General features: G+C 43.5%; 4 protein-coding genes, 4 non-coding genes and 3 pseudogenes across 19 annotated transcripts; 7 read left to right on the top strand and 4 right to left on the bottom strand.

The window, feature by feature from the left end:
* The first annotated feature begins 30,499 nt into the window (after window positions 1-30,499).
* CCK (cholecystokinin) lies at window positions 30,500-35,839 on the top strand. The gene is made up of 4 exons (XM_065932235.1): window positions 30,500-30,522; window positions 31,237-31,324; window positions 31,560-31,775; window positions 35,680-35,839. The coding sequence occupies exons 3-4, from the start codon at window positions 31,562-31,564 to the stop codon at window positions 35,811-35,813; spliced, it is 348 nt and encodes a 115-aa protein (XP_065788307.1). The 5' UTR covers window positions 30,500-30,522; window positions 31,237-31,324; window positions 31,560-31,561; the 3' UTR covers window positions 35,814-35,839.
* An 11,208-nt stretch (window positions 35,840-47,047) lies between these two features.
* On the bottom strand, window positions 47,048-146,096 carry TRAK1 (trafficking kinesin protein 1). 6 transcript variants are annotated; one of them, XM_065933107.1, is made up of 17 exons: window positions 142,131-142,288; window positions 119,150-119,344; window positions 86,461-86,537; window positions 80,062-80,178; window positions 77,242-77,342; window positions 76,261-76,369; window positions 74,337-74,415; window positions 73,230-73,360; window positions 72,275-72,349; window positions 71,589-71,726; window positions 68,436-68,512; window positions 66,784-67,020; window positions 65,232-65,548; window positions 59,489-59,707; window positions 51,944-52,046; window positions 51,056-51,146; window positions 49,757-49,895 (listed from the first exon to the last, which is right to left on the bottom strand). In XM_065933107.1, exons 1-17 carry the CDS (start codon window positions 142,219-142,221, stop codon window positions 49,890-49,892), a joined length of 2,163 nt encoding a protein of 720 aa, XP_065789179.1. In that variant the 5' UTR covers window positions 142,222-142,288; the 3' UTR covers window positions 49,757-49,889. The 6 variants fall into 6 exon arrangements, with proteins under 6 accessions (XP_065789178.1, XP_065789174.1, XP_065789175.1 ...); XM_065933106.1 differs by lacking the exons at window positions 51,056-51,146; window positions 142,131-142,288 and adding an exon at window positions 145,814-146,096 and having other exon boundaries at window positions 47,048-49,895; window positions 59,366-59,707; XM_065933102.1 differs by lacking the exon at window positions 51,056-51,146 and having other exon boundaries at window positions 47,048-49,895; window positions 59,366-59,707; window positions 142,131-142,295.
* Window positions 69,032-70,771, top strand: LOC136166332 (large ribosomal subunit protein uL24-like; annotated as a pseudogene).
* Window positions 146,097-166,647: 20,551 nt separating the features above from the next.
* On the top strand, window positions 166,648-166,754 carry LOC136167965 (U6 spliceosomal RNA). The gene has a single exon (XR_010663136.1). It is a non-coding gene; the product is annotated as a U6 spliceosomal RNA (small nuclear RNA).
* A 56,157-nt stretch (window positions 166,755-222,911) lies between these two features.
* ULK4 (unc-51 like kinase 4) lies at window positions 222,912-718,935 on the top strand. Of its 4 annotated transcripts, none has more exons than XR_010662955.1 (38): window positions 222,912-223,063; window positions 227,950-228,143; window positions 233,525-233,624; window positions 235,235-235,374; window positions 237,990-238,152; window positions 241,095-241,196; window positions 241,754-241,837; window positions 243,438-243,513; window positions 245,852-245,944; window positions 248,190-248,305; window positions 248,457-248,526; window positions 249,875-249,971; window positions 253,068-253,172; window positions 254,944-255,004; window positions 256,344-256,525; window positions 257,402-257,448; window positions 265,167-265,245; window positions 300,652-300,759; window positions 311,218-311,301; window positions 321,693-321,854; window positions 333,221-333,403; window positions 344,816-344,943; window positions 368,242-368,375; window positions 369,782-369,903; window positions 370,023-370,079; window positions 376,274-376,325; window positions 376,427-376,521; window positions 384,180-384,231; window positions 384,328-384,472; window positions 401,197-401,289; window positions 434,775-434,823; window positions 483,524-483,629; window positions 547,992-548,158; window positions 559,081-559,179; window positions 591,220-591,405; window positions 709,385-709,470; window positions 710,846-711,109; window positions 718,144-718,935. XR_010662955.1 is itself a non-coding variant. In XM_065933096.1 (38 exons), the coding sequence occupies exons 3-38, from the start codon at window positions 228,006-228,008 to the stop codon at window positions 710,907-710,909; spliced, it is 3,825 nt and encodes a 1,274-aa protein (XP_065789168.1). In that variant the 5' UTR covers window positions 222,915-223,063; window positions 224,375-224,432; window positions 227,950-228,005; the 3' UTR covers window positions 710,910-712,836. The 4 variants fall into 4 exon arrangements, 3 of the variants coding, with proteins under 3 accessions (XP_065789167.1, XP_065789169.1, XP_065789168.1); XM_065933096.1 differs by lacking the exon at window positions 718,144-718,935 and adding an exon at window positions 224,375-224,432 and having other exon boundaries at window positions 222,915-223,063; window positions 710,846-712,836; XM_065933095.1 differs by lacking the exon at window positions 718,144-718,935 and having other exon boundaries at window positions 710,846-712,836.
* Window positions 230,856-232,740, bottom strand: LOC136167746 (T-complex protein 1 subunit zeta pseudogene; annotated as a pseudogene).
* LOC136168131 (small nucleolar RNA SNORA11) lies at window positions 346,461-346,590 on the bottom strand. The gene has a single exon (XR_010663280.1). It is a non-coding gene; the product is annotated as a small nucleolar RNA SNORA11 (small nucleolar RNA).
* On the top strand, window positions 486,822-488,957 carry LOC136167745 (shootin-1 pseudogene; annotated as a pseudogene).
* On the bottom strand, window positions 714,332-761,763 carry CTNNB1 (catenin beta 1). Of its 4 annotated transcripts, none has more exons than XM_065933101.1 (16): window positions 761,592-761,763; window positions 730,124-730,184; window positions 729,456-729,683; window positions 729,009-729,262; window positions 728,640-728,878; window positions 728,350-728,551; window positions 727,084-727,228; window positions 724,070-724,173; window positions 723,652-723,990; window positions 723,237-723,395; window positions 720,953-721,072; window positions 720,165-720,315; window positions 719,959-720,080; window positions 718,946-719,006; window positions 717,776-717,996; window positions 714,332-716,187 (listed from the first exon to the last, which is right to left on the bottom strand). In XM_065933101.1, exons 2-15 carry the CDS (start codon window positions 730,134-730,136, stop codon window positions 717,788-717,790), a joined length of 2,346 nt encoding a protein of 781 aa, XP_065789173.1. In that variant the 5' UTR covers window positions 730,137-730,184; window positions 761,592-761,763; the 3' UTR covers window positions 714,332-716,187; window positions 717,776-717,787. The 4 variants fall into 4 exon arrangements, with proteins under 4 accessions (XP_065789173.1, XP_065789171.1, XP_065789172.1 ...); XM_065933099.1 differs by lacking the exon at window positions 714,332-716,187 and adding an exon at window positions 716,717-717,473; XM_065933100.1 differs by lacking the exon at window positions 714,332-716,187 and adding an exon at window positions 716,717-717,314.
* Window positions 761,764-777,423: 15,660 nt separating this feature from the next.
* Window positions 777,424-777,496, top strand: TRNAG-CCC (transfer RNA glycine (anticodon CCC)). Its single transcript has one exon. It is a non-coding gene; the product is annotated as a tRNA-Gly (tRNA).
* Window positions 777,497-812,980: 35,484 nt separating this feature from the next.
* Window positions 812,981-813,087, top strand: LOC136168018 (U6 spliceosomal RNA). The gene has a single exon (XR_010663184.1). It is a non-coding gene; the product is annotated as a U6 spliceosomal RNA (small nuclear RNA).
* Window positions 813,088-1,153,433: the final 340,346 nt, after the last annotated feature.

Here is a 1,153,433-nt window from a genome sequence, read left to right as displayed (position 1 = left end):
ATGATCATATCTTGCTTTAAAGTCATTTCCCTCTGAGGGCAGAAAACATCTACATTTATCAATGAAAGGTAAAACTGTCTTCTGATTTCAGTGTCCCTTTTGTGTAAATGTTTAGTTAATTCTAAGTTCAAACTTCATGTCTGGAATGACAATGCTCATCTGTCATGGAGTCTCCTTAACCCCTTTCTTTTCCAAGGAAAATGCAAATCAAAACTATAATGAGATATCAATTCACACTCACTAGTGTGGCTGTAGTCAAAATGACAAATAACAAGTGTTGGTGAGTATGTGGAGAAGTAAATCCTCAAGCAATGCTGGTGGGAATGTAGAACTATGCAGCCACTTAGGAAAACAGTCTAGCAGTTCCTCAGAAGGAATTAAAATGACCCAGTAATTCCGCTGTTGGGTATATACCCAAGAGAAATGAGAGCATGTGTCCACACAAACACTTGTGCATAAATGGTCATAACATCATTGCTAATAATAGCTCCAAAGCAGAAACAAGTCAAATGCTCATTGACTAATGAATGGATACATTAAATGTTGTATATCCATACAGTGGACTATTTAACAACAAAAGGGATATAATACTGATAAATGCTACAATATGGATGAGCCTTGAAAGCCTTATGCCAAGTGAAAGAAAACATCACAAAGGACACATATTATATGATTTCATTTATATGAACTGTTCAGAACAGGCGAGCAGTAGAAATAGAAAGTAGATTGATGGTCGTCTAAGGTTGAAGGTGACGGTTAGGGGACATGGAGAATGACTGCTAAAGGATATAGAGCTTTGTTTTGGAATGATGAAATGCTTCCAACTGATTGTGATGATGGTTGCATAATTCTGTGAATAAATATCCTAAAATCCATTGATTTATCAAGCTAGCTAGCTAGTGAAGTAGCTCAGTCGTGTCTGACTTTTTGCGACCCCTTGGACTGTAGCCTACCAGGCTCCTCCCTCCATGGGATTCTCCAGGCAAGAATACTGGAGTGGGTTGCCATTTCCTTCTCCAGGGGATCTTTCCGACCCAGGGATCGAACCCGGGTCTCCCACATTTGTGAACTTAAAGAGGATAAGCTGTTTAATACGTGAATTCTCTCTCAAGAAAGCTCTTACAAAAAGTGAAGAGATGGTCTCTTTCCTGCGATGTTAAGCTGGTAGAGTAAAAACTTGAAACTACGAATGACCGTATTTGCCTATTTCTAAAGGAAGCCAACACAAAAGAAAGCAAAGGCAAGGGTGGAGAAAGTTTCCTGTAGATATTACCTGGGTCTCTGATTCAGCCATGCCTGAAGCCATATTCTCTGGTGACTTCTTTGGTTATGGGAATCAGTTCATTCCTTTGTTTTAAAACATTTTGTTTTGAGTGTCTCTATCTTATAATTGAAAATATCCTGACTTGTATAGCAAGATAGGCAGCCTGGCTTTGTAGCATTTACCTTGGTTACAATTCCAACTCTAATTTGTAACAAGACATCCAGAACTTTCTCAGCTACATAAACCTCAGTGTGGGTAAGAGGTGCCTGACTCTGCACACAGGTGTACCAGGCTCTGAGAAACTCGTGCACTGAGCCCACTCCTCACCAGGGATGAGCATGGCTGGGACCCCAGTGGCCTGAGGCCCATAGTCACAGGCCAGCCTGTAACATGGGGCTGATTTTGCTGCAGGGGTAACTATTTCAATCACCACAGCTTCTTACTTGAAAATATCTCAGATGCTCAGACATAAAGTATAAAGTAAGTAAACTCATTAAAGCCATGGAACACTTGAATCAGAGATAAAAAGTTACACAAACCTGAGTTTGTTTCTAAAAAGCTATGTGAAATGTATTCAAGTTATTCAATTTAGCAAAAGCAAGACCTTAAAAACAGATGTTTAAGCTGGAAGAAATCTAAGGCATTATCTGGTTCAGGGGTTTCTGTTTTTCAAACTGAGTTAATGAAAACAGAAAAAGAAAAATACTCTCCTTCCTGTACATTGGAAGTAACAGTATTAAACTCTGATTTCACCCCAAAGAAGCATAGGGTGGCTTCCTTGTGGTTTTGAAGGTGCCATGGATTGGCCATGCAGGGACCACTCAATAAACTCATTTTCTTACTCAGACTAAACACCACCATCTTATTAAAATTCATCTTAAGAGCAGATTTCATGTTAAAATTTAATTACACAGTTTGAGCTCTTCAGGAAGTGAGGATGAGGTAGGTGTAGGGCTATAGACTGATGGGCAGCAGTCAGGCTCACGGAGGGTGGTGGGGGAAATGGAGAGAAAATGCAATGTGTCCAAAGCTCAGGAGGTAAGAGGAGGAGTCTAAATCAATCAAAGACGGAGAAGAGAGAAAAAAAATAGATGGAGGAGAGGGAAGCTCTAAATCAATCAGGTCTCCATCCAGGGCTCCAGTGAGAGCTGGGGCCAGATGGGTTGGGTGGGAGACTGGAGAGCAAGAACCTAGGAGTTTGGACAAAGATCTGAGTCAGCAGAAGTCAGGGAAGGGACGAGTCTGGGAACCCGGTGGAGGTCAAGGCCAGCAGGAAGGGCTCGCAAAGCCCCACCCCTGGGCTGAGGGCCACCTGTCGGCACAGACGTTCCTGGCTGGGTGGGAAGTCAGGGGCCACTTCTTCCTGCACCTGAAACTGCTCTACCAAGGGCTCTCTTCCCACCTTGACCCAGCCCTGTGACCCCTAGTGCCCGGCTCTGCGTGCTGTGGCTTTGGACCTGGCTCCTGTGTTCAGAAGTTGGCATCTGATTTCCAGACAGTCACCCTGCCTGCCAGAGCTCTGGTCTCCACCATAACTCACCCCACAGCTTGGAGCCTGAAACCTTCCACTCACTCCCAGTCTCAATGGTCACTATGCTATGGTGTCCATTGTCCTTTCCCTCCCCCCATGTCACCTCTGCTCCCACCAGACTGTCCCAGTATTCTGGGCACAATTCCCTCCTCCAGAAAACTGCCCTGTCCCCTGCAGCTTGAGGGAACGATGCTCAGACCATGATCTGAGCTGTGCCTTTAGCCCTTACATTGCCCGTGGGTGTCAGTCATCTGATTTGTGAGCCGTCTTAACCTCTCAATTAGAGTGGCAAGTCACAGAAAACACTTCCCTTGCAGCCTTTATATCATTGACTCCCAATAAAAGTTTCAGTTGAGTGAATGAGGTCATTGGGTAGAGTTTTCTTTTCCAACTGGCTTCTCAGCCTGATTACAGGAGACTTTTGTTAACAAGCTGTTCTAAATAACATTGGTTTGGTATTTTAGCATTTGGAACTGCTTATTGGGCTACTTGTAGAAACCAAACCCAAGGGTGCCTTTCAAGTAAAGGACCCAATGTTTAAAGCTTACAGTGAAAATAAAATAATGAATACCCAGGAGGAATCTTGAAGTCGGGGCTGGAATATCAAATTCGTTATAATTAATTTTTGTCCAGCTTGAGAGCTATGAAAGCAACTTGGAATTTCCCTCAAATCTAATCAACAACCTCCAGGAAAGGAATAAAAGACTGTCCCTGGACCAGAGTCGCTTGGGGAGGGATGTCAATGAAGACATCCGGGCTGGCTGGGTCAGGTGATTTATCTGAGCCTAGGCCAGGAGAGGAAAGAGAAAGGTGGAAATGCAATGCTTGTTTCCATAGAAAAATGCCAGTGAGTAAAATAAACATAAATAAAATGTGATGATATTAGATCATTATTGAGCATCTTTTTGGTGTTGATAATGGTATTGTGGTTATGCTTCTAATAAAAGACTCTTTGTATTTTAGAGATAGCTACTAAATGATTTACTAATGAAGTGATAAGTGCCCTGGGATTTGCCTAAAAATAAAAGACATGCAAGTTATGGGTAAATGAAAATTTGTTATATTGTCTTCTCTACTTTTATACGTGTTTGAAATCTTCCATGATTTGTTGTTGTTTAGTCGCTAAGTCATGTCCGACTCTGTGTGACCCCATGGACTGTAGCTTGCCAGGGTCCTCTGTCTGTAGAACTTCCCAGGCAGGAATGCTGGAATGGGTTGCCATTTCCTCCTTCAGGGGATCTTCCCCACCCAGGGATGGAATCCAAGTCTGCTGTGTCTCCTCTGGAACCACCAGGAAGCCCCTACCTTAATATAAAGTGAAAATGAATAAAACACTCCTGAGCCATCCCTACTGGCTGATTCCTACCATTCATGGCTATGGCTTCAGAATTTCTTCACAAGCTGACTGACAGTGATTGGGGGTGTGAGGGTCAGCTAAGGAAATTCTATGAAGTATTTTTGCATAACAAGGGCATTCCTTTCACTCAGATGGTTTTTTTGGAATGACCTGGTGATTCCTAGATCCTGTGGTAGTTATGGGAGAGGGAATGGTAAAGTAACCCAAAGACTGGATAATCCTGAGGAACTCCTGGTGAGTTTTTCTTGAAGTCAGACTCCTTCTGGAACATTTGATCTGTTCCTACAGTTTTGGGGACTTAGCAGAGGAAGGGAATCAGCCAAGCCACAACTACTGCTTTATCTGGCTATAGAGGGACTTGGTCTACTCCTGTGACCTAGGCTGGCCTTGCTCTGTATGGCCAAGCACTGGACTCAGAGTTCAAAGAGTATTTGCAGGCTGATTAATTGATCCATCAATTGATGATCCCTGTAAATTGTCAGGTTATTGACAGCACGCACTTGGCCCAAGCCTAGGCACACTCCACAAGCAGTCATCCCCTCCTTCGGATCCCACATATTATGTACCCCTTGCATATATCAAGACTGCATAGAACAGTTAAGCAGTTAGCTCAGGGTCCTGAAGGTACAGAGTGAGCATTATTCACTTACAATGAATATGGGAAATGCACATGAAAAAGCCCACCAAGTCATTTACTTATCCTTGAGGGGACCTGTAATTTTAACTTGCATGTGCTTATGATTCTCGAATCTGTCGTGGTCTGGGTGTGGGTTGGAAAAGAACTTCCAGACATAAGACAGAATGAGAGGGAAATAAAGTATTAGAGTGGGAGACGCTGTTAGAACAGCAGGCTAGCCCAAGGGAGAACCAACATTGAACAGGGGTCCTTAGCCCACTTTTATACCCAGGGTACAAGGAGTGGGATAGGGGTCTTGTGGGTCATTTGCTGATTGGATGAGGCAAGATTACTGGATGGGGGAAGAGTAGGGCAAATACCTTCTCCCTATGGGGCAGGAGGAGAGACAGGTTATGCTGTTCCATTAATTGCTACAACATGGGGAAGGGGAGGACGATAAGGGTCTGATTTTTCCATTCCTGCTTTCCAAGACCTTCCTTGGTTTTATCTGCTCTTTCGTCCTTGGGTCACCACAGAATACACTTCCCAAGAACAAATAACTTCCCCAAATTCTGGGGACTTACACTAGGGAGATTTGATATCAAAATCAAGATTTCTAGCTTCTTTTGAATAATCAGAGGATCTACAATATTGATAGCTGCTCCCTCTTCTATTCACCAGTCTTCACTCATCTCTAATGCCCCTCTGTCCTTGGTCCCAAGTGACAGGAGCCAGGTAGCATCACACTTTGCACTGTGTTTTTTCTTAGAGTAAGTTTGATTTTTCTAATTCCTTTACCCGCTCAAATGTTTTCTCATCTTCCCAGTCTCTGTAGGCATTTCAGGTTTTGACATTTAAAAATCAACTTCTTTAGATGAATTCAATGGAATTTTTATTTGACACTGTCTTTTATCCATTTAAAAATTAAAATACAAATTTCTCTTTTACTGTTTTTAAAAAGGAGAAAATCAATTTCCCCAGTCTGCTTCTGGAAACCACCCTTGGGTTTGCTGTCCTCTCTTCTGTGGTCTTATCCTGCTGTAGATATAAGGTCCTTAGCCAAGAGAAGGGCACCATGGCACTGTCCTAGATATCATAGACAAATTGCCTTGGTCCTTGGTTTCAGATAGTCTCAAATGGATACATTAGCTCCACACAACTTAGGAACTCTTACTACCAAAGAATCTGGGAAATGTAGATTTTAGTTTTCTAGAGGCTGCAGGACCAGAAGGCAAGCAGAAGAGGAAAGTGTGTGGTGGGTGTTGACAGAGTCAGTCTACATTATCTGCCCCAATGACTGTGCAAACTCTTCCAGTGAAAGTTTCAAGGAAGAAGGTAAGAAGAGAATCAAATAAATACTATGAAAGCTGTGAAGACAAAGAGCCTACAGCCAGACTCCACAGCTCTAACACTTCTTAGCCATCTCATATTTTATCTTAAAAATTAATGGTGAAATTGCCTTCTACTCCATCATATGCCTATGTTTGGTTGTTTACATAAAATTGTGACATTTTCCCTGGAAAAATTGATGCTCTAGGTAAAAGCAGCACTTTTATGTAACAACTGTTCATATTCCTGGGATGCTGAGAAGCTCTACTGGGGTAGGTCCATCTGCCCTGGCCTGACAGGTTTGGGGTGAAGCCAGTGTGACAATGTTTAGAGACATGTGGATCCCTGGACCTCACCCAGGCCCCAGCACCACCAGAAAACAAAGTCAAGAATCCCTCAGTGTTGAGGTTTGAGCTCTTAACTGTAGGGTCAGGAACCAGGCAAGGGAAGCCCATGGAGGGTGCGGGATGCTGTTCTCACTCCTTCTCAGAGGAGCCAGGGAAGACGGAATAGTGTGAGTATTCTTACCACCTCTACTGCTCTCATGGGCAATTTCTCCTGTATCACACAACTCCCTATCAGTTTGCAAATAAATTCAACCTCTTTCCGCCATGATGACTGCTTCCCATTTGTAATTTTCAAGCTCTCATCTGCAAAACATTTAACATTCTTATTAAAGCCTGTTTAAAGATGTCTTCCTTTGATAAAGTGGCAATTACCGGGTATATGGGTACCTCAGGACCTTTTATCATCTGACGATCAATGGGATTGATTTAGCTTCTGAGCACTATGGATCTGAATGTTTTCCAGCCAACAGTAGCACCACCAAATGGTAATCAGGTCATCGTTATTACAATGGATGATAGATAAATCCCTGACAGGAATGGGATTCGAGAATACCATGATTCCCTAGGGCCCTTCCTTCGCAGTCTTGGGATCATTAGTGGGAAATAGTCCAGATTCTAATTTTGCTGTTTCCATTCCTGCTCTGAGGACCCAAGGACATTCTTGTCGGTGCTGCCTAATTGCCTGGTTATACATTTTTAAAAGTACATCTCTTGGATAAAGAAAATTATATGTGTTCTTTGCAGTCTCCTCATTTAAGTCCCTAGAAATTTGAGAAAATGTATTTTTAACCATTTATAACTATTTAGGAAAAGAAGAGATGGTACTATTAGTGGAAATGGTGAGGTTTGCCTGAAAGTCAGAAGGCAAATGAAATTCATTTGAAGCGGGAAACCAAATTCCAAAATATGAGAAGGAGAAGGAAAGGACTCTTAAAAAGCAGGAAGGGTTTCTAGGGGGAGCTCAGAGCTGGGAAGAGGTGGGTACAGAGACCTGAAGGGGTTCTGGTTGGCATATCAGAGAAGCAGACAGGTGGTTCTAAACCTCTCCCCTCTCCCACTGCTTGTGCCAGTAGTAGGTGACAGAAGTGTCAGTGTTCAGGTGGGACCAGGGAGTGTAGATGCTTAGGTCACCAAGCAGGCAGGATCTTTCATGACCAATGACTCAAAAAGAAACCAGTGGTCCCCGTGTCCAGAAAGCTGGATTCTCCCCATGATGATGCATGTGTGCATGCTGAGTCACTATGTCAGGTCCAATTCTTTGCAACCCCTTGGACTGTAGCCTGCCAGGCCCCTCAGTCCATGGGATTTCCCAGGCAAGGGTACTGGAATGGGTTGCGATTTCTTCTTGCAGAGGATCTTCCTGAATCAGCTATCAAACCATCAGTGATGATAAACTGGTAAATCATTGTACACACACAGTCTTAAAGGACAACTCCACTGCAAAGATGAACCCACAGCCAAAATGTATTAAACACCTGAAGAAAATAAAAATCACACAAGAGAGGTGCTAATGAAGCACCCAAGGAGGCATAGTTAATCAAGAGAATAAAATCTCAGAAGCATGAGAGAGAATTTTACACTAAGCAAGAATAAGTTAGCTTAAAAAACAGCTTCAGGTTTTTTTTTAAGAAATCTGTTCCTATTTTCTTTTAGTATTGATACTTATGATTTCATTTTTTACATGTAGATCTCTGATCTATCTGAAGTTTACCCTATTGTATATGTAAAGTATTGGTTCAGCGTGGTCTTTTCCAAAATGACTGGCCAGTTATCTGAAACCAGTGATTAGCCATTCCATTTTTCCCAGTAATCTGAGACATTGTCTTTATCCAATACTGGATTGACATATATTCTTTGGTCCTATTTCAGGTCTTTCTATGGTGCTCCATTGATCTGTCTGTCTCTTCAGTCACCAATTAGTTCAAATATTAAGGATTTCTAGCATGGTTTAATATATGATAAGGCTATACCCTATTCTCCACTATTTTTCTCTTTTTTGTGGTTTTCCTGGCCAATTTTGTCTTTTTATTTCTCCATAGGAACTTCATATTTATCTTTGCAAGTTCCAAAGTGGTGGTGGTGGCCGGGGGGAGGCTTTTTGTTTCTGTAGAGATCACAAATTTTTTAAGTAATATGAGCAGGATTAAAATCTTTATGATGTTGTCCTCCTACACAACATTACATTTTATCTTTCATTGGTTAAGGTCTGCCTTTTTTACTTTCAAGAGTGTTTTAGAGTTTTGCATAAAAGGTTTACACATTTCCCGTTCAATTTATTTCTAGATATTTTATCTTCCTGATGCTAAAGGGTAGTGGCAATAGTTTCTCTTTTGCCTTGTTCTTAACTTTAACAGGAATGCCTTCGGTAGCTCTCCATTAAATAAGAAGCTGACCTTTGAGTTGAAACATATCTATTTTATCAGAACGCAACCTAATTTTTAAAGTATTCTTTGGCCATCTGGAGAATTAGGGGAAACTGTATTTCAAGATTGCGTGTAAGAGAAAGGCACATTTAGAGAACAGTAAGTCATTTAAAATAACTGTAAGTGGCAGGAGGCAAGGTTGCCTATTACGGGAAAGGTAGGAAATGTGGATGAAGACCGTAACAGGAAGACCATGAAGACCTCACAGCTTGGACTTTCTTCCATAGTATAAAAACCACCAACAGTCTTTAAGCAGGGGAATGACATGATTAGATTTGTATTTTAGTAAGATTCTTCTGGAGGCCATGGCTGTTTGGTTCCATTGGCAAAACATTTCCAATTTGACTGCAAATCAGACCAGCTACAACCACTGAAGAAGCCAGGAGGAGGAGGAAGCACTGAATAAGCCAGGAAGATGAACAAGTTAGGTCCAGAAAAAAAAATTGCAGCTATATCACTTTTTTTTTCTTTGATGACTTAAAAATTATGGAGTAAGTAAATCTATTTAGAACTACACTGAAGGATATTTTCTCTTTTTTCTACAGTTTCAGGACATTTTCAGGTTTTTCCCTTCAAATCTGAAATCTAGCTAAGGAGATTCAGTTCCAGGAGACTGCCAAGTCTTCACTCACCTCGGTGTGAGCTCGAGTGAGCAGACCTAGCCAGGAAGTGGCCCCAGAAACAGGGCGGGGCCTGAGGGACACTTACAGATAGTCCCAGAAGCACTTCCCTTGGCTGAGGACATGACTTTCTTCTCTCCCTCTCTGTCTTCCTGCGTGGAGGTGCTGGACATAATCAAGCACAAAGCACAGCTTAGTGGACAAAGAATATGATGTTTGTATTCATGAAAAATTCAACCCTAATTACACCTCTGGGAGCCAGTGGGAGTTATTGAAACAGTGTGTCCAGGGTGTCCATCTTGTTAATAGATGCTGGCCATGCGCGTACTCATTTTCCATGCCATTCATAAAGCCTTTGATGGACAGGAAGAAGCTACTTGTGACAGTCCATAAAATAATAAGATGTGAAGGATATTATGCTAAATCTTTGGGATGATTCTCATTTAGTATCTGGTCTAGGAGAATGTCTTTCCCCCCTTTAGTGCAATATTCCAATAACTGCAATAGTCAGCTTAGCAGGAGTTCTGAAAAGTAGACATACTAACTTTGGCTCAAAAACCAGGGAGGCATTTTGCTGCCATTAAAAAGAAATTATTTTCAATATGTCTGTGAAGAAAATAGTCTTTAAATTTTATTTCTGACTCTCAGTTTAGTAATGATAGCTCCTAGGTTTCAATCACATGGACTGACATATAGAAACCATTTAATCAAATGGTTTTTGACCCAACTGAGATGGGGAAAACTCAAAGAAAGTTTTCAAAGGACTAAGGCAGATCAGACATGACACTTATTCCAGCATGACATCCAGCTTTCTGAAAACTAATGAGCAGTCAGTTAAGGTAAACACAAAAATCTGTAAAGGGAAATCAAGCTGGTCCTTTTGTTAGGAAGACAGAGACTCTACTAATAGAAACAAAGGTCTTCAAACTGAAACTCTAGTGACTTCCACCAAGCTTGTGTAGGTTAAACCATATGAAACTTCTGATATTCTACTGCTTTTGACCTACAAAACCAGTCATTTCATATAGCTAAATCTATGCTTTAGGAATAACATCATGTTCACCATCCTAGAACTTGGCATAAGCTGCCATTTCTTTAACTCTAAAGCCATAAGCTCCCTGAATGCAGCCTCCTGTCCTAAATCTCTCAGGTCCTCTCTTCCATCAGAAACCCATGTCTGCAGCTCAGACCAGTCTGCTAGTCTACATGCCCATGGAACCAAAAGTCCCTGGGTGTCTCCACAAGGAACTCAGTTTGATAGTTTAAGAAATATGTCCACAAACTCTTTGAAATGCTTCCCTTTAAGAGGTGGCATCCAATTCCTCTCCTCTTGAATGTGGACTGAACTTGGTGACTTGCTGTTAATGAACAGAATGAAGGGATGTGTGTAGCTTCTGAGACTGGACCATGAAAAGCACTGCAGCTCCTGCCTTGGTCCCTTTCTCTCATCACTCATGCTGGAAGATTCCACAGTGCTGTGAGCAGCCTTATGGAGAGGTCCACATGGTAATAAACTGATTCCTTCAGCCAACAGGCATGTGAGAGAACTATTTTGAAAGCGAAAAGTGGATCCTTCAGTTTCAGTCAAGCTTTCAAAACCCTGCATCTTTGGCCAACATCTTGACTGCAGTCTCATCAGAGACTCTAGACAGAATCACCCAGCTAAGAATGTCTCAAATTCCTGACCCACAGAGACTGTGAGATAATAAATATTTGTTGCTGTAATCCAGTAAGTTCACGGCAATTTGTTACATAGCAATAGATAATGAATATATCCAAGAATAAGAAGCCCAACTCTTCATTCACTATTGTATTAGTTTCCCAGGATTACTGTAGGAAATTACCACAAATTTGTTGGTAAAGAATCTGTCTGCAATGTAGAAGACCCTGGTTCAATTCCTGGGTTGGGAAGATCCACTGGAGAAGGGATAGGCTATCCACTCCAGTATTGTTGGGTTTCCCTTGTGGCTCAGCTGGTAAAGAACCCTCTTGCAATGTGGAAGACCTGGGTTTGATCCATGGGTTGGGAAGATCCCCTGGAGAAGGGAAAGGCTACCCACTCCAGAATTCTGGCCCTATATAGTCCATGAGGTCGCAAAGAGTCAGACACGATGGAGCAACTTTCACTTTCAACTTTCAACTCAGTCAGTCACTCTAGGAATCCAGAAACATTCTAGACTCTTCTATTTCACTCACCCTGAATATCAATTGATCACTGAGTTTTATAGCCTCTACTTGTTAGACACCTCGGATCTGTCCCATTCCATCCAGCCCCACCATCACTGCCTCAGTTGGCTACCTCATTTCCTTGTAGCCAGATGGCTGGAATTGCTTCCTGAGTGGTCTCCTTCACTTCCAACTACTCCCCATTTCTTTGCAACCAGAGTGGTTTTTCTAATGTTCACCACGTCACTCTTTTGCCTGCTAGCCTTTAGTAACTGCTTGTTCCCTCAAGAAGTCTTTGAGTTAACTCCCAAATTCATCCATGATCTAGATTCCCCTCCCTCACCTCCTGCCATTTTTCACAAGCATCTTTGGCTTTAGTAATGCCAAATTTGCCTTCAGACATGACAATAGGAAAACCAAGTCGTTTCACGCAGGTGCTGACTGTTCTTTCCATCTGAAATGCTCATGACTTTCTCTTTTCGCACCTTTATCTAGGTATATTCAAATGTGTTTAAAATTCAGCTTACATTTCATATCTTCCTAGAAACCTTCTCTAAGTCCCCAGAGGGATTCCGCTGCTTCGCCTACAGCCTCCCCATGCAGTAGGATAATTCTGAAACCATTTTCCCTTTAAAAATGTGTTTCCATGATATCTCATGCCCATTCACTTTTTTATCCCTAACGACTGGCACAATTGTTGCATGTGGTAGGTAACCAGCAAAAGCTTGCTGTCTAACAAACAAGTGAATAAGAGTCAGGAAAAGCAACATTTATGGCATGATTATAGAACCTTGATTGAAAAAAAAATCTTTTTCTTGATAGTGTAGCTTTGCCCCTTTATTTATTTAACAATATTCAGAATTCTAGATTAACATGGTGGTGCCCTCTAAAAATTCACCAGCATGGTAACTGGGCCCTGCTCACATACCTATGACCACGGAGGAAAGGGACAAAGCAACAGAGGAAAGTCACAGTCATCATCACCTCCATGCCTGTCATCCAGGAAGGATGGGGTTAAGCTTCCTCATTCATAACAACCAAGGGTAAACAGACTGAGCTTGAAGGAATCCAAAAATCATTCTCTTCTTCTAAAAGACACACAAGTCAAATTAAATGGAGACCTGAAGAGTGTTGACAGATCTCTGTTTTGGAAAAGAAGGTGGTGGCTTTCATCTTCCAGCAGACGAAAGGCCTCCATGGCCTGAGGGGGAGGGAGTATTTCTAGTATTTGGGCTTCCCACAGGTGCATCTCCATGGCTACCTTTTCAACATCCCTAGAAACAAGGGCCAGGCTGACAGAGACATCTGCCAGAGGGCAACTTGGATTTTCCACATGGAGCCACCACAGCCTTGATGGAGAATGCCCAGGAAGAGAGGAAACGGGGACAGGGATAGTTGAAGGGGCAACCTAAGGGCTTGCCGGGCCAGCAGAGGGGACCCACCAACGAGCTTGAATGAATGGCCCAGGACACCAGCCTTGGGGAAACCCTGGAGAAATGGGAAGACGGTTTGAGTAACAGGAGAGGTCAGCAAGGCTCATGAAGCAGGCTCAGCAGTGGCCTAACACATCAGGAAGAGAGGCCAAGAAGGTGACAAGAGGCTGTCAGGGAAAGGCTGGGCTGGGTGGGGGTGCATGCTCCCAGAATCTTTGTACCTGTCCCTGGTCCTCACAGAGGTGAACACTGTCTGTTGGTCCTGGTAAAGATGGTCACAAAGAATGCCCCTGAGTCTGAGCACAGAGATGGCTATTTCCTGAGTAGATGGGGCAGAAGTTAGAGCCTACAGGAAGGTCTGCTGGGATGACCTCCAAGAATGGAGGTGGAAGAACCCTGCAGGGTTCATTGGCCAGTTTCCTAAGGGTTCTTGCCTGCATACTCTCATGTGTGGTGCAATATGTGATTCTGGAGTAAAAGAACTAAAACCTGCATGATAGGGATCCCCAATTTCCTCTTACCTTCTAACTTTGTCCCTTATTCTTATTTCTTTGCTATAGAGTTCCCTCATGTTGGAATCCTTGACTAGAAGATAAGCCACAGGGCTTGCAAAAATACATCTTGGAATATACCATGCTGACGATGGTGTTGGGATTGTACCAACGACCTGAGCAAGAAGCAGAAAACCAGGAAAGTGAAAGTGAAAGTCACTCAGTCCTGTCCGACTCTTTGGACTGTATACTCCATGGAATTCTCCAGGCCAGAATACTGGAGTGGGTAGATGTTCCCTTCTCCAGGGGATCTTCCCATTCCAGGGATCGAACCCAGGTGTCCTGCATTGCAAGCGGATGCTTTACCAGCTGAGCCACCAGGGAAGCCCAAAGTGTGAAGTTAGTCATTCAGTCGTGTCTGACTCTGTGAACCCATGGACTGTAACCCACCAGGCTCCTCTGTCTATGGAATTCTCCAGGTAAAAATACTGGAGTGGGTAGCCATTCCCTTCTCCAGGGGATATTCCTGGTCCAGGGATTGAACTCAGGTCTTCTGCATTACAGGTAGATTCTTTATCGTCTGAGCCAAAGTGACCTTTAAACCACGAGTTTCCATTAAAGGCGAAAACTGCTGCCTAAACCCAAACCAAGTATCCTCGTACTCAGTTTTCCCTGTCTGATAAAAACCCTGACACTGTTTTAATCTGGGGTCACCTGTCCTTTAAGTACTCTCTGATGTGCCTCGGTCAAATAAAGTACTTAATTTCTATTTGAATCACTTAAATAATGTTCTGATACTCAGAAAAATGACTCTAGGATGTTATTCTGGTTGTCTGTTCCCAAAGTCACCTTCTGGCAAGTGTCCAGTGGCATTCAGAGACAGCAGGATTAGCCTCTTTCTGCTACGGTGTTGGGCTTCTTCGTCCAACCTTGCTTTGCTGAGCACATGGCTATATAGGACAGGGAGAGTTGGGAGGGTGAGCACATAGGAGTGAGTGCAAATCACACTTCTTCACTGTTTTTTTCCTCTTGGCCACACTATGTGGCATGTAGAACTTCCCTAACAACAATCAATCCTGTGTCCCCTGCAGTGAAAGTGTGGAATCTTAACCACTGGACCACCAGGGAAGTCCATGAGTTAGTGCAAATCAGATAGAGCATCGTGGTCAGCTCACCTGTCTCAGTCCACCTACAAGGAAAAAAGGTGGGGTGGAGTAGGGACAAGAGAGGGGAAGTCTAATGTCCTTGGGTGCATGATAAGTATAAGCTTCACCTTACGAAATAAAGAATTCAAGAACTAGAACTTGCTGTGTATTCCATGATTCTAATTTCTCACTCAAGTCCCAATTCTGCTGGGCTACAAGAAAAACAACCTCAGTCCTTCCTGGGAAACCCCACCCTCTAGGTGGCCCCACAATCCCAGGTCTTGCACAGCACCAAGGCATTGGGGAAAAGGAACTCTATTTGGTCCTTAGTCATGGGTGCTCACAGGGATTCATGATGACATTTGTCATCCAGTCTTCCCAACTCCTTCAGGCTGGGCAGATCTGGGAGAGAATTAGTATCTCTTTGTGAAGCATCAGTTCAAGTCAACATGATCTCCAGGTGAGGGAACACCACCCCCTCTGCAGAGGGAGGGGTTTGCTTTTGCCAACCAGGGAAGTTCAAGGGAATTTGGGGATTCAAGACTGTTGAATTTGCTATCAAAATGTTTCCATCCCAGGTGTCAGACTCTCACTCTTTTCCTATTAACACCTCATAAAGGGGATTGTTTTCTTAATTTCTCTTTCTGATAGCTTGTTGTTAGTATGTAGAAATGCAACAGGTTTCTGTATAGTAATTTTGTATTCTGCAACTTACTGAATTCATTGATGGGTTCTAATAGTTTTTAGGACCACTAAAAAACTTAGAATTTTCTTTAGGATTTTTTTATATACAGTATCATGCCATCTTCAAACAGTGTGACAATTTCAATTCTTTTTCACTTTTAAAAATATTTAAAATATATAAGGAAGATAAAAAGATAATGACAATTTTAATCCAATAATCCAATTCATGGAGTTAAAGGGAATAATGAATTTAAAGGAAAAAGGTAAATTCACGAAGATATTTTAGGCCCTTACCTTCTTTAAGAAAAAAGCTAGAAATATGAATGCTTAGCAGTAGTAACTCTGGTTCATTCATTCCTTCATTTCATAGACATTTATTTGGCTTTTACTATGTGCTAAACATTAGGTTAGGAAAAAAACGAATATGGCATTTGTTTAGGGATCTGCTGGAGGGAACGTGCAAACATATTTAGTTCACAAAGTGAGAAAAACCACAGTGAGGATGATTTCCCATCTTTAAATGATTTCAGTGAACTTTCCCCAGTGCCCCACCACCTCCCCAGATGAATTGATTTCCAATTCATTTGACATTAATTTCTAATGTAATTGCAATGTGGTTTTATAAAAGATAAACAAAATGACTTTTCAGGTAGCACATATTGATCACCCACAGCACTGAAATATTGAAGAGTCGCAAGATAGGAGAGATGATATTTGTTCAACAATAGAATTGTATCCATCAAGTTTTAATGGCCTGAGAGAAGATGTGTGGGGGGAAATGAGCATGATTTATTTGTAAGTGTAAATCTTATCAGTTTTTAATGATGACTTTTTACTCTCTTTGAGCCTAAAATGATGCCCAAAGGTAGCTTACCTCAGGATAGTAGGGGATCATGCTTACTCTGTTGCCAGGCCCAAGTTAGCAGCCAGGTAAGCACATGGGAACGTGTGTGTGAGGAGACCTAACTTTACATCAGAGGATCAGCTTGTTGTTGATCTTTCTTAACACAAAGGCTTTCTGTTCATAATCTCAAAGTGGAACTTAGGCTCAGATGCTTAAATGTTCACTTGATAAGCTACTCTTCAAAGTATGTTTATGTAAAACACGAAAACTTTTTATGGTTGAATCAGACCTGGATGACGATTTAGGATGTCTGTAGTCCATTTCTCTGCCTTTAGATGGGACCATCGCTACTTCAACTCGGAAAGATGAGAATTTATCTTTTAAAAAAATTAGTAAAAAAAAAAAAAAAATTAGTGATTTATCTGAAGCTTGATAAAATGCATGTTTTCTAAATCCAAAAGACACACTTAATTCAGTATCTCTGGAACCTGGAACCTGGACATATGCATTTATTATTTGACCCCAGGTGATTGTGAAGCAGATGAATTTCTAATAAGATCTTAAAGGGAAAAAAAAAAAAGATCTTAAGGAAAATAGTTCTATAGGAAATGATTTTAAGAAATATTAGTTCATCAGCTCTCTATAGAATTTACAAGTGTAAAGAACAGCAATAATCATTTGATGTTTTTCAACATTCTATATAGCACTTATTAAAATTATAAATATTTTAAAATTATTTTAAAATTTTAAATAAATATATCAGTGATAATGGTAATTGCCCCCAGAGCTAGTTAGCCATTTCTGCTAGTTTGCTCCATTCTTTTGAGATATTAGCATTTCTTATGCTTCAGTATAAACTTAGTTACCAGGATCATAAACATTTTTACCTTGGCCATCGCATACGCCTCCCACCCCCACCCCCATTCTCCTCTCCACCTACTCAATACCCTTGGCTCTACTTGGATACTCTTATTATTAATAGCAAGTCTAGAAAATGGAAACAAATCTATAGTGACAAGAAGAGATCACTGGTTTCCTGGGGATTGAGAGGGAAGCTGGGAAGAGATATCAGGAAACTCTGGTGGGGGTAGGGATAGAAATATTTGTTATCTTGATTGTCATGATGGCTTCAAGGGTGTAAACACATGTCAAAAGTGACCAAATGGTACACTCTATGTGTGTACTTTAGCTATACCTCAATAAAGTTATTTAATAAGTTCTTAGCTATCTGAACTTCTTTCAGATCCAGCCTAATTTAAAAGCTTTGGTTTTACTCATTTGCAAAGCCAGACCCCTCAGTCAATAGCTTGTCTCCCCAGTCCCCAGAGCTGGAAACCACAGTGGTAACCTAACCAAGCTCCACTTCATAAGACAGCCTTAGCTCCCTGTAATCATGTAACTACTTCACTATCAAAGAAGCTCAGAGAAATTAAGTCAGTTGCAATTTGTTCTTGTCAGAGAGCACTATACTTGCAGTTCTGCTGGTTGTGGGTGACTCTGTGACACTGGAGAGGCAGTACAGTGGACATGTCATAGATGAATATTCTGAGGAAGACATTCAACTTCATGTGTATGGACCACTGCCCCCACCAAGATCTCCTCAAGGCCGTGACTAAACCTCTCTCTTTCTGAATGTGTTTGTTGAGGTGTACTGGGGTCCACCCAGTGTCTCCTTCCCAGCAGCAGCCCAGAGGTGTTATGGGAAAGAGAATCTAGGGCTTCTTCCTCATCAGTCCCCATCAGTCCCTTACCTCGATTCCTTTCAAGAGAGAGCAGTAAAGAGTGAACATGAGAACGCTGAGCATCTTAGAACACCTCCAGAGCCTTCCAGAGTAAAGGTTCCAATTGCATTTCACTCCAAGGCAGGGGCAGAGGGGATTGATGATGAAGACATGTACCTATATCTTAGCTGCCTTTTTGCAGGAGTGTTGTGAGTTTGTGATTCTAATCACAAATACCCTTCCTTCCCCAAGAAAAAAAAAAATGTTTCTTCCTCCATTCACAAGGTGGGACAGAGTTGATAGAAGTCAAGCTTCAGATTGAGTTGAATGTGACAAAAGCCTGGTTCAAACAAAATGACACAGAATTGGAATGTATTGACTATTATACTAGGAAATCCAGATGTAGGTCTTCTCAGGCACAGATGGATATAGGTGTTAAAAGGCTTCGTCCTACCTCTGTCTCTCTCCTTCCCAGCTCTCTTGTCCTCAGTCCTCTGTACAGGCTGAATTCTCAATCAGACTCTTGCATTTTTTGTGACCACCCATGGCTCTTGATTACAAAGGCCCCTACTGATCCTACTGTTTCCTAGATAAAAATAGGCCGGCTCCCTCAATAGTAATATATCTATCCTTTGTAAGATTTTTTTGATGTGGGTCATTTTAAAAGTCTTTATTGAGTTTGTTACAAGATTGATTCTGTTTTATGTTTTGTTTTTTCTTGGCCACAAGGCCTGTGAGATTTTAACTCCTGGACCAGGGACCGAACTTGACCCCATATATTGGAAGGTGAAGTCTTAACCACTGGACCACCAGGGAAGTCCTCAATCAAGTCTCATAGAGGAACTCTGATTGGCTCTGCTTTGGTTAAGTGCTGATTTGGGGACCAATCACTGCAGCCAAGAGAATGGCCATACCTACTGCCAAGGCCCACCCATGAGGGAATAGGTGAGGAGGGGAATTATAGACCCACCCAAACCACATGGGTTGACTTCCTGCAGTAAAGAAGAGCTCCGCCAGCAGAATAGCAGAGGAGATGGCATTATGGGAAGTTGTCACAGTCCCCTAGAAGGAGGAAGAGAAATTGCTAGCATCCCAACCAGAAAGGCTGTTGCCTAAAGCAAGAAAACTCTCTATGCTTGCTACCTCCTGGTGAGTCCCAGAACTCGTCTTCTCTCTTGTGAACCTCCATGGCTCTCAGCCATCTGGGGGAACAGGAGACTCTTCAACTTTGCTAGAAAGGCAAGGGCCCTGCCTCCGCCTGTGCTATCTCGCTTCTGCAGCAGGAGGAAAGGCTATTGGGCTGCCTTCTCCATTCACAGGAAAATAAGGATGCCAGCTTGTGATTTATTCAGAGCAGAGAGAAACTTGACCTTCACAGAGAGGAAAATAGCTCAGAGGGGCAGAAATGTTGATGAATAAAATGTCACCATTCTTGGTTTTGACCTGGAAGACTTAGGCATATGGTGATGACATTCACGGAGGAAAGGGGCATCTGTAATCATCTTCTATTATGTGCCTGAGGTTTAGGTTCTCAGAAAGTCTAGCATTTGAGATTCTTTCTCTCCTGCCCTTATTCAGTGTTATCCCACTTAAGAGAAAGGAAATTTTAGCTGATATTCCTGTGATTCAAAAGCAAGTTTAGCTTGCGTTAAAGTTTCTACTTTTATACCGAGCCTCCCCCCCGCCAGTTCCCTGATCCCTGCTTTGCCATTTGTTGGCTACATGGCCTCGGTCTCTCCAAGCCTATTCCCTAAAGGGCAGGTAGAAATAATCAGACCATTTTGATAGGAAGACACACCAGAAAAAGGTTCCAAACTTGCTTTCCCCAAAACCTAGGACACCTTTTTAGAACCACATTTTTAAGTAGATTACACTAGTATTATGACATGTGTGCTATATACCAATGGAAGTTATTATCCAAATCTCCTAAAATGTGAATTTATACACATTTTCTCTTTGTCCTATGCTAAGAATTGTGTTTTTATCACACACTTTTCTTAAATCTATCCACAATTGCATCCCCTTTCCCCTGCTTCTGAAGTCTGAGCCTACTTTCTCATCAACACAGCTAGGACAATAACAGGGGAAGGGAAAGAGAAAGAAAAGAAAAGAGAGAGTGTGTGTGTGTGTGTGTCCCCATGTGTGCATACACAAATATGTGATGAGGTGGGCACCATGCTTATCTGACCTGTGCATTCCTGCCTAGGAAGGAAGTATTCCCATATGGACCCTTTGTGAGAACCCAGTGTCTTCATGATGTGAGAGGGCATTCAACCAGCCCCAACTTCATACCTAATGGAAGGGACATGTCTTTCTGCAAAATTATTCCACTCAGAAAAGAAAAAAACAAAAAAACAAAAAAACCCCTGTATTCCTGTATTCTTCCCTTTGCCTTTTTTGTATACTAATTGCCAAGTACAAAAAAAAATAATAGCTTAGGCTTGTTTACAGTAATGGTTTGAGGGCAGAGATTTCAGGATGACTTTAACTATGTGACTATTGTCTGCTGAGAAAATATGGACTTGCAATCATTTCTCCAATAATGAATATTTGCTTCACTGACAATATCTCTATGTTTTACTGCTGTTTCTGTATCCTTCCATGCACAGAACAACCTTTTATTTTGATGCCAAATTGTAGTGCAATGTTTAAAAAGACATTTAAAATAGTGTTTAAATTCAACATACAACAGTGCCATTACTTAGGTGAAGCCTTATCAATAAGAACAACCAGGGTCATCTACTCTTGAGCAAATTGTAAAATGCCTGATTTCAAATGCTAAAATGTGAAAAATGTCTACATCTTAGAATTGATAAAAATATAGTAAATATAAATGATTTCTGCACACAGACACTTCCATGACAGAAAACCATGTTCAAAAGGAAATAATTTGCCCACAAAAGGTCTTCTAATTGCTGTTCTCATTTTGACATCTTCAAGTGCTCTTCAAAGTTGTATCACTGTTGACCCATTAGTTAGCCTAGTTTTGCAAACTGGATTACAATGTAAGCACACTTCTCATAAAATGAAAGTAATTACAGTGTGGGCATTCTGAAGGACATCCCTTGTTCTTACCACACACCCAGCTGGGAGACTGTAAACCATCCTTTGCTGCATGAACTGACTTTAGTTGAGGCTTAACAGGGGCAAACCAGAGATTTAAACTCAAGAACATCTGACACTGAAGTCTAATGACTCAAAGAATGTCCTCCCCAAACTCCCCAGCCTCTCCATTCAAACCCCTTCTGAGTATAACCTGCCATCTCAGTGAAATACTGTGCTCCCTCCAAGGGCCTGTCTGAGAAGGTGAGGAATTAATGTTAACTCATGCCTCTGATTGCATAGCAATCCCATAGCTGGCAGTAAGTGTCCTATTCCAGAGGAAGAGGAGAAGCCCAGCTCGTAACCCATGTCCCAGACACAACGGGCTTGGTCCATACCTGGTTTGCCACCATCCCCTACAGTGAAGACGGCCAGCTTCCCAGTACTCATAAGCCCTTACACTTACGTTAGCCCTAAAGAAGGTATGAGAACATGCCCTCAGGTATTCTTGAGCCACATCTGGCTCCAAGTGGGAAAGGCAATTGTAAATTTCAGTTAACCATGGAGAGAATTCAGGCTTAAAATGGGGGACTCCTGGCCAGACAAATATTTTTCTTTAGATGCCCTTATTCTGGTTTGACCTCAGATCTTATCCAAACAGAGGATAGATGCAGGTGGGGAAACTGTGGAGTTAAGGGGATGGGGAGGTCATTGTCAGAAAAAACTAGTTTGGGGTGATTTGTTATGTAGCAGTTGACTTCAGAAGGAAGGGAAGGAGTAGGGAGGAGGGTTAGACTCAGAGGCTGTGAGAATGGCCTAGGTCTGAGCCCATGAGAACCTGAGAGAGAAAAACAATCACCTTTGATTTGACCCAGAAAGCTCAGAGCCTCTAAATTACCCTGACAGACATGCAAATAATCCAGCAGCCAGAAACTCTACCACCAAAATCTTCCAGATTCGGAACTTCCCCTGCGCTCCCAATGCAGGGGACCTGGATTCGATCCCTGGCCAGGGAACTAGATCCCACACGTTGCAACTAAGAGTTCACATGCTGCAGCTAAAGACACCCATTGTGGCTGTTTGGTCATGTCCATCTCTTTGCAACCCTTCTATAGCCCTCCAGACTCCTCTGTCCATAGGATTTCCCAGGCAAGAATATTGGAGTGGGTTGTCATTTCCTTCTCCAAGGGCTCTTCCCCACCTAGGGATCAAATTAGCATCTCCTGGGGCTCCTATATTGGCAGATGGATTCTTTAACACTAAGCCACCTGGGAAACCCTACAGATGTAGACCCAATGCAAAGGTTTCGATGGCCAGTAGTTAATTTTGGGAGGTGATCCCAGGAACCACAGGGATGGAAATAAGGAAGTGAGACAGGGCAGGGAAGACATCCAGTAAAGGTTGCATTACTGAGCACGACACCACCAAAGGCCATTATGACTGAAATGTGCTAGGAACCCATGAAGCCGGCGTGAAACACGGCTCAGTATCAGAGAGCTGGGGAGTATGGTCACCACTTCCTGCTAGTCGCTGGCTGAGGGCTGCTCCTCTGGGCAGTCATTCCTCAGCCCTTGAAGCAGGCTCCCCTCGATTAGAGAGAACATTCTGGCAAAAAGTCACAAGGGCTGGGAACTAGAAGTCAGAACAACCCACACAGGAAAAGTAAGTGCTAAACAGACTCGGGCAAGGCACCCTTGGCATCTGATAAAGTAGCTACAGTAACACGTGAGAGCCTGGTCCATGAAGGCAAGTTCTTTCCAATCACAGTACCGATTGCCTGGGTCTTTTTAAAGCAAGAAAGCAAATTTTTATGGGCAGAAGAAAAAGAAATACAACCATTGCCAAGAAACCAGCAGCATTTCTCTAGGCAAATCCTTGAGACCCATCTGTACCTTTCCAAGGAGAGCAGATTGCCTTGTGAGTTCCAAGGTTTTGGCTGGTAACAAACCCAGCTCCTCGCCTCTGATTTCCCAGCTGTGTGTACAGCACAGGCGAATGCCTTTAGCAGCCTGGCAACGCTTATAGCAATTAGGATTGCCAAGAAATAGCTACACGTTCACTCTTGCTCTCTGAATCCATGAATTTCCATTAAAATTAGCATACTGTTATGCAAGGGGTCGTCCCCAGGGAGCCCCAAACAAACCTCCTAAAACTTGAAGGTTTCAGTGGACTTGAGTCTTGAATGCTGTTCTCTGTTCGCTCTGACATCAGTGGAGCCACTGTTCTCATAAAAGAGAGTGAGTGATAAAACTCCAGAGCCTTGGATCTGGAAAAATCCCAAGACATCTTTCACCTCTGCTTTCTCCATCCCCAAGGGCTATCTCCTCCTCAGTATCCCATTCTGAGATCAATAATTTTGTTCCAAGAATTGCTGATTGTGGAAAAGGGCTGGAGATGCCAGTCTCCTCCTCCCCAAGCCCTCACCTCACACAGAGAAGGTTTATCCCATTGAGGGTTTACATCCTTCTAAGAAGTGGTTCTTTGCCAACTTGGATGGTTGTGCAAATGTAGGATCCTGAGACTGAAGTGGCTTGCTCTACATGATACAAACAGTGGGTATGAGACCCGAGACTGAGATCTAATATCATTTTCACTACAAAGTTCCCAGGGTCAGAGAAGAAAGGAAAAAGTGCCTGCCATGACAAGGAGGACAGGTTGCTTGAACATTTCTCCAGGTCAAAGTATTTGTACCCATAGGTGCCTATGTTCCCCAAAGAACAAGAACAAAATAGGGAGATTTGTGTGTCTTTACAGTTTGAAAAGGTAATGGGGTCTTCCCTGAGATTTGCATTTAGGGGCTGCAAGAGCTGCTGTTAATGCTTCACCTGATATAACCTCCACCCCCCTGAATTCACCTGCAGCTACAGAGGACACTTCCTGTATCCACTGATGGCTTCCCAGGCCGAATACCGGCATCTCTTTTCTCTGCCTGTTAAGGCCTCCTCTTTTCCACCTGCCAGAGTAACCCTCAACAGGAGTCATGGATAAATGGTCCAGTGGAAAATTCTGAAGTGTTTCCTATACAGTTCTCTGAACCCCAGTCGCCCTCGGCAGTAGCCTTTTCTTTAACCCACGTTGTAATCAGCTACTTTCTCTTTCCCATCTTCTCAGTTCGGTTGCCTGGAATGGTCCAGCCCAAACACACCACCTGCATCTGGACTTGGTCCCAGGGTCTGTTCGGGGGGAGACCCAAACTAATGGACCCCAAATATAAGGCAACATTCTTGACTGAAGATTGAGCCTCATTTTCCTCCCCACTCCAAGCTCTGGAAACTTACATAAGAAACCCAGCCTGGCAGCTACCGTCACATTCTCACTCCTCTGTACATCCTCACTGCCCCTGGGCCCAGGGCCCTGATGCTCCCCACACAGCTGGAGGCCTGTCTGTTGCCAGCATCTCTGGGGAAGTCTCAGAATCTGGTAAACAAACTGCTTCCTTCACTCGACATCATGGGTGCTAGAAAATCTAGGCACGAATCCTTCATTTCCGGGCTGCCAATTTCTGCATACGCTGCAGGTTTGTGCCACTCCTGAAGGACTGGATGTTGTGAAAAATCTCAGCAGAACTTTTACTTTCATGGTAAAAAAAACACCCTGCTGCTTTTCAGCACACGATGATTTTCTCTCTTCTTTTTGGCTCCCTTTCTTATCAACATGTCCTTCACACATTGCTCAGCATCATCCCTAGGCAAAGTAGCCCCAAACTTGCTGTTCCCAAAACCCTGAACCTCAAGAGCACCTCAGCTGACTCTGCCCACCTCTGCACTGAAACTCGCAGCTCCCTTTCTACCCTCAGGTCTCAGGCTTGTCTGAGAGAAGCTAGTGCAGATGCGATGGTGTTGTCAGGCCCAAGGGTCAGGAGCATGGTGAGAAGAATAACTGTGTATTCAGAGCTGTTTGTGCATCATCTCTCTCTTTTTTTGGCAACCATATCCTCACTTGCTGCCCTCTACACACTCCACCCCATCTTTCTGGAGTCCCTGCCTTCAATCCCTGCACCCAGTGTTTCCCCAGATTCAGTTAGGAGAGCAAGAAGCAGGTGGAGCAGGATTAAGCCTTAAACATCCATGTTCTGAAGACTTGGATTCCCAATCCCATCTGACCTGCTCTGAAATCATAGACATTTCACATTCTCCCTTTATTGGCCTAGTATACCACATATAATTCTCATAACACACCTCTATGTGTGTGCATGCATGCTCAGCTGCTTAGCTGTGTCCGGTTCTTTTGACCCCCTAGACTGTAACCCATCAGATTCCTCTGTCCATGGGATTCCCCCAGCAAGAATATTGGGATGTGTTGCCATGTCCTCCTCTAGGGGATCTTTCCGATCCCCTAGAGGAGGGATCGAACCTGCTTTGGCAGGTGAATTCTTTACCACTGAGTCACCTGGGAATTCCATAATACACTTCTACACACAATATTTTAAAAATCAATATAATGCTCTCTATATAAGATAATATAAAGTATATTCTCTAATATAAAAAGAAAGTCATTTAGAATACAATGATATGTATCTCAATATGTAAATGGTTAGGCACAGCTAACTAGAAGACAGTTGTCAGATGTTTATACTTACTTAGAATGAATAAGTTTGGATTTAAAATAAGCAACCCAGGTTGCAACTGAATTTTACAGACATTTTCCCTTTACATTTGATAACTTGAAATAAAAGTTAAATAACATAAGCACAGGATTTTGTGAGTGGGCCAATACACAGGCCAATAGAGATGTGAACTCAAACACCACAAGCAACGCTGGGGCTGGCAACATGAGTTTTCAGAATGGTGGCCACTTACTCTTAAAACCACAAACAAAACGAAGTACGATCCTTAGTGAATTTAACATTCTTGGAAAGTTAAGTTATGTTAAAACTGCGCCAAAATGCTTTCTACTTAAGTTACATGAAATTAGCTTCTAGTCTTGAATAACTAGAGACAAGCTTTTCCACATGTGAATACCCAGGGGGTCATCCAACATTATGTACTTGTCCATCTAGCAGGTGGCCAGACACTCTGCCTTCTGGCACCCTCCCACCAAAAGCCAGAAGGCATCACTTATTATTTTGCTCACCCCAAAATTCTTCATAAATGTCCAAAATGTCACCTAGAGAGCAGTGTCAGTCACACTGAGAAGTATCACCCACCCTTTGCCCTCTACACACACAGGCCACAGATTTTCAAACAGAACGGTGACCCAGAGATTAAACTCAGTGGTTTAGTAGGGTCAGCTCTCTACCACCTCAGAACTAATGTTCTCAGGCAGTGGGCTTGGCTGGGGAGCTAGCCAAGCATCTAGAGCTGAAGCATTGATAAACAAGAAAAGATATATATGCTGTCTTTGACAGCTGGGAACAATTGCCTGAAGGGTAACTTGGCAATATTTACCAAAATTTTAAGTGTACAAACTCCGCAACTTCTTTTCTAGGAACCTGTGCATGAGCAGTATGATATATATTCAAGGAGCCTCAGTTATAATTAGAACATATTGGAAACTATTTAAATTTTTATCAGTAGGGCACTGGCTAGAACACATCCATCCACTGGAGTGGTCTATAGATACTGAGGCAGAATTATGCCAATAATACAAAGTGACCTCTAATACATATCTTAAATGAAAAAAGCAAAGCAGAGAATATTGCATATTATGTGCTTCCAAGTGGAAATTATTTGTGTGTGTGTTTGACACATTTGATTTGTTTGTATGTTCATGGATTCTCTGTGGAAGAATTCACTAGAAACTAGAAGCACTCCTTGCCTCTGGGGAAGAACAGGGGTGAGCAGGAGACTTCATTTTAACTATATAGCCTTTTCTACCTTTAAATTAATAAGCTTTTGAGTTATGTGCACTTAGGCCTATTATTGAATTTAATAACCACTTGAATTGGTAAAACTAAGAACCTTCCCTGATAAGGCTGTCCAGCAACAGCCATGTCCTCCGGCATTAATTTAGAGGAGGGCAAATACAGCAACCAGGGTGGTAGGTAGGACATGTCTCCGCTGGAGGCTGGGACGTTGCAGGGACATATGCTTGTCCTTTGCTGCAAGAGGCTCCTCTTCAGAGGGAATCTGTACCAGCAGGACCACAAAGACTTCAGACTTCCCCTGAAAGAACTTAAGCCTCCCTGTTTGTTAACTTTTCCCAGCTATGGACAATAGAGGCTGCTCTTAATACTTCTACAAAGGAAAGTGACACTAAAGACAAACCTGACGACACTGGTGGATGGTCTCCCTGGCAACTACCATTCCTGCTGGCTTTTCAGGGTTGGTTTGAAAGGCAAAGGCTCATTCTGCATGTGAGGATCAATGGGCTGGCCGCTGACCTCTCCTCTTTCCTGTCATCTATTCAGGAGATGACCTTTCATTTCTGGTGGCTCTTACATCCCTGGCTAAAAGAGATTGTGTTAAAAATGATTCTTATGGCTATTTGAGAGTCCAAGACCCAGGCAGAGCCCAACAAATGGCTTTTCACTCACTACTATACATCTAGTCAATCCAGTCAACTGAACTAAGAGTTGTTTCCTCGGTGGACATGTATTGATCACTTAGTATGTGTCCAGGATAATCCTTGCATTGGGTGACTAAATCATGGTTCCTATCCTCTGGCATGTTGGCAGATACGATGTTCAAAGAGATGAAGACTTCGGTCAACAAATATTTATTCAGGAGCTGTTGTTCTTCTAGGCTTGGGGGTGCTGGTGAGATGTGTACTTTGGGTTATCTCACAGAGACCTTGATGGGATTGAGTCCACAACAGTATCCCCCTCATTAACAAGGACTTGATTTCCTTCTCTCTCTTCCCTGCTCCCTTACTCCTACTTCCTTGGGAGCACTCCCAAGTAATCTCCCTGCACCCAGGTTGTCTCAGCCTTGCTCTTGTGAGCACCTCATCTTAAGAGATTCTCGGGGAACTCATCATTAGTAAGAGGAAATGGTTCACCATAACCACAGCTCCTTCTTTCTTTTCTGCTAAATTGCTCCATATAATTGCAGATGACATTGGCTATGTGCGCCTTTGGGAAATTCCAGGACAAATAATGGCATTTGCTATACAAGTTCAAGGGGGAAAAAAAATTCAAGATCCCAAACACAAGACTTCAAGCACATTTCTAATCACGGCAAACAACCTCCTGACCTCCTTTAAATGCAGATCACTGTAACAAGTTTAAATTCCATGAATAATAAAGCAGGAGGCTCTAGTGTGCCCCTGGAAATTTCACTCCGTTTTCTACAAGAGCAAAATGGACATATGTCTTTGAGATACATCCCATGGTTAAAAAAAAAAAAATCCTGCATGGAAACTATCATATCCCTGTTTCAAGGGCTGCTTTGGGGGGATGCCTCTCCAACTCTGGGTGGGATCTCAGTTAAATTATTTTCAGCACAGTTAGATGGAAATTTCTAGGTTCCAAATCAGAAAACAGTTACAGGTTTTCCACTCACCTCTGCTGTCTACAGTGACACATCTGGATGTGGTTCCCACCCTTTCCATTTCCTGGATGAAAGTAGAGACCTTTCACATCATGTGGCATTTATTTTCTGTCTCCCTGACTAGAATGGAAGCACCACGAATACAGGCATTTTGCCTCTTTTGCTCCCTATTGTATCCCAACAGTGTCTGATAGACAGTTGGTGTCCTTGGTACGATTATGCTGAAATTATACAAAACCTTGGGGGCACGTGATTTATTAGGGAGATGATACCAGAAGTGAGAAAATGAAAATACAGGAGGAAAAGTGTTCAATAAATATTAACTAAATGGATGGAGAGAAGGGAGTTCAGTAACTGGCTTACCCTAAGGAAATTCTATAGCAGTGGTTCTCTAAGTGTAGTCAGGGGACCATCACCACCAGCAGTAGACTTAGGGAAATCATTAGAAATGCAGGTTTCTGGGCCCCACCTCAGACCTACTGAATCAGAAACTCTGGGAGGTGTTTGAGCAAGCCCCTTAGGTGATTATGCTCCATAACAACTTCATGTTCTCAGACATGCCTTGACCACAGTCACAAATAAAATGAGTTTCACCAAGTGAACTACACAGTAGCCTCGTGGGAAAACCACTGGGACACATCTAATCTGCAACTAAACGTTGCCTTTAGATTGCAGAAATGCAGCAGCCTCTAGAGTTTAGAAAAGGGGGACAGCAATCAGAGGCATCTCCCCACCTAGCGCCCTTGGCTCCCCATCCACCTCAACACGCACAGTCCCAGCACCCCAGGAGCTGAGTACAGATTCTGGATTGAAAGAATCAGGTCCAAACCTTCCTCCAGGAAGGGGAAAGGCGGGAGGGGTGGGTGACTGCTCTCAAGCCTCAGGCTGAACAGTCTCAGTCCGCTGAGGCTCCAGGGACCTGTGGAGAAGCCTTGGCCAGGCGCTGCTTCTGCTCACTCCCCGGTTGCTGAATTGGGGTTGTCGGTAAACTCGCAGCCCCGGGAGAACTGGACCACTAACTAGCTGACTCTAACCCAAACGGTTTCAGGGCCGAGGTGGCTGTATACCCCTAGGGCGCACTGGCCAGGGGCGCGACCCCGCAGGGAAGGGCGCACAGCTGCCGCGGCGCCTCCCGCGTCCCCACTGGGGGGGTGAGTGACCAGAGCGAGTTCTTTATTTCAAAGACGGCGGGTACCGGCCCAAGTGTGAAAACTGGGGAAGATGGGACTGGCGGATGCCGATGCCAGAGGGTAACGGCGACTGGGGGGCTTTTGGGGACACTCGCTGGCGCCGCTTGGCGACAGGAGTTGCGGGCGCCGCGGGCAGAACGTAGCTCCGCTTGGAAGAAAACACAGCCCTTTCCCAAACTCCGGGCAAAGCCCAATAGCCTCATCCTCATTTTACAGCTACGTAAAGCAGAGTCCGCGACGCCCGCAGCCAGCCGTGGAGGGGCCCTTTCGCTGATCCAGGGACCCTTGACCTCGGGATTCTGGGATCTAGAGGCTGAGAACAAAGTTAAAAGACCAGAGCAGCTTGGGATGCTCCAAGAGGGGCCGACACTTCCACCATCTCAGAATTGCACTTTGCTGACACCCAGCACTGTCTAGTGCCACCCCATCCTGTCCCCGGTTTCCTTTCCGGCGCCTCTCGTCCCCAAAGCGAACCACAGGCACGCGGGCAGCTTCTCCATCCCGCAGGAGAGTCCCATGCCTAGGTCTCCCTCCCTGAAGACAGGGAGCTTCGCGCTAGAATGGGCAAGGGAGAGGGGGTGCACGCAGCTGGGGAGGAAGTCCCTCCGACCGAGACGCGGCTAACGCCACCCACCCCGCCCCCAACCCGGCTCCACATGGCCATTGCCCCCTCTCTCCCAGCAGCCACCTCAATCTATTGTCGCCCTGGCGGCCGCCCTCGGAGCACGTGCCGCTACCCCTCTGCGTCAGTCCTGGGTAAACAGATGACTGGCCAACGACTCAGGCGGGGCTATTTAAGAGGCAGCCTCCTGCCCGCCTACCTTGAACTTGGCTCAGCTCCCCGGCTGCTCTGGCTGCAACGCGAAGCCGGCTGCGTACTACTCCGAAGGTAGGTTCCCGGCTCTCGGGGATCCAAGTGTCCTCGAAGAAGGGTTCTTCACTTCTGTTCCCCTTCCATTTCATTTTACTGTTTTCTGTGTCTTCTTTCCGACAGCCCGAAAGACATTTCTCCAAGTCACAAAGGGCAGTGCGGGCTGGGTGGGTAGGACTGGTTTACAGACTTCTACCCGCTTGCTTTGTTCTCCAGCGCAGGCGACGCTGGAGCATCTATTTGCTCGGGTTAGCGGGCAAATTGCGATTCGCTAGATGTTATACAGCGGTCCAGTGAACTTTACAATCTTTTCAAATAAACTACCGAGAGGTTTTCAATTTAAATTCATTTTCTGAATACTGCGGGGAAACTCAAGGTTTGGGGGATAGAACTGTCCCAGTGTTTTATCTGCGCGGATCTGAAACGCAGCGGTGCTTGGCGGACGCCGGAGGACTGAGCGCAGATTTCTGTTTTTTTTTAAAACCCTGCATGTGTTTTACATAGTTGTTCACTGCCAATTCCCATTTGCACCTTGTGGAAACTTGAAAAATGCGGCTTTTATGTATTGGTCTCACATTTTAAACAATGCTTCTCCGTTTTTCACCATTTATTTCCCTATTTGAAGCGTCTTAGCTCTCTGGTAAGGTGCCTCTTTTCTTCAAGGCTCTTATTTTTCCTAGAGTCGTCCCTTTCGGATAATTTTCACCTGTCTTTAATCTCTTGTTTTTCCAGTTAGGAGAAGAGAGACGACGCTGTAACACTTCCTCAAACTAAAGGAAAACAGAAGACTTTCTTTCTGCTCAACAGGGCAGAGGACAGGGTCTGTCTCCGTCCCCCGCACCACTCCGGGTCCCCGCCTGCGGTTCACCCCAAAGAGGAACGCGGTGCGCCCGAACGCGCGTGCTGGGGTCCCCGGCTCCTTAGTGCTGGGGGATCCGGAGTCCCGCGCCTTTGGGCTGAGCCCCCTCCTCTGTACCTTGGGTGTCCGACCCTCCTCAGGAGGCCACGGATGCCGCACCTTTTCGTTCACGTCCCCTTCCCTCTGCTCCCCGCAGCCATGAACCGCGGCGTATGCCTGTGCTTGCTGACGGCGGTCCTGGCGGCGGGCGCCCTGGCGCAGCCGGTGCCTCACGCGGACCCCACGGGCCCTCGGGCGCAGCAGGCGGAGGAGGCGCCCCGCAGGCAGCTGAGGGCGGTGCCGAGGGCGGACGACGAGCCCCGAGCACACCTGGGCGCGCTGCTGGCCAGGTACATCCAGCAGGCTCGGAAAGGTACGCAGGCCGCCTCTCTGTCCCTCCCTTCTGCCTCCAGGCCTGACCTTCTTCTCTACCATCGGGCTAGTGAAGGTGGGCGACTCCTGGGGAGCCAGGGGGTACCTGGGCAACACGATAAGGTGAAAGGGTTTTCACTTTCTTTTCTCTGATTCTGCTTGCCCCAGACAGTGCAGTTTTCTGTACTTCCTTTGTAGCAAACTGAGAGGGAAGGGGCAGGACTTTATTAAGAGAAAGCTTTCTTTAAACTAATTTTTGGCACTGTGTTGCTGTTTAGGTTCAACATTTTGTAAAGATATTAAAAGATGATTACTGAGCAAATTACTAACTCAGAAAGAGTTTGCAGATCCACTAAACACCCTCTACTGTAAATATAAACGCCCCAGGAGCTGCCCAGCTACTGCATTTGGAAACCCTCTAGCAGGCAATGGTCAGTGCTAAGAATACTTGAGAGCTGACAGCAACAGTCTAAGAAGAAGTGACTATGTGTCGATTTTCATGGAAGTAGGTAACAGGAAGAAAGAATCAGGAGCAGTTTTGAGTCCTCTTTTAGCAGTGGTTTAAGATGATGACCCAGCAAGAGATGTGTTTATTTTTCCTTTGCTGTTGGAGACACAGACCTAACTGCGGCAGGAGCTAAACAAGTCACACTTTCCTCAGCATCAAAGTCTTTCTCTAGGAATAAAGTAATTCTTCAGCTCAGTAGCTGAGTGGCATACGGACAGCCCTGTCCCTTTCCTGGGCCTGACTGTCTCATCTGTAAGGAGGGCATGAGGTGGGGTTCTCCTCGGCTCCTTCTAGCTCTTCATGAGATTCAGAGGGAGGCTCATTCATCTCTAGGGTCCTTGGAAATCATGATTTGAACTGGGACAGATTTTTTTCCTATCAGCTTTATCTAAAGTGACACTAATGGTGAAGCCGTGTTTTAAATTGGACCAATATGGCTGGATGATAAACCAGCAAATGCTGCTGGGAGAGGTGGGAGGTGGGCTCCTTTCCCACAAGGCTCTCTTAACCTGCTGGGGTTCTGGGGTCTGGATTTGAACTTTAACTTGTGGCTTGATGAGATGGGGAGAAAATAAAGGATTGGGCTCTCCAGAGTCTCCTACAATTCCATAGAAAGGTGAGAAGGGACCTTTTTGACCAGGGCATTTCAGAAGGAAAAAAAAAATAGAAGATGATGTATTACATTTCATCCTCTTATTGGGGGATTGTCCCAACTACCATCTTCTATTTTGCTTTCCTCCTAATTATATTGAAAGATCTGGAAATATTAGACAGATGACAGAGAATGTCTGAAAATTTGGAGGTTCCTGCTGACTGTCTGAAAGTAGTTTAAAATCTGTCCTTGGATATGGGTTGAATATCCTAGGTTTTTCATTGGCCATAATCTGGAAGCCCCTTCCTACCTTCAGGAAAGATCCACCAGAAACAGTTTTGGGAAAGAAGCCAGTTACCAAATGATTTCCCCAGAACTGACACTTCACAGTGACTTTATATCACAACTCTTAGCTGGAAGGGCCTTCCTGCTGTCTTTTCTCAGCCCTTTGCCTTTAGCCTGCAGTGACAAACAAACCCATATGGGAAGAATCGTCACTTGAAACTTTAGCTGCCAACACCAAGGATCAGTGCTCGCTGGAAAAAAAAAAAAAAATCATTCTCTTCTATTTGATAAATATGAACTAGAAATAAGTAGCTCCATCTATACGGTTTCTTTGTTTTATACATTTTGAGATCACAGTGAATATTTACTCAACTGTAGTATATGCCATGCTTAAAGATTCTAAATAAGATAATGCACCCTTAGGGGAGAGCTCAAGAGTTTATCATTAAGAACTGTCTATGGAGATGTCAGTGATCTGAAGAGAAGGAATTCTATTAGTGTGCACCTCCCCCAAGCCCCGCACAGTCCAGTGCTCCATCTGTATTATCTCTCTCTGTCCTCACAATAATCCTGTGCAGTAGGGTCTGTCATCCTCATTGTGTCAGTGTGGAAGCTGGGATTCTGGAAGACGGAGTGCCTAGATTGGTAGCACATCTCGACAGCAGAAGGGCTGGGAATTTACTCAAGTCCTGCCCTCCCCAGAGGGTCTAGAAACCATTCAGCTTCCCAGCTGTGCTGCTTATTACAAGTTTTAAAGTTTCAAGGAGCCAAGCCCTTCAGTTGTGTGAGCTGGTTGTAAGTGCCTGCTCTGTGTACGCAATGGGGAAGTGAGTGAGGACTCTGGTAAATACACAGAACCATGTGTGGCATGGGGAGATTCTGGGTGATACAGGCATAGCTTCCACACTGCACACGATGCCCCTGACCACAACCGCTGAGGTTGCTGTTCATGCTGAAGCTGCCATGCTGCTCCCATTAGGTGGCATTCCAGTGGTACCCAGCCCTTGGAGGGGGCATTCAGCAGCAACAGGCAGGAGGATGAGGCATATTTTGGTGTGACTGTGTACAGATAACTGGGTCTGAGAATTTTGCTGAATGCAGGGACTAATAGTTCATCTGATAGGTGTTAAACAAACAAACAGCAGAGGCTGATTTCCTCTGCATAGACTGACAATGCCTGCAAAAGAGCTGGAATGTGCTGGGGTGATGCTTAGTTCCAAGACTGAGAAGTAAAGGGGAGGGGAGAGAAAGGGGATAGGAAGAAAGGGTGGGGACACTGCTCCGTAGGGTTGTTTCTGATTTTTAATTTAGCTAGCTTTATTTGATTATCAGGATACCTGCTTCTGCAGTGTCATCAATAAATAAGCTGTGCTCTGACTTGATGCAGCTTGTGAGCAGCAGTTGGCAAGGTCAGCCTTCAGAAGGGCTCAGTGCCAGCACTGTGAGCAGTGGGGACACAGTGGCCCCCAATATAATAGGAACCATCGAGTGAGCCTCTACCCTTCTGCTCTTGAAGCCACCTGGGCTTTGCCCACTGAGATCCCTGAGGGACCGCTCTTGCCCCTTGGTTTGTACAATGAAAGTATGATACTGACTTTATCTCCAGGATGCCAGTGTCTATGATCTGTGGGCCAGAACAGTCACATGCCTCATCATGGCCCTGCCCACTCAACATGAATCATACCTGGACTCATCCTGTTCCAAAGGACACAACTCCCATGCCCATGGGTCCATTTCAGGTTCAATGATTGCATGTTGGTCAAAATGGCTTTACTAAACTACCTCTGTTCTACCCACCCTTCTTTGAGTGTTACTGAGATGCTAAGATTTTAATCTGCTGATGTGTCTTTTTCTCAATATCGTTTTCCTTTTTTTTTTTTTTTTCAGAAAAAGAAGGTAGCTTTCAAATTAATAATTTTAAAACAGCATTTACCTAACAGTGAGATTGGATTCCATTTTAGAAAAGCCATTGTAACATCAAAATATTGTCATCACATTACCTTGACAAAAGTCAGGTTGGCTCAGGGATATTAAGGGGTAAATTTTATTTTTTTTGCCCTGTAGGATCTTAGTTCCCCAACTAGAGAATGAACCATGCCCCCTACCTTGAGAGCATGGAGCCTGAACCACTTGACCACCAGGAAAGGCCCTTAAGGGGTAAACTTTAGAGATGGGTACTACTGGGGAAATCCTGCTACATAAGGGAAAACACCCCGAGTAGGAAAACCTAGGCAGGTCTCAGCTATGAAAGGCAAGAATAAATTAATTCACCTAAATTCTTACAGATTGCAAACTACACCCATGACTAGAAAATACTACCCTCTCTCCAGTTACATAGACATGGGTCTTTCTTTTCTCTTAGGTTTTGGCCCAACAATCTCACTCTCTTGATACCTCTTTGATACATTTAAGAGGGTGTATGTTACATCTTGCCTGGCCTTTTCTATTATTTGCCTTTACAATAGGAACTAGTGATGCTCTTAGATATAATTATCCTGTTTCCTTCCTCTCTGCCCCTAGCTCCTTCTGGCCGAATGTCTGTGATCAAGAACCTGCAGAGCCTGGACCCCAGCCACAGGATAAGTGACCGGGACTATATGGGCTGGATGGATTTTGGCCGGCGCAGTGCTGAGGAGTTTGAATACACCTCCTAGAAGACCTGGCCTTCAGCAGTGTGATAGGAAGCAACCTCCTGACTCAAAGGAGGCAGAATAAGAAAACAATCACACTCATCACTCGTCTCTGATGTCTGACATTTAAAGTATCTATTTATTAAGTTTTCAATGTGAAAAATCTGTCTGTATCATTGTCCAACACAACTTTGCACCTTGGCAGAAATGTACAAAAAGACAACAGAATGTTTTCCTTATCTGTGATCCCCAGTCCTAATGTGTTACAATGCTATTAAAGTGATTTTCTTCTGTCCCTCTTTCTCTGTGTCTACAAATGGCAAAAGGTCCTTTAGTCTTCAGAAAGTTCAAGGAGGGATTCCTGACATATGGGACCCAAGGATGAATCCCTACAGTCGATGATCAGAGAAAAGGGACCTGGGTTTTATCCAGCAAAGGCCCCAGGTGGCCTGATGCAATAGGACATGAAGCCCCAAAGGAGACAGACATTGGAAAGAAAGGTAGTCAGTTTACTTTACAAGGAACACTGCATTTTGGTTCCATATCAGTTGGACACTGCCCAGTGACAGTCTGGGAAGTAGTTGGTAGTCTATGTGTTACTTTAGTTCTCAGTCTTTGATATGCCAAGTAGGACCAGATCCAAGCATGCATGGCTTGGGGTTGAGGCCTGGAATTCATTAACGACTATATGGGGTTGCCTTCCTGAGCTACTCTCCCTCTCTCTACAATCTCCCCAGAACTTTCTAGGTCCCTGGGACTCTCCTTTTTGGTCCTCCACCCAAAAACTTGGCTCTGATTATCCTGTTCTACCACACACTCTCATATTTGGGCCCATGTTCAAGTCTGAGTAATGGAAGAACTGTGAGTGAAAAAAAGCAATAGGGGTTGATGAGACCCTCTTGAGAGCATAACTCCTCCAATCCAAGAGCTAGTTTCCTCTTCCTCAGTTTTGGCCTCAGCCAGGCTCAAGACTGACTGTTACCACTGTGGCTGTGTGTTTGCCAGGGGGCTGTGGCATGAAAGAGGAAAAGAAAAATGGAATATTTATGCTCTCTGGCCATTAGGAATTCCCTTTTTTTTTCCTTGAGCCAGAACTAAGCGATATCTCCTGGACATGGGTTTGCTGTGCCCCAGACTGCACTTTAAGTCCTAGGTTATGTTAAGTTCAAGAAAAGTCCCACACACAGTCTTCCAGGCCTGCTCCTGCATCCTCTTTGCCCACCAGAACCTGGTAGTTTCTAACGGAACTCTAGGATCTTGATGAAATATTGTCTCAAGATGTGATGAAATTTAAAAACCGAGTCACTCACACCATCAGGGTATTCTCTAAGATTGGTGGCTTATGTTATTATCTTAATTCTGAATACTTTACTATAATTTCCAAGAGCCTTCTGGTTTGGAAAACTCTCAAAAGAGCACAAGAGTCACTGACAAGTGGGATATTATATCTAATCAAGCTCCAAGACTAGCAACTTTTCTACCTTTTCGTTCCCATGGCTCATATGCTGGTCTGGGCACATAGAAACAGGGAGAATTGGCAAGAGTTCAAGCCTTTCCTGCCCTAACACTTCTGGACTATAGCCAGAGTGACTCACATTGTTTGATCTTTTTCCAAGTTCCATTCTGGAAAGGATTCAACTGCTCTCTTTATCACCTTGTGTATACTGTTATAAGCCCTTCACTGACCCAACAACATGTATGGAAGCACACCTGTATGTCAGGCACTATGCTGATGTGGCAAGTACAGCAACCAAGAGCTCCAGTGGGAGATTTACAAAATCACAGTACAGTGCTTCAGGAATTATGGCAGATACTAATAATATTCAAAGGCTGGGAGAGAACAGAGCAGCAGAACTGGCTGAATTAACGGGTAGTACAGCTGGGCAGCTGCTCTTGGAGCCAGTCTCAAAGGGACATCTAATCACCACGGCAACAAATCAGGTGTCAGTGAATTTCTTTATACTTAGTAACTTAGTTAACTGAAGAAATGGGCATCCATTCCTCCCCTACAGAGGATGACAATGCCCTCAAGTGGACAGTTAAAAAAAAAAAACCACTCCTATGGTTGCCAGCTCCTCTCTGTAGAGAGTTGCACTGAAATCTGCAGAATTCAGGCCCACTTCTTTGTCAACCTGCTGATTAACCCTCTCAGTCAGCTGAAGTTTCAAAACTCGATAATTCAGGGCCCCGGACTGTTTAGTCTAAGAATGGGTGATTTCTTTAAATCTTAATATTGGAACTTTTAATATGACTGCCAAAAGGCTCCAGGGTTTGGAAAATCACTCAATGAAACTGAAAAGGGAATAAGAGCCACTGACAAATTCTTTTTGTAGAATTAAACTCAAGGATAAAAAGGAACTCCTAAATGTATTTTGAAGACAAGTTGGTAACTATGGTTACCTCTAATTAGTGAGCAGCTCATGGTTTCCAGATTTCAGTGGAGGAAAACTGAAATGAAAAACAATTCCAAATTAGTAAAAATGCTAAGTTCCATTGAGTGCATGTAATGTACTTTAGAAATGCAATTTAATGTCTGTTGAGTCTAGTAATTAAGAAGTTGGTCTTGCATTTTGGATTTTTTAATTTTATTTTTTTCTGTAACTTATTGCATGTTACAAAAATATTGGAACATGACAGATCCGTTTGAAAAATAAAACCAACCAACTGATCCTTCACCATTAAGGGTTGAGAAGTACCACACTACATGTTCTTAAAGTCCCAGGGATTTGACACCTGGCTAAGCCCCTTGTCTTCACCCCTGTGTAATCTGCTGGTCAGAACTCTGGCCTTGACAGCAGCCTCAGAGGGGACCAGAGACTGGGCATCAGCTGATGCAAATGAAGGGATCTTCCTACCCAGTTCCCAAGCCAAACAACCATTTCTGTGGTGGGTCAGCCACTCATACAGCTGAGCACAGAAGGCAATATCTTCTCACAGACTAGTGACCCAAGGGCGATGAACACCGGTGGCTGGAACTTAGGCAACCAGGAGAGTGAAGAGTCACATGGATGCTGTTGCTGTTATTCTGCTAGTCTACTTATTGTCACAGGGGACAAACAGAAGTCTCTGGGAAGACCAAGGGTTTATATACCGGGGGGCTTGGAAGAAAACACGTCTCTGGCTTTTCTCTTCTGAATAAGGTCGCTAAACGTTGACCTGCACTTGTGAGTCTCCGCTACCAATGGCCCCCAGTGCTGCAGCTGCCTGCCCCTAGAAAACCCTGTTGAATTCTGCCTTGCCCTGTGCCTTCCCTCAGACTGGGGCTCCCTAAGGGAGGGCTGTGTCTCCCCTTATTTTCTGCTTCCCTGAAGGAAGGTTGTTATCTCCTGCCCCCTGTGGTTCTCAAGGACAGGGTTGTGTTTCTTCAGAGTGAGCTCTCTGAGGCAGGGCTGTATCTTGCCCTCAGACTGTGGCTCTTCAAGAACAGGGCTGTGTTTCTGTTTTCCTCACAGGAAGCACCCTGAAACAAGGCTGTGTCTCTCCTCAGACTGTGCTGATTTTTTTTCTTTTTAAAAAATAATTAACTAATTTATTTTTTATTATTATTACGTTGGCTGCACTGGGTCTTTGTTGCTGGGGCTTTCCCTAGTTGCAGAGATCGGGGGTGCTACTCACTGTTGCGGACATGAGGCTTCCCATAGCGGAGCTGTGATTCTGGGGTAGGGAGGGGGGTGACGCTCAGTACTTGTGGCGCCTGACAGCGAGATCTTCTGCGTCTCCTGAATTGGCAGTTGGCTTCTTAACCATTGGACCACCAGGAAGCCCAAGAGCTGTGTGTCTGAGAGTGGTTTCCAGAGGCAGGGCTGTTTCTGTTATCACACTGGGGTTCCAGTAGTCTTGGCGGGTTTTTTGTTTTCTTTTGGCTATGCCCCTCGCACTACCACTACTGGTTGACCCCCTGTGAGGGCAGTGAAAGAGTGAAAGCAGCGAGTGACCCTGAGGGGACACTGTATCTCCCCCTTCCTGTGTCTCCTCAAGGGCAGAGCTGTGTTTCCTCAGACTGAAACTTTCTAAGGCAGGGCGCATCTTCCCTCAGACCGGGGCTTCCTGACAAACAGCTGCTCCCCTCAGACTTGGAGTTTCTGAGGCAGGGCTGTATCTCCTCAGACTGGGTCTTCAAGAGCAGGGCTGTTTTTCCTCATAATGAGGCACTCTGAAACAGGGTTATGTCTCTCCCTCAGACTGTTCTGTGTTCTTGTTATAATTAACTAATTTATTTATTATTACTATTTTGGCTGTGTTAAATCTTTGTTGCTGGGCTCAGGCTTTCTCTAGCTGCAGAGAGCTGGCCTGCTACTCTCCCTTGAGGAGCGGCACATGGCCTCTCATCGCAGAGCAGCAGCTCTAGAGGAAGGGACCTGGGCCGGGGCGCTCGGTACTTCTGGCACGCTGGCACGTGAGATCTTCCCGTGTCCCCTGCGTTGGCAGGAGGATTTTTAACCACTGGGCCACCAGGGAAGTCCAAGTGCTGTGTGGCTGAGAGTGGTTCCCTGAGGCAGGGCTCTTTCTGTTATCACAGTGGGCTGGAAGATGTCCTGGCGGTATTTTCTTTTGGCCAAGTGCCTCGCAACTGGCAGGATTTAGTTCCCGCACTAAGGGTTGAACCTCTGCGAAGGCAGTGAAAGAATGAAAGCAAGTGACCCCTGTGGGGGAACGCTGTATCTCCCTCTCTCCGTGTCTCCTCAAGGGCAGAGCTGTGTTTCCTCAGACTGAAGCTCCCTGAGGCACTATTGCATCTTCCCTCAGACCGGGGCTTCTTGAAGAAGAGCTGCTCCCCTCAGACTTAGGATTTTGGAAGCAGGGCTGTATCTCCCGCTCAGACTGTGACTCTTTGAGAGCAGGGCTGTGTTTCCTCAGCTTGTGGTTCCCTGAGGGTAGGTGTGTGTTTCCCTCAATTTTGGGCTCTCTGCAGAAGAGCTGTATCTCTACTCTGAATGGGGCACCCTGAAGGCAAGGCTGTTTGAACCCTCAGATTTGCCCTCCCTGAGGCAGAGCTATATACTCCACTAGTCTGTGACTCTTGGAAAGCAGGGCTGAGTTTACCTCACAGTGAAGCTCCCTGAGGTAAAGCAGTCTCTCCTCTCAGCTTGGGGCTCCCTGAAGGAAGAGCTGTGTTTCCCTCAGATTTGAGCTCTCTGAGGAAGGGTTTTATCTCCCTTCAGAATGGGTCTGAAAGCAAGACTGTATCTCCCCTCAGATTAGAGTTCCCTCATGCAGGGCTGTGTCTCCCTTCAGACTGCGTGTCCCTGGAAGGCAGCACTGTGTCTCGCCTCAGATTCGGTTTCCTTGAAGGCGCACTCACTCCTCTCACTCCTCAAGCTCAGGGCTGTGTTTGGTCAGAGTGGGCTCCCTGAGGCAGCGCTGTTTCTGATCTCAGTATCGAGATGTGTGGCAGGTCTGTGTCTCCTTCCCAAATTGGGTCTCTTTGAAAGCAGGACTATCTTTCCTGATAGTTGGGCTCCCTGAGGTATGGCAGTGTCTTCCCTTCCAGTTTCCTGAAGGATCATTATATCTTCCCTCATTGTAGCTTCTCAAGGGCAGGATTGAGTTCCTCAGAGTGAGTTCCCTGAAGCAAGGCTGTATCTCACTCAGACTCTGTCTCTTGGAGAGCAGGGTGGAGATTTCCTCACAGTGAAACTCCCTGAGGTAAAGCAGTCTCTCCTCTCAGCGCTTGGAACTCCCTGAAGGAAGAGCTGTGTTTCTCTCAGATTCCTCTCTGAGGAAGGGATTTAACTCCCTTCAGAATGGGGCTCCCTGAAGACAGGATGTATCTCCCCTCAGATTCGAGTTCCCTCGGGCAGGTCTATTTCTCTCTTCAGACTGGGGCTCCCTGAAGTCAAGGCTGTGTTTCCCTCAGATTCATCCTCCCTGAGGCAGGGGTGTGTTTCCCCTCAGACTCCACGTCCCTGAGGGAATGCTATGTCTCCCCCCCACGGTGGCTCCTCAAGCTCAGGGCTCAGAGTGGGCTCCCTGAGGCAGGGCAGTTTCTGATCTCAGTATCGGGCTCTGTGTGGCATGTCTATGTCTCTCTCCCAGACTGAGTCTCTTAGAGAGCAGGGCTATCTTCTCTGCTAGATAGTCAGTGGGGCTCCCTGAGGTAGGGCTTGTATCCCCTTCAGTGTCTCCCCTTCCAGTTTCCTGAAGGATCACTGTATCTCCCCTCACTGTGTCTTCTCAAGGATAGAATTCTCTCCCCTCAGATGAGGACTCCCTGAGTGTAGGGCTGTTTCGCTTAGATTCCAATTGTGGAAGGACTATATCCCCCCTCTTAATGGGGCTCCCTGAAAGCAAGGCTGTGTCTCCCCTCATTCTGGGGCTCCTTGAAGACAAGGTTGTGTCTCCCCTCATATTTGTGTTCCCTGATGGAGCTCAGTATCTCCCCCTCACTGTGATCCTTAAGGGGAGAGCTGTATCTCTCCACAGATTGGAGCTCCTTGATATCAGTGCTGTGTTTCCCCTTAGAGTGGGGCACCCTGAGGGAGGGCCATATCTTCCTCTCAGGCTGTGGTTCTTCAAGAGCAGGGCTGTGTTTTCCCATAGTGAGAATCCCTGGGTATGGAGGTGTCTCTCTTCAGACTGGGGCTCCCTGAAGACAGAAATGCTCCCTTCTCAGAGTCAGGTTCTCTGAAGCTCTGTGTCTCCCCTTCATTGTGGATTCTCAAGGGCAGGGTCTCCATCTCTCTTGAGGCTTGTGCTCCCTGAAGTCAGGGCTGTATTTTCCTTCAGACTGGGGTTCCCTGAGACAGAGCTGTATCTCACTCAGGCTGTGGCTTTTGGAGAGCAGGGCTGAGTTTTCCTCACAGCGAAGCTCCCTAAGATAAAGCTGTCTCTACTCTCAGCTTGGGGCTCTCTGAGAAAAGGCTGTATGTCCCTTCAGAATGGGGGTCCCTGAAGGTAAGTCTGTATCTCCCCTTAGATTCAAGTTCACTCAGGCAGGGTTGTGTCTCCCCTCAGACTAATGGTCCCTGAAGGCAGAGCTGTGTCTACACTCGAACCGCAGCTCCTTGAAGACAGGGTGGTATCTCACCTCAGATTCCTATTCACTGAGGGAAGGCTGGGTCTCCCCCTCACTATGGATCCTTAAGGGCAGGGCTATGTTTCCTCAGAGTGGGCTCCCTGAGGCAGGACTGTTTCTAATCTCAGTATTAGGCTCTGTGTCTCCCTCTCAGACTGGGTTTCTTTGAAGTCAAGACTGTGTTCTTTCAGGGTGGTGCTCCCTGAATAAGGGCTGTATCTCCCCTCAGACTATGGCCCTTTGAGAGCAGGACTGTATTTCACAACAGTGGGGTTCCCTGAGGTAGGGCATGTACTCCCTTACAGTTTCCTGAAGGATTGCTAGATTTCCCCTCACTGTGGCTTCTCGAGGACAGAGTTGTCTCCCCTCAGATGTGGACTCCCTGAGGATAGGGCTGCTTCACTCAGATTCTGGCTGTGGAAGGGGTATGTCCCCTCCTCTTAATGGGGCTCCCTGAAGGCAAGTCTGTGTCTCCCCTCAGTCCAGGGTTGCGTGAAGAGAGTGTTGTGTCTCCCCTCAGATTTGAGTTCCCTGATGGAGATCTATGTCTTCCCCTCACTGTGATCCTCAAAGGCAGGGCTGTATCTCTCCACAGACTGGGTTTCCCTGAAGTTGGTGTTGTTTTCCCTCAGAGTAGGGCTCCCTGAGCCAGACTCGCCTCAGACCATGGTTCTTTGAGATCAGGGCTGTGTTTTCTTATAGTAGCGCTCCCTGCTACTACAGACACAGGACTGTGTCTGCCCTCAGATTTGGGCTGCCTGAAATCAGGATTGCATTTCCCCTAAGGAGCTTAGTATGGAGTCTCCCCCTCGGACTGTGGTTCTTAGAGAGCAGGACTGTGTTTCCTCTCAGATTCTGGGTCCCGGAGGGAGTGCTGTCTCCCACTCGCTGTAGATTCTTAAGGGCAGGGTTGTATTTCCTCATAGTGGGGCTCCCTGAGGAAGAACTGCATCTTAGAATGGGGCTCCATTCTTAGAATAGGACTTCCTGAAGGCAAGACTATTTTTCCCTGATTCACACTCCTTGCTGCAGAGCTGTGTCTCCCCTCAGATTTGGGTTCCCTGAAGGAGCTCTGTATCTCCCCCTCTCTGTGGGTCCTCAAGGGCAAGGCTGGGTTTCCTCAAAGTTGTGTCTCCCCTTGTTTTCGGTCTCCTCGAAGGGTTACTGTGCTCCCCTTCACTGAGGTTCCTCAAGGGCAGGGCTGTTTCCTCAGTTTGGGGTTCCTACATGAGGGTTCAGTTGCTCAGTTGTGTCCGACTCTTTGTGACACCATGGACTGTAGCCAGCCAGGCTCCTCTGTTCATGGAATTTTCCAGGCAAGAATACTGGTGTTGGTTACCATCATCTACTCCACAGGACCTTCCCGACCCAGAGACTAATCCTGCGTCTCCTTCATTAGCAGGTGGATTCTTTACCACCGTGCCACCCGGGAAGCCCCTGATGAAGGTCCATCCTCCTATCAGACTTGATCTCCTGAAGTCGGGGCTACCTTTCCCCTCAGAGCGGGTCTCCCTGAGGTGGGGCTGTGTCTCATCTCAAATTCAGGCTCCTTAAGGTAGGGCACCGTGTCCTCTCAGACTGAGGCTTCCTCAGGTATCCATCTTGCCTTCTTTCCTGGGATCTTTCACATCTGCTCAAGGCATTGCTGAGCCTTCATGTTGCTGGCTTAAGCTGAAGGCCCTGCTTTCCCTCTCTGGTTTTCAGTTCTTTGGAACTTCAGAGTTTGATCAGCCTGAACCTTGGGATTTTGTGTGGTGAGATCCTAAGTACCACTGAACAAGTACTTACCCCAACCCTGGATTCAATAACAAAGAATAAAAAAGTATTTTAAAAGAAAGATATATTGAAAGGGGGTGGGTTCATTTCAAAAGATGGAAATACCTTAATAGAGAATAGTTTTTTGTAAACTGTTTTTTAAAAATGCTTTCCTGTGTCTCCTAGGTGTGGCAAGAAGCTATTTGGGGTGGTTTCCTCCCCATCCTGTGCTCAATTTTTTCACTAATACCCTAAACCTGTGTGTATGCCATCCCCTGGTTTATGAAAGCCTCCCTTCAGTTCACCTGGCCTCATGACTTTCCTCAATATTTCTAGGAGGACAGTTGCCTGCCTTGAATTATTGATACTTTTCAGGGAAACGCATACCCATCTGATTTTAGGATTGGACCATCAGGCAGGTTCCTTCAGGTCTTCTGCTGTCTCCAAGTGCCCTCTACAGGCCAAAGAAAATAAATCCTTCCAGGACATAGTGTTTTCCAGCCAGGAGCCCAAATGTGCAAAAATTTAATTAAAAAAAATTTTTTTTTTACTTAATCCCTCTTATAACTTCCCAGTCAGTTAAGGTAATTCATAACTTTCTACCTCCACCAACTTCTCCTCAAAAAGCATCTAGGTTCTATGACCAGCTTTCATTCTAGCTTGTGGGAGGCACATGTCCACTTTATTTATCCAGTCTTACCCATTGGTTTTAACATCCACTGTTGTCTAAATGAGTTAGTTTTGCAAAATAGTGGTTTCTCTAACTCTATTGTCCTTCTATTCATCTTTCTACTTAGAAGTATGCATTCTAGGTTCCTTTTCCCATCCCTCCTCCATACCTTTACCCTCTGTTTGGAATGTCTTCCCCACTTGGCAAATCCTACTCATCCTGGAAACCCAGATGTAGGGTCACCTTGTCTCAGAGGCTTCCTGCACCAGTCGGTGGATTAACTCATTCGCTCTCTCTCCCCTTCAAGCATGGTGGCTATAGCTACAGCTGCCCGGCCTCCCTGAGCCTCTGAGACAGAGGCCCCTCCCATGGCAGGACACCCAATCAAACTCTGCCTGATCTGGCACAGTGGTTCTCAGAGCTTAGTGAGCCCCAGGGTCACGTGGAGGACTTAGCAAAACATACCTGGGCCCTAGCTCCAGGGATTCTGATGAAGCACCCTAAAACCTCACTGGCTTAACAACGAAAGTTGGTTTCTCCTTCAGAGCATACGTCAAATGTGGGACGGCAGGTCTCATGGTTCCTTGGAGACCCGGGATGATGATGGCTCCACCAACTTGTGACACTACCATTTCAAATGCTTGACTTTACAGCAAGAGAGGAAAAATCATGAATGGCCTTTTCTCTGCTCACAGTCCACTGGCCAGAAATAATCCTGTGCCCTGGCCACTGCAAAATGGTTGGGAAACATTGGCATCACAAGGACAATTTGATGAACACTGGTTTCTCTGCCATAACCACTCGCCCCTTATTTATTGGCACACAGACACACAGACCTGATCTCAGATCCTCAAACACACCAAGTGCGTTCCTACCTTTGAGCCTTTGTAGCAGCTGCTCTCTTTGCACTGATGCTCCTGTGCCAGAGCTCACATGGTCGATTCAAATGCCACCTCGGACAGGCCTTACCCAACTGCCCAAAGCAGCCACCTAGTCCTTCAGATCAGCCTATTTCAATTCTCTGTACAGCCCTTATTATGCCATGTTTGGTCATCTCTTCCCTGTTAAAAGATTGTATGTATGCTCCATGAGAGAAATCGACCACTTACCACCGTGTCCCCACTACCTTGAACAGTGCCTGGTCCATCATAGATGTTCAAAATATTATTTCCTCAGCTCAGTAACCTAAGGGATTTCCCATTTACAGGTTAAAAAAAATGGATGACCCAACGAGAAGTGACTTACCCTAGGTCACACCACTACTAAATGGTAGCACTTCATTGAAATCCATGCCACTGAAACCACCAACACTATGTTTGCTTGTGTTACTTCACTGCTTCCACACATTAAAGCAGCAGTAAGTTTTGCCATTTTCTTCTCCGTCTAGTGATCCTCCACTGTCATTGGTTTTTAAATCTCAACCAAGTCCAATAGAAGGTAATATGACAACATCTATTTGGGAATTTGTCCTATAGGTAAGTTCATGTATGTGGAAAATTGCATATATGTGATATTTTTCTCATCTCAGTGTTGTGACACTGAAAGTTTAGAATTAACTTAAAGGTTCACAGGGGTGTGTATGTATTCACAGTGAGCATGTGCATATTGAAGAGTAGTATACAGCCCTGAAAAGTAAAAGCACGCTTCCAGCTCTGACTGGAAGTTTATCAAAGGGAGAGTATTACCTTAAAAGAAAGGTGGATACAACAGAAGTATATGTCTTTCATTTAAGTTCTCCCAAGAGCTGAATCCCTCATGTCTTTCAGAGATCAACTCCTCAATGAAAAGAACAAAATACAAATCAGTAGCAGTGTGGTTTCCATCATTTGAACTTATTTTATTGGTACTCGTCAGCAATTAAAATTTTATTGTTGATTTTGGATGCATTACAACACACTTTTTGGTAGTGGTTGCACAATGTTGATCATTTATTAACTATACTAAATACTGCAACCTCTGAATTGCTGAATTTTACACGGGTATTTCCTTTGTGGTGATGGGTGGCTCCTCTCTGAATACATAAAATGGTCCATTCCATCCATGGTTTTCATATTCCTTTTTTATTCTACCTACTGCTTTAAAATACATTCAAATAAAAAGATATAAGTTCCGTGCAGTGAGAGCACACATACCAGAGAGGAGGGTTGAAAACATAATTAACCAACACCCTCGTGTTCAGAGAATAAATAGTCTGAAATCATGGGACTGAAGCTTGGTCCTGGGAACTTTCTCAAAGTATCTTCTGTGGACAAAAGTTCACACTCACTCAATTGAAGGATACATCTTTTGCCAAGGGGGTGGAAGAAAAGGGGAATAGGGGGTGCAAAATGATGATTTTACTTACATATGATGTTATCCTTCCATAAACATCTGGAACAAATGGCCACAGAGCACCATGATGTGCAGTCCCCAGATCAGAATAAATAAATGATCTGCTTGGACTGGAAAGCCACAGACACACTGTGACCAAGTTGGATAGGACAGAGAATGTTTGTTTAAAATACAGCACACACAAATAATAAATAAAAGTTTGAAACTTAGTGGATGACAGCGATGGGACCAGGCTCCCTGTTTGTTCATGGTTCTCACAACACCTCTACCTTTTCCTAAAGATAAAAAGTGGCACAAGGACATGAAGAGCTTTTCTGGGACCACTCTTTTCTGAAACAAGAGGGCAAAACGTGAGGGTATCGAATGGCTGCAACAGAAGACCACAGATGTGAGAATACGCTCAAGGGTCTCGGGTCTAGAGTAAAGACCAGAACCAGCGGACCACCAAAGCCTTGTTTCTCTGTGAACCAGTTTGGTGTTACCTTTAGCCGTGTTTCTACTCTTTCACTGTTGACAAGTTTCATTCATCACCTTTCCCCCGACCCCTTTTCCTTAAGGTCCTATTGTTAAAGTCACGTTGGGTCTGGTCTTAATCAATTGGCTGTGACACTGGGTCCCAGAAATAAGCTGCTATCTCACTAGCTGCTTGGTGTGTCTGAAACTTGTATTTTGGTGTCACAGAACCATAGAGAGAACATTTTACTGCGACTTCCCATCTAGTACCATTACTTCCCTGCATATATTAAAAAAAAAAAAAAAAAAACATGGAAAAATTAAATCACACGAACACACAGGGGCTGCCAAATGGTGCAGCAGGAGTGTAAATACATTCTCTTTCAGGTCAGATATCTGGCCTGACAGTGGATTACAAAACATGGAAGGATGACTTCGCATCGAAGGCATGAGAAGAAAAAGTCACAGGTCAAAAAAAGAAGCAACCGTCCGTTGGGGCCAAGCAGTTAAGGTCTTAAAAAAGCTGGAACCCCAGAAAGTAAGAACAACTCTTCCATCATGAAAGCTACGGCAACTGCACGTGGCTGCGGACGGAGGCCCCTTACGCTCCTACGGGGCAGGAGAGGCGAGATGCCCAGTGACGCTGGGGTGGCAGAACCACTGTGCCACCTGATAGCTCAGGATGTGTGGCTCTGGCAGGCAGCCACAAATTCACTGGTTTCCTATCCATGGGATAAGAACACACTTGGGGGTTTCAGTGCTTCTCAAAGGAAAGAAGAAGGAAAGACACCCGGCTGCTCCTGCCCCCACCCGCCAGCATAGGCTAGGTCCTCAAGAGAGTGATGTCGGTGCGGGGGCGCTTCCTGCAGGATCTGAAGGAAGGGCAGGGTGGATACAGGTCTCCAAGTCCTATGTACACATTTTACAGAGTCTCCACTCTGCCCCCATTAGGCACGAGGTTGATTTGTCTAGCTCGGGAGGGGATGGGCAGAGGAGGGCAGAGGGAGCGTGCGCAGGGCAGGGGGAGGAGAGGGAGGCGGGAGCCAGCCTGGTCTCCTCTAGGAGAAGGGCCTCTTCCCAGCCTCACCGTAAGCTAGTTTGTTTGGGGAGCTTAGCACCCATCAAGATGCCCGAGGTGAGTGTCACAGGGGCTTTCATCTGCATGCTGGACCCCACCATGGTAGGGAAGCTGCGGTTTCGTCGGATGCCACTGTTGAGCTGCAGCCCACCGATGGCACTCGTGACGGTGGGGCATCCGAGGGGCAGGCCTTCGGGTACCAGGCCTCTGGGGACGAGGGCCTGCGCAGGGCCTGGGGGCCCACAGAGAAGAGGTCCCTGGTCCTCAGTCAAGGCGGGGACGTGGGCTCGCCCCGAGTTCACCACTTTGGCCACGCCAAACCTCCTGACTTTGTCCACGAGGTTGAGGTTGGAGACAGACACGTCGGTCTGGCTTTCACTGCTCCGGACCGCCTTCTTCTCCCTCACCTCCCTCAGGATGGAGCTGGCTGGCTTGGAAGCCAGGAAGTTGTCGTAGGGAGGGCTTGTGCACTTGAACTCGAAGGAAGGTGGAGAAGATGTGGGCGTCTGCATAGGTGAGTTGGGTGGCGTGGAGGGGATCACGGCCATCCTGGGAGTATAGGAGTGCAGGAGTGTGCCCCGACCGGCCCTGTCCCAGCTCTGGGGGTCATACACAGCCGCGGAAATGCCCCGCTCCTTCAGCAGCCACACCAGCCCCAGGGACGTGCTCATGGTGGTCGTGGACTCACGGACGTTAGTGAAGGATTCGGCCAGGCTCAGTCTCCGGGGAGTGCATGGAGTGGCCACTGGTGTGGATTTCAAGTGGCTGGCGCTGCCACAAGCCGGAGTCGGGGCCGAGTTAAGGCTGATAAGAAAACACAACAGGCACTGATCAGAAAATGCCCAGGAGAACCAAGGAAAGTGTAGGGCCAGCCTCCTGCAGGGGTGCAGGGCAGGCCTGGGACATACTGAGGGGACTCCTCCAACCCAGGCTCCCTGGATGCCTCTTTTCATGTCTGATCCTCCCTCTCATCTGTAGAGGCCATGGAGTCTCTGGAAGTTGGGGGGCTGGTTTACATTAACAGGAAGCTGCACGTGATTCCCTTCTCTCATACCTAGAGGGTGAGTACAATTGTTGCCTTTACAAGTGAGGAAATTAGGCTCAGATTAGGTGACTTACTCAACGTCACACTCAGTTACTCAGTGGAAGATCCTGGATTTGAACCCAAGTCTGAGTGACCCCAAAGATAAGAGAGGAAGCCCTGCAGCAGACAGGTGCTCTGTCTCTACCAATTTCCTCAAATTCCTGCACTCACACAGACTCGGGAGTGGGGATGCTGGTGGGTGGGGAGCACTCAGAGGAACACAGGATTAGAAACCACAGCAGATCCTGAAGCTTAAAAGGGTAGTCTTCAAAAGGCACAGGTGGATTTCTACAAAACTGATCTATAAGCAATCCAGGGCGAAAAAAATCTGTACTTGGTCACAGAACCACTTCTAGAGAGCTTTTCCATTCTTGTTTCAGGCTGCCATTCTTTCAAACTCAGGCAAAAAGCTTTCTCCTGCTACTTACTTCTCAGGTATTTTATCCCTGATGAGGCCATAAGGACTTAGAGAAGGCAGGGGTGCAGTGTTGAGTCCTACAGCTACCGTCAGAAGAGTGCTGGGGCACCAGCCTCTCCCCAGGGGAAGCTCTGTCCACTGGTTTTCAACACAATCTCTTCAAACATAGAGCTGGGGGATGGGGAAGCCAGGTTCTCCAGAGGCAGGAAGGGAGATGGAGACAAGCTAAAACTTAGAAATCCCCTTCCAGTAAGAACCTTGGTTAGACCTGTATTAGTGTTGGCACTTGGCTTGACTGGGGTGTTTAGACAGGTTAGGGGTATCTGCTGTCAAGGCCGAATTAGGCAGGCACAACCACAGAGACACATCCACGCCCACGTTGCGGGTTAGTGGCGGCCACACGTGCACACACAGCTCCTTCACAGGGCCCTGCCAGGCGGGCCCTGCTGGCGGTGTGCTCACCCCCTGCCTTGCCCGTGGGCTCACTCTCTGCCCTACATCTGCTCTCAGCTCAACAGGGCCTGGGGCTGCTTCGCCGTCCTCCTCACATGACCTGCGGAGAATCATTCATAGTTGAAGGTGCTCCTTGGGGTGGCTGCTCCCTGCGAGCTGGCCCAGCTCACCTCCCTCCTGTGAGATACTTTCCACTCACCCTGGCACCTCGCGCCACAGAGAAAATGGCTCAGGGGGGTCACACCACCATGTTGGGTAAGACCGTTTTCCCTTTCACCAGAAGCTCTGGGAGGTCGGAAATCTAGTCAAACAGACCCTTCCCCCAACCCCACCAAGGCCACACAAGTCCTCTCGTCAGATGGTGCCAACTTCTATCACTTCTTGGAGGCACCCAAGGGAAATGGACCACACCAAGCATGTGGTTCTGTTCAAGTTTTATCATTTGGGTTGTTACAGTGTGGCTGTGATGCATGCATGGTTCCTGGGGCTATTTCCAGAGGCATAAGGGCTACCACAGGGTTCAGTAACTCCATTCTGTGAAAGAACATGCTCTACTGGCAAATTCTGGGGCAAAAGGCCAACAGACTTGGCCTTAGAGTCTGCGGTAGTGCCCTGAACTTCAGCTGGTTGAGGCGGGGCCTAAGAATCTTTCATGGCCAATAAGAAGGCAACTTAAAGTGGGTCCAGGTCTCTCTATTCTGTACTGGATCTGAATCAATAGGGGTCTTGATTTGAAAAAAAAAAAAGGATGGGACTTGAACAGGTGAGAGATGCTTCCACTGGCTGGAGTTGGTTTTGAACAACCCTCTTTCTACTTCAGCTTTCCTTGACATTAAGTCTCGCAGGGAGTGCTCCCACCTCACCCCACCCTGCCCACCCTGCGGCTGGGTCCCTTACCTTGGCGTGACCCGCGTGAGCTCGTCTGAAGGATGCAGTATGCGACAGGTGGTGAAGGTGAAGGTGGAGTTGGTCTGTGACATGCACTTCCCAGGGTGGTGGGCTAAATTGGGGGGAGGGGAGGAACAAGATATAGTCCTTGCATCCAAGTACACCCACGAGAAAAGCCAGAGTCCCGCATGGCCCTCGACAGATGCAAGAAGCGATGAGCTACCTTGTAAACTGGATCTGGGCGAGGAAGGTGAAACGCGAATGTTCTGGGTCGAAGGTGGTCCCTCAAAACAACCACACTTTTGAGCGGTGGCATGCAGAGCATCGAATTCCAGCTTCCAACCCAATCCAGACAGGGTTTCCCATCAGCGTTCTTTGGCCAGTAGTGGATCCAGTTTGAAGGGCCAAAGGGCCCTTGGGGGTAAATTTGGGTTCCCTCCTCAGAGATCTGAACCGGCTTCCTTCTTTTGTTGCTTTACTTTTCTTTTCACTGGCAGATAGGTGCCAAGCTCTGCCAAGGGGAGGGGAGAGGTGCAGAGCAGGGAGAGGCACTTACACCTAGAAACAGTGCAAGGCTCATGGGCTCCCTTTTCAGTTTACACAAAAAGGGGCTTGAGGAAGCTGGTTCCACTACTGCCTATCTGTGGTCGGCAGGGAGGGAGATGGAGCCTCAGCTGCCTCAGCAACAACATTGCTGGCAAGAGTCCCAGGGCCCAGGCTCTCTGCCAGGGCTGGGCTGGCACACAGCACTGTAAGCAGCACCGGTCCCCCTGAGCTGCTTTCTTGCCATTTCTAGGATGTCTGGTTTCTGATGAAAATGAGTAAGTTGTCCTCAACTTATTTCCTTTGAAAGCTCCAAAGAGTTGTTAAGGCAGCTGAAGACTAGGATCTGGAGCAAAGTAAATCACAGAAGCTTTAGGACCATGCATCAGAAAACCGCAGGTGAGAAGTAGGAATAGAGTCTACAGGAGACATCATGATTGTAGAGGTCATCCTCATTCACAACTCAAATGTAAAAGGAAAAAAAAAAAAAAAAAAAGGGAAAAAAAAGATGTTGCTCCCAACAGCATGCGTGGTGAGGTCTAGGATCATTCCCTCCTCCCCACCAACTCCACCCCTGCAGCCTCTCAGCCCCCAGAGACCTCCTGGGAGAAAAATGATTAGGATATTGGAGGCCATGAGCACGCTGAAGATTCAAAAGTCTGGAACTAGAATCTTCTAGCTCTTTATTGGCAAGTTTTCTCTTGGATTTGACAAAAAGGAAAACAAACCAGAAGAGATCAGTGCCCCAAACCTACAGATCCACACACAGGTGACTGTGTCTTTAAAAAAGAAAAAGGAAAAACAAGAAACTAGATGAAATAAAAAAAATATTGGAGACACGCAAACTGAAGGCAGGCAGGACAAAGCCAAAGCACAAAAATGGTGGCAGGGACTCGAGAGCTATGCAAGACTGGGCTGCCCCGATGACTGTGGTCCAAGTCGTCTCTGTGTGGCAAGGAAGGCTCTGGTAGTCCCGGGCATCGCAGCCAGCATCACAGCCACAAGAGCAAACTCTCAGCCTCAAGGAGCTCCAGGCAAAGCAGGAGGGGTGTGGGAAACACATGTAAAAATAGCCTTTATGCATCTTTGTTGCTCAATCAAAAAAGTAGTGGTTTAGCAACTCAGATAGCTGAGAAATGACTGTGAGCAAAATAAAAAGGGAAGAAGCTATGAAGAAAAGGCAACCAACCAATCACGATTCTCTGATTGCAATGAAGTCTAGAAACAAAAGCAACAGAAAACCTGAGAAAAGCATCCCAAATAACAGGCATGATGGGTTATTTGGGAGGAAGGAAAGAAAAATGCAGTAAGTAGAATTAGGACAGAACGGTTATAAGAGAGAGAACATTTTTTTAAAAAAACCAAACAAAAGCGAGGCTGGATTTAAACTTAGAAGCATACTCCATTTAAACACATGGCCAGAATATCAAATCAAAAGGTCACACACGTTCACCTCCTCCTCCACCCCATTACATATTGGATCTTCAATCGCAACAGCTAGTGTGAGATGGACATTTTAGACACCGTTGCATCAGCAGAAGCAAAACCCATCTTATGCAAATGGGTTTTGGGAATAGGAAAAGGCTGCTAAAATTCAGAGGTCATCATTCCCCAGAAGCGATGGACAGCTTGAGAAGACCGAGGTAAATCAACAAGGATCAAAAGTGCCAAAGCTAGAGGTTCAGCCCCTCTGCAATACCACTGGGACGCCTGGACCCGCCAGCTCTCTGAGTCACCACTGGCCGCCGGGCCGCTGCAGCATCTCCCTTCCTTGGGATACAACACAGACAGAGTGAGTTGCCACAGAGCTGTTAGGGGCTGATTCCTACAGTTCTGTGTACAGGAGAGAGCAAATTCCCAAAGCAGCAGGCGCTAAGAGTCTTCAGGGGAGGGAGCAGGGCCTCAGGGAGAGGGCCCAGGCCCTACTGCACCCCAAAGCCCTGCCTTCGGTGCTGTGAGTTCACCTTGTGCTGTTCACAAGAGGCCTTCAAGGACGGGCTTTCCTGGATTTAACGCTCTGACTTCCTACTTAAATCCTCCTTCTTTTTCTCAGTCTGATTGGAGGACCGCAGTGTTGTGAGCTAGAAGTACAAACACTGACAAATACTTTCATCAAGTATTTTATTTAGAAATGAACTTGCATTTCTCCCCCTCTCCTCCCCCAAGCCCCTAATCCTTAATTATTTTTATTTGTTCTTCCTCCTCCAGATTCTGAAACTGGTACAAAATACTAATCTATCAAAGGGAACTTTTACACTTAGTTAGTCCTTGATTATTCAAGACTGTCTCTGCACGAATTTTTCTGGGGAAAAATAAGTTCTGTGATGAGTCCATGTGGGAAAAACTCCATAAACCTTTGTTTGCCCTGTGCTTCATCATTAACATAAATGCTGTTTGGGACTAATGCAGCTTTAACAGGTGTTTTTCTCTGAGGAGTAGGGAAACAAGGGCAGTTTCAGATAGAGCAGAACCGATTTTTATCTTTTCTTTTTTAAAAATAAGATAAAAGTGATTTTAAACTACACAGTGTTACAAGATGACATTTGAAAACCCTTAGTACCAGGCTTAACATGGGCCTGTAACTCTTTTTCTCTGCTTCTTAAGCATTTCTTCTACACAGCCCCCATCTACAGTTTGAAAGACCCATGAGTCCCCAATGCAGACATCCAGCCCATAGGTTCCAGGAAGGTTTCTAGCACAGAGACTGAAAACCACATCACAAGATCTTATTCTGGCTTCTGTACAACTTTTGGTTCCTGCAAAACTTAAAAAAATGAAAAGTTTAGTTGACCCACGGCACCACGTTGTCTACTCTCTGTTTCATCTAAAGAGTGACTGAACAGAGGAATATTCTCATGGCATGGCAGACAGAACCGGAAATTCTTTCAAGTGGCTTCTGGGGTATCTTCAGGAGATAAAGTGACTTTTTGGAATGCTGTTAAAAAGTCAAAAGTGCAAATGTAACAATCTCTTTGGAGTCTTAACATGTCAACAGAGCTGGATCCCGTGCCCTCTTGCCTTCTTGTCTGTCCTTCTTGTCTGCAACCACCGACATGTGTGGGGAGCTGGCCTGGCTAACTTGCCCCAAGTTCATCATCCAGCTGGTGCTCTTGGAGCCAGTTCAAGGGTGCACTTCTCCAGGGCATCACTAGGTGGTACAACTGGATAACAAACCTGAAACTCAGTTCTCACCCATGTACTCCCTCAAGGGCCCTTCACTTTAGAAAAGGCTGAGTGCAAATACCCACTTAACAGCCCACGTGGATTCCCCTCCCAGCCCTGAAGCACCCCCCTATGGTTTTCAGAGATGAGGTTCCTAGAGAAAGCGCTTCTAGAGAGCAGGCTTGTTCTGGAAGTTTTAAGTAGGGTTGACTCCATGCTGTTTGAGACAAGTCAATAGAGCAATTCTTCATTCATTTTTCCACTTCAGACTGCGTTGGCCTGTTTTGCTGTGGTGTAGTATACACTTTGATGCAAGAGCCCAGAACTTCCTTAACGTCTCCTAATACAGGGGTGCGAGCGGATCCTGGCTTTGTCCACCATGACCAAATTCCTATAACTGCTGCACACCAGAGCAAAGTTGAAAAGTCTGGCCACAGTGGGAACTCCTCAGCTCTCTAGGTAGAGACGAGAAGGAACATTCCCAGACACAATGGTCTGTGAAATGAATGTACCAGACTTTTCCTTCCAGATTCTTCAGGTCTCCACGGCCAGCGTTCCCTCACAAGCCCCTTTGGGTCCTGCTTCCCCAGTGGGACTAAGTGTGAGAGAATGCCCACTGGAGGCTTTGTTCATACCAGCCCCTGCCCCAGAGGAGGCTGGAGTGATACTCAGTTCCTTAATCGTCTGCTTTTTTTAGCTGTTCCCTTCCCTTCAAGTAACTTGCCTGAGCAGAGCCTGTACCTATGTCACAAATAAGAAAGCTACAAAGGAAGCTAGTTCTTGGTTTTTGCTTCTGAGGGCCGAAGAGCTGCACCTTCAGGGATTTCCAAGGGTATTTTTGACCAAATGAGATTTTTGCTTTCAACGCTTACTTTAGGACCTCAGCCCCAAAGATAACACAGTTCTACGGCAGAACCATTGCCACGTAGGCTGCCAGGACATGTAGGAGTCTGTTTTAGGACATTTCTCCTCCTGGAAATGGTCTCCATGTGTATGAGTATTAAATAAGCTGACCTTTACTTTCTTCTATGTTGCTTTAATCCTGCCTCTGTCTTCCCTTTAAGAATCAAGGCATCCAGGTAATTCAACTGGACTGTCCACCCAAACCACCAACCATCTGCTGACCTAACTGTGTGATTTTAAACTCTAATCTTAAACCTTTACCACATGCAGGCTTTTCACTACACATAAATACCTAAAATTTGAAACACTGACAGCACAAGATTATTTCTGATAAAAGTACACTTATCTCTATGAATTAAAACAAAATACATTACTGAAATGAAGTAAAACTAATCATCTAAAAACTGTTTATCATAATCCATTTTAATCATCTAAATTATTTACAAATATAACAAGGATTCATCCTTTTTAAAGACATGGAATTATAAAAATCAAATAATGATACAATAATACATTAAAATATATTAATAAATATTTTTCAGTACTCAAAATGTTTTCTCCATGAGAGAGCAGGCTCTAGACAAAACTGCCTAATATACAAGTTTCCCCAATTTCCTCCCATAATACCAGTTGTTAGAAAAGAAAGGTTAATCACCTTCTGTCTTCAAAGGTTCTCCCTAGTAAGTCTTCCCAGGCAGATGGAAGCTCCTGGAATTATGCTGTTTGGCAACAGGAAAGAGGAGACCAAGGCAGAGAGCAGGCCAGCCTGAGTACAAATCCCAAGACAGAGGATGCCCCAGGCCTCCCCGTGGAAGCTTATCTGTCTGCCCGTGACTCCACGATTACGTGCTTAATGTCACTCCGGGCCCCTGGGATGATTCGCTTCAAGTGACGTGCTTCTTACGTTCCAAGATCAGAATGGTCCCATCATTCCCCACAGAGGAAAAAAAGCCACATCATTGGCCATGCCTTTCCCTCTGGCACAGAACTTTTGACACATCTTACTCAGAAAACAATCTCAGAAGAGCCCTTGTCTAGATGATCAGACCTTCTCTAAATTCCCTTTAGCAATCTAATTCTTTTTGCGCCACACACTTCCAATGTGACACCTCTACAGTTTCCACTGGAGGTTTGTGTGCTCTTCTCAAGAGTTGTTAGGATGGATTTGTTCCAGGTTTGAGGAAGGAGAGAAGAAGATATGCCTCTGTCTGTGGTTAGGAAAGTGGTCGGGACTTTCCTTAGCTCCTCATACCTGGTCCCCTTGCCCCCGCTGTCCTCAGAGGGATATTCTTAGCTGACTTGATAAGCTTTATCCCTTCTCTACAATTTTTCAAAGATGAACCTAATGGTGCTTCTTTAAACTTACAGCATTCACTTCTATTTCACCTGTCAGGCTGCAGGGAGGGGTCACCACACTCAACACAATGACTGCTGCTTCAGTCACAAAATAGCAGACACAGTGTCTCTTGCACCACTGTCTGCCTTCCAGAAGGGCACTGATGCTGATGACAAAAGGAGGTAACAATACCTAAGCTGGTTTCCTCTTTGTGAGAAGATCCTAAATAATAAGCAGTTTCATTCCCTTGCAAGCTGAATTTGGTAACTTAATGGCTAAAAAATAAAAATAAACCTAGGTGTTAAACAATCTTCTTTACTTGATGATACCTAAAGTTTATGTCAAAGGAAAAAAAATTTTAAAAAAGAGTCCCTTGGCCACAGGTGTGTGAACTTACCCAGGAGATGGGAGACACCACCATGAACCTCAGCTCTCAACTGCTCTGTACTATATGCGGAGTGTTGTACCTTCCATGAATGAAAATTGTCAGTCACAAAGATGAATGTGCTCTTCTCAAACCTGGTGACTTGGAAATGTCATTAGGAAGATGACATTGGGTTAATTCTTCTTTATCTGGGTCTCTCTCCCTCAGCCCAAGCAATGAGGAGGTCCAGGAAGTCTGGGTAAATAGTAACCCATGTGATCCTATGATCCCAGGGCCCCGAGCACAAAGACCTTGCATCCCAGTGACAAACTCATGGTCATAACTTTAATATTGGGGGGGTGGGTGGGAGAAGTGGAGGGAAGAACACAGAGATCAGGCAGGGCTCTTTTCCAGATTCATCTAGAGTTCTCTCTCTAAAAAAGCTTACTGACATCCTCTTAGGGTTTGCTGGATTAAGGAGAATTGCTAAAGCACTTTTAAAAAATCCACTTTGAACACATGTATAAGCTAGAATGAAAACACACATGTCTTCACTACAGTTAGGAAATGAACAGGCTGATCTCTGAAGTGCTGTCTGAAATCCTGAACACTTTCTGGGCTTCTTCCAATTTTACTGTATTATGCAGGTAACAGAGCCTTTCATTAACCTTCTGAACATTCCAGCACTCAAAATTGCCCCTAAAATTGCCCAGCTCAGCTCAGTTTGGAGGTCATCAGAGGACTCAAAAAGCTGCCCTTTAGACATGGGAAGCAACCCAGAACAGAAATGGGGAGCTGATGCTCGGGATTGGGGGGCGGGAATGATGGGGCAATAATCCACTTCTTTTTAGCAGCCTTTCCTGCTCCCCTTCAAGAGCCTGCTGGGCCATGCACCTCCAAGATGGGCAAGGAGCCGCACCCATTTGTTACAAAAGGAGGCATCAGACTCTATTAAAAAACGGAACCCCACGATGGTAATGCTTTCATCATCACCCACACAGACGAGCAGAAGCTACAGACAGAGAGCCACTACGGATGGTGCTCGGAACGGAAGTGAGAATGGCCTGGAACTCTGCCTCCGGTAGAGGTGCCAGGTTCACAGGACTGATGGCGGTGCCCTCACCAGACCCCTCCTCCTCCTCCTCCTCGGCCGCTGGCGGCTCCTGCATCTCCTCGGGGAAAGCCTGAGGCCGGCTTGGGTAACTTCTGCTGCCTGAGACAGTCACACGTGCTCGGGACCTCTCACCTGAGGTCTCTGGGTGCTGAACTGGCGTGGAGGTAGCTAGGCCCGGGAGGGAAATGTGGTCACCTGTGTCGTCTTCTTCAAAGTCGTTAAGGCAGTACACTTCGTCCAGGTCAACATCCAGCGTCCTGAAGCCCTTGGTGACCACACCAGGCCGGGGGTCCAGAATGCCCCCGAGGTGAGGCTGGGCCAGCTGCTGCCAGTGGTGAAGGGTGGCAGAACCTTGCGAGGAGAAAGGGTAGGGGGGAGGGGGTGACAGGGAGAAGAGAGGATTAGGACGGGAGTCTAAGCTGAAGGCTCTTCACCACCCTCCAGCGCGGAGTGCGAGCCCAGGGGGCCCTGGGCGTCGTAGGTGGACTCTGGGAGGGATGCCCACGGAGTTGCCTTGCCCCGCTCCTGCTGCGTGTCAGGCCCTAACCCCCTTCCATGCCCAGAAGGAGCACCAATCTCAGGGCAAAAATCCATTTTTTTAACAAAGTAAAATTAACGTCATACTATGTGTCAAGGATGTTGGGTGACAAACTCTTTATTTTAAGCAACTGATGTCAACCCCCAAATCCAACAAAGAACCACTTTAGAAACAGAAGAGGAAAAAATAAGCACAACAAGCTCAGAAAGAGGGGTGAGGGGCAGGGGTGGATATGGGTGGATTCTATGCCAAGTATACAATGCTGGGAACAGGGAAGACAGCAGAATAAGATGATGTCAAACCAATTCTAGGCACCCACACCAAGAGAAAAGCCAAAAGAAATGAACACAGCACATGGATAAGTGGTTGGCACGGCCGTCACCCCCTTTACCTAAGTTTTCTGTATGCTGCCGGGAACCTTGACAGGCTGCAGGTTTGGGGAGTGGGAATTGGCTTAAAGAGACGTGATTTAAGAACATACAAGTCAAAAAAAAAAAAAAAAAGGAACATACAAGTCCACCTAGAGGTCTGAAGCAGAGGAGCCAATCCCCTCAATGACACCAGACCCCAGGACTCAGATGACACGGTGTAAGGTCTGTAATAACACCAGAGTGTGTCCTGAGGACCTTGAGGGTACACCAGGTACTCACAGAGAGAGGAAGTCCAGGACTAAGCCTTGTTAGGAAGCCTGGGCTAAGAAGTATATGTACTGAAGAACATCTCAGATCCTTTAGCATGTTGCTCTGTGCCAGGATTCTGCCAACCCATCTGCCAGAGCAACTCTTTCCCCCTTAGGACATTATTACCTCTCACACGGCTCTGGTATTGGGGGTGGGCATTCTATCCCCATTCCACAGATGAAGAAGTTTGCCACACTGAAAACATGCCAAACTCAACAGAGAGACTTTGAAAGTGGTTCTCAAGCATGAAAATGCAAGAGCCTTCGTGCACAAATAACCTCTCAGACTGTCACTGCTGGCTTCCTGAGGGCATCCTCTGTGAGGAGGGCAGCGATCCCTCCAGGCTGCCCTGGGGAAGGTCAGAAAGGGGAACTAGGGAGGCCAGGAGCCAGCAGCTCATGAGTCAAGATAAAAGAAAAGGGAACGGCAGGCAGGCAGTGGGGCCAGGAAGTGGTCCAGGAATGTAACTGAGCTCCCCAACCTTCTGCTGTGCCCAGGTGAGTGCAATGCCTCAAAAACACTATTGCAAAATAATTTCTCATCGGATAGTCTCAGCCAAGGAGTCTTGAAAGAGTTTTGTAAATGGGCAATTTCAAATCCACTTAAAACAGAAAAAGGTCATACACACTTTGGAGTTTATCTTGGCATTAAGTGTCACAAGTACAATAGCAACCTACTTTACTGGAATCTATTGAATAAAAATAGAAAATATTCTAAATGCAAAAAGAAAAGAAAAAAGACCAAAGATGCATATAATGAAACAAACCCGTCCATGGGATCCTAAGTCCTAGGTTCCATGGCACTATTTTTTAAAAAGCTACCCTGTACAGAGACATCTCAGCAGGGCAGTTTGTTTTATATGTATCACCTCGACTCATTCCTCAGAACCACCCATCATGGTTAAGTTTTATGACCCACACTTTCACAGACAGAAGTTCACTGAAGTTACCTAACTTCCAAAGTCACTGAGTTAATTGTAGCATAGTCAGTGTTCAGTGCTAAAGGCCTAGTTCTTTCCATAAACTCACCCCACTTCCCTCCCCAAGCCACAGGTCTGAAAACAAGCAAGGCCATCAGCATTCCAGCCAGGATATCTGGGCTCAGTGAGAATCTGGAGGAATACGCAGTGGGCAGTGAAACTTGCTCATGGGTGTCCAGGGCCTGCCAGGAGATGCAATGGGGTTTCCAACCACTGGGGTTTCTCCTGCCACTTCTGGGGACCTCCACGCATAGTAATCCAAAATGGGCCCACTGTTTGTGTTCACTATTCACACATCCACATTCCTGGTAACAAAATTGTACTGGGGAGAAATTTTAAACAAGGAATTTTGATACCCAGCTTGTAGCAGCACAACCAGGGCTCAGCAGGAAGATGAGAAATCCCCAGGTGCAATGTGGCCACATCACCTCTACCTTTGGAAGGGGTCTAAAGGCAAAGCAAACACACTGGAAAGTGAAGAACTGTGTCAAGGAAGTGCCAGATCTCCCCATCCTTCTGAAGGGGGTTCTAGACATTTACAATGCACCAGGAAAAAACTCAGTGGGGCTAGAGGTCTAGGCCCAGAAAAGAGTCCCGTGGGCCTCCATCTTCCATCTGTTCAACAGGATGCCCCATTTTCCCCACCCCATGCATGAGTCCAAGACACAAATGAGGCTACAGAGAGTTTCTATTTGGAGTTCAATAGCCTACAAAGTATAGCGAGTTATTTGCATTCCCTGAAAATGCAGAGCAAGGGAATCTAGTGAGACTACAATGGAAAGATTATGCTGAAAGATGCATAATACTTGGCGTTTTACCCCACCTCCCGTTACCATCACCTTCTCCCGCCCACATGAATGACGCTGGGGTCTGGCAGGCAAAGAGAGGAAATGTGTTCCCAGTCGGCACCAAGATGAAGGTCTATGGAGCTGGGTGTGCATAGGGCAAAAACATAATTACAGTAACTACCCTTTTCCTTCTGTTTGCTTTCTTTCCACACCCCACTGTTTTAAATAAAAGGTTTTCATGTCACCAAAGGAGAAGAAGACTCAGTCCATTTATGTCAGCAGGGCACCTGAAGCTTAAAAGTTAGAACTAAACTTGCTGGATAATGGACAGCTTGGAAGTGTGTGCTTTTCCCTAATTACATATTAACTTGTTTATCTGGAAATACTATCTGGTTATAATTAGGAAGGAAGAGCAAAACAGAGGGAAAAAATACTGTCCAACTCATCTTTTTCATGCAGATATATCTCTTTCTAGTTTGAATGTTTTGTTTGTTCTTCACCTACTTAAAACGTGTAAGGTAAGGTGAAGAGACAAAACACCTAGCCCATCTATTTTGGCTGACACCAATGAGCAGATAGCAAGATTAATTAAATAGGTAAGGAAGACAGATGGAAGACACAGACTGGCTATCTGCTGTGATCCCAGCCAACATTCTCCAGGGGCCTCAACCCAGGTACATTTACCTGGGTCACTGGAGAACATGGGAATCCTACCAGCTTCTTGGCGGTCCAGTGAAAAAGGCTGTAAGAACATGGCACCAGCGCAATGCTGGTCCAGGTCTCAACACTGGTGAGGCTAGCCTTTTTACCCGAGTTACCAGAACAGGGACAAGTTCAAGGAGGCTACAAGTTAATAAGTACCTAATAGATGCTGAGCATAATGCAAAACACATCATGTTTATTCCTTGCCACAATCTTGTGTGGCAGATGTAAGCCCTATTTTACAATAAGGGAAACAGAGCTCAAAAAGGTGAAGTAACTTAGCCAGCACCACAGTTAGAGCTATAATGAACCCAGCATCAGGCATACTTCTATGTTAGCACTCCACCATATCAAAATAAACACAGTAACACAAAAAGGTAATTGCAGAGGAAGAAAAAAAGTTGATTGTATTTTAAACATTTAAGAAGTCAGAGGACTATAAAATGGAGCCAGAGGGATAGACTCTATCATGAGAATACCTTACAGCCCATATTGACAAGATATGACTTTTTATGGTAGTGATAGAGGTTCCTGGTGAACAGAGTTCTATAGATGAAATTTATCTCGCAAATCTAATGGGATTTCCTCTTATTCTATTAATTTATCACAGAAATACTGCTATCTATGTCACAAGATTAAAAAAGAAAGAGATGACTTGGTCAAAATAATTTCTTAAAAAAACTCTTCTGAAATATGCTTGGAAAATGAGTCAAATACATATCCTTAGATGATCAATGAAACACAAAGTAAAATGTAGAAAGCAGACAAGATAAAGATGATAAATTCCAATGACCTTTGAGAGACAAAGGAGAAAAAAGAAAAGAAAGGCAAAAAGTAAAATTGCAGAAATGAAAAATTTTATTGAAAGAAAAACAGACATAATAGTGAATCAGAAAACAATCACCAAGCTTACAACTGAATAAATTAAAAAAAGGATGAGCTATCCCTCTTCTGAAATCTAAGAAGGACCTACATTATACAATTTAGAAGTAATCATGAAAAAGAATGTTTGCCCACCCTCTTCCTTCTCAGAACATGAGATCCAGCATTTCTTGGATCTTTAACAAGTACAATCTCATCTTACAGCATGCATCCTAACAGAGGTGATACTCCAGCCCCCACTCCAGGGCTGAAAACTGGTTCTTTTGGGGTGAATACCTGTACTCTTTTTAGGCACAGATACACATATAATACATAAACAGTATATTTATCACATTAAATTTTCTGAGGGGATAGATTAGGAATTAATGTCTAAAATGGGTTCTTAAAGAAGTTGAGAAATACTGCCTTTACAGAAATTCTGATTTGGCTTTGCATTAGATAAATAATATAGAGCTAAAATATCTTCTCAAACTCTCATAGGTTTTCAAACTTAAGGAGGGGAAAAAAATGAATGTTACAAACACCTGATGGTTCTTAGCAGGGCAGTGATAAGTAAAGGGAACATACTTGATAATGCTGAAAGCAGAAAGAAAGAAAGAAAAGTGTTTCCATGAGTTTAATCATTTAGGGTGTTCCTGATACTAAAACCTGAATGGCCCCTGGAAAAGGTTGGCTTAAGGAGGTACAGAGCTCACTTTCCTCCACAGCCACCCCCTTCCCGGCCCCCAAACTGTGGCGGTCTAGAAGCCTTGTTCAGAACACACTGCATCTGAAGAAAGCCACACCCTTTTTATTTGACGATCAAAGCAGAACATGTGAGTCAACAAACAGGAAACTGCTTTCTCATTACTGAATAAACAATTTAAAACAGCATTAGCTTTGCACCCGCTCCCTGACACCAAATTTTCTGAAAAGTCAAAGCATCAATTCTCTACACTCCCCAGAGCCCCCTGACATGACCTAGTTAATTCCTGAGGATGTCAGGAGCGCCTCTGCCTTCCCTCAACATTTATATTTCAAAGATTCTGAATGCAAGAGAATTAGGAGACCAGCGCCAAACACATTTTCTTTTCTTTGGCTTAGTTGATGGAGGTTAGTCTGGGCTGCCTTTGTGTGCATTTCCAAACCTACACCGGGAGAGGAGGAGGCCGGGGCACTCAGAGGAACTCAAACCAGCAGCGGGGGTGGCTATCGCGGAAGAAAAAGGAGTAGGCGTTACAGAGGTTGCCCGCTTTCCGGTGGTGGATCAGGGACCAGAGGGAGTCGCTGAGGAGGGCAGAGAGGGGCCGAGGCCCCTTGTGATCACCTTCCAGCGGCTTGACGATCTGAAGCTTCTCGGGCAGGTAGGAGCGGCTGCTGAACGACATGCCGGAGAAGCCGGTGAACTCGGAGAAGCGCGAGTGCGTGCCCAGGGACATGATGCTCTCGGTGGGCGTCAGGGAGCCGCTGAGCAGCTCGCCCTTCTCCGCCAGCTCCCTGAGCTTCCGCTCCTGCTCCTCCTCGAAGAATCTCCTCTCCGAGAGGTAGTTCTCCCGGCGGAGGGAGAGCCGCCGCAGCGCCGTCTCCAGGTCGTGGGAGCCCGGGGTGCCCGGCGTGCCAGGCTTCTTACTCCGCTCCTCGTTTCTAGGAGGGGAAACGGCGGGTGAGCGCGGAGCAGCCAGCAGAGGGCGCTGGACAGCACCGTCCTTACTACTAGTTTCCGGGTGGCCGCTGGAACTTCTAAGGGAACCAAGGCAAGCTGCTAAATGCAGGCAAAAACGGGGAAACGAATGCCTGTCCAGAAGAACAGTTCCCTCTGCTGGGTTTTTCTTCCTGAGGGAGGTGAGGAGGGGACACTAAGGTGCAAGGAAAACTTGCAAACCCTACATAATAAACCCAGCCCCTACAAACATCTCCCTCGTGACACCTCGGGAAGAAACCTTCAGGCTGCAATTCCTGGTCTCCAACAGGACAGTTGGCTCCAGGGATGTGCCTTTTTCCTCTTGAATTTCGGGAGCTGAGAGCTCTAAGAGAGTTCTGATCCAAGCTAGTGGTTATCAGTGGGGAGGAGGCGATATAGGGGCAGGAGATTAAGAGGTACAAATTACTTTGTATAAAATAAGTAAGCTACAAGGATATATTATACAACACAGGGAATATAGCCAATATTTTACAATAACTATTAATGGATTATAATCTTTACAATTGTGAATCACTGTATCATACACCTATAACTTACATAAGACTGTTCTGCAACTATACTTCAGTAAGAGAAATAATAATAATTAAGTCCAAAAAAACCTCAGAGTTCTGATCAAGCATTTTCCAACTATCTGACTCATTGGTCACAGAAACCAATTTTGTTAAGTCATAGGAAAAGGATGGACAATGAGGGTGGGGGTGCGGCTCCTGCAGGGCTTCAGGAGGACAGGGAGAGACCACCGCCAAGGAGGACCCACCCAAGGCATGCAGAGTGTGGTGGGCACTTGCCAGGCACGCTGCACCCTACTTTCTAAAGCAAGCCAGATTCTGGTCATGAGACAGAGCCTGAGTCCTCCTCAGCCTTTCAGAATCCAAGCTACAAAGGGGTTCATGAAATAAATGCCTAACAGATAGAGATTAAGAGGAAAAAATATTCATTTATCCTCCCCTCCAACATTTTACAGAAAAGCTGACTTCTGGTGTGTCCTGTTACAACCCTTTAAACTGGTTAACATACCAGCATCAAGATAAGCATTAGCTCAGCCGGTTGGCACAACGAATATGAGAACTGAAAGGTCTACACTTTTCAGGCCTCCCTCTTCTGACGACTGGACCTGTGTTCACTCACCCCCTACCTATCCCCCAAACAGAAAGAGAAAAGTCCCCGGCTGGCTCACCCCAGCTCGGCTGACTCTGCTTCCAGGATGATGCTGTTGGTCTTGTTGTCCAAGACGACGTTGCCAACGTCGCTGCCGTAGAAGCTGGACCGGGGGGTGCTGACGCAGCTGGACAGGAGGGAGTTCATGGCTGAGGACTGGTTGGAGCCAGGGATGTTCATGGGGGACGGGGTCAGAGACCTCTGCTTGACGACCTGGTTGATGTTCCTCACGGTCTCAAAGACCCGTTTCTGGTGACTGGGGAGAAAGCACAACATCACCCAAGACTAAGCAGACGCAGGAGTAACCCTGGCGTTCAACCCTCCCAACACTATTTACTGAGGACCCAACAGGCAGCAGGGTCCACTGTGACCCCTAAGCAACCCGCCAACCTGTACCTCCCATATGTTTCTTAGAGTGTTGGCTGGAATTCAAGAGATTCAACGCCCACAGAATTCAAGGCTCCACTACATGGCTGTGTGCTAAAGGTGATGCTGGCAAGAGTGATACTGCTTCCTACTTCCCTTAAGCTTGACCTACAAAGATACTTAATACTAACTTTTGTCTCCCACCTAGTCTTCTTGATAGTCTCTAGAATGCAAACTTCAGGAGGGCAGTGTTTACTGCTCAGCACATAGCAGGGCTCAAAATATTTTTATAGAATGAATCTTTGTCAACCATTCATATTTTTTTTAAAAGTGTGACTTCAAGTTAGTCTTAAATGTTTATAATGAGATGATAAACACTAGATGAGTCTCTTTCTTTCCCTCCCTGGAAATTGCCATCTCTAAGGGCAGAACCGCACTGTTCTTTTGTTCCCTTTTAAGGAGAAAATGGTAGGTGTGTTTCTGTAATGGTTGCCTCTTTCTGGGTTGCAAACGGCTTCACACATGCACTGAGGTTTAGGGACACTGGTCGCTCCTGGGGTTCCAAGATCTGTCTATGCCATTTGGATACAGAGAAAACTTGATTAAATCAAGCTCCAGGTTTCTTACAGCTCTAAGCAGGTCAAGTGAAAGGTCTCAAGTTAGCAAGAGAGATGATAAAGGCGGACACCCCTAAATGTATGCAGAAAGGAAATGGAAGCCTTGCTCACACCTTCCCAAAGAGCTCTCTGTACCTCACACATACATGCATGCGTGTTCAGTCGTGTCCGACTCTTTGTGACCCCATAGCTCCTCTGTCCATGGGATTTTCCAGGCAAGAACACTGGAGTGGGTTGTCATTCCCTTCTCCAAGCAACCTTCCAGACCCAGAGATCGAATCCGAGTTTCCTATGTCTCCTGCATTGGCAGGTGAATTCTTTACCACTGAGCCACCTGGGAAGCCCTTCTCTGTATCTCACACTGCATCCTATTTTTCTTTCCTTAACAGATGTTAAAAATATTTTAAAGTAATGTTTTCCATCAAAAAGAAAGATAAAAGTGAGTGGGGGTGTCAAAACAGAGCTTGTGTGACAAGAGATGGGAAATACATCTGCCCTTCCCCAACTTTCCACAAGTTCATAATATGTATTTAAAACCCAACCAGAGAAGCCAGTTGGAAGGAGGATGTTGTTGTCGGCTTCATTCTCTAATTTCCCTTAATCTGGATCGTCTGTGGAAGGCCCATAGGGAGTCCTGCACTTTGGCGCCCACCCCACAGCCCCTGGGAGCTGAGGACCAAGGCCTTACGCAATGTCTGGTGACTCCGACTCTTCCAGCTGCAGTTCCTTGCGCATGGTTCCCTCGATCTCCGCCGCCAAGGAGTCCTGGGAAAAGCCGGGAGACACACAGCGAGTGAGCAATTGAAGTTGCTCTGTCTCTAGAGGAGAATATGAGTGTGTGGCCCCCGCAGGGGTGGCCAGAGAAGAGATAGCAGCCAGGTGCTCCAGGGGAAGGGAGACGAGAGCAGGTGAGCTCATGGGGAGCTCCGTCCAGTGGGCAGTCCTTCAAGAAGGGACTTCAGAGTAAAGATTCAGGAGATGAAGGAGGGAAAAAAAAAAAGACAAACTAGTGGGAAGTAAGGTCTGAGAGTGGAGGCAAGGAAGGGAGTGCTGGACGCTATGGATGAGGTGATGAAGCATCAGAATGATGTTTATAAATGAATGACATAATTAGGATTGAAGAGGAGCCAAATACATGGAGTTAATTACTAAAATGTTAATAACAGCAAGTGTGATAGAGTAACTGGCAACAACTGTCACTCTGAGCGGGAGTTTAGCACAGGTGGTATTTTGGGACATCTGTGGCAACTGACAAGTGCTATTATGATAAGACATGTGGTTTCGATGGATGACAAAGTCCCAGAGATGACCGTGCTGCTGTGGTTGTTACCGCAGCTGCTGCGGTTTGTTACCTACCTTCACAAGGGAAGGAAACACCAAGTGCAATTAGGGATTAATGAACATAAAAGATAAAATCTTCCTCTGAAGTTCACGGGCCCCCTGAATCCTGTCTGTAGATCCCAGATTAAGAACTATTGCCATAAGGTGAGAGAATTGGGAACATACTTGAGAAAAACTGCTACTCGCTGTTTTATTCAGCAGTTAGAGGGGGCTGGGAGCAAGGGAGGCAGATCTGCTTCAGAAGCATGGGCATGATGTAAGATTTAGATTGCCTTAAATACCTTTCATGCATAATGCACTTTATAAATAGCCCTCTTCAAAAACTGAGCTCTGCCAACAGCAGAAAAAGGCAAACAAAAGCTCCACCTCAGCAAATAATAAAAGCTGAGACTCAATCTCTCAAAAAGAAATTCATGTAAACCTTCAATTCAGCTTTTCTTATGGCATGGTTTAGTTTTAAAATACATCTGTCCTTGAGAGCGGGGAACGCAGGAGGGTGAATCCCAGGAATGCAGGAAACAAGATGGCCCTAAGAGACGAGAAGCCGGGAAGAAGGGAAAGTGAAGCAGGGGATATACAGAGTTACATGGGTTATTTGTAAGCCGAGCACAGTAAGCTCAAGATCAGTGGATTTGGGGGACAGAGTGTCCTTGTCTGCCTTCATTGGGATCACTGAATCACCAATGTGCTCCTGGGAAAGTTGACTGTTGATGCTGTGTCTTTCTTTTTGGTTTTCCTTAGCTTTCAGTCAGGCTGAGAGAGAGTTCCAGCCTGACTTTATATGTGAAATCAAAGGAGAAAAGGAGACTATGATTTAGGCAAAGTGGGCCAGACAGCAAGGGGTCGGGGTAACAATGTCAGCAATGGGGTGGGGGGTAGGGAGGAGTAAGAGCCCCGAGTAAAGGCCAATTCAAAAGGGACCAGGTTTCACAAATATTTATACAGCCCTCCATGCCTATCTCATTTAGGGGGCTTTTCCTCAAAAGTTATTCTCTTCTCAGAGAGAACTGGTATTTCATCAAACCACTGAAACAGAGCCTGAAACCTTCTTGGTGGCTGGTTTCTCAGTCTGTTGATTCAGCCACCCAGATCTAATGTCTAGTGAGGACCTGTGACTCTACAACATGCCAAGCACTGCACCAGGTGCAGAGGATTCAAGAGAGGGAAGAAGATCTTCTCCCTTCTGTGGCCATCGCTGAAGCGCCAGTGGCCAAAGTGAAGTTCAGTCCCTTTGTGACTTCTGACCGAAGCAAGAATCGAAAAAGGCATTTCAATGCACCTTCCCACATTTGCAGGAAAATTATGTCTTCTCCTCTTTCTAAAGAACTAAGACAAAAAAATAAAATAAATAAAGAGCTAAGATAGAAGTACAACGTTCGATCCATGCCCATCCGAAAGGATGATGAAGTTCAGGTTGTACAGGGGCACCACAAAGGGCAGCAAATTGGCAAAGTAGTCCAGGTTGATAGGAAGAAATACGGCATCGACACTGAAGGAGTGCAGCGGGAGAAGGCTGATGGCACAGCTGTCCATGTGGGCATTCACCCCAGCAAGGTGGTCATCACCAGACTAAAACTGGACAAAGACGGCAAAAAGATCCTCGGACGGAAAGCCAAATCTCACCAAGTAGGAAAGGAAAACGGCAAATATAAGGAAGAAACAATTGAGAAGATGCAGGAATAAAGTCATCTTGTCTACAGCTTTCATTAAAAACTGTTAAAATTAAAAAAATATATAAAGATAGGGAAGGAGGAGATAGCAAATAAGACATGGGTCCCCACCTTCAAGGGGCCCTAGTTTGACAGAAGATAAAATGAGAAAGTTCCCCAACCAAATATTACTGGGAAATGACCAGCAGAGGGGCTCCACCCTGTGCCACCCAACCTCCCCCACCCCGCACCCTGGGAGAGGTCAGCCTCCTGGAAAGCCCTCTTCTCAACCACATTCCCCTAAAGCATAAACACGAAATAGATCAGGCCAGAGCTAAAAAAATAAGATTGTGGGGAAATAATATAAAAAATATTAAAAATACTGCACACAGCACAAAGGGAAATATTTTTTCATATTACAGATACCAGAACCAGTGGGAGAATTGTTAATCAGCATACAAAGAATGAGTAGAACCATAAGGCAACCTAAGAATTCTGGAATGCACTTGTGAGGCCCAAATAGCACATACTCTACGAAAAAATAATGTAGAAATAGCATCTTCCAAATATCTGAGGTGCCTACTAAATCCAGTTCCTACTAAATTTATCTTCTAAGGGCAGGGGTAAAAAAGATAGACTCAGAAGGATGGAAAATAAAGAACTATCTTGTCTCGTGTGGTTAAGATGCTACTGGCTGGGCTCACAAGCCCTCAATTTGGATCCAGATCCAAGCTGTAAAAGGGAGAAGTCAGCCACCCATACAGACTCAGCTCCAGACCTGCCCTCCTCCCAGGAGCGCCTGCGAGGCTGAGGGTGGGAGGCGGGTGGCCAGGCGGCAGGTGGACACTCACCATGGGAAACAGGCCCAGCGAGTGGTAGCGCCGGGACGTGGTGTTGGGCATGGTCTTGTTCCGGAGGTTCTTGAGCTCCTCCTGTGCCTCGTGGAGCATCTCCATGCACTCCGCGTACTTGTCCTCCAGCTCGCGCAGCTGCGGGAGACCAGGAAAGAGCAGAAAGGGCTGGAATGGTGAGACCAGGTACCTCCCACGAGCCCGGAAGACCCGGGATCACTAACAGATGTCCTGGCCCCCTAGCAGGACCGCCTGTCCTGTGACTTGAGGCCAAACAGTCCTCAAGGCACAGTTTTTCTACAACTTAGGGCAAGCTTGCAGACTCAGAAATCTCCTAAAAGACTAACAACTGAAACAAAACAAATGAGAGGGCAAATCATCACTCCCTCGTTTCCTTCCCATCTCTGAACGGGGTTCCTTTTGTACACCATGTTTGGTGTCCTCTCCCTTATTGGAATGTTTGTCAGGAGTGCGTGCACGCCAGGCTCCAGGCTGGTGAATAGCCCAGCCTCCCAGGTGCTTGTGACCAGCGACAGTGGAACTGGGAGCTGCCTTAGGAGTAAGAATGACATTTAATTCATTATCAAAATAGTCACTAAGAAGGATGGGACCCACAGCCTGTCAGAGGGAGGCTGATGTGCCTGAACTGGGATGGGGGCCTTATGAAATGAGGGAGAGCCACTCACCTCGGCCGTGAGCTGCCGCTGAGCATCCTTGGCAGCCCCCAGGTGCTGGACGAGTTCTTCATTTTCCACTGCACACTAGAATGTGACAAAGGGAAGTCAGCTTCTCTTTTAAGACACTTAGCAAAGTCTAACATTTTCCCACTTATTAACCAATCCATTATGATCCTATCACACATCCACAAGGAGATTTTTATCTTATACTGGAGTAAAATTTTGTCTTTTAGCTTTGAAGGCAATGTCTTTCCTATGTCTATTCATTCCCTATTGCCCACCTCCACATCCATAGTTGGGCTTCCCTGGTGGCTCTGGGAAGAATTCTGTAAAGAATCGGCCTGCCAATGCAGGAGATGCGGGTTCGATCGCTGGGTCGGGAAGATCCCCTGGAGAAGGAAATGGCAACCCACTCCAGTATTCTTGCCTGGGAAATCCCCTGAATAGAGGCGCCTTGGCGGGCTACAATCCATGGGGTTGCAGAGAGTCAGAGATGACTTAGCGACTAAGCAACAACTTCCATAATCACAGCTGCTTTCTGATAGTCTTTCACCTTGGGCTTCTAGCAAAGGCCTGATGTGGGAAACAATTGGTTTTTTGCTGCTTCATCTTAAATCAAAAGGGGACATTGTTCTGTGCAGAACATACAGGTGCCCTGTGTAAGGAGACACGCTAACCTAGATGATTTATACCTTAAATTCCCAAACTCTCTATTTATAGCACCTTTATATGTCTTAATGAGTTCTATTCATTTGCAGACTTTTCTTAGGAAAATAGATAGTGATAAATATGATCCCTTTGCCAATTCAGGGTAACCAGTTTTATGCTACTGAATCTGTTAAGCTTCAGCAAAAGTTCTCAACGGACAGCACAATTTCCTAAAATATGAATCCAAAGGGCACTGTCTTTGGGGTAAATGGCCCCCTTCTCGATCTCAGAACTGTTAGAGAAACAGAAGCCTTACAGCTTTCGCCTTCTTCTGCAAATCAACTATCTGGGAGAGGAGGTGTGTGATCTCTTCCTGCTGGCGAGCAGCATCCTCTGTCTTCTTGGCCAATTCCTCAGAGATGCTGGCAATCTGCACGTTGGCGTCCCCTTTGACCAAGAAACAACAATCACAAGAGCCAGAGACAATGGTTTCTTTGTGGTTTGTACAAGAAAAAAAAAAGTCCTTATTACAAGACAGGGGGAGAAGTGGAGAGGGCACATGACGACAAGCTTGGAGGGAGAGTCCCCATCTTCCTCTATGGGCTTGGTCTGTCCTGAGGAGGAACCAACCCCTACCTGTGGCTCCCAAGGTCAGTATGGAAGCCTCACCCACTGCCTAGAGTCACCTCCCCAGAGAAAATTGGGCAGGCTTTGGCGGTCAGCCCAGAGACACCACGCCAAACAAAAGGTGACTCTGATCAATTCCACATGTCCCATACAAACACATCACCAGTGACAGGAACTCCTGTTACACTCTGTTCTAGAAAGGAACTATTGCGTGCACAACACAATTCTCCTGGGCGTTTTCAGCCCACACTCAGAGCCATAACTCATTTTACTAGATTTAAACATAGGGTGTGTTTCACTGATATTCTGCTGACACTCAAAATATTCTGTTTGCCCTTTTGTCTGATCTTAATGTGTAAACTTATCATGGAGAGGGTGGGGGAAGGCACATAATATTTGCAAAGCTGAGAACTCTGGCCTCAAGGTTTACACATCAAATCACTAGAAAGTTATTTTTCCACACCTTCAGTTCAGGACTCTAAAGCTGGACCTAATTTAGCCATTAAATAACCAATATTCCTGCAGAAAGCCAAAATGAAAATTAAATAGCCATTTTGGTGAAAGACCGAGAATGTATGGCTTGACAACCTCCCACCCAGTTTGTCGTAAATGAGGATGAGGGGTGTCACACAAGATCAGGGGAGGCCTCTAGTATTCAGGAAAAAAAAATGCTAATGAACCCAGGCTGGCAGGAAGACCGCATTCTATCAAGTGATGCAAATCCATCCGGTCTTAACGATGGCAGATGGGAAAAGTAAAAGGTTGGGGGACAGGAGTGGCAGGGGGCGGGCCATACTCAGCTCCTTCACACAGTCGTTGACCAGCTGCTGCTCTTTTTCTTCATAGGTGATGGTCTCCGTCTTTAGCTGGCAGGCCTGTGGACAGGGCTCAGGTCAGAGGCCCCACAGTCACACCTGGACAGGCCAGGTGACGCAGCAAGGGCTAACCTGGGTCTGGAATGCTGCCCTCAGCATCTCCCCAGCTGTCACCCACTGCGCCCTCAGATACAGAAAGTCATCCCAACTGCCTGAGGGCACCACACAAAGCAGTCGCTAAAGCTTCGAGCCCCTCTATCAGTCCACCTGTCTATTCGTGTGTGTCTGTCCGGGCTCACAGTCGTGGATCCCTCTGTGACCCAAAAGAGCCTATGACACATCCCTGCCTACAGTGGGCATTCTAAGGATAAGCCCCACAATAAGAAGGACTAACAATTATCACACCTGCTATGTGCTAGGTGAGGTCCTCTGAGGCTCACAAGTGGGAATCTGTCCTGCTGTTTTCAGCTGAGCCAAAACAAGACACAATATGAACACATTAAAGTTCAGAGACCTAGGAGCTATGCCTGGACTCTGTATGGCGTCGCTCCTGGGTGTAAAGGAGGGAAGACAGAGATATGAAGGCTCTAAGAAAATGCCACGGGTAGAGAGGTATCTCTGAGCTCTCAGGTCCTGGCCCCAGAGACATCACCATCCTGAAAGCTAGGTGGAGGAGTCACAGTCTGTGAGTGGGATCAGATTCCCTCTGCTTGCTTTAGGTGATGACTTCAACAGAGGGACCGATCACCATGTGCCTGGGGCCAGGGCATCTACTTAGGGTGGATGCTGGAACTCAGAATGGGGAAAACTGGACTGGAGTCTTGGTTCGGCTGCTGGTTCAGCTTCTATTTGGCAGAGAAAGCTTGGGTAACCCTCTTGATCACTCTGGGTTTATGTCTCTTATCAGTAAATGAGGGGCTGAAAGAGGTGAGGGCTAAGAGGCATGACCCTTTTCTCAGGCATAAGAGCATCTTGTTAAGCCCAGACATGAGGCTCTTTGCAACAAGTGGGGCAAGTTCAAAGTGAAAGGTGGTCTGCCATATTGAGGAACTTTGGGGAGCCCTGGGCCAGCTTAGGTGAGCTTGCAGCTCAAACTTGACAAACCAAGGGCCTGATAAACAGGGCTGAACCAACCTCTGGCTGGAGAGCATAAGCTCACTGATAATTAAACAAAAAACACTAAATCCCCATGCATCTGTGTTTCTGGATAGGGGCAGTAGGTAAAGTGAAATTATGTGGGTTTGGAGTCACAGAAACTTATAAATCCTGGCTTTACTGTTCACTAATTTGCAACATCTTGGGCAATCAAAATACCTAGCAGCCTGGGTCCTCGTTTTCCCAAGGTTTTTCCAGCCTTGTTATAAAGACTTTTTTTTTTTTTTAAAGAAAGCAGGCAAAGTACCCACCACAGTGACTAGCCAATCAGAAATACTCAAAAACATGAGTTCCCAAGTTGCTTCGGCTCAACCTTTTCAAGTTAGCTGTCTAAGAAATATGTCTCCAAGTTCCCAAGTACTATTTCCTTTGAGCACATCTGACCTGCAGTAGCATAAGCACAAGGCTCTCACACCAGGCCTCCAAGCTGTTTCTACATCTGAGCTGGAGACCACCAGAGCAAGGCCCCACCTTCCAGGAGCTTTTGCCCTAACTGCGAAGGTGGAGGGTTTGCCACTCTTACCCATCCTCACACTGCACAATTCACCTGTCTGTCTGCTGCAACCAGGATGGTGTGTGCTGCCTGGCTCATAAATGAGGCATGCCTGCTGGGCACTTGGTGTGGCTGTGACCCAGGGCCAGAGAGCCCTTCCACAGACCGTCACCCTTGAGAGTGGCAGGGCTGTAATCACGGCTGTACTCGCCAGGTAAGCACGCGGGGCCACCACCCTGGCAGAGAGTGCACTTCACCTCGGATCGAAGTACAACGTTCTCCTCTTCAAGGTCCTTCAGCTTCTTCTGCAGAGAATCCAGATGGAAGTAATTCTGGACGGAGGAGGACGACTCGTTCCTCTTCAACCTGGGGGAGAAAGTCCACTTCCTAGGGAGGGAGACACTTCCTCCCACCACCTGGCAAACCACACAGCACCCGGAGGGGGGCTTTCAAGGAAAGCTCAGGCGGGTGTGGGTGTGACAGTGATGCATCAGGCCTCTCCCTCACCCCCAGGAAAACAGCACAGGCTCACCTCACTTCAGTCCCGCATCCCAACCCTTGGCTGCCACTTTGCCTCAGATTTCTGGGGAACCAACTCTATTTCAAGCCTGCACAACTCTGGGATGCCTTCTGTCTGTCACGTACTATTTTAAGTACCCTACATGTATGAACTCATTCAGTGCTCACAGCCCTACGAACTATAATAAGTATAATTATAATAAATAATAACTATAATTATTATTATATAATAATAAGTTACTATTATTATCCCCATTTTACCAATGAGGAAACAAGCAGAGAGGTTAAGTAACTTGGCCATGAGCACACAGCAGTGAGCCCCAGAGCCAAGATCTGAACTCAGGTCATTGGGCTCTAGAGTTCATGTTCCTTACAGGAGACTCTGCTGACAGAGAAGAGGGCCCCAAAAACCCCCCACGGCACTGCTGGCACCCGTATTCCCTCCAACAGCAGAGCCCAGCATGTTACTCATTCACAGTCAAGCCTAATCAATCTACACTGACAACTAAGCTGTCAGAAAGACCCAGGAAGAGGAAAACTAAAATCCCATCAGAAAAGGAAAATCAGTCTGCCTGAGGCACTCAGATGCTTGGCCTGGAGGAGGCCGAGGGCAGCCGGCTCGTGCTGCCAGTGAAGGTGACCCTGTCTGGGCAACTCCAAGGTCACGGAGCACAGCCAGCGGGGCTCCGGCCTCTGGAGACAGGCCCTGGGTGACTTACGGGGTGGAGCACACAGATTCCGGCTCACTCTCCTCCGCGGCGCTGGTGTAGAACTGAAGCAACTCGTCCTTCATGGACAGTTCATGCCGGAGCTGCGACACCTGCACAGACCCAGTCAAGGCCCATCACACACTCTCCAAACGAGACGGCATCCCCACTCATGCTTAAACACTTCCTGCCCAGTGACAGTATTTTAAAATTCCTCATTCAAAGTGAAGGCACATCACTGATTTTGTGCTATTCAAGGAAAACAAAGGGTTGAGTCTGATCCTATTTAAGAAACATACGATCAATTACTTTGCGGCAAAAAAACCCCTCCACTTAAATTTGTAGTTTTTACTTTGGTATGGAGAAGAGGTGAGAGGGGACGAGAAGGTGCTAGAATGATGGATGGGGTGGGGGTGGGGGGACGAGACAGCATATGGGCTTTGCAAGTAAACAGATGACAACTGGGAAGACGCCCAGAGAGGTGGACCACGTTATCAAATGAAGGAAGTCATTTACTTCTGCCCAAAGCAAATCCCACCTCAGATCAGGAACCTGGCAAAGCCAGCTCTGGGTGGGCAGCTAGCTAGGTGGGCAGCAAGCTGGTCGGCCCTTGTTCTTCCACCTGGAAAATCTCACAGCCCCATGTTGTGACTGCTACACCCTCATGGGAATTCTGGCCAAGAATGGCCAAATCTTGCTTTGCACTCAATGCTTACAAGACAGAAATTCCAGATACAGGAATAAAAGAGGCAACCATTAGGAACTGGCCATACCAACTACTGCAGGCATGGTTCGACAAATCACACTTATTTATACTTCAGGTTTAAAGTAAACAAACCCGGGTCATAAAATTGTTCACCTGCCCTTTCACTATTCAGCACTGATGAATAGGCAACCAGCATAAGAATTGTAATTGTTTTCATTCTTTCTTGTTTCGAATTTGATTTGGGTTCTATAGCTGATTCCAACTTTTCCTACATAACACAGTAAATATATATTATCTTCTGTGGTAAAGTCAGTTTTATGTGCTTCAAAGCTTCAGCTTCAACACCTAGACATCATTTAATGATGTGCCAAAGGAAATCAGTTTTCAAAGTCCAGGGTTCCCCAAAGGAAAGAAAGGCACTTCCACCCTCATAGGGCAGGATGTATTCTGTGAAAGGTGAGGAAGCCCCAAGCAAGGGTAGCAATGTGGAGAAACAGCACGTGAGGGCAATAGGTGACCATTTCCTAGTTTCTGACGGCATGTCTCTGCTCAGAGGGGGCCAAGGAGCGGGGTGGGCTAACCTCTCATATGTGGAAGAAGGGGGATTCAGATCAAGATGCTGGAGGCTGGGGAAGCAAGGGTTAACTTTATTTCTTATACCTTATCAGTATCCTACCTCATCATCTTTTTTCATTTTTTCTATTTTTAAGAAATTTTTCACTGGGGGATAATTGCTTTACAACGTGGTGTTGGTTTCTGCCATACAACAACATGAATCAGCTATATGTATACATATATCCCCTCCCTCCTGAGCCTTCCGTCCACCCCACTCCCCACCCCACCCCTTTAGGTCATCACAGAGCAGCGAACGAAGTTCCCTGTGCTACACAGCGGCTTCTCACTAGCTATCTGGTTTACGCATGGTAATGTATATGTTTCAGGGCTACTCTCTCAGTTCATCCCACCCTCTCCTTCCCCCACTGTGTTCACAAGTTCATTTTCTAAACTTTCTGCGTCTCTACTCCTACCCTGCAAACAAGCTACCTCATCATCTTTTTAAAGAGAACCCGGGACTAAAACCTGTCTTTATACAATGCTGTATGTCAATTGTATCTCAATAAAAGTGGAAGAAGAAAAATCAATAAAAATGACAGTAAACCCTTAAAAAACTTTTTCTTACCTGGTGGCTACTCTATTTCATCATATGAAATGATGATTAAACTGAGACAATAGCTGGGAATAGCTTTAATGAGGAACAGGTCTCAGTACATCTTAGGGACATGCACGAGGGCATCCCCTCCCACTAAGAAAGTTTCTGATAGAAAATAAGGGAGAAGAAATGAGAAGAAGGAAAGCAAATCAGAGTCCTCACAGTTCAAATGCCCTGTTCAAAGGATAGTTAAGATGATGGCAAAGACGCTACCGAAGCGGGACCTGATTCTAAGTTTCTTACTCTTGTTGCAGCAACCCCACCTGAGTCTGCAGCCTTCCTCCTCCATCCACACCACATCCCTGCTGGAAAACCAGGGCTGCTCTGCTGTGACCTCAGCCCCAAGTTCCACACAAATTGTTCACAATGATGGGGGCTGATGACACCAGCCGAGATTTGTATCATTGAAATGGTAGGGTTTCTACCATGAAAACAATGGGCTACTTTTGGTTTTGTTTTACAAACACAAAATTATACTACTGTACTGACGAAGGGGCCATCACTGCCTCGCTCTGCAGCATGGCTGGCCTCCAGCTGAGGTTCCTTCTCCACCCACCCACACCCACCCCGGCTCAGGGAGCCCCACTCCTTGCTGGAATAGCCTGTGTGCGCTATCACCAAAGCTCTGAGTGCCTTTCTCAGCCCACAGGGTGATCTGAACTCTTGGAGGATAGGGACTGTGACTGGTCCATACTGTGGGTCTACTGACCACATGAGGGCAGGTCCAGCTTGGGCCATCCTGTCCTCATTGTCAAAAGGGACAAATGATCAGAAGAGATGGCAGAAAGTCGGCCCTCTGTGTCTGGGCTGGGCTTTTCCCAACAGGAGCCTGTTCTAGCATCACTTTCTTCGGCTGTACCCACGGCACCCAAGGCCCTGCAGACGGCTGCTCCTGCAGAGGCCGCCAGCGCCTCACCTCCTCCCTGATATGCTCCACCTGCTCCTCCAGCAGCTCGTTCCTCTCGGTTAGAGTCTTGTTCTTCTTCAGCAACGACTGGCCAATCCGAGCAGCCAACTCTAGATCCCGCTCTTTCTGTGAGAGGCAGAAGTGAGAACAGAAATTGAGAAAACCCATGCATCAGGCAGGAGCCCACAGGACTCCATGTCAATGAAAGAAAACAAGGGTGTTTAGCAATAACAATGGATTACTGATTCACCGTCCATGCACTGGCCTCTGATACAAGTTCAAAGAGCAGCTCACTCAGTGACACGGACCCCAAACAATGAAAGGGAACCTTCCAATCTTATGAAAACAAGTCTCTTCCTGCAGGGAAAAAAACGTGCTTCCCAAAACCTTTCTATGCAACTGCTTTGGGTCTCTGTGTAATCACTTGATAACCTGTCTTCCCACCTGTGGGCTGGGCTATAGTCTTATGAGTGCCCAGCAGAGGGAAACACTTGGGAGCTATTTACGGGATGAATGAGTGAATCCAGAAATTCCAAGTGTGCTAAAATAGCCAAGGCAGCCTCTTTGGCATACTTAAGTTAAGATGGAATTTACTGAGTTCCTTAGATTCACTGCGTATGCAACAAAAATATTTAAAGTGACTCTAAAATAGAATACAGTTTTTTTTTAAAACTTATGGTTACTTAGACTTTATTTTTTTAAAGAAACAGCTCTAAGAATGGAGAAATAATGCATAAAATCACCCTACTTCAGAAACAAAGACCGTTGCAGGCACAGAATTTTCTGTTAGCTCAGCAGCTGACATTTAGGGCACAGCAATGCACGGAGGAAAATCTTTAGTGGCATATGAAGGTCCAGCTGCATTTATGGGAGGAAAGCTGGCCTCTGACAGTGGACACAGTGGGGTGGATGCCATCACCAAATGCAGACTTATTGATCCTTGCTGATGAAACCACTGGCCACTATGTGTAGATTCATTTGCTCACTTACAGGTTGGCATGGGGAGGAGAACTCTGGAAAGTGAAAACCTTTTAGAAGTCTATGCTAATTATTCTGCTCATTTGGTTTAAAAAAGCAGAAGACCAGGGACATGTAGTTTTGAGCAGAAAAAAGCTGGGGAGGAGTCCTAGCTTCTGATAACCGAGTGACCTTATGGTTTACACTTAACAAGGATCCTCTAGATCCATTCTTTCCAAACACAGATTATAAATATCCGTAGGTTGAGAATCATTCTAGTCATGGCAACTGACATTTTGTTTCAAACGACATTCAACAGCACAGAACTGACATACCAAGGTGCATTCCATGAAGGAAGGTTATTATCTCATGTTTAAATGTCACTTGTCACGTATTTACCTACAACCTAAGAGGCATTTCTTAGAGTAGCTATCCATCCAAAGTTTAGCTGCTTCATGTGAACTGTTCTACCCTGTAATATGAGAGTCTGGATTCTGGTTGAACATCCCTGGGTCCTGGTTCCCTTGTCTGTGAGAAAAGGACGGGTGGAGGGGCAGACTAGCTGAAAGACCCTTTCAAAGCATCTTCCAGCTTTATGGTTCATTGAGTTGTAAGACTTTTCAAAATGCAGCTTTTATTTCCAACTTTTTTCATACCCACCAAATTATTTCATGCAATGGAATAGTAACACACCTTCCTTCGCTCATCATGGGAGTTTCGATGAATTATGAGCAAAGCATAGTTTGGGGGTACTGGATCCAATAGTGATTTAACTCCCTGGAGCTCTTACACAAACGATGGTCTCTCTCCCCTAAGTCTTCCATGGTCCTGAAACCTGTAACTGCTGCCACTACTGTCCCAGAAGACAGCTGGGGGTCATGTCAAGTGAGTCATAGATTCATCCAACTCCTTCCCCATCTGTGCCTCCCCGTCCTGCCCTCCCAGGGAACAAAGGGGACCAGTGAGTTTGCCCAATCAACCGAGATGCCCCTCTCTCTGTGCATTCATCTGCACTGGCTTCCACATCAAAGCAGAGTCCTTATCTCAGTGGCCCTTTATCATTTGTCAGACGCAACAGTTGTGCATAATTGGCACCAGCAGGAAACGACCCATAGAGATTGTGTGAGGGAACCCACTTCTCCAGAGGCTGCCCCCAAATTACCAACTAGTACAGGTGGCTTGCACTGGCTGCTGTTGTTTAGATGCCAAGTCACGTCTTTCTTTTGCGACCCCATGGACCGCAACACGCCAGGCTCCTCTATCCATGAGATTTCCCAAGAATACTGGAGTGGGTTCCCATTTCCTTCTCCAGGAAATATTCCTGATCCAGGGATTGAACCCGGGTCTCCTGCTTGTCAGGTGGATTCTTTAACTGCTGAGCCACCTGGGAAGCCCTTCAGCTGGCTACGTCTCAGTGAAAACTGTAGCCCCCCACTGCCCAAAATCATGGTCTCCATAACTCTCACTCCAGTCTATTAAACCTCTCTACTAGAACAAGCCCTCAGACTGAATACCCAGCAGGTGTTTTATGCTCTACGGCTCACTGTCTACTGTTCTGTGTTGTTGCCGTCACGCATCCAAGCTGCTAAGATCCTGTGCACACAGACATTTCATACACAGATTTCAGTGCAAACAAATCAAGCCAAAATCATAATGGATAAAGACAAGCTCAGCAAGGCACTGCTGAGCACATGAAGGACGCCGAAGGCTTCCCACGGCACACAGAAGCCAGAACCCAAGAGGAATGGGGAGCAGGCAGGGGAAGGAAATAAGTGGGGGTGGGCTCATCTACAAAGCCCCCCAGCCCTCCCAACCTATGCTGATACACCCCAAACCTCAGACCCAAGGCTTCCTTGCCCTACTAAAGGGACGACTCTCACTCCGTCTACACCCCAAATCTAATCTTCACAGTAACATAAATAAAATGCTCTGCTGGGGAAAAAAAAGGAAGTTACAACAAAAATATTCAGAGATGAAATGAAAACCTTACACAAAAAGGTTGTGAGAAGGTCTCCGGTTTTTCTCAGGCAAAAGGTTGGCTGGGCTTCTCTTTAAGAATTTCAGGAATGAAAGAGTCTCATTTCTTACAGCCAGCCAACACATGATAAATATTTACTTCTAAAACCAGGAAAACAGGTAGGAGATGACCGCTGGAGCCAACTACAGTGAGAAAAATGGAACTGTAAACACACTGTGACCCTTGGAAATAAGATATTAAAATAACTGGTTCTTAGATTCCCCAGGAGATGGCAGCCAGGTGGGGTTCAATCTGGCTCTCTCTACTCCCTATCTACATCAAAGTTTTCCTGAAAATTTAAAAGACTGTGATTTGCGTCTCGGCCCCATTTACCAATGAGCTGCCTGGGATGGCCCCGGAGATGGAGAATAGCCTGCTTCCCACACTGAGCAGTTGACTCATCTCATTCACCCACTTAAGGATGAAAAGCATGACTAAGGAGCCCCCAGAATAACCCTCTCCGTAACTGGGGAGGAGGCAGCGTTGCCCAAAGGTAAATTCCGAGCAGTAGCAAGCCAGGGCAAGCCGCAGAATCCTCTTCCTCTTCAATGAGAAGCAAAATCTTCGGGCCGGCTGAGGGCTGTGCGTGGCATCCTATGCAGATCCTGCTGGTACCCCATCTGCACGTGGCAGGCGTGCAAAACCCAAAGAAACAGCACCAAAGCCAGGAAGAGTGCAGCATGGGACAGCTGCCACGTGACTGGGACAATCAGACTTTAACCAGGAAACCCTGCCTAGTTCCAAAGAAAGGCGGCAACTCAGATATGATTCTTATCAGGAGAAGGACAGGAATGGCGTTGTATATAAAACACACTGATGCACCCAGACCATGGCCAGGGGAAGTTGCTAAAAATAAAACAAAGAGGGCAGAGCAAAGAGCCACCTGAAGAAACTGCCCCAAAAATATTCTTTTCAACAACCCCCCAAAATTTTTTAAAACCATGAAAACATATTTTTTATACAGTGACACTCATTTAGGAAATTAGCTGTGAATTGTTGATGACCAGAATCTAAACACAGGGCTGGAGTCCCAGTCTCCTCTGAACACGATCCTCAAACATCCAAGCAGAGATGGGTCTGGCCCTGTGAAAGCCTCACCCAGCCCTGCCAGCTCACACTCATCAGGAGCCAGGAACCATGGGCCCTGGACACTCACTGAAGTAGCATCCCATTAAAAAAAAAAAGTCACCCAGTTCATGTTTTTAAAGTAAAAATGTCTCATTGACAATCAACTAACCATACTCTCCAGAACTAAATAAACATGGCAATAAACAGCTACAGCCAAAAGCAACAGGGCCACAGTGGTTAAGGGCCCAGGCTGGAAGACAGCTGTACTACGTGGACATCTTCTGTTCTCTCAAGAGTAGGTCCCTTCACTGCAGGATGGGGCAGCAATGGCATCTACTTCTGAGAACTAGCGTAGAATTAATGAGATGATGCACTACAACAGCTAATTCTCAAAGTTCACCCTTATGAATAAGCATGACCACAGAGGCAGGCATTTATCTAAGGCCTGTCATTTCCAAGATTAAAATGGAGAAGGAAATCAACAGGGTTCCCGCCTTGGAGAAACTTCTAACCAACGCAGCTGGAAGAAAAAGCAAACAGAACAACAGGATAGCTTACAAACTCAGGGCAGGTGGGGGCACGGACTACCTGTGGCTGGGGTGTGTGGCAGCTTCAGAGGTCCCCAGTGAGCCCTGTAGCATGACATTCAGAGGCAGGAAGAGACAGAGGGGCCAGACGGTGCAAAAGGTCACAGGTAGGAGAGAAGGAGGCAGGTACCGGGGAAGAGTAAAGAAGAGGATTCAGGAATGTGGTTAAATGGATGGCCTTGAATGCCACGCCAAGGAGTTCTGAGTGTCGGGTTTGGGGCTGGGCCAGGTGATTACAGAGGGTTTGGGAGGGTGGCAGTTGCAGAGAAGAAAGGGAGAAAACTCAAAATCTCATGCCAGGGCTCCAGGAGCCATGGTAGTAGCCTTGGGAAAAAAATAATAAAGCACAGACACAGGAGCACCTTCAGAAGACTGACTGGGTGTGGGGTGAGCAGTGGATTCAGAAACAGGGCGCTGCTGGGGAAAATGGACGCAGCAGAAAGGGGGCTGTGAAAACCATTTTCGAAAGTTGGTGATGTTGACCGAGTTAGCCTACAAGCTGCTCAGACAGATGCAATTGGAGACCCACCAGGGGGCTGGTGCCCCTAAAATGCCTCAGCAAGGGTCCTGTCACACAGCCAGAACATCTAATCTCACTTATTTGGGACTGAGAAATCTGGGATTTTCCTGACATGCAGGTGGTCAAGTGGGTCTCCACTCCTGCTCTGTGTCAGCCCCAGTGGATCTACCAGGGGGTGGCCTTCAGGAGAATGAGAGGGAAGTGGGTACCCGGGGAGGTGGGCCCTCAGGAATGGGGCATGGGGGTGGATCAGAAGCATCCCATCCTCGGAACAGGTAGGAAAAACCTGGGTGTACAGAAGGGAAGAGCCCAGGGAGAGAGAGAGACATGAAAAATGGGGTGAAAAGACCGTCCCCAACCCAAGAACAAAACCTCAGGTCCCACCCTGTTGCTTTGTCCTGCCACTGGCTGAAAACGAGGGTTTCTGTGTCCCTCATATCTTTCTACTCTACTCCTCTAGAAGGGCTAATGAATAGTCACATGACTCCTATCGTGCTAGATTCCAGAGCATAAACCAGGATCTAAAAGTTAAAATCTCTGCATTTGAGGCCTGATTTTGTGGGGAAAGCGGAAGAAGTTTTAAAGATAGGCATTTATTCAGCAAATACTGAGAACCTACCATGTTCTGGCCTGTTCTAGGTGTGGGGATACACATAGTATACTCATCTGCCTCTAGAGACCATCAGAGCACCTTAATTCGCAAATGTCAACAGGATGCTGAGAAGAAGTTGAGAAAACCATAGTCTCTAAAATGCCTGCAGCTCATCTGATCCTAAGTAAGTTTCCTAAATTTTTCTTGCGAAGCTTGTTTTGGCTATTTCCATGCCGACACTGCATAGTAACATTCCCTTAACCTGACTAAGTAAAAACACAGTACAACACAACAAAAACATTACAAAGATATGGATAATGATGTCTTTTTTTCTGACATTTTTATATACATTTAACATATATCATTAGTATATATTTTAAGAGTTTATAAAACGTCAACTGGGTATTCTATAGCAAGTATATAAATGTTACCCTATTCCATTATTAATACATTCCTTTTAAAATCCAAAATATCTTGTACAAAATTACAGTGACTAAAGCCAACACAGCTACCAGCTCAAAAAATAAAAGCCACTGGAATCATACTCGGAGAGGGCTCAATTTCTGACACTCTTCACCAAGAAAAATAGTAATGTCTGCTTTAATCGATATAAATTATAATCAGTCAGTTATAAACGACTCTTTTTGCCTTTCCCCGAATCACTTACCTCCTCAAGAAGCCGAGTTACAGCATCTATGTCATTATATGTTTTAGTCATCTGGCCAACTCGTTCAGCACATAAAACTGCAAGAAATAAAAATGACCATGTGACTACTGATGCTACAAGTCTGCCAAACAAATGACCCACCCAAAAAAGTGGCTCTAACTTATGTTGTCGTGAGTACAAAGGGCAGTTGGTTTGGCCAGGTTCAGCCCCACTGGGTTTGATGCCAGAGCTGTGTGGGGTGAGGGGACAGGGGTCTACTAATCACTGCAAAGCCTTGACACTGCATATGTGTGTGTGTGTGCATGCACATCCGCACGTGCACACGCGGGGGTGTTGCTGAGAGCAAGGCGCTGGAGTGGAAAGGGGTCTGACCTACTATCCGGTCAGCAAACCAAAGTGGGTCAGCAGCACAGTGAGTGATATATAAACCGCCAGAAAGAGCCCTAAGATCTAGACCCCACTTTCTATACAGACCCACGCACGTGGACACAGTGGGTCCTTTCCAAAGCAATTCTTGGTATCAATTATTAAACAGTCTTAGCTGATAATTTCATAATGGCCCAGCCTCCTCTTCCCCAAATGGCCTAAATTCTAAGGCTCTGCAATTAGTTTCCAAACCATGAAAACCAGGGTGATAGATCTTTTTTTTTTTAATCCACACACACACACTCATACACAGGGTATTTCATAACATATGCCATTTGTTTAAGAGGTCTTAAGAGGCTGCCTCCAGGCCACTTCAGGACTATGTCTTTGTTTTTCCTTTGGGGAAAAAGGGTGTGCACTGACAGAAGGCTTTAGTTTCCAGAAAAATCTCAGGGTTGTTTTATTTTAAATCATTGGCAAGGAAATGATTTGTAGTCTAAATACCGTGAAGGTAGCATGGGTTTTATTCTGAGGAGGAAGGAATGAAAGCAAATGGATTTAGAGTCAAAGTATAAAATTTTTTGACACCAGCCACATAGGGCCAAATAATAACTTGTTAGTAATTCCTCATAACTAAGACTCTAACAAATAATTCTTTTAAGAGTAAAAGACTTAGGTCAGCTTTCGCAACAACCCACTTGCAGTCACAGCCCAGGCAAGGCCTTTGGGAATTGAAGTGTATTTCTAACCAAACTCAGTAGCATCACTAATGGCTAATTGCAGCTGGAAAGCAATAGGTCTCTAAATATTTTATAAATGCAAGCAGAGATCATCCTAGCGGGTGAGCTCAGAGAAATCGGATCTGTTGGAATGATTTTCTAGTTTAAGGAAGAGACCTGAAATCTGGTTCCAAATCTGAAACCCTCCCAAAACAGGGCCCTCTGAGCCAGGATGGGGGAGGGTTCTTCTGCCGGCCTCTCCACCCAGCGCTTTATGGCAGAAACCCTCTGGCCGCTGGCTGGAGGAAAAGCAAGGCAAATGTACAGGGTTGGTTAAAACCAGAATTTAACTTGATGGAGATGGAGTCTAGCTCAAATTGCTCTAAGCAGTTCATCAGCTCGATGTCACAAGAAACTCTTAAGTGCAGAATCCTATGGTGCAGACAGGAGCTGGTTTTCATGATGCACGGCTGTGATGCTCTGCAACGGTGCAGACAAGACCCAGAGGCTGTCCAGTCAGCTCCCTCTAGAAGAGTATGGCAAGCCGGGGCATCAGCGGGCAAAAGGCCGCTATGCTGAAACCTGTGCTGTGCTGACTCCAGGGCCAGCTAATGCCCACCCTAGCTCTCCTCAAAGGACTAGGTCCTTTGCTTTCCTGGAAAGAAAGACAACCAGGCTACATTTTAAACTCATCTTGGCTCTATGTTACCCTAACGTAAGAGAAAAAGACTCAGAGCAGTTTTTTGCTCTGGGATTGAATTAATTGAAAACTATATTTACATTTTAAAGCTGTTTTTTGAATTGAGATCACTGTGGTTAATTATGTGTAGATAATCATATGCAGATGTAAGAAATAACAGAGATTCCATATACCATTTACCTGACAGTAACATTTTGTAAAATTATATCACAACCAGAGTACTGACAATGCTACAATCTAGGAATTTTACTCAGATTTCTCCATTTTACCTGAACTCGTGTGTGTGTGTGTGTGCGTGTGCATGAGCCTGTGCACCTGCACATGTGAATATTAAGCTTTATATGATTTTATCGCTGGTGTAGGTTCATGTATCCACCACCACAAGGACCCGTTGTATTGCCCTTTCATAAAGCTATTTTTTTTTAAAGATTTAACATGCTTTAACAACTGAACCCAATAAAACCTACACCTGGACTGGGGTGTTTTCCAGCATGAACCAGTCAGGCATATGTCATCACCACATACATAGTGACAGGAGGCGAGGGGTATAGAATGATGCAGAGACCTCCAGGAGGCTCTGAGGTCCCTGACGGCCCAGCCACAGAAGTCAGAGGCAGAAATGAAAAACTACTATGGAAGCATGTGCTCTGTTATTCCAGTTACGTTTTCAAAAATACATATAATCCCAATGGTGAGGGGGTAAGGGAATACAGATTTATAATACACAGAAAAAAATAGAATAGCCATCCAGTTCAATTCAGTCACTCAGTCATGTCCGACTCTTTGTGATCCCATGAACAGCAGCACGCCAGGCCTCCCTCTCCATCACCAACTCCCGGAGTCCACCCAAACCCATGTCTACTGAGTCGGTGATGCCATCCAACCACCTCATCCTTTGTAGTCCCCTTCTCCTCCTGCCCTCAATCTTTCCCAGCATCAGGGTCTTTTCCAATGAGTCTGCTCTTCACATCAGGTGGCCAAAGTATTGGAGTCTCAGCTTCAACATCAGTCCTTCCAATGAACACCCAGGACTGATCTCCTTTAGGATGGACTGGCTGGATCTCCTTGCAGTCCAAGGGACTCTCAAGAGTCTTCTCCAACACCACAGTTCAAAAGCATCAATTCTTTGGTGCTCAGCTTTCTTTATAGTCCAACTCTCACATCCATACATGACTACTGGAAAAACCATAGCTTTGACTAGATGGACCTTTGTTGACAAAGTAATGTCTCTGCTTTTTAATATGCTGTCTAGGTTGGTCATAACTTTCCTTCCAAGGAATAAGTGTCTTTCAATTTCATGGTTCCAATCACCATCTGCAGTAATTTTGGAGCCCCTCAAAATAAAGTCAGCCACTGTTTCCACTGTTTCCCCATCTATTTGCCATGAAGTGATGGGACCAGATGCCATGATCTTAGTTTTCTGAATGTTGAGCTTTAAGCCAACTTTTTCACTCTCCTCTTTGACTTTCATCAAGAGGCTCTTTAGTTCTTCTTCACTTTCTGCCATTTGGAGAGAACTGCAAATTTTAATTTTCTTTTTTTACTTTATTTTTTGTAATGACCATGCCCTGATGGGAAAAACATTACTTACAATATTTTCCAGGAAATATTTGACTACAATATAGGGTACTCCCTGAGGTAACTTTTAAGAGTAATTCATAATAGCACCATCCTACATTTACCAAGCATGCTAACTACAGCCTGGCCTTGTTCCTAGCCCTTTAGATGGATTATCTCATTTACTCCTCAGAGCAAAAAATACTACAGGGTAGGCACTCACCTTAACCCCATTTTACCAAAGAGAAACTGAGGCCTAGAGAGGTTAACTAACTCACCCACTGTCACACAGCTAGCAAATGGTGAATTTCAAAGTAAGAGGAGACTCCTAGCAGAGGCAGCAGCTAACACTTAAGGAGTCCCTGCTATGTCCAGGAATTTAATGTGCTTTTCTTGTTTACCCCACAGAACAATTTGCAGGGTAGGCACTATTATGATGAGTATTCTATGGATGAGGAAACTGAGGCTCAGAGAAGTTAAGGACCCAAGCCAAGGCCACAGCAAACAAAGGTGCGAATCCTGGGGACTGAGCCAAGGCCAGTGTGGCTCCTGTATCAAACTAGAGAGCCATAGAGGATTCCAGGGCATGGTTGAGGTCAGCACAAATCAACAATGTTCAAGAAGCATAAAGAAAGCAAAAAGCTCCTGTGCTTTAGGTCAGATCTGTGACCCTGGTGACATGAGGCTCAGGTTTTCATAGGAGAATCTACCAAGGCCATGTGGCCCTGGGCAAACCCCATAATTATGTCTTGGGCTTCCTCTTCCAAGAAATGAGGACTAACAAACGATGCTTTAAACAGTACGACAAGCATAGTTTGCACTTTTCAAGCACCAATTTTCCAGACACTCAATCTACAATAAACCATCTCAAGTTTCTCTCTCCGTGAGAACAGTATTTCAAATAGAAGTTGCACTTCTGAACAAGGAAGCTCTACCAAATAAATCTACTTCCCTCCAAAAGGTATTGAAAACAAATGAAAACTTTATGCTCAGTGGGAGCCAGACATAAAAGACCATATATTGTATGACTCCATTCATATTAAGTATCCAGTATAGGCAACTTATAGAGGCAGGCCGCAGATCCATGGTTCCCTGAGATGAGGAGTGGTGGTGGTTTAGTCGATGAGTCATGTCTAACTGTTTGTGACCCCATGGACAGTAGCCAGGCTACAGTCTGTAGTCATGGGATTCTCTAGGCAAGAATACTGGAGTGGGTTGCCATTTCCTTCTCCAGGGGATCTTCCCAACCAAGGGATTAAACCGGGGTCTTCTGCAATGCAGGTGAATTCTTTACTGACTGAGCCACCAGGGAAATCCAAGATAAGAAGTAGGAAAGGGAGTTAATTGTAAATAGACATAAAGGATCTTACGAGGTGGGATGGTGGGGGGCGAGATGTGAATGTTCTAAAACTGAATTATGGTGATTGTTGCCAACTCTGGAAATTTACTAAAAAACACTATAAATTATTCACTTACAATGGGTGAATTTTACAGTATGTAAATTATACCTCAATATTTTAAGTTATCATCAAATTATATGCAAACAAGCACCCCTGGGCTACATATGCCACAGCCAGTCATTTCAACAGAATGTGACAAATGCATTCTTTCTTGATCTCATGATGGAGCCTTTCTACAGCCACAAGAATGTTCTCAGACAGCAAAACTGTTTAGGAGTAGCAAATCAGTGATTAGAAAATCAGCATTGATAAATGGTACATAAATGAACTAATCTAACCCACATGGACTAGACTATTTTCAATTAGATAATTTTCATAGCATTTGCTTAGATGGCAGAAGTTCACGGTACATCCATAACGCCAGCTCTTTCCAATTTTCACTCTTATACTTTCCTCAAGTTACAGCCACTTCTTGGAGATTCAGCCATGCCCTTCCCTTGGCTGTTGCCCTTTAATATTTTCAAAATAATTTAGACTTGGCCCAAAAGCCCAAGTGTATTAACTACTAAGACCTATAAGACACACATGATTTGGCTTTAAATGCCCCCCCTCAAAAAACCCCAAACCTAACTATTTTCATGCAGCCCTTGATGTGTGTATAGGAATAGAGTGAGGTTCACAGTACTATAGTACTTGGTAATAAAAAACAACGCTCATTTGCCTGCAGTTAAAACAAAATGAAAAAAGAACAAATTCCTTGTTATTTCTGTTTAAATGGCTCCATGTCCAAAATGGCCAGAAGCATAATGAACCTAATGCTTACAAACGTCCTATGTCCCTTCCCACCTATATAAGTCACATGATAGCCCAACACATAGTTGATGCTCAAAAAAGTGGAAGAGTTTCTTTTACTCCCAGACCAGTCTTTGCAAAGAAAGGCTCATTTCTAACTAACCAGAGGGCCCAGAGAGGGCTGAAAACATAAAAGCTTGGTGTATGTCTCATCACCTCCAGATGAACATGTATCTTGGAAAGAAATTCCCTCCCCACCAGGCTTCCTGCATAAAAAAGAAGACATCTGGAAACAGGCCAAGTTCAAGCCCAATGTGATATGATGAGGCACAAAGCTGCTAAGAAAGAAGCTGCATTAAAAGAAAGGCATCAACTAATAAGCAGTTGTGGTCCTAGGCCAGAAGCAAACAGGCAGACTGCCGGCCACGAGTTCTCACAGGTGAAAGCTGCTGGTTGATCATGACGGCTTTTAGGGACAGTCTCGGGGATGGCGTGGTGGCAGAGGCCAGCCCAGAGCCCAGTTCACTGCTAACGGCAGTGTGTTTGGTCATGAGCAGTATCCGCATGGTGCTGGGTCTACGCACTGGGAGGGGGGAGCGAGGTGTCACTTGCCAAGCGTGGAGACCTGACAGGGCAGCTCTGGCTACATGTGCCTGCTCATCAGCATCGCCATCAGGTGAGATGAGGGTGTGACGACGGTACTGGCTCACTTTCCTTTGCCAGGGCTGTCTGAGAGCAGGGCACCAGAGCAACTTACTGAAGAGGCTGGGAAGAAAAAAGAAATTACTATCAGGTATTTACAACAGGCTAACAGCTTCCAGGCGGAGAAGGCAATGGCGCCCCACTCCAGTACTCTTGCCTGGAAAATCCCATGGACGGAGGAGCCTGGTGGGCTGCAGTCCATGGGGTCACGAAGAGTCGGACACAACTGAGCGACTTCACTTTCACTTTTCACTTTCATGCATTGGAGAAGGGAATGGCAACCCACTCCAGTGTTCTTGCCTAGAGAATCCCAGGGACGGGGGAGCCTAGTGGGCTGCCGTCTATGGGGTCACACAGGGTCAGACACGACTGAAGCGACTTAGCAGCAGCAGCAGCAACAGCTACCAGGAGCAGTTTACAAATAACCATCTCATTTAAAACCAGAACAACACGGTGACACAGATATGACCTCCATGAGACACTGTGAGGCAGAGAGAGGAGCCAAGTGACTTGTCCAAAGTCAGACAGGACCTAACTATGGACTTGAACCCGGTATGTTGGATATTACAATCATCCACCCCGCCCTAGACTGGAACACTCAGAGTTGACTTATGGGAGCCATTCATCACCCGGGTATTTAATGAAGGCCTCCTCGGTGATATCCAAATGGCTCATTTATGGACTGCTCACCATGTGCCCAGCAGTCTGCTAAAGTACTGGATGTCTACCACCTCCTTCAATGTACTACCATAGCCCACATTTTAGACATGAAATTACACAAGGTCACAAAGCTATGAGAGGGTCTGGTTCTATTTGAACTGGGGCTCTTAAGCACAGCTGAGTAAACAAAATGAATCCTACCCTTGAGGAATTTAAGCCCTAATTGAGAAGGTAAGACAAATTAGCATAATACAGAGGAACCAGCAGGAAGCGCCAGGTGGGAAAAGCTCTTAGGGAGTTCAGATGGCTAGGGACTGGGGAACAGGTACCACAAAATGCACAGCTTTGCTCATGGCCAGCCTTGGGGTGACGCTGTTACCTCTACCCTAGAAAGAGCCCTGAGCAAGGGACATGTGTGGTGCAGCCATGGATACTGTCAAACAAACCCCAGGCTGAAACCAAGGTGACGAAAACAATGGGCAGAGAGACCTTTGTAACAGAGGTGAGGTCAGTGCTGATAAGCGAGGCCAGCTCCTTTCTCTAATGTGACCCTACAGGGCGGAGTCCTGCAAGACGCTCAGTATCACCACACACCCCAGGGCCAAGGCCTGATGGGGCTTTCTCTCTGGGGTGGACATTCCCACCCCACAAGACATCACACCGATGCTGCTCCTGTGCCTCACCTTGGGATTCTTCACTGAAGAACCCGGACACATGATGCTGGACACGTGCCCGAGGCACTCCATCGAGATCTGGGTTCCCACTGTCTAACAGCATCATTTGCATCTCGGCTTTTTGCAGATGATAATTACTGGGTAGTGCTCAGCCCCTGAAAACTGGCCTGTGTCCAAAACACTGACTACTGACCGGCAGCAGCCACCTCTGATGAGGAGACGTGTGCTCTCTCACAGTTCCAGGGCTCAGTAGACCCCAGACCACGCCACACGCTCTTTTCAAATCCTGCCACCCGAAGGCCATCCTGAATATACCTGCCAGGAAATCGGTGACCAATCTGGTAGTTGGATGACAGTCTCAGAACCATCCAGGTGAGAAAACACGACAAAGACCCCTCCCTCGAGAAAGCGGGAGAAAACTGCCCATAACACACCACAAGGGCGTGATGAGAAAACTCCACTCTTCACCAGTGTCTTCCTAGAGCTGGTATCACAGCTTGGGCACAGAGGGGTGTGACCACTGCATCATTGCTCAGCAGCACTGTGACTCCCCCTGCTCCATCTCAGGGATGGGGGAAAAACAAGAAGGCCCACCTCAGAGAATGCCATTCAGCCAGAAATCACTTGAGATCAACTCAGTTTCTGCACCACATAAGCCGCCGGGGACCAGAAGGACACAGAACCTAGACATCTTCTCTCCTGAAGACAAAAAGAGCCATGCTGCCTCTGATAGCTGTGTGACCCAAGCAAGCTGCTTCTCTGGGTGCTCCGTGGGTTAGGAAGATGATGTGAGATAATGTGAGGCAAGGGCCCATGGCTCTACTAGCTGAGAGCCCAGGTGTGGTGGAGGGCAGACCCCACGGCGGGGTGAGGGCCCTGTTCTGTGCTTACAGTCCTGGGACTCTGGATAACCTATCTGAGTCTCAGCTGCTTTGAATGCAAAATGGAAATAATACTTATTTCAAAGACTGCTTTGAAGATGAAATGAGTGACATCAGGAAGCGCCTATCACTCCCACAAGGTGACCTAGGAGGGACCAACATATGTCTCCTGTATCCTTGGCTACCAATATTAGTGTTGCTGTTCAGTCACTAAATCGTGTCCAACTTCTTGTGACCCCATGGATTGCAGCATGCCAGGCTTCCCTGAGCTTCCCTATCTCCTGGAGTTTGCTCAAACTCATGTCCATTGAGACAGTGATGCCATCAACCATCTCATCCTCTGTCATCCCCTTCTCCTCCTGCCGTCAATCTTTCCCAGCATCAGGGTCTTCTCCAATGGGTTGGCTCTTTGCATCAGGTGGCCAAAGCACTGGAGCTTTAGCTTAAGCATCGGTCCTTCCAATGAATACTCAGGGTTGATTTTACTTTAGGATTGACTGGTTTGATCTGTTACCCCAAACTAATTTTATCCTTCAGTTTTCAATCAAAAGCACCTCTTTAGGAACTCTTAGCAGTGTAGGAAACCGCCTCAGAATCCAGGGAACACAGTTGCATCTACATCAAGCATGTATTTTCACTATTCACAGAGACTTCTCTTGCACACGTGGTAGTGTGACAGGATCAGAAGGAAACAGTCCTGCCCAGTGAACTCCTTGCTTCCAGCAAAAGTGGACACAGAAACCAAGCATTCTGAACCAAATCCCTGTCTTCCTGATCTACGCCACAGACTTCCTCAGGCTGGGAGCAAGCCTCGTAAATTTTATTTTCCAAAGAAAACTGAGCACATTGACAATGAAGTGTGCCTTCCATATCCATGGGCTGTACATATGCAGATTCAACCAACCCCAGATTTTAAATAGTCAGAAACAAAGAAAATTCCAAAGAGTTACAAAAAGCAAAACTTGAATTTGCCACTGCTGGCAAATATTTGCATAGCATTTACAAAGTATTAGGCATTGTATCAATAAGTAATCCAGAGATTTAATATATACAGAAGGATATGTGTAGGTTCTATGCAAATATTGTGCCATTTTATATGAGGGACTTGAGTATCCATGGGTTTTGGTATCTATGGTGGTCCTGGAACCAATCCCCTGTGGATACTGAGGATCAACTGTATCTTTCTTTTGCAGTTACTGTCTTAAAAAAAATATTATTTTTACCTTCTGGACAGCTAAATTGGAGAAGGAAATGGCAACCCACTCCAGTGTTCTTGCCTGGGGAATCCCAGGGATGGTGGAGCCTGGTGGGCTGCTGTCTATGGGGTCACACAGAGTCAGACATGACTGAAGCGACTTAGCAGGACAGCTAAAAGCTCTTTTATTAGAGAAAGGAGGGAAATGGATGGGAACAAATAAGAGGCCAGGAAGAGACCTGTAACAGGCTATCTTAAGAGGGCAAATACAGAGCAGATCCCCAATCCTCCCCTCCATCAAATCTGATCACAAAGTAGAGACCCTGGCATCTGTGAGGCATGGGCCAGCACCGGGCAAAGTGCACCAGAATCATGCAGAGGGTGCATAAAACCCAGACTGCTGGGTCCCACCCCAGTATGTCTGATTCAGCACGTCTGGGGCTGGACCCAAGAATGTGCATTTGTAACATGTTCCTGGGTGATACGGCTGCTGCTAGATGGGACCCCACCTTGAGAACTGCTAGCACAGTATTTAAGAGCGGTCTATGTAGGGTCCTAGAGCCAGTTTACATAGGTTGAAATCACCTACGAGCTGCGTTACTTCAGATGAGTTGCTCACGTTTCTTCTTATAAGCCTATATAATGGAAAATCATAACAGTCCTTAAACTCCTATGCTTACTTCAAAGATTAAATGCATGAATTTAATTAAAGTACTTGGAATAGCACTTGGCATATAGTAAGTACATAATAAACAGAGGTTATCATCATCATTATCATCTGGCTTTCAGTTTAAAAAAAAAGTTTTAAAAAATATATATGAAATATATATAAAATATGTGCAGTATATTTTTTCTTCTCTTGATAAGGATATATGATACTTCTCTAGAACCTACTATAACCTTTCATTTAGAATCATATGGCTCAATAATTGATTTGAAAAATCATCTTACTATGCTTTAAGACAGCAGCTCATCTCATACTTTAAAGTGCACAGGAATCCCCTGACGTTCTTGTTAAAATGTAGATTCTGACTCAGCAGGTCTGGGGTGCTGCCTGAGAGTCTGCATTTCTAACAAGCTGCCAGGTGATGTGGACACCCAGTCCACATGCTGAGTGGCCTGGCTTTAAGGGACACAAGCTGATCTAGTGAGGTCTGGGCTAGCCCTGGTTCTGTTAGAACAGATAGATGCCTTTCTCTGGATCATTTCCAGGAACCCAATAAATGCACAGTCCCCACTGGGCCGTCACTCCTCTCTCCTTTCACCTCCATCATCTCCTTCAGGGAAGGACTGGGTGGGGCTCCAGGCTTCAGCAGTGCTCCCACCTAGTAGTAGTAGTGAAAGTCACTCAGTCGTGTCTGACTCTTTGCAACCACATGGACTATACAGTCCATAGAATTCTCCAGGCCAGAATACTGGAGTGGGCAGCCGTTCCCTTCTCTAGGGGATCTTCCCAACCCAGGGATCAAACCCAGGTCTCTCACACTGCAGGTGGATTCTTTACCAGCTGAGCTACAAGGGAAGCCCCTGCTCCCCGCTCCCCTTTGCCAATTATACACTTTTAACTGTCCTATAGGAGAAGTGCTAATATTTCAGGGTAGTAAACTCAAAAGACAAACACGTTCAGTATACAGCCAATTATAAACTGTTTAAAAAACAAAAGTTATTGTAAGACATGGAAACAGGCCTTCAGAGAGCAGAATTTTGAAAAAAATCTTTTGATTGCTTTTACTCAAAACCTAAAGAACTTCCCACAGTCACTCTTTAAACATTCTGTTTTACTCCCCCCACCTCCTCTACAAAATCTCTTTTTCTAGGCTTTGAGTCAAAACCCCAAAAGCCCAACTAAGAAGCTCACACTCAGCATTTGGGTATATCTTTATTTAATACCCTCCCTCTTTTCAAAAAGCAGCACCTCTTTGATAAAGCCTGGTGGTAGGTTCCCAGGTAATTCCAGTGTCAGCCCTTATATTTTTTCTATTAGAAATATTTCTCTCTATATATATATTTTTAAAAAATCCCTATTTCAAAATGGTGATTAATAATTTTTTAAATAAACAATTTCCTAAAGTAAACAAAAACATTTAATAATGACTCAAGTTTCTATTAACCCACTAAAACTCATTCTGTCAAAAGAAAACAATGAAAACTCTTAAAACAGAGTGCTAAGATGCCACAAAGAGGGAGGGCACTATCGATATTTGCAACAAGTATGAATTTCAAAGTTAATTGAATTGTAGTTAAGCAACAGAAGCTAGACAAAATAATACACACTGTTGATTCCATCTACATAGTTGAGAACAGGCAAAACAAATCAAAGGGGATACAAGTTAAGACAGTGCGTGGTCTTCCAGGAGGGAGGTGTAAGCTAGAAAAAAAAAAGGGGACAAGGAGACGTCCCAGAATGCTGGAAACACAGCTTCTCTCTTGGTGGCTTTACAGTCACCATGTAAGACATGTGTACTTGACCTTATACTCCACTGAGGAAATAAAAGACTGCTGTGAGACCAGTAAAACAGCCAGTTCTATGTAGATGCTAACAGGAAAAGGATCAGACTGGAGTAAAGAACAGAATTTACCCTCCTCCAAGAGGTCCAGGGCTTCCTGATGCTCCTGGGTGGGCTTCCTCTCTTCATTCTGGCAGTCATACTCAAAACATTCTTCTTCTCCCACATCTCTTAGGGACATTGCTGAAGTCGCCCCAAAGCCAAAACATCACCCTAAGGTGCTGCCCTTGAGGGAGCTCCTGGCTGCCTTCCCGGAGGGGGCATTGGGGCCGGAGCCCCTGGGGCGCACGCAGGGCCCTGGTGGGGGCCACGGACATGCCCCGGCTCAGCTGAAATGGAGGGTGTGCACAGGGCCACTGGCCCATCGTCACCCAGGTGGACCCGGAAGGAGGTGGCTCCCAGAGCCAGGAGGCGGGGCGCAGGGGGTGAAGCACCTATCAGGATCGGGAAAGCCCCGCCCACTCCTGGAGCGGGGCTGGACGGAGGTGGGGGGCGGGGTGGCTCTGACAGGTGCGATGGAGTCAGAGGGGAGGGGAGTATGCAGGTGCATGGTGTCAGGCCAGCTATTTGCATCCAGATTCTTCTCCCACTTTTCCTCCCCCAGAAGCAATGACGAATGGTGACCTCCTGGAAGTTTCACTGAGCGATTGCAAAGGCTAATGCCAACTATGCCTCAAGCAGATACCTACACCTGTCTAAAGTTGGGGCTCTGGCAGAGGAGGTGCCCTGGCGACTGATTGCCCAATACTCTCCGATGAGAGAGCTTCTGTGGGTGTGCCTCAAAAGGGAGACAAATCTGAGTGTGACAACAGTATGACACAGTGCTCAACAGGGAAGGAAAAGACCGTTTGGGTTTCTAGCAAGAGGAAAAGGGGAAATTGCAGTAAACATGACTTGTGTTAAGCCTAATTCACCCCAGTCTTTCTTTGGTAGTAATATATTGCATTTGCTCTTTTTAAACTGCATTTTATAAACTCCACTCTTACTCTATATCCATGGTTTCACAGCCAAATTTATAAATATTTTTTTCTAATTGCAGGATAAGAAGGGGAAAATCTATAGCCTAAAAGTTTGCAAAGTTGCCTAAAAAAAAGAATCCAGTTTTATTGCATATCTCATGATCAATTCCTTTGCACTGTTTGATTTTGCCTGTAACAGTGAAATGGCAGGTCCTTCCATCAAATCCACTGAAACATGGCCTGAAGCACTGGTGTCTCAGAGAATCACAGCATATTCTACAATTCCTGGGCATTAGCCACCTCCCCGCTACACCGTGGCAGGTCTCTCTGCTCCTAAAAGCTATAGCAGGAGGCCCAAACTACCTCTCTGGCCAGTTACCTCCCTCAGGTAACCAAGAAGGCCTTTAGCAGAGGCAAGATCGTCAGCAAGAATTCTCTGTACAAGTTCAGGAACTTGGTCTTGTCCATCTTTGAATCCTTAAGGCTGCAGATCCTTCTTAGGCAGCTAAAAATGTCCTCTACACGGAATCACTACCTCCAATAAAAATGAATAGAGAACCACAGACCAGTGCCTATAGACAGAAAATGAAATAGAATAAAGATTTTATTTAAATTAATACCTAAAGACATATGCCTTGACAGGTTACTTTTCTGGAACCTGAAAAGAATTGCTACATTTACAGTGGTAAAAATGTGTTGTTTATAAAAAGTCGGGTCAGTGGGAATTCAGTGGCAGGAAGCACAAAATCACATTTGAAAATCTTCATAAGTTTATATACAATGTTTATAAAGGCATACACTCTGGGAGGGGGGATACTTTCTTTAATCTCAATTGACGTTATCAAATTGGGGCTTATTAATTCAATTCAAACGACAGTGAGTCTTAAGGCCTGGGAAGGGAGGGAGCGAGAAATCTCCACTTCGTGCATTATTCATTGGTGAGTATCAGATGGACTATGAGATGTGCAGGTTACTGGGTGGGGCTTCAGTATATACAAATGAAAACAAGAGCTGATTTCATGTATGTGAAAATACTATTAAGTGATTTTATTCATTACCAAAATTGGTTATATTCATCTCTTAACTCAATCCTAGGCTACCCTTAGTAAATGATGTCCAAGTCTCTTTGTATTATATAATTTAAAATATATATATGCAAATTAAAAATAAATTTAGGACATGGTGTCATGAGCACAAGACCACTCTAGCCTGCCCCTGTCACCCCTATTCTCTCAGTTCCCTCATTCCTCAGGTACTCCCCACCCCCACCTCAAACCCCGTCCCCTTCCTTTGCCCCACATCCTCTGCAGGAATGTGAGGGAATTCTCCAACCTCATCCACCTCTGCATTCGCTTCAAGGTTAAAGGCAGAGATGGGCCAAAGTGCATCTTCTCGGAGAGAACAGTTTTTCCAAAAGTCAAAGCAGAATATGACACTTAAAGGCCAGCAAGAAGGCCTGGCCTTCCCTGTGCCAGGTGACAGACAGACCACGGGACATGGACGTGGGGCGTGGCGCTGAGGGCGGCCCGGCCCTCCCTCGAGAAGCTGCTCGCCCCAAGAGTCAAGCAGCCACAGTGTGTGCTGTCCATCAGTGAGGACCAACGCAGGGGCTCGGAGCAGGAAGGAAGGGAGTGCGTTCGGCCCAGGTCCGGGGAAGTTCAGGGCTACAGGAGGGACGTGTCACTTGCCTCCCAGTGGGCAGAGGGACCTCTTCCTGTGAGGCTCCTCTCCAGCTGTTTCACACACTCCCTGAAGCCCCACCCTCCTCTGTCCAAACAGTGGTTGCAAGCCACTAGAGCTACCTGCTTACGTTGAAATCTCAACTGATTAAAATGAAATAAAGTCCAAAATTCAGTGACAGCAGCCACATTTCAGACACTCCACAGCCACAAGGGGCTAGTGGCTACCAAACTGGACAGCACAGAATGCTTCCATCATCATAGAAAGTCCCAGAGCACAGGCACGCCCAAGGGCTGCCCCTCGTCTTTAGACAGGAGCTTGTCACTCCTGGACCTGCGCCTCCCCTATAGCCTGTTCCTGCTACACCTCCTCCTCCACAGTCAAGAGTCTCCTGCCCCTCTGTGTCCCATGCATTTTGCTTCACTCTCCATGAGCGTCACTGTCCTTTTACTTCTCTGACCATACAGAGCAAGGTGGCCATCGGTCAAGGTCACTTCCCCAAGGCCCTTGCTTCTGCTATTTAAAAAAGAGAGAGAGAGAAACAAAAAGCTCTAAAACCTTAGCCTCTATGCTCCCTCTGGCCCTCTCTCAGCTCTTGAGCCCTTGGCTTCTACATCTAAGGAAGGACATTATCTCTGCTTTACTAAAGTTGCTGATAAAAATGTACAGCTACATCACATATTTACATTTAACTCTTAAAAAAAAATCCTCTTAGCAGTCATTCAGAAAAGTGCTATGTCTGGAAAGGGAAAGTCAGTGTCTACCTCCAGGGGCACATCCCACAAGAAACATGAAAAATGGGGCCTGCTTACATGCGTTTGACACAAGTGCAGGAAAGTCAGAAAATCATCTCAAAAGCCTAGTAACAGTTTCTCAGTGAATGCTTAAAATATCTGACAAAACCTCACTCACAAACCAGTTACCCTGACCCTGGGTGACTTTTTAGAGTTCACTGCAATCGGGGAACAGCATACATGCTACCTAAGTGTAACGCCATGGATTTTCATCATGGATAAGAAGTTGAAAGAACAACCACTGTGTAATCTGCCTAAGTGTTTCCATTTACAAAATCAATATGAACTACCCCCATCTCCCACCCCAACATTCAAACCTGTAACGTTGCAAAAGGGGGCACAAGGGTGAATGATTACAAAAGAGAGTACAGCAAGAAACAGGGTCAAGAAACTATACCTTGTTCAACAAACCAGTTACCTTTTCAGAGGATTTTTAAAAAATAACTTAATAACTAGTACTATTTCTGAAAAGATAAAAGTAAGCACTGGCCTGGCACTTCGCTGGTCACGAAGAGCATTACTTTATTTACATGCTTTTACCAGTCCTACAAGATGGCTCTGCCCAGTGGGATTGTCCCCATTTTCCAGATGGGAGACTTGGGTTGATGGAGGCTTATGGGGTCCCAGGATGCGCCTAACTGCTGATAAACAGAGACAACAGGCCTCTAATGGAGTCGCTTGTGCTAAGCCCCGGGGGCAGTCAACCAAGACTTAATACCTGACCTAATTGCAGCTTCAGCCTCTCCCAGGAATGAAGTCTTAGCCAGACAGTCTGGAATTTCCTGGTCAGCAGTAATGAGGTAATTGGCCTGAGAGACCCCACTCGTCCCCCAAAGAAAGATGAGATAATCCTTTTTCTTGTCCCCGCTGCCTTCTGTCTACAAAAGCCTTCCATTTCATATAGCTCCTCTGAGCTTCTTTCTACTTGCTAGATGGGATGAGGCTCAACTCATGAATGGTTGAAGAATGCCAGTTTTATCTTTATCAGTTGAGTTTTGTTTTTAAATACCACACAGCCACAGAGAATGCAAAATGGGCCTCAAAGGCAGACTCCAGGCCCGTGCTTTTCCTGCCATTCTGCCTATTTCTAGAATAATTATGAAAGTACACTCTGTTTCTTTAACTCAAGGACATATATTTGAACCCAAACCTTTCTGAAAATTAAAAAGACCTCACACTCTTTCTAAGCATACTTTTCTTAAGTGACCAGTGGAGCCAAGAAACAACCTAAGATTTCATGACAGACAGAAAGAATTATCTTCCAGACCCCTGTGCCTGGGGATGGTCTCCATGGCACAAGCATATCTCCAAGCATATCTGCTGCAAAGAACCACCTACAGCATGCACTAAAGATTCTGATTTCTCAGGGCCTCTCCTGGTCTGGACTTAGTCTGGGAATATGCTTTTTAAATAATGGGGTGACTCATGACTTGCCAGGTTTTAGAAGTTCCTGCAATTAAGAGATGGACACATTTAATGTGGGTAACCAAGAACCTGTTTGATGCTAGAATTTTAAGCTATAAACGCTGAGTACATGTGTGCAAATTCTGCTCAGGCCACTGCTGTATTACTGTGTTGAAAATCAACCTCTCCAACTGCTTACTATTCTAAGCTCCTGACCCATGCCCCTGCTAATACCCTCTGGGGTCTGATTGTGTTTGGGGGGCAGGGGGGCAAGACAGTATTAAACTTCACAACTAAAACTCATTAAGGGGGAAGGATACAGTCAGTAGACTGAATAAACCTCAAAAGAGAACAGCAGCCATTTCTTAAGTCCACATTTAATAGTGCGGTCCCTAATTGTCCTGCAGTCTATATTCCCACTCTTATGTATTACTTTTTCAGTGCTAACCTTGCAACTTAAGTGCAAGTCAGTAACTATGACCTAAATGATGATTTTGCATCTTTTTTTAAAACATTTGACTCGTCTTTTGTTATTACTATGGAAAGCGCCCTGGAAGTTTCCCTATTAAAGATTCCAGTGATAAATAATAAGAGAAACAAAGCAACGCTGTGTGTCTAACTCCTACCTGGCCTCCTCACCAGGAAGTTCAGAACCAGGAGATGAACGGGCTATTCAAAGACTGCTTTGCAGTTTTAAAGATGCATAAAAACAAAGGCACATTGCCTCCATTTCCAGACTAACCTGGTGAGGTCAGGAAAGAACCCAACTAGTCAGACGTGTATAAACAAGCACCGTCAATATTAGCATATTCCTGAATTCCCCACTCCCTTTTGCGGGCTTTCCTAAACCACATTAGTTCTGAGCTTCCATTCCTTTGATTCTCCCGTTTTGCTAACTACCTTTAAAATGGGATTATGAAAATGTCAGTTGTCCCAGCAAATTCCGTCCCAGTGGCCTTCTCCACTTCATCCAAATTGGTACGGAGGAGAAAAGCAACTATTTCACTCAGCATACACTCAGACAGTAACTGCCATCAACATTTATTTACCCTTGGACAGATGAGCTGCCTCTTTTTCTGTTTTCCTTTTCTGCTGGAAGAAGAGAGATCTGGCTGCCTGGGGCCAAAAGACTCAACCAAGAAACAGCTGGGTAAGAAAATCCTTCTGAGAGACACCCAGACAAGACCTGGCCTCTTCTCACCCTTCAGATTGAGCACCACGAGTGACTGCCTTCATTTCCTCAGACAAGGGTGTAAAATAAAGCTGGACAGTTTCACAGTTAGGGTAAGACAGTGAGAAACCTTCCCCCGTCACTTCCGGGGCGGCTCTGGGGGAGCCATGGCCACACCCAACACCTCCACTGGGAGGTTACTCCCTCCGCTGTAACCAGGGTGCCGTGGTCCGGTGGTCCAAACTCAAAAAAGTTATGGAGGGTTCAGCGAGTCACAAATCACCAAGGAAAATTCAAGAGGTCAGTGATGGAATCTGAAAAGAAGCACCCCTATAACTGCCTCCTGGAGTTGGGTAATAGGATAGGAACTTGCTTTAAGAATAATATACCCAAAGTAAAACAACTGAGTCATCTTTCCCCCTCTCGACCCTGGGAGCTGCCCACCATCATCATCACTCAAGACGTTTACAGATGCACAGGGACTCGACATAGCAATGTCTGCATCTAATGCTCGGGGATGGTGGGGCTCAGCTGGGGAAGTTTCTCGGCGCATTCAAGTACCCACCCACCGGCACCAACAAAGCCTTTTGGCCTTTCTTCTGTGGCTCACAGTCAAGGCCGAAATTAGCAAATACAGAGATAATTATGCAGTTCTTCAGCTTATTAATGAGGCCAGGTCCCAGCCTGTTACATCATTCAGGTTAATCAAATGTAGTCATGTTAGAGTGATCTGAAACTCCCGATTCAATTAAAAAGCAGTTACCTTACCTATTACTGGCTCGTGTGGGCTGAGAACATTATGGTCACCAGGGAATGGACCCTTCAGGTATATAGATATTGGGTCCTCTTGTGTGTGTGTGTTTATGTAAAGGCATAGATAGAGGGTCACTTTAAAAGAGAAATTAAAGACGACAGGTTAACTGTGTCATATACAATTTGATGCCAACCCCCTAGGCGCCCGAGGCCCCTCCCATGTGGCCTGAGAATGCACCTGAGTGCTATTTCCTGGTGTCTGGAACCTCCGGAGGCTGCTCCAGCCACAGAAACTCCGCCTAGTCTCCTCTGGAATGCACCACACCCTCCCTGCCCAAATGCAAAGGATACAGACTCTTCTAGCCCCTCCCAGCATCTCCCACCCCCATCTCTGTGGGATCCCGCAAGATAATTCATTTGACTTGACTGCCAGGTGGGAAGCTGCTCCTGCCTTTTTTCCAGCCTCCCCTGGGCTCCCAGGTCTGGGCCCAGGAAAGCTGGATTCTCTAAGGCCAGAGGACCACTTCCTGAAGATACTAGTCCCTGGACCATAGATGATGACATCTCCACTTGCACACACACACATGCACACACACACATATCACCCCAGAGAGAATTCAATCCCATTGAAGTGCAATGCTCACAAGCCCAGCACGCCAACACCATCTCCAGACTGGCCAAGGAGCCTCCCCCCATCACGAGCCCTGCCCACCTGCTGCCCCCCCTTCACCACGCCTTCGCAACGGTCAGAGCCATGCGGTGCTGCTCCTGTGCCCTCCCTCCTCCAGTCTCCCCAGGAAGGTTCCAGGACACCCCCTCCCCCGAAGGGAGACAATGGCCCTACACATCCCCGCTCTGTTTTGCAGGAGCCATAATTACCGTCTGAGCATTCTTCATAATACCAGTCTAGTTCATAATAATCCGCTTCGATAAATTTCTGCATAGTCAGTATTCTGGCAGAGGAAAGAATGGACTTCACGGCACCATCGACGTCAGGTGAAACGCTGCCATGCCCCCCTGCCCTTCCAGAATGCCGGGCAGAAGAGCATCCCCAAACATGCCAGAATTAAGCTGTGCATCCTTAATGACAGTCTGGAGCCAGGACGGAAAAGGGGCAGTGAAAAGGAAAATCATGGAGGGGGAAGAGGAGGAGCACAGCTATCAGAGACCCTGGCAGTCCTGCTAATAAATAGCGGCAGCGGCCAGCAGCCGTGAATGGGAGTAGCCAGAGCCGTCCTATCCGCGAGCACAGAGGGTGACGTCAGGGACACACACCACCACCCTGAGGTCTCACTCCAGCCTCGCCGCCCGCTCCCGCTCATCTTTCAATCTAACAGTTGCCATAGAAACAGGCCGGCTCAGAAAAAAAATGATGCAGAGATGGAGGAAATGTCTTCCAAGGATGCTGGGAGCAGGGGCTGAGAGGTGCCACGTTGGGAGAAAGGAGGGCGTGCAGGCAGGGAAGGGGGTGGCGCCAGGAACCTTATCACCATCATCTCTTCCGACAAATGTCAGGACAAGTTTATCCATCTGCTTAATCCTGGTCACTATGGACTTTGCATTTGAAAAATAACCCCTCTAAAAATCTGCAACTTCTTTCCTCAACCTGATTTTAAACATCTTTCCTTAAAAATTTTGACCGCCACCAAAAGAAATGTAAATTACTCAGAAAAGGGAACCATTTTCACACAGATACAGTCCTGTTCTCTGTTCATGCCTTGGCTCAAACTCCTGGAAAAACAGCCTGCAGCATGCAAATAGAGGAGAAAGCCATCACATAGGGGCTTGTGCAACAAGATAGACTGCTTTCACGGACACTAAAATGTGTTATCAAAGTACAAAAGTGTACACCAGAAGGAAACAGCCCACCCTCAGGAAGGTGGTTCCCTCCAGGAAAGGAGTGAGGGAATAAGACTTTGAAACTGCCCTTATAAATGCATTGTGAATGTTTTATTTGGGCTTCCCTGGTGGCTCAGTGGTAAAGAATCCGTCTGTCAAGCAGGAGACAAGGGTTCTATCTCTCGGTCAGGAAGATCCGCTGGAGGAGGAAATGGCAACCCACTTCAGTATTCTTACCTGGAGAATCCCATGGATAGAGGGGCCTGGTTGGGCTGCAGTCCATGGGGTAGCAGAGTCAGACACAACTTAGCGACTAAACAACAACAATGTTTTATTTCTTACAAAAAAAAAAAAAAACCAGTGTTTTATTTCTTACAAAAAAAAAAAAAAAAAACAAGGAAAGTGAAGCTAACATTTATTAGTCCTAATTATTTAGCATGTTTGAAATATTTCACTTAAATGAGTAATGGATAATTAAATAGATTTTAGACTTGCTCTAAGTTAAACTCATTTGCTAAACAGGGTTGCTCAACCTCAGCACTACTGACACGCAACTAGGGTCAGACTGTTCTCGCTGCAGGCACTGTCCTGGGCATGGCCTCCACCCATTTAGGTGCTAGAAGCACTATCCTGTCTCTCTGTTGACATGACATCCAAAAACGTCTCCAGATGGTGCCAAATGACCCTTGGGAGCAGAATCTCTCTTGAAAACTGCTGCCCCAGAGCAAAACTACCTATGGAACCTCACCAGCCTGTGAGCCGGGTACTCTAACCATCTGTTGGTGTCAGTGGCAACAAATGTGCCGGCTCGGTCCAGCTTTCCTCTTAATTTTCTACTCAAGACTGTAGAATGTGGGAATGAGTAATAGCAAAAAGACTTTTTTCCACTACTGGGAGGGCAAGTTTCTTTTCTTCCACAGTGATCAAACAGGGAGGCTTTCCCTCTATCCTTCCAAAGGCACATGATGCCCTAGTTAATGAACTTGGAGGAAAAGGCATCCCTCTAGGGCAGGACTTCCCAGGCTTTAAAGTGAATGTGAATTATTTGGAGCTCTTGCTAAAGTGCAGATTCTAAAAAAAAAAATAAATAAATAAAGTGCAGATTCTGATGCCTCAAGTCTGCAACTGTGCACAATTTTCTGCATTTCTAACAAGCTCTCACATGCTAGCAAGGCTGCTGGTCCCCAGATGACACTTCATGGCAAGGCTCTTCAGTAGGAAAGAACGATTTGGGGGTAGATTTTAGTGTGTATGTGTGTGTGTCTGTGTGTGTGTGTGTGCGTGTGTTTGTGTATGTGTATGTGTATATCTGCCTAACTGCGTGTATGAGTAGTAGGTAATTTAAAGGAAAACTATTTGAGTGTGTACGTTGAGGGGGCGGTGGTTTATACATGCCCTTCCCTCTCCCTGACCCCAACTTGGATACACATTTAAAATTTTCTAGGACATTAACCTATTTAAAGTCAGCAGCCACCAGTTTTAATTCCTGCTGTAACTGCCCCCATTATCTGAACACATCTCTCTTCCTTTGGTCCTCATCATGTCTCTCTCTGCCATCGATGGCAGCTCTCAAGAACACCACAGCAAACCACCAGGCAGCCTCTCAGATGTCACTCCTCATGACAGATGAGCTGAGGCTGGCGTCCTAAGGTTTTTGTTTGTTTAAAGTTCCCTAAGGTGCTTCTGAAAGATGATTATAGGTCTCATAAATAAACTGATGGACAGTTAACAGTTTCCTCAAAATCAGCATGTTTAACAGGTTCAATCCAATACAGGGGGTGAGGTCTAGTATGAACTTTCAAAATGAAGATGGAATAAAGGAACAAAGAATGCAAACTCCATAGAGCATCATAGAAAAGCCAAGTGCAGTTAGAAACCTCTTCAACAAAGGCTTATGTAGGAGACTTGGGTTTGATCCCTGGGTTGGGAAGATCCCCTGGAGAAGGGAATGGCAATCCGCTTCAGTATCCTTGCCTGGAAAATTCCACGGACAGAGGAACCTGGAGGGCTACAGTCCATGGGGTTGCAAACAGTTGTACGCAACTGAGCGACTAACACTTTTCAACAAAGGCTTGGCACACTTACCTCATGGCGGTATGGATTTTTAAAATATTTTATTTATATACCATATCAGCACAGAAGCAAAAAACAATGAAGAGATGGATGGATGGATACACGGATGGACTACTAATGGCAGGCAGTTTAATATCATAGCTCAGAGCAAGGACTTTTGGAGTCGGGCGGCCTGAAGTTTGGTTCAGGCTCCTCATTTGCCATCTGTGACATTCTTAGACGCCTAAGTCTTACCTCCTAAATGGCATGACTATAATACCTGCCACACAGACAGGGTGAGGCATTAATTAATGCATGGGAGAGCACTCAGCACAGTGCCTGGGACAAAGTGAGTCTGCAACAAATGTTAGTTGCAATCATCTTCATCACTCTAATTCTTTAAAAAAGGAAACAAGCCAGTATGAGCAATTAAAAAGAGAGCACAATTTTCTAAGCTGTAATTAGGGAAATGAGGTAGAAACGTCATTTATTAGCTTTTTTCCAGCATAATAAAAGGCATTGAGTTCACAGTAATGAGCAGGCGTGGTAATCTAGGGGTGGGATGGTGCCATTTCTCAGTAGCAACATATCACTGAATATGACTTTTATCAAACCCAAAGACTGTATACATCTAATTTACTTTTTAAGAAAATGCAAAAGAAAGAAATGAGTAAGGAAACAGCATTATTTATGGGTGAATTTTATGGGCCTTGAGCAAGTTTTTTTTTTTTTGACCAAGTTTTAAATCGAATGTCTATATCAAAATTGCCCAAAAAAAAAAAAAAAAATTGCCGTGTGATAGGCTCCAAAGGATAAAGTAATCCATCCACAACTCTGCAGAGACGGTTCCAAGGTTAAAATCCAGGTGTGCGTGCATGCTCAGTGGTGTCTGACTCTTTGCGACTCTGTGGACTATAGCCCGCCAGGCACCTCTGTCCATGGGATTTCTCATGCAAGAACACTGGAGTGGGTTGCCACTTCCTTCTCCTGGGATCTTCCTGACCTACCCCCGGATCAGGAATCGGGACAGGTGCCAGAAGCAGCCTGAGAGAAGCCCTTGTCCACTCACTCAACACTATTTAAGGAGTGCTGACTGCACATCAGGCCTCAGCCCTTTACCGCTCACTCACTCCTCAGTTGCCTGCTCCCTAAGACCCCCCCTCACTGGGCAGACAAGGGAAGGGGCCTCAGAAAGCTGAAGTCGTTTGACCAGGATCGCTCAGCAAAAACCAAGAGCAACTGAATACAAACCAGGCACCAGTCACCTCCAAAACTTTTTCTGTCAATAACTGAGAAAACACTGAAGGAGTATTTACAAATAAAATTTGAATGCATGATACAGGGTGCTCGGGGCTGGTGCACTGGGATGACACAGAGGGATGGGATGGGGAGGGAGGTGGGAGAGAGGTTCAGGATGGGGAACACATGTACACCCATGGCGGATTCAAGCCAATGTATGGCAAAACCAATACAAAGTTGTAAAGTAAAATTAAAAAAAAAAAAGATTTTTTTTGAAAGAAAAAAAAAGGAGGGGGTTGGAATTAAAGGTATATTTCTCTACCCATCCCCAGCAGATCAGCATTCTGATGCCAATTTTAACACGGCTTCTTGGAAAGTTGTTGATTCCATGTCTTGGGGCAGGAAAAATCAAGATAGGCCTGCAATAGCATGTTGCACAAAAGTAAACAACCACTCCAAAAGGTCTGGGGTAGGAGTGATCAGGCATCAGAGCCCACTTAAAAGGACATCACATTGCCAGCTTGTGTTAATTCTAATATCAAAAAGAAAATACAATCAATAACAGTTAAAGGTTGGGTCTGTCAAGACCATGAATATCAATGAACATGAAAACAAAAAGGGCAACCAAGTGAATAAGGCTACTGACATAAAAAGGAAAGTGGAATATAATAGGGAGATATTTTTAATTTATCTTAAGCAAGGGAGGGTAGATGTGTGTGACTGTTCTATTTCTGTCACTAATATTTTTCATAAAACACTGTATGAACACTGTTCTATGTAGGGTGGCTATGAATAAGCCAACCGGATATGGAATGAGGAGGCAGGTAAAAGAATAGAAAAACCTGATGCTGTGGCCACAACTACCCCCAGGTAGAAGGAGGATCAGCTCCTGAGCTGCAAAGCTAGTTACGTATCCTCTTTTGTAAGCATTTAGGAGAATCTAATAGATTGAATCTGCCAAATTAAGAAGACTCTAATTACGAGAGGACTCATAATCAAACTTAAATGTTTGCTGTTCAGTCACTAAGTCCTGCCTGGCTCTTCGTGACCCTGTGGACTGCAGCACGCCAGGCTTCCCTGCCCTTCACCATCTCCCAGAATTTGCTCAAACTCATGTCCATTGAGTCAGTGATGCTATCCAACCATCTCATCCTCTGTTGTCCCCTTCTCCTCCTGGCCTCAATCTTTCCCAGCTAATGAGTCAACCGTTCATTATCAGGTGGCCAACTTAAATGATTGAAAGAAAATAATAAAATTTCTAAGTTTTAAACTGTTAGCTGTGCAGTAATTCATATACACATACATGATTTTATATACTCATATGCACATATATGTATGCAATAAAAATTCAAAATAAATTATTCACACATTTAAAAAATGAATACGTGCTAACAATTTTGTATTAAATTACAACAGATGCAGTTATGAGTTTGCCTTGAAGTGTCTCAGATGTTACATGCCACATGCCACCTTCCTCCGCACCGCAGATGATGAGCATGGGCCACACCAGGGCCCCCAAGTGGCCGACCATACAAGCAGGTGGGAGAAGGGTGGCTCCCGTGTTCCTCCCTCTGGTTGGAAGCAGAACCGCTCAGGGCCCCAATCCTCCTCTGCAACATGCCCCTGGTCTCCAGAGCCCTCCTCCCTTCAGGAAATACTGCAAGCCTTCTACCTGCATCCCAGGGCAGCCAGGACAGAAGAGGGGAGGGCTTCCTAATCCTCCATTCTTGACGGGGTCAGGGGGACTCACATGAAATACAGGCTGACAAGCAGGCCTTCCCCTCCACCGGTTGCAGAAAATTAACTAACAGGATGCTTCTGCAGAGTTTTCTTTCTGATCTTTATTTTTTAAAACACTGCCACTGCCAGTCACCGAGCTCCCGCGGCAGAAGGCAGGCTGCTAACGAACAGCTTGCTGTCAACTACCCCCTCCCAAACCATCCCCACCTCATTTCAGGCACAGGAAAAGCAGGCACCCATCCCATCTCCAGGGAGAAGGTGGGGACAGAACAGAGGCGGGAGACAGCACCCAACAAAGCACTACAGAGACAAAAAGCCCCCCAGCTTGGAAGCAGTCCTCATTAAAATCACTCATAACCTGAGCAGGATACAGAGAAGCAGAGTTCTCATGTGTTGCTGGGGTTCCCAGTTTGCTTCCTGGACCCTGGGAGGGCTGCATGGGGCATCTCATTCCTGGGACCAGCAGGTCACGCAGCAGATGTTCCAGGGTCCGAAACATAAATCAGAAGCTTAGAACACAAACCATAACCCAGAATCACTATGGCCTGAGCCCATCGCTGGTGGGGAGAGGGTTGCGGATGGGCTAACAAGCTGAGCTGTCATGTCAATTTCCCACCTGAGTCTGTTCCAGCTTTGTCTTAGACAGGCTGGATTCCCTTGAAAAGGAAAACAGTCAATCCATATAGGATTGCTTGCCAACCAATTTTGTTCTTAAAAGAAAAAGCAAAGACACACCAACACTGGAATCTGGACTGATGAGAAAGAGTGGAAGCTGGCAGGCGGCAGGTGACAAAGCAGGCCTAAGGTCACAGGGTAATCTGCCTCCTGGTATGAGCACCCAGCTGCCTTGCTCACTGGATACTGGGGTTCCTGGTACCGTCGGTACCCGGTGTGGTATAGGTGTGGCTGCTCTGGACCGTCACAGATAAGCATTTTCTATTCCCCCTCCGCACTGATGCCTGAAACCCTGGCCCACACCTGGGGATGAGGATGGCAGGGGGCGGGGGGCGGGTGCTTTGACTGTGTGTCGCTGACACATGAGAAGTGACTGTGCAGCCAGAGCTTCTCTGTCTGCAGAAGTCCACCTGCAGACTTCTGCTAAAAAGCAATGAAAATGGGCCCAAGGAAGAACCGTTCTCACATGAGGAGTGAGCGTAAGAGGGGAGAAGGCACAATTCCAGGGCTCCCTCAGGTCCTCACCTGCAAACAAAATGGCCTGGGGTCTTGAGAATGGCAGAAAGGACACAACTAGGACGACAGCATTTACATTAGAAAACTCAAGGCAACTGTTTATAGATATACCATAACGTATACATTTTAGTGTTATTTGTTAGCAAAGGATAAGGAAACATTTTCCCCAGCCATTAGATCCCTTCTCCATCTTCTACACAACCTTCCCGACACCCATCATTCATCTTTTCTTCCTTCTTTCAACCCCACCCACCACAATGTTTGTCGTGCTCCACACGCACCCCTCCTACACACACAAACACAGACAAACCATGTTTTCTCCTAGGTCACACCTCATATAACTTGTGATCCCTCCCTTTAAAAGGTCAGCATTGTGTATAATTTAATTCAATTTGCACAGGCTCAGTGCATACTGTGGAGTCTATTTTTGTTTCACTTAGGATTTTGGATTTTCCTGATGGCTTAGATGGTAAAGAATCCACCTGCAACATAGGAGACCTGGGTTCGATCCCTGGGTTGGGAAGATCCCTGAGTTGAGAAGAGAATGGCTACTCACTCCAGTATTCTTGCCTGGAGAATTCCACAGACAGAGGAGCCTGGTAGGCTACAGTCCATGGAGTTGCAAAGAGTTGTATAGGACTGAGCGACTTTCATGACTTTCACTTCACTTCATTTAGGATTTTAGTTAGATGAAGGAAGTCTCTGGAATGTGGCAACAAAGTGATCTTTCTATTCTATACACTGTTTGCAATTTTGCTTTGTCTTTGCAAAAAAAAAAAAAGAGAGAGAAAAACTTGTTTTTTAACTTAAAAGATACTTTTGCAAATTCTTATTTAATCGGCACTTGTTAAGCACCTATTTCATGCAAGGCACTAGGTGGACTTCAGCCTTTTTAAACATGAAGCAGACATGGGCTGTACAATAACAGTTGGACTAGATGAATGGTCTTTGATGGTGTGTTGTTGTTTAAATTAAATTTTACAAAATTAAAATGGGACGGGGAGCTGGATTAACTGCAGTTGCCCAGACCCCATCCACTCCTTCCACACAAGCAAGATAGGATGCCAGCCAAGGGCCTCGAGAGCATCCTGTGTTGGCCCCACCTGGTGCAAAGTTCCAGGTTAGGTAGTGAAAGAAAACCAGTAATCCGATGTTTTCACTTCCTGAGCCAGAAAACATCAACTTGAACTCAAACAAAGTCAAGCTCACAAAAGATTACAGGTACAGACTAGTCACTCAATAAATACTTGTTGACTGATTCATTAACAGTACTTTATGGCAAAAGCAAACAATGAGGTGATGTCTTGAAACTCTCATCTGCTTTACAACCTCTTCTTGGGGCTTCCCTAGTTGCTCAGAATCTGGCTGCAATGCAGGAGACCTGGAATCAATCCCTGGATCAAGAAAATCCCCTGGAAAAGGAAATGGCTACCCACTCCAGTATTCTTGTCTGGAGAATCCCATGGACAGAGGAACCTGGTGGGCTACAGTCCATGGGGTCACCAAGAGTTGGACACGACTGAGTGACTAATAACACTTCTCTTCTTTGGGAAAGGATTGTTCTGTTGAAGTTGTCAGCAGATCATTTGCACTTGAGACACAGAGAGATTTCATTTCTTGACAAATGCTCTTTAACCAAAAAGTTACCAAAAACATGGCCCTAGGAAAAGGAACCAGAAGGAGTCATAGCTATCTACATACCAACACAGCAATCCTCATGGCTGGTGTCCACTGACTACTTTGTGACTAGAAAAATCTACAGCACACAGTCATTTCCACCTGAATTCAGGAAGCATGACCTAGAGACCACAGGATGCAGGGGGAAAAAATGCAGGAAAGAAGGAAACCTCATCGTGAAAGTAAGCTACATCAGGCTAAGTGTCACTTGGGACAGTGACCTTTTGAAAAAAAAAAGCAATTTTGTATATGTCAGACACATTTTTATGAACAAATAAGCTACGGACATATTCTAAAACAGGGTTCGCATTTTTCATGTCTACTAAATGAACTTTATTCTTAAACAGAATTTTTTTCTTTTTTAGCTTCTCTGAGAGAATGGTTAATTAAGACATAAAGTTAGAGCAGATAATACAGGTTGGGAACTCAGAATCCCACTATAACATATGTATACCTGTGACTGATTCATGTTGATATTTGGCATAAAACAACAAAATTCTGTAAAGCAATTACACTTCAATTAAAAAATAAATAAAATGGGGGGGGGGGGGAAAGGACCCCACCTTACTAGCTGTGTGATTTGGGGCAAACTTAACTTCCCTGAGCCTCAGGGTCCTCATCAGTAGTATGGGGGACAGTGAAAGTTTTTTATTCAGTGGTCACTGTGGAAAGTAACTGAGATATCTGTAAAGCATTACAAAACTGTGCCTGGCACACAGTAAGACTCTCCCTTCTTCTTGCTGGACCATCGAGTCTTAACTGTCCCGTGTTGATGGGTTCATTCGCTGTGTAGGTGGTTTTTACTTTGTGTATCCCTCAGACTCTGCAGGGATGAACACTGCTGAGCGTTCACTGGACTGCTGAAATCTATCTGAAAAGGTCATTCTACCACCAGGTAAAGGTGAACACCCAAAGCCTTCTTGCCTATCCTTAACAAGCCAGGCAAGGGCCAGATTTAAAAAACGAAGCATTGATTGTCTCCTCTGAAGGATGACATGTGGGCAAAGGAGATGAGTAAGCTCACCTTCTGACACCCAAGGTGTCCGCTCTGATCTCTGAAGCAATGGTGTGGGTGAGCCTATTATCCAAGGAGTCTCACCTGGGGAGTGTATCAGAAGCCCCTGGAGAACCCCTTACCCTGATACCCACCCACTGCCCTGACTGATGCAGAAAACAAATCTAAAATGAAGGGACGGTTTATGTTGTCTTCCCACACACCTCACAATTTATTTCACACACTGGTGATGGCAGAAACCATCATAATATTGTAAAGTAATTATCCTTCAATGAAAAATAAAATAAAATTAAAAAAAAAAAACAAAGAAAAACACACTGTGAGTCACAGTGGTGTGAACCATGGCATCTCCTGGGTTACACATGTAAACACACAGATGAAGTCCAGAGACGACACCAAGTGCAGAGCAGGGCTCTTAATAAGATGCAAAGGACTACAGAGAAAGCAACTGTATTATAATGCAGTTATTAAAACTTCAAACAAAGGTCTGTGATAAAAGTGCTTCTTTATCAATGCACATTAAATAATAAGATCAGCACATCTAATAATGAAAGCAATTTCAAAGCGGAGATGAGTAAAGATCTTATTTCTTCCATATCTGCTTCTTCTGTAGCATGACATGAAAATACTTGTGATTTCTACTGGTGACTAAGTCACAGGTCTTAGCAATACCACTGTGCTTTGTTTTCCATGTTTATAAAGAAAGTAAATGCTGCGTTTCAGTTGGACGTTTATGAAATTAAGGATGTAAATTTTTTTTTTTCCTTTACAAGTTAAAAGAATCCCCAATTTCTCTCTATAGATCCCTTGGAGGGTGGTTCTAGGACCTTGGCTTCCCTGGTGGCTCAGACGGTAAAGAATCTGCCAGCAATGCAGGAGACCTGGGTTCAATCCCTGGGTTGGGAAGACCTAGGACCTCAGTTTGAAAGCCCTGCTCTATGGGCGCTGTATTTAAAAGATAATGCTTGATCATTCAATTAACTGATATTTAGCAAATGCCCACTTTACCCTCATCACATGTACCACAGAAGAAAATGTAGAGTTAAAGTAAGACTTAGATGCAACCATGCTCTAAAAAATTTAGAATATCTGGTCAACATATATTTTCAGTTCTTGTAGTTTTATTATAGTTTGTGTTATGCACTGCCAGACTCCACCAGGATGTTTTTTTCTCTCTCTCTCCTTTACACATATCACTAGAGTAAAACAAATAATAGCAAGTCACAACATCTGTTCAAGTGTACTGAAAATAATTTTAAGCTATAGATCAGCGCTATTGAATAAATACAATGAGCCTTTCATACTTCAATTTCCTTGATAATAAAATCAGCCTGGCCCAAACAAACTATAGACATTTTACAGGGATGAGAAGAGGCAATTCCTATGAAAGGTCTCTGACAACAGTGAAGTGTTACCCTTGGGTGGTGTTCCAATCACACTGTGATTGTAAGTGATTAATCAGTGTGTATGTGAGGGACCTAGGAGCCTCCCTTAGCAGAAATGGCCAAGCAGGATCCTATAAAATCATAGGAGAGTCTGCTAAAGAAGAGTAAGTAACGGGCAGGGATTTCTAGAAAAATAATTCTACCGTGAAGCAGTCTGAAGGAAACAAATATGAAACCTACCTAAGAGGTCACCCAGGACACGGTTTTCCACAAATACCATGTCTCCTTGGGTGTACACGTACCATGAGTCAACAAAAGTGACTTGTAATGGGCCTCCTCTAGGCTATAAGATACACTAGAAGTTCTAAAGCATCAACTTGGACATTAGTTCAAGTCTAATGTACTTCATACTGTCCTGGTGTAGATTATTCTATTTTTACTCCTGTTGAAACTGATTATCTGCAGTGTTCACAAAGAGGATTGTGCAGGATTTGCAGTAAGTATTGAAACACAGACCAATTTAAATAAAATTCCTTTCTTATTAATATCTAATAGATAAAACGTGAAAACAGCCCAGATACATGCTAAAGGAGAAACTTAGAAATTCTCACTTGTTTATTATTAGTGATTTCACAAGTTTAAGAATAGTGGAAATTGGTTTGTGTTAGAGAAAATAATTATAGAAAACTTTACAGATGCACAATAAGCTGCTTTTGAACCTAGCTATCCCTAAGAAGAAACAGGATTGTTGTACTTTTTTTAGAAAAAAATGTGATATGCTGATACATGGATATGTAAATGATGTCACACTAATTTAGACTAGGTTCAAATCAACTTGAATTTTAAGTCAAGAGTGTCAAAACAAAAGAGAACTGGTCTCACTAATCTTACAGAGCTGCCATGAATTTCTAAAGAGAAAAATTACATCAAAACTACCTCTTGAATGAACATCAGAAATACTATTGGTATGTTGTAAATCAACTATACGTCAGTTTAAAAAGAAAAAAATATCACTGGTGTGAATTTTTTAAATTATCATATATTTTTCAAGTCTGCAAAATCAGGTTTCACACCCTTGTCATCACAAACACACTGAAAAAAGCCCCACCTCGTATACTGCTCACCCCCCCCAGGTGTCAGCTCTGCAGCCCACAGCAGGACCAGTCTGCTGCTGCAGCAACATCTTGCCTCTCCCGACTAACCAGCTGAGTGGACTTTCACACACACATCAGTAGCCTTGGCATGTCGTGTTATGTCTTAGAAACAGTGAGCAGTCCTGAGGTTTCCAATACTTTGGGTTTTAAATGCAGATAAGCTCCTCCCCAATACAAGCTGCTAAGGACTCATATGGTTCTTCTGGTAAGGAGGGAAATGGGAGCATCTCCTAATCTTCTGCATGGTTAAGAGAAAGCTGGTTCAGATGAAAACGCATACTTGTTCCCACTACTCCAACATTTCTCTCCAGAAACCTCAAAGTCAAGTGAGGCCGTTTATGGGGCTGAATCCCACAGCCACATTTCTTCAGATACTTTGCACATACGGCAGGCCATAACACACAGCAGCCAGAACAGGCACACATGTGTGCCCGTGGCTAGGCGGGGAGGAACAGGGCATCCCGGGAAAGGGGAATCACTCACTGAAGTACTTCAGCGTCTCCTCAATCTGCTCGGTCGTGAGGTCAATGTTGACATCTGGAGAAATGAGGGGGGTGTGAAGCCAGTCGTCGTGGTCATAACCGTAGATGGTGTCGGCTCTTAGCTTGTAATGGGGCAGCTGCTCCTCCAGCAGGCTGATGATCTCGACTTCCGGAAGGTCGGTGCTGTTGCACACGTCTGCAGGGAAGAAGACGGGCAGATGAGAGCCAGGACCTGGTGGTGGCCTTGCTGCTGCTAGTGACCTAACCCTGGCGCTTGTAGCCAGAGTCCTGGGCTACTGACATGCAGCACACAGAGGCCAGACCAGGCCATGTCAGAGATCTTTTTCCAATTTAAACTCTACTCTTGAAACTTAGAGTTAGGCATGTTTGTTGCCAGACCTACCTGAAATAGCTCCTGCTGTTTAGCTGCCTACTTTCTGTGAAGTAAAGCCAAAACTCTTACGCCTTCGTCATAAGGGTTGGGCTTTCTTCCCAACCCTTTTTCTGGCCACTCTCTCTCAATCACCCGACACTTAGGTCAAATCAGTTATAAGTTCAGCAATACGCCAAATTCCTTCCTGCCACTATTTTACCATTCAAGCCATGTCCACACATAGGTAAGATTTTGGCCTCCATTTAATTCATTCATTCACCTGTTTATCCTCCGACATTTCTCTTCCTTCCACCCATCCATCATCATCCAACTATATCCTGAGTCCCACAGTCACAGGAGACACGACATAAACCCAACAGTCACAGTCCTGCCTCTGTAATTCTTATATTCTCATGGGGATTCCAGCCACTAAACCAACAGGTACCCCTCCGTCAAGGCAGAGTTTGAATACCACCTCTTCCTCAACAGGATGGTGCTTTGAGCTCACCAAACTGAATTAATCCGTCTTCCTAGAGGAGAATGTGGACACCTGTGCCCAGAAGAAGGATTATACCATAGACATAGCATCTTCTTGTTTAACAGGAAGGCCACACAGCAGACAAAAAAAAGGCATAGAATTGTAGGTAAACAAGAGTGTTCAGTGGGCAAGTTCACCCCTTCTTGGGTAGGAGCCCATGGAAGGTACTTGCTAGCCCCTCAAATCTCCCACCATCCCATTCTTACCCCTTCTTAAACTTAAGTCAATATGCAAAGCTTCACTGTAGAAGGACATTATGACTGAAAAAGTCTCCATGGTGTTTCAAGTGCTGAGGAAAAGTTATAAGTGGAAAGGGAAGACATTTCGAATTTTACTTGGAGCTCTGGGGACTGGAGAGGGAACATGTGAATGCTCTGGATTCTCTGCCTCATGTGGGAAATGTCACGGCTAGCACACTTGGCATTTCAGCCAGCCCCCACCAGGCCGGAGTTGCTCCGCCACCCTGCAAAGGTCTGCGGAGAACTGAGTGACGTTCCTTCCCTTCCCCTTGGCCACAGTCAACAGCCCACCCTCAAGGCAGATGTCTCATATTTCTTTACCATCTCCCACTAGTGACAAAACACCCTCTAGAAGCTCCAGATGGGCTCCTAACTAAGGAAATAGTTCCCCATCTTGCAATCAAGTGGGAAGTAAGTTCCCACCAACCTCATCTCCAGGGGAAGCCTCAGAGCTGTAAAATGACCACCACCTGAGGGGATTCGGGGTCAAGGAGGGCTGACACCTGACCGACGGCAGCTCTTGACCAACCACAGACCTGCTGCCCAAAAGGCTGAGTCAGCCTGGCCGCAGGAGGATGGGCAGGGTACCAATACATTCCTGCACGATGTCCCCACGCAAGGGGCTAGAACCTTCTGGTGTCACGGCCACTTGGTGGTGGGCAAGGCAACGGACTCCAAGAAATAAAAATAAAATCCCTTCTAAGAATATCGGGTCACTTGTGAGCACACTGGCAGCTGCTCCGACACTGAGACTCCCATGTCCTTCCACATTCTCAGGGCTGAAGGTCAACATAGTTACAGTGTGGGTCCTCAGGCCCAAGAGGTATCGTTTTCCTTAAAGCATATGATGACCAGGAGATAAAGTATCAAAGGTGAGGCTGTGCCAGAAAGCCTTTTGAAAAACATTCTGTATATTTGACTTTTCCGCAACGTGACTTGCTATATACACTTCAGCAAGTCTCACAGCTGCCCGGCAGGCCCGGAGAATTAGGAAGGGATGATAAAGACCATCCAGGGAAATCTCTGTGACCTTGGGAGCTGGGCCAGGTGCCCCCAAGAGCCTCCTGAGAAGGGAGACACCGCCTCTGCTGCATGGAGAAAACACATCTGAGGCCTCAGGTTGTATAAATATGACAGCCTTCGAGAATTCCCCAGGAATGCTTTCACAGTGCCAAGCACCCAGCCAGGAGCCTTCAATGCGTCCTCCCGGCAACCCGAGACATAGATAATATTTGCTCTGACTTATATGTGAGAAAGCAGATTCACAGACGCTGTGGAGTACCTTGGAGGTCAAGGTCACACAGTTAAATAAGCAGCAGATCGTGTGTGAGAAGCCTCGGCCGTCTGACTGTAAACTATATCCTTCCCTCTTCCATCTGCCTCCCATCTCCCAGCAGGTGCACTACAAACGCTGGAGGATTCCCAGGCTCTTCTCAACAGGAAGTGTTTGTTCTAAACAGGTAAAGAAGATTTCACAGGCATGGTGGGTAGAGGTGCTCCGCCCGACACATTGACAAATCAGGGAGGTGTCAGGATGATTTTCCCGTCCGGAGTGCAGGAAGGAGAGCCAGGAACTGCAGCAGCTTGTCAACAGACCCGCCCTCTCTCTCGGGGCTGGTGTGCATGAGTGCTTAGGCGCCCAGCCTTCAAGACCCTTTGGGTTGCAGCCCACCAGGCTCCTCTGTCCATGGGATTTTCCAGGCAAGAATACTGGAGCGGGTTGCCATATCCTCCTCCAGGGGATCTTCCCGGCCCAGGGATTGAACCTGCATCTCCTGCACTGAAGGCAGATTCTTTCCCGCTGAGTCACCAGGGAAGACCCAAGAGGAAACCCCTTGGCGCTTTACTAAAGGTCAGTGCGTGAAAGGACACTGCTGGCCCCACCTGGAGGAAGGGAAACATCAAGCTCTCTACAGTCCTCATTTTCTCCACAGCTCCAACCACACTATTAACCCGCTATAAGAGGGCTGGGAGGGACACTCAACAGGGAGGGGATACAGCTATACACATGTCTGATTCACGTTGCTGTAGAGCAGAAACTAACACAACATTAAAGCAATTATACTCCAATAAAAAATAAAGGATAAAAAAAAAGCTATAATATGTAGTCCTGGGGAAGTCTCAGATGAAGGGCATCCACTTCCTGATTGAACCCAGACCCTGACAGGTCCATCCATGGCTTCCGGAAGATCTACAGCAACAGCAGGCCGGCATCCACCGGCCCTCAGCTGGTCAGACCATCCAAAGGCCAGGTTCATCCAGGCAGGCAGGTGGACTCACCCTCAACATCCTTCCCTTCATCAGTCACAGTAGCCCCATGCTGGCTGGCCCCACCTGCGACAAACACAGTTGTTGTTTTTTTTTTTTGGCCACATTGTGTGGCATGTGGGATCTAGTTCCCCGACCAGGGATTGAACCTGTGTCCCCTGCATTGGATGTGTGGATTCTTTAACTATTGGACCGACAGGGAGGTCCCATGAAGGATACTTTTTAAATCACAGTATTGCCCTGCTTTAAAAACCTCCCCACTCCCTATAAAGTGCTTCACGATTCAGCCTGTACCTTCCTAGGGCAGAAGCTCCTGACTCCTTCCCAGTATCAAATTTCTGCTTCTTTCTTGCAGGAATGTCACCTGCAAGGTATGGATGGGCACAGAGCCACACAGCTGAAAACTACATTTTCCAGCTTTCCTTGCAGCGAGGTCTGTCTATATGCCTGGGTAACAGGATGCAAACAGCACGTCCAAGTCAGACCCTATCCAACTGTCCAAACGCAGAGATGGGGTTGGTACTGGAGTCACCTTCAACTGTGAAAGTAAAGGCAGCACCTACGGGGTTACCAAAGCAACCTTGGGTGCCAGGGACAAGCTGGCAGGGAGCACTTCCGGGCCATCTTCCATTTGGATTTTCAAGAGAGAAAGAAAAACACATCTACCTTATTAATGCCACTTCTCCAATATCCCCTGTGAAGCCACATTGACTTTTCACCATTCTCCAAACACATTTTTACACAAATATTGGTTTTGACACCAGCTGCTCTAGCTATCTGGAAGGCCCTTCCCTGCCAGCAAACTCTATCCCAAAATATCACTCAAATGTCACCTCATATCAGGCTCTCCTTGACCTCTCGCCTCTGGTTATGTATTTAGATTATTTCAGGACAATGTTACATGCATTTTCTAAGTCTCTCCTCTACTATCAGTGAGGCCCTCAGGAGGAGCTCTGAATTACCCCCTTAACATCCAATCCAGCCCTCAGCATCGCTCGGCAATAGGAAGCACTCAGGAAGCGCTGGGTGAATCATGGAACAAAGGGAGAAGAATCGGCAATAGGTGGCATGTCTAGCCTTCAGCGTGGGGGAGGTGGAGCCCTGTAGTGCCAAGGTCTTTTTAAGCTCACTCTGTATCATCCAAGGTCTTAATCAGCAAGGAGTAAAGTCCTATTGGGAAACGAATGTCCCCTCAACCACTCAGAAAACGCTGATCTAGTGATCTAACGTCCACCATTCTTAGAGTACCACCTGCCTGGCGGGCTACACTCCATGGGGTCCTAAAGAGTCCGACCCAACTGAGTGACTAACTCTCTGGGAGCAGAACTTGAGAGCGCTCTTCAGCTCTTCAGAACTATAACCCTTCCTAGGTTTCTTCACAGCATAAGGTTTGAAGTGGATCTTCCCGTCCAAGGATGAGAGCTGTGGGAGGTGGGAGGGGTTCCTGATGGCAGGGGCTACAGGTTCAGCTGTGTCCACTCTACACCTGACTTGGGTTAGATCCATAACCCCAGAGAGGGGCCAGAAGAAGGAACCTCCTTCTGAGCATTTGTACTGATGCAAAGCTTCCCTGGTGGCTCATGGCAACAAATCTGCCTGCCAATGCTGGAGAGGCAGAAGACATGGGTTTGATTCCTGGGTTGGAAAGATCCCCTGGATGAGGAAATGGCAACCCACTCCAGTATCCTTGCGTGGAAAATCCCATGGACAGAGGAGCCTGCTAGGCTACAGTTCACGGGGTCTCAAAGAGTCGGACACGACTTACCAACCGAGCCACCATCACCATGGGTCACATGCCAGGCTCATGAAACCTACTAGGGACCCCAGAGGATGCTAACATTTTAGATGCTGTGGCTGTAAACTAGCGTCCGATGTTTAGAAACCAGAGAATCTCATGTAAAAATACAGATCTCTGGCCTCTTGGAAAAAGTCAGAACGTCCAAAAGCACACAGTTATAGACTCTGAGTGGTGGCTGCCCCCACATGGGAGGGAAAGGGAAATTCCAGGGGGGTTTCTGGGCCTTCTGCCCACACACTGGAGCAGAGGGCGCTGGGCCTGGGAAAACAGAGAACCGCAAGGAAATGGAAGACAGTCTCCTGAACACTCTCCCAGGCTCCAGAGAGCCTAAAGAAAACAGTGTGGGGGAGAGGCAAGGATAAAATGGGGCATAGAGCACAGTGCTGGACAAAGAGAAAAGGCCTGGGCAGAGAAAAATCTGGCAAAATCAAAGCAAGAGAGGAACAGAAGGGCACAGGACGGGAGGAAGGAGGAAAGCCAGCACCCGAGGTAGGCCGGCCAGCAGGGCCATGGCTGCCACCTGCTGGCCGCACCGGAGGCCCTGGGTGCAGCAGGCGCCGCTCCAAGAGTGTGGAAACCAGGCTCCCAGCCACGGCCCTGCCCCAACTGCGCCATGACACCTGAAAGTCACCTCGCGGTTTATTTGGGTCTTTGTCCCTCCATCTATAGAACAAAGGCATCAGGTCGCACAAAAGTTCTCTTTCTACCCAAAAAGTCTCTGGGCCTCCAGACCGAGGGTGGGGTTGGGAGGCGGCCACCACACCCAGAACATCCCTCCTCTGCGGAGGAGGCCCCATAGCACCTGGAAATGCCAAGGTCTGAGAGGCCAGGGATCTGTTTTTTAACATGAGATGCCCTGATTATCAAATGTGGGACGACAGTTTAGAATTCTGTAAAATACCTGAGAGTCAGATCAAACATGTGTGAGTGTCTCCAGTTTGCATGCCAGGATGTCCCATTCTGGTGCCTCACTACAGGCCTCAGGAGAAAGTTCTAGGCTACACTAGAGGTGACGGTCAAAGAACATGACCCCAGTTTGTGCCTGAGGAGGTTCTGGAAGGGGCAGTAAGCCCCTCTCATCACCCATTAACCTCGGCAGTGACAGCAAACCCACAGCCACGTGTTAAAAGTTCTCCCAAGACTGCTGGCCTACTGAGCCGCTCACAAGTCATTCAGTGCAGACTTGGAAACAAAGCCTTTTCCTTGGGTTATTAGGAATAAAGGGCATGGGCTCAGAGACTCACACACGGGCCATACTGGTGTCAGGGACACACGTGACACTTTGCAACTGGTACCTGTCATACATCCTTCTGGAAAGTTCTCTATCATGGGGTTACATAGTTTAGAGCCTTAGCTAAGGAACTCAGTGTTAGTAATTACTCCCTAGAATGCCATGAAAGATGTGGTTTCACTAACTACAGAGGGACCTTTAGAACTAAAAATTACTGGCTCAACCACTTGGTTTAATAGAACAGGACGCTGCACACAGAGGCTGAGGAAGTGGCTGAACATCCCAGAGCTGCCTGTAACAGCCGCGAGGGCCGGTGTGCAGGCCCCCACGCCAGGAGCCACCCCTGACGAGGTGGCTGACAAGCTCCACTGCAGACCCAGGACCCTGCCTGGTAACCAGCAAGGGCTCGGTAAACATTGTGCTGGATGATGCAAACCGCTGGTATCTATTCCTACCTTTCACTGACTCTCAGAAACCAGCAGGCAGTGCTGGGTGAAGATCAGGAACACATTTGCAAACCAGGAAACCAGGGTCTGGAAGGTTATAAGAGGAGTTCAAAGCACCCTGCTAGGAAGGGGCTGAGCCCACTGCACACGGCATCACCCGGTCCCTCTGACTAATCCACACACAACTCGCTGCCGCTCTCTGTGGCCCCCTGAGAGGATCCCCTAAGGAAGGAACCTGCACGAGAGCATTTCTCCTGCCTTCACTCATTTGTGGGCGTTTCAGCAGAACTGAAGGACCCTCCCAAGAACTGAGCTGGGGGTGCTGGTGCCCCGGGGCAGGCAGCGGCGCATGGCACACCCTACGATTCTGTACTGGGCTCCATAGACGCTTCTGTGGCTCCACCTCAGGCCTCCTGCACCAGGAGCTGCAAGCCTGGTACCTGGGAGCTGGCTTCTACAGCAAGTCCTTCAAGGGGGTCTTGGCCACCAACACTGGAGGGCTGACAGTCCCTTGTGATTATAATTAACTAAATTTGCTTTCTTTAAAAAAAAAAACACGGATAAATGTGGCTCAATATTCAAACAGTCTAAAAGGGCAAAGTCCTTCCCCGCTCCAGTCCCTCCCACACACCTGCCCACTTCCTGCTTTCACCATCTCAGACTCCGCCCCGAAGCTGGATCCAGCCTCTCCCATCTTTTCTGCTTACAGAAGGGGAGCCTGAGGCCCTGCCGCAAGTGTGGGAAACTGGGCGAGGTCTCGTGGCTGAGCAGTATTGGGACTGGATGCCAGAACCCCTGACCCTCTCCTGGGCCCCCATCCTGAGCTCACCTCCTGACACAAACTCCCGCTCACATTCCAGCCCCACAGGGACAAGGACAAGAGCCAGACTTCTCTTCTCATCCTGCTGCCTGGCTGTGGGCAGTAACCTGGGTCTCTAGGAGCGGGGAAGGACAAGCAGAGACACCCGCCCAGGAGCAGAAAGAAACTGCCAAAGAAACTAGAATTTGGAGACAGAAACACAACCTGACACTGGAAGAGCCATGGCCTTACCTGCCACCAGAAGCAACTCTTTCTAAGAAAAAGGATAAACAGTGACCCCGGTTCAGTTCCGTGCAGACGGGGTGTTAGGTTCTGAGCTGGCGCTTGATCACACAGGACACCAGCTCCTGTGACAGCAGCACAAGCAGAGATGGCTGAGCCACCCGGCGGCCGTCTTGACAGGCAGGGTCTCCCATGTGAGGTTCAAGTGCCACCTTGTGCAACTGAACGTGGCCCCGTCCACTCAGACACGCCAGAGCGTTGTGCAAGCAGAGGGCGGGAAGAGGCGGGACAGAGCGAAGCCAGAAGGACCCTGCTATGGAGGCCCCAGGACGTCAAAATTAACTGCAGTGTTCTGCAGAAATAGTGACTCCAACGGGCTTGGCATAGAAATCCACAAAAACAGACGATAGCACATCACAGGTTAGACTGGTTCTAACACAAAGACATAAAGCTAGAACTGCACAGAAATTTTATTTTAAAAGAAAAAACTAATTTTAAGAGATAAACCTCCAGGAAAATGCTCAAAAAATGGGAAGGGTGGGATGCGGTGGATTACTATTCGTTTGAATTTGTTTTAACTAGGCTTCCCAGGTGGCACCGGTGGTAAAGAACCTGCTGTCAGTGCAGGAGACCCAAGAGACGCAGGTTCAGTCCCTGGGTTGGGAAGATCCCCTGGAGTAGGAAATGGCAACTACTCCAATATTTGTGCCTGGAAAATTTCCATGGACAGAGGAGCCTGGCAGGCTACAGTCCACGGGGCCGCAAAGAGCTGGACACGACTGAGTGACTGAGCACATATTAAAAAATTTAAAAGTAACAAAACGCTGTGGTATTCCCATTTTCTAGATATTTCCTCTTAAAAGTGTATATATTACATATAATTATTAAATTGTCAGAGAAAGACTTTTTTTACATGAAAACAGCCAGTGTCATTGCGATTGTAATTAATGTGCTCACAGCTGAATTAGTATTTAGACAGATGGAGCTGGTAGAAATTGGAACAACACTTGGAGTAAACAGTTTGACAGCATGTTTGGAGAATCAAAATTATGTCATGACCCTCAAACCAGTAACCTCCCACATGGGATTAAATATAAGAGAGGAATCCAAAAAATCTGGAATGCAAAATACATAAGCGTGTTTATAGTACATATCTGATAAAACTAAAAACGTGCATAGCCAGGTTCTTTGAAAAGTTAAACAAAATTACCATGTGTGTGTTAGTTGCTCAGTCATGTCCAACTCTTCGCGACCCTATGGACTGTAGCCTACCAGGCTCCTCTATCCATGGAATTTTCCAGGCAAGAATACTGGAGTGGAATGACATTTACTTCTCCAGGGGATCTTCCTGACCCAGGGATTGAACCCAGGTCTCCTGCATTGCAGGCAGATTTTTTACCACCTGAGCTACCAGGGAAACTGGATCAAATTACCATATGATCCAGCAATTCCATTTCTGGGTATATACCCAAAAGAAGTGAAAGCAGGGACTTGACCAGATATTCGTACACCATGTTCACAACAGCATTATCACAACAGCCAAAAAGCAGAAGCAACCCAAGTGTCCACCAGTGGATAAGCAGGTAACAAAATGTGGAGTTCCAACAACACTGGGATATTATTCAGCCTTAAAAAAAGAAGAAAATTCTGACATACGTTACAGTATGGATGGTATGCAACCAAAATAAGCCAGTCACAAAAGAGCTGAAACTCTATGAATCCTATTATAGGAGGCTGTTAGATTCAGAATCAGAGAGACAGACTGTAGTAGCGTGATTGGCAGGGGGTGGAGGTAGAGGGGAACAGGGAGTGGGTGTTTCATGGGTACAGTTTCATTTGCAGAAGATGATAAAGTTGAGGTGATTTATGGAGGTGATGTGTGTGCAACAAAGTGAAAGCTCCTAACACCAAAGAAGTGTACACTTAATGATGGCTAAAACAGTAAACTTTAGGTTACGTGTATTTTACTCTTTTTTTTTTTTTTTTGGCTAGAAGGCCAAACTGCCTTCCAGTTAGAAGATAAATAAGTACTGTACTTGTTTATGTATAACATGATGAATGATGTATATAAATACATAAATGATGTGCAACATGATGAAAATAATTAACCCTGCTGTATGTTATATATGGAAATTGTTAAGAGAGTAAGTCCTAAGAGTTTTCATCACATGGAAACAATTTTTCTCTTTATTTAATTTTTTGTCAATGTAAGATGATGCGGGATCTCAGTTCCCCAACCAGGAATCAAACCTGTATCCCCTGCAGTGAAATCACAAAGTCCTAACCACTGGACTGCCAGGAAGCGCTTACCTTTTTCTTTTTTTAATAAAAGATGACCACGCTACTATTGTTATCTCCCACTGTATGACTTTCATTAGCGTTCTGGCTACAAAGTTGTGTAACTCCTGGTATTTTTAGTGTCCAATTTTGCAGAACAGGAAGTTTTTTAGGAGCAAGTATTATCGCGTTGCAGCAAGAATGCCTATATAAAGTTTAATTTTCAGGTAGTCAAGTTTTTTCCACCAGTATTACTGAGATATAACTGACTTACAGCACTGTATGCATTTAAAGTGTACAGCAAAAAAAAAAAGTGTACAGCACATTGATCTGACCTACATATACCACTGAAATGATGATCACAATAAGTTTAGTGAACGCTCATCATCTCACATTGACAAAAAATTAAAGAAAGAGAAAAATTGTTTCCATGTGATGAAAACTCTTAGGACTTACTCTCTTAACAATTTCCATATATAACATACAGCAGGGTTGATTCTATTCATCATGTTGCACATCATTTATGTATTTATATACATCATTCATCATGTTGTACATAAACAAGTACAGTACTTCTAACTGGAAGGCAGTTTTAACAGCTTTCATCCAGCTCCCCTCTCCCTTGACCCTTACCCCTACCTTTAGTAACCACAAGTCTGATCTCTTTTTCTATGCGTTTGTTTTTGAAATATAACTGAACCACACCATGTTAGTTCCTGTTACACAACATAGTAATTCAATATTTCTATATATTTCAAAATGATCACCAGGATAGATCTAGTTAGAATCTGTAACCAACCAAAGATACTACATAATTATTTACTACACTGCCCACATCGTACATTTCATACTGTGACTCATTTGTTTTGCAACTAGAAGTTTGTACCACATACTCTCTCCCTTGATCATTTTCTTTATAATCTTAATTAAGTCTTTGTGTCATGCTTAGGATGGCCTTCTCCATCTCAAGATTATTAATATATCCAGCAATATTTACTTCTACCACTTTTATAGCTTCATTCTTAACATTCTATCTTTGAACCAACTGGATTTCATTGGGTTTGAAGGAGCTACTTCCCTGGTGGATCAGATGGTAAAGAATCTGCCTGCAACACAGGAAATGCAGGTTCAGTTCCTGGGTTGGGAAGAAACTCTGGAGAAGGGAATGGCTACCCACTCCAGTATTCTTGCCTGGAGAACTCCATGGACTGAGGAGCCTGGCAGGCTACAGTCGACAGGGTTGCAAAGAGTCGGACATGATTGAGTGACTAACACATACACACTTTTTATAATGTATCCAGCTATACTTTTTATAATGATAACAAATAGAAGTAACAATAATGGCAAATATTTACAGATGCTACCATCTTCAAGTATTTATTTCCACTGACGCATTTAAACCTCTCAACAGGCCTAAGAGTAGAAATTATCATCATCCCCATATTACAGAAGGGGAAACCTAAGGCACAGAGAGGCTAAATAACTGAACCTACAGCACACAGTTAAGTATTAGACCTGGTTTTCTAACACAGAGTCTGGACCCAGTGGCCACAAACACCGCCCCTGCTGCCTCTGACCCACTGGTCTCAATGATTTAACAATTACTCTGTATAACTCTCTTTTCTCTAAACCGTCCTCCTCTTCCCAACTTCCACTCCCTTGAGTATTTTGCTTTGAGAATTCTTGAGACAGAGAACATCACTAAAGCTTTACTTCTGACCCACTCAGAGACTTTTGTCTTCAAACAGGAACACGTCAGACATGACTGATCTTACTTTTGTCCTGCCTCCTGGAGGTTCTACTCTCCTGAGGTTTCATTAATTATCTGTCTTTTGTTTTATAGACTATGTGCCACCAGATTCTTTTTTTTTTTTTTTCGGTAATGATTTAGGGCAGAATTTTCTTCACGTGTTGGAAATAGAGGGTGCCAAGCAATGCGCAGGTGGCTTCCAACTCTGAGTTACCATCACCAATCACCCTTTGAGCTACGCAAACACTATCATTTTCTTGTGGGGGGTCATGACGTGAAAGAGAAGGAAACACTGATTTGAAAGGTTCACACTCTATCTTTAAAATATGACATCTTATCATGCTAGTGGCTTCCCAGCCACCTACACTCTCCCACTTTCCTTAGCCTCTCTTATAGCAAGGTGTGACCAAGAGTGTTAAGTTCTGGTCACTGAGATTTAAGCAGTGGTGTGGCAAGGCTTTTCTAACGGCAGCCTTCCTAGAGCCTGGAATTTGGACATGACAGCTGGAACTTCAGTAGCCTTCTGAGAACGTGAGGCAACTTTGAGGATAAAAAGCATGAGTATGATGGAACTAAAGGACAGGAGAAGACTGGACCTTTGAGGACAGAAGGGTTATACCAGCAGTGCAGTGCCTCCCTCTGAACTTCTTTGATGTGAAAGAAAAATAAATCCTGTGAGGTGAAGACACTGTCCTCTGCAGCAAAGCCTAAGCCTTACTGATGAAGGTAGTTTCCATTAAATTATTAATACTAGGAGATAAATCTGTACTTCTCTCATTATCTGTAGCAAAAATAGGATAATTTGTTTATACTTCATCTCACTATTCTCACTCCTACCTCGGGTTTTGTTGCTCTAATCTGGGGGTTCAGATCCAATTTCCTGTTTTCAAATTAACTCTTTACACTTACATTTGCTTTCTGATTTCCAAATATGTTTATGCACCTGGTATTTATAGTTAGACTCTCTCAGACCCTCACCCTGAGCAGCTGCCAGAGTTCACAGCCCAGTCCTTCTGTCTATCTTCTCCTTCCCAAAGTCAGCCCTTTACCAGGGGACAACGGAAGTCAGTTAGCATAGGTGATAAACTTTGAAAGAAAGAATTATGTGCCAAATCAGAGACTTTATTAATAGAACAAAATTTTGTGATCCCAAAATACCTACTGTGCCTCAACCATTCAATGCAGTAAACTGCTTTATTGTTAATCTAAATTAACTTCCTGAACAGGAAATTCTGTTTATAAATGAACAATGGTTACTTTTTCAAAACACCACATGAGATCATGTGGATATTAAAAGACTTCAAACTCATCCCTAAACAGTTCATTACAGCCTGATAATAAGCAGTTAAAATAGATAAAACAATAAAACCTGGGCATGAAACAATTCCATGTTACTTGAACCAGGTTTCAAACCAACACAAACATAAATTCAAAATGTATTAATAGAAAATTACAAAGGGTGACTTTTTACAAAGCAGAATACAAATAAAGAAATATAAAGTGTTATTAAATATAATAAAGGAAAAAATTTTAAGTTATCTCATCAGGTGACATCGGTATGATACACCAGTGTCATGAGCAGTTAAAGTTTCTGTTAAGTGTGCACTTGAATAGCACAGATGACTACTCAAGAAGAGCTCTTGCTCTGCTCTCCAAGGCCAGGGATGAGCAAAGAAAAACAAGGACAGCAGAAACCAAGAAGGGGATTCCTGAAAGCTTATTAAAAATGCAGCCCCACTGGGGGACATGTGAGTGTATTGGTGGGTGGCAGCTATAGGGCATGGAGTGTCTTTTTAAGGCGATGAAAATGTTCCCAAATTGACTGTGGGGATGACTGCACAACCCTGTGAACATACTAAAAACCATCAAATTATATGCTATAAATGGGTGAATTATACGGTATGTGAATTCTATCTCAATGAAGCGGTTACTCACATACAAAAAATGTAACCACAAAGAATGTTTAAAAAGGTTACTAGGCGGACCTACCATCTTTGGACGCATCTCCAAATCTTCCACCAAACACTGCTCATAAAAGATGCATCTGAATCTACCTTCCCCACCTTCCCCACCATTCTAGGAAAGCCTAAGGAATTTCTAATACTCTTCCAGCCATTTCTACTGAAAATGGGTCAAGCAAAATGAGAGCTCATGCTTAAAAACAATAAGCTCTGGCTGCCTGGAGAATCCAACAATATGGACCAACTGTTCATGGCTTAACAATGCTGAGTGGGTTGGGTATTACTGGACCCACCAGAAGTCCTTTGAATTTATTTATTTATTTGGCTTCTCAACTAAAAAGGGATATTTCTCTCTTGTTAAGATGACATCCTGATACAGATCAGGGCTTGAAGGTGTAGACCAGGAGTCCACCAACTATGGTCCACTACAAAATTCAGTCCCCTGTCTGTTTTTATAAATAAAAATTCCATGGAACAGAGCTACACCAGTTCCTTAAGGTACCATCTGTGGCTGCTGTCAATTACAACAGAGACCACAGAACCAACAAACCTAAAACATTTACTCCCCGGCCCTTTAGGGAGAAGTATGCTAACCCCTGGCTCTAGGCCATTGGAATCTACATCCTTCCCCCACCCACGCCCACCCAGTTCCCTAGCCCAGCAGAGCTAAGAGACTACGCCAAGGGCTTAAAGGTCAGTGATACCATGGGGTTTTCCTGAAGACCACCTACATGCCTCTGCCATTCAAGGCCACTCCTGCTACCTGAGGATCCTCTAAAATCCAGGCTGACCTTCCCTCACTTCCCACCCTTGCTATGGCTCATTGTGAATGAAGTATCATTTCACAACTCTGTGACCTTGAGCTGGGCCATGGAACTTCCCTTGGCCAGTGGAATGTGAGTGGACATCATTTACTGCATGTCCACTCGGAGGCTCTGAATATCCCTGTGTGGTTATATTTGTCCTCTTGAGCTCCTGCTCTCTGCCAGGAGAAGAACATGGCCCTAGACAGCTGCCGCCCTAGGGCCAGACACGTGGAACAGACCTGAACTGAAGCCCAGGCATGGAAACTTATGACCAGGAGCAAGGAATAAGTGCTGCAGTAGCCACTGTAGAATTGGGAGTTGTTTGTTACCCAGCATTTCTACAACAAAGCCTGACTAATACATACCCAATTTAAAATCATGTCAAGTACGGCCACCAATAACTAGGAGGATGACGTTTACTGCATAGGGCTGAAATTCCATCACCATCAGGATCTCCTAACAAGCAGTCTAAGCAAGAAAGATGTGGCCATACTGGGCTTTCACAATACCCTCTCTTACAAAAACAACTTCTGGAACTAACTCCAGCAAAGAGCAGATGGGAAGAGAATAGAGGTGGGACAGACCAAGGCAAGAGAAGGGATAGGGGCAGATTTCTTCTGTTATACACATCTAAAGTTGGCAGTCCTATCAGTCAGACTCTTGAGACAATTAACTCCTCTTTCTTCCAATCCCTTTCAAAAGTTGCAAACCGCCGTTGCTGCAGGTGTCTGGTCTCAAGATTAAGGCTGCCACTCCTGCCGCTAGTGCTTCCCTGACCCACAAGGTGGCGCTGCATCTGCACCCGGGAGTCCTGCACCCTCAGGTCCCAGACAAAGCAGAGATCAGAATACTTTCAGGCTTTCTGCAAACTTAGACTTGACCCTTCCCATTTCTACTCACCACAAACCCCTACTTAAATAGAACTGAAATAACATTGAGCAATGGAGTTCAAACCTGAAGTTATGACAACCTGAGTTGTCTGTTGTGAGGTTTTTTCAATACAGAAAAAAAAATTAGAGTAATATTTATCAGATACACTGAAATCTAACATGTAGGATTGGGCGTGAGAACAGAATTTCTACCAAATGAGAAGGGAGGTCAGGGTCCCCCTATCCATCGGCTTTGCCACCTCATCATCTTTCTAACCATTAATCTGCAAGACTTTCCCTCTCTCCCGCCGAGAACATGACCCAGGTGCATGGTCCACCACACAGATCAAAATCCAGCTAGGGCTGAAAACCGCCTGGAAGAGGACCATTCGAGTCTCACCCTGAGCTGACTCTGGGGATCTGGGCTTTGTGCTGGCATTCTCTCGCTCCTCCAGCCACACTAGTTCATTTTCTTCCATCTGCCTTTCAAACTCCTTGCTCATTTGCGACTCACACTACGCCTGGCATGTGCTCACTTGTCTACTGTCCAGTCCCTCCACCTGTGGCCTCGGATCCACAGTCACCTTCCCCACCATGCCCATCAGCTCCCAGTCAGACACCATCCAACTTCCCACCTCTCCACTCCTGGAGGATCCCCCTCCTGGATCACACGCCCCCGGTCCTCCCAGCTCTCCAGCCCTCCACTCCTTGAGCCCTCCACCACATTACCTCCATCGCCTCTGCCCATCAGCTTCATGCCCACAGTCCTTCTTCTCTCTGAGGTAAGTTCGTGGCATCCGCAGGACAAAACCCAATTCTGCACAAACAAATGGTCCACCTTACTCTGCCCTGCAGCTGGGCTGGGCGGGTTGGGGGGAGGAATTACGAAGAACGATGGGCAGACAGAGCGCCCTAGAATGTCGTGGGCTCCCAGGCTCACCACCCCATGTCCTCGCCCAGCATGGTGCCCACAGAGGCCCTCGGGCACCAGGGACAGAAGTGAGATGGGCTGGAGAGGGTCTGAAGCAGCCTCTCCCTGGACAGTAAACTAGGGTAACAAAGCCTCTGCATAGCTTCCAAGTGCCTAGAGCAGGAGCTGCTCTCTCTCTCCTCCTCTCCCAGAGGTTGGTGGTTCCCTCCTGAGGACTCCCAGAACTCCTAGCCCGCAGGCCTCTTCTTCACTCCATTCCCCTCTCTGCCCAATTTACCTCCATCCAAGAATTCAGAGGGCTTCCCTGGTAGCTCAGTTGGTAAAGAATCCTCCTGCAATGCAGCAGAGCCCAGTTCGATTCCTGGGTCGGGAAGATCCCCTGGGGAAGGATAGACTACCCACTCCAGTATTTCTGGGCTTCCCTGGTGGCTCAGAATCCACCTGCAATGCAGGAGACCTGGGTTTGGTCCCTGGGTTGGGAAGATCCCCTGGTGGAGGGCATGGCAACCCACTCTAGTATTCTCGCTTGGAGAATCCCCAAGGATAGAGGAGCCTGGAGGGCTGCAGTCCATGGGGTCGTAAAGAGTCAGATACAACCAAGCGACTAAGCAGAAGAATTCAGAAGACATCCTGCGTGGGCACTGCAGGCAGGGTGAGCGGAGGCCCTCTCCGCTCCATCCTCTCACCGCCAAGGTGTTTCCAGCTAAATCCCGGTGTTCCCCAACGAGCAGTCCAAAGCCCTTCATTATCATGGGAAGCGTGTTACCCAGACACAATGGGGAAAGGGGCCAGCTTTACAACAGGCCAACTTCACCCCCTCCACAGGCTGGGAAACACCAAAGAACATTAACCCCACATGGCCTGTACCCTGTTGTCTCTACCTAAGAGGTCCTGAGTCGGCCAACCTAGATCCACCTCGACTGTAAAAACTTTCTACAAAGGGGAAAAAAAAAAAAGAACTGTGTCTGTGTTTATGAAGTAGAGGACGGGAAGAACTGGGAAAGGAGAAGGGAGGAGAAACAGGTGGCAAGGAGGAGGGAAGAGGGGTGGGAGGAAAAAGAGATGGAGGGAGGGAAGGGGACAAAGTGGGGAAAGGAAGAGAGAAGAAAAGGGGGTAGAAAAAGAAAACTGAAAATGAAAGCTCTCCAAGAGCACCGTCTGGAACCAGAGAGCCCACTGGCCTCAGTCTCTATGGCGTTCTCTGTTCTGCATATGAGACCTCTTATGTCTGGCTTCTTTCACCTCGCACGCGGCTTCCAAGTGCTATCCATGCTATATAGCATATATCAGTACTTCATCCCTTTTGACCCCTGAATCATACCCCATGGTATGAATATACCGCATTTTGTTTATCCAATCATCAACTGATAGACATTTGGGTCTCCTTTCTGGCTACTGTGAATAATGCTGCTTGGAACACACATATAAAGTTTTGTGTGGGCTTATGTTTTCATTTCTCTTGGGTACATAACTTGGAGAAAAACTGTTAAGTCATATAGCAGCTGCTATGTTTAACCTGAAGAACCACCAGACTGCTTTCCATGGTGCAAGCTTTGGGGAAGTTTGTTACACAGTGGCAGATAACTAATACAAGAGAATTTAACTTTGTTTAATTTACAGTGTGAAGCACATAGTAAGCACTCTATCAGTGTTAGCTACTATTATCAGAGTACCTTCCCACCACAGGGCCTTTGCTCAATCTTCAATGTGTGGATTGCTCCTTCCCTCTCTCCCTCTCTGCTGACACCCACACAGCCTTCAGATTTCTGCCTAAATATGGTTTTCCTACAGGAGCCTTCTTAGAAATGCCACTTCAGAAATCCCCTTTACATAATCTCTAAGCACCCTGTACTTCTGTGAATATTGGACATAGACATAGTTAAATAGTAATTTGTGTAACTATTTTCAAGACATTTTTTCCTCTTCTGAAATATAAAAGAATCTCACCCTGGCACACCACCCTACCCTCTGTACACACAACAGAATCTCCAAAATACCTCTTTAAGGCCAATAACCCACTAGAAAAATGAGCAAAGATAAGAAGCAGGCTGTTTGCAGAAAATGAGACAAAAGAGAAAGGAGGAACAGACTCATTCATAATTAAGAAGAAACAAAATAAGATGAAATACCATTTTGTATGACTATCTGATTAACCATGATGAAAGTGGTCGATCAAACCCAAAGACCCCCGCCTCCCCACATGGATGTTGGGCACTTAATAGGTGCCAGCTCTTTGGAGGGCTATGCTGCAATGCACACCAAATCCTAAATTGTTAGCCCACAGACATGTGAAATAAGTGACCCAAAAGACATACATGCAAGAATGTTGTTCCTTGGGGCACTGTTAAAAAGCAAACACTGGAAACAAAGCAACTGTCAAGAGAGGACTGACAAAAACAGTGGCTCATTCCTGGCCGCTGAGAGGCCAGCATGGTTAACTGCCCTTAGAGCTAATACCTCCACAACAACCCTATCCACAGGGGCGGCGCGGGCCTGCCCACTACACACTCTAATGAGGCCAGGTCCGTGAAGCTACGACCAGAACTCAGGCACCATCATTTTACTTTAGTTGCTCTTTTACATTACAATAAGGCATTCCATTGTTACTTCTAAGGTGATGTATTTAGAAGGATTCATTACCTACTAATTTCTGGTTAATAAAGGAGGAATTGCACAATGCTTGTTACCAAAAAAAAAAAAAAAAAAAGAATCCATTATGTCTGAGAACATAAATAAATGGAAGATGATAATGATACAGCCAAACAATGAGCAACTATGCAGTCATTTCAAAGCATAAGGCAACATCCTGTGTACTGCAATGAAGCAATCATAACAATTGTTAATTTTTAAAATGCAGATTAGGGTATACGGTACGGTCCCATTAGTGTATTTTCAGAAAAAAGAATTAGGTGCATAAAAATTTACTGGAATGATTTTTTTAATGGTTAAACTGTACAGATGGAACGGTGATTGCTTCTCTACATTGACTATGCTTTGGTACAATTTTGAGTTTTACTATTTGCACGTGTTATTTTTATCATTAAAACTCTCCTTAAATGAACTTAATAGAAGAGAAAAACACACAATGAAGGAGGTTAAATAGGGTCAGAAAACAACACTGTTGGGTCCAAACCCCAAGGATGCCTGGTTTACATGAGAGGACAGGTCTGCCCACTCTGCACCTCCTTAAAGATGAGGGTGATATCAGTCCCTGCCCGGCAGGGCTGTGCTGAGAACAGAGTGAATTTCCAGGGCAGTGCCTGGAAGGCCGCCAGGCACAGAGCAACCACCCAGTAAGCGTCAGCCTTTGTTAGGATCTGTGATGGCTAATTGTCAACTAGACTGAGCCGTGGGGTACCCAGATATTTGGCCGAACATTATTCTGGGTTTTTTCTGTGAGGGTGTTTTTGGATAAGATTAAGCTTTAAGTCGGTAGACTGGGTAGAGCAGATTCCCCTCCGTGATGTGGGCGGGCCTCATCTAATCCATAGAAGGTCTGAATAGAACAAAAAGGCTGACTCTCTCTAGGGTAAGACAGAATTCCTCCTGCCTGACTGCCCTCCAGCTGACATCAGCTTTTTCCCACCTTTGGACTCAAACTGAAACACTGGCTCTTTCTAAGCTGTTAGTGATCACTCAGTCATATCTGACTTTTTGTGACCCCACGAACTGTAGCCCACCAGGCTCCTCTGTCCGTGGAATTCTCCAGGCAAGAGTACTGGAGTGGGTTGCCATTTCCTTCTCCAGGGGATCTCCCTAACCCAGGGATTGAACCTGAGTCTCCTGCATTGCAAGCAGATTCTTTACCATCTGAGCCACTGAGCCTGCTAATCTCTGGACTGGAATTACACCACTGCCTTTCCTGGGTCTCCAGCTTGCCAGCTATATATCTTGGAACTTGTCAGCTTCCATAACTGCATAAGCTAATTGCTTAGAATATGATATATAAACATGTATAATATATAATAAAAAATATCCTGTTGGTTCTGTTTCTCAGAAAAGCCCTAACACATGATCTATGAAATTTGATTTGTTCCAAGTCCAATTACAGCTATAAAGTTCCTGTTCACCATAGTTTCTGCTTGATTTGCTCAAGTTTGTCTGAGGTCAAGATCAGAGGTCAGAGAAGAAAGTCAAGGTTCTCTGGGTCATGAGTCCCAGAATCACCAGTGAACTGTGTGACTGGGTGAACATTCAAACCAACCTGCAAGCCACACCCAGCACTCTCTCTTGTTGAATCCCTTCCCAGTCCCTACAGCAAACCTCAGCAGAGGGTCACAAAAGGATGCGGAGGACAGAGGCTCGTGTCTGGCCCTGTCAGTCCCCCTAAAGAGCAGCTTGAACACAGCGTGTCTGAAGCACCCACAACTGCTCTGATACTTGCAAAACAAACCAAAGTAAATCCATTATGAAAACTTGGTACCTAAAGGAACACCCTTAGGAATGCTATTTGCAGCTGGGGGACTCAATGTACTGAAGCCCTTGCAAAGCACCCCTGATCAAACCTTTAATAACACTACTCTTTATTTTTTATTTTATTTTTTAATTTGGCCACGCCACACGGCATGTGGATCTTCATTACCACACAACTAGGGATCAGACCTGTGGGCCCAGCATCGGAAGTACAGAGTCTTATCCCCTGGAATGCCAGGGAAGTCCCTTTATTTTTTAATTCTAATTTATTATTTGCCAGCTTCCTAAAACAGTTTGAAACAGGCAAAGACTAACACCAATACATCAGATACATTAAAACTTGTCTCAAATTCAGAACAAAAATGAATTATGAAGATAGGAATATATCAGGCATCTGTAACTATAGCCTGTCAATCATGTCAGGACTCTTACCAATAATTTTAACTAAATTTTACAGTACATGGCAAAACCCTGTCTGATAAATATTCTACCCACTCACCTAAGGATGAGGAGTGGAGGAGAAGCAAGGTCAGCAAGTTTAAAAGACAAAGGTGAATGTTTTTGTGTTTTGCTGAAGATTAAGTGTTAGCTCTAAAACGAGCATAACAGGGCCCTTCTCCTGCACTGCACTTGTAAAAACAAACCAACTGCTAAACCGGGGCCATTCAACTGAGAAAAGCAAAGATCTAAGTTATGAATTCGGAACGAGACGTGCAGTTCCCTAGATCCTAATTCACATTTTCTCACTCTGTGAAAGAAGGGGTGTTTCATCGTCCATTTTTTTTCTGTTTCATTTGGCCAAGTAAGTACCATTAACATTATACGTTTTCAATGGAAAACACAATAAAAATTTTATACTAGACAGGAATTGATAAGAGACTTCACATTTAATTCATAAAAGGCGTCCATAATATTTTATCTGAGCATGTTTTCAGGGGCTAAGTCACCAAGTCTGATGGCTTAAATTGGTGACAGAAAAGGAACAAGTCTGAAATGGTGACCCTGAAATGACAAGAACACTCAGGCAAGATAGTTCCCATGAGCAGAGCGGGAGCAATCCTGGCCGGGCCACAGCGAGTCGCTTCCACCTCTGCCCACCTCCAGGGCTCTGAAGGGGAGACCAGCTCTCACCTGTGGACACCATCAAGAGGCTGGCCTCAGGTAGCTGCTAGCTGAACAGAAGGACTGACCAAGCCTGAAGATATTTCAAATACACACACAGCACAGCATCTCTATAATCTCCCATCCAGAGTTCTCATATGTCCTGAAACCTCCAGCTGAATGGCACAAGAAGAGCTCACGCTTCCGAGAAACTCAGTGGTGTGTGGTCCCAGACAGACCGTGAGTAACAGCGTATAAACACGACAGCAACTAGATGCACCAACTGTCGGACTCCGATCAGCTTAGAGGAAGTGAGAAGCATTAGCCCACAGCTTGAGACAAGCCAGAGCAGAACCGATTAGCAAGCTCGCCATCACTAGGGTGTGGACAGGAGGGATAGGACCAAGCATATTTAATACAGAGGGAAAAAAAGAAAACTGAGGGTAGAAAAAGAGGAAAGGATGGGGGGAGACACTATCTGACTGGGTTCCTCACCTTCTGAAAAATCCCTTGCTGACCCAGACACCAGATGAGGCTTTAAGAAACCAGGATAAGACACAGGATCAGGAAAATCACAGAGGAGGAGAGGCCAGAGGGGACCCTGGAGACCTTGGCCAGCCGCTTCAGACAATTTCAAAGGGCAAGGTGGTGGGAGTCCAGAAGCCTGGTCCCAACTCAGACGTGCTGCTCATGGCCCCGTGGGGGTCACCTGCCTCTTCTGAGCCTGGACGAGGGACGGAGAAGGGGGTGAGCAGCTTCCAAGGTGCTTCCACTCTGCATGTCAGCAAGTCAATACCGCAATTTCCCATCCCCGGTCCAAGGACAACCTGCCAAGCTGAACAGACAGGAGAGAAACGACTTCTCCTGCGGCCTTTCGCCTCTCTGGCCACAATCTTCACAAAGAAAAGCAGAGTGGACATGCCGGGCAAAGACACTCACCACATGAGCTTGTCCGAATGAGCCTGCCTGGGCAGAGTCCTGGCAGAGGCTGGGCCCTCACGGGCTGCCCAAACTGAAACACCAAGGCCATGTGCAGAAAGAAACTCCAGCGGCCGTTCAGAGCGAAGAGCGATCCTCCATTAGCACCCAGCCTGGGCAGCACCTCAGCATAGCCACCTTCTGCACCTACTCAGCATTTCTCTGAGTTTGCTTGTTGGGGCAAATCCTAAGACTGTGCGCTGCCCTGGAAGCACAATGGGTTACGTAACCCCAGGCAGCCTGGGCACCCTATCAGCTCATCTTGTTAAACCACCTCAAACCGAAAAAAGACGCACCCCAAAATGCGATATCCCTGGGGAGGGAGAGAGAGGGGGAGCAGGGCTTTGTGCCGGGCAATTTGGCTTTGCCTAAAAATTAGAGAGGAACAAAAAGCCTGTTGTTCATCTCAGCGCTCCCTGGGAACCGGGGGTGGCATGGATTTATCTGAGGCTGGATGCCAAGCGGTCTCCCAGGACTGCACTTGGCAAAGCGCTTGGAGTCCACATATGTGGACTCGGTGATACTCAATAGGGTTTTCTGTTTTCTGAATTCCTCCCAAAGACCAACATACAAAGCTTTAACCTGAGCGTGTTCTGCATTGCCTGGCTGCCTTAAGCATGCAAGAGTGGCTATGTTTACACTCTTGTTTACCAGGCCTCAGCCAAACGTGACAGCACTGAGCTGTTTCTCAGCTGTCCCAGGGCGCCTGCTACGGATGTTCCAGCAAAGAACCGCCAGCTACCACGCCCCAAAGGGTTTGACGTTTCAGCACTGCCATTCTGCCATTACTCTGCCCTCGTGTGTCACGTTCGAAGTGAAACTACTTTAACAAGTGAAACGCTTCCTGGATTTCACTGGCAAAATGCCACTAGGATCCCAGTGGTGAGCTTATGTGTTCAGACAAATGAAAATGCAGTTGAGACACTGCCTCCTCTGAGAAGCCCTCCTGGTCTCCCCCATCCTTTCCCCTTCAAGGCTCAGCCAGGCACCCTCCTTGGTGCTTATCATTGGTCTAACCATGCTACAAAGCTTATTTCTACTCACTCATCTGTCTCCCCAACTGGACTGTATTCCTGGCGGAGGTGGGGCAGGGAACATGTATCTTGGGGTCACAAGCTACATCAAGCCCTGCCCCTTAGAGCTCAGGGATCTTCAGCCGATGCCGAGCCTTTCCTGATTTAGTCCTTTACTTGCAAAAAAGGGACAACATTCCCCACTTCATGGGAATGTAGTAATAATTAAACGACACGTTTCATTCACTTAGCAAATAGTTACTGAATAATGGCCACATGCAGGTGCTCTTTCAGTCATGAGAATCAAGGATGCACAAAATCCTTCCCCTTGCCTTTGTGATTACCCTAGTAGTAGTTTTTATTTAACCGCAAGTTTGGTCAACAAAATGCAACCATGTAGTAGCTCATGGTTAAATCTGGGGAGGAAGCTAAAGCAGGTAAGGGAGATGGGGAAAGGGGTAGACCATTCTCTCTGTGGGGACTCACTAAAGGCCTCCAAGGAAATGCCATTTGGAGAAAGTACAGTAGGAATCAGGAGGCCACCTGCGGTTAAGGCCACCCAGGAGCTGGGCAGCAGCAAGAACAAAGGCCCTGAGGTGGGATGTTCTGGGTCTGTTGAAAAATTAGTGAGGAGGTCAGTGTATCTGGATTGGAGTGAGCTGAAGAGGAGATGGGTCAAAGGCGCACAGGAAATCCTGTCACTTAAGCCATGGTCAGAAGGGAGCTGAGGAGAGGTGGGGAGCAGAAGAGTTAAGCCATCTGACTTTGTATTTAGAAAGTCACTCCTTTGGATAGGCAGAGACTGGACTGCACAGAGGCAAGCAAGGAAGCAGGAGCCCAGTCAGGAGGCCACTGCAACAATCTGAGCGTGAGATGAAGGTGGCTTCGACCAGTTACTGTTGGGGCTGGCGAGAACCAGTCAAACTCTGGACGCACTGTGAACCATGAGTCAATAGACTTCCGAGTGAACCAGGGTAGGACAGAGATACAGAGATCACGAGTGCCTCCAAGGCTTCTGGCCTGAGCAGCTGAAAGGGCAAAAGGACCATTTGGAAAGAAAGCAGGTGGAGGAGGGAACCAGGAGTTCACTAAAGGCCAGGTGAGTCAGAGAAGCCTATCAGGCATCCCAGGACAATGCTATGTGTGGAGTCAGACCCTCACATCTGGCCTTAGGGGGAAAGTCCAGCGTGAGGACAGGCATTGAATAGTAGTCAGTGCAGAGGCAGGTTCTAACTCCTGGCGCCTGGGTGAGATCACTTAGGGAGTCGCGGACGCAGGAGAGAGAAGAGCTGAGCCCCGGGGCTTCCCAGGTTCCCTGAGAGGAGCAGCCAACCAGGTCAGGACCTAAAGCCAAGGGAGGACCACATTTTCAGAAGAAGGGGGTGGTCGGCAGTGTCAACTCCTGCCGAGAAGGCTGAGGACGGACTGCCGAACTGCATGAGGCCATCAGTACTGGGGGTATGGTGGGGTCCAAGCCTGTGCGTAGTGGACGCACGAGAAAACAGGAGAAAAACCAGAGTCAGCAAACCAAAGAGCAGAGACAGGGATGCTGGCTGTGGGGAAAATAGCAAAGAAGGATTCCTTTTAAGAAGGAGGATGCGGTCACCTGTTTTTGTGATAAGAGGAAAGATACAGGAGCGAGGATAAATGGATGGTGTGGTAGAGACAAGACAGGTGCTGGACGTGTGTCCTTTGGGGGCCAGGTAAGTAGCAGGAGGATTCAGCACACAAGTGGAGGAAGGGCTCGGCACCCAGGGGTTCAGCTGGGATCCCCGGCATCTCCACACCCCTCTTACTCAGGAAGCTTTTGACACGGGGTGGGGTGGGGTGGGGTCCTCAATGATTAACTGGTGAGAAAACAGTGAAAACCAACTAGAAGCAAATCTGCATATCTGAAACTGTCAACGAACATTATTTCCAACAAGAGTGTGAAAGCAAACAGTGCAGACAAGGTGAGACCTGGGCAGAAACTTCAATAAAACGCAACTTGATGTATCACGATGCTCCCCACTGCTGTTCCGCACACCAGCCCACACCGTTCCCACTCATGGCCCCTCTGGGGCTGGCTCCAAACACTTGTCAGGAGGATCCCTCAAGGAAAGAAACAAGCCAGAGTTCCATTACAATGTGTCTGAATAGCAGGTGTTGCCAATGCACTGGGTAGGTGGGGGTGGATCACCCTGTTCCCAGGACACTGGGAAGGTGTGACTGCCCCAGGCATCTGTAAGAACTTGAACTTGATGGTGTGCACAGGGCCCTGCAGGGAGTTCCCCACTGCGGCAGCCCACAGCACCATGGCACCATGGCGTGTTATTTTCATTACACCTATTTTATGTCAGAAGAAACAGAGCCTCAGGGAGAGGGGCGAGGGACCAAACCACCCTGAGCGCCGCTACGGGCCGGGCGCACTGCTCAAGACTCAGTGCTCCCATCCCTAACCTTCAAGACATGGCGTCTTCATCTCAGACAGTTCAGTTCTGGAAGGCAGGCCTCACAACTCCAAAGCTGAGACTCTTTGCCCTTTGGTGGTCCCTCAACCTCCAGGTCCCTCCCCTAGACCCCCTCCTGCAGCCCCACCATTCCCCGGTCCTCACTGACTCCCCCATCCCCGGCAGGGAGAGGCCCCCTTACCGGTGATGGTGCAGGCATCTCGGTACCCTCTGCAGCTGGGCGCATCTTCCACGGCCTCGCTCACATAGTGCTCCTCGGGGAAGCCCAGGCCGCAGGCTAGGACTGCATGGTTGCACGCCTCCGAAGGGGGCACAGAGTTGGCCAAAGCGTCGTCGTGCAGAGCTGTGGCGTCCAGCTTGGCAGGTTTCACGGGGAGGTGCCCACTGCCATCGGCGGCCCCGCTGCCGGAGTCTGGGGCAGTCGGGCAGACAGCCCCCAGGAGGTCTGGCACAGTGGCAGCGGCTCCTTACAGGGAACCTAAGGGACAAGCCAGAGAGAGGAGCACGGTGACTTAGAATCTCTGAAAAACATGAACAAAATCTTCAGAAAATAAGAGTCCCGAGATGATGAGTGATCACATTGTAAATTCTGTTTTCTTCGAGCCAAGGTATTTCCAATTGAATTCTTCAGTTCTGATAAAGAATTGCAAGTGAAGTTCTATTCAACCACTCAGGGACCAATACAGACTGAAATACAGGGCATGTGGCTTCATTTACTAACTGAAACCTGTCTGAAAGCAGCTCTAAGCAAACAGACAGACTGGACCACAGCTAAGATGAGGGCGCCTACCCTGATATGGGGCCCCCCAGGTGGCTCAGCAGTAAAGAAATGCCTGGCAGTGCAGAAGACGTGGATTTGATCCCTGGGTCGGGAAGATCCCCTGGAGAAGGAAATGGCAACCCACTCCAGTATTCTTGCCTGGGAAATCCCATGGAGAGAGGGGCCTGGTGGGCTACAGTCCGCGGGGTCACAAAAGAGTTGAACGTGACTTGGCAACTACACAACAACAACCCTGAAATGACCATACCCAGGCCACTTGGCAGCCACACGGAGTGTGGGAAGAGCTGTGTGTGAGCATTCTGTACAAGACACAGATCCATCTCTCTGTGTTCGCTCAGTCACCCAGCGAGTGTCTGACTCTTAATCCAACTCTTACCAGTCTCATGTTACAGCTGAAGGACAAGGGTCCTCAGAGAGGTTCAGAAGTTTCCAAAGGCCACGGAGCCAGGTGTGAACTAAGAAAAGTGATAGGTACTCCATGGGAAAATGATCCTAGGCACCTGGTCACTACCCCTCACTCTAGTGTATGCAGACATTTCCAAGACTTCACACGGGGTTCAGGAACAAAGCGGTCACAGCCCTGGACGCTCTCTGGCTCTGGCCAACCCTGGCACAGCAAGCAAAAGGCTTCTTTCAGGCAGAGGAAACAAACGAGGCTTAAGCAGAGTGAGGGTGGATGGCCCTGAGAGATGAAAGCGCCTCTGTCTTACTCGGTTCTACTTGGGGAGCCTGCAGGAAGGAGAGATTTTTCTTAGCAGAGGAGTGAGAAATTCTGCAACCGGGTCAAATTGTCAGCAAGAGGGGCCAGGAAACAAAGCAGGAAAAAAGAAAGCAAGCAGGCCAGTGGTTTTGCATTTGAGCTGAGGGGGTTCTCCTGCCTCTCGCTGGGGTCCTTGGCCCAGGTGCCCTGCCTCACTCTTCTCCACTCGTGGTCCACGATTCCGGCCCCCAGGCTGTCAGGAAAGACTGGAGTTGCTCAAGCCTAATCCAGTTTGCTGTCAACAGAAAACATATATGCGTGTTCCTACAATTTCCTTCTTCTCCAGCATGGGATTTTTCTACAGCTCAGAACTTGAGCTAAAAACCCCCAGAGCTGTGTGACACTGGGGGGATAGTGCTGCTCCTCCAGACCTCAGCTGCATCATGAACTGAGAAGGGACTGAATGAGCATCAGAAAACCAGTGGCCTTGCAGCTGAGCCTCACCAGGAACCCCAAATGCAGGTGGGCGGCGCTGCAGGAGGGCGTCTGTGTCCTCGTCAGCCCTTCCCCCACTCCCCTGGTGATATGAGCATGAACGCTCTGTCACCCATGTGGAGGTGACCTCTGGCAGGAGAGTCAAGTGACACTGTGCAGAGAGAGCTGCCCTCTGTGAACATGAATCACCCATTTCCCAAGCAATAATGGAAGAGCTTCCTCGAGGACAAACTTCCTCCAAGCTGTCAGGAGGAAACCAGAACAGAACTTTGGGGCTGGAGGTCCAACAGGTGACAAGGAGACGCCCATGCTGGGGAATGGGGGAACTCCTTCAGGATCAGCCAGGTGCCTGAGCTTTCAAGGTTTATGTTCTGGGGGGCAGAGGCAGCCAATATATCCAGGGACTAATTTACTGTCACAGTTCAGCAATTCTGAACCAACAGGTCCCAGAACAGCAAAAGTTTTCATCAAGGGACAAATTGTTAATCAGGACCACGTAGCCCTCTACTTCTACTGTGACAAGCTGCCACAAATCTAGTGTTCTGAAATAGTCATTTGTCAAGTCAAGACTGCTATAGGTTATAGCAGTCCAACAAGAGCCTTGCCAGGAGGCTTCCAGTCAAGGCATCAGCAAGGCTGAGCTCCTTCCTGGAGGAGCTATAGGGAAGAACTCAAATCCAGGCTTATTCAGATTGCTGGCAGAAATCAGCTCCTTGTGGCTGCAGGACTGACGACCATATTTCCATGTTGGCTGTCAGTCAGGGGCTGGTCTTTGTTCCTCGGGGCTGCCCATGTTCCTTCTCATGCTTTCCATGGGCTCCGAGAGGCCTCTCTCCAGTCCCTGCCCGTGACCCCTACATCTCAGAGCCTGCAAAGGCATGTTGAGTCCACATGCTCTATCTGCTTCTGCTGCATCTTTCTAGCCTCCTCTCCTGTTCTTTTCTGTTTTCAAAGGCTCATGTGATTGATTATACTTAGATAATCCAGGACAATCTCCCTATCTTAAAGTCATGTGATCAATAACCTTATTTCCATCTGCAAACTCCTCTCATAGCAGTACCTAGATCACTGCTTGACTGATTAACCAGGGGATAGGAATCTTGATAGAACAACTTGAGATTTTGCCTCCCTCAAGGGCCTTTGGTTCTAAAAGAAACAGTATGCTTTAGAAGTCCCCACATTTCCCCAAGCCTAGTGAGAAGGCAAACCAGTCAGCCCACAGTCACCCAGACCCTTTTGGTCCTAGAGGAAGATTTAGATCCAACGATGGGTACCACACAGGACTGGATTTAGTCCCAGCTCAACCATTCCCTACAGACTGCAGGGGTCAGGTCCCAGATAGACTCATCTATAAAACATGGGTACCACCAACCAGTTGTCAAGTTGCTGGAAGAAGCAGACACAACAAAAGCAGATGGTCTGCCAGGCCTAGGACAGCAGGCCTGAAACTGAATTAAAAGTTAGGAGACCTGCCCTAAGGATCATAAGCATTTAAGCACCTGAATGAGCAGTGGAGGCATTTTTTCAATACTTATTTCTATCTTAGGAATAATAACATTAGGCCAGGGAACTTGCAGGCTGAGGATGGTCCTAAAGGAAAAGAGTCATTTAAATCAGGGTGAACACTCCAGAACCTTGACACCTGCTTCAGGATGACTTGCTTACAACCTATTAATATCTTGACTATGGTATGACTGGCACTGGGGCTTCCCCCTCTCTGGCCAGGGCCATGTGCTTTGTTGCCATCTTCAACTACTTCTCTGAGCAAACTGCTGCCTGCTTAAAAGGTGGCAAGATGAACATGTGCTTTTTGAAAGTGCAGAGAGCCCCAGCATTCCTTGTAAAATGAGCTGTGGGTCTGGTACTGGGCTTGGTCTTTTATATACATGACCTTGTTCAAGGTTCACAACCTATAAAGTAATATCAGTATCTGCTTTTTACAGTACAGAACACAGGCTCAGAGAGATTAAATAACTTACCCAGGACTTGAACCTAGATTTTTTTCCCCCTTTATCGTACTTTTTCATTGAAGTTTAGCTGGTTTACAATGTTGTATTAATTTCTGCTATACAGCAAAGTGATTCAGTTATACATATATATATTCTTTTTCATATTCTTCTCCATTATGTTTTATTACAGGATATTGAATATAGTTCCCTGTGCTACACAGTAGGACCCCACTGTTTATCCATTCTGTACATAAATGCTGCTATCTGCCAACTCGAATGTCCCACTCCATTCCTCCCCAACACCTTCCCCTTCGGCGACCACAAGTCTGTCCTCCATGTCTGTGAGTCCGTTTTGCAGACATTTGTGTCACATTTTAGAGTTCACATGTATGAACCTAGATTTAAATGGCCCCAAAGATGCTGCACTATTAGAGTGGTGAATATATTGTGCTGTGTGTTTAAAGTTGTTCTATGTCCAATGGAGAATCAGACGTTTCATGGGATCTTGACCAATGATCGTTCTCCTGCATCTGTCCACTGTCTTTTAAAGCAAGGCTCTTGCCATAACAGAGGCAAAGGAACTCAAAACCCCATTGAGACCTCTCAATTCCTTATGAGAAATATGCACACCTCAGATAGCCCAAAGATGGGGTCTGACCTCCAGGGCCATGCTGAGCTGGCTCACAGCTGATGGGCGACCGTACAGGTCTGCTCCTCTTCTACCACCTCATCTGACCTTTCTGGCCAGCTCCATAAATAATGAGACAAGGGGCTAAAGAGTGGAAAATATGATGTAAGAGTTGAACAGCTGGAGAGGGAGGAGATGAGCTGCAGTTCTGCAGCAACAGTGCAGAACTGCCAAAAGCGGCCACTGGCCCTACAGGAGGATACTGCTCATTGAGGGCTTTCACACGGGCGTAATGCCCTTTGTCCTGTAAAACAAATTCACGGCATAGCTTGGTAAATCTCCTCATTTTGTGAGGTAGGGGTGGGGAACAGGGGTAGGGAAAAGTTAAGCAATTTTCTCAAAGTTTTCTTCCTATAATGGGCAAGAAGCAGGACTGGAAGCATTTCATATTTACTCAAAAATTTCAACTACTGCTACACCACGACGCTGCACAAGGAAGGAGCAGTTTGGGAGAGGGCGTATGTGACTACACACAGAATGAGTAAGATTTGGAACAGCTAGCATCAGCAACTACAGCTTCCCTGGTGGCTCAGACGGTAAAGCGTCTGTCTGCAATGCAGGAGACCTGGGTTCGATCCCTGGGGTTGGGAAGATCCCCTGGAGAAGGAAATGGCAGCCCACTCCAGTACTCTTGCCTGGAAAATCCCATGGACGGAGGAGCCTGGTAGGCTGCAGTCCATGGGGTCGCAAAGAGTCAGACATGACTGAGCGACTTCACTCTCACTTTCACAGCCAGAAAATCGGAGCCATGTTGGGAACCAAAGGCCCAGGAAAGGAGATGCCCTACAACCTCCAGGAGCGCTACCGTGGCCTTTTGTGAAGTCCTATGAGACCCCTGAGGGTCCCTAGAAAAGGAGAGGCCGGGACAGCTGGAGGCTAAGACCAGAATGACTGAAGGAAGAACTTGAGCATGGAATGGGGGCTGCACGCTTGTACCCATCACGTGTGACCAACACCTGTGCCGTCACGTGCATACAGCACCTGCACCTCACGCATGAACCCAACAGGTGTGCCTGACACATGCACAGCTGCCTTCACGTGCCCTCATCACGTGTCCCCACCACGTGTCACTGACCCATGCAGCAGAGATGGGCGCCTGTCACATGCCCTCGACCCGTGCACGATAGGCGCACCCGTTACGTGAGCGGCTCCTATATACGCGCCTCGTACGTGTGGGGCACCTCTGTGTCTTTCCCTCCTTGCTCTCTCTCTTCCACACGTTCTCCTGCCTAGGCACCCACATACACATGTGAAATAAATTTCATTCTTAAGGCTATACTCTTCTCCAGGTCTGAAGGTGAATCTCACCCCACCCCACCCCACCCACCCTACTATTTTTTTTAAATCAAGAATCACTCAAAGAAAACTTCTGTCACTCAAGGCAATGACTCTGACCAAGCTTAGTTCCATACCTCAACCTTCTCTTTCTAAACTGTGCTAAGGACAGAAACAAATCCACCAACAAAGCCTCTGTCCCCTACAGATCCCGAAGAAGTAAGGAGAAATCTATTTCATCCATCAGGTCTCACTGAATGAAAACTGTCATGTGACCAAATTCCCTCGTTTCCAAAAATAATTCTGCTGCAACCCACAGAACAGAAGTGCCCAGCAACCCTGCCTTCTGCAAGCCCTGCCCCATCTTCTGAAAAAAGGAGAACAAAAAGGCAGCACGCTCTAACAGTCTTACGTAACCTGGTCTCTCCGGCTGGCGGCAGCAGATTTATAATGCACCATAAATAGCTCCCACTCTGGGGAAAGGAGACCAAGAAGGAAGGCTGTGCTGTAGAGCCTCTCCTCTTTCGTCCCCAACGGAACCTTCATGTGTCTTCCAGCACAAAGGAAGTTCAGGGAGACCAGCTGGCCCATGTCCAGGGCAGATATAAGTTACCCAAGAGACCCTAAAAGCTGAGCAAGATGTTGAGAGCACTATCTCCCATGTTAGCATAGGAACCACATGCTCCTCTGCAGACAGGCTCCCCAACATGCCTACAGGGCTGCTCTGTACTTCCAAGCCAAACTGGGGGGAAACAGAGCCCTCTGGACATTTCATTCTGCCAGCAAGGGAATGTAAGGGCCAGCCTGATGGGTGGCAGGTAGGCTGGAGATGGTTCTTGGAGCATCCCCGCCCGTATGCCCCCTGCCCCAATTCTAACCCCCTATCAGAAAATTCAGATCTGCAGCAGAGCCCTTTCCACATCTCCAAGTCCAGGGAGGAGTCCAGCCTTTGACTAGAGGCTAGTCAAAGTCAGACAGGGTGGCAAGAACAGGAACTTCATCCCAAGCCCCTGTGGGGTGGCTTGCTGGAAATCTCTGTGATTCCAGAATAGAAAGATGTTGCTATGAAGAAAGAAAACGTCCCCTGAGAAAACCTACATGTCCCAAACAAGGAAGTCCTGCAGTCCACGCTGTGTGCACTGCCACTTCTAAGGGCTGTGGGATGTCTGGGGAGCAAGAAATGGGGAGAGAGAGAGTTGGGGTCCACGGGCAAGGCAAGTGCATGAGGCCAGAGTCAGTAATAAACCATGGACAGCCAGAACAGCGGCTGCAGTGCTGTCACGCTTGAGGATAAAGTTAATAAAATAACCAGAGTGAGAAAGAGGCCCAGGAATGTGGGGCCAGGGTGGGAGAGGAAGAGGGAAGAGAACAGGTCTCTGTACAGGGCCCTGGCTTTCACTGCACTCACTCCCCAGGTGGAGTCTGGACTTTAAAAACCCATAATGACTCCAACAAGGAAAAGCACAAATGGTTCCCACTTATTGCAGTGACTGTGACCGTGAGCCCGGCCAGGCCTGGGTGCATTACCCCAGGGAATGCAGACCTAAAACTCACAAGACCTGTGGGCCAGAAACATGCCCCTCCTCCAGTTGTTGGCAGGGGAACTGGGGCTGGAGGTTTCTCCCCACAGTCCCAAGAACCTAGAGGTGGGGCTGGTGTTGAACCCAAGGGTGTTTAATGCCTTAGCATATGGCAAACATACCAATAAAAACAAACATCAATTTAGTTCATAGTATCCTTCTCTTGGGCTTCCATGGTGGCGCTAGTGGTAAAAAAAAAAAAAAAAAAAAAAAAACAAACCCATCTGCCAATGCAGGAAACAGGGGTTCAATCCCTGTGTCGGGAAAATCCCTTGGAGGAGGGCATGGCAATCCATTCCAGTTTTCTTGCCTGGAAAATACCGTGGGCAGAGGAGCCTGGTGGGCTACGGTCCACAGGGTCACAAAGAGTCAGAGAGGACTGAAGCAATAGCACACACAGCACATCCTTCTCTTACCACTCACGTAGATCTGAAATTTTTCAAAAAACCAGGTGGGAAATAAAAAAGCAATCCTACATGAAAAAGAAAAATTTAAGGTTATAAGAGAACGTCAATTACAAGACAAATGCTTTCAAAGAAAGTATGAAGATTATTTTATACTGAAAAAATGTTAACGTCCCCAGTAAAAATGCTCATGTAGGGAATCATTATGAGAGAAAATTCAAATAGTAGTTTTCAGGAGAAAAATCACAAGTAATCAGAGAAACAAATATGAAAACAAGTATAAGACACTCTTTTGCCATCTATCCCACTGCACACTTTTTCCCCTACTTATGATCTGTGCTGCTGATCATTCAGGTTATGAGGTGGTTCATGCTCAGGAGCGTGCATCAAAAGAATGTATGGCAAAAACCACTGCTGCTGCTGCTGCTGCTGCTGCTGCTAAGTCGCTTCAGTCGTGTCCGACTCTGAGCGACCCCATAGACGGCAGCCCACCAGGCTCCGCCGTCCCTGGGATTCTCCAGGCAAGAACACTGGAGTGGGTTGCCATTTCCTTCTCCAGTGCATGAAAGTGAACAGTGAATGTGAAGTCGCTCAGTCATGTCCGACTCTTCTCGACCCTATGGACTGCAGCCCACCAGGCTTCTCCGTCCATGGGATTTTCCAGGCAAGAGTACTGAAGTGGGATGCCATTGCCTTCTCTGGGCAAAAACCACTACAATATTGTAATTAGCCTCCAATTAAAATAAATTAATTAATTTACCAAAAAAAGCAGTTCCGCTTCTGCAATAATTTCCTAAGGAAAAACCATAACTGTGTGCAGAGACTGACCTTTCCCCCTTCAGCACTAAGTCACAATGAGAAACCAGAAAACAAAGTTGTCTAATAATACAGATTTCAATAAAATAAAGCATGGTCCAACCATACAACAGGCCTGCACATGTCCCATTTCTAAAGATACTGCAGAGAAACCCATGCAAGTCAAGAAGAGATGCTTGGGATAGAATGGATGGGGGGGAAGGCAGATCACAAAACAGTGTATAGAATATAGTGTCTCTGTTTTAATAAAAACAAGATGCGTAAAATGTAATTGAAAGGTACTTTCAGTAGAATTTCATCTCTGCAGGCATCCTTTCCCCATCCACAGAACTACACCCAACAGTCTGTTACCCCTCCTTATTAGGTCCTTGGCTGTCCTCCAGCACGACGGTCCAGCCCCAACCTCTTCATGCTTCAGCACTGACTGCGGCATCATCTGACCCGCCCACACATTTAAACAGCCTGGATATGAGTACATTTCCTCACCCGGCCACACAGGTGCAACTGCATTTCCTAAAGCACACCCACTACAAGCTCAACCCCTCCGGGGACAGAAAGACACAGCTGCCATGAGTCACCGTGGGATGTCAGGCAAGTTAAAGTCAGTTAAGCCTCAGTTTTCTCATCTACAAAATGGGAAGTAATATTATTACCTAACAGTGCAAGGCTCTCATGGGAGATGAAAGTAGCTAATACACTACAGTCAAAATGTCCTCTAGTGAAAGTGAAAGTTGCTCAGTCGTGTCCGACTCCTTGCGACCCCATGAACTATACAGTCCATGGAATTCTCCAGGCCAGAATACTGGAGTAGGTAGCCCTTCCCTTCTCCAGGGGATCTTCTCAACCCAGGGATCGAACCCAGGTAGCCTTTAGCAAATGCTCAATAAATAACAGCTCTGCTCAGAAATCCTCTGAAAGTGGGGGTTAACCTGTTGAAGAAATGGGGACTCTATGTCAACAGGCATTTTCCACAAATTTTCCTCAGGCTTTATAAAAAGTCCAAGGACACATAATTTGTACTCCACGCCTTGTATGGTTTGGGAAGAAATGAGTAAAATAAAGACTTATTTCTGATTTTTCACTGTTGTGTCCCCAGTGCCTGGGAAACATAGTAAAAGCTGGAGTGTAGACTTAGTTAAATGATGTGGCCTTTATGCTCAAACCTACTGAACACAACCAACCCGACTGTTCTGTCCTAGCCACAACTACACGACAGGCTACTCACAATGGTGGTGACCAAAAAGCATAATGGCTTTCCACTGAGTCAGCCATTATATCAGGAAATGAGAAGGAAATGTTTGAGAGGCTTCCTGAGTGACAGAAGTACCATCAACCAGGATCATCTCATGGTCAACCTCTGAAATTAACCCATAAAACTTAAAGGGGGAAATTGCATCTAAACATCAAAGGAAGACAGGAAGTTTTTGTTTTAAATTGTGTCTCAAAGAAAGATTCTTTCCATTTCCATATCGGCTTCTCCATGTGCACTGACCTACAGTGAAATCATAGCCTTGTGTTTTTGAAAACAGATTCCGCAGCTATGGAAACAGAAGTTGTCGCTTACGCTGACTTCACTGTAGGATCAAGTGAGAAGAAACATCTCAGCTTGGACACAGCTACTTAGCTACAAATATTGTTCTTTGCAATAAAATGTGCTTAACTGCAATCAATAAATAAAACCCTTAAATTCCTAATCCTCTAGATAAACTGTACCACATAAAAGTTCATTTGGCTAACAATTCATACTTTAGGCACATGTGTAGTCAAAAGGTGTCCCATTCCTGATTTTATTAATTCTAAATAGTCCCCAAGAGGCAATTGGGCCCCACTTGGTCCACATTCAAAGTCGGATTCTAGACTCAAACCACCTTGACAGCAAAGAACAAATTCCCTACATAGCACTGATGCAGGCACGTGGAAACTGCAAGAGAGGAATGGGGCATCTTAGCTCAATTTTCATCATCTTAGCTCAATTTTTATCATCCACTTTCAGTAAGTAACCCAAGCAGACCTTGGTATTACTCATGAAGTAGCAAAAATAATTAGGAATGCATGGTATTGAGAGCAGAAGTCAAAAGTCTCTCTATAAGAACATCCCAGGAAGCAATGAGGTCAGAGATCAGAGCCACCAAGGGGCTGAATCAGGAAGCACACTCCCCTTCCAAGGAAAACCCACCCAATTAGTCTTTCTGACTGAAATTAACAAGGCTGTTACTAGGAAACCGGTCAAAACAGCCAAGCACTCACTGAGTGAATTTACAGTTTGGCCTGCAGTCACAGAGCTTCGTGGGATGGCAGGCGGTCCCTAGGGTGAGGGACCATGACAAGCACAATGCATAAATGCAGCAGCAAGACAGGAAGTGAAAGGAGGAAATACCAGCTAGGAATGGGATGGTGGGAGTTGGGGGTGGGGCAGGAGGGGGGAGGGGGAAGGGAGGGGCGGGAGCAGGGAGGACCGAGTCATCCCCAAGCAGAAGAGGGCTGGCGCCTCACTAGTCCCCACCAGACACCACCTTCCAAGGGTGCCAACTGCAGGAGGCCGGCTGCACAGAGGCACCACTTCTGCCTGCTCATGACCTTGCTCAGAGGGACCAATACCCACATGCAACTTTATTTATCAAGTCATGTTCTCTCTCTCTCTCTCTCTCTCTCTCCCCATCATCTTTCCAACACAGAGCAAGCAGCATCTCTCGACAGCTGTGGTGGGTCTAACACACCTCACAGCTTCTTCTTCACAAGTGAAAGTTGAACAGCAGATCCAGCTAAGATGTTTGATGCTCAACATCAAAACAACACCACCTGCATGACCTCAGGAGAACTGATGGGGTCACACTTTTACAACTGTGTTATGTTCTGCCTACATTGTGCTTTCAATTTTTTGAACTAATTGCCAAGTCTTAAAAATCATTAAGTGTTAACACCAAAAAACAATCTGGATTTATCAGCTCCTCTTGATAAATCTGGAGAGCTGGCAACTTCAGGCTCACATTCCTGAGATTTTACTGAGACGTAACACTTGGTTAGGAGCTAGAAAGTACCATGTACTGCTCCCTAGTACAGGGTACCCAGCTGGTCTCATTCTTTTTTGTTATCTACCTGGCCTCTATTAGCATGTTCTATAGAAAAAAAGAGGGGCAATCTCTGGAATCTTTGCTTCCACTAAGACAGAATGATTTCCCTCTTTTATACATCATTTTGCAAAATTCCAGTTATCTCTGGAATAGGGATAGGTTTTAGATAAAGTTGCAATTAGTTTATTGTTTATACTTACAATTGTGACATATAACCCAACATATGTTTTTTTAAAGAAATCCTTAAGCTTCACATAATGAGAATTTTCTCCAGCTAATTTTACTGTTCAATTTACAGTCAGAATTTTATAGAATTGTATTAGACCTTCAAAGACTAGATAATTCCAATTATAGTTAAATTGTTTCAGAGTATAGGAAATGAAAAAAAATCAATTTCTTATTAAGCAAATATAACACTGACATCTAAGCCAGATAAATATAGCACAAACAGTGCTGCTATGGACACTGGGGCATGTGTCCTTTTCAATTATGGTTTTCTCTGGGTATATGCACAGTAGTGGGATTGCTAGGTCATGGTGATTTTATTCCTAGTTTTCTAACAAATCTCCATACTGTCTCTATAGTGGCTCTGTCAATTTACATTCCCATCAACAGGGCAAGAAAAGTCCCTTTTCTCCACACCCTCGCCAGCATTTATTGTTTGTAGATTTTTTGAGGATGGCCATTCTGACCAGTGTGAGGTGATATCTCATTGTAGTTTTGATGTGCATTTCTCTAATAATGAGTGATCTTGAGCATCTTCTCATGTATCTGCTGGCCATCTGTATGTCTTCTCTGGAGAAATATTTGTTTAGATCTTCCTCCCACTTTTAGAAGATGCAATGGAAGATAAAATGCCAAGTAAGACAGCAAAGTATAATACTCAGAAGTAAACAGAAAAAGGTATAGGTAAAACATAGGCAAACATTTTAAAAATCACACAAAGTTCTTCATTATGACACAAATTAATTGTAAGAGTTAAATACTGGAAGCAATCTCAATGTTTCTATATAGGAGTTCATTCAACCAAACAATGGAATACTATGCAACAGTAAAGAAAAATACAGCAAGAAGAGCCCCATAAACACATTCTAGAACAGTCTCTGGAATATACTGTTATGTGAAAAAGAAAAACATGAAAACATTATTACTTTCTCTACAAGGACAAAGGGAAACAAAATATTCACACATAAGGAGTGGCAACCCACTCCAGTATTCTTGCCTGGAGAATCCCATGGACAGGGGAGCCTGGTGGGCTACAGTTCGTGGGGTCGCAAAGAGTTGGACACGACTGAGTGACTTCACACTTCACACTTCAAGTAGCTATTTATTTTTACAAAAAGAAACACAGGATAAACTAACGACTGTTAATGGATTCCCTTTGGGAGTGGGTGGGAATACGGTGAAAGAATTAAGAATGTAATGAGCCACCTTTGGGTATAGCTTTTCCTATACTTTGGACTTTGGAGCATGTTAATGTTTTACATAATCAAAAATTTTAATTAAGTCAATGAAGATGGAGACTCTAATATTGCATGCAAACAGAAAGAGGTGAACATAACCACAGAGCAAATGGTAACAACCTTAGCAACCTTAGCGCACAGAAGAAAAGAAAGCATTAATTAAAAAAAAATTGAAAAAAAAGTGTCAATGACACTCTTGCACACAATACTCTATGCTGGCTTGATGAGATACATTCTTCATGGGTAAAAAAGAACTGCAAAAAGTAAATTTTGAATTTTATTTAGTAGGTGTGTTGATGGTAGTGGTACTGTCATTCAGTTTCGCCCAGTTGTGTCCTACTCTCCAACCCCACGGACTGCAGCATACCAGGCTTCCCCGTCCTTCACTATCTCCCACAGTTTGCTCAAACTCACGTCCATTGAATCAATGATGCCATTCAACCCTCTCATCCTCTATCTCCCCCTTCTCCTCCTGCCTTCAATCTTTCCCAGCATCAGGGTCTTTTCCAATGATTCTGCTCTTCGCATCAGCTGGCCACTGTATTGGAGCTTCAGCATCAGTCCTTCCAAGAAATATTCATGTAGTAGAATGAGTACAGCCAATTTTTAAATTATTTGGGGGTACAATGTGTAAATATATTGGTGTTGTTTAGAACAAGATCTGAGGGTTGTCAGTTTATTTAGAAGGGCAGGGAAGGCATTTTTGGCAGAAGCCACAAGAAAACCCTAAAGAAGTTCAACATGAGTGGAACTTAAGATTCAGGGGGTAAGGCTGGAGAGGAGCGGGCAGACACAGGCTACTTGAGCACACAGCTCCACACTGCTACCACTCACACTGTAATCTGTGTAATTGTACACTAAGGTGGCCCTGGTCTCGTACCTCCTGCTAAAAAGAGCTCGGCCTTCATCCAGGAGGCAAATAATCCAGCATGGCAGACGTTGTCTCAGCTGCAAAGTTCATCCTGAGATACTCAGTGAGTTAAAGGAAACCCTGGACTCTGATGTGAGTGCTTCATGGCCCAGAGGCCAGGAATTCTCAGTATAAACCAGCACCACCAATTGAGATGTACAGAAAGGCACATGTTTTAAAATCTACTCCAGAACTTCCATAGTTCTGTGACCTCTGATTAGAATCAAACAGCAGCAAAATAAACAGCCTTCACCCAAAAGAACTACTGGAAAAAATGTGGCTACTTAACCCATTGAAATTGCACCCTTAGTATTCTAAGGTAAAATCAATTCACAGCTCATTTTCAGAACAGCGTTTTCACTTCTAAGCAGTCTTGCACAAATATTTTGATTTCAGTATTTTAGGAAACATTCTGAAAGCTTCTTAAACTGATAATTTTTTGCTTTTTCATGATAAGTCCATAATAAAGCAAGATACATCTGGCCCTTATTAGTCTAGAATCAACGTGGTAGCTTCCCAGATCCAGTTGACAACATCCTAAGAGTTCTTAGGAATTACACTTAGGTAATTCAGCAAGTTCAGTGTTACAACTAAAAGTGTTCCTGACTGACTTGGGACTGACTGTGACAGAATTCATTTTTTTTCTGACGTATCACTACCCAGTCCAGAAGGGTTCTGTGACATGTCCCCTAGGTCCTATCTCACCGTGGTCTTGGGGTGTTTCAGTTATCTATCATCAAACAGCAAACCACCGCCAAACATAGGTGCTAAAAAAAACAAACAGTGACTCTCACATTTCTGTGGGTGCGGCAGAGGCCCAACTGGACGGTCTTTCTGCTGGTCTCCCTTGGGGTCCCTCACGAAGTCGATCAGGTGATAAAAGGGTCAGAGCATTTTAAATGAGTTCCCTCACGTGTCCAGTAATGTGGCAGTGATGCTGGCAAGATTGGGACCTCTATCAGGTGGAAACGTGTCGTTTCCATCACTGGGCTTCTCCAGTGGAGGCAGGAGTGTTCCAAGTATGAGGCAGAATTCACAGATCTCTCTAAACTTGGTCTTGAGAGTTACACTGTGTCACTTCTGCTACAATCTATTGGTACCAGTAAGTCCCAAGGCCACCCCAGATTCAAAGGGAAAAGATACAGACTCCACTTCTCCACCGGAGTGTGGCAACAATCTGTAGCCCAGCTCAGGGCGAGATATCAACCTTCCCCTTAGGCAATAAGGCACGGCTGTGTGGCTCCTGTCTGCCTTCTCTGTGTTTACCACATGGTTCACACTCTTTCCAAAGAGCAAGAACTCACAGAGTCATAACGGCTTTCCTGGAAGAAAAGTCTGATAGCACAGAGAATCTGAATGCTTCTTCAGCTCACGGTCAAGGACAAGGGTTGACAAACTTTTTTTTGTAAAAGAAAAGGAAGCGAGTATCTCAGGTTTCGAAAACAGTACGGTCTCTGCACAACTACTCAACTCTGTCACAGCAGCAGGAAAGAAGCCAGCTGCTAAGTCGCTTCAGTCATGTCCGACTCTGTGCGACCCCATAGACGGCAGCCCACCAGGCTCCTCTGTCCCTGGGATTCTCCAGGCAAGAACAGTGGAGTGGGTTGCCATTTCCTTCTCCAATACATGCATGCATGCTAAGTCGCTTCAGTCGTGTCCGACTCTGTGCGACCCCATGGACAGCAGCCCACCAGGCTCCTCCATCCACAGGATTCTCTAGGCAGAGTACTGGAGTGGGCTGCCATTTCCTTCTCCAAAAGAAGCCAGAGATAATATGCAAACAAATGGGTATGGCTGTGTCCCAATAAAACTTTATTTACAACAACAGATCAGAAGGATGGAGTTGGCCTACAGAACGTGATTTGTTGAGCCCTGGTCTAAGAGAATGAGTGTTGGATTTGAAATTGGAAAATCAGGCCTGGAATTCTGACTTCACTACTCACTACCCATGTGACCTCAGTTGAGTTTCTTCAACTTTCTGAGGTTACATTCTACATCTAAAACGTAGAGATAATGCCATTTATCTTCCCGAGGTGCTTGTAGGCAGGGATACACAAGAAAGTGCAGAGCCCCCTCCCTCAGTAAGACAAATATGCCTTAGTTCTAGCCCACAGGACCTGGAGAACAATTCCTTTGGGGGGGGGGGGGGTCCACGGAAAACCTAGCTAGCAGGACAGAATGACCATCCACCACTGTTCTCCAATGAAATGGAACCTTCACTGATGAAAATTATATTTCACGGAAGACTGAACAGTCTTTGTTAGAGACCTGGCCCTGTTCTGCCCTTTCTCAATAGCAAACTATCTTGTTATGAGGCATACAGACAGTATGCACACAAATGGTTTTTCACAAACAAGCAGCATACGTGGTCAGTAAAAAAAATAAAAAATAAAAAAATAAGCAAGCCTCAAAAGTGTGATGACTCAAACAGAAAGTTTGTTCAGTGGCACAGCAGTAAAATCTTACTGTATTTAAGCTGGTTTTGTGGCTTCCGAGAGCTTAGCCAAAAAACAGTCTTTGAGACAAGTATATATTTACATATTTTTTTAATGCTAAAGGTATAACTGGAATTTTTTTTAACATGGGAATGCAAGCTTTACCTTTTTAAAATTGACCCTGATGGGGGGAAAATACATTCAAAAATTAAAAAAACAAAAAACAAAAAAAAACACAACAACTATCCTTAGCCCAAAGGAATTTAAAGCATTAAAGTATTTTGTTTGCATCTCCCCTAATGGGGCAGCACTTTGTAATACCAATAGTCCTCTAAGAAAATAAGATTTCTACACCAATAGCTGGCAGTGGTCTACTCCCACTTTTGGAAAATTCCACTCATCAAGAGGAAAGTGGATATATCAGCAGGTGGGTGATTTGTCCACTGTCAAAACCTTGTCCACTGTAGGATTCTCTTGCAGCACACATGTGAGCAGGATCCCGGCCACGGCTCCTCTCGCAATTTCAACGTCCTCTTCTCCCACAGCAGGGTGGCCCTCGCCAGGAGCAGCTGTCCCTAGTCTCCAGGAGAGACAGCTGCGCCCTGGAGAGATGGCGTTAAAAGGGTGCGGGTTCCCTCCTAAGCCCCAGAGTGCATGCCAACGGCTGTCATCATCTGGATTGAATGTCCCCTTCCAAAGCAGTCTGGACCACATCCAGAGCGAAATAAATAAAGCTAAAATCCAGGCAAATAGATGGAAGGGTGGTGGATTGATGGATTGATGAACATGTTGCTTCTGATTCATAAATTAATAAATGGATACAAGATTGTGGGTCTCCTGACTCAGATATCAGAAGGGAAAGGAGTAAGATGACTTAGCCTGAGACAAGCAGAAAGAAGCAAACATTCCCAAATTCCCTTGGACTTGTACTAGAGCAGAATGGAATTCTCACATGATAGCTGGGATGTCTATATTAAGGATCTTGGGCCAGGCCTCTACTAAATAAAGTTCAAGTGGCGCTGAGTTCACATGCTACCCAGAGCACTCCCAGACAGCTGATTGTTCTCCCCATATCTCCTGCTTTGGAACTTGAGCTTCAAAGTAGCTCCTCGCCTGCTCTTGTCATGGCCAGAGTCCACAATGTACCCGGGAGGTGTGACTGTGATGAGCTATCGAAGGACCAACAGATAACAGAGCTGCCTCCCTCATACCCCATATGTGTGTGTGTGAATGTGTCTCTCTCTGCCTGCGTATGTACACACAAACCCATCACTGGAGGTTAATAGTTATGTAAGATGCTATCATCAGGGGAGGCTGGATCAAGGGTGTGTGGGAACTCTCTGACCTCTCTTTGCAATTTTTTTGTAAATTTAAAATTATACCATAAGAAAGAGATTAAAAAAATAAATAAATAAACTTTAGGTCAACTTGAAGGCCTGAAGCATATCATTCTAGTTTCCAAAGCTGCCTCCTGCATAAGTCATCAACTCCTTCAGAGGGTCAGTGTATCTAGCCCTGAAATGAAGTTGATCAGGTCCCCAAAGGACCGAAAACATACCGCAAGACATTCTGTGACTATCTAACATGAAGGTGGCTTCTCCCTCCAGGGGGATCATCTGCAGCTGCACCCTGGTGAGCCTGAAGTGGAGCCGGGCAGGACAGGCAGTCAGCTGCTGACCATGCTCCGAAGCCTTCCCACATTGTCACCACCTCCCCGCCTCCACTCTCCTGGACGCAAAGGGCCAACAAACGCAGATGTGACACTGCCCAGGGGAAGGAGGGGCAGTCTTCACGAGAAGCACCTTCCTCAGGAGACAGAAGCAGACTGGTCCTAGCTGCAATGGCAGTGTCAAAATCACGGCCCCGGGTGGTGGGGAGTGGGAGGGGGATGGTCAGTGGGGGCGGGGCGGGGTGGGGTGAAGAGGTGGGGGGTGGGAAGTGATGGTCAGTGGGGTCAGGGGGTGGGGTGATGGTCAGTGGGGGTGGTGGTGGAGTGAAGAGGTTGGGGGTGGGGTGGTGATGATCATTGGGGGTGGGAGATGGGATGAAGAGGTAGGGATGGGGGCTGGGGTGGGGGTGAAGAGGTGAGGGGATGGGGTGAGAGATGGGGGAATGGCAGTGAAGAGGTGAGGAGTGGGGTAGGGGGACTGGAGTGGGGGTGAAGAGGTAGGGAGGAATGGGACCACGGCGATGGGCCTGGACCAACCAATGCCAGTCCATCACTTCCCCTCCCATAGCCCCACATGTGACTAAGGAGGAAGCTGAAGAGTGGAACAAAATCTGGATTCCATTAGGAAAAAGGTAGAAGATGGATATGTGAGTTGGCAATCAGTCTTTGCTACTCCCATCATTCATTCACTCATTCATTTGTTCATTCATTCATTTAAGTAGTGAGTCTGCTGACAGTCCATGTGTAGAAAACTCTTGCCCAGAATTGGATTCTAGCTGTCTTGAAAGTTAGGGTACAGCCATATTTACATAAGACTATTCCATTTCCCTGATACTTAAAAGTAGCACCGGATGTCCCAGTCTAAATACCAGAGAGTAAATTACTGTTTCAGAGTGATTTTAAAGTGCACTAGTGCCTCACTTCCCTGGTCACTGCTGACGGAAGCTGCTCTGTCTGAATCGGTTGAGGCAGAAGGTGCCCTTCACCAGGCCCGGTCCTAATAATAGCAGCTGTGCGTGACTCAGGTTACAGGTTGGTTCAAATCCATATAAAACTTGCTCCTCTGACTGAGGCAATTTTGGTATTTAACTTTGTCCCTCACATGAGATTCTTATTTTTAAAACCTGAGTACTGGAAACAGAAAAATTGACGTTGAAGTACGTTAGAAGGGATATAGAGCAATCTATTATTATAATGAAGGCCAGAAAAAATTAAGGACATGTGATTTTTTGAAAAAAGAAATCCCAGGTACTCAATGTTATATCCTCATGTGGCACACATTTAAAGCTTAACAGTGTGAAAAACGCATACTATTATGTTGCAACTGGGACGTTAAAAAGCAAGATTTCTTACCTAGTTTCTACAAGATTTCTGAGTGAATGGAACAAAAAAGAATGTTTTTGATTTTACAACTTCTAATACTCACCTGGGTGAAATAATCTATTTAATGTGAGTTAATGAGTATACTAACTAATTTTTTAAATCAATAATATGAGATACAAGGGTATATTTATATTTATGTTGAAATACTGTAAGCATGTACTACAGAATACTTAGCCCAAGATAAATTTCAATTAAATAAAATAATTTCAGAAGTTTGCATGACACAAATGGCCAATAGATGCATGGAAAAATGCCCAATATCAGCAGCCATCAGGGAAAAGCAAATCAAACCCACAGTGAGACACCAATTCACACCCACTGTGATAACGCACAAAAAAAAGACATAATAACAAGTGTTGGTAAGGACATGGACAAATTGAAACCCTCATACAGTGCTTGTTGAAAAAAGTAAATGTGGACTACCCTGGTGGTCCAGTGGCTAAGACTTCACACTCCCAATGCAGGGTGCCCAGGTTCAATCCCTGTTTAGGGAACGAGACCCCACATACCGCAACTAAAGATTCCACATGCAGCAACTGAAGAACCCACACACTGCAGTGAAGATCAAAGATCCTCCATGCTGCAACTAATGCGCTGCAGCATGCACTGCAGCCAGATAAACACATATTAAAAAAAAAAAAAGCAAAAGAGTGCAGCCACTTTGGAAAGTTGTGTGGCATTTCCTCAAAAGGTCATCATGTTATCTAGCAACTCCAGTCCTTCCAATCTAACCAAGAGAAGTGAAAACCTATGTCCACTCAAAACCTTGTCTATGAATGTTCACAGCAGCATTATTTAGAGGAGCCCAAAAGTGTAAACTATCCAAAAGTTCATTAGCTTATAAATGGATAAATAAACCATGGTATACATCCACATGTGGAATATGATATGGCAATAAAAAAGGAATGAAGTATTGATCCAGGCTAGAACACAGATGAACTTTGAAAACGTCATGCTATGTGAAAGGAGTCAGACACAAAGGACCACATGTTATATGAGTCCATCTACATAAAAATGTCCAGAATAGGCAAATCCAAGGAAACAAAGTAGATCAGTGGTTGCCTGGGGTTGGAGGGTTGGGGGAAATATGGAGTAATGGTAATGGGTATGGGGTTTCTTTTTGGGGTGATGAAAGCGTTCAAAATTGATTATGGTGATGGCCACACAACTCTATGAATACACTAAAAACCAGTGAATTCTATACTTTAAAGGGGTGAATTGTATGGTATATGAGTGAATTCTATTCTTTAAAGGGGTGAATTGCATGGTATATGAGTGAATCCTATACTTTAAAGGGGTGAATTGTATGGTATATGAGTGAATTCTGTACTCTAAAGGGGTGAATTGTATAGTATATGAGTTATATCTCAATAGAGCCTTTTTAAAAAGTATTTGGGTGCTCACTTCAGCAGCACATATACTAAAATTGGAACGATACAGAGAAGATTAGCATGGCCCCTGCACAAGGATGACACGCAAATTCGTGAAGCGTTTCATATTTTTACTTTGCAGTCGTTTAACAAAGGTGTGTTGACTTCTTAAAAAAAGATAAAAATAAAAATATAAATTAAAAGTATTTGGGAGGGACTTCCCTGGTGATCCAGTGGTTAAGACTTCGAGTCTCAGTGCAGGGGGTGCATATTCGATCCCTGGTCAGGAAGCTAAGATCCACATGCCTCATGGCCAAAAAACCCCAAAACATAAAACAGAAATGATACCATAACAAATTCAATAAAGATTTAAAAAAAGATAATTCTATGGGAAGCGGGTAACAGTAAAGAGACAGGCACAAGGAAGTTTCTTAGGAGTGACAGAACTATTCTGTATATTGGTGGTCACACAACTCTACACATAAATAGATGCAAAAAAAAAGAAGCCTGTTACTCTGTATGAAAATATGAAAAATAAGTATTTTCCCATAAGTCTATGGCTTTGGGTATCCACAGCTGATGTGTGATGAATGAATGTTCAAAGATAATCATATCAATGATTAATCTATGAGACAGGGAATGACTGACCGCTTGGTGACTTGGCTGTATTTGCTTCAGTGAATAAAATAACCAAGTCACCTCCACTTAGCACCGTGCATAAACTGTAACATCCTTTCAAATATTTTAACCATGCTGGGAACAGGTATGATGGTGATAAAACAGCAGAAGGCCATTTTGATAGGAAATAATAGGGTCTTCCAGATAATGATGCTCTTCTTCCAGTCACTAGGTGAGGAATGGGACTTGCTATACAACTGGCGAGCAGGTGACCTGGGCTGAGCTATTTCAGACCCTCCTGCTTAAATCTTCCCACAGCTCCCCATCATGGCTAAAATAAAACCCAGACTCCTGATTCCATCCTGCAAGGCTCTCACAGTAAGCATGTTATCTGGCTGTACCAGGCTGGGGACCAGGACGCAGCAGGACGGCAGGGTGGGCCATGAAACCAGCAGGCCTGACGCTTCAGACAAAGGGCAAAGGAGGTCATTCACTCCAAGCGATTCACTGATGGCTCTGACCTGGTACTCAGGACAGTAACTGGACATACGAGTCCTCGATAAACAGCAGCTACTGTCACTGTTATAGACACACAAGTTCTATACACATACACAGACACGCACACACACATCAGTGTCAGCTTCCTAAGGAGAGGTCGTGGCCTCCCCTGTATCCTCAACACCCACAAAACCGGTCTCAGAGGACAGAAGGAAGATTCAGGAAGAACTCGAGTGTTCAGAGAAAATTCTAAGAAAATGGAAAGCAGACCTTTGGGTGTCCCAGTAACTTTCATCACACCTTACCTAAGTGTCGGGGTAGGGCAGGCTGTCTGCAGGGAGAGAGGTTGTGGTTCCTACCTAGAGTGAGATGAGCAGTCCATCACTCATCATTAAAAAAGCAAAGGGGACCCTCAGCAGAGTTTCATTTCACTCAGGGAAGACAAGTTAATGAGGGAGGGAAGGCAGCGTCCCTGGATTTGCAATACTTCTCTGCTCGGGCTCCTTGAGGCCTGCTTACCTGACCTGACCAGCCAGGTCAAGCCTGGTCGGTGTGAACCTGACTCAGAGCAGACCCTTGGCAGGGCCTCCTCTGGGCCTGGATCCGGGGGATGGTGGTGGGGAGGCGGTGGCTCCTCTGACAAGGATTTCTTCAGTTTTCCCCTGGGTCCAGGAAGAAAGGAGACTATACCACAGAACGGGGGCCTAAGCACAGTACACCCAGCTCCCCCATGAAGAGGAGAAGCTCCCCAGCTCCCCCCAAAGCAACCAGTGGCCCCAAGGGTCTGCTTTTACCCTCTTCCTTTGCCACCAACAGAGTGACCCCTAATTCTGAATGGAACTGTGATATTTCCTGTCTCACAGAGTATTTGGAATTTTCTGGATTTTTTTTTTCCCAGGAATGGTGAGCAGGAGGGGTCATCACCCACTCTTTCTTTCTCGACATGCAAAGGATGAGTTCAGTTATCACACTGCACGAGCTGTAAACATTCACTAAAAGTCAATCAGACAGGGTCCATAAGGTCCACCAGCTTAAACAAATGGAAAAGAAAAGACTTCATTGTGTGGGGCATTGCCTGGGAGAAGCAAGAACTCATAAAAACGGCCATTGTTGGGGAGGAAAGAATCTGATGGCTTTATTCCGGGCAGCATATGAAAAAGCAACATTCAGCCGGCTTGCAGAGTCAGGGAATCTAAATGGCAGTAGAGTGGCCGGTCAGCCAGCTCCCCCTGCCTTTCCCCCTTCGCAGAAGGCTTGAAGGGAGCCAGGCCCACCGACCGCTCCAAATGCCAAGGGAAAATGACTCCTTGAGGGCCTGTGCACCCAGCCCCCAATTTTCTCACAGTGCAGGGATTTCTGATAACTGGAACTTAAATCCTGGGGCTCCTGGCCACCCCAGTCCTTAGCACACTGGTGTCTGGGGCTCTTCTGTGTTGGGGGGAGGGTCGGAGGAAGACAATGGAGAACAATGCATACAGTGTGAACTCGGCTGGGTTAAACACACATCCCGTACCCATATGCACAGAATAAAGACTGGCAGGAACCCCCAGAATGCCAGCTGCTCTTATCGCTAGCATCCACATGCCCAGGCCTTGTTAGTTCTTCACATAATGTACAATAAGACAAGTTATTTTTTCCTTCAAGATTTAATCATGCTTTGGGTCCACTTGGCTACTTTCCTAAATCAGAGGCTGAAGTTGCTCAACAATGGCATGAGAAGCCTTAGGCAGTGATGTTCCAGGGCCATTTCCCTCAGGAGTCCTCAGATGAGATTATGGCTCCCTGGGGGGACAGCTTGCCAGGTTTTCTGGGACTAAACCCCAAACCAACAATAGCTGACTTCTCTGTGTGTCTACAAGATCATCTGGACCAGTCAGCATGCGTTAGAAGCTTCTGGGGTATGTGTGTGTTTGTGTGTGTGGGGGGGGCACTCAGTCATGTCTGACTCTTTGCAACCCTGTGGACTGAAGCCGGCCAGGCTCCTGTGTCCATGGGATTCTCCAGACAAAAACACTGGAGTGGGTTGCCATGTCCTACTCCAGAGGATCTTCCAGACCCAGAGGTTGAAACTGTGTCTCTTGTGTCTCCTGCATCGGCAGCCAGGTTCTTTACCATAGTGCCACGTGGGAAGCCCCAGAAGCTTCTGAAGGGCGTGTGAAAATACAGTCTGCTGGACCCCAAGCCTGAGCTTCTGTGGTCTGGAGTAAGGCCCAAGAAAGTGCATTTTAGACAGGCTCCCAGGCTGATGCTGATACCTGGGGAGCATAATGAAGCCATTGTATGAAATCAACAGGTAATTTCAGGCCAAATGCATCTCTAAGACACCAACACACTGAACTCCAGCATGGGGATGATGCCATGCCCCTTAGAGCCCTACCTGAGATAGGTGTTTTTGATTTGGAGCCTCCTTTTAATTCCTGTGAGTCTGGATGTAACTGATTACTCCCTGCTTCTGATTGAACCTACAGATTTAATCATTCAACAACTGGGCTCATCCTAAGTGGGCTATCATAACAGAGGCCACAGGACAGCTGCAAACCACAAAAGGCTTCCAAATGAGCCACGGGGGTGTCACCAGGCAGTACAGAAAACAGGACTAGAAGGGGAAAAGGCAATCCTAATGAGCAAGAAAGAGTTATTTTAAGGTCCTCAGAAAATACCAGAATTGATCACCAAAAAGCATACATTTACTGGAAAGGAGGAAAAAAACTAATCAATTAGCGCCAGAAATATGACTTAGTGTTTTATGGATTTATGATGGGAAGTTAGTCTTTGGACAATACATTTTTATTTCTTCTTCCTGAAACAAGTACTGAAATTCCAGCAGACACTGTACTTTTTAGCCTAAATCCAAAGGTAACAACTCTGAACACATTGCTCCATCTTCCCCCGTCAGACAGGCTCCAAGCATGCAGCAGACAGCCTCTGAATTCCATCTTCCTAGGAGTGGGAACTCCAGCAAGAGCTGGTTTATCCTCTGGGCCTGTTAGACGAGCCACAGACTCCTCTAAAGGAGGAAGGTCTTGTACAAGCAGCCGGACAAGGTAGCACAGAGGGAACTGACCAGAATCTACATCAGCTGGTGGAGCTGGCTAACTCCACCCTGCCTTCCCAAGTTATAGCCTTCTGAGGGGCTCTCTTAGGAGTTTTGGATTGGTGCAAAATTATGTGTTATTTTTTTTTTCCAAATGTGCTCTATGACAGATCTGAATCTATAAAAAGGAACACAACTGTAATAGTTGCTCAATCAAAACACAATGCTTCCAGTTTCAAATTTGGCATCTGCTACCGAACTGAGGCCCCAGTTTCTTACCTGTTTGCCATTCAATTTGGAGACCCCTGCCCCAGAACACACATTACTGGCTTAGGTACTGGCCTGGCAAGGAAGGGAGGGTGACAAGAGAAGAGGACTAGTCTCTGCAGGCTCGGAGATGGGGAAGCACAAGCGCTCCACTTACAGGACACACTAAACCGTTCAATTACCTGAAGTTCACACAACTGAAAAGCTCCAATGAACAGATTTTTTAAAATTACCTTTATACGTAATGGGCAATGACAACGATGGCCCTGGAACATGGGGCTGTTCTGAAGAATGTCTGAATAAACAGTCCACTATGCAGTGTTTCAGTTTATTAAACACAAAGGTCTGGGAATTCCCTGGTGGCCCCGTGGATAGGATTCCGCGCTTTCACTGCAATGGACCAGGGTTCAAACCCTGGTCAGGGAAACTAAGATCCCACAAGCCAAATGGTGCGGCCAAAAAATAAAAATAAAAAAAACATAACGGCCTGATTTCTAACCCTCCCAGGTGAAGGAGTCCTGACTAAGGGTGGAAGACGCATGCCAAGGCCTTAGGATCACAAGACAACCACAGGCTGGGCTGAGATGTGAGGCCCAGTCAGGCACTGAACCAACCAAGGCAGTGAACCTCGGCTGCAGAGGCCTCAGAGGCCCTGTCCTCACTTTAAGCAACAGCATTAGGCAAAGGGTGTCTGGTCTCCCTTATCCCAGATTAGGCCCAGAGCTATCCCCAACCTCACAGCAAACCTTCAGATTTTGTTTAAATGAATTAAATGTGATTCCACCTTTAAAACTTCTACTCTGGAACAGTTCCCACAGTGGGTTTCCTGTAAACAAGCATGAGTCTGGCTTCTAAATAAGGTTATAAAATGAAAAGGTATACATTTATAGAGATAAAATATACTATAAAATGTGTCCTCATAAGCAGAAGTTTATGGTAGCAATAGGTTTCTGCTTCAAGAAATCTTAATCATCCTATTTCAAGACTGCCACCTCTTACAAGATTTTTTTTTTAAAAAGAAATACACAGGTATCAGCTGGTAAAGATTTGATTTTTCTCCAGGGAAAGTGGCTTTACAACTCTTAATTTCTTAAACTAGACTAACTTAAAAATCCAGAGAAATCACGTAATTCAAGTGAAAAAACAGAGGCCCCAAAAAACTGGCAGCAGGCTCGAGGCTGCTTCATTGGCTGACCTTTGCTACTAAGTATGTGTAATAGCCAATAAATAATATTTATTAATAAACACTTGGGATTCCCAGGTGACAGCAGTGATACACAACCGCCTGCCAATGCAGGAGACCTACGAGAAGCCGGTTTGATTATTGGGTCACGATGATTCCCTGGAGGAGGGCATGGGAACCCACACTGGTATTCTTGAGGAGAATCCGATGGACAGCGGAGCCTGGCGGGCTAGAATCCATAGGGTCGTAAAGACTGAAGCGACTTAGCATGTGGCATGTCCCCTCACCTTCACCACCTGATGAAGGAAGCACCCCATCTCGCTCCTACCAAGGAGGAGCCTGCAACTTTAGATGTTTAGGAAATGGCTGCATAGCTGGCAAGGGGCACAGAGGGGCAAGAATCTGGGTGGTCTGGCTGCAAAGCCCAAGCTCTTGGCATCACAAGGTCAAACTTGTACTGGCAAATCCAATTTATTGACTCCACTTTCTAGGAAAGCTGCCCTCTTACACAGAGAAAACTCCTTCCACATAACACAAATGATATCCAAAGAGCTTTAAAACAAACAAACAAACAAAAAAAACCTGAAGAGTAGATGAGAATGAGGTAGGAATAGACTGTAGTACTGAAAAACGGTACTTTAAAATAACAACATCAGTTTTATTATAGTCCCCAATCTAAGACAATCCAGCATGTGGGGTCCCCTGAAAGGTGGGTTTGTACTCAGACCAGGGGACAGGGGCATCTAGGCTTCAGCAAGTGAAGAGAACTAGCTGGTCACAGGCCACCCTTTCCATCCCAAACAAGGACTCACAACCGGAGGGCAATGAACATTCAAGATTCCGTTTTCAAAATATTAAACTATGATCACAATCATCATTTTGCTTTATTTAAACTATACTGCCTCCTGCTAACCAAAGATATTTTAAAGGGCCAGGAAGAAGGCTGTCCATCAAGTCATCAAGAACCCTAAGGGGTCAAAGCATTGTCCTCTTCCACATCCCAGTCCCCTGGGGACAGAGGGGGCAGGGCTCCTTCTCCCCCAGACAGGCCATCGCAAGAACCGGGGACACCAAGAAATGAAGCCAGGGACTAGCTCAGAAATAGCCATGTCCTGCAGACACAGCCTGTCTGAGCTCATGAATGCTGGGATCCCCTTTACTCCCCACCTCCACGGAGAAAATGGGACACGGGGTTTTGAGTTGGAGAAATCTACAGGCAAAAAGTCAAAGACAACATCCACCTAAAGCTGGATTCGCTCACAGGCTGGTGGCTGGAGGCAGAAGAGGGGGGCTGGGTCACAGGAGGACAAAGGATTTCCAAGACAAGGGGGGAGGGGGAGGGCAGGGGTCAGGAGGAAGGGACTAGGGAGAGAAAAAAAGGAGCCAGAAGAGAAGTGGGGAGGGAAGGGGGGATGAGGGAGGGACCAGCAGGAGAGGCCATGGGGAGGGGACAAGACCGAGAGAAAAGGGAGAAAAATAGGAGAGGGGCGAGGAGGAAGATGGGGAATGGGGCAGGGAGAGAGAGAAGAGGACAGGCAGGAGGAGAGCTAAAAGCAAAAGACCAAATGAGACAGCTGAGTGCCATGAAACGGTTGCTAAGCTGCTGCACATAAACCCAATAATAATGGTCACGGATACACTAATCCTTGCCCCAAAAGGGGGAGGAAAGGTCAGAAAGAACTGCAAAGCAGGGTTCCTGGGATCAAATTTCACATAAGCATCCTTCCCAATGTATTCTTCACAAAGGAGACCACATCCTCTGGTAACAAGAACCCAGGATCATCATTCTTTTTAAGAGATGAGACAAAGAATCAGTATAATGAGCAGCACTTCCAGACCATGACAGGTCAGGGTCTACTTCAGTAATCACAGACAGTAATCACAGCAGTAGCAATGATACATAATCAGCCGGAGAGAGTGGAACAGCCCTTTTGGCATCAAAATTAAGAATTGTATTCCTTGTCTGGGATGTACACTGTGAAGCGATCACTTTCATAGGTTCATTTTCCAAAAGGAAAAAAAAAAGACAAAGAACTGTAGTTCAATGAAAAACAGTTTGCAAGCATAAGCAACTGCTACTAAGTCTGCTTCATTGAAAAGAAAAGGTATTTTTACTTCATGGCAGTTCTGAAAAGTATAAGAAAGTAATGAAGTAATTTCTGAAAATCATGTATTATAATATACCATGTTAATATAGGACTAAGACTATATGATCAGCTCAAGAGATGCAGAAAATGCATTTCACAGGATTTCAACCAACTTTCATGACAAAACATTTAACAAATGAGAAATAAAAAGAAACTTCCTCAAGCTGATAAATAGCACCTATGAAAAAGTTACAGATAATATCAGACTTAACTGGGAAAGTGACTGTTTTCGCATATGATCACTTACTGAACATTATCCTGCAGGTTCTAGTCAAAGAAAGTAGGCAAGAAACCTACTTGCCGGCTGGGCAACCTCTAACTGGTTTCCATAGTATACCTCCGCTGGTTTACTATACACTATACTACACTATACTATACACCTCCTGCTGGTATACCCGTCACTGGGAGGATAAAATGCTATAATCCATGTAAACACTTGATAAATGCCATCCATTGTTATCATTAAGATAGAAGAGAAAGGTTAGTCCAGATCAGTTCAGTCGCTCAGTCGTGTCTGACTCTTTGTTGACCCCGTGGACTGCAGCAGGCCAGGCTTCCCTGTCCATCACCAACACCCGGAGCTTGCTCAAACTCATGTCCATTGAGTCGGTGATGCCATCCAACCATCTCATCCTCTGTAATCGCCTTCTCCTCCTGCCTTCAATCTTTCCCAGCATCAGGGTCTTTTCTAATGAGTCAGCTCTCCGCATGAGGTGGCCAAAGTATTGGAGTTTCAGCTTCAGCAACTGTCCTTCCAGTGAACATTCAGAATTGATTTCCTTTAGGATTGACTGGTTTGATCTCCTTGGTGTCCAAGGGACTCTCAAATGTCTCCTCCACCACAGTTCAAAGGCATCAATTCTTCTGTGCTCAGCCTTTTTCATTGTCCCGCTCTCACATCCATACATGACTACTGGAAAAACCACAGTTTTGACTATAGAGACCTTTGTAGGCAAAGCAATGTCTCTGCTTTTTAATACGCTACCTAGGTTTGTCATAACTTTTCTTCCAAAGAGCAAGCATCTTTTAATTTCATGGCTGCAGTCACCATCTGCAGTGCTTTTGGAGCCCAAGAAAATAAAGTCTGCCACTGATAGAGCCCAACTTTGGAAACTGAAAGAGATTATCTAGATCTTGCTTGGGTTGGTTCCTCTAGGACACTCGCCCAACACAGATCATGCTGCTTCCTCCGCCGGAAGGGCCTTGCTCCCTCCGTTTGGCTGGGTACTTCTCCTTTAGCTCTCGGTGCCTCAGGGGAGCCTTCTCAAACTCCCTAAGCCAAAAGATCCTATGACAGCCTTCCAAACACAGTGGCCTCTTGGTCAGAGTTACAACTTTACATTTGTTTGTGAAACTGCATTATGTTCATCTACAAAACCATACCATAAATTCCAGGCGGCAGGACTATGTGCCCACACACCATCCCCAGCAACCTGTTTACCATTCACTCAACAAAACCACTGTGCCGGTTATCTAGAATAAACTTTACTTAAAACCAACTGAGTATGGAATTTACTCACATTTACAAAATACCTTCAGAATGACAGCTAGATGACTGATTGCATAACTGAGGACTATAGCCTGGCCAAGTCGACACATTGAACTATCAACTGAAAAAATAGTCACAACTGAAAAGTTTATTTGGTGGGAATCTTTAGGACTTCTAGCCCAGGAAACAGCATCTCAAGTGACGCTGGGAGAACTGCTGTGAGGAGGCAAGGGGAGGAGCCAGGTTGTATAGAAGTTTGTAACAAAGGGCAAGTAGTCTGAACATCAAAAGTATTTTTGTGAATTAAAACAAGATATCTCAAGTTAAGGAATTCAGCGCCTTTCTATGTACGGGAAGATGCAAGAATCTGGGGGTCACTGAAATCATTTCTTTAATAAGCACCTGAGTTCTCTGGGGCTGGTTATCCTGTGTTGTCCTTCAATGCTCATTGAAGGGGGTGGCTGCAGCCTAATGGCTGCTGGATTGCAGGTGTTGGTCTCTTTCCTGGTTGCCCTGGAGGGCTGGAATTGCTGATGACACTGACATCTTTGTTTATTTATATAGCAGGAAATACTCCATTTCTCAGAACTGACTATCACATCCCCTAAGATCAGAAACAGGGCAAGTAAGTCCCATTTAACACAGTGCTGGAAATTCTAGCCAGGGCAATAAGGCAAGAAATGGAAATGAAAGGTCTATGGATAGAAAAGGAAAAATAAAACTGTCTCTATTTGAAAAAATAAACACAAAACACTGTGCCAGGCACTCCGCTAGGTTAGGTCCTCAGCATTCCCAGCGCACATCATATATGAGGTCCCTGACTTCCAGCAGCTTCCATTCTATTTAGGGGAAAGGCTGAAAACAGAACCCATAATCCAGTAAGACTGTAAAAGAGAATCAGCTCCCAAAATGGGCATGCCCTAAGTATTTGTTCAACAAAAGAAAGACAAAGAACCTTCTTTAATCAGTTACTTGACTCTGAAAACTATCAAAGCAGCTTCCGCTTGTATCCGAGCACAACAGCACAGCTCACTCCACGGCTCCGCGAGGCTATCAACTCTGCACTGCCAGGCTCACTTCAAAGGAGCTTCAACTCCCCCAGAAGGTTAGAAGTCACTTCAATAGCCAGAGACAGATCTGGTCTGAAAGTGAGGAGACACTGCTTCTAATTCTCAGAACCAGAAACACATCCATTTTTCCCAGTTGTGCCATGAGTCAGAGCAGCCTCAGCTATCTCATGACCCAGGAATTCTGTTACACAGCTCTGGTGATTACAACTTGTGATTTTAAAAGGTTCACGAACGTGCGATAAAAGAGAGCAAAGGGAGGCTGCGCAGAGTTGGCTCCTTTAAGGCTGGCTCCTATTTCCAAGCCCACGCCCTTCTATCACCTGGCAGAGGGGCAGAGCAGATGAAAACTGACCACGTTAAGATCGAAAAGCTCACTCTTGCTCTGCACTCATCCAGTAATATTTACTGAGCACTGATTTTCTGCCAGGCACTATTATGTGCTCCTGTGTGCTCACTCAGTCGTGTCCAACTCTCTGTGACCCCATGGACTACATATAGCCCACCAGGCTCCTCTGTCCATGGGATTTCCCAGCCAAGAATACTGGAGTGAGTTGCCATTTCCTTCTCCAGGGGATCTTCCCGACCCAGGGATGGAACCCAAGTCTCCTGCACTGGCAGGCAGATTCTTTACCACTGTGCCACCTGGAAGCCCTCTATGCCTTCCTAGTACCGGGAATATAGCAGAAAATGAATCCAACAAAAAGGCCTGTCCTCATGGAACTGGAGATCTATAAGGAGTAATTATCTCAACAAGCTCTCTCCCCTATACTACACAGACAAGAACGGCCCTTTGGGTCAAGAGCTGAATGCCAGGTCAGATGTCTGTATGCCCTCCACTGTCCAAGTGAAGCCTCTCAACGATCCTCTTTACCCTCACGGGGCCACAGACAAAAATATCAGCGGTGAGAGGCCACTGGGGAAAAAAAAACTGCTGATACAGATGGGTAACATGGTGTCAAGAAAGGTTTCCGAGGCCAACCTCAGGCCAGAACGAAAAGGTGAGTGGAATCAGCCAGGCTGCCAGATCAGGGTGTGCAGGGATGGGGGAGGGGTGCTCTACAGGGGATGTAACAGCAGAGGCGAAGTCCTGGAGGAGAAAGCACAGCTCAATTAGGGAGCTGAAAAAGCTCTGAATGGCTTCAGCAAGGGAAGGGGGGGCAGCAGTCACTTTGGCCCCATGGGGAGTTCCTGAATGGTTTTAAGCAAGGGAAAGACGGTATTTGATTTGCACTTGAGAAAGGTCACTTTAACAGCAGAAGATATAGGAGCAGTGGAGCCCAGCAGCGCATTCAGGGGGATCTGGGAAATGACTGCCTGGAAGTGGGGGAATGACAGAAATGTTGAGTCAGGAAAAGGTCCAAGTTCCTGCTTGAGTAGCTGGAAACAGTGGTCCATATGACTAGTAAGACCCTTTCTTTGCTGGGGAGGAGGAGGGGGCGAGGGAGAGTATGTGGTGGTGTTCATGCATCTGGAAACGGAGGTGTGCAGGGGGCAAGCAGGTAGGGAAAAGGGTACAGAGCTTAGGAGGAAAGATTTGGGTAGTGGTGGCAGCCGAGGCCATAGGCATGGTGGCGTTCGGGGCAGAGCGCAAGGCAAGGTGCTCACCTGAACACACCACCACTCAAAGGCTACTTGGGGACAGAGGAGGCTGCAGGCTGCCAAGGCGGGGTGGTGGAAAGAGGAGGAGGGAGGCCATGAGGGTGTAGCTTTCCAGTAGACAAGGGGAAAGAGAATTTCACATGCAGGTAATTTTAGTCTGTGCTGTCAAAGGTCAAGGATGCCAGGAGTGGAAGGTGTGTGCTGGATTTGGCACCAAATTCACTGTGCTGGTAGTGGAATCATGGGCTTGGATGCTCGAGAGCAGTAGGGCCAGGGACAGGAGGAAAGGATGGTTCAGTGAGACTGGCAGCAAATGACAGGAAAGAACTAAGGCTGGAGGGAGAAGCGGGCTCTAGAAAGACAGCAGAGAACAGAAGTACAGGATAGTGGGTGGGATCCACAGATAAGATGAAGCTCTCCTTTGGGGCCAATCATCAAGAACCAGCCCTGAGTAGGTGGGAGAGGGTGGGGTCCAACAATAGGGTGCAGATCAGCCTCGGGGATGAAGAGGGTCTTTCCCTCACTTGACAGAACAGAGAACAAGAGATGGGCACTCCCACAGCTGGGCATATGAAGGCTGGAAGGCAGCTAGTTGCCTGCTTCAGCTCACTCGATTAAGAGGACCTACTAAAAGCAAGCAGTCAGGTGTTTGAGAAAGACATGGGAAGTCTAGAATAGTCACTTCGGCAAAAGATAGAGCAAGAAGCCCAAGGAAACACAAGGGGACCACTAAGCAGAAGCCATGCCCCATCTGAAGGTGTTTTACAGAGTGACAGGTGATTATATAATTTCTCCAGTCATCCCTAAAAGAGACGGGCAGAGTTCTGCCAGGTGACACCAAGGAAGGACAGCAGGTACTCGGTGATGACAAGCTGGGGTGGAAGAGGACAAGCCAGGACCATGGACGGGGCAAAGAATGCAGGCAAAAGACTGGAAGGACTGAAGTTCAGAGAGCAGAGAGGTTACACTTGGGATATCAGAGGTGGAACATGTAACCCCAGGAGATGACATAGTCTGGCTGTGACCGGGAAAGTGGGTGAAGCAGGGTGGAGAAGTCACTGCTGGAGGGGAGATGGGCAAGGTGCGAGGTGAGTCATCAGAACCCAGAATGATTCAGAAGTCAGCCAGGGCAAGATGCGTGTGTGTGTGTGTGAGTGTGTGATCAGTAGCCGACTACAGCCCGCCAGGTTCCTCTGTCCATGGGATTTCCCAGGCGAGAATACTGGAGTGGGTTGCCATTTCCTCCTCCAGGGGATCTTCCCAACCTAGGGATCGAACCCACATCTCTGGTGTCTCCTGCACTGCAGGAGGATTCTTTACATCTGAGCCACCTGTTCCACCCCTGGGGGAAAATGACCTTACATCAAATGCTTAAGTCTTCCCTGGTAGAGGCAGAGAGGCTTGGAGCAGGAGGAGGAAGAAGGGGATAATAATACACTGAAATTCACCAGCCCCAAAGGAACAGGCTCAGAACTCCTTCACTAAATGCCTACCACATGCTGCCAGACCAACAAGAATAAGGCAAACTTTTCTATGCATCACCTTCTTTTCCCCACAATCACACTACACAGTCTTATTCTACTGATGGAAAAAAAGAGGCTCACTGGCTAAGAATTTGCCTAAGGTCACAGAGCCTGAACATGCTGGACCCAGAATATGAGGTTCTGACTTCTGAACATCACATCAGCTGGGCCTCATCACATTCACAGACAGACAGGGTAGATTGTATTATTTATGCCCCAGCAATCACTTATGCCCCTTCCAGGGCTCTCTAATTGTGCCTCACACCATCTTCAAGGAGGAGGGGTCAGGGGCCACCCGCTGGTGGCTAATAAGCAGCCAGCTGTCTTCCTCAATGGCTCAGTGTACTGGCTGAGATCGGAGGCCACAGTAATTACCCAGAGCCCATTAAAAAGAGCCCAGAATGGGATGTGCTAACAGCTCCAGTATAAACACATTAAAATATCAGTTTTTAAGGGAACACTAGCCTGGAATTTATATTCCTAAAAGAGCTAACTTGATCCTACTCAACAAGAAAAATCCCTTCCTTCTCACACTTCCAAACAAAGCAGCCGGTGTTTTAATTCCATGACAGTGAAGGTTCATTTTTAGAAGGACAGCAGCCTACTACACTTGTTTTAGAGAGGTAAAAAATATTGGTGTCATAGTCTTGGACTGATTAAAAAAAAAAAAAACAAAAAAACTCTTTCAGAAGGCAGCATGCCTCTCTGTCCTCAAATACTTCAGATTCCAGGAGAATGTACCCTCCAAATTCTTTACCCATAACCTCAGCTCTGACCCACTTGAAGCATCAGCACCTGCTTTACCGGGGAAGCTGTTAGGTATTCTTAGCTCAGACCCACCAAGGCTGTGCGTGGACCAGCCGAGGCCCCTCGCTTCTCAGGGGCTATGGTCGAGTTCGGTTTCTCCCCGTGCCACGCCTAAGGCCAGTCTTGCAGGGAGGGAAATAATCTCAGACTGCTGAGGTGAGGACAGTGATAATGATAAACCCTGGATCAGCTGTTTAATCTTTTTAATCCCTCTGGTCCCTGAAATTCTGATCCTCCCTGGGGGGAAAATGCTATCATCCACATCCATCATAAGGAAATTGGAAATGCACCTCAGACAGCCTCACTCTAATATATGAGAGAAACATTTTTAAAACAGTCAAGTGCCCAATGCCAATGGCAGCAACATGTCTGGACCTAGAGATTATCATACTAAGTGAAGTAAGTCAGACAGAGAAAGACAAATGCCAGAGGTATCACTTATATGCAGAATCTAAAAATAATACAAACTTATTTAAAAAACAGACTCATAAAAAAAAAAAAACCAGACTCATAGACATAGGGAACCAACTTACGGTTACCCAAGAGGAAAAGGTTGGGGGAGGGATAAATTAGTTTGGGATTAGCAGATACATACTACTAGATATAAAATGTATAAACAACAAGGTCCCACTGTATAACAGAGGGAACTGTATTCAATATATTGTTAAAGACTGAAGTGGAAAATAATTTGAAAAAGAATCTATATATTACATATATATATATATATATATAATTGAGTCACTTTGCTGGACATCAGAAACTAACACAATATTATAAATCAGCTATACTTCAGTTAAAAAAACATGAAAAATAAAATAGCAATTTCCAAGAGGGCACTGTTTCCAGACACAGGTTAAACAAACGTGCATACGTATACTGAGACAAGACTATCAAACCTTTAAAGAATCTTTGGAACTTTTTCAATTTTGAAAATCCAAACTCCTAAGGTTAATTATCATCAGCTGTTACTGACACTGTGCTCTGAGGGAAACGGCTCCTCTCTCTCTGTCATCTGTTCATGTGATTTCTTCACGCTCATTGATCTGGGATGAAGTCTGAGATGTACCTTCTGACTCCTGCCGCGAAGATTCATTTCTCAACCATAAAAGAAAACAGCACTCTCGTCCTCCCTCTTTAGCTCCCACTTGAGATGAGGACGCCTCTGCTCACTTCTGTGGTGTCGGGAAAGCTTATACCCCGGTGTCCCTACCAAATACTCGACTAGCAAATTACACACAAGCATTTTCAACACCAGGATTTTTTAATTGTGTAAATGTTTTAAGAAGTTAAAACAAACAAACAAACAAAAAGAAGTTAAAACAATCCCACTTAGAATACATGTAAGACGGAAGGCATCACACTAGACCGGCCTTGCTCACGGCTCCCCTCATCATCAGCCAGCTATCCCACACTGCCAGCCCCAGGGCCACATCACACCCCTCCGCTTCTCCGGAGCTGCCACCACTCTCGGGGGGCCTGCACCAACCTCTCCTGTCTCCCTGCTGTCACTCCTGCCCCCAAGTCCTGGCTCTCCACACAGCAGCTGGGGGATCCCTAAAGAAGTCCATCAATTCATGCATGCATGCCAAGTTGCCTCAGTCGTGCCCGACTCTTTGTGACCCTAAGGACTGTAGCCCATCAGGCTCCTCTGTCCATGTGATTCTCCAGGCAAGAATACTGGAGTGGGTTGCCATGCCCTCCTCCAGGGGATCCTTCCAACCTAGGAACTGAACCCGTATCTCTCTTGTCTCCTGCATCTTCAGGCAGGTTCTTTACCAGTAGCGCCACCCCAGCAACTTCCTTCCAATCAAATTCGGATTAAAATTTCAATTCCTGACCAGGCCCCGGAAGGCCAGTGGAATGCAGGCCTGCCCTGACCATCCCCTTATCTGTGTCCACTTGCCCCAAGGAGGTCCTACCTTCCAGCCACACTGGCCTTTTTGCAGAGGCCTGGGCACTTGCATTCTGCCCTGCTTGGGACTCTGTGTCTCTGTATTTTCCCACGGTTCAATCCCCTCCCTGCACTATTACTGGGTCTCTGCTCATCACCTCTGCTCCCTACCTGGCATTACATCGTGCATCTGTTTCTCCCTTATGTCTCTCTCCTCTCTCTCCTGCCCCCAGACGTCAGGTGTCTCCTTTACTGTCAAATCTCAACTCCTGGTCCAGGGAAACCAGTCAACACACACTTAGCAATCGTCATTCTAAGTAGACCACCAGCTCCCTAATCTGCCAAGAATGCCCTCACTCCAACCAAAGGTGACGTTTACCTGCTGAAGACGGATGAAATCACAACCAACCACCTTTCTGGAATAAGCATAAACTGCTCAGCAAACATGGGATGCAGGCATGGACACATCTCTGCCCACAGTCCAGAGCTCCAGCACCTGTACCCACCAGTCTGTAAGGTTCCTCTTCTCCAGATAAGGTTAGGAAAACGAAATAAGGCTGCTCCTGTTTTTCTTTCCCAAACTCTCAATTAGCAGGGAAATCAATACGAATAATTAGTCACCCAGTTCAGTATCACTTTTCTTGTGATCTCGCTCTATAGTTCAGGTTTGGGGTGGGGTTTTTAAAACTTTTTTTTACAACTAAATACTTTTTTAAATTGAAAAGAAGTACCTTTCCAAAATAGTTATACTTACTGTACCTCAAAGAAAAATGCCTAGGTTATAGAAGGCTTTTCTTGAGATCTACTTCTGAAAGTTATAGCCATCATGAGAGTAAGAAATAATGCTCATGTATGTATGTATTATCGCATTATTTTTGAAATAAGAATACAATGTTGTGCCATAGCTACAAAATTAATGTAAATATTTCAAAATATCAGCACACAAACAGGAGGAAACTTCTGTAATGAAGCTTTGCATGACTCTGAGCTTTAAAGAATACATACTGAAGTCATATCACATAACAGCACATTTCCTATTGGAAATTCAAGCTCCTAGAACAATAATTCAACTCAATTTGATATTGATTCTACCTTGTGATTCCAAGCTGAGATGTAGATTACTCTAAAGAGAAGGGGAGAGGGGAGGACCACGTGGAAGTCGACCGATAAAAGTTGGTCAGTGAGATGCATGAGAGGTCCATCAGCAGAACCGACAAGGCACAAACTGTGTGCCAAAGAAAACAAAAACTACCAGTGGTCCAGGCTGGCTCATCGATCTGTTCGGGTTTTAAAGCGGCCCTGCAGTGCCGCAGGAGTGAAGATGGCATTAAGCCAAACAAGCTCCAACGGAACATCACCCTCGGCCTTACGGGCATTCATTATACTTTCTAGAAATGCCAAGGTTCACTTTAAACCTAAAACGGGCAAATTTGCTTCCTATCCTACTGTGTCTTTTTAAAGTCCATACAGGGTTAAATAAAAGGGCCTAGAAGTAGCAAAGAAGGAAGTATGGGAGGGAGGGACAGAGGGAGTCCAGGGGAGTGAAAACAACTCAGAAATACAAAGAGAGAGAGACAGAGGGAGGGGGAAAGCCGCAGAGAGGGAACACAGAGAAGAGAGACAGAAGGAATAACAGAGGGAGAAAAGGAAAATGTTCATGGGAAAGGGAATAATGTGTTTCATGGAAAAGTCGTTTGTTTCCAAGTCGCTCTTTTTCCATGTACTGTGTGATGCCATATGTGGGAAGTCAGGGCGGCTGGAACTCGGCCCAAGAACATCTGCCGCGGACCTTAAAGGCCCTAATAATAGTCCAGCTGGTGTCCCCAGCCTAATGAGCTCACTGCCCACGGGACCGGCTCCCCTCGGGATACTTCCAGGGAGCGAGGGGCCGGGGCAGGCCCAGGCACGCCCCCTGCCCTCCCCCACGTCCAGGCTCTCCTACCTCCTCGGCCTCCCTCCTCCCTTTCCTGAAACCTCCCCCACCCGTTTCCCTGAGCTGACTTAACTCTGATCCTCAGGACAGGGTTCTCAACATGAAAGGCAAGTACCAGAAACAGAAGGTGGGGACATCGCTACAGATCTTCTGGACGTTAAATGGGCCATGGTTATGCCAATAAATAATTGAACAGCTTAAATGAAATGGAGACACTCCCTGAAACATGCAACTTGCCAAAACTAACACCAGAGGCAAATAAAAAAGATCTGAAAAGCCTACTAAAGAAATGGAACTGCTAATGAAAAACCATTCCACATCCAAGGAACAACCAGGATGCCACCAAGTGGGCTTTTCTGCCCAACTACAGGCCCCTTTAGGAGCCCTGGCAAGTCATTCTCTGGGACAGGGAGATTCTAGGCCAGCTTGACTTTCCCACTGAGCACTGCCTATTACCAGGAGGAAACCATGGACAGCAAAATCAGAAAGTGTGGGTGCTGCGGGGTGAGCAAAGAAGTGAGGCTTTACAAGTTCTGAAAGTTTTAACCCTCTCTGGTATAATTTTTTGAAACTAATTCTCATCACGGTACACTTTCAAAAGCCCTCTTGCACTTGAACAAGTGGCCCCTTAACATCAGGATGGACACGGATTTCAGCGTCCAAGGGGAAACCTGTCTGAAATTGACAAGAGGAGACCCCAATAGCACTGACACAGTATCCATAGCAATTGGAAGAGAAACTGAAAAAATCTGGTATCTCTCTCAGTCCAAGCAACACATCCTGACCGTAACAAAGAGCCAAACGGACATGATACATGGGGCTTCTTCAGCAGAAAAAAGACAAAGACGGCCACATTTCAGAAACCGCACTTGGTGACACACAATAGCACCAATGTTTGTAAGCATGCAGCACCAGGCTAGCAAATTACATGATTCCATCCCTGCCTACCAGGTAATTATATCAACAGCAATCACATGATTAGCTGAAAGGTGGGCAATCATTAACTTTTCCTACTGTTCAACACTGTTACACACCAAATTATACCTTGTTAATGCCATGAATAAGTTACCTAAGCCTTGACAGCTTCCTGTTTCGATTTAAAACACCAAGGCCACTCCTGCTGTAAGCTAACATGGCAAAATTCACAAAAATTTAAATAATAATTGTGGTATTTTAAGGACTATCATAAGTACTTTTATACATTATTCCCTTTTGTTGAAATGTTTAATATACTGAGAATCCGTTCCAAAAATAAGAGTTGTTTCCATTCACAAAGCACTAAAAGCATTAACAGAACCATTTTAGTCTTTATCAACCTTGTTCTTTCACTTTCACATTTTTTATGTCATACAGCAAAGGTCAAGTCTATGGTTCTCAAGTCTTAGAGACTCCCTCGGCTCATCTTCAGGCCTACAACGGTACACCTGGCCAAATCATATTAGGGCATCAGGCAACACAAAACTCAGTAATACCAATTCTGCCTTTATTTAAATTTTTGATATATTTTTTTAAGATTTATTTGCATTAGTTTACCTTTTTTTCTTTTTTCTTTTTTTTTTAAGAAATACTGCACTAAAATACTGTTGATCTTGATTACTTAGATTTTTGGCAACTACCTCATCCTTAAATGTGCTACTGAGGCAAGCGCCTCAGTGACTTCACCTTAGCCCAGGTCTGAGCCCACAATAGTAACAATACACCCTGGGTGTACCAGCGAAGAAGAGTAAACACTCAGGCTTCCCAACTGCCTCCCAGACCGGACAACAGCTGCCTGATGGACCATCTACTAGGGTATGTGTGTATATGTTCTTCAAGACAGGGGGGTAGGGGGGAATGGGGAATGGTATAAAACCCACAAGTTTGAGCACAGTTAAACTCTATGGAGCAAATATTTTACATCATATTGCATTAAAATCTAACAGTGGCCAAATCACCTAGAACCTTTAACTATCTTACATTTTTTGCTCCATTAATTTTCACTCATATATATTTTATCCAGTCAGTACCTCCTCCCAAGTAACCACCACTACTCAGATCCCTCTTACAGGACAGTTCTGCCTATCTTTTGAAAATAGAATCCTGCAGTGCACACTATTGTGTCTGGCCTCTTTGACTCAATTGTGCTGTTTTGTTTTGTGTTTTTTGGCCTCACCAAGTGGCATGCATGACGTCAGGTCCCCAACCAGGGAGAGAATCGGTACCCCTGCAGCAGAAGTGGGTAGTCTTTAACTACTGGACCGCCAGAAAATCTCTCTTTGGCTCAGCATTTGCCTGTAACTTTCATCCATTTGTTGCATGGATTAGTATTTCACTCCTTCGTATGGCTGAGTAGCATGCCGTTGCTTGGACATACCAATCTGTGTATACAGTCAAGGGACATTTGGGGTTTTCTACTTTGGAGCTACTGTTGGCAAAGCTGCTATGAACTAAGTCAACAATATCGGTTTCTGTCGCGCACATATGGAGAAGTGAATCACTGGGTTGCAATGTATATGCTCAGCTTTAGTAAATACTGCCAGTGTTCCCAGTGTTTGTTCTTCTTCAAACAAGGTGCATGAGGCTTCCAGCTGTTCCACATTTTCACCAGTGGTTGATATTGTCAAATTTCTTATTTTGTCCATTCTTATTTGTCCATTTGTCCATTCTGATGGGGCTGCTAAAACAAGCAATTTCTAATGCCTTCCAATTTTATCACAATCCTAGAGCTCCAATATCACAAACTGTAAAACCTCAAGTAAGGTGCACAAAGATCACAAAGTGCAGAAAAATCTCTTAACTCGGAGCTTATTGTTTCAGGAATTCATAAAAATACAGACACAAGCAATACGTGACACAAACCCACATGCTGTCTGGCAAGGAAACCTGCAAATGTTCACAAATGCCGGAAGAATTCTTACAGTCGATGTGTTACTATAAGAGTACAAGGCTAAACCAGCATCTCTTCTGAACCACAGAGAGATGAACTCTACAAATAAATGCACACCTATTATACATAAACAAACAGGAAGAACATTTTAGCCCTTAGCCTACTTGGCCTCTCACAGAAGAAGGACCCATGAACCCCACCTATCGCCACAAGAACACTTTTCCCCAGCACTTCCGGTCTCCTGGCCAACCTATGTGAGTGCTTCTACACTTGGTATCATCACTGTTCACATAGGGATGGCCACCAGACCTTTTCCTCATACTCAGATCACTCTTCCAAGCATCAGTCCCAGATGTCTCCCATCCCAAAAGCTTCCCTCATAGCTCAGGGGGTAAAGAATCTGCCTGCAATGCAGGAGACCTGGGTTTATTCCCCGAGTCGGGAAGATTCCCTGGAGGAGGAAATGCCAACTATTCCTGTATTCTTGCCTGGAGAATCCCATGGACAGAGGAGCCTGGTGGGCTACAGTCCATGGGGTCACAAGAGTCAGACATGACTTGGTAACTAAAACACCAATCTCACAAACACCTCACACACTGCACCTTCCCAATAGCATCCTCCAGGCCTTCACCCCTGCATAACTGAGAGATGTTAATACAGTTTGGAAATCTCAGCCCCATCCTTGACTCTGCCCCCTCCAACCCTACCACCATCTACTCAAAGTGAGAACAGGGCTCATCCTCCCAACATTACTCAAAGGAATTCACTTCTTTCCACCCACAATATCATTTACAACCCCAGGTAAAGTCACCTCTCTCTCTCCTTGCGTAAAGCCAGAGTTTCACAGAAGGTTTCAGACAACCCAGAGGTGGATGGGGCCTTGGACCACAGACTGCCCTGGGCACATTCACCAAGGGAAAGCCAGTCGCCTCCGCTAACTCACCCCTGCCCTGCCACAGACTTCTCTTAGGAGAGTCTACAAACTGCATCCCTTTGCTGTCCTTGTGAACAAACATTGCTGCAACTTCTGACTTTGTGAGGGAATTTCTGAGACTTGATTATCCTGATCGTTCTCTATCACGCTGTCTTTTGCCAAACAGAGAATTCACTATCTCATAAATGATAAAGGTCTAACTAATAAGATGACCAAAATCCCAGGAATATTTACTTTATCCCCTTCCATATGAGTATCATTTCTCTTTTAGTATCAAGAGATTTAGCCGACCTAAAATCCTTTCATGTTAACATTTAATAGTTGCTATGACATTCCTCTTGTGCTTCATAAAAAGTAGCTCCTTTATCTAATAATACAAACTATTTCCCTACCTTGCAAGTATAATATAACCACATCCACTGCATTAGTGCACATTTTACTCTATTTTGCCAATGATTTGCTTGTCATTCCTTATTTACTATGGTAGTAGAAAGAATATTCTGCTTATTTTCTCAAATAGAAGGGTATTTTCTCAGAATTTTAACACCAAACTACACTTTTAAGAGACCTTTGAAATGTCTTGATATTTGTTTCCAAATATCACATCCAGAGGGATTTCTCTGGGATCCTTGCAAAGTTAACCCCTCCTCCTCAAAGCCAAAGGAGGGAAGATAGCTGTCATTTGAACAAAAGCCATAGCCTCATCACTGCCTTAGGTCACGGGGGCCATTCCTGTTAGTACCACAAAAATGAAGGCCAGCATATACCCCTAGGGCATGGTACAGATATGTGTTCCAAAAGTATCTGTGGATGAATGGATCATAAAGAGTTCAATAACAGCAGCAAAAATGGCTAACACAAAATGCTTACTGAGTCAAGCATACATGTTAATCTATCTGGTCTTCTTAATAACTATATGAGATTATCATATAAGGTACTATATTCAGGAACTAGCTGTCACAAACAAGAGTTCTTTGCTGGGTTTAACATATCTGTCCCTGACAAAGCACCAGTCTTAAAGGATGGGGGGAGGGGACATGGCTTCAAACACATCAACAATATGCTAGGGAGTTCCTTGGTGGTCCAGTGGTTAGGACTCCCCAGGTCTGATCCCTGGTGGGGGAACTGAGATTTTGCATGCTGCATGGCATGGCAAAAAAATAAAAGAATTTTTTAAAAAAGTGTTGAATGCCTATCATAAAAATAGACAAACAAAATAGTATGCTAGTTTATCCAGACAGATTGTTACATCTGGATGTTTTTAATTTTTAACAAGTGAAATAAACAAGGCTACATCCTACTTAGGTTCATAAAGCAGAACTGTATAATCCCCATAGCACTCGGCATTTTATTTAAAACATTCTAGATGCAAAGGTTGGGATAAAATACTCATCTGGATAGGACTCTTCTCCACAATGAAAGCCTGCACCCAGATGTACCACTCAGACAGAGCGCCAGTGAGTCATACATGTAACAAATTGCTCATTTTCCTGCTCCCCATCTTTCCTCTAAATCATTATGCTGCTATTCCAGAATCATAGGTTTGGATTTCTGTTTGTTTGTTGATGTTTTTAATCCCCCAACATAGAGCTTACCAACTCCAACTTTGGCCCAACATTTAACTTGACAAGAATCTGCCTGTTCCTTTAAGTAAACCTCCAATTTTCTTCCCAGGCTTGAAATTCTCCCATGTAAGCAAGGCCGACATCTTTGGACTCTTGTTTTAACTAGGAAAAGAATGCCCTTAATATTTTAACTGTGCTGCCAGATCTCTGTTGATGTCAGTCCACCAACCCCCCCTACCCCTCACCACCACTCAAAGTCAAACCAAATTAACTGTTGGAACCCTGTATTCAGAATCACAAAATGGAACGGACTGTCTTACTCAGTTACCCTTCTATTTTCATCCTCTTTGGTCCCCAGCTCACACACTCCTATTTCCATTCAAAATAAAAAACGTGAGGGAAGAATAGAAACAAAGATCATAAAGACACAGACACTAAAGCACTAACAGCTTCTAGAAACCTTATTAACCTGAATCCCACTACACTCACTAAATAATTAAACGCGATGCCCCTCTAGTTAAACAGCAAATAGCAGCAAGGGTTGAAGCAAGAGCTCCTGTTATCAACCACTTTTCAGGAATCCCCTGATCAAAGCAAGGCAAAGACCCTGGTTAGTGCTGGAGGATAACAGAACTCAAGGAGAAAAGTGACTTGAAATCACCATGTCGTGCCCAGTAAGATGGCAATTATCAAAAAAACCCAGAAAATTGGACTTCTCTGGTGGTTCAGTGTTCAAGACTGCGCTTCTTTTTTTTTTTTTTTTCTTTTTAAGACTGTGCTTCTAATGCAGGGGTCTCAGGTTCGATTCCTGTTTGGGGAACTAAGGTGCCACATGCTATGTGGCCAAAAATAGTAATAATTAATTTAATTACATACACACAGCATAAAACTATAAAAAACACAGAGAATCACAAGTGTTGGTGAGGATGTTGAAAAATTGGAACCCTTGTGCATTGCTGATGGGAATACAAGAAGCTGCACTCACTGAGAATAATGGCATGGTGATTACTCAGAAATTAAACACAGAACTACCATAGGATCCAGCAATTCCACCTCTGGATACATACTCAAAAGAAAAGAAAGCAGGGGCTCAAACAGTTGTTTATACACCCACATTCATAGTGGCATTATTCACAACAGTCAAAAGATGCAAGCAACGTGAGTGTCCAAAGAGAGATGAATGGATAAACAAAATATTTACATACATAGCAATGGAATAATATTCAGTTTCAAAAAAGAATGAAATTCTGGTGTGTGATACAACATGTTAAACCTTGAAGATATTAGGCCAAGTGAAACAAGCCAGATACAAAAAGACAAATACTGTATGATTCCATTCATATGAGATTCTTAGATATTCAAACTGTTAAGAGACAGAAAGCAGAATGGTGTTCGCCACAGGCTGAGGGGAGAGGGAGGGTGGAGAGTTAGTGTTTACTCAATACGGAGCTTCTGGGGTAAGATATGAAAGTTCTGGAGATAGATGGTCATGATATTTGCACAACAATATGAATGTACTTAATGCCAATGAACTGTGCATTTTCAAATGGCTAAAATGGTAAATTTTATGTGACATTTACTTTACCAAAAATTTTTTAAACAACTAAAAATGGTCATTGCATTAGCGATTTCCCTTCATCTCTCAGACTGGGGGGACTTGGGCACCTCTGGGGAAAAAAGAGAATTTGGCAAAGACAGGTAACTTGCTCCCACTCCCGCAGGAGATTATGAAAGGAGCATGGCAGCCCTATGACCCTGTACCTGCTGGGGAAGCGGCAGGGAAGAAGGGAGGGTGGAGAAAGTTATACTTACTGGGGTCAGATCCATTTACCTTCCATCTGGCTCCCACTCTGTCATTTTTGAAGTCTCTGGTGTTCACAGTACATGACCCAACACTGAAGAGTGACTCTTCACGGGGTAGGTGAATGGACAGATGGATGGATACATGGACCTTTCAACTACTTGGCTAGAATTCGGGGAGAAGACCCAACTGACCACTCTGGCATACTTTTAAGAGCTCAAAACAACTCTCAATGTGAGGGTAGGGAGGGTAAATCGCTGGCTAAGTTTTGGGCTGCTTTTCCTCACTTCTGATTAGAATGATAGTTTGTCCCTGCCCTCTTGGGTCCTCCAATTTTAGGGTTCCTTGCATACAAATGAAGGAAGGGAAGAGGAGGGCAATGAGAAGGGAATGGGTTCAGCAGTCTTCCCGCTTTGAGCACCAATTCTCCCCAACAACATAGGGAGCAAGGGTGTGCTGGCCACTTACTCCTCCCAATATACTTGAAATCTGGCCTTGTGCTTCTAAAAAGACCACTCTGTGTAACCATGAAGAAATGCCTGACAAGTAATACCACCTTGGGACATGTTTACGAAGCAGATTCAGATTTAGCAGGTCTGGGCAGGGTCTCCCACTTTGAGGGTGTCACAAGCTCCCAGGTAATGCAGATGATGCAGGTTGGCCCACCACACGTTGAATAATAAGGCTTTACACTCCTGCAAGTACATCATGAGTAGTTCATATGAAGCGCCAGGACAGATGAAACACAAGCTGGAATCAAGATTGCCGGGAGAAATATCAATAACCTCAGATATGCAGATGACACCACCTTTATGGCAAAAAGCAAAGAGAAACTGAAGAGTCTCTTGATGAAAGTGAAAGAGGAGAGTGAAAAAGTTGGCTTAAAACTCAACATTCAGAAAACTAAGATCACGACATCCAGTTCAATCACTTCATGGCAAATAGATGGGGAAACAATGCAAACAGTCACAAACTTTATTTTCTTGGGCTTCAAAATCACTGCAGAGGGTGACTGCAGCCATGAAATTAAAAGACACTTGCTCCTTGGAAGAAAAGCTATGACCAACCTAGACAGCATATTAAAAAGCAGAGACATTATTTGGCCGACAAAGGTCCATCTAGTCAAGGCTATGGTCTTTCCAGTAGTCATGTATGGATGTGAGATTTGGACCATAAAGAAAGCTGAGCATGGAAGAATTGATGCTTTTGGAGTGTGATGTTGGAGAAGACTCTTGAGAGTCCCTTGGACTGCAAGGAGATCAAACAGTCAATCCTAAAGGAAATCAGTCCTGAATATTCATTGGAAGGACTGATGCTGAAGCTGAAGCTCCAATACTCTGGCCACCTGATGCGAAGAACTGACTCATTAGAAAAGGCCCTGATGCTGGGAAAGATTGAAGGCAGGAGAAGGGGATGACAGAGAATGAGATGGTTGGATGGCGTCACTAACTTGATGGACATGAGTTTGAGCAAGTTCTGGGAGTTGTGAAGGACAGGGAAGCCTGTGCTGCAGTCCATGGGGTCGCAAAGAGTCAGACACGACTGAATGACTGAACTGAACTAAACACTCCTGTAATCAGTTGGGGCCATAACAGCAGTGACCAAGATCAGGCAGAAACAATAACAGTTAATATTTTCCTCTCACAAGCATCCCCCTCCTCCCACTGCCATTCTCCATCCAAGCCACAACCATTTTGTTCCACCATGAATCTGGACCCTTAGCCACTTTGGTATAATTAGCCAAGGCATCTACAGTCACTCACTCCCAGCTTTTCTCATTACACTGAAGACAATCAATGCCCCCGGAGGTCAAAGAAATTTGTCCTCCCCAAGAAAAGTGCGCCCGTGGTCCTCAAACAGTAACTTGAAGACAGTCTCTACACTCACTGCTTACCTGCTTCTCCTAGTTAAAATGCATGATTCAATACTACAAGCAAAGCCAAACCATTTCCAGCACCCTAGAGACACATTTCAGTTTTGGCCACATCTCAAACTGGAAACTATTTGTTAAGGGCCATAATAAAAGGGCTTCCCTTGTGGCTCAGCTGGTAAAGAATCCGCCTGCAATGCAGGAGACCTGTTGGGAAGATACCCTTGAGAAAGGAAAGGCTACCCACTCCAGTATTCTGGCCTGGAGAATTCCATGAACTATATATATAGTCCATGGGGTTGCAAAGAGTCAGACAGGGCTGAGTGACTTTCACTTTCACTTTCATAATAAAAGGAGATGAGCCTACACTCTACTAGATAATGCCTCCTCTACTTTTTGTGAAACTGACAGCTAGCAGAACACTACTATCCAAAAAAAAAAAAAAAATCCAGGCCCACCCAGAGCATATGCTGCTGATAATTAAGAACTGCTGGAAGGACTTTGATTTTACCAGAACATCAGAGGTACTGATGGAGATCTTATCTAAGTCCTCCAGTTCTCCACATGCATGGATGTTTCTTCTCTGCAAACCTGGAGAGAGAAAAATAAAATCTCATACCCTATTCTAATTAGTATCTATTTTAAGAGCTGCAAATACACCTGCATCTACGTTATCATATGTAGAATTTGCCAATAGCTAATCTGTGTAAACACAAGTCAGGAAACAGAGGCATTTTTTTCAGTCAACATATGCACACTATCCACTAACTAAGCCCAGGCATTAGGAGGAGCACAATGAAGAGGGGAGAGCTCTGAATGGTATGCTAAGGATGGGACTTCCCTGGTAGCTCAGTCAGTATAAAGGAGACAACCTGTAACACTCAACAGGAAAACAAACCACTTACTCCACCTGTTTGTAGAGATTTTCAACTAATTATTTTAAAAACTTTTTTTTTCAAAGTCCCCTGAACACCCAGAGCAGGGTCTTCCTTAACATTCAAATGCAGATAATTCATATTCTAGTGGTTCTTTAATTTACTCATATAACTATTTCCCCCCCAAAATGGAGCATCCTTTTCAGATATCAGTACAAAATTCATTTCCTCTAGGAAGATTACCTTCTGCTTTTAAATGTCCTGGCATAGCATAAAACCTGCAACTTGAAAAGAGCCTAGAAATAATTCTGTTCCAAGACTGTCACACTAGGGACTTCTCTGGTGGTCCAATAGTCAGGATTACTTACTTCCATTGAAAGGGGCACAGATTTGACCTGTGGTGGGGGAAATAAGGTCCCACAAGCCATGCAGCGGGGTCAAGAGGAAAAAAATAATCAAACTGGGGTACAAATGCTTACCCTGCAGGGAGCTCCCAAAGCCCCAAGGAAAATAAGGTGCATCTTTTTGAGTGTTTTTTGACTCCAGGCAGCAATATAAAGTCTTTTTATACTAAAACAAATAAGATGAATCCTGCATTTTATTCATCAAAGGAATAATAGAAGTAACACCGAAAATTCACTGGGAAGTGCTGGAAGCCTCAGGCTGAGACCCCCAATTCCCCTTCCAGGATTCCCTCAGCCTGAGGGCTATGAGGGTAAGTTTCAGACTCTTTCAGACTCTAAGGACTGTAGCCCGCCAGGCTCCTCTGTCAATGGGATTCTCCAGGCAAGAACACTGGATGGGGGTTGCCATTTCCTTCTCAGGGGACCTTCCTGACCCAGAGATCGAACCCGTGTCTCCTCTGTCAGCAGTCAGACTCTCTACCACTGAGCCACTTGGAAAAGTCCGGCTTTAGAAGCATCAATAGAATCCTTTTCCTATTGAGACAGGAGCCAAAAGACATTCCCAAGGCTGTGAGTGGCTGCCTGAGAGGTCACTGCCCCTGTTAGTCTTCGAAGAGATTTACAGTGCTTCTCACCATCACCCAGGCGAGGCAGGGAGCAGTCCTTCCTAGAACACTGGACCAGAAGCCCAAACAGAGATTTTAAGAGCTCACCTTCCACTGTGTTCCACCCTCTTCTATTTCAGGTGCACTATTAACAAATACATAATTAAAACTGCTTCTCCATGAATAATGAAGCCATGCAGTCCTTCATAAAACACATGTCAAATCCTTTCTTTAACCAGCTGCACATCATTTGGTATTGTATGTAGTTCAGAGGCACCCAGACTGATACATATGCGATTATTTTCTCTCTCTTCACTAAAACTTTGAACTTTTCAACAGTGCAGGTGGCCTCCATTTGGATACACCTAATAAAAAGGCAAGTCAAATTAGGGAACATTTATTCAAAAAGAAGGAAAAAGAGCAGGAGAGGAACAAGAAGACCCATTCAACAGTGTTTCTGTATACAACAGAGACTCACCCAGGTTAAAAATCTAAGAACCCACATGAGCCCTGGGATTGGTGGAAATAGTTGTCCCCTAACATCTTAATCTCCTAAAAGGACCAACCCTTTGTCCTCTCACAGAAATCCAAATACATACCAAATACAGGTGAATTAAAGAGATCAGGGTTCATTGTCAAAACCAAAGGTCATGTGATCATATATTTGAAGAGGCTGGCTGTTGTAACATTATCCTCAAGTTTACTAAACTTAAAGACAGGTGAAAGACTTGATTTAATATCAGCAACCCTCAGTAAGTTTAAAGGAACACCTCACCCTCCAATGCCTTTCCCACTGGAGCCCAGCAGGAGAAAAGAAGCGACTGTTTCGGAAGAGCAGCCGCCTGCCTGCCTTTCTCAGCTGTTTTCTAGGCAATAGGGTGTAACAGAATAATCAAGTCTAGGAAAACACCAACAGCTGCTGGGCAGAGAAAGCCCAAGGTCGGCTCTCCACCTTGGGAGCAGACAGTCACGGGGGGAACCCAGAGAGTTAATTCCAGCCTCATCGAACAATTACAGAGACTTACTATGTGCAAGGTCAGGGGCAGGAGCTCAGAAGAAAGTCCACATCACATGGCAAACAGTAAAATGCTGCTAGTCAGGAAACAAAGTTTAGGAACTCCTCTCAATGTGAGCAATGCTGTTTCATTTTCAAAGTCCTTTTACAAAATCTGATTCAACCCTCCCAATAAACCTATAAGAAGGAAAATAACTTCTATTATGTTTGCTATCATACCCATTAGGGCTCAAAAACCTTACCAAGTCACAAATCTAGTCATGTTGGAAGAAGACCTAAAAACCCTCCCAGGTCATTCAAACTTTTACAGACACTTTCATTCACAGCACTCTTTAATCCTTACAACACTCCAGGAAAGTTTGTTTGGGTTTTGTTTGTTTGTTTTGCAGAGGGTGGGGGGCATGCAATCCCAAAGAGGGGAGAGCCTGGTCAAAGAGGTTAAATAAGCACCCAAGGTCACATAGCCAGCAAAGAGAGGAGCTGTAGTCTGAATCCGGGTTCCCCCCTTCAAGTTCTTCTCTAACACACCAGAGAGAAGGATTATGAGCAACACAGCCAGAGTGGAGACACCCTCCACGGAGAACTGAGGGTGGGAAACCAAATCCCACAGGTCCCTGGGGCATCAAACAGGAAATGGTTGGTGCTGGGACCAAGCTGAAACCCAACTCTGGTCTAACCTGCTGCCCACGGACATGCACTTTCTACCCAGCTCAGCATCATCCCCAAGCCTGGGTCAGCATTCCAGGTGGCTCGTGCACAACTGTCTGGGCACCTCTGTGATAAAGATGGGGCCAGAGATGGACGGGCACACACACGTGATCTTTCCAAACCAAGAGGCAGGAGCCATCTGTCACTCCAGGTCCAATTCTGAACCTGCCAGCCGACCTGTCATCATCCACCGGAACTTGGGACACCCTCCCTGGTGCAGACCGCCCAGAGCCCCCATCGCTCAGTCTGGCGCCCTCCCTCTCTGCTGCTCTTGCAGTTGGACACCGGAAAGGACGCTAGCTTTCCTAGCAAGCTAGGAAAGATTCCTAGCTTGTTTGCCTGGGGTGTATATCTCCACCCTACCCCAGAACCAAAAGATGCTCCACTGGAAAGGGTACCCATCCTGCCTACCCAACGGCAGACACAGACAACATTCACCCATTTGCTTGAAGCAAAGTTCTAGTGAGGCATATGGGGGACAAATATGTTTTAATCAGAGGCCTAGACATACTTAGAAAGGGCCCAAAGCGGACGCTGATTTCAGTTTCTGAACAGGCGCAACGAAGGGGTGCAAAATAGGTAGACTTAAAGGGTAGGGGGCACCCAGGGACAACCCGGGAAGCAAGGCTTTAGATTTGTGTTTTCCTGAACACAACTTTACAAAAGAAGAAGCAATACATTTTATTAAGTTTCTTGTAACTGCAGGAGACTGACCTTGGAGATTCGGAAAGAACTGAAAAACTCGGGTCCAAAAAGTGACAAAGTGAACGTGTTAACTCTCGGGATGGAAAGGAGGGGGCCTAAAAGCCATTTGTCCCGTGCCAAACACTCTCAGAAGACGGAGTTTACATTCATTTGGCGGGTGAGTAGGAATGGGGTGCCGCTCGCGCTCTGGCCTGGCTCAGCTCGGGGCTCTTTGAAGGTCGCCTCATTGTCACTTCGAAGCGCCGGAGCCGGGAATCCAGGCCACGCGGCGTGACCGACACGATGCACTATGGGCAGCTTTCTGTGCCCCATGGCCCTCCCGCAGGTGCGGCCGACGCCGGAGGGGGCCGCCCCCGCAGGGTCCCGGCCTCTCGCCGTTATCACTGCATGCACCCACACTCCCGAAACAGCTTCCCCACCCATCCCCGAGGGCCCGATGCGCTCAAGTCACCGGTCAGCGGTCCCAGGGCTTACCCTCGAGAGGCGCACGGAGCGCGGCCCCGTAGCAGGCGCGATCCCGGGGGCCTCCGGCGCCGGGCTGCCCAAACGATCGGCTCTCTTGGCCGCCTCCTTCTCGTTGTCCTCGGCCCAGTCCTGGCCGCCCGGCGGCTCCGGTTCCCTCCACAGCAGCCGGCCGGGCGGCACCGGGGCGCACGCGGCGGACTCGGCTGGGGCGCCTCCTCCTCTTTCGGCTGCCCTCCCACGGACTCGGCCCTCCCGGGCTCCGGGTCCGGGTTCCTGGGACGCGGGGCTCGTCGGGGCGCTCCGGGTCCCCCGCGCTCCCTCCTGCGCCGCCCTCCCGCGCGCGGCCCCTCTCCCGGGGCGCCTCACTCGTTGCGCGCGGCCGTCAGAGGCTCGGGGGCACGCGGGGGCGGCGGCCTGGTGGGCCCCGGGGCGGCGGGCGGGGGCGCTGCTGTGGACCGGGGCACTGATGCGGGCGCCGCGGCGCGGCCTCTCGCCATGGCTCTCGGCGGGCGGGCGCTTCGCACCTCCCCTCCGCGCTGCCGTCACTGCCCGACGCGCGCCGAGCCCTCCCCTTCCCCCGCCCCGCCTGCAGGCCCGCGCCACCACCTCCAGGACGCCCGCCGGGCAGAGCGCGTCGCTGCTGCCCCGTGCTGCGCCCCTCTAACCTCTCCGGCAGGTGGCCGGCTCCTGCGCCTTTACCGGCGTCTGGCCTGGAGAAGTCCCGGGCGAAAATACCTGGATCGGGAAAGGTATCCCACACTCCCTGTACCACCGCCTCCGCCCCGAGCACTTCTAGCACTTCTTGGTGTCAGTCCGGCCAGTCTATGGGGAGGGTGAAACTCACGCTGACTGCCTTGAACGCGGGGGAAATCCAGGCGCTCCGTTCTTGCAGGCCGGGCCGTCCCCTAGAAAAGCAATCCTTAGGCTTAAATGGGGTGGGCCAGAGCCAGGAGGTGAAGGGAATATGAATGAACAAAATGCCACCAAACGGTAAGGGAGGGAGACAGGGGTGTGGAGGATCAGGAAACGATCCAGGAAGTAAGTGCATTCAGGCTACTCTCATATGCAAATCACCAGTGGACAGTTTAACGGGGAACAACACGCATGACCTCATTTCCAGTTAAGGCTGCTGAGTTTACAGCAGCGGCCTCGTCCCTGCCCAAAGGTCATGGAGGACACTGGGAGAACATGGAGAAGACTCAGACCAGAACGGAAGGTCCAAGGAAGCTAAACCAGAGAAAAACCTGGTTTCCATTACTGGAAGGGGACTTGAAGAGAAGGTGTATAGTAAAGATCGGTTCAAGCAGGAATCATCCACGGATGCTGGCTCTAGGGGGTTGTGGTTTATTGTGAGGCAGATATTTGCCTGGGTTAGTGTTTCTCCCCCGTAGGTGGTTTAGGCTTACTAGTAGCAAGAGAAAAGTATTCAGTATACAGAGGGGCAGGGAGACAGCACCTTGACCAGGATCAAAACTGACATCACGGATGAAAGCAGATGGATTACATGTCTTCACAACACATCACCTAGACAGTATGTCCAGGGAGAAGGCGGAACCTGAATCTAATGATAATGAAACCCCAGACAAACCAAAATGAGGAATATCTATTTCAAAAGGAGGCAGGGACTGTATTCTTCAAACATGTCAATGTCGCAAAAGAAGACTTGGGAAATGTTCTAGGTTAAAGAGTGCTAAAAAGTCTTGACAACTAAATGTGATACCTGGTCCTAGACTGGATGTTTGGGGGAGGGTAGATGCTGTAAAGAACATTCCAATGGACAAAATTGGAATCCTGATAGTGAAGTATAGGCTCAATGTGCTGATGTTGATTCTTGTATTATGGTCGTGTACAAGGATATCCCTCTTCTTAGAAATATACTCTGAAGTATTGCGTAGGGGTAAAGAGGCACTATGTATGCAATTTATCTTCAAATGATTCACAAAAAAACTGTTGATAGAAAAAAATGCAAAAAAGAAGAAAATGCTAAAGTAAATGGGCAAAAAAATTAACCATCAGTGAATCTGGGTTCAGGGTGTATTGGAATGTTTCTGTAAGTTTGAAATTATTTTCAAATAAAAAGATTTTGAAAAACCTTCAAGTGGGGGATGAGGTGAGATGGGAAGAAGGCAAGAAGTGGTCATAAAAAGACAACCCAAGGGATCCTGGTGGTTTTAGGACTTGTGGCTTTAGAATAGGTGATAAAATTTATGTAGAACTGATACACACACACATAAGTACAAGTAAAACTAGGGAAATTGAGGAAGACAGGTGGACTGTATGAATGTCAATATCATAGTTGTGATACCATATTAAAGTTTTCCAAATGTTATCATTGGGGAAATTAGGCAAAGGGTATTATTTCTTATGACTGAACGTGAATCTACAATTATCTCATTAAAAATTTCAATTACAAGGAGTTCCCTGTTGGCCTCGTGGTTAGGATTCCGGGCTTTCATTGCTGTGGCCTGGGGTCAGTCACTGATTAGGGAACTGAGATCCCCACAAGCCGCCCAGCACAGCTGAAAAAAGAACTTTTTTCAGTTACCAAAAAAAAAAAAAAGATCATGTATGTGCCAGGTATGTACATAAATGAGCATGGCTGCCTGGGAATTCAAAGAGCAGATGTGCGGAGCTCCTAGTAGGTTTAGAGCGACATGGAGCAGTTACCAACAGCAAGGGGTTTTTTAAGGATGAAAAGACTATGTGAAGTATAACTGACAGATCAGGTTCCTTCCAGTTCTGTAATTTAAGAATCCAAGAGCTGGGGGATCTTTGAGATCATCTAGTCCAACCTTCTCATTTTCAGGAAACTGCGGGCAGAAAAGTGGTACATGACCAGAGGAGCATCAAATTAGTGGTAGACCCGTAACTACAACTCTTGTCTGCTGAAATATGTCCAGTGCTCTTTGCACCTTTACCAACTGCCTGTCACTCTCCATATCCATGAGATAGAGTCAAGGTTGGTACAGAATTCTGAAGTCATTCATTCAGCCATTTTGAGCCCTTGCCTGTGGCCTTGTGGGAGCAGGGTCCTGACGTTTGGTTCCCAGCACCAGATGACAGACTGTGGATTCCGCTCCAGAGGAGGAGGGGCCGATCTGCCTCTCACACTCTCAGCTTGGAGGAAGCAGGTGGCAGATGGAACCCCTGGAGCGAGTCAGCCCCCCCAGCTATGGGCACTGAGCTACTTGAAGCTGCTGGTAGCCAGCTGCTGCTGCAAGTCAAGAGTGCAGGGCCCTGGGAAGGATGCAGGATGGATACATGGAAGAGAAAACAGTCATTGCCCTGGCAGGTCCCAGCCTCATCCAATACCAGGCAGAAGGTGTCTGCACCAGAAGTGACTCTGGCCTCCCTTGGGTCATGGAAAGTCACTATTTTTTCCTTTTGTCAAATCGAATCAAAATCAAAATCAACATATGTTTACAGATATTTGTCAGGCTCTGAATTAGTTACTGTGGGAAAATGCATACAAACAAACAATATCTGATCCTTGACCTTTAAGTGAAGTGAAAGTGAAGTCGCTCAGTCGTGTCCAGTGCTTTGTGACCCCATGGACTGTAGCCTACCAGGCTTCTCCGTCCATGGGATTTTCTAGGCAAGAATACTGGAGTGGGTTGCCATTTCCTTCTCCAGGAGATCTTCCTGACCCAGGGATTGAACTCAGGTCTCCCGCATCATAGGCAGACGCTTTACTGTCTGAACCACTTGAACTTTAGGAACCCAAAATATAGCAAGAGACCCAGGATGGAAATGTAGAAAATGACCTGACCAAATAATTAAGATGCTAGCTTTGTAGGGTCAGGTTTTCCTCAGAAGCAGGGTTAGAAAAGGGCTTGAGGGGAGTGATCCCATGGAACAGAGGTGGGAAAAGGAATCAGGACCACACAAAAGAGGGAAGGAGAGAAAGCCCTTCCAAGGGTGCTTGGTCTAGGTGGTAAACACTATGATCAACTGAGCTCAGTCCCACTGCGGGGGCCCTCTGAGGACCTGCAAAGAATGAAAGGCAAAAGAAGGGAGCATCTATCCACCAGTTCCTGCCTCCCACTGGTCAAGTGGACGCTGAGCAGAAAAGTAAACCAAGCAGGTATGACACAGGACATACAAGCGTAAAATGCTGCCTGAAGTACCAGCAGAAAAGAAGCCTGAGGGCAGGGATTTTTGTCTGCTTTTATCACACTGCTGCTTTCCCAGCACCAAAGGAAAGTGAAAGTGAAGTCGCTCAGTTGTGTCCAACTCTTTGCGACCCCATGAACTGTGGCCTACCAGGCTCCTCCATCCATGGAATTTTCCAAGCAAGAGTACTGGAGTGGGTTGCCATTTCCTTCTCCAGAGGATCTTCCCAACTCAGGGATCAAATCCAGGTCTCCCACGTTTGCAGGCAGACGCTTTACCGTCGAAGCCAGTTCATAATTTCCCAGCACCGATGCCTAATTCATAATAGATGTCTAATCAATAGATACAGAATGGATGAAATACTAGCTTAGGTTGAGGATAGAAGAAATTATAGAAAATAGATGCATAAGTCATTTTTCAACAATTTGTATATGTATGTGCCTATTTGTGCCAGTTATTGGATAGTCCAGGTATTGGATAGGGTGACAGTATAGTGAATAAAACAGGTATAATCCTGGCCTTATTGGACATCCCAGTCTAGGAGATGAATCAGGTAATATGATACATGAACACATATTCAATTAGCTTGTGACAAATGCTCTGAAGAAAAGGATGCAGGCACTAGAAGTAGGTAATAGGCAGATTTATGACAGTTGGTCTGGGAGGACCTAAGGAGGTGACCCTTAAGGTGAGATCCAGAGGAAGAACAGGAGCCAATCGAGCAAAGGGGAAGCGGACAGTATGAGATAAACAGAGGCAACAAAGACCCTCCTTGGCTGGAGTCGTGGGAAAGAGCCAGACCGTGGGTTTATGATGGTTTTGGTAAGGAGAAAAGAGTTTTAGGTAAGAGAGTGATATCATCAAAGGCAGATTTTTAAAAAGTTCCTTCCAGCTGCTGTGTGGAAGATGGACTCAATTGGACAGCCAAGAAGATCTCATGGCTTTGGAAGGTATAAAGAGGACCAGACCACTTCAGGGCCAGCCAGGGAGGCACAGCTTCCACGGCATTTACCTCCACCACCTCTACTGCCCGCCAGTCTTCAGTGATGTGCTGACACCCCACTGTAACATGCATGGCCCCCCCAAATTGAACTAGTAGAGTATAGGTTTGCATAACTGAAGGTTCGTTAAAATCAATATTTCTCAGACAGTCTTACAGTTACTATTTTTTTAAAGGAAAAAAATGTCTTCTACTCATTTCATAGATATATAGGAAATAGGTCAATTATTACAAATACAGCTTAAACTGACATGGACCACCCTAAATGATTGTGGGGGATACTCACCTGTAACTACCTCCCACACATACATCTTCCAAGAAAAGAACTTGAACCTACCACCAGTCTAGACCAAGAGCAAAAGTCCAACTACATTATACCCACTCGGATGTTATCACTGAATGTCTTATCCTCGGGTTTTAATCTAACATTTATTGAGCACATATATGTGCCAAGCACAGTACTAAGTGCTTTAATTATAACAGCTCAGTGAATCCTCACAGCAACTCTGTGGGATAGCTATTAACAGTTTATAGATAAGAAAACTGAGCCTCAGAGAAGCTAATTAACTTACCCAAAGTCACATACTATGGACAAGGTCAGAATCCAATCCAGGCTTCTAGCCTCATATGACTTATTAAATACATTGCTTTGGTTCTCCTGCAAATTAAGTAGAATCACTCAGTCTTGGAAGATGGGAAGGATAGAGAGGTGAGGATTGGGGTGGGAAAGTAATCTTATAATTAAGACATGTAGCCTTTATGTTTATAATGCTGATCCATTGCTCACAGATTTCTCAGAAGGGAAAAAACATAGATTAATACCAATAATCTCTTTATTGCATCCAGTATTAATCTTGAGATTTTAAACACCATCTTTGCATGGATAACTTCCAAATTTATACTTTTGGCATTGACTTTCCCTCCTGAACTCCAGACTCATCAACAAACTTCCTACTTGACGCTGCCATTTGGATGTCTAGTAGACATTTCAACCTTCTAGGTCCAACCTGAACTGCTGGTCTTTCCCCAGTTTCTACTCTTACAGGCACCCAGATTTCAGAGGCTCAGGCCCAAAGCCTTATAATTGTTTTCATCTTTTCTCTATTTTTTTCAATGATGGTATTTATATTTTTAATTAATTTTTATTGGAGCACACTTACTTTATAATGTTGTGTTAGTTTCTACCACACAGCAAAGTGAATCAGCTATATGTATACATATATCCCCTCATTTTTGGATTTCCTTCTCATTTAGGCTACCACAGAGCACTGAGTAAGTTTCCTGTGCTATACAGTAGGTTCTAGCTAGTTATCTATTTTATACATAGCATCAATAATGTATATAGCCAATCCCAATCTCCCAATTCAGCCACCCTCCCCTGTCCCCCTTGGTGTCCACATGTTTGTTCTCTTTGTGTCTCTATTTCTGTTTTGCAAATAACATCAACTATACCACTTTTCTAAATGCCACATATGCACATTGATATATGACATTTATTTTTTCTCTTTCTGATTTACTTCACTCTGCATGAAAATCTCTAGGTCCATCCACACTTTTACAAATGTCCCAAATTCGTTCCTTTTTATGACTGAGTAATATTCTATTGTGGGCTTCCCCAGTAGCTCAGTGGTAAAGAATCTGCCTCCTAGTACAGGAGATTCGGGTTCAGTCCTTGGGTCGGGAAAATTCCCTGGAGAAGGAAATGGCAACTGATGCCAGTATTCTTGTCTGTGAAATCCCAAGGACAGAGGAGCCTGGTGGGCTACAGTCTATGGGATTTTGAAAGAGTTGGACACGACTTAGCGCCTAAATGACAACAACAATATTCCATTATATAAATGCACCACATCTTCTTTATTCATTCTTCTGTTGATGGACATTTAGGTGTTTTCATGTCTTGGCTATTGTAATAGTGCTGCAATGAACATTGGGGTGCATGTGTCTTTCTGAATTATGGTTTTCTCTGGGTACATGCCCAAGAGTGGGATTTTTTTCAACCCCACATCCAATCTGTCAGCAAGTCTGTTGCTTCTACCTTCAAAATATAAGCCAGAATCTACTTACCACTGTCACTCTCTGCAAGCTACTCCAAACCACCGTCATTTCTTCCAGATTCCTATAAGAACCTCCTAATTTTCAGACTAGCTCCCCTGGTCCCCGTCTCCCCTATAGTTCATTGTCAACACAGGAGCCAATGTTCTGGAAACTGTGAGTCGTATCATGGCCTTCCTCTCGTAGAGCTATTATCTCCCAGTTCTCCCAGAATATAAGCAAAAGTCTTCCCAGTGGCCTGTTAGACCTACACTATCTGCTCCAGAGCTTATTTTCCTCTTTTCTCCAACTCCCTCACTCACCACACAGGCACAGTGGTCTCCTTGCTGTTCCTTGGACGTTCCAGGGACACCCTCGCCTCAGCACTTTTGCTCTATTCCCTTTCCTGGAACACCCTTCCCCTCACCTCAGTGAGGCCTCCTTGAACCATCTCATTTAATAATGCCACTTCTTTCCCCGGGGCATCCCAATCTCCTTGCCTGCTCTATTTTTTCCTTGTATAGCACATTTAAAAATATTACATAATGTATTTATTATTGTTGATTTTCATTTCCTCTTTCTGGACTCATGAGAGAGACATATGCCCAGATGTATGTTCAGCACAATGTCTAGAACATAATAACTGCTCAATAAATATTTTTTGAATGATCAAGCCTTTAGAATCTAACCAAAGATCAAAATTTTTTTGTTTAGGGTCTTAAAAAAGGTAGTAATTATTGTTTTTTATAGCAAAGTTAAGAGATCTTGAGAATATCTACTAAACATTCTTATCTGCCTTTTCACAGCCCATTGTGAAGTGAACATCTATCAAAAACCTGCTAGATCTGCTTGTTTTCACAATCTACCTTATTATCCTTGGGGTAATGAACGTCCCATATTACTTTCTGATTATGGTATAAAAGACTTCTTATCTCCAAGTTCTAGGACTTGGATGACTCTAAAGTGGACGCCAGCTAAACCTCAGGCTTTCATGGACTTTGAGCTCATCTAATCCTTTCTAAGCTAAAGATTCAGAGCTCCAGTGGCGCAATCGGTTAGCGGGTGGTACTTATACAGCTAAAGATTCCTTATCGCAGTTTAGCCTGATAGAGAATTACCTTTATTATTTTAATTATCTAGTTTCTCTATCTATCAACTATCTATCTTTTCAAATTTATATGCCTTTCTGAGTTTCTGCTGCATATTTTAAGTGTGGTTAATATTATCCTGGAGAAGAAAATGGCAACCCACTCCAGCATTCTTGCCTGGGAAATCCCATGGACAGAGGAGCCTGGAGGGCTACAGTCCCTGGGGGTGACAAGAGTCAGACATGACTGAGTGGCTGTCACAATATTGTCCTAGCCGCCTGTTTCCTAGTGTTGTCTGTATATGTTCTTCTTTTTTTCTTTACTTTTCCCTGAGCAAGGGATTCTTCATCCAGGGTCCATGAGAGTCCCAGGATAGGTGTTGGGGTTTATTAATGAGAATGGACTAAAGTGATGTAAGGGCTTCCCTGGTGGCTCAGTGGTAATGCAGGAGAACTGAGTTTGATCCCTGGGTCAGAAAGATCCCCTGGAGGAGGAAATGGAAATCCCACTCCAGTATTCTTGCCTGGAGAATACCATGGACAGGGGAGCCTGACGGGTTACAATCCATGGGGTCGCCAGAGTTAGACACCACTTAATGACTAAACCACCACCAGCAAAGTGATGTAATCAGCAACTCTAAAATATAATGGCTGAATACACTGGCTTATTGTTTGCTCAAGTAACAGCCTAGAGTAATTCCAAATTGTTTCACACACTTACAAAAGGACTTGGGCTAATTTTGACTCTGCCATCTTAGGTCACCCTGGGCCTGGCCATCTCAATTAGGGCCTGCGGTAAACAGCATGGAGGAGGTTTTATGAATCAGGCCTGGCAGGGACACACATATCACTTCTGCTCAAATTTTACTGACCAGAGGTCCTAGTGACATGGTCAAACTTAACTGCAAGGGAGGCTGGGAAATATAGGCTAGCTGGACAACCAAGAAGAATGGGAAAACAGATTTTTGTGCTCAGCTAGCATTTTCTTTTTTTTTTTTTCCCAGCTAGCATTTCTGCCTAAAGGAGTATGGGAAACAGACACATGCAAAGACTACGTCCTTTAGCTGCATTTATTTTGTGTTATTTTGAAAATTATCAGGAAATGTGCTTTATTGGTAAAAACTATAAGCTTACGGCTTTACTATACTTCATGCTTCACCAGCATGTATGACATTATAAGATTGGCTCAGCTGGGTCACATGACTGTAAAGACTTAGGGTTACAGTTTGTTACTAATGAAAGATCCCAGTACATATGGTCTGGTAAGGTGCAAGGCATTATCACGCCATCATACCAGGTTCTGACATGTGTTAATAAGAATTGAGCAAAACCTATTGTGAGGGATACGCCACCCACGTCTCTCATGGCCCTGTAGTTGTGTTCAGCCCATGCCAGCTGCCAGCCCTGCATTTCTCTCACTGACCGCCTCTCCTGCTCACTGAAGGCTGCTCTGCTTAGTGCAGTGGCCTGAAATTTCTGGGGAATCGATGACTTTGTACCAGAAGTTCCTCTGTCCCTTAGGGCAGTGTATGTTTTATGCTGGCTGCCAGACTCCCTTTATGTGATTGTGAAAGTGAAAGCCGCTCAGTTGTGTCCAGCTCTTTGCGACTCCATGGACTATACAGTCCATGGAATTCTCTAGGCCAGAATACTGGAATGGGTAGCCTTTCCCTTCTCCAGGGGATCTTCCCAACCCAGGGATCGAACCCAGGTCTCCTGCACTGCAGGCAGATTCTTTACCAGCTGAGCCACAAGGGAAGACCTTGTGATTAAGTTCCAGTTATTTTTGCTGGATTAAACATTCTTCATTGGCCATCTTTCTTCCTGTCTCTCTTCTCTGATCTCCTGCCTGTGTTTCCTTGTTGTTGCTATTTAGTCACTAAGTCATGTCCGTCTCTTTGCGACCCCATGGATTATAGCCTGCCAAGCTCCTCTGTCCATAGGATTGCCCCAAGCAAGAATACTAGAGTGGGTTGCCATTTCCCACTCCAGGGATCTTCCTGCCCAGGGATTGAACCCGAGTCTTCTGCATTGCAGGTGAATTCTTTACTGCTGAGCCACCAGGGAAGCCCTATTTACCTGGGATCACCAAATAAATTGCTTGCATAGTTATGGTCTTCTTTTGGAGGAATCCAAACTAAGACACCTATCCTACCATGAGTATTACACATATTAGTCAGTGTTTATGCTCAGTACAGACTCTACTTGAAGCCATCAAGGCAAAGAGCCTCAGAGAAAATTCTTTAGTCACGCTGTGATCATGGCACAATAGAAGAGCAGTAAGGAGAGATAGGGTCAGCTGTTTCTGAACTACAAGGACTCTGAGAACAAAAGTAACTATCTGGTACTGCTCAGCTCCAGCAAGTAGAACTCTTCTCCTGGTGTTACTAATTTTATCGCCTTTAGCAAAATAAAGCAGTTGACCGATATGAATAGATTCCTGCTTCTTTGACTGGGCTCCAGGGATAAAAAACCAATAAGAAACAAACTCTATGTAGGGTAAAATAACTTGGCAAATAGGAAGCTGTTTTAGCTGACGGAATAAGGTGAGGAGACACAGCGTACCTTATTCCTCCCAAGCCCACCCTACGTGAACCAATTAAATGGAGGCTGCACCAGCAGCCTCTTAAAGGAAGATGCCAGGCCTATCTCTTAGCTGAGTAGACAAAGAAGGACTTTCAGGAACAGGAACAAAGTGCTCATTCCTTTCATTTTACTTGAATCACGCCATGGGACAGAACACAAAAGCCACCTCATCCCACGTGAGATGACCTTATTGCCAACAAAAGCACAAGGCATAGGGCAAAGTGCGAGAGCACCTATGTCTGATGATCTTGGACGTTCTGAAGAAAGGGTGGATCTTCTTCCTGAAAAGAATTCCAATGTGAGTCAGCTGCCACTCAGAAGCCTTATTGGAAGCAGCCTTCAAGGCCATACATTCCAGTGCCAAGCAGGAAAAAAAGGACACACACTAAAAGAAATGTAAGTCATTGTTTTCTTTTTCCCCTCCATTTCAAAAGCTTGTTGAGCCAAACACACCTTATTGATTCTTTTCCTCCCCATCTCAATTAATTTGAAAGATTGGCACACTGTTTCTGTTTCTTTAATATTTACCCTTAAATTTTTAACAAATTTGTATTTCTTTAAGAAAAAGACATTAATCTTACTTGAGGATGTACTCCAGGAAAACAAGAATAAACTCAAATAAAGAACCTAATCCTTCACATGCAAAACATAGTGATAAAATACAATACGTGCCTGGAGCAGCTGGGAGTACCAGGCAGTGAGAAGTGCTCAAAACGCAAAAGCAAACCCAACCCAAAATGATGGGGTATGTCATAGGGCACAGAAAAGAGTTTCCAATTACCAAAGCTGAGAGAGCTTCCAATGGCCAAAGAGGTTCCAATGGTCAAAGCTGAAATAATTTGAACAACAAAATAAAGCAGTACTAGATTTTAATGCCAAGTACAAAATATATAGCCATGACTCCACACTGATATAAATAACTGATTGAATGAATAAATCCTTGATGGACTTCCCTGATGGTCCAGTGGCTAAAACTCTACTCTCTCAATACAGAGGACCTGGGTTCAATCTCTAGTCAGGGAACTAGATCCCAAATGCCGCAACTATAAGGTCACGCAAGCGGCAACTAAGATCCAGTACAGCCAAAGAGATAAATAAAATATGGACTTCCTTGGTGGTTCAGTGGCTCGGAATCCACCTCCCAATGCAGGGGACATGGTTCAATCCCTGTTTGGGGAAGATTCCACATGCCACAGAGCATCTAAGCCCATGCACTGCAACTACTGAAATCCATGAGCTCATGCTCTGCAACAAGAGAAGACACGGCAGTAAGAAGCCCGCACGCCGCAACTTAGACCCTGCTTGCCACAACTAGAGAAAGCCCACGCAGAGCAAGGAAGACCCAGTGCTGTCAAAAATAAATAAATAAATATTAAAAAGTCACAGTTTAAATAAATGAATACATGGGGAAGCAGAGGCAAATCTCTCATATAGAGGAATTTCAGTTAAAGTGTGTAGATCTCACTTGATCTTAGCCAAAAGGCCAAGAAGCGATAAAGTGTGTAGATCTCTACTCTCAAGTGGGTAGAGAATAACTCCATACTCCACAAGTGTGGACTGCACATAGTAACTTTCTTCCAAACAGCATAGTGCAGAAAGGGAGAAGAAATCACTGGACAGCGGATAAACGTGATAAACACCAGTTCAGCAAGGCAATCAAGGTTTTCAGTAGTGCTAAGTCAGGTTAATAGCATGTACTTTTGATATGATATGATGAGGATAGCAGTTTGCCACTGTGGGCAACCTCTCCCCAACCCACAACCCCAGTCTAATCATGAGAAATATGTCAGAAAAATCTCAGTTGAGGGACATTCTAAAAATATCTGACCAGTACTCTTCAAAACTGTCACGTTCATCAAAAACAAGGAAAATCTGAGAAACTATCAGAACCGAGAGGAGCCTTAAGGGGACACAACTAAGTGTCATGTGGTATTCTGGATGAGATTCTGGAACGAAAAAAGAGCATTCAGTAGAAAGTTAGGATATCTGAATGAAACATGGACTTTAGTTAATAAGGTATCAATATTTGCAACAAATGTACCACATTAACGTAAGATATTAATAATAGAGGAAATTGAGCATTGGGCATGTGGGAACTCTTCTATCTTTGCAATTTCTCAATAAATCTAAAACTATTCTTAAAACGTTTATTTCAAAAAAAGCAGTGAACATTGAAATTGGTATAATTTAAGGTCTCGATAACTTTCAATAATATGATAAGAATGTTTAATGCATTGGTTATTAAAGAAAGTGAAACTGTTAGTCAAGCTCCTCTGTCCATGAAATTCTCCAGGCAAGAATACTGGGGTGGGTTGCCATTCCCTTCTCCAAGGGATCTTCCTGACCCAGGGATTGAACCCAGGTCTCCTGCATTTCAGGTAGCTTCTTTACCATCTGAGTCACCAGGAAAGCCCTACTATATAGTAAAGTATTATTTAAATGTTAACAAAATGAATGACTTGAAATTAAAATATAATTTCTACTAAATCTGGACAGTTAAGGGAGAGGGAAGAAGACGGAGAAAGGAGATCAGCAATCTAATGGCTTCATCCTGTGTAGTGTATTATGTTGATGAAGAAATATGTTTGTTTTTTTTTAAGATATTAGGGGTTATTGCTACAAAAACTGAAGAAGCTGTTGAACATCCAAATCAACGGAGGGGAACACTGATAAAGTATAATAAAGTCAAAACAAAATATGGTAAGAGTAAGGGTCAGAGGAAACACTGAGAGGTAAATTTTCCTTTAGAAAGAGAAGACTCTCGGGGTGAAAAAACAAAGTCTAGCTTTCTGGTGTTTGCAAAAGACAATGATTTCTTTTTTAAAGTTGGAAGTAATGGGAAGGGCAAGAACACAACAAAACAATGCACAATAAGTTAAAAGAAAAAATAAAAAGAAAGCATAACACGGCAGCAGGGTCCTCAACCTCTGCACACCTGACTTTCCTCAGTTAGCTCACACACAGCCTGAGTCCATAACACGCAGAGCTGCAGGGAGTTCTGCCCTTTGCCCCAGTAAACCTGAGGATCCTAAGAAATATTTACATGTTACAAAAATTCCTCCTGTTATTCTTGTCACTTCTTGTGCTCACCTCCAAATGACTGTTGCAGACCCCTCACCTCTGCAGAGCTCATCGGCCAATACCACTCAGAGGCCCCCAGCTGTCCGCCTGAGCACAGATAATATAAGGCTGTCATGTTTAATTAGATTTGACTAAAACCTGTGGATAGTAATTAAATGTTAGCCCAGTTAATCAGATGGAAAGACTCAATGTTGTGATATGTCATTTATCCCCAGTCGAATCTGTGAATTTTATGTAATTCCAATCAAATACCAAAGACATATATATGACAATATATCCTAAAGTTCATATGGGAGAAAAATATATAAGAAAATATAAGACAATTAAACAAACAATCAAGGGGATTAATTTTGACCACAAAGCGACATATAACATAAAGTGACAGTAATTAAGGGGTTATTTCTGTCATAGGAATTCCACAGAACCGAGAGTTGAAAAGCAAAATTATGTATCTGTGAGATTTTAATTTCATGGCTAACAACACACTATTTTCCCCTTGTTATAATAATTTAGATTCTTCCCTTGGGCTTCCCTTGTGGCTCAGCTGGTAAAGAATCCGCCTGCAATGCCGGAGACCTAGGTTCGATCCCTGGGTTGGGAAGTTCCCCTGGAGAAGGGAAAGGCTACCCACTCCAGTATTCCGGCCAGGAGAATTCCATGGACTATACAGTCCATGGGGTTGCAAAGAGTTGGACACAACTGAGCGACTTTCACATTTCAGATTCTTTGTCGTTGTTCAATCACAAAGCTATGTCCGACTCGGCAACCCCGTGGACAGCAGCATGTCAGGTTTCCTTGTCCTTCACTGTCTCCTGCAGTTTGCTCAAACTCATGTCCATTAATTCAGTGATGCCATCCAACCATCTTATCCTCTCTTGGCCCTTTCTCTTCCTGCCCTCAATCTTTCCCAGCATCAGGGTCCTTTTCAGTGAGTTGACTCTTCCTATCATGTGGCCAAAGTATTGGATCCTCAACTTCAGCATCAGTCTTTCAAATGAATATTCAGGGTTGATTTCCTTTGGGATTGACTGGTTTGATCGCCTTGCTGTCCAAGGGACTCTCAAGAGTCTTCTCCAGCACCGCAGTTTGAAAGCTTCAGTTCTTCGGCACTCTGCCTTCTTTATGGTCCATCTTTCACATACATGTATGATTACTGAAAGAACCATAGGTTGACTACTGGAAAAACCATAGGTTTGACTATACAGACCTTTGTTAGCAAAGTGATGTCTCTGCTTTTAAATACGGTGTCTAAGTTTGTCATAGCTTTCCTTCCAAGGGGCAAGTGTCTTTTAATTTCATGGCTACAGTCACCATCTGAAGTGATTTTGGAGGCCAAGAAAATAAAATCTGCCACTGTTTCCACTTTTTCCCCATCTATTTGCCATGAAGTAATGGGACCAGATGCCATGATCTTAGTTTTTTGAATGTTGAGTTTTAAGCCAGTTTTTCACTCTCCTCTTCTCACCCTGGATAAAAAAAAAAAAAAAATTGTTTAGTGGAAGAAAACTGTAATAAGTTTTATTAACTCTATGGTGCCCATTGTGACACGTGTTTTAGGCAAAATTCTAGGACAAATCAGAGAAAGCATTTTTCAAAAAACCACTGTTCTCTAAGTGTTCCAGTCAGTCTTCTCTAGTTTCTTTTTAGTTCTTCTCCATTGTAAAAGAGATGGTCCTGATAATATATCCATATGGGCCTTCCCTCATCCTTAGAAATTTCAAAATTAACAGCTACCACCAACACACTCAGCAGTTTTTTTTTTAAGTTATGAAAAATTTAAAATGTAAAAATAGAATTGTATAGTGAGCTCTATGTATTCACTGCTAGCTTCAACAGTTATCAATGCAGAACCAATCCATCTCTAGCCTCACCCAGTCCCCTCATCTCTTGAATTACTTTGAAGCAAATCCCAATGCCAGACATCATATGATTTCCCATAAACATCAGGGTTACAACTGGGGCTAAGATTAGAGTCAGGGCTAAGGTTAGGTCTAGGGTTGCAACAGAGTAAACTTTAGGGTTATGGCTTGGGCTTGGTTCAGGGCATTTGTTAACCTTAGGACAAAGAGAGCCCTAGGGCAGAGGTAGGCTACATCCACATCCAGGGTTATAATTAGGGTTAGGGTTAAGGCCAGTGGAATTCTAACATGAATGAAGCACCTGTTCTTGATTTCACATTCAGGTTTTCTTCACCTGGCTATGGCTCATCCTCCATTCACTTCCTTCTCCTGAAATTTACTCTTAACTGTTATAACCCTAGTGCTGGAAATCAGGCTGCCCATCCCTTGCAGCCTGCAGTCACAGTTTGACTGCTGTCGGCATTCTCAGGTGACACCTTGCCTCAAAGTGGGACCAAAATCTGTGTGCAAGTTATGGCTCCAGCTCTTAGCAGGCACAGGTCAGACGTGGTCTCCACGCCTTGCTCTTCCCATGCCCTGTCCTGTTGCCTTCAGTGCCCTCCCCAAGCACCTTCCCAATAAATCTTGTGCACAGAAATTCCCTTCTCAGCTTCCATTTCTAGGCAACTCACACTAAGACAGCAATCAACAACCCAAACATAGGAAGAAAGAAGATGAATGTTCTGAGCTGTCAAAAATTGACAATCACCTTCTTATAAGAAAAGGAAACAAGATGCATAACTTCCATTGACTACATTTTCCTACTCTAGGGACAATCTTTTTTTCTCTCTTCTTCCATTAAGCTCAAGAAGTCAGAATCCTATTTTTTTTGTTCACTGCTTTAGCCTCAGGAGCTAATGTAGTGCCTGACATATGGGGGCTCTCAATATACATCTGTTGATGTATGGACAGATGATGTGCATGATTCCTGTGATCTAGCTCATAGATCACTGCCCACTCCAGGCAGTCATGATGCCAGACTTTCTCTCATCATTTGAGGTTCTACAGCGCAGAGAGTTGGACATGACTTAGTGACGGGAGAACAGCAGCAACAAGCCACAGCCAGACCACGAGAGAGTTCAGTACCTTGATTCTGAATGACTCTCAGCCACACACACCACACTGTCTTGTCTTAACCATTTCCCCTATCTTTTCATTGTCATCCCTGTCCCTTCATTCTTGGCTGATAATTTTTCTTTCTTCTGTACTAGAAAAATTTAATACCCAAATGATTAAGAACCATCTTTAACTTGTTCAAAACATGGAGAACTCAATGGAGCAACGTTAATAAGCTAGCAACAAACCACTATGTGAATATTAAAAAACTGGTCTGTATTGAAGGAGGCACCTCAAATTCATGAGGAAATGGAGAAATTTAGTGCTAGGATAATTGGTTAATTATTCTGAAGAGTAAGAAAATTATAACCTAGTTTGCCAATATTCATCAAAACAGATTACTGATGGACTAAGTAATCTGATACTGAAAACTGAGACAACTAGAAAGATAGGTGAATAGTTAATCTCCCTGTGGGAAATGCTTAAGATTGAAAATAATTTCTTTTTTTAATCACAAAGGAAGTGTTAAGCCTTTGACACCACCCTATCATATATGAAACTTATCCTCAGGCAAAAAATCAGAGATACTTGCCAAGATGGTTGTATAAGAATGTTCGTTTCATTGTTAACTGTATCAGGAAAGAGAAAAAGAAGGACTTCCCTGGTGGTTCGGTGGTTAAGACTCAGTTATCCCAATGCAGAGGGCATGGGTTTGGTACCGGGTCAGGGAACTAAGATCCCGTATGGTGCAGTGGGAAAAAAAAAATAAGAGGAAAAGAAACTGACTTTTACTCTGGACAAGGACAGCTTGCCTCTCCTCTCCCCTGTCACAGACTCTTAGGGAGGCTGACCTAATAATCTGAGAAAATCTGAATTTTTTTTCAGATTTTCTGAATTCGGAAAATTTAGAAAATGAGAGAAATATCTGAATTCAAATAATCTGCAGATTCTTTGTACTGCTAAAGGTAAAAGTCAGGAGTGGGTGATACTTGTCTAGGCAAGCTCCTCGATGAATTTGCTGATGATGAAAGATTAGATGAGATCAGTTCTGTCTAGAGGTAGGTGAGTAATGGCTAGAGTTCAGATGCTCCATCAGATCACATGCTAAGGCTTACAGTTTTCCCCAGAGGACAAGGAAGAACGGAGGGTAAAGTCCTGAATGAACAGAAGAGGTAATAAGAGAAAACAGGCAGAGTCCAGGGAGGAGGGTGGTGCATGGTGTGTGGTCACCGGTGGGAGGACTTGCAGGCTATCACTGGGCCACATTCCATTTTGTCCACTTAAATTATAGATGTATAAATAAAGTATACACGTATATAAAATATAAACATATTCGTTTAAATTACATGATGTTCAGATAGAATACGTAGAACAGTTACGTGCTTCCACATCTGAACTGTACAAAATACGTCTCTCATACCCCGTCCTGCACCCACCTACCCACTTCCCCTCCACCTGGTCAGTAGTTAGCGGTTTCCTGTCCATCATTCAGGAGATGCTGGATCTGTTTTTTTTCACATATGAGCAAATAGTGACATATATTCTTGCCCCTCTTTTTTTCTCTCCACAAATGGTAGTCTACTATGCTCAGTGTTATGCATCTTGCTTTTTCCCTTTACTCATTAATCTTGGAGACGTTGTCATATCCATACACAAAGAGCAAATTCATTTCTAATTTAATCAGTCTTCTGCTGATAGAAATTTGAGTTGATATCAATTTTCAAAAAATTACAAAGAAGGCTGTAATGAACACTTTTGTGCAAATGTCATCTTGCAAATGTAAAGAATATATCTACTAGATAAATTTTTAGAATTAGAATTTCTGGGTCAATGGGGAAGTACATTTATTATTTTGATAATTATTGACAAATCGCTCACCCATCATCAACGTGAAAGCACCTGCTTTCTAACACTGTTACCAGCATTACATCTAACACTCACTTAAATTTTTTTATTAAAATTAGTTGATTTACAATGTTAGTGTTAGTTTCAGGTGTATAGCAAAGTGATTCAGTGATTTACACATATATTGTTTTTTAGGTTCTTTTCCATTACAGTTTGTTTCGAGGTATTGAGTGGAAGTTACCTGTGCTATTATAGTAGGTCCTTGTTGGTTTTCTGTTTTATTTATAATAGTGTATATATTTTAATATCAAACTCCTAATTTATCCCTCCCCCACTCTCCTCTTTGGTTATCAGAAGTTTGTTTTCTATATCTGTGTCTATTTCTAACACTCAGTTTTCAGTTGTGTCGTAACCTTTCTCTGCTATTGCCACACCTTCAGTAAAATTTGTTTCACAGAGTAATATGAGCTTTGAGGAAGGAAGAAGAAGAAAGCAGTGTCAGGTATCGGGGAGTCACGGCCAGAGGTAAAGAGGATCTGAAGAGGGACCAACCATTAAGAAAATGGTCACACGAAGTGGCCAAAAAAACATACATATTTTCACTGGAAATCTAGTTCATCCTGGAGTTGCCACAGTATGTGTGATGCATGTTAGAATGAATACTTCTGTTATTAAAGGAGAAAGGCCAGACATTTTACGGGCTATGGGTTATTAATAATATTATACGGTTGAAAATCCCCCACCAAGAGGAGGTGGTGTCTGGTTCTTCACGAATAAGTTGGCGCTGGAAGAATGATCATGCTTTCTCCCAGGCCTTCCAGAGTGACGAGGTGCAGCAATCCTGGACTACCGCTTCCAGCAGGGTCTGTTCTCTGCGCTGGCCAGCTGAGAGCAGAGCGTGTCATACCTCAGGGAGGGCTAGGGACCCCGGGACACCATGGCCAACCTCTTTGTCCGGTTCTCTGGGGAAATGACGACCCGGAAGAACGTCATGGAAACCATCTCCTGCCCTCTCAAGTTTACACCCCTGTTGCCTGGATTCCTACCCACTCTGCCTTCTGTTTCATTCATTTCTGTGTTTATCTTTGCTAAGGCCTTTCATTTCCATCAGCACATTTTGTTGTTATTTTTCTAAGCTTGAACTAAATCTAATGACAAAGAATTGGCAAATCCACAACCGTAGTGAGTAACTTCCAAAAACGGTTCTCAGGAACTGGCAGAGCAAGCAGGATAAAGCACCAGAAAAAGGGGATTTAAAAGATTTGAACATGTCAGTTACTAAGCTTGAAAATGTGCATATGAAATTTTGAACCCAACAAGTTAAAATATATCTTCTTTCCAAATGCCCGTGGAACATTTAACGACATTAACCACTTATTAGAGCACAAAGGAAATTTTAAAAAATCCCTCAAATCAAGTAGCATACAGGCCAACAACAACAGCAAAAATCTATCCAGTTGTTAATTAAAAATGAACAGAATCTAATTCTTAAATATCTCTTAAAGAGAAAATAAAGTGGAAACTATGGATGCTATACAGCTTGATTTATAAAACTTTATAGCATTTATAAAGATACTAATTATAATTTTGAAATTTCAGTCTGTTTTCTGCATTGTCTTTGTTTCCTCTGTTACTTTTATTCATTTGCTTATTTTAATCTTTGTCTTTAATGTTAGAGCCTTTCTTGTCTATTTTGATATTTCTATGTGTTCACATACAAGTGAAGTGAAAGTCGCTAGGCTGTGTCCGGCTTTTTGTGACCCTATGGACTATATAGTCCCTGGAATTCTCTAGACCAGAATACTGGAGTGGGTAGCCTTTCCCTTCTCCAGGGGATCTTCCCAACTCAGGGATCAAACCCAGGTCTCCCTCATTGCAGGAGGATTCTTTACCAGCTGAGCCACAAGGGAAGCCCTCACATGCAAGCGTAAGACACTAAAAGACTCATTCAGTGTTTGTTGCATATTTTGAAGGTTCATTGAATAATAAACTTCATTTTGGGTCAAGGCACTTGAGATAGGCTCTTTCACTGGGAGATCTTCCCTAAGCTAGATGTCAATATTTTCTCTTGGGCAAATCTCTTTCCCCAACAAGGAAACTTCCAATCTTTGCACCAAATATGAAAACACTAGCCATGCCATCTTTCTGGGCAGGAAGGGCCACAAGGTTCAGAAGGCATTCCCCATCCTCCCGTGCTCTAGGTCCTTTGCTCATGTCACTAACAAAGTGATTCAAAATTTTCATCTTGAAAGCAAAAGCCAGGGCAGACAGATGCTGCCCAGAGTGTCAAGCCAGCTGGTAGGGGAGGTAGAATTCTGTTCATCCATTACCAAGATGAGGATTACATGCCCGGAGACTCAAATGTTAGTGGCTAAGTTGGGGTTACTTCTGCTATAGATCCTCTGCTTTTCCAAGTGTTTTCTGTGTTCCAGATGGAAAGGCCTTAGATTTTCCATCTGATGATGATTTCCCTCCTTGTTCTTTTTAAATTAATTTTTATTGGAGTATAATTGCTTTGTAATGTTTTGTTACTTTCTGCTATATAGCAAAAACAGAATCATCCACACATATACATAGATCTTCTCTTTTTGGGTTTCCTTCCCATTTAAACCAGCACAGAGCCTTGTGAAGAGTTCCCTGTGCTATACAGTAGGTTATCATTAGTCATCTATTTTATATATAGCAGTGTTTCTATGTTAGTCCCAATCTCCCACCTCATATCACCCTCCCCTTTCCCTCTTGGTATCCTTAAGTTTGCTCTTTACACCCCTGTCTTGAATTCTGTTTCGCAAATAAGTCCATCTGTACTACTTTTTCAGGATTCCCTGATAGCTCAGTTGGTAATGAACCTGCCTGCAATGTAGGAGACTCCGGTTTGATTGCTGGGTTGGGAAGACCTGCTGGAGAAGGGATAGGCTACCCACTCCAGAATTTTGGGGCTTCCCTTGTGGCTCAGATGGTAAAGACTCTGCCTGCAATGCAAGAGACCTGACTTTGATCCCTGGGTTGGGAAGATCCCCTGGAGAAGGGAAAGGCTACCCACTCCAGTATTCTGGCCTGTAGAATTCCATTGACTGTATAGTCCATGGGGTTGCGAAGAGTCAGACATGACTGAGCGACTTTCACTTTTCACTATTTTTTCTAGATTCCACACATAAGAGATGTTATATGATATTTTTCTCCTTCTGACTTCACTGTATATGACAGTCTCTAGCTCTATCCACATCTCTGCAAATGGCACTATTTTCTTTCCTTTTATGACTAATAGTCCATTGTATATATGTACAACATCTTTATCCATTCTTCTGTTGATGGACATTTAGGTTGTTTCCCATATCCTGGCTATTGTAAATAGTGCTGCAATAAACACTGGGTTGCATGTATCTTTTTAAATGATTATGGTTTTCTCTGGATATGTTATGGCCAGGAGTGGGATTGCTAGGTCATATGGCAGTTCTATTTTTAGTTTTTTGAGGAATCTCCATAGTGGCTGTACCAATTTACATTCCCACCAACATTGTAGGAGGGTTCCCTTTTCTGCATATCCTATCCAGAATTTATTGTTTGTAGATATTTTGATGATAGCCATTCTGACTGGTATGAGGTGATAACTCATTGAAGTTTTGATTTACATTTCTCTATAAGTAGTGAAGTTGAGTAGCTTTTCATGTGCTTTTTGGCTATCCTTATGTCTTCTTTGGAGAAATGTCTATTTATATCTTTAGCTTATATTTTGATTTGTTTGATATTAAGCTGCACGAGCTGCTTATATATTTTGGAGATGAATGCCTTGTTGGTTGCTTCATTTGCAAATATTTTCTCCCATTCTGAGGGTTATCTTTTCATTTTGCGTATGGTTTACTTTGCTATGCAAAAGTTTTTAAGTTTACTTGGGTCCCATTTATTTTTGTTTTTATTTTCATTACTCTAGGTTGTGGGTCAAAAAAGATCTTTCTGTGATTTATGTCAAAGAATGTTTTGCCTATGTATTCCTCTCAGGGTTTTATTGTGTCCAGCCTTGCATTTAGGTCTTTGATCCATTTTATTTTTTTTGTGTATGGAATTAGGGTGGAGAAGGAAATGGCAACCTACTCCAGTATCCTTGCCTGGAGAAACCCCATGGACAGGGGGATCTGGGGGCTACAGTCCATGGGGTTGCAAAAGAGTTGGACACGATTGAGTGACTCAACAACAACAAATGGTATTATGGAGTGCTCTGATTTCATTCTTCCCTCCTTGTTGTTAAGTGCATTAGGGTTTAAGTCTTGATTCAGTCATTTCAGTGAGAATTTGGGAGGCTGCGTGGTAAACTGATGTGTTCAGTTCCTCGAATCATGAATCCAAATTATTTTGTGAGGACAGTTATAGCATTTCCCAAATGATCTGGTTTGGTTCGTAAGTAGAAGTGGAACATCTTTCTCAGGTTCCCTAGTTGTTCCAAGAGTATAGGAACTTCTTCAACACAGGTGATGTGCATTTAACCAGTTTTAAGGAAGAACTACATTCCAGAAACTTATTTCGGACATTAAGGATGAGGCTGTCAAAACTCAGAATAAATTGGCTGATATTTCATTGTATGTCTTGATTAATTAGGAAGTGATATATGAGGAAATGTTTTTTTCCACATCAAATCTGCTAAATACAAAAAACTGACAATCATGCTTCCCATTAGACTCTTGGGAAGGCAAGAAGGGTTAGATGTCAAAGAACAGGAGACGTGATTAACCTGAGATGAGACACAGACACAGTTCCTACCCGTAAAGGTTTGCAAAGCGTGGCCCGTTATGCGCAACATTCGCATCATCTTTATAGATAGGAGAACTTTGGGGGCTCACCAGATTTACAGAATCAGAAGTTCTGTGGGTGGGCGGGCCTCGTTTTAACCAGAGCTTCAGATAATTCTGAAGTCAAAGGTGATTATCTGTGAGCTAACTCCTTGTGGAAGAGACGAGCTTGTGCTAACGTTTTTGGTGGTTGGAATTTGAGAGTTTGGAGCTTTGAAATTCGTAAGCAACCAACTCGAGATCAGGTTTCTGGTCTTTTCTCGTGTACAAGAAGGGAGATTATCAGTAACATTCTCTTTTCTAAACGGTAAGGAGCCTGAGGAGCGATTGTCACAGACTAAATTGCCCCTTCCACCTAAAAGGATGGAAGAAAACTGAAGACAGTGGACGAAGGAAGAAACGATGAGGGCACAAGACTGCACTGCCACCAACCATGCAACTACTACTCACGAAGGGCCCCGACGACCAGCCCAAAGCCCCGATTCCCCCACCCACTGTTCGGACGGCTCAATACAGCCGCCCCACTTCCAGACCCCAGCCAATAGCAACCCAAACTTCGCAGCCAATCAGAGCCCTGCGCTTTTTCTGGCGTTCTGCGTGCTGCCCTGGAGACGGGTTGGACCGATCCAAACGCGGAGGGGTGCGGAACTCGCAAGGCCAGTTACCGACGCTCTGAGCCTTGCCTTCCCAAGCACGTTCTACCCCGGTTTGGGGTCGATCGGTGAACTTGTCCTAACGCTTGGCGCGGGGCCATTGAAGTTGACAGGGGGCTACTGAAGTTGACCCTAGCGGCTCCACTTCCCGGCCCCCCGCAATGGGAACCGTAACTGCTCAGCCAATCAGCGCTGGGCGCTCAAACCGGCGTTCGGCGTGCTGCCTTGGAGACCGGCTGGCCGAATCCAAACCCGGAGGGGTGCTTCACCTACACGGCCTCACGGTGCTCTTTTCGCGTCCCGCCTTGCTCCATTGCTTCGCCCCTGGCCTTTGGCCAGTGGACTCGTCTTCATGTGCGGGGGCCGAGACGCGAGCTCTCGAGCTTGCTAGGTATCCATCCCGTGGACCTGCGGCTTCTCACCACCGAGCGAGCAGGTGAGCGGCAGTGGCGGTTTTAGGGGCCACGAATTTGTGTCCCCGTCTCTCTCAGCGTTCGCCGGTCTGCAGGGGGACCGCCCACTACTCTCTCTCCCTCCGTGGACCCTGTGCCCTCAGCGCCCCCTCTCTCTTCGGGCTCCGCGTTTTTGTGCTTGTGTTGAACTCTACAAAAGTTTTGATTTAAGGTACACGGGACACCTCTTCTAGGACCTGTGTTCTGGAGATGCGCTTTACAGACACCTCAAATTCAGGAGTTTTCTCTCTTAAAACTCTGGTTTAGCTTCCTGGGTTCTAAGCTGGCCTCGCTGACTGATGCTGTTGGACGTGAGGGAGGCAGTGAAAGCCTCCAGTTTGGGGGCGGGGGTAACGGGAAGAGAGGGTGTTAACGTAGCGACTTAGAACCTACGCTTTCGAGGTCAGACGAAGCTCAAAGCCTGCAACTGATTTGGTCCGAAAAGTGCTGCGAGGAGGAGCACCAGTTTAGTGCCCGGTGTAGTGCCCGCCGCCTCTTGTGCTCTCGGGAAAGGTTGACTTGGATTTCTAGGGTAGCGTGCAACCGGAGGGCTAGTTAAAACGCAAATTGCTGGACCCCGCTTCCAGAGTTTTCTGATTCAGTAAGGTCTGGGCCCCAGGGTGGGGAATTTGCACTTCTCAGTTCCCAGGTGTTGCTAATGCTGCTAGAGAGCGAGTTTAAAGATTTGAAGGTGTGGATGATTAGGAGAGGGTTCTTGTCTTCACCTGCGTGCCCCTGCTGCCTGCTGTGTTTCAGAGTTTGAGTATAGGCCCAGCCCGCTGAAATTATTATAGATGCTTCAACTGCTGATAGGTATGAGTTGCTCTGTTGATACCTGGGTGAACTTGCAGATTAAGAGAGACTTAAAAGATGCACAGTGCTTTTTAGAAAATGTGCAAGACTAAACTGGTGTCTGGGAATGTGCACTTGAATGAGAAAACTGTAAAGAAACGCATGGAAGTCAGGAAGTGATTACTTTTGGGGCGAGTATGAGGAGTTGTGATTGTCCAAGGCTCAGGGAAGGACTTCTTGGCAAAGTGCTGTCGCTGATCTGGGTGGTGATTACAAGGATGCCCTTCTTGTAATAATTCTTTAAGCTATATGTTTATTTTGTGGGTTTCTTTGTATTTGTGTTTTGTTTTACAATTTAAAAAGTTACAACATTTAAAAAATGCATTAGGAAGTCTGAGGTGAGGAACATCCTTAGACTGAGTAAAAAAGAATCTTGAAGTCAGTGGTTTTCAAATCTGAAACATAATTTATAAAATAGTCTGAGTTCTTTTTTTTTTTTTTAGTCTGAGTTCTTACTTTGCTCTAAGGAAGTTGAGCCCATAAAGAGAGGAAATACTGCAGGTAAAAAACCACCCTTGTCTAAGCCTACTCTGTAATTGATATGTTTTGTTAATTTCAGGCTGTTTGCCCTGCTCAGATGCCTCTATTCAGTGAAAGATTGAGGAAATGAGTTTGGCCTGATTCAAATTCAAAATTTTAAGGTTTTATTTTTCTTGTGGCCTAAAAACTTGTTCTGAAGGAATCACTCATCTTATATAAAAACTTATTTTAACATCTTAGGCTGATGTATCATAACCAATTTGTGAACATTTAAAATCTCAGGTTATTTTTTTTAACGCAAAGTTTCTCCTGTTAAGCCTGCATTTTGGTGGCTCAGGAGTCAGGACTGGTTCTCTTTACCGGAACCAAAAGACTGCCAGATATTTCTCCAGAAAAGATGGCCCTATTTGGCATCAGCAGGGAATTGCAGTTCGTTTTGTGTAACCACGACAAGACACGGTGCAGTTCCCCAGCTTGGCAGGGAAGGAGAAAGATTTTATAAAGAGGAAGAGTAAGTTGGGAAGGCTGTAGTAGACAAAGACTCCATTGACGGAGTCCTTGCCAGGAAAGAAGAGTCTGTCTTCTTCCACTTGGGCTCAGCTATCATCGCAGGGTATGAGAGTGCCCCACTTCTTGTCTCCCAACTCTGTTTAATCGAGGTTTCTGTTTAGTATATATATACATATTTTACATTTCTCTCGTTTGATCAAGATCTTTTTCTGAAAGCATTGCTGATCAAGAGTCAGTTTTTGTAGTTGCAGTGGCTTTTTGTCCCTCTATGTCGGAAAGTATCTTTTCCTGGGTATAGTGTCTCAGGTGGAGGGGAAAGTGCAGAGTGGAAACCTATTAAGATAACAGTTACCAAGGAGGGGTAGGAGAGAGATCTACCAGGCACTTTCAATCTTAAATCTATGTGTTATCAAGATCACAGACATTGGTGATCATTTGACGTCTTATGCCATCATCTAAGGCTTGGCAACCGTATGGTTAGCCCATTCAAGATGGTGGTTCTCTTAGTTTCTGTACATGCCTTGCTCGATCATGCCCTACTTCACTCACAGGACTATCCAATCCTCTTAATTAGCCTCTGGTACCTGATGAGCCCACCTGACATCAGTTCCCCTGTAAATGCCAGACTACTCCTCCTCCCTCAAGTAGTGAAGATTGCTGCCATGTCCTGTCCTGCCTGCTATCTGCCACACACTGTGGGCTGTCTCTCCAGCACCTTGCTTCAGGCCTTTAAGACCCCTGTCTAATAAGTCATTAATGTCTGTCGCTGACTCCAGGCTTTCTCTTTGAGGCTGAGCAGTTGCAAGGCTCGCAGGCCTGCGGGGTGCAGCTCCACAGTGACAGACTTCCAGCAGGCCAGATCCCCATACCTTGGGAAAGCTGTCTCACTGGATGTTGTCTGCTTTAATTCTGCAAAATCTTTACTTTCAGGTCACCAGTTGCTGTGCAAGTCCAGTCAAGAGTTGTGCACTTTCTTTTCATGTGTCACGTGAATCCAAAAGTTGTGTTCCTTGGAGTTTGGTGGCACAAGGGTTGGTTAGTAATACTCAGTAGGGACCTTTCTAGTCATGCTGAAGATGGTTTTTCTAGAAGTGTCTTTTCCAGTAAACGAACTCTCAAGGTTACAAGGTGTGATGCTGGAGGTCTTTGTTTCCTGAGGGTGCCCTATAAATTGACTGCCCTGCCAAAACATGCTTATTTTTCGTAGAAGCAATTAGGCCTTTCAGTATTGGAGTAACTCTGCATTTATTAGTTGTGGATTGTAAGAAGCAGGAGCCCAGGGCATTGGGTGTCCTGTGACTGTCTCAAGAGGTTGAGAGTTTCTGAATTACAGAAGGGGTGGATCTGAGATTTAGGACCAATAGCGATGCTTTTGGTCGAGATATTTGGAGGGCCTCTGTGTTTTGCCAGTTGAGTTTTAAAAATGCTGGTCCTTTAGCCCCATGAGGGACAGTAGACTGTCTGTAAGCAAAGGTTTCGGTCCATTGTGACAACACACAGACCATGGCTAAATCGTACTTTATCTGTTAGATGACACAGTATGTAATCCATTTGCCACTAATTAATGTTTCCCCAGCGGTATTGATTCATGAAGGCCGTCATTTTGTTAGCAGACTGACAAAATGCATATACAGGAACAAGGAGTGGGAATTTTAGTCTCCCATATGGCGGTGCTGTTCCTTAGTCCAAACCAAAGCTTTTTCTTTTATCAAACCAACAGTTGTTGAATTTCTAATCTTGTTTTTCCTTTTCTGAGACCAACTGTTGGCCCTTTGTGCCAGTTTTTCTCAATTATCATTTTGGGAAATATCTCTTTGGACCACGACAGAGGTTTGGTTGCTGTTGGTCCCTTTAAGGGCAGCATTTCTTGCAGCAATATTAATAGCAGCCAGGTGATTTTGTTCTGCTTCTGGAGCGTCAAGCTTAGAATGCCCCAGAATCTTAATAATAGCTCACCTGGCAGGTAAAAGTATTGCATTTAATCATTTCTAAACATAGGAGCCACTTGAAATTTTATTTCTCCTGGAAGTAAGGAAGCCATGTTACTTCCTTAGCATTCCAAGATTTTGAGCTACTCTGAAAGCATATCTACTATCAGTATAAATATTGATACTTCTGTTCTTGGCTGAAGTATAAACCCCTGTTGTTTAGTTTCTAAGTTGTGTCTGACTCTTTGAAACTGCATGGCCTTGTAAAAGACTACGTCTGATTGTTACTCACTCATGAATATAAGGTGATTTTGTTGGCCAAGAAAATGAAGTTGTTTTAGTGGGTGGTTTAAAAAAAATGATTTGAAAGAGTTGGCAAACTTTCTCCAGTAAAGGGCCAGATAGTAAATATTTTAGAGTGTGTGCAGGTCATAGGGTCAGTCTCACTACTATTCAACATTGCTCTCGTATCTTGAAAGCATCCTTAGACAACATATAAATGACTGGACATGGCTGTGTTCCACTTATTTACAAAGGAGTCAGCAGGCTGGATATGGCCCAGGAATCAGTAGTTTGCTGACCACTGACTTTGAATATTTGAATTGACTCTTAAAATCTCTGTGGGTTAGATAGAAATACTATCATTCCATATTTATTTACATAGTGTTTTCACATGCATTGTCTCATTTCTCGTAATTTATGGTTAGATGGGGCTTATTACCCCATTCATTGCACAGTTACTGACACAAAGTGCTTTCCGGTGTAACAGAGTAAGAGCTGTATCAAGATACATTGACTGAAATCTCATTCTTTCCCTGGTTTTGTTCCATGTGTTCTAAATAGCTGTCATTTTCATTACTTTTGTTAAGGGCTTGTCGCTAGGGAGTTGAATATTGGTTTGTGAATTGTTTCTTTTATTTATTTCTTTTCCTTAGTTTTTTTTTTTCATTTTACGAAAACAGACACTTGTATCAACATTTGTAGGCGGATTTTTGAATTTATAAAATTATTAGATTTATTTATTACATATTAAATAGCTTAGGCTGATCAATCTTGCAACTAGTTTGGGTTTTGAAGTGTTGTTTTTGTTTACTTTTTAGGAGTTAGAGATGCTATTAGACTGTCATTTTATTGAAGGTGAGACGTCAACCCAGAGATGGAAAACTTCATCCTGTATGAGGAGATTGGCCGAGGAAGCAAGACTGTGGTCTACAAAGGGCGACGGAAGGGGACCATCAATTTTGTAGCTATTCTTTGTACTGATAAGTGCAGGAGGCCTGAAATAACCAATTGGGTAAGTCAAGTACCTCTCCCTTTGGGAAAAGACAGAAAAGACGATCAGATAGAGTAAGTAGTATGTAAACAGAAGTCACTGATCTCACTGCGGCAGACAGTACATTTTCAGTCTGGGATCGGTGAGTTTCTCTCTTTGGTGCCAACAGTCCTGAATAATGACTACTAAACATACTCAAGTATCAGTAATTAGCAACTTAGATTTCTGGCTTTTGTCTTTTTTATGAGTCAGGGAAAATATAGTCTATACCAGATCACTTAAAAATAAATATATTTGACTGTGACAGGACTTAGTTGTGGCAAGTGAGATCTGGTTCCCTGATTAGGGATCAAACCCTGGCCCTCTGCATTGGGAGCTAGGAGTCTTAGCTACTGGACCATCAGAGAAATCCCTAGATCATTTACTTTTTTGTTTTTTTTTTTTACCCCCCCACCCCCCTTAGATCATTTACTTTTAAATTTAGTACATGCTTATGAAGCTTTCCAAAGGAAGGACATTAGGTGAGACTAACTTGGCTTTAAAATAGTTGTACCACTTTACAGCCCAGACTCCTTGGACCAAACCTAGCTTTTTTTTTATTTTAATTGTGGAAAAATACACATAAGAAAGTTTATCATCTTAACCATTTTTAAATGTGTAGTTTGATACTGTAAGTACATGCCTATTGCTGTGCCGCCATCACCATCTTATATGAGGTACCTTTCAGAAACAAAGTACAATGCAGTGGTGATTTCCAGGGAAAGGGGAAGTGGGGAATTACTGTTTAATGTGTAGAAATTTTCATTTCTGCAAGATGAAAAGAATTCTGAATGACTGAATAATCACACTCTTGGTACTTAGCCACAAGAGTTGAAAACTTAGGTCCACACAAAAACCTGCACACAGATGTTTACAGCAGCTTTATTTGTAATCAGGATGCCCTGCAGTGAGTGAGTGAATAAACAAACTGGAACATATGTACACTGGAATACTGTTCATTAATAAAAGGAAATGGGCTATCAAGCCACAAGTAGACACAGAGGAACCTTAAGTGGACATTCTTTGGTAAGAGAAGCCAGTCTGAAAAGGCTGCCTAGGGTATGATTCCAACCATGTGACATTCTGGAAAAGGCAAAACTATGGAAGCAGTGAAATGATCAGTAGTTGCCAGAGTTTGGGGGGTGGGGGAGAGTGGGAGGGATGAATAGGCAGAGCACAGAGGATTTTAGGGCAGTGAAACTCCTTCTATATGATAGACGCTATAATAATACACATCATTGCAGATTTCTCCAAACCCGTGAAATACTCTGTTTTCCCCCAGAAGCCCTACCATTATACACTCCCACAGCAGTGTGCAAGGGGTCTCATTTCTCCACACTGTGGCCAACACTTGTTATTTTTGTCATTGTTGTTATTTATTATTATTTTAAGCAGCCATCCTCACCTGCGTGAGGAGGTGTTGGCTTTTGAGAGGTGTGTGGGACAAGATGCTCTCTAGTTGGTCGATTCGGAACTGGGAACAGGAGGAATTTCTCTTCTGATTACGTTTTCACTGAGGTGAGAACCTTAAGTCTTCAGTTAGGGGGAAGGGGCAGGCAGTGTTCTAGAAAAGAGGAAAGAAAAGGTGTGAATAGGTCACCTGGAGGGCAGACTGGCTGGGGCCCTTTGAGAGTGGGGATCATCAGTGGAAGGCAGAGCACTCAGCATGGTTTGTGTCTGCTTTAGTGCCTTGGGTGTATGCAGACTGTGGGGAGAGTTGGATTGAACCAGAATTGCAGTCCTAGAGCGAGTGAGCTGGAAAGTGAGTGAGTGGTGGTCATGGATTAGGATGTGTGGAAGAGATTTTGGAGACAATAATATTACCAGTTAAAAAAAATCTAGCAATGTTGTCCAATAGACATATAATGGGGGTTATAAATATAACTGTAAAGCTCATAATGTCTACATTGAAAAAGGATAATAAATAGGTGAAATTCATCTTATTAATATATATTAATCTCATATGAGATTAATAATACAATGTATTATTTTTTCAGTGTGCAACCAGTGAGATATTTTTCTAATTTTGATGTTGACTGTTGGCTATCTGGTGTGTATTTTACACCTGAAGCTCTTCCCAGCTGCCGCTCCGGAGCACGTAGCCCTCTGTGGCGAGTACGGGCCACAGTATCTCCTGCACTGGCCAGTGGAGGCTGCTCATGGGTGATGGAGGTCTGGGCGGAGGGTGAGATTGGCAGAGCGGTGTCTGGAAGAGTAGGTACTTGGCAAGTATTGAGTGATGGGGAGTCAGGAGGAGTGTGCTGTGGCCTGAATTCTTTTGGGATTTCTGTATCTCCTTTATTTTTTCACTAGGACCTCCCCTTCCCAAGCCAGAATTAGCGAGGCTACCTTTAAACTTATTTACCCAGGGTTCTCCCTGCTTTCTAGTGGCCTTATATTGGGAGTTTATTACAAGATGCTCCTCAAATTCTCTCTTGGTCACTCTGTTTGGTTTTCTCCTCATCTGTCTTCTAAGTCATGTAGATTAGTTCTCCTTTCTTTTTGTTACAATATGAGCCCACCAAGTTGTTCCTGGAGTGTGCTAAATTCCATTTCTTAAACAGGGAGCTCTGTATTTCAACAAATTATGGGCTCATTAGCCTGTGTTGAGTGACAGTATAATTTTTTTTGGTTTGTTTTTCTTTCTTTTTTTTTTTTTTTGGTTTGCTTTTCAGTGAATATTTAATAACAAGGTAGATGACATATGCTTATCTAATATTTTTATATCACTGAGGGTAAAGCAAAATGTCCTATTTACTGGGTAAGTATGACCTGCTGTATGTGGACACTGCAGTGCAATTTAAAAAATACTGTAATTATAATTTCAGAACTTCAGAATCTGAATAGGTGCCAGTGTTCTCTCCTTTTTTAATATGGGAAAAGAAAATCCTTTGAAGATCATTTGAAGCTTGGACCAAAATTCCATAGCTATATTATTAGGATCACTCTGTAGTCTTCAGGATTCAGATACAAGGGAAACTTCAATTCAGCCTTTTAGGGAAGACATTCCAGCTCTCATGATCTCATCAACCAGGAGAATGTTGGTGGCAATCACAGTGCAGAAGTGAAGAAGCTGTTTCTTTACACAATAGTTATTCCATATGCCTGCTTCTGCTGCTACCATTGGTTCACCAGTGTTCAAGTACACACCCACAAGCTGATCGGATTCTGAATATTCTGCTTGAACTTTAACTAGTGTTTCCTGAAGGTCAAAACCAGAGTTCTGAGCAAGAACCTTGGGAATAATGAGCAACGCATCAGCAAATGCTTGAACTCCAAGCTGGGCCCTGGCCTTTACACTGGGCTTGTATTTAACCAGGGCTTCTGCCATTGCCACTTCCACTGCGCCGGCACCTGGGACTACACAGCCATCATCAATAGCATTTTTAACAGCCCTCAAGCCATCTCTTATTGCATCTTTGATTTGAGTAAGTGTGTGCTTATTTGGTCCTTTGATCAGTAATGTGACAGAGCAAGGATTGTTACATTTCTCAATAAAGGTGAACTTCTCTTCTCCCAATGTATATTCATTGACAAGTCCTGCATGTCCCAAACTATCAGGATTTAGGTCATCAAGAGAATTTAGGGCTATCCCACCACAAGCAAGAGTCAACCTTTCCATGTTTCTCCTTTTAGCTCTGCGCAGAACTATTATACCTTTTTTGGCAAGAGCATCTAAGGAAAAGGGATCAATTCCCTTTTGATTAATAACAACAAATCCTTTATCTGAATCACCACAGACTTTCTTTTTCAGGTCGATTATTTTTTTTAACTCTGTCTTCGATGGATTTCTTTTCAACTTTCACTAATTTCTCTCTCTCCTCTGCACTATTGTAAAAAAAGCCAGAATTCACTTCTGTTTTTTCATATTCTAATGACACATTGCACGTGAGGATGTATGCATCTTCTACTGTCTTCATATCAGGATGCTGTGCCCCGTGGTCCAAAACAAGACCTCTGATTAAGCTTGTATCTATTTCAGATTAATGTTTCATCTCCATGATCTCAACCATGAAGAGGTCAATAGGTTCATCTTGTTTTTTAATGGCCAAAATAGAGTCCACTGCAACCTCTGTTAAGACATCAGCGAGTTCAGCGTGAACTTTAGTAGGAAGAGATGTTCTGGCCATGTCTATAAGTGTTTCCCTTTCCATCTCTTTGCTTATTTTGACTTGTTCCAAAAACTGAAGTGCCTTTTCCTTTGCAGCTTCAAATCCTTCTGTAATTATTCTGGGATGAAAACTTTCAGAAATGTAGAAATCTGCCTGCTTCAGCAGCCCTCCAATGATGAGGACATTGGAAGCAGTACCATCACCATTATGTCATCCTGGGCTGTTGCTACTTTGGCTATTAAGGAAGCTGTTGGGTGTTGAATTTGCATCTCATGAAGCAGCACATTTCCATCTTTAGTGAGTTTGATGTCTCCAGCACCAGAAACAAGCATCTTCATGGTGCCTTTAGGCCCCAAGTTGGTCCTCATCACGTCCTGCAGCCCCCGGGCCGAGCTAATGTTGACCGCCAATGCCGCCTAAGCTCAGGCCACGTCGGGCTTGGGGTTCAGGGTCTTCACGGCTGCCATAGCTGGCCCAGCAGAGGAAGATAAGGGGACGCGGCATGGCGAAAAGCCCCGAGCCGGTTCCGACAGTAGAATTTCTATTTTTTTTTTTTTTTTTTTAAAGAAAATTGGAAAGCAAGGATCCAGTGCACTTTGATAGTCATCAGCAATTCTGAGTCTTGATGTTCTATACACATTTTTGTAGTTTTAGTTCCTATATTTAATGGGATTTTTAAAGGGAGAAAGCCAAAAATCCCCAAAGCAACTTAATATTTTTTAATGGACACGTTTTTGAATCTTTACTACTGAGATTTTGAATTCACTCTTGTTTTTGGTATACAAATATTCTCATAGTCCATTGGAAATGTACATTTTAAGATCAGTATGTTCACATTAGGGCTTCCCTGGAGGCTCAGATGATATAAAGAATCCACCTGCAATGCAGAAGATGTGAGTTAGATCCCTGGGTTGGGAAGATCCCCTGGGGAAGGAAATGGCAACCCACTCCAGTATTCTTGTCTGGAGAATTCCATGGACAGAGAAGCCTGACAGGCTCTACAGTTCATGGGGTTGCAAAGAGTCAGACACAACTGAGTGAGTAAGCACATAACCATCATTCTTAACGTCTATATTTTATTTTATTTTATTTTTTAATGTCTATATTTTAAATTATTTATTATTTTATTCCACTGAATAAGTTCCATTGTTTTCTTATCTATTTCCCAGGTGTAATACTTAGGTGTTTCTTAATAGATTCAAAGGTTTTAAGAACTTGTTTTCTTAGTGTGAATGCTGTGTGTTTTTATAGGTCCGTCTGACCCATGAAATTAAACACAAGAACATTGTAACTTTTCATGAATGGTATGAAACCAGCAATCATCTCTGGCTAGTTGTGGAACTCTGCACAGGTAGGAGTAAAGAAGTGCTACGATTATAGTCACTGTATAGGTTGCTTTGAAAAAACATGTAGGTTTTGTTATTTTTCACTTTTTCTTCTATTATGAATATAAGCATACTATTGACTACATTAACTTGAACACCTGTTTTTGATATATTAGGGACAGGAAAAAAGCAAAGGTGTTTGGTAAGAGGAAGAGATGCAGTTTAGGGTTACTTCAGTATAAAATAATACTATATCATCTTCATAAAATTTAGAAATAATTTTTAGTGATGATTGATCAAACAAGTTTTTCCATTCAATAGAAAGAAAAGATTTGAGGTCAAGTACCTATTACCTAGTTAGTTCTTATTTTTTTTATTCTTATGCAAAGGGTACTTGAGTTAGTAAAACTTAGGCAATATAGAAAAATAGCTGCATCAACAAATTCCACCACCTGGCAATAATTAGAGATAACAGCTCTTGCTTGATAAAATTTTCCAAGACTGTATACAGAGAGAAAGGTGACTAAATACATAGGTATTGTCTGGACTTTTAGTTTCAGTGTCTTTGGGAAAAAATGTAAGTAGTACCACAGTTATACATTGAGTAATAATAAAGAATCATTAAATATTAAGATGAAATGTAATTATTTCTAGCTTTATGAGTCTCTTACCTGTTGGCCCTTATAATTTATAAAGTAATTATGAAAGAGCTTATTTGGAATAGTAAATTGTTTGCATTTTGCATTTTATTTTTTGAATCAATAGGAGATGGTTTGATTTCTTTCATCAGGTGTACACACTGTTGAGGTGATCAGGGGACTCCACCTGTGTTACTTTTTGTTTCAGCAGTTATTTCTGACCCCTGGCTGTTGTAACAACCTAACTCATTTATACCTGTGTTTGGAATGGTTCCTCACCCACTGAACAAAATGAACAGAACCCAGAATGGCTCCTACCTTCATCACAGGAGTTCTGATTGAACTTTCAGCTGCCAGCTAAGACTTCTTTTTCTGTGAACTTCTAATTATAATCTTGATCCTAAAAAAATAAAAAAGTTTGTTTCTGACACTTAGGTGGTAGAGTTATGACAGGGATCTTGCAAGGATATAGACATGGAATTCACAATGTGTCTGCCACTGACCTTTTATTTCATCAGTAGTGTACATCAGAGTTTGTAATTTTCTAATTCTTAAGGAAGAGCACCTTTTTGTGCCAGGCAGTACTTGCGGAATGTGACCTAACTTTGCATGGGGGTAAACGTGACTATCCTTTGCACGATGTGATTAAAGTGTACAGTTTATGGTAGCACTTAACGCTAATTTCTGTAGCTGTTTCTTTCCTGAGGGGTCTGGAGTGAGAGATCACAGTGCCAGAGCGATTCTTCCTTCACTCCACTGGCATATTTATTGACTATCCTTCCAGGCCGAGCAGCCATTTGCCCTTAGCTGGCTCTGGAGTGTGGAGATTCCTGTTAGAGTTCCTGGACCAGTGTTCATTTACAAGTATGTTTCCCTGTCGGATTGTCCAGATGGACTGATTTGATCATGTTTTAATGCTCAGGTCCCAGCATGGAACCTTTCTAGAGGCACTGTCTAATGTTGGTGGGTTAAAATGGGTGATTTTAATCAACTTGCAGGTGGTTCATTAGAAATGGTTATTGCTCAAGATGAAAATCTCCCAGAAGATGTAGTGAGAGAATTTGGAATTGACCTGCTGACTGGATTACATCATCTTCATCAGCTTGGCATTCTCTTTTGTGACATTTCTCCCGGGAAGGTAATTCATGAAAGTTTTGATTCCCTGACTGTTTGTGTCTCAATTTATAATGCTTCCTCAAAGATGTTTTTATTTTTAGATACAACTTTGATATATTTAGAGCATGTTGAAATTTTTTAGTCAACATTTTTTTTTTTTTAACAAAAGGAAGTACATAGTATTATATTTTAGGTTCCTATTTAGCTGCCTATTGAAGTACCTTTTAGAAAGTGAAATCTCCCCTCCTTTCAGGATTCTTGGAGTAAGTATCATTGCTCTTGAGGTACATTGTGAATGATGAGCTCAATAGACCTATAGAATAAGACTCTTTGTTCTTAAATTATAGTTCACACTTATGAGCCATTATTTTAGTTTGGTAATGACATTCGTAACAACATGTGCTTGATTCCTGCTATTTTATATCAAACATTTTTCTTTTCTGATAGAGCTAATTACCCATCACTAAATGTGTTTCCGTGTTGTAGAGTCACAAACCTGCTTAGTGTCTGAGTCCCATCAACACTGATACTGAGATGCTGTGTGTCCTGGACCAGTTACCCTTTCTGTCTCTGTGTAGCTTAGGTTTCTTGCCTGTGATGTGTGTGTGTGTGTTGGGGGGGGGGTGTAGATATTTCAAGGAGATAGTGAGAATGACATATTAGGTTTGGGTGACATTCATAGGACTTTTCTGGTAGATGGGGTGCTCTTAGTGGTACCTCTTACCTTTATAAGTTCATACTCTTAGGGGTTGTATGTGTTACTGCTCTTAGTTGCTGCTTCTCCTTTGTTAATGAAATGAAAAGTTGACTATGTTCTCGTTAAATGTTACTTAAAGCCATCTGTATAAGAATATAATGAAATCTACAAAAAAATACTCCATAAAAACTCTCTGTAACAGACATTCTTATTTGAAATATTCATATACTTGTTTGAAGGCTATAACCACTTAACTGTGTTATAGCCCTGAAAGCAGCTGTGGACAATATGTAAATGGATGGGTGTAACTTTGGAAAAAACCTCTATTTGTGGACATGGGAATGTCAGTTTCATGTAATTTTCACCTGTCAAGAAGAAGTATTTTCATTTTTTTCAACCAGTTAGAACCATAAAAACCATGCTCAGCTCATGCTTGTACGAACATAGGCAGTAGCAGTATATGGCCTAGAGGCCGTAATGTGCCAGCTCCTATATGTGAGTATTTTAATGAGGTCTCATATCAGCTGTTCATAATCTTGGAGCTTCAGGCTGATTTATGAGGTAACTTTTATTCTAAAACTGGGTTTGGAGGAGTTCCAGCAGGATCCCTGTATCTGTAAATGGAGTTTCTTGGAACAGCCACACCCTTTCATTGACATTGTCAGTGGTTGCAGACTTGAGAAGTCAGGGCAGGAACTGTGTGGCTTGCAAAGTCTAAAGTATTTACTAACTTAAAAAAAATTACCTTCCACCTGCCGGTGGTTCTGCAAGTGAGTTCCCTGGACCGGCAGCATCAACATTTCCTGGGACTTGTTAGAAATGCAGTTTCTTGGGCCTCACCCCAGACTTGTTGAATCAGAAACTCTCAGGGGAGGGACTAGTTGTTGTCTTAACAAAGCCTTCAGGTGCTCAAAAAAAAAAAAGTTTAAAAGCCACTGTGGTAGACTAACTGACATCCTTAGTATTTGTGACTAGAAGTAAAGAGTAAACTTTAAATTTCTTTTGAGGATCAAAAAGCCCCTTGCAAGGAAGGGAAAAGATAAAGGTCAGAGAACACTGGTTCCTGGTATAGTTTCAATAATCAACAGATAACTTCTAATCACAAATTGTATTTGCAGACTTGAGCACTTTTCACATGCCCGTCATGGTCAGAAACCCTTTGCATTATGTATAACTTCAGTCCTTAAAACTATCTGAAGTATCACTTTCCCCATTTTATAGGTGGCGAGGCTGAGATTTACAAAGGCTAAGTAATTTCTGCAGGCTAGACTGCTAGTAAGTGGTGAACCTAGGGGTCAAATCTAGGTTTCTAACTTCAGAACCCTCAGTCTGAACCCTGAATCACACTTCCTCATTTAAATAAACAACCCCTAGGACTGGTGGGTTTCCAAATCCTCTTTCAGCTGTCACTGAGGGTTCGTGAATTGATTGTTTCTTGGACATTCTTCATCTTTCCCAAAAGACTACTGTTTCCCTCTGTGGTTTTATGACACATTTTTCATCTGCATCTGAGAAGGGAGAATTTAATACTTGATTCTATTAGTGTTGGATTTATATTTCCTAAGCTGCGTTTCGGAGCTTCCCCAGTGGCTCAGCAGTAAAGAATCCGCCTGCAGTGCAGGAGACCCGGTTCAATCCCTGGGTCGGGAAGATCCCTTGGAAGAGAGCGTGGCAACCCACTCCAGTACTCTTGCCTGGAGAATCCCATGGACGGAGGAGCCTGGAGGGCTACAGTCCACAGGATTGCAAAGAGTTGGACATGACTAAAGTGACTGAGCATGGCATCTTCTTTTAAAAAGATTTGTGTTTAATTTTCTGAGTTGTGATGAAGCAAGAAAGTCAATACTCAAGGTTCTATAGTGAGATTATAAGAGGTACAGATGGAAATGAAAATTATGTTGAATTTGCTTTTGAACACATTTGTTTCTTCACCTTTATAGATACTCTTGGAAGGGCCTGGAACACTGAAGTTTAGTAATTTTTGCTTGGCCAAAGTGGAAGGTGAAAATTTGGAAGAGTTCTTCACCTTGGTGGCAGCAGAAGAAGGAGGAGGTGACAGCGGGGAAAATGTAGTGAAGAAAAACATGAAAAGTAGAGTGAAAGGTATGAGGCGAGCTTCAAGGTCAGAACTCCAGTGGTGGGCCACCCAAGTCACGTGTTTTGGAGAAAATGTCCACTTTTTATGTTGCCAGCCAAATGATGTATTGAAAATAAATGATAAGGACCAGGAGAAGCCTGGATTTATGGATGACTTTGTCTAGGACCTAAGATTTTCCATGCGAATCTAATGCCGTTTAAAGCACAGGGAACCTCTGAAAAAGCCTCCTTTGCTTCATCACTGACTGCATGTTAGAATGTAAGGAAGGGGATTTTGTCTCCCTTCCTGCTGTATCCTCAGCACTTAACACCGGAGTCTGGCACACACCAGTAGCTCGGTACATACTCAACATTGTTAAGTAGCTAATATTCTGCAAGTATGGAAGATTTTTAGGGATGCATCCTTGGGAGGTGGTTTTGACAGTGAGAGGGGGCCTAGGCTGTTAGCTCACTGTGCTTGAGGGGAGAGTGTGAAGTCAAATTCTTTCTTTTTCCTACCTTTTTTTTTTTTTTTTCGTTTGACCATGCCATGTGGCCTGTGGGATCCTAGTTCCCTGACCAGGAAGTCATAATTTCTTATATGAGAACTTCTGATAAAAGTGGTAAAGATCTTTCTTCCTTAAGTTCCTGGTGCAGTACTTGAGACTTTGGACCAGTGAGACTCACCAGGAAGCAAAAGGCGCTGGGAGAGAGGGCGGCATCCCTGCGCCTGGTGGTCACATGGCTTTGATGGGAAGAATGAGATAACGTGACGGGGAGCAGCAGGTAAACCAGAGGCCCACAAATATGAGGAAAGAATTTAACTTTCAGGGTTAGTGTTGAAGTAAAATTTCATGCCCAGGAAGAAGGCTCTTTAAATCCCCAGTATCTTCCCATGGGATGACTGGCATCCTGTGAAAATGAGTATTGTAGACTATGCTTTTATTATAGAAGGAAGGCAGTATGTTTCAGGAATGTACCTTTTGCAATAGTCCCTTCAAAAGGAGAAGAGGGCTGTGTTACAGAGAAATGTCAGTTTTTAGCTGTGATGCTTGGTCACTTCTGAGCTTAATCCAAGAACAGTCCCCATGAGGAGGGTACGTTAACCTCTTTCCGAGTGGCTGGTGATGACTCACTTCATGGGAAGGACATTCTCATAGGAAGATAGAAAGCCCTGGGTTTTGACAGGTGTTCTGTAACTGCCCAGCTCTGTGGCTTAGAGGATGTGAGGGTACTTTCCAGGCCTCAGTGGTTCATGTCGGTAAGCAGGGGTGCTTTCTAACCCTGGAACTTGGATTTCTGGGTAATACTAAACTCTGTCCGGTGTACGTGGTAAACACTAGCACTGTTGACCAGATGGCTCCCTGCTCCTCTCCTGGACACACAGTAGGTTTGCATTGCCCTGCACGCTCCCCAGGGGTGCACAGAAGTCTCTTCGAGTTGGGAATTTTAAGAGCCAGTGTTAAATTAACCACATTTTTTGCCCACCTTGCTGATTGAGGAAGCATGTATTGAAATGTAGCCTAAGTCTTGGATGGACTCACTGTGAGGGTCGTAGCCCATTGGCTGACCTGTAGGGGATGTGTAGTTTCATGATGAAGAAACTTGTGTCGTTAAGCCAGTGAGAATTTGGAGTGCTGACTTGTATATAACTTAATCTATTCTAATCAAGATATTGTTGATAACAGTCAAAGGTTCTTTTCTTACAACTATCTGGATTGTTAATTTAAAAGAAGACACTTCAGTGTGACACACCTCTTACTCAGGTGATTATTTAAAAGCTTTATATTTCAAAACATTCTCACATATGCAGATAATAGTACTTTACCAGTAGAAAGTGAAGAAAAACTAAAGAGCCTCTTAATGAGGTGAAAGAGGAGAGTGAAAAAGCTGGCATAAAACTCAGCATTCAAAAAACTAGGATCATGGCATCCAGTCCCATCAATTCATGGCAAATAGAAGGGGAAAGAATGGAAGCAGGGACAGGTTTTATTTTCTTGGGCTCCAAAATCACTGTGAATGATGACTGCAGCCATGGAATTAAAAGATGCTTACTTAAAGGAAAGCTATGATAAACCTAGACAGCATTTTAAAAAGCAGAGACATCACTTTGCCTACAAAGGTCTGTCTAGTCAGAGCTATGGTTTTTCCAGTAGTTGTGTACGTATGTGAGAGTTGGACCATAAAGAAGGCTGAGCACCAAAGAATTGATGCTTTTGAACTGTAGTGCTGGAGAAAACTCTTAAGAGTCGCTTGGACAGCAAAGAGCTCAAACCAGCCATCTTAAAGGAAATCAACCCTGAATATTCATTGGAAGGACTGTTGCTAAAGCTGAAACTCTAATACTTTGGACCCTGATGTAAAGAGTCATTTGTTGGAAAAAACCCTGATGCTGGGAAAGATTGAAGGTGAAAGGAGAAGGGGGCAGCAGAGGATGAGATGGTTAGGTAGTATCACCGACTCCGTGGACTTGAATTTGAGCAAACTCTGGGAGGTTATGAAGGACAGAGGAGCCTGGTGTGCTGCAGTCTGTGGGGTTGCAGAGTCAGACAGGACTTAGGGACTGGGAAAGCACATATTCTCAGCAAGTGCTGTACTTAGGCGCTCAGTCGTGTCTGCCTCTTCGCAGTCCTGCGGACTGCAGTCTGCTAGGCTCCTCTGTCTATGGAGATTTTCCAGGCAAGAATATGGGGGTGGGTTGCCAAGATCTCCTCTAAGGGATCTTCCCAACCCAGGGATGGAACCCGGGTCTTCTGCATTGCAGGTGAATTCTTTACCGAGTGAGTCACCAGGGAAGCCCTCTTGGCAAGTGGAACCTTAAAATTAGAAAACATATAAAAATGTAAAATATGCATGAAGATTTATTCATGTGCATGTTCTCTGATCTTTTTTCATTTAACATAGTCTTTCCTACATGTTGACAACAGTACGAATGCCTGACAAAACTGTCCTTTCACCTTTATTTTTAGGATCTCTTATCTACACAGCTCCAGAAATTGTGACAGGTAGCGACTTCTCCATCACCAGTGACCTCTGGTCCTTGGGCTGCCTGCTCTATGAAATGTTTTCAGGTGATTACTTTCTGGTTCAGTTTAAAATCAGAGCTGGACACACATACATAATGGTTACATATGTAGTTTGCAAAGAGTTTACCTATAAGAAGTGAAAAAGCTGATTTTTCTAAATTTTTCTATATACTGATTTTGGCTGACTTGCTTAGTTGTCTCAGCTTGAGCAGGTTTTTTAGGAAGGAGGTATTTTTATGCTAATCTTTTGGAATGTTGAAATATGCCTAATTGTTGAAAACTGATTATTAGTAGAAAATCTTGTAAAGGTACCTTTGACTATGAATTTTCAGACGTGTCCAGTGGCCCATGCAACCCTTGGAGTATGCTTATCCATAAGTGAATTTTGTATTTTTAGGATGATAAATTTTCAGTTGCAGAAATATAAAAATGTATAGACAGTGTGCCTGGTGTATACTTAGCATTCAGTAATTAATTATGCTGTATGTGTATATTTTTCCTATAAATTATGTAGTCTTGAATTGTCTGTAGTTGAGATTTATTGAGAAGTATTGATGGTAGCAAACTGTTGTTTAATTTTGCAAGTTTTTGTTTGGTTTAAGGAAAGCCTCCATTCTTCTCAGAATGTGTCTCAGAACTAATTGAAAAGATTTGTTATGAAGATCCTTTGCCACCTATTCCAAAAGGTAGGATTTCTTTTTTTATTGTAAATGTAGTCAATTTACTACACGGACCAACGGTGCACTTTTATCCCAAAGTGTTTCTGTTGATTCATAACCCCTCAAATTTGTGTTTTCTAAATAGTCACAAATCGGTATTTTTAGAAATGTTAGTATTCCCTTTGCCATTTTTTTAAAAGATGCTGAAATGGAAAGCATAGTACTATTAAGTTCCCTCATTTAAAAATACAAATTATTTTGTCCTCCTATATCAAAAGAAATCTGGTTTAAAGATTTAAAACTCAAACTTTTATGTCGTTTTGGTATGTTCATATGTCTGTACCATTTACTTAATATGTACTCATGTCCCACGTAGTTAATTCTGTGTAGTGTTTGAATAGGAACAAATCAAGCATTTCTCAGTCTTGTGTTTTGAGAAATCAGAATGCTATCCTGATAAGCTTTTAAGCTAGATTTGGTTGCAGTGTTTTAAAAGTATTGAAAATTTAATCATACAAATTGTAATTAATGTGTCTACCTTTATTTTAAGGAAAGAAAAGAAAAAGAAGGTACAGACATAATAAAACACTTTGCTAAATACCTCAAAAGATGTGAATCTTAAGACCCCAAAATGAATATAAGACTTTATGAAAAATAAGGTTGTGAGTTTTAAAAGAAAAAAAAATCCTCAATAATTGATGGAACAAATAGGAATGCAGAATATTTTCAGTATTTTAAGAATCATCCTAAGTGAAAAAAAAAAAATCTTGAAATTTTGAAAGGGATCTATATTTCTTAAAAAGTGTTTCTTTCTTTTTTTTTTTTATTAACTTTAGTTTTCATAGAAATCAGTCATTCCTTTTTCCTATAATGATGACTTCTGATTTTTTACCTGAGTACTCATAGCATTGAGTATTGTTTTCTTGTATAAGTTGAAGATGTTTATGCAGGGTAAAGAAATCTGAGAATGAAGGTTATCAAAGGTCTGGGCAAGAAAACCACTGGCGGCCCAAGGGTAATTATTTCACAGAGATCTTGTTCAGACTGTGGCCATAGTGCCTAATAGCACCATCTGTTTTGATGGCTTTGGTCATCATCTTCTGGGCCACTTCTTTTAATTATAGACTGATAATTTGACCAAGGTATGCGTCTGTCCAATATAAAAAGATAGAACACTTGGAGATGTGTGGAATTTGACAGTATCATAATATTGTGATGTTTATTCTTTTCCTGTTAAAAAATCTTTGAAATAAAGTGGGGTTACAAGTACTGTAGTCACAGTATATTATCAAGCAAAGCTGGTTAAGTTAAGAATGCCTCAGAAAATGATGCATAATTAATAGTTGAAGGCAAGGGTGTGAGCTCATGATCGTTACTGGGGTTGTAAAGAGAAAGTTTAAGAGGTTAGTCAGAACTTAGTTGAGGTACATGTGTTATTGTGGTCCAGGGAAAAAGTTTTAAATTTTTGTTCCCTCCTCCATTAAATGGAGGCTTTATTGTTACTCATGTATTCAGTGTTCTTTTAAAAATAATTGATATGCTTAAAATGCTATTATTATAATGTTGATGCAGGGTGTGTTTTCAGTTATCACTTTTCTTTCTTTTTGGGGCATTATTTTGTGTCTAGATTCTTCTTGTCCTAAAGCTTCTTCAGATTTTATTAATTTGCTTGATGGTTTGCTTCAAAAAGACCCTCAGAAAAGGTACGTATGGGTAATATTTTAACATGAATGAGCAGTGGAATTCCTTTAGTGTACTTCTAAAATTGTATTCTTATTATAGAAAGAACTGTTCAAATGATCTCTCTTTTTTGGGGGGAAAAAGAGAAATGAAAGTCTACATTGAGTGGCTGCTCTGTTTGCAGGTGTTTTTAATCAGGAGACATTTTAAAAGTCAGTTTTTCCTCTAGTGTAGCACGTAGTTGCTTCATAGCTTGACAGATTTTCTTGTAACTCCCAAAATCCAAGGAGTACATTTTTTTGTTTCCATTGTGGGTTTCAGGCTAAAACTGTCCTAGACTACCCCACTGTGGATGTGCTGTCAAGATACTTAATGTGATAATGACTAACAGGGCCCTATTTTAATGTGATGTCATTTATCAATATGATATTCCTGTCATACTGGGAATGTCAAGTGACAGATCGCAGGCACAGTGTGAATTTTCTGTGTGGCAGGGATGGCAGAAAGTTAGAAATCCTTACGATACAGAGTAGGGGAGGGCGGAAGGGAGTAGGGAATGAAGGCGGGGGTCTCCCTGACCTGGAAGACAGGAGAAGCTAATTTCTGGTTCTCGCACTAGATATCTTGAGGTTTTTGACAAATGTTTGGGGTCTCTACTTCAGGGTGTAAAATGAATAGATTTAATATAGCATGTAATGTATCAGCATTAAATATGAGAGAAACTACAGAAGAAAATGTTTATACTTGAATAAATTGTAAGACGCTGCTGTACTTGCAATAGAATGCTTTTAGGATCAGTGTTACTTTGGTGGATAATCTCCCAGACTTTTTGGATAAGATATAAATATGCTTAATTTTAGGACCTTATTTAGGATACATTTTTATGTATTTATATTCCATATGAAATACTTTTATGTGTAAATGGGACCACCCCATAACCTAGTTTCTTTACTCTATATATCTGCTTGGTCATTTTATTTTTTCGCTTGGTCATTTTAAATGGCCGCTGAATGTACATGCAATAACGTACGATAACAACATTTAGAGTGCTTTTCTTTTGAGAGTGCTTCTTGATTTAGAGTATCATATATACTGACTGCTACAGTAAATATGTTTTTGTCTCTCTTTGTTGTTGTTCACTTAAGAAGTTATCTCGTTTGAATAAGTTTCTCAAGATGGGTTTGCTGGCCAAAGGCTAATAAAAACATTAAAAATGTGGACACATTTACTGATCCCAGGAACATGGGAAGGTTTATACTTCCAGCAATTTTAGAAAGCTCCTTCCCTCCCATTGTTAAATACAGTGGGCACTTTGTTGATCTTATACATTTTTTGCTACTTTGATAGATGAAAAAGAAATTCCATTTTATTGGCAGTTTTAATTGTTAGTGAATTTTAGGAGCCATTTGTATAAAAGGGATATATACTTGTGGTTGCCAATTCTTTTTCGCTTGTATTTTCATTTCTACCAAAGTAGTTTGAATTTCATTTCATAAATTTTGAATAATTAGGTATAAATTACTATCTTTTTTGAATTTTAAGCTTAATCATTTTGAGTCTGAGTATACCTCAGGTATATCAGTAGTAATACTTAATGCTTTGAAAGTGAGTCCAGTTTTCAGATACGGCCTGAAGTCATCTTAATGTGGGTGATCTAATTAAATAATGTTTGGACTCCTAAACAGAAGTGTGAGTGTGTATAGCCATGAGGCTGATAATCTTCTTTCTTTTTTTTTTTTTTTAGCATAATTTATTTTATCTGTTTATTGATGGAAAATTGCAAATCATTTTGATCTGTTCTTTAGTTGCAATCATAGACACCAGTCCATATGATTTTTTTTTCATTTATTTTTATTAGTTGGAGGCTAATTACTTTACAAAATCTTGCTTATTTCTGAATGAACTTCTAAAAGTGAAGTTACAAAATTGGCAGGGCAGGAATAGAGATGCAGATATAGAGAACAGAGTTTGGACCCAGTGAGGAAAGGAGAGGGTGGGATGAATTGAGGAGTAGCCCTGAAACATGTCTATTACCATATGTAAAACAGAGAGCTAATGGAAAGTTGCTGTAACATAGGGAGTTCAGTGGAGTACTCTGTGACACATGTGGGGTGGGTTAGGAGATAAGGGGGTTCAGGAGGGAGGGGACGTGTACTTATGACTGATTCACATTGTTGCATGGTGGAAGCCATCACAATATTATAAAGCAATTACCCTCCAGTTAAAAATTAAGAATAAAGAAAATAGATAATAAAAAGGAATATGTGAAACAAATCTGATATGTGTAACTAGGACATGTCCTGGGAATTCTCCATGGTAAATCATGTTAAAATAGATTTTAAACATTTCTGTTTTATAAAGACTGACTTGGGCAGACCTGCTGCAGCATTCATTTTGGAAGGATGCTTTTGCTAGAAATGATCAGGACTCAAGCACTGAGGATTCCAACGTCAGGTAGTACAAGCTGATCTTTGTGTGTGGGGCATGGTTATCAAACGCTTGGCCCATTCCTATGATGGCAGCCTCAATGATGTGAATTTCTGTGCTTTTCATAATAGAAAATCAAGCATTTGTTTAATTAAGGGTTGCTTAAAGAGTTTAGTCATGACATTGTGTGTGCTTGACTTTGCTCATTTTCTGGTCAGTTGTTTATTCTCCAGACAGGGTTTTAGTACCTTAGTCATTAGTTGTGTTCACCTGGATTCCCACCTTGTCAGCACATGGTAGGCGCTCATGTCGCACTTTGAAATAGGTGCAGTCCTGTGACTTGCTGTGGCTAATGAAATGCGAGCAGAAGTGATGCGTTATTTCTGGGTAGAAACTCCAAGAGCCAGTGTGTGATTTGCTACATTTCTTTCTCCTGATGAGGTGACCAGGAAGAGAAATGTCCAAATGGAGTTGCTTTCAGGCTGGGTCTTTAGTGACCACGATGAGCATAGCTTTCTTGCCAGCCTGTGGTGGCTATGTGCACGAGTGAGACATAAAGCTAGGAGATTCTAAGTCACTAGTATTTGTGGATCATGTTACCACAGCATAACCTAGCTCATCCTGACTAGTATACTTCATTTTTATTATTAAATCTTCTTAGCCCAGGACACTTACAGAAGTGATGGTGTTTTGAAAAGAACATTATGAGAAGTAGATGAGTCCAGATAATTGACCCCTCCTCTCTCCACTTTATTTAGTGATAATGGTTGTTTGATTCTTAATTTTAATCTTGTCAATTTAGTGTACTGGATAGAGAAATCTGAATTCTATATAAGGTCTCTCTCAAACTTTGGTTTCTGTGATTCATTGAGCTTCAACTGTTTTCACACTTCAGGCTCTATGAAGAGTACAGAAACCTGGGCTTGGGTCCTTGTCTGTCAGTGTCAGCAAGTCCTAGGACACCTCGCACCTTAGTATGCCATCTTCCTTTTGATCTGTATGCCTTTTATTTCTTACTGGCCTTGCAAGGACTTTATTTTAGTATGGTAATGAATGAGGTAATGAAAGAGTGGGACACGACTGAGCAACTGAACTGAGTGAATGTGGGGTGATGAGAATGAACGCCATTGCCTGGTTTTTGATTTTAGAATGCATTCAGCCTTTCTGCATTAAGTACGATGGGCTTCCATGGTGGCGCTAGTGGTAAAGAACCTGCCTGCCAGTGCAGAAGATGCAAGAGCCACGGGTTTGATCCCTGGATCAGGAAGATCCCTTGGAGAAGGAAAATAGCAACCCACTCCAGTATTGTTGGCTGGAGAATCCCCATGGACAGAGGAGCCTGGTGGGCTACAGACCTCAGGGTTGCAAGAGTTGGGTACAACAGAGCTTGCATACACACACACACACACTCACTCACATTCACACTCATACACCCGCATACACACGAGCTGGAGGGTTTTGTAACTTCCCCTTTTCAGTTGGAAACATCAAATGCCTTTTTGTATCAGTAGATACGATCATGTGGTTTCTGTCCTTTAGATTCTCTTTATGGACTCTTATATAAATTGGTTTTCAAATATTGAGGCAACCTTGCCTTCCCACTGTGAACCACACTTACTCATGATGTATGTTTTTATGTCTTGATGGATGTGTTTGGGACCAAGTGACAGGAGGATGATGAGAGAGGAAAAATAAGAGAACAGAGAGATTTGTCTCACCTTCTTGGGATCATAACTCTCTGGTTAGAGAAGAGGATGTTCCTCCTGGAGGATTTTAGGCGTGGGCCAGAAGTGTCTGCTCCAAGATTACCTGGAGGCTGGGGCAGGACAAAAGGGAATAAGAAAAACCAAAAACCAAACAAAAAACTAGGGTATTTCCCCTGCTCTGACCCTTAGGGATTCCCTTTCCTGTTCCTTGGAACAGAGGTAGAGGACTTCTTGTGGGGCTTCTTTGAGCCCAGGGCTCGCGACACTGGAAGGGCAGAAATAAAAGGGAAGCTGACTACTGGCTCACTGATACTGGTTTACTTCTCCTGTTGGCCCGCTGCTATTTATTTTTCAGGGATAAATTTTATAGGCTCCTTAGTACAGTGCCTTGCACACAGTAAGTGCTCATTTTAGTTACTCAATGAAAAATACTACCTTTCTAATTCCATAGTTTGGCCAAATGTCCTGTGCAACTTAAGTATCTTTGCCAGCCTCTTGTTCGACACAGAAAACTATAGAAAGCTCAGTAGTAAGCTTGACTGAGTTGAGTTTCTCTTGTTAAACAGCAGAAGCATGGAATATTCTGAGTCCCAAGATGCCACGGAACTTCTGAAGAGCCCTCAATGTGGACAGGCAAAGGGGGAGAAGAGTGGGCAGCGACTCAGTCACTCCTTCAGGCTGGGTGAGCTTTCATTTGACCATGTTCCTGCTGCTCTGAACGCTGTTCTTGGCAGTCCCTAATTTGTTTATCGTTCTCTTCAAATCTCTGTCTACATCATGCCCTGCTCATATTTTTGTTCACTTATGGATGTTTTTTTACCTTCCTGCCACAGAAAATCCATCTGAGTTGCAGCCTAAGAGTGCCCTTGGGGGTCAATTGAATGAGTCCATGTTTCTTCTAAGGTACGTAAAATAACAGACTGGTAAGGAGTCTGTGGGAGGTGAAAGCTAAGTCTTCTTAAAGTGTCTTGCCCTGGTGGCGAACCATGTTGCACAGAAATAAAGGACAGTGGTCAATGCCACGTTCCCATTTTGCTCTCCTTGCAAGTTACTGTTCAGTGCTGGCCAGTGGAATGTAGACTTCCCTTTGTGTTTTTAAAAATTTTAACAAAACCATCTTAACCTTTCTATGTATAAGGGTTAAAACTTCTTTATTTTGTACTTCTACTGCAAGTAAAATTGAATTTAAAATTTCAGAAGTCGGGCTCCTTTATTTTTATAGGAAAGAACAGGTTGTGTTTTTCTGTAAATGTAGTTTTATCTGGGAGGCTTAAACAATATTTGCAAGCATCGAAATAATAAAATCAGAATGGTATTTAAAGTGATTAGGCCAGTGTATTTAAAATTTTGACAACGTGTAAATATTAAGTGTTATAGTTCATTTATAGGTTCAGCCTCATAGTTTAATTTCTTGACATAGGAGTTATAATAATAAACTAAAATTTCCTGATTTTTTTTACCCATATTTAAATATAAAGTATGTTGTTTGTCTATACATCTTAGACATTTTAAGTTCAGTTAAAAAAAAATTTGTACAATCTCTGGTAAATTTTGTGATTTAAGGAAGTGCTTGTTTAATGAATGAATACAAAGGCAGGTAAGTGGAGGAGAGGTGATATTTGAAAATTTGAAGGAATTCATCACAAAAAGACCATAATGATTTAAATGGAAGAATTTCATAAAATGCCAAAAACTCAAACTCAGAGACCCGGATGTAATGGAGTGGCCCCCAGAGTATGGCATCCATTGATAAGTGTGGGAGGAATCATTAAAAACAGATGAGGATTATAACTTGTTACTTAAGTAGGTACCAAAGTAATTTGCCAGTTCAAACATTTTATGAAATAAAGTTATAAACATTTTCCATGCTTTGTAGAATATCTGAGCTACTTTATTAATGTAAATCCTGCGTAGATCAGCAGACATTAAAAAAATAATATTTTTAAGCTTCTGGTTAAAACAAAATACTGTATGTAGCATGCCATGCTGTGCCCAGCTGATCAGTCGTGTCTGCCTCTTTGTGTCCCCATGAGCTGTAGCCCGCCAGGCTCCTCTGTCCTTGGTATTTCCCAGGCAAGAATACTAGAGCAGCTTGCCATTTCCTACTCCAGGGGATCTTCCCTACCCAGGAATCAAACCAGGGTCTCTTGTGTCTCTTGCATTGGCAGGTCTCTTGTGTCTCTTGCATTCTTTATCACTAGTGCCACCTGGGAAGCCCCTTGAATAATGTTAACTGGTGTACATTTTTCAGTTCTCGTCCTACTCCAAGAACTAGCACTGCAGTGGCATTAAGTCCTGGTGATGCTGTGACTCAGAATTCACCACAGAAGACGTCTCCCTTGACCAAAGTAAGCAGAGATAGAATTTTTAAATTTTTTTCTTATGCAAGATAACAGAGACTCACAAGAATAATTGCAAGTTAATCTGTGAACTATGTTTGTAATTGTAAGATTTACAATTAAGTCATCTTCCTTGATTATCACTGGTTTTTCTAGTAAATACTCTTCAGAGAGAGGTGCTTCAAAGGTGTTTTCTTGATAGCAGCTTTATTGAGATGTAATTGACACACCATGCAATTCACCCATTTAAAGTGTATAATTCAGAGGCTTTTAGCATACTCAGTTATGCAGTCATCACTACAGTTAATCTCATCATCCCACCAGAAGCCCTGTGTACCCATTAGCAGTCACTCCTGTTTTCTTCCAGTTTCTCTAACATTTTGCTCTAGGCAACCACTAATCTGCTTTCTGTCTTTATAAATATGCCTGTCCTGAATATTTCCTTTAAATGGATCATACAGTATGGGATTCTTTGTGACTGTCTTTTTTTTACTTATAGTTGTTTAAGATTCATCCAAGTTGTAGCCTGTATCAATACTGTATTCCTTGTTATTGCCCGATAATATTCTGTTGTATATACCACATTTATGTTTCCATTCATCAGCCTGTGGACATTTGGGTGGTTTTCTTCTTTTGACCCTTCTGATGCTGCTGTGAACGGTTGTGTACATTTTTGTGTGGGTATGTATTCTGTGCTACATCATATGGTAACTTTTTAACCTTTTAAAGGTTTGTTTCTGGACTCTCGGTTCTATCCCACTGACTGATTCTTGCCTCATGCTCTGTAGCACAGTGTCTTGGGCACTGTGGCTTTTTAGTAAGTTTTGAAATTAGGAAGTATGATTCTTGACTTCGTTCTTTCTCAAGGTGTTTTTATTTTTTTTTTGTCTATTCTGGGTCTCTTAAATTTCCATCGGAATTTTAGGATCAGTTCACCAGTTTTGAAAAGAAACCATCTGGGATTGTGAGAACAATTATGTTGCATATCTAGGTCAATTTGGGGAGTATTGCCATGCTAGCAGTATAAAATTTGCTTTCACGGACATGGGACCTCTTTCTACTTAGACCTTCTTTAGTTTTAAGACCTTCTTTAGTTTCTTTTCTATTTAGACCTTCTTTAGTTTCTTTCGATCATAGTTGTTTTGAATGCAGAAATATTTTGGATTAAATATTTTTCCATGTTATCTTTTATTATACTTTTTGCTTGGCAGATATAATTGCTTTTAATTCTTACCATAATTTTTATGTAATGTGAAATGCATTTGAACCATTTGAAACTTAATTTTGCATTGAAATGAAATGGTAAAAGGTTATAATAAAATCTCCCTGTGCTAATACATGTTTTGTTAGATGTGAGATATGAAATCAGTATAAAAGTAAAAAGATGCATTTAAAATGTAATAAATGTTGAATTTCTTTTGCCAGAAGTTTATTGTAGAGGAGTGTATGTAATCGTTTTATTGAAAATATTCAAGCACTAATTATAGAATTACTATAAGGGAGCTTAGATTTTATAATCCTTTAAATGATACCTGATGCTTTTTATTCAATTACAAAAATTTTAGAAAACTTAGAAAATGTAGAAGAGGACAAAGAGAATAAAAAACTGCTTGTAATTTAATTACTACCTAGAGTAACCACTGATTACATTTTGACATAACTACTTTTGGTTCTATACATGTATGTTTATTTTTAAACAAAGGAGCATAATTTTATAAAAGTTTTTTTCCTTTAATAAGTAAGACCTCATTGTACTTTTTGGTTAAGTTATTCCTGAACATTTAACCGTTTTTTTTTTTTTTTTTTTTTGCTACAGTCAATGATATATGGTATTTTTTAAATGGTATTTTTATAACCTTTTTTTGTGCATACATGCACTGTATATGTATGAAATTAATTTTTACATATATAGTTTTCTAATTGGTCTACTTTACTAATTCTTAGATTATTTTAAAAGTATTTCAGTTGATTTCACCTTGGCTTTTCTTTTGAGTTTTTCTGTTTTGAAAGTCTGTGTTTTTAAATTTTTTTTAAAAAATTTTTTACAAAAGTTCCTCCCAGTTCTTCTTGAGTCTCTAATATTCTGTCTTCTAAGTTGCAAAGTAGTGGTTGTGGTTTCCAGGAACTTTATTAGCTGATTATTCTGTCCTTTACCTTAGTTTTGAATAGTTTCTTTTTCTACTTATTTTTCACTTTACTGATTTGATTTTCTGGTTATCAGTTTGTTGGTCAGAGCTTCAGTGGATGTTTTTAATGCATAAATCCAATTTTTTTTTTTCTGATGTGAAATACTTAAGGTATAGCACTAGGAATAAAAATTGAATTTAAGAAGAGCACAAAGAAACATCTCGAATAACTGAACATCTAGTTATTCGTTTTCATTATGTATCAGTTCCACTTTGGGATTTATAAAGATATAGGCGTTTAATCCTTACTTCAGCCTGGAATTTTTTTACACTGTAATTTAAGCTTTATATTGACTATTTGGTCAAGCGGAAATGAACAGATTAATTTTTGGTGGATGAAAGATAAAAAACATGCTGATAATTGTAAGATCAGTTTGCCTCTTCATAGTTGAGCACATCAGACTATAGAATATTTGTTTCGTAGTTCTAACCAACCTTTGTGGTGAACACAAGCAAGTCAGCTACTTTCTCTGAGCTTTGTTTTTTTCACCTATGAAACAGGAATAATAATACAGTAGATACAGGGTTTTCGTGAAGATCGGATGAGACTGTCTGTGGAAGTCTTTTGAAGAGCAGTGGTGGTCCATTGATACATGTGACCTTTTTCGGTGGCGTCTCCGTAGCGTGTTACTGACTCTGCCACTTAAAGCTCTTCGCTAGTCACAGAAACACGGGGCTTCCCAGGTGGCACTGGTGGGAAGGAATCTGCTTGCCAGTGCAGGAGAAGCGAGAGAGGAGGGCTCAGGCCTTGGGTTGGGAAGATTGCTTGGAGGGGAGGGCACAGCAGCCCACTGCAGTGATCCTGTCTGGGAAACGCCGTGGACAGAGGAGCCTGGCAGGGTACAGCGCGTGGGGTTGCAGAGAGTCGGACACTGAGCACACAGTCACGGAAACGGTCTAATTCTTGTTGCTGTTCCAGACTGCAAGTGGCCACGTGAGTCAGCAGGATCTGGAGTCCCGGATGAGAGAGCTTATCTACACCGACTCAGACCTCGTCATCACCCCAATCATTGACAATCCGAAGGTGTGGAAAGACCGCAGAGACACCCTGCCACCCTCGGGCTGGAGTCTGGGTGACGTTTTCATTCCCCAGCCTTACCTTCTCCCCTGATTCTTGTGGTTGTCTGCTTTTCTTTCTTTCCTGCCACCTGCGCATACTTACCTAGGTGAACGACTGCAGACCTTCTCCCTGCTGGTGTGTGGTGAAGGCGCGTGTCAGTGAGCAGCGCTCCCCGGACTGGGGTGGGGGGCCGATCACAGAGAGACATGGCTCTCGAAGGGGGGCAGGATGGCAGGGCAGGTGTGGCGAGAGCCGGGGAGCTTGTATGCAGCTTCTCTTGGCGTTAATATTGTGCAGGAACATAGCATGGTTAGTAGAGCTAGCGGACTGGCATTGGTACAGTGCTAGTAACCGCTGAACTTACTCGAATTCTATCACTTGTACCACCGGTGTCCCTATTCTGTGCCAGGATCCCACGTTACAGTTGGTTCTTTTGCCTCCAGTCGGTCCTTGTACTCCATGGTCTTGTGGTAATTTCTTACTCTTCCCTTATCTCTTATGACCTTGGTCTTCTCTGGTGGCTCAGACGGTAAAGCGTCTGCCTGCAGTGTGGGAGATCTGGGTTCGATCCCTGGGTCAGGAAGATCTGCTGGAGAAGGAAATGGCAACCCACTCCAGTACTCTTTTCCTGGAAAATTCCATGGATGGAGGAGCCTGGTGGGCTGCAGTCCAAGGGGCCTCCAAGAGTCAGATACGACCTAGCGACTTCACTTATGATCTTGATACTTTGAAGAGTACAGTACTAGGTAGGTATTTTATAGAATGTCCCTCAGTTTGGGTTTGCCTAAGCATTTCTCATGATTAGAAATGACGTTAGCCATTTTTTGGTGAGAGTACTGCCAGCAAAAGTTTTAAAAATGCTCCCTAGGGAGTTGTTGGAAAAGTTAGACATAGAAACGAGGGTTGAATTTTTAAATTAAAAGTGTCACAATTAAGTCCCCCAGCTAACCCAAACTCATGGATCCAACTGCTACATGTAGTCTTCATTATGCTTGAGAAAACGATATGGTCTTCTGTTCAAGACCTCAGCCCACCTTCCCGCTCTTCTGTAAATCCTGACCGCATCAAACCTAAAGTCCTTATTGATTCTCTAATTTCTTAGAAACATTTCTCTGAAGTCTGTAATTGTGTTCTGCCATTTTTGCATTCTAATATAAATATTTCATGTTTTTTTCTGTTGTTTAACAGATGTCTGTCGTATCTTTCCAACCAGAATGTCAGCTCTCTGCAGTTGGATCATGTCTTTTATGTGTTTCTCTCCCCCTTTGCCCTTAACACAGTGCTTTGCCTTGACAGGTAGCCAATATATATTTATTGAATAACTAAATTTCTAACCTAGAAGTAATTTAGCTTAAGAGTAAGCCAAGATAGGGTGCCTGACTCTTTTCCATGAAGTTTTATTTTATTGCAGACATCAACTGAAATGATTTTATCTTATGCCCTATCACTCGTATTTGTGTACTAATCTGAAAGGGCTCTGTTGAATGCTTGTTCTTTGTGGTGTTACATTTTACGTTATTCTTCTCTGTCCTCATTGATTTGTAATGGCGTCACCGACTCGATGGACATGAGTTTGAGTAAACTCTGGGAGTTGGTGATGGACAGGGAAGCCTGGCGTGCTGCAGTCCATGGGGTCGCAAAAGGTTGGACACGACTGAGTGACTGAACAGAACTGAATAGGAGATACATCAGGAGACAGATACCCATCTCAAAAGTTTTTTTTTTTTAACCACAGATAATGAAACAACCACCAATTAAATACGATCCAAAAATATTGCATCTACCAACACATTCAGGTAGGATTCTAAAGGGCTTATCAAACACATAGATTCATGGCAGACAGATACAAATATAAAATGTAATTGTAAATGGAATATTTTATTTATGAATAGCTGAATTTTTATTTTCCTGCCAGCTGTCTATTTTCTTGAGGCGTTGTTGTATAAACCCCCTAGAATCCTCTGGTGCCAGCGTTTGCCTCACTCAGCTGGGTCCAGGCTGCTACATAATCTTCTGAGCAGGAAAGTTTTTGTGAAGCTGGGTGGGTTTTCCTGTTGTGCATGCGGGCCCTTCTCCTGCCCTGGACCTTAAAAGCCATTTGAATTTCCAACATTAATCGTGCTGTTGTGGGTACAGAGAGTTGGAAACCAAAAGGAAGAATCGAGATTTCTCCCTGAGGGAGTGGGGCAGTTGAGATTGGAGTAAGATGGCTCATTTTTGCAGGCATGATGTAGGCCTGGAGAGACTTGAAGGGTGATTGTTACTTTTCTTTTTTCCTAATGGAAAGTCTTATTTAGGGTGAGTGTAAGAATTTTTTTAATAGCTTGAATTTTGATGTATTTTGTTTGATAAATTATATTTTAAACTAGACCTGGAAAGATTCTTCATCATAGCTGGAGTAGAATCTAAAAATTGAAATCAAAGTAAATGTAAAATAAAATATGTTCATGTTTTAAGTATTCCAAGTAGAAGCACAGTTTATAAAAACTAAGAGGGGTTTATCTCGAAATATTCCTTCCCTTTTCCACTTTAGTTTGAATTATTTTAAGAAATTATTGTTAAAGCTTATTTTGTTTAAATGTAGAGATTAGGTGAAATTACGTTAATTTTAGCTGGTGTTTCATTTTTCAGTTTTTGCCTTTTGTTTGTAGGCATTTGGAGGTGGCACTCCCAGATGGTTTTAGCTCTGTATTAACCTAGTTACATTTACTAATCATTTCACCGGGACTTCATAACAACTATAGAAATTTTGGCTTTTCCAATATTTTAAGGCTAGGTTGCTTTATTTATGCAAAGGCTATGTTGTTTTTTTCATAGTAGTTTTATTTAGCTTTGCATATGCTCTTGGTTGCAAGAAAATTCTACTAAATTTAGGCATCTGCCTTGTTTTTTTAAGCATAGTTTTCCATTGACATAGTTTAAAACATCTCCATGGGTAGAAAAATAGAAGACTATAGAAGAGTAACTAAAAGTAGTGACATCTTTAGAGTGATTTTTGGTTTGGATAGTGTAAAGTTAGGATTTTCTTTGCCCTCACTTGAGCTGTTGAAATTCTGTGTTCCACTTTCTCTTGCAACATTTTTAGCAATCTTTTTACAGGTAATCCCCACTTTTACTATTTTCTTTCTTCTGCAGTGGATAAATTAGTATTTCTGGAAGACCAGGATTGGAATGATTTTCTGCAACAAGTGTGCTCGCAGATCGACTCCACTGAGAAGAGTACAGGGGCCTCGAGAGCCAAGCTGAATCTGCTCTGCTACCTGTGCGTGGTAGCCGGGCACAGAGAGGTGGCCCCCAAGGTCCTCCACTCGCCCCTGGTGGGTTCCTAAATCCTGGGGAGCAAATACTCCCTTCACATCCTTGCAGCCTGCCTTCTGCACTTAACGTTTTTATTTCTATAGAGAGAAAAGCAAGCACTAAAATACTAATTCAGTTTAATTAAAATGAAAAAAGTCATTTATCAAGATGACAGGTTTGCCAGTATTGTTCTCTGTTTAATGCTTAGATCTAAAAGCATTTGAATCGACATTGACTTTGAAGAGCTTCTTTGGTAACACTCCACCTGCATTTTACGTTACCTTGTAGTAATTGTAAGATTTATTTCATCAGTGAAATCATAAGAGATCTTTTCATCAGCTGCTGGAGTGAGCTGCCCATGTGGAGTAGGGGCTCTTTTCCCGGGACTTCCTGGTGAATTCAAGGTTTCTGATGTGACACTGAATGGGGAATTGAGTCTCTAAGCCTTTTTCCTTCTTCCTCTGATAATAATATTTCTTGGGCTGTCTTGGCTCATCAATGAAACCATGGGAATTTGGCAGAGCTTTTGAAGTCATCCTCAGAAAGGAGTTAGAGTGTTCTGGAGCATTTTCCTTTCTGGGCCTTCATTGGGGAACTACCTTGAAAAAATTTGAGTTCATTTTCTTGCAGAGTAGTTTACAGTTCCTTATTTGATACTTATGTTTATGGGGTGAGGGGCAGTGGCATGTTTAGAGAATAGAATTGAGTTGGAGAAACTGGACGTACTTGTTTCTTAGTTTTTATCCAGTATATTCAGTGCTTTTGCATCTTTGTAAATAATTACTTCCCTGGTGTGGAATTTGCATTTCATTTGTATAAAGGTTTAATTTGTTAATTTAGTGCTCAATTGCTGTCTCATTTCGTGATTGAAATTCATTTTAATTTTTATATTCTAGTTCCAGTTGCTAATCCAGCATTTGCGAATAGCTCCAAACTGGGATATGTAAGTAACATACATATTTTAATAAATTATTCTTATTTTATTAAGTAGTTAAAACATATTTATTAAAAGCACATACTCTTAAATACTTATTATAAAATATTCTAAAGTAATGATAACTCTGAATCATAGTCCTTTCTGTACCATTCCAACTGAGTTTAAAAATGAAAGTGAAGTTGAAAGTCGTTCAGTCGTGTCTGACTCTTTGGGACCCCATGGACTATGCAGTTCATGGAATTCTCCAGGCCAGAATACTGGAGTGGGTAGCCTTTCCCTTCTCCAGGGAATCTTCCCAACCAGGGATCAAACCCAGGTCTCCTGCATTACAGGCGGATGCTTTACCAGCTGAGCCGCAAGGGAAGCACACGAATACTGGAGGGGGTAGCCTAATCCCTTCTTCAGTGGATCTTCCCTGACCCAGGCATCGAACCAGGGTTTCCTGCATTGCAGGCAGATTCTTTACCAACTAAGCTATCCTTATCCTAATATTATAAATACAATTCTAAGATTATATAAACTACTCTAAAACTTTTTTCATGGTTACTGTTTAGAGTATTCTTTTTAAAATAATTTTATTTCTGGCTGTGCTGGATCTTCATTGTTGCAGGCAGGCTTCTCATTGCAGTGGCTTCCCTTGTTGCAGAGCATGGGCTGTAGGCGTGTGGGCTTCAGCAGTTGCTGCACATGGGCTCAGTAGCTGAGGTTCTCAGGTTTTAGAGCACAGGCTCAGTTGCTCCGAGGTATGTGGGATCTTCCCTGATCGGGGATCAAACCTGTGTCTCCTGCATTGGCAGGCTGATTCTTTACCACTGAGCCACCAGAGAAGCCCTTGAACATTCGGAATCAAATGCTTTACACTTATCCCTGTGTTTTAACTTAGTTACACTAAGGTGTTTTCTTTTGCCACTCTACCTTGCCTTAAGGTGGTTCACAAAATCTAATGAGATTATGGTCTGTAAACTCCTGATGGAAGGATGTGTACTTGCTTATGTGAAGGCAGCAAGCTCGGTGAAAAGCACATTAGATAAAGTGTCAGCAGGCTTTGTGCTCTGGTCACCAGTGAGACTCCATCAGATGATTGATTATTTCTTTTGGAGACTATCAGCTTCTGAGGGAATCTCTGGGGGATGATGAAAGTGCTTTCGATTCAGACAGATGTGGGAGTGGATTACAGGTCAGTCCCTGGGCAGATTATTACAACAGTTGAGTGTCAGTTTCCTCATCTGTAAAATGAGGATAGTGTACCAAGTTCACTATTTAGGTAACAATTACATTTCAAAAAAAAATTGAAGTGTAGTTGATTTGCAATGTTGTGTTAGTTTCAGGTCTACAGCAAAGTCATTCAGTTATACATGTATAAATTCTTTACAATTAAATATTGAATGAAGTCGGTGTGTGAGGTATCTTGTACGGTGCCTGGTTCTTAGTGGGTGCTTAGTATATTTTGGGGGTGTGGAAGTTGCAGTTGGTGCTGTCAAGCTCAGTTTACTGTTGAGAAGCACATGGAAACACGAAGGTGAAGGCGTTTTGTAAAATGGGCCAGTGGTAGGAGAGGAATTCTTCCATGCTGGTGAAATACGGGGGGGAGCAACGGTGTCCACAAAATGCTTTCTTGAATAATAACTCTTACACATCTCCTAATATTACTCTCCCAAGGTTAATTCTGGCATTACAAAATAGGGTTTTTAGGTCATTTTTGAGCCTACTGAACTTTGACAAGGATTGTGGTATGCTCAGTGAAAACATCATCTAACCCTTCAGCTGAGACTCAAATTACACCTTTGAATGGGGTGCCCCCTGCTGACTTTTAAAAACAGACATTCTTTTTTTTTTTAATTTAATTTAATTTAATTTAATTTTTTTATTTTTCAATGGGTTTTGTCATACATTGACATGAATCAGCCATGGAGTTACATGTATTCCCCATCCCGATCCCCCCTCCCACCTCCCTCTCCACCCGATTCCTCTGGGTCCTCCCAGTGCACCAGGCCCGAGCACTTGACTCATGCATCCCACCTGGGCTGGTGGTCTGTTTCACCACAGATAATATACATGCTGTTCTTTCGAAACATCCCACCCTCACCTTCTCCCACAGAGTTCAAAAGTCTGTTCTGTACTTCTGTGTCTCTTTTTCTGTTTTGCATATAGGGCCATCGTTACCATCTTTCTAAATTCCGTATATATGTGTTAGTATGCTGTAATGTTCTTTATCTTTCTGGCTTACTTCACTCTGTATAATGGGCTCCAGTTTCATCCATCTCATTAGAACTGATTCAAATGAATTCTTTTTAACGGCTGAGTAAAAAAACCAGACATTCTTAATCATTTCCAGGTACTACTTTTTTTTTTCTGTTTTTTAGATTGAAGTTTACTTGTGAAACGGGCTTTCACAAGTTGATAGCTTGATAGCTCAGTTTGCCAAGAATCTGCCTGCAATGCCGGAGACCCCAGTTCGATCTCTGGGTTGGGAAGATCTGCTGGAAAAGGGAAAGGCTACTCACTCCAGTATTCTTGGGCTTCCCTTGTGGCTCAGCTGGTAAAGCATCCGCCTACAATGCGGGAGACCTGGGTTTGATCCCTGGGTTGGAAAGATCTCCTGAAGAAGGGAAAGGCTACCCACTCCAGTATTCTGACCTGGAGAATTCCATGGACTGTAGAGTCCATGGGGTTACAAAGAGCCAGACACAACTGAGTGACTTTCACTTACTTGTAAAACAGTTTTAATTGGAGGAAAATGATAACTAGATGAGCCCTCTGCTCAGAGTCTTATTTTTCTCTCATTGTCCATGCAAATACTATTTCTTCCAGTGAGGCTTTTTCTGATCCAGGTCTTATCACCCTGACAGCATATGATAAGGCTCTTTAACTCAGCTAGGGGATAATCACTATTGAAATAGGTATGCTTGCTCCTTGGTGGTGTTCTGCATATAGGAAAATAAAATGAAAAATAATGTGGTGTAATTTTGTTAAGTTTCTCTTCCCTTTGTATAATGTATGTTTTTCATGTCATTAATTTTTTTGCCCAGGATTTTTTTTGTGGTATGTCTCTTTTTATAGGCTATGAATATTTGATCATTTTATTTACCCTGCCCCTATTTTTGGGTAGTGTCATAATGTAAATGATACACTGATGAACATTTTTGTGCTTAAATCTTTGTGCCTATCTATTTTTTCTTTTTCCTCTCAGGGCAGATTTGTAGAATTAGAATGAACGGGTAGAGAACAATAGATAATTTTTGTGACTTCTGATAAATTGCCGAAATGCTGTGTACAAATATATCAGCCTGCATTCCTAGTCACTTTGTATAAAAATGCCCTTTTGTTAGAACTCCTAACAGTGAACATTTATAAAATCTTACTGTTTGATGTTCAGTTGCTAAGTCATGTTCTGCTCTTTATGACCAGATGAACTGCAGCATGCCAGGCTTCCTTGTCTTTCATTATCTCCCTGAGTTTGTTCAAACTCTTGTCTGTTGAGTCGATAATGCCATCCAGTCATCTCATCCTCTGTTGCCCCCTTCTCCTCCTGCTCTGTCTTTCCCAGCATAACCTTTGTCAATCAGCTTTAAGGAGGTATACTTCACAGATAGTGCATAATATTGTGATTTAAGAAATTTTATTAATTATAAAATGTACATAACAAAATTTATCATTTAGCCATTTTAAGTGTATGACTCAATGGCATTACGTATATTGTAGTACTGATGTTGTGCAGCTATGATCACTGTCAATTTCCAGAACTTTTTCAGTTCCAAACAGAATCTCTTATCCAGTAACCATTAAATCCTGATCTCCTTCCAAGCCCCTGATAATCTCAGTTCTATCTTTTGTTTCTATCTTCTTGGTACTTAATAGAAGTGAGATCATACATTTGTGCTTTGGTGTCTGCTTTATTTCACTTACCTTAAGGCTTTCAAAGTTCATCTGTCTTGCAGCATGGATCAGAATGTCTTCCTTTTTAAGGGCTGAATAATAATCCAATATGTGTATGCCACAGTTTATCTTTTCATCTGTTGACGGACACTGGGGTTGCTTCTAACTATGACTTGGAGATGGTGTGGCTGTGAGCACTGGGGTGCAAATCCTTGTCTGAGTCCCTGCTTTCAGTTCTTTGGGGTAAGATACCTGGGAGTGGAATTGCTGGATTATTTGATGATGTTTTGTTCAGTGTCTTGAGAATACCGTCATACCATTTTACACGATGTCTGCACTATTTTACATTCCCACCACCAGTGCATGAGAGTTCTAGTTTGTCCACGTCCTCTTCACCCCTTAGTTTTTTCCATTTTTTCTTTTCTTTTCGGTAGTAGCTCTTCTAATGGGTATGAAGTTATATACAATGTGGTTTTGATTTGCATTTCACTCATGACTAGTAATGTCAAGCATCTTTTCATGTCCTTATTGGTCATTTGTTTATCTTCTTTGGAGAGAAGTCTTGTCAGGTCCTTTGCCCACTTTTGGTTGTCTTATGTTTGTTTCTAGGAGTTCTGTATGTATTGTGGATATTAACCCTGTATTAGGTACATGACTTAACAAGTGCGTTCTCCCGCTCTGTGAGTTGCCTTTTTGTTCTGTTGATAGTCTTCTTTGATGCATACATTTAAAAATTTTGATGCAACCAGGTTTTTCATTTTTTTCTTTTGTTGTCTGATTTTAGTGTCATAGTCAAGAAATCATTGCCAAATCCAATGCATAAAGCTTTTACATTTATGTTTTTTTCTACGCTGCACTCTTTACTGGAATGTTTGTAAGTCTGAACAGGACTACCAGCCTCCACGTTTGGTGGGAAACCCCATTGCAAATTCCTCTGACCTCGGGGGTCACCACTGCCCAAAGTCACCCCTTGTTTCAGAGACAAGCCCCGGACTTTGGTCTTCTCCAGGACAGGCTTCTGTTCTGCCTGTACAGTGTCCATCAGTGATGTGAGTGTTTCTCCACTTCCTTATATAAAAGATTTTTATATGAAAGGTCCATACACAGACACAAACTCATTTGCAAGTGTACCAGAACCTGTATTCCACTCCAGTCAGAATGTCTTCATTTACTAAGAAAATTATGATGCAGGGCTTGAAAATCATGACCATAAAAATCGAAGGCAGGAGGAGAAGGGGACAACAGAGGATGAGATGGTTGGATGGCATTACCGACTGAATGGACTTGAGTTTGAGCAAACTCCGGGAGATGGTGAAGGACAGGGAAGCCTGGCGTGCTCCAATCCATGGGGTCACAGAGAGTTGGACATGACTGAGCGACTGAACTGAATTACGAGTTTTATAGTTTTAGCTCTTACATTTAGGTTTTTGATCCATTTTGAGTTTTTTTTTTTTTTTAGTACAGTATTAGGCAAGAGTCCAGGTTCGTTCATTTTGTTTGGCTGTTGCCACTGGGCTTTTCTCTAGTTGCAGCAAGCAGGGGCAACTGCCTAGCTGTGGTGCAGAAGCTTCTCATTGCGGTGGCTTCTCTCATTGCAGAGCGTGGGCTCTCGGGTGTGAGGGCTTCCGTAGTTGCAGCTGGTGGGTTCTAAAGCTCAGACTCAGTAGTTGTGCACAGGCTTAGTTGCCCTGAGGCGTGTGGGATCTTCCGGAAACCAGGGATCGAACTCATGTCATCTGCGTTGGCAGATAGATTCTTTACCAGTGGGCCAGCAGGGAAGCCCAGGTTCATTCTTCTGCATATGTATATTTCCCAGTTTCCCCAGCACTGTTTTTTGAAAGGACTGTCCTCTCCCCATTAAATGGTGTTGGCAGCCTTGTTGATAATCGTGTTGACCGCATACGGTGAGGGTTTATTTATGGGCTCTCTGTTGTTTCATGGGTGTATAAATCTGTCTTTCTGTGAGTATTGCAGTGTCTCAGTTACTATAGTTTTGTAGTAAGTTTTGCAATCAGAAAATGTGACTTCAACTTTGTTCTTGTTTTTCAAGATTGTTCTAGGTTCCCTTGATATTCATATTCTAGGAAGGAGTTTGCTAGTTTTTGGTATAGCTTGATACTTTAATAAAGTAAATGCTTATTGTCAGTTTTTTTTTTTAAAATACAGTTTCTCCATTTGTGAGTTACTTATTAATGGATTGGATTTCATTTGGTAGGTTTCTTTCAGAATTAAGAAAAATTTTTTAAAGAAGGATGTCTCCCAGAAGCTGTGCTTCTGGAGTTACTCCTTCCGTTGAAACTTTCTGGCTGTGGTTTTGGGGCTCAGGCCCAGCAGGCTGAATGAGGCTCCCAGCACCTTCAGACCACACCCGTCCTGTGCGCTGGTGTGTGTTCTCATTCTCTCATGTTCTGACTTCAGTTTTGGTAGACTCAGGGCCCAGCCTGCCTCTTTCTTCTTTCTCTTACATGTGACCAGTTGGATTCTGCTTTTCAGTGAAAAAAGAGTTTTTCTTTATATTGCAGGCCTGCAAAATTTTACTAGGATATATCTTTTTACAAATTTTCTTTGCCAGCCGGTCTCTTAAAGGCTTTAGCCTTTCTTTTGCTTTTCTCTGTCCTTGTGATTTCTTCATCTCTTTTTCATCCTTTTTCTGCTCCTGAAACTCCTGTAGGATGGATGTGGAATTTTGTATCTCTCGACTCTGGCTTTTCTTGTGCTTCCTTACTCTTTTATTGAGATAAAATTCACCCTTTCTTGGTTTTTATCGAATTTATTTTTTTAGAGCAGTCTTAGGCTTACTGCAAATTGAGGGCGCGGTAAAGAGATTTCCCATATACCTCTGCTCCCCCTCTCTCCAGTTATCAGTATCTCCCACCTGAACGGTACATTTGTTATCAATGAAGATCCTAAACTGACATGTCAAAATCATCCGAACTCTGTACTTTACAGTACAGTTCATTCTTAATGTTGTACATTCTGTGGGTTTGGGCACTGTTTAATGATGTGTTGCCATCGTTATGGTATCATACAATATTTATTGGAAAATAAGCAAATCTGTGTTATGCCTGTTCACACCTCTGACTTTTATTTAACCACTGACCTTTTTATTGCCTCCATGGTTTTGCTTTTTCCAGAGGGTCATGTAGTGGGGATCATAAAGTATGTAGTTGTTTCCGATTGGCTTTTTTTCCTTAGTAACACACATTTAAGTTTCCTTCATGTCTTTCCATGGCTTGATAGCTCATTCTTTTTAGTGCCAGGTATTCCATTGTCTGGATGTACCAGTTTATTTAACCATTTACATAATGAAAGGGGTTATTACTATTTCTTTCCTCTCTCTGGCGAAGATCTTTGAAAAATTTTTACTTTCCATTCACCATTAAAGCACAACTTTAGTTTTTGTCACCATTACAAATGGACTTTCCAGGTAGCTCATTGGTGAAGAATCCACCTGTCAGTGCAGAGGACGCCAGATACACAGGTTTGATCTGTGCATCGGGAAGGTCCCTGGAGGAGGAAATGGCAGCCCACTCCAGTATTCTTGCCTGGAGAATCCCGTGGACAGAGGAGCCGGCAGGCAACAGTCCATGGGGTCACCAAGAGTCGGACACTGCTGAGCGACTGAGCACGCATGCACGCAGTTGGGCTGCAGAGGGCATTGTGTTCATGTCTCCCTGTGTACACAAGGGGCATTGCTCTGGGCCATACACGTGGGGGAATGGACGCTCACCCTACCCATTCCGCTTTTCTCTCATGGTGACGCTTACAGCTGTGTAATGTAACTAAGTGGGGTTGATTTCCTTGGTCCTAACTCTCCACTTCAGAAGCCATTTTCTGTCTGTTTGCAGAAGGGCTAAAGTCGCTCGCGTGATTGGTTTACTGGCCTCGCACACAAGTGAGCTCCAGGAAAATGCACCTGTTATTGAGGTAACTTCTTTTATTACTGAAATGCTATGAATGTCAGAGAATGCTCTCAATTTTAGAACATACAGCTTTCATGGGTATTCACTTACGCGTTTTTCATGGAATGTGGCAGCCGCTATAAAGTAACCTCAGTAGACCTTCACACTTCAGCACAGCCTCTCATTTTCAACATTGGCAGTTAATGAAGGTGATGTGGTGGAGTCACATGGCTTCTGGGCTCTATTCATTGTGATTTCAACAATTTTTAGATGAAGCTTTGTTTCATTAACTAGATTACTTGGATGTCTGGATTAACATCCATTTCTTGGATGTTAATTTTAAAAAGTAATAGTGTGTATTTAGCTATCTAGGAAACTTTTGAATTAACATATACCATATTGTGAACTGTTTTCTGTTGGATAATGAGGGATTTTCAAAATAACTTGAAATTGTGTCAGGTGTTCCTTTATAATGCCATCTTTTTACAAATTCTGTTATTGCTTACAAGATTTTTGTGTTGTGTTGCTCAGTCACTGAGTCACGCCCGACTCTTTTAAATCCTGTGGACTGTGGCACGCAAAGCATCCCTGACTCTCACTATCTCCTGAAATTTGCCCAAGTTCATGTCTATTGCATCCAACAAAATTTTTAGTTCTGTAACAGTCGAAACAACCACTAGATGGCACTCAAACACAGGAAACAAAGTTTTGCGAGGTACGCCACCGTTAAGACCAATTGACTGTAGCAATTGAGACAACCACTAGAGGACGCTCAAACACTGGAAGCAAAGTTTCACAAGTTACAACTTCATGAAGAAATAAGCTTGGCAGGTACATGGCAGTTTGTTCATCTTTTCCCTGTTTTTTTTTTTTGGTTTCTGCTGCATGAGATGTGGTTCCAGTCCATTGGTTATTATTACCATTTTAGACTAAGGAAAGCCATAACAGCCTTTTGAGAACAATGCAGTCATTTCAGGAGATGAGGATGCCTGTGAGGCCCAGCTATGAGCCTTAGGTTCAGAACTCTTGAGACGAGGCTTCTGTAGCACGATTGTGTGTCCATACGTAAATCATCAATAACATTCCAAGTGTGAAATGTGCCCTGATTTCTCCAGTACGTTTCAGTAAAACTCGTGGTTGAAGATCCTGTAGGCATTTTAAAGGCATAGACCTCATTTTATTTTATTAATTTTTAAAATCTTATTTTTTTATTGAAGTATAGTTGATTTACAATGTGTCACTTTCAAGTGTCCAGCAGAGTGATTCAGTTATATGTGTATCTATCTGTCTGTATCTCTTCTTTTTTCAGATTCTTTTCCCTAATAAGTTATTACAAAATACTAAGTATGGTTTTCTGGGCTATATAAGTAGGCCCTTGTTATCTATTTTATATGTAGTAGTATATATATGTTAACTCTTAATTATCCTCCTCCCCTTTCCCCTTTGGTAGCTATAAGTTTTTTTTCTATGTCTGTGGGTCTATTTCTGTTTTGTATATGGGTTGATGTGTATTATCTTTCTTTTTTTTTAAATAAAGATTCCATATATAAGTGATATCATATGATACTTGTCTTTGTCTGTCTGTCTTACTTCACTTAGTATCATAATCTCTGTCTGTCCATGTTGCTGCTAATGGCACTATTTCATTGTCTTTTTATAGAACCTCATTATTCATCACTGTAATCCATGGTGCCTAGCCAGCCAAGTAACGTGTGTACATCTGGTATTCAGTCCATGTTAAAAGATTTAATAAATGATTACAAGAATGGTAGGAAAGTGTGGCAGTATAATTTGTTACAAGGAGACAGAAGAGATGGATGGAAGAAAAATCTATTTTACTTTTCTTATGATAGAGTTTAAGTCCCTTCCATCTTATTCTGCCATCACTGGCTACAGAAAAGAGCTAGTTGTGGTCTCTTGTATATATTTAGAAGCATTTATTAAATTCTTCCTTATGTTTTCTACAGAAAAATATAGCCAACTTCTTATACTTTTCCTCCTAGGCAACACATTATCACCCTGAGTTTGTTGTCATTCTTATGTGTAATAATTTAAAATAAATATTATGATATTATGTTACGTATATTTAAATCTTAAACATGCAGTGGATATATTTTAGGAAATTGAATATAAAATCTTAAGATTCAGACCTGGAAGGAATGTTAACAGATACCCTAATTTGATCCCTTCATTAAACATTTTCATTATGGAAAATCTCAATATACGTAAAAGAAGAGAGACTGAAATACTGAGATCACTTCCGAGAGTTACTGAAATTTTATGAACATTGTCTGTCTGTTTTCTCACTCTCTCACTCACCCTCCTTATCTGTTTCCCTTTCTCTGTACTCCTCCCTCTGTCTCCCCTCTCCCCCTGTTAGTGTTTTTTTTTTTTAACCGGTGCTATGTGTCCTGCTTGCCGGATCTTAGTTTCCTGACCAGGAATTTCTGAACTCCAGCCCCCAGCAGAAAGTATGGAATCCTAACCACCAGACTGCCAGAGAAATTCCCACCCCCCCCAACCCCCTCTATAGTATTAAAAAAAAAAAATCCTATACATCATATTGTACTCATAAATGCTCTAATGTATATATCTAACAGAAAAGGCTTTTAAAAAATAGTCACCATGCTGTTACCACAGCTAACAAAATCGACAGTGGTTCCCTAATATTTAATACCAGACGGTGTTCAGATTTCCTTGATGTCTCACACATGTCATTGTATATTTTTTCATTGAACCAGGACTGAAATAAGGTCCTGTACTGCATTTAGAGAACATTGACTATTGAGTCCCTTAATTTCAAACATTTTCCTATTATTTTTTAGTGCCATTTATTTATCAAAGAGAAATTGGCGTTTTAACCAGAGCCGAGTTTCATTAAGTTTTATTCTATCCTTTGTGGTCCTCTCTCTCCTATATTTCCCATGAACTGCCTGTTGGATACGTAGACTTGCTTAGATTCAAGTTGTTTTATGGAGAAAGGGTAGGAATTCTTCCTGGTTGGTGCTCTGTGTTTTCTATTGACTCATAGGAAGATGCATATAATGATGTCTGATTACCTCCGTATTAGTGATAGTGTGACTGCTCACTAGCTTCAAGTGTTGTCAGTGCTACGATTTTGAACTTTTCCATCACGCTAACATTTCTAGCACCCATCGACAATCAATGCTTAGTGGCATTAGTCCTTCAGGGTTCCAAAAATGATAATTTTCTGTTTCTATAATTCTTTTCTCATTTACAGCTGGTAATTTTTCTTACATTGGAACTTTCTCAGTTAATTGGTTATCCAAAAATACAGTGTGTTTAGCAAAGGCAGGATGAATGATTATCCACCTTTATAGACCAATATTCAGAATAACACGTTGTGCGTTAGTAGTCTTAATTCTGTCCAGTGAGATTTTTTTTTTTTGTATTAAGAAATTATGGATTTGTATGTTTGTACATTTCAATCTTCTGTAGGCGTTAGTCTTTTGGACTGAGTTCCACCTCAGTCCAACAGGAGCCCGTTAAGGTTTGCCCCTTTCTCCTTTCTGTGTGAGCTGACTACTTTCTCTGATAACTTAGTTGCTTTCTGTCAACGAGATTTCACTACCCTTGGGAATAGTCAGTCTTAGTTCTGAAGTCAGTTCTACAAGAAACTTTGTTTAATTTTAGCTGACAACAGTGCTTAGAGAACGCAGTCTGGATCTGGGTGTCACTGATGCTGGGATTGTCATTTCTTCTAGCTAGAAAATGTTCACAAAGAGAAAACCACAAGTTCACTCATACCCGTGCTTCCAATTCACAGCTTCTCTATTTAAAAATTTAAGTGCTCTTGTTATAAGCTGAAAGCCTTAGTTGCTCATGACATCAACACACTTACCTTCTTTAACCAATAGTTGAGAATAAATGGTTTAAAAATAGTAACTATTATTAGTAACAATAAAATTACAAAGTGCTGTTTAAGTTACTATTATTATTATTTTTTGGTCCTTGGGATACACTCTACAGACAGAAACTGAGTTTTCAGATCAATTCAAATAATCTTGTCACCAATTTGATATATAATTATATGTATTTTCCTTTTGTGTTGCATATTTTGGGATTATAGATGCAGGGATTGCTTTGTGCGTTCTTTTTTTGGATTAAAGATGGTAATACTCTTTTTACTGAAGTGTTACAAATATATGGAAATGTGCACATATGAATTTCATGCCCAGTGAATTGTTGCAAGTGGAAACCCAGGAAACTGCCCCTGGTTCAAGAAACAGAACATTGCCAGCACGCCAGGAGATCCTCCGGGCCTGATCTTGACCACTCATCTCTCGCTTTGCTCTAAAGGTGACTCCTGCCATAGCTTCTGATGCTGTGATTACTTTGCACTGTGTTACCCAGTTATATTTAAATTGAATCACATGGCATGTGGTCTCTGGTCTCTGGCTTCTGTTACATGTCATGTGTGTGAAATTCATTCTCGTTGTGGGTGTCTGTCGTGCCTTTTCATTACACCGTAGCGCCACTGGTGATGGACATTTGGGTTGTTTGCTATGTTTGGCTATGTTGTTGCTATTACAGGTAAACCTTGTAAAAACATTTTGATGCACTTATGTGAGCCTTCTATTGGATAAACCTAGGAGTTAGAGTTGCTGGGTCATAGGATATGTGTATGTTCAACTTCACAGGGTCATCTAAACTGTTTTCCAAAACAGTTTTATAACCTTAAAATCCTTACCAATGAAAGAGAATTTTCAGTGCTCTGCGTTTTCATTAATACTTGGCTTTGGCATAAAATCATGTTAAATTAGCATCTACCAAGTTCTTGATTTTTAGTGTATTTTTTAACATGAATGAGTGTTGAATTTGATTCTGTGACATCTATAGAGGTGAATGTATGGGTTTTATTCCTATGTCTCTTAATAGATAGGTTATCAGTGGCAGTCCTAAAATTAAACCACCCTAGCATTTTTAGAAGGCCTTCCACTCATGATGTATTAACATCTTTATAATGCTCTGTTGGATTCTTTTTGCTCATATTTTTTCTGGATTTCTGTCCCCATTTTTTTCCCCCATGACACTAAGTTCTTGAAAAGTCCAAGTGAGTTGCCTTGTGCAATGTTCCATATTTGTCTGTTTGCTGTCTCTTGGTATCATTAAATTTGATTCTCTAGTCCCAATGTTTCCTATAAATTCTAAGTTAGGTCTGGAAACTTGATGGGTTCAAGTTAAGTTCTTTTTAGAAATACTGTATCATAGATGATGTTGGGTGCTTCCTATTTCATTGTATCAGGAAACATATGGTGTTTGAACTTACTTGGATCATTTGTTAAAGAGGTGATGCCAGATATCTCCTTTGCAGTGTCTCTTTCACTGCCAAGTTGAGTGTACAGTAAGAAAATAACTTGAAAAGTTACATGAATTGTAATTCTCCTGTTTTGACCTTTTTCTAAATTAGAACTCGTGATTTTAGTTCATGGCATGCTAATCAATATATTAACTGTCACTAATTCCCATTGTGGTGTTCTCTCATTTTCAACAGATTAATTCACTTAGTTCATTGTGTATGCAACTGTATTATTGCTGTTACTGTTTGAAAATTCATCCAGTTTTCAAATTTATTTTACTTTTTATGTCATTTTTTTTGCTAGGATAATCATTATCTTATGAATTCTTAAGGGTATTGACCCTCTGTTATTCAGCCTTCTACTGAATTGATTTTAGACTTTTTTTTAAAACTTTTTGTTTTGTATTGGAGTATAGCTGATTAACAGTGTTGTGATAGCTTGAGGTGGACAGCAGAGGGACTTAGCCAGATATATACATGTAGCCATTCTCCTCCAAACTCCCCTCCCATCCAGGCTGCCACATAACATAGAGCAGAATTCCCTGTGGTCTTAGATTTGAATTTTATGGTAAGTGGTAGATATATGGTGATTTGAAGCATTATGCAGCTTAGTTCTCTCTGAACATTGTATACTTGTGGAACTCTTAAGTGCACGACACGATGCACTGTATTTACGGACAGCTGACTGTTCTGGCGTCTATTTTAAAGGCTGTGTGTAGCATGTCCACTTCAGGCTCTTGTTCTCTGTTACGCTACAGTCTCACCGCTCCCCTGGTGCCTTGCATGCTGCAGCTTTTCATCACCGAAGCAACTGCACCCGGTGAGCTCTCATGGTCCTTGTTTCCCACAGTCCTCGTTTCCAACATACCACTTTCTGGAAGAACGAATGATACTTGTTCCACTTTGGGGGATGTACCTGTTTCATGTATGTAAATGGAATTATTTTTACCTAGAGTTTTTCCCATGTACTGTCTATTATACTCTTTTTTCCTACTTATAAAATAACATGTTTTTCGAACTATGACAACTTAGCTACTTAGATTACTTGGAAATCCTCCCACAGCAGCAAAACAAAAAATCTAGAAATACAGGATAAAATGTAACAAAGACTTTTAAAATACTTAGTTGGGTGTCTTGGAAAGTAAGAAAAGTTTGCAAAAGTCAGAAATAGGGAGCTGAAATGTGAAATGCTAAGACTTTGAGTCTATCTGAGGCAGGGTAGGGTGGTGGTTATTATCACTGAGTTTTGAGATCTGGTGGAACCTGAGAATAGAAATTGAGGCCTTAGGTTGCCCAGCAGCAGTTAGTTGGAACTAAGGCTCTTGAAGAGCTACACCTTTAGTAGGAAGGGGAATTTGCAGGAAGAATAAGAAAAGGAGATATCAAGGAAGCTTGTTGATTTTAACTTTAGCTCTAGAAAAGTTTAAAGTTTTTATGTAAGCTTGTAACCAGAGTTTTTTGGGTTTTATTACTGTTTGGAGTATGCATTTACACTTCTTCCCAGGTGAGAAACTTTTTCATAAAAATCAGACCTGGGTTGGAGTTGTGGCTCTGGTAATGGATGAGAAGCTTCTGCCAATATTGATAAGGAATCTAGACAGAATATGAAACAGAAGTAGGTAGAAGGTGGAGGGGACGCCCAACTTGGAAGAAAGGAAGCTGACTGTGTGAGCTGTGTTTTCAGCTGGCTTATCCTCGGGCCGTTGCTCCAAGTTCACGTAGGGAACAGAGTTCAGGTGGAACCAACAGTCTTCCCAGGTCAAGGAACTGAGTCCTACCTCCTAACTTGGTGGGACTTGACCTCCAAACTCTTATATCCCCAGCTCTGGGCAATTGTGGAAATTTCTGCTCCTCTTTGACCTCTCACCCTACTGCTTTCTTCTGCGTTCCAGGGAGTGTCACTCAACACACACACACACACACACACACACACACACACACACACACACACACACACACACACACAGCCTCCAAGTTAGCTGGAGACTTCAGAAAATTTTGGAAAATTTCTAACAATTATGTCATCAAACATTTTTTCTAGCTCATTCTATAGTTTATGTGTATATTATGTTGTATGTACACATTGTGTGTTTTTGCATTGTGTGTGAAATAGAGTAATGCTGATATAAGGTGAAATGTGATTACTTAACATATGCTATCATAATCTCAAAAGAGTATCCAGTAAAAAAGGAAACAAACAGCTATAGCTAATTTGGTCAGTAGAAGAAATGCGATGCAATTCTGAACTCGATCAAAAGTAAGTTGGGAAAGGAGGATTAAAGGGAGAAACATAAAATGGGACAAATAGAAAGTGAATAGCAAGATGATAGACTTAAACCACATCACATTAATAATTACATTAAAGTTCAGTGGCCTAGATACTTCATTTAAAAGGCACCGGTTGTCATACTGGATTAAAAAGAGAAACCTAGCTATATGAAGTTTACATAAGACATACTTTAAATATGAAGATAGACTAAAAACATGGAAAAAGATATACTGTGGAAACACTACTAATAAGAAAGCTGCATAGCTATGTTAGTAAAAAGATACTAAGGGAGTAACACTAGAGTTAGAGATAGGTGTTTTATAATAAAAGTTTCAATGCATTTTGTTGTTTTAGTTGCAAAGTTGTGTCCAACTCTTTTGAGACCCCTTGGACTGTAGCCTGCCAGGCTCCTCTGTCCATGGGATTTTCCTAGCAAAAATACTGGAGTGGGTTGCCATTTACTTCTCCAGAGGATCTTCCTGACCCAGGGATTGAACCTGTGTCTCCTGCATTGGCGGGCAGATTTCTTTTTTAAAAAATTTTGAATTGGAGGATAGCTACTTTGCAATATTGTGATGGTTTCTGCCATACATCACAATGAATCAGCCATAGGTATATATGTATGTCCCCTCCTCTTAAACCTCCTTCCCCATCCCACCCCTCTTGGTTGTCAGAGAGCACTAACTTTGGGTTCCCTATGTCACACAGGAAATTCCCACTGTCTGTGCACTTTACATTTGGTAATGTATATGTTTCAGTGCTGCTCTCTCGAATCATCCCACCTTCTCTCCCCCTCACTGTGTCCATAAGTCTGTTCTCTGTGTCTGCATCTCCACTGCTGCCCTGTAGACAGGGGCATCAGTACTGTCTTTCTAGCCCCCATATATATGCGTTAATGTACAATATTTGTCTCTTTTTGACTTACTGCTCCTTGTATAATAGGCTCTAGGTTTGTCCACCTCTTTAGAACTGACTCAAATGCATTCCTTTTTATACCTGAGTAATATTCCATTGTGTATATGTGCTACAACTTCTGTATCCATTCATCTGTTGATGGACATCTATTGTAAATAATGCTGCAGTGAACATTGGAGTACGTTTCTTTTTCAGTTACGATTTCTTCAGGGTATATGCCTAGTAGTGGGATTGCTGGGTCTTATGGTAGTTTTATTCCTATTTTTTTAAGGAACCGCCATATTGTTCTCCACAGTGGTTGTATCAATTTACATTCCCACCAGCAGTGTAAGAGGGTTCCCTTTTCTCCACATCCTCTCCAACATGTATTGTTTGTAGATTTTTTGATGATGGCTATTCTGACCTGTGTGAGGTGATATCTCATTGTAGTTTTGATTTGCATTTCTCTAATATCAAGTGATGTTGGGTGTCTTTTCATGTGTTTATTAGCCATCCATATGTCTTCTTTTGAGAAATGTCTGTTTTAAGTCCTCTGCCCATTTTCTGATTGGGTTGTTTGTTTTTTTGGTATTGAGCTTGTGTATTTTGTAGATTAGTTCTTTGTCAGTTGTTTCATTTGCTATTTTTGTCTGTCATTCTGTAGGCTGTCTTTTCACTTTGCTTATGGTTTCCTTAATTGCGCAAAAGCTTTTAAGTTTAATTAGGTCCCATTTGTTTATTTTTGTTTTTATTTCCATTACTCTAGGAGGTGGGTCATAGAGGATCTTGCTGTGGTTTATGTCAGAGTGTTCTGCGTATGTTTTCCTCTTAAGTTTTGTAGTTTCTGGTCTTACATTTAGGTCTTTAGTCCATTTTGAATTTATTTTTTTTGTGTGGTGTTAGGAAGTGTTCTAATTTTATTCTTTACACGTAGTTGCCCAGTTTTCCCAGCACCACTTATTGAAGAGATTGTCTTTTCTCCATTGTGTATCTTTGCCTCCTTTGTCAAAGGTAAGGTGGCCATAAGTGTGTGGATTTATCTCCAGGCTTTCTCTCTTGTTCCATTGGTCTATACTTCTGTTTTTGTGCCAGTACCATGCTGTCTTAGTAACTGTGGCTTTGTAGTAAAGTCTGAAGTCAGAAAGGTTGGTTCCTCCAGCTCCATTCTTCTTTCTCAAGATTGCTTTGGCTATTTGGGGTCTTTTGTGTTTCCATACAGATTGTGAAATTATTTGTTCTAGTTCTGTGAAAAATACCATTGGTAGTTTGATGTGGATTGCATTGAATCTACTGATTGCTTTGGGTAGTGTAGTCATTTTCACAGTATTGATTCTTCCAATCCAAGAACATGGGATATCTATTCATCTATTTGTGTCATCTCTAATTTCTTTCATCAGTGTCTTATAAAAATCCTCAACAAAATCTAGCAAACAGAATCCAACAGCACATTAAAAAGATCATATATCATGATCAAGTGGGCTTTATCTCAGGGATGCAAGGATTCTTCAATATATACAAATCAATCAGTGTGACATACCATATTAACAAAGTGAAAAATGAAAACTACATGGTCACCTCAGATGCAGAGAAAGATTTTGGCAAAATTCAACACCCATTTATAATAAAAAGTTTCTCCAGAAAGTAGGCATAGAAGGAACATGTGTCAACATAATAAAGGCCATATATGACAAACCCATTTCAAACATTATTCTTAATCATGAAAAATTGAAAGCATTTCCTCTAAAATCAGGACAAGACAAGGGAGCCCTCTCTCGCCACTGTTACTCAGCATAGTTTTGGAAGTTCTAGCCATAGCAATCAGATAAGAAAAAGAAATAAAAGGAATCCAGTTTGGAAAAGAAGTAAAACTCACAGTTTGCAGATGACATGATTCTTTACATAGAAAACCCTAAAGATGCTTCCAGAAAATTATTAGTGCTAATCAATGAATATTGTAAAACTGATGGATATAAAATTTAATGCACAGAAATCCCTTGCATTCCTATACCTTAGCAGTGAAAAGTCAGAAGGAGAAACTAAGGAAACAATTCCTTTCACCATTGCAACAAAATGAAACACTCAGGAATGAACTAACCTATGGAGACAAAGGACCTGTGTGGGAGGTGCATTCTTTACCACTGAGCCACCAGGGAAGCCCCTTCAGTGCATTAGGAAGTATTAGCAACCCTGAATTTATATGTACCAACTATGAGCACTTTAAAATCAAGGGACAATTGACAGAACTAAAAGGAGAAGTAGACAAATATGTTACTATTATTGAATATTTTTTAAACAACCAAGAAAAAAAGAACATACTGATAGAAGATTTGAATGATATGTATGAAATTGAATTAATTGACGTTTACAGAATACTAATTCAAAGAACTGTAAAGTACATTTATTTAAAATGCACACTGAACATTCAGTAAGACTGTATTGTCAGCCATAAAACATATCTTAACAAAGGATTAGAATCAATTAGGGTATATTCTCTTACGACGATGGGATGAAATTATAAGTTATTAAGAAGAAATTAGAAAATTTCTCAAATGTTTAGAAATTAAGCAAATTACTTTTAAGTACCTGATGTTTTCTTTATTCATCAGTTTCATGATTTATTTAATTGAAGTATAGTCGACTTAAAATGTTATGCTAGTGTCAGATGTACAGGGAAGTGATTTAGTTACACATGATACAGCTCTATTCTTTGTCACATTTTTTTCTCTTATACAAGATATTGAGTATAGCTTCCTGTGCTGTATACTAGGTCATTGTTGCTCATCTGTTTTTATAGGAGTGTATATATGCTAGTCCCAGATTCCTAAATTATCCCTTGCTTCTTTCCCCTTTGGTAACCGTTTTAAGTTTGTTTTCTATCTCTGCGGATCTATTTCTGTTTTGTAAGTGAGTTCATTTGTATCTTTCTTTTAAAAGTTCCACACAGAAGTGGTATCATATTTGTCTCTGTCTGGCTTACTTCACATAGTATGATATTCTCTAGATTCATCCACGTTGCTGCAAATGACATTATTTCATTCTTTTTTTATGGCTGAGTAGATTCCATTGCATATATATTTAATCTATTGCATTTTCTTTATTCATTCATCTGTCGATGGACATATAGGTTGTTTTCATGTCTTGACTATTGTAAATAGTTCTGCAATGAACACTGTCTTTGTATGTCTTCTCAAATTAGACTTTTCTCCAGGTACATGCCCAGGAGTGGATCTTACTGGTAACTCTAATTTTAGTTTTTTAAGGAACCTTCATGCTGTTCTTCATAGTGACTATACCAATTTGCATTCCCACCGACAGTAACTCATGTGTTAATGAACAACTCCCAAGAGGATTTATGTAACATTTAACCTTAATGATAAAGGACACCTAACACATCAAGATGTTTGTGATGCTTTTAAAATGGTAGTAAGAGAGGGAAAACCCACAACTTTAAGTGCTTGTATAGCGAACATTAGCTGTGAAAAGCCTCATGCATATCAGAACTACGGGGAAGGTTTGTTAAAATGTGGCCTGTTGGACCTCACCTCCAGCGTTTCTCATTCAGCAGGTGGAGGAGGGCATAAGCATTTGTGTCTCAGTAAGTTCCCAGATGACTTTTTAATGTTGCTGGTTCTGGGACTATAGTTTGAAAACCAGTATATTGGAAATCAAAAATTTTTTAAGTTCCATTTTAAGAAAGTTAGAAGAGCAAATTCAACACAACTCTGTTAAAATAAAGGAAGTAATAAAAAGTAAGAGCTGAAATCAATGAACTGGAAAAGTAACTATACAAAACCCAGTAAAACCAATAGTTCATATTTTGTTAACTTAAAATCATTAAAACTTATAGCCAAAAGAAAATAAAGAGAAAATGCAAATAAACAATATCAGGACTGAAAGGAAGACAGCAGGGAGAAAACAACATTCAAGGGACTGAGTAACTTCATGCTTACTTAAATGGTGATGACTTAAATGGTCAAGTTGCCTGAAAAACACAACTTTCTGGAACTGATGGAAGAAGTTCCATCAAGAAGTTCTCCACAGATTTGGAGAACCCTGAGTCTGTGAATAAATTAGTAAAAAACCTTCCACCCAAAACAGCTCTGGGCTTGTATGAATTCACTGATGAATTCAACCCCTACCCCCCCCCACCCAATACAGTGTAATGTACACATGCACACACACACACGTGAACATAGACTACATACATTGATATATGTTTATTTACATTTACACAACATCAGGTTTATTTAGCTTTATGAGAAGATACAGGGCAGGCAACATAGCATGAATGATAACAGGCTGTTTGCCTTAAAGCAGAGAATGAATTGAATTCACTGTCACAGGAAGAAAGGATTAATAAATGTAGATGGAGTGGGGGTAAGATTTGGTGGTGGAGAATGAGGGATCTCGTATCTAATGGCTTCTGATGATGGAGTATATCAAGGTCACCACCGCAGAGAGGCAGAGAAGATATGGAGCTGTCATCTCAGAATGATAAGAGGGCTCCATAGAAACCAAGTTTGATTTATTTCACCTTAAATTCTTCATTGCAGTCTGCCTAGTGGCTGTGTGATCTTCTGTGGAGGACAGTTGGGTTTTAATCAAGGGAAGGGTTGAGTGTATTGAGGGGAGGGAGTAGCCACTCCCAAGCCCTCTTGCCTGAGGCCATATTGTTTTAAGTCTTTCTCCCTAGAGCCCCGTCTAGGTATGAAAGCATGTAAAGACTATGAGAAGGTGGTGGGCTCATGGGCTTGGATGTTTAAAGAAATATTGCTGAAGGGATTTGGATAAGGAAGCTTGAGAGACGCTCTGAGTGGAGGTGAGGGAGTGTTTGAATTGGAGAAGTATTGGGGATACCGTGAGGGGTCCGGGTGTGACGGTGGGTCAGCGGCTGATTCAGGGTAGAGGAACAGGGGAGTGAGTGAGGAGCTCAGGGGGCTGTTGTGTGGTCAGGGTTCCGGTGTGTCCTTCACAGAGACGGCCGCTTGGCTGAAGGTGGGGGCAGGAGTACAGGTGGAGAGGAAGGCGGTGAGCCAGGAGCCCGTGGTCTCAGCGGACAAGAAGTGTGAGCTGGGGGTCAGTAGCTGAGGGCGCTGAGCTCATGTCATCATCATGACAATGTGATGTCATGATGCAAGACTCAGAAGCACAGGTCCTTGGCCAAGACCAAGGGTTTGAGATGGTCAGCTGGAGTGAGGAAGACACCAGCCTCACTCCGCCTCAAAGTGCACTTCAGTTCCGGCTCAAGATGCTTGCTGCTTGGCAGGGCAACGTGAAGCACAGAGACATTGATTTTCCACCTAAATCTCAGGGAAGGAGGATCTCTGTCTCCTTTGGATGAAGTGCTATTGGAATCTGTCCCACAGTAAGGACTCCTTTAAGATCAGTGTTGTGTACGTGAGGGTTTGTGTTACACCCCAGGACAGAGCCGTCAACGAAGTATTGCCGGTGGGAAGAACTTTTGATACGTTAGCTGTGATTTTGTGAACTTTTTTCTCGCTGAGACCTGAATTTGAGCAGGATTTTCTTGCTGATGGCAATCTGTAGAAACGGTGCTGTGTGTTTCCCTGAGAAGACCTCCGCTGCCTCGTGGAGTGTCTGTTCCCCTTCTTGTCAGAGTCATTCAGTGGCCCCGCGGGATGCTGTGTCCCTCACTTGGGCCGCCTCGGTGGTTTCTGTGCTGTGGGACTGGAGGACGCCTTCTCTCACAGCAGACGCTGTGTGACCATTTCCGGCTGTGCGAGGCCCCGAGCTGGGGCTGGTTATCACGTGTAACCCTTCCCCGTTACTGTTTCAGTGAATTTACCCTTGCACCTCCCTGCTCAACAAACCTCTGCTTCTCTTACCTTTCGGACATCACGAGAGATAAAATGTGTTGAAATTAACAAAGCGGGAGTTGAATCATGTTCATGCCTTTGTGTAGAATGATGTGAAATGTTCTGGGTTTGTTGTATTAAGCCATGATGTTGAAGTTCGTATCATTTGGGGAATTGGCACATTTGAATCAACTTCTGCATACAAATTAAACATCTCACATCAAAGCATATTTAAAAGGCGTGTTTCCTAATTTCTTATAATGATAGAATTCATTTAATTTCTTACCTGACATCTTGTAGAATGATTTTTTAGCTTCTGTGTTTTCTGTCTGACTAATTTTTATGCTCATTTTACTGGGCTTAATATTTTTAGAGCAGCCATTGTGAGGCTTATATATTTGAATGTGATGTAATTTAGTAATCCTTGGTAACTAGCAAACCATCACATTTAATTTTCTGTTAGATGAAAGAAACATGGGAAGAGAGTTGGTGATGGAAAGAATTGCTGAGAATACAACTCATCAGAGCTGATCCCTGAAGCAGGAAAATGCAATTTAAAAATGAGCGTCCGTTGTATTTCTATCTGAGGAGTGTTGAGAAGATGATGTTAAGAATATAGCAACAAGTAAATAATACTAGTTTTATATATATATATATATGTAGATGTGAGCTTGTTTTTTATATATATATTTAAAACTATATATGAAGTAAAGTTGCTCAGTCGTGTCTGACTCTTTGTGACCCCATGAACTGTAACCTACCACGCTCCTCCATCCATGGGATTTTCCAGGCAAGAGTACTGGAGTGGGTTGCCATTTCCTTCTCCAGAGGATCTTCCCGACCCAGGGATTGAACCCGGGTCTCCTGCATTGTAGGCAGACGCTTTACCTACAGCTTTATCAGCTGGCTGTCTGATAGCCAGCTCCAAACTACAGTATTGGAGCTATGTCTCTGTGCCATAGCTTTTCAATTATTATATATCAAAAAGATTCAATTTTAATATCAGATAATGGTAACTTGACTTCTTAGGAAAACATTTATATAGTGAGCATGCATAATTGTGTTCTGCTGTTCCCAGAAAAAATAAGGTCATTTAACCCTCAACAAATGTATATGTGCCAATTGCACCGCAGGAGATGCTTGCATCAGATACAGAAGAGGGGACCTGCCACCGTGCAGCTGTACCTGTGATATACATCTGGCTTGGTTTCCTCTGCCTGGAGTGGCCTCTCCCCCCATCTGTGTCAGGACTAGTGTGTGCTCACCAGAGGGACGTGAAGACAAGTGGAAAGAAGGAGTATGCATCTTTTTCTGTTATGATTGCTAGGAGTCATGACGATACCCCACGCTGGTAAAAAGACGTGTATTAGGACAGCATTCCTGTTCTCGTCACGGTGGGTGGAGTCTCAGTGGTGGGCTCTGCAGGCTGCTGGCGTTGTCTTGGCATCGCCCTCCTTAGCTGCTACCACATCGCCATCCATGTACATCATTGCTTGACCAAGGAAGTGGGCTTCAGGGGCTGATTCTCTGATGCTGAGATGACATATAGATCCAGTGTCCCTGGTGACTCGAATAGTGTTTTTTTTCCCTTTAAAAAAAAAAAAAAATGAGTAAAACTAACTCAAAACTATAAAACCAATAGTTTGTGAAGGCCTAAAAGGCTGTTGCTCAAAGTGAAACCTGACAACTTATTCATTGGTCTGTCTAAGTGTACAGCATTGGTGTTCTAGTATTCTTTTCCAAGGAGGAGAGGATGAATCCAGCTATTGGGGTGGACCTGTCACTTTTTCAAAAAGTACTTATTTGGCTGCACTGGGTCTTGGTTGTGGCCTGTGGGATATACGTCCCTGACCAGAGACCGAGCCCAGGCCCCCTGCATTGGGAGCATGGAGTCTTAGCCGTTGGACCACCAGGGAAGGCCCTGACATTTTCTATGTTAATTGGTTTCACAGAGCAGTATAAACAACTAGAAAGCAAAGATTTTCTTTTTTTCTTTTTTTTTTTTTTTTCCAATTTCTATTGGATTCTTATTTCTTTTTTCCATTTATTTTTATTAGTTGGAGGCTAATTACTTTACAATATTGTAGTGGTTTTTTGCCATACACTGACATGAATCAGACATGGATTTACATGTGTTCCCCATCCTGATCCCCCCTCCTGCCTCCCTCCCCATCCCATCCCTCTGGGTCTTCCCAGTGCACTTGTCTCATACATCCAACTTGGGCTGGCAGTCTGTTTCACCCTTGATAGTATACTTGTTTCAGTGCTATTCTCTCAGAACATCCCATCCTCGCCTTCTTCCACAGAGTCTAAAAGTCTGTTCTGTACATCTGTGTCTCTTTTTCTGTTTTGCATATAAGGTTATCGTTACCATCTTTTTAAATTCCATATATACGCATTAGTATACTGTATTTGTGTTTATATTTCTGGCTGGCTTCACTCTGTATAATGGGCTCCAGTTTCATTCATCTCATTAGAACTGATTCAAATGAATTCCTTTTAATGGCTGAGTAATATTCCATGGTGTATATGTACCACAGCTTCCTTATCCATTCGTCTGCTGATGGGCATCTGGGTTGCTTCCATGTTCTGGCTATTATAAACAGTGCTGCAATGAACATTGGGGTGCACATGTCTCTTTCAGATCTGGTTTCCTCGGTGTGAATGCCCAGAAGTGGTATTGCTGGGTCATATGGCAGTTCTATTTCCAGTTTTTTAAGAAATCTCCACACTGTTTTCCATAGTGGCTGTACTAGTTTGCATTCCCACCAACAGTGTAAGAGGGTTCCCTTTTCTCCACACCCTCTCCAGCATTTATTGCTTGTAGACTGTTGGATAGCAGCCATCCTGACTGGCGTGTAATGGTACCTCATTGTGGTTTTGATTTGCATTTCTCTCATAATGAGTGATGTGGAGCATCTTTTCATGTGTTTGTTAGCCATCTGTATGTCTTCTTTGGAGAAATGTCTGTTTAGTTCTTTGGCCCATTTTTTGATTGGGTCATTTATTTTTCTGGAATTGAGCTGTAGGAGTTGCTTGTATATTTTTGAGATTAATCCTTTGTCTGTTTCTTCATTTGCTATTATTTTCTCCCATTCTGAAGGCTATATTTTCACCTGAAAACAAAGGTTTTCAAAGGTAACTATCACTCACTCACTCTAACTGGTGGCTCACTCAAATTGGGATAATTCAGTCATGATTTATTTACAAAGGTGTGATGAGTAGAATGGATGATGCCATTTCCAGGGTTGGTAATAGAATTGTTCTCACCTTTTGGCCCTAAAGCTGGATTTAGAAAAGGCAGAGGAACCAGAGATCAAGTTGCTAGCATCCGCTGGATCATTGAAAAAGCAAGAGAGTTCCAGAAAAACATCTGCTTTATTGACTACACCAAAGCCTTTGACTGTGTGGATCACAACAAACTGTGGAAAATTCTGGAAGAGATGGGAATATCAGACCACCTGACCTGCTTCCTGAGAAATCTGTATGCAGGCCAGTAAGCGACAGTTAGAACTGGACATGGAACAACAGACTGGTTCCAAATTGGGAAAGGAGTACGTCAAGGCTGTATATTGTCACCCTGCTTATTTGACTTATATGCAGGGTACATCATGAGAAATGGGCTCGATGAAACACAAGCTGGAATCAAGATTGTCTGGAGAAATATCAATAACCTCAGATATGCAGATGACACCATCCTTATGGCAGAAAATGAAGAAGAACTAAAGAGCCTCTTGATGAAAGTGAAAGAGGAGAGTGAAAAAGCTGGCTTAAAACTCAACATTCAGAAAACTAAGATCATGGCATCCGGTCCCATCATTTCATGGCAAATAGATGGAGAAACAATGAGAGCGCCGAATCCTAACCACTAGACCACCAGGGAGCGTCTATGGAGAAACAATGAAAACAGTGAGAAACTTTATTTTCTTGGGCTCCAGAATCATTGCAGATGGTGACTGCAGCCATGAAATTAAAAGATGCTTGCTTCTTGGAAGGAAAGCTATGACCAACCTAGATAGCATATTAAAAACCACTACAATATTGTAAAGTAGCCTCCAACTAATAAAAATAAATGAAAAAAAAATCTAAAATAAAAACAAAGCAGAGACTTTGCCAACAAAGGTCCTTCTTATCAAAGCTGTGGTTTTTCCAGTGGTCATGTATGGATGTGAGAGTTGGACCATAAAGAAAGCTGAGCGTCGAAGAGTTGATGCTTTTGAACTGTGGTGTTGGAGAAGACTCTTGAGAGTCCCTTGGACTGCAAGGAGATCCAGCCAGCCCATCCTAAAGGAATTCAGTCCTGAACATTCATTGGAAGGACTGATCCTGAAGCTGAAACTCCAATACTTTGACCACCTGATGGGAAGAGCTGACTCATTTGAAAAGACCCTGATGCTGGGAAGGATTGAAAGGCAGGAGGAGAAGGGGACGACAGAGGATGAGATGGTTGGATGCCATCATCAACTCAGTGGACATGAGTTTGAGTAAGCTCCGGGAGTTGGATTTTCCTGGATACCAGCAGGCTTTCCGGGACAGGGCAGCCTTGTGTGCTGCAGTCCATGGGGTTGCAAAGAGTTGGACATGACTGAGCAACTGAACTGAACTTAGACCCCAGAGGGAAAAAAAAAAGTAAATGGATTGGGATGGATGTGGTCCCTGGAACCCAGAAGGAGCTCTGATTTGGAGACTGGTGGAAAGGGCCAGGACCATGGATAGTGGAGTCAGCACAAGTGCCAGGGCGGGAATGACTGACCCCTGCCTTCAAGGGCCTCTCTCCCAGTGAGGGTACAGTGTGGTCCCCTCCATGATCAGAGGCTCCCAGTGTAATCGGTCTGCTGCTGGCTTGCAGGCTGGGCCCTCCAGGGACCCGAGCTCTCTCATTGCTCAGTGTTGGCCTCTGTTCATGGCAGGTGACTCCTCTACCACGGCAGTAGTCAAGTTAGTCTTGGTGAGCGAAAGTCCATGTTGTTGAGCCCCTGTGCTGCTTCCATCCTTTCCTCCGTGCTCTTTGTACATAGCCTTGTTGAGTGAGGACCCGTGCTGGTGAAGGACACTGCCTGGCGTCCCCGGGATAGGTCTGATCCTCCAGCTGTTTGGTAAGGCCCTCTTGCGGGCATTTATGTGAATGGGTCATGAATGTCTCCACTCTGTTCCCATTCCAGGAGCCTGTCTGTACCTGTCTCCTCCAGACTTTTTTTAAAATGTATTTTTAGTACAGTGGTTTTCTTTTCAAGTTTTTGATCCCCTTTCAAGCCTATTGAAAGTCACTCAATTGTGTCTGACTCTTTGAGACCCCATAAACTATACAGTCCATGAATTTCTCCGGGCCTGGAGTGGGTAGGTAGCCTTTCCCTTCTCCAGGGGATCTTCCCAACCCAGGGATCAAACCCAGGTCTCCCACATTGCGTATGGATTCTTTACTAGCTGAGCCACAAGGGAAGCCCAACAATACTGGAGTGGGTAGCCTGTCCCTTCTTCAGTGGATCTTTCCGACCCAGGAATCAAACCAGGGTCTCCTGCATTGCAGGTGGATTTGTTACCAACTGAGCTATCAGGGAAGCCCTGATAGCTCAACTGCTTTCTGGGTTGGTGTAGATGCATCGCTGCATCCATCTCTCTCCAGGCAGTGCGTGTGCATTTACCATAAACAAAGTCCTGCCCACTATGGATGGGGTTGCAGTGAAGTGACCATCTACTTTCTCCTGGTGCTAACGGGCCATGGAGACCCATGTGTGCACCAGGTCTGTCTCTGCTTTTCCTCCTGGAAAGAAGGAAACGTAAAACTTCATAGGAAGTCACAGGGGCGGGCTGAGGAAGGGAGAGGCGGCTGAGTGGTGACGGCAGATACCAGGGAGTCTGAGCCACCTGCCTATCAAATGCGAGTAAAGAATCTGCGTGGTTTGGACTCATGCATAGCATTTCAGTTTTAAAATGCTATTGTGCATAACAAGTTTTATGGTGGCCTCTGATTCATGGTGGCCAGATCAGGTACCATAGTCTTCCAGAGACAGGCGTGAAATCTCAGCCAGGGCCCAGAAAGGAGCCAGGTGCTGCTTTTCAAATGGAGACTGGCAGTTGGCAGAGGGTAGGGTAAGACCTTATTCCAAAATCTGAGGGGTCTGTGTTCTGGCTCTGCCATAGACAGTTCTGACAGTCTGTGCTGTATCTGGCAGACCAGCTTGGACCTGCTGCAGAATTCTTTCTTGGGCCCCTCTCAAAACTGGCAGCCTTGTCAGTGATCACTAAATGGGTTGGCACCCCTAAATCCAGACAGGCACACTAGTTGTGGGACCTCCTAATCTTGGGTAGTGCCAGGGATAGCAAATTCCCTCTCACTTTAGAAGGAACATGATCATATGCTCCAAGAGGGCTCCTGGGAACTTCAGCAGTGTTAATAGACCGTGAACTTTTTGAAGGCTTTATCTCCTACCCTCTTGCATGCAAATTTAGAGTACTGCTCACCAGATCCAGTTAGCATCACGTCCTCAGTGTGACAGGGCAGCCGGGTGTCCTGCAGAGTATCAAGATGGTCAGAGTCTGTATTGTGACACAATGGGTGACTTGACTTACACAGGGGCAATTCAGCAAGTAGTAACGACTTCTGATTTTTCTTTTTTTTTTTTACTGATTGGAATAAAAAAGAGAGCCATACTAGGTGTCAGGAACTGTGTTGATTTGCTTTGTAAAGATGCCACATCTGAAACTGAATCTGCAGCTACAATTGGCATCATTGTCTGATTAAATCTGCAAAACCAGTAGTCACTCTCCATGATCCATGTGGCTTCCTCACTGGCCCAACAGGCAAGTTCAGTGGGCACGTTGGTAGAAATCCCTGCCTTGGCTCCTTTCATATCTTCCGTGGCAGTGATCCCTAATAGCCGATTCTCAGTGGACATGATTTGCTTCGGACTTACTGTCACTGAGTGGACAGGCGGGGTAGATATTCTTCTGCTTTGGTCCTTCCTACTCTAAATAGGGATCTGCTGTGAGCACCCTACTAATTACTTGGTATCTGTGGTCACTCTGTGTTCCTGGGCTGGGAAGGTAACCAGAGCTGAGTGCCTGGGATCACGGGACAGATGTAAGGTGGATTTGGCTAAAACTCCATGTTAGCCCCCGACCCTTAATGAGCTCTTACTCTGACTCCTGAACTTTAGTGTCAGCTTAGGTCTCTGGAGACCAGCCCTCATTCAGAAACAGTACCTAATACAGTCAGAGAGTCTGGTGCTTTCCCCAGTGCTCAGTCACATGGTCATTGGCTGTGGACCCTCTGTGGAATGAAGGTGCTGGGACAGATTGACATCATTTACCTGTGGCCAGTTTGTAGGGGTCTCTTTCAAGGGGATCTTCAGATTAGTCAAGGAGCTCTGGGTCTGTGAACCAGCTTGGCTGTGGGATCTGGATAAGCGGCTGTGAGTCCTTGATGCAGGGACTCTGGTAGGTCTCTGCCCGGTAGGCCTAGAAATGTTCTCATTCTGTGTCAAGCGTCAGTTTTTGTTGTTTAGTTGCTGAGTTGTGCCTGACTCTTTTGCAGCCCCGTGGACTGTAGCCCACCAGGGATTTCCCAGGCAAGAAAACTGGAGGGGGTTGCCATTTCTTTTTCCAGGGGATCTTCCTGACTCAAGTATCAAACCTGTGTCTCCTGCATTGGCAGGCAGTTTTTTTTTTTTTTTTTTTTTTTTAAACTGTTGGGCCTCCTGGGAAGCCCAAGCTTAGTAGGCTGATTTGATGGTCAGTTTACCACTGTCTTAGATTCTAGTGGATCAGAATACTCTGGTCACCAAATTGCCCCATGACTTACTGGCATTTGTGTAGTTAAGAGTGGCCATTGGTCTTTGCTGTCCCTCAATTCTGTTGTTCGCTCTGTGATCAGAGAACCGAGCTCCGTGGTCAGTGTTTCTCACTCTCGTCTCTGACCTGTCAAGAGTTCCACTGCAAGGCTGCCCAGGGTGCTGGGGGCCCCCTCACAAGGCTTGTTTCTCAGATCCTCCCTGGAGGGGTGGTTTAGCGGGTGGCTGGGCAGGTTAGATCGCCCTTTGTAGAACCACTCCAGCATTCCCAGTTCCCTGAGCTCTTCCTGACCCTGTCCTCTGCAGCAGTGCTTCTCAACTTGGCTTGCATATTAGAATTCCAAGGGGCTTTAAAAATTCTGATGTCCAGGCCATAGCCCAGAGCAGTTAAACCAGAATCTCTGGAGTTGGATGCCGAAAGCTGTCGTTTTTAAAGTTCACAGGTGATTGCAGTGTGCAGGCACTAGAGTTCCACAGTAGTAATTCTCAAAGCATGGTTTAGGCCATCAGCATCGCTTGGCAACTTGTTGGAGCTGCAAATTCTTAGGTCTTGCCCCAGGCCTACGGAGTGAGAAACTCTGAGGGCATGGCCCAGCATCCTATGTTTTCACATATTCTTCAGTGATTCTGACGCATACTCAAGTTTGAGAGCCACTGCTCTGCTGTGTGGGCTTCCCTGGTAGCTCAGCTGGTAAAGAAAATGCCTGCGGTGCAGGAGGCCTGGCTTCGATTTCTGAGTCAGGAAGATCCCCTAGAGAAGGGTTAGGCTACCCACTCCAGTATTCTTGGGCTTCCCTGGTGGCTCAGATGGTAAGGAATCCACCTGCAGTGTGGGAAACCTGGGTTTGATCCCTGGGTTGGGAAGATCCCCTGGAGAAGGGAGTGGCAGCCCACTCCAGTATTCTTGCCTGCAGAATTCAATGGACAGAGGAACCTGGTGGGCTGTAGTCCATGGGGTCACAAAGAGTTGGATGCAACTGAGCAACTTTCACTTGCTGTATGCTGGCGAAATCCTAGCATTTTGACCTCATTAATTATAGGCCGTCGTTAAGGCCATGTTTTAATTGGTCAGGCTAGCAAATTCCTAAGTGTTTGAATCTCTGGACTCCCTGGCAAGAAGCATTGTCAATGTGACGTGCATACCTGCTTTCGAGGCCTAGTTTGGTTCTCAGGGAAGATTACTTTTTCCCATTGCTTCATTCAGCGCCAAGGTCTCAAGATTCCTTACTGCCCTCTCTTGCAGTTTGGTTCATTTCTTACTCGTACATCATTGGGGCCCCAACTTAATGTGAATGGTCTCCTAAGTGATACCACACTCTGGGCAAGCCCTGGAGTTTGTCACTTGTTCCGTTTCAGAAGATCATTTCAAGGTCACAGAGATTCATTACATGCCTGCAGGGTTAAAGTATCTTGACTGCTTACCTATTTTCTTATTTTCCTGTTTTCTCTCTGCTGGCATATTTTCCAAGTTTCAGTCTTTGAGATTCCCATAGCTGCCAGTTCAGCTGTGCAGTTTATAAAGACATTAAAAAATATTTTATCTAGCATTTTAAAATTATTTTCAGTGGGAGGAATATTTAGGACATCTTGTCTGCCATCTGCCAGAGACGGGCAAAAGAATTTTAATGATTAATCTGGTTTCAAACTGCAGATTTATTACAGATTTATGGCAATTTGACACCCAATTTCCTAACCTGCAGGGCAGGATTTATCAGTATACTTCTCATTCATAGCTTTTCTGGTGATTGGTGCTTCACAACTCTGGTGTCAGATCCATGATACAAGTGTTGATGGCAGGTCTTAGCTGCGACACAAATGATCTTATTCTCCCCTAAGATATGGGTGCAGTAATTTACTGATTGTGTTGTTTTGTCAGTAATTATTTTAAGGTACTAGAACTTTGTCATTACTATGTATGACTAAAGTGGTCTGTCTGAAATGGATGATTAGAATTCTGTCTTAGTTGAGGTATGACTAGCTGATACTGTGGTAATAGCAACCATCAAAACCTCAGAGGCTTTAGAACTCTCTTGCTGTTGGCCTGGGTGCTCTGAGGGCAACTGACTTCAGAACCCCAGCTGCTTGCAGTTCATTCCATCCAGCAGGTATGCTCACGTTTCCTGGGACATAGGGACAGAGTAGAGAAAATTGCCTATGGATTCCTGGGTCGGAAAGATCCCCTGGAGGAGGGCACGGCAACCCACTCCAGTATTCTTACCTAGAGAATTCCATGGACAGAGAGGATCCTGGCAGGCTACAGTCCACAGGGTCACAAAGAGTCGGACACAGCTGAAACGATTTAGCATGCACACATGTACACACATCATTTCTACTTTCAGCCAACTGGTTAGAGTTAGTCACATGGTCCCATCCAACTTCGGGGGAGCTGGGAAATGTTTTCATGTGTCCAGGAAGGGAGAGGAACTGCATGGCACAAATACTGTTTACTGCTTCTGCAGGCTGACTGCCTAACTAGAGCATAGAGGGTATTTATTAGGGGAAATGAGCAAGGTCAGACTCCAAGAGAAGGATTAGAGCAGTCAGGGCCTGGCAGCTCCAGAGGGCCTTCGGAGCAGGGCCCTCTTGGAGTCTTGCTTGGAGCCACTGCTAGTAAACTTCAGCTGGTTTGTTTATTCTGTGACACTCCACTCAAGGTTCAGGTTTCTGAGCAGGAGCCTTGCTGGCTGTTTAGGTTGTGGCCTCGTCTTTTTTTCTTTTCTTTTTTTTTTTAGTTTTGAATAAAACTCTGATTTATTATTTTATTTTTAAAGACCTCTGATTTTGAGGTAATTAACACAAAATTTTATTCTCTGATAAGATATAAAGGACAAAAAGAAATCTGCTAGTGATATAGTTTATTTTTAAAAAATTTTTATTGAAGTATAGTTGATTTACAATGTTGTGTTTTCAGGTGTATAGCAAAGTGAATCAGTTATACACATACGCATATCCACTTTTTTTAAAGATTCTTTTTCCATACGGGTCATTACAGAGTATTGAGTAGAGTTCCTTGTGCTATGCAATAGTTTCTTATTAGTTATCTGCTTTATGTAGAGTAGTGTATATGTCAACCCCAGTCTCCCAATTTATAACTTTCCCTACCCCGATCCCCTGGTAACCATAGGCGTGGTTTCTACATCCGTGTCTGTATTTCTGATTTAGCTTTAATTGAACCAGACTAGGAGGGAAGATGTTTCTGAAGGAGCCAGGGCCCTTACAGTTTCCATGTTTGGAGGGCCTGCTTTGTCATCGCATCACACAGACACACACAGTTGAGGAGAGGTGTTTTCTTCAAAAGGAACTTGAGTGGTGTTGGGAAGAGGGATTGGGTGACTGGCAACCAAAAAGCGACACATTCTTTTGCAGTTTTGAAATTTGTTGACATCTAATTAAAAAAAAAAATCAGGGAACTTGGTAAAGTTTGTGTACCAAGTGCTTCCAAATTTTTTTTGATGGCTGTTAAACAAATCTGCTTATGCATTTATTTGCTTTTCCTGACAGTGTGTAATCTTTAAGATAAAAAATTCCACCAGTTCCAGGTTGTTTATTTACATTTAGACCTCGCCAGGGTAGTGACAAGATAGCAGTACTGACTTTTTCTCCCTGATTATTTACTTTTAGGAGTTAGATGCCAATTTGAATGCAGATAACCCTCCAGTTCTGTATTTGTTAAAATGAGGTGTTTGTCACAGTATGTTCCAGGGGGAAGAAAGTTTTGTGGCTGTTGTTTTGACCTGAAGAACATCCAAATCAAAGATTGAATGATTTGCTTGACTTGGTATTTATGGGCATGTGGGATTTGGAAATGCTAGGCAAAGTATAGGAGAAGGAAATGGCAACCCACTGCAGTGTTCTTGCCTGGAGAATCCCAGGGATGGCGGAGCCTGGTGGGCTGCCGTCTCTGGGGTCGCACAGAGTCGGACACGACTGAAGTGACTTAGCAGCAGCAACCCAATTATCAATAATATGCAGAGAATTAGAGATTAAAGATTATATCCACTTTGATATCCAGAAGTCACTAGTAGAACTTCTTACAGTGTTGCAACATTGCAGTAGTATTTCCAGTTATTAGGTATAGAACAGATTTTTTCCTCTTCAAATAAGTTTACCATCTTTCTGTTTCTGCCTCTTCAGCCTTCTCTTATCTGTTTCTAGTGTGTTTTTTCTCTCTCACACTTTTTAAATCAACACTTTTGAAAATGAAAACTTGAAGTTTCAAGTCTACAGGTCTGAAATGCAGTTCCCAGCAGAGTCTGAGATTTAATACAAATAAAATTGAAGACAGGATTATGAGATTCATGTTTTATGTGAGCAAACTGTGTTTGGGACATTGAAAATGGTATTCTAAGAAAGAAAAAGGTTGGGCAGAGTGGTATCCATTGGAATTCTCTGTTCCTTTGAGATTGTGAAATGCTCCTGCTTGATGGGTTGGAACTTCCACAGGGAAGAATGCTGAACAGTTATCTAATTTGAAAGGTTATGTTGTTGTGATGTCTGCTGCTGTATCTCCCATTGGGAGCAGTTATATAGGTCTTAAAAATGTCCCTTTGGCCTAATAAAACACTCGAGTCTCTTTGGTCTGGAGTTTATTTCAATTTCTATTTGTAGCTGTTAATTGTATACCTGTTAACATGGACATTTAAAAACTATATTTTGAGAGTCAGGAGCAAGCAAACTCGGTGCGAGTTCAGAATATTAGTTTTATAACTGCAGAACTTCTTTATCTTCTGTCTCTGCCTAAGATACTCAGTTCGGGTATGTGAAATTGAAGCACATCCGACCTAATGTCAATCTGATAGTTTCAGATAAAGCTGAAAGAGGCCTGGCTATCCCTTGTCAGAGTTGTTGTAAAATGAATTTTGAGTTTAAGACTTCAGAGTAGTTTAAGGTATAGGATTTTGTTGTTGTTCGGTTGCTCAGTTGTATCCTACTCTTTGCAACCCCATGGACTACAGCATGCAAGGCTTTCCTGTCACCATCTCCTGGAGCTTGCTCAGACTCCTGTCCATTGAATCAGTGATGCCATCCAACCATCTCATCCTCTGTCTTCTCTCTCCTCCTCCTGTCAGTCTTACCCAACTTCAGGGTCTTTTCCAATGAGCAAGCTCTTCGAATCAGGTAGCCAAAGTATTGAAACTTCAGCTTCAGCATCAGTCCTTCTGATGAATATTCAGGACTGATTACCTTTAGGATGAACTGGTTGGATCTCTTTGCAGTCCAAGGGACTCTCAAGAGTCTTCTCTAGCCCCGCAGTTCAAAAGCAGCAATTCTTCGGTGCTCAGCCTTTTTTTATTGTTCAGCTTTCATATTTATACAGTTTCATCACCACATACATGACTACTGGAAAAATCATAGCTTTGACTACACAGACCTAAGAAATAGGATTACAATCCTATTATTATATTTGGTTGTTGTTATAATTATTATTATTATTTATAATTATAAATAATTATTGTTATTTGAAGTAATCAAGCAACCAGTCATGCCTATGGTTGCAGAAGCATAGTTTCTTTTAGGGTAATAGAATCAGTGATTGTGTAGATATGCCTTAAAGCATAATAATACTAGAAGTAAGACACCCTCCACTCTCCTCATTTTCCTTAAATTTTCCAAAAAATACACACAATAGTAGCATGATACCTGAATATCCATCCCATTTAAAAAAATCTATTTTAGTTTCATTTTTATACACTATAACTTTTTATACACTATAGGAGAAACATGCCTAAGAACAATATCCACATATTATTTGGATTTCTGAGTTGGAAGAAGAACTAAACAATCTCATTTACGTTTTTTGTTCTGTTTAGTATTGGCATATTTTAGTGTCATACTTAAGTCAGCAAAGTTATTTTTCCTGCTTGGTGTTTGTCATTTATGTGGTTATTCTTAGAGTTTTCCTTTTTAATATTGATGTTTCTTGAAATTTTTACGGAATGAGTGGAAAATCTATACAGTAATATTGCAGGGAAACTTACTTGTGCATTGTTTAATGGTATCCAAAGTTAAGTTTTGCAAGTGAAATACTGGGCTGCTGTGACTTTACTAGCATAAATCATATGATGTTTGTCTGTCTCCAAGGCACTGGGTTCCAAAGCAGTTTCTGTTATGCTGGAGGCAGTTCAGGCAGTTTTATATCTTTAAGGGTCTGCAGCATTAAAATGCTTTAATTTCCTGTGATGTTTGCTGATACCAAATGGCTGGTGGATGATCAAACGGAGCAGAGCTACATGTCCCTGCTGTGAATTTTGTGAAACAGAAAGTTGGATCTGGGTTTTGAATTTAGAACGAGGTTAACTTGAAAAAGTTAAAATTTTATTTTGGGGTAACTGTAGATTCACATGCAGTTGTAAGAAATAGTGCAGAGAGATGTTGGGTATATATGGTACTTCATCTAATTTTCCCTGATGGTGACATCTTGGAGAACTATCAGGCAATACCACAGTCAGAATGTTGACGTGGAGATAGTTAATGAACAGAACAGTTTCATCACCACAAGGATCACCCTTATTGCCCTTTATAACCATACCCACTTCCCTCTATCTCATGCTCTTCCTTCCCACCCCTGGCGACTGACTAATCTGTTCTCCATTTCTGTACTTCTTTCATTTTGAAGATGTATATAACCTTTCAGGGTTGGCTTTTTTGTTTAACCTAATTCTCTGACTCTTCATTCTGGTTGTTGCGTGTGTGCACATTTTGTTACATTTTATTGCTTAATAGTATTCTGTATCCATTTACCTGTTGAAAGATAACCTGGATCATTTCCAGTTTTGACAGTTACAAATAAAGCTGCTGTAAAATGGAACAACAGGTTTTGTGTGGATGGAAGTACTCATTTCTCTGGGATAAATGCTGATGAGTGCAGTTTCTAGGTCCTGTGGCAGCTGCATGTTTAGTGGTTCATTTGTTATGTTTTTTTTGAGAAACTGCCAAACTATTTTCCAGCATGGCTGTACCATTTTGCATTCCCACCAGAGATGGTGTCAGCCATCCAGTTTCTCCCCAGCCTTAGCAGCAATTGCTATTGTCACTGTTTCTGATAAGAGGTGTTATGATAGCTCATTGTGGTTTTAATTTGCATTTCCATAACTGTTAATACTGTTGAACATCTTTTCATATGCTTATTTGTCAGTTGTATCGCTTCTCTGGTACAATGTCTCTGTGCTTTTGGTATCAGATCTACTCTTTACCTAGATTCTGAAGACTTTATCATATATATAGATGATATATATATATATGATTTATATATATGATATATATATTTTATATTTCGTATATATATATTTTACTTCTGTTTTTCTGTTTTACATTCAAGTCCATGATCCATTTTGAGTTACTACTTCGTATAAAGTGTCAGACTTAGGCTGAGGTTTACTATTTTTCCAGTGGAAAGCCAGTTGCTCCAGCAACATTTGTTGAAAAGATGGACTTTCCTCCCTTATACTACCTTTGCATATTTGTCAAAAGCCAGTGGGCAGCCATACCAATGTGGAGCTAGTTCTTAATTCTCTGTTCAGGTTCATTGATCTGAGAGTCTGTCTCTCTGACATCGTCTCACAGTCTTGATTACTGTAGGTGTATACTGTCTTGAAACCAGTTAGAACAGTTTTCAACCACTTTATTCTCCTTTTTCAAAATCATTTTGGCAATTCTGATACTTCTGTTTTCCCACATGAATTGTGGGATAATCTTGTCAATATCTACAAAAAAGTCTTGGTAGGATTTTGGTAGGAATTTCGGTAAAGCAGCTATCAGTTTGGGGGAAATTGACATCTTCACTGGGAGTCTTACTATCTATGAACCTAGTATATCTCCTTTTCGTATTCGCTTATGAGATGGTCAGTCAGGATTGGCCACACGAGGAGAAGGAGCAGAGGCTCAGGAAAATAGAGTTTATTATGCTTAGTGCTTCTCGAGACAGGTGGCTTACAGAGCCACGTGGAACAGCACCAAGGTGGTCAGGAGGCAGAAGACCGGAGCGCGTAGGCGGTGGCCTTTGTTGGGGTTTCCCCGGGAAAGGCAGGCAGGATGAATAGCTTAGAATTGGTTGGTCTGAATACTTTCAGCAGCCTATGGAATAATGACAGTCTCGAGTTGCCTGGTACCTGGCCTAGGATGATGAAGACGGAAGAGTATTGCCTTCTGAGGTATAAGGACCAGTTAGAGGAGGTGTGGTTCTGGGCTTGGTGGTTGGCATATTGAAGACACGCTTCCCTGGTGACTCATGCTGTCAAGTATCTGCCTGTAATGTGGGAGACCCATGTTCGATCCCTGGGTCAGGAAGGTCCCCTGGAGAAGGGAATGGCTACCCACTCCCGTATTCTTGTCTGGAGAATTCCACGGACAGAGGAACCTGGTGGGCTATAGTCCATGGGGTTGCAAAGAGTCAGACATGACAGAGTGACTAACACTTTTCATTTTTCACTTTCCTGGGCCTTAGCTACCTCTAAGAATCGGCTGGCCCTAGGAAAGTCATTCTCTCCCCAGCCAGAATGGTTTGTTTAAGATGTCAAAATATCTTATTGTATAGAAAATAAAATATCCACACACATACATAAAAATACACCTCTTCTTTTATTTAGATCATCTTTGGGCTTTTCTTTTTTAACATTGTTTATATTTATATCATATGTAATTTGATCACAGCCTAGTGGCATCATTTCTCCCGTTCAAGTGAAGTATAGAAAACTTACCTCCTTTTTCAACCATTTAACCTCCCTCTGTTTTATATAGTTAGCATATTATTGACCAGAGATATATTGATATGTCTTTTATTACCTTAACGTTATTGACCAGAGATGTTTCAGTGTTCGCTTACATAGCACATTGTTGGCCATAGGTATTAGTTTATGCAAAAATCCCCTGGTCAGTAGTGAATAAAATATATCCTCTAAATACACTTAGAACCAAATCAAGCATTTTTATAATGTTTGCTTCAACCATCAAAGTTAATTTAGAAAACTTAATAGAAGGAAAGACTATTGAATTTACCTGTATTTTTGCCTGTCATGTTCTTGTTTCTTTCCTCATATTCCAAGGTTCCTTTTAAAAAATCATTTCCTTTCTTTTTGGAAAACTTGCCTTTATCCACTCTTTTATGGTAAGTGTGTGGTTTTCATAGGGTAAAAGACGGCTAAAAAAAAAAAATGGCTGAGCATTGTTAATTTCAAATGGTTCAGTGTAATATTAATGAATGATCAATGGCTGATCAATACAGGGTAAAGGAAAAGAAACACTGTGTGTAGAAATGACCTGCAAAGGCTAATATGTTGTATATTGCTTTTTCCTCCTCAACCATTTTATATAGGGGACTCACTGTGGGTAAGGCAATAAGTGGTGGGGGTTATCTAAGATGTTATGTCTATATGGAGGAAGAGTACTCAGCAATAAAAAAGAATGCATTATAGAATAAATAGCATGCCTGAATGAATAAATAAATAAATAAAAATAGCATGCCTGAATCTCAAATGCATTATGCTAAGTGAAAGAAGCCAGAAAAATAAGAAAACATGATATGTGAAATGCAAACTAATGACAGAAAGTAAATTGGTAGGAGAAGAGAAAGGTAGTGGGATGGAGGTATTACCAAGGGAACATGGGTAAGCACTTGAGGGTTTTGCTGTCTTGATTGTGGTGGTGATTTCACATGGGATGTGCATATGTCAAATGTATCTGATTATACACTTTAAATATATACAACTGAGGGAATTCCATGGTGGTCCAGTGGTTACACCTCGGAGCTTTCACTGCAGTGGCCCCAGGATCAATCCCTGTTTGGGGAACTAAGGTCTTGCAAGCCACACGGCATGGCAGAAAAACAGCAACAAGAAAATGTAGCTCATTGTAGGTCAGTTACAAATAAAAACTGTCCCCACATCAAGTATTCCTCCTGTGCATGACTGTCATGCAGCTGCTTGATGTCCAACTCCAACTTGTCCACACTCTTGTTTACAAAGTAGAACCAGTGATCACATGCTGGGATGTTGTATTATTACACTGTGAAATTGTTCTGAAAATTTTAAATTGCTCACTTTCAGTTTTTAAACTTTTAAATGATAAAGCGAGATATAATTGACATACAACATTGTATTAGTTTTAGGTGTGCAACCTAGTGTTTTGGTGTATGTTCAACTTAAAAACCTAGGTCTTATCACCCTGAGAAATAATCTTGTTTGTGCACCATGTTTTGGGCCGCTCTGTTTCAGAGCACTGTTTCCATACTACTTACGTACATATTTTTTCCCCATCTCATTCTATATGTATCATTCTGAAACCATTCAACCCTAGTTTATGGTCACAGCGTGATTTGATTAACCTTGTGTTCTGGGGTATAAATTCTGGCATGGGGCATGAGATTTTCTCTGCATGAGTCCTAGGAAATTAACTAGATCTGATAAAAAAATATGCTGCAGAATTTCAAAGTGACTTATACCGAAATGTTGTTATAATATTGCTCCTCTCATATTTTTGAAGGAATCACTTAAAAGTTTAATGCAGTATAAGAACTGAATGCAGTATTTAATGTAGAATTTAATGCAGTATAAGCCTGCAAGTGGCATGGATGGTATGTGGAGCAAGTTGCTTCCACTCTCTCAGCCTAGGTTTTCTGGCTTTAAAGACAGAGTCACAGTTGCCTGGCAGAAGATTATTGATACAGTGAAAGTGCTTGGTAACTGATACATGCTGTAAGTGTTGTTTCTGTTCAGTCACTCAGCTGTGTCGGACTCTTTGTGACCAGTGGACTGCAGCATGCCAGCTTCCCTGTCCTTCACCATCTCCTGGAGCTTTCTCAGACTCACGTCCATTGAATCAGTGATTCCATCCAATCATCTCGGCGTCTGTCATCCTCTTCTCTTCCTGCCTTCAGTCTTTCCAAGCATCAGGGTCTATTCCAATGAGTCAGTTCTTCGCATCAGGTGGCCAGAGTATAAAAGCTTCAGCTTCAGCATCAGTCCTTCCAATGAATGTTCAGGGTTGATTTCCTTTAGGATTGACTGGTTTGATATCCAGTTCTTCTACACTCAGCCTTTTTTGTCCTAGTCTTACATCCATACATGACTACTGGAAAAATCATACCTTTGACTATTACTTTGAAGGCAAAGTAATGTCTCTGCTTTTTAATATGCTGTCTAGGTTGGGCATAGCTTTTCTTTCAAGCAGCAAGTGTCTTTTAATTTCATGGCTGCAGTAACCATCTGCAGTGATTTTGGAGCCCCCCAAAATAAAGTCTGTGACTGTTTCCATTGTTTCCCCATCTATTTGCCATGAAGTGATGGGACTAGATGCCATGATCTTTGTTTTTTAAATGTTGAATTTTAAACCAGTTTTTTCACTCTCCTCTTTCATCTTCATCAAGAGGTCCTTTAGTTTTTTTTCACTTTCTGCCATAAGTGTGGTGTCATCTGCATATCTGAGGTTATTGATATTTCTCCTGAAAATCTTGATTCCAGCTTGTGCTCCATCCAGCCTGGCATTTTGCATGGTGTACTCTGCATATAAGTTAAACAAGCGGGGTGACAATATACAGCCCTGACATACTCCTTTCCTAATTTGGAACCTGTCTGTTGTTCCATGTCCAGTTCTAACTATTGCTTCTTGACCTGCATTCAGTTTTCTTAGGAGGCAGGTAAGGTGGTCTGGTATTCCCATCTCTTAAAGAATTTTCCATAGTTTGTTGTGATCCACACAGTCAAAGATTTTAGTGTAGTCAATGAAGCAGAAGTAGATGTTTTTCTGGAATTTTCTTGCTTTTTTGATAATCCGACAGATGTTGGCAATTTGATCTCTGGTTCCTTTGCCTTTTGTAAATCCAGCTTGTACATCTGGATTTTCTCAGTTCACATACTGTTGAAGCCTAGCTTGAAGGATTTTGAGCATTACTTTGCTAGCATGTGAGATGAGTGCAATTGTGTGGTAGTTTGAACATTCTTTGGCATTGCCCTTCTTTGGGATTGAAATGAAAACTGACCTTTTTCAGTCCTGTGGCCACTGCTGAGTTTTCCAAATTTGCTGGCATATTGAGTGTAGCACTTTCACAGCGTCATCTTTTAGGATTTGAGATAGCTCAGCTGGAATTCTGTCATCTCCACTAGCTTTGTTCATAGTGATACTTCCTAAGGCCCACTTGACCTTGCACTCCAAGATGTCTGACTTTAGGTGAGTGATCACACTATCATGGTTATCTGGGTCATTAAGATCTTTTTTGTATTGTTTTTCTGTGTCTTCTTGCCACCTCTTCTTAATATCTTCTGCTTCTGTTAGGTCCATCCCATTTCTGTCCTTTACTGTGCCCATCTTTGCATGAAATGTTCCCTTGATATCTCTAATTTTCTTGAAGAGATCTCTAGTCTTTCCCATTCTATTGTCTTCCTCTATTTCTTTGCACTGATCACTGAGGAAGGATTTCTTATCTCTCCTTGCTCTTCTTTGGAACTCTGCATTCAGATGGAAATATCTTTCCCTTTCTCTTTTACTTTTTGCTTCTCTTCTTTTCTCGGCTATTTGTAAGGCCTCCTCAGACAGCCATTTTGCCGTTTTTGCATTTCTTTTTCTTAGGGATGGTCTTGATCCCTGCCTCCTGTACAATGTCATGAACCTCTGTCCATAGTTCTTCAGGTACTTTATCAGATCTAATCCCTTGAAACTATTTGTCACTTCTGCTGTATAATCGTAAGGGATTTGATTTAGGTCATACCTGAATGGACTCGTGATTTCCCCTATGTTCTTCAGTTTAAATCTGAATTTTGCAATAAGGGGTTCATGATCTGAGCCACAGTCACCTCTCGGTCTTGTTTTTGCTGACTGTATAAAGCTTCTCCATCTTCAGCTGCAAAGAATATAAATCAGTCTGATTTTGGTATTGACCGGCTGGTGACATCCATGTTTAGGGTCGTCTCTTGTGTTGTTGGGAGAGGGTGCTTGCTATAACGAGTGCGCTCTCTTCGCAATACTCTGTGAGCCTTTTCCCTGCTTCATTTTGTACTCCAAGGCCAAACTTGGTGCGATAAGTAGGTAAGTTTATTTTGCTGGGTATGTTTATATCTGCTTTAGCAAACTCCAGGAGATGGTGAGGGACAGGGAAGCCTGGCATGCTACAGTCCATGGGGTTGTGAAGAGTTGAATATGACTTGGTGCCTGAACAACAGCAACAAATTTACATCATCGTCTAGGAGAGCTCCTATTTTTTCTTCAGGAATAAGGTCCATATATTGAAAATCATTTGTAGACCAGTTGTTAAAAAGGTCAGATGAATTTTGTGGAATGTTTTTCCTGTTACATATAGGGTAAAGAACTGAGAGGTATGCATGAAATAATATACATTTTTTCCCCTTCTTTTCAGGCAATCACTCTTTTAACTGAATTAATCAGGGAAAATTTCAGGAACAGCAAATTAAAACAGTGCCTTTTACCAACCCTGGGAGAGCTGCTCTATCTTATAGCCACCGAGGTAAGACTATCTGGTTAACTCTCTTGCTCTCTGATGTGTTCTCACATTTCCTGGCTGATAAGTGTTAATATCAAAGTGTTTTGATTTTACCTCTTTGGGCACATGTAAGGAATTCAGTGAAAATTTTGCCTGTGAAGGGGATAGGCTCTTGGTGTCTTTCTGACTCTTCTCTCTTCTGGTCAGTCTTTCCTCTTTCCCAGTGCCCCTTTTTCTTTAAAGTGTAGGAGAGTATCAAGCTGTATTTTAAAGCCAACAGACCAGAGCCCCTACCGCACCCCTCCCCACAAAAGTGTTCCCAGGTTGCTGCCATCTTTGACTCCTCTAGGCAAGAAGATATCATTGATTCTTCTGATATAAAAACACCACTGATATTTAAAACACTGTGTGTAAATATACACACAGTAGGGTGTGTGTATAGCGTGCATCTCCTGGAGTTTGCCAAGGTAGATACAAACATACCCAGTGAAATGAACTTACCTACTTAGAGCACCAAGTTTGGCCTTGGAGTACAAAATGAAGCAGGACAAAGGCTCACAAGAGTTTTGCAAAGAGAACGCACTGGTCATAGCAAACACCCTCTTCCAACAACACAAGAGACGACCTTTTAACATGTGCGTGTGTGCTAAGTTGCTTCAGTTGTGTCTGACTCTTTACGATCCTATGGACCATAGTCCACCAGACTCCTCTGTCCATGGGATTCTTCAGGCAAGAATACTGGAGTGGATTGCCATACCCCACTCTGGGGAATCTTCCCAACCCAAAGATTGAACCTGTGTCTCTTACTTCCACCTGCATTGACAGGCGGGTTCTTGACTACTAGTGCCACCTGGAAGCTTCCCTGATGGCTCAGATGGTAAAGAATCTGCAATGCAGGAGACCTGGGTTCAGTCCTTGGGTCAGGAAGATCCCCTGGAGAAGGGAATGGCAAGCCACTCCAGAATTCTTGCCTGGAGAAGTCCATGGACAGAGGAGCCATGAAGTTGCAAAGAGTTGGACACAATGAGTGACTAATACACATGCTGTTATTAATGACATGGTGGTGAGAGCTTGTGACTGCAGGTTTTGGCCTCTTTTTGGGGGAATATCTTGAATAGATATAGATACGAGTCATTCATTTCATGTGATGCTCTGTTTTAAATGAGTGCCAGTACGTTATAAATTAACCAAAAGTTCTTTGTTTCCACTTGTTGTGGTTCTAGAACTTGCTTAAATATTATGTAACCTAAGTATCCTTAGTATCTAAGTTGTCTCTCTGGATAATCATGATTTTAATTAGAGTAATTGTTAGAAAACATCAGTATTTAAAATAACTTAGTTCCATATTTAGTATTGCTAGCTGGTACAACAAATCTCTCCTCCTTATTCTTCCTTTTCATAAATGTCTTGGCTCTTCCTGGTCATTTGCATGTCAGAATAAATTTTAGAATCAGATTGTCCAATTTTGAAATCATCTTTTGAAAACAGCATTGACTATGCAGAAGTACTGATATCTTTATGATTTTGAGTCTTCTAATACATGCTTGGGATTGTGCTGAGTCAGAGTATTAGTACATTTATGGTATGTTGTCCTTTAATGCACAAAAACATGTTTCCGTATATTTATGTTACAATGTTTTTCATGTAAGTTATTTAACTCATAAAGCTTTTTGTGTATTTCACTTAGTTGAGTTTATTCTCAGATAATTTTATATTTTGAAGAGATATCACATGCACGAAACTACAAAATTTGGAAGTATAGAAAGGTGCATAGCCTGTGGTCTCTTTTCTTTTTTTGTCCACTTCTGTGTAGTTCCCCAGTAAATAACCATTGCAGTTTCTTTCTTACTTACAGAGTTATTTTTGCCCAAATGAGAAAGCAGAAACGTAGATTCTTACTTCGTCTCATTTTATATAGCAAGTAGAACAACGTTTTTCATTTAATAGTTACACAGTATTAAAAAGTATATGGAGGTATATACACTGGAGCTAATTCTTAATAATTGAAATGGATGTCTCCTTCAATTAGTATTTAGAGCTCCCTCCCTCCCTCTTCTTGCGCTGGAACATTGTCTTGTGTGCTAAGTTTTGTGAAAGACAGCTTTCCGTGTGGTTCTTTGGGGATGGGGCTGGAGAGTGTCTGTCAACTTTATTCTTACCTTGGGCCCTTGAGGCCTTGACATCAAACCTCAAAGTTACCAAGTTCTGCAGACTTGGAGAATGAAAGCAAACTTCATTGATCTGTTTATCCCTTCATGCTTGCAGCTAATTTTTGGCTTGATTATTCTTTGTTTTTTTGTCGCTCTCTGAGGCATTTTAAGGATGTAGAGTAAAACTGCTTTCCTTAGAAGAGTGGTCAGGTATCTTGTCTGCCATCTTATCAGGGATGGGAGTCCAGTCCAACTCTTTGTGTGAGTGTGTCTTTTTTTTTTTTTTTTAACCTTTTCACTCAGCTTAATTGAGGTATAGTTGGCATACCATAAACTGCACATGTTTAAAGATGGCAGTTTGGTCAGTGCTAATGTATGTATACATCTGTGCAGCCATCACCACGGTCAAGATAATGAAAATCTCCATCACCTCCAAAAGTTTCCCTGAGCACCCTTGGTAATCCCTTCTTCCTGCACCTCTTCCAGTCCCCAGGCAACCACTGATTTGCCTTCTGTCACAAAGACTAGTTTGCATTTTTTAGAGTCTTCTATAAGGGGAGTGATACAGAATCACATTTTTATTTATTTCTGAAAGTAGATGTGAAGAATCATTTCCCTTGGCACTTACTTTAATTGGATATAAGCTAGGCTATTTTAGCATAGAGATGATTCTGTGGCCATGACGTTTGACCACATATTAATGATATGGCAGAAAGCAAAGAAGAACTAAAGAGCCTCTTGATGAAAGTGAAAGAGGAGGGTCAAAAAGTTGGCTTAAAACTCAGCATTCAGAAAACTAAGATCATGGCATCTGGTCCCATCACTTCATGGCAAATAGATGGGGAAACAAAGGAAACAGAGACTTTATTTTCTGGGCTCCAAAATCACTGCAGATGGTGATTGCAGCCATGAAATTAAAACACGCTTACTCCTTGGAAGGAAAGTTATGACCAACCTAGATAGCATATTAAAAAGCAGAGACCAAAAAAAAAAAAAAAAGCAGAGACATTACTTTACCAACAAAGGTCTGTCTGGTCAAGGCTATGGTTTTTCCAGTGGCCATGTATGGATGTGAGAGTTGGATTGTGAAGAAAGCTGAGTGCCGAAGAATTGATACTTTTGAACTGTGGTGTTGAAGACTCTTGAGAGTCCCTTGGACTGCAAAGAGATCCAGCCAGTCCATCCTAAAGAAAATTAGTCCTGAATATTCTTTGGAAGGACTGATGCTGAAACTGAAACTCCAGTACCTTGCCCACCTGATGCAAAGAACTGACTAATTGGAAAAGACCCTGATGCTGGGAAAGATTAAAGGTGTGAGGAGAAGGGGATGACAGAGGATGAGATGGTTGGACGGCATCACTAACGTGATGGACATAAGTTTGAGTAAGCTCCGGGAGTTGGTGATGGACAGGGAAGCCTGGCGTGCTGCAGTCAATGGGATTGCAAAGAGTCAAGACACGACTGAGCAGCTGAGCTGAGCTGAGCTAACGACAGGAAGTTATATCCACAAAAATCACTAATGTTTCATGAGATGAGAGTGTTGTGTGGCCTTGTAACTTTGAATGTAGGTAAACCTTAATGTCTCAGGGCAGTGCTGACCTACGGGAACGGACCTGAAGTGATTGATATATGTATACACACACCCGCATACATACATACGTGCATACATACATATCGTGTATAATATAGACTGGAGTTCTGACCTTTGGCTCTCTGATAACACCCCAAGGTTGTGAGATGGAGGACAGCAGTTCAGACCGTGATTCTGCAGAGGAATGTGTGAGACAGCACATCTTAGTGTATGCATTTTTTCCTTCCTTTTGTCAAGGATGCATAATGAGCTAGAGTCCAGGTGTTCGCATGTTTTGTCTCTCTTGGTCCAGCACTTCACCATCTGCCACCTGGCCTGTTGTAAGAACTCCCAGATGGTCTCGTTGCGTCAGTCTTGTGTGCACCGCAGTCTCCTCCCCAGACCTGAGTTGGAGGAGCCCGTGGAGACCCAGGAGACGCCACGGTTGTCACTTCTAGAGCTCTGCCTGCTCCCTGTCTTCCTGCTGCCGCAGCTAAAACCCTCTAGTTACCTCTGGGCCTGGGGCGCTACTCCTCAGTTCCTGTGTGACCTTGTCTTCACTACCCTCTTACCACTTCCTCCCCGCCTCACTGACCTCCCCATGGGCCCTTGGACCCCCTACACCCTGATCCTGCCGCCACACTTGTGCCTTCGCGTTTCTTCCTGCTCACAGTGATTACCTGCAGATACCTGCCGTTCCTCTCCTCTTGCATGGATTTCTGCAGAGAGCCTCCTCCTGAACCTGAGAACTGTGAGATGAAGCCCTTTGCATACAGGCTTCCTCTAACCCCTTGGCCAGCTGTACTTTTCTTTATAGCTTGCAGGACTGTCTTGCCTTGTTTATTTTGTTTACTTAAAAAAAATTTTTTTGTCCCCCCCGCCACAGCCCGCTCCACTGAACATCGTTAAGACAGAACATTTGTCTCTTTTGCTCACAGTCATGCGACTGTTGTTTAGAAGAGTTCTTGGCACACAGTAGGTGGTTTTTTCCCCTCATGCGCTGCAGCATGGCCAGTGGGACAGGAGGGAAGTGAGCAGGGAGCAGGGCTGCAGGAGACAGGGATGTGTCTTGGAGGGCTCCTCGGCCAAGTTGGGGGCCTGGGTTTTGATCCTAAGAGCAAGAGGAAGCTGGTTAAGAGTTTTAAAAAAGGTAAGGATGTCATCTGACTTAAGTGCCACAAGGATGACTCTGGTTTCAATGTGAAGAATAGATGGGAGGATTGTAAGAGAAGCTTCTGCATCCTAACTGTGAGTAAGTGAAGTAGGAGCAAAATCAAGAGAGGAGTGGGCATTTCAGAAAAGAGTTTATAGGGCTGAATGTGGAGCTTAAGGTCCAAGAAAAAGGACTGCAAAGAGTCTCCTGGTTTGAGTGGATACAAAAGTCAACGGGAACCCAACAAGAGCTGTTTTGTGTATTTATTTAACATGGAGGGGGAGGCAGAAGAAATCAGACTGCTGTGGGTTGAGGATTTAGAGGGACGTGGGATCCTGAGGAAGTCAGTGGAAAGTGAGCATCACCATGGGAAAGAGCAGAGGGGTGTGGGGCGACGGGCTGTTTTGAAAATGGGAGATGACAGTGAGTCTGGTGGGAATGGGAAGGATCCCATGGAGACACGACGTTGAACACTTAGGAGCAGTAAGGGATAGTCCAGAAGCTAGTGACCCTGAAGGAAGAAGAGTGGGAGCGGACTTGTTAGCCCACATGGAAGGAGTGGAGGAACCTGCCCTGTTGTGACCCAGGGTGTGAGCAGCAGCCAGCTACAGGTGGAGGTGAGCGTGTGGTTCCTCTCTCTTGACTCTCATGATCTCTGTGAAGAGGAAAAGCGAAGTTTTGGGAGGGCAATGGGTTGAGATGCTGTAGTTCTTCGGGAGAGGAACTGGATCAGAGAGAGCAGGCCTGGTGAGTGGCGTGGAAGATCCCCGGGCTCCCCCATCCTACGTGACTTGTGGAGTCTGTGTTTTTGCTGTCACCCCTCCCAGAGCCCAGCTGTCTGATTCTGACTGCAGGCCTGGAGAGAACAAGCCACTGCCTTCCGGTAAGCCTCAGTTTCCCCAGACCTGAGACAGTGGAACTCCAAAGGATGAGGTCCTTCAGGCCTTTGTCAAGAGTGATTAAATTATAGGCCAGGAATCTCAGCGGCAGCCAAGGTGGGTAGGGGATAGACTGGGGTAAAGAAAAAGGGTGAGGAACATGGGAAGTAGGGTCCAGGGATGTTAAGGAAAAGTTGTGGTGGATGTCGTGAATAAATGAGCTGAAAGGGAGGCACGTTGTGTTTGAAAGTTAAATTGGGTGCTGAACGAGTGATTTTTGAGCTGGAGCAGCTCCGGTTGATAATGGCTAGATTATGACCATGTGTGGCATTTTATGATTAAGGATACAGTGTTAATGAGTCACAATTCTCATCATGGGTATTAAGTACTTTTGTATTGGTAAGGTACCACTTCTAACATTTGGACAATCTTAAAACAGAAATAGTCTGTCTAAGCAGAACCTCCTTTCTTCTGCTATAACCAGAGTGTGTGTGTTTTTTCACCTTTCTCTGTGGACCCAGATTGATTCTGTGACTTTATTTGTTAGGTTCCAGGAGAGTTCTTGTGGTTATTTTTCTAACTTAGTTCTTCTGTGAAAGAATTGTTCCTGATATCATTAGAGTCAGTGTACTCACTGATCCGAGTTACTTGGTTTTGTTGAGCTTCATCTTGCTAGGTGGTGTCCTGCGTTTTCCTTGTTCCTATGGTTTATCCAGAGATACTACTCCAAACTGCATGTTCTGTGCTTTCAAGTCATTCCACATAATGTCACACCTTTAGGTAGAAGTATGTATGTCGTAATCTGTGGTTATCGATGGAGTGGTTTCTCTATCCACCAGATCATGCTGTCATCCCTTGGTCCTTTCCATCCAGCTATTGCTGAGGGGAGCTTATCAACATCGTGTACGACATACTGGGAAACAGAAGAAATGCTTTGTATGTATCTGCAGTGAAGGCCCCTCATCAGGTCGTAGTTGGCGGGTTGTAAGTGGTGGTACTTGCATTAGGATGTTAAGAAGTTCTGTGTCTACAGTTTCGATTTCCTTGCTTGTGATGGCTCTGTTAAGATCTTCTATTTCTTCCTGGTTCAGTTTTGGAAAGTTATACTTTTCTAAGAATTTGTCCATATCATCCAAGTTGTCCATTTTATTGGCATAGAGCTGCTGGTAGTAGTCTCTTATGATCCTTTGTATTTCAGTGTTGTCTGTTGTGATCTCACCCTTTTCATTTCTTATTTTGTTAATTTGGTTCTTCTCTCTTTGTTTCTTAATGAGTCTTGCTAATGGTTTGTCAATTTTGTTTATTTTTTCAAAAAACCAGCTTTTAGCTTTGTTGATTTTTGCTATGGTCTCTTTAGTTTCTTTTGCATTTATTTCTGCCCTAATTTTTAAGATTTCTTTCCTTCTGCTAACCCTGGGGTTCTTCATTTCTTCCTTCTCTAATTGCTTTAGGTGTAGAGTTAGGTTATTTATTTGGCTTTTTTCTTGTTTCTTGATGTGCGCCTGTAATGCTATGAACCTTCCCCTTAGCACTGCTTTTACAGTGTCCCATAGGTTTTGGGTTGTTGTGTTTTCATTTTCATTTATTTCTATACATACTTTGATTTCTTTTTTGATTTCTTCTATGATTTGTTGGTTATTCAGAAGCGTGTTATTTAGCCTCCATATGTTGGAATTTTGAACAATTTTTTTCCTGTAATTGAGATCTAATCTTACTGCACTGTGGTCAGAAAAGATGACTGGAATGAATTCAATTTTTTTGAATTTTCCAAGACCAGATTTATGGCCCAGGATGTGATCTATTCTGGAGAAGGTTCCGTGTGCACTGTAATCAGAAATCTTCCAGCAAACAAAAGCCCAGGACCAGATGGCTTCACAGCTGAATTCTACCAAAAATTTAGAGAAGAGCTAACACCTATTTTACTCAAACTCTTCCAGAAAATTGCAGAAGAAGGTAAACTTCCAAACTCATTCTATGAGGCCACCATCACCCTAATTCCAAAACCAGACAAAGATGCCACAAAAAAAGAAAATTACAGGCCAATATCACTGATGAACATAGATGCAAAAATCCTTAACAAAATTCTAGCAAACAGAATCCAACAACATATTAAAAAATCATACACCATGACCAAGTGGGCTTTATCCCAGGAATGCAAGGATTCTTTAATATCCGCAAATCAATTAACATAATACACCACATTAACAAATTGGAAGATAAAAACCATATGATTATCTCAATAGATGCAGAGAAAGCCTTTGACAAAGTTCAACACTCATTTATGATTAAAACTCTCCAGAAAGCAGGAATAGAAGGAACATACCTCAACATAATAAAAGCTATATATGACAAACCCACAGCAAGCATCACCCTCAATGGTGAAAAATTGAAAGCATTTCCTCTGAAATCAGGAACAAGACAAGGATGCCCACTCTCACCACTACTATTCAACATAGTGTTGGAAGTTTTGGCCACAGCAATCAGAGCAGAAAAAGACGTAAAAGGAATCCAGATAGGAAAAGAAGAAGTGAAACTCTCGCTGTTTGCAGATGACATGATCCTCTACATAGAAAACCCTAAAGACTCTTCCAGAAAATTACTAGAGCTAATCAATGAATATAGTAAAGTTGCAGGATATAAAATTAACACACAGAAATCCCTTGCATTCCTATACACTAACAATGAAAAAACAGAAAGAGAAATTAAGGAAACAATACCATTCACCATTGCAACAAAAAGAATAAAATACTTAGGAGTATATCTACCTAAAGAAACAAAAGACCTATACATAGAAAACTATAAAACACTGATGAAAGAAATCAAAGAGGACACAAACAGTTGGAGAAACATACCATGTTCATGGATTGGAAGAATCAATATTGTCAAAATGGCTATTCTACCCCAAGCAATCTATAGATTCAATGCAATCCCTATCAAGCTACCAACGGTATTTTTCACAGAACTAGAACAAATAATTTCACAATTTGTATGGAAATACAAAAAACCTCGAATAGCCAAAGTAATCTTGAGAAAGAAGAATGGAACTGGAGGAATCAACCTGCCTGACTTCAGACTCTACTACAAAGCCACAGTCATCAAGACAGTATGGTACTGGCACAAAGACAGAAATATAAATCAATGGAACAGAATAGAAAGCCCAGAGATAAATCCACGAACCTATGGACATCTTATCTTTGACAAAGGAGGCAAGGATATACAATGGAAAAAAGACAATCTCTTTAACAAGTGGTGCTGGGAAAACTGGTCAACCACTTGTAAAAGAATGAAACTAGAACACTTCCTAACACCATACACAAAAATAAACTCAAAATGGATTAAAGATCTAAATGTAAGACCAGAAACTATAAAACTCCTAGAGGAGAACATAGGCAAAACACTCTCTGACATAAATCACAGCAAGATCTTCTATGACCCACCTCCCAGAATATTGGAAATAAAAGCAAAAATAAACAAATGGGACCTAATGAAAATTAAAAGCTTTTGCACAACAAAGGAAACTATAAGTAAGGTGAAAAGACAGCCCTCAGATTGGGAGAAAATAATAACAAATGAGGAAACAGACAAAGGATTAATCTCAAAAATATACAAGCAACTCCTGAAGCTCAATTCCAGAAAAATAAACGACCCAATCAAAAAATGGGCCAAAGAACTAAACAGACATTTCTCCAAAGAAGACATACAGATGGCTAACAAACACATGAAAAGATGCTCAACATCACTCATCATCAGAGAAATGCAAATCAAAACCACAATGAGGTACCATTACACGCCAGTCAGGATGGCTGCTATCCAAAAGTCTACAAGCAATAAATGCTGGAGAGGGTGTGGAGAAAAGGGAACCCTCTTACACTGTTGGTGGGAATGCAAACTAGTACAGCCACTATGGAAAACAGTGTGGAGATTTCTTAAAAAACTGAAAATAGAACTGCCATATGACCCAGCAATACCACTTCTGGGTATACACACTGAGGAATCCAGATCTGAAAGAGACACGTGCACCCCAATGTTCATTGCAGCACTGTTTATAATAGCCAGGACATGGAAGCAACCTAGATGCCCATCAGCAGATGAATGGATAAGGAAGCTGTGGTACATATACACCATGGAATATTACTCAGCCGTTAAAAAGAATTCATTTGAATCAGTTCTAATGAGATGGATGAAACTGGAGCCCATTATACAGAGTGAAGTAAGCCAGAAAGATAAACACCAATACAGTATACTAATGCATATATATGGAATTTTAAAAGATGGTAACGATAACCCTATATGCAAAACAGAAAAAGAGACACAGAAGTACAGAACAGACTTTTGAACTCTGTGGGAGAACGTGAGGGTGGGATGTTTTGAAAGAACAGCATGTATATTATCTATGGTGAAACAGACCACCAGCCCAGGTGGGATGCATGAGTCAAGTGCTCGGGCCCGGTGCACTGGGAGGACCCTGAGGAGTCGGGTGGAGAGGGAGGTGGGAGGGGGGATCGGGATGGGGAATACGTGTAACTATATGGCTGATTCATGTCAATGTATGACAAAACCCACTGAAATGTTGTGAAGTGATTGGCCTCCAACTAATAAAATAATATTTAAAAAAAAAAAAAAAAGAAGTTCTGTGTCATTTGTCCGTATGAAACTTAACCTTTTTTTCTTGAAAGGGTTAACGTCTTCTGTGCCTTAGTCTCACTGCTTTTCCTTCTCCTTCATTTTTAGGAAGAAAAAAAAAAGAACCCCCGAGAATGCTGGGCTGTCCCCCTGGCTGCATACACGGTGCTAATGAGGTGCCTTCGGGAAGGGGTAAGGCTCCTTTGTTGTCCTCTGTGGACGCCTGCAATTGTAATAACCCTTCAGGCGCTGTGTGAGGATTGTAGCCTGCAGCGGTGCAGGAGCCTGTCAACCAAGCACTGCACCGCTCCTGAATTTAAATAATCCCGACAAGCCACTGTGAGCCCGTGACCTACAGTGGAGCAAGTGAGAAAACCAACTCACATTCACTTGTTTAAATGTCTTGCTTTTTAAGAGACGATAGCAAATATGAACAACCTAAGTAGCTCTCAATAACATATCCTTAATCCCCCCACCCCTTCTAATTACCAGTAACTCAGTTTAGTAAGCCAGGTGTATGTAGGGAATTTTCTGCCAGCCTCTATAGCCCAGTGATTATCTTGTCATGTTGCCATTTTGTGGTTCAGAAACAAGGAAGCTGCCACCAGCATCCATTGATTTTAATATTAAGTAGTCGTTATTATGTGATGTGGTTTCTTCAGCTTATGCACCTCCCTTCTCTTGCTACTGTTAATGGCTGAAAACCAGCCAGCTGGCCAGCCAGCCAACTTGCATAAGTAGCTCCTGTGTGTGACCGTGAGGAGGATTTATAACTGACCTCAAAGGCTGGCGTTTTTCTGTTTTCTTTAAACCTTGACATTGTCTCACCCAAGGCACAGCCATAGGCTAAAAGCATTCCTTAAGGAATGAAAAAAAAATATGTCAAAACAAACATCTTCCTTTTGAGTTCATTACTTCATGCATGTTATGGTAATGGAATGATGTTCCAAGTACAGAAAAATCTCTGCAGTTTTCCCCTAGTGATCCAGAAAGGCACCGAGAGCACGTCCCAGCCTGTAGGGTGAATGCGTAGTCAGTTGTCCCTGTGGGGTATGCATGAAGCCAGTGAACTGCGCTGGATCAACAATATGTATTAAGTTATCTTTATCTGTAGTCAAAAGACATGTTTGGGTTTATCATTCAAGGCCTCAAGCTAGGCACACCCAGGGGGCACAGGATGAAGAAGGTGGGCTTTATGTTCATGCACACATCTACCTGTTGTGGGAGATGAGATAAAACGATAAAGTGGGATCTGTCAAGTGCGTTCATGCCAAAGAACAAAATACAGGAGCTCAAAGGAGAAAGGTGTCTTCCAGGAATTTTTTAAATGGTGTAAAGAAAGTTTTAGAACTTTGTATCTTTAATTTATAAAACTTAGATTAATGCTGAGTGAAAGATGGTCAGTTCTAACCCATGAGGTGGTGTCCTTTATTAGATATGTCCTCCCCAACCCCTTCTGTATTTGTCATTGAGTACTTACTATGAAGAATGTTTGCTATGCTCGTGTATTGTTAATTGTAACATAAGGATACGGCTAATGATATAATGAGAGAATTAACAGTGAATATACACACTTGTCTTTTATTCTCTCTTGGCATGTGTGTCAGATTTTGTGTATTTTTCATGAAGAGGGAAGAAAGTCTAGAACTCTAATTTGTGAGAATTTTATATATTTGGAAGACGTTTTAGTGTATGCTTTGGCAACACGTACACTAAAAAATGACAAATTCGGAGTTGGATATTCCCCCTAAAAAAGGATTTGTCTTTTCAAAGATAATTCAATTGTAGCATTTCTTGTGCAAATTTGTCTAATGTATTCAGGACATAGTTGAAGGTAAAATAATTTTTAAGCCACTTGCCTTCAATGGTTTAATTTTTTTAATGTAGAAAACTGTTTTCCCAGCTCCTACTGGTATTTCTGAAAGTAGGTTCTTTTCTTACAGAAGATTATATGGATTGTATGGATGTGGTTAAAAGCGCATACTGTGACTCACTGTTAAAAAGCGAAAGGCTGGTTTCTTAGAGAATTCTCTGTCTCTTCTGGATTGAAATTTGTACTTTCTTTCAAGGAGTAACTGCTCTTCTGACTTTGGTGATAAACCTCACCAAAGTTTTCTTGTTTTTCTTAAAATTTTTTTTTCTTTTCGCAAAATTTTCTTTATTTTGTTTCCCTTTTTGAGTGTATTGCTGAATACTAGATTGATTGATTCTAAATGTTGAACTCTGTATAAATGGATTGGCACCATGTTCTTTTGAGATTTAATTTTTCTTTCTTTTGCTTAAAGTTAGGTTGAGATTGATCCATGTTGATTGTGTAAAGTGCAGCTTATCGGTACCACTGAATAGTGTGTTGGTGTATGCCTCAATACAGGAACACAGGCACACATGTGTATCGGTTTATATAGGCGTATCCATTAACCCACATATCCTTGAACATTTGATAGAGTCATAGTTTAAATTTTTGACAATCTTATGAGCATTAAATTGTTTCCTCAGTGTTGTTTTAATATGCATTTTCTTGATTACTAATGAGGATGACCATCTTTTTCTGTTTATCTTGGTTTCTGGAATTTCCTGTTTTGAAAATGATTATCAAGTCTTAAGCCAGTTTCTTCTGTTGCTTTGTAGGAATTCTGCGTGCCATCGTCCTTCTGCCCTGCCTTCACCAGCTATTGCTATAAAATATTTCAAGTATTTGAAAAGGAAAGGAAACTAATGGCCTTTATTTCCATCAGCTATTAATATATTTACCTTCTTTGCTTTGTTGTAAGATGTGTGTATGTATATATATGTATATTTATTATTTATTCATTTGTTTATTTTCTGAGATGTTTGAAAAAATTCAGATATCATGGTATTCTACCCACAGAAATTTCTTTTATGTATTCTGGGTATTAATCTTTTGTTGTTTACATGAGTCCCAGATACTTTTCTATTTTGTGTTTGATCTTTTCGTTTTCTTTACAATGTCTGTTACTAAGCAGAAATTCTTAATTTTAATAGATATTTATCAATCCATAAGATGTTTGGTCTTTTCATTTTCTTTATAGTATCTGTGGCTAAGCAGAAGTTCTTAATTTTAATAGAAATTAATCCATGAGATGTTAATCTAACACTAAGATGTGCTGTTATATATTTTTTGTGTGTATTAGTTCAGTTCAGTCGCTCAGTCGTGTCTAACTCTTTGCAACCCCGTGAACTGCAGCACGCAGCACTCCAGGCCTCCCTGTCCATCACCAACTCCCGGAGTCCACCCAAACCCATGTCCATTGAGTCAGTGATGCTGTCAGGGAAGCCCAAAAATAAATAAAAGTTTTTGTGTATACTTTTATTTATTTTTGGGCTTCCCTGATAGCTCAGTTGGTAAAGAATCTGCCTGCAATGCAGGAGACCCCGGTTTGATTCCTGGATCAGGAAGATCTGCTGGAGAAGGGATAGGCTACCCACTCCAGTATTCTTGGGCTTCCCTTGTGGCTCAGCTGGTGAAGAATCCGCCTGCAATGCGGGAGACCTGGATTTGATCCCTGGGCTGGGAAGATCCCCCTGAAGCAGGGAAAGGCTACCCACTGTAGTATTCTGGCCTGGATAATTTGCAAAGAGTCGGACAGGACTGAGTGACTTTGACTGGCTTTATTTTTGGCTGTGCTGGCTCTTCGATGCTGCGCAGGCTTCCTCTAGCTGTAGCGAGCGGGGCCTCCTATCTAGCTGCGGTTGCAGGCTTCTCATTCTGGTGGCTTCTCGTTGTGGAGCACGGGCTCCAGAGCATGTGGGCTCCGTTGTTGCGTCCTGGGCTCTAGAGCTCAGGCTCGGTAGCTGTGGTGCATGGTCCTAGTTGCTCCGAGGCATGTGGGATCTTCCCGGGTCAGGGATCCAACCTGTGTCTCCTGTGTGGGCAGACAGATTCCTTACCATTGAGCCACGAGGGATGCCCATGTTACATATTCTTCTACAAGTTATGTTTTATTTTTTCCTTTTTTCTGTTTAGAAGCTTAATTTATTTGTAATTGTTCTGTGTGTCTGTGTATGGTGATACGTGTGGGTCCAGTTCTGTTTTTAAAATGAATCAGTTACGCCAGCATCATTGAACGAAAAGTCAGTCTTCTCCCTACGACTCTTTGCTGTCTAGCTCTGTCATGTCTGTGTGCATGTCTCTTCTTGGGCTCTCATTAATTAGTTCTGTTGGGGTGTTATCTGTGCCACGCTGTTTAAATTAATTGTCTTTATTTTTTAATAATTTTGAAAAGACACAGTGACATTGTTTTGTTACCATTGTAATCTTTTTCATGAGTTTCTGCACTCCTTTTTAACTTTCTTTTTACTTGAAAAGTTGATTCTAAAAATTACATGCAAGGTCACCTGTTGGTACGTTGATTGAGAGTATACGTCTATGAATAAACTTAAGGAGGATTGATAGTAGTGAAAATAGAAGGCATACTCAATGAGAAGACTAACAAGAGAATGACATATTTGGTTTAAAAAACACTGAAATAAGATGATTGTAGTTCCTTTGGATTCTCCATGACATTCTGCTAATGTATTTAATTCACTACTAAGTCAACTCTCTCAGATGCAGCTCCCGTTCTTTAGAGGTAGCATTTATGAAACATATTATGTACTGGCTGGATACGGGAGAGGCATAGATGATTAAGATACTGCCCTATCTTCATTTATGAGGAATAGGAAAATGAATTTTTTAAATCTCTGGTTTAGTATGCCATTTCTTGCTGTTTTGTAACTACATTTTCGTTTTCTTCCCTTCTCTTGTGTAGTGACTAAGACACTTAAGACTATCAACTTTCGTCTTAACCTAGTGTTAGCTGTGTCCCATTATTTTGACATGTAGTGTTTCCATTATTGTTATTTTATAGATAATCCCTAGTTTAAAATTTTTTCTTGGTCTAGGGTTTTTTATGGGATGGTTTAAACTTTTTCAGGTGGGTGGAATTTTATTGCCTCTTTTTTCTTTTGTTACAATAACAAAGTTGCATTATTGTATAGATTAAGAATGTCTATTCTATTTCTCTTTTATGTTTTTAAATTGTGGTAAAATATATATATAATATTTTTCATCTTAGCTATTAAGCATATAGTTCAGTGGTATTAAGGACTTTGTTGTGCTGTTTCTGTTCTTAAATATATTGATATTTTCTGCCTAACTTATTAACCTTTTTGTACTTGGAAAACTTAGTAATGTGCCTTATTGAAAATGGGCCATTGATTCTGATTTTTACCCCTTTTCCTTCTAATCTGTGCATTGAGAAAAATGTGGTATGGGAATTGTACTTTTTTGTTTTAACTCATATGTAAATTTCTTAGAAGACAATTTTAGTTTTAAATTATAAATTTTGTTTATGTTTCTGGTGCATAGATAACTAACTTTGCCAAGGGATTTTCCTACATGTTCTGTGATAAGGATTTTCTAGTCAAATACATTGGGACATATTGGGTTAAGCAAAGTTGAATGGTTTCATTTGTATTTAGTACTTTTCAGAACTTTTAATTATGAATCCACATGGGAGCATATTGTATATGATGTTTTCAAATTTATTTGCCCACAGACATATCTTATCCTGTGGCAAATTGTAGGATGCACTTTGAGAGAGAAAGGTAGTCTTATTTTGGGACTGTTACAAGTTTATTTAAATAGTGTTCAGTAAACTTTCTTTTTTTCAAAAGATTACCTAAGAGATAATGACCTTGTTTTCCAAACAGGTCAGGTTGTTATGATTTCTGTAATTTTAACAATGATAGTAGAAATGTGAGTCAAGTGGTTTTGATCTTGTTACAGACATAAATGCTCAGGTGGAAAGAGGGAAATATTTAGAGTGAGAGGCTTAGGGTGGAACATGCCAAAAAAAAAATCTGGTATAACTTTTTATTTTTAAAAAATTCTGTTTTTATTTTGGCTGTACTGGGCCTAGGTTGTGGCACTTGGACTTAGTTGCCCTGTAGGATGTGAAATCTTAATTCCATAACCAGGGATTGAATCCTTGTCCCCTGCATTGGAAGGCGGATTGTTTGTTATGAATTCTACCGCCAAGGAAGTCTCTCTGGTATAACTTTTAAAGAGAGTGTGGCAGTATAGAAGAAAAGGTGTCCGTGATGACACTGAGGCATTGTTTCGACTTGGCGTTGGCATGTTGGAGACTTCGAGCTGGGAGTCAGAGGATGTGAATTTGCGTCCCCGGGGTACCACTCTGGAGTAGTTTGGTAGTTGGAGCCCCACCTGATGTTTTGTGTGGAGAAAGGTACCTTGCTGGTTGATCTTCCACGTGCTCCTGACTTGCGCTCTCTTTGATGGCTTTGCATTCCACTGCTCTGACCCTCATGTTTGTTGTTTTGTAGTCGCTAAGTTGTGTCCAACTGCAACCCTATGAACTGCAGCATGCCAGGCTTCCCTAGTCTTCGGTATCTCCCTGAATTTGCTCAAACTCATGTCCATTGAATCAGTGATGCCATCCAACCATCTCATCCTCTGTCTCCCCCTTCTCCTCTTGCAATCAATCTTTCCCAGCATCAAGATCTTTTCCAGTGAAGGCCACTGGCTCTTCATATCAGGTGGCCAAACTATTGGAGCTTCAGCATCAGTCCTTCCAATGATTATAATAGCAAAGACAAATTATATACTTGGTATCATCACTGTATTGATCCTGGGAATGTTTGGCATTGAACTCACGTGGCATATGTTCAGTATGTTCGTGAAATAGGGAGGCTGAGAAAACTGACTTTTCTTGAAAGTAGTTATTTTTATCTGGGTAGGTAGCAACCTATTGTACAGTTCACATAGAAGCTGAAAATAGCACCTAGAGTGTTTCCACATGTTTAGAGAAGATTAATTTTATGCATTTGTATCTAATCAACCTCATCTTTTTTAAATAACTTGCATAATAGTCTGTATATAATTATGGGTGCTGAACTGACACCTGGCATATGTTAAAATGTGAGGCTCAAATAATAAATCCTTGGCTTAATTATTCATTTCTGAACAATAGCTTATTAGACAATTTCGATGTAAAAAGTTTCTTTTAAGAGGAAATTGAATTTTCAGTTTTTAATTAGTGCTTTTAAAAAAGAAAGCTAGTGGTAGATTGCTTATGTACTTAATTAGAAAAAGACAGGACTTGAATTAGAAAGTATAGAGATATTAGTCATTATGTGTATTATCTTTGAAGTGTTTTTGGACACTAGTTATCTAAAATGAGGACAGAGAAGTTAAATGGTCTTGATATTGGATGGAAGTGAAACTGTACAGCTACATTTTCTGTTTTTGTTACTGTCGCAGTTTTAAGTTTAATCTTCCTAATAAAGAACGTGTGTGCCATCAACATCGGGTTCTCTGTAGGTATGCACCATTCCCCTTGCCTTTATATAGTGAACGTGGGCAATGTGTATGGGGAATAGGAATGATGCAGGCTTTTTTTCTGATTTTCTTTTTAATATCACTACTCACAATGTTTGGAATGCTGATATTAGTAGAATGCAATAGGGCTTACCAAGTATGGAGTTGCCTAATGTGTCTTAAAGCGAACCTTTGAGAATGGTATAAAGAAGCAGTCCTGAGTTTTTTTCTGAGCATGGGAGTAGATCAGTTTCCTGACTCTTGGTGAGGTCAGAGGCACCAAGCGTGGCCTGCTGCCTGTCAGAGTGAGGTCTGCACCTCTGCTTCTCCTGTAGCAGATACTCTTAGGGGGGAAGCTCCACGGGGCTCTACAGTTCACACTGGTTGGACTTCTGTGAAAATTGTCATGTTCCTTTAACTGTTCTATCCCATTACATGCTTTGTAGACTTAACAAATTCTATAGCTCTTCTCTGTCTTTCTCATTTAATATCTGCCTTTTTTTAAAAAACTTTTTATTATTATTTTTAGTTTCATGGTATTGTGGATGGAGGGAATGGTGTATGTATGATTTTAAGTCTTTGGAATTTGTTGAGACTTCTCTCATGACTCTGTGTGTATGTATAACTGGGGGGGGGGGAAGTTCAGTTCTGCCACTGTTGGGTGATGTGCTTTTTTTTCTTGAAGTAGGTCAAGCTTGTTAATCTGATCGATACATACAGATATAAGTCTATGTTCATGCTGATTGTTTTTTGTTGTTTTTTGTCTCTTTTATCAGAGATAGGTATTTATTTATTTTTATTTATTTATTTTTTTTCAGAGATAGGTATTTAAATTGTTTTCAGTTTTATTGCAGTATAATTGACATGAAATTGTAAGATATTTAAAGTGTACAAAGTGATGATTTGATACATGCATATGTGGTGATATATGCATACATTCTCCTATCGAGTTAACACATCAATCATCTCATATTTTATCCTGTTACCTTTTTTGTATGGTAGGAGTAAAGAACAGTTAAATTCTCCTCTTTTAGCAAATTTCAATTATACAATATAGTGTTATCAACTAGAATCACGTTGTTTTACATTCGACCTTCAGACCTTATTCATCTCATAGGTGAAAATTTGTACGTTTTACCGACCTGTTTTGAAAGATGTTATTGTTGGGTATACATTTATAGGTTGACAGTTACTTCTTTTTCTTTTGGTACTTTAAAGATATTGTTCCTCTGTGTTCTGGTTTGCATTGTTTCTGATGAGAAGTCTCCCATCATCCTTATCTTTGTTAGGTAATGTGTTCGATAGGCTCTATATGTCCTTTTACTGTCACTGTTTCTACAAGTTTCTCTTTATTATTGCTTTTTAGCAGTCTGATTATGATGTTCAGTTCAGTCACTTAGTTGTGTCTGACTCTCTGACCCTGTGGACTGTAGCACGCCAGGCTTTCCTGTCCAACACCAACTCCCAGCGCTTACTCAAACTCATGTCCATTGAGTCAGTGATGCCACCCAGCCACCTCACCCTCTGTCATCCCCTTCTCCTCCCACCTTCAGTCTTTGCCGGCATCTGGGTCTTTTCCAATGAGTCAGTTCTTCAGATCTGATGGCCAAAGTATTGGAGCTTCAGCATCAGTCCTTCCAATGAGTATTCAGGACTGATTTCCTTTAGGATTGACCGGTTTGATCTCCTTGCAGTTCAAGGGACTCTCAAATCGTCTTCAATACCACAGTTTATTATTATTTTTTTCCATTTATTTTTATTAGTTGGAGGCTAATTACTTTACACTATTGTAGTGGTTTTTGCCATACATTGACATGAATCAGCCATGGATTTACATGAAACACCACAGTTTAAAAGCATAATTTCTTCGGTGCTCAGCTTTCTTATTATGATGTACCTTGATGTTATTTTTCTTTCTTCCACTTGAGGTTCATTGAGTTTCTTAGATTGGGCTTCCTTGGTGGCACCAAGGGATAAAGTACCCGTCTGCCAGTGCAGGGAGCCATAAGAGACTCGGGTTTGATCTTTGGGTTGGGAAGATAGGCTGGAGGAGGGCGTGGCAACCCACTCCAGTATTCTAGTTTTTTCTTTTTTTCTTTTTCTTTTTTGCTAATTGCTGTGTCTTCACTAATCTTCTCTAATCATTGAGTCTGCAGAGTCTGATATGTTATTCCAATTCAGTGTATTTTTCATATTAAACATTATAATCTCTCGTCTTCTGACTTGGGTCATTTTTTAATCTATTTCTTTCCTTCTTAACATGCTTATGCTTCTTTCTTTTTCAGTATATGGACTGTATTTTTAATATCCATTTAAATGCTTTTTTCTTATTCTTTCACTGAATTTTCTCTTATGAGTCATATTTTCCTGCTCTGTGTGTGTGAATTTAATCAGATGTCAGATTTTGTGATTTTTATGTTGTTGGACATTTAAAAAATGTCTTTTAAGTGCTTTTGTGCTTTTTCTTGGACTCATTTAAGTTACCTGGAACCAGTTTGATCCTCTTTGAGACTTTTAAGCATTATTAGGACAGCGTGGTAACTCATCCTTCAGTTGAGGTTAATTTGGTCACACCACTGGAGCAATCTCTTTCTTAGGACTTTCCTTGGTGCCCTGTATTTAGGTGGTCTTTAGTTAATTATTTCCAGCCCAGAGTAACTTCTGATGATTGTTCTGCATATTCCTTATGATTTTGAAATCATCGTCAAGTTTTTGTTACACTGTAAGTTATTATGTGTATTTTCTAGATTATTTCAGCCTTTTTATGGAAATATGTGGGAAACTGGGGACTTCCCTACTGGCTCAGTGGTGAAGAATCCACCTGCAATGTAGGAGGTGTGGGTTCGATCCCTGGGTCAGGAATATCCCCTGGAGAAGAAAATGGCAACCCACTCCAGTATTCTTGCCTGGGAAATCCCATGGACAGACAGGGGAGCCTGGCATGCTACAGTCCATGGGGTCTCAAAAGAGTCGGACGCAACTTAGCAACTAAACAACAACAACAATATATGGAGAATTATGTTAAACTATGTTTAACGATCAACCAAATGTAATAGTTCTGTAGTAGCCTGAAAAAATGACCACGCCTCCAGAAACACCTAGTGCATCCAGGGGCAGGTGATGGTCTTGGTGTCAGGTTTTTATTTATAAAGCCATGGTTATGAAGAAATGACGTGTATATATTTGTCACCCGAAATATTAATAATACCTATTCCATTTTCTCCTGGTTTTCTTCTCTCTGTAGGAAGAACGTGTTGTGAATCACATGGCAGCAAAGATCATTGAGAATGTCTGCACCACGTTTTCTGCTCAGGCCCAGGGCTTCATCACTGGGGAGATTGGGCCCGTTTTATGGTACCTATTCAAGCATTCCACGGTTGATTCTCTTAGGATAACAGCAATATCGGTAAGATGGAGTGTCTTTGGGGGATATATTTTTATGTATTTAAATAGCAAGTTTGAAGAACCGTGCTAGATATAGAGTGAACTTCATTGGATAGGTAGAAATCTCAGAGTGGCCGTTGGTGAGAACAGTAATTTGATTTTTCTCCTGAGGTGAGAGGTCTGTCGGGACATTCCAAAAGGATCTTGTGTGATCCTGACATGAGGATTCTAAAAATTATTTGGCGGTGATAGTGGAAAACTGCTGTAGTGGATAGGGTATAGCGTTTGGTCTGGTTTATTTTTAGTGTTCCTTGACTTTTCTTGCTAGCTCCCTCTTTCAGATTTTATGTTCAGTGGGTTTGTCATATGGTTCAAATGAATTGATATCAATGTTCACGCATCTATGATTTTGTAGTTTTTGTATTCTGATTGTTTAGTACTTCACTTCCGTGGTTATAATGACTTGGTGTAAAAGGTCATTCTGTATGAAGATGTGTTACTCTGGTTGTATCAATGTAAGGGCCAGTGAAAACGATACAAGCCTTTCTCATGGTTTATTTAAATGCTTCTTTTGATCACCAGTCTTATCTGGGCCCTCAGTGTTATCTGGTACCCTCCCTGTATTTCTCGAGTTGACTCATCCTTATGCTTCTCACTGTGCCAAATTTCAGACCTTATCTTTATTCCTTAAACCTCCAATTCCACATTTTTCCCTCCTTAATTCTCAGTAAGTTACTTCCCCCATACTTCCAAGATAAAAATGGAGACGTCCAATGGGAATTATCGCAGTGTGTGTCTTCCGCGTCTGTGGACCTGTTTGCATCCATACCTATCCTGCCTCAGTTCTTCCCTTCCTCTTACAACTGATGAACTGCCTCTTCTCCTCTCAGAGAAGCTTCTCCATGATTCTTCTATCTGTTCTTGAGAATCTTCAGTCAAATGGTTATTTTTGCTCTTTCCTAAATCTTTAATCTCTCCTTGTCTACTAAATCTTTCTAATTAGCATTCATGTATTCTTTACCCCATTAAAAAAAATCCCACATAAAAACATATCCAAAGTTTTCTAGGGTGTACCTCCATTTGTTTCCCCGTCACCCCAGCCATACTTCTTGAAAGGATTTTTGCCACAAATGCTCCTTTCTGGCCTGTTTTCAGTTATCTGTCCTAAAAATGTGAGTGAACCTAGTCTTGCTGAAATCGCTAACGACTTCAGTTCACTTCAGTTGCTCAGTCGTGTCCGACTCTTTGAGACCCCATGAACTGCAGCACGCCAGGCCTCCTTGTCCATCACCAACTTCTGGAGTACACTCAAACCCATGTCCATTGAGTCGGTGATGCCATCCAACCATCTCATCCTCTGTCATCCTCTTCTCCTCCTGCCCCCAATCTTTCCCAGGGTCAGGGTCTTTTCCAATGAGTCAGCTCTTTGTATCAGGTGGCCAAAGTATTGGAGTTTCAGCTTCAACATCAGTCCTTCCAGTGAACACCCAGGACTGATCTTCTTCAGGATGGACCGGTTGGATCTCCTTGCATTCCAAGGGACTTACAAGAGTCTTCTTCAACACCACAGTTCAAAAGCATCAATAATTCAGTGCTCAGCTTTCTTTACAGTCCAACTCCCACATCCATACACGACCACTGGAAAAATCATAGCCTTGACTAGACGGACCTTTGTTGGCAAAGTAATGTCTCTTTTTAATATGCTGTCTAGGCTGGTCATAACTTACTTTTTTTTCTTTTTTTCTGGGTTATAACTTTCTTTCCAAGGAGTAAGTGTCTTTTAATTTCATGGCTGCAATCACCATCTGCAGTGATTTTGGAGCCCAGAAAAATAAAGTCAGCCACTGTTTCCAGTGTTTCCTCGTCTCTCATGAAGTGATGGGACCGCATCCATGATCTAAGTTTTCTGAATGTTGAGCTTTAAGCCAACTTTTTCACTCTCCTCCTTCACTGTCTTCAAGAGACTCTTTAGTTCTTCTTCACTTTCTGCCGTAAGGGTGGTGTCATCTGCATATCTGAGGTTATTGATATTTCTCCCGACAATCTTGATTCCAGCTTGTGCTTCCTCCAGCCCAGCATTTCTCATGATGTTCTCTGCATGTAAGTTAAAGAAGCAGGGTGACAATATACAGCCTTGATGTACTCCTTTTCCTATTTGGAACCAGTCTGTTGTTCCATATCCAGTTCTAACTGTTGCTTCCTCACCTTCATAGAGGTTTCTCAAGAGGCAGGTAGGTGGTCTGGTATGCCCATCTCTTGAAGAATTTCCCACAGTTTATTGTGAGCCACATAGTCAAAGGCTTTGGCATAGTCAATAAAGCAGAAATAGATGTTCTTCTGGAACTCTCTTGCTTTTTTGATGATCCAGCGAATGTTGGCGATTTGATCTCTGGTTTCTCTGCCTTTTCTAAAACCAGCTTGAACATCTGGAAGTTCATGGTTCGTGTATTGCTGAAGCCTGGCTTGGAGAATTTTGAGCATTACTAGCGTGTGAGATGAGCACATTTGTGCGGTAGTTTGAGCATTCTTTGGCATTGCCTTTCTTAGGGATTGGAATGAAAACTGACCTTTTCCAGTCCTGTGGCCACTGCTGAGTTTTCCAAATTTGCTGACATATTGAGTACAGCACTTTCACAGCATCATCTTTATTGCTAAATCCGGTGGATATTGATGGATATATATATATTTTTAATAATTTTATTTATTTTTGGCTGTTGTACAGGCTTCCTTTCTCTCATTGCAGTGAGCAGGGGCTACTCTCTAGTTGTGGTGCACAGGCTTCTCATTGCAGCAGTTTCTCTTGTTGTGCAGCGTGGGCTCTAGGGCGTGGGCTTCAGTAGTTGCTGTTCCTGGGCTCTAGAGCACGGGCTCAGTAGTTGCAGCACACAGGCTTAGTTGCTCCATGACACATGGGATCGTCCTGGATCTGGGATTGTGCCCGTGTCTCCTGCATGGGCAAGTGAATTCTTTACCACTGAGCCATCAGCAAAGCCCCTGGTGGATATTTTTGAGTTCTTTTATTTACCATGTTATTTTGAAGATCAAGGGCTAACAGTCCTGCTCACTGCATGTCCGTAAACAAAGGACATCTGTTTCACGAGCTTCACATTGTTAGAATCCCCTCCCCAAGCTGTGATATTAGTAATTACGAAGAAACTGTCGGAAAGAGTTACAGAGTACACTGGTGAACTTTTGCAAGGGATCTTTGAGTCATATCTTACTTAAGGCATTCATTTTAATCCTGGACTTTAAAAAGAAAAAAAACCTGTCTTGCTTTAATTGGGTTTATGTTATCATTTTTTATCTTCATGCTCAGCATGGTTTCTTTTCTTGGCAAAGTTCTTTCCAGTTTCTACCAAACTCTAAAACCTTCTAGCACTTTCTTCATCTGACACGGTAAGCTTCACTCTTTCATCTTGGGCTTCTTATATTTTGTTGTCAGCATTCATCTAAATTATTAAGTTTTCACTGAAATTTTACCACTTTCCCCCCAAATGTCTCTTTCTTCTTTTGTGCCCCAGGATCATATTCAGTAACGTGTTAATATATTGTTTTCATATTTCTTTAGTCTCCTTCAGTTTGAAACAGTTTCTCAGCCTTTCTGGGAACTTCATGTCATTTATGAGTTTAAAGGGTGTGGTGCTTGTATTTTGTAGGGTAAGACTCAACCTGGGTCTGTCTAGTGTTTTCCCATTGAACCTCCTTAGCCCCACTGAGGATGCCTACCTGTACCGGATGCCTCTGTGATGGTTGCCACATGATGGTTACCTAGTTGTTTCATTCCTTTTATATTAGAAGTTGGCGAATATTTTCTATAAAGGGCCAGGTAGTATGTACCTTGGGTTTTGCTGGCCACATACAGTCTCTGTTCCATATTCTTTTTTTTTTTTAAGGCTTTATGTTATTATTGGAGTATAATTGTTTTATAATGTTGTGTTAGTTTCTGATGTGTGACAAGTTGAGTTGTATGTATACACATATCCTCTCCCTCCTGGGTCTCCTTTCTACCCCACCTGATCCCACCTCCCTAGGTCCCATATTCTTTTTGTTTTATTTTTCTGTTTGTTTTCTATAACTCGTTAAAAATGTGAAAACTGTTGCACATTGTACTTAACAGCAGTGCAAAAATAGGCCTTTGGTATTGGTTGGAATTCTATCCTAAGGATGCGCTTTCCCTTCTCTCACATATATGTGTGTATTTGTATCATCATGATCAGGGATGCCTGTTTTATTTGATGAAGTGTAATGTCATATTACTGTTGCCACTGTTATTATGTGTTGTTTGAATGCTCAGATCTTGCTGGAAGCCCTCCAAGCTGGCTTTTGTGTCCTGTTGATCTGTTTCTGTCACTGCTTGATCACTTGATTCCTTTGTCAAACCATGCAGTTTCTGGACTGCTTTTGGACTTTCGCTCTGCCAACCCTGGAACCAATAATTTCTCCAAGGAAGCTTTGATGTTTAGAACCCACAGTCTGGGTGATGTGGTTTACTGCTTTGGGGTTTTATTGTTTTCAGGCTTTCTAAGTATTCAGAGATAGAAAAAAAGTGTATGTACCCATATATACACATGGAGCTTCCCAGGTGGCTCAGTAGTAAAGAATCTGCCTGCCAGTGCGGGAGATGTGGGCTCGATCCCTGGGTCAGGAAGGTCCCCTGGAGAAGGGAATGGCTACTCATTCCAGTATTCTAGCCTGGAAAATTCCATGGACAGAGGAGCCTGGCAGACTACAATCCATGGGGTCTCCAAGAGTCGGACACAACTGAGCGACTAACCACACACGCATGCAACATATACATACATATGTAGAATTATTCTTACATCTATCATTGTAGATATTTGGAACAAAACTCATGTATTCATACTGATACTTCCAATTTTAATCCAGTATATTAGAATTCTTTTTAGACCTCCCATTTTCTATATTTGTAAATCCCTTCTTGGACAGAAACCTGGTTCCTATTATGCTCAGTATATTTATTGATCTGTTCAATTCATTTATTCAGTGTAGCAGACTCTGTCCCCTCTGGCCTCCTCCTCCTCTGTGTCTTCATCCTCCTGCCTTGCCACTGCCACTCTTCTTCCTGGGCCCCGTGAGCAAAAGCCCCCCATTCCTGTGTCTGCCCCCTTTCTTCAGAATCTGATGTGTTATCTTTGGGTGAGGAAGGAAAGTGAAGATAGATGAAGGAAAACAAAAGGCTAGATGTCGTTTTTGATGCTTCATCTTCCTTATTTCCTTCCCCTTTGTTGTTTATATCCGGCTAGTCAACCTGTCCTTTGACTGTAATTCATAAATACAGCCCAGGACTGTGTGCCTCTCTGTTCAGCTCTGTTGTTACCCCTGAAATCCAGGCCGCCACCACCTCTCACTCAGACTGGCCTAGTCATCTCTTGGCCCCATCAGTTCAGTCTCTCAGTCATGTCCGACTCTTTGCCACCCTGTGAATCGCAGTACGCCAGGCCTCCCTGTCCATCACCAACTCCCGGAGTTTACTCAGAGTCACGTGCATTGAGTCAGTGATGCCATCCAACCATCTCATCCTCTGTCGTCCCCTTCTCCTCCTGTCCCTAATCCCTCCCAGCATCAGGGTCTTTTCCAATGAGTCAGCTCTTCACATGAGGTGGCCAAAGTATTGGAGTTTCAGCTTCAGCATCAGTTCTTCCAATGAACACCCAGGACTGATCTCCTTTAGGATGGACTGGCTGGATCTCCTTGCAGTCCAAGGGACTCTCAAGAGTTTCCTCCAACACTACAGCTCAAAAGTATTAATTCTTTGGCACTTAGTTTTCTTCACAATCCAACTCTCACATCCATACATGACCACTGGAAAAACCATAACCTTGACTAGATGGACTTTGTTGGCAAAGTAATGTCTCTGCTTTTTAATATGCTCTCTATGTTGGTCATAACTTTCCTTCCAAGGAGTAAGTGTCTTTTAATTTCATGGCTGCAATCACCATCTGCAGTGATTTTGGAGCCCCCAAAAATAAAGTCTGACACTGTTTCCACTGTTTCCCCATCTATTTTCCATGAAGTGATGGGACCAGATGCCATGATCTTAGTTTTCTGAGTGTTGAGCTTTAAGCCAACTTTTTCACCCTCCTCTTTCACTTTCATCAAGAGGCTTTTTAGTTCCTCTTCACTTTCTGCCATAAGGGTGGTGTCATCTGCATATCTGAGGTTATTGCTATTTGTTCCAGCAATCTAGATTCCAGCTTGTGCTTCTTCCAGCCCCGCATTTCTCATGATGTACTCTGCATATAAGTTAAACAAGCAGGGTGCCCCATAGAGTCCCCTATACCAGTGTGGGCCTCAGATGAGCAGCATTAAATAACCTAGGAATTTGTAAGAAACATGGGTTTTTGAACCCTGACCCAGAGCTACTGTCTCAGAGTCTCTGAAGGGAGAGGCTCAGTAATCTGCATTCTAACAAGCACTTCTAATGCCTATTGAGGTTTGAGAACCACTGCCCTAGGCCTTGAAGCTCTTGGAAAACACTGCCCTGGGTGTAGCATGAAAGATGGCTTATTAATCCTTCCCCCTCAGGAATGGCATCCATTGCTTAGGGATTTGTGGTTGAATGGAGTGGACCTGACTTGGGAAATGTGTTGAATGGATAAGAGGATTTCTGGATTTATTAGGTTTGTAGGGAATCTCTATATGAACCACTGTGGGAACCAGAGAAACCTTTAGAGTTAGATTGAATAGAATGGCTCCAGTGAGGGAGGCGATTGAGCTATTTACAATCCCTGGTGTGCCGAGAGCAAGAGTGACAAAGTGAAGAGTTTGAGGGTGGTGGTTCACCCTGGTGTTGTAGGAGAACTTTTCAGCAACACTGACTAATTCCTCTTCTCTCTCCACCCGCTGCCCCTTTCCCATTTATCTTAAGGTCTCAGAGGTCAGATGAGGGGGTACAGAGTTTGAAAAAGTCCCCAAGGTAATTTTGATATGACATTAAAAAAAATCATTCAAGAGACAGGAAAGAAATGGTTCTTAAACTTATTCCACAGTGATTCTGTTCATGTTTCTAATAGATATGCAGCCTTTAATTCCGAATTAGTCTCTTTCCTAGACACTGCTTTAATAAATAGATGGTTAAAAATTCTGGAAAATATGGGTAAATCTATGGCTGATTCATGTTGATGTTTGGTAGAAGCCAATGCAATACTGTAAAGCAATTATCCTTCACTTAAAAAAATGTTTATGAAAAAACTGGAGATAACACAATGTTCTTTTTGAGGTAAACTTTATAGTGAATTTCGAACTGAAAATGTTCTTTCCAGCTATAAAATGTACTTTCAAACTCTGTTTCAATAAGCAAATATTTTAAACACCAAATCACTGAAAATCAATCTTGAGATTTGATTTTTTTAAATTTGGGGAATACAAGTACTCATATGCTCTTAAGCCTCTGTGAACTCTTAACTGTGTTTTATATCTAGAAGTGAGGAATTTCAAGAAATAACCTTTATGAGTTTTTCTAAATGGAAGATAAGTTAGGCATTTGAGCGCCTTTCTGAAGACAGGACCTTACAATTGCCCTCATATTGCTTTGAATACATTTAGAAGTAATCTGGACAAATCTTGCATCAAGAAATAACCCATATGGCTGGGTAGATATTTTATAATATCAGTTACAAGTCAGTATTATTTTGAAAGCCTCTCCCAAGAATTGTTACAGTGCTAATGAGAATTACTGTTCACTGTCTTTAAGTCACTTTAAGGGAGATCTCTAATTTCCTTAAAAAGTTCAAATTGTAGCATGATTTTAGGGACTCCATTTAGAATGCTTTTTTTTTTTTAATCCAAGAATTGAATAATATTTGAGATAATACTGAAATAATGAAACAATTTTCTGTCTTCTTAATTGAAGTATAGTTGACTTACAATATGTTATATCAGTTTTAGGCGTACAGCATAGCGGGGCTTCTCAAGTGGCTGTAGTGGTTAAGAACCTGCCTGTCAGTGCAGGAAGCGTAAGAGATATGAGTTCCATGCCTGGGTTGGGAAGGTTCCCTGGAGGAGGGCATGGCAACCCACTCCAGCGTTCTTGCCTGGAGAATCCCACGGACAGAAGAAACTGGCAGGCTATGATCCATAGGGTTGCAAAGAGTTGGACAGAACTGAAGTGACTTACATGAACACACGCACGTGCAGCAGAGTGATTCAGTATTTTTATACATTATGCTTCATTAAGTGCTGTTACAAGATAATGGCTGTAATCTCCTGTGCTGTACATGCGTCTCTATTGCTTGTCTGTTTTACACATGACTTTGTGTCTCTTAACCTCATGCCCTCACTCGCCCTTCCCTCCTCCCTCCTCTCTGGTAACCAGTACTTTGTTTTCAGTGTCTGTGAGTCTGTTTCTGTTTCCCTCTACACAGCTGTTTGTATTACTTTAAAAAATTCTACATATAAGTGATACCATACTGTATTTGTCAAATATATTTCACTAGGCATTATATTCTCTAGATCCATCTACATTGCTGCAGATGGCAGAGTTTCCTTCTTTTTTATGGCTGGGTGATACGCCATTGTGTGTGTGTGTGTGTATACACTACATCTGCTTTGTCCACTTATCTTTTTTGGGGGTTGCTTGTATGTCTTGGGTGTTTTAAGTAGTGCTGTTACAAATATTGGGGCTCATCTGTCTTTTCAAATTAATGTACTCATTTTTTTGTAGATATATTCCTAGGAGTGGAATTGCAGGCCAAATAGTAGTTCTATTTTTAGAATTTTGAGGAACTTCCATACTGTTTTCCATAGTGAATGCCCCAGTTTACATTTCTACCACCGGTGTACAAGGGTTCCTTTTTCTCCACATTTTCTCCAACATTTGTTATTTGTAGACTTTTTGATGAGAGACATTCTGATAGGTATGAGGTGATACCTCATTCTACAAGTCCACTTCATCCTGATTCCAAAACCAAAGACACTACAGAAATAAGAATACCAGACCAATACCTTGGATGAACCACTGATGCAGAAATTTTCAACAAAGTATTTGCAAAATGAATCCAACAATATATAAAAAGGATCATACACCATAATCAAGTTAAATTTATTCTAGGGATCTAAGGATGGTTCAACATTTGCAAATCAGTCAGGTATATCATATTAACAAAAGGAATAATAAAAATCACATGATTATCTCAGTAGATGCCGAAAAAGCACTTGACAAAATTTAGCATCTATTCATGCTAAAAAGCTTTCATTAAAGTGGGTATAGGGGGTACATATCTCAACATTATAAAGGCTATTTTTGACATATCCACAACATCATACTCAGTGGTGAAAAGCTGAAAGCTTTTCCTTTAAATTCAGAAACAGGACAAGGATGCTCACTCACATCACTTCTATTTAACATTATATTGGAAGTCTTAGCCACAGAAATCAGATAAGGAAAATAAAAGGCATCCAAATTGGGAAGGAAGAAGTAAACTGTCACTATTTGTAGATGACATGATGCTTCATATAGAAAAACCTAGTCTCCACAAAAAAACCATTGTAACTGGTAAATGAATTCAGCAAAGATGCAGGATACAAGATTAATAGGCAGAAATTTGTTGCTTTTCTATACACTAATAGTGAACTATCAGAAACAAAAATTTTAAAAAATCCTGTTTTAAATCACATCAAAAAGACTAAAATACCTTGGAATAAACTTAACCACAGAGGTGAACGACCTCCACTCTGAGAACTATAAAACACTGATGAAGGAAGTTGAAGATGATTGGAAGACATAGAAAAGATAGCCCATGCTCTTGTATTAGGAGAATTAATATTATTAAAGTGGCCATACTACTCAAAGCAATCCATAGATCTAATGTAATTTCTATCAAAATACCTATGACATTTTTCATAGAAGTTGAACAAATAATTCTAAAACTTGTGTGGAACTGCAAAAGACCCCTCATTGCCAAAGCAATCTTGAGAAAAAAATTATGAAGCTGGAGGTGTCACCCCCCTAGGCTTCAAACTGTATTATAAAGCTACATTAATCAAAACAGTGTGGTATTAGCCCAAAAACAAGACCTACAGATCAGTGGAACACAGAGCCTGAAATTAACCTATGCATCGGTGGTCAATTAATCTTCAGCAAAGGAGGCAAGAATGAGAAAAGATAATCTCCTCAGTAGGTGAGTCATAATTTCCCCCTCTTTCCTATTCTCTCTGTCTCTTCTTCCCTTGAGAGTTGCACCAGAGAGCTTGCCCTTCCTAGAAGCTGCTCTGCATCTTCATGTCTCCATGTGAATACTTGTTGTCCTCTCTCTGGCTAGAATTTTCTTATCTACTTTTTCACCTGTCCATTTCCCACTCACCTTCAAAAACTGACTCAGTTACCATTCTCCTTCTGTAGCTTTTGTTGACTTAACTTTTTGCGCTTTTCTAAGCATAATTGAGCCTACTTCTATTACAATACTTACTAAATTTTATTAGTTTGTTAATTGTAAATTTCATCTTTAATAGTCTATGAGAACTTGAGAACTAACTCAGGGATCTTGATTACTTTGGTTTGACTTATTATATCATTGCTACTTGCTAACTTTATGCCTTTGAGCAAATTACTTAAATACTCTGTCCCTTAGTTTTATTATCTATAAAATGGGGCTAATAATAATACCTTTCAAATGTTATTTGGTAAAATTAAGTGAGATAGTCGTTAGATGGTCTCAGATCGTGTTCTTCACATACTAAACATAAATGTTAAATATTTACTTTTATGACAGTTTCTTCAGCCTTTAACTGTCTACATAAAGAAGGCTTATCTTAATGTTTTCATTGCTTAAAATAATTTATGAGTCTATACAGAAAAACTTTATCATTTTAGTTAACTCATAACGTACATAGGAGAAGGAAATAGCAACCCACTCCAGTACTCTTGCCTGGAAAATCCCAGGGACAGAGGAGCCTGATGGGCTGCCATCTATGGGGTCGCACAGAGTCGGACACTAGTGAAGCAAGTTAGCAGCAGCAGCAGCATAGCGTACATGATACTTGTAAGGTTTTCTAATGTTTTATAACTTAAAATTTTTAAATTTATTAGTTTTTTATTTTAATTGAAGGATAAGTACTTTGCAATATTGTGGTGGTTTTTGCCATGCATCGATATGAATCAGCCATAGGTATACATGTGTCCTCTCCATTCTGAGCCCCCGTCCCACTTCCCTCTCTGCCCCATGCTTCCCAACTTAAATTTTATTGGAAGTTGGATTATTGTTTTGATTTTACATGTGTGTAAATTGTTCAAATTACTTATGCCAAGGTAAGTGATGAAGGAGCAAGTTAAGCCCCTTTTTCTCCTTTCCCCAGAAGTATTTGCTCTCTTTCTGGGGTTGGTTCGTGCCCTTGGAGTCTTCTAATGTGTCTCTTCTCCTCCCGCTGCAGGCCTTGTGCAGAATCACTCGCCACTCTCCTACTGCCTTCCAGAGTGTCATTGAGAAGGTGGGACTGACCTCGGTGATACACTCCCTGGCCTCTGCCGTCTGCAGGGTCCAGCAGTACATGTTGACCTTATTCAGTGCAATGCTGTCCTGTGGGGTTCATCTTCAGAGGCTCATCCAAGAAAAGGTGTGACCTATGATTCCACTTTAAAAATGGTTGTTTTCTCCTGCAATTTTAGTGGCTCCATAAGCAATATATCTCTGTAGAATTTATTTTTCATCTCAAGGGGGCCCTTTTGAATTTTGCCAAACCTCTGTACCACAGGCCATTCATCTGAAGATGTTAAAAGAGTCTTTTAGTGATTAAAATAGAAATCCGGTAAATGGCTCTGCCGACTTGCCCCATTTTAGTAATGAAACGTTAGAAAATTTATGAATCCTTCCTCCATGCTAATATTTTTCATGCCTCTTTGTCCTCAGCCCCCATCTCTCTTCCTATGTCCTTTGCCTGCCTTTTGGAGGGGTCCCTTTATATTCTCTGCTCACCCCGACTCGTTTTTATTCCTTTCCTTATCCTAATACTCTGCCAGCACACTGAACCTTCAGAGCACCCTTTCTCTTGTTTTTAACTTCGTCTCCTTCTAATCCTTTGATATTCCTGTACTTTATGTACTGTAGAGTCTGTAAGTGTTCAGTTCATATCACAAAACCACATGGCTCTAAAGAAGTCTCTGTTGTAACTGTCCTCACTATCTTCTCTAGAGGCCTGCTGAGGAGCGATCCCTGAGCCAGAAACGTTGGCATCACCTGTGAGCGTTTCAGACCCTCAGGCCCCTCCCTGACCTGCCAAATCAGAGCTGACATTTTAATGAGGTCTCTAGAGGGTTGGGTGGAAGGTTATGGTTGGAGAAGTCCTGCTCTTGAACATTAGTGTCCAGTGAGGTGTTAGCAGATGAAAGTCGTGGACCATGGCTACATACACACATTTGGAAAGCAGTGAGTCAGAGATATTTTCAGTTATACAACCTTTCCCAGTTTTTCAGTTGCTCAGGTGTATTATGAATCTTCCTAAGGGTAATGTAGTATGCAATGTTCTTTACACTTATTGGACCAATTATCTAACTTTTTCTGAGGGATAATAGCTGTCAAATTAGAGTGTTCTGAAACGTTCTCAGCAGGTAACACTGCTAAGAAATGTGGAGTGGGGCCACTTAAATATAATGTTTGCTGTGGTTCTTCTGCATAAAATGCAGTGTGTTAAGTTTGATTTTTTATAAAGCTAAAAATTTCTATAATTAATAATTGTCATGTTTACATAGTAAACTTGATTTTAAAAGTCAAAATAAAGAGCAAACCAGTTCTTGGCTTTTATTAGTCTGATTTCGATTCCGCTAAGAAATTTGAGCCTCACAGAAAGTATAGTTTGTGTATCTAATTTTTTGCTATTTAATTTACCAAGTCATTGAAGGTTGTTATCATTGTGTTAGAAAGATCACCATTTGCTGTGTAAATTGTGGTAAGAGAGTCTGAGGGTTTTGGCGGTTTATTTTTCTTCACACAGGCATGGATTGATTGAGTTTAAAACATGGTATTTCACAAAGGTAGTAAAATAATATGCATTAATTAAATGATTTTATATTTATTTTATGTTTAACTAATATTCCATGTATCTTAATGATTGAATAATTACCTGTGTTAATTGAAAAATAATCTTTTGAATTTAATTAGTATTGTTACTTAAATATTTTAAATTGTGGTAAAAACATAAAATTTGCTCTCTCAGCCATTCTTACGTGTAGTTAGTAGCGTTGTGTATTTGCATTGTTGTGAGACAGAGCTCCAGAACTCTGTCATCTTGTTAAACAGAAGCTCTGTATGAACTGTACATTTTGGGTGTTATGTTTTAGGACTCTGGGTTTTATTGAATCTACCGTTTCGGTGGGTCTCCTCTAACACTGAACTGGCAGAGGAAGGAGGGCGTTGCTTTGTTCCTCTCCTGTTGGTGTGGAAACCCACCACACCAGGGACTTCTGTGGACTTCTGTTGACACCCCAGGGACGTGGCAGAGCTCCTCCTTCCTGCTGGGCAGGGGTGGGAGCCCAAGCTTCCCACCACCTTCTCTGATGCCTTCCTGACTGGTGGGGGGAAGAGCTCCTCGTTGCTCTTCCACTGACACTGGTTGGATACAGGAGGGCGCCCTGTTCCTAAGCAGAAGTTGGCAAAGGTGGAGGCCTCCCACTAGCCTCTCATGATGCCATCTCAGCAGGAATGGGGAGAGGAGCATCTCTGCTGCTAATAAGGGTGGAGGTCTGAGCATCCCATCAGTATCTGTGCTGATACCATGGTTGGGACCAGGGGGGCTTGTTGTTGCTGGGTTGGGATGAAAGTCCCAGCTCTCCTTGTGGTCCTTTCTGTCTCCCCGGCAGGGAGGAGTGTTGGATGCCTTGTTACAATCACACGAGGGCGGGAGTCGAGGCTCCCCTCTTGCCCTTTGCTGAAGGGGCCATGGTTTTTTCATGGTGCTTGGCTGAAGTAAAGCAGCTGTCGTCTGAATGTTTTTGGTCTTTCCAGACTGTCCCTTTCCTGATCTTCTGGTTTGAGAGAGCCGATGTTTCCTTTGTATTTGTATGTGTGTGTGTATGTCTGATTGAGAGAGCTGATGTTTCCCATGTATTTGTGTGTGTGTGTGTGTGTGTGCACGTGCACATATGCTCTTGGTGTTTCTGGACTGCTGCATTATCCAGCACCCAGCATGGGATGTATGAGGCAGAGTGAAACCCCAGTAAACTCATTGACATGCTGATCTTCAGGTGCAGAGGCCTCTAACTGTTGTGCATCTTTTCTGTCTTGTCCTCTAGTCTTTAAAATGTATCTGTGTGTATTTAAATACGATGAATTGTCATTTAAAAGGTAAGGTTCTGTTTTTCATTAATTAAAACAATTTACCATCATATTGAACATTTATCATAGACTAGACACTTAATGACTTGTAACCCTGGGTTATTCTCAAATGAGACTTAGTGCCTTGAGTGATTTTGTCAAGTTCATGGAGGTTATAAATGCTAAAGCTGATGCTCAGGCCAGACAGTAAGCAAAGAAACAGAATAATTTCAGATAGTGTTAGTGCTCTGAAGAACATTGAGCAGGATGATGTTGATAAAATGTCTTGCAGGGGGATGTGTGCAGGGCGTGGAGCCAGACACCATTTGCTGGGGGGAGGGCAGGGGGAAGTCACGGAGTACCTCTCTGAGGAGGTGATATTCCAGCTGAGCCCTCAGTGACAAGAAAGAGTGCACTGTGTGACATGTGCAGGAAGGACTCTGTAGTTAGTTCAGCTTCCCTGAAATGTGAGAATTGCTGGAGAGACCCTGGGAGAGAAGAAAGAGCAGCAGTGCTATCCACAGTGAGCAGTGGGGAAGGGATGTAGAAAGAGGTAGGGAAATAGGAAGAAGATGCAGCTCATGTAGGGCGGTGATATTGGCCTTCCTGAGGGGTTTCGACACAGTGGCCGTAGTTTTATTTTTAGTTAAAGAAAAATACAAATATTTGCATTTAGGTGTGTGTTTTAGGGGTTATTATTGGTAATTGTGTTTTTTCCAGGCATTGGTTGTTAATAGGCTAGAATGAGTGGAAGAGGAAGAGACCCAGGAATAGATACCAGACTTACTACTTCCAGCTGGATATGGGAAGAAAGAACCACACCTGTCTATTTGGGGGACTGATGCCTATGTATTGTGGTAGATTTTTGTGTTGAAATTCAGCCCCAAAAGAGGCCCCTGCCATTCCTTTTAAGTGAGAGAAATTACTGTTTACTGCAGAAAATTTAGAAGAACCTAAAGAAGAAAACAAAATAGACTATAATCTCACTGCCCAGAGCTAATTACTGTTGCCATGTAGGTTTATCTCTTTTAGTCTTTGGTTCATATGTCTATGTATTTTATGCGCACATTTATAAAATTATGATTGAAATGTGTTGATTTATCATAGTTAGGCATATGTCTTTAAATATACCCTAAGAACATTTTAAAAATAAGTTTTCATTTTGTGGCATATGGTAATTGAACCCTTCTCCCACTGTTGAGCTATTTGCCTCTAACTTTGTGGTTTGTACTCGACCTGATGCAGTGAGCATCCTATTTCCATGTATCTTTGTGTCCACTGCTAATCAGTCACCACAGGTGTTACGCATACTTCGAAGCCTGTGCATAAATAATGCTAAATTATTCTCTAGAAAGGTAGATCATGAGAGTAATGTTTACTTGTAACATAACCAGCGGTCATTAAGACACATGCTATATTTATCTTACAATAAAACCTAGAATTTAGGATTACTTGATTAGCAGCATACTTTATGATTTATAGTTACTTGCAGTTTGTAGGGATTCCCAGGTGGCTCAGTGATAAAGAATCTGCCTGCCAATGCAGGAGATTCAGGTTCGATCCCTGAGTCGGGAAGATCCCCTGAAGGAGGAAATGGCTACCCACTCCAGTATTCTTGCCTGGAAAATTCTTTGGAGAGAGGAGCCTGGCAGGCTGCAGTCCATGGGGTCGCAAAGAGTCGGACATGACTGAACATGAACATGTGTGGTTTGTAATTAATCTCTCTGATTCTCCATTTGAAATATGTAATTGTAGCCATGTTTTCATGTTACACTAGATTCATTAGGTCATATTATTATTACCTTCTGAATAATGTTTATGTTCTTGAATGGACATTGATGTGTTCAAAGAATTAAACTTCATAGTATCGCCTGCATTAGCTACATGGGTATCATTGTCCTTAGACGATCATTATTTAGCAGCCATGTGCATCACAGTGCTTGGTTTATTTTTGTCATCATCTTCAGAAGGATCTGCTTGCCCATAAGGTGCTAAATGCAGAAGATTCCTTTATCAAAATGAGTGTGTGTTCTATACACTGTGGTGTGAAAGTGAGTGTTCACAGCCATGGTACAAGGGGACTCTTTTGTTACAAATATTCCGCAGATTCTAGTAATTAGAAAAATTGGGCAAAACAAAAAATGACAAAATGTTTTTCTACCCTGTTTTCAAAAAAGAGAAAAAGGACAAACGAAGCTCTTCATAGGATACTTTCAGAATCCTTGGTAGATGGTATTTTATATGTAATTCTTGCGTCATCACTAGATGTAAGGAATTGACAACCTTTTCACAGTTCAGATGCTTGGATGACTCTGGATGAGTAGCTTCTGGAAGGCATGACCAGGCATAAGAGAAAACCTTGTAAGTTAGATGTGAGCTTATTTACCAGTCTTGTGCCACATAAACTGATTTTTTGAATACCTGGTATACTTTCTACTTTTATTTTTTGGTGTCTTCCAAGCTCTTATGGCCTACAAATACTGAATCTTAAAGATTTGGGGCTGGAGGAGTTTGAGGGTACTGAAAACATTTTTCCTGATGATTTACCAGGGAGAGAGGTACTGGATGAAGTCATTGCAATTCTCCTTAATTATAGTATCTAGAAACTAAAAGTAGCTAATGTCACTTACATTTATTTGTACTAGGGTATGTTTATAACTTATGAATTTTAGGATGTAGTATTGAAAATCCAGGATATATGGAATATAGAGTACAGAGGAATAAAATAAAGTGCTTAATGTTCGCAAAATAATCTCATCAAAATTTTTGTATATACTTTTGAAATTGCTATTTATTGTGTGTTTATATGTGTATTAATATGTACACATACACAGACATTGACAGATTTCCTTTTCCCTATTGCCACATGCATGTGCTATTTTAAAATCTTTTTACAGAAATTAGATCAGTCTATTGAAATTAGATCAATTGTTTGTACTTTCCTATTCAGTGATGTTAGGAATGTGTGTGTAACTCAGTATAGCTCTTCAGCATTGTTTCTAAAGGGTTATAGTGGTCCATGATGTGAAGGTACCCCAGTGCTTTCCAGCAGTTCACTGCTGCACATTTTAGAATCCCCCCCTCCTTTGTTTTCTTTTTTTTTTTTTCAAGAGAGAGCATTCTTATAGCTAAATTCTTTTGCGTGGACTTCTGTAATTATTCCTTTAGGAGAAACTCAAGTAAAATTAAGCACTCTCTTAGCTGCTCCTCTGAAAGTCTGTCACCAAGGATTTTATATTCAGTATCTTGGGTGTTCTGTTACAGGGACCACAGGTAGATGTATTAGCATGGAAGAGTTCAGTTCCCATGAGCTCTTCCTGAAGAATCTGTCAGAGAATGACCTTCAGGCAACCGAGCAATGGCTGAATCAGCTAAGAAGACCAAGTAATGTGAATCAGGATGATTGTTTGATACTAGATGTCATTGCAGTTTTAGAATGGCAGACTCCTTTCTTTCCTTCCTTCCTTCCTTCCTTCTCCTCTCCTTCCCCCCTCCTTTCATGTACTTATCTATCTATATAAACACATGTGCATACATACATACATATGCATGTCTATAAATGCATCCAGGGAGAAGGGGGAAAGCATATGGAAATTGTAGTAAACTGGTGTACTGCTTTGTAAAAAAACAAAGTCACCCATGTGACTTAAAAAAATAAAAGCAGACATTAAAAATCCAGTGCCTCGTTCTTGATGTTAGAAAACTGAAAGTATATAAAACCTTGGGAACTCTACTTTGCTCTATTTCAATTAATTGAGCTTAGTACACTCACATCAACTTGCTTACACGTTATGTGGATTCAAACATCTGCCTCAGTGATGTATTTTTTTCCCGCGAGGTATGTGACCCTGAATGTGCTTCTTAGCTGCACAGTCAGTGATGCATACTTTGGCACTTTGTATGCTTTGGGGTCACTTAACAATTTCAACATTACTTTTTAAGAGTCATACCATGTTTCAAGGTGCATTTGCTCGTGCTCATTGGTAAGATGATTTCCTTCTGGGTGTTACTGCCTATGGATACCTTTATAATTTGTGCCTGACTTGTTAATTTTTTTTTTTCTGACTTGTTAATTTTAACAGGAGCTGGTGTCCATTTTTATTTCAGCAATCTAGTTTGACTGAAGCTGTTTCAGGTTTCAGAATTTGACCAAGTAGCACAGCAGTGATTAATAATAAACCAGAAGGTACAGATTGCTTATGATATTTGGAGGTACTATGGAAGATTACTATGAAATTTCATGCATATAAAACTTTGAAAAATCAGTAAGCCAGTCAGCTCAGGTTTTGTTTTATTTTGTTTGTTTCTCACAAAGTCACTAGGCATCCTGACTCAAAGGCTGCTCATTTAAAATATGGTAATTAGTTAATGCATATTAATAACATGAGTTTGTATTCACATTTTTCATCTGTCTACGTTAATAAATGTGTTGTGTAAGAGACGTTTCACTTAGATACTTGGCTAAACTTCTTTAAGGAAAGTGTAATCCAAAACCAATTTTAGTACGTTTTTCACTTCCATCAACATTAAATGGGAATACCATGTCAGCGTAGTCATTCACACACATAATTTCTCTCTCTTTTTTTTTTTTCCAAGGCTACTGTCTTTTGATGGCCAGGCTGTACTAAGTGATTTTTACCTATGACAGTTGATTGAAACAAATCAATTTTACCTCTGGAGATTTGCAGGAAATAAATAACTTTGACATTCTCTACATCACTGTGTGTGTGTTGTTTTTTTTTTTAATCTCATAATTTTGTCTTTATAATGTGTACTGGAGGAATTTTTATCCTTTTGCTTAATTTTGATCAAGATACCACTTTGTGATGTAAGCTTCATATCTTTCAACCAATTCCTCACATGGTGAACATTTCATAACATCATCTTTATGTTATGTAGATATGTCTGTTCTGAAATCACTGCCAAGAACCATTTGACTGTTGGACAGAAGCTCTTCAATCTGTGGTTTGGGCTATAGACCTCAACAGCTTCTGCTTTTTTTCCTCCACGTGTAAAATTTAGTTGTGTTGAGCCAAATGGTGAGATGAATTTAAATCAAAGCTGAATACATAGTGGATTGCAACCTACAGTGACCCGGGGTTATTTTGACTTTCTGAAGGTGGTTTTGATTATTCATCCTTGGCACTGGTCTTTGCCTGCAGCCTGTAATCTTGTTGTAAGATTAATACTGTTCTAGAAGTCTGGTGCACGTTGCTTAAGATTAACTGTGATGCCCTGGGCAGTTAGTTTTAGGGAGTCAGTCAGCACTGTTCATTTAGTTTTTCTGAAATGACAAGATGAGAATTTATTTGGGGCACAAGGTGCTTTTAGGTATAGATCCAAAATTAGAGTCTATAATATATTGCATCTTGTAAGGGACTGGGAATTATGGTGTTACAAACAAATCTTGTATACAATTTTTTATCTTTGTTATTTGCCATAGTTTTTCTAGTTTGTTTCCCTCAAAATCAAAAGCATTATTTTAGTTTTTCAAGATTGTTAGTAATGGCTGCATAACATTCCATCAATAAGACATAGAGTAGACCTCATCATGACTTCTTAGAGACATTTCTGTGTTTTAAAATTACAACTGTTGCTGTACAAAACTTTCATTGCACCTGGAAAAACTTCCTCTCTCACTGTATACTTAAGCTATATTTCACTTATCTCTTGCTGTGTAACTACTCAAAATGTAGTGGCTTAAACAAGACCAATAATTTATTTATCTCACCATTTGGTAATTTAGGCAAAGCTGGGAAAGACTTGAGAATAAACTTTCCAGAAGGCTCACTCAGATGACTGGCAAGCTGGTGTTTGCCATTCCCTGGGAACCCAACTGGGCTGTAGCTTGGGATCCTCAGTTACTTTCCACATAGGGCCCCTGAGGGCTAATACAGCTTCCTCACAGCATAGCAGCTGGGTTCCGAGAGAGAGTGTCTCAATAGAACCAGACAGGAGCCGCATGGCCTTTGCAAACCTGGCTTTGGAAATCGTGCAATGTCACTTCTGTGGCATCTTTTTCCTACTCCACCTGCCCTCCTCATATGCATCCTTACTGGGTATAATGTTGCTGCTCAGTCGTGTCTGACTCTTTGCGACCCCATGGACTGCAGCATGCCAGGCTTCCCTATCCTTCATTGTCTCCCGGAATTTGTTCAAATTCATGTCCATTGAGTTGGTGATGCTATCTAACCATCTCATCTGCTGCCCTCTTCTCCTTTTGACTTCCATCTTTCTCAGAATCTTATGATTTAACAAAATCCCTATTTTGGGATGCCAAGTTTGTTTGCTATTTTTGTCTATCTTATGAACAGTACTGCCATGAGCATTCTTGTACTTAAAGCTCTTTTGATCATCACTTTGTTACACTAAAATTCTTGAGATACAACAACTGGGTCAGAAGAAAATAACATTTTTTTTAAGGCTTTGGAGAAATGACAACTCACTTTCCTACCAGCTAGAGGAAAGACTAAACACTTAAACTTTCATTTTTTTTCTCAAGTATTTATTAATTCATCAGTCTGTCTGTCTAACTATTCACCTGCCTGTGCTGGGTCTTAGTTGTGGCATGTGGGATCTTCACTTGTGGCATGTAGACTTCTTAGTTGGGGCGTGTGAAAGCTAGTTCCCTAACCAGGGATTGAACCCAGACCCCCCGCATTGGGAGTGTGCGGTCCTAGCCACTGAACCACCAGGGAAGTCCCACAAAGCTGACATTTATTTAACATAGCTAATTTAGACCTTTTCAGATTTTGCAGTTGTCCCTATAATGTTCTTTGATGTGAAACAGAACTTCCAGATACTGAATTGCAATCAGATATCATGTCTCTCTAGTCTGCAGTAGTCTGAAACCGTTTTTCAGTACGTGGCTTATGGATGTTTTCATGGTTTTGCAGTTGTGCACGTGTATGTGTGAGAGTGGTGTCAGTGTGGGAAACAGTTTGTTGTTTTGATCTATGGACTGTACTGTATAAATTAGAACTGAGAGTTGACCGTGGGGAAATGGGCTTTCTGCTGTCAACTGGAAAGGTGAAAACAGGTCCATTACTCAAGGCCACCTTGGTGTTGATTCTGTTTTTCACCCCAGTTGATGAGTTAGTTTGATTATTTGGTTCAGAATCTAGGTGAGACTGATGGATTTGTTGTTGTTTAGTTGTTCAGTTGTGTCTGCCTGTTTGCAGTCCCATGGACTACAGCATACCAGGTTCTGTTCTTCACCATCTTGAGTTTGAGCTTGCTCAAACTCAAGTCCCTTGAGTCAGTGATGCCAGTGATGCCATCCAGTCATCTCATGCTCTGTCATCCCCTTTTCCTCGTGCCTTCAGTCTTTCCCAGAATGGGGGTCTTTTCCAATGAGGCAGCTCTTTGCATCAGATGCCCAAAGCACTGGAGCATCAGCCTCAGTCCTCCCAATGAGTATTCAGGGTTGATTTCCTTTAGGATTGACTGGTTTGATGTCCTTGCAGTTCAAGGGACTGCCATGCCCTGTAGGCATGCCGTGTAGGGCCACTCAAGATGGATGGGTCTTGGTGGAGAGTTCTGACAAAATGTGGTCCCCTGGAGAAGGGGATGGCAAACCACTTCAGCGTTCTTGCCTTCAGAACCTCATGAACAGTATGAAAAGGCAAAAAGACTGGTGCATAGATACAGATATATCTCCATTTTAAAATAGAGTCATGTACACGGCTGTGTAAGCGCTTCCTGCCTTCAAGTATAGCACCCAATATGAAAGCACTTTGGCAAAAATAAAAAAAAAATTGAGCTGCTTTCATCTACCTTGGACACACAGTGTCACTCATAGGTGCTTTCCTCTGCCAAGGACTCTCAGGAACTTAAAGTCCTGCTCTCCGTAACCATCTTAATTATAACGATCCAATTCCATAATTCTGCCTACTTATATCCATTAGCCCTGTGTGTATGTGTATTCCATTTTTTGCATATCCGTAGGCTCACAGAATGATGCAGTCTTTTTGTTACAAGAGAAAACGGCAGTAATACTCGTCAACACTTATTTTTCTGTGTTGTGTTAAACCTTTAAGTAAAGAATGTTATAGAAATAGTAGACTAGGAAATGGCAGCCCACCCCTGTATTCTTGCCTGGGAAATCCCATGGACAGAGGAGCCTGATAAACTACAGTCCATGGGGTCGCAGAGTCAGACGTGACTGAGCATGTGTACATATATACCCATATATGTATAGAAATTGAGGTTTTTTCCTTGTGTCCCATATTGGCTGTTGTTTTTACTTTAAGTCTGTAGGACCTCAGTTGTGTAGACTAGAGGTGTGATCTTTGTGTGTGCAGGTTTGCTCAAAAGTTCATGCATACATGCAGTCGTGACTTTGAGTTCTAGTTAGTTATTGCCACATTTCCGATCATGTGATGGGTGGTTAAGAATCAGGCTTTGTTGTCTGTCTGACCTGGATTTGAATCCAATTTTGTGATTTTGGGGCAAAGTGCTTAACTTTTCAAGATTTCCTTTTTTAAAACAGAGATAATATTGTCACCTTTTCCAGCTACTTTTCAGGTTTAAATGAGATCATACATTTTAATAACTTGGTATAGAGTGTAGCAATAAAAAAGATTTTCAAAACTGACAGGTGATGTTATTTTATTTTATGCCATCTATTTTTTTTATTATAATCTATTGACCTTCAGAGTTGACTGTTCTATTTATTTGTTTCATGCTTTCTTAAAAAATATTCTCGTGTTTCCCACAGGACTTCGTCTCTACAATTATCCGTTTACTGGACAGCCCCTCCACGTCCATTAGAGCCAAAGCCTTTCTGGTTCTTTTATATATTTTGATTCATAACCATGAGATGCTGCTGCTCAGCTGCCAAGCAAGGTAAGATTTTCTCTGATTTTGCCAATGACTTCAGTTTGGTGCCTGTTTTATTTGTAGTGTTTCTTGGCCCCTATGTACCTGGTTATTGAAAGTCATTTTCCTAAATTTTTCCAAGGGTTTAATTTTTCACTTATCACCTCTGCTTGGAAACACTGACGTCGGCTGGTGGTTAAGTACTAGGGATTTCCCAGATCTGAGCACAGTGTGTTAAAGGTAGGGTGTTAAAGGTGGTTCTGGTCTGCATCTTTGTAAGGCATTGTTGACGGGTGGTTTGGTCATAGCTCTCATTAGTATGAGGTTCTGGAAAGAGTAGCAGGAAGCCCAGAAGAACCAGTGTAGTGCAGCAGAGAAGGAGGCAGGATGGGGATCTGGAGTATGTGGACTGTCCTCGAATGGGCAGATCTCTCATGGTTACTGAGTCTCACCTCTTCTCTCCAAAAGGAGAAGCTTCTTAATGTACCTCAGGTTCCCTCCATCCTCTGATGTTTCTCGATTAATGTCTTTGAAACCGTCTGCCCCTGTTTGTTACATCCTGGAGGAACCTTGAGCACATGGTTTACTGTCTATTTCTCGACCTGATTTTTTACTTAAGGTAGAATACTGGGAAGATTCTAGAATTGCTGAGATGGATCTTGATTAGGAATTGGAAAATTTTATCCTGCAAACAGAGAGTACATGTTTTAGGATTTACAAGTCAAGAAGCAAAATTGTGAATATTATGTATGTACTTCTATTACAAGAGAGAAGACAAATTTTCACAAATTTTTTGTTGACATAATTAAAAATACACTATTCGCAATATATCCCTGGGATGGATTGGCAGATGTGGACTGTGATATATAGAATGGATGAACAAGGTCGTACTCCATAGCACAGAGAACTATATTCAGTAGCCTGTGATAAGCTGCAATGGAAAGAATATGAAAAATAATGTATGAATCACTTTGCTATACAGCACAAATTAACACAATATTGTAAATGAACCACTTAACTGAAGTTAAAGAAACAGTATACACTGCTAATAATTGAGTATATACTTTTTGTAACATAGGTCTAATAATGGGAAAAGTAGAATTCTTTTGGGGAGAAGACTTAACATTTTGCTTAATTAGGGGTCAAAGTGAGAGTCCTTATTATCAAATCTGATTGCACATGTTCCTGTTGATGCTGATCCCTACTGCAGTTCTATGTTTCTTATCTTTGAATATGTCTTTTCACACAGATGGGTTCTACCACATGTCAATATCAATTCATGGGCACATGACTTTCTTTGAGCATGTTTGTCACTTCGAAGGCGTTTGTAGTTTTCTGTTAGATTCTTCCCTATATCTGTCTTTAGCCTGTCATCACATTGCGGGTGAACCACTTCTAGGTGTGGGTCATGTGCAGGGTCCTAACAAATTTCCATTGATTTTGATCTGTCAGGGATCAACCCGTTGCTGTCTTATGTCCAGTTGAGAACTGATGTCTCATATGTTTTGTCTATTTGTTTTTTTTTTTTCTTTATTTTTGGGAACACGTGTCAGGTTTCTGCTCATAGGAAGGCCACAGATTTTGTGCCCCTCGTCACAGTGAACCCAGATTCCTGTCGGGTGTGTTATAAACAGACAAGCCATTTCTTCAGGCCCCCTGCTCTGAGCACACCCCAATGTTTTGTCTATTTGTTGGTGGTTATAGATGAGAGGGTGTGCCCTAATCCTGTGAGCCCATCATGGCTGGAAGCAGAAGTCGCTCTTACCTATCAGTAAAGACCTCATCACGGTCTTTGCTGCCTCTCATCTCTCCTTGTATCTACCATCATTTTCCTCCAGGAGAAGTAATACGGTTTCTCAACAGGTTCTTCCATCGTTTCTTAGACTCACAGTCTGGTCTCCGTGTAGCAGCTAGAGTGTCTCTCACACAGTGAGAGAAAGTGAGAATCCGCTTTTCTTTCTTGCCTGTTCACATTCTCCTCGTAACATCCCGTTGGGCTGAGGTAACACCCCACTCTCTGACCGTGGGCTGCCCTGTCTGACTCCATCTCACGCCCGCCCGCCTCTCAGCCCTTGTGTCCTACCGCTCCTCCTCCGCCCGCTCCACACCAGCCAGCCGCGCAGTTCCTGCCGCTTCCTGCACACGCTTGCTCATCACACGCCCCTCCGGTGCTCCCCACGCCCACGGCTCTCCCCACACCCGTGTGCTTGGCTGATCTCCTCAGCTCATGCAGGTTTCTGTTCAGTCTACTCGTTACTACTTCTGAGAGCCACTCTCATCATCCTGTCTCAAATTCCGCTTCTCACCCCAGCTCAGAGACTAACTGGAAAGAACCGAATCACTCAGACTGAGAGCCTGAGTGGGACAGGCTTGGTCCTCCTAGGAAGGGACTGTGATTTCTGTGTCCCCGAGTGAATATTGAGAAACTTTGGCCGTGGTGGATGGTGGCCTGAATGCACACCCTAACCCTGACCCCTACCCTGCATTCTCTGGAGAGAGAAGGGGCGGGGTGCCTGGAGGGTGAGGCTCAGCCTTGTGGGAGAGGGAAGGGTGGCCCATTCTTCCAGACGTGAACACTCTGTCCTCTAAGCTTGGGGGAATAGCAGACTTTAGGTCTGTTGGGTGCAGGATGCAGGTGCTGTTGGTGTGTGGTGTTTGGGCCAGTGGTCCTGTCCCCAGGGGATCCACAGTGGCGCTGCCTTGGGGGCCAGTCTGCCCCTGACTGAGGCTGCAGGGGGGTGATCTCATTTTCCAGCACTTGGAGAGAACATGTCCCCTGCCCACCTGTATCTTTGCCACAACCTGGCCTGATCAGGTGCCGAGCCGGGGGAGGAAGTCTTGAGTGAGCAGAGCTTGGTCACAGTCCACTGACGGAGATGCTGGAAGTACTTGAAGGAGGAAGAACAAGGGCAGGCAGCCCTCATGGAGGCAGAACTAATGGAATAGACAGAATGTTAACAAACAAGGAATGAAAACTCCATGGAGAAGCAGTTTCCTGAAATTCAGCAGAAGAACCAAAAGCAAATGGCCTCTGCTGGGGACGGCGTTAGTGCTTTGAAAGGACACAATGACCCACGCAGAGCCAGTGACAAAGACATGGAGATGCATGTGGAAACAATAGGGAAGTTGGAGTGTTGGTCCAGGAGACCGAACATGCAGATCATGGGGAATGCCAGGAAGAGTAAAGGAGCAGATGGAGGAGGGTTTCTAATGGAAGAAATCTCAGTAGTTATCTTCTGCTCAAACATGCTCTCTCCTGATGCTGTATTAAACTGAGGGTGAAGGAATCAAAAAGTCACAGAGCTGCAGAGGGGGAGGTGACTGGGGCAGAGGAATACTGTCACCTGTCCTTGTTTTTTGGAAGCTGGAAGGGTGAGAGATGAATCTTCACTGACATCATTAATGTCTGCAGAGGGAAAAGCTGGGAGGAGACCTGATCACTGCCTGGCAGAACTTAGGACAGGCTGGGAAAGGCAGGTGTAAAGGTACCTTTGAAGTCAGTGGTGAGAGGGAGGTGAGACTCAACGTAGGAGGATTGGTGGCAATTTGCATGAAGACTTGATTCCTAGGCCTGAGCATCCGTGACCCTCTGCCTCTTCTGCTGCACCAGGAGACGTGAGATATATTCTGGGTGGTTTGAACCAGTAAGGCTTCAGAAGTGGGGTTTGAGACATATCAGAGGGAGATGAGATGCTTTGTGAGACCCTCTAATGAGGATCGTAGAAAAGCTGCTTAGTCTCAAGGGTGAGGACATCTGCTTTCTACCCTTCCTTAACTTGCAGGCTGTTGGCAGCCTGGTTTCCATGCCCTTGACCAGAGTTTGGAGATTAACCTCAGGGAAGCTGATCCCATCCCCGCAGGGACTGGCCATTTGGCTGTCCCCTACTGTAGCTCAAGAAACCTTGCCCCATATTCCTGTATTGGAGCCCATCCATCGTGAGCCCCACTCCTGCATGCAGATCTTCCAACAACACTTCAGTGCATCCTCTTAAAATATAGATGGGCAACCAAGAATCACCAGATACATAAGGAAACATGGAACTCAGAAGTCAAGACTCGCCAAGAGACAAGACAAACTCACAGAAACAGAGACTTAATGAGAAACAGACAGTTCATGGAAAAAAGCAGTGAGGATGATCCTCAATCTGTGAGTAAATGCTGAATCTTCCTTATTATTGGAGGAAAACACCTTATGCTCCTCGTTTCAAGAGAAACTACACTGACTGTTCTTTCTCACTCAGCACGTTGATAGCATCTGAAACATGTTCTGTCGGGGAGGCTTTGGGGCAGCTGGCACTGTCCTGGGCCGCTGGTGGGAATGGCAACTGTGACTACTATGAAGAAGAATTTGGCTGTATCTAGAGAAATTCCATATTTTTACCCTTTGTCCCAGCCATCTCACTTCTTGGATACACTGTCCGAAGATCTGTTATTGGCAAAGACGTGAAATGACACATGCGTGAGGCATCATTTGTTAACGGTAAACTATATACTGCAGACTAGCTGGAGAGTTGTGGTCACCCTTGTGTTCTTCCTTCCTGCCGTAACATTACAGCAAAGTCAATGGTTTAGGACAACACACATGTATTCATCTGACAGTTCATGTGGGTCAGGAGGTCAGTCTCTTCGAAGCTGGACCCCTGCTCATGTCTCACAGGGTCGAAGTGCAGTTATTGGCTGGTGCTGCAGTCCTTGTCTGAGGCTGAGGTCTTCTCCAAGAGCACTGATTGTTGGCAGAGTTCATTTCCTTGCAGCTGTGAGACCGAGGTCCCCGCTTTGTTGCTGGTTTATGTCTGAGGTTTGCTTTCGGCTTCTAGAGGCCGTCCTTCCTCTCCATTGGCAATTCACAGCAGAGCCATTTGCTTTTTTCCTGGAGGCGAGTAGTTGCCCTTTTTATACCTTGAATCCCCTCCACCAACTCAAATGTCTTTGGCCTCACTCTTCTGCCACCAGCAGTAGAAAACCCCATTTTTAAAGGTTTCAGCTGATTGGGTTCAGCTCATACAGGTAACCTACGTAATTTGAGGATAATCGAATTGGGACTTTATTTTTAAAAATTTTTTATTGGAGTGTAGTTGCTTTACAATAATCGTGTTAGTTTCTGCTGTACAGCGAAATGAATCAGCTGTACATACACATGTATCCCCTCCTTTTTGGATTTCCTTCCTGTTTAGATCACCGTAGAGCACGGAGGAGGGTTCCCTCTGCTATGCAGTAGGTTCTCATCAGTTACCTATTTTATACGTAGTGGCGGACATGTGTCAACCCCAGTCTCCCAGTTCTTTCCCACTCCTTTCCCCTCTTGGTGTTTATATGTCTGTTCTCTACATCTGTGTTTCTTTCTGCTCTGCAGATAAGTTCGCCTCTCTTATTTTTCTAGATTTCACATATGCATGCTAATATATGATACTTGGTTTTCTCTTTCTGACTTGCTTCATTCTGTCTTACAGTCTCTAAGCTCATCCACATCTCTGCAAATGAAATAATCTTGTTCCTTTTTATCTTTAAACTCCCTTCACTGTTGTACTCAGATTAGTGTTTTGAATAGTCAAGGGGTAGGAATCGTGGGAGAGACATTTTTAGAATTCTTCTAGCCACAGTCCCCATGATGGAGGACTCTGCAGCTGTTAGAATGGACAAATAGGATCTCTATACACAGCCATGGACTGATCACCAAGATGTATTATCCTGATAGAAGCAAGGTGCAGAAGGGTGCTTACTATATACTAACTTTTGTGTAAGAATGAGGGAGAAAACAGAAAAGACATATGCACTTATTACTATTTTCAAAAAGAATAGAAGGATAAATTAAAAATGAACAAAATGGCATTTTATTTGGAGCAAAAGACAATAGGGAACAGGGGTGGGGTGACAGCTGTACTTTGCATATACCTGTTTTATGATTTAGGTTTAAGTGTCAGGTGAATTTTTTATATAATTAAAATAAAATTAAATAAAGCAGTCTCTAAAACTTGAAAAATAATTTGATAGTGTGTGATGTGACTCCAAAGAAGAGATATTGAAGTGTATAAAGAACACTAATTGTTTGGCAGTGCAGTTGATTCTTGAACAACACGGGATTGAACTTTGCAGGTTTACTTACATGCAGGTATTTTGCCAATAAATATAGACAGAACTACAATCTGTGGTTGGTTGACTCCTTAGATGCAAAACTGTGTGAACATTGAGAGCATAGTTCATATGTGACTTGAGCATCCACGGATTTTGGTATCAGCAGTGGGTCCTGGAACCAAACTGGTAGTTCCATATGAGACATCTTTCATTTCAGTTGCTGTTCCTTCAATAGCCATGGTTCATTTTTCTCTGCTGTCTTAAAGGCATTTTTTTTGTCTTTAGGATTTAAAAAAGTTTAATTGTTATACCTCTTTAGTGTGGGTTTCTCCTATTTTGAGTTTGCTCATTTAAGTCTTCTGCTGAATTTGAGTATTTTTCAGGCATTATTTCTTCAGATACTTTTTCAGTCCCATTATTTCTCTCCTCCCTTTCTGGATCCTGATGATACAAATACAAGGCATTTTGTTATTGTCTGGTAGGTTCCTGAGATGCTTTCTTTTATAAGCCTATTTGTATCTGCTTTTCAGATATTGTGAATTCAGCTAATCTGTCCTTAAGTTTCCCGATTGTGTTTTCTGTTACCTGTGCTCCACTCTTGAGCCTGTCCATTGACTTTTAAGTTTTGGTTATTGTAGTTTTCAAAAGTTCTGTAGCTTACATTGGTTATTTTAAAAACTTTTTTTCTCCTGAAATTTTTGAGTTCTTTCATTGGTCTTTCAGATCATTTGAAACATTTTTATGATGCCTGCTTAGAAATTCTTATTAGATCCTTCTAGTACCTGGTTCATGTGGGTGTTAGCATCTCTTGATTGTGTTTTTTGATTCATGTTGTGATTTTCCTGGTTCTTGCTATGGTTTGTGATTTTTAAGATTATATCCTGGACATTTTGCCTATTACCTTGTGTAATAAGATGTGTCTTCATCTCGCTTGGTGTTAAGTCTTGTCACTGCTAGGGGAGGGACGAAGGTCCCGCTCATCACTGGGCCCCATTGATAAGTAACCTGCCAGGGAAATCAGATTGCTGTTTGCTTCTCCTGGCCGGGGAATGGAAGATCAGCCACTTGCTCAGACACGCTCTCACTGCCCCTGCAGGGAGACTGGAGAGTGGCTTGCTTGGCTGGACAGGGAATGGAGGGCCTGCTGCCTGCCGTCTTATAGGAATTACGCCTACAGGGGAATCAGGTCACTGCTGCCTGCCTCCACCAGGCAGAGGATAGAAGGTTAGCGCCCTGTTTGGCCTTGCCCACACCTCCCAGATGGGAGGTTGGTATGTGTTCCTTTTTGCTTTGCTGCCCAGGTATTATATCAGTGTGCATGTGAAATGCAACGTTGAATATAAATGTTTGCAAAAGGGAGGCAGGCTTCAGGATAGAGAGATGTTAAAATTCTCTGTGATGAGTTCATAGAGAAAATTGTTCTCTCTCCCATACCTGTGCCTTGGAACTCCATCAGCAGCTGGATGTTTGAGCTAATGGCCATGCTACCCATCTCCTGAGAACTGAAACCTCACATCAAGAGCCCATGATAACCTTTGCTACATTATGTAGATATTTTTTTCCTGCTTACCATCATCACCATCAGCCTTTTGTGGATTAAATTTCAGTACATTTTCTATGATGTCAGCTCTCAAATCTATCTTGCACGACAGGCAGTGAAATTGAGCTGTCAGGATTAGATAAAAAGGATATGATAGCCCCCAAATGTCCACCTATTTCTCCAAATGGCTTCATACTCATATTGAAAATGACGGGAGATAAAATAGGGTCATATGTTTCTCTAGAAATGATAACCCTTTTAGGGGATGAAGAGCCTTGTAAGTTCACTGTGTAGTTTGTTATGAGCCTGAAATGTCAATGCCTCCTGATGGATCAGGTTTTCCTGGACTTTTTTTTTTCTCCCTTCCCCATAGCATTGCTATTAATATGGTAATCAGTGGGGGAAAAATCTGCTTTGATCTTAAAAGGAAGATTTAAAAAAATTTTACTCGTATAATTGGTTAACTGTGTGGGAAAAATTATTTTCTCAGCTTACACCATACAAAAGTCAATTCCAGATGGATTAAAGAATTATATGTGAGAAAGAAACTCTAAACAGCTGGAATAAAATATGTTTAAATATGGGCAAGGAAAGCTTTTCTGAGTAGAAAAGCAATGAAATAAACCATAAAAGGAAATACTGATAGTTTGGCTATATATAGTTTAGAAACTTTTATATGCCCCACAAATCAGAAATAAAATGCTAAGAAATTCTGTAAAGTTTTGCGTCATATGTAATAGAGTTAATCTATGTAAAGAGATTCATAAAGATAGTCAGTCTAAAGAATAATCAGAGAAGTGCAAATTAAAATGATAAATACTTTTTCTATCCATTATAATGTCAAATTAAGGAAAAAAACACCTACCACTATCTTATATCCTAAGTACAGTTAGAGGGGCAACTTTTGACTAGTTGGTGAGTTTACCTTTTTGAGGGCATCTGAGCATGATGACAAATGTATATCATGAATCCTAATGATTCAGAAGTTCTACCGTTATAAATAAACTTGAATCACAGAATTGTACTTTTGTCAAATACTTGAAGGATATGACCCAGGTTTTTGTTGGTTGCTTAGAGTTTCCTTAATTTTAGCTATTAGATACAGAAGTATCTGGGCTTCCCAAGTAGTGCTAGAGAATACACCTGCCAATGCAGGAAGAGACAGAGATGCGAATTTGATCCTTGGGTCAGGAAGATCACCTGGAGAAGGAAATGGTAACTCATACCGGTATTCTTGCCTTGGGAAATCCCATGGACAGAGGAGCTTGGGGGACTATGGTCCCTGGAGTCTCAAAGAGTCGGACACGACTGAGCGATTGTGCATGTGAAAATCCTGCAGGTTCTTCAGAAACTCTCCAAGGTCCTTGCTGACCCTGTCCACACTGTTTGGCAGCAATGTAATATTTCCTCGGTGATTGTGATCACTCACTCTTCATCAGTAGAGTGATCCTCTCCATCCCCCAGATGGAGTTATTTTGTCCTCTGGTGGAAACCTTTCTTGCTCGGAACCATTCCAGCAAAGCTCAGGGTCGTGGAAACTGTAGGTAAAAAAGCAGCGAGTGGGCTGTGAGGTATAACAGTGAGAGGTAGTCATTCCCACTTCTGCCTCTCAGTTACCACCAGACCCGTGTGTTTTGATGATGAGGAATGCTAAAGCCTATGTTTTGTTTGCTGATGCAAAGCATTCCACCTCATTGTTATGAGACCCGGTGTTGTGTTTTTTTCCCAGCTGGCAGCACCACCGAGTTTGCAGTCGCCCATTCTTCCTCTCAGTTAAGCCAGGTGTTTCTGGGTGATGGGCTACTTGCTGAATTCAGTGGGCCTGAGCATATTACCCACTTCTGCAGTCAGTAAGTTTCTTGATCAGATAGAGTGTTACTTTTGATTATCATGATGATAAATAAGGCACTTCTTTTGTCTGTACTTAAAGGAGAGTTTACTGCCCCTTTCATGCACCAGTCTGTTGTTAGCTGGCTGACTGATCTCCCCAGGTTATGGGCCAGGCTGGGGGCACAGTTTTGCTTTCGCGTGTTGGCTGGATGGGCAGGATCTCGGTCATAATTGAAGAGGCGCATTCCTTGTGCTGAGCCCATGTATATCCTCTAGTACTGCCCCCAGGGCCACTCTGGCTGAGGACCCATGAGCAAGCCCGGGAGTGACTGGAGAACTAGTGTGGACCCACATTTGCAGGATGTGCCATCTTCTCTAGCTGCTTGTAGAGAGGCTTCTCTAAAGTCGTTGTCCTTTAGCGGGCATCCACACGGTGCACAAATGTCATCATGCTTTGTGTGCATTCTGAGATGTCCACTCACACAGACCTTTCCCAGAACTTCTGGTCACCAGTTTTTAACTCTTTTTTTTTTTCTTTTTTTTTTTAAAGTCCCTGGCCATCAATAGAAGATTCAAGCTGATAGCCAGTGCCCATGAAATCAGCAGGCATCAGTACCTTTAGCCATGTCTCAGTTTGAACGTAAAGTAAAACAAAATGTGTTGGGCTTCCTTTTCAGGGACTCATTTGATTTCTTTTGTCATGCTGGCAGCAGTCTACTTTGATTTGCTGCCAGTGTATTATAGTGAACCATTCACTAACCAGGCTCAGTGGTTTTCTTGTTCAGTCAACTGCTTATAAATAATTCTTCATCAGGATCGAGAGAGGAGAGACAGTGCTAAAGAGAATGTGTCAAAGGACTGTGCACCACCTGCTCATTCAGCTTAGTAGTCTTACTGGACCTGTTCAAGCTCCGCTCTTAAATTTATCAGTGCACTTGGTGATGGGTTACTGCTGTGTGTGCCCAGCGGTAGTGGCTTGGCGTGTCAGGTTAATGATACAGTTAGTGATGGCTTACTCATGTCATGTGATCATTGAATGTCACTAGTCATGTTCATCCTCTATCAGGGGCTGTTTCTCAAAAGAACAGTGATCTGCAGATGAGAATATGACTTAACTCTAAAACTTGGCAGCTAAAACCCTTAGCTGCTCTAACAACATATCAAAGATTGGTGACTTATAAAGGGGCTTCCTTGGTGGCTCAGATGGGTGGCTTATAAATGACATATATTTCTCATAGTACTGGAGGCTGGAAGTTGGAGATCAGGATGCCATTGTGGGTTGGTTGAAGGCCCTCCTCTAGGTTGAAGGCTTATCTTTGTGTCCACACATGAAGGAAGGGATTAGGGCCCTCTGTGGGCTCTCTTTTATAAAGGCACTGATTCCTTCATGAGAGCTATACCCCCATGACCTAATCACCTCCTAACATCATAGCATTGGGTGTTAGAATTCTAGTTAAATTTGGGGGTAAACACAAACTTTCAGATGATAGCAACCCAAAGACCTGTGTTGTGATTCATTTATTGGTGTTTTCCTGGGGCCCCATGTAAATATCATGTAAATATTCCCGCAAGATAACCCACAATATACTGAGAGTATCAGTAGATGTGTTGGGTCATATGGCCCACGTGGCAGAACTGCTTACACTGCAGATGGGAATTGCAACAGAGCCTTCATTCATTCCAGCTCCATTAGAAACTAGTTAGTGTATGGGTCTCTCAGAAAATGAGTCAGAGGGACACAGTCAAAGGGGGTGTATATTGCCGCCTAGGTTCACAAAGCCCGCTTTTTGGTCATAATCAGTAGAAGATAAAATAACTTGTCTTTGCTCTGGAGGGATAGCTCAACATGTTCTAGATTATTAAGCCCTAGAAACTTCATTGGGGCCTAGTAGACAATGGATTTTTATGGAGTTTATCTGTCTCTTAAATGTCTTACTAAGCCAGCTGAAGTTCCTCAGGTTCAGTAGCCTAATGTCTAACGTCATCAGAGTGCTAGTGTGCAAGTACAAGTGTGTTGGTGGGACATCAAGACATGCAGATATTTGCTGCCTGATAACCAAGAGTGGGCTTGTTGGCAGAGCTCAAAGGCAAGGCCCTGAACATCTGCTGTTTGCCGTGATGACTGTAACAAGCAAACATGTGCTGGTGGTTCTTCCATATTTACATGTAGAAAAAAGCCTTTGCAAGGTCAATAGCACCTGTAAGATCCCAGGGCAGTGCTAATTTGCTGCAGTAGAGGTACCAAGCTGAAATCACAGCTGCAGTTGGAGTCACAACCTGTTTCCATTTTGGGTAATCCACAGTTGAGGTCCATCACAGTTATTTTTCTGAAATTCTGCACAGACCAAATAGACAAATGGACATATAATAGATTTTTATCATCCCTGTGCCTGTCAGTTTTTTTTTTTTTTTTTTTGATGTTGGTATCAATTTCTGTCATTTGGTTTTCTATGGATATGAGTTAATATCTTTTTAGAGAAGGGACATGTCAGGAACTCCTGTTTGTCCCCCCCCCCCCCTTTTTTTTAAATCATAATGGCCCTTGCTGCAGAGATCATGTAGCCAGTGTGTGGATTCTGCTGGTTGCTAACTGTGTCTATTCCTAAATGTCTATTACATTTCGAAACTGAAGAAATAAACACAGAATAGGTCTGTACATGTGGTGTGTCCATGTCATTTAAATTTAGTTCAAAACTATCACCTGAGCATCATAACCCAAGAGGCAGCAGCTTTAATTACAAAGAGAAGTATTGGATGATGAACTTGCTGAAGATCCCTTATTTTTCTTAATATATATATTTTATTGAAGTATAGTTGACTTATAGTTTCAGGTGTGCAACAAGCTGATTCAGTTCTACATATAAATTTATATTATTTTTGAAATAATTTTCCATTATAGGTTATTACAAGATATCGACTATAGCTCCCTGTGCTACACCTTTGTTGCTTATTTGCATATCTGTTTTTTAAAAATTAGAAATCTAGCATTTTATTCATACTGAGTCAAACAAGTGGAATCAAAACGTCATAAATTTTTTAGTTAGGCAAAAATTCATAAGTTTTCTAAAAGGATCCCTTATTTATCTATTGAAGTATAGTTGATTTACAATGTTTCAGGTGTACAAGTAATTCAGGGATATATATACACATATGTGTTTTTTTTCAGGTTCTTTTCCATTATAGGTTTTTATAAGATATTGAATATACTCATGTTCTAAATAGTAGGTCCTTGTTTATTTTATACATAGTAATCTGTATCTGTTAATATTAAATTCCGAATTTATTCCTCCCCCCAAAATTCCATATTTAAACTACACATTTTCTCTGAAGGGAGAAAAGTCAGTTATAAAAAATGTGCAGTAGATAGATACCAATGGGTTTAGATTGAAGTAAAGCAAGGAAAAATGTGGTGTTTTGATTTTCTGAAATAGTATGTGGTCTCAACAAGGAACTGTTTGTGAGGTGGTCTAAGGCGAATCCAAAAGGGACGGATTAGCCACGGTTTGCATCTCATGCAGCATCATGCTGCACACGGGGAGGTCTGCAGCAGCAGTAGGCAGTGGAGTGGCCCGTTGGTGGGCACAGTGAGTCCAGTGGGACCGGAAGGGGAGGGCGGGGCTTCCGGGGGTAGGAATGGGGGTGGGGAGGGGTGATGGCATCCTGGAGGGTCCCGGACTAAGGTAAAGGAGCGTGGCTTCTCCGTTTAAAAAATCCGTGTGATGGATTTCTCACCACGTGGATGTGCCATTCTCTCTGAAAAAGACTATTGGAGTCTTATCTCCTATTCTCACCATTTCCAGGCAGTTTGTTCTTGTCTCTCCAGTTCCTTTCTGTTTCTCCTCTTCACCTGCACACTCGTAGCTGCTAATGGCCTGTCTGGCTTCCTCTCTCATCATTTATCTGTGCCATACCAGAGCCACGTTCTTCAAATGCCACTTTCATCAGGTCACTCCTTTGCTTTAAAATCTCTCCATCCTGCAGTCTTCCTGGGATCCTTTTCCTTGTAGTTACCATGGTCTTTGTGCCAGGTTTGCTGGTACTAGTTTTTTCAATAACTGTCCTTAGGTTTGAGGAACTCGCCTCTTCTTATCAGTCCCAGCGCTTAAGCTTGTCTCCCTGCCATTTGGAGCCACGGGTGCTGCTGGGGTTCTCCCTGTTTCCCGGGCAGGTTTCTCCTTCCTGTGTGCCTGCCTCTGCCCCCTTCCATCTGCACCGTCAGCTTGACAAAGTTCTTGGAAGGTTCTAGCTGTGAATGGTACAGCTTCCTCTTTTTAGGGATTATGTGGATTTCCTGAGGGGATGTGGGAAAAAGAGAAGTAAAATGCTTGGGTTCAGCTGGCCAGCGTGAACCAGAATTTTCCTGTGCAGTGAAAAGGCTCATGGTAGGAGTTAACATGCATTCTTTGCTTTCTCCCCACCTCAGTCCCTTCTTCGCTGGTTCTCCCTCCTCTGCACCTTCCTGGGCCCTCTTTGTTGCTCTTTCACCACTGTCCCAGGGTTATTTCATCCAATCCAGTGGCTTCAAATAGGTTGGTATGCATCTATAAGACCTCTCCAAACTCCCAGTTTGCATATTCTTTACATATTCACTGTCATGCCCAAGAGGAATCTTCAAGTTGCCCCAAAGGAACCCAGTCCGCTCCCTAAGTCTTATCTCCACTCCCAGGCTTCCCCGTCTCAATAACACTTGGATTATTGTTCAGCTTGTCGATCTTTTTAACTTGATACCCTTGTAGACCACTAAGAAATAACATTTGCAGTTTGGTTGTAGAGGAATTGTAAAGTGTTTATGGATTCTATACTCAAATGTCTCCACATTTTATTTCCTTCATAGGATGTGAGTTCTTTAAGTAGCTAATGTTCCCTTGTCCGTGAAGTCAGTTTATTCTCCTATAGCCTGTGTAAACACATCCTGTAATGGGAAGGCATTGGAGAGGGCATGAAGAAATGGAGCATCATTCTAGAGTGAGTTTTATATTGTTATGAATCCCATCAGTCTTTTATTTCTCCCAGCAGAGGTAATGGATATCTCCTTATGTTTTAACAGTCTGTACTAGTGGCTGAAAGTGAGTAGTTTTTGCCTTAAAGAAATGGTATGTCATACTATGGCAATTAAGTAGCACAGTATTAAATTTTTTGTAATAGGTAATTTAGATTTTAGAAAAAATTGACTCCTCAGACACAAGTATAAATTTCCTTTCTCTACTCTATAAATTTTGATGGAAGTTCTTGTGCATTCTTTGATGTCCAGAAGATAAACATTTCCATTTTCTCTGCCCTCTGTTTCTGTTATTTATTTGGAAGATTTATTTATTTGGATCCCTGTTACTTATTTGGAGGATTTCCTGGAACAGGGAAAGAAGCCCACTTTTGAACCATCATTATCTCTGGTTGGATTAAGGTGATCCAGGGTTACATGTAAATCCGGTCTGGAGGAGCTTAACCCTCAGTCTCAAAGTAATCCTTCCACTTCTCACAGACTGTATATATAGAGTCCAACGCTCATCAGAAAGCAATTGGACCTGCAAGAGGATAAGATGATATGATACAAAAAACAAGTGAGATAAATCACAGTATCCACAGAGGTTACAGAGACTGGAACTAATCACAAAGATACCTTAAAATAACTATGATCAGTGTATTCAGGAATTTGGAAAATGGAAAATTTCAGTAGAGAACTAGAACTATAAAAACAAATAGAGTGGATATTCTTGGAGTCGGGTGGGGAGGGAGGTGGGAGGGGGGATCGGGATGGGGAATACATGTAACTATATGGCTGATTCATGTCAATGTATGACAAAACCCACTGAAATGTTGTAAAGTGATTGGCCTCCAACTAATAAAATAATATTAAAAAAAAAAAAAAAAAAACAAATAGAGTGGATATTCTGTAACTGAAATGCAGAACTCGCGGGATTGGGTTAACTACATATTAGACACAGCTGAGTAGAGAATTAATATACTGTTCTGAATTCATCTGGGACCAATGAGGAGAGACAAAAGGATGGAAAATATGGAGAGGAGCAGAAGAGACGCAGGAGAAAACAGTGAGGAAGTGATGGTTTGTATAGTAAGTGGTAAATGGATCATTTTGATATCAGTATAAGAAAAAAAAGCTCTAAATTACTCTGTGCATAGAAGTTAATTCATGTCGATTTAAATCATGTAAAAAGAGAAAACAAGTTTCCAGTAGGTAACACATGAAAATTTCTTTATTACCTTGGAATAGACCAAGATTTTTTTTTTTTTTAAGTGGGACACAAGAGCACTGTCATAAAATATTGATAAATTGGATTACCTTAAAATTAAGATCTTGTGTTCACCACAAGGGATCACTGAGAAAGTAACAAGTCCATAGTGTAGTGGAAAGTATTTGCTACACATGTAATTGATGTGGGCCCTTAACTAAAATGTATAAAGCACGGAAGAGCAGATAATACAAGAGAAAAATGAGCATAGACTTGAACAGGAACTTACTAAACCGGTTATCTTCAAATGGCCAATTAACACATGAAAAAACTGTGGCAAGAATATAGAGCAATTGGAATTCTTATACCTACCCGTTGCAGTGTAAATTGACTTCATCTCTTTGGAAAACTGAACATCAGCAGTGCCTATTAATCTGAAGCCAGGCATACCTTATGATCCAGCGGTCTCACTTCCAAGTATATATCCAACAGAAGTGTTTCCATGGATTCAGCCTAAGTTATGCTTGGTAGTACGAGTGAGTTGAGACAGCCTAAATGTCCGTCAGCCCTGAAATGAATAAATTGTGGTATATTTACATGCTCGAATACTACTCAACATTGGGCATTTTTGACATGAACTTTATTTAGCATCAGTAACTCTAGGATGTTTCTCTTGAGCCAGTTAGTTTCACATTTCTGCTGTCAGCCTGGGACGCAGGGACCTGGCTGCCTGGGTCTGGGGAGCCCCCTGGGGAAGGGGGCTAGGAGTCCTGGTATTTGTTGAGAAATTCACCTAGACTCCCTGTTTTGTTAGGTGGCCCCTTCTTTGGCTTGGCTTGCTTTCTCTTAGTCTAGAACCTTTCTGCTTTACTTTCTATAGAGAATAAATCTTCAAACTTCTGCCTTTGTACAAGTCTGATAGCTGTCACTTAGATTCATTGGGTAGAAAAGGTGTAATCTACAAATGAAATTGCTTTTTAGTCAGACTTTGCCAAAAATGTGTACTTTTGCTCCTTTTCTTCCACCCTTAGTTTTAGAAGTACCTTTTCAATGCATATTACCAGGGCAAGTGTGTCTGCCTGGAAAAGCAATGGGATTAGATTCCTTTTAAAATCCTTATGATAAAGCAGTTTCCACTGGATTGAAGACTTCATTGTGAAAGACAGAAGGAGAAGAAAGAAGAGGGACAGTTCTAGACCATATAAATTTCAGATCAATAACAAAAGAGCAGTAACCCATGGCTGAATCAGCAGAAGACCTGAACAGGTATTGCAGAAATGAAAAAAATATGAACAGCAGAGAAATATCAGAATATGCCTACCATAATAATTACTAAAGTTTGCATTAACACCAGAAGATCAGTTTAGTCAGTCATGTCTGACTCTTTGCGACCTCATCAACTGCAGCACGCCAGGCCTCCCTGTCCATCACCAACTCCCAGAGTTTACTCAAACACATGTCGATTGAGTCGGTGATGCCATCTAACCATCTCATCCGCTGTCGTCCCCTTCTTCTGCCTTCAATCTTTACCAACATCAGGATCTTTTCAAATGAGTCAGCTCTTCACATCAGGTGGCAAAATATTGGAGTTTCAGCTTCAACATCATTCCTACCAATGAACACCCAGGACTGATCTCCTTCAGGATGGACTGGTTGGATCTCCTTGCAGTCCAAGGGACTCTCAAGAGTCTTCTCCAACCCCTCAGTTCAAAAACATCAATTCTTCGGCGCCCAGCTTTCTTTATAGTCCAACTCTCACATCCATACATGACTAGTAGAAAAACCACAGCCTTGACCAGACAGACCTTTGTTGACAAAGTAATGTCTCTGCTTCTTAATTATGCTGTCTAAGTTAGTCATAACTTTCCTTCCAAGGAGTAAGCCTCTTTTGATTTCATGACTGCAGTCACCATCTGCAGTGATTTTGGAACACAAAAAATAAAATCTGACACTGTTTCCACTGTTTCCCCATCTATTTGCCATGAGTGATGGGACCGCATCCATGATCTAAGTTTTCTGAATGTTGAGTTTTAAGCCAGCTTTTTCACTCTCCTCTTTCACTTTCATCAAGAGGCTCTTTAGTTCTTCTTCACTTTCTGCCGTAAGGGTGGTGTCATCTGCATATCTGAGGTTATTGCTGTTTCTCCCAGCAATCTTGATTGCAGCTTGTGCTTCCTCCAGCCCAGTGTTTCTCATGATGTACTCTGCATATAAGTTAAATAAGCAGGGTGACAATATACAGCCTTGACGTACTCCTTTTCCTATTTGGAACCAGTCTGTTGTTCCATGTCCAGTTCTAATTGTTGCTTCCTGACCTGCATACAGGTTTCTCAAGAGGCAGGTCAGGTGGTCTGGTATTCCCATTTCTTGAAGAATTTTCCACAGTTTATTGTGATCCACACAGTCAAAGGTTTTGGCATAGTCAATAAAGCAGAAATAGATGTTTTTCTGGAACTCTCTTGCTTTCTCGATGATCCAGCGAATGTTGGCAATTTGATCTCTGCCTTTTCTAAAACCAGCTTGAACATCTGGAAGTTCACGGTTCATGTGTTGCTGAAGCCTGGCTTGGAGAATTTTGAGTGTTACTTTACTAGCATGTGAGATGAGTGCAATTGTGCGGTAGTTTGAGCATTCTTTGTTGTTGCCTTTCTCTGGGATTGGAATGAAAACTGACCTTTTCCAATCCTGTGGCCGCTGCTGAGTTTCCAAATTTGCTGACATATTGAGTGCAGCACTTTCACAGCATCATCTTTTAGGATTTGAAATAGCTCAACTGGAATTCCATCACCTCCACTAGCTTTGTTTGTAGTGATGCTTCCTAAGACCCACTTGACTTCACATTTCAGATTGTTTGGCACTAGGTGAGTGATCACACCATCGTGATTATCTGGAGAGGTCTGCCAGAATGTGGTCCGTTGGAGAAGGGAATGGCAAACCACTTCAGTATTCTTGCCTTGAGAACCCCATGAACAGTATGAAAAGGCAAAAAGAGAGGACACTGAAAGAGGAACTCCCCAGGTCAGTAGGTACCCAATATGCTACTGGAGATCAGTGAAGAAATAACTCCAGAAAGAATGAAGGGATGGAGCCAAAGCAAAAACAACACCCAGTTGTGGATGTGACTGGTGATAGAAGCAAGGTCCAATGCTGTAAAGAGCAATATTGCATAGGAATGTTAGGTGAACATGGAATGTTAATGAACCTGGAATGTTAGGTCCATGAATCTAGGCAGATTGGAAGTGGTCAAACAGGAGATGGTGAGTGAATGTTGATATTCTAGGAATCAGTGAACTAAGATGGACTGGAATGGGTGAATTTAACTCAGATAACCATCATATCTACTACTGTGGGCAGGAATCCCTTAGGAGAAATGGAGTAGCCATCATGGTCAACAAAAGAGTCTGAAATGCAGTACTTGGATGCAATCTCAAAAACAACAGAATGATCTCTGTTCATTTCCAAGGCAAACCATTCAGTATCACGGTAATCCAAGTTTATGCCCCGACCAGTAATGCTGAAGAAGCTGAACAGTTCTGTGAAGACTTACAAGACCTTTTAGAAATAACACCCCCAAAAGATGTCATTTTCATTATAGGGGACTGGAATGCAAAAGTAGGAAGTCAAGAGATACCTGGAGTAATAGGCAAATTTGGCCTTGGAGTAAAGAAAAACAGGGCAAAGGCTAATAGGGTTTTGCCAAGAGAACACCACAAAATAGAAATGAGCAAAAATTTGATGCTGGTGAGGTGTAACTCAGGAGGAACTTGTACGCCACTGGGACAATCATTTTGAGAAACCATTTGGCAGTGTTGTGAAGTGGAACATTTGAGGTTCCATTTCTTTATTTTTTTAAAACTGAACTACAGTTGATTTACAATATTATGTTAGTTTCCTGTGTATAGCAAAGTGACTTGATTATATATATATGTGTATATATATATATTTTTTTTTTCTAACTCTTTTCCATTATAGTAGTTGTAGGATAATGAATTATGGTTCCTTCTTGTGCTATATGGTAAATCCTTGTTGTCGATCTATGTTTTATATAGTATTGTGTATCTGTGAATCCTGTACTACCAGTTTATCCCTCCTCCTCTTCTGCCTTTGGTAACTGTTAAGTTTGTTTTGTAAATAAGGTCATGTGTACTGTTGTTTAGATTCCACATATAAGTGATACTGTATCTGTCTCTCTTTGTGTGGCTTTGTGAGTTAGAGAATAGGATGAACAGCAGAGGTGGCCTTCCCTGGGAATGTTCTCTTAAGATCTGTTCACTCCAGAAAACAATGTCTCCATTTTGGTGGTGGTCATTAATTTTAATAATTCATAGAAGCAACTATTATTAGTAATAGCAGCTAACATCTCTTGAGTATGTACCTTGTGTTAGACCCCAGACAATTTTCTCATTTAATCTTCATGGCAATCGTACAAGGTAGGCATTGTTATCCCACTTATAATGAGAAAACTGAAGGTATAAAGAGCTTAAGAAATTTGTTCAAGATCACGCTATTAGAAGGTGGTAGGGCTGGGAGTTAGAGCCAGATTTGTTGAAATCTCTGTCAGTATTGTCAAGTTGAAAGAGTGATCCTACTGAAGCAAAGGAGAAAAATAAGTTAGAAATCATAATGGGCCACAGGCCATAATAAAGTTTTCGGGATACTCCTGTGAAGTTGCTGTTGATTTACCTCTTGTTTAAAGTCATTGTGACTTGGAATAGTGAGAAAATGGAGGTCTGTAGTTCTTAGGAAAAGGAGGTAATAGTTTTGCGGACACTCACCATTTATCATCTGGTAGGGTATGTTGTGTAATTGAGTGTTATATCACCTAAAGTTTTTTTTTTTTTTCAGTTGGCTGTGTAGAGCATTGATACTACTTCATGTTTTTAAAACACTTAACGTTTTGAATAGATGACTCCTACTCATGGTTCATAAACCAGAGAAATCCAAAAAGTAAGAAGTTTGTCATGTATGGATGTGAGAGTTGGACCATAAAGAAGGCTGAGCGCCAAAAGACTGATGCTTTTGAACTGTGATGTTGGAAAATATCTTTGAGAGTCCCCTGGACTGCAAGGAGATCAAACCAGTGAATCCTAAAGGAAGTCAGTCCTGAATATTCATTGAAAGGACTGATGATGAAGCTGAAGTTTCAGTACTTTGACCACCTGATGCAAAGAGCTGACTCATTAGAAAAGTGATGGGAGTGAGAGCAGATTGTGGTGGGTGGAAGAAGTTAAGATATTGGAAATAGATTGATTTCTTAAGAGGTTTGCCTGAGAAAGGGAGGAGAGAGGCCATGGGGCTGTTGCTAGAAGTACAGGAAAAGTAGTTTGTTAAATGGGAGAGAGTGAGCATACAAAATGGAAAATAAGGAACTGACTGTTTCAAGATTCTGAGAAAAGGGAAGGGAGTGTGATCCAGACAGAATTGCAAGGAGAGAGAGGTCAGTGGTTGTGATGGGAGGCCAGGAGGCCAGGATAGGACACACAGTAAGTTTAGATTTAGGAAGAATTTCTTCATGATGCTTTCTGTTTTCTCTGTATAGTAGGAGGCAGAATCACTCACTGAGAATCTCATAAGAGGATGGAAATTTCAGGGTTTAAAGAGAAGAAAATTTTGGAGACAGGCTGAGTGCTGGTCCTGTTTTGTGCCCTTGAGTATTGGTGTCATCCTTTTGCAACGGAGTGACTCTGCTCCATATTTAACTTCAGCAGCCTATCTGCAGGCATACAGGAAGTATATAGATCACTGGATTCATCCGGATCATTTGACTACGTGGGTATGAAAAAAAGAGTGTACTGAAATGATAGATGATGGGATGCAATCGAAGCAGAAAGTAAGTAAGGAAAAGGAAGCACTTTTTTGGAGATGTCATGGATTGGGAGATGATGTCATGGGTTTTGAAGGATGATGTCATGGGTTGGGAGGCAGTGTCATGGGTTCAATCAGGGGAAGTTCCTTGGAGGCTGAGGAACTGTCACAGTGGAAGAGTGTGCACGTAGCAATAAGAGCAGATTATAGTCAGTACAGTCAGAGGGCATATTTGAAATACTTAGCTTGGAGGGGCTACAATTAAATGCCAGAATCGTTAATGTTGAATAAAGCTTTTCAGCAAATGGCGAGACTGGGCAGGGAGATACCAGGCAACGCCATCTTGGGGAACCATAAAGAAAGATGGTGTTTTCTGGTCCTGCTCCTTAGTTGGGTTGATGGAACAGGAGTCAGCTGATCAAGAGGTTCCTGGAGCGGCTGCTATTCGCTTGGAAGCCCTCGGCCACAGCGATACTGTGTCCTGCTGTGGATTGCCGGGAACGCTAGGCTGGCTGGCTCCCCAGGCTGATGCCATTCATTTTATCACATCTTCTGTCACATCCCATTTTATGTGAAGCTTTTGGATTCCTCTTACCATGAAATGATTAGGGTCTCATTTCTTTGGCTCACTTATCATCATGGAGCTCTGTGCTCTCTGTTGTTTAAGTCATAGCGATATATTTCTATGGATTCATCAGGATTTACTTTACATTTTGAGCAGTGTCTTGTATTTGTTAGAGTGTGACTAGGGCATTAATCAGCAACTGAAACAGATGCCACCTGGCTTATATGGATCTTAAACTTTTGATTGGGTTTCATTCCCAGGTCTTTACTAATAGAGCTACAAATAATGACTAGCAAGAAGGCAAAAGGATGCATAAATCTACTAAGAGAACCACATAAATGCTGAATGTTAAGATTTCAGTGTATGCTATGTATGTGTATTGTGTCTAGAACCACCCTTTTCTGGTTTACTGTGGGAGTTTTGCGAAGTTTTGGGAAGCAGAAGTTGGGTGGGATGATGATTGCAACAGCTGGAGAGATGGTTGATGATGGCAAGAGGAGTCCAGCAAGGGGGATTGCAATCAAGAGGCCTTTGAAGTCAAGGAACTCATTTCCCTTTAGAAAGTTGCAGGGACTGGCAACTTGGGTAGTGGGTCTAGCAAAGGGAAGGAAGTGTGGGCCTAACAGTTTTCAGCAATGCTCTTGGTACCCAGAGTGATGATTCAACAAGTCCCCTAGTTCTGGGTTGGAGGCTGTTGGTTCATAGATGGATGATAACAAATGCCACTGGTTTGAAGAAGAAATGCGTTTACTAAGAGACAGATATCATTAAACCAGAGGACAAAAGGGCGTGTGAAATCCAGGTGTTCAGATGGTATCTGCCCTCTGTGTTATCCAGTGCTGAAATGAATCATTTTCCTTGGATTTATACACACAGTTTAGTGAAAGAACTGGAATTTCTATGACTTGCCTGGGATTCAGAGCAAGTTTAAGACTCATGTCCAACGAACGTGCCGACAACTGGTGGTTCTACTGTGAATCTTCAAAATGCCGAAGCCCTCTTCTCTCCAGATGATTTCGTTTGCCTTTCATCTGTCATCTGAAGAACGTGGGGTTTCTTTTAATGGACCAAAGGCAGATGAAGTCAGGGCGTCGTTTTGTAATACACTGGCAGAGATATTCAGAGTTGCCTTATTTTCTCTCTGCATAAACGTCTTCATTTTTCTAAGGCAGAAATAGACTGTGCCCGACAAGTCGCTCCATATCTAAATGTCAGCATGATGGGGGCGGTGCCCCCTGGAAACACTTGGCATGGTGGCATTTTCGGGCAGATGCTATCTACTATTTTATCATGAGAGGTAATCTTTGGCCCTGCTCTGTGTGTAGACTGGTGATGTACATCGAGAGAGACAGCAGAAAGACCACCCCAGGCAAGGAGCAGCAGAGCGGCAATGAATATCTGTCCCGATGCCTCGACCTGCTCATCCGTCACTTGGTGCAGGAGCTGCCACGCATCCTGGGTAAATCGGAGGCTCGTCCATCCTAGGCCCTTCCTGCTTACCTTTCTGTGACTTGGCTTTTAGGCATCTCTTCTCTTTTTGTTTTTGATGGTCTGTTTTTTACAGGCAAGTGCAATGACACTTCTTGAATGTGTAGTTTCAAAATTTCAATGTGCCCTATCTGTTATCATAAATATTTTGTATCAGTGACATGATTGAGGCAATGAGTAGGCTAAAGGGCTAAATTAGGTTACATTGAGGTGTCATCTCGAAGTCCTGGAAAAGAAAAGGAAAGAATTTTAATTGGTGAAAATTGGACTTTAGCTATCATTTTAGGAACTTCTCTCAAGATTTCTCTTTGCACAATTTGGAAGAAAAACATTTTTCCTTCAGGTTGTAACCACAAATTTATTTTTTCTTACAATAATTTAAAAATACATAAGCATCAAAATTTAATATTAAAAAATTTTGATATTAAAGTTTGAAAATTTCATTGGTTTGAAAAATTTAAGATGAAAGTAATAATGATCTGCAAAGGATGTTTATTACAGCTAACAAAATCTGTTATTCCACTGTTATTTACAGATGCAAAAATCATCTAAGGAATGTGTACATTTAGTTTAAAATCGCATTCCATGCTTTCCCAGCAGATGTGGCTATAAACCAGAAATGTTTAAAATGTTAAATTTGATCCAGCCTGTTATGGTAAAAGATATTTAGACTCAGAAATTCAAAATATTAAATGATATTAATGAAAATATCTTCATGGCTGATTGACAGTGACTTTTTGCTCCACAGCTAATAATGTAGTAGATTTTTGCCTGTTCGTGACTGAAAATAGAGCTTTTCAAAATTTATTTGGATTGTAACCCTTTTAAAATCTCCAGACCAAAGGCCACAATCTGGTCAATTGGTAGCTGACTTTCTTTTTACATGACTCATCTTGTCTTAGGAGATGATGATGAGATTCATGTGTCTAGCAAGGCAAGGTTTATTTATTATTCGACTTGGCTATCCAATGAGAAGTTTTGGGAATTGATCTCTTATTACTACCATCCTATTCTATTACCAGAGAAATCTAATCTATGATCTGTTAGCTTATAATTGTTAAAATAACTTTTTCCTGTTTACAAAAGTAATGGATACTCATGGTTGATATTTGGAAAGTACAAAAAAAGAAAAATCATTTTTGTGTTCTATTTTAAATTTCCAGATGAGAGATCAGTCTTATATCCATCTTGTCCCCCAAGGCCACAGCTTTCTGTTGTAATGTCAAGAGTTGGGAATAAAACAGCACAGTTTCCACCCGCTTCTTTTATCTGGAGATCATTTCCCTTAGCAATCCCATTAGTACTCAGCCCACAGCTCGTGCTCCCTCAGCGTTTGTGGTCTCTAACTTCACGTGTGCTCTGGGTTGTGCTTTGCAGGTGACATTCTTAACGCCCTGGCTAACGTTTCTGGTCGTAAACACCCATCCACAGTTCAAGCGAAGCAGCTGAAGATGTGTCTGCCCCTCATGCCTGTAGTGCTTCACCTGGTAACATCTCAGGTATCATCTTTTTTGGGGAAAAAAGTGGAGCTGAGAAACGTCAACTCAGACAAAACATGATCATTTCTTTCTTATGCGTGGCTTTCAGGATTTAATCTATGGAAACTCTCATCACACAGGTATTTCGACCTCAAGTTGTAACAGAAGAGTTCCTTTTCAGTTACGGAACTATTCTTGTGAGTAATGCTGAATTTTTCATGTTCCTAATAAAAATGTGGCTGTCCCTACTGTTTGTGGGATTTGGTGTCAGAATGAAGTAATTTTAAAATCTTAGTGGTATTTATTTGTCTCTAGGGAAGTGACCTTTTTGTATTTTTATCTGTTGACTGTAATAAAATTTGACATTTGGGGAAAAATACATTCTCTCCTGATAATGCATTTTGTTTAGAGACAGACCCAGGTAGGGTAATTAAGTCCATAGAAAAGATTTTCATAGTGTTTGGTATTAAACATCATGAAAAGATTTAAAATAATGAAATTGGTAAAAATGGAATTCTGGAAACATAGTATTATAATTTACTTTGGCTAACATTGTCCAGCTATGTGCATGCAGTATCTCTTTCTGTGATGACATTTCTTTAAGTGAAGCTCAATTTAACCTTATCTTTAATTTTAATGAGATGAGTAGCAGTGAAAAACAAATCACTGTATTATCTTTCACTTTGATTTTTGCTCACACAAAAAAATAGTCTTTTTGTTAAGGTTGTGGCTCGTGAATTATGTTATCTTTTCCCCTTGCCTGGAACACTTACAGTATATTCTGTTGATGAAACAGCGAGCTGTACAAAGGGAAAACGAAAACATTTGTCACGCAGCCTATTTTGTCTTCCTTCGATGTTAATAATAAACGCTGAGCTGAGATTTTAAAAATCCCATATCAGATAGGTATCTCGTTAAAATGAAGTAAATATCTCAATTTTATTGCTGGTTTGGAATAAAAAAAATGATTACCATCCACAAGTGAGGGTATAGTTTTCTAGAAGTTTCATCATACAGTAATGTATGATGTTTTGAAGTATGACTCTTGAGTAGAGAGGTCACCGACTTTTGTAAGCAGTGTGTTTAGTCAATGCAATATAGGTTCTTCTGTACTCAACTTCAGATCATTATCTCCTTGAATCTTGAATTCTACAAAGCATATAATTTTTGCAGCACATTCATGAATTTGCAAATTGTGAGAATTTTGTTTGCCACCTCCTTTAATATGCTTTCTAATCTTTTTAAGGACAACATGGGTATCGTTTTTAGCAGCACTATAGTTCTATGTTTATACCTCCATTGCACTGATATGTTGATGCCTGATAATAGTAATTTTGCCCTTGCAGCCCTCCTTGGAATATTTTGGCCCAGTGTTTGTTTGTTTGGGCTAGGTAGAGTTCCCCTGTGTTCATTCTCTTTATTTTTTCCTCGTGTAGTAGTTTGCTGTGCTTACGTTAACTGAGTACAGTTTAGATTTTCAAGGAACTATCAAGATTTTCAAGGAACTGTCAGGAACTCCGATATAGAAGTCTTTGTGGACTTTCATCTGTGTCTTTCAGGGAGACATGTAACCTCTACTTCATGTAACCCATCTGCTCCCTCCGAGGAAGGGCCTCCTCACCTTCTCCTAAGAGGGAGTGCACCCTTTGAGGTGTGGGGGTGTTCAGTAGGGCTCAGTATGGGTTTGCTTCACATAGGCACTTTCAGGGAATGGAAGATAACTTGCTTGGTTCAAAGGTGACTGTGATACTGAAAGTTCTTTAGCAGTCTTTCGCTTGATCATGTTGCTTAAGTAATAGGAGTTTACACACACAGTGGAAAAGGTCTCTTGGCTCTGTTTGGGCCATTTTCCTAGTTTGAGTCGCGGCCAGTTCCAGAGTTCTTTTGTAATTTTTCTTACCGCATCTGTTATTTGGCCTTAGCTGTGCGTCCGTCTTTCTTGACTTAGTGTTGCTAAGTTGTCACTAGTCCAGGGAGAGGAAGCGTTGACTGAAGTCATGGACCTGGCTGTAGTTATGCACCCAGTTCTGGTGCGTGTTTGTGTGAGCTGTTGAGAGTTGGCTGTTGCTTCTGTGAGTTGATCCACAGTCTGTCCAGAAGATGCCACAAATACTGTTGTTAGTTACAGTGTCCCTCCAGTGCCAGAGGCGTAGTCTACTCCTCCCTTGGAAGGAGTAAAAACCCCTTGGAAGTTCCCGGTGCAGGATCTGCACATTGAAATCCTTGAGTTTTCTGTTTGAGACCAATTATTTTAAGTTTTGTCTAGGCAAAGCTTCCCTGGAGTTAAGAGGGTTTGTTTGTTGATTTGTGTGGGTTTTTTTTGGGGGGGGGTGCAGAAGGTGGGGTGTGGGAAGGCTGCAGAGCTATTAATGCCCTGTAGGCCAGCGCGTGGTGCTTCTCCCATCCCGGGGGCATAAGGGGACCACACTGTTCCCATGTACACCTTTAGCACTGTGCTTGGAAAGCCTTGTTTTCCTGGTGCTGGTGCCCAGTCGCCCAGTTATATTTGACTCTTTGAGACCCCATGGACTGGAGCACAGCAGGCTTCTTTGTCAGTGGGATTCTCCAGGCCAGAGTACTGGAGTGGGTTGCCATTTCCTTCTTCAGGGGATCTTCGTAACCCAGGGATCAAACCCACGTCTCTTAGGTCTCCTGCATTGGCAAGGAGGTTCTTGACCACTAGTGCCACCTGGGAAGCTCTTTAGATAACATTAAAGCACCTACTATCAGAAATAATTACTCTCCAGTTTTATTCTTAGAAAAAATATTCAGTTGAGGCTACTCACCAAAATGATATGTATAGAGAAAAATGGAAAATAAAGGCAAATACAAAAGGACAACAGGCTGTAAAAGGACAATAGGCAAGTCTGTTGTCCTATTATATTCTAAAAAAGAAAAGTGAAAGTCACTCAATCACGGCCCCCTGGACTATATATAGTCCATGGAGTTCTCCAGGTCAGAATACTGGAGTGGGTTGCCATTTCCTTCTTCAGGGGATCTTCCCAACTCAGGGATCAAACCCAGGTCTCCCACATTGCAGGCAGATTCTTTACCAGCTGAGCCACCAGGGAAGCCCAAGAATACTGGAGTGGGTAGCTTATCCCTTTTCCAGTTTATCTTCCTGACCTGGGAATCGAACTGGAGTTGAACTGGGGTCTCCTGCATCACAGGCGGATTCTGACCTACTGAGCTATTAGGGAAGCCCTTTATATTTTAAAAATGAGCATTAATTTGAGGTATTCAGGCTTTTGGTCCACCATTAGTAACTATTATCTAAGAACTTCTTGGGCTTTCATGCTCAAGGAGCTCTCCAGGGGTTGCTGGCCTGCCTCACATGGGTGGAGACAGCAGCCATACTTGGTGTGATCTTCGCTCATTAGAAGGGTCCTGAAGGCACAGGCTGGAGGGGCTGTTGGAATTTTGCTTCCCATTGATTTCTGTTTTCATACTGGTACCAGGCAGGCATGGTTTGCCTTTTGACCTGTAGGTATCATTTATAAAAAATTTATTTTGGTAGAAGAATTCAGGCTACTTTTTATATTTGGAGTCCTGAGTATAGGCTTTAGCTCCCCCCTGCCCCAAGCAAAAGGAAGGTTTGGTCTCTTTATGATTTAAAGAGGCACGTGTTTGGAAGCAATTTAGTAGGACACTTTTAAACCATTATTAAGCTTTCGAAGGGCCCAGGCCAAAGAGGACTACACAGCTGATGATTGCTGTTTTTACTTCTTATTGGCAGAAGCAATGTCATTGTACCTGCCTCCCTCTCCAGTAAGAGGGGGAAGAAATGGTACCCAAGGACACTTACGCAGTAAAGCATCTGGGGAGGTGCTATGGGGAAGTGCCAAGGTGAACTTCAGCTTAGTTCTTTCATACCTTCACTGAATTGGACTAGGAAACAGGAAGCAATGATATTAAGGAAATCTGTTTGAAAACTCATGATGTTCACTGTGTTTCTTGTGTTCTTCTGAAAATACTCTTGACTAATGAGCTGAGGAAGAGGACTTAGTTGTGTTTATTCTTAAGTTCTGGCCTCATTAGTTTATGAAAGTTCAGTGATTATGTGGTGGTTATAGTTTTTTACAAAAAGAAAAATTCAGATTTTCAAATGAAAGAAATGGTGAAATGATTCTGGTTTTCACACAAGAATGTGATTATAATATCCATCATCAATAAATCAGTAAATCTTTGCCAATCCTGGGCCTTGAGAAAAGACCCTCTCCAGATTTTTATTTTAAGTGAGTGTTGGTCTGTTGATAGATTTTGACTTCAGCTGTAGAAGATAAAGCAGAGAGCGGGTACACTCATATTTTTATTTATTATTTTTTGGCTGTGTCACACAGCTTGTGGAATCTTAGCTTCTGGCAATGAAAGCGCCAAATCTTAACCAGTGAACTGCCAAAGGATTCCCTTATATTTAAAAAAAAATATGATATTATATATTTGTTCATTGCCACATGAGTGTTCTTGTTAGGAAGATTTTTCCTTTTCTTAAAAATTGTTTATTTAAAAAAAATCTAACACACCCTGAAGTCATATACCCACCTTGCTTAGAGAACTTGCTCTCAGCTTCTCAGAAGTACTGAGCAGTAATGCGGGCACCGTCTACCCTGGAGGCATAGCCGTCTTTCCTTCCCCCCAGATGGGGCCGTACTTTTGCCCCACAGTCCTCCGCCTGATGAGCCTGGTTGTGGCGTAGCTGCCTGCTCTGGCTGCTCCTCTGTTGTACTCAGCTTTGAAGCTCACACCATCAGAAGATGCCTGGTGTAGTGTGGCCATCTGCAGATTTTTCTGGGTCATTCCCCCTCACTCGCATGGTCTTTCAGCACTGGGTTCACTGTCATTGTTAGAGAATCAGGTATCTCTGTGGAGGGTCCTTCTAGCACCTCATCCTCTCAGCTCCTCGACCACCTGTCTTCCCATGGGTGTGTCTTTCCCTCCCTCAGCGGCCTCCACCCGTAGCCTTATTTTCAGCGTCATACTCTGTGGCTACCACACCTAATTTTCAGCTCACTACCCCTGCTTCTCATCTCCAACATCCTTTAATTCCTCTGGGACTTAAATTGGCCTGAGCACTTGGCACTCACCGTCCTGCCCTCCCTGGGCCCAGTTTTCCTGAGCTTCGAGTCCCTGGTTCAGCCCCCATCCCTACCTTGCATATACGTGATCCCTTTCCCGTCCCTCCCTCCATTGTCCTCCTCTGGCAAACCCAAGTGCTGGTTCACTTTAATTCTCTACCTCCCTCACCCCTGCTTTGAGCGATTAAGTATGGCTCGAGAAAAACATGAGGAAAATAGCTGGTCTCACTTTAAATTCATGACTGCTCACTTCAAGCGAGTCCTCTCTGCAGACTGGGACATCAGGTCCCTTTTCCTAATTTATATACCTTCACGCTCACCTGGATGATTGTTCATACATTCCCTCCTCTCCTTGAATCTCCAGTGTCTCCTGCCCTGTCCTCACTCTCACCTGATTAATTCCTATTACACCGAGAATGAAGAGAAAGAAATCGACCCAGAGAGATTTAAATTGGCAAATCAATGAAACATTCAGTAGGGATTTTTAAAAATTTAAACAGGGGAAGTATAAGGAAGAAAATAAATTAAAAGAACCCTATGGTTTCGCCATCTAGAAAACCCTTGTTGCTGTTAAAAAAAAAAAAAAAAAAAAAGGAAAAAAATAATACATGTACCTAGTTAGAAAATTCTAACAGTGCAGAAAGGCAGAAAATGAGTAGTGAAAGTATACCACCTGATCCAGTATTCTTCTTCACAGGGAGCCTCTGTGAATGGTTCCTGTGATTTCTGCCTCAAAAATCTCTGTCCACTACTATGTTCATGTGTTATCTACATATTCTTCAAAAATTATACAGAAAAATTGTAGTATTAACACTGTTTTGTCTCTTTCTTAAGCTGTAGACATTTAAGTTAATTTATTGAAATCAAAAGATACCTTTCTTTGAATTTTTCAACATCAAATTGTGAAATTATTTCAGCCAAATTGTTAAAATGTCTCTTATTTATTACGGATATAATTTGGCTGAAATAATTTCACCTGATTTCAAATAGGGACATGACTTTTGCTTATAAATAGGGATTTAATGTTGAAAAAAAAATTCTAATGACTTTTGTGTGTTAACTCAATCAGAGACTTTCTAAGAATGTTATCTTTCCCCTTCTGGATAAAGAAATTAGTGCCTACTTATGACATGAAATTTAGAAACTGTAGAAAAATGTAAAAAGAGTATAAAAATCACTTGATGCCTACCACCCAAAGTAAATCATGGTGAACACACATAGGATCATATGTTCAGTTTTTTTTTCCCCTCTGCATAGTTTTTATATCAGAGTTCTTTTAAAATCTCTGTTTATTAACATTTTTATATTTTTTTCAGAGTCATATTAAATCAATAGACTCAGGAGAAACTAACATAGATGGAGCTGTAGGTGAGTAGATCATGGGACATTTTACATCTATGCTTGAAGATTTTGATACTATGATTTTGGACATGTAAATAAACATCTATAATAATTAACTGTATTTCTAGGAATGATGGCATCGGAAGAATTTATCAAGATCACGCTGTCGGCTTTTGAAGCAGTGATACAGTATCCTATTTTATTGAAAGACTATTGCTCTACGGTCAGTTCTGGGTGCCATTGAAAAACATATTTTTTGACTTACTTGGTAACTGTCTGTAGGGAGATTAGTTTACATATACTTGGTCATATATGTTCCTCACATGAAATAGCTGTTGAGAAAAGCTGACCCCAGACAGGATGAACCTAAGAAATCTCTCCCTATCTTGTTGACTTATTTTGGGGTTTTTCTTTGCTTATTATTTTCTTTCCCTTCTGGTTCACACCTTACTCACTTATTCCTGGCCTAGAGTTTCTCAGCCTTGGCACTGGGCTTCCATGGTGGCTCAGATGGTAAAGAGTCTGCCTGTAATGCAGGAGACCCAACTTTGATCTCTGGATTGGGAAGATCCCCTGGGGAAGTGAATGGCTACCCACTCCAGTATTCTTGCCTGGAGAACTCCATGGACAGAGGAGCCTGGTGGTCTACAGTCCATGGGGTCACAAACATGACTGAGCGACTAACACTCTCACTTTCAACCTTGCCACTCTGGATGTTTGGAGATGGGCAGTTCCTTGTTGTGGAGGCTGTCCTGGGCATTGAGAGATGTTTAGCAGCATCACTGGCCTCAACATAGTAGATTTGGAGGCTCCCGTCAGTTGCAGCAATCAAAAAGGTCTCTACCCATTGCCAGATGTTTTCTGGGCATGTTTTTCCACTATTGCTAGCAGTCCATCTGCCATTTACACATATGCCATATGTGTGTGTTTCTAGGCTATATGTTTTGTTTCATGAATCTCTTTGTCTAGCCCTTTGCTTGTACCAGCTTATTTCTTCCCATCATAGTAAACCTGGAAACCATGTCTGCTTCATGCTTTTCAACATTTTTCCATTACTCTTGACCCTATTTTTTCCAAATACTTTATGGGATCAGTGGGAGAAATTCACACAACCTGGTTGGAATATTTGTGTGTTTTATATTGGGATTATAGATTAATTTTGCAATAAGAAGTTCATGATCTGAGCCACAGTTAGCTCCCAGTCTTGTTTTTGCTGACTGTATAGAGCTTCTCCATCTTCGGCTAAAAAGAATGTAAACAGTCTGATTTCAGTATTGACCATCTGGTGATGTCCATGTGTAGAGTCTTCTCTTGTGTTGTTGGAAGAGGGTGTTTGCTATGACCAGTATATTCTCTTGGCCAAACTCTGTTAGCCTTTGCCCTGCTTCATTTTGTTCTCCAAGGCCAAATTTGCCTATTACTCCAGGTATCTCTTGACTTCCTACTTTTGCATTCCAGTCACCTGTGTTGAAAAGGGCATCTTTTTTGGGTGTTAGTTCTGGAAGATCTTGTAGGTCTTCATAAAACCATTCAACTTCAGCTTCTTCAGCATTACTGGTTGGGGCGTAGACTTGGATTACCTGATATTGAATGGTTTGCCTTGGAAATGAAGAGAGATCATTCTGTCTTTTCTGAGGTTGCATCCAAGTACTGCATTTTGGACTCTTGTTGACTAGGATGGCTACTCCATTTCTTCTAAGGGATTCTTACCCACAGTAGTAGATATAATGGTCATCTGAGTTAAATTCACCCATTCCAGTCCATTTTATTTCACTGATTCCTAAAATGTCGATGTTTACTCTTGCCATCTCCTGTTTGACCACTTCCAATATGCCTTGATTCATGGACCTAACATTCCAGGTTCCTATGCAATATTGCTCTTTACAGCATCGGACCTTGCTTCTATCACCAGTCACATCCACAACTGGGTGTTGTTTTGCTTTGGCTCCGTTTCTTCATTCTTTCTGGAGTTATTTCTCCACTGATCTCCAGTGGCATATTGGGCACCTACCGACCTGGGGAGTTCATCTTTCAGTGTCCTATCTTTTTGCCTTTTCATACTGTTCATGGGGTTCTCAAGGCAAGAATCCTGAAGTGGTTTGCCATTGCCTTCTCTGGTGGACCACATTTTGTCAGAACGCACACCATGACCCGTCTGTCTTGGGTAGCCCTACGTGGCATGGCTCATAGTTTCATAGAGTTAGACAAGCTCTATACAGTCAGCAAAAACAAGACCAGGAGCTGACTGTGGCTCAGATCATGGACTCCTTATTGCAAAATTCAGGTTTAAATTGAAAAAAGTAGGGAAAACAACTAGACCATTCAGATTTGATCAAAATCAAATTCCTTACAATTATACAGTAGAAGTGACACATAGATTCAAGGGATTAGATCTGATAGACAGAGTGCCTGAAGAACTGTGGACAGAGGATCATGACGTTGTATAGGAGGCAGGAATCAAGACCATCTGCAAGAAAAAGAAATGCAAAAAGGCAAAATGGTTGTGTGAGGAGGCCTTAGCTAAGAAAAGAAGAGATGATAAAGGCAAAGGAGAAAAGGAAAAATATACCCATTTGAATGCAGAGTTCCAAAGAATAGCAAAGAAAGATAAGAACACCTTCTCCAGTGATCAATGCAAAGAAATAGAGGAAAACAATGGAATGGGGAAGACTAGAGATCTCTTCAAGAAAATTAGAGATACCAAGGGACTATTTCATGCAAAGATGGGCACTATAAAGGACAGAAATGGGATGGACCTAACAGAAGCAGAAGATATTAAGAAGAGGTGGCAAGAATACACACAAGAACTATACAGAAAAGATCTTCATGGCTCAGATAACCATGATGGTGTGATCACTCACCTAGAGCCAGACATCCTGGAATGAGAAGTCAAGTGGACCTTAGGAAGCATTATTATGAACAAAGCTAGTGGATGTGATGGAATTCCAGCTGAGCTATTTCAAATCCTAAAAGGTGATGCTGTGAAAGTGCTGCACTCAGTATGCTGCAAATTTGGAAAATTCAACAGTGGCCACAGGACTGGAAAAGGTCAGTTTTCATTCCAGTCCCAAAGAATGGCAATGCCAAAGAAAGTTCAAACTACCACACAATTGCACTCATCTTACATTTTAAGCAAAGTAATGCTTAAAATTCTCCAAGCCAGGCTTCAACAGTATGTGAACCGTGAACTTCCAGATGTTCAAGCTGGATTTAGAAAAGACAGAGGAGCCAGAAATCAAATTGCCATTGGATTTGTTGAATCATGAGAAAAGCAAGAAAGTTCCAGAAAAACATCTGCTTCTGCTTTATTGACTACACCAAAGCCTTGGACTGTGTAGATCACAACAAACTGTGGAAAATTCTTAGAGATGGGAATACCAGACCACCTGATCTGCCTCCTGAGAAATCTGTTTGTGAGTCAAGAAGGAACAATTAAAACTGGACATGGAACAACAGACTGGTTCCAAATTGGGAAAGGAGTACATCAGGGCTGTATATTGTCACCTCACTTGTTTAACTTATATGCAGAGCACATCATGTGAAATGCCAGGCTGGATGAAGCACAAGCTGGAATCAAGATTGCTGGGAGAAATATCAATAACCTCAGATATGCAGATGACACCACCCTTATGGCAGAAAGTGAAGAAGAACTAAAGAGCCTCTTGATGAAAGTGAAAGAGGAAAGTGAAAAACCTGACTTGAAACTCAACATTCAAAAAATCAAGATCATGGTACTGGTTCCATCATTTTATGGCAAATAGTGGACAAACAATGGAAGGAGTGAGAGACTTTATTTTTGGGGGGCTCCAAAATCACTGCAGATGGTGACTGCAGCCTTGAAATTAAAAGACAATTGTTCCTTGGAAGAAAAGCTGTGACCAGCATAGCATATTAAAAAGCAGAGATATTACTTGGCCAACAAAGGTCCATCTAGTCAGAGCTATGGTTTTCCCATTTGTCATGTATGGATATGAGAATTGGACAATGAAGAAAGCTGAGCACCGAAGAATTGATGCTTTTGAACTCTGGTGGTGGTGAAGAGTCTCGAGAATCCCTTGGACTGCAAGGAGATCCAACCAGTCAATCCTAAAGGAAATCAATCATAAATATTCATTGGAGGGACTGATGCTGAAGCTGAAACTCCAGTACTTTGGCCACCTGATGTGAAGAACTGACTCATTGGAAGAGACCCTAATGCTGGAAAAGATTGAAGGTGGGAGGAGAAAGGGATGACGGAAAATGAGATGGTTGGATGGCATCGCTGACTTGATGGACATGAGTTTGACTAGGCTCCAGGATTTGGTGATGGACAGGGAAGCCTGGTGTGCTGCTGTCCACGGGGTCACAAAGAGTCAGACATGACTGAGCTACTGAACTGATAGATTAATTTGCACAGAGTTGACTTCTTTGACGCTTCTCATCAATGACTATATTTTACCTTGATTTATTTTTCTTTCTAACGTATAGATCTGTGTGTCTGACCCATGTCACTTTCCTTTTTTCTAAGAAACTTAACATTTCTTACAAGGCAAGTCTACTGGCAAAACATTTCTTCAGTTATTGTTTGTGTGAGAAATTCTTTATTTTTCCTTTTATTCTTGAGGGAGAATTTCACTCTGAATTCTAGGTTGGTGTTTTTTTTTTCCTTCTCAGCACTAAAAATATTTCATTCCAGCATGATATATCAGGTAAAATGACCTGAGATCAGTGAGCTAGCTGTTAGTATGAAGCTTTATGTTTCTTTGGCTAGGAGCCAAGCTGTGTAACTGTAGGTTTCAGAGGCTAAAATTACGTGTAACGTCCTTGTTTTGTCTATCCTGTCGTCTTCAGGTTTCCCTAACAGCGCCTTCTGGAATAAAGCCTGTGCCTTGCAGCTCTGTCAGTTGTAATCCTGGGTTATTACACAGGAGCCCCGTTGATGATGTGTTGAGGTGTGGTGGAGCGGGTAGAGATCCATAGCCCGTAGATTTAGGTCACATTCCTTTTCTGAGTCTGTACGCCTGGGCTGTGACCCTCACACATACTTCTCAGCACCCACACCCCCATGCCCCAGTTGGTGAGATGGGAAGGTTTACAGGGTGTTGGAATTGGATATTCCCCCCACCCCCACCCCCAGTTCAGCTTTTGGTAGAACAGTATCTCTTGAGTCCAGTCTTTGTTAAGGAGAAAAGAATGCCCTAAACATATTTCAGAATGGTTAGTTTTTCCTTTCCTCTGCCAGAAGCATGAGACTTATCTCTGGTCTTCAGTCTGAGAATCTGGTGGGGCTCTGGGAGGTAAAACTTTTGGGAGGTGGGTGGTTGCACTAAGGTTGGACCTCCAGGAGGTTTTATCATCTCAGACACCAATTCTTGGTCAACCACTGTTGAAGTTTTTGTACCAGTTGCTGGCTTCAGTGGCAGCTTCTGCTCCTGTTAAGCTATGATTTTCTGTCTTTGCCTTTCTCTTCAGTTCTAGGGACAGTTGGTTTTCTTTGTGACTTGACTTCTCTGATTTATCTGAGAAGAGTTGTTGATTTTCAGTTTGTCTAGCTGTTTTCTTCTTGTGAGCACGGTTATGATAGCTTTCCAGCTTTTATTTTAGAAGTTATCAATGGTTATCATATTTGTAAACACTTTATATATATGTGTGTGTATTTATATTTTGTAAAAGTCATGATATCATAGACACCTTAGAATTTTATCACTTTTAAATGGTGTCTTTTTAAAATTATGTTATTTGATTGGTTGTTGTAGGGACATTGGGAAGAGTATTGATTTTTGGCTATTCATCTTTTGATAGTCTTGCTTTTTGGACCATGCTTAAAGGTCAAACTTACAGAATTGAACATGTAGATAATTTTATTTTAGTCCCACTCCTCTCTTAATATGCTCTCTTAAACCTTTAGGGTGGGTGTTGAGCATGTTGATAGGGGTTGATGGTGAGATGTATCTCTCTTCTTTGCATAGTTTTTGCTTTTGACATAACTGGGAGTTTAGAGTTTTCAAAATTCCTTTGTGAAATTCGAGGTCTTTGCTTTAAGTGATGTGACATCACTCAGTGAAAGAGGGTTAAAAAAAAAATCCTTTGTCCTTACGGTTCTTGTACAACTGTCTAGATATATTGTCATGTATAAATTTATTTTGTGAAGTTGAGCTAGAACAGGGTAATACTGATGGGCCACTACCCATATGTGGAGATCCTGACCTGTGTAGGACATTCTTTCACTGGTTTGGAAAACAGGAGGGTGGTGTTGAGCTGTGGGCCACTTCTGCCTTTTTCTGTGGTGAGAATGAATACATATCATAGGATCAGGAATCAATGCAGGTATAAACAATAGGAATTTTATTTATTGTCACCAGAATAGTTCACCAGGTGAGACAGTTGTTTTGAGAATTAGACAATGGGAGTGATTTGTCCTTTCTTCATCATCTGTTTTCATCCTGGGGTAAATTGTTATTTTGGAGTCGATTTCAAACCATGTTTTATAGTGCTCTGTCTGATATAACAAGAAAATCATAGAGGTGGTATGTGTTATGGATTTAGATCTTTTGAATCTGCATCTCAAAACCACCAAGATTAACTTGTCATAGCGCTTTGATGTATTTGTGAAAACCTGAGGATTGTGTATCTCCTTTTTTCCCAGTATTTTGATGATTGTTCAAACTTGATTAATGATCACCAGCTTAAATGTATATTAATTTGACGGTTCAATGTCAATGCATGCCAGGCAGATTTTGTATTACATACTAATGTTCCTTTCATCAACTCTGAAGGTTTTGATAAACTACTGTCTTGATGATCACAGTGTCATTTTGGCCTGAAGACTTTTTCAGGTTGAAATGGACTTGATTGTTTATTAAATGTCATGCAGAGTTTAGATGCTGGGTAAATTTAGCAGTTGATGTTTTTCACCCCTCTGACTAGTGATTTGTCAGTGACAAACGGCGTGGGTAGTGGTTGATATTGTAACAGGGGCGGGCGGGTGTGACTGACAGCAGTGAGCACGTGACCCCGGCGGGTGGGCGAGGGCTGTGGTTTGAGACCCACTTTGCTATGGTCAGCGGGGCAGTGGTCCTCGTGGCAGAAAGTGCAGTGAGAGGTGGGTTGTGGCCTTCTTTCCCAGGCCCTCCAAGCCCTCAGGCTAGTGGGTGAGGTGGGGGCCCGGGGACAGGCAGGGGGCTGCGCCCCGCAGGCTCCAGAGCTCTTGCCAGGCCCAGGCCTTGAGGAGATGCAGACTTCTCCCCCACCCCCACCTCCACGGCCTAAAGGTGGCGGCGGTCATCCTGGGTGTTGGTCCACAAAACCATGCCCCTGTCAGGGCAGCCTGAGGGCCTGGGTGCTGGGAGCCTGGCTCCCTCAGTGATGACAGCTGGGCGGAGTCTGGAGACCTGGCCCTGAGGATGCTGCCAGCTGAGATCGGCCTGCTCAGCTGGGCGGGGCACTGGTGGGAGGACCAGGCTGGGGGCTGTGCCAGCATTCAGGGCAGGGAGACTGGCCTGCATGGGGTCCCTTTCTCGTAGACAGGCCTGGGCCTCGGAGGGTGAAAGCTGAGTCTGGTGACCTTGTCCTTTTATCGGAGCAGAGAATAGCATTTGTTTGGTGAAGGTTTATGGGAACATTGTGACCAGCTGCAAGAACACAGGATCTGGTCCTAGAAATCTGCAACAACTAACCACACTCCTTCCTCACCTTGCCTCTGGAAGGCTTTAGCTGAAAGCTTTCAGGGAGTTTGAGGGCATGAGCCACTCATCCCCTTGCAGGGCCCTGCACTAAACCTTTCTCTGCTCCAAACTCCGACCTTTGAGTGTTTTTTGACCCCACTGTGCATCAGGCACACAGACAGTATTAGTTTTTTGTTTGTTGGGATTTGAACGGAGTCTTTTGCGTCTTGTCTTGTAGGTGGTTGATTATATCCTGCCCCCCTTGGTGTCACTGGTTCAAAGCCAGAATGGTAAGTGTGACCACATCAACAAGCACAGCAGGTGCACGTTCTGTTTTCATTCCAACTCCACGTGGGCATGTTCTTGGCATCTCTCTGTCTTTCCAGTGGAGTGGAGACTCTTCAGCTTGCGGCTACTCTCAGAAACCACATCTCTGCTTGTGAACCAGGAGCCTGACGACGGCAAGGAGGTGGTGAATGTCGACTCTGACAACAATCTTCTGGCTCTAATTAGAGATGTCTTACTTCCCCAGTAAGTCCCATGTGCTGCACTCAGGCAGGGAAGGGTGGGGTGCCCAGGATGCCACCATCAAACCAGCTCCAGTGGTGGGCTCGGGGTCTCAGGGAAGGTTCTTATATTTTTGTGTGTGTGCTCATGCACTCACTGTAGGAGGTTTAGAAAGAGAGGCAGTAACTACTACACTGCATGGGACCCAGGAGAATCTCAGTCCATCTTCAGAAACATCCATTCAGAGCTTTATCTGTTTTTTACAAGGCACATGACTGAACTTTTGCAGATTCAAAGCTGTTTGTGGCCAGAAGGATAAGGTTTATTATTCAAGGTCAGCATGATGAGACTTCTGAACTTGAAACTGGGACTTTTCCTGGACCTACTCAGAAACTATAGAGAAGGAAAGACATCTTCCTTCACTCCTCCCCAGACTCATGGAGTGGAAATTGTTTAATTAAAAATAATATATTTGGGGGAGCTGAGGTGGGGAATAGTACCAAAAGAGTTAATGAGTATTAATTAACAGAAGGAGTGTATTTTTTTTTTTTTTTTTTTTACTCCATTTGCTTTACGTAGCAGACACACAATGGGATGACTGCTGAGAGTACCCAGTGCAAATATGTTAAGCTCTAAAATGGCATGTTATAATTCAAGCAACTCTGTAAATTTTACCAAACAAAAGGAATTGAAGTTAAATAAGTGCATGCCATATATCACTGTTAAATAATTTTTCTTCCCCAAAATTAAACAAATGTTGGCAGGTGTGTCAGGCATTGATGTGCATGCCTCATCCTGCTTCCTTAGGGCCTAGGCTGCAGTCTGAGTCAGGCCAGCAAGTTTCCAAGGATGGCAGCTGCACCAGCTGCTCCCTGACGTTTGTTAAACCTCTTAAGATCTTTCTCATTAAACATTTTTTCTTCACTATATAGAAATGAGATCTGATTATATTCTGAAGAGCTCAACCACTGCTTGTTGACTCAGGAAGGTGGTATATTTTACGAAATGTGTAGCCAGTGTGTGACAACCCTACTCCCAGCTGAGAAAGCCTGTGTTGACTCATGGGAGCTTGACCCCGATACCTTGATATATAAGGCCAGCCCCTTGGTTCTTTCTGCTCCCCAAGCCTCTGTAGTTAGGTTCAGGGAGACCCCTGGTAAACATACAGAAAGAATACTTTTGATACCCCCATGTAAGAAAATGATAATCTGTATGAGAAAATATTAAGCTTTGTCATTGGTGCTTTCTCAGTGATAAACTATCAATGAATATATTTTTGGTTGCATTTGTTATATATGTGTATGTGCATATATGGTTTGTACTTAATGTTAATGAATATAAGATTCAAATCTTTTTTTTTTTTTTTTAAAAATGATGGATTGTTTGCCATGCACTGTGTGGCACGTGGGATCTTAGTTCCCTGACCAGGGATCAAATCCATGACCCCCTGTGTTGGAAGCGTGGAGTCTTAACCACTGGACTGCCAGGGAAGTCCAAAGACTCAGAGCTGTCTAATGGAATTGATCAATACTTTCACTGCCATCTTATATTTCCTAACTACTTAACATATAAACATATACATCTTTCTGACAACAAAATGCTTAAGTGTAGTTTTGTGCAAAATATGTATTTTTTAAAAAAATGTTATGTATGTATTTATTTTTGGTTGCTTTGGGTCTTTGTTGCTGTGCATGAGCTGTCTGTAGTTGCCGCTTGCAGACTTTAGGGCACGTGGGGTCAGTACTGTGGCACAGAGGCTTTGTTGCCCCGAGGCAGGTGGTATGTTCCCAGATTAGGGATGGAACCTGTGTCCACTGCAATGGCAGGCGGATTCTTAACCCCTGGACCACCAGGACAGTCCCAAGGGTTTTAAAAGATATACTTTGGATAATCTGTTACCTGACAACTTGTACTGAAGTTGTACTGAAGCATTTTCCAGGACCTGAGATGTCCCCCAAGTACTTCCCCCAGTAAAACTTCTTGGCTTAATGTTAGTTTGTTAACATCTATGCATGTTTGTCTAATTGCGTTTCTGAAGTCTGCCCACTTTTGGAGCAGTTTTTAGTGTAGAAAGTGTTGATTCTATAACTTAGTGCTCCTAGTTTATTCATCTGAATAGTATGTATTTCCTTTCATGTGCATCTGTACCTTTTCCAGAGGTGAGGAATTAAAGAGGAAAACACAAATGTACATTACATGGCAATTCAAGAACAAATGTAATGTAGATGAGCTCAGGTCTTTGTTCAGCAATTTGAAATGTACTTTGGATAATGGTATGGGATTTACTGGGATGTAGTGTAGAATGTTTTCAAAGCTCGTGGACTGATTCTGATGTGAAGCGCAGGTCCTGGCTCTGCATTTCATTCTCTAAACCTCAGTTTCCTCATCTATAAAATGAGGACAATAGTACTTAATTCAGAAGATTAAAAAATGAGGATTACATGGGATGCTTCTCTTAGAGCACTTAATGTGGTATGGGGGGCATAATACGTTCTAGACAAATGTGGAGCTCCACTACTCTTATTATTAGGAACATTATTATACTCTCTCATATTAAACTCTAAAATGAAGATTGTGATGGTACAGTGGGTGTTAGTCACTCAGTCGTGTCCGACTCTTTGTGACCCCGTGGACTGTAGCTCACCAGGCTTCTCTGTCCATGGAATTCTCCAGGCAAGAATACTGGAGTGGGTTGCCATTTCCTTCTCCAATGGTACAATAATAGTACATATTTCATAGGAGTGACCATTAAATAGTTAATAATAATTGTGCCCACTTGTCATATATAGTATGGGGTCAATAGGTAATCTATACAAATTTTAAAAAAGGAAATATAAGTGATGCATTCATTTAACTTTGATAATGGAAAACTAGAAACCTTGACAAGGAATTTGGCTTCTGAAGATAGCTCTTGGTAATTATAAGTTTAGAAATGCTCATAATGGTATGTACATATAATGGCTTAAGAATAATGAAGTTTCTAGAGTTTATAGGAGCTATATAGCACCTGCTTCAGTGTGCAAACAGACATATTAATGTTGATCCTTTTAATTTTGTTAAAGTTTAGTTGTCTTTGACTGTACGCACTACTTTAGATAAAGCCGCAGTGACAGTCTTTTCAGTCTTTTCACTTGAAAGGGTTGTATTAGGGCAGTTTTATTTGCAAACAGTAATACTTAACTCAGACTAACTTGCTAAGTAATTGTTTTCTCACAGAACTAAGAAGTCAGACTTGTGCTGGTGTCAAATATAGCTGAGTTCAGGGGTTTGAATTATGTCCACGGTACTGTGCGTACATGTCCTCCTCACCGTCTCTACTCTGCCTGCATCTGTGCGGCTTTGTTCTCAGAGAGGCTCTTTTGACTGGATTAAGTGGCCCCTGGATGCTGATCCTAGGGGAAGAGTGGATGTCTCTTCTGAGAGTTGTTGTAAACTTTTCAGGGAGCATAGTAATTTAATCCTGTTAAGTACCATGTAATACCTGTGTTCCAGGTGCTTCTCAGAACTGTAGTGTGATTCGAATGAAAACTCAGTTGTAAGAATAAATACCATATTAAATATTAGTTAGGATTCTCAGAGAAACAGAAGGAATAGGATGTATGTGAGTATGTGTGGGTGTGTGTGTGTGTATGTATATATATATAGAGAGAGAGAGCGTGAGAGCACAAAAGAGATTTGTTATAAGGAATTGTCTCACGTGATTATGGAGGCCAAGAAGTCCTAAGATTGGCAGTCTTTAAGTGAGGACCCAGGCGAACCAATGGTATAGTTCCAGCTTGAGTCTGAAGGCCCGAGAACCAGGAGAGCTGAGAGGGTAAGTGCCAGTCTGAAAGCTGACAGGCTGGAGACTCGGGAAGAGTCAGTGTCTCCATTCAAGTTCAGAAGCAGTAGAAGACCTATGTCCCAGCTCAGGGAAGTGGGGCAGGGGGAGTTCCTTCTGATTCAGTCTTTTTGTTCTCTTTTGGCCTTCAATTGATGAGAGGAGGCCCACCCACATTAGGGAGGGTAATCTGTGTTACTCAGTCTACTGAGTTAGTCTCATCTGGAAATACTCTCACTGATGCGCTGAGAAGAATCAGTAATGACACGTCAGTAATGAAACCTTCATGACCTGTGGCCCAGTCAAGCTGACACATAAAGTTAGCCATCGCCCCAGCTATCACAGATATCACGAGTAAACGACATACTGTGTGAGCTGTGGATATCAAAAAACTGTCACCTCTTGTTACTGTCCATGATCTGCTTTCTCAAGGGATGAACTTCGGTTTCAAGTGTTTGGTCAGTGCCTTTTGTATATGGAAGATTATATAATACGACTTATAGAGAGTCGGTATTTGAGTCAGACTGTGAAACCTGAGAATGATTAGGTAGAAGAGGAATGGATACCCTAGGCTGGAATGGGGTAAGCACAGGCGTGGAAGAGGCAGAGCCGGGCAGTAAGCAGACCAGATTATTTCTAGCAGAAATCTGCATGTCAGAGTTCTGTGGAATAAGCTTGGGAGAAAATGTCTTCTCTCTTCATCAGCCTATTTATTCACTAATTGAATCCATCTTATTTCACAGGCATATTTCTAATAATGACCACGATAGGCACAGCCTCTGCCTTTGTGTAATGTATTGTCTGGTAGAGCCAGATATTTCAGAAATGAGTGATTTTTTTTTTCTGAAGAGCTTTGTAAATCATGTAAGTCATAAATGCGCACTTAAGTACACTGTACTGTGCTCTGTTGTGACTGATTCTTTGCGACCCCATGGACTATAACTCACCAGACTCCGCTGTCCATGGGATTTTCCAGGCAAGAATACTGGAGTGGGTGGCCATTTCCTTCTCCAGGGGATCTTCCTGACCCTGGGATTGAACCTGAGTCTCCTGTGTCTTCTGCATTGGCAGGTAGATCGTTTACCACTGTGCTGGGAACCCCCTTACTTAAGTATACACTAAATAAATAAGGAAGTCACCTTTCTTAAACTGTGGGTCTGTATCATGTTTATAAACGTGCTTTGGAGCATGTGTTCTTCCTGAAATATTCTGTGTGCTTTTGATTTTTACCCATTTAACTTTTTGAATCTTAGGTTTCTCAACATTATATGCCACAAGGACACTACTTCCTACAGCTTATCTGTTAAGATGGCCCAGAACACTGGATTCCTTTGATCACCATCTAAATAGTATTCTATTATGGACATTTCCATGATAGGAGCAAGAAAGGGATGTTCTCATCATAACTTTAACTTTGAATATAAGTATTAACTAACAATACAAGAAAATTAAACTCTAAACATTCTATTAGCTTTTCTATTGATGCATAACATGTCAATGGCTTCCCCTGTGGCTCAGTCAATAAAGAATCTGCCTGCAATGCAGGAGACCTGGGTTCAATTCCTGGGTTGGGAAGATCCCAGGATCCACTATGATTTGGGACTTCCCTGCTGCTCAGACAAATAATCTGCCTGCCAATGCAAGAGACTCAGGTTCCATCCCTGGGTTGGGAAGATCCCCTGGAGAAGGAAATGGCAACCCACTCCAGTATTCTTGCCTGGGAAATTTCATGGAGAGAGGAGCCTGGCGGGCTACAGTCCATGGGGCCACAAAGAGTCGGACACGACTGAGTGACCAGCACACACACTGTATAATACTGGCCTTAGTCCTTGTCTGAAGACCCCAGGAAAATTCTGCTTCCAGGCTCATTCAGGCTACTGGCAGAATTGTTTCTTGTGGTTTGTATTAGTTTTTCACGACTGCTGTAACAAATTACCATACAGAGACCGGCTTAAAACAACAGAAATGTTTTCTTTCATGGTTTAGGAGGCCAGAGGTCTGACATTCAAGTGTTAGCAGGGTTCTTTCTTTCAGGGCATCGTGGATTTATGACAGTGTCCCTCCCGTCTGCTGTATTCACATAGCCTTCTCCGCTGTGTGTCAGCTTTGCATTTCCCTCTGCCTCTCTGTCATTCTATTTAGAGGGCCTACCCTCCGTTCAGGCCCATCTTACCTGGAAATCCTCAATTACATCTGCAAAGACCCAGATAAGGTCATATTCACAGGGGTCAGGACTTGAACATGTCTTCCGGGGGCTGTTATTTATACACCTTACACAGTTGCAGGGCCAAAGCACCTATTTCTGTGCCACCGCCTGGTATTTTAGGTGCTCAGAACTCTTTCCATGTGGCCCCTCCATCTTCGAATCAGCAGCAGTTTGTCAAATCCCCTTCATGCTTGCCATTTCCCTGACTTCCTCCTTGGCCACCAGCTGGAGAAAACTGTCTGCTTATTGAGCTTGATGTCAGTCACTGGCAGTCTGGATCTTGTGATTAGAATATATTTGTATTCAGATCTCCGTCCTGCCATTGACTTGGTGTGTTACCCTTACTTCCTCCCCCCTTCCACCTCTTCTGTCCAATTTTTCCCTTTTTCAAGACAGTTGGGATGCCAGGAACATAACTGTTATCTGTATGATTAATGAGAAAAGTTTTTTTTTTTTTTTTCTGAGAAGAAAGATAAACCACATATAGTGAGAAAATTGGCATGATTTTTTTTTCAGCAGAGACAAGGTTTAATTTTAAAGGTTGCTGCAGAAGAAAAAGAGGCAATATTTAATGGAGCTTAATCCCAGAGTGACCTTATTAATTAAAATCGTTACTGCTCAGAAGTTTTATATCAAAGTATTATCAGTGAAATCTTAACACTGAAATAGTCTTCTGACTGAACATTTTTTTCTGTCGCTTGTTACATAACGGGAGGGCATTGCTCTTTCAGTATTTAGCTGTAAATGGGACTACATCATCCATTCAGGGAACACATCATTACTCTTCTTAGGGAAGAGGAAATTCTAATATTCATACAAACATAAATAATGTAATTTGAGCTCCCTTGTGTGATCATTCATAGGAGGTTTAAAACGCTTCCTCTCTTCTCTCCCTCCTTTCTTTCTTAATTCATTCAATAAATGATATCAAGAGACTTCTGTGTCAGTCACTCCGGATATTATGGTGAGAAAGACCGAATCTCTGCCTCCTGGTGCTCTTACAGTCTAGTGGGTGAGACTAAACAAATGAACACATAAGGTGATTTCAGTTCATCGTGAGCGCTGTGAAGAAAAAACCGAATGGTGTGTAAGTAGATAGAGAATGACACCTGCCGTATCAGCGAAGGGTGGTATGGCCATCAAGCTATCAGCTGCTGCAGCCACCCCAGACTGTTCCCTGGCGGGGTTCAGGATGGAGAAAAGAATAGGTCCTTGATAGCTAAGGTGTGTATCAAAGGAATGACTTCAGTAATCCCCGACTCTTGCATCTTCCCGTACAGAGGAAAGTGCTAGATTCATTAACTTGAGATGTCTGGTTTTTCTTTAATTAACAGTAATCCTTTGTTCCAATTATCTACCTATTTTTTGTTATGAAAATGCCTATATATCCTGGCTCCTCCCTGTCCTCTTTGTGCAGTCCCTCAGAGCTATCTGAGAGGCTGCCTCTCAGGTTTAAGTCCCCAACAAGTCTGCTAAATAAAAGGTGTCTCAAGTTTTAGTTTATGCTTTTTTTTCCACCTCAGTTTATGAGGGGAATGGAGGGAGAGCTTATTTTATTTAGGTAGCATATCAAGGAAGGCTTTATGCCAGGTGGAAAGCCATGGGGGAAAATGTGCTATGAAATTTGCCTTTGGTAGATTGGAACCACTTTGCCAACATGTTTTTGTTCTATTTTCATATTTTCTTTTAGCTTTGAGTGTTTTGTATTGAAAAGAGATCATGCTGATATAAATGTGTTTACAGTGTTATTATGACAGTAGAGCATTCAGCATTTCTCTCCTGGGTAAAGTGAGTACTGTCTTTTTTTTTTCCCCTTCTGTTTTCTAATTCTCTTGTGACCTGTACAATCATCAGGGCTATAATGACTTCATAAATTATTAAGACGTTTTTCAGAATTTCAGAAAGGACTGTATCCTTGACAACTTAGAATTGTATTTCCTTTTAGAAATATGAATTTATAAATGGGTTTTATTGTGGCAACACACTGTAGAGTTTGTCTCTGAAATAATATCCAGCAAAAGTCTTGAGTTTCACTACCAAATTTCTGTGTTGGTGGCTCAAAAGACATCGAGATGGTTCTCTGTATTGCATCTTTGTCTTCCTTAACTACAGTATTCTGTGTAAAAACAGGCATGAACCTGACCATATTTGATGGGAATCAGACTACATAGGAGTATTTCATTTTCAGCCTTTCCTTAGATAAGCTATTTTTTTTTTTTTTGCAGATAATATTCAAATATTTTTGTACCGAATGAAAGTTCTACTTCTTTCCTTCTACTTAAATCCTTTTATGTTTCTGAGTGTTTACCTAAATCAGTGCATTTAGGTACATAGGTACAGTGATGTTTTTCCTCCCTTGGGGGAACAACCTATGAGAATCTAAATTGGGATAATTTGAGGAGTAAGGATAAATACTCTTTCATTCTTCTGAATCAGAGTAATTCTAGTGCTCCAGTTTTTTGGATAGTATTTTGTAAACCTTGAGTGTTACTTTTTTGAAGTCTTTTTTTTTTTTTTTTGGAGCCTTTTGGGTCTTTATAATTAAAATTTGTTGTTGATTTTATCCAAGAAGCCAGACATTAGGGCTTACTATCTGAAATTATATTTAATACTTATTTTGAAGTCTTAGCTTTCTCTCATTTAAAAAATTATATATATATATATTATATTTTATATAAGTATATATATATTTTTTTCCCACCATTTGTTTATTTCTCCATCCACTTATGTGTCCAGGTTACTGCTGATATACTTGAGTATCTATGCTTTCATACAAGACAGGAGAGTATTGCATAGAACTCAGGTCATGTGATGACACAAGATTGGAAAGTCTTAGGATATAAACTCAGTTCATAAAATTTTTTGACTCAGTTCATAAAATTTTGGAGTTGACTCAGGATATCACCTAGTACAAAGTTTGGAAGAGCCTGTACAGAAAATGCCAAGAAGAGTTGGTTATCTACCCCTTTCTCATAGCAGTCCAGGGTGAGTTCTCAGCCTTCTCCCAGGGTAGATTTCACCTCCATGTTTTGATGTTTGGCAGTTTTCTCTTTCTCTAACCCTACAGATCTCTTTCTTTTAAGCTGTTTAAGCCTGGAATTCACCCTGCATTGTTACAAATGCATTTTAACATACTGCATTCCTCATAGCTTTCCCTTGCTCAGAGACATTGAAACCTTCAGAATGCAGAAAATAATATTAACAGTTCTTACCCAGCCATTCAAGATTCTCACTGTTTTGCCTCCTGCCTCCCATTTTATGTTAACATCTGCCTCCTCCACTAATGGTTTCTCCATTCCTAATGAGATTTACTTAGTACTTTTGAAATTTCCTCCTTGCAGCCTGTCTCTTCCTCCAGACATCATTCTGTGAATATCTATATCTATACTTATATAACACTAATGTGTTGAATGTCTACCTACGTTTATAAATGTTTTAAAATCATTGAGCAGTTTCTGGTTAGTAAGTATCTAGGAGTTCCCCAGTGTTTCACTTTATATTTACTGCTAGGCCATTTTCAGGACTATGTCTTTGGGTGTGTACTGATTTCCTTTTGTTGAATCTCTAGAGGTGGAACCACTGTGTTAAAAATTACATACATTCATCATGTTTGAGTGGATTTTTTCCAAAGATAGCAAATGGTGTATATGACCACTTTCCCTTTATGAAACTGCCTATTTTTCTGTACTCTTACTAGCTTCAGCGTGCATTCCTTCTGATACTCATGATGTTGACCAACCCCCATGTTTGTTGGCCATTTATATTATTCTTGGGTGGATTTTGTCCTCCCCTCCCCCAATGGGATTGTTATTGGTTTGCAAATAGCTCTTTATATATTAAGAATGTATAAAATATATCAAAATTCTGTAAATAAGTTTTCCCTAATTGATTTGTGTATGGTGATTTTGTCATTGAGAAATACTTACTGCTTTAAAACTTGAAAGCTGTGAAATTTTTGGGTTCATTTCTCATTTGTTGTCATGCGGTGGAGGCCTTCTCACTCATGAATTTGTGAATGTTTGTACTCATTTTAGTACTTCAGCAAAGTTAAAATTTTTTTACTTGAATTTTTAATTTATTGATGATATATTTTCATAAGATATGGCCTGACTGTTCTGTCTTCCTTTCTGTGATGACTCTTGCTTGTCCAGTGTTGGATCACCTTTCTTTCCTTTTAATTTGTGTCTGTTCTTGATCCCACCCTACACTTAACCATTCTAGTGACTGTAAAGTGCTTCAGCTTTTCATTTAGCAGGCTCTTCCTCATTGTATGCCTTGAAGTCCCTTGGATATTCTGGAACCACTCTTTTCTCCCAAATTCTCCACTGACATGTGAAATGTGAGTTCGGGGTTTAATTCCAGCATAGTGGACTTCTTTATAACATTGTGCCTCCCGTTTGCCTCAATCAAATAGGCCCTTCTTTCCACTTGGCCAGTTCTTTGGTCACACTCCCAGAATAATTCTCACAATAATCCGTAGTTATTTAGCTAGTCTGTTTAACTGTTCTGCTAGACTGTCTCACTGGACACTGGTTTCTCCAGACACTTAACAAGGTAGGGAAGAGTCTGTCCCTTAAATCCCCAAATGTGATTTTAAAAGCTTTCTCTCCTCTTAGAGAATTTAGTATGAATGGCTTCCCCCCCTGGTTTCTAACTCTTTGGGACCTAGCAAAGACTCCTTATCTGGGGAGGATCCTGGAAGTAAAAGAGTGAGCCCGGTCTTGGGTTCCTATATGTACAGCATGCTTCTATGTCGGTAACAATCTCAGTCTCTGGCTCATGGCTCTCAGCGTGCTCCTCCCCAGCCCCTGGCCATCCAGATGGGCCATTCCTCACTGGTCACTCTCCTTTATAGCCATTTCAGGAGTCTGGATTATCATGGTGGTTTTTTTTTTTGTTGTTGTTGTTAGTTTTTGTTTTTTCCGACAAGTGTCATTCAAAGGAGTGTAAAATCCATTTACTATCGCCTCAGTTGCTTTATCTCTCTTGCAAAGACAAGCTTAATATATCTTAGCATTTTGGGGGCTAATTTTTGCTGGCTATTACACACCTATCTTTGATTAAACTAAAATATATTCAGCATGTCAATATTTCTGTTCTGAACAGATCCATTATTTGTTTTACCCTTCTTTTCCAAGGGGAGAAAAACAGCAACATTCTTGGGGAAAATGGTCACGCATAGGCTGATACAAGCTTCATCCTTCTCTCCTATTTCAAGGTTAGATAACCTCAGACAACCTCAACACATTTGTATTGTATTTCAGACAGTGAAAGTTTCAAAGGGGTTTTGTTTTTAAATGTAGGCTTTACATGTTCTCGTTCAGTCCATTTAAAAATATTTAATATTTTTCAGTCCTCTTGAGATTGTTTTCTCTATTATATTTCTATTTGTCCGTTTATCCTCCTATACGTTCTGTACAAGCACATGAGTTACATCACATGGGAAGCTTTTTAAAATTCGTAAGTTTATAGTCCTTTCCTCAGTGATTCCAGTAAGTCTGGGAGTAGGGACGGGGTGGGGCTGTCCACAGCAACTGAGTGACTCATAAGACGTTTCTCACCCTCTAGTCAGTTGAAAGTCTCTGGCTGATGATTTCCAAATACTAGTAACCAGGAGAAGAGCTCATTCTTCTCTTACCTCTGACTCTACTGCCGCACTCTATAAACTCAGCGGTGCCTCTGTTTCCCTTTTAAGTATGTGTGCTATGAAGGCTTTGCTTAGCAGGTGGGGGCATGGTTCAAATCTTGCTTATAATGAAGAAACTGGTGCTTGACTGCCTTGTGGAAGAGTAGTTCTGTGGCTTTGGAATATTCTTGCCAGATAAGAGAGTCTCTGTACTCCTGGGGCCTTGAGCCATGCCAGATATTTCTGGATAACAGTGTGAATTACAGTGGGGCATTTTGACTGTGACTCCCGAAGGGGCCGGAGACAGAGGTCAGTCACTAAGGTACTCTGTGCCTAAGGAACTGACCCCTAATGAAACCCCGCATGCCTGTGCTTTCCTGGCTGGGAGTACTTCACATATGCTCCCACGCATTGCGGCTGGGAGGACTGAGCCCTGTCCACACCGCTCCTCTGGGAGAGGACGACGAGAAGCTTGTGCCTGGTCCCCCTGGACTCTACCCTATGTCTTTCGTCTTTGCTCATTTTAACCAGTTATCCTTTCTCTGTAAGAAACCGTACTTAGGAATACAACAACTTTTCTGAGTTCTGTGAGCCCACCTAGCAAATCACTGAACCTAAAGCTAGGCTTGGGTGTCACCAATTTAGGATAAGAGCTTTTTATTTCATAAAACTATTAGAGAAAGGGATAATGCTGTCCTGTTCCTGTTTTGAAAAAATTCTGAATTGTAAGCTTTACAGATACTTTTTTTTCACCTCCAGAAATGTTCCTTGATTTTTGTTTTTTTTTGTATGATAGACTGTCTTACTCTCATCAATTTGATTTTTTTTCCATTCTTAAAATTACTTATGCTTGGTTTTTCTGTATTTTTTTTAACATTCTCTTTATTACTGTTTTATTTATGATTTTATCATGAACAATTAGTGTTTTGTCTTCTATCTTTATCATACGTGGGCAGATTGCTAAAATTTAAAAATATTTCATAAGAAAAATTACTAAAATATGGTAGTTTCTGACTCCTTAAACAAAACAGTCTACCCAATTTAACATTTCCGTGATTCACTGCCCCCGTATTGAACATTATGGTGTATAATGGGCTCTCAGGTCCCACTGGGGACTGAGCGCCTGCTTCCTCTGTGTTAAATGCTCCCTGAACTGCTCTCTGCTAGGAGTTCTTGGGTTTGCTTTCTTTCGTGTTTCCTATGCTTTCAAACTGCACTTCTTTTAATTCTCGGGTTGCCTTTCTGTAATAGTCCCTTTCCTCCCTTTAGTTTGCTCTTTTTTATTTTAATCATTGTGGGCTCAGAGGCTGCATAATTAAGCTTATTATGCAATGATTTCCAAAATGAGAGTAAATAGGCTCTGAGTAAGAGCCTGGGGCCCTGTTCTCTAGATGATAAAGCTTTCGCTCCACATCGTGGAATTTTAAATACACATTTTGAATTTTTGGAGATGTTTTGCTTCCTTGTTAGTTGTTTTAGAGCGTTATAAAGTTGATGGGTTAGTCTGTCTATTTCTTCATTCATTCATTTAGTGCTTATTAATGAGCATCTGCATGGAGCTTACTGCATAGCTCAACCTTAGGTCAGACACAATGTTTAGTCCAACTCTTTTTCTATTAATAGCAAATAACATGAGTGCACAGCCTGACTTTGTTGTAGAAACTTCTGATGATGGTGTTTTGAGTTTTATGATCTGTGGTAATACTTTTCATTTTAGGTTCTAAGGTATAAATAAGCATGCAATGCAGAAAACAGTTGACATAGCAGGCCTGAGACTGCTCTTCTGAGAAAGGTCTACTTGCAGGGTTGGCCATTGGCTGCCATCTTGGAGCTAGGCTCCCAGAGAGCTGCCAGTCAGTGTTTAGCTAAAGAGGGTGTGTAGTCCACTGTGTCTTAGACTGTCTGTGCAGATGGTATGGTTTATGCCAGATGCCTGCTTCCATTTGGGAAGTCTAGGACTTTGATACATGTTAGGTTGCCTATGTAATCCAAGTCTATGCCCCAACCACTAATGTTGAAGACGCTGAAATTGAACGGTTTTATGATGACCTGCAAGACCTTCTAGAACTTACATCCAAAAAAGATGTCCTTTTTATCATGGGGGACTGGAATGCAAAAAGTAGGATGTCAACAGATACCTGTAGTAACAGGAAATTTGGCCTTGGAATACAAAATGAGGCAGGGCAAAGGCTATCAGAGTTTTGCTAAGATAATGCACTGGTCATAGCAAACACCCTCTTCCAGCAACACGAGATGACTCTACACATGGACATCACCAGATGGTCGATATTGAAATCAAATTGATTATATTCTTTGCAGCCAAAGATGGAGAAGCTCTATAGACTCAGCAAAAACAAGACTGGGAGCTGACTGTAGCTCAGATCATGAACTCCTTATTGGAAAATTCAGACTTAAATTGAAGAACGTAGGGAAAACCACTCGGTCATTCAGGTATGACCTAAATCAAATCCCTTATGATTATACAGTGGAAGTGAAAAACAGATTCAAGGGATTAGATCTGATAGACATAGTGCCTGATGAACTATGGATGGAGGTTCGTGACACTGTACAGGAGGTGATCAAGACCATCCCTAAGAAAAATAAATGCAATAAGGCAAAATGGTTTCCTGAGGAGGCCTTACAAATAGCTGAGAAGAGAAGCGTGAGGCAAAGGAGAAAAGGAAAAATATACCCATATAAATGCAGAGTTCCAAAGAACACAGAGAGATAAGAAAGCCTTCCTCAGTGATCAGTGCAAAGAAATAGAGGAAAACAATAGAATGGAAAAGACTAGAAATCTCTTCAAGAAAATTAGAGATACCAAGGGAACATTTCATGCAAAGATGGGCTCAATAAACAACAGAAATGGGATGGACCTAACAGAAGCAGAAGATATTAAGAAGAGGTGGCAAGAATATACAGAAGAACTGTACAAAGAAAATCTTCATGACCCAGATAACCACAGTGGTGTGATCACTCACCTAGAGCCAGACACCCTGGAATGAGAAGTCAGGTTGACTTTAGGGAAGCATCACTGTGAACAAAGCTAGTGGAGGTGATGGAATTCCAGCTGAACTATTTCAAATCCTAAAAGATCGTGCTGTGAAAGTGCTATACTCAGTATGCCAGCAAATTTGGAAAACTCAGCAGTGGCCACAGGACTGGAAAAGGTCAGTTTTCTTTCCAATCCCAAAGAAAGGCAACGTCAAAGAATGTTTAAACTACCACACAAATGCACTCATCTCATCTTACACGCTAGCGAAGTCATGCTCAAAATTCTCCAAGCTAGGCTTCAACAGTACATGCACTGAGAACTTCCAGATGTACAAGCTGAATTTAGAAAAGGCAGAGAAACCAGCGATCAAATTGCCATTGGATCTGTTGGATCATCCAAAAAGAAAGAGAGTTCCAGAAAAACATCTGCTTTATTGATTATGCCAAAACTTTTGACTGTGTGGATTGAATAAACTGTGGAAAACTCTTAAAGTGATGGGACTATCACACTACCTTACTTGCCTGCTGAGAAATCTGTATGCAGGGCAAGAAGCAACAGTTAGAACTGGACATGGAACAACAGACTGGCTCCAAATTGGGAAGGGAGTACGTCAAGGCTGTATATTGTCACCCTGTTTATTTAACTCATATGCAGAGTACATGATGTGAAGTGCCGGGCTGGATGAAGCACAAGCTGGAATCAAGATTGCCGGGAGAAATATCAATAACCTCAGATACACAGATGACCCCACCCTTATGGCAGAAAGCGAAGAACTAGAGAGCTTCTTGATGAAAGTGAAAGAGGGGAGAGAAGAACCTGGCTTAAAACTCAACATTCAAAGAACAGAAATCATGGCATCTAGTCCCATCACTTCATGGCAAATAGATGGGGAAACAAGGGAAACAGTGAGATGCTTTATTTTCTTGGGCTCCAAAACCACTGCAGATGATGACTGCAACCATGAAATTAAAAGACAGTTCCTTGGAAGAAAAGCTATGACCAACGTAGACAGCATATTAGAAAGCAGAGATATTACTTTGCCAACAAAGGTCCGTCTAGTCAAAGCTGTGGTTTTTCCAGTAGTTATGTGTGGATGTGGGTGTTGGACCATAAAGAAAGCTGAGCACTGAAGAATTGTTGCTTTTGGACTGTGGTGTGGTAGAAGACTCTTGAGAGTGCCTTGGAGTGCAAGGAGATCAAACCAGTCATTCCTAAAGAAAATCAGTCCTGAATATTCATTGGAAGAACTGATGCTGGATTTCCAATACTTTGGCCACCTGATGTAAAGAACTGACTTATTGAAAACGATGCTGCTGCTGGGAAGGATTGAAGGCAGGAGGAGAAGAGGACGACTGAGGTTGAGATGATTGAATGGCATCACCGACTCAGTGGACATGAGTTTGGGCAAGCTCCAGGAGTTGGTGATGGACAGGGAAGCCTGATGTGCTGCAGTCTATGGAATTACAAAGAGTTGGACTTGACTAAGCAACTGAACTGAGGTTCCCTGTGTGACCAGCCTCACGCAGTAAATACCTTGGTCCCATGAGCCTGTAATGGACTTCCCTGGGTGGTAGCATCACACATACGTGCTGCAGTTTCCTGGCTGGGAGAAAGAGCCTGCTGTGTGACCCCTTGTGGAAGGGAGAGAGAGGATAAGGAAGCTTGCATGTAGAATCTTCCAGCTCCACCCGAGTCTGTCTCCCTAATGATTCAGCTCTGTGCCTTTGTTGTACTAAGTCTATACCATGAGTATAACCATACATGGGTCTCGTGAGTCCTCTAGAATCTCTGAATGTGAGGTAGTTTTGCTACACCTAACACAAATGCTAAAATTTCTGAGTCTCTTACTGTGAGGGTAGACTGTACTGATCATTTTAGCTGAATTGTCTCATTGAATCTTCCCAGCACCCATGCTCTGTGTGGTAGGTCAGTGCCATCACCTCCACTGGCAAGTGCAGGTCCTGTAGCTCATACATTTATTTCAGTATCTCCTTTTTTTTTTGAAACATGTTTGAAACTCATGGGATATTGTTTCTGTTGATCAGAGGAAACTTACAGTGAGAAAAGCGCTGAGTGTTTTTTAATCACGTTGTCCTTTCAGGTATGAACACATCCTCACGGAGCCGGATCCTGTACCAGCATATGCTCTGAAGCTGCTGGTTGCCATGACTGAACACAACCCAACTTTTACCAGGTACTGTCACTTCAGACTTTCATTTCTTTGTTTCTCATCTATAAAGTGAATTTTATGTGTTCTGAAAATGTTAAAGATGATGAGATTATACAAGAATCAAGTTTAAGTTGCCAAAGTGATAAATTTTCATGTCTTATGACTTGTAATATCTGTGATCTATGGTGTTTTGGATTATGTTCTCATATTTTTATTCTTTGCTGGAGTTTGCATATTGTGGAATCCATAATGCTCTAAGATTATAAATTCTTCGAAGAGAAAATACTAACACATGTACTTTTTAAAAAGTCAGTTGTCACCTCATTGTATTGAACAAGTTATTTATTAAGTCCCTGTCATATTTATTGACTATAACTTTTCAACTATTTTAAGTTGACATACTTTCATTGAGTACTTGAAAGCTTTTTGCCTTTATGGAAGACACCACCTGTGATGACACCAAATTAGTTGCTAGAGCAGCGGCAACTTCTTCAGTCTTGCAAGCAAGGACTGGTCAGAGGCACCAGGTCTGCAGAAGGGCAGGAGAAGAGTTCTTGCTCTCAAAGAACACTGAATTTGATTGTGTGGGTTGTGTGGGTGATGTCTGACCCTGTGGGTTTGGATCCCGCACCTGTAGAGCTGTCCTTCAGTCTTTCTTAAAGAACTAAATCACACAATTGCAACCTGGATTTCAGCCAGCCTGCTGTTTACCAGTTCTGCATAGTGGTGATGTTGTTTTTGTTCAGTCGCTCAGTCTTGTCTGACGCTCTGTGACCACATGTACTGTAGCACACCAGGTTTCTCTTTCCTTCACCCTCTCCCAGAATTTGCTCAAATTCATGTCCATTGAGTCGGCGGTGTCATCCAACCATTTCATCCTCTGTTGCTCCCTTCTCCTGCCCTCAGTCTTTTCCAGCATCAGGGTCTTTTTCCGATGAGTCGGTTCTTCTCACCAGGTGGTCAGAGTATTGGAGCTTCAGCATCTGTCCTTCCAATGAATATTCAGGGTTGATTTCCTTTAGGATTGACTTGTTTGATCTCCTTGTTGTCCAGGGGACTCTCAAGAGTCTTCTCCAACAGCACAGTTCAAAAACATCAGTTCTTTGGTGCTCAGCCTTCTTTATAGTCCAACACCCACATTTGTACATAGTGATGAGCTACCGTTAATGCTGGACAAGAAAGGCTCTTTGTAGAGTATCCGTATTGAGTGGCAGTCTGAACTAAGGCAACCTTTGCAGGGTGTGTACCATGCCTGGCACGCACCTTGACCCAGTCACAGGTCAGCCACAGCGCTGGGGCTGTTGCAGCTCTCAGGCTTGTGTCCTGTGGGTGGCCATGTTCATTTCTGACATATAAATGTGACCATGTAGTCTGGGTGTCACATTGCAAAAGAACTTGGAGAACACGTAAGTAACCCTTTTATATCCTCGGCAGTTCTTAATCCCGTGTTTCTCTAGCCTTTCAAGACTCTGTCCAATGAGTCTTCCAAAATTTCTGATTTAGAAGGCACCATTCTCTCTTCCTACAGAAGAAATTTAAGTCTGAAGAGTGAACCTGTGTTAGAAATTAAAGCCAAATTCAGATAGTTGTTTCTTTCCTGGACCTTCCATACCAAGTGGTAAAATTATGTACTAATTTTATCCCTTCATTAGATTGAATGGATTGTATTTCCTTTTTTTTAAGTTGTCTCTTGCTCATTCATGAGACATGTTTTCGATACTACTTTCTCTTCTTGCCATTTCTTTATTAAATGCATCTGAACTTTTCATATTGAGGGTAAAAAGTCTAGTGAGGTAGAAACAGATAATTGATGACCTAAAATCTTTTTATTTTAAAATGATTAGACCCTAGGTTTAGAAGTCAGTTTATTCTTTTGAAAAAAGATTTACAAGCAGAATTCAGTGGATTAATTTTTATAAACTTTTTTGTTTTCCTTGCGTAATTAATATTTGAGTATCTTTGTATTAAATTCCAATAATATAACCAAGAGGTACCCTGGGCTTCCTTATTTCCCACCACTGATACACAAATCTTTGCCAGGGCTAATAGTTATTATTTTGGTGGGTGTCCTTCTTGAACTTTTGAGGGGCTATTTAAATTCAGCGTGAATATACTGAGATAGCTTCCCTTTGTGGTGGTCAAATTTTAAACAATCATAGATAGTATCATTGGGTATGTGTTTTACTGAAATTTGCTTTTTCATATATCAAAATCATTTGAAGATCTTTTTATATCAGTATTTATTCACACTTTGGCAATCTTTGCCAATTTACGGATGGAAATGGGATTTTGTTTTATTTTGCTTTTACTTATCTACTGATAATCTGGAACCTCTTAATATTTATTCACTATAATTAAATTGTGAAAAGTGCATAGCTTTCAACCTCCAGTTCTACTTCTAAGTATCTATTCTAGAGAAAAATGCATATATGTGCAAAGATTTCAGCCTAAGCAAGTAAGTTTTAAAATGAGGACAATGATTTTAACATTAAATTATGTTACAGTTATAATAAACACAACTATGTAACAGTTTGACAGGGCAAGATTCATTTTGAATATTGTTCTACACAAATATCCTAAAAATTTTGTAAACTGAAATTATTTATCACCCCTAAACCTCATTTAATAATCACTTTTGCCTTTTGTAGGGTCTCTTTCTGTATTCACTATTCTCCTCTGTTTGCCTTTTCTCTTGAAACAAGATATAAAAATAAGAGCTGTCCCATGTTGATTTTGACTGAGGCTCCAGAGATCAAGAGCAAACCATTAAAGGCCTATTACCACCCACCTGCTCTCTCCCTCTCCCCACATCTTTCTAAATGGAGGTCCTAGATCCTATGGGTCCTAGCAACCTGTGTGCATCTTGCAAAAATCTGTTCATACAGCTTGATGTGGGGGTGGGGGAAAGAAAGTTTTTATTTCCCTAACTAGATTTTCTTTCTTTTTTTCCCAAAAAATGATTTCTCAGTCCAACATTTTGAAATGGGTAATAAATTTCTACCTGGGGAAAAGATACAATATACCGAGAAGAGCAGTTCCTTCCCCTGTCCCCCGTGTCCTTTCCTCATCTTCTTATTACATCCTGTGTGGTTTGACTACTTTCATTCATTTTAGGTCCAAAGGCAAACTAATAGCACTGTGTATTGTCTCATTTCTCCCTTTCACACACAAATAGCATATTATGTATGTTTTTCTACCCTATGACTTTTTTCCCAATTTTGTTTCTATATGGATGCATAGTGAGCTTCCATATTGTGTTTTACAGTTATAAAGCCTTCCATTGTATGGATGTAGCATGCTTCACCTCATTGATGTCTAATAGATAGATGTGGGTTGTTCCACATTGTTTGCTCTATCAATCCTTTGATAGACAATGATAATTGTCTATGAATAGACAATTCATAAACAATGAATAATCTTATGCATCATTTTTTAGTATGCATGTACATCTTACAGGGTAAATCTCTAGCTATGATATTTGTGTATCAAAAAATAAATGCACTTAAAAATTTTTTTTTCTTAAGATTTGGCCACATTGCCCTTTATGCATCCTGTGCGTGTACATTCAGTCGTATCCAACTCTTTGCCACCCTATGGACTGTAGTCCGCCAGGCTTCTCTGTCCATGGGATTTTCCAGGCAAGAATACTGGAGTGGGTTGTCATTTCCTCCTCCAGGGGATTTTCCTGACCCAGGGATTGAACTCATGTCTCTTGCATCTCCTGCATTGGCAGGCCGATTCTTTACCAGCTGAGCCACTGGGGAAGCCCCTGCCCTATGTGGAGATTTTACCATTTTGCATCTTCAGAGGATGTGTTTGAGGATGCCTGGTTCCCTACAACCCTGCCATCAGAACTCGTTGTTAAATTTTGGAACGTGCCAGTGTGGTGAGATAGATTGTTCCCTGGTAATTTTCATTTGCATTTTCCTTTTCATGAGTGAAGTTGAGTATTTCTTAATATGGTTGAGGCCCATTTGTATTCTGCTTTTTGCTCGTACTCTTTGCCATCAGTTCTTGGTCTTGGCGATACCACTCTTCAAAGGGAAACTTCCTGCCTGGCTGGCCATTGCACAAATACACTACAGTCTGCTAATCCAGTTTTACTTTTAACAATGTCTGCACTGTTCCTTTTTTTTTTTTTTTTGCTGTTGTGAGTAGCATGACCATGAGTATTACTTTATGTGCTCCTTGGTGGATCTGTGTATGTGTCTCCATTGAGTATTCATTCTAGAGTGGAAGTACTGGCTCACAGAACTTGTGCTGGCACAGATCCAGTAGATATCACCAAGCAGTTTTCCTTATTGGTTGTACCAATTTACATTCCTACTAGCATTGGTCAAGAGGTCTGGTTGTCACACAAGCTTTAAAAATTTTTTTAAAGTCAGGTTGTATTGAAGTATAAGTTTCTATACAGTAAAACACATGCATTTTAGGTATGCAGGTCTCTGAGTTTTGAGAAACACTCAATTGTGGAATTATCATCATGATCAAGATAGAGTATTTCCATCATTTCAAAATGTTCGCTTATGCCCCTTGGACTGTTAGCTGATGAAGATTCTGCTTGTGTGGAGAATAATATGACCAGACTGACTTCATGTTTCATTTTAATTTTTTTTCCATTTATACAGAATTTCAGTACAAGCAAAACTATTTTTTTTCCATTTATTTTTATTAGTTGGAGGCTAATTACTTTACAATATTGTAGTGGTTTCTGCCATACATTGACATGAATCATTTGAATCAGTTCTAATGAGATGGATGAAACTGGAGCCCATTATACAGAGTGAAGTAAGCCAGAAAGATAAAGACCAATACAGTATACTAACGCATATATATGGAATTTAGAAAGATGGTAACGATAACCCTATATGCAAAACAGAAAAAGAGACACAGATGTACAGAACAGACTTTTGGACTCTGTGGGAGAAGGCGAGGGTGGGATGTTTTGAGAAAACAGCATCAAAACATGTATATTATCAAGGGTGAAGCAGATCACCAGCCCAGGTTGGATGTAAGAGTCAAGTGCTCGGGGCTGGTGCACTGAGAAGACCCAGAGGGATCCAGTGGAGAGGGAGGTGGGAGGGGGGATCGGGATGGGGAATACATGTAAATCCATTTTAATTTTTAAAATGTATTTTCAGAGGTAATACAGAATGCATTTCAAATTTTAGTATTTGAAAGAATTTACATAGAAAAGCATATTTTTACCCCAGGAGACAGCCACTTTTTGACCAGTTTGTGTGTGTCTTTCACATAGATAATAGTATGCTGACTGCACCATTCTTCACTTCTTTCCAAAAATGTGTGTAACAGCTTTGTTGAGATATAATTCTCATACCATCTGTACTTTTTTTTTTTTTTTAAAAAACAGATACATAGTGTTACATTTTATGCATATTCCATATTTTGTCATCTTTTGGTGAATAGTTATGCTTTTCTAATGTATTGGTATTATAAAACAAAGTTGAAATTGATGAGGTAGGTTATTTATCATATTTGTGAACATACATGCAAGAGACAAATAATGAGAAATGTAATTTTTTCACTACAGGGTACATAATATCACCTGGGGATCTTTTAAAAAGTGTAAAACCCAGGCCTTATTCCAGGCCAGTTAAATCACAGTCTCAGACTGGACACAGGCAGCGGTAGCTTTGAAGCCCGCCAGGTGATTACAATGTGCAGACGAGTTCAGGAACCCCTGGTCTAAGCATTTGTAATTTTAGAGGTATTGCCAAATTACCCCCAGTCTAGGCTGTACCAAAGGTGTGTGAGAGTGCCTGTTTTTGCTAAAATTTTATTGAATTACTGTATACAAGTGTTTGATCTTTGCGAGTCTAATATGTGAAATTTGTCCATTATTTATTTCTAGTTTGCATTGTGACCAGATTGTGTAAAGTGTTCTAGTTCTAATTTTTATTATTTGATTTTAATTTGTGGTCTAATACTATGCCAAAGCCTTTCACTGTGTGGATCACAATAAACTGTGGAAAATTCTTCAAGAAATGGGAATACCAGACCACCTGACCTGCCTCTTGAGAAACCTGTATGCAGGTCAGGAAGCAACAGTTAGAACTGGACATGGAACAACAAACTGGTTACAAACAGGGAAAGGAGTACGTCAAGGCTGTATATTGTCACCCTGCTTATTTAATTTATATGCAAAGTACATTATGAGAAACGCTGGGCTGGAGGAAGCACAAGCTGGAATCAAAGATTGCTGGGAGAAACAGCAATAACCTCAGATACACAGATGACCCCACCCTTATGGCAGAAAGTGAAGAGGAACTAAAGAGCCTCTTTTTTGTGTATGGTGTTAGAAAGTGTTCTAGTTTCATTCTTTTACAAGTGGTTGACCAGTTTTCCCAGCACCACTTGTTAAAGAGATTGTCTTTTTTCCATTGTATATCCTTGCCTCCTTTGTCAAAGATAAGGTGTCCATAGGTTCGTGGATTTATCTCTGGGCTTTCTATTCTGTTCCACTGATCTATATTTCTGTCTTTGTGCCAGTACCATATTGTCTTGATGACTGTGGCTGTGTAGTAGAGTCTGAAGTCAGGCAGGTTGATTCCTCCAGTTCCATTCTTCTTTCTCAAGATTACTTTGGCTATTCGAGGTTTTTTGTATTTCCATACAAATTGTGAAATTATTTGTTCTAGTTCTGTGAAAAATACCGTTGGTAGCTTGATAGGGATTGCATTGAATCTATAGATTGCTTGGGGTAGAATAGCCATTTTGACAACATTGATTCTTCCAATCCATGAACACGGTATGTTTCTCCATCTGTTTGTGTCCTCTTTGATTTCTTTCATCAATGTTTTATAGTTTTCTGTGTATAGGTCTTTTGTTTCTTTAGGTAGATATACTCCTAAGTATTTTATTCTTTTTGTTGCAATGGTGAATAGTATTGTTTCCTTAATTTCTCTTTCTGTTTTTTCATTGTTAGTATATAGGAATGCAAGGGATTTCTGTGTGTTAATTTTATATCCTGCAACTTTACTATATTCATTGATTAGCTCTAGTAATTTTCTGGAAGAGTCTTTAGGGTTTTCTATGTAGAAGATCATGGCTGGCAAGATCCAGAGGAATCGGGTGGAGAGGGAGGTGGGATGGGGACCGGGATGGGGAATTCGTGTAACTCTATGGCTGATTCATATCAATGTATGACAAAACCCACTGAAAGATAAAAAAAATTAAAATAAAAAAAAATAAAGAGCCTCTTGATGAAAGTGAAAGAGGAGAGTGAAAAAGTTGGCTTAAAGCTCAACATTCAGAAAATTAAGACTATGGCATCCAGTTCCATCACTTCATGGCAAATAGATGGGGAAACAGTGGAAATAGTGACAGACTTTATTTTTTGGGGCTCCAAAATCACTGCAGATGGTGACTGCAACCATGAAATCAAAAGACGCTTACTCCTTAGAAGAAAAGTTATGACCAACCTAGACAGCATAATTAAAAAGCAGAGACATTACTTTGCCAACAAAGGTCTGTCTGGTCAAAGCTATGGTTTTTCCAATAGTCATGTATGGATGTGAGAGTTGGACTATAAAGAAAACTGGGCGCCAAAGAATTGATGCTTTTAAACTGTGGTGTTGGAGAAGACTCTTGAGAGTCCCTTGGACTGCAAGGAGATCCAACCAGTCCTTCCTAAAGGAGATCAGTCCTGGGTGTTCACTGGAAGGACTGATGTTGAAGCGGAAACTCCGATACTTCAGCCACCTGATGCGAATAACTGACTCATTTGAAAAGACCCTGATGCTGGGAAAGATTGAAGGCAAGAGGAGAAGGGGATGACAGAGGATGAGATGGTTGGATGGCATCACCGACTCGATGGACATGGGTTTGTGTGGACTACGGGAGTTGGTGATGAACAGGGAGGCCTGGCGTGCTGCAGTTCATGGCGTCGCAGAGAGTTGGACACGATTGAGCGACTGAACTGATCTATGTTTAATTGCTTACTGTCACCAAAACAAAATTAGTGCTAGGCCTGAAACAAGTGTCACCCACCCCTAATTTGGGCAAGTGCCTAAAACAGTAACTCATTAACTTGTAAGATCTTCCCCAATGACTTGGTAGTAGTGGTTTTTTTAGGTAAAATGCTTTGTTTTTCAGTGCATATCAAGAGTAGATGCCTTAATTTTTTTAAATCTTTTTCTTTTAATTTATTTATTTTAACTGGAAGCTAATTACTTTACATTATTGTAGTAGTTTATGTGTAAGTAGGTTTCTAGTAATATAAAAATAAGTGTGAACCTTTTTTAAATAAATTTATTAGATCCATTAGCATCATGTTCTTAAAAGGCTAGTCATTTTAATTTAGATTGTACATATTAAGAGTTTAGAGAACCAAGCAGTAAGTATTGGAACATGAAATCACTATGTCAAGTGCAACATTTGTTTTTTAATTGTTCTTATTTTATGGTATTCTTAGCAGATGAAGAAGTCTTCAAAAGCTTAGCTGTAGTACAATTGAGAATTTATTGTTCCCCTTCAAGTAAGGGCCAAGAGCATGATCAAAAAAACCCCCAAAAAACCACGGGGCCGTGGTGAATCTAGCTTATTCCTGGGTTTATAGCAGAAAGGTAAGTTGTTTGCATGAGTGTTGGTTCAGTTTTCCTGTCTGACAGGAGGTGTGAACTCCCCAGAGCTCTGCCCTCTTCTCTCACCTTAATTTTACAGTAGGGTGCACCAAGCCATTGCTCAGAGAGAGTAACACCCCAGAAGCGTGTTTCCATTAAGAGCTAATCAACTTTCAGCAAATCTTCCGTAGCAGACAAATTAAATTTTAACTTCTTGAGTTCTTTTGGAGCAACAATTAACTCTTTCCCTAAATTAGAAAAAATATGCTGTGTAAGAATTATCATTTTAGTTTGCTTAAAAATTGTTAGAGCCCTTTCTGTTATGGCAAGATTTAAAAAAAAAATGCCCTTTAGAAGAAAGGAACTTTAGTGGTCTCTTAGAGGAAGTTCTTGGTGACTTCTTGCCTTATGGCACCAGTCTTCTTCTGACTTCCCTCATTGGCTTTTGGTTCTTTTGTTCGTTCATTCACTCACTCATCAAATATCTACTCAGCAACCAATGAACAATGCTAGGACAAGGTAAAGTTCTTACCACCTTCTAGGTGCTTAGAGTTCAGTGGAGGAAACAGATTTATCAATAGACTTTCTTTTTTATAAATTAAAAAAATTTTTTTTTAATTGAAGGATAATTGCTTTACAGAATTTTGTTTTTTCTGTCATATATCCACAAGAATCAGCCATAGATACACTCATATTCTTTCTTTTTTAAGATTTTTTTTTTAATGTGGACCATTTTTAAGGTCTTTATTGAATTTTTACACTGCTACTTCAGCTTTGTGTTTTGATTTTTTGTCGGTGAGTCATGTGGGATCTTAGCTTCCTGACCAGGGATCAAACCCTCACCCCCTGCATTGGAAGGCAAATTCTTAACCACTAGCTGCCAGGGCAGTCCCTAGCCATAGGCTTTCTTAAGACAGTGTAACAGTTGCAGGGTACAGCCATATCCAGGAGGTTGTGGGAGCATCTAAAGGAATTTAACCTAATTAGCTGTATAATTTTGGCAGTTTCTTAACCTGACTATACCTAAGTTCCCTCATCTGGAAAATGGGGGTAGTGTTAGTATGTGGTCAACAGAAAATGCAGTGTAAGTGTCCCTCTTCCCCTCCCCTATCTTTAACTTTCGCCACTTTAATTATGATATGTCTTCATTTGGGTCTGTTTGGGTTCATCTTGCTTGGGACCGTCCTCGGTTCCTGTACCTGTATATCTCTTTTCTTCTTCAAGTTTTCAGGTATAATTCCTCAAATACATTTTTGACCACCTTTTCTCTTTATGAGACCTCTATAATGTGAATATCAGTGTGTTTAATGTTGTTCTACAAATCTCTTCAGCTATTCCTTTTTTTGTTGTTGTTGTTTTCTTTTCTGAGAGTGATTTCCATCATTCTGTATTCCAAATTACTTTTTGCATTCTTTTGTATCTGACTGCTATTCACTCCTTCTAGTGTTTTTTTTATTTCACTTATTTAATTCTTCATTTCTGGTTGCATCCTTCTTATATTTTCTAATTCTTTATTAAAATTCTCACTGTGTTCATCTATTCTTTTCCTTAATCTGGTTAACAGTTTTATAATTCACTGAAAAAAATTCAATGCTTTGAATTTTTATCTGGTAAAATATTTTTTCAGGGGTATCTTTTGATCTTTCATTTGAGACGTGTTTCTTTGCCTTTTCATTTTTCTTAACTTATTCTGCCTCTATAAATGTAGGCGCCACGTGTACAAATTGCCGTCTTAAAGTGCTGTCCTTACGTGGGAGCCTCCCTAGGCAGACTGTGTGTGCCCAGGGCCTTTCGTGGGAGATCTGAATGTGCCAAGGACAGAACTCACATCTTCCCTCAGTGTGGGCTCACACCTCTGTCCTTGGCAGGGGTTGGGGCTGGAGATGAAGAGGCTAGAGCTGGAGCCGGGTGTGAGGTGGGACTTCCTCTCTGCTCAGTGGCCGTGGCCACCCTCACAGGGGCAGGGCCTGACCCCACGTTGTAGAGCTGAATCCCTGATGGTCAGGCTGGACTAGCTCTTTCCATTTAAGTGTGTGTCTTCCGGGCTCCTGGCACTGGGACCCTCGTCCCAGAGAGGGGCAGTGCTGAAGCCGGGGGTCCCGTGGGGGCTCTTGGCTCCTGTCAGCTACGGACGGAGGTCTGACCTGTTTCTGAAGCACCGCCTGTGGAGACTCCAGCAGCTGTTTCTCTGCCTCTTCTTGGAGGCAGTGTCAAGTCCAGGTCCCCTTTGTCCTTAGCCTGCTCTCTCCATCCTGCTTCCGGGGCAGGCCAGCCCGTGCTTCTGCACGCTGGGAGGCCAGGCTTCCCGCAGCCCTGCTGTTCATCCCACTCATCCTCCAGCTGGCCAGTCTTGTCTCCCCTGGGTAGGACCCCAGGGTTGGGGCACTCAGTCTGCGGCTCAGAGCCCCTCTTCCCCAGGGCGGGTCTCCAGCTGTGGATCCTCCCCTTTACTCTGCATCTCCGCTCTTGGCACAGGTCTTGACCTGATCACTTTTCTTCCCTCCCTCCCCAATTATGTGTGGATCTTTATTGCAGACAGAGTCTTTTTGCCAGTTTCCAGTTACTTTCCACTGAGAATGGTTCCCCATGTAGGTGTATTTTTGATGTGTTTGTGAGGGAAGGCGAGCACCACACTCTCCTGCTCTGCCGTCTTGAATCCATTTCCCACCGCCTTTTGCTATTTTTTGAAAATGAAACATACCTTCCATTCTTATGAAAGATTTTACACTTGAATGTTCATTTTATATCGTTTGGTTCTAGAGAAATCCACAGTGTATAAGTGTATTAGAATGTCTTTCTGCTTTCCTTGTAAACGACTTTTTGATTTTGTGACCCTGTGAAGTTTGTGACTCCTGGACTTTAGCCAGGATGGTTCTTTCAATACAGGAATCTTTTCTTTCAATGCAGATGTGAATTCAGGGTTACATGACTACTTAGCAGTTATTTCATGATCAGAAGTGGATGGTTTCAGCTTACTTTTTTGGTGTGACATTTACAAGTCAACCACTTCTAAGTGGTTCTAAACTCTAGTTTATTGTACACCTTTAGAAGTGTGGTTCTTCAGTTGTGTACAATATAGAGTGGTGGTAAAACTGAGTTGGGGTTCAGTAAAACTTTCTGGGTTTCACAAGACATCTTTATCTGCAGGCTTCCCCTTGTTGTCTAAAGTGGAGACTCACAAGCTATGGCCCACAGGGCCAGAACCTGCAAAGTAAGAATGGTGATTACATTTTTAAAGATTCGTGCAACTTACCAACACAGAAGAATTAGAGGCCCAGAGACGTTGTGTCTGGCAAAGCCTAAAATATATACTTTCTAGCCCTTTTCAGAAAATCTTTCCTGACTCCTGAAGTGAGGGAATAGAACTTTTTTGTCTTTATTCATGTGAACCTTAAGCCCTAGAAAGAAATATTAGAACATTAGTGCTGTATGGTACTTTGGAGAGATCATCTGAATGTTTAAAAACGTATATTACATTTTTTTTAGCCTGGGAGTTTTTTTTATTATTCATGATATACTTTTTGAGGTGCCTAAAATTCTTCCTGATTGGTGAGATCAACAAACAAGGAGATGGCTGCCCTCAAAAAATTAACATGTTATACTCACAGATTCCAAGAGGAGGGGGTACCCCACGCCACGGGCAGCCACGTGGGGAAGCAACAGAGGCAGTCAGGAGGCACAGGAGCGGAGAGGAAAACGTGGGCAAGAGCCTGTCTGTAGTTCACAAGGGAAGGAGTGGGTGAGCTGGCTTAGGTTTGGCTGTTTGACTAACTTCACTGGGCTTTGAGGTGAGGGGTTTCTCTCTCCTTACCTGGTACGTGGCCCTAGGATGATAAGGGCAGGGAAGTAGTGGCCTGGAGTTTAAGGGCTTTGTATGAAGGAGGCTGGTGGGGGTTTGGTTGGTTTGCATTGGAAAGGCAAGCCGTGGGACGGGCCTTCCCTCCAGAGTTAGCGAGATCCTGGGCTTCCCGGGTGGCTCAGTTGGTAAAGAATCTGCCTGCTCTGCGGGAGACCTGGGTTCAATTCCTGGGTCAGGAAGATTCCCTGGAGAAGGCAGTGACAGTCCCCTCCAGTATTCTTGCCTGGAGAATCCCAGGGACAGAGGATCCTGGAGAGTTACAGACCATGGGTGGCAAAGAGTCAGACACAACTGAGTGATTAACACACTAAGACGTCAGAGAATCAAAAATTCAGAATAAAAGGACATGATCAGCATCTTGATGTCCTCATTTTACACATGAGGAAAGTGAGGCCCTCAGAGGGAATTTGGATGCCACAGAGCCCATGCCCAATTCAGAGAAGATCAGATTTTGGATCTAGACCTCCTGGCCCTCTGTCCTTTGTACTATCCAGCAGAACCACTTTTTAAAAGGTACCCAAGTGAATACAACAGTGTACGTTGAAGTCAGATTGTTTTAAGCTTTTTTGCGTCACGTTACTGGTAACATTGGTTCAGTTCCTCAGCATAGTTGTCTGTGGTACTGTGCGGATCTTATCATGGCACCTGCAAGCTTTTTCTTTGTTTCCCTCGGCCATCATCACTAGTTTCTGGTTCTCCTCTCTGTCTATTTTTATCATTGAGGCAGCTCCTGGCACAATTCTGGTTAGTAATTTCCTGATTGCTGACCTCTTCGTTTCCTCTGCTTGTGACTTAAACCACTCCTACCGGGTTGGAATCCTTCCTCATGTTAATTATGAGATAGCTAATCATCCTATCTCCTACAGGAACTGATGTAAGTGTTTATGTAAACCCTCATGGAATATTAAATTCTCTCCATCCATCCCAGTATTCTGATAAAATTATGGAAGGATGTGTGAGTGTGTGTGTGATAGAATTACAGAAGAATTATGATAGAATTATGGAAGGATTGTGTGTGTCTGTTTGTGGTCAGTCATGTCCAACTCTTTGTGACCCCGTGGACTGTAACCCACCAGCCTCCTGTATCCATGGAATTTTCCAGGTAAGAATACTGGAGCAGTTTGCCGTTTCCTTCTCCAGGGGATCTTCCCTACCTGGGGATTGAACCTGCCTCTCTTGCATCTCCTGCAGTGGCTGGCGGGTTCTTTACCAGCTGAGCCACCAGGGAAAGATAGCAGACTAAAACTTCAGGAGTTTGATCCAAGACCATCTATTTTCCTTTGTGATTTGTGAGGAAGATCAATCATAATTGACTCAAATCTGTTTTGACCTTTTAGAGACATCTTTCCTTTTCCTAGTGTAGGTAGTGGTAACACTTCTGCTTGTTTTCTTCCACTGTTGCTCATCACAGAGATTGTCCCTAAGTTCCTGCTGACTTGGTACACATTCCATTGCCTAACCTTATTGTATGGGGGTCAACTGTGTCCACCGAGACTGTTCATCTCTGTCCATAGAAACAGCTTAATCTTTCGACTCCACATTCCCACAGCAGCCCTGCGTGCTGGAAACTTGTGTTTTGTGTGCCCTCTGTCACTCAGTGGTGTTGGACTCTTGCGACCCTGTGGAAACTATAACCTGCCAGGCTCCTCTGTCTATGGTATTTCCCAGGCAATAATACTGAAGTGGGTAGCGATTTCCTGCTCCAGGGAATCCTTCTGACCCAGGAATCGAACCTGCATCTCCAGCATTGGCAGATTATTTTTTACCACTTGCACCACCTGGGAAGCCACACTGGAGGCGTACTCACTTCAGTTATCCTCCTCTGGCTTGCATGGGTTCAGTGACAGCTTTCCTTACAAAGTGGCAACTGGGTCCTGACCAAGAACCCAACAGGCCAATGTGTCTGGTCACATGGTGTCTGAGCTTGAACCACACTTGTCATATTGGAGGCCAGCATTTAGTTGAAGTCTCTGATCAGGGCAGTCCCTGAGGTTTTGTGGTCAGCAATCAACAATAACTCACAGTTCCTTCCTTCTTTATTTAAATAGATGTTCAGAGATCTTTAACAAAAAGCTACCTAACATTTTCTCCTGAAGTAGTTCCTTACTTGCCCACAACAAAACTCATTTATATCTTTTATTTTCTTCACAAAATCTCTTGAAGTTTTGCAGTTTATTTCCATTGTAGAATTATGGAACTTCGGGGCAGAATCTGCTCTGATATTTTTCTGTGTACAGGAATAGTTAATATTATTTTTTTATTCATTGAGTCACCCTTCAAGTAGTGTTCTCTGAGTCAGGTGAAACATACGTGCTTCTGATTTTCATGGAGCTTATGAATGCCTGGAGGGTAACAGAATAAACAAGGAAATCAACTTAAAAACCCTGTGTACAGAATAATAAAAAGCAGGGTTAGAGAGTGGAGAGTGATGGGTGGAGTCAGCTGCTTTTTAGAGGGTGGTCAGGTCTTCTTGGGAAGGTGACAGCATATAAGAGTGAGGTGAGGGAGTTGAGTAGCTGTGTTAATGCTAGCGTCCTAATGAAGGAAGTGAGCCTCTGTTTTACTGGGACTTACAGATGGAGGGGATAACAACAGTGTCAATGCAGCTGCAAGTGTCAGTAAGATGAGGGTGAGCTGGCAGCAGGAGTAATATCATAGGGCTTATTTTTAGTGGCATTCAGGGGCAAAAGCCTGGGGGCGGGTGTGGCGGTTCACTGCAGAGGGAATGATGGTGGAAACAGGGAACACCAGTAATTCTAAAAAGAGTTTTGCTATAAAGCAGAGCTGAAAAATGGGGAGCTGGAGGGAAATTCGGTGTCAAGCAGTTTTTGGCTTGTTCTGAATATTTTAGTGATGTTTCTCTGTTGATGAGGATGATCTTAGTGCAGAAGTTGATAAACTTCAGTTTAGGGGCCAAATCCAGCCCACCTGCTTTTGTAAATAAAGTTTTATTAATAAAGACCCTGATGCTGAGAAAGATTGAGGGCAGGAGGAGAAGGAGGCGACAGAGGATGAGATGGCTGGATGAGATCCCCGACTCAATGGACATGAGTTTGAGCAGACTCTCAGAGATGGTGAAGGACAGGGAGGCCTGGTGTGCTGCAGTCCACGGGGTTGCAAAGAGTCAGACACGACTGTGTAACAACAATAGCAGAACACAGGCCACACTTTTCCATTTGTTTATCGTCTGTGGCTGCTTTTGTGCTGCAGTGACAGAGTTGGGTAGTTTTGAAAGAGACCACATGGTCTGCAAAGCCAGAAGTATTTGCTTGTGTCCCTTTACTAGAACAGCTTCCCAAACCTCGATCTCACAGTGAGGGTGAAGTGGGTGAAGCCACAGAGTGAGCAACGCCTTGCCAGACTGATACCTTGCCTCCTGGGGGGTAGCCCCTGCAGCGCCCCCTCAGGGACAGGCGTTAGAATCTTGTGCACAGGCACAGGGTAAGTGAGCTGGGACATCGGCAAGTGATGCTCTGGGTTTGGGATGCTTAAAAATGAGACTTTCCAAGTGGTATAGTTAGTAATCTGTCTAGAAACTGGGCACCTGATGTGGGGAGATTAGAAAACAGTTTGGAAGTGTTGAGATCAGTAAATTGAGAGGTGAAGGTATTGAATTCTTATTTTGAATAACCGGAAACCATGTTCTGGTTTCTATTTTTAGAATATTTATAAAAATACTAACACTGTACTAAACCTCCATGCTGTTTACATATTTTCTCTTTGGGGCTGTTGTCATTTGTTACTTTCCTTTTCCCCCCTGATTTAAGGTAGAGAGTAAAATGGTAAATATTCTTGTGATTATTGTAATTTTCATTTTTATGAGTTCCTCTTTTTATTCTTGCTTGATTCCCAGGGATGCAGTGGTAAAAAAATCCACCTACTAATGCGGGAGATGTGGGTTTAGTCCTTGGGTCGGGAAGATCCCCTGCAGAAGGAAATATCAGCTCACTCCAGTATTCTTGCCTGGAGAATCCTCATGGACAGAGGAGCCTGGCGGACTACAGCCCATGGGGTCACAGAGAGTTGGACATGACTGAACACACACACACACACACACACACACTTTTCACACTTGCCTTTGAAAAATTAAGACATTATTTTCCCTGTGAAAAACGTGTTATGTCCCCCATAATAGACTGTTGAAGCGTGTTCAGAATCACTATTTATTCTTAGCTCCTTCAGATAGGCTGGAGCTCAGTCCTTTCTTGAACCCTGCTAAGAGGGGTTTCTTAGCCTGGGCCTTCGTAGCTCAGTTGGTAAAGAATCTGCCTGCAATGCAGGAGACCCTGGTTCAATTCCTGAGTCGGGAAGGTCCCCTGGACAAGGGATAGGCTATCCACTCCAGTATTCTTGGCCTTCCCTTGTGGCTCAGCTGGTAACGAATCTGCCTGCAATGTGGGAAACCTGGGTTCAAGCCCTGGGTTGGAAAGATCCCCTGGAGAAGGGAAAGGCTACCCGCTCCAGTATTCTGGCCTGGAGTATTCCACGAACTATACAGTCGATAGGGTCGCGAAGAGTCGGGCACGACTGAGCGACTTTCACTTTCGCTTTCTCTCTAGAACAGACATCTTCTGTCTGGAAACATATCCGTGTCTTTCCTGGTGCTGCTTGACGCAGCCCTTTAGTGGTGGACGCATGCAGCCATGGGTCGCTGGTTTTCTCCGCCTAAGCTCTACACTGTCAAGAGTCCTAGGCTTCCTCGGTCCCTAGACACAGCCAAAGACTGTTCTGCAGGCTCTGCTGTTGTGGAGATGACACGACTGCATTGTGAACAGAGCTCTGCTCACATACCGCGGTTCTTTTAGCACAGGAGTCTAGCCTGGGCTATCAGAGCATAATGCGAATTCTAGGACTGCATTCCGAGCCTCCCGAGTAGTTCAACCTTGGTTCAGTGGCAGCCTCGTCAGGTCACCAGTCATTATTAGGGAGTGACTCAGTTGCATAGAGAAACTTTTCTGTGGGGTCTGTGCAGACACTTTTGTATGTGCGAGTCCACAGTGACCTATTCGAGCCTGTTCTGTGAGGAGGCGAAAGCTTGAAGTGGCCCATGTGCCAGTGAAATGAGACCTTCCGTGTGGGTGGTTCTAGGGGGAGTCAGTGCCCGTGACTAGACGGCAGTCGCGGGCATGGGTAAGACCCACACCTCCAGGAACTTTCGTGAGCCGTTGTCACCTAAACATTGACGTCCTTCGGCAGAACACTTGATTTTTCATGTATATACAGGGTGTGCTGTCAAAGCAGTCTATTGTATTCTTTACCATAATCAACATTTTTCCATTTGTTTATCCAGTCACCACAGGCTGGATCATTACCTTCAGGATTTAAAAGGAATATTCTTTAAATGATTTGTTTATTTAACATCTTCATTTTAACTGGTTCATTCCGGAATGTATCAAGATGACAGTTGAATCAGTTGCCTCCGACCAGAATATTAATGTGTGACACGTTTATTTTGACTGGTGCATTTATTTTTCTTGGTTTGATGGGAGTCTCCAACTCTTCTTATTGGCGTCTTTGAGTTTTGACTCATCAATTTAATGCCTTTTTGTCATTTTGCACTTGTAGGGCAAATTTGTCTTGCTTTAGATGGAGTTAAAATATGAGCACGGAAAACAATGCCAAAAGGAGAAGATAACGTCGTCTGGCAGTGAAGCACCCTACGGTGCCCTTATTTTGATATTTCGTGTTTATACAGTTATTAGCTGTATTTACAAATCACAGCTCATTTAGAAACCTTTACCTGGTTATTGCAGCCAGCAAACCTTCGTGGCATCCTAACTGTAGCAATAACAGCTAAATAAAGTCTCTTAGTATGATCAGTGTACCTTCTAAAATCTGAGAGAATCGGTCTCTTGATAATTTTGGGCAAGTTTTAGCCTCATATTTCTGTTGTCCCGTTTGTGCTTTCTTTTGATGATTTCCCTAGGTAATGGCCCATTGTAGAATTAACAGTCTTAACAGTCTTAAGCTGCACGTTCCTCCTTATTGTTGTTAATCTACTCTTGATGAAGCCAGGCGTTGTCTGTGATTCCGTCGCATACACCTGCCACTGTCAGTCAACTCTGTAGAACCAAGTGATACCCCACTGAATGGAATGTAACTTGAGGCACAAGACAGACTCCCAATTCAGCTCTCCTGTCTCCGCACCAAACTCTCTCACACGTCAAATCTTCTGATTCCATGTGGTGACAGTTATTGGTCAGAATGTATTACAGTGTTTGCTATACAGACGGGGCCTTTGTCATATAATTGAAGAGCACAAGAGCTGCCAGACTAAACAGTGGTCTGGGTTTCAAATAATGTTCTGTGACTTCCTTGGCATGTTTTTATCACCATCTCAAACATGTGTTATTACTTAGCATTCTCGGCCACAGCAGATTCCAGAGGAAACAAGCCCATGCAGTGAAGGGGACTGGCCCTGGTTCTTTAAGGAGGTAAATGCCGTGTGCCCTCAGAGCGCAGTTTGTGTGTCTGCCTCTCTGCTTGGACTCATAGATCCTGCTTAAGCCAACTGTTTACAGACTCAACATAATGGTCAGCTTTTAGGGACAGATATCATTAGGTATCTTGACATTCTGAAGAAGGGTGGGCCCAAAGGGCAAATGGACAAAGAACTTGAAAAGGCCATTTCTAACAATAAATATGAAAAAGAGTTGCCCTCATTAGTAATCAAAGAAAATTCCACCAAAATATTAAAAACATCATATTGATGGAGTTTTTTAAAATGTTAATAGCCCTTGTTCACAGACTAGTGGAACACGGACTGTCACAAATGGGTACATCTTTTGTGGCAGGCAAACTGCCAGTGTGTGTTAAACCTTAAATATAGCCTTTGATTCCACGTCTAGGAATTCATCCTAACAGAAAATAGTAAGAGATACACACAAATTCTTACATATAAGAATGTCCATTAAAGCATGATTTAAAACAGCAGCAACACTAATAGTAAACACAGTTGGTGTCTGTTTTGACAGAGAGTTTCCATGTACCAGACAGTGCTGGGTACTTCACAGGCACAACCTTATTTGTTTCTCAGCATCAGGAAGGGACGCAGGCAGTGGTATCACTTGGGAGAAAAGTAATGTTCAGGGTTTCACACTTTCCTGGGAGCGCAGAGCTAAGAGGGTTGAATGAGAAGTTGAGCTCATTTGACACAATCCCTTAACCACATTTTACTTCCCTAATGAATGCTACCAAAAAGTGGAAAACAGGGGTCCATCAATCAAGGAATTCTAACAAGTAGGTTAGAAGAATATACAATAGAATATTGCTCAGCTATTAAAAAGAATGAAATAATCCATTTGCAGTAACATGGATGGACCTAGAGATCGATATGGGGCTTCCCAGGTGGCTCAGTGGTAAAGAATCTGCCTGCCAATGCAGGAGACGCAGGTCTGATCCCCGGGTCAGGAAGGTCTCCTGGAGGAGGAAATGGCAACCCACTCTAGTATTTTTGCCTGGGAAATCCCGTGGACAGAGGGGCCTGGTGGGCTACAGTACATGGGGTCACAAAGAGTTGGACATGACTTAGTGACTAAACAACAGCAACAGAGATGATCCTACTAAGTAAGCTGGACAGAGAAAGATAAATATTGTATGATACCACTTACATGTGAAATCTAAAAAATCGATTCAAATGAACTTACTTACAAAACAGAAATAAACTCACAGGCATAGAAAAAACTTATGGTTACCAAAGGGGAAAGGACAAAGGATAAATTAGGAGTTTGGGATTTACAAAAACACACAATTATATGTAAAATAGATAACCAGCAAGGAACTACTGTGTAGCATAGGGAACTATCCTCAGTATTTTGTAATAACCTGTAAGGGAAAAGAGTCTGAAAAGAATATATGTATGTATGTATGTATATATAACTGAGTCACTTTGCTATACACTGGAAATTAACACAACATTGTAAATCAACTGTACTTCAATTAAAAAAGAAAAAGTTGACTAATAACAGAAAAGAAAGGTATGTAGATATGAGAACTAATACTTAATTGAATATGTAATGACATGGGAAATGTTCTTAATACTTTAAAAATCCCAATGTATGTAGTATGACTTGAGTTTTTCTCTTATCCCGTATTATGATGTAATGCACCTAATGCTTTGTCAGAACAGGCAGATTCCATTTCTAATCCCAGGTCCGTCGTTGGCTTTGTGAATGAATGACTGTGAGCGGACTGTTTCACTAGCCTAAGTGTCAATGTTTTCTTCTGTAAAATGGACTCAGCTATGGTTATTAGACACCAAACCAGCTATGGCTGTCCAAGCAACACAAAGAACATGCCCAAGAAACGGTTACTATTATTTTAAAGATGAAGATGGTCCCATGTCTTATATGAATCCAAAAATAGGGAAATAATATATTAAAACTTATTAATGATTTTCTTATAGTGCTGACATTAGAATATTTTATTTGTAATGCTTTGCTATTCTCCCCAGTAGAACATTCAATGAATGTATTTTATGCCTCTATATTTATATATTTTATGAAAATAATTTAATATAAATAGCTATATATAATTATTAAGGCTTTTATTCATTTTGTATGATCAAGAAAAAGCATACATTTCTTAAGTACATACCCAGACACAGACTAGTGGTTCTTATCCAAAGCTATAACATGAATGGCAATCTATAACCTAGCTTATAGTTTTTGTGGTCAGCAGGATAGCCTTTGGTTCAGTGATTTCAGGTTGATCTTCTCCCTATTTTTATCTGTTAGCACCAGTATCATGGATTGATCTTAGAAGTAGCTCCTGAAATGAGCTTGGGGGTCCTAAAATTACTCAGTGTAATGAAAGTACAACTTCTAGGAACTGAGACTAAACTGAAGATCTGAACACCAAGAAGAGGAAGCTATTCTTTTAGACTCTTCCATTTCACTCCCTTTGATGTCCTTTTCTGGTGAACTTTTGAGACTTCCAGGTTTTCTTTTTTTGGCCAGCTCTTTATTGACATATTGGTGTTCCATGGATGTCTGTCCTCACTTGTCCTTCCTCTTTCCAAATTTAACTCATCTTCTTGTCCAGAGTAGCCTTTCCCTGAAACATTGTCTTAATATTGTATCTTAGAGCAGCTGAAAATCATGAACTCTGCAATTAATTAGCTGTGTACCTTGGATAAGGTTCAATTCTAGTGTCCTTCTCTGTAAGGTCACTCATGCCTATCTCACAGTAAGGATTAAGTAAGAGATGAAGCTCTAAGACCAGTGAATTGTTGTATAGGAGCTTCCGCAGATGAGGTTGCTTGCTGTGATGTTTGTTGCTCTGGTGGAGGTCATGGTTGTGGCCTCCAGGTAGGACAAATGAAGTACTGGAGTCATTCTGAACTTCTTTCCTCTTCTGTCTCTCCTGCATCAGATAGATTTTCTTTTCTTTTCTTTAAAAATATATAAAAATTAATGAAAAAATTAAAATTTAAATAATAAAAAAATAAAAAATAAACTCTTATTTCTTGAATCTTAAAAAAATTTCTTTCTGAGTCATTGGGAGCATGGAGTCTTAGCCCCTGGACCACCAGGGAAGTCCCTGTATTTGACAGATTTTCAAGTCATATTGATACAGCCTTGCTAATCTTTTCCTGTTTACTCCTGCTTTGGTTCTTATCACCTCCTGAGAGTCATCACTGGCAGCTAACTGATCTTCCTGTTCCCAGTTCTTTTTGTGTTCAGGCCATCCTCTCGCTATCGCCTGAATAATCATTGTAAAAATGTAAAGCTGGTGATGGCATCGTTGCCTAGACCTTCTCTTAGTGGCACCCAGTCATCTAGATCAGGGACATGTGCTAACTCATCAAACTTCTTCTGCAAAAGGCCAGATAGTAAACATTTTAGGCATCACTCGCCATATGGTCTCTGCTGCAGCCTCTCAGCTATCACTGTGGTGTAAAAGCAGCTGCAGACACTGTGTGGAGGAATGAGCATTGCTGTGTTCCAGTAAAACTATGGAAGTGGAAATTTGAATTGCATGCAGTTGTCATATGTTATGAAATCTTCTTTTGATTTTTTCCAACCATTTCGAAACCTGACAATATTCTTAGCTCGTGGGCCATACTGGCAGGTGGTGGGGTTTGGCCTGCAGGCTGGAGTTTACCAAGTAAGTTAAGCTCACCAGCATGGATAACAGGATCGTCTGCAGTCAGCCCTGGTTTATCCCTCCAGCCTGATCTTGCGCTGCCTTCTCTTTACTTTTTCCACTTACGCGATAAACTTGCTTTTTCTGTGTCCTTAAGGAGCCATTCTGTTTTTACTTTCTCTCATGCTGTTCCCTTTGCCCAGGGCGCAGCTCATTCTTACCTGTCCTCTTTCCCCTTCTGCTCCATCCTTCATTCACTGTTGATCTATAACCTACTCCTGTTTCAGAGTTCAGCTCAAGCAGTCCTTATTCTGTGCAGTGTGGACACTGATCTAAGCAGCCGAGGTTTGTGTCTCAGCCTCACTTCTTGTCGCTAGACCATTTCGTTGTGCCTCAGTTTCTCATTAAAAAAAAAAAAAGAATTAGTCATCACCATCATCCCTGTGGTTTCTCTTTGATAGAATCCACTGAGCTAGCACATGGGCAGCATGGAAATCATAGTTATTGGGCCATCCACAGTTACTCTGCACCTCAGACGATTCCTATGATCCTTTCAGTACCCTTTATAGCCATCTCTCATAGCACTTCTAACACTGGACGTAGCTCTCAGTGTGTTGTATTCAGTAATGATAGGCACTCAGTAATGTTTATTGAGTGAGAGCAAGAAAAGGAGAAATCTTAGCCTGACTTCAAGTAGATTCGAAAAAGGTCTCTCATTACTGAGTAATAGGATGAAAAGGAGCCATAGAAAACAAGCAGATTCATGAAATTGAAAATAAAATTTAAAATATCTCACATACAATTAGTGTTTTTTAAAAAGTATTGATTTGGCTGCACCAGGTCTAGAGTTCCCACATGAGGAATCTTTAATTGTGGCATGTGGGATCTAGTTCCCTGACCAGGGGTCAAACCCAGGTCCCCTGTGTTGGGAGCACAGCGTCTTAGCTGCTGGACCACCAGGGAAGTCCCTGCAAGTGCTCCTTTAAGTGTTGAGCTCATGTCCGTAAGAGGAAAGAAATGCTGTCCACGTAATATACATTCTAGTGATTCCCTTAGGAACCTGTGTCCCAGCCTGTCCTTTCTCTTACTGACTGCCTTTCTCTCTGTTCGTTGTCTTTGCCGGTTTGGTGCAAGGATGAACATGCTTCTTACCCGTAACTTCAATATATGCGGAGCTGTGGGACCAATACAGAACTGTGTCTTGAGGAGAGTGCCAAGGATGCAGTGAATTATTAGATCAAGGAGGCTAGCTGCAGAGCCACAGAGTTCAGAAAGAAAGAGGGTGAGGGCTCAGGACCCAGAGCAGGAAGCAGGGGGCTGTTTGGGTGAGGCGGGCCGAAGCCCTTGGCTGGTTAACAGGAGCATCAGTGTGGGGACGGTGCCTGTAAAGCCACAGACGAAACGGGACTTTCAGGCACCTCACAGCATCTAGAGTTAGGAGTTAGAGATGTCTTGTCAGTCATTCCATACACTGCATGAAGAGCCTCTTGACTGCTGCTTTTCTTTTTCACCTTTCATACTATCTGTTACAGAAGCGTTCTGTTGCCTAGATTCAGTCAACAGGTGTGGACTTTCACAGGGCTGTATTGGGCATCTATTGAGATAATAGAAAAGCATTTTGCAAACTTGCTAATGTTCTTCTTTTTCCATCTAAGATCTCCTTTCTGTTGGAAAACATGTGCTTTTTTTACATAACCAAAGTGTCTCTTAACTGAACCTTGTGTCTTTCTCATGCTATTTTAGTCAATGGGAGATTTTGGTACTTCAGAGGCACATTCTGGCGTGGCTCATGTGCTCATTTAGTTCTCACACTTGCTCAGCAAATGGAGCTTTATAACCTGGCTTAAATTGTTTTTATATTGTATATGTTTTGGGACCGCTGGGGTGCAGATTTCTTCTAGGAAGAAGTGTGATGCCTGTTCCATGGAGGATTCTGTAGATCTTTGTAAAATGACCAGGTCTGAAATTCTCTCTGCTAAAGCTGCTGAAATCTTAACCCCGCGTTTTTGGGTTGCTGGGGAAATAAGTCTTTATATGTGTCCTTTTATTGGGAAGGCTTCTGCAGTTCTCTCTAAGACAGTTAGCAAGCATTGCAAGCAAGGGCAAACATTTCAAGGAGAAACATCATAAATTTTCTTGCTTTCAAGACAGACATAATATTATGCCATAACTAAACATTATGAAACCATTTCCTTTTGAAGCTGATTCAGTGAACCAATAATTTGAAACTCAGCTAATGTTAGAGACTTTTTATTTAAAATGACTGTTGTTGGCCCACTTAGCTGGTAAATTATGTAAGCCATAAGAAACAAAAAAAGCTTTGTAGTCTAGTGCTCAGTTGTGAACAAATACGAAATCTAAAACTCGTACCCAGTGTTGTTGGAAAGCTAACAAATGTCCAGCATCTATTTTGGGGTTTATACACAAGTTGGTCAGAAGCAGCTTATTCAAAGAATCAAATCTGAATTACATTTTTTGAAAAAAGGAGGTGAAGTAAGATGGAATTGAGGTGGAGGCAAGGTCAAGTCTGTAGTGGGCAGAATTCTTAGATAACCTTTAAGACTCCAAGCCCATGTTCTCCCAGTTTTTCAGTTAAAAGACTAATTTATTGCTGCTATGAGGCTTATTGCAGATGTCATTAAGGTTCCAAACTAGTTGACCTTAAAATATAGAGATCATTTCATGGTGGGCCTGACTAATCATATGAGCCATTTAAATCTGATCTAGAGGTCAAAGACATATCAGTTAGATCTGAAGCTTGAGAAGGATTTTACATGGAGGAGATTCCCCATTGCTGGTTTTGGAGATGGAAGGGGCCACATGACAAGGAATGAGAATGTCTTCAGGAACCTGGGAGGGATCCCTGGCTGACAGCCAACAAGGAAATAGGGACTTGGGTCCTACAACTGCAAGGAACTGAATTCTGTCAGTAGTAAGGTTGAAATTGGACCCCTTCCATCCTCCTGATGAGAACTTAGCCCAGCTGGCATCTTGATTCTAGACCTTTGATACTCTGAGCAGATAAACCAGCCATACTGAACTAGACTTCTGACCTACAGACCTTTGAGTTAGTCAGTGGGTGTGCTTTAAGCCATGAATTTTATAGTAATGTGTTATGCACCAACAGACAACTAATACGAGGCCTCAGTCATGTCTCCATTGCATCACTGCAGTAGCGTATTAACTGGTTTCTCTGGTTCTGCCTTGGTGTTACTCAAACTATCTGGTGAAGAAACAGATTTTGAAATTTCAACATGTTGCAGCCCAATACCACGCCCACGGCAGATTGTGTTTTATAAAAATGGCTGCAAAAAACATCTCCTGCCCCATGCTCTTCTGTTATGTGACAATGCCTCTCCCTCTTCAGACGGCTCTAGTTCCCTCCACCTGAGTCTGGGCTGGACTTTTAGCCTCTTAACTGTTTTCAAGCGATGCTCTATGTTCCAAGGTTCTGTTACAAAAGGTCCTGCAGTTTCAGCCTGGTTCTCCCGGAAGGCTCCTGCTCGGCGCTCAGCTGCCACGCTGTGTGAGGCCACGCCACGTGTACAGGGCAGTACTGGGTGATCCAGTGAACAGAATTAACAGCCTTCCTTGAGTCATCCCAGCCCAGATACCAGACATGTGAATAGAGAAGCCTTCAGATAATTACAGCCTCTAAGCTAGTCTAGTCAATCCCAGCCTTTGTGTCTCCCCGGCTGAGGCCTCAAACACTGGGGACAAAGATAGGTCACCCCCCACTGTGCCCTGTCCAGATTTCACCACCCACAGAAGCCATGGACGTGGCAGAGTAGTTATTGCTCTCTGATGCTGTATTTGGGGTTGGTTTGTTAAGCAGCAGCAGATAGCTGGAATAAGCATTTTTCTAAAATGCTATGAAAGTGAAATTAAAACAAACAAACAGAATATGAGCAAAAATCACATAGTGTCACTTCTGTGCTACTCTGTTGGTCTAAGCACTTTCAAACCTGCCAAGATTCAAAAGGAGAGGACGCAGACCCCACTTCTAAAAGAGAGGAGACACGAAGACTTTAGGAGCCATTAAAAAAGAAAAGTCTTTACATTTTGAGATAAATTTAGCCTCATGGCAAAGTTACAAAAATATTGCAGAAAATTTCCTTATATCCTTCACCAGGTCTCCCCTCATGGTAGCATTTTATAGAGCCGTAGTACAACTTTCAAAACCAGGAAGTAAGCATTGATATAATTTGTTGTTCAGTTGCTCAGGCGTGTCTGACTCTGCGATCCCATGGACTGCAGCATGCCAAGCTTCTCTGTCCTTCGCCATCTCCTGGAGCTTGCTCATACTTACGTCCATTGAGTCGGTGATGCCATGCAACCATCTCGTCCTCTGTTGTCCCCTTCTCCTCCTGCCTTCAGTCTTTCCCAGAAGCAGGGTCTTTTTAATGAGTTGGCTGTTCGCATCAGGGGGCCAAAGTATTGGAGCTTCAGCATCAGTCCTTCCAATGGATATTCAGGGTTGATTTCCTTTAGGATGGACTGGTTTGGTCTCCTTGTAGTCCAAGGGACTGTCGAGTCTTCTCCAACACCACAGCTCAAAAACATCAATTCTTCAGTGCTCAGCCTTCTTTATTGTCCAACTCTCACATCCATACATGACTATCGGAAAAGCTACTGGAAAGACCAGTAGTTTTTTTTTTTTTTTTTTTTTTTTACTATACTTTGATTATACGGACATTTGTTGGCAAAGTGATGCCTCTGCTTTTTAATACACTGTCTAGGTTTGTCATAGCTTTTCTTCTAAGGAGAAAGATCTTTCACTGTCGACTAATCTGCGGATCTTACTCCAGTTTTACCAGTTTTCCCAGTAATGTCCTTTCTCTGGTCCCAGGTCCAATCTAGGACCCCACACTGCATTTAGTTTTCATGTCTTCTTAGTCTGCTCCAATCTGGGACAGGTCTCACCCTTCTGTTGTCTTTAAAAAAATTGTTTTTGTTTTCATTGTGAGATAATCACAGCATTCTAATGGTTTTTACCATACATCAGTTTGAATCGGCCATAGGTATACTTTTGTCCTCTCCCTCCTGAACCCCCCTCCCGTCTCCCTCCCCACCCTGTCCCTCCTGGCTGTCACAGAGCACTGGGTTTGGGTGCCCTCCGTCATACATCAGATTTGCACTAGTTATCTGTTTTACATATGGTAATGCATTTGTTTCAATGCTATTCTCTCAAATCATCCCATTGTCTCCTTCGCAGAGACCTAAAGAGCAGACCTTCTGTTGTCTTGCATGACTTACACTTTCGACGTATTATGAGTGGTTATTTTGTAAGATGCCTCTCACATTTGCTTGAATTTTTCATGGTTAGATTAGTGTTGTGCATTTTTCACAAGCATACCCCAGAAGTGAAGATGTCCCCTCTTTGATGCATGATATCAGGGTATATATGACGTCAGTACGTCTGACTCCTGGTGATGTGAAATGTGCTCCCTGGGGAAGATGGTCTCTGCCAGGATGATCCACTGTAAATATCTCATGGACAGGTTCTTTGATGCAGATGTTCTGTTTGTCATCATGTGTTGGTGGGGCCATGTTTTAAAACTGCCATAAAGTTTAAATTTATCATCAGGTCTAACATAAAAATGTAATGTTTCCAGTTTCTGTCACTCTGTTGTCATAGGTCTGTGGCTGTTGGCAGGCTGGCCCTGGCCTGCAGACCACTCTTTGAGGAGCGATGTTCTAGCCTGCACTCCTTCACCTGTTCCTTTTTCCTGTTACTGTTAGATTGGAGTTTGAATAACAAATCCAACCGTGTCCTTCTTCAGCTTAAAATTCAATGGAGGCTTCCCATCCTTTTAGGGTGAAAGCCACACTTGTGAGCATGACAGTTATGTTGTTTCTTTACTAATGAGCCTTCTCTGATTCTCTTCACCACCGTCTCCAGGTAGGCACACCTGTCTCCACACACTGTAACCGGCCAGTCCCCTGTCTTTCAAGCTCGTGATCACCTCCTTTCAGTCATCTGGGCTGCTCCCTAAGTTCTCCCCATGCCTGGTCACCTATGCCCTGTGAATATACCTCTGATGGAAGTTGAGTTTTGTTTTCTTGTTTGGTTATGTATCTGTCAAGCCATTTAAAATGTTTTCATGAGATATAGTTGATTACAGTGTTGTGTTGCAGGTGTATAGCAGAGTGACTCAGTTTTACATATACACACAGTCACTCTTTTTAAGATTCTTTTCCCACATAGGTCAGTGCAGAGTACTGAGCGTAGTTCCCCGTGCTGTGCAATAGGTCTTTATTATCTATTTTATATGTAGGTGTCTCTATATGTCAATCCCAATTCCCAGTTTTTCCCTTCCATTCCCCCCCCCGTTAACCGTAAGATTGTTTTCTACATCTGTAACTCAATTTCTGTTCTGTAAATAAGTTCATTTGTACTATTCTTGTAGATTCCACATTTAAGTGCTATTATATATCTGTTTGTCAGACATTTGTCAAGCCATTTGACTTGACTGAGCTTGAAGGCATTGATTTTGAGCTGTAAGATTAGCTCGTGACAAGGGTTCAAAAGTGTTAATCACAACCTGACATAGTATCCAGGAAGAAGAAATGTCTCCAGTACTAAGTAAGATCTTTATGACTAGATAGACCCCAGAATTGCCGAGACCTCGGAGAAGCCTTTGGGGAGGACATTGTTCCTGAAGGATAGGATTGACTGATGAGGACTGTGACTCTAGGCTCGTGGCCCTTCTTCGTCATCTCCACCCTGGAGCAGATTAAAGCCTTCAAGTAAGGAAGCAAACTCAAGACAGTGTAACTCGATGGATAGACCCCCATGTTTCTGTAGACATGTGTTTTTTCACTTTTGGAGGCCACTTTTCTTGCCTGTATAACTGAGCTAAAAGCAGGTGGAGATCCTCTGCCTGCTTTTTTTTTTTTTTTTTTTAAAAAGCTAATAATAGTTTGAAATTCAACCCAACCTACTGCTGTATCTCTCTGAACAGAATTAGAGTGATCTCCCTGTACCAATTTTCCCTACCTAAGTTGAACCTAGTCTTTTGTATCTATATTTATATATATAGGTTATATTTAGCCCTATTTTCAAAGTGTATGAAAAGTAATTGTGCCAGAAAATAGAGAGAACCAAGGCCACCTTGACTCCATAGGTCAGTCAATAACTTTATCTCAAAAGCCATTGTTTTTTCTTACATCAAAAGTGTTGACCTCTTATATAAAGTATACTTTAAATCCTTTTGGTTATTGGTTAGCATGGTCTGTGATAAAATTTTCTTGTAAACTTGTGCTATGGCTTCTGTAGTTAAATCTCAACCAAGTATTTATCAGAATTTAAATATATGGTATTTTAAATGAGTTATCAAACATCAGTAAATAGTTTAAAATTTTTATCAATACATCATTTATCAATTAATAAAATAACTCATTAATTAAAAATAAAAAAAAATTCCCAACACCAATGGCAAAATTTGCTTTAAGAACAGGAGTTAGAATTCCAAATAATGTATCCTAAAGATTTTCACAAGTTCATCTAAAATTTTCTAATGCAAACAGTACCTGTTTTGTTAATAACATGAACCACAGATATACAAAAATCCCAGTGAATCTCCTGAAATAAACTTTGTAAGGAAAATTCTTCCATCACACACACTCTTATCATTAATTACACCATTTAGGGGAAAAAGAACCCCTCCCCTAAACCATCCAAAAACACCCAACGTAAAGTAGTCCCAGAAATGGAGTTTAGAAATGGCAGTATATTCAACTTAATCATCTGGAATTACTTAAACACAGTGTGCTTAAATGGCTAACATAAAAGAAGAAAAGTTTACTACAGTTAATAACTTCACAATCCTTTGAAGATGTGGGATAATTTCAAAAAGATCTCTACTTTGTTTTTGGTTTAGAAGATTCAGATAAATCTTTCCCTTCCTGTCCTTTGGGCTGTCCATAAGCCATAGCATTTTCATTCTTTTCAATTTTAGGAAACAGCAGACTCATGTAGTAAAATGATACTGGTCATTTAAATCATGGGGGCCAACCACAACAGAGTCCCCAAATAAGGTCGCCTTTTGCATCATGATTTTCCAGAGTTTAATATAATGATTTAAGACTTTCTGCCTGAATAATTCCCTGAGAATCAGCCACATCCATGTTGTTCAGAGGTAAACCTCGTCCTCCCTGGGCTACAGAGGCCCGAGCCCCGAAGCTGCTCCCCGGAACACCAAGTCAGAGGAAGTGCACTCCATTATTCAGAGCACATTAAGGGTTTGGTCGTTTGAGAGCTGAGCTACTAATTGGACCTGTGGTGATAGGAAAGGAGATGCATTAAGTAAGCAGACCCAGTTTTTAAAATCAAAATTTAAGAACGTATTAAAAACTAAGGTCTCTGAAGCAGCCTGGAATCTGTGGATTTCAGGTATTTTTTATACAACTCACAATAGGTCACTACCCAGTACACATATAAGTGAAATAAAAATGCCACAGAAACAATAGTATGTGTGACACCTTTAGATATCTATTTTATTATTTTAAATTTAAGAAAATGCTAGTCAGTACTCATCGCCCACTTATCGGTCACTTCCCACAGTCTGGAAAACGGATGCATTTTAGATAGTTGTAAGTGTTTGCAGCCACCCCTGTCCCATACCTGTTTTAGCATTCTTTTGGGATTACATGTGAAGTTAGTTCAAGGGTCACAGAAAATGTCATAGAAAAAAATTTTTTTTCACTAAAAGTGATTTTTTTTTTTTTAACCTTGAATTTGCTTTTAATTTTCCAGACATGGCTCTAAATGATGTGTTAGTCAGATCAAAGAACAAAATTGTTCTGGTTGATTGTGTTCAGAAGAATATAAGGATCGAACTGTTAGAACTTAAAAGAGTCTTAAGAGGTAGTGCAGGTCAGCCTGCTTGTCATGCAGAGACCTGGAGATGAACTAGTTGCAATTTTTAAGATTGAATTAAGGTCATTTATGTAGTCATATGACACTAGTGGTAAAGAACCTGCCTGCTAATGCAGGAGACACGAGAGACAGGCGTTCGATCCCTGGGTCGGGAAGATCCTCTGGAGGAGAGCGTGGCAACCCACTCCAGTGTTCTTGCCTGGAGAATCCCATGGACACAGGAGCCTGGAGGGCTACATAGGGTCCACAGGGCCGCAAAGAGTCAGACACAGCTGAAGCAGCTTAGCATGCACACATGTTGGTAATAGAGTGTATTTTAAAATACCGTCATAAAAAGTCTGGCCTTGTGAGTGTCTGCTTTTGGATCTGAATGTTGGAGTAGGCTGTGATGCAGGGAGCTGTCACTCCTTGGTACCACTGAGGAAGCACAGGTGCCTCTGTCCCTATGATATTCCTGGCTTTTGGTTGCTAGGGCAACCACACTCAGAGATGTATGTGCTTGGCTCTTTCGGGCCTGGACCTGGTAAGAGTATATATCACAAAAATTTCATAAGACCAATTTAGGAAATGATGTGGTTAATATCTAGGAAACGAAGAGAAATAAGGATGTGTTGACCTAAAGTTGCATTTGGTCCTGAGTTTGTGCATTTGCTGTCTTACCCACTCATGGTATAAGGAGCTCCATCTTCCTTCCTGAGCCTGCAGTTGCCCAGGAAAGTGAGAGAATGTCAATGAATTTAATACTTGTAGTCAAAGCTTTTCCCCTCTGATCTATCGAGACTATAGAAAATGATCACGCTTATTTTTGCTGGATACTGAGCTAGTGTTTTCTAAGTGCTTCTGTCTTTGGGGATTCACTCTGTAGCTTGCTTTTCCTTAACAGATATTTCTAAAACACTGTGATCTTTTTTTTTTTTTTCTTTTGCTAGTCTCATAGGCTTTTCTTTTATCAATGTAGTATTATAGACAAACAAGCTCCAGGGAGGCCAGATGATAAATTCCCTTTCTATCCCCCTGACGTCCTCTGTGAAATAGACAAACAGCCCATACCTACAGTGAAAGGAATATGCTTGTCTTAAGCGCTGTGGTTTATCCTACAAAGTAAATTCTAGTGAAGTTAAGGAATTTGATTTTCTTTTTATTTATTTATTTATTTTTTATTTTATTTATTTATTTATTTTTTCCCATTTATTTTTATTAGTTGGAGGCTAAATTACTTTACAATATTATAGTGATTTTTGCCACTGAAGGAGGATCAACAAATTATAGTTTATGGGCCTAATATGGGAAACTGCCTGTTTTTGGAAATAAAATTTTATTGGAACACAGCCATGCTTATTAATTTATAGATTATTTATACCTACTTTTGCACTATTGTGGCGGAGGTAATTGTTGCTATAGAGACTGCAGGGCCTGCGAAGCCTAGAATATTTACTATTTGGCCCTTTACAGAGAAAGTTCTCTGACCCTTGGACTAAAGGAATATTTAGAGATTGAAGTATTGTTCTTAAAAAAACTATCCCTTTTGAATAAAGGCTATTTTCCTTTAAATTGCTTAGAGAAAGTCTTCTGTTACAAAAAATGACCACTTATCACTAGGTTTGATGAAAGTGCCTCGAAGCTATTATGTGATTGGTGTCTACTTTTTTTTAAAGTTAAAGATCATTAAAAATCATTGAACATTAAATCATTAATGTTGAGAAAATAACTAATGAGGTACATATGAAAGATTACAGTGTGGCAAGCTTATAATTTAACTACATGAAGGATAGGTTGCATTACTTCAGCTGACATTGCTTATTTTGATAGTCTTTATGATAATTGTTTTTTTAGATACATTTTTTACATTTATATATATGTTTGAGGTTTTGCCTGGTGCAGATCAATGAGGCAAAGCTAATAGTCCTTCTCAAAGAAGCCTCACATTTCTTGTGTTTAGATGTAATTCAGTGTATTAAAATGAGTGTTTAATCTTACTATTCCTCAGTCACAGTATTTCAGCAGTAAAACATGGGGCTGCAGTGCTCCATGTTGGGGCAGCAGTTTAAATAATTTTAAGAATCATTATTAATACATTATCTTTGCATTTCTTTTCTAACAGACTTGTGGAAGACAGCAAACTGATCTCACGCATTTTTGAAGTAATTCTGGTAAGAGAAGAAATGTGTGTCTGAAATTCAAGTGAAAAATTTAAGCATTTTTAAAGTTTTGGCCACGTTGTTTGGTTGGGTGGCCTGCACAGCCGGGTTGTGTGTCTGTGGTGTCACTTAACCTATTGGGCCTCAGTTTCCTTGTCTGAGCTCTTGTCTAGCTCTGTGATTGTACAGGAATATTATTTAATGATCTGGATCTTTCTGGAAATCCTTCACATTTTATTTCTGTTAAGTTAAAAATTACATTATCTACTGTAGAAAGATGTATATAGAAGTATGCTGGGAAAGATTGAAGGCAGGAGGAGAAGGGGATGACAGAGGATGAGATGGTTGAATAGCACCACTGACTCAATGAACATGAGTTTGAGCAAGCTCCAGGCAATGGTGAAGAACAGGGGAGCCTGGCGTGCTGCACTCCATGGGGTTGCAAAGAGTTGGACACGACTTAGCGACTGAACAACAACAAAATATACAAAGCATACTGTATCTGAGTTTGGTTTGTGGATGAAATGGCAGAATGATGATCACTATGCTTCACTCTGCATGTTCTCATGTTCAGCGTGAAGCTCTCTGACTTTGTCATCATTGAGTCAGGTCAGCAGTTTGATGCCTATGTGCGGAAGTTGTCCTCTTCAGAATGTAGAGTAGCTTAGCTTCTATACACCATTTTTTTTTTTTTTTCCTATTCATAGAACACAGCTTAATTGAAAACTGCCAGTTAAAGAAAGCCTTTCCTCTCTGGTTACTCTGGGTAGAGAATAAAATGGGATGTAGGGTTGGATTTTCTCACTTCTGCTAAATCTCTGTTGATACTAAACTTAAATCTGAGAATTACACTGAAAACCGAGTTGGTACTTACAGCAAGGGAGTACCCTTAGACAAAGAAATGTTCTCTTGTGGCTGGGTAGGTTGGCCCCCTTTACCAAAAACTTTCCCTCCGTGGCTGTCAGTGTGGGCACCAAAGGAGGAGACCCATCCCTAGTCAGATCAGTGGAACCTGACTCGGTCATCCATAAAGCAATAGGTTGTACCATCAGATAACCCTACACATGGAAAATTAGCTCTCTTTAATCATCTTAAAATATTAATCTGCATGTTACTTGTGCTCTGATAGGGCTGTATGGTGAAAACATTATTTTTCTTGGCCACAGATTTCCCTTGGAGGAGAGCTGTGGGGTTTGCTGAGTAATTTGAGTTAGGTGGGGAGTAGATGTGGGAGTAGACGTGGGCATTCCCAAAGCATGCTCAAGTGACACCAAGATGACCCAGAGCTGGCGTCCTAAGACGATTGAACCACTTCCAGTGGTCAAAGGGGATTTTAGAGGAAGTGTCAGGAGAAGATAATGGCAACCTCCTTCAAAAGGTCCCATGCACGCACTGCCGCACTCACTGCCCCGACCCTGTAGCAAGCGACCGCTGACCCACACCTCTGCTGGAGACTCCTGGACACACAGCAGGCAAGTCTGGGCCAGTCTCTTGTTGGTATGCAAATGTGATGCAAAGCTGCATGCAGATGAGGGCATTGTTTTTTGGCACTCCGCTTGGGTCCTGAGCCCAGCAGAGCCACGCTACCAGTCCTCCAGCCCCGCTTCATGATGGGGCCTGAGACCTGCACCCAGAGAGCAGATCTGGGCCGTGGGGGCTACAGTTATACAAGGCAGTTCGCCAGCTGGGTTGCTGGTTCAGCTGCAAGCCAGTTCAGGCACTGGCTGGGGCGGGGGGAATTGCCAAGGGTTGCTGGGAAAGAAGGGGCAGTGAAGGAGGTCCAGGCCGGGGCGTCCTCCCCTCCGCTCCATCCCCGCATGATACCAAAGGGCCTCTGTCCTCCTTACAGCCAGCAGGGAAGGGATCAGTGTGGTGGCTCCCCTATGTTCCCTGGTTTTGTCTGCAAGGGAAACAGACTGGCTCAGTGATCATCATTCTGCCTCTATTTCCTGGTCTCAGCAGAACCCAAGAACATAGCCAGAGGAACCATGAGAATCTGCCCCCAGTCCGCAAGCGTTGCTCTAGCGCCCACTTGTTTCGCTTCCAGCAGAACAACCTTTGGGCATTCAGGAGAAGAAATAGGAAAAATAGAGAAACAGGAGGTGACGCATCATGGCAGTCACCAGCTGTCTAGTGGAGATTGTTAAGCTTTGCCTGGTGGTATATGCCTTCCGCAGGACATATATCGCTTGCTAATTTGTTGTGGAGTCGGATTTGTGTTTGGAGGGCCATGGGTGCTGTAAACTGCTGGGTTCAGCCACATGGTTGGGCAGGGGGCAGGAGCCAAAGCTGTCTACTCTCAGCCACATCTGGCTTGTGCTTAAAAAGAGACTTGGTGTTTCAGACTCAGAGAGCTGGAGCTTGACCAGACTTGAATCTCTCGGATGTTACTCATCCTCTTGCTGTGCCCAGGGGGCTTCTGACCTGCTAAGATCACTACAGGTCCTTGTGACTGATAGAAAGTTCTCACCCCAGACTTTGGCAGTCATCTCAAGGTCTGAAATCCCAATGTGGGAAATTCTCCCTTGTGGCTTACCAGTCCCCCTCCCCTTGCCCCCAGTAACGTGCTGAATCTTTCTATCACCGGCAACTAGCAAGGCTTCACATTGTGCAAATGTTTAATTGATCAGTGCCACCATTTAAACCCTTGTTGTTGGGTTGTAACTGTCACAGGGAGTGGATGGAGGTTACACACACTCTCCAGGTCAGGATTCCAGCTGGTCACATGTTGTGTGACTTCAGAGGCATTTCTAGGTGAGACTCTTCCTCCAAATAGAACATCTCCATGCTCAAGTTTCTTGTAGGCTCTTATTATTTTTTTTTATAAATATAAAGGAAAAACAATTGGGAAATCACTTTTTGGGACAGGACTTTTGATGTCCTTGAGGAATATTCTCAAATCCTTATTCTGTTTTCATCTTTCTTGAGTTGAATAACCTGTTTTCTCTGTATAAATGCATTTTTAATCAATGAAGTGTCTTTTTTAGCTGTTATCCTATGAACTACTGCCTTGTCCCTTCTAATTTTTGTCACTGAGCTAGACATAATAGAGTTTTATTGATTCTGTGCTGTACATTTTTTTATTAAAATTTTAGCATTTCTGAAACTAGACTGTACTCCCCAAACCAGTGACATTTAACAGTTGCCTTCAGCCAGGTGACCTGGTTGTCATTGCCTTAACCGATACATTTCAGTTTTCCTTTTCTTTTTATTAGTGCCCAAGAATAATAAATTATTAAAAAAAAAAAGTCTAAGTTTAAAAGAACTCTTTCAATAAAAATGCAAATTCTAAGTAGTAAGAACCATGCCGTAGTTTAATTGGCAGCACTTTTCTTCTGTAGTGCTTGATAAAATAATGGTGTATCTTAGAACTGACGGATTCCTAGATTCAAGGAAACACAGTTTATACTTTAGTTGGGTTTGGTTTCTAAGTTCGAGGGCCTAGGTAGTGTCTGGCGTATATAGAACAGCTTCTTGTAGTGGTTTGATTAGAACAAGACATAATGAAAAGATTGGACTGAGACCCCTTGGCTCTTCTGGCCACTCATGAAAAAACAAAGCAGCGTTTGACCTGTTCAGCTGGTGGTCCACTGTGATCTCCTGATTAGTTTTTTCCTTTATTCTCAGCCCATAACTGTTTTCTATCTTTGGTTTGAGGTACCTAAAGCCTGATAATGGAGTTTATAACTTCCTTCTTGTCTTGAGTTTCCCATGTGATGTGCACTTTTGCCCACGACATAAGACATCCTGTCTGAGATGTTTTCCTTTAAGAAAGCAAAACCGCCTCAGCTGGTGGGCAGGGACTGTAGTCAGCGTCCGTGTCTTTCCTGTGGGCCTAGAGGAGGGTGAAGATGAAGGCAGCAGAATTCTGCCTCTGTGGTCCTGTTTGGTAGGAGCTTTACTGAGAGAGAAAGAGTACTGTGATTTCCAGGGGAGGGAGTGATGGGCTCTGCTCCATGTAGGGAGAGAAGTCTCACAGAAGTAACCTTTTAACAGGGGGTTGTCATGAGGAGAGGGGCCTCGCAGCTAGGCTGTGCTGAGTCCTTAAAAGTGCCTGCACCAGTGCCACGGAGAGATGGTAGGGAGTGAGTACTTTGGGACCAGATCCTGCAGGTCTTTATACTGTGGTTCTTCCTTATTTGTTGGCTTTGCAAATGATTTATACTCTTCAAAATCAGGATCCTCTAAACAAAGTAGTGGTTACCAGTGCAGAGAGGGAAGGGAGAAGGGGGCAATATAGGAGTAGAGGACTAAGAGTACAATTATGTATAAAATAAGCTATAAGGCTATATTGTACATGGGGAATATAGCCAATATTTTATAATAACTATTAATGTAGTATAAGCTTTAAAAGATGTGAATCAATATATTCTGCACCTGTGATATATTACTGTACATAAGCTATACTTCTACTTAAAAATTAAAAAGTCAGGATCCTCTACTTAAAAAAAAATCTTTTTGAGCACCTTTGCAGCCAGGGCAGTATGCAGTGAGGACATAGACTGCCTGGCCAAGGAGTTGTGTTGGGGAGAGAATCAGGCTTAGGGTCATGACCTTATATTGTAAACTTTAAACAGGTTGAAAGCTGGATTTTGGGAGCTGCCCGCAATTTCCATTAGCGAGGCTTTTGAGATCAGTCAGAGGGACTCTAGGAAGGAAGCTTAAAAGACAGAACTCGTCTCAGAGGTCTGATCTAAGGGCCCAGGAGTTCTAGCATCACATTCAGGCCAGAGAGCAGGCAGGATATTTTTAATCTTGGGTTGCACCTGCAAGTGTCCCCACTCTTGGCAGGCCAAATGGTGGATAGAGCCAGGTAGCTGATGGCTTACAGAAAGGAGCTGCCACAGCAGCTGGGTGCTGCTTCCCTGGCAGGGCCCACCTGGGTGAGACGCTGCATCTTCCCTGACAGCACAAGGCCAGTGCGGGACAGAGCAGAGCCTCAGAGAGCCTGCCCTGAATTAAGCCAGGCTCCCATACACAGGCTGCGGGGTCTGCGGCACTTAGGCAGTCTGGATCTGCTTAATAAATGGGGACTCCTGGGGAAAGTCAGTCACAGGAGGGCCTGATGGCTTAGGTTTTGAGTGTTGAGTTGCTAGATGAGCAGGATGGAAAGCTTTCTCCCTTTCTCCTTCTTTCCTCGTTCTTCTTTCCTCATTGGAAAGCGTAAACATTGTGTTTAAATGAGTCTTAAGTATGAATTTGGATGGATCAGCCTTTGGATTTTGCTGTAACTCTGGTCTCTCCTCATTTTATTTCAGTAGTTTTTTCTTTTGGCCTACTTCCATAAATCATTTTAATGCCAAGTAATATGGGCAACCTGTATTTTATTGGAAAAAATCTATATTCATAGCAGATTTTCCAATATGTGCCAAAATATCACTGTCATGATATTTTATGTCTATTCCAGAGCAAACAATTAAAGAGCAATTTCATTGGCAAATGTTAACAATAAAAATGGGATTAGCAATACACTAGTTTGACAATTATATTGTTTTAGCAGTTCTCAATGATAGCAGTTGAAGCAAGCTTGAGTAAATCTTCCAAGTCAATGGTACCTTTAGGAAAGAATCTCTTTATGGACTTCTGGTGCTGCATTGCTTCAGTCCTGTTTAACCCCCAGTGGATGTCTGAAAACCCAGGGTGCTATCAAACCCTGCATGCATGTATGCTGAGTCTCTTCAGTCATGTCCAACTCTTTGCGACCCTATGGACTGTAGCCCACCAGGCTTCTCTATCTATATCATTCCCCAGGCAAGAATACCGGGGTAGGTTGCCGTTCCCTTCTCCAGGGGATCTTTCCAACCCAGGCATTGGACAACATCTCCTAAGTCTCCTGCATTGGCAGGCAGGTTCTTTACCTTCGGGGCCACCTGGAAAGCCCTGTGGACCTTTGGAGCATAAAGGATTTAATCCCTGACATACTGAGGTGGTACACACTGGTAGCCACATCACACTTGAGAAATGTTTCTAATCCCGAGTATTCATCGGACTTTTTTTTTTTGTTGTTTATTTTTATTTATTTAGTTGGTTATGCTGGGTCCTAGTTGTGGCATGCGAACCCTCAGTTGTGGCATGTGGGATCTTGTTCCCCGACCAGGGATCAAACCTGGGGCCCCTGCATTGGGAGCACAGAGTCCTAGCCACTGGATCACCAGGGATATCCCTTCATCGGACTTTTAAAGTTACTTTGATCCATTCTAGTTGCAGCCCATCTAATGTGGGTTGGTTCTTAGGGATAAAATGACAAGTTCCTTATAAGCTAAGACCCTTTTTGTGTTCAATATGCCATTGATAAGCTTCTGCTATGCACTTGAGCATGAATTTCTAAAACAGGAAACATGGTTTGATTCCAATTTCAAAATACTCGACCTAGGAAAGTACTTTAAAAGTTACGCAAAGAGTGCTTACTGGATGCAGGGGGTGAATCTGATTCCTCAACCTACATGGATGCCAATCAGGGATTCTGTGGATTGTAGGATGGACTGATAACCAATTCGTGTTGTATATGAAAATGAGTTTATACTCTGCTAACCATGTGTACTTTGAAATGTTTTATTTGGTGGCTGTCGGGAAGGAGGTGGATTTGCACAGATCTATTCTTAGTAGCTTGTGTCATAATGTATATTTGCAGGATAACTCTTTCAGGCAGAGGTGCAATGTATTGATACTGGATTGAATGAAGTGAATTTGTTCAAATAGCAACTGAAACAGTGGCTTTGATCTGACCAATACCATGTTACCTAGTTAGCTGAATAAATGGGTTGAAGCTTAGTAAAATAAACGTATCGATAACTTGGGTAAAGCATGATTGGTTTCTGTATAATCAGCCCAATTGGGCTTTGAGAGAATATGGACTTTATTAAGTTAAAAGCTACAAATTATACTCACTGAAAAAAATGCTGAAATAAGGTTTAGGATACCTTTGGCCAATCTCAGGGCACATAGTGAGAGTATGTCACATAGAGCTTCTCCCAAGCCAAGGGGATCTTGAGTTTTATCATCATCATTCTTGTTTCTCGGGCTTCCCTGGTGTCTCAGGCGGTAAAGAATCTGCCTGCAATGGAGGAGACCTGGGTTCGATCCCTGGGTTGGGAAGATCCCCTGGAAGGAGGGCATGGTCACCCACTCGAGTATTCTTGCCTGGAGAATCCCCATGGACAGAGGACTCTGGCGGGCTACAGTCCACGGGGTCACAAAGAGTCGGACACAGCTGAGCGACCAAGCAACATTCTTGTCTCTAGTTCTGCTCCAGTTCCTGGGCTTCACATTGAGGAAACATACTAACTCTTCCTTCTTTCTTCTCTGCAAGGAGGTGGCCTAGTTATAAACCACAGAAGGAGAAGGTGATAAGTACTTCTGTAGAGTGTAAGCTTTTGTGTTTTGTTTTTTTAAATTCTTAGTTGATTGTGGAATGAGACTTGTGAAATAAGGGTAAAATTAGGGCCCAGCAAGCAAGTGAAACCTGAATGAGATTAAGTTACAGACAAGTGAAGAGAGGTGTGGTCCAGTAAAGTGTCATGAGAGGGAATCGAGAAGAAACAAACACTGGATTACATTTTGAAAAGCAAAAGAGTTAGTATAATACTGGAAGAAGAGGCAGAACTCTTGGTTGAAGGTCCGTGAATCTTAGGTACTTATGTGCACCTCTCCCCCTGCACTCACCTCATTGCCTGTGCTGTTGATTAAATTTCTCGTGTAGACCTGCGCTTTTCAGCATGGCAGCCGGCAGCCACATAGAGCACAACAAGCATGTGAAACACAGCTGGTCTGAGTTGAGATGCATTCTAAGTGTCAAACACATACCAAATTTCCAAGGGAAAAATGAATGTAAAGAAGTTGAGTAATTTTCTTGTATTGATTACATGTTTAAATGGCAGTATTTGGAGTATATTGGGCTAAAGGGACTATTGTTAAAATTAATTTTTTTTCTTTCCCCCCCTTTTTTTTACTGCAACTTTCAGAATATTAAAAATATGTTGCTTGTATTCTATTTCTGTTGGATTATGCTGCAGTAGGTGATTTCTTATCTATTTCCTCCATCGCATTGTGAATTTCCCTTCAGGAGGAAGTCACTCTAAACACAACAATGTTTGTTTCCAGCACGTTGTCCTCCCTGCTTTTTGCTTTTCAGTACATTTATGGGATGGTTAAATAGCATCACTGACTCAGTGGACATGAGTTTGGGCAAACTCTGGGAGATAGTGAAGGACAGGGAAGCCTGGGATGCTGCAGTCCATGGGGTCACAAAGAGTCAGACAGGATTTAGCGACTGAACAACAGCAACGTTTTATTTTATTAGTGAAGAAGTGGGAGAGGCAAGGCATGGCTGTTCAGTTTAGACCCTTTCCTTCTGGAGTGCAATCACACTTGACCTTTCTCCCTTGATGGTGGATTGTAAGATGAAACAGTAGGAAGGGCCAACATTCTTTAGTGTAATATATTCACAAAAGGCAGTGTGGTTGTAGCTCCCCTGAATTTTGGCCTTGACTAGTGATATCACTCAATTTTACTTCTTTCCTAATGCTGCTTTATCTGAGGATGCCCAGCCACTGGCCATTGGTCAACTTTGGGTTCAGGCTTGTGTTAAAATGCCCACTGTGGTCCTCAGGCCTTGCCCATTCTCACAGCTCCAAAGTCCCATGTGTTTGGGGCTCTTCGATAGATGGAACCAAGTAAAATAGCTTGTGGTAAATATAAAGAGTTACTGAAAGAGTCAGGTTTAAAAGTGATGATTCATTGTTTCTCAATATATGGTCAGCGAATGGTACATTTTCTCAAAATTCTTCGGTAATGTAGGACCGCATGAGTTTATTCATGTGCTAAACTATTGAGAATGCCAACTTAAGAATGTGGAAATACCACTAAAAAGTTACTAGCTTTGAATAAAGCAGCAAATATCTACTAGCATTTGCTTTTCATGATTTTTGCATTTGTTTTCTTGGATGAGTAAGAGAAAGCAGAATTTATGTGCTGACCCAGCTCTGCAAAGGGTTTTCAGGCTGAGCCAGGAAATCTGATGCACTAAAGTAGTTTGCAGATTTATGGGGAAAGGAGAGCTTTTTAAATAGTTATAGCAAGTGAAATTGCATTTTGGATTTATTAGAGGTACCGAATTGGAGGAGGACTGTGATGAGCCAGTGAGGGCAAGTTATTACAAAGGATTTTTTGGTTTATTTTTGCTGTCAACAAAAGCAGTACATGCTTGTATAAAAGTTCAAACAGGACAGAAATGTCAAAGATAGAGTGTGAAAGTCTTCCTAATAGTTTGATGCATATTTTCTTCATTATTTTCCATGTATGTATTATACCTCTCTTTTCTTTTAAAAAAGTGGGACCTCTTTTTTCTTTTAAAAAATTTTTAAAAATAATATATCTTGTATCTATCTTACATTGTAACGTTCATGGCATCAGGGTATGTGTGTGTCCACCCATGTGCTCTGCTGTGCTATGCTTAGTTGTATCCGACTCTTCGCAACCCCATTGACTACACCAGCCAGGCTCCTCTGTCCATGGGGATTCTCCAAGCAAGAATACTGAAGTGGGTAGCCATGTCCTCCTCCAGGGGATCGTCCCAATCCACAGATCGAACCCAGGTTGCACTGGAGCAAATTCTTTACCGTCTGAGCCACCAGGGAAGCCCATGCATACTGGAGTGGGTAGCCTATCCCTTCGTCAGGGGATCTTCCCAACCCAGGAATCAAACTGAGTCTCCTGCATCGCAGGTGCATTCTTTTATCAGCCAAGCCACCAGGGAAGCCCCATGTACATGTATAGGCATGATTTATTTCTATTATGTGTTAAATGTATAATTTGATGCGTTCTTACATAAGTGTATTCACTCGAGATAATGAACACAACCATCATCCTCCAAAGTTTCCTTGTGCTTATTTTTAATCTATCCCCCCTGTCCCCACTCCTGTCCCAGGCAACTATTAATTCACTTACAGTCTCTGTAGATTAGGTTGCATTTCCTAGAATTTTACATAAATGAGTAGTAAGGGGTGGACTCTTTTCTTTTTTAATGAATCCCTTGGTTCTTTTATTGAACATACTTTTTCCTAGCGAGAAAGCATTGGGTCTGATGTGACCCATGGGGTTTTGTTAGAATCCTTGAGAAGGTTGAGAAGTTCCCTTTCATTCCTAGTTTGCTGAGAGATTTCACTGTAATGGACTGTTTCTCTTCATCTATTAAAATGATCATGTAATTCCTTATTTAAAAAAAAATATGGTGAAATTACTGATCTGTGTGTGTGTGTGTTAAACCAGTCTGGTCAACTGAAGTTAAAACCTGTCATGCTCTGTTTTTTTTAAATATATAACATTGGATTTGATTTAGTAAAAGTTCTAAGTATTTTTGTAACTGTGTCCATGAAGGATGTTGTTCTATAGTTTTCTTAGAGTCTTTTTCTGACTTTTGTATCAGGGATATGTTGGCCCCAGGGAATGAGTTGGAATATGTTCCCTTCACTTTAGTTTTTAGGAAAAAATTCCTTTTAGAGTTGGTATTTATCTTCTCCTTTAAATATTTAGTAAAAATAACCAGTGAAGCCACTTGGGCTTGAAGTTATTTCTGTGGGAAAGTTTTAAAGTATAAATTTATTTCTATGAATGGATGTACAGTTATTCAGTTTATTTCTTCTTGATATCTTCAAGGAATTTGTATATTTCATTTAAGTTTTCAAATTTGTCGTCATGAGGTGGTTATGATACCGCCTTATTATCCTTTTAGTGTTTGAGAATCGATAGTGATGCCTCCCTCTCATTTCTCATACTGCTTGTTTGAATAGTAATGAGAAATTGCTATTTGCTCTCTCTTTTTTCCTCCTCTGATTTAGTTAGCTAGAGGTTTACTGCCTTTATTTGCCTTCTGAAAGAAGACCTCGCTTTGGTTTTGTTGATTTTTCCCCCTGATTTGTTTTTTCATTAATTTCTGCTCTTTATTATACTCGTTTCTCTGTTTTTCTTTGGGTTCGCCTTTTGCTTTTATTCTAATTTTTTTAAGAAATGCTGAGGTCATGAGTTTATTCTGTCTTAACTAATATGATCATTTAGTACTATAAATCTCCATCTAAGCGCTGTCCTAGTTCCATCCCACAAAATTTAGATGTTTCATTTTCATTTAGTTCAACATAATTTGTAATTTCTGTTTTGATTTCTTTTTTGATTCATGGATTATTTAGAAGCCTCTTATTTAGTTTTCCCATATTTGAGGCTCACGTGTATATTTTTGTTGATTTCAGTTTAATTACACTGTGGTTAGAGAACATATTTTCTATGTTTTGCATCCTATACAGTTTCTTCCGAGTTGTTTTATCACCCAGTCTGTGGTCTGTTTTGGTAAATGGTAAATGTTTCCCCTATACTTGTGAAGAAAGTGTAACTGCTGTTGTTGGTTGGAATGCCCTGCGAATGTCAATGAAGTCAAGGTGGCTGTTAGTGTCTGTTCAAATGTTCTGTGTCTTTACTGGTATTCTGTCAACTTGTCTGTCACTTTTGAGAGAGGGCTAATGGTGTCTCTGGCTATAATTGTGTCTTTGGCTATAATTGTGTCTTTGGCTATTTCTGTTTTGGTTATACCATTGTTGTTTTCTGCTTTGTAGCTCTGTTATTCCATGTAAAAATTAAACTTGGGATCATGTGTTATCTTGAGGAGTGGAACTGTTTATTGTAATGAGATTCTCGTCTTTCTCCCTGGTCATATTTTTTGTCCTAAAATCCACTTTATCTGATGTTAGCATCACCACTGCAGCCTTCTTTGATTAGTGCTAGTAGATACATATTTTCCCATCACTTAAATTTTAGCCTATCTATGTATTTATATTTAAAGGTGTTTTCCTGGCAATAGATGTAGTTGAGTTTTACCTCTTTATTCAGTCTTATATAATTAGTCTTCTGAGGTGCTTAGAACATTTTCATTAAATGTAAATATTGATATTAGCATATTTAAATCTGTTGTGCCATCTCACTTCTGGTTTTGTATCACATCTCCTCTTCTTTCTGCTTTATTTCTGTCTTTTCCAGCTGCCTTTTGTATCAGTAGAGTACTTTGCCTTCCAGTGATTGGTGTAGGGTTTACAATATGCATCTTTAATTTACCTCAGTCTGCCCACTGTCATGTAGGTAATTACCCTGATCTATGATCGCCTCCAATAAACTACCAGACAGAGCAGCCAAGGGCTCCCTGAGCACAAAGGATCACAGATCAAAAACAAAAACTCACATCACATGTTTTATTGAATCATTTAAGTATGTACAGTGAGAAGCAAGGTATAGATTAGATTAATACATTTTAAATGGGGTGCAAGCAGGGTGGAGTACACCCCATCTGAATCCTGGCTAACAGGATGTTGGTATCCCCCCGCCCTCGTGAACTTTCCCCTGAGCTGAGTCTGAGGAGCACGGCCCACCGGTGGAAAGTATCTCACACATAGCACATACTTGGAGAGACGTGTATAGTTGGCCCTGTTTGTACTTGGTAGTGAACTAGCTCAGCATCCGTGGGTTTTATTTGTGTTTCTTTTTTTTTTTTTTATTATTTGTGTTTCTTAAGTGAATATCACACTGGACCTGAATAGATGTCATTGATGTGTGAGTTAGTTAAAACTTCACGTATACTGAATATTTTTGGTACTTACTGTTTTAGTATTCAGTTTAATATTTCGTGCATCATGAATATTTAGGGTCCAGATGTCTTATGTATGTTTAATGACTCATGAACACTGGTCTCTTCTGGTCCTTTCATTCAGTTCTATTCACGTCTAGCACACTTATACTCTGTATATCATGTCATACAGGCATCAGGCATTCCATTTTTTCTTCCATCTCAGAATCCTTGTAATATGGAAGTGTAGTTTATACTACTTCATATTTCATGTGAGAATCTTTCAGCAGCATACTTGGATTTTTAGTGACTTCTCATCACGTACATCCTGAAATCGAATTCCTGCTAAACCCTGTGTGAGCTGACTGGGGCTCCTGCCCCGCGTCCTGTTCACTTTCTCTTCCTGACTCTGCCGTCACCGTGCTCAGGCTCAGTTTACGGAATAGACACCGCGTAGACTTACCTTTCTTCTTCTCAGGACCTTTGCTTCTACTGGTCCCTCTCCCCAGAATATTCTTCTCCCATCTCCTTGCAGGACTGAGCGCATCTCATCCTTTAAATTTCAAAGAGACCGTTCTACCTCGTCCAAACTGTGAGGGCCTGTCTCTCTAGCCTCACCTGCCGTCTGGCACAGAGTACCCTTAAGTGGCCACCCGTTACATGTCGAATAGTTAAGGTGTCATGCATTATTACTTCTAATGTAGTGCTAGATTTAACATGCACACTCTTGAAAGGACTTACTTAAAAACAAGTCCTTTCACTTTTACAACAAATCATTGGCCACAGGCTTTAGTCTCTACAAAAATCTCCTAGTCAGTAATGTGTTAACTATAGTACATTATCAGAAGCAGAAAATCTACATTGGTATACCTTATATGCATCATTCAATTTATGTATATTTTTTAGGATTTGTTTTATAGCCAAGAATATGGCCTATTGGTGTATGTTCCATGGATGCTTGAAAGGAATGTGTATTCTGCAGTTATTGGTTGAAGTGTTGTATTAATGTTGATTGGACTGTTGGATGATGGTGCTATTGAGTTGTATATTGCTGATTTTCTTTCTAGTTATTTTATCAGTTGAGGAAAGATGGGTATTGAGGTCTTTAATTATAATTATGGATTTGTTTCTTTCTCTTGTCTCACAGTTTGTAGTTCCATGTGTTTACATCTCTCTTCTTGGTTCATACATATTTAGGATTGTTATGTCTTCTTAGTGATTTTATATCATTTTATCATTATTTTGTCATTATGTAATATCTGTGTTCCTTTTAATTTTCTTTAGAGTATATGTTTTCTGATACCAATATAGCCACACCTGCTTTGTTTTGACTAATGATTGAAAAGTGTGTCTCTTTCTATCCTTTTAATGTTTGGTCTCCCTTTATCATTATAGTTTATATGAGTTTCTTATAGGCAGCATGTAGTTGGGTCATTTTTATTTATTAATCCATTCTTCAAATCTGTCTTTTCAGTGGTTCATTTAGACCTTTTATATTTAATGTAATTATTGATATGTTAGATATTAAATTTGCCATATTATTTTTTATTTTTCCTCTTTTTTTCCAGTTTTCTGTTTTCTTTTTCCTGTTTTCCTGTGGATTACTTCAATATTTAGTTATCGTATCTCCTTAATCTCCTCTAGCCTGCGGCATTTCCTCAGATGTTACATGTTTTGAATGACCTTGGTAGTTCTGAATATTACTGGTGTTTTGAAGAATATTATGTAATTTGAATATGTCCATTTTTTCTCTCATGATGAGCTCATTACAAGTTTGGGGGAGGAATACCACAGAGGTGAAGTACTGTTTTCATCACATTCTATCAAAGGTGTCTACGGTCAATAAGACCTCTCACCGAGTGTGTTAACCTTGATTAAGTGGCTGGCGTTTGTCAGTTTTCTCTGCTCAAAGTTTACTACCAATCCCCACCCCCCCACCCCCCACTTTCTGTACTTTACTTTAGGAAGCAAGTTATTAGGCAAGTCTGGCACTCAAAGGGTGGGAATTAAGTTCTAGCTTCTTGAGGGCAGAGTATCTACATTAATTGTTTGGTATTCTCTATACAGATTTCACTCTTTTCCCCATTTAGTTACTCTGACAACTTTAAAACTTCTCTAGTTACTGACTCTTCAAGGTTTCTTATCTTCTTTAATTTACATTGGAAGTTTGAATTTTTCTCGAATATCTACTCCACTATTAAAGTACATTATATAAATATTTATTTTCATATATGGACATTTACCCTTCTTCCTAATTTGGGGGTATTTGTGACTTATCTCATTTTGTCTGCATTAAGATAACTAGTGTTTAATGGTTTCCTCCCCTTCCACTCCCCAATCACTAACTAGCTCTTGGATATTTACCAGTTGAACTGATTGTGTTCTATTACATTAATTTAAAAAATCATTAATCGTTGCTTTTTCTCTTTTCACTAGAATTGTTTTGTTCTTCTTTTGGTCTCTTGATGTAAGTGCTTTTATCCATTTATCAGTTTGCCTTCTGAGAAATAACAGGCATCGACCAGAAGTACATCCGTTTTCCCAGCGTGTGTCAGAGAGAAGTGGCGAGTGTTATTGTGTGGCGGTGTGGACTGTGACCTGTGGTTGTTCAGTCCGTTGGTTGTCAGGCCCTCCTGGGTGTAGGAAAATGCAGCACAGGTCTGGGCCTCAGTGAGCTCACAGCTCACTGCGGGGGCGGACAGAACTCCATAGCTGTAACGTGGAACGGTGTAAACTATAAGAGAGACACCGTGGGCCATGTCCCCGCTGGGGGAGATCAGCTCCCCTTCCAGGAGGGACACACCCTTGTGCCGGGGAGTGCGTTGGACCGTGTTCACCGGCAGAAGCGTGTGCTTGCTCTGCTCCGCTCCCCAGAGGGAGGGTTGGCAGGCCTCTCCTCCTGGTGCTCAGATGACTTTCTGCTCACCTGCCAACATCTGCTGCCAGTGGGTCCTCGTCTCTCTTCCCAGCTGTCTCTTGCGAGGGTTACCTTAGACACCTTTGTACCAGATGCTCATAGCACCCTGTCCTCATTAATAACACGTGTGAAAGTTTGCAGTTTTATGGTTGCTTTGGGTGATTAGTTGGTTAAAAAAGTCTACCACTAGATTACTGACTTTGTGAAGTAGGAGCAATGTCGTATTTGTTTGCCATAGTTTCCCTGCTCTTGGATCGCTGACTTGCACATAGTAGGTGCTCAGTGAGTGAGTGAGTAAGGGGGTAAGTGAGTGTGCGAGGGGATGAGTGGGTGTGCAAGGGGATGAGTGGGTGTGCGAGCGGATGAGTGGGTGTGCGAGGGGATGAGTGGGTGTGCGAGGAGATGAGTGAGTGTGCGAGGGGATGAGTGAGTGTGCGAGGGGATGAGTGGGTGTGCGAGGGGATGAGTGGGTGTGCGAGGGGATGAGTGACTGTGTGAGGGGATGAGTGGGTGTGCGAGGGGATGAGTGGGTGTGTGAGGGTATGGGTGGGTGTTCGAGGGGATGAGTGGGTGTGCGAGGGGATGAGTGGGTGTGCGAGTGGATGAGTGGGTGTACGAGGGGATGAGTGGGTGTGCGAGGGGATGAGTGACTGTGTGAGGGGATGGGTGGGCGTGCGAGGGGATGGGTGGGTGTGCGAGGGGATGAGTGACTGTGCGAGGGGATGAGTGGGTGTGCGAGGGGATGAGTGGGTGTGTAAGGGGTGGTGGTGGAGGGTAAGGGAAGCTATGTGGGGTCCACACTGTGAAGGGTTTTATGTCCCTGCTGGGGAGTTCAGACTCTGCTTCCTGTCCTCTGTGAGCCTTGGAAGAATGTTCACCAAGGATTTGACATGGTCAGCTTTACTTTAGAAAGATCTGCCTGGGAACCATTTGTGTGGAAAGCACATTTTCAAACATGTGAGTAAAAGAAGCAATATTAAGTAGATACTTTTTATTTTTGTAGGTAGTAACCAATAGTTATTCACTGACATTCGCATTTTAAAAATGCCTTCTCTGAGCAAGCTTTTTTTTTTTTTTAAATAGTTTTATTGGAGAAAAATAGAACCACCACGTACACAGGGAAAAGAGCACAAAAATTCAACTGATACAGAACTGAAAGTCACAACTACCCAATGTTGTTTGCGATTACTTTTCAATTTCTTAAATGGCTTCCATCAATTTTTTAAATAGCCTTGCCAATTTTTAGCTGAAATAGAATCAAGTTTTCAAAAAATTAAGAGCCTCAGTGAAGGGATCAGCTTTTAAGATAACAAATTAGATTAGCTTTTAAGATAACAAATTAGAGTCTCCTAATAAGACCAATTCTACCGAAAAATTCCTGAAGCACATAACTACTGAGTCTGGTAGAACAGTAGCTCAGAGACCCTCAGGGATTAGTTAGAACACTGACTCAGACGGTCCAGTATGCAGAGAGGGCAAACAAAAAAGCTGCATTTCCCTGTCAGATGAGTTCACATAAGAAAACCAAGGAGGTGCTAAGGAAATACAGGCAGTGGCTGCTCAAAATAATTAAGAAGGCATTCTAAATACCACATATTATTAGACAACAATGTGTAAAGTGATGCAATTAGAAAACAGGCAACTTAAAAAAATATGGTCACAGGTCTTTGAGAACTCAAGAAAACAATCAATAGCAAACACTAGAGCTGAAAGTCTTCTCAGCTGAGGGGTGAAAGTGAAAGTGAAGTCACTCAGTCATATCCGACTCTTTGCGACCCCGTGGACTGTAGCCCACCAGGCTCCTCCGTCCATGGGATTCTCCAGGCAAGAATACTGGAGTGGGTTGCCATTTCCTTCTCCAGTGAGCAAGCTTTTTATGTGTTAATGTAGATTCTCTCCTATGCTGTGGGTAGGATGGTGTTGAGAGAGTTTGCACTCATGGTGGGCAAAATATTGCCTCCGCCCACTGAGATGTCCACATTCTAATTCCTGAAACCTATGCACATTCAGTGGGAATCTAAGGTTGCAGATGGAATTAAAGTTGACATTTTTTTGGCTTATCCAGGTGGACCCAGTGTAATCACGGGATTCTTACCTGTGCAAGGAGGCGGCAGGAGGAGTTTTCAGAGTAACCTGATGAGATGTGTAGGACCTGGGTAGCCCCTGCTGGCTTTGACGGCAGAACGTGGGGGCGCCAGGCCAAGGGATGCTGCAGCCTCTCAAAACTGGAAAACTGACTTCTGGGAAGAAACGGAGCTCTGCTGACATCTTGATTGTCAGTTCGGGGAGACCCGCCTTGGAGTTCCGGCCTCCAGAACTGTAAAATAACAACACTTCTGTGTTAACCTACTAAGTGTGTGGTCCTGCTGAAGGAATACTGCTCACCATATTTTATAATAAGCCTGCCAGGTAAATGGTCGTGAGGAACACCACAGAGCAGTCTCGGTAGAAGCAGCAGCTGAGACTGACTCGGGAATCTGCCTGGGTCTTTCCGTGTGTGTGTATCTGGCAGGTGATGCCGGTATTCACAGATATTTGATGCTTTTTTAGATTAAAATGCACATTGTGATTCTTGAACTTAATCGGCTGAAGCAGAAGCCACGGTCTTGTTATCCTGACGGCTGGCCCTCATGACTCACATCTTAGTACTTCCTGTCGTGCCACCGTTACTCTGGCCATTTCTAGGTTTCGGTGTAAAGATGATTCATTTTGCTCTCCACGACAGGCTTCTGTTTGAAATACATTACTCATGTGCTCCGGGAGATTGATCACATATGTGTCTCCCCCTGTCTGGTCTCCTCAGATACTCTGTATCTGTTGAATCACTGGGATTTTCTTTTACTTCACTGTAAAATGTATTATAGTTTTCCGCAGCTCCAGTTGAGCTACGATTAATATTTTAGAGGGTTTAGTGTAGAAAGTGTGCAGTGCTGTGAAACTGTTGAGATAGATGGTGGGGTTTGCAGCTGAAGCAAAGCCAGGCCTTTCTCCCTGTGACGGAGGCAGCTTAGGGCGGGAGTGAGGTCACCTGGGACCAGGGTGAATCTTGATTGGTTTTGCATATTGAGGATTCCTGTCATGTTCAGTGGGTCCACTCAGCCCTCAGGGGCCTTGGGACTCTTAAGGTTCGTTGAGTTCTTTGGGGAGGCAGGGATTACCAGTAATGAAAACCATGCTTAGAAGTGAGTTTTTTAATTTTTTTTTTTAAAGGAAGTTGTCATTATTTTTTTAATTTAGGGGACTACATTTCAAGAGGCATGTTTTTGTTTTTCCCTTTTTGCCACTCACTATATTATGAATTGTAGCCTTTACCTCTGCAGAGATCCTCTGCTCCCCTCCCCACAGATCTCTTCAGTTTGTGTTTTGAGGAGTGTGTTTCTTTTCCTGGCCCCTTTTCAGTGGTCTCATGGTAGACTGGTGATCTAGGGAAGGTCACCAGACCGGAATTTTTGCCTGCGGGTGGTGCCGTCTTCTTACCTGCCCAGTAACCTGCCTCTCCGAACCTCAGTGTCCCAGGCCGGGGCAGTGAACCCAGAGGCCGACACAAGCTGGCCCTGCACTGAGTTCATTAGTGGGTGTCTCCAGGACTTGCCTGTGTGGGAGACTGGACTGTCTATCCAAAGAACCCAGCCTGGGGTATGCTGTGGAGGGAAGGGCAGGGAAAGGGAATTAAGTGTAGAAAACTACATTTTTCTTAAGCTATAAAAGACAGAAGTTCACTTTGCCATGCTGACTGGTGCAAAGCCCTGCAGGTTTTGATCCTAAAGAAGAAAAGCCCCCCTCCGTGGTCCACATGGAGAAAAGAAGCTTTGAACCCTGTAGAGTTGCCCCCAACAATCCTTCAGGAAGGTTCAGCTACAGAAGAGTGAGGTCTTGGCTTGTTGATGGATGGTGCGTGGGGACATTAGTCCCTTAAGGCTTTTCCATGGTGCCCTACCACGGGTGGGGGGAGACAGCAGAGCCTCTGGGTGGGGCATCCCTTCCCAGTCACCTCTATGCTGCCTGAGAACAGGGGCGCTCAGTGGATTTCACTCCCAAATCCTAATGGAGCAGTCTGCTATTAAGCCTGGCCACCAACCCGAGGGGCTGTGAGGAGGACTCGGGTGTGCTGCTGCCTCTATCTTGAGGTGGAGTTCAGGGATGCTACTCGTAAGATGCAGGACAGACCCCACAACAAAGGGCTCCTTGGCTCCAAATGTCAATAGTGCCCTTGCTGAGAAAGCTTGCCCCAGGATCTAGCTCACTCACTTTCTTCCCATGGCTACCGCTGTCACCATTGTGAGTGACTTTCGTTTCCATGTGGCTAGCCACTCAGTCAGAGAAGGCAATGGCACCCACTCCAGTGTTCTTGCCTGGGAAATCCCATGGACGGAGGAGCCTGGTGGGCTGCAGTCCATGGAGTCGCCAAGAGTCGGACACGACTGAGCGACTTCCCTTTCCCTTGTCACTTTCATGCATGGAGAAGGGAATGGCAACCCACTCCAGTGTTCTTGCCTGGAGAATCCCAGGGACGGGGGAGCCTGGTGGGCTGCCGTCTGTGGGGTCGCACAGAGTTGGACACGACTGAAGCGACTTAGCAGCAGCAGCAGCAGCAGCCACTCGGTACCTCGGCCGTCTTAGTTCTAACACTCTGTCCATCCCTCGCGCTCCCTCATGCACCCAGCCTGTGGGCACCTTAGCTTCAGGCTTCTTTTGGGTTCTGCCAGTAGTCGCTGCTGGCCTGGTCAGGGTGAAGGGGATGGGAGGAGAGCAAGGTCAGGCACTCCCTCTCCTCGTTGCCCCCCGCCTTAGTGACTGTCCTGGCAGAGGCTGAATTCCACTGTAACTTCAGTACCTGTCCGGGGTCCCCTCCTCTGTGACTCCAGCTCCTCCTGGGCTGTGGCAACACGGCCCTTTCCCTTGTCTCTTGGGGCCTGGGGTGGTCTCTGCTGGCCCCTGGGTGCCTCACCGCCCTGCTGGCTGTCTCCAGCTTGCCTGCACACCCGTGAAGAGTCCGTTCACTCTGTTTTCTGCTAAGTTCTGAGTGTGCCCCCTGTCATCTGACCTGGTGAGTATATCACGCCTCATCTGATAGCGCTCTCAGTATCTGCTGCAGACTTGCAGATCTTAGGTTCAACTTTCATCTTTCCTTTGGAGTCAGAGTCTAGTGTTCAACTGTACATTGGAAATCTCCATGTGGGTGCCTTAGCAGTATCTCAGATTTCATATAGCCAAAGAGGCCTTTGGATTCTGTGCCCACTGCCCTTCCTTACCCATACCCAAACTCTTGCTTCAGTAGTTTTCTCCATCTCTGTACAGTTTACCTCTCCTCATCCATATATGACGGTCCCAGATTGTATTTTATTTTATTCTTCTCCCAAACATATCTCCATTTGCCTTCTTTTTCCATCTGTTACCACTACTCTATCCAGGTCACTGTCCTAGCTTACCTGGATAGCCAGTATGTCCCGACTTGGTTCTCTGCTTCAACATTTTTTGGTTTCTTACCATCTGGGTCCCAAATAGCAGTTGGCTTTTACCTTCCTAAGATGAAAATGATATATATCCCTCTCCAGTTTAAAACCTGCCAGGGCTTCACATCTAACTGGAAATAAAACCAGAGCTCTTCATTCAGACTCACCAAGGCCACATCATCTCTTCCTTGCACCGCTTACCACCCACCCCATCATCTACTTCAACCACAGTGGTTGTCTTTTTTTTTTTTTTTTTACATTGTCAAACTAATATCCACTTGGGACCATTTCCCTGAAATGCTTTCCCATCACCTTGATATGGCTGGTAAACCCATCATTCAAGTATAAATTTAATTTTGTGGGAGGTTCTTCTTTCCACCGACCTGGTATTTACTTAAGTCACTGTCTCTAAGATCATAAGATTTTAGTTCTTAATATAGCCCTTAATACTTTTTGAAATATTTCTTAGTTCTTTATCAGTTTTGTGTCTTTACTCAGTAACATTTAAGCTCCATGAGAGTAGGAACACTCTTATCTTCAGCACTGAAACCCCGGCACCTGGAAGAATGGGTGACATTGCTAGAAATTTTATTTATTTTTCTATTGATTGCCTATTCATGGCCTTTGCCCATTTTTGGATATACATACTTGGCATTTTCTTAGTGATTTATAAGAGCTCTTTATATGTTAATTACATTAATTTTGTCACATATGACCTAAATATTTGCTTAGTTTGTCATTTGATTTTCAGTTGTATTTGTTGATTTTTAGACATTTTAAATTTTGAAGTCATATCTATATATTTTAAGAGTTTGATGTTACACTTTAAAATACTTTCTCCACTTCTGATTTGAAGAACATTTCTCTCTCTTATGGTCATGATTTTATTTTTTAACATTAGTCTTTTTAATCTACTTAAGATTCGCTTAGGAGTGTGATTTGAAACAAAGATCTAAAATTGTTTTTCTCCAATATTGAATGATTTAACACATACTTAGGGTGTTGGGTATACACAAGGTACTTTATGCATGTTGCCTTCTAGTCATCGTAACAACCTCATGAAGCAGCTTTCCTCCTCCCCGCTCCCTGACTGTAGCAGTGAAGAATGAGGAGGCACAGAGAGGTTAAGGAAGACTTGCCCAGGATCACAGACTAGTAAGAGTTGCTTCCCTCTTGCTCCAGAGTCTGTACTGTTCACCATTAGTCTGCTGTCTCTGTTACTATTAAATATTCATTTCTGCCCTGTTTTGTAAGTAACCCATCCATCTCCACGGTTTTGGAAGAAACCACTTTTAACATGATGTGAAGAGATATGCATATTCAAGTCTCGTCCCAAACTTTCTGACCCACTTAAATTTATTTAACTTCTATTGCAGTAAAAGTGCCACACTTAAAAATTTAGACTTTCACTTCATCTCTTCCTCATTCTTCCTCTTCAGATGTTTTAGTGTATATTTTTACTCAAACTCAACTTTATAGAAAAGTAAAAACCTGGACCTTCTTTATTAAGGTTGTTTAAGTTCCGTAAATTCTGGCTTTCCTAGGAAGAACAATGAATAGACTTTTAGCGGCATGTGGGGAATTACTTTCTCACACTAGGATGACTCAACTCTGTAGTCGCTGTAGGTCAGGGCTTCCCTGGACATGAGATTATAGTATGAATATGGTTAGCACAAGAATAGTATCTGGTGACAGAACAGATGCTCAATAATCATGTTATGAATGTAGAAATGAGGATAATGTGTCAGTCTCTGCATTCTTTTTCTAACTTTCATTTGTACCCTTTCTGTCAGCCTTACGTATTTAGTGAGTAATAATGGTTTTGCCCAAATGAGGTGAGGCATTGAAATCTACCCTCTTGTGCCAGTTCCTGTTGGGGAGAGAAGAATGCCACATTTCCAGGATTGCCCTTCCCTCCTCCATGGTTATTATTATCACCACTGGAATGGATTAAGAGAGGCACCAAGATGTCTGATTTCTCTGCAGGGACTTTTCAGAGATTTGCTTTTCAGAAAACTTTCCTCATTAGAGCCTAGGCAGTTGGGGTCTACAAGAAAAAGTTCAGTAACACAGCCTGTTGTTTCTTCTAAGGGATTGTTATGTGACTCATTGTTTCTGAGAGAAACGGAAGCATCCATTATATGAGACACTAGCTCGTGGAAATGAAGATGGGTAGGGAGACAGAAAGCATATCATTGGGGAACCTTTTGTTCTACTGAGATTGGCATTACAAGTGGCCCCTTTCCAAAACTGATCTGTAAATAAAATTCCTTACCTTTTATTATGCCAGCATACCTTTCTTTAGGTCGGCCTAGCTGCAGAATGGTTTATGACCTAGAGATGAATGATGTCTTCCCAGGAAGAATTTAATCTGTTCAGTATCTTCATAGAATGTTCCATGTGTCAGTATTTGTAACGAATTCCTTATGATGAAGCCTTTGAATTGATGTGCTTCCTAGAGGACCATGTTGTTTTCTAATAGATGAGACATTAAAATCCCACTTAAATGGAGTCATTGTCAGTGCTAATGGTTAATTCTTGGGAAACACCCCCTCGCAAAAAAAAAAAAAAAAAATTAAAAAGGTCAACTGAGTCATGCCGTTTGGCTAGTATCTTGCATCCATGACTTGGGTTCAGTTGAAAAGCGAAAACAAATTTGGACTTTTGTGGCCAGTGGCAACATTCACGTTTCGCAGTGCAGATTTATGGTGCTGTATTACTCAGTGTCAGCTGAATGTGCTTTTTTGTGTGTGGCTAGTTTGTCCGTCATTAATGAAATTTGTGATATTAGTTGCTTAAGAAAAATACACTCACCAAAAAACTAGGGTGCGACTATTAATGGGTCTACCAGAAAACAATTGTGTAAGTAGTCAGCTTAATGGTAATATTATTTTGTACACTGTTATTTCTGCATGTATTTCCTCTTTTACATTTCAGATTGAGGGGCCATTCTAGGGTAGAACACTTGCGTGATCTATGGACGGAGTTTGATAAACTCCTAAGCCAAGGGTAGTGCGAGTTTCTGTTGCGTTGTGTTGTTTTGTGCCTTGCCCCTGTGTGTACAAAGTATGTACACATTTGCATACTTGTTGACATGCACACATCCACATTTTTCCTTTGATATTTTCTCAGGCAAACTCACTGCACTTACATTATTGAGCAGAAATAATTTATGCCAGATAATTTTTATGATGTAAATATGTAGAGAAATGAGCAATGACTTACCCCTCCCTTGTTAAATGTTACAGTATATTTATGGAAGCCATCCCTGCTTCAGGAGACAAAACTTGGGAAGAGGAAGTAAATGTGATAGTCTGTTCACTGGAAAAGGAAATAAACTAGAACATATTTACTGGCATTAGATCAATTAGTCACAGTGACGTTTAATCAGTATTTACCTAAGGAAAATCATGAAAAACATCATTATGTTCTGGTCTCTGCTGGTTTGTATGAGTTTAAAACTCTATGTGTTCTACAACAGGAAACGATAACATCCTAGATCACCACTTTAAAAAACTCACAGTGTGTGCCAAGTTGCTTCAGTCATGTTGTACTCTCTGCAGCCCCGTGGACTGTAGCCTGCCAGGCTCCTCTGTCCATGGAAGTTTCCAGGCAAGGATACTGGAGTGAATTGCTATTCCCTTCTCCAGGGGATCTTCTCCATGCAGGAACTGAACCTGCGTCACTTATGTCTCCTGCATTGGCAGGCGGGTTCTTTACCACTAGCACCACTTACTGTTGTCCTTTAGATATAAGTGATTTTCCTTTTTGTACAAGTATTACATTTAGATCTTCATTGTATAAAAACTGAAATACACAGAGAAGCCCAAAGAATAGAAATTAGCTATAACCGTGTACCCAGAGATAATTGGACTTAACATTTAGTGTATTCTGTGTTTTTTCTGGGCTTCCCTGGTGGCTCAGATGGTAAAGAATCCACCTGCAATGCGGGCGACCTGAGTTCAATCACTGGGTTGGGAAGATCCCCTGGAGAAAGTCAGGGTGAGTGTCTCTCTGTATCATCTCTGTTTTAGATATGAAATAAATTTCTTTGCATGATTCCAGTATGCATGAATTTAAATTACCATGGTTTAGTTAAGTAACTCCAGTTTCCTAGCAACAACTGAGATTTCACTTATGGTGGTATATAAACTGTGAGCAATTGCATTAAGTACACAATTCTCTGCCGGCTCTTTAATCAACACTTCACTAAGTGAATAACAGATGCTACATGACGATGAGTGGCCTATTGCAAAGTCTGGTGGTGATTTGTCACTGGATATCAGTTCAGGCTTAGACAGCAAAATGTGTAGTTGTGTATCCTCATCATCTCCCAGTGAGAAACCCATGGGATGTCTTAATACAAAAGTGGATGATCAGGAAAGAGATTGAAAAGGTTCAGCAGGGAAACAAAAAGTGATAATTGTGGAAGCAAAATCTTAATCAAATGTAAATGGAGTTAGAGAATAAAAGTCGGTGACTTGGTGAGGAGCAAGTCTATCAGTGCCATTTTCCCAGTAACATTTATTTTTCCTTTTTGCTGACTTCACTGTCTTTGTGTCACATTTGGGTCATTCTCACACTATTTCAAGCTTTTCTTGTTATTTTACTTGTTACAGTGATCAGTGATCTTTGCTGTTGCTGTTGTAATTGTTTTGGGATATCACCAACCATGCACATGGAAGATCGTAAACTTGATTGATAAAATGTTGTGTGTCTTCCGACTGCTCTAGTGACCAGTGGCTCCCCCATCTCTTTCCCTCTCTTCAGGCCTTTCTGTTCCCTGAGAAAACAATATAGAAGTTAGGTCAGTTTATCATCTTGGAGTGGCCTTGAAGTGTTCAGGTGAAAGGATGAGTCACACATCTCTCAACTTTAAATCAAAAGCTAGACATGACTGAACTTAGTGAAGAAAGCGTACTGAACCCTGTGATGGGTTGAAAGTTGGGCCTCTTGTCAAACAGTTAGCCAGGTTGTGAATGCAAAGGAAAAGTTCCTGAAGAATATTAGAAGCGCTACTCCACTGAACAGCAAGCTGCTTTATTGCGGATGTAGTGCGTGTATGAATGGTCTGGATGGAAGATGAAACTAGCCAAATATTCCCTTAAGCCAGAGCCTAACCCAGAGTCAGGCCCGAATGCTCTTGAGTTCAAGGAAGGCTGAGAGAAGTCAGAAAGCTGCAGAAGAAAAATTTGAAGCTAGCAGAGATGGTTCATGGAGTTTAACATCTTTGTAACATAGAAGTGCAAGATGAAGCAGCAAGTGCTGATGCAGAAGCTGCAGCAAGTTACCCAGAAGAATCAATAGATTTTCGACGTGGACAGAACAGCCTTCTCCTGGAAGAAGATGTCATCTAGGACTTTCATAACTAGAGAGAAGTCAGTGCCTGACTTCAAAGCTTCAACAGACAGATGGACTGTCTTGTTAGGAGCTGATGAAGCTGGTGACTTTTAAGTCAAAGCCGGTGCTTATTTACCATTTCAAATACCCTAGGGCCCTTAAGGATTAGGCTAAATCTTTTGCCTGTGCTCTATAAATGCAACAGGAAAGCCTGGATGACGGCCCATCTGTTTCCAATGTGATTTGCTAAATTTTTTTATGCCTACTGTTGAGACCTCAAGAAAAATTTTTCATTTCAAAATACGTTACTGCTCATTGACAGTGCACCTAGTCACCCCAGAGCTTTGATGGGGATGTACAACCAGATTAACATTGTTTTCATGCCCGCTAACACAAGATCAATTCTGCAACCCATGGATCAAGGAGTAATTTCAGCTTTTAAGTCTATTTATTTATTTTAGTTTTTAGAAGACAATCATAGTTGCTGACCCATAGCTATTCCTCCCCCTCTGCTGTGGTTGGCAGTCATATTCCCCAGCCCCAAGGCATCCACTTCCTAATCCTCGGGACCTGTGAGTATGTTATCCTTTATGACAAAAGGCCGGGGGGAGGGGGGCTTCCCAGGTGGCTCGGTGAAGAATCTGCCCGCCAGTGTAGGAGACACAGGCTGGGTCCCTGGGTGGGAAAGATCCACTGGAGGAGGAAATGGCAACCCACTCCAGTATTCTTGCCTGGGATACCCCATGGACAGAGGAGCCTGGCAGGCAAAAGTCCATGGTGTTGCAAAGAGTTGGACATGACTTAGTGACCGAGCATGCGTGCATGATAAAAAGGGACTTTGCAGATGGGGTTAAGACTCCTGAGATGGAGAGACTATTGTGGAGTACCTGGGTGGTCTAGTGTTATCACAAAGGTTTTATAAGGGAAAAAGGGAGGCAGTCGAGTCAGAAATGGAGATTTGATGCTGAAAGTGGAGGCTGAAGTGATGCGAAAGAGGGAACATAAACCAAGAAATGCAGGAGGCCTTTTGAACCTGGTTGATGCAAGGAATTTCTCCTCTTGAGCATCCAGAAGGAACTCAGCCCTCTCAACACCTTGACTGTAGCCCTGTTGGGACCCCTTGTGAACATCTGTTAAGTCTCATTCTTTATAAAAGGCATTTCGTAGGGCTGTAACTGCCATAGGTAGCGATCCTTCTGCAGGGTCTGGGCAAAAGTCGTTTGAAAACCTGGAAAAGATTTACCACTCTAGATGCCATTAAGATCATTCATGATTCATGGGAGGAGGTCAAAATACCAATATGAACAGGAGTTTGAAAGATGTTGGTTCCAACCCTCATGGGCAACTAAGTTCATGACTTCAGTGGGAGAAGTAACTGCTGATGTAGCGGAAACAGCAAGAAAACTAGAGGTGGAGCTTGAAGATGTGACAGAATTGCTGCAATCTCATGATTAAACCTCCATGGCTGAGAAGTTCCTTCTTGTGGGTGAGCAGAGAAAGGGGTTTCTTGAGATGGAATCTACTCCTGGTGAAGATGCTGAGAAGATTGTTAAATGACAACAGAGGACTGAGTTGATAAAGGAGTAGCAGGGTTTGAGATGACTGACTCCAATTTTGAAAGAACTTCTGTGGGTAAAATGCTATCAAAACAGAATGGCAAGCTACAGAAAAATGGTTTGTGAATGGGAGAATCCACTGATGCTGCAAAGCTTCACTGTTATTTTAAGAAATTGTCACAGTCACCCCGACCTTCAGCAACCACAGTCATGACCAGTCAGCAGCAATCAACATCAAGGCCATGCCCTCCACCAGCAAAAAGATTATGATTTGCTGAAGGTTCAGATAGTGGTTAGCATTTTTTTAGTGATAAAGTATTTTAAAATTAAGGAAATGCATTGTTTTTTTAGACATAATGCTTTGCACAATAGACTGTAGCATGAATGACTTCCACATGCCCTGTTACACCAAAAAAATTTGTGTGACCTAATTTATTGTGGTATTTGTGTTTTTTGTGATAGTCAGAAACTGAATTTGCAATAGCTCTGAGTTATGCCTATACCACTGATTGTGGGAAATTTTGCTCAGTCTTCACAGACTTTCTGCTCAGCTTACTAGCCTTGTGCAGTTTCAGAATCCATCAGATGTCTCCTGGGGATATTGCTTTCGCATTTGAGGTCTCCCAAGTTTCCCATTTATCATTCCAGCCCTGTACAATCTTTAAAATTGTTGCTGGTTTCTCATGCCCTTAGTAGGTACTGAACTGACTTTCAGCCAGCATCCAGAACCAGCAAATGCCCCGGGGGGAAAATATTTGGAAGCATCAGTTCATCCTGGAAAAGTTTTCCACTTTCTGGAATTTTTGTTCACTTCTTGGTGTTCTTGTCGCTCTCTGTGATCTGTACAAATTTGATTTTGTAATTTTTCTGGAGTTTTCCAGTTGTTTTAAGGTGATATTTTTGGTCTTTGTGACGTATTATATCCTACTCGAGACAGAAGTATCCTCATTCATTAAATTCTTTTATCTTTTTGAATTTCATCCTTTTGCTTTGTCTTGGTAACTTCATGTTTTCCTTAGCTTTTAAAAATTGAGTATATGTGTATTTTTTGTGTGTGTGTGGGTATCTAATGCTTAGAAGGACCAACCTAGACAGCATATTAAAAAGCAGAGACATTAGTTTGCCAACAAAGGTCCGTCTGGTCAAGGCTATGGTTTTTCCAGTGGTCATGTATGGATGTGAGAGTTGGATTGTAAAGAAAGCTGAGCACTGAAAAGTTGATGCTTTTGAACTATGGTGTTGAAGAAGACTCTTGAGAGTCCCTTGGACTGCAAGGAGATCCAACCAGTCCATCCTGAAGGAGATCAGTCCTGGGTGTTCATTGGAAGGACTGATGCTGAAGCGGAAACTCCAGTACTTTGGCCACCTCTTGCAAAGAGTTGACTCATTTGAAAAGACCTGATGCTGGGAGGGATTGGGGGCAGGAGGAGAAGGGGATGACAGAGGAGGAGATTGCTGGATGACATCACCGACTCAATGGGCATGAGTTTGAGTAAACTCCGGGAGTTGGCAATGGACAGGGAGGCCTGGCATGCTGCGATTCATGGGGTCACAGAGAGTCGGACACAACTGAGCAACTGAACTGAACTGAATGCTGCATATTTTCCTTTGATAACTTGAACAGTGTTCCATAGATACTAATATTTTATGTTTTCTTTACCATTATTTTCATAAAACTTTGCAGTTTGGGTCTATATTTCCCTCAAGGGTTTAAAAATAGCAACCGTGCTTCAAAAATATAAAAATTTTTAAAATCTTTAAAAAATAAATAAAAATAGCATTTAAGAAAAACTTGTTTGGTTTTAAAATTGATTAATAGTATTGAATAATTGCATTGAAGAATTTTTATTTGGGGCAAAATTTATTGACATTTTCTTTCTGCCTGCTGTGGTCAGTTCTCTGTGTATGCTTGGAAATTCTCTCATTCTCTACAGAGCTTAGAATTTGACATACACCTCTAAGAAACAGTTTATGGAGTGTGTTGTTGTGCATAGCCATACCGGTGTCCTAGCTTAGATGAAAGGAGGTGGTAAGTGGTAACACATTATTAGTGTGTTTCCATGTGTTTGTCTTCATCTCTCCTGATTTCTGGAAGTTGTTGCTATATTATTGGGTATTTACATATTTTAAAAATATTTATTTTTGTGTATTTGTTTGGCTTTGCTGGGTTTTCGTTACAGCATGTGGGAACTTTAGTTGTGGCATGTGGGATCTCGTTCCCTGACCAGGGATCGAACCTGGCGCCCTTGCATTGGGAGTGTGGAGTCGTAGCCACTGAACCACCAGGCAAGTCCCTTGGATGTTTGCATATTAATAATCACAATGGACTTACTACATTTTACGATCTCTAGTTAAAATTGTTTCATCGTTATTTTGTCTTTCATGTTTTTTTGTTCTTTCTCTTCAGACCTTAATGCAAAGTTAGAATAGAAAACTGGTATAAATTTATGTCTGGTGATCATATACTGTTCCCCCAACCTCTTCTTCATGGGTACCATTCTTTCTAAATATAAATTTTTCCTCCCAAACTCTTTATTTCTTGATAGTTTCCATTAGGATTTGGCCCAGAGACTCATTTAATTAGCAAATTGTGATTCTGGTTAAGCTTTCTATCTTTTTCATCATGACACATTGTGGAAGTAAACTTGCTTTGGAAAGAATATGTGAAACCCCACCAGCCTGTTTGGACAGGCACTTCTGTTCTCTGCAGAACAGAGTGAATGAACAACCTCTCCCATCTTCCTCTGCAGTGTCCCATGACAGAATGCGTGATTGTTGATAGTCATCTACGTGCCCCTTAACAGATCATGTGATTGTTTACAACTCATGCACTCCAGGACTCCCAACTAGATGTCTGTGCAGGGGCGTTTTGCTGGAAGCATCCAGTCCTGCACTTCTGGTCATAATAACACAAGACTGAACAGGGTAGCAGTGCCTCGCAGTGGGAGGGATGGAGGGCAGGCGTGCGGGCTGAAGGCCTGAGAAGGGGACGTGGCCCGTAGTGTGGGAGCCACCAGCTCCTGATGTGGGGATGACTGTGGCTCCCTTTCAAGTCTGGTCTAGGAGGAGCTGCCTGGCTGAACGTTGTCTAAGCAGGTAATACATTACTGTTCAATATGACTCTAATTAGAGGGTAATGCTTTCCTCCCGAATAAATATAAAACAAAGTATTCATCTCTCTAAATGGTTACTTCCTGATTGCTAGAATGGGTAAAATTTTAGATGATCCATCTCATCTTATTAATCCCACTGGGTTTCATAGTAGAAAATAAACGAGACTTGTTTATGCTTGCAAATCAAATTGCTGTAAAAGGTTGTTTCAATAGACAGAGGCGAAATCATAATAAAATAATTTGGTAAAAATGGGAGCTAAGAGTATGCTTAATGGAACATGATTAGATTTAATTTTCTTACTATTTCCATCATTAAAGCTCCATTATCTTTTCTGAGACCTCATTTAGGCTTCCGGCCACAGTGCAACTCTGAGGCGTTTCTGGGGAGCACATAGAAGCTGGCAAGTTCCATTAAAAAACAAAAATAGCTAAGAATATGTTCTTCTTTCATTTCTGCTATTTGCTATCGGCATCTCACATCCAGAATATCTTATATCCTCTTTCTAACCCCATCTCTTGAAAGCCGTGTGTATCATCATCTGAGAGTTTTCAGACAGAAGTTTGGTGTTATAGTTGAAAACAAAAACTCAGACATACTGATGGCCATCCCTGAAGTGCAGAGACTCTGAGAATTCATAAGAATCCCTCAGGTTACCCGTTCACCATCAAGTGTATCCACGGCTAAATCGTACTTGTAGGTAGTAACAGAATCAATAGTGTTGTTAGCCTTTTGCTCATGGTAGAAGGACAGTTAGGAATCTCTTTGTCTTAAAAAACCTCCAGAAGGAATTGCCCCCTCTGTTTCCTGAAACTAAGGGTGAGAGTTGACATTTCTAGCCAGAGAGGTAGAATGTAGTGAATTTAGACTTGGTCTGAAGTCAGAGGTCCACAGGGTGGAGGCCAGGTGATGAAGAATGATCAGAAGTGAGCTGAGCTGGAGTGAGCCCTGTGAGCTGCCCACGAGGGTGCCATATCACCACTCCTCCCCACTGTGTGCGGAGATGATGTAACTCATTTCCATGAGTCATGGTGACAGTATATTTCTAGTTTGCTTTTAATTCCAGTGAATCCCCAAGAAATCAGTATCCTGGGCATTTAGTATAAAGCAAGATTTAGTGTGGATTGCAAAAGTCTAGGGGCTTCCCAGGTGGCTCAGTGGTAAAGAATACCTGCCCACGCAGGAGACACGAAACACAGATTCAATCCCTGAGTTGGGAAGATCCCCTGGAGGAGGAAATGGCAACCCACTCCAGTACTCTTGCCTGGAGAATTCCATGGGCGGTGGAGCCTGGTGGGCTGCAGTCCAGGGGGTCACAAAGAATCAGACAGGACTGAGCCTGAGCACGTGTCACAGGTTGCAACACTTAGCTGAGTGATCGGCCTCGGCGTGTGCCTGTAACATCTGACGTCTCTCAATTGCGTGTTCCTAAGTCGCCGGGTCTCTGCTCTTCCTCAGGTGCCAGACCTCCCCAAGGCTGCTGTTTCCTCCTGCCTATCTCCATTCTAACATTTCCTTCCTAAAGTTTTCTCTCATCGTCTCAGTCTTTCAAAGTCTCACTTCCCGGGGTGCCGAGAGAGAGGCTTGCCTTCGACGTGGCGCACTGCCCCTTAGCCTGTTCTGTCTGCCCTGCCCGCCCACCGGATGGGCGGCTACCCAGCGGCAGGTGTCTTGGGGCAGGTTTGGGGCGCTTCATCAGGATCCAGGGCGGGCCTGGCGTATGTTGGTCTTCAGGACAGATTGTTGAAGGAGTGACATTCAGTTGTGTGTGGAGGAGATTTTTCATTTTTTACCTTCTTCAAAATAATATACCCGTTTTCTGTAATACAGGAGGATATCGGTTGGGCATACCACTCAAAATGATGAGAAACCAACAACTTGTTCACATAGTACTTGGTAAACATAGTTTTGTGTCTGTCTGTGTGAGTGTATGAATTTGTATGTTTTCAAATTTATGCAGTGTCACAGTGAAACTTTTTTTTTTTCAGTGTGGTATCATAGAATCATTCGTTTATTCTCTTCAAGTCAGTTTTGTTTTCTGTGTTATAAAACCCTGTGATTAAGAGGACAGTAATTCATAAACATACTCTTTTCTCCCTGCCTTCCGACATTTACGTGTCATAGTTGGTCTGCATAGTAACTCAGCTGGATTCTGCTCTGTGGGATTATTTTAGGGGTCTAAAGAAAAGCAAGAGTTTGAGGATTTTTCTTTTCACCTTATATCACAACTTTATGTTGTTCTTGGGTTGATCAGTGAGCATTCTGGGGATGGGGTGGATGGGGGATGGCCGTCTAGCGCTAAAGCTGAGTGTTCTTTGCAAATTGTTGTTCAGTCGCTCAGTCATGTCCAACTCTGCGACCCCATGGACTGCAGCACACCAGGCCTCCCTGTCCTTCACCAACTCCCAGAGCATGCTCAGACTCATGTCCATTGAGTTGGTGATGCCATCCAACCATCTCGTCCTCTGTTGTCCCCTTCTCCTCCTGCCGTCAGTCTTTCCCAGCATCAAGGTCTTTTCTAATGAGTCAGCTCTTTGCACCAGGTGGCCAGAGTATTGGAGCTTCAGCTTCAGCATCAGTCCTTCCAGTGAATATGCAGAGTTGATTTCCTTTAGGATTGATTGCTTTGATCTTTGCCATAATCCACCAAGAAATATTTGAGATGGTGCAGAACAGTTTTGGTTTTTAATCACAAAGCTTAGAAATTGTTTTCATTTGACGTTGTTTTACCTCTCATTCAAACATTCGTCTATAAAGACATAGCATTGAGTTTAACATCAAAGGATGTTAGGGAACAGGAAGACCTTACTTCGAGTCTCCAGGCAGATAATTTCTTCCTGGGAATCCATTTCTGCATCTGCAAAAGGTGATGCTCACCCCCCTTTCCCCAGCCCTTGCTGCTGCCGGCTTCCAGTGGAGCTCACGGCCCTGCACCTGATGAGGCAGCCGCTGGGTGCTCTGCCCCTCAGAGTCGCAGTAGGGGAAAGGCTCCCTGTCATCTGTATGGCTTTAGACAGCGTGTTTCCAGCTGTGTGAGGTTTTGCCTCTTTCTCTGCCCTTGTTGGAGCTGGTGACCGTGACTTGGATGACGTGGCTCAGAGTCATTGCTCTTGGCCCCTCTCTCTGGTGGGAGGCAGAGTCTTGCTGGGAGCAGGGCCCATGTTTTGTTGAACTCCAGAGCATAGTTAATGTGGAATGTTTCAGAACTGGAGCTCCGTGAATGATTTCTCCCGCCTCCTAAACAGTTGTGTGGGGTTGTTGGTTGGCTTAACCTGCTACTTGTGCTCTGAGAGATGAGATTCTGAGTTTAGCCAGTAAGACTGGCATATAATGAAATCCAGGCTTCTGAGAATGGGCTCCATGTGCCTCTGAAGCCCAGGGACGTCTTCCAAGGATAAGCACCCTTTCCTTGTTCACCCCACACCAACACAAGTCCGTGACGTGCATCCCAACAGGAGTGAAGGGTTCTTACAGGGAGAAGAACTCTGTCTCTGTGCTCCTCTCTCTGAAACGCTGGTCAGGGTTTACTGGGAGGCACCCAGAGGCTGAGCTTGTGCTGGGCCTCTGACTCACTTTTCATTCCGGGTGGAGGTGAGCAGCTGCCTGGTGACACCGAGACTTCTCGATCTGACCCCTGCAGACGAGGGCTTACACCCCCAGCTCAATCCTACTGGGTTCTCTTTTCTTCTTGAGAAAATATTTTCTGACACTCTTGTCTTCCTTCCCATCCTCTCTCCCTCCCTAGTCTGTCTCCTTTCTATCCATCCTCCCTCCCATCCTTCTACCTTCCCCGTGTTCTTAGGACTCATTCTGATTTCTGGTTTTTTTCCTCAGACTTGCATGAGAAAAGTTTAATGATGCCAATTTGACACTAAGCCCTTCAAGCTGAAGTTAATTTCTTGAGATATAGGAGTTAAAAATATGAAAACACCATAGCTTACCCTTTCCCCTCCTCCTTACTCCATAATTCCTGAGCTCCAGGGACTTCTCCTGGACTGGTGGGACTCTTGCATTCATGCAGAAACAATGTCATAACCAAATGGGCACTCCGTGGATGAGGCTGGGAAGCCTAGCATAGAGCCAGGGCTGCCAAGGGTGTTCGTCCCAGAACAGATAATAAAGGGGAAGGTCGGCTGATGTCTCAAGGCTCTTAGACCTCCAGTCTGACTTAGCGTATAGAATTAATTTAAGTTCTCATTCTCTTTTCGACTTCAGAAATGGACATTGACCAGTTTACCATCACTTTCTCCCCTGGTCAAGTTGGTCAGTCTCCTGACACTTCCTGTTGCCCATGCCCATGGCAGGGCGGCCCATGCCCTGCTTATGTTCAGGGTCTGCTGGTTTATTGATCCTTTCTCTCAAACCTTTACCCAGCAAAAGACCCTTTGATCCCCCATAGTGGTCCAGCATGACCCACATTAACACTGCCCAGTTTATGCTTGAACCTAGGGAATCTTCCAACTCCAGTTAATTTTTTTAAATGCCAGTAAGGGCACAAAATCCCATCTAGGAGATGAAAGATCCCTGAAATGATTTTATCCCATTGCACGCTGCCAGTTTATTCTCCAAGATGTTATAGTTGTTATCACTGTGTGGCCCAAAACAAGCTTACGAAATGTTCCAATGTGTTTATACAAATGTTGCTGTTATTAACTAGAGTCTAAGAAAAGGAAAACTGATTGCCCTCCATTATGGAGCTTGATAACAGAAGTGTGATCATGCATAAAATACCCAGCCAGTGCAGCAAATTCTGGGGTGAGTGACAGAGATCTGGACTGCCTTATGCTGCTGATTTTTAAACATCACATATATGTGTTTGCAGTTTCCCTGGTGTCTGATTTGTTACCTGCTCAGAATAACTTATTGGGAAAAGGTGCTCCTTGTTGAACATTTATGCTATGTGAAGTGGCTTGGTTCTTCTATCTACTCTTTAGAGATGGCCCTCTGCAACAAAAACTGGTTGAAAAATCCTATCAGATCCAGGAAGTATTTGCTTTGAGGGCCTGGGGGTCAGTAGGCATCTTGTTAAGGTTTTCTCATTTGCTCAGTGGTAGCCCACCTACCACTTGCTGTTCAAAGAGAAGAGCTACCTGTCAAAGAAGGTGTTCAGGACAACTGAGTCTACAGCCCCAGGGAGCAATGCTTCACTTATTACTTGTGCAGTGTGAACACAAATATTATCCATTTTAAAAGCTACCTCCTTGATTCTGCATACCCTGATGTGATCTTTATTGTTTTTATTAAAGTCTAGTTGATTTACAATGTTGTGCCAATTTTTTGCTGTATAACGAAGTGATTCATTTGTATATACATTATTTTTTGTATTCTTTCCCATTATGGTTTATCATAGGATATTGAATATAGTTCCCTGTGCTATACCTACTGTATGGACCTTGTTGTCTATCTAGTCTATATAAATAGTTTGCATATGCTAACCCCAAACTCCCCTTCAGTCCCTCCCTAGACCCTGGCAGCCACAAGTCTGTTCTCTATGTCTGAGAGTCTGTTTCATAGATAGGTTCCTTTATGTCATATTTTAGATTCCATATATAAGTGATAATAATTGTCTTTCTCTGACTTCTTCACTTAGTATGATGATCTCTGGTTGCATCCATGTTGCTGCAAATGACATCATTTCATTCTTTTTTATGGCTGAGTAGTACATGTACCACATCTTCCTTATCCATTCCCTGGTTTGATTTTTCAAGTTGTGAAGGCAAAATGAGGTAATGGAAAAGGAAGATGCACTTCTGAGTTTAAGTCCAGGCTCTGTTCCTCTGTTCCTTTCTCAGGGCTTCTCTTTCTTTATATTTAAAATCAAATGATTGACCTAGAAAATTCTCTAAGATTCTTCCAAAGTCTGGTAGTATGATTCTTGCTTTCTTCCAGGTTTGCCAGCTGGTGAATAATGGTCAGGCCAAGAAGCTCTTTTTTTTTAAGCTCAGTTTTCTTTTTGCTTATTGCATTGTTGCTTTATGTGCCTCAAAACCGTAGGTTTAAATAAACATGCAGTCAATTCCCACTAATTTCTTTTTCCCGTAGGACTTACTAGTACTGCTTTGAGACAGGATCTAGGAGTACCAACACTTGGAAAACTCCCATTGTCAAGAGATCTATAGTTGAAAACTGTCTTATGATAATTCTGTGTGCTGATCTTTTCATTCATCTTCGCCTTATGTAATATTTTCTTTCATTCGAATGGGACACTTGCTTCTATTGGTGAGCAGTTACCTTTAATGGAGGGTCCTATTAAAACTGTGTCAAGGTCTTTCAGAATTTCAGAGTGTACATTTTCCGTGTGGATGCAAGTGCTTCATGAGTACTTGACACATACACAGCAGGCGAGAGAACTTATGAATTTCATTTGAAGTCAAAAGATCTGAATGTGTCCCTTATTGCAAACATTATTCAGAAGTAAATAAGATACCGATTGAACACATTTTGAGAGAGATCATTTTTTATCCTTGTGTAGTTCTGTTTGATACCATTAAATAGCAAATTTTAGGTGTTCCATAAATATTTATCGATTGCTTGATTGAAAGCGGTTTCTAGTTGCTGACAAGTTCATTTCTCGAAGGAGCATCCCACAAGCCATGTATCGCTTCCCCAGCTGTGTTCATCATATAAGGAATATGGAGCATTTCCGTAATTTACCAGAGGCCGCTGCATATCAGCCACGACACCTTGGCTCTGGAGACCTGGCTAAAAGTCCTAATTCTGCCCCCAGAAGGCTCAGCGTTGATCCAGGAATGGATGAACAACAGTTAAGGGGTTGTGGCAGGTGCTGTGATGAAGGCAGGCACAGGACGGTGGTGGAAACGTCATGCGGCATGAGAAAGCTGGCCTCCCCTGCCAGCCACAGCAGACAACATCTGGTCTGAATTTTTAAGAATAAATCTGTTTGCCAAATTTTTATTATTGTTTTTTATTACTATTATTGTTGTTTTCACTTTGGACTGTGGCAGGGATGCTAGAAGAAGGCAGGAAGGGTTTTGTGTCTGGATGCACACTTGGGTTTTTTCTTTCTCCCCCGTCCCCCTGCTGCCAGCCTGTACTTAGCTCAGAGAGCACGTTGTGGGTGTGGAGGGGCCTGTCTGTCAACACTGCAGGCGGACATACGAAGGGGACACGATCTGTCCCTGCGGGCATGGGCCTGGCTGCCTGCCTCTGGCTCCGGGGCCAGGGTTCTCCCGCCTGACCAGCACTGGCCCTGGCCCACCACGTCTGCCTTGAGGCCTTGGGCCCTCCTGGGAGCCCAGAGGACGGAACCTTCCTGCTGGAAGCCCAGAGGACGGAACCTTCCTGCTGGAAGCCTAGAGGACGGAGTCTTCCTGCTGGAAGCCTAGATAATGTGAGAGGGCATGACTGGGGAAACTCGGTGACGTGTTAACCTGCTGGAAGGGCATCCGCAGCGCACTGCAGGGGTGTTGCGCAGACCGGGACCCTCGAGCCGCGTGGGCACACCGCTTGACAGATGGCTCCGTTAACCCAGACCCCTGTCTGCACCAACTGGAATGCATCGCTAATAGTAACTTGTGTTTGCTGCTAGAGGGCCTCCACCATACCTGTCAGTCACATTTAAAATCCACCTGAAACTCCTCTCTCGTGTCCCTAACCAGAAAGATGGAGGGAGATCCAACTAAAAGAAGGGAGTTAATTTTATGCCACCAGGCTCTTAGGCCAAGAGCACCATATGGTTTTGTCTACAGGTGGAAGAAGGCCTTTCCAGGTCCCCTCCCCCAACCCCAGCGAGTCTCTTCCGAGCCTGCTAAGTCCCATGAAACCCCGACCACGGGGCAGAGGAGTTGGATGACTGCTTCACGGCTGGCAAAGCAGAGGCCCAGCACCAGCTCCCTCACACCCAAACAGTCCCACTTGGGACCCCCAAATCCTGTCCTTTCTTCCCAGGAAATCCCATGTGTTATATTTATGAGCGAAAATTCCATGGACAGAGGAACCTGGTGGGCTACAGTCCATGGGGTCCCAAAAAGTCAGACACGACTGAGTGACTAACACTCACACATATTTATGAGGTACGTGAGTGAATTCATTTTAAATTGCTCTGGGCCCAAGGCCTTGGATCTCCCTTGCTCTGTCATCTCCTGGGTCTTGTGGTTTTCTCCCACTCTCAGACTTTGGGATCCTGCCAGGACTTTGAACAAACTGGACTGTGGGAATCAATGGATCTCCTGTAACCTCCAGTGCACTCATTCCCCAGACTCTGTGGCCCCAGATGTCAACTCCGGGAGCAGAGACGAACCTCTGCTGCTTTTGAAAGCAGTAGCTATCAGCTGTCAGGACTGGGAGACCAGGGATAGAGACACATTAAGAGATGGCAGTGGGGATGGAAAGCAGATTGAAGAGGGGCTCAGGGAAAACCAGGGGGCTGCTGTGGCTGGTTGGATGTGGGAGACAAGAGCAGAGGCAGTCATCTCTGGTGATTCAAAGATGCATGGCCGGGCAGCCGGGCAGATCGGAGGGTTCATTAAAATGGGAAACAGAAAAGAGGAAGAGTGAGGGCGAAGGAGCCGAGCTCAGTTTAGATTCCATCGAGTTAGTGCTGCTGGTGGAACAGCCTTGTGGAAAACTCAGTCATATGAAAGTGACCTATTCCCCACATGGGGACTCAGTGTTGTTTTGGTGCTCTGCAGGCTCCTTTTCTAAAAAAACTTTTTTAAATTTTTAATTGGAGGACAGTGATGTTACAAATACTGTGTTGGTTTGTGCCATCCATCACCATGAATCAGCCACAGGTATACATATGTCCCCTCCCTCCTGAACCTACTCCCACCCCATCCTACCCCTCCAGGTTGTCACAGAGCACCGGGTTTCAGCTCCCTGAGCCATACAGCAAATTCCCTCTGGCTGTCTTTGTTACACATGGTAGTGTTTGTGGTTCCATGATGCAGGCTCCTTTCTGCAGGCTCCAGATCTCTAGGAGTCTGGCCATGCAGGAGAAGATACGAAAAGGATCTTGGGTTGATGCCACCCTGTGTCCTGTGGCAACACCTCTGTACCAAGTGCTCGTGCCTGCACAGTCCAGATGGCACAGCAACATAAGCCCGCCCCCAGACCCCACCCCGAAACGTAGTCTGAACCTGCGCGCTGAATGGGATGTGCTGTGTGTTCATTTCAGGGAGATCGTGGATGTCGTGTGCGTGTCACTGGCGTGTGCTTCTACTTCTCATTCTCTCAGTGGCTCCTTCCTAACCTCCCAGGATCGGTTCTTGTCTTCTGATACGTTGTCTTTTGAGTTCCGGCCCACGCCAAGGGCAGAAGGGAGTGACCACGGTTCATTCTTACTGTTGATCGTTAGAGGTATCTCCTACCTTGACTGTTGAGACCCCAGCCCGACATTTTCATCTGAAGTCTTCCAGTGCCACTTGCACCTTCCTATGCTGGGATGGAGTCTGACGCTGTCTTTACAGTGAGCGCGCTTTGGGAAGGCTGACGGCTTTCCAGCGGCATTTCCTTGCTGTGCCCTTGGTGTTGCGGAGCTGTCCCCTTTAAGCACTGAAGCAATTAGTTTCCAGAAGGCTGATTCTTCAGGGTCCAGTGCCCTCCTGCTTTTCATTTGCTGAAGCTGTACATCTTAATGAAGTTGTTTCATCTATGTTGCCAAACACTAGAATTTTGCGGCTTCAATTCTAATTATCTCTACTGGCAAACGCTATGTTTTATTAGAACTCTCAAGTGCGCTGTTTATTAAATCTCCGTACACCATGGTGTTGGGCGCACAAATTAGGTCAGCTCTCCTTATTGGGTTCTGGACGGAGGCGTTGAGGACTGTCATCATAATCCTCAAGTGCAGTAGGATCGTCTTGGGTGTCTTCGTGGGAGGGCAGTGCTGGCTTCTCCTTCTGCCCTGAGCTCAGCTTCCATTCTTACCCCTCAGCCACTGCTGACGCTGAGTGTCTCAGTCCTGTGACTGTTGACTGTGGGGCCACTGTGTAACTTCATTCTTGGGTGTGGTACACTCATTCTTTCCTGTCCTGTAGTTGCCAAATACCCACATCTTGCTTCCCAGGTTGCATATCTCATGACAGGCCATGCATATTAAGGGATCTTTTGGAGCCAGGAGGTCCCAGTGGTGGTGACACAGGGCTGGGCATGTGGTAGCCGGCGAAGTTAGAGGGCAGTGTTAGAACGGCAGCCTAAATCAGTCTTTCTGTCCTCTCTCCACCCCCTGCTCCAGAGTCCTTTACGTCCCTGGTCCTCAGGTCGTGCTGGTTAACCTGGGATGGGCTGACCAGTGACCCTGATGTCCTGCGCTCCGCCCTCCTGCTCCATCAGTGTTGTCACCAGGCAGCCTTGCTTGGTGATCAAGGGTCACCTTCCACCTCCTAGATTGAATCCCAGCCTCACAATCAAGAAGCTCGGTGATCTTTGGCGAGTGACACTTCACCTCCTTAACCTCAGAGCCTGTATCTGTGAGAAGGGGAGATTTGTGGCCACTTCGGGGTTTTGGTGAGGATTAAGTGAGATGATCCAGGTAGAGGGCTTGAGGTACAGGCCATAGCGTGAAGTCCCTCATTAGTATCTTTTCACTTCCGCCTTGTCCACGCTCGGGCCTGTGTGGCTGCGCTGCCGTCATCAGCACAGAAGCTGCTGGTGTGCTGGCCCCTGACCCTGTGCCCGAGGCTGTCTGCTGTGGTCATTAAATGTTTCCCTCTCTCCTTACACTGCTCTTACTGCATGTGTTGGGGCATCAGTGGTGTGGACCCCTTGTTTTGTTAGTGAGCTGTGGGACTCTTTTTAGGGAGAGGGGCTGTCTTAGAGGAACATCTAATGAAGACACAGCCTTTAATCAGCGTTATCCCTCCCCTCCATCTCTGGCCTGTGGTCTTTGAATCAAGCTTGTGGTTCCTTTCCTCTTTACGCTAATTTTCCAGGGTCCCCACATATTTACCTGATGTCCTCTCCCTTGGCTTTGAAAGAAATATGATGTTTTTCATGGCATAACTTAAGCCCTGTGGGCTGTGAATGTGGCTGTGAACCTCAGGAACAAATCTTATTAAAGTTGCTAAGAGAAGTGAAGTAACTCAATTTGATAGAAATTAATAGAAGTGTGCTTAATTCACTTTCATACCTTCTCAACTGCTCTTGTCATGTCTTGAGCATTGTTTTGGGGGGAAATTAAGTTCCAGGCCACAGCAGTTCCTGTCTGATTTCCCCTAGAGAACCATATCTTCGTCTTGAGCAGGCACAGTCACTATGTTCTATGGTTTCTCTCTTTCAAACTAAGTAAGAAGCATTCTTGTGGTACAAGAAGGAAGAAGTGAATATAGTTTTAACAAAGCCCCTATTTTATACTGAACAAAGTTCACGGACTGTGAATGGTTTAAAAATCAATAGCATGAATCAGCCATGGATTTACATGTGTTCCCCATCCCGATCCCCTCCCACTTCCCTCCCCATCCCATCCCTCTGGGTCATCCCAGTGCACCAGCCCCAAGCACTTGTCTCATGCATCCAACCTGGACTGGCGATCTGTTTCACCCTTGATAATATACATGTTTCAATGCTATTCTCTCAGATCATCCCACCCTCGCCTTCTCCCATGCTTAGCCTCCAACTAATAAAAATAAATGGAAAAAAAAAGGAAAAAAAAATCAATAGCAAAGAAATTAAAACAAAGTGTTTTGCATAATGGCTGAAATAGAAAAGGAGCCATGTCTCCCAGTCTGGTTATAGGCTCTTTGGTCTCTATTTTCTGCTTCAGATATTGTGCCCTGAGCATTTCCAGTGATAAGGTTAGTGGGGGCTCTTGATAGCCAGAGTACACCTTTATGCCCTCTGCAGGTGGAGCACTGTGGGGCTGGCAGAGCCCCTCCTTCTGCAGTGACTCTGGAAACTCCAGGCCAGGAGTCTCAGGACTTAATTGGCTAGGGTACGTTCCTGGGCTCTTAGTATTCAGGGGTAATGGAGGTTTGAAAAGTTGACTTTTGTACTTAAAGAAAATGCCTTTATCAATAAGTAACTCTCACTTTTGAGCACCAGGAAAAACTGAAGCATTGACTTTAGAACAAGCCAAAAATACTTCCAAGAGCATAGAAAAATCATATATAGTCACAAAAGTATGTTTATGAAAGGAACAGTGGTTTTATCTCTAGTAAAACTGACCTATATTTTCTGACAGACTGGCCTTTGAACAAGGACTGGTATAATTTTACCAAATGGAAACAAAAGAAGAGATTTATTACTGTCTTTATTCTTCACAAGAATAAGTTTCCTTTGTATTGTTAACTACTTTATCATGAGTAACATGTCATGTCATCTTGGTGCTTATTAATCATCCTTTCCCTCCAACCAGTTGTAAGAATAATTAGATGAAATTGGTGGTAGCCCATTGCTTCCACATTAATATTCTTAAGCTGGTGTCAGTGAAACAGTCAAAAATGAACATCCACTTTAATACCTGTGTTTCTAAAGAATAGAACTTTCCAGGCATTGATATTTGGAAAGCAGACCTTTTGTAGATGATTAGACTCAAGAACTAGAATGACTCCCATTAGTGGGATGTACATGTCTGTTGACTGCAGTTTACAGCCCGTTGCGTGTTGATGTTTTTGTGAGCTTTTGGAAACCATGTGTTCATCAAGGGACTCTCAGCAGCTCTGCTGAATGTCCTCATTCTGAGGCCTGGGCTATTGGCGCATATTCCCTCCGGACTGGTCACAAGGCAGAGAAAGGATAGGACAGCGAAGCCATCTCTAGCCCTTAAAACTTCTGCCCAAATGAGTCCAATTAGCTAAAGCCAGTCTTTGGGGCAACTCTAAGTATGAGTGGGCAGAAAAGGGCCATCCTCCTATATATCTAGGAGAGGGAAGTGGGAATTGCGTACATTTGTAGTGACCAACTCAAAGTCACAAATGTAGATTCTTGACTAAAATGGAAAGCTGGCTCCCTGAAAAGACCAGTAATATAGGCAAGGCTTTGGTGAGTCTGATCAAGAAGAGGGAGGAGATAGTGTAAAAGGTGATGTCAGTCAGTTCAGAGAAGATAGGTGAAGATAGGACAGATTGTTCTGCATGATTCTGTTACAGTATGTTTGAAAATTTGGGACATTATAGATGATTTTCTTGGAAAATGGATATAAAGTTGGATCAGTATGCATGCTAAGATGTTTTTCAAAAAAATATGTGAAGATCTTCCAGTAAAAATACACTGATCCCAGTTGCTTTTATTAAATACTAGGGAGTTCTACCATCTCGCCCAAAAATAGATATTAGATGCACAATAAATGTTTGTGGAATAAAATGAAGGGACAAAGGGTATCATCAAACTGATACTAAATTCAGATGAAGATGTAACTCAAAGGCCATTAACACTGGAGAACATTGATGGCAATTCAATTCAGTTGCTCAGTCATGTCCAACTCTTTGTGACCCCATGGAATGCAGCACATCAGGCTTCCCTGTCCATCACCAACTCCTGGAACTTACTCAAACTCATGTCCTCATGATGATGATGCCATCCAACCATCTCATCCTCTGTCATCTGCTTCTCCTCCCGACTTCAATCTTTCCCAGCATAAGGGTCTTTTCCAATGAGTCGGTTCTTTGCATCAGGTGGTCAAAGTACTGGAGCTTCAGCTTCAGCATCAGTTCTTGCAATGAATGTTCAGGACTAATTTCCTTTAGGATGGACTGGTTTGATCTCCTTGCAGTCCAAGAGTCTTCTCCAACACCAGAGTTTAAAAGCATCAATTCTTTGGTGCTCAGCTTTCTATATGGTCCAACTCTCACATCTGTACATGACTACTGGAAAAACCATAGCTTTGACTAGACGGACCTTTGTTGGTAAAGTAATGTCTCTGCTTTTTAATATGCTGTCTAGGTTGGTCATAGCTTTTCTTCCAAGGAGCAAGTGTCTTTTACTTTCATGGCTGCAGTCACCATCTGCAGTGATTTTGGAGCCCAAGAAAATAAAGTTTGTGACTGTTTCCATTGTTTCCCCATCTATTTGCCATGAAGTGATGGGACTGGATGCCATGATCTTAGTTTTCTAAATGTTGCATTTTAAGCCAACACTCTCATCTTTCACTTTCATCAAGAGGCTCTTTAGTTCTTCTTCACTTTCTGCCATAAGGATGGTGTCATCTACGTATCTGAGGTTATTGATGACCTGATGGTCAAAACCAAAATCAGATTGATTATATTCTTTGCAGCCAAAGATGGAGAAGCTCTATACAGTCAGCAAAAACAAGACCAGGAGCTGACTGTGGCTCAGATCATGAATGCCTTATTGCCAAATTCAGACTTAAATTGGAGAAAGTAGGAAAATCCACTAGGCCATTCAGATATATCATAATGAAATCTCTTACGATTACACTGTGGAAGTGACAAAGAGATTCAAGGGATTAGATCTGATAGAGTGCCTGAAGAACTATGGATGGAGGTTCCTGGCATTGTACAGGAGGCAGTGATCAAGACCATCCCCAAGGAAAAGAAATGCAAAAAGGGCAAAATGGTTGTTTGACAAGGCTTTACAAATAGCCGAGAGAAGAAGAGAAGCTAAAGGCAAAGGAGGAAAGGAAAGGTATATCCATTTGAATGCCAAATTCCAAAGAATAGCAAGGAGAGATAAGAAAGCCTTCCTTATCCATCAATGCAAAGAAATGAGGAAAGCAATAGAGTGGGAAAGACTAGAGATCTCTTCAAGAAAATTAGAGACACCAGGGGAACGTTTCATGCAAAGATGGGCACAATAAAGGACAGCAATGGGATGGACCTAACAGAAGCAGGAGATATTAAGAAGAGGTGGCAAGAATACACAGAACTATACAAAAAAGATCTTCATGACCCAGATAATCACAGTGTGATCACTCACATAGAGTCAGACATCCTGGAATGCACAGTCAACTGGGCCTTAGGAATCATCACTGTGAACAAAGCTAGTGGAGGTGATGGAATTCCAGTTGAGCTATTTCAAATCCTGAAGATGATGCTGTGATAGTGCTGCACTCAATATGCCAGCAAATTTGGAAAACTCGGCAGTGGCCACAGGAGTGGGAAAGGTCAGTTTTCATTCCAATCCCAAAGAAAGGCAATGCCAGAGAATGTTCAAACCACCACACAATTGCACTCATCTCACATGCTAGCAAAGTTATGCTCAAAATTCTCCAAGCCAGGCTTCAGCAATACATGAACTGTGAACTTCCATATGTTCAAACTGGATTTAGAAAAGGCAGAGGAACCAGAGATCAACTTGCCAACATCTGCTGGATCATCAAAAAAGCAAGAGAGTTCCAGAAAAACATCTACTTCTGCTTTACTGACTATGCCAAAGCCTTTGACTGTGTGGATCACAATAAACTGTGGAAAATTCTGATAGAGATGGGAGTGCCAGACAACCTTACCTGCCTCCTGAGAAATATGTATGCAGGTCAAGAAGCAACAATTAGAGCTGGACATGGAACAACAGACTGGTTCCAAATCGGAAAAGGAGTACGTCAAGGCTGTATATTGTCATCCTGCTTATTTAACTTATATGCAGGGTACATCATACAAAATGCCGGGCTGGATGAACATTGATGTAACTGTTCTAAAATAAACAAGCAAATAGAACCTGGCAGTGTAGTAAAAGTACCAATCCAGATGTGGTCAGATGTGGTCTTCTGAAGGAGGTATGCCTTACTTGCTTTGTTTAAAGTTGTAACCTTCCCCTATAGCACCCCCAAACCGCTGTTCCCTGTTCTGTTTCCTCTTGCAGTGTGTTTCATCCTTTAACATAGAATGTAATTATTGTCTTCCCCCCTGCTACCTGTAAATTCTACAAGGGTGGGGCTTTCTGAAAATTAAAAAAAAAATTTGGTTTGTTTTATTCACTGATATAAGCCAAGTACCTAGAACAGTGGGCACTTTGTAAATAAAAGTTGTAAGAAAGATTTAATTCTCAATGCAAAATGGGATCCTGTACTGGTTCCTGGAACAGAAAAGGATGTTAGCAGAAAATGTGACATTTGAATAGTCTTTAATTTTGTTGTTAGAACCATACCAGTGGTACCTTAGTTTTGATCAACGTACTTTGGTTGGATAAGATGCTAACAGGGGAAGCTGGGTGAAGGGTGTATGGAGGCTCTGTATGCTGTCTTTACAACTCTGCTGTGACTCTAAAAGTATTTCAAAAGAAAATCTTTGGGATCCCTTAAAAAGTTAGAAAGAAGTTATCTTTTGTGTCTTGTCAATGAGAAATTGGACCAAAATTACTCCCTGGTATGCGATGTGAAGCGTTAGGGAAAGCAGAGTTCACTCTTTCGGGTCCCTGTTAGTTTATTACACTGAAGCAGTGATGCAATAAGTCATGTTCAACATGACCAGCCATGTGTAAGAGTGAGGAAGGAGAACAGCAGTAACAGTTGACTCTCAAAACTGCAGAAATATTTCTTTAAGAAGTTTTTCTTTCGTGATCTCAAAGTCACTCTCAGATGTGGTTTCATAAGTTCCACGTACTTGACCTCTGGTCACTCAGACTCCTTAGTTGCCCATCAGAAGCCCCGAGGGCAGAGTGGTTGTCCCTCAGCACGTGGCAGGGGACAGCATGCAACCATGCTGGTGCCCTGCGTGGTTCACGCTGCCTCCCAGCTCACCTGACTCACCGATGGGACCTTAACATAGAGGAATTTTGCCTCATTCGAGTGGAAAAAGATAATCACCCAACCTCGTGCAAAGAATGAAGGCAGGTCACCAATCAAAAAATGGGCCAAAGAACTAAACAGACATTTCTCCAAAGAAGACATACAGATAGATGGCTAACAAACACATGAAAAGATGCTCAGCATCACTCATCATCAGGGAAATGCAAATCAAAACCACAATGAGGTACCACTACATACCAGTCAGGATGGCTGCTATCCAAAAGTCTACAAGCAATAAATGCTGGAGAGGGTGTGGAGAAAAGGGAACCCTTACACTGTTGGTGGGAATGCAAACTAGTACAGCCACTATGGAGAACAGTGTGGAGATTTCTTAAAACACTGGAAATAGAACTACCATATGACCCAGCAATCCCACTCCTGGGCACACACACCGAGGAGACCAGATCTGAAAGAGACACGTGGAAGCAAGCTAGATGCCCATCAGCAGACGAATGGATAAGAAAGCTGTGGTATATATACACCATGGAATATTACTCAGCCACTAAAAAGAATACATTTGAATCAGTTCTAATGAGATGGATGAAACTGGAGCCCATTATACAGAGTGAAGTAAGCCAGAAAGATAAACACCAATACAGTATACTAACGCATATATGTGGAATTTAGAAAGATGGTAATGATAACCCTATATGCAGGACAGAAAAAGAGACACAGATGCATAGAACAGACTTTTGGACTCTGTGGGAGAAGGCGAGGGTGGGATGATCTGAGAGAATAGCATTGAAACATGTATATTATCAAGGGTGAAACAGATCACCAGCCTAGGTTGGATGCATGAGACAAGTGCTCAGGGCTGGTGCACTGGGAGGACCCAGAGGGATGGGATGGGGAGGGAGGTGGGGGGGATCGGGATGGGGAACACATGTAAATCCATGGCTGATTCATGTCAGTGTATGGCAAAAACCACTACAATATTGTAAAGTAATTAGCCTCCAACTAATAAAATAAAAAAATAGAAAAACAAAAAAAAAAAGAATGAAGGGAGGTCAGTCATGTGACCATTTGTCTTTTTTATGATGTAATGATGTTTCTCTGTTTCTGTACAGTTATAATAAAAATGGTACTCTGTTGCAGGAACATCAGGAGAACATTCTGGGTAACACCATGCAAAGTGTGGTTGCATTGCTCAACAATCTGGTTGCCTGCAAAGATTCGAATATGAAGCTACTTTACGAGCAAGGTAAATGCTTCTTAGAATTCATCTTTAATTATGTTGAATTTTGCCTATTTATAAGTTTCCTCATCTCACATAGTAGACAGTTAACAAGTAGTACTTAGAGTTGATCAATCAAAATAGATGCTTAAAGGTCTACAAATATGATAATATTACCAGCACAAATGGGAAGTCTGGTTGGATTGTGATAGTGTCTCACAGTTAATTCATTCTTGTTCATGACACAAAATCAATAGGTACTCCTTACAGATGATAGATCAAGAAATGGAAATGTAAGCATCCTGTGTAGACTTTTTGCTACCAATGAAAATAAAAACATATATGCTCAAAATGACCTTGGAAAATGAGACTGAACGAGTTGAGGGTGACTTTACTTTACATCTTATGCATATCTGTAATACTGAAATGAAAAACTTTTAGAAGTTTTTAAAGAGCTCAGTTGAAGAGTTCAATTTTTTGTTTGTTTGTTTTAGCTTTAAAACCAAATTGGGAGGGCAGGACAGAAATTTCCCATATAACCCCTGTCCCCACACATGGAGAGCATTCCCCATTATCAGTATCACTCACCAAAGTGGTATTTTTTTTTATTTGTTTGCCAAAGATAAATGTACATTGATAATAATAATCACCCAGAGTTCGTAGTTTACATTCAGGCTCACTCTTGGTTTTGTACTTTCTCTGTGTTTGGACAAATGAGTAATGCCATGTGGGGCTTCCCCAGTGTGACTCAACGATAAGGTGCTCGCCTGCAGTGCAGGGGGCGCAGGAGACACAGGTTCAGTCCCTTGGTCAGGAACATCTGGAGGGGGGCAGAGCAACCCACTCTAGTATTCTTGCCGGGAAAATCCCATGGACACAGGAGCCTAGCAGGCTTCTGTCCATGGGGTCGCAGAGAGTCAGACACAGCAGAAGCGACTGAGCATGCATGCATAATGACATCCTTCCGTCATTATCATATTGTATGGTGTGTTTTCATCGGCTTACCAGTCCTCTGTGCTCTACCTGTGCATCCCCACTGCCTTCTGCAACCTCTGATCTTTTTACTGTCTACACAGTTTTGCCCCCTCCAGAACATCATAAAGTTAGAATCATACAGTATGTCACCTTTTCAGACTGGCTTCTTTCACTCAGTAATATTAATTTAAGTTTCTTCCATGTGTTTTCACGGTTTGATGCCTCATTTCATTTTAGTACTGAATGATATTCTCTACTGTCTGGAGGTACTGCAGTTTGTTAATCCATTCACCTAATGAAGGACATCTTGGTTGCTTCCAGGTATTGGCAATTATGAATAAAGCTGCTATAAATATATGTATTAAGATTTTTGTGTGGACATAAGTTTTGAACTCCTTTAGGTAAATACCGAAGAGTGTACTTGCTAATAGTATGTCAATTATTTCATTTTTTAAGGGATGCCAAACTATCTTCCAGTGTGACTGTACCGTTGTGCATTCTCGAAGTGAATGAGAGTTTCTGTTCCTCAATACCCCTGCCAGTGTTGGGTGTTGTCAGTGTTCTGGGTTTTGGATGTTCTGTTAAGTGGTCATGGTAGCTTCTTGTTTTAATTTCCCTTTCCCTGATGGTATACAGTGTGAAGCATTTTCTTATATTCTTGTTTCCCATTTGTGTATCTTCTCTGGTGGAGGTCTCTGCTAAGATCTTTAACTTAATTTTTAATTGGATTATTTTTTCTTCTTGCTCTTGGGTTTCAAGAGTTCTTTGCACATGTTGGATAAAGTCCTTTATCAGATGTGTCTTTTGCAAATATTTTCTCCCAACCTGTGGCTTGTGTTTTAATTCTTTTAGAGAGCCAAAGTTTTCATTTTAGTCAAGTCCAGTTTATCAGTTTTTAAAAATGGATTGTGTCCATGGTGTTATTATCTCAAAAGTCTTCACCATAGCCAATGTCATCTAGGTTTTCTCCTACATTATCCTCTAGGAGTTTTGTAGTTTTGGAATTTTACAATTAGGTCTGTGATCCATTGTGAGTTAATGTTTGTGAAGGGTATAAGGTAGATTTTTTTTTTGTATGTTGCTGATCCAGCACTGTTTGATGGGGAGACTGTCTTTGCTCCATTGTGTTGCCTTTGCTCCTTTGTCAAAGGTCATTTAACTGTATTTATCCAAGTGTGTTACTGGGCTCTCTATCCTCTGCCATTGACCTATTTGCTTTATACTTTCACCGGTACTCACTGTCTTGATGACTGTAGCTTTAAGGTAAGTCTTTAAGTCAGGTGGCATCAGTCCTTCAACTTTGTTCTTCTCCTTAATATAGACTTTAGAATCAGTTTATTGATACTCATAAAATAACTTTCTTTGACTTTGATTGGGATTGCACTGAATCTATAGATAAAGTTGGGAATATTGTTACATCTTAAACACATTGTTTACTACTTTTATATTAATAAAATCTCTCATTTGAATGTTCATGAAAATAAGACTTGAATAGGATCAATGAATAAAAAAATCCAAGATCAATGGATAAAATCTTTAAGGATCAATGAACTAAAAAAATCCAAGATCAGTGGATAAAATCTTTAAGTCACGGTTCTGATTTTTCCCCCAACATTTAGAGTTGTGTTTCTATGCGGTCACTATACCTAAATGATGGCAGTGTTTTTTTCTCCCTTAAGAAGAATGTGCATTCTCAACAATAATAAATATTGCCAAGAGTTGAGGGGTTTTAGTACATTGAAACATTTATCCTTTTATACAGCAGCATCCTATTCTGTTTTATGGGTTCATTTCAGTTCAGTCACTCAGTTGTGTCCGACTCTCTGTGACCCCATGAATCACAGCACGCCAGGCCTCCCTGTCCATCACCAACTCCCGGAGTTTACCCAAACTCAAGTCCATTGAGTCGGTGATGCCATCCAACCATCTCATCCTCTGGCGTCCTCTTCTCCTCCCTCCTTCCATCTTTCCCAGCACCAGGATCTTTTCCAATGAGTCAGTTATTCGCATCAGGTGGCCAAAGTATTGGAGTTTCAGCTTTAGCATCAGTCACTTCCAGTGAATACTCAGGACTGATTTCCTTTAGGATGGACTGGTTGGATCTCCTTGCAGTCCAAGGGACTCTCAAGAGTCTTCTCCAACACCACAGTTTAAAAGCATCAATTCAGCCGAGGCCGTGGAGTAGGTGCGCTGGGATGATCTCACCCGCGCGCCCCGCGCCTGCAGGAGGAGGAGGAGGAGGAGCGGGAGCAAATCCAACTTCCGGGTAGCGAAGCCGCCCGCCAGCGGCATCTTGCTTTTTTCTTCCCCCTCTACACCCCCGCTGCACCCCCTCTCCTCTCCCTCCTTTCCTTTTATTCCCGGCCCCACCTGCCAAAATGAACAGCTCAGAAGAGGAGAAGCAGCTACAGCTCATCTCCAGCCTGAAGGAGCAAGCGATAGGTGAATATGAAGACCTTAGAGCAGAGAACCAGAAGACAAAGGAGAAGTGTGACAAAATTAGGCAAGAAGGAGATGAAGCAGTTAAAAAACTGGAGGAATTTCAGAAAATTTCTCACATGGTTATAGAGGAAGTGAATTTTATGCAGAACCATCTTGAAATAGAGAAGACTTGTCGAGAAAGTGCTGAAGCTTTGGCAACAAAGTTAAATAAAGAAAATAAAGCATTGAAAAGAATCAGCATGTTATACATGGCCAAGCTGGGGCCAGATATAATAACTGAGGAGATTAACATTGACAATGAAGATTCAGCGATGGACCCAGAGGATGTTGCCAAGACTTGTGTCTCAGTACAGTGTCAGAAGCAGATCAAAGAACTTCGAGATCAGATTGTATCCGTTCAGGAGGAAAAGAAGATATTAGCCATCGAACTGGAAAATCTCAAGAGCAGACTTGTAGAAGTAACAGAAGAAGTAAATAAAGTTAAACAAGAAAAAGATGTTTTAAATTCGGAAGTTCTTGAACAGAGAAAAGTCTTAGAAAAATGCAATAGAGTGTCCTTGCTAGCAGTAGAAGAATATGAGGAAATGCAGGTGAACTTGGAGCTGGAGAAGGACCTTCGAAAGAAAGCGGAGTCGTTTGCACAAGAGATGTTTATCGAACAGAACAAGCTAAAGAGACAAAGCCACCTTCTACTACAGAGCTCTGCTCCTGACCGACAGCTTTTGAACGCATTAGATGAAAATGCAAAACTCGTCCAGCTCCTTGAAAAAGAGAGAATTCAGCATCAAGAAAAGGTCAAAGAACTAGAAGAGCAGCTACAGAATGAAACTCTCCACAAGGAGATTCACAGTCTCAAACAACAACTGGAGCTTCTCGAAGAAGATAAGAAAGAACTGGAACTGAAATACCAGAATTCTGAGGAGAAAGCTAGAAATTTAAAGCATTCTGTTGATGAGTTCCAGAAGCGGGTGAACCAGTCTGAGAATTCAGTGCCTTCCCACCACCTCCTCCCCCACCGCCTCCTCCCCCTCCTCCCCCCAATCCTATCCGATCCCTCATGTCCATGATCCGGAAGCGATCCCACTCCAGCAGCGGTGGTGCCAAGAAAGAAAAGGCGGCTCAACCAGAAACAACTGAAGTCACAGACCTGAAGCGGCAAGCAGTTGAAGAGATGATGGACAGAATTAAAAAGGAGTTCATCTCAGGCCGGTTAATCAGACGGCTAGGCCCAATGCAAAGCCGGAATCTGCAAAAGGCTCTGAAAGTGCAGTGAATGAACTAAAAGGAATGCTGGGGACACTTAACACATCCACTAGTTCAAGAAGCTTAAAATCCCTTCACACTGAAAACAGTGAAACTGAGTTAGAAAGGATTTTGCGCCGCAGAAAGTTGACAACAGAAGCAGATAGCAGTAGTCCAACTGGAATATTAGCCACCTCAGAGTCCAAATCCATGCCCGTGTTGGGTTCTGTATCCAGTGTAACAAAAACAGCCTTGAACAAGAAAACTCTGGAGGCAGAATTCAACAGCCTGCCCCCCCCAACACCTGAGCCAGGTGAAGGGTCGTGTAAATGGGAAGGATGCTCAAGTTCCAAGGTTACATTTCAGTCTCCCAGTAACACTGGATACAGGAAACAATACATTGGCAGTGGAAAACAAGCCAAACCAGTTGTAGTTTTAGATCCTGTTTCCACACACGAACCCCAAACCAAAGACCAGGTCGCTGAAAAAGATCCAGCTCAACACAAGGATGATGAAGGTGAAGCTAAACCAGGATACAAACAGAAAGTGAGAGATACCAACAGCTCCAACTGCTGATCCATAAACCGACGGCTGGCGTGTTCAGAAGTCCTTTTGCAATGAGCATATGATTAGTTTTGGTGTATTGGCAAGGGCTATAGACACTCTGTTCTTGTCACTGTGTTCAGAATATAGGTTCTTTTCTGATGTCACTTTTGTAAGTAGTTCACCTATAAATATAAGTAAGCTATTTAGCAAAATACAAAAAAAAAAAAAAAAAAGCATCCATTCTTCGGCGCTCAGCTTTCTTTACAGTCCAACTCTCCCGTCCATACATGACTACTGGAAAAACCATAGCCTTGACTAGACGAACCTTTGTTGACAAAGTAACATCTCTGCTTTTTAATATGCTGTCTAGGTTGGTCATAACTTTCCTTCCAAGGAATAAGCGTCTTTTAATTTCATGGCTGCAGTCACCATCTGCTGTGATTTTGGAGCCCAGAAAAAGAAAGTCAGCCACTGTTCCACTGTTTCTAAACCTGTAATCTAATGGATATGGGTAATTTCTAATCTTTAGCTATTGAAGACAATTCTTAAGCACACATAACCTTCACATGGGAGCAGGACTATCTACAGAGTAAATTCCTGGGGTTAGAATCACTAGATCAAGGGGTATCTGCTGCTGCTGCGTCGGTTCAGTTGTGTCCGAGTCTGTGCGACCCCAGAGACGGTTGCCCATCAGGCACCCCTGTCCCTGGGATTCTCCAGGCAAGAACACTGGAGTGGGTTGCCATTTCCTTCTCAAGGGGTATATGCGTCTGTAATTTCCATGGGTATCGACAGGTTGTCGTAAGCAGCCTGACAGTTTATATTTCCATCAGGGCACATGAGATTACTTGTCTCTGGATCTAAGCGCATGTTATGTTTTCCCATTTGTTTGACTTTCTTTCTTTATAGTTTTCTTTCTATAGGCCATATGCATTTCTTCCTGTTTATCTCTCCCCAGATATTTTATCCTTTTTTACTTGCTATTGGAAATAAGGAATTTTCTACCAGTTTAGTTTTCAATTATTTTTTTAAGTATGTGTTTGAAAGTTTTTTTAATTTCCATTTATTAACTTTGTCCCTAGGTTTATTCTCTTATTACTTTCCATGGTGATGACTTAGATGATTCTCTTTACTTTCTGGTTATGTAATAATAACGATTGTAAATAGAAACAGTCTTTAATTTTTATAGTTCTACTTTTTCTCTCTAGTCCAATTCCAAGATTCAAAGAGAATGATATAGAGGATATCTTGGTATTGCCTCAGAATCTTTTTTTTCTGGTTAAGGAAGTGTTTACATTTTATTTTTTGCAATCAAGAATAAATAATAGTAAATAAATAATGATGACTTTTGACCCCTCTGGAAATGATCACATGATTTTTCCTTGTATCTATTCATGTCATGGATTATATTTAATAGAGTATCTAATATGCAACCACCCTAGTTGCATCAGTTTGGATCAGTAAGCATAGTTAATTGTGATATAATATTCTTTAATTGTGCTGCTTCAGGTTTTTGTTAATCTTTTATTCAAGATTTTTCTTTGCTGTTTATAAGTGATTTATCTATAGTTTTGTTTCTTGTTTCTTTTTTGCTGGATTTTAATGTTATTGCTATATTGCTTCTTCTTTTTAAGGAAGTTTTCTTTCTTCCTTTGGCTTTGGAACAGTTTAGATATCTTAGATATTACCTTTTAAAAGTTTTATAGAAGTACCTTGTGAAGCCATCTGGCTTGCTCTCTTTCTTGAAAGGTACGGTAGCTGTGATAGCTCTTTGACACCATTCTCTATTTCCACAGTGATAATAAATCTTTTTTCATTTTCCCATCTTTTATAGAGTCAGTTATAGGATATTATATTTTCCTAGAATGTCTTCATTTCACACACAGTTTCAAATCTATAGACTTGGACAGAATAGCTTCTCATAATTCTTTTGTTTTCTTAGGTTTCAGAAGTTAACTTCCTGCTTCCATTTATATATATATTTTATATAGGTATTTAAATATATATTATATATATTTATATATAATGCATATATTCCAATATATATATATATATATATAATATATGTATTTGCACTTTTGTAATTTTATTGATTAGTTAAGATAATGGTTTTAACTATTATGTGCGTGTTTGTGTGCATATACAAACGTGCATATGGTATTTAGACCAGTTTGGGAATTTGCATATTAGTCCTAGTTTTAAAAAAATTCTTCTTTTATCTACTGATTCACTCTGTGAATGTTTAACTCATTTATCTCCTTTTTGCTTTATCATTAAAATATTTAAAGCTATGAATTTTCTTCCAGTATTGGATTCTGATCTGTAGTGCATCCACTGTTTTTGTTTTCTGCATATATTTCAGTTTTGGTGTATGTTCCTTCATTGAGCCAATAATTGTTTAACAGTGAGGGTGTATTTTGTTTCATTAATTTTGTTCTTTCTAGTTTTATTGCACTATGATCAGCAAGTTTTAGCAGTACTGTTTTGTCTTTTTAGAATTTATTAAGGTTTTCTTGTAGCTAATATATGGTCAATTTTCATGATTTAATATGTATACTTGGGAAAGTGCATATAGGTTTTCTCTCTTGATGGTAACTGATGCTAACATGCCCTCCCACCAAAACAACAGGAAAATTCAACAAAACATGTGAAGCAGTTTGTTTTCAGTCACTGGAAAATAGGCAACATTGGGTTCTGAGCCTTGAGAAGCAAAACACGAGGTGAACCTCATCACACTCTTTGTTTGTGTTTTCTTTGCTTGTTTTTTGCGTTATGGAAGCAGGGTCCAAGAAGAATACCAAGGTCTTGCCGAGTTAGGGAGGAAGAGTTCAGTGTTCAGGGATGAGAACTAGTGAAGGTTCACAGGGCAGAGTGTAAGAGAAGAGATGCAAAGAGGGATCGGGCCCATGAGTCTACATGGAGGTTTCACACAGGTCCTTTGTGAGGGCTGGGCTACAGTGGGCATGCACAGAACAGGATTCTGTTAGGCCTAGAAAAAGGATAGAGCAGATGCCGTAAGGTTGAGAGCTGGATTGATACAGCAGAGATTATGCTCATGGGGGATGTAGGAATTCCAGCCTAGTTACTGGGTGGTACCTTACTATGGTCCTAAGTAAAGTTACATCAGCCTGAAACCAGATGCTAGTCTAGACCTTCCACAGCATTTCAACCATGTCCTGTGCATGCTATGCCAAGTCACTTCAGTTGTGTCCAACTATTTGCAACCCCGTGAACTGTGGTCTGCCACACTCCTCTGTCTATGGAATTTTTTTCAGTAGTGGGTTGCCATTTTCTGCTCCAGGGGATCTTCCTGACCCAGGGATTGAACCCATGTCTCTTATGTCTTCTGCGTTGGCAGGCAGATTCTTTACCACCAGCACCACTTGGAAAGCCCTGAACTAATTTCTAGGGCTATGAATTAAACTATAGACCTGTCCTGACAAAGAATAAGACTAAGCCCTTCAAGGTCAAACAATTCACAAAGAAGTTTACTGCCTGCTAGAACAAAATCGCCAGGAGTCCAGGTGGTCTTAAGAAAGGTGGTGAGTCTGCAAGTGTGGTGGGGTGAGGAAGCGGGTAAGGGTGGGGTTCTGGGGTACACTGAGGCTGGGATCACTTTCCTGGCCCTTGCTAGTGGTTGGTGGGGAGGAGAGGCGTGTGGCTGCGGAAAATCTGTTTCCATTCTCCAGAGATACACCAGGTGTGTCTTTTCATCATACTCTGTTGCTCTATAGACTTCTTGGCTACTCAGTGTGGCTGATTTTTCCAAAGTTGGGTAAGAGATGTGTTGAGTGTTTGCCAGCCCGGAGTATACTAAGACTCAGTGGGGTGTGGCCACATGAGGAGTCACTAATGATCTGCCACTGTATGGGCTTGAATGTTTGTGGTTGGTTTGAATAAAGTCTTCATGTTAGTTTTTATTTTGGATCAATTCTGGCTCAGTCATCGATGTATGTATTCTTTACATTTCATACAGAATTAAATTCCCTATTCCAAACGTTACAGTTACATGTAACATTAATACTTTGCAAATCGTCCTGTTATAAGTGAGCTGTGGTGCAGATGAAGTGGAGATGGTTATTCCTGCCTTTAAGTGCTTCAGTGTGGTGCTGTGTTAGGCCAGTGTCTGACTGAATTTCATTGTCGGACCACATACTAGCAGTGGAGGGACGAGTTCTAAAGCATCAACTTTAATATCTCTGAAATAAGGGCATCAGCACTGGTATCCAGATGGCAGTCCCAGTGTAGTTTCTGCTGCTGGCATGTGTGTGTTGAACCTTGTGGAATGAGTATGAGTGTCCCAGAAGTGAACTCAGACACCTCGGAAGAGATGCATCATAGTACTGTCCTGCATCCACGTTCTGATGGAGCAACACTTACGAAACAGTACAGATGTTGGATGATTCCAGGTTGACAAATAAGAGGAGTCAGTCTCCAAATGGGAAGGACTTGTAAGAAAAACTCAACCAATTCAATGTGTGTAGACATCCCTTTTTGTGTGTCATAAAGGCAGTGTATGAGAAAATCCACATCAAAATATGTCTCAGAGCGCACGCGTTGAGTGTAAGATGCAGTTCTGAGTGATGAAGTGTGTGCCATGTAAGCGGCAGCATTTCTTCTTTGTTAGTGGTACGTAAAATGGTGTGGTTCCTTATGATCTCTGGCTTTTTAGACTCAATGAGGTGTGGTAGGTAGTACAGGTGAGAACCTCAACACAGCATCTGCGCATCCCATAAGCATGCAGACTCTGAGAGGTAGGGTCATCGACACACCACCAGTGTGCAGCTGCATTGTATCATCCAGGTTTTTTGCTTTAACATTTTCATTTTTAAATGAAGTGTTTAGGGAAATAATTAAAAAACAAAGTAAGACCTTTTGTTTATCTTTGGAAAAATGTTACTGTTATTAACATTTAAAATTGGATGCCGGCTCATTCCTGTGCAATGACCTTTTGATAATGGATATTAATTCCAGCTTCAGTCTTACCAGCAGAGCTGTCAGCATAATGGATTTACATGAGAGACTGCGGCAGCCAAAAAACTGTAGCACCTCCAAAGGACCGTTTAGGGAAATTATGTTTGTCCTCATGGGTTTATGGTTTGTCAGAAATCAAAACACTCATTTCTTGCTAGGTATATTATAAAACTGCCTAAGTTGGTGTTTCCTCAAGAGACCAGAAAATTACTGTGAGAGTTGTTTGGGCTTTGACGGTGTACTTAATAGCTCTCTTCGATTCTTTTGTGTTTAAGGATAATGTTCAGAATGATGTTAAAGAGGAGAAGTTGGCAAACTTTTTGTGTAAAGGACCAGATAGTAAATATTTTAGGCTTGTAGGGCCATGTGATCTTTGCCACTACTGCTGAATACTGCCAGTATAGCAGGCAACAGGACAGAGAATCCAGATGTGAGTGGTAATGGCCCTTGTGCATCAGTTTTCTTTACAAAATTAGGTGGTCAACTCACTGGCCACGGTTTTCCAGCCCCTCTTGTACAGTACCTAACTCAAATTCTCCCAAAACTGCTCTCAAGTCTTCATATCAACATATTTGTAAAATTTAGTTGTTAAACTCTGCTTCAACTCAAGAAAAACTGAAAATTAAATTTAAATGAATATATTCAGAAGAGATTACTGCCTTCATAGTTGTGTGAAGAAAAAATGAAATATTTGCCCTAAGGGCTTAGTCTAAAAATCATAATAAATACATACATCTTACTTAATTCTGCTCCTATAGCACAAAAATCGCCATAGAGAATAAATACATGAAGGGACGAGCATGACTGTGTCTCAGTAAGATTTTATCTACAAAACAGATGGTTTCCCACTCTTATCTAGTTCATTCAGTCTGTCAACAAACATTTATATACCAGGCATTGTTCTTGGTGTGAGGAATGAACAAAATTGGCAAGATTTCTGCCTGCATGGCAGTTCCGTTCTGATGGAAAAAATAAACCACAAATCAAAACAATGAACAAGAAAGTTTATGTTAGATAAAGTTAGATGTCACATGATGATAAACACTGATGTAAAAGAAAAAAGGAAAAGGGGAGAGGTGTCTGCATGGAGGTGGGGTTGAAATCCTACTCTGGGGAGCCAAGGAAGGCATCACTGTGAAGGTAGTGGTTAAGTAAAAGCTGGAAGGAAGTGAGGAAGCAGCCATGCAGATACCTGGGCAAAGGTGGGTGGAGAGAATAGTAGGTGTGAGTCCAGGGTGGGAGCCTGCCTGGCGGGTGAGGAGCAGCAGGGAGGTCAGTGCAGCTTCAGTGGAGGAGACGCTGAGCCAGGGGAGAGGATGAAGCAGTAGCACTGGCTGGTGCCTTCGGGGGCACAGGGTCAGTTTTGACCAGAGCGATCTGGAAACATGGCCAGACTGCAGTTCAGTTTGAACTGAAGATGAGGAAACTGGTTGGTCATTACTGACTACCTACTTACTCTGGGTCAGGAAGATGCCCTGGAGGAGGGCATGGCAACCCACTCCAGTATTCTTGTCTGGAGAATTCCATGGGCAGAGGAGGCTGGCAGGCTGCAGTCTATGGGGTCTCAAGAGTTGGACACGACTGAGTGACTAACTCTTTCACTTTCATCACATATTTGAACTTTTCTTATTTCTCACTACCTTGGTATCACTAAAACTTTGCATTAACAAACTGCCCCTATTAGCTTCATGTCTGTGTGAAGTTTTGAATCTGAAGTAAATTCTTATGCAATGAGTAGGTTTAATCCAGCTATTACTTTTAGAAATTGTTCTCATTTTAAATGAATATAGTGGAAATATATAAGATACAAATGCTGTCAAAAATATTGAACTTTAACTGAACAGAGAATGGGCATTGCTTGAATTTGACAAGACATTGTTTAGTAAGGTAATGTTGTTATTCGCTAAGTCCTGTCCAACTGTTTGTGACCCCATGGACTGCAACACGCCAGGCTCCTGTGTTCTCCATTATCTTCCAAAGTTTGCTAAAATTCATGTCCATTGGGTCACTGATGCCATCCAACCGTCTCATCCTCTGTTGCTCCTTTCTCCTCTTGCCCGCAGTCTTTCCCAGCATCAGGGTTTTTTCCAATGAGTTGTCTCTTTGCATCAGGTGACCAAGGTATTGTAGCTTCAGCATCAGTCTTTCCAATGAATATTCAGTATTGATTGCCTTTAGGATTAAGTGGTTTGATCTCCTTGCTGTCCAAAAGACTCTCAAGAGTCTTCTCCAGCACTGCAATTGGAAAGCATCAATTTTTCGGCATGCAGCCTTCTTTATGGTCCAACTCTCTCATTTGTACATGACTACTAGAAAAACCATTGCTTTGACTATACAGACATGTGTCAGCAAAGTGATGCCTCTGCTTTTTAATAGGCTGTCTCGGTTTGTCAGAGTTTTCCTTCCAAGGAGTATTCTAATTTCATGGCTATTGTCACTGTCTGTAGTAAATTTGCAGCCCAGAAAAATAATATCTGTCACTACTTCTACCTTTTCCCTTTCCATTTTCCCCATCACACTGTTTTCCAGAGTGGCTACACCATTTAAAATTTCCAGCCACAATGTCTTGAGGATTCCAGTTTCTCCATACCCTTTCCACTGTTTGTTATCTTGTGTCCTTTTCCATTATGGCTGTCCTAATGGTGTGAAGTGGTGTCACACATGGTGTTGATCTGCAGTTCCCCAAAAGTTAAGGACATTGAGCATCGTTGCATGATTTGTGTAGGACTGACCTTGGGAACGGGAAAATATTGGAGAAGATGATGACGCTCTGATCTATTTTTCATGTAGTGACTGCCAGAATGATCATTTGAAGGGGCAAATCTTATCATATTACTCTCTCTGCTAGCTTTCTGCTGCTCCTGGGAACAAGACTGGACTCATTAACATCACAGACAGCTCTTATTTCACCCACTGCCTCTCAGGCCACTTCCTCCTCTTCTGTCTGTGCTGTGGCCACAGCCGCCTTGTCTCTGGTTCCGTTAGGTGCTGGGCTGCTCTCCACTCTGTGCAGTCCCACCCACCGTTCCCCATCCTTCTTACCTTCTTCCTTCCTTCAGTGCTCAGTTCAAACACCGTTTCCTCCAGAAAACCTTCCGTGATACCCCGTATTCTCCTTTGTTGCACATATTTCACTTTTAATTAAAACATGAGCTGTATAATTAGCTGGTTAACGTCCATGCCATCTGCTAGGATGAAAGCCCCACAGAGACAGGAACCTGCCTTTCCCATTCACAACTGCACCTCCTGCTCAGTTGCTGATGCCTAGTAGTTGTTTAGTAAATGTGCGCTGACACCCGGAGTGGTGCCCATGTGCCGTGTCTAGAGTGAGTGCTCTGGGTCTGCACTCTGCACCTCTGTATTGTCTGCGCTCATCTGCAGTGATGTGTTTCATACATCTCTTTCCTCCATGTGTGTTCCCTCCAGGTTCCTTGAGAACCTGATATCCATAAGGCTGTATTCGCTGGATTCTTCTTAGGCCGCCAACGTGGATAATATTTGAGCTGCTCACTGATTTTTTTCATCAGTTCTTCTCCACTTTTGGAATCCAGCTAACTCATCTCCAAGGAGCAGATCCTGTTGCTTTGAAGCATGATAAAAGCCATTGGCAGAGACTGAGAATGTAATCTGGGCTTTTGCAGAGCCATTTTGGGGAGCTACAGACTTACAAGCAATGATTCTTTACTCATTTCTTTTATTTTGTCTTACCTTAATCTTGAAATATGAAGAATTATGTGTTGGATAGATTGAACTGTCCACTTTTCCTTCTTTAGTATTCCATTGAGACTGATTGGCGTGCATGTCTTCACTCCCCCTTCCTATGAGTCTACTGACCAGTGCTCACTTAGGCTTCTTAATCTGAAATACTTTGAGATATTCAAGCCATATGATCACTTATCAGAAAAATTTTTCAATGAAAGAAAAGAAAAAGACATTTAACAAGCTCTTTGCAAGGTCAGATTAAAAACATGTTAAAAATAGGAAGAAGAGGGATACATTATAAAAGGTGTGAATCGATAACAGTGTCGGGAAATGGCATACAATGAGTTGAGCCTCCTATAAATTCTCAGAGGGCTACTGAAAGACTTTTGAAGTTATCTTCCAAGTAAAAGGAAGGATACAAATCCATTATTTAGGGAGAGAGTTAAGAAGTTAGCATGTGAGTGGAAGAAAGTAACATGGTATGATCATTGAAATAGCTGGGTTTGGATCCTAGTCTACAGTTTATTTGGTGAGGTCTCTTTAGGATAATGGCACCCATTTCGTAGCTTTGATTTGAGCATTAAATGATAATATATGCAGGTTTGTCATGTATAATTAGTAAACTTAGCATAAGTATTTGAAAGTAAGTACTAAAAATAGCTGAGCAAGCCTCTCATGGGGCCATACAAGCAGATCATTAGAGTAAGAAAAGTGAAGCCCCAGATGGGTTACTAGATTCTAAGGCAGCATCAGACACTTTAAATCATAACTTTCCCACTCTAGTAGGTTATGATACAATGTACTGAAAAATTCACAAATGTGATCTTAGAGCCCCCTTTTTAAAAAATGGAAGCATAGTTAATTTGCAGTGTTGTATTCGTTTCAGGTGTGCAGCAGAGTGATCGTTACGCACATTGGGTTGGCCAAAATGTTCATTTGGATTTTCCCATAACAGCAGATGGGAAGCCCGAATGAACTTTTTGGCTAATCCAGTATATTACAGACACATGTACTTTTTCATAGTCTTTTCCATTATAGTTTATTATAATATATTGACTATGTTCCTTGTGCCATACAGTAGGGCCTTGTTTTTTATTTTATACACGATAGCTTGCATCTTCCAATCCCAGACTCCTAATTCATCCCCCTACCCCTTTCTCCTCTGGTAACCATGTTTGTTTTCTATGTCTGTGAATGTTTCTATTTTGAATTTTAGTTCATTTGTATCATATTTTGTATTCCACAGATAAGTGATGCGATATATTTATCTTTTTCTGCCTGACTTACTTTACTTAGTATGACAGTCTCTAGGTCATGTTGCTGCAAATGGGATTATTTCATTCTTTGTTTAATGACTGAGTAGTATTCGTGTGTGTGTGTGTGTGTTGTATGTGTGTAACATACTGCCTTTTCTTTGTTCGTTTATATGTGGATGGTATTTAGGTCGCTTCCATGTCTTGGCTGTTGTGAATAGTGTTGCTGTGAACACTGGGGTGCATGTATCTTTTCAAGTTAGAGTTTCCTCTGAATGTATGACTGGGGCTTCTCAGGTGGTGCAGTGGTGAAGAATCTGCCCGCCAGTACAGGAGACGCTAGAAACATGGGTTCAGTCCCCGGGTCAGGAAGGTCCCAGGAGGAGGAAATGGCAACCCATTCCGGTAATCTTGCCTGGAAGAGTCTATGAACACAGGGGCCTGGTGGACTATAGTCTGTGGGGTCACAGGAGAGTCAGACGCAGCTGAGCGACCAGGCGCGCTCACATGGGATATGTGCCTGAGAGGGGGGTTGCTGGGTGATGTGGTGATTCTCTTTTTAGTTTTTTAAAGAACCTCCATGATGCTTTCCCTAGTAGCTGCACCAGTCTACATTGTCACCAACAGTTTAGCAGGGTTCCCTTATCTCCACACTCTTTCTGTTCTTTATTACTTGTAGACTTTTTAATAATGGCCGTTCTGAGTGGCCATTGTTCTTTTTATTTATAAATAGGTATTTATTTGTAGAATCCTTTCTTCCTTCTTTCTGTGCTCCCTCCAGCCCACCCTCTCTCTCCTTTCTTTTTTATTGAGATATAGTTTACATATAATATATATGTTTAACATATATACTGTTGATTTGATACACAATTATATCACATGACATAATTACCATTTTCTTTTTGTGGTGAGAACATTTGACAGCAAAAAAACAAGCAGCCTAATTCAAAAGGAGACAAAGGACTTGTATAGATAGTTCTAAAAAAAAAAAAAAAAAGCCAACCACATAGCCAATCAATACATGAAAGGATGCATAACATTATTTGTCATTATGGATATACAAATCAAACTGTAATGAGATACTTCTTCAAATTTATTAGGATCGCAACTGTTTTTTTTATTTTTATTTTTTAAAAGGAAAATAGTGAGTGTTGGTGAGGTATGGAGAAATTGGAACCCTCACACATTGCTGGTGGCCACATGAAATAGTATGACTGCTATGGAAGACAATAATGATTCCTCAAAAGTTATGCATAGAATTACCATGTGATCTGGCAATTCACCTGCTAGGTATATGCCCAAAAGAAGTGGCATAGAGCCTTAAACAGACACCTTACACGTTAATGTTCATTGCAGCATTATTCACAATAGCTAAAAGGCAAAAATAATTCTCAAGCCCGTCTGCAGATGAATGGATAGCAAATGTGAGGTATACATATAGCAGAGTACTGTTCAGCCTTAAAAAGAAATAAAATTCTGATTCATACTGAAACGTAGGTGAACTTTGAAAATATTACACTAAATGTTGGAAGCCAGATATAAAAAGGACACATTGTGTATGATTTTTACTTTTAGGAGATACCTGGAATAGACAAATTCATAGGAGCAGAGTGAAATAGTGGTTGGCACAGGCTGGGAGGAGGGAAATGAGGAATTTTATTTAATGGGTACAGGGATTCTATTTGCGATGGTGAAGATGGTCTGGAAATTGTGACATTGGTTACACAACACTATGAATGTATTTAGTGTCACTGAATTGTATGGTTATAGTAGTAAGTTTTATGTTAGGTATGTGTTTTTACCACAATTAACAAAGAACCCCAGCTGAAAATGATATATGTCTCTCTTGCTCACATTAATCAGTGACATCTGGTTTCTGGGCCTTGTGAGAATATAGTTTTGGGCATTGGAAAGTCTGACTGGGCAGCCACTTCTCAGCAGAAATGCCGCAGTTTTCAACAAACAGCACGAATATTTTGAGAGTAGCAATTATTTTGGCAGCAAAGACTAATTTTAAAAAAATTTTTAATGTATGTATTTCACAAGATGGCAAATTCACTTTGGAAGTAACTTCCTTGAAGCTGTAGGATCAGAAGATCCTGAAAATTTCCTATCAAACACAAGCCAGGGAAAAGAAATTAATATTAATGTTCCCATTTTACCCATTTTAAATGTATGGAGTGTTGAAAATGAGTAGAATGTTCCCTATATTTGTGTTTGTCCTGTGTCTTAATGTTGAGGTTTCCATGAATTTACTCTGATTTTCTTGTCTCTGTTTTCCCCATATGTTCATATGCACTTCGAGTTCTTGACCACAGTACCTTCCGGAGGCAGGCTACTCTCTGAGGGCCCAACTCTGGGGCATTGGCGTCTCCTCTGTGTAAGGAGGGATGTTGAGTTTACTTCTGGGGGAAATGTTAAAGAAATGTTGCAGATAAAACTAGAAGCTCCTTCGCTTAGGCATCCAAGATGGAGAGGCCGATGGAAACCATTCCTTCTGAGGAGCAGTAGAGGATGCTGGAAGGGGCGACTTGTAAGCTAGATGACCAATGAGAGCTTCCAGCGCTGTCTTTGGATGTGTCATGGGAAACAGGGAGGAGATTCATGCTGTGAGTTGCTCCGATAGGCAGGACGTTGGGTCTTAGGGAAAGTTCCATGGCAGCCACTTCGTTCAGCATAGGGCAGTTCTTTCCAACTGTTTGAAGACTTAAGTAGGGAGAGGTCCACTTCAGGACAAACCGAGTACCATCAGTCTCAGGAGACCAAGCAGAGAAGTGATTCCAGTGCGGATGGGAGGTTGGCTTACGGCCTCTAGAGATCCTGACAGCCCTGGAAATTTTGTGATTCTCTTCATGCTTGCCAATAGTTTGCAAATATTTCTGCAGCCTCTAAGATGAACAGCAGAGGAGGAGTCGATGTAATGAAAGAAAGCTATTAAGATGTAAATTGTTTTCTCTGTTAAGTGGTCTCCCAATGTGCTGAAACGCACATTCACTTTTATTCCCTTCTGTCTAGGCTGCTGACAGTCAGGAACTAAAGATGGAAATGTGGAATCAAGCAGGTTATACCCATACAAAGAGAGACAACTAACATCTGGCTCTTTCTGTTTTCCTTTAAATGATATAATCAGTGTTGCATAGTGTGTCTAACGCCTCCTCTTTTATATCCTTAGTTTTAGAGAAAAAAATCTAATGCCAGGCAGCCATTATTGCAGCCCACTGCTGGCATATTCAGCAAACAGTAGGACATTTAAAGTGAGGACAGTTATTAATGGGTTTAGAACAGTAATAAAACTTTATAGAGGAGTTTAATAAGTCATTTACAGACCATGAAACAAAGCTAATAGTCACCCTTCATGGGTGAAGTATTCTATTTGTCCTGTGGTCCACTGCTTTGACTTTTAGTCAAATGTCAAGAGATCGCTTAGATTTCAAATGTCTTTATATGCATTTTATTGTTAAAGCCTGTAGAATTTTGCATGCTTAGAAAAAATGAGTCCCCAAAGAGCAATGATATAGTGTTATCATTTTCAGTAAAATGTAAGCAGTCAGCTCTGTCTGTCTTTCCAGTTACAGATACATAAATGCACTAGTGACTGGCAGACAATATGATCTTCTGTCTATATAAGCACCGAATTTTGGACTTAATCCAATCTTTTTTTTCTAGATGTCTCTTGGATATTAGCTGTACCTAGCTGAATAAATAACAGGGCTTTTATTTTTCATTCTGTTAACATTTTCCACCACAGTTGAATCTTTCTGGGCATTATAGTTTGTCCTCCCCTCCCTCTTAAGAGCTCCATGCCCAGAAGACTTCCTTTCCTGTTAGAGACAGTTGTTCTGGTTTGGGTTTAGTTTTTTTCATGTCATTCAGTAACTCTTATATGAATCACAGAGGATTTAGAGTTGGACTGTTCCTAAAAGTCATTTATTCAAACCTCTCGTTGTACATATGATGAAAGCAAGGCCAACAAGGTGCAAAATCTTTCCCTGGGCTCCCCCAGCTGGAAAACAGCTGAATGAAACTGAGATGTGAGGTTGCTAGCTGAGGGCCTCTGCTCCCTGTTCGGGCTCACCCCTGTCTTCAGAGCCGCAAGTGTTTGGTCAGAGCACTGTCGGGTGCTCTCTTCCACATCTCATTTGGAGCCAAGCTTTTGCTTAAGTTTCATTTGCTATTGATGAAATTGACTGGAACACTGTCTCTTTCTTTGGGGGTAATATTACTTACTGATGGCTCACGGTCCTCTTTTGTAAACATCAGTCAGTATCTTCTCCTTTGATGTCCTTGGTAAACAGTGGCATGGTATTTTATTTTTGAGACATCTGGACAGTGTTGAGGCGAAGTGTCTCTCTACCCAGAGAATAAAGCCATGGAGTCTTTTTATTTTTTTAAGATTTTAAAAATGTATGGCTGTGGTGAGTCTTCATTGCTACATGTGGGCATTTTCTAGTTGCAGCAAGCGTGGTGCATGGGCTTCTCACTGTGCTGGCTTCTTTCTTGTTTTGGAGCACAGGCTCTATGTGTACAGGCTTCGGTATAGTTGCAGCTTGTGGGCTCTAGAGCATGAACTCGGTAGTTGTGACACATGGGCTTAGTTCCTCTGCAGCATGTGAGATCTCCCCAGATCAGGGATCAAATCCATGTCCCCTGCATTGCCAGGTGGATTCCTAACTACTGGACCACCAGCCCAGCCATGCATTCTTTAATCCTGCGCTTCCACCAACTGAGCTCTCCATCTGGGGATGGTGTTCACCCTAATGCTCTGACACATAACTGATATGGAAAACCTGATACTTACTTTAAAGATGTTTCAAAAAAAAAACAAACGAGGAGTTATTTTATTTGAAATAAAGAGTAACTGCGGACAGGTCCATGTTGCAAAATTAAAGCAGTAATCAGATTGGTGGAGTGACCATACTGTGCTTAGTCATGTCAACGTTGACAGCATGGCCAGTCCAAAGGGTTTTTATTCAGCTTGATCAGGTATTTGTTATTAAATAAAAGGATATTCATTCAGATTCATATAGCATTCATATTCATATAGCATGTCATCTTTGCTCAATAAACATTTATTAAATGAATCAGTAAAAGAATGAATGAGCAAATGCTCTTGAAAATTACATTAAAGATAATTGCATGTGGTGTGTGCTCGTGAGAAGATGAGGTGAGAAGAGAGAGAACAGGTCTGAGAAATTGAGTATTTCCTGCCATATCAGTGAACAGGAGGTACAGCCTTCAGCACTTCCAGCCCTCCACTCTGAGCTCCTGAGCCGTAATGGCACTCAGGAAGGAAAAGAATACCTGCGACCTCACAGCATCAGACTGCAGCCACTCCCTAGGGTGAGCCTTGAGGAAGCTCAGGATGTGAAAAACTCGGGATACTGGCTCCAGATAGCTGAGATGCATATGAAAGGAATAGTTTCAGTGAGCCCAGACTCTTGCGTCTTCCCATACATAGGAAGTGCTAAATTCCTTAACTTGAAATGTCTGGCTTCCTCTAATTAAGAATAATCTTTTGATAGTCAGACTACTTGCCCTTTGTTGCAAAACTTCTGTAAAACCTGGTTCCTCCCCTCAGCTCCTGGGAGCAGTTGTCTCAGGGTTACTTGAGATGCTGTCTCCAGGCTTGAAGTCCTAAAAATCCCCACCACATAAAACATAACCCTCAAGTTTTAAGTTGTAAATATATTTTTTTAAGTTGACAGGTTCGGTAATGAAAATAATGGCATTAATTACAAAAATGAGATGTGAGATCTGAAGTGGCACGTTTTCTGAGAACCATGCTGTCTAGCCCTGAACACCTCTGAATCAGGGTCTCTGCCTGAAGAGGTGAATGTCCCTTGAGGAAAATGAGTCATCCACATCCAGAGAGCCCATAGAGAGGACTTTCAGAATGGCAACATGGAAATGGAAGTTGTTTTTGGTTTTTTAATTGGGTTTCCCTGGTGTCTCATAGGTTAAAGCGTCTGTCTGCAATATGGGAGACCTGGGTTTGATCCCTGGATCAGGAGGAGCCCCTGGAGAAGGAAATGGCAACCCACTCCAGTATTCTTGCCTGGAGAATCCCATGGACAGAGGAGCCTGGTAGGCTACAGTCCATGGGGTTGCAAAGAGTTGGACACGACTGAGAGACTTCACTTTCACTTTTGCCTTACAATGCTGTATTGGTTTCTACTGTACAACAGTGTGAATCATCTTTAAGTATACATATTATCGCCTCCCTCTTGAGCCTTCCCTTCCTTCCCCCACCCCCATCCCACCCCTCTAGATCATCAGTTCAGTCAGTTCAGTCACTCAGCCATGTCCGACTCTTTGCAACCCCATGGACTGCAGCACACCAGGCCTCCCTGTCCATCACCAACTCCCAGAGTTTACTCAAACTCATGTCCTTTGAGTAGGGATGCCATCCAACCACCTCATCCTCTGTCATCCCCTTCTCCTCCCACACTCAGTCTTTCCCAGCATCAGGGTCTTTTCCAATGAGTCAGTTCTTTGCAGGTGGACAAAGTATCCGAGTTTCACCTTCAGCATCAGTCCTTCCAACAAATATTCAGGACTGATTTCCTTTAGGATGCACTGGTTGGATCTCCTTGCAGTCCAAGGGACTCTCGAGTCTTTTCCAACACCACAGTCCCAAAGCATCAATTCTTCAGTCATCAGAGAGCACCAAGCTGAGCCCCCTGTGCCCCCTGCACCTTCCCACTGGCCATCTGTTTTATACATGGTGGTGCATATATGATCGATGCTTTCCCCATTGTCCCACCCTCTTCTCCCCCCCGCCCCCCCACAAGTCCGTTCTATACATCTCTGTCTCTGTTCCTGCTCTGCAAATAGGTTCATCAGTACCATTTTTCTAGATTCTGTATACGCTTGTTAATACATGATGTTTGTTTTTCTGACTTCACCCTGTGTGAGACTGTAGGCCCATCCTCATCACTGCAAATGACCTGATTCCATTCCCTTAATTAGGCAAATATTCCTTTGTATATATGTACCACATCTTTATCCATTCATCCGTCAGTGGACATCTGGGTTGCTTCTGTGTCCTAGCTGTTGTAAACTGTGCTGCAGTGAACACTGGGGTGCGTGTACCTTTTCCAATTATGGTTTTCTTAGGGTGTATGCCAAATAGTGGGATTACTGGGCCTCGTGGTAGTTTTACTCCTAGTTTCTTAAGGAACTTCCATATTGTTCTCCACAATGGTAGTATTAATTTACACTCACACCAACAGTGCGAGAGGGTTTCCTTTTCTCCACACTCTCTCCAGCAGTTATTGTTGTAGATTTTTTGATGATGGCCATTCTGACTGGTGTGAGGTGATACCTCTTTATAAGTTTTGATTTGCATTTCTCTAATAATGAGCATTGTTGAACATCTTTTAATGTGTTTATTAGCCATCTGTATATCTTCTTTGAGAAATGTCTGTTTAGGTTTTCCACCCATTTTTTGATGGAATTTTTTTTTATATTGAGCTACATGAGCTGCTTATATATTTTGGAGATTAATCTTTTGTCAGTTGCTTTGTTAGTAAATGTTTTCTCCCATTCTAAGGGTTGTCTTTTCATTTTATGGTTTCCTTTGCTGTGCAAAAGCTTTTAAGTTTAATTAGGTCCCATTTGTTTATTTTTGTTTTTATTTTCATTACTCTAGGAGGTAGGTCAAAAAGGATCTTGCTGTGATTTATGTCAGAGTGTTTTGCCTATGTTTTCCTCTAAGAATTTTATAGTGTCTGGCCTTGCATTCAGGTCTTTCATCCATTTTGAGTTTATTTTTGTGTACGGTGCTAGCAAGTGTTCTAATCTGCCATCTGTTCAAAGTCTAGCTCCTAGTTTCTCCCTTCACACTCCTCCCCAAAACAGTATGGATCTACAGGGGGTGCTTGTGTGTCCTGGGGCGGGGATTGGAGAAGGGAGAGTCTCTCCTTACAGTGAGCTTCAAATGAAATAAACATTATTTTAAACTCATATTATTCATTTTAATGGTATGAAATACCTTTTAGATTTTAATCAAATGTGCTTTATTATTTTTGAAAATGTGATTTAACCTTTTACAGTAGAGCAGTTTACAGATTGTATTGTACAATTTTATGAACTTTGCATTGTACAGTTTTATGGGTTTTGCCAGGTATACAGTATCCTACAGAACAGTTTCACTCTAAAAATCATTTGCTCCACATATTCATCTCCCCATCACTCCCACCCCAAACCCTGACTTTGTAATATCTTCCTACTTTTACCTTTTCCAGAAAGAATGTCATCTATTTGGAAGAATCCAAATGCAGCCTTTGTCATACTGCTTTGTTTTACCTAATGATACACATTTTAGGGTTCCTCCATGTCTTTTTTTAGCTTGATATAGCTCATTTCTTTTTATTGCTGAATAACATTCCATTGTGTTTACCATGTATTGCCTTTTAGTATTACACTGGACTATCACGGTTTGTTTATGCACTTAGTTATTGAAAAATATCTTTGTTTCTTCTCAGTTTTGGTTATTATGAATGAGTCTGTTACAAATATCCATGTGCAGGTTTTTGTGTGGCCCTAAGTTTTCAGTTCATTCTAGTAAATACTAAGGAGAAAAATTGGGTTATCTGGGAAGCTTGTGTTTAATTTTGTAAGAAAGGGCCAAACTGTCTTCCACAATGGCTGCACTACTTTACATTCCCACCAGCCATGAGGGAGAGTTGTTGCTCCACATTCTCACCAGTATTTGGTGTCAGTGTTTTGAATTTTCACTATTCCAGTAAGTTTTTGGTGGTGTCTTGCTGTTGTAATTTGCAATTCCCTAATGACATATGATGTGGAGCATCTTTTCATATGCTTATTTGGCATCTGTGTGTATTTTCTTTGATGAAGTATGTGTTCAGATCTTTTGCCTGTTTTTTAATTGGGTTGTTTGTTGTCTTATTGTTGAGCTCTAAGGAGTCTTTCTATATTTTGGATACAAGTCTTTTCTCAGATATGTGTTTTGCAAATATTTTCTCCTGGTCTGTGGCTTATCTTTTTTTTTTCTTCTGGTTTGATTAGTTTTGATACTTGGTTTTAATGGCTGTGGCAGCTGAAAAGTAAACCTCATCACAGTGCACAGATCTGCCTGGAGAAAATGCACCACTGACTCTGCTTCCTAAATTATACTTATTTTCAGAACCATATGCCAGTTATGCAAATATTTTAAGAAATAATTTGTCTAGTAAAATTTCATTTTCCCAGACCATTGCCTATTCTTACAAACTAATTGGAACCCATCACATTCTTCCATAAATTCAAGACCTATTGGGGTTTACTTGGAAAACATTTAAGTGGGTGTGAAAATAGTCTCCATTTGAGGGTCATATTTCATTTACCTTTTACTGAGCCTTACCAGGTAGTAATAAACTACACTAATTTTTAAGCATGCCACTTAATGAAGTTTTACATATGTATAAAGATATATAACCAACACACAGATCCAGGTTCAGAGCATTTTTACTACATCAGGAAATTCCTTCACATCCCTTCCCAGCCCGTGCCCATATGCAGGACTCATCAGCATTCTTATTCCTATCACCATTGATTAGTTTAGTCTCCTCATGAACTTAAAATACAGAGTATGTGCACTTCTGTGTCTGGCTACTTTCATGGCCAGATTTCAAACCAGTCAATCTTAAGGGAAATCCACCCTGAATACTCATTGGAAGGACCAATGCTGTAGCTGAAGCTCCAGTATTCTAGTCATCCAATGCGAAAAGCCAACTCATTGGAAAAGTCCCTGATGCTGGGAAAGATTGAAGGCAGGAGGATAAGGGAATGACAGAGGATGAGATGGTTGGACGGCATCACCGACTCGATGGACACAAGTTTGAGCAAACTCAGGAAGATGGACTAGGACAGGGAAGCCTGGCATGCTGCAGTCCATGGGGTTGCAAAGAGTCAGCCATGACTGGGCAACTGAACAACGACAACTTTCGTGGCGTAATTTTGATGAGACTTACCTGTATTGTTTCTTTCATAAGCTTTTTTTTTTAACTTAAAAAATTTCTACTTAGTATCCCATTGTACTAATGCATTACAGTCTTTCTGTTCCTACTGATGAACATTAGGCTTACTTTCAGTTTATATCTGTTATGAATAAAGCTGCTGTGAACATTCTTGTATATATCTTTTTGTGGACATATCTTCTCATTTGATTTGGATGCATACAGAACCATGCTTGCCCACACACAGGCACATAGACATGCATACATCTGTCTGGAAGCATCTTCTCAAGTGTTATGCTAATTTGTGTGTTAACTGGCCATGTAAGAGAGTTCCAATTGCTCCATGTATTTGGTCTCTGTCTTTTAATTTTAGTCTTTCTGTTGATGTGTAGTAGTATGTGTGTTTGATTTTGTAATATTTTTATGTACCGATTGGCTGTTTGCATATCCGCTCTTCTGTCTTGCATTATCTTTCTCTCAGTTCTAATGTTGATTTGTGTTTTTCTTATTGAGTTAGAGGTTTATTTATGTATTGTAAGTAAGAGTCCTTTGTTGGATGTATGCATTGCAAATAGTTTCTTCAGTTTTGTCATGTACCTTTATACCCCTTAGTGATGAACTTAATGAGCAAATGTTCTTTTTTTTCTAATTTATTTATTTTTTTATTGAAGGATAATTCCTTTACAGAATTTTGCTGTTTTCTGTCAAACCTCAACGTGAATTAGCCGTAGGAATATATATATATCCCCTACCTTTTGAAACCCACTCCCATCTCCCGCCCCATCCCATCCCTCTAGTTTGACACAGAGCCCCTGTTTGAGTTTCCTGAGACATACAGCAAATTCCTGTTGGCTCTCTATTTTAGATGTGGTAATGTAAGTTTCCTTGTTACTCTTTCCATACATCTCACCCTCTCCTCCCCTCTCCCCATGTCCATAAGTCTGTTCTCTATGTCTGTTTCTCCATTGCTGCCCTGTAAATAAGTTCTTCAGTACTGTTTTTCTAGATTCCATATATATGCGTTAGAATATGGTATTTATCTTTCTCTTTCTGACTCACTTCACTCTGTGTAATAGATTCTAGGTTCATCCACCTCATCAGAACTGACTCAAAGTCATTCCTTTTTATGGCTGAGTAATATTCCATTGTGTATACGTACCACAACTTCTTTATCCATTCATCTGTCAATGGGCATCTAGGTTGCTTCCATGTTCTAGCTGTTGTAAACAGTGCTGCAGTGAACAATGGGATACATGTGTCTTTTTCAATTTTGGTTTCCTCAGGGTATATGCCTCGGAGTGGGATTGCTGGGTCATATGGTGGTTTTATTCCTAGTTTTTAAAGAAATCTTCATACCGTCTTCCTTAGTGGCTATATCAATTTACATTCCCACCAACGGTGCAAGAGCATTACCTTTTCTCCACACCCTCTCCAGCATTTATTGTTTGTAGACTTTCTGATGGCCATTCTGACTGGTGTGACGTGACATCTCATTGTAGTTTTGATTTGCATTTCTCTAATAATGAGTGATGTTGAGCATCTTTTCATGTGTTTGTGAGCCATCTGTATGTCTTCTTTTGAGAAATGTCTGTTTTGATTTTTTCCCCCACTTTTTTATTGGTTTGTTTGTTTTTCTGGTATTGAGTTGTATGAGCTGCTTGTATATTTTGGAAATTAATCCTTTGTCAGTTGTTTCATTTGCTATTATTTTCTCCCATTCTGAGAGGTGTCTTTTCACCTTGCTTATAGTTTCTTTTGACTCATTGGAAAGACCCTGATGCTGGGAGGGATTGTGGGCAGGAGGAGAAGGGGATGACAGAGGATGAGATGGCTGGATGGCATCACCGACTTGATGGACATGGGTTTGGGTAGACTCTGGGAGTTGGTGATGGACAGGGAGGCCTGGCGTGCTGCGATTCATGGGGTCACAAAGAGTTGGACACAACTGAGCGACTGAACTGACTGACTGACTGACAGTTTCTTTTGCTGTGCAAAAGCTTTTAAGTTTAACCAGGCCCCACTTGTTTACTTCTGTTTTTATTTCCGTTACTCTAGGAGCTGGGTCATAGAGGATTTTGCTTTGATTTATGTCATTGAGTGTTCTGCCTATGTTTTCCTCTAAGAGTTTTATAGTAAGTGTTCTTAATTTAATGAAATATAGTTCACATTTTTATAGTTAATGCTTTTTGTTGTATAGTTAATGCCTTGTTGAAGATATTTGCACCTGTGCTGTAGTCAGGAAGATTTTTTTTCCTGTGCTTTCTTCCAAGTTTTATTATTTTCCCTCTATATGTAGATCTCAAATTAATATTTGTGTACAGTGTGATAAAATGGTCATGGCTCATATTTTGTATTCTGCATTATTCATTTAAAGACCTTCTCTTTTCATGTAATTTTTCTTCTGGTATAAATTTGAGCTTTTCCAGCAAACATTAGAACAAATTATGGTATTAGAAAAACTCCATCAGATGATACTGGAGACTTTCTCAAACATCCTTTTTCAAAATGCTGTCTTTGTAGTAATTTTTGTGCTCAGTATTATACCCTCTCATCGGGGAGTTTAGGGTCAAGCTGTACACACAGCTGTGTGTAAAATAGACAGCAAACAAGGACCTGCTGTGTAGCAGAGGGAACTCTGCTCAATGCTCTGTGGCAGCATGGATGGGAGAGTGTTGATGGGAGAATGGACACGTGTATATGTATGGCTGAGTCCATTGCTCTCCACCTGAGATTATCACATTGTTAATCAGCTAATGTTATTCAGTCACCAAGTTGTAGCACGCCGGGCTTCCCTGTCCCTTACCATCTCCTAGAGTTTGCCCAAGTTCATGTCCATTGCATCAGTGATGCCATCCAACCATTTCATCCTCTGTTGCCTTCTTCTTCTACTACCTTCAGTCTTTCCCAGCGTTGGGGTCTTTTCCAATGAGTCAGCTCTTCCCATGAGGTGACCAAAGTATTGGAGCTTTAGTATCAGTCCTTCCAGTGAGTATTCAGCGTTGATTTCCTTTAAGATTGAGTGGTTTGATTTCCTTGCTGTCCAAGGGACTCTCAAGAGTCTTCTCCAGCACCAGTGTTCGAAAGCATCAATTCTTCAGCACTCAGCCTTCTTATGGTCCAGCTCTCACATCCGTACATGACTACTGGGAAGACCACAGTCTTGACTATATGGACCTTTGTCGGCAAAGTGGTTTGTCATAACTTTCCTCCCTAGAAGCAGTCATCTTTCAATTTCATGGCTGCAGTTACTGTCCACAGTGATTTTAGAGCCCAAGAAGAGGAACTCTGTCACTGCTGCTACCTTTTCCCTTTCTATTTGCCGTGAAGTGATGGAACTGGATGCCTAATCTTAGTTTTTTTAAAATTGAGTTTTAAGTCGACTTTATCACTCTCCCCTTTCATCCTCATCTTGAGTTCCTCTTCACTTTAGCTCCTCTTTACTAAAAGTTCCACTTTTAGGCTCTTTAGTTCCTCTTCAGTTTCTGCCATTAAAGTGATATCTGCATATCTGAGGTTGTTGATATTTTTCCTGCCAGTCCTGATTCCAGCTTGTAACTCATCCATTCCAGCATTTCGCATGATGTATAAGTTAAATAAACAGGGTGACAATAGACAGCCTCGCTGTACTCCTTTTTCAATTTTGAAACCAGTCAGTTGTTCCATAAGGTTCAAACTGTTGCTTCTTGACCTGCATACAGGTTTCTCAGGAGACAGGTAAGATGGTCTGGTATTCCCATCTCTTGAAGAGTTTTCCACAGTTTGTTATGATCTGCACTGTCAAAGACTTTAGCATAGTGAATGAAACAAATGTAATAGTTTTTCTGTAATTCCCTTGCTTTCTCTATGATCTGTGGAATGTTGGCAATTTAATCTCTGGCTCCTCTGTCTTTTCTAAACCTAGCTTGAACATCTGGAAGTTCTTGGTTCACATAATGCTGAAGCCTAGCTTGAAGGATTTTGAGCATAACCTTACTAGCATGGGAGATGGGTGCAATTGTCTGGTAGTTTGAACATTCTTTAGTACTGCCCTTCTTGGAAATTAGGATGAAGATTGAACTTTTCCAGTCCTATGGCCACTGCTGGTTTTTCCAGATTTGCGGACATATTGAGTGTGGCACTTTAATAGCATCGTCTTCTAGGATTTTAAATAGCTCTGCTGAAATTCTATCACCTTCACTATCTTTCATGGCAGCAGTGCTTCCTAAGGCCCACTTGATTTCACACTCCAGAATGTCTGGCTCTGGGTGAGTGATCACACCATCATGGTTATCTCGATCATAAAGATCTTTTTTGTACAGTTCCTCTGTATATTCTTGCCATGTCTTCTGCTTCTATTAGGTCCATACCGTTTCTGTCCTTCACTCTGCCCATCTTTGGATGAAATGTTCCTTTGATTTTTTCAGTTTTCTTGAAGAGATCTTTAGTCTTTCCCTTTCTCTTGTTTTCCTCTATTTCTTTGCATTGTTCATTGAAGAAGGCCTTCTGGTCTCTCCTTGCTATTCTCTGGAACTCTGCATTTAGTTGGGTGTACCTTTCTCTGTCTCCCTTGCTTTTTGCTTCTCTTCTTTGCTCAGCTATTTGTAAGGCCTCCTCAGACAATCACTCTGCTTTCTTGCATTTCTTTTTCTTTGGGATGGCTTTGTTTGCTGCCTCCTGTACAATATTCTGAACCTCTGTCCATAGTTCTTCAGGCACTCTTTTTACTAGATCTAATCCCTTGAATCTATTTGTCTCCTCCACTATGTATTCACAGGGGATTTGGTTTAAGTCGTACCTTACTGGCCTAATGGTTTTCCCTGCTTTCTTTAGTTTAAGCCTGAATTTTGCTACAAGGAGCTGATGATCTGAGCCATAGTCAGCTCCAGGTCTTGTTTTTGCTAACTTATACAGCTTTTCCTTCTTTGGCTACAAAGAATGTAATAAAAAATGTGATCCACTGGAGGAGGGAATGGAAAACCTCTCCAGTATACTTGCCGTGAGAACCCCATGGACTATATGAATCAGGAAAAAGCTCACATAACTAGGAATATATTTAATGGATAGACTGTCTACACTGGAAGCTCTTAAGACATGACCGAGGCATGTACAAGGATGTTCATATTACAGTATTTATAATAGAAAAATGAAAAGCTACTCAAGTGCTCATCAGCTTTGGAATGCTTGCATATACTTTGGCATATTCACACATTGTGATGCTGCACGGCAGTGAGAATAAAGAACTACAACTACTATTAGTGCAGTGTGAATGGGTCTGGTGTGATTCTAACTCTATAGACTGCAAAACCAGGCCAGCAATCCTTGATTTTGGAAGTCAGCGCAGTAATGACTTTTGGGGAGGAGGACGATGTCTGGAGGGAGAACAAGAGGATTCTGGGTGATGGTGATTCCCCGTTCTCAGGCTGTTTACATGGGTATTTTCAGATTGGGAAAATTCATCTAGGTGTGCACTTATGATATTTATACACTTTTTTGTCTAAAGCAATAAAAAGGTTTTCTAAGAAACTGTTTTTGTATATGTAGGTTAACATTGAGTATTGCGTGCCTTAGATTCAGTAAGTGAGATTGGTTTGTCATTTGATGGTACTACATAATAGCAATGTGACCTTGAGCACCCAGCTAGGGCACATGTGTGAACTGCTTCCTTACCTGTAAAATGTGGATAATATTATCATTTAGTTGTATCGAGAATTAATACGGCAGATAAGTGTCAGACAATCACTCTTCAAGGGATTAGATCTAGTAAAAAGAGTGCCTGAAGAACTATGGACAGAGGTTCAGAATATTGTACAGGAGGCAGCAAACAAAGCCATCCCAAAGAAAAAGAAATGCAAGAAAGCAGAGTGATTGTCTGAGAAAAATGCTCATTTCCCTCCCGTTAAGGGCTGTGTGTGTGAATGTGTGTAAAAACTATATGTTATATATATAAAAATAGGTGTATATGTACACAAATATCTATAATAGCAACAACTCAGTGGATTTTATATTACAACTTGTGATTAGATGATATTTCTACAAATGAAACAATTTCTAAATATATGTTTATAGTTTACATTTTGAGAGGAAAGTATAACTATATATTTAGCTATGTTAAAACATAGAGCAGAGTTCATTCAAAATTTTTACAGTGAGATTGTGGCCATGTATTTTTTTTCCCTCTGAAAGCTTTTATGTAATAAAATGAATCATTAGTTACATTTAGGTTTTATAGATAATAGGTTGGGATCTAATAATGATTTTTCTCTCTTTATAGCTTGTCAGATTTAATCAGTGGGTAATCAGACATTGATGGAAAATGAAATTCAGAGTTGTGCTTTACATTTTCATATTTGCATACATCAGTCTGAAGACCCGAGCCATTTTATAGTCCAAAATAACAGAAATGTCTTTGATTTCCATCCATGTAGTCATTCACATATTCATTTATTTAAATATTTGTTGAGAGTGGCTATTTCCAACTATTATTTTAGGCACTGGTCACATCATTGGTTAAAACAAAGGATTCTGGCTTAACAGCACTTATATTCTAGAGGAGAGAGACAGTAAATAATTTGTGTATCAAGTATATGTCAGATCATGACAGAATAAGGGGATAGTACATGGGAGATGGGGGTTGCCTACAAGATGACTGAGGGATGCTCCCCTTTTAAGATGATACTTGAGCAGAGATGTTAGGGAAGGAAGAGGAAATCCTATCATTGTGAAAGGAGTGAGCACTCTGCCTGACCAGCAGGATACCTGGCCAAATGACCCAAAATAAGAATTTTAAAAACACATCTCTACCTCAGTGGAGTGTTTTTCTTTTGTTTGCCTTGTTTTTGTCTAGTTTGACTCGCCCCAAATGGCCTTTCCTATTTCTGAAATCATAGCAATGATTCAGATGACTAGTTCTGAGTGTTGAAGTTCTGGATTCAGTATATCTAGTTCTAGCTCCTCTTTTTAGAATCCTTGGTTTTAAAATGTATTTATATCATGAGTAAACTTCAGTGTTTTTTTTCCCCCAGAAGAACGTAGAGCTATTGTATGTCATTTTTAGAACTTTTCAGATGTCAGCTGTTAATCATCAAGTTTCTTCTTTTCTTAACAGACCAAAAACCCCAGATGATTCATAAAGCATGTGTACTAATTACATTTATGTTATATTTTTAAGGTAAATATAATGTGAAAAAGAGACATCACTATTTAGGTTAATTTTTCAGCAATTCAGAACTTAGTTTTTCAACATTCTAACCTAAATAGATAATTTCTTAAAAAAGAAAAAAGAAAAAGTTATCCTGTGAGATTAGCAGGAATTTTTGGAGAGAATTTTAGGGTGGACAGGACCTTTAGAGTTCTTCTAAACTGCTTCCTTAATGTTGGTGAGGAAGTCTTGAGGAAGGTGGGGTGCCTTGAAAAGCTAGATTGGACAACCATGAACTGCAGGATCTGAAACCAATGCCATCTTCCCTGTTCCTCAGACCAGCTTTAGATCATGGTGTTTGCACAGTGTAAAGAAGAGCTGAAGTCATGATTATTTGTGCAAGTAATCTCTGAAATATTTTTTACATATGGAGTTTGTTCAAACAGCTAACCAGATTTATTGAGATACAATTTGCATGGAATAAAATGTACTAATTAAGCATGCAATATGATGAGTGTACAGTTGTGAAACTGCCACCATAATCAAGATGTGGACCATTTTCATCACCCCAGTTTCGTTGTTCTCTTTTGCAGTGAATTTGTGCACTCACTGTTAGCCCCAGACAATTGCTAATTTTTTCTGTGTCTGTAGTTTTCTCTTTTAAAAAATATGCTGGACCGAGGGTTCTGGGCTATCACCAGCACTTCTGGGAATTTCTTAGTTGGCCTGATCATGGAAATTGGCTGCAGGATACATGCAGGCTCTCACTCTGTCTCCCTGATTCCTGAAGAAATGTTTTCTACCTTTGCTCAGCTTGGTCTCTTCTTGCCCTCTATACCCGCTTCTACTCTCCTATCACCAGAAATAGATGATAGGAACTCAAATATGGAAGCTGATACTCTGGCCCCACCTTAGAGTAATGAAATTAAGAGTTTTTGTATTTTCTAGATATTTTCTAGGTTGGTATTTTCTAGATATCAGGGTGTCAGCCAGGATTGAGAACCACTTTCTTAAATGGTTTCAGTAGGAAAAAAGAGATAAGAGGAAAATTAATGAGCTAGGGTCCAACTCAAGTTATAAAAAGGAAAGAAAAAAGACCCAAGGGAAAGAGGTAATTAAAAGCAGCAGTTAATGAAGCAGGAAAGTTCATTAATACAGTAGAGAACATCAGCCAAACCAACACACGGATCTTTGAAACAACTGATAAGATTGATCAAACTCGGGAAAGCCTCATCAGAGAGAAGGAGAGAAGTTATAAATAAATACTATTAAGAATAAAAGAGAGCAGTTACTGAAGAAGCAATAAAAGAATATTATGGAAATGTTATGCCAATAAGTTTGAAAACAGAAGAACTCTCAGAGAAAGAAACTTACCAAACTTGATTCAAGATATGGAAAGTCTGAATTGTATTATAACTGGCCTAAATATATAATTTATCATTCAAATCTAGTACTTTTGAAAAATTTACTCAATATATGTAAATCAGTAGTGCTGTCTGTCTATAACTGTTTAAGAAATTAAAAAACCTTCCTAGAAAGGATATGTCAAGCTCAGATGGTTTTAAATGGGAGTTCTATAGAAGTTCAAGACCAGATAATTTCAATCTTACACTTTTCACCATTGAATAGAATAGCAGTTAATAACCCCAACTCATATTGTGAGGTCAGTATTACTTCATACTGAAACTTCCCTAGGACAGTACATTAACACAAAATTACAGGTCAAACTCGTGTGTGAATATAAATGGCAAACAGGATTCAGTGAAATACAGAAAAGAAAACACAGGGTACACATACAGATTTTTACCTGGTAATCCAAGAATGGTTTTGGATTTGAAAAATCTGTAAAATGTCACTAACTACGTTCACAGACTAAAGAGAAAAAAATATAACTTCAATTGATGCAGAAGGCCATTTGATAAAATTTAACATCCCGTTAGAATTAAAAGGAGGAAAACCCAAAGCTCTTAGCCAAATAAAAACAGGAGACTTCCTTAACTTTGGTGGAGGGTATTTACTAAAAATATCCATCATACCTAAATTTTAAGATAATGCATAAGAGGCATTACTTCTGAAAATCAGGAACAAGATCATTGCCCATATACAGAGTAAGCCCCTATTCAGCACAGAATGATGTTTAAAGAATATAAAAAAAATAACAGTTTTAAAGAAACAAATTATTGCTATCTATAGATGATACAATTTTCTACATGGAAAGCCCACTATAAGAAAATTATTAGAAATAAAGGGAATTAGCAAGTTGGCTCAATTTAAGATTTATATAAAAAATTATTCTATACATAAAAATAGAATTTTAGAAGATAACACTTAAAAGAGCATATAAATAAAAATAAAAAAATAAAAAGTGAAGTCCCAATACATTAAATAAATATGTACAAGACCTTTATGTGGACAATTATAAAACTTTATTGAATGACATTAGGAAAAATAAATGGAGAGATGTATGTTGTTCTTGAATTAGAAGACCTGATGATGATAGCAAAGATACCAATAGTCTCCCAAACTGGTTTATGAACTCAATACAATTAAAATAGGTGTATTGTTGTTGCAGGAAAGGGGACCCCTTCCAGGGCCAGAAACTGGGCTCTTGTCTAACCCTCGGAAATGAATTGTCCAAGGAGACACACATGCTGACAAAGCAAGAGATTTTATTGGGAAAGGGCCCCAGCGGAGAGCAGGAGGGTAAGGGGCCCCAGGAGAACAGCTCTGCCACTGGCTCGCAGCCTCGGCTTTTATGGTGATGGGATTCGTCTCTGGGTTGCCTTTAGCCAATCATTCTGACTTGAGTCCTTCCTGGTGGTGCACGCCGTGTTCAGCCAAGATGGGTGCCAGAGAGGAGGATTCTGGGAGGTGGGTGGACATGTGGTGTCTCCTTTTGATCTTTCCTGAACTCTTCTGGTTGTTGGTGGCTTATTAGCTCCGTGTTCCTTACCAGCACCGCCTGTAGTAAAACAGCTCATGCGAATGGTTCCTGTGGTGCCTGGCGAGGGTGGGCGGTTCCAGGGTGCTTCCCCTAACACTATCAGGGTGTTGGTTTTGGAAGGTTGGTTATCTGATCCCAGGATTTTATATCAAAGAAGAAAGGCCACATATAGTCAAATTCTGCTAATTAAGAGAGCAGCATTTTAGTTCAGATATGGTCAAATACACCCATGGAATAGACAGATTGCTCAGAAATAGAGCCCTGTTTGTTCTGTGACAGAAGTGGCATTTTCAATCTTTGGAGAAATGATGTAAATATTCAGTAAATGGTCCTGTAATAATAGCTTTTTAAGATGAGGGATAAAAAGAAATTGGGTCTCTACTTCATACCATTCATAAAAATCAGGTCCATATGTTTTATATATTTAAATACAAAAGAGTAAACTTTAAAACTTTCAGAAGAAATGTTGAGTGCCGTAAGGTTTTACAAATTTATCCTTTGTAAGACACCATATACAAAGTGAAAAGACAGAGCATAAACCTAGGGGAGCTGTTTCTGGCATATGTAAATTGGCATAGGGTTAGTTTCCTGTGTATTTGAAGAACTCCCTCAGTTCAGTGAGAATCAAGAAAGACAAACAACCTACTAGGAAATTAAACAAAAGAAATGAATAAGTGTTTATTGAAGAGATAAATGGCAAATAAATGTGAAAATAGTTTTTTTTTTTTTTTTTTAATAATCATTGTTGTTCAGTTGCTAAGTGATAGCCAACTCTTTGTTGACTCCATGGACATGCTAGTCTCCTCTGTCCTTCACTATCTCTTAGAGAGTTTGCTCTAATTCATGTCCATTGAGTTGGTGATGCTATCTAACCATCTCATCCTCTGTTGCCTTCTTTTCCTCCTGCCCTCAATCTGAAAGCATCAGTTTGAAAGCATCAGTTCTTTGGCAGTCAACCTTCTTTAGGGTCCAGCTCTCAAACAGGTACATGACTACTGAAAAAATCATAGCTTTGACTCTATAGGGGCTTCCCAGGTGGCTCAGCTGGTAAAGAATCTGCATGCAATGCAGATGTGGGTTCGATCCCTGGGTTGGGAATATCAGCTGAAGAAGAGAGTGGCTACCTACTCCAGTATTCTGGCCTGGAGAATTCCATGGACTGTTTAGTCAGTCCATGGCATCGCAAAGAATCGGACATGACTGAGGAACTTTCACTCACTTGACTATATGGACCTTTGTTGACAAAGTGATGTCTCTTCTTTTTAATACGCTGTCTAGGTTTGTCGTAGCTGTCCTTCTAAGGAGTAAGCATCTTTAATTTCATGACTGCAGTCACCGTCTGCAGTAATTTTGGAGACCAAGAAAAGAAAACCTGTCACGGCTTCTACTTTTTCCTCATCTATTTGCCAAACAGTGATGGGATTGGATGCCATGATCTTAGTTTTTTGAATGTTGAATTTTAAGCCAACTTTTCACTCTCCTCTTTAACACTCATTCACTTCCTGTTCACTTTCTGCCATTAGGTCTAGTATCATCTGCATATCTGAGGTTGTTGATATTTCTCCCAGCAATCTTGATTCCAATTTATTTAATAATAGGGAAATACAAGTTAAATTCTCAATGAGATACCATTTTTATGCTATTAGATTGACTCTCAGTTCAGTTCAGTTGCTCAGTCGTGTCCGACTCTTTGTGACCCCATGAACCGCAGCACGCCAGGTCTCCCTGTCCATCACCAACTCCTGGAGTCCACCCAAACCCATGTCCATTGAGTCAGTGATGCCATCCAACCATCTCATTCTCTCTCGTCCCCTTCTCCTGCCCTCAATCTTTCCCAGATTGACTCTAGGTTACTGCTAAAGTTACGGATCAAACTGAACACTGTTGATGACTGTGTACACTCATAATTCCACTGTGGACAGTAGTTATACTATCTTATAAAGTTGAACATTTGTATATCCTTTGTGCAATTTCTCTTCTGCAAATATATCTTAGAGCAGTTCTTGTATATTTGAGTCAAAGGAAATGTACAGAAATATTCATAGCAAGGGAACAACCCAAAGGAATCTCAATAGGTGAATGTGGTAAAACCATATACTGGAATATTTTCCAGCAATGAAATGAATGTCTCATAGCTGTATGCACCAACCCATATTAAATGAGGAAAAAGCAGGCTGCACAATTCTGTCTGTCATATAATAACCAATTTTATAAAGCTCAAAAACAAAAATAATACATTTAGGGATATGTATATGTAATAGGACTGTGAAAGCAGAGCCAAAGTAATAAGCTATTCAAAATCCAAAATACTGGATATATCTAGTGAGGCTTATGGTGGCAGATTAAATGGAATTAGTAATATCTTAATTTTTTAAGTTCAATATAACATTCATGTGTATATTTTATTATAGTATTATGCTTCATAATTTACTTATATGCCAACATTCTTTTGATTACATCAAAATACAGGAAAATTTAGTAATAAAATGTTGGAACTATAGCCGCAGAGTATTTAGAAAATAATGGCTTAGGGAAAACTATGTATTCACACCTTGGTTTTCAGTTAATCTCTTCTCAGATTGAAGATAAGGGATTTGAATTCTTCTATTAATAAATAAGAAAAATAAAGGTACATGGACTCAGGGAGTTCAAATGAAAGCAGCATGGAATGGAAGAATTAATGTGCTCATAAAATTAGATGGCAGAACAAATTTCAGAGCTGAAACGTTTTTGCAGAGGCAGATGGAACTATGCAACAAGATCAGGCAACTACAAAATGTCCAGAGGATCTGTGTCTGGAGGTATACTCCTGTGCGGGGCTGCATCCCCATGTAGGAAACTTGTAGACAGAGAAGTGGGTGAAACCTCTGAGGAGACTCTCAGCCATGGCCTGTGGTCCATTGCGGTTACAGGGACTGGAGGGCTTGGTCCTTCAGCCTGAGTGTAGGTGGGTAGGACCAGGGTGGTGGGTTCCTGGGCCGGGAGTCTCTGGTCACAAACAACCTTATTCTTCATCCTTCAGTGCCGTGCAGGTGTTACTTTATTCTCCCCCATGAATGTGCCTTTGTCTTCAACATAAAGCTGGCAAGAGTTTGTTGAATTAGACCGTGAATTAAAATATTGGTACATTCTCTTTTGTGGACATCTAAAGCCACAAGAGAAATTGGACAACTGAAAAGCTCCAGTTTTAACTACTTTATGTAGAAGTTTAACTTTGAACTCCTACCCTTTGCATCTTAGAGTTTGCTGTACCTAGGCTATGAGCCCACTGCAAGAAAGTGAAAAGTGAAAGTGTTCGTCGCTGAGTCGTGCCTGACTCTTTGCGACCCCATGAACTGCAGCCCACCAGGCTCCTCTGTCCTTGGAATTTTCCAGGCAAGGATTCTGGCGTGGGTTGCCATTTTCTTCTCCAGGGGAATCTTCCTGACCCAGGGATCGAATCCAGGTCTCCTGCACTGCAGGCAGATTCTTTACTGACTGAGTTACAGGGGAAGCCCACTGCATATTCTGTTCAAATGAAGAAAAAATTGCCCAAGATATCTTGCCTCAGCACCCTATACACAGAAAAAAAGCTGCCACTTGCCAAGAAATATTAGTATTGCATTGTAGTGCTTCAGAGGTTTTGCAGATATTTATTTACTTTGGTCTTTGGTGTAAGTCATCTTATGATTACCCAGACTACTGTAAAGGTAAGGTGCATGGTTGGAAGGGGAATTTAAGGGCAGATCATAAGCAAGACTTTCTTTCTCTTTATTTCCATGGAGCACCTCTGTTCTCATCTGTTTTGTATATTGAGGTTCCTCGTTATACTTCCCAACAAAAGAGTTTTCATCAATTAAAAAAGATGGAGGAAATTTCCTGGTCGCCCAGTGGTTAGAACTTTATGTTTTCATTGCCAAAGTCATGGATTTGATCCCTGGTCAGGGAACTAAGATTCTGCAAACTGTGTGGCATGGCCAAAAGTCTTTTTTAAAAAACACAAGAAACAGTGTTCAATTGCACTTTACTCATATTTATTGAATTCTGGCTTAATAACGGGCTTGCTTGGTGGCTCAGATGGTAAAGAGTCTGCCTGCAGTGCGAGAGACCCAGGTTCGATCCCTGGGTCGGGAAGCTCCCCAGGGGAAGGAAACAGCAACCCACCCCGTCCATGGGCTTGCAAAGAGTCAGACATGACTGAGAGACTGCACGCAATAACGCAAACTTAATAAAAGTATTGGCAAGGGAATATCAGAATGGATGAGTGAAGTGATCGCATGGTAAGAATATGTAACAGAGTCAGTTTTAATTAAGCTTGATATTTAAATTGTCATTAAATTTGATCATACAATATAATACAGAGGTGTGAAATTTAGGGCAAATTTTTGTTGGGCTAGATTTCCCATTTGAGCTTTTGGTTTCTGGAGATCTTTTTTTTTTAAAACATTTCACATAAATGGTAACATCCAGGATAGTATAAAGTTAGGATAGAGTTCCCTAGTGGCTCAGATGGTAAAGACTCTGCAGGAGTCACAGGTTCGATCCCTGGGTCGGGAAGATCCCCTGGAGAAGAGAATGACTACCCACTCCCAGTGTTATTGACTGGGAAATCCCATGGACAGAAGAGCCTAGCAGGCTACAGTTGGTAGGATGGCACAGAGTCGGACACAACTTGAAGCAACTTAGCATGCTCTCATGCCTGCCAAGATAGTATAGTTTTTTGCATCTGGCTGTTTTTTAACTTAACACTTTTTGAGGTTTATCAGTGTTGTGTTGTATGTTAGTATTTTATTACTTCTCATTAAAGAATAGTGTTCCATTGTGGTTTTAATTTGTGTTTTTTCTTTTCCTTCAATTTTGTTGGGTTTTTAATCAATTAACTAGTCTTTAAGAGAAGAAACTCTCTAATGTTTGTCTGTCTTTTGTTTCATTCATTTCAGCTTAATTAATGTTTCCCCCCAAGATTCCTAAGATGGGAATTTATAGAATTGATTTTTAAAGCTTTCTTTTTTACTTGCATTTAGAGCTACAGATCCTTTCTAAACACTGTTGTGTTCCTTGGATCATTTTGATATATTTTCTAATTTCCCTCATTCCCTCTTTAATCCATGGGTATTTTAGACATATATTGTTTAATTTCCATATATTTGGGAGCTTTCTAAATACATTATTATTACTGATTTATAGTTTATTTCCAGTTTTGTTGAAAGAACACGCTGTAAGATTTCAGCTTTTTGAAATGTTTGAAGATTATTATTTTGAACTGGCACGTGGTCTATCTTGAAGATTTCATGTGTACTGTTAAGGAATGTGTTTTCTCTGGTTGTTGGATATAGTAGTCTGTAAAAATCATTGACCTTCAGTTTAATTTTGTTTTTCTCTCTTTTTGCAAATTGGATAATTTCTGTAGATCTATCTTACTGCCTACTGATGTTTTTTGCTGCCATTTCTAGTTTGCTTTTATGAAAGAATAAATTTATTTATTTTTGACTGTGCTGTGTTTTTGTTGCTTCACAACAAGAGAAGTTGCAATGCACAGGCTTCTCATTGTAATGGCTTCTCTTTTTTTCAGAGCATGAACTCTAGAGCATGCAGACTTTAGTTTCTTCGCATGAGCTCAATAGTTGCAGCTCCCAGGCTCTGGAGCACAGACTCAAGAGTTGTGGTGCATGACTTTAGTTGCTCTGCAGTATGTGGCATCTTTCTGGACCAGAGATGATATTGTCTGTGTCTCCTGTTTTTGTCCAGTGAATTTGTGACATCTGAGCTACCAGGGGAGCCCTCTAGTCTACTTTTGATTGCACCCGATGAATGTTTCATTTCCAATAATGTACTTCCTAATTTTAGAATTTCCATTTTGTTTTTAGGTTTTATTTATTGAAGAATTGTGATTCTTAATTCATTATGATCATACTTTCTTTTATGTCTTTCAATATGTTTTCATTTGCTGCTTTAAAACCCTGTGTACTCTCGATGTTTCTTTCCTTGGTTGTTGGTTACATTTCCATGATCATGAAAAATGATCATGATCATATATGCAAAAACAGCTACCATTGCCTGGTAGCTCTTCTGGAGGCTATATCATGAATCTGAATTTTGTTGTCTTCCTTTGAAGAATGTTGACTTCTTTATTGCCTGTGATTGTATTTACTGCTGGTTCTGCTTGATTGTTTCAAGGCTTGTTTTAAATTTTTGTCACCATAGGTTATAAGGTGTGGCTTTTCTAAGGTCTCAGTTGAATACTCAGTGTGTTTGACAAGGCCTGTCTTCTCTGAATTGTCAGAATTTGTGTTCTCCTAGCTCCATGCAATCTTCATACTCTCTATCAACCCACAGCTTCCAAGGTGCTCTTTATCTCATTTCCTGGAATCTCATCCAGTCAACATGTCAGTATTTGGCTGAAAACTTCAGGGTACCACGATGCAGATTTCTGAAGCTTCTTTTCTGGGCAGCTCCACCCTCTTCAGTAGTCTGCTGGGCAAATTCTGGTTGCCTCAGCAAGCCCTCGGAGAAGGCAATGGCACCCCACTCCAGTGCTCTTGCCTGGAACATCCCATGGATGGAGGAGCCTGGTGGGCTGCAGTCCATGGGGTCGCTAAGAGTCAGAGACGACTGAGCGACTTCACTTTCCCTTGTCACTTTCATGCACTGGAGAAGGAAATGGCAACCCACTCCAGTGTTCTTGCCTGGAGAACCCCAGGGACGGGGGAGCCTGGTGGGCTGCCGTCTATGGGGTCGCACAGAGTCGGGCACGACTGAAGCGACTTAGCAGCAGCAGCAGCAAGCCCTAGCTTTAGTCTCCTGCTCCTCAGCAAAGTGAGTCTGTCATGCTCTCCCTGTGCTTAGTTTGGAAAGTTCCTCTAGGTAGAATGCCAGGGTGACTACAAAGCTCATTTCATGCATTTTCCCTCTCTTCAGGAACCAGAGTCGTGTACTGCTTGTCTCACATCTGAAAAACAATTGTGTCATTCATTTTGTCTAGGCTTAGCATTATTTATGGTAGAAGGACTCATTTGATACCCGTTAACGGCATCATGACTGGGTGTCAGAGTCCTCTCTGCTTAAATTTAGTTTACTTATTACAAGTACCTCTTCCTTTATTCAAGAGTCATTTGTGTTTCTGTTTGAAAAGTGTATCTGTTCATTTCCTTTGACCACTTTTCTTCTATTATTTTAGCATTTTCTTATTGGCTTGTCAGTGTTCTTTACAAATAACTGAAGATTGACCCAGTGATGTGTTATGCACGTGTTTGCTATTTTGTTGTTTTACTTTTAATGTTGTTTGTTAATGTTATATTTTACTATGGAAATAAGACATTTTTACAAATATTGTTTATAGCCTTCCAAGTTTTGTGTTACATTAAATACTTTTTCAACTCTAAACTTAAAAGTTCTCTTTTATTCTGTTATTTTTATGGATTTAGTTTCAGTTATTAAGTGATTGATTCACCTGGAATTTATTTGATTTTAAATGGTGAGAGTAGGATTTATGACTACGCAGTAATGCCAGTACTATTAAGTGAATATTCCATCTTTTCTCCATTGATCTGAACTGATCTGAAATGAAGTCATGCTGAATTTCTGTGTATTTTTGTGTTGATTTCAGACCTCTTCATTTTTGCCTTTAGGTTTATTTACTCAAATGCCAATGCCAAAGTTTAAATTTTTGTAGTATTATTATGTATTTAAATGTTTGATTGGGATAATTCTTGTTTCTAGTTATTTTACCTTTTTTAAAAGATTCCTTGCTATTTTGTTTTTTTTTTCCCTCCATGATAACTTAATTAGCCTGTCTAGCTTCAAAAAACACATTGATTGCTTATTCTTATTGCAGTTACTTTGAATTTACAGGTTAATTTAGGAAAAAGCAACATTTTTATGATTTTGAGCTTTTCTGTCTAGAAACGTGTTATGACTCAGTTTGTCAATCTCTCAGACTCTGTGTCCTTTGATGGTGTTTTATGAGTTTGTTCATGTAGACCTTGCAAAGTGCTTGTTATATTTATTCCTAAGTATCTCATCTTCTTTTGTTGCTGTTGTAAATAGAATCGTGTCTTCAATTCCATCTTCTAAGTGGCTATTAGTCTCTTACACTGAATGATTTTTCCTTTTCTCAACAAATTCTAGTCTATTGATATTCGTAACCTTCACCTAAGTATTGTTTCCTGTCTCTGTTTGCTTACTTTTCTCACTGTCATTCACACAGATGTTTATTAAGTGCTGGTAGGTGTTAGCCACTGAAGTGGACTCTGTATGGTGTTAGAAAGTGTTCTAGTTTCATTCTTTTACAAGTGGTTGAACAGTTTTCCCAGCACCACTTGTTAAAGAGGTTGTCTTTTTTCCATTGTATACTCTTGCCTCATTTGTCGAAGATAAGGTGTCCACAGGTACGTGGATTTATCTCTGGGCTTTCTATTTTGTTCCATTGATCTATATTTCTCTCTTTGTGCCAGTACCATACTGTCTTGATGACTGTGGCTTGGAGAAAAGGGAACCCTCTTACACTATTGGTGGGAATGCAAAGTAGTACAGCCACTATGGAGAACAGTGTGGAGATTCCTTAAAAAACTGGAAATAGAACTGCCATATGACCCAGCAATCCCACTCCTGGGCATACACACCGAGGAAGCCAGATCTGAAAGAGACATGTATACCCCAGTGTTTATAATAGCCAGGACATGGAAGCAACCTATATGCCCATCAGCAGACGAATGGATAAGAAAGCTGTGGTACATATACACAGTGGAATATTACTCAGCCATTAAAAAGAATTCATTTGAATCAGTTCTAATGAGATGGATAAAACTGGAGCCCATTATACAGAGTGAAGTAAGCCAGAAAGATAAACACCAATACAGTATACTAATGCATATATATGGAATTTAGAAAGATGGTAATGATAACCCTATATGCAAGACAGAAAAAGAGGCACAGATGTATAGAACAGACTTTTGGACTCTATGGGAGAAGGAGAGGGTGGGATGGTCTGAGAGAATAGCATTGAAACATGTGTATTATCAAGTGTGAAACAGATCACCAGTCCAGGTTGGATGCAAGAGACAAGCGCTCGGGGCTGGTGCACTGGGATGACCCAGAGGGACGGGATGGGGAGGGAGGTGGGAGGGGGGTTCAGGATGGGGAACTCATGTAAATCCATGGCTGATTCATGTCAATGTATGGTCAAAACCACTACAGTATTGTAAAGTAATTAGCCTCCAACTAATAAAAATAAATGGGGGAAAAAAGTGAACTCTGGGTAAAATGATGCAGAAGATGTAGTCCATACCCTCAAGCACCAGTGATTTTATTGTCCTCTCATCTAAATTAGTTTACATATTCATTTATCTATGCAGTTTCTGAATGAGTAAGTATTTACTGAAAACCTGTTATTTCCAATGCCCTGATAGACATTATGGGACTCACAAAAAGCACCCTGTTCAATTCAACTATATATATTCCAATATTTTTAAATGTACTTTTCATTCCCTTATAAGTTCTTTCTTTGAGGAATGTGCTGTCTAGTTGGGGAGAAGCACCTTATGCAAACAGATAAGTAGTACTGCAAGATGATATTGGAGAGGTGGTTGACATAAATGGAAGTTCTCAAAGGAGAAGGAAGAGTGAGTGCAAATGTGTGTGCTGAGTGAAGTGGAAGGGTAGATGAGGATGGACCACCTTGGCTTGAAAGAATAGTAGGAACAACGCTCAGAGGTAGAAGTGAAGGATGAGGGCGCCTCTGAAAGTGACGGGTGGCCATGGAGGACCGGGCAAGATGTGCGTAAAGTGTGTAAGATAGCAACTGCGCTGAAAAAATATGAAGTGTTCAAGAAAAGATTACTCTTAAATGCCTATAGTATATATACTATTATTCTATATTATTTATTAGGGTTTTCCATATAATATGCCATAGACATATTTCTATGTCTGTATATATAGTTCTACTTAACGGTTTTAAATCTTATTAGTCTCTTCCCTATGCAGGCTTTTAAAGAAGCCTGTTAGCCACCAAAGTAGTTAACTATTGTTACCTTGGCTAGATTATCCAATAAAATTTTTATTTTTTAGATTGAAGTATAGTTTGTATACAATTTTGTGTTAGTTTCAGGTATGGAGCAAAATGATTCAATTCTGTGTGTCTGTGTGTATATTGTGTATATACATATATATTTATTCTTTTTAAGATTCTTTTCCATTATAAGTTGTTACGAGATATTGAATATAGTTCCCTGTGCTGTACAGTAGGTCCTTTTTGTTTCCCAACAGAATTTTTAATGAAAATTGTGAGTGTGGGCATCGTCTTCTTGTTCTTGACCTGAATCTACATACCTCTACTGTTGACTGGGCAGTGATCAGATCCTATCTGAACATAGACTTTGGACTCACAACCTCTGCACCATCCAGTCCCAAATGCCGAACCACCACCTCTGTACCCCAGATCAGTCAGGACTTAACTGCCTTAATTTTCCCCCCTGCTTCCAACTCAGAACTAGCCTTAGAAAGCCAAATACCCTCCCCCAGACAATAACAAGGGATCTTGCTACCCCCAGCCTCCCCATGCCAGCAGCCTCCAGCCAGTGCACTCACGAAGCCTTCCTGTCTTTTCATTAGAAAGCTTTCCCTCTCCCCTGCCTGCCTTTGCATCTCTGCCAAATGCAAGTGATGGTTGCTGACTCCTTTGCTTCAGCTGGTTCTGAATAGCCTTTGCTTGTTCTCATTGCGGTGGTATTTGTTTATTCCCACACACTGCTAAGTGCATCTTTTATTAATGGGTTTTCTAATGATTAATCAGCTCTGAATTTCTAGAATGAATCCTTCATCATTCGATCTTATTGTAATGACAGTTACTCAATACATGTTTGTGGAGTGCCAGGTGTGAGCCAGCGACTGTGTGATGCTTACGTGAGAGAGGAATAGCCCAAATGGATGTTTCCTGCTCTTGGAGAATATATGGGCTAGTAGGGAAGACAGACTCCTCATCAGATAGGTACACACCTTGATTGTGGGGAGAAGGAGAAAAATACTTCAGGAAACTGAAAAGGAGTGGGTGGAGAGGAAACCCAGAAGAGTGGGGTGTCCTGTTAACCAAGAAGAAGGCAGCTTTTTCAAAAGATCAGATGTGTCAGGAGCCATGAAGAGGTCAAGTGCAAGGGGGTAAAGAATGAGTAGTATGTTGCTATTTCTAACCAATCTTCCTCATATATTTTTTTCCTATGGTTATTTCTTCCAGCCTCATCTTTTACATTCATATTTGAGTCTTTACAAGTTCTCTTATATCTTGAGTTGATTTCCAGCATGACTTCAGATTTTTCAGAAATGTGATATATAAAAGCTGCATATCAGATTCTTCCCTTATGTTTATTTTCTCCACCAGAAAATGGAAAATGAAATGCATTCCCTACTGATTGTTGTCATTTACTTGACAGCACTGGTGCTGAATGCATAATATTGCTCTGCGTCTCCTGCACCGTCAACTAGAGTGGGCTGGCTCTGTGAGTGGCACCTGTTAATTAACTAATGTGGAAAGATGTCACTGATGTGGAAGACTGTCATGGGATAATAGACCTTCTGTATACAAATGCTGAAATAACTTTCTCAAAATAAGACTTTAATGAAGCAAATTGATTTTCAAGGCAGAGTGTCTTGGTGCCATGGCGATTTTCTGTCCCTTCTTTTTGTTTACTTATGCTATAGCCCTTTCTGTTTCTCTATTGGTGGGAGAGATTCAACTTGGTATGTAAAACCCTCCCCATTAGCTTTCTTATCCTTATCTGTTCCTTTTGAAATAAATCTGGGTGGGTTTTTTTTTTTACATTCATTTTTTATACTGTATAGTTCTATTTTCCTCTTTTTCCCTTTCTAGTCATTTTAGTTACAGAATAGCATTCTTTCAGAGTAGGTAGTAGTGCAGACCATGGAACCAGATGGCCTTGGCAGAGGCACCTAACCTTTCTCAGCCTCAGCTTCATCATCTGTGAAATGGGGCTGTTGAAGGGCTTTTTGGTTAGATAATGTTTAAAGCAATAAAAATAGTACCTGGCACATGATTAAGGGCCATATAGGTTTTTGCTGCTATTACTGTTTCTCTGGCTAGTTCTAATATCTAAGTGTTAGTTTAGAGTTTTGATGTATTGATTTATTTTACTAACAGTCACAGTTTGTTATCATGAGTCTTTATTGAAATGTATGAAAATGATTTTTCATGTAGAGTTTTAATAGGTTTAGAGAAAAACAGTATTTCTTTGCCACATTTGTGGCTTACGATTACAAAGTATCAGAGCTAAAAGAAACCTCAGTTGTCACATTGTGCTCCTTTGTCATCATTTTCTCAGAAGGAAATGAAGGCCTGGTGAGGGGGAGTGGGTTGAGCACAGTCACTGGTAAATTCTGGAGGGCTGGGACCAGGACGCACTTCTTCAGGCATCTGGTCAGTTGCGCTTTTTCTGCTGCAGCTTGAATGGTAAGAGTTTCACTCTCCATTTTTTTTTTTTTTTTTTTTTTTTTTTTTTTTTTTTTTTAATATTATTTTATTAGTTGGAGGCCAATCACTTTACAACATTTCAGTGGGTTTTGTCATACATTGACATGAATCAGCCATATAGTTACATGTATTCCCCATCCCGATCCCCCCTCCCACCTCCCTCCCCACCCGACTCCCCAGGGTCCTCCCAGTGCACCAGGCCCGAGCACCTGACTCATGTATCCCACCTGGGCTGGTGGTCCGTTTCACCATAGACAATATACATGCTGTTCTTTCAAAACATCCCACCCTCACGTTCTCAACAAGTGGTGCTGGGAAAACTGGTTAACCACTTGTAAAAGAATGAAACTAGAACACTTCCTAACACCATACACAAAAATAAACTCAAAATGGATTAAAGATCTAAATGTAAGACCAGAAACTATAAAACTCCTAGAGGAGAACATAGGCAAAACACTCTCCGACATAAATCACAGCAAGATCTTCTATGACCCACCTCCCAGAATATTGGAAATAAAAGCAAAAATAAACAAATGGGACTTAATGAAAATTAAAAGCTTTTGCACAACAAAGGAAACTATAAGTAAGGTGAAAAGACAGCCCTCAGATTGGGAGAAAATAATCACTCTCCATTTTTAACCAACCACAAATGAACCAATGCATGAGCCTTTCCCCACAGAACAATGTAAGGAATGTAGAGTATCTCTAACATTCTCAAATTGGGTTCTCTAAAATTTTGGTCTGTTGATGTGAGCTCCAAAGGGCACCTCATTGGTAGGAAAAGTGGCCGAGGACTTCTTGGTAAAGACGACACACCAAGCCAAGAGAAAGGAACTTTTGTTCCTTCTGGGTATTGGTTTCTTGTTGCCATAGTAACAAAGCTGCAGGTTTAATGTCCTACAACAAGACAAAAATTTATTCTCTTACAGTTCTGGAGGCCAGAAGTTCTAAGTCATCCCTTGGCAGGGCTTTATTCCTTCGGGAGGCTTCTGTTTCCCTTCCTTGAAAACCCAAGTTGAAGAGCTGCTGGAAGCTGCTGCATTCCTTGGCTTGTGGCTGTTCCCTGTATCATTCCAACCTCTCGCTTATGTCATCACATATCCTACTACTAGCCCCCATCTCCTTCCTGCCTCTTATGAAAACCGTTATGATTATGTTGGACCTGCTTGCATAATCCAGGATAATCTCCCCATCTTGAGATTCTTAACTTAATCATGTTTACATAGTCCCTTTTGCATTATAAGGTAACATTCAGTTTGTGGGAATAGGGCATGGATATCTTTGGGGAGAGGGGGCACTATTTATCCTACCACATTTTCAAAATACCATCAAAATAAGAGTCAAGTCTTCCAACTTATTAACTCCAGGGGAAATCAGAAGTTGCCCAGGAAAGGAAAAATAATCATAGTTTTCTTTATGAAGTATTTAGGAATACTCCTTACAGTCATAGCAGTGTAATTAGAGAACACAGTTTGATTAAAAGTAAGAGATAGGGACTTCTCTGGTGGTCCAGTGGCTAAGACTCAGCATTTCCAATGCAGGCAGCCCCGGTTCAATCCCTGGTCAGGGAACTAGATGCCACATGTTGCAACTAAGAGATATCACATGCTGATAAATAAATAATTTTTTTAAAAAGTAAGAGATAATCATAGAGGGGATGAGGGGGAGGGACTTGTGTGCCTGTGAGGTGGGGGTGGGGAAAGACAGCCGCATTTCATCACTGCATGGCAGGAAGTCATTGGATAGTGTCTAAAATGAAAAAAATGCAAGTGTGTTATTTAGTAAGACAGAGATAAATAATAAAATGATAAGTAAAAACAAAGCTAGTTGCCTCTGGGGAGAGAAGGATGACCTGGGAGTACAAGGAGACTCTGATAAAAATAAAAATAAGTGCAAATTGAAAGAAAGGGAAGCAGGACAGTGATAATGCATGGAGTCAAGAAAAGATGTTTTTGAACATCAAAAATCAGAGATGAAATTGCCAACATTCATTGGTTCATAGAAAAAGCAAGAGAGTTCCAGAAAAACATCTGCTTCTGCTTTATTGACTATGCTAAAGCCTTTGACTCTATGGGTCACAATAAACTGTGGAAAATGCTGAAAGAGATGGGAATACCAGACCACCTGACCTGCCCCCTGAGAAATCTGTATGCAGGTCAAGAAGCAACAGTTAGAACCGGACATGGAACAACAGACTGGTTCCCAATTGGGAGAGGAGTATGTCAAGGCTGTATATTGTCACCCTGTTTATTTGACTCATATGCAGAGTACATGATGTGAAGTACCAGGCTGGATGAAGCACAAACTGGAATCTAGATTGCTGGGAGAAATATCAATAGCCTCATATACGCAGATGACGCCATCCTTATGGCAGAAAGTAAAGAAGAACTAAAGAGCTTCTTGATGAAAGGGAAAGAAGAGAGTGAAAAAGTTGGCTTGAAGCTCAACATTCAAAAAATGAAGATCATGGCATCTGGTCCTGTCAGTTCAGTTCAGTTCAGTTCAGTTGAGTCGCTCAGTCATGTCCTACTCTTTGCAAACCCATGAACCGCAGCACAACGGGCCTCCCTATCCATCACCAACTCTTGAGTCTACCCAAACTCATGTCCATTGAGTCAGTGATGCCATCCAACCATCTCATCCTCTATCGTCCCCTTCTCCTCCTGTCCTCAATCTTTCCCAGCATCAAGGTCTTTTCAAATGAGTCAGCTCTTTGCATCAGGTGGCCAAAGTATTGGAGTTTCATCTTTAACATCAGTCCTTCCAGTGAACACCCAGGACTGATTTCCTTTAGGGTGGACTGGTTGGATCTCCTTGCAGTCCAAGGGACTCTCAAGAGTATTCTCCAACACCACAGTTCAGTAGCATCAATTCTTCGGCACTCAACATTCTTTATAGTCCAACTCTCACATCCATACATGACCACTGCAAAAACCATAGCCTTGACTAAATGGACCTTTGTTGACAAAATAATGTCTCTGCTTTTTAATATGCTGTCTAGGTTGGTCATAACTTTCCTCCCAAGGAGTTAAGTGTCTTTTAATTTCATGGCTGCAGTCACCATTTGCAGTGATTTTGGAGCCCAAAAAATAAAGTCAGCCACTGTTTCCACTAGTTCCCCATCTATTTCCCATGAAGTGATGGGACTGGATGCCATGGTCTTAGTTTTCTGAATGTTGAGCTTTAAGCCAACTTTTTCACTCTCCTCTTTCACTTTCATCAAGAGGCTCTTTAGTTCTTCTTGACTTTCTGCCATAAGGATGGTGTCATCTGGATATCTGAGGTTATTGATATTTCTCCTGGTCCTGTCACTTCATGGCAAATAGATGGGGAAACAGTGGAAACAGTGACAGACTTTATTTTCTGTCTCCAAAATAACTGCAGATGATGAGAGCAGTCATGAAATGAAAAGACACTTGCTCCTTGAAAGGTAAGCTATGACAAACCTATAGAGCATATTAAAAAGCAGAGACCTTACTTTGCAGACAAAGATCCGTCCAGTCAAAAGTACGGTTTTTCCAGTAGTCATGTATGGATGTGAGAATTGGACCTCAAAGAAAGCTGAGCATGGAAGAATTGATGCTTTTGGAGTGTGATGTTGGAGAAGATTCTTGAGAGTCTCTTGGATTGCAAGGAGGTCAAACAGTCAATCCTAAAGCAAATCAGCCCTGAATAGTCATTGGAAGGACTGATGCTGAAGCGCCAATACTTTGGCCACCTGATGTGAAGAACTGACTCACTGGAAAAGACCCTGATGCTGGGAAAGATTGAAGGCGGGAGGAGAAGGGGATGACAGAGGACGAGATAGTTGGATGGCATCACCAACTCGATGGACATGAGTTTGAGCAAGCTCCGGGAGTTGGTGATGGACAGGGAAGCCTGGCGTGCTGCAGTCTGGGGTCACAAAGAGTTAAACACAACTGAGCAACTCAACTGAGTAATGTGAAGGTTGACAATTGCAAGACTTGTAATGTATCCCACTAAAAGACTTAAAAAAAAAAGTCCCAGTCACTGTGTTGGTTAGGACTCTTAACAGAGTATCAGAAACAACTCAAACTAGCCACAGGAAGAGTGAGGGCTGCAGATGCAAGGGTGAGTGATGGAGCTCAAGGCAGAATCATTCCTGGGCCCCAGAAACAGCTGGAACCAGGGGCCCACAGGTGGCACTGGAAGCCGTTCTCCTCCCAGTTTCTCTTTTCTGCCCATCATTTTCCTTTCCTTTCTTGCTGTGGCCCTGCATCCTTGGTCCTTGAGATGATCCATCACCACTGCTATTCTCCTGTTTGAGATGTTAAAGTGTGTTCTTCTGAAAGATGAAGCTCTCTGCTTCCTTGCCTGACTCTGGAACTCCAAGGGGAGAAAACAGTGCCAGGATGCAGTCACTTTGTGCAAAGTGCACAGTGACCAAACTTCTCAGTTTCTCCTTCTTGGGATTAACTGTATTATGGAATTTTATTTTAAAAATGAGACACTGTCTATGTATTCTATTTAATAGAACAGGTTAGCACCTTGTATAATGTGGGAAGATGCCTCTGGTAGATTCTTCAGTGAGAAAAAGCAAGCTATAAAATCTACTCCATGCATGTATGTATGTGTGTGTTTATGTATATTCACATCCTAGAAAGACTCTATAACAGGCTCTTAAGGAACGTGAGTTTTGAGGAAATGGAATGTTTGGGAAGTTTTAATCGTCTATGTCATACATTTTATATACAAATACATGTAGTTGTATTATTTGAATATTTACAGAGTATAAGAAAAACAAGAAAAATGTTAATTTGTCCATAATGAGTATATATTGCTTTTAAAATAACAAAACCAGTGGCAGAAACCTGTGCCACTTTGGATTGCCCGTAGGATAAAATCTAGGGTCTTCTGCCTTGGGAATCTGACTACAGCTTCTTTCTCACAGGCCTTATATTCTAGCTTCATATAATCACTTGACTACGGCATGTTCAAATCCCAACTGGAAATCTTTCTTGTGGCTAAAACTAGTGAAATCCTCCTCCTCCCTCCTGCCTGTCCAAACCCTCCTGTCTTTCCCGAGGTCACTTTCAGGCCCTCCTTCCGTATAAATGCTTGCCGCATCGTTCCATGGATCCTGATCTCTAACTGGTAGCAACAAGCTGGTGTTTTATTCTGTCCTGTGTTTTGCATGTGATTATCTTTTTTCCCCTGTTATAAAGTTAAATTGATTTGGACATACTGTAGATCAAATAATATTTTCCGAAGATAACAATTATGAACTTGAAATCTTGGCATAAAATTAGTAGCTTCAAAACTGTTAGTAATATTTTCCAGAAACAGCATGATAAAATAATTCTACTATGTAGAAATACAAAAGTCTAGGACTAGCTGAAAACTCGGAAATCACATGTGGATGTCTTTTTTCTTTTTTAGTTTTTCCTCTCACTCTCTGGCACTATGAAATTTATATCACAAGTGCTCCAAGTATTGCAAATCACCCAGGGTTTGAGTGACTGATAGATGTCACTCTTACCAGCTCAGAGATGGATGGCAGGGGAAGGAGTCTTCTGGGCCCTCAAGAGTCCATCTCTGGCTTGGGGTCCTGCTCATAAAAGCCCCTCCATAATTCTGCAAATGCTGCATTGTTATTGGAGCCGAATTAGACAAAGCTCTCAGGCTTTGCAGGAGGACCTTAGACCTCCGCCCTTCTCCCTGCTTCTCCATCCCACTCTTTTCCAGGGCTTTCCTGGGTCTTGCACCTGAATGATCTATTGTTCTTTTCCCGTTAATTTCCTGATAAAACTTGGAAACTTTCTGTGCCTCTGAGTTAATAAAAGTTAGTATTAGTCATAAATGACTTTGTATCATAAGTTTCAGGTATGAAATTAGCATCCACTTCTATATATTCTCACATTCCAAAATTGTTCCAGGTGTACTTACTTAAATTAACCCTAATCTCCTTTAGCTATCTCTGAGTAATCAAAATTCATGTGTCTTCAGTGCATAAATTCCCTAAGTGTGTTAAACTTCTCCTTTCACTGGTTTTTATAATTGAGTTCGTTTGCCCAAAACTTTTTCCTCTCAAGTATGCAACTAGACCCTCATTTTTGGCCACACAGAAAAATAGAGTTACCTGTTGCTGAAATTCAGGGTCACTGTTTAAATCAGAAAAGTGCATTGTAGCCCATGAGACAGGTGGCCAGAATAAATCAGAAGCTTGGAACAGTTCAGTGCAGTCTCGTTTACTGTGGAACTAAGTGATTCTATTGCTAATCACGGGAGAATCCAGGGGTAACTGTGGACTCAGGGGAACTGGAGTGGGTTCTGTTTTTCAGATAGACTCATATATAGAGTTTTCATAGGAAAGTAGTTGGGAATGAATGCCCTGAATACAGAGTCCCTTCAGGTTTTCAGAAGGAAAAATGTCGTTTAAAAATTAGTGTCCATCATGTTTGAGAGGTCCCAGCCTGTGAGGTACTTTGCATTTCAGGTTCAGTGAGGTAGTAGTTTCAGAGCACAGGATTATGAATTGGCTAGGCCTCCTCATCAAGCAAGATGTATTCACTGTCCTTCTCCTGACTGGGGAAAGCCAGACTCTCAGGGGCCCTCAGTGTTTGGGAGTGATGGGTGTGGGGTGGGGGCTTAAGGTGAGAGTGGACTCCAAAGGTGAAAGTGGACCCCAAAGCTCCAGGGCAGAGGAGTCAGAATTGAGAGGGCCAACGCAGGAGAAGGATGAAGGCCGGGACTAGGCGTTGGACTGGCCTTAGGCACAGTGTGGACACCCAGGGCCTCTTAGGAAGCCCCTCTGCCAGCCTGTGCAGGCACGTTGGACAGAGATTCACAGGCTGGAATAACAGAGGCAAAGGCCAACTCTGAGATGACTCAGCCATTCTTAACCTCAGATAAGTTCGGACATATTTTCCTCTGGGGCCATTTCTGTGTGTGGGTGGCAGCTCTTTCACTTTGGCCTAGGACCTGCCATTCACAGACATCTCTGTTTATCCTACATTGTGTTCAGAACGACATCACCACTTTCACCCTCAACGTTTAAAAGAAGACTTTTAATTCAGCTGACATGGTGTGACTCTGGTGGTTTTGGTGGTTAAGCATTGGTCAACTTGGGAAAAACGAAACCATTTCCCCACATTGAATTGCACAGATGTTTTTATACTCCTCTTCCAGATTGTCTGTTCAGGTTGACTCTGATGGACCCTAGTGGAAATAACCACATGTTTGTTTGAGGTAAACGTGGGATTATCTTCAAGGAAGCCTCTATCTGGGGAGGTTTCCCTTGGGTTTAGAGTGTTGTTTTCAAACCATTAATGATAGAAAGGAAAAATACTTTCAAAAGCTTGGAATTTCAAAGTGTAGTCTCACATTTGTTCTCTGCTCCGACAGATTTTGAGAAAGTAATAGTATAATAAGGACAAAATGACCTTGGCTAGAGTGACCAAAGTTGGAAGCAGCTCATGCATGTCAACATTTCTGGAACATTAAACACTTGGAAATAACTTATGGGGATAGCTTCTTTAGAGATATACTTATAGTTCAGTTCAGTTGCTCAGTTGTGTCCAACTCTATGACTCCATGGACTGCAGCATGCCAGGCTTCCCTGTCCATTACCAACTCCCAGAGCTTGCTCAGACTCATGTCCATCGAGTCGGTGATGCCATCCAACTATCTCATCCTCTGTCATCCCCTTCTCCTCCCACCTTCAATCTTTCCCAGCATCAGAGTCTTTTCCAGTGAGTCAGTTCTTCGCATTAGGTGGCCAAAATATTGGCGCTTCAACTTCAGCATCAGTCCATCCAATGAATATTCAGGACTGATTTCCTTTAGGATTGACTGTTTGATCTCGTTGCAGTCCAAGGGACTCTCAAGAGTCTTCTTCCAATACCACACTCCAAAATCATCAATTCTTCGGCACTCAGCTTTCTTTATAGTCCAACTCTCACATACATACGTGACTGCTGGACAAACCATAGCTTTGACTAGATGGACCTTTGTTGGCAAAGTAATGTCTCTGTTTTTTAATATGCTGTGTAGGTTGGTCATACCTTTTCTTCTAAGGAGCAATTGTCTTTTAATTTCATGGGTGCAGTCACCATCTGCAGCGATTTTGGAGCCTAGGAAAATAAAGTCTGTCACTATTTCCATTGTTTCCCCATCTATTTGCCATGAAGTGATGGGACCAGATGCTTTAATGCAGAATAATTCTTGGATTTTTTTTTTCGAAGAATTGGTTATGATCCATGTAAAGTAGTTATTGCATTCTTTAACTTAATTTTTATTTCTTTCAGAGATGTTGGGATGGAATATTAAGATGTCACCTGGCCAGAGAACTGGGAAATGATAGAACGCTATCCTGAGTGTCTTTGTATAGGATCTCTAAGGGAGATGACAGGCAGGCAAGGCACTGAAACGCTGCTCTTAGCCCCACCTCCCCTACGAGGTCCACTTGCTGCTCAAGAAATAGAACTGACTGCAAGAAACAGAGTTGACTGTGGCTTTCCCTGAATATTTGCCTCTGTGTTGAAACTTCACTCTTGGATCTTAACCACTTCATGAAGGAGTGCCTTCTCTTCTTTGCACGGGAATGGAAGTCATCTAGCCTGAGGGGCATGGCAGGGGATACAGCAAGGGGCTGTCCATTTGCCCCAGGAGGTCTGAAGCAGAGCTGACCTAAGCCACAGGTGGTGGTGGTTCTTGTTAAGTTGTAGGTCATGTTCGACTCTTTGCAACCCCATGGACTGCAGCACACCAGGCTTCCCTGTCCTGTCTCCCAGAGTTTGCTCAGACTCATGTCCATTGAGTCAGTGATGCCATCCAACCATCTCATCCTCTGCTGCCCCTTTCTCCTCTTGCCCTGTCTTTTCCAGCATCAGGGTCTTTTCCAGTGAGTCAGTTCTTTGCACCAGTTGGCCAGAGTACTGAAACTTCAGCTTCAGCATCAGTCCTTCCAATGAATTTTCAGGGTTGATTTCTTTTAGGATTGACTGGTTTGATCTGCTTGCAGTCCAAGGGACTCTCAAGAGTCTTTTCCAGCACCATAATTGGAAAGCATCAATTCATTGGCTCTCAGCCTTCTTTATGGTCCAACTCTCACATCCTTATATGACTCCTGGAAAAATCATAGCTTTGACTGTATGGACCTTTGTCAGCAAAGTGATGTCTCTCCTTTTTAATATGTTGTCTGGGTTTCTCTTGAGTGTATCTCTGTCTGGAGTCTGAGTGAAAAGGAGAGGAAACCCCCTCCTAAGACAACTACAAAAGGCATGGCTAGGCCACTCCCAGGGGCTCTGGCCTCTGCCTCCACTGTATTGTCCTCAGCCTTCTTGGGGCAGAGGGAAGTAGACGAGAGTCATACCCATGTGCCTGCCGATGGTGGTCCCCACCTCACTCTGGAGAACATAACCCTGGTAGTGTCCTGGGACTTCCTTCCATCTTTTTGGAGGTAGGGGGTCTTTCTCTTGACTGGGGAGGAGGAAAGTGGAGACTTAGGGAATGTCACCTTCCTTTCCTTCCCTTCACCACCTCCTTAGATGTATTCCTTCACTTGAGGAAAGCGTGTCCTGTGTGAGGTCGTTCACAGCGCTCTGCCCGTATTAACAGTCTTATCTTTGGGTCCCGTGGGTCAGGCGAGGGGACTCGGGGGCTCCCTCCTCGGCCTCTGCAGTGGTTGTGCAAATGCCAGTCTACACTCCCCTTCCTTCCCAGAAACTATTTCCTAATTCCCTCTGTGGGGAAATTCCGGATAGCATGGAAGCAAATATGTCAAAACCTATCTGGTATGTGGAAAGATGTAACACGGAAGGTTTGGCAACTTGAAGTCTGACGTCAGGGCATAGGACCCTACACACTTTACCAACGAGTCATCAGGGACCTGGAAACTTTTCTCAGGCTTTGAATTGTGTCAACTCTATACCCTTGACACCGTTTTTCTCATTGATTCTACTCATTCACTGTTATGTTATGATTATTGTGGCATTATGTTATCGTGATTCTTTTTCTGTTATGTTGGCACCTTTGCCTCCGTTTCTCCTATAAATCCCTTTCCTGTCTGGGGTCTACTCGCCCTTCAGTCCTAGACTCTGGGCCCTGTGTGTCCTTGGGAACTTTCCCACCCTCTCCAGTCATCTTCCACCTCTGTTTTCCAGTCTGACTGCTACTCGGCTTCTATGCCTTCATTTCCAACTATCTTTGGACTCTGGCATCTGGACGTTATCTCAAAACTCAGTATATCTTGAAAACTAACTTATTACTCCTAGAAAACTTGGGTTGCTCACTGCTTCCAGTGAGAGTCTGGTTTTTCTCTTTCCGGGGCTTTTTCGCCACACCTCACTGCTGCCACAGAGTCACAAATCACACTTATTAAGTGATGTTTCTGCCTCCTTCTTGTTCCCCACCCCACCAACACTTGGTCATGGCCAAGTTGCAAAGGCCTCCTCTTTGACTCTCTGGTCTCAGTTCCCCACTGGCTGCTCCCAGAGGCTCCGTGGTATTTATAAAAGTCCATGGACCTCAAGAGTTATAATATATGCAGGTCCAAATCACTTGGGGACTTCGGCTTACTTCGTGACCTTGAACTGATTACTTAAATGCCATGAGGTTTTGTTTTCCCTTATACAAAGTGGAGATAACAGCAACTGGATAATGAGCTCTCCTGGAGCTGTTACAGAATATATATGAAATATGACATGTAAAAAGCCAAGTAAAGCTCCAGTGCCAGGCAGAAAGCAGGTGTTCAGTAAATACTGCTCTCATCCCAGTGGAGACCACACCCCCGGCTTCACTTAACTTCCTCCACCCCGCCCAGTCTATCCCAATCAATTTTATGTTTAGCTGTTTTAACCTAGAGCCTGTTACACAGAGTGAAGCAGGTTAGAAAGAGAAAAATACATATTATGTGTTACTGCACATATATGTCTGCTTTGTCACTCAGTTGTGTCTGACCCTTTGCAACCTAGTGGTCTGTAGCCCTTCAGATTCCTCTGTCCATGGGGATTCTCCAGGCAAGAATATTAGGGTGGGTTGCCAGGCCCTCCTCCAGGGGATCTTCCCAACCCAGCGATTGCACGCAAGTCTCCTGCATTACAGGTGGCTTCTTTGCCACCTGAGCCGCCAGGGAGGGAAGCCCATGCACATATATGGATCTAGAAAAGTGGTATTGATGAACCTATTTGTGGGGTAGGAATAGAAACACAGATGTGGAGAATGGACTTGTGGACGTAGCAGGGGAAAGAGAGGGTGGGTGAATTAAGAGAGTAGCTTTGATGTATATATCCACCACCATGTGTAAAACAGACAGCTCGTGGGAAGCTGCTGTGTAGCACGGGAGCTCAGGCCAGTGCTCTGTGAGGACCTGGAAGGGTGGGATGAGGGTGGGTGGAAGGGAGGCTTAAGACAGAAGGGCTACATGTATGCTTAAAGCTGATGAGCATTGTTGGACAGCAGAGACCAATACAGGCAATTATCCTCCAATTAAAAATAGATTTTAAAAAAGTTCAGGTATGGTTTATATACAGTGAAACAAACAGATCTTATAGTTATACCTTATATATTATATATATATATATCATATATGTGCATTTCTATAACCAGCACCTCATTAAAGTACAGAACGCTTCTGTCCTTAGAAAGTTCTGTCCTGCCCCTCCCTCAGAAGCAACTGCTATTCTCTTTCCAATCAATATAGATGAGTTTTTCTTTAAACATGTTCTTACAGCTGAGTTCATACATCTCATTTGTTTCTGGTGTCTGTCTCTTGGCCTTGTTTGTTTTTTGAGATTCAGCCGTGTTGTTGTGGGATTCAATGGTTCATTCCTTCTTATTGCTGAGAGGTACTCCATTGTATGAATGCATATCTCTTTGTTCATCTGTTCTCCTGTTGGTGGACACCTGGGCTATTTCCAACGTGGGGCTATTTTGACTACAGGTCTAATGAGTCTTTTTGTGAATATATGTTTTCATTTTACTTGGATAAACCCCTAAGAGTAGAATTGCTAGATAATATGGTAAAAATATATATATATATATTTAAAAAAAAAACTATTGACTGTTTTCCATCAGCCATGCCTGTGAGTTCTGGTCACTCTGCATCTGCACTACCATTTGGTGTTGTCAGGTTTATTTTATTTTATTTTTTTCATTCTAATTATTTCTGTTTGTGTGGTGTTATTTCATTGTGGCTTTCATTTTCCTTTTACTGATGGCTAACAGTGTTGAACACTTTTCATGTGCTTTTTGACATTTTCTTCTGTAAACTAAATGTTCAAAGCTATTACCCATTTTAGAAATTGGATATTTCAATTTATTATTGAGTTTAGGAATTATATGTTCTGGATATAAGTTATTAGATATGTAATTTATACATTTTTCTCCTAGTCTTTGACTTGTCTTTTTCTTAACGCTAGTGGTAAAGAACCCCCCCTCCCAATTCAGAAGACAGAAAATGCAGGTTTCATCCCTGGGTTGGGAAGATCCCCTGGAGGAGGGCTTGGCAACCCACTCCAGTATTCTTGTGTAGAGAATCTCATGGACAGAGGACCATGGTGGGCTAAGGTCCATAGCATTGCAAAGAGTTGGGCACAACTGAAGCAACTTAGCATGCATTTCTTAATGGTGTCTCTTAATTTGCAAAAGTTTTAATTTTTGGTGCAGTGTAATTTATCCACTTTCAAATGATGAGGACTTTTTGAGTCCTGAAAAATCTTGCCTACCTCTTAGTTGTGAAGATCTTCTCTTACATTTTCTTCTAGAACTTTTGTAATTTTAGCTTTTATGTTTAGATTTGAGGTTTGCCTGAAGTTAATTTTTTAATATTATGTGAGGTAGTGGTCAGGCACCTTTTTTTCTCTCAAACAGCTAATCAGTTTTTCTATTCTCTTTCATTGAAAATAATTTCATTTTTCTAAAGAATTCCTTTGTTGAAAATCATTTGGCCTCATAGATGAGGGTCCATTTCTGGAATCTGAAATTGGAAATATCTGCATGAGCTCATTGTTTTTTCCCCTGTCTAAAAGGTGTATACTTACCTCTGTCCACTTAATCAGTGGCCCAGTAGCAATGAGTTTTTCTTGTGCTCAGATCATGGTCTCTGAATACCCTTCTCGTTAAAAGAAACCAGGACTCCTTGGAGAAGGAGCTAATGCCCAGTCTTAGGCAGTAATTCATAAGGTGAAATTGGGACATATTATCTTAGCGGAAGGTAGGATACTTTAAAGGGCCCTCTCTCAGTGACCAAAGATGGAACAAGTTGAGCATAAAAGAATAATGATTGAAATCAATTAATATTCATAAGATACGTTATTTAAAAATCTATTACATTCACAATGATGCTCCATAGTTAAGTGATTAGTAACTTCAATAATCTCTAACCAGTTTGGTCACATTTAGGACCTCCAGACACCCCAAAATCACTTTTGGAAACAGGCAGATGACAACAAAGAAACATTTATCAACCATCTACCTTGCCCTTCCTTTACAAACCACATTTTATGATATCCAAATCAGTTGACAAAGGTTCTTTACAGGAGAAAACCAGCTCAAAAAATACAGAAGGACTGATAGAATTTGAAAATTCTGTATTGCCATGTCTAATGAAATAATGGGACTGGACATTGGACATTAGTAGATAATGTTTGATGGGGAAATTTATACTGGATGAGTTGGGCTAACTATCCCTGAACCCATAGGTCAATTTAACGTCATTAAGGGTGGAACAGACAGACAGTATATCCCTCCAGATAGAATGCTACAGGGAATACAGAGTGCCCAGCTCCAAGTATTATTGCCAAAATAATCAAACCTGAAGTAAATCTAGTCTCTGGGTCTAATTACCAGTTTACAGGAAATGCACGGTTATAGGAGCAGCACTGCAAGAACATCTATAGGAAAAATATCCTCATTTCTCCAACAAATAAATGGCATGAAAAATTGAAGGTGGGGAAAGGACTGTTAGAGGTTGAAGGAGACTTAAGACAATGGCAAACTGTTGATAATTACTGAAGAGGGTGATACGGATTCATTTTTCTAAAATTCCTCATGGCTTTCTTCGTTTTCATAATAGTTTAAACAAGAAAAATGTGTGTTTTCATCTTCAGTGAAAGTTCTGTGAAGAGCACTGACAGATAGGCCTCTTACATCACGTTAATGGGGTTTGCTGGCATTGTCACGGTTGTGAAGAAATATTTAGGTCATATTTCATGTCTAATCTCATATGGGCACCTTCCACGACAGGCGGTGACTTCTGTGTTTATAGTCAGAGCTTGGTGTTTGCTGTCTTTTTTCCTTCACACAACAAGCTGGAGAGTCCAGCCCAGTAGGGATTCGACTGCATGCACTGTTTGCACTCCTTCCTTGCAGACTGAATGAAACTCAGGAAGAGCACAGTTGTTCCTCATCTGTTTAGTCTGAGTCACGCAGCACGCTGCTGGGTATCCAGCGGTCAGTGCCTCCTTCTGACGGGCTGTGTCCTCCTCTGCTGTTCACGTAGCTGGGTCCCCTGCTCCTCCGACCATCAGCAAGCTGTGTCACAGAGTGATCGTGAGCTCCACAAAGGAAGACACCTTCTCCGGCAGCATGTGTCTACCAAATCCGACTCTCTTAAAAGACCTTTGTATTTTGTATTTTGAGTACTCCTGATTAACAAACAGTGGTGTGATCATTTCAGGTGAACAGTGAAGGGACTCAGCCATACATACACATGTATCTGTTCTCCCCCAAACCCCGCTCCCATCCAGGCTGCCACAGAACATGGGGCAGAGCTCCCTGCGCTACACTGTAGGTCCTCCTTGGTTATCCATTTTAAATACAGGAGCATGTACATGTCCATCCCAAACTCCCAGACTATCCCTTCCCCCCAGTCTTTCCCCCTGGCAACCTCTTTTTAAAGCCCTTCTGCTCTACCTGCAGCTCACAAACACCAAGAGCTGATTCACAGCATGCCCTTGAGGGATGCCTTGTAACTCACAGGAGAATGCCTGCCAGTGTGATGCACATGTCTTACCAGTTGCTGTTCTTTACCATATGTTGTTGATGACTTGTGCTATCAAACCTTGTCTTTCAATAGAGAAATTTTGCTATTAATTCATTAGCAGATTCCTTTCCCTTCAAATATATTTATTTTCAACTTCGTGACTGTGCCAATTTTCAGCACAGGGAGTGCAACCTTGATTGATGCCCTGTAATTTTGGTTTCTCTCTGCCTTTAGTGACAGAATTAATTGCTTTGTAGTCTAATTACTTTGCACTTGTCTAGGAAAACCAGATTGGTTTACTGGAAATGACAATATGCAGTGTTTGGGAAAGATAGCAGAGCTTGGATGGCTGTGCTTGGCAGTTTCCATCTAGTTGATCATCTGAGAACTAGGGACAAATGGATTGCAAGTCCAATAAATAAATGGATTACAGGTCCAGCTTATAACACATGTCATATTTCCTTACCCTGTTTTTTCCCCAGTTTGCTTGTGTAGAATAGTTACATTGGAAGATTCACTTTTCCTAGAACATTCAGACGATGATGATCTCTTCAGACTGAAGGACCCCCTCACCATTTCGATTTATGACATTTCATGTTGTCTTTTCATCACTTTTGCATCTGAATCATTTGGAGAATTCAAAGTGGAATTTTACATAACAAAAACAACACAAAACATCAGCTTAAATGTATTTGTTGTAACAAGTACATCAAACTAAAAGTTGAAGACCAACCACACTGTAAATATGAGGTTTGCAGAAACAAAGTGATTGAATCTGGCAATTTCTCAATTTCACTGTACTTGAAATCATTATGTTACATTTCATAATTTTGAGAATGCATGTGAAAAAAAGCACTTCATTGCTTTATCTTCTTGAGGTGACCCAGTTACTTGTCAATCCTGATAGATCCTTGGATTTGTTGCAGGAAGGGGGACCCCTTCCAGGGCCCCAAACTGGGCTCTTGTCTAACATTTGGAAGTGAATTGTCTGAGGAGACATATGTGCTGACAGAGCAAGAGATTTTATTGGGAAAGGGCACCCGGGTGGAGAGCAGGAGGGTAAGGGAACCCAGGAGAACAGCTCTGTCTCATGGCTTGCAGTCTCGGGTTTTATGGAGATGGGATTAGTTTCGGGTGGTCTTCAGCCAATCATTCTGACTCAGAGTCCTTCCTGGTGGTGCACGCCTTGTTCAGCCAAGATGATGCCAGAGAGAAGGATTCTCGGAGGTGGTCGGACAGGTGGTGTCTCCTTTTGACCTTTCCCGAACTCTTCTGGTTGGTGGTGGCTTATTAGTTCCCTGTTCCTTACCAGGACCTCCTGTCCTAAAACAACTCATGCAGATGGTTCCTATGGTGTCTGGCCAGGGTGGGCGGTTTCAATCAGCGTGCTTCCCCTAACAGATTCACTTGTGGTCTCTGGGCCATCCCATGAAGAACTGTGCCTTTAAACAGAACCTGGGGACAGGGTGTTCACACCCAACACATTTTCTTCCAGTGTCAGCAACTCTTCTGTCCCTGTGAAACCTGTTCATGTAGGATGGTGTTTTTCAAAGTGTAATTTGGGGAACCCTCCCATCAGAATCACCTGGGGTGCCTTTTAGCAAGTATATACCTGGGCCTCAACCCCGGGCTCCTAGGCAGTCTCTCTGGGAGTGAGGGGTGGGGACCTGCATTTTCAAAACCTTTCCCAAGTGTGTCTAGTACAGATATAGTTGAAGGACTGTTCAGAGTTTATGGAATGTAGAATACATGTGCCTGTTCTGTTGGCTTCTTGTGACACGTTATTCTTATGTTTTATGATGACAGTTTTGCCCTTCTCCTATTTTACCCTCAGGACTGGTCCGTCATGTCTGTAACCTGTTCACTGAGACTGCCACACTGTGTTTGGATGTGGACAACAAAAACAACAACGAGACTGCAGCCGCCCTGCTGTTCTCCCTGTTGGACATTCTGCATGGCATGCTGACCTACACTTCCGGAGTCGTGCGGCTGGCTCTGCAGGTAGAGGACCCCTCCTCCCGCCTTTCCAGCAACCCTACACCATGCCCCATATTCTCATCATTCTCTTTTCTCTCATCTTCCTCTAATGTGTCTTTTGGTTTTTGAAAAAGAGCATATGATTTGATAGTCATCTTTGGGTGACCAGTGTCATACAACTAATCTGAATATGAAAAGAAAGCAGGAGGGGTCAAAGACAAGACTTAGTCAGCACTCATTAGGGAACTGCCAGCAACTCAAGAGATCATTTGCATTCTGGGGGTGGCCATGCACTATGCAGTCTTTGCTATCTGGAGATGGTGCTCCCACCACTTCCCCCAGTATGAGTTAGCTAGTGAGGAGTAGTGGATTGAGTTATCAGGCATGAACACACATGCACATACATGTAATGTGAATATATATGCATAGATACACACACACGTGTGTATGCATATACCTCGCACTTGCTTTCCCTTATGGCCAATAATGTGAAATTGCAAGATGCTTTTGAGAACTTAGAGGTGTGTATTTAGTGGCCATGGAAGAAGTCAGGTTGCCCCAGACTGTAACCTGGCATTGTGGTCTGAGACAGGAAGGGCATATGAGTTCATCAAGTACTTTCTGGGCCAAGTGTTAACTCTCACCACATGCCTGTCTCCTTTCATGTTTTCTCTAACCAACTGAGTGAGCTGATCCTTAGATCACATGATAGCACACAGCCAACAGGAATTCACTGTTATATTTGGAGCCCCAGCTAAGTCGCAAGTGCTGTGTATCACTGGTAGAATACTGGCCTGGATAGATGCAGAAGCTAAGGTTGGAAGCAGACCGTTCTGATACCTTGCCGAGAGTCGTGGTAGCAAGAGCCAAGAATGAGTCCCTCAACCCTGGTTTAGTCTGTCTTATTCATCATCATGATAAATGACATCTCTTATCCACAGTGAAGCTGGTGAAGTATTTGGCTTGTTGCGTGTTGCTTAATAAATAATTCCAAGAGCCCCTCAGCAAAGATGATAGGTAGTCAATAAGTTTTAACCCAAACTTGTAAAGCCAGTAGATGAAATTGGCCTTTGAACTACCTGCTTGTTTTTATTTGCTCATCTGTAAATGAACAGTAAAGCTTGGCTAAGTACTCATGGAATCCTGAATTATGGATTCTCTTAGATTTCCCTCTTTTTTCTAATAAGTATCTCATCAGAGAGCATCATTTCTTGTTTTAATTTCCACAGTGGTAGCTTTATGTAATTCTTTAAGGTGTAGATGTCTCTCAGAAGATACTTTGGTGGTATCAATCTGTAAGAGATTGTGTGTTGTGGAGAAAAAGGATCAGACGTTTAAAAATTTTTTTTTAAATTCTAGAACAATAGAAATTGCTTATTTCAAGTCATTAGGTAGATATTAAAGGGTGTTTAAAACTCCTTAATGCAAATTATTTTCTAATTTTCTTTTTTCAATTTGCTAGTGTACCAATACATCACTGTTTCTTCTTTCTTTCTTTTTTTTTTTTTTAAGCACCAGTCTATGTTTTACTGCTGTCATTGTTCTAAATCTTTCCCTGTAATATCTGCCACATATTGCTTTTGACCTTGACGACCGACTTTGATCTCCATGATACCTGGTATCAGTCTGAAAGTGGTACACTCTTTGAGATTGAATTAGGGAAAGAATTGGGTAAAGAAATGGAGTGGGCATCAAAGACAAACACATCCTCCTCCAATACTGAGCGGTAGGTTCTTTCGAAGCATAAGTCACCTCTTCCGTCTGTAAACATGCTCCACACTTGGGATTCTTCTGCATTCAAAACCCGTTTCTACTCTTAACACTAACCTCTTAAAACTAGAACTTGACTGTTGCCAGTGTCTAAAATGATAATACTGTTTAGATTTTGAGGCACCTGTCTCTTTTTCGGGGAGGAGGAGGATATGACACAGGCATGTGTATCAGGGAGGTGAGGAGTTGGGGAGGGAGGGAGGAAGCTGTCAGAATGTCTCTTAGGAGCCCAGACTCTGCCCCCAACTTGCCTTGAGGAGTACTGTGCCAAAGATACAGAAGCAGACACAAATATGTGTGCCCAGCTCACTGGGGTAGGGGAGCCCCGTGGACTTTGCAGGTGGGAATACCTTGGATTCAGATCCCAGCCACAACTCTTTTTTTACCTGTGAGGTGCTGGGCATGTTATTTCACCTGTCTGAGTGTCAGTTTCCTCATCTGTAAAGCAGACATGATGCCAACTACTCAGCAAGGGACTTAAATGAGAGAATACAAGATAAGTAAATATAAAGGATATATTTATTGCCAGGAAAAATATCAATAACCTCAGATACGCAGATGACACCACCCTTATGGCAGAAAGCGAAGAAGAACTAAAGAGACTCTTAATGAAAGTGAAAGAAGAGAGTAAAAATGTTGTCTTAAAACTCAACATTCAAAAAGCTAAGATCATGGCATCCAGTCCCCTCACTTCATGGCAAATAGACAGGGAAACAATGGTAACAGTGAGACTTTATTTTCTTGGGCTCCAAAATCACTGCAGATGGTGACTGCAGCCATGAAATTAAAAGACAATTGCTCCTTGCAAGAAAAGCTATGACTAACCTAGACAGCATATTGAAAAGCAGAGATGTTACTTTGTCAACAAAGATCTGTGTAGTCAAAGCTATGGTTTTTCCAATAGTCATGTATGGATGTGAAAATTGGACTATAAAGAAAGCTGAGTGCCGAAGAATTGATGCTTTTGAACTGTGGTGTTGGAGAAGACTCTTGAGAGTCCCTTGGACTGCAAGGAGATTCAACCAGTCCATCCTAAAGGAGATCAGTCCTGAATATTCATTGGAAGGACTGATGTTGAAGCTGAAACTCCAATACTTTGGCCACCTCATGTGAAGAACTGACTCATTGGAAAAGACCCTGATGCTGGGAAAGACTGAACGCAGGAGGAGAAGGGGACAACAGAGGATGAGATGGTTGGACGGCATCACCACCTCAATGGACATGAGTTTGAGCAGACTCCGGGAGTTGGTGACAGACGGGGAAGCCTGGTGTGCTGCAGACCATGGGGTCACAGAGTCGGACATGACTGAGCGGCTGAACTCAGCTGAGAGTACATATACTTGGCCCAGGGAAAGTAAGCCATGATTGGTCACTGTGTTATTAATAGAAATAAAAGGGAAGGCAGTCATCTCCCCTTCCTGTTTACAGAGGGTTCCTTGGGGCAGTGATGTTCTCATGTCTGTGTCCCTGCACTAGGGAAGGCACTCAGTTTGTCTTTATGGAGTAAACCAGCTCCTAGCAGGCTTATGAGGTATTAATGTATGGTTTTATTTCACATTTGTGAGTCTCGCCCAGGGCTTGGCCCCTGTGATCTTGGCAGAGGGATCAAGAGAGGAAGGTTGTTGAGTGTCGGGGAGCTTCATTTTAGTAAGACCATCAGCATGCAGATAGTGGAGCAAATCATCACCTTGAACCGCATCCAGGGTCCTGCAGAGTGAACGGCAGGGCAGGGTGCTCACAAGTTTGGGGGTAAAGGAAGGAAAATAATCAGTATCAAAATCCAGGTCACCCGACTTCCCAGTCTGGCCCTTGTCTGTCATTTCTGGAATAACGGGAGAAGCTTCACGCATTACTCGAGAGGAGGGTGGTTAAACTGCTTTCCATTAGTAGATGTGTCAGTGTTGCCCAAAGACTGAAATGTGGCCCCCAGGTCCTCCTTCATCTCACACTCATGTGAAGGCTGTTGGGATTTCAGTATCTCTCTCTCTTTAAGAAAGTCATTTTTATTTATTTTTGTCCATTCTGTGCAGCTTGTGGAATCTTAGTTTCCAGACCAGGAATCAAATCCGTGCCCTCTGCATTGGAAGCATGGCGTCTTAACCACTGGTTCACCAGGGAAGTCCCTGTATTTCACTATCTCTTGAGGTTACCGGTTCGACTCCTCCATGGCTTTCTCCCTGTGATTTTCCCCATGAGCTCGCCCCTGTCTGGCTGTTGTTCAGTCACTAAGTCGTGTCCAACTCTTTGCAACCACATGAACTGCAGCATGCCAGGTTTCTCTGTCCTTCACTATCTCCTGGAGTTTGCTCAAACTCATGTCCATTGAGTCAGTGATGCCATCCAACCATCTCATCCTCTGTCACCCCCTTCTCCTGTCCTCAATCTTTCCCAGCATCAGGGTCTTTTCCAGTGAGTCAGCTCTTTGTATTAGGTGGCCAAAGTGTTGGAGCTTCAGCATCAGTCCTTCCAATGAATATTTAGGGTTGATTTCCTTTAGGATTAACTAGTTTGATATCTTTGCTGTCCAAGGGATTCTCAAGAGTCTTCTCCAGCACCACAATTCAAAAGCTTCATTTCTTCAGTGCTCTGCCTTCTTTATGGTTCAACTCTCACATTTGCGCACGACTACTGGAAAAACCCATTGCTTTGACTATATGAATTTTTGTTGGCAAAGTGATGTCTCTCCTTTTTAATATGCTGTCTAGGTTTGTCATAGCTTTTCTTCCAAGGACCAAGCATCTTTTAATTCTGTGGCTGCAGTCACTGTCTGTGGTGATTTTGGAAACTCAAGAGATTTGTCACTGCTTCTACTTTTCCCCCATTTATTTGTCAAGAAATGATGGGACTGGATGACATGATCTCAGCTTTGTTAGAGTTGAGTTTTAAATCAGCTTTTCACTCTCCTCTTTCACCCTCATCAAGAGGCTCTTTAGTTCTTCTTTGCTTTCTGCCATTAGAGTGATATCATCTGCATATCTGAGGTTGTTAATATTTTTCCCAGCATTCTTGACTCCAGCTTAGGATTCCTTCAGCCTGACATTTTGCATGATGTATTCTGCATGAACGTTAAATAAGCAGAGTGACTATATTATACAACCTTGATGTACTTCTTTCCCAATTTTGAACCAGTCCATTTTTCCATGTCCAGCTCTAATTGTTACTTCTTGTCCTGCATACACTTGTGTCCTGGAGATAGGTAAGGTGGTCTGGTAAATTCCCACCTCTTTAAGAATTTTCCACAGATTGTTGTGAGCCACCCAGTCGAAGGCTTTAGTATAGTCAGTGAACCAGAGGTAGATGTCTGTTTTTAAAATTCCCTTGCCTTTTCTTCTTTGGAGAAATGTCTGTTTAGTTCTCTGGCCCATTTTTTTATTGGGTCATTTATTTTTCTGGAATTGTATATTTTTGAGTTTTTCTGTGATCTATCGTATGTTGACAGTTTGGTCTCTGGTTCCTCTTCCTTTTCTAAATCCAACTGGTACATCTGGGAGTCTTGGTTCACATACTGTTGAAGCCTAGCTTGGAGAATTTTGAGCATTACTTTGCTAGCATGTTAGATGAGTGCAATTGTGTGGTAGTTTGAACATTCTTTGGCATTGCACTTCTTTGGGATTAAAATGAAAACTGACCTTTTCCAGTCCTGTGGCCACTGTTGAGTTTTCCAAATTTGCTGGCATATTGAGTGTAGTAGCACTTTCACAGCATCATCTTTTAGGATTTGAAATAGCTCAGCTGAAATTCTGTCACCTCGACTAGCTTTGTTCACAGTTATGCTTCCTAAGGCTCACTTGACTTCACGTTCCAGAATGTCTGGCTCTAGGTGAATGACCACCCCATCATGGTTATCCGGGTCATTAAAACCTTTTTTGTACAGTTCTTTGTATTCTTGCCACCTCTTCTGTCTCATGGTTGAATGCAAGTGAGATTCGTCTGTTGTAGCCCATCGTCCTCAGCATGTCTCTCCCTCCCTTTGAAGACGGATTATATCTCTTTATCTCATCACAAGATCGTTTTCTTGGCAAGACTGTCCAGGCCTGGAATGATCAGCCCCAGGGTGGTTTTCCAGCCTCGTATGCCATGCCTTTGTGCTCCCTGTTCCTGCACCAAACAGTCACCTTGGCATTTTCTATGGGGCGCCTGCACCTTATCACTCCAGGCCTTTCCTCCCCAGATGCCAGCTCCTGAAGCACCTGCTGTGCATGTCCTTCCCTGTAGACCTCACCCCACCATCCAACAATGAAGTCCTATCACCTTTCCCCAGTCCCACCTCAGCTTTATTTCCATGTCCACTGTAGCAGTTTCCACATTCTGCCTTTAGTGCAATGGAAAGCTTACCATTGTTTTTTTTTTTTAATTATAGTTAATTTACAATATTGTGTTAATTTCTGCTGTATAGCAGTGTCTCTGTTATATACATCCCTTTACTTTACAGTTTTTCACTAGATACTGAATATAGTTCCCTGTGCTACACACTAGGACCTTGTTGTTTATCCATTCTGTATGTCATAGTTTGCATCTGCTGATCCCATACTCCCAATCCATAACCACTCCCATCCTCTACCATGGCAACCGCCAGTCTGTTCTCTGGGTCCGTGATTCTGTTTCTGTTTCATAGATACGTTCATCTGTGTTGTAGTTTAGATTTCAAATATAAATGATATCATGTGGTATTTATCTTTCTTTTTGTGAGTTACTTCACTCAATATGATAATCTCTAGATCTATTTGTGTTGCTGCAAATGGCCATTTTTATGGCTGAGTATGGCAGAAAGTGAAGAGGAACTAAAAAGCCTCTTGTTGAAAGTGAAAGAGGAGAGTGAAAAAGTTGGCTTAAAACTCAGCATTCAGAAAACTAAGATCATGGCATCTGGTGCCATCACTTCATGGGAAATAGATGGGGAAACAGTGGAAACAGTGTCAGACTTTATTTTTTGGACTCCAAAATCACTGCAGATGGTGATTGCAGCCATGAAATTAAAAGATGCTTACTCCTTGGAAGGAAAGTTATGACCAGCCTAGATAGCATATTAAAAAGCAGAGATGTTACTTTGTCAATGAAGGTCCATCTAGTCAAGGCTATGATTTTTCCAGTAGTCATGTATGGATGTGAGAGTTGGACTGTGAAGAAAGCTGAGAGCTGAAAAATCAATGCTTTTGAACTGTGGTGTTGGAGGACACTCTTTAGAGAGTCCCTTGGACTGCAAGGAGATCCAGCCAGTTCACCCTAAACGAGATCAGTTCTGGGTGTTCATTGGAAGGACTGATGTTGAAGCTGTAATGCCAATACTTTGGCCGCCTCATGCGAAGAGTTGGCTCATTGGACAAGACCCTGATGCTGGGAGGGATTAGGGGCAGGAGGAGAAGGGGATGACAGAGGATGAAATGGCTGGATGGCATCACCGACTCGATGGACATGAGTTTGAATAACCTCTGGGAGTTGGTGATGGACAGGGAGGTCTAGCGTGCTGTGATTCATGGAGTTGCAAAGAGTCGGACACGACTGAGCAGCTGAACTGAACTCAGTATTCCATTGTATATATGTACCACATCTTCTTTAACCATTCATCTGTTGCTGGTCACTTAGATTGCTTCCATGTCGTGGCTGTTGTAAACAGTGCTGCTGTGAACATAGGGATGCATGTATCTATTATTTTGTCTGGGTATATGTCAAGGAGTAGGATTGCTGGATCATGTGGCAACTCTAGTTTTAGTTTTCTGAAGAACCTCCGTACTGTTTACCATGATAAAGCCTGCCATTCTTTTAAGGAAATTGTGAGGCTCTACAGCCTGGGACTGAGTTGTATCATCTGTGCACGGCAAGCATGTGAGTGACGGTGTTTGGGAAGCACACTGAGGATTGACTTGAATTGGTCTGGCCACACCACTGCTGGTTATACTTGAATTAAGCCTACTTAGGACATCAGACAGCAATTGCCTGAAGAACTGACTGTCCCTTATTCTCTACAAGACACCTTGTTGTGGCTCAGATGTTCAGTTGTGTCTGACTCTTTGCAACACCATGGACTGTAACCCAGCAAGCTCCTCTGTCCCTGAAATTCTCCAGGCAAGAACACTGGAGTGGGTTGCCATTTTCTCTTCCAGGGGATCTTCCTGACCCAGGAGTCGAACCCGTGTCTCTTACATCTCCTGCATTGGCAGGTGGGTTCTTACCTGCCCCCTGTGTGCTAGACTCATGTAGTAATGTTAGATGTAATAGGTTTATATCCTCCCTGGCCTTTTTTAATGCCAAGAAGTTAGCTGAATCCCTTCATCTCATTTAAGGTAATGCTATTAATGTATTCCCATTTAGTAATACATATGGCTCACAAGTTGTCATTCCCACATTTTGCATGTTTACAGCCTAGAGATCTCATCTGAGATCTATTCTTAATATATCCAGTAGCTCCCTAAACGGGACCACTAGAATGCCCTGTGGTCCCCTCAAAGTCAGCATGTCTAGAGCAGAGCTCAGCATCCACCTCCCACACCATCCTCCTGCTCTCAAGCCTCACCACTCTCATCCTGCCACACAGACTAGAAACCTGGGAGTTATTCTTAAAATTTCCCTTTTCCATATTCCTCCTCCAGTCCTTCACCAAATCCAGTAAATTGTACCTCAAGCCCTACTGGTAGCACCCAGTTCAGTCTGCCGTCTCCTCTTGTTTAGGCTGTGACAGCCTGGGGGGCCAAGAAGCCAGGATGGCCAGGAGCGGGGCTGGTTGCCACCCAGCAGTGCCTGGAGCGGTGAGTTGTGGCCAGGGGCCAGGGGGACCGCAGGCAAAGGCAGAGCCCTACACAGAGAGGCCAGCAGCGACATCGTGGCAGAGGCGGGGCGCTGCTTGTTATTAACAGAGCCCTCTGGGCGTCGCAGTAACTCAGGTGGTGAAGAATCCGCCTGCAGTGCAGGTTTGGTTCCTCGGTCGAGGAGATCCGCTGGAGAAGGGATCGGCTACCCACTCCAGTACTCTTGGGCTTCTCTTGTGGCTCAGCAGGTGAAGAATCCGCCTTCAATACAGGAGACCTCGGTTCGATCCCTGGGTTGGGAAGATCTCCTGGAGAAGGGAAAGGCTATCCACTCCAGTATTCTAACCTGGAGAATTCCGTGGACTGTGGAGAATTCCATAGAGTTGGCATCACAAAGAGTTGGACATGACTGAGCAACTTACACTTCTGGGGACTTCCCTGGTAGTCCAGTGGCTAAGACTTTGCACTCCCAATGCAGAGGGCCTGGATTTGATCCCTAGTCAGGGAAGTAGATCTCACATGCCACAACCAGGCATTCACATGCTGCAACTAAAGGTCCCACATGCCACAACTAAGACCCGGCATAGCCACATATATAAATAAATATTAAAAAGAGAGAAAAAAGATCCCTCTGCAACATGCACACATAAGGCCATGGATCTGGGAATCAAGAGGCTGACTGAGAGTGTGTGCTGTTAGGGAGCTCGAGAGACCCTGAGGGAGGCTAGCTGGGCCTCGAGGTTTGCTGCTCAGCTCCCCGCATGGGATACACGTCGCGCACAAAGCTGCTGCCGTGGACCTGTACCTTGGGAGGAGAGTTGATTTTCAAGTGTGTCCCTGATGTGCACGTCCCTCTGTGTAAAGCTGTAGCAATCCCTTTCTCGAACCCTCGGCTTCTCTGCAGGGAGTTGGTACCCAAATGCCGGCAGGCTGGGTTGGGACGTTTCTTCGTGACGATAAGAAATGACCGTAGGTTGTAGAGGGTCTGGAGGGCCACTGGCCGTCCGGGTGGGAGGAGTCGCACAGTGTGTGCGGTGTTTGTGGACGTGTCTCCTTGGTTACACGTGTTTGGAAAGGAAGCAGTGGCACCGTGCCCTTCGCTGTCTAGGTGCTGGTTCGCAGGACTACCTTCTTTCCCAAGAGACGGTCATCTTCTCTAAAGGCTAATGTGCTAATGTGAAAAGGTCAGTATTCTGCCTTACATTATGCTTCAGAAGGCAAGATTAACAGCCAAGCCTCACAAAGTTTCAGACCTAGGGTACTGCTACACATCTGTTTTCTGGGAGAAAGTCCCACCTTTCTGGTAGAGGCCAGGGATTGACGTAGAGATAGGGGAGAGGTGAGACGAAACGCCGAGCTACTGCTTACTGTCATCCCTCTTGGCTGTAGAGAGGTGCAAGCTGTTAAAAGGCAGATGTCTGATTTTCCATAATATCTTTTTGAACCAAGGAAAGCAGGCAGCCCGGATTCCATCCATAGGCCTGAAGGCAGAAGGAGCCTTGAGATTTATGAGAGGGACCCTAGGGTCCAGAGTAAGGACCTGAGGTGGGGCAGCCTGCTCTGGCAAAGGTCATTACCTAGTGGTTCTGTTCTGAGTAAAATTAAAAACAGAGAGGGTATACACAAATGAAATGTCTATGTACTATAGCAAACACAATAATCAGTGAGTTCTCTCAGTGTAGAATTACTCATCTGTCATAGAAATCTCCTCTAGGATGAGACAGTTTATATAAAGCTCCTGGGAAAAGACATAGCCACTCCTTTATCACTTCTTGTTTCATTGCATTCTCCTGAAGTACTGCAGACCTGTATCTGAGGCTCTTCACGCAGTAGTCGAAAGTCTTGTTGTTTAGTCACTTAGTCGTGTCCAACTCTGCGACCCCATGGACTGTAGCCCACCAGGTTCCTTTGTCCATGAGATGTTATTCAAGCAGATGTGTGCATATAGAGATGGAAAACACAGTAGAATGGATTTGGTTTGCATCATAAAATGTGCATAGAAGTGCCCAGAAGAAGTGAGCTTGTGTCATTTGGAGTCATTTAGCCTGGATTCATCCTCCAGCTAAGTTATCCATTATCTGTGGGACTCCAGACACACTACTCAACCTCTCAGAACTTCAGTTTTCTCCCCTGAAAAATGGGGATAACCTCACCTCGTCTCAAGATGGTTCAGAAGAAAACGTGCTTACGCCCCAGGGCCTGTCAACACCAACATCACCCTGCCAGTGGCCGCCCTCGCTGCTGGTTTATCACACCCACAGCCTCCTCTGTGGCCTGGGCCGGTGGCCGTGCGCTCTCTCTGTAACCACGCATAACTTCTCCCGGGGGCCTGCGGTTAGAGGCCTCCCCGGCCGCCGTCAAGTGTTGAACTGGTCTCCCTTAACCAAGCTGACTAATCTCCAAGACCCCTTCCCCTCTCCTCTACCTGTTCAGGCACAGAAATCCGGCTCAGGAGGGAGCACTCAGGCCGCGGAAGACCTGCTGCTGCTCGGCAAGCCTCTCGTAGACCTCGTCAGCCTGCTCATCCCACTGGTAAGAGCTCACGCACCTGCTCATGCACCTCTTGGGTCGTTGCTGAGGGTCAAGTGATTTTGGTAGTCTCATGATGTCTTGAGTTTCTCTGCACTTTTGATTCCTTTCAAAACTAGAACCAAAAGAAATGTCAGAACAGTGTTTAGCCTAGAAATACTAAATTTCTGCTTTAAAACCCGGGTGACTTATGATTCATTTAAGTGGATATCTAGTAAGACTGAGTCTCAAATTCTTCTTCATGGGGTGAGGTTAAAAAAAAAAAATCAATAAATGAATTCCAAGAAGGAAGAAGAAATCCATTGTGGGGATCAATTCTCTTTCAGAAAGATACATTAGAGTTACTTGGCATGGAGGACTCCCCTAAAATGCAGAAGCACAGGTAGACTGCTGTCTCCATAGAAATAGACTGAAATAAGTGAAATTACACAAGACACTGCACAAGACTACAAAGTATGTGAAAAGAACCCAGTGGAGACTTGGAGTTTGGAGCAAATGAACCTCATTATCTGTTTGACTTGCATTTCCCTGATAATTAGCAATGTTGAGCATCCTTTCATGTGCCTGTTGGCCATCTGTATGTCTTTGGAGAAATGTGTATTTAGGTCTTCTGCCCAGTTTTTGCTTGGGTTGTTTTTTGTTATTGAGTTGTGTGAGCTCTTTATATATGTTGGAAATACAAATGGGGCAAATACAAATGAACAGAGGGAAGGCTAACCCAAATCGTGCTCTCTTTATGGACGTATAAAAGATTCAGAACATCCTCATTAAATGTAACTGATGCAATATGTGATCTGTAGGATAATACTTACATCAATAGCATATAAGATTTAAACAATAAAAATAGCTCAAAGCAGATGAAGAATCTGTTTCAGGTAAACTTTGGATTCTCTTTTTCACATATGTCTCTTATGGATGGATTTTGATGTTTGCCACATTCTGAGATTTGCTTTCTTTTAACGGTTGAATTTATTCAAATTAGAGTTATTCTTAAACTTATCTTTAGTCTTAATTTTATTGTCTTATTGTGTATTTTCTTTCTAAATGTTTTCCTAAATTAGATGTAGGGTTTAATGCAAAGCAAAGGAACCTTTCTCAGGACAAAGAGAAGCAATCTACAATGGTAAAGAATAAAATGCACAGGAAGATATAACTATGAACTTTTTGTGTCAAATACAGAGCATAGAACTCTAAAAATGGAGAAGAACCAGAACATACAGGGAAAAATATTTTTAAAACACAGTAGTATTGAGAGACCTCACCTATCTCTCGAAGAAGGCAATGGCACCCCACTCCAGTACTCTTACCTGGAAAATCCCATGGACGGAGGAGCCTGGTACGCTGCAGTCCATGGGTCGCTAAGGGTCAGACATGACTGGGCGACTTCACTTTCACTTTTCACTTTCATGCATTGGAGAAGGAAATGGCAACCCACCCCAGTGTTCTTGCCTAGAGAATCCCAGGGATGGGGGAGCCTGGTGGGCTGCTGTCTATGGGGTCACACAGAGTCGGACACGACTGAAGTGACTTAGCAGCAGCAGCAGCAACCTCTCTCATTGCTTGATGAATCAAGTAGATAAAAATGATAATGTAGATCAGGGGTTGACAGATGAGGCAATGTGGGCTAACTCCACCCTCAAAAGTAAGTCAAGTTCTATTGAATACAGCCACACAAACAGTTCATTTATGCATTGTCTGCAGCTGCTTTTGCATCTCAGCGGTAGAGTTGAGGAATTACAGCCTGGACTCTCTAGCTCATAAGCCTGTGATGTTTACTATCTGACTCTTTACAGAAAAAGTTAATTGACCCCTGGTATAGAGGATATGAAAACTTTAATAAGATTAATAGAAACATATCTGTCTCTCTACCCTGAAAATTGAGACTGTACCTCCTTTTCGAATTTCTGGAAACACTTCACCATGCATTAGGTTAAAAGAATATCAGTAAATATCAGAAGAATATCAACAAGTAGGAATTGTACAGACAACATATTTTAACCATAATACACTTAAACTAGAAAGAAAAATGAAAACAATTAAAAATATACTGTTAACAAATATTCTCAATGAGCACAAAGATCTTATGATTGTATCTCTCACCAAAAACACATAGTGATTTAAACAGGAGATTTTTCAATATAAAGACTCATTAAACAGTAATTGGAGAGTATATGTAAGATTTACAAAGAATCTTGTAAGTTATTCAGACACTGAGGGAGAGTACCCAAGGAAGGACAGACTTGAAGGGTCGAGAAGCAACACTGAGAAGCAGACATGGAGCAACAGACTGGTTCCAAAGTGGGAAGGGAGTGCATTAAGGCTGTATACTGTCACCCTGCTTGTTTAACACATGTGCAGAGTACATCATGTGAAATGCCAGGCTGGATGAAGCACAAGCTGGAATCAAGATTGCCAGGAGAAATATCAACAATCTCAGATACGTAGATGACACCACCCTTATGGCAGAAAGCGAAGAAGAACTAAAGAGCCTCTTAATGAACATTAAAGATGAGAGTGAAAAATTTGGCTTTAAACTCAGCATTCAGAAAACTAAGATCATGGCCTCTGGTCCCATCACTTCATGGCAAATAGATGGGGAAACAATGGAAATGGTGAGAGACTTTATATTTTAGGGGGCTCCAAAATCACTGCAGATGGTGACTGTAGCCATGTAATTAAAACACACTTGCTCCTTAGAAGGTTATGACCAACCTAGATAGTATATTAAAAAGCAGAGACATTACTTTGCCGACAAAGGTCTGTCTGGTCAAAGCTATGGTTTTTTCCAGTAGTCATGTATGGATGTGAGAGTTGGACTATAAAAAAAGCTGAGCACTGAAGAATTGATGCCTTTGAACTGTGGTGTTAGAGAAGACTCTTGAGAGTCCCTTGGACTGCAGGGAGATCCAACCAGTCCATCCTAAAAGAAATCAGTCCTGGGTGTTCATTGGAAGGACTGATGCTGAAGCTGAAACTCCAATACTTTGGCTATCTAATAGGAAGAACTGACTAACTGGAAAAGATCCTGATGCTGGGAAAGATTGATGACAGGAGGAGAAAGGGATGGCAGAGGATGAGATGGTTGGATGGCATCACCAACTTGATGGACATGAGTTTGAGCAAGCTCTGAGAGTTGGTGATGGACAGGGAAGCCTGGCATGCTGCAGTCAGTGGGGTTGCAAAGAGTCGGACACGACTGAGTGACTGAACTGACTGACCTCTCCCTGCAGGCTGTGGATCAGACCTCACTGGAGATGGTGTGACTACAGGCCACAGCACAGTGGACAGATCTGCTGGGTTGCCCCAACCAGAGCTGGTTAACAGTCCCTGGGCAAGCAGGAAGCAACCTTCACAGTGCAGGTGCATCGTAGCCAGTGGGTAAAGACACAGGGGGAGGCAGGGTTCTGATGGTGGTGGGAGGCCTGGAGGGTGTGTAGGGAGATCCCAGGAGATAAACCCAGAGAAGAGGACAGACAGGGGAAGTGGGGATGCCAGTGCCCTGGAAAGCCTGGAGTGCGTGATACCCCTGGGGGTGGCGGGTGTGGGGGAACAGTGGATTTCTGATCACAGGCCAGGCTAGGATGGGGGCCACAGAGGGGCCCATACTGTGGGCCCACGGAGAGGTCAGGTCTCTGTCAGATGCCATCACATTTCACACTCTGGCCAACAGTACAGCTGCAGAAAAACAGGAGAGCCCCTTCTTTTTTTGTTGTTGTTTGCTTGTGTTTTTTTTTTTAAGATAAAAATTTTTTTTTAAATTGGAGGATAATTGCTTTACAATGTTGTGCCAATTTCTGCCATACAGCCACATGAATCAGTCATAAGTATACACATATCCTCTCTCATTTGAGCCTCCATTCTTCCCTCCCCGATCACACCCCCTCGGCCCTCACAGAGCGCTGAGCCGAGCTCCCTGTTTTATATGGCAGCTCCCCACTAGCTGTCTGTGTTACACGTGGTGATGTCTGTGTCTCAGTTCTTCCCAGCCTTCCCTTCCCCCGACTTTGTCCACTATTCCATTCTCTACATCTGTGTCTCTGCGTCTGCCCTGCAAATAGATTCATTGGCACCATTTTTTTAGATTCCATGTATATGCCTTCATATACGATGTTTGTTTTTCTTTTTCTCACTTACTTCACTCTGTGTAACAGATCTTGGTTCATGCACCTCAGTTCAGCTGACTCAAATTCATTCCTTTTTATGGTTGAGTAATATTCCATCATGTATATTGTGTATATATATGTATATATATATACCACAACTTCTTTATCCATTCAACTGTCAGTGGACATCTAGGTCGTTTCCATGTCCTGGCTACTGTAAATAGTGCTGCAGGGACCATTGGGGTACTTTCTGTGTCTTTTTCAGTTATGGTTTTCTTAGGGTACATACCTAGTAGTGGGATTGCTGGGTTATATGGTAGTTTTATTCCTACTCTTTGAGTGACCTCCATACTGCTCAATATCAGAAAAACAAACAACTATATCAAAAAATGGGCAAAGACCTAAACAGACATTTCTCCGAAGAAGACATACCAGCTGGGCAACAAACACATGAAAATATACTCAATATCTCTCATTATTAGAGAACTGCAAGTCAAGACTATAATCAGGTGTCACCTCATACCAGTCAAAATGGCCATTATCTGAAAATCTGTAAACAGTAAATGCTGGAGAGGATGTAGAGGAAAGGGAACTCTCTTGTACTATTGGTGGGAATGTAAATTGATACAGTCCCTTCTGGCTGCAATGTGTCCTCTGAGATATTTTCGCCAGCCTTTGGAACTCTGAACTCTTATTACTAGTAACTTAATCACACTTAGGTTCTAGTACGTTAGCCAAACATTTACCCAAGGTATGTGAACTCTGTTGTATACATACATATTTATCACTGAAGTCATTAGCTTTAAAAATAGCCTGCAACAAACATTCAATTTATCTTCTCTGGAAAAGATAATACACATTTATATCTATGTATAAAGTAAAGAAAAACAGACATAAGGCTATTGAGGGCCTCAACTGGAGCACGTACAGACCAAAGATAAATTTTACAATGGTTGTTAAAAAATGTAATAAGTTACAGAATGAGGTGTTGGAATTGCTTTCCCACAGGGAAAAATAAGCAGACTTTTAGTTTTCATTGGACTTGGGTAGTTGTAGAGGTATTTTGCCTAAAGGAAGGAGAATGAACTTATTTGCTTTTGAGGTTCTTTTCAGATAGGGTCCTGTGAACGTAAGCATGCTTATCCTTCAGGGAATATGAAACCTGTCAAACCATATTTATGCTATACCCTATGGAATCATAATGAACTATAAGAATAAGACAGTGATTTTAAGTCTGTCTTGAGTATGAACTGGTTCAAGAATATGATGATTCAAGACTCTCTTCCCAGAAAAATGCCTAGGCTTACCTATATTCTAAGTTCTCTACATAAAACATAATTTCAAGGGGATCTTTGAACCCTCAGTTGGCAACTATAGTATAAGATATGGCCAATCAAAGATGTAACAATTTGACTCTGTCTCCTGAAGAAAAGATAAATCAAAGTAATTGTTTGACCTGATTTTTTTTTTTTTTTTAAATAGGAAACCAGGCTGTACTTCCAGGATGAATTTTGTAACTCGGTAATTGCTATTTAAAAAAAAAAATGCTACAGATTCCTTTTTCCTATATTAAGATAAGTATTTTCAAACTTGTAAGAGATAACTGGTCTTAAATTTTTCTTTGTTATATGCCAAAGTTGCCAGTCTTTAGCCTGGCTTATACTTTTCATATTAGCCATGCCTTTCTCATCCACTGAAACACTGGCTCTGCCACTTGGGTAGTATTGCAGTCCTCATCTAATATCTCCACTATTGATCTCCTAAAATATTCGCTGGATAACTTTTTTTTTTTTAGTGAAATGTCTGACAGTTCTTCTTGTAAACTTGTAGCCTCCTGACAAAAAATTTTTGAATTACAGAGATCCAACATATATTCTGCAGTTGATAATATACAAGATCCTCAACATACCTTCATAAGCATCCTGCATAAGATCAAGGAGCAGCCATTGCGTACACAGACATGCCAGTTTATCACACAGTGTTGTTGTTGTTCAGTTGCTAAGTCATTACCCAACTCTTTGCGACCCTGTGAACTGCAGCATGCCAGGCTTCTCTGTCCTTCACTATCTCCTGGAATTTGCTCAAACTCATGTCCATTGAATCAGTGATGCCATCCAACCATGTCATCCTCTGTCATCCTCTTCCCTTGCCCTCAATCTTTCCCAAATCAGAGTCTTTTCCTATGAGATGGCCAAAGTATTGGAGCTTCAACTTCAATATCAGCCCTTCCAATGAATATTCAGGGTTGATTTCCTTTAGAATTGACTGGTTTGATCTCCTTGTTGTCCAGGGGACTCTCAAGAGTCTTCTCCAACACCACAATTTGAAAGCATCAATTCTTTGGCGCTCAGCCTTCTTTATGGTCCAGGTCTCACATTCATACATGATTACTGGAAAAAGCGTAGCTTTGACTATACAGATCTTTGTTGGCCAAGTGATGTGTCTGCTTTTTAGTATGCTGTCTAGGTTTGTCATAGCTTTCTTCCAAAGAGCAAGTATCTTTTAGTTTCATGGCTACAGTCATCGTCTGCAATGATTTTGGAGCCCAAGAAAATAAAATCTGTCACTGCTTCCACTTTTTCCTTATCTTTCATTAAGTGATGGGACTGCATGCCATAATAAAGTTTTTTGAATGTTGAGTCAGTGCAATGTAGAAAATTTTGTGCTATACGTCTAAGTTCCATGGGGCTGTGGAGGGAATAACTAACTACATTATTTGGGGCCAGGAAGAAGGGCAAAATTTACCCTGTTAATCATTTTAAGTGCATAGTTCAGTGGTATTAAATACATTCATAATATTGCGCAGTCATCACCACCTCTGTAATTCTTCTCATCTTTTAAACTTAAATTCTACCTACTAAATAATAACTGTCCAATCCCCACTCCCCACAGTCCTTATCAACCACCATTCTATTTTCCGTCTCTGTGATTTTGACTGTTCTAATCACCTCATATAAGTAGAGTCATATAACATTTGTCAGTTTGTGAATGGCTTATTTCTTTTGTCATAATATCCTCGAGGTTCATCTGTATTAGCATGCATCAGAATTTCCTCCCTTTTTAAGGCGGAACAATATTCTGTTGTATGTCTAGGCCACATTTTGCTTATTCATTCATCTGTTGCTGGACACACTTGGGTGGCTTTCCAGTTTTAGCTATTGTGAATAACACTACTGTGACCATGGGTATACAAATATCTTTTGGAGACTCTGCACCAATTTTTTTGACTATACCCAGAAATGAAATTACTAGATCCTCTGGTAATTTTAAACAAGTTCTTTGTCCAGTTTTTAATTATGTTGTTGCTTTTTTGTTGTTGAGTATTAGAAAGTCCCTGTATATTCTGAATGTTAATCCATTATCAAATATGTTATGAAAATACTTTATGACATTCTGTGGATTGCCTTTGTACACTGCTGATATTGTCTTTTGATGGACAATTTTAATAACTTCATAAATTTTCATGATTTGCCTAATTTCTCATTTGTTGCCTGTACGTTTTGTGTCATATCCAAGAAATCACTGCCAAATCTGGTATCATGAAGTTTTTTCCCTATGTTTCTTCTGAGAATTTTATAGTTTTAGGTCTTACATTTAGCTGTTTCATTAACTTTGAGTTTATTTTTGTGTGTGTTGTTAGATAAGCATCCAGCTTCATTCTTTTGAATGTGCAGTTTTCTCAGAACCATTTGTTGAAAAGATTGTTTTTTCCCATTAAATGGTCTTCATACCTTTGTTAAAAATTATTTAACTACATATGTGAGGGTTTATTTCTGGAATCTCTCTTTCGTTGGTCTCTATGTCAGTCTTCATGCTGTTACCACATGTGTTTGATCATTGTAGAGTAAATTTTAAAATCTAGAAGTCCAGCTATGTTGTCCTTTTTCAAGATTGTTTTGGCTATTTTGGGTCATTTGAAGTTACATATGGATTTTTGGATGGGGTTTTCTATTTCTGCAAAAAACTTTATTGGAATTTTGAGAAGGATTGCATCAAATCTGTAGATTGCTTTGGGTAATATTGTTGTGTATTATTTTGCTTGATTTTCATATACTGAATCATCATTGCATTCCAGGAGTAAAGCCTACTTGTTCATGGCATTTGATATTTTAATATGCTGATGAGCTTGGTTTTCCATAATTTTGTTGAAGAGGTTTACATCAGGGGTCATCAGGGTTATTCATCTGTAGTTCTATTTTTTTATAGTGTCTTTTTCTGAGGTTAGAATCAGGATAATGCTGGACTGATGGAATATGTTAGATGTTCCCTTCTCTTCAAATTTTGGGAAAAGTTTGAGAAGAATTAGTATTAGTTCTTTTTAAAATGTTTGACATAATTCATTAGTGAAACCCTGAAGTGTCTGGGGCACCTAGATCCTGCAAGCTGCAAGGTGTGGCCAAAAGTATAAAAAAATAAAAGGAAAAATAGACTTTAAAAAGTCACATTATCTCAGTTGGCATCTGGCATGAGCAACTGAATTGGTGTTTGAGGTGTAGCTGAGGACCCTGGTTCCCTCAGGCAGTAATGAATCTGCCTGCAATGCAGGCAAGCCAGGTTCAATCCCTGTGTCATGAAGATCCCCTGGAGAAGGGAATGGCAACCCACTCTACTATTCTTGCCTGGAAAACCCCATGGACAGAGGAGCCTGGTGGGCTACATTCCATGGGTCGCAGAGTCAGACACAACTGAGCAATGGACACTCTGACTTTGTGTAGCCAGGGAGGCGGCCTTGTTTGTATGCCCCCACTTCCTCCTGGAGAGTCTCCGCTCTCTGTTCTGGACTGCAGAGACTTCATACTGATTCAGTCTCCTTGCTGGTTACAGTTCTGTTCACATTTTCTGCTTCTTCAGGATTCAGTCTTGGAAGATGTTGTGTTTCTGGGAATTTTTTCAAAATTGTTTTTGTAGAAATTGTTTAATTTGTTCTGAAACGTTCATGGAATACAAAGAATCTTAGCATAGCCAAGGCAACTATGGAAGAAAATAAAGTCGAAGGGTTTAACACTACCTCATGTCAAGATGTACACGAAGTTATTGTAATCAAAATGGTGATGTGTTGGTGGAAAGATACTTTTGAGGTTTGTGGATATGTTTCTTATCTTGATTGCTCCATGTTATAAATATGTACAGTTTCTTTGCCTGCCAATTATGCTTGAAGGAAACTTTTAAAACATAAAGTTCCTTTGAAGTTACTCTATTATTATCATTTCTTCCAGAATGAATTCTGCTGGTGGTCTTTGTGTTCAGTGGTCTTCTTCATTTTAGGCTTCCTTTCTAGTGAGACTCATTAAGAGAAGTTATTTGTACTGTACGACGCTGCTGTTTCTTTTCTTTGCGCTAATGCCTTGCTATGGTTACCTTGACTGCTCTGGGTCCCCGAATTCCCATATTATGGTGATACTATATGTATCGCAAATCTAGACTCCGAGCCTGTCGAGGATTTGGCACAGGTTCTGTTGCTGCTGTTTTCAGTAGAGCAGCTTCGTTTATTCGTGGAAGCCCCAAGACTGGAACAGCTATTTCAGCTTCCTTTCGTGGACAGGGAACTCCAGCCTCCACTTCACATTCTGGGCCTGACTTTTGTCCTAGCCCAAACACGGGCTCTGGCCCCAATTATACTGGTGTTCCTAGTTGCTGCTTCCAACAGCTTTTGAACCTCAGGCGTCTGTGTGTTTGTTTCATTTGTGGTCCACAAAGATATTTCTCTGTATCTTAATTTTTTTTCTTCTTTCAGTTGTTATGCAGTTGTTGGTGCAAAATGTGAATTCACACACTGTCTTGACTAGAAGTCATTTGTCCATTTCACAGCTTTATTACAAGCACTTTCAAAATGCTTGGCCACCACAAGCTGTCAATAAATAATTGTGGAGTACATGGATAAGATATAACAAGTGCCAAAACCTAGTTACAAAACAAAATTGTAATTAATACGAGCTGGTTTATGTCATGCTGTATGTATGTGTATATAAAGGACACCAGAAGAAGGGAGGGTAGGGTGATTTACACCAAAGATTTAACAGGGTATTTCTTGAAAGTTTTTTTTATTGAAATATTGGTTTAGGATGTGAGTCATAAAACAGAAAGGTTTCGGGTAATGAGGTGGGACAAGGATCCTCCCGAGGGGACACAAAACAGCGGACATTCAGCCTCAGCCTTGGAAGCATTCTCCACTCAAGAGTGTCCAGAAGGTGGCCTTGGAGGGAGCTGACGCGCTGCACCAGTGGGGACCAAGGGGTCTTCTTGCTCTGCCCAGAGTTTAGGGTGTGAGGCATGGAAGCTCAACAAAGAAGCTGCTTATTCTGGCTCTTTCCACTCTCAAGATATCTGACGTTCTCTCCATCAGATAGAGAATTGTACCTGGAGTGTAATTTTAGCTTCAGAATCTTGAGTATTTTTCCTAATACACTGTATCATTTTTAGTAAACAGTGAGGTATGTTTTTTCCCCCTAAATTTAGGATTTGAAATCCAAGTCAGATCTGACAGGTAACTCCACTCTTCTTGGATGATTCAGAAGCAGGTATCTCTCCATCCTCTCTTCCCGTGGCCAGCTCAGTAGGAAAACTTCATAAATATTCACCAGCTCTGCAACTCAAGTTTCTCACAGTAGCTGCTACAACAGAATTCACTCTTTAATTCTGCCAGTAAAGGTCAACATACTGTTCTGTTCTGTGGAGGCGATGAGCAATTTGGTTGGATTTCCTGTGGCAATAAATTGACTCTGTAGTGCTATAATAAACTGTATTTCAGTCCTCCAAAATAAGGAGCTAGGTATGTCTCAACAGAGCATAAAAGTTCATTTTGAATTTAAAAATGTTGTTCTTCTACTTCGAGACTCAGGAAGTTACATGTCTTGGCACCTATGTTGCATCCATGAAATGATAATAGTGATTTCTTTTAGGAAGAAAATAGGTGAATTTTTTTTTTTATGTGCAGAAAGGTTTTTTGGGGGGGGGGGCATGATTTGCTAATCAATTCTTTTTAAAGATGTTGTTCCTTTTTCTTGCAGTACAGTTGATTTACAGCATTGTATCAGTTTCAGATGTCCAGCACAGTGATTCATGTATGCATATGAACTTTTTTCAGGTTCTTTTCATCTGTAGGTTGCTACAAAATATTGAGTGTAGTTCCCTGTGCTATACAGTAGGCCCTTGTTGTTTACCTATTTAGTACTATGTATATGTTAATCCCCAAATTCCTAATTTATCCCTCCCCCTGCCCTCTTTTCCCTTTGCTAACTATAACTTTGCTTTCTATGTCTGTGGATCTATTTCTGGTTTGTAAAGGTCATTTGTATCTTTTTCTTAGATTCCACATATGAGCAACAGCATGTGATATTTGTCTTTCCCTGTCTGACTTACTTCACCTAGTATGATAAGCTTTGGGTCTATCCAGATTGCTACAGATGGCAATATTTCATTCTTTTTTTCGAGTTGAGTAATAATCCATTCTTGATGCCCTTCTGAGTAGACATGTCACAAGCAGCAGCCCCTGGGCCTGCTAATTACTGTCAAAGAGCGTGACTACCTGGCCCCCTTCCCAAGCAGGACATTTTGGGCAGACAGGCTCTAACATGTCCTCATACAATGGCCCAACACAGCCATTTGACATAATATATAAAGGCACCTTTTTCATCCAGTTTATTTGAAAGATTCACCAGAGAGTTGAAATGACCGTTTGTCACCTGCTGCTGCTAAGTCGCTTCAGTCGTGTCCGACTCTGAGCGACCCCATAGACGGCAGCCCACCAGGCTCCCCCGTCCCTGGGATTCTCCAGGCAAGAACACTGGAGTGGGTTGCCATTTCCTTCTCCAATGCATGAAAGTGAAGAGTGAAAGTGCAGTCGCTCAGTCATGTCCAACTCTTAGCGACCCATGGACTGCAGCCCACCAGGCTCCTCCATCCATGGGATGTTCCAGGCAAGAGTACTGGTGTGGGGTGCCATTGCCTTCTCCTTCAAGTCAGTAACTGGACCAGAGGAGTACTTCTGGCCCTTTCAAGTTCTATCATTCTAAAATTCACTCAAGAGATAATGAAAAATACTTAGTAGCAGAAAAGGTGTAATATTTTTCCAAAAATATTCTCAAGGAGTCTTTGTCGCATGCACTTCCATGTTCATTCTTGTAAGGTATCACTTGGGCCAGGAAGTAATTGTATTCATATTTAGTTCAAAGTTAGGATTTATTCTCACTTGAGTTCTAACAGTTTTAGACTCATCTTTAGGCCATGTCTACATGATCTGGTAAAATAAGTTGAGACGCATCAGCCTTGACTGATTGGAACTTGTGAGCTTACTTCTTGGGAATGTGTCCCGTTGTGGCTTGTGTGCCTGTGTGTGTCCCATCTATTAGTTATTTTATTTTCACTTTGATGGGATTCCCTAGGGTCATTAGCAGTCAGGTTTCCATAATTTCTGTCTATCCTTGGAACTGAACCATCTCCAGGAAGAATAGTGGGACATCACCAAAGACTTGCCCTGTAGAATTCACTCCTGTCATCATTCTGCCATCAAGAGCATGCCTGTTGGACTGTGTACTTTCAAGTGCAGTAGACAAACACTCGTTTTACAGAGAAGTAAATGTGAGTATAAGCTATTTGGTTGAGCTTTTCCTGTCTATCTTTTCTGTCAGTGTGAACTGAAGGGTTAAGTTTTCAGCTCATAACCTTTTTTTTTTTTAAATAAGTATGGTTTCACACATAATTAAAGATACACTTGAGGCAAAAATAGGAAACTCACATTTCATGTAAATGAAACCTCAAAGCTGTTTGGAATGTGGAGACCAAGATAATTACAAAATCCATCATGCAGAAACACTGCAAATACAGGCAATTCAATGTGTTAGCCAGTTATCAGTTTCTCTTCATTTGTCACTGAAAGAAAAACAGATTGAATGTTTGATAGGTAGCCTCACTTTTCCCGTACTAGTAATTGTTTAAAAATCAAGTTCAAAACACTTTGAGTATTAACACTGGGAAAATATAAAGTACCAAAACGTAAAATAATAATAAAATAAAATGATATTTTTTTATGCTGGAACCTCACATACATGATGCCAAGAAGTGTGAATGAAAAACTAAAAAAAAATTATTCTATAATCTTGATTTATGAGCAGAACAGCTCCTGAGTTTTTGTTTGTTTTTAAGGTGGAACATTGTTTCTTGAGTGCCTTTGAGGGTGTTTCTGGAGGAGATTAGCATTTGAACAGTAAACCCAGTAAAGCAGATTGTCCTTACTGATGCAAATAGGCATCACTCAACTGTTTGATGGCCTGCATAGAACAAAAAGGCAGAGGAAGGCACATTTGGTGTGCACTTGAGCTGGGATGTCCATCTGCTGCCATCATACATTGGAACTCCTGGATCCTGAGTCTTCAGGCTCAGACTAGGGTTTGCACCGTTGGCTCCCCTGGTTTTCAGGGCCTTTGGATTTGGATAAAGAACTATACCATCAGCTTTCCTGGGCTTCGAGCTCTTGGATGGCAAATCCATGGAACTTTTCAGCCTTTATAACCATGGGAGCCAATCCTTCATAATAAATCCCTTTCTGCATAATTATGTATCTCCTGTTGGCTCTTTCTCTGGAGAATCCTATCTAACATACTAGTTGAAAAGGCTGTAAATTTAAAATTTTAATACGTATTGCCACATTGCCATCCCTAAAAGGTAGACTACCGTTTTCATTCTCCTCAAAAGAAAGGCTACCTGTTTCCCTTGCTGATACTGAATTTTATGAAGTTACATCATTTTGCTTTTCTTGTAGATGACACTTTGTATGTCTTTGTGTTTTGTATTCATTTAATTTTTAATGTAATTTAACGTCTTTGATGGGTTTGTTAGCCACTGGTGTATCTTTTTCTATAAATTCCTTTAGTGTATTCTTTGCTGATTTATTTTCTGTTTAGTTTACTCTTTCCTGTTGATTTTTTAAGAATTCTTTGACTAGTAAGATGTTTATTATTTTGTCATAACAAATATACCTTTTATTTTCTTTCTGTATTTATAATTTTTTTGGTACTTTAGCTCTAAAGGTAATTTTCATTTAGTAGTCACTTTTATCAGTTTTTCTTTATGGCTTTTGAGTTTTATGTCATCTTTTAAAAGATCTTCCCATTCCAAGAATATAAATATATTCATCTGTATTTTCTTCTGGTACTTTCTTGATGATTTCTACCTTTCAGTATTTGGTTTAGTCAGGATTATTATTTTGTTGTAAGGAGTAGGGTGGACATCTATGTGGTAGTGTATTTGTAAAAGATTTCAAACATCACATACTATTAAGATTTTGTTTTGTATGCTTTGGGATATAATTGTCAGGTTAGTGGGAGTAGCACCTACATAGCCTCTGAAAATACCATTTCTTTGAATATAGTTGGTTCTCTTTGTTCTCTGTACCACAATCATTACCTAATTGGGAGTAGTTTGTATTCTAAGAGACAATAGGAAATGTCCTGTGAAAATAGCATCTCTTTGACCTAAATGGGTATCTTCCTAATAAAACTAAAGGGGATGAAACTGGAGTGATTCTTTTATAGCACAGGAAAGAAGGTGCGTAATAGGAGAGTGTTCTGATGCGCACCCCCGCCCCCCAGGGGTTACCAGGAGAGCCTCCTTGGCCTTGTGTGATCCTCCAGAGAAGCCAGCATCTTCGGTGTGAAAAGACAGCTCTTCTCCGCTGATTCATCAAGTACAAATAGTCATGATCAAGACATCTGGGATGATGATGAAAACTCCATTTAAAGTCAAGAGGTGTTATGGATAACAACTTGACGTGTGTGTATGTATGTACTTTATATCTACTTCAGTGTCACACTAGTTGCGTTTTACTTTGTCAATGTTGGTCTTTAATGTCTAGGCCTCCTACAGTATATGCTAGATTTTTAAAGTGTGGAAACTGCTCTTGCTTTGTCTTCCAGGGGGCTAATAGCCTAATGAGACTGAACTCTGGATTTATAGGTAATAGCAACAAAAAGGGAAATGGTTACATCTCTTAAAGGGAGAGACAAACTATATTAGCTGATTGATTGGACAGTCCATGGGAGGCTGTCTGGGGCTTCCCCGGGTGGCACAGTGGGAAAGAATGTGCCTGCCATTGCAAGAGAAGCAGGAGATCCGGGTTAGGTCCCTGAGTCAGGAAGATCTCCTGGAGGAGGAGGTGGCAACCGACTCCAGTAGTCTTGCCTGGAAAAATTCTGTGGACAAAGGAGCCTGGTGGAATACAGTCCGTAGGGTCACAAAGAGTCAGACACAACTGAACACACATGCACATGAGGCTGTTTGGCAAGACACGTGGTATTTCCATGATGCAGTTGGGTCATCTCTGAGCACCCATTCATTTAATTGTGGTTGAGTTGGCTTCATTGGTTACCAGATGAAAGGCTTTGGGCAAGTTAGTAAGTCTCCATTCCCATGTCAAAAAAAGGAGGAAATTTTAACACCTCATGGGGTTTTAGGAAAACTAAAGGAACAATGTGTGAAGAACTCTTGTCACAGCACTTGGCATATAGTAACGCTCACCATCACTGTTCTTTTCTCTCTCTGTTATACTGATGGTGGTCTTGTCTTTATTACTCAGTAATATATTAAACATGTGGTGAAGAACCATCATGGCTACCACCTCCAAATGTAATTCCCAGGTGCCTTTAGAAATGAACTGTATTTTAAAGATGAGCAGTAAACACTCTTGAGTTTGTGTTATTTTTGCCACCTCCCCCCCAAAAAAACCCTTTGATTTTATACAAATTCAGAAAGCCTGTCTGCGCATCATTTTGAAGCAGAAAAATAATGTTGATATTTAGTAGTATGGATATTTAGCCATGACTGTGATGCAGTGAAGTTAACAGTTTTGATAACGATGTTTGGCTTTTTTGTTTTGTTTAATGCCTGCAAAATTATCCTGCCTACGGCTCCCAGAGGCCCTTCCCATACAGCATGTTCTGTAATCATATTACTGATCTAATAAACATCTATCTCTTACTGTAATAAACTCTCTTTGTGAGCAGCCTCATTAATGTGCTGAAATAAGGGACCCCATGGCATTTCCAGCAATTTCACTGTAGCTCTAAAGTGAGCTGGCCTGACGGCACTGTTGGTGGGAAAACTACCCCTTCAGCTCCCATGAATGAGTCTCCGGCAGGGTCACAGTTCACAGACGTGCAAGGGGCAGAGCCTCCCAGTAAAGCTGCTTTAGGGGAAGCAGAATCCTACAGCGCAATTCTTCAGACCAACAGCCTCATTTTCATTTTAATTCTGGATCAGTCTCTTTGAATAAATGAACCATTAGTTTGTGAAGCTGAGACTTTGCCGTATGGAATTTATGTGCATTGTCTGGATAATAAAGCCATAACTATGATTAACCAGTTTTATGCAGAGAATTTTCTTCTTCCAGTTGTAAAAATTGCCTGGTTTGGTAAGTTTTTACTGTTAGGAAGTGGTTTTTAAATTTTACTAGCTTGATAATTTTACTATAAAATATCCGTTCATTTATTGGAAATAAAATCCATTTTTAGAGATGAATGTATTATCACCTATGAGTTTTCCTTTGGAGTATATTCTCTACCTCAAACCTCTGCTATTTAAATATAAGCTTTGCAGAAGTGGGTTATTTTAGCATAGAGAGGACTCCAGGTATTTTTCAATATCCTGGATTCAGCAAACAGTCATTTTTGCAGAATTCTAAACTATAATTCTATAATGCATTTTAAAAAATTCAGATCTCTTTCTGCATTATTTGATGGTCATAAGAAAGTATGACGGTCTGTTGCAGAAACTATTATATGCTACCTTAGTCCGTCTTAACCTTCTCCAGCCTTTGTCATTTGTTATAGTGAGTCTTGCATCTGCCTTTTGTCATTTAGTCAAGGTCATTACAGAGGGTACCCAGGAAATTGCCCCTTTTTAAAATTTTAGGCATATTTATTTTTCTCTTTCTGATTTACTTCACTCTGTATAAACAGTGTCTAGGTTCATCCACGTCTCTACAAATGGCCCAGTTCGTTCATTTTTATGGCTGAGTAATGTGTACCACACCTTCTTTATCCGTTCCTCTGTTGATGGACATTTAGGTTGCTTCCACGTCTTGAATATTATAAATAGTGCTACTATGAACATTGAGGTGCATGTATGTTTTTTGAATTATGGTTTCTCTCAGTATATGCTTAGGATTAATGCATATATGTGGAATCTAGGAAAAAAAATGCATAGAAGATCTTATTTGTAGAGCAGAAATAGAGACACAGATGTAGAGAACAGGCATATGGATAGGAGAGGGAATGGAGGCAGTGAATTGGCGGACTGGAGTTGACACATATACAGTCTTGATACTGTGTATAAGATAAAATAGATAACTGATGAGAACATACTATATAGCACAGGGAACTCTGCAACATGTGACTTATGTGTGTCCACTTAACATATCACTCTACTTCACTCCCCAAATTAGATGTGATTATTTTATATTGTTAGGTTAATTATGTTCCTATTATGGCTTGCAATTGTAATTATCTTTTATTTTTTGTCTGGCTATTCATTGTGAAGACTAATAAACATCTTTTACTATTGTGATTATGTAACTATTATTCTTGCCTGGAGAATCCCAGGGAAGGGAGCCTGGTGGGCTGGCGTCTATGGGGTCACACAGTATTGGACACGACTGAAGTGACTTAGCAGCAACTATTATTCATTTTAATACCATTGCATCATGATCAGTCAACCAGAATATAATAGAATTCTGTAATGTAAAACTATGATTTAATAGAACCTGTAATCACTTTTTAAAATTCAGATTAATTCAGATAATTAATTAGAATTATCTTTTAATTTTTCTGAAAAATATAGAAAGCCCAGGTGTTGTTTTTTTTCCTCCAAATCTCCAAATGTGATTTAGTTTATGTTTTCCAGTTTCTCTGTCTCTTTTTTCAGTTGTTCTTTCTCAAGCCTTTATCAAGTGTAGTAAGCAGAAAAGCTTTTGTGTACATATATGTAAATAATATGTATAATAAATATATTTTAGAAAACATGAAGTTTTGCTCAGTGAAAAAATTTATGACATTTTGGTTCCACTTATTTAACTAAGTATGACTAGAATGCTAGATGTCTAATTTGTATTCACTCAAAATTTTGATATAATTCCATTTACTCTGGCATCTATTATTACTGCTAAAGTCTAGAAGGCTTATGGAGAAGGAAATGGCAACCCATTCCAGTATTCTTGCCTGGAAAATCCCATGGACAAAGGAACCTGGTAGGCTACAGTCCATGGGGTCATAAAGAGTCACAAAGATTATTTTAGGGATTTTTTTTTTTTAAATTTCAATGAGGCTTGAAACTTCTAATCCAGTTCTGAAAATACAAGAAATACTATGTTGTTAAAAAAAAATTAGTATGTGATACAGTATTAACTGAAGTACAGGTTTGTCTTCAAATTTCACAAAATTTTATGCTAGTGTCCATTATTTGTTTTCATACCTTATTTAAGAGTCCACATTGTATTTGGTTGTATTGAGCAACTTCAGCATGCAACAAAATCTGGTAAATTCTCTTTTCATTTTTATTCTGTTACACATTATTTTCTACTTTTCCTTATTATGGTTTCTTAGATACTCCCATCATTTAAAAGTAGACATTTAATTTCCAAATACTTGGTGTTAAGTATCTTTGATATTAATTTCTCATTTAAAAGCTTTCTTCTCTGTAGTTACCCTCTGGGTTTTTTCAGTTTTCTAACTTTATTGAGGCTTTTAATGGCTAAGTCAAAGATCTCTCTTGGTAAATGTCACATTGCACTTGAAAATATGTGGGTTATTTTCACATATTGTTTGATACTGATTTCTACAGAATTCCACAGTGATAAGAGAGCAGACTCTGTATAATTTCAATACCTTTAGACTGTGACATTTTTGCACCTTGTTTTATGTCCCTGGTTGTATTCCAGTGTCTCCTGGTTTATCATCCATGAGAGTTTGAATGAAATTTGTATCCTACTGGTGTGTTAAAATAGTATGCTATGCTATGCTTAGTTGCTCAGCCGTGTCTGACTTTGCAACCCCAGGGACTGTAACCTGCCAGGCTCCTTTGTCCATGGGATTCTCCAGGCAAGAATACTGGAGTGGGTTGTCATGCCTGCCTCCAGGGGATCTTCCCAACCCAGGAATCGATCCCATGTCTCCCGCATTGCATGCAGATTCTTTACCATCTGAGCCACCAGGCAAGCCTGTGAAAGTTGTATAAGTCTTAACAATGTTGAATTGGTTCATTGCTCTTCGGGTCTACTCTGTCCTTCTACTTTTCTGTCCGTTCTATTAAGTTTTGAGAGTTTGATACTGAAACTTCAACTAAAAATCTGAACTTATCTACTTAAAAAATAACTGATATATAGTGGAACTATGTGTAACTTTGTTCTATGTTTTCCAAGTCTCCCACAAATATGTGATAATACTTTCAATAATTTAAAAAATAAAAAAGAAATATAATTTAGAAAAACAAAAATTCAGTCAAGGGTCAAGGATTGTAAAAATGCTCTAGGAGACATTCAAAGAACAAAAGTTCAAAAAAGAAAACCATAATTAAAGAATATAAAAATCCAATAAAAAGATAAAATAGCATATTGAGCAAAGCTAAATGAATAATGAAGATGATGATGTTAAGAAAACTTTTTTTTACAAAGGTCAAAGAGAAAAGGCAGATTGCCAATCAACATTCCAATCATTCTGACAGTGGGTCATTCAGGAGTATTAATAGAAACCAGAAGATGATGGAGTCCTTTATAAAAGATCTGAGAAATAATGATGAACTTTGAAGTATCTGTTAAACTAAATAATCATTTTCACACACACACACACACACACACACACACACAAGACATTGTTACCACTACACCTGCAACTTAAAAAACAGTTACTGATAAACTCAGTATACTGGATAAATCAGAATTTGGAGGAGAGTTAAGGGTATGCAGAGGAGCTTAAAACTGCATTTATTGGATCATCAGTAATTATCTTGCTATACTCTATAGATCTTTATGTTTGAGAGACTTCATCTCAATTTAAAAAGTGATTATAATATGAGAAAATAGATACTAAAAACACCACAGTGTTATTAATGACGATTTAAGAATACTGTCTCAGGATTTAAAGGAAGAAGAAAAGGAAAAGAAAAGTAGATCGGGGACTTCCCTGGTGGTCCATTGACTAAGACTCCACACTCCCAATGCAGGGCGCCTCGCTTCCATCCCTGCTTAGGGAACTAGGTCCCACATGCTGCAACTGTAGAGTCTGCATGCTACAACCAGAGTAAGAGTGTTAGTCGCTCAGTCGTGTCCAACTCTTTGTGAACCCATGGACCCCTGCCTGGCTTCTCTGTCCATGGCATTTCCCAGGCAAGCATACTGGAGTAGGTTGCCATTTCCTTATCCCCAACGCAGGGATCGAACCTGGGTCTTCTGTGTTGAAGGCAGATTCTTTACCATCTGAGCCACCAGTGAAGCCCACAACCAAAATATCCCAAAACTAAAAGGATCCCACATGCCACAACTCAGACCCAGCACAGCCAAATTAAATTAATTTTTTGATAAAGAACGGAAGACTAGAGCATTTACAAGAAAGGCGAGCTTGCACGTCTTAAGTGGGGAGAGTGTTTCAGTGGTTGGAGAGTATTAAGAGCCATGAAGGGAAGACAAAACAAGAATGAAGAGAAAGTTCCAACTGATATATACATATATGATATAAAAACTTAGAATCAACTTGTTGATTTCTACCAAAACAAACAAAAAACCCTATTGGGATTTCGATTGGGATTACGTTTAGTCTTAATTTGGAGAGAATGGCATTTTAACAAAATTGCCTTCCCACCCATGAATGTGGTGTATCCCTTCGCTTATTTGGGTCCTCTTTAATTTATCTCAACAATATTTTGTATTTTTAAGTGTATAGGTCTTTCATCTTTTGTCAGACTTATCCCTGAATATTTCAGTTTTTTGGATGTTATGGTACATGATATTATTTGTTTTTTTGTGAGCATCTATTATATTTATTGATGGACATTTAGGTGGTTTATAGTTTTTTCCATTACAGCAATGCAATGAATAACTTTGTATATGCAAATATACTCACATCTGATTATTTCCCTTAAAATTTTTTTTATTTTTTATTGTAGTTGCTATGCAGTATTATATTGATATCATAGTATAGGTATACAATATAGTGATTCATAATTTTTAAAGGTTGTACTCCATTTATATTTATTGTAAAATATTGGTTATATTCCCCACATTGTACAATATATCCTTGTAACTTACTTCATACAGAATAGTTTGTACCTCTTAATTTCCCACTCCTGTGTTGGCTGTCATCCTTACCCTTTCCCCATTGGTAAACACTAGTTTTTCTCCATATTTGTGAGTCTGCTTCTTTTTTGTTGTATTGACTAGTCTGTTGTATTTTTAAGATTCCTCATAAAAGTGGTATCATACTGTGTTTCCTTTCTCTGACTTATTTCACTGAGCATAATGCCCTCCAAGTCCATCCAGGTTGCTGCAAATGGCAAATTTCATTCTTTGTATGGCCAAGTAATATTCCATTGGCGTGTATGTGTATATATATGTGTGTGTGTATGTATAGTGCATATTCTTTATTCATTCATCTGTTGATGGACACATGGAAACAGATGAGGTTTCTTTTGTACCTTGGCATTAGCAAATATTGCTGCTATGAACTTTGGGTTACATGTATCTTTTCCATTTAGTGTTTTTGCTTGTAAGCTTTAAACTCATTTTTGGACTCTAGTGGATAGTTTGTGAATTCCACTGAATTTTCTACATCAAGAATCATGTCTTCTGCAAATAAGCAGTTAAGTCTTCTTTTCCAATCTGGATTTCCTATATTTATTTGTTTGTTTGTTTATTCATTTTGGCCCGGCTGCACTGGCCAGAACCTCCCCTGTTCTCCCCTGGTGAGAGCACATGTTCCTCTCTGTCTTCATGATCAGGGTGAAGCATTAAGTCTCTGACATGTTTTTATCACCTTCTACTCCTTGTTTGCTGAGTTTTTGTTAGAAACAGGTGTTGCATATTGTTAAATACTTTTTCTATTGAGATGATTGTGGTTTTTCTTTTTAAATTATTAATATGATATTATGGGTTGACTGTATCTCTTAAAAAAGGTGTGTTAAAACCCTCACCCCCCAGTACCTCAGAATGTGACCTTGGTTGGAAGTAGGATCATGTACATAATTGGTTAAGATGAGGTCATACTGGAATAGTGAGGGCTCCCCGACCCACTGTGACTGGTGTCCTTATAAGAAGATGGCCATATGCAGCCAGAGACACAAGGGAGAATACTGTGTGATGATGGAAGCAGAGACTGGAATTCTGCTACCACAGACAAGGCACATCTGGGGCTCTCAGAGCCTGTAGGAGGCAGGAAGGATTCATGCCTGGAGGCTACAGAAGGGACATTACTCTGTCCCCTCCTTGATATGAGACTTATAGTCTCCAGAACTGCAAAATCAGTTTTTGTTTTTTAAGCCCACTCAGTTTGTGGGTTTTTTTAGCCCACTCAACTATGATGGCAACCCTTGGGAATTAATACATGTGATATGTTACAGTGACAGATTTTTTTGAATGTTAAACTGACCTTTATTCCTGGGATACACCCCGTTTTGTCAAGAGGTATTATTTTATCATTATCCTTGTCATGTTTTGTTGGCTTGGAGTTGCTTTAATTTTGTTTAGAATTTGTGCATCTGTGTTCATGAGGGATGTTGTTTTGCAGTTTACCGTATAATGGTTTTTGTCCTGTTTTGGTATCAGGGTAATGTTGATCTTAGCAGATGAATTGGGAAGTATTCTCTGCTCTTTGATATTCTTGAAGACTGTGCAGAGTTGTTACTGGTTTTTTAAAAAAGATGTATCAAGAAATAACTCATACCTTTAACCCCTCTAAAGTGTACAATTCACTGCTGTTTAGTGCATTTTCAGAGTTGTGCATCATCACCGTTATCTGATCACAGAACATCTTTGTCACCCCAGAAAGGAATTTCATACTCATGAAAAGTCACTCCCCATACTCTCTCCTCCAAACCTTTGTCAATCACTAATTTGCTTTCTGTTTCTATAGATTGGCCTATTCTAGTTATTTCTTATACATGGAACTATATAATATGTGGCCTTTCTCTGAGTATGATGTTTTTTTGAGGTTCGTTCATGTTTCTAGCTTGCAACATAAGTACTTGCTTCGTTGTTTTGGTGAAGGATCTTCCACGGTATAGATATACAGTATTTGTGTATCCACTTATTAGTTGATGGACATTTGGGTTGTTTCCACTTTTTGGCAATTTTGAATTAAGGCTGCTGTTAGCAATTGTGTACAAGCTTTTGTGTAAACATGTGCTTTCTTCCTCTTGAGTATGTATCTAGGCGTGGATGTGCTCAGTCCTAAGGTCAGTCTGTGTTTAACCTTTTGAGAAAATACAGTGTTTCCCAAAGCTGCCGTTAGCACCAGCAGTGTATGGAGGTTCTAGTTTTCCCACACCCTCGCTGACACTTGTCCTTATCTGTATTTTTAATTGTAGCCATCGTAGTGGGTGTGAAGGTGGCTCTGACTTGCATTTCCCTGATGGCTGATCATGTTGGATATCTTTTCCTGTGCTTACTGCCCATTTTTGGGAAAAAAATGTCTTTTTTTCTTTGCCCTTTAAAAAATTAGGTTATTCGTCTTTTTATCACTGAGTTGTAAGATATTTTATATTTTGTGTGTATACACGTCCCTTATTATCTATTAGATTTACAGTAATTTTCCCTTGTTCTGTGGATGATCTTTTCACTTTCTTCATATATGGAGATGGAGTCATTTATCAATTTTGTTGTTGTTCTTGTGCTTCTGGTGTCATACGCAAGAAACATTGCCCCACCCAAAGTCACAAAGGTGTAATGACTTTTATATTTTCTTCTTAAAGTTTTGTATGTTTTATTTCAGTTCAGTAGCTCAGTCGTGACCAACTCTCTGCAACCCCATGGACTGCAGCCCGCCAGGCTTCCCTGTCCATCACCAACTCCCAGAGATTGCTGAAATTCATGTCCATCAAGTTGGTGATGCCATCTGTTTGTATGTTTAGCTCTTATATTTAGATATTTGATCCATTTGGAGACAGTTTTTGGATGAGGTGTACCAGTCCATTCTAAAGGAGATCAGTCCTGGGTGTTCATTGGAAGGACTGATGTTGACGCTGAAACTCCGATACTTTGGCCACCTGATGTGAAGAGCTGACTCATTTGAAAAGACCCTGATGCTGGGAAAGATTGAGGGCAGGAGGAGAAGGGGATGACAGAGGATGAGATGGTTGGATGGCATTACCGACTTAACAGACATGAATGAGTTTGGGTGGACTCTGGGAGTTGGTGATGGACAGAGAGACCTGGCATGCTGTGGTTCATGGGGTCGCAAAGAGTCGGACACGACAGCGACTGAACTGAACTGAACCGTGAGGTATGGGTCTAACTGCATTCTTCTGCATGTGAACACCTACTTGTCTCAGCATAATTTGTTTAAAAAGGCCACTTTTCCCCCATTAAATTGTCTTGGCATGCCTGTCAAAAATCAGTTTACCATAAATGTAAGTGTAGAATTTGGGACTCTAAATTCTATTCCACTGATATTCTGTATATCCTTATGCCAATACTACATTGACTGGATTATGGTAGCTTTGCAGCAAAATTTGAAATTGGGAAATGTGAGCCTTCCAAATTTATTCTTCTTTTTAAAGATCATTTTGGCTATTAGTCTCTTGTATTTCTATATGAATTTTACAATCAGCTTATCAAATTTCTGAAAAAAGAAAAAATCCAGCTGCAGCTCTGAATGCTTTTTATTTGCAACTCAGTTTGGGGCATATTGACAACCTAATAATATTAACTCTTGATCCTTGAACATGACGTGTTTTGCAGTTTATGTACCTTCCTTAACTTTTTCCTACAATGTTTCAGCTTTCAAGCCATGTACTTCTTATAACTTCAGTTTTAAATATTCTTTTTGATGCTACTGTAATGCAGTTGTTTTCTTTTTTTTTCACATTCTTCATTGCCAGTGTGTATACATACAATTGATTTTTGTATATTGATCTCATATTCTGCCCCCTTGTTGAACTTGCTTATTTTTATAGTTCTTTAGTGGATTTGCTAGTATTTTTGTATGTAAGGGTATGTCATCTGCAAATAGAGTTTTCCTTTCTAGGGGATTTCTACTTATTTTCCTTGCTTAATTGCCATAACTAAAACTTCCAATATAATGGTGAATATAAATGGCAGGAATGGACATCTGCCTTGTTCATAATCTTAAACCATGGTAAGTGTGGTGTCAGCTATAAATTTTGCCTGAGATGCCCTTTATCAATTTGAGAAAGTTCTCTTCTATTTATAATTTGTTGAGTGTTTTTTAATACTAAAAGGGTTTTTAATTTTGTCAAATGCTTATTCTGTGACCGTTGAAAGACTCATATAATTTTTGTCTTTTATTCTATTCGTGTTGCACATAACCTCGATTGATTTTTAGATGCTAAACTAGCCTTTCATTCCTATGATAAGTTCCACTTGGCCGTGATGTATAACCCCTTAATATGTTGCTGAATTTGGTTTGCGAACACTTTGTTGAAGTTTTTGCATCTATATTCATAAGAAGTTGTCTTTTCTTGGAATGTGTTTATCTGATTTTGGCATCAGGGTAATACTGGCCACTAGACCATTCCAGTATGACCTAAATCAAATCCCTTACTATTATATAGTAGAAGTGACAAATAAATTCAAGGGATGAGATCTGATAGACAGAGTGCCTGAAGAACTATGGACAGAGGTTCGTGACATTGTACAGGAGACAGTGGTCAAGATCATTCCCAAGAAAAATAAATGCAAAGAGGCAAAATGGTTTTCTGAGGAGGCCTTACAAATAGCTGAGAAAAGAAGCAAAAGGCAAAAGAGAAAAGGAAAGATATACCCATTTGAATGCAGAGTTCTAAAGAATAGCAAGGAGAGATAAGAAAGCCTTCCTCAGTGATCAATGCAAAGAAATAGAGGAAAACAACAGAATGGGAAAGACTAGAGATCTCTTCAAGAAAATTAGAGATACCAAGGGAACATTTCATGCAAAGATGGGCACAATAAAGGACAGAAATGGGATGGACCTTAAAGAAGATATTAAGAAGAGGTGGCAAGAATACACAGAAGAACTATACAAAAAAGATCTTCATGACCGAGATAATCGTGGTAGTGTGATCACCCACCTAGAGCCAGACATCCTGGAGTGCAAAGTCAAATGAGCCTTAGGAAGCATCACACAAACAAAGCTAGTGGAGGTGCTGGAATTCCAGCTGAGCTATTTCAAATTCTGAAAGATGGTGCTGTGAAAGTGCTGCACTCAGTATGCCAGCAAATTTGGAAAACTCAGCAGTGGCCACAGGACTGGAAAGGGTCAGTTTTCATTCCAATCCAAAAGAAAGGCAGTGCCGAAAAATGTTCAAACTACTACACAATTGCTCTCATCTCATATGCTAGCAGAGTAATACTCAAAATTCTCCAAGCCAAGCTTCAACAGCATGTGAACCTTGAACTTCCAGATGTTCAAGCTGGATTTAGAAAAGGCAGAGGAACCAGAGATCAAATTGCCAAGATCCACTGGATCATCAAAAAAGCAAAAGAGTTCCAGAAAAACATCTGCTTCTACTTTATTAACTATGCCAAAGCCTTTGACTGTGTGGATCACAACAGATTGTGGAAAATTCTTAAAGAGATGGGAATACCAGACTACCTTACCTACCTCCTGAGAACTCTACTATATATGCAGGTCAAGAAGCAACAGTTAGAACTGGACATGGAACAACAGACTGGTTCCAAATCAAGAAAGGAGTGTGTCAAGGCTGTGTATTGTCGCCCTGCTTATTTAACTTATATGCAGGGTACTCATGCGAAATGCCGGGGTCGATGAAGCACAAGCTGGAAACAAAATTACCGGGAAAAATATCAGTAACATCAGATACGCGTATGACACCACCGTTAAGGCAGAAAGCAAATAACTAAAGAGCCTCTTGATGAAAGTGAAAGAGGAGAGTGAAAAAGTTGGCTTAAAACTAAGGATTCAAAAGACTAAGATCATGGCATCGGTCCCATCACTTCATGGCAAATAGATGGGGAAACAATGGAAACAGTGAGGGGCTCCAGAATCACTGCAGATGGTAACTGCAGCCATGAAATTAAATGACGCTTGCTTCCTTGGAAGGAAAGCTATGCCAACCTACACAGCATATTAGAAAACAGACATTTCTTTGCCGACAAAGGCCTGTCTAGTCAAAGCTATGGTTTTTCCAGTAGTCATACATGGATGTGAGAGTTGGGCTGCAAAGGAAGTTGAGCACCGAAGAAATGATGCTTTTGAAGTATGGTGTTGGAGAAGACCCTTGAGAGTGCCTTGGACTGCAAGGAGATCCAGTCAGTCCATCCTAAAAGAAATCAGTCATGAATATTCATTGGAAGGACTGATGCTGAAGCTGAAACTCCAATACTTTGACCACCTGATGTCCAGAACTGACTTCTTGGAAATACCCTGATGCTGGGAAGGAGGAGAAATACCCTGATGCTGGAATGTGGGAGGAGAAAGGAATGACAGAGGATGAGATGGTTGGATGGTATCACTGACTCGATGAATATGAGTCTTAGAAAGCTCTGGGAGTTGGTGAAGGACCGGGAAGCCTGGCATGCTGCGGTCCATGGGGTTGCAAAGAGTCAGACACGACTGAGCGACTGAACTGAACTGAAATACTGGCCACACAGAATGAGTTTGGAACTGTCCATTTTCTTTAGCTTTCTGAGAAAATGTGTGTAGACTGGGTTTTACTTCTTCGTTGAATCTTTGGTAGAATTTGCCATCAGTGCCATCTAAGCCTATAGCTGTCTTGGTGGAAAGGTTTTCAACCAGAAATTCATTTTCTCTAACAGATAATATACCATCCAGGCTACCAGTTTCTTCATTGTGAGCTTTCCCTTACTCTCTTCTGTCTAGTACTTTGTCCTATGAACTCTAGCTGCTTGGTTTTCTGAGACTTTTCACTCTGTTTCCTCAGCTTAAAAAATCTGCTGGTACCCACCTCAGTTGCTGTCTCTCTCAGGCCTGGAGACCTCTTAAGCCTCTAACCTGGGAGAGGAGTAGAGCTCACCTCAGGTATTTTCCATCCCTGGGCATCACTGTCCTACATTGCCTTGTGTGTAGTATCTTAAAAACCATCGTTTCGTGTATTTTTCTAGTAGTTTGTTTCTTCAGACAGTTGGATATATCCTTATTCTATTATTCCAGGGAGATTTTATACCATCACCATCTTTTCTGTAGTGGTGGGGCAGGGCTCACACACACTCAAACACAAACATCAATTTGGCAAGAATCCAACAAATAAGCCATCTTTGGAGTTACTACTTACGATAAGCATCCTTCGATCATTTCAACAGTGACACTAAACTAACTCATAAATGAAGAAATGTTAAAAGTAGGTTAAAATAGAAGCTTGAATACCTGTGCCTGTCTCACTGACTACCCAAGAGCTATGAAAATAGAGTATCAAATATCTTATGATCATGGGAGAGCGGAAGAAGAAGCTGTTAATGGAAAAAAAATCTCATGCAGTTACTCAGTGATAGAAAGCAGATGGAACTGAATCAAAATCTAGTGAAGAAACCAATTACCCAGAACATACAGAGGAGAAAACTAACCAGAAGGTAAGAACAGATGCTGTTGATCTGTACACTTCGAGTGGAAAACTGCTGGAGGCCCTAGACTCTTATCAGGCTATTGGAAGATGAGCATTTAGAACTGGCAGGCCAATCAAGCCCCTTCCCTTATTCATTGTCTCAGCTTTATTCCAGGTTAATAAGTCAAGGTCTGTGCTGTGAAGAGGATGAGCCATCTATCTGATGTGATTTCTAAGATGGGGTCATTACTTAGAAAGAAACATTTCAGAGTTTGAAGAAATCACAGAGATGATTCAAAGAAATCGCAGGGAAAGCAGCATGAAGAAATAGATACACACAAGTGCAAAGGAAATTGGAGCCATCTGCCTGTACTAATCTGCCCACTCTTTCATTCATAAAATAGAATGCCACGGACCACCAGACATTTGGGGAAGCCTGATAGCCTGAAGCAGAGAAACCAAGGTGAACAAACAGCTGAGCCCGAAAGAGACAAAGTTGATAGGCATTGTAACAGGTTGAATTGTGCGGCGCCCCGCCTCCCCGCAATGAGATGTTGAAGTCCTAACTCCCAGCACCTCAGAATGTTAAACCTTATTTGAAAACACATTCCAGATGAGGTCAGACTCAAGTAGAGTGTTTCTCTAATCCAATATGACTAGCATCTTTATTAGAAGACAACCATGTGAAGTCAAGAGACTCACAGGAGAATTCCATGGGATGACGGAGGCAGAGATAGGAGTTATGCAGCCGCAAGCTAAGGAATGCCTGGGATTTCCAGAAAATCACCAGATGCCAGAAAGAAGCAAGGGAATGTTCTTCCTTGGGTTTCAGAGGCACCAAGGTCCTGCTCTTTGATTTTTAGCTTCTAGCTTCCAGAGCTGTGAGGTAATACATTTCTGTTGTTTATGCCACGCAGTTTGTGGTACTTTTTATGTCAGCCCTAAGAAACTAATACTGGGAGTAAAAGAGAATTTAATAATTCTTATCAAAAACATAAAATGGTCAGATAACCCACAGGAAGATTTTTAAAAAAGGAGTCAGAAAAATAAATGGGGAATAAATAGAAGACAAGTTATAAAATTGCATGTTAGACTTAAACCGTAGCATTTTTATATTATTTATCTTAAAAATGGAAATGAACTAAATGTACCAATTAAAAGATAGAGATGACTAGAGGGGATAACAAAACATGACCCAACAGTATGTTGTCTACAGAAATCTCACTTCAAATATAATGATTTAGGCAGGTTGAAAGTAAAAAGTTGCAAAGTATATATGGTGAAAATAATTAATTTTTAAAAAACAGGAGTGGCCGTCTTAATGTGTAGGTTAATTTCCTGGTTGTGATCTTGTACTGTAGTTATGCAAGATGTTTTCTTTGGGGAGGTCCGATGAAGTGTAAATGGTATCTCTCAGTATTGTTTCTTATAATGGCATATAAACTTGCCAATATCTCAAAATAAGATTCATTCACATACAAAAGAATGAAGTTGGTTCTCTACTTACATGCAAAGATTAAAATGGAAAGACCTAAATGTAAAAGTTAAACTATAAAGTTCTTAGAAGGAAAAATAAATGTAAGCGCTAAAACTATAAAAATTCTTAGAAGTGTAAATCTCAGGACCTTGAAATAGGCAATGGTTTCTTAGGTTTGACACCCAAATCACAAGCAATAAAATGAATAGGTAAGTTGGACGTTACCAAAATAAAAAATATTTTGTGCTTCAAAGGACACTGTCAAGAAAGTGAAAAGACAGTCCACAGAATGGGAAGACAGTTTTGAAATGTGCATCTGCTGAGGGAATTATATCTAAAATATATAAAGGGAATTGTATTTAAAATGTATAAAGAATACTTTAACTTAATTATGATAAGACAAATGACCTAGTTTTAAAAATGAGAAAAAATCTGAGTAAGCATTTCTCCAAAGATGATTTACAAATGACCAAAATGCACATGAAAAGATTTTCAGCATCACTAACCATCAGGGAAGTACAAATGAAAGAGCACCATGGCTGACCACTCCACACATACTAGGATGTCTGTAAATTAAGAAGATAGGTAATAACAAGTGCTGGAGAGGATGTGGGGAACCTGAAACTCTCATACTTTGCTGGTGCTAATGGCAGCTTTGAAAAATAGTCTGGCGACCCCTCAGAAAGTTAAACATAGAGTTACTTATTGTATGACTCAGCAATTTCACTTCCAAGTATACACCTGAGAAACAAAACGTGTGTGCACAAAAATGTATACACAGATGTTCACAGCAGTGCTACTCATGCTGGTCAAAAGTGAAAACAACTCATATGTCCATCAGCTGATGAGTGGATAAACAAAATGTGGCATATCCATTGCATAATAAAAAGAAATGAAATGCCGATACATGCTACAGCATGGATGAATCCTGAAAACATGCTAAGAGAAAGAAGCCAGTCACAAAGGATCATATTTTGTATGATTTCAAGTATCTGAAATGTCTAGAATAGGCAAATCCAGAAAGACAGAAAACTGGTTAGCACTGACCGGGTGGGGAGGAGGAGATGATACAGGGTTTCTTTTTCAGGTAAGATGAAAAAATTCTAAAATTGGTTCTGGTGGTGTTTGCACAACTCTGAATATACGAAAAACCATTGGATGATGGATACACGAGAAATCACTGAATTGTGTGACCTAGGAATTGTATCTCAACAAAGCTGTTAGAAATAAAACTTTAAAAACTAAAAGCTCAAAATGCTTATGGTACGATTATTATTTCATAACATATCTTGTAATATAGAAACAATACTTTCTCTCCCACCTGTTTAGTCAATAATGACTTGGAAACAGTTCAAACCATTCCTTACTATCTTCTAGGAAGTGGATTTTCCTAAACAAGCTATGTCAACAAGAATGTAATGGTTGTGCCTCAGAAAAATCAGTGTTTCCACACCCATAGACGCACACACACCTGTATGAACATATGCATATGTAAATATAATTAGTCCTTTGCTTGTCACAGGTCATTCATCACTATGGATTAAAGAAAAGACTGTAGAATTTCCTTCTGATTTTGTGCTGATAGTCTTGTTTGAGTTACTCTTTACATTTTGAAAAAGATCCAGTCACAAGAATATTCAATTAATTAACGTTTGTACTCAGACTGACATTCTATCTTTTGAGCTGTAATTCTTGAGGAATACCAACATCATCTTCAGTGAAGCTGATGAAGTCCTATTTGTTAATTTTCAGCTTCCTAGCGAGGATCCTGAAATTTTTGAAGTTTCATCCAAGTGTCTATCTATACTGGTTCAGTTGTATGGAGGGGAAAACCCAGAGAGCCTGTCTCCTGAAAATGCAGAGACCTTCGCTGATTTACTGACATCCAGAGAGGACCCAAAGGACCGGAAGCTTCTGTTGAGGATTCTCAGGAGAATGGTGAGTCCACACAGAAACTGGGTGGTAGCTGGAAGACGGGGAGGAGGCAGGTTTCTTGACCTCCTTTCATTGAAGAACTCATGATCACCTTTGCCTGTACTCACCTACTGTTAACATTCATCATATTCCACATATCTATCTGCATATACACAGAATTTTTGCTGAACTGTGAGAGAGCTAGACATATTATTTGTGCTTATCCCTTAATATGTGAGTGTGTATCTCCTAATGAAACGAATGTTCACTTAGCTATAGTTATCAAAGTCAGGAAATTTAACACTGAGACAAATCTTTTACTAATCTGCTGTCCATATTCCAACTTTGTCAGCCGTCCCCATAATGTCCTTTATGGCTCGTTTTCCAATATAGATTCCAGCCCAGCATCATGTATTTTAGTAGACAAATGTACTTAACCTGGAATAGTTCTGTAGCCGTGCTTTGCCTTTTATGAGGTTTCTGAAGAATGGACCAGGTATTTTGTAGCATTTTCCCTCCATGTCGGTCTCTCTGCTGTGTTCTGGACAACTAGACTCAGGTAAGTCCCAGAAGAAATCCATCAGATCCAGAAGTTCATCATGTCTATTTGCCGTTTACTAGTGATGTTAGTTTTGATCACTTCGTTAAATCAATGTGTGGTTATTATTTTTTAAATTTTTTAACAGCTGCAAAATGGAGATTTTTCAAACTCACAGTATTTCTAACTTCCAGTATTGTACATTAGGGAAAAAATTCCCTTTTGCACCTTTTATGTTTTGTTTTTAAAAAGGTGTATATACTTGAAGGTCTTCTTGAAGACTTTTTACAACAAATCTTGTTGTGCTGGTTTTGAAGGCCGTTGTTAGAGTAGCTATTAGTGAAGTCAGTTGAGGAGTAGAGGTCTCATTAGTTTGCGTCATGTTTTGGCTTGTCTGTGTGTGGTCACTTCTAGATCCAGCTATTGTGAGGGGTCCTTTGGCAGCAGAGGCTGTGGATGCTCCAGAGAGTTGTCCGCAGAGAGTTTGTGTTAATTTGATAAATAGCTGCAGTACAGGGTGGAGCTGAATCTCCATGGCAGGTTTTGGGTGACAGAGCTAAAGGAGAGTTGGTGTTACCCTCCCAGCTGCTACATTTTACCTGCGTATAGCCGGACCTCCCAGCCCCAGCCGTGCTTCCTGCCTAGTGGAGTGGCTCCCTGCGTAACACAGTTTAGGTGAGATTCCCAGTGTGTAGGATTAATACTTCTGGGCACAGTGGATCTAGGCATGGTAATCCAGCCTAGCACTAGGTGACTGAATCACATAGTCAGGCAGGTATTTCCTCTTCCATTTCATTTTGCTCTTTCTGAGAATTTAAAGGTGAAGCCTCAGTTTGGCACTACTGTGTCTTTAACACCTCTTTAATCTTCCTTTTTTAATAGAGAGTAAGCCTCTCAGGTGATCAGCTTTTTCAGTAGAGAGATTTCTTTTTCAAAATAATTTTATTCAGTTAAAAAAGGAGCATCAATGTGAAATCAAGTACTAGAAAATGTAGTAACATGAGTGATATGTAGATGTGGCAAAATTGTGTATTTACTTTGAATTACAAAAGCTTGGGGAATATTGACCTCCTATCTGATATGATTAATTTTATAGAGATTCACCATACCTTATTTGAAAATCTTAGGATGAAGTTGAGATTGGAATTTATAATTTTCAGATCTTTTCGGCATGGCTTCTTAGGCTATATATGACGTGACCCCGTAGGGGTCACCCGGGCAGTCCTGTTGTCAAGCAGTATGGTAATATTTCTGTCCCAAAACGTATGAACAGTCACACTAAGTGGGCAAATAAAAACTATATGTGACTCCATGGGAGTCAGGTTTTGCCACCAAATATGTTTTTAAATGAAATGTACAAAAATAATTGATTTTCAGAGCTTTCTAGATTTTAGATTTGCAGATGAGAGATTATGGACTTGTCTCTGAAATAAATTACATCATTTTCTAAAACCAGATTAACTTAATCATGCAGAAAACAGTTAGATACCAACTTAGTCAAAGTAACCAGACTACACCATCTTTTAGTTAATTTCACAGTCTGAAATGATTTCCTTATAGTTTCTGACCTACCCCCTATAGGACCGGGTAGGTTTTGTTTGTGGGACAAAAGTTGAATCCTAGTGACTTTGTCTGTATGTGTGAAATTAAAAGTAGTTTCTGGTGCTGCTCATCCTTTTCTTAAAATTGTAGTAACACAATATAAAGTTTGCCAGCCTTCTGTGATAAGTGCTTTATCATCTTCTGAAAACTTTCTAAATTACCCCTGAATCAGTCAGTGTTGGATTCAGGTGATGCAAAATCAGGGTCTTGAGCTTGCCTTTCCTGAGGCTCCATTCTGCTTAAACCTGGTACTGAGTTCAGTGTGTTTGGAGAGAAACAGCAGCAGATGACGCAGAGAGGTGTATGGCGCCAGCGCCCACTCCGCACCTGGTGTGAGCCTTCCTGCCTCCTCTCTCTCACTGCTTCCTGTCTTCACCTCCGTGGCTGCCGTGGATTTGTAACTGTCAACTTACTGTTTATTCTCACCTTCACACCTTACCCTTGTTCAGGGTAGTGATGCGGTCTTGTTCGTTTTTGTATCTTCAGCGTGTTGCAGTGCCTGGCCCCTAAAAGGTGGTCAGCCATTGATGTTTTTAACTGTGATAAGGACTTTTGGTGCATCACCTCATTTAATCTTCACAGCACTCTTAGAGCCCAGTTCCAGTGATTGTTCCCCTTTGTAGATTAAAAACTAAGGCTCAGAGAACTTATGTAACACTCCCTAGGCCACCAACTGGGAATCGGCAGGGCTGGCATCAACCAAGTTCAACTGACCCTCACCTGTACCCTTGCCAAGTAGCTGACTGCTTTGCCACTGCTCTGCCCAGTACTGATCTGGACTCTGAGGGTACCCAGTAAGCTGAGCCTGACTGAATTTCGATCAGGAAGGCAACTAAGAGATTGATTCTTCATTATGGGAAAATATAGAGTTGTTACTCTGTGCCTGCACTACGCTGGGGATCCTAAGACAGTCAAGCATAATCTTCCTGCTCCCTATTCTCAAGGATCTCTAACTGGAGTGAGGCAGAAACACGAGCTTCATTATGAAGCAGAATCTGATTGGTGCTGGGGTACAGGAGCCAGCAGTGCCACAGAAACAGTCCCTTGGGGGAGGAAGTTGAGCAGGACATGGTGTTTGAGCTGAGTGTGGAGGATGTGTTGGTCATCCATGCATGGACCAGGAGGAAGCACATCCTGAACAATGGCCCCGAAACCCACAGGGCCAGACAGGCAGACATGAGAAAGGACGAGACAGCCCAGGGGGACCAGACATTCAGAGTTCAGACAAGTGGTTAGAAATAGAAAGTTCTAGTCCCTGAAACCCGGAGAAGGCAATGGCACCCCACTCCAGTTCTCTTGCCTGGAAAATCCCATGGATGGAGGAGCCTGGTAGGCTGCAGTCCATGGGGTTGCAAAGAGTCAGACATGACTGAGTGACTTCACTTTCACTTTTCACTTTTATGCATTGGAGAAGGAAATGGCAACCCACTCCAGTGTTCTTGCCTGGAGAATCCCAGGGATGGGGTCACACCGAGTTGGACACGACTGAAGTGACTTAGCAGTACCAGTCTCTGAAACCAAAGGACAATGGTAGCATCTCAATTGAGTTCAAATTACGTTTCCTGTGGAATAAGGCTTTCTCATAGCACCTGGCCTGTGATTGAGATTTAATAAGCAGCCACTGAGCTGAGTAAGAAATGTCTATAAAATAATCTCTACTTTTGTTGTGAGCGAGTATTCATTTTTGCTCTTCATTGTATATTGTCTGCTCATTTGAGTGCTTTATAGATGCACAGGTGAGGCTGAGGTGTACTTTGATAGGCATTCAGTTGGCCCTCAGCCTGACACTTCAGTCCCCTCCACTCTATCGCCTCCAGGTTTCTGAGGAATGGGTGAGACTGGATGGGCGGATGCATGGAGGATGGGAACCTGGGAGAAAGAAGGAATGTGACAGATTTCCTGTACTTAAATCCTTAAATCTTAAGGGGGCTGGCTTCTCAGGCTCTCCTACTTGGACTGGAGGAACCAGATTTGATAGAGAGACAGGGACCAGTCAAGATTTGTTACCTGATTCAGTAACTGGATTAAGGGGGCCTGTTAATTGCAGCCTTTGTTTGTAAGAAGTTAAAAGGGAAAAGAAAAGCTCCTTAAGGACCTACTGTAAAGGACATTAAGTGCACATTCCTTCTGAGAATAGTTCTCTTTTTCTTTTTTTTTCCTTAATTGAGGCAACACTGACATATAACATTAGATTAGTTTTAGGTGTTTAAGATAGTGATTTGATATATATATATATATATCACAAAATAATCACCATAATAAGTAGAATTAACATATATCGCATACATAGTTATACATTTTTCTTGTGGTTAGAACTTTTTATATTTACTATCTTAGCAATTTTCAAATATACAGTATAATATTATTAACTGTAGTCACTGTGCTATACATCATATCCCCATGACTGACTTATTTTATAACCGGAAATTTGTACCTTTTAATCTCCTCACCAGTTTTGCCCCACTCCCCACCCCTCACCACTTATCTGTTTTCTGTGTCTATGAGTTTGGCCTTCTCTTTCTTTTTTTCTTTTAAGATTCCACATATAAGTGAGATTATGTGGAATCTGTCTTTCTATGCTTGACTTACTTCATTTAGCATAATTCCCTCAAGGTCAGTCCATCCATGTTGTGACAAATGGCAAGATTTTTTATGGCAATAATATTCCATTGTATATGTGTATGTATCACATCTTCTCCTATTATTGGACATTTAGATTGTTTGCATATCTTGGCTGTTGTAAATAATGCTACAGTGAACATTGGGGTGTATGTATCTTTTTGAACTAGTGTTTTTGTTTTCTTTGGATGAATACCCAGAGGTAGAATTTCTGGATCTTAAGGAAGTTGTGTTTTTAATTTTTTGAGGAACCTCCTCACTGTTTTCCAAGGTGGTTGCACCAAATTATATTCCCACCAACAGCGCACTGGCGTTCCCCTTTTTCCATGTCTTTGCCAATTCTTGTTATTTTTCTTTTTAATAATAACCATCCTGACATGTGTGAGTTGATATCTCATTGTAGTTTTGATTTGCATTTCCCTGATTTGTAATGATGATGAGTATATTTTCATATGCCTGTTGGTTATCTACATGTCTTTTGTGGAAAACTGTCTATTCAGATCTTCTGCCCACTTTTTAATTGCTTGACTTTTAATTGGATTGTTAAGGTTTTTAATTACTCACTTGTATGAGTTCTTTCTATATTTTGGACATTAATCCCTTGTCAGGCATATGATCTGCAGGTATCTTTTCCCCGTTAAGGTAGGCTGCTTTTTCATTCTGTTGATGGTTCCCTTCATTGTGCGCAAGCTTTTTAGTTGGTCGTAGTCTCAGTTGCTTGTTTTTGCTTTTGTTGCCTTTACTTTCCGTATCAGATCCAAAACATTGTCTCTAAGACCAGAGTCGAGGAGCTTACTGCTTATGTTTTCTTCTAAGAGTTTTATGGTTTTAGCTCTTACGTTCAAGTCTTTAATCCTTTTTGAGTTAATTTTTGTGTATGGTGTAAGATACTGGTTCAGTTTCATTCTTTTACATGTGTCCAGTTTTCCCAGCACCTTTTATTGAAGAGATCTTTCTCTAGCTTATATTCTTGGCTCCTATGTCAAAAACTAATTCAGCGTATAGGCATGAGTTTATTTCTGGTCTCTCTATTCTATTCCATTAATCTGTGTGTTTTTCTGCTAGTACCGTACTGCTATATACTTGTAATATAGTTTGAAACCAGGGAGTGTGATGCCTCTAGCTTTGTTACTCTTTTTCTAGATTGCTGTGGCTACTTGGGGTTTCTTATGGTTCCATACAAATTTTAGAATTGTTTGTATCTGTGAAAAATGCCATGGGAATTTTAATAGAGATTGCATTGAATCTGTAAATCACTTATGAAAGGTTCTACTCTGTGAGACCGTCTCCTTTTAAGCCCTGAATGAGAAGTTCCCACTTTTTCCCAAGCCTGAGTGAGCCTGAATGATTTTAGAAAGGGTGACCCCAAATACACTTGGCCCTGCCATTTCTAGGGCCCGGTAATGAGTGTGTCTTGGAGAAGGCAATGTCAACCCACTCCAGTACTCTTACCTGGGAAATCCCATGGACGGAGGAACCTGGTAGGCTACAGTCCATGGGGTCGCAGAGAGTCGGACACAACTGAGCGACTTCACTTTCATGCATGGAGAAGGAAATGGCAACCCACCCCAGTGTTCTTGCCTGGAGAATCCCAGGGACGGGGAGCCTGGTGGGCTGCCGTCTATGGGGTCGCTCAGAGTCGGACACGACTGAAGTGATGTAGCAGCAGCAGCAGCAATGAGTGTGTCTGTGACAGGTACACTGTGGTTTCTAGAGAGCTATCTTGGGAATATTGTGGCAGTTTCCTCCCTATGAATTACACAAAAGGCCCTTTCTTGAAATATTTGTTTAAACTCCCAGTCTTGTGACTAGTGACTTTGTAAAAACAGAATTTGCACTAACAGATGAAAGAAATAGGATGTTTAATTTGTAGTGATGGTGTTGGGATATGTTTTGCCCCAGCATGCTCTTCCTTATTTAGTCTGTATTTAGAACATTGAAAAAATGTTGAGGAAACCTAAGGATTTAATTATGTAACTGTCATTTACCAGGAAGTTTGGTGGTTTTATAATTATACTTTGCACTCCAGCTTTACTGTGATAGAAACCCTTCACATCTCTTCCAAGTTTACCTGTCCCCTAAACTTGATAATCAGTGGGAGTTTTTTCAGTGTAACGATTGCAAATTAAATACCTGTCTCTTAATTAAAGCTAGCTTACTCTAATGCTCAAAATGTTGACTACATACAAACCACAAGCTTGTTCTAGAAAACTGGCTTAAATGTATGCTGTTGACTACTCTATGAAAGGAGGATGGTCCACAACAGGGTGATGGTAACATGCTGGGGCCACATTCACCTGCCCACCCACCCACCCATCCACCTGGTGCAGCAGAGGTGGGAGGAGTGGGACTTGGGATCACTCTCTGAAGATGACTAGTACTAAGTTCAGTTCACCTGCTTAGTTGTGTCCAGCTCTTTGCGACCCCATGAACCGCAGCACGCCAGGCCTCCCTGTCCATCACCAACTGCCAGAGTTTACCCAAACTCATGTCCATTGAGTCGGTGATGCCATCCAACCATCTCATCCTCTGTCATCCCCTTCTCCTCCCGCCTTCAATCTTTCCCAGCATCAGGGTCTTTTCAAATGAGTCAGCTCTTTGAATCAGGTGGCCAAAGTATTGGTGTTTTGGCTTCAGCATCAGTCCTTCCAATGAATATTCAGGACTGATTTCCTTTAGGATGGACTGGATGGATCTCCTTGCAGTCCAAGGGACTCTCACGAGTCTTCTCCAACACCACAGTTCAAAAGCATCTGTTCTTTGACACTCAGCCTTCTTTATGATCCAACTCTCACATCCGTACATGACTACTGAAATGACTAATCCATTCATACTAATCCAGTCTTGTAGTCATAAATGGATTAGTATTAAAGATTATTACAAGTATCCACTCCTTGGGGACCCTTTACCCTGTGCCTTTCAGAAAATCTTGCTACAGGCTCACCATCATTTCTCTTCCAAATTCTCATGTGGGCCCCCTCACCCTTTCATTTTCACCATAAGAACAGAGATGTTGTGTTGCTAAAAATCAGTGTAACAATAGTATCTTCAAGTACAGAGTTTTCAAAGCTCTGAGGATACCAAAAAAGAAAAGGAGGAATTCTGCAGCCATTCGTTTCTATTTCAGTAGCAGGATAAGTTGTAGATGTCAAATCAGAAGGGACCTAATTTCTATTAGAAAAGTGAAGAACTATTCCTTCAGGTGGAGCACAAAGGCAAAATGATACTTCTCTCTCTCTCTCCTAGCTAATTTTTCTCATGGTAAATCCTTCTTTTCTTGGCTTCTTTTCCTAAAGGAGAAAAACATGGGGAGATTATTGTGAAAATTTTTAGAGAAACACTGTGTACCCAAAGGCATAAAAAGCCATTGTAATCGATTCTTGTGAAATCTCATCCCTTAGAACATTTCCCTGGGACTCAGAGGATTCTCTCAGGAGTTTCCAAGAGGGATCTTTCCCTGAATCCATACACACCTTTCGTGGTTAAGCATCTCTGCCCATGATTGCCATAGAACTCACAAGTTATTGAAAACTCTTTAATTTAGCTGTTCCTCTCCACCAAAGAAACATCTTGCCTAAAAAGTTTTTCCTTAGTTTCCTGAAATTTTCAGCAAGACAGAATCAGGAAGCTATGGCCAGTGGAATAAGGTCATCATTTACTGCCAGTATTCTTAGGACCGAAACTTCTGTGTTTCTGTGAGTGAAACCACATCCACCTCAAAGAGCCCGAGGAAGTGTGTGGATCTTTGCTGTAGGTTTCCTGAGGGTGTGCAAGTAACAGAGAAGGCATCTGTAAAATCCACTTTGAGCAGGTCTCATTCTCCTCCCATTTCCCTATGTGCATCTTGCCCCTCACCCACTGCCCCCTTCCACTTGGAGGCTCCTCATGACCAGCCTGGGGTCCTTCCTGTCTTCTTTCTCTGTCTGATGTCTGTGGGCCCGGGGCAGCATCACTTCCTTTCTGTTTTGACTTTTTTATCTCAGAAGATTCAGCTCTCTGCTCACCTCCTGAAATTCCTCTATCAAATAAAATTCTTTCTCCAAGGGTCCTCTCCTCTTTCAAGTTTCCATTGCCATGGATGGTATTTTTACTCACCTTTCTGTTATAAAAACCACACAAAAATTGGGAGAGTGTACACCTGCATGATCAAGAATTATCAGAACTGTTATTTTACCATATTTTTCAAATTTCTATGTATACTTTATTCACACAAAGTGGTATCACCCTGATATTTCTTATTTCTGTGTGTGCCTTCCTCTGACTTTAATAAATGAACTCTGTCCACTGGAAGAATGGTCAATGTCTATGTTGGATTCATAGGAATACCTTCCTTTATTCTAAAGGGTTGTTTTCAAGTTGTTAAGCTGTACATAACAAAGAATCAGAATTGGGTTTTGGGTTTTCAGTCTTTAAATAATTATAGAAAAAACTGAAGATAAAATAATTTCAGTTGATATGTTAAATATTTATCTGAGAGAGTATCATTTTTTTTGAACTTCTTATTTTGTATTGGGGTGCAGCTGATTAGCAGTGTTGTGATAGTTTCAGGTGGACAGCAAAGGGACTCAGCCACACACATCCATGTTTCCATTACCCCCAAACTCCCCTCCCATCCAGACTGCCACATAACACTGAGCAGAGTTCCATGTGCTGTTGGTTATCCATTTGAAATGCAACAGTGTGTACATGTCCCTCCCAAACTCCCTAACTACCCCTCCCGCCTGGCAACCGTAAGTTCATTTTATAAGTCTGTGAGTCTCTCTCTGTTTTGTAAATAAGTTCATTTTTGTATCATTTCTTTGTAGATTCCTCATATAAGGGATATCATGTGATATTTCTCCTTCCCTGACTTATATCACTCAGTATGACACTCTCCAGGCCCATCCATGTTGCTGCAGATGACAGTATTTCATGCTTTTTAATGGCTGAGTAATTCCATTGTATATATGTACCACATCTCCTTCATCCGTTTCTCTGCTGATGGACATTTCTTGGCTATCGTAAACAATGCTGCAATGAACACTGGGGTGCATGTATCCTTTCACATCATGTTTTTCTTCAGATTTATGCCCAGGTGTGGGATTATAGGGTCATACGGTAGTTCTGTTTTTATTTTTTTAAGGAACCTCCATACTGTTCTTCATAGTGGCTGGACCAGTTTACATTCCCAACAGTAGTGTAGGAGGGTTCCTTTGAGAGAGTATTTTAAATTCAAGCTGTTAGTAAAGGTGAATTATGAACTCTTATTGTTATTTTGTGTAAACAAGTGCTTTTAAATTGATCACCAGCAATATTTGACCATGTTTAAGATAAATGATTTTGCAACACAGGAGTTCCTTTTTGTTCTGGAGTAAGTAATTCTGGAAAACTAACCACTTAATGTAGATTCATTTAAACTGGCCACCTAACAACTGTGGTAAATAATGACAAAATGTTTGACTGGGGCTTGATCTCAATAAATGAAGCTGAAATTTATTGAAGTTAATTGATTTTGTCTTTTAACTACATTCTGAGGGCATTCTTATAAGGAGTTAATAGCCTCTTGTAATACTATGCAGGAAAAGTCTTCACTAAGAGTGACCACTCAGTCAGCAACCAGTTATGAAGTGCCTGCTCAGCCCTGGGGATAGAACCGTGAGCAACACAGACTAGGAGCGCTGCCCTACTGGAGCCTGCGGCGGGGAGAGAGACGATAACTGCAATCACAAACTATTCCTGCTGCAGATAATAAGAGCACTGAGAAGAAAAATACTGAAGGAAAGAAAGGAAGTAGAGTGGAACACCTACTGCTCTAGCTGATGTGACCAGGGAAGGTCTCAGCGAGATGACACCTCAGTAATGACCTAAAGGAGGTCAGGGGGCTAGTTGGAGCAGGACACACTAGACGGGGGCCAGCATTTACTAAGGCTGCAGGACAGGTGCCTCCCCAGCGTGTGCTGGGAGCCCCAAAGTAGGCTGTGTGTCCAGAGCAAAATGAGCAAGGAATAGATCTATCAGGCATGAGGGAGATAATGGGAAAGGCTTTGGTGGAGGGAGGAAGTTATCCTTGCAGAGGTCATGTTTTTCTTCAGATATATGCCCAGGAGTGGGATTACAGGGTCATGCGGCAGTTCTTTTCTCACTCAGGCCTTTATCCTGCGTGAGCAGGGGCCTGCGGAGGGTTTGGGGCAGAGGGCTGCCACACCCAAGAGTAGTCACTGAAGCAAGTGAAGGGCAAGAGATGCTAGCGGGTTACTGGCACCCAGGGAGTCCTGGTCAGGGCTGGGGCACTTATATTTGGATAAATCTTGAAAGCAGAACCAATAGAATTTGCAGAAGATTGGATGTGAGCTGTGAGGCAAAGAGAAAAGTCAAAGGTGATTTCAGTTTTACCTTTAACTCAAAACCTGAACGGGCAAAACTCAAGAGGAGCTTATCTGGGGGATGGAGGGAAACTTGAGAGCAGAGTTTGGGATGTGTTATGGTTGAGAAGCCTGCCAGACATCCAGTGGGAATGTCCAGCTGGCTGTGGGAGCTCCAGGACTGGAATTCCAAGTGAGAGGTGGTTAGACTGGAGGGAGAAATGGTGAAAGGTGGTGATCAGAGCACGAGCTGCTTATATGTGGATTCTGGAGGACTGCCACGTAACAGCAAAGGTCAGGTCTCAGGTCTAACCACATGAGCAAGTGTCTGAGATGTGGAGGAAACAAAGTCATGGGAGGGAAAGCCAAAGACCTGAGTGGTACTAGAAGGACCCTCTTTATAAACAAAATGTTGCCAAGCACTGTGACAAGCGTGGTACTGGGGACAAGGACAGAGCTGAGGATGGAGTGATCCCCAGAGAGCTGCAACAGGGGAGAGTAGCAGGTGCCATGCTCTGGTGACATTAGATTTAAAGCTGGGGAGGTCTGAAAGGGGGATGGGAAATGGTCAGGAAGCAGCAGTGAGAACCACGGAGCCACCTCCAGGCTGGTGGTCAAGAGATGCCTGCAAGGGAAGTACTGTCATGGGGGAGAAGCTCGGTGTTTTCATTAGAGCCAGAAAGTGAGGGGAACATCCTGGAAGAGGTTGAGGATGTAGGAGATGGTGCTGGTGACTGTCCAAAGGGCACAGTGGACAGAGATCAAGAGGAGGGGTGAGCAGGGAGCCGGAGAAAGGGCTGCAGAGAGCCTTGTGGATGTGAGTCCAGGGCAAGAGGGGTGACCAGGCCTCTGCTTAGCGGTCAGTGCAAGCTAGGATAAAGTGTGGGTGGTGAGGTGGTGTGGACAGAGTGGGTGAGACTGTGAGCACGAGGCAGGGACCTTGCTGGCACCTTCAGAGTTCTGGGTCTTCTCCTGACTCCAGCCAGGATACAGAGGGGACCCCTCATCTCTCTGCCCATGGGAGTCAGCAGAGGGTTGGTCTTACTCTGAATGTGCAACTACCCACCCAGAACCTGTAGCTGGACCCTTTCACTCCATCACATTGGGCTCTACCAGCAGTTCTAGACATTTTCGTATATCATCTTTCACATTATTGAAATTGTATGATGGTAAAACAGCCTTAATATTTTTAACCTTCTCATCAGCATCATAAAATGGTGTCTTTTTTTTTTTTTTTAAACACAACTGGTGAAGGTCTTCATTTATTTTCCATTGCTATTCAAATTAGTATTTCCTTCTGAAGTTCCTGCCCTTTTTTCTCTTCTTTAGCTGGTGACCATCCAGTCTTGTTGATCTGTCAGACATCCCCTTGTCCAAGGCTTTGGATGTGGTTCTTCCACCATTGCCAGCAATGATTTAATGAAATCCCATATATTTTTGCAAGATTCGAGTTTTCACTTTGCAGTTGATTTGTATATCACAGATATGTTAATAAAAAATTGTGCCTAAGCCTGGATGAAGTGTGTGTGTATGTGTATACACACACGAGAGAGAACCACCAAACCAGTCTATCAGTAAAGATACCCGTGCTCCAAGTTCCTGGGGGCTGGGTTTTGAAAATAAAAATTTGGGTCATAAGAACCCTAAGCCACTGTGTAACCACCAGTTTAACTTAGCAAATCTGATGATCTCACATGCTGGCATAGTTTCTGCTTAAGAATTTGCCTTTAAAATCAACCATCACAATAAATGAACCTTCTGATCTATGTCAGTAGATATTTACTTTGATCTTCTAGTGTTTTGATTTGTGGGATGGATGAGTAAGACTGACCAAACCACACAATCCCTTTCCACTATGTATTTCTCCTTAGAACTTCAGGAGATGGATGAGGAGGTTAGGTGGCCCCCCATGTGGGGTACAGAGACTAATTCTTATGAGCATCTTAGGGAGCTGAGCCACAAATCCTAGACCAGCATCCCAGTGATACACATGGGACTGTTACTAAGACCTGTCACAACTTTTCCTGTTTTAGAGATTAGCTTTTTCTGACACCATTGCTGAAGGAAATATATGAAAAGTGTTCCTGAGAATTATTTCCTGTAGCATCTTACATTCCTATTTCAGTTGCAAACATGCCACTGTCTTGACCCTGCTTGAAGCGAATAATGATTGGGACTCTCATTTCCTATTAACCTTGCCTCCCTTCCCGATTTATACCCAGAACATATTTATCCTTTTTTCGAAGGAAGTCACTAAGTTCTACACAGTACGATGTTTTCAGGGTATGAACTACTAAATTCATTCTGAACTGATAGTACTTTATTTCTGTGAACCCTCAAGAAACAATGTAGGTTTCATTAATTGGGCCTCCAAAATATTTGGCTTTAAGTCCCACAAAAGTTTTGATGCCATTTGCATTTTTCTATTTCTTCCTTATTATGTTAAGAAACTAAGTCTGTTTATAAACTCCACATGGACTTTCTGTGTAATGGTTATGAGGTTTTAATGAAATTTGAGTGTGTCTCTAGAGATCACAGATATTGGGGCCTTTAACATCACAGTGTTGCCTAGCAACCTGGAAGTCATTACATTTCCAGGCTCCGTAATAACATGATATACTTTTCTTTGCCAGTCCCTGATGAAAATGTAATGGAAATAATCCCTTTCTAAAGGTTGCACTCCACGAGTGGGCAGCAAGATAGATTTTTTTCCCCTCTTTTTTCACGGTTTGGGCAGGTTTTTAATTCAGCACACAAATATTGTTTTTTTGGATGTTGTACATGACAGAATGAAATGTATTCTAAGATGATATTCTTGAAAGGAAGACCTACTCTTCTGATCTAATGATGAGAAATACCGTAAAAGTTGTTAACATACATCAGTATACTCTTACCATGTTGAAATGAAGGTTAAATTTATTAGTTGACTACCAGTTAATGCAAGAATGTATGCTTACTCCTAGAAAATTTATTAAATCTAAGTATTTGCAGGTATTAGAAAGGTTTTAAATGTATGTGTATATGCTAAGTCACTTCAGTAGTGTCAAACTCTCTGTGACCCTATGGACTGTAGCCTGCCAGTCTCCTCTGTCCATGGGATTCTCCATAGTAAAACCAAATACTTTTGAGTAATAGGAGCAAAGCCAGTCTACATTAGTAAAAAGTTTGACTTATTGACTGTTTTTGAAAAGATACTTTGTAATTTTTCTAAAGTAGTATTTTTTAAATTATAAAAGTAATACACAGTTTGCACATGAAGTTCATAGCAGCATTGTTTGTAATAGCCCAAAAGTGGAAACAATCTGAGTGTCTATCAGCTGATGAATGGATAAATAAATGTGATATATCCATGCAATGAATTATTATTCAGCTGTGAAAAGGAATGAAATACTGATATACGCTACCACATAGATGAACCCTGAAAACATTTTGCCAAGTGAGAGAAGTTAGATGAAAAATGCCACACACTGTATGATTTCCATTTCTGTGAAATACTGGAATAGACAAATTTAAAGAGACAGAAATGTTAGTGTTTGCCAGGGGCAGGAGAGAACAGGGAATGGAGGGTGACTGCTAATGGATATGGGGTTTTGAAGGGAATGATGAAGGTGTTCTAAAATCAATCATGGTGATGGTGTTGCACCTTTGTGACTATACTAGAAACCACCGAGTTGTACACTTTAAAATGGTGAATTTTATATGTGAAGTTGTTATTAAAAAATTACAATATCAAAGAAAGGGACTATGACTTGGGAAATATATAACAGTAAAAAGAAGAAAATAATGGCATCCTTAAACTTATCCATACATTACCATAGTTGATGTTAAACATATATGTGTGTATGTGTATACACATATGCACATAAACATACATGTATATTGACATACCTTTCTAAACAAGCTGAGATTTTAAATCACAACAGTGAGAAAATTCATATATTTCCCTTGCTTGCCTCCGCAAATCATTGAAATGATCAAAATAAGTATAAAATTAAGTGAAAACACACAATCAATCTCACAGGAAACAAGGTCTCAGTAATAGATGCCTAATTTGGGAAGTTTCTAGAAGACACAGTTAATTAACAAAAAAAGTATTCAGAATTGAGGAGACCAGAGACCACCATGGGGAAAGAAGCAAGACTAATGAGATGCTCTGGAAGAATCCCAGGCTCAGGAAGAGCAGCGGCTCAGGGGAGGGGCAGGGTTCAGACCCAGCCCATGCCTCGGAGCTGCTCATCGCAGGATCTTCAGCAGGCTGCCGTGTGGTGTGCGTGCCAGGAGCGACTACTGCCCTGGTGTCTCTCTTTGGCCGCCCTCCACCAGAGTGGATGCTCAGCCTTCCATCCTGTTCCTCCTGTGGAGTTAGGTCTTCATTCCACCCCAGGGCAAGGCTGCCCACAGCTTTCCACAGCATTCTTCAGGAGCAGCTCTCTCAAGGAACTCAAAGTGAGCTCCTAAAAATTGAGAGGGAGCTCCTAAAAAGTGGGATCTTCATTTATGAAGACAGACAGACAAAGAAGAATCACTGGACATTTGAGGGGAGTCTTTTGCGCAAGAATGGCCCCAGTGGCCACAGAGGGGAAGATATATATAAGAAAGAAGACTTTAAAAAAAAATTCTAATTGGTATTCTCACAAAGACTTCAAAGACTATTGCATCCATAAAACAAAAACATGACTTTCAAATTTTAAAACCCAGTAGAGGGATTGAATAACAGAATAAACTCTGACAAAAAGCCAAGTGAATTTTTTATGAAACCAACGTGAAGAGTTCTTTGTGCACACAGAGTGAGAGAAATGTTAAGAATTGCGAATAGGTCCAGGAAACCCCGCAGCTCTTCATGGGAATGGAATTTAGCAGGTCTGAGGATCCACCCATCTTCAGTACCCTCCTGGCACAGAGAACAGGATGAGACGTTCAGCTGTGGCGTGTGGATGGTTTCCCCACACGCTTCAAGGACAGCAGTTTGCTTCTAGGGCCTATGCATAAGTGTATATCTATTTCCTTCTTTTCTCTCTTAAATGAGGCAGGTGTTACTGTTTGCTGTGATGTGAAGATGTGTTCACTTATGACAGACCCTGATATAGGACAAACAGATTTTCCGGAACAGATACTGAGATGACTCAGCAGACGTCACTTTATAAAAATTGAAGTGTAGTTGGTAAACAGTGTTATGTAAGTATTGTACAGGTGTACAACATAGTGGTTCATAATTTTAAAGGTTATGCTCCATTTATAGTCATTTTTAAGGATTGGCTATATTCCCTGCATTGTACAGTACATCCTTGTAGCTTGTTTTATACTCATAGGATGAACCCCTTACTCCCCTACCCCTCCCCTCTTCCCACTGGCAGTGACTACTACTTTCTCTATATCTGTGAGTCTGTTTCTTTTTTGCTACATTCACTAGTTTGTTGTATTTTTTAGAGTGCACATATAAGTGGTATCATACAGTATTTGTCTTTAACTTATTTCACATAGTGTAGTACCCTACATATCCATCCATGTTGTTGCAAATGGCAAAATTTCATTCATTTTTTATGGCTGAGTGATATTCCTTTGTGTGTGTATCACATCTTCTTTATCCATTTACCTGTTGATGGACACTTAGATTGCTTCCATCCCTTGGCAATTGTAAATAATGCTGCTGTGAACATTGGGGTGCACGTGTCTTTACCAATTAGTGTCTTGGATTTTTTTTTTTTTAATATATACCCCAGAGTGGAATTGCTGGATCCTATGGTAGTTCTATTTTTAGTTCTTTTGAGAAACCTCCATACTGTTTTCCACAGCGACTGCACCAATTTACATTCTTACCAACAGTATATGAGGGTTTCCTTTTCTCTGCATCCTCGGCAACATTTGTTATTTGTGATCTTTTTGATCTCCTTGTTTTGGTTTGCATTTCCCTGATAATTGGAGGTCTTGAGCATCTTTTCATGTGCTGCTTAGCCATCTACCTGCATGTCTTCTTTGGGAAAATGTCTATTCAGGTCTTCTGCTGATTTTTAAAACCAGGTTGCTTGTGTTTCGGATGTTGAATGTATGAACTGTTTATATATTTTTGAGAATTAACACCTTGTTGGTCATGCGTGTGCATGTGTTCAGTCGCCAAGTCATGTCTGGCTCTTTGTGACCTCATGGACTGCGGCACACCAGGCCTGCCTGTCCCTCACCATCTCCCGGAGTCTGCCCATGTTTATATCCATTGAATCAGTGATGCCATCCAACCATCTCATCCACTGTCACCCTCCTCTCCTTTTGCCCTCAATCTTTCCCAGCATCAGGGCCTTTTCCAGTGAGTTGGCTGTTCGAATCAGGTGGCCAAAGTATTGAAGCTTCAGTGTCAGTCCTTCCAATGAGTTGGTTTCCTTTAAGATTGACTGGTTTGATCTCCTTGCTGTTTAAGGAACTCTCAAAGAGTCTTCTCCAGCACCACAGTTCAAAAGCATCAGTTATTCTTGGCTCTCTGCCTTCTTTATGGTCATGTCATCTGCAAATATTTTCTCCTGTACAGTAGGTTGTCCTTTCATTTTTGTCAATGGTTTTCTTTTCTGTGCAAAAACCTTTTAAGTTTAATTGGGTCCCATTTGTTTATTTTGAAAAAGCACTTTGGGAATCACAATTGTGTCTAGTGAAAACACTCAAGAAGTGCCGTCTTGGGGATAGCTTGCTGGTGTATGGTGTTGACAGGACCTCCAGCCCGTTGTTACTCAGAACATGATCCCAGACCTTCAGCAGTTTCATTACCTGGAAGCTTATTTGAAATACAGAATCTCAGACCCCACCCTGTGCCTGTTAAATCCGAGTTTGCACTTTAACGTGGTCCCCAGGGAGTTTTAGAGGTGATACGTATATGGTCTAGAGGTGACTTCTGAAAATCCAGAATGGGTAGTTAACAGAACCATAAACACAATTTGAGTCTGAGAGACTCCCTTTTCAGAATCTAGTCTGTCTTTGCCAATTCCAGACTTTCAGTTATGCTTGCTGAGAAGGGGATTGGAACTCTTAATTCCTGTCTATTTGTTTCTGGAAGACCTGCTGACATCGACTTCTACAAATCTTTTTTATTTTAATTTTTCTTATATTTGAAGGTGATAACGACATTCGAAACTGATTCAACTGTTTAGGGTTTCTGTCTCTAAACGCTGCTTCATCCAGTAAAGAATTCATAAGAGAAGAGACTCTGAGCAGCACTAGAAGGGAAATACCAGGCAGAGAATACTGGTTAAAGAACGCTATGAAAAGGCTAGCGGAAAGTAAGATAGTTGTTTCATCTGTTAACGTGGTCATATCTGCCTGCTCACGCGTTAGTAATGCAGTAACGAGGACAGAGGGCCCAGCTTGGGGTCTGGCGGAGGTCAGGGGCTCAGCAGTCTTGCTGCGCCATCAGTTCAGGCGCAGAGGCTGGCCTGTGGGGATGGGGGAGTGTGAGTGAGCCCTTTTAGACAGTCACACCCAGTGGCTGGCTTAAGGGAAGACACTGGAGCCTAGATAGCAGGTTGAGACCTTACTCTGTCACTTTTCTGCTGTGTGTCCTTGGACAAATCACGTAACATCTCAAAGCCGAGTGCTGATTTGCCTGTTACGGTCCTTAAATGAGGATTACCGGGGATAGCTTGTATTGGGTTTATCATAGTGCACTGCATCCCTTGTCATAGCCCAGAGAATGCTGTGGAAAAAAGACATGCCTACAGGTGCGCACACACACGGATAGATATTTTGGAAACAAGTGTCTTCGTAAATATCCAGCACCCAGAGGTACATGTCTACCATATTCTACACTCACATCCTTCTTTGCTCAGTCAAGGCTGTGTCTGTCTGAGAACACACATTCTTCTTGTCAGGGACCCACACCTTCTGCCGAGGTCTCCAGCGGCGGCCGGATGAGAACATCCCCTGCAGGATTCCCGTGTTTTTATTGCCTGCCTCTGCAGGAGCCTGGGGCTCTGATGTCAGCGTTCCCGCAGCCACAGGCAGATGCGAGGAGGCAGCCCAGGCCCCAGCAGACTTCCAGCCCTGGGTGGGGTGGGGGGAGTCTCTGCTGCCTGCTTGCCCACATCAGGGCCTGGCCTCTCTGTGTCTCGCCCCGGAGTGCATGGAGCAGTCAGCAGGGCTGCTCATGACTTATGCATGAAGCGAGCTGCTCCCATCTGGCCTGCCTCAAGGTCTTGACCCTTCCCGGGCCCCTCCCTGCTGCCGACGCATAATCCACGGCCCCTGGGGAAGCCGAGGCCCACGGCCAATTACTGTGGGTACCTCTGTGCGCCCCCTGAGGAGCTCCTTGTGCCTTGTTAGGCTTAATTGCGAGGCCACCGAGAGCTGGAGCCTCTGGTATCATCTCATCAGTGGCCCCAGGGCATCCTGAGGCCTGATCCTGAGGATGGGCAGCGAGGCTCCCAGAGTCTGCTGCGAAGCGGCGGGCGGGCTGGTGGCCTCCGTCCCAGTGACAAAGGCCTGAGGGTGACTCTGGTGTCAGCCACAGCTGCAGCACCCGATGCGGGAGACCCATCACCGCCCAGAAGCTTCGCAGGGACAGTGCAGCCAGAGTCAGGCTTCGTTCTCCTGAGCTTCTGAGCCGTAGTGAAGCTGGAGTGCTCACTGCCACTAGGTGGGAGACCTTCCGGCCATCGTCACTGTTAGGTGACTCCAAAGACATAGGAGACAGTTTTCTTCCAAGTTACTGTCTTGAAGAAAGTGAAAGTCACCCAGTCATGCCCAACTCTTTGCAACCCTATGGACTATAGACTGCCAGACTCCTCTGTCTGTGGAATTCTCCAGGCAAGAATATGGGAGTAGGTAACCACTCCCTTCTCTAGGGGATCTTCTCAACCCAGGGATCGAACCCAGGTCTCCTGCATTGCAGACAGATTCTTTACCATCTGAGCCACCAGGGAAGTTCTTGTTACTGTCTTGACCACCCTCTTAATAGTGATACAGAAGCCAACATTGCACTGGGTGTTTTCTCGGCTGACCACTAAGCTGAGTCGTTGACCTGGCCAGAGTTAGAGCCACCCTCGGAGGGGAGGTAGGAATGCTGTATTTTCCCCAGTTGAGAAAACAGAGGCACGGGAAGTCAGGTGAGGACATGGGACATCCAGGATTTGAATCCAGATTTAACTTAACATCTTAACCGTCGTGAGTAGTGTCCATTGTATCATACTTATTCCAAATAAGGAAGAAATTGTACACCTTAAATGATCAAGGTGGTGAATTGTGTGTTATGTGTATTTTAATCACCATTTTAAAAAAGTAAAGAAGAAAAGGAAGATTTGGCAAAATCCTCCAGGGACCTGTTTTATAAATCTGTTGCTGATGTGAATGTCTTAACTGATCTCACTGTTTTATCAGTAGCCTGAATATGTCAGTCTCTAATTTAATCACAAATTCTAACTCTATCTTTTCTCTTAAAATTGCCTTTTCTCAAAAAAGAAACAAAAAGAATGCCCATCTCAGAGGAAAACCCCAGCCTTTCCCTCACCTGCGAGGCCCCCAAAATTTGGCCCATTCCACTCCTGACACATCTCAGCATGTTTCTTGCCACTTTTCTTCTTGCTGTCTCCAATCCCGACGTACCTGCTGTTCCTCAAACACAACCCACGCCCCCATGCTTGTGCCTCAAGGCCTCTCTTTCTGGAAGATTCTTTCCCAGTCCCACATGGCCTTCTGCCTCCTTTTAGGTCTTGACTCAGGGATCACCTGGGCGGAGGGGCCTCCCCTGGGTAGCCTCAGTGAACAAGATGCCCTTGTGCCCTCTGTCGCCTGACCCAGCTTGCTTTCTCACCATTCCACTCATCATCTTCTTGTGCCTTGTCTATATGCTTGTTTATTTTCTATTGAGTTTCTCCCCCACTAACGTTATAAGAGCTATAAGGTCTGCTTTTCACACCTTTTCTGTGTCCCTAGGTACATTAGGTGCGTGCATGATCAGTCATGTCCAACTCTTTTTTGACCCCGTGGACTGTAGCCCAGCAGGCTCTGCTGTCCATGGGACTGTCCAGGCAAGAATACTGGGTTACCATTTTCTACTCCAGGGGATCTTCCCAACCCAGGGATTGAACCCGCGTCTCTTGTATCTCCTGCATTTGCAGGCAGATTCTTCACCTGCGAATTGCAGGCAGATTCTTCACCACCTGGGAAGCCCCTAGCACCCAGAATTACACTGGACCTGTGGTTTGTTTGGGTAAATGAATGGTTTTTGTAAACCTTGCACCTCTTCCTCCTTGGACAGACTCAAGCCACAAGCTGTCCTGCAGAGCCCACTCCTTCATGGTGGGTTTGGCCCTGTGGCTAGAGATTGTGTAAGAGGGTGTGGTGTAATGACATACATCATGGGCTCCAGAGCTAAAAGAGCTCATTTGAAAACTGGCTCCTCTTACTAACCCTGTGACCTCAGGTGGCCTAACCTGCAGTGTGCTGGTGCCTTCATCTGTGATGTGGGATTCTAATACTCTCCTTGTGTAGAGTTACGGTGAAGATCAGGTGAGTTACTACTGCGAAAGCAGCCAGAACAGTGCCCAGCCCATGGGAGGTACTCTCTACCTGTCAGCTCTGTGGTTTTAATTGATATCTATCTTTGGATCTGCTGTGACACCTGCTGCAGCAGCCTCAGCTAAGCGGGCATTAATCAGATCGACGTGTCCCCTGTTGGGGGGACAGCCTAAGCGAGAGTGGGGAGCACATTGGATTGGCAGGCGGTAGACTGATTGCCAAGCCACTCCCATCTCATGACCACGTTCAGCAAACAGGCCGAGCCTTGCTTTGCGCCACTCTCTATGCTGGGCATTGGGCAAAGCCAGCAGGAAGCATTCTACCGTGTACCCCACTTCCCAGCCTACCCCCTTCTTTTTAGCTTCTGCTCCCCTGACTTGTCCCCTACTTAGGACTTGTACTCGCCACTTGAAGCTACTCCCAAGCTCTTGGTTCTCATGGGTTTTGCCTGGTTTCACCTTCTACCCTGACCCTGCCTTCCTTGTGGACCACCTAGACCAGAGGAACATTCTTTTTTCTTAACTAGCAAAATTAAATCTTTATTTTCCGATTGTACAAATAACATCTGACTTTTAGTCATAATCATTCAAACATTGCAAAAATGCCTATGAAAGTTAAAAATCCCAGAAGGGGGAGTCCAGCTAAACATACTATCCTATAACTGCCCTTTTGCACTGGTTGGTGTGGCATGGGGGTTTAAATCTGGTACATCTACAGTTTATAAATAAGAAGCATATGGCTTCCACTGCTGTGATCTGGAATACCACTGCGTTCTCTGTGAGTGAGTGTATCAGAAAAGAAAGGTCAGAATCACTAAGAATTCAAAAGGGAGTATCAAGATAATAGGGCAGACCTGACAATAACAGGTCAGATGCATTCCTGCCAGACAGCTTCAGGTCTGGTCTGTATGTCAGACACACCCCAGTGCCTGTCACAGCTTCATCTCCTGTTAACAAGGCCTGACGTGTTTGGAGTGATCCTCTTTTCTTTAGCATAGAAATACTCTGTGTAAAGTCACAGTAGAACTCATAAACAGCTCAGCAGAGAGAACACCAGGGGACAGGACCCCTCCATGGTGAACTTTTAGGGACACAAATTTAATTCTGAGAGCCGGGTTAAGAGTGATTTTTAAATATTACCTGTATGGAAAAATGAATAGATAGTTGAATGCAGTATCCAGGTGTTTATCTAACAGAGGCTGTGAGAGATCCTCCAGGCTTGAAATCTGCCTTACCAAGAGTATTTGTTCATCATAAGTTTTCTGTTTTGAATTTGATGACATTTTTGTTTTTAAGCTAGCGGTTTCATTTTGGCATACCCGGTAATGAAATAAACAAAGTGTGAAATGTGAGAGACACTGCTAGTTAAACATTTATACCAGCCCTATCCTGTCGTTTCTGGAAACCATTAAAATGTAATGTTTTTATATGAAGTCATTATAAATTTATAACAAGTCTAATCTGTGGCAGTGCACTGTTGCATGGGCTGTGAGTTACTGCCCTGAATTTCAGGTGGCAGATGCTTTCCCTGAGAGCAGGGCTGGGGTGACTGGGTCCTCTGATGCAGTGTAAGAATATGCATTCTAATTTGCATAAAACACGAGTGCTGATTATGCAGTTTGATTTGAGACCTTCTAAAATATTTTTCCCAAACAACAGTCTTGACAATCAGCTCTCTTACAACAAGAAAGTGCTGATTGATTGTGAATATTTCCCTGAAGACTTCCTACCCCCAGTATCTCTATTAAGGATGTATCTGTAGAGATGAAAACACACACACACACACACACACACACACACACACACACACACACACACACACACACACACACACACACACACACACACACACACACACACACACACACACACACACACACACACACACACACACACACACACACACACACACACACCCCACCCCCCACCCCCACCCCCCAGGACTTTTGCTAAGCCCAAGGGCATTCTTGGGTTTGAAGATGGGGATTCAACTCAGGACTGGACTGGATCTCTCTTCCAAGGGGAGTGTAGATGTGGGTGGTTCAAAAGCTACCATATTTGGGGGTGTTTGAGGCCTATTAGGAATGCCTTTTCACCTCACAATGTCTCTGTCCTTCAGGGCCTCCCTGAAACTCATCATCATTTCCTAAAATTCCACTATGAGTTTTACTAGAGATGTTTCTTTGGGAAATGAGTGCTAATCATTAATAGGCATGCAGTCTTGGAAAAGTGATGTCTTTACCCTTACCAAGTTAGTTCCTTGGGAAAATAGGAGTTTTCTAGTGGCTTTCCAAGGTGACAGGGAGCTGAGGGCAACTCCTTCAAGAATGTGGAATGTAATAGGATCATGGCAGTGCCTTGATGCCATGGGGTAAAGGAAAGATGATGACCCAGATCCCTAGGGGTGAGGGGTTCACAAGGGAGGGGTGGGCTCAGCGAGCCATTGAGGATTTATTTCCGCAATATAATGGACGGCAAGTGTTTACCTATACAAGAGTGCACAGTAGTCCTCGCCTGCAATTCCATGTATCTGTGATTAATACGTTATACTGTAGTAAACACAATTTCTTTGGTGAGCTGGCCTGAACCTGGCAGCGTTTTACTTCTCTTGTCTCAAAGTGAGGCCCTTGTTTCCTGAACTTCTAGGACCCTTTTACAAGTTGGCCTCTGCTATGCTCCCTTCTGGTTCCCTCCTTTTAAAAGCAGATAAAGTACAATAAAAGAGCACTCTATTGTGTCTTGACCTCAAAGAGCTCCCATTCTTAACAGTCAGGAGTCCTATTACCACACATTGTTTGCAATTAGAAAGTAAAATCAAGAAAAACTTGAGCAGAAGTGAGAATTACAGACAAACACGATCCATAAATGAGGTAGCTGGTTGAAATCCATTCTCCATGCACATACCTAAAATGGCCAGAGAGGCTGGTTTGTAACGGATGCAGTCAGTGAACGTGGCTGACGGTAAAGCTTGAGAAAGGAGAAGCCCCTGCCAAGTCCCTCAGGCCTGCAGTAAAAGGGGGTTGGTCGTAAGGGTCTCATAAGGCCCCTGCCCGTGAGATCGTGCCCCCCGCACAGGCTGTGCTCATTCACTGTGGACCGATGGGAGCAGGAGCGTTATGGGGTGCCTTTGAGGCGCCGACCATAGACTTCCTCTCACGTGCCTCACGGCTGGACTACATATCCCAGTGCCCCTTGCGCTCAGGTTCTAGCCATGGGGTGTAGGTGGCACGCGTTTGTAGTCTGTGAGTTGGGGCTGCTTAGGAGACAGAGGTGTCTTTTCCACACTCGCTTTGTTAGGTGGATACACAGGGCTTTGAGGCAGTTGAGCCCCAGGATGAAAGGTGCATGTGCCTTAGAGGCATCAGGCCACCTTTGAAGCTGGCACTGAACTGTCTGTTACAGAAGATGAGTATAAACTTCCAGGGTGCTCAGCCCCTGAGGTTTAGGTGGCGGCATGGTGGAGACTATCTGATATTTCATCTGGCATTATTTTCATTCATGTAATAGGTGTTACTCTACAGAAGTAAATTGGAAGGTTGTTTTAATCTAGTTATGATTGGCTTCATATTAACACTCTGTTACTCCAGATGGTTAACCAAATGCATCCGTACAGACGTGTGCCTATTTCATTGGCTCTCTGAGAGCCTTATCTGGTTTGTACTCAGTGAAGCAGGTCAGTGCTTAGGGAGGCCAGACCCTGCTCGTTCTAGCCAGTGGGAACCTGATGTCCACAGAGGCTTCCGAGGTGGGCCGGTCCAGGAGCAATGGGTGCCACACTTAGAACTTCACAGAGTAAGCAGGAGACGGGAGGCCTGGGAGAGATTGAAGTCAGATGGTGTCTGAGATTCTTTAAGCCTAGAGAAGGCTGCCAGATACTACTAGCCTGGAAGGCAAGTCCAGTTGAAGAAAAGCATAGGAAGGAAAGAGCAGGAGGCAGATTTCGAGGCCCATGGGCATCATGCTGACTCATTGAGTGGAAGATGCTACAGATCTGTTTGGCTTGAGATTTGAAAACCATATGCCCGCTCTCTCTGGTTCCCTCCATTAAAAGCAGATAAAGTACAATAAAAGAGCACTTTATTGCGTCTTGACCTCAGAGAGCTCCCAGTCTAACAGGCAGGAGGCCTTGGTAAGTGAGTGGGCTTGTCTGACCTCGGGAGCCTTCTCATTCCCTGTCCAGTCACCTGCCCTCCTCCAAGCCACACAGCCTCCTGTTTGGGTTTGGGGCTCTGCAGAGGCTGGAACCTCGTCTGAAGGAGGAGGTTAAGCACAGAGGAGCCAGGTGCTCTGCTGGGCTCCTCCTAAGTGTGCTTTTCTGGGAGGGGAGGTTACCATGGCGTTAAGTGCTTCTGGCTTCCTCTTTGTGTCTGGAGAGTCCTGAGCCTGGAATCAGAGCCTGGGGAGAGTGAACTGCTACCTGAAAGAGGTCGGGGGTGGGTTGGGGGGTGTCTCAACAATGTAACAGGGGCTGGGAAAGCGCTGGTTAACAGGGACCAGCTAGAACCCCCAGAGGGCCACCAGGACTTGATACAGACTTCTGAGTTGTCTTTTTTGAATGACCAATCCCTTCTCATACTCTCAGTAAATACTGTTAAAATATTATTCAAGAAAGCAATGCCTGAAGGGATGAAGGAAGTGGGACCAGTGTGTGCCCTCACAGGGGCAGTGCAGGTGTGGCCTCGCCATCCTCTGTGGCTGCAGTGACAATTGGAGCCCTTGACGGGGAGGGGGTCAGTGGTCCCCGAATCCAGGTGGTAGCCCAGAGCCAGGCCAGAGGATGCCTGCAGCCGAGTAGGAGTACGGGCCACAGCTAGATGCGGGAGCAGTCTGGAGACACCTCAGCACTCTCAAATACACTGCAGCAGTGTTGGTCCTTCTCTTGTTCTTATTTTGTACCCAAGGAAATATAAGACATTTTTCCTAGTTGATCCCCATATAAAATTTCAATGCCATAGATATTTTATATTTATATATGTAAATGTGTATATTATAAGGGCTTCCCTGGCGGCTCAGATGGTAAAGAATCTGCCCGCAATGCAGGAGACCCAGGTTTGCTTCCTGGGCTGGGAAGATCCCCTGGAGAAGGGAATGGCTACCCACTCCAGTATTCTTGCTTTGGAAATCCCATGGACAGAGGAGTCTGGTGGGCTACAGTCCATGGGGTCGCAAAGAGTCACACACGACTGAGCAGTGCAATAATGTACATATGTATGACTGTATCCTGAATCAGTATATATGTAGCAGTCCTTGGGGGTGGACGGCAGACAGGAGATGTCTACAGCTTGTAACTGGAATAAGAAGAGAAAGAATGAAGCCATGACTTGCCAAACACCTGAAATTTCTAATTATTTCAGAATACCTCTTTGTGAAATTGGCGGTTATCCCATTATTCATCAGTTGCAAGTGGGTGAAATCCCTGGTGTATTTCTGGAAGACCAGTCCATGGCTTCTATCCATCAGAGGTGTGTGGTTTCCACCAGAGAGCTCCTGGTTTGACTCCTTTTGTGAAGCACAAAGGACCCTTAGCCTCTGCCTCCATGTGCTCTGATTCCCAGCCTTCTGCCAACAGTCCCACCGAAGTATTTCCCACCAGGCTAATTTGTCGCTTCGGAGAGCGGAGGCCTTGACATACCAGCTTCTAAAGGGGTTGTCAGGTGGTGATGCAGGCTGTGAAGTTCCTCTCCAACTCAGAGGCTTGCTGGCTGTCCAGAAGATGACTCTCGGGAGACTTAGTCAAAAGGGGTGGCCATGCTGAGAGCCAGCTGGGAGGGAAAGGTTTATCATGTGATGCCCTTAGAGGTTTTGATTTTATTTTTGGTGGATGAATGAGGGAAATTTTTCATCATGAGGTCCTACACTTGCCATTCCATGGAGTCACACACAGTGGTACGTGACTGAGCGCATGAGCATGCACACACATGCCGTCACTGATGCTCCTGAGAAGCCCTGAGTTCTCATGACTGGGCTTTCATCCTGGAAGAGCAGGATGGAGGCAAATTTCTTGTGAACCTCCCTGCTCTGGAGGAAGAGACCTTGCAGCTCAGTCTCCAAAAGGACAAAGTCTCATTAACTTCTCTGCAGAAAGAAATGGCACACAGCTGGCAACAGTACCCAATAACTTTGAGACTTCAGATTGGGAATTCGAATTTCTGGATCTTTTCTGTCATGACAGAGGCACCTCCATTGGTGCAGACTTTGCCAAACACAAAGATACTTCTTGAAAGCCATAGTAAAGAGTGAGCCATGAATTTGTTGCAAAAGAATACTACACAATTCTGGGATTGCTTGATGCAGGCTTAGCTTTCATTACTGTTAAAACCTAACTACACACACACAGAAGCTATTTATAACAGTAAACCTTCAAACTGGAATTTATTCTGAAACAGGATTACTTTTTGGTTTATATGCATAGTAAGCATATAAAAAGATTAAGTGGGTTGACTAAAAAGTTTATTTTGATTTTTTCTTAACATCTTACAGAAAAACCCAAATGAGTTTCTTGGCCAACCGAATTTATAATTCTTTATACCAATTATATCTACATTGTATTCATCTTAAAGAAACAAACCTGCAGTGAAGTATAACTAGTTATGAAAACTCTGGTGTTTTTCTGGAGAATGGATCCATAACTTTTATTTTAGTCTTAAAAAGGCCCATGACTTGAAAAGGAAAATCAGAAGGTCAGGGACAGGCTGCTCCTCTGTAGGGGGAGAGAAATAGCTATGTTAGAATTTTATAAAATGAATCCTTCAGCTTACACTTTCATTATCTTCTTAGGTTAAATATGAGGGCACTAAATATGATGAATAGTAAGTTTGCATAAAATATGGACAAGATCTGTGTTTGTGAAGGAATGACTCTTACCAGTCACATTTATCATGATGTAATATGAAATTATAAAATATATATCATGTGCCTGGAAATATACCCATGAAATAGGATAGAGAATTTATGTCCATATTAATAATGACATGATGGTCAATAATCGAGGTCTTATTTTTCAGAAGGGTATCGTGACCTTGACGGGGGCACCATGGTGATACTTCCTTTACTTCATGGAGGAAAACCCCTACATAAGAAAAATTATTCTGTTTCATTGACAGTAGTTGTGAAGTGCTCTACATTGGGCTTTACATTGCATCGAAGGCCCCATCCAAGGGAAAACTTATGTGCCTTGTATGTGTGCCCAGCGCTCCAAGGGGAAATTGGCTTTATGTTTGTATTTGATAAATGGGGTGAGGGTAGAAAAGGCCCCATTCCTGTTTGACTGTTCTGAAGCCTACTTTTGCCTTTCCTAGGCTTCAGTTCTACGTGAGGTTCAGGACTTTGAAGCTGATCCTTATTATTACTGCTACTAGTAATACTCAGTTCAGTTCAGTCGCTCAGTCGTGTCTGACTCTTTGCAACCCCATGAATCGCAGCACGCCAGGCCTCCCTGTCCATCACCAACTCCCGGAGTTTACTCAAACTCATGTCCATTGAGTCGGTGATGCCATCCAGCCATCTCATCCTCTGTCGTCCCCTTCTCCTCCTGCCCCCAATCCCTCCCAGCATCAGGGTCTTTTCCAATGAGTCAACTCTTCACGTGAGGTGGCCAAAATACTACTACTAGTACTATTATAGGTCCCTCTCATCTGGCCACTCAAGAAATGTTGGCTGTTGGCGAATGGGGAAGTTCCATGCTGACCTCTGAAGAAGACTCAGAGTTTGGCTTAAATCATCCCAAGCTGAATGGACTTAGAGGCTGGCTCTCAGGAACCAACCTGCATAGCCAAGGCTTCTTTGAGGATGACCTCAGAGACCTGCAGTTTCTGTGCATGCATTGTTCTGCAGATGTTCCTTTTGCCCCTGGTCAAGTCACGGGAGTCTGTGACTGCCTTCCAGGAGCTGTGTTAGGTGTGGACAGAGAGATGGAAGGATGTTGTGGTGAGAAGACTAGGCTCTATAAGTGATACAGTTGGGGTGGGGGGCAGTGTGTGTGGTCGATTCAGTAGGAGTTCAGCCTTCCGTCTTCTGGTGCCTTTGGCATGGCCTGACCCCCGGAGATCCTCCGGTCTCCCAAACATGCCCCATCTTTTTCTTCTCTTCTCCTCCTTTTGATCCATTTAGTTTATTGAATCAGCAAATCTGCCTGTTCTAACTTTCCAATACGGTATTGCTCATGTAGGGAACAGATTTGAATGCCTGTTATAAATCAAGCTGTACACTAGGGATTACCTTGTATTTATGTTGCCCTCAGTGAGCCCTGAGTAGACGGCAGGAGCAGGGTAACATGTGGAACATGCGCTGGGATGATTCCTTTGAAAGAAGGGCCTCCTTTTTTTTTCCTGAAGATACCAGGACTGCTTAGAGAGGGTGGTATCAGAGGTGAGTTTGATACATATGTGTTTGGTATAGACATGCAGATATGCAGGGAGGAGCCTTCCAGAGACAGGAAGATCATGAGCAAGAGTGTGGAGGCAGAGAAGGGAGATCCATGTATAGGGAAGAGAAGAAAGTTTTAGATGGTTTTCTTAATGTTTTTATTGAAGTATAGTTGATTTACAATGTTTCAAGTGTATAGCAAAGTGACTCAAATATATATATAGACACACACACACACACACATATATATATATTCACACACACTTTTTCAGATTCTTTTCCATTATGATATTACAAGATATTGAATATGGTTCCCTGTACTATACAGTAGGCCCTTGTTTATCTGTTTTATATATGTAAGTATTAGTATGTATCTGTTAATCCCAAATCCCTAATTTATCCCTCCTGCTCTCTCAGTCCTCTTTGGTAACCATAAGTTTGTTCTCTATGTCTGGGAGTCTATTTCTGTTTTGTAAATAAGTTCAAGTCACATCATTTGTATAAGTTCATTTGTATCACTTGCACATGGACTCATTAGATTCTGTGTATAAGTGATATCTTACGCTATGTGTCTTTCTGTCTGACTTACTTCACTTAGCATGATGATGTCTAGGTCCATCCATGTTGCTGCAAATGGCATTGGTTCATTGTTGTTGTTTTTTTTTCTGGTGTGTGTGTGTGTGTGTGTGTGTGTGTGTGTCTGGTGTGTGTGTGTGTGTCTGGTGTGTGTGTGTACATGCCCAGGAGTGGGACTGTGGTACATGTGGTAGTTCTGTTTTTAGTTTTTAAGGAGCCTCCATGCTGTTCGGCATAGTGGCTACACCAATTTACATTTCCACCAGCCGTGTAGGAGGGCTTCCCTTTCTAGATGATTGTTAAATGCGTGAAAGAGAAGAGGAAGAATGAAGTTGGCAAGATGAATCAGAGCCTTAGTTGGCAGCAGCTTGGCGGCCTCTCCATGTTTTGAGAGCCAGGGAAACTATCTATGTTGTTTCCTACAACGTTATAGGCTGTCAAAGGATGTATGTTAGTCACTCAGTCATGTCCAACTCTTTGCAACCCCATGGACTGTAGCCCGCCAAGCCTGCCAGGCTCCTCCATCCATGGGATTTTCCAGGCAAGAATACTGGAGTGGGCTGCCATTTCCTTCTGCAGGGGATCTTCCTGACCCAGGGATCGAACCTGGGTCTCCTGCATTGCAGGCAGATTTTTTACCATCTGAGCTACCAGGGAAGCCAGTATGGGCTGTTAGGGTCTCCCTTTTTCTTAGACCATGAACTCTAAACTAGAAATATGCACAGTTAGAAACATTTTTGTTTTATGATTTGTCCAAAACTGAAGAAGCATTTTGCATGCTAAAGACTTGAAAGCAATAGACACACAGCAAGTCTAGTTAGAACAAGTGTAACTTTGCATCTATTCCTGGGATAAACTTTAAAGCTGGTACAATGTGCCTTTGAACTCAGCTAGAGCTGCAGGGAATGGCACTTTTATTTAGTTAGTGCCTGTTCTATTAAAAAAAAAAAAAAGTATAAATCTTGACTTGTGAATCCTATGATTTTTTTTTTTTGCCTAAATTCTTGTTCCTATGTCTAAAAAGGGGGAGATTCCAGTGACTAAATTCTGTAATTGGAATTCTTTGAAGATAATCCCGAGTAATGACTCATGTATTATAGGTTATTTTTAAGCCATGAGAATAGTTGGAAGCGCATCAGAAAAGGCAATGAGTCTATACGTGACAGAGCCCCCGGATTCACACAACTGACTCACCCTTGTCATGTTCATTGCTGTGTGCTCCAAAATCCTGGGGAAATGGCTTTTTAAGTGAATTATTTTAGAGGAAGAGATCTCAGGGATATAGCATCGCTGCTTGCTCTATTTTACCTGAGATTTATTTGCCACAGCATACATGAAAATGTACTTATTCCTTATTCATTTTGCAGTTATTATGAAAAGTCATCTACGATGAAAACGAACATCAGCCTGAAAATATTAAACTAAGCTTGAAATCATTCAGTGGCAAGATTCAGGCTTAGTTTAATCCCATTTCGGGCACCCTTGCTCCCTCCACACATCTGGTATAGAGGCGCCTCCTGCCCTGATGCTGGGAAAGATTGAGGGCAGGAGGAGAAGGGGACGATAGAGGATGAGATGGTTGGATAGCCTCACCGACTCAATAGACATGGGTTTGAGCAAACTCTGGGAGATGGTGGACTGGGAAGCCTGGCGTGCTGTAGTCGATGGGGTCACAAAGAGTTGGACACGACTGAGCGGCTGAAGAACAACTTGCTTTCCCCAGCCCTGTGTTCTGAGCACTCGTAGGAGCGCTGAGTGGGGGCTTGCAGAGCTCACCCCATGGAGAGGAGGAGGACCAAGGGCTTCAGTAGCCAGAAAGGATGGGATTAATGCTGTGAAAGAGAAAATCTAGTGTTAGTTGTGTGACAAGTACAAGAAAGAGACAATAGGAACTTTGGAGAGGCCGGTAAAATTAAATCCTGATGTTTCATGATGTGTCCAGACTTGAGTGGCATGTCATGTAGAAGGTGACAAAGACCATCCCAGTGAAAGCATGTCCTCAGTGAATCAGGTGGCCCACTTGGTAAGCACTGGTGGATCACCTCATGAAAACACCTTCCTCTCCTGCAGGAAGCCCATAAGCAGGTCCCCAGTGCGCTCTGGATAAACTCTGGAGTCTTGAACTTGGCTTGAGAAGTCCCTTCTGACTTCTGCCCTAACCCTCCTTGTACCCTCACTGCAGCTCTTCTGGACACTGATAGCTCCCCTTGCTGGCCAGACTCTTGCTCACCCTTGAGGTGTTCCCTATCCCTGGAGCTGTGTCCCCTCCCAGCCACCGCTCCCATTCTCACCTTTTTTCCCCTGGCCAATCTCTCCTGTCTCTGCAGACTCAGTTTGCAGTCTTTTCTAACCAAGATCAGGTAACATCTTGGTCTTCCCCAGTGTAACATTTCATGGCATGATTGTGCTTTGTTTTGGCACATAGACTGGATGATCTCTGATGCTATTAACATCCACTAGCAGTTATCAGAGTGCATGGACTGTACATAGCAGACACTCAGCGATCAAAAGGGAGGGAGGTTGGAAGCATTGAGGAGGGATGAAGTGGGGAGGAAGGAGAATTGAATATCTACAAGAGAGTGAGCCAGGCACTAGGAATAAAACATCAGTTAAAAAAAAAAAAAAATCCCCTCACCCACAAGGAGCTCACACCCTGGTGGGGGAAGAGAGCTTTGAACTGAGTTATGAAAACCACAGCATGAGAAAACATATGACAGGGGTGCAAAAGTCATGTGCATCCAAGTGTGCGGAACCCCCTCAGGGAGCAGGGGCCTCCGGCAGGTGGGTCCAGGCGGGAGTGAGGAGGCCGCCCTGGGCCACACGCTCCCTGGCTGAAGGGTTACTGTCTGCAGACACAGGTGCCCACTGGACCCTCCTTGCTTCCTCCCGAGATGGCTGGATCAGGCCTGTGCTTTGTATAGGGACACTGAGGGTCTCTGGGCTTCCCCAAATCACAGGAGAGCCCCCAGGCCTGCCCTCCTGAGTTTCCTGAAGGTTCTTCCCCCGCCTCCACTCCCGTCTCTCTCTTGCATGAACAAGAAGAGGAATACTTTCAGCATTAATATTGATCTGATGAGCTGCTTGAAGTAAGGTTTACCCTCGACCCGAGCTTGCCCAACCAACTTCAGCAGCTGCTGCAGTGCTGTTATAACAAAGAACGCATGTGGGAAAGTATATAGAAGCTTATCAGACTTGGACGCTAACCAATATTATCTTGTTTAAAGTGTTAAATATATATATGTTTACGTTCATATACATGTATAAAGCTAACCTAAAGATGCCCGAAGTGCAGTCTGAGTCACTGTTTATCACACAAACTGTGTAAAACTGAAGAGAAGGGCACATGAGCCCTGCTGCGGCTCCTCGTTCCCCTCTTCTGTCCCATCAGTGATCTTCTCGTGGGGTTCCCAGTGGGAAAGAAAAAGATAATTAGCTCCTGGCTGTGGGAGAGGCTCCCAAGGTGGCGGAAGCATACTCATTGTTATAGATGACTACAGTACAACCGGAAACTCGTAGGATGCAAACCGAAACAAGACCACAGCTTGTCGGTGGTTTGCTTTTTGTTCCTCTGCCTCTTTATTAGGCTGCTTGCGTATTTCTTATATGGCTTTAGCTCTAATCACAGTAGCAACATTCTAATTATCAGGGGCCTCTGAATCAGCTTTGATGGCAACACAGACAAGGAAAGTCTGTTAGAAGCCTCAACTCAGCAGCAAGTCGAAATGGAAGCTTTAGATTGCCGTGCAAGTGCGTCAGTGTCCCAGGCAGCCTTCTCCTCTCCACGCCTGCCCCTTGCCCCTGGATGGGAGTGCCCTGTGGCTGTTACTGACACGACTGGGTGCATTGGCCTGTCCCCATGCACGAAAATGCACAAGGAAACTTGACTCTGAACCTTCACCTTGTTAACACCCACTCACCTTGTCCTGTACTCAGCACCGACCAAGAAGCTAAATACAGACAGAAAAACATATTAAACCATCCTGGCAGTTTCTTCTATTTCATCCACCGTTTTAAAAAACAGATTTGCATTTTTCCTCCATAAGTTACTTGATTTAACACATCTGCTCAATTTTTGTGCTTTCTTGGCTCTTAAGATAGTGAAATTTGTTTCTGAAAGGCTCGGGGAATGTTCTTCTTTCAGATGATCTTATAGGTGATTTAGGTCTTGTCCTTCTCCCTTTAGCCTCCACCTGAAGACGTAGCCCACCTCCTCCCATGACCCTCAGGAAGAGTAGCCTTGAGTCCGAGGGCAGAGATGAGAGGGGTGCCTGCCCCACTGGGAGCAGATCATGGAATGCAAGGCCAGCGAGGAGGGTGACTGGTGTCTGCCGCTCATGCGTGTCTGTTCTCCTGGGTCAGACACGACTTTGCACTTGTGATGCAATCCCTAGAATGTCTGCTGGTAACATTGGTACAAGAGAAAAGAGGAAATGGAGATTGGACGGATGAGGTTGTCTTCAAAGTTTCCCCTACCCTCTCAGTTATAAAGAATTTACGGTAGAGGCATGGAGTGTGCTCAGTGAGGATGACCTAGGCACTTGTGTTTTGGTGCAGTTGTGAAATCAGAGTCGTGATACAGTACTAGTGATGGTTCCAGCATCAGGGTTTCTCTCTGTAGGGTGCTGTTCTGAGTTGGGCAGGTTTCCATGGTGGATGTAGACTTGTGGCTATCCATATTTTCCCCATCTGTTTTCACTGGAGGTGCTTCTAGGCCAGCTTCTCCAAAGAGTGCAGTTTTGAAACAAAGTCACAGTACTTTCTCTGTAGTACTTTTTCTGAACCAGGCCTAGCCCTCTGGCCACCATCTGTAATGGCCACCTATTAAGACAGTAACGCATAGCACAATAATGCAACAAACCACTGCAGAAGTCTGTAACATTGCATCAATAAGCATTTGTTTCTTGACCACCTGATTGCAAGTCATCTGGGTTTCTCTGATCTAGCTGAGACTCAGCCAGGTCTGGCCCAGCCCACAGTTTGGATCAGGCCCCTCCATTCCTCACGGCCAGTGAACCGATCTGAGCACGGCCTCCTCCTGGCAGTGGCAGAAGCACAAAAGACCAAACCCAGCCATCCGAGTATATTTCCGGCCTCTGCCTCTGTCATGTTCACTAACATCCCATCGGCCAAGTTAAGTCACGTGGCCGAGGCCCAGTGAACAGTTGTTGAACATAAGGTAAACTATCACACCACCACGGGGCCTGGCCGCAGAAGGCAATCCCATATCGGTCTCCGCGTTCCTCTTTTGCTGCTTATTCTGAAACACAGCCGCCAATGCTGACGGGTCCTAACATCTCCATGATATAACCATGGTACTCACGGGAGAGTTAGGGGCTCACATGCTGGAGAGCAGATGGGCTCTTAATCCAAAGGGACTGCCACTCGTGACAGCAGCCTGGGATGTTCCCACGTGGGATGACTCAACAGCCAGACTTCCATCTGGAAATTTAAGAAGACTGGTCCTATCCTCAGCTTAGGAACCATCCTTGTACCCCCATTTGCAGTGTACTATTTGTACCCGTGTGTGTCTCCTCTCCTGGCTCTGATGTCCTTCAAGAAGGGAAACTTGTCCCTCTGTCCCCTATTTCCCCCTCAACCCACCCAGTTCTATAAAAGACTCCAGTGAACACCTAGAAAACAGCAGAAGCTCCTGTCTTGCACTGCAAGTGGTTACCACTATGAACTTGGGCTTATTTTCCCATCATTTTAATCAGAGAACATTTGAGATAAAAAGACATTGAGTGGTCATGTAGTTCAGCAGCATCAAGTAGAATAGTCTACAATTCGAAAAGCTCTATATTATACTGCCCAGTACAGTAGCCACTAGTCATACTTAGCTCTTGAGCACCTCAAATGTGTCTAGTGGAACTGAGTTTTAGTTGTATTTGACTTTACTTAATTTAGATTTATAATTAAATAGCCACATGTGGCTAGTCACTACCGTATTACAGTGTAGATCTGGTCAGCCACTTGTTGATCCAGAGTATACATCAGTAGATGTGTGTGTGTGTGTGTGTGTATGGTTGTGATGTGTGTGTGTGTGTGTGTGTATGGTTGTGATGTGTGTGTGTGGCTGTGATGGGTGTGTGTGTGTGTGTGTGGCTGTGATGGGTGTGTGTGGGTGTGTGTGTGTGGCTGTGATGGGTGTGTGTGTGTGTGTGTGGCTGTGATGGGTGTGTGTGTGTGTGGCTGTGATGGGTATGTGTGTGTGTGTGGCTGTGATGGGTGTGTGTGTGTGTGGCTGTGATGGGGGTGTGTGTGTGGCTGTGATGGGTGTGTGTGTGTGTGTGTGTGGCTGTGATGGGGGTGTGTGTATGGCTGTGATGGGTGTATGTGTGTGGCTGTGTTGGGTGTGTGTGTGTGTGGCTGCGATGGTGTGTGTGTGGCTGTGATGGGGGTGTGTGTGTGGCTGCGATGGGGGTGTGTGTGGCTGTGATGGGGGTGTGTGTGTGTGTGTGTGTGGCTGTGATGGAGGTGTGTGTGTGTGTGTGGCTGTGATGGGTGTGTGTGTGTGTGTGTGTGTGGCTGTGGTGGGGGTGTGTGTGGCTGTGATGGGTGTGTGTGTGTGGCTGTGATGGGTAGTGTGTGGGTGTGGGTGTGGCTGTGATGGGGGTGTGTGTGTGGCTGTGATGGGTGTGTGTGGCTGTGTTGGGTGTGTGTGTGCGTGTGGCTGTGATGGGGGTGTGTGTGGCTGTGATGGGTGTGTGTGTGTGTGTGGCTATGATGGCTGTGTGTGTGCGTGTATGTGGCTATGACGGGTGTGTGGCTCTGATGGGTGTGTGTGTGTATGTGTGACTGTGATGGGTGTGTGTGTGTGTGTATGTGGCTATGATGGGTGTGTGGCTCTGATGGGTGTGTCTGTGTGTGGTGTGTGTGTGGCTGTGATGGGGGTGTGTGTGTGTGTGTGGCTGTGATGGAGGTGTGTGTGTGTGTGTGTGGCTGTGATGGGTGTGTGTGTGCGTGTGGCTGTGATGGGTGTGTGTGTGTGTGTGGCTGTAATGGGTGTGTGTGTGTGTGGCTGTGATGGGTGTGTGTGTGTGTGTGGTTGTGATGGGTGTGTGTGTGGGGGGGCGGCTATGATGGTGTGGGTGTGTGTGTGTGTGACTGTGATGGGTGTGTGTGTGTGTGGCTGTGATGGGTGTGTGTGTGTGTGTGGTTGTGATGGGTGTGTGTGTGGGGGGGCGGCTATGATGGTGTGGGTGTGTGTGTGTGTGACTGTGATGGGTGTGTGTGTGTGTGGCTGTGATGGGCGTGCGTGGCTGTGCCCAGGCTTTCTCTAGTTGCAGTAAGCAGGGTAACTCTGAGGTTGTGGAGGCCAGGCTGCTTCTTGTGGTGGCTTCTCCTGTCACAGAGCATGGGCTCTAGGGCACGCAGACTTCAGTGGCTGCAGTGCTCAGGCTTAGGTTGCCCCGAGGCACGTGGGATCTTCTTGCACCAGGGATTGAACTGGTATCCCTGTGTTGCAAGGTGGAGTCTCAGCCACTAGACCACTAGGGAAGTCCCCAGTAGCTATTTCTTGAGTGGATGCATGAATGAATGAGAAAGAGAGAAAGACCCACTACTCCAAGGTCACACAGCATGGCAAAACTAAAATAAGAGCCTGGGGAATGGACAGGCTGACTCAGGCACCCCCCCCCACCCCGCCCCGCCACACACACACACTCCTTCACCTCCTTGAGGCCTGTTTGCGTTATTTTGACCTTACTTCTGTACTTGCAACCTTCTAGCAATATCTGAATACCTCATGGTCAAATAGGTTGTAAAAAAAAAAAAAAAAAAAAAGAACAGAAGAACAAAACTATTTTTCTGCCTTTAATAATTTGAAGAGTGAGCATTAAAAACTAACCCAAACATCAAATAATTTTTACACAGTAGAAATAATATATACTTGCCATCCAAATTAAAACACATGCTCCCAGCAATTTAATTATGCAAATATGATACAAGCAGCAGTGAAACAGTGTTAAAGGGGAGGAATGAAGATTGATAAGCTGAAATTTCTGGTGACATTTTCTTTTTTAATTTCCTCTTTTGGTTAATATTATGCTGATTTTCATGCACTGCTTAGGTGGAGACTTTGTGATAAGTGCCTCTACAAATTTATGCAAATAATATTAATCACCTTTGAGACAACAGCAGCCGTTCCCAGCCCCGCTGCCCACTAGAGTTAGGCAACCGCACTAGATGGGTCTTGAGCTCTGAATGTGATTAAATTCGCTGGTAAGCAAAGCTGCTGCGTTCACAAAGCTGTTTTCCTAATTTAGCTGCTCGGAGAATTCTAAATTCAAAATATAATTCTCACCTTTACTCAAAAGGCACTAGAGGTAAAGGACCCGCCTGCCAGTGCAGGAGATGTAAGAGATGTGGGTTGAATCCCTGGGTTGGGAAGTTCCCCTGCAGGAGGGGGTGGTAACCCAGTCCAGTATTCTTGTCTGGAGAAGAGGAGCCTGGCAGGCTGCCATCCAGGGAGTCGCAAAGAGTCAGACACGACTGAGCAGCTGAGCACATTTGCTCTCAGGGGCAACCGAAGCGGTGCCCAACTGAAAATCGAAGAGTGGGATTGGTTGTGTTGCCCTGTTCCACTGGTCCTTTGCAGTCAGGAGCTCTGTCTTAGGCCGGGTCCTGCACAAGCTGACTTTGAGGTGCGGATGCTGGTGCGGGGAGTTCATTGAGAGTGCTCCCTGGAGACACGGGACGGGGAAGGGGAGAAAGACGGACAGTAGTGGGATCTCAGGCAGAGCTCTGATGGGGGAATGGTCCATCCTCATTTCACAGGGGACACCAAATGTTAGTTATGCACCCAAGTTGGTCCCCATTTGAGACTCGCGCACTGGGCTTTCATCCGTGGCCCTCCAGCCAGTCCCTGGCAAGAGTCATCCTGTGGGCATGACTCCTAGGCACTCACCACCCTCTGGGAGTGCGGGCTGGGAGGGGCTCCGCAGAGCTGGGGAAAGACCCCCAGGGGATTGGGTCGAGCACTGGCAGTGTCCCCTGGAGACTTAGGCCAGCCCACTGCGGGCACCCCCAGCTTCTCCAGAGCACATGGTCTCTGTGCCCTGGAGTCCCCCTGGGCACTGGAGGGCTTCCTAATGTCCAGGCAACTGGGATTTCATTCATAATGGTTATTTATTATTCCATCAGGTCACATTGGTATTTTAACAGCAGTCTTCAAGTCTTAAACAGAGGGGTGAGCTGTGGAGGGAATATGTAGCCAAGCTCATGAAGAAGGTGTTCGGATCAAGCTGGCTAGCTCCTCCTGGGCAAGGCCAGCTCCTGAGGAGCCCACGTAATCCAGGAATTAAGATCTGGTGGTTTTTTTTTTTTTCCAATTTATTTATTTTTAATTGAAGGATAATTGCTCTGCAACATTGTATTGGTTTTGCCAGACAAGATCTGGTGTTTTTATGCAAGCATCTGGGAATTTCCATGTACATCTTGGGGGTGCTATAATGGTTCTTTCCCCCTCGTGGCCAGAATGTTCAAAGATCGCTCTCTGAGCAGCAGAATGTGTCCCGGTGCCCTCTTGCCACCTCTTCAGCCCTGGATGTAGTCAGGGGCAAGAAACTGGAATTCCGGGGACAGGTACCCCTGATTTGAGGCACTCAGATCCTATTGGAGCAAAACCGGGGCCCCAGACACTGACTCTCTTCTTGTTTACTTCCTCCCTCTCAAAGAACGTGCTCCTCTGATAAAGGGCTCTTTCTGGAAAAGCAGAAATGCTCTTTCAAAGGTGAACATAAAAGCTTTTTTGGCAAAGAAATTGCTTTGTTCCATTTGAGAAACCTCTCTGCCTCTGAGAGGAGGGAGGGTGGGGTACTGTGAGCCCTCATCAGCTTTCCCTCAGGTTTTCAGAGATGAGGCTGGACAGAAAAATTCCCCTGTTCTCCCTGTGGCTCTCCATGACCCCTAGTCACCAAGCTCTCAGAGCTGCCCGAGATCCTGCGGTTTCTTTTAGGATGGCAAACTCGGGGGGCTGGGCCCAGAGCTGGGAGAGGAACCAGATTTGGGTTGACTCTCTGGGTTGAGACAGACTAAGTGGCTTTGATAATTCCACCTTTATGAAATGAGGACATGTGTGAAGGGGGACTTGTCAACTGTAAAGTGCGGTGCAGTTTTAGCTGTTGGAGATAATGGTGGTGAAGACCTCATTGTTCCATGTGTGTACATGGATATGCTTGCATCTGTGTGTGTGTGTGCACTTTTTCCTGTCCTGGCAAGGGTGGTTGGTGTTGTTACGCCCTCAGATATCAGCCCTTCTCCCATCGCCACCCCCTGGAACAGGGAAAGTGAGGAGCCCCCTTCTTCACCCAGGCCCTACCAGTAACAAAGTGGAGTGAACGCCACTCTTATTCCTGAACCCCTTCCCCTCCTCCAGCCTATACTGAGAGTCTGTCGAAACAATGTCAGTTATATTTTTTTATTATGGACATAACATGCCTGAAAACCAGAAATTTTAAAATGAAGGCAAACAATCACAATATAACAGAGGATGAGATGGTTGAATGGCATCATCCACACAATGAGCATGAGTTTGAGCAAACTCCAGGAAATAGGGAAGGACAGGGAAGCCTGGCGTCCTTCAGTCCATGGGGTTGCAAAGAGTCAGACACGACTTAGCGTCTGAACAGCAGCAGCAGTTCAGTTTGAAGAATCCTTTAGCAAGGGTCATTATTCTTCAACCAACAGATATTTTCTCCTTGTTTCAAATTCTGTAATGTTGATAATAATGGGAGAGACTTCAGCCAGCCAGCATTGTTCAGTACATACCAGGGTATAATTAATGCAGGACAGCTTTTCATATGTAATAAAATGAATAAGATCTTTAGAAAGCCCTCTTGTGGTCTGCATGGAGACCGCCACCCTGCCTGGTCCCACCCATTGCCAGACTCTGTAAGTGCAAACGCCGGAAACCTACCTGGGGGAGTTAGCAGCCTGGCCAAAGAAGGGGCAGACCACAGGCATCTGTGGAGTGGAGTGTGGGTGGGCTTTGGGGTGCAATAGTTTCACCTCCAGCCCCACGCCTGACTACCAGCAAGCTGACTTCTTAAACTTGCATTGACTCCTTCTTGAGAGCTGGTGAGAAGTGGCTTCTTGCTTGTTCAAAAGCAACATGGGACCCACATCCATAGGACACTCCCCTGACAACGCTGTCAGCTGATCCCCAGGAACAGTGGAGAATGTTTCAGAGAGTTTGAAGTTCTCTCACCTTCATTTTCTCTTATGTTTTCTTACAAGCTTTAAACTTAAGGAGGACCCCTTACTGCATGTTATTTTCCCAGAGCTCCTTTCCTTTTGGACAGAAAGTGTCTTCCTCCAGAGGCAGTTTCCTTATTGTGGGGATTTTCCTGGCACTGGGGTCCTGCTGGGAGTGCCTGAGGCTGGCACTCTGCGGGTTGAAGGGGAGGGAGCTGAGCCCTGATTCTCCCACTCACCTTCCCTGCCTGGAGAGAGCTGAGGGAGTCTGCGTGGAGGACAGGCTCACCTTTTTTGTGGCAAATGCTCTGCAGTCAGCTGGCAGAAGTGGTTCCCTCTTCTGTCCTTGTAGCATCTCTCTCTCTCCTCAGCCTCCCTACCTCTCTCTCCCCCTCCTTCCCTCCCTCTCTCTGCCTTCCTGTCTCTCTCTCTCTTTCTCTGTCTGCCTTCTTCTAGAACAGGCTTTCAGGGTCCTTCCCCCCCCCCCCCATTTTCTGGTGAAATATTTCTTTACAAGAGTTAGAGCATTTTTCATTTGGGTTCCTTTTTTCCCCCATATTGCTTTAGAAGCTTTGAATGGACATAAGAAATAATTTCAGACAAGAAAGTTGTGTGCTATTCAAAGACCAAATACATCCTTTCTTTCTGTCCTTACATGTATGCCAGGCAGCTCTGTAGCTCAGCTGGTAAGGAATCCACCTGCAATGCAGGAGACCCCAGTTTGATTCCTGGGTTGGGAAGTTCCACTGGAGAAGGGATAGGCTACCCACTCTAGTATTTTTGGACTTCCCCGGTGGCTCACATGATAAAAGAATCTTCCTACAATGTGGGAGGCCTGGGTTCAATCCCTGGGTTGGGAAGATCCCCTGGGCTACCCATTCCAGTTTTCTGGCCTGGAAAATTCCATGGACTGTACAGTCCATGGGGTCGCAAAGAGTCAGACACAGCTGAGCGACTTTCGCTTCACTTCTGTCCTCACATGTGTGACATCCAGCAGTCTTAGATGCCTCGTGCCTCCAGGACACACCTGTTTTGTCATCACTAACTTCTGTGGTGTAGGTCAGCATTATGCACAGTATTCCTTAACAAAATAGTCCTTTGCTTATATACCTTACAGGCTGTAATTTTCTTACATTTTATGTCATCAGTGGTTGTAACTTCTTTGCAGAAGGGAAAAAGTATTTCAGTTTTTGAAACTATTTCTTGTCTTTTTTAGTCTGTCCCCAAGGAACATCAGCTAACACTAAGAAATATTTTTGTAATTTCCAATCCTGTTAAGCTTAGTGATAATATGAAGATGAAGGTATTCTCATCTAACTACTTACTTATTTAATAAATAAAATAAATTTATTAACTTTAGTAGATAATTTATTTATTAAATAAAAGAAAATAGAGATTGATAAGTATTCAGAGTCACTGAAGACATCAGTCTATTGTGTCCCTGGTCATGAAATGTGACTCTTTACACTCAGATCATCTTACTGTGAAGGCAACCAGCATTAAATACCCCCAAGCCTTAGTTCCTAACTCAAATTCAGCTAATTTAAAACTCCCTCTTACTTTGTTTTCTTTGCTGTCTTTAAAAAAATTTTTTTTTTACAAAGACATAATGTAATTATTGACCATATTCCCCTCATTGTACATTTCATACCCCTGACTTGTTTATCTTGCAACTGAAAGTTTGTACCTCTTAATTCCTAACCACCCTCCCTACCATGGGGAGGAGGATTGTTAGGAATTAAGAGGTACACCCTCCCCACTCACTCCCTCCCTTCTGGAAACTACCTCTTTGTTCTCTGAACTTATAAGTCTGTTTCTATTTTGTTAAGTCACATATAGGTGAAATCATATAGTATTTTTCTTTCTCTGCCTGACTTATTTTGGTTAGAATGATACCTTCTCAGTTCATATGTATTGTCACAAATGGCAAGATTTCATTCTTCTTTACGGCTGAGTAATATCCCACTGTATGTCTGTGTGTGAGCGTATGTGGGTGTGTGTATATGTATCACATCTTCTTTATTCCTTTATCAGTAGGGTGCTTGTGTATCCTGACTATTGTAAATAATGCTGTGGTGAACATAGGGATGCATATGTTTTTTGAAATTAGTGTTTTGGTTTTCTTTGAATAAAGACCCAGTAGTGGAATTGCTGGATTGTATTGTAGTTCTGTTTTTAGTTTTACTGAGGAATCTCCATACTGTTTTTCATAGTGGATGCACCAATTTACATTCCCACCAACAATGCATGAGGGTTCTCTTTTCTCCACATCCTTGCCAACACTTATTATTGGCTGTCTTTTTTACAATAACCATTCTGACAGGTGTGAGGTAGTATCTCATGATTTTTATTTTCATTTCCCTGATGATGTTGATCTTTTCATGTACCTGCTGGCCATCTCTACGTCTTTTTTGTGAAAATGTCTATTCAGATCTAAAGTTCAGATCTTCTGCCCATTTTTTATTGGAAGTTTTTTGGAGTGTTAAATTGTATAAGTTCTTTCTTTATTTTGGATATTAGCTCCTTATCAGATATATTGTTCACAGATAGCTTCTTCCATTCACTAGGCTGCCTTTTCATTTGTTGATAGTTTCCTTTGCTGTGCAAAAGCTTTTTAGTTTGATATAATCCCATTTGTCTATTTTTGCTTCTGTTTCCTTTGCCCAAGGAGACATTTCCAAAAAATATTGCTAAGACCATTGTCAGAGAGCATACTATACTGCCTGTGTTTTTTCTAGAAGTTTTATGGTTTCAGGTCTTATATTTAAGTTTTTAATCCATTTTGAGGTTTTTTTTTTTTTTTTTTGGTATGTAGTGAAGAAAAGCTAGTCTAATTTGCTTCTTTTCATGTGGCTGTCCAGTTTTCTCAGCACGGTTTATTGAAGAGACTGTATTTCCCCCATTGTATATTCTCGCCTCCTCTGTTGTAGATTTGTTGCCCGTGTAAGAGCAGGTCCATTTCTGAGCTCTTAGAGCCCAGTCATCTATATATCTGTTTTTGTGCCAGTGCCATACTGATTTGATGACTGTAGCTTTGTAGTGTAGTTTGAAATCAGGGCGCATGATGCCTCCAGCTTTATTATTCTTTCTCAAGATTGTTTTGGCTCTTCTGGGTCTTTTGTGTTTTCCATATGTATTTCAGAATCATTTGTTCTAGTCCTGTGAAAAATGTCATTGGTATTTTGATGGGGATTCCATTGAATCTGTAAATTACCTTGTGTAGTACTGGCATTTCAACAATATTCTTCCAGTCAATGATCCTGGCATACCTTTTCTTCTGTTTACATCTTCTTCAATTTCTTTCAGTAATGTCTGTTTTCAGAGTATAGGTCTTTAACCTCTTTAGTTAGATTTATTCATGGGTATTTTATTCTATTTGATGTGATTGCAAATGGGATTTTTTTGTTAATTTCTCTTTCTGATAGCTCCTCCTTAATGTAGAAATGCCACAGATTTCTGTTTATTAATTTTGTATCCTGCAACTTTGCTGAATTCACTGAAGACTTCTAGTACTTTTCTGGTAGGATCTTTAGGATTGTCTATATATACCCATCTACAAGTAGGGACAGTTTTACTTCTTCCTTTCTAATTTGGATTCTTTTTATTTCTTGTCTGATTCTTCAGGCTTCCAGTTCTGTGTTGAATAAAAGTGACAAGAGTGGGAATCCTTGTCTTGTTCCTGATCTTAGAGGAAATGCTTTCATTTTTTCACAGTTGAGTATGATGTTAGCTATGAGCTTATCATACATAGCCTTTATTAATTTGACATATGTTTCTTCTATACCCATTTTATAGAGAGTCTTTATCATAAATGGATGTTGAGTTTTGTCAAATGCTTTTTCTGCATCTGTTGAGATGACCGTATGGTTTTTATTCTTTGATTTGTTAATGTGTATTCACATTGATCAGTTTGCAGGTTTTGGACTAGTATTGCATCCCTGGAATCAATCGCACTTGGTCGTGGTGTGTTATCCTTTTAATGTATTGTTGAGTTTGTTTTTCTCAAATTTGTTTCAGAATTTTTGCATCTATATTCATCAGTGATTTTGGCCTGTGATTTTTTTTGTGTGTGTGTGATATCTTTGTCTGGTTTTGGTGTCTGGGTGATGGTGGCCTCATAGGATGAGCTCAGAAGCATTCCTTCTTCCCAAATATTGCTCAATAGTTTGAGGAGGAGATGTGTTAACTCTTCTCTAAATGTTGTTAGAATGCACCTGTGAAGCCATCTGGTCCTGAACTTCCATTCGCTGGGAGTAAAACTCCACTCTTAATAAGTATACTAATTACTATTTTTTTGTAACTTACTTGTTCCACTTGCCTTGCACAGAACACAATTATAAAGAAAGAATCTTGTGCCATTGTTAAAAACATCTTTAAAGAAATCAGTTTAGAATTTATCAAAGTTTTGTTTTGCTCACATGTATAACCATCAGTTTCATGTAAATAACAATTTACCTTTGTAGACCATTCTCTTCTTCACTGTCAACTTTATAAATGTTTGTCCTGCTTTAAAATCTCTGTCCTTAGGAAATGAGCTGTCCTTTTGACCATCCCTTTCACCTACAGCTGTGACTTTCCAGAGCCCCATTCAGTTTTTTCTTCCCCCCTTTATTCAAATCTTCTCTCCTCATTTAAAGGGTGAATTAAAACATGAGTTAAACATGAAACTTTAAAGAAGCTATTTGTGGTTATTTCTCTTCCACAAAATTCAAATCCGTTCTGATACTGATATATCCATCTCATATATCTTTCTTAGGCAGTAATCTTCAAAGACCCAGGACTCTTTCTTTGTTTAAATGGCATTTAGCTGCACAAGGAGACTTCCTGCCACCTATTTGGAGAGCGTGTGGAAGTTGAGCGAGGAAGACTAGCAGAGAGAAGCACTCTCAGAGCCCACATTAGTGTTGCTCTCCATGGCTCATGCTTACATATATTTATAGACAAGCATGAAGCCTCCAAAGAGGCTTAAAGCAGGTGTACCAGGTAAAAAAGAATGTTTGTCTGTAGTTATTTTGTTTACATAAATACATAGTCCAAACAGAAAAACAGCCCATTAAAAAAAAAAAAAAAAAAAAAAAAAACAGTCATCTTGGAAGTCCAAGAATTTAGAACTGAAGGAACCTAGGACATCAAACAGGACACCATTTCTTTGTAACCAAGGCTTTGGGTCCCTCCACTGTGATGGGGAAACAAAACAGTGACTAATAGTATGTTTAGTGACTTGACAGACCTCCAAATGAGAAGAGGGCCTCTTAACCCAGTTCAGAGGGATCATTTTAAACAAAGGTTTCTGTAGGTTAAGCCCTCTCCAATTTCCATCCCTTTCACAAGCCTCTAGTTCTGCCCTCTTCCCATCACCATAGCAACGCTCCTAATAACCGACTAGAGGGGAAGAAGCAATTTTGCAAATGTGACCATCTCCTACTCTCAGTTTTGCCACTCTGTGTGTGTTTTCTTCAGTCATCCTATCCTGTGGACTTTTGTTCTCTCAGGATCTTACTCAGTTATGATAAATAGCACCTCGCCATTAAAATGGGACAGTCAGGCCTGAAAGCTTTAATAACTTGGCACTAAATAATTCACTTAGATCAGTGGTTCCCAAGTGCCAGTCCATGGCCCAGCTGCCTTAGAGTCAATGAGACCCCAGTCCAGACCAGGTGAATTCCAGTCACTAGTCATGGTGCCTGACAGTCTGCATTCTTAATGTTCTCCACTGAGGTGCTACCAGATGTGCCACTTACGATAAAAGAAAGGGTGTCCTGTTTGATATCCTTGGTTCCTTCAGCTCTAAATTATTATACCTCCGTAATGACTTTGGGGGATGTTTTATGGGCTGTTTTTCTCTTTGGACCATATATTTATATAAGCACAAATAAATATAGACAAACACATATTTTTTACTTGGTACACCTGTCCTAAATAACCATCATCCTGACTCTGTCTATATATCCTATAGAGCAGATAGATGAGGAATAGATGCAGTTCAGTTCCAACTGCATGGATGATAAAGGAAACTATAGGATCTGTTTTAGACAAAAAAAAAGAAAAGGAAAATTTAATTGGAAGATGGCACCACCCTTAGTTATCGTTAGGTAAGATATGAAAGATTTCAGAATTTCAATCCCACTTCTAGGCATATACCCAAAGAAAAACATAATTCAAAAATGCACATGCACCCCACTGTTCTTTGCAGCACTGTTTACAACATCCAGGATGTGGAAACAGCCTAAATGTCCATCAGCAGGTATGTGGATAAAGAAGATGTAGTGCATATATACACAGTGAAATATTACTCAGCCTTAGGAAGGGACATTGGGTTATTTTTAGAGACATGGCTGGATCTAGAGACTGTCACACAGAGTGAAGTAAGTCAGAAAGAGAAAATCAAATATCGTATATTAATGCACATATGTGCAATCTGAAAAAATTGGCATAGATGACCTTATTTACCAAGCAGCAGTAGAGACACAGCCATAGAGAAGGGACCCATAGATACCAAGGGGGGAACAAAGGGGCAAATTGGGAGACTGAGGTTTTATACTGTGTAGAATACTAAGGAGATCTTACAGCACAGGGAACTCTACTCAAAGCTCTGCGGTGACCTCAATGGGAAGGGAACCCAGAAGGTGGGGTGGGGGGAATATGTGTGTGTATACAGCTGATTGACTTGGCTGTACAGTAGAAGCTAACAGCATTATAAAGTAACTATAATAATTTTAAAAGCCTTCAGAATTTTAAAACTACTAGACATTAAAGCAAAAAGAGAGTAACGCAGGCCAAGGTAGGTATGAAACATCTGCCGTTTTCAACCCTTTTTCCCTAGAGGCCCGGTATAGATCCCCCAATTCTGGTTGGCTGTCCAACTTCTCAGCACTGATTTTTCCGTGATTTATACTGCGTCTCCACTGAAAAGGATGTAAAAGCTGTCACGGTCACAAATAGAAGTGAGTGGTGACTGTGTATCACCAGTTCCCATCTCTGAATGCAGGTCTGTTGTGTGTACCGTCAGATTTTGCTGTTATAACATTAATTTCCATAGATGCCCCTGGCAGCCAGTCTGCAGTTTGAAATTATGCGGGTCGTACTTGTCTGCTTGATTCAGTTTAGTGACTTGATCTGAAACATTTCCAGGTGATATCCTCACCATTTATTCTGACTCTGCTACAGTCTGCAACGGGACTTTCAGGAAAGGTTCTCTGTCGTCTTGTCTAGATGCATCACGGTCAGGCGAAACTCATCCAGAAGTGTGTTATTTGCCTGCCTTCTGGGTTTCAGTGCACAATGCTTTGCTGAAGAAAGAAAAAAAAAGATTTGTTTCAGAAATTTCAGCTGTGATGACTAGCAAATGGTTTTGAAGATTGATTGAAGTTGGTGTAAAGGTTGTTACCAACCTTCTTAAAGAAAGGATCTTAAACTGTTCTTATCTTGCCTGCGACACCATCCGGCCTTCTAAGCAGCACAGTGTAGGCTTGGTCCATTGAGCAGCCGAGCATTCTGGCTTCTGACCAGTACCGACATTGAAAAGATGGGAAGCCCTTCATACTGTCCTTTTACGTCAGTGTCATTAATAATGAGGAAATCAAGTGGATTCTTGCTTGGACTTGACTATTTTCCAGAATTTTTCCTAAAGTCACTTGAATATTTGATTGGAATAATTCACAAACATTGATGTGGCCCCCAGATCCTCTTTGTCATTGGTGCTTCTGGAGTTAATCAGCTTTGAAATGGAAATGTTGGCTTGCTGGCTTGCATTTTATTTTTTCCCTCTTTGCTGGAGAATCTCTGCTTCCTAGAGGAATTATCCCCATCCTCCAGGCCATACAGTGGTCCAGCTCAGATTTCCAGTAGGTGAGAAAGAAAGCCGCATGAGCTTTTAAGATCCAGTATCCCAAGATCTAAACCTGGACAGCGTATTAAAAAGAGGAAACTTCACTTTGCTGACAGAGGTCCGTATAGTCAAAACTATGGTTTTTCTAGTAGTCACTGTACGGATGCAAGAGTTTGACTATATAGAAGGCCGAAGAATTGATGCTTTCAAACCGTGGTGCTGGAGAAGACTCTTGAGAGTCCGTTGGACAGCAGGGAGATCAAATTAGTCAATCCTAAAGGAAATCAACCCTGAATATTCATTGGAAGGACTGATGCTGAAGCTGAAGCTCCAATGTTTTGGCCACGTGATGCAAACAGCTGCCTCATTGGAAAAGATGTTGATGGTGGGAAAGATTGAGGGCAGGAGTAGAAGGGACAACAGAGGTTGAGATGGCTGGATGGCATCACTGACTCAATGGACATGAGTTTTGAACAAATTCTGGGAGATAGGGAAGGACAGGGAAGCCCGGCATGCTGCAGTCCATGGAGTCACAGTCAGACAAGACTGAGCGACTAAACAACAACAAAAATGATCTTGTATTGCTGCAGCATATTTACTTTTGCATTTCATTTTATCTTTAAAAGCCATTTATTTTAGCTTACAGAAAACTTGGAAAGATGCTTAAGAAGAAAGAAAAATTATACCATAATCCCAGATAAATTGTTGGTTATAACTATGATGTGTTTCCTTCTAATCATATATCTACCCATTCCATATTAACAAATACTCACCGATCACTTGCTCTTCATAAGGTACTAAGGAAGGCTCTGAAGTTATTGACAGTCAAACAGAGACCAGTTACATTATTAGGGAACTCTCATTAAATCCAAGGGGATAAAACAAAATGCTAAGAAATATGTCTCAAACAACTTCAGAGATTCCCTGGGTTTGGCAGTGGTTTAATGATGAGGGAAGTAGATTGCAGAGAAAAGGGTCATTTTCACCTTGAATCTATAAACTACGTAAAGTGTGTAAGTTAATATAGAAAAAAGAGAAACAGAGGCATCCTGAATGATGTAGTGACACTTTTGTTAACGTGGGGTTAGGAATATGGAGAGCAAAGAAGAACATGGGAATAACCGCAGGTAGACATTCTTCCTCACGGTTTTACCTTTTCCTCTTGATCTAAAGGCAAGGAACTAATATTAAACAGTCGAGTTTTATTCTGTGTCATGTATTATTATCCCAAGAACACTCCATTTTCTTCAGATAATTGAAGTAGGTTATCTGTCAAGAACCCTGGAGTAGATGCCCAGTTTGAATTGACTCACCCACATGTTTCTGCTCACTTGGTGAATCCCTTACCTGCATCACTGCTGTGCCATTTTCTCAACTCTTGGCCCAGAGGGGCTGCCTGCCACCCTGGCACAGTGTGCCTGATACAGTCCAGACTGGCTAGATCTCTTACCCTAATGGATGCTTGCAGGCTGGCCCTGCAGAACTCACAGCTACCTAAGTCAGTCTGGGGCAGCTCCCTTCTTTCACACGAATGGTTGCTGTGCCTAAAAGAGTTCATTAGGGAGTTTAGTAATAGCCCACGTGTGTGTGTGTGTGTGTGAGAGAGAGAGAGAGACAGACAGACAGAGACGGGCCACTCCTTCTGGCCTCCTCACCTCATCTCTTTATGACCTTTGTAGCACTGTGAGCATAACAGCATGGCTTAATAAAAGCCCAGGAGCCCAGACTACTTCCTTGGCTGTGGCGGAACTGCTTTCGTAGGCTTAGCTCTACTGAGACTGTAGAGACTATAATGCCTTGAGATTGTAATGGAGCCCAAGTGAAACTGTGGGCATGACAGTCCTTTGAAGCCACACAGTGCTGGAGGCGAAGGGTTCTTTGGGCTTTTAAGATGACTTAGGGGTGAATTGGATCTCCCAGCCTGTGACTTGGCTCTGAGCCTCTAACTCTCCAGTAACCTCTCACCTTGATGATCCACTACTTCTTAGAGCATCATTGCTGGTCCATGCCCAGTTGGGTTCCTGAACCTTCATTCCTTGGATGGGTTTGTAGGACCAAGTAGGCGAATAGTTAGACCTCACCTTGCTGCTTTTGCCTATAAAAACTGCCTAGGTAAGCATTGCCTGGGGAATTGGGGTCCTGTGTGAGCAGTGGCTAGCCTTGGGAAAGGTCCAGATGTGTTCAATTGTCCGATAATTCATAAAACTCATTTTTAAAAAGTTAGTATAGGATCGATTTCCTTGGGAAGGCAAAATCAGTCCCAGGAGGCATGTGGGAAGAAGACAGAAGTTGATTGAATGGAACAGGGAGGAAGTAGGCATGCAGAAGTTCAAAAGATGCTGAGCATCCTTGGGCTGGCAAAGTCTAACCTCTGGCATCGACTCTAATGCACGGAGTCCAGAAAGCTCAGTGACAGCAGGATTGTAAAATCGGTGGCAGGAAGCAGCTCTTAGCTTCAGGGGAGAAGCGCATTTAACTGTCTAAAGAGGAACCTCTGGGGCTGTGGCAATGAAGCCAATTAAGGTGATATTAATCTGAAACATCTTCTTGCTCAAACAAGTAGAGAACTTTAATTCTGGTGCTTATGTTTTAATAATCTTCTGTTTCTGTATTTTATTCCTTAATGAAATACCATTTTTCAAATCTAATGTGTTCTTCCAGTAAATACCTTTATGAAGAGCTTTATTTTTTCATTCAAACAGTTTTAAATCCTAAGATATATAAAGAAAGGTGTTTATTGTTGCATTGCATTAGTGAAAACTTCAAAATAATCTAATGTTGATCAATAGGGCACCTATTATGTAAATGGTTGGTCCATCTATATAATAGAATACCATGCAGTACATAAAAATAATGAGGTGGAACTACTGTGGTACTGAATTATACCACTGTATTTTTGGTAAGATCCCATTTTTATAAATACCAAATATATATGACTAAATAAGCTTAGAAACTCAACTATAAAGAAGAGTCATCAAACTGTTAATGGTGTGTTCCTCTAAAGGTGAAACTTGTAGAGGGAAAATTTGATTTCCTTATCCATGTATATATGTACTGATCTGTAGCATATGGGTTTTCTTTACAGTTTTTTATTTTTTTAGAATTCAGTTTCCTTTAAAACTGAACACCAGCAAAAAGAAAAAGATTTCAGGAAGAAAAGATCACTAGAGGCACGAGGTACTGTAATTTTCTTAAACCGGATTCACTGCTCCCCAGATTAAGCCAAGAAATTTGAAAAACCTGAAAAAAACAGAGATTTCAAAGTAGGCAAAATAGGCAATGGATGTTCCCCAACATCGTCTGCTTAAGAATTTGAACTGTAGATACACAGAGCCTCTCTCTTATGGATGCATCTCAGAGGCATTGTCCTGAGTGAAAGAAGCCAGCGTGTCTAAAGGTTCCATAGAGTAGGATTCCGTTTATCTGACACTCTCAATATGGCAAAGCTATGGGGAAGTGATCAGTGGTTACCAGGGTTTGGGAAAAAGGATGGCAAAAGGAAATTGTTTTTGGTGAGGGATTCGCTCTGTATCTTGATTGTGGTGATGGTAAACATGCCACTTACATGCCAAAATTCATAGAACTGGTCACAGAAAAGTGTATTTTACTCTATGCTAATTTTTAAAAAGTAAAGCAGTAAAATAAAGAACAGGGAACCAAGGAAGATTGTGTGTCTGACCCCCCCATAGAAGCATGGCTGTGGTCTTCCAGTTGTTCAGCACCACCTACCCATCCACTCTGCAGGTCTCACTCTCCGTGACTGAGCCCCAGAGGCAGCCTTACCCTCACCTCTGCCATGATCAGTTCCTCCACCCACAAACTATAAGGGATTGTTCAGTTTTTCTCTAGTAAATCCCATGTTCAGAAGCTTAGCATCTTTTAAGACTTTATGTTGGATTTGCATATATACCTTCTATGTAACTTCCTCTCTGTAACTTCTACCAGTGGAATCTAATCTAACTGGTAATAAGATGAACTACATCTAACCTCTTAAAACAGCAGAAACTTCTGTATACTGCAGTAATATCTCCGCTCTCTCAGCATCTCATGTCTCCTCCTCTGAACTGCTTCTTTGCTCATCCAGCTACATGCTGTTTTCCAGACCCTCCACCTCTCCGGGCTCTTTTATCTGCCACCTCATTTACCAGCATCCCTCTGGAAACACAAGGGCCAGAGTGAAAGTGCTTCTGTGTCTGTCTGTGGTCTGACAATAGAGAGCAGAACTGGCCCAGCCCTGTTGCTGATGCTAACGATTTGTTACTTAGTAACACTGATGGTCGCTTTTCCATCTCCAGAAACCATATCGCTCTGTGGACTTGAAGTGTGCAAACACTTCCTTTCTACATGCTGCTTTGAAACCTCAACTCTCATCTCGTTCTGCAGGAACAGGATCTTTGTCTTTTACTGCAGAATTCCATGTTTATCCTGTTCAGTTGTGTCCCAAGCTATCCAGACCACTTTGCCTCCTGCAGGGTTCTGGCATCTGGCATATCTACTTTTCCCTCCAGCCTCAGGCCCAGACATGCCAAGTCTTCATCTCTACCATCTTCATCTCCTAAAAGACTGGAAGAAGGGAGAAGTCTGAATTTCCTGGCTACCCCATCACTGCTGACTCACCAGGGGAGCCTTTTCCCCAAGAAAAGAAACGCTAACCTGTCCCCAAGCTTTCCTCTGCCTGTGTTCCTTTCTGAAAAGATGGCTCTTGTGTTCCGAATGTTGGCACTCCTTATAGGTGACTGTTAATTGTACGTAATTGTACACCCGTTTAGGTGGCTGGGGCAGAATGGCGCCGCCTAAATACAAGTTATCACACTAATTAGCATCACCGCATACTCAAGCAGGTTGGAACCCTCCCGGCCTCCCCCAGTACTCCATAGGTGCACAGTTACTATGAAATTACTACACATCTGTGTGATTATTTCCATAATTGCTGCACTTGAAAGGTGACTGCCGGTCTCTTCCACAATGAAAAGGTGTTAATTATGTTAATGACCAGGAACTCTGAAGCAGCTTCTCTTAGTGGGTCCTGGAGGGGAGATGTGCTGGAGTGGACAGAGAAGGCAGGTGGCCGGGGACCTGGTGCCCACGTAAGGGTAAATGGGCATGAGAGGAAGTAGAGGTTTTGCAGAGAAAAGTGAGGGAAGCGTCTAAAGGAAGAGCAACTCAGAAACCGTCACTGAAGCAGTTTGTTGGTGTGATTAAAAAGTGCCCTTGCTGTAATGAGGTGGATAGGCCAGAGATTTGGTGCCGTTTGTTTCTGAACAAAGTCCCCTGTGGTCATCATCTTTTAGCAGGTTGCTCAGGACGTGAGAATAGACGGAAGGTGCTAGCTTGCCCTTTTTCTTCCCTTTCTAGAAACCAGGGGTTTAATTCTAAAGTTCTTTTTTTAATTCTCATTTCAGCAAATATAAATAAACTCCCAAAAGCGAAACTTCTGTGCTGGTCCACCTTATCAAACGCTTGAAAACACCAAGAGAGCCTAAAGTATAAATGCAATGTTAACCAGCACTGAGCTGTTTTATATAATTATTCCTAAATTAGTTGATCAAGAGCCCACACTCATTTCAGAGCCCTTACCTAAAGCATTGGGCTTTCATGATGGCTCAGCAGGTAGAGAATCTGCTTGCCAATGCAGGAGACACAGGAGACGCAGGTTCGATCCCTGGGCTGGGAAAATCCCCTGGAGGAGGAAATGGCAACCCACTTCAGTATTCATGCCTGGAAAATCCCACAGACAGAGGAGCCTGGTGGGCTACAGTCTACGGGATTGCCAAGGGACAAACAGGACTAAGGGACTAAACAGCAACAGCAACAACAGTTCCAAACACATAAAGGACTCATACAACTCATCAGCAAACAGACAGAAACAGCCCTATTAACAAATGAGTAAAGTAGCAGAAGATTCAATTAGATATTTTCCCAAGGAAGATATACAGATGGCCAAAGATAGTAAAAAGATGCTCAGCATCACTAATCGTCAGGGAAATACAAATCAAAACCACAGTATCACCTCATGCCTGTTAGGATAGCTATTATCCAGGTGACATCAAATGCTGGCAAGGATGTGGACTAAAAGGGAGCCCTTGTGCCCTGTTAGTGGGATTGTAGGTTGGTGCTGCCATCCTGGGACATCTGCCCTGTGTTCTGAAGGCCTGGCTCTTGATGGGGTGAGCTGGGAGGGGTGGGGACATGCCCTCTGGGTTGGTGGTCCCTCGGGGTGCTAGTCTGGCTCACAGTGCCCCTGTCCTCCGTGGCCTTCACTGTGTCCCTCCCACAGCACCAGACGCTGTCACCATGTCTAAGTGACCTTGAAATAAACTGTCCAGCCTACCAGTCAGGGTGAAGCGACTTAGGGAGAAAGGAAAGAAGAAATGTCATTAAAACAGCCTGAAATTTCTGTCAAATGGGTTTTGCAAGTGGGTTTCTGTCAATGGGTTTTGCACGTGACCACCAAAATGCAGGTTGCCCTTGAGCTTTTCTTTTATTCCAGAGTCCCCAAACTTGTACCCTATTGACTGTGAGATTCTTTTGCCTGAAGAAGCCTAATATGTTTCTTTTTACTTTTGTTTTCAACAGAGGAGGAAGGATATAGTAATCTACTATATGTGTGTTCTTGTGTATATACAAGCACACAAATGGAACTTCCTTTAACTTAAGGTTAATACATTTTCTAACAAATGCAGGGTAATCTAGAAGAAGAGGAGAATTGGGAATTGTAGCCGGCAGGCGTTTCAATCACGGATTCTAAATTGCACTTCAGTTAATAATGAAATTCTTGCAGGAATTAGCTTCAAACTTGTATTCAAGGATCGAATTTGAGGAGTTGTCCATATTGATTTGCGAGGTGTAACGGTGCCTCCCGTGATCCGAATGCTGTGAATTTGCTGCCTGCAGAGAGAAAGAGAGCACAGATCAGAGCAATCTGTCACTGGGGGGCCCCAGCTATACTAAAGCAAACAGCCCCAACTAGCGGGGGGGGTCTGGGAGCCTAATCATTCTGTACAGTGATTTTTATTGCAGTATGAGAAAGCCTTGGCTTTATTTTATTACACACATAAAAGCATTATTTTATATGTCTATATAAGCTTGTGTGTGCATGCCAAAGTTGCTTCAGTCGTATCCGACTCTTTGTGACCTATGGACTGTAGCCCTCCAGGCTCCTCTGTCCATGGGGTTCTCTAGGCAAGAACACTGGAGTGGGTTGCCGTGCCCTCCTCCAGGGTAATCTTCCCAACCCAGGGGTAGAACCCACATCTCTTATGTCTCCTGAATTGGCAGGCAGGTTATCACTAGCGCCACCTGGAAAGCCCCTCTGTAAACATATTGGACATGAATTTGAGCGCACTTCAGAAGATGGTGAAGGACAGGAAAACCTGGCGTGCTGCAGCCCATGGAGTTGCAAAGAGTCGGACACAACTGAGCGACTGCACAACAAATATAAGCATATACATTTATCTGTACAGATATGTACAGACATACATGCATGTATACAATGCAATTATGTGTATACACACTGTGTAAAATAAAATGTATCATTTCATTAAAAACATCTTCTTCAGTGCCAGGAACTTCACTACTCATGTGCAATTTGTGTCTCTAAAAATCATTTGTAACCAAGACTGTGACATAAATTCTAGAATTTACTGAATGGATGAGTATTTGTATTGAACGTGTCTGCTTTAAATAATGTAACATAAAAATCTGATTTGTTTTTTACATTTAATTGAAGTTTAACTCTTAATCTTTCTTTTAAGAAACCGATGAATAATTTATATTTAAGTGTAAATATTTTTTGAAAAGTTTCCGTCTCTAGTCCACATATCAGTTCAGTTCAGTTGCTCAGTCGTGTCCGACTCTTTGCGACCCCATGAATCGCAGCACTCCAGGCCTCCCTGTCCATCCCAAACTCCCCGGAGTTTACTCAAACTCATGCTCATTGAGTCGGTGATGCCATCCAGCCATCTCATCCTCTGTCGTCCCCTTCTCCTCCTGCCCCCAATCCCTCCCAGCATCAGGGTCTTTTCCAATGAGTCAACTCTTCTCATGAGGTGACCAAAGTATTGAAGTTTCAGCTTCAGCATTAGTCCTTCCAGTGAACACCCAGGACTTATCTCCTTCAGGATGGACTGGTTGGATCTCCTTGCAGTCCAAGGGACACATATAGTCCATCTTAATTCTTGCAACTTCCTGGGACATCCCTACCTCCTGAGCTTCTTTTAGATGTTCTCATTTTTCTGAGTGAACAAACTGACACTGTCACTTTTTTTTTTTCTTTTTTGACACTGTCACTTTTTGGAAAGAGGGTTTTACCTTGGGGATTCTTGGGAAAATCCTGCCATGATACCCATCTTACAGTCACCAGGGTCCAGCTGAGTGTACAGTGTCAAGCTGTATTTTAATGAAAAACATATCATTTAAACCATCAGAAGACTGTAGTTTATGCTGTGAAGAAATGAGGGACATTCTTGCCCTGTAACAAAGCCTGCTGGTCGTTCCCTTTCTTCTGCCAGTGTAGGCGATCTCATTTGACTGATTCCCTCCTTTGGAAGGATGATGCTTTGTTTTTATTCTCTTGGTGTTAATGTTTTCCCAATCTGTAGTTTCAGTACAAGGTTTCCTTCATGCAAAAAGGAAGCGCACGCCGTTTATCATGAGATGCTGGTTGGAAAGCAGGAAAACCAAAGGTGACTCATCTAAGGTCATGGTGCACAGGGTGAAGGAGGAAGATGCCCTTATATTGCTTTTGATAAAGTGGAGAGAAAAATGCTACCCAGAGGGGGAGGGTACCTTTCACTTCAAGCCTTTGCTTATATATATTTACTGATTTTTATTTATTTGGCTGTACTGAGTCCTAGTTGCAGTAAACAGGATCTTCAGCCTTCCTTGTGGCATGTGGATTCTTTAGTTGTGGCATGTGGGAATCTAGTTCCCTGACTGGTGATCAAACCCGGGCCCCTTGCATTGGGAACGCAGTTTTAGCCACTGGACCACCAGGGAGGTCCCTCAAACTGTTGCTTTTGCTCACGCTGTTCCCCCGTTGTTCTTTTCACTGGTCCAAATCTCATCCATCCTTCACGACCCCTGGCTCTTCCTGCTCTCTCACTAACTGTCGCACCCCTCTGCTGTCTTCACACTGAGTGGTTGGTCCCCTAAATGACACTTAATCCTCTCTACCTGGTGGTAGTTCTCTGTGCCCTGTTGTCTCAGATTATTGAGTTCCTATTAAACCTTTCGTATCTAGCCTCCTACGTCTCATGCCTTTGCATACCTCTGTGTGGAGTGGGCTTTCCTGGTGGCTCAGTGGTGGAGAATCTGCCTGCAATGCAGGAGACCCGGGTTTGATCCCTGGGTTGGGAAGATCCCCTGGAGGAGGAAATGGCAACCCACGCCAGTATTCTTGTCTGGAGAATTCCATGGACAGAGGAGCCTGGCGGGATCCATGGGGTCACAAAGTGCATAGAGTAGATACTCCATAAATGCACTGGATGTGGTGAAGGATCTCATAAGATGTCCAGTGGTAGGTACCCCTGTTGCTCAGCTTAGCTTTCTGATTCTGCAGAGAACTGATGAGTGTTGAATAATAAGAGATACAGTGACGCTGAGCAGACACCGACTCCCCGCAGCCATGCCCCCATCTTCTTTGTGTCTCCAGCACAGGCCACGTGCACCAGAGGTTCTCAGAACCTGCTCACTGAACTGAAAGAAAGAGAAAGGGCTGCCTTCTTGATGCTGTGGCCCCAGGTGAAATAGCTGCCATCTCAGAACCCAGGTCTCTGGTTGACCTGGCTTCCTGCGGGGCCAAACCTGCACTATTAGCCATCGTTCCTGGAAGCAGGAGAACCAAAATGCTGCCGGATCAGGGAACAGCTTGAGAGAACCAGGTGCAGGCTTTGCTGTATTCCCCTCCTTAGGGACCCAGGAAGTAACTAACCTGCACCATCCACCAGAAAGGGGAAACCTTTCAAATCTTCTCTTTTTTTATATTTTTTTTTTTTCTGTTTTTCTATGTTTTAAATTCTGAAGTCTGTCCATTTTCTCTTGAATTGCACTTATTTTTCTTGTTACTTTTTTGGTGACCGAGTAAAAATCATTCTAATACAAAGCCCCTACATCATCATACCTGCCTTTTACAACATCTGCAAGTGCTCATGGGAGTGAAATTGGGGAAGGGGTATCGGGGGATTCTTAGCACACCCGCACCCAGCCCTGCCTGGTGGGTGGCGAGTAGGCAGGGCCACGGGCATGGCTGCAGGATCCCAGCCAGCATCAGCCCCTCGCCAGGTGATGAAGGATTACCTTTCTGTAGTGCAGGAGTGCCGAGACCACGAGAGTATTTAGTCAGTACTGTAAGTCCTGATTATCTGCAATGTTCATTTTTGTCTTGGAGCTGAATTTAAAGTCTCTCTCTTTAGACAGACTTACCTGGCCCATGTTTTGTTGTTGTAGTTTGTTGTTATTCAGCTAGAAGTCAGGATTTGGTTTTTTCTTCTCCAATTTCCACTCATGCACAGAGAGCTCTTTTGTGTATGTGTATATTTTTAACTTACACAAATGACGGTGTACTACTGATAATACTCTTTTTTTTAATGCTTTTTTCCCCAACATTATAAAACTTTATTCGTGTTACTATATGTACATGTAGTTCTTTGCCTCTGGAATATATTAATAGATCTCAGATGGACTTGCAGGACCACACTTAGAGCATGGGCAGGCTCTCTTTCAAGACGTACTGAAAGATAGTTTGACATGATTTGACAGACTGGCTGCACCAGGTTAAACTCCCTCCAACAGTGTTTTTTAGGACCCTTGGCTTCTGCACATCCTTGCAGGGTTTGGTTTTACCCAACTTTCTGTTTGCCAGGGACTTATATCCATTTTAATGGGTGTTAAGTAATGACTTGTAAATTTAATTTGTGTTTCTCTGAAAATAAGTGCTTTTGTGAATTTTCTATTCCTGTTCTTTGCTCACTGTCCTGTTGGCATCCTTGGCCTTTTCTCGTTGATTTGCAGAGATCACTTATGTGTTCTAGATATTTAGATCTAAAAATGGCAAATATGATCTCTATACCTGTCATGCTTGTCAGCTCTTCCTATGATGCGCTTCATTAACCAGAAGAGTATCTGTTGTTTCTGGTGTGTACCTGTGGAACCTTGCTTAAGAATTCTTCCCCTTATCCCAGTCATACAGATAACCATCTACCATGTGTCCTTTTCACCTTAATTTTCAAAATATCATCCTGTAAGTCTTTGGTATACATTGATTTCTGTTTCTTTTTGAGTGAGGTAAAAAATCTCCACTCTGGTTTCAGTATGGCTGCGATGTAGTCCAGCAAGCACGCTGAGCACTGGGTGACATGGCCAGAAGGAAGCATCGCCATGCCTTTCTCTGGTGGTTCCCAGACTTCAGTGTTTGTGGGGATCACCCGGGAGCCTTGAAGAAATGCACATTCTTGATCCCTACCAGAGATTCTGGCTTACTATAAGGTAGTATCTCTCAAGGTACCAGCTACAGACCACCTGCATCAGAACCACTTTGAACTGGATAAAAAGCAGAGCCTGATCACAGACCTAATAACAGACGGATGGGATGGAGAGGGAGGTGGGAGGGGGGTTCAGGATGGGGAATACGTGTACCCGTGGAGGATTCATGTCAGTAATATTGTAAAGTAATAAAATACAATATTGTAAACAATACAATATTGTAAAGTAATTAGCCTCCAATTAAAATACATAAATTTCTATTAAAAAAAAAAACAAAAAAAAATTGTCCACAAAAATTCAAATAAGGAACTTAGAGCAAGGGAATGCCAGGGAAAATTTACCTGCAACACCCCCAACCCAGGTTTTAGAGTGGCGGCAAGGGGGTCTCACTGGCTGTGAGGGAGCCAGGCAAGTATTTTACACCCAGCTCTCTGTACACGAATGCTGAATTTGTAAAAGACACAGGAGACTAGAAAGGGGTTTTTCAAGGCTGCTGTTGGTTTAGTCGCTAAGTCATGTCTGACTCTTGCGACCCCATGGACTGTAGCCCATCAGGCTCCTCCATCAATGGGATTTTCCAGGCAAGAATACTGGAGTGGGGTGCCATTGCCTTCTCTAAAAGGCTGTTAGCTCCCTGTTAATACCTCTGTTATTACCTGTGCATAATACCTGTAGCAGTAATACCACTGTTTAATACCTGTCATCTTATTGAAAAGGAGCCCCCTGAAGTAGTAATGGGAATGTGAAATCTTGGAAGGAAGAACCTTCTCAGGATCCAAATTTGTTGTATTTTAAAGGGAAGAAGTGAGACCTGACAGTTAAAGTTCATCAGAGAAATGCAAATCAAAACCACAATGAGGTACCATTACACGCCAGTCAGGATGGCTGCTATCCAAAAGTCTACAAGCAATAAATGCTGGAGAGGGTGTGGAGAAAAGGGAACCCTCTTACACTGTTGGTGGGAATGCAAACTAGTACAGCCACTTTGGAAAACAGTGTGGAGATTTCTTAAAAAACTGGAAATAGAACTGCCATATGACCCAGCAATACCACTTCTGGGCATACACACTGAGGAAAGAGACACGTGCACCCCAATGTTCATCGCAGCACTGTTTATAATAGCCAGGACATGGAAGCAACCTAGATGCCCATCAGCAGATGAATGGATAAGGAAGCTGTGGTACATATACACCATGGAATATTACTCAGCCGTTAAAAAGAATTCATTTGAATCAGTTCTAATGAGATGGATGAAACTGGAGCCCATTATACAGAGTGAAGTAAGCCAGAGCGATAAAGACCAATACAGTATACTAACGCATATATACGGAATTTAGATAGATGGTAGCGATAACCCTATATGCAAAACAGAAAAAGAGACACAGAAGTACAGAACAGACTTTTGAACTCTGGGGGAGAACGTGAGGGTGGGATGTTTTGAAAGAACAGCATGTATATTATCTATGGTGAAACAGACCACCAGCCCAGGTGGGATGCATGAGTCAAGTGCTCAGGCCTGGTGCACTGGGAGGACCCTGAGGAGTCGGGTGGAGAGGGAGGTGGGAGGGGGGATCGGGATGGGGAATACGTATAACTATATGGCTGAATCATGTCAATGTATGACAAAACCCACTGAAATGTTGTGAAGTGATTGGCCTCCAACTAATAAAATAATATTTAAAAATAAAAAATAAAAAAAAATGGCAGTAAGATATAATTGCATTAAATGACTGAATCTCCAAATGTGTTTTGAAGTAGCCTCGATGCCTTATTTGAAGGACAGGCTTCTTAGGACCAATTCAGTAGACTGTTCAAAACTGAGAACCATTTTGGTCCAGGACCATGGCAAGTGACAGCTATATGCAGTGCCCAGCCTGGGTTGTGGGGCTGGGCAAGGTTAGTGGGGATCCCTTTGGTTCTACAGATGCAGAGGAATTTATGCTAGATGCATGAGGCTCCTGGGGACCCAACCACTCTCCTTGTTACTGAAAAATGCGCTGTGATTCCAACAGTTGACTTGTATTATCACATTCATCGTCATCATCAGGGTAATAATAGTGATACCCTCTGGATTCATACAGCACAGTTTACATAGGACTTTGCACTAGATTATCTCAGTCACAATGGCTACCTTTTGTTGAGTATCCACAATGAGATGGAGGTTTTATGTTTATTGCCCTCAGATCTCCCAAGAAATCTGTACTTTTATTGTTAGGGAAACAGAGGCTCAAAACCACTAGGAGAATCTCCTTTAAGTCTCATAACCAGTAAGCTGCGTAGCAGGACTCAGAATTCAAACAGCAGATTTTCTAATCACTTGTGGCCCATTCTACAGTGTGAAGAAAATTCAAGTTTTTTTTTCATTTAAACTCTGAAACATTTGAAATTTAGCACATTTATATCACTACTGAGTTTTATTAACAGTAAGTTATGAGAAAGTTTTGTGAGAACTGGACTATGAAGAATGCAGAACGCCAAAGAATTGATGTCTTCAAACTGTGGTGCTAGAAAAGACTCCTGAAAGTCCCTTGGACAGCAAGGAGATCAAACCAGTCAATCTTAAGGATGATCAACCCTGAATATTCACTGGAAGGACTGATGCTGAAGCTGAAGCTCTAGTATTTTGGTCATCTGATGCAAACAGATGACTCATTGGAAAAGTCCCTCATGCTGGGAAAGATTGCGGGCAGAAGGAGAAGAGGGTATCAGAGGATGAGATGGCTGGACAGTATCACTGATGCAATGAACATGAACTTGGACAAGCTCCAGGAGATGTTGAGGGACAGGAAAGTCCGGCATGCTGCAGTCCTTGGAGTTGCAAAGAATTGGACGTGACTGTGTGACTGAACAACAGTATGAGAAAGTTTTATATCTATGTACATGAAGAAACCATTATGGAATCCACAGGTAAAAGCTTGAGCTCTCCATTTATTCAGTGATTTTAGGCTCCACCTCTTATTAATTCAGAGATTTAAGGAAACTTATTTAACCTCTCTGACCTCAGTTTCCAGATCTGTTACTTGGTTAATAGCAATACCTATTTGATATAGCTCTGAGGAGGTTTGCATGACCTAATAATACATAGAGAGTATTTAGAAAAGCATCAGGTACCTGGTAAACAATAGATGTTTGAAAAATGAATATGGTGATATGTTGGCATTTGTCTTGGCACGTGGGAGTTGTATGTGCTTTGACCACATACCAGGATATATTTAGTCTAGTAAAAGGATGTGTGCACGGGTTTCTTCTTGTTTAACAGAACCTTGATTTTGAGACAGCCACAGACCAGCAGGTTCTCCCTTTTGATCTGGGCTCTCCCCAGATGGATAGCATTTAAACACCTAGCTTGACTTAGCAACTGAACAACAGCAACAAAACACCTAACTCATTCTTGATAAGTTACGATATGACCATGCATATATGACATGAAAAGCGCTTTTAAATCCTTTAAGCCATTGAGAGCTCAGCAGAAACAATATGTCCTAGTAGTGCTTATGATGGAAATCGTTTGGCTTGCAGTATAAATTGCAATCATGAGCACCCCCTTGTACTAGTCCACAGAGCACCACCCCCCAGAAGAGATGCCCAAGGACACCTGAGAAAGAAACGTAATGTGCAGGTCCATTCCAAAGGCTACCTCACGCTCCAGATGGCCACTTGAATGTCTCTGGGGCCATCTTGAACTAGTTTTAACATTGTGTTCAAGGTAAAAGGCCTTAATCAATGATGACTTCCCTGGTGGCTCAGACGGTAAAGTGTCTGTCTACAATGCGGGAGACCTGGGTTCAATCCTTGGGTTGGGAAGATCTCCTGGAGAAGGAAATGGCAGCCCACTCCAGTACTCTTGCCTGGAAAATCCCATGGACAGAGGAGCCTGGTAGGCTACAGTCAATGGGGTCTCGAAGAAGAGTCGGACACGAATGAGCAACTTCAGTTTCACTTTCAAGTTAAAAAAGGGGCCTATTTCTAGAAATCACACAATGAATATCTAAACTCATTTTCATAGACCTGTTTCAGCTAAACATATCTTTTCAGACACAATCCTTTATTCCTCAGAATTCATCTTAATAGATCCAGCAGTACTGACCCCTCTATCGTTCTTTTTAGAACAAAATTAGCACACTTGGAATCATGTTTTCTAAATGAATCAGTCATCTTCTGCCAGTTATGGGGACATCATTGATTAAGGCCTCTTGCTTCCAAATGCTGCCCGGTTTCTTTGAAAGCTGTGATTGGACACAGTGTCAATCAACAGTGTCCAAGTTGTTTTTCTAGATTTCTTCTGACCTCACAGACCACACTGCCAATTGTCTTCGGCCGTCTCTCCGAGATGACTCAGGTGGCCTGCTGGCCCTGTTCATCAAGATTTCCCTCAGGGCCTGTCACAAACCCTCCCCGACTTTTCTTCTACCAACATTGAGCACAGTATCCTAACTAGTGTTAGGCAGCTATAAACAAATCTTCATTTGTGGCATTTCTCCCAGTACTATTTATAATGTAAAGTTTTGAACTAAAAGCTAGATAAAACTACGCATGCTTACTGCATACAAAACCAAACCTAAGTATTCATTTTTATGAAAATATGCAAACAACCATTAAAAAAAACAAACTAACAATCCAGTTCAGACAGATGTGCACTTCTTAAATTATAGCATCAAACTTACACTACAAACTGAACTTACGTTTTGAGACTCACATTTTAAAAATACCCTCTCAACTCTCTGCTCCAGAAAAGCAAAACCCTGTCTACTACCACTTGCCGTTTACCCACTCATGGAATGGAAGAACAGAAAACAGGGGCTTGTTTTTTCCTGTCTTATTTTATTCCACCTGTTTTCCTTCATTAGCATTTTCTCAAGAGAGAAGATAAAGAGCTGTGAGCCATTTTTGCCTTAAAACGCATTAATAATTTACCTCAGTCCCTGGGACGACAGCATAGGATATACCCATTAGTTAAAGGGTCAATGACTCAGTCCCTGCAGCATGTGTGAGTTAACAGTAATCAGGTATCAAAGGAAAGGAGTCAGCAGCAACTTTCCCAACTGCAGGACTAGAAAGGAAGTCTTTCTTGTCTGCCATCGCGGGAAGTTATTCCAGTTGGGTGGCAGAGCCGCAGTCTATGGTTTAGATGGCAGTGGGTGATAAATCAGAACAGCTTCTGGAGTATTTTGGTATGTTTCTTCATCAGAATTCCAATTCTGTCAAGCATCAGCCATTTATCCTGAGGTTCCTACTGTGATAAAATCAGTAATTTTTTGTTTAGAAGTATGTGTGTTTGACCAGGAAAAAAAAAATGGTGGCTGTGTCTTTGTCAGTGGCGGGGTGGGTGGAGGGGATGAGCAAGGGGGGCCATTGGGCTGGAACTGGCCTGTGTCACCTTCTCTTCTGTCACAGAAGCTTAACAAGGCTTTGTGTGAGATTATTTACCTCTGTGAATACCTAACTGGGCTTCCTGGTGGCTCAGCTGGTAAGGAATCCGCCTGCAATGCAGGAGGCCTGGGTTCAATCCCTGGGTTGGGAAGATCCCCTGGAGAAGGGATAGGCTAACCACTCCAGTATCCTGCCCTGGAGAATTCCATGGACTGTATAGTCCATGGGGTTATAAAAAGCTGGACATGGCTGAGCGACTTTCACTAGCTGTAGGGGGACTGCTAAAAAGTGAAATGGTAGTGTTTCAAAATCAGAAGAGTTTGGATTGCTGAGAGCCTATTTTACATTAAAATATTCAGTCATATAAACATGTAAATGTTTAAAGGGAGTATTAATTTTTTAGAAAATATGTCTTTTAAATTTCATAGAAAAATATATGGGCCAAAGAGCAAAAAAAAAAGGGAACTATTCCAAGATGTTAACTCACTCACTTAACAAAAATTTGAGTTGCCTGTTATGGACAAGATACTGTTGTAAATACTGGCATCTGGTGATGAACCAAAAAAGAAAGGTTCCTGCCTTAATGGAGCTTGTACATCCATTGTGGGGAAAAGGCGTAGAATTCTAGTTTTTTTTTTATTTTGAAGTGTAGCTGGTTTATGATATTATGTTAGTTTTAGGTGTAGAATTATATGTTATTAGAAGGTAATGACTATAATTTGCTGAACTGTTCAATATGTGCTTCTTGTTCATCTATTTTATATATAGTAGTTTGTATCTCATTCCTACATTCTTAATTTGTCCCTCCTCTTCTCCCTGTTGGTAACCACAGGTTTGTTTTCTGTGTCTGTGAGTTTGATTCTGGTTTTTTTCCTTAATTGAGGTGTAGTTGATATACGATGTTATATTTCAGGGGCACAGCATAGTGATTCACAATTTTTAAAGGCTATACTCCCTTTATAGTTACTGTGAAAATATTGGCTGTGTTCCTTGTGCTATCCAGCATATCCTGTAGCGTAATGCTTTCATACACAGTAGTTTATATCTCGTGATCCCCTCCCACCTGTTTTGCCCCTCACCCCTTCCCTGTCTCCAGTGATATCCACTAGTTTGTTCGCTGTATCTGAGTCTCTTTCTTTTTTGTCATATTCACTAGTTTGTTTTATTGTTTAGATTCTACACATAAGTGATACCGTACAGAGTTTGTCTTTGTCTAACTTATTTCACTTACCTTAATACCCTCCAAGTTCATCCACATTGCTGCAAATGACAAGGTTTTGTTATTTTTTTATGGCTGAGTAGTATTCCTCTGTGTATGTGTGTGTGTGTGTGTACCACATCTTCTTTATTCATTTACCTGTCGGTAGATACTTAGGTTTCTTGATTGTTGTAAATAATGGATATTGGGATGCATATAGCCTTTCAAATCAGTTTTCGAATTCTTTGGATATATAGCCAGGAGTAGAGTTGTTGGGTCATATGGTAGTTCTATTTTTAATGTTTTCAGAAACCTCCTTACTGTTTTATACAGTGGCTACACTAATTTACATTCCCACCAACAGTGTATAAGGGTTCCCTTATCTCCACATCCTTACCAGTATTTGTTATTTGTGGTCTTTTTGATGGTAGTCATTCATCTTGGTGGTTTTGATTTGCATTTCCCTGATGATTAGTGATGTTGAGCATCTTCTCATATGCCTGTGGGCCATCTGGATGTCTTCTTTGGAAAAATGTCTTTTCAAATTTTCTGCCCATTTTTAATTGGGTTTTTTTATATTAAGTTGTATGAGCTGTTTATATATTTTAGATATTAATCTCTTATAGGTCTTACCATTTGCAAATATTTTCTCCCATGTATTAGGTTGTCTTTTCCTGTTGTTAATGGTATCCTGTATTGTGCAAAAGCTTTTAAGCTTAATTAGGTCCCATTTATTTATTTTTGCTTGTTTCCTTTGCCTTAGGAGACAAAAAAAAAATGTTGCTATGATTTGTGTCAGTGTTTTGCCTGTGTTTTCTTCTAGGAGTTTTAAGGGTTTGGGACTTACATTTAAGTGTTTAATCCATTTTGAGTTTATTTTTGTGTATGGTATTAGAAAACAATATAATTTCATTTTTATATATAGCTGTCTAGTTTTCTCAGCACCACTTATTGAAAAGACTGTCTTTTCCATTGTTTATTCTTGCCTCCTTTGCCATAGATTAATTGACCATAAGTGTGTGGATTTACTTCTGAGCTCTCTATTCTGCTTCATTGGTCTCTGTGTCTGTTTTTGGGCCCACGCTGTACCGTTTTGGTCACTGTAGCTTCGTAGTGTAATCTGAAGTCTGGAGTGTGAAACCCCTAACTCTCTTCTTTCTCAGGCTCATCTCAGCTGTTCAGGGTCATTTGAGTTTTCATAGAAATTTTAATGTTGTTTGTTCTAATTTTGTGGGAAGTGTTCTGGTTCTATGGAGCTGGGTTTGAGTCTCTGGCTGTAGGGCCCCGAGTGTCCTGGGGGTCCTGGGTTCAGTACCTTGAGCTGGTTTGTCGGGTCCAGTCCTGGACCCTCTCACTGGGATAGCTAAGGGCTTAGGGTGTCTTAAGGCAGGCTGCCTCCTGCTGAGTTGGGGTCCTGTCTTCACCCAGTTAGTTGTTTGGCCTGAGAGATGCTAGTTCTGGTGCCTACATACTGGGTGGAAGTAGTACTGGGTCCTGAGGCTAATAAGCTAAAGGGAGGATTCCAAAATGCCGCTTGTCAGCACCAGTGTCGGTGTGTAGAATGAGCTCGCTAAGTGGCTGCCACCAGTGTCTGTGTCCCAGGGCGAGCTTTAGTTGCCCCTTCCTTCTCCGGAGACTCACCAAGGTCAGCAAGTAGTTCTCACACAATCTCCTTTCATATGGCTGCTTCTGCCATATGGGATTTTGTGTGCCTTCTTTAATAGTGGAGTCTTTATTTCTCACAAGTCTCTGAGTCTCCTCAAAGTAAGTCCTGCTGGCCTTCAGAGCCAAACGTCCTGGGGGCTTGGCCCTCCTGACGCAGGCCCCCCGGGCTGGAGAGCCTGTTGTGGGCCTCAGGCCCTTTCCTTCTTAGGGAGAAGTTCTGCAATGGTAATTATTCTCACGTTCGTGGATCGCCCACCCAGGGTTATGGGCCTTGACTATACTACGTTAATTCCCTTCCTGCCCATCTTGTTGCGATTCCTCCTTATATCTTTGGTTGTGGAAGAGCTTTTCTTACAGGTTCCAGTCTTTTTTTAGCTGGTAGTTGTTCTGTAATTGTTCTGTTTTGTGATTTTGGTGTGCCCATGAGAGGAGGTAAACTCAGGCTCTTTCTATTCTGCCATCTTACAATCAAGTCCTCTGTTCATTTTTCTTCATTCTTTGTTTTCTCTTTGTTGTTTGGATTGTAGAATCTCTATTGATATAACTTCAAGTTTACAGTCTTTTTTCTGCCCTTTGAAATCTACTGCTGAAGGTCTCTAGTGAACTTTCTGTATCACATATTCTATACTTCTCAACACCAGAATTAATTTTTAAAAAAATTTCTCTGTATTGATATTCTCTATTTGATGAGACATTGTCATCATATTTTGCTTTGCTTCTTTAATCATGATTTCTGTAACATCTTTGAGCATATTTATAATACTGCTTTGAAGTTTATTATGTCTGTTAAATCTAATATCCAAGTTCAGTCATGGTTTCTGTTGTCTGCTTTTTCTTCCTGTTTGGGTCATATTTATTTTTCTGATTGCATATGCATAATTTCTTGTTGGTAACTGGTATTTAAGGTAAGTAAAAGTGTTCGTTGCTCACTTGTGTCCTACTCTTTGCTACTCCATGGCCTGTGGCCCGCCAGGCTCCTCTGTCCATGGAATTCTCCAGGCAAGAGTCCTGGAGTGGGTAGCCATTCTCTTCTCCAGAGGATCTTCCTGACCCATGGATCGAACTGGATCTCCTGCATTTCAGGTGGATTCTTCACTGTCTAAACCACCAGGGAAGCCCCATTTAAGATGTCATAGCAACTCTGGTTACTGTTCCCCCTTCCCTCGGAGCTTGTCATTGTTACTCACTTGCTTATTTGTTCAGTGATTGGCAAGTTATTGTAGTGGAGTCTGTTTCTCCTAACTCCACAGTATGAAGCCTTTCTTGAAGCTTTCTCAGGAGTGAAGCCTTGAATATACTTCACAGTCAGCTTGGGGTGATCCTGATTTTAGCAGGCTCTCTTTTCCTAATCTTTCCAGTAAGCTATCTTCATTTTTGGTATAATATCCAGCTATGATCCTTTATTAATAACTGATTACTGTCTCTGTTTTCAAGGTGCTCTGGGGGGGGGGGAAAATTGCTCCACAGCACAATCCAAATAAATCTGGGCTCCTTCACAGGGGAGTTTTTGAGGCTAGTCTTGAGATTTGTTCTGACCCTGGGAGGGCTTCTCTGAGCCATCCGTCTCCTTGATTCTCTCTGGCAAAGAAACTGGCCTGCAGTTTAGCTCGTTGCTACAATGCAGCTACTTGCCTCCCCCTTGTTTGCCTCCTACCAAAGGCTCGTTTGTTTTTGAGAGAATCCTTAGCCTTGTACTTTCTCAGTTCTAAACAAAGTCAGTTCATCTGGGAAGAGCTTTGATGTGCATTGTTCTTATATCCTGCCTCTTCTCCTGGGCAAAATCTCTGAAGTTACAGATCTGGACCTGGGAGAGGGGATGGTGACCAGTTTCTCTTCATCCCTGTTTTATGGCTAGTGTTGGGTGGGAGACTACAGGCCCTGGCCTTCTCAGCTTACATATTCTGGAATGGAACCTCTTAGAACAAACTGGGGTGAGGGCCATCAGGGCACCAGTTGTCCTGGCAACCAGACCTAAGTCATCTGCTGTCTGAGTGGGAGCTGGCTGGAGAAAGGGCACTCAGCCTCTCAGCTCTGATTTGTCAGGAATTTAGCCTCTGCAACACATAGTTGGGTAAGATGAGAAACACAGGTAGGTGGCTTGCCCCTGTTGGAGTGTATCATAGCCCTTAAGCAAAAAAGAGCCCAGTATTCTTGATGTACCAGCCTGGAGTGGAATATCCATGATACTGAGCTGAAAAGGGTGAGGGACAGAGTAGTTGAAATGCCACATGGTTGAAATGCCACAGACTTTCACAGTTCATGCTGAATGTTAGTAGGTTTTCTTGAATAACAGTTTCTTCATTTGCTGTAATCCTTTAAGACAATTTTAGACACTAATAATTTCTTCTAATTATGTTTGTTTTGCTGGGAATGGCCCATGGAGCTCCTCACACATTCATTCCGGAAGTTGGGAACACAATTTTTACTCAGAAGAACAACTACCGACAAACTGATTAGACTTGAGCATCTGGCAGTCATTTTCTCACAAAATGAATGAAGTTCATCACTTCTTTTTTCTTAATATTTTTAAAAATTTTACTTATCTATTGGGTTGGTACAAAAGTAATTGTGGTTTTTGGATTGTGAATTTTAAATCACCGTACTATGCTCAAACACATCTTTATTAATCAAAGTAGGAATCATTACAATCAACACATTTTTGCCAATGAGAAATAAGTTTATTCTTGAAGCATAAAAATCTGTGCTTCAGGGTTTGACAAACTCTTGGAAAGCATTTTCTGCCTCTTGATGGTTGTGGAAGTGTTTTCCCTGCAAAAAGTTGCCAAAATGCTTGAAGAAGTAGTCGTTGGTTGGCGAGAGGTCAGGTGAATGTGGCAGGTGAGGCAAAACTTTGTAGACCAGTTCGTTCTACTTTCGAATCGTTGGTTGTGCGGTGTGCAGTTGGGTGTTGTTGTGAAGAACTGGGCCCTTTCTGTTGACCAGTGCTGGCTGCAGGCCTTGCAGTTTTCAGTGCAGCTCATTGATTTACTGAACGTACTTCTCAGATGTAATGGTTTCACTGGGATTCAGAAAGCTGTAGTGGATCAGACAGGCAGCCGACCACCAAACAGTGACTATGACCTTTCTTGGTGCAAGTTTGACTTTGGGAAGTCCTTTGGAGTTTCGTCTCAGTCCATCCACTGAGCTGGGCATCTCTGGTTGTCATATACAATCCACTTTTTGTCGCATGTCACAATTCGATCAAGAAATGGTTTGTTGTTGTGTAGAATAAGAGAAGATGACACCTCAGAATGATGATTTTTACATTTTTGGTCAGCTCATGAGGCACCCACTTATCAAGCTTCTCACCTTTCCAATTTGCTTCAAATGCCAAACAACTGTAGAATGGTCGACATTGAGTTCTTCAGCAACTTCTTGTGTAGTTATAAGAAGATCAGCTTCGGTGATGGCTCTCAATTGTCATTGTCAGCTTCCAATGGCAGGCCACTACTCTTCTCATCTTCAAGGCTCTTGTCTCCTTTGCAAAGTTTCTTGAACCACCACTGCACTGTACATTCTTTAGCGGTTCCTGGTCCAAATGTGTTATTGATGTTGCGAGTTGTCACCTGTGCATTATGACCCATTTTGAACTCAAATAAGAAAATCACTCAAATATGCTTTTTGTCTAACATCATTTCCATAGTCTAAAATAAATATAAAATACACAGAAAGTAATGTCATTAGCAAAAAAAAATTTAAGTGAGAAACGCATATTAAAATAATGTATAACATAACCACATTTATTTAAGAATGTGTTCCAGTATTAGATGGCAAATTTCAACAGTGCAAAAACCACAATACTTTTGTACCAACCAGAAAAACATCTATTTCTGTTTTATTGACTATGCCAAAGCCTTTGACTGTGTGGATCACAATAAACTGGAAAATTCTGAAAGAAATGAGAATACCAGACCACCTGACCTGCCTCTTGAGAAATCTGTATGCAGGTCAGGAAGCAACAGTTAGAACTGGACATGGAACAACAGACTGGTTCCAAATAGGAAAAGGAGTACCTCAAGGCTGTATATTGTCACCCTGCTTATTTAACTTATATGCAGAGTACATCATAAGAAACGCTGGGCTGGGAGAAGCACAAGCTGGAATCAAGATTGCTGGGAGAACTATCAATAACTTCAGATATGCAGATGACACCACCCTTATGGCAGAAAGTGAAGAAGAACTAAAGAGCCTTTTAATGAAGGTTAAAGAGGAGAGTGAAAAAGTTGGCTTAAAGCTCAACATTCAGAAAACTAAGATAATGGTATCTGGTCCCATCACTTCATGGCAAATAGATGGGGAAAAAATGGCAGACATTATTTTTGGGGGGCTCCAATATCAATGCAGATGGTGATTGCAGCCATGAAATTAAAAGACGCTTACTCCTTGGAAGGAAGGTTATGACCAACCTAGACAGCATATTAAAAAGCAGAGATATTACTTTGGCAACAAAGGTCCGTCTAGTCATAAGGCTATGGTTTTTCCAGTAGTCATGTATGGATGTGAGAGTTGGACTATAAAGAAAGCTGAGCACCAAAGAATTGATGCTTTTGAACTGTGGTGTTGGAGAAGACTCTTGAGAGTCCCTTGGACAGCAAGAAGATCCAGTCAGTCCATCCTAAAGGACATCAGTCCTGGGTGTTCATTGGAAGGACTGATGCTGAAGCTGAAACTCCAATACTTTGGCCACCTGATGTGAGGAGCTGACTCATTTGAAAAGACCCTGATGCTGGGAAAGATTGAAGGTGGGAGGAGAAGGGGATGACAGAGGATGAGATGGTTGGATGGCATCACTGACTCAGTGGACATGAGTTTGAGTAAACCCCAGGAGTTGGTGATGGACAGGGAGGCCTGGTGTGCTGCAGTCCATGGGGTTGCAAAGAGTCAGGCATGACTGAGCAACTGAACTGAACTGAATATTTATGTATTTTTGGCTGACTGGGTCTTTGGTGATGTGTGCAGACTTTCTCCAGTTGTGGTCTGCATGCTTCTCACTTCAGTGGCTTCTCTTATTGTGAAGCATGGAGTCTAGGGTGCGTGGGACTCAGTAGTTGGGGTACACAGGTTTAGTTGCCCCATAGCCTGTGGGATCTTCCTGGACCAGGGATTGTACCCATGTCCTCTGCATTGGCAGGTGGATTCTTAACCACTGGACCATCAGGGAAGTCCCATGTCTGTCACTTCTGAAAAGATCATTGACATATTGTCACAGATTGAGTTTTCAAGAAAAATTAGAATTTTAGAAATGAGTCATCACCATTGAAGAGTTTGATAGCTTCCCAATACTTGAAGACTTTTCTGATGAGATCACTTGTGGTATCTGTGGATAAGACTTCTTTTTTGGTATTAAATAATGAAATGTGTCAACACTTGGACACATCTTTACAGCTCAGGTGAACAGTGTCTTCAAGATGACAAACACATGTTATTACAAAACTTTATGTAGTAAAAGACATATTTAAAGTGTGTGGTAAGTAAAACAGTTTCAATGTAGTAGAATTTGAATAGTTTACTGATATGATTTCCACTTGTCACAATTATCCTTAAGAAACTACCACCTGTTGTCTTTTCGTATGGTGTTAAAAAAGAATATTGACAGTTGTCTTGGAAAGACAACTGTGATACTTCTCCATTTTCCAGTTTTCTGTCTGTGTGAGGCTGAATTTTCTTCATGTACTTCAACCAAAATAATATACCCAGCAGATTGAATGCAGAAGCAGATATCAAAGTCCAACTGTCTTTTTATACACCAGACATTAAAGAATTTTCAAAAGTGTAGAACACTGCCACTCTTGTTGCTAAATTTTCTTGTTTTGAAAAATGCATTTTTTAAAGTAAAACATTTGCTAATATGAATGGTTTATCATGATAATTTTAATGAATTTACAAATGTTTCTAAGTGTCTCAGCTTTAATTTCTAGTATCGTAAATATTAATAAATATTTTTTATTACAAAACATGGGTCTACTTCAGTATTCTTGCCTTGAGAACCCCTTGAACAGTATGAAAAGGCAAAAAAGATACGACACAAGAAAATGATTCCCCCATGTCGGTAGTAACATGCTACCGGGGAAGAGAGGAGAAGTATCTGCTCCAGAAAGAATGAAGAGGCCGGACCAAAGCAGAAATGGCACCCAGCTGTGAATGCGTCCAGTGGCGAAAGTAAAGTCTGATGAAGAACAAGATTTCCTAGGCACCTGAAATGTTAGGTTCATGAATCAAGGTAAATTGGATGTGGTCAAGCAGGAAGTGCAAGTGGGAACATGGACATTTTAGAAATCATGAACTAAAATGGACAAGAATGGGCAAATTTAATTCAGATGATTGTTATATCTACTACTATGGGGAAGGATCCCTGCCAAGAAAAGGAGTAGCCCTCATAGGCAACAAAAGAGTACAAAATGCAGTACTTGGGTGCAAGCTCAAAAATAACAGAATGATCTTGATTTGTTTCCAAGGCAAACCATTCAACATCACCATAATCCAAGTCTATGCCCCAACCACTGATGCCAAAGAAACTGATATTGAATAGTTTTATGAAGATCTCCAAGACCTTATAGAACTAACACCAAAAAAGAAAAAAAAAATGCCCTTTTCATCATAGGGTATTGGAATGCAAAAGTAGAAAGTTAAGAGATACTTGGAATAACAGGCAAGTTTGGGAGTACAGAATGAAACAGGGCAAAGGCTAACAGAGTTTTAACAAGAGAAAACACTGCTCATTAATAAATATACCCCACATAAACAAAAAGTCTCCATTTTAAAAAATATTATAAGGGGTCATGAGAACAAAAAGTTTGAAAACCACTTATCTAATGTTGACTTATAATAATTTCCATTAAATCTGTGTTTTCATATATGTGTGTGTGTATTTGTACGTATGTGTATGATATATACATACATATTTATAATGTATATGCACAAATACATATATTTATGAAAGCTTGCACTGAATAAGGATGTATTCTTTACAAGGACACATGGAACAATTATGCTTACAAATTATTACAAAATTTCTTAACAAATTTAAATTATATACTCAGACAGCATTGCTAACGACAGTCAAATTAGAAATGAATAATAAAGTAAACCATCCTGTCACCACTGCCTCCACTACCATGCTTTGTTTGTTTGGAAACTATGGAATACATATTCTTAAATGATTCATGGCTGTTAAATAATTTCATAATGTTAAGATTTAAAATGGAACAGTTCTGGTTGTCTATTGCCTCAAAACAAACCACAATGAAACTTGATTGCCTGAAAATACAACACTTATTTTGTTGACTGGTCTGTAGTTTGACTTGGACTCTGTAGAGTCAACATGTCTCTGCCCCTCTGTCCACGGGTCATCAGCTGGCACATCTCAAAGGCTGGGATTGGAATCATCTCAAGGGCTGCTCTTGTGTCTGGCATTGGATCGTCAATGTCAGCAGCTGGAACACGTGCGCACAGCCTCTTCGCATAGCTTGGGCTTCCCCAGTAGATGGCGGCTGATTCTAACAATGGCTCTCTCGGTAGAGCTTTGCAGTACCTGCACACCTCTTATGACCTAGCTTTAGGAGTCACTCACCATGCCTTCTCTCCAAGTAAGCTCAGTCAGTGAGGCTAAAGGAAGCAGGGAATTAGACACCGTTTTTTGTTAGGGGGATTATCAAAGAACCCCTGGGCTTGTTTTAAAACCACTGTAGAACTGAAGTAATAAAATTATATAGCTTAACCTAAGCAGCACTTTGGTACCTTACCTAGAAGCACATTTTTAGCATTAAAAACAAATTTTGAAAGTAAAAAATACTGAAAACAAATGTGTTAAATGTTCAGTTAAAGAAGCTTGTAAAAATAACATTAAGCCTGAAGAAAGCAGAAGGGGGGAAATGCTAGATGTAAGAGTAGAAGTTAATGAAATAGGAAATAGTGCAGTTAAATAAGATCAACAGAATCAAAAGATGTTCCTAGAAAATGCTAATAAAATAGTCCAACTGGCTAAGGGAAAATAACAAATAAGTGCCAACAGTGGGAGCAACAGCTAACACTTAGCACTGGATGTATTAGTTATTATCACATTTGTTGCCAAGGACTGATCTAAGCGTTTTGCATACAGTAACCAGTTTAATTTTCACAACAATCATGTGCGATTGGTACTTTAGATAAGGCTAATTTACAGATGATGAAACCAGAGCATTATAGAGGTTGAATGATTTGCCCATGGGACACAAAGCCACTGAGTGCCTTGCTGCTTTTCATCTTTGCTGTGTCTGTAATTACGGACTCTCCTGATCCCTGACGGCGTTTTTTGTCTTCTCATTTTCTCCTGAGGTTTGTCTGCTCAGTTGGTCTTTAAGAACTATCTCTTGACTTTGTGGATATGTGTTTGTCTCACACATCTTTGCTCCTACAGTTCTGTTTTCTCTAGATTTATTATTTTTCTTATTTATGTATTTACTTACGTATTTGACTGTGTCAGGTCTTAATTGCGGTCTGCACTGTCTTTAATAGCGGCATAGGAACTCTTAGTTGCAGCGTGTGGGATCTAGTTCACTAACCAGGAATCGAACTTGGGCCCCCTCCATTGGAAGTGCTGAGTCAGCCATGGACCACCAGGGAAGTCCCTCTTTTTCTAATTTATTAAATTGCGTGATAAGCTCATTACTTTTCAGCCTTTCTTCTTCTCTAATATAATCATTTAGGGCTATGAATATCTCTCATAGGGCCACTTGCACAATTCTACAAGTTTTGATATATAACATTTTATTGTCACTTGGATCTTAATGTATTGAACAATTTTATTATAATCCCTTCTTTCCATCATGTATTATTTTTAAGTGAGGCTTTGGGGTTCCAGACCTCTGGGTTGTTTTGTTGTTACTGACTTCTAATTGAATTGTACTGTGGTCAGAGAACCTACGTGTATGGATTCTTGAAATTTTTTGAGACTTGCTTCATAGCCTAGTATATTATCACAATGGGCTTTCCTGGTAGCTCAGACAGTAAAGAATCTGCCTGCAATGCAGGAGACCTGGGTTTGATCCCTGGGTTGGGAAGATCCCCTGGAGAAGGGAATGGCAATGCACAGCAGTATTCTTGTCTGGGAAATCCCATGGACAGAGGAGCCTGGCGGGCTACAGTTATCACTAATGCTTTATGAGTGCATTAGAAGAATATCATCTTTCAGTTGTTGGGTGTAAAACTCTCTATGTAGTCATTGGTCATGATTTAGTCACAAAGTTGTGTCCGACTTTTGAGACCCCATGGACTGTAGCCTGCCAGGCTCCTCTCTCCATGGGATTCTCCAGGTGAGAATACTAGAGTGGGTTTCCATTTCCTTTTCCAGAGGATCTTCCTGACCCAGGAATCAAACTCAGGTCTCCTGCATTGCAGTAGATTCTTTACTGACTTAGCTATATGTAGTCATTAAATTGAGCTTATTATTTTGTTGAAATATTCTCTATCTACTTATATTTTGTATCTGCCTGATTTTCAGCCAGGTTGTAAGTTTGTACATTTCTCCCTGTAGTTCTATCAATTTTGCTATCTACATTTTGATACTACTTTACTGGTGCACTCAAGTTAAAGTTGTTATATTAGTGATTTAAAATCTTTAATATCCAGAGGAATCGGGTGGAGAGGGAGGTGGGATGGGAGACCGGGATGGGGAATTCGTGTAACTCTATGGCTGATTCATATCAATGTATGACAAAACCCACTGAAAAATAAAAAAATTGAAAATAAAAAAAAAAAAAGAAAGAAAAAAAAATAAAATCTTTAATATCTTGTATAACTTTTTCTTTCCCTAATAATTGTTTTTATCTTTTTTTGTTTGTTTTTATCTTAATTAGTTTAGTTACTCGATTTCTTTATTACTTTACTGGGAGGTCTTTTTCCAGAATTTCCCTGCAAACCTTCCACATCCTTGTTTTAGAAATGTCTCATAAAGATCAGGAAGCTGGATTTTGTTTGCTGTTCTTTGTGTAACTGTTGCAGTTTTAACTCAAATGTTTTCTTAGTTTAGCTCCTTTATTGTAAAATACCTTTTATACAGAAGGGAATATGAATAATTGCATGGTTTAAAAGAGTAACAATACGAAACAGATGGGTAACTGTGATGCAGCGTAGGAAATCAACATTGTCAAACCCTCGTATACCCTTCCCAATGCATTCTGCTCTCTTTCTAAACATAACCTCTCTTCTCACTTAAAAAAAAAAAAATTGTTTATTTGGCTTCATCAGTTCTTAGTTGTGACTTACAGGTTCTTCACTGCGCCATATAGCATCTTCCGTTGTGGTGCGTGGACTCTCTAGTTGCGCTGGGTGTGCAGGCTCAGCAGTTGTGGCGTGCGGGTTCCAGAACACACAGGCTTCAGTATACTGTTGCAGAAGGTGGGCTTAGCTGCTCCATAGTATGTGGGATCCTAGTTCCCCAACCAGGGATCCAACCCATGTACCCTGCGCTGCAAAGGGGATCCTTAACTGCTGGACCACCAGGGAAGCCCCACTCTCCTCATTTTTGTGATAATCTTCCCCTTGCTTTTCTTTATAATTTCATCTTTCACATTAATGTTAAAATTTATTTTCTAATAAAAGCACTGTGGTGGTTTAGTCACTAAGTCATGTCCCACTTATGAGACCCCATGGACTGTAGCCTCCTAGGCTCCTCTGTCCCTGGGATTCTCCAGGCAAGAATACTGGAGTGAGTTGCTATTTCCTTCTCCAGGGGATCTTTCCAACCCAGGAGTCTAACCCAGGTCTCCTGCATTGCAGGCAGATTCCTTACCAACTGAGCTACAAGGGAAGCCAATAAAAGCACTAGAGACTTTAAATTATCCTTTGAGTAGTCCTTTAGTTAAAAACAGAATTTCAAATGTAGTCTTTCTATCCTTTTTTGAATCTAAATATGTTCTGTGTTCCATTAAATACACTGTGTTCTCTGTAGTCACCCTTGTGACATTTAGCAGTATGTTTTAAATATTCCAAATTTATGCATTTTAAAAGTATCTTTAAATTGTTTTCTTTGATTTTAATTGTTTCATAGGTCAGAAAATACCATCTAGCTGATAATAATCATTAACTATTCATTGAGACTATTTTTGTAGCCAATATGTGGTCAATTTTTTTTTTTTTTCATTTTTTTCCACATGTTTGAAAAACAACTGTACATTTTAGCTATAGGGTACAGAATTTTATGAGCTTCCCTTGTGGTGCAGCTAGTAAAGAATCCGCCCACAATGAGGGAGAGCTGTGCTCAATCCCTCCTGGGTTGGGAAGATCCCCTGGAGAAGGGAAAGGCTACCCACTCCAGTATCCTGGCCTAGAGAATTCCATGGACTATATAATCAGTGTGGTCGCAAAGAGTCAGACATGACTGAGTGACATTCACTTTCACTTTTCACAGAATGTTATAGAAATCTGTATGCAGGTCAAGAAGCAACAGTTAGAACTGGACATGGAACAATAACTGGTTCCAAACTGGGAAAGGAGTATGTCAAGGCTGTATGTTGTCCCCCTGCTTATTTAACTTATATGCAGAGAACATCATGTGAAATGCTGGACTAGATGAAGCACAAGCTGGAATCAAGATTGCCAGGATAAATATCAGTAACCTCAGATACACAGATGACACCATCCTTATGACAGAAAGTGAAGAGAAACTGAAAAGCCTCTTGATGAAAGTGAAAGAGGAGAGTGAAAAAGCTGGCTTAAAGCTCAAAATTCAAAAAGCAAAGATCATGGCATCTGGTCCCATCACTTCATGGCAAATAGATGGGGAAACAAGGGAAACAGTGACTGACTTTATTTTCTTAGGTCCAAAATCACTGCAGATGGTGACTGCAGCCTTAAAATTAAAAGACACTTGGGGAAAAAAAAAAAAAAAAGACACTTGCTCCTTGGAAGAAAAGCTATGACCAACCTAGACAGCATATTAAAAAGCAGAGACATTGCTTTGCCAACAAAGGTCCATCTAGTCAAAGCTGTGGTTTTTCCAGTAGTCTTGTATGGATGTGAGAGTTGGACTATAAAGAAAGCTGAGCACTGAAGAATTGATGTTTTTGAACTGTGGTGTTGGAGAAGACTCTTGAGAGTCCCTTGGACTGCAAGGAGATCCAACCAGTCCATCCTAAAGGAAATCAGTCCTGAATATTCATTGGAAGGACTGAGGCTGAAACTCCAATACTTTGGCTACCTGGTACAAAGAACTGACTCAGTGGGAAAGACCCTGATACTGGAAAAGATTTAAGGTGGGAGAAGAAGGGGACAACAGAGGATGAGATGGTCGGATGGCATCACCATCTCAATGGACATGAGTTTGAGCAAGCTCTGGGAGTTGGTGATGGACAGGGAAACCTGGCGTGCTGCAGTCTGTGGAGTCACAAAGAGTCAGACACGACTGAGCGACTCAACTGAATTCAGTATATTTATCTTGTTCTGTTACTGTCCTACTTTTATCATCTATACAATGTTTTTGGCTTCCCGATAGGCATTTCTCACTGTGATTATAGATTTCAATATCTTCTTACAGTTTAATCTTTTATACTTTGTATATTTAGGGTTGTAGTGTTCATGGGTATGCATATCTCAGTTGTTAAGTTCCTGGCAGATTTCCTAGAGAACTGTTCTTTTATCCGTATGTTCGGCCTTCCTCATCTTCATTGCTTTTAAAAAAAAAAATTGTTGCTATGCAATACTACATAAGTTACAGGCTTCCCTGGCGGCTCAGACAGTAAAGAGTCTGCTTGCAATGCGGGAGACTTGGATTTCATCCCTGGGTTGGGACGATCCCCTGGAGGAAGGCATGGCAACCCACTCCAGTGTTCTTGCCTGGATAATCTGCATGGACAGAGGAGCCTGGTGGGCTACAGTCCATGGGGTTGCAAGGAGCTGGACACGACTGAGCGACTAGGCACAGCACCCACAGCACAGGTGTAAAATAGAGTGATTCACAATTGTAAAGGTTATAGTCAATTTATAGTTATTATAGAGTATCAGCTACATTCCCCATGTTGTACAATAAAGCCTTGTAGCTTCCGTTATCCCTAATAGTTTGTCCCTCTACTCCCCTACCCTTATGTTGAGCTTATGCTTTTTACCTGAAGGTCTCTTTTACCCTTCTTTTGCTCATTGTATTTGTCAGGGTTCTTCAGAGATATGGAACCAACAGTATGTGTATAGAGAGAGGTTTATTTTAAGTCATTGGTTTATGCAGTTTTGGAGATGTGGTGAGTCCAGTGTGCAGGGAGGCTGAAGACCCAGGGAAGTTGCATTTGGAGTCCACAGGCAGTCTGCTGGCAGAATTCCCTCCTCTTCTGGGGAACTCAGCCTTTTTCTTCTGAGGACTTCAGCTGGGTAGATGTGTCCTACCCTCATTCTGGAAGGTAACCTGCTTTACTCACAGTCTACTAATTTAAATATCATCTAAAGAATGCCTTCACAGAAACATCGAGAGTAGTGTTTGACAAAATATCTGGGTTTCTGTGGCCTAGCCAGGTGGAAACATAATGTTGGCCATCTGACTTGTCATTTCATTTGTCCTTTTACTCTCAGCCTTACTCTGCTTTCTCAGCTCTTAGCTGAGTTTCATGTAAATAAATTAGAGTTAGATTTTGTTGTTATTTTTATCTATCTGACAATATCTGTCTTGTCCATTTATTCTATTTGCATTTATTGCAGTCATGTTTGGAGTTAATTTTTTCTACCATTTTATTGAGTTGGCCAAAAAGTTCGTTCAGGTTTTTCATATAAGATCTTACAGACACAGCTGAATGAACTTTCTGGCCAACCCAGTATTTTGTGTTTTTCTGATTCTTTCCCCCTCCTTTTTTTCCTAGCTTCTAACAAATTGAGAGGTAAATGTGTGTGACACACACACCTTTTCTTCTGCTAGTTTGAAAGATAAATACATTCCATTTGTTTTATTTAGTAATTATCTTTAAAAAGTTGGTGGGAATAATTGATTTAATGAAATCTAAATAGCGTGCTCCTCAAAGCATGAACTACAGATTGGTGCCAATCCAAGAACTTTTTTGTACAGTGAGATTTAGTTCACGATGAGATTAATATAAGGTTGAGTTTCCTCAGCAAATGAGGACGGAAAGTGGGACCTTGGCCTAGTATGACAAGGGAAGTGGAAACTCAAGCCTTTGGGTACCAAAATGAGCATATCTGAAGCAGCTACCACTGCTTCAGTTTCTAATTCCTTCCTTGTGTTTTCCCACTGGGAATTTCCCTTACTTCTTTGCTAGTTCTGCTATTTATTTAAGAAAATGTGGATTATATTACCAGCACATCTAGGCTGTTACAGTGTGAGAATTTTCAGTTGAGGCTTTCACGTTAGGAATGCAAGTCTCTCCCAAGGCACCTTTATCATCAGGAAAAATATTAATATATTTAAAAGAAACAAAGGAACCCACCTTCACAGAGGGCTGGTGTTTCCCTCCCCAAGGTGGAGATCTTCCCTCTCTGGGCCCAACCCTGTGGTTTTGATGTCCCAGCCTGTGTACCCCTCTCCAGATTAGAGAATGTTGGACTTCCCAGGTGGCGCAAGTGGTAAAGAATCCACCTGCCAATGCAGGAGATGTAAGAGACACAGGTTCAATCCCTGGGTCAGGAAGATCCCCTGGAGGAGGGCGTGGCAACCTGCTCCAGTATTCTTGCCTGGACAGTGCCATGGACAGAGGAGCCTGGCGGGCTACAGTCCATGGGGTCACAGATATAGACATAACTGAACACGCACACATCACCTTGTAACTCTGGGCAGGAGGCTGCCCAGACTGCCCCGAGTGGTCATAGCGACGTTGTCCTTGTGTTCTGGTGTCCCTTGCAGCTGGGCTGCAGGCCGGGGTTCCAGCTCTCCCTCTCAGATCCCCTCACGGCACACAGTGACTTGGGGCTAGTGACATGAGAAGCAAGGGGTGGCGGGTGTGCGCTCAGTGGGGAAGTGACGGGCTCCCGGTCTGTGGGACTGCCGCCCTGGCTCTGCGGAACAGAAGCAGGGGCTGCTAGTCGTGGCTGTGGGCTAGCGAGCTTCCCACTCAGCAGTGGCCCTGGGCCAGGCTGGGCTCCCTTGTAGCAGTGGTGGTAATTGGCATGGACTTTGTCCCTGAAAGCTTAGCCTCACGGCTTTCAACTCCCCGCAAGACTGTGAGCTCCTAGTATCTTTCTGTGCTCACGGCAGTCAGGGTTGATCTTGGCGGCTCGCTGCTAAACACTAAGAATCCAAGTGTCACATTTATCCATGTTAAAAGTTCTTGTTGGTACTGAGCAAGCAAGTCCATGCTCTCTCTCTTTTTTAAAAATATTTGTTTATGTGTTTGGCTACACCTGATCTTAGCTGCAGCATGCGGAATCCTCAGTCTTCACTGTGGGGTGTTTAGTTGCAGCATGCAAACTCTTAGTTAAGGCATGTAGGACCTAGTTCCCAGACCAGGAATCGAACCTGGGTCCCCTATATTGGGAGCACAGTGTCTTAGCCTCTGGAGAAGTCCAGAGGATCACCAGAGAAGTCCCCAAGTCAGTGTTCTTTTGAAGAGGAAAACCCCGGGTAGATTGTTTATGATTTTATGCATCATTCTGGGTAACCCCTGCTCACATGTTCCAGGACTTCAAAGGTGTCCCTCCCTTCAGTGACAAATACGAGCAGTGCATCCACTGGACATGCCTGCAGGATGCCCGTCCCCCTTCCCAGTTCAGGGACGAGGGGGGCTCTTGGGGATTTTGAACACCTCTCAGCTCCCACCTCTCACTGTATTCTCTGCCGTGCAGCTCCCGGATTCAGTCCCAGGCGCTTCAGTACGCTGCCATCCTCCCCAGCTTGACATATCTCAGAGCACAGGTGTAGCCAGAGTTTGCTATTCAAGGTGACGCCGAGTTACAGACTCAAACACGTCAAAGGAAACTACGGTGCAGAAAAGATGCTATTGCAGCCATGGTCTTAAAGGTCATCATCATTCCCTGGCCCAGAGAACCCCATATCTCCGAGGATACTGCTAGACACGTAGGCAGAAACTCACTTCTGTTTGTAAATTGTTGGAAGTTGGTTGTCTGGATTTTATTTACTGTGAAGAAATAAGTCAGGGAGAAATCAAGCTTGACACCTCCCTGACTTCACTGCCTCACATTTGCATGTTACTCCAAATGTGCTCTAATATAAAATGTGGTGGCATAATTCCACCATCACAGGATCTTAATTTGAATGACTACCGCTTCTCTCGTTCTTTTTGGGAAGTGGAATTAACACTCCAGCATGAACTAGAAATGCTAAATTGTTAATAGCCTCCCTAGAGTTTTACTTCTTGGTATGCCATCTTCAATGATTTAATCTTGATTTAGGCAGAATGAAATATCACAGTTGTAGGCTTCTGAACTGGAAGTTCTTTAAATGTTTTTCAAGAATAGGAAAACCTTTTTACAAACCCTGGAAAGAAGACAGTGTCAAAACCAATTATGAGCCAAACAATGATTATCAGAGCCGATGCTATCATTTTTAAAAATTATGACTTAAGAACAATAATAACACTTGCTCGTTTGTATTTGAATGTTTGCTGTTTTTGCAGATTATGAGCATGATATTGATTTTGGTCTTCTGACATAAATGCATAATTCTGTCTTCTAATCTTTTGCTATAGACTGTTCTAGTATATTTCATTTAAAGAAAATGAATTCTTTAATATGAAATTCTCTTACATCTATATAAAATCAGGTATAAATAATTTACATTTTTTAATATTTAAATAAACTTGTTTATCTAAAATTATCTCTCATAGAGAGAGCCAAAGATAGCTGCTTTGTTAACAAAAATCACTGGAATGTTTGAGATTATCCACACTCCCCAACAGACATTCATCATGAATTTTTTATTTGGAGTCATAGATTTTTATTATTTGTCTTCATTTTAAAATTCTCTGTTCAGTTTAAATAAAGACTCTATTTTGGCAATTTGGAATCTGAGCTTTTGGGAGAATAATTAGGAAGAAAATAAATCTATGTTACAGCAAAGCAATATTCTAAGTATTTCAAGTACTTTGGAAATAGTTAAAGTAAGTGGTTTATGGTAAAGTTTATGAAAACATGGTAAGTTTTCATAAAACACCCTCTTTCAATCACAGACTTGGTTATCAGAGAACAACCTCACTGCCTCATTCCCATCAGCCATCTATTCTTTCATATTTGTTGTTCAGAGGGCCACCAGACATTTATAAACCACAATGGCAGCAAGGCCTCCACCAGCCTCCCTGTTCTCTCTCTTATTATGGATTCGAAACACATGAAAAGCCCTGTCTACTAGCTTGCTGAAACAACTGAGCCCTGATTCAAATACCATTTTGTTTCCACTCAACCATGAACTGGAGAAAACTCTGTTTATCTCTGAGAGAAAAGCTAAACATATTTTAAACTGATAGTCACACTCTTAAAATACGTCTGTTCAGTTCTCCACTAGCCAAGCATTCTTCATAGCACTTCTATTCTTAAAAGTAGCTTCTTGTGAGAACACATGAAATGCCCACTTGCTTCATCCAAGTATTTGAATGATTATACATTTCTCCTGTTCTTGCTGTGACTCTGACACCCTCAGCTCGACCATTCCTTACGGTTAAGCCTGGGCTTCAGTGTGGATCTTAAATAGAAAATTTTAGTGTGTTAATATTATAAAACTACTTGTTAATCAAGAGTCCAAGATTGTTTTCTGTTATTAAACTGGGATTCACTGTAGGTAGTCAGCATCAAGTAGCTCTTAGAAATAGAGTACCCCTGGCCAAGTGGTGTTCCATTCATCGTGAATTCAAGCTTAGTTTTCACAGACATGCTTTGTACTTATACATATTTTGATTGTAAAATCATTCAGTGATAACATACCTGACAATGTCTACTAAGTGGCAGTCCATCTCTTGATTTTATGTTTTTTCACATTTCTTCATTTGTGTTAATAGATACGTAAAGATGCATTTACCCAGACGCATTCCTTTGCAAGTACTCTAAGCATAGGACCCCTGTTTCTGCAGATTATGATCGACTATTCTAGCCAGAGCTGTTGTCTGGCTAAAACATAAATAAGTTAGGGTTGGTGTGAAATCTTTTCAGCTGTCTCTGTGCCATTAAATAAGTTAGTGACCACATGTTACATCAGTTCCTGATGGATATTGGGGGAAAGATGCACTCCACTGTGTTCTGTCGTTATGTTGAAATGCACATCTCCCCTCATCTTAAAAGACTGAATAGCGTTTCACTTGAGAATGAAATAAAATGCCAGTAGGTTAAGAGAGAGGGAAAAAATCTACTTAATAAAGCATTCTGCACATCAACGGCGCCGTCTCTGTGGGTATTGATTTCTCCCCTTTCACTCAGCTCAGTGTCAACTATTGAAGGTAGCCAGCAGTGCGGATGATCCCCGATCAATCAATGATTCTGAAATCACGCCTTTTCATTTTGGAGTGAAATGCAGCCACCTTCTCAGACCCTTCCCGGGTCCTGTTCCATCCATATGGCAGCGTGACCTTAGACAAGTCCCCGAGGCCGTCACACCAAACACTCCCATGACCCTCCTTTTCAGTCTGGGTTCAGTTACTTCCTTATTGTGACTTCAGATCGCTGCTATCCTAGGTCAGACAGAAGCCCCCAAAAATCCATGAAGTGGTCAAAATTTGATTACATTCAGTCCAGGAAGCGTTCAGTCAGTCTTGTGAGATCTGAACTCCAGAACCTCACTGGAACCACCCTGGGCCACGCCACAGGTGTCTTTGTCCTCGAGACTGTAATGAGTGACCTGACCTCACCTCCAGTGTTCTTCTCCTCCTCATCTCTCCTTTGTCCACACTGGCCCTGCTGTTCCTTGAACCTCCTGGTTTTTGAGTGAGTCCAGTATACCCTCGTCTCAGGGTGGTGCAATGTGGTCAGATTTTCAGAATGTTTTGGAGACAGAAATGGATTTCCTAACAGATTGGGTTTGGGGTGTGAGGAAAAGAAAGGAGTCACAAATGACTGCAGGTAGAGTAGATCTGGAGGGCAACATGAGGTGTTCACTTGTTCAGTATGGTAAACTGAGACGTCTATTAGATACACAAGTAGGTGTCCACCTGCATATTTTTTAGTTTTATTTTTAACCAGAGGGTAATTATCTTACAGTACTGTGATGGTTTTTGCCACGTGTCAGTATGAATCGGTCATAGGTAGATGTATACGCCCTCCCTCTCACATCCCTCTCCACCCCACCCCTTTAGGTTGTCACACAGCACCGGCTTTGGGTTCCCTGAGTCATACAACAGACTCCCATTAGCTATCTGCTTTACATAAGGAAATGTGTATGTTTCAGTGCTGTTCTCCCAAATCACCCCACCCTCTCCTTCCCCCACTGTGTCCAAAAGTCTGCTCTTTATGTCGGTGTCTCCTTTGCTGCCCTGCACATCAGATCATCAGTACCATCTTTCCAGATCCCATATATGCGTGTTAATATATGATATTTGTCTTTCTCTTTCTGCCTTACTTCACTCTGTATAATGGCCTCTAGGTTCATCCACCTCATTAGAACTGATTCAAATGTGTTCCTTATTATAGCTGAGGATTATTCTGTTGTGTCTGTGTACCAAAACTTACTTATCCATTCATCTGTCAGTGGGCATCTAGATTGCTTCCATGTCCTAGCTATTGTAACCACCTATGTATTTGACATTTCCTTCCAGTCTTGATAGAGACTTGGTCTTGGCGTGGCATGTACACAGGCCCAAAATCTTCTGGGATTTCCTTGTTCTTGTGTAGCTGTGATAAGCTGAAAGTTATACTGAGTTCCTGGAGCATTAGCTATAACCCACCCCTTAATCTGCCATGCACAAGAGCCTGCCAGCATGCAAGAAAGTGAACGCAATGTTTCTTGGTGGTAACCTTGGATCTCAAATCTGTTTTCTAAGGAGACAAAAATAATTCTTTTATAAATTTCAGTGTTTTACCTACTGTTAGCCACGAATCACTTGTATCATGCCTGGGAAGATGTCACTATAGCATTCTCCTAGCTGAGAGCTACATGCGGCTTTCATGTCATCCTCTGCATGCACTGCAGAAGTGATGTGGCTTCACCATGCTGTCTGGTGGCTGCGTGTGGACATCCTTAGTTTAAGACAAAGCTTCTCCCAGCTGTGCTCCTATTATTTGGGGAGTGTTCTGCAATCACTGGTTAATATAGAAATCAGTGAAAACTTATTGCTAGATTCTATATGATTATGTTAAATAATGCCCATTAAAAACATACATTTACACACACATAGGGAAGTGACACATTCATTGGCAAATATTGTATCTGTCGTGATGAAGATTGCTCCTCTGAAAATTCATTTAGAAAAGTTAATACCCACCAGTTTTTACAATTTAGAGCTACTGTAAATGTGCGAGAAATAAACACCTGAGTAACATTTACCTCTTCCTTAATTCTCTGCATTTTCAAAGTTTTATGCCAACCTCATTTATCCAGTGATATATAAATCAGACAGCTCCACGGTTGCCCCAGGCTTTCATCCAGTCAAAGAAATGTAACCAAAGCTCCCATTTTTTTCAGTTTTTCATCTACTAAATTTGCACCTCCTAAAAATAAATCCAGTGCTGGCAAGTGTGTGATGACAGTGGTGCTCAAACCCTGCTGCGGTCACTGAAAATCAGTTCAGTCTGCATGGAAAGTATCTGATGGCATGTTTCAAGGGCCATATTATTGTGAATAACCTTGACTTGGTAATTCTGTTCCTAAGAATCTACCCTAAAGAAATCATCTGGAACATGGAAATGTTCTATGTATAAAATCATTTCTAATTCTCTGAAATTATAAGCAATCTAAAAACCTATCAACACAGGCACGATTAGGTAAATGATATACTCCTTCAGTGGAATGTTTTATAGTGAGAAATTATTATAATAAGTACAGATTAGCAGTGTGGGGAAAGTTGCAGGCTATGATGGTTGGAAGTAAAGCAGCACAAAAATAATACATTCACTGTGATTATAAACCATTCTTCCTGGGCGAAGAATCACAGAAGGTAAGAACTTCCCCACAAGGAGACTCTCCCAGTTGCATCAGTTAAATATGGCTGCATTAACCAGTCACCCCGAAACCTGACTTAAAGCAAGAGCCATAGCCATAGCTCATGATTCTGCAAGTGAGCCCTTTAGGCTGGGAGGTGCTGGCGATTTCTTCGCTGGCCTTGCTTGGGTGTCTCATGCACCCAGGTCAGGATGGTGGCACTGCAGGACCACTGGATGGACTCATACATCTGGGGCCTTGGCTGGGACAGAGGGGACCATTCTGCCCCGTGCGGCCTCTCCTCCAGCAAGCTCACCTGGGCTTATTCTCTTAGAGGGCCAAGGGATGTGTGCAAAAACCCCTCCAAGCCATGGCTTGGAACTGGTGCAATATGGGTTCCTTTACATCCCATTGACCAAAGCAAGTCACAGGGCCAGCCTGGAGTCATGAATGGAAAACAGACTCCACCTCTTGAGAGGAGCCGCAGGGCCACATAAGCGGGGGTGTAGATACAGAAGGAAGAATCATGGTAGCCATTTTTGTAAATGTTGGACTCCGCTCACTCATTGAATTGTTGAGGTTCCTTGTACCCCACGGTGATTCTCTGAAGAGCTAGACTGATCCAAACCTGATATCTCACCCCAGGCTGGGATCAAACCCAAACACCCAGACAAGCACCACTTGGCAGGTGCCATGGTGTGCATTCTGGCCCCCATGCCATGCCAGTTCTGAGGTATTCTGAATATTTTTTTCCATCTGACCCTCTCTGATTGGAGGACTCCCATATGCATGAAAATTTACCACCTCTAATGTACAGTTTGGAGAAGAATCTGGTCATTATATGATTGAATCTTCAGTGACAGAGGGTGTAACTATGGAAGCTGGGACCTTTATTTCTTATTTCTAGGCCAAAATCTTATTTTTTTTTAATTTAAGAGCAGAAAATGAGAATAGGAAAATCCAAATATTTCTAAACAGCACTAATTCTGGAGAATTTATTTATGTTAAAGACCAGAAAATATGAGTGGCCCAGGCATAATGTTGAAGTTACCTCTCACTTCTGGAGACTGACCCATGTGGGCATGAATTGTTGTTGTTCCTTTGCCAAGTTGTGTCTGACTCTTTGCAGCCTCTTGGACTGCAGCACACCAGGCGTCCCTGTCCTTCCCAGAGTTTGCTCAAGCTCGTGTCCATTAAGTCAGTGATGCCATCTAACCATCTCATCCTCTGTCTCCCTCTTCTCCTCCTGCCCTCAGTCTTTCCAAGCATCAGGGTCTTTTTCAGTGAGTCAGCTCTTTCCATCAGGTGGCCAAAGTATTGGAGATTCAGCTTCAGAATCAGTCCTTCCAATAAATACTCAGAGTTGATTTCCTTTAGGATTGACTGGTTTGATCTCCTTGCTGTCCAAGGGATTCTCAAGAGTCTTCTCCAGCACCACAGTTCAAAAGCATCAGTTCTTCAGCATTCAGCATTCTTTATGGTCCAGCTCTCACATTCATACATGACTACTGGAAAAACCATAGCTTTGACTATCCAGACCTTTGTTGGCAAAGTGACAGCTTTTTAATACACTGACTAGGTTTGTCATAGGTTTCTTCCAAGGAGCAAGCTTGTTTTAATTTCCTGGCTGCAGCAAAAACTACTACTTTTGTCCTTTGAGTCCCATTGTTCTCGTCCCTTCCTGACAGAAAAACTAAAATAGTTCATCCATCAGAAACCCAAAAGCTAAATTTTGAAAGTATTCCAGTAGCTTTCTGGTTTGAGTTTATATACTAGCCTTATAAGCGAAATATTACTTTTAATCTCTTGTGTTTTAAGCTGATTGTCACCTGCTGTGTCTGTTAGCAGAATCCAGTGTTAGATGTGATATCCTAAGTAGAGATGGGCAGATTTTTGCCTGCTGTAAACCCAGAAGGCAAAGTGCTGCTGCGTCAGTTGTTGACTGAGAGCGTATTGATTTGTCTTAGACCTTTGGCCTGTGTCTGCTATAGGTGTGGGCATTACATTGCCAGGAGAGCATCTTTCTTGTCCTTCACATCTGGGCTAATGAGCTGAAGTTCATGCTCTTTTGCAGTATGATCATGCACCCTGCCATCCAAGAACTTCTCACGGCCTGACTATCCTCAGCCTCTTGCAGTGAGAGGCCGCGCTTGGCAGGCAGTTTGCTTTGGAAAGCAGCTGTGCATGGTCCATCAGAAAGCGCCTCAGATGTTGGAGAAAGCAGATCAGTTCATGGTACAAGTTCTTGCTTCAGCATCAGTCCTTCCCATGAATATTATTGGTTGATTTCTTCTAGGATTGACTGGTTTGAGCTCCTTGGTGTCAAAGGGACTCTCAAGAGTCTTCTCCAGCACCACAGTTCAAAAGCATCAGTTCTTCAGCACTCAGCCTTCTTTATGGTCCAACTCTCACATCCATACGTGACTACTGGAAAAACCATAGTTTAACTGTATGAACCTTTGTCAGTGAAGTCATGTCTTTGCTTTTTAATGCTCAGTCTTATTTGCGTACTGCCCTGCATTTCAACGCATTTTCACAATTAAGGAGGGACTTCCACCATCACTGTTGCTGATCCTATTAACCTGAAGTCACTTCCTTTCCATAATCCTCGTGATTCTCTGCTGATCAGAGTCAGGTGCACACTCCTTTGCATGGTGCACAAAGCCTGTCACAGCTGGCTCCATGCAGTCTCCACCTGGACCTCTCAGCAACCCCTCTGTAGACCCCACCATCACTACCCCCGACCCGTGCTGGGTCCTGGACTCACCACACCGTTCATGCCATCATGCCTTGGTTCCCGCTGTCCTCTCTATAGGGAGCCATTTTGCTTCCTGTCCAGCTCACAAACTCCATCTCCCCCTTCAAGCTGCAGTCAGGTGTCACCTCCACCGTGAAGCCTTCTCCACCCACCTCGCACCTGCCAAATGCTAACCTCCAGGCATTTGCCTGAGCTGTTCCCAGTGAATCACGGCCTCTTTCTACCCAGCTGGTCTCACCAGCAAGATCTAATCCACCACCAGCTGGAAAGGGAGTCTGGGAACTGTAGTTCCTGGGTTCCTGCTGACAGGCAGGAGCTTAGAAGGGTATTGATAGTCCAGAGTATGAAGAAACAGCTTGCGTGTGCCACAGCCCTTCCCCACAGGAGCCACGACCTCAACGAGGTCGGATATTCCTGGGCGGCACCCGGTTTGTATGATGTTGCCTCCCAGGCACCCGGCACCTCGGCGGTAGCACGCAGTCCAGTTACTGTGGCCGCCCCCAGCCCTTCCCAGTGCAAGCCCATCACCGCTCATACCACCAGCAGGGCTTGTTGAGGAGTGAAAGCCAGGGGAAGACGGCGAAGCCTAGGAGAGGGGCAGTATCACCTGAAACCACACTGAGGGTTCGCGCCCCAGCCCCTCCACTTCCCAGCAGGGTGGGAGTACTGGACTCCTGTCTCAGCTTCCCCGTCTGCTCCATGGAGGTGATAGTCATGCCCTGTGTACGCTGTGGGCTGATTCAGTGAGTCCACACGTATAACACGCCTGGTACAGAGCACCTCTGCAGTGAGCGGGGCTGTCCTTGTGGTCAGCACCACGCATCTTCATCACCGCCGTCATCCCCGTGTGAACACACGGCAGGGACCTTACCGGGTCTGGTACCGCAGTGGGGCTGCGCTAATGGAGAAGGCGAGGCTCAGGGAGCCGATCCGGTGTTAGACCCGCCCGCTCCCCTCCTCGGGCTTCTGCCTGCCCGACCGAGCTCTGTTTCCTCTCCACAAGGGGCAGAGGTGGGTAAATGCGCCCCCAGGTTCCTCCTGCTCTGCCGACCATGGGCCCCGCCACCCCCCCAGCCTGAGGCTCTGAGAGGGGCCGGAGGGGTCCCGCTCAGGCTCTCGACTTGCGAATGCCAACCCCAGCCCCGGCCTTTTGTCAGTGTGAGTCACCACATTGTATTAAAGTTACTTTATACTTTGTAGGCATTTTCAATAATGCTAAATTTCTGAGGGAATTCTGTGGCAGTGTTTATGATCATTGCTATGGGTTTTGGGTACAGATGATTATAAAAGCTAATTAAGAATTCCTTGGGGATTTAATCGTTGATTCCAGTCATTTCACTGTGTCTTCTCCTCACATGCCTGAAACAGTATCCTCAGTAAGCAGTAGCCATGATTTTTCAACGGCCCTTGCACTCAGGTAACGGGTGTTATTACAGAATTAAGACCAGTTTAAGTGTGTGGTTTATAATCGCTGTAACAGCAGCAGTAAGGAAGCAAAGCACTTTAAATAGGCTGACTAAGAACGGGTGTGGATGCGCGGGTGATGCACCTAGAACAGCACGAGGTCGGAAGCCTCAGAAGCGGCCCGGCTGCCGATGCCCCTGCCCTCACAGCCCCTGCCTGACAGTCAGATGGGGGCCCAGCGTGGGAGGCCCTGCTCTCCCATGAGCCAGAACAAAGGGGGGACCCAAAGGTTCATCAGGTTTGCCCATCACATTTCAAGACGAGGTTGGCAGTGGTGGCCATTCAGACAGTTACTCTGACGAGGCTTCTTAACCGGGTAACACAGCCACCAGGCGGTTCCAGGAGAAGGGCTGGCACATCTCCGGCTGCAGTTACATGGGGGCACGGCAAAACTGAGGTCCTCAGAGCATTCTCAGTGTCAAATGCCAGGTACTAGTAGCCGTGTTACCGGCAAATCACAAAAAATCCGGAGCACTGTGTAAGCAGGGAGGGCGGGTGTTGCATCTCCTGGAAGGGAGTTCAGAGGTACACGTGAACTCCCTGAGGCTCTGCTTGCTCCTCGGGCAGCTGCCCTCCTTCTGTGAGCTGCTTTCTCGGGCTGTAGACAGTGTGTTAAAAAGCAAAGACATCACTTTGCCGATTAAGGTTCGGATAATCAAAGCTATGGTATTTCCAGTAGTCACGTACAGATGTGAGAGTTAGACCATGAAGAAGGTGGGGCACAGAAGAATTGATGCTTTTGAACTGTGGTGCTGGAGAAGACTCTTGAGAGTCCCTTGGACAGCAAGGAGATCAAACCAGTCAGTCCTAAAGGAAATCAAACCTGAATATTCACTGGAAGGACTGATGCCGAAGCTGCAATACTTTGGTTATCTGATGTGAAGAGCCGACCCATCGGCAAAGACCCTGATGCTGGGAAAGATTGAGGGCAGGAGGAGAAGGGGACGACAGAGGATGAGATGGTTGGATCGCATCACCAAGTCAAAGGACATGAGTTTGAGATGGCGAGGGACAGGGATACCTGACGTGTTGCAGTCCATGAGGTCTTGAAGAGTCAGACACACTTAGCGACTGAATAACAACAAAAAAATCAGGGCATTTCTGCAGTACCGACCCTCCACGGTATCTCCAAGTCCTGCCCAGGGCTCTGAGAAGGAACCTTTCCAAGAAACTCCCAGCAGACTTGCCCTAAAGTCTCAGTGAGCAGACTCAAGCCACTGGCTCAGCCATCCAGAAACCACCTCCTGTTCTCCAAGGGCTCAGTTAGGAAGGAAAGAAAACAAAAGATGGATTGTTTATGATCACACATGCTGCATTTCATTTTTTTTTTTCCTTTCCTTCCATGAAATTGCTTGAATTTAAGTTTTCCCACAAAACTATGTGCAGAGAATAACCAGACTCAGACTGGATTTTAGTATGATTCTTATCTTTGTCGAGGAACTCGCTGTGTTCCTATGGGTCTTTCCACACCCACCTCATACTCAAGCACCCTGAAGGCAGAGGACCCTCACCTCAGTCACCTTATGTTACACCGGCTTATGGGACCAAGAGCCAAAAGAAGGTTCAGTTCAGTTTAAGAAAACAAGGTTCATACTCTCTGCCCTCAAATGTCCCCACGTGTAGCCCTAATAAAGAATAAGATTCACTGGACCAAACTTTATGAGCAAACACGACTTTGGCTCCAGTGCAGGACTTTGCTGATGACTCTCCTTGTTCATATATCTGAACTCCAGCAAATGTCAGTATCATCTTACGAAGGTTTGAGGCTCTTCCTGGGATGATTTGGTTAAGAGAAAAACTCTGATTTCATGAGACCCAGATCTCTAGTCAGAAGACCAGCTCTGTATCTGGAGACGTTCACACCCCCAGAGAGCTCTGGCATCTGAGGGGTGAACAGAGAGTCTGAAATGTGCCCCCCATCAGTCACAGCTCTGTGCCGTGTTCTCTGCAGAGTGAAATTGCACAAGCACCTGTCACCCCACAGGGACCCCAGCTGATCTTACTTGTTTCTGAATTTTGGACGGAGAAAAATCAGTAGGAAGATAAGCATCATACACCAGCCAAAGTCACACCACAGGGGCAGAGAATGGAGGAGGCCGTGTCGTCTTTTCTCTTCACATCATTTTGATTCTCGAGCCAGCAGGAAATCATAGCCCTCTCTTTACCATTTAGTCCCCCTTTGCTTCCTTCCACCAAGTGAAACGGGAACCATTGCTTCCTACCTGATGGTCCCTACCCCCTTTCCTTAGCCTTTCTCAGCCCCTGGCCTTGCCGGGGCGGTGACCCTCCTCACTCCCCTCGGGTGCAACCCCCACCCTGACCTTTTGGTATCCCCTGGAGATGCTGACCAGGCTCCACTGTGAGCTCCTCAGATGTTCAGGGAGCCCTTGTACCTCGGCCTCTGCCAGCTTCTGTGGGCGGTTTGCACCAGCGATGAATAGGGGCGTTACAGGACGGGATCGCGGCACCCTTCCCCTGAGACAAACAGTCCAGGCCTTGCCGTCTTGGGCGCTAGAGAGACGCAGCTGGATAAAGATGCTGAACATCCCTGGGGAGCAGTGTGGACTCTGCCTCCCAGATACCTGACCCTCCCAGAGTGAAGGTCTTCAGAGGGGCTGAAGGCACGAGGCGGGGAGAGCTGGTGTGGAGAGAGACAGTGCCCCCGAGGGTGAGAGGGCCTCCGCGTGGAGTAGAAGGAAGATGCCCTGCGGTTTGGGCCGGAAGCCATGCCCCACCCCTGCGCTCCTGCCCTGCTGTGAGCGGGCACTCGGGACCCCCGCTCTTGACCTGGCCCCAGGCGCCCTGCCTCCTTAACCGTGGCTGAGGCCACAGCCTCAGGTGCTGCCGAGGCCCTGCTCCTCTCCTGGAGGTCTGGACAGGCCTTGGAGCTACACCCGAGTGGGACCCTCCACTGCTCATCGCGGCTCAGCCTGCCAGCTGCCCCTGCTCACTGTCCCGTCCGCTTCCCCCTCGACTTAGGGCAGGCTCACATGTAGAAATGCCACTTCCCTGGGGCTAGCATGTGAATTTCCGGCCACATCCAGGCTCGGGGACTTCCCTCTCTGAGCTGCACTCACTGCCTCCAAAAAGCCAAGATGAAAACAGTGCCCACCTCAGAGGGTTATTCAAGGATTCCGGAAGATAGCTTATGAAAGACCTTCACAGATGCACCGATCTGTTATCTTTCTAAAGGAAATTGTTCCACACCGATCTCTAGAGATGGTCTCTGGTTCAGTGTGGCATGTTAGTCCATCCATCAAAAGGAGATCTCAGAAAAGCCCTTCTTTCCCTAGTTATTGGCAAAACGAGTTCAGCTTTGAGGCCATTTCAGGTACAAATTTCAGTTGATGAAAATAATATGGAGTGAACATTCTCTTCCAGTCCTGTTTTCCAGTCTCCAGATTCTCCGCTCTGGAGGCAGCCAGCGCAGTCACTGTCCTGGCCACCCCTGCAGAGGTGCTCTGTGGAGGAACGTGTTGGCTGTCCACCTTCTCCGCCTTCTCCACAGATGGCAGCTGACGCCACACACCCAGCCTTTCTTTCCCGCCCCCCCTCGGTTGTTTCATCTTTGCCAGAGGGGGTGGAGACAATATTTTGCCATAGTTTTCATTTGTATTCTGCTTCCTGTGAGAATGAGCACAGCTTCCTGTCTAAAAGCCATGTAAGTTTGCTTTCTTGTGACCTATGTTTTCATATGTTTTGCCCGTTCTTTAGAAGGTGACCCTATTCTTACTGATTTCTTGGCGCTCTTTATCAGGGAAGGGAGCCCTTCGTGAAAGGTGTCGCAACTATTCTCCCAGTTTATCAGTTTTTACCTTTTGATTCTGTTCATATCAGTGGCTTCCATGCAGAATTTGATTTTATGTAGTCAAGTTTGTGTCAAGATTGGATAAAAAAGGAGGACAAAGTGCTCTTTAGCTCTGACCTTCCAGGGAGTTTGTCTCAAGCCTTTGTTCTTTCTCTGCCCCCTGATCTCCCCTGTCAGCCAAGGGAAGGTGCAGGGGATGGGGCTTTGACCTGGGCTGGTCCACAGAAGCAAGGGAAAAGTCCAAAGCTTTGAGCCTTGCCTCAGCCAGGTGGATAATGCAGATGAGAACCTGAAGTGAAGGGCTGGCTCACCGGTCAGGTCATTGGAACACAGGGATGCCCTGGAGTTGTAGGAAGGGCTTCCTGGGTCCTCTTGGGGTTGGTTAAGCATTCCAAGCCTGCTCCACGTTTATCATCACCAGACATCTGTAGGAATGTGAGAGGATGCAGCTAGTCAGTGAGCTGGAATCCACAGTGTGCTCAGCCACTGGGGGGGGGGGGTCTGCTCCTCACAGATAGCTTCTTGTGTCACTTTCTCCCCCAGATGCTAAGCCAGGCCCTCGTTACATGTTCTGTCATTGTGGAATCCTGGACTCAGGGGCTGGTTCTGTCCTTTCTGCCTTGGTGTTGCTTCCTGAATACAGTTGTGGCAAAGCCCACAGCCAGCAAGGACCACTTGCTCTGCTGGTAGGCCGGTGATTGAGCAACTGGGTCAATCTTGGTCCAAGGACACCGCAGAGCCTCTTGCTTCCTGGGCAGATGGCATCTCCACGGACCCCACCAATGTTACGAACAGTTCTGAACAGGTTTGCCAGCACTGGGTTGTTCTCTCTGGAGCTTTCCAACATCTGATGGATGCACCAACTTGTCCAAACTAGTAGCCGGAAGCTTTGCTCTCAATGCCGTTCTTGCTTCTTCCCCACCCTTCCTCTCTCCGCCCCTTGGCCATCCCCTTAAAGCCGGTTTCTAATCTTTCTTTGAAAAGAGTGTTTCTCCAAAGAAATATCTTTTCCCTCCACTAGACCCTGCAGCAAGAGAAGATGAACAGGAGGCTTTGATCTTGTAGGCATTCTTTTTAAGTTTGATCTTTTGATCTCATGTTTTGTTTCTGTGTACTTAATGGTTTGCTTCAAAATTGCCTAAATATCAGGTCAAAGAAGACAAATGCTTTTCAAAGGCAAAGCCATGCCCCTGCTGTATCGTCAGCCCAGACAAAGTGCTGTTAAATTGTCCTTTGCAGCCCGTAGATTGCCCTGCCAGGAGGTGAAGGAGGGGAGTCACCAACCTCATGACCCCAAAGGCCAGATAGCAGATACAGGGCAGGCACTCTGCTCTGTCACATCACTGTCCTAGCTGCCTTCATAGGAAGTAGTAGATGAGTTCTTGCAGGGCATTCACCGAGCACCACGTGCTGTGCCGTGGGCCCGTGTCTTTCTCATGAGGGTCATGGGTTGACCTAGTTCACCCTATTTCGGCCCACTGGGATATGGGTATGGGCCTCCAAGCCAGTTTAGTGGGCAGCGCGGGGCACAGACGTCTCAGGCACTTCCACACAGAACTGTTAGGAGCTTCCCATAAAGAATCCACCTGCCAATGCGAGTTCGATCCCTAGATTGGAAAGATCCCCTGAAGAAGGGCATGGCAACCCACTCCAGTGTTCTTGCCTGGAGAATCCCATGGACAGAGGAGCCTGGCGGGCTACAGTCCGTGGGGTCACAAAGAGTCGGACACAACGGAGCAACTAACACTTTCACTTTCACATACGTATGTACAGTTTAGCAAATTGTACAGCTTCTGTCTGTGTAGTTTATCATGTCAATCAAGCCTCAGGAAAGCTGTTAAAAATTAATATGTGCAAACAGAATAAAAGTGATAGAGAAAAAGGATGTAGAAAAAAACTTGAAAAAACAGTTGTAAAAGTCCTTTATCAATTAGGTAAAAGTTGCATGTGGTTAACCATAGATGGTTAAAAAAATTAGAAAGATGGTTATTCTACAAACTAAGAATTATTACAATAATTTTTGCAGTTATTTTAATAATATAAAATGAGTAAATAGGAGACAAAAATACAGTCTATTCTCAGATTTTTGTCATTTTTATGGACTTGAATTTCAGTTTCTCTAAGGTTTATAATGACTTCCTCAGAAATATAAACTTTATGTGCCATAATCTCTTCGTGTATTAAATGGGAACTTGAATAGCCTTTCATTCATAGAATGAGCTAATTTGTTTCTAAGCTCTGAGAACAGCAGTACTGAGCATGGAGTAAATGCACCGTATGTGTTCACTCCTGCCATGACCAGCTTCAGAGCATTGATTCCTCCACCTCTGTATACTCAGAGACAAACTACAAAAGCTAGAAAAGAGATGATGGAGGGAAGGGAGAGGGCTCAAGATCTGTATTTGCACTTTCTGACTTCCAGGACTCAAGAGCTCACACGAGTGTGGAGCGATTCTCTGGGTTCAGTGGGAAGAGGAGTGGCCAGGTCGGGTTGTGGAGCCCTCGTGGGCTTGCTCCAGGGTCACGGGCCCTCGGCTGGGTGCAATGTGACGAGGACAGTGAGTACCTCACCTGAGTGTCCAGCCTTGGCCCTCAGACCTCTCCTGGTTGGGGTTTGTATCCTCCCCATCTGACTGCCTCATCCTCACCTCTTTCTCTGACCCCCCTCCCACCCACCACACACACACACACCTCTTTGAGGAGGTAGTTTTTTGTGTATTACAGATGAGTTTTTATCTAAATGACCTGGCTTCTGCATTTGCTAAGAACCTGATCTCTGATTATCCTGGGCTGCTTACAGTGGTGCATGTATATGTGTTTATTCTAATGTATATGTATATTCCCACGAGTTCAGAAAAGTCTGTAGTTTTCACACATAACAGTTCAAACTAGAGGTAGTGTCATCACACAGTAGTGAGGTTAGAAAAAAGATGGGCCCCTGAAAGGTCAAGGAATTTCTCTGACACCCTTTCAACTACAGTTATGTTGAAGAACTTGACTCCACACTTCTATTTATTAAGTCATTTAATGTTACAGGAAACTGTAACATCTCACGCTTCCCATCTGAATAACTTTAAGAGGCAAGGAGATTGTACTATTTAAAGGAATCCTATGAAGAATCAGTATGTAGGTATTCTGTGAAGGAATTTGTCAGAAAGTTGCATTTCCTTGAAACAGTCCCAGAATCCCCATCATCTTAACTCATGTTTCATGATCATGAACCAGAGCATCTCATCAAGGTAACAGTGGATCACGGTGCCATTTTTGTCATGGAGTGAAACGGGTTGTGGCTTCATAATAGCCCTAAAGTAAGGGAGCTTATATTCTCCTAAAGCTGTCTCATCCCGATATTAAAAGACCGCATTTGCAGAAGACCATCAGTTCCTAAGATTTTCTGGAGAAGGACATGTTGAGTGACATGTAAAATTCCTACAGCCCATGGTCTTTATTCATGGATTTGCATTGAAATTATTAGTTAAGCTAATGGAGGAGGATGAACTTATCCACTTCTTGGAATGATGATCAAATGATCATACACTAAATACAGAATAAAAACATCATGCCCATCTCGCATTTTTTCCAAGAATCTCAAACTTTTCCAAAAATCATACAAAACTAATTTCAGAGGAATGTGATCAAGCTTGCTTAAATTAAGTTCTCACTCATGTTGGTCTTTTGGGAAAAAAAGAACTACCTATGACAGTCGAGTGCCAGCCTGGTCTGGATATAACGCCTCTCCCCTGGATGAATGAGTCAGTGTAACTGCTGAGCAATTTGGTCCAGAAAGCCGCTTAGGGGCTGACCTCTGTGAACTATATACGAGGTCTTGCTCCTGGACTGGCAGCAGCTACAGGCAAACTCTTTACTCCCTGGAGCCACGTCCAGGGATGGTGGCGTGTGGGGCTTCGAGGATGCTCCGCTAGCACCACGCTGCGTTAGGAAGCCTTGCAGGGAGGAGCCTGCGGCCCAAGTGCATTCTGGGTGGGATGCATCCCAGTGATGTCACAGACCCGGGTACTGCGGAAGGAAGGGCATCATGCGCTACAACAAAGGCTGGTCCAGGACCAGTTTTGTATGTTTAAAAAAAGAGTGCAGCAACCTCCTGAGTTTCTTCAGGCATCCTAGCATAGCATGAGAAGGCAGCATGATCTACCTCAGCCAGGATCCAAAAGCCAGGGTTTCTCAGCCCCAGTGCTGTTGACATCTGAGTCAGATGATTCTTTACGGCAGGGCGGTCCTGTGCACTGCTTTCTGGCCTCTGCCCACCAGATGCCCAGCAATCCCCCACCCCTGCGGGCAACAACAAAAATTTCTCCCAACGCTGCCAGATGTCCTCTTGGGACAGATCACCCCCCATGTAGACACTGACGGGAAGGAACGGACAGCGCCAGGGAACTCGTGAGTCAGTCGCTGCGGCAGCAGTGTGACTCCTGCCCTCCAGCCTTGGGTGATCTTGTAGACAACTCAGCTCACATGCCTGACCTGGCCCCTTCATTCCCCCCAGTGTCTCTTGATGGTTGAGATCAGGGGCTCTGAGTCAGGTAGACCGAGGCTAGCCACCTGGCCTCTTGGATGGGCAGTTTCCTCTTCTGTGGAATGAGAGGCGCCACAGGACGCCTGTTGCTCTGAGGTCCGTCATGGTCATGCAGGTAAAGGACTTCTCACACCGACTGTTGTCAAGTTAAGACCTAAAAGTCATGCGGAAGTGACTGTGTTAAGTACATGGACTTGCATTTTGCCATCTGTTGTGTTCACCATTTCAGGATAAGGGACTCATATCTAAGATTAATTTATTTGGTTTTGTCTTTTTTAAAGAAAACTTTTATTATAGTTTTAATTTTTATTGGAGCATAGTTGCATTGCGACATTCTTTTGTTTTCTGCTATAAAGCAGAGTGAATGAGTATACATGTGTCCCCTCTTTTGGGGGTTTCTTTCCATTTTAGGTCAACCAGAGCATTGAGTAGAGTTCCCTGTGGTATACAGTAGGTTCTCACTAGTGAAGGTTAGTGTTTAAAACCTTAATTGCCCCCCCCCCCCACATGAACACTCACATTCACTCACACCTGGCACACCCTCTTCTCAGAAGGTGCCGAGGCAGCGCCAGCCTCCCGTGGGCATCGCCATGTCTCTGGCAGAGCGGGCTCTGGAGAGAGTGGTCCTGACCAGGGGCACAGGGGCACGCTTGGGGAAGGGGGGGCAGCGCTTCAGTTAGCGGGCGGAGGAGCTCCTTTCCGCCTCTCCACAGAAAGTCCCCTTTCTCCTTCTCACTTTATTTTCCTACCTCTGCCCAGTGAAAACCTCCTTAGGATACTTCTCCCTCTGAACCAGGGTCCATGAAGCACTTTAAGTCATGAAATCCCCACCTCATCTGAGAGCCCCGAAAGGGCTCCTCTCGGGAGATGCCCTTCGGCTTGCGAGAGGTGTGACCTTGTCCTCGGTTCCCTTCAGCAAGATGGGGACAAACAGGTCCAGCCTGTGTCCAGCCATCTGCTCCTGAGAACTGCCCCGTGTTCGCTCGCCTGGGTTGGGGGTGGAGAGGTCTCTTGGTCTCAGAGCTCGGGACCCGACTCCACCAGGCCCTTTCTCTGTCCCCCGTCTGCCCTACAGAGAAGCGTGGGAGAGTCGGAGGCTTTTCTGGACCACCTCCCCCCACTGGAGACTCCCTGGGACCCAGGCTCTGACTCCCTGTGAAAGTGCCCAGGGCGGCCCAGAAGGAGGCCACGTGATGAGCGGTCACCCCTCCCTTGAGTCCAGGACCCCAACCCTGTCCTGTCACCAGCCCCAGCTTCCCCACCTCCACCGGGGGCCCACGAGGATGAGGGCGGCGCCGGCCAGAGGTCAGCCTGCCAAAGCCTTTTGTAGCGGAACATCCCAGCTCTTTGATGTTGCCCCGGAAGCCTCGGAGACCTGGCTTCAGTTAATTTTATCCCAAGGCAAGTTGGACGCTTGTCCTGGAAGTCGTTCCTGCACGTACCACCTCCGCCGGGCTCTGTGTGGTCCCACGGGGTCGCCCAGAGTGGGGAGTGTTTGGGTCAGTGGACTTGTCCTGGGAGATCCCACCACCGCCACACACATGCACACACATGCACACTGTCTCACACATGCACACACATACCCTTCCTTCCTATCACCACTGTGCTGTGTAGAATGGATGCTTTGGGCTCAGCCAACAGCTGACCTGTCTCTCTGAGGTGGAAATCTAGGAACTTCACCAGCTCTCCCCCCACTTGTGGGGCCAGCCTTTCTCAGGAGGCCTCACCAAGAACCACGGCGGTCTGGCCTGCCCGAGGGGAGGGTGAGATCTCAGCGGAGCGGTCATTTGTGAAATGCGTCCAAAGGGACTATTTGAGCACGGCCGTCCGTGAACGTAACAGCCACAGGGGAGTTTTCAGCTGCCCCCCAGTCACTGTCTGGCCTAAATTTGGACTAATTGGTGCCTGATGGTTTTAATCATGTCAGCCAAATGTGCTGTGATTTTCCTTCCCATTTCATATTCCTCCCAGTTTTCTCCATGTGAGGAAGTTCCAGCAGCCCCTGCTGTTTCCTTAGTCCCAGAGCAGAAGGGAACGTGCAGAGGACAAGGATGCAGGAGAGGACGTGAAGTGGACTCTTCCTCAGCTCAGGTGTCTCCACAAGTCAGCCTGACCGCATCTGCCTTGTTCTGCCGCCTGTCGAGGAGGCTGCTGGGGTGACGGGGTCCCCCGCAAAGCAGGGTGCTCCCCGAGGCCACACTCTTGCTGCCCGCGGCTGCTGCTCTGCCCTGCCCCGAGCGCACCCCCCACCTGCCTTCCCGGCTGCCGTGCCCCTCGGGCCCTGAGGCCCTCTGTCCACCTCGACACAAAGCCCAGCTCGATGCCTCTGGAGCTGCTAGTCGTGGCTGCCCTGAGGGCCTGGGGGGACAAGGTACTCGGCCCAACCCACGACTCCCCCGAGTCTCCTTTTATCCTTGTGAATGCGGTGGGTTCCCGGGAGCCAAGGGGTCCCCGCTCAGCACAGCTGTAACTGTAAGCAGATCTTACAGCCAGCTGTGACTAACTGGCCCTCCCCGCTTTGTGACATGTGTTTTAGGAAAAGGTCAAAGACGTCACACATTTAGGTGACAGTTTCATCCTGTGTTTAAAAAGTGCTCACTTATCAAAAAATGAAATGCTTATCTACTAAGTCTGTTTACAAGCTGGCTAGTGATGGTAGTTTATCCCCCTCAACGCTCCGAGAATTACTGTGTAGTAATCCATAGTCCCCGTTTTCAGATCTAGCTCTCCAGGCCTGCCCTGTCCTCCTCCTCTTGGAAAAGTCTCTGAATTGCTTCCTTTCTTTCCTAAAAAATTGTTATTATTTTATTTTTATGATTTTTTGGCTGCACTGGGTCCTTGTTGCTATGTGTGGCCTTTCTCTAGTTGCAGCGAGTGGCGGGGATTACTCTCTAGTTGCGCTGTGTGAGCGTCTCATTGCGATGGCTTCTCGTTGTGGAGCGTGGGCTCTAGGGCACATGGGCTTCAGTAGTTGTGGTACACAGGCTTGGCTGCCTCGATGCTTGTGTGATCTTCCTGGACCAGGAATTGAACCCATGTCCTCTGCATTGGCGGGTGCATTCTTAACCAGTGGACCACCAGGGAAGTCCCAAGAATGAATTCTTTTTTCTAAATATTTATTTATGACTGTAGCCTGCCAGGCTCCTCTGTCCATGGGATTTGCCAGGCAAGAATACTGGAGCAGGTATTTCTTTCTCCAGGAGATCTTCCCAACCCAGGGATTGAACCCAGGTCTCCCACATTGCAGGCAGTCTTTACCATCTGAACCGCCAGGGAAGCCATGAATTGCTTTATTTATGATAGAATCTCAAGGGCTCTGTTTCTATAGAATGAAGGTGCAGACTTCCCTCTCATTCCCCTCAAAAGGGTCTGTGGGTCGCTGGTCCGCTCCGCCTTCACCTGGACCGTTTCTGCAGCCCCTCCTCACTAGCTCCCTGCTTCCAGAGGGTCCCTGTTTCTAGCAGGTCCCTCTTTCTTCTGCCTCCAGGTCCCCACCAGGGTCCTTCCCACCTCGGGACCCGCATGACTGGTCTTCTTGCCCCCTGGCAGAGTCCGAGTCCCCAGATTCTTGTGTCTGGTTCTTTCTTCCTGCTGCACCCTCAGGCATCATCTCCTGTGTCCTGCCCACCCAGCCACCCCCTGCCACACTTTCTCCTCTCCCCTTTCCCCTTCTTGATTCTCCTTGATACCCACCACTGTCTCAGAGCGTCCTGTCTGCTTGTCTAATTGAAGTGTATTTGATTTACAGTGTTTCAGGCGTACAGCAAAGAGATTCAGTTATATATGTGGATATATACATATGAAAAGTGAAAGTGTCAGTAGCTCAGTCATGTCCGACTCTTTGCAACCCCATGGATGGGAGCCCGCCAGGCTTCTCTGTCCATGGGATTCTCCAGGCAAGAATACTTCTCCAGGGGATCTTCCTGACTGAAGCTGGATCTTCCACATTGCAGGCAGATTTTTCACTGTCTGAGCCACCAGCAAAGCCCATATATATACATACATACATATTCTTTTTCAAATTCTTTTCCATTATAGGTTATTACACAGTATTGAATATAGTTCCCTGTGCTATGCAGTAGGTCCTTGTTGTTTATCCATTATATGTAACATTATATGTGTTATCCATTATCCATTATATGTGTCTCTCTCTGTGTTAAATTCCCCATTAATCCCTTCCTGCACTTTCCCCTTTGGTAACCATAAATTTGTTTTCTATACTTGTGACTCTATTTCTGTTTTATAAGGAAGCTCATTTGTATCATTTTTTTAGACTCCACATATAAGAGATCCCATATGATATTTGTCTGGCTTACTTCACTTAGTCTGATCAGCTATAGGTCCATCCATGGTGCTGCAGATAGCATTGTCTCATTCCATTTTATGACGAATATTCCACTGTGTTTACCACATCTTCTTTATCCATTCGTCTGTTGATGGAAATTGAGGTTGTTCCCATGTCTTGGCTGTTGTGAATGGTGCTGCCGTGAACACTGGGGTGGATATCTGCCCAGGAGTGGGATTGGAGGATCAGATGGTAACTCAGTCTTTAGTTTTTGAAGGAGACTCTGTTTACTGTTTCGCTGTGTTTCTCACGGTGGCAGCTCTGCCTTGACACACACCCAGCTGTGTCCCCAGAATCTCACCAGGGCTTGGCACGTAGCGGGGGCTCAGGACACACTGTCCGCCTGAACACAGAATCACACTCATGTTCCTCGGACCTTTCTGCTGCAGGAGGTTTCACGTGTGCTCAGCTCTTGTCGGACTCTGCTTTTTGTTGTGCCCACCTCTCACCAGACTCGAGGACCTTGGGAGTAAGGTTTATAATACTGGAGACTTCATGCTTACCATGGCCCCATGGGCATTTTGTAGAATCGCAGTCATGTTCCACACATTGTTTTTATAGTCGCTGCTTTTTTACCTAACATTCCAGGGTGCACATTCTCCTGATTGTTCTTATTTATGATGGCTGGATCGCAACAGAGCAGTTTACAGTCTGACTGGGTCCTCACACGGTGGAGTGAGCATTGGGGGAAGAAGGAAATTGGGGGGCCTATTAAGTCTTATTGATCTGCTATCATTCACTTTGCAACATGCTCCCCCCCCCCTCCCATTTTCCCTGCCATCCAATAGGAGGTTCAGAGAAAGGGCTGGAAACAGGCACTCATTAAGTCACTTCTGCCTACTCCTTCCCCACCTCCTAGCCCTCCCGTTAACACACACACACACACACACCACCCCACACCGTACACTCAGGGATTGCACCATCAAATGGACTCCCTCAGTGTGACCCCATGGAGCATTCCTAAGGATCAGCTGAGATTCATTTGGGTCAAGAACAAATAGTGTCTACTGAAATGGTTCCCCACTTCTTACGACTCCCATTCTCCCACCTCATAACCCAGTCACAGGACGGTTCCTACCTGGCGAGTTTGCTCTCATGAGGAACTGACTCCCACCACGCCCCAGCGCCACCGCCTCTGACACTTGTTCTCCCGGGGTCGTGTGGGGAGAATGGTGTCCTGATCCTGTGTCTCGCCAGAACTTTCTTTGGGCCAACCTTTTTACCCACGAGAAGTCCACAATCCGGCCCATTTGCCAATTAAAATGGACTTTTCCTCACTTATTTTGGACCTAGGCTGTTGTAGTTAGTTGAATCGGGTTTAAAAGTTTTCCCAAACCAGCTATATTGCATTCAACATTTTAAACTTACTGGATTTAATGGCCAGAAACTGATGTAATTATGACCAGTTTCCCAGCAATAAGGGCATTTTTACTGCCCTGGAGAGAGCTGAGAGAATTGGCTGGCCCAAACAAAAGGGGGTGGGTATGGATAATTTTCTTCTAGAAAACAGTCATGTCTTCAGGGGTGAAAAAGAAAAGCATTCACGTCCTCAGCCTGCCATCTTCACGGGCTCTGGGCTTAGCAGGTGCCCACAGGTATAGATGGGAATCTGGAGGGGAGAATGGAGGTGTCAGGCCTACGGATCCCAGAGGAGGAGTGTCTCCACTTCCTTGAGCTCATCCCCTGATGACTAGCCCCACTCGGAAGGAGCCTCACTTACTTGTGTTGAGGAATATGATGTAACATTTCTGAGCAGACTCCAGGAAAGATGCAGAGGCTACGAGGCAGCCGAAGGCCGCGTGTGAGAATCACTCCCTTGCGCTCCAGGTGCGCTCAGCATCTCATGCAAGATGCAGGGCACACGGGCCCAGGAACAGAGCAGCGAGTCTTTCTGTAGTCTTGCTTTAAACGTGGATGTGCAGGGCAGGTCAAGAAACGCCTGAAGCGACCCAGAATGAGTGTGCAACAGCAGGTGGAAAGCGGGGAGGGACTGCCAGACCCCACCACACTGACCAGGGCTCCTCGCGGATTCCATCCCGGCGTCTGAAGGCCAGGGGATAGCATGTCTCGATGTGCAAGCGGTAGACAGACATGGCTTTGAAGTAACCTCAAAACCTTTGTGCTCCAAGAGGAGACAAAGTATATGTTAAAAGTACAAAATAAAGGGGCTGGATGGAGAGGTTTGTTTTTGAAACTGAAACCCTCTGAAGTGCAGTTGTCAGAGCTTCCTGCTTGTTTGGACTGGTGTCTGTGAGATCTGAAGGCCACGGAATTAGAATACCCCTCCCACGCGTGCAGTGTGCGGAGCACCTGGGCCGCGAGCTTGTCGGCTCCACCTGCCGGGTTTCTTCTAGTCTGTCTGGGTTGCCCAGGTCTGTCTAGAGGAACTCACGAATAAGAAAATAAGGTTGACTTGGCTTCACTTTGCCCCACACATTCAGTCCCAGTGGAGAGACAGACATGTATTATTTCCCAGTGGTATCAGAGGCCCGCGGCCTGCCCGTGCCTGCGTCTCTTGCGGCCACGGAGCTCCACACCTGAAACCGCATCGAGGCAGGGAAGCTGCGCCCGAGCTTTACGAGCTGCACGAGGGCGATGCTGTGAGTCAGATGTACGAGCGTCAGTTCACGCTGTATCACCAAGATACAGGTGAGGTGCGTTCCGACGGCCACGTGCTTTAAGGACTGTGCTCAGGAAGGCGGGCAGCAGGCCGGGCTTTGTCACCTGGTGGCCACTCGGCCCGGGTGAGACGGTGTCCCCTCAGCTGCCCCGCACGCCGAGGAGGGTGCCACTTCAGGCTCCTGCCGTTACCCGGGGCCAGAGATGGCTCCTTGTGTTGGTTTGCATTTGGGAAGCTGAAATCCAGACAGGAAGCCAGTACAGACTCTTTCCTGGAGGGTGGGTGTGCTAAGAAAAGAAAGAAAAAAAAAAAAAAGAAAAGCCCCTACCTTACAATTTGTGAGCCTGGTGGGGAACATGAGGGATGATTCTGTGGATGACAAGCCTCTCCTTTTGGTGTTTTGGTTACACCAAGTGATTCCTGAATGCTCTCTGACACAACTCATGTTCCAGGGACTGTAGCAGAAGGTTGAATAAAGTAGGGTGTTTACCCAAAGTCCATCATCTGCGTGTTTATATACTCTCAATTAAACTGATATGGGGAATTGTCTTTCCAAGTTGATCTTCATTCTAAACTCAGATTCACAACTTTTTAATGATCTTTCCCGTTAAGATCCCATGTTTGAATGGGTGCCTGTCTGTCAGGTGAATTGCACGTATTTAGTACATTCATGTTTCCACTCTGACTGATTTTAGCCGTCCAGCTACCAGTGAGACATCTCAGCAGCAGGAGGAACGTGAGGCAGGCCTCCTCTGTTTGCAGGAAGTGAACACCAGCCATTTGATGTTTCGAAATAAAATCTACTCTCTGCTATAGAACATCATTGCAAAATAAAATTGTTTCCTTGGCTAATGGGCATTAACCAACTTCTAATGAAAATAACTAACTACAGGAGGAAGGTATTGTGTTGACACTCTTTGCAGTGTCCTCTTGCATTATTGATTTTCTTAGAGTCACTGCATTACCCGCTCTTGACTACAGTGATCAGACCCAGGAGAAGTTGTCTAGCAGCTGCTCAGCCATGAATTCAGCATCTCCGTGGACAAGTGTCACTTTCCCCTCTGCCTTACTGAGTATAGGTCTTAGTGTGCCCAGAACGTCCTCTGCTAAGGTGGCTCGGAAGAGAATGAGGTGGGATGACCTCCAAGCAGACCCATGATTCACTTTTAACAAAGTTTATGTACTGAGAACATAGAAGGTTAAAGGCCACACTGTCTGATAAAGGCAGCGGAATGTTTTAAACGAAGGTTGGTGCTCGTCGTAATGGAGCGTCCCTGAGAGCTCATCATCATTTATAACCTCTGGTGGCCGAAGAGAAAACCAAGCTCTGGGGGAAAGGAATCACTCATTCCTATATAAGTACCGCATGCCAACCGATTGCACCACTGGGGCTTCAGAATCACTCATTCCTAAGCCACTTAAAATCCTAACATTTATTATAAGTTTGAGCCAGACATCCTGGAATATGAAGTCAAGTGGGCCTTAGAAAGCATCACTACAAACAAAGCGAGTGGAGGTGATGGAATTCCAGTTGAGCTCTTTCAAATCCTGAAAGATGACGCTGTGAAAGTGCTGCACTCAATATGCCAGCAAATTTGGAAAACTCAGCAGTGGCCACAGGACTGGAAAAGGTCAGTTTTCATTCCAATCCCGAAAAAAGGCAATGCCAAAGAATGCTCAAACTACCACACAATCACACTCATCTCACACACTAGTAAAGTAACGCTCAAAATTCTCCAAGCCAGGCTTCAGCAATACGTGAACCGTGAACTTCCAGATGTTCAAGCTGGTTTTAGAAAAGGCAGAGGAACCAGAGATCAAATTGCCAACATCTGCTGGATCATTGAAAAAGCAAGAGAGTTCCAGAAAAACATCTATTTCTGCCTTACTGACTATGCCAAAGCCTTCAACTGTGTGGATCACAATAAACGCTGGGCTGGAAGAAGCACAAGCTGGAATCAAGATTGCCAGAAGAAATATCAATAACCTCAGATATGCAGATGACACCACCCTTATGGCAGAAAGTGAAGAGGAACTAAAAAACCTCTTGATGAAAGTGAAAGAGGAGAGTGAAAAAGTTGGCTTAAAGCTCAACATTCAGAAAACTAAGATCATGGCATCTGGTCCCATCACTTCATGGCAAATAGATGGGGAGACATTGGAAACAGTGTCAGACTTTATGTTTTTGGGTTCCAGAATTACTGCAGATGGTGATTGCAGCCATGAAATTAAAAGATCCTTACTCCTTGAAAGGAAAGTTATGACCAACCTAGATAGCATATTAAAAAGCAGAGACATTACTTTGTCAACAAAGGTCCGTCTGGTCAAGGCTATGGTTTTTCCATTGGTCATGTATGGATGTGAGAGTTGGACTGTGAAGAAAGCTGAGTGCCAAAGAATTGATGCTACTGAACTGTAGTGTTGGAGAAGACTCTCAAGAGTCCGTTGGACTGCAAGGAGATCCAACCAGTCCATCCTAAAGGAGATCAGTCCTGGGTGTTCATGGGAAGGACTGATGCTGAAGCTGAAACGCCAATACTTTGGCCACCTCATGCAAAGAGTTGACTCATTGGAAAAGACCCTGATGCTGGGAGGGATTGGGGGCAGGAGGAGAAGGGGATGACAGAGGATGAGATGGCTGGATGGCATCACCGACTCCATGGACATGAGTTTGAGTAAACTCCGGGAGTTGGTGATGGCAGGGAGGCCTGGTGTGCTGCGATTCATCGGGTCGCAGAGTCGGACACAACTGAGCGGTTGAACTGAACTGACTAATTATAGGAAATTGGTATCATACGACAAAATAATTTAGCAAGGCAAATTAAAATTCTTATCTTTTCAAAAAGTATCCAGACTCATCTTTACTGGCATCTCATTCTGAAAATCCAATCAGACCTGTGTACCTAGTAAGGCATGAAGGCTTTCCTAGTTGTTTTTCCATTTTTCTGTTGAGGGACATCTCTGTTCCTTTTTCTTTTTAGTGATTTTGAATAAAGCTGCTAAAAACTTTGTACACAGGTTTTCCTGTGGACACAAGTTTTCATTTCTCTTGGGTAAATACCTAAGAGTACAACTGCTGGATTGTATGGGAAAACTGTGTTCCGTTTTATACAGATCACCAAACTCTCTTCCATGATGGTTGTACCATTTTGCAATCCTGCAGCCATGAGTGAGAGTTTTTGTTACTCTGCATCCTGACTAGCATTGATTACTGTCAGCTTTTATGAATTTAGGTGTGTAGTGGTATACACTGCAGTTTAAATTTGCATTTCCCTGGTGACAACTGATACCGGATATCATTTCACATGTTCATTTGTCATCTGTAATACCCTCTGTGAGGGAGTGTCTATGCAGATTTTCTGCCCGTTTTTAAAGTTCTCTTTTTGAACTTTAAGAATTCCTTTTACATGTTCTGAATAAAAGTCCTTTATCAGATATGTAATTTGCAAATATTTTGTCCTAGTCTTAAGGCTTCCCTGGTGGCTCAGAGGGTAAAGCATCTGCCTGCAATGCAGGAGATCTGGGTTCGATCCCTGGGTTGGGAAGATCCCCGGAGAAGGAACTGGCAACTCACGCCGGTACTCTTGCCTGGAGAAGCCCATGGACAGGGGGGCCTGGTGGGCTGCAGTCCATGGGGTTGCAAAGAGTCGGACACAACTGAGAGGCTTCACTTTCACTTTCTTTCTCTTAGTCTGTGCTTTGTCTTGGGGGCTTCCCCGCTGGCTCAGCAGTGAAGCACCCACCAGCCGTGCAGGAGACACAGGGCCCAGGGGTTCAGTCCCTGATTTGGGAAGATCCCCTGAAGGAGGGCACGGCAACCCACTCCAGTATTCTTGCCTGGAGAAGCCCATGGACGGGGGCCTGGTGGGCTACGGTCCATGGGGTTGCAGAGTCAGACGCGACGGGAGCAGTTGAGCAGAGCGCAGCACGTGTGCTCTCGTATCAATCTCCTACAGAGAGCAATGGCTTTTTAAAGTTTTTATTTTTTTAAATCGAAGTGTAGTTGATTTACCATATTGTGTTGGTTTCAGATATACAGCAAAGTGACTCAGTTGTACATGTATATATCTGTATTTATTCTTTTCCATTATAGTGTATTTCAGGATACTGAGTATAGTTCCCTGTGCTATATACAGTAGGACCTAGTTGGTTATCCATTCTCTATATACCAGTTTGTATCTGTGAATCCCACACTCCTAATTTATCCCACCCCCACCCCTCCCGCCCCCTTTGCTAACCATGTAAGTTTGTTTTCTTTCATTTGTATCTTTTTTTTTAGATTCTACATATAAGAAACATCATATGGTATTATCTTTGTCTGTCTGACTTACCTCACTTAGTATGACCATCTCTAGGTCCATTCATTTTGCTGCAAATGGCAGTATTTCATTCTTTTTATGGCTAAATAAAATTCCTTTATAAATATATAAAGAGCAAAGTTTTGTAAACACTGATAAAGTCCAATTTGTCAATGTTTTTCTTTCTGGGATTGTGATTTTGTGTTGTATTTGAAAATTCATCAGCAAACCCAAGGTCATATATGTATTCTCCTGTATTTTTTTCAAGAAGTTTTTTTGTTTGTTTGTTTTACATTTTACATTCAGATTCATGATCCATTTTGAATCATTTCTATTTTGGGCCATGCCACACAGCCATGGAATTGTAGCTCCAACCAGGGATTGAACCCAGACCCTCAGCAGTGAGAGCTTGGAGTCCTAACCACTGAACCACTGGGGAAGTCCCTTGAATGATACTTTATTTGAGATGTGAGATAAGTGCCTGGGGTCAGGTTTTTACACAGAGGTGTCCATTTGCTCCAGCGTCATTTGTTGAAAAGTGTTCCCCCATTCAGTTCACCTTTGCACACTTATCAAAATTTTGATATTATTTGTGTGGGTCTGTAAAAAATCCTGCTAGGATTATGATAGGAATTGCATTAAACCTGTAATTTGGGGAAATCAATAACTGTACTACATCGAGTCTTCTAATTCATGAACATAGTAAATATATCCATTTATTTCATTAAAAAAATTTTATCAGCGTTTTGTAGGTTTTAACGTACAGATCCTGATATTTTGTTAGTTATACCTTTGAAATTTGTCAGAACTTGCATTATGACAGTATATTTTGAAGACTACATGTACATTTGAAAAGTACGTATATTTTGCAGTTGTCAAATGAATTTTTCTTTATATGTCTATAAGGTCAGGTTTGTTAATCTTGTTGTGTAAAACATCCATATCCCTTCTGATTTTCATGTGCATGTTACTGGGAGAGATTGAAAAGTATGCCACCATAATTATGGGTTTGTCTAATTCTCACTTTGGTTCTGTCATTTCTTTAAACATATTTTGAGGCTGTTATTAGGTACATTTAGAATTTAGACTTGGTATATCTTCCTGATCAGTTGATCTTTTTATAAATATATGTCTCTCTTTATTCTTAGCTATAATTATTGGCTTAAAGCTGACTTTGATATTATTATAACTACACCAGCTTTCTTTGGTTACAATTTGTCTGACATATCTTTTTTCATTCTTAAAATTTCAGTTGTTCTTTGCCTTTGTATTTAAGGTATGTTGGTATGCATCACATGGTCACATTTTAGTTTGGTTATATCCAGTCTAAAAATGTTAGTCTTTTATTTGTAGCACTTCGCAAATTACACTTAATATAGATGTTGATATATTTGGGCCTACATTTACGACATTACTCTTGATTTCTGCTTTTTCCTTCTGTCTTTGGGTTTGTTTTGCTCTTTTTCTAGTTTCTTAACGTGAATGCCTGGATTATTGACTTGAGACCTTCCTTTTTTTTATGTTAAGTATTCAGTACCATAAAGTTCTCTTTAAACACCACTTTAGCTGCACCCCCCAGACTTTGATATATTGTATAGACATCTTTCAGCTCAGGATACTTTCTGATTTTCCTTGGGATGTCCTCTTTGATCCTTGGATTATTTAAGAGAGTGTTGTTTAATTTCCAAGTGACTGGAAATACTTTTGTTATCTTTGTTATTTACCCTAACCCTAACCCTCTAACCCTAACCAACTCATGTCCATTGAGTCGATGATGCCATCCAACCCTCTCATCCTGTCACCCCCTTCTCCTCCTAACCTGAATCTCTCCTAGCATCAGGGTCCGAGTCGGCTCTTCGCATAAGGTGGCCAAAGTATTGGAGCTTTAGCTTTCTTGAGCTCTTCCTTGTCACCTCCCTAACACTTTCTGGTTCCCTGGGTCTTTCATTTTGTCTGGCCACTGACTACTCACTTCCACACTTGTCATGTCTGGGCCAAACACTGGGAGAACAGAGAGGGGGGTTTTGGCTGATGGCTCCTGTTGCTGCCACCGCAGAACTGCCTGCTGCCTGGGGTGGAAGAGAACCAAGGGAAAGGAAAGGGGCTTTCACCTGCACTCTTGGAGCTTTTGGACATTTCCTTTCCCCTTCCTGAAGCCTGGCTTCTGCTGGAGCCCTCTCCTCTGCCCCTCAGTGCTCACCTCCAGGCTTTGGGTATGTTGAGCTCAAGGCGGGCTCCACCCGAGGGAAAGAAGCCATGGTGCTTTGGCTTCAGTGTCCCTCCTGACTGCTGGTGCTGTCAGCTTCCCTGCGATCTTAAAGAGCTGCTCTGTGTGTTCTGTTCAGGTTTTAAATGGACAAGAAGAGTGACATGTCTCTCTGTCTTTACCAGAATTGGAACCTCTGATTGATATTATTTAAAATTTTTATTTTCTAATTAAGTCATCTTTATAGGTGGGATAACAGTTGATGTTGCTAGTAAGAGTTTAGGTAAGCAGCCAGATTGCATAGTGTAATTCTCTTGGCTTTATTTATGCTTGCCTTTATGTCAGCTGCACATGATGCTATTTTGGCCTCTTCCTTTGATCACATAATTTTCACCGTAGGTTTCTATTTGCACTTTCCAAGTAGCCTTGTGAGGAAACATACCCTTGCTATTTCTTTGTGGGTGGGGCTCAGCCTCTTACACATGACCGCGTGGCAGGGTTAGTCAGGGCAGCGGGTTTGGATGTAGCTCACCTGAACCGTGTGAGGCACAGTTTTGAGAAAAATTAGATGGGAATCCTTGCTGAAGATCCTTTCTGGCTAAGTTTGTGCTTGCTTCAGAACTGCTGAACCACAGCAGCCTCTGAACTCATCAAGCTGGGTGTAATTTCAGAACGGATTCGCATGCAGCTCTTCTAAGATGCAAATCTTTGCAGAAATTACACCTGATGCAGTTGAGCTGGCAGCTGGTGCACTCAGGAAGTGGGATAGGATCTCCATGGAGGCTCAGATTCATTCACATGCAACTCAGAGGCCACATAAAGGTCTAATTACCCCTGTGACCTTCCCATCTGCATCTGTGATTGGTTAAGAAGTGGAGAGATGATACTGGAGCCCTGGTTGCTGTGGTCAGGTAGGAAGGCAGAAGAACAGTGGGAGCAGCCGAGGTCAGCCTGGTTCCAGCCTCAGGTGGGATGAGGGTCCAGCTCCCTGTGCTGCCATCGCGGCCCCTCATCTCACCCAGCCTCCGTTAGCTCATCTATAAAGCACAGTGTGCGCTTCCCTTCTGAGGGGAGGCTACTGAGGGAGGCGTGAGAAAATGCACAGGAAACTGCAGTCTGCTGAAATGTGAAGTGCCACCCAGGTGTTTATTAGAAAATATTTGAAGAATAACAGATAAAAACAGGAGGTGAATGATGAATCAAGAGAAACAAGTCTAATACTAGAGCCAGGGTTCACTCCCTTCCAGCCCTGAGGGCTTAGGATTCTGCCCATGGTGCCGCAGGCTCAAGGGTGCCCGAGTGTGCCTCCTGTTTCTCCAGGAAGGTGGCATGGGCACCCGGGCCAGGGATGTTGCCCTGGTGCGGCTGTCAGTGCCGCTTCCTTCTCCCAGCCCCATGAGATCACCGGGAACCCAGAGTCACCCGTTCCTCTGTAGGAAAGAGGTTGTGTTGGGCTTGGGAACGCAAAGGCCAGCAGGGTCGTGGAACCGACAGCTGGCAAGTTTGTTCCCCCATGATTTGCCTTCCCTCAAGGGTTCAGGCTCCCAGGACAGCCTCCTAAGGGGCCGACAGGAGGCACCCCATCCTGACCTGGCCCCTGTCCAACTCTGTGGTCAGCAGCACCCCAGGGCTCACTGCCCCGTTACAGGGGCAGCCTGAGACTCGGGGTGCCCAGCAAACAGGTCGTGGGTCAGCTGACTGCTCTCCTCTCCTCCCTTGCAGATCACCTCCAACGAGAAGCACCTGGAGAGTCTCCAGAGCGCAGGGAGCCTCCTGCGGGCTCTGGAGGGGCTGGCCCCGGCCGGGGGGTGAGTAGGCTTGGCAGACACTCCCCCATTTCTTCTTCCTCTACTCCTCGTTTCCCCTACACACCAGGGACCACCACGCTCCCCGCTGACACTGCCCACTCTGCGCCCTCCCTCCTGGTGGGCGGGCCACGCGGCCCTTCCCCCCAAGCCCCACCCGCTAAGGGGGTGCCCAGCCTTTGCTGGGTGTGCAGGACATGAGGTGGTGCCACACATTTCCTGGTAGTTTGTCTGCAGATGCACGAGGTTCTACGGAATCTGCTTCCTGGTGTTTTGAGTATTGTATTCATTGGAGAAAAGCATGTGGTTGAGTTACTGGGGAGACGGCGATTCTGTGGAGAAGGCTCAGCTCCAACCAGCACCGCTACGTTAACCCTGGGTCAGGGTTGATCTCCTGGCCTCCCCCAGCTCTCTCTTACTTGTGCTTTCTATGAGCTGAGGGGAAGGACAGGCTGACCTTGATGGGAGGGGCCCTTCTTGCCTGGGGGCCCCTGTGGTGTAAGGTGTGAACAGGGATGGCAGCATCCTCAGCCCTGACGGGGCCCTGACAGGCGGGTTGTCTCCCTGGCTGGTCACTGGCAGCTGGCGCCGCTCTGGCAGGTGGGATGGGCTCATGGCTCCACCAGAGTAGCCTGGCCTGAGCCAGGAGCAGGAAGAGTTTCCTCGTTTCAGAGAGACCCCTGATGTGCAGAGCAGGAATATGTGGCCCCCTCCCCCTGCACCCCACCTCTTCTTTGCAGCCCCCAGTCCCATCACTAGGAAGCAGCTCTACTACCGTGTAGTCAGGAGTGTGCTGCCAGCTAATTTTACACTTCAAGGTGCTCTGCCACATTCCATTCTCTCCTCTGGCGACACAAGTGTGTGTCTCAGACAATCTGCTCCAGTAACAAAGAATCCACTTTAAGGTCTTAATTGTACATCCGCACCTATGAGAATGAGAAATCCAGAGTTGCTGGCTGATTGGCCAGGAAGGGGCACCATGGAGCGTCTGGGATCTCTGCTGGTTGGCACAAGTCAGCTGCAGGCTGGCGCCAGGCAGGCTCCTTGTGGGCTCTGGGCTGACAGGCTCTGGCTGCCGTCTGCCTGACTCGGCTTTGGTGCATCTGTCCAAAGCAGCTCAGACGCCAAGTGGTGGCAGGGCCAGGAGCTCAGGCGTAGCTTATGGGGCTTGCTATGGTGGGACTGTGGACTTTGGGGTCCTCACCTCCCACTCCTAGAGCCTGGGGATTCTGTCTGTGCTTCTCAAAATGATGCTCAGGGCAGCTTAGGGAAGCAGCTGGTCCATCAGGTACTTGGGTGAAAAGGAGGCCAGCCCCTTTGGAAAATGGGGCATTTAACCCTGGAAATGCCTAAATGTTTACTTCGGTTTTTCTCACAGGTCATCAGCCAACAGCGCAGTGGCGTCCTTGGCCCTGGAGATCCTCCAAGCTGCTGGACGCTAGGCAAGAAGGCACTCAGCACAGCCTCTCTGCGGTCCCTACCCCTGGCTACACACACTCCACACGTCACCCACAGCTCTGTGTGGGTCCAATAAAGTCAGCTGAATCCAGAACCCCTGGCTGAGATGCTCTGACTCCAGCCCTAGAAAACCCACTCAGAACAAGCCTTCTCGGTGCCTGTTGGATGCATCTGGGAACCCCAGGTTTGTTCTCAGAATGCTCTCCTGCTGTGTGTGGGCTAGGTAGGCCTCTGCACATCAAAGTGGAGGGAAGCTGCGGGCATCTCCCAGCCTCGGTCTCCTCCAGATTTACCAGGCGAGACGATGCAGGAATGCTCCTCCAGCTACAGGTCTAGAGCAAGCCTTTGGAAGCTTGTTTTATTTTACCTGCCTGGCTTTTCATTTCAGGAATAAACTGATTCTAAGAATCCTGGGGAGAAATCCTGTGAGTGAGACTCCACTCACAGGAGCAGGTAGTTAAAACTCTGCCTAAAGGAATGCAGAATGCTCAAGGAATGTTGGCTTCCTGGCAAGTCTGCTCACCTAGATGGGATGAAGGCATTGAGGTAGACTCCTTCCCCCACCTTCTACCAGTGACCACCACCTCCCAGCCTCAAAACCTTCCCAGCTTCTATCTCAACACATACACCCTTAATGCCCCCGACACTGCGGAAGGGTGCTAGGACCGCAGCACTGGGGGGCAGGGTGGGGGGAAGATCCTGGGCGGCTGGAACCAGGTGAGCAAGTTGAGAGTGTTCCTTGGCCTCCTTCCGGGGGCTGGTTTCCTCACACTGCAGAATGAAAGGGCTGGACTAGATCAGCAGCGGCGGTACCCCAGACTTCTCAGACAGAGGAGCCCCGGCCCGACGGGCTTCTGTCCCCGGTCACAGCCCCTGTGCAGGCAGGAGGGGCAGGGCAGGCAGGAGCTACGCAGGCCTGAATACTGGAGTGGGTAGCCACTCCAGTGGGATCTTTGCGACCTATGGATCAAACCCAGGTCTCCTGCATTGCAGGATTCTTTACCATCAGAGCCCCCAGGGAAGCCCTTTAGGCACACAGGAGGCTCCATCTACTGTGCCACGGGAAGCTGGTCACACTGTCACCAACAGCCTCATCGGCTGCTGTGATCTGGAGTGTGCCAGCTTCCATGTGGCTTTGCAGTGAACAGCCGCCCTGTGCCCTCCTCCACAAAGGCATGGATGTAACTTACCTTACTTAAACCCCACCACCTGCCAAGCACACCTTCTTATCTCCATCTCACAGCGAGGAAATCAAAGCTCAGAGCCCGCCCACTCGCCCAAGGTCCCGCCGTCGGGTCGAACTTAGGACTCGGACTCCAGGGCCTGTTTGTCCAGCAGTGGGATGTCGAGCTGTGAGTAGCTGGGGTGTAAGGGGCACCTGCACCCTGAAGCAGGCAGTTTCTTCGGCTCCAGCCTCCCCACTGTCCCCGTGAGGAGGCCCCACAGGAAGTCCCGCTGGGCAGCGTGCCCATCACCCGGCCGTGCCCCAAGGGTGAGGGAGTCGGGGGAGGCCCGGCCTTCAGCTCCTGCTGCTTTGGCCCCCTGGTGCCGGCAACAGGCGCAGTTCTGTTTGCCTAGGCAATCCGTTCTCTCCTTTCACTCAGATCTTGAGGGAACCACCCTGGAGTTCTGGGCTGAGTCCTCCCAGAAGATATTTCAGAGCAATGGAATCTTCTTTACACTTCTGCATTAAGCAGGGATGAGTCTTTGCTACTTAAGGTGAAACAGGAAAGCTTTACCATTCCAAAAGCATGCTAAGTGGAGAGTCCGCAGCCCTGCTGCTTTGAGGAACAGGCAGGGGTGAGGGGAAGACAGGCCCTCGCAGGGCTTCTGTCCTCCAGGGGCGCTCAACCCAGGGTGTCAGGCGCTGAAGCTAGCCCATGCCACATTTTGCACCCTGGTGTGAGGCTCTTCTGACCTCCTGGAGTTGGGGGATCCTTTATGTCCTTCTCACAAAGGCACCTTATGGAAAGCAAGAGCCCCAATCCTACGGAGCTGAGGTAGGGGACGTGAACTGTCTGGATGGAGGACGTGAAGGAGGGTGTTGAGGGCGGTCACCCCTCCAGCCCCGCGTGGGAAGCCCGCACCCCTTTGTGGCCTCCCAGGCTCTGTGGAGAGCTGCTGCCAGCCACCCGTCAGTGCCATGAGGGTTCTGGTAGTGTCCCAGGTGCCTACTGGTCCTGCCCTTTCTGTCACATCCGAGCGTCAGCTGTCTGCTGACTGACTACAGGTGAGGTGTACCTGACTGACTACCGAGGTGAGGGCAAAGAAGGCAGCAGAAGCATGCTGTGCGTGGAGAGGACTCGCGAGGCCACAGCAGGCTGCCTCCTCTCCACTCATGGCACACCTGAGCTTTGAGACCTTGCCTCAACTTCCAGCCCGAGTCCGCGCCCAGTGAGCTGGCCCTCTGGGAACATCTGTTTGGGGTGACTTTGGCCTGGAAGGCCTCCTGGGCAGAATCTGACAGCTAAGCAGCAGCAGTGGAATTTCCTTCTCTTATGGTTCTTGGTACTTGTCTAGCTGCTCACGTCTCCCGTGTTACTGTGAGGTCACCGTGTCACCTCATGAGGTTCTCGAGTCAGTTCTGGGACTGCAGGGCAGGTCTCAGCCCTGTGGCACAGGTCAGAAAGTGGGGGCTCTGCTGGCCAAGGCTCTTGTCAAAGGTCTGGGTCTCTCCTGCCCCCACTTGAAGCAAAATGCCGTTTTCTCCTTACTCAAACCACAGCAAACTACGTAGCAGTCAGTCTCTCCGACACAGGGACTTAGGCTGAGCGAGGTAGGAGCCTCTGGGAGGAACTGGAGGGAGGGGGAGGCTTGGTCCCTGGGGAGAGCTCTGGAGCAGGGGGACAAGACTCACCAAACGTGAGGAGGCTCTGGACCCAACAGCCTCAAGCCTGGATAAGCGGAGGGAGGGAAGTGGCAACCAGCAGTCGCCTCCACCCAGAATCAGGACCTGGGCAGAGTGGGGGTCTTGACGTGACCTGGAAGAAGGCTGGCCTTTTACACCTGACCTCCACGTCTCAGATGCGTGATGATGAGGCGGCAGAGGCCTGTCACCCCGCCCTCTAGCCTCCTCACCAGATGGGGAGGCAGCATGGACACCACACACGACGCTGATGCCGAGAAAAAGCAAACACCACCTTTTCAGGGCCCCACACCCCCGCCGCCGTTATTTTCTAATCGCATTTGCCACGTGTTCACTCAAGCAAGGCAGTTACGTTCTCACCTACTAGAACAAAACACCTGCAGTAGAACAACGCAGCTTTCTGTTAGCTTACAAACTATACAGCATAGGGCAGATCTTCTGTTTTTATTACACAAATCAAGACAAAAAAACAGAAGAGCATATTTATCTCAAGATCTTTCACTATCAAGGATTCAGATAACCAGATCAAAGCCTCAGGTCTCAAACACCTCCTCCAACATGGAAAAAGCTTTATTTTTCAGCTCAGTGGTGGTCACTGCAATGGGATCAAACGTCCTACGCACCTCCATCCCCAGGTAATAAATCACTATTCTGGTTTTTTTGGTAATTATTTTTTTGCTTTTTCGTTTTACCACCTGTGGATGGTTTGCTTAAGGTAGTCTGCCCCGTTTTTGCACCTATACAGTCCTACAGCATGCCTTGGTGCCTTGCTTTTCGCTCAGTATCAACGTGAGACATACCCATACTGTTGTGTTAAAATTGTATTTTACTGCGTTGCTCACTGTTCTCTTGCAGTTACTGGACACATGGGCGTCTGGTGTGGGCTTTTATACTTTGTTGATCATGGATTTTTTCCCTGCATTAACTTCAGTTTTATCCAAATGGCTGCCTACCTGTTCCACAGTTGACTGAAAAGTCCCTCTTTTCCACACTGACCTCCAGTGCTATCTTCCAAGCGTCTATTGTCACCTTATTCTGTTCCCTTACTGTACACTTCTATTCATGTGCCAATAACAGTGTTAACTCATCACTGACCGCGTGACTTTTTTTCAGAAACTAACACCCATGGCTGGCAATTTTTCTTTTGACTGGCTAAAATTTCTGTTGTTTCACTAACATTTTGTAGAGTACCTGACAGATCGTTAGTCTTCTGATTTTTGTGAAATGTTCTCTTCAAACCAGTTTTCTGCAGAAGCAAAGCAACATTCTCCAGAATCGTGAGTTTTCTTTTTCTTTCTGCATCAGAATCGATCACTAAGGTTTTTTTGTTGGTATAATGTTCACATTGTCTGAATCAGAACTATATTCTAAAGAACTGTCATCTTCTGAGACACTAGTATATGTGTTGCTCTAAATTTTGAAAATTTTACATTTATAATACAAAGTTGGAACAAAAGGCTAACAGAACAAAATGTGAATGACAATCTTAAGTTGTATGCGCTAACAGTTTCTCACAGTGATGTTAATTCTCTCCCGCTCTAAAAATGTGTTGATACATCTCCACTCAATAACGAGTTAACTACCTCCAGCTTTACCTCAGGTTTTACAGTCAGGCCTTCACAGCTCAGAGAACAGCAAGTCCTCCTTTCTGATTTCTCACAAGGGTCCTGGCCGTTGCTTTGTCCTTTGCAGTACACTGCAGAGCTACTTTGCTGCATCAGATTAACCTTCATATTAAGTTTTTACATGGAACTTCAAAATTATAATGATTTTAGGCCAAGCTCTGAAGTATTTTCTGGTTTTAAAAAGTTCTTTAAATGAAACACCCTGGTGTGATTCTTTATGTTAAAAGCTGAACTCACTATAAAGATCTTCACTCTAACCTACTAACAGTTCTTACAGTGCTGCCTTCGTTCTGTCATTGCACTGGAAGCAGAACTGCCCCTTCACCAAATACACGAATGTTTTCCCTCTCAGCCCAATTAGACCACAGGGAAGAATTTATAAAGCTTTTATACAGGGTCCTCATCCAACAACAAGTAACTGAGTAATGTTTAAATACACAGTCAATCAGAAACAGCTCTCTCTCAGTACAAACACTTTCACTCTTTTTAAAGCCCCAAAACACAGGTTCTAACAGGTATACTGACTCTGCCCTCAGGGATGAACTAAAAACTTGTCAGACCTACCACCAGGATGACAGGCTCACCTGGCAGAGAGCAATGGAAGAAGGCCCATTCTAGTTCGCTCTGATTATGTTCAGATAAACATCGACAGGTAAACCATCTTAATTATCAGTTCAAAGTAGAGTTGAAGGAATTCCCCGCTCCAAATGAGTCACACTTCTGTGAAGGTGCTTGAAGTCCAAATCCAGGTGAATAATTCTTCATTATTACCTTAAAGGAATGAGACCATGTGATGCAGTTTGGGGTTGGTGGTGGGATGCATATTTGGAGTTCAGAACCCCATGGACAGAGGAGCCTGGTGGGCTACAGTCCACAGGGTTACAAAGAGTCAGACACAACTGACAAACTAACCCACTTTGTTCTATGTCGCCAAACTACTAGATGCCTTTGAACCATGAGGCCTCTGGTCACTTGGACAGAATTATATACATACCTGCAGTCAGGCTGAAGGAGTCTTGGCCATAGGCTGTAAGCCCATAGTCCTTTAGTTAGAGATGGTGGACACTCTCCTCCTACACAGCTAAATGTGCAAAGCTAAAACATTTTGGTGCGATTTAACTCAGGACCAAGTGTAAAGAAACTTGACAAAACAATTCCATCTATTAGCAGTAAGGTTCTTCCATCATTAATACAACTTAAATTATTTCACTATCTGTTTACTCAGTTCAACTTCATCCTGAGGAAAACTCATTACCCTCACAGACCGCTTAGTGACAAGGAAAAAAAGGTGACACAATCGAATGAATTAAAAGTTTAATTCTGAACCATTTTTATAACCGCATTTTCTCTTGAAGCATTGTATCACAGCAGGTTACAACAACTTTGGGATAAAAGGCAACTGGTAAACTGTCCAAAACAAGGTTCCAAATAACACCTCTTACTGACTTACCTACCCATACATATCCCAAATAAAGTTTTTGATCAAAAATGTGAAATAGATCCACCTGCTTATTTTAAGCATATTAAAAAGGAAACTAATTGGACCATTTCTATTTGTCTATTTTATACAAAAAGGCTACACAATGTTACACTTTATCAGATTACAATTAGAGTGATTATGAATTAGTGTTCTACACCATTACTCGATTCTTAAAAATTAGAAATTGCTGTAGCAGTATTCACTATAACTTAACACTACGAGAGACTTAAAAAACTAACAGTTACTGCAAAAAAAAAAAAAGCTACTTCAAAGCAAGCAAAGTCAGTACCATTACAGATATTAAAAAAAAAAAAAATTAACAAGCAAGGCTAGAGTTTGATAAATTCCATCTTGTGATCCATTCTTGTGCATTCTTCACTTCTTGAGTCACTCCCAAAATCCATTTGTATTGTAACTCCTCGACCAAAAAGGACCAGAACAAAAAGTTTACTTCAATTGTTCCCATAGGAAACTCAGCTTGGTTAGTGTGTCAGGCACTTTCTGAGATACCAGCCCACCCCTCGAGCCCTCTCAGCAACTCTACAGGCCAATCACAATGCAAGTTCAGACAATACAGCTGTATAAAGAGAGAAAGGCTGCTATTAATGTTTAAAACAGCAAATGTTACTCATCTGAGTATTAAGTTGCAAAAGCTGTGGCAAAAAACATTAAAGTTAATAACTTCCACACATGACCACCTAACAACCAGAAATCTGAGAACATTCAAATGTTCCAAGACATCTTTCAAAGTACGTATCTTTTTTTGTGGCAGATTTACAAATAGGCCTAAACCACTCCCACCCTACCAACCAAGTCTTTCTGAAGTTCTGTAGGCAGAGTAAAAGTATTTTACCCAAACTGGCTTGTTTAACTTCTTACCTAAAGGATGATTTACAGGTCAGTATCAAACCAGGCCAGCTGATTGCTGTCACCCGGGGGCAGCCCATCCATGAGGTCCTGGGCATGCCCCAGATCTGGCAGCCCGTCAACTGGATAGTCAGCACCGGGGTGGTGGCCGCCCATCTCATGCTCCATCATGGGGTCCATCCCCAAGGCGTCCTGGCCGTACCCACCGGAGTGAAAAGAACGATAGCTGGGATCTGGGAGTTGGGGCAGTGACACAGTGGGTGAGGGGGGAAAGAGAGAAAGAGAAGATATGACATGAACATGGAGTTAGGGGGATCCCAGGATAGCAAATGTGTCAGAAAGTATTCCTTCTAACCTCTTCCCCTTCTTGCTTCCTTCAGTTGAGTAATTACCCAGTATCAGGCCACACATGAAGCTACACAACCTGTTTCCACCAAAGGCACACTAGCAGGTTCTAGTCCTGGACGTCTAGCCTTTCCCTGGGCAGAGAACAGTTGCTGAGTGGTAGCAACAGCGTCTACAGTGTGTGTGGTAAGGCAATATAACAAGGAGGTTTGGCAACGGCTGTATATGTTATAAAGTCTAGGTGATACCCTCAGGAGTACTAAGAAAATGTGCCAGTTTCCTATGAAACCTTTGTATGTTTTTAACCAAAGGCTTATTAACATTTATATACCTGTCAAGGTAAGAAGCTTATGAGCTTTAAGTGTTTATTAACTAGAAAAAACCAGGTAAGATTAAAAATTTAAGATAAATAGTATATATTCCGTGTCCACTACCCAAATTTGAATTAGTTAGATTTTCAGAGTTTTCTGAAAAGCTATGTAAATACACATCCCAGATCTGAGTCTAGAATTGTAGACAAAGGTATTATATAAGGGTTCTCTGAACTAAAAACTGAATAGAAAGCCAGGCAACTTGTAACATACTGTACTGCAGAAGTCTGGCAGCAGTGACACATATTTATTGGCATGATCCTAGTGCTTGCTTGGTGTGTGGCTCAGAAATCCCTGTGCACCAATAAAGATATTACTGCTGACTCTAGAATTTAAGAACTGCCTTTAATTGCTACCACTACTTTCCTGCCAACAGGTCCTCCCAAGACGAGCAAAACAGCTCTTCTGACAAAGCTCTAGACCTTTAGCTTGATCTGGAGATAATCAAGAAATATGAGACACATACCATCCTGGCGATATCCAAGAGGTTCTCCCTGGGCACCAATATCAAGTCCAAGATCAGCAGTCTAGATGAACAGATACAGGCAAGAAAGCAAAATGGAAATTCTCAACTCAAAGGATACTCTCTGATATTTTGAAAACATACTTATTTTCAGATTACAAAAGGAATAAAGAATTCAAACACTGCAGAACTACTTACAAAGTGCAGAATTATTTCAAAATACAGATGTACACAATCACAGAAAAACTGTGTAATTTATTCTTTTTGCAAATATGTATTACCGAGTATTTACTAGGTGCTAGAAATGTAACAGGAAACAAAACAGGCAAAGTGTCTACCCCCAATAGGAGTTGCTGACAGGATGTGTTATGAAAAGATCCCTGAGCCTGCACAGCTAAAGGAACTAAGCTGCCATTAAGCTGTGGAGAAAGGGCTGGGGGAGGCTGTGCAGAGCTGAAGCTGGAACGGTTGAGACTGTCTATTAAACATCCAATTACTATATTACTAATTACCTGTTTAGGAGTTTGCTTCTTTTTCCCTAATAATATATAGCCTCTCTCTTTATAACCCACCTTATGATTATGTACAATAACTGTATCAACTTTTAGGGTGGGTCGAATGTTTCAATTTGTCTGTATCAAGGACAAATACTGAACAAATTAACAGAAATTCAAATAGAAAAGTAGGTGAAAAATAGTATTTTTAAGTACTGATAAACTGACCTCCAACTAACAGTGTTTAATTGACTGCCCCTTTCCTAACCTTTTGAAAAGTGTTTTTTAATCTGTTAAGTTTTTCATCTATCTCCCTTACAAATTCTAACTTGTTTGTTCTAAACAGGCTGTATAAAGCTGTAGTTTTTCCTTACAGCAGTTGCTAAGATAGTGTAAAGAATGAATATTCAAGCCAAGGACACAGTCAATGCAAATGAATGTGCACTGAGTCGTCGGAGAGGAAACCACAAACTGCCTTGGTGCTCTAGCGAACCATCAAATAAACGTGCTCACACTGCCTACCTCATTCCAAGCCATTGGCTCCGTTCTGAAGAGAGAACTGGTCAGCTCAACCGAAAGCCGCTTCTTATAATCCTGGGGCTTGTCCTCAGACATTCGGAACAAAACAGCAGCTGCATATGTTGCTGGGAGAGGAAGGAAAAAGATCCTTGAGAAAAAGCTGAGGCCTCACCGTACACAAGCTAAAGGTTGATTCCTGTCCTACTTACCCACACCCTCATTCCTAGAATGAAGTAATTCTGTCAGAGGAGCTGTGGCTCCCTCGGCTTCAATAGCTTCTGCAGCTTCCTTGTCCTGAGCAAGTTCACAGAGGACCCCTGCAGCTACTCTTTGGATATTTTCAATAGGAGAATAAAGCAGCTGAGGAGAAAACACACACGAAACCTCATCAAATCCAAAGTTAAAACATGGCAAGCACCCCGCTGTGGTATAAACAGTCCCAGTTCACAGTGTAAGTGGTATCTGTACCACTTGTATTAAATAGGAAGCCTGCATTAAATCATACACTAAGTTTATGTTCTTGAGTGTGTGATGCTTGGCAGCAATGGTTTTCTGGAGCATTTTTAGCTACACACCTCTTCTTCAGAGTATTATTCAAACTAAGAGTTGGAAAACCCAGAGGTGACTAGAGGTTTGTGCTATGGCAGCCCAGACCAGCTTTCATCCCTTCTAAACCGAGCACACCTGAAAGTAGAATAGAAAATTTCCCCTTCCTGAGGTTCTAGTCCCAATGTTTCTCCTTCTGTACTGCCCAAGAAAAATGAAGGATATTTTCATAAATGTATTCAACTAAAAGGACATGACACATTTTCTAGTTTTTGTAGTTGACAAAGAGCACGAACAGTACAACCATTTTATAAATGGTGACAGTAGATGAAATATTAGATGCTGGTGCCCCTATTTTGGTCTCTAGTTTCCTAATACTTTGCTTATCTTTAAAATCCTGAAATTTTACCGACACACAGGCTCTAGAACACCTCACTTAAAACTGACATACCTGCACAAACAATGGAATGGTATTTAGTCCTCTGATAACAATTCGGTTGTGAACATCCCGGGCTAGGATGTGAAGGGCTCCAGTACAACCTTCAACTATTTCTTCCATGCGGACTCCCTCCTACCAAAAGAAATGTGGTTAATAAATAGGGGATTGTGTTCTCTAAAATCCAAAGTTCCCCAGAATTTGCAAGTAAGTTCAGGAATGAAGATGGATCTACTAACTGAATGTCACTCTGTGAAAGTAGCACCAATTCCAAGCAGCACCTTCAAAACTGCCCACAGCTTCAATGTACCTGACTCCTCCCAAAGACCACTCTCTTTCCAACAAGACACCCATCACTCCAGGTAAAGGGATATTTAAGAAAGGAGACACAAACATGGGAAAGTAATGTGCAAACACTGTCAGTGTTTTCCTTCAGGTACTCGCTCGATCTTTGTACACCTATGTGTATTTGGTGAAAATTTAGCAAAGTTTTACCACCTACTGCTAAAAGTCTACTGAGTTGGCACGAGAAAATCCACTCACCTCCTCCAAGGCTATTCAACTGCTAGCCTATATGCGATAAAGAAGTTAGCTTTTGCAAAACATAACTACAGTCTGCTTTTCCTCTGAAGTTTAAAAAAGGTTATAATTTTGCAGCTTTTATATCCAACTTAACTTTTATTATGATACAAAAACTCCTTTCTTCCCAGGGAAGAGATTTTAAAAGGTACCCTTTGCATTCTATTAAGCCACCTCATGGAGACCGGCCGATATCCAAAGTATAGAGTGGAGAAAGCCCAAGAGCCCTAAGAGTGCATCCTAATCGCAATTAGCGACATCTCAGGATCTGCTCTGTGAAGCCTTGTTCTCTAAAGTAACCTGATTGAGAGAGACTCTGAGTCTTAAAAACACATGCTGGGGAATCATAAGTATCTTTACTTAATAATGAAGCTACTTTTAAGACTGAAAACTTGACATCAAAGTTTCAGACTAACTATTAAAAACAAAAACTTCAGGCTAAGATTACAAGTAAAGATCCCAGAAAAACTACCACATATTCTTGTAATTTGTTGATATTCTTGTAAGTCCATGGAAATAGTTTAAACCACTCTTGGAAGAGAGAGTAAAAGATGTGTTAAATATTTATAGGTATCTACAAACAATAAATGCTGGAGAGAATGTGGAGAAAAGGGAACCTTCCTACACAGTTTGTGGGAATGTACATCGATACAACCATTGTGGAGAACAGTATGGAGATTCATTTTAAAAATATGAATATTACTGCCGTATGTCCCAGCAATCCCTCTACTGGGCATATACCCTGAAAAAACCATAATTCAAAAGGACACCTGTATCCCAATGTTCATACAAGCACTACATACAACAGCCAGGACATGCAAGCAACCTAGATGTCCATCAGCAGACGAATGGATAAGACAGCTGTGGTACACACACAGTGAAACAGCCTTAAAAAGGAACGGAACAGAATCAGTTGTAGTGAGGTGGATGAACCTAGAGTCTGTCATAAGGAGTGAAAGAAGTCAGAGAAAAACATCATATATTAATGCATATATATAGAATCTAGAAAATGTATTGATGAACGTATCTGCAGGGCAAGAACAGAGGTAGAGAAGAACTGGTGGACATAACAGGGGAAGGAGAAGGTGGGATGAACTGAGAAAGTAGCACTGACGTATATACACTCCACCACGTGTAAAACCGCTAACTAGTGGGAAGATGCCTCAATACCACAGGGACCTCAGCCTGAGGGGTGGGGGTGAGGGGGCTCAAGAGGGAGGGGATATATGTATACTCATAGCTGATTCTTGCTGTTGGACAGCAGAAACCACCACAACATTTTACAGAAATTATTCTCCCATTAAAAATAAATTTTAAAAAATATATGTTTATATAGGTAGAACTGCCGTGGGGGATAAGAGGCTCCAAAATCAGACAGACTTGGATTCAAATTAATCCCTCTGCTACTTTGGACAGAGGTGAACCTTTTGTATGGACAAGATGAGACCCCATAGCAATAAATCACACCCCACACTCCCTTTGTAAGATTGAGAAGGCAGCGATGTGAAGGACATGTCAAGCGAGCTATCACCAGGGGCCACATTACTCCTTACATTCTCCACAGCCACAGAGACATGGTGGTTCTTTAAGCAACAGCAAGCAGCCCTTCAGGCAAGTTGGAGAATGGAGGAAGCCAATGACCGAAGTAGTTCAGGAGCCTATGGATTGATGCATTCCTTTTAAAAGTTTTAGCCAGGGGTCACTACTAAGATTTACCTACCACAAACTGCTGCTGTGTTCCACCCATAGATGTACGGCGCTGGGTATCCTGATGTGCACGAACCAGCAACTGAACTAGTCGTGGAATGGCACCCTGCTCACGCAAAGGTGCATGATTTGCTGGACAAAGGGCGAGATTTCGAATCAATCCAACAGTAGCCTGCAGATGAGAAGAAAGAGTAAAGAACTGGCATACAACAAAATCATGTTCTTAGTCTAACATGCCTACCACACTAAATCTATCACTATCGGCTGGAAGTAAAACTGACTACACAAAACACTTCGAACCCCTATCCTCATCTCAGCCATATTTCCTATTTACAATTCCTTATCAGTCAGTCCCCAGTGCCGAGACAGTCTACTAGTAACAGAATAGTCTGTTTTCAACTCTGCAACCTTCAACTTTGACAATTTACCTTGATCAGAGGCCAGTGGGATGGTGGATGTAGGAGTTTAACCACCACAGGTAGTCCGTAGTGAAGGCGAACGGCGTTCTGGGCCATCTCAGCTTCCTGGTGTCGGCTGGTCAGATGACGAAGGGCACAGATGGCAGGCTCAGTGATGTCTTCCCTGTCACCAGCACGAAGGACTGTGCGCACAAGAGCCTCTATGCCACCCACTTGGCACACCATCATCTTGTTCTTATAATTATTGCAAGTGAGATTAGAAAGAATTCCAGCTGCACAGGTGACCACATTGATATCATCTGAGCCCAGAAGCTGAACAAGAGTCCCAAGAAGACCTTCCATCCCTTCCTGTGGAGATGAAAATGGACACTCAGTACATATTCAGCTTGACACTTAACAGCAAGGCACCGATTTACTCTGAGTGTACCTGTTTAGTTGCAGCATCTGAAAGATTCCGTAGAGTCCAAAGGCAGTTCTGAACAAGGCGCTGACTTGGATCTGTCAGGTGAAGTCCTAAAGCTTGCATTCCACCTAAAAAGATTAAAAAACATCTAAGGCGATGGCTCTTAGCTCAAAATTCCTGTCAGTACTGTGTGTCTTCTTTAGTCTCAGAGGGTATCCTCCTCTGTTGCCAAAGCTTATCCCCTCCATCTAAGTCCTTTATTTTCTTTCATTTTCTAGAATGCCGCTCAGTTTCCCTTTCTTTTCTAGCTCATCTCAGCTAGTGACGACTTGTGTTATGTATCTACTGTTTCTTCCCTGTGTGGGAAAGCCTTCATTATCTCCACAGTCTCCCTGTAGGTAGTACTCCTATTACTTATTTCCTTTCATCCAATCCTTCCAAGAATATTTAATACCAGGCCCTGTTTTGCATTGGAGCTATGTCAGTGAGGCAGAGTCTAAATGTCATACCTTCATAGAGCCTGTGGTCTAGCTGGAAGCACAAAATAAACAAATACACTATTAGCTGGAACTGTCTGTCAGACGGTATTAAGTGTACACACAACAAAGGAGGGGGCTACAGTTTAAAGCAGGGAAACTACGATACCTGACTGTGAAGACGCCATCCGAGCCAAACCCTGAAGGAGCTATGTAAACTCACAGGGTGGAAATACCATCTAAAAAGGCAGCACCAGAATGCTTCCTCTCTGGGACTGTATTAAAGGCACCGACGGCAAAAGATGCTCTTCAAAGATTCACAACCTCCTGTTGTTTAGGACCCTAATAATGGATGTTTACTGCAGAGAAGTCTAAATGACACAATGGCTAGCTTAACTTCACCATCTCTCTCCCGCTGAAATCACTTCTAAATGCAGTGGGATACACTTTCCCTTATCTCCTTGTTTATCTTTTCAGATCTGTTTTATTTCCTCAATTAGGTTAGGCTGGCCATGCAATGCTATGCATGCTAAGTCGCTTCAGTTGTGTCCGACTCTTTGCAACCCTATGAACTGATGCCCACCAGGCTCCTCTGTCCATGGAATTCCCCAGGCAAGAATACTGGAGTAGGCTGCCATTTCCTTCTTCAGGGGATCTTCCCCACTCGGGAACTGAACCTGCGTCTCTTATGTCTCCTGCACTGGCAGGCAGGTTCTTTAACCCAAATGCAGTGGGATGTGGTTTCCCTTGTCTCCTTGTCTATCTTTTCAGGTCTGTTTTATTTCCTCAATTAGATTGGCTCAGCTTGCTGTAATTCTCACGCACCTTGTACTTTTCCTTCCCAGCATTTTTCACAGCTATAATGGAGCCCATCACTCAGACCCTCCCTACCTGGTTCCTTCCTCACAGTAGCCCCAGCTGCCAGCAGAGTGCACAAGGCTGACGCTCAGTAGTTTCAAAAGGACTTGGTTCCCGTCTCCCTTCTCTCCCTCAACTCTAAGAGAGTGGATCTTAATTCCAGATGCCTCTCAGAACAGCCTGCGGAGACTTAGACACACACACATTCTGACTAAGCATGCCCAGGGTGAAGACGGCTTTGAGGCACCCCCATGTCTTCCCTGCAGCCCGTACCCGCATCCACTAAGAAGGGACTCCCTAATCTCTAACCCAGCCCAGTCTTCCCTTGCATTCCAGGAGCAAACATTTCCAGCTACCTACTGACCTTTTAGTCACATCACAGATATCAACTCCTTAAATAACATTCATCCTTTGCTACATATTTTTGACATCAAATGATTTCATTCCTAAAAGCCTATAACACATCCCAGCAGCCTGGTCTGCTTGCCTTTGGTCAAACTGTCACATGATGCTAATATTAATAGTCCAAACACCTCACTGTGATGCTGTAGCCAACAATAGCTTCTCATTATAAGATAAAGAATGAATTCTTTAGCATAACCTTCAGGAACCCTTTAGGATTTGGACTTCATCTCAAATTGACCTAAGCATTCAACACCTGTTTCCAAAGCTGCAATAAAGCATGAATAAACATCATCCAGGGACCTAGAAAGTCCAGCACAACACAGGCCTGCTGGCTCTGGCCCATCACCCTCATCCTGAGCTATTCATCCCACTACTCACTAGGTTCTAGTTACAGACTTCCTCTTTAGCACCTGGAATGCAACGATTTCTTTCCTACCCTTAGGACCATCTGGATTGCACTTAATCCTTACTTCTCATATAGATGAAGCCTTCTCATTCTGTGATTTCATTTAACATCCCCCTCTCAGAGAAGGACATTCCCGCCCTGTTAACTCTGTATCACTATTTGCTGTTCATTTCTCTCGTAACACTCATTCCAATTTGTAATCACCCCATCTTTTTGCATATTTCTGTCTCCTTCACCAGCCTGTAAGAATAAGAACGGGGACCACACCTATTCTGCTGCCCACTGCATACCAGCTTGAAACACAGGGGCTGAATATTTTCAGAATAAACAAATGAGCATCAGAATAACCTGGGAAATTTTAATTAATTGGAGGCTAATTAACTTTACGATATTGTAGTGGTTTTTGCCATACACTGACATGAATCAGCCATGGGTGTACATGTGTTCCCCATCCTAAACCCCCCTCCTACCTCCCTCCCCAATGGGAAACTTCTTATATCAAGATTCCTAGGCCTCCAGTCCCATGCATTTCCAGCTATTACTGACTCTCTTGTCACTTCAATACTTCGGGGATTCTGATAAAGTAAATCTAAAAATCTGGTTTTTTTTTTAAACAAACATTTTAGGTATTTCTGGAATAGCTGTTGTCAAGCCTATTATCAGCCATCGTTTTTGGTAATATGATCTCTGCCTGAACTAGGCTTGAACAGCACCAAAGAAGGTGTCAAGCAGAACACGTCCTTCGTCTGAACACAACTTTGGCTTCAAACTGAATGTGACCATCCACTTGCAACCTGTGAAGGTCAGTTTGATCACCCTTTTCCTAAGAAAGGCAATCTGAGGAGAACTACATGCGCTGCACACGAGAACTCAGAATGGCCAAGCACACTCACCAGCTTCGACAATAGCTGGCTTGTTACTGGAGCAGACAGACAGCACCTTCAGCACTCTGCTTGTGGTCCACAGCAGCTTCTCATAAGTGTAGGTCCTCATTATATTCACTAGCGCTTGAGGTCCACCACTAGCCAGAATGATCAGCTAGAAAGATGTGTATATATTAATCAGGGAATCTTGATCAAATGCCTGAGAAAAGCCTTTATTACCAACCGATTTTATTATACAAGAATTTCAGCAGCTTAGTGACTTAATATATTCCTAGCCATCATTAACTAGACCCCCAGACTGGGGTCATATTTAACCCTTGCTTCTACAAAATTTCACTCACATTCATGTATCTCAATCCTCCCAAAAATATGTAAACTCTGGCCCGGTATTATTCTTCCCACACTGATCATAGTAAAAGAAAAAAAAAAAAATCCATGTTGCTGTGAATAGTAATGCCCAGATATGAAAGTTATGTCATGGCTGATTTGTTGCATGGAAATCTGAACCTGAATGGGCACTTATTAATAAAAACTCCTAATATATGCTTTGATTCTTTGCCTTTCCTTATCATATCCACCTCAGAAAGAGACAGCATAAAATATTTATCCCCACCTTTCCTTCCCTGCATACCCCACCTCCTGACTCTACCCCGATTTCCAAAGACAAATCTTTTCACTGCATGCTTCTGCCAAGAACAGTTTCCCATTATTAACATGTTCCACTAAGCCCTGCAGGATCTGCCCTATCTCAACAGTCTTGTCTCACACCCTTTCTCTTCCTTACTCTCTGTACTTCTTGAATTTCCAAACCTCACCTGCTCATCCCTCCCTCAGGAGAACTGTCACAGATGCCATTTCCTCTCCCTAACCTTCATTCACCTTAGTCAATCCCTTCTCATCCATAAGAGCTGAACTCAACTATCACTTTCTCCAAGAAATCTGCATAAACCCTCAAAAGAGGGTCTGGTTCATTTACATGCTCTCATATAGCCCTCCTACTTCCTCCTAAAACTTGAACTAAATAAATTAGGTTATTATTTCAGTGTCTCTCTTCTACCTGCCAATGAAAACTTTAAGAGCAGCTTGCATGTTATGTCCCTATCCCCTAATACAGTGCATTACACACAACTCAAACAGTTAAGTAGAGATGTCCAACATCTCTGAGATACATACAGAGTGTAAGGCATACAATGAATTTGCAAAAGTCTATAGAAGGACATGACACTGGGGGTCTCCAAGGCTCCATGACAACCACATTCAGAATAATTCTTTTACCTTGCTTTCTTGATTGCCGTAAGCTAAAATCTGAAGACAATCTGTTGTAATAGCCAAGAATTTAACATTTGTTTTGTTGAGCAAGGCAACCATTTTCTGCAGCCCGCCAGCTAAACGCACTGCCATTTTAGCTCCTTCCTGATGCAATAAAAGGTTGTGGAGAGTTGTAATGGCATAAAACAATACAGAATCCACTGGTGAACTGGGAAGAAGAAAAAAGTCTCATCAGAAATGGTGTGATTGCACTCTTCTCCTCCTGAGCTTGGAGCATTCTGACCATGTTTTCTTACCCAAGCATCTTCACCAGGGCAGGAATGCCCCCAGATTTAAAGATGGCCAGCAAGCCCTCACGATGGTGGGAAAGATTGTGCAAGGTCCCGGCAGTACAGCGAGCTGTTTCCACATCATTTGTGTTCTGCATGGTACGTACAATAGCAGACACCATCTGAGGAGAACGCATGATGGCATGTCTGGAAGCTTCCTTTTTAGAAAGCTGATGGACCATAACTGCAGCCTTATTAACCACCACCTATAATATACAGGAATTAAGAAACATTAGTTTTCAGTTTTCAAAGACTGATGTAGGGTAGACATTTTAAGACTACTTCCTTGGGAGTTTCCCTCAAAGCAGATTAAAAAGCTGGCCATGGCTCCATTACCTGGTCTTCATCATTCAGCAGTTTTGTCAATTCAGGGATTGCACGTGTGGCAAGCTCTGCATCATCTTGATAGTTAATTAAGTTTACAACTGCATGTTTCAGCATCTGTGATGGTTCAGCCAGACGCTGGACATTAGTGGGATGAGCGGCATCAAACTGTGTAGATGGGATCTGCATGCCCTCATCTAGCGTCTCAGGGAACATAGCAGCCCTCACCCTCTGAGCTCGAGTCATTGCATATTGTCCATCGATATCTGGAAAAGGTGAATTCAACAGTCAAATCTCCATAGCTCAGCATTAGCCCCAATAGTCAAGCTGATGCTGCAATCACTCCCTTTTCTTTACCACGCTGTTTTATTTAAGCTATTGTATGCTAACTTTTATAAGAGTAACTATGCAATTCTCAAAACTGCACTCTAACTTTGAGTAAGGTGATAATATTCTTACCAGCTACTTGTTCTTGAGTGAAGGACTGAGAAAATCCCTGTTCCCACTCATAGAGGACTTGGGTGGTATCCACATCCTCTTCCTCAGGATTGCCTTTACCGCTCAGAGAAGGCGCTGTGGTGGTGGCACCAGAATGGATCCCAGAGTCCAGGTAAGACTGCTGCTGCCAGTGACTAACAGCTGCTTTTCTGTCTGGCTCCATGGCCATGTCCAGCTCCATCAAATCAGCTATTAAAAAAAATCAAACAGCATCAGTGTTACTACCAGGAAAATGTCACCTTAATTTGAAAATAAAAATCTGTGATATGACCCACTGAAATCTTTTCAGAAATAAAGTCTGAAAGACAGCGAAGGGTAACAGAATGATGGCCAGGATCAGCTCAGGGATGAAAAATCTATCCTCTTAGGAGACCACCTAACAGTTACTCACTGAGTCAGTGAAGAATGGTACTGCATCCAGGCTCCAGAAGCAGCCATCCAGACTAGACTCCTGCTGGTGGCTTGTTTGCTATTTCACCAAGCCATTAGAAGAAGTGGGCAGAAAATGGAGCAAAAGGTAGCCTGACAAGTAAGCAGGGAGAGAGGAAAGCAGGGGAATCTGAGCCAGACTGGGTTAATGGCAACGAAGCAGAGCCCCAAATTCAGTAACTAAAGACTACGATACAAACCTTGGGTAGCCATTGTCCACGCAAGATTTTCAAAATGGTAGTATGGTGTACTTCAGAGATCCTAAAAAAGTTAATCAAAGTCATTAGTATTTAAAATTGTTTGATTGTAATACTTTTAAGTCACTAGGATAGTCTGTCCAACATCACAGACTACATCCACAAAAAGCCCCAAATCCTCTTTTACCATGTGATATAATGAAACACAGACCTCATGATCTCCTCTAAATACTTCAACCACAGCTCTATCACTGCCACACTTTTAAGTTTTCACTTAAACTCTAAGAAGCACCTCTTTTTCAGTAAAAATACAAAGAAAGTATAAGTACTCTAGTAATGAAAGCCAGGGGGGGAAGGCTATTCAAAATCAACCCTTCCTTGGGATTCAAAAGTCCTCTCTTCTCCCTTTTTAACTTCTTTCACTAAAAAATTCATAGGTCTTCTTTGGACAACAGACGTCCAAAGGGATTTTTAAAACATGAAATTTCACTGAACAAGTCAACTCTTACTGTCTTCTGATATAATACAATGCCATCTAAAATACCATCTTAAAGCAGACTGTGGTGACTGGATCAGAACAGATTTCAGACGGTTTACTAAGAAGTAACATTACTTTTCGAATTAGTCTGCAACACAAAATTAGAAGCACTATTTTTTAAACTTTTCTAAGTTCAAATTTATAGCAACAATTTTATTATAAATACAAGTGTTACTGTCTGGAATACTTTAATCAATATAAAAATCATTCACATATACATTAAAAATCTTAGCATCTAATTATATGTCTGCATTTTGGCTTTTTTGTGTAATATTCAGGAAAATGCTGAATTACGCAGCTATTTGCAAATGAGACCAGTTTAAGAGTTCATGGTCTCCAGATATTTCTAACAAAATTTCCTTCATTACGAAGTCTGTCCCTTAACAAGTTCACTTTGTACTACAAATTAAATATTAGATGTAAATTACCAATGTGGACTAGATATTTAAATGTGAACTGTTTTTTTTTTTTTTACCAATGTACAAAAAAGTTTAAATGTGTTTAATGCAGTTGGAAACTGTACTTTAAAGTCCTATTTTCTGTCCTGTGTAAAGAAGTATGTGTTGATTATCCTGGAATTCCTCTCCCAAAACTGGATTTTTATAACCACAAACATCACTTGACACCTAAAGGTGACAAGAGTTGTGGATACAATTGTTTTTTATCATCCACAGTAGAAACAACTGACAGTTTACTTAGAAGGCAAAATGAAGGACAGAAAGTAACAAAGTTATTCCTGTCAATAAGAAACCTACATTTTAAAATCAAGTACTAAGTAGTATTATGAGTTCCATGTTTCCATTCAATAGGATGGGACTGGAGTGTAGAAACTTGCATTTTTAATGAATATTCTAGTATGCAGAAAGCAATCTAAACCACATGGCAGGAAATACAATGATGGAAGAAACCTAGGTTCTTTGTCCACTTATGGCTGTATTTTAGCTCCTTATCTTTTGCCTATCTTTGAGACTGGTTATTTCACCATTTCTTTCCCACCCCTCGGAAAAAATGGGTTCCCCAGTCCAGCTCCAAATATATTACTAGGGAAGGGGACTTACATGTTCCATGCTGAGCTCCTCCTCTGGCCAACGCCACAGGGCTCAGAAACCAACTACTCAAATCTATAGTTGCCACAGTTTAAGAAGTGCTTTGATATATCTGGCATTAAGAAAAGAACATTTATAGTGTTTTTTCCTTGATACAAAAGCAAAACATATTAGCTGTGTTATTGGGTAAAATGTATGTGGGCTGACCTAGTAACCTGACCATGATTTACAATGTCTTTATGGAAAAAAGTAGTTTCATGTTCCAAACTTACAATATGTAAGTTTGTGTGTTGGGGACTTCTTAGTACAATTTTTTTCTAGCACTTTCAAACTTATACAACATTATGCAACACACTTAAAAATTATATTTACTCTTTATGGCAACCCTCTGAAGTGTGGGAGGACAAGTGTCAATCAAAAAGTAGAGAAGTAAAAAGTAGGAATGAAAATGAGTATATACATAAGCAGCAGTATATACTAACTCACCCTCACACTGCTCTTCAGACAAATCTAGATTTACCTAAAATTTGAGAATCATTTACTAAACAACTGAATATACTGTCCAGAAAACTAGGGCAGAATCTTGCCTCAACAAAAAGCTTTCCTTATTCTTTCTCTAGGCAGAGCTTTTAACCAAGGGTTGGCTTGCCTCCACTACACCCTGCCAATCATTAAGGGCCTAGAATGCCTAATCAACTAAGGCTTACCAAAGACTTCAGGGAAAAAAAAGACTCCAGAGAAACAGAATTTTAAAATTGGGGTAAAGTGGGGAGGGAAACACTGTTTCACTTTACTACCCTCATAAAGATCGGAGAGAATAAATAAGAATGAAAAGTTCAGGGAGCACGGATACATGTACACAGTATGGTCAAGTCCCTTTGCTGTCCACAGGAAACTATCACGACATCGTTAACTGGCTATATTCAAGCACAAAATTTTAAAAAAATTTAAGTTCAGTAAAAAACTGAAATTGTGAAAAACTCCTAGAACATAAAGGAAAAACACACAGAATATAAGGAAAGAAGCAAGAGAATCAACTCGGGATCAAGGCTTCAACTGACGTGCACTTCAAAAAGAAATACGAGAAAGAAAAATGGGGGAAAGCACACTGCGTACCGATCAAGATAAAGGGAGAATGATGCTTTTCAAAAAAAAAAAAAAAATGAAGTACTAAATGTTCCTAGATGCAAGTGACCTCTACTATAGACTGCATTTAGAATGCTTCATTTCCTGCCAGCCTTACCACCAAGAATGCTCTGACAAAGAAAGAGGGTGTCGGGGTCACCAACTTACCCAGTCTAACGGCATAGTGGACACATGCACCCTTTTTCTCTTTTTGCTCAACATATGCTCTTTTTCTAATGATACATTTTATAAAGAACATCTCAAAATTCATCTTATATCTAGTACATATAATTTCAATCTAAGGATAAAGTTCATCCTGAACCATACCTTATTCAAAATAATAATTCAATAAGTATTGCATTACTTATTGATTCAGTACTTCAACTGAGTTTTTCCTTCAGTTTTTCTAGCAAGGGTCCCTAAGCATGCTAGGTTTTTCTTTTTTTTATTATGAAAATTTTCAAATATGCACTAAGGCAGATACAACTTTATACTGCACACACACCTATACTTAACAACTGTTAATATCATGACATATTGGTATCTTCCTACAGAATGATTTTAAAGCAAATTACATACATCAGTACTTTATGAAGCTATAAAAAAAAAAAAACAAGGATATTTTCTTATATATCACAATCTTATTACAAAAGATTAGCCTTAAAGCTTAACTTCTACATGATGGTTGGAGTCTCTATTTCACCTTCTGTACTAAAAGTGGTTCTCGGTCAAAATTTACAATGGAAATTTTAACACAATATAGATTTCATCCATCGATACAAAATTACCTTGATTACCTTGAATTTCAAAAAGTTTGAGTACTATTTACTTAAAGTAACTTTGCTATATAAAAATAAAACATCTATTATAAAATAAGTTAATACTAAATTACTAAATTTATTACTAAATTAGTGCTAACAATTTGCTTCTCCAATAATCTAGTAAGAAAGTTGATGATAAACTTTTCATATATTTTCGGGGATTTAAAAATATAGTTTGTAGTAAAGTCTATTTTGTAAATCTAAAAGCACATACATATGCATTCTTATTAACTGTCACCAATACCTTGCCATTTAAAAATTTATACAGTCTCCTCAAATCTTCCTGTTTAAGCACTTTTTATTCAACCTAAAATGTTTAAATCACAACTTACTCTAGTTTCCTTTCTGCTTTTACTCTCAGGAGTGGGGGGTGGCGGTGGTGTGTCCATCCATCCATCCTGGGGGGGGGGGGGGTGTGTGTGTGTGTGTGTGTGTCCCCTAGGAGGGGCCTTTTCAAAATGGGCAATAAAAAACTTAACATTTAATGAGACTTTCGCTCCTTCCTCTGAAACACCTACATTAATGTCACTTTAAATATGTAGGTACAAAAATCGCTATTAGAAATCTCAACTGTGGCGAGGGGAAATCAGGATATTCCTGGTCATCTTCCTGTCTTCTCCATCTCATCCATAAAATAATACATGCATGTGCGAAGTCACTTCAGTCGTGTCCAACTCTTTGCGACCCCATGGACTGTAGCCCGCCAGGCTCCTCTGTCCATGGGATTCTCCAGGCAAGAGTACTGGAGTGGGCTGCCATTTCCTTCTCCAGGGGGTCTTCCCGACCCAACGATCGAATCCACGGCTTGTGCGGCTCCTGCACTGCACGCGGAATCTTTACCGCTGAGCCACCAAGGAAGCCAAAGGGTAGTTTTCTTTGGTGTTCCTATAATAATGACATTTTGTTATATTTGGTATTCTATTAAATTTACTATTAGGTATTTTTAACAAAAATAGAAAGACAATCAAAAACCTTTTGTTGTAGACTCTTTATTAAATATTATCCGTATTTTATCATAAGTCTATACTATAACCACAGCTCCAGATTCTTGAATATTTAGTTTGTGTTTCCTATTTACCTTGCTATTCAAAAAAGTTGAAAAAATGTCTTTGTATATAAATTCATTCTCTTATTTTCATTTCCCTTTCCACCTAAGGATTGCTTCAACTACTGGGTTAAATAAGAACTTTTAAGTTTTAAAGTTTTGATACAAAGCTCGAAAATATTGATGCAGCATAAACTGATACAGTCACCAAAGAAGGCACTGTACTAGTGACCAGCTTACCCCAAGGGCCTACCAAACACCAGCTGCTTTCTCAATTTTTAATACCGACATCCACCTACCTAATGTATACCCCATCCCCTGCCCTACAAGTTCTAAATTCCGAGATTAAAATTAAATGCTTCATCCCCCCTCCACATAGCCATTTGTCTTACTAGACTTTTATGTAGTTCTTTTGCATTTTTATGCACTACATGTGTATGTTATGCATAAGAAGTCACTGGGATAATCATTGATATAGCAAGTTAAACCAACTATGTGTGTCGGAGAATATGACTTTACTACTTAAAACAATTCAATTACGGCTTTTATCCTTTACATGTATGATATGTTGTTAGTCTCAATAATGACTAACTTCACACAGAATCTTTGGTCGGTAACACAATCCTAATACAGTCCTGATCCTCCAGGGGAAAAAAAAAGAAAGTTTTTCAAGACAAATTTTCACTTTATCGACTCTAAGAACAAATGACTACATAAAGCAGAAACTTTTTCTCCAGCTTAAACTAAAATATAAGCTACCAAAAAGACTGAACTTTTCAATTTTGTTTTTATTTTCATTATTTATTTATTTTATCTCGATTTTATTTGTTTTTTAATTTTAAAAAAATTTGTTATACTTGATTTAAAATATATTCATTTCAGGTGTATAGTTTCAAATTCTTTTCCATTATAAGTTATAAGATACTGAATACAGTTCCCTGTACTATATAGGTAAATTCTTACTGTTTTATCTATTTTATATACAGCAGTGTATGTACGTTAATCCCATTATCTAACCGATCCCTCCCCCGTCCCCTTCCCCTTTGGTAACCAGTTCTCTTTTCTGTGCCTGTGAGTCTGCTTCCGTTTTATATATAAGTTGATTTGCATCTTGTTTTAGATGCCACATGTAAATGATAATCACTTTTCTTTACCTTACTTAGTGTGATAATCTCTCGATCCATCCGTGTTGCAGCACATGACACTATCCCGTTCTTTTTCACAGTTAAGCGGCATCCCATGCGCACGTGTGTGTGCAAGTGTGTGCGCGCGTCCTCACCCACGCATCCGTCAGTGGGCACGCCCGTGTTTTGACTGTTGTGCACAGTGCTGCTGCAAACACTGGTGTGCATTCAAGATTGATATTTTAAAATATAGCTATTTCAAAATACATACAGAATAGCCTTTATCTACAATGGTACATTTTATAATTTCCAGGTATAATTTTATGCAAGTTAAAATAACTGTTTATGTAGTAAAAGTATAAAGAATATACACCAGTTTCTTAATACCCAGGGGTAAAAGGAACAGGAAAGGAAAGGATATTAAAAATGGCTTCAAGTCATTAGCAGTGTGTGTGTGTGTTTAATCAAACACAGCAAAACTACATCTGTTAATCTGGGCGGTGAGCTCATGGTATTTACTGTGTTACTCTCTACACTTTACATAGCAACAGTAACTAAATAAAACAAGAACAAGCTATACACATCAGCATTTCAGATGAGACGATAATAAGACGACCTTTGTTTATGAACAGTCTCACAGACACAGAGGATGAACTTATGGTTACTAGAGGGAAGGATCCCTGGGGGAAGAGTATGTACACACTGCTGGATTTAAAACAGATAACTAACAAGGACCTAGTGCAGAGCACAGGGAACTCAGCTCAAGGTTGTGTAGCAGCCTGGATGGAAGGGGACTTTAGGGAAGAACGGATACTTTCATGAGTGGCTGAGTCCTTCTGCAGTTCACCTGAAACTATCACAACACTGTTAATCAGCTGTACTCAAATATAAACCAAAACTTTTTTTAAAAAAAGAATAACTTTGTATGTTAACCTTTTAAAGTTTATCAAAATGGGGTTACCAAAGATAGGCACAATAAAGGACAAAAACGACAAGGACCTAACAGGACAGATTTAGAAGAGGTGGCAAGAATATACAGAATACCTACACAAAAAAGCTCTTAATGACCCAGATAACCACGACGGTGCAGTCACTCACCTAGAGCCAGACATCCTGGAGTGTGAAATCAAGTGGGCCTTAAGAAGCATTGCTATGAACAAAGCTAGTAGAAGTGATGGAATTCCAGGTAAGCTATTTCAAATCCTAAAAGATGATGCTGTTAAAGTGCTGCACTCAACACGCCAGCAAATTTGGAAAACTCAGGAGTGGCCACACAACTGGGAAAGGTCAGTTTTCATTCCAATTTCCAAAGGAAAGCAATGCCAAAGAGCGTTCAAACTACTGGATGACTGCACTCATTCCACATGCTAGCAAGATTATGCTCAAAACCCTTCAGGCTAGACTCCAGCAGTACGTGAATCGTGAATTTCCAGATGTTCAAGCTGGATTTAGAAAAGGCAGAGGAACCAGAGATCAAATTGCCAACATCCAATGGATCATAGAAAAAGCAAGGGAATACCAAAAAAACATGCTTCATTGACTATGCTAAAGCCTTTGACTGTGTGGATCACAACAAACTGGAATATTCTTCAAGAGATGGGACTACCAGACCAACTTATCTGCCTCCTGAGAAAGCTGTATGCAGGTCAAGAAGCAACAGTTAGAACTGGACATGTAACAACTGATTCAAAACTGGGAAAGGAGTACGTCAAGGCTGTATATTGTCACTCTGTTTATTTAACTTGTACGCAGAATACATCATACAAAATGCTGGGCTGGATGACTCACAAGCTGGAATCAAGATTGCTGGGAGAAATATCAACAACCTTAGATATCCAGATGATACCACTTTGAAGGCAGGAAGTGAAGAGGAACTAAAGAGCCTCTTGATGAGGGTGAAAGCGGAGAGTGAAAAAGCCTGCTTGAAACTCAAGAGTCAAAAAACTAAGATAACAGCATCTGGTCCTATCACCTAGGATGGGGAAAAAGGGGAAACAGATGGGGAAAAAGGGGAAACAGTGTCAGACCTCATTTTCTTGGGCTCCAATATCACTGTGGATGGTGACTGCAGCCACGAAATTAAAAGACGCTCACTCCTTGGAGGAAAAGCTATGACAAACATAGTGTATTAAAAAGCAGAGACATCACTTTCCCAACAAAGGTCCATAGTCAAAGCTATGGTTTTTCCAATAGTCATGTATGAATGTAACCATAAAGCTGGACCATAAAGAAGCTGAGTGCCGAAGAACTAATGCTTCTGAACTGTGGTGCTGGAGAAGACTCTTGAAGAATCCCTTGGACAGCAAGGAGAACAAACCAGTCAATCCTAAAGCAAATAAACCCTGAATATTCATTGGAAGGACTGGTGCTGAAGCTGAACCTCTACAACTTTTTGGCCACCTGATGTGGAGAGCCACCTCACTGAGAAAGACCCTGATGCCGGGAAAGACTGAGGGCAAGAGAAGGGGGCAACAGAGGGTGAGATGGTTGGATGGCATCACTGACTCAATAGACACGAGTTTGCGCAAACTCAGGAAGATAGTGAAGGACAGGAAAGCCTGGTCTGCTGCAGTTCATGATGTTGCAAACAGTCAGACACAACTTAGTGATTGAAAAACACCCAAAAAAAGATACGAGTATTTTATAGAAACTCTTGTTAAATCAGTTAAGCCTTACGAACTCAAGTCTCAAATATGAGGGTAAAATAAGTATGTCCATCTATCTGAAAAGGTAGCTGTCACAAAAGCTAAACAAGGCTATAAGTCATTTTAAAAGGCTAGAGATTTTAGCTATGTGGGAAATTTGTGGGAAAATGTTTCCATTACATCCTGAAACTGAAAACTCTGTTTCTCAAAGTTCACAAAATGACTGCCTAATACTTTTAAACTAAGGACACTCTTTGCTAACATTCTAGAGACACTTTTATACCCATTTTAAGTGAATTTCAGAGTCTGATTAAGCTGCACAGAAAACATAATTCAGTTAAATTTTTAGTAAAAGTTACAAAATTATATATAAACTATTTTTCTATATATTTAGGATAGTCAGAAAAACATATCACAAAAAGAGTTCACTCATAATTGCAACAATAAAAAACAAAAAAGATACATAAAAATCAAATGGAAAGCTGTCTTATTCCTGACTAGAATTTTTTTGTACTGTATAAACAGGCCAGTTTTCTCTTAGTTCATAAAGTCAGTGTATTTCCAACAAAATAATGATTTCTTTAGGAGTGAAAATGATTCCTAAATTCATTTGAAATGGGAGTGTGAAGGTAATTTAAAAAAAAAGGTTGAAATAATGATTAGAAAAAAGAACCAATTCTATCAGATACTAAAACTCAATATAAATCAACAGCCACAGCAAATAAACAATTTATATTATTGGGGGCAGGAATGGTTACGAGACTATAGTAATCAGAAAACACCCAGACATAATGTAGCAATTTAATAAATGTAAAAGGCGATATTTCAACTGTGGGAGACAGCTGGATTATTTGATTAATAATACTAAGAGAAAAGGACTTTTTTCCTTGTAAAAAATACTATTTTTAAATCCTTACTTGATTTACTATATTAATCCTTACTATATTAAATTATATACTATAAATATATACTATATATAATCTTTACTATATTAAATCTACACATGACAAATGTTTACAGGCTAAAAAGAAAATCAATGAGACAAAATATGGTATACACACGAAGGGTGGTATACATGGAAATAAAACTACGGTGACTCTGAAATCAAAAGGTAAAGACAGGAGTGTGTGTGTGTGTGTATGTGCGTGTGTGTGTGTGTGTAAAACTTAAAAAATTCCAAGCCAAAAATACCCAAACAAACAACCATGCATAAAGTACTTTTAAAAATGACATACTGAACAGCACAAGTGAAACATGATTACAGGCTAATGCCCACAGCACACAAAGAACTGAGGAGAAATCAGTAAATATAGCAGAGGAAGGGCAGGAACCACCACTGAAGGAAAAATAGAAAGCAAAAAATATATTCAAAAGAGCTTAAATTCATTTTTCTCTGCTTATCTGATTGTTAAGAGCAAAAAGATTAATAATACTGATGATATGAATATATTTAAACTGGCAGAAGGTTTCTGGACAGTAAGTTGGCACTATTCATTAAATATAAGTGTAAACACTTTCACATAAAAATACCACTTTATAATAGAAATGTATTCTGCAGAATATTCACAGAAGCATGCCAAAAGGTCTGCACAGTGAAGCATTCATAAGGCTGGAAATTAACCAAATGCTCACCAACAAGAGACTGAATAATGTATCCACTGAATAGAATGTATATTCATCCACTGAACAAATATTTAAGTACCTTTTATGTTACTAGCATTGCATAACAGTGAATAAGAGTCAGAGTCAAGGTCACAGTCTAGGAAAGCCAGCATTCTATTAGAGAGTTAAGCAATAAAAACAAAACAATTTAAAGACTGAGAACTGCTGTGAAGAAAATAAACAAGGTAAGAACAGAGTAACTAGTGAGTGGCTGGTGACTAGTTAAGAATGAGTGCTAAGAGAGGAAGCAACAGGAATATAGGAGGAGCTAGCCAGGTGAAGATGGGGCAGAACACTCCTGTGCAGAAAACCAGTGCAAAAAAAGGAAAGACCTGTAGGGAAATAGCACTGAAGGGCCCCCTGTGGAATCATGAAAAGAGGTAGGGGGAAGCCAATGGAGTAACTAACACCCATGATTCCAGATTTTTAAAGTTCACTCTAGTGTCTATATGGAAAAGAAAAGATCATGAGGGGCAAAAAAAAAAAAAAAAAGCAGAGAGAAGAGTTAGGAGACTACTGTAAATCATCCAGGTGAGAGGGATAGAGGATTACTATGAAGCCATTAAAAATACCCAGAAAAAATATAACATGTATCTAATACACAAGCTATTTGCATACTTTTAGACAGACTTTTCACATACACTTGCAAAAGAAAATGTTTAGAAATAATATTTTGGTATTAGAAATGATACTTTGTCCAAGAAAACACCTATCATTGAGCACACTATGTTAGCCAAACACTAAGTATATGTTTCTAAACATAAAAACTAAGTGGTCTATAAAATGGACTTTCTGCAAAAGAAATGTGGAAACTACTCAGCCAATCATTAGCACCTCAAGACACAAACTGCTTTTAAAAAAAGACGTTATTGAGGTGGATAAACCAAAGAACCTACTATACAGAGTGAAGTGAGTCAGAAAGAGAAAGATAAATATCATGTTCTAACACACATATATGGAATCTAGAAAAATGGTACTGAAAAATTTATTTACAGAGCAGCAATGGAGAAAAAGACATAGAGAATAGACTTACAGAGATGGGGAGAGGGGAGGAGAGGGTGAGATGCATGGAAAGAGTAACATGGAAACTTACATTACCACATGTAAAACAGAGAGCCGACGGGAATTTGCTGTATGGCTCAGGACACTAGGGGTTCTGTATCAACCTAGAGGGGTGGGACGGGGGGGCGGAGATGGGAGGGAGGTTCAAAACAAAGGGGATATATGTGTACCTATGGCTGATTCATGTTAAGGTTGACAGAAAACAACAAAATTCTGTAAAGCAATTATCCTTCAGTAAAAAAATTAATTTTTTTAAAAAGATTTTTTTATCTTAGGAAAAATAAATGTTTTCTAAAAGAAAGGAAATCAAACTTAACTGCAATTTTAAAAATTATTTAGGCAAATGTCATTTTATTTTATTATATCAATATATTTCTATTTTAGTAATTTAAGAGTTTTTTCATTCAATTATTCTACTAAAGTGGAGATACTCTAAAAATCAACTTCATCCCAAAATAATGTCAGATACCTGATTAAATTATTTATATTACCTTTAAAACTATCTTTTACAGCTTTAGTGTGTTTCCTTATAGTATCAGGTAAACATCTAACTCTGCCCTAAAAACATTTAATAGGGTAGCATAATTAAATGCCTAGCAACTTCAGTTCTGAGCCAAGTGTCATCTTATGAACGCTACCCAGCAATCGCATAAAATAGTGAACATCCCCCCCAACCATCAGATGGAAAAAATGACTAGTAGCAGTTAATGAGTATAGCTGGCAAACTGCTCAGTTAAAACTCAAACCCAGGGGGCTTCCCTCAGCAGTCCAGTGGTTAGGAATCTGCCACACAAGGCAGGGACATGGGTTCGATCCCGAGTTGGGGCACTGAGACCCCACATGCCGTGGAGCTACTAAGCCTGTGAGCCCAGGAGTCTCAACTACGGAACCCTAATTCTGGAGCCTGCACACTCCAACTAAGACCCGAGGAAGACCAATAAATAAATAAAACTATTAAGGAAAAAAAACCTCAAATTCAAGTCTGTTTAGCTCAGTCACATCCCTTTTCAATCAAACCATGTATCCCATCCCCACCCTCAAAGTTATAACAATTAGTATTTAACGATCACTGCTGCAGTTAAGAGCAAGGGTTAACAGTTTTTAAATAAAAGTATCATAAGTAAGGCTAAAGAACTATAATCTTTGCAAAGTAACCACGGCATCACTACATACTCCATACTTTGACTCTGTGCCTAGAAATATGAGTATATTATACTAAGAAAATGGAAGATTTTACTTCAAGAAAATTTCCAGATGTTAATCTCTAAATTCAGGCTACCAGCAGAATTAATGGCAAGTACTCAATGGCTTCCATAAGCAATTTGCTGCATTGCTTTATATCCCATAACCTTCCTCTTCTCCAACTTGTTACAAGAGTTTCCCTTCCCCACCATACCAGCACACTTATTGTTAAAAATAAATATATGAAATTAAAAAAAAAAAAGCGATTCTCATGGGACTCTACCATGAGTTTCTCACTGTTTCCAAAATGCTTAGCACAGATCAAGCTCTTACTTAATGGACTGAATATGCTAAAAATAAGAAAAATGTTCTAAAAGTAGGCATGATAACAACTAAAATGTAAAACAGAGGCTCTAAGCCAACAACAATTATATATAATCTAAGAGACTTAATGCTTTTAGGAACATGAAGGATTCACTTGTGAACAATACTTAGAAGAAAAGTCAGCAAACTTTTTCTGTTAAAGGCGCCAGTGAATACTTTAAGGTTCCGTAGGCCAGAAGCTCTCTGTAGCAACTATTAAACTCTGCTACTGCGTTAAGAAAGCAACCAGACAATATGCACACTAACGAACAAGGCTAGGTTCCAATAAAACTTTATTCATGGAAAGTGCAAACTTGAATTTTGTAAATTTCATGTGTCATGAGATATTATAACCTGAGCTATTAGCTTTAGGCATTAAAAAATATAAAAATCATTCTTAGTTCACAGGCCCTGCAAAACCAGGTGAGGTGGCTGGCAATAATTGGCCAAACCCTATTTCTTACTTACTTTCATGGAGAACAAACCAAGGGGATTAAACCTAATCCCCTTCTGGATTAAACCTAAATGTGAAGAACAGCAGCAGAAAGGGTTTCTAAGTGGGCTACTAAGAGTAGTCACACACTTCTTTCCCAAGAGTATCTTCAAAAATAAGTATTACTTTAAAAAATGATACTGGACCAAATGACATGAAAGCCACATCAAGACCATCTGTTTTGGAAAAATCATTTCAGACCACTAAGATCAGGTACATGCTAACATAGAAATACAGTTCGAGTTCGATATATGCATGTATTTTTCTTCCCCCTATAAAAAATGTTAGCCACTGTTATTAATGATGGTCATTATTAATATATCACTTAGACCCATATGTTTGGCCAACAGCGACAGTGTCTGAAGAGGATGTGATGATGATACATAAATTATGTGTTACCTAGAATTATTTTTTAACTCTCTAGAAACAATTTCTAGTGCTATCAACATAGACAGAATGATTTATTTTTCATTTCCTTTTCCCCCAATAGTATTTATTTCTCATTATAAGTTAATAAATTTCTTTATACAGAGGAATGTTAAGAATATTACTGTCAATAATTCCAACTTTCTCTCTATGCCTTTTAGTTTAATTTTTCAACAGTTATGCGCCTGGTACTTTCAGGAAGTGTTTAATGAACATTTTTGGAAATATTAAAAGGTGGGGATTAGGGGAACCAATCTCCACATGGTGGAAAAACTGAATATTGTTATCTCTACACCTCAGAAACATAGGAATTGATAAATGACTCATCCAAGGATGAGACAGAATCAAGATTCAAACACTAGTCTTTTTTTATTCCACATACTGTGATCTCTAATCTGACAGAAACTTTTCCTCACATTTTATTCAAAAATCTGTAAAATCAAAATATACGCACTATATTTACTGGTGGGAAAAAGTTTTTAAGTTGATGCATGTGATTCAAACCCGTGTTCTTCAAGTCAACTGTATTACGCATATTCATACCAAATGTGTTTCCTAAAGCATTTTTAAACAATGTACCACAGAGATAAATTCTATAAAAGCATATAGATAAAATAAATTCCATATAGCGAACTGACTTTGTAACTTTTGTTTTTTATATATTGTTTGACATATTTTTGCTAATTCTTTTACCTTTTGACTCTTTTAATTGCCTCATATATTGAATATTCACTGGAAGGAATAATGCTGAAGCTCCAATACTTTGGCAAGAACCAAGCCATCAGAGGGGACCCTGATTCTGGGACAGAATGAGGGCAAGAGAAGGGGGCAATAGAGAATGAGATGGTGGGATGGCATCAATGACTTACTGGGCTTGACTTTGAGCAAACTTAGGGAGATAGTGAAGGACAGGGAAACCTTCACTATGAACTGTGCTGCAGTTCATGGAGTCACAGAGAGTCAGGCACAACTTGGTGACTGAACAACAACATATACTGAATACGAAGTTGGATACTGTCCTTTTCTAACCCAGTTTGACAGTCTTTAAAAAAAATTTTTATTTATAGCTGTTATTATATGTTGGTCTTATTCCTCGTCTTATTTTTGTCTGCAAATTCTAATATCTGGTTTATTTCAGCATTTTTTTTTTCCCTCTTGATCTTGGGTGACTTTTTTCCCTTAATTTTTCACATGTCTAGTAACTACTGATTGTATATTATATATCTGATATTGTGTATTGGATATATTGTGGAAACTCTGGTTTCTGGAGTTTTCTTTTAAACATTCTTTAAGGCAGTTAAATCATCTTAATTTTATGGAGCTTGGTTTCACACATTATTAGAAGCGATCTATCTCAGATTTTACCCTTAGACTTCTGGTGAATTACCTTAATCCTGGGAAACATCTTTACTCCTAAAGTGTGACTGTTCTCTGGTTTCAAATGAAAAGCATGAAGTGTTTACCAAGACCCCCTAATTTGGTAGGATTCAAACTCCAAACTCTTCTTCACAGTGAGGATGGGAGCTGAAATCTCTTCTCAGTGTTCATGTACTGCTTTAACATGAGTTTCCTTGGAACCAATTTCCTTGGTCAGCCAAGGATTTGAAAGGAGTTTACACACAGATTCTGAAGCTTCCCTCTGAGACTCCCTCCACTCTGAATCTACCTATCTCCTACCCTCAATTTCCAGCCATCCTGGCAACCCTGAGCTCCATCGTCTGATACTACATGAGTTCTAGATCGCACCAGAAATGCCAGTCATAGTTCTCACTAGGAAAGCCTTACAAATATGGATGTCACCAAGTGAGCATGTCCATTCTTTCATGGGTCACATCTCCTCAAAATTCTGTTTTCTTTTGACCATTCTCTGGTACCCTCAAACAGCTATTTTTATATTTTCTCCCAAAGTTTCTGATTTTTTTCTTCTAGTTTTATTGAGATACAACTCATACTGTGTAAGATACATAGTATGATTTCATTTACACATGTCATGAAAGGATTATTACAGTATAGTATATTTAGCAAACATCCATCACCTCATATATAGATATAAAATTAATAGAAAAAAAATTTCTTCTGGTGATGAGAATTTAGGATTTACTCTAACAACTTTCACATGTAACATACAGCAGAGTTAATCATGTCCTATATTACATCCCCAGCACTTATTTATAACTGGAAGTCTGTACCTTTTGACTGCCTTCATCCAATTTCTCCCTTTAAAATTGTTTTTTTTTAACCAAAAAGATCTCCAATTTTAAACTGGTCCTTCCAAAGGTACTAACCTGGAACTTTATTTTTCTTAACCTGGAACTTTAAACAATACAGACTACCTGGCTCCATCCCCATGGTTTTCTATCAGTTGGGCTGGAAAGGACCGCTGCACTCTATCACTGTTGAAGTGCCATATATGTTGCTAATGCTGCTACTCCCAGAGCAAAGGGCTATAGGTGAAGACAAACTGTGTGATTCAACTCTGTGTGTAACAGTAACCCAAGCTAAAAAACAAACCGAAAAAAAACAAAACGTAAACGTGACTCCAGAGAGTAACCCTAGCATCAGTTCCTTGAGAACCATCTATCCATTAAGACAGCACACTCTGACTTAATCTTTAGCCAGCTTTTGTCCCCCACCACGCACAGCAACAGCATGGCACTCTCCCAAAGCAGAAGGACCTCCTCTGCCTTCAACAGCCTTACCATAATATTAGGTCGCCTAATTATGAGGTTTTCGTACATTTAGGAAGGAGAGAATATTACATAAAAGAGTAAGCTAGGAAGTGTTTACTTTCAATATGTTACTCTGTTAACTCAATACAAAGAATTTCAAGGAACTCTAAACTGCTGTTCTATTGCACGTCCAAAATTATACCAGTAAGTGAGTCAAAACCCGGAGCTATATACAAATGCCCAATTGGTATATTATGTTCTTTCTCTTCTCAATTTACCAAATTGTGAGGTTAAGAGATTTTCTGTCCCACAAAAAATCTTTTCCATAATTCTTTCATTTCCTCAATAGTTCTAGCATACAGCAGTACCAATAGCATAGATTCAGTGAATGGAGAGATTTTATATATTCAACAAATTTGTTATGCAACTGCTATATGCCAACAAGAATAACAGATTCTGAGGATACAGCAGTGATATAAAACAGACATGGTCCTTGCATTCTTGACAGAGACACAGACAACAACTGAATAAACAATTACAAGGAGTGGTTAAGTGTGTAAGAAACAAATGGGAGAAGGTAGTAGAAATGACACCAGGACAAGTGATGGCCTTACTTAAAGAGTAGCCCCAAGCTTCTGTGGGAACCTTCAAGCTGAGACCTAAAGATGGAAAAGAGCCAGCATATAAGGAGCAGAGCAGGAACATTTCAGAAATCAGAAATAATGTGCAGAACTCCAGAATCGTTAGGATTATCTTTTAAGACCACAGTAGTTTGATTATAGTGGGAAAGGGTGATTACAATGAGATGAAAGTAGCCAGACCATGTAGACCTTTCCAGCCTTTAAAAAAAAAAAAAAGTATTCCTTATTCTAATGCCACTGGAAATCCATGAAAGGTTATGAAGCAGGTGAATAACAAGATCCTATTTGAGTTTTTCAAAACTGACCTTGGCTATAACGAAAAAACTGAAAGGGTAACAGAAAAAAGGTAAACCAGTAAAGCAATGTCCAGTGACAGATGGTGGCTTAGGCGAGGCTACCAGCACTGGGCACAAACAGTAGCTAGATTAGAGAAATACTTTGGAGACAGAAAAAAGAGGCTCTACTGATGGACTGACTGCAGTAGATGAGAGGAATTAAAGATGACTCCTAATAAACAAGATGAAAAGACAACCCTCAGAAAGGAAGAAAATATTTGCAAACAAAGCCACCTGACAAGGGATTAATCTCCAAAATACACAAACAGTTCATGTAGCTCAATTAAAAAAAATGAAAAAAACAAAAAACAGGGCTTCCTTGGTGGCTCAGTGGTAAAGAATCTGCCTGCAAATCCAAGAGACATGTGTCCGATCCCTAGTCCAGGAAGATCTCATATGCCATGAAGCAAGTAAGCCCATGTGTTACAACTATTGAGCCTGTTCTCAAGAGCCTGAGAGCCACAACTATTGAAGCCTATGTGCCCTAGAGCCCACACAACGAGAGAAACCACAGCAATGAGAAATCCACACGCAGCAACAAAGACCCAGCACAGGCAAAAATAAGCAAAAAGTTTTTTAAAATTAAAAAAAAAAAAAAAAAATCAAAAAAATGAGCAAAAGACCTAAATAGACATTTCTCCAAAGAAGACATACAGATGGCCAAGAGCTGAATGGAAAGATGCTCAACATCACTAATTATTAGAGAAATGCAAATCAAAACTACAAGGAGGTATTCACCTCACACCAATCAGAATGGCCATCATCAAAAAGTCTACAAACACTGAATAGGGTGTGGAGAAAAGGGAACCGTGCTGCACTGGTGGTGGGAATGTAAACTGACATACAGGCACTATGGAGAACAGTATGCTGGTTCCCTTAAAAACTAAAAAACAGCACCAACATATGACTCCAACAATCCCACTCCTGGGCATATACCCTAAAAAACCATAACTCAAAAAGACACATGTACCCCAATGTTCATTGCAGTATTATTTACACTAGTCAGGACATGCAAACAACCCAAATGGCCAATGACAGATTAATGGAGAAAGAAGATGTGTTACATGTATACAGTGGAATATGACATAGCCACTGAAAGGAATGCAATAGAGTCGTTTGTAGAGATATAGATGAACCTAGAGTCTGTCATATGGAGTGAAGTCAGAAAATCAATACCGTACATTAACACATGAATGTGTAATCTACAAAAATGGTACAGATGAACCTATTTCCAAGGCAGGAACAGAGTTGCAGACCTAAGAGAACGAAGTGTGAACACAGGGATGAAAGGGGAGGGTAAGACGAATTGGGAGATTAGAACAGACACATATTCAGTACCACGTGTAAAACAGATGTTGCTGTTTAGTCGCTAAGCCGTGTCTCTTTGTGACCCCATTGGACTGTAGCTCACCAGGCTCCTCTGTCCAAGGCATTTCCCACGCAAGAATACTGGACTGGGTTGCTATTTCCTTCTCCAGGGAATCTTTCCAAACTGGGGATTGAACTCACATCTCCTACATTGGCAAACAGATTCTTTACTACTAAGTCACCAGGGAAGTCTGTAAAATAGCAAGCTAGTGGGAATCTGCTAAAAGGCGCAAGAAGCTTGGTTTGGTGCTAGCTCTGTGATGACCTAGAAGGATGAGATGAGGGGTTCAAGGGAAGTCGGGGGAGAGGGGATATATGTATACATATAGCTGATTCACTTCACTGTACAGAGAAACACACACAACACTGTAAAGCAATTATACTGCAATAAAAAAAGACTCATGTACCCCAACATTCACTGCGGCACTTTTTACAATAGCCAGGACATGTAAACAACCAAAATGTCCATCGACAGATGAATGGATAAAGAAGTTGTGGTACATTTATACAATAGAATATTACTCAGCCGTAAAAAGGGAAAAAGTTGGGAAATTTGTAGAGAAGAGAATGGACCTAGGAATCTATCATACAGAGTGAAGCGAGTCAGGAAGAAAAAAACACTGTATTTTAACGCATGTATGTGGCACCTAGAAAAATGGTACAGATGAACCTACTGCAGAGCAGGAAGAGAAACAAAGATGTAGCTAATGAACATGTGGACACAGGAGGTTGGGGGTGGGATGAAAAAAAAATGATTCCTAGGCATTTGGATTGACCAATTAGGCTGTCATACTTCCTGAGCTCGGAGTATGTGAGAAAAAATAGCCATTAGTCACACATGGCTATTTATATTTAAATTTTTATTAAAATTTAGCTCAGTCACATTACCACATTTCAAGTGCTCAAGAGTCACAAGTAGCTGATGGCTACCATTATCAACCTCACAGATGTAGAACATTTCCATTATCACAGAAAGTTCTACTGGATATTGCTGTTCCAAAGGCAAGTTCAAAAACAAAAACACACCAAATGCTAAAGTGACCCAGCAAGACTAAAGGTAAAAAGTATCTCTTTCATTGGTCAACATGGAGGTTCACTGATAATGAAAATCAAACACAAGCTGAAATAGGAGATGAAAAATGAAGATCATATCCATAGGACATGTCTTTCAGAGTGTGAAAGGGAGTAGAGAAACTAAAGGGGCATTAGCTGCAAAGAAACAAGTCATCCAATTCCAGAATATTCACCTATTCAACCAATATTTATTAGCGTCTACAATTTCCAGACACTGAGTACCAGGCATACAAATCAGAACAAGATCGTGAAAGGAGAAAAAAAGCAAGTAAACACCGGTTACTTCAGAATATGATTAAGTGCAACAAACCAAGTAAAAGACGATGGTAAAGTGAAAATGGGTGAACAAGGAAGAACTCAATCTAATGGAAGCCATAAATGACAGGAAGGAACCATCTCTCCAAAGATGGAATATACTTATGTGCTATTGGGAAAGATCCAAAGTGAGGTGAAAAGATTTAAAAGTCATTCACGCAACACATATTCACTATCAACTAGTATACACTATGATGACAGGCATTGGGAAGAAAGCAAAAAGTGAGGAAATAGACAATCATCCCTGTCTTCCTAGAGCTTATGTTCTAGGAGGTGAAAAAAAAAAAGAGGATAAAAAAATGGTAAAATATCTATTATGTTAGTCAGTGTTGAAGGCTAAAGAAAAACAAAGCAAGAAAGGAGACAGCAAGTTAGGGAAGAACTGGGTTTGCAGAGCCTGTACCTCCAAAGCCTCCCTCCAACCCAGCTCTTCGGGGCCTAGAGCTACTACCCAAAGCTCAGTCACCACCACCTGTGTCACCGGCATGACTGCTGTAGCTATTCTCCTGGTTTCCACTTCTCTCTTAAATCCTTTCAGTTTTAGTTCTTTGATGAGTGACAGGAGGAAAGAAGTAGGTGATAAAGAGAATAGTCTAAACACATAGGAGTGTGTGCTTCTACAAAATGAGACCATAAGCCCCTGGAGGTTTTTGAACAAAAAAGCTCTATGATCACTGCTTTATTTTTATTTATTTACTTATTTATTTATTTATTGATCATTGCTTTAAAAGGATTATTCTGGTCACTGTGTTGAGATTACATTCAAGGGGAACAAATGTAAGCAGGAAGACCAGTTAGAAGACCTCTGCAGTAACCCTAGGATAGCATGGCTATGAAACAGCATAGTAAGAAATGGCTAAATTCTGCATCTATATTAGAAGGAGAACTGACAATTTTCAGGCAGGGTACAGTGACAGAAAGACAGTCAAGAACGGCAAGGTTTTTGGTGTAACTAAAAAAAAAAAAAAAAAAGGTGCATTTAGGACATATTAAGACATGCAGCTTTAGGAAAAATTGGGAGCTCAGTTTTAGGTATATTACATTTGAGATGCTTCTTAAGACATCCAAAATGTTGGGGGAAACATTGGCTATCAGGACCTATAGTTCTGGGCAGAAACTCAGGCTAAGGATATAAATCTGGAAGCCATCAGCAAACAGGTTAAATACTCTGTTTAAAGCTATGAGATGCAAGTGTATTTAGACAATGAAAAAGGAGAGATCCAAGTGCTAAAGTTTCAGCCATTGCAATATACAGATGAGACATAACAGAAAAAGCAAAGAAGAGTAAGGAGGAACCACCAGTAAGGCAGGAAAAAAAAAACCTGCTAGCAGATGTGGTGGCCTGCGAAAGAAGAAGCCAAACGAAACATGTCTCAAGCCATTGTGCCAAGTGCTACTGAGAGGTTAAGTGAGATGAGGATTAGAGATTTATAAAGTGATGGTCACTGGTAGGAGTTGAAAAGGGGTGAGAGTGTATCCAAGCAATTGTTTCAAGGTGTCTTATTCAAAAAAGCAGCAGACTGGGAAACAAGAAGAAAAGATTTTTTTAAAAACAGGGACAAAGACCATGCAAGCTTACAGAAGGAAAAACCAAGGATGCAAGAGAAGGCAGCAAGACAGTTATATTCTTGAGAGCAAGAGGGCATGGGATCTAGTACAGACATGAGCTGGTTGTCCTTCTCTCTGAACACTACAGTCTGTCCATAATGACAGAGCAGGTGAATGGCACAGCCACAGATGTGAGAGCATACAGGAATCTTCCAGTTACTCGACGTGCTCTGTGAGACAGAAAGCAGGGGGGACATGGGGAGGAAGTATGGGGAGGTTTGAGGAGAGAGGGAAAAGACACAGTCATAGAGAGAGATGAACTAAGAGACCATAGACCACTGGGCATGAAGTCAGGGAGGGACAAGGTTGTTGACAGAGTATATAAGAAAGTGATTATGATTCAATCTGAAATTTCAGTTGAGCAGAAGTGAGGGTGAGAAGTAGAAGTAGAAGTACTGAAGAGCTCTGACAGACCGAAGTTATCGTGTCACTGAAGAGCTGTTGGAATTAGGGTGGCTGAATCAGACAGAAAAATATGTTATTGGAGGAGAGGAAATCAAGAAACTAAGAGATCAGAATATTGGAGGCATCCTCTATATCAATGTTACTCAAAGTACCAGACCACAATACCATATGGAGCTTGTGCCAGATTATATAAACCAACATACTGCTTCTTTCATCAAAAAATTTTTGGTACCAAAAAAAAAAAAAAAAAAAAAAACTCAGTTGAACTAAACACTGAACTTAGTGACATAGTTGTGTTACTTTCTGGCACAAACTACTTACTGCAATTCATACTGTAACAGTTCTCAGAACACGGGCCATTTTGAGTAGCACTTGTCTGCACAAATATTGGCATCACCAAGAATTAGAACAGAAATAAAGATGACAGTGAGCCAGGACAAGTGTCCAAGGAAGTAGGGGAATGACCCAGGAAAGTTGGTAATGACTAAGACAACGAGGGTAGTAGGTGGTAATAATTTGATGGCATGAGAGTCAAAGCTGAAAGTTTTGGAAAAGAATGGTCAAGAAGTGACAATGATGAACAAGGAGGACACTTCCTCCACCTTCTGGTTCACCAATAAAAGGTGCACAGGAAGGGGCAACATTTACCACTTGAGAGAGTTGCAAGGTCAGTAGCATTATGGGGAGAGGCTAGGTTATAGAGGGAGCAAGAAAAAGTAAACATTCCCAGAAAAGACCGACAATAAAAAGGATGTGCTAAAGACTATGAGTTCTAGAGTGACAATGAATGGATTTCAAGAGATGACAAAATGTGGGAAACAGAGACCCAAAACAGCAATGGGATCCAAATCTGGGAGGATAAGGGTAATACATACAGAACAGAGGCATAACTAAAGGAAATAAGTCCTACAAAAGTCATGTGTCAGGACTGGCCTCTGACTATAATGCTTCATTATAAAGATGGACCCTCCATGCAGACTGATAACAGAAGGTGAAGGAATTCCTGCTTACTTAGCTTCTCGTGGGGGAAAGGGGGTTAGTTTGAGAAGCAAAGAAAAGGTTAAACAGTCTTCCTATCTTTGCACTTTGAAAAGAAATGTAATATGATCTGGTGTATAACGGCAATAAGGAGAAGTCTAAGGCCCTTCAGCATACAGTCAGGGCATTCTTCAAGCATGATTCAAGAATGTTAGTACTCTTACAAAAGAAAATATCTAATTTCAGTATTTTAATTATCATTACTCTGCCTTATGAATGACTCCCAGATTTCTCATCTCTTAATCTAGCCTATTTTCCTTCCATGGGGAATAGACTAGCTGGCACTCTGATTTAGGACCTACGAAAAAATGACAGCAGAATTAAAGCAGAAAATAGTGACCTATAGAAGACAACTATCATATATAACATGAATTTTATCGTGTAAATGGATCACAGAGGACATTTATAACTAAAAGTCAGAACAATATAAGCCTCATTTCATATCACGTGGCTTTTCCAAAAGAGGCTATCATATTTTAAAAATAAATTTAACAACTAAATGAACTTTAAATGAAACAACTTTAAAATAAAGCGAAGTACCAGAAAGACTAAATTTATGAGTATCAGCTTACTATGTTCCCTATGTAACATTTGTCGTCTACTTTCCCTCCTGGCTCAGCTGATAAAGAATCCCACCTGCAATGCAGGAAATCTGGATTTAATTCCTGGGTTGGGAAGATCCCCTGGAGAAAGAAAGGCTACCCACCCAGTATTCTGACCTGGAGAATTCTATGGACTGTATAGTCCATGGGGTCGCAAAGAGTAGGACAGGACTGAGTGACTTCCACTTTGTATCTAAATGAACTGTTGAAAATAAAGTCATGTTTGACACTGCTACATTCTTTCCATGGCTCCGGAAAGATACTAAGTGTCTACCTCAGCACTTCTACACAAGAGAAAGGTTACCACTTAGAAACATCCGAGTTGACTGAATTGAGAACTATTTCCAAGAAACCTGCCGTATACATGTGTCACTCATCTAATACACAGATAACTTCAAAGACACACTCACTCTCTATACCCTTATCTGCAAACCTACTTCAGGGTTGGGGGTGGGGTGGGGGGGTGAGGATTTTACAACAGCCACCCCTCCATGAAGCAAATTAGAATCATTAAGATCAACTTCAAATTGTATTTAAGAAATTTTGAGTAAATCTAGCTTCTCACATTTTTATACAGATAATGTACAATAAAGTATGTATAAAACATATCAATTAGTTCAGTTATCATAAAACTGTTAATAAGAGAAACTTATCAACCACTCTTTAGCACGTGTACATCTTTTACTTCCAAGTCAGATCAGCTACCAGCATTAAAGACAAGCTTTCCACAGCTATCACCTGTATGCCATGTGGACTGATAAACTTCAAACAGGTTAAAAATATCTCCCCAACCCCCAAATTTTTTAGCTAACACACCTGTTAAATCAGTTAAAAGGAAAATCAGTCCAGCAACATGAGAATTATGAAATTACAAGTAAAACAATGGGAATATTAATGAAGAAATTAATAGATGGAAATAAATAGGGGAGCAAATTGGCATTGCCATGAAGCAGTTTCACCTTATCATCCAGCCAGCTGTCACACTTTTCAAACTAACTAGGGGCTGGGGGAGGGGGGGGTGCTTTTCAACAGGTTCAAAAGAAATCAGAGGCTGGAATCTTCTGGACTATTACAAGAGAAACTTGACAGTGGCTCTATAAGTTATATGGGGATTGTGGAACAGGCCAAGGGGTGCGCACCTTGGGACAAATGCGCTCTGCAAAGTCCACTGCTCAGTTTGGCTTGCATTCTCTATCATGTAAACACCACTGCAGTCAGCACTATTTTCAGATGATACTTTTTAAAACCAATGTTAGCTTATGGTTTGCATTTTCAGTACAGACATAGTTGGCCACTTAAACATGTAATCTAAAGACTAAATATACAACTCTTCAAACTCTGGAAATGAAGAATCTTGCCCGAGCAGCAAAAGACTTTACCAATATCTATCTGACAGCCTGCCTAAATTTATTCTGCCCAGGGGATGGAATGGACTGGGAGATTGGGACCGCACTACTATGTATAAAACAGGTAATACTGCTATGTATAGAAGGGATGACTAATGAGAACAGGCTCTACAGCACAGGGAGCTCTACTCAATGCTCTGTGGTGACCTAAGTGGGAAGAAAACCCCAAAACAGAGGGGATATATGTGTACCTATGGCTGATTCACACCAAGGTAAAACAAACTAACACAACACTGTAAAGCAACTATACTCATAAAAAATTTTTAAATATATTCTGACCAAATAGGAGTAAGCCATTACTTTAAAAAACAAAAACTAACATTCAGTTAATTTTTCATTATCTAAACTTTGCTTTTCAGTTTTAAATCTAGTCTGATAAATAGATTACCACAGAAATGCACACTTTGGCTGAAAACCAGGATGTGATTTAAAGACATCAATAAAACTTCAGGCTGATATGATTGTGTACACAGAGCCAGAATTTGTCCAGCATTTTAAGCATCTTCAAAGTTAAGTTGTAAGACCTCTTTTAAGAAAACACTTTAGAAACTATACTTAAAATGATGAAGTGATGCACAAGTTTGTTCTTTCTCCTCTTTTTCCTTGATCCAATCCATCTTAATTCTTAAGACTTCTTAAGTGCAGAGTTAATAATATGAACCTGCTTTAAGTTCCTGATCTGTTTATATAGTCAACTGATACTAGGCATTCTTAAAGTGCCATATATGAACCTAATGGTTTATCAAATCTTATTTACTAAGTTATGAAAGTAAAAATGTTACTCGCTCAGTCGTGTCAGTATGTATATATAGAGACATAGAGACATAGATACAGAGTTGTATTACCTTCAGTTACTTAACAGAATCATCACCATTAAAAATAAATAAACAAAAACACTGTACTCCAAATGGTTTACTGCAGATGTCACACACTGGCCGATTCTGCCAATAGGTGTATTTAATTTGTGTTGAAATGTCTTAAAACATGAATTTCACCAACCAACATGTACAAATCATGTGTGTGCTACGTTGCTTCAGTACTGTCTGACTCTTTGTGACCCTATGGACTTTAGCCAACCAGGCTCCTCTGTCTATGGGATTCTGTGTGTATGGGATCCATTCTGAAATATAAAGAATAATGGAGTGGGTTGCCATTTTCTCCTCCAGGGGATCTTCCCAACTCAGGGATCAAACCCACAGCTTGTGCAGCTCCTGCATCGCAGGCAGATTCTTTACCGCCGAGCCACTAAGACCCATTGGTGCAAATCATGGAATGCACATTAATCCAGATTTCCTGCTTCTCTTAGAAGAAAGAAAAAATTCAGGTGATGTGGAAACCTAAACTACTTTCCACACAATGGCTGCAGCTGAAGACTGGCTTAGATGGAACATATGTTCTCTTAATTCATTGTAGTTCACAGGGGCCCAGTGAGCCCATACCTGCTTGGAGATACTGAGTAGCTACTCCCACTGGGATGCAAGATCAATCCTATATGGTTTGTGACAGAGATCTTAGTCACTTATATTGTTTGTCAAATTGTAGCATGAAGACAAGTGGCTCATTTCAAGAGATAAATTAGGTCCCTAACAGGCAGAATTTTTTTTAAAGATGTACACAGTTTTCAAGAGAACTTTCAAATCTACTCTCTTCTCATAAAAATCTTTGAAACTGGAACACAAGCTATTTGACCTTGAGGCAGTAAATGATGAAAATTGTAGTTATGGACTTGGACATTACTTATTCCATACATGATCCTTTATGAAGGATCACAACCCATTCTGAAATATAAAACAGCTGAGGCATTCTTGCCTTATGTTTTCAAAAAGATATAACAATAATACAATTCTTAAATAGTCAAAAACCATGATCAATGTTTCCACAAAATTATACTAAATTTCATAGCAAAATGGAGCAGTTAAGTGATATGATCACTTTCCCTCCCTACTCAATCAATTTGTAAACTTCATTTCAACCACTTATTTACAAAAAACATACAAAGGTAAAAACACTTCTAAGCTGAGCATTTTCCATAAAAATGACCACTTGAATTCTAAAAGCTATTTTAAAATGGGTTTTATTCCTGTTATTAATCAGAATCTGATCTGAAATAAGCATTTTTATAAAATAATGCTACTAATAGAAATAGCAAGAACCATAACATAGGAGTGTGGAGAAAGTTTTTATTGACGAATTTTCAGGTCAAAATATGGGAATAGTGCATCAAAGCACTATACAGATGTATACTCTACACAAATGCCTTTAGTCACTAGGCATTATACTCTGGAGTTCACATAAGTTGACTCAACCAGCTTTGTTGATAACCAGTTCTTAACACAGACATAATATTCCTTGAAAATATAACCAAGTTGAAGACTTACTTCAGTTTTATTGATTTTAGACAAATTGATAATTCATTTTTGTTAACTTTATCTGAGAATCTTAGTTTCTAGAATTCATTAATATGGCTCGATTTTAGTATCTAGGTGTAAGTGTGGTTGCTCAGTCACGTCTGACTCTTTTTGACCCTATGGGTTGTAGCGCACCAGGCTCCTCAGTCCATGGGGTTCTCCAGGCAAGAGCACTGGAGTGGATAGCCATTCTCTTCTACACGGTATCTTTCCAACCCAGGGACTGAACCTGGGTCTCCTGCATCACAGGTGGATTCTTTACAATTTGAGCCATCAGGGAAGCCCAGATACTAGGATGGTTTACCTCAAAAGTTATACTAAGTTCTTGGTTTATAATTATATTTAAGCAGAACTTCCTACAAAAAGTGACACAATTTAACTCCTGATTTAACTTTGACCTCTCTCCTGCAAAATAATGGCTGAGATGACATGTTCTAAAGCCAATCTTTTAACTAGCAAAAATAATATGAACATCCTATTCTCGAATTCAAAAGTTCTCTTGACTGATGCTTTCACATGAAAACTATTCATAAAAATATTTCACACAGATTTCATGGGGGGAAGAAAATCACCAGCATTACATTACCACTGGAGGGCACTCAGTGTGACCAAAGCATGCAATGAAAACATGCCCTGACGCTACCGTCCCTCAGCTGCAGTGGTTTGAGGAGACTTTCAGCCTGGAGAATATCTTTTAAAAGAAAAGATGCTCACAATTAGCAAGATAGTTAATCTCTAAAAAGGGTTCCTAACATGACTGATTCTCTTTTAAAAGCTTCTTTTTCCTTAGGGAGCAAATTTAAATACATGCTTCAGGGATACAGGGTCCAGGCCTCAACAGAAGTATCTAGATTTCAAACCTGGTCAAGCTCAGACTTGCATACAACACAAAAGCAGCATTCTTAAGTAAACAGAGGAAATAAAGAACTTTCTCCAGAGTTTAAGTGATCAAGAACTACACAAGGTAACTCCTACTCATTTTCAAGCAATACAAATCACATATTTTCCTTTCCTGGAACTTACAAAGTATATATTTATTTTAGCCCATTAGCCTAGTTATCTATCAAGACACAATCAGAAGAGTATTATATAAACAACAGTCTGTTAAAGGAGGAGGACTGATTCTGCAACTCAGTCTTCTCTCAATGTGGGTCCAAGAGGCAAAAGATACAAACGCCGGACTAACCAGAAGTAGCTACTAGTCTATGTTATACTACTTACTTTCAAGATATAAAAATGTTTTTACTCAAACTGTTTCAACAAAAGATATCGTATTCCCAACAAAAAGAGAGCTACAAGAATACAACCAAGTCAATACAACTAGTGTTTTCACAACCAAAGTCACAAGTCAACATGCAGCACGTAAGAGTTGTTAATACTTTTTATTACAAGTTTGTCCTGCTCTAAAAGCATTCATCCTTTCTGCCCTGGGCTGGCAATCAAGCACGCTTCCAACCAAGCTCAAAGTACATACTTAAAATTTACCACCTACTCCTCTGCAGTTATTATCAGCAACTAGTAAACCATAAAAGAGAAACAAAATCTCATTATAACTGGATGCTGTATTGTTTCATTTCAATAACAAAAAAGTTTCATGTGGCTGAAGATACTACAAACCACCTATTTCTGGGATTTTAATTTCACTGCTACTTACAAGTATAAAACAGTGAGATTCAAATTTTTGAACTCTCCATGTCCCTAGTTTCAACAATACTTATGCTCCTCTTTCCACTCCTCCCATCTTTCCACTCCTCCCAACAGCGAAACAGGCTGTCTGCAGATAGCTTTCCCAAGAACCAAATCTCAAAACACTCAGAGAAATTAGCCTACTTCAAGTTTTCTCTCCCTATATGGGAAGTGGAGGAAGGAAGTGTCTATGAAAAGAAAAATATACAACTTCATTTATATGGGAAATTTTATTCCATTTATCACTAGTAACAGTAAGAAGCTCAATCCAGAAGCTTTAATACTGGAATCTACGTAATTATCTACATAATTATCTTGGTAAAGGATATGCTTCCAAAGAAATAAAACTTCTGGATACTTACTGACACTTGAACACTACTAAATGTTTTACTTTTTTTAGGCACTTTTTAACATTTGGTTTTTCTTGAAAGCAATTTTAAATGACTGCTCTAGCTTCTGGGGAAATCTCAAGCCTAGAACTCCGCAAGGACTCTAAGTTACATGCTATACTAAACTTTGTGGCACAGTTTTTCAATTTCCCCCTCAAGGACTTCAGACTTGAATAGTCTCAGCATTCCTTTAATCCTATAGAATAGTCTCCTGGAAGTTTTTCAAGTTACTGTTGCAATCACTTTAGGGCCTTGTACATGGCCTTCAGAACAAAGACTAGGTCAAAGTAATGAATACTGGACGCAAATTAATCAAATTTTGTGAAAAGATATTCGCAAACATTAATGGCACTTTTTTTTAAAAACCCAGAGATTTGTGCGCTTAAATGTAAAAGTAAATGTAGCAGCCGCCTCAGTTCAGACCGAAAAAAATGCCTCCCAAACAAAAGTTTGTCACTAATCTAAGCAGATATTAAACAGAAACATTAAACAAAAAATTTTTTTTCAAGCTATGTCCAGTATCTCTTAAGACAACACGTTAACAGTAAGATAGCCAAAGGTACTGAATGTACACCGAGACAGAATGAAACGGCTTCCTAAGTTCCAGACAAAATACTTTATAACTTAGCCATCTGAAAAACAGCAGCTCAGACTTTATCAAAGGCGAGCCGTCTCTTCAAGCTGCTGTCTAGTCTAAGCCACCACTATTCACGACACAAAGCTCTCGTTTCACTAAAACCACTCCTCGATTTCCTTTTGCCGACCTCTGCATACCAGCAGACCAGTCTCCCTTCATTCACCACTCACAAACCCGGGGTGGGGGTGGGGGGAGACCACAGATGTCTGGAAGATACAAAGTTGGAGACAATGCTCCCTCCAACACCGAAAAGAAACCGAAGCAAACAACTACACCCCGTCTGGCAAAGCTTTCAAGTTTAGTGGACTCAGGAGAAGGCTGTGAAAAGCGAACTTCCAAAGTCTCAGTTCCAAGTCCTCTCTCCAGACAAAACACGGAACGAAGTTGCAACGCTCGAATTTCCTGCGGGCCATTTCGTAGCGAGGGGAAAATTCATCCCGCTGAAAAGTGCTCTCAAAATCAAGTTTAGTTGCCGTGAAACTATTTGAATAAAGAATCTCCAGGAACACAAGTATCGAAGCAGTCTCAGGCCGAGTTCTCTGGGTCACTTGATAAAGAGACAGTAAGCCAGCCGCCCTCGCCCTTATTTTTCCCAGGACCTCCCTTGCACGCCCGCTTTCACTCACCTGCACCGTACAAGAAAATACAGATGCAAGATATGAATTTTTATCTGTGCAAACCCTCCTGGTGCATCGCACAGTCTGCACTAACAGTTTGGATCCTCTAAGGTTTAAAGTTGCTCCGATTTAAACGAGCGCACTCACACCAGCAGGTCATTAAAAATCACTAACCTCTTATTAACCCTCGAAAAAAATCATCCTTAAGCACGAAAAAAGGAACCTGGAGATAGGACCTCACGTGGCGTCCCAGGCCCAGCGTCCGCACCCCAACTCCCCGCGGAGGCCGTGAAGGCGGAGTCCCCCGTCCCCACCCCGCCCCCCACCCCGGCCCCGGCGCATCCCGAGGCGCAGGGTCCCTCCCCCAAACTCAGCCGCGGCCTGAGCCCGGGACGGAAACCACAGCCCCCTCCACCCACCCGCCCACCCCGCCGGCCACCCGACCTCCCGGACGCGCCCTCGCGGCGCCCCCTCCCCAAGAGCGGCACCCCCGGGGCCCCCAAGGAGCCGTGCGACCGGAACCGGGCCCGGCCGCCGCCCTCCGCCCCCCGGGCGCGGTCCGCCTCTGCCACCTCCCCGGCGCCCCCAGCCCACACCGCCCCGCGCTCCCCACCCCGGGGCCTCGGGCTGCGCCGGGTCGTCTCCCAGCCGCCGCCGGGACCGCGCGCCCGCGACGAAGTTTGGCTCCGAAGCGGGAACCGGAGCAGCCCCAGACGGGTAAGGAAAGGAGCGCCCAAGCACCTCAGGGGAACAGGCTCCTCCCGCGGCGGGAGTCGGACCGTCCTCGGCCTGCGTTGGCGGCTTGACGGGACCGGAGCTGCTCCTCGAACCTTGCTCCGTCTCCGCCTCCCCTCGCTCTTCGCTCCCGGGGCCGGGCTAGCGCGGCTGCCACAGACCGAGAGGCTTAAAATGGCGCCGCACAAGGAGCTCTTATAAGTCGCGCAGGATTCACTGTATCCTGCCGCCAGCGGCGCAGCGCGGAGCGTTCCGCCGCGCGAGGACAAGGGGCGGGGCGCGGGCGGGCGGCGGAAAGTAGTCCCCGCGCCGAGGAGCCGCCCGCTGCCGCCGCAGCCGCCGCCGCCGTCCGCCAGCCCGGGGCAGGGGCGGGGCGCCCGCGCGCTCTGCGGGCGCTCTCCCAGGTTGAGGCCGGCGCTGCCCCGCCGCGCGGGACTGGAGGGCAGACCCCCAGGGCGCGGTAGTCCGAGTCAGGGGGGCGCGGGTCTCCGCCAGCCGGGGTGGGCTGGAGGGAGGGCGACACCGGTATTCTCCACTGTCCCGAGCCCGACGCCCCGGCCTCGCGCATGCCCCGGGCCATGAGAACAGATGCGGTGCTGGCTGCGCGGGTAGCCGGCATCGGGACCCCGGCCCTGAGGGGCAGGCGGCACACGTCCCGGGAGGGTGAAACTTCAGGGCCGGGGCGTCGGCGGCGATGCCGGAGCTGAGGTCTAGGCCCACCCGCTCTGGACTCTGCCGGGCGCCGCCGCCCTGCTCCCGGTCAGGGGACCCCGGCGCGTTCGTGCTTCCGCTGTCGTTGCGGTCTGGGCCCCAAGCTCTCTGCAGGACTTGGCTCGCAGCCGCGCCGCACATCACCCCAGAGTCCCCCACGGTCCGGATCGTGGATCTCGCATCCCTGCCGGCTGTTCATCTTGAATCTGGGAATGAAGTACCCGGCCGAGCCGCCGGCTCTCCCCGCTCGCTAAGGCTGCGAACTCTCGTTAGGATAGGCGCCTAGCCCGCAATTCAACAAGTCCTTAGGAGTCCCTAACTGAACAAATATGACTGATAGACATAGACTAACTCCACAGCCCTGTCAACTAGGTTAATTCTTACAGATTCCATTTTTAACTGGTTCCACTTTGCTACTAAGTATCAACATATTGGGGGGCGAGGCTTTTTCTTTCATTCTAAGTTCATTTCTAGGGTATTACTTCTTTGAGAAATCCAAGTTCGTTGTTTATGAAAAGAGCTATACATTAGGCAGTTTCGAATTTTTTAAAATTCATTTTCTATTCTTCAAAAAATTTTCTAATTCGTCTGAATAGACTGGAGTTGGGTCTTCTTTTCCCTTGGAAATGTCTCCATTGTAATCGGCAGGTTTGGTGTTTGTCAAAGTTGAAACAATTATGATCGGTTCACTTTCTCTAGTCTATTGTTAGATGGTTATTTTTCCTCCAAAACAATGGAGAGAGTACCAAAAGCAACAGTGAAAGTTATCTTGAGGCTTTTATCCTTGTAATTAATGCATGCAAACAATAGGTCTTTACACATAGGTACGGCAGGAAACCCTCTCATTCAATTGTGGAGTAGCTTGTGCAGTTTTAGGCATAGCTAATGCTTCAGGGCCAACATGTTCTTTAAAAATTCAATTTCCCCCCGTCTTAATGATATTTTATTATATACCAGTGATAATGTTAACTGCTGTCTATCACCATAGCTGTAGTGGGCCCCTGCAGTGGAAAAAGTCCGAAGACTCAAATGATGTACAGTGAGACCCATTGTCTACAATGACTTTCTCATTTGTGTCTTTGCTAGTAGTTCTGTAGAATTAAGAGTAGAGGATGGTTGTGGTTAATCATCTGGTCATAATTTGAACAGATTGAGCAGAAAAAGATACTTCATCAAAGCAGTGTTTCTAATATAAACTTAAAGGTATCGATGTCATTTTTCAGGTACTGGTCCCCAATTTTAATCTTCATATATGGAGTTAAAGAATATGCAGTTGATTAAAGTCATACATGTAAAATCAGATGACTAACAAATATTAATTTTTTAACAGAGGTTTCCTTTTTCTGTGTTCAGTTTTTGCTTTTTGTTTGGCTGAACAAAGCACACCGTTAAAACTGATTAAGAAATATTTACACCATTAGAACATCTAAAGGATAAAAACTCTCCTATATTCATATTTCTCTTTTTAGATGACAAAATAATTGAAGCATTTGTCTATAATTTAGATACCTTAATCTAAATTTATAATTAATATTTAAAATCCCTAGTAATACTTTAAGCAAACACATGTTAGTAAAGGAAATGTAAAATTTTGCAACAATGCAGCAAGCTATTTTTTGCATTACATTTAAGTGTACTGAAGAACTACTGGGTAACTAGCACTCAGACAAATTAGTTCAATTTAACAAATTGCTCTGAATTTTTATTTGCTTATCCCCCCCAAATAGAAATTGTTCCAATTGTCTCACCAAAAATATGAGATGAATAACTTCTCTGAAATGCAGACAAATATTATCATTAAACCAACAAGAAATACAAGCATCAAAATACCTGAGGAGTTGGTGAAATGATTTTGTAAAAATGATGTTTAACAACTGAACTTGGGTCATACATTCATAAAAAATACTTGGCTATCTTCTTACACATTTTCCTTCCAGAGCCAGCCACTTGAGTTTGACGTAAATTAATCCATTTTGTGAAACTGCAGAGGACAAATGGTCCTAAATTTCAGGCTGTGTTCCTAGAAACCAAAAGGGTCTCCAGCTGGTTTAACAGAGAAAGTATTGCCTGTCATGATATCAGACCGTTGGCACACCCAGCAGTGACTCCATGGAAGCTGAAGGAAGGTACAGCGTCCCTTCACTAAAATATATGCATTTGAATCACCTTTTAGGCAAAGAAATAAATGCCCAGATTGTTTTTGCACTTCGAACAGGAATGCTGATCAAGGCGACATTGTCAAGAAGGCCCGTTTACTTTTCAAGATGGTTAAATCTATCAGATCCACTAATTAAACATTTATTGAACGCTAAAACAATGAGCTTCCTTTAGAGAGAAAGAAATGGATGCCTGGATCCTTTTGATGAGGACCCCTAAATGAATGTATAATTGTGATTGTTAATAAACCCTCATTGAAAAGAAACAGTAGAAAACAGTGAACCGAGGGTGTGGTCTCTTCTGGACAATCTGAATCTCCTTGGGAAGAATCCTCTCCCCGCAGAAAGGTAAGACGAAATAATATTCCATACGTTTATAAACAATGAATGCCAACTCTCTAAGAAGGCTGGCTGAAAATTTTTTCTTTTCAGACAACCTGCAAAGACTGAACAAAAATTAGAATCAGCCTTTTCATTTAGCAGTTCATCAAGTGGGCTCTTTATGGATGGGGGCTTTTCATTTGCAATCCATCATCTCAGACTTCAGTGTTATCTTTTGATTTCTTTCCAGCTGAACAGGCTAAGTAGTTGTAAATACCTCTTGTCAGACTACATGGTTGGCTATTCTTGCACACAGAAGTCATCTAGGAACCCAGTGGGCAAATTCGGCAGAAAGTCACTGTGGAAAGCTTGTGTCTGGTGTGGAAAGCTTGTGTCTGGTGTGCACTGCGGAACGAGGGAGGGGCAGCGAAGGTGGTGGCAGGCGATGGCCATGGTGGTGGCGTGGCAGCAGCCGTGGTGGTTATGTTCATGGCCGCTTCAGATGTGCCAGGCACACTTTTCGTGCTTGGAGTTATGTGTTCTGCAGGCCTTCACTAGTTTGACACAACAGTCCTTGCCATACTAAGGAAGTACTTTCTAATGCTACCAGAGATAGAAAGTGTAAGGAGAAGCAATGGAGACATCATCCATGATATTCAAAGAGCACAAAGGTGTTTCTCAATGTTTCTAAGAACTAAGACAAATACCGCTGCATTGCTATAAAATCATGCTTTGGAGACATAACCCCCCCATACACACAAACACACACATATACACACACCCTCCTCTATTAAAAATTTCAAAATGGTTGCAGATATTTCATTCACGAGAAGGTTAAAGGCGTTTCCCATCGAAAGAAGGATTAACTTACCGGAGGATTCTGGGACTGCAGATGTATACTGCGGCAAAATCCTAAATTCATCGAAAAAAATCATTTCTGGACTCCAGCTGCTAAAAATAATAGAATTAACAGTAAATCATGGATAAGATTATAACATGCCATTTTCACATTCCATACTGTTCAGGAAAAAGAAAATAATTCTTTTCTTTTAACTCATTTCTTAAACAATGCAAATTTTAAAGTGGCTTTTCCTTTCCAGAGCACGCAGCGCCATGAAATCGATAATTTTTGATCTTTCGGTTAGTAGGCAACATGGTGAGCTATTGCAGGGACTGCAGGCAGCAGACATGTTCTTGTCAGCTAAAAAATTTTCATATTGTTTTTGAATCCATTGAGATTTGTAGATGTGATACCACCGGGTTTTTTGTTTTAGCTTGCACTGAGGCTATTGGGACGCAAACCCTCAGTTTATCGACATATCCAGGTCTATCGCTTTATATATATTAAAAACAGGGAGTCTTACTGGATCTTAAACAAAAAATTATGTAAAAGGAGTGGCTGGTGTGATTATAATCCCATCATGCAGGGTCCACGGTTCCCATTTAGTGAAATTTCGCAGAGGGCAACTTCTTAAGAACATCCCTGCTGTGCAGAGTGAAAAGCATGAACAAACCAAAGACAGAATTCATCTGTGTTTATATTTTACAAACAATGAAAAACCTACTCTTTGTATGCCTTTTTTCCCCCACCTTATTATTTCATGAAAACTGCAGCATTTTCCCCGCCCCCATCCAAACACTCACCACCCCAGCACTGCAGTCTTCCGTCCCTCTGTTGCTTCTCCTTCGTCTTCTTTTTCGCTCTCACAAATTCTGCACGCGCCATCTTTGTGTGGGGTGATTCTTTGCTAATTTCAGTTACCCATTCTCTCACAAATCGGTTCAGAAATAGAAAATTATAGTGTGCTGTGGGGCTTAATTTGCCTAAATTTCTTCCAGCCTTCCCTTCTGACACAGAAACATGGAAATAACAGGGAGGGGGGGGCAAAAAAAAAGAGAGGGATTTCTATTATTGCCATAACCTGTTGTATACAGTGGTGATAAAAAATATTATTAACATAATAGCAACAGCTGCAGCCTAAATAGAAGCTATGAGATAATTAATGTGCTACAACAAATTAATTTGCTGCAGGTGCCTCTGCTGTGAACTGAGTAACCCATGCCATAGAAAGCCTAAATAAAATGATTCCCCCCAGATTAAAAAAAAAAAATACAGAGCAAAATGTCTTGTTCAGTAAATATTATGCGTGCCTATTGTAAAAAAAAAAAAAAGTCCTCCCCAGCCCCTTTCCCCCATCCCCTACCAACATATCTCAAATGGTCTAGTCATCTGTGGCTAAGTGTGCAGTTGGATCGGTGTGTATGTGTATAAGTGTGTATGTATACAGGTATACATAGCTTTCTTAAATATACGGAGGTTTGATGCTGTGTCTTAGTTGGAAAATGTATGGACCAGCTATAGATTTATTTTTAAAACTCAGCAATAGTTCATAATATTTAAGAACTATATTGGTTTTAAAACAAAAATGAGTGTATTCATGTGTATAGCCAGAAGGAAAAGTACAGGGCTGAGCTGTACCCCATCTTTTAAAGATAATTAATCTCTGTTTTAAAAATCATCTTACAAAAAAAAAGGAAATGTGTTTGTAGTGTGGCACTCTTCATTAATGAGAAAGAGAGACTTTTTTTTTTTAAACTCTCATTTGCTGTCAAGTTGAGTGTTTATGGAGAACGGTTGCTAGTTGTATCACAAGTGTGTTCCAGAAATACACTGAATCAGAGAGGGCAGTGTGGACAGGGCCTGGAGAAGGTCACAGTGCCAGAAGCAAATGTCCATTTTCCATTTTGCACCACTCAGCAAAAAATAACTTTAAGCCTAGAGAAGTGGGAGAACATATAGATTGATTTTTTTAACCACTTGACAAAAAAAGAAAAAAAATTCTCTTTGAGTAAGGATACAGTCATTTCTGAGTTTTCTCCTAATAATGCTACCAAAAGAAATGACATTTCTGATTTCATTGCAGGCTTAGTTGGTTGGTTGTTTAAAAGCCAAAAAAAAATAAATGTTATCACTGATATAAATTTTCAAGGTTGTTGGTTACTCAAATTTATTTTATTGGATGATCTTAAATTTTAATTCTAAATCTTACAATAAAGTAGATTAGTTTCTTAAACAAGACATAGATCTTTTAAATAGCATTTTGATTTAGCTTCGCAGAAATTTTATTTCTAGGAGAAGATATAAAATTATTGAAACAGAACACTGTTCCAGGTGTATCCAGAAGGGACACAGGATTTGCATGGGTTTTTGTTTAAATATATTTTACTTTACACATTCTTTCAGGTGGACCATGATACTAAGTCACCACCATTCTCTAGACAAAAGTACTGTGTATTTGTCACACCATTTCTCATGCAGTGACGGACATGTGTTTTACTCCATCTTCCTTTTGTTTATGCTAAAGCGTTTTCTTCATAATCCATTTTCAAATCTGCCCATATTTTAAATTTACATTTATAGAATTTGACATGTGGGGGGGGGGGAATAGAAACAAAGACTGTATTGTTTCTCTCATAAAAAGAGGAGAAAGAAATAGCCAATTCTCATAAAAATGAGAAAAGTTGATAAGTATGAAATAAATCCATCTCCTCTGGGATTTTCCAGTAATTTTTATGTTAGCCGACTGTGTCGTTCCACACGAATGGACCTCTCTGAAATCATATATTTCTGTATTTGTAAAATCAATTAGAGAAAGAAAAAACATGCCTTAATTTCTGTTGCTTCAAGGGATCATCCATTCAAAATATTTTTCCTTCCACTATAAATTGTATTAGAATCTAAGCTATAAGAAATCAAGATTGTATGTGTCTCACACACATATTCCTCTTTCCTGTGAAAGTTCTCTTTGCATAGCATCACGATCCCAATTCTTTCAACCTTTGCTCATACGACTTAGTTTTCAGAACCCGTATTCTTACAGTAGAATGAGGAACATCGTGCAGGTTCTGAAATTTAAAAAAATGGTTGTTGCAAACCAATTCATTTGGGGGTGGTTTGTTAAGGAGAAAAGCTAACTAATATAGCTAAGACTCCATATTTGTCTTGTTTTTAATAATCACATCATATTTCAGGTTTAGCCTGAGCTTGTCTTCTAAAATAAAAATGTCTAAATATTTTAAGTTATGCAATCTGATTAGGAAAATAATTGGGGGCATAAGCTCTCTATATGTCTATTTATTTAAATTATATAATGTACTGCTGTCAATACATATATTAAATATCAATGAAACTTGGTTTCTTTTTTAGGAAAAAAAGTCAATATAGTAGTTGCAGTTATTTTATTTCCTCATCCCAATAGATCCTCACAGGCACCATTTGGGTAATATTCACACTATTGAGGGCCACTCTTCTAAAACTCTGAAATCTTTCACAGAATCTGCCTTAAAGCTTTGCCTTACCTATTTTGAATATGTGTGATTTGTTTTTAACAACTAAACTCAGCTTTATTACTCATAGTTGCTGATTGTTACAGAATCCTTTAGGGAATTATACATTGATCTTTTCTATTAACTGAGTTTAAATAAACCCCATTTGGTTAAAACCACCATTCATGTGGTTTTTTTTTAGCTAATGTACCTGGAATATATGGTGATTTATGAGGTCTCTTGCATCACTGTTTTCTCTAGATACTAAATTCTTTTGTGTGTATGTATCCCATGTCTTTGTTTTGTTTATGTTTTAAGAAGGAGGTGCTAATGACATTTTCAACAAAGAGGATGAGGATGGGTTTTCAATGTCAAAGAATTCTAAGATACCTCACAGGAGAGCAGCTGAACTTTTAGTATCTGTTGGTTAAGAATCTGCATAATAATAAAAAGCTACTATAATATTAGTCATGTTTTTAAACAAATTTATGTTTTATTAACCACTGTGGAATCTATGTGAATACCAATCACAAACATATGCAGAGGACTCATTTTCCAGTGGACAGATGATTCTTCCTGCCCTTCTGGGGTATTCGGACCCTTGCTTAACTTGATAATAAGAAAGGCCCTGCGGGAATGAAAATGGGAGACGCAAATCCCACTCTGGGGTGCACCAGTGCGGCAACCTGGACAGACCCTTCAACCTCTCTTGAGACCTGGCATCCTCTTAATAGTGGCAGCAACAACAGTGGTGGTGAGTGTCAGTCATCCAAATGGTAACTTCCATTTACTCAGGTTATAAGCTAGAGAAACAGAGCTGGAATTTGAACTCTGTACTGTCCAGGGCAGTAGCCATTCGCTGTGGGTGGCTATTTAGATTTAAGTGAATTAAAGTTGAAGTAAAATTAAATTTTAATTCCTCAGTCTTGTTAGCACATTACAAGCACTCAGTAGCCACATGCAGCTACCAGATTGCAGAGCACAGATCAGGAGCCATCACCGGTTCCACTGGGCGGTGCTGAACCAGACTGACAACTGCAAAGCCTGCACTTTTGCTACAGTGTGGATTTAATTCTTCCTTCCCCATCCATTCCTTTACTCATCCATCCATTTAGCAAATGTTGACCGGATACCTATTACATGCCAGCCACCACGGTGAACACTGGGGAGTTTTCTCACGGTGCTGTTGTCAAGGGCAAATGTAATAGACATAAAAGAGCTTTTTAAGCGATTAAGTTTTAGATGAAAGATACTTTTAGGCTGTAGGTGCTATAATAGTACGGCTCCGCTTCATTGAGGGCAGGGTCTATGTTACTCTTCTTGGAATCCTCTTCTCACCCCCACTCAGCAGGGTCTAGTACCCATCAGAAGTGAATGCAGAGCCTCCAATCATAGTGCATATGTGTCCATTTTTGTCTGTCACTTTCTGAACCCTTTTCCTCACTCAGGGGCATTCATCAGGTAGTGTATTGTGGGCAACAATGGGCCACGGCAGCCCGATCATGTGCATGATGCCAGCGCTCAGCCAGTCAGATTCTCTGCTTGGGATGTTGAAACTAGAGCAAATGAAGTGAAGAAGCAGGTTGAATTATTTTAGTGACTGCAGCAGTAAAGTCCACTTTCTACTCAACTCAGCTTAGCTGGGTCTCCAGCGGTGAATCTTAAAAGCAAACTTTTTTTGTCCACCCCGACCCGACACCCTTCATGGGGTGTCCTCCTTCATGGGGTTGGTTCTACTGTTACCACTGGATCCTGCATGAAGTGAGTACCCATGACCTTCCTGGTCTTTGTCTTCTTAACAAAGTCTTCTTGTCGTTAAGTTGCAAAACACGGTCTCAATTTAACACTTCTATCTTCAGTCAAAGGCAAAAATTCTCCTCCTTGTCCCAGCTGGGGCTGCGAGGAGGGTGGCTTGATTCCTTCCTTGCACCGAGGAGGGTAAGAGGAATATATTTCTTAACAGATTGGCTACTGTCATCACCTGGCTTTTGCTCTCTGGGTCTTGTCAATGATTAAAGGTGGCCCTGTTGTGGACATTTCTGTGGGTTTTTGTGGCAACTCATCCGCCAGAGCACTCCGCCCCTCCCTTGGGTATGGAGAAACTCCAGCCCCTCTGACCTCCTCCTCAAGGATGTGCCTCCAGTCTCAAGCTCTCATCCTTTTCATGTTCTCACCTGGCCCAGTTCTGGATCACATCTGCTTTGACATTTCTGCCTGGTGACCTGCCCCATATCTTACGATAACATCTAAACACTGTCCTATCTTTGTGGTTCAACTGCACTTTCTGGCCTGACTTCAGGCTCCCTTAGGGACAGCAGAGGAAACCAGGTCCAGTGGGGGTGGTGGTAAGTGTCCTCATCAGATGGGTCTGTAAGTAATGGTTTCCCACCTCCTTGGGCTTCAGCTTTTATTTCTGGGGGAAAGGATGGGAGAAAGGGATAGTTAGGGAGTGGATAACAGACAAGGGCCTACCGTCTAGCACAGGGAACTCTGCTCCATGTTATGTGGCAGCCTGGATGGGAGGGGAGTTTGGGGGAGAATAGATACATGTATATGCATGGCTGAGACCCTTTGCTGTCCACCTCAAACTCACAACATTGTGAATCGGCTACACCCAAACACAAAATTTAAAGGTTTTAAAAAATATGTTCTTTCTCTGCTTTAGCCAGCCAGTAATTTTCTATTCCTTTTAGTTCAACACCTGCTCTGATCAATGTTGCCACGGTAGTGCATCTTTGACTGTTGTCTGTCTCCCTAGTTTGCACCTAGTCATTGTATTGCTACTGTCTTTCACATGGCAAAGCATGCGTGCACCATGCAAAACGTTCAGACAAATCAGAAATCCATAACACACAATTATGCAAAATTGTCACATAATCCCATGCCCCTCAGATAGCTGTGTTCATCAGCATTGCTAAATTTAACTTTTGAATAATAGATTCATGTGTTTGAAATATATTTCACCCTATCCGCCCGTTACCATCACCACAACCCTCACCTTAACTGTCTTTTTAAAAATGTATTTATTTTTGGCCACACCAGACAGTATGTGGGATCTTAGTTCCCTGACCAGGGATCGAACCCATGCACCCTGCAGCAGAAGTGCAGAGCCTTAACTACTCTGGAAAGTCCCTTAAGGAAAGTCCTTTAACTCTCTTATTAATCTCTGCTGTATCCTGCCAGTTTCTCTATGCATATATAAACAGATACAAGTTGGTGTTATTTGTCTTCCACCTCCCTTTTTACACAAAAGATATATCATCTTCTTCAACTTTCCTTTTGTCACTTCACAATCCATCTTGGAAATGTCACCACATCCACTACTCAGAGAACTGCCTCAATTGTTTTTAAAGCTACAGAAAGACACATACTGTAGGATATCACTTATATGTGGAATCTGAAAAGAGACAACAAACTAAGTGAGTATAACAAAAAAGAATCAGGTTCACAGACATAGAGAAAAATCTAGTGGTGACTAGAAGGGTGAGGGAAGAGGGGAGGGGCAACACAGAGTTAGAGGAGTAAGAGGTTCAACTGTTACATATGAAATTAGCTACAAGGATGCACTGTACAACATAGGGACTATAGTCAGTATTTTATAATAACTATAAATGGAGTATAACCTTTAAAAAATTATGAATCACTCTATTGTACACCTGTAACTTATATAATATTGTACAGCAACTGTCCTTTGAAAAAAAAGCTGATTTTAACTCTCGCCTTCCCAGTGATGGACATTAGATTGTGTCCAAGAGTTTGTCTTTACAAGTAGCACTGCAGAAATCGTCTTATCCATGTGTCTTTTACGACAGCTGCAAACCTAAACTGTGGGGTAAGTTCCTGGAAGTGAGGCTGCTGAATCAAAGGGTAAATGTACCAGGAGAGCAGTGCATGCACGCATGCTCAGTCGTGTCTGACTCTTGCGACCCCAAGGACTATAGCCGGCAGGCCACCCCTGTCCATGGGGTTCTCCAGGCAAGGATCCTGGAGTGGGTTGCCATTTCCTTCTCCAGGGGGCCTTCCCAACCCAGAGAGTGAACCCGCATCTCCCGCATCTCCTGCATCGGCAGGCGGATGCTTTTATCACTGTGCCACCTAGGAAGCCTACATGTTGTTAGGTTTCCAATAACTAACTGGCACTCCCAGTGTTGGAACAGTGTCCAGTCCCTTCTCACCAGCAATGAGAATGCCTGTGACCTGGCATCTTCACTGATGGATGGTCTGGGAAAGACGCTGCCGTGCCCCACCCACGCCCTCTGGGAGGTCTTCTCTAGACTACAGCTGCAACTCTGCCCCAGGGCTTTTTTCTGGCCTTAGGAAACAGGCTTGACCTGTGTGCAAGCCTGGGGGGTAGACAGGGCAGAAATTCCTGAGAGTTCCTTCCCCACAAGCAGTCATCAGCCAGTGACAGGGAGTTGATGAATAAACACCCCAGCTTCTGATTCTTAGGGCTTCCTTGATAGCTCAGTTGGTAAAGAACCCGCCTACAATGCAGAAGACCCCGGTTCGATTCCTGGGTTGGGAAGATCCACTGGAGAAAGGAGAGGCTACCCACTCCAGTATTCTTGGGCTTCCCTTATGGCTCAGCTGGTAAAGAATCTGCCTGCAACGTGGGAGACCTGGGTTCCATCCCTGTGTTGGGAAGATCCCCTGGAGAAGGGAAAGGCTACCTACTCCAGTATTCTGGCCTGGAGAATTCCATGGACTGTGTAGTCCATGGGGTCGCAAAGAGTCAGACACAACTGAGCGACTTTCACTTCACTTCCCTTCACTTCTCATCAGAGGGGACAACTCTGGAGGGTGTTTTGCACTGTCTCCACGGTTATCCAGTTGAGCTCTGGGCTTGCCTTCAGGACACACCATTCATAACATCCTTCTCTTTCCTCCTTACCTCCCTACCGGTGTTTCCTGCCCTCACCTCCCAAATGAACTACCTACATTAAAATATTTGTCTTAGGGTCTGCTTCTGGGAGAAACCAGTTGAACAATCTGTCATCAGAATTTTGGAAATGTATAAATGATATCTCAATGTCGTTTGGATTTGCATTTCACTTGTGAGTGAAGTTGAACATACATTTATACATTTGAGCTATTTTATTTATATTTCTGTGAACTGATGGTCATATCTTTTGCCTATTAGTCTCAATTTCTATAAAAATCACTCTATAATAGGAAGATTAGCTCTTTGTGATATGAATATTTTTCCAGTCGTCTTTTTTCCTGCTTTTGTGTTTTCTTTTTTCCGTCTCTTCCTTCTCTCTCTCTCTCTCTTTTTTTTTTTTTTTTTTTTTGGCACCATTTAGAAGTTTTGATTTTTATGTAGACAAATTCATCAATCTTCTCTTTTGTCTTGTCTGAATTTTGAGTCATGGTGAGAAATGCTTTCCTCCATTCCAAGTTATAGAAGAAGAATTACATGTTTTCGGATAATTCTTTTAAAAAATCTTGGGGCTTCCCTGGTGGTCCAGTGGTGAAGAATCCACCTGCCAAGGCAGGGGACACGGGTTCCATCCCTGACCAGGAAGATCCCACAAGTCTCGGAGCAACTAGGCCCATGTGCCACAACTACTGTGCTCAGGCACTGCAACTACTGAGCCCAAGCGCCTACAGCCTGTGCTCTGCAGCAAGAGAAGCCGCCCAAGTGAGAAGCCACTGCAACAAAAAGTAGCCCCCACTTGCTGCAAGTAGAGAAAGCCCTCTCGCAGCAACAAAGACCCAGGGCAGCCTTAAATAAATAAATCTTTAAAAAAAAATCATTAGTTTGCATCTTTAACCCACTGGAATTTATCCTGGTGGATATGCTTTTTTTGAAAAAAAATTATTTATCTGGCTGCATCAGGTCTCAGTTGTGTGCATGGGATCTTTAGTTAGGATATGTAGTCGCAGCATATGGGATCCAGTTCCCTGACCAGGGATTGAACACAGGCTCTCTGCCTTGGGAGTGCAAACCACCAGGAAAGTGCCTATCCTAGTGGATATTCATCAACGTTTACCTTTTACCTTCATCGTGCTTTTCCTGCACTGTGACCTCTCCCAGAATCACCCTGACACTGAAACTGCCCTCAGGTTACTCTGAGTGAGGTGTTGCGTTTCACTGCCCTAACCTGTTTCCTCTTGGGAAACTATCATGGGTCTCCTGGCTTCCCTCTTAACTCAGCCTTTACCTCCCTTATTAGCAGAAGAGTTTTCTGCTGCAGCATCTTTCTATCTGCAACAGCCTCCTGTATCTTTCTTCCTTACTGAGCCCATAGTTTGTCTCAGCTCAGAGTGTATTTTCTTCCTTTCTCACAGCTCTTCATGTTGTCCCTTTTGTTCTGTTCACACTGGCGGAGGAACTTGTGTGCCGTTTTCATATGGACTTCGACCCAATCTCTCAAGATGGCAGTGAGTTTTTCATTGTATCCTCAAAAAGCAATGAAAAAGATCGAGAGTGCCACAAACAATTTCATAAATCTGTGGGGTCCTTCTGCAACTCAGCACATCGCAGTGTACATTTTCAGTTTGTTTTTGTCTTGATAGTTGCTCACTCTTAGGGAGAAAAATACAAAGACAGATAGATAGGTGGAGAGATAGTTATAGATAGATGGATAGAAACCTGATATATATAGATAGTTGGGTAGATAGAAATAGATAGACATGATCTATATTCATCCATAGAATGCTAAGTAAGTCACAAAATTCACATCTGCACATGAATTTTGATTAAATTCTATTGTCTTAGCTAAAGTAGATAAACTAGAAGAATTCGACCTTTTTTGATTTGTTGCTGTATTTCTGTTTGGCATCCCTCAGGTTTGCTTCTAAAAATATTGCTCTTGCACTTCTGTCCTTTTTTATGATATTCTAGGCCCATTCTGTCCCCTAAATGCGGGTGAAGCATACTCCATGATCTTTGACCTTCTTTTAATTAAGTAACAGCCACGGAGGGCCAGCCTCTTCTTGGAATGAAAGACACTCATCATGTTCCATCGGCCTGGTTAACTGTCCTACCATTGAATCAGAGACAATATTCAGTGAGAGAAAAGGAAACCAGCTATCATTCTTTCCTCCCACAGGCCTTTTGGGCTCCTTCTGCCCACAAATGTCACAAAGAAAAGGCATCACCTCTGTTTACTCATCTGCCTATGTGTGCTCCAAACTCTGATGCTTCTACCTGAGAAGAGAATATTCCTGCCTGCTGCCACTAAAATCAGGCAGGGGACGCTTTCTCGGATCCCCTCCATGGCCTTGCTGTCTTTTTTCTTGCCCGAAACCAGGGGAGGGCAATCGAATGGTGAAACACTCATCTCCCCCACGAGTCCTTCCTTCTTCCCGCCCGTCTGCCGAGTCGCCTCTGTGGAAGCTTCCATCACAGACGGCTCCTCCAGGCACCCCCACCCTCCTCATCAGAATACTCCTCCCCTGGGTGTCACGAGCCCTGGGATTGTAAGACTCCATTATAATAAAGGTGACGATGAGAGATCTCAAGGAAGTCGAGCTCCAAAGTGAGGGAGGGAGACACATCAGAGGGAACGGGCTCCCAGAGCTTGGTAATGAGATGGAGACGACTTTTTCTGCTTATGGGTGAAAAAGACCGGGAAGTCTCTGAAGACAAAGCACATAATAATGTGATCACAGGGCCCTCCTAATGGGGCCGATGTGATGTGCGGAGTACGTCTTCTTTTCGCTGCCTGACTCTCAGGTTGCAGTGGAAAGGGCTTCACATGGATGTTTACTCAATGGACCTCGCTCGGTCACACCACACTCCAGCCAAGATCTTTATTACACCAGAGTTACATGCAGGTATATGAGTAACTGACTAAATAACCCTGAGTCTCATAGGTAATTTTTTTCTAAATTCTTTGTCTCAGAAGCATGAAAAAAATGTTTGATCAGACACACATTCCTTAGTAATGTTGTTTATTTCTTAAAGATTTGGTAACATGCTTAGCTGGATGCTCCTTTGCCCCTCTGCTTCTCCTAAAAGGTGGCTTTTTTCTTTCTTTCTTTCTTTTAAATAGAAGTATATAAATTGGTTCAGCCAGCACGGCCAGCTTCCTGTGTAAGGAGTGCCTGGTTTTGTCCACGCTGGAATTTGGAGATACAGGACCTCATTAGGGATGACCTGAGGTCCCCGTGGCGATGAGGAAGGAAACTGGTCACACCTCTGCCCTGTCTGTCCTGGAGATAGCTGGGGATGCAAACGCTCACGTTTCTCTTGAACTGTGACCCAGACCTGACTTACTGCCATGGCCTGACGGGGTTGATAGAGTCTTTCCTTTTTTTTTTTTCTGTTGATGTGCCTGTCACTGAGTCTGACGATCAGAAAGGCAATCAAGTGCACCTCCCTAGTAGCCCAGTGGCTAAGACTCTGCACTCCCAATGCAGAGGGCCCAGGTTCAATCCCTGGTCAGGGAACTAGCGCCCACATGTCCCAACAAGGAGTTCACATGCCACAAGTGAAGATCCCCTGTGCAGCAACTGAGGCCTGGTACAGCCAAATAAATAAATATTAAAAAAGCAAGGCACTCAAAGTCATGATTCTCCCAACCACAGAAAGATAATGGGGGACTTTCTAGAGCTACCCTTTCCCCGAGGGTTTTCTGGATGTTTCCTGAAATTAGGAACTAGAGGGATGGTCCACCAGCCCTAAACATTTTTTGCTTAGGACTAAGGATTTCCAAATCCTTAACTGAGCATAAAGAATACAAATGGGTCTGGGGTTTCTTTTTTTGACAGAAGCTTTATCTTTTTGATGAAAACTTTCTAAAGTTGACTGTGGTAGTCGTTGCCCAATTTTACTAAATAGACTAAAAGTGACTGAATTCTACCTTTTAAATAGGCAAAGTGTATGGTATGTGAATTGCACTTCAACAAGGCTGTTATTAAAATGTGTTCATAAATTTCCTTGTTAATAATGAATCCTATTCTTCTAGGACCCTGTCCTTAATGAATCTAATGATATGCACCTCTCAAGACCCATCAGTAGTCACCTATGACTAACTGCGGGTGTCAAAAGCAATGAGCAGAGTCCGTGCGAAGATTTTTCCAGTGACAGACTCAGAAGCTCACAGAGTTCTTACGGAACACTGTTATGCAATTCATTCATTTCAAAAGAGGGAATCTGAGTTTTGCATTACTTAGGTAGGCTAAGATTAATTTTTTAAATGTTAGGGTAATATGCATGATCTCCTAGTCCCCACTGGCCCATCACCTGGTATTTCCTGACTCTCTGGCACAAACATTCCCAGTAGAAATGTGGGGTCTCTCACATCAGCATTTTCTCAGGGCCACTTCAGGTAGGGTCAGGAGTCTGGAATGTCCTTAAATCCAGGGCTCTAGACTTCTGTACCACTCCGGGACCTCTCTCTTCACTTCAGTGTTGACCTCCAGGAGCAAGCCCCTGCGTGTCTTTTATAGAAGCTGGTCCTCAGTCTAGGGGACAACAGCCACGTTGTCCATTGGCACAGAAAGGCTGGGAAGACATGTGCCCACCCACACGGGGCGTGGCCCTTAATCAATGCCTACAGGGTGCACACAGGGAGTGTTGAAAAGCCAGCTTCCCTGTCTCAGGTGCAGACAACTCTGAGGCATCACTCATGCTCTGGAACCCCTCGGAGGATCTCTGTGAGGGATCCCACCTTTGCTTCATTTCCTCCCCTTCCCTGCTTCCCCACAGGTCTCCTCTGGGAGCATGTCCTTAGAAATCCCCCACACACCCATCCTCCCCGCAGAGGCTGGGAGCCCAAGCTAAGACCACAGTCCGCATACTGGGCCCATCAGTGCAATGGCGGTAAGCATGCCTGGACACGCTGTGGATGCAACTGGGCTCTGAGCCTTAACTGTGGGAATCCAGCCTTCCCCTCTGGGACACTGGATGCGTGGGCAGGCAACGGGTCAGTTGGGACTTGACAGAACCAGGAAGGAGGATGAGAAAGACACAGGCATCCTGGAGCAGAGCCAGCACTGTGGGCAGGCTGTCTGCGCCATCACAACGGGCTCTGCAATTAGAAGGACCCTGTGCCTGGTTTCAGGCTCTTACACTGTCATCTTGAAATCCTCAGCACTCTTTGGAAAAGGGTCTTGAACTTTCACTTTGTGCTGAGCCTTGCAAATTACCTGGGCTTCCCTGGGGGTCACCTGCCAGTGCAGGAGATGTGAGAGGCATGGGTTCAATCCCTGGGTCAAGAAGATGGCTTAGAGTGGGAAATGGCAACCCACTCCAGTATTCTTGCTTGGAGAATTCCATGAACAGAGGAGCCTGGTGGGCTGCCGTCCGTGGGGTCACAGTCAGACATGAATAAGCAACTAGCAGTTTTATTTTCTTTTGCAAATTATGCAGCTAGTCCTAGTCCCTGTCTGACCATATCTGAGACTACAGACTCCTGGGGATTTTAGGTTTCACCAACCAACAAATGTCCTTTGGGCATCTGACATTTGCAGTGTATGGAGCTATGAGTACCTGGGTTCCCAGATGCAAACGTCAGAAACCCATCTGAGCCAGTTTCAGCAGAAAATGCATTTGTTCAAGTATGTCAACAACCCAGAGATTCTGAGAGGTCCAGAGGAACAAACCTGAATGCCCAATAGCAAAGAACAGTGGCCAGAATCTACCACAAATAGAAGACATCCCTGGACACAAACATCACGTTCACGTACCTGAGTGCAGGGCTCAGATGCAATTTGGAACCTTGGTCACTGGGAGCTAGCTGGCTACTTGGCCGCTATGCTCAGCAGAACGGGTTCCATGTCTTTATGACGTTAGCTTCCCAATCAAAGTCTCCAGTGGGTGTCACATCAGTGAAGGCTGTCTCTTACCTGCGCCTGAGAAGCAAGAGGTATTCTAAATAGCTTCTCTCTTAAGGAGGCATTGGTGGGGGCAGGAGGGGACGGGCGGGAATGTGCAATCATGAGCCAGGGAATTTCCCCAAACACAGGAAGGGAATTTAAAGATATCAGGAGGCATCCAGGTGTATCCACCACCCACTACTTACATACATTGGAATTCTGCTGCTGACTGTGCACATAGGAAGTACAGGTGGCTCAGTCAAGAATACACCTGCAACATGGGAAGATTCAGATTCGATCCCTGGGTCGGGAAGATCCCCTGGAGAAGGAAATGGCAACCCACTCTAGTATTCCTGCCTGGAGAATTCCAGGGACAGAAAGTGCCTGGCGGGCTACAGTCCATGGGATCTTAAAGTGTCGGACACGACTGAGCAACTAACACCCTCATAAACGTGGAATGAATTGCACACACTCAGTGATTCAGTAGTTTCCCAGGGTGCTCCCCCTCAACTAACTCTTAGGACATCCTATACCTTATTGCCCTCTTGGGGCTGCCTCAGGCCCGCTTTTCAACCCCATGTCCCTGGTACCCTACTATTTCCCACCCACCTGGAATCCCAAACCAGGACAACATGGGTACATTTCTGCAAAGCAAAACAGTACCCTTAGGTTATAACCTTTAGGTTGTAAGATGTTTATTTACCTGGAGGCAGGTGGAAGGGTGCTTGCTAAATGTTGCTGGCTACCACAAAGCCAATCTCACACACTCACTGCAGGTGGCAGGGAATAAACCTATTTCTATGCAAAAAAGGATCTCTTTGTTGCTAATAATTTTTATGCTGCTTCCAGCCAGTTCAGAGGGAGTATATTTCAGAATCAGGTGTTAACAAAGTAATGAACCAAATAAAATGTACAGTTAGCAATTATCAGTTTCCTTTGATGCACCCGCCCTAGAGTTTGTTATTGCCGATGCAATGTAAAAATTAAACAGGAGAACAAAAGAGTGCCTTTGGGAGGGGCATGAAATCAGCATTTAAAAACAACTGTTTCATCCATTTTGTACCTTCAGATTGAATACATTTATTTCAAAGGAGAGACTGGGATAGACAAAGTGGAAATGGGAGGAGGGCTTGGGTGGACACCAAGCTCCTCAAGGAGGGGCTTTTCAGCTGTTTTGGAGGAGGTTCCGGGTGGCCTGGGGGCTTCTCTGGCGGCTCAGACAGTAAAGAATCCGACTGCAGTGCAGGAGACCTGGGTTCGATCCCTAGGTTGGAAGATCACCTGGAGGAAGGACTGGCAAGCTGCTCTAGTGCTCTTGCCATGGAGAGAGGAGCCTGGCGGGCTACAGTCCATGGGGTCGCAAGGAGTCGGACATGACTGAGCAACGAACACTTTCATTTTCCAGGTGGCCTGTGGGGAGAACATCTTGGTGTCAGAGGGATGAGGTCAGGCAGCCATCATCAGGGTCAGAATCATGTCTTACCCTTGAGGACACACAGGCTTTAGACAGGAAAGAATAAAAGGGCTGTGCCTGGTCTCTCCCCACCCTGGGTTAGCGTGTGGGCTGGTTTTTCTGAAGCTTTACTACTGGTTGGGGAGGGGTTGGCATGAACCGGGGCTCCTCTGAGACGCTACTCTCTGCCCCCCAGTTGGGAGGACTTGCCAATGTTCATCCTCCCAGGGAGGACAGGCGTTGCTAGAGCCTTCAGTGCCCTTTAAGGGGGTGTGACTCTGACCTCTGCCTCCCTGGGAATAAGCGAGGAGGGCAAGGGCTTCCCAGGTGGTGCTGGTGGTAAAGAACATAAGACACAGGTTTGATCCTTGGTCAGGAAGATCCCTTGGAGGAGAGTATTCTTTCCTGGAGAATCCCACAGACAGAGGAGCCTGGAGGGTTATAGTTCATAGGGTCGCAAAGAGTCAGTCATGACTGAAGTGACTTAGCACGCATAGCATACGTGGAAGGTGCTCAGTAGACACTTGCTGATCAAGGGCTTCTTCCCTTTAAAGCTTCATTTGGGCTGTTTCCATTAGCGCATTCTGCCCTTCTCCGTGCTACCCATCCATCACTATGGCATCTTAGAATTTTGACAAGAAGCATTAAAACAAAATGAAGTCATAAATCTTGAGGGAGAGAGGCATTCTCTGGAATGTCAGGAATACATAGTCACCATGCACGGACTGCCCCGCAGTCAGGATCCACTCCTGCACATCCCCAGTCCTCAATCCCGACTCCTCTGGGCTGCCCAGGATGGGAGAAGAATGCGGGTCAGATTCTGTGTGTCCATTGTGAAGCAAGCAGCTGCGTCCTCAGAGGTAGTTTCTGAATAACCTGTGCTGTATGTTTCCACCGACCTTAACTCTGAAGCCAGATAGACAAAGAAGAGCCACAAGGATGAGACGGGCAGCTGGAGACATTCACTTTTTAAGGCATCACTCAATCTCACCTCTGCTCCCACGTGCCGGTCTTCACGTCTAACACAGCGCTTCCTACTCGACCCTTCCCGCAACTCTCCTTGTGCAGCATCCTTTGGGCTCTGGTCTCACCTCCTATTGTCCTAAGGAGATGACGAGGCTTTCTTCACACTGAAGGGGAGATACAGGATCCCACATCTCAGCTGCCATCCCTGAGATGTGGAACACACTCTTTCCCCCGCCTGGCGGAACCCTGGCAGTGGCCGTAAATTCACAATCAAATTCGTTTCTGGGCATGTGGGAGGTGATTTTCTGAACTGAGATTCCTTGCCTGCAGCCTCTGAGATCAGAGTGACCAAACAGAGCAATCCTAAAGGAAATCAACCCTGAATGTTCACTGGAAGGACTGATGCTGAAGCTGAAGCTCCAATACTTGGGCCACCTGATGAGCCAATTCATTAGAAAAGACCCTGATGCTGGGAAAGATTCAGGGTAGGAGGAGAAGAGGGTGACAGAGGATGATAGGGTTGGATGACATCACCAACTTGATGGACATGAGTTTGAGCAGACTCCAGGAATTGGTGACGGACAGGGAAGCCTGGCGTGCTGCAGTCCACGGGGTCGCAAACAGTCGGACACAACCGAGCGACTGAACAACAGCAACAGGTAGAGCTTCCTCTTTTTCTCCCTGGATTTGGTCAAGACAAGTCCTTCTAGTAGGCTAAGCTGCAACTCACCACCAAGCTGTTTCTGAAACTTTTCTTTTCAACAGGATGCCTACATCCTCAGAGGGGGCAGTTCAGTTCAGTTCAGTTGCTCAGTTGTGTCCGACTCTTTGCGACCCCATGAATCGCAGCACGCCAGGCCTCCCTGTGCATCACCAACTCCCAGAGTTTACTCAAACTCTTGTCCATTGAGTTGGTGATGCCATCCAGCCAACTCATCCTCTGTCGTCCCCTTCTCCTCCTGCCCCCCAATCCCTCCCAGCATCAGGGTCTTTTCCACTGAGTCAACTCTTCACATGAGGTGGCCAAAGCATTGGAGTTTCAGCTTCAGCATCAGTCCTTCCAATGAACACCCAGGACTGATCTCCTTTAGGATGGACTGGTTGGATCTCCTTGCAGTCCAAGGGACTCTCAAGAGTCTTCTCCAACACCACAGTTCAAAAGCATCAATTCTTCGGCGCTCAGCTTTCTTCACAGTCCAACTCTCACATCCATACATGACCACTGGAAAAACCATAGCCTTGACGAGACAGACCTATGTTGGCAAAGTAATGTCTCTGCTTTTTAATATGCTATCTAGGTTGGTCATAACTTTCCTTCCAAGGAGTAAGTGTCTTTTAATTTCATAGCTGCAATCACCATCTGCAGTGATTCTGGAACCCAAAAACATAAAGTCTGACACTGTTTCCACTGTTTCCCCATCTATTTTCCATGAAGTGATGGGACCAGATGCCATGATCTTAGTTTTCTGAATGTTGAGCTTTAAGCCAACTTTTCCAGGGAATGCCAAATCAGCTGCTCCTTCCACGTGCTAAGGTAAACATGGAAGAATAAAAGCCACAGTGTGGAGCACCCTCCTCACGCTGCACTTGGAAGCGTTTTGGCTTCTGAAACCTAAGAAATGTCATTGGCCCAGTGTAGGGCCAATGATAGGGTGTAGGGCATAGGGCACACGCACAGTTCCATATCCCAGCTCTGCCTCTCTCTGTGTGTGTGACTATGAGCAAACAACTTGACTTCTGGGACTCCAGCAGGTCCACTGTAAAATGAGGGTAATGACTGCACTGCCTTATAGGGGTGCTGCGAAGATCAAAGGGGACAGGCATAGCCTGGTACCTGGATCACACAGTAGGAGCTTAGCGAACATCAGTCATTACTCCGTTACTCAGATTGGGCGGAGGAGGGAGAGAGGACTTTCCTGTGAGCCTGGAATCCTGAAAGGTGCTCTTGAGGGGTGTATGAGCAGGGGCTCGGGGCACACGCTGTTGCCCTTTACAGCGGCAGCGAGGAGCCTTCCACTCTGACCGGCATCCCTGACAAGGATGGCAGCGTCTGCCCGGGTGACCTTTAAGACGGGCGAAGCTGTGGGCCCAGAAGTGATTGCTGTCCCTGTGACTGTTCTGCCTAACTGCCCTTCTCTCTGGGATTTGACTGAACAGAGGTGAGCTCGAGAGAAAAGGAGGGACCAGATTTCAATAAGACCTCCAGCCCAGCACAGAGGAACTTGTGGAGTTTCCAGAGAACTCGGGCAAACCTTCCAAAGACTTTGAGCAGGAGGGTGACAGGATCAAAACTACATTTCTGGAAAATCACCAGGGAAAATGTCACACACCCACAGGTAGACGTCTGGCCAGAGAGCCAGACAGGAGCCAGCGGGTGGGGGGGACCAATAGCGGACTCCCTAGCTAGATAAGAGGTGACCCACCTACACCAAAGAGGGCAATGGGGATGGAGGGAGGAGTGAGTGAGATGAGGATGGGTCTCAGTGGGTCAAGAGGTCGCATTACAATGTTATGTGGCAGCCTGGATGGGAGGGGGTTTTGCGGAGAATGGATAGATGTATACATATGCCTGAGTCCCTTTGCCGTTCACCTGAAACTATCACACCATTGATAATCAGCTATACCCCAATACAAAATAAAAAGTTTAAAGTCTGTTGGGGGTGGCGGGAAAGCATCAGCCGTGCTTTGTGAATGGCTGGGTGCCGCAGTGGGCTGGGAGGAGGGCGGCCGTCACGGTTCCGGCTGGAACATAGCACTGCCCGAGGAAGCATGAAGACCAGGGGTGGGGGAAGATGAGCTTTGGGACAGTCTGAGTTTGGGGTGCTTGTGTGAGGCCCCCAGGACAGCTCCTCCCTGAAGATGCAGGCTCGGAGCGAGGTAAGATCTGCACTGGGGATGGGCTGCCCAGGGAGAGAAAACTTAGGCGAGCCACAACCACGGCTCTGACATCAACCCAGCGGAGTGACAAATCAGCACAGCCCCTACCCTGGGGTCCTCGGGGGAGGAGGAGGGGACTGCTGCTTCTAGAGAACTTGGAGGAGAAGCAACGTGGAGGTTCCGTGCAGGGCTGGGGAGCAGAGCAGTCTCAGGGGAGCCCTCCTCTGGGCTAACACTGGCACACACACGGCATCCCACCCTCTCCCCATCCCCTGCTCAGAGCCACCATCAAGTGGGAGGGAAACCAGCCCGGAGACAATCCTCTGCCTGCCCTGAATCCCCGGGGATGCCTGCCAGGGAGCACTGGGCCTCTGGGGAGCTTTGCTTTCTCACCTCTGAGGCTCTGCAGAGCCCTGGCTGTCAGCAGGAGACAGGAGGGCAGCGTTCCTCAAGGCTCGGCACTACTGCGGGGGAGGCATGCCAGCTCCAGGAGCGTCTGCTCTGGCAGAGGAGGGGGCGGGAGTGGCAGTCATGCCTGGCGGCAGCTCACAGGCAAACACTGAGGGGTGTGGTCCATGGCTGCCGAGGGAAGAGGCAGGGGGCCCTGTACAACCAAGTCAAGGAGAGATGGACAAAGGGACTCAGGCTCCTTGAGAACCTACCTGAGGCTCAAGATTGACCATGGGGTCCTCTGTAGTCAGGGACATTATTTTCTCACTTATCATCATTTACTCACTTATTCTAAGTCTCATGGAAATGCCACATCAAAACGGACTGAATCACTAGCACATCCTTAGGCTCTCATACTCGTGAATCACCTACCCTCTCAACATCAAGAGGAATTTCATCACCCACCCATCCGTCCATCCATCTATCCCAGAGACCGCCACGGTGCCACACCCTCAGATGCATTTGGAGAACACAGAGGTGATTCAGACACAAACCTAGGAAACCCACAGACTGGAAGGAAGGGAGAGATTAACAAACATGGCCCCCATTACCCCCACCATGACAGTTTTCCTGTTATGACTGGTGGACTTCAGAACAATGGTAGGGCACACACGTGGACGTGATCAGTTCCACTTAGGTTGGAATGGGTGGCTGGTCAGACAGAACACAGCTTTTGAGATCGGTCTTGCAAAAAGCAAGAGGGATGTTTAGCAATATGCTATTCTGTACATCTCTAAAGTTCCTGAAGTTCTAGCAGTTAATCTTTTCTTCCTTGAACTAACTCGAGGAGGAAATGGCAACCCACTCCAATAAGCTTGCCTGGAAAATCCCATGGACAGAGGAGGCTGGCTGGCTGCAGTCTGTGGGGTCATAAAGATTCTGACATGGCTGAGGGACTGAGCATGCACATATCTTGAACTAAAGACCAAACCAGAGGTCTCTGGCGGGGGTATGGGATGGATTGAAGGGCAATTGATTCTTTTTCATGTCCTGGTTAGATATTGGAATCTGACTTAAATTTAAATTTTCCAGATATTTTAAAATATGAATAACTGTAAATTTCACTGAAAAAGAGAACTAGTCTTTCCTAAGAGTCCTGGCTATTGTCAAAAGAAAGAAAAAGGAAAAAGGAAAGAGGTTTTTTTTTAAAAAAAATAAAACAACAAATGGGCCTTTATAACTTTTAGGGAAGAGGAAGCTAAAATATGGATATTTCTATCACTCATTTTTATTTTATTTCATAATTGCCTGATTCTGTTAAAAGGGCCTTTGAAAACTCTCATAAGATTTAAACTATCTTTCAAAAGTAAGTGGAGGGCTTCCATGGTGGTACAGTGAATAACAACCCATGTTACAATGCAAGGGACACTGGTTCAATTCCTGGTCCCGGAAGGGCCCACATGCCATGGAGCAGCTAAGCCTGTCCGCCACAACCCCTGAGCCCACGCGCTGCAACTACTGAAGCCCTCAGGTCTAGAGCCTGTGCTTCACAACAAGAGAAGCCACTGCAATGAGAAGCCCACACACTGGAAGGAAGAGTAGCCCCCGCTGGCCACAGAGTGAAAGCCCAAGCACGGCAATGAACACCCAGCACAGCCAAAAGTCAATAAGTAAATAAATCTGAAGTTCCAATCCTTGGGCCACCTGATGTGAAGAGTCGACTCGCTGGGAAAGACCCTGATGCTGGGAAAGATTGAGGGCAGGAGGAGAAGGGGGTGATGGAGGAAGAGATGGTTGGATGGCATCACTGACTCAATGGAATGAGTTTGGGCAAACTCCACGAGATAGTGAAGGACAGAGAAGCCTGGCATGCTGCAGCCCACGGGGTCGCAAAGAGTCGGACATGAGTGAGCAACTGAACAACAACAACGATAAAGAAATAAATTTAAAAGTAAGTAGAGAGACAGGAGTTCCAAGACGTCAGAAGAATGGAAGCGGTGCTTACTGCAGATGCCCCTTAGCATCGCGTGAGCCCTCTGTGGTATTTTGTTTCCAGCATGCCCCAGCCTTACTCTGGGGACTTGCACATCCCCAACTCCAAACACATGGCCTGGGAGGGGGTGTGACAGTCATGAGACTCTGACCCCTTACTGGGGGCATCATGTGACCCAAACAAGACCAATCAGGGTCCGTCTCTGAGATTTTCCGGTTGGAGTTGGAGAAGGACCCTGTCCCAGGGGTTATGAGTCAGAAAGGAGTTGAAGTTGAAGAAGAAGGTGGCCTAATTCTCAGCCACCCAGAGAAAGCCTGTCTGCTCTAGGAGAGGATGAGCCAAGGAGTCACAGGCAAAGCAGTGAGAGAAGCCGAGAGCTCTGGTTTGTTACTTGTCAGTAAAACGATACAGAAAAATTAGCTTCAGATGGCCCCAAAGGATTAGGGGAAATAGGTCAACTAAGAGAATCCAAATGTAAGTGGTTCATTTGAATGAACCACTCAGTGTAGCAGAGAGAGAACATGAGACAGTTGTTTCGTTACTCATTGTCGTGCTCTGTGAGATCTCCTTTTCTTGATCTTTAACTGACCTTAGCAGAGTCCATAACTCTCTGGCCACTTTCAAGGATTAAACACAGCTGGGTCCCAGTAGAAACACCAGCCTTCTAACCAATGCCGTGATTTCTCCTCTGCCACTGCTGCCTAGACGTGCGGCTCAGAGGACGTGAATGGACGGAAAACACGGCCTTCCTTTGCCTGACTCCCTCTCCCTCGTGTTTCCAACTGGTCTACACTGGGGCAGTCAGGGAGGGATGGGAAGAAGGGATCAACTTACCTGAGTCTAATATGGTGAGGTGCCCTTGATTGCTCTCTGGTTCAGGACAGTCTGCCGCGTGGCGCAGGTTCCAATGGTTCCCAGTGCGCTTTGCTTAGATAAGTGACCGGTGGACCCTTCTGTCTCATCTGGTAGGCTGAGAGGAAATTGAGCTGCCAAGCCCTGTGAAGCCCTGGCTAGAGATTTGAAGGAAGATGAATGGTGCTTAAGTAACAAGAAAACCGTGAAATCAAACCATTAAAAACCAATTTCAAGACCAGTCAACTTCCCTCACCTTCTTTTCAGTGTGATAAAGCCCCCCAAAGTCATCTGAGGGCTCTTTTGATCTTGCTCAAGTTGGTGTGTCTCACCACGTTCTACCAGCGCACAGTGGTGCTCCCTGCTTTGGGGAGAGGCTGCCTCTAGGAGAAGGTGGAGAAGGGCGAGACTCCCACGTCTTCCCCCACTTTTGCCCAGCTGAAGTCACTAAGGTTGCTTGCAGGCATACCTAAGAGAGACTGAGAGAGACTCATTAGGTTTACCTTTCTCTTCTTTTTAAAAACTTCTTTCAGCCAGTCTGAGCTCTCAGTCCCTCTGCACTCCCTCAAATGTGTTCAGTATTGAGATCTACAGCTTCCCCGATGGTTTAGCAAAAAAGAATACCGTTGCAATGCAGGAGACTCAGGAGATTCAGGTTCAATCCCTGGGTCAGGAAGATCTCCTGGAGAAGGAAATAGCAATCCACTCCAATATTCTTGCCTGAAAAGCCCCATGGACAGAGGAGCCTGAGGGCTACAGTCCAGAAGGTCGCAAAGAGTTGGACGATTTAGTGAGTGATCACATGAGCACACATCAAGGTCCAGAGGAGACTGGTGTGGGGTTTTTGGCCCAGGGAGCAAGATGCTTTAAATCTACTGTGATGGCGGTGCGGGTGTCACCTCAGTTCAGTTCAGTTCAGTTCAGTTCAGTTGCTCGGTCGTGTCCGACTCTTTGCAACCCCATGAATCGCAGCACACCAGGCCTCCCTGTCCATCACCACCTCCCGGAGTTTATTCAAACTCATGCCCATCGAGTCGGTGATGCCATCCAGCCATCTCATCCTCTGTCATCCCCTTCTCCTCCTGCCCCCAATCCCTCCCAGCATCAGGGTCTTTTCTTTTTTTTTAATCAGGGTCTTTTCCAATGAGTCAACTCTTCACATGAGGTGGCCAAAGTATTGGAGTTTCAGCTTCAGCATCAGTCCTTCCAATGAACACCCAGGACTGATCTCCTTTAGGATGGACTGGTTGGATCTCCTTGCAGTCCAAGGGACTCTCAAGGGTCTTCTCCAACACCACAGGTCAAAAGCATCAATTCTTCGGCACTCAGCTTTCTTCACAGTCCAACTCTCACATCCATACATGACCACTGGAAAAACCATAGGAGGACATATATTTCTTCTTCTGTCTCAAAAACCTAAATTTCCATTTTTTAATTTAAAAGTTAAGTGTACAAATTATAGAGACATGCATTCTCCTTTGAAATGTTAAATCAAAACACTTTGGATGAGATTAAAGTTCACTTTGACACACAGTGCCCCCTTCCCACTGAAGAAGTAAGATTGTTGCAGGAAGGTGTATGCTCTGCCCAGTCTTTTTTCTACGCATTAACATGCTCGCTATGTATGTATGTCCTCATAGAAAATATAAAGAATGTGTGTTCAAATGTATCACAGGCATTCTCTTTGGCACACTATTCTACAACTTGTTTTTCCATTTGACGTGGTCTTTCAGGTTGGAAGGACTGAACTCAGAGCCATCTCTTTAGTGTCACAGCTCAGAAGGCATGATGGAGGCTGAAACTCAGTCCATCTCTGCTGACTTAGCGCAAAGGGAGGCCTGTCTTTCTTTGACTGGTCTACCTAAAGGGGACTATCTTTTTCTAATTCATTCAAAGATGTGGTGTGTCTGCTATATTTAAAATGGATAACCAACAAGGACCTACTGTATAGTGCATGGAAGTCTGCTCAGTGTTCTGTGGCAGCCTGGATGGGAGCAGAGTTGGGGGGAGAAGGGATACATGTATATATGATGGCTGAGTCCCTTCACTGTCCACCTGAAACTATCGCAACATTATGAATCAGCTGTATCCCAATACAAGATAAAAAACCAAAGATATGGTGTGTGATGTGGTGGCCCTGAATGGATCCTCTATGCTCTATTTAATTGCTTTGTAGTATTCCCTAATGTAGATATATTCCTTCTTTTTTCTTTTTTTTAATTGAAGGATAGTTGCTTTATAGAATTTTGTTGTTTTCTGTCAAACCTCAACATGAATCAGCCATAGGTATACATAAATCCCCTCCGTTCTGAACCTCCCTCCCATCTCCCGCCCCATCCCACCCCTCTCGATTGATACAGAGCCCCTGTTTGAGTTTCCTGAGCCTACAGCAAATTCCCATCAGCTCTCTATTTTACAGGTGGTAATGTAAGTTTCCGTGTTACTCTTTCCATACAGCTCACCCTCTCCTCTCCTCTCCCCATGTCCTTAAGTCTATTGTCTATGTCTGTTTCTCCACTGCTGCCCTATAAATAAATTCTTCAGCACCATTTTCTAGGTTCCATATATATGCATTAGAATATGATATTTATCTCTTTCTGACTCACTTCACTCTGTATAATGGGTTCCAGGTTCATCCACCTCATCAGAACTGACTCAAATGTGTCCCTTTTTATGGCTGAGTAATATTCCATTGTGTATATGTACCACAACTTCCATTCATCTGTCGAGGGACATCTAGGTTGCTTTCACGTTCTAGCTGTTGTAAATAGTGCTGCAGTGAACAATGGGATACATGTGTCTTTTTCAATTTTGGTTTCCTCAGGATATATATCTAGGAGTGGGATTGCTGGGTCATATGGTGGTTTTATTCCTAGTTTGATATACTGCTTTTGATGGCTCTATCTCTGTGGTTGGACATTTAAGTTTTTGCTAGCTTCTCATGATAGTAAGAAATACTGCCATGAAGTTTTGTATGTATCTCTGTGCACACATGCAGATATTTCTCTAGAGAAGTAGTGATATTTCTGAGTCATGAAGATGCTTATTTTAAATTCTACTGCTAAGTTGCTTCAGTCGTGTCCAACTCTTTGAGACTCCAGGGACTGTAACTGCCAGGTTCCTATGTCCATGGGATTCTCCAGGCAAGAATATTGGAGTGGGTTGCCACTTCCTTCTCCAGGGGATCTTCCTGACCCAGGGATCAAACACACATCTCTTACATCTCCTGCACTGGCTGGTGGGTTCTTTACCACCAGCACCAGAAGACAATGTTAAATTGTCCTCTGACCAATATGCAGTCTCATCAGCAGTGTACAAGAGTGACTGTTCCCATTATCCTCTCCAACAGTGGAGGCTGCCAGACTTGGCTCTTCCTTCCAATTGCTGTCCCCTTCTTAGCGTGCACTGGTCGACCCTACCGCTCTGGGTTGTCCCCAGCAGACTGTCTTATTTTATCCTTGGTTTCTTCATCTGCTTGATCTCAACCTTGACTCTTCAGCCACCTGAGCTTCTTGTTCCTTGATCCTGACAAGGAGTGTCTGCTCTCAAGCTGGCCTAAATTCCAGGTGGCAAGTGGGCAGGAGAATAGCTTTACCTCTGCCTAGCTGTGTGACCACAGACCAAGCCCCAGTTTCCCCATCAGTACCATAAAGGAACTGAGTTCCAGGAACTCCAGGATCCTAGCTCTCACTTTAGTAGATGCTTTTGCCTGCATCAGAGCTAACCACTCTTTGGTCCGGTTGAAATGCTTTACTGCAAGTGCACATGGGCAGACATGAGTCATTGGAAAAGGTGATGGGTAGGTATGGACTTTATTGCTCCAATAAATTATATCACCATTCATTTCTGTGTTTTCATGGGTGGGGATGGGTGATGAAGGAAGGACCTTTCGGTCTGCCCAAGCTCTCCATCACGTAGTGAACATTTCTTGATTAAATCAGGCTTACTTTCACTACTGCAGCCACTTCCTTCTTGCTCCTCAGACCAGATCCTCATCATTTACTTCAAAAATATTTATTGAGCACCTACAATGTCCTCTACTCCATGGCCACTTTTGGAAGGGAGGAGAGCAGAAGATGCAGGGGGTGGAAAAGTGCTTTTATGAGCGGCCTGCTGCTCACTGCTTAGCTCACTGCTGTTTAATGGGCTGTCTGAGATGATGGAAGTGTCCTCTAAAATCTGTGCTGTCCAGTATGGGCAAACAGAAGTGCCTTGGACCACGTGCTACAGAAGGCATGCTTGGGAGCCCTGTGCTAATGTTTAATGAATGCAAGGAAGCAAAGCGGTGCTGGGGGCCTCACAGGGGACACTTCAGAACTCAGTCCTCTCCACCCTCTCTTTAAAGCTTCGGTCTCTTAATCTGTAAAGAACTGGATTGAAGATCAAAGGACATTGCGTGCGTAGGCCTTGGCACAGGGCCTGGCCCGCTGTAGATGGTCAACAACTGGGGTGTTTCTGTCCCCTCTGCTGGGCCATCTGGGTTCTCAGGACTACTGCAGGCTTCCACCAAGTAAAGGCTTTGAGGAGGAGGGACTCAGGGAGCAGAGTCTCCGCTTCAGGGAGGGGCAGGCTGGAGAGGCCGCCTCCCCCTTCCAAGGCTCCGGAGGCTCCGGTTCTGAGTCACCCAGGTGAGTTGCACAACTTTATGGACGCCACCAGTCAGACAGCTCTCCCACTGCGGGGACTGTCAAGGGTGGGAATTTGCCTCTCCCACTACAGCCTACCAAGACAGGTGCCGGAGCATAATAGATGCTTAGTGAATAGGGCTGGGTGGGTGGGTCACCCAGAGTCATGTGGTTTGAGCGGCAGCCAGGAGCCAGGAGTTTTAGATACCTTTCCGCCCCACCTCCAGCTCTGTTCCAGGAAAACGCAAGGACTTCAAGTTAGGGTTTGACCCTCCGGCCTTGTTACTGGGCTCTGTGATCTCAGCAAGTGTGGACTTTGCTTGGGGTCTTGGTTTCTGCATCTGGCCCCCGGTATCCTTCAATGCCAGGACCTGAACACGCACGTACGGGCAGCTTTTGCTGGGCAGGTCCTGAAGCTGGTGTAACTGCGGAGGGCACACACTCCCCAGGCTGGGGTTTGTCCTCCCGCCCCTCGCATCCCCACCCCTCTCACCGAGCGGAGCTCGCAGCTCGCAGCTCGCAGCTGGCTTCCTGCAGTTCCGACGACAGGCGGGCGGTGTTCTCCTTCCCTTCCCTGACCTCACTGGGCAAACACTCCAGAGGCGGTCAAAGCAAACAGGACTTGTGAGACCCGGCCAGGAAGTCCGGAACAAAGGAGGGCTTCTTTTATCAGCTGTTTCCTTTTGTCAGATGACAAACTGTGAGAGTAATTATCTTAAAAAAAAAAAGTAGAACAGAAGAGAAATAAAATCGGTTATACGCTACTTTGATAAATTTGAGCAATCCATTTATTTTTCATTCAATGAGTATGTGATTATTACATGTCAGGTACGTGGAGCCGTGGCTGTTTCATGGTGTACAAGACATGGAAGTTTCCGGGCTCTGGTAGAGGAGATGAGCAATAAGAAACCGACAGGACTGTAGTATACTATGTCTGAGGGTCACTGACTTGGTCATTACCGTGTCCCTACTGCCTGGAATTCAGTGGGCATGTAATTGGTGCTTAACAATGATTTGTTGAGTGACTGAATGAATGAATGAGGCTGGATGCTTGGGAAGCTCAGAGGAGGGGTGCTTAATTCAGAATCCAAAGCTTCTTGGAAGAAATGACAGACTGGAAGACTTGAAGAAAGGGCAGGAGCTATTTAGTAAGGCAGAAGGGGTGAGTCGAGGCAGGGAAAGATGGGAGTAGACAGCCGTTGGGTTTTGCAGGCCAAGGGAGCAGCATCCGGTTGAGGATGAGGGTCCCGGGTGAACTCAAAGTTGCCCATAATGGACCATTTTTGACTAAGAAAAACTGCACCGTCATATGGTTCAAGCAAACATTTAAAATGTCACTAAATCATCAGGGACAAGATCACGTGGGGCCTTATGAACTGCGTAAAGAGACTGAATTTTTCTCCTGAGGGCAGGGAGAAGCAACAAGATTTTACTTTCTCTTTCCTCCCCTAAGATAAAGCTAGTTGTTAAATATATAATTTTAAAAATTCATATTCTAAGACTGTAAAGAAAAAAGATAGCAGTCATCTTTGATCTCACCACTCAGAACCATGGCCAGTTTGACCCACCCTAGTCACAACAGCATGGTGACTGTTGCTCCAGACTTTTCTCTCAAGTCCTACATACGAAGAGGAGCAGAGCACGAAGCTGTGTTATTTAACAGTTGCCAGTATGGCCTCTGTGTCTAAGTGAGGAGGCTGGAGGTTACCATGGAAAAATTCGTTTTTGTTTTATGAGCAGTCAGACTGGCAGAAACACACAGCAGGACTTTTTCAGACTCAGCGGCCGTGCCTCCTCACACACAGTTGACATGAGGTTGCTTGGGACAAGGTGGGTATGTTTGTACAAGGTCAAGGAAGCCCCCTGGGGGTCAGGGCATTGAGAGCTAACCTCTTCTCTAAGAAAACTGAAACAAAACCCAGAACATTGGAAATCTGAGAAATTCACAGAAAGAAAATGATTACCTGTAGTCCAACCGTGCAGAATCCCATTAATGACATTTTGGGTATATTTGCTCCCAATCCTTTTTCTCTATATACTATGTTCACAGATATAGTGATAAATCAAACTGAATTAATGTTCAGCAAATATTCACTCTTTTATATTTGCATATGCATGCATTCATACGTGTACACCCATACCCCCATATATACCCACAGAAAAGAAGTAGGAATGTCTTGGGTCCCTCTCCCTTTTGCCATTTTATTTTAGAACTCTAGCTTGCAAGTTCATGAAGGCATTTTGGTAGCCTGAGCTAATCCTTCATAACTCTTTGATGATATGCCCTTAACCCCAAGACGGTCTCTTATTTCCTAAAGTGGGTGGGCTGAAGCTTCTGTTGGTACCTCTTCAGCACCGGAGCCTCTGCCTTCTTGTGGTATTCTGCCTCTCACCAACTTTACCAAGGGTGGGCATGACTGACATTTATAGGGCAGCAAGTCAGGTCCTGTAGCTTTTAAAACTGGTATTAATAAGTGGGCCACAGACACTGCTCTGCCTCTGTGGTTGGTTCCCATGGAACGTGGGTGGAGGGCAAGGCTGTCCACACAGGGCCCAGCCCCGCCGCCCCGAGTGGAGAGTGCGCCCCTGAAATTGATCAAGTGGATGCTTGTTCATTACATGACCCCTGTACCTTTCCTGGTTCAGACCCACCACCAGTGCCTCCCTCTCCCCCCTCGCCCCCTTGCCAGGGTTCCAGCCTGACTGTCTCTCCATGATGGGGGGAAGCTTCAGACCACAGGCCCTGGGCCTCCCATCCCCAACCCTGGGTGGGTTGGCCATGGAGAGGCAAAAATTATAGAGACTGTGACATCTCACCGACGCACTCCATCTTTGCTTCTGCTTCTCTTGGGGAAAGTACTAAGACCACCCCAGTGCAAGAGGAAGATGCCTCAGGTCTCTGTTCTCTTTTAACACCTTTCAGTCTTCTGACTTTTTCTAAGTGCCTTTAAGTTTTGCAGTTTTAAACAAAAATTCTCTTTCCAAACTTTTTCTTTCTGCATATGCTCTTCCCCTCTTAATGACTTGTCCTAAGCCACCAGCATGTCCCTGGGTCTACAGGCAGGGGTTTTGCATCTGCGGGTTAAGGGTTCACTGCCCAGCCCTCCAGAGTCCTGGGGGGGTTTCCTTGCAGCCCCCAGAGATGCTGTGTATCTTGGGACTCAGCCTCTTTCTCTGTATCATCTCATATTCATTTTATTAACCAGGAGAAAGGAGAGATTCTGTGTGGTCTGGCAATCAGAATTCCAGCCTTGATAATGACCCCTTCTTTGTTTCTTGTTCTCTCCTCTACTGCTTTCCCTAGCGAGCTTTCAGGCTCCTGATCAAAGACATGTTGACTCTTCATCTAGTATAATATTAATAACCATTCAAAGTAATAATAAAACAACAACAGCAGCAGCTTGAAGTTACTGAGTGCTCACAGTCGGCATTGTTTCTTGAACCTTACCCATATGATCTCTTTTGACCCTAATAACCATCTCCACTCTACAGATGAGAACAGCATGGGAAATGTAAATAGCTTTACCAAAGTGCTAGGACCAAAGTACGAACCCAGTTAGTACCCCCAGATTGAGAGCCATGAAAACAAGCTGTTTTTAGAAATACCTGCATATCCTGTTGGTTCACTTCTCAAAGCCAGCTTCTGTGGTCTGGGGAGATCAGATACTCTTTGTCCTGAGGACATGGATGATTGCATATGTCTTCTGGAAGGCTCTGCATCAAGACTTTTTGTTGTTGCTATTCCTGTCTACACTGGTGGCAGCTGCAGGTTCTCAGGGGTGTGCTTTATCAGGATTCAGATGGCCCTTCCCCAGGCCCAAGAGGCGCCTTTGGGACGCATCCCCGACGGCAGACCCTGCACTTGCGTTCCGATACCTCGGTCTGGCCTGCGGTCATTCCATGACGGGCCCAGGACTTGGGCTGGAGGTGGGAATCTGCATGCATCAGCCTGGGGCTGTTTCTCAGCTTCGAAGGTGAATGGGTGAGGCAGGCAAAGTCATCAGCTCCCAGACCCGGGGCAGCAGTGACAGTCCATGGTCCTGGAGATCACGTTCCTACTGGCATCTCTTGTCCCCAGTACTTCCCACCCCCCAGGGACTCCCTGGGGTCAGTCTCCTGGGATTCCTGTAGCCTTCTTGACCCCAAGGATACCAGGTGCTGGGATCAATCTCCCTAAACAGTTCTATTGGCTTCCCCGGTGGCTCAGCTGGTAAAGAATTCACCTGCAATGTGGGAGACCTGGGTTCGATCCTGGGTTGGGAAGATACCTGGGAGGAGGGCATGTCAACTCACTCCAGTAATCTTGCCTGGAGAATCCCATGGACAGAGAAGCCTGGTGGGCTACAGTCCATGGGATCACAAAGGGTTGGACACGACTGAATGACTAAGCACAAACGGCTTTATGTACAATTTCATGGTCATTTTGATTGATGTAAATGACAGTGGTAGAGAATATAACTCCATGGGCAGAATGACTCTGGTAAGGAGGGTTGGCCTCAGTGGCAGAGGCATGGGTTAGGATCAGAGTGAGGCTTCACTAGAATCTACAGGGACCCAGGTACCCTCATCAGAGACCTAGGCCTCCTGGAAATGAGGGATTTTCCTGGACTAACCCTAGTGTTACCAGGGGTCCCATTTCTCTGCTGTAGGATCACTCCTCCAACTGATGACTGAATGAGCTAGCAGAGAATGGTGTCCCTTCCCACCTGCAGGAAGTAATACCCAGAGACCAGGAAGGAGGCTGAGGGTGAGAAAATTCCCATAAAGGCAGAGGAAGTGCTGAAGTGGGGCATTTGGGCCAGTGCTCCCTGAGAGGGTGTGGAGAGGTGTCAGCAGCATGGATATATACAGAAAAACGATGCATAATACAAACCTAGAAGCAACCCTGGTTAGTGCATATGTCTTCTTCCAAGTTTCACTATGCAAATAAGATGCTTAAATTTGCCTTAAAATAATATATCATGCACTTCTTTTCAAGTCACTAAACAAACATTATATACATAGGTTTTAAAATTATTTATTTGTCTTAGTTGTGGCCTGCGGGATCTTTTGTTGCAGCGCATGGACTCTCTAGTTGTGGCTCTCGGACTAAGTTGCACTGCCACACGTCGGGTCTTTGTTCCCTGATCAGGGATAGAACCTGTGTCCCTGCATTGCATGGCAGATTCTTAACCCCTGTACCACCAGGTGTGTGTGTGTGTGTGTGTGTGTGTGTGTGTGTGTGTGTGTGTGTTAATTTGCTTCAGTTGTGTCCAACTCTTTGCAGCCCTATGGGCTGTTGCCCACCAGGCTCCTCTGTCCATGGCATTCTCCAGGAAGGAATGTTGGAGTGGGTTGCCATGCCCTCCTCTAGGGGAGCTTCCCAGCCCAGGGATTTAGCCCACGTCTCTTAGGTCTCCTGCATTGGCAGGCAGGTTTTCATCCCAGGTGCCACCTGGGAATTTTGGACCACCAAGGAAGTCCCTCAAACACTATAGTTTTAAGGTGCAGAGGCCCAAGGCCTCACCAAGGGGCGGGCGCTGGAGCCAATGTACTCAGAACTCCAGACAGCAGCTTACAGGCTAAGTAAGGAGGCGTTCAAATGGCAGATCACTTGGAAGAAGTGCCCTACCTCATTTATGTTTATTAAAAATCAGTCTGGCAAAGATGAAAACAACTTGTAAAATTGAGTATTGGTGAGCACATGAAGAAAACAGTGCTGCCGGGGGAGCATAAATTAACACCGGTCCATAATCCATTACCAGAAACCCTTGGGGGCAGGAATGTTGCAATTGTTGTTTACTCAATGTTGCAATTTAGAATTTTCCAAATTTTTGAAAGGCAACACGATGTATAAATTGTGTATCGTATAACACTCCCTGTAGGAACCAGGGCAATACACACATTTATGTGCCTGCATGAAATGTACAAATACTCATACTACGTGGGATAAATGAAAGGCTTTAAATGGCCTCGTATCCATGCTGGTCAGGGTCTGCCATCAAATGAGTTTAGCTGTTAAACTTATTAAAGCATTTTCAGTTTTCAGAGTTTTGTGGATAAGGGATAATAGACCTTGTGACCTTTCTGGAGGGTGATTTTGCCTTAAGCGTTAAGAATCTTAAAATACACCGACCCTTTAACCCAATAATTTTACTTCTAGGAATTAGTTCTAAGGACATAATTGTGACTATGCTCAACAATCTAGTATTAAGGATGCTCATTACTGCATTGTTCTTGTTTGAAAGAGAAAGAAAGAAATTAGAAGCAACCTAAATGCCTGCTAATAAGGAATTGTTTAAATAGGCAGTGGACTAGGAGGCCGTCCTTAAAAATACAATGTTTGCTTATTGACCTGGAAAGTAATGCATATTATTTTAAGGCAAATTTAAGCTATGAAGACAATCTTATTTGTGTAGTGAAACCTGGAAGAGGACATGTATACTAAATAGAGTTATTTCTAGGTTTGTATTATACACAGTTTTTCTTTATCTATTGCTAATGTGGATTTTCTCATTTTCTTTATTTTGAGTTAGAAAAGTAAGACTTCCAAAGAATTCAGATGTACATAAGCTAAAACAAAGGCTTCCACTTCTCTCACCCTTCCCTAACTCCTCCTTGGGGTTAACACATATCCATTGAGTGGGTTTCTTTCCAGACTCTTTCTCTGTAAATGTATGAAAATTTGTAATTTTTCCATACGTGGAGTTTTCAGTAGCTTCTCCGTGACGTGTATATTGTCCTGTCTGACTCTATCACTAAGTCGTTTCCATGCTACTAAAGGTGAACCTTTGTTTACTCAACCCTTTCCACATTGCTGGACATTTAAGTAGCTTCTGTTTACTTATTATCTCAAACAATGTTGCAGAGAACATTCTTGGGCATGTACCTTTGTCAACCTGTGTGTCATTTAGGGGCAAGAGTTCTTATTTTTCATCTTCTTACCATGAATGTGTGTTCCTTAGATTATTAAAAATCTTATTAAACACACTAAAAGATTCCATTAGATTGTTTCAAATCGCCTGATGCCACTGAGCTGGCCCACTTTTTTCTCAGGATAAATGAGCTAGTCAATCGCACCGCCTTGTAAATAAATGACCACATATTTTTGAGCCACATATATTTTCACAGATTCATCCTTCCCGAGAAGGTCCAGGGCCGCAGACGGGAGTCTTGGTGGCAGCTGCCAGATCCTCGGGGGGGAGGGGGGCGTAGAATGGAAGTGTGGATTGTCCTTGGATGGCTGTCAACTTATCACCATCAGGTGACCTGGGGGCTTTTCCTTGGCAGTTGGTGGTTGCTGATCACTCCTGGGACAGTATCATCGCTGAATCCAGAGGGTAATGGTCTCCCAGGGTGTGGGCTGGCTCCTCTGGAGCTGGGGTCTGAAGGGTTTTCTGGGGGTACGCAGGGTTCCTGGACCCAGAGAGGGGCTCCTGGGGTTGTGAACCAGGTGGAATGGGTCCTCGTCCTAGGCCCAAGCTCCGGGTTTCCAAGCTCCCTAGCCTTTCTCTTCCTCGTGCATGCAAAGCAGATTTGCACGCATGTTTCCTTAACTTTCAGATGACCATTTCTCTTCTGTGCAGCAATGCACCTGTGATGGGAAGTGGACTCTGAGTGTAGGGATGACCTTCCCCTGGCTCTTCCTGAAGCTGTACTTAAAAAAGGGTACATCGGACAGTTGGTGGGTCCTAGGCAATGGCACCCCACTCCAGTACTCTTGCCTGGAAAATCCCATGGAAGGAGGAGCCTGGTAGGCTGCAGTCCATGGGATCACGAAGAGTCAGACACAACTGAGCGACTTCACTTTCATTTTTCACTTTCACGCATTGGAGAAGGAAATGGCGACCCACTCCAGTGTTCTTGCCTGGAGAATCCCAGGGACGGGGGAGCCTGGTAGGCTGCCATCTATGGGGTCGCACAGAGTCGGACACAACTCAAGTGACTTAGCAGTAGCAGAGTCAGGAACATAGATGCTCTTTATTTCTCTTCACCTCCAGCCCAGGTGGTGCTAGTGGTAAAGATCACGCCTTGCAATGCAGGAAACGTAAAAGATACAAGTTTGATCCCTAGGTTGGGAAGATCTGCTGGAGAAGGGAATAACAACCCACTCCAACATTCTTGCCTAGAGAATCCCATGGACAGAGGAACCTGGTGGGCCACAGTCCATGCAAAGAGTGGGACTCAACTGAAGTGACTGAGCACCAGCCCCATCACACAAGCAGATCAGCTGGCCCACCAGACCAGGGGCTGGAAAATCCCATCCCTTGCATGCAGAGGATGGGGGAAAGTCTTCTCTGGAGTTCAGACTGGACTCGAGTGCGAGGCAAAAGCCGAACTCGTCATTCCTTTCTCTGGCTGCTCAGTTGCCCATCCCTTCCTATAATGCTGCCAGAATCCTCCTGTGTAATTACTAGGTGCATAATTAATACATGAGAGGCGTCTTCCTAACATATCTGAGCCAGTGTGCTGTCTTAAAATGGGATGGGAGGCAGTCCTTACAGGCTTCTACACGTCAACTGAAAACGTCCATTCAGACAATCGCATTGTCAGCCCTGGCCATGCACATTTATATGCTTCTTGGACGCACTGGTCCCATGGAGGGAAGCCAAGAGGTGAGGAAGGGTTCTGAGCTAAGGATTGGAGAGGGTGGGCTTAGAGAGGCGGGAGAACCATGAACTGGGGTTCCAGTAAGAGCATCTTCAGAAGGCAGAGGTAGAGTGGGTGGGGAGGCAGACCGGGGATGTCACAAAGAAACAAATGTTTGTGATGCACCTACTGCATGCCAGGCACTGAGATGCTGTCCCATTTCACACCCAAGATAAATGTCAAGATCTCCCCTCTTACAGGTAGCGATGGGGAGTCCTGCAGTGGTGATGTGACCTGCTGAAGGCCACAGTTAGGGACTTGGTTTCTTCTGACGCCCAAGCCTCGAAGGAAAATCACTCTTGCTGCCATCTTTCTTCCGTGTGTTTTCCCATCAGTCCATCCAGCACGCCGTTGCTAGGATGAGCGTTCCAGAATCTTGGTTCAGCTCATTCCCTCCAGAGCCTGGCTGGTCCCCACCTCTGCAACCTCACTACCTGTGGCTGGAAACGTGACAGTGAAGATACTGGCCGAGACGCTCTCTGAAGTCTTCCAGGACTATGGGTCAGAATTTTATGGTTGCAACATATTTATACAATTCATAAATATTTCATTAATTTATTCTCCAGGTTTCTGACTGCCAGTCGGCACAAGTGGCATCCTTGCCCCCAACCGTGACTTCCCACCACTTAGCTGACCAAGCAGGGCCTTCGTGCTCCTTTCCGCCTTCACTGGCCTTAAGTCAGTCAATCACTAATCATTAACGAAGCCTAAACAGACTCTAACCCACCCCTATCTTTCCATTTCCCTTACCTCCAGACCTTTCCACCTGCTCGTCTTTCAGCCTTGAATCCTCTCTCTTCCCCACTCTTGGTTGGTGGATTCCCACTCATCTTTCAGGATGTCAATTTGGAAGCCCCTCTTTCAAGATGCCTTGGAGCCATTTTCGCCCCCAGGTTGAGGTTGGCAGCCCCTCCGATGGCTGGATGACCTGGCCTACCATTCTCCTGTGGCATGCACCAGTTAACATATGTGAAGGTGACTAAACTATAAAGTGCCATTCAAGCATTTCTTCTTCTTGTCCTCTTTTCTTTTTCTTGTTCCTTCTTTCTTCCACCCTTCTTCCTCCTCCTTGTTTAGCAGAGGTGCTTCATCTGAGGGCTGGTGGAAGGGTGGGCGGCACTCCTCATGTTTGGGTCAATGTGTATGTTTCTGGGGGTGAGGTCCAGAGCTTTCCTCAGCACCTCAGGTGTCCTTGGCCCAAAAAAGGTTAAGCATCACCTTAAATTTTCTTGACACACATGGGGAGCGAGATGAAGCAGGCTTATCCTTTAGCTCATTACCATTCTCTCTGTCCTGCTTTGTCTTTCTAGAATGTGGACACGGACCTCATGCGGTAAGCCAAACTTTCAAATCTGGATGGAAGCAAGACCGGAAGCACTAAAGTTCAACCTCAAAGCAACTTCTTGCTTCAGTGCTATTTGTCCCCAGGAAGGCAGTTCCAAGAAACAGTGCTTCCTTTGAAGGCCTGGGAGGGGCTTCCCTGGCAGGCCAGTGGCTCAGATTCCTCACTCCCAGTGCAGGGGGCATGGGTTCGATCCCTGGCCAGGGAACTGGATCCTGCATGCTGCAACTCGGATCCCACAATGTTGTTGGTGTTTAGGCGTGTTCAGTCACTAAGCCATGTCTCTTTGCGACTCCAGGGACTGTAGCCTGCCAGGCTCCTCTGTCCATGGGATTTCCCAGGCAAGAATACTGGAGTGGGTTGCCATTTCTGTCTCCAGGGGATCTTCCTGACTCAGGGATCGAACCAGAGTCTCCTGCACTCACGGGATTCTTTATCACTGAGCCACCAGGCAAGCCCCAGGCCCCACACACTGCAGGGAAGCTCACAGACCCAGCGTGCCACAACTAAGACCCGGATTAGCCCAATAAATAAACAGTAAATAAAAGAAGTATGTAAAAAATAAATAAAGAAATGCTGGGTAGAGTGAGGCCTGAAAGGCCAGGTTCCCTGTGTGGCGTGATTTTCCAAGGGCTCAGTCGAGGCAAGCAGGTGACGAGCAGGACTGGCCCCAACGGAGGACGAGAGGCATGGCCCCCAGTGTCTCAGGGAGAGCTGCCTTCCTGCCTCATGGGCCCAGCATTGCCAACTGCTTCCTCCCAACGAGGCCTGAGGCTCTTGTGAGAAGCGATCACTATCACTCAGTTTAATGCCCATTTAATATATATTTCAAGATAAAGACTGAGGATTCATGGGTTCGGCCTGTGAAGGTGCAGCATAAATGTGTGAAAATAAAATAGCTCCTGACCTCGCCATCAGAGACATACATTTTATTTATTTTCTTATAAGTGTCTGGTGAGGTTTCTTTCTTTCTTCCTTTCCCTTTTTTCTTTTTTTTCTTGGTGGTGGTGGTTGTTGTCATAGCTCAGCAGGGCATTAAATTTAGGGAGCAGTCTGATCTGTCATAGCCAGAGCCGGCAGGAGCGGGGAAGATATGACCTGGAGATACAGGCCTGTGTGTTTTGTAATAAATCCCTTGATCTGCAGCTAGGGCCCTGTGGGAAGGCTCAGGCATTAGCCTGCCCTGAACAGAAGCATGGAGTCATAGAAACAGCGTCATCATAACACTCTCAGGGCGCTCACAGAGGCTCTTAGTGGAGGGTCTCCCAAAGCAGATTGAGCTAGGAAAGGTTTGGGGAAGTGGGTCGGGGAGGGAAGGAAGCTCATCTAGGGTGAGTTCACTTGAGCAGGTCGCCTCTGTGGGCAAGGGGGCTCCATCCACTTGGGAAGGAAGTTGGGGCATTTGTTCATGGACTCCTGTCCCCAGTGGTGAAGGACCACTCTCCAGGGTGTTTTTTGGCTTCTGGGACACAACACCCTGCTACCTCCAATGGTTTTCAGTCTCCTTTTCTGGGATCCTCTTACTCTGTTGCTGTTCAGTCCCTCAGTTGTGTCCGACTCTTTGTGACCCCATTGACTGCAGCATGCCAGGCTTCCCTGTCCATCACCAACTCCTGGAGTTTGCACAAATTGAGTCAGTGATGCCATCCAACCATCTTTTCCTCTATCACCCCCTTTGGTGCTCAGCCTTCTTTATGGTCCAACTCTCACATCCACACTTTAAGGTCCATTTCTCCGATCCTCTTACTCTGCCCATCATTAAATGCAGAAGTACCCGAGGACTTGGTCGCATCCCTGTTTCCTTGGTTGTCTACACCATCATCTTACACTATTCATCTCATCTGCTCCCTTGGCTTTAGTTCACCTATGTCCTCCTGACTCTGTCATTGCCAGCTTGTACAGACTCCGAGTTGTGCCCCCAAATGTCACCTGCATCCCTAGATAGTTGTCAAACACCACCCGCAGCTCTGGAGCCTGAGGAAGGGGGAGGGATCGCATCAGAGGATGAGCTCAGGGAAGGGTCTGCTTAAAATACAGAAGACTGACAGCAAAGGAACTCGTGGCTCATCTTTTTCAGTTACTTCCTTGTAAATAGCGATGAGCACCTTGCCTTTTTTTTTTTTTTTTTTGGCAGTCTAATCACTACGAACTCCCCTCTGGTGGGTACTTTTTTTTAGAGCATAATAGAAGGTGTGATATCTTGTGAGAGGCGCCAGAATCACTCAGAGCAAGGCAGCTCTGGGACTGAAGGAGGAGGTGACAAGTTCCTGGGAATATTAAAGATTAACACCAAATACTTTGTTGCTATTTAACTCTCTGACGATTCATGTTGCTGGCGCGGAAAGAGAACATTTCTTTCCCTCCCTTCTGTTTATGCCTTCCCTTCTCTGTTCTGGGGATCCAGAAGCTGTGGATGTCAGATGCCAACTCCTTAAGGGCTGAAATGGTTTTATATAATACCAGAGAGGGGGAGCCTACAAAATGAAGAAAGAATCTAATTCAGCGCTTGGCCTGCGATGGAACTGGAAGGGAGGGTGGGGGGAAGAGCGGTCTTAAAAATAGCTCACTCGGAGAGAAGAATGCAGCTTGTCTCCCAGCGGCAGGCAGGCGCAACCCTTGGGTAAATTATAGGAACCTACTGCAGGCCTCTGCGTTGCTTTTGAAATGTTGATCATGGCTAAAAGGAGACGGGTGGAGGGAAGGCTGCCGGTGTCTGAGTGCCTGACGCAGGGAGCGACCTTTGGCAATGGATGGGTCTCTCAGGCCCAGGTCCTCCACAGGCAGCATGCCACTTGGATATGTACGCCCTGTGCCCTGAGGCCAGTTCTTTATGCAGCTCCAGGCACTGAAACGCCAAGCCTTCCCACAGGGGTATCCAGGTCTCCTAAGGAGATGAGGGAGAGGTGAAGAGAGAGAAGGAGGAGGGAGGGTGGAGACAGGAGGTGATGGTGAGCATCTCAGACACACACAGAATCAATGGACAGAAGTCCACAGGGAGAAGCAGAGAGACAGACAGACTCAGACACAGAGGAAGGAAGACGGTCGGCAGTGGCTTCACTGCCCAGTGATGAGAAGGTACGTGACGCAGCCCTGCCACCGCCCCCCGCCCCCCCCGAGTCTGCAAGGATGCTGTCTTCCTGCCTGTGCTCCGGCGCCTCACTGAGCTTGCAAGAGAAGCCACGGCTGATTGTGTCTCACGGTCATCTCTGCTGCTAGTGGCCCACTCCCACAAAGAGACTGCGGCCCCTAGGATTACTGCAGGCGTTCATCGCAGACCTCCCGCTCTGCAGGTGGTCCACCTAGGTCTTAGCTTCTGTGCCCAGTGCACTGAGGCATCTCTGGGTCAGTCCCCTTTCTTTTCCCTTCAATGAGGCCCCAAGGGCCTCATCTACACCTCCCTCAGGCTTCCCCAAGCTGGGAAGTGACTCCTGATTCCTTCTTCCCTGGCCCAAGATGCCTGAGAAGGCATGTGTGACCAAGTGACCAAGTGACTAGGTGACCAGGTGACCAAGAGCCCCTCCGATAGCATCGTGCCCATCTAAACCCACAAGGAAGAAGTGAGGAAGAGGCCAAGGGCCCCGGGCTGCATCCTGGGTGTCTGGCATGGCACCACTATGGTGGCCCCTGCCCTCACCCCCTCAGCGCTCATCATCAGTCAACAGATGCAGGTTCTGATCCCAGGCATGCCTGTCTCTGCCTGAGGACTTTGACCCCAAGTGCATTTGCCTTCGGGAGCAGACCTGAGCCAAAGACTGCAGATAAATCCTCCACCCACCTCATCTCCTGGATGGCACGACTGTTAGGCCCATCGACACAGTTTCCCAGAGCACCCCAAGTGCCCATGTCAGCGACCTGCCAGTCAATACTCCCTGTGTTACTTTACCTATTCTGTCCCACTTATCCTACTGCTTGCCTGTGGCTTTCTGGGGTGGCCTTCCGGTGACTCGGGTGGTCTCCGATTCTAATCCTTAGGGGAACACCCAGCCCCAAGAAAGGGTCTGTGCAGTTACAGTCGTTTTCTCCCAGGGCTGTGAACGGGCTGGACTCCATCACTGCCATGGAAGGCGGCACACCTCATTCTCGTCTGGGTTGCCCAGAGACCACCCAGGGATCTTACTGGAGTGAAAGTGTGTCTCTATGAGTGCCGAGCAGGCGCTGCCGTAATCGATAAATAGCAGCCTCCATCCTTCTCATCTGGGTCATCACGGGACACCGAACTGGTCAGAGGGCTCCCACAAGTTATCTATTTTCATCAACAGATTAGTGGATAAAAGAGATGTGGTACATACATACAATGGAATATTATTCAGACATAAAAAGGGACAAAATTGGATCATTTGTGGAGACGTGGATGGACCTAGCATCTGTCATACAGAGTGAAGTGAGCCAGAAATAGAAAAACAAATATCGTGTATTAACGCATGAATGTGGAATCTGGGAAAATGTTACTGATGAACCCATTTGCAGAGCAGGAATAAAGACTCAGATATAGAGAATGGATTTGTGGATACAGCAAGGGAAGGAGAAGAGGAGATGAACTGGGAGATTAGAACTGACATGTGTGCACTCTTTTCTTTCTGTCTTTTTTTCTTGCTGAAAAATCAAATAAATATAAGCTTTAGAGTCAGACCAAAAAAAAAAAAAAAAATACAGTAGAGAAATAAGAAAATCACGGGACAAGAGTAATCACGGTCATTTCTGTAAAGTTTGACAGACATACCATGAGAACTAATGACCCAAATTAAGACACATGCCCTTGAAGCAAACCCTGAACTTGGAGTGAGCAGACCTGGCCTATCTCGGTTCTTCTCAAACTCTGGATGCCAATGGTCATGTGCTAGGCGGGTGCAGGCAGTGGAAATGTGGGGAGTGACAGCTGCCACCTCCACACTTAAGGAGGCAGATTCGGGAAAGAGCGATCCTCCTAAGAGACGTGGCTGTGTCTGGGCAGCGCCTGGTCACTGAGGGAGACAGGCTGGAGTCGAGTCTCTGCTCCACCATGTCCTGGCTGTGCTGCTCTGCACCAAAGATGTAATTTCTCTGAGCCTCAGTTTCCCCACCTGTAAAATGGGGGCCACAGCAGCTCGGGAAATTGTCGTGAAGTTAAAAAGAACTTCCGTGCAAAGTTCAGCAGCTGATATCAAGGATAGCCGCCCGCGCCCCCCTCCCCCAACTTTCCTCTTCTCTTAGTCCTCCTCCTCCGAGGGAACCACCCTCTGTCGGAGCGCAGGTTGAGGGTAAAAGGAAATGTGTCCAGCCACACAGCCAGGGCTCGGGACCGCCGGACACCGCGGCTCCCACACACAGCCCGTCTGCATCCGTGGGCGTGGGAAAGAGATGTAAACGCAGGCGGGCATCAAACACGAGTTAGACATGCCATTCCGCGCCACCGACACATTTCAAAAGTGCACATCACAAGGCTCTTGTGGAAGTCCTGGCGGGCGGCCAGGGTCAGACCACAAAAGGAAGCTGGTTCCCCGCCGGGAGCAGCCGGGTGGCCGGGCGTGGCCAGGCCCCACGTCACCGCAGAGCGCGGGGCTCTGCTGGGGTTTCCTGCCCTCCCTTCCGCCCTTTCTCCCGTGGGCCCTGCCGCCAACAGCTTGGGTGCTGGGGCTCTGGCCAGCAAGGAAAATCAGCTTCCCCTGGACCCTTTCCTATGCCCCCGGGGTAGGGGTTGCCAAGCCCGGGCGGTGTACACAGGGCTCTCTCCATGAGGCCCTGCAGCCCTCGGGACACCGGGCTGGCGCCTTCTCCCCTCAGGGTACCAAGGAGAGGCTTCTTCTGTCCACAGTTGGTAGAAGGCACATCCTGTCTGTGGCCTCAAGGTCTGAGAGGCAGCCACAGGCCAAGAGGTGGCAGGAGGTCTCGAGCCGGTTGGCCTACGTCAAACCTCATTCCCGGCAGACAATCTGCAAATATTTACCGAGGGGCTGCTCTGTAGCCGCTCTGTGCCCCAGTCTGCAGGGCAGACAGAGATGCCCTGTAACAGACAAGGGGCTTGTGTTCCAACTGGGAAGGCCAGACTGACACTCGGAAACCCGGGGTCCTGTTGATCCCCAGCTATGCCTGTAACACTCCAGTGTGTGGGGAGGTGCAGACCAAACTCAGAGATGCTGGGCTTACTCTCGGGACCCCAAGGAGGCTGGAGAAGGGGCCTGGTTTGGCCCGAGGATGGTCCTCCACGCAGCACTACACGCATGAAGTTTGCAGATGGACCCCCGGTGGTCTTCGGCTTCCTGCCTTACTCTCATTAGACATTTTACCCCATTTCTTCATCCCCACATAAGTTTGATCCTTTCCAACTAAGCACAAAAATACCCATAAGATGTCTGCATGTGTCAATCAGCCCACCTTGCAAGTGAGGTCCTGCTATTCTCGTTTTGCCGAGGAGAAAGCTGAGGCTTATGCAGTCTCAGGTATCAAACAGGATGCATTCGTGTGTGTTAGTCACTCAGTCACGTCTGCCTCCTTGCGACCCCATGAACGGTAGCCTGCCACATTCCTCTGTCCCTGGGATTCTCCAGGCAAGTGGGTTGCCATGCCCTCCCCTCCAGGGGATCCTCCCCACCCAGGGGTCGAACCTGCATCTCCTATGTCTCCTGCATTGGCAGGCGTGTTCTTTACCACTAGCACCACCTGGGAAGCCCCATCAAACATGATCAGTCAGTTCAGTTCAGTTCAGTCACTCAGTCGTGTCCGACTCTTTGCGAATTCATGAATCGCAGCACGCCAGGCCTCCCTGTTCATCACCAACTCCCAGAGTTTACTCAAACTCATGCCCATCGAGTCAGTGATGCCATCCAGCCATCTCATCCTCTGTCGCCCCCTTCTCCTCCTGCCCCCAATCACTCCCAGCATCAGGGTCTTTTCCAATGAGTCAACTCTTCTCAAACAGGATACCTTCCACCAATAGCATTGTGCTTTTGTGGAGCACCAACTCCATTTTCTTATGCATCCTGTGACAACTTGGCTCCCGTCTAACTCTCCCTCATCCAGGGGCCCTGAACATGGTTGGCCATACAGTAGCTTCTGGGTGAATTAATTTCACCAGTGAGTTTCCTCCTGACTCAGAGCTGAGCTCCCTTGTCTGAGGGATTGAGTATTTGTTCTAGGGAAACAGAAGTGGGGGGGGGGTCACTGTGAGATTAAGGCTCAGACATGGTGGTGGGGAGAACCTGGAGCCTCGGAGGCTGGAAAAGGGGGTCCTAGGAGGTCGGAGATAGGCATAGAAAAGGAGATGGAGGTGGTCAGAGACAGGCTTCCACTGAGCCTCCTCTGTGCTCCGTGCAGAGTGAACTCCTAAGATCTAGCAGACAGCAAACCCTGACCATGTTGTGATATTCTTTTTGACAAAACTGCCTTTTAGGTACTTTTTTGGGCCAATCTCACTGAATTAACTATCTGGGTCATTTGAATTTCTTCTCCAGGAAATAATTACGGCCTTTGGGAAATGTAAAGTGTACTGCAGCCCCGTGAGCGGACAGGAAGCGCCAGCCTCCCACTCTGCCTGCGCCACCGCCTTCCCTTTCTGTGTGACCCAGGGAACCGAATTAGCAGTGGCTCCCGTCTCCGGGGTCCAGCGTGGCTTTGGATCCCTCTGGGGGGCAGTCCCTGGGGCGTTCGAGGTAGCTCTGCACGGGAGAGAAAGGAGATGAGTATTCTTTTCTATGAGGGCAGTGACTACCTTCCAGGCAGCAAATTTTTTATTTTTTTTGAAAATAGCATTCTGTAGATACCCTCTCCAATTGGAAGGTGAAATAAACCAGTGAGGAGTGTCGTTTCCCTGCTACTGCATTAGGGGGACTCACACCGCGGCTTCACGGCACGAGACAAGACAAAAGCTCGTAGGCCAGAGTTGGGGAGTGGGATGCTGGTGGGGGCAGTTGCAGAGCTTTGATCACAGTAATGAAATGTTGTAGGCGAGCAGCTGCTGGCCCCTTTTCTGGCTGGGGGACGTGGGGAGCCACTGCGAACATATGAGGAGGCGGTGTTGCGTGAGGGAAAGAGCGGCCACCTTTTGCATCAGAACAAGGCTGGCTCTTCCTTCCCCAAACCCCTGAGGAGGCAGGAAGGGAGATGGTGGGAAAGTTTGCAAGGGGCTTTCTGTTCGTCTGCTAGGACAGCCCTAACAGAGCATTGCAGGGTGGGTGGCCTGAACAACAGAAATGAATTAATTTCACAGTTTTCCTCATGATTCTGGAGGCCAAAAGTCCGAGAGAAAGGTGTCAGCTGGGTTGCCTTCTCCTGAGGCCTCTCTCCGCGTCTGTAGCTGGCCACCCTCTCCCTGTGCTCTCACATGACTTTTCCTTGTCCAGGTCTATGGTCTAACCGCTTCCTGTTATAAGGATGCCACCAGTCAAGCTAAGGTAGGGCCCGCTATATGCCTTCCTTTCACCTTCATTACATCTTTCAAGGCCCGATCTCCATAAAAGGTCACAGCTGGGACTTCCCTGGTGGTCCAGTAGCTAAAACTCTGAGCTCCCAATGCAGGGGGCCTGGGTTTGATCCCTGGTCAGTGGACAGATCCCACATGTCGCAAGTAAGTTTTTGCATGCCAGCAATTAAAGATCCCATGTGCTGCAATGAAGATCAAAGATCCGTGTGCCTCAACTGAGACCCGGCACAGGCAAATAAATAAATATTTTAGAAACAAACAAAATCCCCCCAAAAGTTCAAAGTGTGGGGGACTGGGGATTACAATTTCAATATACAAATTCTGAGGAAGACAAAATTCAGTCTCAGGCTTCCTGAGCACCAAAGAATTGATGCTTTTGAACTGTGGTGTTGGAGAAGACTCTTGAGAGTCCCCTGGACTGCAAGGAGATGAAATCAGTCAACCCTAAAGGAGATAAGTCCTGGGTGTTCATTGTAAGGACTGATCCTGAAGATGAAGCTCCAATACTTTGGCCACCTGATGCGAAGAGCCGACTCATTGGAAAAGACCCTGATGCTGGGAAAAACTGAAGGCAAAAGGGGATGACAGAGGACGAGATGGTTGGATGGCATCACTGACTTGATGGACATGAGCTTGAGCAAGCTCCAGGAGATGGTGAAGGACAGGGAAGCCTGACATGCTGCAGTCCATGGGGTCACAAAGAGTCGGACATGACTGAGTGACTGAAAGACAGGCTTCCTAGGTGGGAAGGTGGAAGCTAAGTGGGGAGTCGAGGGGAGATGACTGCTAATGCTCAGAGAAGTTAGGATCTCCTGGGGGACTGGGTCATCCTGACTGAGCTTCCTGACCAGAGGATACCCAGGGGCCCAAAGGTGAGCTCACCATGAGGAAGGGAGGCCTGAGCTGGTGAGCTAGGCTCACCAGCATCAGGGTCTAGAGGCTGGTGAGTGTGGGGAGGTGAGAAGTAGGAGGTTAGTAAGGCAGGGTGGGAGCTGCAGTTGGATGTTCCTCCCACTGCACACACCCAGCAGGCTAAGCATATGTGAATGCGCATCAAAGAGCTGCCACCCTGGAGCCCAAGCTGAGGCATCCCAGCTGTGGGGAGGTTTGTAGGAGCCAGGATGCTGCGCACAGCGGAACCAGCTGCAGACGGCATGTCTGTATTCTCGGGCCACAAGGCCGTGTGTGAGCACTGCATTTCTGGAGCCGGGGGCAGTCTGCACAGTGGGGCAGTGTGGCTCTGACCCCGAGTCTGCCCCCCCCTTCAGGACCAGTCTTCCGTGATGATACCATGTGGCAGCCGCAGACGTGATTAACAGACCCTCGGTCTCTCTCCACCAGGCATTTCAAGGCAAGACTGACCTCTTAAGTCTGTAAGGCCCAGGGATACTGGGAGATGGGGATAGAGAACGTCCAGGGAAGGAATTTCCTTCCAGACGATGTGGGAAGGTGGGACCTGGGTGATCAAAGAGTAGAAGAGAGACGACTGGTTTGTATCCCAAGTTGGGTGAAGGGGACGTACTGGTCGTGTTAAGATCCCTCTGGGAAGAGGGGGCATCTTTTATGGGTGAGGTTTTAAAAATGTGCACTTTTGTGCTCACTTTGGCAGCACATATACTCAAACTGGAACAATACAGAGAAGATTAGCATGGGCCCTGTGCAAAGATGACACGCAGATTCGTGAAGTCTTCCATATTTTTTGATATATGGCAGAAACCAACACAATATTATACAGCAATTATCCTAAATTAAAAATAAATGAATTTATTTTGAAAAAATCTGCACTTCTGACACCATAAAACTCCTAGAAGAGCTCATAGGCAAAACATTCTCTGACATAAAACATACCAAAGTTTTCTTAGGTCAGGCTCCCAAGGCAATAGAAATAAAAACACAAATAAACAAATGGGACCTAAGCAAACTTACAAGCTTTTGCACAGCAAAGGAAACCATAAACAAAACAAAAAGACAACCTACGGAATGAGAGAAAATATTTGCAAAGATGTGACCAACGAGGGCTTAGTTTCCAAAATAAACAAGCAGCTCATACAACTCAACAACAAAAACTCAGCTGAAAAATGGGCAGAAGACCTAAATAGACATTTCTTCAAAGAAGACATACAGATGGCCAAAAGCACATGAAAAGATGTTCTATATTGCTAATTATTAGAGAAATGCAGATAAAAACTACAATGAGGAACCACCTCACAGTGGTCAGAATGGGCATCATTAAAAAGTCTACAAACTGATAAAAGATGGAGAGCATGTGGAGGAAAGGGAACTCTCTTACACTGTTGGCTGGAATATAACTTGGTATAGCCACTATGGACAACAAGTATGGAGTTTCCTCAAAAAACTAAAAGTAGAATTACCATATGATCCAGCAATCCCACTCCTGTGCATACATCCAGACGAAAGTAAAACTCCAAAAAGATACATGTACCTTTACATTCCCTGCAGCACTATTTACAACAGCCAAGACGTGGAAACAACTAAATGTCCACCGACAGAGGAATGAATAAAGATGATGCTGTACATACATACAATGGAATGTTACTCAGCCATAAAAAGAATGAGATAATGGCGTCTGCAGCAACATGGATGGAAGTAGAGATTATCATACTAAGTCAAGTCAAGTCAGAAAGAGAAAGACAAATACCATATGCTATTACTTGTATGCAGAATCTAAAATATCACACAAATGAACTTTTCTACAAAACAGAAACAGACTCGCAGACATAGAGAGCAGACTTTTTGTTGCCATGGGATGGACTGGGAATCTGGGATCACCAGATGCAAATTAGGATCGAGAAACAACAAGATCCTACTGTATAGCACAGGGAACTAAATATCCTCTGATAAACCATAATGGAGAAGAATGTGAAAAAGAAGGTATGCAAGCATCCTCAGTCACTTCAGTCATATCTGACTCTTGGCAACTCTATGGACTGTAGCCCACCAGGCTCCTCTGTCCATGGGATTCTCCAGGCAATAATACTGGAGTGGGTTGCCATGCCCTCCTCCAGGGGATCTTCCTGACTCAGGGACTGAACCCACGTGTCCTGCATCTCCTGCATTGGAGGTGGATTCCTTATCCATGGAGCCACCTAGGGAGCTCATATATATGTATAACTGAGTTACTTCACTGTACAGCAGAAATTAACACATTATAAACCACCTATACTTCAATAAAAAAGAAAAAATCTGCACTTATGGATTTTGGTTCAAATTATGACTCATCATACATCCAAAGGCACAGGTTTTTATTAGTTCTTGTGCAGGCACTGTGGTGGACACAGAGAGGTGACTTATTAATGAAGGAGGAGAGACCCGAGTCGGCTATCTTCAGGCAGGAAACACTCTGAAGCAGGGTGAGTTTCTCAGAAGCAGGCTCAGAGACAGGGATCGTGGGAAACTGCTTTATTTGGGTGGTGCTTCCAGAGGGAGAGGGCTGAGGGAGCAGGGCTGTGAACTGAGACACAGCTCTGCAAGGTCACACCTCCGAGTTTATGGGCTTTCCTCGTCCCCAGTCAGTCAGCCCTTGGCTAAGGGACTCCTGGGAGGTCAGAAACTTCCAGGCACTCAGAGCTTTTTGCTCTTGTGGGCAGAGGGCTATGGCAGCCTGTAGACAGACCTCCCAAGGGAGAGGCGGGTATGGAACCAGAGGAACCCACTGCTGGGGGAGGGACGCACAGAAGGGTCGAAGGACTGCCCCTGGGGGTGGGCAGAGCTCATCTACCATCCCTCTTCAGGCTGAACAGCTCCCAGGCCTCATGTTGCCTCTTCCCCCAGAACTGTTTTAAGATCTGAGTCAGTGGAGGTGGGGGGACACTTGGGTCAGAACCACCCAGGCTGAGGATGACTCCTTAACCCCCCAGCTTTGTGACCTTGAGCAAATGACTCTGACCTTCACTCTCCTCCTTGGCAAGAGGGGAACAGTAATTCCTGCTTCCCAGGGCAGCTATAGAGATAAACATAGCAGAGCTTGCTAGGCACCTGCCCCCTGCTTGGCGAGCAGCAGGAACCTGGGAAATGCCAACTCCCTGCCGTCCCTTCCCTTCCCTCCTTCTGGTGAAGAACCTGTTTCCTGGTGAGTGCCAGGTCTGCTGAAAAGTCCCGGCGACCTGCTCATTTTGTTTATGTACCGCTCCGTGGAAGGTAACAATTTAGATGGCAAATTGCACTGCCAGACTCAGGGAGTTGGTGTATTAATTCCTGACTATTTACTGTGACAGGTTTAAAGCCCAATATGTCAGGGAGCACTGGGGCTCCCGCTCCACGGCACACAGGATTGCAAAGCCAGACAAACTTCCTGCTTCCCGGGAGCATCGAGCATCTCAGAGTGCTGCGCGTCTCCTCTCCTCAGGGGGCTGGGAGTGCCCCACTCGGGGGATTTCATCCCGGTTCCTCTCCCAGTCACTCCCAGGCTTACAGGTGTGGCGGTGGGGGAAGCCATCCTTTCTTTCTTGGAGGGGCACAGACAAGCCCCTCCCCAATCTGTGCAGCTCTGCAGAGTTCGGGTGTGGAGTGAAAGTACCACCGAGGTAGCTCTGCTGGGGCCTGTCTCGGTCAGGCCATGTGGGCACTGGTGGCCTGGGAGGTGGTACTGATGAAGTTCTGCCTTTCTCCCTCTGTGCTGACCTCAAGCAAATGTCTGTGTTAGCTGGCGTTGGCCCCATTCTGCAGGTCAGAACACTGAGGTGTAAGCAACCTCTGACAGCTCACGATAGGCGGAATCTGGCACGGAGCTTCTGTCTTCCTGGCTTCCTTTCTGCAAGTCCTGTCTCCCTGCACTGCTGCCTCCAGGCCTGCACGTGAGGGTCCTTCCTACATCACATAGGTTTTCTAAAGAGAGAGAGGAGGAGCTTCCCTGGTGGTCCCGTGATGAAGAACTCGCCTTGCAATGCAGGGGACATGGGTTCAATCCCTGGTTAGTGAAGTAAGATCCCACATACCACGGGGTGACTACATTCGCACGCTGCAGTGAAGATCCCATGTGCCTCAACTAAGACCTGATGCAGCCAGAAACATAAAAAAATATTAAAATAAAATAAAGAGATCGAGGAGCTCCATGTGCGCCTCGCGCTTCCACCCTCCTGATGCTGCTTTTTCTGTCCTCTGCCCACTTCCCAGCAGGAAAAAAAAAAGAAAATCGTTATAAAGTAATTTGATGAATGCCTTTTATTCCTTGGGCATGAGCCTGGAGTGTCAGCCTTTACCCTGAGCAGCGTATTAAAGCATTTCTTCCCAACACAGTACTTAATAATGAAGAGGAGAACATTCTCGTCACCTGAATATCTCACTATGCTTAAAAGCGCGCCCACACCTTGGAGTCACGGGGAAGAGGCTGTGCGCAGGAGAGGACCAGGCACCCAGTCAATCCGCAGTTGCTGTTCACGACTATCGACTCTGTAGAGAGAGAAGGGAGCTGTTCCGTGTCTTCGCTGACCTGGGGGATGTACTTCATGATAAACTGGGACTCGTTTGTGGAAACGCAGCAGCACACACAGGTTCTCTCTGTCCAAAGAGGAGTAGTTTGCGAAACATCCACGAGAACTCTCTGCCATTATAGGAGATTTCTCTAACACCCACCCTCTGACACAACAGCCATGAGACACGTGTAGCTACCGAGCCCTTGATGTGTGATGAGTACAGACACGAATCTGCATTCGTAACCTTAGTTCGCTGAAGTTTAGATAGGCACACGTGGCAGGTGGCTCCTGATTCACAGAGCACCGGGGTAGTCTCCTTTTGTTGTGACTTATGGGTGCACTTCCCCGGTGGCTCAGATGGTAAAGAATCTGCCTGCAATGTGGCAGACGGGAATGGAGAGAGGAAAGGCTACTCACTCCATGCCTGGAGAAGTCCATGGACAGAGGAACCTGGCGGGCTACAGTCACCGGGGTTGAAAGAGTCGGACACGACTGAGTGACTAACACTTTCACGGTACACATGGGTAGTGCACGTGAATAACCATGAATAGCACACACGCATGCCCTACAGTGAGTTACTGCTAGAACATACATCCCAGTGAAGTTAAGAAACACATCGGGGAGGGGGGTTCATAAAGATATCGCGGATCATTCCTTGGAGGTGATGTGCCTAAGACACAAATACTCCTAAGTGGCTCCTGCCTTCCAAGTTAAGGAAGGATTTCTGCCTGAAGGACCATGATGGTCACCTCTGTTTAAGTGAAGCTGGTGATCTCAGCCCCAAACAGAAACAGGAAATGAAGGCATTTTGGCCCCATGGAATCCAAATGGGCAAGTCTCCACTGATGTTCCTGGCTGCTTTCCAGGGATGAATTACTTCAAGAGAGGCAAATATCCTGGGGTAGATCGAATAGGCCAACTCCTATCTCTTTTCTTGAAGCTTCTGTGTCAAACCCTATTAAAATATGCAGAGGACCCTTCTGCCAGAAGGCCAGATGTCTATGCTAAAATAAACCTGCAAGAGCAGCCTTTCACAAACGTAAATAGCCAGCGACACTTTTAGACACAAGCTCTCAGAATGTGGTGTGTTTGATAACACAGGGACAGATGACTCAGAAGAGTTACCTGCGTCATCGAAACTGCAGGTGCTGTGAACACTGTCCTTTATCGTGTGGTCAGGGAGGGCGGACCGACTGGCCCAGGGAGTGATCCTGCAGAAGAAAGTGAGGAGATGCAGGGAGGGGAGAGGGTGGAGTGCTACGGGAGGCCGGGACTGCTGCAAAGGACAGCAGAGACCAGTCAAGGCCAGGGGACCCGAGAGGGGACCCAACCCAGCCAGTTATATTTTCCAATTCTCCCAGTCTTTTGAATGAACAGTTACTCTCTATGCTAAGAGGAGTTTGCCCCTGTGGATCATTTAGGGGAACTGTGACAGTTACAGTCTCCTTGGGAAGGAATTACAAGTGCAAACTCAACCCCGTATGTAGGAACACAAGAATCAGGGCCAATGAAGGCTTGATTTCAGAGCAGTCAGAGACAGTCCGCTGCATTCCAGGTAACCGTCACTCCAGGTCATTTCCTGGATCACTTCTCCTTGAGTCACTTAGCGTTTTGTGCTTCACCTTCCAAAAACATCTACTGTCTTCTAGATTTCGAAAAACCTCCTCTTATTCATTGTGTTACCTACAGATTTAAGGATCCTCCCCATATGGTCACAGGGCTTGACTCAAGAGCCTCGAGGAAAGGAGGTAGGAAGGGGTGTGAGAGATAAGGACGAGAGAGGCGTGGCTGTCTTCCAGTTGCTCCAGCTAGAGTAAGGGAGACGGGGATGGCAACCAACAATTATAACGTCATCCAGAGATGGTTTAAACAAAACTGAACACGGTGTATCCTGGAGCTCAAAGGAAAGGATGATAACTGGGGAGCAGGAGGCAGAAGGTGAGATAAGAGAAGCGAGCTACAGAGGTGTAACAGCTTAATAGGTCTTGGAAAATAAGTAGTAGGACAGAGAAAGGCAAGGCAGCCTTTCTGGTGGGGGTGCAGAGGGCGCATGTGCAGAGATGGTGGATAAACGGAGGACTGTAGCCTGTGGTGGAGGGTGCAGTCCTCATGAGCCAAGGCTGGGGAAGGAGGGGCAGTCGGACCAGACAGGGCTCTGGGTGTGAAGTGTGGGAACCACAGCTTGATCTCGCAGTTACTGGGAAATAGCAGAGGTCTTTGAACAGGAAATTTTATAATCGGTTTTGTTTCTTGGGGACTGGAATTGGGTAGTCTTCCTTCCTTACCAGCCCGTGGTTATAAGTGTAAGTTACAGTGAAAGTGAGACCCGTGTATCACTCCCATAATTTCATATCCCCCTTCCACCTGCTCAAGGGAAAGACCTCATCCCAAGTGTAAGTTGGTACAGCCTCTATGGAAAACAGCTCCTCAGAAAACTAAAAACAGAGTAACCATAAGATCCAGCTATCCCACTCCTGGGCACATACCCAGACAAAACTATAATTCAAAAAGATACATGCACCCCTCTGTTCATGGCAGCACTGTCCACAATACCCAAGATGTGGAAGCCACCTAAATGTCCATCGGCAGATGAATGGATAAAGAAGATGTGGTACGTATGTACTTTGGAATACTACTCAGCTGTAAGAAAGAATGAAATAATGCCTTTTGCAGAAACATGGATGCAACTAGAGATGATCATAGTAAGTGAAGTAAGTCAAAAAGAGAAAAACAAATACCATATGCTATCACTTTTATATGGAATGTAAAATATGACACAAATGACCTATCTGTGAAACAGAAACAGATTCACATACATAGAGAACAGACTTGTGGGTGCCAAGGGGGAGGAGGTTGGGGGAGGGATGGAGTGGGAGGTTGGGGTTGGCAGATGTTAAGTTTTTATATGTAGAATGGATAAACAACAACGTCCTACTATATAGCACAGTGAACTATATGTAATATCCTATGATATAACAGAACATGGTAAAGTAATTATATTCCAATAAGAAATATCCTATGATAAACCATAGTGGAAGAGAATATTAAAAAAAAACAATGTACATATATGTATAACTGAATCACTTTCCTGTACAGCAGAAATTAACACATCATAAATCAACTATACTCCAATAAAAATATTAAAACTAAAGGTCTTAATTTTTTAAAAGAAGTTTAAGGTCTTCCCTGGTGGTCCAGTGGCTAAGACTCCATGCTCGCAATGCAGGGGGCCTAGGTTCGATCCCTGGCCAGGGAACTAGATCCCACCTGTTGCAATTAAGACTTGGTGCAACCAAATAAATAAATATTAAAAAAGAAGGCAGTCAAATGTTTACAGCCAAACTTCTCTTTCAGCTTGAGACACCCCTCCCCCGCTTGCTTCTCAGGGCATGGGGCTAGATCACTATTAATAAAAAACTTTGCTGGGCTGAGACATTGCTAGAAGCTTTTTAGCCTCCCCTGAAGCAGGCAGATCATCAGCGAGACTCAATGGCTGTGTTTAAGTGAATTCTCAACAACTGAGAAATACTTTAGAAGGCAAACTGAATTCTGGAGGCTTTTCTATCCTGAAAGCTGTGCTTTTCCTCTGGAGTGTCAGTAATTCTGTGCAGGAGGGCAGGGAAGCAGTGATGTGGGCAGTTCCCGGAAAGGAACCCAAGTTGTGCAAATCCCGGTTCTGCCGGTTGCAGTGTGACCTTGGCCCAGGTACTGAGTTGGCCCTGCCTCAGTTTTCTCCTCTGTTAAATGGGGATCATAACAGTATCTCCTACATAGAACTGCTGTGAAGATTAAATGGGTAGGTGGAGTTTAGGGCAGTGCCTTGCACAACGCAGCGGCTCAGGCAATGGTGATACACGACTACTTTCTGCTTCGGTTAACAGGAAGAAGGGAAGGCTGGATGGTAAAACAGCAGTGTTGTAGAAAACCATTAAACTAGTAGGAATTTCAGGTGGCTCAAGCTGTGGGACACTGCTTTGCTTTTCAGATGAGCATGACTGCAAGAGGTCAGAGAGTATTTTTCTCTGGAGAAGATTCAGGCAAACGCCGACAGCTATTTTTATGGCTGCTGCTGCTGAGAAAGTCACTCAGTCGTGTCTGACTCTTTGTGACCCCATGGACTATACAGTCCATGGAACTCTCCAGGCCAGAATACTGGAGTGGGTAGCCTTTTCCTCCTCCAGGGGATCTTCCCAACCCAGGGATCGAACCCAGGTCTCCCTCATTGCAGGCAGATTCTTTACCAGTTGAACCACGAGGGAAGTCAATGTAGCTTTGCCCAGAGTCAAAGCAACAGATGATCTGACCTGGAAGTGTGTCGTCTCTGTGAGACAATCTGGCTCTCATCACGGGGTGGGGCGGAGTCTGGAAAAGTGAGCTATTAAAGAAGACAAGTTGTAAAAGGCAGACAGGACGCCCCTTTGGCTCTTACACGATGGTCGAACTGAGAGCAAGGTGCCTGCGGGCTCGGAGACTAATTAAATGACTGCTAGAAGCCCCCAGCTCTCCTCTGGCAGCAGCAGGTTACTCAGCTGCTAACTCAGGAAGGCTGGGTCTTTCCCACCCTGGCCTTGAAGCCTGGGGATGCTGCTCAGCATTTAGCCCGGAAGGCAGGAAGCATCCTCATGAAGCTCATGTCTCCAGCAGGTCTCCTTGTTCACAGGCAGGAAATGCAGAACCACCACAGGAACCCCAAGCGGGCATCCAAACTCAGCATCCCAGTGGTTTTCCGCCCTAGACCCAGTAGGTAAGACAGGTCAAGTGCTCACTGTGGCCAGGCTGGACGGTGCTCTGCGCAGAAGGCCTGCCTCCCCACGTTCTTCAGTGGCTCCTGGCTCTAGTAGGTTCCACGGGACAGGAGTAGTTGACTGGCCACCAAGAGAAGTGTCTTCTCTCCATTTTTATGGAAAAGTGATTTTCTTTTATCAAAAGCTTATTAGTATCAAATTATAGTAATTAAATTCAGCTTTAGAGAAAGAATAAAATCCCTTTCCCATCGACACAATTATTTTTGCATATTCTCCTTCAGTCTTAGCCATGCTGTTCACATACTTTCAAAGATCTGCAACCAGTAGCCTGCAACTTGTAGTTTGGTTTTTACTCGACATTATGTCATGAGCGTCATTAGTGTTGCTCTATGATTTCATAATTAATTTTTAGAGCTTTATGACAGATATTCCACCGAGTTACTAGACCATCATTTATTTAGTCATTCCCTCTTAATGAGCATTTGGATCATTTTCAGTGTTTGGCTATGATGGTGACTGCTTTGTGAATGTCTTTGTATTTATAGTTAGTTTCTTCTATTAAATTCTTCCTTAGGATAAAATACAGGAGATGAGTCTACTGGAATGAAAGGTATATACTTTTTTTTTCTTCTTAATACATATCATCTTCCAACAGGATTGAACTAATTTATGTTACCAGCCGTATGTGATGGCACCACTTCCTTTCCAATTTCTCTCACACTGGCGACTGCAATACAAATTTGTGTTATTCATTTTTACAGTACCCTAAATCTGCTTCAACTACATTTCTTGGGTTGTTATTGTATCCTCTCTCTCCGACCCTTCAGTCCAAGGAGATCTAGCAATCCACCATGCCCTATTGGCCTTAACCTTCTAAGACATCCCTACAGCCCCCAACTTAACCCTGAATTTTTCACTGATTCTCTTTTTTTTAATTTACTAATTTTATTTATTTATTTTTGGCTGTGCTGGGCCTTTGCTGCTGTGAGGGCTTTTCTCTAGTTGCACGAAGAGGGGCTACTCTCCAGTAGCAGTGTGAGGGCTTCTCATCGTGGCGGCTTCTCTTGTTGCGGAGCGCAGGCTCTAGGGCATCAGGGCTCAGCAGTTGCAGCTCCCTGGCTCGAGAGCTCGGGCTCAATAGCTGTGTCACATGGGCTTAGTTGCTCTGCAGCATGTGGGATCTTCCCCAATCAGGGATCAAACCCTTGTCTCCTGCACTGACAGGCAGATTCTTTACCACTGAGCCACCAGGGAAGCCCTTGTTTTCACTGATTCTTAGAGCTGGGTAGAATCTCCTTGCCTGCCCCTGGCACCTGCCAGACCAGATTTGATTCTCTTCCAGCTCCTCCAAGCATGGCACGTTTTCTGTCTCACCACCCCCTCCAATTGTTTCAATTAAGGAATTACTGTTCCATGCTGTCTGGACAGCAGCCCGCTCTCCTGATAGTAAGCACTGATGTAGACAATCAGTGCAAGTGGTGAGGAACATTCACCCATACGCTTCATTATGATGTGCTTTCTCTTGTGGGAGCTGTCTACATCCTTTGCCATTTCACTTACCCACCCATTCATTCACATTCATTCATTCCCCCCCAAAATTAGTGAGTGCTTAAGCTATTCTGGATGGTAGAGATATGACAGTGAAAATGTAATCTCTGCCCTCATCTCGCTCACAGTCTACTGGGGCACACACACTATTGACAAGCAAGCGAGTTAACAAGTAAGATATCAGGTAGTGATGAGAGCAAGGAAACAAAAACTAAAGTACAGTAAAAAAAAAAAAAAAAAAAAAAAAGAAAGAAAGAAAAGAAAGGAAATCGTTCAGTTGTGTCCAACTCTTTGTGACCCCGTGGACTGGAGTACACCAGGCTCCTCCATCCATGGGATTCTCCAGGCAAGAATATTGGAGTGGGTTGCCATTTCCTTCTCTAGGACAGCTTCCCGACCCAGGGATTGAACCCACGTCTCCAGCATTGCAGGCAGATGCTTTACCCTCTGAGCCACCAGGGAAATAAAGGTAAAGTCACAGTAAAGGGCTAGATAAACTTTTATCAGCACAAAGCTGGGTATGGTATTGCCATTTTGAGTGGGTTAGCCAGGGGACAATCTCCCTGAAAAGGTGACTTTGGTCCTGGAGGAGGTGAGGGAGGAGCCCAGTGTATACCTGGGGGAAAGGCATACCAGGCAGAGGGAAGAGCCCAGTGCAAAGTCCTGACACAAGGTGTGGTTGGCATGTTTTGGAAATAGCAAGGAAGCCAGTGAAGCTGAAACAGACCTGGAGGGTCTGGGCGGCAGGAGAAGGGTGGGGTAGACTGTTGGGAGATAAGATCAGACATTGGCCTTGTGCTATGCTAAGTCACTTCAGTCGTGTCTGACTCTGTGCGAACCCACAGACAGCAGCCCACCAGACTCCGCCATTCCTGGGATTCTCCAGGCAAGAACATTGGAGTGGGTTGCCATTTCCGTCTCCAATGCATGAAAGTGAAAAATGAAAGTGAAAAATGAAAGTGAAGTCGCTCAGTCATGTCCGACTCTTCGCGACCCCATGGACTGCAGCCTACCAGGCTCCTCCATCCATGGGATTTTCCAGGCAAGAGTACTGGAGTGGGTTGCCATTTCCTTCTCTGGCAATTGTAGGTCTTGTAAACGTTGGCCTTGTAGGTCACTGTAAATATTTTGGCTTTTACTCCTGATTTGAGATGGGAGTCACTGGATAATTTTGAGCTGAGATGTGACATGTTCTGATTTGTTTCAAAAGGACCACTCTGGCTGCTATGTTGAGTGTATAAATGGAGAATTCCAATCATCAGTAGGCTCTATATACCATCCAAGAGAGAGCTGATAGTTGGATTGGTAGTGGAGGTGAAGAAATGTGTATCAGATTCCAAATACATAGTCCAGGAAGAATCCACAGTATCTGCTGATGGGTCAGGTCTGCTGTAACGTGAGAAAGAAGCCAAGGATGATCTCTTTCTACGAAGTTAACTTTAAAGAAAGTGTTTCAGTTTAGGAAGATTTGAGGCATGGTGGCAGAGACCACCGCTCAGCTCTTTGGTTTATACTTCTTTCTTCTTCATGTATCTTATTCTGAGGAAAGGTTTCGTTTCAACCATGTTTGATTTGGGGCAAGCCAACCAAGCACAGATGTAGGGGAGAGGACTGGAAGCACACAAGCGTTCACTGTACCCCATTCTCACATACAGTAGCAGAATTCACAGTAGGTGTGGGGCGGCTCTATGCAGCTCTGGAATGAGCATGGGCAGAGGGGAGGTGAATGAAAGTATCCCCTTGAGGTGAGGGCCAGTCACAAGAGAAGACATCTCTCCTCTTCTCCTAGCCCATGAGCTCAAACATTGATGTCAGATACGCCGATGGCCTGGCTGTACCCATGAGCCAAGAACTGTGAAGGAATAAAACGGAGGACACCGAGGTTCTGAGATGACCGGGGGAGCAGATCCACCCCCTGCCACTTCCCCTAGGACTGTTATTTGGGATAGAAAACAGTCTTTTTTAAGCCACAGTTTCTTGAGAGTCTTTTTGGTACAATAGCTTAACCTTTACCCTAATACAAGAGCCAACTCCAGGGACTCCTCGGTGGTCCAGTGGTTAAGAAACTACCTCCCAATGCAGGGAATGTGGGTTCGATCCCTGGTTGGGGAACTAAGATCCCAAATGCCCTAGGGCAACTAAGCCCACAGGTCACAACTACTGAGTCCACAAACCACAGCTAAGACCTGACAGACAAGTAAATAAAATAATAATGATAAAAAAAGCTCATTCCAAAACAAATCAATGAACCAGCGGAAAATGAGGTCAAAAGTGACATATTCCCACCGAGGGAGGAAACCTGAAGGATCAGATCCTTTGGAAGAGTACAGAATGGAGGAAGACCAAGGGTGAAGCATCATCCAGCAGCTGGAAACGCCAACAGAAAAGAAAGCTAGCCACAATTTCAGGTGAGCATGGTGGGAACAGGATGGCAGTGTTAACAGTGGGTGGAGGAGACAAAGAATTCTGGAGTTTTAAGGCAGGAAGATTTTCCCAGCATGAGGCCAATAGGTATTGGGAAGTGGGGCTTGAGTTCAAAAGATTGGAGGGTAAGTCAGTCCACTGTGAAGAAGGCAAAACGTGAGAAACCATCCTAGAAGAACACATTCTTGCAGTCGTTGGGGAGGTGGGTAGAAAGGACCCAGTAGGTCTCTTTAAAAATGTCTTTTATTAGCCACGCACTAACCTTGATCTATGCTAAGGGAGGGGGGAGAAGACATCTAACCACCTTTCCCATTAAAGTTAATGGGGAATCTCCTATAAAGTCTAAGGGCAGAATACGGCATGATGAATCTGTATGATTATTTCATGAAGCTTCCCAAAGATAAATAAGGCTCTTAAGAGACATGTTTATTGGTGAACAATTTATATCGCTGTATGTACCATCAGCTAGAATGTAATACACAATTGCTGAGGAAACGATGACCAAGTTTGGCTCCAGCTGGCACTGCACCCGTGGGAATGCGGTAAATAACTCCTGAATCTCAATGAAGATAAATGGGTGTGCTGGGTGAACACGTGCAGGGAGCCAACGCGCTCCTCCTTACTCTGTTTAGTGTGTTAGTCACTCAGTCGCGTCTGACTCTTTGTGACCCCATGGACTGGAGCCCGCCAGGCTCCTCTGTCCATGGGATTCTCCAGGCGAGAATACTGGAGTGGGTTGCCATGCCCTCCTCCAGGGAATCTTTCCGACCCAGGGATCAAACCTGCATCTCCAGCATTGCAGGCAGATTCTTTACTGCCTGAACCATCATCAAAGCTCATATACATACATATATATATATATATATATATACACATATATATATATACACATACACACACACACATATATATACACATAAGAGTATATGTATATACATACATACATATATATATATACACATACATACATACATACATACATACATATATATATATATATATATATATATATATGTATATATGTTGGAGAAAGAAATGGCAACCCACTCCAGTATTTTCGCCTGGAGAAACCCATGGACAGAGGAGCCTGGTGGGCTACAGTTCATGGGGTCGCAAGAGCCGGACACGACTTAGCGAATAAACCACCACCACTATATATATGTATTTCAGATTATTTTCCATCATAGGTTATTATAAGATTTTGAATATATTCCCCTGTTATATAGTAAATCCTCATTGCTTATTTATTTTATGTACAGTAAAAAAAAATACTATATTTTGTGTCTTTTAATTCATAACATCTTATGGAAAAACCTGAATGAACTTTTTGGCCAACCCAATAGATTGGGATCCAACTGAGGTCAGGTCCTTCAAAGCAGAGGCAATAGGTTGTCTGCCCCTAATCAGTTGGGTATGTATGTAGAGGGCTAAAGTTTCTGGAAGAACTGAAGTAGCCAATTAGATACAGGGTGCAGAAAATGGGGTGAGGCCAGGCTGTCAGCATCTCCCTGGTCAGGGCTGTGTAGGGTAGCCTGAGTTGGACAGGGAGGGCAGTAGTGAGAACCATCTTGGGGAAGCATGACCTGGATACTAACTGGGCTGATGTTAAGCTTGCTGTGCTGTATTATTTGCCATAACAATCATTCCTCTCTCTATAGCCATATACCTCTTTGCAATGATACTGCAGCTCTTATCATCAGGAGGTGAAGCCTTTTCCCCTACCTCCTGTATCTGGGTTGACCTCATGACCTGTTTTAGACAACAAAAAGTGGCAGACGTGACATCGTGACAGGTCTGAGCCTAGGACTCAAGAGGCTGTGTAGATTTTTCTCTCTTGGAAACCAGTCCAGTCCTATGAACAAGCCCAGGCTAGGCTGCTGGATGACGAGAGACTGAGAGGACTGGAGCAGAGTCAGACCAGTGGTCCAGGGCAGGCCTCAGAAATGTGAGAGCACAGTGACCGTCAGCAAAGCCCCTAGACACATACCCCTGCAGCCAGGGGCAGGGGGAGATTTCTGCCTGCTGTGTAGGTCAGTGGCACAGCTGATAAACTGGATGGTCAGTCTAGATCCTGTCTCAGAAGGATGACTTCCAGAGCCCCACTCACCTGTGGACATCATCCCCAAGGAGAATCACCAGCAATGGCTACACCACCCACCACGCCACCATCTGAGCTTCTTCTGCCAGGTGTGTGCCATGATGGGTGAGCCTGGGATGCTAAGGACCATGGCACTGACAAGTCTAGACCTGACACCTGACGCTGGCGCACTGAGGCACTTAGCCTCCTTCAGCCTCAGTTTCTTCATCAGTAAAATGGGGCTCCAGGCCTGCGTTCAGATTATTCTACAGTCATCGGAGGACGCCTGAGGCAGGTGGGGCTCTCCCTCTGCCGCGGAAATCCTGTGCCTGGTCCTATTCTTAACTTCTCAGCTACTGTCCGGGTCAGGACAAGGCTGGGCCCTTGGCAAACCTTCTCTGCTCCTTGTGCTGGTGATATTGTGTTTAGTGAATTTCTTCCTGTTTTGGAGCCCAGAAAGGATTGTCCTGGTGGCCCAAGCCATGCATTTCTCCTCATAGAAGAGCATGCGGGTGGGGACTGGTTTGCTCGTTTGCAACCAGGTCCCCCCTGCTCCCCACCAGTCTGCATCCCCACCACCCACAACATTGCTCCAATTCCTGTGGGCCAGCAGGCTGTGCCCAGGGGTGTGGACTGACGTCCATCAGAAGTCTGATTGAGGGTTAGGAAAAATCATTTGGGACGTGATGACAAATCGCAGGCACAGACCCTACACTTGTGGCGGCTGTTTCTTTTCATAGACTATTCCCAGGGGACCTCTCCTAAGCAGTTGTCAGTCTCTGTTAAAAAGCTCCATATTTCCCCTTAGCTCTAGAAAATCTTAAAGGGGAAAATCCTTAAGCTTTGAGTCATCTACTCCTTTTGCTACCCTCTATCTCATTCCATACTCTTCCAGAAGTTTTGCACATGCACACAGGTATGTATATGATATGCAAAGTACCTTTCTCTATATATGTGTAGAGATAATACATGTATATGTGTGTGTACACACATACATATATGTGTCTGTGTAAAATGAAATCATACTTATTAGCAGTCTTTTGTTGTCACATAGTATATCATAAACAGCTTTTCTGATCACTGAGAATTTTATTAAAAGGCCACAATCTCAAGACCAAAAGCCAAATTCAGTGCCTAAAAAGTCTTATTTGATGGTGTCTCTTAAAGAGTGGGACTTCCCTATAGCTCAGATGGTAAAGAATCTGCCTGCAATGCAGGAGACCCGGCTTCGATCCCTGGGTCAGGAAGATCCCCTGAAGAAAATGGCAACCCATTCCAGTATTCTTGCCTGGAGAATTCCATGGACAGAGGAGCCTGGTGGGCTCCAATCCATGAGGTTGCAAAGAGGTGGACACAACTAAGAGGCTAACACGCACACACAGGAAGGGGCATAAATCCTTCGATTCCTCACTGGCCCTGGAGGCATCTGAGATAGTCATCCTGAGTTTTCTATTATAATTTAAAATTATTATTATCCCACCATCAGTTCAGTTCAATCGCTCAGTTGTGTCCAACTCTGCGACCCCATGGACTGCAGCACGCCAAGCTTCCTTGTCCATCACCAACTCCTGGAGGTTGCTCAAATCATGTCTATTGAGTCAGGGATGCCATTCAACCATCTCATCCTGTCATCCCCTTCTCCCCCTGCCTTCAATCTTTCCCAGCATCAGGGTCTTTTCTAATGAGTCAGCTCTTTGCATCAGGTGGCCAAAGTATTGGAGCTTCAGCATCAGTCCTTCCAATGAATATTCAGGGCTGATTTCCTTTAGGATTGACTGGTTTGATCCCACCACATCAATCGATATTTCTCAGTGGTAATTGGCATTTGGGACCAGACACTTTCTGTTTTCTGAGACTCTTTTGTACACTGGAGGCAGAGTATCTCTGGTCCCACTCACTCAATGCCAGGATGCCCCAGGTCAACGTGACAACCAAAACCGACATGCATGGGCAACCTGAGCCATCTGTGAAGGGTGAATGACGAGAACATCGCAGGCTCTCTTCATTGATACATCTCAGTAAGATGCCCTAGTTCACCTGGGGCAGACCCAGGAACTCCGGGGTCCAGATGTATTTATTAACAGCACCCACTCTCATGCTCCAAAGTAACCTTGATTGGATGATACATGGCTACCCCCAAGTACAAGGCTCTACTTCAGAACTGGTTGGACTTGACAGACTTGTGCCTGGGGGAGACTAGATGCTAAAGGCACTCGGCGTGTCTTCCCAGAGTTAACCTGTCTGTCTGATGGTGGACACTTCTGCTGGGCGCTGCCGTGGACAGATCCCATTCCCAACTTCACAGCTAAAATCATGGCATTCATTGACCTGGGCACATTTTTTTTTAAGTGAGTAGAGGAATACCTTAAGGATAAGGCTTGGCTGGAAAGTCTGAGTGTCTAGTGACCTCTTAGATTAAAGAAGTTTGGGGGCTTTACAAAGAGGGAGAACCTCTTTTATTCACCCTCTAAGGGACCCCAAGCAATGCAATAGGCTGCATGTGTGGTATTAACATTCTATGTATTGCATATCTATTTCCATGCTGCGTGTAGAAATGTGCTTTATGTGTGCACTTGGTCGCTTCAGTCGTGTCTGACTCTGCAACCCCATGGACTGTAGCCTGCCAGGCTCCTCTGTCCATGGGATTCTCCAGGCAAGAATACTAGAGTGGGTTGCCAGTTCCTCCTCCAGGGGATCTTCCTGACCCAGGGATCAAGCCTGTGCCTCTTAAATCAGGCGGGTTCTTTAGCGCCACCTGGGAAGCCATCTGTGCTTTATATCTAAAGATTAAGAATTTTTTCAAGACCCTCTTCAAGAACCATTTTTTGCCCGCTAAGGGGTAACAGCTGTCCTGTTGAGATTGTGTGACCAGGAGAGGTCTGCTGGGCTCCACATTAATAGACGGGGCCCAGGGGAGAGGAGGGGAGCAGAAGCTTAGGGTATGAAGGGCTTCTGGGTTATTTCACACTCCCTACCTTGGAAACTTGCATTCCCCCTGAGCACACCCACAGATGGAGGGTCAGCTTGGCTTCGAAACCCTAGCCCTAAGCTTCACCCTAACTGGCTGGTGGATTGTGGGTCATGGATATCACTATGGCAAGAGGCAGAACCAGGACTCAGGGCTCCCAGTTTTGGGTCAGAGTCCTTTCTTGGGTCCTTTACATCTCCCTTTGGATTTCCTCCTAAGATGTTTAAACCTTCACTCTTCCATTTACATCTAAAAGATGCGATAGGTTAGAAGGGACCAGATGTCTCAGAGAGAAGACTCCCTGAGGCTACAGGGGATGCAAGCTCAATAGTCACTTAGAAACCAAGCCCAATGAACTGAGACTCTTCTCTTCTGTGGGCTGGTTGGAGAAGTGGATTCCATCAAGAACCTTCTAGTTAACCCTTTCACGGATGGACATTTTATTCACTCAGGGCTGGGGAGAGGTTCTCCCCCAGGAACTATGCCCAGGCAGCAGCTGGTTATCTGGACCATGGAAGAAGATTCATCCCAAACCTTTGACTGCAAAGGGGCTGGGCTGAGGGTAACTTGGGTGGACCTGGCTGTGGGCCCCACTTCAGCCTAACGCTATTTCCAGGTGAACCCTGAAGTGTTTACAGCAGACCCTGTGCAGGAAATGTGTCCTCTATTGAAAGCCAAGATTCTTGCTACAATTCCTTCTCAACTTATGGCCTTTTATGGATTGGTGCTCCTTTAAAGAGACCTCTCCACTATTCCTGTAGGCAGCTCTGTGTTTGGACACACAATTCGCTCTGTGTTAGTTATGCGTGAATCACGGGCATCACTACCATCTGGAAGACCACAGAAATGTTTCACAAGGTGCTACCTTTCCTGCCATCAGACTTCTGCAATGTCCTTCCTGATCTTGCTCATCTGACCTCACCTCAGATCCATCTTTTCCACTAGGAATGATGTATTGCTACTGGATTTTAAAAATTAAAACTACTCAGAACCTATGTAGCAAGAAGCACTTTGGGAATCAGTATGTGCTAATATCAATATTAATCTAAATAATAATGTTATTTATTGGGTTCTGTGTACCAGGTCTGTGCTGAGCCCTTCAATGGACTAACTCATTTAGTTCTCATGAACACACTGTGATATGTGTGTCAGTCACTCAGTCGTGTTTGACCCTTTGTGACCCCGTGGACTGTAGCCGGCCAGGTTCCTCTGTCCCTGGAATTCTCCAGGCAAGAATACTGGAGCGGGTAGTTATTCCCTTCTCCAGGTGGTTCTTCCAACCCAGGGATCAAACCCAGGTCTCCTGCATTGCAGGCAGATTCTTTATTGTCTGAGCCACCAGACAAGCCCACACTGTAAGATATATATATATAGATAGATAGATATAGATATAGATATAGATATAGATATAGATATATAAAATTAATTTCCTCATGTCCCAGAGGATAAGACTCAGGCTCAGAAAGGTTAAGTAACTTGATGTCACCACTCAGAATAGCCATCATCAAAAAGTCTACAAATAATAAGTGGTAGAGAAGGTATGGTGAAAAAGGAACCCTCTACACACTGTTGGTGGGAATGTAAATTGGTGGACCACTGTGGAAAACAATATGGAGGTTCCTCAAAAAACTAAAAATAGAACTACCATATGACCCAGCAATCCCATTCCTGGGTATCTATCTAGAGAAAACCATAATTTGAGAAGATACATGCACTTCAGTGTTCACAACAGAACTACCTACAATAACCAGGACATGGAAGCAACCTAAACATCCATTGACAGATGAATGGATAAAGAAGACATGGTCCATATGTACTCAGCTATAAAATGGAATGAAATAATGCCATTTGGAGCAACATGGATGGATCTAGAGATGATCATACAAAGTAAAGTAAGTCAGACAGAGAAAGACAAATTAAGAATCACTTATATGTGCAGTCTAAAATATGACAGAGATTTCGCTTGTGGTCCAGTGGTTGAGAATCTGCCTGCTGACGCAGAGGATACAGGTTTGATCCCTGGTCTGGGAAGATCGCACAGGCCACGGGGTAACTAAGCGAAGGTCGTGTGCTCTAGAGCCCCTGCTCCACAATAAAAGAAGCCACAAAGGAGATGCCTGAGCATTGCAACTGGAAAGTAGCTCCTGCTCGCTGCAACTAGAGAAAGTCCGTGCACAGCAACAAAGACCCTGCACAGCCAAAAACAAGTATTTTTTTTAAAAGGAGAAAAAAATGACACAATTAAGTTATCTACAAAACAGACTCACAGACATAGAAAAAAACTTATGGTTACCAAAGGGAAGGGGGCGCAGAGGGATAAATGAGGAGTCTGGGATCAACATATACATGGTACTATATATAAAACAGGTAAACAACAGGGACAAGGTTTGATACAGGCAACTATATTCACTCTCTTGTAATAACCTATAATGGGAAAGAATCTGAAAAGGTATATGTGTATATACATAACTGAATCACTTTCCTATACACCTGAAACTAACACAAGATTGTAAATCAACCATGGTTCAAATGAAAAAATAAGAGTACACAGCCACTGAATAGCAGAGCTGACTTCCCTGGTGGCTCAGAGGGTAAAGCGTCTGCCTGCAATGCGGGAGACCCAGGTTCAGTCCCCGGGTCAGGAAGATCCTCTGGAGAAGGAGATGGCACCCCACTCCAGTACTCTTGCCTGGAAAATCCCATGGATGAAGGAGCCTGGTAGGCTACAGTCCATGGGGTTGCAAAGAGTCAGACACGACTGATCAACTTCGCTTTCACTTTCAAGATGCAAATTTGGATCCATCTGATGCAGAGCCTGAGCTCTTAACCACAGAGATGTATGGGCTCAGAGAACTTGTGGGAAGAGAACCCCATTTACCTGTTCTCTGTGAGGCACATACACCCCCAGTGCCTCTGCTTACCAGGCACGCAGTGTGAGGTCACAATGACATCACCACCTCACAGTCCGAAGGTCAGGATGTGAGTAGCAACAACAGCCCACCTGTATTCAGATTATCATAAAGCCTGAATGCTACGATGTGCGTGAGTAAGGTTTACATAATTGTAGGTTGTGATGGCTTTCATAAAAAAGGGCTGTTACGCGTATGTACACACCTGTCTCTACATGCTTATACACAACACACACATAGACACCCATACAAGAGTAACCAGAAGGGGCCTAAGAGATTGTCTGTACTTTGCAAGGGAGGACAGTGAGGTTTGGTAAGAGACTTCTTTGTACTTCTCCTGGGGCTGGCAAAATGACACCAAGGCTTAGAGAACAAATGACTAGAGGGTAGGCAAGGGGCCAGAGAACTGTAATACTGAAATGGAACATCGGAAAGCCTGGTTCATTCAGTGGTAGGAACCCCAGTCCAAACCGGGAGGGGAGCTGACTAGAACCAGAGAGACCATCCCGATGATGGGGTGACGATGGAGCGGGCAGGAAGGCAAGGTTCCAGGTGGCAGGACAAAGCTATCTGCTTTTAGGGGAGAGTGTTCAGGAAAGCTTTACACTGAGGTGACCCCATACTGTTTCTTCCTTACGTGTCCTCATACTGTTCATTTCCAAATTGGGAATTCGGGTTTAACAGAGACACACTACTATGTATTAGAGATCAACAAAGACCTACCTACTGCATAGCACAGGGAACCACATTCAATATCGTGCAATAATCTATAATGAAAAGAATCTGAAATATACATATATGCATATGAATATACATATAAAATGGAATCATTTGGCTGCATACCTGAAACATTGTAAATCAACTATATCTCGACAATAAAAAGTAGATAGGATAATTTGAGACAGCGGAGGGCGTCAGGAAGAATCAAGCAGGGGAGAGGGGAGAGGAGGCAGTGTGGTGAGGGGAGGCCAGGTGGGCAGGATACAGCCTCCTGCAGATGCTGCCTGAGGATGCAGCGATGAGAAAGAACCCGGTGCCAGAGGACTTGGGGGACTTGTATTCTGCCACCTTCCTCAGAGGTCCAGCTGACCCCACACTCATCAAGAGCAGCAGTAACAGTGTTCTCTGGCTGCCCACCGATGGCTAACGGGCTTCACCATGCTCAGGGAGGCTGGCCTGAGAGTATGTATTTGACATCTGGCCGGGAGGCTGGACTTGGCAGTGTCCTGGGGGCGGCCCCACAGTCAAGTGAGCTCCCAAGACTAGGAAGTGGTTAAGTAGGGATCCTGAACTGAGCCCACCACTCTCAGGTCGGAAAGACCAAGGTGAGGGGTTTGATTACTAAAGGGGTTGGGAGTCATCTGGTCCTTACAAAAGTGACTCTTTGGCCACACTCCATGCAACTCTCCTCCACGATGCCCCCAGACTCCACATCTGCCCATGCCTTCCTCAGAGGTCCAGTGGACCCCACACTCATCTTACCCTACCTTCCTGCCAATGCCTGGTCCCAGTCCAAACGAGATGAGGAGGCCCCGACAAGCGATCCAAGTCCACAGCTGACAAAACAGCCCACGGCACACGTCCTGTGTCCAGATGGATGGAGACTGGGGGTCAACTGTGTCATCTGTCCCCACGAAGAGAGCATGCTATTACACTAATTACAGGGTCCTGGGCTTTACTGGGAACCAAAAATAGACACATGTGGCTTCTGGGGACAGGCACCAACATTCCTTTGGCTTCCTTTGCTATGTGATTTTTTTTTTTTTTTTTTTTTGGACAAATCATTGCCATGATTAGTGAAAAAAAGAGTGTGTGGGGGGGCAGGCTGCCAAAGGCTGTGCTGCCTCAGGGCGGTTCTGGAAGGGAGTGTGCATTTGACCTGAGCTACTATCACACAGGTCCTGTTCACGGTGCTGTTCTCCATGGTCACGACTCGGAAGAGACAGCCCCGCTGTGTCCTCTCCACCAGTTTTTTTGATTTCCAGGTTCTCTGCATCTCCTAATGAGGCACTGCACATGCCAGCCCAGCCCTTTTCCCTGGAGAAGAAATTGGTGAGAGGTTCAGGCTGACTCGGCACCAGGAGGAGAGAAGGAATTAGCATTTTCTGAGCTCCTGCGGTGTGCTCCCCTGAGCCAGATGCTTTTGCTGACGCGTGGCAAAACTTGTGGAAGGTAAATGAAGAACCGAAGGCTCTGCAGAAAGAAGTCAAGTGGGGAGCTGGAATCTGGGCTCAAGTCTTTTCATTCCAAACCCATGTTCTTCCAGCATCATCTCAGGATAAAGTTAATCCAAGGCCAATCAAAGGATGAGTAGCACTTTGTGCTTGGCAGGTGCCTTGAGATACGAGTTGTGGGACATGGTGTGCCTGTCCAGGTGGGCATTGAGGGTAGAGGGTGAGTGGTGGGAGGAGATGGAACAGGGAAGTGGTCGGAACAGTACTGGGTGCCATCAGTACTTGGAAGGTTCAGAGGAGCCAGTGAGGAAGGGGTGGTGGGTCCTGATCTGTCCTACAAGCATTGCTCTGACTGTAGTGTCGGGGCTGGACTGAAGGGAGAACTGGCTCAGTAACACAGGCAAGAAGTCATCAGGGCTTCGTGAGTTACGGCTTGTGTTGGCTTCGGGTTTAGAAATAGGGACTTGATGAGGCACAGACAGGGACAGGCGCTGTGAGCCCGGGCTGTGGCAATGGTTCCAAGTCACATGCATCAGAAGCCAGCCTTCGTCAATGGAAGCAGAAGAGAGTTTGATGGAAAGAATCCTGAGCACCTAGAAAATCAGTTGGAAAGCAGATGCCTGAGCTGGGGGATAAGCAGCCTGGAGCAACACCCAGAATTACGTGGCAGGAGGCTGGGGGAACTCCTGCTGCTCCCGCTGACCCCTGGCTGGCTTCGCTGCCACCTCTGTGTCACAAACTTCAACCTGCAGCAGAAAGGGAGAGGAGGAACTAAACCATTCCTGCTTCCGGCTCCGGAGTCAAGGCCCAGCGTGGGCACAGCCCCGGGGACTCCTGCAGGCGGCTTGTGCCCTGGCTGCAGAGGCTGCTGGAAACTCCAGGTTTTGTCATTCTCTACAATGGGCGCCAGACATCCAGGACAATGAGAACTCAAAGTAGGGGACTCCTCAAATTAAAAACGCGATTGAGACATTAGATAGCCAGATACGATGATCGGAATTCACTAACATAGCTTTGGCTGAGAACTGAGAAAACTGGGGACAAAATGGAGAAATTGGGTGCCGATGATAAAATATTCTCTAACAGGTATTGAGTGACTGCTCTGTGTGCTGAGTGCTCTCAGTGCAGAATCTCATTTAATCCTCATGACAAATCCATGGCAATCATGAGTATTACATCAATTTTACAAAAGAGCCAAATGTATTACAGAAACATCCCTGCACATGCCTAGCAGGTGGCCAGACTGAGATTCTAGCTCAGGCTGCCCATCTTCAGAAACTGTAGTCATACTTCCATCAAAGAGGGCTGTGTGAGGAACTCAAGGTATGTTTCCTTAAGTCAGAGCATTGTAACCAGCTTGTCCCTAAGCCTCACTATTCATGGGGGAAATTATGCCGCATAAATTGCTCACCGGAATTCCAGTCTTTTGCAAGCCCCATCTCAAGGTTCTCCTGGGAGTCTCCAAGAACAGTTCAGTGGGCTTATGAGTCAGGATATTGGTGGTGACTCGGTTATCAGCATCCTTTGCCAAACTCGGACCTGCTGCGGGCACTGCTGGCCACATGTAGAAGTTCTAGTGCTCCCATCCAAGCTTCTGATGAGTGGACACTCTCCAGAAGCCTCTCATTTTTAAAAAAATTGAAGTAAACTTGCTTTACAAAGTTGTGTTACTTTCAGGTGTAAAGCAAAGTGATTCAGTTATACATACATTGTTGTGTAATCACTAAGCCGTATCTGACTCTTTGTGACCCCATGAACTGCAGCACGCCCGGCTTCCCTGTCCATCCCCAACTCCCAGAGTTTGCTGAAACTCATGTCCATCGAGTGGTGATGCCATCCGACCATCTCACCCTCTGTCGTCCCCTTTTCCTCCTGCCTTCAATCTTTCCCAGCATCAGGGTCTTTTCCAGTGAGTCAGCTCTTGGCATCATGTGGCCAAAGTATTGGCGCTTCGGCTTTAGCATCAGTCCTTCCAATGAATAATCAGGGTTGATTTCCTTTAGGAGTGACTGATTTGATCTCCTTGCTATCCAAGGAACTCTCACACATACATGTGTGTATCTATTCTTTTTCAGATTCTTTTCCATTACAGGTTATTACAAGATATTGAATGGAGCTCCCAGTGCTCTGCAATAGCCCAGGAAAGGACTTCAGAAGCATATGTCTGCAGCTCACTCTGGCCCGCGCAGCCCCAGACTGTCTGAAGAGAAAAAAGGATCAGCTCCCTGGGCATCCTCTGTGACAGCGGACATGGGGATGTGCAGCAAGGCTACTTGCCCTAATTTTAGTGGTGGTGGCGGGGGCGGGGTGGGGTGGAAAGTTTAGTTACCTCTCCATGTCTCAACCACCTCAAATCATTCTCCTCCCCTCCCAACCTCATGTTCATTTGTTCAATCAGTCAGCAACAAATATTCACTGTGGACTGATTATCTATAAAATAACCATATCTACGGAATCTTTTTATCTTGGTTTGGGTCTCCCTGCAAGCAGGGTTGAGACAGGGACTTAGGTGTGGGTCGTTAATGTGGAAAGTGACCCCAGGAAGTCACCTTTGGCCACCTGATGCCAAGAGCTGATTCATTGGAAAAGACCCTGATGCTGGGAAAGACTGAAGGCAGGAGGAGAAGGGGGCGACAGAGGACGAGATGGTTGGATGGCATCATCAACTCAATGGACATGAGTTGGAGCAACCCTGTCCCCCCTTATTGGAGAGCTTCCCATGGTGAAGGACAGGGAAGCTTGGCACACTGTGGTCCATGGGGTCGCAAAGAGTCAGACACAACTGAGCAACGGAACAACCAAAGCAATCCAGGAGGCAGGGGTGAAGGGACAGGAAGATGAGCTGGGAAGAAGGGAAGGTCCAACATGAGGGTATGTTATCAGGGTCTGAGAAGTGTGCAGAACACCCACCGCCCCCCGGAACTGTCTTCTTGAAGGGGCGGGGGCAGGAGCATTTATCCACAGCTGCAACCCCACCCCCCACCCCACACCCCCTTCTTATTGGAGAGCTGCCTAGAGTCGGAGCCAGGTTCTAGGGGCCACCTGCCCTGCCCTGCTCTTCAGAAGGCTGAGTTGGCTCCTGCAGCTTCAGTGGGCCTCAGGGGCAGAGAGGGTCAAATCTGGGCACACAGCTGAAGGGTCTCATCCAAGGAGAAAGCCCCCCACTACAGTGGACTGAAATCCGGGGTGAGACAGGGGCCTTGATGCGACACCCAAAACATATGCTACACTTCCCTATGAGGTTGTTACTGGTTAACTTGAGTTGACTTATGTATGATGCCTAGAACAATACCTGGTCCCCGTGAGGCTGTATATGGGATTATTCTTTTGTGTGATAATTGCAACATGCTTGGCACTTCTCTTGGCTCTGTGGATAAGCCTTATGGGACTTACCTTCAGGTCACAAAACATGCCTCGTTTATGTATCAGAACTCTGGCATTGTTCAAATTCCTTTACCAGGAGGTTCTCAGGCCCCAGGTAGAGGGGTCACTTGAGGATGGTGGGATGACATGACCTGCCTGTTTGCTTATGTATCTATGTTCTATCTGCCCCCCGCCCCCAGCCCCCGCATTACAGAGGCCTGTGCTTCACGCCCTGCTGCTCATGCTCAGGATATGAACAGGGAATCCTGGATGTAAAACAATCAAATCCAAGCTGTCCACCTTCTGAATTATATCCTGATGGGAAGAGAAGACAGCTGAAGATGAAAGTCACTTAGCTTCTTAATAATTGATGGATAAGAGACTGCAGTGTGTGTAAAAACATACTAAGAGTGGTTCAGGCAGAAGATACCACTTCCCGACCCCTGAGGCCGGCCTGCCCTTAGCTAATCTGATGACCTAATCCTTTCACTAAGGGCTTCCCAGGAGGCGCCAGTGGTAAAAAACCCACCTGCCAACACAGGAGACATAAGAGATGCGGGTTTGATCCCTGGGTCAGGAAGATCCTATGGAGGAGGGTATGGCAACCCACCACAGTGTTCCTACCTAGAGAATCCCATGGACAGAGGAGCCTGGAGGGCTACAGTCCACAGGGTCACGAAGTGTCAGACACGACTGAAGTGACTTGGCACACACGTGCAATCCTTTCACAAAGGGGAGGACCACAGACTGTGCTCCCAGGCCAACAAATGCACCATTTCGCTGGAGCCTTCTGAAGGCCAATCCGGTTTAGCCAGTGCCCGCCCACCCAAGCGAGTTGACCTGCCTCCAGACCCAAATAGGAACGTCCAGTCCTCCTTCTGCTTGTTTCCCATCTGAAAAGTCAAAGTGAAGTCGTTCAGTCATGTCTGACTCTTTGCAACCCCATGGACTGCAGCCTACCAGGCTCCTCCATCTGTGGGATTTTCCAGGCAAGAGTGCTGGAGTGGGTTGCCATTTCCTTCTCCAGGGGATCTTCCCGACCCGGGTCTCCCGCATTGTAGGCAGATGATTTTACCATCTGAGCCATCCCATTCGTGTCCCTAAGATACAACCCTCGATATGGCTCCTTGAGGACTGTCTTGGCCATCTTCTTGCTGGCTGCCTCCTCGGGCTGTAGCAGTTTCTGGCTCCGCAGGGCTCCCCCTTCCCCTCAGCCTGGTGACAGCACAGCCAGTAATGACTCCTGGAGTCCCGGCTGCACCTTTCTCCAGCTCCATCTCAGCTCTCATGAGGAGGAGCTGGTGAGGGCTCGCCCAGGGCAAGAGCCAAGAATTCACTTACTCTCCAAATTTTAATATATGGCTATGAAAACTTGTTTCTATTGGTCTGTAATTTTCTAGTCACAATCTCAAGATCCAGAAAGCTCTGTAAAGCAAAAGCTGAGTATAATCCTTGGACAGGGGGATGCATGTCTTTAAGGGTAAGGCCCCACCTATGTACTGATAAGTAAGTGGCCAAGTCTCCTAGTTCAATTCCAGGCTGTTTATAATGTCCTTCTCCAAACACGGTCAAACTCAATGGGCTGGACTCTAGGAATTAACTATACCCCCAGGGTAGTTCTCTAGGGGTCCAGTGGGCAAGACTCTGTGCTCCCAATGCACAGGGCCCAGGTTCGATTCCTGGTCAGGGAACTAGACCTCACGTGCCTCAACTAAAGACCCCACATGCCCCAGTGAAGATCAAGGAGCCCTCGAGCCTCAAATAAGACCTGGTCAGCCAAACAGATAAATAAATATTTAAGAAAAATAATAAATATATTTCCATTCAATGGTGAACTAGTAAATGTTTAACACATGGCTCTCAGGAAAAGAAAAAGTCCTGATACGTAGCATTTGCCAAGGTCCACAGCAACAGACGGACTTCAAGCTAGCAGCGGGCAGAGCTATGCACACAGGTCCCCCTGCCCACCGTGGCTGGTCTCCTGAACCCATCCCCCCATCATGCCACATCCTGCCTCTCCGAGACCACGTCTAGATGTCCTGGTGGGAGCTGTAGGCTGTTCCCAGACTTCTTAGTGGCACATTTACCAGGCGAGTCACTGACACTGAACATGAACTTTTTCAGTTAAATGCTTGGGGAAAGGCCTCATTTTCAATTCCTTAAAGAACACTTCATTTTTACCCCAATCACCACCACCGAGGGGCTTCCAGATGGCACCGGTGGTAAAGAACCTGCCTGCCACAGCAGGTAAGAGATGTGGGTTCGATCCCCTGGAGGAGGGCATGGCAACCCACTCCAGTATTCTTGCCTGGAGAATCCCCATGGACAGAGGAGCCTGGCGGGCTACGGTCCATAGGGTCGCAAAGAGCTGGACATAACTGAAGTGACTTAGCAGGCACGTAGCACCACCAACTAACACGGCGGTCAGGTGCCCATTATAGTGACTAGGAATCTGATGGGCTCAAGAAACCAAAAATGAATTTTCTTTTCATAGTGTCTTAAGTCTGGAGTTTTGTGGAAAAAAAAAAATCATAGAGTGAGGTATGGGGTCTGCGGTGGATGGAGAAACCCCACGGAGAGCAACCAATGTATTAGTATAGAAGAATCTTCTGGAACACCCTCCTCCCCTCCCCCTGCGTCAATTCGCTGTCTTGACCAATATAAAATGACAGGGGAATGGGAAAAAAAAATCTGTGTTGCTTAGTTCTTACTAAGCATCTCCCCCAGGACAGGGGGAGATAGGTCAATACAACGCTGAATTAGGGCAACAACAACCCACAGAAACTCCATCTTGAGGATTTATAGGAAAACCGAAGCACACTTATAGTCACACTGGCTGGTGGGGGAGTCCCATTAGTTCCCAGCACTGGGCTATTTAAGATGAAATGTCTGGGATATGGATGTTGTTTTCTGGGAAGAATAATCTACTCTGAGGTCGTCAAAATCAATAGGGCACTTTGAAGGCTGGCTCGAGCCATTACTGGTAATGTTTTGGTTGTGTTTGCGAATCAACCGTTCAACAGAAATAGGACCACTTAGCAGTTCCCACGGAGGGCCCTGTCGGTCCCGCAGTGAAGCCTCTCCATTCACTGAAAGCACCGGCGTCTCCCAGGGGCTTGGGGAGCCTGAGGGAGCCTGGCGGGCGAAACCAGCACAAAAGATGGAGCCTGAAGCTTCCAGGGTGCCCCGTGCTCTGAGTTTGCCTGGGATTGAGGGGTTTCCTGGGACGCCGAACTTGTAATGCTAAAAGCAGGATGAGGAGAAGATGGGACAAATGGAGAGGGAAGCATAGAAACATACACATGAAATAGACAGGGGGGACTTGCTGTATGTAAAACAGACAGTCAGTGGAAATCTCACAGTATGACACAGGGAACTCAATCCAGTGCTCTGCGACATCCTAGAGGAGTAGGGTGGGGTGGGAGATGGGAGGGAGGCTCGGGAGGGAGGGGACATGTGTACCCCTGTGGCCGATTCAAGCTGAGGTATGACAGAAACCAACACAATATTGTAAACCAAGTATCCTCCAATTAAAAACAAACAAAAAAAATAAAAACACAATATTGTAAAGCAATTATCCTCTAATTAAAAAAAAAAAAAAGGACAGTCCTGGTCAAACCAGGGCTGTTGGTCACCCTAAGCAGTAGTTTTCAACTAGAGCTGGTGTTGTCCCCCACATAGGATTCCCAGATAAAATCTAGGACTCTCTATTACATCTGGACTTCACATAAACAACGAATACTTTTGTAAAGACACATGTATTGCCGTGTTCACTGCAGCCGTATTTACAATAGCCAGGACACGGAAGCAACTTAAAAGTTCATCAACAGATGAATGGATAAAGATGTGGTACATATATACAATGGAATATCACTCAGCCATAAAAAGGAAAGAAACTGGGTCATTTTCAGGGATGTGGAAGAACCCAGAATCTGTCACACAGAGTGAAGAAAGTCAGAAAGAGAAAAACAATATCGTATATTAACACATGCATGTGGAATCCAGGAAAATGGTACTGATGAATCTATTTGCAGGGCGGGAATAGAGAACGGACTTGTGGGCCCAGTGGGGGAAGGAGTGGGTACGATGAATTGAGTGATTAGCCTTGACATGTATACACTACCACGTGTAAAATAGATAGCTAGTGGGAGGCTGATCTTTAGCACAGGAAGCTCAGCTTGGACGGAACTCTGTGATGTCTTAGAGGGGTGGGATGGGGTGAGTGGAAAGGAGGCTCAGAAGGGAGGGTATATAAGCATATGTATAGCTGATTCACTTCATTGTATGGCAGAAGCTAACACAACATTGTAAAGCAGCTACACTCCAATTTTTTAAAAATTTGACAATACCTTTTTAGTATAAGTATGTCCCAAATATTAAAATGAGTCCTTGCTTATTTGAAATTCACATATCACTAAGCATCCTTTTTGTTTCTTTCCTTCTTCTGTCCCTTCCTCCCTCCTTCCTTCCTTCTTTCCAACCTCTTTCCTAAAGCTGGCAAGCCTACTCACAGGGGACGTGTGGCAACCACTGGAGATGTTTTTGGCTGTGATAAGCGCAGGTTGTGGGGTGGCGGGTACGGCCACCCAGTATCGAGTAGTGAGGGGTGCTGCTAAACTTCCTACAATGCAGGCGGCAGCTCCTGGTTACAAGGAATTATCTGGCTCCAAGTGTGAGGAGTGCAGAAACTGAGAAAGGCAACCTCACTTCAGCTGAGCACCCACGTGTTCTTGGGAGAATACTGGAGGAAGGATATAGGTGCCTCTGCTTCACACACACAGAAAAATGTAATAAAAGTTCCTGACTTAGAACACTTTCAGCCCGACAGTCACACAGCCATTGACGGTTAAGAAGTGACCAGAAAAAAGGCTCTTCCCTTGCAAGGGAACCCCCCCCCCTCCTTCCACAAGGAGAGCCAGGCAGGGTGCGCAGGACACAACAGCGCCGAGAAAAGCTCTATCCATGTGGTCTCCAGGACGCTTCCATCTCCCCGGACTTTTATGGTGACATTTCCTGGCACTCCTGAAGCTTGTTCTTGGCTTTGAAAACAAGTCTTCAGAATGTCTTCATTGTTTTACCTACACCGGTACTGGCAGCGCCTGGAGTTTTCCTGAAGGAAACTGTAGCAGCAGGAATTTTCTGTAACACTGTAATAAGGGGGCTTTATCCTTTCAAAAATACATCCTTTCTCCTTGTTGCCAGCTCTCCCACAGCCCTGTGAAAAATGTAGCTGAGGAGTTACTGAGGCGTTTTTATGTTCCTCCTGTCTCCCTGTAGTTCATAGCAAGCAACAGAAGGCAATTATTCTGGAGTTAGCACTTAGGCTCGCTGGCTTGAAGGAATGAATGAATGAACTAAAATGGCACCTCTGTGCTCATTTCCCTATTGTGTGAGACGTGAAATGTAAACAGTGACATCTGCTCAAGAGGAACTGGTGAATCTGATCACCCCTGAGACCTCAAGTAAGTGGAATTACTGTTTCATGGGTACAGAACTTGGGGAAGATGACGAGGTTCTGAAGATGGATGGTTGTACAACAGTATGATTGTACTTAATGCCACAAAACAGTACGCTCCCGAGTGGTGAAAATGCTGAACTCTGCGTTATATATGGTGGTGTTGGTGATTTAGTCGCTCAGTCATGTCCAGCTCTTTTGTGACCCCATGGACTGTAGCCTGCCAGGCTCCTCTGTCCATGGGATTTCCCAGGCAAGCATACTGGAGTGGGTTGCCATTCCCTTCTCTAGGGGATCTTCCTGACCCTGCTTCTCCTGCATTGCAGGTGGATTCTTTACCACTGAGCCACCCAGGATGCCCTCTGTTATGTACATCCAGCCACATTTTTATAAAAGGAATTGTTGGTATGGTATTCAGCTAAGCGTAGAGTAAGTCTTCAGTAATGTTTGCTGACTATTAACCTAAGGTTGATCTGGGTGTAAGCTAACTGCATGTTTTCTCCCAATAAGCTTGTCAGGTGCCTCGTCATCTGGCATCATTATCCTTAAAGCAAAGTGGACGTGGCCTACTCTTCACTCCAGCAATTACATGGAGATAAGTCTCTACCCTCTTGGAGGAGCGTGCTAAGTCAATTCTGTCATGTCCAACTCTTTGCAACCCTATGGGCTGTAGATCACCAGGCTTCTCTGTCTATGGGATTCTCCAAGGCAAGGATACGGGAGTGGGTTGCCAAGTCCTCCTCCAGGGGATCTTCCTAACCCAGGGATCAAACCTGCATCTCTTATGTCTCCCTTCATTGGCAGGTGGGTTCTTTACCACTAGCACCACCTGGGAAGCCCACTGGAGGAGTAGCAACCAAGTTTAAGGCCTTGACTCAACTCCAGGGGCAGACTAGATTGGACTAGAAGGAATCCCAGTCGCCTCGCCAGTGATCCGCTTCGGACTGGTGAGTGATCTATTCTGGACCAGTGATACTCAAGGAGAAGGTGGCTGCAGGTTCTGTGAAAGTTCTTAGAGGAGGCCAGGTGGCCCCTGACAGCCACCTCCAGAACAGAGGGGGTCCAAGCATAGGACGGGGCAGATTTGTAGGGGGCAGAGAGCAAAGGCACATAGAGCCTCGGCCCGCTCCTCCCCCGCGTGTACTGCTGTCTCCACTCCTCAAGTCACCCACCTCTGACTTCCAGTCTGCACGCAGAGGAGGTTTCTTGTTTTTTGTAGCCAATTGGAGCTGGCTTTTCTGTCACCTGCAGCTGGAAGCAGGGCTGATCCCCGTGAAGCTAAACGTAAGCTTTATATCTCTCTGCTTACATGGGCCCTGCCAACGTCCCCAGAGGGCCCAACAAAGCATCCCCATGCTTTTGTAAAATTTGCAAAGGTGAGATATTTTAAGAAAGAAAGTGTAAGAAAGTGTTAGCTGCTCAGTCATGTGTGACTCTTTGCAACCCCGAGGACTGTAGCCCACCAGACTCCCCTCTCCATGGGGATTCTCCAACCCACTGGAGTGGGTTCCTATGCCTTCTTCCTCCGGGGATCTTCCAACTCAGGGATCGAGCCCAGGTTTCCCGCATTGTAGGCAGATTCTTTACCAACTGAGCCACCAGGGAAGTCCTTTTATATTTTAACTGCAATGCTTTAGACCACTGCCTCTCTGCCTGGATGTCCCCGTGTCATGGTGCTCGGGGGGTGTTGGTGCTATTGAGGCAGCCTGGGGATTTCAGGGATCTGAGAAGGGGGATGGAAGGCCTTGGTTCAGGGCTACTTTGTGGTTTAGCCAAGAATTCCCTTACCTTCCCCGGAGCTGACTCACCTGGTGTAACACCTTGCAACCCTCTATGTCCATATACGTGAAGCTAAGCCTACAGCCAAGGGCGCAGGAACCATGGGGTCTTCCGGATGCACCTTTATGTCCTGGCTCTGCGCTCTGTGTGGTTTGGGGCCACAGATACGTCCCTTTTCTCATCCATAAAATGGAACTCACTTCACAGAACCATGGTAAAGATAAACTCATGTTTATCCTTGGCACAAACTAAGTGCTCACACAGTGAAAGACATTAAGGTACTGGGTCTGGCCCTTAAAAGGATGACTCAGTGTATTCAAAGCCTCATTCCATGGATGACAGAGTCAAAGTCTTTCTCAAATACCCTAGTGTCTTCTTTTTTTTTTTTCCAGGTATCAGTTAAGGAGAGGCCAGGAAGATAACTGGTTGAGGCCAAACAAGGACATGTGTGGGTGAAGCGTGACCAGAGGGGAGGGTGTGGCCTGTGACAAAGCAGTGAGGGGAGGCCCAGCCAGGGAGCAGCCATCTCTGCACCAGCCAAGTGTTGCCAGGCAGTGGGGGTTGCGGGATGCCAGTATTTTTAAGAAAAGCCAGAAAATCTGATTGTTTTCCCCTGAAATTCTCCAGATTTTTTAAGCTCTTCAAGTAATTTTTTTAAAAAGTGAAACCCTGTCCAGCCCAAACAAAATAAAAGTCAGGGCTGCATCTGGCACAGCTCCCCAGTTGCTACACTTGCTTTGAAGTCTGGAGGTCAGTCTGTGAGTTCCAAACGCCAAGGCCACCTGGCCTCTGTCCCTGCATGTCTCCATCCAGCCTTTTGACCCTCAAAAGGCAGGGAAAAATACTTTTACATGGGGGCAGCTGAAGATTCGATCTGAAAACTATCAGAAGGAAGAAATGGACATTTCTGCAACTCCCTCCCCCTCATGCAGACATTCTGTTTCCTTGGAGGATGAAAGTCAACCTGCTTCAGCTGAATACATTTCAACCAAATTTCCTAAATACTGCAAGCCAACCACTAAGCTAGGCCTTGGGTATGTCTTTTTTTTTTTTTTTTTTGCATGCTTACTGTGTGCTTGGCATGGAGTTAGAAGTTTTAACTACTTCATCTTACAACAACCTTGTGAGGTAGAAGGACTGTTGCAGCCAAAATGTTGGCTGTCTCTGCCCACCAAAGTTGAATAAAAAAAATACAGAGACAGAATTTGGAGGAAAATAGAAAGGTGGTTTTAACCCTCAGCCGGTGGAAGGGGAGAACACAGTACTCTCATGCCTCAAGGGGCTTCCCACCTGGCGCTAGTGGTAAAGAACTCATCTGCCAATGCAGGAAACGCGCGAGATACGGGTTCGATCCCTGGGTCGGAAAGATCCCCTGCAGGAGGGCATGGTAGCCCACTCTGGTGTTCTTGCCTCAAGAACTGTGACCCCGCCCCTTTTTCATGAGGAATCTGGTGGATTATATAGATGAGGGCTCACAGTCAGGGGTCGGTGATGAGGAACAAAAGTCTAAGGATCTTGTATTCTTTTTCCTCTTCAGTTCAGTTCAGCTGCTCAGTTGTGTCTGAGCATGTATGTGACCCCATGGACTGTAGCAGGCAGGCTTCCCTGTCCATCACTCCCGGAGCTTGCTCAAACTCAAGTCCATTGAGTCAGTGATGCCATCCAACCATCTCATCCTCTGTCGTCCCCTCCTCCTGCCTTCAATCTTTCCCATCATCAGGGTCTTCTCCAATGAGTCAGTTCTTCCCATCAGGTGGCCAAAGTATTGGAGTTTCAGCTTCAACATCAGTCCTTCCAAAGAATATCAGGATTGATTTCCTTTAGGATGGACTGATTTGATCTCCTTGCAGTCCAAGGGACTTTCAAGTCTCCTCCAACACCGCAGTTCAAAAGCATCAATTCTTCAGTGCTCAGTTTTCTTTATAGTCCAACTCTCACATGCATACACGACTACAGGAAAAACCATAGCCTTGACTAGATGGACCTTTGTCAGCAAAGTAATGCATTTCCTCTTGCATTGTTTCAAAAACAGTTATAAGCTGGTGTCAGGTAGCCTATTTGAATTGTACTGTGGTCTCCTTTCTGCATTGCAGAAAGGAGAACTTCAAGAGGTGATCTGCAAAGAGAGTGCTATAATTTTGAGCACCAAACATGGGATGTGATTAGCATAGAGTTAAAAGATAATAAGTGCAGAAGTAGCTCTTGCTGAGTTTGAGGGCGATAGGTATAGGATGTAATTTGCATATCAGGTTAGTCTTGATTACCAACTAGTGATCAGGAACAGTTGAAGTAAGAAAGAACTCTAGAAAGGGCAAGAGAAAAAAGACAACTTTTCCCTCTTTCTCACTGCAACAGGATCCTTTCCATTGTGGAAAAATAAAGACTCAAGAGTGGCGAAGCTCAGACATAAAGAACAGACCTGTGGTTGCCAAGGGGAGGCGCCTGAGGGAGAGTTGGAGTGGGAGGTTGGGGTTAGCAGATGCAAGCTTTTCTATCTAGAACAGATAAACAACAAGGCCCTAATGTAGAGCACGGGGAACTATAGTCAATATCCTATAATAAACCGTAATGGAAAAGAAGATGGAAAAAAATGTATATATCATGTATAATTGAATCACTTTGCTGTACAGTGAAAATTAACACAACATTGTAAATCAACTAAACTTCAATAAAATAAATTTTTTTTAAAAAGTGGTGAAGCTACCTGCCTAAGGTCCCCTCACTAGTCAGTGACACAGCTGGGCTCGAGCCTGATCTGTGATCTGTGCACCTCCAGGTCCCTTGCAGGCTTCAGGCTCCCATTCTTTGCTTTTCTTAGATGCAAACAAGTGAAGTGTAAAACTTGCAGCAAATGTGCTAAGCATTCCAATGTGCTAAAGCATTCCAGGGAAGGTACTGTGGGAAGACAGGAAGGGGAAGGGCCTCTCCCAGCAATTCTCCTGCACAGGTATCACCTGGAGCTTTTCAGACCCGGGGTTCTGAGTCAGAGGCCAGTGGCGGGGCTCCAGAGTCTGCAGTCCTAAGAAGTGACCAGGTGAAGTCCTGGGGGCTGCTCTGTCTGCCACACCTTGAGAAGCAAGACGCTATCCCATTGATACGGACAGAATGAAGGGACAAAACAGGTGATTAAACAGTTAATCCCACTAGGGGATTTTAAGTAGAAAAATTTGGGAGATCCCTGTAAGTTAATGATTACTCGAGAAAGCAGGTTTGCTTAACCACAACACCAAGCAGGCTTGCTTAGCAACAGACCCACATAACAGAAGCATGAGACAGGCCCCCAAGCAATCAGATGTGGTGGCGTGAGACCCACATCCTGGCCAGTGGGCTCAGTGAGTTAGTAATCCTCAAAACATCTTCTCTGGCCCCTAAGACATGTTCTTTGCACAACGCCGCCCAAATAATAAAACAACAGAAGAAAATAAGGCCTACAACCCGCCCAGTGGTGTCATCAAGTTAATAACCCCCCAAACAAGCTCTGTGTACAGAAAAAAAATAGTAATTTATGTAAGGGTGACTTTTCAAAATGAAAGACCCTCACTGTACTGAGACCTGAAACTATTCTTCCAAAGTGCTATGACAATCCTTGTGTAGAGTCGTCTCTTGTGCTGTTGAAAGAGGGTGTTTGCTATGACCAGTGCATTCCCTTGGCAAAACTCTGTTAGCCTTTGCCCTGCTTCATTGTTTACTCCAAGGCCAAACTTGCCTCTTACTCCAGAGATCTCTTGGCTCTACAACATGGATAGATACACCAGCTGGTCATACTGAAATCAGATTGATTGTATTCTTTGCAGCCAAAGAAGGAGAAGTTCTATACAGCCAGCAAAAACAAGACCTGGAGCTGACGGGCTCAGATCATAAGCTCCTTATTGCAAAATTCAGCCTTAAGTTGAAGAAATTAGGGAAAGCCACTAGGTCATTCAGGTATGACCTAAATCAAATCCTTTATGATTATACAGTGGAGGTGACAAATAGATTCAAGGAAATAGATCTGGTAGACACACTGCCTAAAGTACTAGGGATGGAGGTTCATAACACTGTACAGGAGGCAGTGACCAAAACCATCCCCAAGAAAAAGAAATGCAGGAAGGCAAAGTGGTTGTCTGAGGAGGCTTTACAAACAGCTGAGAAAAGAAGAGAAGTGAACAGTAAGGGAGAAAGGGAAAGATATACCCAACTGAATGCAGAGATGCAGAGAATAGCAAGGAGAGATTAAAAAAAAAAGAAAGCCTTCTTAAGTAACCAATGCAAAGAAATAGAGGAAAACAATAGAATGGGAAAAACTAGAGACCTCTTCAAGAAAACTGGGAATATCAAGAGAGTATTTCATGCAACAATGGCAAGATAAAGGACAAATGGTAAGGACCTAACAGAAGCAGAAGAGATTAAGAAGAGGTGGCAAGACTACAAAGAGGAACTATACAAAAAATGTCTTAATGACTTGGATAACCACAATGGTGTGATCACTCACCTAGAGCCAGACGTCCTGGAGTGTGAAGTTGAGGGGGCCTTAGGAAGCAATACTACAAATGAAGCTAGTGAAGGTGATGGAATTTCAGCTGAGCTATTTCAAATCCTAAAAGATGATGCTGTTAAAGTGCTGCACACAATATGCTAGCAAATTCGGAAAGTTCAGCAGTGGCCACAGGACTAGAAAAGGTCAGTTTTCATTCTAATCCCAAAGATTTTCATTCCAATGCCAAACAATTCACATGCTAGCAAGGTAATGCTCAAAATTCTCCAAGGGAGTCTTCAGCAGTACATGAACCGAGAACTTCCAGATGTTCAAGGTGGGTTTAGAAAAGGCAAAGGAACCAGAGATCAAATTTCCAATATTCGTTTGATCATAAAGAAAGCAAGAGAATTCCAGAAAAACATCTACTTCTGGTTCATTGACTACACAAAAGCCTCTGACTGTGGGGATCACAACAAACTGTGGAAAATTCTTTAAGAGATGGGAATACCAGACCACCTTACCTGTCTCCTGAGAAACCTGTATGTGGGTCAAAAAGCAACAGTTAGAATCGGACATGAACAGTGGATTAGTTCAAAACTGGGAAAGGAGTATATCAAGGTTATATATTGTCACCCTGCTTATTTAACTTATATGCAGAGTACATCATACAAAATTCCAGGCTGGATGAGTCACAAGCTGGAACCAAGATTGCCAGGAGAAATAGCAACAACCTCAGATATGCAGATGATATCACTCTAATGGCAGAAAGTGAAGAGGAAATAAAGAGCCTCTTGAGGAGGGTGAAAGAGAAGAGTGAAAAAGCTGACTTGAAACTCAACATTCAAAAAATTAAGAGCATGGCAACTGGTCCCATCATTTCATGGCAAATAGAAGGGGAAAAAGTGGAAATAGTGACAGGTTTTATTTTCTTGGACTCCAAAATTACTGTAGATGGTGCCTGCAGCCATGAAATTAAAAGACATTTGGTTCTTGGCAGGAAAGCTATGACAAACGTAGACAGCACATTAAAAAGGAGAGACATCACTTTGCTGACAAAGGTCAGTATAGTCAAACCTATAGTTTTTCCAGTAGTTGTGTGAAAGTTGGACCATAAAGAAGGCAGAGCACCAAAGAATTGATGCTCTCAAACTGGAGTGCTAGAGAAGACTGTTGAGAGTCCCTGGGACAGCAAGGAGATCAAACCAGTCAATCCTGAAGGAAACCAACCCTGAATATTCATTGGAAGGACCGATGCTGAAGTTGAAGTTCCAATACTTTGGTTACCTGATGTAAAGAGCTGACTCACTGGAAAAGACCTTGATGCTGGGAAAGATTGAGGACAGGAGGAGAAGGGGATGACAGAGGATGAGATGGTTGGATAGCTTTCCAAATCATTCACCATGTCCACCCACTCAAGTGGACTCAATTTGAGCAAAATCTGGCAGACACTGAAGGACAGAGAAGCCTGGTGTGATGCAGTCCATGGGGCTGCACAGAGTCAGACACAACTTAGAGACTAGAGAACAACAATGACAGCCCTGGACTGACCACACAGGGAGGGACAAATAAATTTCCCTGCCCTGCCTGGGGGAGGAGCTGGTGACAGAAAATTCTTGATGCCTACTCAAGAAAGACAAAGAAGGTCTTCTCCCCCTCCCTACTTTTTCTTTGATTATAAAACTGTAGCCCACTAAGGTCTCAGGGCATGGCATTTCTCACCCACCCTCTTATAAACCCCACAAGCATCCTATTCTAATAAATCACTTCTTATCGACCACTTCACTCTTGCTGAAATCTTCTCTGCGCTGAGACATAAAGGACTATGGTACCAGAGCTCTCTGGAGCACCCTGAAACGACACCAGTCGGCTTCACCGTGATCTCAGAGCCTTTGAGGACAACTTTCACGGCATGGTAACACAGTAAGGATGTAGGTGGTCAGTGTGGACCCATCACTGGGTCTCTTGATATGTAACTGTCCGCTTGCCAAGAACTTTGAGGTTACTGTCCAATTTAATCCTCAGTTGTCCTGTACACACGTTACACGGATGGGGCTCAGGTCTCTGAACAGTTCTAACAAATCCAGTCTTCCTGACTTCAGGCTGGGGAAATGAGCTTGCACTCCAGCAGGAAGGATTCAGCACAGGAAATAATCACGCAAACCCACCCACCCCCAGAACCCATGTGGAAGGGACTAAGACCTAACGAAGCCCAGAGGGGCTGGTGGAGGGGTGAGACATGGTGAGTGGTTTGAGAAGCCTGGGCGCTGGTGCCAGGCTGCCAAAAGTGGTATCTCAGCAGGGCCGTGCTTGTTTCCTGGGGTAGATTTCGCACATAAAGGTCCATGCCAGGAACCACCCTCTTCAGTTAAAGGAACTGAGTCTGAGCTTTCTTGAGAGGCCCAGCCGGGGGCCACCATATTTATGGTTGCTAATGCTCGCCTGCCCTGTGACATCCCACCGCACATGATGGTTTTTCTCAGATGCCAGTGATGTGCATGGTAATCCCATTTTTATGACTTACCGGTGAAAACATGTTGGGAGATTTCAAGGACAAGGCACGCAGGCATTGGGATGAGAAAGAGGGCATCAGGGACATGCGGGATTGAGTTCTGAGGTCCCTCATCACGAGAGGTGTGCTGGGCTGTCACCTTGGAGCCCTTAGATCTCTTAGGACAGAAGATGTCCACAGCTCAAGTTTTCTGGGCCACCGTATAATCTTGGTCTTCAGCTATCTCTGCACCTCTCTGTGGAAACTGGAGGGAGGAGGGTTATTGCTTGCTAGTGAGGGCTTGTGCTGGACAGACGATCTGGTCAGCTCTGTGATGCCAGGTTTGAAAAGACTCAAGTCACACGGGAAATCCTGGATAAATACAGTCCTCTCAGAGCAATAAACGTGTGCTGCTTCTTCAAACCCTCCTGAGTTACCAGAAATGTGCCCCCATGCCCTAATGAGAACCCCAATGGTTTCTAAATTTCCCCTGGCCTAGCTGGAACTGATTCTCTGAAGGCAGGAAGAAGTTAAAAATGTGTTTTGAGCTTCAGGCAATTAGTGCAACCTTGCAGAACCCCTGACACCAAAAGGACTTACATTGGATTTCATCTAGTGTTAATAATGATCGAATGCAGTTTCATCGTAGCCCTTAAGATTCTACAGGAAAACGTCTTCTGGTGTGAGACTCAAGGGAAGACAGTGTGCTGCTTCGGGCACAGATCTTGCCAGGAAAATAAAATCAGGAAATGAAAGACCTCCCAAACTAGAGCCTTGTGCTCCTATTTTTAAAATATGCCATGAATGTAAATTGGTGTAGCTGCTGTGAAAAGCAGGATGGAGGTTCCTCAAAAATTGAAAAATAGAGTTGTCATGTGACCCAACAATCCCACTCCTGGGCATATACCCAGAGAAAACCATAATCCAAAAAGATACATGCACCCCTATGTTCACAGCAGCTCTGTTCACATTAGCCAAGACATGGAAATAACCTGAATGTTTATCAACAGATAAATGGATAAAGAAGATACAGTTTATATACACAATGGACTATTACACAACAATAAAAAAGAATGAAATAATGCCATTTGCAGCAATATAGATGGACCTAGAGATGATCATACTGAGCGAAATAAGTCAGAAATAGAAAGACAAATACTATGGGATATCACTTATATGTGGAATCTAAAATAAGATGCAAATGAACGTATCTACAAAACAAAAACACACTCACAGACATAGAGAACAGACTCACAGTTGGGGGAGGGGCAGGAAGTGGGGATGGGAAGGATTGTTGTTATTTTTAGCTGCTAAGTTGTATCCGACTCTTGTGATCCCACGAACTGTGGCCCACAGACTCCTCTGTTCATGGGATTTCCCAGGCAAGAATACTGGAGCGGGTTGCCATTTCCTCTTCCAGGGGATCTTCCTGACCTGAGGGTCAAACCCGAGTCTTCTGCTTGGCAGGCAGATTCTTTACCACTGAGCCACCAGGGAAACCCATGGGAAGGATTAGGAGTTCGGAATTAGCAGATACAAACTATTATTATATATAGGATGGATAAACAGCAAGGTTCTAGTGTGTAGCACAGGGAACTATATTCAGTATCCTGTGATAAACCACAATGAAAAAGAATATATACGTGTGTGTGTGTGTGTGTGTGTGTGTGTGTGTGTGTATAGCTGAGTTACTTCACAGTACAGAGGAAATAAACACATTATAAATCAACTACACTTCAACAAAATTTAAAAGATAAAGTGAACTAAAATAAAAGCACGCCCTGAAGGCAGGCCCCGTCTGCAGCCCTGGTTACCAACAACAGCAGTGGATCTCACAGTGTGGTCCCAGGAGCAGGCACATCAGCATGTCATGGAATCTTGTTAGAAAAGCAACTTTCAGGCTCTGGTCCAGAACTGCTGACTCAGAGAGATCTGGTGGTGGAGCCCAGCGAGCTCTGGGCTTCACCACGTGCTGTGACAGACGATGATGCTTACTTCAGCTGGAGAACCACTGTTCTGCATCAGACAACAGGAGTGGATCCACCAGCAGATATATTTGTAATTGACTGGTATGGTGTTTGAACTTTTCCGATTTCCAGTGTTTCGTAACAGGCATATCTCTATGAAAATTTATGTTTCTGGCTTTCTTTGCGAAAAAAAATTGGAGGGTCTAGCCACAGGGGACTCTCACAACTGCTTGGCAATAATTGCCTGGTGCGGAGAAGAGGCAACTGCTCTTAGAAAGGGCATGAGCCCTCCTGGGAGTGGCGGCCCCTCATTACCCGCCTCACTGGCTGGCTGCTCTCACTTCCACTGGGGGCCTTTGAGCCACTGGCTTGTGGCCTGTATAATGCCTAGTGTCACCTTGAGCTGAAGTTCATGCACAAACGCCTGTTTGCTGAACACGTACGTGAGAGGATGAGCTTTCTGCTGCCCTCACAAATTTCTTTTCTCCCTGACCCATATCATTCCTATCCTCAACTCCTTCCACTTTTGGCTAAAATGGGGAAAAAAGGACAATCTTGGATAGGGCAATACCCAGAGTACAGGCAATGGAAGTTGCTCAATACCAGAAGAAAGAGGTTCATTTGTTTTGCCTACATTCCCCTCTGACCTCAGTCCTGAGAAAGTGAATTCATTATCACATTCAGAGGGAAGGGTCACTGCCCTTCTTTCACGCTTGGGCAGGCTTTTATCCACGGTTTGAGGGTGCTGAGTGTGGACAAGTTCATTCAGCAGCTCATGCCCCCGGAGCCTGGGATGGGCTGGGATGGTCACTCCACTCTGCGTGACACTGGGCTGGGCAGTGAGGATATAGAAGGTGATAGAGATCCTCCTCCTCTTCCTTTTGGGGATGGTTGGCAGGGTCAGCAGTAAAAGTCGTTTTGCACTGTTAACACTAAACACATGGTCCTAAACATTCCCCTGCTGGTGGCAGATGCTCTACCCTTTTACATCATTCCATCAGTCCCTTTCTACAGAAGTAAAAATCCCTCTTTATAGAGGAAGGGTCTCCCAAGGTGCTTTCATCCATTGGGTCAACTGGTCAGCAAGCGAGGGGTAGATTCTGGGGAAGGAATGAAAATAAAAGCTGGGGAATAAGAGGGATTAGAGGATGGCTGTGTGCAGAAAGGGAGGGGATGCTGACAAAGATACACTTGGCTTCTCTAGAGCACCTGTGACCTGACACCCCAAGGTACCCTCAACTGAAGATAAACCTTCTCGTTTCTGAACATACATCCACGGAGGCAGCTGGTGGGCCTGCTGGGGCCTCATTCTCCACTGGGATCCAGTGGTGCTGGCTGGGAACCAACCAGCAAAGTAGGGTTTTTCTGATGGGTACACAGATGCTGACTACATCCTGGGGCCTGCTGGCTCAGGGACGTAGGGCTGTAAGAGGGGATGTGGGTCCTGGGGGTCAAGTTAGCGACGGATGGCGAGTGTTAACGGGAGGCTCAGTGAGGATGTTTTGGTGGGAGGCTGAAGTAAGAGCCGAGGCCGAGCAGCAGAGGGGCAGAGGCGGGAACAGATGGACAAGATGTTTGTTCAAGAGAAATGAAGAGGAGCAAGGGCTGGGGAATGAGGAAGAGCGACTGGAGGCTCACTCCTGGGACCACCGTGGTAACCTTGGAGCTCATCTTGCCTTCATTGGCTCGGGGCAGGTCTTGAATAATGCCTACTGTCAGTAGGACCCATCATCAAGAAGAATGGGAGGTAGGAGAGAGGGAAAAAGGCAGTTAGAATCAGGAAATGTAGTTGTTAAACATAAGCCTCACCTTAACCCTGCCAAGGATGGAGTTTTGTTCCCATGGAGCACAGGTATCAGCTGTTCTGTTTATCCTTTGACATCTAAACAGAGACGGTTCTGCCCCGAGACAGGGCACAGCCCACACTGAGATGTCTACGATGCCCCTCATGTGACTTCTCAACCACTGTTTTCATCCCCACTTGCCTTCCAGGGCCACATCCTCTCTGCTCTGGCCTCACCTTTCTCCTTGTCCCACGCCTGGCCTCTCTCTTTAAACCACCTTTTGTGTGAGTGGCAGACTTTATCCAAGTTTGGAAGCGGCAGAAAGCTTTTTATTACAAGCAACATAAGATGATACTGGGTTTTCTTGACCTTAAACACCTTGTCTTCACCAGCTCAGCCCTGACATTGCTCTCTCTCCACCTCCAGATTCCCATCTCCATTGCTCACGCGGTTCTCTCCCATCCCCACACATCTCTGATACCTTTTCAGTTCAGGGCATGTTAGCTGCCACCTTGCCTCACTGTCTCCACACAGACCACTTTCTGGGGTTCTCTCTTTCCCTACTGAGGGTGACCCATCACAGTGTTTCCTGAAAAAAATACGTAATAGGGATGCTGTGTGTGCTAAGTCACTTATGTCCTACTCTTTGCAACCCCATGGACTATAACCCCCCAGGCTCCTCTGTCCCTGGATTCTCCAAGCAAGAATACTGGAGTGGGTTGTCATGCTCTTCTTTGGAGGATCTTCCCGACCCAGGGCTTGAACCCATGTCTCTTACATCTCCTGTATTAGCAGCCAGGTTTTTTACCACCAACCGCCACTTCAGAAGCCCAAAAGGGATGCTAGAGCAGTCAAAATAACTTTTTTTCACTCTGCTACAACCATTTTACAGTTGAGGACTCTGAGGCTCCAAGAAATGAAGCAGCCTGGCCAGGCCACATGGCTTCTGGGCCACCTGGGGAGCTATCTGAAGGAGCTTCCTGCCCCACCACCCCCAAGCCGCTGGACACTCAGAGGGCTTCAGCTGGTGGGTAGTCTTGTCCTGCTGTTTCCTCTTTGCATCCTGAGTCTCCTGGACTCCCAGGGCACCGTCTTTTACAGCAAGGTCATGGAGAGAAGGCTGTGATGGGGCCAACATTCCACCATTCCCCTCTCCAAGGGGGAGAAGCCGTGGGTGCTGGGTCAGGCCAAAGTACTATGCTGTCAGCAAGTTCCATCCTCCCGCTGTAGCCAGCCCAGCGCACTTGTCTCCGTTTAACACACCGCCAGGTACATCGTTCCTCATAGCTCAGAATCAATAAAGTCAAGGCAATTTCCTTAACATGCCATCAATAAGAGATTATGGGAGGGGGAGGGTTTTCTTTAGAAGCTAATGCCTTACTAAAGTTCAAATGAGGCAATATATAGTAAAATAAATTCAATCTCTATTTTCACTCCTTGCAATTTTAGTGGAGACTAAATGAAATGGAACTGTGTTGATCCTAACCCGTTCAATATATCTTCACTTCCTAAGAACCAAGGTCATTTTTACCTTCACGGGAAGGGAGGCAAAACATAAAATACTCACCCATACCGAACAGAAATGCATTTGCAGGGTTTTGAAAGCTAGGTAGATGGCTGATATATTATGTAATTCATTTCAAGGCATAGCTGAATGTGTTTTATAGATAGTGTTTAACCTTGCCAATTCTGCTCTGAGATAATCCCCCTTCTGAGGATAAAAATCATATATTTAACATAAAAGGAAAGGCTGGGAGAGAAAAGTAGCATAATGTGTTCTGTACAACAGATAACCAGAAGTTGCTTACACAGAAAGACGATCAGAGCAGGTCCATTGCTATTTTGCCTTATTAGCTAATCAGCACGTTAATATTAATCAGAAATGAGGTGATAACCACTTGAGTGGCACTGTGCTACTGAATGACAGGATATATCCAGCATTGCGTGGCAGGGTGGCGTGTGGGCCAGGACAGACTCTGCATGGATTCTCTGTTCTATCACATAACTGTTCTGTGACCTTGGGTAATTTGCTTAACCCCGATGAGGCTCAGTTGTTTTTTTGTTTTTTTTTTTTTTGGTCTGTGAGTGGCCATCGCTACAATCGCTGTGGCAGCTAATACTCATTATTCATTCCTCTTCTTCCTCCTTTCGAACAAATCCCCGATTTTGCTCAGGTTTTCCCAACCCCTAACTCCATAGAGGAATCTTGATTCATCTCAAGCAGTACATACAGCCTCTGGCATCTATTATTGATCCAGGTAAGGGCAGTTGGGACTAAGGTCCCAGTTGGACTAATCAGATTAGGAGAAGTATTTTATTATCAAAATGATATACTACCCAAGGTCATCAACAGATTCAAATGAAATTTATCAAATTACCAATGGCATTTTTCACAGGACTAGAACAAAAAAAATTGTTTTTAATTTGTATGGAAACACAAAAGACCCCTACTAGCCAAAGCAATCTTGAGAAAGAAAAAGGAAGGTGGAGGAATTGGGTTCCCTGACTTCAGACTATACTACAAAGCAACATTAATCAAAACAGTATGGTTCTGGCACAAAACGAGGAATATAGATCAGTGGAAAAGGATACAAAGTTCAGAAATAAATCCACACACATATATGGCCAATTAATCTATGACAAAGGAGGCAAAACTATACAATGGAGGACAGTCTCTTCAGCAAGTGGTGCTGGGAAAGTTACATGTAAAAAATGAAATTAGAACACTTTCTAACATCATAAACAAAAATAAACTCAAAATAGATTAAAGACCTAAATATAAGACCAGATACTATAAAACTCCTAGAGGAAAACATAGGCAGGACACTTTGATATAAATTGCAGCAATATCTTTTTGGTTCTGTCACCTAGAGCAATGGAAATAAGAACAAAAATAAACCAAATAAGATCTAACTAAACTTTACAGGCTTTCGCACAGCAAAGCAAACCTAAACAAAATGAAAAGACAACCCACAGAACGGAAGAAAATATTTGCAAATGATGCAACTGATAAAGGATTAATCTCCAACATATACAACTTGGGAGAAGGAAATGGCAAACCCATTCCAGTATTCTTGCCTGGAGAATTCTGTGGGCAGAGGAGCCTGGTGGGCTGCTGTCCATGGGGTTGCACAGAGTCAGACATGACTGAAGCGACTTAGTAGCAGCAGCATATACAGCTTATATAACTCAATACCAAAAAAACAAAGAACCCAATTTAAAAAAAAAGGGACAGAAGACCTAAATAGACGTTTCTCCAAAGAAGATATACAGATGCCCAAACACATGAAAAGATACACAGCATCACTATTAAAGAAATGCAAATCAAACTACAGTGAAGTATCATCTCTTACTAGTCAGAACAGCCCTCATCAAAAAGTCTATAAATAATAAATATCAGAGAGGGTGTGGAGAAAAAGGAAACTACACTATTGGTGGTAATGTAAATTCATACAGCCACTATGGAGAACAGTATGGAGGTTAGTTAAAAAACTAAAAACAGCGCCACTGTATGATCTGGAATTCTCCTTCCTGGGCATTATATCTGGAGAAAAATCATACTGTGAAAAGATACATGCACCACTATTTACAACAGGTAAGACATGGAAGCAATCCAAATGTCCATCAACAGACAAATGGATCAGGAAGATGTGGAATATTACTCAGCCATAAAAAGAATGAAATAATGCCATTTGCAACAACATGGATGAACCTAGAGAGTATCATATTAAGTGAGTCAGACAGAGAAAGACAAGTATCATATGATATAGTTTGTATAAGGAATCTAAAAAAAAAATACAAATGAATTTATTTATAAAACAGAAAGAGATTCACAGAGATAAAAAATAAACCTATTGCTTCCAAAGAAGAAAGGTGTTAGGGGGATAAATTAGGAGGTTGGGATTAACATACACATATTACTATATATAAAATACATAACCAATAAGGACTTACTGCATAGTACAGGGAACCATCCTCAATATTTTATAATAAGATATAAGGGAAAATAATCTGAAAAATACATATATATATAAAACATGTACAGCTCTTATACAGCATTTATCTTCTGTGATACAGTGATATCCACACCCTTGGTATGAAGGAAGATTTACTTGGTTAGTGTATTTAAATAATGTAAATTTTTATATCCAATCAGGTTGGTGATACATGTCATTTCTACAAGATTTTGATAAGTTACACCCTTGCATTTAAGGAAATTTCCATATACATATGAAATAATTTATCCCAGTTTTGGATGGCATCATTTATAGCTGTAAGATCAATAAAGTCACCCTAACTTTACTAAATAAAAATATATATTCGTGTATAAAATGAGTCCCTGTGCTGTGTACCCGAAACTAACAGAGTTCTATAAATCAACTATGCTTCAATTAAAGAGTTATAAAAATAAAGAAAATTTGAAGCCAAAAAGAAACACCAGATACTGTACTTTCTCCTGGTGGGTATGAACAAGGAAGCAGACTGTCTCAAAGGTCAGCAGTCGTCATCTCCCAGCCACGTGGGGAGCTAGACTAGATGTGAAGGCAGAAGCTAGAATGACAGAGGAATGACACTACCCAGGAAATCATCTAGCAGCTCTACGGAATAGTTCCAAAGAAGTCAGGGATTTGATAAAGATAAAAGGGGAAATTAAAGGCTAGAAAATGAAAGAAAGAATAACCAGTAAACCTGAAACTTGTTCCTGGAAAAGACCAACAAAAAGACAAACCTCTGGCAAATCTGATCAAGGAAAAAAAATGGAAAAGATAAAAATCTGAAATACATAATTATGAACTTTTCCCTGCCATGTTATTTTAGTTTTATATTTTAACATCGTTGTGGGTTCTCTTTTCCCCTGATTCTGGTTTTTAGTGGACTGACTGCATTTTGTTTGATCCTTTTCCAGTTGAATGACTTAGGAATTTATATATTACTTCTCATCTTCTAGTAGTTACCTTTACTTGAGTAAAAATATTCAATCATATCTTTTTCTATCCATATCTAACGTTAATCAATGTTTATGTCCTCCTTACAAATAAGAACATAACTCTGGCATATTTTTATTTCCCTAGTCTCTGCCACCTCCCTTCCATTCCACTGCAGTAACCTCCCGCGCTGAGATCATTTAGTATTTTATCTTTAATTTTTATTGTTTCTATTAAGTCCATGCCTTTTCCGACACCTGTGAATTTTGTTGATTTCTTTGTCACTAAACCTCAGCTCACGTGGTCGTTTTCTAGTCTAGAATTTGTATTCCATAACAAAAGAATCATGACCTCATTCTCCACAGTGAATACCCCACTATCCGATTAGCATCACCTTTCCTTCTGTCTCGTTGTTCTGGTTCTCTCATGGCAGAAAATATCTGACTTTCCTGCAACTCCTAAGTCTTTGCCTTTACCTTCTGTCACCATCCTTCACTCCTGACCCACTTAGGTGATGTGGACAGCACAGTATGATCACCCCCTGTAAACTCTCTGTCCCTCTCTCCCTTCATAATGATTCCAGGAAAAACAACCTGGAGGAGCCCAGTTTTCTGCTTACTCTATGTTTGCACCCAAGAAGCTTCATATTACTGGAGAAAATTATATCACTTTAAATTTATGACCTTAGACCTCACAAGGGCACGCCACCCTTCCAGACACTCCTACTACTCTTCCCCAATAAAGGTACTTTTCCACCCTCACAAACAGATGCTTTACTTCTCTTCTTTTCTCGAGACTCCAAAAGCTACTCACCCCTAAGCCTCAGGCAGAACTCAATTCCGACTTCATAGAGAAAAACGTTAATTAGCAGTAAAGGACCTTGTCTTTCCACCTTTTGGTCTGCCATGTTGTCTGTATTTGTACCTCATTGTTATATCGGAAAACTTGTGTCCCTTCCTAAGTCCAGAATTTTACCTTGCATCCCATCCCCCTCTGGGGCTTCCCTGATAGCTCAGTTCGTAAAGAATCCACCTTCAATGCAGGGGACTCCGGTTCGATTCCTGGATCAGGAAGATCCACTAGAGAAGGGATAGGCTACCCACTCCAGTATTCTGGCCTGGAGAATTCCATGGACTGTATAGTCCATGGGGTCTCAAAGAGTCGGACACGACTGAGCAACTTTCCCTTTCCCTTTCCCTTCTCCCTCTGAACTCAAGGATTTGCATACTGGGATTATCCCCTTTCTGTCCTGCACTGATACTTCCTCCCTTTCAATTAGCACCTCATGTATTCTATCTTAAAATCTCCCTCCTTGAATAAAACCCTCTTGATCTGGCATGTTCTTTCACCTTTCCTATTTCTCTGTTCCCAATCACAGCTAAAGTCACTGAAATATTGGAGTATAAACAAACCCTTCAAATTCCTTGCCTCCCATTTTTGCCTCAGTCACTCCAGCCACATTTTAGTCTCATCTACCCTCACCAATAGCACTTGTACTAAGGTTGCCTTTGACCTACATCTTGCCAAAGTTGAAGGTCAATTTTCTGTCCTCACCCAACCTCTTGGTGGCACCTGATCCAATTCACTGCTCCCCTCTCTGACAGAGGACTTCTGATACTGAGATAACACACTCTTCTTGTTTTCTTATTCTACCACCCACACTTTCCCAGTCTCCTTAATTGGATGCTGCTTCTTTCCTGATCTCTAAAAGTTGGAGTGACCAAGGCTCTTTCTTTGATCCCTCTCTATTGGTGGTCTCCTCCAGCTTCAAATATGTAAATAAAATGCACGTGTTGACAATATGCACATTTTAATCAGCAGACCTGATATTTCCTCTGAGTTTTAGACTCCTCTGCTCAACACCTCCACACCCTTGTCTATTAGACATCTCAAACTTCACATGTTCAAAGACAACTAGAGCTGACACCTCCATCCTACTCACAACTATCCCTTCTAAGTCACAGCCATGGTGAAACCATTTACCTCAGATTGGGATTTGAACCCACATGCTGGGACTCAAACCCAGCCACAACCCAGTTCGGGACTCAAACCCACGTGGCTGGAACTCAAACCCAGCCAAAACCCTGCTTGGGACTCGAACCCACATGGCCAGGATTCAAACCCGGCCAAAACCCAGTTTGGGACTTGAACCCACAATCTTTAATTAGAATCACTCTCCTGATGTCCGGATTTACCGAGGCTCAGGTTCTTTGTGTCTCAGAGCAGAAGGAATTCAGCGAGAGACAAGGTAATAGGCAAGAAGTAGACTTATTAATATAGGACACTTGTAAGAGATGCGAAGGGGCAGGCAAGGCAGCTCTGCCCTGAAGACTGAGTGGGCTACAATTTATAATGGAAAAAAGGGAGGGGAGAAGACCACCTTCTTCAGGTAGATGTAGATGCAGGCATTAAGGCATATCTGTCAACACCTCCTTCACTAGCTCCTCCTTTATATTAGGTAGGAAACTGTCTGACCCTATGAGGTCCAACTAGGATTATCATATTAGAAGGGTGGTGACTTTTTCTGCATCTAATAGCCTGGGGCATATCTTGCGGTTTTATTTATGCTTTTATAATTAAGCAGGACTGCTTCATTGAATAATGTTCCAATAGCTTTCTTGAGCTATCATTGACTTACAAAGGCCTCCCAAAGTTTCCTAGGTTTCCTTCTCTATCTATAGTCTCCTATCGGGACGTCTACAACTACGTGTATAACTATCCTATTCTATCCCTATCAATGGTACTCCATGTCGCCACCCTCCATGGGATTTATGATGCCAAGAATGTGGTTAATTTCAGTTCTTCTTTTTCCTTCATACCCCACACACAATGCATTGGCAGGTCTCACTGGCTTTCTCTCAAATTCGTAACTCAAATCTGTCCACTTCCTTTATAACAAGACTATCTTCAATTTAGTTCAGTTTTCCTTTGACCTCAGATATCTGGATCCAAATTCATGTAATTTGCATAGGGTCTATCAACTGCACTGGACTTTGGACTCTCACTGTGTGCACTGACCCCGGCTGGTACTTCTGATTTCTCCCTTTGTCTCCACTTCTCACTGACATTATTTGAAATCATGTATATATATATGGAAGTTGCTGCAAAACATTTTCTTCTAACTGGACAAGGCTCAGGTCAATAAATAAATATGTGAATTTGACACCTCCTAAAAGAAAGAGGAGAGTTTGATATAGATCCTTGCATGGTTGTGATGGTAAGCCCTTTTAAAAAAAAAATTTATTTATTTTTATGCATTCAGGATTCTGTGCTACAACTGAGCAGGTCACCTTGTACTGTCCCAGAGGCTAATCTGATGTTTTAATAACATTTTAGGATTAGCTGCATTATTCAAAACTGTACCATAAAGGACCATGAACTATAAACCAGCTGCTCAGACACCTAACCACACAATGTCATCATAACGATATCCCACGTCTCCATTTGCATTGGAGTGTGGCGGTGGAATAAGGACATAAGAAGTCCTCTCAGAATTCATATTTATGATATAATATATTTAAGATCACCTCCATTAAACCTTCTATTTCTTTGAGACAATTCTAGCATTGATTTTCAAGGAGAGGCTGGTACCGTGGTAGGTTATTGTGTCAGAAGAAAGTAAGTCTAGGATAACAGAGAACATGGCAGTTGCCATCAGACATGAAAAAGGCCACCAGAGGGCTGGGGTTTTCCTGTAGCCCAAAGAGTTAGAACCAGGGCAAAGGGTTTAGTTCAGTAACAGAGAGAAACTTCCTCATGGTTGAAGCTGGCAGAAGATGGAATAGTTTAAGCTGCCTGTTGTTATTTTAGGTCTCGAGACAAGTGAAAAATGAGAAGAGTGGATAAGGTCAGCTGTGTCCTCTGGTTGACAAAAGTGAAGTCTCCATTAGCTGTGAAACAAAAGGACATTACCCATTCCAAAAAGTTTACAGATATTCCTATGACACAACCATGAATTGAAGATGATGAATTCTGAGGGTTTAAGAATGTCACCCAACAAAGATAAAAATGTGGGTGTCTGAGGGAAGGGCTTGTGACTTCTCTAAGGGAGTTTCATTTGCATTTATTCTGTGTAGATTTTCCCCAAGGTGACTGAGAGAGGATCCCTACACCAATGAAGAGGGCTAGGAGCTGAGAAAGTTGGAGGGCTTGCTGAACTCTGCTGTAGCTCACTTGGGCTATCAGCCCCCTACCCTGAGTGATCAGTGAAAAGAATGAGAAAGGGATTTCCCTGGGGGTCCAATGGTTGAGAATCTGCTTGCCAATACAGGGGACACGGGCTGGATTCCTGGTCCGGGAAGATTCCACTTGCTGCCGAGTAACTAAGCCTATGGACCAATACTAGTGAGCCTGTGCTCTAGAGTCTCCGCTCCACAATAACGAGAAGCCTGCACCCCACAGCTAGAGAGTAGCCCCCACTCGCTGCAACTGGAGAAGGCCCGCATGCAGCAAATAAGACCCAGCACAGCCAAAATAAATAAAAAATTAGCAGCTCCAGGGCATTCGAATAGTTAAAAAAAAAAAAAATAAGAAAGAATGAGAAAGGATTGCTCTGTCTTGGCATGTCAAGTGTTAACCCTGGGCAGCGTGCCCAGCAATTGAACAGCAGTGAGTAGACGGATATACGAGATCCTGGGTGAGCCAGGGCTGAAATTGTCCACGTTGATTTTCTTGTGTATTGTTACCTGCGTACTCTCTCTTTGCACAGCCTGGAATTCTGGCAGTCCTCTTTGAAAAGCAGTATTTCACAACAAGCATTAGTACTTGTGCATTTGAATTCCATATTCTAAGTTGCCTTTCACCCCATGCACATGGCCAGTGGCCACGGCTTCCCCATCGGGCAGGGATGCTCAGAAACAATGGAGCACCTCACCGTCAGGACAGCAGTGGGGTCCACCCCACCTGCCCGTCCTGGGTCAGCGGGGGCATCTGCTTGCCCACTCTGCTGCCCACAGCCAGGAGTACAGGCAGGGAGCCTCCCATGGTGAAACCCTTGACCACCAGGGACAGAAGCTGGCACCCCTTCCTTCTCGCCTTCCCTTTTTCCAACACTCCACTCCTGTTCCTTAGGACCAATCTCCCAAATCATGCAGTTGCCATGCAAGCCCTGGTCCCAGGTTCTGCTTCAGGGAGTAAACTTGGCTGAGATAGACACCAATTTGTTTTACTTTGTGCAGGTTCCTTTCTCTCCCTGGGCTTCTGTTTCCTTTTCCTTGAAATGAAAGAAGCAGGCTTGTTCGTTCCTCCCAGAACTAACAGTCTATAAAATAGAGGAAAATTGTCAAGAATTCCAGGAAATCCCATCTTTCTCACTAGTTCCTTTATCAACATTCAAGTGAGTTAACTACAGTTCAGATAAGGCTTCCATAGCTTGAAACACTTCCATCCCCCCTTGTTGGGCTTCCCCAGTGGCTGAGGAGTAAAGAATCTGCCTGCAGAGCGGGAGACAAGGGTTGAATTCCTAGGTTGGGAAGATCACCTGGAGGAGGGAATGGTAACCCACTCTAGTATTCCTGCCTGGGAAATGCCATGGACAGAGGAGCTTAGAGGGCTATGGTCCATGTGGTCACAAAGTGTCTCACATGACTGAATGACTAAACAACAACAAAAACTCTCCCTTGTGTAGGTGCAACAATTCTGTTTTAGAGTTTCTGTTATCTCCCTGGCCCTTTAGAATTCATCCTGAAGTAGCAAGAAAAAAAGCTATCGAGAATGCAGTAATACAAGTGGTCACAGGCCCACTCCCTTACAACTTTCTCACATTAATGATGAATGCCTCACCCAGGGAAACCTGGAATGGGGTTTGGTCTCTGTAAATGACAGCGGCATCGCTGAGCCCAGCGGTCACAAAGGGCAGGGACACAGATGACGTGCTGTCAGCAAACACTGGTTTCGGTCACATGGTGCAATAAAGGAATAAAGACAGTCAAGCAGCTCTCCATTCAGAAACTTCACCTTGAGGGTCCAGACCTGGAAAAACTGGACTGAATACATTTTAGGAAGTAGCAGGTTCTCATTCAGCTGCAAACTTTAAGGCAGGTGAAGATGGAGACAAAATATTTAGTGAAAATAAAGCGTGAAAATGAAAGTGGTAGTTGCTTAGTCATGTCCAACTCTGAGACCCCATGGACTGAAGCCCGCCAGGCTCCTCTGTCCATGGAATTCTCCAGCCAAGAATACTGGAGTGGGTAGCCATTCCCTTCTCCAGGGGATCTCCAACCCAGGGACTGAACCCGCATCTCCTGCATTGCAGGCGGATTCTTTACCATCTGAGTTACCAGGGAAGTCCTGCACACTGAGGCTTATTTATTGGTTGTTCCTGATCTGAGTAGCAGAAGTCAGTAGAAAGGTGCCTTGTGGCCAGAGGTTGGAATTTTTGCATTCAGATGGTGGGGGACAGTCTCACGAAGCCAGAATGCTAGGAGGAGCGTCCAGCTTCTAGGGTGTATGGATCTAGGGCTGATAACTTTCTGCACATGAGCATCTTTGCAGAGTTTGTAGGGGGCAGGGCAGTAAAGCTGCCACTAATGGAGTTTCAGTGAGGTTCTTTGTCCACATTTCTGACTCCAGCCACTTCCCTTTTTTCAAGCTGCCATCAGCTCTCCCAGGAATGGCCCTCTGATTGCTTTTTGTGCCCCGCCCTCTCTGTTCTCTCTGCATAAGGCAGCCAGTGTGTTCTTTAAAACATTAAGTCACATCATGTTTCCCCCAACCTAAATACCCCTGGGGATTCTCACTGCATCAGAGAAAACCAGAAGGTCCTACTTGATGTGTTGTTCCTGGCTCTTCAGACCCACCCCCCTCACTCCCATGCTCCAACCCTGCTGTTCTCTCTCATCCTAGCGGATTCGAAGTGTCTTCCCGCCTCTTCCTTCCCTTGGTTGGTGACATGCTCTGTTTTGCATCCAGGGGTCTGCTTGGCTGGCTCCCCATTATTTGGGTACTGATTCAAATGTCACCTCTTCATGAAGGTGTCCTCTGACCCCCTAAAGTCCCTGTGCTGCATCTCCTTGTTTGTCTTTGCAGTTTTGTCACTATCTGAAAATACCTCGATTATTTATTGACTTGTTTGTTTTCCTTCCTGGCCCAGGAGAACATCTGCTCTAGGAGAGCAGGGGCGTCTGTGTTGTGTTGACCACCTCAGCAGTTTGGCTGTCCTTGGGACTTCTGTTGCTGTTTAGTCACTAAGTTGTGTCCGACTCTTTGTGACCCTCTGGGCTGGAGCCCATCAGGCTTCCCCCGTCTTTCACTATCTCCCATAATTTGCTCAAACTCATGTCCAATGAGTCACGATGCTATCTAACCATCTCATCCTCTGCCACCCATTTCTCCTTTCCCCTTCTATCTTTCCCAGCATCAGGGTCTTTTCTAATGAGTTATTAGGTGCTCAATAAATATGAGTTGAATTGCTGATTCCAAATGTCCTCAGGAATTCTCAGTTGTGTTCAGAGGGCACCAAAGTCCTCCAGAAAGAGAGCACGCCCTATACCCAGGAGAATGCAGCAGAGGGAACTTGGAAGGTGAAACTCTGGCCAATGCTGGAGATGAGGAGGTGTTCTCAGACTCAGCAGTTTCTTCTGATGAAGGCTCTTGTGCAGGGAGAAGCCATGGGAACAGGAGGCCAAGCCTTTAATTCATGCCTGATTCAACTCCACGGGCTTGCCTGGTAGCTCAGCTGGTAAAGAATCTGTCTGCAATGCAGAAAACCCCAGTTCAATTCCTGGGTTGGGAAGATCCCCTGGAGAAGGGATAGGCTACCCACTCCAGTACTCCGGCCTAAAGAATTCCATGGACAGAGGGGCCTGGCAGGCTATAGTCCATGGGGTCACAAAGACGAGGACATGACCAAGTGACTAAGCGCAGCACAGCACGACCCCACAGGTAACGTATCCATCACCAGGACTGGGAACAGAACGTGTGCCAGGAGGCTGCCCTGAGACCGACCACCTGGCAGGCAGTGGGCTGCCCAGCACACCTGCGGATGCACAGGGTCCTCCCCCTCCCATTCCCAGACACGGCCCATGCCGCACCAGGGGTCTCAGGGAGGGAACGACAGTCACCTAGACACTGAGCGGCCCCCAGAGGGAAGAAGTGACCACCGGGCTGGTCCTACCACCTTTTCTCGGGACAGCAGAGCTGGCCGTGGCGGGTCAGTTGTAAACCAGAATTTGTTGTGGTGAGAGCTAGGTTTGAAAGCCTGGCTTTTAATCTGGATCGATGAGTGGGTGGGAGTGATTGATGTTGAGGAAGTGGAGCTGGAGGAGTGGGGCTGTCACCCAGGTGTGCTGGTCCTTTCATCTTCACATCAAATGCTACCTGGTGAGTTACGGGGCACAGGTTGGGGGTGGGGGGAGCCAGGGGCAGGCCACTGCTGCCCAGAAGCAAAGATGGGACCACGTGGCTGAAGACACAGATCCTGGCTTCCGGTCGGACAGCTGGCTGTAAGTTAACAGACGGCAATTTCCTGGGAGGGGCAGACAGGTAAGAGTCTCCTAGTAGATGAAAGACCTGGGGCTGATGATGGACACAACAGAAATCTGATAAATTATGCTCATCATGTATTCTTTCGTTAATTTAACAAGGGTCTGTAGCCTTGATCAGCAAAATGGGGGCCATGAGCCAGCAGTCTCATCAGTAGTCTCTGGGGAGCTTGTCAGAAATGCCCGATCTCAGGCCCTGCCCCAACCCTCTGAACCAGGATCTGCCTTTCAGTAACACTGCTAGGGAACTCTTACCCATGGCCACGTTAGGAGGCCTGATGTGCAGGATAATGTAATGGCCTGCTACAGGTTGGGGGGGATGCGGCTACCACAGAGATGCTGAGGGGGTCCGTCTGGCAAACATCACACCCCCTCACAGTGGGGTGCTCAGAGGAGGGGCTCAGGTGTGCCTCTTGCAGGGTTGCTTCTGAGAAGACACATTTCACACCTGGGGTGTGTACACGTCCAGTTGCTTCAGTCCTGTCCGACTCTTTGCAATCCAGTGGACTGCAGCCTGCCAGGCTCCTCTGTCCATGGAATTCTCCAGGCAAGAATACTGCAGTGGGTTGCCACGTCCTACTCCCGGGGATCTTTCCGACCCAGGGATCAAACCCATGTCTCTTGAGTCTCCTGCACTACAGGCAGATTCTTTACCCAATGAGCCACCTAGTGTATTCCTCTCCAAAATTCAGGTAACACCTGCCCATGTCAAGGAGACAGGAACACAAATGACAATCACCTGCAGCAGTGACAATACAACAAAGGAGGCACGAGTGGCTTTTTTTGATGGGTCTGACACAAAGCCCCTGAAGGCCCCCAGTCCCTTTTCTATATCTTCTCTCTACCCCACTGAAAATCCCAGTGTCCTCCCACCAAAGAAAGCCTGTTCTCTTTGTAGGACTGAAGGTGTCCTGAATCACTTACCCCTCTGCGTGCATTTAAATCTATGACCATTTGCATTTTGACACTCTTGATGATGGTTACAGCTATGCCAGAGCCAACGAACAGGTGCGAGAGGCATTCAGGGACAGAGAAATTACACCATTCAGGTGAGCTGTGTCATCTGAGAATGAAAGTCCTGAAAACGACCCTCCCAACACAGAAACCTGAAAAAGCACTTGACGGTTAATTAAAGTATGTCTTTCCTCAGTCACCTATTCTGTAGGTAAAGAAACCGAAGTCCAGAGAAGTTGTGACTTGTTGCATAAATAGTGCTAAGTGGTAAAGCTGAGATTTTAACCTAGCTCTCAACCGGAGAATGTGCTCTTCATATATACTGTTCATCTGCTTCTACAGTAGGAGTGTGCATGCTAAGTTGCTAAGCTGCAGCCTGCAACCCCATGGACCATAGCCCTCCACGCTCCTCTGTCCATGGGATTTCCCAGGCAAGAATTCTGGAGTGGGTTGTCCTGCCCTCCTTTGGGGATCTTCCCAACCCAGGGATCAAATGTGCGTCTTCTGCACTGGCAGGCGGATTCTTTACCACTAGCACCACCTGCGAAGAGTTCTGGGTTATCCAGGAAATCCCAAGTCCCTCATCTTTTTCAATTTTCCACTAATTCACACAAAGAGAAATTTACTGAGTATCTTCTTCATGCTGAGAATTGAGGAAATAGAGGGCAGTTACAAGGATAATTGATCTATCTGTCCATCCATCTTTCCATCTATCCACCCATCCAACCATCCATCCATCCACTGATCTATACATTCAGTTGTTGCCTTCAACCTCAAGAAACTGATAGAACAATCAAGGAGAAAAGACCTACTGAGACAACTGTATAATGCCCAGGCCACAGTGGTAGGAACTAAACTTGCCTCAACACCCAATTTCGTGGCCCCATATGGTTGGCGTCCTCCCAGTGATGAGTGCTCCATCTAGAATTCACTCTCAGATCTCTTTCCTGCCAGCCCCTGAACCATTGTGCTCACCACATTTCATTGTGACAGTAGACACCTGGAACTAAGCCACTTTACCACAGTCCAGAAAAATACCCCCTCCTGCACCTCCCAGCTCAGATAATGCTTTGAGAGCTGAGAGTTGCTGGGTAGCAGTGACATCGTGGGGTTAGAGCTGCTCCCCAGCCAGTCTTCCATCTCTTCTCCTCACCACGCCCTCTCCACTCAAGGAAGCACCAGCGCTTTTCTTCCTCTTTCAAGGCAAACCGGTCACCCATCTCCTAACCCCAAAGTTGTACAACGAAATGCATCCTAGTTCTTGGGAGAAAAAAAGACTTTCCCTTTGCCAGAAGGACTTTCAACTTTTGATATTTTATCTTTAAAGACACTCTTTTGTTGACATACAGCATGCTGGCAGAGAGTGTACACCCTGGAAGCCTACTGGAAGTTTTCAGAAAGTGAACACAGGTGAGTAACCAGTATCCAGACCAAGAAACAAAAGAAGAGCAGCACCCCAAAGCCTCTGTCTAGTACAGCTGGTAACTGAGTGAGCAGAGATTTCTTCCTGTTACAAATGTGAGCGGGACTCGGAAAAGGTCATGAAGGAGGAAGAACAGCCTGCACAGAGAAATGGAGGAGACTTTAGTGCAGAAGAGGGGAGGAAGGAGGCTTCAGAACAGAGCCCTGCAGGACTGCTGGGGTTTGGGCACACAGGGAAGGGAGCGGTGCACCAAGGTGGTGGGGATGGCTTCAGCTTGCGCAAGGACAAGAAGGATTTCAGTCTGTGGCTGGGGGCTGGAGAGAATGCTGGAGAACCTAAAGCAGGAACTGCACTGTGAAAGATCTGGAATGTTCACTGGCTGTGGTAGGACTTTAGCTACATCAATTAGACTCAGTGTGGCAACGGACGCACACGCAAAATTAGATTTGTTTAAGCAAAACATAAAATATAAAACTACACATCGCCTCAGGCACTGCTTGATGGAGAGTTCGAGAGATGATGAAGAATAGGTTTTCCCCCACTTCCGTCATTGTATGTCTGTCTTTGGAGTTGTCACTTTTTAATTTGGGCTCTCTTCTCCCAAAGCAGATCCCCGAGGCAGGGGCCTGAATGTCATTTGGGAAATGCAGGAAGTACCAGGAGGGGTGTGGGGAAGTGAGCAGAGAAGCGAAGACAGCAAGACAATGGTGCAGCATGGAACTGATCTCCCTGAGGGCATCTGTCTGGAACCACGGGGGCACACACTTCAGTGCTACCCTGCTCGAGGGGCGAGGGCACAATTCCGCTGGTCTTTGGAGGAAGGCTGCTCCTGCTGCTGCTGCTGCTGCTAAGTTGCTTCAATTGTGTCCGACTCTGTGCGACCCCATAGACAGCAGCCCACCAGGCTCCCCCGTCCCTGGGATTCTCCAGGCAAGAACACTGGAGTGGGTTGCCATTTCCTTCTCCAGTGCATGAAAGTGAAAAGGGAAAGGGAAGTCGCTCAGTCGTGTCTGACTCTTGGCGACCGCATGGACTGCAGCCTACCAGGCTCCTCCGTCCAAGGGATTTTCCAGGCAAGAGCACTGGAGTGGGGTGCCACTGTCTTCTCCGAGGCTCCTCCTAGGGAATGTTAATTCTCTGGCACTCAGGGAACGCAGCCTGCTGAGATTTTTGAGAAAGCCCCTAGGCAGAGATGCAGTGGTGAGTGGCTGGTGCCCATGAAGAGGTGACACCCACACACAACAGCGGGGCCCCAATGGCATCAGCCATCCTCAGCGGGACCCGCCTTTACATCCACAAAAGGCAGCCGGCATTTCTTGCAGCTGGAGAGATTTTTCTCCCCCAATACATGAGTAAAAGCCCCGATTCTGGTTTTCATTTTATCCAAACGGGGTCACTGGAGTTAAGCTCCGATGTCAGGAGGAGGTGATAGTTAGAAAAGACCCTCCATGCCATTATTTGACTTGGCAGATGGAGGAGGAGAAGTTCGTTCCTTCAACGAGATATGGAGTCTAGTCGGGGTGTGATGGGGTGTCGTGGGGGTACCTGGTGTGTGGAATGGAAGCCTGAGAGAGGGACTGGACTAAAAATGTTGACACAGGTGTCTGTCATCATTTGGGTCTCCCCAGATCAGATCCCAAGGCAAAAACCTGGGTGCTGGTGGCTTATGTGGGCAAGGGTCCCCGGAAGCAGGAAAGAGGGATGGGGGAAGTGAGACAGAGAAGGAAAAGCAGACAATTCAGGAGGTGTTAACTCCACGTCACCTCTGTGAGTGAGTGGGACTCGATCACGTTGGGACCTCTGGGAACCAGTACAGAACACACCTCAGAGTTTCTCACTGAGGCAGAAAACGCTGAAGTTTCTGTTCACTAGCTCCTATCTCTCCTGGGCTGGGAGACTTTCTGGGGGTATTTTCTACTCCCCAATTCCTTCCTGCCTGATCTCTCTGTGGAGTCAGCCTGTGCCTGTGGACAGAGGGTGCCCTCAGGCCGAGAGGCCCCGGAAGCCATCGGCAGCATGGTCATCCACTGGCTGCAAGAATCCTCTGGGGCAGACAGATGAGACACGACTGGACCACCATCACCATCTGCTGCGGGTCCTTCTGTCCTCTCATCACTGTGGCAGAGCCTCTCCCCAACCCAGTTCACACCTTTTCCAGTCTTTAAATGCTTCCCTTTATGTCCCCGAGTGACTCCAGAGCCCCCCGCCCCATCTCCTCTTATCCCACCACCTATACCTCCACTGGCCCTGGATGCTGGTGTACTAGATGAAAAGTGTAGTCCTTTGATAAAATTCCACATTAAAAGGAATCAAGGAATAAAAGTTTGCAGAGGGGAGGGTCCGGTGTTAATCCAAAATTGTCCCTGGGAAGGGAAATGGCAGATATGTAGGTAGAAATTATGCCACCCTGTCTAATGGTTTAACTGAATCAGTGCTTCTCAAGTGGCCTGGAGGACAGTTGAGAATTTCTGGGGAGCTTCAATGAGGCATGCATCCCCTCCGAACTCTGACGGATGGGCTTCCCTGCAGCGGGGTGCAGAGGTGGGGAAACGGTCCCCTCTCGGCCTCTTGGGTGAGGAATCCTCGTGTGAAATCTGGGGAGTTACTGATGGGCTAGCCTTGGAATGTAGACAATGCGGCGGCACGGGGAAGGCTGAGAACCGCAGCTCTGAAATGTAACACTGTAGTCTGTGTGCGCAGTAAAGTGGGAGGAACTTGTGGATGGAGGAAATGGGTTTGAATTCAAAACTTAGCCTCTGAGCTTCTCTGCACCCCAGTTTCATCATCTGTAAAATGGAGGCAATAATACAAACTGCAGGGGGGTGCTGTGGAATCTACAGAGTTTCTGCACAGCATTAGGATCTCACACTTACATATTATTGTTAACTTTTGTGATCTTTAACGCAGAACCCTACCCAGCCTGGTCATGAAACAGTGGTCTCCCGGGCCCCTCCCTTCCACCCATATCATTGACTTTCCTGCAGAGCTCCTGGTTGGCGTCTGCCTCACAGCTCCCTCCACTGATGCCAGAGGCGTCCTGGTAGCGAGGGGTCAGGGCGACTCCCCTTCACTTCATGATCACCTCTCTCTGTCTTGTAGGCTTGGAGAGTGGGGGCTCTGTGACGGGTTCGGATGTCCCAAGGGCTATGGCAGAGTGCAGATGAGGTCTGCTTGGCAGTCTTGCAACAAAGGGTGATATTTACCAGGAAAGGCTTTGCTCAGGCAGGAAATGGAGGGTGAGCATCCTCCCTGGCAGGGACAGCAGACGTGAGAACCATGACCAGGTCACCTCTCCAGAGCCCCCTTCCTGACCTCACCCCTCTCCTCCTCCAGATGTGAATTGGAAGATGTTTGCTCCCTCCACCTTGGGGCCCTACAGGACACATTTTCAGGGAAGCACAACCGGTCTCGTCAGTTACACGCATTTGTCTGCAAGACTATTTCTCCTTTCCTTATATACCTGCAGTTAGTACTGAGTCATGGCCCTCAAATCTTCAACATGGTTATTTTTTTTAAATACAACAATAAAACAGCACACACGCACACACACAAAATAGCACATACAAGGAAATTTCACTTGCTTTCCTAAAAAGATGCTGATGGCTGTGGATTCTCCAAGAAGCCTGGGTAAGTTAACAAGGTATCCTAAACCCAAATGCAAACACAGATGCCGTCAGAGTGAAAAGCCTCTTGCAGCCATTTGGAGGAGAGGAAGTGGGTGGAAATTCCCAGGAATTCCCTGGGTGAATCCTGCAGAGGCATTGCCTCCAGGAGCCTGACCCCAAATATAGCAGGTGCAGCTGGCCCCGGGGCAGGAAGGCATTCCCGGGCTGTTCTCTGCCCTTGGTTGGGAGGGGCTCTGCCTCACTCTGTGCTCCTTTTCTTTTCTGCCTCCTGGATCAGTGTGATATGCTCTGAGCTTTTTTCCCCCTCCTTAAAGCCCCATGTGGCAAAATGAAAAGGAAACTGCCGGGCCCCTCTCTCCTCCCCCTACTTGCTTCACCCAATGACAGTCAAGGACATAGTTTCGCTCTTATCCTGTGACTGCTTCCCTGCTCTCACTGCATACACCAGGAAGCCAAGCAGAAAGCCCTGCAAGGAGAGCCTGCCCAGGTCAAGTCCCCCCAAGGCAGGGCCTGACACACAAGAGCTCAGCTGAGGGACAGAGATGATGCAGACTCAGCCCAGCTAGCACTCTATTGCACTGGCCACTTCTAATGCAAACCCTGCAGATAATCCTTTCTGGAACAAGGTGGGAAACAGGTGAAGAAATAACTGCATAATGTTTGTTACGTATCAATACATTTAGCTCTGTGTAGGGAGTGCATTTTCAGAACAGTCTGCAAGTATTCTACATTCAGGGACTTACTGTGTGCAGTGTCTACTCATATTTGAATCTTTCTGTGATAACATTTGCTGAAAAGTGGAGAAAAGACTGGACCATTCAATAAAGGTGTTGGAAAGAAACAGTATTACACTCCTACACCACACCATGCACAGAACTATAACTGAAGAGGATTAAGAACTTAAATCTTAGCAACAAAAAAGTAATGGTATTAGAATAAGGCACAGGTTTGTTCATCTTCAGAAAAAAACAGTGTCTGGATGACGGCCTTCATAAGCAAGAAACAAACTCCAAAGAGCCACAGTGATGGGAAATTAAGAAATTGCACCTGATAAAAATGAAAACTTTCTGAACAATAAAAAATACCATAAACAAAGTTAGATGGCAAAAATTACAGGCAGAAGAAATATTTGCAGTATATTGAACACAAAAGGGATTATTAGCCAGAGTAGATGTGTGTGTGTGTGTGTGTGTGTGTGTGTGTGTGTGTGTGTGTGTGTGTGTGTGATCAATAAGAAATAGTTGTTGTTACAGAAAAGGGGACAAGATACATAAATGGGCACATAAGATTTTGCTTGAATCTGGGGGGAATCAAATTAAGACAACTGGGTCCTGTTGGAAGAAAGGAATTGGTGGCACCACCCTTAAGCGACTTCCTGATCAGTGAGCATCAACAAAGGGACCAGATAAGAGGAAAGGACAACCATCCCAGAGCATATGTATGACCCCTGCGGTTCGGAGGAGCAGTGTGTGGACGTTATTTTTGGCTCCCAGGTGGCGCTAGTAGTAAAAACCCACATTGGAGTAAAGAACTCCAATGCAGGAGACCTAAGAGATGCGGGTTCAATCCCTGGGTCAGAAAGATCCCCTGGAGGAGGTATGGCAATCCACTCCAATAATTTTGCCTGGAGAATCCCATGGACAGAGGAGCCTGGCGGGCTACAGTCCATGGGGTCACAAAGAGTCGGACATGACTGCGCGCCTGAGCGTGCATGCACGCAGGCTTGTGCCACTGAAACGTAACTGCTGTTGTTGGGATCCCTACTTTGCTTACATTGCCATCAGGGGACAAAACACATGCCACGTTAGAGTTTCTCACAGTCCCTGCTGTAAATAAGTCAGGGACAGCTGGACTTGTGGGATTTCCGAAGGTGCACTTTTCCCAGCACCAGCAGTCGCTGCTCAGAGATTTAAATTTCACACATGGAATCTGTAGCCTGTGAACGGCTGCTCCTTAAGTTGGACATTAATAATTTGTGCTCCTCCTACGACCAAGAAAAAGTTTTGAGAAATTACCGCTTATGTCATGAATTTTAGAACATCCCGAGTCAATTCATCTTTGAAAGTTAACTGGTTGAAGCAGCTACTGTTCACAATTATCAAAGATTAAATGTTCACAATCCACTGTGGGCTGGCTCCAAAGACAAGGCACAAGCGTCCAGCCTCCCTGGGGATGTTCGGTTTGAATCTTTTTCTTCCCCCCACACAGCAGTCATTGTTGAATCAATTCAAGCCACCTGGACTTATTATGAAGATCATCCTTTCTGGAAGGTGATATAAAGTCAAGATAGCCCTTAAAGGTACTTCTGAATCTCTCCAAGTGCGTTGTGCTGTTGGGGTTGTTCAGTTGCTAAGTCAGCTCCAACTCTTTGAAACCCCATGGAATGCAGGATGCCAGGCTTCCCTGTCCTTCACTATTTCCCTGAGTTTGCTCAAACTCATGTCCGTTGAGTCAATGATGTTATACCATCATCTCATCCTCTGCCACCCCCTTCTCCTGCCCTCAATCTTTCCCAGCATCAGGGTCTTTTCCAATGAGTCAGTTCGCATCAGATGACCAAAGTATTGGAGCTTCAGCTTCAGCATCAGTCCTTCCAATGAAATATTCAGGGTTGATTTCTTTTCGGATTGGCTGGTTTGGTCTCCACACTGTCCAAGGGACTGTCCAGAGTCTTCTGTAGCACCAGCTGTGTTGTTACTACTGGCTATATCAGAGTGGAAGACATAGTAGCGGTCAGCTAGCTGATGCCAGCTCAGATGGGCCTGAGCACCTGCCATGCTGCTCTCACATTACACTGGGCTTAGCTTCTCCGAGATACAGCCTATGGAATGATCAACTAATACCGCTAACCGTGTGGCTTGACAGTGTAGACTGTACTGATTGACAGGTGCCTGTATAGGTGCAGGTGAGTGGCAAGTAACAAAAGCTTCAGCAATTCACTGTATTCATAAGCCACAGAAATACCTTGTCTTCTTAAAAATGACATGTAAGAGAAAACTCTGTATTACTATAGAAGATAATTTTTGTGATATGTTAACCCTATAACTCATTCAGGTATTGCTCATTTGATAATATGCCAGGTGGTTTGGAAAAGAGTTGAACATTTAGCGTGACTGGTCAAAAGATTTTGATGAGAAATCCATATAGATTTTGGCAAAATGAGTATGAAGGACAAATTTCTTGACATAAATCTATCTTGATGGAAATCAATAGCTATTTATCCATCTATTTAGTCTGAGTAAAGACGTGCTTGTCAACAGGAGTCTCAAGCAAATATAGGAGTTATAAAATTTCAAGGTTAGGGTTACATGTTTATGAATTACATAAACCAAACTTTCAGAAGGACCCAGACCTTTAAAAAAAGGTCTCATTCAGTGGCTGGGTCTCCTGGGACAGAGGGAGGCACATGACTGCCCAATCTTAGTAACATGTCTTCGAAAAAATAACCTTGTGTTTCCACCTAATTACAAGTTTCTTTGCTTATAAAAGATCTGGATGTGACTTTGTCCCCTTTTATCACCCAGCCTGGATGCCCAGCAGGGTGAGGGGTGGGTTGTAAAAACGCAGACAGGCTTGGAGTGGGACACAATGAGACCTCAGTAAAAGGCTTACGGGAGACAGAGAAGGCAGGGGAAGAATGGGAGAATGAGGGCTGTGGTAAAGGACAGGACTCCAGATCAGGAGGACCCAGACTCCGGCAGACCTTAGCAGAGTCCAGAGTAGCAGAGGCCGTAGGTGATGCCCTGAGCTGGACAGAGCTGAGCCACGGGGAGATGAGTCCACCAACCAGGTTCCTAGCCCCTGCTGCAGTCACAGAACACAGGATCATGTGGGCCCGCAAGGGTGAGGTGGGCCCTGAGCAGCTTCAGGGCTCGGGCCAAGAAGGCTGAAGCTCAGCACAGGGTTATGGACAACAGAAGGTGGGCGGCTGGCCCAACACAATGCTATGAGTGAAAGGCTGACACGGGGGCTGGGGAGCCCTTTGGTATCCAGAGGATTTATCACAGGCGTGGAGCTCAGCAGGAGTAATTCCAACCCCACACGCTGGCGCTGGGCTACTGAGATGCTGTTTCCTAGCAGGCATGTTGGAAGGACTGATGCTGAAGCTCCAATACTTTGGCCACCTGATGTGAAGAGCTGACCCATTGGAAAAGACCCTGATGCTGGGAAAGACTGAGGGCAGAAGGAGAAAGGGATGACAAAGGATGAGATAGTTGGATGACATCATCAACTCAATGGACATGTGTCTGAACAAATTCCAGGAGATGGTGAAGGACAGGGAAGCCTGGTGTGCTGCAGTCCATGGGGCTGCAAAGAGTCAGACACAACTGAGCAACTAAACAACAACAAATGTCCCTGACTGTTCAAGAGATATGCCTTGCATCTTGAAGGATGCAGCTGTCTCATGAGAAGCCCAAGTATGGTCCAGATGCATGCAGGAAGTCCCTGCCCTGCTGTGTTCCCACATGCAGTCTTGGCCACACTGGTCTCTTCGTTTTCCTTTAGGAAGCCCAAGGCTCTCCTGCCCCAGGGCCTTTGCACTTGCTGTCCCCTCCACCCGGACCACTCCTCCCCCAGACACCCTCTGGACTCACTTCCTCACTTTATTCCAGTTGCTGCTCAAGGTCTTTCCAGATCATCCTCACTAAAATAGCACTTTTCCTTTCTCAAGGTGTTTACTCTTGGATTTCTTTTTTCATAGTATTTATAATTCTTTGATATTTTATTGTTTTATTGATATTTTCATAAATATAGTTATATAAATTAATAAATATTAGAATGCTATACTTTACCCTTCTCCAGGGGATCTTCCCAACCCAGGGATCAAACTTAGGTCTTCTGCATTGCAGGCAGATTCGTTACTATCTGAGCCACCAGGAAATATAAATATATATTATAAATGTTTGTGTATAAATATATATTTATACATATTTATATATTAAATATATATTATATTACTATATTTTTTGTACAGTCTATCACCCCACTCTAATAAAAGCACTGTGGGCAGAGAACCAACTTTGCCATCATATTTTCAGCGTGTAGAACCAGACTTAGTACAAAGAGGTGCTCAATGAATATTTACTAAATGAATGAATGATTGAGCAAACTACCAGTGCTCATCACCTGGAGCGAGCGGCTGTGGTGTGCGCCAACTGCCCTCATGTGCTTTGATCGGCACAGTTAAATAAACAGGATTGCCTAGGTTGCCAGTGATCCTAAGAGGAGACTGGAGGACTCTGGGAAACTTGGGGTTGCTGGGTGTTGTGAAGAGAAGCTTCCAGCTCACAGTGAACTTCCCACCTCATCCGTCTCTCCCCAGCTGGCCTTCCCCATATCCTGAGCACAATGGCAGCCACGACCTACACAAGCATCTCCAGGCCTCCTGCAGGGGCTGGAGACGCACAGACTCGCAGACAAGTCACAGCCTTGAAGACAACCTGAGAACAGCATCTCCAGGAGACAAAACCCTCTAATTTGTATTCTCAGTAAGAGTCAAGAGGACACTGCACTGTGGAAAGCTGGGAAACCTGAAATCAGGATAGATTACTTTCTGATGAAAAACATGAGTTCCTTAACTCTGAAAGCCATCCCAGACAGCATGAATAGCACAGTAGATAAGGCAGAAAAGAGATTCACTGATTCTGAAAGATGGTTTGATAAATTATCTGATTACTCAGAAAGGTAAAAGGATTTCCTGTAGAAAGATTGAGATGGTGAGCAAAAAGATAAATGTCATGAAAAATTGATTCAGGATGTATAATAAAAGCTATTTTCCTGAGCTGGAAAGACTAGAATCTTCTGAATAAAAGAGCTTACCAAGTGTCAGAGAAATTAATATAAAGAAAGGATACACACTTAGAAATATCTTGGAACATTTTTTTTAAATTTAAGAGTAAGAAAAATAATCTTACAAGGAACCATGTAGAAAAAACAAAACGATCACATTGACAACTCACTTCTTTTCACTTTTTTGATTAGAAGCAAATGAAGTAATGTTACAGGCGGCAGTTAAACAATTCTGGGGGCAAGGCAAAGGGAAGAGGAATTCCCACACAGACAAGATCTCAGGAAGGATGCAACTCACTTCTTTTTCTTCCTTCTGTTTTCTCAAAAAGGTACTCCAGTGATCTTAGAAACAACTCACAATACAGAACTCAAGCATGAGGAAAATACACACGAAAGACATGGGGTGAGTACTGACAGAGTTAAAAGATGTGGTTGTTACTGTTCAGTCACTAAGTCATGTCCAAATCTTTTATATGCAATTATTCAACCATAAAAAAAGAATGAAATAATGCCATTTGCAGCAACATGGATGGACCTAGATATGATCATACTAAGTGAAGTGACACAAAAACAAGTAGCATATGATATCACTTATATGTAGGATCTAAAAACAAATGATTCAAATGAATTTATTAATAAGACAGAAATAGACTTACACACAAAGAAAGGAAACTTATGGATACCAAAGGGGGAGAGGGATAAATGAGGAGTTTGGGATTAGCAGACACACATTACTCTATAGAAAATAGATAAGCAACACAGTAGAGCATAGGGAACTATATTCAATATCTTGTAATAACCTATAATGGAAAAAAAAGCTTGTGGGACTTCCCTCGTAGTCCAGTGGTTAAGAATCCGCCTACCAATGCAGGGGACACAAGTTCAGTCCAGGTCTGGAAAGATCCCACATGCTGCAGAGCAACTAAGCCTGCGCACCACAACAAGAGATGTCACTGCAAGGAGAAACCCACACATCACAATGAGAAAATAGCCCCTGCTCACCGCAACGAGAGAAAGCCCGCATGCAGCAACAAAGACTCAGGGCAGCCAAAAATAAACACAAATTTTAAAAAATAAGCTTGCTTAATAAAAGAAAGTTAAATCATTGTTTAAATAATTAATTGTTCAAATGCAATATTAAGTACAATTAATTCAATATTTAATTTTGCAAGGAAGCTATGCCAATATGAAAATAATTATAAAAAGAAAAAGATTGATAATTAAACAGTATCATTAGCTCATACCAAAAAACTTGGGAAGTGGGAGGTGGACGTGAGTGGGAAGGATAGGCAAGGGTATCCCTGGAGAGGGTCATCAGGGCTGGTAGAATTTTTGGATGTAAGGACATAGGAGCGATCACGTTTTGAAATATAAGGATAACCATTAACCCAGTAAAAATAGAATTCACAGCTTTTCAAATCACTTGGGTAAAAAGAACAAATATACAAAACACTTGGCCAAAGGCTGGAAGAAAAAAGGGCTTTCCAGGTGGCGCTGGTGGTTAAAAAAAAAAAAAAAAAAAAAACCCATCTGCCAAGGCAGGAGACTTATGAGATGTGGGTTTGATCCCTATGTCAGGAAGATCCCCTGGAGGAGGGCAGGGCAACCCACTCCAGGACTCTTGCCTGGAGAATCCCTATGGACAGAGGAGCCTGGAGGGCTACAGTCCATGGGGTCGCACAGAGTCTGACACGGCTGAAGTGACTTAGCATGCACACAAGCAGCGAGAAAAAAAGCCAAGAGGTCTAAAAATGCCAAATGGATTGCATAAACTGAGACAAAGGAAGTAAGACCCACAATGTCCATCTTCATAACAAATATGATAACAAATACCCCACGCTGAATCCAAACATAAGTGATTCATAAGAGACACATCTAGAACAATGACAGAGAAATAAAAAGATACTAGTAAGTAAATAAATACATTCATACATAATGTTGATGGGGCAAGAATCTACAGGGTAAGATACACAATGGAGATCAAACCAGTCAATCCTAAAGGAAATCGACTTTGCATATTCATTGGAAGGACTGATGCTGAAGCTGAAGCTCCAATACTTTGGCCACCTTGATGCGAAGAGCCGACTCACTGGAAAAGACCCTGTTGGCTGGGAAAGATTGAAGGCAAAAGGAGAAGGGGGCAACAGAGCATGAGATGGTTGGCTGGCATCACTGACTCAGTGAACATGAGTTTGAGCAAATTTAGGGAGGTAGTGAAGGACAGGGAAGCCTGGCGTGCTGCAGTTCATGAGGTCGCAAAGAGTCAGACACGACTGAGCAACTGAACAACAACAAAGACACATGAAGGAGAAAAAAGGAATCTGTTTGAAAAGCAGGCTTGTGGAAGGAAGCTTGTTATTCCCCATAATTCCTCCTAGCAGGAGCATCATATTTATGTGGAAGAGCTATCCTGATGGGCCACTGGAGTGGTGTTGGGAGCCCAGGGGCGAGCTTAAGCCTCAGGATATGCGGTGCAAGGCCCAAGAGAGGACTTAACTGTGATCCCCAGAGGGAAGCAGAGAGAGAAGAAAAGAAAGTGGCTGGATGCTAATGGGCTGCGCTCTGCACCATGGCATCAGCTAGGTCGGCTGAATCCCAGCTGAGCCCTGAGCATCAGTGGGCTCTTTGAGGAAATGGGCAAAGGAGCTGGGCTTGCCATCCGAGTTGATGAAGGTGGAAATATTTCAAGCAGACTCCAGAGGCAGCAGGACCCTAAGGAGGTCTTCAGCGGTGGCAGCAACACAAGGGAGGCCTGCTGCACTTTTCTGGGGCTGCGGGTTTAGGGTCTGACTCTGATTTGCTGACAGTGAGGTCACATCGGTAAACACACTCTGATGACGATTGGGGGAACACACAAACCAGAGCAGAGGCTGAGTGCTGGAATGTAACAGAGGCAAGCGCTGAGCTCGCTTACAACATCCATGCCAGGGCTGGGGGAAAGAGCCCAAGGTGAGGAGCTTGTGTCCCCAGCATCTGTGCTTGGTCAGGGGAGGCCGTCCGCAAGTCTGAGCCTGTGTCCTCTGCTGAAATAAGTGCACGTGCACCCGTCAGTGCTCGGTCCACATACCCTCAGACTCCTGTCTACCCTCCTCGTGTGCTCCCTGTCTGCCTCGTATTTGCACGGCCAGCAGCCAGCGCCTCCAGTGTTCTTCTGGAGGGCTCCTTGGGCTGCTGGAACCCACTCGGCCTGACAGAAGGAAAGGCTGGGAGTTCCTGGGAGTTCGCTTCTCCACCATAGTCCTTAGCTGATGATTAACGAAACAAGTGGGTAGATTCAAGTCTATTTCCTTTTCTGAGGTATTCCTTCCACTCTGGGCTTCCCAGGTGGTGCTTTGGTAAACAAGCCACCTGCCAATGCAGGAGACATAAGATACTTGGGTTTGGTCCCTGGGTCAGGAAGATCCCCTGGAGAAGGAAATGGCAACCCACAGCGGTGTTCTTGCCTGGAGAATCCCATGGACAGAGGAGCCTGGTTGGCTACAGTCCACGGGGTCACAAACAGATGGACATGACTGAGTACACACACACACACGCCCCCTACTCCCGTGTCAGATTCTCATCTCTTGGGGATTCCAACTACAACAGGTGTGCCAGCCGCATGCAGTTCTATTTCTACCGTCTACTCTCTTCCCTTTGCTCTGGCCTCTTGCCAGAGCAGTCTCATGACTTGTTTCTCTTTCACAAGGAATGAGTGAGTTGAACTACAAACACCAGCCTTGGGGCGTGCTCTCACTTTACACCTTGCTCTCGGAGGACCTGTTAAAGAATATTCCCATCCAGCTTTTGGAAAACCTGTAAAGTGGCCGTGGAAACTTGTAGTTGTTGGAGTCCCTCTCTGTCTATGCCAGGTTTCTTCTCTCTGAGACATCAGGTCTGGGATGCTGCAAAAACAAAGATGCATGGATGATAGTATGTATGGGAACACTAACTCAAGTAGGGAGTGTAGAGAGTCAAGTTCTACCTAGAAAATAAACCAGGATTGGATATAACACATCAGTGAAGGATATCACCTGCAATGTAGGTGATGCAGGTTCAATCCCTGGGTCAGGAAGATCCCATGAGGAAGGACATGGCAACCCACCCCCGTATTTTTGCCTGGGAAATCCCATGGACAAAGGAGCCTGGTGGGCTACAGCCCATGGGGTCACAAGAGTCAGACATGACTTAGCAACTAAACTACCACCACCACCACCACAACAGATCATGGGTATAGTCAAATCAAATACCAGGAGATGGACAATGACTAAGGAGGGGTTAAGATAGGAAAGACAAGAGCTTTCATTCCAGGAATGAAAAAGAGCTGGAGAAGTCTGAGCAGGCAAGAAAATCTGCTCTCACAACTTTTATTCAACACTGTACTAGAGGTCTCAGTCAATGTAAAAATGCAAAAAGGAGGAATAAAAAAGATACAAATTGGAACGGAAAAAATAAAATTATCTTTACTCACAATGACATGATTGTCTCCATAGGTTACCCAAAACAATGAAAGAAAAAGATGCTTGAACTAATGAGTGGATTTAGCAAACTTACACTGTATAATATAAAAGTAAAAAATCCATTGTAAATCTATATCCTAGCAACAAATAATTGGGAACTGAAGCAAAAATGCCATGTACAACAGCACCAAAAAGTATAAAATGCTTAGGGACAACTCTGACAAAAGATATGAAAGGTCCGTATGCTGAAAACTATAAATAACATTGCTAAAGAAATTAAAGAATTTCCAAATAAATGGAGAGCTGAACTTTATTCATGGGTTGGAAGACTCTACATTGTCAAGATTAATATTATTCCTAGATTGATCTACAGATTTAACATAATCTCTATTAATATGCTAGCAGACTTTTTATAGAAAATGACATCCTGATTCAAAATTCTTGTGGAAATGCAATGAACCTAGAATAGCCAAAAAAACTTTGAAAAAGAACAAAATAGATGAGCTTTTCTGGAGGCACAGTGGTAAAGAACCCGCCTGCCAGTGCAGGAAATGTGGGTTTGATCCCTGGGCTGGGAAAATTCCCTGAAGAAGAAAATGGCAACCCACTTCCATATTCTTGCCTGGGAAATCCCATGGACAGAGGAGCCTGGCAGGCTACAGTCCACGGGATTGCAAAAGAGTTGGACATGACTTAGCAACTAACCAACAACAACAAAGGTGGTAAGTACTGCCAGACTTCAAGACTTAATAAAGCTAGTTATCAAGATAAGGTGGTACTGGTCTCAAATTAGACAATTAAATCAATGAAACAGAAGAGAGAGCCTAGAAACTGACCCAAACATATGTGGATCACTGATTTTTAACTAAAGGTACATGCAATGTGGAGAAAGATTAGTCTTTTCAATGAAGGTACTTAACAATTAGAAAACACACATATACACACAAATGATGAACCTGAATCCATACCTTCTATCATATACAAATATAAACTCAAAATGGATGATAGATATAAATGCAAAGCTTAAAAATAGTAAAATTCTAGAAGAAAACATAAACTATTTTTTGATCGTGAGTTAGATATGTCCTAGATACGACACTAAAAAATAAAATTTAATAAAATTAACATCTAAATCAAAAATTTCTTCTCTTAGAAGGACACTATTGGAAGAATAAAAATACAACCCAAAGACTGATATAAAATACTTGCAAAATATTTTTTCTAATAAGTAACTTACATGCCATATATATATGTATAGGTCTCATAATTTAATAAGAAGAAGATAAAGTGGGTAAAAGATTTTAAAGTGGGTGACAGATCTGAATTGGGCTTCCCTTGTGGCTTAGACAGTAAAGAATCTGCCTGCAATGCAGGAGACCCAGGTTGATCTAAATAGGGACTTCACAAAAGACAGATAACATTGATGTCAAATGAGCACCTCAGAGGATTCTCAACACCATTAGTCACTACGGAAACTCAAATGAAAACCACGATGACATATAACTACACATCTATTAAAACACATCAAATTAAAAAAACCTACCCTATGAAGTGTTGGTGAGGGTATGAAGGAACTCGGACCCAGCTGTTCGATGTGTTAATTGGTCCAATCACTTTTGAAAACAGTTGGGCTACTTAATTTCTAGGCATTTACCCAAGGGAAAAGAAGTGTATATTCGTACAAAAACTCGTACATGAATGCATACTTTATTTGTAGTAGTCAAATATTGGAAAAAACTCAAACGTCTATTAAGTGGTAAATGGATAAACAAGTTGTGGCATATCCACACAATGGAACACTATTCAGCAATCCAAAGGAATGAACTATTTATACAACAGCAAGAAATCCTAGAATAATTATGATGAGAGAAACAAGTCAAAGAAGAATATGTATAAATTCCATTCGCATAAAACTCTAGAAAATGCATCCTTATCTTCAGGGAGAGCTTGCTCAGGGAGGGAGGGTAGGATGTGAGAGAGCAGGCTATGAGGGTCAGCAGGGAACTTTCAGGAGTGGTTGCCATGTTCACTGTCTCGATTGTGGGATGGTTTCACTGGTGGATCTAGATATCAGAATGTATCAACCTGCATTCTTGATACGTGCTGTTTACTGTGCCTCAGTCATACTTTAATAAAGGAACATCACTTTCCATTTTCTTTCCACTGGGGGGAAGAAGCTGGATAAAATCTTAGAGTGAGCCCACTGGCCTCACGTTCAGCCTCCAGCTCTCCACTGCAAATCCAGAGATGGCCTGCCTATTGCTCCTCTCAGTGGTCAGGCTTGATGCAAAGCACAGCTGGGCCTCTGCTGGACGATGAGCACTATTTTCAGGGGAGACGAATTTAATCTCATTACCACCAGCGGTCCTCTTAGGGAGGATGGGCTTGCTGTAAGACTGCAGACCTGATCAACAAGATAAGGTGCATCAATTCTGGGAGATGTAGGCTTGCCACTGCAAGATTATTTTTAGGAAGCCGCTTTTCTGCCCAGAACATCCACCTGAAAATAGCTCTGAGCACTGGGGAGGCAGCACTCTGCAGCATCCTGAGCTGAAAGCTGAAACCTAAAGATTTATGGAGCGGATTTTACCTCTAATTCTAGATTTTGTAATGATACAGAACATATTGATAATAAATAGCTGCTCTAAGAAGCTTGAGAATATGATTCAAATTCAATTTACTTCTTGTCTTTTAGCCAGGAATAACTGAACTATTATGTTTCTAGAAGCAGGGGGAAACAATTAATATTTCACTCTCTTCCCAGATAATAGAGGGTTGTAGTTGTTGTGGTTTAGTCGCTCATTATATCCGACTCTTTACAAACCCGTGGACCATAGCCTACCGGCCTCTGTCCATGGGACTCTCCAGGCAAGAAAACTAAAGTGGGTTGCCATTTCCTTCTACAGGTGATCTTCCTGACCTAGGGATGGAACCTGTGTCTCCTGCATTGGCAGGCAGATTCTTTACCACTGAGCTACCTGGAAAGCCCCAACTGTGGGTTGATCTTAACACATTTCTACTCACAACTTGTTTCCTTTTTCTTCCTTGCCAACAGGGTCCTAATTTTATTTAGATAGCAAGTCATGTGAGCCAGTCATGGCAGTCCTGTTTCATTTTGCTGGTGACTAGTCTAGAGGTGGTCATGAGAACCATGACTGGCAAAGGAGATGGAAGGGGAAGCTTCTAGGAACTTCTGGGGAAATACTAGACGGATCCAAAAAGTTCCTTCAGGTTTTTCCATAACATCTTATGGAATAAACTTTTTGGCCAACCCAATACAAGAACTCCACCACAGGAAGGAAGCCCTCTCCACCAGCTCTTCCCTCCTATCTTTGGGGCAGGGTATAAAGGATCTGCAGCAGCTGACTTGTCACCAGAAGAACAAATCCAGAGGTGGTCTGCCCCCTGCTCTTCTCAATTATTGGGCCTGATGGGTAGTAAAACCAGGGGAAGTAAAGCCAGCACACTGAAGGGGCAGAGCCAGCTTTGTGGGTGCTTCGTGACAGGGTGAACTATTGGGGCAAACCTTAAACTAGCTACCTCTGGATTTCTTGATAATTAAAGAATAAGTCTTAGCAGCTTCAACCACTGAAGACTGGGCTTTGGCTATTTATAGCTAAAGCTATCCTAAGGGACTCACATCCACTTGTTTTCCTCCAATATCTGTTCTCTCCATTTTCCTTAGTAAGAAGAACCCCTCAATTTTCATCTGGGCATAGAGCCACATGGATTAATGCTCCACTTCCCAGCCTCCCTTACAACTAAGCATGCCTGTGTGACCAACCACAGCAACTGTGTCCAGTGGCAGCTGCTGGGAACAGTCCTTAAAAAGAACGGGTGCATACACTTTGCTCCTTTTTCTTTATCCTGTTCTTTTTCCAGCTACTTGGAATGAGGATGTGATGGCTGGAACTTTGGCCACCATCTTGGACTGTGAGAAGGAAAGTCTCCTTGTAGGGAAAGCGGCAAGGTAAGAGAGCCCAGGTCCCTGAGTCTTTTGAATCTAGGTTCGAACAGCTCTGGATTGCCTTCAGACTTTAATATGAGAGGTAAATCAGCTTCTACCATCTTTAAGTGATTATAGTTTGTTTTTTTTTTAATGTAGCTGAATTTAATCCCAACTGATACATTAAATAAGCAACTGCTGGTGGTACTCCATAACCATCATGGCTATAATGCCCTGGGTCTACAGCAGCCCTCTAGCTTCTAGATGAAAACAAAGAAATTGACAGGAAGGTGCAGCCAACTGAACTCTGCTACTATGGCATGAAAGCAGCCAACAGAGCATATGTAAATACATGGGTGTATGTGTGTCCCAATAAAACTTTATTTATAAAAACAGGTAGGACCTCCCTGGTGGAGTAGTGGGTAAGAATCTACCAGCCAATGCAGGGGTCACAGGTTGGATCCCTTGGCTGGGAAGGTTCCACATGCCGTGGAACAACTAAGCCCGTGTACCACAACTACTGAGCTTGTGCTCTAGAGCTTGCAAGCCACAACTATCGAGCCTGCATGCTGCAACTACTGAAGCCTGAGCACCTAGAGCCCATGCTTTGCAACAAGAGAAGCCGCCGCAATGAGAAGCCTGTGCTCCACAATGAGAGGGTAGCCCCCACTTGCTGCAACTAGAGAAAGCTCTCAAAAAGCAACAAAGACCTAGCACAGACAATAATAAATACATAAAAATTAATTTAAAAAAAAGACAGGGGGTGGGCTAGATTGGACCTGTGGGCTAGATGTTTCCAATGCCAAGTGCTATGTTAGATGCTCATTTATCAAGCATTTTAAACGTGACTGACCTTGCAGTACTTCAAAACCTCTCTCTCATTATTCTAATAAGAATCCTGAAAGTCTTCTGGATGAGGACACAGACACTAGAAGATAGTACATAACATGGTCAGAGCTCACGAGCAGTAACATTGCGGGGAAGTGGACCCAGACTTGCACCTCTAAAATCCATGCCCACTTTAATATACCACTCAGGCTATTTTCTGCAAACGAAATTTATCTTATAACAACTGTGTGAGCGGTGCCTGTAAAACGGTCAACAGGCGCACCTGACCACATTTCTGATACTCCCCAAGGACCAGAAGAGAAGAGCATGCTGGCAAAGCCCTGAAACGAGGCGTGAACACAAACATTGTCTCATTTAACACACTTCCTGCAGACAGAACAGTCAGCTTCAAACCGTGGGTGGGAAAGGAAGGGAGAGACAATGGAAGGAAAAAAGAGAGGCACGGGGCACTGAGGAATTCCAGAGCAGAATAGCCTAATTATAGTGTCTCCTCTCTGGGGCCTGAGAACCCAGTGGGCAGGATGTTAGAAATACCAAGCCTCCCGACAGGGATCTACCACGTGCTGACCCTTGAATGAGGGGCTTTCTTTCAGTGATTTTATTTAATCTCCACAAAATCCCCATGAAGTGGATACCAGGACCCCTGTTCTAAGTGGCACCAGAGACTCAGAGAGTTGGGTAGATTGCACAAGGCCATCCCTCGTGAGGGGCAGAGCTGGGAATTAAACGACACCTTTCTCATTTAGAAGCCCAAATCCTCTCTCCATCCCCTGGCTTTCCAGGGTCACTCTTTTTTTTTTTTAACTTTTTATTTTATACTGGAATTTAGCTGATCAGGTGGCACTAGTGGTAAAGAACCCATCTGCCAATGCAGGAGACATAAGAGACATGGGTTCGATCCCTGGGTCAGGAAGATCCCCTGGAGGAGGGCATGGTAACCCACTCCAGCATTCTTGCATGGAGAATGCCATGGACAGAGGGGCCTGGTGGGGTACGGTCCATGGGGTCGCACAGAGTCATCACAATGAAGCAAATTAGTTGATCAACAGTGTTGAGACAGTTTCAGGTAGGTAGCAAAGGGACTTGGCCATAATATACATGTATCCATTCTCCCCAAACTCCCCTCCAGGCTGCCACATAAGGAGCAGAGCTCCCGGTGCTGGACGGTAGGTCCTTGTTGGTTCTCCATTTTAAATACACAAGTGGGTGTATGTCCATTCCAAACCCCCTAACTATTCCTTCCCCTCCAGGGTCACTCTTGAGATGAAGGAGCCATGAAGGCTTCTTTGGGAATGGTTTGTCCCAAAGGCAACACCCCTGGATCAGACTGTTTGCCTGTCCAATCCTGGTCTTCCCTACTCACTTGCCTGTGGCTGAGGCAACAAAACGCGCAAGGACAGAGGGTACTCTGGCCTCGGGGTCGTTCCAGCTGCCCTGTGGGATCAGAGCTCTAAGTGTAAGGCGTCAATGACCCGAGGGGGAGCTAGGACCACAGACGTGGCCTTGGAGGTGGAAAGAAATGAATAGATTTGGGAGCGCAGTAGGACAAGGTCATGGACTCAACGTGGGAGCCAGGAGGAGAGAGAAACCCAGGGATAATGTTCAGAGTCTGGTTTGAGTCAGCAATTTGAGACAAATGGGTAACGAGTTCCACTCTAAATCAATTAAGTTTGAGATTTCGATGACATATCTAAGTGCATAATGTCACCTAGTAAGTCGAGGCCTAGGAAGTGAGGTCTGGGCGGAAAATAAGACATTTGAGAGTCGCTGGCACTTGCCTGTGTGGAGCCAGGGCCCTGCTCAGTGTCCCAGGCTCTAAAAACACTTCATACTTATGCTCTTCCTAGTGCTGACCGGCCCAGCATCTTGGGAGAGCCCTGCTGACCCCAGTACACCTTCACACCGCCTCTGCAGTGGCCTCAGAGCACATGGGACCTCCTCTTCTCTGGAACAATCCTGCGTGATCAGGGGCGGTCCCACCTGGGGCACCGGGTCCTGAGCACTCTGTCCTCCTTAAATGCCCCACGGTACCCACACTCTCCAGGACTGGGAGGCCAGGCGCCGAGTACCCAGTGCCGCACATGGAGCTTTTTGTTAAGATGTCTTTGGGCTCCCTTGTTCCTGGATCCTTGCATCTTTGGTCCTGGTCTCTTCTGAGCTTGGAAAGAGCCCCCATCTTCCTTGTTAAGCAGTCTTCTCCCAATTTTAGCACTATGGGCTCCATGAAATTTAAGTAATACTCAACCACTCCAAAGTTCTTTCTAGAGTCTTTTATATATCCACCTAAAATGTTCACTCTCTTTGCTCCAGATGTTAACAGAATTATCAGAATCAGGCTCTCTTAGTGACTGCAAGGGGTGTTTCTCCAAGTGTCATATTACCTGCTATCATCATGGACATGCTGGGATTCAGGTATAAACACCACTGCTCAGGAGGCATGAAGTAAGGGCGGCTATCACAGGTAAAGGGCATCCCAGGTGATGCTAGTGGTAAAGAATCCACCTGCCAATATAGGAGACATAAGAGATGCAGGTTCGATCCCTGGGTCAGGAAGATACCCTGGAGGCGGGCATGGTAACCCACTCCAGTATTCTTGCCTGGGAAATCCCATGGAAAGAGGGAGCCTGGCGGGCTGCAGTCCATAGGGTAGCGGGTGGGAATCTGCTGCAGGGTCCAGAGAACAGTTCTTGCGATGGGCCCAGACAACCTGGTGGATTAAAGCCAGGATCCACCTGGTGATAGCTGTGTGAATGAGGGCATGTCACTTAACCTCTCTGTGTCTCAGTTTCTGCGTCTGGAACAGTAAGAACAACTTCAGGCTTGTTAGATTACGAGGTACATGGGGAAATTGCTTTGTATGCTGTATACAGAATTACAAAGGTAATGTGTTATTTCCTGCGCACAGCATTCAGCCATTTGTGCAATCAGAGTCTGCTCTCCCGCTTGCGTTAGATGGTAAACACCCTGAGGGCTACAGCTCACAGGAGCCCAGACGGCTGCTGGGGGCTCAGTGATCAGGAGACCGGGCTTATGGCAGCTTCTTCTGTTCAAAGTTGCCTTTGTCTTTGTACCCTTGCACTTGGGCCGACTTTTTCTTTCTCTCCATTCACACAGTGATGTCAGTCGGTTCACATTCGGCAAATGTCAGGATCGTCAAGAGAAAGGATGCAGGGCACAGAGTAGGAGGAAGAATCCATAGATTATGAAGCTATCAGGTCTCATGTCTTATTTTTTTCTCTTTACCTGGACAAATAAATGGGAAGCAGCCCACCTGAAGTGGCCATAACCCCAGGACCTTTACAACCCGTCCTCCTGGGCAGCTACCTGAGGGGAGTCTTCCAGCTGAAGGGGTCTCAGCCACACCTTCTTGTCCGTTGAGTGTCTGGGGGTTCTCCGTGTGCCCTTCAGCCCCGGAGAGCCGCCGGAAGCCTCCTCGACGTCTGTGTTGACTCTGCTTCTCTGGCTTTTCTCGGCCTGTTTCCTGTTCACCTCTGTCCTCGACTGTCGGGTAAGTCTGACTCATAAGAAACCATAGCCAAGTCACCTGGAGGTCTGAGTCACTGGCTCTTGGAGTATCTCTTTCTCAAAAAAATAACAGAGGCAAAATCAAGCGCCTCAGTCAGGACTGTATTTTGCAATAGATTTCAGCCAAGTATTGCTTTAAATGGTGAGTTCTGGGAATTCCCCGCATGGGTCAGATGACTTCACTTTGGCAACTGGGACACAAGTGAATCATTTCATTTTGTCTCCTAGCAACTGACTTCCCTCCTCCCTACCCGCTTTCTCTCCTTTGCCTCCACAAGGGTTTGCAGAGAACCCCTGTGTCCTGAGCATGACACTGGGTCTTAGGTGTGGAAATGAGACACGCTGTGATGCTAAAGGAGCTCCCGGTGCACACAGGGGATGGCCTTGTGAACACACGGAGATACACGTGACAAGTTCGCCAGTCAGGGCAGCACAGGGGCGCTGAGTTCAGCCTGCGAGAGTCTGACCCGGGTCAGGTGTGACCCAGCCTGCGCAGGGGGACAGTGGAGATGTCCTAGGCGGGTCGCCGGAAACGCTCTCTTATACAGCAGCTCTCTTCTACCCCTGGGGCCAGGTGAGCTTGATAACTCGCCTCCATCACACGGGAACGCTCTGCCGGAGGGGGGATGTGCCAAAGTCCGAGGTCAGAAGGAAGATGGAAGAGGGTAGTCCTTTTCTCAAGGAGCCCTAAGAAAGGCAGTATCTTCCAAGCCAGTGTCCTTTGGGCTAGACTCATTAATCAGTCTTCTGGAGGACCCATCTGTAGGCAGCGAGCCTGCAGGGGAGTGGCAGATGCAGAGAAACATGGTGGTAGTTGATGCCTGTGGCACCCCATGACACATCTTTCTTGGCCCACCTACGTTTCCAGCCACAGCTCTGATGGAAACTTGAGTGGTGATGTCCACCACAAATTAGAGGCGCATCTTCCTGCTTCCCCGCCACAGAGCTAGATACCTCCGAAGCAGGGAGCCTCACACAAGCACAGCCTGGAAGTGAGAAGAGGAAACAGCCCAGGGGCCACCACCAGCCCACGGAGCATGAAAGTCAGTAGACAGAGTCTCATCCTCTGCGTGGGACGTTCCTTGGGTGTGTTTACAGTCCAGTGAGAATCCAGAGGAATGAAGGTGTGACTGCAGGTCCGTTCCATTGCTGTGATCGCCAACAACTTCTCCAAGTGGCCACGGGCGTGGCTTTCTACCCTCTGGCCACATCCCAACTCCCGCCCTGGGGAACCATCTCATAGGTGCAGCTTGTTCCGGGCACTACTGCACCAGTTTTCTCCCTCGGCCCTGGGGAACCACACCCTCTAAACTGGGAGGTCTGCAGCCTTGGCTGACTAATCAGTTGTTCGAGCCACGTTGGTTAAAGGGTACTCTATGATTGAAGACCTTTGACTGGAAAGGAGAAGAGGTTGAGATTCGTGGAGCTGGTGCTCTTAATGGGTTTCCCTGATGTCTCAGCGGAAAAAGACCTGCCTGCAATGCAGGAGACGTGGGTTCGATCCCTGGGCCGGGAAAATCCCCCTGCAGAAGGAAATGACAACCCACTCCAGTCTTCTTGCCTGGAGAATCCCACGGACAGAGGAGTCTAGCGGGTTACAGTCCACGGGGTCGCAAAGAGGAGCACACACACACGGAGGGTGCTCTTGATGTCTAAGATAGTCTCCTTCCCTCAGTCCCCTCGCCGTGGGCCCTGCGCTGGGCACGGCGGTTACAGCACGAAACAGGCACACATCATCCCTGCCTTCATGGAGTTTGCTGGGGAAAACAGACATGGAGCAAATCAGTGCTGAGAAATACGGACTAGCCTTTCCAGAACTTACTGCCAAGAGACCGGGAGCTGGAAAATAAAGCCGGGAAGTCCGAAGCAGATCAGGACAAGCTCCTCTGGGGTGTCCCTTCAGCAGGTAAGGCGGGGTGGGGACAGGAGGCTGGCAGGGTGCTCCAGGAGGAGAAGCAAAGAATGCAAATCAAGGGGCATGGAGCAGCTTGAAGCTGTTCGAGCGGGAAGGGGGCTGGTCCAGCTGGACAGTGGGCTGCCGACAGGCTGTGGTGAGATCCATCCATGGCCAGCGACGAACAACGACACAGCCTCCGCTCCTTCCAGCGGTCAGCCTGGGAGCATGCATTTGCTGAGACCCCATGGGCTGAGCTACACTTTGTGGGGTGCAGAATAATGTCTGGGCCCTGCCCTTAAGGGATTTCCAAGCCACAAATGAAAAGAGACGTGTACTTCAAGGAGATGTGTTGTTTTTTAGTCTATGAAAGGGTGAGCTGGCGTTGGCAGCCTGAAAATATCACCAAAAGGTCTGACCAGCCTCTGCAGCTGTTATACATTACTGGGGTCCAAAGGTCTGGCCTTGAATGTCTGATTTTTTCTCTCCCAATATCCTTGCTTTAAAATAGAAAAAAAAAAAAAAAAAAAAAAAACCCAACCAACTTAAAAACAGTCTTGTTTACTTTATCCAAGATTAAAGAGCTTGAACCGACTTGGATGGTCTAAATGGATTTTTAAGTGCTTTATGGACAAGTACCCCTAATTGCTGAAATGCTAGACTGGGCTTCCGTGACTCTGCAGTGCTTGTTTTGTCTGGGTTTGCTTATTTACTCTCCTTGTTAGAGGTCAAAAGCGAAGTCTCAGATTAGAAGATTTTAATTTTCGAAGCTGAGGACTGAGACAAGATCGGTGGAGCCATGTCCCGCACTGGGCAGCGGCCTTCAGTTTTCTTCCCTGGGTAGGACAGTCCAGGGTCTAACAGCACCTCCAACCCAATGGTCTGCGCAGCAGAAACCAGCAAAGTGGTGGAGCGCCCTAGGGCTGCATGTCACAATCCATGTGTTTTGGAATTTCAGAGCCACCACAGAGAAGGGTCGGGAGGGCAGAACCAGAGTCTCTGGCCTCTCCTTCCTCTTCTTTTCACTCATCAGGGAAGCAGCCCGGGATGGTAGAAAGAACCCAGAATATGGAGCCCCAGGTTCTGTCTCTGGGAGGCGACACCTGCCCTCTCTGAGTCTCCGGTTCTTTATTTGTCAAGTGGGGATGGTAATACCTGCCTCAGGGATTGGTTACTGGATTTAAATCATGAAGCCCGAGCTCAGGCAACCCCAAAGTCATGAGACTCCACAGAGTTCTTGTGCAGGAGTCCCTCCCCAAGAGAGACAAGTCCTAAAAGTTTTCCAGAACCCATCTTCCTGGCATCAAATGAGATTATATACTTCAGAGATTTTTCCAGGGACTGGGGAACATTTCTTAGATACTTTGTAAAGCTCTATTGTAGTATTCACGGGAGAGGCCAAGGTGGGGCAGGGCTGTGTTTATATAATTTTTTTGGACTTGATTATCTAACTGAGCTTATTATTAGTCAAAGGTGTGGCCCTTCTCTTTCTGCTGCGTCACCTCAGCCCTTGCTTTTCTCATGATCTCTGAGGGACGGTGAGCAGGAGGTGAGCCCTGCGCTGTGGACTCACCGAGCTGGTACAGGAGACCCAGTCAGTCTGGTTTTTACAGGACAATAAGATGAGTCTGTGGGCCTCCAGACCCCCAAGGTCTGAGACCTGGGGGCCCCTGGCTCTGTTGGATGCTGAAGTCCCCCGCAGGCTGGGGCAGCATTCCTGAGCAGTTTTCACGGACAGATGACTGAATGGCCCTTGCGTCTCTGATGCTCTGGAGACCAACAGGGCCGAGACCCATACTAGAAACCTGCATAGGAAACAAAGGGAGATAAAGGCCAACCTCTGAAACAAGCCCCGCTTTGTCAGGCACCAGCTAGCGGGTGTGCGTTTCGGCCGGGCGGTGCTTCCTGCCCGGAGGAGGCACTCCTAGTCCAGCAAGGAGGTGGACGCAGCACTAATCACAGAGTGGGATGCAGTGAGGGGAGAGGGACCAGCAAGAGGTTGGTCCCAATAAGGGGAAGAGAAAGGGGGCTCGTTGAAGGTATAGTCTGAGCCAGGCCTTTAAGGAGAAGATTAGAAGAGGGGTGGGGAGGAGGTGTGAGCCGAGGCAGCCACAGTTTCAGATGTACAGAGGTGTGAGCACTGGTGTGATGTCTGGAGCTGTGACCTCAGTGTAAACCAGCTGTCGAGGACCGCAGGGAGACCTGGGTGAAGAGGGGGCCGACCAGCCTGGATTCTCGGCCAAGGCTCTGGCTGGATGCTTGCCGTCATGCAGGTAACTCAGATAAGCTGACAGGTTGCATGTGAGTATGAGTCCCTTTTCAATCATCTACCATGTGGTGTGGGAAGCTCTTTCCGTATCCTATCTAAGGAGAATTCATGGTGGAAGAACTAAACCAAAAGAAAGTCAAATGAGTGGAATCTTTAAAAATGGTACAAATGAATCTATTCACAAAACAAAAATAAAGTCACAGATGTAGAAAAGAAACCTATGGTTACTCTGGGAGAAGCAGGGTGATAACCTGGGAGGTTGGGCTGACACATACACACCACTATGCATAAAATAGATAACTGATAAGGACCTGCTGTACACACACGGAACTCTACTCAATACTCTGGAATGGCCCATATGGAAAGAGAACCTAAAAAAGGGTGGATGCATGTTTGTGTATCACTGATTCACTTTGCCATACACCTGAAACTAACACAACCTTGTAAATCAACTGTGCTCCAATAAAGATTACTTTTTAAAAAGAGAAGGGCAATGAGATCAATGATCTGAAGAGAGAGTTACAAAGAAGAGTGAATGCATTTTTAAAAAATTTTAAAAAGGAAAAAAACCCACAAGGTCAAAGGAACAGGGGAGGAAACAGCAACCGATAAAAAGTGTGCAATAGAGGCTTGGAAATCAAACTGTGGGTGAAGAATGGTAGAGTCAATTCATTCTATAAAACCTGGGCTCAAAAGCACCAAAGACAGGGACTTCCCTGGTGTTCTAGTGGCTAAGACTCCACGCTCCCAATGCAAGCGGCCTGGGTTAGATTCCTGATCGGGGAACTAGAGCCCACAGGCTGCAACTAAGGACTTCACATGCAACAATGAAGCTCCCACGTGCTAAAATAATTTTTTTTTTTTAAAGCATCAAGGACAGCAAAGGGCAGGGCGGCCCTAGAGGGGCCCGGGGAGCCAGTTAAAGATGGCTGCGCCTTCGCTATAGTTTTCTGCAGCCCAGTGCCAGGGAACCTCCCCCTCAGAGGGAATCTGCCTCCTCCAGTGTAGGTTGACTTAGAAGGACTCAGAATGCAGAGGATACAAGACACAGTCAAGGATGGTAGGGGAATTCAGGGAAAGTGTGTGTGCTGAGCAGGGGAAGCTCTTCACGACGTTCCTCTCCCAACCCTCCCCAGGAGGCTGACAGTCAAGCGTGGACAGCAGCCAGGGAAGACTGAAGCAATAACCTCTGGAGAGGATAAATATCTCTGGACTGAAAACTTGATGTGAAAGTGAGCAGGACAGAACACACTGTCTGTTGAATCCCATTACTCACTCTGCTATCATATTGGTTATTATTGATTTATTTACTGTACCAATAAAGAATACAGAAATTGTGCATACACTGAAGTTAGAAGGCATTGTTTGACCCTTGGTCAGGAGATAAGAAAAGTCCAATAACCTCCTAAAAGTGACTTTCTAAAGATGGCTCAAGATCACTCAAACGTCATTTTAGATATATGGAAGAATAGTGTGGCCTGGAGAATTAGGTAGTTAGAGCTATAACAATGCTGCTTATGTTTTGAAGCCCAAGATATAAATGTTTTCATTAAGTTGAACTAATACCCAAACATCTTTGACACCTTGCCAATTGCACATGCTTCAAACCACTAAAGAGGGATTCAATACGACAGGTGCAGAGGGATTGCTCTGGGTTTTGTGGCTCCGGGTATCATGTCCTGGCAAAAAAATCTCTAATAAGAAATTACCTGGAGCAGAATTTAACTTCTTTAACAGGTAGGTATCTTTAAACCACAGTAAGATTTAGAATTAAGGATACAAAGGTATAAGAAATAAAAATCATTCTACTGATTTTTTTGTTGTTAAAAGGGAATCATTTTATATTTGGTATTTTAGGTATGTATAAGAATTTGACTAATTATAAATGAAAACCTTGAATTCAAATTTAAAATGTGTATCAGCATTTTCTGTTTATATATATCCATGTATATATCTCTATCCCTATTCATCTATCTGTCTATCTATCTGGTCCACTACTTGTCTTTATAAATAAAGTTTTATTGGAACTCAACAATAAAATTAGATAAAATGTGCATCAAATATTTGTTTCAAATTTGTGATTTTAGGTTGAATTAAAACATTTAAGATAACATTAGATTCAGCATAATTATGAATATAATATTTTAAATGTAAAATTATTTACATTCATAGGAAACTTCTGTTTGTTAGTTCATAAAAATGGAGTATTTAAAAAGAAAGTTGAAAGTTGAAAATACATAGAACAAAAATGCCTAGAAATATAGGGAGAACTTAACAAAATCACAATGAGAGTAAATTTTATTACATCTCTGTCATTATTTGGTATATCAAAGACCTAGAAATAAGCAAATGTAAAAAGGATTTAAATATCACAACCAACAATTTAATAGCTCTATATGATTTTTTTTAAATCATATGTTTAAAACCTAGCATTTACTTGGCCATGAAGAAAATATTAATCCTCTTCAATAAGAGATTTTTCCAGGACTCCCCTGGTGGTCCAGTGGCTAAGACTCTGCGTTCCCAATGCGGGCCCGGGTTCAATTCCTAGTTAGGGAACTAGACCCCACATGCTGCAACTAAGTGTTTGCACACCCTGACTAAAAACCTTGCATGCTCCACCTAAGACCGGGATTAGCCAAGTAAATAAATAATAAATATTGAAAAAAACACGGGATTTTTCACGTCTCATTTTCAGAACACACACATCACAGAAGCAGGCTATTTTGGCACCCCCTTCCCACAGGCCACTCCAAAGGAGGTTAAATAAAGCTAACATGGGGTAGTAATGAGGGGGCAGAGAGTGGGGGATGGAGCAGAGGGAACGGGGGCTAGCGGTGCCTGCTGTATGCTGATCTGTCCATGTACCACGTGCCTTTCCTGTATCTTCTCACCCAGTTCCCCACATAGTCCTGTCGAGGCAGTAACCCCATTTCACAGGTGATGGAGAGTTATTCTCAGTGTTCACTGTTTGGACCATCAGATCCCCATCATCTCCATCCAACAAAGTTCCTGCCTTTCACTGGCAGAAGGAGCTTTCCCCTCGGCCCCCGGATTCAAGTCCTCCTTCCCATCTCTGGGTGGCTCCCCTCCACCTCTGCGGTGACACGGGGACTGTCACACTGACCCACTTCCCAGCAGGAGTGTGAAATGTAACAACTAATTACTAAGGCTAATAAAATATTTACAGAGCCTGTAGCACACTCTGGAAGTGCAAGGGCTAACTTAATAAAAACACAATGACAGCACTGGATAAACAGCACACGGAGCCTAGTGCCGCTCTGGAGAAGGGTAAACAACTTGCCGGGGTAATTTCAGGCTCTATTAGATGCTTGCAGCAAATATCACTGTTATCCAAGAGGAGAGAAAAGCTGCCACACAGGAAATCCTGACTGTAGGCCACAGCCTAGCCATGCAGATCAATGCGCGTTGATTAAAATGAGCAGTGACCTTTCACGCGAGTGCTGGTGTCTCTGGGCTTTTTCAGAATTCAGGAAGGTAGATGTGAGCTGGCTCCCTGTAACCTTGGGTTCAAGCTCCAGGGTCTTGTCTGCTTAGGAAAGAAACCCCTCTCCAGGAATCTGCAGAGAGGCAGCTCTGGGCTGGCCAGGCTTGAGAAAGGAGGGATGGTCTTGATGAAAAGTGGAGTGAATTTGGATCTCTGCAGGGGATAATAGAAGGAGCGAGGAGCACGGCCACTCAAGAAACAAAAAGAAGGCCAGTGTATCAGAAGGATCCAGCCAGGAAGACAGATCCTATGCCAGGAGTTTGGTGCAGAGACTAGAGGGAAGGGAAAAGCTGAGAGGACATGAGGCAGACACTGAGGTCGCCCCAGGACCATCAACAGAGGGAAGCCGCTCTCACCCCAGGGGCTGGAGGAACAAGGGTTGGGGAAGTGTGGCCAGAGCAAAGATGTGAGTGGGGCCCATGGAGAAGATGCAGCTGATGCAGAGACATGCTTCAAAGCAGAGCAAACCCTCTGTACCCACCGATTGCATGGTGGGTTCTTTGACAGTGAGCAGGGGAGGGGAGGGCTGTCAGGGCCAAGGCCAGGTGCTCGGCTCACAGCAAGACAGTGGAAGGCGGGGCTGAGCAAGTTTGGCTAAGAAACAGGATGTTAGGCTCCCACTGAAGCACCATGGGAAACACTTCAGCCTTTGATTTTTTTGGGGGGGGTTAATACTCAGCTCTTCATTTCTCTCTCCTACTCCCCCCACACCCCTAACCATCCCCTTTGGAAACCATCATTTGTCTTCTATGTCTGTGAATCTATTTCTGTTTTGTAAATAAGTACCATTTCTTTAGATTCCACATGTAAGTGATACCATATGATGTTTGAACACATACAGGTTTTTAAGCAAGGGGTGACCTTCCCATCCCACGTGCTAGATCATGAGAAGGTCAGGAGCGGTGCCCTGGACACCTAGCTCTTCTCATGAGCCACCTCCTGGGGAGCCTGGTACCTGCAGCACACACTGCCCATCAGAACAAGCCTTTGGGAAAAGGAATATGATTTTGGTCGTTTAACACAAGTTGTGGGAATCGTGAGGCTGGCAGTCCCCTGGAGTATATGAGCTCTCTTTCCCTGAATTTTAGTTCCAGTCTTTCACTGCTTCAAAGACCCACTGCAAGGGGCAACCTTATTCTAACTGGGTCACCAAATTCTCGTACCACATAGGCGTGGAATTCCAGTTATAGAAAGTCACCTTCACTTTCACCACGAGTTACTAAGCCTGACAACAGGGTCAGCGAACGGAACAATGTGTGAAAGACATCAGAGTACGTGCACCAGTCAGGTGACCCCAGAAAGCAATCTAGAAAGTTCCAGACAAGCCCTGCTTTAGTTTCCCTCCCCCAGAATGGTGTTCAGAATTGTAAACTGTCTCATGAATCAAGTGAAGAGTGTAAGTTCATGGGGTGTTAATTTAACGGCTCACTTGGGCTTTGACTAATTTTGTTCTTGTGACAGTGTGACAATTTTGGAAACTCCAGACCGGGAGGTAACACTAATTCGTTTCCACTCACTCACTCTTTGTTCCCAGAACTGAACTGCTGGGAACAGAATTGTTGCGTTCCTGTAGGTGGGCAAGGAGATGAGGGGCATCTCATAAACTCACAGAGTCAGGGAAATGATTGACTGAAGGTTGTCTAATTTGCTAGGGGCAGAACTGGAGCCTAGAATTCAGGACTCCAGGCCAGGGGCTGTGTCAGTGACATGAGGAGAGCCATTTGGTTAATACCATCCCCCCACATCCCATATTCTGTTCAGAGGTACCTTTATCTTTCAAACAGCTGGACAAGAACATGTACTCCCACCTCCCATGGACATGGGGCCCCCACGGTGGCTCAATGTTAAGAATTCACCTGCAATGCAGGAGCCGCAGGTGACGTGGGTTCGATCCCTGGGTCAGAAGGATCGCCTGGAGGAGGGCATGGTAACCCACTTCAATATTTTTGCCTGGAGAATCCCACGGACAGAGGAGCCTGGTGGGCTACAGTCTACAGAATCGCAAAGAATCAGACACGACTGAAGTGACTTAGCACACACAAGTACATCCATGGACATAATACTTTGCTCTGGAGCTCCAAGACTTGTAAGAGCTGATCCTTACCCATGAGCTGTGGGGAGAAGCCCATGGGACTCAACCACTGGATCAGAGAATAAAATGAGGGAATGCATTTTCTGGTGCCTTGCACAGAGCCTGGCATGCTGCAAGAACTCCAGCAAGACAAGTGTCTTCCGTGATGGTGCTGTTTATCAGCGAGTGTGTCTCGCTGCCTTTCCCAGCAGCCCAACCCTGAGAGCAGGAACTCCATCACCCCTTCTTCTGTTCAGTGTTGTGTGGGAGGCACTAGAGGATGAAGGGAGGGTACATTTGAGGACTGCGCTCCTCTTCCAAAGGCCGTGGCTCTCATGCAGGTCTTCACCCCTCCCTGCTCCACCTCAGGACTAGAGATGCAAAGGCTCCCATGGGTGCTAGCCTCAACCAGCCCTCGCTGGCTTCTGAATCCTGTCCACATCCTCAAAATTCATCCTTCCTTACACTCCCCTCAGCTACTCAATTTGTGTGTGCCCTCCTTTTCTTTTCTAGATTCTATTTAATCTTGCAGTTGTCAAGTCATGTCCAACTCTTTGCAACCCCATGGACTGCAACACACCAGGCTCCTTTGTCCTTCACCATCTCTTGGAGTTTGTTCAAATTCATGTCCTTTAAGGTGGTGATGTTATCTAACCATCTCACCCTCTGCTGCCCCCTTTTCCTTTTGCCTTCAATCTTACCCAGCAACAGGGTCTTTTCCAATGAGTTGACTCTTCACATCAGGTGGCCAAAGTACTGGAGCTTCAGCATCAGTCCTTCCAATGAATAGTCAGGGGTGATTTCCTTTAGGATTGATTGGTCTGATCTCCTTGCAGTTCAAGGGACTCTCAAGAGTCTTCTCCAGCACTCCAATTCAAAAGCATCAATTCTCCAGCACTCAGCCTTCTTTATGGTCCAACTCTCACATCTGTACAGGACTACTGAAAAAAACCATAGCTTTGATGATACAAACCTTTGTCAGCAAAGTGATGTCTCTGCTTTTTAATATACTGTCTAGGTTCATCATGGTTTTCTTTCCAAGGAGCAAGTGTCTTTTAATTTCATGGCTGCAGGCACCATCCACAGTGATTTTGGAGCCCAAGGAAAAAAAATCTGTCACTGTTTCCATTTTTCCCCCATCTATTTGCCATTAAGTGATGGGTCCAGATGCCATGATCTTAGTTTTTTGAATGTTGGGTTTTAAGCCAGCTTTTTCACTCTCTTCTTTCACCCTCATCAAGAGGCTCTTTAGTTCCTCTTCACTTTCTGCCATTAGAGTGGTAACATCTGTGTATCTGAGGTTGTTGATATTTCTCCCAGCAATCTTGGTTCCAGCTTGTGACTCATCCAGCCCAGATTCTGCATGATGTACTCTGCACAGAAGTTAAATAAGCAGGATGACAATATACAGCCTTGTCATACTCCTTTCCCAATTTGGAACCAGTCCATTGTTCCATGTAAAATTCTAATTGTTGCTTCTTGACCTGCATATAGGTTTCCCAGGAGACAGGTAAGGTGATCTATTTAAGAATTTTCCAGTTTCTTGTGATCCATATAGTCATAGGCTTTCTCATCATCAATGAAGCTGAAACAGATGCTTCTCTGGAATTCCCTTGCTTTCTCTATGATTCAGCAAATGTTGGCAATTTGACCTCTGGTTCCTCAGTCTTTTAATCTAGTAGTTCAGTAAATTATATTTCATAATAAAAAAAATCAGTTTGAAAACTCTCAGGGCCTGTCGTAGGCTCTTTGTCCAGCTGTGATCTGGGTACACCTGTGTCTTTGTTACTTCATCCTTTCAAAACTTCTCATTGGGCAGGTTACAGGAGAGGAAATTAGGGGAACTTTGACCTAAGAGGTTGATCGGACATTTGACGTATGGCCTATGCATACCGATTTCCGAATCATGGCAATTGAAAGTATTGTGTCCCACTGTAACCACAAGTAGGATTGGGTACCAGTGCCAAGCTCACGAGTCCTATACACCTTTCTTCTGTGTGGACTAGAGATGCTTTATTTTTAGCTGATTTTTTAATTGTAGGGTAACTGCTTTATAATATTGTGTCAGTTTCTGCCATAAACAACCCAAATCAGCTACAGTTCAAAGAGACACATGTACCCCAAGGTTCACTGCAGTACTATTTACAATAGCCAGGACATGGAACAGAGATTCTTAAAAAAGAAGTACGATATCTAGACCATTTAGTGTGATTCAGGTAAAACTGAGTATCAAATTCTAGCACCTAGAGAAGTTTTAGGCACACCACAGGGGACTCAGTACCTGTTCATGGACTAACGAATGAATTCTGAGATCTACCACATCCCACCACAGTTGGCACATGGGGTAAAGTCACAGAAGTGTGACTTCTTGAGTGGCATTATGCCCCTGTGTCTCCACGCCTACATGTTCAGGCAATATGTAGAATGCAATAGAAGGAGCACTGCTAGGTACCAGTAGAAGCCTGCAATAGGGTCCCTGATTTTCAGCTGTCTTTTCTAAGGGAATATACCTGGCTTCTTGAGGCTGGCATTTCATTGAAAGCCACTGATTTTAGCTTCTTAACTGACTAAAGGAAAAAAGGATGAAAGTAATTGGATGAAAGGAATGCTGGGAGATAACCAACAGCAGAGATTGCCGATGTGAACATTTCTAAAATCAAGAGCCAAGAGCGTCAGCTCCCAGAATGCAATTGCCAGAAACTGCAGGTATGATTCCCTAACCCTGTGCAATGCAGATTGCCAGTGTCTGCTAAGAACAACACAAGGGGAGAATGCAACCTGTCCCATAAATATAGATAGCATGAATAAATGCTATGGAGGAGAAAATAATGGGGAAAAAAAAAGAGGAACAAAGGATGAGAAGACTAAATCTCTGCAGCTACCTCTACCAACTCAAGGTTGCAGAACCCGGAGCACAAGTTGCTGACAGCAAGCGTGAGGGCTTAGTCATTCAGCTGTGTCTGCCCGCCAGGCTCCTCTGTCCCTGGGATTCTCCAGGCAAGAATACTGGAGTGGGTTGCCATGCCCTCCTCCAGGGAATCTTCCCGACCCAGGGATCGAACCCAGGTCTCCTGCATTGGCAGGCGGGTTCTTCATCGCTAAGCCACCTGGTAAAGACTCAGACTGAAATACTGAGTGTACGCCACAGGTCCTCTCTCTCTTCACGGTTTGGTAATATTTTTCTGCCCCTGAGTCAGTGCCTCTTTTCCTCATTAACCCTAGGGCTCCAGGGAAATCTTGATAGAGAATCGGATTTGTTTGGCCTCCTAGCCCTCAGGCCTCAGTGGCTAAGCCTGTACTTGTTTATTAGTTGCATTTCTGAATGGTCACACTTCATAGAAAAAGGTCCTGTTAGAATGTGTACTTCCTGGAATATGAGGGACAGGGATGGGAGAGTTTTAGTGGGTGAAGGGGGTGGGAATATAGACATACTTAAATTTGACTAGAACATATTTAAATACGAGGAGAAAAAAGAAACTCGCGTTACAGCACCTGTCTACACAGAAAGAAAGAAAACAGAGCTGACAGGTCAGGAAGTGGGCTAAGAGCTCAGGCCCTAAAGCAGTGTGCTTGATCTGAACTTCCTACTGGTCACATTTTTCTTCCAGGCACTCTCTAAAACCCTGGAGAGCCTTCTGCTTTAAGAGTTGATAGTGTGGGCATGAACTCAGCCTTTACCACATGTTGGCTATTGGAACTGCAGCAAAATGGTTAGGAGCTATGAGCTTCAGATTCTTCATAGAGAAATTAGTTAAAGACACTTATCTTAAGTTGGTTTGCAGATGAAATTAGAAAATGTGAGTAGGGATTTCAGATTAGCTAAGTGATGGCATATGATCAGTGTTAAACAAATACATGATTACTCTGCCTTCTTTTTTATTAGTAATACGTATGTATGTATTCTGCTATGCCAGGGTGGAGTTGCAGCATGTGGGATCTAGTTTCCTGACCAGGGATCAAATCTGGGCCCCCTGCATTGGAAGTGCTGAATCTTAGCTACTGGATCCCCAGGAAAGTCTCTACCCTGTCCTCTGAACTTAATTAATTTAATTTCATATTTCTGAAAACAAGGCAATGTACTCACTCATTCATACATCCCTTCATTCAACAAATAGTTATGGCAGTGACTTGGATCTTGGGTACATAACCCAAGAATAATCTAAGTGATGAACAAATCTAACAGGTTCTTACTCTGAGGGAGTCCCACAGAGAAAATAAGCATTAATGAAGCTCCACATGAAGAAAGTCTTAGTTACATGTGCTTTACAAAGAAAAAGAATATGGCCCATGAGGCACTATAATAGACAGATATAAGTTTGTATGTGGAGGAGGTCAGAAAACGTCTCTCTGAGGAAGATATATTTACACTGAAACTAAAGGAATTGTTAACAGTTTGTTCAGCAAAATCAAAAGGGTGGGTGTAGAAGGAAGAGGAGAACTCTGCAGTAGATCAAGAAGTATGAAGACCCTAAGGCAGGAAGAGGATGGTGTGCTCAAGAAATTGTAAAGAGGGTGTCAAGGTGGGAGAGCTTTGAGGCACCTACAGAGGGGGGCCCAGTGACAAAAGAAAAGAGTAGCCACTGATTGTGTGTGGTATGCTGGTGGCCTCAAACGTGGTAGGAAAAGCAGACCAGAGGATTCATGGCCCTGTATGCCCCACATTTAGAGATGGCCAGCTCCCACCAAAGATCATGCTTCCAGAGTACAAACTTGTCCCTGGGAAAAGTCTGTCTAGTCCGGACACCACTGGATTCCCAAGTCCCTTGTGTTTAGATGTGGCCATGTAACTATAAGGGCTTCCCTGGTGGCTCAGTGGTAAAGAATCTCCCTGCAAAGCAGGAGACATAAGTTCGATCATCGGGCTGGGAAGAGCCCCTGGAGGAGGGCATGGCACCCCACTCCCATATTCTTGCCTGGAGAATCCCCATGGACAGAGGAGCCTGGAGGGCTACAGCCCATGGCATCTCAAAAAGAAGGACACAACTTAGCGACTAAGCAACAACAACATGACTATAAATTAGCATGATGCATGTTAACTCTAGGTCAAGACTTTGAAGAAGCAGGTCCACCTTCTCCATATGCCCTCCTTTCCACCCTTCCAGCTAGAAGTAGATGTCTATGACATGAAGATGCTGGAGTGCAAAACAGAAGAAACTTTGGTCCCTAAATCCTGGGGGGATAGCTGCTGGCTGACTAGGGCCATTCACATGGACGGCTCTGGTGCTGTGAAGTAAATTTCCTTTGTGTTTCAATGATTACATAATCTTTTGTTCCATTTATTATAGCACTTAAGCATTACCCTAACTTAGACATTGTGCTAAGAAGTTTTTATTTTATTCTTAAAACGTTATCTTGAGTTCTAAGTGGAATGGGAAGTCACTGAAGGATTCTCAGCAAGGAGCAGGCATGACCTGCTTCCAGCATAAAATGATGACTCTGGTTGAACAAGTGGGGAGGGGGTTGGGAGGTTAGAACTGTATGATGAACAAGGCAAGAGATGATGATGGCTATAATAGTGGTAGCAGCTGAGAGAGAGTTCTGGTATGCAGGGCTACTCAGACTCAATGATGGGGAGTAAGTGGGTGAATATAACCATCATGTTCTGATGGGAGCATCTGGCTTATGATAGATGGTAGACTCAGGGAAAGAGTCCTGGCTGGGGGAGAATGCAGTGAGGGTCAGAATGAGCAGGGCAGAAACAGGAGTACTTCTGCGTGACACTTCTCTGCCAGTCTTTGCGATGCAGCTCACCTCGGTGGGATCCTGCAGCCATGTGACCAGATAGTCCTCGGTCTGGTTAGCATGGGATGCCTTTGCCATCCTAAGCAGCAAACCCATCTTCCATTCATTCATTTGCTCATTCGTTCACTCACCCAGGCACTGGGCTAGGGACTCGGAGTCGGAGTGGGGGTAGTCAGCACACAGTCCTGTTTTTGAGGAGCTCACGGTCCTCATCCTCTCCACCTTGAACTGATCATGTCAATCTATTCCAGAGGGATCAATAACCAGGAACACGTGGCCAGAGGAATCAACAACTCATGAAAATGGTTTCCAACACAGAGACGGTGTTGTGAGGGGCAAGGGTGGAAAGGGGGGAGGTTGAGAAATAGAAATGGCAAAGAAGGACTGTTTCCTCTAGAAATTTACAGTGTTTCCTCCCATACAACTTTCTAGGAGACTTAACACATGCAGGAAAAAAATCAGGCCCCAGATGCTATGGGACCTCCCCGAGGTGTGACAGCTAGAATAGTCTTGGACTCAAGGTCTGCACCTCCGTCACGGCATGCCACGGGATGACTCCCTGGAGGGGGAAAGTGCTGTTTGTAAATGAGTTTGGAGGAAAACAGGTGCATGCAGGGACTAAGGAGAGGCTGTGCTGCAGAGGGGCAGACTGATGTGCCTCACCTGGCCAGGTGCCCAGGGCTGCCTGGCCATCCACCCTGGCTGAGGTCCCAGGGGCTGGAACTGGTCTGATTGGATTTCCAGTACGGAGGCAGAGGGAAACTACAGGCTGTGACCTGTGGAGCCTAGGGGGAATTCTGTCTCCTGGTCACGTAGGAGGGTGCTGGACTGGAAACGAGGACATGCCGACATGGTCAGTGTGTGCAGGCAGTGGACCATAGGGTCTAGACCTCAGGGCTGCAATGGATGCATTACTGGGGGTGCTGTTTAAATCCAGTCAGAAACAATGTCATTTCCTTAGAGCCAGGAGAGTTTAGAAGGATAACCCTGGCATACGTGTGTGTGTGTGTGCACGCCCACAAGCATACGTGCATGCTCACATACTTCTACATATATGTGCTCAAGGCGTGCTCCACGCTGGTGTGGAGTTGGATATGGGTAGAGTAGGGCTTCCCAGGTGGCACTAGAGGCAAAGAACCTGCCTGCCAATGCGGGAGATATAATGAGACACAGACTTGATCCCTAGGTCAGGAAGATCCCTTGGAGGAGGGCATGGCAACCCGCTCAAGTATTTTTGCCTGGAGAATCCCATGGACAGAGGAGCCTGGAGGGCTACAGTCCATGGGGTTGCAAAGAGAAGGACAGGACTGAAGCAGAGGTGTGCAGTCTAGAGTGGAAGCAGGGGAACTTTAGGACAGGAAGCTGAGAAAGCCAGCCTGGGAGGGCACTGGTTTCCGCCCATATGGACTCTCTCTGCAGCACTGAATCTCCCAGTTTTGTTCCCAAGAATCATCACACACAGTTCTTTCTTACATGATTCTTGCTTATAACTAAGGAGGCATGCTGCAGGCCTGCAGGTGCTTCTAGCTCCCCCGAAGATGGAAGAGTCTTTGCTAGAAAGAATCAAGGGCAAAACAGACGCTGCGCTATTATTAAACACTTGGATTCCATCTGTGAAAGGTGATCTGTCAAATACAAACACACTTTAACACTTCCACCTTCTGGAGGACTTTTCAAGAATATATGCTTATAAATTGTGAAAGCTCTGCCTTGATTTTCAGCTTGGAAAAAGTGGTTTCTGTATCATCCTATAATGACCGTGGATTCCCTGAGGGTTATAGCCAAGTTAACACCAAAGTGCTTATGTGATGTGCCAAACACTCTAAAAATACTCTTTTAATCTTTTAACAACCCCACGAGGTAGGTACTCTTATTGTCCCCATTTTACAAATGCAAGCCACTGACGCTCTGTGAGGTCAGATAAAGTTGTCCAAGGTCACACGACTAGGAAGTGGTCCTGGCAGGATTTGGATCCAGGCTGTCAGGCTCCAGAAGCCATGCTCTCTCTCTCTTTTTTTCCCCTTAATTTATTTATTTTTATTTTATTTTTTTTTAATTTATTTTTAATTGAAGGGTAATTGCAATATTGTGTTGATTTCTGCCATACATCAACATGGATCAGCCCTAGGTATGCATATGTCCCCTCCCTCTTGAGTTTCCCTCCCACTTCCCACCCCATGTCACCCCTCTGGTGTCACAGAGCCCCGATTTGAGGTCCCTGAATCCCATAGCAAATTCCCCCTGGCTAGCTATCTGATATATGTTAGTGTATATGTTTCCATGCTACTTTCTCATTTGTCTCACCCTCTCCTTCTTACCCCTCCACCCCATGTCCATAAGTCTGTTCTCTATGTCTGCGGTCTCCACTGCTGCCTGGCAAACAGGATCATCAGTACCATCTTTCTAAATTCCATATATGTGCGTTAATATATGATGTTTGCCTTTCTCTTTCTGACTGACTTCCCTCTATATACAGGCTTAAGGTTCACCCAGAGAGCCCCTGCTCTTGACCACGCTCTTCTCCTTGCATGGACAAGAGCGGCCTCCGCTCTGCCATACTGCATTGAATGGTTACCAGGCTGTGTCCTATGCTAAACAGAAACCTTCTGGGAGGCGCTGTTTCCAGTTTCTCGTCACTCCTCCAGCTGGAGGCCCAGGAGCTGGCACGTGGGAGAGCCCACGAGGGCTTGTTACATGTCTGCCGTTGGGACTGGTGAGGCCGGCCAAGGTGACCTGTCCCTTCTCCGGCCCCAGCAGCATCACTTGGGACTCTGCGTGTGGCGACCTCATCCACAGCACCTCACCCCGTGACAGCTTTCCCTCCAGTCTGATCCCTGCTCGACAAGCTCCGCTGGCAGACCAGGTCCTGGTGCAGCACCGTGGGCATCTGTCACGGCCCTGCCGGGCCAACGGGAAACGTGCCCGCGGCACTGAACAGTAAACACATGCTCTGGGCTGGCCACCAGAGCAGGCTGTGGGCGCTCGTTACCTCCGCCACAAAACTCCCTCCGGTTCCAGCGAGGGGTTTAGCCAGTGAGCCTGCTGCCAGGTTCACTGTGTTCCTTTCGTTCCAGGAGCACAGTAGGTAAAACCCACCGGTGTGGCAGACACTGGATTAAATTTAGAGATTCAGACGTAGACACTTTCCTGAGTGGGGAAGAAAGAGTCCACATGGCTTGGATTTGCTCCAGAATGTTGCCCTGAGGCCAAATAGGAATGAAAGAAATAGACGGGCCTTTTCCATTTTGCTAGTAGACTTGCAAGTGAAGGGAATTCAATTTTAGAGATTTTAAAGTCATAACCACATTTTCCAAATGGTGGATCTTTTCCTTCAATTTTAATTTTTTAAATTGAAGTTTAGTTCATTTAGAGTGCTGTGCTAGCTTCAAGTGTACGGCAAAGTGATTCAGTTATACATATATTCAGTGACACATATATATATTCTTTCTCAGATTCTTTTCCATTATAGGTTGTTGAGTAGAGTTCCCTGTGTTATATAGTAGGTCCCCGGTGTTTACCTATTGTGTATATACTTGTGTGTATATACGTTGGGCTTCCCAGGTGATGCTAATGGTAAAGAACCCACCTGTCAATGCAGGAGATGTAAGAGCCATGGGTTTGATCCCTCGGTTGGGAAGATCCCCTGGAGGAGGGCATGCCAACCCAGCTCAGTATTCTTGCCTAGAAAATCCCATGGACAGAGGAGCCTTATGGGCTACAGTCCACGGGGTCGCAAAGAGCCAGACATGACTGAGCGACTCAGCACGCACACAGGCACGTGTGTACCTGTTAATCCCAAACTCACAGAATGGTGGATCCTGATGCAATAGGAAAGCTAAAGGAGGCAGAAGCGTGAGTTACATTTGCTGGTCTCCTTGCTCTGTCAGGTTCTTGCACTGGTTCCTTTAAAAGTCCCAGGAAGTTTACAAAGTGACTATTCTGAGGTGCAGGCAGAGGAGCAGGAGATCCAGGGGTTACGTGACCCACCCAGTGCTGCACGACCAGCGGGTCACGGAACAAGAATATGAACCAAAGGGCGTGCGACCCCAAAGCTCGCAGTGTTCCCAGCGCACAGCACAGCCACAGACCTTTTCTTAGCCGAGCTACCTACAAAGAATGACTGAAATTAGTTTCAAAAAAATTTTTTTCTATATCGCTGCAAGAGATGTCTCTAACCTTTCAAAACACCACCAGCGTATAAAGAAAAGTCTTCTATTTTGAACACATAACACCTGCTCTGAGATTTATATGATAAACAGCGTAGTGGTATGGTATATTTTTGGAAGTAGCTTACTTTTTGAAAAGCTCTCCTGAACTAATTTAACAGAAAGAAACTGTACCAAGTAAAAGTAAGGGAAGTTACAGCTGTTCCATTTGGTGTTTCAAAATTTTTCTTTCTGACTGAAGCTAACAAGCTACAGAGTCAAACAAGGAGACGTTAACTATTAACTTTGGGGTGAAAAGTCAATGGTTAGCACATTCTCAGTACTACTCTGCCCACACTCCAGCAAATATTAACATACATGGGCAAGGACGCTTTCCTGTAACTGGACAAGGGGGTTGTATACATTTGAAAAACACCAGCAGGGAAGGCATTTCCCCCAAGCTAGGCTCATGTGTCACAGAGGCCCAGCAAAGTGGCCTGCTTAAAGTCAGGTGGCCAGTTAGAACTGGGATCACCAAGGAAAGCAGTCCCTGGCACCCCGCTTTTATGTGATGGTTGGATGGTTCTGTCCTGCTTGGACAGAACTATAGTACCTGGCATGACTGCTTCCATGTACAAAACAATGGTGAGCTCATTATCCTCTTAGAACTAATATCCCATCTGAAAGGAAAAACAAATTCACAGCCCTGCTCTGATCTTTCGCCTCAGTAGTACGTACGGTCTGGGGCTAAGGGGTAGATGACTATTGATGCCATAACTTTCTCGCTTGAGTTTGTGGACTGATTTTCTAGAAGGAGATTGCTACTTAGTAGAGAATGCAAGGGATGGTGTCAGACTGAGCTGAGTCTACAACTTAGCACTGCCCGTGGGCGGCTGAGTGCCAGGGCAAGTAGTGTATCTCCTTTCGGATCTCAGCTTTCCTACTGATGAAAGAGAAATAATGATGTGTAAAAAAACCCCCGTGTGTAGAGGGTTGAGCACTGTCCCTCCCTAATTCATGCCCACCGGGACCATCAGGATGTAACTAACCTCAACTTGGAAACAGGACCTTTGCAGAAGCAATTAGCTAACAATCCAGATGAAACAGACCAGATTCAGGTGGACCCTAAATCCAATGACTGATAGGCTTACGAGAAGAGGACAGGATGCAGAGAGAGAAGACCGTGTGAAGACAGAGACAGTGACTGGAATTATACTGCCATGAGCAAAGGAATGCCAAGAACCATCAGAAGCTGGACGAATCGAGGGAGGATCCTCCCCAGAGCCTTCAGAGGGAGCATGGCCCCACCAACACCCTCATCTTGGACCTCTGGCCTCCTCAATTGTGAGAGAAAAAAAATCCTATTGTTGAAACCACCACTTTGTGATAATTTGTTCTGGATCCCAAGGAGACTCAGACACTATGCAAAGGGCTCAGTAGGGTGAGTAGGGGAGAATAACAGGTAAATAATGGATAAATGCCTGTGCTAAGTTGGAAGATAGAAGATGTTGCAGGTGAAGTTTGGGGTAAGCCCAAAAGGATTTCTAGGCAGAATGTTGAAAGTATCTGCTGGCTCTTAGTGGCTATACATGGTTAAGTTACCACAAGAAAGAAATGACTCAAAAGAGAACTGGCCAGTCTGGAAGTAAATTTTAGAGGGAATATAGAAAGGCTTGACTTGAAAAATTAAAATTCTCTAGCCTCTTGAGTAAGGAAAAGATGATCAAATTAATACACCACCTCAAGGTAAGATCAAATCAAGGATGTGATTTGAAACACTGAAAGAATTAAGGTATTCCTGGTAAGTCCACTCAGCCAGACAGAAGGGTTTTCAGAAATTTTAAGGACGAAGTCCCACAGTATTCAAGATGGCAGTGATTAAGTCTGCTGAGAGAGACTTGGTTTACAAAGGATCGTGGATTTGACCTTGTCTGTTCAGATAAACAAAACGGGGTCTGGAACACAATCTATATTTGTTCAGTGAATGGGTGTACTAATGAACAGGCTAGAAGGAAAAAAGTCTAGAATAAAATGATGTATCTGGAGCTTGCATTCTAAATGGGGGAAACAGACATATACAAGTAAATAGAAAAAACAAAACCAAAAAATATTTCTTATAGTTGCAGACGCTATGAAGAAAACAGATAAAGGGACAGAAAGTGACCAGATCTGGGGGGCTGATGAGAGGCTGTATTAGACTGGCTAGTCAGGAAAGGCTTCTCTGAGGAGCTGACACTTTGTGACCTGAATAACGAGAAGGAACAAGGCTCTCCAAGGGGAGAATCTCCCAGGTAGAGGGACTGACAGGTATAAATGTGTGAGGTGGGATGAAGGGTGGGTTTTGTAGTTTATGTTGACAGCAGAGGAAAACTCAATTCTAGATGATGACATTTCTTGGGATTCGATGGGGACCGGCCTGTTATCTGAATACGCTTGGAGGCATGTTCTTGGTGGCCTCTGACAGTAGAGGAGGCTGGGGTAAGGAGGGAATTTAGGAGGATAGAGGAACAGAAAGGCAGTGTACGCATTTGAATTCGCAATTCCAATATGAATGGCTGAGCTGTTTTTAGATTATCCACTTGGTTTCTAGATTACTGGAGCTTCAAGCCCTCCCACTACAGCAGACATTTGAGAGTGGCTGGTTCACGTCTTCAAGAATCTGTTCTTCCCTGTTGGGCTGAGCAACAGGTCCTCCCTGTGGACCTATTCTCTCTCTACCCAGGCTCCTCCTTCTCCGAGCTGTGTGGTCAGGGTTGACCTCTGCTGGCCAGGAAGCTTCTGCAGGGTGGAAGAGAGAGCGAGCCAGAGTGTGTGTGTGTGTGTCTGTGTGTCTGTGTGTCTGTGTGTGTGTCTGTGTGTCTGTGTGTGTGTCTCTGTGTGTGTGTCTGTGTGTGTCTGTCTGTCTGTCTGTCTGTGTGTATGTGTGTCCTGGGCACCTCCTCCTCAGTACAAGCGGGCTCCTGAGCAGCTATGTGTCCCATCGCTGTTCCTTCTACTTTGGGAGAAATCTCTGGGGCTCAGAATGGTGACCAGCTTCGTCAAGGTCACAGGGCATGACCGATGGGAGCCGCTTGGATCTCAACGCCTCCCTTTTGTGTCTGCAGTGACCCAAGAGCACTGGGTCTCTTCATTCCCTGGGAGACCGCTCACCCCATGCCTCATGGTGCCTCTTCACCCAGGACCACCCCCTAAACCCTGTCCTCAAGCTGCTCCAGGGGCTTCTGCTGGGGATTCTCCAGCCCTCGAGCCCACCACCACTGGCCTTCCTGAAGCTGAGGCCCCCCCACTCCGGAATTTCATCTTGGGGTGTGTGGCCATGTCAGTCAGGCAAATGGCTGTGACGCAGAGTCTGTTGGAGGGTCCTTCATGGGCCCCCACCTGGCTTTAGCCACAGGGGGGAACAAAGGCGGAGAAGCGGGGTCTCCTCTCCTTCTACCAAAGCTGGAGTCTCAGCAGGAGGCATGGAAAGCCCTGTCTTTGGTGAACTGAAACAATTCCTCTGTAATCACTGTGGCGGACAGCCTTGGCTCTATTTTTACAATCCTTGCTTTGGATCTCTTCGGGGCAAGGCTTCCCTGGGAGCCTGCTGAGACAGACAGCCCCCAAGGCAATCTGGGGGAAGCCTGCCAGGCAGAGCCACCAGTATGAGACCTTCCCAGTGAGACCTGTAACACCCACTCCTCCTTCACACCTCTCAGAGACCTGGGGAGGTGTGGTCCCACAGCTGTGGGACCCGGCCACAGCCACGGTCAAAAAACTCTGACCCTCCAGTGACCATGGATCTGGCTAAATCAACATGTTGAAGGGCTTCTCAGGTGGCTCAGTGGTAAAGAACCCACCTGCCAATGCAGGAGACATAAGAGATGCAGGTTTGATCCCTAGGTTGGGAAGATCCCCTGGAGGAAGGCATGGCCACACACTCTGGTATTCTTGCCTGGAGAATCCCACCGACAGTGGAGCCTGCTGGGCTACAGTCCATGGGGTTGAAGAGTCGAACATGACTAAAGCGACTCAGCACGCCGGCATGCACATGTTAAAGTCTGGAGCATCTCCTGTGGGCCAGGACTTTGAGGAGCTGGTACAAGCCCTGCGGTGACAGGTGAGGATACTGAACTGGACAGAGGCCAGCTCTCTGCTGAAAGAGCTTTCCTTCCTGCCTCACAGCATCCCCACATGAGGCCCATGGTTCTTCCTGAACCAGCTCCTTCCCCTTTTCCTCCATTTCAACTTCCCTTTGTTGTTACTGTTGTTTTTTGGTAAAGAGATGATGTGGAGCCAAACTCCATTGGCCTCGTTTAATCTGTGATGTGTTCATGTGGAAAGGTGCCCTGGCTGTGGAACCTAGAGAAGAATTCTGGCCCTGGTCCTTCTCAGGACCCACTCCTGTTAGCAGCCACCTTCTGTGCTTTCTGCCTGAGGAGCAGGGCCTTGGCGCTACAGCACCAGACGTGCTGGGGTGAGTGGGCCTGGGGTGTTGACTGAATTCTCTGAGGCTCTAGGGTCCATGGACTAAACCAAGGGCAGGTTTTGGGGATGGTCTCAGAACAGGGAGACACCACTCCCAGATCACCAGGCACCCATCCCATCCCATCGGATGGGGCGTACTTGCGGACTGTTAGATGCTCAGTCACTCTGACCCCATGCACTCTTTGTTAGATGCTTGACTCTTTGGGATTCCATTGACTGTAGCCCATCAGGCTCCTCTGTTCATGGGACTCTCCAGGCAAGAATACTGGAGTGGGTTGCCTTGCCCTCCTCCAGAGGATCTTTCCGACCCAGTGATTGAACCCACATCTCCTGCATTGCAGGCAGATTCTTTACTGTCCGAGCCTTTGCCCTGGTGCAAAGGGCAGTGTTAACTGAAGCAAACCATCAGGTTGGTGTGAACAGCTCACAAACCACACCAGGAAGTGCCTCATACCACTGGGAACAAACACTGTGGAAATGTCCTTGATAGCAAAGGAAGGGAGAATGTTAACACTGTACCAGACATTTGTACCAAACGGCTAGATGTAAAAATAACAAGCAAAGTTATTTCTTTCGAGTTTAGTTGTTTGTTTTCCGTTTATTCTGATGTCATTCTCCTTAGTATAACGGCATGGTGTGTACACACACACGTGTCTTCAGGCCTGCAGTCGAGCAGGAGACCCGCCCTCCGCGGTTTTCGCTGGGTTGTGCAGCCGGCAGGCAGCACTGTGCCCAGCGTCCCCTGTGACTCTCTGGCCTCACTCCAGAATCTCATCAGGCCCCTCACTGCTGAAAGAGCATGAACCCAGTGCCTGCCATAGGGACCTGCTGGGACAATCCCGATGCCATTTTCACAGCCAAGCACACTGAATTTTCATTTTTTTTTTTTTTTGCATAAGGCTGTTTCATTTAGCATATTCTAAAATGGGGTTAAAAAGCCCAGCTCAGGGGGGGAGGGTGGTGGTGTGGTGGTGGTGGTGAATTTATTTCTGAGTGTGGGGGTGGCTGACTGACACACTTTCCCTATAAACCAACCAACTCTATATCTATGCACGATAGTGTGGCATTAGCCCATAATCAATCCAACATGCTAATAATCCTTACAAAGGTATTGTTGTTTTACAGGACAAATCTCTTACTTCAAAAAAAGACAAATCAGAAAGATATTTTGGAATTAAGTGTTTATTCCGTCTCAAAATCAGGCCCCTGATGCTGTCCTTTCTTCCTTTGTAACAATGGCATTCATCTTGTCTACACTGCCTGGAGCCAGTAAGCCCCCATCTAGTGGTCTATATGGGTCCCTCCAATGTCCACTGAGCCATATCTTCCATCCTGCAAGGCTGTTAATTACCTGGAAGGGGCTGAAGTATTACCAGCATTGTGCATGCATGCGTGCAAAGTTGCTTCAGTCGTGTCCGACTCTGTGACCCCACGGACTGTAGCCCACCAGGCTCCTCTGTCCATGGGCTTCTCCAGGCAAGAATACTGGAGTGGGGTGCCATTTCCTCCTCCATACCAGCACCGTGGCTAAAGTCATATGTAGGGGTACAGTGGTTGGTTCACACCCTCCAGTCTAGACGTCAGGGTGGGTTGCCATCCTCAGCACTCTTCTAGTGCATGTATCATTTCCCTCATGGCATTAACACCTTCCTTATGCTTTATATTTTATAGCTTGCTGAATGGGACTTGCTCTACGACTAGACTGCAAGCTCACTGAGGAGAGGACTTGGCCTGAAGTACGTGCTCCCGAAACATTTGTTGATTTAAAACAAAGTGCTGTGTCCCCAGCTGTTAGCCAGAAGATAAGGCTGCCTGATTCCTCACTGGGAATACCACAGTTGTCAGAATGTCATTTCTGGGGCTTCCCTGGGGGCTCAATGGTAAAGAATCTGCCTGCCCATGCAGAAGACACAGGTTCAATCCCCGATCGGGGAAGATCCCACATGCCGTGGAGCAACTAAGCCCATGCCCCACAACTACTGGGCCCATGTACCACACTACAGAAGCCCGTGCACCCTAAGCCCTCTGCAAGAAGAGCAGCCATCGCAATGAGAAACCCTCACACGGCAACTGGAGAGGGGTCCCCGCTCACAGCAACCAGAGAAAAACCCACACAGCAACGAAGACCCAGCACTGCCCAAAATAAACAAGTAAAATTTGAAAAGAATGCCATGTCAGTATCCCTACACTGCATCCTCTCTTCCATTCAATGCATTCGCTTCAAGTCTTAAAGAATCCACAAAAAGAGACTGCAGCAACCACAGTTTGTTTATCGGCTCTGAAACGTGAAGGTACTTCGCGGTTATGAGGCAGTAACTCTGCCGTCGTTCTGATTGGAAATGGTGACAAGAAGGCAGCGATTAGTTCTCCTTGCTGCCCCAGGAGTTCCTTCATGATCAACGGTGTGCCCAGTTTCCCTGTCACTATCAAATGCTGTGTGGCCCTTTGGCTGTGGGAATTATTCCAGTAGGAAGTGGAGGAGGGGCATATTTGAGCCCACCTCGATTTATCAACCTGCATTTCCAGTAGAAAACGGGTCAGGTTTCATGCCATTGAGAGACTATTTTCCCCGTAGCCCCTGCTGTGTGCAGGTGGCTTCCTGAAGTCTATCCTTGACCTGGGCAGGCACGGTGAGCAACCAGGGCATGCCGTAATGGAAAGCGGCCTGATCGGTGGTACTGAACATCCACCTGGGGATAAAGATTGACTACAGAAAATGTAGTCATCTTTAAATTCCCCAGTTCTGTAATTATGTATAAAATCACACAGGACTGGGCTGGTTTGTCTTCATGAGAGCTATGGAGGAAAGGTGTGCTAACAAAACAAATAGATTAAACAAAAACGCAGGCGGCATGTTCAGACGTCTTAGGGAAACCTTTTTTAGGCCTTTTAGCAAAGGCTGTATGTAAGTAAACAATGAGAGTATTTACCTACTGAACTTTGTTTTGTTAGGGGAAAAAAGTCTTTTTTGGTCAAGTCGTAGCAGAAGAAAAGGGAGTTCTTTTAGGTGAAGCTGGGCTGTGGGACTCTGCAAGCTCAAATGTCGTCTTGCCATTGTACCCTCTACAGGGCCAGTGTCGGCCCCTCAAGCCTGTCTGCAGAGACCTGGGAGACCAAGGAGACCAGTTTGAAAGCCACCAGTCTGACAGGTGTGAGCTCTATTTGCAGCGATTTGATGAGAAGGTAGAGGTACTGTGCATGCTTTGTAGGAACAAGATTGTTCCTGAACAAAACATACTCTCTAACCAAGGCTTTTCATTCACCAGAGACTTATCCTCATTCAAATATCCTTTGCAATTAGCCCAAAGAATCGCTTGGAGCGCTTCAAATAAACCAATTACAGAGAACGTGTCATAGAGCCAACGCTAAGCTGGGCTGCAAGTGATCGCAAGTTCTTGGAAGCGCAGCACAAGGACGGACGGAGTTTACCCAGGTCTGTGCCCCGGTCAGGAAAGGAGGCAAGAGTTAGGAGGCTTGAAATGGTTATTCCCAGGAGCCAACATGAATCCATTTTCAAAGGCACTCCGCCAACCAGGAGTATGGGGCAACGTCACAAGGGACGGCTGCTGCCAGCATGCCTATGCCGTGTGCCCCCTGGAGGTTTTTCCAGATGACACGGTTCCAGGATTGGAGGCTGAAGTCCAGCAAAGTAGTCCCTCCAGCCAAGAAGCTCATGCACACCCATGCCTGGATCAGTCACCCACGCTGGAGTGCCTGGCAGCACAGCCCAGGGACCCAGGTCTGGTTGCTCTGATCCTGACTTCAGGGTCAGAAGCAGCACTAAGAGGGACAGCCTGACCGGCATTTCCAAGCAGCTGCTGTGGTCAATGACCCTTCCATCCTCCCGTCTCCACGTGACCACCAGGAATTACCATTAATCTGCTCTGGAAGATCGGTGGGCTTAAGTGGGCAAGGATGCGTAGGGGTTGGTATTATTTAACTAACTCTCCCACTCTCTGTGTATTAGGATGTCTGCTCCTTAAAAGCAGGGCATGTGCCTTCTTTCTTCTATTTCCCCAGGAAACACTGTGTTGGGTGTTCAATGTATGTCTGAGGATAAGTGGAAGGGTGGGTGAGAAGTCGGACAGGAATGTGGGCAGGGACACCAACGACTCTAGATTTGTGATTTCAGTCTTTGAGCAGAGATCAACCTTTCAGGCCACCTTCGGAAGCGGCTGGCCCAGTGTCTCAGGAGCCAACAGCCCTCATCTGCCTTGATCTTCATGCTCACTCTGCTTTTTTGAACACCCACTGCTCCCATCACAAAGAAAGGCAGCAGCAAGCCTTCCAGATTCCCTTGTTGGTGAGCTGCAACTTCTGTAGCCCTTTCTGTTTATAAATAAGTCCGTTTGTGTCATGTTTTAGATCTCACCCATAATTGATATCATATGACATTTGTCTTTCTCTGATTTATCTCACTTAGCAATAATCTCTAGCTCTAACCATGTTGCTGCAAGTGGCGCTATTTCATTCTTTTTTTTTATGACTAATATTCCATGGACCACTTTTTTATCCATTCCTCTGTCGATGAACACGTAGGTTTCCTTCATGTCTTGGCTATTGTGAATAGTGCTGTTATGAACACTGAGGTGAGTGTATCTTTTCTAATTAGAGTTTTCTCCAGATATATACCCAGAAGCAGAATTGCTGGATCATAAATATGTTTCTTAAGTTTCTATTAAGCTATTGAAGTTCCTCATCTCTCATGTTCTGAATGTCATTTATAGGTTGGAAAAATCCAGTCCTTTGTCCCATAGAATTTCCCATTTTTTAAAAATTGGGCTTCTTTCTTCTTTAATAATGTTGTTTCATTCATTCGTGCTCAGTCCCTCAGTTGTGTTAGACTCTTTGCGACCCCATCGACTGTAGCCCACTAGGCTTCTCTGTCCATGGGCTTTTCCAGGCAAGAATATTGGAATGGGTTGCCATTTCCTCCTCCAGGGGATCTTCCCAACCCAGGGACTGAATCTACATCTCCTGCATCAGCAGGCAGGTTCTTTACCTCTGAGTCACCTGGGAAGCCCTGAATGCTGTTTAGCATGCTCATCTATCTCTTGAATTTCCTGTAAACTGGTAGTTACACCCAGATGCTTGATTAAATCCAGGTTTAATTATTTCTGACAATAATACTTCTACAGAAATGTCCTTGTATACTTCCAACTGCATTATATGAGGAAACACATCATGCCACAGCAAATTCTTAGCTCACATCCTTACTAAATAAATAAAGTTTCTTCAACTTTATATACTTTTCTTGAATCACCATCTGGCCTGACTTGTAGGTTCTCACCATTGACTTTAAGTTTTTATCCCAGACCCATGATAAACCACTGGGGACTTGCAGCAGCTGAACCACCTTGAGATCAGCAGGTATAAGACAGGATTTGTCCTTAAGAGTCATTTATTGTCCATGTTGTTGCTATTCAGTCTCCCAGTCGTGTCCGACTCTTTGCAATCCCATGGACTGCAACACACCAGGCCTCCCTGTCCCTCATCATCTCCTGAGGTTTGCCCAAGCACATGGCAATTGCATCAGTGATGGAGTGGCCATCCAGCCATCTCACCCTCTAATGCTCTCTTCTCCTTCTACCCTGAATCTTTCCCAGCATCAGGGACTTTTCCAATGAGTCCAGTGAAGCTCCAAAATACTGGAAGCTTCAGCTTCAGCATTAGTCCTTCCAATGAATATTCAGGGTTGATTTCCTTTAGGATTGACTGGTTTGATCTCCTTGCTGTTCAAGGGACTCTCAAGAGTCTTCTTCAGCACCATAGTTTAAGGGCATCAATTCTTTGGCTCTCTGCCTTCTTTAAGGTCCAGCTCTCACAACCATACAAGACCATGGCCTTGACTATATGCACGCTTGTTGGCAGAGTGATTTCTCTGCTTTTCAAAACACCGTCTAGAGTCCATATTTATCACTATAACCATGCTTTGATTTTTAACCTCTGGAGCCACAACAAAGTTCCGCTTGGAATGAAACAGTGCATGGCACTGAACCAGGCGCTTGTGTTACACACTAGTCCTCAAAGCTGTCAGGAGTCAGCCACATTCTTATAAACAAAGCAAAGCAACTACATTCACAAATGTAAGTTACTGATACCAATAAACAACTTGTACTTGTAAGCCTGCAAGCTTTGCTTAAAAATTTCGTGCCATATCTAAACAAGTTTGCTTAACTTGAGTAACAGAATTCCTAGTTGCACTTGTTGTTGTTCAGTTGTTCAGTTGTGTCTGACTCTTTGTGACCCCATGAACTGTAACACACCAGGCTTCCTTGTTCCTCACCATCTCCGGGAGTTTGCTCAAATTCATGTCCATTGAGTCAGTGATGCCATCCAACCATCTCATCCTCTGTCTTCCCCTTTTCCTCTTGCCTGCAATCCTTCCCAGCATCAGGGTATTTTCCAGTGAGTCGACTCTTCAAATCAGGTGGCCAAAATATTGGAGTTTCAGCTTCAGCATCAGTCCTTCCAATGAATATTCAGGGTTGATTTCCTTTAGGATTGACTAGTTTGATCTCTTCACTGTCCATGGGACTCTGAATAATCTTCTCTAACTCAGTTGCCCTAATAAATACTTAATTACTGTCCTGGAACTCACAACTATAGTTTTGGGAACTAGATCCAAAAATGTCATCCATCCTGCTAAGACTTTGGTTGGAGTCTCCAGAAATTCAGGCAGATTCTCAAGGACTTGGCTTTCGCTTGTAGATCGGCTGGTAAAGAATCTGCCTGCAATGAAGGAGACCCTGATTCGATTCCTGGGTTGGGAAGATCCCCTGGAGAAGGGATAGGCTACCCACTCCAGTATTCTTGGGCTTCCTTGGTGGCTCAGCTGGTAAAGAATTTGCCTGTAATGAGGGAGACCTGGGTTCAATTCCTGGGTCGGGACGATCCCCCAGAGAAAGGAATGGCTACCCACTCCAGTATTCTGGCCTGGAGAATTCCATGGACTGTATATCCATGGGGTCACAAAGAGTCAGACACGACTGAGCGACTAACACTTTCACTTTCAAGGACTCCGTTGGGAATCTGGAGCCCCCAAGGCAACGGGCTATCAGGCACTGGAAGGGAATGCTTGCCAATAACTCCCAAGTCAGATCACTTTCGCAGAAGAAACCGGTGCTGTTTATCATACTGAGATTGGCACTCCTAGAGTCATCCCCGATCTGGGCCCTGAACTTGGCTCCAGGGCCTAAGCAGGAGGTTGAATCCAGAGCAAACTTCTGGAGCAGGGCCACGCTGTCACAATCCACTGATGAATCCACCAGCAGGTTTCCAGGGCCCTGACCCAGGAACTGGGGCAAGTAATCCCCACGTCTCAGTTTTTCCACTATCAGGGGAATGACAGAAGCCCACACTGGAGAAGAAAATGATTTTAAGAGCAACACCAGAGTGTTCACCAACACAGTACTCACAATTCCCTGAGCCCAGATTCTCCCGTCCACCATGGAGACCAGTTTTATCTCCTGATCTCAGGTCAGGAAAACACTCACTCCTCAATGGCTTCATCGGCTCCCCCAGCCTCCAGATTGAGTGAAACGGAGTCGCTGGGAAACTGCTGGGGAGGCCAGTCGTGCAACAGTGAGCGACTGTCTTTGTGAGGGGGGAGGGCTGTGCTGGGCAGTGGCTGATGGGCCTGAGCGGTGGAATTCTCCTCCCTTTTGAACCAGACTGAGCCTTGCTCCTTTCTGGCAGGCGGACGGCCCCCCTCTTCCAAGTACGCAGGAAAGTTCTGTTTGGACAAGCACACACATTCTTTTTTCAAAAGCCACAGAGGCAAACGCCTTTGTGCAGACAGACCAACTCCCTTCCAGCCTGGGAGGTGAAAACCCTTTCATGAGCCACACAATGGGAGCAGCCCTGAGCTGGCTGATGCAGGCCCCTGAAAAGTACATAACTTCCATTCTGTGGCTTCCACATACAGAATGTCCTTCCCCTCCCAAATCCAAAGGCTGGAGGGGCTGTTTGTCCGGCACTGGGCCTGGAGGGAGCAGGGGGTTGGCAGGAGTCATGAGGCATTTTTCTGTGGGCTTTGGTTTCCTGGCCAGTTGAACTCGGTCCAGTGATTGTCCCGAGGTTCTGCCAGATAAAACAAGGAGAGCTTTTCTAGATGCTGGTGACTTGGGGGAGGCAGCGGGAGGGGAGGGAAGACACAGGAGAATGTGGGAAGGGGCGGCCAAGTCCCTGCCAAGGCCAGGGCTCAGGAGACCCCTCACTGAGCAAGGCCTCTGGCTTTGCCCCCTGGAGTGGCCTCCAGAGAGCTTGCCCTTCAGACGAATGCCTGGCACTCAGGCCATACTTCACTCTGGCGCAGGGCCCTGATCTTAGCACCCCTTGTGACCGAAAGTCAAACGAGCCTTTTCAGTGCACTAATCCTGCTTGCGATACTCAGTACTCTGAGCAGTCGGCCCTACGCAGGTGCAGTCTGGAAGGCTGCTGCTTCCCTGAGATGGTACCAGGGATGGTGTAAGACACTACCCACTGCCAGAGTACCTCTCTGAACTGCCCATCCACTGTGCTTGAACTTCCTATACACGGGACCACTTATCACAAGTCACTGAAGCATCATCGGGGGGTAAGGAGGAGAGGGTGGGACGAATGGAGAGAGCAGCATGGAAACATATACACTAACATATACAAAATAGACAGCCAGTGGGAATTTGCTCTATGATTCAGGGAACTCAAACCAGAGGGGTGAGATGGGGTGGGAGGTGGGAGAGAGGCTCAAGAGGGAGGAGACATATGTATGCCTATGGCTGATTCATGTTGATGCATGGCAGAAACCAACACAATATTGCAATTATCCTTCAATTAAAAATAAATGAATTTAAAAAATCACCTTCAAAAATCCTATTTAATGTTTGCTAACAATGCAACTGACAAGGGCTTAACCTCCAAAATACACAAACAGCTCAAGCAACTCAATAACAAAGAAACAAACAACCCAATCAAAAAATAGGCAGATCTCTGGAGAAGACATATACATAGCCAATAAACACATGAAAAGATGTTCAACACTGCTAATTTCAGAGAAATGCAAATCAAAACTAGAATGAGGTATTCGCCTTACACTGGTCAGACTTGCCATCATCAAAAAGTCTACAAATAAATGTTGGAGAATGTGTAGAGAAAAGGGAAGTCTCCTACATTGTTGGTGGGAATGTAAATCAATACAGCCACCTTAAGGAACAATACGGAGGTTCCTTAAAAAACTAAAATGGAGTTACTATATGATCCTACAATCTCACCCCTGGGCGTATATCTGGAGAAAAGTATAACTTGAAATGATACATGCACGCCGATGCTCACTGTAGCAGTATTTATAATAGCCAAGATATGGAAGTAACCTAAATGTCCATTGACAGATGAATAAAGAAGATGTGATATACACACACACACACATATATATCTACAATGGAATATTAGTTAGCCATCAAAAAGAATGAAATAATGCCATTTGCAGCAACATATATCAACCTGGAGATTATTATAGTAAGTGAAGTAAGCCAGACAAAGACAATACGATGTGATATCATTTATATGTAGAATCTGGGACTCTCTAATAGCTCAAGAGGTGAAGAATTCACCTGCAGCGCAGGAGATGCAATTTTCGATCCCTGAATCAGGTAGATCCCCTGGAGAAGGAAATGGTAAGCCACTCCAGTATTCTTGCCTGGGAAATCCCACAGACAGAGGAGCCTGGCAGGCTACAGTCCCTGGGGTTGCCAAGAGTCAGATGTGACTGAGCATGCAAGTTCATTATACAAATGAACCTATTTGCAAGACAGAGACTCACAGAAACAGAAAACAAACTTACAGATACCCAAAGGGAAAGCAGAGGTCAGATGGGATAAATTAAGAGGTTGAGATTAATATATATACACTACAATATACAGAACAGATGATCACCAAGGACCTACTGTACAGCATGGGGAACTATATTCACTATCTTGTAATAAGTTATTATATAAAGGAAAAGACTGTGAAAAAGAAGAGACGTATAATGTATAACTGAATCACTTTGCTCTACACCTGAAACTAACACAACATTGTAAATCAACTTTATTTCAATGTTTTTTAAAGTTCTATTTGAGAGGCACATATAAAGTTCACTATCATGCTGTAATTAAAATACATACATAGGGACTTCCCAGGTCCAGTGGTTAAGAATCCACCTGCCAGTGCAGGAGACAAGGGTTCGATCCCTGGTCCAGGAAGATCCCACAAGGAGGGGGGCAGCTGAGCCCCTGAACCACAACTACAGAAGCCTCTCAGCCCAGAGACCAAGCCCTGCAACAGAGAAGCCACCACAATGAAGAACGCACGCTTGCTCACCACAACTAGCGAAAGCCCAGGTACAGCAATGAAGACCCAGGGCAGCCAAAAATAAATAATTTAATCAAGTACTTTCTAAAAAGTACTTATAAAACATACATAAATAGATGTAGGCAAATTACAAAGTATATGTAGACTAACTCCCCTGGCAGTTAAGTGGCTCCTCCTCTTGACTTAACTTTGTGGCTGCTCCTCGCCCCTTTTCTTAAGGAGAAGCTGCATCTGTTTGAGAGGGAAGCCAAGGTCTGCTCTGGGACCTCTTCCTCATCTACTGCCCTGGTTCTGTGTTCCTCTCACTTCCTCAAAGTGAAGACCCTGCTTCCACATCTGTCTCAACACACCCACACCAGATTGACTATTTCCTAGTATCTGAGCTGAGGAATTACAGGCAGAAGTTGTTCAGTGTCCAGTATTTAAAGCATGGAGACTTTCTGTCTTGGTAACAATTCAGCAATTCTATTTCCATTGCTCTGTTATTTTGGTACCTAAGTGTGATTGCATAGATTTGTGAAATGTTGACAAATGAGGAGGAACTCTTTTCTCCTGAAATATAAGGGCTCTGTGTTACTGTTTTTTTTGCAAGAATGTCTTTGAGGTCTTCCTAGGCCTGTGTTCAGCCCTGCAGAGGTGAGCAAGGTGAGGGGTCTTGCTGGGCAGGAAGAGGACTGTTATGAAGGCTCTTGGGTGCCAAACGGATTCTGATCACTCACTTCCATTCCCCTGTGGTCACTGGAGGTCTCTCACTATCGAATGCCCTTTTGGCTCTTAGAGTTTTTCTCTGACCACAAAAGGTGGCTTTCCCAATGCTCAGTGTTTCGTTTTTTCAATTTCATTAAGTCTAAGTCACTCGGATTGCCCTCTTGTCTTCCAGGTCTTTCAAGCCCAAACTGAAGAGGATCTGAGATCCAGGGCTTAGGATCAATGGAGAGAGGAAGATCTGGGCTTCCAAGCCATTCCTATCTCTAGTTAAATGCATAAAATGAATAAAACAAACAAACCTATATAGTAGGAAGCTTAAGGTTACCCACTGATTTTCACTTCCCCCCGCCCTTTTTTCATGAAGGAAGGGTAAGGAGGGAAGAAGTGTGAGGTACACCAGAGGAAACAGACAGAAGAGAGGGTGGTACCACTTTGGGCCAGAACCACTGGTGCAGATGGCCTGGCAGGAGCAGTGATGGATGTGAACCACACTGGCCAGAGCGCAGCATGAGCCTCCGGAGACTCGGTAAACCACGCTGGCTGCTCCAGCCAGCTTCACCCATGAGACCAGGCCAAAGGTGACCTCAGGGAGTGATTAAGCTCAAGGTGAGGCTTCTTAGTGTGGGCACAAGTCCCAGAGACAGGAAGAGAGAGCCAAAATCACAGACAGAGACAAGGGCTAGGAGCCTGGAAGCTGGAGCCAAAACCAGGCAAGAAGGACCCTGATCACATGGGCATTCTCACTGGAACTTTCTCTTTAACAGTCCAGACTGTGGATGGTGAGAGTTGGGTTCAAGGAAGGGAGAGAGAAAGCATATTCTAGTAGATAAGGTTGGGCACAAGGAGGGTTTCAGGTCATGCCTTATTAATGATTTAACATTCAAAGCCTAACATTTTTAGCCTCTTGTGGCTTTCTAGGAGTATGTGCCCTGGATTCTGTAGCTGTACCATGACTACTTGGCCCAGACCCATCCTTGAGTCGGATAAAGACAGTGACTGTCAGCATGATAGCATAGGAACTAGCGGCACATATCCTGCGTCCCAAGTGCCCATGCAGGACCAGGGCGTTATTCCCCTAACCGAGGTCTGCCTTGCTCTTCCTCCGCCATGGTTCCAAACCTCATTTATTTATCCAATAAATAATCATTAAACAAATCATGCTTCCAAGGTGAGGCAGTGGTAAAGAATCCACCTGCCAGTGCAGGAGATGCAAGAGACGCCAGTTCTCCTCTTACACTATTGGTGGGAATGCAAACTAGTACAGCCACTACGGAGAACAGTGTGGAGATTCCTTAAAAAACTGGAAATAGAACTGCCATATGACCCAGCAATCCCACTCTGGGCATACACACCGAGGAAACCAGATCTGAAAGAGACACGCGTATCACAGTGTTCACGGAATACTGTTTACAATAGCCAGGACATGGAAGCAACCGAGATGGCCATCAGCAGACGAATGGATAAGAAAGTCGTGGTACATATACACCATGGAATATTACTCAGTTATAAAAAAAAAAAAAGAACACATTTGAGTCAGTTCTAATGAGGTGGATGAAAGTGGAGCCTATTATACAGAATGAAGTCAGTCAGAAAGAAAAACACCAATATAGCATATTAATGCAAACATATGGAATTTAGAAAGATGGTAACAACAACCCTATATGCAAGACAGTAAAAGAGACACAGATGTAAAGAAAAGACTTTTGGACTCTGTGGGAAAAGGCGAGGGTGGGATGATTTGAGAGAATAGCATTTAAACATGTATATTACCGTATGTGAAATAGATGACCAGTCCAAGCTCAATGCATGAAACAGGGCACTCAAAGCTGGTGCCCTGGGACAACCCAGAGGGATGGGATTGGGAGGAACGTGGGAGGGGGGTTCAGGATGGGAGCATATGTACACCCGTGGCCAATTCATGTCAATGTATGGCAAAAACCACCGAAATATTGTAAAGTAAATAGCCTTCAACTAAAATAAATAAATTTTTTTTTCAAAAAAAGAGAGATGCCAGTTTGATCCCTGGGCTGGGAACATCCCCTGGAATAGCAAATGGCACCCCACTCCAGTATTCTTGCCTGGAGAATCCCATGCAGAGGAGCCTGGTGGGCTACAGCCCATGGGGGTTGCAAAGAGTCAGACATGACTGAGCACAAACACAATTACAGTATGCCTGTACCATGCGAGACAGAATTGGTTCCTTAGAGTCTGGTGGGGATTTCAGAGAGTAGGGAGGCAAAAAATAATTACAAGTTATTACCAATTACCATCATGGCTTTGAAGATTAAAAAAAACAGGATACCATAAGAAGAAAAAGTGGGGTTATCTACTTTGGGATGAGAAATCTATGAAGATTTCCCTGGAGGAGTGGCATTGAAGCTGTGCCCTGAATGAAGAACAGGAGTGGGAGAGAACTCATGTGGGCAGAAGGATGAGCATATGTGGAGGTGGTGAGTCAGGAAGGAGCTGGAGGCATCACAGGACCCAAGCAGGCTAGCCTGGGCACGTTGTCATGGTGGTGACAAAAGGCAGGAGCAGAAATGCAAATGGAAACTCGTAGGTGCTCTGTCAAGTGTCCGTTAGTCACCTCTACTAACATCCCATTGGATAAAGCAAGTCACATGGCTGGGTGCAGACACAGTGGGAGGCCATCAGAGGCCACGGCAAAGTGTGTGACTATAGGAAAGAGTCAAGAAGTCAAGCCATTCAATTCCTCCCTTGGATGGGCCCACTTTACCACACCTGCATTCTTCTTTTTTTGCTTTTTGGTAAAGGAGGAGAGCTCATCTCATTAGGAATTTAGTCTGATCTAATGTTTGAGGATCACTGATGATTTTTCCTTTATATATTTTAAATTTACACACCAGAAATTCACTTTTGCAGTACAGTTCTATGATCTTTAACATATGCACAGACTTGTGTAACCACTGCCACAAAAAATATACAGAATAGTTTCATCACCCTTGAAAATTTCCTGAAGTCACTGCTCTTTTGAGAGCTCAGGTCTGGATGCTACATCCCAAAGAAAACTGGTGGTTTTGGATGAACAAAGTTAAAAGCTTTGACAGTACCTCTGGAGTGTTCTGGAGCTTCCCTGCTAGCTCAGATAATAAAGAATTTGCCTGTAGTGCAGGAGACCCGGGTTCAATCCCTGGGGTGGGAAGATTCCCTGAAGAAGGAAATGGCAATCCACTCCATATTCTTGCCTGGAGAATCCCAGGGAAAGAGGAACCTGGAAAACTACAGTCCATGGGGTTGCAAAGAGTCAGACATGACTGAGTGACTAACACTTAACTGGAGTATTTTGTAGTAAAAATGGAGATTTAGCAGAGAAAATGCCCCAGTTGAAAGGGTAAGCCAAGTCAGAGGGATCTCAACTGGAAGAGCTCTCCACTCCACCAATTTACAAAAAATACTAAATCCCTGATGGGTTTGAGTGCATTTTCAAAGGGAGAGAAAGAGAGAGAGCAAGCTAGGACAAGAACCCAAGTCTCTTGCTCAGTTCAGTGTTCTTTCAGTTGCTCTAAGTTTCTTTGGCCTTGGCCACTCACCTCCTTTATCGTGTTCATCTCTACCTTTTGTGTTTACTCTCTTATCGTCTGGCCCAGCGGGAATGGGCTGGTCTCTAGGTGCTTTGTCCTTAATTTCTTCAGTGGAAGCTAAGGGCATTGTTTTTCTCCAAGGAACCCTGTTTGGTGCTGAGTGATTTGAGATGCCTCCCCTAGGTTTTGCAGAGAGAACAGGGTTTTAGTTCCTGGAAAATTTAACGCACAATTTGATCTTTGCTACTCTACTGAACTCCTACTGAGTTTGCATTTCCTTATCGCCTAGCTCTCCCAGCTGCCAGGTAATTTGATCTGGATTTGTCTTATCAGGCTGAGGCCAGCAAGCAGGTGACGAATGAGGGGCCAGGGATGCAGCTGTCTCTTCTTTGAAGCCATGGCATTTCTGGAAGGGACTGTATGTGTGTATTCATGCATGTGTGCACGCGCTTGTGTGTGTGTAGCAGTTGCTAGAAATGGAGGGAAAACTCACTCCTACTCTTCTTAGCCCAGGGATTGTAGTATTCTTTGTCTCCATTCCTTCCAACTCACTTAGGGTGACCCTTTCATCCTGAGGGTTCTTGGTGTTCATGAGCTTCTGTGGTAGCCTGGTCATTGTGGCTCTCTTCCCAGAGGACAGAATTTCCCTGGCCTGACTTTGCTTGACGTTAAAACAATCACTCACACTTAATACACTGTGGTCATACGCTCAAACCAAGTGTGGAATGGCACAGCAGGTGGATTATTCAACCTCCCAGAAGACAAGCCCTGCTGGTACCATGGGGGTGCTGCTCCAGGTAAGCTGGCTAGGTCTTGGGCTTCAGATGTGAGATTAAAGGATCAAGGAGAAGCTGTTGAGTCATGGCATCTGACCCACTTAAACCTGTTATACTCTCTTCAGGAATCTGATATGGCCTTTGAGAGGCATCACCTCTGCATTCTATCTCTCCCGCATGATGGCGGGGAGAAAGCCCCCTATTTCTACTGGAATAAAAAACTAAGCAGTGAGTGAAAATGGTATCTAGACTAATGGATATCCACACCCAGCTAGACAAAGACCAGTGATGATGAAGCCACCAGGTCAACTCTACAATACTATTGCTACCACAGACCACCTAGCAAGGTACCCAGTCCACCTATTTGACACCTCGGCATCCGTGTGCCTTGGGGGTGTGATGCCATAAAACAAGTCAACCATCATTTAGGGGAGTCATTTCAAGGTTTCCCATCCCTGATCTCTGGCTCACTTTCCTTCAGCTGCTGTCACCAGGATATCAGCACCCAAATTAATGCAAGGCCCCAAACCCAAGCAAGCATCAACTGGATTGTCAGCCCAGCAAATGACCCAGCCTGGGGGACCTGCTATTAGAGCCCTGCCTAAGCTGTCACCTTCCTGTGGCCTTCTACTTTCCCCAGACACGCAGAGCTGCCGAAAACAGCAGTCAGCTTCTCCCTGAGGAAGGAAAAGCAGAGGGCAAGGTCAGGTAAACACAGCCCCTGAAAAAGCTCTCCACTCCCCAACTCACATACATTGCTGTTATCTTATCCTGGCTTCAAGCTAAGGACCTCTAAATCCAGCCACAACAGTAATACTGGGATGATGGCAGGGGAGAAATGTTCAGCCCGGAAACCACATCCTCTGCAGTGCCTCAGCTAGCACCAGGTGAAGGACACAGCGTTAAATGGAAAAGAAATTTGAATGACGAAGTGACACGATGTCCGTCTCAGCTAATGATGGGCCAAGCAGGTTTTCCATCACCGGCAAGGCAAAACTGCCAGGCCCAGGTCTTTATTTAAAAGCTATTTCGCGTGGCTTTAAGTCACCATCTCAGCTCAATATCTAAAACAAAGAGAATGAATTATGGAACAGGATGGAGGGAGCTTGTTAATTTTCTCACTGATGCACTGTGAAATGAAAGCTTTATTCTAAGAATGGGATATCCTCAGGGCTCTCTCTGGAGAGACGCTGACAAATCCAAATGTCCTTACTGTTTCCTTTACTGCACCCCACCCCCACCCCACCCCGCCTCTTTATGGCTTTTCAATACACATTTATAAAATATGTATATTTCATGGTATGTCTGCATCTATAGGGCTCGGGGAATTCAAGTTTGTGATTCTCTTCAGGGCTTCCTCACCCATAAACTATGCTTAGGTGATGTTACTGACGAACACACACACACACTGGATTGTATACAGCCTGTGTGTATCACGGAGACATTTGTACAGGCTGCTTGCTATTGTCCATGCTGGGGAGCTCCAGCCCATCTCCAATTGGAACCCAGTGAAATAATCATGATAATTTTGCCTTCATGTATCACCTTTCATCAGGGAGGATGAAAGGACTTCATAAACTCTGGGTTCCTCTTTGATCCAGGCTCGTATCTGGCGCACCAATCTCTATTGTGCATTCTGCCCCCACCGCCACAGATTCCCTCCCAGGGACCATAACTGAGCATCCATGCACACAGCACTGAGAGGCGGGCCTGGCCTGAGAGCCTCCTGTGGGCTCCCTGGAAGGAGAGGGCAGCTTCCAGAGGGGCTGGGTGGCTGTTCTGCATTTGCAATGGGGCAGGGGCTACAAACATGGGGAGAGGGGGAAGGAATTCTCAACTGCAACTTTAGTGTTGAGACAGGGATGCTTAATGGCAGGTGGAGGAACATTCTAGGCAGTGGTAAAGCGAATCTCCAGAATGTAGGTGTTGCCTAAGGCTCTGCTCTGAGCTGTCTTCTCATCCACACCCAGGACTTTAGCTATTAGCTTTATGGGAAGGACTTCGAAATATATATCCCAGGCTCAAACTCTCCCCTGGGTCTAGCAGGCATCTCCAGCTGTCTCCTGGGCATTTCCATCCACATATTTCACTGGAACTTCAAACTCAACTTCTACCAAATATAATGCATGATTCTTCCTACTTTGCTCTCATAATAGCTCCCTTCCCTGACTTTCCTATATGTAGTTGCTGGAGTCACAGTGAGCCACGCCTGAGTAAGTTAGTCAAGATCTTTGTTCCCATGGAGCTTGCATTTTGGAGAGAAGGTGGGGAGGGGAGAAAGCAACAAACAAATGTTACATATGATAATAAATGAAGATGAGAAACGCTAGGAAGTGGTGGGTCAGGTGACGAGAGGTTATGGGTATGGACCACCTTGGACAGCGATCAACAATGGCCTGTCTGGGGAGAGGATCACGGAGAAAAGCATTCCACGTGGAGGGAAGAGCAAGCACCGAGACCCCGAGTCAGTGATGAGATCTGCCCCTTTGCGGAACAGACGAGATGTTGGGCTGCTGGGGCGTGAGTGCGGATAAACTGGAGGAGATGAGATGGGAGAGGTGGGCAGGGAGCAGGCGAGGCAGGGTTGGCCACGTGGAGTTTGGATTTTGATCTGAGTGCTGTTCCAAGCCAGAGGAGGGTTTCCGCAGGGGCGCTGGGAGCTGACGCTCGTTTGCTTCTGGCATCTCTCAGCTGAGCCTGTAAGTCACTTTGACTCTTCTCTGCATCGCACGCCTCTTGCTTTCCACATGGGCCGAGTCTGGCCGGGAAGGAGGGTAAGGTTTTGGTAATCCTCCAGCTCCCCGCATCTCCCCTCAGGGGCTTGGACAGAGTCCTCTGTGTTCAAAAGGACTGGCAGCCAAACGGAAAACAAAGCATCCCTTTTGTGATCACTGGGAAAGCACCAGATACCCCTCCGGCTGTGAATGCTGCTTAGGCTAGCGGACCAAAGCATAGTTTTCTCATATTCTGAGAATTCAAACCTTGGGACCTACCTGCTCAGGCATGCCCACTGGAGGAGGGGGTGAGTGGGCGTGGGGCGGTAGGATGGAGACTGGCTGGTGCACCCACCCCTCAGTGGCTGTCAGTGTTGGCTGCTAAAGAATCGCAGCTGTTTCCTCTGGCCAAAGAATTCCCTTAGGAGGTTACACCTCCCCATGGAGGCAGTGGGCAAGCCCGTTACCTGCTGGCACGGGGTACAAAAAGCTGACCCCTTATCTCCAGGTGAGACAGGTCTGTCGTGCAGTTCGTATTCTAGAGCTTCCCCAGGGATCCAGGTACGGCAGCCTGCAGCAGCCCACCCACTTGCTCTGTCCGGCTCCCTCTCCCCCTTCCCCTGGCTTGTTGAGAACCCTCTCAACAAGCCACATGCCCTCGATCACTTTTTTATGCTCTGCTTCCCAGGAGGGTAACTCAAGACAAGTGGCGATACAAGCCAGACCTTCTAGCAATCCAGGACTTAAGCTCTCTGTGAGATTCTTCACTCACCTACCTGTTTTAAATCCAGCAGTTGATCACAGAGTTGGACACAACTGAAGTGACTTAGCACACACGTACGCACGCTGATTCAACAAATGCTGAATCATGTTGAGACAGGTTCACATACTCAGGAATGTGAGAAACTCAATGGGCACAGCCCATGCCCTTATGGAGCGTACTAACCAGGAAAGGTTGATGTTAGACACGTAAATGCATGCATGGGGTACATGGTAGCCAGGCGGGTCTTCCTTGTAGTAAAGAGTTTGTTTGCCTCCAAGATGGTATTTGCAGGATGACGGAGAAGTGGGAGGAACACTACCACCAGCCACCAGACTTTCTTCCGCTTTGGAAGCTGCTGGGATGTAACTGGGACTAGGGGCCAAAATGGCATTATTTAAGGCTCGCCATCTCCCTTGAGCTGACTCTTATCGGTGAACCCACATGGGGAGGTGTGGCTAAAGGCAGGAGGACGCTGCAGGAGGCCCCCTGAATCACTCACATCTTGTTTTCCTAATTCATTTACATTCTTCAAAGACTTGCTCTTTCTGGCCTCTCAGGAGTGTCGTCTACCCATAGCAGATAATGACTGTGTCCCAAAACAATCTGGCCAGGATTTTAACCACCAGTCCACAAAATGCCAAACAGTTTATGCCCAGCAGCTCATTGTGAGCTGAGATTCAGGCTGCAGTTCCCAGATCGAAGGAGAACATTCCAGCCATCCCTGGGCTCGTCTACGGCGGCTGCACCCTGCCAACGAATTCTCTTTGCCCTGGGACCCATGGCCACATTGCTGGGTTGAGACTTTGCCGTGTCCATGGGGTCCTCCTGCTCCCGGTGGCACTAGTCATCTCCCGGGCCTCAGTTTACCACCTGGAGGAGGTAAAGGTGAGCTGTCAGCTGATGCTTATTCAGGTCACTCTGAGAGGTGCAGCCTAGGGAAGATCTCCGTGAATGGCAGTCAGATCCCAGGATTCTGTTAGTACTTGCTAATGGAAGAGATCCCATAGGGCCATCATCCTGCGTGCTCTGGGCTCCCACTCAGAAGGGTCTCATGCTTGGCTTAACGTTCTTGGTTTAACAGTCAGCAGTGGGAGAGGAGGGGAGTAGGGGCAGAGGAAATCCTGCTTGCTTGCCAACAGGACCAGATCTGTCTTCTCTGCTCCGGCAGATGCTTGGAGCTGATCATTATTCTCAGAGAGCTCTTGTGGGCTCCTTGGAGGGTCCCTGCTAGCCCTTCACTGGGAGTTGCCTCCCTCCAAACAGATGTTTCTCTCTTCCCAAAGTCAGCTGAGGCTCTTTCCACAGCCCTGAGAGATACAGCCCTCCATCCTCAGCTCCGGGGGCTTCTCTTGAGAGGAACCCAAGCGCACCCCACTCTTCCTCTCCTGCAGAGTCCTCCTCCACCCGGCTCTGTCTCCTCAGTCTTGCAGCCTGGGACCACTTTGTCTCTGCCAGTCCTGTAGTAAGACACTGATCTTTCCTTCCACATTTCCCAACACAGGCCATGCATGTCACAGCCCCATGGAAAACCCCCTCACTAAATCTGACGCGAAGGGAGCACTTCCTACCATTTCTCCCTTAAGGGGAGTGAGACATCTCATGTCATGGCAACAGCTTTCTCCAAAAATAAATAAACACACATACACCTTCAAAATTCTCTCTCCTTACTCTGTACTATTTTGTGTATTTTTTACACAAAATATAGTCGAATGGTGGGTGGAAGAGGACTCAGGACTTATCAAGAAACCAGTTCTTGACAAATCTCTTTATAATTTTTTTTGACCACACCGAGTGGCCTGCGGGATCTTAGTTCCCTGACCTGGAATTGAACCTGAGCCCTCAGCAGTGAAAGCGCAGAGTCGTAACCACCGGAGCACCAGGGAATTCCCTCCTTTGTAATTTCTATATGAGGGATCTTGTTTTGCAATTCCACACTATTGTGTTTCATTGTCTCTGGAGAGACTTCAATATTAAGACATTGTTATGCCATTTCCTTCTCCATGTTACATGCAAGGCCCTGGATTAAGCACCATCAATGAAATAACAGATTATTTACACAGCCCTCTGAACTTTATGAAGCATCTCACATACCCTACCTCAACTGATTCTCCCAACAGCTCTGTGATAGACTTTATTACATCCCTGCTTTACAGGTAAATCAGTTGGCTGTGTGGCTGACCCTTGTCGTTTAGCTAATAAACAGGATGGCTGGGGTGGAGACCTCCTCCCAGGTTTTCTCACTCCTAGCTGCCAGCTCTACCTTGGCATTTCTGCCTAGGAAACAAATGTGGATGTTGGTGACCATGACAACAGCTTCCAGCGAGCACTCTACAAGGTATGGAAGTAATGGATGTGAACCTGCTCTGCAAGCCATGCAACAAAGGACCAACAGCATGTGTCACTATTTTTATGATTATTACTTTTAGCTTCTGGGTCAGCTGGGTTGACTGTTTAGGAAGCCAAAGTTCACAGTCACCTGAACAATCATCCTACTGCTGGACTCTGGACGGCTCTGTACACAGTCTACACTTGTCTTTGCCTCATGTGCCCGATTTTGTGTCTTTGGGGGTCCCTGTCCACAAGCGAAGTTTACTTTTCCTGCCTCTCAGCTCTTCAGGTCTCTACCTAATCTCTCACCTAATTACCTTGCTGTCAGAAAGGCGAGAAAGTTGAGGCAAAACTTCAAATCCCAACTGGGATATCAGTTTTCATCCCTTCACTGGCCTTTCAGAGACCATAGCTTCTGACCTGATCAAGTCCCACCCTAGTCATACCATCCCAAAGAGTGTCTGATGGGTGGGTAATGAATCAGGCTTCTGGCAGGAGTTTACATGTGGGCAAGATCTCATACCTTCAGACCTTATACCAGTTGGTCATCTACAGAGGAGTATCCTGGCCTTGAGTGAAAGCAGCTTTGTACTCGCTGAGGACATTGTAAACGATCTAAGGAAACACTGGCTAAAAACAAGAAACCAAAGATAATCATATTTAGTACATAAAGTATTTAATACCTGCTTAGCACTTTCATGGGATTTCCAGGTGACAGTGGCAGTAATGAATCTGTCTACCTATACAGGAGACGTTAGAGATGCAGGTTCGATTCCTGAGTCACGAAGTTCCCCTGGAGGAGGGCACAGCAAACCACTCCAGTACTCTTGCCTGGAGAATCCCATGGACAGAGGAGCCTGGCAGGCTACCATCCATAGGGTCACAGAGTCAGACATGACTGAAGCAGCTTAGCACGCACACAAGCTCATCAGCCTATGGGGTGGGTATAATTATTTCCACTCTTCAAATCAGGAAGCTGGGGTATAGAGAGGCTAAGTAACTAGTCCAAGGTCACATAAAAGTGAAATAGACTCAGGGTTCAAACCTGGGTCTTTCTGAGTTTGAAGCTCATGCTGTAAATCATCATGTGTGTGATCTGACTTCTTAGGGACATTGGAGAGGAAAACGTAGATGTGCCAAATGTGGGGGAAACCATAAGAGTTATTTTAAATAAAGAATCAAGCACATTTGTTCCACTAGTGAATATGCTAGGAAAATGTGTACGAATTCTTCTAGATTCCTCTCTTTCAAAGTTTCCCAAACTCTCTGCCTTGGCTCATAACGTAAATAATGGCTCTACAGTGGAAGTTTTGCAAGCTAAAGCATCTTTAAAAGAACTCTGGATGTGTTACAGAAAAGTGATTTTCCAAAAACACACATTCCTTTAAAATTTCTTTCTGAGGGGCAGTCATGAGGCCTCCGGCCCCTGTGGCCAAATCCACCACATTAAAGTAAATGAAAACATAACTCACATGGTTAATATGAATTAGCCTTTCCATAACCCTTCATACCGTCAAAGTACTTTGCCCTGCTGTTGCTGGTTTATATAAACTAAGTGATTCAGTCAGCCAAGTACTAGGAAGAAAGATTTCACCAGGCTTTGATTGAATTAAATACTCCATCATTCTCTGGCCAATGCTAAAGGTTTTATATGAAATTGAAACAAGAGAAAATGCCTGGGCTAAGACAGTCTGATGACCAAGAAAACATCTGGAATAATATCCTCATTACAGCCAACCAGGAAAATATTCAAGGCCTCCCCCCTCAAGTGAGTAGCTCTGAAGAAAATAATTGGTGGGTCTTTGTTCTTCCCCTCTCTGCAGAGTGAAAGCACCATCCCTTTCCATTTTGTGGCAAGGCTGGCATGTTAGTGAGTTCTGTCCCCGAGTACAAGGTACCCTGAAAAGTAGTGTCTCAATCTGGGTTCTCTCATCAGCAGACCCTGAGACAAAAATTTGAGTGTGAATGGTTTATTTGGGAGCACATGCCAGGAAGCTCTGGTAAGACAGAGAATTAAAATAGGGAAGACAAGCAACCAATAAAAGGCCCATATTCAAACAGGCAGCCACTGTGCAACACCAGAGCTTCATCTTGCTCAGGTTGTCAGTGCCTCTGAGTTTCCAGCCTGATGGGTAAAGAGCTGGGGTATTTACATACCACCTCCCATTATTTATTGGTTAAGTGAGTGAAAGTATCAGCTGCTCCGCCGTGTCCGACTCTACGTGATCCCATGGACTCTAACCCTCCAGGCTCCTCTGTCCACTGGGGATTCTCCAGGCAAGAATACTGGAGAGGGAGCCATTCCCTTCTCCAGGGGATCTTTCCGACCCAGGGATCGAACACAGGTCTCCTGCATTGCATGCAGAATCTTTACCGTCTGAGCCACCAGTTTACTGGGCAAGAGCTGCTGCATGAGGATGGCAAATCCCCAGCAATTTTAGCCTTTCTTCTTGCAGTCAGAGAGAGTCCTGGGGCAAAGCGCCCCAGGTGCCTGGATCAACCTGCACAGAAATGGTAAATGCAATGCAAGCTTCATCTTGGGGAAGAGTGGTGAGGAAGAAGAGGAGAAAAGGGCAGAGGCAGAGCTGACTCATATATTATGCCACTGTCTGGGGCCTATGAAAACGTTTTAGTTTTTTTTTTAAGATTAGAAAAAGGGATGAACATAATCATTAAAAAGATATAATGAAAACCCAGCTTGTATTATATTTGTCTTTATACCAACACTGTCACAAAATATAATTTTTAATATTTTTTAATGGAGGAAGGGATCCATGGAGACTCACAAAAGTCATAGACTGTCCTTGGGCAGAGGAAAAGCTTCAGTTATTTTTCTTGATTTTTGACATATTCTGCCATTTCAAATGGCTTATACTGGTCCAAACCACCCACCTCTCCTGTTCCACTTCTTTCCTCTTTTCTTTCTCTTCTGCTTCCATGCTTCTGTGTCCCTCCTGGTGCATTTCCCTTTGTGTATCTGTAGTAGACATCAGTTATTTTTGTCTTCCCAGCATCTATTCCCAAATCTTTTGATAAAAACTTCTGAAATTGCTTTTGAGAAGCCAGTGTGCTCTACCTGCTCCTGGCCAAGAGATAGATAGACACTTGACATAAATGAGATATTGCTCCTTGGAATTCAACTTCTGCACAGAGTAATGTAAAAACTAAAATATTACTTCCTGCTCCCTGGGCCCCTGGCATGTCCTAGTGCCTGTCCTCTCTGAAATCTCATTCTATAGCTCTTCTTTCCATTCTGTAATGTATAGGATAGATAATGTATGCAAGAGGCATATATATATTAATGTATTAATATATATAGGCATATGCAATATACACATATGTATAAGAGAGGCATACCATGTTCATAGATTAGAAGAGTCAGGACCATAAAAGTCATAAATTCTTTTTGACTTCATATACCAAACAAAATATGAATGGCTTTTCTTTCCATGAAAATCAGTAAGTTCCTTCTAGAATTTCTATTGAAATGAAATAGCAGAGCAAAGAACCAAGCCACTCTTGAAGAAAAAATAAATAAATCAGGATGATTTGCTCTGCCAGATGACAAGAATTATTAATAAAGCTCTAATTATTGAGGTATAGACAACTAAGGTAAAGATCTAGACAAAAACACCAGTTCATTTCAGTTCAGTCGCTCAGTTGTGTCCGACTCTTTTCAACCCCATGGACTGTAGCACGCCAGGCCTCCCTGTCCATCACCAACTCCCGGAGACAAAAAAACCAATGATACAGAAAAGAGAACCAGGAAACAAACCTTAGTATATGTACGCATACTTGATTTATGACCAGGATGGCACTGCAGGGAATTAGTAAAATGACTTTTTAGTAAATGGTACTGGGACAATGAGATGTGTGCTATGCTTAGTTGCTCAGTCATGTCTGACCATTTGCATCCCTATGGACCGTAGCCCTCCAGGCTCTTCTGTCCATGGGGCTTCTCCAGGCAAGAATACTGGAGTGGGTTTCCATGCCCTCCTCCAGGGGATCTTCCCAACCCACGGACTGAACCCCGGTCTCCGGCATTGCAGGCAGATTCTTTACCATCTGAGCTACCAGGGAAGCCCACAGGGACAATGAGATACCTATATGAAAAAATGAAGCGGATGCCTACTTCATACTCTACATAAAAATCAACTCCAGATGGATTTAAACCTAAATGTGAAAGACAAAACAATGAATTCTTTAGAAGGTAACATAGGAAAATACCTTCATTATTGTGGAGAAAGGAAATAATAAACACACAGTAATTAATGAAATAGAAATCTGTTAAGAAGGTAGATCTTATGTTAAATGTTCTTATCACAAGAAAGTAGTAGGAAATTTTTAGAGGTGAAGGTTACATTTTTGGTAGTGGTTATGGTGACATTTTCACAGATGTATACTTATCTTTAAACTTAAGTTTCAAAACTCAAAAGCAAGTTGTGGGAAAGTCTATGCCTCTTTGGTCTTTCCACTCACCCTTTTCTTGGGAACTTTTTGCATTTCTTGGGCTAAACAAGGCATTAAAAAAAAAAAAAAAAACACTGACAATAAGAGAAAAGATGACTAAACAGGACTCAAAATTAAGAACTTCCGTTTATAAAAATCACTTTTAAAAGCACGAAATTATCTTCAAAGATATGGAAATGTAAGTCACTAAGTGGGAGAAAACCCATTTGGAACACATATAACTGACAGAGGACTTGTGTCTAGAATATAAAGTACTATAAATGAAAAAGAAAAAGACAAAAAAATAACAATAAAAAAGAGGCAAGGGACTTGAGCAAGTCATTTAAAAAAGATGGCCAAATGGCCAAAAATACATGAAAAAGTGATTAATTTCATTGCTATGAGGGCAGTGGAAATTGCAACCACAATGAGATGCCAGTGGATGTCTCTGATGAGGAAGATCAAGTGCCTTCAGGTCAAGAGAAATTTACTCTTTATTGTACACCTTTTTGCATTAAGTATATTTTACATCACCCTTTTATTTCTTCAGGTTTAAAGAAGGAAATAAAATTACACTGAAATTTGAAGACTGGAATAGAGCAAGAAGACAAGGAAGCAAAGAATAGACGTCACAAGACAAACCCTATTTCCTTGCTGTGGTCCAGTGACAGACACCAGCTGATTTATGTTCTTGAGCTCTGACAACCACACAAAGAGAAACTAGTGGCTGACAGATCAATTGACCGAGTAATCCAACAGGTAATTCAGGCTCCCAGACCACTTTTCCTTTTCTAAAAGAAGACTGGTTTAGTGGGAAAATCTGGTTTCCCTGAGCTCACCGAGGGTCCTGTTGCCTGGGATGATACCTCACTGACTTGAAATAAACCACTTTGAAATATGTGTATATTTTAACTCTAGTATCTACGGAGGGGCTAAATTTTTCTATCTTGATAGACCATTCATTCACTGAATATTGACTATGTTTACCATGTGCCAGGTATGGAACGGTGAACAAAGCAAATTCTCTGCCCTCTTGAAGCTAATCTCCTAGAAGGAGAAACAGAAAATAAACAAGTATCCAGAATAATACCAGAAATAATGTAGGCTACGAAGAGAATGCAAGTAGAGTTGGAAACAACTGAGAGGGGTCCTGTAAGACTTCTTTAAGGGGCTGAGATTTCAGCAGACAGTGGAATGCAATGAGAGCAGGAATCATACATGCTTCATAAAGGGAATAGCAAGTGCAACAGGCCTGAGGTGGTCTGTGTACTGATGGGCTCAGTGTGGTGGTTGTTGTTTCATGGGACTCAATGCTATTTTGCTGTGCTGCTTCCTTCAAAGAGGTAAAGTTACAAGTGGGTTTCATGTCTGTCATTTGTGTGATGCATTCCTCTAGACAAGCCTCTGTTGAAGGTGGATGTCATCAGCAAACTGCTATGAAAGAACACACTGTCTCCCCTGGTGTCATAGTCATGTCATTCATATCCTGGAATGGCTAACGAGGTGTCTTCTCATATAAAACTAGTGTCTGGGGATTGTCGGACTAATTCTGGAATGTTTCCAAAGTAAAGAGGTCATCACTAACCACCTTCACAAACTGGGGGTCTTCAGCTCCCTCCCATCTCTCCTCTGGGTGTTCAGAGTGTGTATCTTGAAGCTTCAAGACCCCATCCAGGATCACCTGCTGCTCATATTCCCACGGCGTTCCTTTGGGTTCTGACCTATACTTTTGTTTCTTCCATACAAAAGCCCTATTTTCTTTTCTTTCACAATGAAACGTTGGCTCATTAAAATCTGGAGCTCAAACATTTAGCAACCAAAAAACTGGTTCCCCTTTCCTTCAGGGCAGGGAGGGCTTGCTCTTCAAACCCTGCCAGCAAGTGATGAGACACTTGCTTTCAATCCTGGAGGTGGGAAGTGTCCTCCCCTCCCAGAGCAGATTGTATCCCACTAATGGGACAAAGGAAAGGGAGGAAAAATAGTTGTCAACATGTAAAAGCAGGTGGAACGATCAGTTCCTGCTACTTGTTCTGCTCGTGATCTGTTTGTGTCTCCAGTATCCTGAGGACAGAATTCCTTTCGTTAGGTAGACACACCACCCACTCCTGGGGAGGGACTCCCTGACTCCCTTGGGTGTGTGCATTAGCCTGGGCCCTAGGTGAATTGCTCACACTCTTTGTACTTTGTTTCCCAGGGTGTGATTTCCTCATTATTCTGTCACTTGTTCACCTCTGGGCCATCCTGTGTGTGTGCTGTGAGGCTCCCGTATCACCACACAGGTGTTAACTGAGAATGTGGGAAACTCTTTGCCTCCCAAGCTCCCCGACCCACCCATCTCTCATAGCTGCTTCTGTCTTCCTTCAACTCATATTTGACTTTCTTGCTATAATCTCTGGGGAGATCATCATCAGACCCACCTTCTTGGAAAACCCTTCCCATCCCCCCACCCCAAAGCCAAATGAGCCCATCTACATGGGCTTTGAACTATGCCCATGTGGAGACAGGATTCCCACCCTCCCTAAGAGAAGTAACCAGGTTATTTCTAACCTGAACCACCTTGGTGTTCCCTCTTCCATTTCTTCTCTATATTTTGTTGAAGGGTTAGGACTTACATGGGAAACTTTCAGTAATGACCATTTTCCTCTTGCCATATTGTCCTCAGGCTTCCCCAGTAGCTCAGCAGTAAAGAATTCGCTACAGTCCATGGGGTCGCAAAGAGTCAGACATGACTGAGTGACTGAACTGAACTGAAAGAATTCGCCTGCAATGCAGAAGATGCAAGAGACACAGCTTCAATCCCTAGGTTGTGAAGATCCTCTGAAGGAGGGCATGGTAACCCACTCCAGTATTCTTGCCTGGGAAATCCCATGGGCAGAGGAACCTGGCAGGCTACAGTCCATGGGGTCACAAAGAGTCGGACATGACTAAAGCAACTGAGCACGCATGCACATACAGTCCTCATATTTGTACCTCAACTGGTCCCCTTCTTGCAGCTCCAGGCATCTTACTACGGCAACATGATTTAGTCAGAACCCTGCTGGACTAAACAGCAGGGGTGATTAACTGCTACTCTTCCTGGAGCTTGGGTCTAAGGCCACTTGTGCCCTTGATCCAGTAGCTCACCTTTGCTTTGCTTATCCTCAAGCACAGATGGCTGGTAACCAAGGTTCCCCATCAAACCTGATGGCATCTCTCCTGGTGGCATTAAGCGAACAGTAAAATCATCACACTGAGTCTCTTGCTACTTCTGCTCAGGGGAAGGTGTTCCTACCTGTTGTACAAGGTAAGAGGAGAGTGGGGCAGGCAATGGGAAGGATGACCCTCCTTCCTGAAGGCAGAAGAATATGTGATGTCCTATGAAGTCCCTGACCCAGTGTGACTAGGGTAGTAAGTCTCAAGAAAGAATATGCATTAGAACTTTTTGGTGGTGGTGGTTTAGTTGCTAAGTCGTGTCCAACTTTTTGTGACCCCATGGACTGTAGCCCGCCAAGCTTCTCTGTCCAGGGGATTGCCCAGGCAAGAATATTAGATTGGGTTGACATTTCCTTCTCCAGGGGATCTTACCAACCCAGGGATCAAACCCGTGTTTCCTGCTTGACAGGTGGACTCTGTACCACTGAGCCACCTGGGAAGCCAGAACTCTTTGGAATCTGGTAAAAACACAGATTTCAGGGATCCACTGACAGACTATGAAACTTGAGCATAGAGATTAAATAATTGCCCCAAACTTTACAGTGACTGTGGTTTTTCATCTGTCTGCCCTCTGTCTGATGCGAAGACCTGACTCATTGGAAAAGACCCTGATGCTGGGAAAGATTGAAGGCAGGAGGAGAAGGGGACGACAGAGGATGAAACGGTTGGATGGCATCACCGACTCGATGGACATGAGTTTGAGCAAGCTCTGGGAATTGGTGATGGACAGAGAAGCCTGGCGTGCTGCAGTCCATGGGGTCACAATGAGTTGGACATGACTGAGCAGTTGAACTGAACTGAAACTTTACAGTAAGTTAACAGTATAATAATACTATCTCTATTTAATTCCTTTAAACATATTTATTTTATATTCTAAATTTGACGCTTTTATTATCTGAAGTTTTTAAGAGACCAAATCTGCTGTTCTTGATTCTCCTGACTATGGCTCATGGAGTTTTTTTTGAGCACTTGTTTTATAATTTTAAATCATGAGTTCATACTGTGTGGGCTACATCTGTGGGTGTCCTGTAAGGTTTTAAGTTGGGGTAGGAGGAATCTCTCCAAAAGGGTTTTAGTTTTGCTTCTTTCCAGATGTCTCGGAGATGTTTCCTACCAAGGATCACTGTTTATTAATTTCTTGACTGGAGTCTCCTGGGATAAATTTGAACCTGGACCTTATATGTAGAAACCCCATGGATGCAAATTCCCCAAGGAGATTATTTTATATTCAGAGGAGAGTTGAGAGAGATTTAAGCTTGTTGGTAGGCTTCCCTTGTGACTCAGCTGGTAAAGAATCCTCCTGCAATGTGGGATACCTGGGTTTGATCCCTGGGTTGGGAAGATGCCCTGGAGAAGGGAACAGTTACCCACTCCAGTATTCTGGCCTGGAGAATCCCATGGACTATACAGTCCATGGGGTCACAAAGAGTCAGACATGACTGAGTGACTCTCACTTTTAAGCTTGTTGGTCACTTTCCTTTGGTGCTAAGTAGACTTTCTAGTTCACTGTTTGTATTAGGGTTCTCCAGAGAAGCAGAACCAACAGAATGTGTATATATGTAGAGAGAGATTTATTTTAAGGAGTTGGTTCATGTGATTATGAAAGCTTGGGAAGCCCAGAACCTGCAGGGTAGGCTGGCAGACCCAGGGACCCAGGGACAGGTTGCAGTTCAAGTCCAAAGGTGACCTGCTGGTAGAATTCCCTCTTGCTTATGGAGATCAACCTTTGTCCTTAAATTAAGGTCATCAACTGATTGGACAAGGCTCACTCATATTATTCTTTACTCAATATCCACTGATTTAAATGTTGATCTCAAAAAGCATCTTCACAGACACATCCAGAACCATATTTGACTGCATATCTTGGCACTGTGACCCAGCCAAGCTGACACATAAAATTAACCATCAAATCATTTCTGTAAGTGTGGGATATCTGAAGATCCTGACTTTATGCAAGGGTCTCACTTCTAACTTTCTGCCTCAACACAGGCCCCAAAACTTCATCTCTTACCCTGCAGAGAATTAGTCTATTTTTAGGCCCAGGTTTCTGAGTTCCATTTAGGATGACCTAATTCTCAAAACTTGAATTTTCATCTGGAAGCCTATTATTGCTCTCATTAACTTACTCTTCTCACTTGATGTTCTTGAGAAAACCAGCTCTTTAATGATGTGTAGGGATTGTGGTAGTGTATTCCCCTGGCCCACAGATCTCAAACCGAGTGATTTGATAATGGATTTTAGCACCTGCAATTCACAGTCTTCACTTGATGTACTAAAAGAAATTCAAGTTAAAATGTTGTCAGCTCAGAGAGCAATATGATCTGAGCCCAGTTGATTTGGGCATCATGCGGGCTCTAGCTTTATGAAACCATGATCACAGATTAATCCAGAACTCACTGCAGAGTATGTACACTATACCACAGTCATTTTAAATGACCCAATGGGTAAATCTTGTATTAATGCTACTGATGCTGATAAAGCCACCATTTATGAAGCATGTATGTACTGTTGGGCATTGTGCTAAGCACTGTGCTTAGCATCTTTACAAAAGTTATTTCCTTTGAAACTCATGGATCCAGGAGCTCCAAGGAACCAGCATCTGTTAGAAATAGGTACTGCTTTTACCACCTTACAGATGGAAAATAACCAAAGATTGGAGAGGTGGCCTTAATGGTTAACTTTATACTGCGATATTGCTATGTAACAAACAATTCCACAATCTCAGTGGGTTTCAACCACAAGCACGGGTTGTTATAGTTATGTTTTCTGTTTAGTAAACTGTACTCACTTCAACCTACAGTGTGGATTCAGTTCTCATGAATTAACCCCTTTGAAACCCCAGGGGTCTTAATTCCAGTTCCCTAGAAGCGGAGCCTGAGATGGGGATTCTCGCACAATTTACTTATTGGGGGAAAGCCCTCGGGAAAAGGACAGTGAAGGAAGAAGAAGGAGAACTAATCTGAGATGGGGTCTCAGCTGGAGTTCAGTCTAATCTGATCCCCTGATCTTTGATCTGGAAAGTGAATTGAACCACAGAATTTGCCCCACCTGGCAATAAGGGGGCTGGGGTTTTGAAACTGTGTGTTGGTCAGCCAATGGCTGTAAACTGCCCAAGAGTTGTGATGGTGGGGATCTATAACTTCCACTGGCCTGTAGAACCCTATCAAAATGATGTGCAGTCCTCCTGCAGCCAAACTGTATCTAAGAGAATGCTAACATGCTTCCACTATGCAGGGAGAACATCGGAACATCTGCAATCTGTGGCTGTGAGACCCTGAAACCCTGTAGAGAGTTGGGAGAACATCAGGAATAAAAAGTTGTGTCTGAGATAACTTGAGTGAAGCCTTGCCTGAAAGTGGAGTAGATTTTACACCAAATGGTTCCTTTCTAAAGATTTGAAATGTTTTAAAAAAGTGAATTACTATGAGAAATCCCCTTTCCTTATTACACAATCAAAAGCCATGTGCTATGTGCTATTTCTGAGATTTCTGCTTCCACCTCTATCTCTCAGATCCTTGTAAGAAAACCATAGTTCTCTGACAATAAAAGATAAGAAAGAAAAATTAAGAAAATAATCTCATTCACCATCACATCAAAAAGAATAAAATATCCAAGAATAAACCTACCTAAGGAGGAAAAAGACCTGTATCCAAGCTATAAGATGCTGATGACAGAAACTGAAGAAGATACAAACAGATGGAAAGGTATACTGTGTTCTTGGATTAAAAGAATCAATACTGCCCAAACGACTATCCTACCTCAGGCTATCTACAGATTCAATGCAATCCCTATCAAATTACCAATGATAAGTTTCACAGAAGTAGAACAAACAGTTTTAAAAATTTGCATGGAAACATAAAAGAGCCCAAACAGCCAAAGTAATCTTGAGAAAGAAAAAGGAAGTTGGAGGAATCAGGTGCCCTGACTCCAGACTATATATACTACAAAGCTATAGTAATCAAAACTGTATGGTACTGACACAAACAAAGAAATATAAATCAGAATAGGATAGAAAGCCCAGAAACAAACCCACAGACTTGTGATCAATTAATCTAAAACAAAGAAGGCAAGACTATACAATGGAGAAAAGACAGTCTCTTCAATAAGTGCTGCTGTGAAAACTGGATAGCTACATGAAAAAAAAAATGAAGTTAGAACATTCTTTAACATCATGCCAAAAATAAACTCAAAATGGATTAAAGACCTAAATATAAGATCAGATACTATAAAACTCCTAGAGGAAAAGATAGGCAGGACACTCTTTGACATAAATTACAGCAATATCATTTTGGATCTGTCTCCTAGAGTAATGTAAATAAAGACAAAGCCAACAAATGTGACCTAATTAAGTTTAAATGCTTTTGCACAGCAAAGGAAACCATAAACAAAATGAAAAGACAATCCACAGAATGGGAAAAAATATTTGCAAATGATGCAACTGACAAGGGATTAATCTCCAAGATACATAAACAATTCACATCAAAAAAACAATTCAAATCAAATCAAACAAATCAAAAAATGGGCAGAAGATCTAAATAGATATTTCTCCAAAGAAGACACACAGATGGTCAACAGGCACGTGAAAAGATGTTCATCACTGCTAATTTTTAGAGAAATGCACATCAAAGCTACAATGAGATACCACCTCACACTAGTCTGAATGGCCGTCATCAAAGAGTCTATAAACAATGCTGGAGAGGGTGTGGAGAAAAGGGAACACGCTTGAACGGTTGGGAATGTAAACTGATGCAGCCACTATGGAGAACAGAATGGAGGTTCCTTTAAAAACTAAAAATAGAGCTACCATATGATCTAGAAATTCTACTCTTGGGCATATATCTGGGGGGAAAAAAAACATAATTCAAAAAGATACAGGCATCCCAATTTTCACTGCAGCACTATTTACAATAGCCAAGACATGGAAGCAATCTATATGCCCATCAACTGATGAATGGATAAAGTAGATGGTGTATACAGACACAATGGAATACTTCTCAGCCATAAAAAAGAATGAAATGATGCCATTTGCAGCAACATGAGTGGACCTAGAGATCATCATACTAAATGAAGTTAGCCAGACAGAGAAAGATAAGTATCATATGATACAACTTATATGTGGAATCTAAAAAAGTGATACAAATGAACTTATTTCCAAAACAGAAAGAGACTCACAGACATAGAAAACAAATTTAGGGTTACCAAAGGGGAAAGATGAGGGGAGGGGTAAATTAAGAGGTTGAGATTAACATATATAAACTACTACACATAAAATAGACAACTAACAAGGACTGCATATAAGACAAGTATAGTATAGCAAACTATATTCAATACTTTGTAATAACCTATAAGGGAAGAAAATCTGAAGAATAATTGTGTGTGTGTGTATGTGACAGTGTGTGTGTTCAATCATGTCTTACTCTCTGAAATCCCATGAACTGTAGCCCCCAAAGTTCCTCTGTCCATGGAATTCTCCAGACAAGAATACTGGAGTGGGTAGCCATTTCCTTTTCCAGGAATCTTCCTGACACAGGAATCGAACCCAGGTCTCCTACATTGCAGGCAAATTCTTTACCATCTGAGCGACAAGGGAAGTCCTGTGTGTATATATATATGTGTGTATATACATATACATATATATATTCACACACACACATATATATATATAAACCACTGTGCTATACATTTGAAACTACCATGATATTATAAATCAACTATACTTCAATTAAAAATTAAAAAAAGAACAGCACTCAGATTCCAGCAGTGCAAAGAATTATTCTTGAATTATTGCTTCTATCACACCAAATTAGCTCCACAGACAGGAAGGAGGCTACCTATCATTTGGGAGTTGTTGGCTGTGAATCCAAGAGATCTGGTGACACTGTTTAAATAAAATCGGTTGGAATCTACAAACTGGTGTGAGTTGGGTGGAGTCTAAGGTATCTGGATTGATTTAAAACAAAACAGAAAAACCTTAGTTCTGGTTTGGTCGCATGGTCGCATTCTTGGGTTGCTATGTAACTTGCTTCATCATTCTCACATATCCAATCTCTTCTCGCTTCCAGCCTGATCATGAAATACTAACATCATCACATCTTTAATAAAATCCTCCTGCTGAATACCTAAATCCCCTATCTGGCCTTTCTCGCTGTCTGTGGTTTGACCCAAGCTGCTCTCACCACTCTTTCCCTTTGAATCCCATCCCTTCCTCCTCTGGTTCCTGATCACACTCACTGGTGTCTTCTCAGCCCAGCTTACGGCAGGCAGGGAGCTGAGGTATCTATATGCAGGCCAGTAAGTCCCAGGAGATACTGCTGCCCGCAGGTGAGAGGTCCTATTTGCTGGGAGGGGACAGAGGGGTTACCCTGAAACGTGAGACAATACAGAGAAAGGGAAGAAGCAGTCCTTAAGGCAAACACGCTAGGCTGCTCTTGAGGGTATGGAAAGGTGTGGGCTTTGGGAGAGGAGCTCAGAGCACGGCTAGGCTGGAGGCAGAGCAGAGCTGAATCCCAAGTGTTTCAACACTGCAGAGCCGAGCCAGGCAGGGAGACAAGGAGCAAGGTGAGTTCCCCTCAAGGACCTGGAAGCAGGCAGCTCCCAGTCCAGTCCAGTCGGGCCAGTTATGCCAGCTGTTCCCCCGGGGCGCATGCTGCTTCGCGCTGAGAGGAAGCTGTTCACTCTCCAAGCTGAAGCCGCATTCTTGATCTGGGCAGGTAAAGGCTGCAGCTGTGTGCTGATTCCAGAGTAAGGTAGGGTCCTGTAAACCCTTCTGCTTGGCGACTCCAGCCTGAGCTCCAGGCCATCGAGGCTGAGGGACACTCAGCTCTAACAGTCTTTTACTTCTCTAAGTTATTATTAGTAGTTTCCATTTCTTGGGAATAACATTACTTAGTTCATAGTTGGGGTGTCTAAGTGAAAAACCATATATGCTACATGCCTAGCACAACGTTTAGCTCACAGTGGGTGCTCAGTTAGACTTTAATCTTTTCGTATCTCTGTCACATTTTCTTCCACAAGAAGCACTTCTCCTCTTCCTTGGGGAATGAACTTCTGTACTAGTTACGCCTCCCCAGGACCTCCTGGGCTGCCCCCACACCAACTATATTTTCTTAGCACCCACCCTACATGCCTGGTCGTATCACAAAGTAACAAGCAGCACCGATTCCAATAATTTTTTAACTGTAGTTTACATCTGCACCTTCTCCCTACCCTGTGTTAATGCTGTTTATCAGTAATGCAGAAATACTTCTTACATGATTTTTTAAACTATGTATTAATTAATTTATTTTTGGTCGTGTAGGGTCTCAGTTGCCATGCCGGATCTTCCGTTGTGGCAAATGGACTCTCTAGCTGTGGCGCATGAGCTCTCTAGTCATGGTCCACAGGCTTAGCTGCTCCATCACATGTGGGATCCCACTTCCCCGACCAGGGATTGAACATGTGTCCCCTGCATTGCAAGCCAGACTCAACCACTGACCACCAGGGAAGTGCATTCTTGTCCAATTTGACCCCTTCACATGTTAGAACTGATTCTTGGGCTGAACTACACCAGCCCATCTTGATGTCTTGAGCTTGGAGAGTGGTTAATAACATCATTATTCTCTCAACAAAAGGAAAGAATTTGCACCCTCCTCTGAATTTTTGCAAATTGGAAATTTCAGACTATGCTGGCTGAATACAGATTTGAAAAGTTTTTCTCTTTTATCTCAAGTCCAACTGTCAGAGCACGGTTGAAAGGTTTAGCCGACATGGTTTGTTTTCATAATGAAAATGTCTTACGAGACGTTTGCCTGTTGGGAAAAGTCATGAAAGCCCAAGAGTTAAACTCTGCCAGTGTGGCCACAGCTCCATGCCTACGTTGCATCTTCTTCTGTTTTTGAACAGTTGATAATATGGGTGGTGGGGAAGAAAGGAAGATAACACAGTCACATTTTAAAAGTAAGCCTTGCTTTGGCCATGAGAACTGAATACTATGAAGATCAGAGCAAGGCCATATTCCAACTCTTCAATGGATGATGTCCTTTGAACATGAAAGCCCCAACCTGGGCTCCCTAAGGCGTGGGATCACTTAAGCAATGGTCACCCCAGACCCAAGTCCAGCTGTGAATAAAATCAAAGATTTCAAGGCTCAGATCTTTATGAGAATGGGACATTTGACTACACTGTGTATTTCCAAAAATATGATGAGGACTGGAAGTGGGAGGAGACCTAGTGGATTGGTTTTCCTCCTTTACCATCCAGGGCTGTGTTCCTTCCTTGTTGTCCACTGTAGGACTATCTGTGCGATGTCACTCCAATTTAAAAAAAAAAGGCCCCAGCCGTTAGATCTTCTGCCTCTACTTCTCAATTTTTTTTTTAAAAGAATGTGTTTTGGAAATAAGAGTTTTAGAAATATTTATGCATGGACTCATCTGCCTTTTGTCTCATTTCCTCACCTCTGGATGAAATAGGTTCTCATTCACAGAAGAATGAGATCCATTTGCCTTCTCACCTTCTGCAGGTTTCTAGATTCCATAACTGGAGCCACTCCCTGGCGGTTCAGACAGTTAAGAATCTGCCTGCAATGCAGGAGACTTAGGTTTGATTCCTGGGCCAGGAAGATTCCCTGGAGAAAGGAATGGCTACCCACCCCAGTATTAGTGCCTGGAGAATCCCATGCACAGAGGAGCCTGGCAGACTATAGTCCATAGGGTCACCAAGGGTTGAACATAACTGAGTGACCAACACTTTCCTTTTTTTTCACTATCACCTCCAGACTCGGACACCAGTCCTTTCCTGATCCTAAGATATTTAAACAGGTCCTAGGCCAGGTGTCCTGCTCTACCCACATGAGACTTATGCTGGCCTTATACTCCACTCCTGGTCCTGGAGGCATCCCTTTGAGTTTTGGGTTTTCTTTTCTTTTTTTTTTCTTTTGAACCAGGCTGATGTTTTATACTCTACTTCTGGCTTTGGTTTTCTTTCTTCCCCACCCTGCCTTAGTTCCTCGGGAACTTTCTTGTTCTTACTCATCCTGTGCCACCTGCGTGACACCCTCCTGTCTTCCCACATGTCTCCCATTCAATCTCCCGCCAAGACACTTGCTACTCATTCATTCTCTGCCTGGATATCCCATCCTTGTACCTCCTGTCTGAGCTGTATGCTGCATCCTTTGGGACCTTTCGAGCTTTCCACCAGCCTTGTGATATATTTCCAGTGCTTACAGTGTCTCACTAGTCTGTCCTTCCAGACCCTGGGATCCAGCTGAATAAAAGGCTATGACTGAGCCTCAGTGAATCAGCTATAGCTTGCTGTTCTGGATCAGGAACTATAAATATGGGTCTGGAACTCTAGTCATGCTTTGACAAAGTTATAGTCCTGCGTTTACTGAAAATACAATGGTTATGGAGGACCTCGGTTTGTGTCTTAGGTCCACCTTTCATCTTCCGGGGCCGTCTAGCCAAATCCCTTGCTCTTATTTTCCTTATCAGTGAAATGGGACCCCAAAGGCTTTTCCAACTCTGAAGTGCCTTGATTCCTGTATACTTTCATCTGAGCTGGTTCTGCTTTCAACGGTGCATGAGCTCCTCCTGAGACTCATTAGTCTGAGCAGACAGAGCTGGCATCCTATACTTGGTCTTACCTAAAACTTGGTTTAAAACTTAACTGACTTCTTTTCCCAATGGCATTTTATTCTATGTTGTTTTGCTTAGAGTCTCATCAAATAATTTGACAAGTATCTATTATATATTGGCATACAGGAAGAATGGCTTCAAGAATGAGATGAGACACTTGTACATGAGTGTCTTCCTCCTGAACATAGATAAAATGACCAAAATTGCATCTGGGGACCACCCTAAAGCAGGCAGGGCTTCCAGATGTTCCCGCCCCTGCTGTGCCTCTCTCAGACCTAGGGCAGGGAATTTTAAGAGCCTTCCTAGGGATGCATTTTCTCTCCTTACAGAGGAAGAAAATAAAATCAACCTATACCTTGGGAAAGATCATAAACACCACAGTCTTTAAAAGAGTATCTCTGAGCTGACCCAGTCAAGACAGGCTCTTCTCCATGTTTATCCTGAGAATTCAGACTCTCATTTCTCTAGCAATTCAAAACGCACATATTACTCTTGTCTACCTTATTTGAACCTGAAAATAACAACTTCGTGAGACAGGCAAGGCAAATATATGTATATATACATGTATGTATATATTCCTGTTCCCATTTTTCATACAAGAAACCTGAAGCTCAGAAAGATTGTGTGACTTGTTCAAGTCACTCTCCCAGTGCCTGATCCCATGTTGTCTCTCTTCCCTTCATTATCTTTTTTAACGTGAGAACGTGTGTCTGCCTGTAGCCCAAGCCTTGCTTTGCAGTGATGACCAAAGAACCTCTTCAGACAGTTCCATAGATCATTTTCAGGCAGCTGTGGAGAGGACAATAAACACGCTCTAACAGCTCAGGGTGCAGAGCAGCGAGCAAGATACGGTATTATATATGGCCATGGAGCCGGAAGCCCTAGATCCAATCCTCCTGGTGGTATGACAGATGACTTCATAGCTCCAAAAATATTTTCAGTCAGTTTCTCATAAGCCCCAGTTGTCTAAAGCTTCCAGAAACATTTATGAGGTAGGGAGAGGGGCGGCCACGGGGTGCTTATTGCTGCTCTGCTTTCAACAAAATCAAAAAATGAGGCTTTCAATTTGCTACTTCTCTAAGCAGCTCGACCAGAACATGTGGGTGGGTTGATAAGGTCTTCCTTTCCTCTCCTCTACTTTTTAACAGGAGAGTGATTCTGGGGAAGAACCAAATGCTGCAATTATTTGGCAAGGAAGAGGGGGCCAGCTATGTATCTAATTGTGTGCCTGCTTACTTTCTGATGTGTAAACAGCAAGAGAGTCCTATGTATGGGAACAAAGTTCAGGTAAGCTCACAGACACGCCCATGCACCGCTCCTCTCAGGAGGACCCTGTGGTTGGCTCCCCAAATAAACATGGCAGGGCTGAACCTTTAAGAGCTGGAGGGGGAGATGGTCCTCCCCATCGTGGGAATCTGCTGATGGGAGAAAGACCCTGCTCTTAGCATGTCAGAGGAGGGAAGGCCCCTCAGGAGACCTGCTGCAGCCTCCTGGCTGTAACGAGAGGAGATCAGAGAGGCACGCAGAGCACCAGGGTCAGACACGGCCCTTGGGTGGCTGGTCTTGCTTTTCCTCCCAAGGCAAGGCCACCAAGGCAGCACAGGTCTCCAGAGCCTCCACACCTGTTGGGTGTCTGAGTAAGGGGGAGCATTCCACAGATGCCTGAGTCTCAGGCAGGAGGAAAAGGAATGCAGGAACAGTCAGGGAAGACTGTGCAAAACACAAACAACACTCAGCTGATCCCCACAGCCTCTATTCTGAGAGAGACAGAAACAGAGACAGCACTAGTTAGCTATCCAGGCTGACTCCTAAGTAACTAGGAAATCCTAAAGAACTAGGACAGTACTTGGTTTGCTGATGGGGTAGCATGCTGTGAGCCCTGTCAGGTGAGAGTGAGAGAGTGTGTACCTTCACAAAAGCAGACAAAGGCCCAAGATGCAGTGACAACCTTCCTTTAAGTGGGCAGAAACTCCAGGTGACTCCACAGGGCCATGGATGCTCTGGGGGACACTGGAATCTTTGCGGCTATACTTTGAAGGGGCCATAAGTGTACAGGGAAAATTTCAGAGGTGGTTTTGACTTCATGAAGCATTTAAAAGTTCCTCAGAAACCCACAACAGAAATGAGCAGTCTCTGCTAAAGATGTTTTTGAGAAATGGAATGTTTCCTGCCATATCAGTGAATGAGGGGGTCACAGTCATCAGTGATTCCAGCCCCCCCAGGGCAACCAGGAAGAACAATATTTGCCAACCAGAAGCCACTGGGCTGCAGCCACTCCCTAAGGTGAGCACTGAAGGGAAATGCAGGATGCTGGCCCAGGATAGCTGAGATGCATGTGAAAGGAATGATTTCAGTGAGCCCAGGCTCCTGCACCTTCCCATACATAGAAAAGTGCTAAATTCCTTAACTTGGATTATATCCAATCAATTTATATCCAAATTGAGATTCCTTAACTGGTTTTCTTTAATTCACAAAGATACTTTTGATATTCAGACTATCTGCCCTTTGTTACAAACTACGATATAACCTGACTCCTCACCCCACCCCCAGCCCCCACCTCCTCAGAGCAATTCCCTCAGGGTCACTTGAGATGCTGTTTCCAGGCTTGAAGTCCTAAAAGTTCCCACCGAATAAAACATAACTCAACTTCCACGCTGAACTATGTCTCAAGCTGACATTTTGTAGAGAGAAATGTGTGTGCCCAAGTTCTCAGACCTCACTGCCACATCTGCCCAGCTGTCTAGCGTCAGCCCCAGCTCAGCACTCCTGCCACACTTGGTTATCTTGGGAGGCTGCACCAAGAGGTTTTTCTGTTTTGTTTTGCTTTCCTGAATGGGTTGGCATTTCAATTAATTCTCACTCATCTTTCTTTGAAATGTTCCATTGCTTTTCCTCTGTTTTTCACCCTCTGGGTTGACTTTTGGCTTTGGCAAAAGCAGGACACTGAAAAATAAATCATAAAAACTGGAAAATCTCTCAGCTCCAACATTAAAAATCTTAACGTTGTACATACGGGATAAGCCTGGGTCTTTAGTTTTAATTAGATCAGAAAGACTGCAGACTTTGGAGCTGGACAGATGTGCAGGAAACCCTGTGTTTGATATTTATATCCAGGTTCCTCTGGGCAAGTTCCCTCGCCTCTCGGCCCCTCAGTTTTCTCATCGGTAGAGCAGAGATCACTGTGCCATCCTTATTAGGTTGCCTGAGATTCGATCAGGCAGTCATGTACAGCAGGCTGCATATGGTAGCTATTCAACAAATGCCACTTCCTTCTCCAGCTGTCCTCTCATCCTCCGTGTCCCTGTCAGCAGCTGCCACCCCAGACATGGCTCACACGGCTGCCATCCCTCTTCATAAAAAGCCTGACGATGGGGGTTCTTTTAGGGAAACATGAAGGGAAGGGGTAGTCAGGAGCTATGAGCATCTGTTAGTCCAAGCATTTTAACAGATTTCCTTTGAACAGAGAATACCCCTATCGTATACCACATACATGGGAGTTTTCATTTTCTGTGGAGAGCATTTCGGCTAAATGTGAGCCTCTGGAATCAAGCAAGCCTGAGATCCTGTGCCAGCTCAGCCATTTACTAGCTGTGTGACATGGGGAGGTTACATAACTCTCAAAACCGCAGTCCCCTCCTCTGTGGAAGAGAGAAAGCAAACCGTACCTCACAGCATTGGTTGTTATATCGATTACATGAAATAATACTTACTGGGCACTGTTTCCATTATCTGCTACCACACAGTACACCTTCCCAAAGCTGAATGATTTCTCATGATTCTGCAACCTAAGCTGAGCTCAGCTGGGTGACTCTTCTGTGGCTGGAACAGCTGCGGATGATCCAGCAGCCAGCTAGCTAGCGAGTGCTCTTTCTCTCTCTTTGCCCCTCCCCCCGCCATTTGGAAACCCGGGCTTTCTTTCCACATAGTAGTCTCGGAGCAGATGGATTTCCTATTTGGCAGCTGGCTCCCGAGAGAGAAGCAAAAACTGCCAGACTTCCTAAACATTAGGTCTATCACTGGCACAGTGTCATTTCCATTACATTGTGTTGGTCACAGCAACTCAAAGGGCCAGGACAGACTCAGTGGGAGGGGGAATGAGCCCCATCACATCCAGTAAGAACAACATACACCTACAGGATGGAAAGGACTTGACAGTCGCCACATCTGGGGACCAGCTTCAATAAGTCTGTAGTCCAGTGCGTGGAACAGAATTCAGTTTTAAAAATGCTCTCTTGAGATCTCTGCACCTATCAGAAAATGAAACATAGTCTCCACACCTAAAATTTCAGGAGATCTTGTGGGTCCTTCAGATGGATGAACAAGAAATAATTCCAAGCAGGCATTCCCGTCTGAAGCCTCAAGAATGCCGGATTCCTTCTCTCTCGTTACATGTATGACTTGGGCTTTATGTAAATAGCCTTCTCAGGGTGTTGTAAGCAGTGCAGAGGTCCTATTAATAGGGATTAACACAAATTAATGCAACCAATCCTAGGGAAAAGTTGGTTCTTGGAACACAGAGCAGAACATGAAAACCCATTTTAAAGGAGACTTATGACTGGAGGTGTTTCATAGTAACTACAAAAAAAACCCACTTGGGAGAGACTTCTACTACATAAGGAATAGTTTCATGTCTCTGTGATCCTGTGAACTATTAGACAGTGATGGATATGGAAAAGAATACTGTTGCACCAAGGTGGAGGTGAGGAGAATACGGATATTTACATTAATCGAACTCCACAGCAAATGATGCAGGTAGAGCCTTCACAAATGCCAGGTCAAGTATTTCTCATGAAAGATTAGGTTTTCACCACCACCATCCCCTACCCCACACAAGTTAGCAAAATTATATAATATTCTTCTTAAATAAGAATGGAATAGAGGACAAGGCAAGGAAAGAATCGGTCGCTGGGGATGTTCAGGTCCAAAGATGGAGACTAAGAAAAATTTCACTAATTTTGGAGAAATTCAGAAAACAGACATACCCACCAGATGAAATTACTAGGTTTTGCTCCCACAGCTTGAAAGTGTTAGTCACTCAGTTGTGTCCGACTCTTTGCGACCCCATGGACTGTAGCCTACCACGTTCCTCTGTCCATGGAATTCTCCAGGCAAGAATACTGGAGTGGGTTGCCATTTCCTACTCCAGGGGATCTTCTCAACCCAGGGATCAAACCCGGGTCTCCCGCATTGCAGGCAGATTCTTTACCATCTGAGCCATCAGGGAAGCCCCAGAGCTTATACCAGTATATTTAATTACAGGAGGAAATAAGGCATCAAAACACTATAAAATCCTGCCTTTTGAAGTTAGGCAAAGTTTAAAGTTTGTAGAGTCAGGGAGGAGATTATATCTGTGTTATATGTTCTGTGTTTGAACCCGGGGCAGATTTAAATGCATCTGGTGACACAGTCTGTGGTCACAGTGCAACTGAAGTAGGCGAACTTTGCTTAGATTCTTTTTGCTCCTTTTAATCACCCATCATCCTTCTGAGTTGCCCTTTTGTGCTTCTGAGTTGCCTGTTTGTCTCCCTATTCCCGAATGCCTAGTGGCCTCATGGTGCAGGGTCTCTTCTCTCATATCACAACAATTTATACCAGAAGAGGAAAAATAATAATTTTTTTTAATCTGCTGGAAAAAGAATTTCTTTTAGGGAGGAAACTGTCTTTATGTAGGAAATACCCTGACAGGCTGTCGAAGGATGGAAGGGAATACCCTGAGGACATGGTCTGGGAGGAGGTACCGAAACGAAAAAGAAGGCTGAAGTGACCCACGCTGGAAACCCACAGGAGCTAGAAATAGAGACAGAGCCCAGAACACAGCGTGACCAGCAGCTGGCACTTATGATGGCAGAGATGGCCCGGCAACATTTTTCAACAGTGTTAGAACTACAACGTCAGTTCCCAAACTTTCCTGGCTCACAGTACCCTTAGTCTCCCTATAATTTTTTCTGGTGCCCCTCCCCACCCCCACAAAAGAAATGTAATCATTGTTTTATTAAGCAGTAAACCCAAACAGCTTAATCTATCCAAACATAACAGTGTCTCCTGTTCCATGTTGATTTCCACAAGGTACTTGCTTTTTTATCTCATCAACCCTGAACATCCAAGATTCACAAAGATAAGATATCATTGAAAGGAATGTAGCACAATCTACTGTTGAAACAGGGAACTACTTTGAGCTGGTAGCTTGTGCAGGGCCCAACAGATTTTGAATATTACTTTGCTTCTTTTGAAAATGTAGACGAGCCTACAGCACAGACGTGAGTTTGCTGCAGCCCCTGGGGGTGCTTGGTACTACTGTGTTGGGAAGCATGGATTACAGAATTCACTTCTCCGCTGCCAGCACTGACTGCCATACTGTCCTGCTGTGTCTCCCACTTGCAGCAAGTTCTAATACACCTGAAGAGGCCGTGTGTCAGCGTCTAAATGGATGAGTACTGAAGACAGTTCACTGAGGTAGGCTGGGGACGGCAGACACAGCTCAGAAGAAGAGCAGAAAGTAGAACTAGTTCAGTACAGGCAGGAGGTCAATGTGAGAAGTGCACCCTTGGATGTGGTGCATCCAAGGTGCAACCTTGGATGGCATTTCACTTTCTGTAAGGTTTGGAATGGGATTTGAGTCAATCTTTGGACAGAATGACTCCAGTTGGCATTTCTTAAGAGTTGAACATCTATTATCTATTGGCAAGGTTTGCAGAATATTTAATATAAATTACCTTGATTGCTTAACCCAAAATTGGAAAAATGTGTTACAGGGACAAAAAAAAGCCTTCCTATGGAATATATTTTTTGACAACAAAAATGTGAAGGTGGAGGTCAGCCTTAAAGATTGTCATTTTACATCAATCACCCAATAGTGTCATGCCTAACTGGTAATCTGCCCTTTCATTTAAATGCAGAACATAAGATTTACCACTGCAACTATTTCTAAGCATACAATTCAGTAAAGTATATCTAACGTATTGTGCATCCAAACACCAGAACTTTTTCATTGCAAAACTAAAACTCTGTACCATTTAAACCACTTCCCACTCCCTCTTTCCCCCAGCCTCTGGTAAGCACCATTTTATTTCCATTTCTACAAATTTGACTACTTTAGATACAGCATATGAGTGCAATCATACAGTATTTGTCCTTCTGTGTCTGACTTATTTCATTTAACATAATGTCCTTAAGGATCATCCTTATGGATGATACATGACATCCATGGCTTTCCCCTGATAGCTCAGTTGGTAAAGAATCCGCCTGCGATGCAGGAGACCCCGGTTCGATTCCTGTGTCGGGAAGATCCCCTGGAGACGGGCTAGACTACCCACTCCAGTATTCTTAGGCTTCCCTTGTGGCTCAGCTGGTAAAGAATGTGCCTACAATGCAGGAGACCAGGGTTTGATCCCTGGGTTGGGAAGATCCCCTGGAGAAGGGAAAGGCTACCCACTCCAGTATTCTGGCCTGGAGAATTCCATGGACTGTATAGTTCATGGGGTTGAAAAGAGTCTGACACGACTGAATGACTATCACTTTCACTTTTCATGACATCCATGCTGTAGCAGGTATCAGAACGTCCTTACCTTTTGAGTCTGAATAATATTTCATTGTCTGTATCTACCACATTTTGTTTATCTAGGCATTTATCAAAGGACACTCAGGTTGTTTCCACCTCTTGCTTATTGTGACTAGTGCTGATATGAACATGGGTGTGGACTCTCCTCTATTTTTTCCATTCTACTTCCCACTTTATACCATATTATACAATTTGCATATTTAATGCTTATTGTTTACTGTCCGTTTCCCCTCTCTAGCATGGAAGTTCCATTAGAGTAGGGATTTTTGTCTGGTTTCTTCCCTGATGTATCCCAAGCAAAACAGGGTCTGACATATAATAGAAACTCACTAAATTATGCTTGTTAATAAAATTAGTATCAAACACTGACCACATACCAGGATCTGTGCTAGGCTGGAGTAAGTACCAGCAAATAAGATGTGAAACTTACAGTTCAGTGGGGGAGTAAAGTAAAATTAGCTGGCGGGTTCAAATTTGATAAAACAAGCTTCCTTGCAAGAAAGGTGTTAGTTCTGCAGCTGACCTTTTCCTTCACGTGGCTCCTCTTGCGTGAGTATCACTACTTCTGTTACTTATGTGTCTTAACAACAAGAATAAGTTATTTCTATCTATGCACTTAAATTCTACTTGATGTGAAGACATTTGAATAATTTAAATTGTGATTGAATGACGATTCTATTTTTACGTTATCTCTGCTGGAACATTTCCACCCACCGATCTGGCTTAACTGGAGAGTATATTGCAGGATTCTCCTAAACATTTTTCATTTAAGATTAATATCCACATGAAGAAAAGCTTTAAATGTTTTTCTCATCATACCCCCGTAGAATTACTTGGAATATCTCTAAAAAGGAATTATCTGATTTCCAAAACCCAGGTGATAGCTAATTTTTTTTAATCAGTATTTTTACTTGAACAAAATTCCAGTGTTTCTTAAAATAGCTAAGCGTCCTCTTGGGTTGGTGTCCCAGGAGTTTTATCTACGAAGAGCTCAGAAATTCTGTTCTGTTCTCTGGGTGTACGTGGTCAGTGTGCTTGATTCTCTCTCCTGCTTCTGCCTGAGCTCACACTAAAATTATTCTTTTGACCCCTTCCTCTCAGTAAATAGAAAACTTTCTTCATTTTTTTTTCCTATGAAATAAAAAGGAATATATGATCATTCCAGAAAGCACAATCACAGAAAAAACACACAGGACACCAACTGCTTCAACTGCTATTCAGACCTGGCGAATAGGAGTCAAATTTGGTAGGAGTCCAGATTTGGTAGCCATTAGGCCCAGGTGGCAACTGAGCACTTGACATGTGGCCAGATGGAACTGAGATGTGTTTAAGGTGAAAACACACATCAGATTTACAGATTTCACACACAAGGAAATGTAAAATGTCTTCATAATTTTTATATTGATTACATGTTGAAATGATAGTGTTGTGACTATATTGGTTAAATAAAATATAAGATCAGTTATATGAATTTCTTTTCACCTTCTTCTTGAATGTGACTACTAGAAAGCGTAGAATTACAGGGCTTGCATTGTATTTCTATTGGACAGTGCTGCTCAGAGAATCATTTTCTGTGTCTGTACATAGACACATATTGCAAGAGCAAAATCATGATACTTCCTATTTCATTACCCACATTCTTCACTTATTAATATATTGCTGGCATAGTTCCATGTCTACAGATATAGTTCTCCAAAATTATTTGTAATAGCCACAGTGTTCTAATGTAATAATTAGACTGTAATTTCTTGAACCAATATCCTATGATTAAACAGTGGAATGTTCCCATTCTCCACTGTTAAAAAAAAGCATTCCAAATGGATTACTAATGAGAGCCTACTGCACGGCACAGGGAACTCTCCTCGGTGCTGTGTAGGAATCTAAACGGAAGTAAATCTGAAAAAGAGGGGATGCGTGCACACATATAACTGATTCACTCTGCTGGACAGCAGAAACTAACGCAATGAAACTTCACGTCAATGAAAATTCTAAAAAGCAAAACAAACAAAAACCAAGTATCCTTGGAATCACAACTGTGCTTACGTGAATGATTATTTCATTAAACTAATTTTCCAAAAGTGAAATTGCTAAATCAAGAAACACACATGTTTAGGATTTTTGTTCCTACTAAAAGCCATCAAGACCCCTCTCTAAAAATGTGATACTAGTTTAAGTTCATCAGCAGGTATTCTTAGGTTCATTTCTTTATAGCTTTCCTTTACTGATTGTGACGGTTTTAAGTGAAATCTCATTGTCTTCATTTTACTTCTTCTATCATAAGTAAAATGGAAGTGTTCCCCATTTTTATTAGCATTTTGTAATTCATCTTTTGTTAAACTAGCTTTATGTCTGTAGCCCATTTGTTTTTTGGAGAATTGCTCTTTTGTTATTGACTTACAAGGCTTTCTAATATAGATTAATTATATTAGTCCTTGGTCACACATGTTTCATGTGTTTTTATTGTTTACTTGCCTTTTAATCTTTTGTTATTTTTTTATGTCCAGAGATTTTAATCCTTATGTAAGTTTTTAAGATAACTGTCCTTGAGCTGATATTTAGGAATTCCTTTCATACTTTAAAATGATGTCATTATTCAAGTATAACATCTTCTAGTATATTCTTGCTGACATATTTTACATTTATTCCCTTACACCATATGGAATCTATTTTTTGTGTAGAAATTAGGAGGGCTATCTTTTCAAAATGTTTAGCTAGATATCCCAATTCCATTTATTAACCAGCTGTCCTTTTCTTCATTTGTTTAAAAAATAAGCTAATGTGGAAGGATTGGATCCATACAAGGTCAAGTCCATGGAATGTCATAGAAGTAGGTTGGAAAAGGCATGCATTTGAGTCCAGGATACAGGTGGGCCGGGATCAAAGTAAATCAGAGTGAAAGATCAGGAAGAAGGTCACAGGTTACCAGTCTTCTGCACTGATCTTAGTCATGAGTGACCTTAGTTGCGTTTATGGTTTTAACCTACTCAGAATCATGTGCCACTTACAAAATCTGAGTAAATTTAAACTGTCTTGCCCCAGAAATATGTGCACACACATCTTTGTACATAATTTCATGAGGTTTATAGATCCCCTGAAGTCTGTCCAGGAGACTTACTGTGATACACAGACCTCAAGAGGGCTGTTTTCCTTGTGGAAGAGGAGATCAAAGACCTAGAGGTAAGTCATACTCCAGGTAAAGGCAGGTACAGGATTCTACTCCTCCCTTTATTCGGTCATACTTGCCACTCCCCAAACTAAGACTATACTTCTCAGCCTCAGGCCTCTGTTCCTACTGACATCTTGTCTAAAATGGCATTTTCTGCTACAGTGGCTATTCCTGGTTGCCTCCCCAGCATCCATTCTCCACCCTGAAATTTCTATCAGAATCCTAAATTTTCTTCTGTTAGATTTTCACTCAAAGAATAGACTCCTTCCACTAAGCACCAGGGTGGACCCCGGCTGACTCAGACCAGTCAGGACACTACATTCTTTGACCACAGTCACTGGCCCAGGAGGGGACATGTGACCTAAGCCATCCACGTGATGGAAATGGAGGCCTCTTGCTTGGGAAAAAGCTGGAGCAGAAGCATTCTCTCTGCCACCAGACACAGAAGGGGAAGCAAAGGCACGCCCTGCTACTGTCAGCCATCCAACCAACCAGCTTTAGAACAAAGACAGCACCTTGGAAGGCCATGTGAGGAGCAGAGGATATTCTTTAGTGAGATACTGAGCCACCAGATCCATCAACCTTTAGGGCTGCCCCAACTGAGACTTCTGTTACTTGAATCAATAAATTACTCTGCTGTTTATGTTGAGTATGTTTTTTGTTCCATGTAATGTAAGCTTCCTACCGGACACATGCTGGCCTAGGGAAACCCAGTCGAGACACTACCTTCTCCGCACCTTCCACAGTTAAGCCAGCTAGAAGGGGTGCCTCCCTCCAATGCATTTCTCCAGCCTTTTGTTCCTCCCTCCCATATTGCACGAATACCCCTTACTACACTGGACACAAATTCTAGGTCAGGAACCACAGCTTGGGACATTTCATATCTTCACAACACCTAGCTGGTGTTCAATGATTTTTTTTTTTTTTTTTGAAAGTTACACTAGGAATGCCTTACTCCATGACTGGGTGTGGGTCTTCCATTATCACCAAGATAAATGAAAAGGAACTTCCCTGATGGTCCAGTAGGTAAGCATGCTCCCATTGCAGGGGACCTGGGTTTGATTCCTGGTTGGGGAACTAGATCTCACATGCTGCAACTAAGACCTAGTGTAGTCAATAAATAAATATTAATTAATAAATAAATGATAGCCACTTTAAAAAATGAACAACATGCTTGGATGTCTGATGAAAGTGCTGCATCTTAGACCTTGATATTTTCTGTTTTAACATTGAGGAGCACTGAGTGTGTGGTTTGATAAGGTAGAGAGGAGATAAAAGAGGACTGGACCTGCATCTTCTGAAGTGAGAGGATTATAAACACCAAAAAGGTGAGAAGTATGTGTGTGTGTATTATATATAACTTCGTATATAGAGGTAGCTACCAGAAGAATCAGCTAAAAGAATTGAAAGCAGTTAACTTCAAGAAGAGCAAAATAAGACGGAGGCTTCTGTTGTTTGTAATGAATTTTTTTTAACAATTCATTAAGTTGTCTCCCTATATAACCATAATAATTTTTTTTTAATCATTGAATTAGCAATAAAAAGTTAAACACCACCAGGTGAAAACAAATAGCTAAAAGTAGTCACCCCTGGAGAAGAGGATTATGATAGAAGGGGCTAAATGAAGCACAGAAATATTTTCAATACCATTTACCTTTCAATACCATTACCTTTCAATACCATTTAAGCTTTTATTTCCACGTGTGTTCAATAAACATCCCTATTTCTTTCTTTCTCTTCAGCAAATAGATGGGTCACAAAAATGGTCACAGTAACTGTTCTCCTTGTATCCATGTCCCTGTGTGGCACCTTCTGGGTTAGTCCCTGGCTTTGGCCACTTGACTTGCAATGGCCAATGGGACGGCAGAAATAGGACACAAATATGACAGAAGCCTGAAGAGTGCTTGTGCCTTGGGTCTGTCCTCTCCTGCTGCTCTTGGAATTCTTGACACTGTAGCCCAGCAAGACCAGGAGAAGAGCCACCCAGCAGAGGCCAGTCCAAATTCCCCACTCACTGGATCAGGAGCTACTGAACAGTTACATGTATACGAATGGAATGAGAACATCCTCTAACACCACACACCAAAATAAACTCAAAATGGATCAAAGACCTAAATGTAAGGCCAGACGCTATAAAACTCTTGGAGGAAAACATAAGCAGAACACTCTTTGACAAAAATCTCAGCAAGGTTTTTTTTGATCCATTTTCTACAGTAATGAAAACAAAAGCAAAAATAAACAAAGGGAACCTATTTAAACTTAAAAGCTTTTGTACAGCAAAAGAAATCATAAATAAAAAAGACAACCCACAGAAGGAAAAAAAATTTGCAAATGAAGTGACCAACAAGAGATTAATCTCCAAAACAAACAGCTCACATAGCTCAATATCAAAACAACAAACAACCCAATCAAAAAATGAGCAGAGGATCTAAATAAAAAAATTCTACAAAGAAGACATACAGATGGCCAAAAAGCACATGAAAAGATGCTCAATGTCACTAATTATTAGAGAAGTGTGAATCAAAACTACAATGAGGTATCACCTAACACCAGTCGGAAAGGCCATCATCAAAAAATCTACAAACAATAAAGGCTGGAGAAGGTGTGAGAAAAGAGAACCCTCCTACACTGTTGGTGAGAATGTAAATTGGTGTGGTCACTGTGGAGAACAGTACTGGGGTTCCTTAAAAAGCCAAAAATAGAATCACCATATGATCCAACAATCCCACTACTGGGCATACACCTGGAGAAAACCAAAATTTGAAAAGAGAGGTGCACCCCAATATTCATTGCAGCACTGTTTACAATAGTTAAGACATGGATGCAACCTAAATGTCCATTAGCAGATGAACAGATACAGAAGATGTGGTACATATATACAATGGAACATTACTCAGCCACAAAAAAGAACGAAATTATGCCATTTGCAGCAACATGGATGGACCTAGTAAGTGAAGTAAGTCAGACAAAGACAAATATCATATGATACCACTCACATAGAAAATTAGTTTTAAAAATCATTAAAAATGAACTTATTTGCAAAACAAAAACAGACTTCCAGATTTTGAAAACAAATTAATGGTTACCAAAGAGGAAATGTGTGTGGTGGGAATAAATTAGAAGCTTGGGGTTCATATACAAAGTTTACTATATATAAAATAGATAACCAATGAGGACTTACTATAGTACTGTATAGCATAGGAAACTCTACTCAATATTCTGTAATAACCTAAATGGGTAAAAAGCTGAAGAAGAATGAATACATGTATGTGTACAACAGAATCACTTTGTTGTACACCTGAAACTAACAAAATATTAAAAATCAAGTATACACCAATAAAATTAAATAAACAAATAAATGCTTTTCAAAAGAACCACTACCTAAGTAAAAGTCTGCATTAAACTTTTAAATTTGGGGCAAGTTATTATGTGTCAAATGCTAACTGATAGATGCTGATACAGATACAGACACAGAAATTATATATTTCTAGGTCTCAACCCAGATTTCTGGATTTCCAGATCCTGGCCTAGATTTATGAGGTCATACTGGAGGGTGAATCCTGAGAATTTGTATTTAAAAAAAAATCTCTACAATGACTCTAACACAACCTGGGCAAGCATTTGAGAACTATAGGTATACAATGAAGATCAAAGGGTTTGGAGATCTGAGTTCGAAGCCAGGTACTTCTACTTACTGTGAAATCTTGGGCAAATGAAGTTAAACTTCTCTGAGCTTCCATTTTCTCCTCGGGAAAATAGAGGAAGTTGTTATGGTGATGCAATTGGCTGGTATATGCAAAATGTCCAGCATTATACATGGGATTTCTTCCCCTACCTCCTCCAGCAAACACTAATGGGTCCTTACAGAGGAAGCCAATTCAGTGTATAATTCTGAAAGCCTGCGGGTGGTTTGGCTATGATATTGGATTCTTATTGCCCTTTCTATCTTTAACAAAGCACAGGACAAACAGAGGTTGATGGGAAACCACCCTCGGAAGGGTTTTATTTCCCTCATTTGTCAGGGTGACTTTAAAAAAAAATGTAATAGTGTGAAATAAGAAACTTTCACAATAGAATGGAAGAGACCATAAGGGAAAAACAGGGCTGTTAACAGATTCATGATTTTGAAGGAATGATTTGGAAAATCTCAAATGTAGGACAAGAGGTTTCCAATGAGGGAACAAGAAACCTTAGAACCAGGGCAAATAGCATGACAGCAACTTCAGAAAGTCAAATTGCCTTCACTTTTTTTTTTTTTGAGTCTATAGAGCAGCTGGGCTTCCCAGGTGGCGCTAGTGGTAAAGAACACGCCTGTCAATGCACGAGACTTAAGAGACACGGGTTTGATCCCTGGGTTGGGAAGTTGTCCTCAAAGAGGAAATGGCAGTCCACTCCAGAATTTTTGCTTGAGAAATCCCATGGACAAAGGAGCCTGGTGGTCTAAGGTTCATAGGGTTGCAAAGAGTCAGACATGACTGAAGTGACTGAGAGCAAATTAGATTGACTGCAAGCAAGCTTTGTAGAAGTTTGGAACTCATAAGCCTCAGTTTTCCCATTTGTGAAATAACAGATTTGAATTAATTGCTCTCTGAAGTCCCTCTAAACACTGACATTCTACTAATTTACAGCCAGAATGTTTCTCCTCCTTGTCTAACTGACCTGTGCTTTCAACTATCCATTTTGAAAAGAAACTGGGCAACCATTTTTAAACATTTATTAAAAAATAAACAACTGTCTCTAGGTGTTGGCCTGGTGCCTAATTTTGATTCAGTTTCATCCAAAGAGAAAGATAAGCACATTTGTGGCCGAGTGTCTATGTCTGTACTTCTTACCCTTTTTTTTTTTTTTTTTTTGGAGCACTGCCCTATCCAAGACAACCTCTATGCATTGCCTCAGTTTCCCCCAGCTCACCAACATTTGTAAGGACAAAACTAAAATGGCTTGGTGACATTAAAAACAAACAAAGGAACAAACGGAATGACCGACCACCCTTGTTCATAAATGCCTGATTGCTCCCATATTAACCAAAAAATTGGCACAAACTCAGAACAGTCATTTACTGTATTACAAACTGCACCCACGTGGCTCAGTAGGTGAAGACTCCACCTGCACTGCAGGAGTCAGAGAGAATGAGGGTTTGGTCCCCGGGTTGGCAGGATCCCCTGGAGAAGGAAATGGCAACCCACTCCAGGATTCTTGCCTGGAGAATCCCATGGACAGAGGAGCCTGGCGGGCTACAGTCCATGGGGTTGCAAACAGTTAGACAGGACAGAAGCAGCTGAACACAGCACAAGCTGTACCGTTGGTTTATGTCGGAAAGAGAACACATACCCTGTGCGGGCTACTAGCGACCAGAATCCCAGCCTTTACCCAGGGTTCTGTTACCCTAGCATCTGTCCCTGAGCCCAGGAGCCCTGCCTGAGACAGTCTTAAGCACAGTCCCTGTAGGGAAAGAAGTTATTATGCCAGAAAATTGGAACTGAACACAATCAGACAAGTTTTACCCATTCTGGACTCAGAAAACCATCTATCTAGTCAAAGCAATCTGTTCTAATAATATGTGAAATATAAAACTAAAACCTTTAAAAAATCCTATCAAAGAGATTGATGGCATTTTTCACAAAGTGAACACTTTAATATTACCATTTCGTGATCTTTCCTGATGAGATCACAAAAGCATGCATGTAACACACAGACATGGTCACAGACACTTTCACTGACTTCATATTCCAAACAAAAGGCACAGAGTGGGGGCTTTCTACCCTTAAAAGAACCAGTACATTATCAGCAGGCCAGTGATAGTCCAGCTTAGCAGAAAAAAGGGAGTGAATGCTATTCCACCTCATTATTAGAAACTGGCTGCTCTGAGTATGTTCTGTGGCCTAGTGGCAGCAGAATCCCCAGAGATCTTATTAGAAGGATGAAAACTCAGGCCCCCACACCAGGGAGAAGTATCAACAACCTCAGATATGCAGATGATACCACCCTAATGGCAGAAAGCAAAGAGGAACTAAAGAGCCTCTTGATAAAGGTGAAAGAGGAGAGTCAAAAAGCTGGCTTAAAACTCAACGTTCAGAAAACTAAGATCATGGCATCTGGTGCCATCACTACATGGCAAATAGAAGGGGGAAAAGTGGAAGGAGTGACATATTTTATTTTCTTGGACTCCAAAATCACTCTGGACAATGATTGCAGCCATGAAATTCAAAGATGATTGCTACTTGGAAGGAAAGCTATGACAAACCTAGACAGCATATTAAAAAGCAACGATATCACGTTGCTGACAAAGGTTCATATGGTCGAAGCTATGGTTTTCCCAGAAGTCATGTAGAGATGTGAGAGTTGGACCACAAAGAAGGCTGAACACCAAAGAATTCATGCTTTCAAACTGTGGTTCTAGAAAAGACTCTTGAGAGTCCCTTGGACTGCAAGGAGAGCAAACCAGTCAGTCCTAAAGGAAATCAACCTTGAATATTCATTGGAAGGACTGGTGTTAAAGCTGAAGCTCCAATACTTTGGCTCTCTGATGCAAAGAACCTACTCGCTGGAAAAGACCCTGATGCTGGGAAAGACTGAGGACAAGGAGGAGAAGGGAACAACAGAGGATGAGATGGTTGGATGGCATCATCAATGGACATGAATTTGAGCAAATTCTGGGAGACAGTGAAGGACAGGGAAGCCTGGTGTGCTGCAGTCCATGGGGTCACAAAGAGTTGGACACGATTTAGCAAATGAACAACAAAAAGCTGCCATACCAGACCCAGTAAATCAGAATCACATTATTAAAAGCCCCCGGGGTGATTCATGTACTTGTCCAAGTTTGACGAGCACTGGAGAGGAACATCCTCCTTATCCAAGTGGGGTTATCTTCTCACTGGGAGAGATTGTAAAATCTGGCCATAGATTTCTCCCACTTCTGTTAGAATGCCCCTATGCTCCCCATCAAGAGATGGAGTCTTTTTCTCTGCCTCTTTGAAACTGGGTACTTTGTATCTTGCTTTTAACAGTAGGCTGCAGTACAAGTGATGATATTGGAGGTCCAAGTGTGGGTCTCAAGTGGCCTTGTAACTTCAGGAGGCTTTCACCCCCCTGAAACCCTGAGAGCACTAAATGAAGAAGCTCAAGCTAGCTGGCTGGAGGATGAAAAACCTGCGGTGAGTGAGGCCCAGTCAAGAGCCATAACCATTCATCTGACACGTGAGGGAGTTGTGTTGGATCATCCAGCCCCACTGAGCAGCCAAACAGTAAGTAGCTGCCTGAATAGTGTCCTCGGGAAGACCATCAGACCAACAAATGAGTCCAACTCCATCTTGGTGGAAGAAATCACCTTTGCTGATATAAAACTCAGGGTTGGGTAAGTTTATTCCTGGGTAAGCCCCTTTGGTGACAGGTTCACAAATGATGGAATGATGGAGCTATTCATGCTGGGTGGTTAAAACAAGCTCTTCAACCAGTGTTACCCTCTCTACAGCTCCCTGGATGGATGTTATGAAGAAACAATACATAGAATAAAAACCATGATCAAAATTTCCTGATATCTGGCTCACAGATTTATGCAGATACCCCTCTGGCCTGTCTGGCTACTCCCTCCCCCATGCCTTAACTCAGGCTCCTGATAGCTTCTGCTCAAACCCAGCTACCAGCCAAGGCAGTGAACTGTGAGTCTTTAGTGAACAGGGCTGAACTGGAAAGACTAAGCTTTGGGCTCACCAGAACCTAGCTTCAATCCTCACCCTGCCACTTACTAGCTAGGTGATTGGGGAAATTACCTAACTTCTCTGAGATTCAGCTTTGCCATCTGTCATTTGAGATTAATAATCCCTATCCATCAAGACTGTTGAGATTATGTATAAGAAAGATGGCATATTATGATTGCTCTATAAGTATAATCTACATAAATGAGGCTAGGGGTGTGAAAGCCATAAAAATCCCTGACACGTGTAATTTTGAGAAAGACAAACCCACCAGCTCCCATCCCACCCCCACCCTTTGAGAACACCAGACTTTTAAAAGGCTGGACACTCTGACTGCAGTCTGGCTGTTTATCTGCTGACTGCTTGGCAGTGATTCCATTTAGGAGGGGGATGGGTGATCAGCATTCATCCCTGGGTCACCAGGTCAAGTGGGTACTAATCAGGAAAAATGTTTGGCTATCAAATGCTCCATTGAGTGCTTTAAATATCACCTGATGTGTCATAAATTTGGATTAGCTGTAGAAAATCAATCTTTACCATGTGCAAATTAAAGATGAAATGAGATTGTCCTTGCGAGCCACTCCTCTCCCTCAGCACACTGACTCTTCAGTTGTATTTAACTGATTTGAATTTTCTTACATTTTGCTTCAGTTTGTGACTTGAAATTCATTATCCCTTAGACAGCTTATGGTCAGACAGCTCTGATCCCAAAGACAGCCTTGAGAGGGATTCTTCAAGTGGCTATTGGCTTTGTTTCCTCATCTCCCCCAGACAGACTCAGCAGCCACCAGGAGTGAACTTGGCCTCCTAAACCATCTCCCGAAAACTGGATGTTAATCTTGATTGTGATGCACATGGAGCATACATGTGTGTGTCTGCGGGTGTAGATGTGTATTCCAGGAATATTTTCAGGAAGTTAGATTTCCCTTAAAAATAAGAAACCATCTTTGTTAGTCCCTCTTCCTGATTCCACAGAGAAGTAAAATCTTGGGATCAGACTTCTCAGAGTTGGGCTTGGAAAGTCAGAAAATAGACGAGTTTTTGACCACTCCCTCAGATGGCTCTGTTTCAGCCTATACAAATCTCTGTAGCAAAAAACCTCAGGTAGGGAAATGGAGCAAAAGCAGCGATGACCTCCCAGGGGAATGAGATGCTAGCTTGAAGTCCCAGGAGCTGCCAGCTACCCAGGAACTTATTAAAGTTCTTTCTTTGTATTCAGCAAGCTTGGAATAGGATCAGCTAATTAGCCTGCCTAGGAACCAACTGGCACGGATTAGAATGGGATGGAATGGAATGACGATAGTACTATGTTGTAGTATTCTGTGTACTACTGCAGAGCTTGCTAAAATCTCGCAATAATCTTCTCACTTAGTCCTCTCAACAGTCATGCAAGGTTGGTCTTATTACTATTTCAAGTTATAATGTGGACACTGAGATTTAAAGAGTAAGTTAACTTATGAAAAACCTTAAAAACTATTCATGCCTTCTGGCTAGTAACTCCATTTCTAGGAATTCACATTGGGAAAATAATAAGAAATCCAACAAAAAAGAGATTTGTCGATAGGTATCTATAAGGAAGGTACTTATAACAGTGAAAAACTGAAAGCAAACTACATGTCCAAAAATTAAAAATCAACTGAAGAAATTACAAAAATTCAATATAGGAGATGCTGGATAATCTCTAAAAATTAGGTTTCTGAACATGATTTAAGGAATTAAGTAGACTATGACTTAAGGAAATAAGTTGACTGTTGTTAAAATAAGGAAAATTTTAAAAGGATAATTACCTCCTTAAACATTGAGTATAATCCCAATTTTGCAGTATATCTGTGTATATGAATCAAAAAGGTGAAAGAAATATTCTAAAATTTAGTAATAGCTGTCTGTGTTTCAAGAGTACATTGACATTTCCCCTCTTTTTATGTTTCTCTATTTTCATAATTCTCTAAAATACACTAATATCATAATTAAAAGCAAATGACAATAAATAAATGATTTACAAAAAGAAATGTGTCAGTGTTGGCTTAATCATGAGGAACTAGTGAAAATCGGGAAATTAAAAGATATGAGATATTCCGAGTGCTTTTGAAGGTCACAGTAAACAGATGCCAAATACAGTTATTTTACCAAAACCATCTTGCCCATTTCTAACTCATTTATCTTTAACAAGATAAACAAGATTTCATGAGGGTCTGGTAATGATCCATCTGTGAAATCATGGGATGTTTGGTTCATCCCTGCAATTTTCTATACTTATCTTCCTTATCCTGCACAAAGTATTGTCAGTGCTTGGGAAAATGGTTTTGTGAAACTTGGTAAATTGCTAGGTAAAATAGTTCCTTGGATAATGGTGTGTCTGACACTTTAAACATCTGAAAACTCTCCGAGTTATTAGATGTGGGGTAGAGGAGGTCAGATAATGTCTCTAGAGATGGCTCCTATTAGGGGAGCTTCGGGTGATATAAAGTATGAGGCAGGGGTGGAGGGAAATGGCAGGCTGCAACTGCAGAATCCTAAACAGACATTTAGGAGGAATTTCCAAACAAGAAGCACAGGCCCTGCTGCTATCAGAGTGGAGGAAAGCAAATTGATTCTGCAAGGGAAAAATCTGGCCTTCGTGAGAAGACTTCTAATGATGCCCAAATTCCATTTCTTAACATTTATTTTTTGGTTAAATTGCTTTGAAAGCTATAATTTTAGCATTTTTGATCTGGGGACACTGAACTATCAATGTATGGATTTTCCAAAATTATTAAATTCATTTGGATTGCAGTGACAGTGTTTTACACGTAATTCTTTAATTTACCTGGAATACACGTACTTTCTCTTTTTCACATAAAATCTTTATCCATCAGGAGTGAGTATTAGTAATTTTACTAATAGTAATCACCCCCCTGCCCCCCACCGACTACCACTGATCAGCGCTTGTTTTCTGCTCTGAATGTACCAAGTCCTTTGACACACAGCAGACATCACTTGCTCTACTTCACAACACTCTGTAGATCTAGGAACTGAGCCTCACAGAGGTAGATGTCATCTGTATCACAGACCAAAGAGTTACATCAGGCATGGTCCCTGTCCGAAGTTTTTGTTTGGCTCCATTACTCTGCCTGCATAGTCGTGCACCTTATCATTTAAGTAGCTGTGAAGTTTACCCTGCTAAGTCTATACAATCAAAATTAATCTTGACTATTCTTACCCATACATCCTCCCAAAAGATTTTTAAAATAATGTTTATATTTTATTTATTCAAGTAATACATACTCATTATTGAATGCTTAGGGAGTACGCATGAAAAGGAATAACAAAAAGGAAAATCACTTATGAACTTGCCCATCCAGTGACAATCACTGTGACAGGATTTCCACATTCATCCTGTGCATTTATGATCTGTCCCCCTCCATTAGAATACAATTTCCATGAAGCAGGGGTTTTTCTCTATATCCCTGTTGGACCTCTGGGGTCTATGTAACAAGTCACACCGTCTGCTGCCCACACCATAAGTTCAGGATCAAGGTGCTCACAACTCAGTCTGCTCAGAGAGTTGGCTCACAGATCAGCCCTTCCCTCGGGATAGCCTTCTGCCAACGGGAATGCCTCTTTCAGGGTTACATCTCCTCCACAGAGGTAGCCCACATCAATGACCTGTAGGTTTGAGGGTATAAAGGCCCAGCCCTTTTGTTCCAACCTGGAACAACTCCAAAGGGCCATTTCATTGCAGAGCTCCCTGCGAAACTGCTGGGACCTATGAGTGACTGCATCACCGTTCACCTCCCTCTGCCCAGTCTTGCTTCTGTAACTCCCCTACCGATGCTACTTCTGAGAACACTCCCGGTTACCTTCCTGAAGGTGAACTTTTGCTACACAGCCTGTTTCCAGTAACCATGAGCCAAGTTAATAGACAACTATGCCAGACATAGGGCTGACTTTATAGTATTTGTTGAGTGAATCTATGCAAAACTTTTTAGGGGTGCCTCCTTCATTCCTGGTGATTCTCACTCCTCAGCAGTGAAGCAGAAGCTCCATCATGCCCCATGGAGTCAGAAGAAGGCAGCCATTCCTGTGCCAGCCATTCCATCAACACGACTGCAGCTTCTACCCATTACTGCCACCTCGACTTTTCATGATGTCCCGGGGCCCCATTCACTGCTTGTTAACAACAGTGACTAGGACAAGATCCCAACTTGGCTGCCAGTTCTGGATAGCTCTGGACCCAGCCTCCACTGTTCTCCCCAAATCCTGTGGCTTATTGTCACTGCTTATTGAAGCCAGGGAATCTGCAGAGATCCCTATTCTGCTAAGCCTGCATCCCTTGGGCTCCACCCAGGTGACAGTGGTCCAGGAGGGTGAGAAGGATGCTTCCACTTCAGTGTCTTACCCAGATAAGGGCACTCCATGATAGAAGTGGCCTGGACTTTAAACATTCAGCTCTTGGGTCCATTAACATTTCCTCTTCTCTAGAGTATGCCCCAACCAAGAGGACTGTGCTGGGACAAACAGGACAGATCTGAAAACCAACACATATCCCGGCTCTCGGTCAAGTTGTCACCTACTCTTTGGATGAAATCTTCCTCTGGGTCTATCTGTGGTCAGGATACTGAAACAGAACCTGAAGCTGGATATTCTTGACCAATTAATTTATGGAGGAATAGGCGCTAGTGGTAAAGAACCCACATGCCAATGCAGGAGACACAAGAGATGTGGGTTTGATCCCTGGGTTGGGAGGATCCCCTGGAGAAGGAAATGGCAACCCACTCTAGTATTCTTGCCTGGAGAATCCCATGGACAGGAGCCTGGCAAGCTACGGTCCACGGGGTCACAAAGAGTCGGACACGACTGAGACACTGAGCATGAGCACTCAGGAGAAGGGAGGAAAGCGCCACAGGGAAGGGGGAGGAGCTCAAAACGTGGTCTCAGCTGGGGAGCTTCAGCCTCATCCCACAGGGAGCTGTGCAGCACAAGTTGTACCACACATTTCTGAAGAGCTGGAAGCTAATTTCTGTAAGTCATTGTCGTTGTTCTTTTTTGCAATAAGACATCACTTGATACACTATAGAAAGTATGTCATTGGGATCTGACAGAATCCACATTATAGTGTAAGGGGCCAATATATCTGTTATCGAAATTTCCCTTTTTGTTCCCCTACAAAACATTTTCACTGCATCCTCTGAATCAAGAAATGAAGCCTCATTCAATTTCACAGACAATCAAGTGGGAAAAAATTGATGGTTCAATATCCTCAAAGCAATCAGTGTGATAAACCACATTAACAAAATGAAGGATGAATATCAAGTGATCATCTCAATAGATGCAGAAAAACCTTTTGACAAAATTCAACATAAATAAAAAAAAATTTTTTTTAAACTTTCAAAAACGGTATATTGGGAACATTTCAACATAATAAAGGCCATTTATGACAAACCCACAGCTAACATCATACTTAAAAGGTGAAAAAAATGAAAGCTTTTCCTCTAAAAGCAGCGATAAGACAAAGATGTCCATTCTTACCACTGACATTTAACATAGGGCTTCCCTGTTGGCTCAGAGGTAAAGAACCCACCTGCCAATTCAGGAGACATGGGTTCCACCCCTGCTCCAGAAGATCCCACATGCTGCAGGACGACTCAGCCTGTGAGCCACAGCTTCTGAGCCTGTGCTTGAGAGGCCGGGAGCTGTAGCAGCTGAGCCCATGCGCCACAACTACTGAAGCCTGTGCACCCAGAGCCCATGCTCGGCACCAAGAGAGGTCACTGCAATGAGAAGCCTGCACACCTCGTCCAGAGAGCAGCCCCCACTCGACACAACTAGAGAAAAAGCTGGAGTAGCACAGTCAAAAATAAATATACATTTAATATAGTATTGCAAGTCCTAACCATAGAAATCAGACAAGAAAAAAAAAGTCACCCAAATTGGATGGGAAGAAATAAAATTGTTGCTATTTGCAGATGACATGATACTATATTTAGAAATCTCTAAAATCTCCACTCCCAGGTGAAATGAAATCTACACACAAGGGAAATGAAAACATATGTCCACGCAAAATTCTGTACACAAATAGCAGCATTCACAGCAGCATTATTAATAATAGCCAAAAAGTAGAAACAACACTAATCAACATCAACTAATGAGTGGCTAAATAAAATGTGATATATCCATAGAGTGGAACCTTATTCAGTATAAAAAGGAATGAAGTATTGACAAATGCTAGAAGATGAGTGAACTTTGGAAATATTATGCAAAATGAAAGAAGGAAATCACAAAAGACCACACATTGTATGATTCAGTTTAAATGAAATGTCCAGAAGAGACAAATCTATAGAGAGAGAAAGTGGATTAGTGGTTGCCTAGAGTACATGAGTTTGTTAGGGGTCTAGGGTAGAAAAGTGACTGCTAATGAGTAAGGGTTTTCTTTCCGGGTGATAATAAGGTTCCAAAACTAGACTGTGGTGATGGATGCCCAACTCTATGAATATACCAAAATGCACTAATTGTACGTGCATGCATAGATCAATTTAATGGTATGTGAATTATTACTCTCTATAAAGCTGTTTAAAATAAAACCAGCACTATATCCATACAAAGCCCAAGAGATATTCCACAAACAAATTAAAAATGAACTGTTAACATCCACAATTACAATGCCATACACTGCACAAAGTCCCACCATCTGGAGGGTTACAATAATATATTTTATACCACTATAGATTCAGCAAATCATGGCTGCCAACACAAGCATTTAGGGAGAAAAACAGAGACATCAAATTCAGAAATATGTATCCATTTGACACTAATTAATGTTGGTTTCAGTCCCTATGGGGGTTGCCATATAGCTTATTTATTTTTTTCCTCTAACCTTTACATCCATTGCCAAAATCAGGACATTTCACGTCTTCAGGAGAGGTTTACTGATAAATGAGAAGAGTCTCAGACACACCAGGACAGTTGATTTTTCATGCACAAGAGAGGAGGAAAAGGGTCCTTCCTTTCCTGTGTCATGTTCCATGTGAGGACATCAGACTGGATTATTTGAACCCCAGTGTCTTGCAGAGGTTTTATTCCTAACACAATAATATTTCGTCTTTGTTGCCCTTATGAATGAGACATTTTCTTTTATATTACATCTACTGTTTGTGTAAAGGAAGCCTGTTGATTTTATGTATTAAATTTCTAACTACCTTACTGAATCTTCTGATTGTCTCTAATAGTTTTTCAGTTGATTTTTCTGGGTTAGTCAAGGTTTACAATCATGGTTTCAGGACATAATTATAATGTTGCTTCCCTCCACCCATCCATTATTTTAATCCCTTACTTTTAAACCACTTTATTTGTAAAGGCTAAAACTTCCAGAAAACCCAAATGCTCAGTTCAGAAGGCACATTTTGTCACTTGTTTTAATGGCAATACTGCTGTTAAATACTTCATTATTAACCCGGCGTATTGATGGAGATAACATAAGCAATTGGAGCAGATATCTATATATTTCTATTTTATCTTTTTTCAAATGACTTTTTTAATCCATGACATGAACATGCAGCTTTTCTCCTTTGATTGGGGTGAACTGTACTGAGGATTTCATAATTTTGAACCACCTTTGACTTTATTGAACCTGGATTTTGCTGAGCCATGGTTCAAAATTTTGCTAACACAATGCTCAGTTCTAGTTACTGATTTTTCTTACAATTTTTACATCAATATTCAGGAATGAGCCTGGAGGTCTTCTCTGCACTCTGATTTGAGTGACACCATTACTTTTGGCGTCCTTCTTTTACCATGTGCTTGGAGACAGTTTATGTGTTGGATTTCTCTGTTCCTTGAACGTTTGAAATTATTTACCTGAGAAACCATCTGGGCCTGGTGATTAGAGAATGATGCATTTTCAACTTCTTCTCTGATTATTGGCCTGTTTAGAATTCTTGTCTCTTCTAGAGTAAATTTTGGCTATTTCTATATTTTCTAAACAATTACATCCACGTTTCAGCCTAATTTGCACCTAGGTTTGCCAATCATTTCTTAAAACTCCTTTTATTATCATCTATTTGTATGTTAGTTTCTCAGTTGTGTCTGACTCTCTGCTACCCCATGGACTGTAGCCTGCCAGGCTCCTCTGTCCATGGGATTTTCCAGGCAAGAGTACTGGAGAGGGTTGCCATTTCCTTCCCAGATGATCCTCTCGACCCAGAGAGACCTACGTTCGATCCCCCCCAACACTGCAAGTCTTTACCATTTGAGCCACCAGGGAAGCCCCAAGAATACTGTATAATCCTCCATTCTAATTTTTAATTTTATTTCTAATATAAGTGGTTTTGTCAAAGAAATTAAAACCAGATTTTTAATTTACTGATTCCTCTTTTTCTGCTTTGTAATTTATTAAATCCAGGTCTCCATTTATTACCCTTGATGGTTTTTCCTAACATCCTGAACACATTTAAAAAATTTTTCTTTTATAGTTTCTTTTTTTTTTTTTTTTTTTTTTAATATTATTTTATTAGTTGGAGGCCAATCACTTTACAACATTTCAGTGGGTTTTGTCATACATTGACATGAATCAGCCATAGAGTTACACGTATTCCCCATCCCGATCCCCCCTCCCACCTCCCTCTTTTATAGTTTCTAATATATATGTTTATGGTTTTATTTCCCAGGGAAACCAGCTTTGACTCCTTTCCATTAATTTTGATACTCTGTATTTTATTATTGCTTATTTCTATCATCTGTGATTTCAAATTCAATTTTCTCATTGACCCAAAAACTGTCTAAAAAGAAAATTAAGAGCTTCCCCCCTGTTATTGCGCTACCAAATAATGTAATTACACTAATAAATATGATGCTGCTTATTGGTTTACAGTAAATATTATTCATCATGCTGAATTAGTCAAGACCTGGCAGGAAGCAGATGGCACATTGGAAGGAATTTAACTAAACAGACGTGAACGAGGACACTAAGTATAGATGCGTGGGCTGGGTTGAGGGAACAGACAAGAGATGCTGAGGTACCCAGGACCCAGCAACAGTGGAAATCCATTACCACCCCTAGGCCTGAAGAGACAAGGGCAGGGGAAAATATCGTTGCAGCCACAAAGGAACACCACCACCCCTGAGACTCCAGGAGCTGGGGAGGAATGCAGAGAATAATTATCCCACCCCTCTTTCTCTTCCAGGCTTCTGCCCACATCCAACAGCCAAACACAGATGACCCAGTGGATGTAGTCTGTAGAAGTCAACCTCAGAACAACAGCCTCAGGTGGGGTAGAAAAGGGAAGAGGAAAAAAAAAAAAAAAAAAAACAACTCTGAGAACAAAAATAATCATCATTCTCCTAGTTAAACATCAGAAATAGATATAAATTTCATTACCTCTGTGATCCACTGGTGAATTCTATTTATTGTTTATCTGATTTCAAAGCATCCTTGAATTCTGACAACCCTTGACATATTCTTTTCACTATGTTTTTCAGTTACTGTAATCATTTATTAAGAATTTTTACATCTATGCTCATAAATGAGATTGGCCTGTAATTTTCTTTTTTGAATAGTAATCAGGGTTATGCTTCTCTTGTGAAATGAATTGGAGGCTCTTTTCCCACTTTTTAGTTCTGCAATAGTTTATATAACAAAAGAATAATGCATTTCTTAAAAGTTAAAAAAGTTATTCAACCGTGTTCCTGCTAGGAACTGGTGGTTTTCTTTCCCGTAATTTTGGATAACTTTTAGAGTTTTCCATAATTATTAGTATGTATAGATTTTATGCTTTTTTGAGTCCATTTTGGCCATTTATAGTTTTCTTAAAAGTGGCTGCCTTCCTGGAGATTTCTACCGCTCAGTCATTTCAGTCGTGTCCTGCTCTTGTGACCCATGGACTATAGCCCACCAGGCTCCTCTGTCCATGGGATTTCCCAGGAATAATACTGGAGTAGGTTATCATTTCCTTCTCCAGGGGATCTTCCCAACCCAGGGATCAAACCCAGGTCTACCGCACTGCAGACAGGTTCTTTACCACTGAGCCACCAGGGAGTGGTTTTCTCCAATAATCCCATTTTCCCCTTAAACCTGTAGTTAGATAGTCCCAGGAAAGGGCTTCTGCATCTCCCAGGACAGCCCATGGGGTTGTCACGGCTGCAGCACAGCACGAAGGTAAGTTAAATACAAACAAGTTAAAACTCACAGGAGGGGTTTTAATCTTGAGACAGGACCAGTCAGGCTTCTCCACAGCTATTGACAAAGGCCACACCCCGTGGAGCTGACCACAGGAGGACGAGCTTAAGGTGACCTTCCATCCAGAGCGATTCACTGCGCGGCTGGGTAACCTCAGCACCTGCCCACTCTGGAGCCTGATCTCTCAGAACCATGGCTCTGATTTAGCCTCCTGCTCAGCAAAGGCAACAAGCAAGTGGGCGAGAGGAGAAAGAAGGGGAGGGAGGGAGCCCAGCTCTAATGACGATGTGCCTTCCCTGTGGTGCTTTCCTCCTGGTCCTGGCTCGGCCACTTTGGACGTCTCATTGTGACGACCTTGCTGGGGTTCAGTTGCCTGATCAGTGAGTTGAGAAGCTCTGAGGCCGTCACAGGTTTATGATTCTATTAACAGATCCCCCCAGGAGTAAGCATAATACAAACAGTTTCATACCTCACTTCCAGCCCTCTCTAATAAGAAAAGGATGCTTCTCCCTAAGAAATGGTGTCTGGGATCTGCTTCAAGAAGGACCAGAAGCTGCTGCTGTTCCCCATATACCCCTTCCCTCCAGCCTAACCTGTCTTGGACTCAAAGTGCTCCCATGCTGGGTTCCAGGCACCAACAGCCTGAGTGAGAACACTGTCCTGGACAAATAACCTTTGGAGTAACTGACACCTTCGGATGCACCGAGGCATCCAGTTGGCAAGGATCCTGGGCAGCAGAAGGAGCTGATGGGGATGGCGAGGACCAGTGCTGGGATGCTGCTGGGGAGGGCCAGCCTGGAATGACAACCGCAGCTGCATGAGATGGATGGGAAGGGGTGCACTGGCAGGCAGGCGACAACTCGGTGGCTTTGGGGCCACTCAAGGTGGAAGGGACGGCAGCACGTATCAGCCTAAAGAGTCTGAGGAAGGAAGAGCCTCAAAGACTTGGCAATTTAGTATCTTTGGAAGCCAGCCGAACTGGGTGTCCACCCCAGTACTGTCACTCACCACTGAGCTACTAAGCCTCTCAGCCTCTTTCTCCATCTGCAAAATGGGACTAATAATGCCTATCTTTATGTCTGATAGGAGTCAGAGGTGATGACCCATAAAAAGTACTTAAGCATGGTGACTGATATGAGTCAGAATTCAACCCAAATATTATTATAATAACTCTCAGTTTTGCCACCATCATTCTCCAGAGGCCAACTTTAATTTATTACAAGCACCTTTGTGCTCCTGCTAAGCACCATACTGGTCACTGTTGGGTTATAAGGCAGACTGTGGCATATTCCCTGCCCTCCAATAGCTTCCAATCCAGTGGATTAGAGAGATTTGTGCACAGTCAAGTAAAAGATAGAGCAAAACAAGAATGAGAACCACACAGAGGTGCCCCAGCACGCTGTGGGACATGTAGGAAGAAACCATGGGCTTCAGGGTGGCAGTGGAGAGTGAGCTGAGGAAGGACCCTTGCACATAAGTTAGGCAGTAGAATCTGACAGGGTCCTCTAGGCCAACACTCTCGCTATGCAGTTAAGGGCCCAGGAAGATCAAAACCTCCAGGCTTGGGGACTTCCCTGGTGGTCCAGTGGTCAAGACTTCTCACTCTCACTGCCGAAGGCTTGGATTCAATATCTGGTTGGGGAACTAAGATCCCAAAAGCTACATGGTGTGACCAAAAAAAAATTAAAATAAATACAAACTCCAGGCTTAGAAATCACCTAGATACTGAGCCCAGACCATGTGCCAGTCACTGTCAAGACTGAGTTTTCAAACCTCACAACAACCCTGGGAGATGGAAATTTTTGGCATCACTCTTTTACAGAAGAAGAAACTGAGGTATGCAGAAGTGAAGCAACCTGTCCAAGGTCACAAAGACTGTGGCTGGTAGGGCAAGGATTTCATCCATGCTAAATGCTTCACCATAGCTGCCTCTCAGTGGCAGAGCTGGAACTTAACCACATGACTCATGACCTCAAACCCCAGGCTTTCCTGTTCTCTCACGCAGCTACTTCCCAGAGGAGGAAAAATGTTGCAGAAGGTGAGGAATTCTGGGTGAGCTTCCCAGACTGAGGACAGAGCAGAAGCAAAAGCACGGAGAACAACTGTGTTCTCAGAAGAGTGTGCAGATCCTCATATTAGTAGCTGAGGGGCAGAATGAAATTAATAAAAGACAGCAGCTGAGGTTCCTGCATCATTTCATGCCTCAAATCTCAGGAAGAGAAGCCAGGAATAGCAACAGTCTATACACTTTAGATGTGAGGGGAGGCAAAGAGTGTCTATTCAGGTATCAAGAGCTCCCAGTCATCATGAAGAACATAGGGGTTTAAAGCAAATTTTCATATACCTGGAGAACATCATAATTTGAAAAGATACATGTACCCCAAAGCATTGCAGCGCTCTTTACAATATCCAGGACATGGAGTCAACCTGAATGCCCACCAATAAGGAATGGATAAAAAAGATGTATACATAGGCTTCCCCGGTGGCTCAGTGGACAAGAATCTGCCTGTCAAGCAGAAGTTGTGGGTTTGATCCCTGGGTCAGGAAGATGCCCTGGAGAAGGAAAAGGCAACCACTCCAGTATTCTTGCCTGGGAAATCCCACGGACAGAGAAGCCTGGCAGGATACAGTCTAAGGAGTCACAAGGAATCAGACAAAACTTAATGATTAAACAGCAGCAGCAGCCCATAAATATAATGAAATATTACTCAGCCATAAAAAAGAATGAAACAATGCCATCTGCAGCAGCATGGATCGACCTAGAGATTGTCATACTGAGTAAAGTAAGTCAGACAGAGACAAATATCATATGATATCACTATTATGTGGTAAGGAGTACGTCAAGGCTGTATATTGTCACCCTGCTTATTTAACTTATATGCAGAGTATATCATGAGAAACGCTGGGCTGGATGAAGCATGAGCTGGAATCAAGATTGCCAGGAGAAATATCAATAACCTAAGACACGCAGATGACACCACCCTTACGGCAGAAAGTGAAGAAGAACTAAAGAGCCTCTTGATGAAAGTGAAAGAGGAGAGTGAAAAAGTTGGCTTAAAGCTCAACATTCAGAAAACTAAGATCATGGCATCTGGTCCCATCACTTCACAGCAAATAGATGAGGAAACAGTGGAAACAGTGGCTGACTTTATTTCTGGGTGCTCCAAAATCACTGCAGATGGTGATTGCAGCCATGAAATTAAAACGCACTTACTCCTTGGAAGAAAAGTTATGACCGACCTAGACAGCATACTAAAAAGCAGAGACATTACTTTGTCAACAAAGGTCTGTCTAGTCAGGGCTATGGTTTTTCCAGTAGTCATGTATGGATGTGAGAGTTGAACTATAAAGACAGTTGAACGCCGAAGAATTGATGGTTTTGAACTGTGGTATTGGAGAAGACTCATGAGAGTTCCTTGGACTGTTAAGGAGATCCAACCAGTCCATCCTAAAGGAGATCAGTCCTGAATATTCATTGGAAGGACTGATGGTGAAGCTGAAGCTCCAATACTTTGGCCACCTGATAAAAAGAACTGACTCATTTGAAAAGACCCTGATGCTGGGAAAGATTGAGGGTGGGAGGAGAAGAGGACAACAGAGGATGAGAAGCTTGGATGGCGTCACTGACTCGACAGACATGAGTTTGAGTAAACTCCAGGAGCTGGTGATGGACAGGGAGGCCTGGCATGCTACAGTCCATGGGGTTGCAAAGAGTTGGACATGACTGAGTGACTGAACTGATATGTGGAATCTCTTTTTTTAAAAGGGTACAGATGAACTTATCTACAAAACAGAAATAGAGTTTCAGATATAGAAAGTACACTTGTGGTTGCCATGAGATAAGGGGAGGGGGAGAGATAAATTGAGAATTTGGGATTGACATGTACACACTAGTATATATTTATAAAATAGATAATAACAACCTAAAGCATAGCACAGGGAACTCTACTTGATACTCTGTAATGGCCTATGTGGGAAAAATAATCTTAAAAAGAGTGGCTATTTGTATATTTATAACTGGTTCACTTTGTTACACACCTGAAACTAACATATTATAAATCAACTATACTCCAATAAAATTTTTTTAAAAAGAAAATATACATGCACCCCAATGCTCACTGCAGCACTATTCACAATAGCCAAGACATGGAGGCAACCTAAATGTCCAGCAACAGAATGAATAAAGAAGATGCGGTAAATATATTAGTGGAATATTACTCAGCCATAAAAAAGAATGAAAGAATGTCATTTGTACCAACATGGATGGACCTAGAGATTATACTAAGTGAAGCAAAAGACAGGTAAGTATCAAATGACCCCACTCATATGGAATCTAATTTTTTCTTAATGATACAAATGAGCTTATTTGCAAAACAGAAACAAACTTACAGATATCAAAAACAAACTTACTTGGTTACCAAAGGGGAAATGTGGAGGGATAAATCAGGAGTTTGGGATTAACATACACACACAATTCTATATAATAAGATAGATAACCAACAAGGACCTACTGTATAGCACAGGGAACTCTACTCAATATTCTGTGATAACATATATGAGAAAAGAATCTAAAAATGAATGAATATATGTGCATGTAAAACAGTCACTTTGCTGTATACTTGAAACTAGCACAGCACCGTAAATCAACTATACTCTTAACAAATTTTTTTTTAAATAAAGCAAATCTCAACTCTAAACCCACTCCTCATTTTAGGTTCTCCAGCTCTGCCAGTGCTTCCTCCACTGCTGGTCAGAAGACCAGGAGGCATCGAAAACTCATCTTTCTCCCTGGTTCCTTTGTCAAGTCTACTTTTTAGATAGCTAACATTTTTTAAAATTTGACATTGTCTCCTGTGTTAGTCCAGGTTCTCCAAGAAGCAGACCCCAAGCATGTGTAAACATGCAAGGATTCTGATTAGGGAAATGCCTATAAGAAAACATGCAAAAAACACTACAATATTGTAAAGTAAAAAAAAAAGAAAGCATGTGGAGGATGCCAGCAAGGCGGGAAGAGCCATCGGCTCACGATGCAGTGTGACCCTGGGCAAGCGGGAGGGGAGGAAGGCTGGGCAGACGTGTCCTTACCGCTGTGTAGTATAAGAAAGTTTCCACAAAGCCATCCGGGAGCTGTGGAGCCAAAATCAGCCATCAGAGGAGTCCAAGGTCTCCCGGGAATATTCCTGACTCTGTATTACTGGCACCTTCCATAACTGGCAGAGAGCAGTCCATGGGAAGCATGGCTTTGACACAAGCATGCTGTTGGATTGCCCAGCATGAGCGCGGAGCCCGTGGCCAATTATGTTCCCCGTCACAGGCGGTCTGTGAGGCTGGATTCATGAGCACCACGTGTGAGGCTAGGCTTCCGGCTCCTCACCAACCTTACCATCCCCGGTATGGTTCAGACACTTCGAGAGGACTGCAGCAGAACCCCCAACTGGTCTTCCTGCTGCTAATCTTTATCCCCCTAAATGTTTTTCCACACCACAGTGAGAAAGACCTTTCTAAAACAAACCTAACTTGTCAATCCTCTGATTAGAGCCTTTGATAATGATTTTACCAATTCCCCTGAAATCTATAAATGGAGCTCTTGTTTTGCATAAGAGATTGATTGAACACTTAATCAAACAAGATGTCCTTGAACTAGTCACCTGTGCATTATTCCAGCACTCAGCCGCTGGGTGAGGTAAGACCCTATGGAGACTGAAAATACAATTTAGCCGAGACACTTAAGCATTATCTCTACTGAAAGTCAATAAATCTCCTGTTGATCTTGTTGGGGAATTAAAACTTTTGTAAAATGTGACTTTGCTAAGCTTATCAACAGAAGATTATTACAGGAAAACACAAATTCAAGAAATGATACTCTGAGTTCTTCATTTGGAATTTCCTGGACCTTGGGATTTTCCAATACTTTACGGACACCCTGCCATCTAGGACTCAAGGGTGGTACCATCTTTTGGAAACTGTATTAACTAACTATGAGGTAAACCAACCATCAGCCATGGAAAGACTGGAAGAAGTTCTTGCCACAAAACAGAAGAATCACAGTGTGGCTCCCTAGGAATACAATGTAAACATTTGCTTTCACCTCAGTAATTAAAAATGTCTGTAACTCCTGGGACAACTGGACCATTACAGGCAGCCCAATCACTAGCTTTTATCTACGGATGAGACCATAATTTTTATTTTCACTCTCACTTATGTAATGCTAAAAAGCTTTGATGTAGCAATATACCTAGAGCAGAAATACCTAATAGGAAAATCGAAATACCACTGAACATTGTCAGGGCAATCAGTTAATTGTGTGAAACCTGAAATTGGTTCATAATGTAAACTAAATATTATTTCTAATACAAAGGAACCTGAATCATTCCTGAGTATCAGGACCCATTCATATCTGCCTGAGAAGCACCACGGTTTTTCCAAAGACACTCATCGCTTGCTAAGTTTAGTTATTAGGTAAGCAGGTCTTCTAGGAATTAACCTCGTGAGAGTTTGAAAAACTCCTAGGCTTGATGGCTAGGTATTAATACCAGTATTGCCAGCATAAACAAAATAATCATACACTAGCAAACTATGACATTGGCTTCTAATGTCTTCCATGATCGAGAACTAGTAACAATCATTACAGGTAAATGATTTCTTGATTGTGGTAGCCTCTTTTTCCAAATGCCTCCAAGCAGCTGAAGATTGAGGGTGAAAGGACCAACACTCAAAATCCTCCAATCTTTGGCCACCTGCCTGCACCTTTGGCAGGTTCCTGGGGAAGAGACAGGAAGCAGCCAGGGCCAGAGGAGTGCTATGTTCTCATGTTAGCTCCAGAACTGCACAGGAGAGCCCAGCCTCGGTTGTTCCACTGTACCGCAGGAGGTGGCAGATGACCTCTGTGGCTCTGGTCAACAACTACACTAAAAACAGTCTGTGATGGCTATATGCCTCAACTTGGCTGGGCCATGGTACCCAAATGGTTGGTCAAGCATCATTCTGGATGCTCCTGTGAGGGTGTTTTTGGATGAGAATAACATTTTTATTGGTTGGTCGAGTAAAGCAGATTGTCCTCCAAAATGTGGGTGTGCCTCATCCAATTAGCTGAAGATCTGAGTAGAACAAAAGACCGACCTCCCCTGAGTAATAAGGAATTCTGTATGTGTATCTATATATATATATGTCTTATATATATATATGAAAAAATCTATATGAAAATTGAAATGCCACTGAACATATATATATAAAACAATCATTGGAAAAGACCCTGATGCTGGGAAAGATTGAAGGCAGGAGGAGAAGGGGATGACAGAGGACAAGGTGGTTGGACGATATACCATACTCAATTGACACAAGTTTGAGCAAGCTCTGGGAGATGGTAATGGACAGGGAAGCCTGCTGTGCTGCCGTCCATGGGGTTGCAAAGAGTCAGGCACGATTGAGCGACTGAACAACAACAAATATAAAACAATCATATAGACAGATACAGATCCTGTTGGTTCTGTTTCTTTGGAGAACTCCAATACAGAGGCCAGGAGGGTTCCTTGAACTTTCTCTCACCTGCAGTTGGGAAGAAGAAAGAAAGACAAACCCAGGAAAAACTGACCACAGAGCAGTCTGCCTCTCATGAGGGATGGCAGCCCGTCTGCCCAAGCTCACACACTGAGAGTCTCCCAGGGCAGAGGGAGCCCCCCGGACAAGCATGTGACAGTGAAGTGTGAGGTCCCAGTGTCAGAGCCTATTGCACAGTAGACCCACACCACCTGAATGCCCAGAGTCACCAAGATGCCCTCTGCTGGATATATTCCACTTGACCCTTTCCATCTCATCTCTGCCTGTCCACACCAGCCCCAGAAAGCTGATTTTGTGAGCCACATCAACAGACTCTCTCACGTCCAGGCCTCCAGCTGGGTTCTGCCTCTCCCCCAAACGTCACTGCTCTCGTTTGCATCCCTCTCCTGGGGCCTCTGTGTCTCGGGGTTCTGAAACCTCTCCCTCTCCTCAATCCTTTAGAAGCAGCCACTGTACCCTGCTGTTTCAGACTGCAATCAGTCTGTGTGTTCTGCTGAGACTGTCCACACTTCTGTAAATAATCTCTTCTTGACACTTTCTGCAAATTACCCAATTTAAACATATGATCTCTTTTTCTGAGAAGACCCTGACTCATCTACCACCTCCATTAGCATTGCCAGATATAACAAAATAAAACTACAGATGCTCAGGTTAAGTTGAATTTCAGAGAAATAACAATTTTTTTTAGTCTAAGTAGGTGTCATTAGTCATTGCTTATTTAAAAAATTCAAATTTAACTGGGCATCCTCTATTTTAACATTCTAACTGGCAATTTTAGCCTTCACCATCAACTAGGAAAATATCTTAGGAATTTTAGTGAACTTCAGCTGATCCCTGAAATAAACAAGGTTAATGACAGACTCTGAATCTTAACACTCATGATGTAGATATGGTCCTAATTAGCAGGACTGCTCTCTAAATTGTATACATCTCTGTGTGTGTGTGTGTGTGTGTGTGTGTGTGTGTAGATATGTGCATATACATTGACAGAGAAAAAGGAAGAATGTGAATAAACACGAGAGAAGAAGATAATAATGGAACATAAGTGTGGAAAGGAAGGGTGGGGCTGGTTATTCAAGAACTTAAATCCAATAATGACAACCTGGGCCTATCCACTCTCTATGACTTTCTCAAACTGTTGGATACACAGTAAGAGTTCTGACCCTCCTCTGCATTATCCAGATTTTCTTACTTGACTTTTATGATTGATTCTGATGAAGTTGGCTCTCCAAGTTTGCTTTGTCTTTAAAAAAAAAAAAATCTCCTGAGAGTTATATCAAAGGATAAAATTGGACTCTAGGAACCCTGCTGGTCCTACTAACTTCAAGCCACCTTTGGATATCATTTCATGTTCAATTTGTAGAACAGAATCTTGATAATAAGATGAGATGAAAAGACTCAATTTAATTCCCCTTTTCTTGTATTTTTCTTGCAAAGACAGAAAGAAAGAAAGAATAAGAAAGTGAGGATAAGGAGCTTTGATAGCTCAAATTAAGTGTGCTGGAAAAAACTGAAAAGTTGTGTCTCTAGTAACCTATAGTGAAAAAATAGAAACATTATGTGATCACCAAATAAGTTATTATTTTTCATGGCCTCCAGCGATTATAATTCACCGGATACTTAATAAGCTTTTATTGTTCTGGGAGATACTCCAAGGCTTGCTCTAGGATTTCAAAAAGAAAGGTTTGCCACAGGTCTAGAAAGTGTTTGATGAAGTATAATTTGCAAGTGCCTTTTCAGCAACATGGTGGGGTGAAGCAGGAAGCAGGGGCTTCTTTCTTAAGATGATAGAGATTGAGATCATTTTTTTGAAGGACAAGAAGTGATACAGAACTCCTTTGAGAAGATATACACATTGTAATGACTCCAGGAGCTGAAATTTTTGAGATGAGTATGAGAGCAACAAAGTAACAGTGAATGCCAAGGAGAGAAGGAAAAAAGAGGAGGAGGAGGAGGATGAAATGGGATATGAGCTAAAAGGAAAACAATAAAGGAAAAGTCTAGGATAGAAATTCCTATACCATAGTCTTTAAGCAATTTCTATTAATTTGTGTGTTGGGGAAGCAATTCATAATAACACAAATACATTCTTTTTTTTCCTAACTCAATAGTTACAGTACAAATATTTATGAGTGGATAGTAAATTAAAATCTTCCTTAACACTCCCCTCCAAAAATCTTTCTGCTCTAAATGAATTTATCCAGTACAGTAGTGGTTCCATTATTCCTGAAGGGCCTTAATAAATTCACTATATTGGATCCTCCTTGTTAGGATGAAAGATCCCAAAGTCATGAAATAAACAGATATGAAAAGGTGGGCCCCACAAAATTTCTAAGATGCAAGTGTTAATCAGCACAATGTCATTTAGGTGTGATCTCTAGATGCAGAACCTGAAACAGAAATGCAAAAGGCAGGTGATTTATTGAAGGTAGGTCGTGGGAGAAGGATGATGGAGGGAGCAGGAGGAAGCAAGGAAGAAGCTAAGCTTGGGTGTGGTCCCCGCTGGAGACAGGCCTCAGCCTGATCTCCTGGCTGTTCCCGAGGCTGAACTGCAGCATAACTTTAGTCCCACTTTAAAGCCAGGAGCTGAACTTCTGTCCCCGTGTATCAGTCAGTTACAGGCTGCCTCTCGAGATAAGATGTAACCTCAGGCTCAGCCAAGGGCAGTCCTCTGGAGAAGGAAAAAGCCAGCGAGCCATCAGCAGCCCACAGTCACAGCAGCTGGCAGCTGGGTGCACCTGCAGGTAAAGGGCATCTGGGGGAGGGGGGGCCTAACTCCAGCTGTGGGCAGGATTTGGGTCTTCTTCCCTGGAAAGTTCCCCAGCCCCATGCAAAGTCAGACGGTTGAGATGGGGCCACACAACTCTGTATACCAGAAGCATCCAGGTAGCCAACCCAGCCAGGACGCTAAGTGACACATTCTCAGCTCTACTTTTTGGTTGTCCATCCCTTCCTAGAGTCACAGTTGACAGAGTCCCGGCCACTGACTCTTGTGATTTACCGTCAACTCCCAGCCCTCTCTACCATCTCAATGCTGGCTTAGGGGCTCTTGGCCACCAGTTTACCCCAAGGTGGGCACTCTGTCTCAGTGAATCTTCATCCCTGCTGAGATCTGATCTGAGAGGCTACAGGAGACTCTAGGCTTAGGAAAGACATGGGACACTGGAGCCTGAAGGACTTCAGAGACTCGTGTAGTCCTCATGCAGACCACAGGGTCCATGGTGGGGAAGGACCTGGCCCCATGACTGGTCTAGTCTCTCCCCACAGAGCCCTCAAGTTTTTTAATACAAGCACTAACCAGCTCAGATGTCCACTCCTGGTCCAAGTACCTCTGGTCAGAGTTTTAAAGTACATAGGTCAGTCTCTTAGAGGCAGGGACTGCAGATAGAGCATGCAATGAGCATCCAGTCATCTGGTCCAAAGACAGCTTATCCACTGGCTGGCCAAGAAGAACCAATCAGATTTTCCCCCTTAAAAATGTAAAATGGCATGCTGTTGCTGCTGTTCAGTCGTGTCTAACTTTTTGCGACCCCAGGGACCACAGCCCTCCAGGCTCCTCTGTCCATGGGATTTCCCAGGCAAAAACACTGGAGTGGGTTGCCATTTCCTTCTCCAGGGGTTCTTCCTGACTCAGGAATTGAACCCACGTCTCCTGCACTGGCAGGTGTATTCTTTACTACTGAGCCACTGAGTCCTTGCCCACCACCCACCCAAGACTGGCATTTTGGTAAGGTTTTTTGTTTCTGCCATACCGCACAGCTTGCGGGATCTTAGATCCCCAAGCAGGGATCAAACCCAGGCCCAAGGCAATGGAAGCACGGAGTCCCAAACCACCGGACCGTCAGGAAATTCCCTTTGTAAGGTACTTGAAATTCTGCTACATCCAAATGACAATTAACTAGCTTCTCAGTTTCAAAAATCTAGCCTGCCTGTGAACTGGGTAAGAAATGGTAGAATTTGTCTAAGGAGCTCGACAATTTAATGCATTTTGCCATGGAGATTACAGCGTGGGGACAGGGTCTGGCTTGGGGGGGAAATGAGTGCTCATTGAGAATTCTGCTCAGGTCACTGCCCATTATCCAGGGGGTGGATGATCCAGTTTGGGGATTTTCCATGCCTCTGGCTTCTCCTCCCTTCTACTGTCTGCCCTTTGGCCACATTACAGATCAAATTAGAATGTCTTTGAGAGGATAGAAGGGGAAGGGACAGGTAGAATTCAAATTGGTCAATTTTGCAGCTTGTTCGCAGTTCTAATGCATGAGATCAAAACCAGAGGCTAACGTGGGCTTTTGGATTATCAGTGGATTATATTGAATCTATAACAGACCTCCCCTCCATTCCTAGAGAAAATTGGAGTCTGATGAGGACTCAGTGTATTTCACATGGACGTCAGGGCTCAGCACCCAGAGGCTTGTGCAGAATCCCAAACACGAGCGTGTTAGAAATTTCGAGCTGGAAGGGGCCTGAGAGATGATCCAGCCTTGGAAAATTGAGGCCCTGAGATCTGAAGCGAAGTGTCCAAAGTCAAACTATGAGATGATTGCCGGTGGCTAGTGGACAGCTTGAGAGGGGAGTTGAAACTGGTTAACTCAAAAATTACAAATCTGTGGCAGGTTGATACATGACATATTAATTAAATGTGCCCTTTTTTGACCCTCTATGGCTTCTTGTTGGGACTCTCCACCAACTGGGAACTAAAATCAAAATCATCCACTGAGGCACAGATGCCTCCAGCACTGGTAACAGAACCCCTGACCCTAAAGGACCCAGTTCTAAGGATGTGGGGGCCATCTGGCCGGCTAGAGGGGTGTCCCCTTCCTCCCTCCCTGCTCCATGTGCCTCCCTCCTGAAGCTGTGTGCTTGGTCAAAGAGGACAACCTTCCCAGGTAGAAGAGAATCGGTCTCCAGTCAAGGGTATATGAGCAGTGGCACTCCCTGGCTAGAAGCGTCAAACGAGAACACAGTTCCGAGATGGAGACTGAACAGATGGATGCAAAGGGGTGTCAGGGGGCAAAACTCAGATTTTCCTTCTGCCTGACTGGAGGAGAGCAGAACTTAAAGATGAGAATGAGAAGCCATGTGTCTCACTGAACACACACATCATCATCACCATCATCCTTCATCACCATTATCCTCGGAGAGGAGAAATAGAAGTGGGCTCTTTGGGAGGTCTGGGGAGAGCTGAGAGAGAGAAGAAAGGCCTTTTGCTTTCCTTCTGGGGATTCCCCAAGGTGGCGATTTCACCCAGGTACCTCACTAGAGCCAGCGGGGTGTAAGGGGAGCTGGCACAGAGGAAAGGAGGGAGGTGGACAGCATTCTCTGCGGCCACAGCATCGCGAGGAGGCTCCAATGTTTCCCACAACCCACCACCGCGGAAAGAGCCACATGCTGCCTTGGGAGCTGCCAGCTGAATGAGGTGATTCAAGGAGATACATACCAAATGGAGGGAAACAGTTTACATATTGAGGGTCAAAGGGAGGCGTGACTGATTTGGTTCCAGGCTCCAAAAGGGGGAGCCTTTTGGAGATCAGACCACCCACAGGCCACCCCCAGAGTATAAATGACATGAGCACCATTCCTCAGCTAGGCTGTCAGCATCCTGTCTCCTTGTATGGGGGAAGCCACCCTTACCCCCCAGGCGGCAGCCAAAGCAGTGGGTGCTCCCTCCTTACCCACAGGTCACTGCAGATCGTCACTCACTCACGGACTGCTCCTAAAGCCCAGCAGTTTAGGAGAACCAGGAGGAGAGACACAAAGGCCCACCCTGTCATCCTGGGCTGCACTGGGCGCACACTGTCAACTGTAGATCCTGAACCGACCCCACCCCAGAAATGCCTGGAATCATGACATGGAACTGGATGCAGTTTCCTGCCATCCAGGAGAGGTGAAGTTTAATATTACATGGAGGAAAAGAAAAGGTTCCCTAACTGTACTTGGGGTCTAGAGGGCTGTTTGGACTGTGAAGTCTGCTATCCGAAACATTCGCCGTTGAAGGGGTGGCTGTCCTTCGTCTCCTGAAAGCAAAGGAAGGGCACGTGGCCTCAAACTGCGGCTGAAGAGACAGCAGAAACCACCCAGCAGGCCTCCAAGGACAAACTGGCGAGAGGCATGGGCACCCAGGGAGCAGCCGTGATGCCCACCTCAGGGTCAGTGCCTGCACCATCCTCAGCACCCCTCCTTGGAAGGTCGCCACAAGGAGGAAATGCTAAAATAGCAGCTGGCATGTACCAGCACGGGCACCTCCATTAGATCTCTGAGACGCCAAAGCCCTTTCCTCCAACGCTAGGGGCCTCCCAGGCAGAGTTAACTAGAGAAGCGGAGAACCATGCTCAACCCCTGGCCTCTCCCCTCCCTCGCTTATAACCTCCCCCCGCCCCAGGCACTATAAGAGCAGGACGGTCAGCAGCTGCACGCAGTAACACAGCCCTTCCTACGAACAGGGAGCCCGAGGGATGCAGCGATGGCCTCTGGAGGGGTGACAACTGGGTCATCCTGGGAGTCCGAATGCCCACCCTCCCCTTGAACCATGCCCGAGCCCCCCACAGGGGCTGGGTCGTGTCTTCCCCTTGACAAATCACATCAGCCCCTTGGGAGGCCACGTGCTGAGCGTGGCAGTGTCGACACAGCAGCCGCTGGACACGTCCCGGGGAAAGCAGGCCCCAGCACGTGAGAGGAACTTTCTCCCGACCGCGCGGTTTCCAACGTGTCAGAAAAACAAACGTGGAGAAGTCTGTCTGGCTTGTGTGCGTGCGCACACCCCTCTTCCGGAGCTGAAAATGCAAGTTGGCCGGAGCCCCCCTCTTGCTTTTAAAACAAATAAACAGAGTCAGGCCTCGCCTCCTTCAGGTTCTTTGAAACCTGAAGCGTGGACAGTGGAGGCTCTTTCAAGCGGCAGCCCCCGGGGCCACGTGACCGGGCCTGTGTGCGGAGGAGGCCGCTGGGGGCTGCCTCTGCCGGCCCGCCCCTCGGCCGGCCTGCCTCCAGGCCCTGGGCTTGTCCTCTTCCACCCAAACGTCTGAGTTCCTGTTCCCAAAATAGCTGTGCGGAGGAAACCGCAGAGACTCAGGGCCCCGGCAATGAGCGATCCTCAGTCCGGCAGGAGTGCCAGGAACTGGCAGGGCCGGGGTGGAGGACGCAGGGGGCAGTGGGGGCCCGTCACTCCTGCAGTTCGCTAGTCAGGGCTGCAGTTCACCAGCTGGGGGACGCCAGGAGGGCCCTGGGCACCCGCTCCCCCAGCTCTGCCCACCGGGACTTCTGATTTCCCCATACGAGCAAGGGGAGGGAACAGCCCAAGCCAAAGCCCTTCTCTGCTTTCCCATCCTGCAGGAAGGAAGTCCTTCTTTCTCTCTGTGACAAAGCAAGTACCCTAGCTGCTCCCCACCTCCCACCTTTCCAGAAAATGATGCCAAAGAGGCCCCCTTTGTCTGTGGCAAAAGAGAAGGTTGTCTGTGCCTTCCAGGCTGGGAGTGAGGAGGAGGAAGAGATGGGCTTACATCAGAGTCCTGCAAGGGGTGCAGTCTCCTCACCCCTGTGCTAGAACTCTGGCAAGGGGGCCACTCCCCTCCTTTCCATTAACAGAGTGAGGAGTGGGTATCACCCAGTTCTCTAAGGCCAGGCTTCCCAGCCCCAGCGGCACATGAGATCACCTGAGGACCTCTTAATAACCCCTTACCTGAACCACCTCCCGACCAAGGAAAGGAGCAGCTCTGGGAAGTGGAACCAGGAACAGGTATTTTGGGAAATTCCCCCAGCCAAGTTTGAGAACCACCAGTTTTGCAGTCCGTCTCAAACTGTAATATTCTGGGATCTTGTCAAAAATCTAAGTCCAAAGTTCAGCAGATGAGGGCTGGGCCTGAAGTTCTGGAGGTCAAACAAGGAATGCTGACACCACCGGTCCATGGAACACACTTTACACACTTCGTGTAGCCAAGCTCCAGGAGAACTTAAGAGTCTCTAATAACACCCTGTACTTCTTCCTGATTTGACGGGAGCAATGAAGAGAGGAGATGAGAGATCAGACTTCTATGTCTGGAAGGGATTGCTAGGCTAGAAGCCATGTCCATGCATCTGGAAATTCTCTTCAACAGAGGAGAGATTTGACAGAGGAACCAGCACTGACTTCAGGGTGGAGTGCAATAGCAAACCTTCAAAGCCTGGATGAGAGGAACGGCAGGATAAGGGGTCACTTCCGACAAGCCAGTTCCACACCTGAGGCTAATGGTGGCGACACCTATCTTAATGCTGGCAGAACTGACACAAAGCCCCATTTGGGATTGTCAAAAACCGCCGGGCTCAACAGGGTGACGGGATCCCAGCTTGGTTAAGCAATGAGAAGGATGAGGCATTTACTTGTCTCCGGTGGGTGGCAGGGGGTGGGGGGTGGGGGGTGGTCCTAGCATCTCAAATAGAGCTGACGTGCTCTGCCCATGACAGGGAAAGCCTTTTTGCTGCCTCTTCTTTTTCTGTTTCGGAGTCAGTCATCATCTTAGAGAAAAAGAGAAGGATCAGCATCTCATCATAACAGGTTTCTCAAGGTTAGCAGGTACAGCACACACAGTCTTTAAGCCACGATAGCCAAGCATTCCCTACTTCAACACGCAGGTCAGACAACAGGAGCAGGACAAGGTCAAGCATTGATACAGTGGGATTTGCACACATTACTCCCCCCAGAGCTTTCTCATTGATAAGATGGAAGGAACAAAGCAACCTGCCTCATTGGATTCTTGTGAAAATTAAGTGTGTAGGCAGCAGGGCACACAGCACACCACCTGGTACATAGTAAATACTCAATAAAGGCTAGTTGCTATTATAATTACGACAGTACACAAGATTGCCGGGAGAAGTATCAATAACCTCAGATATGCAGATGACACCACCCTTATGGCAGAAGGTGAAGAAGAACTGAAGAGCCTCTTGATGAAAGTGAAAGAGGAGTGAAAAAGTTGGCTTAAAACTCAACATTCAGAAAACTAAGACCATGGCATCTGGTCCCATCACTTCATGGCAAATAGATGGGGAAACAATGAGAGACTTTATTTTTTGGGGGTCCAAATCACTGCAGATGGTGACTACAGCCATGAAATTAAAAGATGCTTGCTCCTTGGAAGAAAAGTTATGACCAATCTAAACAGCATATTAAAAAGTAGAGACATTACTTTGCCAACAAAGGTCCATCTAATCAAAGCTATCGTTTTTCCAGTAGTCATGTATGGATGTGAGAGTTGGACTATAAAGAAAGCTGAGTGCTGAAGAATTGATGGTTTTGAACTGTGGTGTTGGAGAAGACTCTTGAGAGTCCCTTGGACTGCAAGGAGATCCAACCAGTCCATCCTAAAGGAGATCAGTCCTGAGTGTTCATTGGAGGGACTGTTGTTGAAGCTGAAACTCCAATACTTTGGCCACCTGATGTGAAGAACTGACTCATCTGAAAAGACCCTGATGCTGGGAGAGATTGAAGGTGGGAGGAGAAGGGGACGACAGACGATGAGATGGCTGGATGGTATCACCGACTCAATGGACATGAGTTGAGTAACCTCCAGGAGTTGGTGATGGACAGGGAGGCCTGGCGTGCTGCAGTCCATGGGATCGAAAAGAGTCAGATACAACTGAGCAACTGAACTGAACTGAACTCATGATTACTATTAAAATAATAATATTCATCTCGCAGGATATGAAAAACACCCAGCATAATGCTTAACCAACCTTTGGGTGCCTTTACCCTTCAGCCAATTTCTCGACCTCGGCCCTAAACATGGTCCCAAGCCCCATTCAAAAGCACAGAGGTTTAGAATGCAAATTCCACTGGCAGAAGCCAGCCAGACCTGACTGCTTTTCTGAGAAGAGATCTTCCTGGTGGGAAGGAAAAGGAGAGGGTCAGGCTTGGGGAAAGAGTGCCCATTAGGAGACCACAAGTGAAGGGCTTAGGACCCCATGCCGTGCAGGTGCTCCTCAGTCATGGCCAGCATCCCTGCCCTCTGGAAGAAGATGGGTCACCCACACCTAAGAGATGAAATATGTGCCTTTGCACCAGGGCACTCTTTGCACACATCTGCATACTAGGAGAATGGCTTCAGAAATCATTTCTATATCACTGGAGGAGAGGGACATGGGAAGGGGTGTGGTGTGAAGAATTTGAGGCTTGAGGGAAAGAGCAGCAGCCCAGTTCCGCCTCTCCTCTGCCTCCTGTGAGCCAGAGTAGAGAGACGCCTTCCTCTCCCCGGAGTACTTGGTCACACAAAGGGCTCGAGCATTTTATTTGGTCAAGCCAGCAGCTCCCGGTGTGGGTAACCACAACCTGGCAGAAGAAGCAACGTCCAGTAGGCATGGCGGTGCCCAGGACAGGCCACAGTGCCCAGTGAGACGGAAGGATGGAGGGAGGTGCCCATACTCCCTAGTCCAAGCTCGTAATGCCTGCCACACAGCAGGCCAACCATTCTAGAGAGTGTTGGAGTGGGGCAAGGAATAGCCACTTTATTTGGAGAGCCAGCAGACCAAGGAGATGGTGGTCTAGTGTCCCAAACAACCATCTTGCCTGGGTTGGATGCTAATTTTTTTTTTTTTTAATAGAACAAAGAGGGGGAGGTGAGGCAGTAAACAGCAATAAGTTATTGCAAATATTTCCTGGTTCTGGCCCAGCAGAGGCAACACTCTAGGCCAAGGGGCAGCGAAAGAGGTGGGAGAGCTAGGGACACCATGTGGTTGCCGAGTGGGCTTGGGTTTGAGCTTCCAGAGGGCTCCCAGGAAACTTGTACAGGAGGTTTTGCCAGGAACCTGGCTGGGTGGGGCGATTACTGTCCATATCATCTGAGTTTTCACCCAAGCCTGGGAGGGCCCGAGGAACCCTGGGGCATTTGTCAATATGTCAGCACCACTGGGGTGAAGCCTGCTCTTTGCATGTTGGCCTTGAGCATGCACCCCACCTCCTCTCTCTCTTTTCTCTGCCTCTCTGGGTTTCTGTCTGCCTCTGCCTCCTCTCCTCCTCTCCATCTCCACATCTGTCTTTGTTTTGTTCACCCCCTCTCTCATTCCCCACACAATGCCTGACCCAGGACAAGCATTCAACAAATATTTTTTTAACTTCATACTATGGAAAAAGTCAAACACACAGAATCAGGAACTTCTGTGTGCCCATCACCCACCTTCAACAATATATATACCTACAGCTGATTCATGTTGATATATGGCAGAAGCCAATCCAATATTGTAAAGCAATTATCCTCCAATTATAAATAAAGTTTAAAAAATAACCTATGGCAACAATCATGGACATTCTGTCCCACCGCTCCCCCAACACTATCTCGAAGCAGGCTCAGACACTGAATCACTTGACTCATAAATATTTCAGATGTCTCCAAATAACAAGCACTCTGTAAAAACCACAACTGTGATCCCATTAACACACTCAAAAATGATCAAACGTCAAGTTAATATTATCAAACACCAAGTTATTGTTCAAATGTCTCCAACTGTCCAATAAATTTTTAACAGTTTCTTAATTCAAATTGCCTAGATACAATCCACTAATGGTTCTGCTAACAAGTATCTGAACTCTTCCAAGTCCCTTTTAAGCTGTATTCAACAAATGTTTCAACTGATCCCATCACTCGCTGTTTCTCTGTGACTTCCTATTTTTCTATCTCCCCGGTACCCACATCTGTCTTCCTGTTCCCCACTTTGGTTTCTGTCTGTCTTTGTGTGTTTATTTCTATGTAACTGTATCTCTCTATGGACATTTTTCTCTCTGGGCCTTTATCTGTACCTTGCTCTCCCTCTGGCTCCTTCCCAAGCCCTGTCTTTCTCTCTCTGTCACACTCACACACACACACACACACACACACACAGAGGCAAGTCACTAAGGGCACCCTGCACCCACCTTTGACTGAAAGCATATGAAGAGCTGGGTCCCTGCCTGAAATGTTGGTGCACCTTTATGGAGGCACCTTCTGCTTTTTTGCGTTAAGCCCATTCTGCTGGCTCTCTCGAGACCCTCCACTTACTGAGCACCCCTCAATGATCTACATGCAGGAGACAGCTGGGCACGGAACAGAATAACCAGCGTGAAGGCTAAGAGTGCTGCACAGATGTCCGTGGCGTTTGTTACTTTATCTGTTGCTCCAAATAAAATTTCTGAAAGCTCACCTGTCAGTGAAATGCTAAAAGGAAGACTCTTAAAAAGTAAAAAAATAAAAAGCTGTAGAAAGCTTGTCAACCAAGTGCTATTTTGTATCAATCATAGGGACTGGGCTTGCTTTTGAAAGAAATTTTTTACAACCTCTTAAATTATTTGCTAGAGCTAGAGGCAACCAACCCAGTGTTTTTCCATTCTTTTCAGCAGTGGAATTCTTTTTGGAATAAAATCTTACATAAAACCCAAAATATACAAAGGGAATAAAACCAGAACATGGCATGTGCTGGGTGGAGAGGTGGAAGGACAAGGCCGTAGAAAATAACTTAGAACACCTACCAGACCAAACTTATTTTGCAAAAGGGTAAGCTCCCTGGCGGAATGGGGGAGGGGACTCCCAGGGGCCCTTGTGCTGCCTTCACATGGAATCAAGGGCAGACTCCAGCTCCCCACTCAGTGCCTCCTACCTGACAAGACATGCGCAGAATCTCAGGGAGGGGCCTGGGGCTTTTTGCAGCTAATCATTTTGGCAAATATACTGAGCTGAGTATTGACTGTGGAGGTTTTAAGTTTAAGACATGGCTGGAGCTGTGGCTGGCTCCTTTGTGCTCAAGCACAGAACCTGTCGGTTGATTCTCTGGCAAATGACTGATGGCAGGATGACTTTAGTATCTGGTCACGAAGGTCAGGGCTGGAGAAAGTGGGACCGGCCTCTGATGCATTCACGGGAAGGTGAGTGCACAGTGATTGGCTATCAGAGCTGGAGAGGATCCCACCTTGATGAAGAGCAGGTGCACAAACAAGCCTGAGATGGAAGGACTGAGTGATGGGAAGGTGCGAGCTGGAGAAGAGGTAACCTAGATGCCTGGCCCACAGTTGCTCCCCTGGGCATGCAGGGAAACCAGACATTAGAGCTGACTATCTGGAAGAGACTCCTGGTTCTCATTGCCTGGCTGCATCTGCAGTGGGGCCTGCTGGGGAAAGCTGCTAGGGGGCCACAGGCAGCAGAATTTCAGTTCAAAATGAAGGTCAACGATATATAAGCCCAGCAGAGAATTATGTTCTTCTGTCCACCTCAGAGAACTAAGAAACACCTGAGCTTCAGGACCAGAAACACTGTGCATAGTCTCCAGCCCCACCCCTCTCCAGTTAAGCTTCCCTTTCCTCACCTCTGAGTCAGGATGATGCCACCTACTAAGCTCACAGTGAATTCTCACATCAGTTATCTCTTGGCAAGTCTGCAAAGCTATTGTAACACTAGCTTTACTGATGAAGAAACTAAGCCCCAAGAGGGTAACCCTTGCGGCTCACCCACCCCTCCCACATAACGGGTGAGTGTCCCAGTTGAGCTGATCTTCTCGTGGCTCCTGGTCCACACCGTTTCCATCGTCCCATGACCATGCTACCTCTTGTCGAGTCTCCAGTTGGGCAAATGAGAACACAGGAGCTGAGAAATATTGCACCTTAAAATGGCCAAGGTTCAAATTTATAGAGAAAGAAAGTAGACTACTTGTTGCCTGGGGCTGGGGTGGGGATGGAGATTAACAGTAAGTTGGTTGAGAAAGAAGAATGGAACTGGAGGAATCAACCTGCCTGACTTCAGACTCTACTACAAAGCCACAGTCATCAAGACAGTATGGTACTGGCACAAAGACAGAAATATAGATCAATGGAACAGAATAGAAAGCCCAGAGATAAATCCACGAACCTATGGACACCTCATCTTTGACAAAGGAGGCAAGGATATACAATGGAAAAAAGACAATCTCTTTAACAAGTGGTGCTGGGAAAACTGGTCAACCACTTGTAAAAGAATGAAACTAGAACACTTCCTAACACCATACACAAAAATAAACTCAAAATGGATTAAAGATCTAAATGTAAGACCAGAAACTATAAAACTCCTAGAGGAGAACATAGGCAAAACACTCTCTGACATAAATCACAGCAAGATCTTCTATGACCCATCTCCCAGAATATTGGAAATAAAAGCAAAAATAAACAAATGGGACCTAATGAAAATTAAAAGCTTTTGCACAACAAAGGAAACTATAAGTAAGGTGAAAAGACAGCCCTCAGATTGGGAGAAAATAATAACAAATGAGGAAACAGACAAAGGATTAATCTCAAAAATATACAAGCAACTCCTGAAGCTCAATTCCAGAAAAATAAACGACCCAATCAAAAAATGGGCCAAAGAACTAAACAGACATTTCTCCAAAGAAGACATACAGATGGCTAACAAACACATGAAAAGATGCTCAACATCACTCATCATCAGAGAAATGCAAATCAAAACCACAATGAGGTACCATTACACGCCAGTCAGGATGGCTGCTATCCAAAAGTCTACAAGCAATAAATGCTGGAGAGGGTGTGGAGAAAAGGGAACCCTCTTACACTGTTGGTGGGAATGCAAACTAGTACAGCCACTATGGAAAACAGTGTGGAGATTTCTTAAAAAACTGGAAATAGAACTGCCATATGACCCAGCAATACCACTTCTGGGCATACACACTGAGGAATCCAGATCTGAAAGAGACACGTGCACCCCAATGTTCATCGCAGCACTGTTTATAATAGCCAGGACATGGAAGCAACCCAGATGCCCATCAGCAGATGAATGGATAAGGAAGCTGTGGTACATATACACCATGGAATATTACTCAGCCGTTAAAAAGAATTCATTTGAATCAGTTCTAATGAGATGGATGAAACTGGAGCCCATTATACAGAGTGAAGTAAGCCAGAAAGATAAAGAACATTACAGTATACTAACACATATATACGGAATTTAGAAAGATGGTAATGATGGCCCTATATGCAGGGCAGAAGAAGAGACGCAGAAGTACAGAACAGACTTTTGAACTCTGGGGGAGAACGTGAGGGTGGGATGTTTTGAAAGAACAGCATGTATATTATCTATGGTGAAATAGACCACCAGCCCAGGTGGGATACATGAGTCAGGTGCTCGGGCCCGGTGCACTGGGAGGACCCTGAGGAGTCGGGTGGAGAGGGAGGTGGGAGGGGGGATCGGGATGGGGAATACGTGTAACTATATGGCTGATTCATGTCAATGTATGACAAAACCCACTGAAATGTTGTGAAGTGATTGGCCTCCAACTAATAAAATAATATTAAAAAAAAAAAAAAAAAACAAAAAAAAAACAGTAAGTTGGCACAAGAGATCTTATTGTTGTAAAATGCTGTAAAACTGATTAATGGTGACAGTTGCACAAGCCTGTAAATTTCCTAAAAAGCCTTGAATTGTACCCTTGAAATGGGTGAGTTTCATGATACATAAAATATACCTCAAACAAGCGGTTAAAAAAAAGCCAAGATTATAAAATATGTATTTTCTTAGAAAGAACTGTCTTACCGATCATATTTGGAAGCAATTAGTATTAGTTTATTTCCTTTAAAATGTGTTCCTTGTCATTATAGATTTGAGAAAACAGAAATACCCACTTGGATCTATAGTAACCATTAACAATGAGGTTAATATCTGCTTCACTGTTCTCACTGTGAGAATACAGGCTGGCAACCATGAGATTGGTCAATATTAGAGATGATACAGATGCAGAGGGAACAGTGGTGCTGGAGAAGACTCTTGAGAGTCCCTTGGACTTGAAGGAGATCAAACCAGTCAATCCTAAAGGAAATCAACCCTGACTATTCACTGGAAGGACTGATGCTAAAGCAGACGCTCCAATAATTTGGCCACCTGATGCAAAGAGCTGACTCACTGGAAAAAACCCTGATGCTGGGAAAGACTGAGATCAGGAGGAAAAGGGGGGCGAGAGAGGATGATATGGTTGGATGCATCACTGACTCAATGGACATGAGTTTGAGCAAGCTCCATGAGACGGTGAAGGACAGGGACGCCTGGTGTGCTGCAGTCCAGGGGGTCACAAAGAATCAGACATGACTTAGCAAATGAACAACAACAACACATAAACCTCTGGCATGGAGTGGGGGCAGCGGTGGCAAATGGTGGTGGTGGTTTAGTCACTAAGTCATGTCTGACACTTGTGACCCCAGGCTGTAGCCCACCGGGCTCCTCTGTCCATTGTATTTCCCAGGCAAGAATACTGCAGCCATTTTCTTCTTCAAGGGATCTTCCTGACCCAGGGATCAAACCTGGGTCTCTTGCATTGCAGGCGATCTCTTGCATTGCAACCAGATTCTTTACCACTGATGGGCTTCCCTGGTGGCTCAGACGGTGAAGAGTCTGCCGGCAGTGCGGGAGACCCAGGTTTGATCCCTGGGTCGGGAAGATCCCCTGAAGAAGGAAATGGCAACCCATTCCAGTATTCTTGCCTGGAAAATCCCATGGACGGAGGGAGGAGCCTGGCAGGCTACAGTCCATGGGGTTGCAAAGAATCAGACACGACTGAGAGACTTCGCTTCACTTCTTTACCACTGAGTCACCAGGCAAGCAAACGGTGAGCTTTTACAAATGGAGGGAACACCTTGATACCCAACCATCAAAGGGTGAGTCACTGACGCCACGTAAGGCTGTTGTGACAATTAGCAATGTCAGGGGAAAGCGCTGGTGCTCGATAAACCAAGGCAGTAAGCATCTTATTTCCACCCAGGCCCACCTAGCCCCAGGACCTCAGCCGTGCAGCAGAAACCCCCTCCTCAGGAGCCACCCCCCAAGGCCCCCAGTCCAGCTAGACACATCCTGGCCTTTTAGAGGCTCCATTCCTGCCCACTTGCTGTCAGGTACACGGGCGAGCGTACCTGATTCACCAAGGACCAGGAGGGGGAAATTCCAGCAAGGCTGTGTTTCAAGAAAGAGCGGCGCCTGCAGGGCTGCCAGTGTGCAATCGAGTCAGTGTTTCGTGATGGCTGACTCTGCTGCTCCACAGGAGTAGAACTGCAAAGCTGAAAATGCAGCTCTTAGTTGCTCTTTTACAAAGGAAGTGATTCCTGAGGTTGGGTGACGTGTACATTTTTCAGAGTGCTGGGGCTGCATGTTGGTGCCTGGGTAGGAAGCACCAGATTCCCTGTTGGCAGATGGACGGGACTTATCACAAGCTTTGCATCACCTCACATTGTGTCCAGAACCAACTGTGATCGTAAGAAAAAGAAAAGGAACCTCAGAGGTGTTTGCGGCCCTTTGCACCACCTGTCTTAACTGGGTCCCCCTGGAAGCAAGGGAACAGGGATTCTACTGCAAGCATTTTCTTTGGAAGATGATCTCCGAAAGCATCGGCAGAGGCATGGGGAGTGGGCAGAGAAGCAAAGAGCGACCAAGCAGGGTGCAATGATGAGCAGGTTATCCCGGAGCAAGCAGGGCTCTGGGGAAGGACTCTAAGAGGCCGTGTAGAAGGGATTCTCATAAGCATTACCAGAATCACCTAGAAGGCCTATGAGAACAGACAGCTGGGCCCACCTTCAGGGTTTCTGATTCAGCAGGTCTGAAGTGGGTGGGACTGAGAATTTACATTTCTATCAAGTCCCCAGGTGATGCTGAGGCTGCTAGCTCTGGGAGCACTTTTTGAGAATAAGAGTGAAGAAGTGGTTGGTCCAAAGGGTAAAGGGATGAGGTATGTATACACCGATCCCCACCTCTCACTGCCCGAAGCCTGCCTTGGGGTGGTTAACTCCCTGGTGCCCTGTGTCCTGGTCTTATATGGCCCTGCAGCCAAAGAAAGTCCTTAGATTGAGAGTAACAAGCGCCTGCTGTAAGAAGCCTTGGGCTAATGGAACCAGAGTGTTGGGGCTCCCAGAGGTGGGCCACACCACCTTCAGGAATCCATCTCTCCATAAAACCCCATCCCCTGAGTTAACGCAAAGAGCACTAAAACACAAAAGTGGCACCAAAAAGGGTAAGTGTCCCATCTTCTCGTCCACTCACAACTGCATGACTTCACACAAATCTCTCACCCTCTCTGGACCGCTAGCTGGGAGATTTCCAAGGCCACAACTGTCTCAAGATTCCCCGATTCTGTACCATGCTCAACCCCTGCCTAGCCAAAGGTCCAGCTGAGCAGAGCTCCAAGAAATCACAGACGTTTACATCTGCTGCCCCACCCAGTCCTTCCCCCAGGATGTGACCAGGTAAATGCCTCCCCCAGAGTGCCAGGCAGCGCCCTCAAAACCCTCAGGCTCCCTGGGGTGGGCATCAGTTGGCAGGGGGTCCTCAGGCCCTAGTTCCCAGGTGCCAGGCTCACCACCTCCCCTTCACACACCTGACAGGTGGGTCAAGCATCAATGAAGCACTCAGTCTCGATCAAAGAGGACATAAGACGATGCATTTTCTTTTAATGGGTGATGCGGTTAAAATAATAAGCTGCTGAAATCTTTCCATTTGGGGTAAAATTATGTATTACAGGAGCCTCGATTGTTCTGGGGCTTTCCAGGTGGTGCTAGTGGTAAAGAACCTGCCTGCAATGCAGGAGACATCAGAGACTCAGGTTCAATCCCTGAGTGGGAAAGATCCCCTGGAGGAGGGCAAGGCAACCCACTCCAGTATTCTTGCCTGGAGAATCCCATGGAAGGAGGAGCCTGGTGGACTACAGTCTATGGAGTTGCAAAGATTCGGACACAACGGAAGCGACTTAGCATGTCTGTATGACTGTTCCACCACAACTTCCTGCCCTTTCCCTAGGCAGCCTGACCACGACCACTGCGTGTTGGCTGAGCTTTCTGGGCCCCTGTGTGTAAAGGCAAGCCCGGGGGTCTCCAGGGCACTAGAAAGGGCAGTGTGGCCTTCCCAGAAGCTCACAGCTCCTGCAGCCGGTGTAAAGAAACATGTGGGACTTCACATAGACCGACAGAGTAGGCATCTATGAGTTTCATCTTTCAAACAGACAGATTCCCTTTTGTCAGAAACAGTTGCCCAATTTTTATGGAAATCCCACACTTTCACGGTCTTAATCCCAGTGGTTTGGGATGACAAAAGTCACCTGGTCCCAGATGAGACTCACCAGCCTATTTCATAATATTGATTAAGTGAGGATCAGTCCGGTGATAGTTAGTGAGGATGCCAGTCCTCTAAAGGAGTTTCTGCTCTAAGAGTCAGAAAATCCCAGGACCAAGACTCTGGGTTTGCTTACAATTTCCTGAGTTAGATGGAAAGAGCACCAAAATATAGTGCTCCCTCCCAGGTGTTCTTGCACACACAGCCGTGTGGCCTCAAACAAATCTCTCACCCTCTCTGGGCCCCCAGCTGGGAGATTTCCAAGGCCCCACCTATCTTGAAAATTCCCTAATTCCTTTTTCCCAAACGTCCTGCAGTCTGACAAGTAGATCCGAGTTACCACGCTCAGTGACAGCTTGGGAAACGTGACAGATTATAAAGCATGTTATAAGTCCAGGGGTGGTAGTTTTGGCAGAAGCATGAGTGCAGGGAAGGCAAATCTGTATCCAGATAAGAGTCAAGACCAGTAAGGACAAAACGCAGCTCCTTCCACGATGGAAGCAGCCCAGTGCAGTCAAACACCCTTTCACACAGTGCTCTAGCCCAGTCACCTCGGGGTTGGGAGGAGCGTCCATCAGCCGGGGTCTGTAAGCAGGTTTAGCCAATGCAGAAGTCCACGCATGCATGTTCAGCCATGTCTGACTCTTTGTGACCCCATGGACTATACCTTGCCAGGCTCTCTGTCCATGGGATTCTCGCAGCAAGAATCCTGGAGTGGGTTGCCATGCCCTCCTCCAGGGGATCTTCCTGAACCAGGGATCAAACCCAGGTCTCCTGCATCTCCTGTATTGCAGGTGCATTCTTTACTGCTGAGCCACCTGGAAAACCAGTGCAGAAGTCCAGGACTCTCCTGATCTCTGAGCTTCACTCGCCCAGAGACCCAGCAAGTGTTCAGTTAATCTGACCCAAGGAGATAGTTGGATTTGATAATACAAGCCAAGAGTCACCCAGATCTGGGTTTGGAACCCCTCCAAGGGCAATAACTGCCTCTGATTTTTAGAGACATTTCTGGAGGAGCCCAAGGATAAGCAGGGGAATGAGAAGAATCCTGGGCTGTGAACATCATTGCTTCCTCAGAAGAAAAGTCAAAAGATACTCCCTCCATCCACTCTACTTTCCACTTAGTTATCCCAACTGCTTTGGAGATCTTCAGCAGGAAATCCAATGCCTAAGCACTTATGGGTGTCATGCCTACTTGCTACAATGGACTCAAAAGAACGTACCATAAAAACATACATGTAGTTAGGGAAGACTGCGATAAAGGTGAGAAAGAGATGGCGTACTACGCAGAGAAAAAAGAAAATTGTTGTTTCACTTCCCAAGGAAGAGAGTTCATTTAACAGAAGTGAGCTCTGGGCATCCTGGGATGGAGGAGCTGGCCCCTTCCGTGCAGTTGTGAAGCAAAAGGCAGCAGCCTTTCTCCAGGCAGAGGCAGGACAGGACGGTGTCCCCTTCCTGTGAACAGAGTCCCTCGAGTTGTCTTGGTACAGGTATCGGGGCTTCCCTGACCTGGTGACCTTGGGGGACGAGGGGGATGAGGTCAGATCAGGGATTGAGGGGATCCTCCCAGAGCACCACAGTATATGGTTTACACACCCTCAGGCAGCTATCAAGCTAAACAGCCAGAGCGGGCTGTCCTCTGAGCCTGGCCAGACGTCCTGCCTCAATCCTATGCCTGGGTTTCCTCGCCTTCCCAATGGAGGAGGTTTAGCTCTAAAGTCCCTTCCAAACTCAACAGTCCGAGCTCAGAGCAGGAGTGGAGTCTCTTGGGGGATGTCTAAGGTGAGTCTCCCTGGAAGCAGAGCCTGAGGCAGTGATTCCGTGCAGAGAAGAGAGGGAAGCAGGACAAGGATGGGGAGGAGGTGAAGTATCTGGTCTCTCTTGAGTTTAGCCTGAGCCCGGTGGGGTGAGGAGGCCAGAAGCATACTCTGAAGCAGAAATTCTACTCCAGAGTCACCCCCTAAAGCAATTAAGGGCTTTGCACCCCTTGTCAGTCACTCTTCATGGACTGCCTTGGATGGGGTGTTCATACCTCCTGGGCAAGGTGGGCCCTGAAGGCAATTCTCCAGAGAAGGGGGCCTTCTGAGCCACAGCAGCCCTTACAGCAGCTAGGGGAGGCGTGAACCACAGCCACCGATGCCCGGGACATCCACATATTCCTTCTCAGACCTCTACAGAGAAGAGACTTGCTGGGCATGGAAAAGACATCCAGTGTTCTGTAAAGCCCTCCCCTTTCATTCAATTAATGTGACTGAGTCACCTGCCAGGCACCATTCTAGGTGATGGAATATGAGGCCTGGCTTCCCAAAAATTATAACAAAGATTCTGTTTACCATAAACAAAGATTCCCCCTCTCAAGAAGGGCTGGACCCCTGCTCCAGGGAGAACCAGGGGAGAGCTGATCACCAGCTGCCACCAGGCACCTTCTGGGCAGAGAGGATGGGAGGCACACGTTAGGTTCTGAAACGCCTGTGGCACATTCAAGCAGAGATGTGGGAGCCAGGCTGGTCCCATCTGGAAGCGAGCCTGGCTCCACTCTCCAGCAGTTTCTGGCCAGGAAGCTGGCTGTGCAGCGAACTGCAGCCATATGTTTGAGCAAATTCCACTTGGCAGGTGGACAGGGAGCATTTGCTGGGCAGCCCTTTGCCTTCATAGCCTTATGCACTATTCTCTCACCTTTTAACTTGTGTCTGTGCTCAGCTCTGCAGCCCACCCTCCATGGGATCCTCTCCCGAGGGCCTGGGCGCTCACCCTTGGCCAGCCCAGGATCCGCTCTCACGCCCCCAGAGATCCACAGTGGGTGTTGGGGGGATGTGCGGTGAGGAATGTGAACCTAAGAAGCATGGCCAGATCTGGGCTTGGCTGGGTGGTCCACGACAGGCAGGCAGTGAGGAAGGGGCCAAAGAGAAGCCAAAGGAAGTTACAAGAGGTTGTTCAATATCCCTTCTTCAAGCTCAAAGTCCTTCCTGTTCATGGAATTACAAGAGGGATGTTTGAGGAGTAGGAGAAAGGGGCCTAAAGCCAGTGTCATGCCAGTGAGAGGGAGCAGGCTTGGGGATGCTGGAGAGAGGTCCCTCACAGAGACCCACTAACACACTCGGAAAGCCAGGCAGTGTCTGGGGCCTCATGCACGGCCACAGCACCAACTGCAGGCTCAATCTGTTCATGACTCCAAGCCAAAGCATCAATCACAGGCAACCATTGTGGGGCTCACATTACTGTCTCTCCTTCTGTCTCTATCTCTTTCTGAATCTATCTATATATACACATATATATATATATATCATATACATGTGTATATGCATATATGTGACATGGTTGGATGGCATCACCAACTCGATGGACTTGAGTTTGAGCACTGTATCAGTCTGTCTCACTCTGGGAGACAGTGAAGGACAGGGAAGCCTGGCGGGCTGCAGTCCGTAGAGTTGCAAAGAGATGGACACAACTGAGCAACTAACACTTTCACTTTCATACACACACACACACATACCTACACACACATTTCTCTAACATATGGAGCAGACCACTTTCTATCTTTCAGAGAAAAGTCCAACAGCAAGCCATTTGCTGACCACTAGTCTATAATTCACATGGTCGTAACTGAGGACTGCTGTGTCATTCCAGAGGAAACTAAAAGATGTGACAGGAACAAAAAAGAGTACTGACCACAACGCCAAGATCCACTGAGCACTTCATGCAGACCAAGCTCCGTGCAAGCCCTTTCCCCTCATGATCGCTGTTCCCCACAAGCAGCCCTGGTGTGAGAATCGTCAGCACCCACCATCTGCAGGTGAGGAAGCTGGAGTAGCGAAGAGAACCAACTCGTCCAAGCTCACAGAGCCAGTGCAGGGGCTGCTCGCTGGTCCAGCTCCTCACCGCCTGACTGCAGACCGACACAGACTCCAGGACAGCTTGACTTCCTGCAAAAAGTCTACGAAAGCAGTGTCCAAAATCACCTTTACAAATGAAGCCCAGGAATAAACAGGAGAGGACTGGTGAAGAGATGGGGCAAGGATGGGGAGGGAGGAGAGGGCAAGTCACAGAAAAGCGAAGCCAGGGTGAGGGGTTGCACAGGCCAGACAGCTGAGCCCGAGGCGTCCTGGCAAGTAGGGCCAAGGACACGACGGGCTGGCGGGGTCTCCCCGGGGACGGCTCAGTCCACTTTGTCAGAAAAGAGACCTTCCCAGCCCTAAATCCTGAAATGGGTTTGTCCCAGAGTTCTTCTTTTTTTAAAGAACAAGATTCAGGGACTTCCCTGGAGGTCCGGTGGCTGAGACTCTGTGCTCCCAATGCAGGAGGCCGGGTTCAATGCCTGGTCAGGAAACTAGATCCCGTATGCCGCAAGGAAGACCTGGTGCAGCCAAATAAATAAATATCTTCTAAATAAATAAAGACAGAGACTTTCCTGGTGGTTTAGCAGTTAGGACGTTGCCTTCCAATGCAGGGCAGGTGGGGTGGGTGCTGCTTCCATCTCTGGTTCTGGTCAGGGGAACTAAGATCCCACATGCCTCGTGGCCAAAAAAAACCCAAGACATAAAAGAGAAACAACCCTGTAACAAATTTGGTAGAGACTTTTATAAAACGGTCCACATCTCTCCCTCAAAAAAAAAAATAAATCTAAATAAAGAAGAACAAAATTCAGAGACTGCTATTTCTGAGAAGGATAAGGATGTTTGACATTTGGTTGGTACTCACTGAGAAAAACTTTTCTGAGAGGAACCCCTTCTGTCCTGTTGGTGAGAATGTAAACTGACGCAGCCACTATGGAGAACAGTAAAGAAGTTCCTTTAAAAATTAAAAACAGAGTTGCCATATGATCAAGCAATCCCACTCTTAGGCATATATTCAATCAAAACTCTAATTTGAGAAGATGTATGTACTCTATGGGGGCTTCCCTTGGGGCTTAGTTGGTAAAGAATCCACCTACAATGCGGGAGACCTGGGTTCAATCCCTGGTTTGGGAAGATCCCCTGGAGAAGGGAAAGGGCACTCCAGTATTTTGGCCTAGAGAATTCCACGGACTGTATAGGCCATCGGGTCACAAAGAGTCAGACACGACTGAACGCCTTTCACGTTCACTATGTGCCCTATGTTCACAGCAGTGAACATTTATAACAGACAAGACATGGAAACATGCTGAATGTCCACTGGCAGATGGACGGACAAAGATGATGTGGTGTACATACAACGGAATATTACTCAGCCATGAAAAGGAATGAATCGAGATGATCGTACCAAGTGAAGTAAGTCAGAAAGAGAAAGCCACACACCATATGGTATCACTTATGTGTGGAGTCTAAAATATGACACACATGAGCTTATCTAGGAACCAGAAACAGACTCACAGACACAGAGAACAGACTTGAGGTTGCCGGGGGTGGGGAGGGAGGCAGAGGAATGAATTGGGGGTTTGGGGTTAGCAGATGCAAACCATTATATACAGGGTGGATGAACAACAAGGTCCTACTGTGTAGCATAGGGAATTATATTCAGTGTCCTGTGATAAACCATGAGGAAAAAGAATATGAAAAAGAATACATATCTCTATAACTGAGTCGCTTTGCTATACAGCAGAAACTAACACAAAGTTGAAAATTAACCATACTCCAATTTTAAAAAAAGAAAACCTCCTCTGCCTCTGGTGCCTCTGTGAAGGGCTGGGTAGTGGGAAGTGGGAAGTGGCCACTGACCAAGGCTGAACTCCTGAGTTCTGAAAAATAGAACATCCATGCCCACGTGTGTCCCCCACCTGACGCTCTTCCATCCCCTCTCATCTCTCCCTGCTCTGCACCCCACCAACGCCCTGCAATGCTGAGAGGGCCTGACATTTCAGTCCTGCAACTGATGGCTATGCGCCTCAAGCTGTTATTCACTGAGGTGATAATTAACTGGACTCAGTTATGCGTTCGCCCTTATTGCCCCCACTGCTCATCCCCGCTCCTGGAAACTCCTTCTAAAAGGGACTCTGTGCAGCATGTGTGTGCAGTGGCGCAGGCTCTATCTTATTCAGATGAAGGACGCACAGGTGGACATGGACTTTCTTTTATCAGAACTCATGAGTTCAGCCTTGGCCCATGGCCACTCTCCACTCCCAACCCATCACAAGGCACCTGAGACAGAGCAGGCTTTCTCAACCACTACCAACCGTAACTCCTCCTCAACAATGACCACCTCTGAGGATGCCTTTTTTCCTATTCACATTTAAGTGATGACTTAGAAAGACACAAAATTTCAGGTAGGAAGATTCCTTGCATGCTCTGCAGACATCACACCATCATCTCCCAACCTCCCACGTGGCAGTGGAGAAGCTGGACTCTTGAAGGGGTCTGCCTTCTGTCTCTGGAAACTTTCCTCGGGCTCTGATGTATTTATTAGACGGCTAGATGGCGTTACTGACTCCAATGGACATGACTTTGAGCAAACTCTGGGAGACAGTGAAGGACAGGGAAGGCTGGCATGCTGCAGTCCGTGGGGCTACAAAGAGACACTACTTTACGACTGAACAATTGTTTGTGTGTGTGTGTGTGTGTGTGTGTGTGTGTGTGTGTGTGTAGTATGTGTGTGTGAACCTATCCTGTTTGGTATTCCAAGCATCCATCAAATCAGAGGGTTTAATCATCTCATAAAATCTTCAGTCATTAGTTCTTCAAACATTTATTTTCTCTCCTCCATTTACTCACTCCCCTCTTTGCGAGCTTTATGGGTAAAACAACAACAACAACAAGAACACTTCTAATTCTAATTGTTTTCTGTCATTCTTTCCACCTCTTTACCTCTCTGATACCTCCTGGAATAAGGAGGACCCAAACATCCCTCTCCATAAGCACTCTCAAGCTGATTCCTCCAAGTTCTTCAACCCACACACTGGGTACTCTATTTTAATTCTACTTTTCATACCTATTATCTCTAATTAGTTTTCTTCATAAACATTTATTCCTGCTTCCGATCTCCCAGAGGATATTTATTCTGCTTATTTAAACTTCTTGATCTATTTGTTCCCTCGGTTCTGCTCCTCCCACACAGGTTGCTCCATTTGTTGGGCTTCTTAAGAGCACACACACTCCTTGGATGTCTTAGAATTTTTTTCCCTGAGAGCTCTCACCCCGCTCCCACTCTGCCCAATCTCCTTGGCATTCAGCTGACATAGCCAGACCCGTCCACTCGCTTGGGGATGGCAAGCTCCTCCTAGGGTCGAGCCCCTCGGGAGCACTCTGGGCTCACCCTTAGGCAAGCCTGCCCCTCAGGGTGGGATTGGGGAGGAAGACTGCCAGCCCCCCTGCATGCGTTGCCTCCTCTGTCCCCACGGCAGTGGGGGACTTCCTTCTGGCCATACTGCATCCTGCCCCGTGGAAGACCAACCCAGAAGGCAATCATCCACCCAAGGCGACATGGGAGAGAAGACGTGTGTACGGAAGGCCCCAGCCCTGTCACTGTTCTCCACTGGGGGACCCCACCACCTTCCCTGTTTCAGGGTTCTCTCCCAGCTTCCGTGTTAGTGCTGGAGACCCAGGCACAGTTCTTGTGCCAGAGGCATTTCTACGTTTGAAAAACCATGCAGCAGCCCATGCTGGTGGCCACTGGCTCAGAAACCTGCCCACCGGCCCCTCTCAGGGAGCACGGCCTCCAAATGCCTGCTGCTGCCTGCCCCAGGGCGCTTCAGAACAAGAGGCAAACGCTTACGGAGGCAAGCCAGGATGTCTTCAGGGTTTCTGACATCTGTGAGTGAAGCCTGGCCACCAGAGGCTGGTCTTGCCCTCACCTCCCATTTGCCTCCAAAGAATGCGCTGAGAAGCTCCTGTCCACCCAGGAGTGCAGGGCCCCTCTGGAATCTTGCACCCGAGGCATTTCTTAGAGTCGAGCACTAAAACCTTTACTTCTCCTGAGGAACAGATAGGTGTTCTTCCTGCTGATGAGGAATATATTCACTGACTCCTTTCCCCTTCCTGGTTTTTTTTTTAATTTTTAATTTTATATTGAAGTATAGACAATTAACAATGTTGTGGTAGTTTCAGGTGAATAGCAAAGGGACTCAGTCCTACATATACATGTATCCATTCTCCCCCAAACTCCCCTCTCATCCAGGTTGCCAGGTAACATTGAACAGAGTTCCCTGTGCTGTACAGTACATACTTGTTACCCATTTTAAACATACAGCAGTGTGTACATGTCCATCCCAAACTCCCTATCGCTTCCCCCCACATCCTTACCCCTGGCAACTACAACTCTGTTCTCTAAGTCTGTGAGTCTTTTTCTGTTTTGTAAATAAGTCCATTTGTATCACTTCTTTTTAGATCCCACATATAAGTGATAGCATATGATATGTGTCTTTGACTTACTTCACTCACTCTGACCATCTCCAGGTCCATCCATGTTGCCGCAAATGGCATTATTTCATTCTTTCTAATGAATCCTTTCCCTTTTCGTTCAGAGCCAAGACTGAGCTGCAATCCCAGCACGTACCTAGAGAGACTCGTAGCCTGCACATCCTGATTTACCATTAGGTATTATTTACCTTTTTACCTGCCTATTTATCTAGGTCATCATTAGCTGATTGTTTAAAAAAAAAAAAAAAAGCAAGCCTCTTTTGGAGATCCATGAAACAGGAAAGGAAAAGAAGAATAAACAAAGGAATTCACTGTTTGTACTTCTTTGGACCTGTATTTTAATTTTAAGCTATATTTTACCATTTTATTTTATCTGCTTCTGTTATATATCAACTCAGGTCCACTGTGGAATGAGGTTGGCTATATAGAAACGTACAAAAAATAAAACACATAAAGTCTGTGAACTGTGACTTTGTGAGTAATTCTATAAAACACCAAGACATATACTTATGGCTGATTCATATTGTAAGGCAGAAACCAACACAACATTGTTAAGCAATTATCCTCCAATTTAAAAAATTAAATCTATTCATTTTGAACTATCTATTCATAGTTCAAAAAAACACCAAGACGTTCTACACATGACCATTCATTATGTTCAGCCTTAATGAAAGTCAAGGTCCACCAATCAATGGAAGCATCCTTGATTTGCTGATCAAGAAGCTGATCATGTATAGATGTGAGAGTTGGACCATACAGAAGGCTGAGTGCCGAAGAATTGATGCTTTTGAACTATGGTGCTGAAGAAGACTCTTGAGAGTCCCTTGGACTGCAAGGAGATCAAACCAGTCAGTCCTAAAGGAAATCAACTTTGAATACTCATCGGGAGCAGTGATGCTGAAGCTGAAGCTCCAATACTTTGGCTACCTGATGCAAAGAGCTGACTCACTGGAAGAGATCCTAATGCTGGGAAAGATTCAGGGCAAAAGGAAAAGGGAGCAACAGAGGGTGAGATGGTTAGGTAGCATCACCGACTCAATGAATGTGAGTTTGAGCAAACTCAGGAAGACAGTGAAGGACAGGGAAGCCTGGTGTGCTGCATTTCATGGGGTCGCAAAGAGTCAGTCATGACTGAGCAACTGAACAACAGGAAGCTTTTGTTAGAGTAATGACAGCACCCACTATAACCTGGGCTGGTGCCTGAGCATATTCATTTCACAGGAGGGAAGGTGCCCCTACCCCAATCTACTTTCTTATTCAGTGAGGATGCTACCAAGCCTTCATGAATGAGGGACATACACACTTGTAAGCAGGTGAATTTACACTGAGCTTTTCATGCTGTTGGCAGCAATGGCTTCCCAGACTGCAAGTGCAGGTGAGGATATTAACTGGCCCCTGGAAGGGGCCCATGACCACAAGGGCATTGACGGGGAAGCACTCTCAAAGCCTCAAGAGAATTCCAAGCACCAGGTAGAGCTCTGCGATTTTCCAGGCCATAGGCGGACATGTTAGGAAGCCTGGTTGATTCACAACTGGCACCTAAAAGTTCACGTTCTCCTGCAGGCAGGCCTGGGAAATACTGAGGGGCAGCCTAAAAGCATGCTATATTCTCGCCTCTCATCAAGGCTCCGTGGCAATGCAAGTAGGTGAAAGGCTGTGTGGAAATGGGTAAGAAACAAATGCCCTTGGGCACCAGAAAAATCACCCTTCAGGGAGTTTAATAGGACCAGGCAGGTGCTGCACATTCACTGTGCAGACTCTCCAGGAACTTTTTCAAATGAAGAGTCTTCCCCCGCAAGGTGTAGGTTTGTGAAGGCACCATGGAGCACTCACGGATGATTGGGCAGGAGTGCCGGGTCTGTGTTCAGGAGTGCAGGCCCAGATTGGTCATCATTCAGCACCCTTGGTCTGATCCTCCCCTTTCTCTGTACCTTTCTTCCTCCCATCAGTGAAATATGAATTGTAACCATTGCATAGAAGCTTTGAGGATCTGGGAAGAAATGGCAAAGGATTCTACACTTCTCAGAAAGGATATAAATATAAATATAAATCATCATAAATGTAAATCATCCTACTGCTTTGAATGAGTAATGGTGGTGTTGTTATTTAGCTGCTCAGTCATGTCCAACTCTTTTGTGACGCCATGGACTGTAGCCCACTAGGCTCCTCTGTCCATGGGATTTCCCAGGCAAGAATACAGGAGTGGGTTGCCATTTCCTTCTCCAGGGGATCTTCCTGATCCAGGGACCAAACCTGCGTCTTCTGCATCACAGGCAGATTCTTTACTGCTGAACCAACAGGGAAGCCCCAAATGAGTAATAGGGTGGTATAAATACAACTCCATGGAAACAGGACAGCACATCAAATTCTGAACTAACTCAGTACCCAAGGAGAGCTCCCTGTTGTGGGAATTACTTCATGAACGGATGAATCCTTTCAAAATACAATCATTCCCTCTTATGTTGGCTCTGTTATACTGGCTTATAATTTGGCACTCTGCTTATCCTTAAAGAGAGGCAGATGGGTTGCACATTGTATGAGGACTTGAATTTGCAGACTATTGCAGGAACACAGCGTGCTGTAGGTCCATATGCTTTGGTGGTTAAATGCTCAGAATCTGACATCAAATAGATCCAGGCTCAAACTTCAGTTCTATCTTGCTCTAGATGAGCTTCAGTTCTCATGTGTGTAAAATGCAAATAATATCTACCACATAGGGCTGTTGTGAGGATTATAATGCCAGAAAAGCACTTCAGAGAGTGTCCAGCCCACAGTAAATGCCCTGAAAATGATAGTAGGAGGTATCATCGACAGATTGTGAAGGGACCACCATCACTCTCTGTTTCTGTCTCTCTTACATACATACACACACACACACACACACACATCAAGCAAGAAAACTGATGCCTAAAGGCATTTTAGGAACCTGAATCTCCCAACGTCTGCTGGCGATTTCAAGCTAGAGCTTCCTCCTCCCTTTTGTCATGCTCTATCCTCTAGGTCTGAGTGGAGATGCTCAGAAAGAGGGAAACAACCCCAAGTAACCTGGGGACCATCCTGTGTCCAGAAAAACCCACCTGAAGTCTTTTCCCACTGCTCATGAAAGATGCTGACCTAGCTTTGAAAACTGAGCCCATCTGACCTAATCAGAACTGGGGCCTTGTAGAAGAGCCTTAAGAAGGGCTGTGCTGATCCCTCAGTGCCTGTGTCTGACTGGTTGTAAAATATTTCAATATTAACCTGTGTAAGAACAGGTTTCCAGAGTCCACAGAGGAACGACTTACCCTTAATAAGGTCACAAAGTCCAACCCAACAGGTAGAGTTGTCTCATCATCTTTGCAACCCCTTAGATCTTCTGTTCTTGACTCAAACTCACAATCCTACTCTCTTGCTCATTCCCACTTCCCATCCTAGAAAACCTATCTGTTCAGCTACAGCCCTTTAGAGAAGCTAGGGTCTGGGGGTGCTTTGGTGTCACTATTTCCAGCTCTGCTTGACAACAGGCCAGGAGGTCTCATCGCCAGGTACAGAGTGAGTCCTCACCCAGGGGGGCATATGAGAAACTCAGGTCACAGCTGGCAGCATCAGGAATTAGTCTTGTTGCTCCAAGGTCTTCAAACCCCAACCCTCCTCTAACCAAAACCTTGACTGCTAGGCCCTAGCTAGCTTTCTGCCTTTGTCTCCTCAGAATACTTCCATCACAAGGTTAGGACTGAGTTCAGTTTTGACTAGCCTTTCCCCCTAGGGCCCTTCCTCATCCCCACCAGGCACATACAGGGCTCTGGCTCTTGTCAATTCTCTTTCCTCAACATTAGACCTTGATTTCAGACTCCGGCTGGCTCTATGTCTTGCTTTGGCTTCTGCCAAAAGCTGACCCTGGCAGGAACACCTGGGGGAAGACTGTTTGGGGGATATCTAAAGAAACACAGTGAGAGAGTAAGAAAAGGTGGCAAGAAGAGAAGGGACTAACTTCCAGATAAACTTCCATTAGAACAAGTTCTGCTGCTTAAAAAGAGGTTTTAATTGGACCTTACCTGGTGGTCCAGCGGTTAGGAATCCACCTCCAATGCAGGGGATGCAGATTCGATCCCTGGTCGGGGAACTAAGATCCCACACACCACAGGGCAATGAAGCCCTCACACCACAACTACTAAGCCCACACCCTCTAGAGCCTGCATGTCACAATGAAAGATGCTGCATACCGCAACTAAGATCCCACATGACCAAAAATAAAATATATAAACAACAAAATAAAATAACAGAGGTTTAATAACCGGGACTAGAGGATCTCTTGAGAGATTTTTAATTTGGCTTTTATTTACCTCCCGGCTCTGAAAGTCTATAGCTCTTCAACACAGAACTGCAGAGCACAAGGTTTTGGAGACTGGGTGCTAAATTATCCCATTAGGGTTGGAAATAGTTCCTAAATCACACCCAGGAGTGCCTGAAGCAAAGGCCCAAACATAGCTGGCACCAGTGATTTTCAGCTCGGAAAAATCTAGTCACAGAAATGTAAGACTCACTGAATCCTACCCATCAGAGATGACACGCAGCGAAGGAGGCATTCGGCTCTCCCCCACCCGCTTCCCCGTCCCTCTTTCCTCCTCCTCTGAAGGTTTCGGCTAATGCCAGAAATCAGGCCGGTGCTGATTCTCAAGTTGCAAATTTTTCTTCATTGATAATATATAATTTTACTTCATTTCTATTCAGTAATTCTTTGGAATACACTTTAGGATATGCAAAATGAGAAAGGAAGATGAAATTGTGAGATGTTTAAACTATCTTGGAAAAGATATTTCTCACCCTTTCTCGCTCTGGGCATGACTTTGAGGTTGGGTAAATTTTCTTGATTCTTAAGAAAATAACTTATAAAAGAATGTGTGAGGGAGTTCTCTAAACTATCAAAATATTTACCTTAAAATTTAAAATATTTAGTGTGTTCACCTTCTCAAACATGTTTATACCTATGTTACTGTTATATCCCATGACACAGCCATATTTCCTGAGGAAAAAAAAGCAGCTTCAGAGACTATGTGGGAAATACGTTTTTCATTCTTTGGAAATACTTCACCACTGGCAAATAAAATGACGTTAGAGGAGTCTGTTAATTTTGACTGTGCATAACAAGATAAACCTATTCTTTCCTAATTGCCAACAAAAGAAAATATACGAAACTTCTAATGGGATATATAAACAAATTAAATTCTTACAACAGATTGTAAATACTTTGTGTAAGCAACAGTTACCCAGCTTGAGAGATCAAAGGAACATTTCATGCAAAGACAGGCACAGTAAAGGACAGAAACGGTATGGACCTAACAGAAGCAGAAGATATTAAAAAGAGGTGGCAAGAATACACAGAAGAATATACAAAAAACGTCTTAATGACCTGGATAACCATGATGTGGTCACTCACCTAGAGCTGGACATCCTGGAGTGTGAAGTCAAGTGGGCCTTAGGAAGCACCGCTATGAACAAAGCTACTGGAGGTGATAGAATACCAGCTGAGCTATTTCAAATCCTAAAAGATGATGCTGTGAAAGTGCTGCACTCGATGTGTCAACAAATTTGGAAAACTCAACAACAGCCACAGGACTGGAAAAGGTCAGTTTTCACTCCAGTCCCCAAAAAGGGCAATGCCAAAGAATGTTCTAAGTACTGTACAGTTGCACTCATTTTGCATGCTAGTAAAGTTATGTTCAAAATCCCTTCAAGCTAGGCTTCAGCAGTATGTGAACCAAGAACTGTCAGTTGTACAAGCCAGATTTAGAAAAGACAGAGGAACCAGAGATCAAATTGCCAACATTCGTTGGATCATAGAGAAAGCAAGGGAATTCCAGGAAAACATGCACTTCTGCTCCATTGGCTATGCAAAAGCCTTTTGACTGTGTGGATCATAACAAACTGTGGAAAATTCTTAAAGAGATAAGAATACCAGACCATCTTACCTGTCTCCTGAGGAACCTACATGTGAGTCAAGAAGCAATAGCTAGAACCTTACATGGAGCAAATGACTGGTTCAAAATTGGGAAAGGAGTAAGACATGGCTGTATATACTGTCACCCTGTTTAACTTATATGCAGAGTATATCATGCAAAATATCAGGCTGGATGAGTCACAAGCTAGAATCAAGACTGCTGGAAGAAATATCAACAACCTCAGCTATATAGATGATACCACTCTAATGGCAGAAAGTGAAGAGGAATTAAAAAGTCTCTTGATGAGGTGAAAGAGGAGAATGAAAAAGCTGGCTTAAAGGTCTAACATTCAAAACACTAAGATCATGGCACCCCATCACATGGCAAATAGATGGGGTAATAATGAAAAGAGTGGCAGATTTTCTTTTGGGGGGCTCCGAAATCACTGGAGATGGTGACTGCAGCCCATGAAATTAAAAGACACTTGCTCCTTGGGAAGAAAGTTATGGCAAACCTAGACAGTGTATTAAAAAGCAGAGACATCACTTTGCCAACAAAGGTCTTTCTAGTCAAAGCTATGGTTTTCCCAGCAGTCATATACACATGTGAGAGTTGGACCATAAACAAGGTTGAGCACCAAAGAATTGATGCAATCGAATTGTGGTGCTGGAGAAGACTCTTAAAAGTCCCTCAAAAGAGTGACAGAGTGAACGTCGCTCAGTAGTGTCCAACTTTGCAACCCCATGGACTGTAGCTGCCAGACTCCTCTGTCCATGGAATTCTCCAGGCCAGAATACTAGAGTGGGTAGCTGTTCCCTTCTCCAGGGGATCTTCCAAACCCAGGGATCAAACCCAGGTCTCTGGCATTGCAGGTGGATTCTTTACCATCTGAGCTATCAGGGAAGCCCTGGACAGCAAGGAGATCAAACCAGTCAATCCTAAAGGAAATTGACCCTGAATATTCAATGGAAGGACTGTTGCTGAAGCTGTAGCTCCAATACTTTGGCAACCTGATGCGAAGAGCTGAATCACTGGGAAAGACACTGATGCTGGGAAAGACTGAGAACAAGAGGAGAAAGGGGCAATAGAAGATGAGATGGTTGGATAGCATCACCAGTTCAAGCGACATAAGTCTGAGCAAACTTTGGGAGACAGTGAAGGACATGGAAGCCTGGTGTGTTGACGTATATGGGGTTGCAAAGAGTTGGACAGAACTCAGCGACTGAACAACAAAGCAGCAGCTAAAACTTGTGAAGAGTGAGATCTGGGCAATACTAATTCCAGTCATCTATTCAACAGTACCAAGGGTCTTCTATGTACCAGCATTGCTGGGGACATGATAGTGAATGAATCTCCAAGATGCCTCCAAATGTTGAAATATTAGTCCCATCTTTTTTGAACTTGGCATATATATTGGAAACATGCTTCCATTTTTAAATCTCTGTCTGCTGCTCTGATAAATAATGTTCTCCCAAGTTCCCAAAAGGAGAATTAATCTGGTGAGACAAATCAGTTGTTGTTCCACTCATTGTTATGGTAATAGAGAAATTAGGTTTTTAATTAAGGCTGAGGGAGGATGGAAGAGCAGTCGGCAAACAAACACCCACACGGTTTGCTGCAGAAGGGGCATGACGGACAAATCTTTTTTTCTATGGGGTCGAAAATTCTCCTCGTTAGAGCAGAAGGCATTTTATCTATGAGGCCCCAGCTACGTGCATTTTCTGTCTTGTAAATACATCAGTACCCACCAACTTGGCATGAGGATTTAGTATGAGCCACTTTAGGGAAATACACTGCAGATATCAGGTTTGAAAATGAGTTAGCTAAAGCTTCAAGAAGGTAAGCAACATGCTCCAGGTCACGCAAATGTGGGATGGTGTGAGGATTCGAATTCTGGCAGTTTGATTTCAGGATACCTTTTGAGCTGTATTGACTTTTTTAAATTTTTACTTTTACCTTAGTTCCCTAACAAGGGATTGAACCCACACCACCTGCACTGGAAGCACGAAGTCTTAACCACTGAACCACCAGAGAAGTCCCTGTATTGACTTTCAATACATAAAGAAGAGGTCTTGAAGTATCCAGTACGTTTATCACCCATATTTATTTTTTGTAACCACCATGCTATTTTAAATTACAGAAGGAAAGCATGTTAATTGGAAGAAGGAAAGGAAGGAGAAGAGCAAGAAATAAGGTGAGAAGTACAGGAAAATACAAATATCTGCTATATTTCTACTATTTGTAAATTGGGCACACTCAATGGGGATGGTATGGCCCCTAAGGGGTCAAAAGTTGGTCCTATTGGGGAGAAAAATTCACTCTTTACATATATAAAGTACAGACAGTCATACAGTGCATAACCAGCTAGACATACACTATATCTGTGATATTAGAATCTCATTTGAGGGCAAAATTTGGGGGGAAAAGGCTTGGAGGAGGTGTGATAATTTTTTTAAAAGTTAAGCATACTGACACAGATATCAATTTTAACATATTAGTAGCCATCTGTACAGATTTTTCTACCTACACTGTTTTCTTTTTACAAAAATGAGATTATGTGTACATACTGTGCCTTTCCATGTCAATAAAAACTCCTTCATAATAATATATCATTAACAATGCACTTCAATTATATATTATTTGATCCTTACAATAACTTGTGAAGATAGATATGTTTATTTTTATGTCCATTTTACAACTGAAGACGCTGAAGTTTAAGGAGGTGAATTAACTCGCCTCAAAGTCTCTTAGCCAGTATGAACAGCAGAGCCCAGATTTGAATCCTATTTCTTAAGGACTTTGGGTTTATCCTGCTATTTTTTCCTAGCCCCTTGAATAGAAAGCTTAGTTCATTTCTTTTTCATCTTTTTTAGCTTTCTGATAAAAGTTATAAATTTTCCTGTAATGTCACTTAGGTTTTATCACAAGGCTTATACCATTTCTCCATCAGACAGATACAAGAAGATCTTTCCTATCCTTGTAAACATGCAACAAGTTTCCAATGAAATACTGTCGAGGGAAGAGACTTTGTGAGGTTGAAAAGCTTTGCTTATCATGCGATCTTGTATTTTCTTAGAGGATGCTGACTATCTGTCCCTAAACAGGGCTTAAATAGATTTCTGGCATCAGTGGGCTCTAATAGGCGTGCTCTCTCGAGTGAACTCCTTTATCTTCACCTTATTCTAGACCTCACGCCCAGTCCCCACACTTGGGGTTCTGTTCACGGAACGACTGCAGTGGGAGCTGAGGAAATGACTATTGGTTTAAATCAACAGCAGGCAACTGGCGCAAATAGGCCAATAAGAAACCCTGGTTGACATTTAACCATGAACTTTTTAGGAGTTTTTTTGTTTTGATTTCTTGTGAAAGAGAAGAGATGGCACTTTCTGTCCAGCTCAAATCCTGCTAGTCATAAGACAGAAAGAAAGCATGGGTTTGCAGGCAGATGCAAACCCATCTTGGGCACCAGCAGATGTGCCTCTTTGTAAAGACGTCCTTACCTCCCGGGACCCAGAATCCTACAGAGTATCTAGAGAGGGGACCCATGTGTAAGCTGACCCTTTGCTGGTAAGTCACCCCAAATACACTGGCAGTCTTCCTCCACTATGTCTCCACCCACAATTGGTGAGGTGTATGTATTTTCAGAGTCTTCCCACTGTCCTCACTGCAGGCCACTCTGAGCCAGCTAAGCCCAATTCAGACTCTTCTTCCAGTGAGAGCAGTGCAGGAAAATATTCTGGTGTCTTGTGAAACTTGTTCAGCTGGAAACTTGGCTACAAGGGTTGCTATGGCAACCTGAGCAGAAGATGATTAGGGAGAAAGCTGTGCTTCCTACTGGGATGTGGGATGTATGTTTGTGTGTGCACAGAAGCATGTGAGGTATGGAGGAAAGGCACGAAGACTAAGAAAACAACCTTCTTTCTAGTCAAATGGATACTGGACTCAATTGCTATTGTAATTTCAAGACAGCATAAAGCTAATTCTTTTCAAATTGGTTAGATTAGTTCTTTCTGTGCTTATGGAAATCTTCCCCCTCAAAGTGTGTTTCTAGCAAATTTTATTAAGGAATAGTTTCTTTACATTGGGCCTGCAAGTATCCACAGATGGATGGATGCCATGCTTATCAAACTTGGAAATGTTGTTAGTAGCAGATGACAGGTATGCCAAGACTGCTTATAAGAATCGTATGCCTCTTTGAATGCTAATTTACTTAATCCTTTTTAAATTATATCTAGAATTTCTACAAGGTATATCATCAAACATGACTTACAGATTCTGAATCTCATGTAGTACACTCAATGTCTGTAAAAAAGTTCTCCATCCTTGGTACCTATTTACACTTTAAATATTTATTTCATAAGATATTTTAAATTCTCAAGTGTAAAACATCTGAATCACATGTAACCAAAAAAAAGGTGGAAGAAATGCTATAATTGAAGCTTTCAAAAATCAAAAACGAAATGAAACTCTATACTGCTCCCTCTCCTCCCAGATATGGATAACATGACTTACAGGGTGCTTATCACACATCAGGCTCTGTTATAAAAATTGTATATGCTTCTATTCATTGACTCCCAATAACAGTACACAGTAGATATTATTACTGTCTCTGTCTTAAAAGGAAATTCAGACAGAGAGAGAAGCCGCCCAAATTAGAAGGCAGGAAATGGCAAAATTGGGAAGCAAACTGGGTGACCTGGCTCCACCACCCTTCTGATAAACATCTCCAGACCAGGATCGGCCCAAACATGTGGGAAACGATGGACAGCACTGCTCAAAAGCCCACCCCGGCACTTTTATGTCAATTTCCCTCTCCAGCTCTCTGACTCGAGCTGGAGTCAGATCCAGTAAGATCCAGCCTACAGACCTTATTTCCTTTTGGGGAGGAAAACAAGTTCTTTCATCATCATACTCTCCTTCAGAAACTCTTGTTTAGAGCATAAATGTTGGGCCTCTGGTATCAAAGGGGTCTAAAATTTTAAAAGTCTTTTTATCGCTCAAATTTACTGCCTCTGTCATGAGCTTTAAAACCCAAAGTTAAGCACTGGCTCATTTCTATCGTCCATTTCAGTCCACTCCTGAGAATATAAACCTCAGCCTCATTGTCCAGTTTTAGCTGAGGAAGGACTATAGATTAAAATGAATTAGTAAGAATGAAAATACTTCCAGTGAAATTTTTAACTATTAATCCTCTACTTGTTATATCTAGGAATAATAAAACTATTTTAATTTGCATCTGTGAAAAGTCTATGAATCAATAAAAAAAGTTAATATTTTAATTGTTCAGATGGGCTGCAATGCATTATGTTATTGAAAGTAAAGCTGGTAGATTTACAAGGACTCTGGGTCAGAGTGCTGTTTCTCAACATTCATTAAACCTTTTGGAACAAAATCACCCCAAACTTTAGCCACCTAGAGATGAAATTTCCCAGGCCTCCCTTGAGCTAGGTGTGGCCATGTGACCAAATTCAGGTTTAGGACACTTCCGCTTACTGGCCTTGGGAGTGTGAATAAGCCACACCAGAAAGAAGCATGGAGATAAACTACGTACAAGCAGGGTTGGGATGAAAGCCCAGCGTTGGAAAGTGAGGTTCTCAGTCTCCCCATGAGCCAGTGGAAGGGCTGTGTCTTGAGCCCAGTTGTTTGCTGGCTGCAGAAAAGTCTACACGACCCCACACTCCCTCCCCTTCTCTTCCCTAAAATTTAGTTTCTTGATGTGCAATGTGAGGGCAATAACAGCATATAGGCAGTAGACATCGTGGCTGACCACCCAAATTCCATTCCACTCCTGGCCCATTGAGCAGTGGCAATGAGGTTTGAAAAACTGACTCTCACTCCAGAGGGAAACCTTGATTAGTCTCAGCCGATTATAATTTGCCCCACTTCCCCTGCCAGTGAATGATTCACAGGCCTCAGCTAATCAGCATTTAACCTTCCCATGGTAGTGTTATTGGATAAGGCAGGCAGATACGACCAAGTTGGTCCAATCTGAATTAAGGAAAGATTTTTTACTTACTGGCAAAAAAGAAGTGCCCTTTCCTCCTCGCTTTCCCTCCTTCTCTTTAGTTGCTTTGGTCAGTAAGGTTTGGGGAAAGTGATGGCGTGCCAGTGCTGAGTGAATGCTTTCCTCTTCCTCTGAGCACCCTGCCTACCTAGCATGAAAATAAGCCCGCGCTGAGCAGCTAGAAGATGAGAGATGATGTGGAGGAGAGACAAGGCACCCCCAGTGGCTGCAGATGCATGAGTGAGCCCAGCTGATAAGAACAGAGCTTGGGCAAGATCTGCAGACCTGCCCAGCCAAACCATACGTTGTGACCTGAAATATTTATTGATGTGTACCACCGAGGTTTTTCTGGTTAGTTTTTTCATAAATGTGATTGTGGATATAGTTAACTAATGTGTTGTTTATTATTACTATTACTTCAACTGGCAGTTGGCTGAAAAGAGCAATTCTGTGGGCAGGTTAGCCTAAAATTACTCAGGCAGATGAATCCCATGGCCATGTTGGCCATGGACTAGGAAGGTACATTGGGCAGAACCCAAAAGGGGAAGACAGCATGGACAGTTTCTTTGCAGCAGTGACTTTCCTGCAGTTCCATGGTCATCACTTTTTTGCTTACATGCATGTCTCAAAAGGAATTGTGAACAACTATGTACCCCATTGCATATTTTTAAGATCACATCTAAAAGTTTCATCCTAAGTTTAGTGACTGCAAGGGATATCATTTTCTCTCTGCAGCAAAGATTGACATTTAAACATAAAACTATCAGTCTTTGAAAATATTAAAGGGAACTTGGGCTCATGATCATTTCATGCTCACTACCACCCAATTTAAAATATATGAATAATCTCTTCTTCACTGTTGAGAAACTTTACATCTTTCATTTTTCTCCTGGAATTCATATTTTTTGCTATTCCTTCACAAACCTTTTTTTTTCCCCCTTCACAAACCTTTAACATAATTTAACATACTTCTAAAATTTGAGAATTTTTTCTTGATCACCCTATTATACATTAAAGAAAGAAAGTGAACTCACTCAGTCGTGTCCAACTCTTTGTGACCCCATGAACTATATCCTGGACAGGCTCCTCTGTCCATGGGATTTTCCTGGCAAGAATACTGGAGTGGATTGCCATTCCTTTCTCCAGGGGATCTTCCCACCCCAGGGATTGAACCTGGGTCTCCCGCACTGCAGGCAGACTCTTTACTGTTTGAGGTACCAGGGAATTGCCATTATACATGAAAGGTACATTACATATTGTAATACATTAAAATGCATTTTATTCTTGTGAATGTAAGGCTCTTCATGTCTTAAAAAATGCTTCTGGATTGAATTGTCACACAACGGACCAAAACGGCAAAAAATATATACATATTACAAATTTTGATAATTTTTAAATATAAAAAGTTCAATATAATTGGAAAGGGATCTTCTAATGAGCTGAAGTATGACCTAGCTTTTCATATGCATTTAATGAAAGACAAAGGTACATTCTGCTGAAAATTAATCAGTCCAGAAGCTAGGATAACATTATTCTTGTTAATAGGAGGTGGAAAAGATTAAATACTTTATACAGTAAAATAAAATGAGCATTAACTATCTTCGGATTATTTCATGATATGATTTCATAAAAAGAATTTTAAAATACCTCACTGAATAGCATACACTACATCCAAAACAAGTTGCCTAAAGTTTTTATCTGTGGGTTTATCTGATGTATCTTGAATGTCTTATCAAGCCTTTCAGCTATATTTAAACGAATCAGTGTCACTAAGTTACATGCTTGGGCTGCGCTAGGGTGCTATTTCCTTCAGCTGAAAACCTGACCTGGGTTTAGTACTGATCATAGTTGGAAAGTATTGCTTACATTTACATACATTTTAAAAATCTGAGCCCTTTCTTCTTTAGAATTCAGTGTTTCTGACTGATGCTCTTTTCATTTTGCTGTCATTGGACTCTCCTTCAAGAAGCAAAATTATCTCGACTCCCCTTACAGAGGCTACTTAGAACACCCTAACATGGCCAAAACACTGTTTCTTAAACCCTTTGTCCTCTCAACACAAAATGTATAAGATGGGGAGATAAGAGAGCTCAGGAGTTAATGGAATCTTAAGCAATAAGGCGGGGATCCCCAACCTCCAGATCACAGACCGGTACCTCCTGTCAGACCAGTGGCGGCGTGAGGTTAGAAATGCAGGACACAACAAATGTAATGTGTTTGAATCATCCCAAAACCCACTCCCTCCCTGGTCTGTGGAAAGACTGTCTTCCACGAAACTGGTCCCTGGTACTGAAAGTTTGGGGACCACTGCGCAAAGGCTCCTTCTCTTATTTTTCTCCATTCTCCCTGAGGTTTTCACACCGTGCAGCAACGTATTAATATCTTAGTCAGATTAGGGGTAGGTGAGAGGTATGCCCTTTGCCCCTTTTTTAATATAAAAATTCAAATGTATTCTCATTCAAATCAAACTGGAAAAATGTGTGTGTGCAGATTAAGGATTTAGACAATGATTCCCTTAAAACAGGCCATGCTCAGTACCCCGTGGAACTTTTGCACAGGCCTTTAGGGGCTACTGCCTTTGCTCACTAGGTGCTTTTTAATTTATATTTGTTTATTTTTAACTGAATGACGACTGCCTTACAGTATTGGTTTGCTTTCTGTCATACATCAACATGAATTAACCATAGGTGTACATATGTCCCCTCCCTCTTGAGTCTCCCTCCCACCTCCTGCCCATTCAGACCCCTCTAGGTTATTACAGAGCCCCAGTGTGAGTTTCCTGAGTCAAACAGCAAATTCCCATTGGCTATCTATTTACATAAGTTAGTGCATATGCTTCCATCTACTCTCTCCATTCATCGCACCCTCTCCCTCCTCTCGCCAACCCCTATCCATGAGTCTGTTCTCTATGTCTACATCCCTACTGCTGCTCTGTGAACAGGTTCCTACCTGTACAAAAGGCTCTTATATCCACTGTCTCATCTCACCCTGCAGGACTCGGTATCCACTTTACAGATATACAGACAGAAGCTCGGGAACATGAGGCAATCGTTCCAGGCCACGTGTGCAGTCAGGGATAGTGTCAGCATCCCAAACCCAGTGCCCAGACCTCTCAGCCTTTAGATGAAGACCTGGACGCTTTCATCTACTGGCTAAATGTCCACTGTGTGTCAGGCACTGGCCAGGCTGGAGGAGGCATCCGTGGCCCTCCAACAAGGGTTGAAATAATACTGATAAGCTATTCATAAAGAAATATATCTGTATCAATCAATCCATAAAGAGATGGATATATAAGGACAGAGAGAGGACGAATGGTTATGCAATTCTTGTTAAGACTAATGATTTTCAGCAAAATAAAAAAGAGACAACTATGAAATTTTCAAATTGAATCACAAATCATATAATCTTAAATTTAAATGGGAACTAACAGTATAAACAGACCATTTCTCTTTCTAAAAAAAGGTCTGCTTTCCATATATATTACCATATATAAAACAGGTAGCCAGTTGCCGTATCATGCAGGGAGCTCAAAGCAGGGCCCTGTGACCACCTACAGTGCTGGGATGGGGTGGGAGGTGGGAGGGAGGTTCACAAGGGAGGAGACACATGTATACCTATGGCTGATTCATAACAATGGATGGCAGAAACCAACACAATATTGTAAAGCAATTATCCTCCAATTAAAAATAAATTATTTTTTTAAATGTCTGTTTCCTACCACAGTCCACTGGAAAAGCCTAGAAGTAACAATAACTCAGTAGCAGCGAGCACCCCGAATGCCCCTCATTTGCCAGTTTGCCGGAAGAACAGAGGATAGAGGCACATACTAAACAGCACAGTGGAGACGTGACGCTCAGACCAGAATGTGGACATCCTCCCAGCCAGATGCCCTGACTTGTCCAACAAATAAAAGGCATAAGGAAGAGGAGAGACGGGTACTAGAGACGGATGGTCAACCAAATATGACGTGGGGTCCTTGTCTGAATCCTGCTTTAGACAAAAACATCTAAAAAGATATATCTGGGACATTCAGGGGATCTAAACACAGCTTGGGTATAAAATAATATTAAGAAAATACTGTTCTATTAGGTGTTATGTTATTATGATTATGAAAAGTACTTTCAAATATTCAAGCTATTCATATTTATGGACAAAATGACTGATGTTTGGGATCCCCTTTGAAATACCACATTGGTCTAGGTGACAGGCAAATAAGGGAAGGATAGAAGAAACAGCAATTAAGTAAACATCATTTTAAAATGCTCAGAAAACAGTGTTCTAAAGATACCTAACCAAAGCAGTACTGGACGCTGTGGCTGTCCTGCCCAGGTCCCCACCTCTCTCCTTACTGCTACAAGTGATGCCCGAGGGCCCTTCTCTGCAAAACTGCCCCTGACCAACTGAATGGCAGCCATCCTGTCAGGAGGTAAAGCATGACCAGGCCCCATAAGCCGTCAGTCAAAGACTCATCATACTTCCTCCCCTTCCTTTGTCCTGAGAAAGTGAAAGTATTAGTGCTCAGTCATGTCTGAATCTTTGCAACTCCACGGACGGTAAGCCCGCCAGGCTCCTTGGCCCATGGAATTCTCTAGGCAAGAATACTGGAGTGAGTAGTCATTCCCTTCTCCAAGGGATCTTCCCAACCCAGGGATCAAATCCAGGTCTCCCGCATTGCAGGCAGATTCTTTACCATCTGAGCCACAAAGGAGGCCCTTGTCTTGAAAACTCTCTCCCAATCAAACATGTGCAAACACACAAACAAATCCATCTCACGCTCTGCTTGTGACAGGCTTGTTGTGGAGAACAGGGCAAGACTGTCCTCAATGGGAAAGTGGAGGATGAGGGCAAGGAGGAGGATGGGAAGGATTACAGAGAAGTTGCTAGGTGTGTGTGGTTGAGGCACATAGTAGGATTGATTACACCAGTAAAACAGAAGGACTTGGGGATAATGATGTCCACAGCAGGAGGAGACTCCTTATACCTCCAAATATCCCTTTAGAGAGCTCCCCCATCCAAGCAAAAAAGGAGCTTCTGACAGTGACCCTTTAGTTCTGGAAAGCCAGGCAGATGAGGGGTGGGGAGAGCAGAGGGCTAGCCTGGCAGCACTGGGACCAGACCTCACCTGGGGCTCCAGAGACCCACAGGGCCCAGAGAGTCCTTGGCCGGAACCTGAGCCCTTGCCTGTGGGGTTCACCTGACCCCGTGCTCTGGCTAGAATCAACACTGTATTTACATCTGCTCAGAACAGCACTTCTCTTCTGGGAAACGTTCCTCCAACCTCATTCTAGTGAAGGTTGCCAAAAAGAGTACCTCACCCTAGACATAATGACTGGGTCAGAGACAGGCATATTACCCGGCCAAGACAAACAGGAGTAGAATTTTCAACTTAAAAAAAAAAAATCACAGCATTTCATATCCTAACTAGGCAACACATTTATATAGTTCAAAAATCAGAAAGCCTAGAAAGGAATAAAAGGTAGCCTTTTCCTCCTACAACTGGATATTTTGGATACAAATACTGAGTACAAACAAGCACAAATTTATCATTCCTTTTTTTGTTACCAAAATGCAGCATGAAGTACACATTTTCCACTCCTGGATTTTACCCCTAACATTGTATTTTGGTAGTGATCTTTCCATATCACTATAAGAAGTACTTCCTCACCTATATTTTTTTAATCACAGTGCCACAAAATATTCTGTTGAATATATGCATCATGCTTAATTTATTTAATTGGGCTTCCCTTGTGGCTCAGCTGGGAAAGAACCTGCCTGCAATGCAGGAGTCCCCAGTTCAATTCCTGGGTCAGGAAGATCCGCTGGAGAAGGGATAGGCTACCCACTCCAGTACTCTTGGACTTCCCTAGTAGCTCAGCTGGTAAAGAATCTGCCTGCAATGTGGGAGACCTGGGTTCAACCCCTGGGTTGGGAAGATCCCCTGGAGAAGGGAAAGGCTACTCACTCCAGTATTCTGGCCTGGAGAATTCTATGGACTGTACAGTCCATGGGGCCTCAGAGAGTTGGACACGACTGGGCGACTTTCACTTTCCCACTTATTTAATCAGTGCCCTCTCAAGGGATACTTATAATAGGTTATTTCCTATCATAGAGCTTCCCAGGTAGTGTAGTGTTAAAGAATCCTCCTGCCGATGCAGGCGACTCAAGAGACTCGGGTTCAATTCCTGGGTCAGCAAGATCCCCTGGAGGAGGAAATGGCAACCCACTCTAGTATGCTTGCTGGAAAATTCCACAGACAGAGAAGCCTGCCAGGTGGGCTACAGTCCATGGGGGTCACAAAGAGTCGAACATGACTGAGCACACACACAATGTTAAATGTTCAACTTCCTATCGCAGCTGTTTCAAACAACACAGGAATGACTAACTTTACACATATATCACTTTACATGTCTAAGAATATGTATGACAAATTCTCAGAAGTGAAGTTGCTCAACTTGCTATACATGGGCTAATACAGGAGCTGCACCAATTTTTCACTCTCACTTTTAATGTACAGAAATGTCCATTTCCCCACAACCACTGCAGGTGGCGCTAGTGGTAAAGAATCTGCCTGCCAATGCAGGAGACGCAAGAGATGCGGGTTTGATCCTTGGGTCGGGAAGATCCCCCGGAGGAGGAAATGACAATCCACTCCAGTATTCTTACTTGGAAAAGCCCATGGGCAGAGGCGCCTGATGGGTTACAGTCCATGGGGTCACAAAGAGACGGACACGACGAGACACACGCACATACATACACACGTCAGTAGAGAACCATGGAACTTTCACGGGAAGTTATTTTAAGGATTATTTTATAAAAATAGTAATATTCCCAACAAGATTTGGAAGGGATAGCCAGTAACTATCTAGTTCAGCTGGTTTAATTTAATACGACCTGTTTTGATGGTTTAACTGGTTTGAGCCACTCCACAAATGCATGTCAAATCTCTTTACTTTCCCTAATTACCTACTTGAGTACACAGAAGCCTCATTAAAAGTTGGCTGAGTATATCCCTCTTGAGGCTTGCCATCCACCCAAACTGTATTGCCCAGAACTCCCAGGAGGCTACTTAGTCACAAAGGAAGCAGCCTTCGCCTTGTACAGTAATTCAGGAGAAAATCAGGATCCGGGTATCCTAGGACAAACACAGCTTCTCACACCAGACTGTGGCTGCTGGACCCACACTTTCCCTTGCATGTTCGTGCCCAGGGATAGAGCCTATGCGAGCACTGAGGGTCACAAGCTCAGGCACCAAGGTGGTAGCTCTGCTAGACCACATTCACACTCGTAGTCTCTTCCACGGGGTGGAAGTGGGCAAACTGGCCTAAAAAGTGCCCGGAGAGTTTCTCTTTCTAGCACCTGCCACATTACAGATCATCAGGGAGAAAGAAAACTTTTTCTCTACCCTCTTATGTTTAGTCCTTGGGGATGTGCAAGTTAAACTGACAAAAGACAGATTAGCAAGAAAAAAGGCAGGTATTTATTCATGGCTGTACACAGGAGTTCACAGGGGGAAAAAACGTGACTCACGGTAAGAACTGGGCCTTACATAACATCTTAACAGGAGATGAGGAGGGCAGAAGGGTACTAATGGAAAAACAAATGACTTTTCAGAAAGATAAATGGACCCTAAGAAGAACAGATAGGAATATGATAATTTTGTCACAAAGTCTGGTGGAGCGTGGTGCCAACTTCTTGTCTCTGAGAAGACTAGAGTTGTTCCCAGGGAGGGTATGGCTGATCATTGAGTTTGTGGGAGAGGTTCTGCTTTCAGACAGATAGAGGGTTTTAGGTAATCAAATACCTTGAACTCAAAATAACTTTTATACCAAAGGGGTATACTTAGGGTGGCATATCCTGATCCCCTTGACAACTCAGAACCACTACCTACCCATCCAACTCCCCGTGGGTAATGCCGCCTTGTTTGCAAGCCTTTAAGAAGCAACACATTTTGAAAACTGCTTCTCCCTTGACAGTGGAGGCCACTCTCCTTATACCAGCCTTTTTGAGAAAGCTGCCCTCAGAGGCACCAAGATAACTCTCTCAGCGGCTACAGCCTGACGCAGAGGATGACGCCTCTCACTAAGAAGACAGCAAGAGCCAAATGCACTGGGCAACAAGGTGCTCTGATGGTGACCGTCCTCCCACGGAGCCACGGACACAGCTCTGCCATGGCGACGTGACGGGGCCCTCATATTTGGGGATGACCGGGACAGAAGGCTCAACAAGTAATAGAGAGGCGGATTTCAGGTCGATACTGGGAAGAAACTCATAATGACGGAAGCTGTTCCAAGAAAGTTAGGTCTAGAGTTATCAGGCCCTGTGCATGGCACAGCTGTGCACAGATTATAGGGGTCATAAACCAAGAAGGAGACATGGGTGATTGAGCAAGTGGTACTGGGGAGAATGGCCATTTCTGAAGGGCGGGAAGTTAGATTTCATTCAGACTTCACAATAAACAAAAATTCATCTGCGTTAAATATGGGCTAAATACTTTTAAAGAATGTAAAAATATAGACTAAAATGTAAGTGATAGCTTTTTCTAGAATGAAGGTGTTTCTATGGATAAAAGATTTCAGAGAGAAAGATACAAGTCCATAAAATTAAAAATATCTTTCCATCAGGCTCTGTATCAATCTAGGGGGGTGGCATGGGGAGGAAGATGGGAGGGAAGTCCAAGAGGGAGGGGATACATGTATACCTATGGCTGATTCATGTTGAGCTTTGACAGAAAACAACTCTGTAAAGCAATTACCCTCCAATTAAAAAATAAATAAAATTTAAAAAATATCTTTCCATCAAAATCAACAATAGCAAAAAGGCAAATTATAACTTAGGAAAGAAATATTAAAAATAACTATGAAAATGTAAAGGCTATTGTTTTAAGTCATAGAGAGTTCTTTGAGGTTAATTTTTAAAACAGTATCATCCAGTAATCCCACTCTTTTCCATCAATGGAAACAACCTAAATCTCCATTGGTAAATGAATGGATAAAAAAGATATGGTTTTACATATATATACACACACACACATGCAACGGAAATAGCCATAAAAAAGAACAAAATAATGTCATTTGCAGCAGCATGGACAGAGCTAGAGATGATCCAACTAAGTGAAGTTAAGTCAGAGAAAGACAAATGTCATATGATATCACTTATACGTGGAATATTAAAAAAATGATACAAATGAACTTTGTATTTACAAAACAGAGACTCACAGACATAGAAAACAAACGTATGGTTACCAAAAAGAAAGAGGGGAGGGATACACTTATGAGACTGAGATTAACAGATACACACTGTTAAGTGTCAGTTGCTCAGTGGTGTCCGACTCTTTGTGACCCCACGGACTGTAGCCCACCAGGCTCCTCTGTCCATGGAATTCTCTAGGCGTAAATACTGGAGAGGGTTGCCATTTCCTTGTCCAGGGTATCTTCCCCACCCAGAGACTGAACCCAGGTCTCCTGCATTGCAGGCAGACTCTTTACAAACTGAGCCACCAAGGAATACACACTACTATATAGAAAATAGAAAACCAAAAAGGACCTAGTGTATAACACAGGGAACTATGTTCAATATCTCGTAATAACCTATAATGGAAAAGAATCTAAAAAAGAATATATATATATAACTGAGTCACTTTACACCTAAAACTAACGTAACATTGTAAATCAACCATACTTCGATTTTAAAAAAATAAAAACAAATATCACACCAATAGAAAAAATGAGCAGAGGAAAGACAGAATTACAATACAGCACAACGAATATCTATTGTAAGCATATGAAAAGAGCCGTTCAGTATCTCTAGATCCAAGAAACACGAAATAAAACACTGGGAGGAGTCATTTTTTTACTATAAAGTTGACAGGGCTTTAAAATGATAAAGCAGGCAAACTTCTATCGTACTTAGAAAAAATAAATAAGAGGGGCAGGGCTGGTTTAACAGTGGGAAGCTCCCACCCCTGAAGAGACTGAAGAGAACCTGGCTCCTAACCCACAGAGAAGAGGACCCTGAGGACTCTGGGCTGCCGGGAGAGGCGGGGACTGACAGGTGACAAGCGCCCCCTCTGCCTTCTGTGGGTTTTCAGTGCTGTCTCAGGGATGGATTGCCACACCACAGACTTTCACAGTAGAGATCTTCCAGAAAAACAGGTTCGCCAGGACCTTACTGTCTACATTTCTATGTTAATGCATCCAGTGCTTATATCCTCCGAGAAGTGGCATGGGGATGGGGGGGCTGGTGAGCAGTCGAATTAAGGACGAGCTCAGTTTGTCCAAGGTAATGTGATACAGTACGTACAAAAAAAAAAAAAAAGTCTGCCTACATCTGTCTGGCAGCTCTTTTGTCAGTGATGAGTTATCGAATGCTGCCCAGCGCAAGGGCACTCCAGAGGCCCAGCTGAGCTGGCACAGCATGACGGCTTCCTGCGTTCCCCTGGGGAAGCAGCCTCAGTAAGTAGCAGCTACTGCTGCAAACCAGAAACCTGGGACCAGCAGCTTCACTGCACAAAGTATTGATCCTTAATTATTGATCCTCTCTTAAAAAGAAGACGGGTCTTCCTCTCTCTGTCCCGCTTCCTCTTCCTCTCTCCCTCTGTCTCTTTTTCTCCATTACTACACCTACGCAAGGAGGTACGTCAGGGCGAAAATATTCCAAATGGGTGCAGTGCTCTCTAATAATTCCCATCGAGGCCATCAGTGAACCGCGGGGGCTGGCTGATGCAGTTAGGCTCATCCCCGATAATGTTCACCTTTCCTCCTGCAGCTCAAGGTGAACTTTGCTCTTCAGCTGCATCTAAAAATAATATTGTTTTGAACATGCTAGAAATTAGCCGCCACCTTGGCTACTGTGTCAGTGCCAGTCCCTGCAGGATTCTGCACCCCCTGAGCGGCAGGGCACACTTTTCTTTGAGCTCCAGGACAATCCAAACCCTTATGAGTACTGCAGATCTCAGCGGGGTAGGTGGATGCTCTGTATCCCCTGTTGGGGGGCTGGGTCTACAGGGACACGAGACCTGGAACCAGCCCTCTTTCTCCTGTCTCTGAGACTCAGCCCCCAGGCTCATTTCTGCTCTTAGACATGTCAGCCAACAGACACACACCAGGAGCCCCATACAACAGAGCCAGTCTGCAGTGCGACCCAACTCCTTGCTACAAACAAAAGCTGCTTAAGGCCCTGGTGGCTCAGATGGTAAAGAATCTGCCTGCAATGCAGAAGACCTGTGTTCGATCCCTGGGTTGGAAAGATCCCCTGGCAACCCACTCCAGTACTCTTGCCTGGAGAACTCCATGGACAGAGGAGCCTGGCGGGCTGGAGTCCATGGGATGGCAAACAGTCAGACATGACTGAGTGGCTAAGCACACAAGCACCAAAACTGTTAGCGATGTTACACATCTCAATCAAAAAAGTAAACAATAAAATACTTGCTACAAGATTTAATGAAGTTCTGATGTTTTTCCATGTAACTTCTTCAGGTTCGTTTTTTTTTTTTTTTTGAGGTACAGTTGACATAAAGTATATTAGTTTCAGGTATACAACATAATCATTCAATATTTGTATCTATCACAAAATGACCACCACAATAAGTCTAGTTAGTTAACATCCCACACAGAGTTACAAAGAAATTTTTTCTTGTGATGGGAACACTTTTGTGTGTGATGAGAACTTTTAATATCTACTCCCTCAGCAAACTTTCAAATATGCAGTACAGTATTAGGAACTAGTCACTATGCTATACATTTCATGCCCAGGATTTATCTTGTAACTGGGTGGTTGCACCTTTTGACTTCCTTCACCCATTGTGCCTACCCACACTCCCACCTCAGGCAGCCAACAATCTGTTCTCCATCTCTGTGCACTTGTTTGTTTTTAAGATTTCATATATAAGTGATATCAAACAGCCTTTGTCTTTCTCTGCCTGATTTATTTCACACAGCAAAATGCCCTCCAGATGCATCCACGTTGTTGTAAATAGCAAGATTTCATTCTTATAACCAAATAATATTCCATTGTATATATATCCCACATCTTCTTTATCCATTGATCAACTGATGGACACTTAGGTTTTGAGTTTTTTTTAACATAAACATATTTTTCAGGTTCCTTTTCCTTATGGTAAAGTTAGTCACTCAGTCATGTCCGACTCTTTGTGACCCCATGGACTGTAGCCCACCAGGCTCCTCTGTCCACACACTTTTCCAGGCAAGAACACTGGAGTAGGTTGCCATTCCCAGGGGATCTTCCTGACCCAGGGATAAGTTATTACAAAACCTTGAGACTAGTTCTCTGTCTGTACAGAGGCCAGGTCATTTGCCCAAGTCATGTAGCTAGTATGTGATGCAGCTGGTGTCTGGACATCTTCTCTGAACAGCCTGGAAGCCACCGTCACTGGCAAAACGGAGGAGGGCCCTCACCATCAGGCACTGATTTCCAAATGAGAACCTGGGGCTGGAGGTCTCTCTGCCCTCTCTAATCTGCAGGATGTCCTTCCTGGTCCCTGGTGGGCAGCCTCTCTCTGTGGGAGCAACAGACTTCACAAGGGCTGGGGGAAGTGAAAGAAGAGGGAGAAGCACTCCCCGAATGGACTCCTCATCTTTCCCGAGCTTTCTGGTAGGAGATCTGGTTCCTGAGCAATAGGAACTCATCATCCAGTTGCTTCTGTGCACGCAAGTGTTCATCCAGGTGGCATCCACGTGGTCAACAACCGCTTGTTCCTCCAAGGCAACAGCCGGCTCTCGGGGGCTAAAGAACCTCTGGCTGGGTGGCCACCCTCATTCCTACTGCTCACAGTCATCCAGCCTCCTCCTGGCCTTCCAGCCCTGAACGCCTGTTTCTTCCCTTCCCAGGCATCACCAGCGGCAGGCTGGCATGGGAGGAGGGCAAGGTTTGCTTCCAACCATCAGTGGTTGGTCCCAGGGCCCGCCCCGAGCCGTGGATTCTGGGCTCAGCCCTCTCTTCTGAAAGGTGGTGGTTTGACTTGGATGGAGATGTGTAGGCACCTGCCAAGTTCAACACACAGTGGAGACAAACACAGCTCTTTCCCTGAGAGCCTCCACCTAAGGCCAGGCAGACAGGGCAGTTCATCTGGGGAACAAGGCGAGGGGTGGAGGCAGGCTGGGGGGGATGTTGGGGGATGCCAGGCTCCAGGGCCGCCAGATGGAGGGCGGAGAGGGGAGCTGGAGGGTTGCACCCCCGGGGCTCTGGGGGAGGAGCGGCGGGTTGATCTTTCCACCACTGCCCACCTCCTTCTTCCATCTAGACACTTTTCCTCTGGCTGTAAGATCACCCCATAAGGTCTGACTAATGTCTTTGGTTGTTGTTTTAACCGGTCCTCCTCAGAGAGGGTTTTCAGCCTGTCCAGGAGCTGGTGCAGCCTCAGAGCAAAGCAGGCTCTCCCACACCCACTCCCTTCTTCCCCAAGCATCGGGGGCCCCCACCCCACCCCCGGGGTTACAAACCTCCTCCCCCGCACCCGGCTCCAGCCCCTTCTCTGTCACCATTGCACCCAGGGAGAAAATGCACCACGTGTAAAACAGATTCAGGCCAAACCACTGACAGCTCTGGAATGTAGAAGAAAGCCTTGCTAGCATGCCCAACAGCTCTGTGTCCTGTGTCCTGGGCAGAGAGGAAGGACAAGGCAGACCTCAGACACACCACTTCTGGAAGGTTCTCACCTCCTTCCTATAATCAACTGCTTTGGCCTCCTTGAAAAGTTCTTTAAAAGTCTCCACATAAGCTGATTTGAGTTTTAGTCGCTGTTTTCCAATGGAAATGAATTTTTTAAAAAGGGTAACCACCCACCTGAACAGCAGGCACCCAGATAACAGAGAGAGACTGTAAGTTTCTAGACTGAAATGACCCTTATCCGACACACTAAGTGACTTCATAGTTGCAGTTGAACTTCACTCAGTATTACAAAATTACTAGTTACACCAGTCCTCCCACTTCTGATAGCAACTTGGTGGTTGTTTATTAAACATTCCCCAATTATGCCCCAGGAGTGGAAAAGGTCAGTTTTCATTCCAATCCCAAAGAAAGGCAATGCCAAAGAATGCTCAAACTACCACACAATTGCATTCATCTCACACACTAGTAAAGTAATGCTCAAAATTCTCCAAGCCAGGCTTCAGCAACACATAAACTGTGAACTTCCAGATGTTCAAGCTGGTTTTAGAAAAGGCAGAGATCAAATTGCCAACATTCGCTGGATCATCGAAAAAGCAAGAGAGTTCCAGAAAAACATCTATTTCTTCTTTATTGACTATGCCAAAGCCTTTGACTGTGTGGATCACAATAAACTGTGGAAAATTCTGAAAGAGATGGGAATACCAGACCACCTGACCTGCCTCTTGAGAAACATATATGCAGGTCAGGAAGCAACAGTTAGAACTGGACATGGAACAACAGACTGGTTCCAAATAGGAAAAGGAGTACGTCAAGGCTGTATATTGTCACCCTGCTTATTTAACTTATATGCAGAGTATATCATGAGAAATGCTGGGTTGGAGGAAGCACAAGCTGGAATCAAGATTGCTGGGAGAAATATCAATAACCTCAGATATGCAGATGACACCACCCTTATGGCAGAAAGTGAAGAAGAACTGAAGAACCTCTTGATGAAAGTGAAAGAGGAGAGTGAAAAAGTTGGCTTAAAGCTCAACAATTCAGAAAACTAAGATCATGGCATCCGGCCCCACCACTTCATGGCAAATAGATGGGGAAATAGTGCAAACAGTGGCAGACTTTAGTTTTGGGGAGCTCCAAAATCACTGCAGATGGTGATTGCAGTCATGAAATTATAAGACGTTAATTCCTTGGAAGGTAAGTTATGACCAACCTAGACAGCATATTAAAAAGCAGAGACATTACTTTGCCTACAAAGGTCCATCTAATCAAGGCTACGGTTTTTCCAGTGGTCATGTATGGATGTGAGAGTTGGACTGTGAAGAAAGCTGAGCACCAAAGAATTGATGGTTTTGAACTGTGGTGTTGGAGAAGACTCTTGAGAGTTCCTTGGACTGCAAGGAGATCAATCCTGGGTGTTCATTGGAAGGATTGATGTTGAAGCTGAAACTCCAATACTTTGGCCATCTGATGCGAAGAGCTGACTCATTTGAAAAGACCCTGATGCTGGGAAAGATTGAGGGCAGGAGGATAAGGGGATGACAGAGGATGAGATGGTTGGATAGCATCACCGACTCGATGGATGTGAGTTTGGGTAGACTCTGGGAGTTGGTGATGGACAGGGAGGCCTGGCGTGCTGCAGTTCATGGGGTCACAAAGAGTCGGACACGACTGAGTGACTGAACTGAACTGAACTGAATTATGGCTGCTTAGCACATCAGAGCGCTTGGGAAAATACCCCCCGGATAACCTTGGGAAGAAAGACTGACCCAAGTATAATGGGCTTAACACAGACCTCAGGAAAACAGCAAGAGAGAAGGTGAAAGCCATCCTTTAAAAAAACAAACCATGAATGGAAAAGTGTTAATATACATACGCAGGAGCCTGATGTACAATATTCAACAACTCCCTACCTCTGTTAAGTGATTTAAAATACAGTGATGTGTTTTACACTTGGACTCAGCATGATATAATTCCCACTGTGGTGACATATAGAACTCTCGTAGGTACATACTGTATATAAACACAAACCTTGGAACCTCTGGGCAAGTTAAGTAATTCGAATCCTTCATATTCGCCCAGCTTGATGTCCACCTTGTGCTGTCTCCAGACTTTCACAGCTGAGTGGGATCCCCCTGTGCTACCAGCAATACCTGCATTGAGATTTTCCTGCACATCAGGCACTTCCCATATTCATTTAGTTTAACCCTTAGAACAGCTCTTAGGTTTTGCTATCATTCTCATTTTACAGATGAGGCACTGAGGTTCAGAATGACTTATGTTAAAACTAAAAAGTGCAAGCCGAGATATAATCAATGATTAGCAAATTCCAGAACCCCTAGCTTAATCACTATGCCATACTTCCATCGCTTGATACTAATTCATCAACTGTTACCTTAAAGTCTTATTAAAGGGAGTAGGGATCACTGGGGTACCCCTTCTCCCTTGTTCAATAAATCTTTGCCTTTGTATTAGTTTCCTATTGCTTCCGTAACAAATTGCCACTGACTTAGTGACTTAAGACATCATGTACTGGGTTTCCCTGATGGCTCAGTGGTAAAGTATCCACCTGCCAATGCAGAAGACACGGGTTTGATCCTTGGTCTGGGAAGATTCCCACACACCACAGAACAACTAAGCCCATGTGCCACAACTATTGAACCTGTGCTCTAGAGCCTAAGAGCCACAACTACTGAAGCCGGAGCACCCAAAAGTCCAGGCTCCACAATAAGAGAAACCACCTCAATGAGAAGCCCAAACATGCAACCAGAGAAAAGCCCCCACTCTCTGCAACTAGAGAAATCCCACACAGTACAAAGACCCAGCACAGCCAAAAATAAATAAATAAGACAAAAACATCATGTACTTATTATCTTGCAGTTCTAGAAATCAGAAATATAAAATAGGTCTCACGGGGCTAAAATCAACATCACATGGTTATAGTCCTTTGGGAGAGACTAGAAGAGAATCCATCTACCTTTCCAACTTTCAGAGGCTGACTGCATTCCTTGGCTTGCAGCCCTATCTGCAAAGCCAGCAAAGGCATCATTCTGATCTCACTTCTGTCATCACAACTCCTCTGACTCTCCTGCATCCCTCTTCCACTTCCAAGGATCCTGGTGGTTATACTGGGCCCACTTGGACAATCCAGCATAATCTCTCCAGCTCAAGATCCTTAATTCAATCACATCTGCAAAGTCCCTTGTGTCATCTAAGATAAAGCAGTCATATTTTCTGGGGATTAGGATGTGGATATCTTGTGGGGAGGGGCATTATTCTGCCCACCACTGCCTCTGATGACTGTGATTCTTCCAAGGACTTCCTTTGGGTTACTGGGGTCACTCTTCCTGCAAGCAGAGAGAGCTGGAAACGTCTGTCAATGCTGCCAACTATCCTCACCCCAGCTGAAGGGTTTCCTGGGAATGAGACTTCTCATGCTAAAACCAGGATAGTCCTGAGTCAACTAGGCTGGTTGGTGGCCTCATCCCAGGACAGACCTTAGCCCATGGGATTATAAAAACCCAACTCTCTTGCCTCAAGTTTGGACAAACTCTGAGGAACCGTTAACCCTCCAGGGTTCGCCTAAAGGAGTAGGCAGAGGCTGTTATTAATTAATTTTGCCTAAAATTATATTCTTGCCTCACTTCTCTCCCCTTCCTGTCCCACTTTCCCCTCTTTTAGTGAATTCTAGGAGGAGCAGTTCTTTAACAAACCATACTTTGAGGAGACAAGCCTAAGAAAGAAAGGTTACGGTAGCTTTGTTTATATCCATTCAACAAACACTGAGTTCCTCTAATGTCTCAGGATGAAAAGCTAACAGAAGCCAGTCCCCGCCCTCAGGAAGCTCACTGGAAGGAGAAGAGACAGCTGCATAGAACCAATGCAGTGTAATAAGCATTGAGAGAGGCATTCAAAGCACCTCTTTCCAGGAACTAAGATCCCACAGGCTGTAGAGCAACTAAGCTCAAGCCCACAGGCCGCAGTTAGAGAATCTGCGTTCTGCAGTGAAAGATTCCGCAGGCCACAACTAAGACCTGACACAACCAAATAAATAAATATTTTTGAAAAAAAGCAAAAACAAAGACATCATGGAAAAGCAAAGGAAGGGTGCAGACCTTGAGGGAAAAGCTACAGGCAGAGTCGATCTTTAAGGCAGCTCAGAGTATATTTTGAAAGTTACACAACGCCATTAAAGAAGACACACATTTCAACCAATTTGTGTGGGTCAAGGTCAAGTCTCTCTGGAGGTACAGCCATTCTAACAGGTGTGACAGGCTATCTCACTGTGGTTTTAATTCAAAGCTTTTTTGATGAAAAAAAAATGTAGAATAGTTAAGTGTATTTTATATTTTCAACTAAACATATATATAGAGTACTTTGATAAAAAATCAAAATCATTTTTTAAAAGATCATGCTGGCAGAATGGGAGGAGATTTGATGAATGAGCGCACACCAGGGGGAAAGACTGAAATAAGAGACTGAGGAAAAGGTTAATGCTATAGTGAAGTGACCAGATTTAAGGACCTGGAGTAAGGCAGCAATGAGGAGAGAGAGAGAGATGAATTTGAGAGAGACTCTCAATGCATCAAATGAGAGAGCTAAGCTCAAATTCTTGCTTTGAGAAAGTGAGTGGGTGGAGGTGCCATTAATAGAATGAAGAACACCAAAGGGAAGGCCTTTGAAGGGCAAAGAGACAGGGAGAATTGGGCCTGTGGGATTTTCTTTGGGAGATGTTTAAGAGGCATTTGAAAACATTTGGTTAATACCGATTTTTACATACAAGTGACAAGGTCCCTAGGGGGAGGGAGCAGGGAGGACAAAGCAGGCACAGGATTTAAGCACCCAGCTTTCCCTGTTTTTTCTCTTCTTCTCAATCAAGTTTTGTCCTGGAGGAGGCGGAGGGGAGGCGGGTGGTGACCAAGTACTCAAGTTGGTACACGAAGTTCCCATCCCCCAAACCTGGGAGGCAGCTCACACGGCTGCAGACGCCCCTGGGTGTCCTCTTAGAAGAAAAGGAAATCGCCTCCCAGAAAAGCCAATTCTAGGTTCAGTTAATAGCTAAAGTGTTCACAGACGACTCCCTTTGATAAGAGAGGCTGAAAATAATTCACTTTCTCCTATCTCCACAGATCAAACTGGGGAAATTGTCAGCAACTACTCCACAAAAAAAGTGACAGTTTTAAACTGTTTCAGGAATAAGTTATTTCAAAATCAAACCTCGCATGCTATTTGGAGCGGGGTGGGGGTGGGGAGGGGGTGGGGACCTTGCCTGACGGCTCAGCGGGTAAAGAATCCGCCTGCAGTACAGGGGACACAAACACCCGGACTCGATCCCTAGGTCGGGGAGGTTCCCTGGAGAAGGGAATGGCAACCCACCCCAGCATTCTTGCCTGGAGAATCCCAAGGACAGAGGAGCCTGGTGGGCTGCCGTCCATGGGGTGACAAAGAGTCAGACACTACTGAGCAACTGAGCACACACATAGAACGTGCTATTTAGGACACACCAGAGAAAAAGGAAGGAAGAAAACGTCTTCATTCTGCTAAAGACACTGACATTGTGCTGATGGCAGAATTCGTCCATGATACTTTTTTAAAAAAATCACTCCAATACTTATAAATATATATATATATGAAAAGTCAGAATATAATAGCAATAGACTCTTAGGATATTTTAGAAATTAATTCAAGTGGGATTTATTCCAGGAAGGTAAGCACAATACAAAATTAGGAAATCTAATATTGTATCTCTTCATATTAATGAATCACAGGAAATCATGTGATAATCCTGAGAGGTTTCCAAAAAGCACAACATCCAAATTTTTTTAGAAGTTCAATAGAATTAATGACATATATATACACAAAGTCAATAACTTATATCCTGCTTAATAGTGAAATAAGTATCTGATAAAAGGTCTTGAACAGATAAACATACTAAACAATAAAAAAAAAGCATTAATATTCTAAATGAGAAAGCACCTTTCCCACTATTTGTATAATTGTCACTGCATTCCTCAAAAACACAAAAAAATCAATTGAAAAACTTTTGGAAATAACAAGCAAATCCAATAAAGCGATTGACTATAAAATAAGTGCAGAAAATCAGTGAGCTGCTTTTTCACCAAGAAAAAAATTCACTTAGAAATATAAAAGCAGATCCCATCACATTAATGTAAAGTACATATGAGTAAATCCCAAAAACCAGTACATGACCTATCAGATTAAAACTATAAAATTGTATTAAAGGATCTTAAAAAAAAAAACCATAGGAATATGGAGAGGGATGTTATGCTCTTCTATAGGAAGATTAAAAGATTTTAAATGTTACCTTTCCATATCTATAATTGAACTACTGCTCAATCAAAATTCCTAGATAACTTTTCTAGAAAATTGATAAAAATGATTATAAAGTTCATCTGGAAAAACAAAGGTGTAAGGATAGCCAGAATATTCCCAAAATGATAATAATGAAGGGGATTAATTCCTTCATATTAAATGTGCTATATAAATCTACAGTTATTAAAACAATGATGAATGGAAACAAAGCATTAGTTATATATTTAAAGGATGGAATTTCAAATCAGTGAGGCACTGAGGAAAATAAATATATATAACTGCATCTCTTCTTACTTAAAAACAATCTTTTTCCTAAGTCTGCTCCGTAATAAATCATTTCACATAAATCCTCAACCTAGAGTCTGTTACTGGAGAATTCAATCAAGCCTGCATCACCTTATTGAATTCTCAAATACAAACATATGAAGCAGGTTTTATTCTATTTTACAAACAAAGAAAACTTAAACTTAGAATGTTAAGAAACATGGCCAAGTTAAGTAGAAGACCTAGGAATAAAAGCCGGGTCGGGGAAGTTCCAAAGCTTATTTCTTTGGCCATTTTAAAGGCCCATTCCCATCCCAATCTCTCACCAGCCCCACAAGGTCAAGGTCTGGAACACCCCTTCTGAAGGCTGACCCCAGTGAGTAAGGCTGATGTGTCATGGACAAAGACAAGCCATTGCCTAACCATTGCTCCAAGAGTTACAAAGAGTATAAAAATACCTGAAATATTCACAAGTTCTGCTCACTATAAGGCAGTCTATCACCACATCACACCATTTTCAAAGAGCACCACCTATAAAATTCTCTCTGATTACACATTCTACACCTGAGAATGTCAGGTGTATTCAACTGAAAATATTTCTGTTTGTCCTCTCTGCCTACCCCCACTCACCCAGTGACTCACCACTGAGCAAATGGGACAAGTTCAGAGTTCTTGATTCCACCCAAGAACCTTCCAAGAAATCTTTAAAGATTATACCACCAAGCCCTATCATATGTACACACCCTGTAACAGTGTACTAGTCACCCTAATTTCTAAGGGTCTTTCTCCCTGTTTACGTATGGACTTTCTGAAAACAGAAACTCATTCATATCCTTAAAACCTACAAAGGTGCCTGACATTTAGTACATATTTAATGTTCATTTCAAGAATGAATGATAGATGGATGATGAATGATGATTGACAAGTGGATAAAGGCATTCCTCTTCAGACTAGATCAGAACAAATCTCAGAGAGGACACTGATGGTCTGACTGTGCGTGTGTGGCCACTTGTCTAAGGTACTTTTTTGTTCATAAAGGAGTTCTGGGAATCTTAATTAAACTGATTGAAAAGGGGGCTGCCATGGTGGATCTGGCCCAGGTAACATGTTGTTTAGTCGCTAAGTCATGTTTGACTCTTTGTAACCCTATGGATTGCAGCCTGCCAAGCCCGTCTATCCATGGGATTTCCCAAGCAAGAATACTGGAGTGGGTTGCCATTTTTTCCTCCAGGGGATCTTCCCAACCCAGGAATCAAACCTGCGTCTCCTGCATTAGTAGGTGGGCTCTTTACTCAGAACATACTCAAAATATCATTTGTGTCCCATTGGTCATTTGGGATTGCAGTCAACAAAGGAAATAATGCTGTGCTGAAAAGAAAAACAAATTAAAAGGAAACAAAGCTTAAGCATGCAACCTAAGCTGCAAGCCAAGAATACTTCCTAAACAGGAAGCTGGAGCAATAGGCATGACCCTAAACTTCGGAGGCTGCAGATGCTATATCAGAGTGGCCATCTGGAAGGAGAGTTCTTCATTTCAAACTCAGCTGTCAGTCAGAGCAGGCCAGAGAGTTCAACCAGAAGCTGGGAGACAATTATTATTGAGCCTCTAGGAGAAATTCAACATTGTAATTATAGTAACTATTGCTATTATTTAATCTTAAGAGGTCTAACACTATCCTAGGTCATTTTTAGTCCTTTGAGAAACACAGTCTTCCTTTGTTAATAATAACCTAAGACATTTGTGGAATTTATATGTAGTTATATTCTATTCACATTTTTCTTTATCTGCATAAAATTCCCCAAGAAATTCATTAACCAGAATTTTTTATTATAACAAACTAACCCATATTTTAAAAAAAGTAAACCCAAGGAAAGGTTACCCCTAGACTTTTCTCTGTAACCTGGGAAGCAGGTAACAACTTAAGACAGTCTCAAGAAATCCTTGTTCATAAATAATTTAAATCCCTTGTGTCAGATAGAAAGTCCTTTGGAACAGATTCAACCCCAAACTACCAGAGTCCACTCACTTCATCTGCAGTAGTAATGAAGATGAGTCTGCACCCAAATCAGTGTCAACATGACTTGATATGTATAAGGCTATTTGTGTGAATAAACACACACACACACTTTTTCTATCACCATAATATTATCAATTTGCTCTAAAGGTTTTTTCTTCTAATACCTGCTACTACTGGATCTTTTAACATTTTATAGGTATTTTTCAACTCACTGATCAACATAAATCTCCCCTAAACCAATAACAAGTTCTCCTTAAACCTATAACTACAAAATCTGACACTGAAGAATAACCAAACCATTTGCTACGGCAACAAATACAAAGGGAGAGGCAAGATGACTGGATATTTACCAACTCTGGATTTTTATCAATACTTTGAAAACATGTTAAATATTTACTCATACCAACCATCAGCTCTAAGTGTCTCCTCCCCAGGGCATGATATATCACCATAAATGAAATCGTGTCTTAATTTCTTGTCTAATATGAGCGCTGACTCTTTTTTTCTACTAGTACTTTCACTGAACAATTTTGGATCCATCTTTCTTCGCCAAGATACATAAAAATGAGTAAGATGTTGACTTTGCACTACAGAAGTCAAAGAGGGAGAAATGAAGTGAAGTGAAAGTCACTCAGTCATGTCTGACTCATTGCAACCCTGTCGACTATACAGTCCATGGACTTCTCCAGGCCAGAATACTAGAGTGGGTAGCCTTTCCCTTCTCCAGAGGATCTTCCCAACCCAGGGATCGAACCCAGGTCTCCCACATTGCAGGCAGATTCTTCACCAGCTAAGCCACAAGGTAAGCCCCAAAGGAGGGGGAGAACAGACATGCAAATAAAGATTAAATGCTGTAGTATGAGAAGCAACAGTTACCATTAGTGTTTATCATATGCGGGTCATGAAGCTAAACATATCTCCTACAGTCTTCCGCCACAGTCCTACAATACAGACCCTAGGACTATTCCCATCTCACAGATGAGGGGCTGAGGCTTAGAGACACCAATCACATACTCAGAGTCCTGTAACTACACAGTGGGAAGACAGAAGAGAAGAGGCAGCTCAGGCTTGGTAATGCACATCAGACTTCAAGGAGCAGGAAGTCCCAGGTTGAGTCTTTTATATTTTGTCCTACCTCCTTTCGAAGACGATGGGCTGCTTTTTGGGCGCCTGATGTCTTCTACTAGCAGTCAGAAGTTGTTTTGTGACATTTGCTCAGCGTTCAAATGTTCTTTCGATGAATTTGTAGGGGAGAAAGTGGTCTCCCCGTTCTACTTCTCCACCATCTTAGCTCCCCCCCCCAGGTTGAGCCTTGAAGAATGAGTGGACGGAAGGAAGGATGAGAGGGAGGAAGGAAGAGAAAAACAAAGGGAAAGAAGGATAGAGAAAGAGGAAGGAAGACATATATATGTATATATAAAATTCACTTTGCTGTACACCTAAAACTAACACAACACTGTAAATCAACTATGGTGGTGGTTTAGTGGCTCAGTTGTGTCCAACTCTTGCGACCCCAAGGTCTGCAGCCCACCAGGCTCCTTTGTCCATGGGATTCTCCAGGTAAGAACACTGGCGTGGGTTGCCATTTCCTTCTCCAGGGGATCTCCCCAATCCAGGGATCGAACCTGGGTCTTCTGCACTGCAGGCAGATTCTTTACCAACTGAGCTACCAGGGCAATTTGCCTTGTAGCAAATCAACTATATTTACATTTTTAAAAAATGAGGAGGATGCTTCTGGGTCAACAATTGCCTGGTTAGGGATTTAAAATAGACAATGTTGTAGGAGGTCAAATTTCTTAAAAGGGCTTATAGAGTCAGCAACTGAAATTTCTTTTTGGTTTCTTTTCCTGTTTAACCAAACAAAGCAACAAGATCACTAAAAAACTGAATGATGAGAAATGGGGTATACACAGAAGATCCTCTTCTAACTCCCTCTACCCAACTTGATCTTCCTCTCTTCCTAAGACATTAAGATCAGAGATTCCTTCTTTTGGGTTAAGGTGTCTTGTCTGTTCTCTAGCAGTTCCCTATTAAATGCACAGATTAGACACATGCTACTAACTACCCATTAACACTCTAGCATGAACCAGTATGTCAGATCAATGCTAGCCCTGGGATGTGACTGCCAGTTACCGCCTGCCTACGTGACCTTGGGCAACTCTGAAATATGAGGATGATTTATACACCAAATAGGGTTGTTGCAAGGATAGGAGGTGATACATGCAAAGCACTTAATACAGTGCCTAGTACACTGTAAGCACTCAATAATGTTAGCTCACCTAATAATTAACAAGACCTCAAGGAAGGGTGGATTAAAGGGGGTAGTCTCTAGATGAGGGGAAGACCACTTAGGGCAGATTTGGAAGAGAACATTACGGTCTCCAGAGGGCTAGCTCCACAGAGATATAGAGGAACAAGAAGCCAGAGACTGGGCAAGGGGACTCAGAGACTCCAGGGTCCCCTCCACCGTAAGGAACTGGTTAAGTCTCACAGGGTTACACACTGGGTTCCCCAGGAAACTTATCAATTTTATTCATCACTGTATCCCCAGCACCCAGCACCTCCCAAATGCTCAACAAGTGCTGAATGACTAAATGACTGAATGAGGAATTATCTTTTGTATTTAAAAAGACACAGAACATGCACAGAACAAAGTTAGGAGGGACATACTCTAAAATGTTCATTGTAGTTACATTCACAAGATTACAGATGACTATCTTTTCCTTTGTACTTCTCCCTTTTGTTTCAAATTTTCTGCATCCATCTTTAGTTTTCTAATTTGGAGGGGAGCAGAAATACCAACTGTCCTCAGTTTTCGGCACTATTCAAGGTCAGATTGCCCATATTTTTCCCTCATAAAGGAGAGAACTTGATGAAACAGAGCTTCTCAAGTTCTTATGTGTGTGTTAGTCGCTCAGTTGTGTCTGACTCTTGCAATCCGATGGACTGTGGCCCGGCCAGGCTCCTCTGTCCATGGGAATCTCCAGGAAAGAATACTGGAGTGGGTGACTGTTTCCTCCTCCAGGGGATCTTCCCCACCCTGGGATTGAACTCAGGTCTCCCACATTACAGGCAGATTCTCTACCGTCTGAGCCACCAGGGAGGCCCTCTCAAGCTCTAACGTGCTTACAAATCGTCTGGAATCTGGTTAAAATGTAGATTCAAATTCAGCAGGTGTTGGGCTGCACCTAAGAGTCTGCATTTCTAACAGCTCTTAGGGGATGCTGCTATTGTTGGTCTCTTGACCACAGTGAGACAAGACAGGTTAGAGTCTCATGTAAAACAAACCCCTCCCCAAGCATATTCACAAAGAAAACAAAACCAGAAGAGAAGATGCATCCACAGCAGATGGCATCTCCTCCTGAAACCATGGCGACTTCAGGACGTTTTTCTCTTAGATTGTGCCTTCTTCAGGATTCTGTTTTGCTCACTTGGTCTGTTTGGAGGCCGTATTGTTCAAAAGAAGGGATTAGAGTCTATGAAAGCCCTGGGGATACTCATATTTTCTCAACAAAAGGAAGTGCTGTGGCAGGCCTGGCTCATTTGTTCACTCTGTCTTCCATTAAACACCACCACTGCTGCTGTCAGTCGAGTTCTCTTTAGATTAATGTCTCAGAAATTAATTTTGTGTTCAATAAACCTCCATAAATATGTTTGTTCAGCAGACCAAATTGGACCCGTTGATTTAACTAAGACTGAGAGCTCAGCCACACAACACTCGTCCGCATTCACATACCGTCGGCCCTGTTCTTTCATTAGTCACGTCACCAGTGGTATTCACCGGTCCCTGCTAAGCTCCTCCACATAATCAAATATTGCTTCTATTGGAATATAATCCTCCCCGAGCACAGAGAGGCATTTCCTAAATTGGCTGAAGAGGATTACAAAGCATTGGAGAAGAAAATAAGGAAAAGTGGAAGCAACCCTTAATTTAAAATTCCCTGACAGCAGTGAATCTTCACTTTCCTTTTAATCCTCATTTTCTCATAGAAATCTTAACACACTCCCCTCCAACCCACCTTGTCCCATTCCATTGCCACAGTCTGCTCCCACCCTTCTAAACCCTAATATTATAGACTCTGGAGTTGGTTCAAACTCTTCAGTGTACAGATGAGGAGTCTGAAGCCCAGGGAGGCTGGACAACTTTCCCAAACTCTCCAGTTTTTAATCCCAGACACCAGGGCTTCCTCCAGGACATCTGCTGTGGTCCTGACTTTAATTGCTTAAGACCATAGACACAGGAGTGAACAAACCAGGTTTGTTGTTGTTTTGCCAGCAGCGTATTCCTGGTAAACAACTTCAAAAGTCAAGTGGTGGGACTTCCCTGGTGGTCCAATGGCTGAGACTCTGTGCTCCCCACGCAGGAGGCCAGGTTCAATTCCTAGTCAGGGAACTAGATGGCATATGCCACAGCTTAAAAAAAAAAACAAAACTGACTCCTGCAACTAAAGATTCCATATGCCGAAGATTCCACAAGCCTAAGACTCGGTGCAGTCAAACAAACAAACAAACATATATATGTATGAGTGCTCAGTCACTTCAGTAATGTCCAACTCTTTGTGACCCCACAGACCATTCCACCAGGCTCCTCTGTCCATGGAATTTTCCAGGCAAGAATACTGGAGTGGGTTGCCATGTCCTCCTCCAGGGGATCTTCCCAACCCAGGATGCAAACCTCGGTCTCCTGCATTGGAGGCAGGTTCTTCACCTGCTGAGCCATGGGGAAGCCACATGTACGTATGTATATATATATATAAAATTCAAGCTGTGCTTCCCTCTGTGTTTTTCAATCTTCTCACTTTATTGAGGCTTTCAATGTCTAAGTCAAAGATTTCTCTTAAATGTCACATTGCACTTGAAAATATGTGAGTTATTTTCAAATATCTTTTGATATTAGTTTCTAACATAATTATACTGAAGGAGGAAACAGAACAGGCTCTATCTTGAAAGCGGGACTCCATCTTGGGCCGGACTGTGGACTTTGAGCTATAGGCCCAGTATCTACAAACATTCCAACCGGAAAACCAGGCCCCCAGAAGGGAGAGCCCCAGGGCTCTCCAAAGCCTAAAAGAGTACCGTAATTATCTGTGTAACCGAAAAGAATCATACGTTCTATTATGCTTATTGGGGTATGACCACAGGCCTATTGATAATTGTTCACTGTTAACTACCGAGGCTTAAGGCATATGATCATGGATTAACTTTGATTGTACCTTTCTTTTTCCTTTGTTCAGACTAGTTTCAGGGAACCTAATACTTAGGGTATATAAGGTTTTCACAAAAACTGGTCGGGGTCCTTGGCTAAGAGGAGACTCTGCCTTGGGCCCACCGGTGTAATAAACTGCACTCCACTATCTGCATTGTCCTTCTGAGTGAATTTGTTTCCCGGAATGCATGGCTACAATAAGAGAACAGATTTTGTAAGATTTCAATTCCTTTAGACCATGAAATTTTTGCACCTTGCTTTATGCCCTGGATATGTTCCAGTGTCTCCTAGTTTATAGTCTAAAGGAACTTGAATAGAATTTGTATCCTACTGTTGTGGGAAAATTGTATAAATCTTAGTTATGCTGAATTGGTTCATAGTGGTTTTCAGATTTACTATATCCTTTTACTTTTCTGTATACTCATTCTATTAAGTTTTGAGAGTTTGATACTGAAACTTCAATTAAAAATCTTAATTTATCGACATAAAAACAATTGCAATATATAGTGTAACTATATGTAAGTTTGTTCTATATTTTCCAAGTCTCCTGTAAATGTTATCATACTTTCATAATTTAAAAAATAAAAAGAGAAAAAATAGTCAAGTGGTGCTTTAATAATAATAGTAATTTAAAGTGACCCTTGGTTTTATAATTTCTGATTAGAGAAGTTTTCAAACATATACAAAAATAGAATGGTATGATGAATCTCCAAGTACTTGTTATACAGTTTCAAGGATTATTGACATTTGGCCATTCTTATTTCATCTATCTCCCATTGTATCATTTATATATTTATTTCTGTTTAAGCAATCATCTTTAACATCTTGGGTTATTTTCTACTGCTATGCCTCCAAATGATACACATTTGCTGTTCTCTCCAGATTTATCAATTTTAGATATCACCTACTGATTTCCTGTTAAGGCAAACCAAGACACAGCTGTCTTTCTCAGCCCCTCATCTTATCCCCTGACTCAGTTTCTCCAAAGATTAAATTCTAGGTCCCTTGCAGAAATGGGATGAGAATCAAATACCTAACTGCTTCTTACATCAACTTTCAAATGACTACTGTCTCCAGTGTCCCAACTCACCCAGCATTTTGGGGGGATGGGGGGACCACACGACACTGCTTGAGGGATCCCTGTTCAATCAGGGATTGAACCTAAGCAGTGGAAATTCTGAGTCTGACCTACTGGACCGCCAGGGGAGTCCCCTCATGGAGCATTCTGAGGCTCTTGTGCTATCCATATCTGAGTCTTTCCTGTATTCTGCATGACAAAAGCAAGAAGCAGAGCTATGTGCAGACTCGAATGCACACTCATCCAAATGCTCACACACACTTGCAGCCACTCAGTTTTGAGCTTCATCCTCTTGGCAAAGCCATGAATCATTTTTCTGGGTTCCAAATGCTTCATAATTCCCTATTTCTTGTTCTCTCTGTTGATAATAATTGGAGAAACTGGATAATATATGGAGAAAAGTACCAGGAAACACCTTCACTCCATTATCCTGCAGAATATTCTACTGACCAATTTTTGAAGTTGGCTCCATCACTTATTAGCTATTGCATTTTGAGAGAGTTTTTGAATCTCAGTTTTCTCAGCTTTCCTAATAATCTTCTCTTCCTGGGATGTAGGGATAGAATGAGCATGATGCCTGGGACACACAGGAGTCTTGTTACATCAAGAGATGGATAATGGGAAATTCCTTGTGGTGGTCCAGTGGTTAAGACTCCAGGCTGCCACTGCAGAGGGCATGATTCAATCCCTGGTCAGAGAACTAAGATCTCTTAAGGTGCATGGCATGGCCGAGAGAGAGAGAGATGGATAGTGGTTGGTTAAAAAAAAGTGCTAGAACTTCAATGGGGTTGGAGAGGAGAGCAGGTCCCATCCCCATGGCGGAGCATCCCACTACTCTGAGGAAGAACCTAGAGATCAAAATCCACGGTCATCCTCCCAAAATTGAAATTCTGCTTTCCATTTCAGTGTTTAATCCGTGCGTCTATAAAAATTATGATTTGGCCCAGCAATCACACTTCTACAAATTTATCCCAGAGACACACTGGCAAAAATAAGGAAAGATATGTTCATATGACCATTTGCTACCGTGTTATCTGTAACAGTAGAAAACTAGAAAAAATTTAAATGCCCGTGAGTAGAAAATGATTGAATAAAGAATGGCATATCCACACATTGGAGTGCTGTGCATCTGTCAAAATAAGTATTGTGTCAGGAAGTAGTCACCAGGAAAAACAGCTAAGTAAAGATTTCAATGTGGTGAAGTTTGTATACAGTTCTTAAAAGGGGTAGATATGAAGATATGCACGTATATGCAAATACATATTTTAAAACAGAAGAACGAACCATACAATTATTTAATGGTTACCTATAAACAGAGGGAAATAGAATAAAATCCAGGCTTCTCTGAATATACCCAGTTTTGATGACTTTACCTGAAATGATGCAAATAATTTACATAAATTCAAAATGAAATTAAATTTTTAAAATGCAATACCTAAAATCAAAAACTTAAGCAAGTGAACATAAATGTATACATCCTTTGGCAGCCTAGTCCCAAGGCAAAGTATTCTAAGAGATTCTAAAATAATTATCTGTACATCCCTAGAAAGACACATGTTGAAGATGGAAATTCAAAATTCTTATTTCAATAATCACACTGACAGGAGTGTTGGTATTAATATCTAAGAGTTTGTTAGATGTGTACTATTTTTTAAAAATGTGCACTTGTGATGGTGTCATTGAGAATAAGATTACTCAGTGTGAGGAAAAAGACACAGATGTCAGATCAATAAGGTTTGCTCTGTAATCCTAAATTTGAATCAACTGCATCAATACGTATAAGGATTTTTACTTCTTTTGGTTTTTATCATTCTTTTAACTTTTTATTTTGAAATAATTAAAAATTCACAGGAACTTGCAGAAATAGAGAGATCTTGTGAATCCTTCCTTTCCCCCAATAGCTACTTGCCATTTGTAACTATAGTACAATATTAAAGCCAGGAAGTTGACATTGATACAATGTGTGTATATAGCTCTATGTCATTTTATCACATGTATGAATGTATGTAACCACCACGACACTCAAAATACAAAATTATTGTCATTACAAAAATCTCCCTCATGCTAATCCTTCATGATTGTACTGACCTCCTCCCACTCATCCCTAATTCCTGGCAAACACTAATCCATTTTCCATTATCTATAATTTTGGCATGTCAAAAATGTTACATAAATGGAATCAGGCAGTATGTGACCTTTTGAGATTGGCTTTTTTCATTCAGCACAATGCCTCTGAGATTCACCCATTATACCAATTGTTTGTTCCTTTCTATTGATCCGTAGTAATGCAAGAGACCCAGGTCGGATCCCTGGGTCTGAAAGATCCCCTGGAGAAGGCAGTGGCGACCTACTCCAGTATTCTTGCCTGGAGAATCCCATGGACAGAGAAACCTGGCGGGCTACAGTCCATGGGGTCACAGAGAGTCAGACCCAGTTGAGTGATCGAACACTCATTCCACGGTATGGATGTACTCCAGTTTGCTTAGCCATTCACCCGCTTGAAAAATACTTCGGTTCCTATTTTGGGCTATTACAAAAAAAGCTGCCCTAAACATTCACATTATGGTTTCTGTATGGACATAAGATTCAGTTCTCTGGGGCAAATGGTCAGGAGTATGGTTGCTGGGTTGTCATATAAGTGTATGTTTCATTTGTAAGACACTGACAAACCACTTCCTGGAGTGGGAATTTTAAATTCCCGCCAGTAATTTATGAAAGAACCAGATTCTCTGCATCCCTGTCAGTGTTTGGTATAGTCACTATTTTTTATTTTAGCTATTCAACAATAAGACAGTGATATATCTTCGTGGTCTTAATTTGCATTTCCCTAGCAGCTAGTGATATTGAATTTCTTTTCAGGTGCCTATTTTCCATTTGTATATATCTTTTAGTAAAATATCTCTTCATGTTTTTGCCCATTTTCTAACTAGATTGTGATTTTGCCATTGAGTGTTGAGACTTCTTTTATATCCTCAATTCAAATCCTTTGTCATATATATTATTTGCAAAACTTTTCTCCAAGTATACAACTTGTCTTTTCATCCTCTTAATGGGGTCTTTTGCAGAGAAAAAGCTTAAATTGTGATGAAGTTAAATTTATCATCTTTTTTCTTTTGTGAATCACATATTGGGTATATTGTCTAAGAACTTTTCACCCAGCTACAAGTCCCAAATATTTTCTTCTATGTTGTTCAGTCTCCAAATCATGTCCGACACCTCGCAATCCCAAGGACTGCAGTGTGTCAGGCTTCCCTGTCCCTCACCATCTCCCGGAGTTTGCCTAAGTTCATGTCCCTTGAATCTGTGATGCCATCCAACCATCTCATCTTCTATCACCCTCTTCTCCTTCTGCCTTCACTCTTCCCCAGCATCAGGGTCTTTTCCAATGAGTTAGCTGTTCACAACACACGGCCAAAGTATTGGAGCTCCAGCTTCAGTTTGGTCCTTCCAAAGAGTACTCAGGGTTGATTTCCTTTAAGATTGACTGGTTTGATCTCCTTGCTTTCCAAGAGACTCTCAAGAGTGTTCTCCCACACCACAGTTCAAAAGCATCCATTCTTCAGCACTCTGCCTTCTTTATTGTCCAGCTCTCACATCAGTACAGAAGAGGTGGCAAGAATACACAGAAGAACTGTACAAAAAAGATCTTCACGACCCAGATAATCATGATGGTGTGATCACTCACCTAGAGCCAGACATCCTGGAATGTGAAGTCAAGTGGGCCTTAGAAAGCATCATTACGAACAGAGCTAGTGGAGGTAATGGAATTAGTTGAACTATTTCAAATCCTGAAAGATTATGCTGTGAAAGTGCTACACTCAATATGCCAGCAAATTTGGAAAACTCAGCAGTGGCCACAGGACTGGAAAAGGTCAGTTTTCATCCCAATTCCAAAGAAAGGCAATCCTAAAGAATGCTCAAACTACCACACTTGCACTCATCTCACATGCTAATGAAGTAATGCTCAAAATTCTCCAAGCCAGGCTTCAGCAATACGTGAACCATGAACTTCCAGATGTTCAAGGTGGTTTTAGAAAAGGAAGAAGAACCAGAGATCAAATTGCCAACATCTGCTGGATCATCGAAAAAGCAAAAGAGTTCCAGAAAAACATCTATTTCTGCTTTATTGACTATGCCAAAGCCTTCGACTGTGTGGATCATAATAAACTGTGGAAAATTCTGAAAGAGATGGGAATACCAGACCACCTGACCTGCCTCTTGAGAAATCTGTATGCAGGTCAAGAAGCAACAGTTAGAACTGGACACGGAACAACAGACTGGTTCCAAATAGGAAAAGGAGTACGTCAAGGTTGTATATTGTCACCTTGCTTATTTAACTTATATGCAGAGTACATCATGAGAAACGCTGAGGTGGAAGAAGCACAAGCTGGAATCGAGATTGCCAGGACAAATATCAATAACCTCAGATATGCAGATGACACCACCCTTATGACAGAAAGTGAAAAGGAACTAAAAAGCCTCTTGATGAAAGGAGAGTGAAAAAGCTGACTTGAAACTCAACATTCAGAAAACTAAGATCATGGCATCTGGTCCCATCACTTCATAGGAAATAGATGGGGAAACAGTGGAAACAGTGTCAGACTTTATTTTCTGCGGCTCCAAAATCACTGCAGATGGTGACTGCAGCCATGAAATTAAAAGACGCTTACTCCTTGGAAGGGAAGTTATGACCAACCTAGATAGCATATTAAAAAGCAGAGACATTACTTTGCCAACAAAGGTCCGTCTAGTCAAGGCTATGGTTTTTCCAGTGGTCATGTATTGATGTGAGAGTTGGACTGTGAAGAAAGCTGAGCACTGAAGAATTGATGCTTTTGATCTGTGGTGTTGGAGAAGACTCTTGAGAGTTCCTTGGACTGCAAGGAGATCCAACCAGTCCATCCTAAAGGAGATCAGTCCTGGGTGTTCATTGGAAGGACGGATGCTGAGGCTGAACTCCAATATTTTGGTCACCTGATACAAAGAGTTGACTCATTGGAAAAGACCCTGATGCTGGGAGGGACTAGGGGGCAGGAGGAGAAGGGGACAACAGAGGATGAGGTGGCTGGATGGCATCACCAACTCGATCCACATGAGTTTTGGTGAACTCCGGGAGTTGGTGATGCACAGGGAGGCCTGGTGTGCTGTGATTCATGGGATCGCAGGATCGGACTGAACTGACTGAACAGACCACAACCTTGACTACAAGGACCTTTGTCAGCAAAGTGATGTCTTTGCTTTTTAACACACTGTCTAGGTTTGTCATAGCTTCCCACTTGCTGTTCAGAGCCCCTGAGACTCACCAACCCCTCTCTGTCTCACCAGGTCAGTGAAAAAATGATCAGAGTAGTGGTATTTCAATGGTGGCCTGCAAGGCTGGGGGACCCCACTGCACCCCCTCACAGTGGGCAGGGGGGGCACTGGGAGACCGCCAAGGTTTCTCCTTTATCTTCTTCTAAAAATGTTATAGTTTAGCCATATTGTGTCTTAAAATCAGGTGGATTGATTCCTCTCAGTTTTTTTTAAAGATTTCTTTGGCTATTCTTATTTCATTATCTTTCCATAAAAATTTTAGAATAAACTTGTCTATTTCTACAAAAAATCTTGCTGGGATTTAAATAGGAATCATGTTGACTTACACATAGATAAATTTGGGGAGAAATTAATTTTCTGTTTAGTCTTTCAATCCATGAACATGGTATATATATCTCTCCACTTACTTAGATCTTCAATTTCTTTCATTAAAATTTTGCAGTTTTCAGCATATGATTTCTGTACGAGTTCTGCTGGATTTATAACTAAATATTTTTAAGTGATCATAAATGGTATGTTTATTATTTCAGTTTCCATGCATACATTGCTACTGTATAGAAATACAATTTTCTTTTTCATGTTGATCTTTTATCCTGCAAATTTATTCAACTCACATATTAGTTCTAGAAGTTTTTTGGTAGATTTATGGGGATTTTCTATATGCATGTCCTCTATGAATACTTTTATTCTTTTCTAATCTGTATACCTTTTCTTTTCTTTTCTTGCCTATTGCACTATAAGCTTCAACTACTATGCTGAATAAGACTGGTGAGAGTACTAGGTGAGTTACTCTGCGTGGGGTCTCAGCTTCCCACTCAGCCACTGCTGATGGGGATAAGGAAAATGTATGTCTAGTTTAACTGGATGAGATAATAATTTGTAATAATCATCAAATCATTTTTCTATCCTTCCAAGCTGTAACTTTCATGGTCCTTTGGCTAAAGAGAGGCTTTTCTTGCCCTATTTTTGCCTTTACCCATCAACATTTCTGGATTGCCAGCTTCTGGAAAGGTGGACAGGGTTGTATCCAGTCTGGGATATAAGGAGGCAAAAAGAAACACCAGGGAACTAACAACTGTGCGGTTCCTCAAGCTCTGAAGTTTCTGGTTGATCCACTTCTTCATATCTTCCAGAATCTTCTGTTTATAATGTCCAGTTTTTCTATTAAGTAGGATGAGTAAGAAGAAATGCATCTACTCCATCTCATTTGGAACTGGAAGTACACGATATTTTCAAGTAGATACAAATATTTCCAATTTTCCTTCTTTGAAAAACTCATAGAAAGGTTTTCTGAATATGTTCCTTAATTGATATGTCAATTGGTAGTCTTCAGCTGCAGTCCAGGGGGTCGCAAAGAGTTGGACATGACTGAATGACTGAACTGAACTGAGTCTTCAGCTAAAAACAAAGAAAGTAAAAGTCTCAGACCTACAAACAGGTGTTCCATCAAATAGAATTCTTCTCCCTGACAGAAAGAGGGCTCTGGCATATCTTCATAGGCTTTCAGAAATTCAATATCGCTCTTTAGAGAGTCACTAACACAAAGGAAACATTTGTACCAGAGACATCTAATATAGGCAGCTGGTGAGTAAGTGCTGGAGCATACTATTCTTCTTCAGGTCTCTGGAATTCCCTCAATCCAACCCATGGCCATTGAATCACTCTGGGATTTTATGCTGAAATCCTCAATAAGATCCAAAAAGATGGTCTGTAAGATTAAAATGCAAACCCCAATCTTCATTCTAACCCCTTCCCACATAGTAGTTTTATTCTCTTCTATATACAGATCTCAGAAGTCTCTCAGTCCTCAGAGAACTACAAAGGTAGAAAGAGGGAGAGGAAAATCAAAAGTCAATCTCCTGGGACCTGGGCTTTAAGTCCTTTACCCGATTGATGTCTCCTCATGTATCCTGAAGACTCATGGCAATTGTCTCTTCTATAGGAAGAATAATGATAAAACAGAGGAGCCCAACTGCACAAAAGAAATAAAAATGGACTCAAAGCCCACTAAGTTTCTCCAGAAAATGGAGAGGGGTGTCCATCATCTAACGCACACTGCTGCCTCAGACAGTGGGCACTGAGATGCGTGATGTATTCTGCACACAATCCAGGATGGGTGCTGTATTCCAGAGTTCTACAGATGTGCACTGTATTCTACAAGGGGATGGAGCAGTCACGAAGGGCCCACCCCTGCCACTCAGCCGAAGAGGCTCACCACTCCTGGGCCTCTAGATCCCTCACTTTTCTGGGACTTTCTATGTCACCCCAGTCCTCTCATCATGTCACATCTATACCTTAGTGTGATTTTCTACTTATTCTACCTATAATCCAGACAAGCTGGAAAGCTCCTTACCCCTTGGAGATTTGGCTTGGACACAGCCAATTCTATAACCTTTGAAAGTCTGGAGTTTTCCCAGGAATTTTACTAATTTCTAGGTACTAATAAAAAGAAGACACCATTCTAAGGGTGTGACACAGATGGAGAAAATGCACAGAGCTTCAGCACACAGCTCCATGAGCTTCTGCAATCTGAACATATCTATGAAATCAATACCCAGGTCAGGAAATAAGTTATTCCCACTGCTAGTGATTAGCAGAGCTGAGACTCAACACAGCTATCTGGCTCCAAAGTCACAGTCCAGAACCACTAAACAGTGCTGCCAAAAACATGAGGATTGGAAAAAGAGTCTAAATCAAAGTTCTGAAGAATCACTTCCACGTGGCTCTTTGTATGTAACTTCCATGTGCTCTTTTGTTCACGTCTTCCCACTTGCTGCTCAGAGCCCAGAGAGAGGGTGTGAGGCATAGAGTCACAGGAGCTAGGCCCAAAGGCCACAGTTGGAAGGGCAGAGTTGGGTTTGAGTCCAGACTAAATCAATGTCTTCTCACTTCACATGGGGGAAATTGAGGCCTGGAGAGGTTGAGTTACCTTGCCCCTTCCTTCAGTAAACCTTACAGGATTTTGCTCATGAGTGGGGTTGGTTTGTCTTTAGAGTCCATGTCTAGATTGAATGATAAGGTCACTTGACCCTTCAGACTCCCTGATAGAGGCTGGAACCTTGGCTGCGCTTGTGCAAGTGGCAGGAGATCACTAGATACTTAGGCATAAGCTGAAGGTGGAAGACAGGAAGATAAGAAGATTTGTGCAACACAGGGTGAGCAGGGCAGAGGTCTCTGCACATTAGGGGCCCAGCAGGGATGACCTGTGGGCTTGACAAACAGGGACAGCCCATAACAGCCTTGGCACTTACCATACTTTCCCATCATATATTTATCACACATCATTGTGGGTGCAAAAAGTTTGAACAAAGACACAGTGATGGCCATCATCTGTTTCTCCTCTGAGCCTTCAGTGCAGCCTTTAGCAGCAGTGGATAAACTATGTCCTTCCAGAAGTGGTAAGTGGCTGAGTGTCCCAGAGGCAATTCCTTGCTAGATCTACCATAAGAGGCGCCATGAGCACTGAATTCCCTCAGGAACAAAGACACAGTCACTAGGACTTGAGCAGAGAGATTTTTCTCCAAATGAAATACGATTTTAATTTGCACAATATGCACATTTATAATAATAATAGCTTCATGGGAAGTGCAATAATAAGCCCCTAATGCTAACCTGGGGCAAAAATCTAATACAAACTAAACTGGCTCTGTTCCTAGGAATTTTAGTATATTGCATGGTGATTTTTTAGCCAAAATTTTGTAGAGTGTAGCTGATTAATATTCTAATTAAAATCAGAATGGGACAATACCAAGTTGCTGGTATTCCCCCAGTAATGAACAAACAAATGCCTTCCCAAAAAAGTAGACTTCCAACAGACATTGAATGGACGATGCTCTATCTTCTGCAGAACCAGGGAGTAGGCCTACCCAGAAGGCTGTGAAACCTTGAAATGCTGATGTCTCCAATATCTACCCCATGAATGCCCTTTTGACTATAGAAGCATTTTTGGCCTTTGAAGGAAACCTAGGTAAGTGTAATCATTTTCTACTCTATTATATCACAACATGGAGAAACTCTTCCACTCACAGTCCTGAACAGGCCGCCAACTATAAGATTGTGCCTTTGGTCATAGATGGTCGAAACAGATATGGATACCTGTACCAAAATGGGTCAGTCCCAAGGAGACACGAACCTAGGGAGCTGAGCCAGGAGGACAAGTGGTCCCTGGGTCTGAGGGAACGTGAGGGCAGCCATGATGCTCACTGAACCTTGGTGGACAAGCAGAACTGCAAGCTTGCAGGGCTGGCAACTGTAACAGGCACCACAGCAGAAGTCAGAAACCTTGAGGACCCAAATGGCAGAGAGAAATCAAAGCACCCAAATGCCAAAATAAACCCTCCTTTTTGTAATCTAGTTTGAGCCATTTTCTATCCTTTGCTACCCAACAACTCCAAGAGAAAAGGAGGTAGCAGCATCGGCCATGTGATTTCTTGCCAAGATTCTTACCTTCACTTCCAGTTAAGAACTGTACTGATCCTTGGATGAAGACAGAAGTGAGAGACAGCCTGAGGGAAACCGTGGAGAATATGAAGGTGACGGGATCAAGAAGAAGAATCAGTAGCCAAATAACTGGAAATACAACAAATCTAATAGAAAAACGATCAATATGAGTGAAGGTAAAGACCCATGCTTGGACTGGAGAAAAGGAAAAGAGCTAAGCAGACAGTTCAGAATGAGTTGTAGAAGTAGACAACTGATGTAAGAGTAATGCACATTGAAATTAACTGAGGGGGTTTAGTCAAAAAACATGTCTAACATGTTCAGGCTCATGAATTCAGCAACCACTATTCACACCTTCTGTATTAGGTGCTATATAGCCATACATCAAAATTTTATTATGGCCTTCCTAATATCAAGTAAACAGAGAAGCCCTCCTTTTCAGCCAAGTGCGCCACAATTGTGCTCTTTGGGCTTGGTGTAAGGATCAAAAGAAGGGCTGATTCTTTTATAGCAAGCAGAAGATGGCAGAATCTGGAGTCTAAGAGAAAGGAAGAGGATATACAGTGCACTGTACAAAGGTCTTGCCACCATGTGGACAGAGAAACATGTCTGGCAGAATCCTAAGGTGTATCTATTCTCTAAATGTGCACCAGGGGATTTCCCTGGTGGTCCAGTGGCTAAGACTCCACACATTCCCAATGCAGGGTGCCCAGGTTTGATCCCTGACCAGGGAACTAGATCCTGTATCCCACAACTAAGAGTTTGCCTGTCCCAACTAAAGATCCCATGTGCCAAACTAAGATCTGGAGCAGGCAAATCAACATTTTTTAAGTAAAATAAAACATGCACACAAGTGTCCCAGGGTCTGACCATCTAAAACTTCCTTCACAGGAGCAAATTCTAAGAAGACCATTCATTTTCTATGATCCAGTTAGTCAAGAGGGCCCTGAGATGTTGAAAAAGTTGGATGAAAGTGAAATTCTTTCTTTCTTCATAAAGCCCTTGACTTAGTTCTCTTTCACAGTTGAAAACAGAGAATTATGACAAATTCATTCACAATAAGGGAAGTACATGGTTTTATAGGAGAGGCAAGGGGCTTTCCAGGAGGATCAGTGGTAAAGAATCCTGCCAATGTAGAAGCCACAGGAAGTGAGGTTCAATCCCTGAGTCGGGAAGATTCCCCTGGGAAAGGAAATGGAAACTCACTCCAGCATTCTTGCCTGGGAAATCCCATGAAGACAGGAGCCTGGAGGCCACAGTCCATGGGGTCACAAGAGTCAAATGCAACTGAGCACATGTACATAAGACCTAACAAGAAGCTCAGAACTAGATGGAAAATCAGAGATGAACTAGTGCAGCCCCTTTATTAGACCCTAAGCTGTCCAGACTCAAAGTACTTAACACAGCCTAGAATTGTTGAGCTGGCTCCAGGATACTCTAGACTATGTCTCCTGCTTATCACTCTTCATCCCCTAACCCCCTACCTTCTCCTTCACCATGTCCACCCCACACAACATACCTTCCATTATTCACAGAGAAACCTAGAACAAGGGTATGAAACTCTAATGGCCGAGGGGCCAGGCAGAGGATATCCATGAATAAACGGGGCCAAATTAGGGCTGTGAGGTTCCAGGGAAGGGTCCCCCTACATGGGAGAAGGTACCACTCAAGCAATTCTACCACACAGGTGTGCAGTCTACTGTGGCCAGATGTTCTTCAAGAGACACCCTTTTTATGCGAAATGTCCTGGCTTGTAAATGAAGCAAATTAACTTGGATTCTTTTTAAACACCACATACAAAGCAAAGCCAGATCTGGCCCACAGCCTGAGTCTCTGCCTTGGGTGACAGACCCCATGAAGGAATGATAAGACCCCCTATCACTTACCACTGGATGGTCTGATGAGTCAGTGTCTCTGAGCCTTGGCTTCTTCATTTATAAAAAGGCTCTTGTAAGAACTAAGTTTATATTAAGTATATAGCATGGTGGCTGGCCCAGGCAATTCTCAGTGAGAGACAGCTGCTCACTTCCCTACGCCATGGAGACACCTGCATGTGGGTGTTGGGAATATTCTGTAACACCTTCCACCTGCCCTTGTCCCTACTGTTATAAAAAAGTGCCCACTGCTCAAGGCAGTGGTGGCAGGAGGGTGTCTTTAATTGGACATCTTTATCCTAAATCAGGATTTTTGTAAATAAAACATGTTGATTTTATGTGTTTCTTGGCCTAAGGACAATAAGAATAAACAAATACATGATAAAAATAAACAAATAAAATTCTATCCTTACAAGTAGCATTTAAACAGAAAACATCATAGCTTTGAACAATGAAGGCAAAGTGCTCACTTCAGGCCACAGCTGCAGAAGGTCATGCTAGAACACATGTGCTCAGATCCAATTTACCACGTCCTGCTGGGTGGCCGAGGGCAGAAAGCAGCTGGAAGCTGAGAACACACTCATGTCTCCTATGCAAAGGTGAGTGGGTCACTGCCTTCAAAAGGATTGAGCGGGGCTGCATTTAGCTGTTGACAACGTAATAGCAGGAAGTGGGGCTAGGGCTTAGGGTGAGGTCAGAGGCCACTGGAACTGGGAGAGTTCTTGGAGCATCAGGCTTGTTCACAGGCGCCCTGCCTGTCCCCGCCCCAGTCGTTATGTGGGATGTTTGATAGCTGTGGGATGCTTGAGGTCAGATTCAGGCCCAGTTTATTATTGCTCACATTTTGTGTTTCATTCTCATTTACATTTGGTGACGATTTTCCTACCTGAATCATAATAGACAGAAGATACTCAAAGCTACATTTTCTAAAGTTAGTAAGAGTTCTGGTGCAAAGTCATTAGAGTCAAACAACTGGGGACATCTTAATTCGTGCCAGGTGAAAACACTGTCTAATTTAAAATTTAATAAATGACACAGAGAACTGATGACCCTTATAGGCCCACAAGCCCCAAGCACTAGGTCTTCACACAGCAAGCTCTCTCTCCATAGTGGTTACTGAATAAAACTCTTGACCAGAGAAAATAATGACCCATGAAATATTAATAGAACCAAAAGTAGAATGAAAATTAAAACTCTTCAAAAGCATGAATTTACTCCCATATTCTATTTCTTATTCATCAACGGTCTTTCTCCATTGGCTCATTCACTCATTCATTTACTCAGTAAATGTTTACCTTGAATACTATCCTTCAAGCACACTGCTAACGCCTTAGTATAAAAAGATAACCTTCTACCTGCACCCCAACATTCACTGCCAAACAATTCACAGTTGCCAAGACAAGGAAGTCACCAAAATGTCCATCAACAGATGGAGGATAAAGAAGATGCAGTATAGATACACAATGGAATACCACTCAGCCTTAAAAAAGAATGAAATAATGCCATTTGCAGCAACATGGATGGAACCTAGGGATGATCATACTAAGTAAGTCAGAGAGAGAAAGATAAATATCGTTTGGTATCATACAGATGTGGAACCTAAAAAGATGATACAAATAAACTTATTTACAAAAGAGAAACAGATTCACAGACATAGAGAACAAATTTATGGTTACCCAAGAGAACAGTAGGTTTGGGAGAGAGAAATTAGGAGTTTGAGATTAACAGATACACACTACTATATATAAAATAGATGAATGACAAGGATCTAATGTATAGCACAGGGAACTATATTCAGAATACTGCAATAACCTATAATGGAAAAGAATCTGAAAAACAATATATAGAGAGATCCATATATAAGCATAACTGAATCACTTTGCTGAACACCTGAAACTAACAAAACACTGTAAATTAGCTATACTTCAATTTTCAAAATAGTTTAAAAAATGTTGATTGGGAGAAAGAAAAGATGATCCTCAATTACATCATTATAGCTACTATGTGAAAACGATGAGGCATCAGAATGTAATGGCAGCCAGATCATCCCCTGTGGACATCAATCCATAAAGTCCATCTGTTTAAAGCAGCAGGTGAGAAACTGTCCTGCTCTCAGTTTTCCTCTGCACTGACACAGCAGAAACATCACTTGGTACGGCCAAACTGAAAAATAGCTTATCAGAGGGAGGGAGCATTTGTTTAAGAATTTATCATTCTTTTGGATTATGAGTTTATTTCACATCTGAGCTGATAACTCTTGAACCAAAAGTCTTCATGTGAAATACACCAATATTGTCCCAGATCAGTTTGTCATCATGAAGAATGAATCAGAGGAGCAAATGTGACAAACACGAGGAACTTTCAGGTGTACCATAAATATCACTGAACCACAGCTTGCATAAAGAGAGTTACAGTTAGAAGAACCAATAACGCTTGCTGGCTCATACAGATCAATGAACACTTACATTTACCTGGAGCACTTTGTGCCATTCACTGTGATAAATGTTTTCTTTATATTATCTTTTATAATCCCCATAACAACTTTTTCATTACCTCTCCCATTTTATAGCTGAGGAAACTAAGGTCTTTCCAAGGGATTAAACACCTGCCCAGGGTCATAAAGTTAAGAAAAGATGAAGCCAGAAATCCAAGTCCAAGTGGTCTCAGTCTAGAGCCCCAGTTCTGAAGCACACAGTTTCTGAAGCTCTGCTATATACATCACTTCCCTTGAGAGTCACTACCCATCCACGTCAGTCAGAAAGCCTCTATTCCCACAGGGAATGACAACGCAGATCTCACAGCTCTCATGCATACTGCGTTACAAGATAACAGAGCACAGACACACCACGTTTGGCTGGCAGAGACGTGAGGACTCTGGAAAGACCATCGCTCCTACCTTGAGGAGTTCTAAGATACTGCAACCAAGACTGAGCTCTGGTCACAGGCTCTGTTTAACCGAGCGCCTTGCCTGGTGGTAGCAACCTCTGGAAAAATTAAATACCAGGCACTAACTTGAATGTGTGCTGGACCTTCCCAGGAACCAGACTCAAATATCTGCAGGAGCAGATATCCATGAAAATTATAAATGCATTTTACATCCTGACCAAATAATCCCACTTTCAGACATGTGTCCTACTGATATTCTTGCACTCAAGAAAAGATTACTCTTTGTTCACTGTCTGTAACAACAAGGGTGGAAACAATTCAAGCATCCATCAAGAAGGAACAGGTTAAATTAATTATGACAAACTCATTTGGTGGAATACTACATAGCTCTGAAAAAATGAAGAAGTCATGCATTGATATGAAAAGGTGTTTTAGGTTTACTGTTAAACAAAGAATATAAAATGAAGCAATCTGCATATACATGCTTATACTTATATACTTAATATACTTAGTTATATAAATATAAATAAAATTTATGTTTATATAAACTCTAGAAGAATACAAAAGAAGCTAACAAAAGTAGTGACCCCTTTGTGTGTTAAACGAGGCACAGATACAGGATAGAGAGGGCAAAGCTGAGATGCAGCGCTCTGTGTCTTTCCATAACATTTTACTTTTTGAACCATGTGACTGGATTACCTACTCAAAAAGGATGAGCACATTGAGCCCAACGAAAGACTATTTAGATGGTTTTGGAGATTGAGCTGCTGAGTCTGCTCACAAACAACAGTGTGCCAGAATCTATACACACAGATTCGGGAGCATCTTTGACCATCTCCTCTCCCCTGCCACTTGCTCTGGCTCAGACTGGGAGTATTCTGTTTCTCGGTGTAAACCCAGCAGCTGTGATAGAGAGATCCATACGTGTAATTTCTGACACGGTAAAAGTTTGTCTTGCACACGAACCCAGAAAGGCGTTCGAAGTCTGCCAGTGGCTCCCCTCTCCGTGGTCATTCAGACACCAGGAACCTTTCCACGTGCCGCATTCCCTGAGGCCTCAGCATCACACATATCCAACTGGCAGACGATCAGGGTGGAGGGGACACATGTGCGCCCAAGCTTCTTTTATTAAAAGCCTTGGCCCGGCAGCAACAAATATCACTTCCTCTCATATTCTATTGGTGAGAGCAAGTCACATGACTACAAATGAGTACAAGGTGGGCTGGGAAATACTCTTTATCTGGGCAACCTCTTTCCAACTCAGCATCTTCCCATGGAAGTGGAGAGTAGACCATAATGCATCTTGGACACTATCTCTTTCTCCATTACTGAAGGGATTCTGAGAGAGTTCCTAGATGTCATTCACCCTGCAGAACTTTCCCAGGAACCCCTGCTTCAGTTCTGCTGATAAAAAGATAACTTTGATGGGGCTTGTGGAGATGAAGAAGCTTATCTCCAGTCAGAATGGTAAAGATGGCCACAAGAACTAGTTGGAGACCCTGCTTACCCTTAGCCTCTACATGGCACGGTATAGAAATCAGAGTCACTGTCTTTTCCCATCCTGCATCCCTGATTCTCTCATCAATGTATTCTTGCTCCCTTCGGACTTCTGCTTAGTTTTTCACCTACTTGATGGCAGGAGGATCCTTCAATGACCAACTGTGTGTTATTTTTCTTGATCCACCTGACTCATTTCCAGCAGAGTGACTTCTTTGTTTTCCATGAGTTGCCCCTCCCAGCCCTGTCTGCCATGCCTGACACATGCCTACAAGCATGTGCACACACGTGCATGCATTGAGGCTGGGAGACAGCTGTTACTGTGCCCACCCCAAGGAAGCAAAAGCAAGATGGCCCAGGGGATAACACAACCCACAGCCTGTAGAAAGGAAAAGAGAGAAACATATTGACAGGTATTTAATGAATTTTGAGCTGAAATACCTCTGCCAAGAACCTAAAGTAACACAGGTGTGATCCAGTCCATGGAATTCAGCAGGTGGAAGCAACAGATGCAGACTGCAAAGGCTGCTGCATTAAAACCAGAGCAAATGAAAGCAAAATTCAACCAGATCATGCATCTCTAGGAGTTACTCACTTTTTCACCACCAAGGGCCCATTTAATTTTTTCTCTACATCACATGAGCTCATGTTTGCAAAGATTTTTTTCCTCCCAGAGAAATTACGTTTATTAGAGAAAGAGGTCTTCCTTTCCCCTGTGTCTTATTAAGCAAAGACATATGCAACTACTGAGCAGGGTTTCTGATCATTCATTTGTTCCTTCAACAAATATTTACTAAAACTTCACTGGATGCCAGGCACTGGGGATACAGTGGAGAACACAGCAGACAAGGTCCCTGCCTTCCAATTCTTACCGCAGGGGCAAATGTTCATCAAATAATCATATACAAGTAAGTACAAATTAGAAAGGAGAATAAAGGAGGCCAGGAGAGAGCATGAGGTGAGATTTGCATGAAGTGGGGCTTCAGAGAAGGCATCTCTGCTTAAGGGACACGGGAGTTGGGACCAAGAGATGTGATTACCCTAAATTGAGTAATTCCCTCTAAAAGAGATGAAAACACAACATCAAAAGGAAGCTGATACTACATATCTACACATGGTCTACATATCTCCTCTGTGCCAGATATCGGGCTGGGCCATTTCTCAGCACTATTTCATCTCCTTCTCTGCCGAGTGTGTCCAGGTAGATGAACTGCTCCCTAATTTTTTACAGATTAAGAACCAAGACTCCAAAATTTCAGTATCCTGATTGCATCTCCTGGTTAGTAGGAGGCCAATCAGAGAGGCCACTCTGGATCCAAAGTTCTGAGGAAGCAGTGAGGAGGGATATTTAAGGGGACTCTGCTCCAGTACTGGAAGGAAAGACATAAAGAGGCACCTGCATCTCCTATGAGGAAGGGTGGAAGCTCTCAGGTAACACTCAAGTGTTTAAATCCCTAGAGGGGGCATGTCAAGAAACCATAACCACACAGGCTCTTGGCACCACCACGTCTCATTCCCAGGCTGTGCAAACGGGTCCCCCGCGAGAACAGCCCTGCCGATAAGACAGGGTCGTCCTTTTGTACAGATGTCTACAAATGAAATCTGTGATTTGACAGAATTTGACCTCTCAAGCTGAGTCTTTTACAGGGTCCCATCATCGTTCCTGGCAGGACTCCCAATCTCCCATAAAAAGGAACGTGTGACCTATTTTAAAAATTCCTCCAGGGAAAGAGTCAGCATGTTGCCTTGGCAACTGAGGCGGACTCCTGGAACCCTCCAGAAGTCCTGCGTGGTTCCTCCTTCAGTCTAACCTACTTCCGCCCTGATGTAATTCAAAGCCCACTCACCCTGTGCTGGACTCCGGGAGAGGGAGAAGCAGACAAAAGGATTCCCACCAAAACAACCTCCCCACCACTGCTCTGCTCTGGGAGAGTTTGGGAGGGACAGAGAAAAAAGGAGTATGGAAAGGAGGGGGACTGGAGGACCACAGGAGGGCCCTCTCAGGCAGAAATGGAGGCTCTCTGAGTTTTGCTAACCCTGTCCTTCTGCCTTCCCCTCCACAGACCACTCTCAGCCCCGGACCCAACAGCGTTAAGAAGCCTGCCTCTCTACCAGCCGCTCATGAGCTACCCTTCATGAGCCTGCCTCTCTACCAGCCGCTCTCTACCCTTCATGAGCTCCTACAACCCTGACTGTCTATATCTCCCCGCAGGGCCTGTCTTCAGCTTTATCTGTACATGCATCTGTCACCCTTTCCCAAAATCAAAGTTCCTGGAAGAGAGGTTCAAGAGGGAGGGGACATATATACACCTATGGCTAATTCATGTTGATATGTGGCAGAAATCAAGCCAATATTATAAAGCAAATATCCTTCAATTAAAAATAAATAATTTTTTTAAAAACCCAAAGTTCCTGGAGTCAACAGCCCATATCTGAGGTCTCTCTGCAGTCACCACATCCTGGCATGTATTAATAACACACATTTCTAGTGACTTCAAAGGCAGTTCCAAGACTTCTTTCCCCTGGTCCAGGCTCCCGAGCACACAGCCAACTCCCCTTCACCCACTGTCCACACGAAGAAATTACAGCACCTATAGGTATCAGGACCTTAGTGGGACCCACCATGAGGCAAAGTCCTCTGTCCTGGCTCTATTTAGAAAGTGGGAAGTAGATCTTTGGTGGAAGGAATAAGAAACTGGCACAATTGCTTTCCAGGACTACTTTGGCTGCCAATAACAAAAGCCAAAGTCAAAGTGGGTAAAGCAAAAACAAAGGAGGAGAGAAGAAACAGACTCACTTCATTGAAAAGGCTGAATCCAGGAGCTCCAGCAATGTGATCTCCATCTCTTAACTTCATCCTCTCTATTTGGGCTGCATGCCCAGTGGGTCTTCCCCACATGATGACTACGAGGACCCAAGGGAACCGGGTGTCTACCCTACTAGGCTTGTGATTTCAGCAGAAAGAAATGCCACCTTGCCAGATTTTCAACCAAATCCCAGGACTGATGCTCCCAAGGTTATGTTGCGGTACTGAACTATCCCCCCAGGCCAAGTCTGAGTCCTGTGTCTGCACCCGGCAACTGGGTGGAATCACCCTCACAAGCCTTGTCACCTTGAGCAGGGGAGTGGTGGTATCCCAATGCAAAATCAAAGTGCTGTTAGCAGAAGAAGGGGACATGGAGGCAGGACTGACTAGCATAGCAGAAGTCCGCTGCCATATGCACATTCTTTTTTCATCTTTTGTCACGTTAAGAATAATAAAACATGGAGTTGAAATATCTACCCCTAAAGTAACATCTTTGGTCCCGAAGGAGTGGGCAGAGCCAGAGAAGAGCAGAACTGAGGAGGGAAGAAAAAAGTGAGTCACCTAAAATTGGCACTGACCCTAAGTTTACAGAGGAGTGAATGGGCATCTCATTTGTTCATTTTCTCATTGAAATCCCCAGTTCTGCTCCACCTGGACACCTGTCTCACTGGCTGTTCACTGCCAGCCAGACTTCGCAGCCATCAGAATGTTTTTCTTAATTATACGTCTGTATTTAAAGAACAAATCATGGTGCTTATCATGCTGCCTGCACACGGGGACCTGGATGAGTCGGCTGACACAAAGCAGTTTCTAAGCAACTTGTAGAGCTGGTGCCTAATGCAACAGCCACAAGATTCAGAGGAAAAAGAAAATAAAGCCCAAGGAAACTCAACATGGAGCCAACTGTGACTGGTTCTTCAAGGCTGCACAAGGTCCTAGGAGAGGTTAATTCCATCTCAGGCTGATGGAAAGGGGTTTGTTTCCACAGACCCGGGACCTCTCTGGTGTGGGATGCTTGATAAGCAGGCTTCTGGAAGATTCCAATAAGCACTCTGTCCCAGTGAGACCTGATGCTAATAATGTGTGCTGATGTTCAGAACTATGAGAGGCTCTGGGCTTTGTAGGCAACTCCAGGGAAGAGGCGAGGAAAGGGGGAGGGGGGTCAGGTCAAGGCTTCCAGTGCCTCTGCTGCCCTTCTCCTCGTGTGGCATCACTGCCCCAAAGAGGGGATGTGCATTCTGACTGAAAGAAGTAAAGGTTCCCACCTACTGAACTGACCTGATGGCATACAAAGAGAGTGGACAATCACAAGCAAACTGGTGTCTTGAAAAAGATCATGGGCTTTCACATCAATGAGGTCAACATCTGCAAATGGCTACAACACTCACCATCTGTATGACTCTGGAAGAGTCATTTAACTCCTCTTTGTCTAACCTGTCTCGCTTTTCCAATGGGAATCCTAAGAGGATCACCATGAGGATCAAATGAAATAATGATGACAAAGCTCCCTCTTCCCTGGAGGCGCTTAGCAGACACCTGTTTGTTCCCTTTGGGTCTTTCCCAGTACAGACTCACTCCATGTGTCCTCCATCTGCCTCTTGTCTAAAGAAAAACTTTAACCTCCCAGGCCTTCCTCGAGTTCCAAAGAGTAAATTTAATCAGAAGAGAGACAATGCACAATGCAAGGAAAACAGTCAAGCAAGACAAAATAATAATAGTTTAGCCATTAAATAAAGTCAAGGACCTTTAGGTCCTCCTCAAGGACTTTAGATAATATTCTGAGCCATGTCCTTTGAGCCATTTTGCAGACACTGAAACCCCCACCTGATGGAAGAAGTGAACTGTGTGCTGCCCACACGCACATAGAACCCAACTGGTTGGAACCAGAAGGTTAATGGTGGGTGACTCCCAATTTCCTCACCACCAACCAATCAGAAGAACGTCCATGAGCTGATCACACACCCTGCAACCCTCCTCCCTCGCCATGTCTTTAAAAGCCTTTCCCTGAAAGCCTTCAGGTAGCTTGGTCTTTTGAACACTAGCTGCCTGGACTCCTTGCTTGCAACCCTGAAGAAATGTTGCACCTTCCTTCACTGCAACTCAGTGTCAGTAGACTGCTTTAGTGCATGTGAGCAAGCAGACTCAAGTGTGGTTTGGTAAGAGTAGATGCTTAGCAGACACCCATTTTTCCCTTTCCCTCAAAATCTTCTCTTACCTGCTCCTGATGCTTTTCTTTCCATCATTTAAATCCGTGCGTCCATTCTACAGGCAGCAGTTGAGGGCCAGTAGCACACCAGGCGCCGGGGCTGTGCATACAGAAGCCACATGGGCCTTCCTGGCCTAGAGGTGCTCAGAGCAGCTGGAGTGACCCAGAGACCAGACGAAGTGGTCAGAGGATCAGAGGTTGATGGCTGAGAACCAGACAGGCCAGTGCAGCAGGGAACAGTGTCAGGCATGTGAGGGCGGTGAAGGGGCGAATGGGGGCAACAGGAGCATCAGGTTTGAAACCTGCAGGGCTGGGGGGCACTTGTGAGCTACCAACCTGGACAGCTGGGGCGCCCCGGAGCCTTGCTAAGAGGCTGGTGCTTTATATTACGTATAGAAAAGTGAATGGATCAGATTTTCATTTTACAAAGGTCACTCTGGCTGTTGGGAGGAAAATGAGCTAGAGGAACGGGGTGGGTCAGATTGGACAAAAGGCTACAGTAGAAATGGTTGGAGTAGATATCAGTGCCCTCACTGAAAAACCTGGAGCACCCACTGGCCTGTCTCTCCACTGCCAAGGCTGGCATCTCTTTGCCAGAGGACCTTCCTTGCCCTGGTTTCGCCCCTACTTTGCAAACTCCACAGTACGTCAAAAGTGACAACTGGTTGGAATTAGGTTATGGACACTTTGGCTTTCTCACCCTGTGGGTAGGAGAAGCTCTGAGATGTGTCTACTGTGGCTTCTTCAATGGGGTGAAGAGCCAGGTTCCCACAGCAGTAGCTGGAGTGTGGCACACTCTACGTTGGCCTCCTCCCTTTCCTTGACTCACTTTCCCTCTTGCCCATCTTACCTTCCAAATAAATAGCTTATATATGAATCCTCATCTCAGAGTCAGCTGTTGGAGAAACCCAAACCAAGGTTACCAACAGCAAAACCTTTCCTAAGAAGTGATTTTGACATTGGGAAAGAGAAAACAGGCACTGGCATTCACAGGAGAACAGGCTTGGGGGATAAAGTTTGCCTGTACCTCCTGTTTCACTCCATTCTGCTACAGTAATATGAAGGACCAAGTGGGAATTGAGAGGTTACGTCTTGGGCACCACACACATCATCATTTAGCTCTACATGGAATCCCAAAGCCCTGGGATTGTGGGGAGGGTCTTTGGCTCTTCCTTACGCATTCCCTGGCATTCTCCTCCAGCTGATGTAACAGAAGAATACTTAATGCCTATTTTACCAACATCCAAGACCCTGCCATGGAACCATCTGCAGAAGCAGAAACCAAGTTCTGGAAGGAATTCAGTGTCAGGGAAAAAAAAAAAAAAAAAGCTCCAGCATTTGGCAATCATTCATTTGTTAATTAGAAATTCAGTAAATATTTATTAAGCACTTCTTGTGTGCCAGCCCTTATGGTAGGTTCTATGGATATGACCTTGAACAAAGATAGAGTTTCCTTTGTTCTCCTTGTGACCAGATGGATTGTCAATGGTTACTTTCCTGTCTGAGTGCTCTGAGTTATATGCTCAGTTGAGGGCAGTAAAGACAGATTCCCTCTTCTTCTCAACATGAATGTAATCTATTCCAACAACTCAAAGTAATGGAAAAACACCAATGACCCAATAGCATATAAAAATGCACAAATGATAGGACAGTTGACCAAAACAAAGTCCATAACTCTTAAACACATGAAAAGACTCACAATGTACTCACAATAGAAAAGTTATCAGCTATCAAAGATCAAAACATTGATTATCATATTATATTGGAAACAATGTCGAACAACAGGCATTTCATATATTGCTGACAGAGGCATAAATTATAAAATCTCTGTGAAGGAAAGTTGGAAACCTCCAGCAATAATACAAATGCATAATGCTATTTCATTCTAATTCATTTTTCCTTAAGGCAAACTCACACTTTTGTGAGCAATGGCATATGTATAAGGACGGGGTCACTGCAGCATCTGACAAAATGGTAATCAACTTAAATTAATTATAATATGTCCATCAATGTAATAGTACACAGTTGGGGAAAAAAGAAGCTGTTTGTGTACTATAAGGAAAGTTTTCCAAAATTCAGTGTTAAACTTTTTTAAGTAAGGAAACAATATGCAAAATATGCTACCATTTGCAAAATACATATATATATATGTATATACTAGATATGTGGAATATATATATGCACTTATTTGCCCATGCACAAAATAGTTTTGAAGGAAACATAGGAACTATCTAACACTGCCTTGAAAGAAAAGATTCAATGGCTAGATAACAGATGAAAAGAAGCTTTATTTTTTTCATTCCAAATCTTATTATATCTTTTTAATTTTGAAGCATGTAGATGTAGTATCTAATTTTAATTTATATTGTAGTATTTACAATAAATAATACAATGAATCTCTTGAAAATAAATTTCATCAGAGCACTAAAGCATTTACTGTGCCTTGTCTCTGAGTAGGTATTAGTCAGGGCAAACAACGCCAGCTGCTGTAACAAACAATTCCAAACCTCAGTAGCTTCAAAAAACATAAAATGACTTACATCAAAGTCGGATACCGCTGAGGCATCCTGTTCAAAGCCGTCTGATTCCATCGCACGGTCTTTGATGTCGCCCTGGTTTCATCCAGCTGGCAAATGAAGTAAAGAAAGACTCTGAGGAAAGTACACTGAACACTGAACGGCTCCAGTGCAGAAACGACACTCATTACTTCTGCTCACGTTACATTTGGAAGGAGACTGGGAGATTTAGTACTCCTGGATGGCCAGGAGGAAAATGAAATGGTTTACAGAGCACAAAGCATTCTCTCTGCCGCAAAGGGTCATACTGAGCCTCCAAGGCAACTACACTAGATTCTGGAGATTCTACTGGTCATTTCCCTAATCAACTCTTTTTATCTGTTAATTTTAAAAAAATAAAAGACTTTTCTTTTAGGGTGGTTATACACTTACACCAAAACTGAGAGAAAGGTACAGCGATTTCCCATATACTCCCTGCCCCTACGCATGCACAGACTCTCCCATTATTAACATCCTCCACCAAAGTGATACAGTCATTGCAACTGGCGAACCTACAGCAACAAGTCACAATCACCCAAAGTGCATGTTTTCTAGCAGTGTTTACTCCTGGCTTTGTACAGTCTACAGATTTTATCTGTTGACTTTTGCGATGTAACGAATCATCAAAAATGTAACAACTTAAAACACCCATGATTCTTTGTTTTAAGGATTTGAACTGGTCTTAGATGATGGTTCTTCTGGTCTCACCTCATTCACGCCTCTGCAGACAGCTGCCAGGTCAGCTGGGAACTGACTGACAGAACAGCCTCAGCTAAGACGGCCTGTCTCCATCGAACATGACTGTCATTCTCTAGCTTGCTAGCCTGCGTTGTCACATGATGGCTGATCATGCACAAAACAGGCGCTGTGTCCCTGCCACCACTTTGCAGTGGTCAAATTAAGTTACAGAGCCGTCTCAGACCAAGAGTGTAAGTAAATGAACTCCACATCCTGACGGGAGGAGTCGCAAAGCCACATTGTAAATACGGGAAGGAGAGTGACCATGGCCGTGTTTGCCATCTACCACAGTTCTGCTCAGAGCTTCCCTGGAGGCTCAGACGATAAAGAATCTGCCTGCAACGTGGGAGAGCCAGGTTCGTTCAATCCCTGGGTCAAGAAGACCCCCTGGAAAAGGGAATGGCAACCCACTCCAGTGTTCTTGCCTGGAAAATTCCACGGACAGAGAAGCCTCGCAGGCTCCAGTTCAAGCGGTTGCAAACAGTCAGACATGACTGAGCAACTAACACTTTCACCTTCACTTTTATAGTTCTGTACAAAGACCTCTGAGAAAAAGAAAAAAACAGTTGGTTCACATCCATGCCAAGGCCTTCCTGGGAATAGTTCTTGCTGAAGTTGTCAACCAAGGACAGTCTTCTGCTAGAAAAGGGCATGGAACTGCCCTTACATAACCCCTGACATCAAAACCTACACAGGTATCTACAGAGTTAAACCATAGGAGCTAAAGTAAATCAAGGAGACCTCAGAGATGACAAAAACACAGGATAATTTATGGAGAAATTTGGTACTAACACAAATCATTCACTCAGAGTTAGAATTGGCCTTAGAGATCATTTATCCTATTGTTTTTTAAATGTATGACATGAAACCAAGGGAGTTCCAAAAAGGTGATTCACAAGTTCACTAAGGAGAAAATCAAATACCAAATAGGACTGGAAAGGAACTCTGGGTCTTTGCACCCCTGCTTTTACAAGGGTGACCACGATTTTTATAATGAAGAAGCCATTAGCATCCTTATTGCAAAGATCCTTCTACTCACTATACAGATGTTCACCTAGAATTGCCCTGAGGTTATTTGTATTCATTTGATTTTTACTACACAACATCTTTTGAGGAGCCAATATATGTTGAAGGCCTACTACACACAAAGCATTGTGTTAGATCCAATATCAAGTTCAATATCGAGTCTGTTTCTCTCTGCCTTAAGACTTAAGAGTCTTTCAAATGCCTTCTCTATGTCTGTTTTCATTCTAGACAGATGCTTGTCAATTCACCTTCCAAGTCAAACCTTTATTCCAAGCCAAGCTTCCAGTCTCCCTCACTGTCCCATCCAAGGGCCCTTTCCTGCCAGAGTGAACATCAGCCTGATTTTTTATATAAAAATGCTATTTATTTCTGTTTTGGCTGTGCTGGGTCTTTGTTGCTGCAAGTGGGCTTTCTCCAGTTGTGGTGGAGGGGGGCTGCTCTGCAGGTGCAGTGTGGGCTTCTCAATGCGGCGGCTCCTCTTGCTGCAGAGTATGGGCTCTAGAGCTACAGGCTCAGTAACTGCGGCACACAGGGGCCCAAGGGATCTTCCTCGACCAGGGATCAAACCCACGTCCTGCACTAGCAGGAGATTCTCAACCACTGGACCACCACGGAAGTCTTCAACCTGCTTGTTATATCCAAGCACCACCCAGTTTGATGCTGCCTTTAGTCAGCTCTAGCCCACCCACGTCTCCAACTGCTCTCTCAGTCTGAGTAGGAGCAGGTCCTCACTAGTCCCCCACACTCCCACTTTCCATCTATAGCCATGGCCCTTCTTTGAAAACACCTGCTTCATGTCAGTCTGGTATTGAAATCATACAGCAAACCAGGAATCATTTTTCCACTTCTCTTCAAGCCTGGTCCTCTTCGACTCACATGATATCATCTCATTTCTGCAAACTCCACTGCTACATGATAAATAATAAAAAGATTAATAGGAAATGACTGAAATCTTGATTGTGAAATAAGAATCCTACACTGCAACAAGAGGTCAGTTGCTATGAGACAAATCTCTGACATCTGATCACGTACAAATTCTATTCTTGGCCCTGCCATCTATTCTTGGCCCAGCCAGGAGAATTAATTGAGTCACTCTATCTCTCTGAGCCTTTTTTTCCTTCTCTCCTTCCTGTTGGTGAGAGGGCCACTGACTGCCTACCATCTCCCTAAATTTCCAGCTCCCAGAACAGCTGGTTGGAAGTGCTGGTGAACAAGGATGCTAAGAGTTAATGGGAATGTCCCCATCCCAAGCAAATTCTGCGACTGCTTGGCTAACTCCATCTGTTGAGGCTCTATAAATGTCAGAAGTTAGCGGGGAAGCTGTGTCCAGCTGGTCCATGAATTGGGATTTCCTGTGTGCATCAGGAGTACACCATTTAGGAGGTAGATTAAAAATATCTACCTCCGGGCTTCCCTGGAGGCTCAGCTGATAAAGAATCTGCCTGCAATGTGGGAGACCTGGGTTCAATTCCTAGGTTGGGAAAATCCCCTCGAGAAGGGAACTGCTACCCACTACAGTATTCTGGCCTGGAGAATTCCATGGACTGTATAGTCTATGGGGTCCCAAAGAGTTGGACATGACTGAGCGACTTTTTAACTTTCCTAAATGGTACAACCACCATGGAAAATAATATGAAAGTGTGACTGAATGCAAGTCTATGTGTCCAAAGCACACGGAGATCAAACAATAGTGAAATGTCACAGCTTGAAGCAGAGAAAGGTTTATTGTGGGGCCATGCAAGGAGATGGGTTGCTCATGCCTTAAAATCTCTGAACTCTGAAGGCTTTCAGCAAAGCCCTTTTATAGGTGAGGGAGGGACGTGGTTAGTTGTCACAAACTTCTTTGTGTGGACCCTTTAGTTCACAATGTTCCTGTAAACTTCAACTTACAACAAAACAAATGTTATTCTCTGTTCTGCAACTTTTTATCTAAAGTTGTAATATTCTTAAAGGTCATAGCCTTGAGAATTATACAAATAAGGGAAACGGAGGCACTGAATTCTATCTCCATTCCCCCTTGTGACTTTTAACACTTAACAAATCTGTAAGCAAAGCGACATCATTTCCTCTCATTTCACTTGTTCAAGGTCCCAAGACTCAACTTTCACCCTCCCAGGCCCAGGCCCAGGCCCTGGCTAAGAGCAGGGGTCCCCACGCAGGCCAGTCACCCTGCCCAGGAGTGCTGGTGCAGCCCCTAGCCTGGGTCCTCCCGCCAGTGGCCAGACCAGCTGAGGAGGCAGATCGCAGCCCAAGACGCCCTTAGAACCAGGCCCCCAGACCCCATCTGGCCATCATCACTGAGGGAGCCAGGCACCCAGCACCCAGCAGACCTCAGGCTCCGGGGCTGAGCAAATGGGTCACAGCAGTGCTGACCACTGGTGAAGCGGTATCTGCCAGGTGTCAGTGGGTCTGTGCCCCCCCCCCACCCCTACTACAGAAGTTCCTCAAAAAACTTAGCACCACCACATATAATCCAACAATCCCTCCTCTGTGTATTTATCGAAGAGAACTGAAATCAGGATCTCAAAAAGATATTTGGACTCCTATGCTTACTGTGGCCCTATTCACAATAACCAAAAGATGGAAACTACCTAAACGGTCCATCAGTAGAATGAATAAAGAAAATGTGGCATATACATACAATGGAAAATTATTCAACCATAAAAAGTAATCCAGTCACAGAAGGACAAACACATGAATCCGATTAGAGGAAGTATCTAAAGTAGTCAAACTCATAGAAACACAAAGTAGAACCTGCTTGACAGACTGTGGGGAGAGGGACATGGGGAACTGCTCAATGGGTATAGAGTGAAAAGCTCTAGAGAAATTCCACACAACACTGTGTCCACAGCTGACAATATTACACTGTGTACTTAAAACTCTGTGAAGAGGGTACACTTATGTTATACGGTCTTTACCACAATAAAAAAAAATGATAATAGTAATATCTATCCCCTACCTTCCTATTGGTCGGCGATAGAAAAACTAAAAATGGTCAGAAGTGGGTAAGAGTTATACAAATGTAAGAGATCATTGCTTTGGTTATTACCCCATCTTCTTTTTTCTATTTCAGAATGCAAGATTATTCTCTAATTAAGTCTAAATTGGTGTTTTACGCCCGATCCACCAGGAGTCCTCTGGTGCCAAAGACCAGACAGGGCAGCAACACAAATGAGCTGAAGCCAGCAAGACTCCTTAACCACAGACAGAGCAGAGCTGATAGTGTGGAGCTGAGAAAACACTGCCTTACAGAGCCTTCCTCAGCTCACGTGTATATATACCCAAAGGCAGAGCTGTGCTCGTCAGCCAGGAAAGCAAGGGTGTGTTTCATACCCTGGTCAGAGATGTTCCAGAGTCCTGGAGAGTCAGAGGCAGGATCATACAAATAAAAATGCCACTGAATCCCCAGCTTAGAAGGAAAAAAATACCAGTTTATCTCCAGAAGCTAGCCGAGAGCATAGTATTCATCAGTCTAAGTACACAGAAATTATTGGTTGTATGGGGGATGGATGGATGAATGGATGGATGAAAGAGGGGAGCGGGAATCAACAAACAAGCAAAAAAATGTTTTCAAGTTGGGCTTATATCTTTAGGAAGAGATGTCTCTCTGCCAAAATGATCTTAAACTGCTATTTCAACAAATACCCAGGCAGGCTTTGCTCATGAAAAGCTTTTCATGACATGATGTTCACCACAATGCCTCTGTAGACTTAAAGGGTGACTTTTTATAAAATTATAAAAAGTATTGCTTCTTATCATACACCATGACCAAGGGGATGTATTCCAGAGATGCAAGGATGGCTCATATTCTGCAAATCAGTGTGATACACCACATGAACAAAAGGAAGGATAAAAATCATATGATCATCTCAATAGATGCAGAAAAGTACAAAATGCACTTGACAAAATTCAACATTCATTTATGACTAAAAACTCTCAATAGAGTGGTATAGAGGAAACACACTACAACATAATGAAGATCATATATGACAAACCAATAACTAAAATCATTCTCCATGTGGAAAAGCTGACAGCTTTTCCTCTCAGGTCAAAAACAAGACAAGGATGCCCACTTTCGCCATTCTCGTTCAACATAGTATTGGAAGTCCTGAGACAGGAGATAGATGGGCTCCAGGATGAACAGCTGGACCCATACTCCAAGATGAAGATTATAGGAGAAGAACAGGAGAGGCTGAGCCTGCCCAGATAAGAGATAAAAGACCACATATTCCCCATTCCCAAAGTCAAGAAGACCTTCCTGACTAATAAGACCCTTGGAGGTCAAGAGTGGAATGATATCAACCTTCCTATAGGCCTCTTCACTAGAATCCAACTTGGCTGAGAGATGTGCACACACATATTGGAGGACCCCAATATATACCAAACACAGATTCATAACCAGCTAAAGCAAAATGATTGGCCAAAGGAAACCCACAAGATACACTGTGTTAAACTATTTAATATCACAAAAGTGCAACTCTCTGAGTCCACCCCTGTGTCTATCCACATACTGTACTCTTTTCCTTCCAAGAAACACTTTGTTTCACTACTTTCTGTTTTTGTGGGAATTCTTTTCTGCAAAGCCGAAGGGCCAGGGCCTTGTCACTGACCAATGGTCTAGAAGCTAGGATTCAGCACTCTCTGCTGCGGCCCAACCTTAATCTCTGGCCAGGAACTGAATCCCTGCTTCAAGCTGAGGCCACCCGAGATCAGTCCCAACCATGATAAATAGGCAAGAAAAAGAAATATTAATACAAGGCACCCAAATTGAAAAAGAAGAAGTAAACCTATCACTCTTTACAAATACTATGATGCTCTGTAGAGAAAACCCTGACTAGACCAAGAAATTAAGAACTAATCACTGAATTCAGTCAAGTTACAGGACACAAAATCATATAGTATGTTCTCCTTTTTGTCTGGCTTCTTTAACTAACATAATGTGTTTGAAATTAGTCTGTTAATGTGAACAGCAGAAGCTCATTCCTTTGGGCGCTGAGGAAGCTATTCCAATGGCCAGATTACATAGGGAAAAGTGTTCAAAGTCACTGATTATCAAGGGAAGGAAAATCAGAACCACAATTCAAGACGTCTACAGACTCATTAGAACGGCTACCAACAAATGTGGACAATACCAGTATCAGTGAGGATAAGTGGGAAATGGAACTCCGGGACATCATGGCGAAGGAGTGTCAACTAGGAAAGTCACTGAGGAAGACTGCTTAGCTTTCTAGTGAAATCGAAACACTCACCTCTTCCATGAACTAGCGATCTCACCCCTTGTTATTTATTTGCTCAAGAGAAATGGAAACATAAATCCACAAGACCTGTACAAGAATATTCACAGCAGCTTTATTTATAAAAGTCCCAAGTGGAAACAGCTTTGTGTCTGAGTTGCTCAGGGGTGCTTGACTCTTTGAGACCTCATGAACTGACACCCTCCAGGCTCCTCTGTCCATGGGATTCTCCAGGCGAGAATACTGGAATGGGTTGCCATTCCCTTCTTCAAGGGATCTTCCTGACCCAGGGATAGAACCTGGGTCTCCCACATTGTGGGCAGATTCTTTGCAATCTGAGCCACCAGAGAAGACCATCCAGGGGATCAGCTTTAATATCCACCAGTCAGAAAGTGGATAAATAAATTGCAGTGTATCTATACAATGGGCATAATGCTCTGGGGCTTCAGTTTATAGAAAGAATAAAGTTTATCCCTCTAACAATTTTGTGTATGGCATAATGTGGACACTGGCTTACAAATATAGGATTTTTGTTTTTGTTGTTACATAAATAAGAAACATATGAAAAAGCAGAGACATTACTTTGCCAACAAGGGTCCATCTAGCCAAGGCTATGGTTTTTCCAGTAGTCATGTATGGATGTGAGAGTTGGACTGTGAAGAAAGCTGAGCGCCGAAGAATTGATGCTTCTGAACTGTGGTGTTGAAGAAGACTCTTGAGAGTCCCTTGGACTGCAAGGAGATCCAACCAGTCCATCCTAAAGGAGATCTGCCCTGGGTGTTCATTGGAAGGACTGATGCTGAGGCTGAAACTCCAGTACTTTGACCACCTGATGTTAAGAACTGACTCAATGGAAAAGACCCTGATGCTGGGAGAGATTAAGGGCAGGAGGAGAAGGGGACGACAGAGGATGAGATGGCTGGACGGCATCACCGACTCGATGGGCATGAGTCTGGGTGGACTCCGGGAGTTGGTGATGGACAGGGAGGCCTGGCGTGCTGCGATTCATGGGGTCGCAAAGAGTCAGACACAACTGAGAGACTGAACTGAACTAAGAAGCAAACAAAAATAGATGAAAAAAGACACAAATCAACATGCTGACTACCAGCTCCTAAGCCTACTTAAATTTCTCATCTCCCTGGATCTAGTTGCCATTACTCTGACTTACTACAAGTGGGAAGTAGTCAGGAAACAAAACCATTTTTGAAAAAAAAAAAAAAAAAGGTAACCATAAAGCTTTGTTTTAGAGCCTTAACTTTCAAGAAAGAGCCAAATTTCCTGCACCTTTAATCTGTTCAACTCAGACATCCTAAAATACCTACTTTCGAATCCTTTCCGTAATCTTTATTCCATTTTATTAGCAAATGATTCATTTCCTATTCTGTTTTCATCTTCAAACCACCTCAAAACTCTTTGGAAAGAATCAGGAAAATAATCACATGCACTCACAAAGAAACACAGATGCTTATACACACACATGCACTCAAATACGGACATGCACACATATTGCCTTCACCTACATACCTGGGGAAGTCTTCATGTTTTCTACACGGATGTACAGTAAGCATCATATCAAACAATGAGCCACTTGATAGCAAATATGCCAGATCATACATCCGAGTGAGGTTCCCTGAAGGGCAGACTCTCTATCCTGATGCTGACAATGCTATTCTTGCTCAAAATATTTTTGGATTTTTGGAAGCTACACAACATAGCGAAGAAATGCAAAAATATTATAGCAGAGCCTGAAGGACAAAACCTACCCTCATATATCTGAAGAGCCACTGTTCAAAAGAAGAATTACATTTATCATCTCCAATTTACAGATAAGGAAACTGAAGCTACATCACTTGTTCAAGGTCACTTGCCAATAAGGGGTGATGTCCAGTCTGTCCGTGATCTGCTTTATCACTGGCCCCCTTAGAACAGAATGGGACAGACTAGGCATGAAGAATGATAAAGAACCCCAGATGCTTCACACTCTGGTGGGAGATTACTGGTGTACGGTGGGTACTTCAAGGGGAAAATGTTCAATCAAGGCCAGGGTGGGGGATGAAGGGGTGGTAGAGATCAGGAAGGACTTCACAGAAGAGCTACTACCCACAGGAAGGGGCTTTAAAAAGCTGATTCAGCTCTTTGCATACTAATGGGTTTTTATTTTCTCACCTTTTCCAAGGTCATTTCAGAAAAAAGCCAGGAGGGACTTGGAACACCCTTAATACAACTGTCTGGTCCTCAGAGGGCGTCTGACCCCTCTTGCGTGGACAGGACAATGAGACAGCCTTGGAACCACTATGGGGATTTAGGGCCTCCCTGGTGGCTCAGAGGGTAAAGAATCTGCTTGCAACGCAGGAGACTCGGGTTCAATCCCTGGGTCAGGAAGATCTCCTGGAAGAGGTCATGGCAACACACTCCAGTATTCTTGCCTAGAGAATCCCATGGACAGAGGAGTCTGGCGGGCTACAGTCCATGAGGTCGCAAAGACTTGGACACGACTGAGCCACTAACACTTTCACACTTTCACGGGGACTTAAGCGGGCTCCCGATGCCTTCTCCCCTCTGCCTCTCAGACTCCAGAAATCCATGCTCAGATCTTCTTTAGCAGTCATGTGGTAGTCCAAGAAGTGTAGGTGCACGTGTACACACGTGTGCATGTGTGTATGCTGGGCGGGCGGGGGAAAGAGGCCAAGGCCAGGGGCTGTCTCTTCCTCAGCTCAGAGCATCCAGTTCCTGCACACAAGAAGCTGAAGCTGCCTGGCCCTTTGATCGGGACCCCATGCTGTGCCTGGTTCAGGGAATTTTCAAATTCTCTTTCATTTTATTGAGCGGCTTCCCTCCCCACCTCCCATCCCCGAGCCAGGTCTCAAGATTATTGGGTCCTTCTTCTCATTGATTTGTTTTTCTGACCTTTGTAGTAGATACAGAAATATACGGATGGAAGAAGAAAGGAAGGAATAAAGAGAAGGGGAGGAAGCCAAGGCAGCCTCCAAAAGGGAGGGCACGTGGCGAGGGCCTTGCATCTCCCCACATTTCACAGAAAAGAGGCAAGCAGGATGGCAGTGCCTGGTGCCCGGGAAGGGGGAGCCCTGGCTCGTGGGGGCAGCCACTGACGACCAGGCAAGGCCACCACCCCGTGTCCCCCACAGCACCAGAGACTGACACTGACCTCTGTTTCTCTGTATACCTGCTTCCTATTGAAAAGGCTCCTGAGCCTGCTCCGTGAGCACCCACGCCATGCAAAACTGCACTAGAAGCAGGAATGCACCCGTTCTTTCCTTTCCCTCCCTCCGAGTCCCGTTTTTGCATTAAACCCATGTCCCCTGGCCAACCACACTGGTGCATGTCCCATCCCTGACACTGAGGAGGAGGAAAGTGAGGATTTGTGGAGTATAAGTTGCGTCGGCACTGAGAAAGGGGTTTTATGTATATGATCAGGTGCTGGACAAGACTGTTCCTCCAGAAACAGAAGCTGGGGCCCATGGTGCAGCCACAACTGGAAGGCCATGCTGGATATGAGTGTGATTCTTCCTTCTGACCTCTCCTCAAAGCCAAGGAAGAAGGCTTCAAGATAGGGATCTGGGATTCCTACAAGAGGGTTCCTACAAGTCTGGCCCCTCAAGTCCCAGGCACGAGCTGTGTCTACGTTAGCAGGGACACGCCTAGAGAGGTGGCACATGACAGGAGCAGAGTGCCTGGGACAGCCTGTCTGCTGAGGATGGTGCTGTTAAGTCCCCCACAGGTCAAGCAGACATCACAGACTGGACTGGACTCGTCTTTCTGGGCTGTATGCCAGGCAGGGTAGGGCAGGCAGCAGGAGGCTGAGAGGTAGGCTCCACGGTGAACGCTGAGTGGGGTGTGGGAGCAGTCAGTCTTCATCAGGGAATGACCACAGGGCCCTTCCAGACCTAAATCCCTCACAAGCAAGCCTCGCCTTTGGACTCAGGTCACAGAGAGCATCAATAACCGGTCAGAGTCAGCCCAAGAAACACCATCACTGGGACTTATCTGGTGGTCCAGAGGCTAAGACTTTCTGTTCCCAATGCTGGGGGCCCGGGTTCTATCCCTGGTCAAGGAACTAGATCCCACATGCTGCAATCAAGACCTGGCACAACAAAATAAGTACATAAAAATAAATTTCTTTTTTTTAAAAAAGAAACACCAGTGCCCGTCAAAGGGAGCACCCAAGAGGGGACTATTATGGAAAGAGATGCTTGACTTCTCTCCCTTTTACCAGGGACAACATCCAGGAGGAGCCAGGCTCTAAAAAGAAAGTAAGGGGCTCCAAGCTTGCCTGGAGGAATGGAAGTAATAGATATGAGATTTGAATTGAGTTTGACAGTTAGTAGGCTCTGGGAACCCCCCCAACTCCTACCTCCTCACCTCTACCTTTGGGTACACACAGGCTTGACTTCCAACTGCCAGAACCTGCATCTCTATACCTGAAGGCTTCCTCTGCACTAAACACCTCTCTGCCCCCAGGGGGTGAATCAACACCCCTGGGAAGCAGCCCGCATCCACTGACAGATGGGCATCTCTCATTTGGGCAGAACAGACTCTGAGTCACTTGTTATACACTGTATTCATTATCTTTGAGTGCATAAGAACTTACTCCCAAAACCTAGCAGCTTGAGATTGGCCGGTCTGGCTCCAGGTTACTCATGAGCTTGTAACCAAGATGTCGGCTGGGGCTGCGGTCAGTCCGAGGCTTGACTGGGGCTGCATGAACTGCTTCCAAGGTGGCTCATCCACATATCTGGCCAGTGGCAGGATGCCTCAGTCTATCACCACACACACTTGCCCACATGGCTTCTTGAGTGTCCTCACAATCTGCGGCTAGCTTTCCCTGGGGCCGTAATCCAAGAGAGACCAAAGTATAAACAGTAAAGTCTGTTATGACCTTGCCTCAAAACTCAGACGCTGTGTTAATTATCTACAGCTGCATAACTAATGACCCCAAGATTTATCAGCTTAAAAATGTATTAAGTCACAGTTTCTATGGGTCAGGAATCTGGGAACAGCTTAGTGAAGGGAAGGGGGTACCTTTTGGTGCCTCTGACTCGGAGTCTCTCTCAAGGCTGCAGCCAGGGCTGAAGTCATCACAAGGCTCGACTGGGGAAGGATCCCCTTCCAGGTTCCCTTGCAGGGCTAGTGGCGGATCACAGGGCCTTGGGGGCTGTTTTCTGGAGACACTAGTTCCTCACCACGTGGGTCTCTCCATAGGGCAGCTCACAGCATGGGGGCTGGTTTGTTCTCAGAGTCAGCGGAGAAAAGAGCAAGGCGAAAGCCAGAGTCTTTCTGGGACCTAATCTTGGGAAGTGAGAACTGCCGCCTTTGTTACAGTCTTTTGGTTAGAACAGAGTTACTTCTTGCTGGTTACAAGTGGCCCTCCTCCAGGAAAAGGACTTCCACAGGGCATGGCCTCAGGAGGGAGAGATAACTGAGGCCATCTCGGAGGCTGCCCATAGTGAATGGCATCACTCCTTTCTGCCATGTCTTTCTGGACACATGCACCACATGCATAGCTCACTGCGGGAGGGAGTTACGCAGGGGACATGAACTTGGGGGGGCCAAGATCACTGGGGGCCAATTTTAAGACGGCTCCCACAAAAACTGTTGCCAGAGAGCCTGAGTCAGATTAAGCATCTCTTGATAATACATTCTCAAACGTCTTTCTTCCTTTCCCTGGTCACTTCCCCACTCCCCTGCTAGTCTTTCCTGGCATCATCTCCAAAAAAAACCACCTGCACATGAACCCTTATCTTGAGGTCCACTTTTGGGAGAACCCAGGTTAAGACAAAGAGTGAAACTTTAAACTCATATAAAACCGTGTGTGTGTGTGTGTGTGTGTGTGTGTGTGTGTGTGTGTGTTAGGAACTGATGCAAAATTGATTTCTTACTATGGAACACAGCAAACATTTTGAAAGCCATTGCAGTAAGTACAAGATTTCTGAGCATGAGAGGCTTCATTTAACCCTCATGAAATCTAGAGAACTAGGCCTTAGAGAAGATTCAAAGCTGATAGACAGAAGGCGAAGAAATACGAGAAGTCAGAAAGTACACTGAATATTCAGAAACAGTAACATGTGAAACGGGACTATTCCCTCTTGTGCTCATCTCCCCTTGCGCTTTGGAGTTATAGCCTCATGTCTCCCTGATCATCACCTTCCTTCAACAGGGGTCTTGTGTCAAGGTGTCCATATTCTGCTTGGGCTCCAGTCAAGCCTTGTGCCCAGCAAATATTTCACACATTCATGAGGGAGACTTGCTCAGTAACCAAAGGAGGTAAGGATGAAATGCAAAACACTTCAGAGCATGTTGGGGGAAGGGTGTGTGTGGGGCAGCGGGGGGGGGTGGGGGTGGGGGGGAGTTTCCCAGGAGTCAGCTAAGTCACTTGAAACCACTGTACGTTTTCATACATTTTTCAAAATTCACTTTGAGACTGACTGTAGATAGACAGGTATCAAATGACTCTTGACCTCTAAGTACCCAAAAAGTGCCCAGGAGAAATCAAGGCCTTCCGAAGCACTCAGTCGTGGTTCTATCAAGGGCTGGCTGGAGGAGCTTAAATCCAAATTAATTACCCAGACGTCTCTAGTTCAGAAGTTGGGCCACAGACAAACTCATCAGCATGCAACAGCAGCACCATTCCCACGGTGAGAAGAAAAGGGAGCAGGATAATGAGGGCAGCAGATGAAAGGCAGGCCATGGAGGAGGATCTTAATTGTATCTTAATTGAGTCACACACTTTCTCCTTCAGGCAGATCTCAGCCCTCAAGTCAAAAAAAGAGAATGGCCTTTCTGCTGGGGTGCTTCCTGTGTCCCAGCCACAGCCGGTGTCCAAGGTCAGCATACTGTGGCATTCCATCAGGAGACGAGTGAATCCGTGAACTGTTGCTGCAGTTAATGCTAGCCAGAAAACCACCTCAAGTCTTAGCAATGATCACGCATTTCCCCTCACACGCCAGTGGGTCCCCAGGTCATCTGGGGGTTGGCAGATCCAGGCTGGGTTTGGCTGAGTGTTTCTGCCTCAAGCTTTGGCCCTCCTTGAGGTTTGGCTCATCTCTGCTCCACATGTGTTCATTCCAGGGCCCACACTCAGTGGGATGCAGATACCGAGAAGGTCTTCTCTGAGCATAAGAGAAAGATCTGACGCATCTGAGACCTCTCCAGGCCTGGGCTTAGAAGTGGTACCCACTCGTTTCTGTCAATAGACCACCGACCCAAGGAAGTCATATGGCCAAGCCCAAATTCAAGGGGTGGAGACAACATCCCACCCAGAATGGGTGAGGGTGAGGGTATCAGGCAGTTTGAGGATGCAGACTGATAATGCCATCTGCCAAAGCCTGAGTCTTCCTCTGCACTGGAGTTCCAATCATCCTGTGGTATTTCTGGTAATCAGGAAGTATGAAGGTGAGCATGGCATGCACACATACGTGGCCCCCCAAATCCTGGAGGACACCCCCTCTTCACTTACACTGCACGGCTGGTTAGGGTAGATCATAGCACTCGGGAGACTGTACTGTCAGAACCTGCTATCACTGTTGTCCAGAGAGTATGACGTGGCCTCTGATTCTGGAATGTGAGGGTAATTGCGGGTTATGCGGTCGTTCCCAGGGAAAGAAGAAGAAGGCCTTTCTTCAAAGACAGATGGGCTACTCTACAATTATGAATGTTCTGCAACCATATCGTCCCTTTTACACTGGGTTTGGCCTATGTGGTTGGTTGGCAAGGCTATTTCTGGGAAAGAAAAGGCTTCATTTATTTTCTGAAGGTAGGGTCAAAAAAGGGGGGAAAAAACACACTTTTTTGGCGTGCATTGACAACTACAGAAAACTACCCCCAGACTGCACCACCCTGCACAGCTTGAACTCAGTTGTGACAACAGTGCTTCCTCAGGTCCTGTGAGCCACCCCCGGGTATGCCCAGGGTCACAAGGCACAGACCAGGAGGCTGACCTGGCTCTAGGGTGCCTGCCCAGGGAGTGAGTGGGGACTGGATTCCAGCCCATCCTCCCCTTGGCAAGCCAACCCCCCAGACTAGGGCTGTACCATCCCGCAGGAAGGAGTACCTTTGACTGTCCATCTGCCCACAAGGGGCATCTTCTGGTAATTCACAGAAAGACAACTCGCCACCAAAGGGGCATGAATCTCCTTGGAAGTCAGATGTTCGGCAGATGGCCCAGGGTTGCCTGGCACAAGGTGGTAAACTGGACTACTGCTTCCTACCCTTCAGCACCCCCACCGCAGCATTATGCACCCACATCCTTTGCCACACGACTCTGCAGGGCCCCCCACTAGACAAGCAGGGCTGCACACCTCCATCCACTCACAGGGAGGGGTCTTGACTGTACGACTTGCTTTGCCTGGTGGAATGTCAGTGGAGGTGTGGTGAGCACCGGCTTTCAATGCACTTGCTTCATCACACTCGGCCCCCTGAGCCTCTGCCACCTGCCATGGGAAGGCCATGCTCCCAAGAGTCACTGGTACTAGGAGAAGGAGCCCCGTGGAGACCCACAGCCTGAAGCAGAGCCACCTTTGAGGTCCCACAGGTCAATAAACAAAAGCAATAAATGTGTGCTCTTTGTTATGCTGCCCTATTGCAACAGAAACTGACTAATACACACAGTGATTCACCCAGTGAGATAAACTCCCTCAGGGCAAGAAGCCTGGGTAGTGCAGCTAAGAGAAAGCATCCAGGGGTGAAAAGAAAACAGAAAAACCAAGTTGATATTCTGCCAAAGGACTGAGCAGGGAGGCCGACTCCAGCTGGAATGGAAACTGAGGACATCAGATGAAAGATAATGAATTCAAAAGAGGAGTTGGAAGTGACGCCCTGCCAGGTTCAGCAACTGAACTCCTGGGACCTCACAGAAGCACTGAGGCTTCCACTGTGGCTGAGGAGGGGCTAACAAGAGTTCTGAGTGTGCTCAGATATCTATGACGTTAATGCCACCCATGGGAGCAAAGGCTCACCATGCTAGGCACCATGGGGGATGGGGGGACAAGGATGCCCAGAACACCCTGCTTTCAGCACAAGGGCTACACCGCACCCCCAGGGCAGCTCTTCTGAGGACGGCAGACATTGTGTCTGCAAGAGTCTTTCCACTGAGTCAGCCAGTTTTTAATGAAGGCCGAACACCAGGCGGTGCAGCCACCTCACTGCCCAATTTTTCCGCCCTGATCACAGCTCCATCCAGCTGCAGTCGATTTGGCTTCTGCTGATACAGATGCACGTCTCACCACTTGCAACTATGGAACATTCAGGCTTTATTGGCTTGTGGGGAGAGACGCTGGAAAGGAGAAAGGAAGGGAATTCCTCTGCTGCAATGGCTTGCAAGCTAAAAACAAATACCCAAGTCAAATGCTTAATACCCAAAGGTCGTCCGGGAAAACAAGCCTGAGTGTAACATGCGTCATACTTGGACAGAAAGGACACAGTGGCCACCCTCCAAGTGTCCTGCTTCCCTGGTACAACTGTGCCAGACTCCAGGGCCATGAGGACAGTGACACTGTGGTTCACTCGTTTACACTGTTTACAACAGTCCCTGGCAACAACAGTTTCGCTAAGAACTTTCTCAATAACAAGAAGATTCTAGGAGAAAAACAGCAGGTAAAGGAGATTTAATAAAATGTAAAACTGCAAAATATTTTCACATAAAACTGAGCTTTAGTAAAATGATACCTATTGAAAACCAATCACTGGGGCTTTCACATGAGCCACTGTTAATCCCCTCAAAACCTCCAAGCTAAGTGTTATCATTCCCATTTTGACACAAGCAGGAATGAAGGTTAGAACAGTAACACGACCAACTGATGGTTACCCAGCCACTAAGTGATAGGACCTGAATTTGAATCCACTGCTGATCTGACTCTAAAAGTTATTTTCTTTCCATTATACTAGACTGACATTAACCCTATATTTCATATAAAAGCAGAAATAAAATCTCAGTCTACTAACACACATGTCTAACAGATGTAATTTTCTTGAGTTTTCTAGTACTCAACTTAATGTCTCTCTCCAGTTCATTCCACCAGGGCGATGGTAACCCAAACTCAGGCAACTGCTGGCCCCTGTCCTCCCCAGGGTGCATAGCGGGCACTCGGGATGCTCCACACCACGTCTCCCCAGACACGTGGCTTTAGCCCAGTGGCAGATGATAGGTCCACAAGGGTCCACATATGCTGCCAGAGCCCAAGCCGAGCAGAAGCCGCCACACCTCTCTGTTCTGCTACTTCAGTGGGGAGGCGCCCTGGCCTCCAGGTCATCTAGGAAGACCATGTTGAGACCCGGCCATCCCAGGGTCCCCAGAGAAACGGAGCCCCAGCTCCTGCAGGGCTAACCTGCTCATTGCTGCCCCTTCCACTGGCTTCTCCTCCTCCCCTGGCTCACTCCCCCCATCCCCTCACTTCCACTTCCTGGAATCTCCTCCCAGACAAACTACCTCCTTTCCCTGATGGCTCAGGCAGTAAAGAATCCACCTGCAATGCAGGAGCCACAAGAGACACGAATTCCATCCCTGGGTCGGGAAGATCCCCTAGAAGAGGTCATGGTAACCCACTCCAGTATCCTTGCCTGGAGAATCCCATGGCAGGCTGCAGTCCATAGGGTCGCACAGAGTCAGACACGACTGAAGCGACTTAGCACACATGCACAGGTGAATCCTTGTCTCAGGATCTGTTTCCAGAGAAACTCACAGTAACGTGGTTTAAGTCCAGGTTCCCGGGGATTTCTGCAGGCTAAAGGCATAGCAAGGACAGATGGAAGGAGATGCTGTAACCGGTGGGCCCGTCACTTGCCCCCTGAGATGTCAGCAGGGACATCTCCAGCCCAACATCCCGGCCACCAGGCTACAGAGCTGTGGCTGAGCTGCCCCGTGTTCCTGTCCTCTGGCTCCCTCAGGCCCTCTTTCTATTTCTGTGCCAGGCCACACGGGGGTTACAGAATCCTCGGAAACATTCCATATTCCCACCTCCCCAGGGCTCCACCCAGGGAAGAACACAGAAGCCTCCTCTCAGGTTTCATCGACCTGTGCTGGCTTTGGCTGCTTCCCCAATGCTACACCGAGAAACCAGAGCTGGGGCCCCTCTCTCTAGGACCACCAGAGCCCATCCTTCTCGTCACTTTCCTTCTGGCTCCCTTTACCCCCGCTGAGGGAGAAGCCGTCTCCCCTCAAACAGCCCCCTTCCTCATGCTACGTCCCCTAGCATTTTGTCTATGCCCAAGTCCTCTCCATCCACTGAGGGCCCCGATTTGTGGAGCCCAAAGTCAGGAAGAAACTGGAAGGCTACGTTCTGCTTTCTGCTTATCACTTCTGTCCCTGAAACAATTATTTCAGGCTGGTCCCCTAGACCCTTGGAAGGTTTGGGGTAGAGGGGAGACCACTGTGGTAAAAATGAGGGAACTAAAAATACAAATATCCATTTCTATTGTTTTAATATCATCCTTCCACCGTTACAGGCTTCGCAGGTAGCTCAGATGGTAACTGCAACTCAGGAGACCCGAGTTCGATCCCTGGGTCAGGAAGATCCCCTGGAGAAGGGAATGGCAACCCACTCCAGTACTTTTGCCTGGAGAATTCCATGGACAGAGGAGCCTGGTGGGCATGGGGTCACAACGAATCGGACACGACTGAGTGACTAACACTTTCTTCACTTCTTTTCTTTTCCACCTTTATGAGACACTTTAAAAATAATCCCTAGTACAAAGCAGTCCTAGTGCGAAATCCCACTGTTTCTTCCCCAAGTGACTGGAGGAGACTCCTTCATTTCCTCCCGATCTTTCCTGTGGCCCCGCCTTCGGGACTGGTTTCCTCGTTTCCTGACACCAGGGTTTCTGCACTTTGAGAAGGGCTGCCCAGTCCCTCCACTGCTCACACTCTGGGTCCAGGTTTGACTACAGTTTGGGAGACACTGGTTCTCCTTCTCGTCAGCCTTTCTATACAATGACTGCTGTAAAGGGCGGTTGCCCAAGACCGCTCCTGATTTTCTGTCCCACCCCCCACGGTGGCGTTGTGCTGGGAAAGGCACTTTCTCTTCCTGTGGCATCTGACCCCACACCCACCAAGTCCCTGCCTCATCCAGGTCCAGTGAATGCATGGCTGCCCCAGGTTTGTGTCCAAACCCAGGAGACAACCATGCCATCAGCTCTCAGGAGAAAATGCGGTACAGTTCCTGACAGAAATGGTTTCTGACACTCACAGAATCACCACAAGGCCCATGTTTTTGACTGTTTCAGAAAGGAGAATCCCCTGGTCAGAAGAGAACAACTCTCTGCCCTTCCCCAAGTGGCCTGACCTTTCCGCCCAATGGGGGGCTCACTGGGGGGCTTCTGGCTGCCACTTTGAAATATCAGCTCAAACTCTCTTTAAGAACCATTTCTAACTCTGGTTTTGAGACAAGAAATATCACCAAAACCCATAAAACTTACTACGTTCCATACAAAATGTATTGGACCACCATTTTTTTTTAAATTTTTTTTTCTTTTTTTCATTTTTTTAAATGAGGAAGATCTCAATATGTTGATACGAAACCATAGCCAAGATACATCTCATGGGGAAGCAAGCAAGTGACAGAACAATGTATTACGGATTTTAAAGTAGTTTATATAAATATTTACTGCTTCCTTGCTGGATCAGGGGTAAAGAATCCTCCTATCAGTGCAGGAGACATGGGTTCGATCCCTAGTTTGGGATGATCCCCTGGAGGAGGGCATGGTAACCACTCCAATATTTTTGCCTGGTAAATCCCACAGACAGAGGAGCTGGTGGGTACAGTTCATGAGGTCGCAGAGAGTCAGACACGACTTACTGACTAAACAACAACAATAATACAACAATATGTAAAGAATGTCTCTTAAAAGATGTATTTTTAAAAACCAAAAATGTTAGGAGTTCCTGAGGAGGGAGGCTGGCAACTCAGGATTAATTCTCCTTTTCATTGAACCAGCTTCACCATCTCGCTATATTACTTTTAAAAGGAGGGAAAGAAAAAGGAAACGCACTGTTAAATTAAACAGAGGCTCATAAAAAACAATCTATGGGCGTCATATTTACTCAAGGAACTTTTTGAAAATGGCAAATCCAGTTGGTCAGGGAACTCTAGCATCTGCATTTCTAATCAGACCCTGGGTGAGCCTCACATCATCGGTGGACTGTGCTCTGAAAAAACCTGCCACAAAATGCTAGCCTCACAGGGCTGGAGGGCAGGCTGCTGAAGGCTCTGGAAGAACTGGTGGACAGGAGACAGGCAGTGCTGAGGGCACCTGGGCATCCCGAGGGCTGTCCCTGGGAGGGCAGCAACTCTGCTCACTGTGACCCGACAGAGAGTAAAGTAAGGACAAGCCTCTCCCTTTCTGCACTCACCTCTTAGATGCATGACAACCATCTCACTGGACGGTGTACTTGGCAGCAGCTTACTTTGTTTGCTTGCTCCTTTTTCTTTGTAGAAAATGCTCCCCTAACCTACATGGTGAGCAAAATTAAAAGCAGCATAATTATACAAGAAAAGGGAAGCTGAGATTCACAAGTAGCATGAAATCTAAACTTGAACCCAACAGACCTTTGTAACAATCTACCAAAAAAAACCCTAAAAACCAGAGACAAAGAAAGCAAAGGCAAACAATTCCAAAATGATTTAAAATTAACTGACACCTGGTTATAAAGGAAAGAGTCATCAGGCACCCAAACTTGGTGATGGTGGACTTCTAATGAGTCTTAAAAATTTACAAAATTGCAGTGACCACTGGGAAGTAAAGAAGTCCCCTCTAAATGGTGGTGGGGTGATACAAAAAGCACTAGCTGGTCCTTTAGGTTGGTTTCCTGGGGCTGTGAAGGCAAGAGAAACAGGTGCAGAAGAAAAGCAGAGCAATCAGTCGTTTGCACGCCAATCTGGAATTTCAATTCACGCAGGCTCCAGGTGCCTGGGCCAACACAGTTCTCAGCTGCTCTTAAGTGCTTCACAAACTACAGCAGGCGCTGGTGATGGGACGAGCCCTGCCTAGTCCCCGTGTCCTGCATCTGTCCCAGAGAAGAGCAGGGAAGAAGGACAGGGTAATCAAACAAAAGATGCGTGCTGGGACTCCGTGATCCAGCATGGAGCTGAACCTGGGGACCGCATTGGACCCCAGCCCCCCACCCCAGAAAAAAAGGAGAGAAAAGCCTATTTTGCCTCAACCTGATAATGAGGCAGCTTCATTATAAGATTAGCTGCTGGGATGAACAACACTCTCTTAATAATGCACACATCGCTATGACAACCATCCACTTCGGTACCTAAAGATAACTTCATGGTATGGCCATGCTTCTGAGCCAGGAAGGAAGGGGGCAGGGCACGACCATGAAAGGCCAGATACAACAGAAATCAGTTAGGACCCACTAGGCCCAAGACGGCAGAAGACTTGACTTCCGGGAGACTTTGAGCCTTATTACGTGCTCACTGTATTATATTAGCATCCACTGAACGGCACATCCCTGGGCGCCATGGCAGATCCAAGGCCCACCATAAAAGGCCCAAAAGGGGGCTGCGGCCCAACTCCTAGAATCCCCTCTGCTTCTCCAAGAGAGCTAGAACATTCCTCCCATTCCTTAGCCTATGAAATTATCCAGCCCCTAAAAATCAGCCACCCCCACGCCTCAGGGCCTCTTCTCACCTTTGAGACAGTGTGAACTCTGTCTGTGGAGCGTGTATCTCCCAGGGCCGCTCTCGCCTTCTGAGAGGACCCACACTCTGCCAGTGGCTCTCTCTAAATAAACATGTTTCACTTTTCTACCACTTGCTCTTGAACGCTTTCCTGCCCAAAGCCAAGGACCCTGCCTTGGCGACTGTCTAGGCACTCGAGGAAACCTGAGACTTGACCATCCTCATGAGCCCCATTTTTTCCCTACAATACGGCCTACTTTGAGAAGAAACGCGGTTTCTCGTGGGCTCCATCATTCTGCTCCTCACAGGTGGCTCCCGCTCCGTGCGGAGCCTGTGCCTGGAAGTGCCCTATAAGCCGGCGCGCGTGCACGCGTGTGCGTGCACGTGTGTGCGTGCGCCACGGGGCAAGCACGGAGCTCAGGCCTTCGCGAGGGTCCTGGGCGCAGGGATACCGTCCAGTGCTCAAAATTGGTCTCGTTTCTGTTGGGCCCAGACACCCGAGCGCGTTGACACAATTATTCAGGAAGACAAGCTTGGCCAGGATTAATACTGTGATTAATTACGGCGGGGGCCCCAACAAGCGAGGGCGTGCAAGGGAGGGACGTGACAGCCCCCGGCGAGCCAGCCAGCTCGCCGACAGGACGGCCGAGGAGAGTATTGAGTGGGGAGCCGCATGGGCCTGACTGTAATGAGAAATGAGAAAAGTGCTGAAAAATTGATGGCGCCTGCAGATCGCACAGGCTGGCGCGCAGCGGGGTCCCTGCAGCCCGCGCCGGGCTCCGTATGCTAATGCGGGCGCCCGGGCCGCAGACGGGGAGGAAGAAAAGCCGCACAAAAGAGAGAAATGCAAATGACAGACGCGGAGATCAGTGCCGAGAATCCGGGATTAACTGCGTGGAGCTGGTGCTCGCCTGAGTTTAACTCTTTCTGGACTGTATTGGGGCTTCAGAGGGTGGGGTGGTGCTGCTGGGAGCTCGGGTGTGGACCTAGGTCCAGGCCGACGTGGAAGTGCAGGAAAATGGAGATGGGAAGAACTAAGAAGCCGGCTGGTTCTTTGAGGGTGGTGACTTCTTTGGAGAAGGTCGGGGGTGGGGGTGGTGAGGGAGTGACCCCTGGGGTAAGAAATGCACTGGCCCAGCTTTGCGCTGCCTGGTGCTGTTGGCCCCACAGGCAGCCAGAAGAGATTCTGCGCTGTAGGCAGTGGAAAAAGAGGCCAAGAGGAGACAGCACCCAGGGCTATGGAGGAGCTATGACTAGCTCCTCCACCTGGGCAGTGGATATACCGATGGTTCCAATATCAGTTGTGTGTTATTGCAAATATCAGATGTGTGCACTTTCCTGCATCTCTGTTATACTCCAATCAACAATGAAACGAGGAAGAAAAGAAAAACCGAGGCCTGAGCAGAAGAGCAGAGATCTGGTTTACAGCTTTGCAGACTTGCCTTCTCTGGGAAAGGACAGCAGAGGAAATATTTCATGGATAGTGGGAGGCTCAAAACACAAGTCAGGGCTGTAGCGATGTGGGTGCCCTCCTAATGTGGGATATGGCAACCCACTCCAGTATTCTTGCCTGGAAAAATCCCATGGACAGAGAAGCCTGGAGGGCTACAGCCCATGGGGGTTGCAAAGAGTCAGACACGACTTAGCAAGTAAATAACACCTCTATCACTGTGGTCAGTACTCATGGAGAGGAAAGCATGCTACCACAGAGACAGACTCATTCCAGCCCTCCTTCCTGGGAAAATCTGTTAGGATGAGAAGTTAGCAAGAATGCCCCAAGCAGTTCGAAGGTGTGTGACATCAGGTCCTTAGACCAACTAGGAGGGAAAAGGGGATCCAGAATTCCAGACAACAAAAATTCCATGTAAATACAGGCTGACCTGGAAAGATGCTGGTGACACAGGGTCACACAGACATCAATATATATGTTTCAAGAGAGAACAGAATCAGAGATTACATATATGTAATAGAATTTAAGTTACATTTCTATATTTTTCATGTTTTTAGGTCTGTAGGAGTGTATATCCACCTATTAATAGTATTTCCCTCCATGGGATAGAAGGACTTGGACTTTCTCTGTAGTATTTGAATTTTTCATACTCTTTTAGTATTGGGGGGGGAAATGCATAAATGTAGTTTCATTTTGAAAGGAAAAAATGGCAAAGCCAGTGGGAATCATGGGAGTAATAAGCTCCATCTTTCCGGTGGCCTTATTCCCTGAGCTAGGCTTCTGGGTGAAGTCTTCCCTAGATTCTTCCCATTCATGAGCAGCACAGCTGAAGTCCCTGCCTGTGAGTCTAGGGAATTCCCATCTGCTTCCCCAGGAAGCACTGCCCTTGATCCCCACCATTTTACAGATGGAGGCAAGGAACTGCAGGTCCAGAGGAGATTTGGGGGAGTGCCACTGTGGGAGATGGGGGTGAGTTTACTGCCTGCCTATTGGATGCCCACACTGCACAGGATACTGTCACACAGGACTTCTGCCAAGTGCACCCTGTTGTCTTCCTGATGAGAAAACCCTTTGTGAGCAATTTGCCTTGCCTCAAGAAACTCTCTCGGGGGAGAGTGTGGAAACGACTGTTCACCCCGAGATGTAGCCACACTCTTTGTGTCTAGCCCAGGGTCCAGAACAGCAGAGGGCCCACAGCTGTGTTGAGAGAGAAATGAAATCCACAGCCAAGGAGAGGTAGGCGAATGTATACACACACCAGGAAAGGAGACCACTTTGGATGTTGGTTATATTTTTTCCCCTGGGACAATCAAAATAAGGCAAATTGTCTGTGCCAGAGTTCCTTTGAACCAGAAATTACAATCTTTGCTTGAAGAGACAAGAGGATTCCAAAGCAGTTTAAATGTCCTCCTTTTTCTCCTTTTACTGCAAAGCTCCAATGAACTCCAAGCCCAGGGGTATTCACTGCAACACGACAAATTAACCAAATAGGACTGGAGAACCATTAGGGATCTTTTTTTCCTTTAATTCAAGCCCCCATGTGAGGACAGGGCTGGGGAGGGGAGGGGAATTTGGGGAGGACACCTTTGCTAAGGCAGACACGGCTTTGCTGGGCAGAGCAATTATTCTAAAAACATCTGGAGCATGAAATTTTAAAATGCCCAAATGACAGTGGGTTGAGCTGGTGCTAAGGGTATTCTTTCTGAGATGCCACCGGAGGGAGTGGGAAGCTTTCCCAGGAGGTGAGACCTGTTCCCTTTCTCTACCTGTCCTGAAGTAGAGGCTGGGGATTTGAATCTGTCAGTGCAGGACTCTCCATGTCCTTCTGATTCTCAAACAGGAAGGAATCCGGACATCACAGTGGATTGCTTATGCATGAGCCACATGGGAGGGTAGCCAGGTGTCTTTTGGCTTTATGTTTCTTTCATGGTGGCTCTGATGGTAAAGAATCTGCCTGCAATGCAGGAGACATGGGTTCAATCCCTGGGTCAGGCAGGTCCCCTGGAGAAGAGAATAACTACCCACTCCAGTATTCTTGCCTGGAGAATCCCATGGACAGAGGAGCCTGGTAAGCTACAGTCCATAGGGTCACAAAAGAGTAGGACATGACTGAGTGATTAACACTTTCACTTTCACAAATATAATGCATTCAACTGACATTTAAAAACAAAACAGCCGAAAAAAATCTGACCTGGGATTCTTTCACCGACTCCTTATTCTGAAAGTTGTTAGAAGAATTAAGCAACCCTCTGCTTTTCAGGAGTAGCAGTTTACACCTAATGATGATTTAAAAAAAAAAAAATCTTCTTTACAGAAGAATGCCAGCTAAAAAATGTAGAAGGAGTGAAAAGGTTTAAAAATAACCAGTTTGCAGCCCTGAATGAAATGATTCAGACAATGATTAATCAATGAGAGCTAAAGCCGTTAGGAGTTAGAATAGAATGAAGAGTCACTTTTAGTTATGTGAAAGTGAGAAAATTTACTTCCCATCTGTTCTTTCTTAGGAATTCACTAAGATGTGAGTCCCCCAAATAAGGGAGTGGACATGGCCCCCACAAAACAGAGAGCAGAAAGGGTGAGGGGAAGTCAGAGAGATGGGCAAGCAGCTGAGACAGCAGCAGAGGTTGGAAGGCTGGAGTCTGAAGGTGAGATTTTTTTTTTTTTTTTTTGAAGGTGAGATTTAAAGAGATCATTTACCCCCCAGAATTTGGACCGAAGGCAAGTAATTTAAAAAGAAAAGAAGAGATCTTTTAAACTCTAGGAAAATATAAAAGCAGCCTGTTCAAGGAAGGTGCCGTGATCACAACACGCTAGTTGTCTCTGCAAGGAACAGTTTTTATGTAGTCACAACACTGCAATCACTGTTTAATGATTTTCCACTTAAAAAATTTACCTAGAGTCAAGCAAGAAGACTCGGGACAAAAGAACACAACATACGCATCTTCCACCTTGACGATGTGGACATTTAAGTACAGATAATGAAGTGGAAACAGGGTAGAAGATCTGTAGGGATGTTAACACCTTCATCTCACCAAATGAGGAGGCAGAAGACGCTATTACTGGCCTAACAAGAAACAGTTTTGGGAGTTCCCTGGTGGTCTAGTGGTTAGTCTTTTCGATGATGATTGTCCCAGTTTCAATCCATGGGCAGGGAACTGAGATCCCACAGCTGAGTGATGCAGCCAAAAAAAAGTGTAAGCCTATTTCCAAAAGTGATAAATGTAACCCATAGAAACCATAAACAGAGATATAATTATATTAGGCCATTGGAGAGAGATGGAGAGGTAGTGGAAGGGAACCAAGTCCCCATGTGCAGGAGGTCAACAATGAATGTCCAAAACTGATCGGTATCTATTTTAAAATGTGAAGTAACTTTCAAAGGAAAGAGCTAAACGTATTAATAAGATTCATCTTGGAAGAGTGGGGGTTGGTGGGAAGGATGAAGTAAGAAACAGTTTACAAACCTTTCTGTACAATTTGATTTTTTTAATCAAGAACACATATTAACTCTCTTATAAGATCCATATTAAAAATATAGGGAATCCCCTGGTGGTCCGGTGGTTAGGACTCAGCACTTCGACTGCCATGGGCCTAGGTTCAATCCCTGGTCAGGGAAATAAGATCCCACAAGGTATACAGTGTGGCCAAAGGGGGGGGGGGGGGAAAAAAAAAATATATATATATATATATATATATATATATATTTAAAAGAAGTGTACGAAACCATTAATTTGGAAATTACTGTCATCCCATGCATAAGTATTATATCAATTAAAAAAACACTGACATAGAATTAACAGAATTGCAACTCAGCAATTATTATGGGAATTACTGACATCCATAATTATTGGGTCTTCCCACTCTTAAGTTGGTATGCCTCTTAAATTATTCATGCTTTTATGTCTCTGAGTAAAACTTTTGTCCTCTGTTTATATATTGTTTCTGTGTTTTTCTTGGCTGACTTTATCCCTAAGATTTTTATATTTGTATTCCTATTTTGAATGGGACTTTTAAGGTAAAATCTATAAGTGATTATTGCCGACATAGAAAAATAATCAATTTTGCTATTTTAAAATATGACCCTCATACTGTAATCTTATATTATCCTAAATGATTTTTCAGTTGAGTCTGTTTGGTTTTTCTTTTAATAGGTGATAATAATATCTGTAATGATGAACTCAGCCTTAATTCTGTTTATTCCTTTGCTCTATCTCCTCTATTTTGTAAGTTGTTAAGTAAGAGTAGCAATGTTGAGCATCCTTGTTTCCTCCCTGATGGTAATGGGGGCCCATCTAATCGTTCTACCCAAGCAAGTTTTGAGCTGGCTGCAATGGGGAGGTAACAGTTCATAGTAGTCAAGGGGATGGGATTTAAGATCAGACTACTTGGGTCCTGGGTCAGATTGGATCCAAAGTTTACTTAGTATCGGCTCAGTTCTGTCCCTCAGTCGTGTCTGACTCTTTGCGACCCCATGAACCACAGCACGCCAGGCCTCCCTGTCTATCACCAACTCCCAGAGTTTACCCAAACTCATGTCCATTGAGTCGGTGATGCCATCCAACCATTTCATCCTCTGTCATCCCCTTCTCCTCCTGCCTTCAATCTTTCCCAACATCAGGGTCTTTTCAAATGAGTCAGCTTTTCTTAGTGGTGTGACCTTAATCAATTACTTACCCTCTCTACACCTGGGTTGTTTTTTGGTTTTTTGACTATAAATGGTATAACAGTGTCTACTTCATTGGATGTGTGCATGCATGCTCAGTCATTAAGTCGTGTCCAACTTTTTGCGACCCCATGGATTGCAGTCTACCAGGCTCCTCTGTCCGTGGTATTTTCCAGGTAAGAACACTGGAGTGGGTTGCCATTTCCTCCACCAGAGGATCTTCACAACCCAGGGATCTAACCTGAGTCTCCAGCATTGGCAGGCAGATTCTTCACCACTGAACCACCTAGGAAGCCCCTCATTGGGTAGCAGTGCTCATCAAATGAGATTTTATGTGTAAAGTGCCTATACAATGCATGAGCTGGTCTAGTCCATGGTACTTGCAAGAATCTAATATATAACACTTGTGCTATATCATCTTGTTAGATCTGGCCTTTTATTAGTACTTTGAGGTTATTTGAGACCCAACTCTGCCCTTAGTTTTCATGGTTTCCATTGGTTCAGTAGTTTGAATCTTGCTTATCATTCCTGGGAATATAGTGGAACTTTGAAGTGCTGTATCCATTTTACACAAGGAATCCTCCTTGACACTCTAGTTGCCTGTGGATCTTGTCCTCTCTTCTTTTCATCTGATTGAGAAAAGAGCATGGGCTTTAATATCAGACAGCCCTGTGGGGAGATCACAGCTCTGGACTCACTGTGGGGTCCTAGACAGGGTCTTAGCATCTGTCGATTTCCAGATCCTTGTCTCTAAGTGGAATGAAAGTCTCCCTCAAGGGGCTATTTTGAAAATTATTTTGAAAGAGCAAAAGCTCACACCTAGCATGGCGCGTGGACTAACACACCCTCTTCGTGGCTTTCCATTTCTCCATCCACGACCTCTTTGTCCACAATTGGGAGTAGTGAGTGGCCTGGGAAGGTGGGAGGAAACGGAGCTCCCAGGGATGATGCCCAGCTCCATCTCAGGTGGATGCATCAACAGTTCGGTCTTTCCCGGCTCAGCTCTGGCTGAAAGGCCATGAGAGGCCTCTCCCTTCACCAGCAGCAGCTCTGAAACCCTCCGCCAAAGGACTTGGTGTGCAGCACAGAGATACAGCTTCTTCCCCGGCAGAGATCAGTTCTCCCTCAGTCAGAGCCTGCTCAAAGCCCTTAGACCTTCCAGAAAGGCTCCCAGCAGCTCGATGCAAAATATTTATTAATATTTGGACAAGACAAAAGAATGCATTACCATGCAGCCGCATCGGCAAGCAGCAAAGAGACATTCGAATCGCTCTGAGTCACCCCAAGCAAATGCCACAAAACACAAAGGCCCTCCTGCTGCCTGTCTCAGTTGACAGAATACCAGTTATCAGCATCTGTGGGCTCGTCCACTTGGCACCCGTGTGAGCCTCTGCCGTGTCCTGTTTGCCAAGCCATCTTCACCAAGGATGCAGAGAGGAGCACAGAGATTCTGAGCGACGGTGACGCTTCAGCCTCAAATCCAGATTTTCATGAAAGCCACCCTTGGGAGGTTTTCCTGAGTGGCATCTTCATCCATCAGATCCATGTCATGTGTTCAGCATCATAGAGTTGGTTCTTCCTCCTGCCTTTCCTGTCTCTCTGGCTCTAGGCACTCACCCAAACCAGAGACCTGGTGACACCCTGGAGTCCCTCTCTGTCACCCCACTATCCAGTTGGTCACCAAGCCCTGTTGATTTGATTTCCTAAATCAAACCCAAATATCTCCATCTCTCTTCCCCTTCCCCATGACTGTTGGCTGAATTACCACACGGCCTTCTTCTTGGTCTCAGGGCTCCAGTCTCTCCCTCTTCAATCCACTTTCCACAAAGCAGCTAAGTCGATTGTGGGTTTCCATGCCACCACTAAGGGCTTGCTGTTGGATAAGTCCCAAGCCCTTAGCATGGCATACAAGGCCCTGTGGGGCCTGCCACCACCCACCTCTCCCTGCCCTCCAGTGCACCCGGGGCCACACCCCAGCCAGGATGAACATGGCCCGGTTCTGTGACGCTCATCGTCTCCTCCCTGACTGTCCCCACTGCCTCTGCCCACCTTCTGGCTAGCTCCCTTTCCCCCTCAGACTCAGCGCCGATGTCCTGGCCTCGGGATACATTTCTTGGTCCCACTCACACTGATCTTGCTGCCCTCCACCAAGCTCCACAGAGTGCTGGACTGGCATACCTAATAATACTTATTGTACATCCTTGGTCACATCTCATTGCCCCTGGTTAGACAGTGATATCCACACTGACCCCTAACACTGGGTTCTGCAATAGTGAATGCTCAATGAACATTTCCTGAAAATATTAATTCATTCTTCAAAGCAAGGCACTGGTGAAGCACCCGGCTCCTCCCACCCATTTGAAGAATAGGTTACTGTTGACAGAGCACATCCACTGCCTTTTTTCACGTGAGACACAAAATAACCAACAAGGGACCAGAAGAAGGAAGATGGTACAGTTTCCATTTTGCAGGTAAGAGCAGCCATACTCCTTGATTCAAAAATTGAAACTCAAGGAAATTGTCCAAGACCATTGATGAACACACCAGTGTGGAAGTAACGATGGTGGTTATGGTGCCACTGTTATGTTATGTTATGCTACTGTTTATTCAGCAACAACTACATGCCAGGCTCTGGCTAAGTCCCTCACAGGTAGAATTTTGTTTATTCTTTTGAACTCCAGTCCAGTGTTCTTACTACAAATCTACTGAGTTTGTTTCAGTCATCCAGAAACATCTTTTGGAATGACAAACATCATAAGGATCTTATCCTGAATATAATTCACCCACTGCTACAGTGTCGTGTCTACCCATAGTTCCATTTCAAGTTAAAAATATAGAATTTCCATGTTAAGATAGAATAGTAGCTCACAGATTCATTTCGCCCACGGTAGCATAGCACACACCAGACCAGCCACTTAGTTAGCTTTAGTTGGTAGCCTGTTAGACCCCAAAAGACAAGGACAAAGGAGTTGGTGGTGAGCCATGGCAGTGCTGCTAGGGTGAGGAGAGAGGCCCAGTCTGGAGACATGATGGTCATGACAAATTCGATCATCTTTAAGGTCAACTGAGCCCATAAATAAGAGGTGAGCAAATACCAGAAACTGTGCACATCACAGTCTTTCTCACTCTAAAGAGTAGTTCTTTCCTTCTCCTCCTCTGGAATACAGAAGGAAAGCCTGGAGCAACTGCAACTATATTAGCACCATGAGGGAAGACCATCTGAGGATAAAGCCCACATAGAGAAAGATCTAGCCAGAGTTATCTCAGAGACACAGTACCAAAGCCACCATGATGATACGTACCTTCCTCTCTGATACCCACCTCCTCTGGACTATTGTCTGAGAGTGTGAGGCAACATATTTCCTGATGACTTAAGTTAGCTGAGACCTGACTAAGGTATTTGCTGCAGAAAGCATTCCAACAGATACAATCCCTTTACCAAGTCAAGGATTGGGAATGTCATGGGGTCCCAAACATGAGAGAGACATAATGAAACCTTCACATCTTGGTTAAAGACATTGACTCAAACTGTATTCAAATCCAGGATATGATATTCACCAGCTCTGCTGCTGGACACATTGCTTAACCTTTTGAAATTTCAACTATTTCATTTGAGAAATAGGGATAGTAAGTCTTACCTCATTGCATAGTTTGGAAGATTAAATGAGATAATGCACAAAAAAGAAGTTTGCACTGTGCCTGGTGCATAGTAACAATAGTAAGAGTAGTAGAAGGTGAGTGGTAGAGATGGTGGAGAGTAGGAATAATTATTCCATGTAGGTAAAGTGCCCCATGAGACCTTCAGAGTTATCCCCTACATGGCTCTGCCCCAGAGGTGCTGATGAAATTTAGAGTGTCTGTGACTCAGAGTTGGAGCTCATTGCACCTAACTGTGGAAAATTCAGCTCTTCGCAAATAGATATTAATCTCCAATGAAATATTGGAGAGCTTTAATTAAGGTGATCGGGCTGATTAATGATTCCCTCCAGGCAAATGCTGAGGCACCCAGAAGTGGAGCAAAGGCTTTCTGAATCACAGGCAGAGCAAATCCATCCACCAATTTACAATTTACTCTTCTCAGGCTGTGGGCTCTCAGGGCTGTACCCCAATCCAGGATTCCCGTGGCTACTTTCACAGAGGTAAACACTCCTGCCCATCAAAAGGAAAGATTGGGTCACCAAGCCCGGGTTAGGCTTTTTAAAATTCTACTCTTAATACTTCTCTGCAAGAATTGAGTACACCAAGATGAGAAGTGGCTGTGGAGCTTTGGGGTAAGAAACTCCAGATTCTTGCCCCATTCCACTGCTAACTTGAATTAGATAAAGACCCAGGACATACATTGTGCTTCTGCTACAGGGGCACGGGTTTGATCCCTTGGTGAGGAACTAAAGGTTCAGTTGGTTCAGATGGCAAAGAATCCACCTGCAATGCAGGGGACCCAGGTTTGATCCCTGGATTGGGAAGATCCCCTGGAGGAGGAAATGACAACCCACTCCAGTATTCTAACCTGGGAAATCCCTTGGACAGAGGAGCCTTGAGGGCTACAGTCCATGGGGTCGAAAAGCGTTGGACACAACTGAGCAACTAACACTTTCACTACTTACGCTTTTGGGGACCTAAAATCCCACCCGCTTCATGTGCCCAAATAAATAAAAATGGTTTAAAGCTGTGGGAATATTTATTTCATATTCTGTATGGATCTGATAATTCTGACCTCTGAAGTTTTACTGCATCTTTTTCTAAAGTATAGTATGATGACATTGTGATTTATAAGAAATATATTTAGCTTTTATCCCTTCCTAGCACACAATTCCTAAAACCCTTTGGATGTCCTCAGTGATAAGAATTAGCTTCTAGTATCTTTTGTTGTTGTTTAGCAAGCCCCTTTCAACCACACCCAAGTTTATGTTAATGGAATGACTTTTAGAAAGCCTGGAGGATGGGAGCAGTGTGCCAGAGGAACCATGAGACCAAAAAGTTGGCACTTTCATGTATATCCCCTCTCCTCTCTTCCTGACCTCCAACCGCCAGGGAGGGGAGAGGAATTGAATTAGTCACCAACGGCCTTGATTTAGTCAATCATGACTATGCAATGAGGCCTCAACAGAAAACCCTCACTAAGGCTTCCCTGGTGGCTCAGTGATAAAGAATCTGCCTGCCAAGGCAAGAGATCCAGGTTTGATCCCTGGTCGGGGAAGTTCCCACATGTCACGGAGCAGCTGAGCCCATGGGCCACAGCTGTCGAGCCTATGTTCTAGAGCCCATGCACCTCAACTACTGAAGCCCATGCACCCTAGAGCCCGCGCTCCACAGCAAGAGAAGCCACCACAATGAGGCGCTCATGCAGCTCAACAAAGAATAGCCCCTGCTCACTGCAAGTAAGAAAGCCCACACAGCAACAAAGAGCCAGCACAGCCAAAAATAAATAAGTGATTTAAAAAAGAAAGACAGAAAGAAAAGAAAACCCTCACCAAAGGAGCAGGAGAGCGCTCCTGGGATGGTGAACATGTGGAGGTTCTTCTGGAAGGTGGTGACCCTGGAGGGGGCATGGATATACCACGCCCCCCTCCATACACCTGACCCTAGGCATCCCTTCCATCTTGCTGGTGCCGAGTCCTACTCTTTGGTAATAAACCAGTGATGGCGTGAGTAGCCTGTTCTGAGTTCTGTTCTCCTAAGTTCTCCTGAGCCACTCTACCACTTTACTGAAGCCAAGGAGGGGGTTGTGGGAACCTCCAATTCATAGTCCGACTGTCGGAAGCACAGGGGACAGCCTGCACTTGTGTTTGGCAGCTGAAGTGGGGCCATTCTTGCGGGACTGAGCCTTCACTTGTAGGATCTGATGCTGTCTCCAAGTAATAGGGTTAGAATTGAGTTAAACTGTAGGACACCCAGGTGGTGTCAGAGAATTGCTAAGTAGAGGGAGGGGAAACTCACATTTGATGACCAGAAGGGAAATACTGGGAGCACTAACAGTACAGAGAAACAGAAGAGGTTTTCCTGGACAGTGGTGTCTACTGACTGTCTCAAGCTGCCTTGTTTCCTGCAAAGTTTTATAATACGTGTGTGTGAGCCCTTAATCATTAGAATTCCATCAGAGGGACTTCTCTGAGTTTAGAAAGGAACTCCATTTGTTTCTTCAAAGTATTGGGAGGGATAGCCATGCTGGGCCCACATTAAATTAAAATTCTCAGCTCGTTTATTTCAAATGTTGCAAATAACCAACCCCTCCCAAGGGCCAGCCTGGGTCCATAGATTCCCAGAGGGTAATTTCCCCTCTTACTCAGAATCAAGACGATGCTGACACAGATGCATTTCCTTGCATTTTTTCTTGGCAAGGAGGGTTTTTCCTGGTTTGCTTTCTTACTAAAAGTGTAGCCCTGGCACTTTCCTGGTGGTCTGGCGGCTAAGACTCCACACTCCCAATGCAGGGGGCCTGGGTTCGATCCCTGGTTGGGGAACTAGATCCCATGCACCACCACTAAGAGTTTGCATGCCACAACTAAAGGCCCAACGAGCTGCAACTCAAGCTAAGACTCGGTGCAGACAAATAATTTTTTTTTTTAAGTGTAGCCCTTTGTGAATCCTAACTCTGTACTGTGTGGAGAGAAGACCCTCTGGCTCTCTCCAGGCCTGAAGTCTCATCCACCTCCTGTCTGTGGCTGCAGGGGCCTCCGGGCAGCCAGCAATGTCACCTGTCACTCATAGCCCTGCCCTCCCTCCCACATCTACTTCGTCCCTGGTCTCTGATGACTTCCTTCCTTTTCTTACAAGGTCATCCATGCATGTAAAATCATGTTTCTTACATAAGCATTTTTATCTAGTATTTTCAGTTGTTTCATAAGAGAAGGGTTTTAGAATTTCTAATCTTCCATTTTGCCAGAAACAGAAATCTCATCTTTTCCTGAACTCACAGTGCTTAGTAAAGATGATAAAGCATCACGTACAGCCCACAGCAAGCAAACTAGCAGGATGGTTTACCTCTTGAAAGGGAATAAAAGGTTGGATATTATCCACATTACAGTGTCTTGGGAATAATATTGCTCTGGAGGGCTTTGCCAATAAACACCTGCAGGAAAACCGCCTCATTAGGGAAAGATTCCATAAACTACATTCCTGGGAGAATTTTCTCCTTGGAACAGTGACAAGAACTTGCATCCAACTGTCAGGGGGAGATTTCTCTATATACTCTGTTAGAGATGAATAAACATGCTGAAAGGGCAATGTAATGATAGTCACTGTTACAACAGCTTGAAGTTTCTTGAAGGGCATTGTTTAACAAACTTCTTCTATGATAATTATTACGTGCTCTTCTTGACAGATGTTCCAAAAAGGCCCGCGGGTTAAGGAGCTATAGGTAGGAGCACTAGGGCACCTCCTCTGGGGTCAGAAACCCCTCACCAACAGTAAATGAAGCCTTTGAGGAAGGCTTTGACAAGCCACTTGGAATCCAAAAAGCCCCACATTCTCCCTTCCCTAGGTTTAGCTGCATCATGTACATTGAGCTCTATATATGGGAAGATTGGGACCCTTTCGGGGTCACTGGTATCTGCTAACCTCAGAGTCCCCATGGTCCTGACCACCCAGTACATCAGCAGAAGCCCATCAGAGTTCAGGTTCTGCATCTTTCTACTCCCAATAACCCCCCATCCCCCAGGCTCCTACAGCAGAAGCAGGTGGTCAGGAGACATCACCCAACAGGGAATGCTGTGAACCTCCCCCAACCCCACCATGATCCCACCCACCAGTGGAGGACTTTTCAAACTGCAGGCTCTCCACAGCCATGACGCCTCTGGTGCGGGGACAATCGCCTTGCTGGATGAAAGTCTAGCTGAAGGCAGAGTGAGGTACTTGGCCACCATGGCCTCCACTGTTGCTCTTTCTGAGTAGGGCAAAAGCAGAGGGACGAGTTTGCGTTGAATCAGGAATTGCAAGATTGCTGAGAATGATCTATGATGCCGCACGTTCCACATGGCATGGGATCTTTTTTTTTTTTTTTTAATTAAAGTACGTCTGTATGCTAAGTCACTTCAGTCATGTCTGACTCTTTGCAACTCTATGGACTGTAGGCCGCCAGCTCCTCTCTCCATGAGATTCTCCACACAAGAATACTGGAGTGGGTTGTCATGCCTTCTTCCAGGGGATCTTCCCGACCCAGAGATCAAATCCGCGTCTCTTATGTCTCCTGCGTTGGCAGGTGGGTTCTTTACCACTAGCGCCACCTGGGAAGCTCAACCTGAAGTATAGTTGATTTATGATGTGCTAGTTTCTGGTGTACATCAAAGTGATTCAGTTACACATGTTCTTTTCCATATGGTTTATCACAGGATAGCTCCCTGTGCTATACAGTAGGACCTTGTTTTTTATCCATTCCATATATAATAGTTTGCATATACTAATCCCAAACTCCCAACCCATCCCTCCCCCAACACACTCCCCCTTGACAGCCACAACTCTGTTCTCTGTGTCTGTGAATCTGTTGTCTGTTTCTGTTTTGTACATAGGTTCATTTTGTGTCATAATTTAGATTTACTTTGCTTAATCTGATCATCTCTAGGTCTATCCATGTTGCTGTAGATGGCATTATTTCATTCTTTTTTATGGCTAAGTAGTATTCCATTGTATATATACATCATATCTTCTTTATCCATTCATCTGTTGATGGACATATAGGTTGCTTCCATGTCTTGGCTATTGTGAATAATGCTGCTATGAACAATGAGGTACATGTATCTTTTTGAATTAAAGTTTTCTCCACATATATGTCCAGGAGTAATCAGGATTGTTGGATCACATGGTAACTATTTTTAGCTTTTTTAGGATCTTTATTCCTTCAATGCTCTGATTCTTAACGTCAAAAATGAGACGTTCATTTATCTTGTTTCTTCAAAATCTTCACTGCTTCTCAATCCTACCCAGTATAATAAAACCTCGGGGAATTTTTGCCCTTTTTCCTGATACCCTGACATGATCCAGAGGTGGATACAATCCAAGGCATGATTATAAATGATCATTTAAAAATTTGATGTTCAAAAAAATTTGATGTTCAGTTCTCATTTACTTTCTAAAATCATAATTCCAGTTTTGAAAAGAACACAAATATTGCAAAAAATGAGGCATATACAAAAAGTAAGCAAACCAACAGATACACACTACTGTATATAAAATAGAAAAGTAAAAAAGATTACTCTATAGCACAGGGAACTATATTCAGTATCTTATAATAACTTATAATGGAAAAGAATCTGAAAACATGTATATACAAACACACATCAGTTCAGTTCAGTCACTCAGTCGTGTCTGACTCTTTGCGACCCCATCGACTGCAGCATGCTCCTCCCTGTCCATCACCAAATCCTAGAGTTTACTCAAACTCATGTCCATTGAGTCGGTGATGCCATCCAACCACCTCATCCTCTGTCGTCCCCTTCTCCTCCCACCTTCAATCTTTCCCAGCATCAGGGTCTTTTCCAATTAGTCAGTTCTTCCTATCAGGTGGCCAGAGTATTGGAGTTTCAGCTTCAGCATCAGTCCTTCCAATGAATATTCAGGACTGATTTCCTTTAGGATGGACTGGTTGAATCTCCTCGCAGTCCAAGGGACTCTCAAGAGTCTTCTCCAACACTACAGTTCAAAAGCATCAATTCTTCAGTGCTCAGCTTTCTTTATAGTCCGACTCTCACATCCATACCTGACTACTGGAAAAACCATAGCTTTGACTAGATGGACTTTTGTTGACAAAGTAATGTCTCTGCTTTTTAATATGCTATCTAGGTTGGTCATAACTTTTCTTCCAAGGAACAAGCATCTTTTAATTTCATGGCTGCAGTCACCATCTGCAGTGATTTTGGAGCCCCCAAAAATAAAGTCTGACGCTGTTTCCATTGTTTCCCCATCTATTTGTCATAAAGTGAAGGGACCAGATGCCATGATCTTAGTTTTCTGAATACTGAGTTTTAAGCCAACTTTTTCACTCTCCTCTTTCACTTTAATCAAGAGGCTCTTTAGTTCTTCTTTGCTTTCTGCCTTAAGGGTGGTATCTGAGGTTATTGATATTTATCCCTGCAATCTGATTCCAGCTTGTGCTTCATCCAACCCAGCATTTCTCCTGATGTACTCTGCATATAAGTTAAATAAGCAGGGTGACAATATACAGCCTTGACGTACTCCTTTCCCAATTTGGAACCAGTCTGTTGTTCTATGTCCAGTTCTAACTGTTGCTTCTTGACCAGGATACAGATTTCTCAGGAAGCAGGCAGGGTGGTCTGGTATTCCCATCTCTTGAAGAATTTTCCAGTTTGTTGTGATCCACACAGCCAAAGGCTTTGGCATAGTCAATAAAGCAGAAGTAGATGTTTTTGTGGAACTCTCTTGCTTTTTCCATGATCCAGCGGATGTTGGCAATTTGATCTCTGGTTCCTCTGCCTTTTCTAAATCCAGCTTGAATATCTGGAAATTCACGATTCACATACTGCTGAAGCCTGGCTTGGAGAATTTTGATCGTTACTTTGCTAGTGCGTGAGATGAGTGCAATTGTGCAGTAGTTTGAACATTCTTTAGCATTGCTTCTCTTTGGGATTGGAATGAAAACTGCCCTTTTCCAGTCCTGTGGCCACTGCTTAGTTTTCCAAATTTGCTGGCATATTGAGTGCAGCACTTCAACAGCATCATCTTTTAGGGTTTGAAATAGCTCAGCTGGAATTCCATCACCTCCACTAGCTCTGTTCATAGTGATGCTTTCTAAGGCCCACTTGACTTTACATTCCAGGATGTCTGGCTCTAGGTGAGTGAGCACACCACTGTGATTATCTGGGTTGTGAAGATCTTTTTTGTATAGTTCTTCTGTGTATTCTTGCCACCTCTTCTTAATATCTTCTGCTTCTGTTAGGTCCATACCATTTCTATCCTTTATTATACCCATCTTTTATATATCTGAACCACTTTGCTATACACTTGAAACTAACACAATGTTGTAAATCAACTATACTTCAACTCAAAAAGACAGGAATAAAGTGAAACCAACCTAAATGTCCACCAACTCATGAATGACTAAATGAAATATTGTATATCCATACAATGGAATGCTACCCAGCAATGAAAAGGAATAAAGTACTGATACACACTACAGTATGGACAAAACCTGAAAACTTTATGCTAAATGAAATGACCACATATTCTATGATTCCATTTATATGACATGTACAGAATAGACAATAAGACAGAAAATGGTTGTGACTCTAGTGGTTGCCTAGAGCCAGGGGATGGGGGAGGCTAGGAATGGGGAGTGACTGCTAACCAGTCTTTTCTTTGGGGGATGATGAAAATGTTCTAAAATTATATTATGATGATGATTGTACAACTCTTAAATATACTTAAAACCATTACACTGTGCACATTAAATAGATGAATTTTATGGTATGTAAACTATATCTCAATAAAGCTGTTCAAAAATAAAAAAAGTTTTTGTTTTTTTTTTAAGAAGGCAAACCAAGATCTTTTACACATATGAAGAAACTAGGGCTCAAGGCAGGTAAGTAATTTACTCCAGGTCACAAGGTCACACAGCCCCAGAGTCACAGGTCAGGACACAAACTCAGGCCAACTGTACTCAAAGCCTCTACTTTGCCAGTACAGCACGCTGCTATCTCACTTTGGGGAACGCAGTTCTTTCATATAACTTCACCCTTCGAGGAAAAGTGACCCTGATCTAACCATCATGGATAGTTCGGAAAGGCCAAGATTTTACCATGATGCAACAGCTGGGGTTAACATCGAGTTTATCAGAGGAAAGAAGAGATGCGTGGGGGCAGAGGAGAGGTCTCTCTGTGGAATGATTGTTTGATTCATTTTTCTTTTGGAGTTTTTCACCTTGCAGACCTCCTATTAATCTATATTAAGACACACACACACAGAGAACTGAATAATGTAAGGGAAATGTGTCCTGTGGAGGCCAGAGAAGCTGCTCTAAGCAGAGCCACAGCCTCTCAGGGGTCAGTGCCTGTTCTGTGGGGCATGTGGGAGAGACACAGGAAGCCCCTGCTGAGGACTCTGTCCAGAGAGACTCACGGCCCAGATAAGTAGGGGCAAAGAGCCGATTCATTAGAGAAGACCCTGATGCTGGGAAAGATTGAAGGCAGGAGAAGCGGACAGAGGATGAGATGGTGGGATGGCATCACTGACTCAATGGACATGAGTTTGAGCAAGCTCCGGGAGATGGTGAAGGACAGGGAGGCCTGGCGTGCTGCAGTCCATGGGGTCACAAAGAGTCACATGACTGAGCGACTGAACAACAGCAGGATATTCCCTGCACTCAGCTGCCTCCCCCAGCAAGGTGGCCATGGGCCAGGGAACAAAACCCACACCTGTCCCCAGGGCTCATCTGGTTCCTCCAACCATCCAGGCAATGGCTTATCAAGAATCAGTCCCTTTAGTTAGACAGCCTCTTCCATAGCTCAGCTGGTAAAGAATCTGCCTGCAGTGCAGGAGACCCTGGTTCGATTCCTCGGTCAGGAAGATCCACTGGAGAAGGGATAGACTACCCACTCCAGTATTCTTGGGCTTCCCTTGTGGCTCAGCTGGTAAACAATCAGCCCGCAGGAATATTCTAGCCTGGAGAATTCCATGGACTGTATAGGACTCACAGAGTCAGACACGACTGAGCGACTTTCACTTCACTTCCTCGACCTGGAGCCAAGAATTCCACTCTCCACCCTCCACTGACTCATCACAGGGACTCCTCCCTCTGTCTCCCTTCTCCACAGCCCTCCCAGAAGGTAGAGATGTGCTCAGGGGCCTTCCTTACAGGGCCACAATCAGACATGTGATAAAAATAAAAGAAACGGCTGACATTTATGAAGACCTACTGTGTGCCATGTTCTTCGCAATCATGATCTTAGCCTGCCAATAAGTCTCCAAGGTAGTTAGCTATTACCTTCTTTGTACGAGTAAGGAAGCTAAGGCTCAGGGTGACTTGCCTCTGGTCACATAGGTGGCAAGCAGCAAGGCTTGGATTTGAACCCAGATGTGTTTGACTCAAAAACTTCTATGCTGTGGTGGCTCTTGTTCCCACCTTCCTCACATCAGACTCTTTCCCCAGAGAAGAGCTGTTGCTCCGCTGGCGACTGGCTTTCTCCCTTTTCTCTCCTTCTCTCTCCTTCTCCTCACCCCTCCACCCTTCCCCCCACTAGTGGGCTTTTAATGTTGGAATTGGGGGTTGAGACCCAAATGAGAGAGTCAAGCCCATCAGTCCCTCGTTCATCCCACTGTGAGTCTGGGAGATCATGTGATTATTTATTTTTCAGGTGACACCCGTGTTCTCTGCAGAGGCACAGACTGAAAAGAATTCATAAAAAGGATTTTCAGAGCATGTGTTTGTGATGGGTTTTGTTGTATGCACAGCGTGCAGAATTTATGAGCATTTAAGAAATCAGCCCCCACTGCAAAGCACCTTCAGTGCTTCTCCCAGATGCCAGTTCCCCGTGATGCCAAGGTGCCTCTGACAAATCAGAGGACGTTTAGAACAAACACTCCGTGGAATATCTGCAAAATAATGTGATAGGAAGAGAAGCAGCCTAGCCTCTGCCACTGAACGCAGAGTCCAGCTTGCCTGCTGTGCCGTCTCTTCCTCTCCTTTTCCGAGCCTGGCTACTGAGATCTTTCTCGTGCGTGCTCAGGGATCCTGGAGGATGAGTGAGGCCCGTGTGTCAGTGGTGCCATTTGTACAAAACTCAGAACATCCAAGACACACAGAGCCTCCCACTTTTGAGACTCAGAGACTTGAGTATAAATTCTGGTAAGTTCTGTGAACTTTCTGGGTGGTCCAGTGGTTAAGACTCCGGGCTTCCAATGCACAGGGGGGTGAGTTCAGTCCCTGAAAGGGAACTAAAATCCTACATGCTACACAGTCAAAAATAAATAAATAGCTAAATTCTAGTAGCTTCAATGAGACAAAATGGCTCAATGTATTCTTATGGCTGCACCATCCCTTTTATTGGGTTTGGCCTGAATGGAACCTGCCTTGGAACCCAGGACATTTTCAGAAAATAAATAGTGCTTAGGGAAGGTCTAAATCTTTGAGGGGTATAACTACAAAGAGCCTCTAAAGGTTTGTGGCAGGGTGAAAAGACTTCTTTTACCTCTGTCCTACTCTCTGACCACCCCATTCAACCCACCAGGAGAAAAACCTAGGGATTACAGAACACTTATCTGGTGCTGAGACCCTACATTGTCAGTTGATTCCAGAAATCTCCAGAGTGCAACTTGGAACAAGAAGGGATGGAATCCTAAGAATAGAATTGTAATATACAAGAAATAAAGGCAGCCTTTTGTTTATTTGATGAATAGTCATCTGTTCATGTAAAACTGAAGGAAATGAAGTCTCACTGTGGGGAAGCATATTTGTTCTTAAACTGCCTTAGAAGGAAACCAGCAACAACACAGGTGAAGCCCTTCCCCGGCTAACATTCTGCACTAGTCAGAGAAACAGAAGCAGCAGGGTGTGTGTGTACAGAGAGAGAGAGTTAAGAAATTAGGTCATGCACATATTAATATATACAATGGAATATTACTCAGCCTCTAAAAGGAATGAAATAGGGTCATTTGTAGACACATGGATGGATGTAGAGTCTGCCACACAGAATGAGGTAAGTCAGAAAGAGAAAAACAAACATCATGTATTAATGTATATATATATGAAATCGAGAAAAATGGTACAGATGAGCCTATTTCCAAGGCAGGAATAGAGATGCAGACGTAGAGAACAGGCAAGTGGACACAGTGGGGGAAGGGGAGAGTGAGACAAGTTGTGAAATCAGGACTGACGTGTAAAATAAATAGCTAGTGGGAACCTGCTTAAAGCACAGGCAGCTTGCTTGGTGCTCTGTGATGACCCAGAGGGGTGAGATGAGGGTTGGAGGAGGGGCTGGGAGGGAAGTCCAAGAGGGAAGGGATATATGTATACATATGGCTGATTCACGTCATTGTTCAGCAGAAACTAACACAGCAGTGTAAAGCAATTATACTCCAATAAGAAAAAAGAAAGAAAGAAACTGGTTTGTGCAGTTGTGGAGGCTTGGAAAGTCCAGAATCTGCAGGGCGGGCCGGCAGGCTGGAGACCCAGGGAAGAGCTGCTGTCTGAGCCCAGACGTGGTCAGGGACAGGAATCCCTCTCCCCGGGGAGCTCAGCCTTCTTCTGTTCAGGTCAACATCACTACTTCCGTTCTTCTGCCCCACCACATGGTTCACGCGGAACCAGACCACATTCCCATCTTTGAGAGAGCCAAGGGACCTGGGAGAAGCAAAAGTCCTTACTGAGCGAGCAGACGTCTGAGACTAGAGTGCTGGGGGTCGGTCATCAGGGGATGAGGCACCCAGAGAAAAACAGGACACATGACTCTTAGAGGGACATGGTCCCCCATAAACCTAGCAGTGAGGGCTTGTGCATGAGCGGCATCCGGACAAAGAGCATACCACCCAATACACACTATGCTTTACATTTATGGGGTCACACTCTATGTGGCTCTGTAACCATACAGTCAAAAATCATCTAGATCAGTTGACAGCTAACCAAACCCTCACACAGTGAGTGAGCCCAGCTAACACCAGCTCAGCCACCCAGCCAACCACCCCAGATGCAGAACAACAAATGCTCAGTGTGATAGAGGTCACCGCAGTTCTGTGACTGATGCTCGTGATGCCGCATTTTCTGGCAACAGATAACTGATACACCTACTTTCCAAGTCAAGGGATGGGCTGACAGATCAAACACTGACAGGGAAAGGCAGGTTCTATAATCCAGTGAGAGGGAGAGTGGAGTTTGTATTAAATTAGGAACCACATGCCCATCTAATGTGGACAACTGGACTCAGGCCCAGCCAGTCACCCCAGCGGAAAGGTTGATTTGGTGCAACTACATTAACTTTTTTAAGAAAGAAGGAGATTAGGGTTTTTATGAAATGTATTACTTTACATGTTACCAATACATTGTATTTTCCTCCAAAAAGTTGGGTAATAATAATAGAAATGCAAATTATACTGAGACACAATTTCTCACCTCTCCAAAAGATGAGCAAAAATCAAAAAGTTCAACAGTACACTCTGTTGATGAGGCTTTGGAAGAGCCAGCACCTTTACATATTGCTAGAAGGAACATAAATGGAATAACTCCTATGGGAGAGAATTTTAAGGTATTTAGCGAGATTACATATTCATTTATTCTTTGATCTAATAATCATACTTCTTGGAATCTATTTCAAATATATAGCGGCAAAACTATAAAACAAGATATATGGGGCTTCCCTGGTGGCCTACCACCTACCAGTGCAGGGGACACAGGTTCGATCCCTGGCCTGGGAGGATCCCACAGGCCGCAGCCTAAGCCTGTGTACCACAGCTACTGGATCAGCATTCTAGAGCTGGGAGCCGCAACCACTGAAGCCCGCGCACCCTAGAGCCCGTGCTCTGCAACAAGGGAGACCACTGCAATGAGAGGTCTGCACGCCGTAACTAGAGAGTCGCCTCTGCTCACCGCAACTAGACAAAGTCCCTGTGCAGCAACAAAGAACCAGTGAAGCCCAAATAAATAAATCTCAAAAAAATCCCAGTGCAGTTGTAAATAAATATTAAAAAGAGAGAGAGAGATGTCCAAGAACACAAATTATAACAGCTAAGACAGAAAACAACTAAAATGCCACAGTCTGGGACTGGTTGAATAAATTATATACATCCTTATGGTAGAGTAATACAGTAATATATAACTATATTGTAATAATGAGGAAGGTCTCTATCTCCTACTATGGAGTAATTTCCAAGATACATTGTTAAAGTGATTTTTAAGTGCAGAAAAATGCCATATTCTACTATTTCTATAATAAAGAGATATATAGATATAAATATATTCAGATTTAATTCTATTTTTCCATGGCCAAATAAACCACAAAGAGATTTTTAGGGTTCTCTATAGGATAAAGAAAGGCATAGAGTAAATGAGACAGGGATAGATAGAAGCTAGATTTACTTACACGTATTTTGCTGTTTAGATATGTCTTTGATGCTGTGTAATTCTTTTACATCTATTAAGACAACATTAAATTTTAAAATATGAATCCCAAAACATAAAAAATGAACTAAATGAACCAACTGTGTATCCATTTTGGTAGCAAAACTACACAGAGATAAGCTATAAGCATTTGACTGCACACTCCCAGTGGGATGCATCCTAAGTACAAAAAGGACTGTAGTTGGTACTCATGAACCTATATTCAGGGCAGCAGTGGAGACACAGACGGGGAACAGAATTGTGGACACAGTTGGGGAAGGAGAGGGTGGGACAAATTGAGAGAGTAGCATGGAAACATATACATAACCATATGTAAAATAGATAGCAAGTGGGAATTTGGTGTACTATGTAGGGAGCTCAAGTCAGGTGCTCTGTGACAACCTACAAGGTTGGGATGGGTGGGAGGTGGAAGGAAGGTTCAAGAGAAAGGGGACATATGTATGCCTGTGGCTGACTCATGTTGATGTATGGCAGAGACCAATACAATATTGTAAAGCAATTATCCACCAGTGAAACATAAATTTTAAAAAACAGCAACAAAGTAACTGCTTTCAGTAACGATATTACTGTGGTTCTGCTATTTTAGACCTGTCATATGGGTAATGCAATGTCAGATAAAGCTATTGAATAATCATATGATATTCTCTCATTCATGTTGTTTTTGAGAACAAAGATTCTGGGTGTGGGAAGAAGGAAATGCAACTATTAGAAGAACTGAGTAAAAACCGTATAATCCAGAAACGGAAAGGAAGCATTGGTTCAAACGCATCATGCATTTCACGACTGATTAGATAGTAGACAGATACACAGACAGACAGGCACTTCCTGTGTTTCCTAGTTCTGTCCACTGGAACCTGACGGTGCTGAAGGCAGCGAGCACCCGTAGCGCTCATATCAGGCTCTCCAGGGACCGTTGCTCATGAAAAGGAACCAATGCTGCATGGAGAAATAGCTAATTCTGGGTCTGGAACAGGAAATAAGTAAGAGGAGCCTAAATATCAAATTGTATCAGAAAGAAAACTATCAAAGCCTACTGGGTTTATGCCAACTTGAAAAAACTCCCACTGGCCAAAGATGGGACGATCTGAGCATGGGTAATAATAATATTAAAGATAAATAATAAAATGAATCATAATAATCTTTGCAAATGAATTCAAACATGTCAGCTATGATTAAATCCATGGACTCATAATAATGCTTTAATAAGACAATTGGGAAAATGTGAATTTTGATGGCTATTCCATAATGTTAAGGAATTAAGAGCAATGATGAGCAATGACGGTAATTGAGGTTATGTTTTTAAAAGAGTTCTTATATTTTAGAGATGCATACAGCCAATCCTTAATATTCATAGGTTTTATATTTGTGGGTTTCTGTACTCACTAAAATTTATTAGTAACCCCAAAATCAATACCCTCAGTGTTCTTGTGGTCATTCACAGACGTGTGAAGAATGGCAAAAACCTTGAGTCGCTTTTGCCTCAAGTAGCTTCTGCTTGAGTTGATCAAGGGAAACTCTGCCTTCTTTATTCATCCTTCGGACTATACACAAGTGCCCTTTCTGTGCTCTATGTAATGTCACTCTGTTCACACTCTTGGGCCACTTTTTGTTGGTAATTTCACTGATTAGGATGGCTCCAGAGTTATGTCCTGAAGTGCAATCTAGTGTTCCTAAGAGCAAGAAGGCTGTGATGCATCTTATGGAGAAAATACATCTGTTAGATAAACTTTGTTCAGGCATGAGTTATGATACTGTTGGCTGTGAGTTCAGTATTAATGAATCAATAATGCATATTAAATAATTTGTCTCTAAACAAAGCACACACAAAACAAAGCTATGAATTTACTGGTTGACAAAACTGGCTCACAGAAACCTACTCCTGTATTTCCCCTGAGAGTAAGTGTCCTGTATTCCCTAATTCAGTGTTCATAGTAACTTTATGGAAACTAACTACCACAGATAACAATAATAGACTCTACTAAAACAGTTGCAGATTATATGGAGCAAAAATACTGTGCAACATGAATAGAAAGTGTTTGCTGGCCTGGATTTGGCTCACAGGATCCACTTTTCAGATGCTGGTCTGTTTCATTCTCTTGAACTATTGCACAGGCGTCTGGTCTGTTTCACCCTCTTGAACTACTGCACAGGACAAAAATGTTTTCCATCACATTCCCCGACTGATGGACATTTGAGTTACTTTCGGTTTTGCACTCAAGATTGGTGCTGCAGTGAACGTCTGCACATGTGCAACAGTTTCTCTTGAGAAGATGTGGAGAGCTGTGATTGCTGAATCACAGGGTATGCACACTTTACATGTTAACAGACGCTGCCAAACTGCCTCCAAAGTGGCTCTACCAATTAATGCTCCCACCAACAGTGTGTGCAAGTCTGGATTTCCCACCCTCTTGCCAACGCTTAATTCCACAACTATTTTTGGAATCTGGATCCTGTGCGAGGCACTAATGAGGTGATGGGGTGAAGAGGAAGCAAAGGAAGATGTGAGCTCCGTAAGACACGGCGTCAGCCCAAAGACAAGGCACTCATCCCTCCAGAGAGTCAACAGAGATTCACAGGACCGGATGGCGGGAATAAACAGCAAGCAGAGGATTTTCCAACCTCATCCAGGGCCTCACTTCTTTTAAACAAGAATTCATAAAAACAAACTAATTAGCTTTGGAGTGCTAATGTGTGCTATGTCTAGCCCAAGACTGCGTCAAGGGCAAATCTGTTTTGTTTTTAAAGTAAATTACATTTTTTCTTATTATATATGGATATCTATTTGCCTATGTATCCAAAAATAAAGGGGGGGATGGAGAATCCTTTAAACATGCATGCTACTTAGCCAAGTAATTCTTTTTTGCATATATCTTAGGGAAATTATTTGAAAAATTGCAAAAATTTAAGTGCAAGGATGTTCACTCATAGCATTGTTTAATATCCTCCCAAGATACAAACTGGGCTTCCCTGGTGACTCAATGGTAAAGAATCAGCCTGATAATAAGGGGGACATGTGATCAGTCCCTGGGTTGGGAAGATCCCCTGGAGATGGAAATGGCAACCCACTCCAGTATTCTTGCCTGGGAAGATCTCATGGACAGGGGAGCCTGGCAGACTATAGCCCATGGGGTCACAAAGATGATGGACATGACTGAATAAATAAACGAAAACAAAGATATAAACTATCCAACTGTTCAAAAACAGGGAATTCAATAGTTAAATATATCAAACACTACTGAACTCTCAGTTCAATCAAGTGTTTTATGGACCTGTTAGGAACTATTATGCAGCCAGTAGAAATGATTTCTTTGTCGGCATGGAAAGACATTTGGAAAGTGATACTGTTTTGCTTTGTTTTTTTAAAAAAGCCACCAACATGCACCCATTTGTTCATTCATTCACCAGATGTGTGCTGAGTACCTACTGTGTGTCAGGCTGGGTGCTGAACACAAAGTCATAATACACGCAGGCAGAGTCCGTGCTCTTGGGAGACAAGCTGTCTGGTTCTTCCTGCCTGTCCTGTGAACTACACAGATCGGCTTCACCAGCCTGGTCTGAACACACAACGAATTCTTTGCTATTAAACTCTTTGTCATTTCATGAGCACTGATGGTTTGCTTGTAATTCTTACACGATGTATATATAACAGTGCCCTGCTCACTTTAACCTTCCCCTTTCCAATATCAAGGTACTTGGACTCGAGGCAAGATGGGTTATCTTAACCACAGAACCAGAAGAGCACACATCCCTTTTCTGACACCATTCTCCAAGGGGGCATGCATGCTAAGTTGCTTCAGTCAAGTCTGACTCTTTGCAACCCCATGCATGGACTGTTGTCCACCAGACTCCTCTGTCTGTGGGATTCTCCAGGCAAGAATCCTGGAGTGGATTGCTGTGCCCTCCTCCAGGGGATCTTCCCAACCCAAGGATCAAACCCGTCTCTTACATCTCCTGCATTGGCAGGCAGGTTCTTCACCACTAGCACCACCTGGGAAGCCCATTTTCTGAGAGAAAGCATCTAAAATAGTGACAATACCATGGCTGAGGGGTGAAAACAGTCCAGGCTCAGAATTTCTATCTTGATTTCTCGGCACCTGACTTAGTATCTCTTTATCTCTGGGTCTGTCCATCCGTAAGAGGAACAGGTGGGGTTCATGTTAAATGAATCCCAACCACACAGGGCTAAGATGTTGCCTAGCACACAGTAGTTAATCTCCAGATATAAGCCCTCTTCTCACCTTCTATTTTCCCATCAAAGACTGGTTTCATCCACAGAAATCATGAGTATGAAAAGCAGATGCAGCATTTCAGATGCAATGTTCTTTTCTCTCTCTCTCATAACTTTGAGGAAAATGGTGGCCTGGCTTACCCACAGATTCTCTGAAAATGGGTCACCAATACTGTCTGATGGTAATTAGCAAGTCTGCTCTAGAGGGACAGGTACATTCAAGGCTTCTCCCTTCTACAGACATCGGCAGATTGACACAGAAAGTGTCTGCCCTCGTTTACTTCCAAAAGACCAGTCCCTGGTCCCTGCTTCTGATCCTTCCAGTGTATGACATGCTGCGGGTGGGAGAAGGAGATGGGGAGTGGGTGAAGAAGACCTTCTCCTCCAGAGAACCACAGGCAGCTGACTCGGGGCTGGGCAATCAGGCCATTCCATCCACCTGGCCTCAGTGCTGCCTCAGAGACTGCAGGCCAGGCCAGTGGTCCTCAGTTCTGAGATTTGCCTGGGGGACTTGCCTGGTGGTCCCCACTCGGAATGCAGGGAGCCTGGGTTCCATCCCTGGTTGGGGAACTAGATCTCATGTGTCCCAACTAAAGAGCCCACATGCCACAGTGAAGATCAAAGATCCCACCTGCTACATCTGAGACCCAGCGCAGCCAAATTAAATAAATAAGTAAATAAAGATAAGATTCGCTTGGAGCTTCTTCTTTTTGCTAGGGTGGTTTAGTTGGGAGAATATAAGCCTGCTGGGAACCAGCATGTTGAGAAATTTTGCCTGGGAAGCAAGTAATGGGAGGAGAGAGAGCAAGTTCTAATGAGCCTCTGGATCCTACCCTACCTGAAGCCAAATCTACGTCTGGGCTCCAGTTATACGAGGCTGAATCAATCTCTCTCCTTCAGTTGAGGAGCCTTCTAAAAGGATGCATATGCAAAGAGTTTATTTCACAGTCATCCCAGAACACATCACTAGGAGACTGGAGAAGTAAGACAAGGAAAAGAAGATACATTACTGAGCAGGTAACTGCTAAAGGCCAGCTTGAGCTCAGGCCCATCCAGGCACTGTGGGAGACCTTGCGGAGAACACACTTCAGAGCCATCCTGCTCGAGGGGCAAGAGAGCTGAGGCGCTGACCCACCTCTCTTCCTCTTGCTGCGTCAGGCTGCTCCTTGGAGGGGCGTGGCACCCTTCACTGCTGGCCCACCATGAGAATGGGCAAAGCAGGCTCCTTGGGCAGCTTTAGGGGCTGGTAGTGGGCAGTTAAGACGTTTGCCCTGCACCAAGGGGATATGGGCAGAATCCTCTTGTTTTATTTCATATCATTTTGGCATATGGCAAGGGAAAAGCAGGTTAAGCTAGGCTTTCTGCCCCTTACAAAGGAAAATCATCCTGACTAATGTAAGTAACGGGCTTCCCTGGAGGCTCAGCAGTAAAGAATCTGCCTGCCAATGCAGGAGACAAGGGCTCGATCCCTGGGTTGGGAGGATCCCCTGGAGGAGGAAATTGACAACACATTCCAGAACTCTTGCCTGGAAAATCCCGTGGACGGAGGAGCCTGGCGGGCTAATGTCCATGGGGTAGCAAAGAGTCGGACACAACTTACTGACTAAGCAACAACAACAACAGTGTGTGTGACACTTCCACCCAAGTCAGAAATTGGCTTAGGGTGTTCCTGGGATTTCTTCCTTGACCTCACTCCACCCCAGACAAGACACCAGTCTGGTTCCAGGAAGAACTCTTTCCAATGATGACTTTTGGGCCCCGCACCTATGGTGGCACAGCCAGCTTGATCACCGAGACCTCCCTGAGTGGGAGCAGCGGTCAGCCCTCTTCCTGTCTAAGTCAACCGGCCCTCCAGGAAGCAGCACCACTCCAGTGGCCCCTGGTCCAGGCCAGGCCCTGGGCTCGGTGACCACACACGGTGACCACGACGGGCACCCAGCCGGCCAGCCGCCCTTTGGCAGCTGCCCAGAGCAGCTGTCATGAGCTTATATCTTCAAAATGCCTCTGAGAGACAAAAACCTCCCACCAAGAGAGCCAAGGAAACGCTGACCCGCTATGCTCTGAGAGGTGGGGGCCAGGAATCCGAGCTCATAGTTATATAACAATTGTCTTTCCCACCACGGTGGGGTGACTGGGGCAGAGAGACGAAGGTTCAGGATGTGTGTCTTCTCCTACAAGTTTGCTTCGAAGTGATAAATATTTTTTGTTTCTGCTGTGAGCGAGATCTTTCTTTTCCATTATTTTTTTCTGAGTGGTTACTGTGGGAAATAGGAAAGCTATTGATTTTTGTACGTTTATTTTGTGACTGGCTTCCTTACTGAACTCTCATTATTTCTAACAGCTTTTCAGTTCAATACTCCCCAAGGAAAAAAAATTTAGGCTGTGTGACAAAACTGACCAAAAAACATGTGAAATCAGGCACCATCCTATTTGTTCTGAAATGGGTTAAAAAAAAAAAAAGTTGGAAAAAAAACCCTACTCAGGTTACCTGTGATTAGCCTGTTCCCACCCACCCTACCCCAAGGCTTCCATGCCCCTCCCCTCAGGACACCCCTGGGAAAAGACTACTCCTATGTACTGTGTGTGCACTCACACGCGTGTGTGTATTGGCTGCATCACGCAGCATGCAAGATCTTAGTTCCCTGACCAGGAATTGAACCCACGCACTCTGCAGTGGAAGCCTGACACCTTAACCACTAGGCCCCGAGGGAAGTCCCTCTCTTGTGTTGTGAAGAAAGTCTGTGAGACCCACATTCACAAAAGTCCTTTGTTTTGGTGACCGGTCAATCCCTAAGCTTTTCTGGACTGTCATGCTCAGGGCAGGGGCCCTAGCTGTGAGGAGAGCCGTGACCCTCCACGCCTGACCCAGCCCGTCACCCATCACTCCAGCTCTTCTGCACGCAGCCCTGAGGCCTAACTGAGCACCTACTGTGTGCCAGGGCCGGGAACGTGAGAATCCAAAGGCATGGATCCTTCCTCCTAGACCGAGCCTTGCACTCTTGGGTAAACATTCTGTTGTCGTCTCAGACTTCTCCTTGCAGGGTGTAACCACACAGGCAACGCCCTGCCCAGGCCCCCTCCAATCCCTTCCGCAGCTGCTGCACAACCCCCTACTTCTGACGCCTGCACCTCCCATCAAGGACCGCCTTCAGGCGACTAGAGCTGCTTTGCCCGCACCTGTAGAGACTGGAAATGCCTGGGAGGTGACGTCCCCCAAGGCAGCCTTGAGCCAGTGACTGACGGGTGCCAGTGTCTCAGACCCCAGGGAACCCACAGCCCAGCGCTCCCTGCAGGATGAAGCCACCTGCTGCGGGTCCACGCCTGAGCTCTCACCCTGCCCCTGCAGACTCCCTGACCTGTCCCCCAGCAAGCCCATCACCAGCACCTCACCAGCACCTAAGTCTTCATCTCAAGGTCTGCTTCTGGAAAATCCAACCAAAGACCCAGAGCAAGCATCTGACCCTCCACAGCTGTGGGTTCCCCATCTGTCAGGGAGGCATAATTAGAAGGTCTCCCGAGCAAAGGGTTAGAATTGTTATAGACTGAACTGTGTCTCCCCAGAATTCATATGTCCAAGTCCCAACCCCACAGTGACTGTGGTTTGGAGATGCGGCCTATAAGCAGGTAATTAAGGTTAAAGGAGGTCATAAGACTACAGCCTTGATCCAAGAGGATTAGTGAACTTATGAGAGACACCAGACCCCCTCCCCTCCCCTCCATGCCCGCGCTCCGAGGAAGGGCCGTGTGAGGACATAGCAAGATAGTGGCCTCAAAGCCAAAAGGACAGGCCTCAGAAACTGAATTTGTGAGCATCTTGACCTTGGTCTTCCAGCCTCCAGAACTGTGAGAAGATAAATATCTGTGGTTGAAGCCGCCTAGCCTGTGGGTATTTGTTACAGCCGCCTGGCCTGACTAATTCTGATTCCTTCACCTGCTCTCTGGCCGGGATCCGGGAAGAGCTTCTTCTGCCTCATTCAAATGACCCATCACGGCAAAACAAAAGGACTGTGCCTTTGGGAACAACTCTGCCTCACTCTGGGGAAAATAAAATAAAATTGAAGCCATAGACCAGAAGCTGGCGAATTTTTTCTGTAAAGAGGCAGATGGTAAATATCTTAGGCTTAGAGGGCCACGCGGCCTCTGTCACAATGACTCAGTTCTGCTGTTGCCTTGCAAAAGCAGCGCAGACGGTATGGAAATGATGGGCTTGGCTGTGGGCCCATTAAGCTTTCCTGAGAAAAACAGGCCACTGTGGGCAGTCATGCCCTGACTCCCGCCATAGGCTCTTGGAACTGGGAGTTTAGCAAACATCAGATCCGACCCCAGGTAGCAAGGACGAGGACCAGCTCAGAGGGTGGAGGGGACTTGCCTGAGGGCCCCTGGGGAGCTAGTGGCAGTCAGACTTCTAAGTGGATGGCCCACTTCTTGTTTCTGCCCTGCAGTTCAGAGGCGAATCTCATACGGGTAGAGCTGGATCCTGAAGGCTTCTCTGACTGCTGACAGCAGAGGGTGCCATGTTGCCCCAGGAGGAGAGGGAAAGGGGAGAAGTCAGCCAAGAGCCAGGCGTGGAGATGACCGTCAGCCTGCCCCTCTGGGGTCTGCCTCTGAGGGGGCACAGTGAAGGGGCAACCCTAAGGCAGAGGATGATGCTGACCCATGAGTTCTGGGCCCCTGTTTCTTCAAGGGAAAATGGAAGGCCGGTCCCTCCCATTGCTGAGGTCAAGGTGAGGGGCTGAGGGAGGAGGCGTCCCAGGGGCTCAGAGTGCCGAGACCAGCTGAGGAGAGACCCCAGGTTCACACCTCCATGTCTGGACTGCTTACCTGCACGGGGTGACCCAATCCCTGCTCTCACAGGCCTCTGCTTTAGGAACGAAGCCTATTTTGAGTCTTTAATTTTTAATTTTTTTTTGCCTCCCCTCAAGGCGTGTGGGATCTTAGTTCCCTGATCAGGGATCAAACCCTGGCCCCTGGCAGTGGAAGCATGGAGTCCTAATCACTGGGCCACCAGGGGAGTCCCACACTATGAGCCTATTCTGAGACACGCCAGCTCACAACCCTGACCCGTGGCTTCAGCTTTCACAGAGGCTGCCTCCAGGGAAAATGTAGGCCCACTGGTCCCAGCAGAAGATAAAGGGAACCTGGAGTCGTCAGGACCTGTGGCCTCCCCCCTCTCTCTCTCTGTCCCCCTCTGTCTCAATTCTGCTGCCACAGACCACTGGGCTCAAATGGAGGCCTCTCGACACCTGCAGGGAAGGGGGGACCTGGCTCGCCGCAGTGACCTTCTGAGAGCCGGGAGGCGCCCTCCTGCCCCAGAGGCTCCTTGTGAGCTGTGCTGCGCTTCCTCACTCAGTCGTGCCTGACTCTTTGCGACTCCGTAGACTGTAGCCTGCCTGGCTCCTCTGTCCATGGGGATTCTCCAAGCAAGAACACTGGAGTGGGTTACCTTACCCTCCTCCAGGGCATCTTCCCAATCCAGGGATCGAACCCAGGTCTCCCACATTGCAGGCGGATTCTTTACCGTCTGAGCCACCAGAGGCTCCTTAAGGGCCCTTCAGAACCCAGGGCCTGCTCAACCCATAGTCTCCCAGGTCAAAGTCTCAGGTTTTCAAGAAAGAAATGTTCAGATTTGGAAAAAAGGCCATGGGGATTGTCGGGCCCTCGAGAGGATTAATTCTGTTTGGAATCCTGTGACCCCCTCCAGGCTGAGCGAGGAAAAGGGACCCAAGCATATCACCAAGACCCGAGAGACAGACTTTTTTTTAACTCTTGGTATCAACAAAATTTCCATCTTCAGTTATCTCAAATTAAATAAAACCTAAGCAGCAGGAGTTACTGGAGATACATAGGGGTAAAGAGAGAATGGGGGAAAAAAGAGCTTTGCATCACGTGAATTTTTCTTTCTTTCTTTCTTTCTTTTTTTTTTTTTTTTGATGCAGAAACTTAATGAGAAACACACCACATTTCCAGAACCCTCTTTCTAGTCAGGGCTCCCGCTGAGATAAAAGGTCACAAGAAGAGAAGGCGGGAGCGCAGGGGGGGGGGGGGGGCTGGGGCTGGGAGCAGGCAGGCACTTTTACTGGAAAACAGGCCCAAATGTCATACAAGCTGCTATCAGTCTGAGAGTCTAGACTGATGATTTTCTTTGGATGCCAGATGTGAAGGGCTTTCACAAAGGAATCTCAAACGTCACCCATTTAAAAACAAATGGACCCAAGCTGCATTCACTGATGCAATTGGAGAACTTTCTATCCCAGACGCAAGGAGAACAGTGCCTGATGGGGAAGAGGCCTGAATGCGGCTGCGTGTCCCGTTGCTGCCCCCTGCAGGCCATGAGCGGCAGGGCACCCGGGAAGCCGGCCAAGCCTGGGGACCCTAAGGCGCAGCCAGGCTTCTGCCAGCCGCTGGAGACTCTCTTACCACCTGGCCCAAGGTGGCTGGAGAATGGTCCTCTGTGAGGTGCCAGATCGTGGCTGGAAGGACTCCACTGGGCCTGCGCCTCCGCGTTATACACATCGTCTCATTCAATCCCTAACTCTGCAAGGTGGAGATGTTGCCTCTATAAAGTACAGGTTCCAAGAAGCTGAGTGATTTGCCCAGTGGATGCAACTGGCTTATTCAGTATCAGCATTTGACACCGCTGCCCCTTCCCTGATCCTGTGTGCTGTGGCCATCACTGCCGGAATGCCCCTTCTTGGGAAAGGTGAAATGATGTAACCAGACCTGCGTTATCCACACCAGACCAGACCAGCAACGAGGAAGCCCTGCCTGTGAGGCCCACAGGGCCAGGCTGGGAGTGGCCAGGACTCAGGGAGGCTATTTCTGCTGTAAGGTTGGGGGAGGGGGTGTCTCCTTAATCCCCTCCCCCACTGCCAGGGCTCTGGGAGGCTTGGTAGAGCAAGGAGCATCCTGGCCGCCCTGGAATCTTCTGACAGCGTTTCTCCTGCCAGGGCCGTCTTGGGCTGTGACCCCCTCACACACACACACACAGAGGAACCAACTCTGTAAACATCTCACCCAGATGACCCCTGACCAGAGATATCCCATTTGGCTGAGGCTACAGATCACAGTGCCAGATACTCTGGACCAGTGACCTTTAGAAGGGGCCAGGTGTGGCAAGGACCCCATGAGCGATTCATGTTTAATGGAGTGTGAAGAGATCTCTGCCCCCACTGCCCCAGGCAGCCTAGCCCTGCTCCATGCCCTCTGGCCTGCCTGCTCCCCCAGGTCACAGGGACTAGATGGGATGCTCTGGACAGCATTTGGTTTTCTGTCTGTGCTGTTGACTTAATCTGGGGTGGACGGGGGGGGGGCACCACACCACGAGGCATGGGATCCTAGTTCCCGAATCAGGGATTGAACCCATGCCCCCTGCATTGGAAGCATGGAGTCATGACCACTGGGGCACCAGGCAAGTCCCTGGTGCTGTTGACTCAGATGCTGTGTGTACCCTTGGGCATGCCTTCCTTTCCTGAATGTCCCTAAAGTGGCTCATTTAGCTCTCAGGCTCCACCTCTCCACAGGGTCGCTTCTCTCAAAGGCAGGGCTGTTTGCTGAGCCCAGGGCTCCCCTGGGCTTGCATAACCAGCTCCTCTGCCTGGAAGCCCTTCTAGCCTTCATCACCTGCCTAACTCGAACTTGTCACCAAGCATCAACCTTCCCAAGATGGTTCTTCCCTTGTTTCCTCCCCTGACCCCTCAGGTGGGGTGCCCCCTGCTGAGTTCCACCGCACTGCCCACCCTTGCCTTCTTCTGCAGGCAACATCACGCAGTCACCTGACCGCTGGTTCATCTTCCTGCCTAGAGTCCATCTGGAAAGCCCTTAGAAAATACGTGGTTGATTCCCTAACCTCTTGGCACCTGGATGTCACTGCCCTTATGCTCAGGGGCCGATTTGCTGAATTGGAAACTGGGACTTGGGACCTGACCACGGACTAAATATTGGCCTTTGGAGTTGTCCTGGGAGGAGAAGAGGTTTTCTTCCCGGTCCACTCCCTCGCTTGGTTACCTCAGTGACAGGGAGAGGGGCCAACTTTCCTGTACCACTTGGCCAGAGGTGCCCGTGGGGCCCCAGGGGGAGCAGACATGGGAGGGAGGGGTCCCTGAGCCAGGGTTCCAGGCTCACCCTGGGCCTGGCTGACCCTCTCAAGCCACCTCCTCCCAGAAGGAGGCTGGGTTACTAGAGCACACGGCCGGGGAGCTGGGGAAGAAATCTCCCACAGCGGTGCAGCTCCTTGTGTTCACTTCTGGAAGTGCCGTCTGGAGAATGTGGCTGAAAGAGGACTTGTTCATAGTCCCTGGGTAAAATCTAAGGATTGTTGTATAACGTATCAGTCATTTACATCTTAATGAAAACAAATGAATGTGATCCGGTCATTGAATCCCAGAACCTTAGGATGAAAGGGGCGTTTACCACCAGCACCCTTTCTGTCCTCTTGCCTGCCATCCCATCCTTCAACCCTGCTGCCATAACTTGAGATGCTTACAAAACACATCCCCTTCCCTCTTTGGGCTTCCCTGGTAGCTCAGACTGTAAAGAAATCTGCCTGCAATGCAGGAGACCCCCGTTTGATCCCTGAGGTGGAAAGATGCCCTGGAGAAGGGAATATTTGCCTCCAATATTCTTGCCTGGGAAATCCCACAGAGGGGCCTGGCAGGCTACAGTTCATGGAGTTACAAAGAGTCAGACATGACTGGGCTACTAATACCCCTCATACCCCTTACTCTTTCTTAATGAATTTAAAATTCAGATGCTGACCAGGATCCCTGTTAACACAGACATCCCTTCACGAAATTACAAAAACTCTGAAAAGGTACCAGGTCCAATGCCCACCTGGTACAAACACTCCCTCATCTCCTAGATGAAGCCCTGGGACCTGGGAGGCTCCCAGACACCCTGGGGCCTTTCAGAGAAGAGAAAAGCAGGAGGTAACAGCTCTGAGGTGGTGAGGAGACCGTCAGCCTCAGGAAGAATGTCCTGTATCTTCCAATTCTCTGTTCTCAGCGTGACTCCAGTCAACAGAATCTAAACAGGTCACTGAGAACACACCTGGAAATGTCTTTGTCCCTGAGGAAGCCAGGTGGTGCCTGGGGCGGGGAGACCCCTCCCCTCGTCCACTCTCCCTGCAGGAGGACGTGCCCAGAGCAGGGCCTTCCATCCTGCCTTTCCAGACCTCCCACCACCCTCCTCTCTTCCACTCCACCCCAGGAGGGAGAAGCAGATGGGACCGAAGTACCACTGAGCCCAAAGAGGAGACTTGAGGCTGCAGCTGTATAGACACAGAGGGGAAAGGACTTTGAAGCCTCCATCTGCTAATAAATGAAAATGTGGACGATAAGACATTGTCTCCCACTGCAGCAATATCTCTTTGATTGGAAGAGGCCATCTCAGATAATGGGGAAGGGGCTAAGTCTTGAAGCCACAGCCTGGGTCCGAAGCCTCCTTCTGCTACTAATTAGCCTGCTGGGAGTCTAGAAGTACTGTGTGGAGGTTTCTGAATGATGAAACATTCAGCGTTGTGCCCGGCACATGACTGATGCTATCCCAGAGGAGGAAGAGGAGTAAATGGCATAACAGGAGGCTTGGGACTATAGGTGGAGCCACAGTAAGCCCTTATGGCCAAAGTACTCTTAGTTCTATTCTTTCACGTGATGCTCCAGGAGGCTCGAGCTGTAATCATGCCCACATCACAGAGGAAAAAACTGAGGTTTCAAAGTGCCAAGAGCCTTGCTTGTCATCCACATGGATTGCCCAATGCTTGGTAAGCCAGGAACATCAGAAAAGGAGAGGAGGTCTGATAAGGCCCTCCAGAACTGCACCATCAGAAAACCTAGAGATACTCCTTGATGATCCGCACCATGCTCATTTGGGGTCTTGCAGGCACAGGGGTGTGTTTACACTTGTGGAGGAGGAGAGGGGTGCCATGACCTCTCCAGAGTCCAAACCCAGCTGTGTGCCCCCTCCCTCGGGTAAATACCGACAGGGCAGGGTTTCCTTGCTAGTCTCAGGGCATTCAGATCTCATGAGGCCGAAGAGCAGATCCTGGAAGGCCCGCACAGAGATGCCATCATCTTCCGCGTGTCCAGTTCTCCCCGCCCGCTTCACACTTTCACATTTTCGGGCAGAGATCCCACTACATTCGGGTGCCCTCTGCGCAGGTGTAGCCACCGCCGAGTTGCCCGTTTATGCCTGCAGCTGGGCGCCACCTAGTGGCAGCCTTGGGCATGGCGTCCGAGTGTGCATTTTCTTCCAGGGCTGCCCGCCTACCCCGAGCCATCACATGGGAAATGGACACTTGGGACTCAGCACCCCTGTGGCCCTGGTCCTCTGGGAAGCTGTCCACATATCCTGCCCTGTGCCAATTCCTCAGCTTTAACCATGCCGGGAAGCCTGAAGGCACTAACTGCCTAATTCTAAACCCAGCCAAGACTGCCCAGAGCATCTTTCCTCTTGCCCATAAAGCCCACAGGACTCTGTAACATCTGGAGGGCTTGGCCGGAGCTGAACCGGCAGTCACCTGGTGTGGCAGAGAGTATAAAAGTAATCAACCAAATGCCTGAATTCAAATTTCACCGTCTCCACCTAGGTGGACTCAGTAAGTCACCCAAGTTCTCCAAATCTGCCTACCCACCTGTGTAATCAGGATAAGACCCAGCCTCAACATCACATCACATCTGTCACAGTGAATGTGCTGCACAGATAAACATGTGATATTTCTCTGCAAGAATCCAAGAAACAAGCCACACAAATTTCTACATGTTTTGAAGCAATACGTGGCAACCCTTATGCCCTGTTTTTCCTTGCCTTTGTTGATGCTGGGTTCTCAGCCTGGCATGCTCTTTGCCTCATCCCTCCTGGCTAACCCCTCCCTCATACACCCCCACCTCCTCCAGAAGGCCCTCCTCCTCACTCCCCTGGACTGGACCGGGCACTCCATCTCTGGCTCACAGAGCACACTGCTGCGGCTCCTGTCATACTTTGCTGGCATCCTGCTTCTTCTCATGCGGTGAAACTGTGCTCTTTCAGAGAGGGGACTGTCTTCTTTATTCTTGTGTTCCTGCTGCTCAGCATGGAGTCCAGAATACAGTAAGATCCCAATCCCTATTTGTGTTGAATGGCTGAAAAACCAGAACGGAATAAACAAATGGGTCGTGAGGATGTTCTCTGTAATCTTCCAGAAGCCTTTCTGTTCTGGATCTGAAATCCACCTGCATTTTGTGTATACATGAGGCAGGGGTAAACTAGACTCTTTCCCCATGTAGCTATGCAGCTGACCCAAGACTTTTATTCAAAAGACCATTTGGGGGGACTTCCCTGGTGGTCCAGTGGCTAAGACTCCACTCTCCCAATGCAGGGGGCCCGGGGTTTGATCCCTGGTCAGGGAACTATATCCCACATGCTGCAACTAAGACCCGGTGCAGTCAAATAAATAAATAAAAACAAAACAAAATAGACCATTTTGTTCCCACTATATCACAGGGTCACCTTTGTCATAAATCAGAGGACTATGAGTGGGTCAGACTCTATTCTGGCCCATTGGTCAGTTACTCATTCAGCTTCCTGAAGCTAAGATACCATTTCAGACATTTTCTATGCAAATAAATAACAAAGTTTAGGCCAATAAAAGTTTTCAGCAGTGCCAAGCCCACTTGGGAGCCCAAGGGGTGGACAGAGCCAGAGGAAGTGGCCAGGTTATGAGCTGAGGGAAGGTTGCAGCCATCTCTAAGAGCCCATGCACCTCGTGGAGCCAAACAAGGGGTGGACTGTCCCTTGACAAGAGCAGAAGCAGAAAGGCAAGCCAGGGCCCCAAGACTGAAGGAGCCAGGAATCGCCTGAGGTCCGTGAGAGGAGCCAAGGGAATGTGTGCACACTACCCAGGGCCAAGTCCACCGGTGCCTGCTGCTCTGGCATCTGGCTCCCAGCCCTGCAGGCAGCTCCAAGGGAGGCTCCCCTACTGAGCAACGACTCCCCTACGACTCAACGGACACGAGATTGAGCAAACTCTGGGAGACAGTGAATGACAGGGAGGCCTGGCGTGCTGCAGTCCATGGGGTCACAAAGAGTCAGACAAGACTGAGCAACTAAACAACCACCACCACCTACAGGGTAGCTCAGTGCATCAAGAGGGTTCTGACAGCTGGGGCTGGGAAGGCGGCAGAGAACCGGGGAGGGAAGGATGTCGAGAAAGGCCCCAGTTCCTCTTTGTCTTCATGTGGGAATCTCAAAGGAGTGACGAGGCTCTGGGCAGGGGCGGGTGGGGGGTTGCATGCTGCAGAAGGGACGTGTCCAATGACAGGACACGTGGCTTTCCTTAAGGGGCAGCCGCTGCTCCGCCAAGTGGTGCCACAGGGGAAGTGCCCCAGAGTCGCCAGCTCTTCCAGTTTCCCAAGAAAGGCTGCAAATTCAAACCTGTATGTCAGACTTCCAAGTACTGGCAGCTAACTATGTTAAACCCCATGAGCCACATAAAACACTCCTGCAAGCTGTATTTGACTCCATTTGATTGGTATTTGATTGGTTTCTTTGAAATCAATATAGGAAGTCATAAATCATCTTATCCTTGAGTCCTGGGTATTGTTCAGCTGTCAGGAGGAGAGTATGGAGGCAGTGTCCCTGCACACTGAGAAAATTTACTGTGAAAATGAGAAAAAATAAATAAACGTGGCCCCCCTGCTGGGTTACTTTTTCAAGTATAATTGCATTTTAATAATCTGGGGCTAATTCTGAAGGTATTAATGGTTTGATTCTCACATTGGGTTTGTGTTGATTATTTTGGAAAATGTGTTGAAGCATATTTTATTTTCTGATTTTGTACCACTTTAATGAAAATTCATTTCCAACAGAGCTTTCTAAATTGGAACGGGAGAAATTTAATATACATATCTATATATAAATAAACAGGTATGCTAAAGAGATAAATTCCTTTTTTAAAGTTGGAATCACATCGCTTTAAGGTTTGTTTATTTATTTATCTATGACTGTGTCAGTTCGGTAGTTGTGGTGCCTAGGTTTAGCTGCCCCACAGCATGTGAGATCCTAGTTCCCCAATCAGGGCTTGAAACCTGCATCCCCTGCTTTGGAAGGTGGATTCTTTATCACTGGACCACCAGGGAAGTCCTTAAATAAATTCTTTGTACATGAAGTATCTGGCCTTTACTGATGAAATACAAATAAGGGAATATTCCAGCCTCAGAACCAAAAACTATGGCAAGTATCATTTGGGACAGCTGTGTTATAAGAGATAAAGCATTAGAACCATAAGATCTGGTTTAAGTCTAGATTCTGCCCTTCTGGATAAATTGACTTCTGGATTATAAGATCATATAGTCTTGCCCTGTTGGCCAATAAAAAGAGCAGAAGTGAGTCCATTTACATGTGAGTAAAGCTTCAAGAGCTTGTGCAAGTTTTACTGTGCTCTCCTCTCCTTCGGATATAGTGATCAGGAACATCCCGGGTGGTGAATACTCTGTCACCAGAGTACTGTCATGAAAACAATGATGCGGAACAATCTCAGAGCAATCCACCATGGGCTTGAATATGAGCAAAAAAGTTACCCTTCACTGTCTGAAGCCACTGAGAGAGGGTGAGCTGCCTGTTACTGCAGAGCAGCCTGTTGTTGACTCACTAAGTCCTGTCTGACTCTTTGCGACCCAGGGACTGTAGCCCGCCAGGCTCCTCTGTCCACGGGACTTCCCAGGCAAGAATACTGGAGTGGGTTGCCATTTCCCCCTCCAAGGGATCTTCCCAACCCAGGAATCGAACCTGCATTCAATCTCTAAAGGAACTCCATGAATGTACACCTTTAAAGGACTCCTTTAGTCCTTTAAAGGTGTACACTCCTTTATTTAGAGGAAATTTTATAATACCTACCTTAGAGCATAGTGATGCATGTTACCTCACCCCACAAGGAGTAGGCTGAATTACTCATTTTTCTACATATACCACATACCACATCCATGTCCTCTATTCCCCATTATATATTTTGCATATGTTGATATTTCCGTGATATTATATTTCCTGAAGTCAGGAATCCTGTCTTTTCAACTATATATCTCAAATAACAACAACAGAAAATCACGCCATTTCAAGTTAGTATGGGCTTTTGCACCCAAAGCAAAATCCATCATTCAGGGCACCATAAGAAAGACATCCTAAGCTCATCTTCCTGCTACAGAAAGAGACGGCATTTGGCGGGGACTGGAAAGCGTCCAATCGCTGAACGGTCCAACCGCAATGCAGAACCGCAGCCCAGCTGGAAGGGCCAGATGCGAAGGGAAGACCAAAATGAAAGCTATCAACAGGATAAAAGAACACACAGGCAGGAAAACAGCAGGAGGGCTGCAGAGAGAGCTAGGTGCAGGGAAATAGACCAAAAACATGAAATGTGCTGTCACTGATTTGCATGTTGGATTGGACCAATACACACCATTTTTGGAATAGAAAATTAAAATGGGAGAGCATGGTTTTTAATGAACAAGAAAAGAGAGTATGCAGGCAGATTCACGATAACCTGGGAACGGGACCAACCTCTTCTAGCCAAAATCAAATCCCTGCAAGAAGAGGGGGTGGGTATGTGAATAAAGACCCATTTTAAACAAAGAGAAGAAAAGGTATTTGGGGTTGAGAGATACTGTGTGTCTGAAGGCAGGCTCCTTGAATCTTTAAGCATAATAAACACACATAAGAATAAATGTTTCTTAAGGTATATGGCTCAGATGCTAGGAATCCAAAACTAAAAGGCAGAATGAGTAGAAAACAGGGCATTTGGTCATCCCAGGTCACTGACGTTGCCACTCATTTATTCCACGTACATTTAGCAAGCCCGGAGCCTCCAGTGTTCATGACCCAACCTGGACCACGGGATGACATCACCCCCTCATTCTTTGTGCCTTTTTCTTCCCCAGACCTCACTAAAGCCTCATGAATGCTTTCCTTCCACTCTGCACCCCTCTGCCCTGAGCAAGTCCCACCCCAACTCCCTGTGTTCCTGATCCAGCCTGAATCACAATCCTCAACATTCCCCACCCCCCAGACGGAGGTTCAGAACTATGTCAGAGCATCTGTGCTGATTTCTTTTAGATGTGATAATACAGGGTTTGAAAAACTACCTATCTTTTAAAGTTACCTACTGAGACATTTATGAATGGGACCATGTATTTGGAATTTGCTTTAACATAATGTTGGAGACTACTACATAGCAATTTTTAAAAACAAACAAATGGATGAGTCTCACAGACAATGTTAAGAAACTAGACCCCAAAAGAGTACATACAGGGGTTTCCCTGGTTGCCCAGTGGTTAGGACTCTGCGCTTCCACTGCAGAGGATCGGGGTTCAATCCCTGGTTAGAAAACTAATATCCCACATGCCTTGTGATACAGCCAAAAAAAAAAAAAAGAAAAAGAAAATCCCCAAAGAGTATGGTTCTCTTTACATGAAGATTAAAAAGAGGCAAAACCAACCATTTGAGAAACAAGTTAAAATAGTGGTTAGAATGCCTTGCAGGGAGAGATGGTGATAGAAATTAGAATATACCCACCTCAGTTGACTGGAAGGGGACAGGAGGAAGTGTTCTGAGATGACTGAAATGCTCTACATCTTGTCTTGCTGAAGATACACAGGTGTATACACATAACTGCCCAAACTCATCAAATGCTCCAGATATGTGCATGTGATTGTATCCTAGTTATATTTCAATAAAAGTAGGCTTTAGTCTCTTGCCATCATAACAGTTGTTTTTTAGCTTAAAGAACTCTGGCTATCACTTTTCTTCATGACTAAAGCTATGGATATTCTCTTTGTATATGAATCTCCATGCAAGCCCATAAAGCCTTAGTTTTCCTTGCCAGTGAAGAAGTGAATGAAAATAACTGTACTGTTACGTAGCTATGAGAATAATTCCATCCTGGGGTCATGGATACTTAGGAAAATCCAGCATCAGTTTATCACTAACAAATCACCCAACTAGGGATCTTCATTCTGAATTATCATTTTTTTCTTAGGAGGTATGTCAAGGGTCCATACCACACATGTAAAATGAAAGTTCTCACTGGAGAGGTCAAAAGGCACCATATCAATGAAATGAATATGGTGAAGCCAGAAATGCTCAAATGAAGCCAGAAAAGCCCAAACCCAGAAGTCCAAGTGAAGGCAGGGGACCTCTCTGCCCTTCACTGCCAAGCATTGGAGGATGTCAGGGTGGAAGTGACCTCTACACACCCCTCACAGGTCTAAAGTTTCTTCATGAAGAGGTGAAGCTTCTCCTCAGGAAAGAACTTGAGCCTTGGAAACGAAGTACATTTTGAAAAGAAACAGCAACACAGCAGAGACATGGAGGGTCTTCCCAGTCCTAAGAATACTGTGGGATCACCTAGAGGGTCATCTTAGCCAAGGTTCGCCTGGCTCTGAGTAGCAGGACAGTTGTGACCTGAAGACTTAGGAGCTCCAGTCTCAACCTGAATTTATTCTTTCTTCCCCTGGGGTTGTTTATAGCTCTGGTTGAAAATACCTGGCAGCTTTCACCTGACTGGCATTTTTGTCAGTCTACTGAATTAATAGTCTGAAGTCTGCTGGCATTCTGCAGCCATTTTACCTGCCAAGGATAATTCAGTAGAATTATAAAACTTGATTCATGTTCTGTCTTTTGTTCCACAGATTATATACATAGAGAGAGAGATTAAAAATCAGGGAGATGATACAGACAAGAAAGGAAAAGGATATTTACATAAACCCTGAGCATCTCCTGCAAAAGTACTTACTAACTACAAAAGGAAAAACAGGAATTTAATGGTGGAAAAAGCTGATGGACACCAGCTTCACCAAATGATCAACGTTCACAGCATCCAGTGAAGTCAACCCACAATTACACTGAGAAGGATGTAATATCATTTCTAGGCTATTCTTGGCCAAAATGTATATAATCTGAATCTAACAATGAGGAAACATTATAGAAACCAAAGTTACATACGGTAAAGGTCACAAAAGATAAAGAAAGGCTGAGGAACTGTTCCAAATTACGGGACCACAGAGAGACATGAAGACTAAACACAATGTGTCATCCTGGCTTAGGATAAAAATAGCTATGAACAACATTAATGGAATAATTGGCAATATTGGAATGTAGAGTATAAATTAGAAAATAGTATTGGATCAATGTTAAATTTCCTGAATCTGACAACTATGTTGACGTTACAGAAGAAAATATATTTGCTCTTGGATCTACCCATGGAAGTGTTTAAGAGTGAAAGGACATGAGGCATGCAACTACTCTCAAATGATTCAGGGAAAAAAAAAGTGTGTGTGTGTATATATATATATATATATATACACACATATACATACACAGGTATATACGTTTATGTATGTGTGTGCATAGTGTATATATGGAGAGAGAGAGGATGATAAATGAAATATGGAAACTGTTAATATATGACTGGTGAATCTTTTTTCAAATGGGTTAAAAATGAGGGTGGAGATCTGAACAGGGCTCATCCCTTCTCTGGATCATTCTCATACCAGAAAAGTCAGAAGTCTCAGTTGATCCCAATATAACCAAATTGAACTGGTTTTTGGGTCTATGTGCACCCAGCTAAGAGGACCTAACATGACTCAGGATTTCATTTTATTCCCTTCATATTCCATGACTAACATTGTGCTTTCTCAGACCACATTTTCTTAGAAATATTACCAGTTTTTCTTAGAAATATCACTTGCTTAAAATCTAGGCACAAATAAAATAAAGTTGTAAACAGTCCTAATTTTGCCCCCTTCCTCATCAATAAGGAAAGACTAACACGCCACTTCCTATGTTGTTCATTTGCCTTTTGCTAATAACAGGCACTTATCTATGTGAAAGTAAAAGTGTTAGTTGCTCAGTCATGTCCAACTCTTTGTGACCCCATGAACTGTATAGCCTGCCAGGCCCCTCAGTTCATGGAATTCTCCAGGCAAGAATACTGGAGTGGGTTGCCATTCCCTTCTCCAGGTGATCTTCCCAACCCAGGAATCAAACCCAGGTCTCCTGCATTGCAGGCACATTCTTTACCATCTGAGCTACCAGGGAAGTCCATCTACAAATGTACATTTGCTTTATGTATTAAGAAAATCTTTTCTGCATGTCCTTAAAGTAATCCTATCATTGTGGGAACAGCTTGTTCAATTTATAAACAAACTAGGATCCATAGATATTATTTGTCTGTATTTTAGTATGTAGTGAAGGCTGTTTTACAATTTATAGTTCATGAATCCCTATATATTTACTGCTTAGTCTTCTGGTGACATTAAGTTATAGCATGAATTATGATGAAGGCAATAACTACTTACACAAAGATGCTTTTGTAATTTATTTCTTCAAAAAGCATTTATTGAAAGCCTTCAATGTGTCAGGCACTCTGTCAGTTATTTGGAACGGGAGAGCTGTATGCATTAGACATGTCAGTCAACCATAGATTATTTACTCTTTTCGTATTCTAAACAAAACAAAACAAAAAACACCACCAAAAAACCACCACAATGGCTACAAGTTCAAATGAGAACCAACAACTGATGACTGTTGATTACCATCTTTCAGCACCAAGATTACAGAGATCTACATTATCATTCAGGTTGGGTTTCTGCATGAAGAGAGAGTTGGAAAGCCAGAAAAAGGTCCAACAGCCCCACAGCCATGAACTAGACTAGATGTACCAACCTCAGCCTCGGACAATTCATGCCCAAGCTAACTCAAGACACCCGGCTCCCAGCTCTCAGTTTCCAAATACTGTCCCCCAAACCAGGGCTCCTTGGAGAAATGGTTTCTTTCAGGGCTGGGGATGGGAATTATCAGCCAGAAAACACAAAAATGATCAAGGACTAATTGGAGATAATTTAAGAATAATTAGAGGAAGAAATACGATTACAAAAAAGCATGAGTCCACAGCAATATTTAGAGTAAAAAAGGATAAAAAGATTATCATTGTTGTTATTTTTTTGGCTATGCTACACACTTGGAGGATCTTAGTTCCCTAACAGGGATTGAACCCAGGCCATGGCTGTGAAAGCATGACGTCCTAACCACTGGATCATCAGGGAATTCCCTAAAAAGATTGTCTTTACACTGGCTAAATAATGTAGAAGAAATAACAGAACTGGAAAAATACCCTCCTACAATTTCTAATGAACTATTCAGGAAAAAAATCATTAATGGATCTAAAACAATTAGATAAAAGGTTGTTGGGGAATAAAAAATTAGCATAATGTTAAAGTATCATGACATTAAATTACACAGTGATTTCAAAGAGAAAAAGGTACCTTTACAGTGGAAAGATTGAGTGATTACCACTTTAACCAAGTTATCAAACTCAGCATTGTTAACAGGAAGGTGCACGTGTCCATGCTAAGTTGCTTCAGTCATGTCTGAGTCTTTGCAACCCTATGGAGTGTAGTCCACCAGGCTCCTCTGTCCATGGGGATTCTCCAGGCAA

Source organism: Muntiacus reevesi, chromosome 4 (assembly GCF_963930625.1).
Source record: "Muntiacus reevesi chromosome 4, mMunRee1.1, whole genome shotgun sequence".
Classification (NCBI taxonomy): domain Eukaryota; kingdom Metazoa; phylum Chordata; class Mammalia; order Artiodactyla; family Cervidae; genus Muntiacus; species Muntiacus reevesi.
The sequence above is the reverse complement of the archived record's forward strand: the minus strand, read 5'-3'. Positions and strand labels throughout refer to the sequence as shown.

Excerpts from the sequence above, each read along its gene's own strand:
- ULK4 (XM_065933095.1), top strand. The coding sequence starts at position 228,006 with ATGGAAAACTTCATCCTGTATGAGGAGATTGGCCGAGGAAGCAAGACT. Across the intron at positions 333,404-344,815 it reads AGAGGCTCATCCAAGAAAAG|GACTTCGTCTCTACAATTAT; the intron begins GTGTGACCTATG and ends TGTTTCCCACAG. Across the intron at positions 483,630-547,991 it reads GAAGCTACTTTACGAGCAAG|GACTGGTCCGTCATGTCTGT; the intron begins GTAAATGCTTCT and ends TTTTACCCTCAG.
- TRAK1 (XM_065933102.1), bottom strand. The coding sequence starts at position 142,221 with ATGGCCTTGGTGTTTCAGTTTGGGCAGCCCGTGAGGGCCCAGCCTCTG. Across the intron at positions 119,345-142,130 it reads CATTCGGACAAGCTCATGTG|ACGTGTGCAACAGCACCGAC; the intron begins GTGAGTGTCTTT and ends TCTTCCCTGCAG. Across the intron at positions 67,021-68,435 it reads TCGGAGTCACCAGACATTGC|TCACCAGAAACGGGTCTTTG; the intron begins GTAAGGCCTTGG and ends CTTTCTCCCCAG.
- CTNNB1 (XM_065933101.1), bottom strand. Across the intron at positions 720,081-720,164 it reads TTCTAGGAATGAGGGTGTGG|CAACATATGCAGCTGCTGTT; the intron begins GTAAGTAGGACA and ends TTCCTCTCCCAG. Across the intron at positions 717,997-718,945 it reads TCTTGGATATCGCCAGGATG|ATCCCAGCTATCGTTCTTTT; the intron begins GTATGTGTCTCA and ends CCCAACTCCCAG.
- CCK (XM_065932235.1), top strand. The coding sequence starts at position 31,562 with ATGAACCGCGGCGTATGCCTGTGCTTGCTGACGGCGGTCCTGGCGGCG. Across the intron at positions 31,776-35,679 it reads CATCCAGCAGGCTCGGAAAG|CTCCTTCTGGCCGAATGTCT; the intron begins GTACGCAGGCCG and ends CTCTGCCCCTAG.